The 1153433-nt window shown below is 38.7% G+C and overlaps 7 protein-coding genes, 4 long non-coding RNA genes and 1 pseudogene across 21 annotated transcripts; 5 read left to right on the forward strand and 7 right to left on the reverse strand.

Annotated features, from left to right (window-relative positions):
* Nucleotides 1-5317: 5317 nt before the first annotated feature.
* On the reverse strand, nt 5318-9003 carry MNX1 (motor neuron and pancreas homeobox 1). Its single transcript, XM_061467981.1, has 3 exons — nt 8304-9003; nt 6119-6279; nt 5318-6026 (listed from the first exon to the last, which is right to left on the reverse strand). The coding sequence occupies exons 1-3, from the start codon at nt 8917-8919 to the stop codon at nt 5697-5699; spliced, it is 1107 nt and encodes a 368-aa protein (XP_061323965.1). The 5' UTR covers nt 8920-9003; the 3' UTR covers nt 5318-5696.
* A 48901-nt stretch (nt 9004-57904) lies between these two features.
* On the forward strand, nt 57905-131707 carry UBE3C (ubiquitin protein ligase E3C). 2 transcript variants are annotated; one of them, XM_061467997.1, is made up of 23 exons: nt 57905-58137; nt 67924-67977; nt 70091-70165; nt 70853-70999; nt 71755-71870; nt 73415-73572; nt 75663-75816; nt 76597-76805; nt 77377-77531; nt 78841-79028; nt 86478-86564; nt 87259-87416; nt 88043-88275; nt 93178-93282; nt 94416-94503; nt 97879-97976; nt 101103-101235; nt 104330-104577; nt 117244-117456; nt 122962-123150; nt 123244-123310; nt 124274-124404; nt 129435-131707. In XM_061467997.1, exons 1-23 carry the CDS (start codon nt 58072-58074, stop codon nt 129603-129605), a joined length of 3243 nt encoding a protein of 1080 aa, XP_061323981.1. In that variant the 5' UTR covers nt 57905-58071; the 3' UTR covers nt 129606-131707. The 2 variants fall into 2 exon arrangements, with proteins under 2 accessions (XP_061323981.1, XP_061323982.1); XM_061467998.1 differs by lacking the exons at nt 57905-58137; nt 67924-67977; nt 70091-70165; nt 70853-70999; nt 71755-71870 and adding an exon at nt 71921-72033.
* LOC133276846 (uncharacterized) lies at nt 84751-107296 on the reverse strand. Its single transcript, XR_009746034.1, has 3 exons — nt 107139-107296; nt 84979-85097; nt 84751-84868 (listed from the first exon to the last, which is right to left on the reverse strand). It is a non-coding gene; the product is annotated as an uncharacterized LOC133276846 (long non-coding RNA).
* On the reverse strand, nt 119731-138701 carry LOC133276845 (uncharacterized). Its single transcript, XR_009746033.1, has 3 exons — nt 137783-138701; nt 134206-134285; nt 119731-119867 (listed from the first exon to the last, which is right to left on the reverse strand). It is a non-coding gene; the product is annotated as an uncharacterized LOC133276845 (long non-coding RNA).
* Nucleotides 138702-140331: 1630 nt separating this feature from the next.
* On the forward strand, nt 140332-198779 carry DNAJB6 (DnaJ heat shock protein family (Hsp40) member B6). 2 transcript variants are annotated; one of them, XM_061468007.1, is made up of 10 exons: nt 140332-140486; nt 149917-150025; nt 151472-151581; nt 154189-154248; nt 154611-154721; nt 164220-164351; nt 165157-165298; nt 167411-167481; nt 189206-189412; nt 197201-198779. In XM_061468007.1, the coding sequence occupies exons 2-10, from the start codon at nt 149961-149963 to the stop codon at nt 197281-197283; spliced, it is 981 nt and encodes a 326-aa protein (XP_061323991.1). In that variant the 5' UTR covers nt 140332-140486; nt 149917-149960; the 3' UTR covers nt 197284-198779. The 2 variants fall into 2 exon arrangements, with proteins under 2 accessions (XP_061323991.1, XP_061323990.1); XM_061468006.1 differs by lacking the exon at nt 197201-198779 and having other exon boundaries at nt 189206-189571.
* A 24395-nt stretch (nt 198780-223174) lies between these two features.
* On the forward strand, nt 223175-223825 carry LOC133276834 (glycosyltransferase 8 domain-containing protein 1-like; annotated as a pseudogene).
* A 12794-nt stretch (nt 223826-236619) lies between these two features.
* Nucleotides 236620-321926, forward strand: LOC133276844 (uncharacterized). Of its 2 annotated transcripts, XR_009746032.1 has the most exons (5): nt 236620-239774; nt 241615-242093; nt 242610-242791; nt 243344-243512; nt 321916-321926. It is a non-coding gene; the product is annotated as an uncharacterized LOC133276844 (long non-coding RNA). The 2 variants fall into 2 exon arrangements; XR_009746031.1 differs by lacking the exon at nt 321916-321926 and having other exon boundaries at nt 243344-243885.
* On the reverse strand, nt 297175-952967 carry PTPRN2 (protein tyrosine phosphatase receptor type N2). Of its 3 annotated transcripts, XM_061467999.1 has the most exons (23): nt 952674-952966; nt 887469-887519; nt 791173-791286; nt 730817-730934; nt 725711-725873; nt 712261-712735; nt 705359-705613; nt 703966-704006; nt 702732-703102; nt 681685-681771; nt 662053-662132; nt 539165-539229; nt 405922-406134; nt 385102-385296; nt 359809-359956; nt 352894-352967; nt 344605-344682; nt 331962-332081; nt 330667-330833; nt 325016-325069; nt 322864-322928; nt 305929-306002; nt 297175-300506 (listed from the first exon to the last, which is right to left on the reverse strand). In XM_061467999.1, exons 1-23 carry the CDS (start codon nt 952789-952791, stop codon nt 300435-300437), a joined length of 3198 nt encoding a protein of 1065 aa, XP_061323983.1. In that variant the 5' UTR covers nt 952792-952966; the 3' UTR covers nt 297175-300434. The 3 variants fall into 3 exon arrangements, with proteins under 3 accessions (XP_061323983.1, XP_061323984.1, XP_061323985.1); XM_061468000.1 differs by lacking the exon at nt 791173-791286 and having other exon boundaries at nt 952674-952967; XM_061468001.1 differs by lacking the exon at nt 405922-406134 and having other exon boundaries at nt 952674-952967.
* Nucleotides 461829-478155, reverse strand: LOC133276807 (uncharacterized). Its single transcript, XR_009746005.1, has 3 exons — nt 478055-478155; nt 471171-471239; nt 461829-462951 (listed from the first exon to the last, which is right to left on the reverse strand). It is a non-coding gene; the product is annotated as an uncharacterized LOC133276807 (long non-coding RNA).
* A 16395-nt stretch (nt 952968-969362) lies between the features above and the next one.
* On the reverse strand, nt 969363-1014935 carry NCAPG2 (non-SMC condensin II complex subunit G2). Of its 2 annotated transcripts, none has more exons than XM_061468010.1 (28): nt 1014834-1014935; nt 1013902-1013986; nt 1009951-1010142; nt 1008837-1008951; nt 1008210-1008367; nt 1007229-1007363; nt 1003776-1003870; nt 1002882-1002951; nt 1002134-1002220; nt 1000451-1000546; nt 996085-996210; nt 995022-995201; nt 993808-993960; nt 991056-991278; nt 989699-989823; nt 989056-989229; nt 987238-987308; nt 986822-986975; nt 986480-986653; nt 985297-985413; nt 985050-985193; nt 982420-982519; nt 981550-981734; nt 980768-980911; nt 979630-979733; nt 974004-974101; nt 973494-973596; nt 969363-969994 (listed from the first exon to the last, which is right to left on the reverse strand). In XM_061468010.1, the coding sequence occupies exons 2-28, from the start codon at nt 1013983-1013985 to the stop codon at nt 969943-969945; spliced, it is 3459 nt and encodes a 1152-aa protein (XP_061323994.1). In that variant the 5' UTR covers nt 1013986; nt 1014834-1014935; the 3' UTR covers nt 969363-969942. The 2 variants fall into 2 exon arrangements, with proteins under 2 accessions (XP_061323994.1, XP_061323993.1); XM_061468009.1 differs by having other exon boundaries at nt 1013902-1013996; nt 1014840-1014894.
* Nucleotides 1014936-1024998: 10063 nt separating this feature from the next.
* Nucleotides 1024999-1099348, reverse strand: ESYT2 (extended synaptotagmin 2). 4 transcript variants are annotated; one of them, XM_061468011.1, is made up of 24 exons: nt 1098651-1099348; nt 1070112-1070153; nt 1069269-1069403; nt 1068021-1068097; nt 1064774-1064846; nt 1063871-1063960; nt 1054076-1054131; nt 1051178-1051298; nt 1050391-1050567; nt 1049882-1049964; nt 1048523-1048571; nt 1047781-1047870; nt 1047146-1047241; nt 1044227-1044328; nt 1039995-1040057; nt 1037966-1038040; nt 1036036-1036122; nt 1035157-1035306; nt 1033817-1034205; nt 1031519-1031617; nt 1030792-1030923; nt 1029315-1029420; nt 1028327-1028376; nt 1024999-1028187 (listed from the first exon to the last, which is right to left on the reverse strand). In XM_061468011.1, exons 1-24 carry the CDS (start codon nt 1099002-1099004, stop codon nt 1028142-1028144), a joined length of 2742 nt encoding a protein of 913 aa, XP_061323995.1. In that variant the 5' UTR covers nt 1099005-1099348; the 3' UTR covers nt 1024999-1028141. The 4 variants fall into 4 exon arrangements, with proteins under 4 accessions (XP_061323995.1, XP_061323997.1, XP_061323996.1 ...); XM_061468013.1 differs by lacking the exon at nt 1044227-1044328 and having other exon boundaries at nt 1098651-1099347; XM_061468012.1 differs by lacking the exon at nt 1039995-1040057 and having other exon boundaries at nt 1098651-1099347.
* Nucleotides 1099349-1105653: 6305 nt separating this feature from the next.
* Nucleotides 1105654-1134371, forward strand: DYNC2I1 (dynein 2 intermediate chain 1). 2 transcript variants are annotated; one of them, XM_061468016.1, is made up of 24 exons: nt 1105654-1105845; nt 1107947-1108000; nt 1110102-1110531; nt 1110862-1110911; nt 1111523-1111843; nt 1113506-1113564; nt 1114704-1114761; nt 1116070-1116147; nt 1116625-1116817; nt 1118478-1118580; nt 1121368-1121497; nt 1122028-1122139; nt 1122489-1122583; nt 1122906-1123035; nt 1123880-1124052; nt 1124673-1124835; nt 1127054-1127167; nt 1128210-1128271; nt 1129320-1129371; nt 1131062-1131122; nt 1131332-1131428; nt 1131712-1131843; nt 1132788-1133008; nt 1134116-1134371. In XM_061468016.1, exons 1-24 carry the CDS (start codon nt 1105669-1105671, stop codon nt 1134285-1134287), a joined length of 3237 nt encoding a protein of 1078 aa, XP_061324000.1. In that variant the 5' UTR covers nt 1105654-1105668; the 3' UTR covers nt 1134288-1134371. The 2 variants fall into 2 exon arrangements, with proteins under 2 accessions (XP_061324000.1, XP_061323999.1); XM_061468015.1 differs by lacking the exons at nt 1105654-1105845; nt 1107947-1108000; nt 1110102-1110531; ... (3 more) ...; nt 1114704-1114761; nt 1116070-1116147 and having other exon boundaries at nt 1116679-1116817; nt 1118482-1118580.
* Nucleotides 1134372-1153433: the final 19062 nt, after the last annotated feature.

Genomic DNA, 1153433 nt, shown 5'->3' on the forward strand with positions numbered 1-1153433 from the left:
GATGCATGGCCCAAGCTGCCAGGAGTTGCTGCTCCCTGGGAGTGATCCAGCTTTAGACACCTATGTTGGCCTTCTTACCTTGGCATGACTCCGCTAAAACCTCCATCCTGCGCTTCCCATCACCTGAAGTCTGGGTTACACTGAACAGCACCTGAATATTGAGAACAGCACAGGCTGAATAGTGAATGTGGATAAAATTTACAAGTTTTATTATGGCAAACCATATACTTACACAGGTGTTACTCCAGCTCCTCCATAATCATCAATACTGCCTATGATCCTTTCATCAGAGGATTCCAAGACACACAAAAAGGCAAAAGAGGTGGGAAAAACAGCTGTTCCAGGAGGTGGAGGACAAAGAAAGGTGGGATAACTTGCACATACTCTGTAAGCAAATTACCTGCAGAACAGAGCTGAGTGCTGCAATGCTCTGAGCAGTAGAGAGGCAGCGGACCACTGCTTCACATCGACTGAATCTGCTTCTCCCAGCACCCTCAGCTCACCGTCACAAGAGCATGCAAAATACTCATATATAGCATAAAAATCCTCAGGCCACAGTCAATCCAGCCCTTTGGAAAAGTTGGGGGGCTGAGAGCATTGGAGGAATGAAGGTAGTCGAGAAGATCCCTGAAGGAGGGTGAGAGCTGTGGCAGGAGCTGGGAAGGCAGCAGAGACAGCAGGAACCACTGGCTGACGCTGCTGAAGTGTCATCTTAATTATCTCTGGCAAAAGAACAGTGATTAACATCAATGACTGTGGACAACCTTTATGTAATTACTCATTAACATTTCTAAAATTGCACCTAGCTGCTACAGCAATACATGCTTTATAGATTCATCATGTTGAAGTCCAAAAAGACTCATTAGATGGTCTAAGCAGACCTCTGAGCATTGCCAGACGCTATTACACTGCAGAAATTAGCACCAGAGGCAGCTCAGCAGCTTCTGCTTGGCTCTCACGTACTTTCCAGAAAGGGCATCCGGGGATACTGAGCGATGGACAGTCTGCCCCATTCCATGAGATGCTGTTCTAAATTGGGATCGCTCTCTTGCCCCATCCCCAGGTTAAAAACCCATGTTGGCTGCCTTTTGTTTGTATTCATGGATATGGTACCCACAGCCCAGCAGGGCTGGGTGGGGACAGGAATTCTCCATCCCTGTCTCCTTTGTGCAGGGAGGGAAGAGGGAGCTGAATTAGAGGCTTCTGCATTGTCCATCCGTGCTCCCTCTTCAGACCCAAGTCCCACCTGCCAAAAGCTACCATCGGCCAAGAACATTAACAGAAGTCCTGTGAATAATAATTTCAAATAATGGATTAATTAGAGGAAATTGTGATCTGCTTATGAATGTCCTGCAAGCAGTAAAATGGGGCTAAGCCTTCCAGCTACACAATTCACTGCAAGCCACTGGCCCTGCTGGTTGTACAGAAGGAAAAGGGTGTCATCCTTCTCATCTACTGGTTTTAGAGACCAGTGCCAGTTAGATTTAATTCAGCAAAACCTGTTTCTTTTCCTGAAGGAAGCTGAGAACCTGATGTTGATAGAAGCTTGTGATCAGAGAAAGACCACTAGATGACCACTGTGAGCTCTTACATGTTACAAGTGATCCCACATTTCCATGCAGGCACTTCCATTTCCACACAGGGAGAGCCCTAGGACTTCAGTTAAACTAAAGCGCTTCAGTCCTCAGCTTGGGGAAAACGAGACAGTAAACACCTCCTAAGTGCACTGCCCTTGCAGGGGACCCTTCAGAGGAGACGTTACACAACCCCTCACTCCTCAGAGCAAGAAAAACAAAGCAAAAATCCCAGAAAAGACAAAACCACCTCACGTAATCCAGGGCAACCCCAACCCACCACAGATACGACCCGATTACATGGGTATTAGTGGGAAATAGAAAACTGAGTAACGAGCAATAGGTGTTGAACTCTGGCCAGACCTGAACCAGCATTTTGGGGGCAGAAGGACTGTGATTTGGTCACATTAAAAGCCCAAGGGAGGATAAGGTCCCCTGGGAGCTTCATCCCTTCCACAATTTGTCCTGCACTGCTGTTCATGGGATTCAAACAGCCAACCAAGAAGCACCCTGCACATCTCAGGGGTGATGAATGGCTCGGGTATTTCTGCTTTCACAGCTGAAGCACAGGGTGGTTACCCCAGCACCCACAATGCACAAAGGGAAAGCTAGGAAAGAAAGGGGATCTGCAGAGATTCACCACCCTGGGACATCTCTGGTGCCTGAGGTGGAGGGCAAGGGGAAGGTGTGTCAGAGGAGGAGGGAGCATAGGCAAGGGTCTTGCCAAGAACTAGAGAAAAACCTGATGTTAATCCCTTAGTTTTGGATGAGCATAACAGTTTGGGCTTCAGAAATAATAGTCTTTCTGCTAGTGAAGTATTTCATTCCCAGCAGTTTCATGGAGAGTTTGAGGGGGATTATATATTTATGGTTTCCCATTTGAAAGACTTTTAGCAGGTTTACCTCAAACAGATGGATCCTATTTTGGTTCTTTTGTTTTAGCACTTAATGCTTATGAAATTGCCAGTTAATGACATCCATGCCTAAACCATGTTGCTTTTTAAAGTAAAATGTCTACCAAAGGTCCATGTTCATACTTACCACTTCTCAAGTACAGCAATGAAAGTTTTAAGAGGCTTGTTACCTACTGTGTCTGGGGGAGGGAACCGAGCGAAACATGAAATTACAAACAGGGTGTTAGATTAAAGCCTTGCTAGCCCTGCTTGAGCTGAGGCTTAAGGCAGAGTAACCCCAGCACCAGCAATGTGGACCACAAGGCTGGGTCCGGGGGCGCCACGAAGGTGGGTGCAGGGAAGCTGGGGTGTGGTGGGAAACGACAGGATGGGAGCATGAGGGCTCTGGGGCAGGGTGAGGAGTACCTGGGTGCAGGGGCACCCTAAGGTGATGCTCGGGCGGAGTGCGCGTCTACTCCTGTCCCCAGCCCGGCCTCGGGCTGACCCGGGGCCGCGGGAGGTAACGGGGCCCCTTTGATGCTGCACGACCGGGAAAACCCCGGGCCCCCACCGCGGACTGGCAGCTCCGTGCGCGGAGCCTCCGCTGGGCGCGGAGCAGGTCGCCCGCTTGCCCTGGCTCCCCTAATCACCTTTGATTTGAGCCTTTGATTGCGCTGCACGTGGGGACGAGCCTCCTCACTTCAAAAGAGCGTGCGAAATCCCGATTAAAAGGCTTTTCTCCCCCGTGGGGACGGACACCTTCTTTGAAGCCCTTCCAAGCGACAGCGCAGACGCACCCACCGCCGAAGGACCCGATCGATACTTTAAGTGACTTTAATTTCTTCTCCCCCCGCCTCCTGGCTCTCTGCCCCCCTCCTCTCCTCTCAGTTTTGGAAACACCTGGTAAGTTGTAAAATGATTTACGAAGTGAAAGTGTTAAATGAGGCCACCAGCTGTAAGACTGACAGAGCTTTATGAGTTTTATTAGGTGCCCTATTATGGAAAATAAACTTTAATCCGTCCATAAAAACCAGAATCTGAAAAACATATTTGCCCTTGTAGTCTGGAACACTGAAGGTATTCTTGTGAGACGCTGGGCTTTAAAGAGATTAATTTTATTGAGACAGACACAATACACCGGTAGGACTTTGATACAGGGTCCGTGAGCAGCTCCCCGGACCCTGCAAGGCTGGTTTTCATAGGGCTGAGACACGTTTGGACACACACCTCTTGGGTTTACAGCATATTTCTGGCCGTGTGGCTCACGTCTGGCAGTTTAATTAGCAGCTATTTAATTGAAAATTAATGGCTGAGGGAGGATACTTTGGGGGTAAGCTCAGGTAGCTCTTGATTTTTTTATATTAATACTAATACTGATAACTTTAAAGATAATGATGGGTTCCCCAAACCAATGAGTTTTAAATAATTTAAGGTGTAGGCAAGAGGTAAGTCCTGCTGGAAGTGATTGATTCGAGCACGTGGTTGAATTCAGGGCAGGGGAGCCTGCGCCGCCATTGCGCGGGGACTGCGCGGCCCTACGCGGCCGTTCACCCGCGAAGATGCAGCCGCAGCAGCTGCGTGGAAAATCGCAGGGCGACGAATACCTTTAGTTTTCAACCGCCTTAAATTGTCTGCAACCTGCGGCAGAAAGGAAATCGTTTACAAATTGAAATCAGAGCCTGAGGCGTGACTGTGTGCTTACAAGGGTGAAGCTGAGTCAAGTTTATCCCGACCAAGTTTTTTGACATACGGGATCCATTCAGATTCATGATTTACCCTGCTGAGCCGGGCCGGTAAGGCAATAACCGTGTTGTCTCTATAGATGCCACCTCCGGCTGCACCACCTGAAGCTCTCCAAGGTGGGGAATGCTTTTCCTCTGCGTAATCCCATGCCAGGATCTCCTGCACCCACAGCCCGTGTTTCACGGACTGGATTTTTATAGAAGCCGTTTAGAGGGGCCGTGCTGTTCTCTTGTGGGAGGTTAACGCGGGTTAAGGAAAACAAACCAAAAACCCCCATATATATCTATATATATGTATGTATTTAAGGCTTGCGGGAGTAGGAACGTTCCCATTTTCAGAGCTCCCCATCTTCAGGGACTATACAGAGAGCGGTGGCACCAGGGATATTGGGGCCGGATCCCTCTGAGCCCCTGCACGGGAGCGGGAGCTGAGCCGCACCGTAACTCATGAGCAGGGATGAATTGCCAGACATGGCCCTGAGCTGGTGGGGATGAGCCAGTGATTATATTTAAATTCGCTATAATTGATTTGAGGAAGAGCTGCGGTGACAAGGATTAATTGATCCGCAAATTTATTGGCAAGGTAAATCCCGCGGTTAGCGAAGAGTCTGTCCTTCGCTTCTGGAGCAGCCGTCGGGAAGCAGGGGGGGAAACATCCCCGGTACAGGGGAACACCCTCTCTCCTTTGCCAGCCGAGCCCCCTTAGAAACCAGCCCTGGAAGAGGGACCCCACTGATGCCTGGGCTCCCCCCTCCCAGCCCCAGAGATGCTTCCCGGCTGGGACACGTTGCTCCGGGATGAGGATGAGGGGAAAGCAGCAAACCAAACCAAAGGCAGAAGGGGGAATGCGTGTGGGAGTGAGTGTGAATCAGCCTCGGTTCCTCCCGTTTCAGAAAGACCCATGACAATACTAGATACGGTGTCGAATTAAGTTGGTGTTAGAAACCGGTTCCCCACCCGGAGCACAGGCATGCCCGAGCCCGGGAGAACCCAGAATCCCCACTCCCGCCGGCACAGAGTGCTCATACCTCTCAAGTACAAAACGCCGTTTATTTTCCACCCCGCCGCGCAGGCGGGAGGGCTTAGGGAATAATTTAGCATGCATAAGTAGAGGTCAGTTTTTGTCTTTTTTATAAATATGATATACAAAAATAAAGACAGTACTGAGATTTCCAGCAGTTTTAACGTTCATGACATAAACAGTTTTCCCGATATATAGTAAGAACAAAACATTTCCAATATTCAGCAAAAGGAACGCGCTTCCAGGGGGTAGGGATGGGGGGGGGGGGGGAGTCAAGGTTTGACTGATTTTCAGTCAATAACACTGTATTCACCGTAAATCCTCTTCCCCGCCCGGCATGCGGAGGATCCTCTTCTCCATCCCCCTCCATGTCTGGAGGGGTCGGACCAAGGAGGGCAGCGGGGCCGGTGCCGACCAAGTGCGGCAGGGCTCATCCCGGAGGGAGGGAGCGGGGCGTGCAGGGGGCTCACTGGGGCTGCGCCGGGGCTCCGGGCCTGCCCCGGGGCTGCGTGTCCTCCTCGTCCGCCTCGGAGCAGTCGGAGGAGTGGTATGGGCAGCATCGCCCGGCCGCCGGCTCCTCTTCCTCCTCCTCTTCTTCCTCGTCCTCGGGTTCGCTGTCGGGCAGCTCCCGCATTCTCCTCCCGCCGCTCTTCTCCGGGGCTGACAGCAGCAAATCCTCATCCCCCTTGTCCTCCCCACCGCCCCCCTTCTGCTTCTCGGCCTCCTGTGCCGCCTGCTCCTTCGCTTTCTTGCTGCGCTTCCACTTCATGCGACGGTTCTGGAACCAAATCTTCACCTTGGGGAGACGGGGACACACACACACCAGTTCACTCACCGCCCCCCGGCAGCAGCACCCACCGCCAGCACCCCCCGCCGGCGGGGACTCACCTGAGTCTCTGTGAGCATCAGCGACGTGGCCACCTCGAAGCGCTTGGGCCGGGAAAGGTACTTGTTGAGCTTGAACTGATGCTCCAGCTCCAGCAGCTGCTGGCTGGTGAAGGCCGTGCGGGGCCGGCGGCACTTCCCCAGCAGGTTGGACTGCGCCTGGGCTGGGAAAGGAGAGCGAGGGGTGAGGGCTGGGGGGCAGAGGTGCGCGCGGAGCCGCCCCACCGCGGCCGCGCAGCCCCCGGGATGAGGCAGGAAGGAGGGAGGCAGGAAAAGCAGGGTGGCGGAAATTGGAGCAAGGATGGGCGCACGGACAGAGGGAGAGATCTCCCCCAGCCTCCGGCGCAGTGTCAGCGCAGCCCACACAAGGGCCAAATAAATAAAAACAATTAAATCTTTTAAATCAATAAAAATATGTCTCTTGATTTCCCAAGAGCCTAACAAACGCGAGACAATAAAACGGAGGCAGGGATTGCGGCGAAGAGGTCCCGAGCTCTCCGGGGAGCAGCAATTTGCTCCATTTAATGTTTTAGTTAAACGCGCCGCACTCCCAGTCCGGCCATACCCGTTTAATTAACGGGATTGCAGCGGGCACCCTTCCCTCCCGCCAGCCGGGAGCACTGGCTGCCCGTGAGGGCGTCAATCAGTGCCGAGGGCTGGAAAACTGCCTTTGAACGGGAAAGAAAAAGGAATACACCGTAAAAGCGGCGTATTGTTCACGATAGAAAGTAATAATTCAAATCAAGGACTGTGTGTGTATATGTAATAGATAACACTTATGTAAAAGACACAGGGATATATATATATGGATATATGTATAAAAAAAACATATAAAAGACCGGGGGATGGGCAAGAAGGAAGCCACGGGGCCGGGGGAAGGCTGAGCACCTTCGCGGAGCCTGGGCACCGCCGGGGATGCATCGCGGCAGCGCTGCTGCCCATTTCTCGAAGCATTTCGGTACTTCGGGTTATTTGGTTTAGGAAGAAACTGTCCAGACCCGAGGCAGGGCCGCACTCGGAGCCCCTCTCTAAAGAGGCCTGACAGAGGAGGACAGTGTCCGCTCCCGGGCAGCCGCGCCGGGGAGGTTTTGTCACTGCGGTGCGATTTTCCGAGGCTCCATTCTCGCTTCGCTCCTGCTATTTATTCTCGCTCTGCTCCTTGTTTGAGAGGCAGGGCTCTGACAGCTCTCCTAATTATTTTTCTTTCTTCCTGAATGTTCCAGTCTAAACAACCCCAATTCGAGGGAAAACAATGGACTTTTTTTGTCTGAGAATGTATGCGCTGAGTACGAGAAGGGAAGGGGGGGGGGGGGGGACACCCAAACCCAACACACTAAAAAAAGAAACCGCAGTTCTTTTCCTGGCACGGTTTTGGTAAAACTACACCTCCGTTATTGTTAACTCGGCCATTCCCACTGAGAGCTCACACCTCCGAAAATGATCTTTGCCTAAAACAGATGCACGCAAGGTTCCCTCCACCGCCGCGAGGCCTAGTGCTCGGCGGAGCGCCTTGGCCGCTGATTGCCTGCTTCAACGCTGCGTTCCCAGCCCAAAACGGAAACCGTCTGACTCCATTTACTTGGAGTCCCATCATCATCCCCAGGGAACGCGGAACCCCGAATTTCTGGCTAACACCAGATGCTCCCTGTGCTCCCATCAGAGCCTCCCATAATTATTATAAGCCCGCTTCTTATAAAAGCGAAATAAAATTGAGAACGGCAACTACGCGATGGGACCTGCCACCCCGCCTTTGAGGGTAGACATTGAGACCAGGGTCTTGGAGGACTTCAGGGGGCTACTGCCCCTGCCTTGCCCGCCCCTCCCCTACGGCTTTTGCACCCTGTGGACGGCAGGAACAAGCGTTCGCAAGGGCAGGAACCGATTTCCCACCTTCCTGTTGATCCTGCCGGGAAAAGTCAGGCTGCACTGGGCGACCCCAAGCCCCGGTTCCCTTTGTGGATCGCTATTTCCTCCCTCTAATAACAATTAAATAAATAAATGAATAAATAAAACACAATACTAAATGTCGCCTCCGATTTAAATCTGCAGTTTACCCACGCGAGGGCAGGGATTTTTCCCTCCCCTTCTCTTTCCTAGAGGCAGCTCTCCGAAGGCCGCAGCGCTGGGACGGGACAGGGATGCCGGTCAGGGGGATAAGGTTGCAGGGCGGCGGGAGGCAGATACTCACAGCTGAAGTCAGGCATTTTGGGGAGGATCATGCCGGCTGTGGAGGCTCGCAGCCACTGGTCCAGCTGGAAGGTACCGGCGCTGAGCTTGATAGGGTCGGCGGCGGGATGGGCCGGGTGCGCTCCCTGCACTTGCGAGTAGGGGTAGGAGAGGGCCGGGTGCTGCCCGCCCAGCGCCGAGTACCCGTACACGGGGTGCCCGTAGAGGGCCGCCTGAGCCGGCATGCCCGGCCCGCCGGGAGCCGCGGGGTGCAGTCCCAAGGCCATGCCGGCTGCCGAGGCGTGGTGGTGCGGGTGTGCGCCGGTACCAGGCAGGAAGCCGGGTTTAGGGACCAGGGCGCAGTGTGCGGCCAGGAGGCGCGGCGGAGAGGGGCTGTCGGTGCGCAGGCAGTCTGCGGGGCCGCCGGCGGGATGCTCGGAAGAGGATGAAGAGGAGGAGGAGGAGGAGGAAGATGAGGAAGAAGAGGACGGGGGGCTGCCGCTCCCGCTGCTGCTACTGCCGCTGCCGCCCAGCGAGGTGACCAGGGCCAGCGGCGCGCTCTGCCCCGCCGCCGCCGCCGCCTTGGGGGGGTCGACAGCCAGCAGCGCGTCGATGCGGAAATTTTTGGATTTTTCCATGGGAGCGCGGGCGGGCAGGGCCGGGAACGGGGGAGGGCAGCGGCTGCGAGCGGGCTGCCCCGGGCCGGCCGCGTCTCCCGGCGGCGGCGGGCGGCAGTGCGGCCGCGCTCCTTGGAGCGCCCCTTCAAGGGCCGCAGGCGGCTGCTATTGGGCCGGCGCCGCTGCGGCCTCGCCCGCCATTGGCCCCACTGCCCACCTGTCACGGAGGAGCGGGGGGGGAGGCCCGCCCCCTTCCACACCCCCTCCCCCCCCCGCCCGGTTGCGGGTAGTGGGGGGAGGGAGGGGGGTAGCCCGGTGTAGGTATGGAGCGCCGGGTGCCCTCCCCGGGCACAGCCCTGCCAGCCCCGGGCCTACCTGTCCCTGCCGGCTCAGGGGTCTCTCGCCCCCTGCTCAGTGATCGCTTTCCACCGTTCCCGCACACGCAAATATTTGCCATAAACGCGCCGCCGACCGCTTTTTAACGAGTCGGAAAGAATAAACACCTGTGGGTCAGGGAGTCACGCCTGCCACCACCCCCCGGGTTTGTCAACAGCGTTATTAGACCTGCTTATCTAACACAAACAGGCCCCAACAGAAAAGGGAAAGAGCGGGGCGAGGGGTCACTCCCCCGTTTCCCGGGGGGGCCGCAGGGTGAGGCGGTGTGAGCGGGAGGTCAGGCCGCGTTACGGACCGCTGCCAGGGTAAACACCCTCTCTCTTCGAGCCTTTGCCAGCCCCGGGCAGAAGGCGCCCGGCTGCGGGAAATGCCCGTGTGGCTGTGAGCACACCCGGTACGGGCGGCTTCGTGACCCAGGGGCAGCGGTGCCACCGCGGCAAGGGAGCGCTGTTTTCCCCCGTCCGTGCCCCAGGGATGGGAGACTTGGAAGCAGCGAGAGGAGCGAGGAAATGGGCGAAAGAAGCGGAGAGAAGGAGGAAACAGATTCCGGTACAACCAACAAAATATCCGACAGCTTTGCTCCCGCTCCCCTTTCCCCTGCTGTTCGGGGGTAAAAGGCCTGGAGCACCTCTGCTGGGTGTGCGCTCGCACACAGACACACATCCATGCACACACATAGATATTCACACGTGAACGCAGACAGACACACACTCGCACGCCTTTTGCTCTGTGCCCTGATATTCCCCTTCTCTCCTGCACCGACTCTTTTCTCCCCTGACCTCTCTAACTGGAGCCTCCGGACGCACTCGCACAGCAGACACATAGATACAAGCAGGTCAGACGTGTAGACACAACAACAGCAAGTGCACAGACACGAGCAGGGCGGACATGTGGCCACAACCACGGCAGACACACAGATGCACGTGTATAGGCCAGACACAATCGCGCTCGGCAGACGGCCGTGGCAGGCAACATCCGCACACCAGTGACCCCACAACCGCACATGGGTATAGGCAGAGCAAATGCACCAAGACCCGCACAACAGCCGTTCCCTCACCGGGAGCCCCGACATGCATCCCCGTACAGCCCGCACTCGCAGGTACTCACAGCACCGTGTCCCCCGCTCCCCGGACTCTGCAGAAGGAGAGGGGTAAAACGAGCTGCGGGATCATTGTTACGAGCCTCTCCGGCTCTGCCAGGCCACCGGCGGGCTCCGAGGGCCCGGGTAGGCCCCCGGGAAAGGGCCCGGGGGTTGCTGCCTCCCGCCGGGGCTCCCAGCTGAACCCACGTTTCCCCCTGAGCGGCACTTTGGGCCCTACACTTGAGGCAGACCCACGGCAGCAAGTGTCCCGAACGAGGGCTTGTCTCCATCTCCGGACGCGATGCTGGTCCCGCACCCTCCTTCCCTGCACCCCGACGGGGCTGAGGGTCGCCTCCCTTCGGTGCACCCTGGGCAGGGGTGTCCAGCCCGCTGGAATCGGGAACGCGGCTGTCACCGGCCGGGCGACCTGGGCACCGCCGATGCCAACTCCCGATGCCCGGGCCGGCAGTGCCGGGGCTGCGCGGACCGTTCCGCACGTACTGAGATCACTTTGCGGCCCCTTCTCGGGGCAGTTTTGGGAAATGAGGGGGGAAATCACCAAGCGCAAGCAGAGAGCCGGTAGCGCACCCTGCGCTCAGGACACGTGTGGGGACTCGTGTCCGCGGCCGGCGGGAGAGGTGCCCGGTGCTGTGAACGCTTCTCAGCCGCTGGGGAGCTGGAGGGGGCGAGGGCCGCATTCGCATCGTCGCCCGCCCTGCTCCGCTGCACCGCCGCCTCCCGGAGTGGGCTCCGGCGGGTCGCCCCGTCCAGGCACCCCGCGGCTCCCAGCCCGGAGCCTTACTCGGGCACCCTTTGGATGGTGAACGAGGGGAGAAGCGACCCGCAGGCTTCAGCTGAGCAGCGAGCAGGGCCCGAGCGGCGCTGCCGCGGACGGGCTCCTCCATCCACCACAGCCCCAGCCCTTCGGGAGCACCCCAAAGGGCCAGGCCGGGCCGCGACCGCAGCGGCCGCGCGCCTTCACCCTTCTCATCGCCCGCAGGCTGCTCTGCCACCAGGGAGGGAACATTTAGAGAAGGATTTCGATTTTCAGACCTTTCTGACCTCTTTGGTTTTTAATCGAGTACCATTTTTTTCTACTTTTCTTTCTTTTTTAAAAATATTTTTTTCCTCCGTTTATTTATAAATTTTCTTTCATTTGTTTTATTTCCTTTTTTCTTCTTTCAATTTTTCTTTTATTCTTTTTTATTTTATTTTTCTAATCATTGTAATATATTTTTTCCTCCCTCCACTCCTCTCCGTTCCGTTCCTTGTGTTTGCCTTACGGTCCCCCCCCCCCCCCCCCCCCCCCCTCAGGTGCCGCAGGGCATCCGGGCCGGCTGAACTCCCCGCAGCTCCCGCACCTGTGTTGATCCAGTATATTGCCCGGGAGCCAACAATGCGCGGTTATCTCGGCGGAGATAGCGCAAGGAGCGCGCTGCTCCGACACCTCCGGGTGGTCCCCTTTCAGTAGACCCGCGCTGCCCAGGCCGTGGGCAAACAGATGCCGATCTGCCCTTTTGAACATCCAGGGCGGTGCGTGGGGCCGTGGGGTAACCCCGGGTGTCACCGGGAGGGAAGGGGGGTACCCGGTGGAAAGGACGAAGCGCCCAGAGCCCTGCGCTGGGGAGTCGTGGGGCTCGGCCCTGTGAATGACCCCCCACACACCCCTGTCTCCCCACGCCGTCCGGTCTCTCCAAAGCCGTTACAAGCCGCGGGCGCGGGTCCAGCGTTATTGCCAAAAACACATATTACACTGCGACATTCTGTAAATGAGATAATGATACATAAACCTCCCTGATAAATGTGACATCCTCGGGATGTCTCCTCTAAATTAGCCGACTTGCATTGACTGCTAATAATGGTGAGTTTATGAAAGCAATTTCAGTGCAAAAAGCACAGGGTCTTCTCGGTCTAATCAGCCTTCTTCTCTTAATGGATGAGGGGGTCAGCCGGAGAATTATTGACACTCTGCTGCCCTTAACCTGTTTCCCAATAAAGCTGATTAGTTTTTGTCAATTCATCAGCTAACCACTCTCGCCGGGACTGCATCAAAGCCGTATTTGCTCAGGGGAAATCAACAAGTCACAGATCAGATCCATTACGGAGCTGCTCCGGCTCCCTAGCTCGGGGGGCGGGGATGGTCCCAAGCACCGAGGTGCGTGTGGGGGAGAGCTCTTTTGGGGAGAAAACGAGCCCCTCGGGGCATTCGGGCTGGCAAAACCGGCCCTGGGTACTTGTAAAGCGCCTGGGCGTTGGCAAACCTGGGCTTTTTTTTTCTCCCGGGAAAGGAGAAAAGGATCCCGGGAGGGGTCCGGGCGTCACACAGGCGGCTCGGTGTCGATCCTGTCCTAGCTGTGTGCCCGGAGGCGACCGCCTCTGCAACGTCCCTCCCAGGCAAAGGGCATTAATGTCACTCCCGGTGAGAAGGGAGCTCCAAAAACCTATCCCTAAAGCAAACGCCCGTATATGGGGGAAGAAGCTGGCCCGGCATTAGGAGGCCGGGATGCTTTATTGTTTTTCTGTTGTTTGTTCATTGTTTGGTGTTTTTTTTTCCCTCAAGCCATCTTCCAAAGTTTTGCCTGGTTCCCGTTGGACTTTCTCTTCCCATAACATCGAGCAAAATAATTTAAATGCATTTCAACCACTGCTGCGATCCCCGCATCGGGCGCGGGTTGTTAACCGGAATAACGAAAGCTCGACGGTTTTTGCTTATCCACAAGAAAACAACAAAAAGCCCACCCAATGTGCGCTGCCCCTTTAAGCCCCGGCCGACAGCCTCTCAGTCCACCCCCCTTCAATTTAATTTCATTAAAACAGAGCATGAATATTTCTATTAAACCTAAAATGAAATATGAAGCCATTTAGACTCTGCCTGCACCAATCACCCAGATTTATGACTTTTATTCATCACATCAAGAGCTGGGAAAAATGAATTTTCTTCACCCAGGAAGGAAATAAAAACCCTGCCTTGGTCATTTCCAGAAAGCTGTTAATTTGCCCATGTGGTAATTACTTTCACAATTAACTAAAATACAAATCAACCTGACAAATTGGGTTAGTTTATATATTAATTAGCCAGTTTAAATTTATTCATTATGAAAAGACAATTTAAGAGGACCCCGGGTGTCTGTTTTATCGCAATAAATTATTGTTAGGAAATGGGGGCTAATAAAGTATCAACCATATTTGAGGGCACCGCGCCGATGGGGAGCTGCCGCTCCGGGGCTTCCGCGGGCGCGGGCCGGAGCGCGGCTTTCCGCGGGGGTCGAGGAGGAAATAGCGTCCCGAAGGAGGAGGAGGAGGAGAAAGAGGGGAAGGGCTAGGGCTGGGGCCGGGGCCGTGCCCCCCCTCCAGCTGCGCTGATTTAACACTCCGTCGATAAGATCATTCGATGCCTTTTAGCTTGTGATCTTTATAAATGTCCCGCTATTAAATTAGAAAATGATTCTCTCCTCGTTTAATTGTATTCTTTCGTTTCTTATTTCCAATTAATTAGTCCTATCGACGTTGCAATATTTTAAATGACTGGAGTCCGTTTACAGTTTAAAATATATGGGTCAGCGCATGCAATTTTAGACTAAGCAGAACTATATAATGTGGGTTTTAACTACTCTTCTCTCATACGTCTTAAACATCTGGCTAAATGCATCATTTGGAAACACCGCGGGTATTTTTACGCACCCGGGACCGGTCGCACCTCTGCCCCTCCGCGCTCCGCGGGAACGCGGTCGCAGTGCCTGCGCACAGCGCGCGTTTCTGAAAATCGCTTGAGCCGCGCTGGAGAGAAACGGAGCTTCGGGGACAGAGCCGGCGGGTTCGGGGACAAGGTGCGGAATGTTTCTCCCAGCACAGTCCCGGTGCCGATAAGCCATTTCGGGGTCCGCCCCACGAACCCTCCCCTGCTCACCACCTCCCCCCATCCCTTCCCCATACAGACGGCATTGCCGGAGAAGGGGGTGAGGGGCTGCGCAGGGGATCCCCTGCTGCCTGTCCAGGGCAGGAGCCTCTGCTGGGTACTAAAGTAAGGATAATGGGGTATTAAATGTATATTAAATACATATAATGGGGTATTAAATTAAACAGCCCCCTCCTGACTGGCGTGGTCTGTGGGGTTCCCCCAAAGCGCTGCTGGGGATGGAGGGGGACATGCGTATCCCTCCTGTACCAGAAGCAAATTGGGTCCCGGTGCTCCTTCACCTTCTCTGCTCCCCTCTACCCTATAGGAAAGACCCCCTGATAGCTGCTCAGGGTGGGACGCATGGGTCAGCTCACTTAACTCCTCCCCAGGGTCACCCTGATCCAGTGTAGCCCCCTTTCTTGGAGGACCCACAGACTATGCAGTCCCTCCTTCTCCATGAGCTGGGCTAGCTCTGTCTTAGTGCTGTGAGTCGTGGGGGGACCTCCCCAGCCGTGGAAGCAGGCACCTGAACAGGCAAAATCTGGGGGAGCAGCCTGGCAGAAGCACCAGGGGGACAGGCAAGGCTGGCTGGGGCTGTGACAGTGTGGGACTGTGAGACACATGCTCTGCCCCCTGCTCCCCCTTCTCCTGGTGGTCCCACTTAGTGCAGATGGACACAAACACCAAGGTCTCCTGGTTCTTTACCTCTCAGCTGGTGCCTTCTCTCTGGTTCAGCCCACCTCATCCTACTCTCCAGTGTGTGAGGGCTTGGGGGCCACTGCAGGGGCTATGTGTCTCGGATACTGTGTCTATAAACAGGGACCTGGGACATCTCTCACCGTGATGGACTTTCTGGGTAGCTCGTTGCTGGCTTGTGCTGAACACCTGGAATGGAGACGTTGCCTCCCACCCATGCCTGGGGTAATGCTGAACCTCTCCCTGATAGCTGTGGGCTTGGCCAGAAAAAAGCTGGGCACAGAGTCATCCCTGTAGCAGGCAGAGTTGTGCTTTTCTATCTAACAACTTACCTGGTGTCACCAGTCCTTCCAAACAGGAGGGCCCCAGGGATCTTGAGACCTCCTTGAGCTTCAGAGGTTCAGGTGGCCCCAGCCTCAGCCTCCAGCCCTGCCTCCATGGGACCCCCTCTCCAACCAGGCAAGGCTTCTTGCAATTGATTTTAGAGGAATTTCTTGGAGAAATAGCCAGTCCATGTGGATGGAGAGTGGGACACCTGCCACCTTTCCAGGAGCTGCGTGAAGACTCTCCTCACCTTCATGCTGCTCAGCTCTGGGATTGTTTGGGCCTCCAGTGTGCACGTCAGAGGAACAACATAAATGTCAGGAAGGATAAAAGATGAATCATAAGGGCAGATTAATAATGTGACAAATACTATTGTTTCCTGGCCTGGGCTCCAAAGGTCCACCCATTCATGGTGGGCTCAGAAAAAGCACCTAATGTGGTAAAACCTAAACGTGAACTGCTCCTGCTATTAATTGTATCAAGTGTCATTGTAGTAAAATTAATCACGGCAGGTTCCTCCTGCGATTTAGGAGATTGTAATATGTGATTCCATAAGACTCTCATTGTGATTTAGCATTGATTAATGTCCATTCATAAAATGATATAAAACTTACTTCTCTTCCATTGTAGAGCCCCAAACCGCATTCCAGCCAATATTTCAAAACCTTGTTAACGTAACTGCTAATTTCAGCGGGTGATGGTGATGGTTATGGTGTACATGGGCTCGTGCGGAGGGGTCTGCAGCGGGGGCAGGAAGAGGTGAGAGAAATTATTTCTATAGCAGAAGACTGCTGTCCAGTTTAAATTATTTCAGGTGTCACGGGGTTATTCTGCTGCGACTTCAGATTCACACCAGAGCACTGCATTGGGACTTTGAAATGCCCAGCCCTAAATGCTTAAAGAAGCAACTCGTTTTGGTGATAAACCACACAGGATTTGTACCTGTGGCTTTTTCATTCCTGTGCGGCATTTGGCCACCTTCCATTCCCAGTGAACTGGAGATATTCATAGGTACGGTTTGATTTCACTGTATTTTCTGAAGGCAGGAGGCTGTGCTTGGCACAGGACCTAGTACAAAATAGCTCATGCTCTATTTTTTCTTCATCCTGCTTTTAAAAGCACATACCAGGGATTGCGATATGCATGCATCATGTTGTGTGACCCAGGAACCATGCTCTGGCAAAAACCAGGGCAAATTGGTGAAGCGGGGAGGAGACCGTATGACAAGCAAAATGTCTAGAGAATAACAAAACATAAAGGCTGGAAGCTGACATCTGAGTAAAAACCAATGTATAATAGCAAGTTCAACATCTGGTGCTTTAGTATGTATAATTCAGCCAGAGATAATAGATAATAGTGAGTTTGCAGGATCACTTGATGGGAAATATATTGATAATACAATTTTTCTTTGCAAAATGTATGCAATAATTGCAGTTTTGGTTTAATAATAAATTTAACTTTGAAGAATCGTTTGATTCAAACCTCTGCTTTTTCTAATGGCGTTCAGAATTATTAATATCTGTCTAGCCAGCTAAAGAGGTTTTTAAGAGAGTAGGCTGGGTGTTCTGCAATTAGAGTAGCCATCTGCCCTTTATTAAAACTCCATTAACCTTTACATTAAAATGCATTTAAAATGCAGACACACTGAAAATATCAAACACAAATAAAATAGATCAATCTTAAATGCTTTCTTTGCTTTAGTGGCTTATTTGTGCAGAACGTGGCAACTTGTTGCGGCACCTATAATTTTCTGGGGACAGATAACACTTTGTAACATCAATTTTCCCATGTTCAGTATAGGAAATAATTACAGGAAGGTAATGGAATTAATAACATCTCTGATGAAAATTTCTAGAACATGATCTTGATTATGGAAGGTTAGAAAATCGTTTAAAGTTCATATTATTAACTTCAGAATAAAATGCTCAATTTTAAGAGCGGAACTAATTTGCTGTGCTCATGCAGCTCTGGTGATGACAGTGGAGATATTTACATGGTAGAATGGTTTATGCAAATAAAATAATTGAAAATTTCCTGAAAATAGTCAGATATATCATTAGTATAAAACTCAACACAGTTCCTGTAGATGCTGCTGCATTGTTCCCTTGAGCCTTGTACTGCGGTATCTCTCTAATGAGTGAGACCAATACTGTATTTTCCCTGCCTGAATTATTGCTACTACTGGCAGAGCTGCTGATTTTGTCTGTAAATAAATATGCCTCAAATACCCCTTCTAAGACCTGTTTTTACTTGCTTCTAATTTCACCACATTTGATCAATGGGGGCTGAAATGCCTGAGCTAAAATATCTGCTTGCCTTTCATTTTTTTTTAAGTCAGCAAAAATGGCTCAGCCATTTCCATGACCCAGGTTAAGAAATAATGTCATTGTTTCAGCGGGCTTCAAGTCTTTCCAGTGAGGGTGTTTGCATTACCCACTGAGCCGTGATTTATGGCCACAGCTGGTATGGATCAGGTCCCTCCTGGCACGGGGCACACCTCCTGTCATCGATCCCGCACACCCAGCCTTTGGCCAAATCATAAAACTTTCAAAAGCAGCTCCTCCGTGAGCTATGCTGCCTGCTCATCTGCATTTCCCAGTGACGCCTCTGCTCCGGAGATAACCCTGGTCAGGATCTGAGCAGGATTTCCCTCCTTGTCATTGCTTTTTCTGTCTCCCATAGGTTGCAGCAGGAGGGACTGGAGGAGCGAGGTGTCAGACCCAAGCGCAGCACGGGAAATGGGCTGAGGAAGGAGCCGGTGGCAAGCACGGAGCTGGGTGAGTGATGTTCACCGAGCCCTGTGGGTACCGCACCTGCAGCAAGGGCTCGCAGGGGGAATTCAGAGCTGGACATGATGGAAGCAGCTGGGGGGACCCCAGAGCCAGGGATGGAAGGCTGGGAGAAGAGAAAGGGTGGTGGGAGACGAGGAGGATGAGGCAAATGGTCCTGGTCTGTGATGCAGGGGAGGGGTAGCGCGGAAGCGAGAGGCAGCGTCTGGAGAGTGCCATGCAAAGAGGACGTCAGCATCGAGAGGGAGAGGTCAGGGTGGTCAATACCTGCATGATGAGCTGCTGCTGCACTCAGCAGTTGCGCACAGAGAGATTTCTGACAGTCCTGGGATTAAGTACACTCATTTTCATTGCAGAATTGCCTTTGTAAAAATTTTACAGGGCAAAGAATTTCAGTCCAAACAGCAAGAAAATGCTTTCACTTGAGTTGACAGTGTATTTGCAAAGCCATCGTTTCTCAGAAAGTTTTACAACATTTTGCAATTTATTTTTATCCAGAACAAACCCAAATGTCAAAATTGTAGAATCTCCCAGGAACCACAAATTCTGCTTGCTTTGAGGCTCCGGTCTCAGTGATCCCTGTGTATCACACAATACAATGTTAAGTTCAGATCCTAGTAAAGCCCTGCTGATAAGGAAACAGTTTGGGCAATTAAATAATATATTTCCACAGACCATCATGCTATTTTCTTAATGGCATTTTCAGTAGCAGAATCCACATCTCCCTAGATTGAAGGATCATCTCGGAAAAAAGAACTTAGGGGTCTTTTTAACAGGTTTGTAGTTTTCTTAGCTGGGTTTATATATGGTCCTTATATTGACAGCACTTTTTGATTAATATTGTGTATAACAATCTAACATTCCTTAATGCATCTGTTGAATTAATTATGCAGAAACATTTGGCCACCTGGACATACTATTGATGAAATTACATTTTATTGACAAAATGACAATTTAATACCAAGCCTTCCCAAAGCTCTCTGCTGAATAGGTTGCTTCAGCAATTAGAACAGAGGGTGTGGGCAACTCAGAATGTCCTTTTGTTTTCCCCCAGATTTCTCAGTTGGCTATGAGTATGTCAGGTTTGCTGCTGGCAGTTTATGCTGGTCCGCTTCGGGTGTTCTGTGAATGGCCAATATACAGGGGAGTGGTTTCCTCCATAGCTCCTGCCAGCTGAGAGCAATGAAGTTTGCTAAAATACACCTGTGGGTAATGGCCCAAATATCTCCTTTTGGCAGGGGTCCTGCTGTGGCTTTGGGCAGTTCAAATCATTTTGGTAAAGGAGTGGAACTGTGGTTGGGTGATACATATGGCTGTTTAGGAGAAAAAAAGAGTTACCTCCATTAGTACACCTTGCAAAGAGCCTGGATTTGCTGCCCTACCCATACCTTGGCTAGAAGAGTGTTCAAAACTTTCTTTTCTCATCACAGTGTGGACAGTATGATCTTGCTGTGTGGTCATAAATATGCTTTTGTTTGGCTTTTGCTGTGTTTTTTAACCTCAGACTTTAAAAATCAAGCAGACTTCAAGATGATAGATTTGGGGTGGGATTTTCAAAAGCTTACAAGTGACTTTGGAACAGGCGTCCTACGAAATTGCTGGGGTCTTAAATCATCCAGGCACTTTTGAGAAGAATCTTACCCTTTATCAGGACCTTAGTTTCTCTTTCTTAAAAATTGGAGTGTAGAGGCGGTCCTGATGATGGAGAATAATATTGACTTTCTGTAGCTGATAGCAGAGATGTGAGTGGGCTGGGAGTTTTCCAACCAGATGTTTCTTCCTTGGAAAACGCTGATTTATTGAAACTGAAACTTTTCATGGGAACATATCAGTACTGATTAAATTTTGTTGAGAGAGATTGCTAAGGCCTGAGCCAGAATTTCTGTCTGTAACAAAAAAAAATGAGACCCTTGAATGGGGAATGGCCAACAGGTCAGGGCAGCCATCTGGAGCCTGTCTGGGTCAGGTAGAGGAGCGGATGGGCTGCAGGTCTCCCACGTAACTGACATAGCCCTTGGGCTATTGCTTACTGTAATGATCATCTACTGTTTTTTTTACAAAACAAGCTTAAAATTTCTCCAGTTTATTCCTATATGGAACGGGAAGTTTATTTCTTGCCTAAGTTGTTGTGAGAATTAAACAATTGCTTGCAAAGATCTCCGAAAAAACAATCTACCAAATTATTGGTATCGCAGTTATTACTCATTTAGAGAGGAAGCTGCATTTCAGGGTATGATCAAGAGAAACCCTTTGAAGAGGATGTCTGGATGTCAAGTCCAAAGACTGAATCTTCTGGAAGCAAATTACTGGTAACTGCATTATGGTGAGTTATCATCAGTAAATGTTATTAGCGGGAGGATTTGTTCCCATGTCAGAACGATGTTAATACAATATTAGTGATGCAGGTCTTTGGTGTCAACATGAGAATATCAAATGCAAGTGGAGGAAAATTGTATCGGATTGTGGAGATGATGGCAAATCAATGACACAGAAAATCTATGGAGAGCAGTTCACACTGACACAAGAAAGCAGTGTCTGCATAAATCAGTGCACACCAATGGACACTGAAAGGAAATTTCCATGCAAGATTAAGTGGACATTGTTATCATGTCAGGACTATGTGAAATAAGTGCTGCAAAATGAGGATGATACTGTGATACCGACATTTAGAGCAACTAATGTCAACAGAAATTACTCTCATTAAAAAAACCCAGTAGGCTTCTCCATTACAGTCAGCAGCAGAAGCAGCTACTCAGCTCCATCAGGCCTGGGAGCTCCCACAGTGGATTAAGCCTTGCAGTGCTTGGGGCTGAGCAAACACACACCTGCACAATCTCTCCTGATCCAGAAAGATACTGAAGTTGGGGAACAGCAGATGTCTGTCAAAAGGACACAGCAGCGTAAAAGGAGATAAAAGGAGGACATAGCCAGCATGGGGCAGCAGCCTCTGCTTTGCTGTATTTATCCATATGCAAAAGAGAGAGGTAAAGAGTGAGGTGAGCGATGCTCTGGGAACTGTATGAGGACATGGAGCAGAAGAGGAGGGTGGCTGGAGAACTGCAGTGGGAGTTGGCAAGATGATACTGATGAGAAGAAAAAGCTCATGGTGAAGTCGCCAACACCTTTTCTAACCAGCCCCTTGTTTAAGAAGATAACTAACATGTCTGAGGCAGATGAGTTGGTATGTCCCATTGTCCTATCTCCTTGCAGTGTGAAGGTTATGGAATGTTCTTGCCTGTGCCCTGACCTGCCAATCTGTCCAACACTGCACATGCAGCACAGCTGAGTAGCACTGCTAGATGTCCATTTAGTCCAGCCTTAAGCCTAGAAGTGCATCACGATATGTATAACTGAATGGCAAAACCCACCTGACACGGTTTAGTGGTGGCCTTGGCAGTCCTGGGGTAGCAGTTGGACTTGATGGTCTCGAAGGTCTTTTCCAACCTAGTTGATTTTATGATTCTACAATTCTATCTCATGTAGAGTATCTATGTACGTAACTACCTATGAGGCAGCTTGCACACAGCACGGGTACTGTGGGCACCTCACCTGAGAACAGGGGAGGCATAAATCCTCTTCTGGATGCTGCTGTTCTCAAAACACCTCCCGAACATCGTAGGCTCGCAGCCCAGCCGAGGCACGGTCCCTTCTCCCAGCATGTAGCCTGTGTATCATCTTGTACTTGGGGAGTTCTCTGCTGTGGGTGCGAGGCGGTTCTGCATTTTCTACATTTATTGTGCATTTATTCAGTTAAGGCGCAGTGAGTTGGGTCTGAGAGAAGTCAGCGGGAATTTTGCCACTAGTCTGATGGTGAATAAGACCAGGCCTTGTGTCTGCAGAGCAGTGTAAGTGTCCTAATGTGTTGAAAGTGTTTATAAAATTACTCAAGTCAGACACATTTTTCAGTTCAGCCCATTAGCCTTTCACATGTGTTTGTGTGGAGCACAGCGCCCAGGCAGACTGGCGGCTTGTAAATGTTAAATCAGCATAAATATCACAGCCTCCATGAACACTGGTAGTGTGGCAACTTACAGCATGATTAACATAATGCAGGGAAAGAAAATACCGACATCTTATAAATCGGTATCTCCATAATGCTGCATGAAAAGTGACATCTGCAATACTAATGGACACCTAATTGATGTTATTACAATACTTACAGCTCACTGAGAAGCTGGCGAGAGAGCTTGTAAAAGAGATAAGATTAAAAGAGGTAGCGGTTGTAGTAATTTCAGCCACACTTCTGGAAGCAAACTCCAGCACAGCACTTGCTTTAGACACTGCTGACACTTATTGCTTTGTAGCTTCAGGGGTTGCTCCTGCGAGGATGCTGGGTGCTGGGCAGGAAAGAGGAGCAGTGGGAACTGAGCAGGAAAAGTCAGATTTTGGAATGCAGAGGGATTCTGTCACCCGGTTTCACACAGTGCAACATCAGTGGCTGCTGCTCAAAGCTGTCTTGACAAAATGGGGGGAGATGGAGAGGAACGCGATGACAGTGTGCACCTGCAGCAGTGACACAGGGAGGTGCTCAAGGGGAAAAAGGCAGAGCCCCTTCCCGGCATGGGCTGTGACTGCTGTGAGGTCCACATGTTGCTGTGGAGTGTTTTCTAGTTCTGTTTCATACCTGGCTTCCCAGGTCTTGCCACTAAAGTGGCAAATTTGCTTTAATTACAGTTATGACAAATAGTTACCAGCTTAGCCTCATGCTGATCAGGGTGAAGAATCACTGACTAACATTTTACGAGGCATCTCTGAGATGTTTTTGTTTAACAGGGCTCTGGGATTTGTAGTGACACTGATTTCTCTCTGGTATATATAGCCTTGTTTCCCCCCCCCTGCTATTCAAAGGGCAAAATTATCTCCTGGAAGCACAGCAGTTACATTGGCTCTATTCCAAAGAAAGTCCTGCTCCTCCAGCCTCTGGCAATCTGGGGCACTGGCTGAAATACTAACCTTGCTGGAAAGCTCTGGCCCCTTTTGACACGGCTTCCTGCTTCATGCTTTTCTCTCTGTACATACCAACCCATGTGGCACTGTCAAAAACGACTCTGCCAGGGTGTGGCATGTGAATACAAGTAATGCATAGTATTCCTGGAATTGTGTCATGTCATTAAAGGCAAATCCTCCAGCAAAGCTGCCATGAGTGCACCAGGAATGGTTAAGATTTCAGGACTGGTGCATAATTTGCAAGATACCAATATGCCTATGGACACCCTGGTCCCTCATTGCTTGCTTGTCTCCAGCTCCAGTGGTGTTGATTTTGCTTCCACCACATTTGAGCAATTGGTTTTAGTGGCTAGAACATAATTTGTGTGTTGAATAACCTAAACTCTTTAATTTAAGATTGCTTGCCCCCAGAGGGATTTAGATAACTTTCCTAAATGATGGCAAAGAGTGAGTGCGTTATCTTGAATTGCAGTCTAGTTCCAGAACAATCAACTCTAAGTTGTTTAAGAAGACTGTGTACATTAAAGTGGCTGTAAATCAGCATAATGAAAACAACAGCACATGCAGAAATTCATTACGCTGGGGTGTTATTTTTTTATTTGGTGCATTTATGCTTTATGAGCATTTTGCAGCATAAAATTCAGCTGATGGATTCAGAATTACAAACTGCTGCCACTTCTTTCACAGCAAACAGAATGTATTTCAATAAATAAATAAATGAAATAAACACCTAAATGCTTTATTATAATAAAGTTACTTGAGGCCAAGAGTTCAATAAGGAGAATTTATAAACATATCATTTGAGATCTTGGAAGGATTTCAACATAATTTGCTTGTGGTATGGTAAGTGAGGTGAAATCCATCTACAAGTCTCTCTGGAGTAATAAATATATGGAAGTGTCTATTTATATTTGCTATGAATTTACTGTAGAACAAAAATGCTCTAGACTATCCAAATCAAATATGCATGACTTTTGGGCAAGAAGGGAATTTTTTATGCACTTTATTCTTAAAGAAGATCAAATTTATTTCTCTGCAAAACACAAGCCCTCTTCTCTCTTAACTCACTTGACTTAAATGCTACCTACCACTCGGGTAAGGACTACGAGTACTGTTGAGGCTTTGAAGAATCAGGCTCCAGGGTCCCAGCTTACAGCAACATTTTTGAATATGCTTTCATCTAAGTTGACAGTGTAAATAAATTATAATGATTGAGACTTCATTTTATGTCCATTTGTAAATGAACATAGATTTTTCAATTTATCTAAGTAATTAACCTTTATCAGAACTGCTGGCTGTAATGCAATGACAATTTTATACACAAATAGACACTGCTGATTACCTGGAGGTATCTGGGGCTTGCTAACCAAGTCTACTCGTGAGCAAATTCTCTGTTGTGCGGGTGGATATGGATGAAGAGTCATCTACTACGAAATTCCCCATCCTGTTGTCAGCAGCTGCCTTGGTAGGACAGTGAGATACGGGGTTGCTGAAGGGAACAACTCTGCTAGAGCAGGACAGTTTTTCACTTAGTGGCAATGCTGATATTTTCACCTGTGCTGCAGTTCACCACTGGAATTAAATCAAGCTATTTGACTAACACAGGACTTTGAAACCCTGCGCAAGGAGCCGAAAAAAAGGATGGCCAATGAAAGGTTCTGGTGAAGTTTCATGCAGGGGAGGTATTAGATGTTATTGACGACCTGTCCGACCCCAGTAGAAATCCTGCCTCTTTTCTAAATAGCTGGGTTTAGGCTCTCTTTCTAGGGCTACGCTGTTCACCACAAACAAATTTCCTCACTTATTTGGGACTGAGAGCCCTTGTAGCCAATGTATCTCCAGTCTCTTGTATGTTATCTCTTCCTGTTGCACTCACAGAAAAAAAAGGGATCAAGAAAGGTAGGAATTACTAAACCCATTCCTTTTCTTAATCCCACAGTCAGAGCTATTGTAGCTTTTTGTAGCTGATCTCTAGGAAGTGGATTTTTTTGCAGACATCCACTATGGGAGCAAGGCAAGCCCCATTTTCCATTTGCAGTTTTGAAGTGACCTGAAGGCTTAGCCAGGAGCTAAGAGATCTTGCCTTTAAAACTTCATTAATTTTTTGCCTCTGCAGCCTTTCAGATTGTACAAAACCATCTGTTCTGACAAAAAAACCCAAACCAAACAAAACCCAACCAAACAAACAAAGGCAGTTTAAAAATGTTTGAGTATCTCCAGTCTTTATACCCCCAGAACCCTCCAGTACCAAAACAGAACCATAGGGGGAACACAACTACAGAGCATCAAATATATGTATTTTGGGAATTTTCACTTTCACCAAAGGAAACCAAAGTTCTTAAGAATCAACTTCCTACTCCAGGTATGCAGTAAAGTCAGAATTTAAGAAGGTGGTGGACAGAATAAAAATGTGGTCAATGGTTAGGTTGTATCACAGGGGTCAGTCTTCCTGCATGAGCAGCCTACAGAGCATGAAGGGATAGATTCAGAAGCAGTAGGGGCTTGACGTCTAATGCAGCAAAATCATTTATAGTAGATTAGGCCAGCAAAAGATCAATCAGAGATTACGTAGGTATTTCTGATCACACTCTGGGCCTGGATCAAGGGCATCCCAAGGTCTCTGACAACCCTATTTTCTAAGATCTGACAGCAGGCTGAACTGCTGAAAACCTGCTATGTAATATAATTGATGTTAAACAGTGCTATGAGTTATTCTGGCCAATCTAAGAGAGAAAAAATGTCCCTTCTGTCCTCCTGGCGTACAAACCATAAGACGGATAATAAAATACAGAATGTGACAGAATTGCTTTCCCCTCTGTTTTGGAAATGAATGACTTTAAAACATTGGCAATCTCTTCTTGCCTGGGTTTTGAACTCCCAAACCTATGTTTTAGCATGCTAGGTTCTTTCCATTATGAGAGGGAAGGCAAGCACTTGAATAGTTTGGGTTTTGGCAAGCGGGTCAAAAAATCATCAAACCCCGAAACTATTAAATTCTTGAGAAAGAAAGCAACAGAGTCAGCAAAAAGTTGCAGTGAAAAGGAGCCTCTCCTAACGAGGAGAAGCCGTGGCAGAAGGCGCATCACTGAACTTACTCTGGGACCACATGGATCAAGATGGTGACTGCCAACCCCTTAAAAAGGCAGAAGCTGAAGAAGGTCTGATGTCCCAGCAGACCTTGACTTGGAAAATAAAAAGAAGGAAATAGTTGGCAATGACTGAAAGTACGTATGAAATCTGAAGACCTCTGAAATCAAATCTCTGGAGAAGGATGTTTCCACACACTTCCCTACCGAGTCTAAAGATGAAGTGGAAAAGATCCAATTCAGTCTGATTAACAGTTGCTGCTGTGGATGAGGGAGGGCAACTAGGGTCCATCTCTCTGGACCCCTGACTTGAACAACCTAAGGAATACTTTTTTCCTTTTTTCCTTTTCTTTTCCTTTTTTTTTTTTTTAAATTCTTTTCTGGAAGAAGGGTTTTTATTCTTTGCATGTCTAGAAAATAATTCCCAAATACAGACATTTTTATAGCCACCTCCATATCTTGTACCCCCCAATAAGGAAATGACATGCAAACAAAAATCTGCTGGTTTTCTTAATGGAAAGCATAGATGTGGGTTAAATCAATGCTGTGGAAGTCTGAAAAAACAGAGTTAGAAACAGCATCCAGGGATGGCTTAGGTTTGTTTGATCCTGTCCCAGGCCCAAATCAGAGCCTCTCAACGACCCTATGCCTAGCCATGGTTACAAATCCCTCTTGAATCCGCTCTTGAAAAAGCTGTGGTTTCCTGGTGGACTTCAGGCAGTATGAGGTTATGCTGCTGCTGAAGGAGTGGTCCCTCCTCATCCTCAGCCAGGGGTTCCGGCTGTCAGCTATACCAATCACCTGATTGCAATCCATGTTGTTGATTTGTCTGCAGACTATTTTTGGGTTTAGAGTAAGTTTTTAATCTCATAGATGGATTAACCCAGCGCACTGTGGCTTGCATGTTTATTTATAATCTACCACTCTGTGCTTCTTTGCATCTTCCACTCATGTGGCTCCCATGCGGACTATCTGGAAGATGCCTGTAGATAACTTACCTGGGCCTGGCTGAGAGCTCCTGTTGTGAGATGCTAAATGACCAAGTCTTGGATATGAAGGATTCCTCATGCCCCTCCAAAGCTCCAGAGAAACCAGTGCTTGAAGATCTTATCTTTATATAAAGAGGACCTATCCAGGATGGTTACCAGTGGTGGTGTAGAAGAGCCTGGTGGTTGGGTCTGTATAGGACATCTCACAGGAGCTCAGGCAGACTTCTGAGTCTTACATGAAAACAGAGAAACTCCTTTCACAACTGCCCCCATGTAAGATACAAAACTAAAAGCCATCACAGAAGCCCTGAAGCCACTTGGACACACCAGTATATTGGAACCATCATGCAGATTTCCAGAAGCTGTTTTATTCAGGTTTGTCCTTGTCTCTTAATGTGCAGGGACAGGACAGTGTATGGTTTTGTGTCTGTGGAGCAAGTGTGTTTTCTGCCCTTGTTCTGAGTCACCACACAACAGTCAACTTTTGCCAGTGGGAGGCCTCCTCTTCTTTACGAAGAACAGCCTTTACTGTGAATCATCACATTTCCTGTGCTCAGAGTTTTCGCCCTGCCAATCAATCAGCCTTGTGGCACGTGTCAGAGAGAGTAAATACTCTGTGAAAAGTAACTTCATAATTTACCACTTCTGAATGATCTCGCAAAAGAACAGACAAAGAAATGTTAAATTTGTTCAGCAAGGAACTGCCTTCAAGTTTGTATTTCCCTTCTACAGAAATACCCTCTGTAAGCACGGTGGATGTTACCTGTGACTGGGTCTGTAACTAACAAATCTCATGACTGCTCCATGTCTCATTTTCTCTATCTGTGGATTGACAGTAGCTACTCTGACTAATGAAACATTCTTGTGTTTCGATGGGTTTGGATAGGATGGCATGAACTTCACACGCCTGATGGTCCTGATGCTACCTCAGGTAACACTGTAATTGCTTTAGCAGTTATTTATGAGCAGCAGTTACCTCTGATATAAGGCATCAGAGAGCCTAAGTGTGTTCTGGGGCAGGATGAGCAGGAAAGTGGTGTCTGAGGCTGTGTGCAGTGGTTTCCCACATCCGCAGGTCTGTGTCCCTGGGATGTGTGTTCTTGTTTCAAGAGCCTTCCCAAAACAAGATGGGGGATGAATGTGCCAGGGCTGGGCAATGTTTAATGCAGTGTCAGAAAGTCCCCACGTGGATGTGAATGGAAGGGAGCAGGCTGTACTCACAGGCTGTACTCTGTGAGTGGCAAGCCCTGAGTCTTTGCCACAGACTTTGTCAATATACCAAGTCTGGTAGCTTTCAGCACTTGCTTGTGTAAGAGACCTGTGCTCCCTTTCCCCTTGGTGTATGTGAGTCCTGAAATCAATTTTTTTGTTCCTCTCTCTGGCCAGAAATTCCAACCAGGAATGAAGAAACATTTTCTTCTGAACCAATGTGTTTCTGCCAAACATTTTGTTAATTGAGAAGGACTGGATTGAAATGTTTCTGTTCAGCTTTGGTGCATCCTGACACCAAACTCTCAGCACGCACAATGGGATGTAAATAGCCCCAAACCAGAAGGTTACAAACTGATGCAGTTCCAATTAGTATAATCAAGACTTCCATATGTTTCCCTTATATATCAGTTAAACTAGATACAGTTAAATCCAGTTAGCTAAGTATAGCTTAATTAGAGTCAGTAAGGGAAAGCAGTAACATAACCTGTGCAAGAGGCAAGGGTTGTGCTTTTGTCCTGTGCATGCTGCCTGGAGTAAAGCAGCCCTTTAGGCATTAGAAATTAATATAAAGTGAAGACATATGGATTCATTCTCCTCCCAACTATTGTCAAGCAACCTGGGAGCAATTTCACTGTAATCAGTTGTTATGGTCTAAAGGTCAAAAGCACAGGATTTTTTGCAAAACTTGCTCTGACAAAGAAATCTGCCTTTGTTTCTGGCTGCTTTGGGTTAGCTGGGTTGTCTCTGTGGTGCCTCCTCTGGTATCAGCAAATGGGTTTTGCACTGGATATTTTCTCCATAAATTTCAGCATATCCTTGCTGTTTTATGTGAGCTGAATGTTTGGTAGCTGGAATAGGGACAAGCACATGTCTTTGCTACGGAAGAATGGCAAACAATTGCAATGGGAACATAAAACGGATACCTTGTGATTAAGGAAGTACCTGTGCTGAATGCTGGGAAATATCATATATGACTCACTGCGTTTTAATAAAAATCAGTCAGTCAAAACTGGTGACATGTGCATGTGATCAGTGACTTCCACATCCGTGATGCAGTTGAGTTCATTACCTTTCTCTGGTTAAGAAAACAGGTGCAACAACTGGACTTGGGAGTGTATCTGTGGATCCTAAAAGTTACGGAAGAGGGATATTCCAAGCAGGTGGAAGGACAGTGTGTAATTGTGGCCACCAACTTCTGAAGAGAAGTTATCCAAATCCTCCTGCATGAAGGACTTGATTTAAAGCCCACAGAGATGGAGCAGGAATGTTTCTGTGGACTTCATTGGACTTGGCCCAGAGCTCAAAGCAGGCAGTATGTCCCCTTCCTTGGACTCCGTTTCTGAACTGCCCATACATGGGAACCTCATGGCACAGAACTGAAACAGGCCTGACCCTCTTGCTTACGCCCTGGAGACAGGCCTGGTGCTTATTATGGGCATTCCTACACAGTAGACTTCTGCTGGCTTAGGTGAGCAAGTCGGAGATGTAGAGGAGTATCCTTAATGAACATACCCTACTGTGGGTACCAGCCCTTGCTTCCCATTGTGTCACCTGGAGATCCATTTACCTGTTGTTATAGCTGTCTATGTACAAGGACATTGCTTCTGTGCTGCTTCTCCTGTCATGGTAAAGTGCTTATAGGGTCTCTGGAAAAGCTGCTTGACCTTCAATAGCCAATATTGAGGTGAAATATTTGCACTGGTCAAAACTCATTCTTGTTTGTTCAAAACTGAGCCCAGGGCTCCCTGTAGGGGAGAATTCAAGCTTGCTTGGTACCTCAGCCTTGGCTTGGCTGCTTGGCTAGGAAGAGTAAAAAATGCTACAGACTAATTGGCCGGCATATATCCCAAGCTTGATTCTTTTTGAATTCAATAAAGATGGCTAAAGCCCAAGCCCAGGTGAACTGACAGCCAGCAAGGTGAGTAGAAATACCTTTTAATGCTCTCAGACCTGTTTTTTGCTCCAGAATATAGATGTAGCTGTACTCCTGGGGACACGGTTCTGTGAAGTCTGGTTCAGTCCTGACACAAAATGAAACCAATGTGTTATTTTGCCCTTACCCAGTGTGATTTAGAGAAGTCAGGTGAACGTTGTTTCAACCTTGTTCTTGGGTTCTAAGTGGTCGTTTCATTTAGGACATTTGACTAAAAGCCCTTTTCATGGAACCAGCTCCTGCAGGAAAGATGCCAACAATTAATGAAAGATGATAAAATAATAAAAGAAGTAATACATTAACTATACTATCCTTGCACATTTGGGCAGTCCTTTTCATTATATCCTCTTTATGGACATCCTCCAGAAACAATTGAAGAGCTTCTTTATTGCTGTTCTGTGACTGTTTTGGTTTCCAGACATTAACAAGTTACTTACATGCAAAAGCCCACTTTCAGTCTTCAATTTCCTCCTGGTAGATTTGATGCAAATAACAAAAAGTTTTTATATGTTGCATTTATACAATATCTCTCTGTGTATAAATACTCATATCAAAAAAAGACTTTGGATCTTTGACTTTCTTCTTTTTCTTTCTCCTTCCTGAAATGTGCACAGATGCAAATATCTTATGGTTACTAGTGTATACTCTTCTGGCTGAGTAGCACAGTACTGTGTAGCCATAGTAGCCACATCATTTTGATCGAGATAATCTATACACCGAGACAGTATCTTCTGAGTAGTGAAGCCAGAGTGAGTCCACCAGTCCACAGGAGAGCGATTTCTAAGCCCCTTGGAAACTATAACCTCTATTGCTCCTGGGCTAAGTGTGGAAGTTCACAGTGAAAGTTCACACTGGAAGTTCAGGACAGATTACTCTCTCATGCAAATTTCAGGGCTGTGTAACTCCTTTGGTGCTAGCTCTTCTGGCACCAGCACAAACACCTGTCTGGAGGCACCATTCAAAGCTTAACTCTGCTTTTGTGCAAATCAGAAATAGCTCTCCAGGTGATTCTGACTGCTGGCAACAAAACAGGGCATCAGGTGGGAATGGCTATATTTGGAGCCTAGAGTTGACATGCAGGTTGGACTATTTTGAGACAAGAAATGTAGGAATGGGCAAGCCCAACGAGAAAGCTAAAGGGGAATTGCCTGTTTTGTTGCTGGGCCACAAAGATGATCAGAGGACTAGAGCACCTTGCCTATGAAGACAGGCTGAGAGAATTGGGGTTGTTCATCCTGGAGAAGAGAAGGCTCCAGGAAGACATCATAGCAGCCTTCTGAAACCTGAAGGGGCCTACAAGAAATCTGGAGAGGGACTTTTTACAAGGTTATGTAGCAACAGAACAAGGGGGAACGGCTTTAAACTGAAAGAGGGGAGATTTAGACATTAGGAATAAGCTCTTCCCTATGAGGGTGGTGAGGCACTGGCACAGGTTATCCCAAGAAGCTGTGTCTACCCCATCTCTGGCAGCATTCAAGGCCAGGTTGGATGGGGCTTGGAACAACCTGGTCTAGTGGAAGGTGTCTCTGCCCATGGCAGGGGGATGCAACTATATAAGGTTTAAGGTCTCTTCCAATCTAAAACATTCTATGCTTCTATGATTCATTCATTCCACTCTGCCAAACACCTCCAGACAACTCATTAAGAAAGGCAACAGCAGGACTAGGACTGAGAGGAGGTGACTCCTAGGCTGTCTGTGTACCGCAGCCCAGGATGCTTGCTTTAGAGTATTTTTATGTGTTGCACAGATAGCAAATGCTGTATCTTACTTTTAACTCTGAAATAATCCTATGGGTACAGAGCTTGATGAAAACAACCAAAGTTCTCAATGTTAATTTTATTTTGCTTTTACTTTTCCAGCTGCCTTTCTTCTGAGATAGTTGTTGTTCTAGCTCCACATATATATATATATACACCTATATTTAAATCTTCAACTATTAAATAGTAGTTTTCCAGCCTGGAATAAGAATGTCAATTAATTGTCAATTCTTTATACTGAGTAATTGATTAATTGGTGCAATGTTAATCTCTAAATCAGCAGCAGTAAGTTCTATCATTTTAAATCTTGACCTAAAAGTACTAAAACACTTCTAATTGCCACTGTTGCTGCTGTAAAATGACTGATTAAACTGCATTCATATCGTAATCTTTGTTGCTCCTAAAATGTCTAATTGACAGTCACATCAGTGACTCTGTGCCAAGAAAGGAAAGGAGTCTTTCCTTTTCTTTGTCCCAGAAATGCCTTGAATGGGAAAACCTGATGTTTTTTACTAGTAGTACTGGCCTATAATTTTAATTATTGTTGCAATGCTATTTAGTGTCTTTGTTGAGTCCCAGTGTGGGACTCCACAACAGATACCAGTTCAGCAACAGATACCAGTTGTCAGCATTACTGACAAGTTTTCATCAGGCATCAAAGCAAATGGGAGTTGTAAGAAGAGGAGACATTTAATTTTATTTTATACTTTTTGTAATTATTTTCTAGCAATTCAACATCACAAAGATCCTGGAAGTCAGCTTGACCCTTGTATGCATTCCTAGGGAAAGGGATATAGCCAAAATCCCACCATTATGTTAAACCATAAATCCTGGAGGCCACGGGCAACTATGATTAATGAAGAACAGCTTAGTGGTCCCAGGACTGGGATGTCTGTGTCCAGGTTTCCTTTGTCCTCATGTCTTCTTTAGGCTGAACACAGCTCAGCCTGACCCAGAGAACCCAATCCTCTTGTACTATCACCATGTACAAACAGATCTGCAAAGCAGTACTTTAACCATGTGAAAAGCAGAGTTTGTGACAAAGAAGCAAAGCAGACCATCAGGATCCAGCCCTGACTTCTTTGAAGTCAGGGGAATTGGGGATGTTTTCTGGCAGACAAAATACAGCTCGCCCTTCCTGTGTGAGTTATCCAAACTGCTGAGAAACTTGAGTGGCAGCTTTGTGTTGTCAAAACCTAAAAAAAAAAGAAAAAGAAGTAAAAATAATAAAAGATCTAAATCCTGCTGGATTAAGCTGAGGCCAAACTTCTAAACTTTCGGGAACTAAGTCAGTATAAAAAAATCAGCTAAAAAAGTCACAATGCTTTCCATCCCCAATCCTTGGATTCTGTTCTGGTTTATTCATTATCAGCCCAACCTCTGTAGCTGCAACTTTATTATCATTCTCATTCCACAAGTAGTTTGCAGATGAAAAAATGCTGAAACTGTACCAGATGTGATCTGAAACTAAGAACAAAATAAATCCAGACCACCATGACACTGCAACCATGATTTTAGATATTGTAAGCCTTTTCCTGCATTATTGCATCTGACAGTATTATATCGTAAGTGGCTCTATTGTCTTAAGAGTCTGCAAAGCTGAAAACCTGTGTTATAGCACAAAATTGGTTAAGAGAATCCAAAACATTTAGAGAACCAACAGAAGGATCAGAAACCAGCATGAGCAACATCATTCCTTGTGTCTCCTTATATTTCATGATCCCAAGGATAACACTGGGAGAAATCGAGTTCTGTAGGATGTTGGAGAGAGGTACTGACAAGGCAGAAGGAAATAAGGAGTGGAAGGCCATAGCTCTTAGCACAGGTTTCTCTCACTAAATACAGAGCAAATGTCTGTGGGTGCAGATCAGCCATATGTGTTTTGAAATGTATGTGCTGTCACCTTGAGGAGTGAGAGTACAGGTGATGGGGACAGACATGTCCCTGGAAGGACAGAAGGCTTCTCATCCCACGGACATCTGAGGGGCTGTAAGGACAGAACACCTCCTCCCCATGCTTGGATGTGGGTATGGGTATGGACTGGAAAACAAGTGCATTGGTGCAGTGTCAATCTGCTCCTGTGGGTCAGCCCCAAGTTAGGAGAGGGCTATGGATGAATACTGGTACCATACCACCGGTTTTCCATCAGTGAGAAATACATTTAACACTTAAAAAAAATAGTTTAGGCTTTGGGGTTGGTTTGTTTGGTTTTTTTTGAGGAAAGGGTTTTGTGGGATTTTTCATGTATCATTCTTCACTTTTGAGGGGAATTCCCTAGCTATAATATTAGCAAATGGTGGGCAGCCACTTGAATGAATGGAACAATGAGCATAAGAGGAAATTGGGCTGTGAAGCCAGCCAATTTAATCTTCTCCATGTAAAATCTTGTTGGTAAGGAGGAGGAAACTCCAGCTGATGTCCATCTTTCATCAGCCATTTCTGTCATTTGAAGTTTCCTCTATGAGGATTAGAAAGTATAGGAGTATGGAATATTAATCAGATTTGGTTATTAAAACTGACCTCTATAATGTCTTTGGGTTTTTTTCTGCTTTCAGAACACCCAATTGCTCCATCTTGTGCTTTAAAAGCAACATGAAAATTACTCTTAAGAACAGGTTGTGTCTTGCATTATAGATAGGCCTTTATAAAGAACACCGAAGTTTGTTTTGCTTCTTAAATAAAAGAATTCTTCTTCTACTTCATTGTTGCCTTAAAATTAGTAGAGATTTTGTATCTTGGTCATTTCTGGTTTTCCTAGATGATGGTGGGTAACTTTGAAGGTGTGTGTTATGATTTCTCTGATTACAGGTGTCAAGGGTGGGAGTACTCTATCTCCAAAACAGCTGATGTCTTATATCAAATGTCAGCAACTGAAATGAAACAACTGTTAAAACCAAACCCACCCAGAACTCCTGTGGAAGCCATCTGACTCCTCATCTCCACAGCTGTCAGTGGCTTGTCTCTTGTGATGTCCTGACTCATCAGCTCCAAGGCACCACAGATATCTGGCCCAGCCAGGAGCTGGCTGAAGAAAGAAGCCTAAAGCAAGAAACAAACGCATATCCTAACCAAATTTCTTGTGAAGCCCAGACCTCATACATGCAACAGATTTTAGGCCTTCCTTGAATGTCATGAAGAAGCAAAAAAGGATACAAGCCCAGTTAAGAAAAAAATAATTCAAGTAATCTTTGTCTTATAAAGGGGTAATTCCGAGATCGTACCCAGGCTGTTTCATCCCACTTCCTACTTTTTTTCCTCTGTGTGCATGGTAATACATGTTAATGTAATGACTACATGTCCTGGGTTCAGCAGTAGCAGTCATGTTTTTTCCTTTGTGTTAACTGGTGCAGTGCTGTGTTTTGACTTCTAGTTTTGAGAACAGCGTTGGTGAAGCCGATGTTTTCGGTTGTTGCTAAGTGATGTTTACCCTGACCAAGGACTTTGTGAGGCTCATGCTCTGCCAGGGAGGAGGGGAGGCTGTGAGGAAGCAGAGACGGGGCGCCTGACCCGGGCTAGCCGGGGAGGTATTCCATACCACAGCACGTCATGCCCGGGGTGGGGGGTAACTGGGAGTTGCCCGGAAGGACACGGGCTTCCGGGTGGAACTCGTTTTCTTGGCCGGTGGTATCGTATTCTCTTCCCTTGTTATTTTCCCTTATCATTGTTTTAGCTGATAGTAGCGGTGGTGATTTGTTGCTGGACTGTTCTTGTCTCAACCCGTGGGAGTTGCACTCTCTCGATCCTCCTCCCCGTTCCTCCGGGAGCGGGGAAGGGGAGAGCCCCGGTGCAGGGAGGGGGGGGAGACGAACACGGACCTTGATTGTTGTCAGCTCGGCACCACTCACTGGGAGTGAGTGAACAAGTTACCTGACTGGGTTTAAACCACGACAGTTCTTTTTTGGCGCCCAACGTGGGGCTCGAAGGGGTTGAGATAAGAACAGATCTGACTGGATTGATAGTCACTCGTCACAATGCTGATTTATTGGCTCTCAAGGTTTTTCCTCTTGATCTCACAGTTTCAGTATACCATATCTTACGTCCATCCGGTATTGGCTGTATTAGTGTTTTTCAAGTGTGGGGCTTGGGCTAAGGTTTTTATCCCATTGTACTTTATGGTAATGACTTGTAATACAATAGAATCATTGATCATGAAACTGATCTGGTTTATGTTCCCAGTGTGGTCACCACCTTTATACTTTGGGAGGTATATGATGGAGGTGCTTAGCAATTACACATCTTTTTTCTCCTTCTCAGGTGCTCAACCTGTGAAGGAGACATCCTTTTACCCTCCTAGTCGTCCCCCCAGACCATTTACATTTGAGAGTTTTGAATTTTTTAAATGGCCTTTTAATGCTCTTGAGACTTGTTTGCTGATGGTGATGGGAATCACCATGCTAACACGCATACAGAGTGTGTTTTGCCCACTACTGATTTCAAGAGTTAAGCAGATTCAGGTTTGGGTCTTGTCTGGGGTCAAACGACGATGTAGGAGGACCGAGAGATTTTCCCAGAGGCTGGACAGCCATGAGTGGCAGGGTGTGTGGGATAGTATGGGCAAGTATCTAGGTCAGTGGGCCCCTCCAGTATTTTGGAATTTCACTACCGAACAACTGCAAAATCCAGAAGAATTAGTAAAACACTTAAATGAGGTGTGTGGTCATTCTGGCCATACCAGAGATGGACAAATCACGGCAACGTGCTGGGGCTTGGCCTATGCTTACAGGGCCTTGTTCAACACTATTCAGCACCTTCAAAAGGAAAAGAATGTCGGCGGATTTGAGGGCAAAGTGACAGTCGCTACTCAAACTTTGGCTGCAATGAACTGCGCAGCTACCCCAGTGGCAAGTACAGCAGCTGCTCAAACTTCAACTGCAACAGACAGCGCGGTTACCCCAGCTCCAAGCACGGTAGCTACACCACCCCCAGCAACAAGTACAGTCGCTACTCAAACCACAGTGATAATCACTGCAGCCAAACCAGAGGACCAATTCGTACCAATATCAGTTGCCCCTGTACGCAAGAGAACAAGCAAAAAGGAGGCAAAAAGGGTGAAGCGAGATGAAGAACCAATGAATTCACCACCCGGTCCAGAATCTGATCAGGAGTCATCCTCACATGACGAAGAAGAAGAAGAAGTAACTTCTCGACCTCGGACCTCAACCGAGCTGCGGAATATGCGAAAAGATTTTACCCGTCAACCAGGGGAGCACATCATCACCTGGTTACTCCGATGCTGGGACAATGGGGCCGATGGTCACGAACTAGAAGGTACAGAAGCCAAGCAGCTGGGATCACTTGCTAGAGAAGGGGGAATTGACAAAGCAATTGCAAGAGAGAAAAAGTCCCTCAGCCTTTGGAGGAGGCTCTTGGCAGCTGTGAAAGAAAGGTTTCCGTACAAGGACGATGTTACGAGTCGTTCGGCCAAGTGGACTACTATAGACAAAGGCATCCAGTCTCTGAGGGAATCGGCCATCGTAGAGATGATCTATCACATCAAGCCGAATAACGGGGATACACCTATAGATCCAGATGAAGTTGAATGTACACGACCCATGTGGCGAAAACTTACACGGAATGCACCGTCATCATATGCCCATTCATTGGCAACAGTGACCTGGAATGACATAGTACCACTAACAGTGGATGAAATGGTTCATAAACTCCGAGAGTTCGAAGACAATCTCACTCCTTCCATCATCTCAGCTGTGAAAAAACTGTCCCAGGACCTCGACAAATTGAGGGACGATGTATCTGATTTATCCAGCTCCTCACGTGTACCAACACGCGTCTCAGCTATTAACAAAAGACGTCCTATTGTTCAAGAGAGGAGATACAGAAGGTATACGCCACGGGGTACCCTATGGTTTTACCTGCTGGATCACGGAGAAGACATGACAAAGTGGGATGGAAAACCTACTTCAGCTTTGGAGGAACGGGTGAGTGAACTGAAGAGGGGAGCAAGGGCCAAGACTGATCGTCCCATGAGAGCTACGGCTTCAGTCTCTGGTGAGCAGTTTCCCAGATGGAGTGGAAGAGCTGATTTTACTCCAGCTCCTGTGATAACGAAGAATAATCCCTTTCAACACGACTTAAGTGTCCAATGCTGTGACGACCATTAGAGGGGCCCTGCCTCCAGCCAGGTGGAGGTAGGGGACAATCGGATTTACTGGACTGTGTGGATCAGATGGCCTGGCACATCAGTCCCACAGAAGTATAAGGCTCTAGTAGATACCGGTGCACAGTGTACCCTGATGCCATCAAGCTGTCAAGGGGTGGAACCCATCTATATTTCTGGAGTAACAGGAGGATCCCAAGAGTTGACTGTGCTGGAGGCTGAAATCAGCCTGACTGGGAGGGAGTGGCAAAAGCACCCTATTGTGACTGGTCCAGAGGCTCCATGCATCCTCGGCATAGACTACCTCAAGAGAGGGTACTTCAAAGACCCAAAAGGGTACCGGTGGGCTTTTGGTATTGCTGCTTTGGAGACTGAGGAAATTGAGCAGCTGTCCACCTTGCCTGGTCTCTCAGAAGATCCCTCTGCTGTGGGGTTGCTGAAAGTTGAAGAACAACAAGTGCCAATTGCGACCACAACAGTGCACCGGCGGCAATATCGCACCAACCGAGACTCCCTGATTCCCATCCATCAGCTGATCCGTAGACTGGAGAGTCAGGGGGTGATCAGCAGGACCCGCTCACCCTTCAATAGCCCCATATGGCCAGTGCGAAAGTCTAATGGAGAATGGAGACTAACAGTAGACTATCGTGGCCTGAATGAAGTCACACCACCATTGAGTGCTGCCGTACCGGACATGCTAGAACTTCAGTATGAACTAGAGTCAAAAGCAGCCAAGTGGTATGCCACGATTGATATTGCCAATGCATTTTTCTCCATTCCTTTGGCAGCAGAGTGCAGGCCCCAGTTTGCTTTTACTTGGAGGGGTGTCCAGTTCACTTGGAACCGACTGCCCCAGGGGTGGAAACACAGCCCTACCATTTGCCATGGACTGATCCAGACTGCACTGGAACAGGGGCAAGCTCCAGAACACCTGCAATACATTGATGACATTATTGTGTGGGGCGATACAGCGGAAGAAGTCTTTGAGAAAGGGAGGAAAATAATCCAAATCCTGCTGAAAGCCGGTTTTGCCATAAAACGGAGTAAGGTCAAGGGACCTGCACAGGAGATTCAATTTTTGGGAATAAAATGGCAAGATGGACGTAGACAGATCCCCACAGATGTGATCAACAAGATAACAGCAATGTCTCCACCAACTAATAAGAAAGAAACGCAAGCTTTCTTGGGTGCAGTGGGGTTCTGGAGAATGCACATCCCAAATTACAGTTCGATTGTAAGCCCTCTCTATCATGTGACCCGGAAGAAGAATGATTTTAAATGGGGCCCTGAGCAGCAACAAGCCTTTGAGCAAATTAAACGCGAGATAGTTCATGCAGTAGCCCTTGGACCAGTCCGGACCGGACCAGATGTAAAAAATGTGCTGTACACTGCAGCTGGGGAGAACGGTCCTACCTGGAGCCTCTGGCAGAAAGCTCCAGGGGAGACTCGAGGTCGACCCCTCGGCTTTTGGAGTCGGGGATACAAAGGATCTGAGGCCAGCTATACCCCAACTGAGAAAGAGATACTGGCAGCCTATGAAGGGGTTCGAGCTGCTTCGGAAGTGATTGGCACTGAAGCACAGCTCCTCCTGGCACCCCGGCTGCCCGTGCTGGGCTGGATGTTCAAAGGCAGGGTCTCCTCTACACATCATGCAACTGATGCTACATGGAGTAAATGGGCTGCACTAATTACACAACGAACTCGAATAGGAAATCCCAGTCGTCCAGGCATTCTAGAAGTCATCATGGACTGGCCAGAGGGCAAAGATTTCGGAATGTCACCAGAGGAGGAGGTGGTGCGTGCTGAAGAGGCCCCACCATATAATAAACTGTCAGAAAGTGAAAAGCAGCATGCCTTGTTTACTGATGGCTCTTGCCGTATTGTGGGAAAGCATCGGAGATGGAAGGCAGCTGTATGGAGTCCTGGACGACAAGTTGCAGAAACTGCTGAAGGAGAGGGTGAATCGAGTCAATTTGCTGAGGTGAAAGCCATCCAGCTGGCCCTGGACATTGCTGAACGAGAAAAGTGGCCAGTACTTTATCTCTATACTGACTCATGGATGGTGGCAAATGCCCTGTGGGGGTGGTTGAAGCAATGGAAGCAGAGCAACTGGCAACGCAGAGGTAAACCCATCTGGGCTGCTGCACTGTGGAAAGATATTGCTGCCCGGGTGCAGAATCTGGTGGTGAAGGTACGTCATGTAGATGCCCATGTACCCAAGAGTCGGGCCACTGAGGAACACCAGAACAACCAACAAGTGGATAAAGCGGCTAAGATTGAAGTGGCTCAGATGGACTTAGATTGGCAACATAAAGGTGAATTATTTTTGGCCCGGTGGGCCCATGACACTTCAGGCCATCAGGGCAGAGATGCAACATATAGATGGGCCCGTGACCGAGGGGTGGACTTAACAATGGACACTATTGCCCAGGTTATTCATGAGTGTGAAACATGTGCTGCAATTAAACAAGCCAAGCGGTTAAAGCCTCTTTGGTATGGAGGACGATGGTTGAAGTATAAATATGGGGAGGCCTGGCAGATTGACTATATCACACTGCCACCAACCCGCCAAGGCAAGCGCCATGTGCTTACCATGGTGGAAGCAACCACCGGGTGGCTGGAAACATACGCTGTGCCCCATGCCACTGCCCGGAACACCATCCTGGGCCTTGAGAAACAGATTTTGTGGCGACACGGCACCCCAGAGAGAATTGAGTCAGACAATGGGACTCATTTCCGGAATAACCTTATAGATATTTGGGCCAAAGAGCATGGCATTGAGTGGGTATATCACATCCCCTACCATGCACCAGCCTCTGGGAAAATCGAACGGTACAATGGGCTGTTAAAAACTACACTGAGAGCGATGGGTGGGGGAACTTTCAAGCATTGGGATACACATTTACCAAAGGCCACCTGGTTGGTCAACACCAGAGGATCTGCCAACAGGGCTGGCCCAGCCCAGTCAGAACTTTTACATATTGTAGAGGGGGACAGAGTTCCCGTGGTGCATATGAAGAATTTGCTGGGGAAGACAGTCTGGGTTATTCCTGCTTCAGGTAAAGGCAAACCCACTCGTGGGATTGCTTTTGCTCAGGGACCTGGATATACTTGGTGGGTAATGCGGGAAGATGGGGAAGTCCGATGTATACCTCAAGGGGATTTGATATTAGGGGAAAACAGCCAGTGAACTCAATTGTATGCTGTTGCCTGCTGTGTAATGCTTTTATAGCCCATCAACTAGATGTCTCCAGGTCACCAGCGACTGGCCCTGACTTCCCTCCAGCCATCATCCCAACAGAGAATGAACTTGGAACATCATGGACCGAATGGACTCAGCAGCATTATAGGGATTGGTCCATGCACTAAGAAAATGATTTTTTTTCCTCTTGGTCTGTATGTATATGGATGTATATATGTGGGATCTGAGCACGACGTGAATGGTATGGAATAAGGGGTGGATAATGTCCTGGGTTCAGCAGTAGCAGTCATGTTTTTTCCTTTGTGTTAACTGGTGCAGTGCTGTGTTTTGACTTCTAGTTTTGAGAACAGCGTTGGTGAAGCCGATGTTTTCGGTTGTTGCTAAGTGATGTTTACCCTGACCAAGGACTTTGTGAGGCTCATGCTCTGCCAGGGAGGAGGGGAGGCTGTGAGGAAGCAGAGACGGGGCGCCTGACCCGGGCTAGCCGGGGAGGTATTCCATACCACAGCACGTCATGCCCGGGGTGGGGGGTAACTGGGAGTTGCCCGGAAGGACACGGGCTTCCGGGTGGAACTCGTTTTCTTGGCCGGTGGTATCGTATTCTCTTCCCTTGTTATTTTCCCTTATCATTGTTTTAGCTGATAGTAGCGGTGGTGATTTGTTGCTGGACTGTTCTTGTCTCAACCCGTAGGAGTTGCACTCTCTCGATCCTCCTCCCCGTTCCTCCGGGAGCGGGGAAGGGGAGAGCCCCGGTGCAGGGAGGGGGGGGGAGACGAACACGGACCTTGATTGTTGTCAGCTTGGCACCACTCACTGGGAGTGAGTGAACAAGTTACCTGACTGGGTTTAAACCAAGACACTACATCCACAGAATGGTTTGTACAATAGTCTGAGATCATATACTTGTAAAATAGCTTAACTGAGAGAAGCCACAACGGGACTGTCTAAAACTTACGGCACCAGCCTCCCAGTACCATGCAGTAAGTGATGGTTCATGGGAATCTGTGGGACTGCTGTGGGGCTGCTGGTGGATTTTCTTGGGTTTAGGTAGATGTGGTACATTTCTTATGGTGCTCTGGCCTTCAAACCTGTGGCTGAGCATCTTCACTATGGCCCCAGAGCTCCTGTATCAGCCTGACTTATTGGATCAGCAATGACGAGTTCCCATCATTGTGGGAGAAAGACATCAAACTGGGTCTTGCTGAAAGATCTCTTGCAAGACCTCGCATGGCTTAAAAATGATAACAAAATCCATAAATAGTTGAGTGCTTCTGATTGCTAGCTTACTATCATTCTTGGTTGATTTGTACTTCAAGCTTTTCTCTAGAGCCACGGGAGCTCTAACTTTGAAAGTCAGGATGGCCACAGAGCCACTTGCCCCAGGAGCTAGCGAAAGGGCAGGGAGGCAGAAAAAGGGCAAGTTTGGGGCTCAGACTGTAGTGATGGGGCTTTAGTGAGGGGCTTCATCAGCCAAGAGACTCTCACATTGCAGGAGAAGAGTTTGTATCTCAGTGAAATGCTGAATCACTCAACTGGCAAAGCTGAAGTTACTCTTCTGATAAAATATGTTATCTCTGCTGTTCTCTGTGACTTGTCCTAGAGAAATACAGTGCACAGCTTATTCTTCATCAAAAGTAATTAATGCAAAATCAATTGTATGACGCAAAAAAACTTTATGACAAACTGATTTTGAAAGTAATTTACAACAGATACATTTTGGGAAGAGTATTTTATGGCAAGCTCTGGAATGTAAAACTCTGGTGACTCTATTAAAGCCAACATTTACACATTAGTAAACCTTAAAATAGTCCATGTCCTAGATTTTAGAATAATCTACAAATGGGCCATTTTTCAACTTACAGACTTCAGAAACTATTTAGACAGTTCCAAAGGAGAATTTTATGTGCCAATAGAATTTTCTAAAGGAACTGCTTTAAAAATGGTTAGAACATAATGTAATGGTTTTATCTAACATTTTCACCTAATGGTTTGGTTTCCTATGACTAAGAGTTTGGGACAGAGACATCTTATTATTCATATATTAGAAAATAATTTCACTCCTATTTTAAATGCATATGTCTGTGCAAACCTCAATGCTTGGCTGCCTTTTGAGTATTTGTCATGAAATCCATAAAGCCTCCAAATTTTAAGTCCATTTGTGATCAGATTCATTTGTCACATTAGACAATGTTTCTTCTAAAATAATCATCAGCGGAACATTAAATGACAACATCCACACGATGATCTGCAGATTGCAGAAGCAAGGCACAAGAAGATATTACTGAATCAACTTTCAATCTTTGCCCAAATTTATAACATTTTTAAACTGCCAAAATTTAAAAATAGTATACTGCTATTGCCATGAACATAATTAAAAAGAAAAAGGACCAGTAAATCCAAGGAATAAGAGATGCTGCATTAGCAGGTTCATATGGCTGCAATGTACCTTCTACCTTTGTTTTGCTGCAGTCTAGTAGGCAGATTTCACAGCAGTAAATCTCTGTAATGTTCTATTTTTTTACCCTAACCCCACTTTTCATATGAAGGCCTCAGCAGGGGGTAAATATGACCAAACCCTCATATTACTACTACCAATAAACAGAAAACCAATGAAACCCCAAAAGAACAATGTTGATTTTCTTGCACTGTATAAGCTCTTCAACAAATGCATTTGTAAATTTTCAGAAAACTTACAAAAATACCTAGATTCCTGATATAAGGCAGGAATTCCTGCTAATAAGGCTAGATTCCTGCTATAAGGGCATATCTCAATGCAACCATCAATGGAGAAACATTTTGGTGTTTTCATATTAAACACCTCCAAATTGCCTCCAAAACTGTATTTGTTATCTTCTCTTAGAACTTAATTGCACCAGATGAATAATCTTGGGTGGTTTTGTTTTTTTTTTTTGGGACATACTATAAAGGAATGGTGCAAAATTTGAATAGCTAAATAAGCACATCTAGTTTTAATGCTCAAATATTACACATGAACATTCTAGTCATTCTAGCTCTTCTGGATGATGGAAAATTGCACCATTTGCCAACTATAGTCTGATACTTAGGGTAAGTCAATGTCCATGACTTCTATAAATTAGTTTAGTCTTAGTAGTGTCATCACTACAGAGGTAGTGCAATTTGTATTCCCTTAGGTTTCTTTTTTTCATCTAACTTCACTTAAATTGAATTACATTGCGAGTTGACTTTCAAATTGTGTCTGAACTGTTTATTCATTTGCCTGACAAAGCCGAGCTTATAATTCACGCCACTGGTAAAAACTGACCTGCTCGGCAACTACATTTTGTGTGTGGACTTGACTATGACTCAAAATTACATTTCAATGACAACTAACTTTGCTGTAAATACCATCCATATGTTTATTTTCTTTTAATACCGAAAGTACTTGTCATTGGTTGCCTGAAAACCAATAATCAGAGCTTTTTTAAAGGATCGTGGATTAACAATAAGAAGTAAAATGCTGACAAATAGAATCAATAAGGGATTCAATAACTTTGGCATATTTGAACATGAACAACCACATAACCTCACTGCAAAACCACTGACAGCATTTTCTGCATTAAACTTCTATGCTAAAGTGAACCTTTACAGCCCATTTACAGGAAAGGGACACAGACAGATCCACACCAAATTCTCCTGTTCTCTGCTACTGCTCTCCTACCTGATCTTGGACAACCCATGTAGTCTCTGCCTTATCTCTTAAGGGTAATAAGTACTTTCAGCTTTCCCTCACTCTTGTGTCTATTAAACTCAAAAGTAATGGCTACTTTTTACCTTTTTACTACTACTAAAAATTCCAGTTTCAGGAAGTTTCTAGGTGATCTACCATGATCAAATTAGCTCAAATTCTTTACATTTCCCCTCTTGTTTTTCCTTATCTGTCGCATTGTATGGTTTTACAGCTGTATTTATCATTTTCATAGTGCAGCATTTGATCACGTGCACTGTAGCAGGGCTGGTTGGTGACCATTTCCTGATCATCTTCTTCATTTGGCTACAGTGATCCATCCGTTCATCATATTTCATTATCAAATGCAAGGTTAAGCACATTATATAGACATTTTAGGCATGCGACTTTCAAGGTTAATGCAAGTACAGCAATAACTGCTCTTTGAATATAATTATACTTTCTCAGCTATATATTTTTTTTCTAAATATTAGGGTTATGCTATGGAAAATGTTACTTCCCATGAGGCCTTGTTGTTGGATTTCTTGAGTTTAATGCTCTTAAAACCAAAATACAATCTCCAAAAGATGTCACGTCTTGGGAAATTGTTACCAGAGATAATTTATTTAGTAAATTAATGATCAGCAGTGACATATTGATAGCATATTAAGTGCAGCATAAGACTGCTCTGCAAAACTGTCCTAGAAACAACAGTCTGAAACTAAGTGGACAGTTTTTCTTGAGTTCAAAAGTTAAATGTATCTGTAAAATTTGATTCCCTTTGCAGTCTTGCATACTAGAGAGACAGTGAACAGTGCAGGGCCAAAAAATATGTATCGAAGACCTATGCATATATTTTTTGCATCACACAGTGTTTTGTTTGCTCATGTGGCCCCTGAAGATGGGAGCTTTACCTAGGGAATATATCAGCTTGGTGCAGAGTCAGGAAGAAAGATCAAACTTCACCATTACAGTTTCTAAAAATAACTTCATTACAACTAACAACAAACTAATATTAAAGACCTTGTTGTTCTGCCTCTACAGGCAGGTAAATATATATCCGAAGTTCATCTGTAGCATACTCCCAATGATGTTAAACAAGCCACATCATTGTCATTTAAAAATAATTAAAGTGAAGGCAGGGGATTTAGTTAGCTGCAAAATAAATAACAATAAACTTCTGAAAATCCTTCAGTGTAGTCACCTGAAAATTATTAACATCAGTTGCAAGCAATAAGGAGGTCGGAGGAATAAGCCAGTCTCCTTTTGAAACTAATTAATGACCTTATATTCACTGAAAGTTAGCTTTAAAATATACTGCATCCAGGAAGCCTTCCAAAGATAGAAACAAATCCTATTTAAAAAGCTTCATATGAACAAGTGAAAATAACAAAAGGATTACAGTAATTGATGGTATTTAACCTGTATACCTTTTACTCTTTTCTCTTTTTTACTTTTCCTCTTATTTGCAGTACTTTGGATGGTGAGGAAAAAAAAATCAATGTGAAGTTGTCTGGCATTATCTAGGTGCTTTGCAACGTTACATTTTCCCTAAAATGACTGCAATCCCTGTTTAGTGAAGAAAAACTTCCATCAAGCAGAAACTGACTAAGCTAAAGGGTCACCAGAGATGTCCTCTAGCCACCTGTCCAGCCTTGGGCCTGTCCTGTACAATATTTCTATCAGTGGCTGTGACACATACATGAAGAATCTGCCAATAGTAAAGAGCTGAGAGGCACTATCAATACTGAAGTGAATCTGAATATCCATCAAAAAGAGTACCAAATAACTGAAAGTACTGGAATCCAAACCCAACCCAATTTCATCATGCAAAAAGTGTCCTGCCTTAGGGGAACCATCAGAGGAACTTCTGCTGTGTATTGAACTCAACTGAAAATGTCTGACAAAAAGGAAGATCAGGGTGCACCAGTGAATACCGGGACTATTAGGAGACAACTAAGTTATGCAGAGATGGGAAAAGTAAATGGAAAGAATGCATTCACAGAAGTACTTCAAAGAGTGAAAGTTTCACTATGACAGAGGAGACCTGCTCTGCAACACAGCACCCAGCTCTAGTCAAGATAAAGTGTGAGGAAGGGCTAATAGGAAGGTGAAGGGAGTAGGGAGTTGATCTTACAAGAAGATACAGTTGGTGCATTTCCTGGAGGTGGCCTGAATAAGCATAGCTTTGACCACCTGCTGAACTGATCTTGCTCATTAAACCAGCAGAAAATTGCTGGGTTATTTTTCTGCCAGTTTAATCAGCTAAATTGAAAGGTCACACAAGTGCCAGAACCGGTTGCACAGGAAACATACTCAAGGCCAGGAGAGAGAGGAAGAGGAGAAGAAAATCAGGGATCATCCCTTTCAGTGGCAAGAGGCCAACAGATTGACTCACCTTGTTTCTGGCAATCTCACCTAACCCAGCAGAGCAAGGCTTGCTCCACCTAGCAAAACAAGATTGGGCAGAAAGAAGATTTGGCTGTCAACACTCAACCAGATAAACCAGAGGCCAATGCTGCTGCAAGAACAAATGGATATAAACTGGCCATGAACAGAGTTGAGCTACATATTAGAAGTGTTTTAGGTTCTGCATCAGCCAAACTCTGCAACAGCTTATAATGGGATTAGTCAGGAAAATGGGAAAGACATAAACACCAAGGGACAACCAATAAACACTCAAGTAAAAAGCTTAAAACAAAGCGAAAGTGTTACTTTTTTACCCAAAAAGCATTTAGAGGCATGCAGCAACAGGATTCTCCTTTTGGGGCATGTTACAGAGCCCACCAAGAATAAGTGGACTCAAACAGGGATTGGCCAAATTCCTGAAGCGGAAAACCACCAGTTTCTACTTCAGCTGAGTGTTCTTAGGACAGAGTTCCAGAAATTTATGCAAAGTATTATATGTATGGAGCCTGTGGTAGCAGGGGACTGAAGTGCATGACACGGGATGCCTTTCAAGTCCTTCATCCAAGGTATACGGATCACTGCAGAGGCAAATCAATCAAATTCCATGTCCTGTACTCCACAGGAGACCAAACCAGCGTTCTTATCTGGCCAAAATATTTATTTGCTTAAGACTAGGGTACCAGCTAGCAAAAAGCAAGCAATGCTTATAGGCAAGTTTCCATTTCTTAGTTAAAAGTATTTTGTTTTGATTCTCCACCATCAATCACTGTTACTGATTTCAATTGCTATACGAATTAAGTGGTAAGGACAGAAAATGGAACTGATGAAAGTCAGTATATAACTCATATAAAACACAGTTTAGAAGTTATTTCCATTGACTCACATAATTTATTTTTTTAATTATAGGTTTGTGCTCTGGAGATGCATAATACAGAAAATTTAGCAAATGGTCATACCTGTGTTGGAGAGTTTCATAAAATATTTTATTGCCAATCCTAAATATTAAAAAATTGTGAATCAGACCCTACTAATCATCATACATCCTTAAAAAAAAATACTTTTTTTTTAAAGGATTCAAGATAATTCTGACTGCATTAAAGTCAATGACAAGCCTTCTGTGAAGTCAATGATGAAATCCATATGGGATTAATTTTAATTGTCTTTTGTTTTTTTATGAGCCTTCAGGACTCACCTACTTGCCATTTCCAGTCTCTGTAACCAGAAAATTAATTTTCCTCTTTAACTGGCTGCTGGATTTTTTCTATAGTCTAATAACTCCAGAAGCTAAGGCAATAGGAGAAGGACAAGTTATCATAAGGTTTGTGCTGTAACTATGTCAGCTGCAGAACAAGTATTTATTTTAAACAGATCCTGCAGGAAAAGGGTAGAGTGTCTCACAGGGAGATGTGATGAATTTGGCTTCAGGATAAGGGCTGGGAGTGTGGTCCAGACAACTCTGAGAAGGTGAAAGTACCAAGCTGGGAGGGAGAGTGGGATGCAGATCCCACCAAGCTGATCTTGCCACTGTACCTCAGGGTACAGATGGCTTGGGACAATGCTGTCTACTTTTGGGACTGCGCACACCCTTCCTCATTGCTGCTGCTTTTTATGCACTGTGTCCTCCTGCAGAGGCAGGAGCTGCTGTTCTCCACACGGCACAGGCAAGTGTGTCCTGATAGCAGAGCTGCCGTCCTGCCCTTGACAGCTATTGACTTCCTCCGTGCTTCGTGTCAACCCAGCTTGCTGGGCTGCATGTGGGATGGAGGGAAGCAGAAGTCTACCCTTGGAAAATACTGAATTATCAGGACACTTATGTTCAGATCAAGCTTGACACTTCAAACAATGCCATATTCTTTTATAGAATATGGATTTATCTTCTGCTGATGTTAGCTATCTTTTAAACTTCAGTAACTGTTCATTGCTGGTTAAACCTCCTGGGAGCTGCTTCACACAGTGATAGTGGATCAGTGAAGATCTTTCTTAAGGCTGGAAAATAAAGAATGGAAATAGCTGGAAATATCTGCTTGGAAGATAAGAACTCAGCATAAGGAGGGCTAAAAAAAAAAAAAAAAGAGAATGGCAGGAGGGGCCAAGAGGAACAGAAGTGTTTTAAACTAAAAATAAACCTCAGTTCTCCAACTTAAATATATAAAGCTGTCTATTAAAAAATAGTACCAGCTTACATCTCTACAGTGCCAAATAATTAATGACTTTTAATAACCCTAATAAATTTGGATTTCATCAAAACCTTGTTGCAAATCATTGACTGTTTCAAGCAAGGACTATAAGCTCTTAACAGAGACTAGCACCTGTATTATACTGACATCTTTCCCAGGTACATCAATTATAATTAAAGAGTAATAAGAATGCCAGGATGGACTTCTCAGGCACTTCCATGCAGGAGCCCCACCATTTAAAATTAAATCCATTAATTGTAAGTACTGTACATTTGTGATCTCTCAGATAGCATACAAACTAATTCATTGCTTTTTGCAGTCATGCCAGTCTTTGTTAATTAAGGTTTGTGATTTATTTAATTTGAACAGGGATGTACCAGAGTGCCCCAAACTGGACAGATAAAAGGTCACTAGTTCATACTGTTCAAGACAATTTGGAATCTGATAATGAAAAATGTGTCTAGGCGCCTGACAACAACTGATAAGAAAAATGGGCTCTAATTGTTTAAAGGAAAGCTCCATATTTTGTTCAACCCAGCCATCTGAAAGTTCATATGTTAAGAAGCTCTTCTCACTCTGAAGTGGCTTTGAAATACGTTTGAAGATAAAAGGCTTTTTAAAAATTATTGTTGGCATTGCTTAGGAGAGGAGGGAGCCACACTGCTGCCATCATTTGGAAAACTTTATTTCTTTTTTCTCTTTCCATATATAGCAGCCACCATCACAGTCTCTGAGTGAGATTCAAATATTAATGAATACATTCCTCCAAAAATAGAGGTAGGAGTATCTCTGCTTTACAAATGTGAAAGAGAGGCAAGGAGTATGGGATTGATATGACTAAGTCATCGTGGCTTATAAAAGACTTCCCTTTGTCATCAGAAAGATCTCAGCAATTGAGCAGTAACACTGCTGATGGACTGGTCAATTTAATGTTAATATTGATGAGTCACAACACTGACATCAAAGGGTATCCAGAAAACCAGGTCATATGTAAATCACCGTATTATAGCTATCAGTTAGGTGAACTGAATCACAGAATCAGAGAAGAGCTGAGGTTGGAAGGAACCTGTGGACTTAGACAAAACCCTCTGCACAAAATCAGGCAAAAGCTTTCTCCGCACTGTGTGCAGTGTACATTTGAATATCCCCAAGTATGGAGGTTTTACAAGGTTCCATCCAGTGTTTGGCCATCATCACCATGAAAATTTCCTTCCTAATATCTAGTTAAAAATAACCTAAAAATCCCTCATTGCAACTTGTGTCCACTGCTCTTGGTTGCACCTTGTGTCCATTGCCTCAAGTAGAGTGTGGTTCCACCTTCTCTCTACACTTGCATTAGAAAAACTGCAGTAAGGTCTTCCCTACAGATTCTCATCTCAAGGCTGAACAAACCCAATTCTTTCAATTCCTCATTATATCATACAGTCCATCTCCTCATTCATCCATCATCTTGTTGGTCCTTTGATGGATGTGCTCCAGTATTTCAGCGTCTTTCCTGCCCTGAGGAGCCAAAAATTGCATGCAACTCTGCAGATGCAGTCTCGTAAGTATTAAACAAAGCTAAGTCACTTAATCAAGCTGCTGGCTACTCTCTAGTTAACACAGCCTGCTACCTGGTTGGCTTACTTTGCTGCAAGGGTACACTGCTGACCCATGGTCAACTTGCCTAGGAGAACCCGAAGTTCTTCTCTGAAAAATGCAAAAAATGCCTTTTAGCTAGCTTACTTGATCATGATTACAAGGTTAGCGAAGTGGTAGGCATTTAAAATACATCTCAATCCAAATTTACTGGCAGAGATCAAAAGATAAATGCAATTTCTGTGTTTACCAAATTAAAATGGGAATTATTCAACAGTCTGTGGCACTTGTCTGAACATCCTTCTGTGACATTAATAATAATCCTGAACAATTCTATTGCTGATTTGTCATTTAGGTCTTAATGTCTATTTAGAAGTCTCTAAGCATCACTGCTGCTTCTTTATGGATGAAGGATAGATTTCTTCTTTACTGTGGGGTTTGTCTTCAGCCACATGGAGGGTGAACTCAACCTAGGCTGACTTCAGCACATGCATATGGCAAGTGCCTAATCCCATAATGAACTTTCAGACAATAAACACATCCAGTAAACACATCCAGTGAGCTGAATCCATTCATAAGAGAGGAGCTTAGAAGAGGAAGGACACGTGTATGTGTGTTGACAGGTCTAGATGAAGAGGTTAGACAACGTCTGATATTCAGACAGCCAAAATTAGGTGATTACACCAATTTTGGTTATAAAGAAATGTAAGACTAGGTAGTAGTAAAATTCAGGAACTTTATTCCAATGCAGTATAAACTGCTTTCCCCCTACTGAATTCTGAGTAACCATGTTGATTTTTATCAAGGGTAAAGCTAAATTAATGGATCTGAGCCATGCAAAATCTAAGATTATACAAGAACCTATACAGATTATTTAGGACTAAACTAATATACCTATGCAGAAAATTAATCTTAATAACTTGAATGATGCACAGATGTAAATCAGACCTATCTTCTAGGATTCCATGGTGTACCTGCAGTAAATTCTCCAGAGTAACTTTAAATATCAGTATACTATTATTTCCTCTAAGCGATCTGAATTGATTTTCGTTGTGTATAGGTCTTCTTTTTAACTCCTTGCTTTGTCTTAATTATTTTCCACAAGATCATTATTTGTGCCACTTAAATAATTTCTGTATTACCACTTCCACTTCCATATACTCATATGCCAACTCATATGCATATAAGTGTGAATGTTCATGTGTGTGTTTTTTCTTGATCACAGAAGTTCAGGTAACCTAAAACAAAAAAATAATCTGATCTGGGCTTCCTGAAATCACAGAGAAGGTTTTACTTCAATAAGGCTCTTGTTTACATGGGCACCAAGGGAAGGTGAAAATGCTCCAATTTAAATAGGAAATGAAGTGGAACATGTTTTAACATCAGCTGGATGTGTACTGGCTCATAGCACATACATTTCTGTATGCATAAAATCAGCATGCTGTAATTTGCTTGGAATGGCAATTTTTACAATGCTTATATATAGTGATATTGAAGGTGAGCCAGGGATAACAAGGTAAATATGAAGTTATATTTGTGCTCACTTGAGAGCAATTATTCTTTGCAATTGGGCTTTCAAAGAGATCTAAGGATCCTGAATGCTCCATTCCTATTAAAATAAATTGATATTTAAGTTTTTAGGCAGACTTGGAAAAGAACGTCTTAATCCTTATTATTTTTTAGCTGAACATCTTTGTAGCACTAATATTGGAATTAAATATGTTTATTATTTTTAACCCCAGAAAACAAACTAGGATTTATGGTTCACTAACACTTGCCAAGTAACATGATAATGTTTCACAATTATAGCTATAAAACTAAAATAAGCTCTTACCCCACACTCCTTCAAAGACTGGATGCCTAAAATAAATGACCTTGATCAATCAGAAGCTGTGAATGAAAGGTAGAAATCTCCGGAGGTAAAGTTTGCTATGTAGACCTTACAAAGGAGTTGAGACCATAGGGTAATAACTTTTTTATCTTAGAAATTATAAATATAAGGTTCCTTAGTCTCTTCAGTTCAACATTTCTGTAGAGGAATAAAGTGTTAATATTAAGAAAGGTACCACTTGTTTGCCTGTTTTACAGCCTTGAGAGCATGGACTGCACACAACTTATAGATATTCACAGATTTCTAATTGAACCATCTAAAATATGATTGAATCAAGCCTATAAAACATGGAACAATCACCCCAGACTGGAATCCAAATGCACCACTGTAGTTTGCTGGTCTGATTAGCTCTGTAGTACAGGATGGAGCCTGTCCATTTTTCAAAGCTGGGCCAAAGTCTTGAACAGTTGTTTGTAGATGAGGCTTTAGGTCTCAATAGTTCCTACAATTACTGCTGAATCTGGCCTTGGCTCAGGAATAAACTCGTTGTATCGAAAAGATTTACTACCCTAACTATATCTGTATCTCAATTTAATGAAAATGTTAAGGATAATTTGATGGTCTCTTGCCAGTGTAATTTTAAATAAAATGTCTTCATTCCTTGGCAGTGTCTGTTGGCACTCTGGTTTAACTAAAGGAAGTGCTTAAGTGAAGTGCTTTTTACATTACAGTCTTGACAGTATCTTCTCTGATAGAACAGATTAAATTTTCAGTGTTTTACCCAGAGTAAATAAATTTAACAAAAAAATAAATCACCTCCCACTGTAAGTCCATATGATAGCAAACCTTACTGAAGCATTACTAGAAATCACATACTGGCCTATCACAGCATTTGGACTAATCTCAAGCCTCATCTCCTGTAAATTAAAGTATTTCTAACTTATTTGCTGTTCATTTATTATGCACTTCTGTAAAAATGTTTCTGCATCTTGGGAAGTAATGTAGCACATAATAAGATGTTGCCAGTGCATCTTAGATTTTCATCTGAGTTCAGCAAGTCAGCATAAAAGTTTAGGACACTTTATTATAATTGCATAGGGAATGGAAAGTAATGGTAAGATGGTGACAATTTGGCCATCATTCCTTACAGAACTGAGCAATTGCCAAATATCCTCTTGATTGCTTACCCTGTCTAAATCAGGTATATAAGCACAGAATGGGGCCAGAAGGACAATACATCAGAAGTTAAATTGTTTGGGGATTAGTCTGAGAATAAAAAAGCCTGTAGATACAAAATGGTGCTCATTCAAAGGGTAAACCAGCATCTATAGTATTTATTTTCTTTTTAAAATTTAAATGCCATTGATTTAGTACATAGGAAGAGTGTGTACAAAAACTGTAAGATCTTGACAGAGGCAGATTGTGCTGCTACTTACATTATGGCACCAGTAGCTCCATAATTTTAAAAGTTCTTAGGTTACCTCAGTAATGTTATCCTTACCACCTAGCACAATATAAATGTGAGATCTTCATCACTGTTGGGAAGGAATTATTTTCTCTTATTATCACTGCCCAACAAATCTGCATTCCTGGTTTTCTTCTGCTCAATACCAAGGTGCCAACAAGCTACATTTAGATGGCTTTGCACCGAGTCACTCATAGTGAAAAAACAAAATTAAGACTTTGCTTAGTTATGTACCGCAATTCTTTTCCTGTCCTTCAGTACTAAGATGAAGGCCCAGGAGACAATCTATTGGTAAGTTTCTCTGTAATGGGGATTGACTCACATTTCACCCATGTTTCTGAGAAATGTGACTATGCTGCTGTTTTAATTTCGATAGTGTGCATTTACAAGAATATGAAGGTATATGCACACTCTTGAAAAACTCGATTGTGGATAGTGAAGGAAATGTTCCGTAGTGACATCTTTTTAAAAGACTGCATCTAATGAACAACTAGACTTCTGCACTCCAGCTGTAGCTAGAAGCAAAGTGTACATATGCCTGTGGCGGGAAAAAGGAACAATCAAAAGGCAGAGAACTATGGTGAGGAGAATGCGAGAATGCGAAAAATTTTGTGGAACGTGTAATAAGAAGATGAGAAAGATGGGAGACTATGTGTGGAGCTAACCCATTGCAGCAGGTAAGGCCGGTGGGTGTTTACATGCATATAAAATCAATATTCATAGATCCTTGAGTATATGTTTGTCGGGGCCATGAATGCACTGACAGGACTTAAATCACCTTGAATAGCTTCACCTGGGACCCCTGCTCGAGCACTGCTCATTGGTTCATCTGAACTCAGGCATACCTGTCTCTAGCCTTGCCTCCTGGATTAACCTGAGACCTACATCATGGCACTGTCTTCTGCTCATGGCTGGGCTCTCTGGACTCATTCCTTCACCCTGCCTGGGGCTGTTGGTGGACCCTCTAACTGCTGCTGAGCTCTGCCCACTATGTTTGGATCCTGTGGGATAACATCCTGACCCGGGAGGGTATGGCCTACACTGGGATCACACACAGCATCCATTCCTCTTCCTTCATGGATCAGCCCTGATCTTGCTGCTTCCTGAGACTATTAAACCAGCTCCCACTCTGACCTTTTGACTGACACTGAGTTTCCTGAATTTTGTATTTTTTTGCCACTGTGATGATAAATACACGTTTTGTGCTAAAAAATAAATATAAAAATAAAACACATTTACAGCTTCTTTTATGCTTACATAAATTCACTGTACCCAAGATACAAACACACAGTTTATTCTGTTACATAAGTTTTCATTTAATAATATTACATGTAGAGTGGGCTCTAGGGGCACATGTAAATCATGAAGACTTCTCAGGCAAAAGAGTCACCAGTTGGGCCCCTATCACTTACCAGCTACTTCTTCAGAAGGTAACAGCCAGATAACACAGAGTATCTATGTCCTTCTGACACTGGAGCTGGAACCAGTCAAACGTGTATCGGTCCAAAACCTGCTTCACAGAAACTCTGCTCTCTGCAGTTTCATGTTTCTTTGGCTTCTTATGTGAGGAGGGATTGTACCCGATTGGCTTCGATACTGATAGAAATTTGGCACAAACTCATGAGCTGACAGGTTGCTTCTGTTCTAGTGAAAATCAATTAATTAATTGCTAGGGAGACCTAGACTTGTGCTTTTCTGTATGAGACAAAGTTTATCAAGGCTTAGGTCTATTTGAAAAAAACACTGTTGTGCTTGGGAAAAACCTTGTCACTCCCATATAAAACAGTGTGATATTACATCAGCAATGCAATGCGTTGAAACTACAAACAAACATTTGATGTGCCATTTCACAATGCTTTAAACCTCAACTGCATTTGTAAACAGTATTTATAGGAGGCCAGGTTTGCTTACACAGGAACTATATTATCTTGGGAAACGCAAGGCTTGCCAAGCACTTGTTCCCTTATGAAAAGTCTGCAACTTTAAAATTTAGACTCTTCTGAGAGTCTAAAAATCTCAGGAAATATTTCATTCATCAGTCAGCTTGGTGATAGTTAAATGGCATTGTGCTCTCCGTATGAACAGCTGTGGAGCATATACATCCTCTCCTGACACCGATCCTTGCCATTTGTTTGTTGTGATACACCGATGTGAGAATTCACAAGTTAGGGCTCAATTAAATTTCCACTGAAGGAAGCTGGATATTTAGCACTTCTTAGCTGAAGACTGAGTAATTGCTTTCTGTTATTGCTGTTGTCCGTATCACCTATGTATCTGGATGGATGCAATCACAGCACTGAAAAATGGCCAACAGGCTATGAATATAAAATAGGTGTAGTTTCACCATTCAGGTCTGTTGCTTTGACGTTACAACCTTCTCCCCTCTGCATTTTTCATTGACTGTTGAGGCCCTGATCCCGGGCAAGAGCACACTTGTATCAGGAACCTTTTCATGAGGATTGTTACACCTGTGTAAGCCCAAGGGCCTGTACTTGGGTGTTGAGTGTTTGGTCTTCACACTGGTCATGAAGTCTGCAATAGGGCAACGTTGATCATACTCTTATCTGACCAGGGCAAATGTATATTTTTATATATATAATGTATATATGAATGAAACGTGCGTTATCGCAGCCCACTGCCACGAAGGCATGCAGCCCTGTGCCAGGGCCAAACGGGACCTTCAGCTCAGACCCTTTCCTCCCTGCCGCCGGGCTGTGGCAGCAGCTGTACAACGGTTCCAAATCCGCCTTCAAATGCTCCTGCACAGAATCAGCTAGGTTGGAAAAGACCTTTAAGATTGTCAGGTCCAACCATTACCCCAGGACTGCCAAGACCACCACTGAAGAATACCTCCACAAAGCTCGTATTTAAAATGGGAACAAGCTTCGGATGAAACCACCGTAGCTGGGACAAACCGGGTGCTGCTCAGGGATGTGCTGGAGCCGGCTCCAGCGGGCCGGGGAACACAAGCCAGTCGTTATACTCGGGTAGTGAAGAGGGCCCGCTGGGGCTGACAGGCCGCGACCCGCTGCCGCTCGCCTGAGGCCGCCGCAGACCGAAGCGCTTCCTCGCAGAGGCCGAGGAGCGGCGAGCACGGGAGGAGCGGCGCGCGCGGGAGGCGCGGCCCCGGCAGTTGCGGGCGGTGCTCGCGCCGCCGCGCCCGGCCCTCGGGAGCGCGCCCGGTAGGCTGCGGGTGGCGGCCATCTTATCTCCGTAGCCGGCTGCTCCCCCAGTGCAAGTGAATCAGCACCGCCAGCCCCCTCCTCCGCTCCCTCCCTCTTCTTCCTCCTCCTCCCTCCCACTAAACTCAGCCGTCGCCGTCGGTCAGAAAGGGGGTGACCGGGAAAGCGAAGGCCGCGGCGAGGGGGTAGGGAGGGGAAGCCGGGCCGCCGTGAGGCGAGCAGCTCCACGGGGGCGGGCGGTGGGGGCGGCGCGGGGCTCGCCTCGCCTCGCCGGCGGGCGGGCCGCGGGGTGCCAGCCGGGGGGGAGTTCTTGCCGCCCCGGGGCCGGCCGCTCCGCTGTCCCTGCCAGCGGGCCCGCGCCCCCTCGGCGGGGTCAGCTCGGGGGGCCGGACCCCACTCTAGATGGGATAAGCTGTAAACATGTTTAGCTTTGAAGGGGATTTCAAAACAAGGCCCAAGGTGTCTCTCGGAGGAGCGAGTAGGAAGGTAAGAATCGGTGCCTGTCTCCGTGTTTGTGTCTCTGTCGGTTTCCCTCGCCCCAAGCCTGCATTGCCTTCATGTATTTATCGTTATTTTTACCGTTGGGCCTTCAAAAATGGGAGCAGCTATGACTAAGGTTTAATAGAGGGGGGAAGAAATCTTCCCCTCCTGATGATATGTTTATCGCTGATCGCCCTGGCTCTTTGTTGTTATTTTTTTCAATTTTTATATATATATATTTAATCAGGCCACACACACCCTAGTCTTATAGTGTAGTAAGAATTGTGGGAAGCGAGGAAATGTCTCCTTCGCTTGTCCTCCTTGCGAGGAGTCTGGTTTGTTGTGGCTGGTGGCACCTCCTGAGCCCTTCGTTTCTAGGGCTCCCGGGGTGAAGGAGGGAAGGACTTGGACACCTCCAGTCATTTATCTCAAGAGGGGAAGTTCCTGCAAGGATCCGCCTCGCTGGAGGGATGGCGGGGACCAGCCTTACACAACTCGGGATCAAAGCAAATTGTTGGGGGAGGCTTCATCCACGTGAGTGAGGGTGGCCGGGTGCCAGGTTTAGCCTTTCTCTGTCAAGTTTACGTTCAGTCAATTAGTCGTGTGCAGTGAGCAGCAGTTAATTGTATGCTGTACCCAGACTACTGAATCTCCTTGTATTTATCGGTAGAAGAGAAGCGGAATGGTCTATTTAGATCTTGCTGATTGGACGGGGTAGTCAGATGTTTAATCTATGCACTGAAGGTCATAGAGCTGCTGAAGAACAAGGGTAAGGACAGTGTTTTTAGAAGTGGCCTAATTTATAAGGGTCACTTTATTTCACTATATAAAATACTGATTCCCCATGTTATTGGATGTGACTGCATGGGAGACTAATAAGTGTTTTCATTGGTATTTTAAAATCTTAATGGAGTAAAAATAACTCTGAAATTTTTGTTACTGTGCGCTGTAAGCAACTTGGGTTCTGTAAAACTTCTGCGGTTTGGCAGTACAGTTAGGAAAAGAGCTAAAATACTGCACCTTGTGATATTAAAATCACAGCAAAGTTTGCATTTTGGTGTGTTATCTTACGTAATTTATTAAAGATAATGTGTAATAGAACTGCATTTAAATTTGGCAGCTTTTCATCTGAATCATTTTCTGTTTAAGACATTTTTGTGCATTAGGCTACATACCAGGGGCATGACATGAGGCGAAAATACCATAAATATGCCCCAGCTGAAATTGGCAGGACAGGCGCTTGTCCTCAGCTGAGCACTTCATGTACTTCGCAGCTTTTGACACTGACTTGCAAATAGTGTTTCGTGCAAAACTTGCTTCCTTCTACAGAAGTAAACAGCTGTTGTCATCTTCTTTTACCCCTACTGATCTCTCAATGAATATTGATTAGAATTTTATCTATTTTAATTATATTGGGCAAATTTATTAGTGTTATACAGGTATAAATAGTCAAGGGCACATACTACAAGCTAAAGGAAGTGAAAACTGAAATTGATGTACGACCTTCACTGTGCCCAGTCCAGAGGTTGTGTTTCATGATCAGGTTGGTACTGACTAGCCCACAGATTTCATGATTTTACACTGGTACACTGAAGTGCTTGTGCTGCATCAGTGCACATCAGTTCGTTGCACCTTCGGTTATATGGACATTATAGAATGCCATCAGAATAGAAGCTTGTTTCCAAAAACTATGTACAGTAGTAATGAAAGAATTTATATAAACAGTACTAAGAATTACTTCTAAAAATGCAGTTTATGTGAACTTTATGTAAACATACTACAGCAGAGATTGGTGTGGCAAGTGTGTATATGGGTTCCATGAGTTTCTCGTTATTTCATGTCACAGGCTTCTTGTGATCACGTTTCTCATGCCTATAGGCTTCGGTTTTACAGAAGGCTGACTTTTAAAATGTTTCAGCTTTTTGTGCACACGGAAAAAATATTTCTCTGACAAACCCTCTTGTCCTCCCAAATGTGTGTAATTTTAGAAAGATGCAGCATATATTTCTAATTCTGCATCTCTGCGATGCTCAGTTAGCTGGATGCTTAGCGCTGCCCATTTTAATTTTTGGGGGGGGAATAAAGCACAACTGATAAATATTTGTAGAATCTGTATGCGGGCTGCTTAATGCTAAGAATTACTCTACCCAGTTTGGGGGAGTTGCTCAAATGCTGTTGCACCTGTGTAGCCACATTAGTGAAACTCTTCCAGTACAAAAGCAGGGACTCCAGTGCTAAAGATGCAGAGTCTTCTTGATGTGGATGCAACAACACCAAAGTAAATGATCAGCAAATCTGACTATTAAAAGCATGGATTTTGCTAATATAACTGCAGCTGCAGCCGGTAACTGGTGTTGGTCATGGGTCACACATGTTGATACCCTGTCTGACATGGCTGTTTATGTCTGTAGTGTTTTCATAGGCCTCAGGAGGGGCTGACCTCAGCAACTGCTATGGGTATAGGCACAATGAGAGAAATATAGTTGGGGACTTACGGCATTGTGGCAGTTAGAAAGGTACTGAATCTAGTGTGCTTTCTCAGCACTAACTTTTATGACATTTTTGAATAATAAAAGCAGAGAGCTTCTGGTTTGTTTTTACACTGTTTGCATCTTATGTTCACATGCGTTACAGTGGTCTGAACTGCACACGCTGTAAAGAGGCACTTCAATCCATGACACCTTTTTGCCAAAGCAGTAGTCTTTAAGTATCACTTATTTTTGTTAAAATCCCAGATTACAGAATTAAAGTTCTCAAAATGACCATCACAGTGACTGATTCTTTCAGAATATTATTGTTATATTTTAATATTGCATTGTACATAAATGTTAAAATAGAGACAGTATTGTCAGTGTTTGGAATGTTTCCTCCATATCAACTTTCCAAAATCTGCTGATTCATTTGGACTATTTGCATAGTTGTCTGTGTGTTTGAGGTGTAGATACTGTGTTTTGTTTATTTATTTATAATTTTTTAATTTTTGTGGTTGCTTGTCACCTTTAAAACATGAGTCCATGCTTTATAAGGCTATTCAAAAGATATTTTCAGATTTAGTTTTAATTACAACTGGCAAAACTTTTTTTTTTTTTTACTTCTGAAGTAAAATAGCCTTCAAAAATGAGTACTATTATTGGAGTTCAGTATCTGAACATCTTGAATGAGTCATGGATTTGTTGTGTAGGACAAGAACTGTTGCTAAAAGGCTGCAGCTGCAAAATTTCTGTTGTGTGTCAGGAAGGAGAACAGAGAGTTATTCTGGGGGGGCAGTTCACATGGGGCTAACCCAACCTAACTGCAGTGGACAGAAACAGATGGTCCTTCACCTGGGTGGTTCCCGCTCCATCCGTTGTATACCTTGTAGTGAGCATACTTCTTGAAGGTAGCATGTCACCATGCCTTTTGGTGGCAGCTGGCAGGTTTCACCAATTTTATCATGAAGTTGGATTCTCAGTGGGATAGTGCAGAATCTGTTTAACTATGTCAACTTTATTTAGTACAGTCTGGCCTAGTGTTCCTTCACTAATTTTATCAGAGTCAAGAAAAATATGAGGTATCAGTCCCTTAGTACATCCATTCAGGGGATCCCTGTGCCTGTGCTGAGATGTACAAGGGGCTCTGCAGGTCTGCATGGTTTGTTTAGGTTATGAAATGTATTAATGATGTTTTGTAAGCCTTTAACCAGGAAAAATGGTTAAAAGAATATTATTAAGTCAAATGTACAATATCACTTGAGATATCTAAACTGTGCTTTTATAAATCCCAGGAGTATTTAAAATAGAGTATTCTTAGAGAATTTGTGATATAGATGGGTTAGTACTGTCATGACAGTGAAAGTGAAACCAACTAAACTGAATTTCCCCTTAGTTTTTGGTTTGGTTTTTTTTTTGTGGAAAATGTGGGAAATTTCTGATGAAGAAATAGTGATGACTCCATCTCTATTTTAAAAAGTCTCTAATTTCTTTTAACATGGACATTTTTAATAAATATATTCAATTTACAAAGTTTGTTTGCATTTTATTTTAGTAGTTACTGATACACTTTCTTAAATTAATAGTATAACATTAAGCATTAAATTCCTTATATTCTCCCCCTGCCCTGCTCTCAACTCTAAAAGTGCCTTGTTTGGTCTGTGTTGTCTATATTCTATGCATTAAGTAACTTCTCAAGGAAAAAAAATTAATGATACAAAAGCAATAGTCTCTAAGATTGCTAGTGCATAAAGAGGTCTGCACAGGCTGGGATTGTTTATAGTGATAGATTGTCTCTCTCTTGCTGATTGAGGAAAGTTGTTACTAACTTCAGGAAGAAACTACTCTTTTATTCTATCTTACTTAAACCTATACCAGGTCACCACTGGAAAGGAAATGATGCTAGGGATATATAGCACAGGTTTTCTAGATTACAGTTACAAATTTACAATTTATTTTTGAATGGTGGGAAAGAATTGTACTGCTTTGCTCTGAAAGACCTTTGCCCTATAGGCAAATGGTGTAGATCCTTATGCGAGTACATACCTCATTCTGAGTCAGAACTGTGTTTTGTCCAGATACTGAAATGTCAAAGCTTAAGTCTTGAAGTATTCTTTGAATTTCATATCTGTGGTGTAGAGACCACCAAGTTGTAAAATAACGATGGTATGTCAGTAGGAAGCTAAGTTAATGTGTACTAAAGTCTTTTGGACTTTTTTCACTCTCAGTGACATTTAAAATTCTCATTTCAAAGGAAGCTATGAATGATGGAGTTATAGTTAGCTGGCAGCAATGATTACACTATTATTTTGTGATGTGTGGTTTCCTCAAACTCAGAACAAATTATTCTGCTTTTATAGATATGGCTTTTCCTTGCTTGATTTTGAGAAAGTGAAAAGTTAGTCAACTAGAATGAGGCATACAATATACATCTTAAAAATCATAGTAGAGACAAATGGAGTGAAACTACACCAACTTGTTTGCATTTCATCTGGACTCTAGAGCCTCCAGTCAAGTCCTGGTTCCACTGTGCATGGCTTTGTAGCTCCTGTGATTAAAGTGGTTTCAGATGCTCCCTGCATCCTAGAGTAAAATTTGAGCTAACATGCTGAGATGTTTTCTAGCAGGCACTGTGACGTTGATTTTAGTGAGGTCAAGGCTTTCCCTGGCCAAGTACCTCTTCCTGGGCATATTTTAAGTACTTTAAAATACTTTCTGGAAGAAGAATATAAACTCAATTATGATATAAATTATCAGTGATATGAAGACTGGCAAACTGTTTTAAAGCAGAGCTTTTCAAGCTGCTGCACATGTTTTACTCAGGCTGGCTGAGCTGTGTGTCCACTGGAGTTTAAATTGTTGAGGTCCAGTTCAAGACATTGTTCTTAAAATGCTGATTTCTTTTAATATTCAGAAAAGAAAAAGAAAAAAGTGGCATTTATCATGCCTAAAAGAATTCTGGGAACTAGGGAACACTGTTGAGAACCACTTTGGAGGGGTTGTCTCCTGTTGTCTACCTTTGTTCCTTAGAAGTAAATGCTACAAAATCTTCCTTTTATTTGTTGAACTTACATTAAAAGGCATTAATTATTTTAATTGCTTAGGTCACTTCATGTGCTTTGGTAGCTGTTTCTGATTTTTATGTGGTTCAAACTAAATTCAGATGAAAAGTCATGTTCCTCATTTTTAAGGAAAGAAGAAAGATGCAAGTTCTTGGGTTTTGTAGATGAAAACCATATAAGATTATATGCTTGTCCCCCAAAATTAAAAGATTAAGTGCTTATTTGTTTTTCTTTGAAAATTTCCTGAAAGTCATGCCTTGTACTTTGCATGTTGTATTGTAATGATAAATAGAAAGCATTCCCAACTACAGAAAAAAAAATACACCTTTGTGGCTTTTTGAAAGAGTCAACAAATATTAGAAGTATTTGAAAAAAGATAATTATTTATACATTTCTTTTCCTGAACCTGACTTTTAGGCCAGGAGGGCTGAAAATGTTTTCTCGCTCTTGATGCAAAAGGTTAAAATGTGAGAAGACTCATCATTTGTGTATATATATAATTTGTTATTCAATCTTTGCCTAGGATATATAAAGGCTAGGAGTTGTGTAGACATGCTTTTGTAACAGAAGAGTGTATTTCAGCAAAATGAGGGCAAGAAAGCAGTTTAATTTATCTTTTTCTTATGTATTTAATTAGAGTCTTTTGAGCTTTGACATTGTTACACTGTGAGATGCAGCTGTTCTCATCAACTGGTCTGTTACAGCAGTGATGTGACTTTGAGCTTTGCTGTGGTGAATCATATGGTACATAGCAGTTTTAGCCTGATGCACAAATTAACATTTCAAATATTACTTAATGTTTCTTTGATAGTAGTCACAAGCTTTCCTTTCTGTATACTGTCCTCCATCTGCTTCCTTGTTTTCACCTCTTTCTCCTTCTGTCTTATTCTTTGAGTCACCATCCATAATGTCTCATTGTGTTTTGTTGTCACATACCGTTTGCTGTCTTGCTTCTTTGTGTCATGACTCACATATTTGGAGAAGAAAACTTCTCAAATTGGGCTTTTCATGGTCCTGTGGCTTGCATGCTAGAACTTGAGGTTGGTTATCTTTGCCAGTATCTTCTGGTGGAGGAAGAAGCAAACAGGAAAAGGACTGCTAGTAATATACTAAACATAGCACAAAACACGCAGATAGCATATTCACTGTTTTGCATTTTGGAGGTCGAGCTCCTGAAGAAAGAAGACTATATTATAGAAGTGTCAGGAATTTATAGAATCATAGAATAGAATAGAATTTGACTCAGTAAATGGTTTTTCACTCCTTTGAGTTAGGATTGAAGGAATCAAGACAAGCTGGTGCTTCATTCCATTTAAAATACCTGCCTGGCTGCCTTGATAAGTAGACTTGATACCTGATGTCTGCCTGTTCCGCAGGTGAAGAGAGAAGACAGCATGACTGTTGCACAAGTGAGGCAAGGCTGATGCGAGTAGGAATGAGATAGGTGTGATCTTCAGGAGTTACTATCAGATTAACTCATACTGTGAGTAGCTCTGTCTGTAGGTAGGCAGGAAGGGGTGGTGGAATAGCAGCTGTAGCTGTCAGCAGTCATGTGACCATACAGATGTGAGTTGTCAAATGTACATCTATAATGCTGTTGATATTCACGACCAGCCAAAGAGCAACAGCTGCTGAGTTTAGCTTTTTGTCATTGTGCTGTTTATTAAGAGGCAAGGCTGGGAGGAGTTCAGAGATGATTGTGCAGTTAGCTGTCTTTCAAAAATAATTTTGTTAGGGTGCTTTGTAGGTGAAGGAAGATTATTTCATAGCTCTTTTTATCTCTTTCCCACAGCAGGTTTGTTTTCTGTTGCATATCTGCTGTTACTTTTTAATTTCTGAAGAGACTGTATATTTTCATTGGGTTAAATAACTCTGAAGGAGATATATTTTTCTTGCATTCAGTTTAAATATATTTGTTAGCCATAGTCTTTATTCCACTCCTTTGTGTTTCTGGCCTGTCTGTGTCTTGTGAACAAGAATAGTATTATTCGACTGATCATGTTTTTTTAAGTGTGGGATATACTTACCTAAATATTTTATTCTTTAAGACAGTTCCTCTGTCGTATCTAATTTATACTTTAAATAGTTGGTGTTTTTCTTTACAAATACTCAAAGCAAGTATGTGACATTGGCTAAAAAAAATCAAACGTTAAGTTTTTAAAAGTGGATTGGTTTAAAGAGTGCTTGCTTCAAAGAGGCCCAATTTCCAATCAATGCAAAGCTGGTGATACACTAACTGAGGATACGCTGCCCTCTCCCTTCCTCTCCATATACTTAAAATTACTTGTTTCTGATAAGCCTTCTGGCTGCTTGTTTTCCTTTATCTACTAATTCCTTGCATTTAATGTTTGCATTTTTTTGTACCATTCTCCATGCATATGTAGTAATTTGTCTTCCCTTTTATGCACGTTATTTTGCTTTTTCTTTCAATGTACTCTGAAGTGTAATGACAAATTCAGCAGCTTTGCTTCTAAGCAGAAAAGCTGTTTGCATGGTGCTAGCTGCACAATGAAACTCTCCAAGCACATTGAAGAGATGTCACTGATCACGTCTAAATAGGAGCCTCTTGTTAGCTTCTTTAATACATTGGGTATCAGTTGTTGAAAAAGAAGTGAAGTCCTGAAATTTCAAGCTGTCTGTTGGTTATTTCTTAATTTAGTACATTATTTTGACTTTTTGTGTGTAAGGTTGGAACCTCTTGTCCCATGTTACCAAGCAGACCTGGAGCCATTCCTGTTGCTGGGGTGGAGATACACAGTCTTATGTATGGATTTTGTAATGATTTGTTTATACTGTGGGAAAACCCCTCTCTTTAGAGGGCAATAGATGTAGTTAGTGGTGTCTTTGGCCATAAATACTGTCTTTAGAGGAAAAGATGGTTAACCTTCTTGTGGGATTTTTCTTTATGCTTGCTGCAGTAAATGACCTAAATTGCAAACCAAACTTTAAATTCCGTTCTTGCATCTATGCTTTTGTGGGTGTTTTTTTGTTTTTGGTTAGGTTTTTTTTTTAATTCTCCATTGGTGGTCTGTGTTAAATTATTTTCTATCCTAAAGAATCATTGCCTTGCTTTTTCTATCATACCCCCCCAAAAGCAGAAGAGTTCTGGCTCATGTTTTTGTATCGTCATACAGACTTTGAAAATATTCCAGCACAGTTGTTTTAGATGTGGTTAAATATTTTATAAACATGTGTTTGCTAGCTTCAAATCTATTTTTATGTGTTCAGATTAATTTTCAGCTTGAGTGTGATTGTTTTTTCTTCTCTAGAATAAAAAAGGCATATGGAGAAAAAGGAAGTTGTAATTTGTATCAGAGACAAAAAAGGAAAATAGTTTCCTTAAGCTATTGTCTATTTTAGACTTGATTTGGAAAGGTGCCAGGGTACTTTCAGCTCTTATTGTCTGGAGTAGGAGCTGAATACTGTGCATGAGAAAGGAATAATTTTCTATATTTCATTGGAAAACCATCCAGTAAGAGGTTCCTGCAAATAAAACTTTGTTTATATTTTGTAATCTATGTGTACTGATTTAAGATTGTGTTTTAAAAACTGATGCACAGATTTTCTGTTGCAATGGTGGTGTTCTTTAGAGGTCTCTTGAATATTTTAGTATTCTTTACTTTTTCTCTGTTGGATAGGTCACTGTCCTGAGAGTTTGTTTGTAGCCTTAGTTCGGGTGAAGAGCTCAAAATTTTAAAATAAACAGTTCCTACCATTTATGTTATACAAGTCTGTTTTGACATCTTTTCCAGATAAGTTTTGAGGAAAAAGGTAAGTAAATGCAAGAACGCATTAAGCTCTTATAGGTTAGACAAAAAACATGGGATTTTGGACCAGTATGTGGTACCTTTGAATGTACCACAACTTGCTGTATGCACCTGGGCCAATGACTTACATACACTCCAAGCAAGGAAAACACTCAGTAAACATTTGGTACTACCTGGTAGGATTTGGATTTTATTATATTTGAGCTCCCCCATTTGTGCATGGATGATGTTTGCCTACATTATTGGGATGCTGAGAACACAAACCTGGGAAAGGATCAGTACAGTTTGCTGCACTTTGTCTTTTTCCTTTTTACATAGCTTCCCTCTGTCACTGCTTTTGAGAGTGCTGTTAATGTACCTGTAAGTGCGGAAAGCAGTTAACACTTTTCTCCAGTGTTTTATGTACTGAGGACAATTCCCAAAGTAAAGTCTAGATTAAATATAATGAACGCGTTTGAATGAAAATGCAATAGTACCTTTGTTTGTGTCTTACAGGAAGAAAAGGCTTCTCTCCTGCATCGTACTCAGGAAGAAAGGAGAAAACGAGAGGTAAAGTAGACTGTAAGCATTTGCATGCACACTGGATTTTTCTTTGATGTAGTAACATTTGCAGTCCAAAGTACTTCCGCTGCAGTCGTACAAAATTGAGTAGTATGGAATTTAAGTGAATATGTTAATTTTGTAGTTTTTTTTTTCCCCCTCTGAAAAAAAATGTTGGTATTCAAAATTATTTAAAATGTGTAACCATGTAGGTTTCATGCTAATCGGAAAAACAGCTGTTTGGCCCTTAAAGGTGTGCTTGACCCATGCAGGTTCTGCAGTGGCTCCTCTGTTTCTGAGGACAGTTACTGCTTTTTGTTCTTTCCAGCCTGGCTGTATGAATATGGACCAAGTTTAAGAGTGAAGGATTTAACTAGTTAGTTCAGAACGATGTTATGAATGAGATCTATGATCATTGTGTACTTAACCAGCATACCAACAGACTTTTTTGCGCTTCAAAAACTTTTTGCCACGTATCACCATACATTGCCATTCAGTTGCTTAATTCTGTCTGCTGCAAAGCTGGTGCAGAGTCATATACTTGTATCTGTGTATGTACAGACACACAACAAGTCTGTATGGCATACATTAGTTTCTCACAAAATGAATGACTCTTGAGAATAAAAACAGCTATGGCTTTTCAAACAATGCCTGCAGCAGAATCTTAGCCGTGACCTCAGACTTAAAACCTTTGCAATTATGGGTCACTAACTGATAATTGTGTATTTTAAGATAAAACCTGTACCTAGGGAAAAGGAGAACATACCTACTTTTTAGTTAAGCGTTACATTATGATTATAAAGAGAGTGCCTCTCTGTAATTGAAGCTCTCTCCTCCTTGCCTCCATATTTTACACTTTTATTGCTAGATACTTTGAAGAGAAAAACATTCTTTGGCCTATCAAAATTTTTATGTTGGTCCATGCTTTAGTGGTAATTAGAATCTTTTAAGTATATGCTTATTCAGATAAATTGCTTTAGGAACCAGGATTTCCAAGAAAAATAAAATAGGCATTGGATAACAATTTCATCTGGTGTTTCGCTGGTCAGTTCAGGTTAAGTTCTTAAGTTGAATATGTCTTTCTGGGCCAATAAATTAGAAATCAAGGTTTTGCCCGCTGAAAGTTCATATGAAGTGTATTTTAACAAATGTATTTCCCAAATGTATTTTAACAAAACTTACAAAAATATTTTGATGTTTTATTTTACTTGGTGGCCCTCAGAATTACGAGCCTCTTATAGTTTGAGCATTGATTAGGTTAAAATTTCTCTTACCAAAAAGCAGGCTTCTCTGTTTTTGACTTTCTATCTTTGTAGTTTCTTTGTAGCTCTAGGTTCCCAAGCAACTATTTCATTTACTTCCCTCTTTCATCCCATAAGAAACTATATGGACTTTTATTAGAAATGTAATTACAGCAGCTGCTTCCCTTAGATATTAATTGTGATGGATATGCTGGAGTGTTGTCAGGGGACTTACTGAAATGCTCTTTCCATAGTACCTTAGAGAAGCTGGCTTTCAGCTCCTCAGAAAGGGATGATTTTAACTCCTCTTTCTAGCTGCTGAGGACAACATCATAAAAAGATTCACTTTATATTTCTGGTTTGAAGAAGAGACCAAGAAATTTTTTTTTTTTCCTTGGGTGTTGTTGGTTTGTTTCGTGTCCCCTCCCCCCCATATTTAAACTGCACCAGCTTCATAATACTGATATTTATATATATATATGTATATATATATGTATATTTATATATATGCTTACTATACAAGTAAGCAGGTCTTAAATATTAGCTGATGCATGCATGAAAGAAGAATGTTGACAGTTTGGTGAATTCTTCAACATTTTAGTATTAAGACTTTGTCTAATAAAACACAAACGTGTTTATTTTGTAGTATTACGTACTAAAAATTTTTTCAATATCTTAACGGTAAATTTACATTTATAACCAAAAGTTTTCTCCCTGATTTATGTGTGTTGGATGCAAACCTTAAAAGTCATTACCTTACTAATGATTAGTGCTTAATTTCATTAAAGAATCCTTTTGAATACAAATGTATTTGAAAAAAACTGTAAAAATTGAAATCAGCTCAACAATATTGATTTCAGTTTTCTTGCTTTGCTTCACAGGAAGAAAGGCGAAGGCTGAAAAATGCAATAATAATCCAGTCATTTGTAAGAGGGTACAGAGACAGAAAACATCAGGTAAGTACTTACTTACTTAGAAACATAGAACAATTTTGCTGAAAGTGGGACTTCCTAGTAATAAATAACTCCATTCAACAGTCTTCACCTTTTTGATTACTGTGTGTGCCAACAAACTGGAAGTTCTTTTTTCCCTCTTGACATTTTCATTTGAGCTTTAGTGTTTTAGCAGTTGGGCGTTGATTCCACAAAGCATGGATGTGACAGTGGACTTGAGTGGGGTTATGCAGTGTTTTTTTGAGCTGACAAAGCAAATGAAAACAGTTGGGTATTAGCAGCTTTTACACACCAGTGGAGCTTTTGCCCCCAAAATGTGGCTAAAGTGGTAGTTTTGAGTGAAAAATACATCTTTCTAAGCTGCTGTTGGGTAGATTGTTCTAATAAAGAGTTGTATCTGCTTAAATTTGCTCGTGTTTGTTGAGTAAGCTAGATGAAAATGTTTGATGTGATATTCTTTACTTGAAAGGCAACAGATTTGTTGCAGTGTATATTTTCTGAATTACAGAAAGCAATTCTGGCTTTATGATACTGTGTGTATGTTTTGATCACTTAACAAATGTGTGCTGTATCTGTTTTATTACTTCGCAACCTCTTTGGACAGGAACCTGAAATGAAGTTTTTAAAATTTGCATCTGTATTTTAAATCATAACCATTACTGATATATTGATGCATGCCTTATTTTTAAGTACTCTATCCAAAGAAGTGAATTTGATCGCTGTGCTAATTTGGCCCAATCTGGAGGAACCTTTTCCACAGCAAGCGGAGCTAATTTGACTCTCTTAGTTCGTCAGTTACTCTTTTTCTACAGACAGAATGAGGATTCTAAACGTTTGGTGAGTACTGTTACATACTTTGATCTGTAGTACTTTTATTTCATGCACTTTTAAAGTACTCTTTCAGTTAAAAGATTTTGAATGGATGCAAAAATGGGTTTGATCACTTCAGTAAATTCATTTAAGAATTCTGGGTTTTGCTGGCCTGAACTCTGCTGCTTTTCATTTAGAAAGAATAACTTAAAATTAGATTTTGTATGTGCTTGTGCACATTCACACAAAATCTGTGAAATGAAGCCTTGAAAAATCCTGTATTATTCACAGTAGTTTATTAAAAATAATATAATTCTATTAGAATTTAATTTGTAAGTAATAGTTTTCACTTAGCCCTCTGGTCGTTTTTACGGTGCTTGTGTTATGTTTGTTTCCTTACTGGTCAGTAATGCTGGCATATCAATTGCAAAGTAACTGCAAATTTCCCAAATTATGATTCATAGTGTATATTAATAATGGACATTGAAGAATTATGGCTATTTAAAACAAAACAAATGAACAGATGAATTTGTTCAGGAGTAAAGTTATTTTGGAAGTGTAATTCAGTTTTAACTTTGAAAGTTAAAAGCAGTTAAAGTACTCAAGCAGTTGAGAACTTTATGTTGTGTAACAATTGTTTTCTCAGCTGAACAAGGTTATCTTAGTTTGTGTTTTGTAAATCCTCCAAAGGCATCCAAAATAGGATTGAAATACTATGTGTTGAAATAAATGATATAACTTGTTGTTATAAACAATAAACTTATGTGCATATCTTCTTCCAGGTATGGATGTGTCAGAATTTAATTAAGCAAAGTTCTCAGTTTGTTAAGCAATTGGATGGTCCAGACAGACTTACTTGCTTATTCCAAATAAAAAGACTGTTGGGGCTGTGTTGCAGGTAATTTTTTCTCTATGTGCTACTGTCAGAAAAGTGTTTAGAAATTATGTCAGGCACTTGCTTTTTTCTTTCTGCAGCAGGTAATCAAATGTGAATTTGTTTTACAGAGAGGACTGTTTATGTTAAATTCATGTGTAGGTCATGGTATAGGATACTTTCCTAGGTAAGAGCAGTGGAATGTTCTTAAGCTCCATTGGCTTTCCAGGGATATGCTTTGGATATATTTTGTTTTAAAATTAGTGTTAATTAAGATGCCCTTCCTCACGCATCATTTTGAATTTAAAACATGTTAAGCAGTTACATTTTTGGTTTGGCAGTTTTTTGTTTGTAGTGGGAGGATCATGGGAAGGTAATCTATCAAGGTGACTTGAATATCTGGCAGCTAAAGCCTAGTTTTATAAAACAGTGTATTTGCTCATATCAGTCACACATCACCAGAGCTGTGGTGTCACTGGATTGAATTGTACATTTTTACTACGTTTGAAATTGTGGTTTTATAAATGTAGCTCTCTCCTTTTCTGACCGGGTGATGTGGGAAAACAAAAGGCGTGGAAGAGGTGTCCCTGCCTATACACATAAGGCAGTGGAAGAAGCAGCTTTTCTTAACTTTATGTTGCCAGCATGATGATGGGAATCTATAATTGTTTTCTGAGCTACTTTAATCTTAAGTAAAAGCCCAGAAAGTGAGCAGTGGGAGAGGTAGCCGAAGAAATGTTTCCCTGAGATAAGTTCATGATTCATGAGAAGCTGTAGCTTTTGATACTGTGGGGAAAAAAAAAGATGACTGTGTAATATCGTAGCAAAAGATGGTAGTTTGATTGCAGCTACATCTGTGAAATAAAGGTTTTGTCAGAGTATCTTTTTTTCTGTTTTGTGAAATGTTTAGCTATGATGTCAGAATTTCTGCTGACAGGTCCCATCTTTCCTAATGGCTGAGAAGAAAGCGTTTTGTTAGGGCAACTGTGCCTATAAAGATCTCATACTAACAAATACTTCTAATCCTAAACAGGCTCTTAATTTTCACCATTTTTGTGGTTACTGGTAGCTGTTTCATAAGCATTTTCTAAAAGGATGAGAGTGGTTGTGTTTGTAATATTTCAGTCTGTAATCAAAGACATACTGTTTTAGTTATGCCTATAGTGTTCCCTGGTGTTTGTTCCCAGCCCCTGTTGCTCTGGGGCTTTCATGGCTTCATTTTCAAAATGGGTGGTAATGCATATTGGAAAAACATGTTATTCTTTGCTTCTCTTCCAAGTTTTGCAGTAGACCTCCAAACTTTCAAGTCACTGACAGTAAGAATTTAGTAGGATGTAAAGATAAGAGTGCCATATTCGTAGAAATGCTAAAATCGGAATTACTATTACAAAAGGTGCCAACAAAAAGCTGTAGCTAAACTACTTGGAAACACTTGGAAACCTAATAGAATTAAGTTACTTTAAGGAGAATGTGAAAGGTTTTATTTGTATTTTTCTAAATCAATGTACATATGCCTGTGGTGAAATAAGACAAATATCTTGTTAAATAATTTTTTATTTCATTTATAGGCTATTGCAAAATTGCAATGATGACAGTCTGAATGTTGCACTTCCTATGAGAATGCTTGAGGTATTTTCATCTGAGAATACGTATTTGCCTGTTTTACAAGATGTCAGCTATGTGACATCATTAATTGAACAAATTTTGCACTACATGATTCAAAAAGGTGAGTAGTTGGGAAATAACTTAAAAATGAAACAAAATGTGTAGTATCTGAAGACCATGTTGTTTAATCATGTTTTTGACTTTACTACTGACACAACGAGTTCAGTCCTGCATATGCTAACAGACCTGTGTGTTAGATGGATGTTTTGCTAGTAATGAGAAGAATGCTTGAAGAATTGCTGTTTAATTTCTTAGGGAATTCTGTTTATAAATTGAATATTTTACTAAGTTACTTATACAGACCTCTACCACAGATTTTGGTACTAGGTGGATATTACCTAAGAAAAGTTTTATCGCAGTAGCTGTTCACACACACTCTCACCCAGAGCAGATCTAGGCTTTAGTAGTGTAACAGTTGGACATTATGTTGCAGTACTGTTATCTGTATCTACTAACATTCATTATTATGGTAAATTGGCATTACCTTTTCACCCTCCTAACACTAGAGACACCTTAGCAAAGAGATGGTGACCTAGCTTTTATTTCCCTTGTACCATCATCATCAAAACTGTTTGCTAGACTGCAATCAGTTACACCTGTGCAAACATACTGGGAGTTAATGAATTGTGTAGTTATCACCAAAATTATGTATTGTGTTGAAGAAACTCTATTACTCTGAGAACATGTGAAAAAAAATAATTAGGCTTTCTGATACCATAGCTTGAGTTTGCAAAACCTGGGGACAAAACATTATGAAATAAATGATCCAGCTTCATTGGTATAAAACACAAAAAGAACACCTTCCAATTTGTTAGATAATTGGTTGAATAATTCTATGTAAGTTTTAAAGTACATTTAGTAGATTAGGCTATCTTACCCTGTTACTAAGGATTAGGTTTTAGCTACTGCATGTTGAAGTCACTATGAGGAAAAAGAATTATTATAGTGCATTTCTTTTCCTTGCCTATGCCTAGTGAAAACTACTGAAGTATTTGTGTTTGTCTTATTGCTTACTATGTTATATCTTCCAGAATGCTTACATTTCTTCTCTGAGTATAATATTTAGTCCTCATAGCCAATATGTGAAAGTATCAGCATGTTAGGTCATTAATTTTAGTGAGAAAATACAGCTTTCTGATCACTTAGAATGTAAACAAAAAGAAATGATTGTATGAAATTACAGATGTTCTGTCTCCTAATAATTTATGATGGTTAATTTGTAAAGAATCTGTAGTCAGCTTTTATTAGTATATGGTTTTGCCTATGATTTGTCTTCCATGTGTATCTTGCAAGCATTGCTAAGTTGTTCCTTTGTGGTGACTTCCACTTGTTGCATTGTATGTGAAGTTAGGTAGTCCCTGACAAAGGGTCTTAGACTGGACCTCTTGGTGATGTGATGCTACTTACATATTTACAGTGATTCCTGTAGTTGTGAAACTTGTGTTTTAGGAGTTCATTGAGCAAGAGGAAGTTGATTTAAGAAGAATAAAATCATATGACTCCATTTGTACTTTAGTGAAACAAAAATAGATTGCCTTCTAACACATCTTTATGGCTTGGGTGGTAATGCGTTTTATTACTGTCTGAGAGATCCTTGATTTGGAAACAGTAATTGTGTTCCTCAGCTTGCTAAAGCAAGTTCTTTATAGAATTTGAGTGTTCTGCTAGCTGGGCTCTTACCTGTATGATGCAGTCATGTTTTGGAGAAGAGGGAAACTCCAGAATTTCTGAAAGGGTGGAAGGACTGGTGTGAAAAACATGACTAGAATCACTTGTAGGAGAACATCTTTTTCATAGTTCAGTTTAAAAATATCAAATAGTTCATAGTGCAGTTTAAAAATATCAAATACATACTTCAGTTTAAAAATATCAAATTACTTCATCAGCAGGAGCTCAGGCTTTGAAAACAAAATTGAGTCTGAATGGAGTTATCTTTCTATGATTTTATAAAGTGATGTTTCCAAAGAGATTGCTGGTATATCCTGTTACTTATGTGAGTGTGACCTAGGCTATTGTAAAAAGTCTTCCTAAGTAAAACTTCTTGCAGTGAATTATAAAATTCATTCAATTAATGTTGAGTATATAAGTTGCTTTATACAAAAAAGGAGAAAAATAATACTGCATCCAAAAAATTGTGTTTCTTGTTTGCAGGCTACTACAAGTCGCTTTATTTGTTAATTAACAATAAGCTTCCCTCGAGTATTGAGTATTCTGATGTTTCTCAAGTCCCTGTTGCAAAAATACTTCTGGAGAATGTTCTGAAGCCATTGCACTTTACATATAGCTCCTGTCCAGAAGGTGCAAGGTAAATAAAGATACTAGTAGGTACTTGTATACTCATTTCTAATTGCTCTTCTGGAGTGTCTAGCTGTTCTTTTGGTACAGTTTGTTGATTTGTTTGCAATAGTAATGACTTTTTGGCAATGCTGTACATCAGTGGAACAATGTAGCTTCAGGTGCGTTTAAGATAAAGGCAGTAAAATGCTGAAGACTACAATAAACAGCATAGGGAACAGCAGGTATTGCAATATGCAGGGACATAAGAGTGCAAAAACTTAGATGAGAGCAGAGGTGCAGCTATGGGCAGATGAATTTTAGAGTTAAAAAGAACTTTGTGACAGAGGAGCCGAGGTTTATGGAGAGAAGTAGTGAAGTCATAGTTTACAAGCAGAAATAAGCACGTATGTGGACAGATGGAACAAAAATCAAACTGATAGTATCACATGTAATAGTGTTTTGTGTTAAAATAGTATTTTTTTGGAAAAAAAAGGATAATTGTGGGTTTTTAGTACAGTTTTTATTTCAAGGTTATAAACAACAAACTTCAGAATAATTACTGTGAGTTCATGAAAAGTTTAAAGGTTAAAATTACATACAGGATCATCAGGAAAATGATATAGTAGAAGAAGTTAATTTTTGAGAAATCTGAGAAAGTTAGTTTATCAGCACAGGATTAATGGAGAACATCTTTATAGTCATCTTGATGGATGTGTTCAAACTTGCAAATTGATCTACTGTTCTGTGGATGTAATTGTGGGAAATTGTGTCTCTGTTTTCTATAAAGATAATTTTTCTTCCATTTCAGGCAGCAGATTTTTGCAGCCTTCACAGAGGAGTTTCTGGCAGCACCTTTTACAGATCAGATATTCCATTTCATCATTCCAGCGCTTGCTGACGTGCAGACCATTTTCCCTTATGAACTCTTTCTGAATGCACTATTATTAGCAGAAAGGAGAAGTGATGAAGCCCCATGGCTTTTTTACTTTGTATTAACAGTTGGAGAAACATACTTGGGTAAGAAAGTTGAATAGCAAATTCATTGTTTTTTCATATTTCATAAAATCACAGAATGGTTTGGGTTGGAAGGGACCTTAAAGGTCAGCCAGTTCCAGCTTCCAGCCTCCCTGCTATGGGCAGGGACACCTTCCACCAGACGAGGTTGCTCCAAGCCCTGTCCAACCTGGCCTTGAGCACTGCCAAGGGATGGGGCAGCCACAGCGTCTCTGGGCAACCTGTTCCAGTGTCTCATCACCCTTATAGTAAAGAATTTCTTCATAATACCTAATATAAATCTCCTCTCTTTCAGTTTAAAACCATTCCCTCCTTTCCTAGTACTGCATGCCCTTTAAATACATGTTACGTATTTCCACAGTGTGGTTTATGGCCCAACAGAAAGGACAGTTTGGGGATAAAAGTGTTGGAGAGATCTGTTTTAATAGCTAGTCTTACCCTTTTTGGTAAAAAATACACATAAATTCGGTAAGATTTGGCATAATGTGTTTTGGTCAGGTATTTCTGGTAAAATATGTTTTATAGTGCGGTGTGATCTGGCTAACAATCTTCTATTTCAATGTATGTGCTACAGGATCCCTTTCAGAAGAAGGACTTCTTGTGTATTTGAGGGTACTGCAGACTTACCTCTCTCAGCTGCCTGTGTCTGCTTCTGGTACAGATTGTCAAGATGCAAACAGTGATTCTGAAGATGAGGATGAAGAGATCAGTAAAATGACAGCTGCACCAGTAAGCAATACGTAATTTCTTTGAATGAATTTCTGTTACAGCAGTAGCAAATATAAGCAACGCATGATCACCATAAGGCCAGTATTTTTCTAACTACACGTAGAAGGGAAAATATTTACTTCTAAAAAGATAGATGGCCACTCACTGTAAGCAAATGGAACTAGTTGCTTACATTAAAAACAAAACCTTTACTGTAATAAATCTTAAAGTACTGATACTTTGTCTGCAGAAGTGCAGAGCTTTTATTTAACAAAAAAAGTTTAAACTTCTCTTTAAATTTGTATTTTACAGAAACTATTGTTCTCTGTGTTCTTTAAGTTTGTGATAATGCTAAGATGTCATGAAGCGTACATGTGTTTTCATTTTTTTTGTCGTGGAAATATTACAGGTTCAACTTGTCTTCACCCTATAGAATTAGCTCTATTTAAATATACCTAACTACCTTGAAAGGCTCTCAAATGGGGAACACCTGCTCTCTATAGTAATGTGTAGAGACTGTATTATAAACAGAATCTTTCACTGTAAGCTTCCACCAGTTAAGTGAATCTGTGATAACTTTAACCTCCTAACACCTGGATCAAGGCTTGAACAGTCGAAGGTGGAGAGTCTCAGAGATTATTTTGCCTTCCCACACTGAGCTATGAAATCTGGATTTTTGTGTCTTTCAGGTATTCTGAGATTTCTGGTATTTTCTTGGTGAAGTGTTGAAAGCAAAAGGCTGTCAGCTCTTCTGAGAGATACTGTTCCTATAATGCCTACTTACATTTCATTTTAAATGCTTACCTTTTACCTGTACATTTTTAGGTGCAGTGTGTTACTGTTACCACAAAATCTTTACAAAGATAGTGTGAATAAAATATATGCCAGATACGCACATACCATATGTGATGTAAATATTGGCAGATTCTACTTGTGGCTTACAGATATTGGTGATGTTTAAGAGGTGACTAGATACACTTCTCATGCTTTATTGTGTATTAGCCTGTATTAGCCACTCTGAAGTTTTTTGTTGTTTGTTAACAACAAATGGTTATGAATGCAAAAATACTGTTTGTAAAGGAACTTGCCGCAGACATCCATCCGTTCCTGGATTTCATGTCCCCTGATATCATGGGGGAAGAGATGACTTAAGGTGGCTCTTGGGTCTGATAATTTTAAGAATGGTACTGGGATATACATATGTGTTTCTGTTTTAATTATTGTACGAGAAAACTATTTTCTAGCAAAATTCTGAAGTATTTCAATTTTTTTTAAAAGGGTGGTACTTGCCCATTAACTTAAAGCAAATTTTGCTTTAATATGTTTGTAGGGTGATGGGAGAATATCAGTTCAGTACATAACTGAGGAGTGTCTAAAGAAATTGGATACAAAGCAGCAGACAAATACTCTACTGAATATGGTTTGGAGAGATTCAGCTAGTGAAGAGGTCTTTACCCTGATGGCATCAATCTGCCACACGCTAATGGTACAACACCGAATGATGGTGCCAAAAGTCAGGCAAGTATAAATAATGATGTTGAACTGTAGTACATCTAAAATTGGTTTTATTAGATAGATTTGTTTTAAATACCCTGTGATGTTAATTCTGTTTTTTCTTTTATCATCAGCTGAAATAAATTATTTCAAATGTAAATAATAATTCCAGGCAAACCAAAGAGCGGATTCTTTCTGTTTCTTATTTTATTTCTTGTTCCTAGTGCACTCTCTTCAGTAATCACTAAATTCAGAAATGTAAGCTCTTGGTTTGTTCAGTGAACTGCAAATAGGTTAGTTGAGGACTATGGAACAGGTAGTGATCAGTGTGATCAGAAAATCACACACAAACAGGGATTGCAAAGATTCTTGAAAGGAGTTTATCCATCCTTGTGCTCAGAGGCAGCATCAAGTGTCGTTGTAGCAGAAGTTTGTGTAGCTTGTGTTTAAAACTTTCAGTGATACGGATTCCACAGTCTCTCTAGCTAGCTGAGCACTGAAACCAGTGTGTTTTCTACCCTCTGTAATATATAGACAAAGTCTCTCTTGCTACAAATGAAAATGATTCCTAACTGTTGAAAATCACTGTTATTGTTTGGAAAGGGCTTTGACACCTGAGATGGAGATAAGACTTGTTAATTTGTACAGCATTCTTTTACAAAGACTGCAAAACACAAATGTTACTAACAATGGAAGAGGATTTTTGACCTTTTTATTATCAGACTAAGACCCATAAGTATTAACACTGTTCTGGTGCACGTAGTTTTGAGTGAGTATGTAGTTGCTGGTAATAAAGTAAGTATTTTGGGAATGCTGTAAACATAATTCAAGCTGCATTGTAAACAGTGATACAGAAAACTAATTAGGTGCTATCTTAGCCCAGTGGTGTTTATAGCTGCTAAAGGAAGTAGGATGTCAGTGAAACTGTGATTGTTCGATTAGGGTAATTAGTTCTTTGTAGACTAATTGCATTAGTGCAGGATGTGAGACCTGAAGATCATAGCAGCAGTTGAATTAGAATGCCTGCTTTATTGTGGCAAGTAGTACATTGCCTTGGATAGTAATTACTGAGTTTAAACGCATCACTGCTTTGACTTAAGGTTTGCTGGTGAACTGTGTAGAAAAGGGTGTTTAATAAATAAAGAAGTCACACAGAACTTTAATTGTATGAGCATGACATCTGTTTCCTCTAAGAAGCTATACTGGGTCTTTGCAATTACTTGTGGTAACAGGGTAGTTACACATTGGATAAATTCAGGAGTTATGAAAGCTCTACTTAACATCTTAGATCAGATAGTAATTTACTAATTTCGAATTTTGAATACTCTCAAAATAGTTATATGTATAAATTTTAGAAATAAGCAGTAGAAATACATTTGTGTCAGTAATACCAATGAAATTACTTTTGTGGTCAAAATGAAGTTAATTCAGGTATTTGGTAAGTTAAAGTAGATATTTAATTACTAGTTCTGGCTTCGAAGTCAGTTGTAAGTGCTGGATTTGCCAGGCATCATCATGTCAGGAGGTGTGAATCTTTTGTCTGTTCTCAGTACATTTGAGACTTGGCTGAAGTTACCAAGCAGCTATTCTAAACATCATTTTTGAGTGTTTTTCAAAGGACATTTGATGTTTGTTTTACAGGTACTAAATATTGTGCCATTTCAAAAGGCAAAAGATTTTTTTCATCTTTAATTTCAACTTTTTTAATTGCTTGATGATTTTTTTTATTGCCCAAACATTTTGTCAAATTTAGTGATAGTCTTTTGAAAGATGATTCACTTATTTTTGTAACTAACTTTTAAATATACTGTATTCTGAATAGAAAGTAATCTATTCAATTAAACCATGCAGAAATAGTTAAGCAGAAATAATGTATCTAATATATCTTAAGAGCTCAGAAATGCTGTTACTTTTTTTTTGGAAGCATACTGGGTCACATGGTTTAAAAGTTAGAAAAGCTTGTTAGCCTTTTGTAAGACTTTGCTTATTTCACAGAATCACAAAGTAGTTTGAGTTGGAAGGAACCTTTAAAGTTCACCTGGTTCCAGCCCCACTACCAAAGGCACCTTCCACTAGACCAGGTTGCTTAAAGCCCCATCCAGCCTGACCTTGAGCAGTTCTAGGGATGGGGCAGCCACAGCTTCCCCATCCCCACAGTGTTTAACCTGGAGTATCCCATGAATATTTAACAGCATTTAAAACTGTAATAGAAAAAAATTAAAACCATAAAAGCTGCAAATCTGCAAAGTGAGATGCTGAATAAAGAAAGTAGTAACTGAAAATAACTTTTCAGTAACTCCAAAGAAAATTAGGGTAAAGTTAACACAGGCTTCAGAAGGAAGGAAACAACAAATACCTCTGCATTAGTTTTAGTTCTGAGGCTTTTTTGCTTCTTGGGGAAAAAAAAAGATGAGAAACTCATAGTATAGACATGTCAGTCTGCTAAACTGAATGTTTTTTCTTCTTGTGGTTTCTCAGTACATCTTTGATTGGATGATGGTGATACTGTATGGTGTTAGGAATGTTGGTGATGCTTCATTAGCTCAGTTGTTTCTTTGATTTTGCAACAGAGACTTAAGAAAGAGCAGAACAGGATACCCAGCAGTACATTCTAGTTTTGAACATAGTTTCTTTCTGATTTCTCTGCAGAGGGTCATGGGTTCCAGAGGTGGGTTACTGTTTTGGAAAGATGCAGTCAAGCCCTATTAAAGAAACAAGCCAGAAGACTTGAAAAACTGTTCTAGCATTTAGTAAGCCAGATGAGAGGTGTAGAATAAAATCTGCATTGCAATGAAGTCACTGGGAATTGTGCTTGTTTTCAGAGGGGCAGGGCTTTCATCTTTTCACTGTAAAGTTGATACACATTATTGAGTACAGTTATTAAAAAAGGAGAAAAAATAAGTCTTGAAGCATAGTTGTCATAAGGAGATTTGAAAGACTTTAGTTCATCAAAACTGTACTTTAAGTAGTAAATTTAGTTCGGCAAAATATTTAGGTGCGTAACTTAAATACCACAGAGTTCAGGTCATCACTATGGCTTACTCTTAGTGGTGGGAACTGTGCTTGTACTACGACTTTAGTAGCTGTCAGCTGTCAGTGCCACAGAGTAGTTGCTAATCTGGGTTTAACCATTTCATAGTGACCAAGTATTACTGCTGTTGAATTAACATCTCTAATCTTAACCTGTGGTTGAGAATTATTTGGAAATTGATGTTCTGGTGTAATAGGAGCAGCCTGTCTTCATACGTGTGCTGAAGATACTCAGGCTTTACATGAGGCTGTTCAAGTCATTCTTTAGGGAATGTTCTTAAACTGCTGTGCTTATCTCAAAACCAGAATCATTGAATATGAAGTTGTTACGCTTTTTCTTTCTGCTCTCTGCCCAATACAAAGTGAGGCAAAAAGCATAAAGTAGCCCAGAGAGCGGTATAGTTCATTTAGTGATGGCTTTGCCTGCTGTCTCGTACCTGTGACACCTTGCAGTTCAGAAGTGTCAGAATGCACTGCCCTGGCAGCAGTGACCTTTCACAGACTGTATGAGCTCCTCTCATTCTAGTGTATTCTCTTCATTAACTTAAATGGTCTCAGTGGGAAACAGGGCCCAATTTATGACCTAGACTGAAAAATCTTGCCTTTAACTAATTAACTTGTAGTGGTGCCTCAGCTAAATTAAGCTTAATGGGTCATTTAATCTGTCCCATTGCGCAGGAGGAATTTGACACTTTTTTAAAACCAGAGGTGCCCAAAATACTGTTCTGGCAAGTAGACATAAATCATGTGGCCTTTGTGGACAATTAGATACCTACGGAGAGAATCAAGGTTATAAATAAATGATTGTTATGTGCTTACTTTGGGGAGCAGATAATTTAATTTGGTATGATTAAAATAGATGCGTAACAGAAATCACTGGAGTAAATTTAACTCTCTTGTAACCTGTGGCTGAGACAGTGTGCCTGTTTACACTTGAAAGGAGCTTATCCTTTTTGGTAGTAGAAAAATGGTTCCTCTGCCAAACTACAGTGTTAGATCTGAAGATTGAACGTTACAGAAAATCTATTAATGAATCCATTATATAAAACCTATTAATGAATCCATTATATAAAACCATTTATAATCTCAAAGGAGTTGGTGGTATGCTGTGAGATTTTCAGGAAAATTCAGGACCACTCATGAGAGGGGTAAAACCCCAGAACTTAAATTTTAGCAGCTTGTTTTGTTTTTAGAGTACTACAGATACAGAAAATGAAACTCTCAAGTTAGATTATAATAGTTTGCATAAAAAGAGATAATGTCTAATCTTTTTTATTTCTGGTATTCGAGTGTGTGTGTATTTTCTGTTTGTTTTCTTTAAAGGAAGAAGTGATCAAGATTATGTGGATATTCAAGCTTTACATTGACTAATCTCAACACTTTCTGAATTGATAATGCTTTGTCTTCAGGGTGTATAAGCTATCCCTGTAATACATAATCTGTGAGGTGTAGTGGGACAGTTCATATCAGTATCCTGATAATGTAGTTTATCTGCCAAAGAAAAGGACCAATTGAGGTAGATTTTGACCTATTTTAATTCTCAAAGGTTTTATTCTTTCTTTTTTTATTTTTTTTTTTTTTTAGGCTTTTTAATTTTATTTTTCCAGTGTGAAGCCAGAAATTTTGAAACTTTTTAGTACAGCCAATTTCTTGAACTTTTGCAGTGATGCAATTTTTCAAGGCCATCCTTGCACTGTGGTGGTGTTTGTTTTTTTTTTTTTTTTCGGGGGGGGTATGTGTTCTTTTCTGGTTGCAGTTGTCTTCTGCTTTGAAAGCCAATTTCTGTACTTGGAGTGGGAGGGTAGTTGGTTGTTTCTGTTGTCATTCCTTTTGCAAAGAATTGTATTTCGTGTACATCTAGTGATGTAAACTTTTTGAAACACATGGCCTAATTCTCCTTTCTGTGTTTAGTTGTAGTTTCATGTTTATTTTCTGGTAACAGTATGGAAAGACTTAGAATTGATGAATTCATCTGCTTCATATTTCATAGGTATTTCATATTGACAAAATAGGTTGTATGATAACATCCTCTACCAAATTTGCATTTTTGTATTTAACCAGATTTTTAAGGAAGGGAAATGTGAAGGTTGAATACATTCAGCATTTCTGGAATCGGGCCATGAAATACAGCAGTTGTTACAATTGACTGCCTGAATCACGGATATGGAATAAAAATGGCTAAAACTTAGACAAAGGTTATTATTATAAGCTCTTAAGGTTTGTCTTTTTTTTCCCTTCATTATTGCTGAACATTGCTAGAATGAAAAAATGAATTACATTATGATAGGTTCAGTGTCCATAATGTTTGTTCATTGCCACTAAAACTATTACATAATTTCCAGGGATGATTGTAAAATTAACAACTTTTTACTTGGAAGCCCTATGAGACCTAACGGCACTGTGCCAAATTACTTTTAATTTCAAATATGAGGCCGAAAAGTGAAGGTCACTGAGGAAATTTCTCATTTCAGAAACCAAGACATCAGAGATCATTCAGATAGTTAAACATTAAAATAGAAATTCTTACTCTAAATTAGCTAGATACAGTAAGCCCTTCCTACACGATAATGCGTCATTTCCACCCAAATGACAAAATAATATGACTTCAGAAGGAAGTAAAATTCCCATGAATCGAATTCAGGTTGGGTGTTATCACAAATTCCACATATTCAAGGGAGAACTTAATTTTACAGTAAAACTTACCTTAAAACTGGCATTAGTTGCAGTTGCTTCAAATTTGACTTGAACTTACTGATGTTCACCAATATACAACTGCTCTGGAGTATGTGAAGCTTCCAACTCTTTTTGAAAGTACCGATCTATGTATTTAAAATCTATGTATTGAAATGAGAGAGGTGATATTTCAACAAAGACCAAGAGATTGCTTGTATTTCATTTCACCTTCTTCTGTATGCCCCCACTCTATTTCCAAAACTCCCCATACCTGTGAAACTCTGTCCTTCCTGTGCAGTGAAGAGTTCTGCCCTTCGTCATTCTACTTCATCCTTGAAAAGTTGCTTGTTTGTGTGACTGGCTTTTGATGAATGCATGAGGTTTTAGAGCCTAAAGAAGAAATAGCTGTATGAGTGCTGGGGAGAGGCTGTGCTTCAGTGAAGGCAGTAGAAAGAGCCTGCAAGGCTTCATCCAGGAAGGGAGGGCCTAGAGGCATATGGCACTATGCAGTATTTGTGAGTGGGCCTGTAGATTTTCTTGTGTTTTCTGTGTGTAAATGTCTTTAAATGAATTGCTGCTTAAACCATTCTCAAATGTTTCTACCTGTTTACTCATATTTTACTTTTTTCCTTAATGTGTGCTTTCTTTCCTTTTGCCATCTGACACAATTTATCCATGTGGTCTGTAATTAATAGTGTTTTTCAGGCAGCAGTTAGTCTGCTCCCCACGTTCCATTTCCCAGCTTCCTCCTGCGTGTACGCATGGTCACCCGGAATTTTGGTACTATGAGGCTATTGATCTCTGAGAGATGTGGGACCTGAGTATCTGTTTTACCTTATTTATTCTAATAGTAGTTGTGAGACCTAGGAAAGTAGGGTAACTAACTGAATACAGCTCTTCAGAACTTGAAAAACGACATTTGAGTCAGTCAAATCCTGTTTGTTTTCCTAGAAGACATTAATTGTTTCAAATTATATTTGTCACATCTGTTCCTTTGTGCAGTGGGCAAAATAGGCTAGGGGAGAACTTGTAATTCCAGGATGCTCTTTATTTCTCATTTCTATAAAAAGCTTATCATCTGAAATAAGACAGTTAAAGTTAGTCCTGTGTATAACTGACTTGTGAGCATACACATTTATTTTTACAGCTAATAACTAATTTTCTGTGTACAGATGGATTAGTTTATGTGTAGTACTAGTAGTGTGGTAACTGTCCTGCATTGTAACTGACATGCATTGTTCCACTGATGATGTTGTATTTGTGTCTGCCAGGCAGAATATACCAGTAAAATTGCGACATAGTTTAAAATCAGAATTTGCTTCTAGCATAAATGAACTTTGAGGTATTTTATCTACTTTTCACAAAAATTGCTCTATTTGTTAATGTCCAAAGAATCAGAGAAATGACCTATTAACTAATTGGTGTGATTTTATAGATCAGAATTTGAAATAAATCCCAGATAAATAACTCTGAGTGAATATTATTGTTATTGATGAGTATTTAATTCTCTGGAATACTGCGAACATGGGCTTATATCATGTGGTTTGTTGCTGAGTTAATGAAAGCTCTGTATTTTAGGTATAAGGATTTATATGCTTGGTTTATTTTGGCTTTTGGGGCTTTCACCAGATTTGAGTAGGGTAAGAGCCTCCATCTTGAAAAAATAAGTTACTTATATTTGAGAAATGTTTGACAGATAAGTTCTTAGAGAAGCATTGTGTTTTGTGAATAGTCTTTTGGAAGACAATTTATTTGAATTTCCCTTTGCAGGCTTCTTTATAGTTTAGCCTTTAATGCCAGATTCCTGAGGCATCTCTGGTATTTGATATCTTCAATGACTACACGAATGATTACAGGGTATGTATTATACCATTCCTGAAACTGAGTCTTTGTTAAAGCAGAGTATATCTAGTGAGAAGAGAATGAGACAATTAGTGGTATTACAGTGCTTGTGGAAGGTGATTAAAACCAAAAATGTAATGGTGACTTAGCTCCTGTGATTGCATAAAACAGCAAAATCTTGGAATTTAGATATCTGCAAGTAATTATAGGTAAATAAATAGAATCTTCATTTAAAATAAGGCAGATGTTGTGCAGGTTTTGGAGTGCTTACTAGGATTAGTCTAACACTGAAGCTACCTGTACTTCATCCTAAATGTGTGAGATTTATCTCATATACTTTGACTAATGCAGAAGTTAATGTCTGGATTCCCAGGAATTTAGGCACTGGACCTGCAGATTTGCTTTGTGCTGACATGCAGATTAGTTACTCTTTTTGCTTTGTGTTTCCGTTCTAAACCAGAAAGTCTCTGCATTCAGTGATACTTACTGCCAAAGTTTATGTATCATCAAGACACTGGGATGCTATAGTGACAAGAACTTAAAAAGAGTGACCTTATTTTGCAAGAATGGGAGATAGTTATTTAACTGAGAGCACTGTCCTTATTTTGCTGTAGTAACTACTACTGAATATTTGTAAGATAATGCTGAATACTATAAAAAAGAGTATATAATTTACCATCTCTTTAATTTTGCATTTTTATATTTTAAGGTCTATGGTGCCACTTCTTCAAGTGATTTCAAGAGGGTCTCCAATGTCTTTAGAAGACTCTAGTCGAATTATCCCTCTCTTCTACCTTTTTAGTTCTTTGTTTAGTCATTCACTTATTTCTGTTCATGATAATGAATTCTTTGGTGATCCAATTGAAGGTGAGTTTCAAGCATACTAAATAATAGTGCTGTGCAAAATGTTTTTGTGTAATGCCACAAAGTTCTCTGGACAACAATTTGCTGACATCTGTGGGGAAGCTGTTCTGGGCTGACTTGCTGATGGTCCCCTGAGCACTCAGCTGTCAGCTGACTCTTTCATAGTGATTGCATTTAGAAAAAGAAATGATAGTCTGCACCTTGGGAACCCTAGCTTTATGTGGTCTGATATGGACATTCTTAATCATGATAATTTTTAATGAGGTAGTGAAGAGATTGAGCTACTTCTGGGCTGAACCTGTAGTCTAATGTGAAAAATTTAATATAGCAGGAATCACAAAAGTGAATAAGAGAATATTGTGATTACAGTAATTGTGACTGCAAACAATTACAAGATCTGATTGGCTTTATGAATATATACTCACTCTCTTTTTGGGTGGTGTTTTGTTGGTCTACCTTTAGATTTTATGCGTGAATAATTAAAGTTCCAATGAAATAAGTAGGGTTTTGATGTTTTGGTGTTTTGTGGGGTTTTTTTGGTGGTGGGGTTCTTGTTTGTTTTTTTTTTTTAATACCAAAATGATTAAGAAAAAGTTCTTTAAGGAAACTTAAGCTTGCGCTTTATGTAGTTGCAGGTCAAAGACAATCATCAATGATGCCTTTTACACTAGAAGAGCTTGTAATATTATCACGTTGCCTTCGAGATGCGTGTTTAGGAATCATAAAGTTGGCTTACCCAGAAACAAAACCAGAGGTTCGTGAGGAGTATATTGCAGCATTTAGAAGTGTTGGAGTAACAAAAAATACGGAAATGCAGCACTGTATACAGACGGAACAAAAAAGGTGGATTCAGTTATTCAAGGTAAATGGTGTAAATTTTCAGAACATATTTCAGTAAAATTTTCAGGCATCTGATGGCGATAGAAGATTAGGTTAATTTTTTTTCCCCCTTTAATTACACTTTTAAGACAGTTATTACAAGGAATATGGATTTGGGAAATTTCCTTTTTGGGTGTATATGCGAAACAGAGAGTAAATTCTGATAATTGAAACTTTTTTTTTTTTTTTCTTCTGGGAACTCTTAGTTTCTTTTCTTGCTTATCCTGTTTGAAAAAAAGTTACTGCATAGGATATAGGTTTTAACTTAGACTCCCATTCTGCAAGGTCCATAAGCATTTCGTGATAACTGTATGTAGGTGTGAAATTCTAACTGAATCATACGATTATTAGAGTACTTTTGTATTCAGCGGTTTGACTAAATGGGTACCATGCTGTAGTGGTTTTGTTGGTGTTTTGGGCTTGCTGGAATACTAATGGGATGGTGAATCTGGCTTAGCAAATGTAAACTTAATGTATGTTCTTTCTGGATATCTACCAGTGTATCTTCTGCCAGTTTTATCCATGGCCTCCTGCTGAAGACAAGTTAAGAGAAGCTGAAAATGTTGGCAGGAAAAGACCTAATATAACTGTTGCCGAAAAAAAAGGAGTTCTTGACTTGTCATGAAAATTCTGCAGCAAACACATCTAGTCAGCTAAAATTGCTCATTAAAGAAGTGGGAGCAGAAGAAATGCATTTTCCAAATTGAATGCGAGATTTACAGTCTGTTTAATACTGGCGACCTCTCGCACACTAATGTTCAGTTCGAGTCATCAGCTGTCCCTTCAGGTCTTTTATCACCGCTTTTGTCAAGCTATCTATTTAATTGAAAGAAGTTAATTGAATGAAAATGATCAACTAAGCTTGTATTAATATTGCTAATGGAACTTTCTTCTTGGCCATGTTTGGAGAAAGATGTCATGCTAGACTTTAGGAAAGGCCCATTAAGGCTTGCACTTAACCTGATGGGCTAATTAAGGAATGCTTATTCATTCTACAAGTCTAAGATAGCCTCTATCTAGCCTATTCTGCCTGATTTTACAACACATTTCACTTATGAGCATAAGCATTAATAGCAGGGAGAGTAACTGATAATGTTTTGATTGCACTGAATACAGTCCTAATGCACCACTGAATTCGTAATTTGCACGGATTGCTCTAATATATGTTTGCAGAATTTAATTTAATTACTTGTCTTTAAGTTGCCAAATAAACTTTTGATTTAAAGGTCACATGTGAAAACTCCAGTATGTCTATTTTTCTAAGAAGGACAGCACGCTAGGGGTGTTTATTATGTATGCAGTTTATATCATGCCATGTTCTATTTCTTCTCTTTGGTTTGTCATTTTTAATCATTTTATAAGCTGCTTATGTTTTAGATGAATTTGATTTATTTTGGTGTCATTCAGAAAGTTGCAAAATCCTGAGTTGATTTGTCCCCCTTTGTCAGCCAGAAATTAAACTTGTAGTGGAACTCTCTAAACTTGTTACTATTTCCTGGAGCCAGGGTTGTCTTCCATTAGGTGAGTTACAAATGTAAATCTTAAGGATATCTTGAAGGCTCTGGTTCTATTAAAAAAAGTAGTTAATAACAAAGCTTCCCTCGTTTACTCCTCATTTACTCCTTCAGAAGTGTATTGTTACAGACAGCTGCAGCTAGTTCATCTTACAAGAAGACTGCTGTACGCAGCACCTGAGTCTTTTCTGAGGGCAGCTTCAAAATAGCTTTATGTCAGTAGCAGGCAACAGTATCTTCTTCCAAATCATTAAAACAAAGCTGAAGTGGTTCATCACTTGTCAAATAGGAGAGAGAAAACTAAAGAAAAACCTAGGCAAGCTGCCTGCAGAGAAAAATGCCTGTTCTTTCCCTATCACCTGTGCCTTTAATTTCATGGTTTTCCTTTATTTTCTTTCCATTTCTCACACTTGCTTTGCATCTTTTCCATGCCACTTGTATCTAATGAAATGCATTCCTCTGTGTATGTGTGTGTGTGCGTGCGTGTGTGTGTATATATACACGCAAATAGAGGCTTTATTTCTGCAAGATAATGATAAATCTGAAAACAGTGAGGTGTCAGTATTTGGTAACAGATTGGAGGTCTTTGGTAAGATTTACATCTTTATTTAGTAGAATCGCTCTTTTTTTGTACAATATTGAATAGTGTAGTTACTGTTACAGATTCAGTGGAAGGATTTACGTTACAGGTAAATGAATATGGATGTTGTCAAATAAAATAATTTTTTCACTATCTTGAGTTACTCCTATGAAATTAAGTTGCTAATTCTGCTGAATGTTAGTTTTGACTGTGTCTTGCACTTGGCACTTTATTGGAAAGAAATCTCCATTTTAATATTATTTATTGAGTGGGTCTTTTGTTTCAATAAAATATATACCAAAAATTTTAGTTATGAATTCAGATTGCTGGTGTTCTCAGGATCCATGCATTATGTAGAAGGAACTCCAGTCTCACCTAATTTGATTCAGCTTCCTTAAAGGATTCTTCAGCTGCTTATAAAATATTTTATTAGCATGGTCCTCATGTGGATAACTTTGTTAGATTTTTTTTTTTTTTTTCCTCCTTTTTATATCTTGCTCTTGCATATAGTGGTAATGGGACCAGAGAGCTTCAGTGACCCGTCTGACCTGCACTGAATTTTATAAGGGCAAGGTGATGAAAATTCCTGTGTAATCAGACAGTTCCCTTATTAGCATTCTTTGTTCTGTCTTTATTCAAGAGGTTACTATACAAAGGGTATCTTGAAAGGTCTTTTGTGTAGTATCTAGATACAGAATCCTTTAGAAGGCCCATTAAGCTCTCTGTTACTCTTGACACCTGCCCATTAAGATTGTCTTTTAGCAAGATTACTTCAGAGAAGCTTGGCGTTTGTTTTTTTATATTCATTTTTCAAGGGCTGTAGTTCTAAGTTGCAAAACAGATGGCTGCTCATTGTAGCAGTGATAATGTCTTTTTAGCCTAGTAATTTAATATTCTATTGATTCCACTTAATTATGTTTTATGTAGTGTTGCTTGAGATGGAGTAGTTGTTAGCTCGATAGCTCTTTTTTTTGTTTCCCCCCCCCCCTTTTCTGGATTGGAGGAAACTGCCAAGAAAAATACTAAAGTTGCAAAGACACCCTTGTGACCATGCTGACCATTATCCTCAGCCTTCCAGTTTTGTTATGAAGATGTGCATAAACTAGTTGCCTATACAGTTTTCTCATTTTCTGACAGTATGGTTATGATAATGACAGAATTACCTTTCGGCATAGTGGTTTGTGCTGATGTGCTTGTGGTTGGGCGAAGTACGGGTGTACACATCATCACCCATGATGGTTCAGCTGATAAACAGCAATTTGTTAAACCAGTTTCTAGGGTGGTTTTCGGGTAGATGCATATACCTTCTGCTGGGAAAGAGCTTACTAACTTTAAACACTGAAGGGCTTTTATCTAACACATTTTGGTTGTAAATAACATAACAAATAAAGCCATATATATATGCATATTAAATGAAAGTTACTACTAGTGCTGCCCCCTCCCCATATTTTTAGGACTGTAGATGCTTTTTGTCCTTGTGGTGATCACTACAAGAATATTTGGCAGCCATCCTTTTCCTGGAAATGGTCATTTTGTGATCTGTTTTCAGGCATGTTTGGGCTAGGCTTTTCTCAGGAATGGTTTTATATGCTGCATGCTTTAGCAATCTTACGGTGGGGTTTACTGTGCATTATAAACATCTAGGCTAGTCACACTGGGATCTGTTTTAATAGAGACAAGAACTTTGAATGTGTAGATAATTTGGTAAATTGTTAGCTACTTCTGGATTATATGATTTTTTTTCTCTACCTTTGAAAACACTAAGAAGATACTAATTGAAAAGGAGCCTGTAGTGTCCTTTCAGAGGTAGTCCTTTACCCTTAAAAATATTAGCATTTGTTTATAATTACCTCAGTGTCTTTTTGATACAGCCTCTTCTGAGGCACCTTTACCTGAAAGTGGTTTAGTTTGTTAATGCAGGAACCAGAATAAGTCAGTCTTTCATGTACTTTAGATATATAACTTCTGCTTTTATGTTTTGCTGTCAGTTTAATGCTTCTGCCCTCTTCTGTGCTTTCTGAAGTTGATTTTGGCTTTTGTACATTTTGGCCATTGTGTACATCACCCTGTCTTTTGCTGGGTAATTTTATTGTCTATAGGCAGAAATACCCATTGTTTTTCAGTTGATCCCTTAGATTTGCCTAGTGTGGAGTGATACACATGACCTTTGTCTTGAGATGGCAGGCAAAAGTTCCATTCTTCTGTGGAGCATTTTCCTTGAAAAATGATGTACAGAAATGTAAGAATTTTCCTACTTGTAGAAAAAGAAAACCTACAAGTCAGATTGTTTGGAATCTCAGTTTTAAAATGAGAAGTAGTAAGGAATAGCTATATAGCTCTCTCTTCTAAAAGCATACATCTATTCATATGCTTAATTTCTGAAAAACTATATATAAAAAACCCAAACAAAATCTTGTGTAAAAGACCATTGTATGAACTGTGTGGTTAGGTGTTAATTTCTTTAAATAAGTAATTTGATGCTGGTAATGATTTGTTTAGGCTTCCCTGAACTGGCATTCAGCTTTTTAGTTGTGCAGTGTAGCCCTAAGGTTACTTATTCCTTGGTAGGTCTTAGGTTTGGAACTTTTAATAAGCTGGGTTTTTCTGATGACTTGTAAGTGAACCACAATTACTTACTGACATTCTAAGGTATTTAAGAGCAAGTTTTTATAACTTAAAAATAAGTAATGATTTCATACAATAGGAAATCTTTTTAGTTTTTCCTTGTGGATTATACAGTTTCATTCTCAGGGCTGAATGTATATTGAATGTATGTGCTTCTGACACCTAGGTCATCACAAACCTAGTGAAAATGTTGAAATCTAGAGATACAAGGAGAAATTTCTGCCCACCAAATCACTGGCTCTCGGAACAAGAAAACATTAAAGCAGATAAGGTAAGAGTAATGTTCTTTTTCCACATAGCCTTACAAGTGCGATTGTTCCAGTGGTAAAGTATTTGATTCTTGACAGTATCAGTGATGTTTTATAGATTTAGTGTGGTTTAAGATCTGGAGTAATGCTGCTTATCTCTAATGTAAAACGCTTGCATCTGTTAAGAAACTTTTCTCTTAAACTGCATTTCCAGTCCATGAAGTAGAATGCACTCTGCAGTGCAGCAGTGTAAGTCATCTGCATTTGTAACGGGAGAATTGAAAATCTGGTAGCATTTTGTTGCATTTTATTTCCTAGTTATTTCAAGTACTTCTCATAACAAAAATGCTAAATAATAGAATTGCTCGGGGGGGGGGGGTAGATGCCCTCAAAAATCTCTTCCAAACCAAAAGAAAATTCAGTAGCATTTTCTGTACTTACCTCACATACAAATTACTTTTTGTTCCCTAAGAGCTTTTGAAAAAAATTATGTTGCGCTTAAAACGTGTGTGTGTGTGTGTGTGTGTGTGTGTGTGTGTATGTGTGCAAAAGAAAACACTAATGGGAATGTGCAAGTACATCTGTTGAGTCATTGACAGCTTGGGTCTTAAGGAACTAGTTACACTTCAGCTAGGCTACTTTGTACTGTTGGATTTCTTAACTAAGTTTTGCATGGAATAATTAACATTAACTCTTGTGTTTATTTTTGGTGATCACTTATTTGCTTGCTTTTTGTTTAGGATTTTCATCTCTGCGTGACAGGTCTTCATGAGTCTTAGAAAATAGTGCCTAGGCAGCTTATTGGAAGTAGTAGTGGTCTTAAACTGTGATGCTAACTAGTACAAAGTAAACAAAATTTGACACCTGAAAAATCAAACTCTGCTCTCTAATATCTTAAATACCAGAATTTAATGTAACATTATATGGTATTTTTAAATGATAACTGGACTTTATATTACATTGTTGTTAATTCTGCAGCTCAGCTTTAAAGATCAAATATAAGAAAGAGTGATTAGAAATGAAGATGTGTAGGCATACAGACATGCTCCTGAATGAGGCAACTTTGTGTATTTATATAATTTATTATGAAATGTTTATAGTAAAGGGTAATATGTAATTAGATAATGCTTAATTATAAAATACTGTTATCTGGTAGGTTACACAGTTGTATGTGCCATCTGCCAGACATGTCTGGAGAGTCAGAAGAATGGGAAGAATAGGACCGTTGCAGTCTACTTTGGATGGTAAGATACGGTCTATGCAGTTTTTGCTTTGCTAAGTCAAAATAACGTCCTGCCTTTTATAAAGCTTGGTTAAGTATTTTGTATAAAAGTCTTAATGATAGCCAAAAGCAAGGCAGTCTTTCATAGTTTTGTTTCATATATTAAAAAAAAAAGTATATTTGTATACACATGTATATAATTGTCTTTTAGAATATTCAAGTATTGGGTATAAGTTTTCCCCAAGCTTCTGCTTGCGTCGATGAGGGGAAATAATAAGATGAACAAGTTGTATGATAGAAGCATACATTTTAACATGTATAAAAGGCATTTGCATAAGATGCAAAATTAATAAAGTTGCAGAAGATGTAAAGCATTGAGGTTTTGCTTATACTGTATACTACAAAGAGATTTATTATATATTAAACTATAACAAACAAGCTGTAGGTACCATGATAAGTATTAATTACTGTTTATGAATACTGCCTCTAATTAGATGTCAGAAACTTAACCCCTTGAATTACTCAAAGTATCAGGACTTTATGGAACTTCCAAAGAAAAAATTAGAGAATGGCACCAACTTAGCAATCAGGGTAAATTTCCATTAGTTCAGTCATGTCATTGTGCTTTCTCATGTAGCCAGTCTGTTTCTTTCAGCTTTTCATACCTTTGTAGCTTCACTAGTCTAGAATTTTACCTTGCTATGCTCAGGTAAAATAATCATTAAATCACTAATACTTGTGAGATTTAATAATGAATTAGAAATGGGCCCTTTAAGCAGCAAAATGATTCATCTGTGAGGGTCCCTACTCTCTTTAAAGATGATGTAATCTGTTTGAGTATCTTAGCCAGGTACACTAGATCATTTAGAGACCAGAGTCTTTGGATGCTGATATAGAGTTGTACAGAATTAAGGGCTTTGTCCAAGGTTGAAATCAGAGGACTTCTTGTAATGATTTAGAAAAAAAAAAATAAAAGGTATGGTGGTCTAAATTTACCTTGATCACCTTCTCAATCTAGTTGCCAGATAACAACTAATTGTTCCAGTGTAAGTACTTCTCAGACTTTTGAATCAAGGTTTTTTTCAGTTTGGTTCCTCTCTTTAGAGCTCGCCTATTCTAAGTGATTGCTAATACAAAATCTTAAAAACAGGTGTTTTATCCAAAATTGCCAGGCTTCAACAGGCCTGTATTCTATCTTACAGACTACATCAGTGATCCCTATAATTTCCGGATTCTCCCCTATGCTACTCGTCCTTCCCCTCATATGTACAGTATCTTGAGCTCTCTACCTTGTCTTCCTTCCCATAATAGCACCAGTTCCCTCCATTTCATGAGTTGTCTTGATTGGAGCAGTTGGTGGATAATGAATGCAAGTGCCGTCGTTGGTGCAGAGCAGCTACATGCCCTCATTTTGTTGGCTGGCTGTCAGACAAGCTGACACACTGAACAGAGCAGATAGCTGAGCTCTCCTTGCTGCTTCTGTAATCAGGTCACTAAAGGAATTCCTCTTCTCTGTCTAGCTGAAAATGTTAACAAAATTTAGGGTTTTTGAACCTCTTATTCTCTGTCAAAGTTAAAATTCAGCTGGTTAGCTCAAAAGGTGTGTTGGTGAGGAGGGATGACACTTTGTTCATGTAAGCCTCATTTTCATACGAAATCAGGCTAAAAAAGGTACAGTTGACATGAATGTGTGAAAACAAGCAGGTAACAATATGCACATGACTCATTTAATCCCTCTTGACTCCATATGGGTTAAAGCCAATTAGCATGAAAGTACTGCTGAATCACATATGGTCATGTTTATTTGTGCTTTTTCATTTACTTAAATGGCAGACTTGTGAGTTCTAAATGCCCTCTGTATTGATGACTCCATCCCATATTTCTCTTTAAAGAAAGAAGCTGTGATGGAGAAATGCAGATAAAATTGACTAATTGACTGGAATAATTGAACTGTCGAAGTCATGTAGTAGTTTACCTTTGCTGTACATGCACTTTTTACTTAAAATGCTTTTAACTGTTAGCTTAATAGGCTGCATACATCGGCTTTAATTAAAAATGTTTACTAAGCAAACTAAGGGTAATCACAGATAAGCATTCTATCAGAAATTCCAAAGGCTTGCAATGTTGAAACCTGACCTGAATGAATATACATCAAGTATACTAATGTTTTGGGTCACGTCATCTTAAATTGTTGCTTAAAATATCCCTACTTAAAGTGCTTTGATGAGTAAAAGAAGAAAAGAACATTGAAGTGTTGTCCAGTTGCAGCAGTGCAGCAAGATGCTAGGCACCACAGGTAGGAAGGAGCCAAAAGAAAAACTTAAAACTGTTATCATAAATTTCCAGGCTGGGTAATAATATGGAGCATTTACTTCAGTTTTGTAACATGGGCTATGACTAGTCTAGACTGGAGTCTTTTTCTTTTTTTATAAGGTGACTATTAAACATGAAACAACTAAGGAGTTCTGGGTTTTGTTTCCTCTGTAGACTGAATCTAGGTGGGTCTTTAACCACAGTGTCTAATCAGTGGACAATTCCTTTTTGTTTTTGCTGCAGTTAATTTACAGTGAGATATGTGCTCAGCAGCTGAGTTTCTTCCCATGAAGTTAGAGCAGGATTGGCACTCTACTGTGCATCCCCCAAAGATGAATTGTTTCCTAAAAACATCTTCTGTGGTTAGAAGAAGGTTCAAAGGAACTGCATGATAGCTTGGGAAGTGCATGTGATTGAGTCTCTCTGTTTCTGGCACTGCTTCAGTTCTTCTCTAATCTTTTTTTTTTTTCCCCTAAGCACATTACACAGTTTCTTGATGTTCTCACTATTTCTGCAGGGGCTAGGATCTAATGTGGTCCACTGTGACCTTGCTGTTAGAAGAGAAAACTCATTGAAATGTTATCTTTGCGTTGGTTTCATTAGGTTTGGTTTAATTCCTTAGGCTTTATGCCTAAAACGATTTGATTGAAAGTAGACGTATTTGAAAGCACAATACCTTTAAACTGTTTTGGGCATTGGGATGGGGATACTGTGTATTCCTGCGATGAAAATTCTAATTGCTTACAACTTCTTAATTGTTTTCTATCATGTATTTTTCTTAATTTAAAAATTAAACTGTCAGTAACAAGAAAATAACATTTCCTCTGAATAAAATAAAAAATACAGGAGTACCTGTTTTTATACACATTTTATTTTCCATGTGTTTTCACTACTTATGTTTCAATTTGCTTATACAAACTAATGTTTAAAGAAAGGTAAAGCTGTGTGTGACTGTTCAGTAAACAAACTATTTTAACATACATGTATTTTTATACAGAGTAAATTGAGCCACTTGATAAAAAAAAAAAATGTTTTAAACAAATGTGCTTTCTAAAATTTTTAAAATTATTGTTTCTATTTTAAGTGGGGTTGGAGCCGGCACCTCTTTCTGTATCTGAAGAACGACAACTTGCAATTCTGACAGAGCTGCCTTTTGTAGTTCCGTTTGAAGAAAGAGTAAAGGTACCTAATTTCTAATTTAATATGCAATTGGTTTTCTAGTTTTATGTTTTCAGTAAGTGTAAAAAAAAAAAAAAAAAAGAAGGCACTCAGCTAAGTAGAAACTCACCCTAGTTAAGTTTATACTTACTAGGTGCTTTTCCCTACAGAAGGACGTGATAGGCCATGCTGTTTTTCTTCAGTACTCATATGGCAGTTGAACATTTGAAGTTACTTATCTCTTCTTTTACTAGTCATATTACCCTTTATAGTAACTGCATTAAAATTAGAAACACATATTCCAAGATACATGAGAGCAGTCGTATGTTCATAATAAACTGCAGTCCTGATTCAGTGATTGATCTACATGATTGCACCCTCTTGTGGTAAGCAGAGCACTAACTAGTTGTGTATCTGTAATAAACATTCCAAGGTCAAGACTGGACACCTTTGTGCAGTGGGTTGATTTACTTAGGATGAGATGATGGATGTCCATTTTGGGAAAATAGTGCCTAGAGATTAAATTTCTACATTAATAGCTGACTAGCTGAACTTTAATAGAGTATGTGATTTAAAACTTGCAAGATTCTTGTTGGATTTGCTTTTCAATGTTGTCTAGATTTTAAAGATGTAATTGTTCTATTACCTATTTTGGTTTGCATCATACTTTTTTAAAGCTCTTAATCTGTTACGCACTTTTTTTTTTTCCTGAACTGCTTTTCTGAACTGTTCAACAGTATCAGTTACTTAAAAACTGCTTGCTGATTGTCTTGGAAACACTAAGTTGCAAGGCACCCTCAAGGAATAGTTAATTCCATAGGGAAAGTAAATCAGTATTTGCCAAAAAAGACAGTGACAGATTTGATAGAAAAGGAGTGCTTTTCCAGGCTTATGAAACAGTTGTTCCCACAAAACATCCTAATATTGCGTGGGCAACTTTGCAGCAGGATAATAGGCAAATAGCTGAAAGTGACCTCAAGCAGGGATCTCTGTGTCATGATTTAGCCACTGTTTACAACCTCTGGGCTTCCTAAAGCTGTGTTGAGATTTATATATGTTAAGTTTCTGGAATTCATAAAACCTTGTTCTCTTTACTGTGAGAGTGACAGAGCACTGGAACAAGTTGTCCAGGGGGGTTGTGGAGTCTCCTACGTTGGAGATATTCAAGGCCCCCCTGGACAAGTTCCTGTGTGATGTACTCTAGGTTATCCTGCTCTTGCAGGAGGGTTGGACTAAATGATCTTTTGAGGTCCTTTCCAACCCTTAGGATTTTGTGATTCTGTGAATCACAAACCTTGGACAGGAATACATCACTCCAGACCATGTTGTCCAAGGCTCTGTCCACCCTGGCCTTGGACACTGCCAGGGATAGAGCCACTTCTTTGGGCAACCCGTTCCAGTGCCTCACCACCCTTACAGTAAATAATTTCTTCCTTGTATCTATCCTGAACATCCCCTATTTAAGTTTGAACCCCTTACCCCTTGTCCTATCCCTACAGTCTCTGATGAAGAGTCCTTCTCAGGCATCCTTCCGATATCTGTCAGATACTGGAAGGCTGCTATGAGGTCTCCATGCAGCTTTCTCTTCTCCAGGCTGAACAGCCCCAACTTTCTCAGCCTGTCTTCATACGGGAGGTGCTCCAGCCCCATTATCATCCTCATGGCCCTTCTCTGGACTTGCTTCAAGAGCTCCATGTCCTTCTTATGTTGAGGACTTGAGGACACCAGAACTGCACACAGTACTCCCAAGTGAAGTCTCACGAGGGCAGAGTAGAGGGGCAGGATCACCTCCTTCGACCTGCTGGTCACACTCCTCTTGATGCAGCCCAGAATATGGTTGGTTTTCTGGGCTGCGAATGGACACTGCCGGCTCATGTTACGTTTCTCATCGACCACCACCCCAAGTCCTTCTTTGCAGGGCTGCTCTGAATCTCTTCTCTGTCCAACCTGTAGCTCTGCCTGGAATTGCCTGGACCTTGCACTTGCCTTGGTTGAAGCTCATAAGGTTGGCATTGTCCCACCTCTCGAGCATGTCAAGGTCCCTCTGGATGGCATTTCTTCCCTCCAACATATCAGTTGAACCACACAGCTTGGTGTCATTGGTAAACTTGCTGAGGGTGCGCTCAGTCACACTGTCCGTGTCGCTGACAAAGATGTTGAATGGGATCAGTCCCAACACTGAGCCCTGAGGGTCACCACTCAGTGTCCAATTGGACATTCAGCCATTGACTGCAACTCTTTGCGAGCAACTGTCCAGACAGTTCTTTATCCACCGGGTGCCTTTGTCTGCTGTTGTCAGATTTTCCTCTTCCATGGTACATTTGTTGGTTTTAAACATCACTGGACGCACTTTCTTAGTCTTCTTAGTTAAGAAAGCAGCTTATGACATTGTTAGGAGATTACATCCCTTAGAAAATGTACTTGATTATTTATTGAATATTGGAAAGCAGCAAGAGAGGACAGACTTTGCATTGAGGGTATACTGAACATTATTAGGCATTGAGCAGCCCCATCCCATGCTAAATATTGACATAGAAATGCAGTTAGCCAGAGTTATTCTTCAGGTGAACTGTAGCAGGTTCCTGTTGTGAGGACTTGCAAAGGGAAAATATGAAGTTCAGTTTATACTTCAGCTTGCATTTTTTTGAATTGGTTCTTTGTTTAATATGGCAGTGCTATCCACTGTTTTGCTTTGAATTATTTGCTGACTCCTCCTCAGAGAACTGATACCTAGCTTCTTGTAACTAAGCCCTACAAAAAATTACCAGTTTTGAGGATTGCCTCTGTGTGTGCAGAATATTCATGTGAGTTTTTCCCTTTGTTTTTGAATACTTTGCATTTCAGAATTCTGAAAGTTAGGTAGAGGAAATTGTAATCACTGACACAGTGTTTGTAGATAGGCCTTTTTATGTAGAAAGAACTGAAGATGGTATCTTAGCACAAAAAAGTTCTTTGCATGTCTGTCCTCTCCCCTTCCCTGTGACATGGCTCTGTATTATATTTCTGCAGCTCAGTGAGAGAGAAGACAAATCACTTGAAAGTGAGTGCCCAGAAGCAACTCAAAGGACAGTAATGTAGCAAATAACCATCTCTTACTGAATATTTAGATCTGCATGATGGCATCATTTTTCTTTTCATTTATTTTAACAGATTTTTCAAAGACTGATCTATGCTGATAAGCAAGAAGTTCAAGGAGATGGGCCATTTTTGGATGGAATTAATGTCACTATAAGGAGAAACTATATTTATGAAGATGCTTATGATAAACTTTCTCCTGAAAATGGTAGGTTTACAGTTAAGTTGTTGGCGTGTTTCTAACATTTAACCATTCTTACCACGTAGTTACTACTTGATTACTTGAGTAGGATATTAAAAGTGTATCAGCTCTAAGGTGTGAAAATTCTTAAAAACTTCCTCAATTTTTACAATAAAGTTACTCTCATCCACATTCTTTTTTGATTATTGCAGTCTCAGTCTCTTGTGCACACCCTTCCTTAGTTCAAACCTACATTTATGGGGCTTTTCTTCCCACTTACTTGCCAATAAAGCTGCACTTTCTGTATTTATCTGTATAGTTTATTAGATACTATCTGCTTTGGTAATCTGTGTCAACAAATATATCTAGACTGCACAGGATTTGCTAGGTACAGTGTGGCTGATAAGGTTAATGCAGCATGCTTTGATAGTATGGTGAAGTATTATTTTACCCCATTGATTCAAGTCATAACGTTAGTGTGATTTTGTGTGAGAGTGGCTACTCTAGAAACCAAAATTCCAGTATAGATAAAACCTGTCAAAATAAAGTCCTTATTCTGTATGGTATTTTTGCATATAAAAAGAATATTTGCTGTATACTTGAGGTTTGCCATATGAATTTCACCTGCTGTGCCACGTAAGTTCCCTCCTGGAGAACCACTTAGTTTAGAGAGGAGGAAGTATTGTTGATATTCTTGGTTTGTATAAAATTACTAGAGAACATACTTAATTTCCTTTACTCTGGAATTGGAAAATAGAAAAAGTTGAGTCTGTTTTGTGTTGCTCTTTCCTCCCTCCCTAAATACATGAAAATACAATAAAGAAACTGCAGTTGAATAATGCAATGTGATGTAACAGACAGGCCAACCTATTTGTTTAATAAGGTATCTTTAACTGAGAAGCACATTCTTTATGAAGACTACATTTCACCCTCTTGTAGCTTTATTAAATTAGTAAAGAGTTTTAGAATGCATGTTTCCTAAGCTTAACATACAGTCTGACAAGCTGGGTACTGGGATGTATTCCACCATTAGTGAGGTTGCCAGCAATATGAAATTGAGGGGAATAGTCAGTATACTGAAAGATCAGGTTGTCACTCAGGTGGCCCTCAACAGTGTGAATTAAGAGGCTTACAGAAACCTCATAAAGCTTAGGAAATACCAAATCCTGTAACTGTAGCAGTACTGACTGAGCACTGACTGACTAAAAAGTGTTTCTTTCAATAAAGGACTGTGGGGTTCATAGTGGACAACAGGTTGAACAAATAAAGAGTTCCCCTTGGTGAGATGAAAGCTAACTGCATACTGGGCCATATTAACAAGAATGTAACTCACCATTTCAGCACTTATAAACTGCGTATGACTTTGGGCTTCCCAGTATGATTTCAAGACTATAGAATGAATCGACTAAAATCAGTCTAGGAGATTGAACAGAGGATAGATGATGTTCTAGAACTGATGAGGAGAGAGCGAAGCAGACTAATATGGAAGAGGCCTCCAGTTTGTTTACTGGCCCTGAGAAGACAGCTGTTCAAAGTTAATGTTTCTGTAGTACCTTAACTGAGATAATTAACTTTATTAAGAAAACAAGATTAGAGTAGCAGAAATTTATTAGGCTGATTCTCGTGGGTTTATATTTTTACGTGGTTGTCATATGCTTAAAAATGTGCAAGCATTTATAATTTTTATTCCTGTGACTGTACTTTCGGAATATTCCACAATAGCCTCCAGTGGACTCCAGTAACAGTTCAGTTACATTCTAGTTACGGGTAACGAAACTGAGCTCACCTTTTCAGAGCTTACACTAACTTGGAGTCCACCTCTACCTGATCCCCTGTTTTGACATGTGAATTGGTTTTAGGACCAGTCTTCCCTCCTTGCTATAAATCTGGTTGTCAGTACGTAGAGGAAGAGGCAAATAATTTTCTTCATAGGACCCCAAAACGCACTGAACCAACATTTGCCATATATAAAAGTTTTAACATCAGTGCTCTGTATCTCAGGAGTCTCAAGACAAAGAGTGCCTGTATGCTTTAGAGTCTCTTTTGCCAGTGGTCTATTTTTTTGTTTTGAATGGTGATGAGTATTGAGTGAACCTGTTGCAGTGCCTATGGCTAAAAATGGCCATTTGCTATTTCCAGCAAGCAGAATTTTTGTGCAGGAGAGCATTTAACTTGATGAAATACTAATAGCTAACTTAAAAATAGAGAAGTGTGAAACTGGAAATTACTAGCAGATGTAGAGACATTTTCTAATGGGAGAAAGACACTTGGTGGTTCAGGAGAAATCCTGTTGCTACAATGTGCTGAAGATTCCCCTGTAAGCATCAGCTGGCCACCCATAATGTATGCATTTGTAGCACATGGAAGCAGTAGAAAGTTTTACTGCTACTGGTTTATTACTGATTGCTTTGGTGGGATGCAAGTGGGGTTAATGCAAGGGTTTGCATAAAAGTTATGTATTTGGTTAGATCTTGGGAAGCCTTCATGAATTGAGAAAAAAGGACCTTCTTCCTTGTTATGTATACTCAGTTCAACAATTAAATACCGCTTCTTTCTCAAGCAGCAGCATTCTATGAAACACGTGGAACACCTGCCTTCATAACATGTCAATCTTTACCCCACCTTGCTCACTGGAATTACACGACATAGCAATGGGTCCAAAGTATCAAAAATATTGTGTTTAATTTCAAATACTGTAATGGTGTAGTGTAACAATCAGCCCCTCTAAGGGAATGCAAAGTTTATTGACGGTCCCTTCAGACGGGAGAAAGTTGAGCCTTGAATTCACAATATTTTATATTTTAATATTTTATATATGTTTTCAAATTATTCTTTGTTCTCTTTAAAATATTCTGTGGGGTTTTTTTTCCTTCCCCTACCAAGTGTCTTTCCAGTCCGTCTTTTGTTGGCTCTTAAAGCAAGGTCCTTTGTACAAAGTGAGTTTCACCTACTGAATTTGCCAAAATTCAAGCCAGTAATAGGTTTTTGCTACTACTTACTAGTTCAATTTTTATATAAAGTTTGTGTAGATATGTTTGTATGTGTAGCTACGTGTGTTTTTATCCAAACAAAATTCAAGCAGGTAGTTGTATTTGAGTCTGTGTCTCTCCTTTCTTTGCAGAACCTGACTTAAAAAAGCGCATTCGTGTTCACTTACTTAATGCACATGGTCTTGATGAAGCTGGTATTGATGGTGGTGGCATTTTCAGAGAATTCCTGAATGAACTACTTAAATCAGGATTTAACCCCAACCAGGGATTTTTTAAGACCACCAATGAGGGACTTCTTTACCCCAACCCTGCTGCGCAGATGCTCGTTGGAGATTCTTACGCCCGACATTACTACTTTCTTGGAAGAATGCTTGGAAAGGTAAAACTAGTATTGCACAATATAAAGCTGTAGCAGTACTGGAATTATTCAGTTATGTTTTCTTTTTAGATAGGGGTGGATGGGAAAAAATGACGTGTTTTTCTAGTTGAGGAAAAATAACTTACATATGTTGGATCTGGACATTATTTGTACGTATCACCCAAATTTCTGGTTCATTTTAGTAAGCTACATACTTGAGTAATACAAGAGAATTAGAGATACTGTGACTGCCAGCTGAGCAAAGTGTGCATATCTCTGCTCCTCTGTTTAGCCTCTTGCTTAAAGCTGTTAATTAAAGCCAATAGAACTGCTCTGTTTATGGGGATTTTTAACTTGGAGCTTTCTGGAATTTGATTGCAGTTATGTTTTCATCATTTGGAATACAGGAAATGAATATTTTCAGAAACAGTTTCTAGTTGTATGAGGTGCACAGTTCTTGCTAGTATTTAAAATTTTCTGTGAGCATTTACCATACTTTAATGCCATATGCAAATTATCTTTCACTTACTCTTCTTGGCGTTTTTTGTGTGTTTTGCATCTTGATATTTTGGTGGTTTGAATATTCAAAGACTAGTATACGCTTGTTGAGCATGATGATAAATGAAGTGGCAGGGAGAAAAAAACCCCGACATTATAAACATCCATTACATTCAATTTTCTTTTATGGTCAGGTTTAGTACTGAGGCACTTTCCTTCTGAGTCCTTGAAATAATTTTTGTAAAGCTAATAATTGTGGGACAAAGTTTGGAATACAAATTCAGGAAAAAAATGTATTGATTGCTACTTAGCTATCTAAACCTGAAGTTATTTAAGATGTAGAAGTCCCATTTAACTACCTCAAGTGTTTTGGAGGCTAAAATCCTGCTGGCTTGCAATGAGATTTAACATACAGTTGGATGTACTTTTAGTGTAGCTGGAAGTGGTTTAAGAGGATGTTGTTGGCAACCTTGAGTTGCTGAAACAGAGTGCTCTTCTTTGAAGTTGCCAGTCAACTGATTGAGATTAAACTGCCACTTTGTAGGCAAATTCCCTGCTAATGCATCCTATTTCAATATACAAACTTGTTAAATAATGAAAATTTCAAATCAACCATTTCAGTAAGATAATGTAATCTCTGAAGGATGGTCCTGCTCTTAATGAGAGATGGATTCATTACTAATACAATGGTTTGTAATTATGACCTATGTTACGTATCCAAGGCTTCATTTTCTTTCTGCATCTTATAGATTTTTGGATCAGGGAAGCAAATACTGCTGTGGTATTGTGAGGAAGTTACTTCACTTAAAAATGTTTAATGTTTATCTAAGGAATAGGGTAGGGCTCAACTGTTGAAATACTATTTTTAAAAAAACTGTAATTCTGAGTCTTTAATTTCCTCTGTTGAAACAACACATTGCCTTCTGTAATTTGATTTCAAATACTAGCATAAAGACAGAAGTTGCAAAATAGGTTTTATCTCCCATAGAGTGCTACAAGTATAGTTTCGGTTTTGTCTTTTTAAAATCAGAAGATCTATTATTTAACATTTTGAAAACATAAATTGTTTTTGTATTTGCAGTATGTTTACATAAGGTAAGAATTGACAGTGTTACTTAATAATTACCCCTACCCAGGTGCACAGACACCTTTTTAGTAGTGTATTTAGAGACTTGATGAATTAAACAGAAAGATAAGGCACGACCATGATATTCATAACCTGCCGGTATTGTGATCTTAGTTAAGTTATTGAATACTCACTCATCCGTTTTCAAAAATGTGTCCATTTGATGCTTTGCACAGGGTTATTTGAGAGCGATAGTGGATTATTAAAAGCCCCTTTGTAAACAAAATAGATCTAATGCAAAGGAAGCGATCAGGCATCCACAGCAATTTCTTATTTGTGGAAACCAGTATGTAAAGAGTGCTGCCACCAAAAACTCTCACATAAGAAGTTTCAGTGTTATCAGAAAACAAATACATTAAAATATAATAATTTATAGAAACTCTTTGTCTCTTGGAAACCGTTTCATACTAATACCCAAATGCATTTAACTTTCAGTACCATAGATTTATACCTAATTCAGTTTTCCTTCCCATCAGGAATTTTCTGACAGCTTGACATCTTCTGTGTTAATAGATCAGTTCAGAAGCAGAAATATCTGAAAATTTAAAACTTGCCTTTAAAAATGGTGTATCTGAAAAATTATTTTAACCCTAGATAAATTATTGACAATGTGGGGTGTATTTTTTGTAGTTACTGAAGAAGTTGTAATCTATGTAAGTGTATAAACTGCATGGCTGTCCATGCAACTTTTACTTATCACTGAATGAGCTGAAGGTTTTGTAGAAATAATACCATGTGAGCATGTAATTGCTTATGTTGTCTGAAATAATTCATTAAAAAAAGGGGGGGGGGGAGGGGGGCAGAAATGAGTTTGCTTAAACAACAGCTACTCAAACACTTCCAAAGTTTACATTTCTCAACTTTCAGTGACTTAACTCTGTAATGTAAATATTATTTTAACAGCGGTGCCTTTTAAGCTTTTTCCTTTCTCTTCCTTAAATGTGAAAGCTCAGCTTACCGTGCACTCCTCTGGAAGCAGTCTCCAACTACTGCGGGGTTTGCAACTTGAACTTGCCAGTTTCACCCACTGGAAGCATAGCAGTGATTTCTGAGTTCCAGGCTTCGCCTGAGAGCTGAGGGTGCCCTGGGTTGTCTGGGATGTTCACACAGAGGTGTTCCAGCCCCAGATCATCTTTGTTATCCTCTCTGGAAAGTAAGGTCTAGTCATTCTGTGTGGTGCCATAGAAGTATGGGTGGGCTGTCGTAATTCTTTTGTTCTCTCAGTAGGTGGGATTGGGCTGTGGGGAGGCACATGATTTGGTTTAACATCCTTTCCACATGCAGTAGTTGTTCCGGCAGCGCTGAAAGTCTTTCAGTGTGCAGACTTCCTTGCTGCAGCCTTCCAGGGTAGTAGACGGCTCAGGAGAACACAAAAGTTGCTATTTTGACAGGCTGCCAAAACTTCAAGCAGCATAGGCAGAGAAGGGAAGTTTGGAAGCAACACCTGGGAATCTTAAAAGGATTTCCTCCATTCTGATTCTTGAATGGCCTGCTGAAAATCTGGAAGGGTTGAAATGCCTGTTAACCATTTCAGCAGAAACAGTGATCAGCAGAACAGTGACAGATACAGTATTAAAATCTGAATTTCACTGTTCAAATCTCAACTCAGTCTTGGATGCCGTTACTATCTTTCTCCATTTCCAGTTCACATTTGCATTTATTCAATGATGTTAATGTGGCAGATGCTGCGGAAAAGGATGTTCTTCACATTTTGAATTGCTTGACATCAAGTAGCTAATTCTTTTGACAATTTACTTAAATTTCATGAAGTATCAGCATTAGTTTAAGAATGTGGCAGGAAGTCTAAAGAAAGCTCAGAATGATAATTTTTACGGTTTCCTCTTCCTTTTTGACATAAACCTGCTAGTTTTTGCATATAATATGTTTTGCAATAATTGTCTTTGCACATTTGACAAACTGACTGTGACGCCCAGTGATTTTTCCCTAATACATCCAGGATCTTTGCTTATACTGAATGCTACCATCTCCATTTCTCTTCTCTTATTCGAGCATATTGAAGAGCATTAGTGAGTCATGCATAGATGTTGCTGAAGAACATACGCAGTATCTTTGAAATGTAATTTGAAGTCTCTTTTATAAGCAATAGAATCTGCACTCCTTGGAAGGCATTGGGAGTTTTCTGAAGAGATTTAGATTTTTTTTCCCAAGACTTAGCTTTTGTCTTAAATGGTTGGAAAGGCAGTATAAAGAGCAGAATGTGTTTTGAAATGAGTTCTTCCTTTGTGGACCCAGATAGAAGAAGCAGCAAGGTCCGAGTAAACCGTGTTTGAAATTTTATCATTGTTTTGATGATGGATAGAAGAGGTAATCTAGGTTTAATCTTTGATCATTAATTTGTGTGGCCTGGTGGATATTATATTGATGAAGGTTTAACTTGTTTACTTGCATATGACATTTTATAGCTTACTGTACTGATTTAAGATACAATGGACTGTTCTCTGTAGATATTTAAATGTTGTTAAACACATGACTGAAAAAAGTTGTATGTCTTTTGGTAAAATTAAGCATTTGAAGGGTAATAGTAGATCAAATACAAATTTTATTACCCTATAGTAAATGTGGGGCCATTAATTATTGCTAAGATTATTTTTCTATATCTTAAGTGTGTCCTCTGGTTACTGTTTGTAACTCTGAATAGAGCTGTGATCATTTGTTGTGCAATATATGATTCCTCTTTGGAAGGTGTAATCCTAAGATTAGCAGTGTCCACAGTATACATTTTGCAGAGAAACTACAATAGTACTCGATCATCCTTGGGCCTTATCTAAAACAGATTTAATCAATGGGAGTCTTTTTACAGCAAGATCTGGATCAGATCCTAAACTCTTGAATCATGAATAAGCTGCACATATAGAGTCAAAACCTTCAAGCAAATATTTCTGGTTATATATATTTGTGTGCCCTTTTTGTGCCAAAAGCTTGTAGGGAGAAAATAAAACAAGAAAATTTTGCAATGAGAAGAATTGGGTTTTGTATACTTGAATATTTCATAGCATGCTGCGTCAAGCATTGTGCTGCTATTTGTCCTTTGTTTCTCTGATTGTTGAAGGGTGGCTTTTTTTCTTCTTCTGATTTTTAGGCTACCCTTTCCTTTTGCTTACTGCCCAATTAATTAAGATCCACTTTGGTTTGGCTTAAATGAGTATACTCTTAATTGATTAGTACTGCAGCCACAACTCATACTGCTAGTGTCTGGAAAGATAGGTATGGAATTAGTGATACTGACACAAGGAGGAGGTAATTTGTATAAACTTTTTATTTTATTAATTTTAGTAACCCTGTACATGATTTTGTAGACTCAGCATTTTGCTTAAAAGCAAGTTATGTGATGATCATTTGTCTCAGAAAATCCTGAATCGTCTGAAAATGGAATCAGACCAGAAATTTAGCATGTAAAGTGGCATGCTCTTATATGTTTACAATGGAGAAACACAATTGTAAGAGCAAAATTGATACCTTATGGAAGTTTTTTCATGATTTATGAATGTAGATGTAAACTAATCTGAATCTATTTTCTGACATGGTTGTTCAGCTTGACAATTCCTTTGTGTACAGGTTCATTTAACATAACCAATTATGTTTTGATTGCAAATAGCTATGTTAGTAGCAACCTTGTAAACACATGTCTAGTACTAAAAGACTACTGAAATGTGGTATTTTAACTCTAAATCTTTAGGAAAGAAAAGTGTGTATTGATGGATTGTGATATTTATTGGGTCATAATGTATTTAAATTTTCTTTAATGCATATGTTAGTGATTGTTTACCCTGATGAAGTGCATAGAGGTCTCTGCAAGGAGTTCTGCATGGAAAGAATTACCTCATGTCAGTGGTCACTCCTCAATTAAAAGTTCCATTAGCAGATGATTCCTGCTTCTGGTTTGTGTACTGATTGCATTTTATTGCCTCTAAATCAGGTTCCTAGACAGGGAATAAATAAACAGTGTGTGTGGTAATGGTATCCTGATCCTTTTTCACAGTTGGGAACACCTACATCCATTTCAATCAATTAGGTTTGGAATATTTACTGAAATTCTTTATTCTACTTGAATGGTCTTTAAAAATGACGAATTTCACTGCTGTTAAAATACAGATTTATCTTAGAAGCAGCTCCATCTTTTATCTTCAGCTCTTACTAAATTACATTTAAATTTGAGACAAGAAAATCTATTACGCCTTTACTGGAACTTCAGCAGTGAATGGTAACTTTGTTATCCAGTGCATCCACAGGTAGCTCTTGTCCTTCTCTCTCCCATCCCTCAAAACCCCCCCAAATGATGTTGACAGCAATTTATATCTTACACATGGTGAAAGTTAGAATTGTTCCTATTAAAACAGAAAGTAAGTACCAAGCTGATGAAATGGTGGTTTTCTGCAAGGACTGACATTTCTGGAGCACTATATTCTGGTAGTAAAAAATTCTGTAATAAAATTACATATGTCCTAAATTCTTAGAGTAAAAGTGCGAGCATGACTTTACATTTTTAAATTAAAAATTAAGTCAAGGTCATTATACGTGATATATTTCAATGGAGTCTTTGGAAATGAATTCCTACATTGTTATGATAATGTGTTCATGAGTCAGTTGTGAGTTTGCTTTATGCTTATCATGCACCTGCAGTCCATTTCGGGTATTTACACTGACTGCAGCAAATTTGTCAGGCGGGCCTTTTGTATCTGAGTCTTGCTACCCCACGTCTCTGGAACTTCGATGGGCTTGTACTTACCGACCTTCCAATTCCCAGTAGGTGGGGAGTCGGAAGTAAAACCGGCTTACAAAAGGCTTTATTTTTTGGGAGGCGGGGAAATGAATAAATGTGAAGATACTAGCACTGCTACAAGGGATGTTAATAGGGCTCCCTCAGAAGCCTTAATCACAAGCATCTAGCTGTGGAATTTTGGACTCCTGCTTTTTTAAAAGACAGAAAAGGTATCCATTATTTGAACAAAAAGTTCTGGATAAATTTTTACAGTTGAATAGGGAAGATAATGTATCAGATTTTTCCATTACTATGGTGATAGAAATGCATCTAGATATCTCTGCTAATATATTGCTCTGAGAACTGAGAAACAGTAACTTAAAGCTACCAGGCAGTAGATGTACTCTGCATTGTGACACACACTTGATAGAATTACGTTTGTTTTACCATACTGGCATTAGTATCAGTTTGTTTTTCCTCACTTTAAAGAACACGAAATATATCTGTAAGAAATTACTTTATCTTATACTAAATGCTAGCTTTAAAAATGCTTCAAAAATACAAATACATGTTAATTTTAATGTAATATATTTTTTGCTTTATCTTTTTCATTGTGGTAGAAAAGGCTTTGCTGCCCCAAAAGCTTTGTGAGTGTGATGAGATATTTCTAGGGTATAAATAATAAGGTAGAAGGAAGTTCTAATGGTTTTGCTATTTTTCTATCATTTTTATTAATGGTTCTGTACAGCTTTGAAGATCTATTGCACTCTGTAAGTGCTAAGTATTATTTAATAGTATCTGTTTAAAATGACTGAAATTGAAAGGGTTATGGTCTTGGGGGCTGATTAGGGAAATAACTGAATTTAAGCCCAGTTGTTTACTGCCTCAGCCCAGGCAGTACTGTGTGTCTTTCTCGGGGTATGACTTTAGCATTGTTTATGTTTTAAAATACAGTTCTGGGTTGTAAAGGATTAATGGAAAGTAGGAGCAATGACTGATTAATTATTTTTCTTGAGAGATTTTAGTTAAAATAATAAATGAGAGAATTAATTGTAGACCTGAAAATGTAAGTGTAGGCACAAAAGCTGCCTAACGGTCAGGGAAGTTTAGTTGGTTCATCTGTGAATTTGTTTACACAGTTTGAACTTTATTCAACATGTTGTAATGCTCATGAAACCTCTCCTCTATATAGCTAATTTGTCTGCAGTGACTAGACTGGCTTTAATTTTGTCATTTTAAAATGTGGCAGAAAGTCTTCTCTTTCTGAAGAGCTGTTTCCTAAATGTGGGGATCATACCTGAACAATACCTTGTGTGACCATGTAGTGCTTATATAATTTTGTGATAGTTACCCTGTGTAGTCCCAGTGAGATATTTACTTGCATTATTTTGAAAACAAGAAAAAAAAACCTCCTTCTCCAGAGAACTGTAAGTTTTCTTCCTTTCTTACTATGTACTGTGTACAGTTGTCCTTCCAGCTGAGATCTTTTTTCCATAATATATTAAAGTTACTGATTGCCAGTCTATATTCTGAAAGTTGCCTGCCTTAAAGAACCGTTCCTTGTGCCCCACATCACAGGTGTTTAATGAATGCATTCAGTATATCTAAGTAGATGAGCATATTTTCTCTTTAGATGACCCAGCTGTGGTCTGCATCATGGAGTAGAGGCTTTTGTAGCTAGTCCATGTTGCCATCAATTATAATTGAACTGTACTGTAATCGCAAGTAGCTAATATTATTTAAAAGAGAAACAGTAGACTCCAGACTGTGTTTTGTGTGTGAAGTCAAAAAACTGTTAACCGCAGTAGGTCTTCTGTTATTTTGCTTGTTTTTAATATACTGGTGTGTTCTCCAGGCATTCAGACACAGAGTGAGAGGGAGGTGCATGAGGTTATTTTTACTGAATATTACTTCTTCCATAGTGAAGTAATTTCTCTTGGCCTTTTAACCAGGAAAAACTTCTTTTAACTGTTTACTAAAAAAAAAAAAACAAAACAAACAAAACCCCCAAATGCTAAAAAAAAAGAAAAGGCTAGCAAATATCTTGAGATAATTGGACAACACTGGGGTGAAGAGTAGCCAAAGTAATTTGTTTGAAAAGCTAGACTTGTTTGCCTTTTTTTGTTTGTTTCAGAAGCTTTTAACTTGCTTTAATGGTTATCTAGAGATGTCGTAATTTTGCCTAAAGAGCATCCTGTAGGCATTTGAAATGGTGCTGGGAAATTCAGGTTGGCCCTTTCAGCAGGCTTAATCTTTTAGCTACTGAGAATGCATCACCCTATGAGCATTATAGTTCTTGTGGCTTGTGTGAATGCCCTTGATGTAGACATCCCTGTCTCTGCTTCAGACTGGTCTCTTGCTCCAAGCTTGCATCTCCAGATTGTGTTTCCATGGAAGTGAAATCCTAATACTCCCAGCTTTTTGAGGAGGCAGAGGTATACTAGACTCTATTAAGGTGTTTGTTGTGTTGTGTGTCATCCTTTGCCCTCCCCTTCCCACCCGGTGTTAGAAATTAGAAATTGAATGTCATGTTTGACCACCAACTGCTTCTTTCATGACTTCCTATCTACATTTTTTGCTTTACATAAATAGCAGTTTATGGGACTGCAGGATAGTAGACAGTGAAGTCAAGGGGCTCGTTAGATAGGAAAGCTGGAAACATGAACTCTGAGAATTCATCACATAAAATGGTATTGGGCCCATTGGTGATGACCACAGGAGTTAAAAGGCTCACCAAAGCGTAAGAGTACTTGAAATTTGAGGTTAGTTTTAAAATATGTATTGGTTAAACTTGCTGACTTTAATCCCTTGAAGCAGTGTATGAACAGGAACTTCAGACTTGGTCAAACAGAAAGAAGTAGCCTCCCTCCCAAGAACAAGCCAGTTTCTTTCTTCACTGTTGTTACTCACTGGCTGCTGGAGGAAAACAGAGGACTGCTTCTGTGGGGAGAACATGACCTTGTATTATGTTAAAGTACATACATAAGTATATTCTGATGGTGCAGCTTCATATGGCAGCTAATTAATCTGACAGTTACTTCTGTAAGAGGTGGTCACTATTCTCTTGCCTGTCACCAGTGCTGGGCTCCTGCCTCCTTTATGCTGATGTTGCAGAAGGGTGGTTCAGAGAGGTCAGTGGACAGAAAACTAAGTTTAAAATCAGGTAGTTTAACAGCTCCCCAAGACAAATCATAAGAGGAAAGAAAGAAGGAGTGACTCCTCCTTTTGGTCGTTAGATCAACGGAGTAAGAATAGTACTCATTATGGTTCAATTCCTTGGGGAACTGGCTGCTCTGAGGTTTGTGAAACAAATGGCATTGCTGTTCTACCCAGTTACAGCTGTAGCTGTGAGCTGAATCAGATTCTGACTTGAAAGAAAGCTCAGCTTCAAACATGCTGTGTCCACCAACATTCACCACACCCTGCCCAAACCCAAGACTCAACACCCCAGACAAAGCATGACCCAAATCATCTGAAAATTCATAACCTTATTCAGCATGTTGTAATGTAACCAATGTGCGTAACCATTACTATATGACTACTCCACTTGCAAACAAACCCAGTTGAATCAGCAACCTAATTTGTTTCATTACTCTGTCAGGAATGGGTGGAATCACATCTTCTAGCAGCAACAGGTAATTTAATTAGTTTATGCTGACTGAGATACAGGGAAGTTGGATGGAAACTGAAAAATAAAGTTTTGGTTTGTTTACTCGTGTTCAGTTGTACACGGTATTTCTCTGCATCTCTGTGCAGGGCTGGAGCTGTAATGGTATCTTTTACTTCTTTGAAACAAACCCGAAGTTTACCATGATTTTATTTACCAGAGTTTTAGTGCATTTTTTAATCAAACTTTATTAGGATAGCTTGACTTGGAAACTAATTAAAGGATTACTGTTCATCTTGTTTCAAAAAATTACTTTCGTAATATTGCAATCACTTAGCTAAGTGAAGGAGTAATTAAAGTTATTCTCAAGTTGCACAATTTAGTTTATTTAAAAATGCTTTATATAGTTTTTAGATGAAGTTATAAATGTTCACTTTGGAACTACCTGAAGATGAATAGTGATGCATTGGAAATGCATTATTTTTTTATTGATTCTTAATGTAGTAAATTACTGAAGTTATTTGGCAGCAAACAGAAGTAGCCAGTGATGTTGTTCACATTTATTTTCCTGATAGCATCACAATTTGCATTAATTGCATTGCAGCTGCACTCACTTATATTAAAAAGCTTCTACTATAATTAATCCTTTTTATTTCAAATCATTTTGGCACAATTTCTAGCAATAAACACTCATAAAAGACAGACACTTGAAAAATAACATACAAGTTTCTTCAATATACCTATTGCTGTTTTTTCCTGACAAGGAATTATTGATAGGCTTCTAGGATCAAGTGTTGCAAGTGGCTGAGACTTAAGATCAGCTTGAAAAATGCTAAGTGGATTATTTTACATAAAAAATAGACAGGTTTTGAATTTGTGTAATTAACCTGTGTTTAGAAAATACCTTGATTTATGTCTACTTTTGTATTTCAGTTGCATACATTATGGAAATTTAATTTATAATCCATTTAGCTGATGTGATCATAGTTTTTAGTGCTATCATTTATTAGTCCTTGTATATTAAATGCTCTAAAGGCTTAAACCTGCCTTGTGTAAAAAATTACACCTCTACATTTACATTTTATGAGTCATAGATGGAATTCCATTTTAAATTCGGGTAGCTTTGATATATTTAAGGAATTACAATGGCTTTATTGTTACTAATGCAGGAACAGCAAACACTGACCTTATACATTGCAAATTAATGATTTATCCCTTTAGTTTGCTTTTAAAGTCAAGTATACAAATGAGGATTTTGACTTCTACACCTTGAATAAATCATACAGCTCTAAATATAATGCACCCTTTGGCTTTGAACTCGTTATTCTGAGTTCTTTCTGGAAGGTCTAACTCACCTCACAGAAATGTTCTTTCAAAAGTTTAAGGAATTGTGTATATTTTTCTTAACGTCTTTGTTGGAATATCATTGAATGATTATAGCTACATTTTTTCATCTTTTTTCCTTTTTTTGCCTCATTGTGCTTCCTTTTCTAAGTATGCAGCAGATTATGGGGGAATTAAGTAATGCCAAAGCGCTGCTCTTAAAGAGTAAAAAGAGAACAAACAATAATGCTGTGTTGATGTCTTTTCTGATCAGCCTGGCAGTGATATTAATGACAGTATAAAGATTTGGTTGTCGTTAGAGATGCTGATGTGGCAAACAGATTGGACAATGGGAAAGGCTATGCAAAGGCACCATGTTTCAGGAATGTTTTTTTAAAGGCAACAGTCTTTTGGTTTTCCTTTATTCATGTAGGTTCTCTCTAAATTATGGTATGCTTTCTCTCTTGAGCTCAGAAGTTTCCATCTCTCCTTTTGAGAGCTACCATAAATAAGTACTGATGGGAAAGAAACAACAAGAAGTTCTTATATGAAAAAATACACAAAGTTGCTCTGCATTGTATGGAAATGTGGTCAAATAGCAGATAACTGAGAGTAGAATTGCTGGAGTTTCGTGCATTTTTCAAAATTCTTGGGGAAACTCTCAGTTTACAGTAAAAATACATTTTTCGTGAGTCCTGCATATTTGAGTCAGGCTCATTTTTGGTTCAGTAATCCTTTGAAGGTCAAAACAGTGCCAGGTGTAGGAGGGATTGGACATATGGTACAGTCATAACTGGTAGGCTCTTGGCTTAGAAAATTAGGGTGGTTTGATGCCATTAAGCAGCAGAATTCACCAAAAATATGCAGTGATGGATCTGTACAACATGCAAGAGAAATAATGTATTTGGATTAGTTTAGAATGTACTGTTTTTTACGTAGTTAATTTTACTGGACAGACAATTTTACATGTATCATGAATGGGAAAATATTGTTTGTGACGATGCTAATGCAGGTAGAAATGCTAAATATTTTTGGAAGACATTCTGATGCATTTGCATTGTCCTTTAGTAAACTTGGCTTTTCTTGCCAGTCTGTGCAATTGATAACACTTCCTGTTTGCTCTCATACTTAGGACAAGAAGATTAATGACAGATAAGTGGTGACCTTTTTAAATCACCACATAATTAGTTTGTAAAATGTGGGACTTGGTATTTCACAAGAATATCCAAATTTCAAACTTCAGATGAATGTTTTTAAATTTTTGCAATACATGGGCTAGTGCCATACCAGAAGATCGTATTCAGCCACTGAATTAAGGAGTTACCAAAAGGTTGAGAAATAGACAACAGCGTTCAGAATTCTTACATCTACAAAAGTAAAATCTAATGTGCTTTGAATTGCTTTGTTTTTCAGGCTCTTTATGAAAATATGCTGGTGGAGCTGCCATTTGCTAGTTTTTTCCTCTCAAAATTGCTGGGGACAAGTGCTGATGTTGACATTCATCATTTAGCTTCATTAGATCCAGAAATGTATAAAAATTTGCTTTTTCTCAAGAGCTATGAAGGGGATGTGGAAGAACTTGGACTGAACTTCACTGTGGTAAATAATGACCTTGGGGAAGCACAGGTAAGAATGGCTTTAGCTCTGTTTTTTTTTTCCTGTTATGTATGACTGATGAGTCGTTACTACCCCCACTAAGTCATTCTTTAAAAGTGATAGGAAACAACTGCTAAAGGTGCTGTGTATTGTGTGGCATCATAGGGATTCTGGCTCAATATTTCAAGTATTGAAAGTAGATATAAGTAGCCAATAACTAATCGAGTACTTGAAAAAACTTTTGATGATGACTTTGAAGTCTGGTCTTTTAAATAGTTAACTATAGTGATTATTTTCTAACAATCATACATGAAAACTTCTTTTGCTTGAGGTAATTTCTTAAAATCTTTTATGTTGTTTGTCTGATTGCACTTCAAATAATTGGAAAAGGTAGGTGATATGTAAGCGATAGAAGTACTGCCCTGCTTTGGAATCAGTTAGAAATCATAATGGATTAAAATAATAATGACCCAGTGACTCATTATTGTGCACTTACAGTAATAGGTTTGTTGATTGCAGCTAATACAAATCCAGTTTAGTCTCTTAACTAAAAATGAAAAGTAGCTAGTAATTTCTGGGGAAGTTTTAGTTTCCATTCTTCATACACCTACACTGTATGTCCTGAAAAATTAACCACACAAGTTAGAACCTATGTCAACAAGTAGGGTAGAAGGATATAGAAAAGAGAAATCACTCAGAAATAATGTAGAGATGCAGGTTAGAGATGTTGCCAGCTCTACTTACTGCAACAAAAACACTGTAAAAAGGTGCATTCTTGCCAAGAAGCCTAATTTGTCTGTTAAAAGTCTTTGAGGGCTACAGCTGGTGTTATCAAGACTTCTGGATTTTAATTGTTTGGCATAAGTTTAAAAGGAAGATTAAATATAATTATCGGTAAGGAAAGGAAATGGAAATTAAATATTCTGATGCTGTTTTGCTGTGTTTATACTTGGAGAGAGAGCACAATACCCGTGAAATATTAACCATCTTTTAATCAGACTGCATATTAGTGTAGTTCAACAGAACTAATTGGTTGTCATTCATTGTCTTCTGTGTTTTGATGCAACAGGTTGCTTTTTATATTTCATTTCATTACCTTAATAAACTTCATATGGATAATACATTTTGTCTGGTATTTGACTCATGTAACCATTGTATACTAACTAATTGTGTCAAGGTAAGGCTAATTCACTTTGGGAAAAGAGCTTAATTTGCACTCCTTAAGTTGAATGTACATTATCTTTAGTTTTCAGCTAAACAACCACTTTAGTGTCTAATAAATTGTGCCAAATAAATGCATCATAAATCTATCATTGTAAATAGCTATCCTCATGACAGTGTCCATCCAGCAATTGTGGCACAAAAGCATTATCTGCTATGAAAGACACATTCAAAAGGAGCTCTATAGCCTCTGTCAATAGTAGAAGGTGGAAATTCTATTATCAGTGTATTGATTCCAGTCCTGTAATGTGCTTTTAGATCCCATTAAACTACTGTCAAAGTGCATTCACCAGAAGTTGAAAAAGGTACTTAATAATTTGCACATTAGACCTGCTAATTAGGGGAGCTCTGCCATCAACCTTATCTTCCAGCACCAAATAGCTTTAGCTTTTGATAAAGAACTATCTAATGCAGTGATAGCCTAGATTTCAACAGTTGGTTCTGCTGCAGAAAATGGTGGCCACTAAAACAGCCTCCAAACAATGTCAGCCTATAGTTACAGGTGCCTTCAAGTAGCTGTGTATATTGATTTTAGTTTTCCTTTTATCTCGTAGATTAGATGGTGATAAAATTATTCTAAAATGCTTATAAGTGTACAGTTACTGAGCTGGAGACAGTACCTCCTTTTTTCAGACCTTACCAGTGAGGAAGGTGTTTTGTGGCTGTCCAGGGGGAGAGAGGAAGATTCAAATATTGATTCTTCTTCCTTCAAAAGTGGCAGGTTCTGTACTACAGTGAGTTGCCTCAAGCATTGATTCTTGAGATTACATGGATCAGAACAGTTGAAATTATCAGAATACTCCATAAATAAAGTTTAAAAGCACAAATCCACAGGAAAGCACTATAACATCCATGACAGCAGTTTCTGTGAAATCCATACAGTAGGGAAAGTTGATGGTGAGACGCCTTCTTTGGCTTTTTAAACAGATGTGTATGCCATTGTTGTTAGTTAAAATGTGTTGACACACTGAAGGAGAGTTCTTTGCCTTTAAATTTCCCTGAGAGAAAATTTTGAAGCCTTGAAAATAATTCTGAAAGTTTCTGTCTTGGCAACATCTTTACTAGGATACAGTGGATTAGATGAATGATTTGTGAGATTTCTCAGATGAAAAATACTGAAGTTGAAGCTGATCCTTCTCAGGCTGATTTATAACACTTAAAGCAAATGCGTTCTTAGGTGTTCAGGTGCAATCTCCTACCTAGAACTCCTGCCTGAACATCTGGAAGACAGATGGGAGGGAAAGAAAGAAAAATCAACCCATTTTCAGAATGGGGAAAAACTGTAGGGGTGATGTGAAAAAAAAATGGTCGCAGTCCAGGAGAAAAGATAAAATATTTTCATCTCTTCTAAAAACAAACTTATAGGAATTCTTGACTATTTTAAGAGTGCTTTTTGAAATTGCACTGGGAAGTCTGTGATTCTGTGAAGAGATAGAATCTTCATAGATTATATCTTCACACAAAAAAAGGATGCCTAGATGACAGGTACCTTATTCTTTCCTAAAATATTTCCCACTTTACCCTCTAAATATTCCTTTTCTACATTAGTTTGGGAAGCACCTGCCACTGCCAGATCTGTGTGAACAGGAACTGGCGTTAAGTTTGTCTATCAATAGAGACTTGCCATTTTCTGCCTGTAATCACATTACAAATCGATTTTGTGTGACAGATGATTACCAGTAAGCCAGAAGATAGCGCCCCTGAATTCTGCTTGACAAATATGTTATCGACTGTCTTCCTGATTTTTGTTGTGTTTATTTCATTATTATGCTAATGTTCAAAACAGTAAATACAGTTACTCAAAATTATAGTCTGAACTCTTCATTTGAACTGCAGACATTCATAAAATAGTTACTTTTTTTTTTACAAACTGTGATTGTTTTCTTAAGAATGTAAATATAAGTTGATTTAATTTATTTATTTTTTTATTTATTATTTACCTGCAGAAACATAAAATAGGATTTGTAGCCAAGAAAACCCTAAGTGCATGCAAGTATGGTCCCAAGTGTATCTAACCTTCAGTCAGAGGCCTAATTCAGTACTTCTGTCCACAGTACTAAAAACTGCAAAGCACCTTTTCTTGCAGATTTTTAAAAATAGGACTTTTATATTCCAGGTTTGTATTTCCCCTTGCCTGAATAATCTGAGTACTTATCTAAATAATATGCATGATTTCACTGCTTTTAAAATATGTGATTTCGATAATGAACCAAGTATAAACAAACAAAAAATCATTTTAACTTGGATCTACAAAATAGAAAATAAGGTGATGACGTAAGTCTGCACGTCTTGGGCAGTTTCTAGTGTTGCCAGTTCTAACCTGTGTTGTTATCTTGCACCATCTAGTGGCGAAATGGGATGAATAAAAATCTAAGTTGATAAATCTTTAAACATGCAATAAATTATTGTCTTTTTTTTGAAAAGGAACTCTTACAGTCATTCCTGACGTTTAAAATTAAGTGGGAATTCTACAATAGTTCCTTTAAAATGCCATGGAAGCGGGTAAAAAATGAATGGCATCAACATTTACCACTACCGTGTGTTACTATTTTCTGCCTTCTCTTTTACATCCTTCTTAGCTTTTGTGGCATAATATATGTATTATTCCTGCTGCATTACTCCTTTTGTTTCAGACTGTGTTGATACTTTGACATAATGGTGATAAAATTAATCTCACACTGACAAAATCTGAAAGGGGCAGTTAGATTACTGGAAAACCCCAGAAGAGGGTTTAGGTGTAGTCAGTACTACCTGCATATATACATAGTGTAGTATTGAGGAATTTTTTTTTACTGTAGATGGAACAAAAGCAAGAAGCTTGCAGCTGAAGGATTAAAGTGGAAAGTAAGATATATTTTAACACCCATTGTAATTCAGGTTGTTCTAGCTTATCAAGGAAACTGATAAATACTCTTGACATACGGAGTCTTTACACCAGGATTGCCTGTCTCTAAAATATGGGCTCTAGCTCATCTATGGATTTATCAAGTTAGGAATCTCTAGACAGAATCCTCTGACCTGTGTTATCTGGGAGGTCAGATTCACAGATCTTAATGTTCTTCTTTGGTCTTAAAAAGCTATGAATCAAGTGAAAATGTGAATGCTCAAAAGCACTGTGATTTATTTTTATTTTATCTTGCCATTTTGCATAGTACTAGAACAGCTCACATAGTTAGTTAGCATGTTACAAGAGCAGCTATTCACATTTTATTCTCTGTGCTCTAAAGATGTGGTTGTTACCACAGACAGAAGTGCACTGTTGTTTAAAAAAAAAAATAAATAAAAATTGATGACTCCAGAGTGTAAAAACACAAATTGTTTTTGGAAGGGTTCTGAAGATGACAGTATCGCAGCTTTTCAGGTCTTTAATCCTCCTCTTAGTACTCTAATAATCCCTTCCATTTGGGCTGCTACTCAACAGAAGTTAAGTTGTAAAGAGTAGAATATCTAACGGTCTCTAGTGTTTTAACAGCAACCACCTTTGAGCCTGGTGTATATCTTAATGCAATTTACAGTGTATTTAGTTTGTTTTTTTTCTTTTCATTAAGAATTCTTCCATGCTGAGGTGTCTTGGTATACTTAAAGAATAAGTTAACCTGAGTAGAAAAACACAGTTCAGGTTTGATTTTTTTGTTTGCTCTTTTTACTTCTGCTGAAGGTGTTGAGCACATGCAACCTGGATTTTCAACAGCAAGAATTGCGAATGCTTATAATTCTGTAAATTAGGCTTGTATTAGAATTGGACATTGCTTTTACTGTAATGTGATCCTGCAGAATTCACGATCATCAGTCAAGCCTAGTCTGTCAAACATAGCTTTCTGAATCCAACCGGAAAGACAGCGCTCTCTGTGAGCTCTGTGCTTACACAGACTACTCTCTCTTCCAGGGCACTGGCTACCATCAGTGAAGCTAGGGGTAAGCTTGCCAAGGGGGAGATTTTCACCTCAGCTTCTGTTTGACTTGCAGTGGAAAATTTAGTATTACACGCTGTCTCCTCTGAAAGAGCTCTGACTTTGCCGAATCCATTTCCTGGTAATAAACCACAAGGCCATGTGATCACCTGCACTAGCAGCTGGAGGTTTAGATCTAGAAACTGGTTGCTGTGGAATGTGGTCTTAGGAGTAAACAGAAAACCCCGTACCTTTATAAGTTGTCATAATGTTGCATCTTATTTTTAGGTGAATATTCTTGAGTATATTCTAGTGAACTTCAGACACATAAATCACTTATTGGAATGTTTTGCAGTTCAACTTTATGGTTATAGCGCACAGAATTAAAGTTTTACTAAGATGATGAAAATTGTTATGTTTATAGGTGATTGAGCTGAAGCCAGGTGGAAAAGATATTCCTGTTACCAGCGCCAACCGAATCGCGTACATCCATCTGGTGGCAGACTACAGGCTAAACAAACAAATTCGACAGCATTGCCTTGCTTTCCGTCAGGGACTGGCCAATGTTGTGAATCTTGAATGGCTTCGAATGTTTGATCAACAGGAAATACAGGTACTCCGCTTAAAACGGCAGAAAACAATTGATTTAAACAGAGATAAATGCCAACTTTTTGTCTGTAATGTAATTAACTTCCTTCATTATTAGGTTCTGACTTCTGGTGCCCAGGTTCCTATTAGTTTGGATGACCTTAAATCTTTCACAAACTATTCAGGTAAGCATATTTTTTACTTAAATAAAAAAAAGTATTATAATAACTGGGGAGTAAATAAACTTGCTTTTTATCCTAGCTTTTTAAAAAAATTGCAGGGGCATTCTTGTTAACTTTGCCCAAACTCTCTAGACAGGCCTGAAGCTCAGAAGATTGAGTGAAATTATAATTACAACCTAGTTTTGTAAATGTTGAAAACTATAGGCATGCAGTGTATTTATTCAGACACTTAAACACAAGTCTGTAGCTATATAATTAGAGGATATGTAATTCCTTTTCTAAATAGATGTTAGTCAATGGTTGTGTCTGGTTCCTATGAAAATAAGTCTGCAAATGACTTTGGGATAGTTGTTTCTACAACTGCATTCAGATACTTATGATTTCTTACTCAGCCTGAAGAGAGAGCTCATATTTTTCCCTTGTGAGAAATGCAAGGTACCTTGCTTCATTTTTCCCCTGCATTTATCATGAATGTAATCAAAAAGTTGCTACTATATAATTAGTTCATATCCAGCCTTACCTCAAGGTAAACTGATTCATTAAACAACGTCCCGAGTTTTGCATATTTTGCAGGTCTTGGTAAAAGTAAAAGGCAGTAATCCAAGGTTACTAGGTAAATGCTAAACTAAATGAAATTAATTTAAAACAAACAAATAGGATTCAGTGAAGAAGACTGGAGTGAAGAAGCTGAGGGAGATAGTAGCCATAGGTAACCAATGAATGAGAAACTCAAAATGCAGTGATTAAAAAGATCTGTAGATACTGGTAGTCAGCAGTGTAAGCCTGCTGGTTATAGTATTTTCATAGAATCATAGAATAGTTAGGGTTGGAAAGGACCTTAAGATCATCTAGTTCCAACCCCCCTGCCATTTTCCCCAAGCTTTTCAAGATAGATACTAGTTTTCTGGAGGATTTATTTCTTACATATAATTATTCTACCTTTAAATAATTTAAATCTCATTATAGGTGGCTACACAGCAGACCATCCTGTAATTAAAATATTCTGGAGAGTTGTAGAAAGTTTCACTGATGAGGAGAAACGCAAACTACTCAAGTTTGTAACAAGCTGCTCTCGACCGCCTCTTCTAGGGTTTAAGGTATATGTCTTCCTGACTTCCTGGAAGGTTTCTGTAAATATGATTATGATACAAGCTTTTCATTTGAGAAGATTGTTCCCCTGTGACTACAGAAACAGCTTCACTGTTTGCATTTGTGTGTATAATGAGTATATTTTTAAAATAGTTAATGAAATGTTGTTCTGTTGATTTCTGTTTTAACCGCAAAATTTGGTAAGCCTACAAACACACTGGTTAGAGCAATTGCTCATTGTCATGGATGATCCTTGCTGCCATTTCATGTCACTGTGCAGAAGCAGATTGCTACCGGTTTCAAGGAGCAGGTTGAGTTAAAAACAATGTCTTTTAAATCAGGCAAAAGAGATTTAGGTTATAAAAGCAACTATTAAATTTGAACCTCTTAAATTAACCATTTGAAGCAGGAAATATGGTTCCTTCTAATTGCCATTTACCCTTTGTATCTAAATATTTAGCTGCTATCTTTAGATTACTATTTACAGTGAAGCTTAAGTATGAAGAGAACTTTTGTCTACTGGTTCTAAAACTAAAGAGAGGCCGAGGCAAGTTGAAGACCTTTTGCAACTAAATTCTGGGCGTATTCTGCCCATGAGTTTCAGCTGGGCTGGAAAAATGCTAAGAACCAGCTATGGATTTTATTTCCTCTAAAATGTGAGAACATTGAGTGCTTTTTTGTAAGAAAATAAAAGAATAAATTATTTCATAGCAACACTTGCACCTTCAGCACAGTGATCAGCAGCATGCTTACTATTGTATTATTTAGTAAAAATAATACAAAGTGACCTTATGTGGAACAAATATGGGCATTGCATCATCCAGTTCCTTACAAGAGTAAGATTTGCTGCTAATCAAGATTTGAGTACATGTACTTAGTAAATGATCATATTATAAGGTACTGTGGTACAATAATTCGAGGTGAATAGTAACTAATTTTCTGTATTTATTATGTAAAATAGGTAGATAGAATCATAGAATCATAGAATAGTTAGGGTTGGAAAGGACCTTAAGATCATCTAGTTCCAACCCCCCTGCCATGGGCAGGGACACCTCACACTAAACCATCTCACCAAAGGCTCTGTCCAGCCTTGCCTTCAACACCACCAGGGATGGAGCAGTCACAACTTCCTGGGCAACCCATTCCAGTGCCTCACCACCCTAACAGTATAAAGAACTTCTTCCTTATATCCAGTCTAAACTTCCCCTGTTTAAGTTTTAACCCGTTACCCCTTGTCCTGTCACTACAGTCCCTAATGAAGTGTCCCTTTCAGCATCCCTATAGGCCTCCTTCAGATACTGGAAGGCTGTTGTGAGGTCTCCACGCAGCCTTCTCTTCTCCAGGCTGAAAAGCCCCAAGTTTCTCAGCCTATCTTCATATGGGAGGTGCTCCAGTCCCCTGATCATCCTCGTGGCCCTCCTCTGGACTTGTTCCAACAGTTTCATGTCCTTTTTATGTTGAGGACACCAGAACTGCACACAATGCTCCAAGTGAGGTCTCATGAGAGCAGAGTAGAGGGGCAGGATCACCTCCTCGGACCTGCTGGTCACACTCCTTTTGATGCAGCCCAGGATATGGTTGGGTTTCTGGACTGTGAGCGCACACTGAAGCCAGCTCATGTTCATTTTCTCATTGACCAACACCCCCACGTCCGTCTTTGCAGGGCTGCTGTGAATCTCTTCTTTGCCCAACCTGTAAAAATGAATGCAGGTATTGTGCAAGTCCTGCATATGATCATTTAAACCTCCATTTGGTACAGTTGTTCTGTAACGCTATGTGCAGTCTCACTCTCCGCATAATCCCTTCAGCTGCTGTAGTAAGTGCTGTGTGGTGCTGTTAGCATGTGGATAGGCAGCATATCCTCCATCTTCAGTATCTATAATCTGTAGCTCATCTTGCATTCCTTTTATAGGCCCAGAGGAGAGGAATTGACACTTTCAGTCAGTAATTTGTCTGACTGTTCCACGTGTCTACTTCAGGGTGAAATGAATCATGCCTTAGACTCCACAAAACATACGAACTAGATCCCTTTTAACAGTAAAGAGTGTCCAGGGTGACTAGATTTGGATATAGTGACAACACAGATGGCTGTTCAATCACATGAATCCTATCTAGGATATTTATTTATTGATTTCCGTGATTGATTATTTAAAAGCCTGCAAGCATTTCTCTTAAACTCTCCAAATCCATGTGAATATTCCTGTGCAGTACTCTAGCAACAAACAGGATTTTATAGGACAGTGGGAAGAACAATTAGGAAACTGGGGGATGAGAACAAGATAGAATAGTGTGCATCAGTCATATAATGAAGGGAGAACTGGGAACTATTGTGTGGATACAAAGCAAACAGAAATCTCCATTTGTTGTCATCCTTTTTAATTACAAGGAGAGAGGAAGAAATGCAGATGTAGCTACCCAGCTTTGAGGTCCCCAGCATGACATTTGACGAGATGGAGGAAGTGAATCAAAAGTCTAAAAATACTGAGGCTGACAGTGACACATTAGAAAAAAGCCAAATGTGGAAAGCTGAAGTTTGTGTATATACTTGGGAGATAGGCCACAACCTGACTTTAACATACTTGGCTAGGAAGAACTGGAAGTAAAATAGTCATCAAATGATAGCAATAAAAGATTAATTCACTATACAAAGGACTTACGAGCTCAGCTGCATGCAAGAAAGAGTCTTGGCAACAGAAAGCAGTGATAAGGCATTACTGCTGCCTTTCTGGGCAGCGCTGAGTGGGAGTTATGTCAGTACTTGCACAGTGTTTGCAGTAGTGTCCTGTTAACATGGATTTACCAGCAAACAAGGGATTTTCTAGGAAATGCTTGTCAGAACAGGAAGTGGGTAACTGGTATTGTCATCAGCAGTAATGTCTCGGTAGCCTGCGACAGTGTGTTGTTTAGAGCTTTGAAGATGAAGAGTGCAAAGCTGCAGGAATACTGAATATTACCAGCCAAGTAACTGCCTGAATATATTTAAGTTGGTAGATATTAACACAAGCTATCTTCAAAATTTGTTTACAGTTTTAATAGGTGTACTGTATTTTTCTGAGAAGAACACAGTTTCTGGTTCTCCTCTGAAATCTTCTATATGCTTTATAATGTGGAACCATCTTGTTTTCTTAAAGTTGGTGCATCTTAATTTAAGAGAATGTCTTGACGTTGATAGCTTATAGATAGCATGTTCTAGCTTTGCATCTTTAAAAAATTTCAACTTTCACTGCCAGCTTCAGACTCAGAATAACATTTACTAAAGCTAATTAAAGTTTAATAAGTTTAATAAATGTGATTGTTACGGACAAAAGAAATCATTAAAGCATGGTTGAAAATTGTTAAGTTCCAATCAGGTCACATAATAAATTGATGATACTTTTCACTTCCAAACTATTGCAGTTTCCCGCTGTACAGTATTTAATTATGCAACAAATGGTGCCCTTGGCATGACATTTCAATTTAGAACTTAATTTTTCCATTTTTAAAGCTAAAGTAGGGGAATTCAATTAGCATTTTGAAAGGAACACTAAAAATACAGCATTGAACCATGAAATACTTATAAGAACCATGAAATACTTTTAAGGCCTCCATTTGAACAATAATTTAGCTTAGAGTCACATTGACCTTTTGCCTTTGGAGCTAGGATTTTTTTTCCAGTTTCTAAAATCAGAACGGTTTTATGTCAGGCAAGCATTTGATAAAATTAATACTTTCTTGCCAGCAAAAAAAACTGCTTTAGAGGTAACATAAAATGCGTTTTTCCTTATACTCTTTCTCAGAAGAAAAAGATCAGATATTATTATTAAAACAATTACATTTTGCATACAAGATGTCTTCAAAGTCTGTTCCTCAGATCAATAATTTTCACATTAGAAGAATAAGTGAGGTTTGACAAGTTTGTATCATTATAGACTCACTATGCCCATCAATATCATCCCAGTAACAGCTGAGTGACTTTCTAATCTCTCTGCAAAGAAACACTGAGTATAATTACTTTAAATAAAGTTAGGTTTGTATTTGGAGAATACAAAGTACCTATTGATTCAGAATTCTAGACCATGGTAGTATAAATACTTGCATAATCTTACACACAGAATCATAGAATGAATAGGGTTGGAAAAGACCTTAAGGTCATATAGTTCCACCCCCCCTGCCATGGGCGGGGATGCCTAACACTCGACCATGTCATACTGTTCATCTTGAAATTCATAAGCTTGCTGGAAGATTAGTTTAGACAGAACCCCTTAGAGCAAGGAATGTCGTTAGCATTGAATCAGATGATTGATTTTAACAAAGAAAATACCATTTTATATTGTGGGGAGTAGAAGGAAATGATAGCTTGATACTCATCCACTTGAAGAATGTATCTTATACATTTTTTTGTGTAGTCAGGATGAAAAGTACAATTCTCAGAAGAAGCTGTGTCATTATACAATGACAAATATTATACATCATTCAAACATGACAGAACATCCTTTCCTATTTACCTCCATTACTGCTAGCAGCCCGTTCTCTGTGTTCAGCATGTATTTCACTGTCAGAAAACTTCAGGGTAGCAGGAACCCATCATTTTCCTGCTCCTGAAGAATCAACAGTATCCATGGGCATTTGGGAGGCTTTGTAAGGTGAGCCTGAATTTGTGAATCTCAGTTGTTTCTCCCAAATACGACAAAAACAACAAAAAATTCCTTGAGTGTTGCTGTATTACTTTTCCATTTTGTGTTTCACTGGTTTTGTAGCATCATAAACTTGCAGAATAGTGTATGAACAACAACAATATTTTTTTTTCTGGGAACCAAATAAATTGCTTTGTCTTCTGCAAATTAATGGATCTTGGTGGGGACAAGGTGGAAGGAGGCACTGCACAATTCAAGAGTGCTTTTGGAGCCACCAGGAATGAGGGAAAATGCCATTTGAGTATGTCATTGTGACAGGTTTTAATGTAATGATTTATTTCCTAGAAGTCTGTGCCAGCTGTTAGGGGGTAGGCTTTAGTTTGTATGTGGGTTTTGATATGTTTTTTTTCTGTTGCATTTTTCAGGAGTTATACCCCGCATTTTGCATTCACAATGGAGGATCTGATTTAGACAGGCTACCTACTGCCAGTACCTGCATGAACTTGCTGAAGCTTCCTGAGTTTTATGATGAAAATCTGATGCGAAGCAAACTCCTTTATGCCATTGAATGTGCTGCTGGATTTGAATTAAGCTGAGTCGAACTGATGCTGATTTGGATGATCTGCAGAGGAACTAACCAGTGCCTACTCTTAAGCAGCACCCATACCCCAGCAGTTTTAAGGGAATTCTGTCTAGATTTCTGCAGCTCTTGTGTCTTATCAAATGCCCTCAAATAAGTTTCATTTTTAAACACAATTTCTTAGTTAGCTTTCATTAATTAATATTACATTGACACTGCTTTATGATTCAGAACAGTGAATGCTGTGTGCAGTGTGGCTGTTTTCTGTGTTACGCGACGAAAGAGCACATTTAAAGAACCGTGACATCTCGGTGAAATTAACCAAAGATGAAGCTTTGGCTTTGTGCTGTTCAAACAGATAATTTCACAAACTGGCAATAAAGTTGTGTACCATGCAGCACATTGGGATGAGACATCCTGTAATTAATCTTTTAGATGGAAGTGAAGCAGATGTTTGCAGATACCCCAGAACTGAGAGGATGGAAATGCTCATTACCAATAACCTAACATCTTACATTGTAGAATTGTTTACAAATCATAGTTGTTGCAGAACTCATGTTTTATACTACCTGTTGTGGTTTAAGTCCAGCTGGTAACTCAGCATCACGCAGCTGTTTGCTCACACCCCCTGCCTCCTTCCTCCTTTCCCCCCCGCTCTGGGTGAGATGGGGAGGAGAACTGAAAGAATTTAAACCCCACAGGTTGAACAGTCCAATAACTAAAGTATAATATGAAACTACTACTACTACTACTAATGATAAGGTGAATAACAAGAGGAGAGAATATAAAACTAAAAGGGTAAAGGAAAATAACAATAAACACAAGTGGTGCACAGTACAATTGCTCACCACCTGCTGACCAATATCCAGCCTGACCTGAGCAACGATCTGGGCCTTCAGGTGACTCCCTCCCCCTGTTTACATCCTGGGCATGACGTGGTATGGTATGGAATACCCCTTTGGCTGTTTGGGTCAGGTGTCCTGTCTCTGCTTCCTCCTGGTTCCTCACTGGCAGAGTGTGAGACTGAAAAGTCCTTGATCAGGGTAAGTGCTACTGAGCAACAACTGTAACAGTGGTGTGTTACCAGCATTGTTCTTAGACTGAAGTCAAAACACAGCACTGCACCAGCTACTAGGAAGGAGAAAAATAACTGTTACAGCTGAACCCAGGACACAACCTTCCCTCAAGATGGTAGGCACTGAGATAAAATGGTTGTAATACTCCATTTGTGCTTTCTGAAATACTTGGAGAAATCTGATTTGCGTTAAGTTCAACCTTGGCTGCATCATTACCACTTGAACACTGTTGTGAGTGGATGTGACTATCCATATTTTCTTTGTCCTGTTTCTGTCTTTTGTGCCTGTACAGGTTTTTTGTTTTCTTTTTAAATGTATGAGACTCCTGTTGCATACACAGTACGTACAGAAGCCATCACTTTGGAAAAGTACACATGTAACAACTATTAAAATTATTTGAACCAAAGTTATCAGGCTTTATCTTTTATATTTGAAGCCTGTGGTATTCACATTCCTTTTCCCTGTCATTTCTTTCCATCTTGAAATGCCGTATCTGTGCTGTGGACACTAGTCAAACTCATTATTTTTTTGGTGATGAAACAGCTTTTCTATCCATCTGCCTGCGGTTTTTCTGCTAAGAAAAGTAGGTGGGAATATGCTGCTTAATATAATTTCGTATCTGGGAAAAAAAAATGCTTTCACATGGAAGGAACTGATCCTCTGGTGGTAGTAGTAGGCACATTGTTGGGTGTTCGTATGCAAACCGCAGTCCATTTAAAGAAAGGAATTATAGTTCAGACTGTAAGATCCGTAAGTGCATCCCCGTGAACTTTAGTTTTTTAAATCATCAAAAATTACAATCAAATTTGTATTCATCTCTTATGCAAAAAAATATTTTGCTGTTACAGGAAACTGTTGGATTTCATATTTAATAATCAGTAACCAGCAATATCCTTTTAAATGTGGGAAAACTGAGTGATTTTAAGATGTTTACTAGTAACCATATAAAAATGTATAATTTCTTAATTTGGGTAATAAATGATGTGTTAAAATACTATTTGTAGTCTTGATGTACAGAAATAAAACAATTGGTTTTCTTTTTGGTTTTGCTTTAGGCTTTTTATTTATGTTAAATGTTACATACCCAGGTTATTCTTTATCCCAAAACTCTTTTCTTGTATATTTTTCTACAGAAACTATGGAACTTGTAAAGAAGTTGAAAAAGAGATTAGTAATAGTGGAACTGCCTCCTTGTAACTGTAAAACCTGAACACTTCCTTAGATAGCATTATTTATTTTAGAACCTAATGTGTTAAATATTTTGAAATTATTTTTCAATTCCATTATTTTGCTACATTGGGTAGTGGTGTATCTGTATTTTGTAAAATTGAAATGAAAATTTTCTATTAAATAGTTGTATTTTGAAGATTGTGTTGGAGTCATGCCAAGTGATCATGACTTGTATGCTTCCTGCTTCTGTGAAAGGAGACAGTGTGCACTATTCGTGTCTGGTACCACAATTGCAAGCTCAACAGAGAGGGTGGGCTGGGAGGAAGGGTGAGTTGCAGAGAGATGCAGTCATGTAATTGCAAGAACTTGCAATTACTACTGAAAAAAAAAAATCAGTAGAGAATTTGAGTTTGCTGGAAATACTCTTCCTGACTTTTTGTTTCTTCAGTATGTAGTACTCGGTGATACTGGTTTGCATATTCTGTACATTAAGTATGAAATCCTGACATGCTCAAGTCAGGGGGATTGTAGCCTAGATTTCCTTCTGCAGGTAGGTGGCTGAAAATGAAAGCTACAACAGCTTATACCACTGTGAGTACCCAGGCTGCAGTAAGAAGAGGGTAGGTCTCTCTGCTGGCAACAGCGGCTTTCAGTTGTGTCAGCTCTTTTCCTGTAGTCAGGATGAAACACGAGTCCCTGCTTTTCAGTGACCTATTGCTGGATATTTTAAGGAATGAGAGGTAAAAGTGTAAGAAATAATATAGCTGTAGTTACGGCCTGAGGAGCTAGGTAGTCTAAATGATCTCTTGCAGCAAGAATGATTTATATAGGAAAATGGATTTCCTCTTTTTTAAAAGAATGAACTCTCCCCCAGTTGTGATGCACCCAGAGTTCAGGTAGGCAGAAGCAGGAAGCACTTTGCATGCAAGTAACCTGAAATGCTATTGTAGATTTTGGTCATCAGAATTACAGGAGTAATAATAATGGGTTGTTTTTAGCACAAGATAACCCTTTCTGAAAGTCAGTCTCTGTATTTCAGTGTTTTGTCCTAGTTCAGTACTTTTGAAAAATGACAGCATTTTCTGGTTTTGTTTTCAAATAATTCTTGGTTTATAATTCTGCATCCTGTTCTAAAAACATTTTTGTCACCAGTTATCGTTATAATGGCAGAGGTCACAAATGCTTCATCTCTCTAAAGTGAAAAGGCATAAAAGCAGAATAAAACAAAATTAGGACTTGGTCTGTTTATCTTGGTGGGAATTTTTCTAGATGTGGGTTCAGTCCTACTAGCTGGGTTACAAAAACCAAACAGCACAAAACCCCAACAAAAAAACACAACAAATGAAAACAGAAATGTTTGGCCTTGTTCCTTATTCTCAGTTGTTTTCCATCATGGTGCTGAAAGCCAGACTTACAAACTTCACAAAACTCACTCATCTCTGGGCAGAATTCGTGTCTACAGCAGAGGAAAGGTTTGGCTCCAGTTTCATGCATAAACATTGAGCTGGCAGAAGCTGGATTTGAACAAGAAGGATGTATCTTCAGTTACTTTTGTGTGGGGTGCCACATAACTAAAAACCAATGAGCTCCCTGATGCTATCAGAAGCAGTGTGGACTGTCTTTTTGGCATCGCCTGAGAAATCTAGCACAAACATCCTAATCCAATCTACCAAGGGGTTTGGAATTCAAAAAGAACGCTTCAAGGAGTGAACTTGTGCTACATTTCAGTTTAACCCAAAACCTAGTTGTTAAATGCCAGTAAGACAGCACATAACTTTTCACCACTGAAAATAATACAGCACAGAAACAAGGTGAAAACGAGAGAGTTGTTTTTCTTGGAATGTTTTGTTGGACCTGTCTTTTTTTTGTATTTATAATTATATGCAAAAACTTTAAAACATTTGCTTATATACATGATTTTGTGTTAATAATGGTTTGTGATGTAAATGCTTGTTACTATTTTTTTTCATGATGCTTTGTCTGTTAGCAAAGGAGAGAAAAAATGAACATGGTCTGTAAAACTGATCAGGATGTCTATATTTTTATTGAATTCTGCTTTTGTGAATAAAATAATTTGAGTTTTCTTGAAACTCTGCAGAAACACTCTTTATTTCTTTGCAGTAAATGTGGTGTTCTCAGGCTAAAGACTGATAGTACTGAATAGGTTCTAAAAGGGAAGCTAGTACCAACTGTTCATTGGTCTTAAAGTTACTACTGCTGGAACAGGCTGCCCAGGGAAGTGGTTGAGTCACAGTCCCTGGAAGCATTCAAAAAACATGTACATGTGGCACTTAGGGACATGGTTTAGTGGTGGTCTTGGCACTGCTTGGTTAATGGTTGGACTCGATCTTACAACAGGTCTTTACCAACCTGAATGATTCTGTGGTTCTATGATTTTACTGCTCCAGGATGATTTTCAGCTTCAGGTTTTGAGATGTGAAGTTCCCATTCTGTCAAACTGCAACCAAAAGGTTTAGCTTTGTTTCAGTGTGTCCTTCAAACATATAACTAATATCACTGACATGCTTTGAGAAAACTATTTTTGCAAAGAACAAAACTTACTCCTTGTATAAAAATACAAGAAACTTTTAATTCAGAATGAAGAATGCTACTTTGTTAGCAAATACATGAAAAAAAAACCCATCTCTTTCAGCTTCTGAAATTTTAGCTCTATTTTAGCCCCTCTGAAGGTGTAATTTATTTTTTGTCTCCTTTGATGATTACGATCATCTGCATCTCTCTGCGCTTCTATTATTTTCATTGCTAAATACACAGTTCCACCATAGCATTTATGAAGTTAGTAATGTGCATGCTTACTCTGGAATACTTAAAAATAGCACCACATACCCTTCAGCTCACCTGCCACTAAAAATGTGGCAAGCTGAAAATTACAGAAAACTCCTCTTGTAGGACACTTCGTAATTCATACGATGAATAGAGCACGAATGCTCAGACATCTTGCCTGGTTTTCAGTATGTATCTGATAGTCTGGAAACCTCATAAAATTTCTGATGTGTGTAAAGAGATAACACAAGACAGGAAGTGATTATGAAGTTGTGCTAGTTGAATCCAGTTTAAAGAACACAGGAGTGTCTGGCGATCACCTACTCCAGCCCTTTTGCTCAAAGCAGGGTCATGTACAGCAGGTTGCTCAGGACTTTGCCCCATGGAGTTTTGAATGTCTCTGTGGATGGAAACTCCACAACTTCTCTGGACAACCTGCTCCACTTTTCAATTACCTTTACATTTTACCTAGAACATTGGTGCAAAAATCATAGGGCTAATGCTAAATGTTAAATCACCTACACATGTATTCAATTTTTCCACCACCAGCCATATCAAATACCTAGAAGTGGAATTTCTTGGACAAACTCCTATAATCTGGCTGTCTTCTACAAAAATTAGGTACCTCAGTGCTAGGTGCAATCAAGCAAAGCACCTTCAGACAGGCAAATAGGAGAAACATGGGAATTCTGACTGGCACCAACGGGACTGCTTGTACATAAGAGTATGGAGAGGTGTCCTGCAGGCTTGATTTCATGCCTCTGTCATGTCAAGGGATGAATTTTTCTTGTGTGACAGTTAAATCATTGCTACATTGCATTGCCAGAACAGTTGCTTTCCAGTCTGGGACTAAGTTCACCTGTCCACAGCTCTGTAGGAAACATACATTCCATTAATATATTGGTAAGAACAGCTTGCTTAAATGTCCTACTATATTTAAGATCATTGTTTTCTACATTCCCAGAGCAGATGTTAGCTCATTCTGTGTAACGTTTGACTGAAAAGTAGTTTTGCATAATTTCTATTTTACTCTCTGTTTATAGTTACACATAGCTCTTGATTGCTGAAGAAGGAAACAGGCATTCACCAGATGGTGTTATTTCAGATCATCTTGCTACTTCTGCTTACCCAAATGTTAGACCTATGAAAAGCATCTCTTTATCAGTTGCTGTGTGGTTTTGCTGTATGTTGTCAAACATAACTTTTCAAAGAAAGTGGTTCTTTCTAGCCCTTTTATCTTTAATTAGAGTAATTCTTGTCATTAATAATAATTCATCATCTTCACTATGAGGGTGGTGAGACACTGGAACAGGTTACCCAGAAAAGTTGAGGCTGCCTCATCCCTGGAAGTGTTCAAGGCCAGGCTGGACACAGGGGCTTTGGGCAACCTGGTCTAGTGGAAGGTGTCCCTGCCTATGGCAGGGGGGTTGGAACTAGGTGATGTTTAAGGTACCTTCCAACACAAACCATTCTGTGATTTTAGGATTACAGCTCTGCTTACTGCTTTTCTTTTTCCTCTCTGCTCTTTAAGGCAAATAGCAGCAGAGCTCAGAGTTCTGCAGAGATATTTTAGGTCTAATTAACTATTAGCTCTCTTTAGCTATTCATGAAAAGTAACATAGAACTAACTAATATTTGGCACTGGCATATGGGTAAGATAGCATATCCCTGGTCAAATGAATAGACAGAAATGCTGACTGAGCTGTCCTGGCAAGGAATAAGCATTTGCCATAAGCTGTGACATCTTCTGACTGCCCACCACAGTTCTTGGGTTGTTGCCTGCACACCTCAAATAATCAGTAGGATACATCTGATGCTTCAGGGGGAATTGGCAAAAACACCAGCTATGCAGAAATGTTTTAATCACTTTCAAAAACATCCCCTTGGCTCAAGCTTTTGGTTACAATGGGGAGTCCAGATAAACTTGCAGCCTTCTGGTTACCGACGGAGCACCTTACCAGTGAAAATCGAGGTTATACTCAGAAGAAAATCTATTGAGAATGCTAATGAAAATTGGTTATTTTGTGCTCCTAATGCATCTACTTAAAGTTTTAAACATTAGGTGTATTGCTCATATTTCAAGTCTAATTGTTTCTGATAAGCTATCAGCAAAAAGTTAATGCTTATATTTAATTAAGTGGCACTTTCCAGAATTACTTTGCCAGTAGTACTATAATTAAATGATGTGAGAACAGTCTTTGATACATATGCTCATATTCTTTGCTAATACCAAAAGTAGAATCTGTAAATAGAAATACTGGATGCATTAAGCAGTGGGCCAGAGCAGCAAGCCAGGAAGGCTGCAGCCATCACCACATCAGAGGGACCAATATTAATATCTCTCTAATGCAGCATTTTTAAGTATTTCTTGTGTTCTGATGGGCTTTTCATAATTGACCTCTGTAAGTCATAAAAAACTACTAAGAAAAAAAAAAAAGGATCTGGGAACTATGTGAATTGCTAATACCTCCTGGAATGCTGCCACATGATTTCCATCATTAGGTTATAGCTACCAGTTAGGCCTGAATTCATCTCACTTAACTTCAGCCATCTGTAAAGTGGCTGTCGAGGCACTTCCGATGAAAGAGAGGCAACCCAGAGACAGAGCTCCAGAGGGGGGATCTTTCTTTACTAAAATACATCTACAAAGCAGAAACTGTGCCCTGGAGGTGCCCCCTCCTTCTCTTTCTGTTCATAGTTGGAGGCCTTACACTAGATGCTTAACTTTTAGACAGCTGAAGTGAACCAGACCTTTCTGTCATGTTTCTGGGTGAGGACTGAAAATTCTTGAGCAATGAAGATGCTCTGATAACAGGGTTTATTCTGACTTGTGACTGGGCCCTTGGATGCCAGCCCAGGTCTGCCTGGATCTTTGATGCCAGCTTCAACAGATCCACTAGCTTTTGTTATTGGAATGTTGATCCCCTGCCAGCAACGTCACACTTAATGCTCCCTGACACAGTATTCCAGACTTCAGCTGCAAGCAGCTAGCCATAAAAACACAGAATGCTTTTACTTCATACTTTGCAAATACCTTTGAAGGCTTTCCGAATCTAAATCTTTTCTCTTTTATTAGTCCTATAAGTAGATCTAATTAAACATTTGATCTTCCTATGTTATCTCTTCCTATGAGTCTTGCCTAAAATCTTTCCCACAACATCACCTCTGGTGAGGAGGAAGGTGGCTCTGGCTCTTCACCTTACGCAGTTCTTTGTTTATCTGTGTTGATTTTTTTACACAGAGACTGCAAAGTCCTGTTGCCTGGAAAACACTGACATAAGCAGTTCTCACTTAAGGACTTCCAAACCTTTGTAAGACATCTAAATATGATTAATGCTAAAGTTTAAAAATTATTCTGATTGATATTCATTGAAATGAGCGTGACTGAACACAAATAACAAACCAAACTATGGGTCAGGAGAATTCTAATTAATTCTCGGGGAACTAGTTTGTCCTGTCCTCTGGGACTTGAACTATGTAACTTGAAGGAGAGAAAAGGGGGTAAAAGGATAGTTCAGCAGTACCTTGCTATGGTTATGAACATTTTTTATCAGAGTGTTGCAATTTAAAAGCAAAAGAATTGTAGACACAGTATCTCTTCTGAGCTTTGGGTGATCTGGGAGAAGCAGAGACTGCCTGGACATACACAGATTAGATGACATTAGCCTGGAAGGTCTTAGAGGCTGAGCTGACCTGCTGAAGATCTGAAGGGGTCAGAGGTGGGTGTGTAGCCTTGCTGGGCAAAGGCAGCAAGTGCACTGGGTAGAGCAGCATGAAAGTAGCATTTCCTTCGCTGCTTACCAGCAAGCAGCATTCTTCCCATCAGAAAACAAACAGAAGCAAGGAAAACAAGACCAGTTGACATTTTAGTCTACTACAAGTGGGGTCTCACAAGAGCAGAGTGGGGGAGAATCGCCTCCCTGGACCTGCTGCCCATGCTCCTCTTGTTGCAGCCCAGCATACTGTTAGCTTTCTGGACTGCAAGTAGACATTGCTGGGTCATGTTGAGCTTCACATACCGTATTTTCTCCAAGTGCAAAACTGATCTCTCAGCCTTTCCAAACCTTATTCCTATATATGAAGGGTGCCGTTTAGAGTCAGAACTGTGTTAGAAAATCTATGGGAAAATTAATGTAATGCTGTCACCTGTAGAACAACTGTGTTAAAGCAGCAGTTGTGATCATGCAGACAATGTTGTGATTTCAACCCTGTAATTCCACATGGAATTTCAACCCTGTAATTCCACATTCCACATGGAATTACACTCCTTTGCCACCGTTCTGCTTCTGTGGATAAATAAAAAATTTTATGGTTAGCATCCACCATATCATAAATTTAATATAAAATCTACTCGGTAAAGGAATTAAAGTAACTGCCTCATGTACCACTCCAAGCTTGTGTACTGCAGGTGAGGTTTTTCAAAGAGTGAGTGAAGACCTTTTATCCTTTGTTCTCACCTGTCATAACTCATGAAAGGGGAAAACTCTTTTATTGCCATATCAATAAATGTTTAAAGCATTAAATAAAATTTTTATAAGATCTCCTCCCAAATGACACAGTGCTAACCTGCAGTTTGCCTTTGCACCTGCCAGGCTAGGGGTCTCCTGACGTTTGCAATCACACCTTTTAGAAAGAGCCAGGCCAACCCACCAGTCATCTTTATTTATTCTTTCCCAAGTGAATCAACAACTTGGCCTTCACAGCTACTCGCTGACGAGAAACTAATAATGGTGCTCAGTGTCTCTTTGATCTAATTTTAAAGACTTGTTTCCATGACCGCTACTTAGCATCAAATCAAAACACCAAGCCTATACTTAGGGTTGTCCTACCTCTTGTCTTGCTCAGTTGTATTAGGTTTTCCTGTTATTCCAAGCTTGCTTTTTTCCATTTGAGCTGATCCCACCGACACATAAGCACCTCCAAAATGGTGAGTAGCCTTTCAATTTGTGGAGCACACATTTTAGGTGTGGAAACTATCTAGTTCTACCTTGGCTATCAGTAAATCAATGCCTTCTACAGCTTTTTAAATAAAGAACGAGAAACATATTTTTACAGCAAATTTAAATCATGGATAAAGTCCAAATTTTTAAAACAGACTAACTTGGCTGCTTATACTTTGCTCTCAGCCATGACAACTAAGAAAACCACATACTAAAGTATAACGCAAAGGAGGCTCAAATGTGTTCAAACAGCATCTGTACATGTGCCAGCTGGAAAACGCTGAATCTGGCCCAGAATAACCAGGCATGGGGGTTACTGGTTTTGAGAGCAAAATAAAGACACACATGGGGGAAGACCTTTTGGCTTTTAAGGAGCCAAACTCACCTATGCATAGACTGGTGTGGCCTGGAAGGGACCTTAAAGATCCCTGGAGCCTCCTCTTCTCCAGGCTGAACGAGCCCAGCTATCTCAGCCTCACAGGAGAGGTGCTCCATCCCCCGGAGCATCTCCGTGGCCTCCTTTGCACTCGCTGAAGCTGCCGCACGTCCCTGTTGCACTGCGGACCGCAGCTCTGCAGGCAGCGCTCCCTGCGACAGCCCTCCCGAACGCGTTCGCTGCAGGGACCGTCCGCTCCCCCCTCACCACCTCCACCTCCTCCTCCCGGCCCCTCCCGCCAGGCGCCAAGCCCCGCCCTCTGCCGAGCCGCCGGCCGCCGGCAGGGGGCGGTCTCTACTCGCGCGCGGCGGGAGGGGGAAGGCGATGGGAGAGCGGCACGCCGTTCGAGAAACTTCCGGAAGCAGCCTCTCGGAAGTGACGTTACGCGGTGACGGAGCTTCCTGTTTGCGGTCGCGAAGAGCTGCCGCAGTTGCCGTTGTCCGGCGCTGCTGGCGGGAGGGCGGCGGCAGCGCTTCGGTGGCACCGCGCGGGTGAGTGAAGGGCGTCGAGGCTTCTCCGAGCGCGCTTCGGCTCGCCCGGCCGTGAGAGGGGAAGGGGGAAGGGCAGCGGGGGGGGATAATGCTGCGTTCTGTGCCAGGCCTCGGGTCTTAGCAACAGTGTTGGTGGTAACGGGGCCTCCGGCGCGGCTTGGTGGGGGCCTGGCCCGGCGCCGCCGCCATGCTGTACCCTGGAGCACGGGCGGCGGAGGGTCCCCAGCGGGCACGGGCGTCTCTTCTGTCTCTGAGGTTTGTCCCCAGCCGTTCGGGAGCGGCATGGCGACGGGCCCTAGACGGCCTGGGAGAGGTTTGCGTATGGGGGGGCGGCGAGAAGCACCGGCGCTTGAGGGCGGGGAGGGAGGGAGCGAATCGCCCCCGTGCGCCGCTGCTGCCTGCGGCTCAGGCCGTAACGTGGAGCGGTGAGATGCAGTTCGGCCTTCCCGGGCCGTGCTATCCCAGGTCGGATTTGTCTCCGGGTGGCTGTAAGCAGAGAAGGTCCGTGGCGGGGGAAATAAAATCCGCGTTTCGATTTCTTTTCCTTCCAGTGGTTTCAGTTACAGAAAGGTGAGGGAGCGCCTTAGATCAGCGTTTGCTCTTGATCGTCTTGAATAGGCCTTTTAGCTAGAGTCCTTTCTTTTTTCTTTTTTTTTTTCTTTTTTTCTCGCGTGTATTGTTTTCACAGATTTGTAAACTAAACGGGCTTTTCTTTTTTCTCTGATAGAAGCAGTTTAATTAAATCCTATTCTGTGTTTATAGCTCAGAGCAGGGTCAGTAGTGAGGTTTGTTGTGGGTGAAGGCAGTACTGCTCGGGTGTTTTGAACTCACAGTTGTCAAGCTCCAAGCTGAGTTGAACATTAACGACAATGTTCTTCACCTGCCTGTGAAGAATTCGCAGGAGTTCTGAGAGGCTGGTGAGTTGGGAACTGAAGTTATTTATGACCGGTGTTCCTGACTGAAGCAGTATTTTAAGCTGTGCTGTGTTTTTACTGTCCGAGCTCTTTGTGGGCAGCTGAAAACCAGTGCTGCAGGCTTGAGCCATTCTCATGAAGGCATTAAGAAAGATTATTCAAAATACTGAGCAAATCTGTTTTGAGTTCTGATAAACTGCTCTTTTGGTTCTCATTTGTCACAGTAACATCATAGAAGCTAAATTTATAACAATGCTAATGTGCAAATGGTGAAGCTTGTGACATTGAATAGTCAGTCAGTGACCAAGCGCTGAGTTTTTAGGATATAAAGTGTCCAGAAGTGATAAGAACAAGGTGTTGAGACAGAGCGAACAGCTGGAATGAAACTGTGCTGTGTTCCTGCTTCTCTGAGGTTGCACTTATAGCTGCTTGCTCACCTTAATTTTTGTTTACTTTTTGGAGATCCTTGTACTTCTTAGGAGGGATTTTATGTTCAACTGGTGCTGAAGAGCCTGATAGTTAAAGTACCGTCTAGTTCACTGGATTATGTTGTCAGGGAAGTTTTGTTTGGACATTTGTGAGTAAATGTATTTACAGATCTTGTCCATGGTTACTTTTTTGTGGGTTTTTATTTTAAACAGCCAAAATGAGAACTAGAGCGCAATACTGAAACTGTTTTCCCCTTTTGGCTCTTGTGCTGCCTTTTCAGTGGAGAACAAGAGACTGTTTGAAACTGAAGTTAATGTAGAATTTAATTTTCTTAAATAATCCCGGATATTTGAGGATAATTTTAAATTACTCTTCTTACTGGCAGTATTATTTAAACTGCAGTGTTAATTTCTCTGTCCACAAACTGTAAAGTTCCCCCTCACTCTCCATAAGATTTGTCTTTTTTAGCACTTGTGCTTTCTGACTACAGCACATTCTTACCAAAACAGTTTTTCTCTCTGGTATTTTCTTTTGTCTTTCCTAGATTGATGCAGTTTACTGATTTATCTTGGCTGGACTTTGTGAGGAAGGATGCAAGGATTAATTTCTGTGTAACACAATTTTTAGTTGGAGAGATAATGTGTTTTGCTGTTTATTTTTTTAATAGACATATAAATTTCTCTACCTGCCGTATTCCTTCTTTCATCTGCTAGAAATTTTGGAATGTACATGGAGACAGGAAACAACTTATGGTAAATCACCACCTCAGTGACAGTGATACACAAATTCCTAATAGTGTTTGGACTGTACTGAGGAAAGAAGTACCCGTGGTTTTCTTTTGAACTATAAAACTTCTGGTCTCCTGCCTCTGTATATCTGCGCTTTGTGCAGTTAGGTCTATGAACTGAGGTTATGTGACATGAAGGTTATTACTGTGTTTTACTGTGAGTCCAGAGGCACTGGAGTTCTAGTCTGGAATTGACTGCAGTGTCACATTGGGTTGGTGGTAGAGTGCAGCCACCCGTGTTAGCATGTTCTGCTCTTGTGCTGCTGGCTGTAGAGGACAGTGTATCTTGGTCAGGCCAGTATACTGGAATTGGAGGCTTGAGCAGGCCATGTGTTTGTTACCATATAAATAGTGATATTTTGAATTTATTGCCTTAACTTTCAACTTAGTTGTATGAAGTTTAATGTTTTAGTTTTTTGCTCCCTAAGTAGGAAGTGCTCCATTTCTCTAATAGTACTTACGAAGAACCTTGTCAGCTGTGTCCTGAAAACATTTTCTGCCAACAGCTTTTCTTTTCTGTTGGCTTGTTTAAGGAAGGATTAGTGAGAAATTACTTAGCTTTGTCAAAAATTCTTATATCTTTTATATGAAAATGGTTTATTTCAAGATAGATTTATATTAAAACCGTAGTTAATTATATCACGAGGCTTAAGTTACATTTTTTTTGCTTTTGATGAAATACTTCATTTGAACAGGTGTTAGATTTTTAAGTTCAGACTTAATGAAAGCATTATCCTGCTTCTGTTCATTTAACTGTTAAGAATGAAATTCATATGCATGAATTATTTCTCTCTTACAGTTACGAGTTGTAGGTGTCATTTTTTCCTGTTTGTTCCAAATAAGTGCTGAAAACCCGTAGGTATTAGTAAGGACTCACCATTTAGTAAGGATTGTAAAGCTTATATTATAAGTCTAAAGCCACTCATAGCAGCATTGCAGCCACTTTTTGTTGAATTGTTGTTAATTCTGTTGATTAGAAGAAATTCTTTTCTGTTCTTAACATCTAATCTATGACAGCCTGTCATGGTTCTGAAAAAGTAGTTGGTGCTTGCTTTAGTGTAACATTTCTTCTTGCTGGTTGGCTTAAGTAAAATTGTCTTCAAAAAGTAGTTAGGGGATGTGCGTAGAAATTTTAAACTATTTTCCCTGAAGGATCATCTGTTTGCATGTTATAATTTGGCTGAAACTTTCTGAACCTGATCTTTGCCAGTTGAGGCTTTTGCTGTTGTTAATCACTTAATCAAACACTGTTCATACATTTTTTAAAATGAGTAAGGAATAGTCTTACTTTATGTAAAATAGCCTTTTATGGTTAGTTTTAGGAGAGTGCTAGTGTTCAGATATTTATATGCCACAGTTCCAAATTTGGACACCTGAGTTGTTGTGTTTTGGAAAAATGCCCCTTTGCTTTAAGGAAAGGTTGTGAATAAGTTCCCCTTGATTTAGGGCATGCTCATAGATCAGCTAGATAAGCAGCAGAGTATTGGCCAAGAGCGTGAGAGTAGCCTTGTCACTTACCCACTTCCTTTCCTGGTTTTTGTTAGCTTGCTTACATTTCTTTGACAGACAAAGAATTTAGATTTCTTCTCCTTCCGTTTTTGGTAGATTAATTGCTTTGTAATGGAGTCTTCCTTCTTGCCCTCAGAAGGCTTTCTGTGTGCCAGGCAGTAATATGGATGAAGTCCTGTAGCTAGAATCATAGTCATAGACTAGTTAGGGTTGGAGAGGACCTTAAGATCATCTAGTTCCAACCCCCCTGCCATGGGCAGGGACACCTCACACTAAACCATCTCGCCCAAGGCTTCGTCCAAGTTCTTGCCACAGTTGTCTCACTCCCCTTGGGAAGGAGAGGAATAGAGAGGGTTCTTTGAAACTTCTTGCCTTGAGGGGTGAGGGAGCCTTGGGCAGGTGGCTTTCTTTTTTTTTGTTGGGGTTTTTTTGGTGGTTGTTTTTATTAAATAGGACTTGAACTGCAAGGTAAGGCAGTCAACTTAGCTGCCTTTTCCCCTGCATAAACTGCATCATCTTGTATAATAATCACAGTATCCAAATCCACCCTGTTTTCTGACATAGTCTTTGCTTACAGCAAGCATCCTGTTTCTAAATTAAGCTTTTTTGAATGCTCATTTTATTACATTCATCTCACAGGAATTCTGTGGTATTATTAACATAATGAGTATTAACATTGCTATTTAAGTATATTTTATTAACTTTAATTATATGGTAAATTTACATTTTTCTGTGAAACAGTAAATTTAAGGAACCTGTGAAGTTAAACTGTGGCAGCTTTTCTAGGCTTTCTTGGGTAAGTAGAAGTTCAAAGTACTGAAGTTTTTAGTATACCGTAGTCTGTACCACATTGTACCTATATCAGGGGAAGAAAAAAATGTGGGTGCATTGTTTAAATATGTTTGTCAGATTAATTCATTGCAAACTTTACATGAGTTTTTTCATTGTATTGCACTTATCAGAGTTTTCTGGTATACGGTGTGATCATTTTTCTGTTAGCACTTGTATAGTGCTAGCACAGTGCTGCTCATGGTTTTGCTCAGTTACGGGTGGCACATCCCAGATGCTATTGATAGAACTGACAAAGATCTCTTCATTTTGTTTGGGAGCTGGCCATGGTTTTGGGATTTGTATAGCTTCCTGTGTGTTTGAGCTGTACTAGATAAAATGTCTTGTTGCCTGAGCAGTGCTGTGCTCTGAACAGTTGTGGTGCGAGATTTACCTTTTTCTTTTTGTAAGGGCATGGGATGACCCCAGAAGGTGGTGTTTCTGTAACCAGTGTCTGTATGTTAAAACCAGTGACTGCTACAAGCCACTGAGAACTCCTTGAGCCACTGTTACAGTTGTGTCTTGGAAGCCTTGATAAATATTTAGTGCTTTATGGTTGATCTTTATTTACCCTTCTTTTAAATGGGTAGCTTGGAGAGATAATTACAATTCATGGGTTGTGTGTGAAATGTATAGCTTGTGAGCAAATTAAGTGACTGGACTTCAGATCAAATTTGTTGCTTGAAGACTGAAAAGATTTGTGTATGTCTGAATTTGTTGGACTGTAAATAACAATGAACTTACTAAAGATGCCTTAAAGGTTACCTATATAAAAATTAAGAAGTACCAGAAAACTTTGAAAGTCTGTGTGTGTGTTGCTTGATGTTTGGGTGGCTCTGGATCCACAACAGTATTAATGGTATTGTAGTTTTGTTTCTGTTTGAAGGAGTGTAAAATTTCAGCAAGTCCAGCTGACCCACTGCTTTCTAATAAAATTCTTGGAATCATAGGTTTTTTAATCATAGGTTGCAGTTCCCAAAGATTGAGTGTGTGCATCATCTATTAACATGCCAGAGAAGTCTCTAAATAGCTCAGTTGCTGTTGAGTAGGTCAGAGACGAGCTCAGGCTGAACTGGGATTCAGAACAGGGTATTTATTCTTGCTGTCTTGCCAGCAGGATGCAGTCCTTTTGGTACGTTCATAGAAAGCGGGACAGGTACTAGGAATTGGATGGCTATGCAACTTGCACAGGATGTTGATGACTGGCTGCTTCTGTGAATGGCACAAATCAGGGATTTGAAACTCCTTCTCTCTCTACCCAGGTGACTGCTGCTAGTCACTGAGTTGGAGCTCTTCTGGCATCTTTCAGGACTCTCTGTGCTGCCCCATTGCTTCATGGCCAGAAATAGATAACTTTTTCTGACTGGGCTGACTGCAAAGGTCGTGTGCCCCTTGCTGTCTGAGTTCCCTCCTGACTGATTTAAGAATTTCTTGTTTGGATACGTTCTTCCCTTCCATATTTAGTTAGGGGTGCTGCTTTGTCATCCCTGCTGGCTATGCATCTGATTACTTTCTCTCTTCTTTGTCATCTGATCTTATAAAAGTTTATAGCTCTCTAAGTTATCTGTCTTCTGTAATTCTCCTCATGCCTTTTATGTAGCTGAGGACTTTGCTGTAAAGAGTTTGAGCCAATTTTCAAGATAACGAAACTGATCTAGCTTTGTGTTGTGCCTAAGAGGCAGGTCTCAAGCCTGGTCGTGTATACCTCATAGTTGCCTTGAGTAGGTATGAGCAGTCAGGGCTTCTGCTTGGTAGGCCAGAACAAAGCTGACTTCTCCTGTGAGGACTGAGAAATCTGTAAGGTATGGAGGCTTTTGGTTCACTTAAACAGTTGAATGTTTGATTTGTTCATGCTCCAGGGGTGAGAGAAGTTAGAGTAGCTGGTATCATTCTATAAAAATAGTACAGTTATGAACACAACTGGATTTTTGCAAGCAAACAAGGAGGCCATGAAAACAAATTCTTTTATCTGAAGTATTTCTGCTCGTTTTTCTTTCTTAGACTTTGAAGATTTTTCTGTGGTTGGAGGTGAGAAATTACCTAATGTGGGCTGGCTTCCTCTGGCTTTGCTAAAATAACCCCTTAATTTTGGAGACAAATTGCTTGACAGATTTAAGGTTGGAAGAAAATTTTTGTCATGCCATTTTGTTTAGGACAGTTGAGGATTTTTTTGCTTTTCATTTTGCAAGAAGGTATATGGTTTGCTTCTTTGAAACATTTAGGCATTTTCACTGTGTAGATTCCTGCTAGCCTTAGAACTACTGATTTTAGTGGAAAAAGAAACCCAACAGAAACCCCAGAAAATGCAGAAAGCTTTCTTCATTTAAATACTGTGAAGATATTTTTGTGCACAATAAAAAAGTTCCTCTGCCTAAAATTGTAACACTGCCATTTATGCTTTATGGTAACTGGCCGATAGAAATAATGATTGGTCAGAGATGAGCTCTTACTGTCACCTGAATGTTTAAGAGGAAAATATAAATGGTTTGTTTTCTTTAGAGAGCTGCTGGCATGTCTTAATTCCAGACTTTGTTAGTAGCAAGTAAAAACTTAACAGTAACACACAAAAGAATATTGAAACCCCAGATACTTCTTTGAAATAATTCCTCCGTCCTTGGAGGATTTGCTTTTTAGGGTCAGAGTAATCTGTTAAGAACTGGTCATGTTGCCTCATTTTTGATCCCAGCTTCAGATTTGTGTTATTTAGGATAGATACATCAGTGCATCTTTTGAGTCAGAACATGTAACGCTGCAGCACTAACAATCAGCTAAAGTGTTTAAAGAAGTATATGTTGAAATCAACATGACTGCCAGTGTGCACAAGGTTCTCTAGGAAAAGATGTGATTTATTTTTTTACATCTAAGTGGCTTTTTCTACCTGCTTATTATAACTAGGAGCTTGAGGGTTGAATTTTCCCTTCAAGATATCTGCCTAAATTGACTTGCTAATGCAAGAAAAAAAGGTGAGTATAGGAAAAACACTTAGTGGTATTGTATGTAGCTTCTGTGTGTTGTGGCTTCCTGCTGTTAGCTCACTGGTTTTAGGCTAGTACGTGTTGTTAGGAGGGGTTGTGGTGTCCAGCTTTAAGCATTACTTACACTAGATTTTCCCCCCTCCCCCTCCTGATTTCTCTCTGTAAACTTTGTTCTATATATGCTATTACTCATAAGGATTGGCTGCAGGATTTGATAATATATTTAACTCTTGCTAACCTTGCTCCTCACCTGTATGTCCATTGAGCTCTTCTAATCATTGCTTGGCAAACAACAAAACTAAGCAGGCTAGCTGCCAGCAAATATTCTGGTATATTGTTGCTAATCTCCTTGTTTACATATTGAACCTTGCCATTACTGTGCTAGAATTTGTGTTAGTTTTAATGCATGTCTCCCAACTTCCCTTGGTGTTGGTCACAAAGTTACTATACCCTTACAGTTTTTTTCAGTGAGGTTTCTTCAAAGGGCAGAATAATTAGAGGTCTGTTCACCTGCTACACTTTAATTTTGTGTTTGTGGGACAGTATTTTTAACTAGATTGCTAAACCCACCCAACTTCTAAATGCATGTAGCTCTTCCCTACATATACATCTTTAAGTAGTCTGGAGGGGGAAGGTAGCATGGCAGGGTATTTCTTAAACTGGTTTTGCCATTTGAGGAAATGTGTGTGTAACCACATCCCTAAATAAAGCTCATTAATCTTTAACTTAGAACAGCAATGAATTTTGAAGATGTACCAGTTCATTTTAAACGGAAGTCTCTCTGGATGTTGAAAGATATATGTAATACTAGTACAGTAAACTAATTTCAGAATATTTTACTGGGCTATATCATGATTGATTCTTTCAGTATTTGTATGAAATACAGTGAAAATGAGACTTTGCCTGGGCTGAAATGAAAAACACTGAATGACTTGAGGGAGGAGTGATTTAAATGAATTTCTATTCTTGATACACAGATTAAGAAAATGTGACTAATACATTGCTGTATTGTTATATTTGTTTATGTTTGTGAGACTTTGCTGGCAGTGAGTTAATTCATTGTAAAAGTTGGCGTTGCCTTGTTCAAAAAAAACTTGAAACAGCAGCATTGGTAGGATGGAAAGTTGGTTGGAAGCTTGGCCAGAGTGGAGACTTGTTGCAGTGGTGGGAAGAAGAAGCCTCTGCATGAAGACATGAAATGTTCTTGACATTTTTAGAAAGATTCTTCTGTCTTTGTGGTACTTAGTTGAAGTAATTGTTAGTATAACTGGTCTTTAACTCTTGAAATTGACAAGAAACAATCAGTATTTGAGTAGGGCAAATGCTTTTTCTTTTAGCTTGTAGGTTTCTTAGGACTCCTGTGAAAACTTCATTCTTTTAAACACAAGGTGCTTCTCTTCTGTTGGTTGGTTAACCTTGTAGTTTGAGCAGTCTTGCCTGGCTGTGTGCTTTATGTTGGTAATCATACAGAAAGTAAATGGAATTCAGTAGCTGTGCGAATTTTCAGTCAGTGTTTGAGTAGGAGAAATTTTAGATGTCTAAGACCTGCATGTACCTTGTGGTTTTGAAGGAAGCATCTCAGTGGAAGTAATGTTCTGAAGAGTAGATGTGAAAGATGTGGCCCTTTGTTTATGTGCTTAAGACATGACATGGGTGTCAGAGAGGACAAAGTATAAATGATACATGGTTTCTTCTGCATTGTTATTAATGTATATATCAAGATGGTGACGCACAGTGCTTAGTCTTCTTCAGGAGCTTGCTGTTTACTGCTGTGTCTGTGCACTGTGATTTAGGGGGATTGAGTAGCATAAAAATCGGAACAACAGTAATCGCGAATGTCTTTATTTTTTTGACTTTGGAACATTTGAATTTCTAACAGCCAGCAGCTCCCAGATCAGGTTTGCTACTGAAAGATACAACTCTCCTACCTGACTTCTGTGAAGTAGCGTTACTGGACAAGCTTAACTTACAAAATCTTGTTATTACAGGACTTGAAAGGCTCAGCTGTTGTTAAGAAGACGACTACTGAAACATGGTGGATTATTATGAAGTTCTGGGAGTGCAGAAGCATGCCTCAGCAGAAGATATTAAAAAAGCGTAAGTATAACTAGCATATATTTAATTGATGTTGTGTATTTTAAGGAACAAATATAATAACATTGTTTATAGATTCTCACTTTGAGGTTAATACTAGGATGTGAGTTTAGTCATCTGAGGTGATAGCTTTGCTAACAGAAATCTTCAGTGTTCTGAAGAAAAAGCACTTGCTTGTTTTTATGAAATTAGGAAAAGAAACTTGAGTACTGCTGAAGTGAGAATGTTGTCAGTCATTGGATTTTTATCACTGTTAAGTACATTTCTGTATAAGTGTGCTTCCAAACTTGATCTGGTACAGACAGTGTCAGTCCCTTGTTTGGCTGGATTGCATTAAGTAGGCCTCCCCTCCGTTTGCAGAGATGCTTTTACAAAGTTATTAACAAGCATTTGGCACGTTGCTCTTTGTTAACGTGAGGTCTGGTTTCTGTGTGCTTAGATTTGGATGGACTAAACATCAGTTAGTATTCCTCCCTCTCCACCCCCCATGTTAAATTAGGAGAGTACAAAGGAATTGCACACTGTTCTTCATTTAGATTTACTGTTTATGTGTTGTTTTAAGGTGGATGTTCCTAACATTTTCAGAAAATACCATTTACTTTTCAGAAAACAGCTGGGAGGAGCTCATATCTGTAGTTCTCATTTTTAGTATGCTAAAACTGTTTGACAGTGAGTTGCAGTTTCAAGTGACCTGAAAATACTGTGTTTCAGTTTTGCCTTCTCCAATATTCTAAACTTAATTAACCGAATTAGTGCATGGAAGCTTGATTTATATGGGTTTTTTTCTTTCTTCCATTTTTATTTTGCAAATTGCTGCACATGCTACTTTGCTAGCTCAAATGTTCAGGCTGTGTTATTGCATGACTCGATGTAAAACACTCCAACTTAAGTGCAAGGTTAGCTTTGCTGCTCCAAGTTGAGCACTCTGTCTAAAATATTTCATTTGAGAATAGAAAGCATGTGCAGATGTAGCACTGATGTGACTGATGTTAGGCTGCTGCCAGAGTTTGGTGTCAGGGTACTCCTGGAACATTATTGTCTTTCTCTGTGCCAGAAGAGTACTCTTGATGCTTCCCATGGTTGACTGTAGTATTAAATAAATATGGAGCTCTAAGGAGAAGCCCATAGCTGAAATGTTACACGATGTTTTTCTGAGACCCGCCAGATATTGATTGGAAACACACAGGAATATTCTCAAAACAGCTAAAGAACCCCAAACCCACTTTTTTATTTCTGGTTTGTTTGTTGTTTTTTTTTTAATAAAATCTGACTAGATGGCTCTTGGTGTACCTGTAGAAACTGTTGGTACTGGTTTAGATGCCAGATACAAAGCACTGGGGAATTTCTAAATGTTTTAATCCCTCACAACTTGTTTGAAACATTTTGTGTTTATCTGTATAGTATATTCATTCATTTCAGAATAAAATACTTTATTTTCCTTCCATTTAGATACCGTAAATTGGCGCTAAAATGGCACCCTGATAAAAATCCAGACAATAAAGAAGAGGCAGAACGGCAGTTTAAACAAGTAGCAGAGGCCTATGAAGTTTTGTCAGATGGTAAGTATTTTAAAAGGGCTCTTGCCTCTCTATAGCCTGGTTAACAGACCAAAAGTGCTGATGTATGATGCTTTAAAGGGATATTGTAACTTTGGTTTACCATCCAGCTCAAATACTTCCCTTTCAAAAGAAAGGAGAGATAAAGAAACTTGCAGGTAAGATAGAATAAGCAGAAATTTCTTCTAGAAATCGAGATCTTGTTTGCCAGGCCCTCTTCAGAAATTTCTGAATCTGAATACCAAGTCATTTTCATCTTGGGAGGTGAAGCCAGTGTTACCATCAGTAAGGGGTAATGATGTTGTTTATCCAATGAAAGTCAGGCTAGACAGGCTCTGAAGTATCTGCTGCTGGGTCTGCTGCCTCTATTTCTTATTACAGTAAACTAGTCTTGACAAAGCCCAAGCATACTGTAAACCTTGCTGAAAATTTGGATTGCTTTTGGGGGAATTCCATAAATTCAGTCCTCAGTGGTACTGAGGAGAGTATTAATTTTGCATTGTTCAGGAAAAGTTGTTTAGCTTCACCTATGTGGTATAGGAATTCAGCTTAACGGTTCACCCCTGTCTTTTTGCTTGGAGAAGGCATCATTAATTTGTGCTGATATTCTGGCAAAAGCAGCCTGAATCATAACAAAGTGACTTTGATTATTTTTCCCCTGTAATTGACTGCAGCTGTCTATGCTATTTCTGAAGTGTCCTTGATTTCACCTGAGACCAGTGAGCAAGGGAAAGCTATATTTAAAGTGCTAGCAGCATCTAGATTATCTTTCAGAATTTGGCCTTGTTTATCAAGCTGTACACCCACCTTTTTTTGGGTTGTTTTTGATATGTAATTGACATCGTAGAAAGAGAATTTAGTTTGTCAGTTCACTGTATCTTTGTAATCTAGAGTAATTTAACCTTCTTATGCAATTTTTTTATTTTAAGCAAGATAAAAATAGGATCCTGGTCTGGTTGCTTTACAGATCTTAAAGCTCTGTGGAAAGACTACACTGCTAGAATTTTAAAACATCTTCTAAAAATGCTGCCTGGTTTTGGATCTAGACCAAATCCTAAGTTACTGGTGTCTTGACAATCATTTGTGCAGCAGGGATATCTGAATCCTGAGCCCTGTAGTTGAGAGGCAATCAACTGTTCTGCAGACTTAATGAAATTTTCTGATGCTATTACAGGCTTGAATGGATACAAATTTCTGGCAGAAGAATAGTTTTGTAAGGGGTTACATAAGCAAAGAATACTGAAATTGGGCGATCATAGAACACGCTTCCCTTGTGGTTTCAAGAACGTTACAGTTTTCAAGATGAACTTCAGGCTTTGTGGGCCTTCAGATTGTCTGTGCTGTTTCCTGTTCCTTCTGTCAGTTTGTCTGCCTTACTGCTTTGGTCTCTTTACATTGGTGGGTAGGGTAACATCTTCTCTTTAAAATTACTTTCCAGAAAGGCAATATAGATAATGTACCAAGCTTTGCTGGGGGTGTGGGGGGGATCCTATTGCATGTTTCCATTATTTGAAGATGGTGCCCAGTATATGAAATTTTAATCCCTGTTAGGTGTATTTTACTTTTCAGCAACTGTTTGAGGTAACTGCATGTTATTTCAATGCTGCTATTCAAATTTCAAAAGCATCTTTCACTAAGGAGTTTCCAGTGGGAATAGGATGTTAACATTAGGAGTCTGAAATCAGATGCCCCTACTATTTTTTGGCTGCTTCTATGCCAGTGCAAGCGAAATAACTGACTGTCTGCCTCAGTAAACTCTTCAGGTTCCCTTCCAGAAACAACAGAGCAGTCTTATCTCTGTAATAACGTAGAATTATTTTTTTCCCTTTTCTCATGACTACTGGAAGGCTGGTTTGCAGTGAAATTAAGAGCAAGCTGTTCCATGCCTTCAGAAATCATAGAAAGCTAGCAGTTTGAGTCATATCCTTCCATCGCATTTTTTTAACATCATGTCATTCCCCTTTAATTATAATCACTTCTAGTTTATTAATTTGAGGTGTTTTGCGATCACTCGTACAAACACTGTCCTTCATTCTCATAGCTCTGTTACAATGGGCTTGATCTTGTGCAATAGGAAGAAAAAGAGGCAGTGATTGAGGCTTATAACAAGGGAAATTCCAGTTGGGTAGAAGGAAGACAATGCTAACAGTGAGAGTGCTTGAGCCTGGGACTGTTTTCCAGAGAGACTGTGGAATCTTTTCTTAGAGATAGAGGAGATCAGGGCTTTATCCAGGCAAGTTCTAACCAACTTTGAGATTTGACTGCAGTGTTCTTGTTTTAAAGGCAAGCTTCCTTGTGAAGTTTGTCCTTATACCTCCTTTTTTTTTTTATTATTCAACAGGATCAGAGCTTCTGCAATTAAATGGTAGTAAGTCCTAAGGTTTAGTATCTGTTCTTCTTGAGCCTAAATTGCTTTGGCAATTCTCAGTAAAAATGTTTGCCCAGGTACATGACAGAACTGTCTCAGACAAACTAGCTTTGAGAAATGTATAGCTGAGTATACCGGTTACATATTTCTGTTGTTTTTTTTTGTTGTGTTTTGTTGTTGGGTTTTTTTCTTTTCCAAATTCAATGTGCCTTTTTACTGACATATACAACTTCTCCTTGTAGCTAGAAAACGTGAGCTCTATGACAGATACGGAAAAGAAGGCTTAATAAATGGAGGTGGAGGTATGTTGACAATTGCCAGTTCTTTGCTTTCTTTGTTCTGGTGGAAAGCCATTTTCTGCAGCTTTCTTTCAAGACAGGAATCTGGAAATGCCTGTACTAAGGCCTAAAATGTAACCTTGTGAAAACAGAAGTGACAGTTGTTTTTGCAGTTTTTCTTGTTGTAGTAAAAGGTATTACTGATATCTGTAAACAGAGACAAGGCAATTAATGATGAGAAGTGTTGTCTGGACTTTATACCTGAAAGGGAAAGAGAAATTTTAAAGATGGGTTTATATCTCTAAATGATTCAAATACCATACAGACCTGAACTTTCTTGTTAGTAAGAATGTGTGAGGGTAAATGAAATTTAACATCTTTTGCAGGTGGAAATCATCATGATAATCCATTTGAATTTGGATTTACATTCCGTAACCCAGAAGATGTGTTCAGGGAGTTTTTTGGTGGAAGGGACCCCTTTTCATTTGACTTCTTTGGTAAGTAATCCACCTGGTTTAGTTATGTTTATCTGAAATGGGCTAAAACTTTACTCTTGCAGAACAAATATAGCTAATGCAGCTTTATTAGAAATAGCTCTGAGAACTGCAGGTAAACAGTGGGCATTTTGTGTTAGATTTAAAATGTTTATTTCCTACCTGTTTGTTCTTGTTTTATTTGATAGTACAGAACAGGTATGTTTTGTTGGAAGTCGTGGTTTAAAAAGCCATAAAATTGTGAGTGCTGTGTCTCTAGGTTGAAAGGAACCATTCAACATTCAATATGCTGAAATTCCCTTTAGAGAATTTGACTGGGTGAACTTAATTTGTTGAATTTGATCTGTTTTTATTTGTAAATATTTAATGTAGCTTTTAGAGGTTCTGAACTGGACAGGTTAACTGTAACTCTTACACCATAGCTCTCAGCTTGAACTTGGATGGTTGAAGGAAAGATTTTTCTTGTATCAAAACAAGAACAACTGCAAACGTAATGTAGGTGATACTCTCCCAAATTCATGGTATATGTTTGCTTGGGGGATAGAGCCCCTTAAGGTTCAGGTAGCTTAAGTAGTTCTTGAAGCCTTGATGCGTCCTTTAGTTAAAGGAGAAACAGTGTGATAAAATTGTCAAAGTGATCTTATTACCATAGTGCTGGTGGTCCTTTGGCTTGTGATGTCGCTTACTGTAGCATATTGAAAGCCTATTCAGGTGTTGCAGTTCTTATGAAATCACTGTGTATGTTCTACTGCATAAAATGCTGACCTAGAAAGTGGAACAGATCCTGTGTTCAGTATTTACTTAAAGTAGTCTCATATTGAAAACTGCAAGAAGTGTACGTGAAAAGCAAAGCTCTTCCTATTCAGTGCCTTGATACTGTTTAATCTCTATAACAATGTATGAAGATGTTTTAATATTTTCAAAGAATTTTTTATCTTTGCTGGCAGCATGAAGGGGCTAATTCAACTAAGATTCTAATTACCTTTCTGTAGTTTGCTGTTCAGGGTTCATCAGTTGTTGGGTGACTCTAGTGAAGAATTAGAAAAGGGGTTGAAGTGCTAGAGGATTAATTCAGTAGAATGTTAGTTGATGAATTACATGAGTAACTAGAGGAAGAATCTGGTAAAGGATAAGCAGTAGAACTTGAGCAGTTAGATCCAGCAGCAAATCAGAAGTAGTAAAGTGCAGATTGGAGGAAGCATCTAACAAAATACTGATGAATGGAAACAGGGGCTGAGGTGGGGTGTTGCAGCTTTTTGCTGCCTTCACTGAATGATGATTTCCATTTAGATGAGTGCTTTCAGCACTGGTTAGGCCACATCTGTAGTATTGTGTCCAGTTCTCGGCTCCCCAAGACAAGAGACAGAGCTACGGGATAGAGTCCAGTGAAGGGCTGCTAAGACAGTTAAGGGACTGGCGCTCACCACATGGAGATGCCACTACTGCCAGAGTTCCTGGGATATTGCAGCTACTTCACCCGCTCCTGTAGAGGAATAGTGATACATCTTACCCTGTGAAAGCAGTGGACATAACGACATTCCTCAATGGTGACATTGAGGCATGCTTCCAGAAACATTCTCCCCCTGTTTAACACCCAAATTTATTTACTCAAAAGCAGGTTACCTACTTAATGTAGTCCTAAAACCTGTGTTGAGCTTTAGATTCTCAGTAAAAGCTCTTGGAACTTTTTTTGACAGAAAGCTTCTAAGTGAGCGCTTTTTTTTTTTCTCTTTAAGGTGCTTCAGACATTCTTTGATATGGCAAAGTGTGACTCAAAACAGTTCTCCCACAGCTTTGTATAAAAAGTGTCCACAACAATCTCTCCATTTATGCAAATGTTTAAGATAGTCCAAAGTGAAAATACAGGGGCTTTCAGCTGAACATAGTGCATTTGCTAATGCCAAAAGCAAGCAGTAGAATTGCGTGTGTAACTGGTTGGTGAACCAGAGCCCTTGTAGCTTCTGCTGTGTTGAAACACCCACAGCTGGTGGGACAGCTTTTGTCCTGAAGAATAAGAGAATTCATCTAATAAAGAGTTTTCAACTTTTAATTTTCTGTGGAACTAGTGACCTTTTAAAGAGCTACTCAGGTTATAATTGGTTTTATAAGCAGCTGAATAAGGACTGAGGTCATGCTTTTTAGAATGTGCACTGGTGGAATCAAAGATGAAATTGAATATATGCTTTGAAATGTTTACACCTTTTATACAGTTTGAAGTAGTATGTACTGAGGCACATAGACTGCAGGTGGGACTCTCTCTATCCTGATTGCCATTGAATATGTAAAAAGAACACCATTCAGAAGCATAATCCCTATAAATTAAGCAGTGTGAAGAATTCTTAAAGTTGTGCCATGAATCAAGTCTGTTAAACTCCACTGAGCTGTGTTGCACTGCGATTGCAGTTACAGAAAGTTTTCTTTATGAACAGAGGCATCTTTACTCATCTGTAAAAAAGAGGAGAATGTATGAAGATTTCTGTGGTGATTTGTAACTGAGTCCCTTCAGACTTCTCAAATAAAAATTTATAATTCCGTTGAAGACAGCTCTTAACAATTCCACGTTGAGCAAAGTTAATGTTATGTGCTTTGTGTTGCACTGAAATTAACTCAGCCCATCACAGTCTTCACTGGTTTTCAGGCTAATTGTTTGGAAAAAGAAGGGTGTATGAAGGCTAGTACTTCTAAAAACTTGTTCTGATAAGGTAACAGATGGTTAACTCGGCTTTAGAGGTGTGCACTTGCTTTCTGTAACAGCTGGTTACAGCAGAATCTGCTTTTTCCTAGTGACCTCTTCCAGTGATAGTTTTTAGTTTCTTTGAGATAGGTGAATGGTAAGCCTTGTAACAGAAGAAAAGGTAATGCTTCCTATGCAGTACTACTCTTTATACTGTAAAGTACTACCTTGAAATATCAGTGCCTGGTTAGATGGTAAGCAGCACTCTCTACCTTACACAGCTGTCCTTTGATGTGAAAACTGACGCTTTAGTCTTCATAAAGGGATTGATTTCTCATTTCTGTAAGCTTGTTTTATATTTAAACTATCTGACTATATATGGTGCTTGCCTTTATTTGCTTAATTTGTATTGCAGGTAGTGTTTTGTTCATATTTTACTTGTAAACTTTTCAAGGATGTTCTGCTGCTGTATTTTAACAGTTCATAGGGATCCTCCACTGTTAAGGGAGGTATATTGATTAAATTAAAGACTGCTGCTTCAGGGACTGTGAGGAACAGAAGCTGATGTGTTTTCACATAGGAAAAAATGCTTGACACTGATTCTGGGCTGTTAAAGAATTGACTTGGTTTTGGTTTAGAGGCTTTTCAGATTCTCACTTCAAGAACAGGTTATATGTTGGAAGGGATTATCAGTAAGGAATTGCGTTGAAAGATGGAATGGTTATCATGAGAGCATAACATTAACCATTAGTGGTTCAACTCAAGTAGTTCAAGCAGCTCTTTAAGTAGTTGTATACATTGAGCTTCGTATACACATCTGATGACATTTGGGATGGTTTAGGGTATTTGGGATGGTTTAGGGTATTTGGGATGGTTTAGGGTATTTGGGATGGTTTAGGGTATTTGGGATGGTTTAGGGTATTTGGGATGGTTTAGGGTATTTGGGATGGTTTAGGGTATTTGGGATGGTTTAGGGTATTTGGGATGGTTTAGGGTATTTGGGATGGTTTAGGGTATTTGGGATGGTTTAGGGTATTTGGGATGGTTTAGGGTATTTGGGATGGTTTAGGGTATTTGGGATGGTTTAGGGTATTTGGGATGGTTTAGGGTATTTGGGATGGTTTAGGGTATTTGGGATGGTTTAGGGTATTTGGGATGGTTTAGGGTATTTGGGATGGTTTAGGGTATTTGGGATGGTTTAGGGTATTTGGGATGCCCGAGTAATTTTTGTATGGGCTCAGGACCTACAGCAGACCAGTATTTACCAGAAGCAGTATTAGAAGCTTGTTAGGCTGTTGCGGGACATTTCAAAGAGCTTTAGATGCCTGTATATCTAGTTCAGTGAATCCCACAAGGAACCATGCTTTAATCCATGGTAAAGTATGTTAATAATGTGATGTGGTAAATTGCTCTAGATGGACGGTCCCTCTGGACTTTGTCTGAGAGAGGACTTTGTGGAGTCTCTTTTCAACATAGATCATAATCTTGACAGTTTTGTTAGAGTTCCTAAACTCTTTAATATTCTCAGTGTACCTTCTGAGATGGTATTTTATAAAAATGTCCTGTTTTTTTTTCTTAGTTTGTGAAGTAGAACTCGCAATGTATTTAAATTTAAGACCAGCTGATGTGTATAAACCCATATACATTTTTTGGAGTTTTCCCTGGAGAATTCTGGTTACCTGGTTTATGTGGTACTTAAATCTATACTCCTGGAAACCACAGGTAAAATGAATCTTAACACCTTATAGCTAGCTAGATATAAATATTTGTCACAGAGAATGTCAACTAGCTAGCTATTTGTGTAGCTTGGTACTGCAGATTGACTATTGTAATATTGATTACTGTAATGCATCATGCTCTATTAGATGTAAAGAATAGTTAGTGACTTTAAGCATCCAGGCTAAAAAGTCTTCACCTAATGAGAAAGGGGAAAATCTGTGTGCAGTAATTGTTGCAAACTATTTTACATGATCTGTGTTTTGGGATGTTCAGGAATGGAATAGCTTCATCAGCCTTTTTGTCTCAAGGACAGAAAGTTGTCTCAGTAGGGCGCAAGCTTCCATCATGGTTTCAATCCATATGTAATCCCATGTCTGATAATTACAATGTTCAGGAGTTCTAATGCAAAATGCATTTGTTAGTCAAATGGGTTCTTAAAACAGAAAATGGAGCTGGCTTTCAATTAAAGCTGTATTGCACAACATTGACCTCTTTGTAATTAATCTTTTTGTCGACATAAATTTGCAGCTTTTGGTGCAATTCGTGAAGTGCTTAGAGATTTGCATGTTCATTCATTGCTTTGGTATGAATGTACGCAGTAGTATTTTGTAAGCATGGGTCTTGGATCATGATTACTCATGGAATGGTCACAATCTCACTACTATGAGTTTCTCAGAAATTACTTGGTAGGTTTGAAGAAGACTTTTGGAACACAGTAATTGTCTCACCCAGACAGCATTATCAAACAGTAATAGGTAATGGTGTGGCACATTGGGTAACTAAGCTAATACTTAGCTTTTGCTGCCAAAAGGGAGGAGCCACTGCTCCAAATCATCATGTCTGTCTTAAAACTTAGTCTTTGACCATTAAATACATTGAGAAGCTGTTTGATAGCACATTGGCCTAAGAGGAGGTTTGTCCTTGGCATCCTGAGCTAGTTCAGGTTATTAGTCCCCAAGAAAATAGTTTGGTTTTGTTTTCTTGGATGGCAAGGTGGCTGAATTGGTCAGAGGACAAATGCTGAACGCAGCACAAGGAGAGCAGGGCATACAATGTTAATGGAAAATTTCTGTTTCCAAGGTGTGCTTGAACATTTGGGCATTGATTTGGTAAATATGAAACTCTGGTTAGAGTTGGACTTACCATTATTACAAAGATGCTGGAGTACAGTATAGATAGCATTCAGAGGTCATGTTTAAGTCTCTTTTTTTTCTAGGAAATTACTAATCCCAGGATCTCTGCTGTGTATCATTAGAAAGACTTTCAAGTGCTTCTGCAGATGAACATTCTTAAATAAGTGGGGCAAACATCTATTTGACATCTAATTTGTGGAAGTAAGCAATGATAAAAGACCATGTTGTAAAACATTTTAGGCGGGTGAATCAGTAGTACTTGCAGCAGCATCTTGGTGTCTTTTCTGAGTAAGTGGCATCAACAGTATGCTTGTTTTGCAGTTAAGGAAGAAAATATTTCCATGCGAAAGTGCTTACAGGTTTCTGCAGCATGCCCAGTTCTGATGATGCAGGTTTTTGTACCTGTGTTTACTCCAGAGCTGTATCCTGAGATTCTGTGTCTACTGCAAGTCTGCATCTTCGAAACTTTTTTCCAAATAGGAGGCAAGATAAAAACACCTACTCCCAGAATTCTGCTTTATTCTATGTAGCATGTATCTGTAGCGCTTTGCATGAACACATTATTCAAACCCACATTTCAGACTCTACTGGCATGATGTTACTTATAGTATGCTTTTAATATAACAGTTATGGCAGGCAAGCAGGCTACGCTGTCTTTGCTTACTGAAACATGGGAGGCTGTAATAATGGCATTGAGTTTGACTGCCTCCTTAATGTAGGGGCTGAGCAGCCTTGCAACATTATTCTGCTCAGTGCGTGGCAGCTCCAGTGTCATCCTTCTGCATCTGCAGTGAGGGCATTCAGCTTGTGTGTTGTTTTTTGGTAGAGGCAGTATGTGTAGTTACTGTAGTTACTGAGCAGTGATCCTGGTTTTTATAGGGTAATGTTCCTTTGCATACTGTCCCTATAAAATTATCAGTATCTCTAGCTGCGGCAGCATGTGCATGTAAGAATGTTTGCTGACAGTGCACAATTTGTCTCAACACTCTACGATTTTCTGGGTAGTGTTGCATTGGAATGTGTTCAACACTTTTCACCAGGGGTAGCATCATTCAACAGCTGAAAGCACTTTCCTGTGCTGCTTTTGACCCTTGGACACTTCTTCCTGCTGTCTTCTTTGTAACCAGCAGTTGCTTTTATGGTCACACTGAACTTCAGCAAAGGATCAATTAGCTGAACTTGTGTTCATCTGGAGATGCTGTTTTCAGTTTATCTGTTCTTGATCTGGTTCCCCAGGCAGCTGCCAAGGTGCAAGTGTTATTGTAGAAGTGATAGATGTAGGGAATATGGCACTTTTAGTTTATTGGGAATAATGCCTTAGATTGGTTTAACTGAGTTGTGCATTGCTTCAAATGTAGATAATCTGGGGTTTACTTCCTTTCCGTGCCTATTGTATGGTGCTTTCCAGCCCACTTTCTTTCAAATACATCAGTCTTGCCAGTAGTGACTCAGATTAGGTCATGGATGTGACAGAAAGCTAACAACTTGGTGTTTTCTTTTGGATGGTGAATTAATGCGATATTAGTCTAGCATTTCAGTTTTCTGATGCTTTTGAGTTGTGTAGTATTTACATAGTTTTTTCCCTTTTTATAAAGGTCTCCACTTGTGGCACTTTTGGGTTGTATTTTGTTTTGTGGGGTTTTGTTTTTTTTTTTCAGTTTTCTGATGTGCTTCTAACAATAAGAAAATTAAGCACCAAAATTACTATCATAAGAGGATTTAGTAAAAAAAAAAAACAACCCACAATACCCTGATATTTTGTTATTCACTGTGTTGGATGGTTTTAGCCAAATGGTTCTGTGTGCAAGATTATAATGCATGGGAAGGTTCTGCAAAATCACAATAATAGATTTATCAAACTGAAATGTTTTGCTGCGTCGTACTGTTAGTTATCTTGATTTAAGGACTAAAAGCATAAACAGGGTCTGAGTATTTGTGAAGTTGCTGTATTAATGTGTATTTGGTGGTGGATAAAACAAGTGATAATGCAGAAGCTTTGTGGTGCCTTCTCTTTTCTGTTTCTGGCTTTCTCCCCCTCCCCCCCCCCCCATGCTGTACCTCGATGGCTGTCAGGATAGGTAAGGAACATTGCCTCAGGAAAGTCCTACCCATTTTCCTGTCTATGGACAATCCATCTTGCTGAGAATTCCGCAGAAGAGCGGTTAGAGTATCTTCTTTGCTGGAGAATTACTAGCAGGGCTGCTAATGGAAATCACCTGAGGCTAGAACATTTACTAATACCAAGTGCTCACCTCTTTTGTTAGTGTGTAGGGTTGCCAAAGGCTAATAAGGCACATCCAAGTCTCACTTAGTTTTTTTTTTTTTCTGTGGCTAGGAATAGGCAATAATCCATTTAGAAACTGGGTTGATAGCAGGGATCTCTAGGAGGCCCTTTGGTCCTCCCTTAAAAAGCTTTTGTGGTTTGCTGCTGTTGCGCTGAGGAGAGATTCACTTGTAGAATAAGCTGATGTACTGTTGGGGGCTTAAAACCTCAAAGCTTACATGGTGGGTTGTTTTGTTTTTATTTGAACTCCAGGTAACAAGAAAAATGGGCTATAAATAGAAAGCTTAACAGTGGGAGTAACATAATATAGATCGTTTCTACACGTGAGTGAATGACCTTCATAACTAATTTATGAGTCACTCCAGCAAGAATAAATTGGAGTACAAAACAATTAACTTCAGTGGCTTTACTTGCTAGCCGATACCATAGACTGACAAACCCACCTTGTTTTGTTTTCAGAGCATTAGTAGAAAACAGCTTTCAGATACTTCTAGTAGTAATTATTTTTTAGGGAGATATGATAAAGTAAAAAAGGATTGCTTATGTAGGTGCCTGGTGGCCTCTCCCCTTCCCCTTTTTTTTTTTTTTTTAGAAGAGACTATCATCTTTATGATGGGGATGAAACAGCAGCTGTTGTAAATGACATAACAGTTGTACTTGAATTTGAAATGTCATTTTATCTATGACTCCCTTTATTTATCCTCTCTTTCCCCTGCTTGGTGGGGACTGAATGCTGCTTTGAGACACTGTGTAAACCTTCCTACTTTCTTGCCTAAATGTGCATCAGAATACGTGTTTGATGTACCTATTGTGGCAGGTGTTAAAATAAACACTTTGAACACTAAGATTATAAGTAATCAATTCCTGACTGCTGTTTTTGTATCTCACTAAGTGATATAACCTATCTGGAAGTTACTTTTTAAAGATCTCATTGTGGTGATCCACAATAAATCTTGAATGGAATTAAGCTAGACAGTTCAGGTACCTGTGTGCAATATTTTAAGAGTCATTAAATTTAAATTCTAGGAGTTTAATCTGTAGTGCTACTCTTTATAGCCTGGAAAAACTTAGTCTGACAGCAGGGAGTGTAGAACTGCTGAATGATTTGCCTTATGGTGGCTTGTTGTGTAAGGTATCATGATTATGCATCTGAGCAGTGTTAAGTCTGTCAAATGCTAACTGTCTGGACATGGTTAGCCTCAAATACTGATTTAATTTTGAACATGCTTCCACCGTATTATGCAATATGAACATATTATGGAAACAATATTTTAATTATATGTAATAAATAATTCTACAAATAAATAATAAAATAGAAATATGTATATAATACATGCAATATTAATATGAATACATTATAAAAGAATAATAATACATATGTATAATGCTTTTGTAGCTCTTGCCACTTCTATTTTACTGAAAAATGTTCAATTGTTTATATCAGGTTTACTGTTTTTTTTAAAATACTAAACACCTAAAACACAGAAATAGACCACTCTTTATAATTGTTTTTGGGTCCAGAAGAGACAGAATTTAGTCCAGAAGGAATTACCTTGGATTCTTCAGTTGCATCAGACATTTTGAAGGCTGAATCTTAAATAATGCAAACTTATTTTTTATGAATTTCTAATGTTTAAATACAGAATCGCTCAGTAATAGTGACCTCTTAAATGCTGTCCTCTGTTTTGCAGAAGACCCTTTTGAGGACTTCTTTGGCGGCAGGAGGGGTCCAAGGGGAAGCAGAAGCAGAGGTGGTGGATCATTCTTCTCTGCCTTTGGTGGATTCCCTGCTTTTGGAAGTGGCTTTTCTTCATTTGACACAGGTAAATATCACAACAAGGAATGCAGTTTTGGTACACAAAGGATCTCAATATAATAATCTGAATACTTTTTTAAAAAACTTGCCTTCATTCAGGAAATTGAGGCTGCACTTTATCTGCTCTCTGTAAAGTCTATATGTGAACAAAGGTATTGTTAAAATATTTGGTCTACCTAAAAATTCACGAGAAGTGAACAGACCTCTAAAAGGTAGAACTTTGTTCTTAATTTTGGTGCTGTGGTTTCTATATAGCTTTAAAATTGTTTGTATTCTGTTTGGTTTTAGGTGTTGGGGATTTGGTGGCTATTACTTAAGGTCTTAAAAATATACTCTTAGAATGTATGGTAGTACTTAGTTCAGTCTGAGTGCAGGTGTCTATATCTGAGGTTGGTGAGAGCTGTTGATACTCTGTGTCCTTTCAATTAAGATTCTGGATATTAGTTGGGATGCTAATGATGGAATACTTGTTCTGTCTGCTAACTCAACAGAATCCCAACATTTAAAGCAAAAAAACAGATGAATTAAAGTTACCAGCTTTACCTTAGTGGATAGAATGAGACAGTGGTTGAGTTCAGCAAGCAGGCTTGAATGCCTTTTCTTCAGGAGAGAAGATGAGGAATGGTTTTTGCATGATGCTGTCGATTTGGAATTGGAACTATGGGTCCGTATGGGAGAAGTCGATGGGTCTGGAGCTATGTTTTTATTCTCACACTGGTGTTTAATGGCATCTAGTCACTGGTGCTGTGTTGATTTGTATCCCATGGTCATGCAGAAATGTGTTTTTAGTCACATACCTTCTTTCTTAATAGGTTTTACTTCGTTTGGCTCGCTGGGACATGGAGGCCTTACTTCGTTCTCCTCTACGTCATTTGGTGGTGGTGGGCTGGGTAACTTCAAATCAGTATCAACTTCAACTAAAATAGTTAATGGCAGAAAAATTACTACAAAGAGGTATGTGATAAAAATATTTGTATGAAATGATAGTAACTATAAATACATGCATATAAGCATGCTATATGTATATGCACGTAAATATACTGATACGTGTGTATTTTTACTTTTGCTGTTGTGGTCATCACATTACTTGGATTTCTCTGCTTAAATTTTTGAGAAGTTCTATTTGTTCTCTGACTTTTCTTAGCATTGCTGAGTTACTTAAAGCTGTAGCCTGTGAAAAACAGGAAAGACGGTGTTTTTTTTGTCTGAACTCTTCATAGTTGAAGAGGGTTTAGATGTGTAAAACATGCTTTCAGAGCTGCCCTTGTGAAAAATGAAGCTCGCGACTTCTTTGCTGTTAGAAAGGGACCAGGCAATGGAATTCTTCCTGACTTTCAGAACCTCCGGTATAGGGATTCATCTGTTATTATGGTCTTTGACTACTGTCTGCCAAGTCTGCTTGAGCTGCTGGAAGGGAAGTGCATGTGGTTTCTGTTGATTGTGAAGCATTTAACTGGGGATTTGGAGGACTTCTAGTTTTGTAGACATCATGAAACAGTTTTCCTAATACCTGCTCTAGTTTGCTTTCCTAGGCAGTGCTTGAGTGAAATTTTTGTGTAAAAAGTAATTTTATCTGTTAAGTGGAATAAACAGCTGAAACCTGCTTTGGAGAAATCTTTTCCTGTTTGTTGGAAAGTGAATTTTCAACTACTATACACAGCATATCTTCTCATGTTTCATGCTTGTGATGAGGAAATTGAAATATTAGTTAGCTATAGAGTAATTAATATACATGGAACATTATGATCCCTAAGTTATAGGAGTACTGAACAAGTAGTTAAATGTAATTTCAGTACTTAATAAAAAGTTGCAGAAAAGCAACCGAGAACCAGGTTTTTTTTGCTGGGTAACTTGTGTCCCATACTTCAAAGTGCAAGGTTGTTCTCTGTCCTGTTGTACTGGAGAAATCCTGTTGTCTTGACCACGTAAGTGCAGCCTTTGCCACTGTGTGCTAGTGTGGTCATGGTACTTTCCTGTGAGTGTATTCCAGAAAAAAATTGAAAACTGAGGGAATTGTCCCAGGGGCAGAGAGCAAAGAAAGTGTTAATGCAAAATAAGATAAGGCACCATGTCTGGTTTTAGTATTAAAAGGTAGGCTAAATCAGTATTATGCTACATTATATCTTATCATATCGGGGGGTGGGTGGGAAGCAAGAAATATGGCTAGTCACATCTAGGAAGATACATTTAATATCTCCAAGAGGTCCTGTTTCTTTGTAGAAGGTCTGACCACAGGGTAGCAAAGTCTAAAGAAGAGATGTATCCCAGTATCTGAATAGTATTTTGTTTCAGGTAAGAAGCCATTCCCTGGTTTTAGTTTGGGTGTATTCTCTTCAGTAAGTCTTATCACCAGAAAAATGTGTATTCATCCATGTGGTCTCCTCATTTGAATCATGAGGGGGAGAATTCCCACATAGTTAAAATTTAGGCGTAAGTTAAATAATCTAAAAATAGTTTAAACATTCCTTTTCTTCCCATGTCTAAAACAAACAAAGCCCAAATCCACAGAGCTCTAACAATCTCTCATGGTCAGGGATACTTGAATTTTGCAATATACATGCTGGTCATAAACTTGGTATACAGTAGTTCTGCAAATTAATTACTCTGATAAATTAAAAGCAGCTTAAAGACTATTTTGCATGTCTTGCATCATGCAAAACTATGATTGGATCTAGATTATTATGCATTTAACAAATGGGTAGGTACTAAATTCTACGCCAAGATTGTACAGTTGATCTGTCAAAAGACATTTAGTCTTAATTAGTAGTGTAGTGTCAGTAAAACTGTGACAGTGTATGAGGCAACAGCTGTTAACTGTGAACTCTACAAACTGGAGGATTCAAACTTCCAGAAAGCAATTTTCCTGCTGTAAATAAGAATTTCAGTAGGGGAATGCAGATGGCTAGTAGTTACAGCTTCTGCACTGTTAAATACCAAAGCTTGCCAACCACAGTTGCATTAAGCAGGCAGTGCTCCCTTATAGTTTGTTATATAAAAACCTAGATCTGGCATATATTTGCAAACTGCTTACAGGGCTTTAAAATGGCTGTGGTTTTTGTCCTACAGAATTGTTGAGAATGGACAAGAGAGAGTAGAAGTTGAAGAAGATGGCCAGTTAAGGTCGCTAACAATAAATGGTAAGGAGCAGCTGCTACGCTTGGATAACAAGTAATTCAACGCACGCATTTAACAGAATTTTAAGCTATAACAGCCACCATTTGAGGATTGACAGGAACATTTTTTTTGAAGATTTCAAATGAACTCGACTTTCTGTATATCCGTACTTAAGTAGTATAAATAGCTCACTGAAGCTCGTATTTGTCATAGACTTTTGAGTTAATTGTTGGGACCACATCAATTGGACCATTCTTTCTGTCCTTAAAATTGTTGTAAATTTCTGTATGCACTTTTCTTTTTATTATATATGATCAAGGTGAACCTAGTAGTGCTAGGACAAGATGTACACTAACACTAGCATGAATCTTGCTTTTTCCAATTTGAAATGTGAGCCAATTAGTAGTTTTAAGTCTGCTGTGAAGTTAACATTTCCAGGATAACCTTTTTAATAATTTCAACTTTTTCTCTTTTTTTAATGTTTAGTAGTGAACAATGTTAATACATTTCTGGTAATGCATTTCTGGTTTAAATAAATTAAGGATGTTTTCTAGTTGTGCATGAATGCAGACAACTTAGTAAGTTTTGACAAATGTTTCAATGTGTAATGTAAGCAAAAGGTAAACAGAAGTGAAGCCAGTGAGCCGAGTCTTTTGTCATTTGCTAAAAAAAAACCAACATGAATAAATGCTGATGTTTGTGGTGCATTCTTTCATGAATGGCGTTTGTAACCTTCTTGTGTCTGTGTGTGATTTGGGCAACTTGGAAAAACAGTGCTTTTTTTTCTTGGTCTTTTTTTTTTGTCTTTTCTCCTACCACCTCTTCTTCAGTCTTAAGGATGAGGGTCTTTTTTTCTTTGCAGATGTTTTCTTCAGTGTGACTGAAAACATGTTCTTTAATTTCTTTTCTAAACCTGTATTTGAAGCACTTATTTTTAAGAAGCATTCAGAGGCTGACTCTTAACTCCAATTTTTGCCCTAGTACATAATTTTTTTTTTTTAGCTAAGCCTAAAGTAACTCGTTAAAATTTTCTAACTTTTAAGTTCTAAGATTGCTTTGAAAAATAATCTGTAGTGAACGTAATATACAAGAAAATATTTAATAATTAAGATTTGTTTGCTTACTTTGAGGACAAACACGTGTGTTGTAGATTTGCACAAAATTATTAGTGCTGAAATCTTGCTCTTACTTTTAGTCATCAACCAAAAATTTCAAGATGGATTAATGCCTTTTGTTAATTTAATGGAGTGAAGCGAAGTGTTAATTTGTAACTAAGACCAGATTTTCAAAGTTTAGTGACAGATGACTTAACTTCTGTATGTCATAAAGAAAGCATGCAAATAACTATTGGCGTATGTTAACACCTGCCAGGCTGTCAGTAATTTTGTGCATACATCACGGCTGTGCAGCTTTTATCTGTGCACCAGCTTTGAACATCTGGCCTTCACCAAATTCTTTAGTGTGGCTTAGTATTAAAAAAAAAAACAACAAACAAACAAACACATGGTGTTTTCAAATGATCATTTAATGCCTTCTTGCTGAACACCATCTGCTTTGTACTAACAAATGTGTTGATTATTAAATACATTGAAGAGATTTGTTCTTGTTTATCATGCAGGAAACCCAATTCAGCTTAACCCAAACCAACCATCTAACAAACTGCTACAATAGAATTCCCATTAGCAGCAAAATAAGTACTTGTACACTTGTCCTTATACCATTGATACTAATTTTGTAGAACCAAACCAGATAACAGAAGAAGAAATAAACTTGTACTTTGGTTTTGGGACTACAGAAGCTATGTACCTCTTCAAGTTCTTTGCAGAGTTCTTGTTAACATCAGTGTTGTGTTTTTGGTGTAGAAGCACAAACCCAGTTTAGTACTAAACAGTGTTTTCTTGTTAATGCTGTTTTTTCTTCATGTATGTTCCTTCTTGATCCAGATAACTAAACAGAAAATTTATTTCAAAATCTGGCTTTGTTGTGATGTCTTGAGTTATTAAAAATGTTAATTTATATTTATAGGACACAGTGTGCTCCTTTAAGTTATGTTAACTGTAAAAAGTGCTTCAAAATTGGTTAACCAAGTCTAATAAAATTAGGACAATCTGGAGTTGAGTTTGAATTCCTTCTTGTGGATACCCATAGGTTTTATACTGAGCTGCCAAAGTTCACCTTCAATTTTAATCCCAGGTAATCTTCTTTAGCATTTAAATCGCCTACTACCTCAAGAACACGATTATGATAGCACAGCTACTAGTGGTAAATGTATACCCACATGCTTGCTGTAGATCCTACCCAGAAAAGTGCAGTCCTTCTCAGGGTCTTGCATACAAACAGTTTGCTCCAGGGTGAAACTGGCAAAACAAAAGCAGAAAAAAGAAATCAGTCAGCAGAAGGCAGAATTCATCAGTAAAAATTTCTGCAGTAGTAAGCAGATACACCTATACCAGCGTTTGAACAGGCTGGTGATTGAACTAGGTTTAATATGTGGTCTCGGTCAGAGTGGACTAAGAGTTCCACCTGCAAGTCATCTTATATAACTTGATATAAGCCTAATAGGGCTCTGCCTGTTTCAACATGTAGAACACAGGGTTTTGTTGTTTTTGAAATAGTACTGCATCCAACTTCATTTTCATGACACAGTAAATCCTCATTCTGTGTTTACTGTAGATCCACTTTAAATTCTTCCTGTTAAATATATAATCAGAATTTCTTATTTATGCTGCTGAAAGGAGTTTTTCTCTTGAAAACCCATTTACTAGGTTAATCTGAAAAAATTTAGGTTATTCCTTATATTTGCATGAATGTACAAGACCTACTTGCTAGAAATGATGGATCATCAAAGGCAGCAAATTTCCTTAAATTTTGGCCAAAATAGCACAAATTAATAACAGAAAAGGTTCTTAATTCTAGCAAACTCTAGGCATCAAGCAGGGAGATGAGGTAGCTTTCCAAACCAGATGCTCTTTGTTTCAAAGTACCATCTCTTCATAGAGGAGGGATTAATTCTGAATGTTTGGAGACATCATAGCATTTAAATCAAGCTTCTTCTAGTGGTTTGGAAAAAACTAAGATGGAGTGTTTGAACCTGCTAAGTCACTTACTCTCCCATGCTCTGCTTCAAAGCTCATTGGTTAGAACACAATGACTTTGCAATGCTTTTTCTTGATGCAGCCTTTTTGGTCTCTGGTGCATGGCAATGCAGTACACTGTAACACAAGTTTCTCTTTAAATTGCATGGCACCTACCCCTTTCACTTGGCTTGACTTGAGGTGTTTGGGATTTTTGCCTTAGAATGCTTCACGTTTTAAAATCGCTGCAGCTATCATAGTTTTGGTTCTTCCAACACCCTCTCTTGAGAATTCCAGGCATTGGCTGGTGGTACAAGCAACAACAGCAAAACTGCTCTGCAGACTAAGCATACATAGTGTTTGTAAGATGTATTCTGTATCAACCTGTGATTAATTGGTGGGCTGAATCTTAAAAGTGTTGGAAATGAGAATCTGTAAGCCTTAAATCACCATCATCTCTAAGCTGAGGGGGTTTATATCACTGTCAGTGTTTGTGTTCAGCTGTGCTGTTTGCTTGGCCTCTTCAGTGTATTGTCATTAGGTGTAAGTGGAGGCTTGCCTTCTGTGTTTAGCTGTACTTCTGTGTTTCAGAAGAATACATTTCTGGGATGATCCAGGGATAACGAAAGTGAGATTTTATTTTTGGAAATGTGAGTTCTCTTCCTGATTCTGCTTCTGTTCTGTTTGAGAAATGAGCTTGGTGGTAGTTTTTGTTCAATCTGTGGTTGTAAGAGGGTAGTGCTTATTTCTGAAGGTGGTTGCATTGCAAAATGAACACAATAGCTGTATGCTTATGGTCCAAGAAGTTCTGAAAAGTGTTTGGTGTTAGTGTGATGCTTTAAATTGGTATCAGAATATTTGTTAATTGTTTTGTGCAAGCATTTCATAGTACTTTTAGTAAACCTGTGGCTTGGTTTTTGTGATTTTTGGATGTCGTGGAATTTAGGCTTTAAGTCATGGTGTTCTCACAAGGTAGCTCTAATACAGATACTTGTTTGATCTGCCAGTCATCAGTGACCTGGACTTTGAAACTTTTACTTTTTTTTTGTCATAGGAGAAGGGAGCCTGTTTGCGCTGTCTGTTCATTTGGTTCTTTGTCTTGGGACTGAATTGTGACCACAGACTTGCTTTACATAGTACTAAGCATAGACAGTTTGGGTTTTCTCATAGTTATTGCTTGTCTTCAAGTGGTTGTCTTAAGCCTTTTTATCTTCCACGAAAAATGCTGAAATGTCCATTATGTTGCAATAGTGTTGGAATGAAGCATGTTTACTTTGTTAATGTTGCAGACTATGCCTTTTGAATTGATAATTTTACTGGGTTTGCTGCTCGATCTACTTTGGTTTGGGAAAAAAAAATCCCTTGACTGGAGTTGGTTGTTGAGCAAAGTGCACTGCTGAAAAGTTAGAGCAGAAGATGGTTGGTTTATACTCTGCTTCACAAATCAGTAAGCCTTGCTTTTGAGATGTTGCTGTTGGATTTTAAAGAAATAAGATAATTAAAATGCTGTGACCATCTGAGCTGTAACCCGGAACCTCTGCAAGCTGACTGCTGTTTCAAACTCATTGGAACTTATCTGAAAGCAGTTCTGGCAGACTTAGCACGGGGTTAGGTGTTATCTCTCTTAGAACAGCTGGTAAAAAGTTAATTGAAAACCTACATGAGTACCATGTCCCCTGTCATGCTTCCCGTGTCTAAAATACATACAGTAGTTTGGATGCGATAGTATCCAGATCTGAAAGCTGGGAAGTCCTGGTGTGAGGTAGATTGTGCTGCTGGCCTTAGTGGTAATTATCTCCCAAGTAAAGGAAGCTGAAGACTTCTGCCTGAGAAGATGTTGGCTTTACAATGTAATGGTGGGGATTAAGGTATATTTAATTTGGGAGAGCAGTAAAAACTTTTATTAAAAGGATGCTGCTAAATAGAATTGTCTCTTCTCTGGCATTTTAAATAATGCAGCATAGTGGGTTCATTTTAAAATCACTAAAAGTAGATCAGTTTTGAGCTTGAACTAAAATGGACAAGAAAATAGATTTTTAGAGGCTTACTCTTAAAACTTTGCTTTGCCCTGTAATTTAACCTTTATAGAGAATCACAAATGAGAGCTTTTTGCAGCTATTCCTTTCAATGCAGCCAACTTCATATGAACTTCATAAAAATAGGAAAGAAAAACCCAACAAAAAAACCCCAAACCAAAACCTTGTAGTACCTAGTTTACCAGTGGTCAGGATTAAGTTGAATCCTTTCATCTGAATGTTAATCCTGAATGTGAGAGATTCAGTATTAACGCCTAGTTTGTAAAGACTTTTCTGTGATGAAACAAATTGCATAGTACATTAAGAAGGCTTCAGTTCCTCTTTTTATTGACTGTTAAAAATCAAATATCGCATCTTCTGCTTTCTTATTTGCAATTTTGAGTGAGTTACTGGTATGGGAGTGGAATCCATCCTGGGTGAGCTCTAGAATTCACATTGTGGAACACACATTCCTTATGGCCAAAAGAGAGGCTTCTTTTGGCTGTATCTGTAACAGAGGTGCTTGAAGCTGGAATAGGATTCTTCTGTCTTAGTTACAGTCATAAGCTTGATTTTTTTTTTTTTCCCCCAGGAGTTTACCTGGGAAAAAGTAATTGGAGCTGCCTTTGATTTTGTCATCCTGTTGCAATATTTGTCTTACTCAGCAGCAGAGTACTTTGTCTTGCTTTTGTGAAAGGGCATATTCTGTAGCATCCATCTCTGTCATTCTTCTTCCAAAGGGAGCTAGACTATGGATGTTTTAAAATTACTTCGGAATTCTTGATGCAAGTATTTCTGGAGGAAAATGGAGAAAACTCACATGACCAAGGCTCAGCCTTTCCTCTGGTCTCCCTTGGTCTTAGCAAGAAATCTAAGCCTTTTGTCTTCAGAGGACTTTAGTCAAGCTTTACATGATAATCCTGCCTCTCATCAGAAGGCACTCGGGTACTTTGATTCATTTGGACATGCCCTGCTAAGTAGTCATTCAGACACCTCCCAGTGTATAGTTTCTTAATACTGGGTGCTTTACAGGAAATAGGGTCAGGTCCTTATCACCAAGTGTCCTGCACTTCAGTAGCAAAAGGGTGTTATTCACCTCTTCTGTACAAACTGGGAGGTTCTTGAGAGGAGAGCTAGAAATCTGTAGCTGTTTTGGATGCATCTACAAGCATGAGTAATGGTCATGAACTTCCTGCCTTCAGTCTCTGACCACATTCCTGAATGTGTGCAATAAGGTGGAAGACTTTTTTCCTGGGAAGATTGACCACCTGAGTTAGGACAACCGCTGCAATGCTCCTTTCAGTAAATACCTCTAGTGCTACTTCCATATTTTCTGGGAGTGGGTCTTTTATCCCCAAGAAGAAAGGCGAATCTTAACGTCCTTCATCCATCCATGCTGTTTCTCAGTGTAACTTGCAGGGCATGAAACTGGGAAGGGAGAAGCAGGAAACCAACACACCCCGTTTTGTGCTGTGGCCGTAAATTTCAAGAACAACTTTTCCTCATTTGGCCTTTGCGTTTCTCATCAGCAGAAGGTGATCACAAGTTACAGCAGTGAATGCAGAAGTGGTAGGCACTTGGCTGTGTCTCCTCTTCACGCTGCCTATTCCCTGCCCACCCAGCTCTGTGTCGCTGTGCAGGCGGTCCCCTGCTGGTGCAGGCAAGGGAAGTGCTGCTGCAGCCCGAGGATGTTGTGCCAAATTCCAGTTTGATTCTAGAAAAATGTGTACACCAGTAAGATAAAACTGTGGTTACTAAAGGTCACCCACCTTGTTTGGAAGAAAGGTATAAACATTTGTGTAAGGCTAGACAAATTCAAATGAGAGGATAAACATACGTTTTTAACACATGGTTGATTAACTGTTGGAAGAGCCTGCCAAGAGAAGTAGCTGCTCTGGCTTTCACTGTCTTAAAAGACTAGCTTTCTGGAAAACATGTTTTAGTGAGGAGTATTTGGGCTTTACAGAGCAGAAACTCAGGAGCCTGGGGCACAGATTGAGATGTGACATCAGGCACAGTGTTCCTTCAGGCCTTTCCTTGCAGTCTGCATCTTAGCTTCTTCCCTACATTTCACGGTGTGTTAACACTGATGCACATGACATTCACAAAAACATGGTAAGAGAATGGGGACTGCTTTCATGAGGAAGGAATTTGAGGAATGGTTGGGACTGTGTGGAGGGTCTACCTTGAATGTTGGGAGGTGTTGGGGAAGCAGCATAGCTGGGAAAAGAAGGAGACAACACGTACATCTAGGGCACAAGTATTATTGCCTGATGACTTGCCCTAAAGCATCCAGTTTGGGATGTGTAGGAGAGTGGACTTCATGTGGGAGACGTTCTGCATCTGTTAAGGTAAGTAGTTGCTTTATTGTAGTGGAAAAAATTGGGTGTTTAGTGATGAGGTGGGAGGAAGAACCAGGGCGAGGGCTGTGATGACTACACCAGGAAACTCGACTTCAAATTTGAGCCTTTGTACACCTGTCTGCTCACCAAAGTACCTGATTTCAGCTCCTGAGATAAACATTAGGAGGTCTTTTGTAAATGAATGTAATGTTCATTCTGCCAAATGAATCTCTGTTGAAACAACTAATTTTCTCAAGTGTGGGCAACACTAACAATGTAAAGTTTTTATTTTTAGTGCGTGTTACATCTTACGTGGATGTGTTTTGAATTCTGAGTAACTATCACGTGGCTGCCCCATCCCTGGCCGGGTTGGATGGGGCTTGGAGCAACCTGCTCTAGTGGAGGATGTCCCTGCCCATGGCAGAGGGTTGGAACTGAATGAGTTTTAAGGTCATTTCCAACAAAACAATTCTATGAATCTATGAATAAAGTTGGCTTTTTCTTAATTAGGTTGTCTTTGAAAGTGTGCTAAATGTCTCTGACTGCAATATGTCAGAAAAATACTTCTGTAGGAACAGCCAGAGAAGCATCTTGTGCAGGGCTTACGTGCATGAAAAAGGCTCTCTTTGGATGCTTATTTGGGTTTTGTGTATACCCAGAGCTGCATTTGTTTATCAAGTTTATTTCTAAGAGATGCTTGAGGAAAGGCAAATTCCTGGAATTATAACTCAGCAGCATTTGGGTCATGTAACCATCAACATAGTTTGGAACAAAACCAAAACGTAAACTCTTGTATGACAAAGTCCTGATATCTTTAAAGGCCTTCCTAATTTTCTGGGGAAGATGTCCCGTTTGGAAGGAGTAGGAACTCCAAAACTAAGTCTCGGGTTTTCTGTGGTCAAATTAACCATATTTAGAGATCTAAATAGCTCTTAAAATAGCTTTTATACAGTCTCCTTTTTGTAAAAATAAAAACTGTGAGGCTTTGCTGCACAGCAGAGTCAAGGAGTACAGCTTCACCAGTGCAGACTCGGCCAGCTGTAGTGACAAGGAAACTTGGTGATGGAAAAGCAAACAAGTGTACGTGCCGTAGTGCTCTGCCCTTTTCTGGCGTAAAAGAAGCCTCGGACAGAAATCCTGTAGCTGGCAAAGTATATAGCCAGTGTACACCCTGTATTTTGACTGCATTTGCAGTAATGCACTTCAGAACTGGTTTTAAATGTATCAGGGCTGTAACTTGTCAAAGCAGAAGAATTACATCCTTTATCCGTATTTTCCAAGGAGCTTCAAATTTTTTTAGTTGGACCCTATTTTTAAGTTAGAAACTACAATTCTGTTACCTGTACAACTGAAGTCCCCTGTTACATCACTGGAAGAGACATTCACAGGTGTTTTTAGGCAAAATGCAGTGGTTTCTCTAGAGAATCAGGTAGAAAATGACAAAGTAGATGATAATTTTTACCACGGTTAAGAGAAAATTATGCATACTTTACTAAGCATATTCGTATTTTTTAGGTGTTACATCAATGCCAGTTACAACTATATGGTATATAACTTGCCATATCTGTTGCAAGTAGGACTGTATGAATAACTCTTAGAGTATTTCTGAAACATTGCTATTGACTTTACTTTTGATTCATCTTAAAAATACTAGCCCAAAAGAACAGGAAGACAGTCCCATGTAGAAAGTGAAAAGAAATTTGTCCTGAATCCTACCCATAGCATCTTTGTAGCCGTTAATCTGTTTATTACCACGTAAAACTCTGTCTTGGAAAGTGTCATGGAACAGAAGGTGAATTTTAAATGCTTACTAGTGCAGTGAATACTCGAAGATGCTTCTTGTAATCACTCCTTAAAAGAAGCTGAACTTGGAGAAACAAAACATTCTTTCTGAGAAGAGACAGGTGTTTCAGCCTCCCCGCTCTTCTTGATGAACAAAATCAAGAATGTAAGATTGATTACTCTTATGTGGTTTCCACTCTTCCCTCTCCTCTAGCACTTGCTGTGAGATCACGTGTGTGCTTTGCTCCAAAATGTTTATGGAAGATGATGACTACATCCCTGGTAACCCTTTTCATAGAATAAATCACAAAGCCAAGTGTATGCCCGTGCTGTGTGCTCTGTTGCAGAGGAGGTGCTTGTTGCCCTGGACAGAATAGTTTCCAACAGTGGAAAGCCTTTCTTTAATGAGAGCTTGGGTGAGGGGGTGGGGGGGGTGAGATTTTGCCTTCTCCTCAAACAAACAAGCCAGCCCTTTGTTCATGCCGTGCTCCGGATTCCCACTGATGTGTTTTCTGGGTGTGGTGGAGAAGTTACCCAAATTATCAGTTTCTCTGGTGCTGAGTATGGACCTGTGAGTGGCACAAAGCCAACTGACTTGAAGTGCAGTTCTAATGTAGGCTAGGTGATGTATAGCTTACAGAGGTCAAAGCCTCCCCTGTGCCCTATTTTTGTGACAGTTCAGGCCCTCCAGATTTTCAGTTGAAGTTGTGATGGAGGTGGGCACCAGAGATCCTAGCTGAACTGTCATCAGTGTCCAGTGTATTAGTGTTATAACAGCATGGTTTTACTCACTGGTTTATCTTCTCAATAGAAATTCAGTGCTTTGAAGGCTTTTGCAACCAGATTGCACCTCCTGGAAGGTGAAATTACTGCCTTGTCTGCTGTAATTCTGTCTCCAGTTCACTGTTCATTCTTGAGTAAGCAATGTTTTCTTTAGAGAAACAGTTGATAATTCTTAGTACTAGTAAAAATGCCTGTAAAAGGAGATTGTTTCTGCTGAGACACCAGGCTGTGTCCAATACTGGCTGTTCAGGCAGGGTCACAATTTTAATTGGGATGTGATGAACACTCTCGAAAGTGCAAAGTCTGGGACTTTATATCCCAGTTATGCGTGATAACAAGTGCAGGTAAATCTCAGTCTTATCTGTTGAGCATCAGTTGTAGGTTCCCTTTGATATCTCTGTGCTGACTGCAGGATACTTTCAACCTTGGAAAGGGAGCAGTAGTGATCTTACAAGGTCAAGGAGCAGTGCTGTGCTGTAGATGAGGAGGAGGAGGAATGGCTTTGCTGGATCCTCCACTTTGAGTGCAGGTAGTAGTATCTTGCTAGTAATACAAAACTGGAGTTAAACAGTTAAAACCTCTGCAGTTCTGATAGTTTGTTTTTGAAGTGTTGCAAATATTGATAGCACAGTATGAGCTCACTGACAACCAACCACTTGTATATTTGGAAAAGCTTTCACTGCCATTACTGGACATGTGGGTATGTCTATATGCTAGGTGATTTTGAGCAAAACCTTGTTACAGAGGCTTCAGGTGTTGAGGAGTTGTCCTGTTGTGCAGTTTCAGTGGATGCATCCCTTCCACAGGCATATCCACCCCTCCACTGAGAGCCAGTGGGCATACAGGAGCTCTTTGCTCCCTTGAATGTGGTCCTCTTGAATTCCTCTGCTTTTGTGATAGCTCTTAAATATGTTCTGTACCCCAGTGCTTTTATGCTTTGGTCCCGGGTACTGTGGTTGGAAACAGTTGCTATTGTCATTGGTGCTTCAATCCATGGAGCTCAGAGGTGTATTAAAAAGGAGAAGGTGGGATGGTGCCGCAGCAGCAACGTAGGATGGGAACAGCCAGTGTTCCAGGCATGGGCAGCACTGGGCTGGTGTTTCCAGGTGGTGCGTGACTGCATTGGGTCCACCAAGCAGGTACTAATGTTGCTGTTCAAACTCTCCAGTTTCCAAAACTCACGAAACTCTCTTGGTAAAGCATTCCCTGTTGCTGATGGATCTCTGCAGGAGGAGCGTTTAAACTGACTGAGGATACTGTTCCCAGGCACAAAAGATAATTGTAAGTACTGTTATGTCGGATGGTAGTCGTGTTTCTGGTGTGGTGGTCGGTTTCTTAACTGAGAATTCATTTCTGTGCTCTCCATTTGTTGGTCATTTTGGTCAGAGCTTCAGTTTGAGCGATTTCTGTGTATGAATACATGTGCGTACATGTGTATATGTTAGACATTTGCATGTATAAACATTTAGATATTGATAGGTTTTGGATTTGAAGAATTGCTTATTATAGTCCTAAACTGCTGTGGGTTTTAAGGCACAGGCTGAGGAGCTTGACTGTGGGTGGGCAAGAAAGATTGTTTGGAAACTTTGCGAGTTCCCTGATGGATTGGAGATGCCAAGCAACAAAAGTGGTGCAGTTTGGGAGTTACAGCGCTGTAAGGATGGTGTACGGGTTCCTAATTAAATACAGTATTCAGTCAACTTGAAACCCAACTTTAAATTCAGATTTGTCATTAGCATGTCAGTGTTACGAAACTGAATGCTGACTAACAGCTTGGCGCTGTTGTTGTCGGGGGGATGTCAGGTATAGGATTGGGGTTTGTGGCAAAGGTTCATAAAACACTGAAACCTGCTGAGCTATCAGAAGAGACTGTGAGCATGTATTGTTTTCAGGGTCAGTGAAAAGATAATGGTCTCTGTCAATCAAAAGATGATGGGTTTTGGAGCTTTGTGTATCAGGGATGTGTTCCAGCACTGGGAGCTGGGATTTGCTTGCCCTCCCTAGTCCTAGTAATGCAGGGACAGATGAGGAATGAATCACACGTTGTGGGGTATAACTGGAGAGGACAGGTATCTCTTTTCTGGTGATTAATATGTGAAACTCTAAGTGTCATCTTTAAGGCTCAGGGTAGAAGGGAGAATATGTTTTCAAGTTATTAGCCTGAGAAGATGAGAGCTTACAAACTGAGCATGGACAATGCCATATAAAACATGGAGCTTGCACTTACTGCCTCGTCTGTGAGATTTCAACAGTGCTTATAGCCATTTGATGAAAATATAAACTTGGTGATTTTGTGCTTTTGCCAAATTACTATGGAAGCGTTGACAAAACAAGCAGGGAAGTCATTCATCACATTTTTCTGAAGTCACTCATGAGATTCTTTTCTTTTTAACTGCATGGCTTTTTACTTCATGTATTTTCCCTTATGGTGATGTGGGTTTACTGTAATTAAGGTTTTTAAGACTGGTTTAAAGCTGATAATCAATGGAAAAATGGGTATCCAAACTGCATAATCTGCAAATTACGGCTTGCTTAGAGCTCTTCCGGAGATGCTCATTTTAGTTAGGGCTGCTAAGGGAAATAAAGACAATGTCTTAATACTTTAACTCTTCGGTTTTTAAGAGTTATGAAGATGTTTGTTGCAGAATTAGAAGAGCACTTCTCCTCCACTTGCTGCGTGAAGAGTTTTCTAATAAGAAGCCAGTTTTGCTTGAGCTGGGGTGGTAACTCCTGGGAGAGTTGAGGGCAAGAAACAAAGTTTTGTCTTTTGGGCAGCGAAGGGACCATTTCTCTGGCCCTGGGATGTTCTGGAGCGTGAGTGTGAGATATGAAGGTCTGTGGAGCTCTGCTTGGACACCAGGAGTGAGAAACACCAGTGAAAGCACCTTGTTGTATGGGTCACACAGTGATGGACCTGGGTGGGCTGCACATAGTTGTGCTATGGATTTTTTGTTTGCTTTCCTGTAGGAGTGAGTATTAAGTTGCACTGTAAGGACTGGGGTGTTTTTTCTTCTCAGCAGGAGCCCCTGGTGCAAGTTTATAAGGGGATCTGGCAGGCTGCACTTTGGTGTTGTGGCGTGAAATGTGACTTGCAGGAAGCTGTGATAGAGATCTGACATGGCTCTGAAAAGTGTAGAAAGCATCATCCTTTTAGTAGTGTCAGTTGCTGTTTAAAAATCGGGTCCATTTGTTCAAACGCTGAGCTTGAAATCTTGCTAATTTGGATTTATATGTGTCAAGCTGTGAGGCTCATTCCTTGTTCTCTGCTTCCTTTCAAAATCCATGCAGAAATGAATAAAAGCCCCTGTGTGATAAAGTCTTTTAGAATCAATAAATTTCACTTTGAGCAGCAGCATGAAAATGGGGTCATCCCTCTGCTTGCTGGAAACATGGGATTTGTGTTACCTCCTGCCATTTGCATTGCTCACATTCCCTTTAAGATGAGAGCAGTTGGTGTAATCATAGAATCATGTCACAGAATGGTTTTGGTTGGAAGGGACAAAGCTCATCTGGTTTCAACCCGCTTCCACTAGGGTAGGTTGCTCAAAGCCCCATCCAGCCTGGAATCTGTATGGATGTCTGTACGGATGCCCTGGCATGCTTTGACAGAAGCAAAATAACTACAGAAACCTGGACGTGCTCAGCCTGCACTTCTGTCTGGCCTCAAATTTAGTGTAGGACCATTTGTTGGGCTTTGAAAGACCTTCCAATGAGTAAGTTTTGGCTGTAAGGAGGTAAATCCCGGCTCTGCCGGCAACTCCCCTCTCTATACGTCAGGCTGCAGACTGCGGTGCCACCCAGCATGGTCGAACAGGAGCGGCTTAACCAAAGATCCCCATTAGCTGCTCAGGGGAACAACATTTTGAGGTTTCCTTTCGAAGTACCCATTTGCAGCACCGCTGTAGTTAGTGTGTGGTGTACACTCATTTAACTTCCCTAATCTATTGCAGGTTAGGTTATCTTTGTGGTAAAACAACATCTTGAGTAACTTGACGTGCTGGGAATGCGGGATTCGTGTTGGTACATGCTGGGCTGAGTACAGGATATAATGGGGTGCTGGGGCATGTACTGGGGTGGTAGGGGAAATCCACACAGCTAAAAAATAAGGACAGTCCAAAGGCTGAGCTTTTCAAAGGAGCTGCTGTGGGGTGGGGAGGGTGAGCGGGCCTGGCGTGGGGCTTGCCCTGCCCTGCACCGCAGGGGCATGGGCTGGTAGGAACAGTGTGAGCTGGCACCCGAGCAGCTGGATATGAGGGCAAAAATAAAAGGAACAAGTCCACTGCCAGCTTTTAAGGCCAGAAGGGCAGAGGGTTGCTATGTGCACTGAGCAACAAGTATTGAGACCTGCCTTTCCCTGGATACTGCTGCAGCTGTGGCTCTCCCGGGACAGAAATAGCATGGCGAGAGTTGCTCCATCAGTCTCCTTTTCCCCAAATCCCATCCTTTTTTTCCCCACCTTCGCTTCCCAGGATGCTTTCCACCACCTCCCCTGCTGTCTCCTTCCTCTTGTGGCTCCTATGGCTGAGGAAATACTAGTGCTGGTTCAGGTCTGGGAAAACCTGGCTCAAATCCCTGTGTTCTAAACTTAACATGAGGTTTTGAGTTGGTGCAGGAAGACAATGCATGTCTGAGCGTGGTGATGTTGGTGATGGCAGAGCAATGCAGTTGCAGCCAGTGCGGGGTGTGAAATGGGGGCAAGGATGAGGTGGGATGCGGCAGCGGGTTTCCACACAGGGGTTGTATTGAGAGCTGAGGATGTCTGCGGTTCTGACCAGCTGAGCACTCTAGGCACCACTTTGGCTAAGCATCTTCTAGCCTTTTGCAGGAAGGGTGCCTTGGGCAGGCAGCAGCTTGTTGCACCAGAGGAAACCCTAAATCTCCTCGTGCTCTCAGTAGTACTGAGGAATTTGCAATTGCTCTGGAAGGAAAATGATTGCCAGTGATTGGTGAAAGCCACTGATTTGCGTGAGATGACTCAAAACGTCCTTTGTCCTGTGCTTTGACTGATAAACGTCAGTGTTGAAATAAACTCCCTTTGCGGTTTACAAAAGCTCTGCCCCCAGAAGCGATAGTGCAGATGGGGCAGCTGCTCCGGCATTCCCCGGATGGTTTCTGAGTGATTTCAGGCTCTTTTGGCTTTCGAGACTATTTGCATATTTTTTTCCTATCAGTACATTTTAAAATGGCTGCTTTTTCTCACAAGCATCACATCAAATAGCGGGAGAGAGCTGTCTGTGTCAAACTCAGACAGCGGCATTTTCCAGAGAGGACTTGATGCAGATTTCGGTTCCTGTCAAGTCTGACAAACCCGAGAGAGCACAGCCTGGAAGTGGGTTTCATAACTCCTGCTCTCAAGCGTAGCAGCATTAATGTTTCCTGGCATTTAGAAACAGGCTTAAGAACAATTAATCAGAAGAACTTGCTCAACGTAGCCTCCAGTGATGGTGAGGGAGTATTTTCTTGGTGGTTTGTGTTGCCTAAAATTACAGGAGAGGTGGTGGGGGGTGTGCACATTTGGTTTTGAAAACTACCCTGGGCTTCGTACCTTATAATGAGCATCCCTCGCTCCCAACGGAAATGAAACAAAACTGTGAAGATTTGGCATCTTTTTGAAAACAGCTTTCAACTTTGGTCTCCCAAAATAGACCACTGCGTCTGTGCCTTTGTAGAGTTACTTCATCTGAGGTCTTCTCTGTGCTCTACTATATTAGATATGGGGCATTTAAAAGAAGGAACAAAAGAACCAGTTAATCTCCAGGGGTTTTTCAGCCCAAAGTAATTCAGGCCTGTAGTGAGGCTATTCCCATTAAATAAGTTCAGGGATCCAGTGGGTTCCTCTCAGGTAGGAGATTCCCCCGCAAAAGGAGCCCAGCAAAAAGAAGTGTGACCAGCAGGTTGAGGGAGGTGATCCTGCCCCTTTGCTCTTGTGAGAACTTATCTGGAGTAGTGTGTGCAGTTCTGGTGCCCTCAACCCAAGAGGGGCATGGACCTGCTCAGGCTAGTCCAGAGGAGGCCACAAAGATGCTCTGAGGGCTGGAGCATCTCTCCTATGGAGACAGGCTGAGAGAGTTGGGCTTGAGAAGAGAGTTGGCCTGGAGAAGAGAAGGCTCTGGGGAGACCTTGTAACAGTCTTCCAGTATCTAAAGGAGGTCTACAAGAAGTCTAGAGAGGGACTTTTTACAAGGGCAGGTAGAGGTAGGACAAGGGGGAATGGATTTACACTGATGAGGGGAGATTTAGATTAGATACAAGGAAGAAATTCTTCCCTGTGAGGGTGCTGAGGCCCTGGCACAGGCTGCCTAGAGAAGCTGTGGCTGCCCCATCCCTGGCAGTGTTCAAGGCCAGGTTGGATGGGGCTTGGAGCAACCTGGTCCTAGTGGGTGGTGTCCCTGCACATGGCAGGGGATTGGAACTGGAGCAGCTTTAAGGTCCTTTCCAACCCAAACCAGTCTGTGAGTCTCTATTGGACTCGAGTTTCAGAAAAACCCTGGTATCTTCCGCTAAGGTAAAATTTAATACCGGAGCTGCTGTAGCAGCAAAAAGGTGTAGCAGTACAAAAATCTGTATTCCAAAGACAGTAGTGTTATTGCCTTCAGATGAATGTATTTAAATGGGGATTTTGTTGTTGTTGTTGTTGTCTTTGGGTAGCTCCATCAGTCACAGCTCAGCTCTCCCCAGCAGCAGTGAATGTAGTTAGAATCACACAATAGTTAGGGTTGGAAAGGACCTTAAGATCACCTAGTTCCAACCCCCCTGCCATGGGCGGGGACACCTCACACTAAACCATGCCACCCAAGGCTTTGTCCAACCTGGCCTTGAACACCATCAGTGATGGAGCATTCACAGCTTCCTTGGGCAACCCATTCCAGTGCCTCACCACCCTTACAGTAAAGAACTTCTTCCTTATGTCCAATCTAAACTTCCCTTGTTTAAGTTTTAACCCGTTAATCCCTTGTCTATCGCTACAGTCCCTGACTAATCAGTTGACTAATCAGAAACTCCAGTGCTCTCTTACAGGCATAGGGTAAATTCCAAGCCATTGTAATAGGAGGCAGGAGAAAAGTCAAGCAAAGCATTTTTTCTTTAGCTCTCTTGTTGTGTTGTCAGTTGGCATCAGTAGCAGCTCAACCTTCCAGTTGACTCTTCTCTAGAGGCATCAATACAGTGTCCTGCTCCAAGCTTCAGGCTTCTTGCCCCATAACTTTAAAGTCTTAAAGTATTAGATACTTTGCTGGCCATCATTCAAGAAAGATTTGAATGCAGTAAGTTTCCTGCAAGCCACCCTTGCACAACTGGCTGGCTGGAGGTGAGCTCGGAGCATCTTGTGTCCTTGGATAAAGCCAGATGTCCTTCAGCAGTCACATCTTCTGATGCCGGTTACAGGAAGGGCTATGTGGTGTTTATGGCCTTGGGGAAGTCTTCCTTTGGACTGAGCAAACTGGTGTGCCCACTCTTTGTTTCTTAATGCAGGGGAAAATCCTGGTTTCCATGTGTTTTTCTTTTGGTTAGCTGTGTCAGAAAATAGCCTGCGAGCGGTAGAGCTGCCATGCGGGAACCGCGAGGTTCTGCTTCCTCTTGCACGGGAAGTGACATGGTGAATGTAAATCAGTGGTTCGATATCCTCAGGATGTTTACCCTGGTTCGTTCAGTGTGTTCCTGTTAATTACTATCTTGCCATTAATTAGTGCTGATTCCTGGTAGGATTTCAGGTCAATTCCAGGATGTACATGAATGTTATTTAAATGCAACACAAGGTAATGATGCTAGCCCCTGTTTTTTGTGAAGTGCTCCGTGCCTTAGCTGTCCCACCTCACCTGCAATATCCTCTGCTTTTATTTCTGTGTTAACTCCATTTCCCAGGAGCACACATGGACCCCTTGATTTAGCTGGCGGCTCCCCCAGAGCACCCACCTAGTCCAAGAATTGTACTTGGGGTTTGCCTTAGATGTACAAAATCGATATATTACTGAGTAAGTACAAGTTGGCAGTGACTTTCCTGATAACTTTGACCCTCATGATAGGCAATATTGCCCTCTACTGGTTAATTACAGCTTAAAGGATCCATATTTTCCCCTTACATACAGCAGCACTTTGCTATGACAAATTATCTTTTGGCCCCTCTTGGTTGGAGCAGACGGCAGGATTTGGTCCTGATGGAACTTTGTAGGATGCTACAGCTCATGTTTGATTTCTTTTTCCCCAGAAGCTGCTTTTCATTTAGGAGGAGCTGATGCACCAGAACCCCAGACTTTAATTACTGTTTTTAATCGTCACCAGTAGATCCCTCATTTTCAGAATTAATCCGTAGAAATGTGACTTCCCCAAACCGGTTTTGCAAGTGAAATAGCTGCAAGGTTTGTAATTATTACTTGCATTAGTAGAATAAGAGCTTTTGGTTAGCCCTGTAATCTGGATGCTGGTTCCAGCAGCCCCCAGTAATTGCCCCCTTCCCTGCCCCAGCTGGGGCAGCTGCAGGATGAGCTGGATCCAGGCGCTGAGCTGGGTTAAAAATAAGCTCACAGAAAGGGTGTTATTTTTAACTCGGGTCAGTCCCGTCCCGTGCCTGGGTTCACGGTGCGGCTGCCCAGGCACTCACGTGGGAGTGCTGGCTTGGAGGCACAGGAGAAGGAGCTGTGAGGGGAACCGAGGGCTGTTTAAAGCTGGAGCACCCCTGGAAGCTGCTTCTGAAGTGGGTATTCCAGCTCTGAACTCAGCTATGGACCCCCCTGCACACAAGCTGTCTTCCTAAAAGCCATTTCCAGGACAAACATCACTGCTGACAAAGCTCCAGCAATGTTTAAGCACTTGGCGGTGGTGATGCCCTGTGTGGCTGACCTTTCCTAGAGTAAATTCTTTTCAAGTCTTCTATTTGCAATGGGTACAGCTAGTTTTATTCAGTCTGGCTCAATACTTAAAGGGGGCTTATAAGAAAGAGACAGACAGACAGCTACAGGGCCTGTAGCTATAGAGCACAGACTAATGTCTTTGAACTGAAGGAAACCAGATTCAGACTAGATACAAGGAAGAATCTTCTTATGATGAGGGTGATGAGACACTGGCACAGGTTGCCCAGAGAAGCTGTGGCTGCCCCATCCCTGGCAGTGTTCAAGGTCAGGTGGAATGGAGCTCTGAGCAACCTGGTCTAGTGGGAGGTGTCCCTGCTAGCTCTAGGGGTGGTTGGATTTGATGACTTACAAAGGCCCCTTCCAACCCAAACCATTCTGTGATTCAGCAGCGAAATGTGCTGCCTGTGTAGTGGTGGGGAGCAGCTCTGCATTTTCCCAGGCTTCACTGTAGGTGAAGCACAGATGGGGGCTGGCATGGGCAGCCCAGAAATAGGGAACACAAATTATTCTTCTGGAGGAAAACTGGGTAACTCTGCAGTCGATTCAAAGTAAGTGAAGTACTTGACTTCTGTTGCCACTGCACCGTGTTTAGTGGCACACCGGTGCAGCCCCTCCAGTTTGCAATGCTTTCACCCCGAAAGGCAGAGTAATACTGATGGCAGCTTAAGGGGAAATTTTCTTGCAGTGTAACAGGTCCGCTCAGCTTAGCAAAAATTCTAATTGCAAATCCTTGATGACAGAAAGGTAGGGAGCCTAGAAGGAAAAGGCTGAAGATAAACTTCCAAAGGGATGCTATTTCCCTGAGTCCAGTAGTTAGTGTGTCTGATCGAGGTGCCTCTGCGATGCACACACACGAGCACATGCGCAGAGGTTTGAAGATGTCCACAGCACGTTTCTCATTCCTGCATCTGCTTGCCAATATGAATTTTAAACACATCAAGCAGGACTTTGCGCATAAGAAAGCCATGCAGTTTGTGTTTCCATGGAAGGGGAGGGATCACCTATTTCTGGTGCACTGTAATTTGTTGGGAAGTGAACTCTCTTGACTGGTGTCTGTATGTGCAACTGGTGTACACTGGTTTCCCATGCTGATTTTTAATTTCTGGCTTGTTATAGGCTTTGTTTTCACAGACGTGGTGTTACCAGACTGATACATGCTGCAGTTCTGTCTGCATAGCATGTAAAATCCTGTGGCCTCTTATGGGGAAATGGTGGCAATTCTGTACGGGTTGTTTTCTGAGCTTTCCCTTGTTCACCACCTCTTGTAGCTGAAGAGCTGTGCTCCATGCAAGGAGAAGAAAGCTGTCCTGCCAGCCTCCTCCTTCTGCAAGGGGAACTGCACACCCAGAGTTTTACATTGGTACGATGCAGGCAGGCGGTGTCTAAACACGCACATCCTTGGTGTTGCCATCACTTGCATTCTTGTGTTGTTTGCTTGTGCCTTTGGAAGTGCAGGAGGCTCCAGTGTAAAAAAAGTGTGAGTGCTGGGGGAGGAATGGACATTTAATCACCCAGGAAGAAGGGTTCTCTGCATGATGTCCATGCGCATCAGGTGGTCAGACACACAGCGGAGCAATGTGAGGCATGTCTTGGAGTCCTCCCATGAGGCCTTGCGTGCTGCGTTGCACTGTGAAATGTCTTTTTTAAACATGCCTTGCCTCCTTTTCCTCCTGCCCTCCGAAGCATCTCCCCGCGTACGATTACAAGGTAAAGACAGTGCAGCCTGGTTTGTTTGAAAGTGGCGGTGGTTTGGTGCACACAACAAAGTGCGTGTTACTGCTCTTGTTCCTTACTGCATACGTGGTGCCTTTTCCATCTTCAAAGCATTTTCCAGCCGTGAATTAAGAGCACACGCATTAGCTGAGAGCACACACCCCTCCCTAAGCAGCTGATGCAGGGCACATCCCAGGAAAAACTTCCAGAATGTGACACACCACTTTTGATGCAAATAGAATGACGCTGTATTTCATCAGCTCTATTAAAAGTACTGAAGTAATTGAATTAATGAAACTTTACGAAGCCTTTAACAGACAAATGTGGTACACACCTTTCTTCTCACTTTGGTGTTTTGTTTTTTGTTTTTACCCCTTATTTTCCATGTTGAATGTCTTTGGTTGGCTTTTTTATGTGTTGTCTTACTGTTTGCTGTTCAATGTGTGGTTGTGCTGGGTTTTTTTTGTGTTATGGTAGTTGATTTCTCTACTTCACAGAGTCGGTACTGTTAGAGTCTCTGCAGCATGAGTATGACAGGAGTAACTCATCTTTCATGGTTTTGCAGACATTAGGTTTTTATTTCCATTGTGTTCATTTGCTGTTATGAGTGCTGGCCTTGTTCTCTGGACTGGGCTTACATCTTGCATCTTCAATGGAATTCCCATCTTCATGTGGTCCTTCACACTTCTCTGCTATCCTTCCAGCTGTGGATATCCAACATCTAGCCCCTCTGAACCCACATTGGCTTTGTTCTTTTCCCACTATCCCTGTAGCCAGCATGGGTTATTTCTCCCTCCTTTCCCTATAAATTTTCCTTGAGGAGAGCCACCCCTTCCTAGACAGACAGCCCAGGTGAGGTGGGATGAGATGACATGCTCTACACAGGACAAAAATACTATCCAAGGCCATGTGCTCAGCTCAATCACCCTGCCCCTGGGGAAAAAAGGAGACAGTGGCCCCCGAGTTGTCATATCTAGCTGACTTTTGGGTGGCTTCAGTGTGGTGAAAGGCCACTGATAGAGCTCCAGACACTCCTCCACTGGCATATAGACAGGACTGTCTGTGAGCTGACCACAGCCAAGGCAGTAGTTTTGTGACACCCAATTTCCAGCCCAGTTTTGATTTTTTTTTTCAGGCTAAATATAAGCATTTTGGGTGTTGCTCACTTTTCTTGCACTCTTTGCTTTTTCAGGTGAGGCAGATGAAGAAGCCTTTGCTGAGGAGTGCAGACGGAGAGGACAACAAGCCCTGCCTTTCCAGCCAACCAACCCTCGCCTGCTGAAGTCTCACAAGCCTGCCAGTTCCCCCAGATATGCCTATCATTATAATAGCGATGAGGTGGAAGAACAAGATAGAAGCCGAGTTACGAGCAGCTTGGAGACCCCTTTTTATTTATCAGGTGTGCACAAGCATGTTGATGAGAAATGCACAGATAAGGACCCATCAGCTAGTCAAAAGCCAAAGCCAAAAAGTCAAGCAAGGGGTTGTTGCTGTGTGTTGACCTAATGTTAGCTTCCCGGTAGATAATAAACAGCAGCCTGTGTGCCTTCATTCTGCATTTAGCGCTGCTCTTGAATTTAGTCTTGAATTTAGATTCACAAACACCCTGGGATATTCAGGGATCTGAGGCTGAAGTGCCTATGCTCTTTGTTCTTGAAAGTGAAGGCCTTTTAGAGACTTAACTGATCATAGTACTTTACACATTCATTTACTTAAATTGTGCTTGGCTTCTTTGTTGAAGGCAGAGTTCAACAACTTGATATTATTTCTGGAAGCTGCAGTTTTAGGCACCTAAATCCCAGTAGAGAAGGCTGAGACCGTTCAGGTGAATGTGGAAGCACTGCGAGTGTCCCAGTTATTTTTGGAAGTAATTAGTCCTTTGATATATTCCCTGTCTGTAATGTTTTAGCAATACAGTCCAGAGGCAATCTTGGACAACAGAGTCCTCATAACTACTTAATTTGAACCTGTGGTCAAAGATCATCCAGGACTGCCAGGGCAGGTTTTTCTGAAACGTGAAGATGCCCTTCTACTTGGATGCCCAAATCAAGGGCCGTTCTCAGTAGTGATGATGAATTAGGTGAAGTGCTGGGAAGTGCGAGCATTATGAGGCTCCTCAGGGTAAACACAGTGCATGGAAAAACATTCAGGGTACCCCAAAATGTGTACTGACACACTCCCAGTGCTGTACCAACTTCTGTTGTGTTTGAGCCTTTAAATGTAATGCTGTCTTCTGTATGGAAGACCTAAAGATATCATGTGGGATGACAGCTTATAAAAACAGAGGCATTTAGATCAGTGTCTTCCTGATCAGTTGGTGGAAGTTTTTGTCTCTTTATAGGTATCTCAGTTGAATCTTTTACTTAAAAAAAGAAAAAGTTTTAAGATTCCTCTGCAGAACCCTGAATGTAACCTCTGGGCTGATATCCTGAAATCTCCCATGCAAGGGTTGCAGGTTTTGTCTCCTGTATCTACAGCCAGCAAAACAAACCCTTGGCTCTGCACTTGGAGGCTTGAGGTTCTCTACAATCATAACAATACATCACTATGCTTCCAAAGAGCACCTGGGTTTGACGTGCACCTTGCAAATTTTGGAGCAATTTTCCAGATTGCTGAGGACTTTTTGCTGTGAATCTATTTATGCTCTGAGACGCACAAGTTTGCAATTAAAATGAATTTCTAGAAGTATTTGTGCAATCGCAAAACACTCTCTTCTGCCAGTAGATTGTGAATTGCTGTAAAAGATTCAGGATGAAAACTTGATTGCAATAAGAATAAGATTTTACTGTTCCTTTAAATATTTTGCCTACTGTTCCTCTGATGGACAGGGCTGCTGAAGGACTGGTCGAGTCAGTCATAAAACCCTACGTGAGTGTCTTAATCCCTCCCTGGGAGGTTTGTGCACGAGCTCTGGCCAGTAACGCCGTTCTCCTTCATGGGTGTTCACTTCTGCTGGCTGCCTTGCCCAGGAAGCAGGCTTCACCAGCGCAGCACTGTAATTATGTAGACCACTTACGTGCTCCCGCTTCGCTTCTCATTGATCACTGCAACAGCTGCTGTGCTCACACAGGCCAGCGCTGGGAAAGAATAGCATCTTTTTCTGCCTTGGTCCAAAGCCCACTCAGTTCAGTGGAAAATGGTTAAGTTCAATGGCCTCAAAACGGGCACTGTTCCACCTCAAATCTGTTTTGTTACCAGTGGTGTGTGGCCTTTGGCAGCAAGATAGTGAGGCAGTTTTAGACGTTGTCCCAGCTAGGGCACTTCAAGCAAGTCCTCAGATGTTAATGATTCAACTGCAGTGAAATGGTTTTCTTTTTGCAGCTCTAAGAGTGGGAATTTTTCAGTTTTAATTTGCAAGTCTGTAGCATATTTAAATGAAGGAAAAGGGGATAGGTTTCATCTTGAATATGTGGTGGAATGCCTCTAGAAGTGGCCAACTCTCTAGTGCTCAAGGAGAAAGGGTGGCCAACTTGTTTAGACTGGCAACCAATATCCAGAGGGTGAGATGAATCCTCTCCTTTGTCAGGATTTCCAGGCATTACGGCTGATATTTAATAGAAAAATTAGGGTTTAATTTGATTCTTCATCTAACACTGACTTTGTGTTTTAGTGGAAATTGCTCTGAGTTTCATACTGTTCCTGGTTTCGTAAGGGGCTTTTAGAATAAAGCTGTTTATGCTCTGAAGCCATTGCATATCTCAAAACAGCTCTCTAGCTCCAAACAAGTAATTTTTTTAACAAGAATTCAGATACTGCAAATAACCTGACAGTATGATGTATGACTGGTGGTACCCAAGCTGTTTCAAAGTGGTATTAATGCCAACAGAGACCTGGGGATTGCAGCCCGTTAATAGTAGAATAGTGGTAACTATCCCTAAAAAAAATACTTCTCTGGGTTTGAGAGGGTTGACCTTTATCTAGCAAGAATGGTTGAAATGTTTAATTGTTAAAATACTGAGAAATACATGATATGAAGATTGTTATTTGGAAGATAATATTGCAAGGTTTTCTTTTCCTTTTGAATGAAATAGCTTGCATTAACCTAAAACTTACACCATTAATAATTCATTTTTGCTGCATTTTTATTCACTGGCATCTCTGAAGCAGAAACCACTTTAAAAGAACAAGCTTAACTAATCTTGATCCTTTCCTGGCATGGATTCCTCTGCTGGAAAGTTGAGTCATTTGTACTTAGTTTATTTCATCTTTAATGCAGTCTCCATTCTTTTTACTGGCATTCGCTTTCCTGAATTACACTTTACTAACTAGTAAAATCTATGTGCTTGGTTATCCAAACTAATTACTTTATAATTCCCTCACATACTTGTATTCAGGCATGTAATGGAAAAGAAAGGAAAGCAAAGCCACTGTTTTCTGTGTAAATCTAATGTGTGAGGAATGCTGGAGGTGTGGATGGGAGGGAGTTCACTCTGCATTTGTTCCACGTCCTCTGGCTGTAGCTGTGTGCAATGGGACAGGATAACAGCTATACTCCTCTGTGGCAGAGGGTTGGAAGACTGGCTGGTTTTGGAGGCTGCCTGGTTATTCCTTGGCTTAGCCAGAGCTGCCTTCATGCATGGTTTTTGGCTGCTAGTACAAGAGCATCCCATTACCCATTTGCTTCCTGTAGAAGGTATCTGGGTTGCCTATGAAGGCAAGCTTTTGCTTGCCATGTGGGAGTAAAACCTTGGACTCTATTCAGTAATAGTATTACCTTAATAGCAAGTAAATAGGTTGCATCTGGTTTGGTATGTTTTGTAGCAATTCCAGGCAAAATTGGTATCGAAAATAGTAGGGTGAGCAAGCATGAAGGCAGGCCCCAGTAAACTGGCTAAAGTTTTTCAGTCCCCTAAGACATCGAAGTTGGAATTACATCACTGGGTTGGCCAGTGAAACTGGAGAACTCACTCCTTGGATTTAACAGTGGGGATAATTAAACAGTGGAGCAGCATACCTAGTCGGGGTGGGATGTTTTGTCACCTCAGGCCTGTATATAAAGGCAGGTTCTCTCTCTGATGCTCTGTGGCATGGGCCAGGAGCTATGTATGTGGGGAGAGAATTAGTAGGTCAGATTGTGGTCTGTGTTGGGCAGTGGCTTGGACTAAAAGGAGGGAATGTGAAAGTGTAAAGCTGTAATTGTAAATTGAGTCACACACATAAAATTATACTAGAGCTGTGATTTGGGGTGAATTTTTATAATGGCATATGAAAGTATGGCTCACCTAAAATAACAGATGGTGGCTGCAACCCGGAAGTAAGCTAGCTACCTTTGAAAGAACAACTGATTGTTTTAACTCGAGAGATCTTTCTAAGAGCAAAAAATTGGAAAACACTGCAGAACCCAACTTGTACATGAGCTATGGCTGCTTTCATGGTTTAAAGATGGGCAGAAGACTGACCACAATCTGAGCAAATAGTAGAGCTCAAAAGCCATTTTCTCATGGACTTGAGCAGAAAGCGTGAATCCCTCCCGCCTCAACCTCAGTGCTTCAGAGCCTGAAAGTGGAAAGAAACTCCTCTGAAGTCCTCACCTTTGCAGGAGATTTATAAAAATCAGGCCAAGGCCTATCTTACTGATGGATGTAGGTCAAGAAGCAGCAGTGCTGCCTGTTAATCACTGGTCATGACTGAACACCTTGTTTCCTTCTGCTGACTCCTGTGCTCTTCTGTGCCGGCAGAAGGAAGGTGGAGCAGGCCCATGGCTGCTCTCCGCATCCTGGTAGGGCAGGCAGATGTCAGGCAGAGCAGGAAGAAGTAGGATACCACAGATGGGCTGGGTAGGACGCTTGACCCTTTGGATCAATCACTTGATGTGCACACCTCCCTTTGTAGTTGCCGCCCAAGAATGTGACAAGTTTCATAGTCGGTGACTGAACAAACCCGTGACTTTGGGAGGTGCAGATGGCAGAGAAGTAGGAATGTCAATCTGGGACGCAGCAGAGAGGCTTCCCAGTTTGTTTTTGATCCTTGAGGAGGGGTTGAAGATGTTGCTACTAAGCATTATTGGAAGTTGGATTCATCCTTCAGCATCTTTATGAAAGCAGGAATAGCTCCTTTAGGCTCTTCCAGAAGTAGAAAAGAAGGGGATGAAATGGAAAGAGCAGGTCAGCCAGTGCTCTTTGTTGTAGACAAGAATTGTCCTGGTTGTAAATCAGGTGTAATTCCAAATGGTGTGGATCCTTGCTTCATCCATCTCTGCTCATGGCAGCTGACTAAAGCAAGAACATACCAAGTTAGGGTGGTGTATCTGCATTTGAGTGAATCTGTTTTCCTAATGTCAGAGCCTGGGGAAGCTCCCAGCAACCCATTCTTCCTCCACCCTGTAATGCATTTCTAGAGTAAAGATTGCTCACAATTGCTTTTAAGGGTGGGAATTTGAAGAGCTCTTATCCAAGGCCAGAACTGTTGTTTCTATGACCACTTTGTGATGCTGGCAACTCGCCAGGACACAGAATCACTGCAGATTAATCAAATAGCAGATTTTGTTCTCTCGTGACTTTGGGGCTAATCTTGTAACCAAGGCAGCTAAATGTGCTTTTAATGAGTGCTGGTTGAAGTGTTCAAGTGAAAGAAGTACCAAAGGGTTACATCTTTAGTGTGCAGTTTTATTTTTGTTAGGAGCTGCTTCACTTGCTTGGATCAGCTTTGTAGCTGTTATCACCCAGTGTTGCATCAATGGAGCTGAAAGCCTGGCAAAGTTTGACCTATCCTTTCTTCTTAGGTGGGGGTAGAAAAGGAAATGGTCGAGAATGAAATTATTTATCACAGCAGGCTCAGAACTGAAAAGACCTGGCAGTTTTCTCTTGAGGAATACTCTGTATTTGTGTGTTATCTCCTGCTTTGGCCAATCTGTTTCTGTGTGTCAGTGATAACACTTGAAAGATTTCCACTTTTCACCCTTATCATTCTGGTGGCTGGTAGGAGACTGTGTTGTCAAATGCCTGAATATCTTCATACCACATTATTTTAAGATTTGGGTTGTTTCATTTGTAAGACAATGAATTATGTGGCATTCATTTCGAGTCATAATTTACATTGACTCACAGTATTTTTAAGGAAAAGTTGCTAGAATTGCTTTCAGAGTCTCAAACATTTGAAGAAAATGGACTGTGGGGGGAAAAAATGAAGTATTGTGATATAAATAGCAGTATCAGATGTAATCGTGCCTGGATGTTGGAGCTTTTTAGAAATACTGACAGTGTTTTGAGAATGAAAAATGAGAAAATTATGAAGCTAATAACCTGTTAGGGTTTAATGATACTTCCCCAAATGTTAATGTTTCATAGTTATTACATGAACTAGTTCTGATCAGCTGATATGATGCTGTTTTTCCCTCCAGTAAAGGGAAAAATGCTTTGAATAACATCTCTCAATGACTGATTTGCAGGAATCGGCATGCCTCTTCCGCCTCCATTGGGCTTTGTGGGAAAGCAAAGAGATGCTTGAGCCCTTCTGGGATCTGTGCCTTACAGCAGTAAATTAAATGCCAAGGGATCCTATTTTTGACACTGTGTGAGTGACCGAGGGGCTCACATTGAAGTAAACTTCATGGATGGAGTTTTCAATTAGGAGATGTTCACACAGTGTCCCTGGGGCAGGATTGTAGCTCAGGAAGGTAGCAGGGTGCAGAGATAATAGTCATCGGCAATTCTGCAAAGCACTGCCAGTTTTTCTCTTCCTTAAACAATACAGCTGGTTTCCACTCTAACTTTGCTCAGGCTAATCACTCATGGCAGAATTTCTAAGTAAATATCTTGCTTCTTGACTCCGGTGATTGCAAAAGGTGAAGTCATGCTGTTGATCCAGCTTAGGAGCTAGAACGATAACCTAGGAACAGTTTCTCTATGCTACGAAGGGGAGTGAGTTTCCTCTAACACACAAGCTTTTTGTAATGTCTCAAGCGATTTTAGCCTGAAGACTGTCTCATGCTTCTCCCCAAGTCTTAAACCAAAGACCTGGGGTTCTGCTGTGGGCACAACATTTAACTGCACTTGGGAGGAGCTCTGATTAGGAGCAAACTTCAGCCACAGTGTGGCTTCATACTCCCCTGACCTCCCACCACTTCCTTTTCCCATCTTAATTTTACTATTGGTGCTAAACTGATGGAGAACCGGGTCTCTTTAGGCAATGGTGACATGGCTCCCTTGGGGTCATCTCTGCCTGCCTGCAGGCAGACTGGAGGGGGAAAAGAAGAGATTTCCAGACAGGCGGAGCTGGCCCCTGCCTGGGCCATTCTTGTGACTCCCAGCCTTGCCTCTCAGCTGGCTTGCAGGGGCTCCTCTGCTCCGTGCTGTCCTGTTCACTGGACCGTGCCATCTCCCAGTTCAGAGCACTGCTGAGCTGAAGGCTCCCTCCCCCTGTCTCAAGGCATCATAGAATGATTGCCTGAGGGAAGTGTTTGCTAGCTTTGAGGTTAGAGTGCACTTGGGCAGATGCGGTGTTGGCTCTGCACAGTTCACTGTCCATGCAAGTCTGCAAGTTGCATTTTACTGCAAGCTTGGAGGAAGTGCAGAGCAAGAGCTGCTTTTGCGCATCTTTATAGTTGGGGAGCGCTGGGATGATGACCATGTGGTGGGAGGCTTGTGCCTGCTGGACCTGTAGCAAATAATTGCTCAATGCTTCCATGCACCATTGGATCTGCAGTAGAATATAACCTATGGTGCATAGTTAAGCATGAGCAGGCTGATCACCTGTATATAAAATGCATATTGGTAAACACTGAGCATCTTATTTACTCGGGATTCTTGGCATTCCCTAGTCTTAAAATGAAAATGCAAATACCATGGTAACTGATGACTGTGAGCAGGGATCGCCGGTACTTAAATAGTTCCTGCTCTATAAGCATTATTTATTACTTCTGTTCTGAAAATTATTCTGGGTTTGCATGTGCTCTAATTTTGAAGCTTTTCCTGAATGGCTTTGAAGTCTTTTGAAAGTTCTCCAGATCTTTTCAAACTTCAAAGGTTGACAGTATTTTCTTTCTGTCCTATGGAAGGGATATAATAGAACTAGGGATATAATAGAACTGGGGATATAGTAGAAATCATCATTTAAAAAAACAAAACATGTTAGAAAGTCAGACCTTTTCTTAAAAATTCACTAAACCATTCAGAGAACATGTGCTTTTGCTAGAGGGAAAAGTCCATGAATGCTGTGAATAGTGTTTTACAAGCCATGTTTCCTTCAGGGTACAAAGAAGGCAGCAAGAGGAGGAAGCAGAAGCAGAGAGAGGACCAGAAGAAGAAGAAGTCAACCAAAGGGAGTTACTAAAATGGACTTCTCTGCTATGCCAATACCTTAATAATAATGACAACTTAATGTTACATTTGAGCACACCTCTTTTGTGTATATTTTTTGATTGTTCACACTGCTAGCAAGAAAGTGACTCATGTTTAAAACTGTACTAAAATTGCACTATGTTATTCTTGTTAGTATCACGGAGCGGCTTTCTTGCCAGTGGGGTTAGGGATTTTAAATGAGGCTTATCTTGGTTAGAAGTGTGATATGTTTGAAAATTGGAAGCGTTACAGAATTTCTTACCTCTTCCTTCCCTGGGACTAAAATGACTCTAGTCTAGTGTTTGTCTTGTTAGGATATAAAGGGTTGTGTAAATGCCTGTTTGTTTGGTTACTCTGCATCGACATCAGGCCTGTTGAAAGAAGAGTCCTATTCACTCATGTCATTGGGAATGGCATGGAGACATGAGCTCTTACAGGGTGATTTATGCTAGCTTAGTAAGTTACTTTTACAGTGATTATTCCCCCCCCCCCCCCCCAAGCTGGGCAGCAAAGGTTTGTCCCTATGAAAATGTTCATTTTAAATTGTACCATGAGGTTCTATTCTGATTTTAAGAAAGTTAGTGTAACGAAGGTCTCCTGTAACCACTCCTACTGATTTCCTTAAGCATAGTTGACTCCCAATGAATCATTTAGTGAAATCATTCCTTAGTTCAAAAGTTTATTTTCAGAACCTTAGAGACAAATGACCTAAGTGCTACTTTAAAACTCTTTGTTTCTGCTGAGTAGGTTTTAGATAGCAAACATTTTCAGCATCTGTGTAAGATTTTATCAAGTTGTTTCTGCAAGGAACTCATACCTTTATGTATGAAAGCATTTTGCATCACTTTTATTGTAGGACTAATTTCTTCTTAGCTTGAAAAGATGTTTTAACTTTAAATGAAATATGTATTTCCTGGCAAGATTACTTCCTTGCTTCCCATACTTGTCTCATGTGCATGACACGTTGCTTCTTTTAACCTTTTAGTTTGTGCAGAGCCCTTCTGCTGCCTTAAGCATTTACCTGCATGTTTCTTGTCAGTATGTTGCCTCCTTTTTTAACCTCCAGGTAGGAGTTAGCAGCTTATGGTTTTGTTTTGTTTCTTTTGTCTTCCCTTTGCCAATATGTTGATGTATCAGACTTATATTGAAAGTCCCCAGTTCCTGCAGAAACTCACTCATCCTAACATTTGAAAGATGTTGGAATGCACATAATAGCGTAAAGAAGAAGCTAAACAGAAAAATCAAGTCTGCATTCTAGCATGATATAACAAATTCTGGTGTCTCTGGTATCTGAATAGTTTAGCTCCAAATGCTTATGTTACTCAATGTAACCCTGTGCAAACATATAACCGTACATGAACTCTTAGGGTATTTAAATTATGGTTAATATGAAATATGACTGAGTACTGATTTTTCTGTCACTTAAGTACCACTTTTTTGTTTTGTGCAGTGTTACTAATATTTAAAAATAAAGAAAATTCTCCTTTATACTTTGTCCTCTTGCACTGTACTGTATGTAGACTACAGCTGGCGTCAGTTGTTCATGTTTAGTTTCAATCAGAGTCCATGCTGTAAGTAAAAGGCAGTGAGTTTGCATTCACAAAATGCCCACAGGCATACCAAGTTTTTCCTTTTGCTAAATCCATGGGGAAGTCAACAAGTCCTGGTGTCAGATGCCTGATACTGGAAAAGGAAGGTTCTTTCTGGCTGGAAAACTTTACTATAGGGAACGTATGCCTCAAACAGAGCTTGCACGTTTGCCTTATGAGGAATATTCATCCTAGATAATACACAGTACTTTGGCTAGCCTCTCATTTAGTATGCTTTCTGCACTGTGGGAGCAGTCCTTCATAGTACATATGCTAATTTTAAATTTAGTGCTCCTTAAATTATGGGAAAATGGGCCATGCTTTGAAAAAACAGGAGAGGTGTCAGAAAGGAGAGGTGACACCAGCACAGGGCTGGTCTCCCCAGGCTGTCCCTGTGTTGTGAGCAGCCTCGCGTCACAGGACAGAGTGGCTCCAGACCAGGAATGTGCCTTGAAGAGTTAGAACAGACTGGGATTATGTACATAAATATCTCCTTGACCCTGATCCCTGTGTTAGGCCTGAAGGAGGAGGATAGAGCATTAATTAGGTAGGAGACCTTGAAGGTAGGCTCTAAATTAGTGAGGAAGCCTGTCTTGCCAAAGGCATTCTTATCCTACCAGAAAGCTGCTCGTGTGCTTGCAGCTGGGCTGTTGTGGGGAAACTCCTGGGAGGGAACCATGGGCATAATTTTTCCTATAACTACCTAGAATCTGCTCAAGCTTGCCCAGAAATTTAGAAATGAGAGGCTATGGCCATTGAGCCTAATTCATTCCTCCTCAGCCTGATTACCTATGGATTTTAACTGAAGGGTAACTGCTTTAACTGAGCACTGTGAAGCAGAAGGCATGGTAGAAATAATTGTATTGCAAAAAGAGCATACAATTGAGAAATTAATTTATTTTACAAGTAAATAAACTTAATATTAATAAAATCCAAGAAAAGAAAATAAGTAACTGTAATAATGGGTTACAGTTCATTCCCCATGTCCGCACATTTAAATATTAACATACCAAGGAAATGTGGTTCATCTATAATAGCAACAAACCTTCCAGATTTAAGTTTGGGAAGTTATTTGTCTTAAGTCAAACTGTGAACTGTGTGTGTCTGATAATTGTCCATCAGGGAGGGAAAAGAAGTTCTAGAAGACCAAATGCAGTATAAAATGAATCATATTCATATACTTGTGTGTGTTTGAAGAGGTGGGTTTCTGAGGACCGTAACTTAAGGTAGGGCTTGTGAGCAGCACTGAACTTCTGTCATGAAGCTGATAGAAACCAGTGTCAGAAGAACAATACCTGACATTACAAAATCACAGCATATAAAAACTCAAGAAGAAATGTATAATTTTTTTTTTATACAATTATGTGTGAGCTGCCCACACACATTTCTGGAATGGTATTTTTGGATCTGAAAGCCTTTTTTTTTTTTTTTTTCCCCCTGGTCAGCCTGGGTGTAGGACTGTACTCACATGGCTATGCTGCTTGCAGGACAGCCTGGACGTGGTGCTGTGTCTGCCACATATGTATGAGTAGGCATGTATGTGAGGTCTTGTATCTCAGTGCATCCATCTGGCAAAGGTGAAGGCTGCAAGATGATATGGTTGCTTAAAGTATGTGTTTGGGCAGGAAAAATGCAGGTGGGTGTGAGACACCTCAACTGATAACAGATGATGCTGGCCCAAGAGTGGCTGTGAATAAATGTATTGTGAAAGCTGGGGAAAGATTCCTGACCATCCTACAACACTTCTGTGGAAGAGCTGAGGACAGAAACAGAGCTATAATTTAAATACAAACCTGATGTGACTTCTAAAATATATTCCAAAACGCTTCTTTTCAGAGCCGATACCTGGGCTCAGAGACCTAAACTGCATCCCATGAGAAAATAAAACTATTGGGATAGAGGACAGTTGAGTAACAGCATAATTAAAATGATACACTGAAAACAATAGTTTTATCTCAAGATAGGGGGACACAATCGCAAACAAACAAAATACCAACAGATAAAGGTTCCTTCTCCTCACTTGGAAGCTGCCACTATGAAAATGGCTTTGATTCAGTGGGGTTTCCACGCTTTTTTCTGGTCTTTGAGCCAAGACTTGGCAGGACTTCGATCTTAAATAAATGATCTCAGAGCGCGTAGGTGTCAAAATGTTAAAAATGTATTGTTCAAGTTTTTGCCCAGTCTTTGCTCTGTGCTGCTGCCCACCTTTGGGGGCAGCTTGCAGACCCGCAAAGCCTACTTCTGGAGGTAACACAAAGCTATTTTTCTCTGTCAGCTTGGCTGCCTTTACAGAAACTTGCTTTTCCCCTAGATTTCAGAACTATCTCATGAGCTTTTGTATGTATTTGTTGAAATAACACACTGATAAGACGCTTCTTTTGAAAAGGGGAGAGTCAGATACCCAGAAAATGCGCCCATTACCATGAGGGAAGTTCTAAACTGCCAGCCGCATCTGAAATGTGTGACCTGTACCCGCTTGTTCTTCAGGAATGTTCCTAGACGTGTACTACCAAACTTCTCTCACCTATCAAGTGGGGGAATTAGCTCGTTACTATATTGAATGTTGTTGTTTTATTCTGCCTGTACAGAAATGTATTTATTTCAGTTCTTTTCCCTTTGTTTTACATGCCATTTGCACAGGACTGTTTATTCTGGGATGCACAGGTTAGTCCTTGCATTTAGTATCTCATTCATCTTCCTTCATGTGCAGTCCTAATCCTTTATATTACAATTTAGCTCACGTTTTAGTGCTTTCTCACATTGCCTTGACTGGGGAGCACCTTATTCCCCTGCAGCTCACATATTGATGGGGATAGTGGTGGTGGTACAGTTGCCTATGATTAGGTATCTTTAATTCTCCTCCTCCCAGTGAGCAAGTTGGAATCTGGTCTAAGAGACATCGCCGTTTGCAAAACTTTACTCACTGTTGCCTGTAGCACTGACAACTCCAGGCAAGGCAATTTTTCTCTCCACCGATGAGAATTAAAATAGTTAAAGCCACACACAGATCTCAATTTTAATAAATGTCCATATTTGAAACAAGGATCCATTCAGCTGCTCTCTGTCAGCACAGCATGACTTCTCACAAGTTGTAGCTAAAAAGGGTTAGGAGAGGTGCTGGGAACTGTCAGCTTTGTTAAGTACCTTGTTGGTGGCCTCTTAACCACCAGCTGTTAACTACTGATAGTGAGAGAAGTGGCCACTTCCAAAGTAGCTGAGCTGACCTGAGATGACATTTCCGAGTGTGCGGTAGGCTACCTTGCTGCTCTCGTCACAACAAGCAGGGACTACTCATGTCATTTGGCACATCATGTCAAGTATCTAAGACTTTGCCTCTTCCAGGAGGCCTCATGTCGTCACTGCAAAACCAACCCCAAAAGCAAGAAGGAAGACCAAAATACATGCTCTCGTAATGAATCTGAATGCTTTGATTTCAGAAAAATGCCTCCATGTCTGACTTCTAAGATGCAAGCTAACAGTGCACACCAAAGCCAATAAACAAATACACCTTTTAAAGATACTAGGTTAAAACTGATGAAATATATGTTTCTGCCTGATTTTTGGGGTCCTAGCATGTGACAGCTTTGGATGGTTTAATATGTTAAGCTGAGCAATGCTCGTTATGTATTGCTATGTAAGATCAAGAGAGAGTTTGAAGCCTCTTTCATAGACTGCATGCTCAGAGCTGAGGAAGGGCAGGAGCTCTTCTCAGATGTTAAGATGCATCAAGCAAACGCTTCCCACGGCACCTAGAAGGGACACTCACCAAAGGTGCATAACTTGATCATGGCAGCAAATACAAGCCACAACCTGTCATAATGGTAGTGTTGTGACAGCGTTGGTTTTACTGCTTTGGGATTCAAGGCGAGGAGGTAACCAGCACTAGGGCCTTCTCAGTGCTGTGAGTCACGCTGTATACCCATAAAAGTGATTTGTCAGCTACCTGGCCCACTGTCCTGTCTTTGATAGTGACTAATAGTGGATGCCTAAGGGAGAGCACAGGAACAGGCTAAGCATGTAATTATACCTCACCAAAATGTTTTCCCAGCTGCAGTGCTCTGTCCCTCTGAGGCTCCTGGATCCAGAAATGGTCTTTCTGTTGCCCAGGGTGTTGGGTTTTTTTTCCACTCAATTGCCTCTTAACCTAGAAAACTCCTCAATAGGTCCTATGGCAAGGGATCCCTCATCTGACTCCACTGGGTAATGGGATAACTCCTGTGTTTTAAACCTCTCTTCTACGGCTTCCTTTGTTTTCCTCCCATTCTCCATTCTGGTGTTGGGAGAGACCCTGAACACTACAACCTCATTCACCTTTTTATAGCCACTCACAGTTTGGCACATTTTGTCTCATGCCAGCCTTTGGTTAACTCTTTTATGGCTCAAGATGTCCAGTATATTGAACCATTCCTTGCAGAAAAGCCTTTTCCTACCTTTGGGGGCCCTCTCAGCTAGGTCAGGAAAGCTTGTTAAACAGTGGCTGTTGCTCAGCTCTATAAATTGTGATGACCATCCAGATGATCATGATGAGCACTTTGTCACCTTCCTAATACCCCACTATCAGCCTGACAGAAAAAGGCCATGCAAAGCCTGGGATGCAGGAAGAGCAGACCAGCGCTTGAGACCTGACTCTGATGCCCTCAGTCTCACCAGGCTCTCACAGGCTCTGGAATGAGAACACATGAGCTCATGGCAGCGACGGTATCTCCAGAGCGCGGTCACACACACCTTCATCCTCATTCCCACCCCCTCAGCCGAAAGCGCGTCACAAGGCATTCCCTACCAGCTGACAGGACGTGCACCTTCTGACTCAGGCGGAGCTCCTGCCACCACTCGCTGTTCCTCAGGCTGCAAGCTTTAACTGCCTGTAACTGCTTGGCTGGCAGGTCAGCAGCGCTGGAGTAACTGCTTCAGTCACAAGTGCCTGGTGTGGCCACTGCCAGTTCGCCTGCTCCCATGTAAAACCAACACTGGCTGCATGGATCCTGTCAAACAGGGGAACGGGTCCAGTAACCTTTGGAAGACACATCTGGTCTTGGTGTAACACATTCCTGCAAAGTGCTGGAGATGTGGGCAGCGTGACTCCATGCACCCCTTATTTCCACAGCACTACCCTTGGCAGCTTTTCCGCTTCCAGCCTCTTGTCCAATATGCAGATGATACCTCCCGCTGTAGCAATCTGGGCTGTGATTTTCCCTGTTCCCCTCAGCATCTCTTGTGTGGGGACTGCTGAATGCAAGTGCTCACTTACTGGGATTTAGGGTCCCCGACATCATCTGGGAAATATTAAATGTCTGGGGAGCTAGTTGTGAGGACACATCAGGTTTTTCAGTGGTAGGGAGGATCCAGAAGGTGCAGGACATCAACCACTGGTTCTTAAAGTGCAAAGTCAAAACTGGCCCATTGATCCACTCCCTCCCCTTCCAAAAAGGTTGCGCCAGGATCTGTCAAAGTTCAGAGTGAATCTGGGTCTGCAGCTCCACTTTAAATGCAATTTTGCCCAACAGGTTTTCAATCTGAGTGCAGACACGGGCTCGAGTGACAGGTAACCTCTGCTCACTGTGCCCCTACTCTAGCAGATAGGCCTGCTATGGTTTGCAGGAAGGGTTGTTTTGGGTGCATCTGAACCCACGGCCTCTTCATTCTCAGCAGGATTCAGGTTTGGTGGTGTTGGGTTTTAATCAACAAAATGACTTCTCTTGAAACTACAGATTTTTCTATCATGAATATGTAGGAAAATATTATTCAGCTCATGTAATGCAAGTCTCCAGTTGCATTAGGAGATGGGATGTGATAGAACAGGACGGTAATGAGTCACCTCATATCATGTTTTATTGTGATGTGTCAGCTGAGAAAGCTAGAGACCTATAGGTGTTTCTACCAGCCCAATTATGAAACAACTGCTGCTTCATGCAGAGATTACTAAGTTTTTCCTAGGCTAGTTAGCAGGTAGGTTTGGGTCTGTGGTTTAGCAATGTTTTGTTTAAGTTGCAAGCAATGAGCTGCCTTCAGAACCTATTTTCCACCCAGAAAAGTCATCAGTCTCTTGTTAGCAAGGGTTAACCTTGCTCAAAACCTCCAGTCATCAAGACATTGTCTGTCTTGGCAGAGAGGAAAGTTTGTGAGATTGCCTTTATTTTAGGGCTATTTTCTGCTGGCATTGACTAGAAGAGGGTGATGATGCCATCGCGTGCTGCAGCTGTAGAACTGAGACTATGAAGGCACGATCTGGAAAGTCAGGAGGCTAGAAACTGGCCCTATGCTTCTCAGTTTCATCCAGAGAGTGACGTGCCTAGGCACAGGCAGGAAAGCTTGAAGGGTTTTCAGAGTAGGCTTTTCCATTTCCACCACTGCTGGCTGCATTGCTGGTGGTCAGTAAGAAATACACAGGACATTGTCCCTTCAGGACATTGCAGCATTCCTGGGTATGCGACTGTGTCTGTGGGATGTGGGTGATGGAACTGGTGGAGTTCCTCTCCACCACTGGTCTGGTGAGACCTGCTTTGCCTCCTGCTGGGCAGTCTGGTGGTATCTGGTGTACCTGATGATGGTATGTATGGTGGTGGTAGATGAGGGGTATTGAAGGTTTTTCTTTTCAAAGTTTAGGTGAGTTTTGAGAATAAGGATTTATATGTTCAGTTTTTCTTGTATTTATTCTGACTATGAGTGGACTGGGGGATGGGCCTGTAGTTCCTAGTCCTTCACGCAGGGGACAAATATGGGGCAGGTATGCATGTCTCCTCTCCCACAGCTCGATGGCTGCTCCTGACTGTGACTCTTTGGAAGTGCCTGTCCCTTGAGCCCTACATCTCTCTACAGCAGAAAAAGTCGATTCAGTGAAATGCTCTGGGGTTTTTGCTGTGTCAATAAACAGAGACCAGGATAGGGCCTTTCCCTTCATTTTTATACTATGGTTTGAACTCCCTTTCTTTAAGTGTCCGTCTCACACCATTAACCCCTTGCAGCCCTCGTTTAAGGAGGTTTCTGAGCAGGGTTGTAAATGCTTCAGAGGAGGCACTGGGGAGGGAAGCTGAATAATGGAAATGTTAACGGACCTTTCATTGCACACCAGATGCATCATTACTTAATTTCTTTGCTTTTGTCTCCTGTTTTTATAGGTCTGTTTTCCCCCTAATCAATAACATTCATCCTACTCAGTGAACGGGCTTGATATTGTTTTTATGGTGTGAAAATTACTGTCGCTTTGACTGCCTCCTATTACCAGGTGACGCTGCTTGGCAGAAAACAATGAATCTTCCTATTCTTTGGAAAATAAATGTGATTTATGGGAGCAGCAATCGATACTGGTCTGCGTCTTGCTGTCAGAGTGCTTGCTTTCTTGAAATAAGGCTTTTACCTTTGGAGTGTGAAGGCTGTTTGTCTAGTCCTGTGGAGCAATTTGTAACACCTATTTTTTAATCTCAGCTTTTATTAAGATTTTTTTTTTCTAGATGATGATGTTAAGGAAAACATCTGGTTTCTTTTTATGAGTTTGATGTCTATGTGGAAAGCGGTTTGTAGGTGTGAAGTTAGGCACTCTGGCAGGGAAGTTGTGGATGCTGGAGATGATGGGGGGAGGAGGAAGGGGAAAGCTAACCGTCGAGCACCTGCTACCACTTCACTCACTGGAGAGATGATGGTCAGAACTGAGGATTTATTATCAAAATCCCACAATATTGATAGCAAACAATGGTTCAATTTAACTGCAGGGAAGCAGAACCACATCACCTGATAGCTATGCAAGGCATTACCTAGAGATGTCTGGGGAGTCCTTTGGGTTTGTTCTTTCTCTTTTGTAGCCACTTCTTCACTGCCTACCAGTTGGCCTTGGCTATTGTGAGCCACCTCTGCTCCTACACAGCACGGATGTGGGCCCTATTCCTCTAAGGCCCATGCTGAAAATGTCTTGTGCGTCTGGAAGAACAAGTAAATAAAGAGCTTACTTATCTGGGAACACTTTCTGTGCCTCTCTTAGGTCAAAGGAACTAAAGGACTTCCTCATCAGTTTGGATTTTATGTTTTTTAAACTAAAAATAGACATGACTCCAAGTCCCCTCAGCTCTCCAGAAGCTACAATTCTGGTGTATTTGCACAGGCAAAGCATTTTGTCTCACTGAGTGCATATATCAGCACCACTGCGAGCAATTACAGTTGAAGCTAAACCCTAAGCTCTTCTTTGTAATTGCATCTCCCATGCCAAGGAAGAGCAGGCACACCCCCGGGGCAGCAAAGCAGTGGTCATCTCAGCTGGGCATGAGGGCCCCACACCTTCAAGCATGGATGCTCTGGGAGAGCTGCAATGCCCCAGACCACCAGATTTTGGAAAGCCACCCAAGTGATTCCAGTCTGGGGTGGAAATTTTCACCGCTTAGGAATCAAATGTAACCTCAGCAAATGATTCTGTCCCACAATGCACTTCATAAGGGGACAGTTCTATTACCAGTAACTTTGCAAAAGCAGTTCTGTGTCCAAAAAGGTACATCTGCATGTTTGCACATGTAACATGGAATACACAGCTATTTATCCTGCACAAAGGGCCAAAGACACACAGACCAAATTATTTGTTTGTATAGAACTGAGCTGCTCAGAACAAATAGTTAACCGAGAGATTTTTGTGAAGTAACTCAGGATGCAGGTACATCAGATGGGAAGAGGTTGATCATTAATTTTGAAAAGCCAATTTTATTTCGGCTAAGTTTTATTTTGTAGATGGTTTACTGTCCCTTCCTGCTAGCCTTCTTGCTCTGCTTTGGGGCTGACTCCTGGTCAAGATGAAGTGAACACCTGAAAGTTGTTTCTTTCTCCATAGAGGTAAATATGCATGAGCACCTACATGTATATATATGTACCTTAAGCACCCTTGTGGATATTTTCAACTGCTTTGCTTAGACCAAGGGGATGGATACTGTATTAGCAGCTAGGAAGCTGAAGCAAACTGGAATTGCTGTTTGTCAGTCTTACAACAGTGGAATCATCGGTTTTCTGAATATCTTTCCACAGAGCTTTTATTTTTCAGGCCTCTGAGTTTATGTTCAGGTAGTGCCAAACACTACAGTGAGCTAAGCCTATTTGTGTGTCCTCAGTGGAACTTCTTTGTTTTATGGTCAAGAGGAGAATATTATGAAAATCTGATCTGCTACATTATATGGGGCCATATAATTTCACGTAATGATGCCTGCATTGAAGTTGTGATCTCATAGCAGATGCAAGTGTGTCTCATAGAGAAACACCCAGGCACAACTGGAATTAATTATCTCTTTTAGGCATCATCCCTTACAGAAGGTACTTCAGTTTACTCAGTTCCTCAAACAACAGCCTCTTCCATGCAACTGCCTGTCTAGTTCCAGTGTCTTTACACAGGTAGGACTGTCTCTGGCCAGGACTAAACACAGGGTTTGTGCTGAGTTAGCGACAAAGAATGGGTTTCAGTGGGTAAAACAGCATAAATACAACTGCCAGGGTGGCTATAATTATACTTTGATAAATATAATTACACTGTTGTTAAAGGGACTTTAGTGTCATTTATTTCTTCGACTTGCAAGAGTTGGATAGAGAGCTGTCAAAGGGACTCCACGGTTTTGTTTCCTTATCTAAAATTAGAGCCCCAGGACGCAGCTGTATTTCTGTACTTTGAAGATTAATTTAAACTAAATACCATACTTTTTATATCAGGCTCTCTCCTTCTTTTCTGGGATTTTTGTCACATGGATGTCCTTATTGCAGGTGCAGCTTTTCCTGCTGTCCCACTTTGTAGAGGACATATTTCTGTGTGTTGATGTGACTACTGGTGCACGACTCAGCGCTGTGTGTTTTAGCACTGTATTTCTAGTGATCAGCAGCTTTACCGCGACAATGACACGTGAACTTGAGGAGGTGTTATACATTGATGATTATACCTACACAAGAAGTCTGAGGTAAAATTCTGGGCTTATTTAAGGTTTCACATATGTAGCATAAATAAGCGTGTAATGTGTATCATTAGACTGAATCTCACTCTTAAAGAATACTTGATTTTGATCAAGAAGCAGACTAGCCAAGGAACAGAAGTGCTATGTTGCTACCCCAGAATCTGTTCATAATTTGATGACATTATCTAAAAGCTCCTGAAAAGGTCCTCCTTTTTAAATTAAACATTGTGGAGTGTACAATATTTTTCCGAATAGAATTAACCATTCTTTAATTTATCCCTGGCAGTTTTTGTGCTATTTGCACTAACATATACTGATATTCAGTGAATTAAATCATGATGAATCCTTCTAAATGCAGTGGTGAAGAAATCCCATCAACCCACATTATTTTAAAGCAGCTTTTGCCAACTAATTTGTGTTGCTTCAAACATGGAGCACTTTACTAGGATGAGTTAACTCCAATACTTACATAGTAAACCCCCGAATCCTGCTATCATTTATGAGCCTAGCAGGAGCTTTGCTTCACAAAGGTTCCTGTCAGGTTCCTGACTTCATAAATAAAGCAGTGCTCTGCTTTCCCCCTAGGAAGAGGTTGTTGTGTTGCTTGCTCCTGACTCTCGTCAAATTGAAACTGTTACTAAAACAGCTTTTTGGCATCAGCCAAGGGCTTTCTACTTTGTAAGCTACCTCGTGCTCATTTGTGATACAGCTGAATTTCCTAGCATATTAGCCTAATTTATCAGCTTTGTGAAAAATCTGTTACGATTTCTTCTTTAATGTCCTTCTGGTTTTCTGCTGTTCCAGAGCATTTGTGGATGCAAAGCGTATTAATCTGGAAGCACAATTTTTGCTGGAGGATTTGGCCCTTAGAGATACAAAGTTCAGAGTTGGAAAACTGCTGAAGTGAGGGTGTGCTGGAGGCAGAAAGTGGTTTGATGTATGATGCATGGCCACATTACAAACATAACCGTGCTTAAGAAGGTGGCTTTCATGGTTAAGAGAGTAGACTGGGACTGAAGAGGATCTGTATTCAGTTCTTTATTCTCCTCATGCCTTCTTGAATCAATATTAAAATGGTTACCAGCTAGCCTATATCCCTGTTCCCAGCATATAACATGAGGTAATACAATCCCTTGCTCTTGCGCTCCCTTCAATCCATTTAGGCAACTAATTCTTCAGACTGAAATCATGCTGTTTCACAAGGCAATCGCACAGAGAAATAATATACAGCAATACAGATTAAGCAGTTTTGTAGCTTATAAAAATGAAATTCAACCCTACAGAGTACACTCCTTACTGCCAACACTGAAACAACACATTTCTTTCTCTCCCTGAAATCTAGACACACGAGAGATGGAGATAGGTGAGGTCTGCTAAGTACCTTGCTCCAGCCTTCTGCAGGTGGCTCTTGCTGCATCCCCTCTAATTCTACCTACTTGTATTTGTAGTGCAGTCATTTGTACAACCACAGACATATCTCTGGGAAAGCCCTCAGATAAGGGTGTTAATTTCACTTCTGTCTACAGCTATCTGCAAAACTGTAAACGTAATTTAAATAAAACGTAAAATAAAATGCAATTAATTTATCCCATGTTTGTCAAGGGAAAACAAAACTGAACAGCTTACATGGTATTTGGAAGAATAACACATTCCCGCCCTTTGGCATAATTCAGCCTATAACTCTTTATCCAGCTGCTCCTGTGCAATGACGTCCACCGCTCTGGGATGTGACACAGAGCAGAGCTATAGAAAGATACCTTCTTGATCTAGAGGAAAATTTCAGCACAGCCATCACAGGTAAAGTTATTAAACCCCGTCAGTTATTTAACTTCTGCATTTGAAACCTGCATGTTTTGGGGGCATGGGTTAGTGCAGAAGAAATGTAACTACTTCTCTTCTGTCTTTCCTTCGGCTCTGCCCCCAGCATGCTGGATGGGAGTCCCACTGGAGTGGAACTGACCCAGTAACTGTCCTCTGTGAGGGGTTTAAATACATTTTCCAGCTTGTTAGAGAAACCTAATGTAACCCTAACTATCCAAGCCAGCTAGTGGGGTAAAGAGATGCTGTAAGATGTCAAGAATCCAGAGCAAAAGGAGGAACATTTATAAAGGCGTCCAGAACAGCTACCTTTAATGGAATTAGCTTAGCTAAATAAATAAGAAACTATTGCTCTTGGAAAAAAAAATCTTAGTGATTTCCCCTGAGGTAAAATCAGTACAGCAAAAGAAAAAATAAAAAGTCTAAAAAAGAAATATAAATCCCTAACCATAAACCCAAAGGGACATATCAACTTTAAGGCAGAAATTGGAGAGACCACTCAAGCAGGAAGAGGATTAGGCTATCTCCTATCAAAGCACGCATGGACTGGATTTTTACAGCAACTTAAACAGAAAGTGATGGCATTTTGAGGTGGTGGTTTGGCTTTTTTTTTTTTTCCAGTTGTGGCAAAGATTGGAAATAAAAATACACACAATACAGTCCCTAAGGTAATGCCTTTCCAGCAGGACCAGTGTGTCTGTCCTCCCAGGTCCATCCACTTTAACAATTATAAAACTGCTTTGCACAGTGACCCCAAAGGCAGTGTTAAACATTTATACCTTTGGGTAAATCTATGAAGAACTATGTCGCATGGTGCTGAACATGAAAATGAACTGGCCTGGCTGTGAGATGGAAAGCACATAGGTGGTGACGAAGGGTCCTGGATGCTGCCTGACGCAGGAGAGCTGGAAGCAGCTATGCCACCACAAATCCTGCCTGCTAACCCCCTCTGACTTGGGCTCCTGATCCCAGACACATCAGCGCTCAACTATTTTGAATCTGCTCAGGCTTCCAAAAATGCCAGGCATGCCCTGAGCATACTCACATTAGCACAGCCTCTGCCGTGAGAACGTGGTACAAGCTTGTTTGCTCTGCATTAGGAGCACTATGCTTGCCTGCCTCCCTGCCTCCCTGCCACTGCAAGACTATGTGATGGTATTTACAAGTAGCAGAAATTGGGCAAATTATCACTGGAGTGTGAATATATGATTCCTTGTTAAAAGTCAAATTTTTTCCTCTAGGCTCAGCCCAGCTCCAGCCACGTCTTCATTCCTGCAGCTTCTCCTGTTGGCCGTTTGGTGCATCCCTTGCTTTTCTTACTATATGGTTTCTGCAGTATTTTATAGTAAACTATGCTGGCAGCATAACAGCATCTTCCCTTGCCCATCCTCAGACTGCTGATGCACTCTGTGTTCTGTGACTGGTCTTTCACTGTCACACTGTGATACCTGCGACCACCATCTGCTTTGTTAGTGTCTTAAAACATTTTTCCCCTAAAGAGAGAACAGATACGGTTTTAATTTGGAGTCTACTTCTGGGCTTTCAGCTTGCTCATCTGAAAGTCATTAATTCCAGGACAGGCACAATTCTCTCTTTTTCAGCTTCAGATTCTGGTGCTGTTGAGGTAATGTATTTCTGTCTGCCTAGCTTTTAGTTTTAAAGTCTTTAAAGTATAACTCTCTGCATTCTTGTTCTATTTTTTTTTTTAATTTCCTTGCCACTCTACTGCCAGCTGGTGAAAAACTGGTATCTCCTTCCTACAGGCATTGCACAAAGAGATAAAAAAGCAATTCCAGTGCCAAAGCTCAAAGTCTACCTGCCCATCCTTCAGCCACCACCCTATCTTGGCTAAATCTGACAGTGTCTTAAGCCTGGAGCCTCCTTAGGTTCTCCTTGGAGATTTCCTTAACCATCCCTACATGTTCTGCATTCAGAGACATAAAACCACGGAGTCCATGCAGCAGCCTGTGCTCCTGCTGGTAGTCACCAGTGAGGTGCTCTGTGCCCATTTTCACTTTCAGAGCCTACCCTGAAAAGGGCCAATGCCAAAAGATGATCTCAATTTATGCTCAGCAGAAGAAACCTTCTGCTAGAATGGAGTAGTTATAGGTTCTTGTCCCTCAACTATGTGAAGGCTTCACAGCATTATCTACTTCCCACAAGGCTCTTCTCTTAGGAGGAAAATAACTGAGCATCTTTAAGCCAACTATTCAAGGGCTTCATACGGTGTGAGAAAGCATCAGCACAAGAATATACCCAGCGCCAGACCTGGTGAGCAAGACTCCTACTGCCCATGAGCATTGTGAGCACCATGTAATGGGCCCCATAGGTCTGCAGCAGTAACCTTGCTTCCAAGGTGTCACATTTTGTAAAAAATGGTAGACTTCACCTTAACATCTACCATCAGTAGAGTCCTCTCCATAGGAGAGCTTTGTATGGAACTGGATATTCTTAGCCCTTTCCCCTACAAGATTTCGAGAGGTCAGTCATCTTGATGCTGTTTCTGAAGGTGTCTGACTTGAAACAGTCATAGGTATTAGAGGGCCCAGGTTTGGCTTTTAAATCTAATTCTAACTCACTCACCCAAGTTAAAACATAATTTATTCTGAAGCTAAGGTATCAATCCAGATGAATTTACGTCACCCCTTTCTAACCTCAAGACTTCTAAATACAGTTGCCCTAGTATATGAGTATTATGTTACCAGATAGTATTCAAGGATGCTGTTTATCTACGTATAGCTGATACAAAGCTAGCTGTAGTAAAGAATTAATTGCTCAGTATGTGGTTAAAATGGATTCCATCTTTACAAGTTTATAGATTTAGCTTCAGTCATTTTTTTTATGACTGGCACTAATGATAAGCTTTCAGAATAAACATATGTGTACTGTTCTATATTGTTAGTAAAGTGGCCGTAATTCCTACTCTGCCTAGTTTTCCTGTTTTAATAATTCTTCTAACCGGGATTTTGTAGATCAGTACTGGCTTCCTTGAATTATTTTAGATGAATAGCTCTGATGCCAGGGAAATATTTTACTGGTGCCTCCCTCACCCCCCCGAAAATCCATTCATATTTTAAAAACTTAAACCCCAGAAATTTGCCAGTTCCCAACTGTCATTTGCTCCTTATAGCCCAGTTTTGGAGCATTGCCAGAAGCTCTCATCAGTGTGCTCATGATGTATACATGACTCTTTCAGCATAACGTATGGCTGCGGACAAGAAATAGGCACATGAAAATAACGGCTGCTGATTTTGCTATCAGTATGCCCTTTGACCTTGACCCCTGGCTGGAAACTACTGTATTAGTAATCCAGGTCTCATGTTGTCTCTTCTCTGTACTTGTAATACATGTTCTGCATAGGCTTTATTACTAAGTGCGTGCTACAGATTTCACAAACTGAGAATAAAGTCACACCCCAAAATACCAATCTGTCTGCTAGGTTTCTCATGGCAGCTAGTTACTCTTTGCATGGTCCCTGCACCTTCTTACTGACCCAGCACAGGAGCAGCACTAATATTAGAAAGCCTTAAACTCTCTGTTAATGTGGAATAGTTTTATTTAAAACCGCTAGTCTAGATCCCAATTGAATTTATTTGCCAAAATATGAGCCCTTGGTGTAGCACAGATGTCATTTTTGTGTGTGTGTGTGTGAAAGTGTAGATTCTTGCTTAGAAAGATTTATCTGATATTAATGACAGAGTTGCATTTAGATGGCATGAATCAGTACGTGCCATAAACTGCTTGAACACTCATTAAACCTGATGAATTAAATAACCCTCCTGGGCTGGAGAGAGATGTTGCTGTTATAGTTTATGATATATCATATATCACATCTGTTCTACCCATATTATTTTATGTGTAAAAGGGATAACACCAGCAGGAGTAATTCCTGCTTATTTTGGAAGAAGCAGATGCTCAGCAAGCAAGGCAGTGCAAAAAGCCTGGAAATTGGGAAATCTGCTGGAAATCTCTCAGATAGGCTTAGGAAGTGCTGGGAGACTTTTCTAAATAGAGAAAAAGTCTGAAGAATATTATTATGGAGTAGTTATATTGTGGGTTGGGGTTTTTCTTTTCACAGTAAACCGACTTGTATTCTGCTTTGAATTCCTTTTGTTTTGAGTGCTCTCCCTTTGGAATTGTTGCCATGTGGGCTACTTATCCACCGCTTGGGTCTCTTAGGTTAGGGTCTGGTACTTGATGATACTGATACGCGTTTCTCCTGTTCGAGGGAGCACTGGACTGGGGCCCAGATCTGCATTTCAGTGGCTCTCTAAACGGTTTAAGGCTTGGGCAAAGGTAAATCCTCCTAAAATTGCAGGCCAAACATTGCTTGCTCTGTGTTATCTACATAAGCTCATTTTATTTATTATTAACTGGTAGCACAATTCCTCCAGTTCTCAGGTTTACACTTTTGGCCAGTCATGTATGTGTTGGCTGGCTGCTGAGAGCAGCTCCAATCAGCCTGAGCCAGTTCCCAATGGAGTCGATGGGTTCTGAGCCAGGCCAGCTGCCCTTGGCTGTGAACTGTAAAATAAATATTTCTCTTAAACACGGAGCATCTTGAGTATTCCAAGAATGTCTCAAAAGCCAATCTAGGTTATGCCAGCTCTTCTTCATATGCAATGGGGAAAAATCCTTTCAGAACTGAGGCATGGGAAGTATGTAATGCTGAGATGTGTCATTGTCTAAACTTTGGGCAGGGTGGGATGTTAGGGAAGGTTTCCAGGGAACCAGAAAAACTTTCACAAACTTACTGGCTGACGTTCATGGCAAATGTCATTCCAGATATGGCAGAGAATTAAGCAGATCTGTAGCAAAGTAAAACTACATCAAAAAATAAAGATCATAACACTTGCATTTTAATGTTAAATGCCAAATATTCAGGTGCTGTAGAAGTCAGTGAGACTGGGGAATAGACTTACTATCCCCGGTACTATTTAAATGAATAATTTTCTGTGATTCTGGTTAAAAACAAGTGGCTAGCTGTATTTAAGTATATGTATTGTTTCTCCCTTTAGGAGGAACTAATCTTTAAGTTACTTACAGTGTGCTTTATAACTAAACTGTGGATAAGAATTCTCTCACCTGTCCAGTAACAAGACATGCTGTGATGAGAAGATAAGGTCTATTTTAAATCTAGTACATAGCTACACAAAGAAAAAAGCTACCTTTCAAAGAAGTTCACCTAGGACTACTAAAATCCTCACCCAGGCTACATAAAATTATGAAAATAAACAAATACTCAATACCTTTGACAGCCAAAGCTCTGCTGACCTAGAACCAAATACTGAAATATGAAATTGGTATTGCTCTATGCAAGACATTGTCCTCTACTGATTCTCCTCTTACATGTCTGTTTGCTCCTTTCTTAGCTCTCTTTCTCTCTGGGGCATCATTGGACTGCCTTGATCCCCAGGTCCAGTACTTGTTCAGTGCTGACAACTCTCTGAATTACTGGATTCCTTGGGGTTCAAGCACTCATGGGCAGCTACCGCAATGGATCCTGCTAAGTACCTACTGCAGACAGTGGAGCTCTGGTCGATGCAATCCATTGACCCTCAAAAGTATTTGAGCTCATTGTAAAGTACTGGACTACCTTTGGCCATCTGACTTGTCCTCTAGGCTCCATTGGTGAGACTGACATTGACTGTCACCCTATGCACCAGCCACCCTGGCAGACACCTTGACTTCCATGTCCTAAGCAGGAGCCGAATCATATGTTTCCTTTCCAGACTAAGATCCTGGCACATCTTTGTGAGTACTCCAGTTGGTTTTGATTCCATTTTTAATCTTTCCTTCCAATGTTTCCTCCTTTCTACATCCTCTCCTAATCATAGCAGGTGATTGATAATACTGTTCTGTCTGTCGCTCAGGCTTCCAACCTGGCCAGCATATTAGCTGGGATTTAGCTGAGCTGTGATTACTGAAATATCAGTGGTTCTTGATTTCTGACTTCTCTAACAGCCAGTCCTTCCCAGCAATACACACAAGTAAATCCCTCCTCCAGACACCCAGTGTTTTACACCTAGATCCTTTCAGGTTCCGTTCCATTGCCCTTAAGAAATCCAGTTCTACCCTTCTCCTACCCACTGGCTATCAAGGTTGTTGTGGAGACCTCATAGCAGCCTTCCAGTATCTATCTGAAGGAGGCCTATAAGGTTGCTGGGGAAGGACTCTTCATTAGGGACTGTAGTGATAAGACAAGGGGTAACGGGTTAAAACTTAAACAGGGGAAGTTTAGATTGGATATAAGGAAGAAATTCTTTACTGTAAGGGTGGTGAGGCACTGGAATGGGTTGCCCAAGGAAGCTGTGAATGCTCTGTCACTGGTGGTGTTCAAGGCCAGGTTGGACAGAGCCTGACATGTGTCACCTTGGTGTGAGGCATCCCCGCCTGTGGCAGGGGGGTTGGAACTAGATGATCTTAAGGCCCTTTCCAACCCTAACTATTCTATGATTCTATGATTCTATTGTCCAGACTGAGTTGCCTCTCATCTTTCTTTTTCCACACTGACAGCTTTTTCTCAAATACATCAAACATAAGCTTCTTGCCTCGGCTTTCAAGCTAAGCTTGGCCAGTTCCCTACCTTCTGCATCAGCTTTTGTTGCCTGTCAAGGCAGTTACTCCTTGCTGGGTGCCATCATTCCCTCATTAACTTTTCCAACAAGAGCCTGTGTGTATTCTTCTATCAGGCCCTCAGGCTTGGGAGAGACATCTTGCAAGTAGCTGCAAAAGTACATCATGACCTGTCTTCAAAGCTCTTATTTAAATTCTCCTTTGCCATAAAGCTTAAGAAAAAAAAACACTTTTGACATTACACAGACTAAAAGAGTGCATTATACTATGTAATATATTTGTTCATGATTTCCCATATTTCCTGTATAGTTTTTCTTACACTTTGAGTATAAATTCTTTGGGGTAAGAATCACATGCAGGAGTTTGTCATTAGAATAGAAATAGATATATCAAAAGGATAAATAAAGAGGGTAGTAAATCTCTTTCATTCAAGAGAAGGACACGCCTAAATTTCCTGTTGGTCGGACGCTGTGAACTTCATTAGGAGCCATGAGTGTTGACATGGTTCTCCTCATTCACTGCCATTATTTCTAGGGTGATAAGGCTTTGGGAGATGCGAGAGCACCTCATTTCAATCGGCGCTATAGAACACCGGCGGCTTCTTCCATGATGCATTTTTTTGAGAAGCCACTGGAGGGACACCTCCACTACAAAACTGAAGCCAGCTGCAACCTGCTCCAGCGCTTCTAGCCTTGTCCGTCCTAGCTGCCTCTCCGATGGAAGACTCCAAACATGGGTGTTATTTGCTGGTTATGAATTATTCCTGGTTTCAAATCAAATGCCTAGCACGGCCTAAAGTTATTAGTTCTATAGACATAGGAGGAAAAGAAAGAAAGGCTAAAAATGCTCACGTCACTTTGGACCAATGTTAAAGCTTAAAACTTCACAGGGAGATACCAGAGGGCCTGCTTCTGCAAAGTCCAACTTGTTGAGCATCCTGTGCTAAAGTGAGGCTGGCTCATGCAAAGGCCTCAAGACCAGACTAGGAACAAATCTGCAGTCACTGGACGTTAGACAACCAAGTAATCTCTGATGGCCAAGCTGTTCCTCTTACTGCTGCAGTGATGGCCATGGCAAAGCTGAAATATCATACTGCAGTCACTGGGAGCTGCAGAATTTCCCTTTTCTATATCAAGTCTACTCCTGTTACTGAAAGCTGACTCTTGCAAACCACATTTTTTTTTTCCCTAAGCTAAATAAACTAATATTTATGGCTATCCACCACTTTTTGTGTAAAAATAATAGTCACCAAGAAAGTGCCAATCTGGAGAAGACATGCCAAATGTGTCTAAAACATATCTCTGCAAATACAATTCTATTTTTGTCTGAAACAGAAGGCAGGAAACATTTATGTTCCTGAGTATCTAAATTTATCTTGAAAAGAATATTTATTAAAGTCACCATAGAAACAGAAATTTAGAAGTATTAGACTTATTCCAGTTGTTGCAAATTACGATTTCCTCCACAGCATGATCTGTTATATAGCAAATAATGAACAGCTCAATATGTTATAATTTTATTCTAGAGATTTTTGCTCTTTGATGGAAAAAATCCCCAACTTTAGTGGCATGTAAAACTGCCCTTTCACATCCCCTTTTACTGAACAAAAAGAGAAAAGAACATGGAATATTTACCTGGAAGTAAAGATGCAAGGAAAAAGTTTGAACTTGCAGTCTATAATTTAGGGCAGTATCCAGGAGTGTTTGTCAGATCTAAAAACGCTTTTTTATTTGCTGATTAATAAGCAAGCTCCATGGCTAACTGTACACAGTTAATGAAGAGTCTGCTCTGCCAGGTGGTCCACTGGTCTCCCTAAATCCCGTCAACAGTTGTCACAGCTACTGCTTATAAAGCCATTTTAAAAATGAACCTATCATGATTTTGCAGGAAACCATGTTTGTGCTGTGACTTCTTTAACCACAGCATTCCCTGGTTGATGCTTGGTACTTGCTTGTTCCCTCTGGTTTACAAAGGGGAGTACACATGCCATGTTCCTGCTGGATTGCCTTGCATTGACCTCTGCTGTGTGGATGTGTTTAACATGGGAACTATTTTGGTTAGCAAACGTTTTATAAACAAGCATCCTACGAATGTCAAACTTTGAAGTAACTGTTTTCATGTGCTAAAAACCAACATTTACCATGAAAAGTATTTTGTAAAGTATTAAGCAGTCTATGCTCTTCTCCTTACTTGGTGCAGCATTTCATTCTAGCTATTTAGTACAGTAGCTACTCCAGATTAACAATAACAGTTTCATCGTTTACAATATGGTTGATATAAATGCTGTAAGTCCCATTGTCCTATTGTGGAAGCTTCATCTTTTCTTATTGGATGTATTTTCTGAAAGCAACAATGTAATCCTGTATGCACAGGTTATATTTATCACAGCTGGTTTAGGCAGAGACAGAATTAATTAGGAAGTGTCTCAAATGTCAGATCATTAAATGAAATTGTAAAAAAGTAAATTGTAGTCTTTGGGGAGAAGATATCTCACAAAATGACCCTTGAAACAAACTAAAATCACTATAAAACATTCATTTTTTTCAATTGCTTATAGGGACAATATATATGCTTCCGCATAAACACTAAAGATTTCCGATTTGATGTGAAGGTCAGCATAGAAGTTGTGATGAAGAATTTCTTTTAGTCTCTGAAGAATGACTAAACACTGAACAAATACTTAATTTGCATTTTACATTACTCTTGAATAGACTTCTCTTCTTCAAAAAGTCCCCCTAGAGTTTATTTCACTTCTTTTCTTGTCAAACATTTACAGGATTAAAATGAAAAAAAACAAGATATACATAGCAAACAGTTAACATTTAATAAATTCTTCCCTTTCACCTATATTAATACCAAAAGGTACTGTAGTAGTAAAATAAGTGAAAATGCAGCATATTTCTCTTTCCATCCTAAAGTAACAGCTTCCCTAGCCTGACATCAACATTCAGACTCAGTCATAGAAGTGCATTTTAATCAGAGAGACTCTTGCAATATAGTTTTAAAATCATGACTGTGACGTCTGTTATTTTATATTTGATTCTGGGGACTGGCAGGAGATTTCTGTATCAGAATGCTAACTCTTGCCTGCATTAGAAAAGGTAACAAATTAAGTCAGAAAACAGAGTGTGGGGGATAGGATATTATTTTTCTCCCCATCCTTTTCGTCCCTAAATGAATCTGTTTAGACTGAACCAGTTTTAGCTGCGGTGTCAAGGCAACACCTTATGAAAAGGGATGCTTTGAAGAAGCTCCCACCCATTTGCTGGGGTATTTTGTAAGCCCTTTTGGGTATATATGGACCCTTGTTGGTTAGTGACTTTGCAGTACTGACAAGATGCAGAATGTGCCAGCGTACACGTGCAAACACAGGAGGATAAACAAGCCCTTCTTGCTGCAAGAGCTAGTGTTAGTGAGCTGCAGTGAGGAGGAAAGCTGCATTAAAAACAAGTACACTCTTTCCTCCCACTGCTCCTAGTGCACAAAGAATGTATCAGATCCAGAGGCAAAGGACGTGAGTGGATAGTAGCAGATGCAGTTAGCATTGAGGGTTGAGGTTGTATTATATGAGTATTAACCATAGCTTCTAAAGAGCAGTGGTCCCAAGTGCACCAGAATTTATTTAAGAGGCTTGTTTCTTTTTAAGATCCCTCCAAATCTGCAGTTTTTCTGTGGGCACCCAGTTGCCTGGCCTCATTGTGTTAAGATCTGTGGTTCTTCCCACATCAATAACTAGTAAGAGGTGCTTGGGGTTGGCCACCCTTTCAGAGACCCAGCTCAGTGATTTCACTTCAGCTGTAGGGTTGTAGAGATGGTCTCTGCCCCCTCTTCTATGCAGAACAGGTTGGAGAACCTGTTTCTGAAATTAGTGAGTGTTTGGAAAGCCTCCAATATTTTTTCCATATAAAACATTTTTGACAGCACCGTCTGTGGTCCCTCCCACAGTCCCAGTAGACTATGGAAGAAGGGAGTTTTCAGGAGGCAAGTGAACATAGATTCCTGTGCTGCTGTCTCTGTCTCCTTTGCACAATGCACTAGAGGGAGGTCAAGACTCTATCTCATCTGCTTTCCAGTCCTAAATTCACTGGGAGGAAATTGTGGCTTGGAGTGCAAATGTGCCTCTGCACTTAGTACATCACTGCTTGAAACTGTACTGGAGAAGGGAAGAGACAAAAGCACCCAGTGTATTGTAGCTGGCTCTAAACTGGTGCTCAGGTTCCAGAACTTGTAGATAGGAAGTTGGATAGCTTTGAAATTCAGGTTTCAGTGCTGCCCTTGTGACTTATCTTTGTTAGTCTGTGTCAGCACATATTGGTAACCACAGGCATATGTGTGGTAGCTTCACCTACAGTATAAGATGAAACTCGCTATGTTCATAACTTTGTGTAACGGAGAAAGTGCTTCCACCTAGAACTTGGCAATTCTCCACTACACCATCAGACTTAGAGCGCTTAGTGGGACTGGCGGTATATGCCAGTAAAAATGTCTGTGTGCTTAAAGGAATCCAAAAGGGACTGACCATCAGCCTCTAATCTTCTACCAATCTTGTTGAATTACTTTCATTCAATCTTCTTTTCTGTTCTCACCTGATATCACACTTATCCCTTCATGAACGTTCCTCCTATTGAAAGTGCAAGCCTTAGTCATCTGTTAAGAGGGTACAGTGAATGTTACATGAGTGTATTCTTGGATTTTTTTTCTTTGTGAACTGTTAAAATTGTTTCTTGAGGACATGAATGCCTTTTCTGGCTGCCTCCACTCCTCCATCTTAATCTTTGATGCTAAGGACATTTGAGAAGTACAGGTCATGCTGCACTGGAGCACAGGATGTAGGAAGCTTACTGCATAAATCACAGACATTCTGTTCTATTCATAAAAAAGAAATAATTAGGGATTTTGTTTTCTCTTGAGTAACAGGCTAACACTGGGCATTTTTTTTTTAAAAAGAGGCGGTTTGGGGTTTTTGTTTGTTTGTGGTTTGTTTGTTTTCTTTTTTTTGAGACAGCAGTAATAAAAATAATTTTGTTTTTTGCTTTTTGTTTCATATTATACAAAGGTTAGCCTGAAAGTGATATCAATTATATTTGTATAAGAACAGTTTTCCTCACTGTTTTTAGTCCTGTGTGTTGCACTGATTAAGGGAAATTGATCTTTTTTTGCCATATAAAAATGGGAACACAAACATGAACTCCGTGATTGTATAAGATGTGCTCAAGGGCCATAACTCCAGCCTAGAGGAACACTTTGTGCCTTAGTCAGACCATGCAGGCAAGTCTATCAAATGTACAACGTGTCATATACAGATTTCTGTCTAGTGGACTTTTCTGTTCCAGACTCCACATTTATCATTGTCACCCTGACAGGAGCTCTGCCCTGTTATCCTGACTTGTATGTCATTTATCAGTGTTAAGTACAACAAAAGAGTATCTCTTTAAACCCCCTTTACCCTTTCACATGCTTCTACCCTTGAATAATGATATCTGTCTCTGCAGCCACAAATATTCCATTTCATCCTTACCTTTGTACTATGTTAGATGCTCAATAAGTGATTAAAATGGCATCCGTGCACTTTAAAATGAAAATTATTATGTTATTGTTGCAGTTATGTGTAAGAGAAAAGATAAAAGCATTGGGTGCTTTTGCCCCCTTTTTAGGCATGTCAAGCCAAAAGAATTTTGTAATAAAAAAGAATAATCCACAAAGTCAAAACACGACAATGACAACTCAGCCCAATCACACAGTCCCAAGCTCAAATCTGAATTTTCAGCCATGGGTATAAACCACTGTCTCCAAAATTCTGACATAAACGCAGGAAGTAAAATAGCATTAATGATCTCTGAACATACTTTCACATATGACTACTGCATTTATTTTACTCAAGAACAAAGGGGAAGGTGGGGGAAATGGGCCACAGGAACTTAGAAAGGTTACACAAAAAGTGAAAACAGTTGCTGGAAAAGACGTTTCCAAGCAGCATTTCAGAAAGCACTTGCTGATGACACTGGCAGGGGAGCAGGGCATCATCCCTTTAAAGTTCAAGAATATCATCTTGTGCAATTACAACACTCCTTTGAAACCCGGACATGCAGCTGTGTTTGTGACTCAATCACCAATAAAGTTGCTGTCCATGGGGCAGGCAATCAGTATAATTACATTGGGTTTCTAGATTACAGAAAAGAAACCATCCGAAAGCTTGCCATGAAAGCCAACACCTGCTCTTTCAATCCAGGAGTTATTGCTGCCAATTTGAAGAATGGAAATTGCAGAACATCACAAAGCAATTGGAGAAGTGGATAGCCCTGAATATAGTAGAGCAACTTTACAGTAGGACTCTGGCTGGCAGCATTACAACACCTCCATTGCTAATTGTATTTTACAAGCAACATCCCAGTATTGACCCCATGTTGAATGTTTGGCATCTCGGGTCTACTGCTGGAAAAAGGTACTCTCCTCAGTTTGTGAAAGCTGCCAAGTTGCTCCATTGGAATGGACATTTCAAGCCATGGGAAGACCAGCTTCATATGCTGAAGTCTGGGAGAAGTGGTATGCTCCTGACCCTACAGGCAAGTTCGGCCTAATCCGCAGACATTCAGAAGCCTATGAAGCAAAGTAGAGTTCATTTTGATAACTGATGGCATTTTCTCAGGAAACTCTTGTGGAGGTCCATACTGCTCCTTACGTGCAAATCAGTTGTCTGACCTGGGTCTAGGGGCGAAAGGCTAATTGAGCCATCTAGTAGCTGGTTCCCTCCGAAGTTTCCCTCAGGATAGCTGGCACTTGGCCGTGGGGCAGTTTTACCTGGTAAAGCGAATGATTTGAGGTCTTGGGGCAGTTTTTCCACAGCTGAAATGATGGAAGGGGTGAGATGGTCTTAGAATTCTCGGAGTTTATGAACCATTTCGTCCACTGTTAATGGTACTATGTCATTCCAGGTTACTGTTGCCAGTGAAAGGGCATATGATGACGGTGCATTCCATGTAAATTTCAGCCACATGGGTTGTGTACATTCGACTTCGTCTGGATCTATGGGTGTATCCCCGTTATTCGGCTTGATGTGATAGATCATCTCTACGATGGCTGATTCCCTCAGAGACTGGATGCCTTTCTCTATAGTATTCCACTTGGCCGAACAACTCATAACATCGTCCTTGTATGGAAACCTTTCTTTCACAGCTGCCAAGAGCTGCCTCCAAAGACTGAGGGACTGTTTCTCTCTTGCAATTGCTTTGTCAATTCCCCCTTCTCTAGCAAGTGATCCCAGCTGCTTGGTTTCTGTACTTTCTAGTGTGTGACCATCGGCCCTGTTGTCCCAACATAGGAGCAATCAGGTGATGATGTGCTCCCCTGATTGACTGGTAAAATCTTTTCACATTTTCTATAATTTGGTTGAGGTCCAAGGTCGAGAAGTCAACTCTTCTTCTTCTTCTTCTTCTTCTTCTTCATCATGTGATGATCAGATGCTGTCCTCGGTAGAAAGTGTATTGCCATTGTTTTTTCATCTTGTCCCTTTGTCTTTCTTGTCTTTTTTTTTTGCTTTTCCCCTTTCATACAGGAGCAACCAATACTGGTACGAATTGGTCCTCTGGTTTAGCTGCAGTATCTGTTGTTGGGGTTTGGGTAGCTGCTGTACTTGTCGCTGGGGATTGAGTAGCTGCTGTACTTGTTGCTGGGGCTGGTGTAGCTGCTGTACTTGGAGCTGGGGTAGCTGCGCTGCCGTCAGATCTAGGGACATTTTTTTTCCTTTTGAACGTGCTGGATAGTGTTGAACAGGGCTCTGTAAGCACAGGCCAAGCCCCAGCACGTTGCCATGATTTGTCCCTCTCTGGTATGACCAGAATGACAACACACCACATTTAAGTGTTTTACTAATTCGTCTGGATTTTGCACTTGTTCAGTGGTGAAATTCCAAAGCACTGGAGGGGCCCACTGGTCTAGATGCTTGCCCATACTATTCCACATACCCTGTCACTCATGACTGTCCAGCCTCCGGGAAAATCTCCTGGTCTTCCTATATTGTCATCTAACCCTAGACAAGGCCCAAACCCGACTCTGGTCAGCTCTTGATATCAGATGAAATAGTTGTGGGTAAAACACACTCTATATGCATGCCAACATGGTGATCCCCATCACAATCAGCAGGCAGGTCTCAAGGGTACCTAAAGGCCATTCAAAACCTTCAGAACTCTCAAATGATGCTGTAAACGGTCTGGTGCTGGGGCTGGAAATGTAAGGGAATGTCTCCTTCATGGGTTGACCACCTGAGGAAGAGAAAAAAGGTGTGTAATTGTTAAAAACTTCTATTATATACCTCCAAAAGTATAGAGGTGATGACCACACTGGGAACATAAGCCAGATCAGTTTCATGATCAATGATTCTATTGCATTACAAGTCATTACCATAAAGTACAATGAAACAAGAACCTTAGCCCAAGGCCCTCAGCCGGTAAACACTAACACAGCAAATACTGGCTGTAAGTAAGGTACGACAAGCTGAAACTGCGAGATCAAGGGCAACAACTTTGAGAGCCCATAAATCAGCATTGTGACGAGTGACTATTAATCTGAAACAATGAATGCTTATCATAAACATGATTAGACACACTCTGGTCAGATCTGTCATTATCTCAACCCTTTGTGCCCCACGTTGGGCACCAAAAAGAACTGTTGTGGTTTAAGCCCAGCGGTAAATCAGACCACTTAGTCTCTGTCTCCCTCCCCCTTCCCTCCCCAGCTCCCAGAGGGATGGGGAGGAGAATCGAAAGAATGTAACTCCCACAGGTTGAGATAAGAACAGTCCAGTTACTAAGGTATAACACAAACCACTGCTGCTACCACCACGATAAGGGAAATAACCAGGGAAGAGAATACAACTGCTCACCACCCATCGACTGATACCCAGCCCAACCGAGCAGTGATCTAACCCTTCTGGGTAACTGCCCCCAGTTCTACATCCTGGGCTTGATGTGCTGCGGTTATGGAATACCTCTTGGGTCAGTTTGGGTCAGGTGTCCTGTCTCTGCTTCCTCCCGGCTTCCCCTCCTCCCTGGCAGAGCATGAGACTCACAAAGTCCTTGGTCAGAGTAAACATGACTTAGCAACAACTAAAAATATCGGTGTTATCAGTGCTGTTCCCCGGATGAAAGTCAAAACCACAGCACTGCACCAGCTACTAAGAAGGAGAAAAATGACTGCTACTGCTGAACCCAGGACACCATGTTTGCCGCCATGTTTTATAACAACAGACCATCTTTATACAAAGTTGGTAACATGCTGGAAATCATAAGCTTCACAGAATTTATGTATAGCTATTTCCTTGCAAGACATTTTATAGGGATGTGTTAGCAACTCTCTATAGTAGGTAAGGTCCAGGCTCAGGTTATTAATTACAGCTTGGAGTTTCAATCTATATTCAATAAAATCCCCAAACCAATTGCCCGTTTAAAACTTTGCTTCTTATTCTCTCATGTATACGTACACACAAGTCATCACTTCTCACATCTCTCCTTTTATACCTCCCACTCTGTTTTCCAGACCTATTTCCCCATTCTCTTTCTGAAAGACAAAAAGCACCTTGTCCTTCATGTTTTGCCCAGACTTCTCATGCTCCTGCTCTCCTGAGCACTGCACTGGTCATACCTGGTCCCTGGCACTCCTCACCACTGTGCTGTATCGTTTCAAGCATCACTTAGAGGATGTTGAGACCTGCAGATGTAGGCACAGCAGTCAAGGAGTATCTGCAGGGGGAGAAAGTACTGCATGGCATAGCTACTGCAAAAGGACTGCATGCAAAAGGATGAAAGGATCCATCTTGCTACTCCAGATCTGGGTCCTGAGAAAGCTGACAAGACTGTTTGTGTAATATCTGCAAAGCCTCTCTGACAGAGACGAGTAAGTGGCTGAACCACTTAATGCTGAAGGGATCCTCCAGAAAGGATTATTGGATGAAAACCAGCTCACCAGCTACTGAAGCTGGTACAGCAGGAATACAAGTAGAAATGAAACGGGTCATTTGGAAAGCAGGGTGTCTCCAGAACTTGATTTCCAGTTCTGGCACGTGAAAAGTTCTTGGGGAGTCTAGGTGCTGGAGGTTGGTTGCCATCCCTCAGTAAATTTGCCTTTTGTATTTGTTTCCTTGTGACCATTTGCTTTCAGTGTGGTAATTAACAGCTTGGCTATATATCTTGCTAATTGCCTCCTTTCTTGTTTTGCAATTGAGTTTACTTGATCCCATGTGTACGCTGGTTTTAAATACACTTAGCTGAAAATTGGTAGATTTTTACTGAGTAGAAGAATAAGGTTCTGGACCACGTTTTCAGTAGAGGGAACAACACCCCTACTAGGTTTACAAACAGGTCCATATAATGGTATTTGCAGCACTTGTATGCTGGCATGCCAGGGTCTGGGGAGTTTGAGACTTCCCTGAAGGCAGGACACTGTCTGCTTCTTGTTTATGAGTTGCTATCACAAAGTAGAGATCTAGGAATAAGTCTCTCACGGAAGCTGCCACCTGGCAGAATCAATTTTTCAACTGGCAAGCATGTCCCAACTTCTGACTTCTCCAGGAGCATCTCTGGAAGGCAGCTAGGCAGTCTCAACACCCTTTCTCTGGCTGCTCTGCAAAGCTACCACCAAAAGATCCATTCCTGTGTGAGCATCAAAGGGTACACAAAGCTTCAGATGAAATCCTACTCTAACAAAGCCTTATTCAAAGACACTATGGCAGCAGTTTTCCCAAACTGGGTTGCACTGACCTAACATCCACTTCCCAGTAGAAGAAGGACCTACTCCTTTCCTTTTTGCCCATCTTTGCTCCCTGCTACACACTCTTGTCATTAACATGTGGCAGGTCTGGATCTCTCTGGATCTCCCTGCAAATGGATGCAGCTCATTAACTCAGAAAGAAAACCCAACATTTTTTTTTCCCTTGGTGTCCTGGGTTCAGCAGTAGCAGTCATGTTTCTCCTTCTTGGTAGCTGGTGCAGTGCAGTGTTTTGACTTTCGGCCTGGGAACAGAACTGATAGCGATGTTTTGGTTTGGCCAAGGACTTTGTGAGCCTCATGCTCTGCCAGGAGGAAGGGAAGCCAGGAGGAAGCAGAGACAGGACACCTGACCCAAACTGACCAAAGAGCTATTCCATACCACAGCACATCATGCCCAGGATGTAGAACTGGGAGTTAGCTGGAAGGGCTGGGAGACTGCAGGGTTGGAGGAGGTATCGGTCGGTGCTTGGTTGGGCTGAGGGGGGCGAGTTATCGGTCGGCTGGTGCTGAGGTGTTGTATTCTCTTCCCTTGTTATTTCCTTTATCATTATTATCATTGGTGGTAGCAGTAGTGATTTGTGTTATACCTTAGTTACTAAACTGTTCTTATCTCAACCTGTGGGAGTTGCATTCTTTTCGATTCTCCTCTCTGTCCCTCCGGGAGCAGGGGGAGGGCAAGAAAGGGGGGGGAAGTGAGTGAACGAATTGCCTGACTGGGTTTAAACTGCGACACTTGGTTACCAAACATTACAGTAGACTGAACTGACAGGCAGCAGAAGACCATGAAAAGGGTCTGAGGAAACTAGAGATGGTGCACAGGAAACAGTGGGAGCATGTGGCTGCATGTGGGGAAAGGGCACAAGAATCATGTCTCCATTTTGAAGTCAGTACTACACCATTAGATCAGCCCACCAGATCATAACACTTAGGCTGATACATCCTAGGGTCTCATGATATAACTGAAGACAGCCTTCTTCCAAGTGCTCCAGGCTGGTGGCTCACAGCTGCCTTACAATCAACTCATGACCTTTCAGTCATTTCCCAATGATGAGCTCCCACATTACAGGAGGTGTTTCAGGTTTTAGTTCCCGATGTATTAGTTAGTATTTTGCACCTTGAATGAATTTCACCCCATTTCCGTTATTTCAGCCCAAAGTGCCTTCAATTCCTTCTGTACAACATACCAGTTCTTTTCTGCTTGGGAAAACCTCCCAGCTTTGTGCCATCAACACACTTCATCAACATGCTCCTGACATTTGTGCCGATTTAGCATTTGTATTTAGGCTACATTTTCAACAAACCACATGCTAATTCATATACCCTGACAGAGGATGACTTAACCCCACATCATCACTTAGTACAGTAAGTACAGCATTTGATTCTACACACCCTCCTGGCAAGACTGTTATAACTCCCACAGAAATCAAAAGGGGTCTTTGCACTGATGTTAGTGAGCCAGGTCACCATGCTGAACAGTTGAAGTTTAAGATCAGTAAGCATAAGTTGTGAAGAAAATGGTTTGAATATGCCAGTGGGTTTTTAGGGTAAATTTTGTAGCTTTCTATTGATCATTACAATGGGAAAAAAACACCCTGTGTTTAAACAAAATTACAGTGAATTGCTCAAAGGCAAAACAAAATTCTCTGCTCAGCTGTTTGGCTCACATTCATCTCCCTTTACTCCTATAGAAGTGACATTTTAATTAACTGTGTCAGGTGGATGTGTAATGTCTCTGCTGAAAAGCCTGTATCTGCTCAGCTGTGTGTCATCGTTTCTATACCACTAACATCTACAAGAGGTCACGCCTTCATGGTAGGAAGATCCAAATTCTGAACAAATACTTTGTAATACATAATCTGTCTAAGCTTTTCTTCTCCTGGCACAAATGTATGGAAAGTAGTGATTTCCTTGGATTATTTAAATATACATTTTTTTTTCTATGTGCAAGCTAAAAATTTCTATAGTAGGATCAAAAATCAGTCAGTAATAAACAGTTTTGCATGGGAATGGCTGACTAAATGGTAGTGATTTTGTTCCTCAAGTGAGTGCTTTTAGCTATGAATACTTAAGTGTGCAAATGTAAACTGCTGCTTTTACAAATATATGTGCAGCTCTGAGGTTCACTTTCTGTGAATGTTAATGGACACAGAATTCAATCACATCAATATTCAAAGGAAGTGAACACAAAAGCAGCACAAGTGTGGTTGAAGTAAAAATGTAATCCTGAATCACGGCTTCTCCCCGCCCCACAAGTGTGAGCATCTTAAACTTTGAGAGTTTTACAGTATTGACCTGACTCTGCATTTTTCAGGTAAATATAATGCAATACAAGCCATGAGACTCCACAGAGTCTTAGGAGGAATGTGTTGATTGTGTCACAAAGTCTGATTTGGATCTGAAGTTTTCCTAGTCACCTGTCAGCTTAGGCCTAGATAGGATTGCTGTAGTGTGGGAAATACTTCTGCTGGCATGACAGGAGATGGTCAAAGAAAAGGATCACAAGCTTTCTGAAACTCCCTTGTCAAACCAGGAATGAGGGTGAGCAAGGAGGGATATAATGTGTGAAATTCTCTGAAAGGTGAGGGATGAAGGTGAGCAATTTATATATATATTTTTTTTCAAATAACAGTGTTGGGGTTTAAATTGCAACTGTGTGATTTTAACATCAGTGAGCGGGAGGGAGAAACAAAGGAGGAATGGAAATCTATGTATACACTTATATATGTACTTGAACATACATTCTTAATCTGTCACCTTAAGATGTGCCCACTTAGCTGCAGCTGCGAGTGGGAACCTCTGAAAGAGTCACAGAAGCAGGAGTGGGCATACAAATATAATTAAACTCCAGGAGGCTGAAGTGCTGCATTTGTTATTCAGGAACTTTCCTGATGCATTTTGATTTTGCCAATAAAGAAATCACACACCGATGCAACCTACAGGGAGAAAACGTTGGGGGTTATGTGCAAAACCAATTAAAATTAAAAAGAGACAATCCAGATCTTTGGAAAAGCTAATGTCATTTTTCCCAAGCGCATCATGAGCATATGATCAGTGGGAGCATACCACACAACAGTAATGTGAGTAAGTGGCATCTTCCCCAGAGATAATGGGAAACTGAGGCACATACGTGGCTGGGGCTCTGATTCTGCAGAGCACTTAAATAAATGCTTCAAACGCAGCCCATTCTCACTGATGGCAAACGTTGTTTTCCTAAACTTAGTCCTATTTATCTCAAATCCTTCCTCCTTAAAACAGGGATAATGTGATGACTACACTTAACAGTTATTCTGTGGCTAGAAATATGCACAGGTTTACTTTGCTAAGACAAAAGCTATGCATGTGGAGATGAGAACAAGAGACTGGCTTGCTATAGGAGTACTGCTGAGAATATCAGGCACAACTATCATCGGTGTGATGGCAGTAGGAAGTGAGGAGGAGCAAGAACTGAGGCTGGTAGGTGATGGACAAGATAGATAGATACATAGGAAGCCTCAGAGAAATGTACTGTTGAATTTGTGTTGCTATTTCAATGGAAACTAAATGTAGCACGCTTACCATGCAGAAAACACAGTAACAAAGCTGGGGCTTCCTAGATACCTTTATACTACACCAATGTAAGTGAGAGATACTGAGGAAAGGCTTGTTTTTAATCCTCATTCACCCTGCAAGATGGGCAAGACATGAAGGGGCAGAAATCAGCCCATTTCTTTTCAGTATATTCCTTTCTAGTCTTCTTCTCAAAAATAAGGCAAAGCTGCAGTGATTAGTGCAGGCTCTATGGTCAGAAACTTAATTCCTTCATGACACCTTAATTTCTACCACCAGCAACTTGCTTCAGTAGCTCAATGGAATATGGATTACATATATTTATTTAGCTAGTAGGAAGGGTTTAGGTAATGTAGTCGATATATTAAGTCTTGATGCCTATTCCAGCAGCTTAACAGCTGATGACAGACCCTCAAATAATCAAATCTAAATGCATTTTCAAGTAAATTAAATACTTCCTTTTATTATACTGTCTTACTGCACTATATCAACTGCCATTTTACAGATAATCCTCCAGAAAAGTAAGATCTGATTAAAAAAAAATTGCATTTCAGTTTACTTCATTTACCAGAATTCTAATTTTAGTATTCTGTGGCTGACTTCATAAATGTCTCATTACAATAATAACTGCAACTCTATGCACAGTTTCATCAAGACCTTCCAAAACTCTAGTATACAAGGTCACTTGCTGTCTGTGTGGTTCCAACAGCGAATAACTCTCCATTCCACTCAGTGTCAGAACCTCCTGCCTTTTCTGGAAATGCCACCAAATGACTTGGAGATGGTATAAACACATAATTGAAATCAATTTACTTAAAAGGATTGTGAACCTTGATATATGGGGAGATCTGCTTTGATAATTTATGGAAAATTGCTGGAGAGGCCAATACTGCATTGCTGCTTGTCCATTTTAATTCCATGAGAGGATCTGGTAAAAAATCAGAATTTGAATAGGTTCTGTCTCCCCTAACTTGTATCATATAGGAAGCAGGCACATAGTCTACACCAGCCACGTGGGGTCCCTCTGCATTCAGTGGAGAGACACCTTCATCCCTCTTACTGTGGGCTCTCAGACTTTATGTTGAGGGGCCACTGTCATTTTGGGTAGTCCCTCCTCAGGAAGACTTTTCCTTGGCTGTAGTTTGCCAAAAATGTTGCCTTAAACAAACAAATAATCAAACCTGTCAAAAAGATTCTCTTGTGCTCTTTCACAAAAAAACTGTGTTCTTCAAAATTTTTCTGCACCTTCACTTTGAACAGTATCCAAGCACTGAACTAAAACCTAACATCTTATTATTTTTCTTTTTCCATATTCCAATGCCCCTGCTTTATCTCCCATTTTTCTCTTTATTTTCCAAAAGAGGGAAAACAGAACAGAAAATACAGACAGTATTTAACTACAGAGCCTTTAACTACACTGTTAAAGGCTCTCTGAATGCACAGCCAGGGACACACTCAGGATTCTCAGGGCAAGTACAGATTCACCATAGGATATTCTCCGCAGAGTTGTACAGGATTAAGTGAGCAGGGTAACCTCTTCACTTGCTCCTCAGTCACTAACCCCCAGCAATCTGCTCTTCATACTCCTGGGCTTCTCTGAGTTGTAGGGATAAAAGCGAATTTACAGTATTGGCTCATTTCTGCCAGATCTGGGCCTTGGTAGCAGAGAGTCTGCTCCTTTTACCAACCTGGTGACTCAAAGCAGGCAGGATGCTGCAAGTCAGGCAGAGCAGCCTGGCTGAATATTCTGCAAATGTTTTTCTTTTCAAATTTGCTTACATATCAAAATATGAGTTTAGCTGATAAAAGCCAACAGCTCCATCAGAGTCCATTACACTCTATCACGCAAATACTCAGTAATTTCCAAATTAGTCCATGGACTACAACGCATTCAAGTGATCTTTATAATCTCTCTTGTAAAAAAAAATCCACCATTATAAGAATTACTTACATTTTGCCAGGCAGATAGCTTGCAATGTAAATGACTTGTGTTTGAATAGGTAGAATGCATACCAGAATGCATGCTCAAATGAGAGACCATATTGACTCTTCCCGAGCTGTTATGGTCTATTAGATAAATATTATCTTGGTTCAGGATTGTGGTAGTTTTCTATATGCACAGTTTCCTGATAAGCCATATGGACTCTCAGATAAAATTGTGTCTTCAGATTTCGAAAGTGATATGGCTGAATAGCTGTAATGAGTATAAGGAAGCTCCTGTTAACAAATTAATCAGAATGTGTCACTGAATGCCCCCTCCCCTTTCTGTGTTAGTATGTGCTATAATACATACCCGGCAAACAGCCATTGCTCTGTGGTATTTTGACAAAAAACACATGCCAAGGGCACGGCAACCAATCCCTGCACAACAGTTGTGCTTGTATTTGTGTCCCAATGCTACTGTGATTTTTCTTATTATTTTCCATCTTGTTCACACAAATGCACATAACCACACAACCACAGCTCACTGAAGTTAACAGAAAGAACTTCACGGATTTCAAAGGCATGGTTTTCTATCACACATTGCCTTTTCTCACTTAATATTAATCTACTAAACACATTTTTCAGTCATTAAGGTCAAAAACTAAGTGGCTTTATGTTTCATCTGCAGCGACTGTGAGCTCCAGAGATCCTTGTGCAATTTGTAAAGAATACACATAAACTGACCAAGGCTGGGACACAAACCATCAGCTGGAGCCAGGTCCCAGCTCTGCAGGTGACATACCATGCAGCTTCACCATCCTTAACAAGCATGAGGATTTGTCCAGTACATTTGTGCATTTCTCACTGCGTTAGTGTGAGAAACTGGGAGGTGAATTCCAGTTTGTTTAAAGTGACTTTAGACCTTAGAGTGGACTATTTTCTCCTAAACAACTTCTACTTGAAGAGGACAAAAAAAAGACATTATTTCTGTATAAACAATTTATTTTTTTTCCCAGCTTCCCCTCATGGTTAAAGGAGCTGATTTTGTTCTGAAGACCAACACAAAGGTGTACCTACACAGCATGGTTCAGCATTATGCAGATAACCAAGGTACCTGAGAGTACCTGAGAGAGGCTTATGACTCCTGGGTGCTTTCCTGTAACTGTGACTCAGAATGGGCATTGTACCAAAACATAAGTATCTTGCAAGAAGTTTTCTGAAAGGATCTAAATTTTTCTCACAGCAGCAGAAGTGTCACATTGCTGCTGGATAGGATGCTACCAGGGAGCTGGGGAGGGTGAGTCTCACTTTGGGAAAAGGATGGTCCATCCTTTGGATGGATAAAGGCAAGGCCACAAGTGCTATTGCATTATTTCTCACAAATGGGTTAAGCAATTTGATTTTAGACTATTGTGTTTTTTACCTCCAGATCTTAGAATCTGAGGCAACAGACAGCATGTTGAGAAAGTAATTTTAGCAGGTGAGGAATGTAACTTCATTTGGTCCTGTATTCCATGACTTTCTTATTTTCTTAATGCTATTTAAAAGTAGCTCTGCTGTGAATGGCTATATTTGTTCTCTGAAGCATGCTGCTGAAATGTAAACATCATACGACTTTGATTTCCTATGAATAGAGAACACATGCTGTTACTGAAAAGAACATACAAGATTGCCAAGCATTTAGAAATCAAATGTTAATTATGAGTCAGAATGGGAGGACACAATGAGCTTTTGCCCATTCATTGTGGCAAAGAGATAATTTCTAAGCCTCTACAAAAATTGTACTTTGCAGGTCTGTTTGGATTCCTGTATTTTGTCAGGAGAGTGGCATTTCCACTTCTTGCAGAGGATCAGCGTCTGCAGACACTACCTAGTGCTGTTGTCTACCTTTATGAGGAGGTCATCAGCATCTTGCCTGTGCTCGTGTTCACAACCATCCTCATGAATCAGGGTTAAGATGTTCAACTTTAAACAGCCCGACTGTGTTGCAGATGTGCTGTCAATGCTTTTATAGGTCAAATTACACAATGGTGGTTTTATTTTTTCATGGAAACATACCTCTTTCTGTGTGTATTAGTCTCTATGTCAAGTTTGGAATGTGATAATAACATAGTCAGGAACCTGAAGCATCAAGAGGTGTCAAAATAAAACCAACTGCAAGCAGCTGGTTTATCCTCCCCAAAATTTCATCAGCAGCAAGTGAAGATGAGGCCTGTTTTTATCAGTGGCTGGATGACTGGATCCTGACACATGCAACTTACCAAACCAAAGCTGTGCACTTAGTAGAAATTTTGGCTTCCTTTTGCTTTTCCAGGTGCTAATGTCTTAAGCAGCTTATTCAAAAATAAGGTAAGGGCACAGCCTCCCTCATTTCCAACATGTAAGTCAGCTGGGAGGAACTCTCAGTGCTGGGTAGTGTATAACTGGCAGGAAATAATGCACACTTTACTCTTGCTGACACAATGGAGGTTATTGCAAGAACTCATCTCGCTTCATTCAAATAACCGTTTTGGAAACAGGCTTTGTTTCTGTACCTTGTATTTCAGCACTGTCAGACTCTAAATCCAGCAGAGCTCCCTGTGTCCAGCTGTTCTGAAGACAGCCACCCCTTCCATTCTCCAGGAAGCGCTGTTTTCATGAGATTTCTAACACAGCCCATCCCCTGATCAAAAGGCTTGGGTAGGCTTGAATAAACATCTGACCTTCTTGAGGAAGAAAATGTAAACTTCCCTCCCCTCCCACTCCAGCAGTGGTTGAGGTTCTTTTCTACTATTTGTCTTTATTTATCAAGCAAAGACAATATGCTTGACCCTATATAAGAACAGAAGATTTTCAGATTTAAAGAAGCTTTCAGCTATAACAGAAACAACTGAAGAAGTTCAAAATTGTGAATAAAGTATGTAAGAAGTAAGTTTTTATTTTAAGTGTTTCACACTGCGAAGAATACACAGAATAAATAAAGCCCCTTGTGCTTCTAGGTACACAGCATATGATGAACCCCATCTCCGGCTCAGTCTGACAGCTGCTCCTATAACTATATTGCAGGTTTGGTGGAAGAAGTGAAGAACTGTGTGGCTCGACCAGCCAGGATTTGGAAGGTCTTTCCTGCTTTTATTTTACTAAAGCATTGCTATTTTCAGCCAATTGTAAAGTGTGCCATCAAAATCCAAAAGTCACTTAAATGGATGTGGGTTTTCTTTTTTATTAACTTGCCATTTTTAACTGAACATTTCCTGTCCTCCAAATCATTCTAGGTTCAGCCTCCAAGAAAGTAGCAAGGGAAAATCAGGCCATTTAAAAATAAAATAGATTACTTCTGCACAGCTTTCTTTAATCAAAACCATTATAACTGATGGCTCAGAGCCTTGATTACACCTCTTCAGAGGGCACCCCTTGATTTTGTGCGACATCCCTGATTATTTTATTTACTTATTTATTTATTTATTTATTAGCTTTTATTTTCTGCCTTGATTTCTAGGTCACAGAGTTGAGGCTCTTTCTTGTTTTAAGCGCATTGGCTTGTTTCTTAGTGGCAGGTTATTTTTCTTACAGGGGCTATGAAGTAAACATGCCCCTTTTTCAGAGGAAGACAAAAATTCCCGTGATCACATATTCCTGGAGTTCTTTCTCTTCCTCCCCAGCCCCTGTGGAGAGCAAGACTGGACGAAGAATCATTCCTCCTGACCTCTACCGAGCACCCGCAGAGCTAAGGGCCAAAAGGTCATTTTCTCAGGTTCCCTCTGGAGGGAGAATCCAAAGGTCATTCCCTCCTGCCCCAACTCACACCAAGTGCATCTGAGAGACATTTAAAACTCCTTTGAAGAGGAAGAGACGGAGTCTGTGTGCTTTACCTACTGCCCTCAACAGCTAAGAGATGTGAACCAGGGTTATGCCTGAAATGTTTCCCTTGACGCTCAGACTTACTCAGGCCTGGCCTTGGGTTCAAGGTTTGGCCCTTTGTGAACTTCAGTGGGGATGGGCAGACATTGCTCACACAGCTGTGAGGTGGGCCTCACTGTTTCTGCTTCCTTTTCTGTTCCTCAAAGCAGCCTTCTCCTTCCCACAGCCCCCAGGGTCCTTCTCCTCCCAGAACTGCATTTTACTAGTAATTTACCAGATGCCATTAGGGAGTGGGGTGGAACAGCTCTTAATCTCTTGATGTTCCTGGTTCTTGGGAATGGAGCTGCAGGGATCATTTTGTAAGTTCTCTTAGAAGACAAACCCAGATAGACTCACCCAGCCTCACCCAGAGCTCCTGCTGCTGATGCCCACTGCTTTGCCATTCACGAACCCTTGGACTGGTTTTGGAACCACAGTGCATTTCCCAAGAGTGAAGTAAATAGTCAAGGTTCTACACTTCCTTCTCATCCCTTTCAAGCAAAAAGTCTCTTTGTTTTCTTGCTCTCCAAATGACCAAGTAAAAGGGAGATTTCTCATTGTTAATTTCTTTGACCTGCCTGAGGGAGGAAGGAAGAGAAGAGCAACAGTTATTTCACAAGGTCCCCTGCAGAAGGGGGGCACCAAGGGTCACTTCCCCTCAATCTGTCCCCTCCAAAGGAGTGCAGTTAGGCTGTGTCAATGCCATGGTCTCTTTGTGGTGGATATGCAGCCAGAGGTCATCCCCTGCCGCAGCCCTGCTCTCGCTGCGGATGACCACACTCTCCTGCATGCCTGCTTTCTCTCACACATGGGGGGCAGGGGAGATTAGTTCTTTTTCCCTCTCTCTGCTTTGTACAGAGAGAACTCACAAGTCACTACCTGGACCCCTTTCGGACAGAGACAATAGAAAAAAGGCAGTTCCTAGGTTGTTTTTTTTCTGAGGATTTTTCAGGCTGCTGGGGCATAGCAGAATTAGCTGAGCAAAGCTTTACAATCCAAATAAAAGTGAAATGCTGAAGTAAAGGTTTTGAGCCATTTGGAGGTTTTCGTAACACTGCCCAGAGCAGCGGCAAATCCACTGCAAAATTTCTATTGACCCTTGGGTACACATCATCCCTAAATTTAGGGAAAATGCTAATCTCCTGTGAAGAACTGTAAGAAAGCAAGGCTTATAAGAAATATACCAGAAAATCTTGTTTCCGTGTCACCAGACAGAAAACAATAACTAAAAACACCTATCCTGCTTGTTGTTTTGAGGTTTGGGTTGTTGCAGGTAACTCCCTCAGGGCTTGATCTGAACCCTTCGAAGTAATGCAAGTGTTCTGGTTGAATTTCATGCTCTTTGGGTCAGGCCAAAACCAGGCTTCCATCTTTACATTAGTCTCTGGGAAGATCTTTAAGGAGTTAATGTAGAATTAAAAGTTTTTGTCAAGAGCTTCCTTTTCACAGGTGATCTGATTCTTTCAAGTCTGGAGGCTAACTTTTGTTCAGAGATAGGGGTCTGCAGCTCCCTCTGAAGTTGATGAGCTCGTCTTTGCCACCTCCAAAGCAGAACCAAGGGAAATAAGCACTGTGCAGCTGCTTACTTTAGGACAAGAATTTGGCCCCAGGATTAAAGAAGAAAACACACTTGTACATTGTCAAGGCATCCTACAATTTCAGCCTTAACTATTTTAAATGACGAGAACAGCAAGCTGCTCAAAAAAGATGTGCAGGCTTTTTATGTACTCGTAAGACTGACTGAATAGCGAAACTAATTTGGCAACACAAATCATCATATACCCAGAACTTCTTCATGAACTCCTTGGCAAGATTCAAAGCTCCTTTTGACACACTCCAAGACTGCTTACAGGAGAACATATTCTAGTTCAGACTTCTTTCTTTTCTCCTCCTCCCCACTTCCTCTACAAAGCCAGAATGACTTCTCTTATGGCAGATGTTGACTCCTGGTACTGCGATTGCAGTCTCCACACTTTAGCACACTAAAAATGAGTCCAGAATTTCCTATTCAGCTCTTGAGATAACGCATTGTTTCCATAGAAGACATGTGGAAGAACTTCAGGTTTATTCCCTAGGTAAAATATATCTCTGTGATGCTGTGAGGCTTGGGTGGTAAATGGCTGCAAAATGCCTTGAGATCCCCATGTAAGTACACAACACTGGTGTTCTACAGCACTTCAGTGCTCTCAAGTTCCAGACTGGAGCCATTCGTCAGTGCTCTGGATAACTCCCCCTTAAACAAACGATTTGCAAATAGAAGTGACATACTGTTCTACACACTGGGCTGCACATTGGTGGGATGCTGGTCATCTGCACAGCACCAAGCCTTCCTGTGCATGCCCAGTCATTCCAGGATATGAAGAGGGACAGGATCCGCTCTTCCGCTCAGACTTGCTTGTTTCACTCAAGTGTGAGCTCATAGTGCCACCCTTGATCTTGGATCTGTGGCTCTGCCTTGGAGCATTACACACTTCCTGTGATGATTTGTTTATTGCTACACAGTAATGCAGATGAACACAATGAATTTCAGTCACTGGAGTATCCTTTCCTCCCCTCCTTCCCCAAATGCGAAGTACAAATCCACTTAAAAAGCAGAGATCTTTCTACTTGTAAAAGAAACTTTTATCTGCATAAGAGAATAAGAAATTCATTAGCTTAAGTTGTGTGATTGTAGCAGCTCATTAGCAAGAGCTGTGCCTTTCAGAATGAGCGGCCTCCAGCCCTGCGTGGAAACTGTCAAAGTTAAGGATAAAAGTATGGGACAACTTAACCACCTTGGAATGCAATTTCTTATTTTTAACTATGCAGACCACAGGGTTCATGAAAGGATTTTAATGAACAGCCACAGGCCTGACATTCAAATCTTCATTTGTGTCTAATTGCAAGCAGAATATAAAATTGATAAATTGATCTTTCTTGGCAAGAAAAAAATACAAATTTTAATTTATGGTGATTATGCTTTTGGATTGATTTTCACCAATTCCCTGTTTTGTTTTGTTTTTTTTTCTTAAGGTAAAATAAACATTTTGATTTCAGGTTTAACTACTGCAAAATACTGCTGTTAAAATCTTAACATGGCTACTCTTAAAACCATCAAAAAATTGCCTCTTCTAAAAAGAAAACGCAGTAATTAGTCTTACTAATTTGTTGAAAGAAATAAATGATACAGTGGAGTTCTCAGCCATTTGTCAAGTCAAGAAAGTTATTATATGGTGCTTTTTCATCTGTGGAATCTCAGAAGGCATGGCCTTGATGAAGCAGGGCATTTGCAGCATTTTATAAAATGTATGAGGGGAGATTGGAACATATTTTTCAATCTTCCCCTGCCAGCCTCCATGGCTTTAGTCAATTTATGCATCATCTGTTAAAGTTCAATATGGGGCACTGGGTCCCAAAATGTACTTTGCAGCATCCATAGCAAATCTTCTTATCTCTGCTTTCATATCTGAGCAACATATGCATTACAGTGGAATTTGGGATCAGCTTTTAGGGTGAAGGGTGAAACGCTTACTTAGATAACCCACAGTATCTTGGCTTCAAGTGTAATGTTCAGGTGCGGATAAATGCGTTTCATTTTCCGCAAAGATAAATGATAAAAGATACAGTTTTATACTAGGATTTATGGACCTCTGTACCCACATACATATGGACATCAAGTATTTTTTTAAAATGTATGTTAAATACAAAAATTGCAAAAGCAAGTTTTCGGTTATGCATTTCTGAGGAAAATGATGCTATTTGACAGAGCATGATGGCTCCAGTAAGGCACCAAAGTGTGCCTTTAGTTATCAATGTGCTTTTCTGGCTTCTTACTTAATCCAAACAAAGCTCAGTACCTTTCCTCCCCCTCAAAGAAAGGAAACTACACATTTTTGTGTTTGTAGCGGCACTACAACTTCATGAGAGTTAACAAAACTTCACAAAGGAATTGCGCATGGGGAAGCTCCAATGCTTTCTGCACCTTTTTTCCAAGTACAGCTTCTACTATAGCAGATTTTTGTGGTTGTTTTCGCAACTATTCTGTTTCCACACTTGCTGCATTTTTGCTTTGTTCTCCCGTATGTCATTTGAGAACAATGCGCGTCATGCGAGGTAAGACGCTACTGGCATGGAAAGGCAAAATCACAAATGGCAATTACTGTTGCAGGGTGCAACTGAGGAAAAGATACCTGGTTTTTAAGTTCATGCTTTAAAATGTGATCTCTTATTTACAGTGTTACAACGAGTTGTTGCAGAGTATTTCTCCTTCACAAAAAGCCCAGCTGCACATAAAGTTTTTCGAATTATACAGCTATTTGCAGGTAACAATCTTTATTGGAAAAAGAGATTTTGTGCCAGGTTTTGTGCCAGGCAAATACAAGGCTTTTTTCCTCAGAAAAGTCCTCCTCAAGGTCCAAGTGTTTTAAAATAGGTACGCTTATCTGTCACAAAATAAAAAATCACTATTCCACTTCCTTATGACCAAGAACCACCAGGCCTTTTAGCGTCTACATACACTATTGAGGTTTGGCCTGACAGACTTTCAACAGCACCGAATGTCCCCAAACCAAGCCCAGCCGCCTCTCCCACGTAGTCCTCCCGCGCCCACCCTCCCTCACGGCGGCATCAGCCGTTAACGGCACCGCCCCGCGGGGGCCGGCGGCCGGCTGCGCGCCCGCTAGCGCCGCCATCGCCGCGGTCTCTATCGCAACGCCGGATTGGCTAAGCGGCGTCGGGAAGGTGTCCGCCGATTGGTTGTGTCCGGGTGCTGTTGCTATGACTCCGTTGCTAGGGCCTCGGCCGTCTCCAGGCCCTGCAGGAAACATGTAATGAATTATGGATGGTTGATTTTCTCAAAGAGGCCTGATCTGTAATGCAGATGAGCTGCAAGGCCCTCCTTTTCTTCTGGGTTCTTAAAAAAAAATATTAAAAAAAAAAAAAGTTAAAAAAAATTTGAGTTTTAAATCAGAATCTGGCATTTGTGTGGCTGTCCCCAGTCACAGCGGTAACTCCTGAATACTGATGTCAATTCTTATGCAAAGGCAGGGCCAGAGGTCACTGTCTGTTATTTGTTCAGGAAAAGCTTGTAGGATTTTCGCTGAACTCTGTGACCCATTGGGGTATTATGTCCTCCCCCTGGCCTTTGGTTCAAAGACAAAATAGGATACAAACACCAGAAGTGGTATTTTTTAACAGTTGGAGAGGAAATTGTCCCCATGGAGTATGATGGAGCAGGAGGAACCCAGCAGCCAAGCCAGCCAGCATGCTGGATTTTCTAGCCTCCTAAAAGGTGCCTTTGCCCAAATATGACCTAAAACTTTCTGTTGGTGCAGTTTGTGCAGCTCAGGCCTTCACTAATGGTTTCAATAGCCTTTGGCTGAGGAGAGCTTCCCTGTGAGTGCCATATCTATAACGTGCCTGCTTCACACAAGTGCGAAACTGGATGTTGTTACTCACAGATAACTCTCCAGCTGGAACTCCCCACATGAACAAAGCCTCTGATGTTTCATACCTGAATAAACAGGTTGCTACAATTCACTTAATTTCCCTAATCTTCATCTATTAAGAACTACAGTGGATGTTATACTATGGAAATTATGTTTTTCTATACCTAATGTACCTAATGAATACTGATGTCAGAAGAGACAACTCTCTTCTGATAGTTTATTTGTTTAGTTCTGGTTCATTTCTTTGTTTTTTATATTGGTGATAAATCATGTCAATCCTTTCTGTGTCGAGCCTCTGTGGACAAATGTCAATTGAAAAATTACTAATTTTAGAGAAAATAATGAGCCTGATCCTTATTTTGAGTCAGATTGTGTAATTTTGGGTGGACTCAGCCAAGTGTGGTCATTCTCAGCAGAGGTATCTTGGTACCTTGAAGGTTCATGACCAACGTGAGGGACAAGGCAGCCCTGCTAGTCCTCAAAGCCCTGTTTTTTCAGACATCTGCACACTAAGCGGTTTACTCACCAAGGAAATGACTGAGAAATTAGATGAAATTCTACAGATTTTGTATCATGGAATTTATGCTTTTTATGCCTTAAATCCTGACTGGTTCATGGTTCTTCCTCAGGGAGAAGTAAATCACTTAAGCAAGAGCTCTGAGATGAAGATGGCATATATCCACCCTCCTGTGATTCAGAGTAGAATGACACCTTATTTCTAGGATTATTAAACAAAATATTCTGTTGTGTAAAAACCAATGAGCACTAAAAAAAAGAAAAAAATAAAAAATTAAGAAAGTCTATGAAAAACTGCATACAGGAGGAGAAAACACTCTAAACTCTGGCCATTAGGCAGTCCCTAAAAAAAGGTTCAGCTGCAATGGCCCTTATGTTTTATTATTTTCTATTATCAAAATGTTTTCTGTTGAATAAAATGGTTAAGGCAAAACTGTACTGCCTATCCCACCCATTCCTGACAGAGCATTCATCAAACTCCATTAGAAAAAAAAATAAATCCAGGCTATAGATGTGTCATCAGAGACCCAATGATGCTGAGAAATGTCTGAGATGCGGTTTGCTGAAAACACTATATTAACATTTGTGTATATGGATGTGTTAATTTTATGGTTTTGGTTATGTGCAACATACATTAAAATGAAAAATATGTTAACAGTTTGTACTTGCAGGAAAAGTAGATCATGTTTTTGTGAACCAAATAATTGTGTTTTAAACTTTTCATTGTGATCTTTATTTTCGTATCTAATACTCTATGCCTAACCCATTGGAAGATGATTGTTCCTACACCTATATAAATACAGCATGCACCAGGGGATTTGGAATAGCTTAAATAGCAAAGAGGCAGCAAATGACTTAAGCACATATACAATTTAAACAAATAGATATTTCCAGTGCTATAAATGGCCTTAGTATCTCACCATGTTTTCTATTGAGGAAGCACAAGAAAAAATCAATCATCACCAGCCAAATTCTTTCTGCAGCTATGCTGTCAGGCTGTGGAAAAGTTTTAGTAGTGCTGGGTGTTGTAATGATGTCTGCAGCATAGCTTTTGCCATCGTGACTTTGTCCTAACTTCACTAAAAGAGTGCTTGAACCTGCAGGGCAGAGAGACCTCAACTCCACTGAGAATTGAGTCTCCCCCAGGACATTTTGTAGGCAGCTCCTCAGGAGGAACCTTGCTGAGTTTTCCTGATTAAGATTCAATAATTCCCTTTCCTGTGTTTGTGAGGGGCAAAAGCAGAGCTGGAGGCCTTTATGGTATGGACCTAACAACCTGACTCAAATCGATACAATACAGACTGAACAATAGGTCAAGTGTGAGAAGGTCCAGAGTCATCAACAGGGAGAAAAATGATGCAGGAAGCTTTCACAAAGAAGCTGCTCTTAAGGAAAGAGATGAATGAGGAAAGAGACTTTTTTAGTGCATGATGAGTGGGAGGTTGGTGTATGTCCAGAGTGGAGCAGGAGGCAATCTTCAGAAAGCAAGAGTGGCTATAAGAAAGGAAGGAGAGGAAGTAAATTTTACTTTTTTTTTCTTTATATCTGTAACATCTGATTGAAAAAAACCCAAATTATTTCCATAGAAAATATCAAAGTTCCCCCACCCTCCCCAAATTTTCAATATTACTGTTTCAGTAGGCATCTCTTTCTTTTAGAAACAAATGAGTTCTTTCAATTTTCTTATCAACAATGAAAACATTCTAAAGCTCCTTTTCTATTAAGGACTGTATGAACAAAAAAGCTTTGAATTTTTAACAATAATAGTTTTAAAATAGTGCTTTAGCACAAAAATATTCCTCACAAAGACCCTTCTATAATTTAAAACATTTTCTGCTGAAGTAATTTCAACTGGTTTGTGCTATCAGTAATCTTCATGGAGTTTACATTAATCCACAAACATTGTACAGTGTGATGAAGCTGATGAGAATCAACAAAGGATAAAGTAGAGTATCACAGCCCAGATAAAGAAACCCACTGTTTAATGCCAGCTGCTTAGGAAATGTCAAAAGTAAAGTGAGTTTCAGGTCAAGGGCACTGGGAACACTTTGTTGGCAAACCCTAAGACAGGCAGCTTTTGTTATTAGTATGAACAAGGATATGGTGAGTCCTTTTTAATCTATCCTTGGGCCTTCTTCTAGCTTCCCAGACACAAATCCGTCCCATTTGGGCTCACCTCTGTGGCATTGCTGGGTGTTTTTCAAAGCATACCCTCTTTGGTCTTTCTAATGTTCCCCATCAGGTTTCCTAAAGGCCAGGATTTCAGTGAAAATCCTTCTCCTAGGAGACACGTGGGCTCAGTGCCAGGCCTTGAAAGTTCAGGAAATAGTGGGCACTTGCTCTTTTTTAAACTTTCCATGACAGCAAGGATCTTTCTTCACCCCTTGTTTTTCTGCCATGTTATTTAACAGTACCTGTGTCAAGCCCATTTCCATCTTGCACACCTTTGCCTTTGAGCATTTTGGTGTGCTATTCTGGAGCATTTAGGTGGTGGGTCGTGAGTGTAACTTGTTTATCACCAGCTAGAGGAGTTGTACCTCTTGCTACAACACAAAATTGGCAAATGAAACTTCTGAAGAAACAGGACCAGAGTGTGGGGAGGTTAATAGCTTGATGAATCTTTCTATAAGTAGCCCTTTCATAAAGGATGGGGTACTATTCCAGGTGACTAGGAAACAGAGGATCTGCTTTGGGAGAACTAACACGGTATGTACTGATAAAGTTTGACAAAGTGTACCCAGCAAGGTGCTGCAAAACAAGACGAATGTTGACATTCACTCTGGAATGAACAGCAAAACAATTTGGCCCTGTAACTTCAGAGCCATAATACGGTCCTGCAGATGTGCACCAAGTCAGTTGTGAAATACAAGAAATTTTGGAATGATTTTGCAGGTTAACAACATGGTTTGATTCTTTCCTTACTGGTGTTTTTACCACCTCTTTGAATTTTCAGGCATCCCCTAAATTCGTGTTTAGTCCTTGAATGATATGTACCAGATAAAAAGTCCTAATATAAAACTGCCCAATATTCTTCCTAACATGCATGCTGTTAACATGCTGTGGGATACGGCTTGTACATTTTAATGAGACAACAGTAGGAAACAAACTTCTTCAATACAAAGTCTGGGGCCAATTCTGTTAAATATCTTTGTGATGATCTGGATGAGAGGATCAAGTGCAAATAAGTTTGTAGAAAAACTTAGAGTGATCAGTAATTTTGCAGAGAACACCAAGTTGGGTGGGAGTGTTGATCTGCTGAAGGATAGGAAGGCTCTGCAGATGGATCTGGACAGGCTGGATTGATGGGCAGAGGCCAGTTGTACGAGGTTCAACAAGGCAAAGTGCTGGGTCCTGCACCTGGGTCACAACAACCCCATGCAATGCTAGAGGCTTGGGGAAGAGTGGCTGGAAAGCTGGTTGGTGGAAAAGGACCTGGGGGTGTTGGTCGACAACCAGCTGAATATGAGCCAGCTTGTGTCCAGGTCACCAAGAAGACCAACGGCATCCTGGCCTGTATCAGCACCAACGTAGCCAGCAGGGCTAGGGCAGTGATCATCCCCCTGCACTTGGCACTGGTGAAGCCACACCTTGAATACTGTGTTCAGTTCTGGGCCCATCACTATGAGAGAGACACTGAGGTGCTGGAGTGTGTCCAAAGAAGGGCAATGAAGCTGGTGAAGGGTCTGGAGAACGAGTCTTAAGAGGAGCAGCTGAGGGAACTGGGGTTGTTTAGCCTGGCTGTTTAGCCGCCCTTTTCAGGAGGCTTAGGGGGGACCTTATAGCTCTCTACAACTACCTGAAAGGAGGTTTTAGTGAGGTGGGTGGCAGTCTTTTCTCTCAAGTAACAAGCAATAGGACGAGAGGAAATGGCCTCAAGTTGCACTATGGGAGGTTTAGATTTGATATTAGGAAAAATTTCTTCACTGAAAGGGCTGTCAAGCATTGGAACAGGCTGCCCAGGGAAATGGTTGCGTCACCATCCCTGGAGATATCTAAAAGACATGTAGATATGCTTAGAGACATGGTTTAGTGCTTTACTGGCAATGCCAGGTTGATGGTTCAACTCAATGATCTTAAAGGTGCTTTCCAATCTAAATGATTCGGTGATTCTATGAAATGCCTCAGACATGCTGGTGTTTGCTGTCTCCCACACAATCCTTTTCCACACAAAACTTGTTTCTGAGCCTGGAAAGGGCCTTTTTCTGAATGAGCCATGAACAGTTACTCCAAAACAACTGGTTATTGGCCTTCCCTTCCCACTCCTCATGCAGCAGCTGTTGGTAGGATCGCTGCAAGTGTAGCCACAGAAATTGCTTTAAAAGCAGCTTGGTAGCTGCTCCAGCTTTTCAAGTCAGCTGGCAGCTGACTTGTGAAGCTGAAGCCAGCCGGCAGTGAGATGTCTAATACATATCCAGAAATTACTGTGTATTTGCAGTAATTACCATACTGACACACCACACTGTTTTGTCCATATTCTGTGGTCAAATAGAGCTGGTCAAAATGTTGCCATTTATCCAAAACGGAAATAAAAAAATAAGAGGAATAATGGGACTTTGGATGTTGATCCCATATGCCAGAATTCTACTGGATTGCAAATATCTTCTATTACATATAGTCTGGGAAGAAAAGGTGCCATGATGGGTAGGATCTTTCTGGAGAAAGGACCATGATATCAGAATTATGGCTCTTTCATAAGGAGTAAGTACAGTAACAGTGCAGTAATGGTGATTTGGTAGCTGGTTATGTAAATAAAAGCAGCATAAATAGTGTGTAATAGTTAACATTACTTAGGTCATTTGCAAGAAAAATCTCCATTTCCCCTTCAGCAAACCCCGTGTAATGCAGTGGGCTGCAGTGTTGTGTTATTTGAGCTTTTCAAGAGACTTTTGAACTCACAACTATCAGGAAAGCTGGCGTGTTTGAATATGCCTAGGCTAGCTTTGAATTTATAGGAATTTTGTTGGCACTGGTATCAAAACTCATATTGTGATCAATGGAAACAGCATAGAGCCTTCATTTCCTAAAAGTAATTTCCTCTAAGGTAAGAAAGCACCATAAGATCACCCAGTTTGATCTCCTCTATAATACAGTTTTACATGATTCACATATATTTTTGGCATGATGACTAGTTAATTTATATCTTCAGGGGTAACAGTTGCATGCCACAGGCATAGAACAGAAAGAACAAGCTATAGTGCCAAGTATGTATGAGGCCCCAGCAATGATGGAGAGTTTATTAAATGGGACATGCCTAATTGATCATAATTAGTGAAAGTGATACCTTCACCCATCTTTTAACTCATTTTTTTCCAATTCGACCTTAGAAACTCTTTCCAATCTAAAATCTGCCAATCAATATTATTCCGTGCACGTGAGCCAGAAATACAAACATAGTACCTAGGAACATTTACCTCTATCTGTTCAGATCTATTTTGCTTGGAGCCTTTTTGTCAGTTATAGTCTGTAATTTTTGAAATAAAAAAAAGAAAAACAGCCCCCCTCAAAAAAAAAAAAAGACCACCAAAAAACAACAAAAACCAAGCCAAAGCCGACAAACCAAACCCACCCCAAACTCCAAAACAGGCAAATAAACAAAAAATCCCAAATAAACAAAAAATCTCCAAACTCTCAGTCATCTCCATCTGTCCAATTGTTCATGAGAGGGAGAGGGAATTCTTCCTACCCTGAAGTTATATTAAACCACATTTTTTAGGAAGGTATGTGGTATCACCTTGAAACCTCCATCCAGCAGTGAGACCCTCACCTTCACTGATAATTTTTTAGTGTTTAATTATCCTGTCTGAAAGAAAATTGCATCTTGTTTCAAGGTTGAATTTGTCTAACTTCAAGTTTCAGCTGTTCAATCTTGTTCAAGCTTTTGTCAACAAGATTGAAAGACCTTTTTATTTATCTTTTCCACCAGGTAATATATATATATGCCTATACAAACTGGTAGAGTCAGTCTATAACTTAGCTGAAGTTCTGCTTCAAACCAGCACATCTCAGCTCTTGCTTTTCCTACATCTCCTTGAGTTTCATTTCTTCTGTATGCTGCATAGTCAGAAACCAGCACTGTTTTCTGGCAAGTGATGAGGAAAGAGGAAAAAATTATCTGAGAAAGAAGAAGAGATGTTCAAAAGGAATTGCTTGATGATTGATCACTGTGTATTTGGAAGAGGCATTTCCTCTTGAAAAGTAAATCTCTGCTAAACATTCCCAGCCTGCCCTCAAACAGGCTGTCAGCTCTTTTCTACAGTACTGATACTAAATGTCTGAAGAACAGTGTCCTGTCCTGAACCACACCTGGCATAAAATAGCCAGCCTTCAGTGAGGTCAGTTCCTGCTGGTGAAGCTGTTGCTCTATCATTTGAGGATGTAGGAAGCACTTTACAAAGAGGCATATGGATGTTAAGAAACACTGGCTAAAAGCTGTGATAAGCTGTAGCATCTTGTACAGTGCTCTGTGTCCTCAGTTCTGTTACCTTCAGTAAAAAATATAAGGCCAACCAAACCTTGGCTTGGGAGTGGAGACACAGCAAAATCATAGGAAACTCCAACCACTTAACAACTCCGTATTAAACATACAGGAACAGCAAAAATTTCTCTAGCAATCTTCTGTCAAGTTTGTCACCCTACACATCCAGTTATTAATATATTTATTAATATATTACTTAACTTTCACATTATGAAAACATCGAGATAGATCTGCCAGTCTAGGACATCACTAGATTAGGACAAGCTTTTGGGACTGTAACACAAGCTATAAATAGCTGATCAGATAAAAGCATTCAGTGTAGAAGGAATGAGGGATCCAAAATAAGAAGGTGAGTACAGTTCTTCCCCAAGGAGGAGCCATGATCAGAATTCAGTATTTGCTGGTAGAGTAGTTTCTGTGTGTACCCTGTTTGGGGGCAATTTCTGCAGCAGCGATTTATTTCAAACATCTCTTTTTTTTTTCCTCTCAGGATGAAGCAAATGTTTTAAATTATAGTTATAGCATGGAAGAGAGAATTTAACTGAAGCACAAATATGAGTCATGAAAATGTTCATGCCTTATTTTCAGGGTAATAACTAAACACCTGCTAAATTACATTTTAAAGAATTACCCAGTACTTCACAGTGGGTTTTATCCTTTCACTTGTTACTTTCTCTCTTAAGCCCCATTCTAGATCCTTGATCTGCGTGGGAAGATTGCCTCATCCATACAGTACTCCCAAAACTCAGCAGACCTGCATCTACCAATGCTCTGCTCATGTAGGGCTGATTACAGGACAAGGATGGAGGTTTGTGCAATGGGGACAGCACTTCTTGGTGCTTTTAGGTGGAGTTCTGGCATAGTACTGGGTGCACCAACACAAAGAGAGAAGAGATCATTACACAGAAAAAAAAAACAAAAAGAAAACTTTTTTTGAAAGCTTGTGCATCAGAAATAAGAAATTAAAAGTGACTCATCCATGCCGAAGCTGTGTAATCTTTACTTTCCCACACGTTGCTGTTTTCTTCTGTTAGCAGCTTTAATGTAGTAAAAGCATCTCACTGAGGAGGAAAATGCTGTAGATGGGTATTATGTCCCCAGAGATGCAGAGTATATATTCGGTTACTGAAACTCTTGGGAGCACGGTGGAGGGCTCATGCTCAGTTGTCTGTTTTCGTTTTTATGTTTTCTTTAGTTGTTTTTCATCCTGGCGCTGAGTGGGCACATAGGACTCTTGAACAATCTGTAATTGCATAGTGTCACAGCTGATGAGGTTACAAAGGAGTAAATATGTAGTTGGTATTAGAGAGGATATTTTTGACAATACTCACTCTACATCTAATAGAGTGCATCTGTGTCCTCTGTGGGCACTTTGCCTTAGATAATATAAAAGGAGAGCAACAGGGAAGAGAGAAGCAAATTTATATCTGCATAGTCTTCAGCGGAATCAGTTTCTGCAAATATACACACTTGACATTTGAACTCTTTCATACCAGTACTGCTCCTATTGATGCCAGTGACATCTTTGCCTTTGAACAGGAATAGGATTGAATTTTCACTGTTGATTCTCTTATGATAAAAGGGGTGGAGGTATCCCAGCATGATCTGATTGCCATAGTCAAAGGGAAGAGTTTTATTAGACCATTGTGTCAGTAATTCTTGACCTGGGGTCATAACTGTGTCTTAGGGAGGCACAACAACTCTCCCTTTTTTTTGGCTCACAAGGAGAGAACAGCAATCTGATATATTTTTCTGTTGCAATATGGATCACAGTGCAGAGCAGAATAAACCAGTTTCATCAGCCTGCCTCTGCTGGGTTGTTACCTGCTGTGTTTCCGCTTCTGCTAGCCAGATTTTGGCATCTCGGTGATACAGAACAGACTGCTCTGGACAGTGCCACCCATCTAAAGTCATGAAATCATATTGTATTTATACCACTCAAAGCTGAGGGAAATATCCTTTTAAAGAGCCAAAAGCCGATTTTATTCTATAATGGCAATGTTGAAAGATTTGTTGAAGAGGCTGTTGCATACTGATGTTTGATTTTCTTTGTCTGAAGCAGTCATTAGACACATTTTTAGTGTATGTACCTATACATTCGTGTATATACCTATACATTTGTCTATCTTGTCCAAACTTATAGAGTGACGTTACTTGAAAGTCCATCTTTTCCAGCTCTAAGAGCAAGTGTGGGAACAACAAGACTGACTTCCATGCAACCATGTCAGTTCACCTCAACCGTTGCTTCACTTGGTCAACCTAAAGGTGTGACACAGGCTGTTGGGAACATCCTCCCACCTCTCAGCTTTAATGTTCAAAGTGTTGCAAGCATACTGATCTTCAGCAACGATATACTTTCCCCTGCATGTTATAGTGAAGTGGCAGGAGTCACCCGTGTACAGGGATATTATTCCCTGGCTTGTAGTGCAGCAGCAAAGTAAAAAACACTTCAAAAAAATACCTTTAGGAAAATAAGAGAAAATGGCAAAAAGGCAACAGTACACTTAGTTTGCCAAAACCTTGACAGAAGCAAAGATATACATTATTTTCTGGGGTCGCTGAATTCCTGAAGAAAATACAAATGATTTGCTTTCATTTTCCTTGCCTTGCTCTTTCTCTTCCTCAAATTCTGATGCCTTCAGCATCTGACAATAGCACCACCTATGCAATACAGCAGAAATGATCAGGAAATAAGGGGAGTGGTTAGGTGATCTACTTTTTGATCAATCTGCTAAGAGCTGTCTTCTGTATGAATGAGAGAAATCAGACACAGTATAGGAGAAATCCAACAGAGCTTGCTTGTTTTCCCCACCCCCCCTTTTCTCTAGCCACAGGAGTGGAAGCAATCCGCTCCCAGGGATGGGTGACATGGGAGCAGTCTCCATCCCCTGGGTTTGTTGTAGTGTACAGGGATTATCCCTTCCCCCCGCATGAAGGGTTATTCGTAACTTCTTTTTGTCTTCCCTTAAGTGTTTTCCCTGTCTTAAGGTTTTCTGTTTCTCATTTAAACAGTGTTGCTCTGGTTTTGGCAACAAGGTGTGCAAGACTCGAGGGACAGGCCTGCCTTCATGTAAAAGTCTGAAAGAAAACAGTTCTTTTTCCCTTGGCTTTAGTGTATTTTGTGGGATCTCTGCCTGACCCACACCATTCTCTCCCTGCCTCCACTCCTCTTTTGGTCTGCAAACTCGAACATTCCTTTTGCTAATCTTTTCCCCACTTGTCATGAAAAACCTCAAGATCCAGGTAACGAATGCCATCTCACCTCTTTCTCTTTACTCATATTTCTGTGAGGTGAATGAACCTGCTGACAACGGAAGGAAGAGATAAGAAATCCCCCACAGAAATATCACAGATACTTAAAATAATTTGGAGCAAAAATCCCTGCAGACTTACTGAAACTGCTCCCCCCACCCCCAACGCACAGAGGTTTATTTATCTGCTTTACTGCATTTTGCTTACGTCAAGAGCTGGATTGCTCCTGTACAGCCCCCTCACCAGGCAGATAATTACTACATATTCTTTTGTATTGCTGCCACCACCTCCACCATCAGGCACTTTCTCAAACAATCGCCTGCGCAGCCTCGGAGCAATCCATCTCTCTGCAGACAGTAGGATAACAGTTCTTTGATATTAGGGGTCTCCCAGGAGCAGGTGAGAGTCTTGCCTCTTTTCTTGAAAATCAAATGAAGTAAATACTGTGCATTTCTCCTTCCTTTTCCAGATCATTAGCAAAGATGTTAAATAAAACTGGGCTAGCTCTCTGACAGCTCCAGCCTTTTCTTGATGGTATCTCGTTGGCCGTCACTTCCACACAGACACACCGACGTGATGCGGTGTCATTTATCATTACCTTTTGTTTACAGCCACTCAGCCAGTTGTCACTCTATGTGACAATGCCTGTATTCAAGCCAATATTAATTTATTTTTCAAGAAAGGCTTTCTGAGAGTAAAGCTTATGCCTCACTAAGGATCCAGCTGTACTGCATTACTGGCAAGACCTTTTCCTTCACCATCACTCATTATATTTTTGATTAAACAAATCATAGCATAGCCTTACCTTTCTCTTCTTGTTATTCACAGCTCAAGGTTTCTTCCACATGCTTGTGCTTATCTTTTCAGCTGGTTATTCATGAAATTCTATTGTTATGCATTTAGGCAATAGCCATTTTTAGGCTTTCTTTGATTTCCTCCACCTCTCTCTAGCTCCTGAAGTTCAGCTTCTTTCTCAGTTCTCTGGACATAGAACTATTAGATTCTGTTGGATACAGGCAGCTGGAGAACTCAGCAATGCCAGGTCTAACTTGGATTTTTGCCCTAGGAGAGGATGTGCCCAATAAAAGTGACATCTGTATGTGTAAGGCAGGAGACAAAGATCTTTTTGTAGTTCATAGTAGTCACAGCAGTGGATCTTGGTTTTGAGCTTCTTCCTTTTCTACCCTTCTCTTTTACCTTGCTGCTCAGTGAAGGCAGAAGAGCCAGATGCAGGAACAGCATCCCAGGGAATGCTGTGCTACATCTGGTTATCACTTCCCACCCTGCACTTGTGTGGCAGCATGCAAGCCACAGCTTCTTTGCCACAGCCTGGACAGAGGCAGTACGTGCTCAGCTGCTGGGCTTGCTTAGCTGTCTTCTGAATGATGGCAAGGATGGATGGCGAAAACCTGCAGGGACTTGTTGGCCATGATGCATGTCAGAAGCACATTCACCAAAATAGTTTGCTATGCTGTGGACAAGTAAGGACTTCCCTTTCACTTTTTTCCCTACCACTAATACATTCACTGCCAAAATAAATATTTCATTTCCCAGCATTAATATAGCCCAAGTACCATTTGCTACATATGTATTCCCTCCCCTGCTGTCTCCTAGTGTACCCCAAAACCACCAAATATATAATTGGACAAAAAAGGACTGGGGGGATTAGGGACATACCTTAAACTTCTAATCTGTCTACAGCTTCAAAATTGCAACAGGAACCAGGTGCTGAGCCCAAAAGACAGAGCTGGATGAACTATTTTATGTAAAATTTCTGGTGAAAAAAAGAAGATTCCATGATAATAAGTATTTACTTCAAACCAAATTTTATCTCAGTGAGATGTATTTATATTTTTCTAATTCATAGGAAGTATGTTCCTTTTTAATACTGCCAGGGTGCTATATTCTATATTTTTTGAAAAGTACAATTCAGCTAGAAATGACAAGAAAATTTATCTCAAATAAGTTTTAAATTCTTAACATCAAAATGAAAATGAATTATTGTGATCATGAAGCATTTTTTTTTACCCAGTACAGTCATTTAGAAAATATTTTTTCTCTGTTTGCTGATTACTAACAAACCAGTTTGGAATGAAACACAGATATTTCAATGACATTTTTCCAGAGCTACTAGGGAGATAAAAATCCATTATCTGTAGAGAGAGCTCAGGGGTAGACAGTCTAAGTCACGAATGTCACATTGAAAGCATCTTATGATCTTTAGTTGGTAGATGCCATACACTTATACACACACATATATATATAGCTTATATATATGTATGTGTGTGTGTTTATATCTGTATATATGAATGTGTGAGTGTATATCTGTAAACAACAAGAACATTGTGCCATGGCAGTTTTGTCCTCAAGAACAGTAGCTCGATATAGCTTATGGAGAAGCATGCAGTCAGCATTATTACGGATATTATTTCCTTACAGCTTTGGACCCAGTCCAAGATATAAGCACATACTTATGTTGAGCATATCAGTAATTGCACTGAGCTTTGCTTGGGAATATTCCTTAAGTCCTTCCCAAAAGCCTCCCATGAATATATAGTGTGGGATTTTGTTACTAACCCTTTTAATAGTCCCCAGTATCTCTCATTTTCTTCTGTTTTGGAAACCACCACGATGTGACACGTGCAGCTGCAGCTTTAGGCTTGTGTGCTGTTTGTGCTAGGTATGTGGATCCCAGCTTTTTTTTAGTTCCCTCAAACAGGACCACTTCTAAGTGCAGGCAAAACAAGCAGGGTTTTAATGTGTTGTGTAACAGCCATGGTCCAGAGCAGATCTGCCACTGCTGCCAATGGTGTTTTAGGTGTTGAGGTCAGTAGTTACCATTTGTGGTGAGAAAGACACAGCTCCTGGAGAAGATGTGCCTGCTGCCATTCCTGGCAATTTCAGGATTGGTAAATTCAGTGTGTCCAGCAAGAGATGCAGCAAGCCCAGCACAACCTGGTGCTTTTCGTTGGGGCACAGGTGTCACCTTGTTCTGTAGGTGACTGGAAAGCAAGGGAAAACAAGCAGATCAGCCTATGGCTGCACAGAGCCACAGATCAGGTCCCCGGTGCCCAGCTCCCCACTGACGGACAGAAACGCGTTGTGGAGGCAGTGTAGCATAGCTTGTTTAATGCTGCATTATGTTAATGCATACCGGAGAGGCATTAACATGGGAACCTTAGATTTAAAATATAACGAACTGCGCAATTCAATGTTTCGTAGCATTGTGTACTCTGGAGTCAATTTTTTGATCAAGTTTCAGCCCAAAGCAAATTTTCTCAGCTATCTATCCACAAACACATATATATTTGTTTTTAATAAAATTTGTTAATATTTACCAGACACATAATGGCACTGTTATTGTTACCCAGGCAGCATGCTTTACCTATTAAATGTTACACAACCTTTCTAAAACCAAATTAAGCAAAACCATTAGCATTAATCCATTGAATGCAGGCGCTGTTTAAAAAAGGTAGATGTTTTCAAACACTAGAGTGAATGGAAAAATTTTGCTGCCTTGACTGTCAGATTGCATTTCTTTCCTATTAAACCTAAGTAGGTTAAATTAAGTGATTAATTAACTATGCGTCTGCACAATTAGGTGGGCACTTTTATTCTGTCTAACTTAATGTATTTATTGCTAGCTTGGAAAGAATGGAACTATAATAAGACAAAGGGAAGAACAGCTACCAGAATTAGACATTCTCAATAGCACTATTCCAGTATGGATTTTTCTATCATTTCCATTGTAGCATTGTTAATTCATTGCATTTAAAACTTAGGCATGAAAACTTGCTCCACAGTGAAATTTCTCAGAAGAAATTTTGCTAGGCTTTATTTTCTGTTGTTTTCAAACTAGAAAATCTGTAACAACCTGTAACAAAAATAAATGCCTTCGTTGCAGGCTTCCCGAGTTTCTTGTTGTCATGAGCTGACTTGGCCCAGTCTGTCATTGAGATGCCATTTCAAAAACCAGCTCCTGAACTTCTACCAGGGCTGTTGTCTTTACTCACATGAAGGCAAATAAAAGCAGGTGATTCTTTGCAGCCAAGGAACTGCTCAGGTGCCCAAGCTGGTCTGAGGCAGAAGCAGCAATCACAAGTTTGGTTTCCTCAATCCCCCTTCCAAAGAGCACAAGGGTATCCCTAAATGTGCTGCTGATGTTCAGTGGAAGAAGGACACCTATGACTTCTCCTGGGGTAAAATTCTTTCCTTCCACCCCTTGCACTGTGCCCCCATAACCACAGCCTTTTGTAGGCTTGTGCTGGATTTATCGTTGAATTCCCTCCATGCAGCCAAAACAGAAGTGTTTTTCAGTGCTGCTGTTCACCAAACCTCCTTTCCGAAATGGTTTTTATCTCGGTCCCTGCCAGAATCCCGTTCACTGGCTGGTACAACTGCTGTAAATGGACTAATGTGGGCCCAGCAAGTGCTGGGCCTGCTGCTTTGAGCTGCACCTTTGAAAATAATGAGCTGAATTGTCAGAGTCCTCAGTCAGCAAGGCAAGAGAATGAGAACCCTGCTGCTCTCCTGCTCAGTTTGCAACTCCAGCTGCTAGCAGTGGCAACTACTCAACTGAAATTTTCACCAGTGAGAAAGGTCTTTGGCAACATGGAAGTGTTGGGATTTCTTTTTTTCCTCCCCAACAACTTTTGTTTTTTAGCATCAGCTTCCTTGTGTCCTTATACAAAAGTTCTTTTCTTTTTCTTTTTTTTTAAGCTGACATTTTGATTCTGCTTTAATTAAACCACTTTGGAAGCAGTATGACTCTGTTTTGGAATGAGTTGCACTGGTACAAGTTTTGTGTGGAAGCATCTCTATTTCAGAATGACTACATCCCTTCTGACAGTCCTCCCACAGCTAGCCCACCTTGCCTTGCTTCAGGCCTCCATCTGTCTGGATTGTTGTTTTTACCTGTATGAACCCTACTGCTCTACAAGCATCCTGACCAGATGTCACAGGGCAGTTTTCATGCCGAGAGGCAAGTATGTTCCCTCCTTTAGCTTTTCTGCTTGCCTGACACCCCTCTTGCTCCTTTCCTCCTCTTCCACCCTTCCACTCAGTTACTGACCCACTGGGGATGCTATGCCCCAGGATTTTTTAGGGATATTTTTTCTCTCCCAGGAGAACGTCCAGTCCTCCCTGAATTAGTGTTCTTCTGTGACCTACCAGTGTCTGGGTCAGAGCATGTGGTTGGCAAATTCTTGTGGGGACTAGGGACATCACTCTATTGCATCCGAGGAACAGGGGTGGCATTACTGCAATACAAAGGTGCTCTCTTACTGCTCCCTCTACCTAAAGTAGATGCACCTGATTTTACGAAGTTTTAAGTAGGTATAAATAGCTCCTTTTTTCTGCTGTTTCCCTTCAAACCCACACCAGTCCTGCCATGCTCAGATGGTGCTCCTACAGCTTTATCCTTGTAACAGCTTGGTTTTTTTCAGTGTTTGATTTTGCAATAATTGGCCAAATGCCCCACCTTTTCCACATGTCCATGTGCTTTAACTTCCTCTGTCTTGCTCCTTTAACCGCTCTTGTCCTTTCACCCTCTCTCCCCTCTCCACAGAGCACAGTAGACATTAAAATACCAGTATTTCACATGGTGTGTTTACCAGGGTAGAAAACCCCTGATTTAAAAAGACCGAGAGTAAGCTCTCTCTTAGTTTTTTTAACTAGATTCGTAGTAGACAAAGTAAATTGCCAAAATTAAACTATGACAACATTACAAAAATCTGCGGAGATGATAAGGCAGAAATTCCCAGACATCATCTCTTGCAACTCCACTTTCAAGACCATGAGCTCATCCCCACCAGCACTTCCGGCTTAGGGTGCATGCCTCAGTCTGGAAAGCACCATTAGAAGGAATTCTTGGCTATTTTTAGTCAGATTCTTGGATTTTTTAACAATTCAGATTCAAATATAGTGTTATAAAGTCTAGTTATTTGGAAGTGAATTTTTATTATTGAAAAACATATAGGAGAGGATTTAAACAAAGAGAATTAATGCTCAATTTCAGTGCCTGGATTATAGAAAAATACACAGCTTCCTCATGGGGTTTCCTTCCTATTTCAGCAAGGCCTTTCTGAGGACTAGACTGGTACGTCAGCATCATTCTGTTTTCCAGGTCTTATAAAGCCTATTAAAGCAATTATTCATTTCTGTTTTGCAGCCCAGCATTTCAAGAAAACATCCACTTCCAGAAAAGTAATCCACAGAGGTTAAGAAATAAGTACAAATTAACTATTATAACTACAAATATTTTTACCCTGTGCTGTGGGTTAGTGGATTGAAAATTAATCCCACTTGGATGAATTAAATGAAATGCAAGAGAAAGACTATTGAGAAGTGATTAGCTGGTCCCTGTGTCCTGGAAGTCTTGTAGTGCACTACTAGGAAATACATAGCAACTACAAAGCCAAATGGCAGAATGCTGGATCAAAGGATACCTTCCTAAGTCACTGCACAGTTACTCTGAAAAAAATCAACACCACAATAAATATGAATATGTTCTTAAGCTGGCATTAAAATTATCACTGAATATGTTTAATAAACACCTTCTATCAATCAAATACATTTTCTTAGGGATGGGTCCAACCTGGATCAGAAGATGGCAGGCAGACTCAGGTAATTTGTGACCCCTCTCTAACAAGAGAGAGAGAAAAGGGGCACTTTGATTCCAGGAAAAGCAGCTCAGCAAATGTTTCTCCTTTGAGTAAGCAGAGGGAGGAGGGAAACTGATTCTTGCCTGCTCTGCCTTGCTGCAGGGCAGCTACAAGCTATTGCCTGTTCAGGGCAGACAGTGAAATTACAACCTAGCATAGCCCAGTGAGCTTGTTTACTGCCATAACAGCTATGTTTAGTGGTGGGTATTTTGAGAATCAGGATTTTGTGCTGTAATCCACGTCACACAGCACCTGACTGGCAGATGTCTGGATACACAGCAAGGCTTGGAGGAATCGGTAGCTTGGAAGTGCTGGAGATTTTTTGGACGTGACTATTTTGATCCTATTGTCTTTATTCCAAAAGTGAATTTCTAACTACACCCACAGCTCTCAGTCAGCAAAATCCAGAACTCACATAAAACCAGTCTAATTTTTAAAGTTGTCAAAATGGCAAGATCTTGAAAAATCTGCCAGCTCATTAATATGTAATAATCCCATGGCAACTTGCTGAAATCATTAGGAGATAAGATCTCATTTTGCTGATAACTAAATGGATTTTAGAACATTCAAGATGGGTTTTTTAAAAAGCTTGTTTTCATTTATGATTGCTTGTAACTGTTTATATCCATTAAATAACTAAAAAAGCATGTCCACAGTCTGTCCCTGGCTGAATTCCTTCAAACAGTTCACTCATTCACAGCAGTATTGGCTTAGCTTGTTGGTTCAGTGATCAGCATGATTTCTGAATCAATGTAACACAGGAGAGGGTTTACATTACTGCTGCCACAAAATGTAATCAACTGCCTAGCATATTTGTCTGAAGAATTATTAAAGAGTAGAATGCAAAGTGGCAAGAAATAGAAGTATAATTCTGGTAAAATCATCAAAGGATGTAATAACTGAGTTAGAAAATGCAGTGACAGATCTAATTAATGAACTAAATTACAATTCGGTCCAAAAATAATTGTCATTAGAAGTAAAATCACATTTCTGTCTGAAGCATCTCAGCATGTTTGCCATAGTGATTGGTAAAACTAGAAATAAACCCACTCTCATTATATTTTTAATGCAATTATTACACACAAAAATCAGTCATGAAATCGAATATGCCAGTTTAGTAACCCGTTTTCAGCTAAGAGCCTTTCCTCTGACATTGCAACATAGAGGGTCAGGCTGGGGCTGCTGGCTTACAACACTCTCCTTCTGTGCTCATGGACTCAACATTATTTTTGGACTGACTCTTTCCTACCAAAGAACTGAATTAAAACAGCAGACCATTTAATTTTAATATGGACCTAATTGCACATCTGAATCAGTTGGAAGATGTCTAACAAAAGGAAAATACTAATAGGACATGTGCCAACTGCAGTTTAAGTTGGGCTGCTTTTAATATAAGCTGAAGAGCTTTTGTATTAAGCTCTAACAATGGGTAATACAGCCGGCGAGCTGATTACTTAAGCAACTTCTGGATATATTCAGACAGCAAATTTGAATTCTAAGTATTTTGCATACTGTTTCCACCTATATAATTGTCTGCTGGCCCTTATCATTATTTATCATGCAAAACTGATTTTTTTTTTTTTGAAGCGTGAAGAATGAAGTAATTTAGTATGCAAACAGTTAAAACTCTCATGTGGGTTCTGATTTCGTATGTGTTGATAAATTCACTTACAATGACTGGCAGTATGAGGTTTTTTGGGGTCATATCGGTCACTCTTTCCATGACACTGATGAAAATGATAAACTAAATGCCAGAAGTGTCCCTGGCGCATCATAGGATGAAATGTGTAAAATGTCAGTGTCTAGCTGGTGTCTATTAATAACTAAATATGATTGTGTGTAATAAGCAGAGATTTTCATGTTGATTGAAGTATGATTTCTTTTGATCTTCCAGATGTTGCTGCTTAGAAATTCATATTGCTCTTTCGCTGCTAAATGCATAATGACCTTTTAAAACCTTTTAACTGTTAAAAACCCTTTTATTTTCAACACCTTCCATTTTTTTTTATGTTGATTTGGAGTTCCTCTCTCTTCCCATCTTCACCTTCCCTTTTTGTTTTCTCTGGTCTCCTCTTTCTCTCCCTTTTTTCTACTTTTCTTTTTCTCTAATACATTTCCCTAGCAAAGTTCTTGGCAACGCTCTGAATTCTGTGCTTGGAGGAACGGACACCATAAGACAGCTGGATCCGGTCACCACTTCTGTCATTGTTACTCCCTTAAAGTCCCGGGAAGTTACCCAGCATTGCTGGGAAATATCATCTGAGCAAACATTACATGTGAACATCCAGGTCACCTCACTTCTGAGGTAGAAAAGCAACAAAGGCAGGTGTCAGAAATAAAGAATCGTGTAGCTGATGTTGATAGCGGAGTGATCTGCTCTGAAGAAAGTAATCGCAGAGCATTGTAAGTTTCCTGCATGAATAATGCATTTGTGTCGCTCATTTTTGGGCTTAGTCACACCCTGCCTTCCACATTTGGCCCCTTTATAGTTGCACCTGTGCATGAATGGTGACTGCCTGAGAGCCTGCAAGAATAAAACGAGTCCTGGAGTAAAGGCAGCAGCAGCGTAAGCTTCTCTTCATTATTCAGCTTTTGTGCCAGTCCTTCATTAGTGGAAAGCGGTCTCTGGCCTGTGTGACTCAGCTGTGTTAATGCAGGGAACTGATTCTGCACCACAAAGGTGTTTTAAGCTCTTAACTCATTTGGTTAGTAGTCACTGTACAAAGATGGTAAAGGGTGTCTCTACTGGCACTTTTGGCGATATGGTGCTCCGAGACCTCTGAACAGGCTTCACAGTGCTTGTTTCTTCCTCATCACAGCACCGTCCCAGCATCATTCACACTGAAAAGGGACTTGGGAGACCACCTAGTCCAAACTCCCCCTTCAAGCAAGGCCAGCACTAGCTTGAGACCTATTTTGTCCAACCTGTTTAAAGTATTTTGCATGGGTGTAGAAGGAGAACTGCATCTGTCATATTAAGGGCTAAATCCTCTTTGTAGCCTCATTCTGAGCAAATGCAGTGTCTTCAAGCAGTACTCCTGTAAATTAGCATGAAAACAAATCTGCTTGGAACACCTTGACCAATTCACTGTAAAAAAGCTTGTCCAATCTGGCTGCTTCCAAACCATCCTTTGGGTCCACTGTCATCTAGCTTAGGAATTGGTACAGGGCTTTTCTGCCTAGATGCTGGCAAATGATGGGAAGTTGTCAAGCGAAAGGCTGAAGCACAGGGCCATCCTGAGGTGTTTTGCAGCCTCTGAAATGGGGACATGGCTCATAGATCTGATTTAGCTATTGCTTAATAGCAGGAAAATGTACCACTTCTGCACAGACAGTATGTAGATGGAAAAGGCATAAAGACAATAAAGCAAAGTAAAGCATCTAGCAAAATAAACCCCATCCCACAAAGGTTTTTTCCTTTACACTTAGGTCTGTTCAACATAAAACAAATTATTCTGGTTGTAATTACAGACTCTGTGGAAAACATGCCACACTCAAGAAGATCCTAAACCCTTGGAGGACCAGAACAAGTCTACCATGGCACAGATGAGGAGTTGCTCCAGTGGTCACTGTACCATATTATGCCAGGTTTTTTGTGTTTGCAGGTGAAAAATGCTGTCCATTGTATAGCATCTTTGCAACATCTTTGTTAAAATGGCTGCATCTTCCCTGTGTATCTGTTTGCCGCTAATACAGCAGTGACAGTCCTGGAGCCTTTCTGCTCTCTGCTACCTCTGGTTACAGCACAGTGTGCTGTGTCATTCATTATATACGCTGGTCCCATCTGGTCTGACAAGCCTTCTCCATCCTCAGAAGTGATTACGAATAATAATGATGACAAAACCCAGAGAATTTTTGCTTTATTTTGAAAATGATTGTTTTGTGTTGCATGAGGGTGCTTCCCGCCTATCTCCAGTGTCACCTGGCAACCATTTGCTAGCTTTCTGCCATCAGATCCATATCATCAAGAGCATCTAGAAGCTCATCTGGGATGGAAGCCACTCCTTTTCGCCATCCTTCTGGCCTTGTAGGGGCAGAGTTGAGGCTACTGTGCATGCGATGGATTTGTGACTATTACTCTGATAGAGGCTATTTCAACATATTATAGCAGTTTCACTTGTGTGCTGCCAAAATATTAAAAGAAAAGCTGATGCTGATACATATCAGCCCCCAACACTGCATAATTAAACATGCATTATTTGCAGCTGATGTTTGTCTGTTTAATAGAATGAAGGATAGTTAAGAGAAGACAGTGAGAAGATGTCTGAAGGAAGCCTATAAGGGTGCTAGGGAGGGACTCTTCATTAGGGACTGTAGTGATAGGACAAGGAGTAATGTGTTCCAACTTCAACAGGGGAAGTTTAGATTAGATACGAGGAAGACATTCTTTATTGTGAGGGTGGTGAGGCACTGGAATGGGTTGCTCAAGGAAGTTGTGAATGCTCCATCCCTGGTGGTGTTCAAGGCCGAGTTGGACAGAGCCTTGGGTGGCATGGTTTAGTGTGAGGTGTCCCTGCCCATGGCAGGGGAGGGTTGGAACTAGATGATCTTAAGGTCCTTTCCAACCCTAACTCTTCTGTGGTTCTATATCACTGTACAATATAACAGTTGACCAAAGCAAGAGAAACAGTGAAAGCAATATCTCTGAGTAGGACTGTTCACTCTGCGTGTTGTTTGCTCCTTTGTTTCTTGAATGGGTCACTTAATAATAAAAATTAGGTATTTGTATATGTTCATACATACACATGTATATGTATGTGGATTAAGCGAAAAAGTGACAGAGCGTAGTTGCAGCACATTAGGATTTTAATATATCTGTTTAAAAGATACACTCAGATTTTGAAAGAGTGAAAGCTTTTGCCACATAGGAATAGGATGGACATACCCCAACTTTCTCATCAAGCATCCTTTCCTTTTGTTTACACTGAAATGCCCCGTGGCTGTTCCTGTCAGATCACATTCTCCATTCTCCTCACCCCGAATGTAACATCTCTGAATTGGCTGGGATAAGTCCAGAGGACATTAAACACTGTTTTGGCCACTGGGTTTTGCTACAGGAATGAAAGTGGATGAATGGCCAGGCCATACCTTGGTAAAAGCATCTTCTTTTGATGGCACACCTTGTTGCTAAGCCTCTTTCCCAGCTGTGCTGCTTCAGATACAAAACACGTTTCTGTGGTGGTTATATCTCTTTGCTTTAAGGGTCTGTTCCTTTAATCAAAATCAGTAAGGACAGCAGAGGGAACATGGTTAAGGATGTATGTACTTGAAACAACCAAAGCTCTGAATATATCACCAACACGGGCCAGAATGGCCTGGGGAACATCTGTGCTTCAGCTTTGCTCAACAAAGACAAATATGTCTCACTCAGCGCTTTGCTCTTAGATAAGTTTCCATATCGGTAGAAATAATTCAATGTATCTTGGTAATTCTGTTGTAATTCTGTTAAGGCAGGCTCACCAGTTCCCCCACTTCAGATTCAATAGTAATTGGGTTGATATTACCTGCAGGTATCTTTGTAAGAAGATACTGTTAATGTCACTACTCCAGAAGCTTTATCAATACATTAATTGGTGTTAGAAAGTTGACAGCCTACCCTTAAGAGTGTTTGGCTTTGAGCAACCTGAAACTTAAATTATTATTTGAAATTATTTTTGTTTTGGAAGGTAATGCACTACAGGGAGACAGTAAGAAGCAGCATCTTTAGACAGTATACGGGTTTGATGAATGGATACCTAATGCAATCACTGTTTTTATTTGTTCCTGTAGTGAAGGCACACCCAGGGGCTTTGGTGAGGATTAGGGCCCCCGTGCTCAGTACCATGTTCAAATAGCTTGCAATCAAATGTGGATTCATATATAAGAAAATGAAACCAGCCATTCTTTTTCAGAAAAATTGAATTCCTTTCCCAACAGGTCGATAACACAAGATCTTACAGTGGTGGTGGAAAAGGATAGCTGCCACGGTGTGCAGTGGAGCTTCCTTAGGAAGGTCCCATATCTCCATAAGACTTCAGCCAGATGAACCTCTGCAGCAGCACAGAGCTTTTGGGAAAAATTGTCTGCCAGGATAGAAAGTTCCCCCTCTGTCCTCATTCCTCCAGGGTTGCCTTTACAGACAGGCACAGTTGGTGGTTCCCTGCACTAGCAGGGAATGGCAGACTGCCTTGCTCGGACAAGGTATGTGGCATAGTGCTGCTCCAGTTCCCAGTGTGGCCAGTCTCTATCTGCACAGCTGCTGGCAGACACTGTAGGAGACAACAATTACTACTCTGGGGTCAGCTCTCACCCCTCCCCTTCCTCAGCAACAACTAGAGAAGCAAGTCCAGTTCTCTTTCCCAGGCCTGTCCCTGCCCTCTTTCACCTGATCCAGCATCTCCCATTCCACTCACAAAACATTCGGGCAGATAGTCCGGTAGCCCAGAGAGAACCTAGAAAAGCAGTCTTGCCCCATACTGGTGTCTCCCAGCTTTCCCTAAACTCTTCTTTTAAATCTTCTCTTTGTAGAATTAATTTCACCTGTAGTAAGCATCAGCCTTGAGCTGGTGTTGTGCTTTTAACAAACACAAATCTCTGCTGAGAGCTGATCCTGAAATTCACCTTTCTGCCTGGATTTTGCAGAGCACTGAGGGCTGGTCTGCCTGGCATTGCACAGAAAGACCTAATGGGTTACCACAAAGGCGTAATGAGAACTACTGCCAGTGGCCTAAACCAACTGGTCTAATTTGCCTGCATGGCTGAAATTTTGGGTGCTTCAGAAGAAAGAAAAAGAGATGGATACAGCTACCTAAATCTCTTTGCCAGACAATGCAAAGGCATAAGAAACTATAAAGTCTTGCAGAGGTTGCTCCCGTCTTCCTTACTTGTGAGGTGTAAGGAATATAGACAGGAACCACTGGAAATGTTAGTTCTTTTCACGCCTTTGAAATTGTTTCATCACCCTTTTCTGAAGGCAAGAGCCTACCACTGAATGTGCCATTTCTTATGTTTTGAACTATTTGCAGTAGTTAGAGGACTGATTTAGGATTGGGAATATCTAACTCTCGCCTTTTCTCTAATGGTAGTAGAAATCTTCTCCCATTTCCCAGGTTTTCAGAGTGCTCTGATCAGCAAAGCCCCCTGTATCCTGGACAAAAGATGTTTCCAGCTCTTCTTTTCAAGCCAAGCCATGGTACAGCCAGACTGTCAAGAGCCACAGGGAAGAGACAGCAAGCAGGAGGGAACTGAGCAGCAGCCAGCAGCCAGGCACTCATCGAGCATGCAAGAGCAGTGATGGGTTTTGCCATGGCTTTCTTCTGTTTTTTACCCTGTGATGCTAAACTGTAACACTAAAGATGCCTCAGCATGCTGCAGCCTTAACAGCAATAGAGAAATGACTGCTCCACCTTGGTGGCATCAGAAGAAGTCTTGACTCATCTGGAAACTGAGGCAGGGTGTAGGTGCCTGTTTGCCTAGACTTGGGTTGCTTTAGGATTGACAGCTCCAACCACACCACCTGCACCAGCAACTGCAGCAAAAAGCCTGGGCAAGATTCAGGCTAAACCCGCATGCATTTAGTTGTCAATGTTCAAATATGCGACTGTTGAAAAGGAGCATTTTTGATGAACTGGACTAATGTCTGATTTTTTTAAGCCAGAGTGTAGTCTGTATTCATATTATGCACACCATTCTCCAATGTTCTAGCTCCTAAATTGTGTGAGGATAGATTCTCAGAAATTAATGACTTAGAGCTCTGTGTCTCAGTGAATTGTTTACTTCCTTACATCATTAATACTATCCTTGTAGGGAGAAGGAGTGTTGAAAATAATAAACACCCTTTCCTTCATTAATATTCTGGAGACTATGGGAGCAAAGGCAAGACACGACTGCTAGCTACCGTAAGGCCTTGAAATGCACAGCTTCCAGCTGGTGCTTCAGTCCTTGCTCAGGTCTCTTCTTGCCAGCATAATAAAAAAGTAGTATAATTACACAAACACAAGTTTGAATCTTTTCTGGCATATTGACTCTTCTGCTGTCTGTCTCTCTCTCTGTATATGTGTTGTATATACACCACTTAGAAAACATGCTGGACATGGGTATCACTAATGCCTCTGGCTGTGAAATCACACACACCCCCCCCCCCCCCCCCCCCGGCCCCCCCCCGCACTGGTGGTTGGTGGGGCTATTGGTTCAGTAGATGGCACTATTTCCTCTTGATTTAGGACCAAGCCCGAGTCCTAGCAAGATGCTTGGGGAGCAGCAAGGCCGAAGTGCTCTGTTTAAGTCTGTTATCAGGGCTAGTTGCTTCTGTGCAAGCTGTGAAACTGCGTTTTTGGCCTCGGGTGGAGGGGGGACTGATCCTGCCGTCCTAGTTAAAATTCGTTTGTGTAATTTCAGTCTGATTCTGTGATTCCTCTTTGCACGTTCAACTGGGTATTGTATTGGTTTTACTTTCCAGACTAAAAACTGCTGTCTGGTACTCGATATGTTGCATTAACTCTCTTAAACCAGTTATTTCTATCCATCACAGAGATGGCTGCATATCTATAGTGGAAAAGAAATGTGTCCCTCCCTGTACATTCCTCCCCTTATAATGTTGAATCTTAATTAACAGCCACTTATAAAGTACTTTGAGATCCCCAGAGGGGGAAAAAATGAATGTATGGAAGTGCAAAGTATTGTTAATTGTTATTTTAGCGCTTAAAAAGCATGAACACAGCCCTGAAAACTAGCCAGAAAAAGGCACTAATTCCAAATTCTGCATGAGAAAACTCAAGGCCACAAGGGAATTTGAAAGTTTCCTAATTAGGCAGAACTCACAAGGCAGACAAAAACTGGAAGACAAAGGTTAAACAAAAGAGGCAAGAATATATTTCATAGGAGTCCAACAGACAAGTAGAGAAATGCAGTGACAGACAGATACTTGGTCTAGACCACAGAGCAGGTGCAGATCCACTCAGGGAGATGCCCACACATTAGCACATGATGTACTGCACTGGTAAATGCACTGGGCAAAGCCATGCCTGAGGTGGCTCACGCAGCTTCCTCAGGGTGACACCAGGGATTTGTTTGGCCCCTTTTGTTTAGCTGATATCACAAGAGCAGAGAGGGGGAATTAGACTGACATTGATAACAGCCTGCCATACAGTCAGGGGAGAGAGTGATCATTTGTGTGCTGCTGGGTCTGCCCGATTTCGTCTTTGGATCGTGTGTTTTTTTTTTTTCCCCCGTGTGTTATTATTCCTGCTATTTTTAGAAAATCCTGGAGAGAAGGAGAAAGTGGTTAAAAACACTAACTTGGAATAAAAAATGAGCAACAGCCTTGGGGTTGGTTTCACAAGGATGGCTCAGGATACTAACAGCCATTTTATAAGTCCGAATGTAAATTTTCTAACTCTCTCCTCTGCCCTTACAGGAAACTAATACTCTAATTTCTGGAGTTTCCACTGGTAAAGTTTGCCAGGTGCCATGGCACTTGACTTGCACATAGACCTTCACTTGCAATTTGGTGACTCGACATCAAATCAGTTTCAATGATGAATTTTTTCCCTTTCCCAGAGGAGGGGCTCCTGCAGCCATACTGGAAGCCTGCTTTCCCTCTACCTCCCTGCATCTTCGCACAAAATGCAACCAAACAACTCCTCCCCGCTACACACCCTTTTACCACTTCTTCCAATAGTCCTTAGTTCAAATCTCTGCTCTGTCCTTTTAGGGACAGAATCTCACAGCCAGATCTCCCCTTTTTCTGGAGATTTTCTACCATTGGGGTACTGTGCAAGATAGAATGTAGCTGTCTCAGTCAATCCCATCAGTTGTTTCCTATTTCACAGTAGCCTTTTCATTTGCATTTGGATTTCAGTATTTACAGACTAAGGGACCTAGCCCTGCCTCACCACCCGTGCAGGTAAGGATCCAACCCCCGAAAGCTGCAGAATCAACTCTTTACAGCTTCTTGTTTCCTGACACTTAATGAATATTTATGTCTTTATTGCAGCATGGAATAGCTCAGGTCCCATGAGCACAGGAAGCAGGGGAACATTTGATTTTGTGAGCCTGAGATATTTGTGAGCAGCAGCTGAAATTCAGGTGCCATGGGGATTTCTGCAAAGGAAGGGGAGCTCTGGTATCTATGTAATTTAGGTATCTGAGGAGGTCTGTAGGACAGCTGTTTTGGAAGTTAGCACGTAGGGCAGCAGTTAAACACTTCTATCCAGCACTGCAGAGAATACAGTTCCAGAGACTCCAACAATATGCAATCCACTCACATATTTTGGTTATTCAAAGTGTTTTTACCTTTCCTGAAAATTAAGCACAAAGGGCTTAATTCTTGATGTTGTCTGATGTAACTCTCGGTAAGTATCACTGAAGTCGATCAGCAAAACAGCATTTCACATTTGCCTCTTTGAGAATGGGATTTATCCCTTACATAACCAGATAATCGTGTTGACATCAGACTAATTCATATGTCTGCAGAAGAAAGTATCTCTCTTGTTTTAATGTTGCTATAACATTTCTTCCTTGGACATCCACTGTGTATCTAAAGGCTCCACAATTTACACAGAAAATAGAGAGCTTCTCTTTCCTTGCTAGTCTGTGGCTGACTTTACCTGTGCTCAGAATGCAATAATCAGTGTTCATTTTCTTGCTGTAAGATATGCAAGTAAGTCTAGCACCCTTTACAGAATACCACAAATACTGTATGGAAGGGTTCAACATCTCCCTTTTGGACTTGATCTTTGCTTAATGCATGATGGTTTTTAATACTAAATGTTTTCAGGAAGATGTTAAGACTAGAGCCCATTTTCCTTTGTGAGCCTCCAGTGAGTGACAGCCTGGGTACTTCTTAGGATAAGGTTTTGAGAGACAGCTCAGCCTTACAGCTTACAGTCTAAAATATGTAATATCCTCACTACAGATCTTATGGTCTAACTGTTTCCCTTGCATTCACTCAGCTCTTTGGACCTTTTAGCATCCAGTCTGTATCATTAAAGAGAAAAAATATTCATGTGAGGAAAAAAAGGAAGACGTGGGGAAAAAAAGAAAGTTCAGATCATTGAGCTGATTTGCTTCACTGTATTCCTAGCTGAGCTAATGTGAGTGACATGATGGGGCAGTGCTGCCAACAGCAGGGGAATGCCCAGGGATGGGGGCTGCTCCCCAGAACAGTGAGCTGTGAGTTTGCCCCATCTGCCTGTGAAACATCACCCTTAGAGGTGAGTAAATATAATTTCTCTCTGTGGTCCACCCCACAAGCCAGAGGATGCAACAGAGGGTGCAACAAACTAGACTCAAATGCCTTAATTATAGAATGCTACTATTGCACGTACCATAAAGCAATCTAGGATGGGAGAGAGAGAGGAGCTAAGAACTGATGCTAACTGTGGCGGGGGAAAATGGACTGCTTTCCTTCTGTGTTTGAGCCTAATTATTGTACTCAGTCTGTCTTCACTGGTGTCTTGGAGCTTTAGGGCTCTGTGCAGAAAGAAGGATAAGTGCCAGTAGCAAAAGAACAGGGTACTCAGTACCAGAACAACAAAAACATCTTCGTGAAAGCAGTGACCTGCAGGACTCTAATTAGCTCTGGTAACAGCAGGACCCAGCTGTGATGCTGAACATAGATCTGAAGCTTGAAGAGACTCTGGCCAGCCACAGGCAGGCTCAGTAACTGTGCCAGAAGAGAAAGGAACAGAGGAAACTTCTTCCATGGTGACATGAAAGAGTGCTCAAAAGGTGTCTTGGGCTCTTGTGCCAGCTGGCTGAGTGGCTGCAGAGCCTAGGTACAGAGACTAATTTCTGGGAAGTGTAAAGACATCTATGTTTAATATTAAAGCTTGTGACTCATTTTCTCTACTTGCTACCCCAGCTGCACAACCAAACACAGAGGCTTCAGTCTTCTTTGCTATGACCTTCAATCATCTGTTGGAAAGTCATGTCATTAGAATGAAATCTGGAGAGTTAATCTCAGAAATTTCACTAACTGAGATGAAGAAACGTCTATGCTGCATTGGCCCATCTTTCCTTGAAGGTGAGGTGGGTCAACAAAAAGGCATATTTTTCCATCTTTCTGACCTTACAGTACAGTCTCTGTATTTTCTTGAATGCCAGAAGCCAATAACATTACCCTTGTAATGGGTATTCTGAGTCTCTTCATCAGATTCTTCTAGGCAATTCCAGATCTGTTTTTTACTGGACCTCTAGTTTTCAATTGCATATGGCAGGTTGCCTATTTCTTTGCTTTGGCGCATTTCTGTTGCTTGACAAAGAATCCCATCCTAATCCCTTGAGATTGCCCATGATTCTGCCATTAATCCCTAACAAAAAAGAAAAAAAAGAAAGGGTACAAAATGTACAGAGTCTTCCAGAACCAAGAGAAATGAGTTATCACAAAGAACACCAGGGCTAAATGCTGTTGTTTACCCACGCACTCCAAATGAGTTAATAGGTTACAAAATGGAGATGAGTTTAGGTTAAACAGACAGCTTTGTCACTTTGCAGATGACAGGCCTTTAGACTTACAAGATAAATAAAAGAATTCAAGCACGGCTTTACCACTCAACATACTTCTCTTTATGTTCTTACAAAAGCTTGGGCAAATGTGTATTAACGTAAAAAGCACTTTCCTTCCTGTGATTATTTATGTAATCAGTAGGAAAAAATTCATGATGAACTAGACTCTGCAGGTCAGCCTCTGATCACTTTAATTTGAATGCTGGATGAAGAAAAAATGTCACAGGCAGCCAATATCCTGAAAAAGAGAAGATCTGCAGGGCCACTGACAGGGGACTGGCAGTGAGTTGTCACGGTAGATTTTGCTGGTTATTTGCTGAGTTTCTCTCTGTGTATCATCTGGTCTTTTGCCCCTGAATTACTAGCTTAGGCTCCCCTGCATGCAAGACAGATGCCTAATTTGTGGATACCAACAGGAGTCATGTACAAAATAGATGCTGAACTGCTCAGACCTGGTAAAACTAAAAAACTTCTGGGCATGTCTGAAAAGACATTAGTTGCCTCAGGAACATGGGTGCTCGAGGCTGTGATGCTGTCAGATTTTTAGGTGCCAGCAGGTTTCATGAAGGAATGTTTTTTGAGGTACCACCTTTTTAGGTCTTAAGCCTTAAAAAGATTTTGTTGTGGTGTGGGCCCATAAGTTCTTGATATTTCTGTGGAATTCACAGGAAATAACCTCCACTCTGCAGATCCACAATTTTGCTGGCTTTTCAGTCAGGTTTACAGGGATACGCATTTGAGCTCCTTCTGCTCCTGAGTGTTGCATGGGGAGCTGAGATGACAGACTTAAGGGTGGCCATTCCTTTATGTGGCTGGGTGTTCAGGTGCAAGGCTGCACCAGTGTTTTCAATGACAGAAAGCACAAATGCATTACCCTTTGGTTAGCACAAAACTAAATGATTCCAAAGTGGCCGCAGCAGCCTATATACTCACTATTTGCCCAGTGATAATATAGAAACCCACCTTCATGCTTTTCTGCCATAGAATCATAGAGTCATGGAATATTTTGTGGTGGAAAAGACCTTTAAAGGCCATCTTTTTCAATCCCCCTGCAGTGAACAGGGACATTTCAACTAGATCTGGTTGCTCAAAGAGCTGTCCAGCCTTGAATGTTTCCAGCTATGGGGCATCTACCACCTCTCTGGTCAGCCTGTGCCAGTGCTTCTCTACTCTCATCGTAAAAAATTCTGTCATTGTATCTAATCTGACTCACCCCTCTTTTAGTTTAAAACCATTACATCTTGTCCTACCACAACAGGTCCTGCTAAAACGTCTGTCCTCATCTTTCTTAGAAACCCCCTTTAAGTACTGAAAGGCTGCAATAAGGTCTCCTCAAAGCCTTCTCTTCTCCAGCCTGAACAACCCTAACTCTCTCAGTTTTTACTTGTAGGATAAGCATTTCATCCCTCTGATCATTTTTGTGGCTCTGGTCTCAATTCATCTGCAAGAGGTCCACATCTTTCTTGTCCTGAGGACTCAAGAGCTGAATGCAGTACTCCAGGTGGGGTCTCATGAGAGTGGAGTAGAGGGGGAGAATTACCCCCTTCAATCTACCTGCCATGCTTCTTTTTATGCAGACCAGGATACAGTTCTATGATAAAGCTGGTTGTGGTGTTGGTGCTCTCTGTCCTGAAGCTTTCCCCATCTAGAGCAGGACTAATGTATGATAATGTTAGAGTTTCACAGGATCCTTGCAGTTCAGAAAAAACACTTTATTGACAGTTCTCAAAGGGGAACAGTCAATGGTGTGATGGCCAGCTGGTGGCCATCAATGAGCAGAGTATCTGTGATACTATGTCTGGTTTGGGACTCCAGCTGAAGAAGGATAGGAAAAACCTGCAGTAGATCTAATGGAGATCTGTGAAAATAACGTGAAGGTGGGAGCTCATGGCTCACAAGGAGTAGCTGAGGGTGTTGGACCTGCTCTGTGTAGAGAAAAGGCTAATGGATAAACTTGTAACTGAAAGGGATTGATAGGCAGCTACAAAGATGGAAGACCCTCTTCTTGGTGGTGCCAGGCACTATAAGAAGGAAAAAGACCACAGAATGCAATTTAGGATTTCACTTTGGGCAATCATAGAATCATAGAATCGTTAGGGTTGGAAAGGACCTTAAGATCATCTAGTTCCAACCCCCCTGCCATGGGCAGGGACACCTTATGCTAAATCATATCACTCAAGGCCTCGTCCAACCTGGCATTGAACACTGCCAGGGATGGAGCATTCACAACCTCCCTGGGCAACCCATTCCAGTGCCTCACCACCCTAACAGGAGAGAATTTCCTTCTTATATGCAATCTAAACTTCCCCAGTTTAAGTTTTAACCCGTTACCCCTTACATGTTTTAGCAGGGGGGCGCAGCAGTGAAGAGTTTATCAGAAGCGTCGTGCAACATCCACCTTTCGAGGTTTGTGAGTCTCAGCTACACAAAGCCATGGAACTGGTCCTGTGTGGGTGATAGCCCATCAGAGTGTAAAGATGGAGACTAGGTACCTCTAGATGCCCATTCCAACCAATGTTTCTGTGATTCTGTGATTTAGACAATTCTGGGCATTTCTGTAGATATTATCTGTAATACAAATGCAGTTCTAGGCTTCTGAAACAAGGCTGAGTCAGACCAAGACGCTAAAACAAAAAAAAAAAAACAAACCATGAAAGCAAAAGTTTTTCTCTAAAACACAATGCACCAGAATACTAGAAGAATTTCATCCATATGCTGGTATAAGACAAAGAGCTGTGTTTGCCATTACATTGAATGGATTGACTGTGAATCTCATCATTGTACAAAGTGCTGGGTTCAACTTCAGAAGGAACCTGCTGGAAGGAGAATCCACATGCTGAAGTGCTGAAAAGCTGCCTCTCTGCTGACAGCAGAACAAAGTCTTTCTTATAGAGACCAAGGAGCTATCGTGTGCGGGGAGCCCCATCCAGCTCTTGACAGTAGTACTCTGGTTTAAAATGTTAGGAAGAGAGAAGGAAATACCCTGAGGGAAGAAGTCAGCATTAATTTTACTGTTACTCTTTGGGGGTGAGCAATACTTAAGTGTCAGGCTTGCAGTCATTCACGTAGCAATAGCCGCCAATTTAGTCTGCAAAAAAAGTCTGCTGTCACACAGACACACACATATGCACACATCTACACCATCTTTCAAATGCATTCCAGTATTTACCACTAACCAGTTACCTGTGATTCCTATGTGGTTAACACATTCCTGATGAGTAGGCAAAAGTAGCGTTTCCAGTTTTTGCTGTATGGCAAGTCTTTGCATGAGCTGGCTGCAGCACAGAGAGCAAAGAGGGCACTGCCATTTCACCTAATCCCATGTGCCAAGCCAAAGCAGAAGATTGAAGCTATGGCAGGCATGCATCAGTGTGCATGGATTTGAATCCTAAAAAAGAAATAAACTTGTAGATCTCCATGGATCTATTTAAATACAATGTTTTATTCCTTTCCGTGTAGCTTTTTGTACAGTTCTCATCACCATAGCAACACAGGTCCAGCTCCTCAGTGATTACTTAGGTATCCTTCAGCACCCAGATCTACTGGCTGGGTGGTAGCGCAGTCACAAAAATATCATGAAGCTTCCACACACTGTGGTGTGTGTCCAAAGTGCCTGAATACAGATGCTACCCATAAGAACCTGCTAAGAGCTGCAGCTCAAGCCAGAATAAGACTTGAACACAGATCCTTAAAGTGAGAATTTCCCCACTTGACTTTCCAGTGCCTTGGAAACACCCTGGGAGGATGGTTAAATGATCTGTGGTTCACTCAGCAGATGCACTAGGGACAAGTATGGCCATATATATTAATTTCTATACCTGCCAGTCTTTCCATCCGGGCAGCCCCATGCAGCTTGGTGGTTAAAGCAACGATGTGTGACAGACAAGCTCAGATTTTACCTTGAATCATTTGAAGCAGAGAAGTACATCTCCTTCTCCCACATCCTACCATAAACCTACTCCCAGTTCTCCCTGTCTGAATGAACATACTGAAGCAAAAATATTTCCTCTGCAGAACACCTTCCCCCCAGGGGAAAGGTTTGAATTTTGTCTCAAATGAAGCAAAACCAGGGAACTGAGCTGGAGTTTCCTGCAGCACAAGATTAACAATCGTCTGTCATGGTTTGGTTCTGTTATCTTTTTGTAAAGGGAGATATATGTGCAGGGGGATTTTTAAAATACACGTATACCTGTTTATATATATTGTGTACCTCTTTGCATGCTTCTACTTAGATGAATAGTGTGTGTATATTTAGCAGCACTGTACACACACTGCATGAATAAAGGTTGTTGTGTACATTTTTAATTTCTGCTCTCTCTAAACACCTCAATCTATGTTGTATACAGTGATGTTTATGTTCAGGTAGTATGCAAGGCTATTCATGCATGTGCCCTGTTTGATGGGGGAAGGGGATCTCCTTGGCACAATACTTATTAGTATCATCAATCATCAGGGGTGTCATTTCCAAATTCCCTTTCCCTTACCTAATTTGCCAAACCTAATTCTTTATCACACTACAAAGCCCAGCATGAGAGATGGAAGTGATAATGAGAGGTGGCTTGTTCATCCATGCTCTACTGTACAGAGGCAACGTCAGCCTGGCATCTTCTAGAGGGATTTCCCAATTTCTTTATCTTTCCATGTAGGGTGTTCCGTATCTCCTCAGCCCACAGCAATTAGCAGCCCATTGCATTCCTATTGCACTGTAGCATTGTTTACTTCTGGTTCCTCAGTGTGCTCTTTACAATTGCTGGAATCCCTAAGTCAAGCATATTGCTTGCTCTCTCTGCTGGTGCTGTCTTAGCTTAGATACATTTACTAATGCAGCCAGTTCAGGACACGTCCAAAATGCACTTCACAAATCTCAACAACCTAAAACTATGCATTTTTTTTTCAAGTCCAGTATTAAATTAGCAAAAGACCTTTATCAAAAACTTGCCTTATTGAATTTGCCAGTCCTATTCTACTTGTGCAAATAATTGCATGTCTTTAAAACTCAGAGGGAGGAAAACAACAAACCATGAGTGGAATCTAAACTACCTGATTCAAAAGTCCCTTCCCTGTCATAGACAGGGAGGACCAGGATTTCATCATATATGTGCTGTCACTTCCATTCTATATGCAAGTTCTGTACTTGTCAATAAATTTAACTCACCAGAAGTCATTGATTTCCCTGGTTTTATTCACAGGATTGTCCTACACATGGAGTCCTAATGGAATTAATGGGTCTGCATCTTGCCCACATAGATTACAGCACTGGATCTGTGCTCAGTTATTCATGGATGTGACTTTGTTTCACCATCAGACCTTTAAAATACACATCTACCTCTCCCAGTTTTTATAAGGAATTTGCCATAGAAAGAAGCTGGAAACATATGAAAACAGTAATGAGGCAGGTCAGGAGCCCTAGCAGGAAATGACCTTCAGAATCTCGTGCACATTAAGGGAATAAAAAACACAAGCTCTGTTTCTCATAAGATGGGGAAGGTACGTCCAGTGCGTAAAGCTTTTAACACCAACACAAAGAATCAGTGAAGCCTGACTCTTCTGTTTGACGAGGAATGAGTAAGACTCAGAATACAAAGATGTCACCAATTAGCAACACCTCAGCTAGAAATGTGAATATTTTTAGAAAAATGAACGAATGGGAGACTTATTTTAAGCAAAGAAGAGATTTTAATCAAATGGAGAAACATATTATGAGGAATGCTTTACAAAAATCCTTTGGGAATTCGGTAGTTTAGTGCCAGGAGGAATGGTACTTAACACCTTTTCTTCCTTGTTTTGTTTTCACTTTGGACATCTATGATTTCCCCAGTGACAGCCAAGTCCCATGAGCTAAACCATTTGGGACTCCCTTTTCAGATACTGTCATGATGACATTAGTCTTTGTAGGATAGGAGGAAATAACATTATGTGGATCAAGGCACACCATACTGAAGTTTCACTAATCCCAGAATCTTCATACAAGTCCAGCAAAACAGACTTTGGGAAGTCGCTTTGGGAAGGACGTACTCAAAAGGTGAAAAGTCACATCAGTAACTTTGGCCGACAGCAGTCAGGATTTATCAGAAAATTGGAAGAGAATGTTTCTGACACAGAAGTTTGATAACAGGAGATGTACAGCGAAGGGTCTGCTTTGATAACTGGATTCACGGTGGTGCACCTCACCCACTCTGCCTGTCCCCTTGAGGTAAGCAGGCAGACACTACTCTACTTGAATGCCCCATGTACAGCAGCAAGAAGCCCAACCGTGAACTCAGCTGTTTGTTCAAAGGCCTTGAGACCCCAGATACTGCTTTTCCTTTACAGAGGAGGTACCTGTTTGCTTAGCTTCCTGACTGAAAGCCGTGTTCAGAGAGCCATAGCTATAAATAAATGCTTAAACAATGGTGTTTGAGATTGTAAAAGCTCTTCTGAGCAGGTGTTGACTACTACACTACTCAATGTTCCTTACTCTATTCTTGGTTGGCTTTTGAGCACCTCTAGAATTTATTTTCCAAGGAAGATACAAAAACCTTAAAGGCTAGAAAATTGCAGCATTCCTATATGAGAACTATCAAGCATAAAGGGGAATCTGTGCTTGATACAGCCTAGACCTTTATAGTAAATCGTGCTCTGATCTGATCATTTCACACCCAAAAGGATCATGCCAATGCCAATGTCCAGGGAAAGGTAGCCTCAGAGATTTGGGCCAACAAATTAGCTTGACTGATTTTCAGAGAACTGTTAAGTATCTAATGGAAATGGCTTTTACACAGGGACGCTACAAGGAATGAAGTAAGACTTTGACACTGAAATTGCAAGCTGCTGGTCAATGTTGTTTGTCTTCCCAGAGCCTGAACTATAACTCTTCCCCACAGTAAATGCTCCAATATTCAGATTGCCTGAGAAGTGTGAGTATTTTGTTAGCCTTTTGTATCAGGCCAGTAGAGAAAAAGACTCATAAAATAGAAGCATAGAATCATAGAATAGTTAGGGTTGGAAAGGACCTGAAGATCATCTAGTTCCAACCCCCCTGCCGTGGTCAGGGACACCTTACGCTAAATCATCTCACCTTCCATTCCAACACTCCAGTCATAGGAGCCATCCCACCATGTTTCTGTGATGCCTATTATATCATACCCCTGTAGATGTGCACATATCTCTAATTCCATATAAATAAATGGTAAGTAAGTGTAAAATTAAATGTGATTAGACACAGGGAGTAAGCCACAATTACTGCATATTCCCTGCAGACTGGGAGAAGTCCTTTTCCTGCTTTACACCCTAAATCTGTCATGTTGGCTGTGTCCACCTGTTTGCCTCACTGACACATGTTGTACAGCTACTCCCTAGAGGAGCTGAAGGACTTGCAGCTTGAGCTCACAAGTGTTGGCAGCTAAACTTGTCTCCATGTATGTGTCACATTACAGCACCCGTCACACAACAGCAAGGTAGCAATTTCTCTGATGAAAAGTCAGCTGGTTGCTATGACAAAACATGGGTTTTGTTTGAATGCTATTTTGAGGCTAATTTATATCTCTTGCACTAACACCTAAGGAGGTATCAATCGAGGATTTGTTTTAAGCTCCATATCTGAAAGGGCCTTCACTAATGGGTTGACCATTCCATTTTATCTAATGTTTCTATAGATCCTATCAATATGACATGAGTTAGCTGTCTTGAAGTCATCCTATTCACTAGATACATCAGAAATAGCCATACATACAATCTGCTATGAGAAAACATTTGAGAACATTTTAGTGGGTGATGTGGCCATTTTTTTTCGCACGTGCATCAGAGGCAAAGGAGCAAGCCCTATACAGATGACCAGCTCAAGGGCCTTTTAGCTTATTTAGACCATAACAATCAGCTGTGAAGATAGATAAAGCTCTTATCCTCGATGGGTAGGTTTCCATTCCACCAAAGCAGGAGGAAGTTGGCCAGGTGTCAGGTTTTTACGGTCTGTAGAATTCTTAAGAAGTCACCAGTGATTGCAGGGCTAAATCTTTCCTGCGTACTCTGAAATTGAAAAATATTATCCTTCATGGCAGAGAATTTTTTGACAGGTAAGTACTTTATGATTCATATTTGACTTTCATCAATCACAGTAAAAGTCTGGTAAGGCCAGTTAATACTGTGCCTGGTAAATTGTCTCAACAAGTCTGCAAGGATAAATGTTTCTGCTATTGTATTTAGGTAACTGCCACAGTCACACACAATTGGATGGCCCATACTAAGAAAAATATTGTTACTTTTGCAAATCCACCAAGTCATGCACTGAGGTGCCACTCAGGCGAGGACGGTTATGAAGGCAGTTATCACAATCCTCCTGCTGCTCAAAGAGCTGTGTAAAGATTTTAGCCGAGGAGCCAGCTGTATGCTGGGTTAAAACACCAGCAATTTTCACCTTGGGGTAAGGCTTAGTGGAACTCATTGCTTTTAATTTGCAGCTTTGAGGAGTGTAACCATCTATGTTTTATAGATTTTTCTTTCCTATGAGGGAACTCATCAACTTTGATCTCTGTAACTATTGATTCTCTGTATTAAGGGATTGGTAAAACAGATTAACCACAATAGCATGTTAATTAAGACCATGTTTCAGCTTTCCAAAATTTCTCTCTTTTTGCAAAAAGCTGATGAACTGACTGGCATTAGAGACCATCCAAGCCAAGCAGACAGAAAGTAGAAGTCACAAGGGAAATCATCCACATACCCAAGAGAAGGTTTGGAGACAATGCAATCTTGTTTTCACAATGTCCTGTGTGCAGTTGTATCCAAACATTTAGTGGTGCGAACAGGATATTTCTCACAGACAAAGTGCTGTCAGATCTTCAGCCAGGTTGAGACTGGATTTGCTAAGTTTGCAAATCCCAGGATGAGAAGTCAAGACTAGGAACGGGACCTTATCCTACAGAAAGTTGCTCTGCCAAACAAGACCAGCCTACCAGACTGGGAACCTCTTCAGGTTTTCTGAATTACTTTCAAGCTAAATCAACCCTCTGGCTCCTTCCATCCTTGGCCTTCATCTGTCAGTCTTTGGAACAGACTCTTGCAGTGGGTTTGTGCCTGGTACGGAGGGTGCTAATCTCAGCTGGGGACATTTTGGCTGCCCTTGGGTAAATAGCAGTTTTCAACTGAAAGGGAAATGCAAATGTCTTGTGTGTTGTATTCTCCCACCTTGGTGCTCCCAGACCTCTGCTCTGGAGGAAGGACCCTCTGCCCACCTTTTACTCCAGCTCTGCTCTGCTTTTCCCAAGACCTATTTTCCACTGCACTCTCACCGACTTCTTTTTTCTCAGAGGCTGCAAACCTCAGTGTCAGCTCAGCTTGCATTAGTGTCAGAGAAGTATCTTTTGGCAGTTTACAAAAGCGAAAACGTAAAGTTAAGCATTCTTTAATGTGAAATGTGATAGAGTGCCTATTCTGAGCTTCTCTGAGAGGCCTGAGGCTCCAGCTACCTGAAAAAGCCGATAAAAGCTAATGTCATCTGGTGACTCAGCTCCTCTCTACCACAGCTCTAGCTCTGATGTGAGTGGGAGACTCACAAGGTACGTGAAGTTTGTTTCTTTTTGCCTCAGTCTTCACTGGCAACCTCTCTCCTTATGCCTCTCAAGTGGATGGACTGCAAGGCAGGGACTGGGGGAGCAAAGTCCCTCCTACTGTAAGAGAAGATCAGGTTCGTGACCACCTGAGGAGCCTGAATATACCTGTCTACGGGGCCTGACAGGATTCATCCCTGAGTCCTGAGAGAAGTGGCTGATGTAGTTGCCAAGCCACTTTCCATACTATTTGGAAAGTCACAGCAGCCAGGTGAAATCCCTGGTGACTAGAAAAAGGGAAACATTGCACCCAATATTAACAGGGCAAAAAGGAGCACTCTGGGAACTACTGACCTGTCATCCTCACCTCTGTGCCTGGGAAGATCATAAAATAGATCCTCCTAGAAGTTATGCTAAGGTATATGGAGGACAGGGAGATGATTAGAGACAGCCAGCTTGAATTCACCAAGGGCAAGTCCTGCCTGATTAATCTAGTGGTCTTCTGTGATGACCTGACTACGTCAATAGACAAGGGAAGAGCTGTGGATGTTATCGACCTGGAATTCTGTAAGGCCTCTAACATAGTCTTCCACAACATGCTTCTTTCTAAATTGGAAAGATATAGGTTTAATGGGTGGACTGTTACGTGATTGGTGACAGCCAACATGGCTTCACTAAGGCCAAATCCTGCCTGACAAAAATGGTAACCTTCTATGATGTAACACTGGTGGATAAGGAAAGAGCAACTGACACCATCTACCTGGATCTGTGCAAAGCATTTGACACTGTCCCACACAGCATCCTCATCCCTAAACTTGGGGAGACATGGATTTGACTGATAGACCACTATGGATAAAGAATTAGCTGGATGCTTGCATTGGAAGAAAGAGTTGCAAGCATCAAGCAGTTGAAGGCTCGAAGTCAAATTGGAGACCAGCAGACTCTTGTCCCTTACAGAATCATGCAAGCTGGAATGTGGGCTGGATTTCCAGAAAGAAATATTGTCAGAGCAGCTCTTCAGAGTCATGTACATGCTTATAACCATTTAATCACATTTTAATTTGGGTGTTGAAAAATTAAGGAGCATGATCTGTACAGCTTTGGAATATTGTTTAAAAATACATCTCTCCCAGTAGATGGAAGCATGTAAAATACAGACACTTTTTAGAGGAAGCCTCAATTTTATTATTGCTATGATTTCCCACTTTCAACATTTTCAGGAAGGATGAGGGATATTTGGTTCAGAGGTTATTTTAGCTGGTTCTACTCAGTTTGAACTGAATTCCTCCCCCCTGCCCAAAAAGTTTTCTTTATAATGGCAGCTTTTACTTGTTTCCAAGTGCTGGGAAGAGGAGTCAAATAAACCCCTCTTTTGGTTCTTCTGAGAAATAAAAAAAGCATTTAAGCTGTCATTCAGGTCTGCCTTCATCAATTCTATTTAAGTGTGGTTTATATGATCGCGTCTGCCTTTGCAACAGCAAGGAATCTCAGTGGGATGGAGCAGCTTAATCGATCAGCAGTTCTGGTCACCCAGAAAGTGTGTTAATTGGCCTCAGCACTTGAAGTATGTGACACCGCCTGACCTAATCATTGGAACTGGAGAAGTCAATAACAAGAGGAGAAATGCAGATGGAGAAAAGAAAGACTCAATTCTATACAACATACTGCGAGCATCATTCCTGAAACTAGTAGCAGGATATGGAAAAGCAAAGTCAAGTGTTCACTGGATAAGGCCCAGGAGAGGTAAGAGCAAGAATAATTTTATGTTTTCAGTTTCACCTTTTAGTTTTCCATCATGTACCTCTGATATGTCTTAGCGATTTGTCTGAAAGTGCCTAACTGAATCTGTGAAAATTATTCATTCTTCCACTCTAATAACGTAATACTGCAGCTTACCTTTCCCCTGTGCTTCCCAGGGATGCACTGAGTCTGGTGAAGCCAGCGTGACCTGGTCAGGGACATGCCAATACTCCTTTGAGAGAGGAGCAGCCTTCACATTCAGCATCTCCATTCAGTGCTGCAGGTGAGACCTCAGCTCCCTCTGTGGCAATGGGAGAAGGTTTGCTTAGCCACAGGGTCCCGCATTTACCTCTAATCACTGATGACCTAGTAACTTCAGGCTGCTAATTTAGGCCTGTAATTTAGATACGTGAAGAAGTTGGTGCAAATGCCTCCCATGGTGCCTGCAGTATTAGCTATCAGCAGTGGCTGGGTGAGGGCTGAAGGAGAGTGGATTGTTTTCAAAGGCAGGGCAGTGTCCTTTTAGCCTTATTAAAAGCGCTCCTGTCTCTGTGTTGCAGATGAAGGACTTCAGTCCCTGGAGCTGGCAGGGGTGACTTTCCAAGCATTGACTGCAAAGGAATTAGCATTTGCAAGCACATAGCGTCGTGGTGAGCGCAGGGAAGGATTACCCTGCATACACAGCCAGGGTTTGAGCACGTGGGCTTTTGGCAGGCAGAGGCTGGTGAGACAAGAGCCCAATATCCTAAACCTGTGTGGGGGCAGAGGTCAGCCCTCTTGTGCAGTATGGCTGGGTAAGAATGGAACACTTAACTCCCCTTCTGTGGTGTCAGGATTGGATTTGGAATAATAAGGCTCTTCATCCTGCCAGCTCTGAAGCAGGAAGTGCTGTAGTGAATCCTAAACCTTCTCTTAAAGATTCAGAAAAAGAAGGAGATAAACAGAAAGTGCATCTGACAGTGTATTAAATGGAGGATGGTGTAAAGGGTATCCTCCACTGCCTGTTGTGCTCATGGTGAAGCACTAGCACACCAGCAGTACTGGGCTGCACAAATGCCCTCAGAGGGGTATGTCTGGAGGGGTAGGCACAGCACTGGCCTCATCTAGCTGGGCTGTGCCTGACTTGTGCCTGTTGGCAGGGCCAGCAACACTAGGACCTTCTTGGGGAGAATGCAATGAAATAAACTAATGCGGGCACAAGTGTAGTGTGGAGTGTAGTCCATCCAGCAGCCAGCTACGGACATGAGCAATTTGTTGGTGTGTTTAATGCTTAATGCTGGCCTGTCCTGTTGGACATGGCAGGTGACACACTATTCTCAGACGTGGGAGAGGAAACCAGGGAACGTATGTTAAACCCAGATATGGAACTATTAGGACTAAAGCCTCAGAGATAAGGATGCTTAAAATGACATCTATTACAACATTTTGAATGCCCACCAGGGTTCTGAATTACCTTCTAGGTTTTGCCTTTAAGGCTAATCATAGACTCACAGAATGGTTTGGTTGGAAGGATCCTTAAATATCACCTAGTTCCAACCCCCCTGCCTTGGGCAGGGACACCTTCCACTAGATCAGGTTGCTTGAAGCCCCATCTAACCTGACCTTGAACACTGCCAGGGATAGGGCATCCACACCTTCTCTGTGCAACTTGTTCCAGTGGTAGGCAAAGTATTTGTGCCTATCTCTGCAGCCATGAAACTCCTCAAAGGCTGCGGTGGTTTTATGATTAAACATTTCTGGACATGGTAGGTGGTAATTTTTTCCCTCAGAACCCAGCAGGTGGTAAATCCACAGAATCCAGCCTGAATTTTTATGCAGTGACAAGCAAAAATTGAGAGTTTCTTACTCAAACCAGAAGCCGTGGGAACTGGGGTAAAGTCTTAGTCTGGAGTAGCCACGCCTTAGGAAAGGGTCCTTTGAATTAGAGGGCCCTGAAGGGGATATTTTAAGTGATTTCATTCATTTTTTCATGAAATATTAGATTTTTTTTCAGTAGAAATGTGTCAGTTTTGCAGCTGACTTTCAAGCTAGTTGGAAAGTGAACTTTTTTTTTTCTTTTATTTCTCCCCAAATAGTCCAACTTAAAATTTTCCAATTATTTCTTAAATTAGCTCCAGGAATCCTTACAGCAACTCAGGTATCTTGACTTTGTATTTTGCACCCTGACTCACTCTGTGTAGCCATGCAAGCGAGAAAGAAGAATCAGCTGCAGATTGTGCCACTATTTACATCCAGACCCCAGTACTCAACGAAAGCCAACATCACCATCCCTATTTTATACATGGCACAATGAAACTATTTGTTTCTCCTTGAACTCCCATGAGGAAACCATGACTTCCTTTTTAGAACTTTGTCTTTAACCACCTCCCTTTTGTTAATTTAACCATATCAAAAATCACAGTTGAAAGATAAAACAGAGCTTGCTTGGGAGGCATGCAGGTTTGCAGTTACAACCAGCTAGAACCAATTAGAACCACCTCATGTTGGTGAAATACGTGGAAGAAACCGGCAGGAGAGGCACTGCTGCCAGCCTCGCACTGCTGCCAGCCTTGCACTGCTGCAGGGACACCAGTATGGACAAAATGAGCCCCAGCTCCTAGCAGTGGTAGTGAAGGAGTGGATGTCTCCAGACATTCTCTCTATAGCTCACCAGAAGCTATAGGTGCCCAACCATGAGTAAGTGAACATGTGCCTGGTAGGAGTGCTGTGACGCTATTTTATCCAGCACAAATGTCTGGAGGTACGCTTACCCATCTGTTGGCTAAACACTTAGCTGTGCTTTCATTTTTCCTTTCTCTGTTGCTATTGTTTATGTATATGTAGATCTGTAGGCAAGGTATGGTCCACAGTGGGAAAACCCCACTATGTAAGCAGAGAAGTTAACATAAATGTACAGTCAGAAGTCACAGGCACAGTCCTATTAGTTGCGACTGTCCAACAAAGTGGGTTTTCAGAAAGAAGAGAAGCTTAGAACAGTATTTTCAGGAAGGAAGTTAAGGTGGCACTACAAACTCATGTTGTTGCCCTTCAAGTGCCAGAAAGTGTTCAGAGACAGCAGAGGTATTGATGTTAAATCAAATACGGAAAGAAAGTAGAGCAAGCTGTAGTAACCTGGTGGACAGGAAGGAGAACAGACATAAGGAAGAGGAGGAATAAAGTCTCCAGACCAGCCAGATGAAAAGCGCAGATCTGTCTTGTCCATTCTTTTCCATAACTCACTTTTTCCCAGAGCCAACAAAAGTGATCTGTAACACATCCTTTATCTGCTGGCCTTTCAGTGGGAAAGACAGGGTTTTTAAATAACAATAATAAAGCTTTCTATTTATATTTTAATAAGGAAGCAATTCTTTTTATCAGATTACTGAGCCTGTCATGATTCACTTCTGATCCCTCCATTTGGCTAATGAATTTATGTGCCTCTCTCTAGGGGCAGAAGATCTTGTCATTCACAAACTGATGCCCTTATCAGCTTACCTCACGCTGAGGTGAGGCAGGGAAAGAAAGCCCTGCTCAGCTTCGTTGGTGCTGGTCTCTCCTTTCTCCTGTGTTTGGTGCTGTCAGAGGGCAGGTCGTTACTTAGCTGTGATGCTGCTCTGCTCAAGGGCTACTGCCTTGTCTCAGAGACTTTGAGGTCAGGACGGACAACAGTGTGCTATGAAACCCCGCCCTGCACCTTTGTCCTTTCTCAGATCAGGAGCTGCTTACTGGTACAGTGCAAAAATCTCCTTCATTGTTTCAACTTGGTGCAAACCAAGGGTCAAATTTTGGCCAAAATGTGGTGAAAAGAAGGCTGTATTTTGGTTGCAGTTGGGTCAGCAGATGATTCTGCTCCCCTGGTGTGGACAGGATGCTAACCCATATAGTCACAACATCACTAAGGTGGCTTTGAACTTTGTTAAGGACAGGATGCTTTCCATCCCTATCTACTTTTGAGCCATCTTACACCAGGGCAGCTTTTCAGCTTTGGTTCAGGACCCCAGAGACACTGCCCACCACCAGCACTCCCACTGTGATATCTGCAAACTTAAATTTCAAGATGGCAGAAGAGCAAATGTTTCACAGCACACGGGACAGTCCAGGAGCTGGAACACCTTCTGCTGTTGTTTTTATAGTCTGGGTAGAAAAGAAAAACAAAAGTAATGTTTGGGTCTTTTTTTTTCCCCCTATGCAACTTCAAAACATCTAGTATGCATAATCCTCACACAAACATAGTCTATATGTGGGCAATCCTCACTCAAAACTGTGTGCTGCTGTCTGCCTGGCATGTCAGAGAGTTTGTGGGAGCTGGGTCTACCGGCTGCCTGTTGGCAGTGCAACAATCCCACAAGAGATGGAGTTTCCCTAACCAAAGTCCCGGACACACCGGATAATGCCAGCTTTCAAGGGAGACCTAAAGCCCATAGCCAGCAGGGAGTCCTTCCACATCTTGTGATGATTTCCTGCAAGAGAGGCTATTTCAGTAATGGTGTCCTGCCTACCTAATGCTCAGCCTGTATTCTCCCCTGGGAACAGTATTTTCCCACTTTCACCCACAAAACAATTTTGGGCTAAATAATTTACCAATGCTTATCCCTCTCTGCTGATCTGAGAACAATCTGAAAGGATTAGCTGGGACTACCACTTCATTTTTAGCTGGTTGGATTAGGGGAAGCAAATCCTACCCTCTATGCCTACATTACAGACTGAAGGGTTGGGAAGCAGATGGGATGGGAAGAGGAAAGTGTGTAAGCGAATACTTAGTGGTTTTATAAGAAATCTGTTAGTGAAATACTGCTGTGCTGTTACCTGTTGTCTCCTGGAAGGTTTAACCTGGATTTAGGCATCAGGCATTCCTCGATCCTGGCTATGGGCAGTAGTTTATCAAGATGCTGGTGCTTCCTTTCCCTCTTGCCCAGCACTCCATATCTCGCTGTACATTAAAGGGAAAATCATACACCTAATTAAATAACTTTCCCCGACTTAAAAAAACTAATATTAAATGAGCTTTCAGATGCCAAAATTAAAAGCTATAATGGGATTTTCAGCCAGCATTAAATTGTTAATTGACATACATTAGAAATAGCGTAACGCATGCAGCATCAGCTAATCTATTCAGAACAAACCTTTAAAATGTGGTGGTCCCAGCGACTCAGACTGCTCAGACCAGCTAGACTTATATATGTAGCTGCAGGAGTCTGCAAAAATCTGCTTTGGGATGGGGAAAATAGCATCAGTTATGTATGGCTGGGCTGTTTGTGCCTGTCATTTACATAAGCCCTGCTTTTAGAGGACTGGAATTCACCAAGGAAAATTACGAAAGCTTTTACAAGCCAGCATTCTGCTAAAAAGAATCTTGGTGGACATTTACGCGGTTTTGTGCATGTTAGATGTGTTGGCAACTTACAGAAAAGCAAGCTTGGATGGATGCAGAAAAGGAAGAGGTGTGAATGTCTCCCAGGGTAAATACCTACAACACTGACAAAACACATGTTCTTTTTCTTACCAAGAAGAACACGATTACTAGAGACTGGAAATGCCCAAGCAGTGAGAGGACAACACTGGCAAATCACTACAAAGGTGTCCATCCATCCCCATCTTTAGTGAATGTGATCATATGGAGTTACTGCTGTAACCTCTCTGTAGAGCAAGGACACACATCTTCCCTGCAGAGAGCATGTTAACAGCAGTCTCAAGATTTCTGTTCTCATGCCTTACACCCTCATATCAGAGGGGCACCGGCCCACACACCATGTCCATCTCCATTTGGCATCTTGGCCTTGGCAGATAAGAGAGGTGGAAGTCAAGCAGGGCAGGAATTTGGCACAAATGAGATTCCAAGCAAGACATGGCATAGTCTGGTTCAGTAAACACAGCTATAACAAAATCTTTCAGAACAAAATACCTAAAAGCACAAGAGCCAGCAGTTCATCAAAAACATTTTCTTTACCATCTCATTATCTAATCCTGTTGCTATACTGTCTTTACTCCCTCAGCCACAGAGAGCAATAAAGAAGGTGATTTAATATCACTGACATCTAATGGTTTATTGAAAAAGCTCAGCATTTAGCGTTAAAACAGTAAGGAAGGCCAAATCCTAACTAACAGCTTAGGAACACAGTTTGGCTTGGTTGCCTGTCTTGTGGGTCTTTGCAATGGAAATGTATGAGATGGGCAGAACTGTAATTCATTTCAAACCAACCTGTTTACTTTAAATAGTAAACTATTTAAAAAAAAAACCCACCCAAACAAGAACAAAAAATATGGGCTTTACTTAGAACAAACAGTAGAACAGACAAAAAAGTCAATGCTAAAGACCTTCTGTTCTGTACGCATCATCTTGCTGAGTCAGATCGCTTACCCAGCTCCTTCAGCCATGCATGGCTAGACACGCCAGATGTTAAATTAATCTCCCTTTTCAAAGAGAGATGTGTATTCCTGCTCATGGAAAAACAATCTATAAATAATCAAAAGGTAATTCTGAAGAGAGTGGTGGTTTGTTTTTCCCCTTCAGCTACTCACAAGGCTTCCTTACAGTCCTGGCAATGCTTTTATCAGGATTGCAAAACTGTGGGTCCACTCGGCTTCTGCCCAACAGATTAGGTGCAGCATCAGTTACACAACAAGAACTGGTCTTGCTCATGCTCACTCTCTATCATAATATCCATATGCAGGAACAAACATTTCTAACTTGGACAACACAAATGAAATCTGCTGGAAAATGGAGCAGATTTCCTGCATGAAGGAAATGGATGCCACATTTAGAAACAAGTGCTACTAGAACACTGCTGTTCAATAGTTTTTTTTAAACATGAATTCAAAAGTCTAAATACCATGTTTTTGGCCACTTTTCCCTTTTTTCCTCTCTTGTGCTGGAAAGCAACAGTGCCTATGCTCCCACACAATGCTCTCACCAGCTGCGAGGTATGAGGAGCCATTAAGGACTACCCAGGAGAAAGACTACTCTCCAGTTGTGCCCTGCTGTGGGTCATCACAGCATCTCATGCCGGGCTCAGTGTATGAGTGATGCTGTCTGCTGCTGAAGTCATAGCACTACCTTGAATCCAATACTGACAGATGTTGAAACAGGCATGAGGGTTTATAAAAAGTGCTGCCATTTTGGGAGTAGTGGGTTATTTCTGGGAAATTACTGTCCTGTGAAATTCCCTCTCATACCTTGAAATCTGATAGAAGCCACAGAATCCAACTGGTAGACGCATGATGTGAGATTCAGTTCCCTGAATGTAGGCATCCAACATCATTTGAGACACCTGAAGAGATTTAAGGCACCAGCATGGGGCTGGCAAACAAAACACAAGACTTCAGACTCTCAGCCATTTGGCATGAGTGCTGGAGGCTAGGCAGGACACCCACAGCATCTGCAGCGACATCAAACACTTACAAACATGCATGGAATCCTGCCCAGAGGGTGGGATTCAGCTCATGGATTAGGACACAAATATATGCTTCCACGTGTGCTACATCCGTTAGTGTCCCCTACTGCAAATGACAACCTTGCTGGTAGAGCCTAGGCAGGGATTTGTCTGTCCAAGTGTGGGCATCTCCTTTTGGGGAGCTGATTAGCAATCAGTCTGCATGAAGGAGAATTTCAGTTAGGTCTTGAAAAGGCACTTTTCACAAAGATGACCCAGAGGATTCTGCACCTCTGGAGGTCCACAAAACTTGTCTGGAAATGACCCTGAGCAATGTCCATCAAGTGCTGTGCTGAGGTAGGGGGTGCACTAGCTGAGCTGCAGAGCTCTGTTTTAAAGTCCATTCAGTAGCTCTCCGCTGACTCCAAAAGGATACCAAAGCTATTTTAGTAGGTGTCTTACTCTATGAGCTGCATCTGCCTCTTGTGCCTAGATCCTGTGTAACCGATGGTGTAGAGTGCAGGGAGAAGCAATATGTTTTTTGCTGGAGGAAGTCATGTCTCAAAAGCCTACTAAGAGGCTTTGAAGGAATCAGTGGGCACGCTGATGTGGGTGGTTTACTTGCTATCTTGTATTTGGCCTTCCTAAAACCATTTGGCAAAGGCTGTCTCATGGAGGATTCGTGCAGAAACGGAGCTGCCACTGGATTAGAAGGAAGGTTTTTGTGGGTTAATGAGCAGTTAAAAGATAAGAGACAGGTTGTGAAGAAAGGGACAGCTGTTGCGGTGTTGGTGATTCCCCAGTACAAACAATGTGAAGAAGGTGGAGGGAATAGTGAGGTGGCAGACTGTGAATGACACATATTATCTAGGGTTATAAAAACAAAGGTAACACCAAATAAGTGTTATGGAGAGACCTTGTGATGACACAGGACTTCGAAGATGGCAGATGAAATCACTGGTGATAAACACAAAGTAACACACATAATGTAATACACATCCCTAACAATAAAGATGTAATGGTGAACTCTGGGAGAGCTATTGCCCTAAAGAAAAGGATTTGGTATTGCTGTGAATGAAGGTGGTCTGTGAGAGCCAGCTCAGTGCTCAGCAATTGTGGAAGGGGGCAACAGGGTGTTAGAAATTCCAAAGGAAAAACTATAAAAACATCATTAAGTGACAGTGGGCCACAGCCTGGGGCTGTGCATCTCACAGCAAACACAGGAGAAATGGAAATGAACAAGGTAAGGTGAGCGATAGCAAAGGCAATCAAAGGCACAGGACAATTTCTTCTGAAGAGGAGAAATGAGCCTTCAGTGTGGAACAGGAAAACCTGAGAAGGAATAGGATAAGGATGTCTACAAATTCACAGTCTATAAAATCTGAAATTACTTCTCTTTTTTTTCGCAAGTGATACAATGCAATTATGAAGGAATAGGTTTAAAACATCAAAAGGAAATGCTTCTCTACTAGCACATAGTCAAAAGTTGAAATTCCCCATTTCAGGGTATGGGGTGAATAGGGTAAAACACCTGATGGTAAAGTAGACATCCAAACCAGATCTGATAAATCATGCACTAAAAATGCTTATTTTCCTTCACTGACTACAAAGCTAGCTTATGATGAGCTGCTCCTCCGTAGAACTCCATGCAAAAGCTAAAGCTACTCAGAAATTTGTTAAGATGAATCTCACTTCTAACATCTACCAGAAATGCTGGAATAAAACAATCCTGTACTTCTGAGAGCTGTGGCCAAAGCTCCTACAGGGAAAAATCTGGTGCAGGGCAACATATCAGTCATATAGCCCCAAACTTAGCTTAAGGCTATATCTCCCAGTATGGTCATCTATGTGGAATCTTTTTTCTGTATTGCTGAATTCAGTTATTTCAAGCACACAGTTTGCAGGTCCTATAATTAAACCAAGAATAAACACAACCTACTGTTTACCCCTCCCTATGGGTGCACGGTTCCTTGTATTTGTTCAGGATGCAAAACAGAACTGTCAACCCCATCAGCAGCACTGAAGTTTTACAGCAAATTCTAAAAGTCAGTCTCACCTCCATGCCTGGCAAAATCTTCGAGCAGATTCTCCTGGAAGGCATGCTAAGGCACATGAAAACAACAAGGTGCTTGCTGACAGCCAGCATGGCTTCACTAAGGGGAAATCCTGCCTGACCAACTTGGCGGCCTTCTGTGATGGAGCTACGGAACTGATGGACAGGGGTAGAGCAGTTGATGTCATCTACCTGGACTTGTGCAAAGCGTTCGACACTGTCCCACACGACATCCTTGTCTCTAAATTGGAGAGACATCAATTTGATGGATGGACCACTGGGTGGATAAAGAACTGGCTGGATGGCTGCACACAAAGAGTTGTGGTCAATAGCTCAATGTCCGGCTGGAGACCAGTTCAACATCTTTGTCACTGACATAGACAGTGGGATTGAGTGCGCCCTCAGCAAGTTTGCCGATGACACCAAGCTGTGTGGTTCGGTTGATATGCTGGAGGGAAGGAATGCCATCCAGAGGGACCTTGACATGCTCGTGAGGTGGGCTGATGCCAACCTCATGAGGTTTAACCATGCCAAGTGCAAGGTCCTACACCTGGGTCGAAGCAATCCCAGGCACAGCTACAGGTTGGGCAGAGAAGAGATTCAGAGCAGCCCTGAGGAGAAGGACTTGCGGGTGTTGGTTGATGAGAAAATGAACTTGAGCAGGCTTCAGTGTGTGCTCGCAGCCCAGAAAGCCAACCGTATCCTGGGCTGCATCAAAATGAGCATAACCACCAGGTCGAAGGAGGTGATCCTGCCCCTCTACTCTGCTCTTGTGAGACCTCACCTGGAGTATTGTGTGCAGTTCTGGTGTCCTCAACATAAAAAGGACATGGAACTGTTGGAACAAGTCCAGAGGAGGGCCACGAGGATGATCAGGGAACTGGAGCACCTCCCGTATGAAGACAGGCTGAGAAAGTTGGGGCTGTTCAGCCTGGAGAAGAGAAGGCTGTGTGGAGACCTCATAGCAGCCTTCCAGTATCTGAAGGGGGCCTATAGAGATGCTGGGGAGGGACTCTTCATTAGGGACTGTTGTGATAGGACAAGGGGTAACGGGTTAAAACTTAAACAGGGGAAGTTTAGACTGGATATAAGGAGGAAGTTCTTTACTGTAAGGGTGGTGAGGCACTGGAATGAGTTGTCCAAGGAAGCTGTGAATGCTCCAACCCTGGCGATGTTTAAGGCCAGGTCAGACAGAGGCTTGGGTAACATGGTTTATTGTGAGGCGTCCCTGCCCATGGCAGGGGGGTTGGAACTAGGTGAGCTTAAGGTCCTTTCCAACCCTAACTATTCTATGATTCTATGAAAAATAAAACCTTCAGGAACTTTCAGCAACTTGAGAAGTTCCTGGTTTTTATACTGCATATGGGCTGCAGTAGTTCAGCTGGGAGCAGAAGTGTGTCTCTCCCTTTTGCACTCGCACCAAGCAGGGCAGCAGATGGGCAGAACTTTTCTCCTCCTGTTTTGCTGAGTGCTCTGTCCTGCTTCCCCAGTAGTGTGAACAGCTCAGGCTCAGAGGTTTGTTACCATAGCACGGGCTGTGCAGTAACAGTACTCAGGTGTGCTGGTGGGGATGCTCCAGGCTAATACTCAAAACCAGCTCTTTCTTGAGCCCTACCAGAAGCCAATACTCAGCCTGCTGGTCATGAGCTACAGCTGTAATTACAAAACCATGAGTCCTAGCAACAAAGTAATGTCCCTCAGCAGCAGCTGAGACACTATCCTGTAGTCAGAGAACCAGACAGGTCAAGGCTGCTTGTACCTGCATTAACACAAAGTGAAAGCAAACGCTGGCTGCCTGAATCAATGTACATGTAGCTGATGGTTTTTCTGTTTGCCTGGAAGATACATAATGCTCCAGTAGTTATACAGTTAAATGTTTTTCCCTTTTTGTTCTCCATCTGATGTTACCAGAGGCTTCAGAAAGCTAGCTTGGAGATGAAAAAACCTCCTAAATTACACCACCAGGAAAATAGCTATAATGGTGCATATATTTTGCTTCCAAGATGAAAGTCACCTTCTTACAGTGAGAAAGGCACACATATTAAAACACACAACTACATAAACAAGGTTAAAGAACATAAAATGTGATTCTTCTGATGGGAAGGGTGTGAGCTGGACCAGGACTGTTTCTACCTTTCTCTTTACGTTTTTCTAGTTCTTTCCAAGACAGTGATGAACTATTTTAAGTCTTCTTCAAAATGCAAGTGGAATTTCAACACACAATACAGGACCATGAAAACAGCCATACCAGGGCGGTCTAATCCTGAAGACTGCCTCTGATCACAGCTAACAATAGATATTTCATAGAAAGATACAAACCTTCGTATAATGGGCAGTGCTTATGGGAAAATTACTTCCTATTCCCCAGGGAACAGACTGGTTATTTTATGCTGTGGTTATGTGGGAACCTAGACTTTATTCCTCTTAACCTTATTTAATATAATAGTGAGTATTTTCTATTACCTGTTCAAATCCCTTTGTGAATCTTGCTACTATTTTAAAACTCTAAATCCCTGGGCAGCCCATACCACCCATTATGTTATGCCCTGATCCAGCAGCCTTGCCTCCCCAAAACCGTTTTCCTGCCTCTAATTTTCCTGAAAGACAGCATCATTTATTCCCTTTGTTAACTCCTGCACTCTGTGACACACAATATAGGCCAAATTTTTCCACTTTCTGGTTGTACAAGGAGGGTCGGTGTAATTTAAAATTTTTTGTTGCCTGCTTCACTCTCTGGTCTGAACACAGCGGTCTGCCTTGATCAAAACATTGGGAGCTGCAATATTACAGGGCCACACGACCAACCCAGAGGTGGCTGCAATCTCTTCTGCTCAGAGCAGATTAAACATACACCTCTAAGCCGCCAGCACGGATGCCCTTCTCTGCCAGCCCTGCGTGCCCACCTTGCATATTCAGAACCCAGCTCTCCAGCAACAGACGGAGGTACCACTCCCACCCCCTAAATAAAAGCAATGCACCAGCTGTTAATGCTGTATTCACAATTCCATACTCCACAGACGATATGACTTTATTCACAAGTATGATTTGTACAGAGGTAGAACAAAATACTTCGTATAATCTTCTTTTTTTTTAAACTATATACATATAAAGAATATAATAGAATGACAAGAAAGAAAAGGTTGTAAACAAAACAATATTATGCCATCAAATACAGTACAAACAGCATGCAAGAACAGCTTCAAATGAAATCTTGCTGGTGTAACTTTATTTCTAATGTGGTAAATGGAGAGTAGTAAAGAGTCATGCTCTAATTGGATTGAGTATGCCGCAGCTCTGCAATTTTGTTTTAATTATTTTTTTCTTTTGCAACAAACCAACAGGATAGCTTTCTTTTCACTGTGGTGGCGAATGCTTTTGTAATGCCCAATGTAATCTTAACAGAAAAATATAATAATCAAATATACAAAGTGTACTCTCATTTAAAAGGCAAAACCATAGAAACTGTACAGTTTTCAAAAGCAAATTATCTCAACTGCTTCTTAAGAGAATTTTCTAAAGAAAGAATAAAATATGCAGAATAAAAATTAGGAGAGCTATTGTTCTGTAACAAAGCTAATCAAATACTTGTTTTCCATTCCAATAAACAGTTTTTTTAATTAATAACTATTCTGGAAATTATGAAGTGGGCTGGGTTTTATTAATGTTCCACTTGACTAATAAAGCATGAACTCCTTACAGGTACTATAGCTGTCATTCCCCTGGGGATGGATGGAGATTGGTTCTGCATGCATGCTAGAGACAGGAACAAGGTTTAGACATTGGTGTAGATTTTAAAAATATTTTAAAGTGTTTTAAATGTTTAGTGGCATCTATAAAAATAATCTTGCCTGCTTTGCTACTAGACTGACATTTGGACCTGGGATTTTCTGCTGAAATTCATTGTTGGCCCTCGCGATTGCCAAGGACTTCCACTGGATGTTACCTGGGCTGCACTGGGTCCCACAGATGGTGGTCAAGAGCAGTGGTTAGAGCCTGCACCTGAAACACGTGAAGCCAACAGCAAACCCCACACTATTTTCTCTGTGGCTAAGGCTGAACCTCAAGGATCTGGGCTTTACATAACAGTGTTGTCTTGCCCCTCCATCCCTCTAAGTTCCGGTCCTTGTCATGGAAAGGGTGAAGGCTGGAGAGAGCAAACATGCTCTATGAACTATCAATGCTGATGACAACGACTTCGCTATCCCCCATATATGCACACACTGTGACTATGTAAATGTGGAGTCTGTTCAGGTCATGGCCTTGCTCAGGGCTAGCAGCCGTGCTCACTGCCATGCCTGTGGGGAAAACAGGGTTTTCTCCCTCTGCTGGGAGGCTTTGACCAGTGAGGAAGAAAACTGAGCACTGGAGTCAAATCACCCTTCTGCAGCTCCACAGCCCCCCCCCCCCCCTTAAATGGCATTTAAAGATTTAGCCACACAAACAGCACCTGTAGATTCAATTTGTCTTTATCAAGAACACGAGGATGGTCAATATTAAACAATTACTGCTTATGGCTATATGTCAAGCACCAGCCCAAGCTTCAATCACAATTAGTTTACTAAAGATCAAGTAGAATATTGAACAGAGGACGGTGGGTCTCATTTGTCCCTGGGCTCTCAGGTGATCCTGGCTTCCAGGAAGGAGCTCAACACAACCTGCTGGTGGACTCAGGGCAGGTCCCACGTCCAGTTCAAGTGGCTAGGGGTGGCCTGAACAACATCCTTCACCGAATCACAAGGATTAAGTTAACTGCAGTGAAAAGGGTACAGAAATATCTGCCCTGCATGAGAAATCCACCTCTGTGGCTTCATCCATGGCTTTGGCATCTTCCTGGGAAATGGACTGTCAACCTCCCCACCAGATCATCCCAGTGCAACTGAAACCTGCATTTCAATAACAGACCCTGCAGCAGATTATCACCCCCAGAAGCAGAGCATTTATCAAGAGGTGTGAACAATATGCTATGCACAGAGGAAATACTCTGTGTGATAGTTTACGGTTAACAGAATAAGCCTGGCACCTCTTTGTGGAAGAACTGTACAAAACATGGCTGAAATAGAAGGATTGTCAATGACATTCAGTGGGAGATACTCTAACCCTCTGAGTAAGACTGCATCTTTCTGTTGTGTAAACTGGTCTACAAGTATGAATAAAACAATAGATCCCTGCCCCATTAGCCTTGGGGGAGATTAATGCCCTCTAATCTATGCTAAATAAACTCCGAAGCATGAAGAGCAATATTCAAGTCTTACACGCAGCTGCTTGCGAATTAATAGGGATCACCCTGAAATTGCTATTACGAAATGCAAATATTTGCAAAAGAACAATTAAAAAATATTCCTGAAGTGCAAACAAAAGGCTCGTCAGCCATGCTTGTGGTATGTGCAGGGACAGTCAGAAGGCAAACTCTAATGAATCCCAGGGCAGAAATCTGTGCTAAAAACCCATTAGCCCATTGGCAGTAGGTAATGGCATGGCATCTTGCACTGGGAAATAATTTTACCCCATAATCGGAGAGCTTGGCTTAGGATGCCCTAATTTTGATTTTTTTGGACAGTTTGTTTGGATATAACAATCTGTATTGTGAGAAAGCTGCAGTACGTGGCTCATAGTAAATCTACTTCAAACACTTGCTGATACTGCTCAGACTGATCTCATCTGCCCTGATCTGCAATTTTGTGTTAGCTAAAGTAATAAAAGAATCCTGTTAAACCTAAATTATCAAATGAAAAAGGCAATTTTCTCATTTATACTCCATTAGTTTTTTTAGTTATTGCTAGGAAAGCTCTAAAATGCTTAGGCCATAAAATAAACATGTGGCTTAATGTACAGTATGTGTACTTAAGAGGATGATGGCATCTGCAGTAACTGCTCTGTACTGTTATTGTAATGGAATTCACAAATTAAGCAACAGCACATCCCAAGTAAGGCATAAAAAAATGCATGGCAAAAAGTAACAAGCCTCCTGCTTTGTTTTTTTTTTTTAATTTTTTAAATAACTCTTTAATTGCTAGAAAGAAAAAAATCACCAATATCCACACCTACAACACAAAATGTTTGGTTTTGATAGATGCCTGTTACATCGTGCCAGCAAAACTCTGTGATATTGTTATCTGTAACATTTCACTTATCAGAAGTTTATAAAAGCTCCCCCTTCCCAAATCAAATTCCATGATACATTTTCAGTGCTAAAGTCAAACGATTAGCCTAATACGGTTTCAAGCACACAACACTCTTAAGATTTTGGAGAAAAACCACCCTAGATTCTTAAATCACAGAGATTTAGGATAACATATGAAAAAGCATCCAAGTATTCACTTTTCAAAATGAAATTAAGAGCCTAAATCGCTTAAGTACCTTTGATAATTTTACTCTCAGGCTCTTTGCTTAAACGTATCAGAGTACTTTCTATCAATAATGTAAATTCCTTCAGAAGAGTACCAAAACTAAATCTGTGAATTCACATAAGCAAAATCAAACCATTTACAGGCATATTTTAGCATTACTCTGCAACAGTAGGCATTAGGATTTTGAGAACACAAGAATGTCTGAAATTCAACCTGTGTGCTTCTTTATCCCTTAATGGTTAATTAAAATAGGTATAATTGAGAACAAGGAGTGAGCAGGGCCTCTGCAGAAAGGTGCAATGAATGTCTGGATCAGACAAACTCAATGAGAATCATAAAACACAGATTGGAGATTTCTCCTTCAGCCAGGGTTTTAGACAAATATATTTTCCTGGCTAAAAAGGATGGCACAGCACATTTTTACAGAGGAATATTCAAAAATATAAAGAGGAGACCCATTTTCTTCCTCAGTAATCCCATAAAATCAACCATCTATTTTCTTAACAGCTCCAGACATTTACCTGACTGCTGACAGGGCCTTTTCCCATCACCTGAGGTGAGTCTACACTCTCTTTTTCTATGCTGTCAGTGGTAGGTACACAGCTAGAGTTGTGCTCATTATTACCTGGTTTCCCATTAGGGTGACCAACTTGCTCTCCACAGTTGCAACAACTGTGCAACCTATTTACTTACAGTTCAGATTTTCTTCCATTCATGGCACAAAGCTGAAAAGTAAACAACAGTTAAGAAACATCTGCTTGCCAAAATGCACCATGAGAAGGTGCAAGCTCTCTTTGCCAGAGCCTGGACCTCTGTTTATTCACACCCTCAGCACTGTTTCATGCTCTAGCTTGGCATTGTAGAGGAACAACCATGACTCTCTTCAGGCTCCCCTCCCTCCTCTTATTCAGTCTTTGAGAAGTTACAAAATAGAACACTGTTTTCTGAGACTATATTGACTGCACTAATTACCCACAATACTGTATATTTGCCATTAAGAACATGAATGTGTGCTTTCAAAGTGTGACATTGAGGGCTTTGAGGATATGAAAGAAATCAGATGGATTGTTCTGTCACTTAATCCGAGGCTTCAATGTACTTTTAAAAATTTGTTTAAAACCCCCAAAACCAGAATACACATTTTAACTGCTGAACTTTTACCAGCTAAAGGAGTTTGCAAGAACCCTATCACTATGTGGTTACAACAGAAGATACACAGTTAAGCTCGGGTCACGGTTTCCAAGAACATTCACAGGGACTGAGGATGAAGAAAATGAGGGACAGATCCTGCGGGAACCTTCGCGAGACTGAGCTGCTCACTGGGGAAGTGCCTTGAGTATTGCATTCACTTCCTCTGCAACCGCTGTCAAAGCAAATTCAAACTGCTCCTGCAGAGAGAACAAATGTATACTTTGAATAATAAAGCAAAACACTTTCCAAAAGCCTGGCGCACCATTCTGCAGCTGAGCATCCTCAACGCATTGTTAAAAATATGAATATGCAGGATGAACTGTACACTGCACTGGAAAGGAACAAAATGTTCTGGGATTATTTATGCCATATAACATGTTTGACAGCATCTTGAAGCTGGAGTCATTTTAACGGAGAAAAATGTTGGTAACAGAAACAGCTATTGGGACACAATTATGTATTGCAACTGCGTGGTCAGAAGGGCTTGGGAGTAGTTGATCACTAGCCATTTCCTTCTGACATAGAGATGGAAACTTGTTACCATAATTGAGATATGAAATAGGTGAGATGCTGCAAAGCAGAGCTTTTGGCTTCTCTCAGGACTGTTTCTAGTTGAAATCAGAATAAATATCTTCTCACCTTATATCTATTATACAGAACAATATCTGCTTTTCGGTTTACCTGTTACTGTTCTTTTTCAGCCTCCCATTTTAATGGCTCTTCTGCACCCTCAAATTTACTAAGGATGTTTAGACCACTCCTATTAGAAAAAATACTTGAGAAGGCTTTTCTCTGCTATTAATTTACTGTAAGCACAAACCCAAAATTACTAATAGGCTTCTGCACTGGGTTAGCAGAGCTGTGAAGGACACAGCCATGAATGGCCACCTCTTCTAAGTGCAACACTAACACGCTCCTGAACTGTGTAGTCCTACATAAGGACAAAGGAATTTTACTTCCTCAAGGTTAGCAGAAGTTACATTTTCTATGGAAGTAGTTTTCTTCCAAATTTAGCTTACTGAAGTATCTGACAGGATGATTTGGTGTTTGCAACTTTTCAGATGAAGGAAGAAACGTGGGCAGTTTACTCAGAATACAAGCAAATCAGGGACACCTGACAAGGACTATGGAGAAGTTTCTGGATTTTCTAGAAGTAATCCAGTGGTTTAAGCCAGCCAGGGTCAAGAGCAGCTGAAGAACTGACTTTGAGAATGGAGTTCTGAGATGCACGCTGCAAAGCATCCAGAGATCACTTCTGGGGTATTATTTTGGTCTCCAATTAGAAAACTGGAGGTCTGGTGGGTACCTCTAGCCCTCTCAGTTAGTGCTGCCAGGGGCTGGAGGTATCTGTGTGGGATGGCTGCAGGTATATACACAACAGTGGTGGATAGCTGCAGAACACAAGCAGCCCCCAAAGACAATTACTGGACTAATAGCATTCATTTTCCAGAGTGTTTCACTGTACTGTAGAAATCTGCAGGAACGATGAAAGAACAAACTACAGATGTGTAGCTCCTAATTTAGAAAGGCAGCTGACTTTTATTTCTTAAAATTCAGTGCCAGACTTCTCTGCCTTCTCTTACCCCACTGCAGTCATCTCCCATGTGGAGAGAAGCAATGATGGGCATGGTTCCTGAGCAGAAAAAGAACAAAGCTCAGAATAATTTCTCAGAGACACTGACATTCAAGAATTTTGCTGTCTGCTTGGTGCTGTCAAAGTGGCATCCTTGTACATTTGCTGGACTGCAGCCAACAGTTTTCCATCAGACATCAATTCACCCTTAAGAGTAGGACTCGTCCTCATTAGGCACAGAAAATGGTGTGTATGCCTGCCTATGCCTCTCCGCACTCCCCAAGGTCTCTGCAATTACAGAAAAGACTGGAAATGCTGGTGGCCACCCAGGAGCATTAGCTGTATTTTAACAGAGTGTGCTGAATATGTGAGAGGAGCTGGAGGCAGCAAAGGCAAAGAGGGCATTCATCTGGACATGCCACGCCATAACCAAATCGGGCGCTCGAACCAGCTCATAAAGCTTCACGAAATTTAAGCTGGTGCATGAGAAGTACTTGCTGCTGGGAGAAAGAGCTTTGTCAGGAAAAACTGGCAGTGGCTGGAGCCATTGATGCAGCCCTGCGAGATGGGAGACCTGTGGAGCAGCTTGGGCAGGGTGGGAGATGCTTGTGCTTGTGCTGGCCAGGAGGGGGGCAAAGCAGGTGCTCCTGGGATTCTGGAGCTCAGATGTGAGTGGGACAGCTGGTCCTTGTCATTGCCAGTCCTTGGAGCACGGGCAGCACAAGAACAGAAGAGGCTGATCTGAGTGTGGTGGAGTTGACATGGTGATACAGCCAAGTTTCAGAGTTGTGCAGATGCCTCTTCCAAGATGTGGGCGTCAGTTCGGAAGAAAGGAAGCTGCCCATGGTAATGAGGCTACCTAATCCGCTCTTCATCTGAGTATTCTAAGGTCAGGAAAAGCTTGTAAGATCAGGGACTGGAGTGCTTTAATGTTAGTCACACTGCTGAAAATAACATATGTTACTATAAGGTTATCCACTGGGCAAATCTGCCCTTTAACCTTGTTCCAAGATGTGTTCACCTTATTGCGAAGATCTGTTAGGCAGGAGACCATCTGACCTGCAAGTATCTCTACCCCTCACAGAAGGGTTATACCTCATGTGAGCAGAGGGCATCATTGCACTGCCTGAAGAAAAAGTGTCTGCCTCGTATGAGCACTGCAGACTGAACAACATGAACTCTAAAGCTCAGCATGGATATTGGAGACAAGTTCAGTGGAGACCAGCAGCTATCATCAGGTCTAACCTTAAATTACTGAGGCAAAACAACTTCTAAAGCATAATCTTTACAGCCAGAGCTCAAAACTGACTGTGAAACACTACAGTGTAGCCTTTCTGGAATGGTGCAGCTGAGCTCTTCACCCTCCTTCCTTTTGCATAATACACACAGGTGACACACGGATAGTGCAGCTTCCCTTGATGTAAATCACCAGCCTCCAAAGGAAAGCCTTTACACACCTTTTGCACCTTCTCATGCAGCAACCAGAGAGAGCAAATTAATTTCAGCAATTTTAAAAGAAGCTCAGTTTGCTGTTTTGTAGAGCTGTGCTATTACTCACATATGATATTTGCATAGACAAGATTTACTGGAGATGAATTTTAACATCTAGCTTTGCCTAGAAAACAGAGCCAGACAGGCATATTATGTGGCATCAGTTCTATATATGCATTGCCTGTAGGCATCACCTATAATGCAGAGATGACAAGGATATATTTAGTAAAAAATAATAGGTTGTTTCATTACATCTACAAACAAAAATTCCCAAGAAAACAAGCTGAGTAAATATAGCATATATGACACAATAAAGAACCTTAGCTAAATATTACAGATATGCCAGAGGAAAGATACAGGAGAGAGAAAAAAAGGAAATATACGTTCTTGCTATCACAGAGAATACACTTCTTCCTTCATTACTTTTTCCTCTCACATGTGGCATATCAATTCTATTTTATGATTCCCCTGCAAAAAAATATAACAAATCCACAAACCCCCTATTATGCTTCTCAGAGATGCAGAATGCCGTTATGATAATTTCATTACCATTTATTATATACAGTGCTTTTGAATCAAAGATCCCTTCCAGAAGACAAAATGTTGCAAACAAATCTTTCACATGCTCATTGAAAATGTGGAGCGCTGCCTGCTGGAAACACAATAACATTGGTGAAGGAAGTTGATGTTTATTTTGCCTGGGGATATTCTGTAATTGGCATTTCTAACCTGACTTTTAATCCATCGTTTTAAATTACTCCAAGAGTCTAATATTCCTCATTTGTATTCAGCTGGGAAAGCACAGGGGTTTGTTTAAATCCATCAGAAAAATTCTCTGGGGATCGTGCATTGCTAGCATGTAACCAGATATTTATAATTTGCAAGACATTAGCTTGAATAAGTGATTTGGGTGTTTTTGAAAAAATGACAATGATGGAAGAAGGAGCAAGAGGGGAGATAAGCAATATCCTTAGAAAATTTTTCATCCTGGATGAGAACACAGGATGCATTTCTTTTCTGGAGTTTTTTCAGGTAAATGCTTGGAGGGCAAAACCACATCTTGAGTGAAATTTTCACGGGACACCGGTAACTATTTCTGATATAAGTACGAGAAGTTGTACCTCATTCTTTGGTAATGGAACTTTGTTTTTTCTTTTGTTGAAGGCAACAAGCTGTAATTTCTCTGCCTTAAGAAGGAAACTGAAATTCGAGCTCTATATTTCTACAGATCAGCTATATATTTTGGATACATTTACACAGTAGTTTAGGACTTGCATCATCCCTCATAGTAAATATATGTGACATTGGATACTGTGTGCTATTTGAATTTTTCTTCCAGCCTGACTAATCAAAGTAGAAGAAAGATTTGTGCAATTTTATGTCTTACTTGCAGATAAAGATTAGTTAGCTTTGACTGGCTCATCTTTATTTTTCATGCACTTACTTAATTGGTAAATAATAATTAACATCCCGCCAACTGTCCTCCAGAACCACATTTCCTAATATTACAGGGAAGCTAAAATGATTAGGCAGGGATTTAAGAACAGTTATGAACCAATGATTCCTGCAACATACATTTATTTCACCGTTGTCCCTCAGCAATTTCAATTCCCTACATGCTGCAGACTTTCCTATCAGTTCCAGCCTGGCCATGGCAGAGTGCTGCCTGTCTCGTTACTCAGTTTGGGGCTGTAACTCTCATCTGATATTTTACAATGTCATATACAAATTATTTTGTCTCAATGGCATGAACAAGTTTCTTGATTGTCATATTTGCAGCTCTTAACTTGCAGCAAATACCCCAAAATATAATTCATAGAATCACAGCTCATTCCACGCATCACTGAAATTGTTAATAACAGAAAGGTTCATTTCTAATTTAAGGGGCTGCAATCACACCATCAGCTATCTTTAAAAATTTTACATTGCGGAAAAATGTCAAAACTATTATAACTGACAGGATTTATAGAGTAAGATGTTCACTTAACCAAAGGGTACAAATGAAGTTACCATGCTACATCCATAAAGGATATGGCTATAGGCATGATATAAGCTCTTCCATACAAAGATTCTAAAAATGAGTCAATTTCGTACAAAACTGTATTTCCTTCAATTTGAAACATTTTTTTTCCTCCAGAAAAAAAAAAAAAGCAGCAGTTACAGTCTCTTCAATAAGTTGAAGCTTTACTAAAAATATTACATGCACAGTTAAGCACAGATACTCTAAGAAAATAGTCCATATTTCAGGATGAAAGCAAGAACATTCTTTCAAATGCACATTTTCTTTAGTAGGCTATAGCTTGTCTTGACTGCCCTTCATATATGGTAATCAAGATAGATGTTGGAGATGCTACAAGAAAGAGCAGTAAACACCAAAGAAAGTAGCCTAGATAAATCTTCAGCATAAATAAACCTCGGTTGGTAGGGAGCCAAACAGAGTAATCAGCAAGCGACCTGCGTTAAATTAGGTCATACCCTCTCTCTTCTGTCATGAAAACAACTACTGTGAAAGACCTTTAATGTATTTAAAATCCCAGCGGATTTATTGACAGTACCTTTGTCTGGACCATGCCTGGTCTCTGGTCCCTCAAGTGCTCCAGGGTAGCAGCAATATCAATCTCTTTAGCACCTGCAACAAACCACAAATTGGGCTGAGTTCAGAGCGCAAGATAATCCATGCTGCGTCTGTCAATCTCTTGCTATTGGGTTCCCTTTGGGCTAACAGTCCAATTGAAAATTATTACATCCATCTCTCAGCAGACTTGGCAGGCAGCTGCAATTCTTGTGTTCATATAGAAAACTAAGAGGTTGGGGCAGCTTTTATTAACATTAATTCACGAAAAGCCAGAGAAAAACAAATTCTTAAAAATGCCTGTGTACCTAAAGCAGAATATAATTTACAGAACCAAAGGGTCCGTTGTGGCAATGCCACCAAGTGCCCCTTTGTCACTTCTGAGAGTATGCACTGAATTAAGGGCCTGAACCACACAAAGATTTATGATGTTAAAATAAGATTTAGGTGAACTTTTGTAACCTGCAGCTGAGATCCAGAAAACCTGTCTGTAACTTCCTAGTTCATGACCTGCCAGACCATCTTGCTGCGTGATCATCTTCAGCCTGCAAATCTATGGCATTTTCTTTAGGTAATACTGTGGCTGTCTGAACACCACTGCTGTGTAGTGACTGGTTACATCTAAAGCATTGCTGCTGCAATAGCTTACACATCTAGAGAATGTACTTGTTTAGATCTCAGGACTGGATTTGGAGGCTTGGCCCCAATATTTACCACTCTTCCTACAATTCCTGTAATTTAAGGGTTTAAATCTAACTGTAATTAGGTTCATGTCAATGTAAACATTATGCACCTCCTCATTTACCCAACTCACCTTTATAACACAGCACAATCTTTTAAAAAATTCAGAAAAGTGACTAACAGTGAATGATTTAATTTGGTTTCCTTTGATAAAAGATACAAGAAGATACTTAAAAGTAACATCAGCTCTACAAGAATAAAAGATTTGCAATACATTCTTCATATTGATGTAAGTATGTTCTTCAGCTGTATCAGAAATGGAATGAATTCATTTAGTAAATATAACAGTGACAAAAAAGGTATCTGACAGATACCTTTGACATGGGTTGGGGCATTCTATGGCTTTTGCTTCCCCACTTCCCCATACCACCCCCCTCCAAATCCTCAAAATAGGATTTTAGAGGTATAATCTTTGGAAAAAACAGAAAGTTTTAATTTAAAATATTCCCCCCCCCCCCCCCCCCCCAAATGTCTTTACAGTGGAGCAAAGCAATACATGCTCATATATGCTGTGAAGTCTGATAACAATGACCGTAATTATACCTTAAGTCTGCTGCAGGTTTTGCAGTGGCAGTTCATCTGGAAAGCATCAGTAAAGATGCACTCTTTGTAAACCCTAGCACTGGTGTAACAGGGTAGCACATTTCAGTGTTTAGTCTCACATGTGCAACTAGGTGGAATTTTCTTGTTCCACCACAGATGCCCATGGGAGCAGACTTGTGTGAGTACTGTGCACACTTTACAGCCTACTTGTGCCCTCATTAGATTACCAGGAATTAGAATGTCCCAGTAGCATCCTGGCTCAATATAAGAGGAATCCACTCTTTCAGACACTAAGATATGAGAAAAATTTAAGACACCAACATCCATGGATGAGGTTGACCACAGTCCTGAGCTGGCCTCCGAGGCGTGCTGCAAGGACGGACCTGGAGATCCTCTGAGTGGAGCTGACAGGCTTTAGTGCCACACAGACTTCCCAACACCTGCAAACACATACATCCCTGCTCCAGTGAGGGACATTCTTTAGTTGAAAATACTCTAGCCTCAGGACAAAAAGGGGAAAGACTCATGACAAGATCTAATAACTTTAATGGCTAGGTGGGCTTCTGAGCTTACCTTTGAAAGAGTTAAATCCTCCATTTCTGTGATGAAAATTGCAGGCATTTACTTGTGAACTGATGCTTGGTTTTTTATCATCATTAGCAGAATGACATGTCTAATAATATGAATAACACCTGATTACAAAATCCTGATTTAGCAAAACACCAAAGCATATGCTTGCACCGGAATGTAAGAATAGTCATAGTGGCACAGTATGCTTAATGGGAAGCTTGTTTTGAAGTCTTTTGCCAATAGAAGTCCCTTAAACATCATTTTTTACTGATTAGCGTCGCCCAGCCCATGAGTTGTGGTAAGCCCACATCACCCACAAGCACCTGTGATGTGTCCTCAGCCATAGGTAATTAAAAGGAAAAGGAAAGCAAAGTATGATTTTGCCCTAATAACTGTCTTATTGAGAGGCTAGAGGGTTAGAAGCAAGGTGAACAGATGCAGAGATTGGATTGCTAACCCTGTTTCCATTTCTAAAAACCCCTGATGTTATGGTGATGGGAACTACCTAAGTACCTAGAGATGCTGATCAACAAAACAGTGCTGCAAAGATGGTCAGCTGTTTTGGAATAAAAAAAAACCTTGGAACAAAAAAACTCACAGGAAAAAGGATGAAATAAATGGCATAGGATAAAGCCAGCATTACTTGTTTTCTCTCTACATAAACAAACCTTTCTTCCTCCTCAGCATCCATCACTTCATGTTCTGCATCTGTTCCCTTATTGTGCTTAAAACAAATGAGTTTAAATATTTATTGCTAGTCCACTCTTAAACCTCATTTTCTTATGAGGACTTTTTTTCTACTCAAACTTATGCTAGATTGCTGTTATATTATGTAAATCCAGCTAACTTCCACTGATGTGTGTGATAGTGTGCAGAAAGTTCTCTGGTGACAGAGACAGACAAGAGATTTTCAAGGCACAGAGGGAAGTCTGAACCCAACCTGCCTTCACAGGTGAGAGGAGCTCAGTGTTTAACTGCAGTGTGAGTTTTCAGCTCTCTTTTGAATTATTTTTGTTGAAATCTGACACAAATTAAACATCTTTCCTGCACTGAAGCTTTCTCTTTAATCTGCGAGTACAACAGTACGGCACAACATTCTACAGCACCAAGTAACACTTTATGGTTTTTTGTGCCATTTCAGGCAACAAAAACCGCAGCATATGGTAAATGACATTAGGGGAGAGGGATACCAGGTCTGAGATCACCTTAGTAACCTGAATGTGCACAAGTCTATGGGACCTGATGAAATCCATCCGCGGGTCCTGAAGGAGCTGGCAAATGAAGTTGCTAAGCCACCGTCCATCATATTTGAAAACTCATGGCAGTCAGGTGAAGTTCCCGACAACTGGAAAAAGGGAACTATAACCCCCATTTTCATGAAGGGGAAAATGGATGACCCGGGGAATTACAGACCAGTCACTCTCACTTCTGTGCCTGGCAGGATCATGGAGCAAATCAGCCTGGAAATCATGCTAAGGCACATGAAAAATGATGAGGTGGCCAGTGACAGCCAATACGGCTTCACCAAGGTGAAGGCCTGACCAATTGGGTGGCCTTCTATGATGGGGCTACAGAACTGATGGATAGAGGCAAAGCAGTTGATGTCATCTACCTGGACTTGAGCAAAGTGTTCAACGCTGTCCTGCACGACAGCCTTGTTTCTAAACTGGAGAGATATAAACTTGATAGATGAATCACTCAGTGGTTAAAGAACTGGCTGGATGGCCACATGCAGCTCAATGTCCAACTGGACACTGGTAAAAAGTGGTGACTCTCAGGGATTGGTGTTGAGATCAATCATGAGACCATCTTTATTGGTGACGTGCACAGTGGTAATGAATGCATCCTCAGCAACTTTGCTGACGACACCAAGCTGTGTGGTTCGGTTGATACGCTGGAGGGAAGGAATGCCATCCAGAGGGACCTTGACACTCTTGTAAGGTGGGCTGATGCCAGCCTCATGAAGTTTAACCATGCCAAGTGCAAGGTCCTACACCTGGGTCGGAGCAATCCCAGGCACAGCTACAGGTTGGGCAGAGAAGAGATTCAGAGCAGCCCTGCAGAGAAGGACCTGGGGGTGTTGGTTGATGAGAAAATGAACATGGGCCGGCTTCAGTGTGCGCTCGCAGCCCAAGAAAGCCAACTGTATCCTGGGCTGCATCAAAAGGAGCGTGACCAGCAGGTTGAAGGAGGTGATCCTGCCCCTCTACTCTGCTCTTGTGAGACCTCACCTGGAGTATTGTGTGCAGTTCTGGTGTCCTCAACATAAAAAGGACATGGAACTGTTGGAACAAGTCCAGAGGAGGGCCACGAGGATGATCAGGGGACTGGAGCACCTCCCGTATGAAGATAGGCTGAGGAAGTTGGGGCTGTTCAGCCTGGAGAAGAGAAGGATGCGTGGAGACCTCATAGCAGCCTTCCAGTATCTGAAGGGGGCCTATAGGGATGCTGGAGAGGGACTCTTCATTAGGGACTGTTGTGATAGGACAAGGGGTAACAGGTTAAAACTTAAACAGGGGAAGTTTAGATTGGATATAAGAAGGAAATTCTCTCCTGTTATTGTGGTGAGGCACTGGAATGGGTTGCCCAGGGAGGTTGTGAATGTTCCATCCCTGGTGGTGTTCAAGGCCAGGTTGGTCAGAGCCTTGGGTGAGATGGTTTAGTGTGAGGTGTCCCTGCCCATGGCAGGGGGGTTGGAACTAGATGATCTTCAGGTCCTTTCCAACCCTAACTATTCTATAATTCTATATTGCAACTAAGGATATTAGGGTCAAATCACACTCTTACTGAGATGGCTGAAAAATACCCATACACTGTTAAAGCATTTTATACACTGCTTATCTGGAAATCCCACATACAAGCTAAGTTTGATGCAGTGGTTTAAAATATGGAAGAACTTGATCCACTGATTCCAAGGATATTCCATTATTGGAAGTGCTTTGCTCAGGCTAGTAAACTATGAAGTCCAGCCAACAGATGGAGATGTTAATTTATTGTCATAAAACAAATAATCTAGAGAAGGAGTTAAAAATACTAGGCTAGAGAGCACAGAAAACTGGAAAAGAGAACAAAAAACATGTCAAAAGGCAGTATTTTTTTATCTTTTCTCCCCACCAATATGTATCTGTCTGCTTAACAGTGCTACTGTTGTTTCAGAAAATAAAGGGAGTGGTAAAAGAGGAAGCATTTAAAGAATACAAAACTACTTTTTCACCTTTTGACTGTATTTTACTCTGCAGGGAATAAATTTGGTTTGTGCTTGTGACAAGCTCCTTTTTCACAATGGATTTCATTGCTTGTTTTAAGTGAATGTACAAATGTAACTTAGTGTGACACTGAGCTAATGTTGTACCAGCAGTATTATGAAAAATGGTTGTGTAATGTACAGTGTTGGTTTTTGCTTTCAAACAGAACATGCATTTGCAGTAACTCACTATGAGCCAGATACTACTAGCCTTCCTCCTGCCCTTAACAGCTCAGCGAGCTAGTTGAGTAAATACTTCCAAAAGCACTTCCACACCCGTGCAAGGCAGACTTTAACTTCAGTAATTAACTACCATCTTCCTAAAGGCTTCAAGCATTCACAGTGAGTGCACAAGAACCCACATCAGGAATGTTAAATGGATAAACTAAAAGAAAACAAGAGAAGATGCAGGCTGAATGATATTTTGCCCCCAAGGAGAGAAGCAGCTTCTGAAGTTTAGGGTCATGTCTTCTGCAACCCTTTCTCTCCCCTCAGGCACCAATGCAAGATGCACACTGGCACTTAACAGCTGGTGCTCCTGATTAGCAGATCTCAAGGGGTTAAAGTGTTTGCCCTTAGATAGGTACATAGGCTGAGGATCCAGCATGTCATAGGTAAAAGCTGAATTGCCTTTTCCTCCTGCAATAAATAAAGGACTAGACAAATGCTGCTGCAATAGGCTCCTTGAGGTGACCAGCAGAGTGCAATATTTCAAATCATCACAAATTTTGTAATGTTAGTTTTATAACTTAATAGTGAAATCTTCCTTCTCTTCTCATTCCCTTAAACATGGCAGGGGACCTATTTTGCTAAGCATGGAACACATGAGAAACTCTCTGTGGAGGATAATCCTTTCCATACTGTATCAGCACTGATGTCACTGTGATGGTACAGGAATAGGACAAACAAAGTTTGTCAAGAGGGGTAATACCTTTTAATATATCAGCTGTGAAGGAAAAATGAAGGCATTAAAAGTGGTTTTCAGGTTTATCAAACTATGGAGCTTATGCACCTGAAAACGTGCTGGGTTTACTTTCTTTTTCAGTTATAAGAACAATCAGCATTTGTTACATAAATGTATGAAAATTTTGGCTTAATTAAGGTAAGCTTTGAGATTTTAGTTTTATGCAATAGGCTTGAACATACTTGCATTGAAAGCAAAATCAAAAGTCCTATTTTATACATTACTAATGAAACTGCAGCAGTAGATTCTTTGAGACTGATAGAATTTTATATTAAAGCACTGTATTAAAAGGAATATTTTAGATTCTAGAGGCTCTGAATTTTTTGTGTGTTTATAAAAATAAAATGATCCTTAAATACTTCATCAAAGCCATTATTTGTGGGGGGGTTCTTTTTAAATAACCCAAACTGAAGAGTTTTCTTTGTGAATGCTTCACAAATACACATCACTCATGAATATTAAATTAAAAAGGATTTTTCTAGCTGGGAACAACTTTCAGATCTACCGGTATATATTCTCAAAAAGATATGATTATAACTCTGCATAACTGCTATAATTTTGTTAATGTGAGTCCTAAGGATGGCTATGTTTAGATACATTTGAATTTTCTTCCAGGCTGAGACTCTGACTTCCTGCAACATGCTGGTTAAATCATTAAATTCACCCTATGTTTCACACCATCATTTATAAAATGAACCATTTTTTTCCCACATAGTAAGTTGTTCTGAAGGCAAATCCATTAATGGTTACAAGGTACTTGGACACTAGGGAGATGAGGACCTAGATAGATACTCTATTTTTTTTTTCCAATACCCTTTGCACCTTTCTCAGCCCTCTTTCTGTCCCCCTTGATCATAAAGTTATCACAAAGCTGAATATATGACGTAGGAGTCTTGATGAGCCATTGTAAATGGGGGATTATTAGTACTGTTACCATTTCTCCTTGAGATGATGATGGCAATAAACATTTGTCCCAACAGAAAAAAATGGAGCACTAAGGGGAATACAGAAATGACCTGTGAAGTGCCTTTCTCTTGCAACAGGAAGTATTCAAAACCATTCTAGTTAGATATTACCTGCTTAATGCATTTTTTTAATATTTAGTATATTGTATAGATTTTGAATTAGGCCTTGAAGGGCAAAGGGACTTGCTAGGTCAAAATGAAACCCATCTTGTTATAATCTCAATGGAAGAGTCCCTAATACAGTTCTTTCTGCTGATGTTGCTAGAAGCTGAAAAAGATCTAATTAATACTTGGAAGATACTGCTGATTGGCAGCCTTTTAGCCTCACAGTCATGTGCGACACAGTATTCACAGGCAATTGGGACTGCCATGGAAGAATCACTTGTAATACTATGAAATAACAAAAACCCACATGAGAAAGAAAATTAAGGCAAAAATCAAGTGTCAGCAAGGAAGGTGAGTTGTCTCATCACAGCGTGTCTGTGTTTAGGAAGAATACAAGTGTTTTTCATGTTTGGGTGATGACTGCATGACTCATGCCTAAAAATGATGCTTCATGGTCAAAGCAAACTCATGCACAACAGCTTTATGCTGCCTTTCTTCCCTCTCAGTGTGAGTACTCTGACAAACAGGCTTTCTTGGGTTTAAAGTGCAGTATTTTCTGCCCCTTTTCTGCATTCAGCTTTGCCCTAGCAAAAAGGTGGTGAACTGTGGAAACTGAAGGAAAGAAACATACTAAAGGACAGACAGTGACTAGATCCAGGCCTGCCAGGAGCCTAACACATGAAAGAGGCCCAATCTATATTGGTAGCTGTGGTAGCGTATAGAAAGAGAAGTGGCCATGATTTACCTCTGGGGCATTTGGAGGTAAATCAGTACTCATGGACTATTACACTGCCACGGCTATGCTGTTTCCAGTACCCAAGCTAGCTGGATGTAGCACAGATATGCTACAGATTTGCAATGCTCCTAAAGCCCTAGATGCCTCCAGCTTTCCACTGACAGCTTCTAAAGGATGGCTTCTGTAGCTGCTCCAGCAAGTGTCTGCCCCATTGAGTACTTAATGTTGCAGTGAAACATTTAATCACACCATATGAGGGGCAAACTCAATCTGATTAAAGAGGAAGGGGTCATAACTAGGGGGGGTGTAACACTACTTCTTCACTGACCATTAGTTTTAATGGCATACCAGTAATATTTACTAACCAGCTTAGTCTCAAAGGCCCAGCCTCATCTCATCTACTCCAGCCATCCTTGAAGTTCGAATAGCAGTTAGTCATCTCCTCTCTCAACAGCTAAAAGAGAGAGGGGAAGCTCTGATGGGCAATTCGTTTGCCTGAGAATTATCCTCCAGAGGTGTGTATCATTCTCCACTGATGACTGAGGAGACCTAGACAACTACGTTAGGTGAGATGCTTAATGTTACATGTTTTATACGGCTAAAGTTAGATGGAACAAACCTGGCTTGAAAAGATCTGAGTTTCTACTCTGTATTTAGGGCTCACAAATGCTAGAATCCGCCAAATATAATGGTGTTTGAGATCTGTGTTTTGTGTCTATTGCTTTCCCCTCTTCCCTCACCTCCCCAGTTTGGCAATTCTGAAGGCCATGACAAAAGAAAAAGCAAAATGGAACCATGAAAAGATAAATCAGTTGCAGTATAGTGTAGGGAAGGCCACAGAAGTAAAAAACACATTGTAAGGGTAACTGCTGTTTGTATAGTGCTCTGCTGTGAAGAAACAAGAGTATTTTCTTCCTTCAACTTGCATTGTCTGAGTGCCCACTAAATACAAACACTTGTAAATATTAAGAGTTAAAAAGGGATCTGAACAACAGCTAGAAACTACAAGAATAAAAACCATTTTCATTTGTAGTTATCCAGATGTCTGCTGCTGTAGCTGCTGGAGTTCTGCTATTGGCCAGGTGGATCATCTGATGCATTTCATGGAAAGAGGAAAAAAAGCATCAGCAAAAGACTAGTGAGGGACACGCTTTTAAAGGTAACAGAAAAGATAAATGTATTCAGGCTGGCATTTTCATTAAAAGCTTATTCTGTCCCTGAGATGAACGAAATCTGTGTGCGTCCACATATTTTGTGATCGAACCAACATATACCTGAATTAGTGAACTGCCTGTAATTTCAGACAAAATACATGTCTCTATACACCTAACAATGACCCAAATTAAAATTTTGCTGCCTTTATCAGAAACCAAAAGAACCACAATGAAAAGAACACAATGGGAAAAGCAAGCATATAAATGGAGAAGAAATAAAAGTAAGTAATGAAAATTATTGTGAAAGTCATACATACAGAGAGTATATATTATATAATGTTACTGTTTACACATTTTATATTAATACTTGAAAACTGCATGTTATAAATGTGATATGGCTTTGTCAGTACACAATCCAATGAAAGGTGATACTGAAGATTAAACACCTAGGAACAGCCTAACATTTTAAAAACTGCTTCAGGAAAACAGTGCTTCTAAGCTCACCCTGATTTTAACAGTTGCAGGGATAGAGATTCACTACTGACATGCCAGCCTTTAAGCTAATATCCTTTATCATTGCAGAAAAAACATGCAGAAACCACTCACTGTAACTGAATGCAAATGGATGCTAATTTGAGGACCAATCCCTCCTCACTTCCACTGTGCATGAGAATATGCAACATCACATTCTATACCATATAGGAATTGTTTCTCTTTTACATCCACATTCCCTCCACGTCCCCAGAAGTTAAAAATAAAAGGAATATGCCTATATTGCTACATGCATGAAATAGAAGTTAATGAGTTATATTCCATATGGGGCAAGATATCCCATAATCAACTATGGTCACTCCAGAAAATACCAGTGCACTCATCTAAATTCATCTTACATGTGCACATACGTACACATGCACACATACAAAGAGTATACGTAGCAAGAGTTACAGATGTGAATCTACTGCCTACTTATAGGCGTTCCTCAGTACCAGCCCCCATAGAGTTCTATATGATTTTCTTCTTTTAGTACCTCTTCCAGAAACTACTGGTGAATTACCTGAAAGGCATTTTATCTCCACGTGCTTAACGTGAACAAAGTTAAGAATGACACTTCTTAAACGTGCCCCAATTGGCCCCCAAAAATCTCAGAGTCCTCTTTGCAAAATTTGAATCTTCATTACAGGGAACACAGAAGTAGCTCACCCTCATGAATCTCTGAAGTTGTAAGAACTACATTTTACATTACTTTCATTTTACATTGCACAATGGTGGCAACGCTTTCATAAAACAGTACATGGAGTGACCTGAATAAAAGATGCCACTACTACAGATTCATTCTTTAATGAAGTTTATACTTAAAAGTGACTAGGCTGGTGCAGCTATAGAACTTGTGGAATAATTACACTTTAGTTAGGTAATATACATTGTACCCTTTACAGCCAGAAGACTACCATCTGGTCAATTAAACACTTCTCTTCAAATCCTTCTATGGACTGCCACATGAGATTAGCTACAGAAAAAAAGTAGTTCTTCACTCTGCATATAAACCTCCTTTTCCAAACATTTGCCCAGCTGCTTCTCAAACTGATAGCACAGTATTTCTATGACCAGCTTTTCCACTTTTCCATATTCTAACCTACCCATTGTGTGAAAAAATGCCGCCCAAATTCCTTATCTGCTTGTCTCCTCCTTAGTTTCAGTCAATGACCTCTTGTTTTCAAATTAGTCACTATCTCAAGCTGCTTACTGACATCAATACATTCCTTTCAGGATCTTCTACTGCTCTGTGGGGACCCCCTTTCGTGCTCCCTTTCCCAAGGAACAGCCCATGTCTGATCAGTCTTTCTTCACAATTCATTTGCCCCAAACCCTGGATAATTAGAATTGCTTTCTACCACACTTTCCTAGTCGCATTTTTTTTTCCAATAAAATCTCCAGAACAACAAATAACTCAAGAAATACGGCTCTTTTAGAGTAAACCCTGACTGTACAAAGAAGAAAAAACCAAAAAAGTTATGTCAATAACTTATTTGCTTTTTGTTTGAAATGTCTATATGCCATAAAGGAAACCTGCTAAAAATGCAGTCCATACAACATTAGAAAACATTAACCAACACCATCTTCCCCATGGTCACTATTTCATTTCACAACAGAAGCCTACAGAACATGCTACATTTTTATCATTTTATGAACTAATAATCGATGACTCTTTAGTGTCAATGAGTCAAAAGCTTTAAAGATTTATATGCCAAAATGTGTTTTACAAAGGAAATAAACACTGTTCTAAATAGTGAGAGTTTGCTGAGCATCCCAGGCTGGACCGTAAAACACTGTCTTATACATTTGCTATACATTTTTGCATGTAGCTGGGGGCCCAGCTCTCATTGTGATTAATTATCTGCTGGGAAAGGCTGCAAGAATGAGCACTATTTGCCTAATTGTGTTTCCAGGGTAACTCATTACATAAAAGTTACAATACATAAATGAAGCTCATTTGAAAAAATAGCCTTATAACGTATGATACGTTTACATGAACACTAACAACTTCCTTCAGAAACTGAAATAGCAATGTTTCAGTTTTATATGCTTAGCATTATTGCTGCTGAGAACTGAGACAGTCTTGTGGATAGCACAATAGTGCACAAAGCAGACCTTAATTTTTTTGGCTTTACCAACCTGCATTTTTTTTTCCTTTTTCCTAGAGATAATAATCTGTCTCACCCAAACCTTGAAGACCAGCAACATGATCAATTCAAACTGAGAACATGAGAACATGAAAACAATTAGTTTTTTTAAATCCTGATTTTTTTTTCTGCAGAATAACACCTATTTCTAATTCCACTTTTTGTCCTTTTACCGCACTCTCCTCATCGCCCCCCCCCCCAACCTAATCTCTCTTTTACACTGTATATTCTCCCAACCACTGTATGACACGTAGTATGTTTTATTTTCATGGGAGAAGCTGGATCCTGGGCTGAAAAATATTCCCTTATTCCCCAAGAGCATGTCAGAAATAGGCTGCTCTGGACTTGTATCAGCACCACTGAACAATAGAATTTTCTCAGACTTTGCATAAGGACTCAAAAATAAGCAGATTGAATCTATTTTAACATGAATATGGGCAAGCATTTTCTTTCATAAAATCCTTTCAGAGATGAGCTAACCCCACAACTTCATTATGATTGTTAAATCCACACAGCAGATAAGCAAAACCTCAGCAAGGGTTCAGATTAGCCAAAATCATTTGATCACGATGAGTCAGAGGGCGAATTAAGGAATCTTTTGTTTTGCCTTAAAATGTCATGGTATAAACTGCATCTGCTCAGGAGCTGACTCACAAGACCCTCAGACAATAGGGTAGCGGGGGCAAGGGAAGGACTTGGGGAGATAACCTCCGCAGCCAGCCCAGGCCAGAGTGTGTGCGCTCATCAATTATAATCCAAGCTTTTGAATGTGAGAGAATAAACCGCTGGTTTGTCTTTGGTAAATCAAATCTTTTTGCTGGGTTTTAGAATTCGGAAAGCAATACTTTAAAAGGACTTCAAAATTCATATTCGCCTTTCCTTTGACTCATCTTGCTCCAGCTAGTTCAAACACAAGAAAATAGATGGTCAGCAAACCCTACGCAGCTGCTGGCTGGATTAATATCTAAAAATCAAACCATTATCTACACTATCCAAGCCTCTCAGTTCAGAAAAATGAAAGTGGGAAGACTCGTAATCTCATTTTTTTTTAGTTTTTCATGCCAGAAACATTCAATAAAAATGTCTTGCAATATATGGAACTTTTAGTCACTACAATAAGACTGCAGGAAAGACAAGAAATAAGAAAATTCTCAACTTTCCTCCAGATCAGACAAAAAGAAAAAACCTCATCATCTCAGAGTTACCCTGAGTTTGGGGTGAGGAAGGAATATAAAGTAGAACTAAATCTAAATCAGCTTATCTTCCTTAGTTACAAAGAATCAAACTTTTAAATACATCCAGAACATTGAAATTCTCAGTAGAAATCAGCCTCAGAAAAACAGCCTCTGTCAAAAATTCAGCAAGCATTGTTATCTACAAAAACAATCCATTATAATTTTCTCTATTTATTTAAATCATGGAAGTGCACATGAAGTTGAAATAAATCACTTCTCACTCAAAACTGAACTTGTCTTAAGCTGTCTGTCAAGGAAATGAGAGGTGACTTGGTGACTGTATTAAAATTGTAACACCCATGTAAAAATGGTATCGTAGTTAGATAGCTGTCATAGTTAAAACACATCAAATAGTTCTTACGCATGTTATTGTAAGGCCAGGTTCAATACCACTTAGGTTTTGTTCTTTCTGTGCTAGGTATAGGGTAAGGGTCTTTTAACTACTCTGCAGATGAATCTAGCAATAAAAATATCATAGTAATAAACTGCATGATAAATAGCAGCACAAAGTTACTGGAACAACTAAGCAAAAGGATACACTTCCATTTAAAACTTTCTGCTGACACCACATAGGAATGATAGCACTGAATGGACACTGCTTTTCTTCCAGTGTTCCAGTATCTAATAAGATTATTTCATGTGGCTGTTTGGAGTGAACGCACAAATGCAATCATTACAGACAGTAATGATTGCAAGGACAGTAAAGACAGTGAAATTAATTAAAAATGTGACCCAACAGGAAATCCTTCCTGATGCTCAGCAGAGCCAGAGGGAGTCCCACAGGCCAGCTCTGTGTGGCTCTCAAAGGCAGAAAGGTGTTTGCTGAGAGAGAGCTCCTGCGAGCTCCATGGGAGCTCTTGTGTGTCCTCCCGCCAGCTCAACCCCCCAGGTACACCAAGGGGGCATTTCTACCCTCGGTACCCATTTTACTGCCCTGCAAGTGCATTGAAATAGCATGCTTTGCTTTTTAAAACACTCTACTGCTTTCTTAAAGGGGTTGAGACCATCACACTAATGTGCCGAGTGTCAAGCACAAAACCCTCCCCTACTTGATTTCTTTTCCCCTGCTTTACGTTTTAGGAAGAGGTCCCTTGTTGGTGGTTTTCAGCATCTAAAATAATAGGAGGGATGGCAACAGACACGACAGTTGAAGATATGAATTTATAACATGTTTAATAGACTAAGCATTAGCACTAATTCAACGAGCAGTAGAAGAAGAAATTGTAAATGACAAAGGCATTTACAGTTAACTGTCTAAGAGAATGCAGGGAAGTAAATCATTACATGAAAAAGGAGCTCCTTTTCTTGTCCTACCCTATTAAAAACCTCACTACAGAGCCAAGGCATTTATTGATTGCTTTCTACTTTCCCACTGCCGAAACTAAGTACTCCTCTATTTACTTTAATTTAAAAATGCATTATTGTCTACTTTCTAATAAACCAGAGAGTGGAACAAGAAACTCAAATTATTCTAAGTTTATTCTTAAAGGTCCGGGTTTTTGGGTGGCGTGGTGTTTTGTTTTTTTTTTGGGTTTTATTTTTTTTTTGAAAGACTGAAGGCCTTAATCCTTAAAAGCCTTTCTGAAAGAAATGTTACTAGATGCTGGCCTTGCAGCTGGGCCCAGATTGAAAGTGCACTTACATTTTTATGTTTAGCGCTGAAGGACTCTGAAGTTAGCCCTCGCACTCCACATAAAAGCTTTGGAAAGGGCATTCTTTGCCACTTGTGCAATTCATTCTCTAAGAAAAGGAAATGGAAAGAAAGATTTCATGTCCAGGGCTTCAGGCCTTTGATCATTTGATGAACATTGGATCCTCAACCTGGGCCTCCAGCTTCTCAGGCCAGACAAAGAAGGCCCCGGCCGCACAGGCTGGGCCTTGGTTCCCGCCCGAACAAAACCTTTGGCGGCCGCACAGTGTGACAGCCTGGGAAAGGCCCACCTCAGCAGGGCTGAGATGCCCGCTCTGCCCTTTGATCTTTCATTTAAACCCCAGCCAAAGCACCAGGTCAGGGGATTTCGCATCGCACACCCCCATGGGCAGAGGGGAGCAGGTCAAGAACAAAATGGGGGTGACCGATCTCCAAAAAGCCCTGTGACGCCTTTCTCTGGCCAGTTTCACATGACTTGTCTGGCATTGTGAAGAGCTAAGCCCACACTTAAAATGGAATTTGACATTACATGGTACAATGGAGTCAATAAATGGCATTCTTCAGTGCTTTTACAACAAAGTCAACCCTCCCTTAAGTGGCTGAAAGCCCCAAGCTAGAAAATACTCCTATTTACTTCTTTATGCAAGTAAGTTGCATATACTTTAAATCTAGTTTTCATGACGGCCGATGACTGAAATGAGCCAAACAAACACCTAACAAAGGTCTACATTAATTTTACGACGTACCATTGCTTCTATTTTTAAAGACTGGGTTGTCACGTGGCACGTAACAAGCATTGGAAATATCTCCCTATTCCTCCACAGAGTGAAACCTGTTTTCCAACCAGCATCAAAAACTTATCTCATCCCACTGACGAATTTATTTTCAGGATAGTGCTAAGGAGAAGGCAAACGCACGACTTCTTTTAAGATGAGCAGCTAGTTCCACATGATGCTCACAGGCAGAACATTCAGTCTACGTTTGACGAGACATGTTAACAGAATCTGGAGAGAAAGAAAACACTAAACTCTTCTTTCTAAAGGGACAGGGTGCCACTATGTCCCACAGGGCTGGGACATGCAGGATGCAAGAGCTGATGACCGCGAAGCATGGAGTGTGCTTTTAAAATACATGTAAAAATACGTCTGCGCTAGGAGATTTTAAACAACTGTAAATTGACTAGAACTCAAAGAATTAAATACTGTTTCGCTCTATAAATTAATATACATTTTTACAATCAATACTTTTTCTTTAAATGCACATATCTGCGTAATGCCAGATCAAGGTGTCTTAAGAACTCAGGTTAAGAAGTAAAAAAGGAAAAGTACTATTTTTTGTTTATCTTCAACCTCCTAAAATTTCTCTTCCTCTTAAAATGCAGTTCTATGAAACTGTGAAACAAACATGGTCAAAGGAATGGAGAAGGGGTACAAAACATGAATGAAGTTGACTATTATGTGTTTTAACCTACAGTCAGGTTAAAAGACACAATAGTCTTTGAACACTCCCACTTTTTAGCTTCCTTCTTTTGAAGACAGTATCAGTATTTAAAATTTGGTTTAGTTCTAACATACAAAGATTACTTCAGGATATCTCAAGTACTTCCCACCATGAACCATTTACCTATCAATAAAAAGTAAAGAAATGGCCCCAATCTCTAGAGAATTATAGACTTCATTTTCAAGAAACAACAGTATTCATTTATGTTGACACATGATTTTCCACTTCATAAAATTACATTTTAGAGATAAGGAAACTCAGAAACAGAAAAGTTTTAAAAATTGTTCAATACTGGATGGTGGCAGCACTAGGAACAGAGTATTAGATGATTTATTTTCAGTCCTCTATCCTGTTCACTGCAGTCCTCTTCCACCTAAGAGAAAAATCTGTGCAGCACATGAGGCCCTGTCTGGTACCGTCTCTTCTAGGCGAAAGAGAAGTACTGGTGTTTGATCATCATGGCTGGACAGGTGACAGAGGACTGGGCAACACTCATGAAGCAGCCCAGGACTTAACTCACTTACCCACTAAATAAGGATTCTACAGCCTAAGGTATCTTCTTCTAAAACCTGTAATAACTATTTTAAATGAAAAGTTTAAAAATTCAAGTACTTCTCAATAGCACAAAACCACCTGCTCATTCACAAAGCATTTGCATTTGGGTTTGTTTGAAATTGCTATGAAAATAAAACTTAAGAATGCTCAGGAAAGAGTACGATTTGCCTCTAATTTATTCTCAGATTTTCTGTGAATATTGCTCCCTGCGTTGTCATGGCAACACAAGCACATCTTTCAGTACCAAGGAAGTAACAAGCCTTTTGATTCTCACCTTTGGCCATTTTATTGAGAACCATGTCAATTAGAATGTAGGTTCCACTTCTTCCCGCACCATCACTGCCAACAGAAAGGGAAAAAGAAAAAAATAAAGCCTATCAATGTGCATCTAGACTTAACATGAAGGCACCTGCCCTCAGTGTTATACTGTTACACATGGGGGAAGAGGAGAGAACAAGGGGCTAAAGTAGGATACTGAGAGAGGAGAGAAAGCTTGCACTGAATTAACACAAGCTGTTTGTGGAAGATTAACTATTAGCCTGCACAGGTAACAGGACTCTGTTCTGACTTTTTTAAGCCAAGTTGTGCTTATGCAAGAAAAGCATTTTAAACACTGGAAAAGTCACTAACCCTAAAACAGGATATCGTTTCTGTTCAGAAAGCGTACATATAATGAGCTTATAGTCACCTGTATATGTGATCAAGAATCACAGAATAAGTTAGACCAGAACACTATCAGAACATCCCACAATGTTGCTGATTGCATTTTTAACACAGTAGTCAGAGAGAATGCATATAAAGACCTATTTGAGAACCAAAATATTTGATTACTGAGGGACTTTTGATTACCGAGGGTAATCTTTCTTCACTATACATCACAAGGGTTTGGTCTTTCTTTTTACTTTTCCCTTTAATTCTTACTTAGTTGCAAAACCCAGAAAAAATATTGTGCAATTCCTAAGAAACAGCTTTAACTTTTGTTTGTACCATCAGCCCTTCCTCAGAGATGTGAGACCAAGCCTTGGGAGGGGGGAAGCTTCCTCATCTGAATGCAGCTTGTGTCCCTTTCAGAGAGCAACGTGTAATTGCCAGCACGATGCTCTTTTAGAGCTGCTGTTAGCAAACATAATTAAGACTTTAAGTAAAAGCTTTTTTTCTTTCCCTCCCCAAAATTTTTATAAAGGTGCATGTGTGACCAATTAGACTGGTATGTAGTTTTATTAATTAAGCCATTATTTTTACTGATAGCTCAATTTGTGTACAAGAATTAATGAAAAGAAAAATAATAGAACAGTGTGAAGCGTGTTATCACATTCTGTTTACAGGCAGGCTCTGAAACTTAATTTTTGCTAAGTCTCTGTAGATACAGGTTTTTTCAGTTACCAGATCAATGCTTAGAGAAAAAGAGGCAACGATAATAATTTTTTTTTTTATGTCTATGAAGAGAACAAAGACACAATCTTATTAGTTAAGCTGAATAATGAGTAAAAAGGCAGCGATCAGGCCCAATAAAAACAAAAACTACTGAGCTGATAGTAGACATTTCCATCCATCACAGTAAGTAACGAGGAAGAAACTTGAAGGCTCTTCATTCTGCATCAAATGTTTCTCTTCTCAGGCTTCCTGAGTGCAATGCAGACAAGCCTCCTCCAGAGCATTCACCTCTGCAGAGGGCCTCCTTGCAACCAGTGGAACCCTGCTGAGCCACACATGAGAAACATATTCTTTCCCTCCTCACTCCCACCCAAAGTGGAGGGCCACATGTCAAACAACCTGCCTCTTAGCAGGGCTGGTTTTCTATCTTCCTTATCTACAAGAATATAATCAATAAATGAGTGCAACATTCTCCTTAGAATCTCCAATAGCAAAACCAATCATTAACATTATTATTATAAAGTGTTTCATTGGCCCGCCGAATAGCTTTTGCGTGCATCTATCAGAATGTCAGGCCTAAAGATAAACTGTGCTTAAAGGATTAGTCAATCTCTGAGTAGGTTTTTACTCCCTGACATTGCTCTCCTCTTACCATGATCACTAATAGCAAGCAAAGAAGAAATAAAACATAATTGAATGTTAATAAAATAGACTGAACTGGAAGGGAATGCAAGCAAACACTATATCATTTTGAAGGAGATTTATGAAATTGAAATGTTACTTGTGTTGGAAAGGGTGGCCATACATTAACAAGTCTTGGCACAACATCTATGAAGTCATAGGAAAGGATTATTTTATTACGAAAACAGATCCCAACTATTAATTAGTATTAAAATCCAGTTGAATTACATGTAATACCTTAATACCTTCAGCCTACCTCACTATCCATTTAGTGATTCGTCTAAAGCTTTAATTTGCTCATATTGTTTATGTCTATATTAAACTCTTACACATAAAAATCTCTCTAAAGCTATTTTAGAAATTGTACTTGCCTGCAATGAACAACTACTGGACAAGAGCGACCCCTGTAGCACTTGTTTACTTTTCTGAAATAAAACAGACACAAAAAATTAATTGAGCATATTACATACTGCTTCTTTTGCCAACTGTCAAAAATAAGCAAAAAGAAAAAATAAATATTGCAGGTTGATAATTTCCTTTTATAATAAGCAGTTGTTACATACATAATCCTGTATCAAGTTTGCTTCTGCTTTGCTGCTGTAGAAATCCCAGAAAACATATTATCGTTGTTGGATAGGCAAAATAAATGAGCTATTTTCTCAAATGTCTCATGTCTTAGCTCCAAAACTAAGATTATCTTGAGATGCTTTAATTTTCAAGCCAACTTTGAGTTCATGAGCTTGTTCAAAGAAATATCGAAGAGCATCAAACTGAATCCAAAACTAAAAAGGCTATTCCACCATACTTTGTACAGTATGTGCCGATTTGTTAAACCAGTTCTCCCCAGAAAGACAAATACCAACTCCTGAAAAGTTTTTCACAAAATTGTAAAATGTAACGCGCTGTGGTAAAAATAACTAAACCCATCAGAAGCTTTACTGCTTTGGTTCCAGTGCAGAAGTCTTATATTTTTAATATTTACACACTATTGTCTTTCACACCTTCCTGGTTATACACTCTCAGTGGCCAGAGAATCTATGTGAAATCAATCAATAAAAGTACAGCTACAGAACAGGTCTGCTGGTATGTAAATTCAATGAAGGAATTAACTGGTGCTGAAGCAAACCAAGATACTCAGTCTAGGAATGGAGCCCACAAAATTGGTTTAGATCTATTTAAATTGCCTTACAAAAAAATAAATCCCAAACTCTCTCTTCTCCTCTCGGATATATTTTGCATGTCAAGTATGTTACAAGCCCCCAAAACCATAAAATATGCACACATATGTTAACAAGACAAGCTGAATAAAGGCTAAAATGGGAAAGCATTGCTTCAGGAAATCAAAACCTTTCATTCAATTTGCTTGATGAGATGTTTGAGTTTACTGGAGCTAGAAGGTTTCCTATAAAACCTTTTCATAGGGTAGCTTCCAAGGGGTGCCCAGACCCGCCAAGAGTTCCTAGCTCAGCAGTGTTATATAGGATCCTGACTGCTAAACTGAAGTGAGCTGCTGGAATTTGGCAACTGTGGTACAATGATATTATGAATTTTAAAGCATAACTAACCTACTGAATCATTTAGTTCTTGGCTGTTCATCTATTCGCTAACATCTGTGCTGTGAAAATACGCATATATCTTTAAATATTGCTTACAGTATAGACTAAAGATGCCTAAACTTCTAAATCTGACAAGAAGTCAAGATACCTGGAACTCAACCCAAACAGGCCACGGAGATGTTGGTGTTGTCCCAAGAAGTTGTGTTTTCACATTCTGCTTTTTATTATTTAAGTTTCAAACCAAACTTGTTAACAATATTAAATTCATGCAATGATTCCATTTAAACATTACAATTCAGGATTTTTTTTTCACAATTCTTACTCTTTCGCTTACTGATGTAAATCATACTTGCAGAGACATTCTGCCTCTATTTATATTCCTTGGATGTAAGTAATTAATGCAGTAGAACAATGTTCTATGAAATAAGTGACAAGGCATTGAGAAGCACCTGAGTTTAGAAGTTAAATGGACCATTTATAATGTCCATAAATGCATGTACATGGAAGCACTACCAAGCAAAACTTCAGTGAATTAAGCTGCAGGATGGTTTTCACATGAATGAACCATTCAGTTCTTGGTGATCATATCTGAGGATCTACTCCTTCTATACAATATAAAACCTGATATTAATTTTTTGTATTGTACTGTAAATTATATTTGAAACATTTGCAACAGTGTCTGTCAAAATCAGTCTGCATTCTCCTATGTGCAGCTGGTCGTCGTTCCATCCCCTCCACCCCCCATCATGTGCATTATAGTAAAGAGTTGTTTCTGCATTTAAGGTATTAAATAAAAGCTAATAACTACAGAGGGGTATTTCCCACTTCTTTTTCTGCTTGTGTGGTTCCTTTGTTCCTTGTATGGCATCAGTAATAAGATATTTTCGTGTTGTGACTAGCCATCTACCAAAGTCCTAATATAATTTCAATGAGAAACTTGATCTCAACCTATCAGTAGATCAGACCTCTCAGTAAATCAGACAGCCAGAGACACATGTTAGGGAAAGACACCTTATGTTTGTCAGTTTTATTGAAGGCGTTTCAAACATTTTCATTATCACACATTTCAGAAAACACATTATAACAAAGGGTTTCAATCCAGCTGGTTCATAGATTTGTCTATATATATAGTTTATGAAAATATTTAGAAGTGCAGCAACGTCTCATTTCATTCTTAGTTCTGGCTAATGAGAGTGAGCTGAAATTCATCAGTAAGCAAAGTTCTTAAATGTTGAAGAAAATATATATATTATATATATACATATACAGGAAGAATTAACTCAGAAAGAATGATTAGTAATACAAACCAACCCTTGGCTCATTGAGTGAAAAAGAAATCATCATGCAAACCATCAGCAAGCAAAGGTCAGAGGTCGTTAGAGGCTCAGAAAAGGGGTTTCCCACATTGTCCCTGCAGCAGAGTCACAGTTTCCAATGATCACTTTTGTGACTATGCAACTGGGCTCATATTACTAGCTGCAACATCACAAAAATGACACTGGCAACCGCTAATTAGCTGGCAAAATAAGAATTTGTCCATTTTTAAAGTGAGCAGTGTTAGTAAATGCCATTGCACACAGCGAGAAGTGATAGCATAGTAGATATATATTTTAAGCAAAGCCCTCACATGTGATGCTAATTATCTTTTAGCTTAGCAGTCCCTCTTTAAAGTGTAAATGTGCTCCCTCTGGGCTCGAGAAATATTTAATGACACATATCAGTGCATGACTAACAAGCTAGTCCAGAGCAATAATGATTGGTCTATTGTTCAAAATGAAATTAGGACTCCAGAAGCATTTAAAACTGACCAGTGGTTTCTGTAGTAGCCTCACCTCTCAGGGACTGTCTTTGACACAGATTTTAAAAATATATAGAATAATCTCTTTTTGTGCAATTTGCACCTATGTTACGAAAGTATGGTAGATAATTCTGCAAAGTTTAAGGTATCTGCTAGTTGCAAAATCATCTAAAACACTGTCTGATACATAGTGAGAGAAATGTAACCTTTCAGTTTTCAAAGAGACTTGTAAAATTTACTTAAATAAAAATTTTAAGGTCCATATTTCCACAGACTCTGGGCAAGGTAATTTTGGGAATCCAATTTTTCTTGGCAATGAATTACAAAAAAATAGAGGGTTGGTTATGTATATGCTTAATTTCATATATGTATGTGAATATATAAATATACACACATATCCATATATATATACAAACACACTGAATGCACATAAAAACATAGATAAGATTAAGAGAAATGAGAGCAGCCCCTTCTTTGCGCTACCTTACTATGAGTGTGGTAACGCTATCAGGCATTTATTGTGGGGCCTTTGTGACTCAGCTGTTGTAATTCAATGGAGTTTGTACTTTGAATAGAAAGCTTCAGGTGCAAAACATGGGTTGTACAAATGAATTCCAAAGACATTATTTTAGCAATAGTGCATTAGGTTTCTTGTCATTAAAAAAAAAATAAAATCAGGAAAGTCAGATGACCAAGAAAACTGAGATTCATAAACCAGCTATTGTGCATGACAAAATTCCTTTTCGGGAGGAATTTTACTATGCATTCAGTATTATGACTTCATTGTACAAAATCTGCACGTAGCAAATGATTACAGTACCCTACCCTGGACTGTGAATACATATGAAATGAACACTCAGAATTCAATTAAATCTTAACAGGTTCATTCTCATACTGGCTTCAAATACAAAGAATGGCAGCTCCACTACTCTTCTCACCTAGTTATCATTTTTCTCTTTCAAAGTATTGCACAACACTTCTTCAACGTGGCTATTTAACTCTTACACGATATCACTCTAAGAAGTACTTTCTTGGAGACGTAAACTCTGACTTTCTGAAGATCTAATCCTGCAGTCATGCAGGGACCTCAATTCTTACTGAAGCAACTCAGAGTTGAGGTGGTCCGAACTTCAGATGTCCTGGCTGTACAGGCTCATTTATAGTCTAGTTAGAATTCCTAGCAGCTTTCCCACTAACTTCAGAAAAAGTAAAATCAGATGCTGTGTTGGCTCCGTGCTGCAGCCTCACACAGTTTAATGGAACCAGTTCAGATTTTCTTTTACAGAAATTCACAACAGGCAACTTCCTTGGTACCAAAGCAAACAGAAAACAACCTATAAAAATCACAGTAAAGTTTGAACCCAGAGAAGAAAACCTTGAAAATTCAATTACAGTTTCAACTCCATCCTATGGCTGTGCTTCATTCCTTCACAATTTCTTTTGAGTTGCTACTGTGTAGCATAGCTTTATACTCTTACCAAGCCATTGCTCCTAGTGATGCAGTACAGCTGTATTGTTACTTGACCTGCACCACGTGAGATGACTCCGCTTTGAAGAGCCTTGCAATATCTATGAGAATACTGATGGATGAAGGGTGGCATTTAGTCCTAAATTTTTCAGGGTAAGATTTTGCCAACAGAGAACTGTACAAACAGCTCCCTTTGGATATAAGCCAGCTTCTCCCCCTTAGGTGCAGATGTGTAAATCTGACTGGCATCAGCCAGAGCTCCCAGCACATATTGAAAGAAGTTTGGACCTTTTGAGCACTGAGGCCCTTCTAATCACTTTGGGGGGTTGTAGGTGATATTGTAGTACAGAGATGAAAACATGTGATCCCACAGGCTGCTTGTGGATTGAGAACCAGCTCCCCAAACCTCCCAGAGATTCATTAGTCATAAGCGCATTGCTGTGGATTAGCTGATACACGCTAACACCTACACATGAGGCACTGGGCACAGTTTGCAATCAAACGGAGATTATTTCAGACCAGTATTTATCATGCATGGCTTTCATTTTCAAATTAAAATTTAGATAGGCACAGCAAACATTAGAGAAGGTGGCAAGGACTTTCACAGGTTTTGCCTTTGTATATTTGTATTTTAAAGCCACGTTGACTTTCTTGAAAATTCCAGAGGGTATGCTTTGTCAACACTTTCATCTGCTTTCTCAAATTTCCACCTTCTTGCAGCCAAAGAAGGTCTACAGACCTTACTGTTTGATCTTTATGAGCAAATGCTCTCATGGCAATGCTGTTATTGCCATATGACTCCATTGTGAGTTTTTTTTTAATCCAAGCATGCTTATACTACATAATTTGCGAGATTCCTGCAATAAGGATCTTAGGGGAGCCACACAAAAAGCCTGGAAGTTGCAGAATGGATAAATACTTGGAAAACAAGGAAATATAGAAGCACTGAAGAGCTGAACAAAGGGAGAAAAGCTATCTACCTCTAAACAGGAAATGAGTATGTCCTAAAACCAGGCAACATCTATGTGTGAAACAACATTATACATCAACCTACTGAGGATTTTTGTGTTTAGCATTGTGGCATCACAGGCTGAGGACTCCCTTTTCAAACCAGAAATATTTAAAAGACAAGTAAAAGGACTAGGTTAGTTCCTCAGATATGTATGGTCTTCAAACAAACTGTAATACTTTGTGCTTTACCTGCGGAAATCCAGAAGTGATCTTGTGGAAGCAGGAACCCTCTGATCATTCCAGCTGAGGAAGTGGAACTGTGTCACTGTGCGCGTCTCGTTTGTCTGCAGGTTCTTCAGGTAGAAGCTCCTCACAAGGAAATCCTCACACCAGATGTGCTCAGAAACAAGGTTTACCTACACCCCACAGGAAGGAACAAACAGAGATCAGCAATTTCAGTTGCAAGCCACACATTCAGGATTGCAGGTATAAGATGTCTGAAATGAAGGAACTGCATGAGGTTTACGTTCGTTAGTAAATTGGCCAGTGCTGAGAAAATATTTTTGATTTAGCAGTCAATGTAGTTGTCAGGAAGGGGTCAGCTGCCATTGCTACTCTATTGAAAACATAAGAAAAATTCTTGACAGTCTTAATGAAAAAGGAAAAATCACTAAATTGAAACTTTTTATTTTTATGTGAATACAAAAGACACTGCCTGAAAATGTGTTAGATTCCAGCTGCTTTCTACTCAGAAATGTCCACAATGCACTGCCCAGGCCACTCTCAGAGGTCTTAAAAATCTGCGTTGAATTCATATGAGAAGTGAAAAGTCAGTTTCTTCTGCTACGTAGAAAAAAAAAGCATTAAAAAATGCAGGTTATTTGCAGAGCTCATCTTTTCTGAAAACGAGTTTGTGAACATTTTAGTATAAACAACAGTAATTCCTTCACATTTTCCTATTATTCGTATTTGGCATTGTGGCATTATTTTCCTCCTCTGCTCAGCTGGACAACTGGAAAAATCTGACAGCCATTGTCAATGTTACACTGCAACAAAATTGGTGATACGATATTTTGGGCTAGAAGCCTAAAGCAAAAAATAAAAATATGTATTTGCTGTTGTGACTGAAACAAGAGGTAAAAATAGATAGTGTTAATTACTAAAGCTATACAGAGGCTTTTCTACAAAGATATACACATGGCTTTCCTAAGGCAAAATTCACTAGTTCTAAAAATACCATTTTTCCTGTAAAAAATAAACACACACTTTCATATTTCAACTACTTGAAAAACCATTTGAAAGACCAAATTACTGTCCATGTTTTCATTGTAATACTTGGCCCATAATTTACTAGATTTTATTCAGCTATTAAAACTGCACTTGCATTTTCTACAAATCCAAAACTACTTGAAGGCACACAAAGTGTATTTAAGAGCCCTCAGCTCAACCTCCAGGTTAGATCGGCTTAAACACCATTTTGTCCCACATGAAATCAACCCATACACTTACTGTCACGTTTACAACCAGATATTCTGTTTAGGTACCTCATAGATGTGGTAGAGGTTTGACCCTTCGTCTGGCCAATAGTGGTAGCACTGTTTGACTCCGTTTTCCACGAGGGGTGTCAGCATGACAATAACGACACAGCCGTTCTCCCAGACCATCTGCAGACAAAGAAAGACACCGTGGCCACATTGTGACTGCCTAATTACTGCGTGACATGTATAATTACTGCACTCAGACACACAATCAAAATTTATTCCATTCACAGGAAATTTATTTCATTTTCATTAGACACTTTTACTCTGCAGCTGCTTTCAAATCCCTGAATAAACTGGCACCATATTTTGCAGGAGTCCATGAAATATTAAAGAATTTCCCGCGATTTCAGTTAGGGTCTTCCACAAAACCTCTCCTTGTTCCTGGTACTGTGTTCAGCTGTTTTTCTGTCGAACTTTAAGATCCACAAAGGGAACGGTGAATGACGCTTGCAGGACACACAGTTATTTGGGATTTGATATTTAATAGTAAACAGTACAGACCTACTAAAGTCACATGTGATGAAACCTGTTTGTGTCCTCAACCCTGTGTCGTTTTACAGTTTGCCATGCAGCAAAAGCTATTGCAGTACGGCATTGCTGAAACAATCATAAAAGTTGGATCTGATCAACAGTAATGAGGAAAAGGCAGGAAAAACCTAAATCAAATATGTTCTTCCAGAAACATTTCAGATGAAGAAATCATTCCTCCAAACACACATTTATAAAAGATTTGTTGCAAATGGCCATTACTTTTTCTTTCTTCTTCCTTCTTTTTTCTTTTCTGTTTTTTCTTTTTTTAAAAAAAAACTTCCTTTTTTTTTCTTCTTTCTCTTTCCCCTTTTCCTTTTTCTTTTTCTATTTTCCTTTTTGTCTTTTCTTTCGTTCTCTTTCTCCTCTTTCTCTTTCCTTATTCCTTTTGTTTTCTCCTCTCTTTTCTATCGTCTCTCTTTTCCCCTTTTATTTTCCTCTTTTTTTTTTTTCCTCCTTTTTTCTGGAGGTAGGAGGAAAGTCCAGCTCCTGCTGCAGGTGGTGCATTCAGTGCACAGGTACAGCAGGAACAGATGAAAACAGTGTTTCTTCGCTACCAGCATGATTGCTTAATAATTTAGAGCAGGCACAGAGTAGGATACAGGAATCCAGCACATCCTCACCTAATGGATTTGTGGATATCTCCCACAAACAGCAAACAAGCAAAGATGCTCTGGTCTGGCATATCTCTCTTCCAAATACAAATGGCTGAACAAAAAGGCTCCTATGAATTAATACCAAGCAGCATAATCACTAAAAACTGTTATTACTATGCTGTACATTGATGTTATATTTGCATACAACTTTCATTGTCTTTTTGCTAGCATATAAAATTACTGAATGAAGAGAAAACTGCTCTTTTTGTGAAGGGTTATGTTTATTTCACAGAAATATTTATAAGCAACTGTATTGACATGTAAATTTTGTAAACAAAAAAGGCCTTTGTCTAAACTGTGCAAAGATGAGATGATACATTCAATTCAAGGATTATTTTTTTTTAATTACATATCAAATAAAAAGGTTTCCCATTCATGGATAATGATGTTGTCTTCCCTTTTAAGAATAGCTTGCATGTCGAGAAACAAATTACATTTTCCTTCCTTTTTTTTTTTTTTTCATTTCGCAACATAATTAAAATAACTTTTAAACCCAGCTTAGAAATTCATTTAGAGAAATGCATCTAGGGTTTCAGAGAATGGGGTTATTTATCAATTTAAACAGAAGTGGGGAAAAACTTACAGCTGAATGTAAGGAATAAAAATAATCTTCCTTACCTTCTTTATTTTTTTCCCTTAAAAAGATTTTTAAATAATAAATTGTCTGTAATCCACTCACCCTCTTGTTAGAAACTCATAATGCCACAAAGCCAGCTAAAATACTTTAAATTGACAGCTAATTTATTTTACAGACAGATGTAGATTTATCATTTGTATCTTTTTTGTACTGCATTTGTTTTAGGCCGCAGCTGGGAACCTTTTTTGTATGTGAGGAAGATGATACAGATCTCATTCATTCTAACGTAGTTTCACCTTTTCTAGTCAGCAATCAGACTAAGATAAGTATTCAAAACATGCATCTTACTTTAAAACTAGCCCCTCTAAATCAGTACTTTCATCACATAATGATTTAATGTGCCTCTAGAAGGTATAGAAGCTCATTGAAGCCATTACGAAAATGAGGAGAAACACAGTTTTTATGAGTGTAATAAAAATACAATGATCTAGACCATAAACTAATCATCTACCACTCTGCTTGTGCCACCCAAGTGTAACATTATAAAAGCCCACTCATTTAGAGAGGAATCCTTACAGTTTGGCAACCCTGTTCATTGGTTCAAAGATACAGCATTTCATTACAGAGGGACTGACTGCATCTCTGAAGATTTCATTAAGCATAAATCCAAATGAAAGTTAATTTAAACAAACAATTTTAAAGTTACTCTGGGGTATAATATTTCTTTTAGGTCATTGTGTGAAAATGTAGAAGTCAAACCTACTAAATCAAGGATGCAATGCAATCTAGTGCCATCATCCCTGTTACAGCATCTCCTGTGCTTACCATTGAGATGGAATTTTCACTAAGACTCACAGTCTGTGACTGGAGGACTACAGTATTTTCTTTGTTTTCCTTGATAACTTAAATATTAGACCATCAGGCTGCTACCCAGATTTCTTTCCAAGTAACACAGAAGTGGCATGAATCAAAGGCGGTTCATGGAGTTTTATACTGTCACCTGTTCACTACCCCATCTTTAACTTGGTGATGGGTTTTTCAAAAGCCCTCCCAACACTTAACACTTTGCTATGTGCCCTGTCCAGACATGGCCATGCATTAGAAAGTGGCCCCGAGGAGTGTGTCTTTGTAACAAAGGAACAGGTAGCACAGACCTGCTCTGCACAATCCCAGTACAGCCTTCGGAGAAGAGCATCTGGATATCAGACATTTCAGCTGGGCTTGGAGAGTAAAGGCGGAGGCTTGGTTTCAAATTCACAGTAATTCACGTAATTCTGAACCTTGTATGCATGCACAACATAAAGTAAGTCAATGCATGTGATATAAGAATAAAGAGAACATCAGGTCCTTAGGGCAGAGGTTTTTCTTTTTATGTAGAGCCCAGCAAAATTATGCCTTATTTGCCTAAATGTCTATGAAAAGTAAATATATTTTATATATATATATGTAACATATACAAATATTTATAATATATAAAACTAAACTTATTTAGATTACTTAGCAGGGACAGTTTCCTGTTTGCAATTTACTGTAATACTTTCAAGAGAAGAAGAAATGTTCAATAGAGTCTTCTGAACGGAAGTGAGAAAGTCTGAGTTACATAAAGGAGCTCACTACAGAGCTCGCAATACATGCTTTGCTGAAAAAGTGTAGAATTTTGTGTGACATGTCTACCTGCAGCCTGTACCATTCTCAAAACATTTCTTAGACAAGAATAACACCACCCCACCCCATTTATTGCAAATTAAAGGCCGAATCCTGCAACCCAAAGCAGTGTGTTTGACATCCACAGGATTCCCTGTTGATGAAATCCACCATGTGTAGAGACCTCATGCTGTGGTTACCCAGCATGCCAGTCTCTTACAAAGGACTTCCACATTGGGATGAAATATATTTAGTACAAATTACTTGCAAAAGAGCACAGAACTGCTCCTTTTTCAAGTAAGGAGAAAAATAAAGTCACAAATAGGAGAATCAGCATTACAACACTGTCATAAATCTGATAAAACACCAGTTTTTCAAAGCTTATATTTTAAAATGTCCTTTTTTACTAGCTTGTAAAAAAATGGTTAATATGAATCACTTTGTTTTTTTTCAGACATTTTACCATTTTGAAGCTTCTTTTTATAACAAATGATCCCACCCAAACCCCCTTTTCAGTCATTTTCCCCCTTATTTTTGTGACAGGGAAATGACAATGTGCTCTGACCAAACACCCTTCTTTTGATGGGGACTGGTGAAGAACTTTCTACAAAGTGATGATAAAAGCAGAAAATAGGTAATGAGTTAAATCCAACCTAAAAATAACAGGCTAATCATGCCAGTTGCTTTCTAGGAGAGATCTCCAGAAAACTAAAGAATTCACCTTTTCAGTCTTTTAGGCAAATGCAACTATTTGGAAAAGCAGACGAACAAGCAAATGAACCCCAAATAATTTCTAATGATAATCAAAACTCAGTATGAATAAACACAACTTCTAAAACAACAAAAAGGGTACTAACCCTTGCTGGATCAGATAATTATCCATTACATGTCTTGAAAACAAATAACTCAAATGTGACTTCTTTCAAGTTCTCCACTGGAAATGGGAAACATTGTATTGAATGGACACAATCAGAAAACGGTATTTTCTGCAATACTTTAAAACCAAACTGCAATGTTTTAATGGGTAAAAATAAATAAAATTAAAAAAAAAAGAGTTATCTTTTAACCGGGAAAAAAAAAAAGAGGGGGAATTAGATTTTTTGTTCTCAACTAGAACTTCACAATGTGTGCCAGTCAAAAAGCAACCTTTTCTGCAAAGCATTTGGTTGAAAATGACTTATCATTTTGACATATAATGGGTCAAATCTGTCAAGGTCAGAATTGCCATTTACAATGTCATAGCTGTGCCAGACAGTTAAACAAAGCTATAGGTTGAAAAATTAGCAATCAACAATCTGTATTTAATTAAAAAAAAAAAATCTGACTCTAGCAGTTGAAAAGATGCCTTCAGAGAGCACCTTATACAAATACATGGCTGTTAAACTGGCTCCATATGTTATACCCCTACTGCTGCAGCAGTGATTGTTTGGAAGTCAGTGGGAATTGCTAACTCAAGATGACTGTATGCGTAGCAATAACTTCTGCTTTCTCAGAGGAATGTAAACTGCTCTTATTCTTCTCAGTAGACTCCTAACTCAAACCTCATTATTAAATAATTTAAATATGAATGCTATTTAGTACTGCAGTGCTGACAAAATTACATTAAGGAGGAAAAGTCCACCAAAAATGCCTGTAATTAGCTTTTCACATTGGTATTGGAAAGGTGGAACTTAAACAATAAAGGGATAGAAATTTTAAGCGGACCACTTCTAAGTACCTTCTCCAACCAGAAGCATAATTAGAAGTGAGCATGGTAAATGTGCACTCCTTTACTGAACGTCTATGGAATTCCTAATGCTATATTTATTTCACATGGCTTGACAAGTTACTAGAGCTCTAGGGGCTACTGTTCAGTGCCTCTCTCTCCCTTGCTGTTTTTCTTTTATTAAATTAAAATATGCATATTTTAAACATTGAATTGCTTTGTGTCGCTTTTCATCTGCTTTTCTTTCTGAAGGTGAGAACTGATCAGACATGCAGGAAGTCCCATTCCAGGCAAGGAAAATAAAACCTTGGAATCAAGACTGCCTGAAATCACTATGTTCTGCACAGAACAAAATGCAGAAGAATAATTTAGTCTGTAAATTAATTTCAGTACTCATAAAACATGCTGAACTGGGAGCACAGAAACCAGCAATTAGAGCAGGGAAGGGTTTGGTACAGTTGTTCCTACTCAGCCCATGGGCTTGGAACACCGATTTTGCAGGGAGACTTTTTCAGCCCACCAGGATTTGCCCTTGGAGATCACTGATGACTAATCCTTTTTATGCAGCAAACAATCGACTGACAGTATTCTGTATTTGTTTTGTTGAATTCCAAAACTGGAAGAGAGAAGCAAAGATTCATGTCTTCAAGACTGCAACTCAGGAACAGGGTTCTTAATATGCTGGCATGACCTGGGAGGAAAACAATGGTCAGTTTTTGAACTGACAGTGATAATATACTCCTGAATATGGGTAGAGAAAAAAATATTCTAAAATAGCATTAGATTAAGAGATGCAGGAGTGGAGGCAACAAAAAGAAAATGGCAACCCAACTCTCTGGCTCACATTAGGGCTCCGGTCTTACTCTTGGGACTCTTTCTGCACTTTACATTTAATAATCTTGCAGTAAAAGTGGAAAATACTCAGAGGAGCAGAGATGAGGTGTTCCCACTCATTGTAACCACAATAGGGCAAACCTCTACTCCAGTAAGCTTTGTTTTTGTTTGTCAGCAATAGATGCCCAGCTCTAACAGGAAGGTTGAAGAGCGTTTCCAATTTCAAGACTATTTCATGTATTGCAGAATAGTGGAGGAAAGATGAGGTCATGAAAAGCATGGGTTTGATTCAGAATATGTAGGATAAAGCTCATTCTCACTTACTAGAGGAGCATCCTAATCATAAAGGGGCAGCACCTGCCATCTGCCTTCCTGGTCAGTGCTGTTCATGAGTGGTGTCTGCTTTGTCATCTGTGCCAGACAGGAGCCCTTCAGGGACTAAGGCGTCTGGGGAACTATCTATCCTGAGATACAGATCTATTCAGGCAAAAGACAGAATTTTCTGGTCCAGACTATAAGCGTTAACTGTATTTGTTGTAGGTGCTTTGAACCTTATTGGACATCTGCAAAGTAAGGAAAATCCTATTTCTCAACTCCTTCTACAGAAGTAAGATAATGTTCATACACTTATTAATTATGTTGGTCACAGAGGGAGGACATCACAAAAACACAACAAATATTTACAAAAATATATCATATGTGACTTCATTTTCTAAGGCAATTAAAGCATATCCTCTTAATTCACTTGGCGTGAACTGCCTGATCCCTCCATTTCATTTAATATGGTACAATAAAAAAACGATGAAAATGCATTTCCCTCCAAAAAGGGAGAGTGGATAGAAGGGCAAGTGTGGGTAGATTTATGAAAGCAAGGCATTACATGGGGTATTTTCCAGAGAGAAAAATTATGGCCTCCTACAGAAATCTCCATTTGGAGATGATGAACCTTAGCAGACATGCAATTTATAAACTGGCATAATTAAGAACAATTTTTCAGTGCAAGGATAGCTGGCTTTAAATTTCCTAACTCCTAGGAACAGTTTCTTGCATATTATCATCCCTGCTTCTTAGAATACATTGCAAGTTAAGACATGTACTTGATGTCAAATACTTCATGGAATTATAACCCAGCGCATGTAGAAAATAATAAAATTTTATGCCTCCAGAATTATTCACAACATGGAACTCCTGCTGCGAAAACTTGTTATAGATCAGAAATGTTCTACATCCTCTTTCTTTTGAATTATGTTCAAAGAGATGTTGAATTTTAATAGCGTTATGTGAAAGAGCTGAGTGAAATCTCACTGAAGCTGCCGGACAAAATCATCACCTTTCATTCCAGATAAATGTAAGAAACAAGCAAACTCTTTTATGGAGCCTGATAACTGAAATTACAAAAGTTATCATCAAAAACAAGAGAAACGTGAAGCATATGGACCCATAAGTTTCTCTAGAAACTGATATGCTTAATGCAGAGAGAGAGGCATTAATCAAGGCAAGATGATTAATCCAGATAAGCTGCAAAAATGTGTAAAAGGAATAAAGAAACCCCCAGCACAGCTCAACAAACTACCATTGTGATCTGGTAGAAGAAAAGCTGAAAAAGAGGTTGGGGGTAAAACACTGGGTGAACGAGGTTTGAAAAAAAAGAATTTATTGCCTGTTATTTGATTCTCTCTTTGTCCAAGGAAATAAAACTCTGTACTTTCTTTGTAAATAAAATGGAACTATATCAAGGCAAAACCCTATCCTGAGGACAAATTCTCTTTCCAGCTGAGAAGAAAACAACCCACAGAGCTGGCAAATTGTTTAACTACTCAGGTAAAAATGGATTAATACCACGTGAGGGGAGGCATCCAGTTTTCAAGAAAGGGAATTGTAAGGTGGAATTCCCACTGAACCAAAATAGAATCAATGAAGGAGGTATCTCTCGGAAATAGTAATTGGTAAAAAGAGATGAAAACAAGACTAGATGAAATTAAAGGAAGACTTAAATCAGCTGGAAGCTTTTAAAAATTAATTAAAGTAGTAGCTGGAAAATTTCCAGAGCGGTCTAAGAGATGACATGCAGGCAGAGATGAAATCTCTGCTTGAGCCGCAAACACAGAGTATCCAGACAGATTAGGAAGCCCTGTGGCAAAACAGATCAATGAGATGACTGACAACACAACTCCTGCAGGCTAGAAAGTTTTCAAAGAAATAGGTAAGCCAGGGAAGTTGGAACAAACTTGGCACTTGCTGACTTAGAGAAGCTGTGCCAAGAATAGAAGGAGCTAGAGAAGTAAACTGGAGGGACACAGACAGCTGTGGAAGTCTGATGCCTAGATGCACCATTAGAAAAGCCAGAGTAAGTCTCTTGCCTTTTTTATCATCATAATTTTTCCAAAATATACCAAATTGAGCAAGATTTGAAAATGCCCAATATACAGGAGTTTGGACTATCTCCAGCTCAAAGACTGCATCTTTGAAAGAAAAACTTCCATCAAGCTGATCTCTCTCAGGTCAACATGAAAACCCAAACAAAGAAGCATGCACGGAAAATGCTGAGTCTAATGGCCAGCTCTAGTGGCTCAAATTAGATGGTACTCAAGAACAAAACCTGTTCTTCTTCCTCACCTGATCAAAAAAAAGACATAATCTTTCAAGAAGTGGTCACTTGTGAGATGATTGAAACTGGTCCCCTTCTAGTTCCATAGTGGTACTAGGCATGAATCTGCTCACCACTAATATGAATGCTAAACAAGAGGAGCCTGAACAAAGTATCATCCATGCTTTAAGAAAAAGTTTTGCCCATTTTGGGAAAGAGAAGACCCTGACCTAACTATGATCTTTGTACAGATCTGAGCAACTTGAAAATGGTAAATGTGAATTTGATTGCTAAGTGTCTACTAAGTGTCACTTGCACAAAAGTACTGGGCACTGGATTAACATAACAGGTTTTAGAGAGCCTTGCCAATAAGACTAGAAAAAAAGATTACTCAAAACTACATCATCTGTTTGGTCTTAAATAGAGATAATGGATGTGACCACATGATCCCATAGATGACAGAGATGAAGAGAAGCAGGCACTGCTGAGCAGTTTTAGAGCTCTAAGTTCCCTTTGGAAAAAGCTTCCTCCAAATATATCTGTAGCCTCCGCTGCCAACAGGCATTTGGTCCACTAGATTACTGAACAGTTGGTCTAAAGTAAAACTTACAAAGTACTGTGACTCTCTACAACTCCAAACCTAGTGGGCTACACTGCTTGCTAATGCAGACATAGTCACTGAGAGGTGGAAGAATCTGATGCAAGTCTAAGGGAAAATAGGTTTAGAATTTGTATCTCTGGAATTTGAACATGAAATCCAGACAGGACAAATCAGGTGCAGTCTGGATTTCATTATGCATATCTGGACTTCATTATGCACATTTATTGTGTAAACGGCAAGAAAGCTGTCTTACACCTTCAAGTAATAAGCATGCTTTTTAGACAAGTGTTTTCTAGAAATCAGCTTGAAATGTCTACAGGAGTGGAAACAATTATAACGGTTTCTTCCTGGGGTAGCCTGGGGCTTCAGGAACTCCAAGATAAAATGGAGTGGCTGGTACCCACTATGCAACTAGGATTTTGGGAATCTTAACAGCTAAGACTCCGAAAAAATAGAAAGCAATATATCTACTAAATATTGCCATAGAAGGTGATGCCAAGCTCCAAGAGTTTCTGTTAGACTTGCTAAAGCATGACATTGTGCATTTAGGCAAGGAACAGCCGAACAGTCCTAGGTCTCTCTGGAGTCTGTCACTTTTCTCACTATCAGTCAGAAAACTGCTTCACTGAGCACACAAAAGGGGAAAAAAGCAACAGCTGGTATTAAGTGGAGGAGAGAGAGGGAGGAGAACCACTGAGAAGATGTATCAGGAATGAATAACTGAATCTTTTAACAATCCCTGGTGGCAGCACCATGTTTTGTATAAAAGACACCAAAAAAAAAATGTATTCAAGTAAACATCAAAGGATTCTGCCCTGACAGGAGTTAATACTCTATTTTCCCCAGCAAGTGCAGGTTGCCCATGCTTTACCTTAAAATCGGTACAGTTCGGTGAAAAAAATGACAGAAATTTTGCTCCTGCATCTGGGCATAAACCATAACAATTTCAAGCCATGGCTTTCGACTTGTACAACGGACCTACTACATGTCAGTGGTTATGGATGCAGTCTTCTGTAAGGAGTTAATCTCTCTTGGCCTGTTTATTACACTTGGTGGATACTATAAGGCCATGTAAAAAGCTTGGGACAGTAACTAGCACACTGATGTGTGATCTGCAGGAAGTTTAAGAAAAGTGGGTGATAGACCAATCTGATACAGGTAGATTGAAGTGACAGACATCACAAAAATAAATGTAAGAAACAAACTTTTCTAGGGAACCTAACAGAAGAAACAATAAAAGAATATCACATAAAAAATGGACACATAGCCTCACTTGAACAGATGCTGAACCATGGCTGCCAAATAAATGGCTTCCAAGGAGATGTTTACACCATATCTGGTGGGGATATGGAATGAACTTTCACTGCTGGATAACTGGGAGGAGAAATCACTAAAAAGAGCAGAAGGAAAGTGAAGGAGAGTGAAGACTCCATACTCAAAAACAGCATGAAGACAGAAAGTCGAGAAAGAGACCTTTTGAGTACCAAAGGATATTCAGAAGGAATACGATTGGATCACAGAAATAACATTTCAGTTCTCCTCTCTGTATCTGTGCTAACAGTTTGCTTAACTGTTCAGACTGGAATGGGAGAAGAACAGAATATATCCTTCATACTCTGTTTGCATGATTAATTCTGATATCTGCATTAGCAAAAAAGCTTATACAAAGTGTGTTTTTTTAAATGACTCTAAAAATGAGAACATATATTTTTTAACATGTAGAGGTGCAGTCGCAGATAAAAATAAAATATAAATATACAAATATGCAAAAATATACACTTAAAAAAACTGGGCCTTAGGAATTGTAACATATCATTACAGAACAGCTAACACGGTATTGGATTTTGCATGTTTAACTTAAGAAACACATTTTCATGTATCATGCCTGTTATAAGGAATTCACCTGCCAAGCAAAAAAAAAAAAAAAAAAAAAATCAGTGTTCTCAGGTATGTCTAATTACCAAATAGTGAAGAAAAAACCCACAAGTTACTTGAAAATTTAAGTCAAACCAACAACTCAACTCACTTCAAGAAGAAACCATTTGCTCTGCACTTTTAAGAAGCAGTCCCAGAATACCTCAGACTCAGCATTTAAATATCCAGGAATCCACAATCAAAGAAACTTTTTGAAAACATCCTGATTCCTCATCAGAAATAGTAGGAAATTGTGACATGAAAAACATCTTCAATAAGGATCAGTTAACACTTTCTAATCATAGACCAAGCAATGCAGATGGAGAGAATTGATGATTTCAACTGATGCAAGCTCCTAGAACACAATAGCACTTTTGAAATTTGTACACAGACAGTCTTTATCTTCAGAACAAATGTTTCAGAATTCATAATGCAAAACAAAAGATAAAAACGTATGTTCGTGCTGATAACAAGCCTCAGTTGGCCTCCTCCCCAAGCAGCCTCGGTAAGATTTCAGGCACACTTATACACTTACAAAGGAATATCTAACGCAGCATATCTGTCACACAGTTGCACACACCTAGCCTGGTGGAGTGTGTATGTCTAAATCTTAGACCTGCACAAGCACATAAAAATACTGCATGCAAAGTAAGCTCATATTTGTGCATCACTAACTACTGCCTTTAGCCCCAATCCTGCAAACAGTTATGCACCTACTTCAATTTATGTGGCAGGATCTTAGCTCAGCCTTTAAATTGGCTACCTGTGGTAGGGAAAATACATGAGAATTTAAGCATTTTGGGGAACTGGGACATGTGAGAAGTAGGTTTCAATGGAAAAATTCATGGCATATAGTGTTAGGTCTTTTTAATCGGGAGAATGACAATGACTTCTGGCTACACTCTTAAGAAGGTCAGGCCCTCTGAAAATCATCCAGTCCTTGGCTGTAATTTAATTATGGAGACCTGGCACTAAAATATGAATATTTTGGCCTGAGGCTTTCAATACAAATTCCAGATCAAGCATTCTTTAGAGGGTGTGTCATATACATAAATGGCTTGAATATCACGGAATCATTGAATCATTTAGGTTGGAAAAGACCTTTAAGATCATCAAGTCCAACTGTTAACCCAGCACTTCAAAGTCCATGACTAAACTATGTCCTCAAGCTCAAGCACAACATCTACACATCTTTTAAATACCTCCAGGGACGGTGGCCATGGCTCAAGGGACAAATACTTTTTCTTGCTTTTCTTAGATCTCAAAACTCCTCACGGGGGAGATAATTTTGGTGTTTGTTTTGATTTACTTTTAAGTTCTCTGACAAAAAAAAATTTTGCAATCTGTGGCACTCAGTTTCCCTTCAGAAAAATAATGCAGTGAGCCAAACAGCTTTGATGTAGTGTGGGGTACTAAATCTACAGCATCACCAGTTTCTCATCCTGACCGCCCTAGATTTTAAACAGACATTTGAACAAAGGTTTTTCCACCAATTGTGACTCAAACACAACGCATTTATATACACCTTACATTTCTAGAAGCACAGGAAAACATTTGACTTGTAACTTAAATTCAGTTTTCGAAGAGCTGTTTAGCTTACCTGCCAGAAGTCAGCGACAGTAGCAGGAAGAGGGCCCTGGGTGGCAATATATGCAGGGTTTCGGGGGTCATGGTCCATCTGGAATAAGGAAAGAGAACACAGACTAAGTTTATTTAAAAGAAAATCCCTTGCTGTGCTAGAGACTGAAAGCACGCGAGTGCCGAAACATGGGACTTCCTGAAGGACTGTCATGTCCCTGCATCCTTTATTGGCAAGCAAACAAATTTAGTTCTATTTATAAGTTCAGAGGAGAACTTTTTCCACAAAAGACTGATGCTACTAGATGACTGTCAGCACACGTGATGAGCAATATCCTGTGTCCTCAATATGGAGCATAAGATCATTTATGGTGGTTGACAGAGGGATCTGAGATAAGTACTCATGGTTTCATAGCAACCTAAGAGCCATGTGAAACATTTTTCTACACTGAGTGTTAAGAATGCTCCACACATCTAAATATGTTCCCCACTTCCACCATGCCAGTCAAGGGCACATGTAACTGGAAACCCGCAAAAATGGAGAACACATTCAGTTTCTGTCTTTTTCTGGTTAGCTGATTTATCTAAATGAATGGATTTGACCTCAATAGAGGAAGTTCTGCTTAAAGACCTTAATTATTACATTTAATTCAAGGAGCAGAAAATTCACTGAGCAGAAAAAATAAAGAATCTAAGAAACAAAGCCATCAAGAGTAAATAGGATTAGTGTGTTACAATGAATGTTTTCGAACTGATGGGTGGTTTTCTTGGTTCTAAACCTTAGGACCCATTCTGATGAAAAAGAATATCTGCTGATAGGATTAAAACCCAAACAAACTCATTCTAACCCTGAACTGGGAAAGACAAAACTTTGAACATAAAGAGACCCAGTTCAACTCTCAGATGTGTGGGTGTGACTTGGTGACACTGAAGTTGGCGAGAGTTAATTTATACCCATGTAGCTGATGGAAGAATTTGTCTTAATACATGATTCTGTTCTATAAGTAAAGATCTGAATAAGAATGAATGTGAGTCACATTTGCATTAACAGGCATCTACTGAATTTATTCAAAGCCTATCAAAATTTTCAGTGATGGTACATGTCAGCATAAAAGAAGGCACCTCATAATTATGTGCAACATAAAAGGGGGAAGAACCATAAAAGAACAGATGTAAGTTATTCTAACAGAACAACAATATGATGAATGTTGCAAAAAGGAAGAGAACACTTCTATGCTTCTCATTTTCTGAAGTATAATTAAGCTGGACTTAATATTAAAATTCACCATGACAACACAACACAGGTAAAATGAAGTTACTGAATCCATTTATAATAAAAGCTTACTTGTGATTCACCACCCATAGTTATAAAAAACCTTGACCAGGATGTCTATAATACCATCATTTTATTCTGAGCTTCACTGAGATGCTTCTCTTATCAGCAAATAACTCTTCACAACAAGCAATTGCTCACAACAAATTTCAACCTTGCTTTCTTTGCCTTTTGACAAAAGTAATTCTGATAGCAAGACATTTACTACTGTGGGTATTTTGAGATGAGGGAAACACTAGCTTTCTTCAGAAGCAGTACTAGTGAAAAAACCTTAGGAACAATTTCAAAATGGGCAACTGGTTTTGGTTTTGTTTTTCTGTTTTTGTTTTTTTGTTGTTTTTTTTTGGTAAGAATTGAGACATTGCTTAATCACATTTGCTGTTGTTTTCACATGTGTTTAGTTCAAAGTCAAGTTTCAACTATATTTTTGCTCAATTACAGATGAAATTGTTTATGTTACTGTTTTGTTTTGAAACCCAGAGAGATCTATAGGATTTAATCATGTGCTTAAATGTTTTCCCATGCTGGAACTAAAAATCTTAACTTAGAAAAATTGAACCTCCATTCTGGAGGACTTGCTACTCCCACTGTAAGCTGTTGCAGGCTGCATCCACTTGAAAATGATGTCACTTGACTAACAGGCGAGAGCCTGACTTAGAAATGTAACCGACAGTGACGACACCAAACTTTATAAAAAATAATCACTTATTTTGAATTTCTTCTTCAACTAAATTCTTTTATATGTAGACATGCCAGAAAACAAAGGCAGAAGAAACTGATGATGATGCAAATAGCGCTGTCATGGGAGGGAATACTTCTCAACATTCAGCTGATAAATCAGGAATAGGCTAATCTTGGCATTTCAGCATTAATCAACCTCTGTCACAAAGGTGCTGCTGGAACGTGGCAAACATTACAATAAGCACAGAGTAGTGAAGTGTATCAGCAGTTTTACAATAATTCAAAAGACAATTACAATTATTACATTCCAAGCACATTGTGTTGCACAGAAAACAATTATGAGCAGAAACTCTTCTTGCTTGAAGCAAATAGAAGATGGCAGAAAGCCCTATCACACTATTAAATGATCTTTAGCTGAACAAAAATAAGAGCAAAGATTAAACTAATTAAATGAAATTCCTGGTTTCATCAATTTTCTATTATATGTACTCTTTTAAAGGCCAGTATTTCAAGAAAAGTGTGAAAAATCACTATGCTGGTCACATTCAATTGAATGTGAGTAGGTGACTGCAAGGAATGATTATTGAATGTTTTTGTTATGTTCTTTTTTATTCTCTCAAGGTCACCAAGAACACCAAGGGCATCTTAATCTATCAAAGTTAAGAAAAGTTTGAATAAAGAAATAAAGTCAGTAATGGGTTTTAAACTAACTAATCAAGGATCAAGTAAAAGGCTTTTTTCTATGTCACTAGTCATTATCTTCTTTAAGGATCCCTCAGATTTCTCACTTCACGAAAATAAAACTGAAAATTTATTCTCCAGAGAAGAACAGATAACAGCAGGCTCCATATTAGCAAGTATTAAAACAAAAATTGACTGTTTGCTAACATTTTACATCAGGACAACCTTCAAAAATACCCAAATAGTTATTGCTCAAAAAGAACAAGATTTTTCCCCTCTGTCTCCATCAAAGAACAAAGTTCACAAGGATTACATCAGAACTAGATCGAACAGCCATTTTTGGAAAGAAAAAGCTGCAATTATTACAACTATTCTACTATGGTGGAATTCTCATTTTCTGCTGCAGTACAACAAAGGCAAGTCTGGTGATAATGTTTCAATCTATTTTTCCATGATTGTATTACAGAAAAAAAGGGATCAAGGTTTAGTATAACTGACCATGCAACTGACTGTAGTGATTCAGTCACTACCAATATCAAAAACAAATGGAAACAAAAAGGAGGAGCATTCAGATTTTTTGTTATGAAGGAAAAACTTCAGAAAACTTTACTGGCACCAGTTGTGTTTTTCTACAGGGCTTTGTAATATAAGCTGACTTACAGTATCTTAAAGTAGGAAAATACATAAAGAACACAATATCACAATTAATTGCACCTTTGTTAAATTAATATCAGACAAAAATTACACCTTTGCTTTACTAGAGAATAAAAGCTACTCCTTTGATTTCTGCTTCAAGAGTTCTACAATCCAGTTGTTTTATCCCAGGATTTTGCAAGGATTCCCTGAAGAACTCTGAATTTTGTTGAGTTTCTAGATAGACATCATGCTGCTGCATGATCTCACTGTAATGCTGATGAAATATAGAAAAATCAATACATTCTGGGTGTAAATCCTCAAGTTCATTGTATTTGGACTAAAGAGTGGTACATGTAGATTCTTGTTAAGTAGTCTTCTAAACTGTAAACTGAAGTGTCAATAGGCATCAATGACCATTTTGAAATCTCATGTAAATGATACACCAATTCATTCCAGCCCTTTACCTTCCCTCCCAGTTTGTCAGATTCTTAGTTTCCACACAGAAAGATGTTGAGAGAGATGTGGTCTCAGTCACACCATATTTACCTTGACCTAAATCCTCTGAGTCCAGATGAAATATTCCTAAATCGCATGTGATCAGAATGTGATCCAGTGTAGACCAAATACAAGAGAAATAAAGTTTAACTGTAATTACCACCTTAAAAATACATATGGATTCAAGGTACTGTGTTGCTTCCAGATTTAATGTGTTTCTAATAAAAAACAAAACAAAACAACCCTTCATGCATGTATTTATCAAACAGAGTATAGACAGCCTCTAAAAGTAAAAATCTGTATTTGTTTTTGTAAAAGAAAGCATATTCAGCAAATGCAGATGAACTTTGTAATCAAATTCATCTCAGCATTAAAATTAAAAAGGTAGACTAGTCCTCATCTTCCTGTTTGAATTAAAATTTAAACCAATTTTTAAATCCTTCCTTTAAAACCCCTAATGGAATGAAAGAAGTAAATCTGGTTGTGAATGCCATTATGAATTTCAGAGTCTATTCTTGGTGATGAAATTTGTATGCTGTGTTTGAACAAACTGTCATGCTAATGACATTCCTCAGTCTGGTGTCTTCAATAATAAGTAAACTGAGTTTTTAAATGTAGTTGATGGGATTTTTTCTCTCTCAGACACCCTATGAGGAAAAACAGAATTCCCATTTACTTTCATGACCTCTGATTTAAAAGCAAAGATTGCACATTATTTACTACTGGATGATTTTCCTGAAATTTAATGAGGACTAAGTACAAATATGACAGAAGTAATTATCACAGTTTTATTCTGCACAGTCAGGGTCTTCTTGTGCTGTAATTGCAAGCCTTTCATTCAGCTGCCGATAGCAGAGTTATTATCATAGTACTTCACGCTATTTCAGAGAGGAGGGAAACAGATTTCTACCTCACTTCTACCCTGCAAATTTATCCTGAGGACTCATTTTGCCTGGCCTCGCACTACAGTGAAATTAAAGACCTACGGGAAGAACTTGGACTAAATCTTTGCTGATTATCCTCATCCGCTCCCAGCCGTGGTGAGGCCATCAATCTAACCCCAGTTTTCACAACATATTGGAGAGAAAGGAAGTCTTGAGGGGGGTAGCATTTTTTAAAAGGGAGAAACATGTGGGCAGGTGGCCAGCTCATTGTCTAGCATAGGGATTTTTTTACGGTGTACTGCTGCACTCATTTAGACTTAAGTTAAGGTTGAGTGAGCCCCAGCTGGAGACTGGACCACTGACCCAGAAGCTGGAGATACCCAGCGACATGTACACGACTGGAAGCCTCCCTTTCTGAAGATCAAATATAATTACTTTATTTTACACTCTTCCCCTCCCAAATAGCTCACACAAGCAGTGAGGAAAAAGTCTCTCCCAGTCAGATCAGACCATACTGATCCTGTGCTATTAATGCCCATCTTGCAGGTCACTACAATGCTCACTCCTAACCCAAGCACTGTGAGGCAAAAAGATGCACCAGGAACATCATTGTATCGACATGATAATTACTGAGGTTATTTAAGTTGAACGGCAGCTGTCTGAAGGAAAGAAGTGGTAGGATTTTTGCAAGAGCGATTAAAGACAGACTCCCTGGGACTCCATGTACACTGTACACGTAAAAGACGTTGATTAAATGTGTATCTGCTAATAAAAAAGATCCCAAATAAACAGCAGCTGTATGTCTAGCTCAGGCTGCAATAGCTGTACAGCCACAGCAAATACTGCAGGACCGAGTGCCCAGTATAACAGAAGTAGGCTTCTGAGGTGGAGAGAACACAGACTGATTGTCTCTGCCACTTGTATACTCTACCTCATTATACAAAAACTATACCAAATTAACAATTATGTTCATACTAACCTGAAAATACTTAATTTATTTTGAAATGAAACAGTTTGCAGGGAATCCCAAACTATGGGCTTTCAAAGTGGCCATTTCCTCCTACCACCTTCCCACTGCATCACCTTCACGAAACATACATTTTATCTAATGTTTTCAAGAAAGCAAAATGAATATTGACTTCATAAAATGGACTCACAAAACCATCTGGAGCTCTCTAGCCTTGGAATAACAGGTCATCTACAGAAATGTGGGCTGTGGCACACCTTCCCACAGAGTAAGGTCCCTATCCTATCATGAAGAAGAGGAACTCAAGAGTTTATCTTAGCAGGTTTTCATGGCTATGCAAGACACTGGGTGCTTGTCCCATTTCAGTGAAACATTTGTGCACGCAGTTATCTCTGGGCATAGAAATAATTCTGTAAGAGATACAAAGACAACCATCAGAAATTTTGCTTTATCCGTGTGACTCAGTTTATTGAATGAAACTCCTGAAGCTGGGAAAGCTACACAAATTAAATACTTCTTAACTTTGCAGAAGGAAATACCCTTATTAAATGCTGGATGGAAAGGCAAAATTACAACCCCCTGTAAAACCATGAGAGTTAAAGCTGTGGAAGCAGAGTTCCTCTGCCTGAATTAGCTCCAGACATCCTGACAAAGCAAATCTCTTCACAGTTATGTTAATGGGATATCTTGGTCCTGCCTCTCCACCCCCAACACTACTTACTCCAGTACTTTTCAGTTTAATTACGGGAACAGATAGATAAACTGTAATCCAGAATTATAATTGCAACAGCCATATACAGACAAGCAAGTATTTACCCCTTCTTCAACTAAATTTGTGCATTAGAAACAGTGAATCTCCACAGACTTTGGGGCAGGTTGCAGAAGCCTGTGTTGGCTATTTGGCAAAAAAACACGGTATATGTACTGCTGCCAACACCGAACCTGGCTTAGCACCATCTTCAAATGCCTCAATTCCACTTCTGCACCATATTGTAGTCATGCAAATTACAACCAAGCTCTTACAAGAATACAGTATCTCACTTCGTTTAACACCTCCCACTCCTGTGCTTGCCACAAAACCTCACAGCATCTACTGACCAAACATAACTCACCACAGACTGGCAGACACAGAGCACTGAAGTGCTGGTGCTGGACTTCCACGCATGACTTTATAAGCAGGATACATATCCCTGGAGAGCCGACTAGAGCTTGGTCTACTAAGAGACATACTTAAAAGTAGTCCAAAACTTGCTCTAATCTGTGCACATCTGCCCCTGTGCTCTAAAACGGCAGCTGGCAATCCCTGAAGCATGCTGGTGCTTTGGTTTCCCCTCTACCCTAAGCCAAAGACAAAAGCATCCCAAAGATGTTTTTTGGGTTCTGTGTATTTTTTAACTCCTTTGAATAAAACATTTTCATATGTTCAAGGAAATGAAGCTTTTGAACACTTCTGAAATTAACAGGCAAAGCTCAGAGAACAGTTTCTAGAGAGTTGTGTTTTGGGTTGGTTTTATGTTTTTGTGGTTTTATTTTTTATTTTTTAAAAAGAAGTATTGTCAACAACGTTGGAAGGAAATAAGCTGTAATTTCATGCTGTTGCAAATTGCCAGCTGCCTTGCCCACACAAGTGATTTAACTGGGGGAGTGATATTCCCCAGGAAAATGACCCAGTAATGGCATACACAGCCCACTGCAGAGAGATCTAAGTCCCCATTCCAAGTTCTTTCTCTTAGTTTCCCTGTAATAACTTTTTAGTGCCTAATTAATGTGAATAAGAACCACGAGCAAAAGTGATTCCAATACAAGCAGTCTTACAGAGGTCAAAGACACAGTGCCTTTTTCCCCCCTTCAAATGGATATCATGACACTTCCACTGAGATTCTGTAACAGGCCAATGCTATTGGCTCTATCATGCATGTTTTGTGCCTAAAAATAGAGATCTTTTCTCCCTGTCATCTTTCACAGACAAAAAGGATTCATCTTCAGCTTGCATAGGGTGAGAAAGGGCAGCTGGTTCATACTGAAGGATCCAGATGCAAAAATTGGATTGACATATTTTGAAGTTTGAATGAATACACAAGTGGTAAAGGATCTCATTCTCTCTTTCAAAACAGCAAGCTCGGAGAAGAACTGGGAGAGCTACAGAAACACCAAGTTATGCAGCTGAAGGGCAACACGGGAAAAAACGTCATTTCCTGATGCAGAAAAGGTTCAGAAGCCTGTGGAGCACAGCTCTCCATGCCTACAGAAACCACTCTTTCTATAACTGGAGCTAGCAAAAAAGAAGAAAGTTTTATGTCCTCAGAAAAGGAAAAGCTCCACTAAGGGTATATTGTTGAATTTTATAATCCATAAATTAATAATGCCAACTACAGAAAACCTGACCGTATTAGAAGGTAGGACTATGACTATCTAGTGACTGTTTTCTTTATACATAAACTTTGAGGGTACTGCATGCATATGTAGATTTATTTCTCTTCAGTTTGAAAGGACAGCCCAAGACATCAGAGTTGTGAGGTGCTCACAACCTGAGGCTGCACACCTGAGCAGTTAGGTGCCGCAAGTTAGCATATTTTAAAAAGAAAAGACAGCAACTGGCTGTTTGGATTATTTCTCGTAGGTTACCATACTTACAATTGGGCTAGCATTGATGTAGTCCGAATTGTCGTGGCTACTTTCACCTTTCAGACATATCCTGGAATGATCATCTGCAAAGGAAAAAATAAGAGAAGAAAGTTTTTATACAAGTATTATACCCATTTGAAGTTAAACAATTCAAAGTCAGATTAATGTGCACTTCAAGACAGGCAAACAGTAAATATTAGAAAGGATATTCTGGCTCCCAATCTTACATAGCCTTGATACAGCCTGACCTGACTCGGAAATGAAGCACTAAGGTGTTTTAGAGACTGAGTATCAGAAAGGATGTCTTCATGAGATGCAACATTATGTGCTACAACCTCTCATAGGAAAAAGGGGAATCTCCATTGCTCAAGAAGTTTAAGCTTTAAACTAGAGAGATAACTAGAAGAAACTAGTATTATAGAAAACACTTGCATTTTCAGGGTTATGGAAGTAGTAAGCTGATGGACTTTATCTGCCTGGGTTCTCTGTAAAATGAACAGCAGGAACATGAATGTACAGTTGAGAGCTGGACAGTAAGTTAATCTGTCCTGATCAAAGGCCAGTGCTGTGTGGTACTATGCTAGTAACGTGGGGAGACAATATGACTTGGAGATAATCATGGAAGAGAGAAAATGCTGATAACTGCACCTAAAAGTATGGCTGGAGCATGTAGTGGTATCTTACACTGCTGGAAACGTAGCTAGTTCAGACACCACCAGTAAACAGAAGCTCTGGACATAGGACACTTACTCATGTTTGCCCCCTGTCATGATTCTTTTAGTACTTTTAAACTTGTATTTTTACTGGTGCTAGCTCAACTATGTTTAGAGTTGGTACACCCCAGCTCCAGTCCTTTTTTTAACTTCAGGACATATGTAATGGATGATTTCTATTTGTCCGTATTTAGACAGTGACAATGCAGATGTCTGCATCTCTTCCAGTCATCTAGACTCACTCTCTGCTAAGAGAAAATAAATATTTCTGTGTCATGAATCATCTCATCCTGATTTAGCTGCCTCAAACAGACCAAATTGCACTTGAGAAGTGCCCGTTTCTTTCCACTGACTAAAGAAAGAAAGACCAGACCACGTGCAGATAATTTATGTGAGAGATGTCTAAGTCTTTAGATATGAATCTCAAACAACTTATACATGATACATAACCAACATGATTTATACTTCTCAGCAAACCCACCCTGCAGCATATATTGTGGTAAGTTGTGGAGCTGCCCTTTCTGTAACCCTCTGAAGCTGAACATGGATATTGATGTTTTGAAAGGATCTTTCCACCAATTATTCAAATCGATAAAATAAGAGTACAGGAATACACCCTGCCCCCCTTGGTATCTTGTCTTGTGGCCTGTGACACCATTCTCAACAGCAGAATTACAAGTTGGCTTTTTAAACTGTTAAGTACCAATCATTATTTTAATAATGAGGAACAATAAATGAGTTATCAAGTGTTATAAGTACCACACAGGAAAGTAGAGGCAGAAGGTTTGGGCTCTGCTTAGGTTTATTCACCAATAATGTCATGTCAGTTCAATATATAAGCAAGACAAAGTTGTGCTTGTACGAATGTTGATTATAGTCACTCAACCTCACCAACAATATGTAACCCACCAACATGAGCAACTTCCTCCTGGAATATGATTAGAGGTGAACAAGTCATGTCAAATGAATGAAGAGCCATTCTTTACTATTCACATATTTCCTCTGATTGGGTTTCAACACAACAGGAGGAAAAAGAAGATGAGAAAGGGGACACTTTTATACACATTATTCATTTCCACCTTACTTAGGCACCACTGCACAAAGAATCCAAAACACAGAAATGAACTTGTGTCATCTGAGATCCTGGAGCTAGCCAAGATTTTTTATAGGAAGATATATCATGAGCATTGTCACAAAGTGCTTGAAGAACTACAGCTCTGAAACCTTTTGGCTACACAGAAGACAGGCAGGTTACATGCACTGAATGTGGTCTCTCATACATCTTAAGCTAAGTAAGTGCTCAGGATAAGCCCCATTCATTGGACAGCAAAAGTGTTTGAAATAATCACCAATGAAAATGTATGAAATGCTCTTGAAGGGATGAGGGAGAGAGAGTAGACAATGATCCGTCAGGATTTAGCATACAGATGTCAGTGTGACTGTCCAATAAAAGTCAAGAGTCAGATCAGTAACTTCAGGATCTTTCTTTTTTTTTAAACAGTGTTTTGTCCAGAGCCACTGATTCAGCATGCTGTATCATTATCCAATGGAGGGTTAATCAGAGGGTGAGACATTTTAAGTCTTCGTCAGTGAAAAGGTGGTGAGACTTTGTGCTCAGGAAAAAATTAAAAGTGTGTAAAAAAGGTTGTACATGTGTTTTCTGCCTGTATCAAGTTTGCACCCATGTGTGCTTTAGTTGCATCAGCAAGCTTTCATATTGACAATGAACAGATTGTGCTTGTCTATGCCTGTTATCACCTCAAAGCTTCTAGGAACTAGCATAATAACTCCTCAGAAACAGTCAGAAAAAGAAGAAAGAATAAAAAAAGATATATGGACATCAGTTTGTTATGTTAACAATAAGCAACTGTGGAGAAAATGCTGAACGTACAAGATTTTTTTTGTAAACTGCATATTGATTATGTCAGAAGCAAAAAAAGTGAAGCAGGAAAATCAGGAAACAAAAGGAAGGGGATGATAGAAAAGGAAGATATATGACTGGTCTAAAAAGCAAGCAAGCAAGATGAATAAATAGGAAGGGAGTGGGACCATAATAAGGAAGTGAGAGAAAAGACAAATGCTGTTACTAGCTACTGCAATCTGGCCAAGTTACAACTAGTCATCATTTCAAATATCTACAACAGCTACTGCTAAATGCTGAACTACTTTGCATTTGCTATTGCTCCAGCCAAGTCACAGCTAAAAGAAAAGCAAAACATACAGGTGAATATTGATATAAAATATTATGAAGTATAAAGGATAGACGATAACAGACAAAATATAAAGCAAACACACATGACTTTGTAGTATATAAAGTATATAAATACTCAGTTTATAGACTGAGAAAGCTAAGTTTTGCCGTCCATGTACAGATCTCTTCACGTGGACTAGGTTAAAGTTAATGGAGCTTGATTAGTTGGCTAAATACAAACATGTCATACTGTTTGAAAAACTGGAAAGTAGATGAGACATTGCACAAGGATAAAAGGTATGACACAATACCTAAAGACTTGTACCCGATTGGATCAGCATCTGAAGCTCACACAGGATAGACGAAGGCATCCTAGAGCTATTAATGTCAACGTAAACCAACGTCCTGGTTTCAGGTGGGAGAGAGTTAATTTTCTTCCTAGTAGCTACTGAAATGCTCTGCTTTGGCTTTAGTCTGAGAACAGTGCTTATAGCAACCAATGTTTTTAGCTGTTGCTAAGTAGCGCTTATCCCGACCAAGGACTTTTCAGCCTCTTATGTTCTGCCAGTGAGGAGGGGCACAGGAAGCCGGGAGGAAGCAGGGACAGGACACCTGACCTGAACTAGCCAAACAGGTAAATCTAGACTGATACGTTTTTGATACCTTTTTTTCCTTTCTTTTTTCATACAAAGCACTGTCCAGAACTACACTGAAGTAGGAAATTCAAGAACTACTGAGGAGAAAAAATGGAGCAGGCTGAAGACTGTAAAGAATCATAACTTGTTAATTATCATTATTTTGCTCATAGGTTATTTGCAAAACGTAACTCTTCTTAGATTTGAACTGAAATCAAGTTCGTTGATTCCACAGCATTATTTTTACATGCATTACTGAAACGGACAGTGCACACACCAAGAGCAAGTACCCTCTGCTCAGGTGTTCCCATTCCTGCTGCACATTCCCTGGCTGTGCTCTAACTGCACACAAGCTTCAGACCTGGGCACACACTCTGCCCCCAGACGCTTTGCCTTCCTTTGCAGGAAAACCAAAGCACAGCAGTAAGCAGGCTGCTCTATTATATACCATGACCCATGGTCACTACTACAGAAGACAGCTTTTGACAGATGTTTACTGAAAAAAGTTGCTTGTCAAATGTTTAAAATACCTGCATATGTTTATGGTACACATAAATTAGAACATACAGTACTGACCCTGCTGAGATAGTTTCATTTTGCAGAGATACAAGTAGAGAAGACAAAACCTGGAAAGATTTTTTTTTTGGACATCAACATGCAGAGCTGCTTGTGTGTTCATACTGAAAAAAAAGGTATCCCATTGGCCTAAATTATGGCAATCTGCTTGTTGGTTGGATAAAACGATGCAGTTTTGTTAATCTAGAAGGTCCGAGTTACTTCAATTGTTAGAATTTTTTTAACTAGTAATTAATTCAGTGCAGTGTCAAGTATTTTAAAAGCTGCTTGCAAATACAGAAGATAGGAATAAGAGTAAACTGTGATAAAATTGTGAGATTAAAGATAATGTTAATCTAGAAATTACATCAGTTATGTAATCACTAAAAAATAATATCATGTTATTTTAAGACTGGTTAAGAAAGAAAAATGCAAAGTAAATACAACATGATATTAAAGTTTCTTTAAAGCCTTCCTAAGATGAAATCTTTCAAGTGAATTGGCAGCCTTGTTCTATCTTGTCATGGTGATTATCAATATGAAAGGGGCAACAAAATGCCACCAAGATGTTACTCTTTAGGTGTACTTTGAATGTAGCATAACAACTTTGTAGCATATCAAAAATATATCAGCTTTGCTTTTTAATTTATTATGAAGCAAATCTGTGACTTTTTGCTACAGTTTTATTGTCAAGAATGGTAAAAAGAAAAGTGGTCAAACTGGGCTCTTTCTCATCTCTATCTAATCTTAGAATCTACGATAACCATCACTTTATCAAAATTTAGTATCTTTTAAACTCTATGCCACACACTCTAGCCATTATCAAAGTAGTTCTAAAGATATAACATGACAGTTGTTTACCAGTATGCAGCAAATTCAGAAAGTGAGGGCAGGTAATTCTGTGCAATTCAGTCAAAAAGAAAAATTCACAGCGCACTAATAGCTATAATAGAAGCTTCTACAGTGTAACAAAGCCAAAACCCAGCATTTTACTCTTGTGAAATTACTAAGGGATTTTAAATGTGCTAAAATACTTCTAATTAAATTAGATAAATTGCAGCCACCCTGCCCATGTCCAAATACTTTCCCAGGTAGTACTGATTCAGTCTAGACTCAACAATGTGAAGAACAGGCATAACAATATGCCATGGAAGAAGCAAAGGCAGAGACTTGTCAACTGAAGACTGATCAACGTAGGCTGATTCATCCACATGGTACAATTTGATGAAAAGAGACTGCCTATCTTATCTCTGAGAATAGTTCAGGTCTCTAGTGTGGCATGACACCCAAGATAAAAATCTCTGCTCTTTAGCACTGCTGCAGATATGACACTTCTGGATTCAGAGCTAGAATGGTCTGAGGGTCCCTATCTTATTGCTTGTTGAATCATGCAGACATGTCTCCTGCATCAGCTGAATAACCACCATCAATTTCTGGCAACACCTGTAGCTTTCATGCTTTCTCTAAGGCAGCAATCAGAAACTTTTTTATGAGCAGAGATTTGGAATAGGTTAAGATGGTCGGACTGTAAGTCCACACTGAAAAGAACACTTTAAGCAGGAAGATTAACTTGGATCAATTCACATTATCATGGAGCCATTTTCACATCCTACCATGTCAGTTAAATGCCATTTTTTTTGGACGGAAAAGAGCACAGAAAGTCTTGCATTCCTTCAACTTTCATGACTTCTTTGGAACTTTTCCACAGAAAACATATGGAAGTCAGTAAACTGTTGCTGTTGCCCCAGAAGGCTTTTGATCAGCACTGTATTTATTCAGGAGAATGAATACATATAGCCAAACAACTCTAATCCTCTCTTAAACAGCAAAGTATTGCAAAAAGAGCCCAAAAGAGAGCCAAACCCTGCTGAACTGTAATGCAAGAACTGATGGGCTCAGTTAAATTACCATGTACTTCCAAAGAATTTTCAATCTAAATCCAGCTCTGACATTTACTTAATGTGTTACCTGTCATTTTCCCATTTCTAAAGGAGAAACGGTACTTACTCAATGCTCTCATAGGGGAAATAAATGTTTTCAGGGCACTTTAAAAATTAAAATAGCTTTCTATGTTTGCTAAGCTACCCAGCTGGATTGTGGGCACACTGATTAAGGGTATTTTTGTTGCTGTGGACTATGCATATAATCTCAGTTTCAGTTTTGTTTCATTGGTTGCTTAATATGTGTGAAAGCATTGCTTTATTTCAAGATGAGAAAGGTGTCTGCTTACAGGAAAGAGCAGATTCTAGGCATATAAACACGGGCTGCTCTTTTTGTTTGGTTGGTTTGTTTTTTCTGTTTCTCTTTTTATCCTAAGCCTAGCAGAGATTGAGAAACCAGTTTGCAAGCTCATCCAATGAAGCCTAAAGGGGCTCATTCAGTACAGCTGAGTATCTGATAAACAGATCATCTAGCCATGTTTATAGACTGCTGGTATTAGTGTTGGATGGACATGATACCTACTTGTTTAAACACAAACCAAACTTTCTGTTGAATGGCTACAGATGCCACCCTTGCACAGAAAGTATATTCCAGCACTGAAAAGCACTCTGGCTATTGAATCTTATGGGATGGCACAGCTGCAGCAGCAGTGCTATGTGACATAGTTGTGTTTTTTTGTAACATATATGCAATTTACAGGGAGATAAACAGTGCCTGATATGACAACAGGTTATGAAATCGGCCCATAGGTGTAGCTACAGTTTTCTAGTACACATATATTGTGTATTATGTTCACCTGTCATCTGTAGCTTTCAAACCACTGTGCAAAGGATACTAAGAAAAGTTTCAAGAACTTCAAATGCAATCATCTGAATTAAAGTGTACATACATGGTACTACAGCCTGTGAGCGATTCTTCTGGATATTTTCCTCCTGCTCTGCAACAGTGGTGGCATTTGGTTCAGCCTGATAAGCACACAGAGCTTCCCACTCTTTCTCCAGACGATTCTTGTTTTTCAGATGATCTTCCATGTACGACTGGAATTAAAAGAACACTGTATTAAGTATTGGCTTAGCTAAGCTCAAAGATGAACTAGAAGTATGTATCTCAGGATGGAAACCATGAGAATCTTGAGCTTTGGGGGCAAAACAGTCTTACATGGCTAACTCATTCCAGAAAGTTAACTTGAAGCTTATTTGTGCTACAAAAAATGAGAATGCTCACATGTACCAATGCTAACAGAGAACAAATGCATGAACCCCTCAGCTACTGAGCTTGAGGAGAAAGCTATTTCTTTTTTAGTCCTTAGAAAAAGTAAGCCTAAACGTCTCTTTCATCAGGCAACGAAAAAGAAATAAAAGCCCACTGATAAAAATTACTACAACAGCAGCTCACATCAAACCGAAGGATTTTAAAACAAAACCTCAAACACATATGCATGTCACAATGGATCCAGAATTAAAAAATTGCCAGGCTGAAGTTTCATGGCTCAAGTACCGGGTCATTAGGCACTCATCCTGCACACGGTCTGGGACAGAGACGGCCTTCAACTGAGAAAGTGGTGTTAATTAATATTAATATATGTTGCTAAAGACTGTACCTGGCATTCAGTAAAGCCAAAAGAAGCATCGCCAAAGAAAAATGAGTTGGCTGTGGCAAAAATGATGGCCCATCGGACTATATTGGTTCGGTTTTAAGTTTTTGCAGATCTCCCAAACCTAAGGATGCACTACAGCAGTGGACCAGGAATTGGGTTCCAAAGTTTTCCAAAAGTGAAATAAAAACCTGTTCCTTTACCCCTGAAAATCACCCAAGTAGAAGAGTGGAAGACAGCAGAAAGGAGGAATGGTGGGCAAAACCAGAAATCTTCCCCTTGCTTTAATGTCAAAATTAAGCAAGTGATCACCTGCTACTGTAAGCCTACTTACACAGCCAAATTACCTTATACAGCCTGTCATCTTTCCAGGGGATGGGAACCCCAATCCATCCCACCCCTACCAGTCTGATGCCAATGCCACCAAGAGATGCCCAGAGCCTAGAGGGGGATTGCAGGACAGTAAGAGAGTAGCTAAAGAGCAGCACAAAGGAATTGCAGCTACTCCAGCCAGTAAGTCAGCTTCATTGTGGGCCCAAATTAAATGCCTCTGTGCAAACACACAGATCATGGGGAATAAGCAAGAGGAGTTAGAGACATTATGTATGCATGCAGGGCTATGATCTTACCGGGATCACCTGAGACATGGTGGGATGGCTCCTATGACTGGAGTGCTGGAATGGAAGGGTACATACTCTTTAGAGTGGATAGGCAGGGGAGACAAGGAGGGGGTATTGCCCATTATGGCAATGACCAGCTGGAGTGCGTGGAGCTCTGCCTGAGGATGGATGATGAGCCGAATGAGAGCCTATTTACGGGTCAGGATTGAAGGGAGGGTAGGGACAGGTGACATTACAGCAGGGGTCTGCTACAGGCTGGCTGAGCAAGGTAGATGGAAATTAACACCCTTAAACTGATTAAAAAAGGGACAGTTTAGGGGCCAGGCTCAGAGTCTGGGTGGGGGGTCGGGAGCAGGGCTGTGAGTGGCTCTGTCCCAAACATCAGTCACAGCAGCTCCTGATGGAGGACTCACTAATACAGCCCAATCTGCAGAAAAAAAACTTGTGTAGAAAAAGCTCATGCAAAGGATTCACTGAAAAGTACAAAAAGCAGTTTAATTGCTTAGAAAACCTTTTCCACAGACAAGCTCTGTTATGCCGAATTCTTCCCAAGCTTGCTTTAAAGAAGAAAGGCTCTCATGCCCTCTCAGCAGGTTTAACAGAAGGTGCAAAAAGCTTGCAGCTTGTCTTCCGCCAAATGGGAGTTCTGCTAAAGCTGTCACTCCACCATGCTTCTCACCCGACCAGCGAAGCAGGATACTGCTCTCTCTTGCAGCTTGAATGCTACAAAAGAGCCCCTGACACACAGCTTTGTTTTGTGCAGGGTTTGTTGGGTGTGTGTGTCTTTACAAGAGATTTGTAAATCAATCTTGTTACTGAAAAGCAATTCAAGAAGTGACGCTTCCAGAAAGGATATCTTTAAGGACACAGAAATATATTGTGTTAAAAGAAAGGTTTCTAAAGGAGGTAAAACATAGTGCTGGCCCAGATACAATCAAAACACCTACTGTGCAATTGCTTCTTTTCTATAATGAAGGAAAAAGCATCACAGTGGACAGAGCTGTGACCTGATGGACAGGGAACAGTGAGAGTTACATAGCCCCACCGTGCATCAGGGGAGCTAACATGTTCCCAGCCTTAATCCACAAGTTAACAGGATGAAACCACCCTCTCGTAGTTTACTTGTCTTTCCCAAAAGGCTGTTGCTACTGGGGAAAGGAGGGAGGCTAAAGATCCCATTCTTTTCTCCTGCTAAATCTGTGCCTGGATATGTACCCTGAACATCCTAAAAAGAAAAAAAAGATAATCCCTCCTGTGCAGACTAGTTGGAATGTCAGAATTTTTATGAGGCAACAGGAAAAAAAGCGCAATATCTTACAATACCACCGAGCCAAGACTCCTGGCTTCAGAGCAGCTTTTTAGCATGCAGCAGGCAGAGATCAGGCAGTCAAGGACCAGCCTGTAGCATCTTCCCATTTTAAACCACAGTTTTAAAATCTGATTCATTTTGACATGCCCATCACAATGTCCCATAGACTTCAGAGACGTTTTATGCAGATACACTGCCAACACTGAATGTCTCTAAAATACATGAAGCGGTAGGCAAATGGCCATAAACATTTGATTCCTAAGGAATGGTTGTATGTAGTAAGAAGCTTCCTGTTGGCTCCATCTTGTCTATTTGATGATTTCAAGGACTGCATTTTAAAAAGAAATTTTATTTTCTTTTTAAATTGTTAAATGTGACACGGTTAAGGTAATTTGATTGCTTTTAGAGCACATGAATTTTTAAATAACTTCTCTAACGAGATATTCTTTAGTTTTACCTTACTTTTTCAGGGAATCCTGAGTGTAAAGAGAAATGAATGTTCAAATGAAAACACACTGAAATCTTTACTTCAATCAGACAACAACTTCTGGGTAGTTTCAGCACCTGCATCACATGGATCAGATTCATGGAGCACTTCCTGACAGATCTTGAAAAGGTGGTTAACTATTTGAACAGACCCATGGATGGCTCTGCACAATGTGAACATCTGCTTTACACTTGCTTAAAAAAGCTACAGAGAAAGAAGCTTGCTTTAAAACATTCAGGAATCAGACAATTCCCTCAGAGTTAAGTAATGTTTCATTTACAGCCCTTCAGAGCCCCTATACTCATCCCCATTTTGCTAAACAGAAGCTTAGTGATTTTGAAACACTCCCTTGGGAGCTGCTGGATGTACATTAAATTGAGTGGAACTTCTGATATTTTAGAGATTGTATGTCTACTCAGATCCACTCCTTAATTAGGATGTTTTCATAAGACATTCTGCAGCATTTGCCTGGTACAAAAGAAATTCATTACCAACATGTCAAACATGCACATGATTTTTCTTGTCCCAGAGCAGCAGGTAAAATAAATAGAAGTTGTCACCACTGTTATTGTAATGTTTCTCAAAACCTGCTGAAAAAAAGTAGGTCTGGTCTCACCAATATGTCCACATCAAGACAAGTCCCTTAACATGCTATTATTTAAACAAACACTGTCTGCTTGGAGGCATCTCTTGATTCTTGATCATTAAGATGATTCTCACATCATCTTAAATTTCATTAAGTCATATTTTTCCTTCTATAGGGCCTACCTGAAAGGACAATTGGTAACCCAGTTCATACCTTCCCTTGCATACACAGATAAGATACTCTTGCTAACAAACAAGTTATGAAGACAAGAAGGATGCATCAACATTACATGGAGAGGCAGGATGTGTTATAAAATCTATTATTATTGTGTGAGACATGCCTGTTGAAAGGGAAAAGATGGGCTTTCAGCCAGAGGATGAAAAGCTGTCCCAGCGACAATGAATCTCTGGCCAAGAGAACCAATGCCAGTGGCAAATAACAAGACAAATTCAGTGTGCCTGAACACAGGTACAAGGACAGAACACAGCAGCCTCGCTCAGCTTTGCTAAAACTTCCTGAGTACTCAGTGGATGTTATAATATGGTGTCAAACCACTTCAGTTTTCTTCACTTATTTTTTTTAATAAATATAACAATTAGACTCCTCTTATTATCTGGTCAATCACCAAATCATAGACTTTTGGAATTGTTTAGGTTGGAAAAGACCCTCAAGATCATCAAGTCCAACCATTAACCTAGCACTGCCAAGTCCACCACTCCTAAACACCACATTTACTCATCTCCTAGATACTTCCAGGGAGGATGACTTCACCACTGCCCTGGGCAGCCTGTTCCAGTGCTTGACAACCATCTCAATGAAGAAATTTTTCCTCATATACAGTCTAAATGTCGCCTGGCACAACTTGAGGCCATTTCCTCTTGTCCTCTCACTTGTTACTTGGGAGAAGAGACCGAGTACCTTTTTCACAGATAGTATCACTTGTATCTGCCAAGATACTTGTTTTAAAAACACCTGTTTTGTTAGCTGATGTTCAGCTTTTACAAAAAGTAATTATTTTTGATAACATACTTCCTATATGGTACTTCATTAAACACCCTTTTCACGACTGAGCATGTCTCTTCTACTGAAAAGATCACCAACTCTTAAATTGACAGATCTCAACAGGTCTAATCGACTCTCAAATGTCAGTTGAAGAAGTGGAGGGAACATTATCTTAATCCTTGTGAACAGAGACCTCTCAAATCCACACCTTTCATCTGTGACAGCCACTGCTTTCAAACTACTGCTGGTTAAGCCACGCAGAGGGCCAGACAGTGCTATGATGCTTCAGTGGATTCCTCAGAAGGAATTTGAAGAGGAGAGAATTTGCCTTAGCTATTATATAGCAAATTGTGCACTAAATAGCCATACTTGAAACGTTTTGTTATTCTCTCCAACTGACTTAAGTAAAAGTGCTTTTTTTGCCTTTGTTCCTCCTAACTTGTAGACTACATTGCTCTGGCACAGGACACACCAGCATTTTTGCTATTCTGCTTAAACTTCTTTATGTTCTTCTGTACATATTGCATTGACTATATGTAAAAGGAATACTTTTCTGGAAAAAGACAATTTGCTTTCAACACAGCATATGATTTTCTCCTTCATTTTCCTGGCTTAATACCTCATTAGTGGCTTCATGTTAAATATCTCTGTTCCCACTCATATTACTCGCAGTGCTGTACAATTCAGACAAAAGAAGCCTATCTGGTAACCCAGTTCCAGGCCCTCAAATAATGCTTTGCTTCTTTGACCTCACTAAGAAACTTTCTAACATTTAGGTGCCCTGTATCTAAAATAGAAGCCTAAAACAAAGTTTATTACTATATCTTTGGATACAAACTGTTCTGACTATACACTGTATTTCTGGAAATACTCAAATATTTTCAATAAGGAATAGTAATCCTCATCTGAGATGGCTTTTGCACAGGAATGTCTACAGTACTGCTTTTCTATTGCAAATTTAATTTGCTACCAATTATCACCAATCCATTTATTTTAACCTAAGTCTGCTTACACTGAATACTGCTCGTCTGTATAATTTCCACTTGTATATATTTAAGATCTTCGTGTGTATAATTCACGATCTTCACAAATCATGAAATAAAGGATCTATAAAAACTACAGAAATCTCTTCTTGTGACTCTTCAAATATAATTTAACTTTATTTGTTGTACAGGTTTTCAGGTCTAAAGTTTCCAACTTTTGAATTACTTTTCTGTCATCAATTCTGGGCAGAACTTTACACTGTGATACCATTTGTAAAAGTTATTATCACTGCCACCCACTTCCAGCTAATTATTTAAAAAGTTGAATATAACTAGATCTAACAGCAGTTCCTGTACTCTGCCCAACACTCCCATACATAGCTTTTGATCATTCCTTTTTTTGTATCATCCTTTAGCCACATTTCAATCCACATAACTGTCTTCTAAAGAAATGATATTAATTTTTCAATTAACTATTCATAAGACCATTTCAAGGCTTTATTAAAATCTAGATAAATGGCATCTGTTGTTTTTACTTTATCTACTGGTTTTGTAGTTTTGGTTAAATAAAAAGCAATCAAGTTTGTTGAGGCAAGATTTATCCTTTGTATAATTGCGCACATTCTTACTCATTGTGCAATATCCAATGGAAAGGATGGAGGAGATTAGCAAATGCACAAAGGAAAGACTCCAGCCTTCTCCATCCTCTTAAATGAGACCCTCACGCTTATCTCCCTTTTATGCCCTTGAAAAATCTCTTGCTAGATAATCAGCAATTTCTTTTTTAATAGGTGCTTCATTATTTTCCAGGGCTGGAGTCCAGACTCAGGGAACAGCAATAGAAAGGTTCATTTGTCTTCTTCTCCTTCCTTCTCCACACTCCTCCTTTATAAAATTATGATTACTTTAGTCTTCTATTTTGGTGCACCAAAACTTGTCCAGATCTGCTCTAATAAAGCTCCCCATGTCACTATTATGACCCTGACCATATTCAGACCATAATGTTTCTCCACATTTTCTAATAATTTCGCATATCTCTTAAAACCTTGTCATAGTAATATTGAAGTTACTTTAGGCTCTTCCTTGTTTATAGACAAGGTCAGTCTTCTGTCTGAGCTGCCATGGTGTTCTTGCAGAGACCAAAGGCTGGGAGCCAAGCACACTTGCTTCCATGAAGTATACTCTCAGTGGTGCCCCACATAGAAGAAAACACCAGAGCAGAGCCAAACAATGCCCATATCTTTTCTACCTTTCTTCCTTAACAAAGCAGATCTTAAATAAAAGAGGGATGTGCTATCACAACCGATTTGTCTGTGATCAACTAACATGTTAAGAAAATCAGTTTTTTCCAATAGTTATAGTTCTATTGAAGCACCATAGATGTTTCTGATGCTCTGATCCAACCAACCCTCAATAATGCACAGCCTACAGCTGTTATCAAGACCAGCTCCATCTCTGAAATGTCACTGTATATCTGTCATTAAAAGCATTAGCTTTTGTTCTAACATGGCAAATCAAGTTTTCAACATTAATGGTAGAGAAATGTGACTTTATTGGGCTAGTTACATTGAGTATATATATATATACATACATATAAAAATAAAAATCCCACTGTGGCAACTCATTGTCAGTATCTCACAGAGCTTGTATCTGGAAGAAATCTCAGTAAGTAACATCTGGCTATAAAGTCTCACATACTTTCAACCCTGGGGAGTGTTCTGCATTTGCTACTCTCAATGGTAACACTCCTGACTTTACTGTAGCCAAGATTTCATCATCTGATTAGTAAGTCATTTCAGGCTGAAGGCTCCTTTCTCTTTTCTAACGTGTCCTGTGCCATCCTGGATGTCCTGACATTATTGGTTAGAACTAAGTAACCACAGATGAAAAAATCTAGGAAAACAAAACCTGCAAATTTGTAGTTTGCCTTGATAAAATACACTGAGAAATTCTTTTTACTCCTCAGTTTTTGCAGCCATATTACTACCATAACGTGTTTTTTTTGTAATATTTCTCATATTTCTCAGTACCTGATTATACCACTGAAAATAATAGTTTTGAACCCTTTTCAATTAAGTATTTATTTAGTTAAGTAAATAAGAAAACTACTATGAAGCTTTGCTATTAATTTGGCATAAACCACTACTACTATCATACACAATATGGTAGGTGATGAAGGAAAACTAAAAACAAAACAGAGGAAGGGAATTCTCTGTCACAGCAACCTTTCAGTTTGGTTAAGAATCATATCCCTAGATTGTTTCAAATAGGTTGTATTATTTGGAAATAAGTTCCATGGTGATGTCAGCCAACAATAAAAAAATGTCATTCCATAGTTTCAATTTTATATTTTTAGATGTAAAGGGCAGATGTAAAGATTACTCTAAACAACTAAGCATGTACCTAGAGAGCAATTGTGCTTTAAGCATGCCGTCTAAAATAATTTTAAATGATTGCCCTTGGGTTTCTAGAGAAGTATCATCTTTGCATGAGCAGTGCCTGGCATTATGTACCAGACTAGGCTATCATGCAACTTTTGCAAGAATGACTGTAATTCACAAGTACATTAAATGGCAACCTACATTCTGTTTACCTAAATTAATATACCCTTGATGTAGCGTATATCACTGCCTCCCCCTCTCTTAATGCTCTGATAATAGAGTTTTGTAACTTGTAAAAGGATTACTTCAATCCAATCAGCAGGTGCTGGGATCAGTGTGTGTCAGACAAACACTTGCTAATCCCTTTTCTTGCAGCTCCCAGCTGCCAAAGGTGCTCAATGAAATCTCAATGAAATAGCTGCATACAACCTGGTGTGGACTAATGAAGCTTTTCAGCTCTGGAGGAAATCTTGTAACATACATGTTATGCTAAACATTGCTTGAATCAGACTGATACCGGCAGGTATGTTTTTAAAAGTAAACATAGTTGAGAAATAAAACATAAAAAAAAGAGAATGCTTAATTATGAAATATTTACTCTATCTTGCTCTCTAAATACAGCAGAAGACAAAGAAATTCCCTCCACAAAGAATCCCTTCTCAAGGACTATCAGCTGCTTAATGGTGTCTTCTAGGTCTTAAAATACAACCACCCTCATCTCCTCCTTCTTACCCCCTCTCTTGAAATCTAAATTGTGCCTCTGCAGTTTCACCCCTGCAATTACTTTGCTTGAAATACACCTCAACAAAAAGGAGAAGATGATTACCATAAAAGGAATATAATTAGCTCCCTTACAATCTCTCTATTTCTACAGCTCCTTCTGTCCAACTGTTTGAAAGTACTCACAATACTTCTGCAGGGGAGGCAAGCACCGTTGCTGTTCCACAGATGCAAAAATAAAAGGGCAGAAACATTGACGTGAATTTCACAAGGTCACAGAATATGCCCCTAAACCACCGATTTTGCATGGAAATTCAGAACTCAGTCTTCTTGACTGTTGTTTTTTTCCTTTCCCATGATCATGTTTATAAACAAGACCAAAGGTCACGTAACCTTCATGAATCTGATAACATTTTTGTAACCACAGCGTACCAAATGTTCTGATTTTAATGACATTAGAACAGGTTTTGTTTTGGGGGGGTTGTTTAGAAGCACAGGGTTTAAGTGGTTGATGAGTAGAGGAATTTAATTTATGCACATTAGATTCTGCTTATACAAAGACATGCCAAACTAAATAATAAAGATTTAAAAGACGAATTAGCCAAAATCAGTTTCCAGGCTTTCTGTAGGTCTTATGTTAGGCTTCACATACCATAAATAGCCTTTAAATAAGGGAAGAATGATACTTCAAAAAATGAAGGGCTAAACCTCTTAGCCAAATACTGCTATTTCACAGCATGGGATGTGTTATGACATTTCTTAAAAACAAAAATAAATCCAAACAAAAAAACCCCAAACCTCCCCATTAAAGAAAACTCTGCAGTATAGGAACTGATGCCAAGGATAGTGTCATTGGATTCATCAACTGAGACATTTTGGGAAATGTTTCTGGTAGCTTTGTTAAAAAGTAAAAGCTCAAGCTACTGAATAAAAAGTAGCAGAAAAACTGCATGAAATAGACAAATCAAGTTGTTTGACTCTGTGATAAACATTGACACCCAATTCCATTCTCAGAGGAAACTGACATTTTCTTTTTACACTTTAAACCGATTTTTGAGATGATCCTTTCTTCTCACATTATTTTTTTTACTAATGCTTTGAGCATCATACCACAATCCAAGACATTTCTGTAATTCATTTATATGCATGCTAATTATGTCCTATGTCTGAAATTAAAACTTTAGAAGTATATTACTACACAGTAATTACCTGGCTGAAAACAGAAAACCAAATTCCCTGCCTTCTTCCTCTCCAATCCCTGCTAACTCAATTAAGCATCTAAATTTGGGTTCCCAGTTGGGTACTGTATTTGCAAATTTAGATTTTAATGAAATAAAGTCTGTGTTTCTTTTCAGAGCATTTGTATAGTCATCTTCATTTACTATATATAAAGATTGCTAAGAGATAAATATAGAATTCTGAAAACGTCATGTTTAAAAATAATCTTCTCTTCAAGCATGGTCAAATTCTTCAGAGATAATAAGACTAGGAAAACCCAGGCAACCATGACCAAGTACATCAAAGTGATAGAGCACATGATGTGATTTATAGATAGTCTAGCAATTTATGCTTCTGCTAGACGGTGGCCATCTTGAGGGTAGAAAGAAAAATATTATTTCTAAAGACATAACATCCTTAGAGCAAAGGGATAGGCAGTAACACTCTTACTACTCTTCTTAAATATGTGAATAAAAGTGAGCAGGTGCTTCTCCAGGACTGAATTATAACTCATAAAGGAAAATCCCTCTGCTTTTCAGTGGTTGGGGTGGGGGGTGGGGGGGTGGGGAATATCTAAACTGGTAGTGAGAGTTTGTACACAAACACACAGAGGTTTACGTGAAAATTCAGAATATGCAATATGAAATCCTAGAAGTCTTGCAATCCACGCTATACCCACAGCCTAGCAGCAGATATATGCATAAGCGCAAGTAAACATATGGTCACCTGTGAGAAAAAGCAGTAAAAGAACAGACTGGATAATCAGTCTTTTCCTTAGAGAACTCCCTTAACAGTCAGAGACAAGAAACTTGAAACCACACCAACATCTTCGACGGTCAGATCTTCACATTCAAGACCACTTTGGAACCACATCCCTGACCTAGGAAGTTCTATGTTTCCACATTGCAAATTGCAGAGAACCAACCCTACTGCCAGTGAGGGCAGAAAGCAGAGAAGAAACTCCCTTTCCACAAAAGTACTTTCAGGACTTAATGGAGAAGACTGTGGGAGATGACATTACTGACTTCTGCCCTACCCCTTCCAAGTCACACTCACAGCCACATCAAACCAACATGCAACAGGAGACTCAGCGATGCTGGGCATGAGAAATGTGCAGCTGGCATCTACCCAGCTCCCAAGTCTAGAGGAAGGCTCCCATTTTTAGGCAACCTTTTATCTCCACTCCATAGGATTTTCAGCTGAGGTTGGCCTAGCTTAGTGGTTCTCAAATATTTTTCTCATGAAAGCATTCGAAAGGGATTGTGAAGTGGTGGTACAAAAGCTTTAGAAATGCATAAGCTGAAGACATCCGACCTGCTCCTGGGACTTTTGGGTTTCCATGGGAGCCAGTAGGGCATAACACTTTAAAGAAGTTTGATGAACACTGGTCTAATCCATAGATGAAAATATCTGAAGTGTCAGAGGGCAAAATAAGAACCAGGGAAAGACAGTGTGAAAGAGGACAGAAAAAGAAGCCACGAACAGACTGTAGAGGTCAACAAAGAAGCGAAATGATGAAAGATGACACTATTGTAAAGAAAGAAAGTCAGAAAAACAAAAAACAGAACATAGCAAATTAAGAAAATGCTATGGGAAGAAGCAAATTTTGGTCATAACTGATGACTGTCAACATTCCTTCATGTGTGGTTTCTTCTCCTTGCAACATTTTCCTTCACATGCTGAACCAAGGAGAAAACATTGAGAGAATGACAGTAGTAGTTTTGAGGAGACAGTGCAAGTACAGCTCACTGCTGTACAGAAGGAAAAAGCAAAATAAAGAACCTAAAATTAAATGTATGTGTCCATGTCTGAGATAGCTAAAGATCTAGCAGATCGAGAACATATTCTGTAAAGAAACTGTTTCTAGTCCAGAAGAGGCTCTAGAAAAATTAGTCAATGACATCGTTTTCCATCTTAAGGTAACTGCACACCCTCAGTTTGGTTTTTACAAGTTTTTCCAATGTGTATTTAATATCTTTCAGCCAGCTCTCCAAATATGGAATAGTTTGGTCTTAGATACTGAGGCCAAAACTAAGCGCACAGAATCAAATCTGATGAACCCAAGTGTAGAACTCCTTTATGCTTTTATGTATTAAAAAAGACTAATAAGGGACAAATAAGGGCAAAAATATTACCCTTCGATATGATACTTTTTCTATTTAAGCCAACATGATCAGTCATGAGAGGAGAGTACAGAGACATCAGCGAATGGAAGTCTAATACTGGCTGGCTCTGCTTCTGACCTTAAGGTTAGCCTTGGTCAAGATAGTTCCCTGTCTGTGCCTGAGCTTCCTGGACTAAAAAGACAGGATAATAATACTGACCTTTAAAAAGGGCTTTGAACCTACTGATCAAAAGTGCTATGTAAGAGTTGACTTATTATTATTTTGGTTACTGAAGTGAGTTGAAAGCCTCTCAGTGACTTGCATCAAAATTCCTTATATCAGGCCCCAGAATCCTACCTGAAGGACAAGGTTTCTCCCAATTCAGTTGTGAGGATACACATACGGTAAGTCAAAGCTTGGTGCATACACTCACATACCGCAGAGTTTTCTTGACTCATGCAGAACTTTAAATGACACAAAAGTAATTTCTGGACTTCCAGAACAAGTAAAGTTATTAGGCACCATCAGTATATTTTCTACATTAATAGTAGTTAGAAACTATTATAATGTTTTCAGTCAAACCAGTCTAGTGCAAACAAAGACACCAATAGGTCAAAGGAGGCAATGAGGAAAAAAGAAAGCACTTTTCACAGGCAGGTGAGAAGTAGCCCCACCTCCCTCCTGCTGTCAGCCAGCACTGCCCAGGGGAATTTATGTTGCTGCTTCTGTGTGGTTGCTGTGGTTAATCAAACCAACTTTTCTGAATGCCTTCCTACTAAAGCAGTAGATAAATACTGGTATCAGAAAAACTCCTGCATTTAGAAGAGCTTTGGTTTTGGATTTTGCATTAACTTCACCCTTGACAAATTCCACCTCTTAGCTACACCAGCCTACTGCACTAGCATGGCAACTGTCTCTGACTGTTGTGGTCTACATGGTTTGTTATGATTCTTACAGATAAAGAAGAACCCTTGATGTCTTTGACCTAACACATAATTATAATACATTCAAAACATGATTTTATAATGAAAGTGCTCCTTCAGGTATTGTTACTGCATGTTATTTAACAATTGCTATGCTTAAGCTATACCCTTTAAGCTATACCCCTTAAGCTATACCCCTTTGATTTTGCCTGATGAATGTAGACTGTAGTACAAAGTGTACAGCACTTTCTGCTACAGTACCACTCTATCTGCAAGACTGTTGCAAAAAACATTTGTAGGACTGAAGATATAAGGCTAGTTCAACCTGCAATTTTCTGAGTGAACCCAATGAAATTTCAACATGGTCCACACAGAAGTAAAGCCTGGAGTAACCTCATGGTAGATCACATACCTGGGGGTTGCTGCTTTATACAAAGTCCATTTACTCATGCAAATAGTGTCATAATCAAAGTATTTAAATGATCTCTATCTATCCTGGTGGTAAGATTTGTCACTGGTAAAGACATGTGACATGTCTTACATTAGCTTTATTTTCTGTAATGGGACACAGGCAAATTAATAGAGTTCTTTAACGTACATCTGAGTATGGCTGAGACCACTGCAAATTAAATGTCGTAAATTATCACTGTTTTGCTTTTCACCATTTATGTCACTACATATTTGCAATTTTCTCATCCTGAGGAGTGAAAACAGCTTTGTCAGCTTCATTTGTACACTGCTGTAAGAGACAAAAATTGCAATATTGCAAGGAAAAGTTTTAAAATTTAAAATGCCATGTAGTTTTTCATTAACATTTAAAAGACGTATATATTATACCTCTGCTCACAAATATTTATCTATACTTATATGAGAATACTGTTGCTGTACATGGTATTTGTACACAAGCATACGTGTGGATATAAAGCACCCACTTCTGAATACTCATCTCAAGACACATGAGACTACTAAAAATATATGAAAACTGAAAATATACTACCATTTAAAGGAGTAAGAATGCCTAGCTAAACATGAGGTAACATTTTTACCCAACATAATTATAGACTTTTTACATGTCATAAAAATATCACCAAGATCTAGCACCCGATTCTGACTGGGCTCCCACCTGCTAATCAGATGCATGCAGATACAGCCTTGGGTGCAATTTCAATTCTCAGATTTTTCTGCTGTAGCTTTTTTCTGTTATCTCAGTAGACATCTTCACTTTGGTAACATGGATATTGAACTACCATTCTGCTACACATTCTAGGAATATGCACACAGCAAGTAGCTCGGCATCAGCTCACATATGAACAGCCTTAGCTCCCATCAAATATTCATTCATTTAAAAAATATTTGCACCCTGCTGTCAAACTTAGACAAATTCATACTGAGCTTCAGAAAATAGCTGTTTTAATGGTAAATGATGTTCCAGAAACCTCTTTCAGGCTAAACACTCTCATCAAAATTATTTTAATAAGAAAGATTAACAATTTCAACATTAGCTGCTAATCCCCTTTCATTTGAAACTGTGCTGATAAAATTCTTTGCTTGTCATTCAAATAGTAAGTAATAATTATAGATTTGGGGCCTCCATCTCTTGCTTCATTAATAGCAAATTGCATGGAAGTCTGAAGCATAAAGTCAGCTTTGATACATCTCAAAATGCAATTTCCATAGCTTTCCTTAGCTATGTACAATTAATTACAGAGTTAATAAGGGGAATATGTTAATGAAAGGGAAATTATTCACTCAGACCACCTGGTCTTATCAAATTTCTTTAATATGTTTCCTTCTTTCTGTGAATTTGCATGACAGCAAGAACACAAATCATGGGATACACTGCTAGTCTGTTAGTATTCTTATTTGCAAGCAGCTAAGTCCACTTAAATCTAAAAAGAACGTAAGAACTAGTCAGTACTAAATGACTGTACTTGTTGTCAAGTTTAGTACCTTTTTAATTTTAAAACAAAAATGTTTAAACAACTTTGTAATTACCACACTCTCCTCAGTGCTAGGAGTATAAATATAATGTACCCAATAAGGAGACATTGTAATTTTTTGCTTCTTTTCTATAAAGAAATGCATTGCATATGCATATATTTAATGAAAGACGTACAGAAATGTGCTTCAATTCAGTACACTCTTAACAGCTACTACAGCTTAGTTGCCACATGCAGTAGGGTTATTGGTTGTTCATGGGAGTATTTTAGATAGTAAAAAAAGCCTGGTCAGAAGCAGGCAAACCTTCACATAAGTCATAAAAATAATGCAGATGGGATACATAGTCAGAGAAATAGTTTTTAAAGACACATAAAATCCAGAAACAACCATCTTCAACAGACATTAATGGACTTACTACTAAGCAGAAACATTTCAGGACCTGGACACCTGCCTTCATAGTCATTCCGAAAAGAAAAGGGCAGAGGATCATTCCCAGAACAGTAACAGGTCATGCCTGGAGGATGTAACGCTTTTGAGCGGTTTGTCACCCCTCCCTTCTATTCTTAGCTCAATGCAAGGGTACATCCAACAGCCAGGAATAAGAGGCAACTTGTAATTCTCCCCTGCTATGAACAGGGTTTTCTTGGCCAGCTAGATATTACTGCAGTTGGAAACAAAAGTATTATATAAAGAAGACAAATTAATAGTAAAATCATGTATTTCATAAAAACATACCGGGAGAGGGATGTTATATTTGAGAGTAAGTAGACTTTAACATTATCTGGTTTGGACCAAAAAGTAACACAGTCCTCCTTTATGGAACAGCAAATACTATGTCATCCACAAGCTAACTTCACAGATTATTTTAATGTTTATCTCCCTATTTAAAAACATTTCCACAGCTGCGTCGTGGGCGCATATGCAAAATTCAATCGTCACAGGAGCGTTCTGTCTGTCCTACACATTAAATTTTCCAAATACCACCCAAATTCTGATGCCCTACAAAACACTGCCAAATGAAGGCCTAATCCCAGAAACAGTTGCAGAAAGCAAAGTATAATTTTATTTTATCTTGCTCTGAAGATGAGCATAAACAGACTTTGTTGAACCAGTGGAGGGATTAAGCTATCTTCATGACCAATAGCATGACCAGGCCACTTCTAATACTGTCTGCTGGTGCAGCCCGCGTGAAGAGAAGGAGCTCTCAAAAATACTACTGGAGTTCTTCTAGGTATCTTAAACTGCAACTAGTATAACAGTGCAAAACCATGATGCCCGTATGATGCGCCTTCTTTGAAAGCATCATGAAGCCAGTCCCAGTTTCATCCTTAACTGTTACATGTTTTCAGAAGCTCTGAAGTTGTAGTCCCATTTACCACACCTCATTTGATTTTAGCAGGGCACCATGTCTTGCAATCTGTGTGAACCATTTCTTTATACCATAGTGAGTCAAAACTCACCTTCTTCTCACATTCAAACTCTGCCAACAGCTCAGAAATACTCTACAACACAGATTATCATGGTCCTCCTGCCTGCGAAGTCTTCCTTAACCACTTTTTTCTAGTATCCTCCTTCCAAATAGGCATTTCCACCTGTTAGATCCAAAATACGATTAACTACAATGAGTTATCACTGCACTTTATGCACGATGTGTGCACACACAGTAGGACAAATACAGCAAGGAGCATTTCACTACTGAGGATGCATTTGGAAACAAAGGACAAGACCAGCAGCCCCCTGAATAAGTGTTTATCTCTGGTTTCTGCCACTAATGAGACTCTCAGAAGACTCTCAGAAGTCAATGAGGACTCAGTAACATCCCTTGTCTTCAATCTGAAGTATGAGAACCCAGATCTTTTTTATTAAATGACCTCCTAACATCTCTTGCTACTTGCTACAGCTGGTACTTATCTCACAAGGACACTACCTGGATGTTATCTAGAAACAAAAAAAAAAACTAGGAGAAAAAAGTTCAGCTAGCCACTACGTTTTGTTTCAGCCATGGCCATGATCCTCTCTTTTTACTCTGTGCACAGAGCTGCATAAGCTAGTTTTGTGTCATATAGTTCTCCCAATGTAAAGCTTTTAAAATTAGTACTCTAGCATATTAATAGAAATGTTTTCTTCATCTTTCTACTAAAAGCCTCAGGGAGTGATATAACGTAGCTAAAAGTGTTCAACCAAAGCAATTTAAACAAAGCTGGAATAAACACCTCACAGTCAAATGACAGACCAAGAGGTAGTCACAGAAATGTCGTGAGTTATTTCTAATCATGAATACATTTGGGGAAAACAACCGACAGGGAGGAATTTAGGAAAAAAAAAAAAAAAGTTGAAATTAATTTCATACCATGTTGAAGAGGAATGTTTTTCTTGATTTAATACTGACTCTGCAATTGGCATTGTTTCCTAAGGCCCATTCAACAAGATTAATACAGAAAAAGGGAGGCAACTGAACATGAAACAAATAAAAATGGAAGAATCAAAGGGTAACCTTTTCATGAATATTTTTTCTGAGTTTTATTGATGAAATCTATATAGTACATACATCCATTTATTAGATTTATGGCTCTATTAGTAGAACTGTTTTCATATGCAATGAGATTTTTTGTACTTTTCTTTGCAGTTTTTCTTTGTTCCTGTATCTCACGTCCTGGCTTTAAACAGAGACAAATGTTTCAAAATAACTTAAATATTTAGGGAGGAAAAGCAATGAAACTAATATGAAGGGATAAACACCATTTCACCAGCAGAGCTTTCAGGAAGCAACCAGCTCCACTAGTCCCTGAAAGCACAACAACTCAGGGAGAGAAGGGTAAAGATTTCCCATCCACAGTATTTATGTCTTCTTGGGATATCAGCTATCTTGTCAACGAGTAATATGATCCACAACAACCCCTGATTCTCTCGTTGGACTGTTCATGATGAAATGGCCTTTAGGGCCAAAGCCTTCTTGGGACATACATTTCATGAGACTCCTACAATTATTTATACTGGCACAGCTGAAAGATAAGTTAGGATTTAGATCCACTTAGCACTTGTGTAAAGAGTTTGTTCTTTTCGCTAAACTTTGCCACTGACTTGTTTCTCTCCCCATGTGAGGAAGGATTTTTTTCTTCATTTTCTCAGTTGTAAGCTTTTTTTAAACAGAGTATTTATATCTTTGAAATTCATAAAGAACTAAAGACAAATTAATTGTGGTAGATGGGTGGAAAAAGAAAAAAATATAAACCCCACTAAATAATCAGACACACCATAAATGTGACAAAGACCTTGCCTTTCCATACCTGCACTCCTCACCTTTCTCCCTGCTAGCATTAATCACCTCTGCGGCACATGTCCCTGGGCAGTGCACTGTATTCATACCATGCATCACACTCCTTTGCTCAGGAAATGCTTTGTGTGTATATGGATTAAGCTTGAAGTGGAAAGTACGCCTGCATCTAGCACAGTGCTATCGGTCCTCACATGATGGAGTCTTTTTATTTAGAAAATAAATGTTGGATTTTGGTTGTTTGTTTTGTTTTTTTTTTTTTTTTAAGGGTTTAGATGCCTTTTGCTCCTGCTTTTATTGCAGCTTTAATAAAATCAAGGAATTGCAGAAAAATGTAGTGCAGGATTTAACAAATATTTTTTCTTGTTGGAATGTGTCTTCTGTCACTCAGTTATACACTTTTCCATACTTAATTAAAAGAAAATCTATATCAGCTACCCCAGAGAGTCCATTTCAAACAGATTTTATTTTTAAAAATGAGAGTGAGGGAAAATTGCTTATAAACCACCAAAAAGTTACTATGCAGTGACTGCAGGATACCAATGTTATCAAAAAACCCAGTTCAACCTTGGAAACTATTCCCTCCTTGTTACCCTTGTCAGTTACACAGCAATCATGCCATTAATTCAGCATCAGAACTGAAGTGGATGCAAAATTCAGTATCTTGTGTTTTCACTGGTTTCCCAGCAGGCCTCCATCCTATGTCCCCCAGTTCAGGTCGTGTCACCTTACAGGATACAACCTGTCCCAGAACTTTCTTTTGACACAAAGTTCCCACATGAGGCCATTCTCCACTTTTCTATGGGGAAAGTCCTTTTGTTTTGCAGGCATATTGCCAAACACAAGGGGACCATTTACACCTCCTAGACGTGAGGCCCTAGGTGTCACACTCTAGTTCATTGCTCCCACTTCCTTGTTCAACCCAGATACGAAACTTTCTTCTCCTTCTGACAAGTACAGTATGCACAAACTATCACAGACTATTATTTTTTCCAATACATACAGCAATTTCATACCCTCAGGGAGAAGACTCCTCAGACTTCCGGCTTAAACAAGTACTGAAGAGGAGCTTTTGTAAACTCACACTTTCTGAAATTGTAATTTATGTATAATGCTCCAAATTTTGCATGTCTCTCTTTACAAGGAAAGAAACTCGAAATGCAGAAAATCACTTCTGCTTCTGCAAATTCCCTCTGATATATGGTATTCAGATAACAGCCTCAAAATGTTATCACCAAAAGCATACGCTCCCTTCTTGCCTTCTTGCAGAACTGTTCTTCATTTAGAAACTCATAAAGGATTACAATTATTTTAACCAAACAAGCGTGGTAATATATGAAGCAGATGTGGGATCCAATCTACCTAACTTACGTGCTGAACCTGCACTTCAGCATGAACAAAAGATACTTCATCATCTAAACTGCAGATGTCAACAGGATGGTGCAGGCATAACAGCAGGGACCCAAGAGAAATCCGCTCTCTGCCTAATTCTCTGGTTCAAGACCATCTTAAAAATCTGAACGTACACAAGTCCATAGGTCCTGATGAAATCCACCCGTGGGTCCTGAAGGAGCTGGCAAATGAAGTTGCAAAGCCGCTGGCCATCATATTTGAGAAATCATGGCAGTCAGGTGAAGTTCCCCATGACTGGAAGAAAGGGAAATATAATCCCCATTTTCAAGAAGGGGAAAATGAATGACCCGAGGAATTACAGACCAGTCACTCTCACCTCTGTGCCTGGCAAAATCTTGGAGCAGATTCTCCTGGAAGGCATGCTAAGGCACATGAAAACAACAAGGTGCTTGGTGACAGCCAGCATGGCTTCACTAAGGGGAAATCCTGACTGACCAATTTGGTGGCCTTCTATGATGGGGCTACAGAACTGATGGACAGGGGTAGAGCAACTGATGTCATCTACCTGGACTTGTGTAAAGCATTCGACACTGTCCCACTCAACATCCTTGTCTTTAAACTGGAGAGACATCAATTTGAGGGATGGACCACTCGGTGGATAAAGAACTGGCTGGATGGCTGCACACACAGAGTTGTGGTCAATGGCTCAGTGTCTGGCTGGAGACCAGTAACGAGCGGTGTCCCTCAGGGATCGGTGTTGGGACCGGTCTTGTTGAACATCTTTGTTGCTGACATGGACAGTGGGATTGAGTGCGCCCTCAGCAACTTTGCTGATGACACCAAGCTGTGTGGTTTGGTTGATACCCTGGAGAGAAGGAATGCCATCCAGAGGGACCTTGACACTCTTGTAAGGTGGGCTGATGCCAGCCTCATGAAGTTTAACCATGCCAAGTGCAAGGTCCTACACCTGGGTCGGAGCAATCCCAGGCACAGCTACAGGTTGGGCAGAGAAGAGATTCAGAGCAGCCCTGCAGAGAAGGACTTGTGGGTGTTGGTCAATGAGAAAATGAACATGAGCCAGCTTCAGTGTGCGCTCGCAGCCCAGAAAGCCAACCGTATCCTGGGCTGCATCAAAAGGAGTGTGACCAGCAGGTCGAAGGAGGTGATCCTGCCCATCTACTCTGCTCTCGTGAGACCTCACCTGGAGTATTGTGTGCAGTTCTGGTGTCCTCAACATAAAAAGGACATGGAACTGTTGGAACAAGTCCAGAGGAGGGCCACGAGGATGATCAGAGAACTGGAGCACCTCCCATATGAAGACAGGCTGAGGAAGTTGGGTCTGTTCAGCCTGGAGAAGAGAAGGCTGCGTGGAGTCCTCTAAGCAGCCTTCCAGTATCTGAAGGGGGCCTATAGGGATGCTGGAGAGGGACTCTTCATTAGGGGCTGCAGTGACAAGACAAGGGGTAACGGGTTCAAACTTAAACAGGGGAAGTTTAGATTGCATATAAGAAGGAAATTCTTTCCTGTTAGGATGGTGAGGCACTGGAATGGGTTGCCCAGGGAGGTTGTGAATGCTCCATCCCTGGCAGTGCTCAAGACCAGGTTGGACGAGGCCTTGGGTGATATGATTTAGTGTAAGGTGTCCCTGCCCACAGCAGGGGGGTTGGAACTAGATGATCTTAAGGTCCTTTCCAACCCTAACTATTCTATGATTCTATCATAGCCACCCACTCCACTGACTAAAAGTGAATTTATGGACTCAACAGCACCGCTTCATTAGGTGCATAGAACGTATGTTTAAGTTAGGACCCCAAGTCAGGGAGACTAAATCTCACCAGGACACCTTCAACCTGCCCCTGGTTTTCTTGCTGGACTGCAAAGGGAAGCATTGTGCTTTATTAGGACTTCTGTTGCCACTTGAAATATAGATGTGCACATGTGAATAAAGCAGATGGCAATCTAATCCTAAATTCCTACTCTTTCCCTTAATGTGACCTTCTGAAAATCAATTGTTTTCTTGTCAAACCAACGGTGACCGAAATGAGGGCACCCCTTTGTTGTTGCTCATACTGAAACCAGCCAGTCAGTGCCACAAACATGACTGCATAAAACATGCTCTTCTAATTACACTTTCCAAAGTGTCTGAATCTTTTAGAAAGACAGAATCAAAAAGTGCCATATGCGCCATCCTCCTGCTATGAATGTGAGGAAAAAGAACGTGAAAAGGAGAAAAAAAAAAAGCTCTGAATGTTGTTATCGCTGTCCTTCTGGGCCTCCCAAGTCCTCCCTGCTTCCTCCTGCCAACAGTACACACCACCTTGTGCTGCTGTCAGCAGTGCACAGACATTGCCTTTGCAGTACAGGAACGTGGCAGAAATGCAGGATTTTTCTCTCCGGAAGACTGGTTTCAGTCTAAGTGAGGAGAATGCCCCACAGCCACATGGGTTTGGAAGATTCCTGGTTTCTCTAGACCCCAAGCACTATAAACAACAGGCTAACCACAAGTAATACCTTGGTGGCCAGTCGTCCAAGAAAACAGTACCTGTGGCCAACCACAAGCTCCAACAAATCCAAAGCTGACATGGCTTGGATATCACTTCAGGTATGACCTGCCAGCATTTTCCAGCAAATTAAACATCTTCACAGAAATGTTTCTGACCAACGCTACCTCTGAGCAAGATTACACGGAGCCATCAGCAGTTACAGACACATTTCTTCCAAGCTACTTTCATTAAAGATTCATTCTGTAAATAAATCAAAATAAACTATTTCCACTGCCACTTTATACAGTAATCCACTGGTTTATTTTCTCTGGGGACATCCTGGTACATATGCACAATAAAGACGGAGAAGCCCTCACTGAGCTAACTGCTACTTCGCTGCACACTGTGGAGCTGAAAAACGCATTTACAGACCTGTAAGTGCATTTACGTGCCAAGCAGATGGTATTTGCCACTCTTACTAGGCTTCTTGCTAGTATTTCTCCTCACTTTTTTAGGCACTGAGGTATTTTTAATAGAAAATATTTACAAAATTTAAAAGATGAGAGGGTTGTGGCAGAAGGAAATGGGAAGAACTGGAAAACTTCCTGTATCGAATGGTAAGAAAGTTCTGAAGTAGCCCCTCACTCTCCTCCACTTGTAGCTTCAGGGCAAGGGGAGGAAAAGCTCACCTTGTGGCAAGTTCCTTCTGCTGAAGTCCCACAATCCACATCATCTCCACAGGGAGAGAAATTCACACAAACAAGGTACTACAGATAGGGGCATTTATTTTTGAGCAAAACATAAATTAGGTCAGCTCTCCCGGTTCAGTGTGACACACAGTGAAGCAAAACACAAGCATTTCTGATCAAGTCCAATCATCTGCTTCAGTGCTGTAGCTGAATGATGTTGATCTTCCCATGTAAACCTAACCTAGCTTTGCCTTCAGCAAATCTTAAATTTACTGTTTAACTACTTCCCTTAAGTAAACATCCCACTGCTTGCCTGACCCTCCTATTAGGCTTGCCCTGATATCCAGGCTAAATGCATCCTTTTGATTCGAAGCCGTATTTTCTTCCTAATTGTATCATCTTTGTCCATTAAGCACAATTTTTCCCCATCCTGTACATCAAAGCACAGAGGCAGACTCTCCTGAATCACTGATTTTTGTTTGTTCACTTTAGACTAAATAAATTAACTATTTTTACTCTCTGTGTGGTTTGTACTCTCAAGACACTACAGCATTTCTTTTACCCTTCTTTTGAACCCTTACTGTCTAAGATATAACATATGCTGTTAGATAGCTAACATATGTATGAGTTCATTCAGGGTTAAACAGGATTGACTGAATTATGGACACTGAACAGCAGAACCGCCATCTTGACCAATCTTTTTTTAAAGTTTATTTATCACCATATGAAGACAATTCTTTCTTGCAACTTTGCAGAAATTCCCAGAGCCAGAATAAGTGGTTCCCATATGAAACATTTTCTCCTTTAAGCTTGATTGTATGATTTTTTTATTTTTCCCAATAATATAACTGAAAACAACTTTGCTCAATTTAAAGTAGTTTAAACTGTTTGCAAATGTTAAATCATAATTCTGCCTACACAGGAAATTTCACTCTTATTTCCATACAACTGTATTGCCTTATAAACTTCTGACAGGAATTCGTACTTATTTTGAGGTTGGGCAATTAGAGATGTTCTTTTTATCCTCAAGCATTTTAGTTAACTATGAAAGGAAATGAAACGAATTTTAATTCTGGTTAGGCAAAAATGTGACAGTAAAAACTATAAAAAATTATTTTCTGTCATGGGAGCAACTCTTCAGAACTGCACTTGTTTACCAGATTTTAACGTAATACTTAATTAACTCCTTTTGGGGGGAAGGAAGGAGTGAACAAGCATGGGCAGGGGAAGAAGTATTTACTGAGGATGACATAGTCTGATGAAGCAGTCGGTTTACAAACCTGCCCTGCTTTTGCTCGGTTTTATAGCTGACACAACCAAAGCTGAAGGAGGTCAGTAACCTGGCTAAGGTCAAAGTAACTCTTTGGTTTTTGCCTGCCTTCATTCCTTTCTCCATTATGTGAGGTGTCTTGTAAGAACTTGAAAAATATCTAATGTAGTACTTTCAAATATAAGTCCAGAAAAAGAGAGAAAGAAATTGGAAAATTGTGACCCAAGTGTGGCGTGGTGGACAGAAGTTTTCTTCAGAGACACCCCACTGGTGAGTCTTCTCAGCAGTGCCTAATCAACAGGGAAGTTTCCAAAAGCATGGCAACACTACCAGCTGGAACGGGTGCTTACTTTGGATCAGCCATACTAATAAAAACCAGAAATCAAATATAGAAAGCAAAGTAACACCTGACTCATCATCTTCACCATCACCTAACTTCTCAGCTGATTTTGATACACCCTACAAAGACAGCAAATATTTAAAGGAGGAGAAAAATAAGGCGTGAAAATGGGAGATTACTCTATGGCTCTTCCGGCAGGATGCTAACAGAGACTGAAACAAGCAGCAGCCAGTTCCAACCACTGGACTCTGACTCCTACATACACACAGATTTTTACATGTCCATCTTCTACACTAATACTGGTTGCGAGTTGTGTTTGGAAGTAACACAAATTTTCCAATGCAGACTTCATCAGTAGAATATATTTGGATCATTTCAAACATAGAATAGATCTAGCTTGGAAGAAATTCTGCCAAGGACAACAAAATTCAGACAAGGCTCAAAATCCAGAAGCCTTTTCTAAGGGTAATGGAAAACAAATTGCTCCATACCACTGATATTCTGTTGCTTTCTCAGCTCAGATAACTGCACACTGAAGATACATGAGAAAAAGCAGCAGTTTTTCTTTAGTTTTCCAAGCTGAGGTAAACATAAATTAATAGGACAGACAACAGAGAGCTTATCTTTTTTTAAGGCAAGCACACAAACAATTCGTGTGTGCAAGATAAAAGAATGTTCCCCAGAGAGGAAAAAAAACCCCAGATATAATGAAAAAGAAATGGAAATAAAAAGCCCTTTAGTTTTAATTATAAAAAGCGAAGATTACTGACAAAGTGCAGGAATACTTTTTACCTGTGAAAAGACAGCTTTCCTCTCTTTAAAAGTTATCTCTTTCCAAAGGCTCAGCAGGTGCTTCAAATTCTAATGAAATTTCTCATAGCCGTGAAGACAAAAAAAGCCTTACCAAGATCATGTGACCTGTGGAAATGTCCATGTTGGACTGGACCGGCTCCTCGCACCAGGATGACGTGCTGCTCCGGGCTGAGGGGCTGGGAATGGGGCCATCACTAAACTGTGAAGAAACGCTGTTTATTCGAGAAGAATGCAGGGGCTCTGGGCGATCAGATGCTTTCACTGCCATGCGCTGACGACATAGCTCCTAGAGAGAGAAAGAGGAAGAAACAACCTACGGTTAAGAGTAATTACAGGATGCAGCCTACTAAAGACATATGACTTACAATATGTTTCCAGGGCTGGAAGTGATTTCCCCCTCACTGCAGTGATTTTTGGGAGGTTGTCTGTTCTGTTAGGCACATCTACAAAGAAATACTCAATGAAACTACTATATGGTAACTACCCTAACCTTTCAAAAGTGTAATTATGACTGCACGCACATCTACTTCTAGATAACCAAAAATACTACTTTGGAGCTTGACTTCTCTAACAGACAGCCTTTTTTCCCCCCTAATATCACCCTGCATTCTGCAAAGCCACTTTTGAACTGCTCAACCTCCTGAAGTTAATAGGGTTGCACGGGAGTAATTGAGAGCGCTGCTTGGCTCTGGATATGCAAACTCAGCAAGCTCAAGGCAACTGAATTGATGTGCCCCCCAGTATAAATCCTAGTTGATAGATACCTCATTTCTCTTCATTAAAATAGCAAACTCGCAACACTTCCTCCCTGATGTGGGGCAGAGAGGATGAAGAATGACATTAATGAAGAATAAAAGCAGAAATCTGTCACTGTATTGTTTCAGCAGCTTTGGTGAAGAAAGAAAATTCAAGCTATCACACACACTAATGCAAGCCATGTTAAAACACCGAAATCGATCGGACTGGGAATACATATTTTCTGTTGCTCCCATGCATAGAATTTAAGTAAAAATTCAGAGTTCTGGTTAGGTAACAGAAAATCCTGCTGGCAAAACCAGCTCCTTACAGTATAAAATTCTGACTCTCATGGGATAAACAGATCCACAGTTACACCATCATTGTTATAATGCTTTAGAATCAGTTATATGCAGTGAAATCCCAGACAGCATAATAAAATTATCATTTTTTAAACATATGTCTATTGTCCATGAGAGATACTTGGCCGCCTGTGGTGCACAGCATGACCGGCTAGTCCGTAGTATGTGGACATATTGCACACACGGTGTGGTTACACATTTGTCTCAGATTACTCAGTCTGCACAGATGAGTACTAAGAGCACCATTTCTTGCCTCAGGCTAACAAAATAATACAGTCTGAAGAATTCATACAGTTGAAATGCCATGGCTTCTGTTTTCTTATTCATTGATAATATAGTTGCAGCCAAAGCACCATCAGTAGGACGATCTGAAAATGTCCATATATCAAGTGCAATAAAATCTTTTCAGACAGGACTTAGAAATAACTTTAAGACTATGTGTGGTTTTTTTTTTTTAACCTTTAGGACACTAAAGAGGGATCCTAATCCATGCAGTAGCAAGTGTTCAAACAAACCCACTGAAACCATTATATGTCAATGATTAAAGACCCCTCCAAACATTTTCATCTACCAAAGCTTCTGTTTGACTTGCCATTAGAGATGCTCATGTGGAATTTTACTATTATTTGGTGTGTAATACATTTTTATATATATATATATGTATGTATGTGGGTATATATATATACATATATATCTACAAACTAAGATACACCAAAACAAAATTTGTATCATAATAACCAGGATATATTTTGTTGCTTATTACAAAAATACAGTCAACAGAAGTTTGGGAGGCACAGATTTCTCCTGGTATGTTTTGACAGTTGTCAGAATAACTGTACAAGCTGTCCCAAGTGAAATTGCTACCTGACTCCAACACTGTATTCAGTATATTTATTAATTTCATCCATGCCATGTAAGAATTTTTCAAATTTTTACAAAAAAAGTAGGTTGTTTTTTTTTTCCACACTCGACTTGAATGTTTTCTGTCACTTGGTAACTTCTTCACTTCCTACAGACCTTAACAGGAAAAAAAAATAGGGGAAAAAAACCTCCAACCCTTCAAAAATACTTTGAAATTCAGACACATATATTAGCGCTAGATAGGTCAGTTAAACTATCAGTATTAAAACCAAGACCTTTTAATAAAGGAAAAATGTTATTGTATTTCTTTTATTTTAAAATATAGGGACAAAGAAAAAAAAATCTCACCTTCTCCTTTCCTCTGAGGGATTACACACATCCCAAGGAAAGATAACAATAGCCCCAAATGTCAATTACTAACCTTGGAACAAGCTTGTGGTAGTGTAATTTCAAATCCTTGCTTTTTGGGGGAAAGTGTAACAGTGCAGAAACTTTTTAGACAGAAAAATAAATCTACAGAAAACCAAAAAGCTGTTCAGATACTTAGATATCAGCCATTCTCAGAGGAAACCGTTTATTTGACTAGGCAAAAGTATAATAAGGAAAGGTATAAAAATATACCACATAACTGCTGAAAGGATTTATCTTCTGGCTAGCATGCCATGTGGCTCAGATACTAATTTATTATATTCTAATAGACATCCTGCTACTTGACTCACCCCAACTCCATGCTAACAATAGCATTTGTATTCAGCAGGATCTTTGTTTTTAAGTTGATCTGCTCCTGCTGCTCATATCCTGCCTCAAGTCATAATCCTCTGCTTTTACAGGTGGTTGCTGTGGAAAGGATTATAGACCTCAGCTAACAAAAAAGAAATTGGGATCAAAAGAACTCTAAGAAATTAATATACCATTTTTACATAAATGATAGTTACAAAAGAAGCAAAATTATAGCCAACTGGTTCTAGAGTAGATTAGCCTCCAATTAAAAAGAATGTTTTGGACAAAGTATTTAATATGTTACTAAGAAACATTGTTTTAAAACTAAATTTAACATTGTTAATGGTCCTTATGAAAGAAGAAACACAACAAATAGAAGTTTTTTAAAAAAGTAACCTGATCTCAAATATTAACATATTTCTTTCCTGACATATATAGAACCAAAACAATTATTCCCAGAACTGCTTTAACTGTCAAATACCTTAAACAAAGCAACAACGTCACTGCACACAGCCATAAAAAATGTTTAGTGTAAACAGGAAGGTCAAATCATAGTTGTAGCAAAACCACCACTGAATTTCTTGATCGGTGTTTTAAATCTCCAAGACAATGGGGTTTCCCCTGCCTGTAAACAGAGGGTATTTGTTTGACTTTATTTCCAGACTGGTCTAACAGCCCTTGACAGCTCTTCCTTCCCCCACCGCCAGCCAGCCCAGCACGGGATGAGGAACCTGCCCCATCTCCGTGTGCACATCAGCGATCTCAGGACACCTACAGCTTCTCCTTTTTCGAAGCTACCTCCTTGTTAGCTCCACCATTTCAACTTCTGGTTGGTTTTTTAGCCTAGCAGTGCAGGGATAACACAGTTAACACCACCATGTATAAAAGCTTTCATGTGTGGGGTGTTTCAGGGAGCCAAAAAGGCTACTCCAGGACATATGGACTGAGGAGGTCCAGCTCAGAGCTAGGAAATGTCTAAAGATGGGATTTGGGTTTGCTTCATTCTTTAAATAGTCAGCAATACCCCTTTCCCATGGAAGGTATGGGGAATAGCAGCACCTCAGTGTGTAGGGTGTTCCACACCAGGTGCTCTCAGGAAAACATCATGCCTGGGCACCTAAAGAGGTGTCATCACTCCACAAGCACACAAAGCCCTAGATGATTAAAACCCTCACTAATGTGGTATCTGCTACCTATACACTTCTCTGCACACTCAGAAAAATAGGGATGTTCTTCCCCACTCTCCAAAATGTTTACCCTCATCAGCATTTAGCAAATCAGCCATCTACCAAACCACAAGTAGAATTTAAACTTGACTAAAATGTCAAAGCTATAGACTGTGAGAATGATACGAGCTGTATTTCTGTATAGTCTCAGCATGCACACCATTAAAAGTATTTTCTAAGAATGAGTTCAATTTACTGCTGCACTTCTATATTTAGCTGAGTGGCTGAGGCTATTTCTGCCGTACTGCGACTCAGTAATGTCTAGCCGTTGTTTGTGTATAGTTTGAGTGCCATTCTTCATTTAAAGACATCATTTACACCTAAAAAAGCAATCATAATGCATATAGTGAAATATGAAGAAATGATCCTCCTGACCCTTCAGGCTATGATCTAATGGATGGGTTGGACGTAAACGTTTATTTAAAAGGTAATTTGAAGTTTATGACATTATTTCCCATCACATGGGAATTGCTATCACACTGAGGCACTTACTCTGTTTTTTATTTCCCAACATTTATTATCAAACTTGTGTGGTGGTCACATGCAGTATATAATGGAAAAGTAATATCGCTGTGTGACAAAAAACTGCCATAACCAAGATAAATATTCTGTAAATAATGTCCAGTTAAATGAGTTCAAAGTACAGAGCAATGATCATCTGTAGACAGCTTTTTATTTGAAACATAACTGATAACCTTAAACAAACCATAAACAGTGTTCTCAGAAAACCTCTGGACGTGTTCCAGTGAGGTTTTAAAGCATTCCTAATACTTGGTTGTCCTCACAGAGACAGGTAGAAGCATAGGGCAACAATTATTTCCTCAGGTACAACAAATGGATTTTCAAATCCATCCAGTCCACTTCTGAATGAACCATACTGTGGTATAAATGTAATTTATCCACATTTAAAGAAGGGCATTAAGAGACATGGACAACAAGCAATATGGATGGAGAGCCAGTCTTGCCACTATGTTTTGTTAGGTGGGTCTCTCAGTTTGAAGAGATGAGTAAGAAAACCAAGGAAGCATCAAGTCTGTTCAGAAATGAGGCCCACAGATAACCTGTCCAGGTCTGGTCCAGAGATGCAACGTGCCTGCCACCACAAAACTGTTACACCACCTCTTAGGGATGTCCCCAGCCACTGACAGCAGCAGCATTTACTGCTGTCATTCTGTGATCTGCATCACAGAAGGGCAAGACAGAAAATGATAATTTGCAGAATCTTTACTCTTCCACCAAGGTCAACTAATATAGTAGGTATCTGGAAAAATCTCTTAAGACCACATAGTTTACTAAAATATTTGGGTTTTGAGAGAAATCTATGTATACACCCTGGTAAGGACTAGGAGCATAGGCAAACACATAACTAAAATCAGATGGAACTAGGTCTGAATGGCCAATAATGAATCTTTTCCGGTATTTGCAAAACTTGTACACAAAAACCTCAGGGTAGCATGTTACAGGCAGGAGACCTGACCTGAGGATCCTGGTTAAGAGATGGCCAACTTGCACCTTGGATTTCCACTCACTACTCTTAAAGATGAGCCACTCCACCACAAGCTGCTTCCAATGAGGACGTTGCTGTTTATTAAAATATACCTACTGAATACAAATACACTATGCAACATCTTCAGGTAGTCCAAGTCCAGCCACTGATCACAGCACATGAATTGTTCTCATCTAGCTGGTACAAGGTGCACTGTAAATGAAGTTGTTCAATCCAAAATAGCTTTAATCTAAAATACTGCTCTTCTTCCCCAGCCACGCTGACCTCAGACCTGCTTAATAGGAGCCTCAGGATCTGAGTGGAATTACAACTTTCTAGATTATTTAGAGAAATATATATAATTTTTTGTATATATTAATGAAAATAATCTATTTTTTTGTAACCGATCACCAAATTTACATAATTCCAAAAACACAGTTCAGGAAATAGGCCTAACATTTCCATGTTTTAAAAATCTTTTGCTTAACAAATTCAAATGGAAATATCCTGAGCTAGGCCAGAAACAAGTGTGACACCATTATTTTCAGAATTAACAAAATGTAAGAGAGAATAAGCCCTCCCATGGTACAATTATAAATAAAATGCAGAGACATTAGACAAAGAAATTACTGTTTATTAAAGTGATAACTGAGTGTACATCAACCCCTTTCAACCTGACCTGCCTAATGTTCTATCAGAAACAAATCTGCTTAAGCAGGCATGATCGCAATAGCAATGTGTTTGTTTTCCACGTGAAACAAAATTGCTTTGTAGAAATTTTAAATTAAAAAATGCTGGCTATTAATTCTAAATGACTCAATGCTATAGTTTATAACAAAATATATAATGAAACCTAAGAATATATGTAAACTTTTATATGCTGGGTATGGAAGAACAAGATCTTTAAAAATGTTTTTCTTCTCAGCTTTAGTATGCTGAATTAAATAGTAGCCTCGATTGCCTTTAAATTAAGGATGCATTATTGACAGGATGAGCTGAGGTCTGCATGTACAGCAGGGATTCAACTGTTCTGCTGTGGATGCAGTCATAACACGGTGAGATTCAAAAAATGAAAAATAAGGTAAGGTCATTTTTTTAAACAAATCAATCTAGGACTACAAACATCATTATTCTCTAACTAAATTTACTCAGTGTTACTACAGGGTGAAGCTAAAGTCATTTGGCTGCCTTTGTTTTGCTTTTCCATACTTAATATGCTTGCAGGTGTTATAAATTTAACTTTAACTTATTTACTGTGTTTGTAGCTTTGGGGATAATTACAGCTTTATTACCATTTATTTTTGAGTTATTGAAACATACTTTCAAGCTTCAGCTTCATTTTAGCATACTTTTTGTCCAGGAGTAAAAGAGCTGTTTGTACATGTGGAGTATTTGTACACATATTTTCTATGCTTGCCAGAAAAGGCAACTATGGAGATCAGTGCGTCTTCAGGAAAGAAACAAAGGCTGATACTGGAAAAATGTTTGAGAGTAATATACTGAGAGACAACACATCAAAACTATCATTACATAACCATACTCTGTATAGTTCTTATTTATCTAGACTTGGATGTAACAGATCTTGATAGGAAAAAAAAAAGAAGGAAGAAAGTAAAATGTTATTTATTTGGTTGCTAATACAGCCTTAGTCTGTCTAGTTCAGTTTACTACCTGTCCTCTCGTGCTGCACCACACTCTGAATATCTGGATATAACTCTTGAGTCTTGGTGTAAGGATTTTGCTTTGTTAGGGTTTTAAATGTCAAACAGGGCAGGGCTGCTGCTTCTCTCTGAGAGCACTGCAGTCAAACACAGGCTTGAGACTCATTTTCCTAACAAAACCCCAATTTTAATTATGGTCTGTGAAATAAAAATTTTAATTATTTTAGCATTGTGAGTGTTTCCTGGTGGTGAGTCATGCAATTATCATTTCCCTTTCTTCATGTACACAAAGAGAGTAGAGGCCACGAAGGAGGGGAAAGGCACAGAAAACATTGCTATCTTTATATGGAAAATTACTTTTCCTTTATTTGTATTTATTTGCTTTAGTCCTTCTTTTTAAATTCAAACATTTGCACAGTTTTATCCTACCGTATCAAACAAAAAGCCATCATGGTCTTGTGCATGTCTCCAGAAGTCCAGCAGATGTGGAAATTTCTGGCTTGTACGGAACCAAAGATGCTGTCTGTGCAATACAGCTTAAGGAAATATTTGTATTTTAATTCTTTCAGTAACATCTCCTCAGCAAGCCAGACATCTAAGTAGTCCAGAAGCTCCTGAAGGAGGGAAAGAGTCTTTTATGTGGCTCCTGTCACCACATAAGATGAAAGTCACAAGAAAGATGTGACTGCATAGGTCCAATGACACTTCCCTGAAAAAACAGTAGTGTGTTTTCTCTGCTATCCATGCCAGGAAAGCACAGGCCTCTTTGGGGATAATACTCCTTTCCAAAGAGTCAGTGAAATCTGAAGACCATGTTTAGGTTACTCTACCGGGAATTTTTTTTTTCTATGCAAAAATACAGTAGACCACTCCAACTGGGATTGTGAGAGTGCAACAGTTTGTATCTTTCATTTCTAGAAGCTGGAAGAGTTTTATGAAACAGATGCCTGACTTCACCTGACTGCAGTACACTGGACTTCACAACAGAAGTTATATGAAGGAAGTTCATGTTTTTTACAAACCGATTTGAACTGGTATTTTCCCTGCATAATGACATCATGGTCATAATGACATCCTGGTGGTTTCCCTCAGAATTTAAAGACACTACCTGGATGCCTCCAAGGAAACCAAGGACTATTTATAGTAGGAAACATCTGCAAACCTTAGGCCTAAAGTCACCTGAAATCTGCTGGTGTAAAAGCACCCAGGTTTTTCTCAGGGTGTCCCTGGCAAGTGTCTGAGCATTCATGGTCTTGCAGTTCAGACAACTGTAATTCTGGAAGCAGCAGGATATGACACTGACCTCTATCCCTCTCCCCCCCCCAGAGAAAAAAGGAATATTTTTTTGTGTGGTTTCAACCAATGCTGGCCTCTAAATTGCATTTCCCACATTTCAGCTGTGGTTGCATGTAGTGCTTTACAAGTACCTACTAAGTATAAAGCTGGGAAAGGAAAGATTTCTTAAGGAGAAACCAGACAAAGAAAAATAATGTGTAAAACAAACTTGATCTTTTCTGTATTTTCTTTATCTTAACTAACTCAAATACATGCTCATGAGGGCACAGCTGCTTCTTAATATGAATTTGCACAGTAAATTCACTTCTAGCACAGCGAGAGCCATACAGCACAGTATGGGTAACAAATAAACCATAGTAACGATCGAATTAACCTGAAAGGCCACACAGAACCATGTGCAAATTCATCATGTATTTTGACTTTGTCTAACCCACCCAAAGCCCAACCAGCTTCCAGCAGATGCCAGCGCTCTAAAAGATAACTGCCACAAATGTTTCCTTTTTCATTCCCAGCGTTTATAGTTGCCTGGGGCCCAGAGCAGGCAAAAAACACAGTCCCAAGCCAGCTGTAGTTTCTCAGCTACATTACATTATACATTATGATACATTAAGGCTGTGTAGTCCACTCTTTTATTGCTGTGAAAGACTAAAAATGGGAGATTGTTTCTGCTAGAAATAAGAATTCCCAGCTGCCAGTAGGTCTTAGCATGCACTTCCAGCCTGGAAAGAAACAAACATATAGCCACTAGTTTATGTCTAAAAATGTTTTACTCCATTTCAAAGACTATTATTGCTTCTCCTTAAGCCTGTGTAACTGCATTCATGGTAACAGACGTACCAAAACCAGTCAGAGAAATACAAAAAGTAATCCTAAAAACTCCTAAAAACCTCAAATGCTTTGTATTTTTTTCTTTCATAACAGGTAGTTATCCACACAGAAGGTGATGCTGGGGTAGGGAAATATTTATCAAGGATGGCCGTTAGTGACAAGTCTGTCTTCGTAACATCATCTGTCATGACTGTTGAAATTGCCAGTCATTACCCTCTCCTGATTTGAAAACTAAAGTCATTGCTTCCCACCCATTCCCCACAGAAAATAAAAATGAGATCACCCTTTAACTCTGCTAGGAAGAGCAAATGCAAATTTTGTGAACAAGGAAACAACATTAAAAAAAAGGATGTTATAAAGCACAAAGTTGCTTTATAGGTCAGAGCACTTTATTATGAGCCAAACCTCTACTAAGACAGAAAAACTCTGCTGAGCTACAGGAAAAAATAGCATGTATGAGTTCCATCCTGCCTCTGAGAACAGACATTGTTTCTATCATACAGCACAAAAACTTTCAAAGTTTAAAAATGTTGGTGAATATTTCTACACATTCACTTTATTAATGTTACAAGAGATATGGGAAAAAACTAAGAGGCCTTTTATACTCAATCAGTACTGATGGTCAGAGAATTCGTATTTTGAAGAAAACAGCGACAGCAAAAAAATGCACATTACAAAGATGCACTGACCCTGCGTACAATCATGCTCTAAAGTCGATCACAGTTGTACGCTGGCACTGCCCACCCCGAGGAGAGATGCAGACCTCGCCACCACTCCTGACCGCCCCATGGCGCTGCTCCCCACAAGTACCCTGCAGCAAGGAGTTAATGTGCGTTTTGTTTATAAAGAAAACAACTTCCTTGGCCATTACTGAAGCTCCTGGGTCTCCCTTTGCCAACTAATGCAAGCACAGGAGTTGTTACTCAACCTTGGACCTCTCCGCCAAGCACCAGGTTGCCTGGAAGAAGCACTATGGGAACAGCACAGGAGAACACACACAAGGTAGGTACATTCCTAAAACTCTCACATCCTAGTTCTGGATTATTTTAAGACCTGGGGCATGAAATTATAGACATCTTCTAAAATATTATCAGCTATTTTATTACCTAGAATATTTTTTCCTCATGTGCCTGCTAACAACTTGTGCATCAACAACATTCTTCAGAAATAGCATTCCACATTGCAGTTTTATTATGCAGATAGCTTGTCCTTTGTTAGTCTTTAATGTATTTAATATAACTGAACATCTTTGCCTCTGTGCTAGGCAGAAGACAAAACAAGAGTTTCATTCTTCCTCCAGTTCCTTATTTGATAGATATTTATTTTCTACACTGCCACTTGTTACTGTTTTAGAAGAAATAATTTGCCTTTTCAGTCTCTCTTCATATGAGCTCTCCATGCCCTTAATCATTCTTGTCACCTTTTCCTCAGTCTCTTCATTTCTGCAGTGCTCCTTCAGCAATGGAGTGACCAGCACTCACAGAAGCCTCAAACATTGATTTATACTTAATTAACTTCTAAAGCCCTCAAACAAGCAAACACAATTATTAGTCAACAATGCCTGGAGAGCCATTGGGTTGACCAAGACCTTCAAAAAGGAGCTGAAATTTGGAACAGCTTGCTAGGCAAGCCTTCTGTATTTTTTAACTTCACACCCAAGAGGTTTCCAGTGAGGTTAATTAGGAATTGCAGTTCTTTATTTCACTCTTGTGGGTGACAGCATACGGAATTTACATGCTCATGTCCCCAATTTACTGTACTATTATTTCCCCATAGTATAGAAGGGGATGGTGTATGACATGATTTCACTATATAACATGAATTTACATTTGTAGATTATTCTTGCTCTCAAAACTACACTCAGCTCCACCACATTTCTCCTCTTATATTACATGGATAGCCAGCCACTGGTATCCTTTGCTGCAACAAAACCTCTTCCAGCAAATCACACCATTTCACTCCACAGGAGGCATTTTTCTTTTCCAGGAAGCCAGAATGAACTCCAGGAGAGAAGCTGGAAAAAGGTAAAATCCAAGTTTCTTTTCCCTGCCTGTCAGAAAAGTCACAGTATACTGAATCTTTCCCTGTCATCTTTCACTCGTTCTTCTATTAATAGTGGGAAAGATCGGTATTTCTCTGACATGTGAATACTCTTCCTGATACATTTTTGAAGATTAGGGAGATGTTCAGACCAGCAGCACTAGTAAATGGGTAGGGCTGGTTCTACTGCAGACCTCTGCAAACCATGTATCCCTGCTGTTGTGAGACAGCACAACCAAGGAAAAAGCCTTCCCACATGAACAAAATGCATACATCTCCCAGTTAGGTAACATCTGATGAAGGGAAAGGAAATGAACATGGAACATGGTTCTGCAAAGCAGCAGCAGTCCTATGCAGAAGGAAAAAGAAGGAATCATCAAGAAGTTTGCACCTATGCTAGGAAAACTAAAAAATAAAAACTGACAAAAAAAATATATAGGATTGTAGCAGTCTGAAATACTAAAAGTTCAACAAACTATTTCCCTGATCAAAATCTGTGCCTGTTCAGAATGCAGTCATCCCAAGAAAACATCAATAAACTATCATTTGTCTTCGGCAAAAAGTCTAGAAAACTGGTCAGCAAAGCTTAGAGAAAGCCTCATGCATTTTCTCCTTTGGATAAGCCACCTACACTAAACTTTATTTTCTCCAATCCAAAAGCTATTCTCTCCCACCCCCTCCAAATTAATTTTGGTTCTTCGAAGGATTTAACTTCTAGGAGCCCCTTTTACAGTCATGGCTTGATTGTTTGGTAAGAATGCAAGTGACAAAAACTGGATCTGCACACTGAAAGCTGGGAACTTGAACTAGAATACAGAGAGCTGCAGGAATGCCCCAGCTGACTTACACTGCAGTGACATACATTGGTGTTATAAGAGCTTAGAACCCGTATTAGCAAAAATCACAGTACAAAGAAGTCACGTGCATTGTCTCAGTCCTTCACCATACTTTGCTGGTGTGCATTTAATCACTCAAATTTTCTTTTACAGGTCTTTAAACTGTTAGAAGGCATTTAGATCCCTGTTGTGCATGTGAACATATGAAAAGAAAAAAAATTTGGGATAGGCGGTCCTCATCCCTGGAACTGTAGCCTTGTCCCTCTTGAAAGGAATGAAATGAGGGCTCTCATCCAGTCAACACAAATCACATCCTCAACATACAATTCTGTACTCTGCACACAGACCATCCATGGGTCCCCCTGCCCTCACATGTTACGCACACAAGGATGCTTGAAATGCACGTCTCTCCTGTGCCTTTGGGAATATTGGAGCAGTTGAGCAGCCTGACCCCAGGAGAGCTCCAGTATGCTCTGCCTAAACTTCTTCTCTTATAGTTCATACCACAATAAAATGCACAAAAATATCACAGTCCATTTAGAATATTCCACTTCGTGACATCCTTGTAAGAGCTGCACAACTGGGCTACAGGCAGGTTTGAAACCAACTTTTTTTCATCTGTCCCACAAAACAGACAAGTCTATACAGATTTACCAGGGTAAAACCTTAGGTGGCTGCAGTAAGCCTCAACTCTTTCCCTAAGGCTGAATACAAACACAAAGTGCAGGAAGGGCAAAGATCCCTGAAGCTGAGATCTCACGGGCTTTGGGCTGGATGTGGACCTGCTCTGCCAGTGTGCTGCCAAGCACAGCATGTCTTCCAGCCTGTGAGGAGAAAGGGAAAGGAAGCGACACTGCATCCACATTCCTCTTCCCTTTCACTGCCTGCCGTGTGAGACCGGTGTGCAGGATGAGCAGATGTACCCAGTAGAAAGCAGTAGGAAGAATGCTTTTTATGTACCTTACAGACTTCAGAGAATAAACTGCAACCTGTTTCTGCTCGCAGGCAACATGGTCCCACAAGAACTGACAAACATCACCTACAACAGCTCTTTATGCACACAAAATTAACTCCTACTTTCTTCCAGGGAACATGACCCTGGTACAAGATTTGTTCTGCAAATAAAAAAGACTTCCCAGTTAAAAACTTTAAAAAATGTAGTTTGTTCTTCTACTACAGCACTCTGAAGGAATATGAAGGACTCAGCAAGCCAGACCACAGTGCTAGCTGCTGAGTGTTCAGAGAATATACAATAGAAGAATCTGAAACATGATAACAGAGCTGCTCTAAAAGGAAAAGGAAAATCCTAAAACGCAATAAAGGGCAGAAGTGTGTAGGAAAGACAGGCCTGATTATTCTCTACATTACATAAGAAAAAAAATGCCACTGAAGACAGTACAGTTATTCCAGAAAGAAATCGGGACACTTGAGATGATGTACAGCCTGGGACTGCAAATCAAATACTCTCCAGCCCATTAGGCAAGGCTGCAGTTATCTTTGGCTTCTTTATAACATACAGGCACTGGGATATAATCAATTTACCAGAGGGAGACAATCCATTGTACTTATTGAGAACCAGCCCACATTCAGCTGGCAAACAGCCTATGACACAGTAGAGATGGGTGGAAGGGGCTCTGAAGCAGAAGCGGGATGTTCAGGAGCGGAATGCTTGGGAGTGGGAGCCCCCACCTCAAAAGTCCAAGGTGGGGAGTAAGAGCAGATTAAGCAACAGTAATCCTCACCCTCTAAAACTGGGTGGCCACAGCCAAATTATTAAGCACACTGACCAGCTAATGAATATATGCCTTTTTCTTGGCCTGTGTTAACTGTGCTGAGCAACTGTTCAGGGGAAAGTTGGCCTGAAATGATGCCAGGGCCATTCAAACAATTTACTGGTTTAGTTTACCAGGTGAGACGCAGCCTGCAACCTGCAAGTCCAGAGCACCTCCAGCACACTTTCTTAGAAATGACTGTTTGGGTAAGGACTCTGAATTTCCCAGTAATTAAAAATGAGTCACTAAATTTCCCCTCCTACTATTTTTTTCTTACACCCTAAACACACAGAAATTATACTGCAAGATGCTTGGAGCATGTTTGTCCTTGTTCCACAAAACACTAAGCTCAAATCCTGTACTCTTTAGACAGGGAAAACTAAATGAAGTCAGTTAAGAGGAGAGGGCCAACATCACCTTCTCTCTGCCACTTTGCACTAATCCTACACAGATAAACAGCCAAATACTTGGAAATGATGGTTCATATTTCTGACACCTAAACCCACACAGCACCTTCTCATCCAAGCATTCCAGGAGTTGCATGCATATTCATTTTCCTTCCATACCTTCAAATAAACTTCTCTCTCCACCTATCCACCCTAATATAAAGAGTGTTTTACTCAAAAGCATTGCTGCACTGCCACTGCTGCAGCAGCCCAGGACCTGGGTTGTGAAGGTAAAACCTTCTCTGGTCAGGGCCAGATCCTATCTCCAACACTGATTAATTTACAAAAGTTATTTTCTTGAACTTAAAACAGGACCTGCTTAGAGGAGAGCCATTCATAACGAGCCCAATAAACCTCTCTCACACAGCCAGTACAGTTACCCAAGGCTGCCTCACTGCTGGGGCCATGGGTACTGCAGCAACGGGCAGAACAGGGGAGGAGGCAGCGGGAGAACACTGCTCCTCACAGACAGAGGTGACAAGCTCAAATACAGATTTCCTAAAGTGCCCCATTGAAATCTGTGCCATTGAGCTTCAGCTCTTCAGGTGGCCATTCCTCGTTAAGCAGTATTTTGAAGTTGACTTTAAATGTTAGGGGTATCATAGCAAATATACCCCTATCCATCTGTTTATCTACTTACGCCACAACCATCAAACAGGCATGTTTGATAGATTTCTGCAGACTTACAAATTCACACACTATTTTGAAATCCTATTTTGAACATTACTACCATTTAATTCAATTTTATGACTACCACAGGAAGCAAGGTTAGGGAATTACATAGTCCAATGCACCACAGGAATTCTGGATTGTTCTGAACACTAATCAGATTTAAAAAAAGCAAACCAACAAACAAAAAACCCAACCCAACAAACAAACAAAAACCTAAATAAACCAAACCAAACCAACATTATGAAAAGTTAAATTTGTATTTGTAAACATTCTGGTTTGCCTCATTCTGCTTTGGCCATCCACTGACTTCACAGAAGTGTTTTAAACATACGGTAAATTCTTGTCACCTTAAAATGCTCCCCACTTCTTTTTCCTTTCCCATCATTCCTATGTATACTATAGCACAGTATATTTTGTACATTGTCAAAACTGTCTCACCTTGAAGTACAGTGATTTATGTAACAACATTACACACAATGTATTTGCAGGTTCCTGAGAATTTATTTTAAGACGAAATTCTAATTAAAGATAGAGAAAATTGTTCATATAATACACAATAACCAGACTTAAATGGATGAGAACACCTCTTCTTATACACAGACCTCCCCGTGTATGCTTTATTAGAAACAATTACAGTTTGTCCTATTGCTTCACATAGTCACCCAAGATTGTATTTCTTTTTTTCTCTTTTAATAAGGATGCAGGAAAAGAAAAGATTAAAACTCCGTTGTCTTTTGTTTTCCCAGAAGAAAACACAAGTAGAGCCCTTCCTAGCATTCAGCCTTAAGGCAAAATTTTCATCTATCAAAAATGCTTACTAATTGTATTCCTTATGAAATGTTTACTAAATACTCATGTACTGAATACACCTTGTCCTCAGTGATATCTTTTTTGCTGAAGTGTAGGAGGGTCCTTGAAAATGAAGTTTTACATACATAAGAGGTAATACTTCATGGTACTGATTATCTCCAGTTTACCAGCTTTTTTGGTCCAAATTTTGATGTCAATTGGAAAATTACTGAAAACTTGACAACAAGAACAGCAAAATTTTCCTTTTTTCCATTTTTCCATTTCACTTCACAAAAAACAATTTCCTAAGGAGTTGATATACAGTATTACTATAACATTAAGGTCTAATACTATAATAACAAGTTTGCTTGTGAAAGTTACTCTACAGTGTAAAAGCCATATTAGAGGTAGTGAATTATCTGTGTTTAAACACACAAAGCAGGCATGATGATTAAGTAGAGAGTATGTTTCCAGTGGATTCTTTCAGTTGCAGCCTTTTAAAATATTTGCAGCAAAATATTTATTGTAATTGTGGTAAATACTGTGCTCTTAACATCTCTAATAAAAAATAACAGCAGGATCAAGTCTATAAAAGCACAGAGAAGTTCTTGGTGGCTTTGAATCCAGAAGGATCATGTAATTAATAAGACTGTATCTGACAAAGGAATATATAATTTATATATAATGTAATACATGTGATAATGTAGAATTTAACATATAATTTACAATTATATGCCTGCCAAACCAGGTTATTTGAACAAATTTTTAAAACAGCTGATGATGCAATCCAGCTGCACTGACAGCACATGGCTCATGTAACCTGAAATACTTCAGGCAGTTTAAGAACAAACTTCATTGTAGACTGGTTGTGGCTTACTGACTTTTTAAAGGAACCTCTTTTGGTGAAGATGAAGGAAAATTAAAAAGAACATTATTGGTATAAAATATTAAACCATAGGTTTTCTGAAGCCAGTTTCAGTGCATTTTAACTTTTGCTTTTAAATTTCATTATGGGCAACATTATGCTGAGCACTATCAGTGATGCAGAAGACCATGCTCATAGGAAAGTTCTGCAGCTCAAAGTACAAAATATGTTGATGATTTAATATCTTGCACAACCTAGCGTTCCCCACATGGGGGTCAAATGCCAGGGTTCAGTTGGACTCACAAATACATCACCCTGAATCAAACAGAGCACCCCTAAATAGTAGCAGTCACTAACACACACTCATTACATTAATAAATTGCTCACTAATGGGAGCAGTGACAAGTAAGATGTGCACCTAGTGGCCCTGTTTGCAGACCGCCCCCTGATGTCTGCATACCCGCTTCTCTCTGGGTTATGTTCTAAGGGTTTCAAAGTGCGTGAAGAAAATCTGCTCAGTGTTGTGAAATAAATCAGAGAGTGGCTGCTGAAAATTCCTAGAACGCTTCTGCCCTAATCTGCTGGACCAGAGAGGGGGCTTGCAGAATGCTAAACCTGCTTTTCAAAGAAGATCAAAGCAATATGAGCAACAATTAAAAACATGGGTGCAGGTGCACGCATGCACAGGGGCAATGCGGAGGCAGCAAGAACCTCTTTTTAGTCATCCCTGAGTGGCTAACACTGACTTATCTAATCATTACACGTGTGATTTGAAAGGGTGGGAGACGTGCTTGTAAGGTACACAAAAATTGTCTGCCTTGATGTATAAAATGTGTTTTATGAACGTACAATGTTTTATAAGATACACTGTTTCCATGAATTTTGAAAAGCTCCTTAGCTGCTAATTAAACCATCCCATAATTTTGTTGTTTAGTGATTCAAAGATCAGTGAAGTTGCAATTGTGCATCTGCTCTTCTTAGTGGTACTGAGTCTTTCCACAGAGTTTAGTCTCCCAGAGCTCACTTTAACATGCTGAAGGCCAGCTGCTTGCCTTACCGAGCACCTGAAGAGCCAGATACCTCTTCAAGCAGTATTGGGACATTTGACAGCTCATCAAGGCCACTGCAGAGATTTTATTTGCCTGCTTGCAAGTTTTAAATGGTATTTGCTGTCCTGCCTAAGTTTGGTCACTTCTACATGCACTTACACAAGAAATACTCATGTTAGTAGGTAGGCATGCTCACACAAGGACTGCTCATGCTAGCAGGGGAGTGCCCAAGGGAGGGTGACATTGCATGACAGTCGCTACACCTCTGGTGCAGGGGGAAACTTAGTAGCCAACCTGCTATTTCCCTGACTATACTGTGCATCTGTTTTCCCCTTCTCAAGCTGGTATTTCACTGCACAGATGAGAAGGGGGGAAGGGGAAGATGGGGAGGAAAAGAGGGAAAAAAGAAAAAAGAAAAGCAGCTGTGGGAAAAAAACTCTTCAAAGTTCACAGCGTGACTAAGGAAGGAGTGAAACCCTGAATGAACTCTCTTGGCTGAACTGGGTTAGGATGAAAAATGCTTCTGCTAAATGTTGAAAATTTAGGTCAGTCTTGTTTATGTGAAGATACAAACCACTGACATTTTGAGAAGCATGTGAATCAACGTAATATTTCAGCGTTCCCTCTGAATCACACTGGGCCACCAGGCCCTTTCATACCCACCAATTTCTCCCCCTTCAAATAAGAAAAAAAATAAATCTGAATTGTCACTTAAGCTGTAAGCAGCAACGTATTTGAGTATTGCGCTTTAAAGTCTAGTGGCAGCAGCTGCTGAAATGTTTCATATTTTTAAAATACACTGAGTTAACCGAGTACATACTTGGGAAACATTTAGCAGAAGGGAACAAAGTAGGTACAATTTTGAAAGCTATCTGCTTTTTTCTTCTCCCATATTAATATGGGTTACATTATTCCCCCATGAGTACCAGAGAAGATGTGGAAAAAGATAATTGATGCTTTTCTGAGACCTAATTGATGTTATCCAAAACATGCATCATACCAGATATCCATTACATTTAACACAGCTCAACATAAGGCGATTTTGACGATGCGAATAGGGCTCAATCCTACTTCTCTTCAAATCCACATGAATAGTTTATTATACACAGAATGAGCCTCAGTGATTCATTTTGATAAAATGCTACTTAGCAGCATCAAAACTGCCTGAGTATTTTGTCTGCCTATACTGGGGCCTCCTACTGCTGCCATTGAAACAAATGGCAAAATTCCCATTTATTTCCACGGGAGGAGAGCCAAGCCCTTAGAAACCTTTGTAGTTAAGGAAAAACATTTTTCCTCCCACTCATGACTACAGTTACCCTGAAAAACCAATGGAAATGGTTAAAAAGTCAGGTGGTCAGGACTGGGCCCAAAGGTCAGGAACAAAGAATATTAATACAGTCATGCTATTGAAATACTGAGCAGCATCCTCAAAGCATTGTTGTTGTTTTAAACAGAAAATGCCACTCTCAGATCTAACCAAGAAGATTTTAAAATATATATAAATCTGGGAAGAAGATATGAAGCACACATTTCATTTAGTGTCTGGATTATGGATTCTTATTAAACAAACCAGAGCTCATTATAAAATCAATATCAACCACTATACTCCCAGGAGAAATGGCAAAAAAGGTCACTCCAAGAAATTCAAACAATTTTCCTGCTGGAAGGGCACGATTTTAATTACAGATACTATTAATTAGAGCTGTCAGTAGGAAGATTGTCCTGTTAATTATCACAAATTCAGTTTCAAGTGTGATTTTGGAACCTGGAGGGCTTTTTTTTTTTTTTTTTAAATTATGAATTCTTGTACTCACATTTAACAGAAGAAAAATACCTATCCCTTCTGCGGTTTAAATAAGCCAACAGCAAGTTCCATATTGAAATCAAACAAAAATATTTATGGCCACAGCCTCTTTGGCCAACAAAACTGATCTGACAAACTGCTGGTTTGTTCACACTTCATCCTGCAGGACACTCCTTTTTTTTTTTTTTTTCCAATGGAAATGCTCTCTCTCTCTTGCTCTGTAAGTCAGTAAATTTAAAGACGTGAAGTAATTTAAAGATTTAGGTTTGTTTTTTTTTTAAAGTAAACATTCCATTTAAACTGAAAACCAAAGCTATTCACAAAGATACTACATGTGACAGAAACATTCATGTTTATCATTATGTACTAAAATCTCCCTTGACTCAGCTTGTGGAGATGTACTTAATACATCACCTCTTTAACGTGCAAGAGGTACAGACAGACCCAAACTTCACAAGGAAATATGAGTTTATTCCTGTATGACTCCCAGCTGCCAATTTGAAGCTACCTCAGCTCCAGAATACAGCAAGGCCACAATGTCTGATGCTAAGCAGAACAAGAAGGTAAAATAAAGCTTGACAGTAGAGTGCCATTAGCAGGACCCTACAAGTGCACAGCACACACGGATACTAGAGCAACAACATTTACACATTCTTGAATTCTTTTTCCTGGTCACACTCCAAGTATTTTGGGATACCAGACCAGGGTTCTGTGGTTTAAGACCGTAACACATGCATTACCACACCAGTAATACACCAAGAAATAAGTGCCATGATCTAAAACAAACTTTGGGAAGATGCAGAGTGTCTCTCCACCCAACACTTTTGAAAGTGAAAGAGAAAGCCTGAGGTTTCTGATTTATTTCAGGAAATCTGAGAGCAGTGCTCCCATATTACTGGGTACACACATCTGCTACCATTGTTCTCCCAGAACCAGTCCTGGTTTACCTCCCCATCTATCAGCATTAGATTTCATTTATCTGAATAATGGCAGAAGGTGGCAACAGATCGGGTCAAAGGCTCTTTTCATATCAGACCCTGAAGAACTCGATTACTCAAAAAGAGAGACATCTTCAGATAACGGTGCAATCCATTCCTCATAAATGTTAAAGATTTTTTGTTATTACTAGTGGCAGGGGTAGCAGATTACGGATATTAATGTTATTTTTTTCAGAGAATTTCAATGGCGAGGGCTTTTTTTTTTTTTTAATGCTTCTAATTAGGCACGAATTTACAGCAACTCCCAAAATAGCCAAGATTAATATCCAGCAGTAAAAAGCTGCTACAGTGAATCCGCGGGAATACGACTGGCGCGGGGCGGGGGAAGCAACATAGGGAACAAACACACTCCCTCGGTTCCCAGTGGAAAAGGGTCCCCTCGGGCTCTGCCGGGAGTCCTGGGGGCGCAGGGCCGGAGGAGGGGGAGGAAGAGAAGGAGGAAGAGAAGACCTCGGTCCTTACCTGATAAGCAGCGGTAGCGTCGGAGCCGGCGTCACCCCCAAGGGCCGAGAGCTTCTCCTTCAGGCGGCGGTGGGCGCGGTGCCGGAGGCAGTAAGCGACCCCCGAGGCCGCCAGGACCCCGGCGATGCAAGCGAGGGAGAGGAGGGTGAGGAGAAGGAATTTGGCGGACTCTGCCTCTTCCCTGTGCTGCGGGAGCGGCGGGACGTTGTTTTTCTGCAGGGGAGGAGAGAGAGGCAGCGCCTGAGTTGCGCGGTCGCGGAGAAGCGCGGAGCCCCCTTCGGGGGGAAGCACCGGGCAGCGCTAACTTTGAGCCAGGGATGGAAGCAAACGGAGGGGCAGGGACAGCAGTGCGGACATGCCCCCCTCCATCCCATCCCCTCTCCGCCCCGCGGCGTGCATTTAACTACCGAAAGGCGGAGGCGGGCGCGCTGGCTGCGCGCAAGCACAGCGGCGCGCCCCGCAGCTCCGTATCCAGGGCCAGGAGCTGCCAGGGAAAATCCCTTTTATTTTTTTCTTTTGAGTGAAAAATAAAACACGGAACGAGGAGAGAAAAAAGAAAGTAGGTGGCGGTCTTTCCTTTTGTCTGGTGTAGAAGGAAAAGGATTTAAAAAAAAAGCCCGATAGTTCCAAACTCCTCCAGATTGCTATTTTTTTTTTTTTCGGCAATAGGAGAGAATCTTTCTTGTGCATTTCACTCGTCTCCATGTGCTAAAAAGTTGTACAATAATTTCCCCTCATTAGCTTCATTATAAGCTATATTAGCAACAATTAAAAACGCAACATGAAAATGAAAAGACCAGGCGCGCAAATTGCAGCAAGACTCATTTGGCCTGCATTCCCCCTTTCACAATTACCAGGGAAATGAATTGAAAAGCACGCCCCTGCCTCAGTCCTGGTTGCTACAAGATGAGAACAATTAGCAAACTCCTTTCCACCACCTAATTTCGCGTGGTAACAAAATGGATTTTTCCCCATGAATGCCTAGCCGGCCTATTCATTATCTCTCCTCTATTAGTAATTTTCTGCTCCGTATTCAGCTAGCCAGCTCTTAATTTCCTCCTGTCTTGCAGTGTACACAGTGGCTCTTATGTCAGGCCCGGTCCATTTTTATCTTGTAATCATAAAGGCCACCAAAGCAATTATCGCTGGTCTTGACTGTAAAAGCTTGTCATTAATTAGCCTCCTTGCCTTCAGTGCTGCGGATTAGCCGGGGCTGAGGCTGAGTTAATGGAAATGCAGGTTCAGGAAGGCTCTCGGATTTTCTTGCCTGGATGCGCCCGGCAGAGGAGGAGGATTGCCGGGTTTGTAAACCCCGGGCGGCGGGGGGGCGGGTGCGGAACTCGCCGAGGCCGGGCATGGGCCGCCCGCCTCCGCGCCCGCGCAGCCACCACTGGACCCGCCGCCTCTCTCCTTCCTCCCTCCCCTAAACCGCGGCCGGCCCCTCCTCCAAATCCCAACAGCCACCAGGAGAACGGGGCTGCCCCCACCCCAGCTCCTCCGCCCAGCCCCGGGGGGCTTCGGGGCCGCCTCCCCGCATCCTCCCCATTACTCTTCACGGCCCCAGCCAAGTACCTGCCCCAGTCGCACCGGGCAGCGGTCCCAGCCCGCACCGGGCGGGGGGAAAGGGACTGGGGAGGTGGCAGCACCGACGGCCGCCGCCGCCCGCTCGCAGCTCCCGCCGCCTCGACCCTGGGGGCCCGGGGGGTAAAGGGCTGCTGCGCTCTGCCATTAGCATCTTCGTGAAAGGCCGCTGGCCCCGTGGGGCCAGAGGTCGCAATCTGCATCTAAAAAGGCAGCTCCATCCAAAGTGCCGGCGCCCCCTCCCCAAGCGCTGCGCCCCGGGACGTTAATCCGCTTCGCCGCGGTGTTTGGCCTCCCATCACAGAGGCAGGGACAAGTCCCCGTTCCCCCTCCCCGGCACCCCCGGACCCCCCGCGGGCCGGCCCTGCTCTCCGGGCGGCCCGAGCCGTCCCCCACTGCCTCCTTCTCCCGCCTTTGCCCGGGGGCGCCCAGGCGCACCGCTGCCCGCAAGGAAGAGTCTGGCGGGAGCAGTTTCGGGCGCTGCTCCTGAATCTCTCGATTCTCTGTTTTCGCAACCACGGTTTTAAACGATTTTCCTTTTCCCGTTGCCGTGTGAAAGAGCCGCACAAGCACCCGGGGAACGGGCTATGCGAGGGAAACAATGAAAATGATGGGAGCGAAGTGCTGTCAAATGCCCCGAGTAAACACGGGGGAGAGAAAAGAGAGCGCTGGCCTTTCTCCCCTCTTTAGTTACAGAGGTTTTTGATGTTGCTTCCAACTTTGCCCCACAGTTTTCCCCACACAGCCGGGGTACCGGCCGCGGAGCTGGCTGCCCTTAACAAAAGATGCTTTTGCCGAGATGCCCCGCCCGTCCCCAGCGCTGCACCCGGTAACGTGAAACGCGGGAAAGAGTTAGGAACCTTCCGTGGGGTATTTGGCATTGCTTACACCTCGGTAAGCGTCTTCCGTGGGGAGCGAGTGTAGCTGTGTCCCCAGTGATGGGCTCCAGGCCGTCGAGGGCTCGCAAAATCCCCGCACGTGTGGGATGACCAGCATCAACGCCTGCCCGACCCTCCGTGCCCTGGGAGGTGATGGCGACCCCGCAGAGGGAGAGAAGGGGTGAAGGGCCACCGCCGCAGCCTGTGCGGCCGCCCGCGCTACCCGCCCCGTCGGAGCGGCTGATAGGGAAGGGTGAGGGGCTCTGCCGCGGGGCCGCCGGCCTTTATCCCCGCTCCTTCCACTCCCCGCACTCCCCGCTTCTCGGGGAAGCACCTCCGGAGCCGCAGCCGTCGGGGCCCGGAGAGAAACGCTCTCCCCTCCCTGCCTTCGGGCGGAATTAGTACTTAGGGGCACGCCGGCTAGCCCCCTCGCGCACACACCCCAGCCCCCACCACCCTCCCGGCTCCCGGCAAATACGCTGGCACTGGTGACTGCGGGTAAGCCTCTGACTAAAGCCGACGGCGAAGCCCCGCCACCCGGCTCCGGGCTCTCACCGGCGGCGATCCCGGGCTCCGGGCTGGAGATCCTCGGCGCCGCGGAGGGCAGCGGGGCACACCCCCCCTCCAGACGCGCCCCATCAGGAAACAGCCCCCACTGCCCCCAACTCAGCTGGAGAAACCCACTGCCCTTTTATCCTGCCGGATATCTGACCAAACACCGAATTAGGAAACGTGTAAAAATTAATGCGACGAGTTAGTCACCAGCCCCCTGCTTCTTGCCCCCTTCCCTTCCCCAGCCAGGAGCACAGGTTTCCCCACCTCAACTAAACCCCTGATTCTTCTCTGCAGTAAGGCCCCAGCCTGAAACGGATCCCAGGGTTAATTAGAGGCGTCCTGTCAGACTTGACTTCAAATTGAAAGAAAAATGTTTAAATATTTATGAATTTGACATTTACAGTCGGATGTCTTTTAAAGCAGAGCACCTCTCCTTGTGCTGGCTGGGGCTGCCATGGTGCCTTTTCCTGGGGTGGAAGGGGAACAATAGCTATTGCATAACAAGAAAAACAAATCACCTTCCCCCTCCTCAACCCCAAGGCTTAACAAATAAATAGACCACATAAACTACACATAATTAAATATTAAACTCAGCTACATGTAACTATGCATTTTTAAAACTTTATGTAGTAGAATATATTGACACTTCTCTGAATGATTGTCTCATTGGAAAATTGTGTAGTATCAGAGTCCCAGTGAAGGAAAACAACGAATTCCTAAATTATGGCTTAGGAAGTGACTCTAACAGAGGATTTGGAGATGTTCAGCCAGTCTTTACTTGCTTTGAAATACCCTGGTCTGAGCTTAAATGCTAGGAGGCAAAGATTTACCCTGTCTCAGAACAGCATTACACCTACTACTTACACTCAACAGTGTTTGTCTTGAAGTACGCCACTTCTATGGAGGTTTGTGGTTGGGGGTTGTTCCGGTTTTTGTTTTGGTTTTTTGTTTGTGGGGTTTTTTAAGAAGGAAGAAAAAATGCTTCAGGTCTGATCTCGTGCAGGCTTTCCCAGTCCCTCGACAGAACACATTCTATATACACCCAAAAGTGAGTCAGTAACTAGAGCAGCCATAACACTGGAGTCACAAATCACTGTTCTAATCAAAGACAGCGTCCCGCTCCACGGTGTCATCCCATGATGCAGCATAACAGCCGACATTTCAAACAAATCCCAGGCAAATGTCAGTAAATATTTAATGTACGCTTTCATGTAAATAAGTTCTCACACCTATGTGGCAAGTGTGGGAGAAAGTCTTTGTAAGAGCAGAGAGGAGCTCCCCATGCAGTGATGCGAAAGCTCACCTTCCAGATGCCTCAGCAGAATTACACTTCATTATTTCCTTTAGGACATGGGGCCTGATTCTGGTCCTTGCTGAAGCAAAACTCTAACTGAAGTTGAGGTTTTGTTTTGCTTCATAAATTTAAAAAGGTATTTCTGATTTACAACCCACTTTGACTGTTACTTCACCTGACCTCGCTTCTAGCTTACAAAGGAAAAATCACTGCAATTCATTTTTAAACAACTTGACATTTTAATTTTTGGCAATTTTTTGTACTTTTGTGATTTTTAAATTTATATTACACAGTCTTGTTTCTGAGCGATAATAAAAAAATGCAAATTTCTTAGTAAACACTGGCAAAAAGAGGAACTTCTGAATATGATTTGTTTCAAAATATTAGAATGGTAAAAAACTCAAGAGGTGCTATTTTTAATTTGAAATTCACTATAGAATCTAATAAATGAGAGAAGTGAGGCGGAAATAATCATGTATTAATTCTGTGCCTTACAAAATCTTTTCAGAAGCTATTATCAGAGCAAGAGGCATTGTGGTTTGGATTCAGGGTGGGAGAAATCCTTTGTGCAACTGAAAGCTATTGTTCCTCTGTGCAGATGAAATTGTACTTGCAAATCTGCCATTCAAGGAAGGGAAAAAAGTACCTAGGCAGAAGAAAAGAATTCTACAAGAAAATAATTATTCTTAAAAATAAACTTCACTAAAATAAGTTTTAGTTCATTGGGTTTTTTGATTTTATTTTTTTTTTTTTAGAGGATCCTTTGCTGTGTCACAGCCACTGACATTAAAACAAGCCAGAAAGGATATATGCATTATTTCCTTAATACAGAAAGCATGGAGAAAGGGATGTGTGTGGGTGTGTATGGATATATATATGATATGTATTTTTATATATACACACACATCAGTGTGTGTCTGCTTCCTTAAATAAATCTAAACTTAAGATCACTTCTAGTAATTTTCCTCTATAAGGTTACCTCAGAGATAGGTTGAGATACATTAGGTTGGTTAAGTTTTGATAGGTTACTAGGAAACCAAACACTTTACATCAGGAGGAGCCTGGCTACCCTAACCTGCCCCCAGGAAACATACAGATATGACTTTTTCCCCTTAGCAAAATAAGAAAGCAAACAGAAGGGAAAGCAGCGTCTCCCTTGGTTTTGGTTCCTGCTTCTCCTTCCCTGCTTTGCGCTCCAGGTCAGGTTAGGCTGGGGCAGCAGGGCCTGGGGATGTTCACCTTCTGTGCATAGAATGTTCCTTGCGTTCGGCACAGCACTCCTGAACTGTGCAGTCTGGGCTACTTGTTAGTGGTTTAAGGTACCATCTTTAGAGTTAGTAAGAGATTTCTGGGGCTGCTATCCCCTGCCTCCCTCTTCAGCCCTCTCTGAAAACTCACTTGATGCCAGGATCACTTTCAGCAGACATCAGTTCATAACCTGAAATGAGGTCAATTTAACGCTTTTACTCAGGAGGATGAAACTGGATGGGAAGATACTTTTTGCTTCTTTTAGGGGTCGGAAAGATTAGACAAATTGATAAACACAAAAGGCAGATGGATTTCTGGGAGCTGCAGCTTATTTAAATCACTGAGAAAGGTCACTGCAAGAGCCACAGATCTATTCATCTGTAGGGGTACAATGATCTTTCCACAACCTTCAACACCACAAAGCACTCTGGAGCGTCTCTATACCTTTTAGTAGGATTAATACTGTGAACAATGACTGAATACAATCAAGAATTCAGCGAGTTCAAAGATCCCTTGATCAATGGTAGATATTTTTTTCTGGCTTCCTAAAGGCAAACAGAACTGAAGTTTGTGGTTAGAGTTACAAGAAATTGTAGCTATTATCCTGAATCCCACTACAAGGTGATGCTGAAAGTCCAAGATGTCCAAGAATCTCAGAGAAGTTTATGGTGCAGAAAGAATAAGGTTGGAAAGAGGAAATTTAAAGAGCTTCAAGATTATCCTTAGGATCTGGGTATTCTTTTAAGTCAGTTTTTAGTTAAAGACTACAGAACAAAAGCCTACAGCATCACTGAGATGCTGTAGGGATAACACACAACTCAGGAAACTGGACAGCTGCATCCACATGCCTGTGGAGGAGGTAGGTGAGTTGGAGATGGAGGAGCATAGCCTGTCCTGCCCAAAGCCGAACAGGAAGCCTCTGGGGTGGCAGCAAGAAGAGGAGGGCATGGAGGCACCACCACAGTGAAGAAACTTCTATTCCCATCTCTAAGGACTCAGAAGCAACCAGAGGAAAGCAGAATGGGAGCACCAGGAAGTGGGTTTCCTCCTCTGCCGAGACTTTATGAGCCAGAGTGAAACAGATAAATAGAGGGACTCAGCTTGTCCAAGTCACAAAGTGTCGGAGCCTGAGCCAAGAGGACGGTCAGCGATAGCCAAGCTCAATCGAGTATCTTCAGCAAGCAAGAGAAATACAAGCCGTAGTGCCAGCGCTGATCTAATGCTGATGCTGAAGGCACATAATTTAGCGATTAGATAAAGCGCCCTTAGAGTCGAGTGCCAACAAGCCGGCCTCCTCTCTGTACCGCGCTTGCGGAGCTGCAGACCCTGCTAGAGGGCTCTGTCCGGGTCCGCTGCTCCGAAGCCTCCCCGGCCCGGGGATGGGGCTCCGGCGGCAGCCATCGTGCCCCCGCCTTGGGAGGGGGGGGGGGGGGGGGTTGGGGGGCCTGTCCCCGGGGCCCGGATCTGGCAGCAGGACGAGGAGAGAGAGAAGGGCCCCTCCCGTCCGCTCGTCTCCTGTCAGACGGACCCGAGTCCGGCTCGGCACCGCTCAGGGAAACCCGGCGCACCGCTTGGCCGGGGGCTCCCGGTGCTTTCGGAGGCGCGGCCGCCGGGCGGGGAGGGGGCGAAGCGCCTCTCCGTATCTCTCTCCCTTGCGCACCTCTCGCCGCCCGCGCTGCTTCGCGGAGACCCGGACCAGTCTGGACCGATGGGGAAGGCTGGGGGGGGAATGCGGCAGCAGCGGGTGCTCCCCTTCCCGCCTCCCCCATCCAGCTCCTCTTTCCATCGCCGCGCACACAGCCCCAGCCTGGCCGCCCCGAAGGACGGTGCTCCCCCTCCCCGTCCTCCGCCGCATTTACCTGCTGCCATGGCGCCGCAGTCGGCGAGCGGGACGGGCTCCTCCCCGGGAGGGCTCAGCGCACCTCGGTGGGCTCTAGCAATCCTCCTCCGGTGCCAAAACTTCCCCCTCTCCCCCCCATCCCCTCCTCAGTGGAGACAAAGACGGCGGCAGGCACAAGCGCTCCTCGCAGCCCGCGGCCGTCTCCCTGCGGGGTGGGGGGAGCCGGTGGCCCCCGCGGGGCGCGGGCGAGGGCGGTGGATGCCGGCGCGCCCCGGCGCTGCCCTCCTTATATCGGGCCGCTCGCAGCCCCTGCCGGCTGCCGCACATGGCCCATCCACCGGTTGCTATAGCGATGCCTCCCCTCCACATGTTGCTGGCAGCAATTGGCTAAGGAGGTCTGGGCTGCTGAGAAGCCCTTCGCCGGAGTGAGGCGATGAATGGACACAGGCTGTGTCACTCATTTGGAAAAGCTGTTTGGGGTTTCTGTTGTGGATGCGTGTGAGGTTTTTTTGGGTTGCATTTTTTTTTCATTGTTGTTGTTGATTTTGACTATCCCCTCCCTTTTTTTCTTTTTCTTTTCCTTCTAATTTCCTTCCCCCCCCCCCTTCTTTTTGTTGCCACTCTTGCAAGATGGAAGCAGAGGATACAATGACGGAAAGCCAAAAATAAAATCAAACAAGGACAGCAAGGGAAACCTAAAGATCATTTGCATGACATTACAGCAAAGAAGCCCACAACGTTTTTTCCTGAAAAGCTTTTCCTCCGTGAAGAAACCAAAACCGAACAACCCATATACGGGCAAGCAAAGGACGACCAAACTTTTTCCCTCCCGTCCTTGTTCTCCCAATAACACACGAAACTGGGAAGAAGCCGTGTGCTGCAGCCAGCCACGGGACAGTCCCGGAGCTCGGCTAGAATAAATCACGGCAGGTACAGCTGAGAGCGGGGCCGGTGCAGGCGAGCGGGGCCGCGCTGTGCCTGGCGCTGCACAGCCCCAAGTCCCGGTTAAAGCCGCTTTTCCGCGCAGGTGCCTGGGGCAGCACAGAGCCCTATAACGAAACGGACCCCGGAGTCTTCGCCGCCTCCCCCAAATTACAGCATGCCGTAGGCAAATACGCTGCGGGAGCACTCCGGAGGCATCTGCCCGCGGCGTGCCCCAGCGGTGGAGAGGGACGAGAACCGGGAGGGGGTGTGGTGGTTGCCGAGTGCGGGTGACAGGTCCTTGGGAGGCACCCCCCAACCCACAGCGCCCGATGAAGCTCCCTCCCGCTTCCCTCTTCCCATTGTTTTCGGTTGCCACTACGGCTGGGGATGGCGGCCAGGGCCGAGCCGGTCCTCTTCGGTACAGGGGTGAGGCAACCCCCTTCTTTCCCTTTCCCTTCCTGCCCCACGTGTTCGGGCGGCGGCAGCCCCCGCGCGGCCCCCCGGGCAAAACTCTCGAGAGATCTGTAAACTGGGGAGGGGGAGCTGCCCCTCGCACCCCCCGCGACGGTATCTCCCCGCCCATTTCCCAGCCGCGGGGCTGCCCCGCCTGGACGATACGGAGGCGACGGCATGTGGGGTTGGGATGGGATGGCCAGGCCGGACCCTCCCCCACAGCCCCGCCGCCCCGGCAGCCGTCGGGGGCATTGCCCGCTGCAGCCCGCCCGGCTCCAGAGGGAGCAGGCGGCTCGCCCCATCGCCCTCCGCGGCTGTCCCGGTGACCCGGCAGCAGCAGGGCCGTGTAGATGTTCCTTTTATTCCCTTCTTCTTCTTCACCTTCTTCCCCTCGCCCCCGACCGTAGTCATCCTCCCGGCGCCTCGGTAAGCCTGTCCGGGAAGTCAAGGAAGGGGAAGGACAGCCTGTGTCTTCAGAGCATCCCCTCCCTCCCCCGGAGCGGCACCTCACTTAAACCTATAGGACAGCACCAAAAATGTCATCACCACCCACCGCACCGGGCCGTCCTGCCGCGCTTAGAAAGCGCAGAGTAGTTGTGCCACAGGGTCACAAACACACACCCGCACCTCCTCTTCACCTTCCAGGGTGAGGAAGATGCTGTCTACACCAACCCCGTTTCTGAGAATAAAACTGGGAGAAGAGGTAGTCTGCACGCTCCTACCTGGCTTCCCCCTGCTCGTGGGAAATCCTTCACGTTCCCATAGATTAACGCAAACCTGGCATCTCTAAACATTTAATCAGCTACACATTTAGTGCACAGTATCAACTTATTACTTTGTCAGCCTGATAGCACCATTCTTCAACTAATATTACCGTGCCCCGCTACGAGCCCCAGCCTACGTAATTTGCTAGCTAACCTGTATTACTTGAAAGATAAATGAACCCACCATGAGATTTCATTAAAGGGACACGTGTGTTTGCATATTGATCCTTCTAATGAACTGAAACTGATAAATACTTCCATTAGCTTTGTAGCTGGTGTTTCTTATTTACAAATATATTAATTATGACTTCCTGGGCAAATATCGCATCTTTTCAGAACTGTCAGGTGCTGAACAGGCTGAACATGAAATTGACTGGCTAAATAGCAAGAGATAGCAAACTACTATTTAAAATAAGCAATTTTTAAACAGCTAAGTGTTGAGAAATTTGTACTGAAATTTAAAATAATATTCATTTTTTTAATGCAAATTTAATTACTTTTGTCACATGCTAAATAAAACCTTTGAAGGGATGGCAAATATCTGTGAGGGTTATGACACAGGGAAGAAGTTTTTAAACAGAGATTATTTAATGTGCTATTCATTAAAAATGTAGGACATGATGCCAGATCAAATAAATAATTATCAATAGTTTACTAATTCCAAGTTTAGAAACTGTTCTTAAAGTTTTCATAGTATTGTTACTCACAGCCCATATTCGTGAATGAACTTATTTGTACTTGATAAAACCTCATTTTCAATTGAATAACTTAAATTTACTGATCTAACTACATTTTCTTATATGATTTAATGCATTTGTACATGGGAAAACAAAACCCTCCTGACATCAGCAGCATTTTATTATAGAAGTTCTAGGAAGTTTCATGTCTTTTTCTTGGAAAACATTTGAAATAAAAAATAAAAATTACTTTGAGACAGTTTCTCTGAGTTTAGCACACCTAAAATACCAGCATTTTGAAGATTTTTGTTAACATTCACCCAGGTTCAAGAGCTGTATCTAAGCTAAACCTAAACTCAAAATATTCTGAATCTTGCAATTTTGGTGAGAATGCTTCTGAAACATACTTCCAGTTTGCACAGAACAAAACTCTTCTCTGGGAACCAGCAATGTTCATAAGGACTTTTTAAAAATCTGTTCATAACTGGGAGCTGAAAACTACACTGGCCTTTTTGCCTTCAATTCTGACTACAGATCTGTCTGCAATTTTGTGTTTAGTAACTTCGTTCTGCAAATGCATGTGCAATGTATAGCACGAAACTGGTTTTCAATTCTTTTAAAGGATGTATGATAAAGCTACAACACCATTTAATCTCACTTGTTGTTTTGTTTAAAAGTTTTATCTAATATCCTTTAGAGTCTTGCTCCTTAAATACAAATCCAAGTAAGTTGCAGAGGATTTTCCACAGATTTTCTGTCCACTAGGATCTTAAGATCAAAATTGAATTTCCTTCACTCCTATGACCAGAAAGCCTTTTCTAAATATTAACTTCCTATATACATTTTTTCAATTTACCTTAACTTTAAGAATACACATATTAAGAAAGAGACAAGAGCCCTCACGTCTTGAAAACACCACCTGTCTTATAAATAAACCCAACCCCTATGACCATAACTTGAAAATGGACTGATCAGTATTTTAACCACTAGATTGCAGTGAGTTTTACGTCTTATATTCTCATGCTCATCTGTGAAGATCAACACCAGACTCTTTCTACTTCCAAGTAAATTCTAGAGCTCTTAGCTTTATTAAGAAAATGATTTCATTCTGGCTAAGATTTGAATCTAATTAATCTGTCTTACAGTTTAAAAATGATAACTGAATTCAAGCTGCATACTATTCTTCAGAGACAGCTTAAAATATTAATTAAGTAAAGAGTGCATTTTCCATTTATTTTAATTACATTAATACAGCTTCAATAAATAAAATAGTTCTATGCTTCATCAAATCAAACAAACTGGAATGCAAATTTTTCTGTTGATCAGTTCTCAGTTCACATTGGCCTTTTTGACTGTTTATTTTTAAGTAATAAAGAGATACAGAAATATTTAGGGGTTCCCATTAGTGAAATAGGGTCCAGGTGCCTGAAAAGGTCAGCTCAGCCTTCTAGGAGGCTGATACAGCCCCCTAAAAGTGGCATTCTGATAGCATATTGCTTATAAGGGTAATCAGTGATATAAACCTGGATGCCTTTATAGACATTTTTAAATAAATGAAAATTTTCCTTTGTTACATTTTTCTCAGGTAAATTTAGAAAACCTATTAGATCTCTCTGATCTTACTTGCCTGTGGTGCTTACTGATCCGCAGACAAAATATTACAGGACAACTGGATGAACTGTGTTTTTAACATTCAATTTAATTAAACTGATGTGTTCTAGATTTGCAGGTGAACCTCTTTCTGGAGATTAACCATGGACCAAGACAGAAGCAGTCTTGTTATGTCAAAAAAAAAAAAAAAAAAGGTGTCATTCTGCCTAATTCAGTAATAATTCTATTGTTCAAACATCTGAGCAGCAGCAGCAGCTGAAGAAAAACTAAATATTGAAGGAAAAGTTTTAAAATACCTCGGGAGTCACAGCAAGTGTTTTGAAACATGTGCTATGTATATTACAGAATGTTTTGAGTCTCTTTGTAATTTGGGGCCAAATCCTGCCTACCTCAATCTGAGAAATTTATTATAAATCAACAGCACTAATCAGAATAGCAACCAGAACACAACAGTAAATGTTTTCAGGTCAGGCTCTATGTAAATCAAAATCTCACAATAAAATACTTGCAATATTGAAAACATAATTGCTTTGTGATTAGGTTTATATTCACAGAATATCGATAAAAATATTAATTTAACATGAAGCTAGATACCATTATTATGAAGCTTGATCAAGAAGCTTCTATAAAAATGCCAACTCAACACCTGTTTAATGGTAAAACATTTTGAGAAATGCAGGATTTTACACTGTGATCTTGTTATAACAAAATGTGATTATCATTGAAGTGCTGAACTTATTTTACGCATCAGTACTATACGTGCACAGAATTCAGAGAGCTCTTAGGTATCAGTTTTCTCTACTGTAACATCAGCAGATTCGTTTTGTTAAAGTGCTATTTTAATACTGTTGTGAAAAGGGTATTTATTTTTTCTTTCCTGAGATGAAAACAAACTCATACAGTTTACATGTGAAAAAGTATTTTCAGAATAGTAGCCAGTGCTGCAAATCTGTATAAGATCTGAAATTAAGACATGTTTTTTTCTGCCCTTGACACAAATATTGCTCTTTCTATCTTATCTTCTAATGCTGGTAGCCTCAGGACAAACACAGATTACATTAGAAAATTGTCCTTCATTATATTGATCGAAATTCACTTCCAACCTACCTGAATCTGATGTTAGATCATTTTTATTAGTTTTAAATTGTTTTCATTATAAACTTAAAATAACAAATGCTTTTATAAATAAAGTTTTAAATCAGATGGTTTACAAAGTTCTATTGTGCTTTGTACAGTCCCACTGAGTTTCTTTTTGCACCAACCTCTCATTTCTGACTGCAGAGAAAGACCACCTTTGTGGAAAATTCAGCAATGCCTCTCATGAAAACATATTCAGGTGGCATTTAAGTTGGTATACAAAGTTTCAATAAATGTCAGAATTACAGAGTACTGTCTGACTAACTAAAGTTCATGTACTGATAACACTCCACTTCCTTTAGGATTTCTAGTTGATGCTACCATAGCTATAGGGTGTCCAATAAGGGTCTTGTTTTTATGTTGTGAAACATTAAACCTTTTCACAGAAAGGGTGGAATCTGGACAGCATTAGCAATATCATCAGTAATACTGGTCCTGTAGCTCGGCTTTAATGGATAATTTGGCAAAGATGGCAGACACCCAGTAAAATCCTTCTTATACTTTCACTGTATGTAATAAGGACACCACCCACAATTCCACCACAATTCCTTATTTTAGAAAAGGATTTGCCAGGGATTTCCTCTTCTTTTTTAAGTCCTACTTAAGAAATGATAAAATGCCCCTGGACCGGAAGCAGGCCCTTGGTCAGTGAAGCAAGTAGGCACTATATGCATGGAATTTTTAATATAACTTAGACTCCTGAAAATATGAACACTTACCAAAAAGATAAAGATGATCCTGACACCAAAAAGGGAAAGAAGACTCTGACACTTTTAGGAAGGAGAATAGAGACTAAATAACTTTCAGAGAGTCTCTTTTCTTTTCTGAGTCATACAGCATTCAAGAACATGGGAAAATTTGCCTTTTCTGGCTATAGAAACAGGAAGGTGACTACTTCAGTTTATGCAGCCACAAGCTGTAAAACCTGGATAACTACTCACGTGTGATAGCATGCTAAAATGAGTGCATCACACAGTCATTTTAAAAATATGTGCTTTCGATTTATGCCTTCAAATTACATATGAAATCAGAAAGATTGTACTTACCCTGTTTTACATGTAATGAAGCACGCACACACACACTTGTTAGATTTTTTCAATCAATTTCAAAACAAAGTTCTATAGATTTATAATTCCATTCAAACCAGTAAGACTTCAGAGTTGCTGCTTTACTGACAAAGTCATGTCAATCTGCACTAACCGTAGGTATGGTCTTTATGCTTTTACCTGTAGTCAGACACTTGGTGTTTGAAGTGATTATCACTGAAGTCACATTTTTTTAAGTGGAAGAGCAGAAATGGTGCTGATTTATAGGAACAGAAGCTTTCACCCTTAAACACTGGCCTTACAAGTGGCACCGAGAGCTATGTCCACATGCCTGTCACTGGATTCCCATAAATTTGGCAGGGTCGTACCAGAGCTTGGTAAGACACACACTGACAAGTCCCTCATGTAAAGCTAATTGCAGAGGGAAAGTCAGAGTTTCTGAAAAGATCTTCTGTTTATCACTGCTTTGTGATTTCCTCAGGCTTTTGAAAACATAGACCTTCTTGCCTCTTCCTTCCTTTTACTCACTCTGTGTATGTTAACTTTGTTCAAGCTGTCTCAAAGAAAATCTCAAAGATTTTTCTTAATTCAATGTCAAGTTTTAAATTGACAGTAATGCTAATGATACAGCCCTTTCAAATGCAGAGCTCAGGAACATATAGGAGTTCACTGTCCCAAACTATGTATAGAATTTAGTTTTCCACAATGAATTAGATACTCTCCAGCATAGCTGCTTTTAAGTTTTATGAGTTATGTTTCTTTCTGAATTCAAGGAAATTAAGGAGAAACAGTACTTATGGAAAAAATTCCTCTAGAAGTCCTTTCAGCCTCCCTCTGATCCTGTCTCTGGAGCTCTTGAAGGTCCCATGGAGATCTCAGGATGAACTTTCAGCATACTAAGGGAAGAGTTGCAGGTTTGGTGCTGGAATCAATTGCAACTCTCTCTCTCAGACTCCAGGAGAAGAATGCCACCATCAAAGCTTACACCTTTCATAGAATCATAGAATCGTTAGGGTTGGAAAGGACCTAAAGATCATCTAGTTCCAACCCCCTGCCGTGGGCAGGGACACCTTACGCTAAATCATATCACCCAAGGCCTCGTCCAACCTGGCCTTGAACACTACCAGGGATGGAGCATTCACAACTTCCCTGGGCAACCCATTCCAGTGCCTCACCACCCTAACAGGAAAGAATTTCCTCCTTATATCCAACCTAAACTTCCCCTGTTTAAGTTTTAACCCGTTACCGCTTGTCCTGTTACTACAGTCTCTAATGAAGAGTCCCTCTCCAGCATCCCTATAGGCCCCCTTCAAGATCCTGGAAGGCTGCTATGATTTTCCTACTACTTAGCTTTTCTTGTAGGACAAAATCACACAAGGGCCTGACTTTACAGAAAAAAGGAAACTATGCCTTAAAGTATTGCATTGTTTAAAACATGAATGTACTGAAAGTTTCAAGAGTTATGATAATTAACAGAAACATTCTGCTGTTCAGCTCTTCAAGAAAATGAAGCAGATGCTGTTGATAAAAAACATGCTAAGGCATTAAGGTCCTTATGTCATTAACACACTACTTTAAATATTTTTTTTTTTCTTTAGCTAAATTAAGCCTTGGGCTTGATTATACTGTTTTCTGTTTCACTAAACCAAACATTTAATCTGGCATTACTGGGGACTGCTTTGTGGTAACCCTTTTATCTATGTTCCCTAATACATGCTTGTGCCTTTCACCCTGCGTCCAAAACCCCAAGTCAAGTTCAAGGACTTAAGTGAGGTGCAGCTGATCCCTTAAGTCTCCTGCTGGTCTGAAACTGCTCATAGCAAGTAAAATTTATTTTCTTTTATGTTCATTATATTCATTACTCTACTGTTGATCACAATTGAAAATCAACTGGAACAAATATAATCTCTTTAGAAAAGTTACCATAGAAACAATACCAGAGAATTCCCTTTAAAAATGTCAAGATTTCCCTCACATTTAAATACAGACTCCTCGGCATTACTCATGTACCATTTAAAACTGCAACAAATCCAGTGAGTCATTAGTTTAAAAATGTATCTGTAAACATACACTCTTTCAAAGTCAGAGATGGGTTTTGTCTCAGTAAATATGTATCAAGACATGACCCAGCTTTTGATTTTATCCTGTTCTGTTCTACATCCCCAGAGAAAACTTGAACACTGTCGTATCTTGCTCAAACACCCGATTGAGGAAGGAGAGAATAAAAATCAGGAGTGACAAAACACACAGAATGTGAGATATACCAGAAAAAGCCAGTCAGAGAGGAAGAATATCTTTGAATACATACTTACATGGTAGTAGAGAAGATGAATGGAAAGAAAAATGTCTGAAATGAGACACAGTGCAGGTATTCTCTACACAGTGAGAATTTTAATGTTGTATCTTAAAGTAAGAAAATTTTAAGTTGAGAATTTTCCTAATTTCAATTAATTAAGGCTATAGTACTGTGCTATATCAGTTAGTTTCCATTTCTTTGTGTGTATAACATTAATCTCACATACTATGTCCTTCTTCCGTGGGATAGCTGGCAAACTCTGACAGATTTTGGCAGAGCAGAAGAATGTCCATCTGCATAAGACACTTTCATCATATGGAAGCAGAAGAAAATAAGCTGGAGTCAAAACGGAAGGTGCTTGGCAACGAATAATAAAGTAAATCTACAGAAAATTCGAAACTGGTCACAAAAAAGGCGATAAATAGTTTATTCATAAACTCTTGCATATTTAGAGGAGATAATAATACAAAGGCATTGTGCCTTCCCTTTGCATTACTGGCTCTGCTGTAGATAAATAGCATGGCTGAATGGAACTAGATCAATGATAATAAAGACAGTTTTCTCATTTTCTTTGTAGTAGAGCCAACCTGAAAAATGAGGAAAACCAACAAAATTGAACTAATTTTTGTACTGCAGGCTCTTACAGAAATGTTTTGTTTCTTTCATTTTCTTAATGCAAGGGGTCTTAGAAATTCAGTTCTGAAATTTCAGTGGTAGAAATCATTCCATTCCTGCTTAGTCTTATTTCCTCCTTTTTTTATCCTTCTTCCTCCATTTTTCCCTCCCATTTGTCACTTACTCAGAGAGAGAAGTAAAGATAAAATAAGTCCAGTTTAAAAAAAATCCAAACATAATTTTTTCTTTGCTATAATCATGTTTTTGCTGAGTACGTAAAATTGTCAAAAATGCTGCAAACGTTTCCCATATTAATGAGACATTTTAAAGATAAGAATTTATTATCTTTTTGTCACTCATTACTTTTTATCATTATCATACTCTCATAGTTAAAATAGTCTTTTCTGTTTCCACTTCAACTGAATGACTTGGAAATAGATAAATAAACCCTAGGAATGAAACTGAGATTACATGAAGGTGAGGAAAGGTGCAGTATCAGAACAGATATATGTAGAAGGCACCATCAGAAAAAAGTATTCAGGAAGTGACACCACCTATTAAATTAGATTTTGATTATAAATTTCCTGCCAATTTGAAAGATAAACACTTGTAGTATTTTTCCTCCTAAAAGCAAAAAGGGCAGTGCATAGCACAGCTGTAACTGAGTTATCTTTGATATCTTGCTTCTGGTTTATTTTTTTATTATTTCTAAGAAGAAAGAGCAGGTTTTGGAAATATTTAAGTATAATTTTTCATCAGCAATGATCTCATGAAGCGTCATATTCCCACATTCATCCCAAATTGTGCTGCAGCTACACCAATAATAGGCATCTATTAAGAGGCAGAAGCATATCATTGCCAGCAAGGACTGCAGGGAAAGGTTTAGCTATGAAACACAGACATATCATGTTCTCAGCCAGAAACTGACTTAAAATTTTTGGTAATCATGTTTATGTTCAGTGCCACAGAAGGAGTTTCACATAGAAACATACCTGTTTGATTCAAAACCAAGATGCTCAATGTTGTCTGGATTAGAAACACATTTCTTGTGCCATGACATTACAGGGTGCCCATGAAGTAGGACTTTGCATTTGGATACAAAAGGTAGGCGATCACTGTGCTGAAGCTGTCCTGGCAGAGAGCTCCCTGCTGACCACACATCTGAGTGTGGGTTATTTTCATGTGAAGTGTGAAATTTGCTAAAGGGAGGTGCTAGCTTCTTCAGTAGACTTCTTCATCTTGTTTCTTCAGCGGGATGTATTTACTTTCTCTGTTGTGAGAATTTCTCCATGTTCATCTCATCATTCATCTGTTTTTAGATAGGAACAGATATGAAATGGGACCAACACAAAAGCCTGAAGTTCAGCACTGAAGCCCCTTTTGCACTGTCCTGTAGCTTTGCCACGTATGAGTAACACAGCTCGCCTTAAAATCATGACAAAAAACTCTATGCTGCTTCTCTGGTCTTCTCTCCAAAAGACAAGTCACTGGAGCTGTAACAGTTTACACTGGGGAAGGTCTGTCCTCATCTATTTTTATTCACACGTATGAATCACACTTCTATGCACCACAGCTAAAAATAAAACAGTAGTCCACCTCAAAGCTTTAAATTACTCAGGGCTTAATTAAGAATATGATAGATAGATACAAAATTTAAGATGCAGACAGTAGGTAAATTAATGTAGCCACAAGATCATGTGTCTGCTGTATACCTCAATCTGGTAGCTTCATGTAGAACAAATTTCCCACTCATTTTTCCCCCTAGACATAACAGAGTAGTGTAATAACTATGATTACCATTATATGAAAATTAAACAATTTTGAAATTGCAGGGTTTGGAAACATGACTATCATATGTATGACAAAGAAAAATGATATCTTTCTACATCAGCTTATCTCATCTATGGATGAGGGTTGCATCTTGGCCCGCTCCAGTTGCTTTGTGACGCTCTGCAGTTTTCAAGCAACTACAGCGCTGGGGCAGACAGGTCCCTGAGCACTCTTCCTGCATCAGAGAGGCAGAAGAGTGGCTGTAAATTGATTCATCCCAGCCTCTATAGAAAGGCCACTCCTTCTGGATAGAAATACAACAAGAGTGCCTTAAAACAAGAACATCAAGCTTCTTTTTAGAGAGCCCTGCTCACTTTTAATTAGGGTGATGTTGGGTGAGTGGTCCCTCAAAAGGTGAAATGTCTCAGAAAGATGACAAAAGCTCTCTAGTCTTATCCATGTAGGACAATCTATGAATGCTCCACACTCTTCACAAGTTTGAGCATTCATACGCATGGAAAAGAGAGATGGAACAAGACTGAAAATTACTTCTCATCCCAGCCATTTGATTTGGCACTTTCTTTAGTAGGACTCTATTAAAATTGGACTATTTTACAAGAAATTTCTCCCTTGTACTTGGTTGCCTGCAATAACTGCACAGTTGGGCTAAAATTCAGCATATTATCCAGTTTCCTTGGTAGCAGTTTGGTTCTGCCAAAGTGTTTACTCCATAGCCAGGCTCCTTCAGCCAATCGAGTAGAGGAGAGATGCTTAGGAACAAGCCCTGTCTCTTTGCCCTAATATCAGACCAGTTTCTAATTTCTCTTTGCAGTCCCCATTCTGTCTGACCACTGACATGTATGCAACAACCTCTCCATACCACCTTGGAGTTTAAAAGGCAATTCATCTGCCTGAAGGACAATGAGCAGAAAACCAAACAAACGCATCAAGATATTTCATTTCTTAAGCTGCTTCCTTTCTGTTGGTTTCCCACAGAGCCCTGACTTTTGCTCACTGCTGCTGTGTAAAACAGAGGTTAAGGAGAAGATCATGGGTCTGAGACTAAGAAGGCTCTGTTGTTTTAGTCCCTATTTCAACACTGAATGAGGAGATCCAAAAATTTGGCTTTAGTCCTGACTGCATGAGTGTCATTGATGGCATGTGGTAAGGAGGGGAAGAGAATTTCTTAATAGGGTATTAACAAAATACAGTTTTGATTGCATTTTGTTAACACATTTAACAAAATGGATGTTAAACAAAATAAACTCTACATTTGGCTAGCTCATTGTAATCAAGAGCTAGAGAACAAGAAAGCTATAAATTGCTTCCCAGTGGCTGAGAAAGGGAATAAATCCAAAGTAATTTTTATGGGAGAAGAAATCAGGCGACTGTAGTCATTGTTACAGTGTGTGGTTTAGGGCTACAATTACAAATCACAATTTCTGAGGGTGAACTCCCTGAATGGAGAAACTGGGCTGAGTGACTGTGTCCCTCAGCTGCATGCTAAGGAAACGTGTCCCAGTTGATTGTGCCAGTACATCAGCTGTTGTCTCTACCCTGCATCATCAGGTTACTGCTAGTTGTAGGTCTGAGGTGTGATGCTGCACCTCCCCTCTTGCATGCTCAGAGCTGGGGAGCACTCCTTCCTTCCTGCTCTCTTATGGTGTTAGGGCTAGGGAGGGGTCTGTGCTTCTAAAAGATGGTCTCAGCCCATGCTAGAATTGACTAAGGTTCATGGATTGCAAAACTGTGTAAGAGCGGAGTGGGGAGAGCTTGGGCCCAGCTGGTAGCCAGCCTGTGCCATCTGCAAGCTCTCACACACAGAAGTGGCCATGCTTGAGCACCAGAGCCCATCGCCACCTTCTTGCAGAAACATTGCATGACCATCACGGGGCAAGCAGGCCAGTAGGCTTACTTGCAGAGAGTGGATGTGGATAACACAAATAATTGCAGGTGGAGTTATGAAAGTTGGTATTTTCTTGTAAATGCATAGATGCAGAGTGGGTGCTGTGCTCTCACTTGCTGTAGACAACTTTTCACACAACACAGTGTCTCCCTGGACAAAGCCCACATCCCCCAGTGCTGGCTGGGGCTGGGCGGCTGGCTGCCCTCACCAGGTTAGATCTGCACGCCGCCACTGGAGAAACCAAACCTAAGTGTTACAAGACCTTCACAATCACACAGAGATGTCTGTAACAACAGGCAATAACTGAAGGAGAGAGAAGTGAGGGCAGCTGGATTGCAGTTTTGGATTCAGGCACTTCTCACTGCAGCTCCTAAACCCAGCACTGAATTTAGCCCCCAGTTTCAGGGGCAGCTGCTGCATGATGCGTTTTTCCTCAGTGTGTCAGCTCTCAGGCTTCTAAGAGCAGGGTCATTCATCATCTACAGAACTGCTGGATTATTTATCACTGAAGAAAATCAAGCACTCTTACTTATACATTAATTTAAAATATTAATATGAATCTATTTGTCAGCAAAACTCTAAATGGTTATGAAATATGTGCAGTGCAGCAGATTTTACTTGCAGGAACACCAAACCATACCTCAAAATCTCTTTTGTTGGAATTCAGCTATAAACTCTGTGACTAAGATGTACATTGACTTTAACACCTCTCCAGTGGCTTGCTGCTTTTCTTTATTAAAAAGGATCACAGCAGAGTATTGTTTCTTGTTATAGATCACTTTTTGCCCCTCACAGTAGAAAATGTGTGCTCACACTAATTTCTATATACCAGATTATTATGATGATTTTTTGTGATGATCAGGTCTGAACAACTTGTCCTGGCAGAATGATTTATGCATCTAATTTCAGTAAGAATAGGCCTCAATTTGACTTTAAAAGGAAGACAGGTTTTATTTATTTTTCTAACAACTGAAGCAAAAGAGGCTTACAGAGACCTCTGGAAAAATAAAAGATGCAAACATTTTATTTATTTCCTTACTTTTGCCTAATAAGATTGTCAGCACAACAACAAAAGGTTTAGTTTAAAACCTAGTGGATTTTTAACACAGTTAGTATCACAGGCTTCTAACGGTAGGTATAGGCTAGAGCTGCTAGCTGGGAGGATTTTGGCAGATGGGAGGGGAATTGCACATTTTATGGGCTGATTAGGTCATTAGGAGGAGAAATCAAAATGTCTGTCTGAGGGCAGGTCAAGACACCTTCATGGAAAGCCCTGTTCATCCTGTCATGGCCACACAAAGAAAAGCACACCAGTATAAAACCGTCTCATAAAGCTGGACCAAAACACCCACAATTCGAGTTGGTATTAGCACACCTACTCCGGGTGAGGGGGACTACCAGAACCTTCCTTAACTACAAGGCTTATCAGACTTCTCTGAATCCTCCAAGGTGCCCATCCCAAATTAAACAAGCGTTTTCAAAGCGTAATACTTTCCAAATTTTTTTTTTTTTTTGGCATACAATGGGGTGGACAGAGATGAGTGATGAGTGGGAATAGGACATGGTGGTCTCCATCTTCAGACTCATGTCAGATCTCATTAGAGGAACATACAAAGCCCTCCAGAGCTAACAATGACAGCAAAGGATTTTACTCTACAGATTTCCATACATTTTTGCACCTTGGCAAGGTGAAGGGATAAGTGGGCATAGACTTTCTAGATTTTTTCCCATGTCTGCCCCTGGCACTTGGTATAATCTTCTTCATTTGTGTGTTCCTGAGTTTTCTTATTTGTAAAGTGGACATAGCAGAACTTCGGTGTCTCACAAGGCTGTTGTGGAATTTATTAAAATTTATGAGAGGCATTCAAGACTTTAACCAAAAGTTGCTGTATAAATTGCAAAGCTTGTGGCATCTGTTTCCCTACACGGCTGAATACAAACCAGGAGAAAAAAAACGCACCAAAACATCTATACTGGTTTCCTCGTCCTACCACAGACGTTTTCTACCTTTTCTTTTATTGTCCAAGCTGAAAAGTTACAGGTAGGTATTCACAGGTGGCACATCCATTTTGAATAAGATGTGACTCCTCTTTGAGAACACCAAAAGAGACCTGCCTCCAGATTGTGTTGATCTCTAGTTAACAGAAGGAGCATGAATTCACTGACTATGGGTTCACATCTCCAAGCTCATTGCAAGGCTTTGATACAGTACTGCTAACAAGAATTTGAAAATGAAGCCAGGCACTGAAAAAATACAATTACATTAAACAAGACATCCAAGTATTTTATCCTGGCTTAAAAATAAGCCAGAGGGGTACAATGCAAATAATTCAAATATCACAGCTGACAGACAGATGTTCAGACAGATTCCTGTAACAAGTGCCATAAAGCAGGAATAAACAAAGGTGGTTTTGTGAAAAATGCCAAAACCAGAACAATAAGGGACAAAACCCAATCTGTTTGGTTTGGGTTTTGTTTTGTCTTGTTTGGTTGGGTTTTTTTGGTTTTTTGTTTGTTTTGGAGGGGTGAGTAATTCTAACTGGTCTTCAGAATGGCTCAAAGTTCACTCATGTCACTGTAGGGCCAAGACTGCAATTTCATAATATGCCATGGATATGCAGAGCAATCAACCTAATGAGCTCCACCCATAAGACATGAAAAATCTAGAGTTTAATGAGGTAGCTGCTAAAGAATAGTTAGTTTCATTAAACAACAACAACAAGAGCAACCTCTTATTTCAGTGTAGTCTTAGGGAGAAAAAGGAAAAAACAGAGAAATTAATTGGCTGGTAAACCCCCAATATATGAATATCTGGATAATGAATTTGTTACCTGCAGGCTGGTCAGAGAGATGAACTGCTTGCTCTAGCAAGGAAAGCCTGGTATCTAATGAGACTTAACATTCCAGCTAACAATCATGAAAAAAACCCCAGCCCCAAAACAGAGGAGACCTTGCATACAATCACTAGTAAATTTAAGTAGGGACCAGAACTCCTGGGCTATATTGCTAGCTCTTGACTTCTCTTGGCATGCAATTTAACCTCCCTGTGAAAGATTCTTCATAAGCACCAGAGGGATTCAGAAAAGCAAGTCTCATTAATTTTCATTAGACTTGTGCAATGCCACCCCTTGGGTCCTTCGAAAATATCCCTTCCTGTGTTTCTTACTTGACTTCCCTGTTAAATAGGGATAATAATTACAACTGATCAACCTGTTTAAATAATAGTTATAATATCACTATCTTCATAGATTATATTCAGCACTGAAATAAATGCATCATAATAAATAATGCAGAACTTTAACATCTGTTCTGGTTAGTAAATAATTCACAAGTCAATAATTAATTTTCTAGCTGTTCATTTATAATTCATAAATATTTGCCAAATATTCAGAATCTGAAAAAAAAATAGCTGAACTATTAAGCGAACTTTTCCTTTTAATTTTTACATACTCACTATTTGTGCCTTTTAGTTTGGCATTTAATTAACACAGTATTATCTTCTTTATCCTGGCTGAATGAATGAAAAAATTCACTCATTGTTGGAAAGTCACTGTCAACACTGAATAATGAATATTGATTTAGTATGAATTTTCAGTGCCCAGAGAATTTCACAGTGTTTTGAGGACTCACCAGCATTTTCATGAACAACATGATTTGTAGAGTCAATCTCAAAGTGTTTATTCACATTACATATACTATTTTACTTCATCAGTCCACTTGCCTACTTTCCAGTTGTTCCATTAGCCAGTTCTCCAGTTTACTCCTACTGCTTGCCTACTTCAACTAAGTAATACCCGCATGATGATTTGGAGTTTGATGATCAAAATTTGGGAGGGAATACTTTTTTTAGACTATTCCATTATTTACAGAAATATATACCTTCAAAGTATTCATTCAATAATTACCCAAGAACTTAAATGCCTTTTATATTTCTGAAAATGTGACAAAGACATCTGACATATCAGACTGTGGCTGCCTTAACAAAAAAGAGAACAAAACCCAAACAAACAGAAAACCCCAAAGCTCAATCACTGCTTTTTATTCTGAAAAACATTTATTTTGCAAATATTGCAAATAATCATTACCACCAGTGTACATTTGTAATGGAGCTTAGCAGCAAAAGACCTGAAAGACTGAGGTTATCCAACTTGAGGCACCTTCCTTGGCTGGTTAAATTGGGTAACTAGTTTCTGTAGGCTTTTGGGCAACAGAAAGTAACAAGTCTGCTCTACGAGGCAATTCTGGCCATGGGCTGAAATGTTTTGAGGAGGCACATCTCACTCTTTCTCTGGTGACTGCACACAGGGCCAGAGCAGCTTTGCCCTTTAATCACTTCATGGAGAAACTGAGCTTTTAAAAGCTTTTAAACTGCTGTTTTAAAAAGCAGATCAAATCAATATTCAGTCACTACTTTCCCTTTGAAAGGGATCTCTGCATTCAACAAATGTCCCTGATCAAGCCTCTAAAGTAGTCTGGAATCAAACTGGATAGCTTTAATCTGTTCTCCAGAAGACTCAAACTATGAAACTAATTTACATCTGGATTTAAATGCTTGTTCAGAATAACATTCTGCGGGCAGACACATCCAAGCTAATGCCTGTGTGGGTGCATGGATAGGAGTACCGGTGGTTAAAAATGGGACTAGAAGACAGGTTCAAGGCACAGCCTTCTGTTTACAACACTGATAGTTGCACTTCTTTCACTAATTAGACCTCGATCAGATTAATCATGCATGCAGTCCTACTGAAGGCAATGGAAGTACTGCTGAATAATAAAACTAAAAGGCGAGTTTAAGTGCTGCAGGTGTTTAGATCATCAATAACTTGAACCAGAACCTTTCATATATCAGCTCAAGTAGGGAGAAGCTATCTTGTACCCAGGATTTTCATACCTAGTACTTTGCCAGAACCATTAGGATTGTTATACAGTGAATATCCCTGAAACAGCAAAGTATCATTACAATGGATTTTTTTGTTAAGAGTTCATAGCATCCATAAGCCTATTCACACAGCAATGTGCAGCCATAAAGCTTTGAAGAGTGGGGTTTAGAGCGTGGAAAAGTAGCACAAAGGTAATTCAATAAGATGTTGGTCACACAAACAGTATCAAAAGACTTTTACATAGATCATGACATTTACTTTTAAAGCTAAGAAGATTTTTCTTGTTCATATTATTTTCATTAGGAAGCTACTCTTGTTACGGATTTTTTTTCCCCACTCAGGCACAGATGAATGAGACAAAAGCCAGATATTTAAAACACTAATATAATGGCCTGATACCCTGTAAATAAAGCTTTGTCGATTATCCATTTGCTTTAAGTGTCTCTTTTGTTAGGACACCATTTTTTAGGTCATCTCGTCAGTTTAATCTAAAATAGCTGTAACAGCTACTAGCCCTTGAACACAAGCATCACCTACAGATGTAGGAAGCAGATGGCAGGTGTGTTCATTGTACTCTGCCATGAGGATCTTTGCACCTTTTAAAAGGGATTTGGTGCACAGGGCCTACATTGTAATTAATGTTAAAATAAATTTGCTTCGAAACATCCAAAACACTCAGGGAGATCTCACTAGAGAGCCTGCCAAAGTCACGCTGCCACTTTCCTTATGCTTTGTACTAGTAATTTATATACTTGTTTAGCAATGGACACATACAGATCAGGGGGCTGGAGCATCCCTCCTATGAAGAAAGGCTAAGAGAGTTGGGTTTGTTTAGCCTGGAGAAACGAAGGCTTTGGGAAGACTTTACTGTGGTCATTCAATACTTAAAAGGGGCATTTAAGAAATAAAAAAGACATTTTACCAGGGACTGTAGTAATAAGACAAGGGGTAATGGCTCTAAACTGAAAGACGGTAGATTTAGATTAGATATAAGGAAGAAATTCTTTAAAATAAGGGTGGTGAGATACTGGAACAAGTTGTTCAGAGAAGTTCTGGATGCCCCATCCCTGGCAGTGTTCAAGGCCAGGTGGACGGGCCTTTGAGCAACCTGGTCTAGCAGAAGGTATCCCTGCCCATGACAGGGGGGGTTGGAACTGGATAATCTTTAAAGATGCCTTCCAATCCAAACTTTTCCATGGATCTATGATTTTATCATGTTACAGCCTTCTAGTCCAACAAATATTTAATTATTGCATGGACAATGCAACAACATCAATAGGACAACTTGAAAGAATACATCTGAGAATGTGCTGGTGAATTATGACCTCTACCAGGAGACCAGACATGTAAGTATAATTCTCAAAGCATAGAAATTGAATCTAGTTGTCTCATGTCCTTGGTGATCTACAGGACAAAAGATAAGGCATGGGCCATTGTCAATGTCTCCAATTAGTACTATTTTCTTTTTCTTGAAAACTGGCTGTTGGATAAAAGCTAGTAGTAGAAGAAGGTCCAGGGTTTTAATTCTCATCTAGATCTCCTGATTTGCTGTTTTTCCTGATATATATGTGGCTTAATCCTCTTTGCACCCACCCCCCCCCCACACACTTAGACAGTTCCCTGCTCAGCATGTTAGTTTTATGGAGGACCTATTATATATGCAAACCTTCCTACTCACTGAATAGATAACCTTCATGATGAATTTCTCTGAGACAGTGGATGCCCAAACAATACACCCAGAAGCACAGGTACTAAACCTGTCAGAATGGGAGGCATACATATGTCATTCTACAGGGTTACCCTTAACTGACTTCCCTGAGTCAGAGCAACATTTGAACCTCAGCCTTGTGCCTACTGTGCTATTATAATAACTAAAAGACTATTTCTCCTTGTCCTTTGGAAACTCACTACCAACACATATAGGCTTGGTTAATAAACTACTTGGTGTAACAGTGAGTTTTTTAACTAATAATGACTAGAAGAAAGTTTCTTTCAGAAATAGCACTTATGAATCATGCCTCCATTATTCTAACCACATTGGTGAGTTACGGCTATAACAGGATACACCTCATTAAATCCATGTTGTACCTAAAGGAATAACGTAATTCACAAATAGGTAACCTATTCCAAGGCCCAAAGCATCAGGACTTTTGAAAAGAATAAATAAGATAAATTCTGATATAATCAAGATAAATACTGGAAGTATGCAAAATTAAGATGTCTATTCCGGGCAAAAGCATTGGCAGGCTGATGTTGGGAGTGAGGGAATTAATGACAGTTTGCTCAACCTCTTCCTCTCATTTCCTAAATAATGCATGAGTTGAAATGAGAGCAAGTCAACATCTCATTATCTGATGGACCCTCCTCTCACAAGTCTCATCAGCATGCGGATTCCCAAAGTGCTGATTCCCAAAGATGCAGCAGGCTTGTCCAAGCCATTGTGGGTATCAAGAAGAATTTTCTACAACATGCTATTGGAAACAATTTCACACACAATGTTAAGTTCATCCTAAGCATATTTGGTGGCAAGAGTTTCTAATAAATTATAAAGCTAGAGAAGCCTAAGGAAAAGAAGGCTTTGTAAGTCCTTTGCTGCAAAGACACTAGCATTTTCATTTCTCTAAAGTTATGACATTTTGCCTTTGGATGATTTTCATGGCAAATACGATAGACCAGTGTCAAAAGGGGAGGAGAAAAAGAGAGACTGTACAATACTTCCTATTATATGCATCACATGGTGTCTTTTGGTTCAGTAGACATAAACAGCTTTAAAGTTCAAGGCTAATTCAAATTGGATTTTAGAAACATGAAATCCTAAAACATTTGCACCAAACTAAGGGATTACACTCTTATCTTATCCTTAGAAAAGCTTTTGGAAAAAATATGGTAGCTCAGATTTAAAATTGGGTCCTCAAAACCCTCTTGTCTGTAGCTGTGTCATCTGCTTGGTTGCCTATTGTCAAAAGGTAAAATGCCTTATAGAGAAAGGATTTGCATAAATTGCTATCACCTGCTGGCCATCCCAGGTTAATGAAAGTGGGGGAAAAAAATAAATGCACAAAGCCTTTGAGCCTAATCTTTCTTGACTGTTTCTGTACCAAAACAGATGAGCAAAATATTACTGTGGCTGTCTTCCTAACTTGCAGATCATTTACAATCTGGGCCCACTCTTGCCCTTTGCTATCACTGAAATGTTTATCTCCACCTACTGAAATCAGTCATCAGAGGGTGGAGGAACCTTTTCATTGTACAGATGCTTTTGGCCTTCTGCTCTCCACATGTACCAGAAAAGATGTAGTACAGGAAACTGTGGGAACAAGCTGTATGTACTAAAAGAAAATCACCCCTTAGTGGTGTGAGCAGAACATACACAGAGATTGGACAGTCAGGTTAGAAATAACATGAACAAAAAGTTTATTAGACAAATACTGATACTCTAAGGTAATTGTACATCTGGTAAAGAGGAGATGAAAGTGCAGTCCCTGGCTGTCTGCTACTTAAGGGTTAGTTACAAACATGGCAGAGCCAAAGTCTTTGCATCAGTGTTAGACCACATACCAAGGACAATGGTCACCAGATGTGGCCTGGGAGATGAAGCTAGGCTAAAGAGGCTGTGGAATCTCTACCCTTGGTGGTTTTCAAGACTTAGGGGGACCATACCATCACTGACTGAGAGTGTGCTGGTGATAGCTGCAGTTTGAGCTAGAGGTTGGCCTAGTCCTGCTTATGTTCCTTCCAATTACCATTTCTGTGATCCTATATAATGTTAAGTATGAAAGTTAACGTGGTGAGTGCAACTATTTTCACCAAAGAAAATAAAAAGTTTAGCAATCGTGAAAGCAGCAATTTTGTTTAGAGGAATAAAGAATGGTTCTGACAATTTACTACAGCATAAGGTCTGTTACCAGTCATGTCAAATGAATTGTTTTTTATAGTCTCTGTTCTTTCCTGTTTAGATAATTCACAGGAAACTGCCATTAATATTCATGGGGATTTTGTATTTACATCAGAGGAACAGATCACGAAATAACAGACAGTGCTCACCTTCAGGTGAGTCTTATTTCAAAAGCAGTCTCCACACGGCACTCTGTTGTCTAACACAGTTTCCCAAGTATTTAGACTTTCCAGTTTGCTCTCTTTAGTGCAGGAGAGGGGAATTTGGCTTATTGTTGAGAACTTTTTAACAGCTGTGAGACTGACAAAAGCATTGCCTAGAAATCTTAGAGAAAGTATCACTGCACATATGCCAGTCTGTTCTGTGTTGTGTGCTATAAGAAATATATTACAACATATATTAAAGCACATGGAACTATGAATTATTATAATAGTGGAATTCTGGATTATGCACTGGTTAGTTGATCTATCAATGAAAAACATGATTCATATACATCTGTGTTATTACACCTGGGCAGATCAGCTATGCTGTGCTGATACCGCTGCTCGGTTTATCTCAAATGCACCCAGCTCACTCCACATGCAATGCAGTGCATATATTTCTGTCAGGGAAATCTCTGATTGATCTGTAGGAGACTTATACCTGACTATACAAATGAGCCTAAGAAGCAGTTTTGTTATACATGCAGTGAAAGGAATGCCCACAAAAGGTTAATCCGTTCTCAGAAGTTGCTAAGTAACAGTACCAGAGCTCAGGATCACTAATTACTCGACAGCTCATCTCCAAAGACTTTGACCTGTGTTTTATTGGCTGAACATCACTATTGATAGTTTATTTGGGCAGTATGGGTTCAGGGGGGAAGAAAAAGCACTGAGCTGATTTAAAACAGCAGAGATTCTGACTTGCCTCACAATTTTGAAGTTTGAGTTAGCATCTCAGTAAAATCTCCCAAGTCATGAGAAAACTCATTGACTTTTGGACTGGTAGATACTAATATGCCAAAAGTTACTCACTCCAGCTACAATACCATTTTCTCTTCAGAATGCTCAAAATTCATTAGAAGGCAGGTGAAGTAAATTTGATTTTGCCAAGCTATCATGTGAGTGCAGTATGACACAGAGACTTGAAGTGCACTTACGTTTTGCATATCCTAGGTACATCCTTTCTGTTTGCTGGAGGTTATTTTCTATCTACCAGGGATTCCCCCCCCCCCGCACTTTTCTTTTAAGAAAGAATCCCCTCCCAGCACACAGGTAAATAAACTTTTACCAGCAATGGGATTAAGGTCAAAAACATAACCAGTGTTCTTCTGTAAATACCCAAGATTAAAATAAATGTATTTTTATTAATGCTGTTAGAAATCACTCCAGCATTTGAATGCTGTGACATTTGAACAATAATAATCTTTCTGCGTCTCTCCAAGATGTGCATTTTTGTCAGCAAATACTGTAATACATGGCTTTAAGATTCAAAATAAATTTCTAGCAAAACTTTACATAAATTAAGAACAAGACCAAAGCCAAAGGACCTGCATTTGGTTCAGAGATGCCATTCTAATATCAGGGAGTAATGATGTACAAAAAATAATACTAGCTAAAGTTTATCTGGTATAAACATAATAGCTATTTCAAAAGTATTTAAAAACAATATAAAAATACCAATTAATGTAAAACATAATGAACATACAATTTTTCTCTTGTAGAGGAAAATATATTTTACAAGAGTTTGACTGAGAGTGCATTTGTAACGGAAATAAAAATCAATGGAATTTGTTGCATAACTTAGACATAGCTTTATCCTCTTCGTTTAAATTAATACATGGCTTAGCAATTTATATGCCAAGTATCAGCTGTCAGGGATTAGAAACAGCTGAGATATACTCAGCATTGAGGTTTACAATATGAAAATGCTGACAGACTCAAATAAAATAGTACTGCTGGTACATCAAGTGGGAAACTTGATCCATGAACTATTACCGGTTGGGTGTAAATGCCTGAATCCACAGCTTCAGTCTATAGGGTTCAATTTTGCCCAGGGGATGTTGCCTAGCCTCTATCTCTTCATTGACAATACTCTTTCAAAGTAATATCATACCTTAAGTGAGCTTCAAATCAGCTTCTTCTAGAAAAAGTATGCTGCAGTGGATCACCAGCACAAGGCTTGCATGACAGCTGAGCCTGCTTAACACCTTAAAGAAGGGATTAACAGATGTATTTTCTCAAGTACTGTGTGTGAGCCTCCTTCCTTCTCCTTTATTTGTGTCTCAGGATTCGCAGTACTGTGGTCCCTGCCCTGCTGTGATACCCCTAGTGCCCAGCACAGCCGGTTAAGACAGCCAGCTCTCAATTCAAACACATCCCAATGGAAAAGGACATTCTCCATAAATAGTTTTTTTGCTGTGGCCTTTCCCCAAGAAAGTAATGCCTAGACTATGCAGAACCTCATGGCTAGACCTCAGGCTAATCCCTCTGGATGAGGGTGTTGTGGCTTTCACCCTGTAAAGCTTGTTGTCAAAGTCATTTCACAGTGTAGCATGTTGCTCTCACTGAGGAGCTATTCTCAGTGATTCCTAGCCATCCTGGACAGTTGTAAAGGAATAAAACAGCTGCAGTTACTGCATTTGATCCCCCAAGAGATCATTACATTTTGCTGTTTCCTCAGGCCATAGCTATGTAGGGCTTGTGGTGCCTTGGGACTATAAAGATGCATTGTTCTTTCATGGCACATCTCTGCTTCCCACAATACTACCCTAAAGTACTAAAAAGTTACAAAATAAAAACAAAATATAAAGAAGTAGGCTCTGAATGCTGTATTAAGCATGAAATTCCCTGAGGTGTGAGGTAATTACAGCACCTAGCTGTCATGGTAACAGGCACAAGTGCAATTAATAAAATTTAAGGAAGTGTGTTATATGTGGAAGACGTTAGGTAGAAACCTCCATGAGCCTGTTTGTTTAAAGCCACTCTTGCCTTCCCTTTTATCCTATCTGAAAACTCACCTGATGTATCTCAGCCAGGCATCAGATTTTTTTCAGAGATTTCAAACCTTTGTTTGCACCTTTGACTGGCAAAGCCACTGCCAGCCGTTCATACACAGAATGATCCTAAATTTCTTTGCCCTAAGGAATAATAGCAAACGCTTATAATTTGGAAAAAGGAGCCTTCAGTTTTCTATAATGTGTGCTCTTGAATACCAGGAACTAATCTAATATTGCATAAACCTCCTTTCAGCACTCAGCTTTACAGCCATCACATCAGCATGGTTCTCTAGCCAATGTCATGCTGCCCTGAAACTGAGAAAATCAATAAAGGTTAAAATCACACACATGAAGGCATTGTGTTGATCTACACTGCCTTTAATTTTAACTGTTTGGGGAGGCTAAAAAGCAACCCGATTATTTCCTATTTGCAATTCTAGTGCAGGGCTAATACACAAAGCAATTCCTAGTACATAAGGAAATGTAAACCTGACAGTTTACTGCTAAGTGACCCAGCGTATACAGCTGTAATTAGAAAGTTATTAAACCAGAGTCCCTTTAGCCATGGCTTCAGCTGAACAGCTCTGCTACTAATACTTTCTATTAAATTGCATCCATTTATAGCTTGAGCACTATCACTTTTAAATAGTATTACTCCTAACAATCAACCAGCATATGCTTTTTTGAGCGTTAATCCTTGCCTGTCATTGACTACTTATAAACACAATATAAATTCTAAAATAGTACTATCCTTGCACCTTGGGATTAGAAGGCACACCCTCTCTTTCAGGTGTGCACATGTGCGGGGCCAGACCTGTTCTCTCCCAGTCAGTGCACGAGAGGCCGGAGGGACCACATAGCATGGCTGGAGGTGGTAGCTCACCTGAGGTGGTGAGCACCCTGCCAGCTTGGTGGTAACAGTAATGCCTTCCACAGATGCTTCCACATCTCCTTTCAAGAGTCTGTGGCTGAGAGAGAGCAAAGTTTAGCAGAAACCAGCCAGGTAACCCTTGCATCAAGGTGCAGCTGACTTTTTTTTTTCTGGGAGAAATTTTACTCCATACACGTCCTTTCTGTGAACAGCTCATAGGATCACAGGGAACCCGATTCAAAGTGAAAGTTAAACATAGGGGTTTGTGCCACATAACCAGGTATCGAGGCTACTCTCTCTAGTCATTGACAAAGGCTGAATCCTGTCCCTAGGGAAGATGTTTTCCCTCCCCTGACCCCTCCAGGCATTTCTGAAATTCACACCTCTACACAGGTCCATGCAAAAGTTCATAGATCCACACAAAAAAATTTTCTAAGTAGGTTCAACTCAAATGCAAATGAAGGCCTGTGGCAAGAGGAAAAAATCCCACTTTTTTTTAAGTTGACCTTTTCTATTTTCATCCATACTGACTGATCTGTATTAGCATGAGAAACACTACAATTTTTGTTGTGACTTCTTTTAAAATCAGGTATTTTCCTAACTCCCTGCTTTCTCTGTGGGAAGATACATTTACTAGAAATTAAATCTAGAAGCATCCAGGCTTCTGAGGATGTACTGCGTGGAATAGTTTAATTAGGTAATGGTACATCAGTATTTTTAGGAGAACTTTCATTTATTACGTGGAAGTGATCATAAAAGTTGAATAAGCTCTGGAAATAACTTGTTCTCTTTGGAGACTATTCAAACCCTCATCTTTATTTTTAGATTTAAAATCTATCTTAATTTTAAACTGTATAGATACAGTGAACTTAGAACATATATAATTAGAAATGATAAGTCTAGATTACTGTAGATCAGGATCTGTAAAATTTTCCTTAAGACTGACAGTTGCTTTGAGTGTGGTTTACCACTGGCGATAAAAAGTTTCTTTATAATTAAATTGCTTGCTTTTCAAATTCTTTCAGGTACAATCATCCATCAACTGGCTCTGCAAGATCTAACCTCAATTCTATAGATACCAAGACAAACAGAAATGGAGGAATTCTCCTTTAATAGCTTCCTGTCTTTTCTCTCAGCCTTCCTTCCTGCATAGGGTGTGATATTGAACTCTAAGCCCACTCAGCTACTCATGACCATATGCATAAGTCCAATGCACTGACAGTCCTGCTCTTTCCATACATCTGCAGAATTTGTTTTGCTCCACTAGATACTGTAGAAACTGGTTCTGATCATGTAATTTTCTATGCTGTTTTATCTGAAAGCATGATCATTCAGACCTAGGCATTTTTAAAATGAAAGTATTCAGCACCTACACTCAGTATGAAACACTGAGGTACACAGAGAGAGTTTGTGTTTTTTAAAGCATTTATAAGAAAGGACCACAAGTTCCAGCAGGAAAGGCTCCCTGGCATTACTCAGCACAAGATCTTAGAAGTAACAAATCAAAGAAGTTATACAGTGCTAAAACACTAACAATTGCACCAGAACCATAGGTTTTGAAGCACTGAGAAATATATGTGCTTTTCTCATCAGAAATATTTAAGTGCATATTGAAAATACTAATGTGGAAAGTTTAGTATAGAAAAACCTCAGTGTATGAATGTTTTTACTGGAATAGGCTGTCTTTAATGGCAGAGAGGAGCAAACTTTAAACAGAGGTGAGCAATCGTTGTTGCCCTGACCCTTGACATAAAACTACTGCATAAACCACAATATGACACGATTTTAAGTGAGGTGCATGAAATTTTTGCACTGTTTGCTCACCATTACATGCTCTAGATGAGGCATGTATCAGAGCAAGAATTTTTTTTTGTAGGAGAAAACTATATTTTTTCAATTTCTATTTGTTGAATAGTGATTGCACTGGCACTGAAGATGCTAAATATCTTGCTGGATTAGATATTTTATGGCTCCTCATTATAGCAGTTGACTATATATATATATATATATACACACATATATAAATGTTTTATAAGAAAAGGACACAAAGGTTCCTATCTGAAGAGAACTCCTGAGCCTGCATATTGCCCCATTATAATTCATATAACCAGATCTGACCTAGTATGGCAGCTTGCTGATATATTGCCATAACAACTACGTATACACCTTGTAATACAGTTCAGGCTATTACCAATAAAAGTCAGTTATGTGGCCTCTGACATTTATACAAGCCATAAATATCTAGAAATAAGAAAGCTAGATCCAGCTTTCCTACTTCTTGTCTTTGTAATGATGCAGTTTTTTTTAAGTTGTTAACAACCCTGTGTCCAAGAGCTGTTCAGCTCTACGCTGTCTTTGTGCACATTTCCATTTGCTTAAAATAAATGCAAAACTTTCACTGAAGCTCTTTAACAACAATTTTTCCTTTTGTGAATTTGACACCTCAGTTATATTCTCTCTATGTTGTAAAATGGAAATTCTTAGATGACCTGACATAAAACAGCCCAGTTTTGATGTTTGTACTGGGACTTGCTTCCCTCCCAGGAATCACATACAGTATATAGACAAAGCTGGTGCAGCAGACCAAAATTCTTTTGTACTTCTTTTTTTCATACTGCAGCTAAAGCATTGCAAAATAAGAAAAATAAATGTACAAGAAAAATACCTTTTCTTAAATTTTACAAAGTAGAAATGTGGTTTTTTGTGTTTTTTTGTTTTTGTTTTGTTTTGTTTTTTTTTTTTAAACCCCATATATTCTCTCTACTGGGCATATTTCGACATATTCTGTTTTACATCAACTTCAGCCCCTCCTACTGTCTTCCAAAGTCTGCACAGGCATCCATGAAAATTTTAAATACTTCAGCCTTGGCACAGAAGCTCCTAATAGATGCACTTGGATGGTTTAATACATTTACTAAAACATTTTAAGTCACTTGGTTCAGATAAAATCTCTGTAAACAGAGACAAGCCTCATGTGCGTACTTAAACTGTTCAACCTCAGCAGACGGATCTCAGCACCAAAACTCACACAAACGTGCCCAACTATCCTGATTTCAAGAGCTGGTGGGCACATGCAGCTCATCCTAACTTGAGGCATGGTGTAACAAGCATTTGGAGAATTATACCTATTTTAACACTTAAGTACAAGCCTTGCTGCCTAACTGGATTGCAATAGTTACGAATGTGGACTTGTAGGTGTGAACCCCATTGAACAGGCCTGGTAAAGCCACAGCTCTAAAGACAAAACTGAACTCCAGATCAATAGGAATTTATTTAAGCACAAAGGATGTGTGTAAGGATAGTAAGCAAAAACCTATTGCCCAGCTGCAGCTGACAAATCTGTCCAGGTGATGAGTCACTCTCTACCGAGTCAGGTAGAGTGGATGTCACTCAAACACAATTTTAAGCTAGCAGACAAACACAAAACAAGTATTTGTGTGAAGATCACCTAGGAATTTGGTCCTGCTTTCAAACCTGATGAGGCCTCTACTGCTAGATCATTGCAGGTAGCCCTGTTCATGTGTACTTCATTTTTACATCTGGTCCTGTCTTCTGTGCCATCATCTTCATGTATGTTCCTGCACTGCCTGCATTTGTTTCCAGGCCTCATGCTATCCTGCTGGTACCTGAAATCCTAGTCTCATACCAAACACCTGCCATGCCCCTTTTCATGAGACTTCTCTAGTTCTTGGCTTTTTTTTTTGTCAAGATTTGTCTTGACTTCCTTCACTCTGATTCAGATGAGTTTAAGCAACAGGCAGGACCACTCATGTCCTAGTCATGACAAGCTGAATAAGACTATGGCTTGCTGCATCTGCTTCCACCAAGTTTGAGAGCTCTGACCACTGTAAATGTGTAATAACAAAACTTGCCAAGACTGGGAGGCTCTACACTCTGCTTGGTGTCATTATTTTTTCTTGAATATAACATGATGAATTTTGGGAATGGCACATCTGCTCTCCTCCACAATTTCAAGGGGAATGTTGGAGGCAAGTTGAAAGGAGAAAACATATCAAAGACTACTAAACACTAAGATACCATCTGTGGTTCAGGAAGTCTCTGGACTGCAAATCACTGAAAGCCAGGAAAATACATCAGCAAGGCGTCACGACGCACTGGCCCTGCTACATCCTGCTGTTGCCTGCTGTTGGACTCAGACCTACACAGTCCAAGAGAGATGGTTTTATGTTCTCAGTTAGCCAGAGGAAAATCCTCATCAACAGTTATAATCAACTGCATATACTGGGGGGAAATCTGGAAAACTGAAGGTGGGACTCCTACCATTTGCTTAGTAGAGCCACTGCTTCAAGTACATCTGCAAATGCCTGAATGCCAAAGAACTGACTGATGGCATCAAAGGACATCTTCCAGAACAGCAATATCCCTGTATAAGTGTCTCCCCATAAAGTTTAAAGTAGCGCCTTTCCAAATGACCTGCCTCCTAGTCAGACAGAAGAGGATGGCAATCTTCTTCATGGCAAAGGGAGGAATCCCAAGCATTCTGTGAGAGGGTAAGACAACAGGGGACCTGCAGAGCCACTGGAGTTACTGAAGAGGGGAGAAAAGGGGACACGCAGAGTGAAATACCATCACCCTCCCCCCCACCACCACCCCAGCCAACAGCATACATGTCTTTTTTATGGGTTAGAGACAACGCAGAGCAAGCAGAGCCCCAGACATGGAGGGAAAGCTGAAAGTTTTAAGGCCTTCATAAGCAGAGAAAGCCTGAAAGAATAGTCTGAGCTGGGCCATGAGCTTGGATGACAGATGCCCCAACAGAGATGAACTTCCTGATAGATGGCATATCTCCGCAGTGTCAGATGTCACTTCTTGAATCCCCCTTAGTGGGGGATGCATGCAGAATTAAATAACATGCTGTGGAGACTTCCTAAAAGGCTAAAGAAGGTCACCCTGTTTCTGACCAGCCTATGGACTGTGCACCGACAGAGTGGTGCAGCCTGTTCTAGCTTGTAGCGAAGAACAAGAAGATTGGACAGGATTCAAGCTAGGGTAGCACAAACCCTGAGCCCTAATCCTGTTGTTCTGAAAGCAGATGTGTTTCTTTTATGCCCTGAATGTGCTCACTCCTCAATTCAGGCCCCAAATACTGAGCAAGGAAGCATACCAAGGCACCCAGACACATGGGCAGGAGGTGCTGGCTGCAGGTGAAGAGACACCATGGCATGGGCGACTGACATGTACTCCAGCCTGGGGCTGCATGGGGATAACCTGAGCATCTGGCAAGTCTATCTGCAGCAATGTTCTATGCCATTTGTCCAAGATATTATCTTTTCTCCCTCTACATGACTCCATGCAGTGACCTAATGTACCCCTAGGAAGGAGTCCAGCTCCAATGCAATTAGCGTGAACATTAGAAAATGTCTCCCTGTCACACAACTCCATATAGCCAGGGCACAGCTTGAACATGTTTATTCTGTGAAAAGCTTATGAAGAATTTGCATTAGAAAACAGAGACAAATGGAAATTTTGGCTTTCGCTGCTGTTTTTAAAGCAAATGTCACCCAAAGAGCTATTTACCTATTATCTAGATTCTGTCATTGATAACGCTAGCTTTGCAATATGAATGATAAAAATTTATTTTAAAGCAATATTAGGAAATGCATTTTGCACCATGTAATTATATTAATAAAGAAATTTGTTTGATGTTAAATATTTATTCCTCTCTCACTGTAATCATACTTTTGATGCTGCATACATTTACAATGAAAAATGCATTTTCAAATCTCTTCAGACTGGTTTTATGATTATTTGTTAATCACAATCTATTAATACCTTAAGGTTTTCAGTGGAGGGCTTGGTCATTTTGTTTTTCCTTAGAGTTTTTTTTTTGCTTGTTTAGTTTTGGTGTTTGTTGTTTGTTTTGTTTTTCTTTTTTGAATGGTCTGTTTTGCTTTGGTTGGCACAGTGAAAAGAAAAAGTAATTTAGGTTTAGCATGTAGAATTTAACTAAGCTTTATTTATTTTATTGTCAGAAGTAATAATAGGGAGTAATTTAAGTACTTTGAAGATGTGCATTTAGTGGTCTTTGAAGCATAATCCCATTAAGTTTAATAATGAATTACATCTGAGAAAGACTATGTCCCTTAATGCTAATGTCTTTTGCAAGGTGGATAAATCGCTCAATTTAACAGCAAAGAATGTGCTGAGGAGCTGTAGTTGCAGTGGTTTATTTGATGTTGGGAGGTTCTAATTTTGATGGAGAAGACTCAGAGACTCATGGTCAATGAAAATGTTTGAGTGATGCCATACACAGGGATGAACAACTCCCTCAAATAATCACCATCCACTTCCCGCGACTGCAAACCTCACTGATTAATAGTTCCACCATTGCCAAAGACTTCAGTTTTCCCAGCAGGTTGTGGTCATGGTGTGCATGGAAAGCCTGGAGCAACCAAGATGGGCAGAAGGGCTAAACAATGAAGAAAATGTAGATGGCCTAGTTCTAATTTGGCTCAATAAACTGTGCTTCTAAGTGTTCCATGTGGTCTTTTACAGAAACCAGCATTCAGGATACCAACTTCAAACTTCACTCAGCAGTGCTGCAGTGCTCCAGAAGGGAGAAATTCTGCTTCATTGCCTGGGATGGCAACATTTTTTTTTGTGGAGTTTATAGCTATGTAGTAAAAGGTAAACAGTTGTAAAGTGTGGCTTAGCTCTTTTAAGAGTAAGAGGGATTGAACAACAGCCTGCAAAGTAAAGCACTAAGTTATGCCCACAGTAGCCAGACCATACTGAGGAAGAAGCAGTCATCTCCCTTCAGCCTCCTCTCAGGACCAGACTTATAGCAGAGACCCCACGTGACACATCTCTGTTCCCGCTCATCTAGGATAAACATCACTGGCAGGACACAGGCAGAACCTCCTCCTGTACTCTGCTTTAACATGTGTGCCAGCCAGCTAAGTCTTCATTCTGCTTAATTTATAAGAGCTAAAGAGATCACATTACACTCTGGTACAACTGCAAAATCAGTGCTGCTCTGCCCAACAAATAAATGGTATATCTTGCTTCTTATTAAAACTGGTTCAAGGGGCAACAAACCTCACAGTACATGCAACCTTCAAAGCACCTATTAAAAATACATTTTTATGTTGTAATTGCTTACTAAGATAGATGCATTGATTTCTTTCCCTCATATCTGAGAAGCAATTGCACAGATATATTCAGAAGAATGCACATAATATACTTGGAAAACTAAGCATGAAGAATCAGTTTAGATTTCACTGAGTATGAATTTGGAGAGAAAAATTATCCCTCCACCTCCTCACTACTAATGCATTAGGGTTTATTTTTGAATGAAGGCAATATGAGCTTAAATTAAATGTCAAATATAATTTAACATTAAAGCATGAAGTGGCTGAGTGTGTGCATGTCAAAACTAGCAGCTCTTCTGAGTGGTTAATTGCTATCTACAAAATAATAACCTATAAAAAGATCTCTCATTTTCAGTACTGAGGCTTAAATTTACTGTAGTGGAATAATTCTAACAAAATAGAGCTTAGAAGCCTTTTTAGTCATCCATGCCACATGAAGACACACAATGCCAAATAAAAACATCTGCAATCTGGCTGCCTACTTCTCTGGGAGATGTCTAGACTCCTTTTAGAATCAGCAATGAAGAATAGACATTTCTAGGCTGCAGTTCATCCTGTCCTAAACTAGATATCTAAAATAGGCCAGAATAATCATCTGCAAAATGCCCATTTCTCTCAACTGACCGTAAAGGAAACCAGGAGTGATTAATTCAGAAGAAGAAAGGTACAAGGCAATGTATAGTTTTGATAATTTTCTGCCAACAGGATCAACAGACCAATGCTGCAATTATCTATTTTTTTCTTTTCACTGACACCTGATAGATAACTACTATTAATGTTAGAAAGAGGCTATTTCTTGCAACATACTGCCCACTTTAGGAAGTGGTGAAATCTTTGCCAAAAGAAACTCCAAGTCTGAAAGTTTAGCTCTGGGACTGAACTCTGGAAAGACAGTACAACAATCAAAACAGCTAAACTAAGCTAAACTGTACCAACAGATCTCATCTTTGACTCATTTGTACACCTGCTTAATTCTAGTAATACAAATAATCCCACAGAGCAGATCTAGATGACTTTTTAAATGAGTAGTTGGCTACCAGTAGGCAAAGGTCTGTACGCTGTAGTACAATGGACTGGCTGGAAACATCCACTAGAACAGCTGACTTCTACTTGAAGAAAGGGGCAGTTTCAATAGGAGAAAACAAAACAGAGAGGAGAACACATGCTTTTTGTATTGGTATACTTCCTTCTGTAGGTTAAGTTATGACTTAATTTTCTTTTTTCTTTTTTTTTTTTTTTTGTGGTATTCCTAAAGATGTAACAGCATGAATAATACAGAAAACCTAACTCAAATGCCTTAGGCACAGCTAGACAAAATCCTGATATGTGTGACATTAACAGCAAAGATATCACTGACTTAAACTGATTCACAGCTTCAATCCAACAACTAAAAATCTGAGGTGGTTTCCAGAATATGAAATAACAATATGCCATTCTAATACCTCTATACCACTATTTCTGCCAGAAGTAGGAGGAAGAGATTTGAGACATGAGAAAAGAAGAAATCAGTTTTGTAATGAATATAGAAACAATAAACTAAAATTTTAATAATATTTCTTGTTTGTCTTCCAAGTTACATTTCAGAAGTATTCGGTTTCTGTGAGGTGACCAGAATGTGTCATGTTCTTTGGGGAATACCCACTGATAAAGAAGTTTTGATATAAAAGTTCACAGGGGTCATGTAAATCACATGATGGAAAGTGTAAAGTTAAATTAATAATTTGCACATTAAATATACCTTAAATAAGAATTACATAGTAAGAATTACTATATAATTAGAAAAGCATTGAGTTAGATTTCTAAATGCTAGGTATAATATGGGGTGATGTGGATGAAAGAAATGGAGGGTAAGCAGCCTGGAATCACAAGAGTAAGCAGTTCCTGCCCAAACCTTTCTACCAAAACAGATGCATCTAAGCCCTACAGAGCTGCCCTGTTACTTTAAGATGAGAAACTCTGAACTGTAAGCAAGGTTTAAGTCTCATTGAAAGTTACTGTTTTGTTTGCTCTCTTATGTCCAACATCAGCACTGACAGTGGGCAAGGAGCCTGTAAAAGATGAGGCCAGAGGTAGCTTGCGGCTCTTGTAACGCCATCATTCTGCATGGCCATTGCCAAATGTGCAAATCTGCAGGAGACTTTTGCACAGTGGCATGAACCTTGGGCATGGTGCTGACATCCTACACTGCCTGCCAGCTTGGCCACCGCTTGCCCTCCCTGTGGATTGCTGGGTGCCAGCCCTGAGCTGTTTTGCATGGCTTCCAGCTCTTCTTGCCTGCCACATCTGAGATGAGGTGCTGCCATGTTGGCGGCAGCATCTCAGCACCATCAGAGCAGCCCTGAACTACCTCATTTGAAGCAGTGGGAGGACAGGTCTTTATTTGCCAAAGCAACAATCACTGGAAATGTTACAGGGGCCACGGGAAGGTTTCAAACCCCTGTGAACTCTGATGATCACCTAGCACAGTGTGCATTGGACACATTATCCCTGCTGCCAGCCCTCCCCTACACATACCATGGACAAGCACAGAGGGGCTTAGGGTTATTTCATACTCTCAACTGAGGCATAAGGTACAAGATGTTGGTGTATTCCTGATTTCCAGTTTGGATACTGGTAGAAGGTTGTTGATGTGGCTTCTCCTCCGCATATAGCTGTGTGAAGCCTTTCACAACCTCAGTGTCTTTCATTCACTCTGACTTCTGCCTACTCTCTGGCTCACAAAGGGATGCAAGGACTTAAGATGATCTTAAGGTCCTTTCCAACCCTAACTATGCTATGATTCTATGACTATCTGCCCTGATAATAGGCATGGGTCCACACCACAGAAAGTAGAAGGAGAAGCAGAAGGCCATGATAATCATATCTTCCCCATTTCACAGGTATCCCACATGTTCTCTTGCCAGCTCAAGACAGAAAAAGCCAAAGAATGACTGCTGCTTTGCTGCACTGGGTAGAAAAAACACCCATTCAGACTACTGGAAAAGATAGTGTAACATCCAGATCATGATGTAGAACAATGAACTTGCATTGAAAGAGGGGCAAGAATATCCTTGTGCAGTGACTCAAATGATTACATTGTGAGAACACAGAATGCTTCAGAAGAAGAGGCCTGTGTGGAAACAGTGGCACATGCAGTAAAACTCTGGCATGGCCTGATGTTACTTAATCTGGCATAAGGTCTGCTGACATCAGTTCAGCCAGGAATATTACTTATTTACTTGCAAGAAATTCTGAACTGGTATAGTATGGTGTAGAGCAATCACTAATTTGTATCACCTGGCTGCTCCTTTTTCAGCAAAGCATCAAGAGCCCTCTTGCTACTGTCCAGCTAAAGCCTTTGGTTCTTAGGCTACTCTAAGACTTAGAGGTCTCAACACTTGCTACCTTAAGTCTGGTACCCTGCTCCCAACAGTGTCATGATGCTTCGTTAACATAATCCATTCACCAGAAATTCTGCTTTCCAAATATTTAAAGTTATAAGGAATGTTTTAAAAGAAGAAGTAAACACTCCATCCACCAAGAGAGGATGTGAGAGGATTATTACAAGAGACCTTATAATAATGGTCATCACATTAAAAATTTACCTGCAGTACTTGTGGTATGGTCCCCCTCCTATTCTTCCGCAAGTTAAAGTCCATCACAAGTATCTAGGAACTTCTTCTGAAACCTCACGATTTGCTGATTTAACCAAAAAGATGGGTTGTAACAGATGAACGTCAGCAAATTTTGCTGAGGTGGTTTAGATGTTACTGCTCTCAGTTATTTTTTCCCGTCCTTCTGCCAAAGTTTCTGCCCCTGGACAGAAGGGCTAATTAAAATGCGGGCCCATATCTCACACAGCCCCTTCAAACTGCTGAGATATCAGTCTGCAAAGTGACACCCTTGAAGTACAGATGTCCAGTCTTTTTTTGTTGACTCTGATACAAGGCAGAGTTGAAAGAAGTATCCCCATCAAAAGCCTTAAAAACAAAAGATGAGAAAACAAAAATGCATCAAAACTATCATCTCAGTTTTCTCTCCTGCTTGTTCTCTCAATGAATTCAAGTCAAAGCCTTGTTTCTCTACAACTGTCCTGTCTCTGTTAGCTGCTAATTTTAGCCAGAGTTTTCCATTACAGGGCAAGATGAAAAGGAAGTTATGAAAGGATGTGAGCCATAGCTTTCCTAAACCTTTCATATGTTTTAAGTTTCTCAGTCAGCTCCCAAATACCTTTTTGTGGTTCTATCACAAATCTAGCACACAGAATGGAAATACAAAGTACCAAACAGATGCAGTTGTTTGTAAGAAAAAGCCAAAACCTTCTATCCTCCCTCAATGGTCTCTGACATTCAGAATCTTGCCTGAACATTCATCAAATATTCCCTTTGTCTGTTGTCATCCCTCTTAAATACATAAAGAACTCATTCATGAATGTATAAACTTTGGTCTGTCTCTAAAGTAAATGGAGTTTTCTTTTAAAATGCTTTAAATCAAAATCGCTCAGTGCACAGTGCTTTGTGCTGTTATCCTCCTTTCTTCAGAGAGTGTGTCTGCTTTTGATCCTTTATTCCAGACTTCTCCCCAGCACTGATTTCTCTGTCAGTCTGGGAGCTGTGGCCTGTGTTAATGTTTAGATGGTGTATTTTGATGTTGTTTCCTGTCTCCCTTAAAATTGGTGCTGGTAAAGGTTAAAGACACAGAAGGATGAAGTAATTGAGGCTTTTGTTCTTCTTCTCCACCCACCCACCCCCCCCCCCCCCCAACTACCATGTGAAGAAATAAGTAACTGTTGGGCCAGAAATTCCATATGAGTTACATCAAGCTCATACCTGCACAGATAACAGACTTCTGTTCATCCTACTACACAATAAGGGCCCAAACTCACCAAGAACTAAAGACTATAGTCCAGGAGAAATTTTGCCTTCAGGAAGCAGAAATCAATCTCTCAATCTCATACTTGGACCCCACCATCCCATCCCTCATATTGTGTGCTGAGGGAATGATCTGGCTTTGATAAGCCATTTCTGTCATGCTGTGCAAGGAGACCGCTGCTTTGGATTCAGGAGTAGTGTTATCTCTTCCCAAACAGTATTCAGTATGCTTTGGACACTGCTTCACGTAATACCTTTCTCTAATGGTTAAATTGTCTTTATTTATCTAGTGAGAAGAATAGCAACAAGGGGGCAGAGACTGAGTCAACATTAAGACAGAAAGTAGCTGAAAGAGCAAAGAAATCATTCTCTGATGTACTCATGTATGTACGTTGGTTGTTTTTTTCTTAAGAAACTTTTGCATCACACATCACTTTCAGAGATAGAGAAGTCTGTTAAAAAGCAATGGAGAACTCTGAGATAGAGTAATTGGAAATGTGTCCTTCTGCAGCTTCTATTCACTGCTGGTTTTCAGCAATAAAAAGAGAATTGCAACCATGAATCACAAACACTACCGTGCTGTCTTAATATTGCCTTTCAAGAACTGAAGAGACAAATACCACTTAGTCAAGGAGAAACCCTCATATATCTGATACACCTCCAAATGCTCTGTGATTGATCTTTTTTCTTAAAAACAAACAAACCAAAACAAACACTGGTTGAACAAAAAAAATCCCACATCCAACAATCTAGACTTCTAAAGCTCTGATGGAATGAGGCCATTGGTGAGCAACAGAAGAATTTTACATAGAAGAAACCCCCAAACACTTCACTAAAGCTATCAAAAGAGCTATTCTTTTAGGTAGTTTTGGAGTAAATAAAACAACACTTACTCCTTTAAGTGATTTGTTTGCATTAAATGATTCATTTGCATTTATTTGTCTGATCCCAGAGAGGTTATTGTGCTGCAGCACACTCAAACATTCAATCGGGCTATTCTTTAAAGCCAAGTGCTGTGGCTTCTAAAGTGGGAGCGTGGATACAGGATTTCAGCAGAGTTGGAAGCCACTACATAAGTTGAAAGAGTTTGCTATTCTTTATTGTATCACTCTTGCTTGTTGAAACAACATCAACCTTTCAGCAGTGGGAAGCAGGCAGCCTGGGGAAGCAGGAGGGATTCCTGACATGCCGCGTGGCCCTTCGGGAATTACTGTGAGATGTGTTTGCAAAAGCACTGGTGGCTGCCACTGTTCTAGCTGTGAGCACTTTTTTGAACAGCTTCCATAAGCCTCTTCAGGATTATGGTCCCATAGTGCTTAACTGGAAGGCAGCAAGTGGTTCAAGTGCAGATCCTTCCCCAGAGTCACTCATGCCCTTCGTGCTTCAAGGTGGGACTTGAGTTTTTGGTTAGACTGGCTTTCACTCTCATTTCTGCCCACATGCTCCTGCTACTTCTCTTGCCCCAGCACTGGCCCTCATCTGGATCAGGTTGCTGAGGTGGTAAAAGACTATAAAGAATATGAAGTGAACAAATTTTTACCCATTTAGCGCCTTGAACCGGTTCACTATGATTGATCGGAGGCTTAATACAAGAAAGAAAATAGAAGCAGATGGCTGGGGTAGGACAGGAGAAAGTTTTTACTTTTACTTTATATTGTTAAACCACACCTTCAGTTTGTTTATATATCTACGTATCTGTAAATCCTTCCCCATGTGCAATGCTTTAGGAGCTGTGGTTGAAAGAGACACTTACGTAAGCGCTAATGCAATCTGAATAAATGCTGGCATTTAGGCAGGGGCGGCTGGGGGGGTGGGGAAGGAGGGCTGTGCGAGACAGCCATTGCATAATGTAGTGGGAGATTTATCCACCAAAGCTTTACATTTTGAGTGGGACAAACTGGATGTCCAAGAAACCAGCAGTTAAACAAACACCAAATTTGTAAACCCATTCAGAATTTGTAAAATGCATTGTTGTTTTATTACTGTTATTTATCTTGATCGTGTTTGTTCTGCTCAAAAGAAATAAAACAGAGGCGCTCTTTGCTTTAATTGCTGGGCCTATTCTTTAGCAAACAATAAAAAGTGATTAGAGATGTTTTTTGGCATGCACAGTCCAAAACCACCTAGTGAGAGTTCAAAGAACAAAGCAAATGCTTATTGGAAGAAATTACTCAGCTAACTAAACTTGTGTATCTTTGAGTCAGACATTTTTTCAGCATCTTTACCCCATTTATCAATGCACAATTACTGTCACTATTGTGTTGTGTCATTAGGCGTAAGGTTACAAGTGCCAGTCAGAATAAAAAAATTGCAGTAATGTTGGCATAATTTTTCATTATCATCTTCATTAACCACAGCTAGTGGGAGTAAGAGTTTATCCTTGCTGTTGTCATCGTCATGACAACGCTTCCAAAGCTTGTCTGCCGAGAGTTCACCAGATACAAAAAACTGAATGTCCTCATTATTCCGCTTCTCACACTCTCACCCATGCCAAGGGTGATCCGAGATGCACAGGGCCCTTGATTTATCCCCTGTGATTTCTCTTGACAGCCTGGTATGGTGTCTCAGCTTAAGGCAATCGGTCTGATTTCACAGTTTAATTACTGCTAATCTGAAGGAGCGTGGCCAATGCTAATGAGCCAGCAGCAATCAAAGCAATAATGGCTAAACTCACCCTGTTTCATTCTTCTCTTTTTATTAAAACACCCCTGCCCTGAAATAAGCAAGTAATTTCTCTTTGCGCAACTACATTGAGAGAACAGATGAGCCTCGTGTACAATTTGGTGTTATTTCAGAAGCAGACCGCAAGATTCCTTTATGTTTTGTACTTAAATCCATTTAATGCTAGTTTCCAAACAGCTCTGATTCAAGAAAAGAATCAATAATTGGAAAAGACTCATTAGCAGATCACTGGCTCAACTGCAGAACATCCACGGTGGCACATCCAGGCCAAATTTTGGATGGAGGCCTCCTTGTTTTCTGCCGCTGAGAGTCACCAAACTACTCAGCAAATGAAAATATCTATGATGGCATTGTGAAAGAGAATCAAGAACATTCAGAAAAGGCTTTATTGTAAAAGGCATTAATTATAAAACTGGAACAATCTATGCTGCAAAGTTACCAGTGACATCAGTTAACACCACGCAACAGCAGTGACTTGCACATACTCCCTTTTTCATGAGCTTCCTTCCTACTGTTGAAATAGATGAAGAAAAGCAGAGAAAGTATCTGTGATTTCTTTCAATCACACCAGCCCAAACACCAGGAGTATCTCCAGGAAAATAAAAATAATTGGGCCCTGTATGTGCCTTTCCATGCATCCACCAGCTGCATTACAAGTTCCTTCAGATAAATTTTCATTGGCCTTTTATTTCCTCAGAGCAGAACCTTTATTTAAAATATTTACCAGACTTTACTGTGATGACTTGGTTAACATACAAAACCTTTTACACTTTAATGATTCTCTAAACAGATAGCAATTAGAAGCAAGAGCCCCAATATCACGATAAAACCAGGAGATTTCAGCAACCTTCATAACTGATATTTGTTTACATAACTGCTATATGTTTTCTCTGGTGATCCATAAGCAGACACTGACCCATTTTAAATTAAGCAGAAAAACTGTGTTTCAGTACTACTGTGTGATATTTATGATCTATAAATAGGTTAGGCAATATTTTGCTTGTTAAATGACAAGGGAGGAAGAATGATAGAGAAATCAGCCATAAATAAGAGGTTTTAGAGCAAATTTTGAAGAATGTGGACTGTTTGTCTTGTGCTTGTCTCAAGTTTATCTGTCATTACTTTGAATTTGGGGTTGCTCAGTTAACCGGAAGGAAAATAGCTTCAGAATTTTGTGGGCACCTAGGAATACCTGACCAGTGTGGAAAATCATGTTATCTTTGCAGATAAAGATGTTTAATGAAACAGTAAACATTAGAATGTACCACTTGCTTTTTACAGCAGTGTCACTTAAATGTTTAATATAGCAAGACAGTGACACTTTTTAGGATTAAGACTATTATAAATAATTTTATCTCATCCATTCATTAAAAAGCTGTTCTATCAATGATTGTTTCACATTTACAGCATCATATTTAAAATTAGAAAAGTCCAGACTGCAATTCTAGAGACCAGTTATTTTGCAGTGGTTTTAAACCTATTTTACCTTTTTGAGGTAAAATAGGTTTGTCTGTCTTGTACTGTCTCAGTACAAGAAAAATAATGTTATGGGTACTCACAAAATATGGCTATTTCCATAAGATATATGAGAGAAAGAGAGAATCACAAGAGGGGAACATAATTCTAATAATACTTTGTACTTCATCATAGCACTGTCAGAAGATATCAATGGAGACTCCAAGTCATTTTAAAGAACCACTTCATTTACAGGGAAGGAGTTCACTCCTAATTAAGTTGGAATGCCTCTGGGGCTTTCACCAGCCTTTGCAATTCTGATTTCCTGGGAGAACTCCTGGTAAATCTAAGAGATCCAGAGATTTTGGTGCGATTAAGACCCTATTGACACAGACATTAAAACAGTGCTAGTCAAACTATGCCATAAACCTTACACAAAAAAAGAAATGTGTCTGCAACAGCTCAAGTAAACTGAATTAGAAGTCTGCCTACAATGACAGTAATATGGTGCAACTATGAGGCACCAGTGATTGCAAGGAAAAGAATAATAAAAATCTAGGTTTAAAATCTAGTGTGTCTCCATTGGTACATCTTTTTATATTCATCTGCCTTAGCTGGCTGAGGATTTGAGAAATCTGGGTGTAAAGTGAAAAAAAAAATACGCAGAGTGAGGAACAGCAAAATTCAAACTGTGTATGAAAGAGTTAAAATCCCCTCATTTTCTAACTTAGAATGTACACATATGGCAAGAATAGAGTCTGGTGCCACCAAACTGATGTGCTATAGCTACCTAGAAGATCTGAAGCCCTATAAATAAATTCTAGGACTTGGTTCAGTGGAAAACTCCACAGACTCTAGCAGTACAGCAGGTGGGAGACAAGGAAGGAAGGTGGCACAGTACCTATTTACGTAATAATAGTTTATACAACTATGAGAATTAAATGACCTGAATTCCACTTAATCCCTATATTATCTCATTCTGACCTAAACTGATCATTTCTAACATAGCAGTGGGTTGTCCATATAGATGCATCCCAACATAGAAGGCAAGAAATATCCACTCTCAACAGTTGTTTAGACTTGGTTCTCCCCTTTTATTGAATATCCATCAGAAGGTCTACGTTGATAAGAAGTTGTCAGTCAAGACTAAATAGCAAACACAGGGACCGGCAAAATTGAGGTCTTGTAAATTTGGGTCAAAGAGAGCAACTTGCACTGAAAAGCTGCAGTAGAGCAGGAAACTAATTTTATGTCATTCTGAATAATGGAAAGTATCACAGCCATTGAATTATCCTTCTCTTCCCATAAATGAGAATTGCTAGCACAAGTGTAAAGCCTTTTTGTCACTAAAGCAATACAGGCATCAAGTAAGAGATGTCATGAACAAATATAAGGTATTCTAGTGAAGTGTGGTGTGATGGACCCTGTGACAGAAGCAGCAAAATGATGAGCAAAGAAAGTATAATGTACGAACACGAGTCACATGGAAGCAATGCAAATCAAAGAACAGACTGTCAAGAATTCCAAATTTATTTTCTTCAGAATGTAATGCTGTGAATTTGAAGGTCATCAGTTTTGGTTAGCTGTGGATCTGGCATTGTGGTATTCCCCCTCAGAAAAGGGATTTCCTAGATAATAATCTACCAAGTGGCCAGACCCAGTGCTGCTGAGACTGTACTACTTACACAGTCACAGTTTGAACAACCTCAATTTTGAAGTAATAATAAAGGAACTGCCTTCTATTATTCTAAAATAATGTTGCTGCTGAGTTTTTGGCAAGGCAGGAGTGAGACAGCAGTAGCAGGTCACTTCTGTGGAAAGAAGGGATCCAAGGAATGATGGGGAAGAATCGGAAGAGAGGACATTTGAAGTAAACGCAAACAGAGAAAACCAAAATTAATAAAATTGGAGAGATCTTCAAAAAGAAACAAACATCAGAGGCAAAGGAAAATAAAAGAAAGCAAACTCGGTTTGTTTAGTATCCAAGACTAATTCCCCTTCCTGTTAGAAGAGACCTTCATTGATCAAAGTATTACAGTGCTCTGAATTACACTTGGGTGACCAGTGATATCCTGATTAGATTTGTATTTAAAGAGAATTCTCATACATTTCAATTATCAGAATCATTGGAGCCAAGTGCTCTTTCAAGTTAGACCTAAATTATCCATTCTGTAACAGAAAGTGAAAAGGCATGCAATATTGATACCAAACACTATTCTGTAGAGCCATATATACTTTAGTAGTCACAGGCATAAAAGGAAGTATTCTGTATTCATACGGTTCCACTGGTAAGCTGAAAACTTACTATAGTAAATAAAAGCAATCATATTCTTTTGTTTTAATTGATTTAATATTCATAGGATAATCTTTCAGCCTGTTTTCAAAATTGTTCTACATAATTACTTCTGTGTGCTCAAAAAGAATAAAAAAGAAAATATAGTACAAAAGGTACCAATTTTCAGTACCCCCTTGATGGCATGCCATTTGAGGGTGTAAAGCCAGATGTACCCCAAACCAGGAGTCTCTTTAAATGATGATGTGCAGTGAATTGATTTGCATATTCAAATATTCCTATTAGGGAAAAGGAATCTAAATATCTGGTGAAACAGCCCTGGAAGATAAGCATATTAACTGCTACTGAAAACAGTTTAACTGGTAATACCACCCAAATGCAGCAAAGAGGCCTGAAAGGTATCTCTGCAAAAGGTCTGGGCATCAGTGGGAATTCTTAAATGCACAAGAACATATATAGGGGTAAAACATTCATCATTCACTTAAACCTTATTAAACCATGAATTCTGTAAATAACTGCTTCTCAGACTTACCACCTACATTTTGAATCTAGGATTTAAAATTTGCAAAGACACCCCCCCCCCCCCTTTTTTTTTTTTTTTGTAATATGGTTCCATTTTTAGGGTAATATCACCTCTACTAAAAAATGATGATTTTCTAATCTCCTTGCTTTTCCGACAGTACTGTATGAGGTTTAATGCCTCAACTTTTATTTGTTGCTATTCAGTAGGCCTCAGGGGTCATGCTGTTACCATGTCTTATGCTGTCTGTAAAATTATGGAGTGCGTGCAGGATAATGGGGAGAATCCTCACAGGAGATTTTCAGTGAATAATGTTCCAGATTCAGAGAACCACTTCCCTACTCCTACCTTCCAGAATTTTACTGCTCAAAGAGATGATTCCGAATCACAATACAGCAAAACAAATTTCATCAGTGCTTGCTCCCATCATGGACCTTTGACCGCTTTGGGACCATCCCCCCCTAATCTGCTGCTGCCAGCAGTCTCTTTGCCCTTGCTGTGTTTTCTCACAGGTTCCTTCCACAATATCTGCACAACACTCTACTTTTACTCCCTGACACCCTCCTTATTATAGCAATTTTCTGCAAATATGACACTGTCTATCTCATCTGCAAGAAATCACAAAAAGCAAAGATGTTTTAAAATGTCATGGTCATCTGGATAAATCCTTCTCATGTATCTCCCCCTCAGGGTTGTCTGTGAGTCCCAGTTTCTGCATCATACTAAATGCATTTACTTGGACTAGCATTTACTTGGACTAGAGATCAGCTTTTTTCCTGTCACAAAGGACTTAACTATCTCAAAAACCCTAGAAATAACAATACAGTTTAATAATAATGATTAAAGAACAAAAGCTGCTTGTAACTTTTCCTATCCTAATGAAATTACAAGTGAAATAAATCTACTAATGAGCTTTAAACTGACACCACCAACATACCTGAATTATGGTTTTCCCTTGTTCAATATTTAAATAATTTTAGAAAAACATTAGGTGTACGCTTGCTGCTTCCACTGAGTAATTTCTCTAGAAGTTAGGGTGACCCTATTCATATTCTTGGTTCTCTTGCACAGAAAGAATTGTAGTGTGAATTTACCAGTCAGGTTCAGGTCTTATTTCAAGTAGGTAAAATATTTAGGCTTGAAAATTTGGATGCAATTCATATGAAAAAGCTTTGGTCTGAAAAACATACAAAAAAATTAAAAGGGGCATAAAAATGGTAAATTGTTCATTTGTCCCATTTTCTGTCTGTGGAAATTATTTTATTTCTTCAAAGGGCTAGCTCATTTTAGCCCATATGCCTAAGTGACACCATTTTTAGCTATGTTTAGGCATGATAACCACACTGGATTGTGGGATCCTGTCAAAGCTGGTGTGCCTGTTACCCAGTTCTACTTTCTACCCCACCAGGTCTACCTTACTCAGGAAATTCCGGAGTCAGGACCTTACTTTGCTTTTCATCAGTGAGAAGGAGAAACATCAAAGGACCTTCCATTGCTAGACAGAAACAGGGCCATCTTCACCATCTGAGCATCTGAACAGATTTGCAAAATACACGTGAACTGTTTGAAACTCTTCGGTGTTCATCCAGTTTATTTGGGTTTCCACAGGACAGCAAAAGACCACATACCTGAGACTCACATCAGTGAGGTTCAAAGATCAAGCCCTCAGCCTGAAGCAGGATGTGCTCCTGAACTAAACGGTTGTAAACCTTTTTTATGTGGGCAATATCTGCTCACGTCTGTGTGATTTCCACCCACTCCCAAGCCCACCCCTCCCCCAGATACTAGCTTTTAAAAACGAATGAGTTGTTGCTTTTGGAGAAACAGAACCAAACACAAGAGCCTGATAGCAACAACACTTCTTTAGGAGTCCATCTGGCCCAATATTCTCTCTCCAGGGGCACCCCATACATCTCTAAAAGAGAGTATATGATGAGTGCAGGTCTACTTCTGTCAGGGTCCAGAGAGTGTTCATAGTTGTCAATGCCTGCTACTGGCCTCTCCTGGGACCTGCACTGCAGAAAGCCCCTCAGACCTAGGTGAGAGCTTGTCATGCAGGACTATACGCATAACATATCATAGCTGGTTCTGTTCTGTTCCTTTCCATTCCATTCCATTCTCTCTTGTTCTGTTCCATTCCCTACGCTCACAATGAGTTGTATAATGAGGAGACCATCATTTACCTGAAATGCCAGGGGGGTTTCAGCACCAAAACCACTTTCAAAGACGCAAATCAGAAAGGTTACAGTTGGAAAGAGCATTTTATTTATTTATAAATAAAGTTATTTTACCTTATTCTTTTTTTTATTTTTATTTTAGTTTGCTTAGTTTTAGTTCAGTTTAGATTATATTTTCTTTTTCTAAGTCCTTCAGAGCTGATGCCCAGAAGCCTTAACCCGATGCACACGCATAGCCCGCAGCAGGCTGAAACATCCTTCCGGTTTAGCTGGAAAAAACCTCCCTTGCAGCCTGACAAAGGAAAGCCAGGGCAGGAGCGGTGCCCTGGTGATGTGAGAGCAGCGCCGGAAAGAACCCACCCAGAATGGGCCAGGGATGACCTGACTCGGAGTGGTGCTCAATGCCACGGAGGACAGCAGCAAGTCCTGGAGCCATGCTGGGGCCAGCCTGAGAGTCCCGGGGCCATGCTGTGGCCATCCTGGGAGTGCTGAAGGCTGCCTCACCCCCGGGATGAGGGGCATGAAGGCCAGCTGTGTGGAGCACGAGCCGCTGCCTTTGGGCTTCAATAACCCAAAGGAGCCCCATGAAGGGGCTGTGCTCTGCTGTGAAGGAAGGCAAAAAACCCCGGGGACACTTGCTAGCCCACATGGGGCAAAGCCTTCCTCCACCAGCTGCAGGACACAAGGGGCCACCTTTGTGGTGCATGAGCACCAGCCAATAACCCAGAGCACCAGGACCAGAGGAGCCCTGACAAGTGGTCATGCCCAGTGCTTAGAGGAAGGCAAAAAAACCCTGGGGGCCTGTGCCAATCTGCCCCGGGGGAAAATTCCTTCCTGACCCCAGTGCTGGCGATCAGATACTCCCTGAGCATGTGAGCAAAACCTGCTGCCTGACACTGGCACTGCCTTTTTGACCTCCATCTGGAGCCATCTCAGGGGCTTCCAACAACAGCAAAATACTGCTGGCCTGATCTACCCTGGGAGCAAGAACCCTTCCTGTGCCTGGCAATGGAGCTCCAAAGCACTGGTGGAGGGCATTGGACTTATACTGCCCCAGAGCACTGTGATGCTGCATTGATGGGTGGTGGCACTATGACACAGGGGTTACAGAGCCCCTGCAGCCCTGCCCACCACAGCCCTGCTGCTGCTGCCCCTGTGCCCAGCATCTCTTGGAGAAAGGCCTTTAGGGTGCTGGCCCTGAGGCAGTGCCTATGCCCAGGAAGCCCAGGATGGTGGCCACACACTGGGCACTGCTGCTGGGTGTCCCTGTAAACTAATCTGTATGTTCAGACTGTATCAATAAAGGCACATACAGTCATTTGACTGGCAATCCCAGAGGTGAAAGAAAGGGGTTTTGGTTCCCTTTGCAGGAACTTTGCAGAAACGTACAGAGCATACAGGACTTCTTTATCAATACAGAGCATACGGGATTTCATTATCAGTACACCAAGTGGCATTTGCTACTACGCTGTAAGTTCTTCTTGGAAAGAAGAAGAATTTCAGAAATCTCTTCTGCATTTGTTACACATGGAGTTTACATATTTGCTCATGTTTATTGACATTCATGTGTCTAGTTTGGGGGTTTACCTCTTGCATTGCTACTTTAATGAAACACTTCACTGACTGTTGCTAATTCCATGTTCTTGAGAGCTCAATACAGTGTTTTGATCCCAATTTGTTTCTCAGGGGTCCACTCTCAGGAAAGAAAGCATGTAAAATATCCAGAGAAGTGAAGAAAGCTGAAAAATGATCCTTTTACTAATCTGTCCTTGTTTAGCCCAAAGGTGTAACATTATATTTCCCTAAATGTAATCTTCTATTTTGTGCAAAGACTTTGTGTTTTCCTGAACTGAAAGTTGTATCCAGACCACTGTATTTAATAACCTATGATGCATCTTTCTGTCTTGAATTAGTCTAATAATTTCTTAAACCTCTTTAAACACAGTATGGAAAACATAATGTAGTAACAAATTCCTCAAATTATTTTGCATTATGAAGAAAAAGTGCTTTTCTCCTGCCTAGGAATTTCAGGGTGCCCCTACTTCTTGTTCTGAGGTAAGAGGAGATAATCATCTCCTCTCTGCATCCTCTGGATTGTTTATAATTTTGTACACCTTTTTACATCTTTATTGTGCACAGTATTATGCACACCATGAGACTCCTTTTTCCCCAGGGTGAAGAGATTTGGTGCATTCAGTCTCTGCTTGTACAGAAACTGTTCAGTTCCCCTGCTCAGGCTGTCATCTCTGCAGTTCTTCCAGTTCCACCGTCCCACTTGAGACAGGGTAACAAGAGCTGTAGAATCATAGAATGTACATAGAGTATGAAACACAGGAACATCACAAGTTAGAGCTGGGAAGGTATTTTCTTCTCTGTTCTGTTCCTTTTCTGGTAACTCTTTTTTGTTTGATGAAGTTGCATTTTTACAAGCTTCTGGGCTGTGTGCCAGCATGATGAGAGATGACTCGATGTTTTGGCTGTTATTTTTCTAAACCCCAACTTCTCTGCAGTCCACTGTCCTGCAGAATGGCTTCCCGGGAAAGAAATGAATTGGCCATAACTGAAGAGTCACTGCTACCTGTGTACAAGCCACCCCTGCTATAGATTTCATCTCAAAGCAAGTGCTGCTGTTCTGGAATGGTCCCTCTGGGAGAAGGCAGGTCCACACCATGGCTGAGTGGCTGCATCAGACGCTGCAGCATTCTAATGTAATTAAAAAACAGCTGTGAAGGAATAGTCAATTGTTTTTTGGCAGTCACGGCCAATTTTGCATCAATGCAAATGATGAATCAAATCCTGTAAGTTTACAGTATCTGCTGAGACCGTAATGGCAGAAGCCATGCTAATGATTTTAAATCTCATTTTAGACCATTTTTGGCTGATGGAGTAGTCCCTTGCTCCCCAGAAGCCTCCGGTTTGAAGGAATTCCCATATACTGCACAATAATACCTATTGGGAAGGGGAGAGCCAATGGGTTGGGTAAGGACGTCAGTTAGCTACCTTTCAGCTACAGGCTAAATATAATACATCCTTTCTTCTTTCCAGAGCAGGAACTCAACCTCACCAAATAAACATAAAACTGGCAAGAGAAAATAACATCAAGTGCCCAGTTACTACTAGGCTGCTCCTCTTTGACTCTCAAACCCAGTCCACCCACTATGCATTAATGCATCAGAAATATTCACCCAGGAGGACAGCGTTATTCCTTTAACTGGTATGTTACTCATACCAGTTCTTTCAACATCCATCTAGCTCTGATAAGGCTATTATATATCAGCCTGCAAACTATCATCTACTCCTAAGATGCATTCAACTTTACTATCTGAATGATGATGATAATCTCTAGGGTCACATTCTCTTACTAAGCCTCCCTCCCCTCAAGATCTTTCAAAATTATTGCATGCGTCATCTAGGATTGGAAATGCTTCCTAGAAGGATAACTGCTAAAAACATATTTTTGCATTTGTAGCAGTGCCTGTTAACATGAGCAAATGGAATCCAGTTGGCAATATGTTCACATAAGTGCAAACTTTGAGATAACGATGTTAGAAAAAACATTTGAAAATGGCCCTTTGCCCTTCTTGTTCTGGCCTGAAAATAGCTGTGTGTCAGTCTTTAGAAGGCAGTATTTTCAGCCAGATAGTCAATAATTTTAATAGAATTAGCATGGGACATTAATGCCATCCAAAAATGGATCATGTTTAATCTGGTAATCTGATCCCATATGGCACTTTAAAGAGTGGGAGGAATTAGTGTTTGCTGCTTAAAGAAATTACCCAGAAAATGACTGCTGAAGACAGACCAAATAGTACCTCATTAGCATTCAGCGTGAAAAAGACAAACAGCACAGGAACAAGAGAAGTTAAAGGTGAGCCAGCAAAGAAAGCCAAAATTTGTTCCTGCATGGCTGGGAAAGGGATAACAATCAGATGATAAAGGCAACCTCACAAAACACTGGATATAAATAAAGAGGAATTGGAATATATTGAACAGAAGGGTAGAAGACGGTTTAAGATCCAAACCTAACATTAAGACAAGCTCCATCCTTAAACACCCATTCACCTTCTCCACGGTTCTAAAAAGGTGTTAAGAATGCATTGGAAGTTTGGTCCCTTATTTATCTCTAATTATGCTGATAAGGGAAGTGAAGGTCTCAGGCACAAGAGCTGTAATGACTGTCTTGGTTCTGACACTTGACTGTGCTTCAGGTCACAGTTTCAGGACACATTTCTAGGAGGCAAAAGAGGACAGTGTGGTTCTTTCTGCCTGCTTTCGTCCCTCAGTCATGCTGATGTGTTTGTGTGGTGAACTGGGCTCAGAAACTCAAGTCACAACTGATCCTGTTAAAGAATTAAAAAAAAAAGGACTGAGCATATTTTTAATTCAGCTGAGGTCAATCAGTTCATTGCAGCTCTGCAAAAAGTGGCAATGGCACAACGGAGGAGCCACCCCTGGAGTGAACAGTTGGAGATAAATGGAATAAACAGATGGAGTTGAAGAGGAGAAGAGCGGGAACAGCTCACGCTGCCTTTGATGCCAAGAGCAACGTCCGCAGAAACGCAGCCTCAGAGCTCCCAGTTTCTGCTGTCTCTGGAAGTGTGTTAATATCCGCACAAACACAGTAAATATGGCCTTTGTGCTAAAAAAAATTAAATGGCCAGAAAGAATAAAAATAGCTGAGGGATGAGATGTGACGAACATCCAAAGCACTTCAGATTCTGGGCAGGCAGCTCAATAATTTCATGATGCCTATGTTCTACTCTCAGGATGTTCAGCTACCCTGACCTGCCCCATGCTGGAAAACCTTTTTTGTTGCATATGACCTTTCACTTGGCCCACTCCCAAAAATCCTACAAGGTATGAGGAGCCCTTTTCTTTCACTGAAATTATGGAAGCTGAAGGGCATCGAAACAACAGCCAGTGAAGTTGCAGCTAAACCAAAGCTGGTTTTGTGGGCTGCAAATATATTTAGTGATTCTGTAACTTGACATAGACATGTAGCACAGGTTAAAAACCAAAGAAAAGCTATTTTCCCCCTTCCTACCTCCCTGGAAAGGAAAGCATTTAGCAGAACAAAGCGTCTGTTGTAAAATGAAATAAGATGTGACTGTTCCCATATGGGGATTACACAAAATACACCCCTAAAGAATTATTCTGTTGCTTACTTCTGGGGTAAGAATACAGGATTTATCTGTAAAAGCAGCTCAGACCAGGGCAGTGCAGTGGCTAATGAAACTCATGCCAATATGTGTCCAAATCCTTTCTTTTGTGTCACCAGTTTGATCACACCAATTTGTGACAGAGCTACAAAATGAAAAATCACAGCCCAGTGCACAGAGATAATATAGACAATAACTAAGCTTTTGCTGCATGCTTATGCACACATGCAACACCAAGCATTCAGCTCAGGCAGAGCTTGGCTGGCTCACCAAAGACAACAGCTCTGAGATAAAAGAGTCCAAATCAGGGGTAGAAAACAAAAAGAAAAAAACAACACAAACCCCCAAAACCCCCTCTCAGGTGCAGTCTACAACAGAGCACAACACTTTTTGACCATTATCATGTGGTCCTGAACAGGCACAGACCCTGGGTCCTGCACAAATAGCCAATGGCAGGATAGTGCTATGGTATTATGCCCTTAATGGAGATACATTTTCCTCTTAATTCGTTGTTTTCTGCCAGCCATGTCCCTTCATTCCTATTAAACGACCTAAGGATGTCCAAAAGCTCTGGAAAGTGTACTTTACGAAACAAAATTAATTACATTTATAAAATTACTCTATGCAAAGTAAAACTTTTTGGGATTTTTTTAGGTAGCAACTGAGTTAGAGGGAGGACAATATCCATTTTTCCTCTTAAAAAAAAAAAAAAAGAAAAAAGAAAGAAAAAGAACTCTTGTGAGATTCCCTAAAATTAAACTTAAGTGTCCATAGGAACCAGTCTGGTTTCCACAACCAGTGGCAGCAGCTACCAGCTCTCCACATATGTTAGTACAGATTAGCACCCTAGCTAGCATTTTTGAACCTCTTTGATGAGTAAAAACCCCAAATATTTATGAGAACAGTACAGAATTTACCAGTGGTCCACAGAATGTCAAAAGGGTACATACAATAAAGTGCATGTGCATGTTTCTCCTTAACTAACCTTCCATACAATTTTCTATCCTGTGGCATGCAAAACTGCAACACGATCAAGGGAAACTGTACTTACAGTTTCAGACTGGAAAGTTTGCAATTTGCGAGGGTAGGTAGTGCCAGGCTAGAGGGCTTTCCCAATTAATAACAACCCTGTTGTTATCACCAGTGAGCCCTTCCAGGCTGTGTGTGATTCCCCTTGTTCTATTTCCCCTTTCCCTCCTCTAAAGGCATTGTTTAACTCTTTGCAAAAAAATATCGAATAGGTGAACTGAGGTGACATAAAAGCAATTTCCCTGCACTCACCTTCTTTATGCTTTGGTCAGCTAGGATTTCCTTATTTCACCAAAGAGAAAGGCAAAGAACGTGCTCCTAAACGCAGCATTTTATTTACCCAGCAGCCTAGTAGGTTGTGCCCCTATTAGCACATCTAGCTCACTAACAGCATGGTGGTTGCTTCCCATCAGCTTTTACAAAAAAGTATTTATTGACAGGTCAGAAAGCAAAAATGTCAGATTGTATGTACTGGAACAACTGTAACTGTAACCATTTACTAAATCCTTTTACTAAATCTATCCCAGAAGTGTCCTTAAGTTTCTGCAGTGTGATTAAGATGACAGTAAATGATGATTTTTATTTCAGGATTTGGCTAAAATAAGGAAGTTACCTTACCCTTTTTTGAGCTCTATATTATTTTCTTTATGATCTTTGCACTGCTTCCCTTGTTTGTGTTTCCAGATTCAGGAGTAACCAGACCTTCCTTATTGGCACAAGAAGTCCCTCCTTATGCAGCAGGTACAACAAAATAAGGGCTCTTGTTTCAGCCCAGTTATCTAATATCTGATGCTTTAGGCTAGATGCCTATGACAAAATTAGAAGAGGAATAATTACTCTGAACTCAACACTACTATTTAGGTGCAAACCAGGAGGGGAATCAAGTCAGAGATAACTGGAAACTGAATCTGGCAAGACAATGAGGACCCTGAGCTCAGCCCTTCAAAGGGGTTAGGCACTGCCTCAAATTTAGCACAAGTTCCAATGACTTGCAGTGTGTAAATAGAAATATCATAACTTTTAATCCCCAGAAGGAATCACGTTTAAATATCAAGAGGTTATACTATATTATTTAGAAAGACCAAGTTCCCCTCTTATCTCTGCAAGTCAACTGCTTTTATGCAAGTTCAGACTACTACTTAGTATGAAAAGCTCAGGCTGGAGATGAGGCAGGAGATGTGTAAGATGTGTCACGAAAAAAAGCTGGAATTAATGGATGGGTCTCATCAATCTTAACTTGTATTTGTGATGAAGACAGTGCAAAGTGAATATACACCTGAAATAAGAAAGGGAATGTCAAAAACATGACAGTTATAAATCCAAGGTCAACAGTAGCCTTCAAAGAGTTTTCTTAAGCAGTTGTGATGGATTCCCAATTTGCTGAAAGTTTTACGTAAGACAACTTGACACTTTATTGCCACAAGTTTCACAGCATAAAAATTTCAAGGCTTTCAGCTAACAGCAGATACATCTGAAGGAGATTATAGAACCTTGACCTCATTTTTGGTACCTAAGTTAGCTAAGCCGTGAAGGGCTTCCCAAGTCAGAAGTCCTAAATTTTGCCAAGCAATGGTACTCGTTTCCTTATTTTGACTACTTACAAACAATGGCTTAGTCTAAGCCAAAGTCCACAAAAGTATTGACAAATATTGCCATAGACTTTTAGATAAAACCCATGACGTCCTTTTCATCTTGAAGGCTGTGCAAACATTGCACACATTCATACACTGTTGAAGTTCAGTAGCTTTCAAACTGATATAGAGCAACTATTCACCAATTTTGAACAAACTTACAGAACTCTCTGGAAGAAATGTCTACTTTAAAACAGCATTCCCAGGCTTATCTTGGGAAGGTACAATATAAGCTCTTTCACTTTTTAAAGGCATACATTTTGCCTTAAATCTCCGTATAGTCCCCCTGAGAATGTAACTTTATGTGACCTATTTTTGAAATTATTTTAAAGTTAATCCCTGAACAAGCTATACCTTTTCTCCCACGGTGCTCTCAGTGAATCCCAAAGTCTCTAAAGTGCAGGTAAGATCTCCAGCCTTCAGGGAATGACACAGCAGTTCAGGACAAGCTTCCCAGGAAAGACAGCACCTTAAGTCTGCTGGCATGCAACAACATTGTTTGCTTCAATTCCTGTGGTCTCCCCAGTTTCCTCTTCCTATCCCAGATCTTTCATCATTACATCTACAGTAACACTGCAGCTCATTAGTTGCAGTACAGGGCAACCTCACCCCGTATTTTCCTCTGTCCACTGGCTTTCTATTCAGATGAATTCAGATCAATTCAGATCTATCTATTCAGATAAAGTAAGTGGTTTATAATTTCTTTGCCTGTCTAACTATGTCTATTCATTTGTAGCTCTTCTACAGTAGATCGTTCATACCAAATCAGAGAGCTAATGTTAGATAACAGAGCAGATAGACAGCAGATGTACTTATATAGGGGATTCCTTCCCATCTATCTCCTCATGCCTTGATCAAAATGAGAAATTTCTTCAGCATATATGGGGAATTAAACCGGGAAAATAAAAATATAAACAAATAGTAATTCTGCAGAATCACCAAACCAGAGAATTTACACTTGTACTGTGGCTCACACTGGCATCAACTGTAAAACAGCACATCCAAGAACTGCAAAATATGTCATGGTCTCATTTCTAGCATAGATGCTAGATTTTAGATCTAGTCTGAAGGTAATTTTCATGAGCAACCCACCTCCCACTTCAACTGAAGGAGTGCAACTTTTGGTGCAGTCTGTTTTCCTGAATACCTCCCAGGGGACCTAATCCTTCACTGCCTTGCCTAGATATCGATACTTCTGCACAAAAGGCATAATGCGCTATATAGCTCTTGTTGTAGCACTCACTCCCACTTGCCTCTCCTGCTGAGCAGGTGAAAATGAGCAAAGAAGCTGCAAGGCTGCAGAGTATAAGTCCTTGCAGCTGCACTTTCATTACCAAACCTTTCCTATTGGAAACATGGAATCTAAACTCTTAGCAGAGAAGATATTATTATTAAAGACATCGAAATTATTATTTTTTTTTGGTGACAAAAATAAATGCAAAGGACCCTTATATATTTTGAATATTATTTTACATTTGGTGAAATTCTGGAAATAATAGCTACACCTTTGAAAGCAAACAGTATTATTGGCTTTAATAAAGTCTGTCAGATGTTTGTTTTCCTCAAAACATAGAGTTTTTGGGGAATGTATGTGTGTGGAGAAGTATCCCTTTGCCGTTTGACATCGCTCTTGAGTGAGTTTGATCCTCATCCCAACCACTGTGTCTCCCACAACTTCTTTCTTGAATCTCATAAATAAGCTCTGTAGTGATCTTGGCAACAGGCTTGCTAGGTAATGGCAGTCTCAGGCAGCAGGGGGGGCTCACACATAGGGTTACTTTGTTGGCTTTGCATATTTTCGTGGGCATTTTCACTCTTACGATAATGGCAGAACAAAGAATTTCCATTGCATACTAAACTTTGGAACCCAAATTTTCTGATAATTTTCTTTGGAATTTCTGCACATGAATGCTTTTGATGATAATTTATATCTATTTCTTGCATCAAGACATTCATCAGTAAATCTTGAAGTACTTTAGAAAGGAGATCAATGTCATTATCATCATTTTGAAATTAGCTTACCAAGAGATTATTATTTCTGGTACAACGTGATTGCTATATAAAAGCAGCATGAGTGCAATGGCATTTGCCTTTGTGCCATAAGCTTAACACTGCTATCTAAAGATTTCTTTCGCCAAATCAGTCTTTTCTGCTATCTTGAAAAAACTCTTACAAAACAACAAAGGAAGGGATAAAAGAAATATGAGTCTTTTTGACTAAATTAAGGAATCCAAGTGAACATTGCTATATAATTCACTTAATTCTAAACATATGATTCCAGAAAGACTGACATACAGAAAAATCCAGACACAAATGCTCTAGAAAAAAGCTTTCCTGCTCACAGGCTTACTGGGCTATATGCCCTGTCCTCCAAAGAAAGGGCTTCCCTTATATTTTGTGCAAACACTGACCTGATCTTGAATAACACTGTGCTTGCTCTCTCTTAACAAAGAGCTAACAAAGGCCTTCAGAGAATTTCATGCTAAAATGGCATACTGAGAATTGTTTACTGTTATCCATTTTGCTGCAATGCATCCCTTGACAGGGCTTAAATGTTGCCCTTGCAATGCAATGCAGAACTCAGGCAAGCCATGATAATTCCTTGCAAGGGAGGGAAGATGGAAGGAAAACACTATGAATAAGTAACAGTGGCCAAAGTATTTCTGAGGAGTATGTTCTTTCATGAACACCTTTAGTACAGCACAGGTCTAAATTAGATTATTGCATATTTCGGAAGTAAGTGCATAAGAAAAAACGTCAGTCTGAGAAATAGAACCTGGTAATGGTTAGCCGGAAAAAATATTTGCTCTGTCAAAAGAAAAAAACAGACAAATGTGTGTCTTGAAACAAAATTAGAGATTTGTGTTTTAAATAGAATTGAAAGATGTGGGGTTTAATACCTTGACTCTTTCTATCATTCAGGCACCAGCTTCAAGACAAAAAGCACATAAAGGAAGAGAAAGTTCTGTAACCTTTTCAATATTCTTCATTAGACTCCATCATCCACAGCTCCTAGAGTGAACTACATCATCAAATCAATTGCACCAAAGCCTCCTCTGATTTATGAAAGGCCTCACCATGGAGTTTTCACATACTAGTTATTTAAGTACTGAAAAGTCTTACCTATAGATCCTCAAGCAATTACACACTGAGAAAGCTCATGCAGAGCAGATTTTCAGCAAAGGGAGGCCACTGCAGGAACAAAGAACTTTTAAGGCTGAAATCAGGCACGTATTACAGGTTTGTGTTTTCATAGGGCTGCATTAGGAACTGAGCCCTGAGACTAGCAAAAAATGAGAGCAAGGGGACTTTCCCAGTCATAAATCTGAGGCTAGATAAAGGCATTTCCAGGACCATCACTATGATGAAAGCTGGGTAGAGGTTTTCCCTTTTCAACTGCCCAATTAAGTAATCTTTTTGGTGACCTCTGATGGCACATGTATACCATAGGTGTTACAAATAGTATCACCTCTCTACACTTGTTCAGTTTGGGAATTTTATTTTTTTAATGATCTCATCACCTTTATCTTCTCACTTCCCATCAGCACAGTAAAAGAGAACAGCCAAGTTGCTGCTTGCAGGAGTAACATCTGCTGCACTCCTGCTTCTGTGATTTGGGCACCAGATTTGCATAGGAAGTTCCCAGTCTCCACAGCCATGGACCAACCATGTCATGATGGTCTGGGTAAAAAGAATGCTCAGACTTTTTCTCTGAAACCTGTCCTTCAAACACACCATAAATGGGACTTTGAAATGCATTTTGCAGGAGGAATATTATCTTGGTGTCTTGATTATTTCCAGCTATGTAAGTAATTCTCACTCTGCCACATAGTAAAAACAGCAAAAGCAGCATCAACACCCTCCTCTTTCACTCACTGGAAAATATTTTCCTCCTTCCCCCCCCCCCCCCGCCTTGTCCAAAGTCTCTCTAAAAAATAAACTGGATAAGTGAATCAGCCTTTGCCCCTTTACAAAATGGAACAAGACTACATTCATATGCTTTATCCTCTTTTAAAGTGATTCATATACACTTTATAAACATTTATACATATTTATACTTTTTTAGGAGGCAGAGCAAACAGAACTTTGCAGAACCTTTGCACTAAACTTAAGCAGACTTAACACCTCTGCTCAACTTTAATCAATTCAGTTAGTAGGCTGCATATTCACTGATATAGTTGGAAAATAGCTGCATATCATATCTCCCAAAGAGATATAGCTCCCCACAATAGAAACAGCTAAATTGATCTACTCTGCTTCAGAGTTAGCTGCTGGATATTGACAAGTCGCTACACATAATGAAGTTATATAGAAGTATAATTTAAAACACATTAAACCTCTACCAAATATGCAACTACAATTTCAATACAGAAGACTGAGCCATTGCAACTCTGTGGTGCACCTCATATAAGCATAGTCACAAGGTATTATGAAGGCACTGATTTAATTCTTACCTGTAATGCTTATATGCAGTATTATATTAATTAGGTTACAAATGCATTGATATCCCAGGAGCTACAGCTACTTTTGCTGGGTTTCTTGTATTTCAGATATTTTTTTTTCCAAGTAGTTAAAGATCACAGAGTGCATTTTGGTGGGTTTTAAAATACCTCTTTGTTAAAGTCACTCAGCTTCTGCATCCTAACCATTATCAAATAACATCCTAACCTGGACCCTGTTAGTTTGGAATGCATACAGTGATGCACAACGGGGGATTAGGATGAGCATGAGGTGCTGAACATAAAGTTAAAAGGTCAAAAACTACCTGGATGAGGACTTAATATGACAACCTTGAGCCATGGCCTGCCCAAGAACAAGAACTAGCATGCAGCTAATTTGAGTGTAGTTAGCAGAATACCTTATATTTTAAAACACTTGTTGAACCTAACAATTTTAGTTAGTTAATTTAGTCAAAAGTTAGAGTAAGGCAGAATGAACACAAACCTTTCCTGTAAATTGAAAGAAGCAGGTATTCTGAAATTGTCAAACACATGAATTTGTGGTCCTAATGCAACTTGTGCTTATTCACATCACTGTCTTCTGCTGAATCACCTAGCAGGTGGTCTGAATGCTTATAATCATATCATCCTTTGGAAGCTGAAAACTGATGTAGGATATTCAAAGGACCAAAGCCCTAACTCTATTTAGGATCTTTTCCATTAACCCTAATTCTAATTGCTTGATGGGATATTTCTCTGGTTACTGTATCTTTACTATTTTTAAAATATAAGGGCAGCAGAGCAGAGGTTTGGGTTCATCTAATAGAATAAAAATATGGCATCAGGTCAAAAAGAGTTTGCTCTCAAAAGTGACTGATGTTTCTGATTTGTCATTGATCGAAGTGCAATTTATCTTCCTTGGGGAAATAAGAATGACAGTATTTTCCAACTCAAACCCTTTTCTTCCAAGCAACTTTTAAAACTGAAATTATGATCAGATTTGGCAATGGGTGTACTGAGTCTCCTACAACTGCTACTCTTACAGTGCTAATGACTTACTCTTGTACCAGATCACACAGAACGACTGTGCCACGAGACTCCCTGTATCCCAAGGGATGCTGTAGCTCCTCAGCAGCACATATATTACCTGATGTCAGACAGCACTGTCTCCAGCAGCAGCAGCAGCAGCATCCATCAGCTGCCATGAGCTAGGAAAGAAAGCAGCTGTTTCCAAATCTTTTTGTTATACACTCAAGTGAACCTCCCTTCGTCTCCCCTGGGATGTATTATAAATATTATGAATTTGTATTATTAATACTGTATGAGCATTAGAATATTTATTGTAAGTGTGGGGCCTTAACATTTGTACAACTCAAGTGTGTCTAGGGAGTCTCTCACTAAGCACTGAAATGCAACTGCTTCTAGATAAGTGTAAATATCACAGGACAAGATTGCACAACAGTTGGAGACAGAAAGTAAAAAAATGTCATATTAGCCTACAGGGCTGATGCTGGAAAGTGTGCAGATGCATGACAGGCAGCCAAGTGTGAATTTTGACAGGGCATTAGGCAGCAAGTCTAGTAAAAGTGTAATAAGATTGTTAACAAACAAGAGATCAATAGCTTTTTAATTTCTTCACCTGAAGTAGTGCAAAAAGCTCCCTGCAACATGAGGTTTTCTGGGGAAGGATGTCAACTACTCACTAATCAAAGCTACTTTCTGCAGCAGCGGTGTGCCTCACAAATCGCCCCTTAAGAAACTGTTTCTGATTTACTTGTGAGTCAAATTGCACTCGCAGTCCAATGTGGGATTGCTGTAATAGGAGAAAGCAACAAGGGGGGACACCTACTGATACATTACTTTTCTATTTTATTAGCAGGAACCATGTTAAAGCCAATTAAATTTCATAGAACAGAGAACAGTTGCGCTCTTCTGGAGATTCCCGTGAAGGTTTAAAGCTAAAACTGAGAGTCTCCCACAGAAACTGTTAATTATAATTGCTCTTAATAAAGAGGGAGTACAAATGAAACCAGAATTTGAAACTATTGCTGCTGATTTAGCAGGTCTTTTAATACAGCTTTGTCTGTAAAAACTGATCTCAAAACTCACTGTAATATTTCAGCAATACCAAAACTTGTTGATCACAAGCAAGGTTATTTTTTTTTGATTTTCAGTGCACAGAAATACATGACATATTTATTTAGCTACAGAATTTCTGTCAAAACTTGGTATTTCATATCTCTAGCTAACTCATGCATTAAGGGGCTAGGAATGGCCTTTGAAACATGTTTTTCTCACTTTGATGTACAGGCTGTTCTGCTGAACCTTTCACAATTATTTCTGAAACAGGTACGCTTTTGATTGTTCAGTTTTAAGTGTTCAAGAAACTGATCTGAAAGTTTAACATAAATTGCTATAAAGCTCACCCTTTTAGAAATAACAACCTTTTTTATTTTTAATTACCCCACCTTGTTCTAAGACTTTTTTTTCCCAAAACAATAAAATAATTCATTTTCAATGTTTTAAAAGGCATTCTTAAGAATATGTGATCAGGTGTTACTCTAGGAATGAGCGGCCATCCCTGTAAAGCTGCAAGGGTTTCACTACTGATTCAAACTATGCACAGAAGAAGGAAAAGCCAGACTACTCTGTGATATAATCACTAAGTTTTCTGCAGTTACAGCAGCTCCAAAATTCTGCTTTCTGACCCCAGTGAGCCCCAGCTTTTCAGCTTCTGGGAGCTGTCACCCACCTTCTTACACATACGGCGTTATCACTTCAAACAAACTTTCCTTTAGTTTCTAGAGTCAGGCCAAAAAACCCTCCATTCTAAAAATTCTCCAGGAATTTGCATCCATCACCATCACAGACTCCCGCTCTCCCCATGTTTATGTCTCAGTTTGTTCTGATCATTCTGGATTATCCAGCATCTTTCTGCCATATGACACAAGTTCTATGATCCTACGCTGGAGCCTCTAAAGACAGACCTAAAAACCACAGCAGTGTCCTCTTTGGTTTTTTGGCCACCTAGACCTATCCCACTCTACTTTGCCTTGGCTCCCCATCTCTTCTCTCTGCAGAGACTTTTTGCTTCCTTCATATACATTTATAATTTAAATTTTAAATATATAGTTATCTTAAAAATTCTGATTATTTCATATTACTGTGGAAAAGAGGCTCATACTATTAAAAGTGCTCAGGACAGCATTCAGATCAAACTCCCGCTTCAAGCCTAACAACGTGAATGGTGTTGGGCGGAGGTGTAGTTCCCCCTTTCTGTTCTGTTTTAATGCTCACACTGTAGTAGTCTGAGTCTACTGTGTAGTAGCATGAGCTCCCCAGCTGCCACCTTCTGGGAGAATATATATAACAACTCACTTTAAAAATGGGTTCTGTTTATTCATGCGTTTGACACTTTAAAGCTGTGATATATAATTTAATGCAAAAATATAAAATCAATAATGATTTAGTTCCAATTATAAAGCACCTTTGCTTAAGTTGAGCAAAGATCAATTTTCATAACATGCTTATAATCATTTAAACACCAACTGATGCCTGATAAAAAACTCAGAGAAACATTTTGCTCGTTTCTGACTCTGGGAAATCAATGATTTCTGAGAGACAGGGATTCTGCACTCAGTAAAATAGAGCCTTTCCTCTAGAGCCCCCTTCCTCCTCCAACACTGCTGTATTATAGTCATTGTACAAGAAGCACTGGATTAGGACTTCACAAAGAACTATTATACTCCAGCATGTCACACAAAGTTAGTGATTTTCAGTTCCAGAAGCTTTCACAGAGCTATGGTCCTGAAGTTAAGTAATGTCAGAAATGCAGGATTAGGTGGATCATACAAACCTTGCCAATTAGGATAGCCAGTGCTATGGAAGTGACAATATATGCTGGCCTTTTCAAGCACTGCCAAAACTTAATAACTGTAGGCCTTGCACTGCTGAGGATAAATCAATAAAATGGAGAAACCTGGGCTGCTTTCTGGACAAATGGGACCTGTCTTCACTGGGTTCACTGTCTGCTCTTGAAAAAGAAATAATCCTATTACTAAATAGGTATACATTCCATCACACTTGAAAAATCCTCATGTAATGTTCAGAGTCAGCTCCAGTGTGGACCACCTGGTTCAAAGACAAGGCATAAACCTCTAACTTGCTGTATCTGCTGTTCTTAAACTACAGAAGGCCTCTTGCCCTTCCTCAAGTGTCTCCTCTACCTTTGCAGTGTAGTCCCTATTTACAGTCCCTGACCCCTGCATGCTTCACCCAAAGGCTTCCTGAGGTTTGGTGTCCTTCTTTTTGACAGGGGAAAAGGAAGTAACCTTCCTTTGGGAGATTAGAACTGAGAGGAAGCCCTCTGGCTTGCAATTCAGCTCTTTTTAGTAAAGTGTACCATACAACACAGACAGCCTGCAAACAAATAAACAGGCTAATTGTACCTTTTCCAGAGGGAGACAAAGTTCAGATCCTTTCTTTAGCACTGTTTCGTGATGAGCTAATATAATAAACGATTAGTTGCCCAAGATGATGCTATTCAGTTTTGGATAAACTCGGATAAATGACAGCTAACGGAAGTCAGCATCTGAATCAGACATTATGATATACAATTAATCAGACATTCTAATAGAGTCTTTAATTTCAGACCAAACTGACAAACCAGGTCAAGGAAAGGCAAGCCTTTGCATAAACAAAGTCTTAGCTGGAAACCAGCTTTCCCCTATGGAGAAGTGTAAACTGCATGAAACGGAGCAGCCTATGTTCCTCTTCTCCCACTGTTTCCTGAAGCTTTACGTGCAACTCCCCATACTTTAATTAAAAAATTGGCAAGGCTCCCAATACCCTCAAATCCATGATATTCATCTTTCTCTAGTAAACTGTCTCTTGATTTACTCTGGGGACTGAAACACGATCATGAGTAGTAATCATTTCTCCATTGCATTTTTTTATTTTGATCTTATTTAAGATTAGAAACTGGAACACCTTTTTAAACTGAGAATTTCAGTAGAGAAATGTCATTCCTGCAGTGATATCTAGTGATGTAGACGTTTCTTTACATAGACCCATATTTATAGAGCAAAACCGAATTATCTCAGTAATACATAACTGTTCTAAAGAAGCAGCTCAGCAAATTATTTTGTTAGTGCTGACAATTTACAAGTTCTTCATATTAACACATAAAATCATGTAGGATTGTGTGAAAGCTTTTTTTAGGATCTATTCTGTTTACCAGCATAAACCCCCTCACTTTTATATATTTCCTGTCATCTAAAAGATATCAAAGTCCCTCACAAACTTAAATTAATATGCAAACTAGAGAGACAAAAACTAATTCCTTACTGAAAGTCAGTGTTGGTTTAACAACAGGCAACACTAAATATGAAATCATCTGGTTCATTCAAAGTTACTTCTGCAAAAGGTAATAAACCACTAATGATAAGAAAAAAAGATGAGTTTGTTAGGGCACAAGGCAAGCATTTAAGATAGTCTGTTGAAAAATAGGAAACAAATTGAGACATCAATACCAGCAAAAATAAAATAACCCAGTTATTGATGCCTTACCAGAATTTGCACCAGATGGAAAATAGATGAACCATCAACCTTTGTGAGATCTACATGGAGGCTGTATTCTTCCCCTGAGACTGGGATACCCCACCACATTCCTATAGGGAGTAGCACTTGGAGGGAGATTAGCAGCCTTTTAGACCTTTCCAAAGTGAAGACAGCTGTGGTCAGAGAGGGTGAACTGAAGCAAAGCCTGGACTGGCAGAGGGATAGGTCTGTATTTTTCTCTTTCAAAGACCAAAATGGGATTGACCTTTCCTGAGGTTAGGAACAAAGGGCACCCTAGGATATAGGTATATATCTGAAACCTTGCTCCTCACAGTCTGCAGGCTCCCATGCCCAGAGGTTCAAGTTTATATCTTGCTTATTCAATCCTTTTGGAATTATTTCTGACCTATATAATTATTTTCTTTAGATTTAAACAGGTCTGCAGTGTTTATTGTGACTACATTTAGATTGAGGATTTTTAGGTAGAAGCATCAAATTCACAGAGGGTATTTTTCTATGTAAAGCTAGATAATTTGTGGTAACACTTGCATATTTTAAATTTTACCCTAGTGGGAGGATGCTGCTTTAAGGCTTTATTGATTAATAAGATTTGAGGATACAGTATATTAATAAAAGTTATCTTTTTTTTTTCTGTTTTCATAAAAATAACTTCAAAAGATGGTACACAGCTATTCAAAGTTGCTCATGTTTACTTTGGGATTGAAATGAAATAGTTATTTAGAAGTATGTTTTGTTAGCTTTTTGAAGTATGGTTTTTATTAGTTTTGTTATTTTCAACTATGTTCAACAATAATAAAATCAGAGGGTTTTCAATGTTTCAAATTTTTGAAAAGCAAGAAAAAGCAAACTAAGAAAACTGTGTTTTAAATGTATTAAATTAATTCCAATCACATTTTTGATTAATGCCATAATCATTCTTAGAATGTCTACATTTCACTTAAAGTGCACAACAGAGAATTTCAACATTTAAATGCAGAGCCAATATTGTCTTTTCATTTCACTTCCTGAACATCACTATGACATTTTTCACCTCTAAGTAACAAAAAATTAACCCAGGAGCAATCTGCTTATAAATAAGCATGAATCTCTGGAAGCACTGAATAGTGAGCTGCTACTACAGGCAGTGGGTATGTTTTCATTCACAACACTAGGGGCTTGACCCAGACCCTTGATGAGTATCTTAATTCCCTATGTACACAAAACAAAACAGAAGAAGAGTTAGTGACTGGAATCAAGCTGCGTCAGAGGTTGTCTTAGGAAACAGTATTTTCCAGTTTCTTGTTCTTTTTGGTTGTTTAAGCCACATGTTTCTTTTCTCATTTCTTTTATTTCCCTCTTGAATTGTATTTCAGACTCAGAAATATTTTGCTTGGTCTATTAATAAAATGAGTTGTCTCTTACTCTTCTACAGCTAAAAAATCCACATTTGACCTTCACACTGCATTTCAGTATAGCATCGCTTCATTTTTCACACATAATCTGATTTCATTATACAGGTCAGAATTACTCATAATGAAAAGTCGAACTAATAACAAGAGGCACCGTTGATGCCTTTTGCCCCCTCATTAAAAGGCTAGACTTTCGTTTATTATAAATGGAACCAGAACCCAACACACATGCATAGGAATCATCATAGATTTAAGGTTTACGCTCTTTTTTTTTTCTCTTTTCTCATTGTAGTCTTATTTTCTGAATAGAAAGCAATCAAGTCGGTTTATTTAATTTTATTTACATTGGAAAGACTATCATTAATCTGTTTTGGTAAGAAGTTCCACTCACAATACAACAGCAGCAGCACATTTTTAAATGCACAGCTCTGCATGAAAACAGAACACAAATCCCCAGCTCTCCACCCACAGTGCAGTGGAATCTGTGGGTGACAAAGTGCAGTCAGAAAAGCACTTTTGCAGCCTGTAACAAAACAAATGTTATGATGGTAAAGAGCTAAAAAGGAAGCAATTTTTAGAAAGGGTTTAAACCATCATTTACCCTAGTGGGAGTATGTGACTGACTTGCTACTTTAAGGGTTTATTGATTAGTAAGATTTGAGGATAAAATATAGTAAAACAAGCTGGGATTTATTGTTTGGATTTTCAAAAATAAAAATAACTTCAAAAGATGGTACGCAGCTATTCAAAGTTACTCATATTTACTTTGGGATTGAAAAGAACCTTTTAAGCATCAGGAATACATTCCAGATGGAATGAATGGTATATTTTGATTTTTAGACCTGTGATTGTACTCCTCACACATCTTTTGGCAACAATAAAAGTTCTTATTAGTTTACAGTTGCAATGACTTCCTTATCTGTGGTTGGACAGGGCAAAGCTGAAGAGCTAGTGTTCCTAAATGCTACTGTGGGAAATGGGATGCTTAGTGTTTTGAAAATACAAAACAATGCTCCAGATCTGCAACTGACTCCAAGCCTTGAGCCAGCGTACATTGCAAAGTCAATCACATGAGGAGAGGTTATGTATTATTTAATATGTATGGGTTTTATTACCTTAAGAAAAAAATAATTGTAAATGTGTCTAAATTGTAAATTATTTTCACATGAAACCCCTGACCTTTATTGGATCCAGTCAGTGTGCATCTGTGCCTGAGAGAATGTTTGATTAGCAAACCTAGGACTTCAGTCTCTAACAAATAGGTCTAGAAGAAAACAGATGAATAGGTGTGGAAGAAAATAGTGTAATTTAATTCTGTAATAGTTGAAGAAACAGTGTTTTCACAAATGTGTTTAGGAAAAGCTAATTCTATTGTGACTGCCATTGCCCAGGCTAGGCTAGAGAGTTACAATGATGGAAAACTGAAGCAAGAGAAAGCTAAGACCAAAAGAGTTTTTATTTCTTCCAGCTATTTTCTGTTTTACTTATTATTTCTTTCATGTCACATACTAGAAAGGATCCCCACAACACTTTCATTAAAAGAGAAATAAAAAACCCCAACAACAACAATAATTCAAAGCTTAGACAAAAAATAAAGGACATCAGATTTCAAGAATGAAAGAATTTTTTCCCTCCTGCCTTCTTCAAATGTTCTGGTTAAGAGTTCAAAGCCCTTTCTTTCCTTATAGGCTAGACTGGAATAAAATGCCATGCCCAAGTTTGAAGTAGTACAATTTTTAAAGTGCATGTAGAATTCAAATTGGTAACAGTAAGAAAAATTGGTTACCTAAGAAAAAGATTTATTTTTTTTTCCCCTGGCATTTACACGTTTGCATTTTAATAAAAATGTGGATTGGAAAACAACCGCAATAACTAAGCTGGATTTTTCAAACTTTAAATTTAAAGACACTGACCTAGACCTATTCTTTCCACCAAGGATGCAGCACATGCAGCTAACCTGTGGTCACAAGAAGAGTGTTGAATTCATTACGCAGGACAGCATTCCTGCTTGTGATCAGCCCATTTATTGCTTCAAGTGTTGCATGAGAAACAGAGGCAACCAGAATATCTTAAAAGTTTGAAGACTCCCCCCTGTATTGATATGAAAATTGAAGAAAAAACAAAAAACTTTCAAGGAATAGCTACCGACTTGCAGAATTTTCTTTGTATTAAGCTGAGATGGCGAAACCGTCATGACAGCTGTCTCTCTTACCGCATCACTTGCAAACCCTGATCTTTCTATATAGAAGCTGGTATTTTCTCTGTGAAGTTTAAAGCAGTGTCTTTATGGCACCTAATTAGGGGTCTACACTAATTTTTAAACAATAATATTTACAAATGCCACAAGAAAAGGACTTCTAAATGTAGGAATCTCTGAAGCAGCAAATCTGTAGTAGCAAGGTTGCTTATTGATCTATTGACTGTACAAGGGCTATTATTTGTAAAAGCCTCCTATGAACAGCATTCAGATTTCAGCTACCGGTCAGTATTGAGTCCTTAGGGAAACATAATGAGCAGCAGAGTTAAATAGGGGTTTCTAAAAGCCTGGGATTTGGGTTATGCCCTAATTATGAAGTTTGTATTTGTTTCTGTATCTGACTGTGAAAACAAAGCCCCATGCAGGCTATACTATTACGATCCCCACCAGCAGTAGAATGAGCAATCCACACATTTACTGTGATTTTGCAAGCATTGCATCACTTCACAAAGATCCCTGTCATTTCTTAAAAGATACAAGTGCATCCTACAGTAACATTCACTGCTCTAATTCAGATTTTTTTCTCCTTTGGAATGGACTAGAGCCTTATGTATTGCTATATACAGACATGTTTTAGGTGACAAGATACATTCAAGTCTGGTTACTGATTGCACTCTCACTCCCATTGTCATTTCCATAAACAGCTGACCTGCAACACGTGTATGCTTACAAAGGCACAGACTGATGTTTTAAAAATACAAAATCTAAACTGTATCATCACTTTTCCCCTTATGTAATTGTTACCTATCAAATCAGGTAAAAGCTTTTGTTTTGATGGTATTCAGTGGTGTCCAGAAAGATGGTTTTAAGACTGCCTTGGAAAAAAACAAACACAGCCTCCCAAACAATCTTTCATAGCCTCATCCCTATTATCCCTATTCCCCACCAACTTGGGGATCAGTGATTCAAAATAATTTATAGAGTCAAAAAGAATCTTTTTTGCTGTAAATGCTTGTGAGCAGCCCAGTATGTAGGACTGCTCTTGTTAAATATTTTCATAACCTCTCTAACTTGTGGGGTTTGTTTTACTCCTTTGGATATTTTGGCTGTGGTGCTACTAGGTGTCTGTTAATACATTAAGTAAATTACTGCTGTGCATTAAAGCGATGAAATTTGACTATTTTAATGCTAAAATAACTAGCAGTTTCTGTTTATTCCATAGCCGATTAGAAATCTGCCTTTTGCACTGAAGCAGTATTTACAGGGTATTCATATAGCAGACACACAGTGTAATCTTCTTTCTCTGCAGCTGACAGCACACAGAGATGTTCAATGTAAAACTCAATGATGTACAAAGAATTTGACTGCTATGAGATAACTGGTCCTTTTCTTAACCCTCTCCTGATGGATTGTGGGAGGCAGACAAAATAAGGATCTGCTACCAGGCTGATAAGTCATTTCTGTTCTCAAAAATAGGAAAGCAGGGCCATATTAAAGGTGAAACCATTTATAAAGATAGCCCTGTGGAGAAGGAGATGGACAAAAGGTTGTATGTGATGTTTGAGTACCTATTAAAAGAAGCAGGAACAAAAAAACTGAGCAGATCAAAATATGTTTGCATATGCCTTTTAATTCTGAGACAAACTTTTGAAGAATGCCAGACAATATATTCCAGCATAAGTAACAGAAATTAGGCTAAGCACTTAAATCACCCACTTGGTTTTCAGAGGGTATTTGAAACTCAAACACAAAATGCAATTGCCTACCTTTAGGCATCAAATAATGAAACTGCTAACAAAATTACTGTCTCTCAGCAGCCATGAGTTTGAGGAAGCTCAAAGACTTAGACCAAATTATCATACACAGGTAAGACTTCTTCTGCTCCCTCCCTCCCTCCCTCCCTTCCTCCCCCATGTTTCTATATGATGTCATACTTGTTGCAAACTTCTAAGCATGATGCAATCAACAGAAAACATTGTCTTAGGGACAGCCATGGCTGACATCTAGTGAATCTGATGGGAAGGTTCACCTGTACTTCTGTGGCTACCACCCCGATCTTAATCCTTTGTTTTTGTAAAGGTTGGTACAAAGCTATAAGTTCTTGCCTTTAGATAAATTTGTAACACCGGCATGTGCTCATCTCTCTAGGATTTAGGAGCATTAACGAGATGCTGTCTTCCCAGAAGGCTTTTTGTGTATGTATTTACACACATGCATGCACACTTGAAAGCACATGTGTATAGGAAAGCCCTAGTACATATGACAAGGTATTACCTTGGTTAAAACCATTTAATTCACTGGAAGAGTGCTTGCAATGCTTATTTCAACATAAGAAACCAATGATATAACAGGAACTTGATGGCGGGTGCACTGTTTGGAGAACTGCCTCTAGGAATTACTGAAAATTTTTCCTGAACCTCATTTCTGTAGTCTTACAGAGGGATAGAGATCTTGAAAGTGCTGTAACAAACAATCACAGCCCTGTTTCTAAATAAAATATTGGATTTCTTCAGCTAAAAAGGTAATCCATCATATTTTTGATTTTGTTATCTTGACTTCCTGGTTCCTTTACTTCTCTGACTAGTTGGTAGCATGTAGAAAGAGTCCTCTAAAAACTTATTTTCTGATGTAAATCTTATTAAAACCCACAGATATATCTCTCTGGCTTGGATTTTTGTAGAAGCCCTTTCTGACAAAAGCTACATATTTTAAATCTAACAAACAGTTTTTTTTCAGGTACTCTGATTAAAAAGGACAAACTTCCTCAACACATTTTCTTCTCCACAGGAGAAAGTGTTTGTTTCGCTTTCAGACTTCACTTGAAGCATCAGACATCAAACCTTTGCCCTAGAAATTACAGGCTGCACAGACAGTTTCTGAAGGATGTGCAGGATTTTTATTTGCATGTTTTCAGTTTCTAGTACTTTGCCTTTGCTACAACTGAAATAACTATTGTGGAGAGAAGGAACAAGCCTGAATAAAGAGAGCTGGAGCGACTGAGATCTGAGAAGACTGTTATTAGATATTTAAAGCCATTCACCTTATTGATTAAAATAAATCTGGCGAGAGCCATCCCACATTTAGTTTTGAAATGCTTTAGATAGTCTTTTTCAATTCTAATTTCTGAACTCTTAATGTCATCTATACCTGTAAGTTAACTTGCACGCAAGTGAAAGAGACCCAGCCCTTTCTGTGAAATGGATTACAAGGTAAAAAAACTCACAAAACCTCTTTCTTTTGCCTTTCATAAAGAAGGACAGTCCCCATGGACTGACTGCCCTGTTGGAGGGACAAAAAGGCACTACTGGGTGATACTTGGTGCCCAGAAACCAGGGCAGCTTCTCAGAAGTGTCAGGTTTGGGAGTCAGTTGTGCTTTCTGTTGCCTACCCTGACTGAAACGCTACACACTCAGAAGAAATGTTTTAAATAAAAAGATTACAGTGATAAGCACTGAAAAACTAGGAAATACCAGACTCCATCTAGCTCATGAATAAGTATTTTGCTACTGCTATTAATTACATGATCACAAACCACATTTTCACAAAGTCCTCAACTGGTTATCCCTGAATAATGAGCAACTGCTGACTACTTTTAATTCACTATGTTTTTTTTGCCCTAAGCCTTGGGAATGAAGTGAGAGAAGGTAACCTGCACTGTTGTGCTGATTTTGGCTGGGGTAGAGTTAATTTTTTTCACAGTAGCTAGTAAGGGGCTATGGTCTGGATTTGTGCTGAAAAGAGTGTTGGTAACACAGGGGTGTTTTCATTACTGCTGAGCAGTGCTAACAGAGTCAAGATCTTTTCTGCCTAAGAAAGACAAGGGCAAAGTCCTGGGACTGGGCAAAATAACCAAAGAGCCCATCACAAGCTAGGATCTGTGTGTCTGGGGAGCAGCCTTTCTGAAGGGGACATGGAGGTCCTGGGGGACAAAGCTGGGTCCTGGGTGACCAATGCTGCTTACTTGCTGCAGCAAGAAAGGTGAATCAGATCCTGGACTGCATCTGCAGGGGCATTACTAACAGAGATAGAGATGTGATCATCCCACTCTAGTCAGTGCTTGGCAGTCTGCACTTGGAACTGTTCTATGATTTTATGATACTATGTCCAGTTCTGCTTCTCACAATTTAAGAAAGACACAGGCAGACTGGAGATGGTCCAAAGGAGGGCCACAAAGATGACCAAAGGGCTAGAGGACCTGTCCAATGGAGGAAAGACTGAAGGAGATAGGTCATTTCTCCCTCAAGAAGGGAAGGCTCAGGGTGCATCTCATCACGCTGTATTCCAGTACTTAAAGGGTGGCTACAAAGAGGACAGAGGCTCTCTTTTCATAAGAGGCCACATGGAGAAGACAAGTTGCAATGGATACAAGTTGCAGCAGGAAGGGTTTCATAAGAAAGAATTTTTTTATAGTAAGAGCAATCATTCACTGGAAGAACTCCCCAGGGGTATTGCAGAGTCCCCATTGCCAAAGTTTTTCTATATGCGATTGCACAGGGTGCCAGATAATCTCGTCTAGGCTACCCGTGAAAGGTTGGAACAGATGATCTTTTGAGGCCCTTTCCACCCTGGGCTGTTCCATGATTCTATGATCACCCAAATATATTCACTAATTTTTGATGAAATTTAGAAAAATTCTTTGTAGGGAAGAAGTTCAGGTTGAAGAAGTTAGGGACTATTTACAGAAAAATGCAAAGATGATCTTATTCTGGGAGTTTTAGGCAACCATGATGGTAGATGGTGCTGTCATTTCTTCCTATGCATGAAATGTCATGAATCTTTTGTTTTTATTTATTCCTTACAATTAAATCCAAGTGGTACAATACAGGCAAAGACCTATACAGAAGCAGTTAGATGAAATTAATTTGGGGAAAAAACAATAATTAATGGATCTATTTTAATCTGGAATGCTAAATCTTTTCAAATAGAAACATTTTGCTCTCCAATGTTCAATGAACACAGAAAAGAATTTTCATGGGGAGAGATAATTGTTTAAAAATAATTCAGAAGTAAAAGATAAAATTGAAATAGCTTCAAACTAGTAAATACAGATTGCCTGATTTTGAAGGCTTAGAGCTGTCTTTATGACTACAAAACAATTATCTGCATATAATTGAAATTATTATTGCTGTACTAAGCATAAGCTACTGATTGTGCCAATGCCTTACTGGCCTGGTTAGTTAAGGTAAAATGCTACTCCTATTGAAGTGGTTAGAAAAGTACAGACTTTGTTCAGCCTCACTGAATTTCTAAAGAAAATTTAGGATTAGGCTTGATTTGCAGTGAAGAAGCCATTAGTAAGAAAGAAGATAGAGCCCTAAATTGCTTTAACTCTTTTCACTGCTCGATTCACTGCTATATTGCACACAAAACAGTGGAGCTGAGCTGAAAAGTGTTTCTTGCTTTGTGAAAAAATAAGGGATTTCAAAAATTGAATTGATTCATTGGATCAAACAACAATCTGAATTTTGTCCTATAGCAAATTTTAATAAGTTATTTGAATAATTGTAGACATTTTATTTAAATGATTAACAATGATTCATTGCCATTTTGGTGACTTTTAAGTTCTAAAATAGACTTCTTTTAAAAATTTCAAAACTTTTTTAAAAAGGTACTGCAGCTGTGAAAACATGCCCAAGTATGCAGCTCAACATTTTACAGCTGATCTAAAATAACCCCAAAACTTGAATTCAGATAATTCTTTGAAACTGAATATCTTCCATTAGAAATCTTTTAAAGACATCTTTTAAGACAATTTAGTAGGAAATTTTTTTACTAGCCCTGTAAAATGTACCACATGTGATGCTTACACCAAAGTATTAATTCAAGGTTTCTACTGAGCTTGGAAAGTAAATTTCTGACTTTGATAACTGCATTTACTTTAATTATCTTTCATTTTAAGTAAAATATCCAGGACTGCCTGGCTGGGACCTCAGCTTGCTTCCCAACACGCCAGGCTGCCATGCACGTTTTCTTCAGTATCTCTGCATCCACGTCATGCCCCCTGGCAACAGGAAGTTACCTGAAGAAGCCGCACCTGAGTGTGCATCACCCCTACAAGAATCTTAATTACCAGTAGAACTCTGTGCAATAAGGGTATAGCTCCTGACAGACATATTTCATTGCTAAACTGGGTGACTGGAGAAGTGAGGGAAATTTGGTTGAAGGGGTGAAGATGTAACTCTTGCCAGGGTTCTCTGCTGTCCTCCTGCTGAGATTACCTGTCTATAACAGAAGTGGCAGACAGAAGTGTGACTGCACCTCAGCTGCTTCAGAGCAGCTTGGATTCCAAAGCTTTAATGCCCAAGAACTGTGGTTCATATTAACACTCTGGCTTTTTGCTGGAGAGATGTGGGTGCACATCTCCTCCTGCCAGTTCCACTATGTGGGTTGTACCCTGTGACAGAGGAGGTCATGGGGACCTGGTGGTTTCCTAAGAGCGTGCCTTTCCCATGCTCAGTTCTCAGCTTCACAGTGCTCATTTCTCAGGACTCATAGTAAAATTAAGCCAAACTGACCTTAAAGAATAATTTATGCTGGCTATATCATTGAAGAAGTAGTATATTCATTCTCTGTGTGGCACTGTTATAGTCCAAATGAAGTACATAGAAATATATCCAATTTGGGAAAATTATTGAAATCCAGAGAAATTGTTCTCCCAGCATGAGTTAACATTAGCAGATTTTGGCTAGTCTGAGTTTTCACTGATAAGGGTTAGCAGATTTAGGATGTATTATAACTCAGTATTTTAAACATTGCACTATTTATTGCTACTCTCTTTCTTCTTCCTCTTAATTGCAAAGCTAGAGTTAATGTAATGAACAAGATCATTAGCATACCAAAGACAATGATAGGGAAACTTTTGCTGCAGCCTTAAGCTAATCTCCTGCCTGCACTGACCATCCAGATAATGCCATCTCCCTCTCTCTCACACACACACAAACACTTCACAACTTGTTCATGTTCAGCATAGGAATTAGGGCAGATCGTTATAATTTGTGGTTGCATATTGAAGCTAGTGAAGTAATTAGGAGTGCTCTACAAGTCTGATTTACTTAAAACCATAGGAATACCCAAGAGCCAAGAAATCATCTTGATTAACTCAGATATGATCCAACACAGCCCTCCAGCAACCTTGGATTCATCAGTGCCTTTAGCACGAAGACTTGCAAAAACAGTGTGGACTGCCATATACAGATAATTTTGTACTGTTTGCAAATAACCCTGTGTAAGACCTGGACTGTGCAGCCCAGCCAACAAAAGCCTCCCATAAAAACAACAGAAATAATTTTGCAGTGTAACATTGCAGCTTTGGATGCAGTCTGAGCTTAATTAATAACCAACCCTTACACTTTTGTGGGCCACTTCTCAGCACTATCATACGTTTCCTTTGGCATGCTTGCCTGCTTTTGGAGAAATAACCATAAGATTGACAAGTGCATGAAATAAAATTACTCCCCTTCAACCAGAAAGAAGGCGTCCTCTCAAGGTCAGGTTCAGACAAATGGCATGAGCTGTTTGCTAAATCTCCAGCAATTTACCTGGGCTCTGGATAAACAGAATCCTTTGGTATCCTCTGCAGCTCTAATGCCAGTTCCTCCTACTTTTCCTCCTCCATCTCCTATATCCAATTCATTGTAAAGTTTCAAGGGGGAAAAGCAGCTGCAAAGGTTATTCTAAGACTCAAATCTAAAGGCATTTTTAAATACTGCTGAACTCACTGCAGCTGCCATACACTAGAGAAAGAACTGCAGAAGTGTCACAATAATACACTAATTCCATTGCTAGAAGAAAGGGAGAAGACTTCAATCAATCTTGAAATTAACTTTACATTTAAAACTGTAACAGCCTCTGCACTGTATAGTGTCAATTCTTTTATCATGATTACCTGTTATGTGTTGAAGCATTTAGTCTCACCTCCTATTGTGCTGTGATTGAGTTCATGGCAGCTAATATACTGGTCATAAAAACAATGAAAGCTTGAATGCTGCCAAAGTATTTGTTTCACCAAAGCTAAATAATAAAATGCACATTATGATTTTTTTTTGTCGACAAGTTTAATTTAGTTCTGTTTAACTGATTGCTTATGCCTTACCCATTTTTTAGCTACGTAAAGGAGGTCTGTAGGACAAACAAGAAGTACAATTGCTATCTAAGGCTCATATTTCTGTAAATAAAGGAATGGATGAGAATTTTTTTACATATTTATTTCACAAATCCTCCTCTTTTCTTCCAGTATCCCTTTTGCCCATTTTAAGTTTCTGAATACAACTGATGGCTTCAAACCTGTCAACCTGGATTCCTAAACCATTTTTGGTGAAGTACAAACCCTTTGAAGTTTCAAAGATTTGGACTGCTCATAGCATGTATGCACTTGCTCCTTTTAGATGTGTTTTGGTGGTCCAAAGTTTGAAAACATCTGGACTTGCCGGAGCTTAGTGGTGAGCGTGTCAGTATGTGTAGCAGGGGTAAAGAGACTGCAGTAAAAATGGAGGCAAAGCTCAGACTCATCTGCCATACTAATTAGCACCGGGGAGAGTGTATGCTTTCCACTAGCAGAGGATGTCAAAGCCTACAAGGGCCACTGGGGTGCATGGGGACAGAGAGGCTGAGAGTATGAGTGCTTCTGAGATCAGCTGCAGGAGCGTCCCTGTCTCTTTCTTCACCTTCATGCATGCAGAGATGTAAAAGCATATTACACAGGGAGAAGAAATTTTATAGCTGAAGGGGCCAAGGACTCAAGATCAACATCTTCCAGCACACCCAACCATGCTACTAGTTTTCTGTTAATTGGTTTGTCCACAACAGTATACATGGGATTCTAGGAAATAAAAATCTCTTCGGTTTGTGTGTTCTACTTTCTTAAAACATTCATTTTTAAGATGTGGAAAGCTCTAAATTTTGTGTTACAATCTTTACATGAAATCTCTTTATTTGAAGTCTTGTGAGAAAATTGTTACATATTTTGCTTCTTTTTCCACCGAGACCCTAATAACTAAAGAAATTCCATGTTCAAATTCCAGGTCAATAAAATATATTTTATTCCTTCTTTGAAGTTAGGTATAAATTTTAACTTCCCCTGTTTAGTACAAAGACGTTTTTCACTAGGAAATAAAAATGACATTTTAGCCTTCTGGTCTCAGTGTGAATATTTGAATGCAACCCACAAATAGATGAAGAAATTCACCAAGTTGAGTACGTGTGGAGAAAAAAAAATGATGATGGTCTGTTTTGGCTGTGATTAAGAGCAGAAAACAAGGGGGCAACACAGAGTGATGGAAGGCACACAGTTATTCATGGCAGATTTTGCAGATAATTTTCTCTGCTGCATAACCTTTAAGTGATGGTCTGCTTTTTAAGCTGCTCCTTAGATTTGAGGACACTGCATATATACCCGCAATACTACTTTATTAGCGACACATAATGAGGTATACAACACTTCAAAGACAATACATAAGTCAGCAGAACAGGAAGCCAAAATGCATGGCTTAGTTTGGCTTGCTGTTCACCTTTGTTCAAGCAATTATAATGGCTTGAGGCTGAGATTGGAAAAATACGAGAGATGGTATCATTTCTCTTTTTTTCAAAGAAAACCTCTGTAAGAAAGAAAGCAAGCTAGTGTTATTTATAAATCAAATTTATGTTTGTTTCTTATTTATCCTTTATGTGAGTACACATTTTTGTCTTACAAAAAGGCAAAGCCAGCAAAGTCAACCACTGCTAGAGGTAATAAAAGTCCTTTGGCTCTTATGCCCACTTTGGCCATGACAAAGCACTGACCATCCAGGTTGTCTGCCACCATGGCTACCCAGAAGGGAAAAAAATAGAATGTGACTCATGCTGGGGTGAACACTGGAGTACACCATTGCCACTGTGACTTTATCTTTTCCTCACATCTCAGCAGCAAGGGCTTTATCCCCTCTCTCCATTCCTCTGCTATGCCTTGCTTGCTCCCTGGACTCTGGAATAGCAAAATTTAATTTTTTACTGAAATGATTTAAATTATTGACCAAATGATGGTTCTGTTTTCTTCATATTAACCTCTGAAGTACAGGATAGAAAGAACTAGATAATCTAATTTTCACAGAGTTAGACCATCAGCCCCCTAAATTGCTATATGAAAGAAAAAAGTGCGAAATAGTAGGGAGATAAGTGTAAGAAGACAGAATAACTACATGAAGTTTTTTTCTCCTTCAAAAATATATAATGAAAAAATACTTTTCGTGCATGCTCATTTTGGAAATAGGATATTGAATTAATCCAAGACCGTCAGCAGTCATATTGTCCAAAACTGAAAAACACAAGAGCCATTCTAATTAATTGTATGCTAATATCTCTAAGCTATTAGAAAGAATGTCAACCATTAACTGTCTTTTAGATCATGCCATATTTCTGATGAAGACAGAATATGCTCAGTAAAAAAGAAAATTAGAGTTTTGAGATTTCATTTATTTTTGTGACATTGCTGTTGTCTGTCTATCCGCATTCATAAATGTCGTTGGCCAAATTCAAACATGATGTGAGGGGATTATTTTAATTCATTCACAATTTAGCAACACAGAACTACAGAATCATAGAATAGTTAGGGTGGGAAAGGACCTTAAGATCATCTAGCTCCAACCCCCCATGCCACGGGCAGGGACACCTCACACTAAACCATGCCACCCAAGGCTCTGTCCAACTCAGCCTTGAACACCACCAGGGATGGAGCATTCACAACTTCCTTGGGCAACCCATTCCAGTGCCTCACCACCCTTACAGTAAAGAACTTCTTCCTTATATCCAATCTAAACTTCCCCTGTTTAAGTTTTAACCCATTCCCCCTTGTCCTATCACTACAGTCCCTAATGAAGAGTCCATCCCCAGCAACCTTATAGGCCCCCTTCAGATAGTGGAAAGCTGCTATTAGGTCTCCACGCAGCCTTCTTTTTTTCCAGGCTGAACAGCCCCAACTTTCTCACCTTAAATTGCCTCACTGAAGAAAAGTATACACCATTCTTTAAAATGTGAAATGAAAAAAAAACAACCCACCTAGCCTATGGCAACATTTTTCATTGGTTTTGTCTGCATTTTCTATGTTACTTACTATACTCATGATTAGTGAGAAAAGAATCCTCTGTTTTCCTATGTTTTTTCATTCAGAAAGCATGGCATAATCTGAACTGTGTTTGGTTAATAAGTACATATTGATGAGTGAGAATGGTTCTAAGACTTGGTACTTTTTCAGGCAAAAAGCTGAGGATAAGCTAGAAATGTTCATTGCACTACTGGGACCAGTTACAGAACTAGAGAGGTGTTTACCCACTGGGAAGATATTGAAGACCAGCTGTGATCATATTCTTCCACAGAAGGGCTGAAAAAGGGCAATGGGTCGCTGTAGGTAATGGGGGATGCTGATATGTTTCTTGTGTGACAATACCAATGCCTGCATCACTAGCTCCCTTTGTGACTACAAGACAGATCTTTCAACACTCTGGATACAAAATCCTACAACTGTGAGGACAGAACTTCCCTCTTAAGCCTTTCAACCATTTAGTCTACAAATCTATCCTCAGAGGTCAGACGTGCACCATGTAGCTATGTGTCAGTGCAAGGTTGCTGGGATTTCCTCTTTACAGCAGCCATCATATTGCAGCCATGTGTCGATATCAGAAACACTTAAATGAAAGCATCCTGAAAGTAAAAATCATACCAGCTACAAAAAATTACGGTACAGAAATAGAAGCCCAACTTAATGTGCCAAGTTGACCATGCTTCTACAAGCAACGCACTTTATGATCCAGACTGAGAGGCAGCAGGCTGTCTGAGAGCTGTCTGTTTGCCACCATATTCATGTTATTCTAATACTTATCCAGTGCTCAGTAGCTTGACAGTTTTGTTACAGAGGTATAGCACTTTTAGTCTCCAAATCAATTTAAATAGCAACCACAGCAAGACTGTCTAGCAGTGACATAGGGAATGGTTTATAGAAGCAAGATTTGAGGCTAAAAAAAGTAACTTTCCTGCCTATATTGAAATGGAAAAATCCTTTTCGTATTGATATGGAAAACTCCTATTGAATACCTAAAAGCAGCTAGGGAGTGAACAATAACTACAGATTGCAAATGCCAGGATCAATGGCAAATGAATAATATGGTACAAAAGGACAGTTACACTCTCCTTTTGAAATACCTGAGCTTGGCCTGATTTCCACTGAACTGGCTACTGTGCTGTGAAGTCAGACTAGGGGATTGAGACTGTCCTTTTAGGCCTTCCCACCTCCTCTGTTTCAGTTCCACAGCCTAAGCTGAAACTCAAAGTATGGCCTTCTGGCTCATAAGGTGCTTCAGTGCAAGCAAGGAGATAGCCAGATGCCTACCTGACACTAACAATCCCTTCCTAGCAATGAACAGGCAAAATAATACCCTTCTTCCCAAAGGGTGGAAGTATATCATACAGATTTTGGACTTTAAAGATGTTTTGTGATTAAATATGGGATGTTTGATGCCAATAGAATAACTAATTTTGCATGGAGGTTTCTGGGACTATGAGATCAAGGTTACTGCCAAATATGTGTATGAATTTAAGCTTTTAAATAGTGATCTGATCTTTAGCTTCTGGATAGCTGTAATTCTCATTCACTCACTATTGCAGGCTAACTATTTCCATTTACTTAGGTATTTTATCTTAACGTAGGTGAATTTGAAAATGCTTGCCTAAGCAGTCAGCAAAATTGAGACACAAATTTATGTCCACAGAAAGAGTATTCGTTGTGAGTTAATAATGATAAGAGGAAGGGCTAAGGCCTGCTTTCTTTCTATAACTGCATTATTGTTTGTGCTGCAGCAACCCAGATGTTAGTGACATTTCCAGTAAGCTGATACAAAACTGAAACTAATTATGGAGACAGAAAACACTGACTGGGATAAAGGACAGTTAAGAAAGAAAGCACCAAGGTAAACTTCTCACAAAATCTGTATTTTGCATCATCAAGACCTTTCTTGACAAGCTCCATCTCTGCTCTTTATATACATAGAAAATTAGCATATCATTTGATAATGACCTATCAAAAACCTATGCTTTGATTACAAGCAGCTGCTTTTGATTACAATCAATGAATCACTAATTTGTGCTCAACCACAGAACAGTTGGACTCCATCTATTATTCATTCTTGAAGTGGAAATCCTATTTAGAACTGGATTCCAAATTTCACTAAAGCTTCTACCCTCTCGGCTATTAATAATTTTGTTTTGAAGTTAGGTCTCTAAGGTTTCATGATGGCTTCTTTTGTTATGCTTAAACTCTGAAATAATAAGCTCAGCTGTTGCCCAGATCTATGCATCTTTCTTGCTGGCTATGTGTGGAATAGGCTAATTTAAGTCTTTTAACAACCACATGATACTTTTTGATTTTCAAAATCCCTAACCTTTATATCCAGTATAAACAGAACTATATTCACAAGGAACTGATGTAGTATGGTCTGTGGTTGTGTGACATGAAATTTGTGGGTCTCTGATTTTTTTTACAACATATATATGTATGACACAATAAACAGATACACAAATATCAGATGCCTTCTCATTTCAAGGTATTTAGCTTGAAATAATGGGATATAATGCACCCTTGTATAATTATTCATGAATAAAGACACACATTCTTTAGGTAAATCCAAACATTTGACCTCTAAGATCTCATGTTCAACAGTTTTGATTGCATTATCGTTAGTTCAGGATAAGGAACCATATGTTTTTTCTTGGATTATCAATGAGACTGTCCATAAGAGTGTGTGAATGAATTCTGCTATCCGTAAGAGTGTGTGACTTGTACCTTCTCTTGCGTAAGCTGCTTCCAGAGTTCTGCATGACTTTATCAATCAACTTACAAGTGACCCCTCATTTGATAAATGGATGATGACTAGATTCAAAATGAAACTAATGATCAATGTGTGCTGGTTTTCTATCAACAAAAAGGGTCTGATAGATGGATGCCTATAAATTAAAAAGGGCTACTCTAAACAACTCTTAAACACGTTCAGTGTATGTGGAAACATTTTCAAAACGCAGCTCACCTCAGAGCCTAAATACTGTTCTTATGCTAAATGTGAAACAGACAGGTCAGGCTTGGGGCTCAGTCTTGTAGAACATCACCAGCACCTTGCTTTCCAGTCATGGGTTCTCTCACTCCTCAAATGCCTCATGAAATGGGGCAGAAATTGTGACCCTGAAAGGCAGCTGGAAACCAGTACCAAATACCCTGGTGTGCTTTCCCAAACTGTAAACCTGAGGCATCTTGCTGATAGTGGGGTAGTCCAGACAGAAAATCAGTTTTGACAAGAGAATGTGCTTAGTAAACAATATTGCCTCTTAAATTTACTCTCAAATTGCATTCTAATTTTGCGAATGAGATTTACCGCCCACAAGGAAAAGCTGATAGTGGGATACCTTGTCAGTTCAAAACAGCAGGCACAATTAGTTGCAAGTGTAAAGTGATACCCATAAAACCAAAGATGCAATTTAAAAATCACACCTCAAGTTTGACAGACACAGGCTCCTGGGGACCCCAGTGCAGTCCACATCTCTAATGAATGCTTCCTGCTCTTCCTATCTCTGACCATTGGCTTTAATATAAATCTTACCTTGTGATTTTTTTAAATAGTCAACAGAATGCTGAAATCTGTAACTCTTATTCAAGTTAATAAGTACTCAATCATTGCAACAGGATCTTGATACACATTGAGACTGCTACTGAGAATAAATTACTTCACATAGAGCATAAGGACTCAGGCCCATTTTTATTTACACATTGTATGTGAGATTCACAGAAAGACCGTGAAAATTCAGCCAGAGGTCTCATTGCAAGAGTTGCTGGGAGCTAAGTGCTTTTGAATATCTGGCACGTAGTACCAAATATCTGACAATCAATCAATCCATGAGACAAATTTTGCCCTCAGATCTATGTTGCTCCCACTGAAGTCAGCAAGTCACACATACTTCACCAGGGAATTTGACCATAATAGAGCTGCTAAGGCAGACTGACATTTTAGAGGTCATTTTTAAGTAAGATAGTTCATTAGAAAAATAGCCATGTAACTAAACATTTAACCACCAACACATAGATTTGAAATGTCAGGGAGGAATAAGAGTTACGCTTGCAAGTCTTTTTATTTCCCAGGGAAAGCTACATAACTCACTAGGCCCTTTACAAACAAACAAACAAAAAGAGGAAAAGAAACGGCTTCATGCTTTTGAAACACCTCTGGGAAAACACAATGGCTGAGTAGAGCCGCATAGCAATTCAGCTATAATGGCCAGTAGCTTCAAACAACACAAAGCCTACATAAATGTCAGATTTCCATTACTGGCAGCCTGAAATCTTTGCAATAGAGTTGTTTCTATCAAGATGCGACGTCACCATATGCTCTAATTACTATTTAAATACAGACTATCATATCAGAAATCTTTTAATTTATAAACACATCCACAAACCAGGACACAGGTAGATACACAGTGAAACTATTATTGATGGTTAACAGCAAAATAAATGAAGGGAAGAAAACTCATGAAAGCGATAAACACAGGTTTGGTGCTCACAGCTCTATTCACTGTATCTTATGGGACTGCAGGATCTGATCTTTTATAACACATCACCTAGAAGGAAAAATTGAACTTCTGTGGTCTATTGCACAGATCTAGATTGAGGGAATCAACCTAATGAAATCTGCATCATATTTGGGAAGTCATGGCAGTCTGGTTAAGTTTCCACTGACTGAAAAAGGGGAAATATAATCCCCATTTTTAAAGAGGGCAAAAAGGAAGACCCAGAGAACTAGAGGCCAGCCTGTCTCACCTTGGTACCTGGCGTGATCATGCAGCAGATCCTCCTGGAAACTATGCTAAAGCACATAGAAAGTAAGGAGGTGATTGGTAACAACCGAAACAGCTTCACCAAAGATAAACTGTGCCTGGCAAATTTGGTGGCCTTCTAGGATGGGGTTACTGTGTTGGGAAGAGTGACTGATGTCATCTACCTGGACTTGTGCAAATTTGATGCTGTCTTGCACAATATACCTGTCCCTAAACTGGAGAGACATAGCTTTGACAGATGGACCACTCAATGGATAAGGAACTGGCTAGCTGACTGCACTCAAAATGTTGTAGTCAACAGCTTGATGTCCAAGTGGAGATCAGTGACAAGTGGTGTTCCTCAGGGACTGGAACTGGGACCAGTGCTGTTCAGCATCTTTGTTGGTGGCCTGGACAGTGGGATTGAGTGCACACTCAGCAAGTTTGCTGACAATACCAAGTTGTGTACTGCAGGTGCCACCCTGGAGGGAAGGGATGCCATCCAGACATCGTTTGAGAGGTGGGCCAGTGTGAACCTCATGAGGTTCCACAAGACCAAATGGAAGATCATGCACCTGGGTCGGGGCAACCCCAAGCACAGCTACAGGCTGGGCAGAGAATGGATTGAGAGCAGCCATGCGGAGAATGACTTGGGGATGCTGGTGGATGAAAAGTTCAACATGACCTGTCAATGTGGATTTGCAGCCCAGAAAGCCAACCATATCCTGGGCTGCATCAAAAGAATTGTGACCAGCAGGTGAAGAGAAGTGATTGTCTCCCTCTACTCTGCTCTCGTGAGAACCCACCTGGAGTCCAGCATCCAGCTCTGGGGCCCCCAAGATAAGAAGGATGTGGACCTGTTCAAGTGAGTCCAGAGCAGGCACTCATTTCAATGATCAGAAAGCTGGAGCACCTTTCCTATGAAGACAGGCTGAGAGAGTTAGGCTTGCTCAGCCTGGAGAAGAGGAGGCTCTGGGGAGACCTTATAGCAGTCTTCCAGTACCTAAAGGTGGCCTACAAGAGAGGTGGAGAGGGCCCTTTTATAAGGGCAGGTAGCAATAGGAGAAAGGTTAATAGCTTTAAACTGAAAGAAGGTAGAATTAGATTAGATCTAAAGAAGAAATTCTTTACTATGAGGGTGGTAAGACATTGGAACAGGTTGCTCAGAGAAGCTGTGGCTGCCAATCCCTGGAAGTGTTCAAGGCCAGGTTGGATGGGACTTTGAGCAACCGGATCTAGTAGAAGGTGTCCCTGTCCATGGCAGGGGAGTTGGAACTAGATGATCTTGAAGGTCCCTCCCAACCCAAACCATTCTGTGATTCTATAATTCTATGGCACAATGCACAATACATAGTTACTGAAAATAATGCATCTCATTATCAGGATTTTGGGTTATGGCAGACCCTACAATAAATTTCTGGAAGCCTGGTGCTGGCTAGATGTGTCTGTCTCTTCACATTTTCTTTTTGTTCATTTACAATTCAATTTGTTATGTGAAGGGCAGAGACATAGAAATATCTACACACAAGCTCCATGTGCTCTTTCATTCAATGTTAATTTTCTTTTCCTCCTAGTTTTCACAAGCATAAGCAAAGAACTTAAAGACAGTGAAGAAAAAACAAAGTCATGTAATAAAAATTCAGAAATTGCCAAGTTTTGAGTGCTGCTTTAGAACATGAGTGGGGTGATATTTTAATGCAATTATTGATGAAAGAAATCCTTCAAGTAGGATGAATATGATATGCAGCACTGAAAGACAGATATTTTCCAGCGGTAGGAATTATCTGTTGAGAGATTTAAAAAACACTGGTGAAACACCTATGTGACTTACTTTTCACATCAGTGGTAACTGCATCTTCCCTAAAGTTCACTGTAAATTGCTGGTGTTCTTGTGTTTTCATAATCAAGTTAATAAAAGTTAAGATATAGAAGACAGAGCCTTTTAAAAATATCTTTCCATTAACTATCAGTTTTTATCATCTTAGTATGATCTTTTGTGATATATCTGCCCATTTTGCCATGGGAATAAGGAATCATGAACTGGGAGAGGCTACTGAGAGAAAAACATAATTTCCAACACCTACAGGTACCTCCATAAGATATTCCCTGGTCCATTGTTTGCTCAGGAACTTCATCTCTTTATTTCCCTTTCATCTTTACCTCCAGACGGAGCTTTTTTGTAAAACTGCTGTAAATCTAAGCATAAACCAAGCTGAATTTATCATCAGCTATTTCATAAGCATGAAAAAGAAGATAGGATAAATGCTATGTACAACAATTTGCATGAAAGCGCAAAACAAAATTGCAGCTACCTTCAGAAAACAGAATTATTCCTAGAAAAGTGCTTCCCTGCACCATAATCCACATAAATCTTTCTTTCATTCCCACTTCAGTGTTGGCTAGATTTCCTGGTCTTATATTTCTGGAGGCTTCCAGAAAGAAAGCAGTGCCATAGCACAAATAAGATTTAATTCTGATTTTAAAATAAGAAAACTATTGTTCCCTGATATCCAGCTGGATTAGATTGATTGTGAGTGAAAAGGACATAAATTGAAGGTGAATTTTAAAACATTAAGCTTGCAAAGATCTGAAAATCTAGGCAGCAGGTAAGATCCAAATGGACAGACATAAAGTCTTCAGGGGTACTGTTCCCAGGGGTGGCATTTCTACAGACTTACATGTCTGGGAGCACTTAATACATGATTAAAAGTTCTTGCTAGTGCCCATCAACACTCACTGCCTAGTGCCTGAGGTACAAAGTGGATTGGGCAAAAAACTGGTTCTGCCCTTCATTCTCCCAAATTCAGTCCCACAAAGAAAGACAGTCACCTTTCCGTCTCAACTTTGAGGAAGCATCATGTATCAGAGACTTCCTTTCAAATCCAGCTATGGTAAAGGTTTCAATAAAAGAATGTCAGCATTTCCTGTTGCCTTTTCTTTAAAAAATAAGATGCACAAACTAGGAACCTTGAATAAGCTGATAGAGCTTTTAAATCAGCTTGCATTCTGATGCTTGAACTGGTCTCAGAACTATCTTCCTTTTATTATCATTTTCTTTTGCTGAGGCAAATGAAAAGCAGAAGGCATTATTTCAGAGAGAAAACCAAACAACTTAGGTCTGTGTATTCCACCTACTATGCCAAAACAAGCTATCAAATTACTGCATAAAGGGACCTAAAGACAAGACCTATACATTTATTTTTGCTCATGTTTTTCACTGTTCTGTTGTTTTTTTTATTGCAAAGTTTAATCAAAATTAATAGCAAGTCGGGCTGGCTTCAGATTGTTTGGAAACACTACAGAACAATTGTATTGTATCTCCACCTACTGTTAGCAGTCAGTTATCTTGAGAAGGGTACATCTATGGCATTTTAAAGCACTGACACATGATGCTCTGGGAGAAAAGCTTGGCAGGGCACGAGCAAGAAAACAGCAGACTGAAATGATGGGGAAAGCTTAGGTTTTGCTATTTTATTATTACAATAAAAGGGCTGCAACTGGGAGCTTTGAGATGCTTCTGCCTACTGTTTCTTTTCTTGTGTGAAAGTCAGGTGCATTCATGCAAAAGGAGCAAACAGCCTTGCTTTCCTCTTATTTCTATACATTACTTTGGAGATTTTCTCCTCCTTTGTTTCTATGGGAAAATTTCTTGTGAAGTAGGGGCTGAGAGAAGCACCAGCATCCTTTGAAGTGCATAGTTTAAACACACTTCAGAAAAGGTTTCTCAGGAGCAACCTTGCATTTTACATTAATGAAAAGCTTTCCTCTGAGATTATGCAGATTTCCTGCAGATGCTACCTAACAACATGTGGACCATATCTTGCAATCCCTAAATATCCCTTGTTTTTTTTTTCCCTGGGTTAGAGTAACCCAAGGGAGTTTGGTAATGTTACTGCAATAGCTAGCTACCAGACACTGTGCTGCTGAGGGCTTTTCCCAATTCTGACATAGGCATTTTGGGGTAAGAAAGTGAGTCCATTCTGTTGAAACTCTTCCTCTTTGTACAGCCCAACTAAATATTCATTGGGCCAGAGAGCAGTGAGCATCATCACACTGTAGCTTAATAGTTGTGGCAGTCCCCAGGGAGATTCCCATCTCTGCTCTGATGAATGTTGAAGTATTTTGCTATGAAGTATTTACTGGAACAAAGATGCAACAACATTCAGCTAGCGCAGAGCCTGGAGGGGCCAAGCACGTGGTTCGAGTGCTGCAATGGGGAGGAGGGACTTGAGTTTGCATCCTGTGTCTGGGATGCAGGTTAACTCAACTTGTATGCCCTAAGGGAGGAGTTTTTTAGAGTGCTGTGGAGTTACTTTCTGCGCCCAGATGGAGCAAAGTGTTCCTAGGAAGCCTTTAACAATTACTGGACTGAGGCTAGAAAATCTAGAAAATCAAGCACTGTCGATGTCAGGAACAGCCAGGATTAAGGTTGCCTCCTCAAATCAGTCTTCCCCTGTACATGTATTTTGAATCTGTGTTTTTCTAGAAGACGCCTCTTCACTCAGGGCACAGAGTGGCCAGTGGTTTTTGTATCTATATTCACACTTGGCCACTGGCCTTATTTACCTCATATTACACAAAGCCTTCTGTGATGACAGATGTCAGCTGTAAGGACAGATTAATAATTTTCAATATATTCATTTCCTTCTTTGGTACTCATTATTCCAGTAAATAAACACTACAAAAGTTTAATGAATTTCATATCCTGCTTAAGACAGACATAAGTGGGTATTGTTGCTTCTGTGAAAAGCAGGCTCGAGGCACAGAAGGATCTCTGTCAAAAAATACTCATTAATTTTGGGTATTCAGTTTAAGATGTCTCTGTATTTTGTCATTTGTATATTTATGCATACTCTCCAGTTCATACATGTGTTGCTTAAGCGCTCACCAAACCTATAGGTCAAGCCTAACACATAATGTCTTATGGATGCAGAAAACAAGAAGAAATGGAAATCTGACAAAACTGGTGTAAGAAAATTACCTAACTACATATAAAGACTTTCTGGTAAAAACAAAAGAAATTTTGTTGGTTTAACCAAGAGACTATCTTGTCTCATCCACTTTCCGACTTACTTAACAAATGAGGTAGGGACCTCTTAATCTTTTGCTTTACCTCAAAGTCATAGTTCATACTCAGACCTGACTTTCTGCATACAAGTGAAGAAGGGTTCTGTAAATAAATATTCTACCTTAATATACACAGAAAAGTGGGACAAATTAAGGGTGCACAAATGATATAAATGTTAAATTTTGAGGGTGTAACTTTTCACTTTTTTGGAAAGAAAATATTTCTTTTTTTTCAGAATAAGAAAATGACATTACAAGATTTTGATTAAAAAAAAATACCCTTCCCTCTGTAATATGAATATGCATCTTCATGTTGACAGCAATATAGTTCATCACATAACTTAGTACCCATCATCCAAACCTCTACCATTTGGGTAACTAGAACAATATATGAGTAGTGAAAGAAATACTACCATTGGTTCTGCATCCTGGTGTTGATGCAGGGGGACTCCCAGACGGCAAACAGTAACTTCAGACCACATGGTGAAGGAAGGTATTCTATGCACAGCTTTTGTGACTACTGTCTTTCAAATCTGAACCCACCTTTTCCCTGGCCCCCTGTTTTTCGCCTACCCAGTACCAGTATAGAAGTTTCTCTCCATAGTTGTCTTGGTCGTAGGCTCTCCACCCACTTCTACTGCAGACCCAGGTCTGTATCATCCCCGGTTGGCACTGGAGACAGTACCGGTAACACAAAGTCATCCTTGACACTCTCCCAAAGTCTCCTTGACTGCTGTGTCCTGTAGCATTGCTGATGCAGCAAATGTCAGGGAGGCTAAAGTCCCCTCTGATAACCAAGTCTGTGTTACAGACACTTATTTGTTTAGAAAAGATCAACTTCCCTTATAATGCAGTTTGTAACAAACTCTCTGGGTCACGGTGCACAACCCTCAACAAGCTTTTGGCCATCCTATATGTCCCCATCTGTCCATCCATGGGGATGGATTCCCTGTGTGAATTCAGATGCTAAAATGAAGCAAGTTTCTTCAGGGCATGTGCAAACCATACATATATACAGATTTATAACTTCTTTGGAAAAGATTTCCTGGATTTCCATAAAAAAAGAGCAAATGATAAATCCGTATGATCTGAATCCCACTACACATTGGCACTTAGCAAAAGTAACAGGGATCGATCACTGGGACAGCTGAAAGAAAAAAAAGCCATAACTTTTTGGCACTGGTTTAAGGTTAATTTTCTACAGTTCAGTTTCAGAAATGTCTGAGTTGCTTGTGTTGTATGTTTGCTAAGAAAATTCAGCCAAAGGCGGAGAGTAGATGTTACAAATATTCAAATGATTAAAGTTTGCAGCTGAAAATTCTTCTAACAGGAAGTGCCAAGAAACTTTAATCATTGGTAATGATGTCCAACCTGCCTCCAAGTTGAAGCTATAAACAAAATACCTAAGAAAGAAATTTCAGTATGTTTATATGGGATAACTTTTCACCATACCTTGAGTGTTACCATTGATGAACACAGTCTGCATCTTCATCAGAAGTGACTTTTATCTTCCAAAGAGAAAACACACAGCATACAAATGTATCCTCTGTTCTGTTTCCAAAAGCAGAAAAACTTAAACAACTTAAAAAAAGGAGCAAATACTCATCATAAATGCACAGGCTTCATTTTTGAGCTCATGTGCAGCATTGTTTCATATTCAAGTGAATTCATTTAGGAAGTACAATTGTCATAATTTTCTCTTAAACTCTCAGGACTAGCAGAGACAGCTTAAAGGAATATTATGTCTAAGGTTATGTTTAAAGGAACAGCATGTCTAAACATCAACCTGTACTTATGTCAGTCTCTAAATAAAAAAGGAAACTTCATGAGATTTGTGGGGCCTTGATATCAGCCTGGTCTTTGGTATAACTGTGATAATGGATTTATGATTTTTGGTTCAAAATGGGTGCAAACCTAGTTTTCTATATATTGGTTATGCTTTCTGGGTTATTTCTTTTAAATTAAGGCTGTGATTAACTTTGATGTGTCTATCAACACTAGATCATAGGCTTACTTATCCAATACTGCTGGGAAGCTGAAATATTTTAATGACAGTCTACGAATGAGAAAAACATTAAAGGAAAAAAATACTAAGGTCTCAATGAAAACATTACATAAAAGCCTTCATCTGAGATGCCTGTGTACACCTAAAATATCCATTCAAAGACAGAGATGAACCTTAACCATCAGTATTGCTAAGTAGTCTGTCGCTACTGTCATTTGCATTATGAAAACGATGTGAACTGAATGACTAATAGTCCAAAATTCTGGATCATTGCTACAAGATTACTAGAATACCGGAGAATTACTCAATTATGAAGATACAACCCAATTATTACATCAGTTAATTTTTCAGATCTCATCCAAGCAACGATCTATAAATCATTTTTTGTGAGAAATTCAAACAAATAGCATGGATCTATCAAAGCCTCTTGGAACACGCATTCCCAATTGGCTGTAGCAAAATGCAAACTATATTCACAAAGAGTTATTTTAATTGCACCAGAAGTCTGTTTTATCTGCAAAAAAACCCAAAAGCTATTAGTTAATGCCAGTAGGCAAAAGTGCTCTGTGTCTTGAAAGTGATACAAAGATAATGATATTATTACCTAACTTGTGGCTTGTTTGTTTTTTGGTTTGTTCTTGTGGGATTTTTTTTGTTTTTTTTTCTTCTTTTTTTTTTTTTTTTTTACAAATTTCTAGTATATCTTGTAATTTTAGGCAGCCTCCTGGTATGTCCCAGTATGTGAAGCAGGACTTCCTCCTCCTGCAGCCTTTTGCTCCAAAGGCAATTCAGAGTTATATTCTGGAGCCAGGGGAAATACAAGATCTTAAGAAAATCAGCCCTGCTCACAGGAAAAACCCTCTGACTTAAAGATTCCCTCCCCCAACATTGTAATTGTAATTTCAAATGTATATGGGATATCTTCTTTCACGTTTTTGACTGATTGTGCTGATGTTAGCACAAGATACAGAAGAATGTTGTGTTATTGCAAACAACTTTAATTTTGATGCTTATAATTCATTTTTAATAAGGACAACTACATGTTTCCCCTTAGAAACGTATTTAAAAGAGCCTGCAATAACTGTATTCTACAAAGCATGGCTATTTATAGGCAAAAAACAAAAATCCAAGTATGCTGTTTTCAAAGAAATTGCTTAAGCAGGTGCATACTAAAAAGCTGAGTTTGTTTCTGCACAAAAGGCTGTAGATTTTCACTGGTATTTCAGAAACATGGTGTGCTTGAAGGTGGGCTTAAAAGCAGCAAGTATACAATATTTCCATATCAAACAAATTTTGATATGAAAGATTGCTCCTGCAAAATGTAAAAAAGCAACAACTTTCCCTATAAATAGTGATCCTGTCTTCAGAAACAAGTTTTCAAAATTACTTTCTTGAAAATGGATATAGGAGACAAAGGATCTTAAATGAGATGCCCAAATAGAACAGCTTAGTGCGGCATTTCAGTCCTGCCATTTTGAAAGCTGCCATGTATTTTCCAAAACTGAACCACTTTGCTCTCCAGTCCAGAGTACATAATGGGAACTGTGTGTCTCAGGTTAACTACTTCCACGGAGGCTTTAGGATGCAGTGATTTATGCCATGCAATTATTTTCTTCCATTCTGACTGATACTAGCAACAAAACCTACCTATTTATGCTTGAATAATCAGGCATGGATCAGAGGGTTTAGGGTTGGATGTTACTGCAGATAGGAACCAGGTGTTATTGCACATCTTCCTTAGGTCCTCCCCCCACTGCTCCTCATGCTAGTTAGAATCTTATCCTATGATGGGTGTTAAAAATGGAGGAAAACCAGTGAGGAAAACCAGACTTTTTTTTTTGGAAAAAACATGGGACTCAGGCTGGGTGACTTCCTCAGCAGTCCATCCCTTGAAACGAAAGAATGTTGCAGCAAAGAGAGGAAGAAGTATGTTGCAAGGTAAGCAAGTGGCCTAGTTTCTCCCTTGTCATGATCAAAGAAATGAGAAGGGACATCCCCCATTGTAAAAATGATGTAATATACTCCAGGATTGCCTACCCTTTGGTTCCTGTCATTTAAAGGCTGGAGTTGGTCTGCTACATGCCATGCTTTTATGAAATTCATTGATGGGAGGTCAATGTTCAAGTCCAAGTTGGACGAAGCCTTGAGTGAGATAGTTTAGTGTGAGGTTTCCCTGCCCATGGGAGGGGGGTTGGAACTAGATAATCTTAAGGTCCTTTCCAACCCTAACTATTCTATGATTCTATGATAATACATAGTACATGAGGCCAGCAAAAATGCCTCAAGTTCCTTGGATGCTTCAAGGGAGAGAAGTGGATGAGACATCCCTTGTGGCCTTCAGAGTTAGGCTGGTATCAAGAATAGCAGAATAACAGAAATTTAATAGTGAATGATGACTCTTGTGGTTAAACTCCACTTTTAAGAAAGACGTACTTGACATACCTGGCCTGTCACCTGCTGTGCACTTTTATGCTGTGTTTTCAGAAGTAAGAGGATTTTTCTTAGGTTGATCAGAGACAGCTCTACTTTTTGAAATGTCTTATACTGTAGCTGTACATTACACTGCACTAATGGACTTCTCTGATGCAGCAGTCCTAATCCATTTGTGCTGTTATGGATGGCTATACTTCAGTAAACTGGAGATAGTTTTGTACCCAATTTAAACATGGTTTTGAATGATCATTAGTGATGGGCAAACTGAAATTCTGGAGGCACAGTTTGGTTTGAAAAGAACCCACACATTTGCTTATCCAAGCCTCCTGGGTTGCACAACATACAACTACAAATGATCTTAGCAAGGAAAAAGCCTCTCATAACACTTTCAGTATTTCACATATCCAGTGAAAACTAAACCCACATGCAGGAAGTGCAAGAGACTGGAGACACATTGCTGAAATGGCTATTTGAATATTATTAAACTTTTGTTAAGGTTTTGGCTTACATCAATCTGCAAGATGAAGGAATATCTGGAATTGGCACTGGTTCATTTATTCATATTTCTATTAAAATGAGGCTGCAGGCTACCAGAGAGCGTGTTGACAGTATTTCCATGCTGCCTGTATGTACTTTCTAGTTTTAAGGATGTGCTACACAGCTCTGAAAGCACTTTTTCTGATAGACCAATGAAACTTCTAAAACTCATAGCATTCTCTGAAGGCAGTAACTCATTTTCTCAGCACTAAATAATTTCAGCATAGTATTACTATTATTGCTTAGTCTGTACGTCCTGATACTGCCCACATATACAGTGATTTACTGAAGAAGTACTAGGCAACCTATCTAAGGGCACAATATTTGGTCAGTGGTAAAGACAGGAATTTGCTCATAATGCTTGTAGGCACACATAAACCAAGCAATGGAGTGAGCGAGTGGGAAAGTAGAGGCTGACAGGGTTTGTAGCGGCTCTGAGCAGTGACAGTGCAATGCAGAATCCTATGTTGCCAGAACATTCCAGCCACGCCGTGGGGCAGCACTTCTGTGTTAAATCTGAGCTGCAAACAACTTTGATTCTCACATAACAATAGCAGGAAATATGTGGATGCAGACAGAGATGCTTCACAGGTTCCAGGCCTTTGGGCAGTCCTTCATGCCCATCATCACCCAGCTGACACCAGTACCATGCACAATAACTTCCTCTTTTATATTTATTCTTTCTGAAGTACACTGTTGCCCTGATTTTAAAACCACTGGGGATAACCCTTCTCACAGGAAAGGATATATCTTTTTTCTACATTAACCAAACTGGCAATTGATTTATTTTATTAACTGCGGGGCTTTTTTAGTTTTAGGTTTTGGGTTTTTTTTTGGAAGGGGAGATGGTTCTGGTGTTTTCATTTGTTTGTTTCTGGTTTTTTTGTGTTTTTTTTTTTTTTTTGAGATAGTCTTTGATGCCTAGGACCATATCTACCAACAATGCTGTGAAGTTGCAAGAGAGTTTGATCTTATAATATTTGATTCAAAACACGAGATGCTATAAACAGACTGACTTCTAAACATCTTAATTTAAAAATGAAGGCATAAGTTTTCTCAGAGTACCAGAAGAGAAGGAGGGACAGCCTATCGGTACTTTCTCCATACAGTAAAGGCATGTATTTGTCATGGCCATACCCTTTGGAAAGATAAATGATGATTTGGACACTTTCGGAAAAAAGAAACAGAATTTTTAAAAAAAAAAGTTCTGAATAGCTTTTGGTAAAAATGTTGAAAGTTTCTTCAAGAGAATTCATTTTGCCTTGTTGCCAATGAAAGCCTTATACAAGAGCAAGCCATAATTATTAATTATAGCTTTTTCCCCCCCTCTGCCTTCTCTCCAAATCTCTCACAACTCTTCTTTCCTCAGAAATGGCAGCCAAGTAATTTTTGCCAAAGAGAAACAACAGGAAAAGCTATGCTACTTCTTCTTTTTTTTTTTTTTTTTCCGACTTAGCTACAGCATTTGGTCTTACCTCATTACCTCCTGTGTAACTTTTTATGAATGGCTGAAGGCAGGAGAGTGCAATTACTAAAAAAATGCAGCTATTAGAAGGAAACATTTATGAATTGATTAGACTATTGACTTTGACAGAGGCTAGAAAGCAGGCAGAAGTCACATAAATACACATTCACCTTTTCGGAGGCTGGAAAATATTTCAAACAATTCATATTGGTTATCCAATATAAAAGATCAGTGCAATATGCAGATTAGGCCTAAAATAAAGGTATCTTTTAAAGAGATGAAAGATAAATGCACCTGGTTAGTAAAACATTTATGTTACTATCAATTGTAACTAAATGCAATGGCAAACTCCGGGTACTCCAATTAATTCCTAACTTTGTCAGAGCAGTGACAACCAGTGTCTGTGCTCCTGGAATTTTCTGTTTTCTGGACTAACAGACTTTGTTGCTGCCCTATGTATTACTCAATACAAAGCAGGATAGAATGAAATAGATTTAAAAGATGTCTGAAAAAATAAAACCCCAACAGAAAAATAAAGGTTAAACAAAGAACCTGATTTTTTTTCCTATAATTAATAAAAAAGTAAAAAATAAAAAATGCAGCTTTCATAGAACTGGAGGTGTCCCTACTTGTTATTACAGGAACACCTTCAATGTTGCACATTTCTGCATGCTGACTTGCTGTCTGCAGAGTGCTTGTAGAACAGCATATGGTACACTCTAGACATTTTTTCTTACCAGAGAACCATAGTACAGCTTTGGCAAGCAAGCATTTTGAGGATCAACAGAAAACTTGGGAGTTTATTTTTTATGGCGGTCCAATTAGAGTTACCCTGCAACTCTGAGTCTTTCTATGACCTGACCTGACATAGCTGTCAAGAAATTGGAAATGCATAATCACTTAAATCGATACCAGATTGTCTTAAAACCACACATACAATATGCTATAGACTGCTATTATTCTCTTCAAGAAGGTCTATGAGTCAGTTGCATGTTTCATTTACATAGAGGCCTTTCTCAATTAATTTCCATTTAGGCATCTTGTCTGGTGTTATTAAATGTAATTGCGTTTACACTACAAATATTTGATATACCAAGCATACAGGTATGTTCACAAAAAAGAAATGAGTACAGAGATACACAGCTATTGTCCATGCATGTGGAATATGGAAAGTAAAAAACAATTTCTGCATCTAGTTGTGTAAGTCTTTAAAATCACCTACACAAACTTTACCTAATGTGTATAGACATTAGCATATTGCTGTTGCAGTTGATATCTGATTTATGATATATGGGATGCTACTTTTTCATAGATGCACAGACCCAGAGAACTCCATACAAGAAATTACACTAATAGAATTGAAGACCAGCTGGCAATACATGTTGGGCAAAAAGGAAGATGTGACAACTTCAGCTAAGCCAACAGACAGAATCACTTGATTTGGTCTCTGCACATCTTTAAAATCATGCTCTGTGAACATTGTTATGACAGGGAAAAACAAGATTTTTTTCCCTGTAAAATTAAATGTCACTCTTGATAGCATAATATCTGAAACATCATCCTTCCAAGTCCGCAGCAATACTTTACACAGAAAATTAAACTCTCTCTCTGTTTATTGAGTGGATAATGCAGTCTTCGAATGTGTGAGAACCCCTGCTAGGTGAGAAATTAAAAAAGAAGCACTATAAAGTCTAATGGTATGTATGAAATACAAAAAAGAGAGAAAAAGGTAACTTAATTGGTAATCAGAAGAAATCATAAAACTAATCATGCAATTAATGTCTTAAAAAGCCAGCATATGAGGTGTGTATAATTACCAGAAAACAATGCAGTGATGGTTTCAAGGATTAATGAATTAATGATGGGGGGAGGAGGACTTGATCTGCAATTTTATATGTTAGCTTTAAATCCATGCTAAACTATTACTTTGCTTTGTTTACAGGAAATGCCCTCACCTTATACATAGAATTTATCTTTTAAAATTAGTGGGTCTTTAATATTAAGTTTAAAACCCTTTTCCTTGAGAGATGCAGATGTATTTCCTTTTCCTTCATACAGCTTCCCATCCTCCCCTCTTGTTCATGAAAACAGAAGACTCTTTGCAAGGGAAAGAGTTTGGACAGCACATACATCAAAATGACACAAAGCTTAGAGAGATTCACCAATTGGAGGTGCCGGAATGAACATGTTAACATATATAAATATTTTTATTTTCTCTTTAAAATGTAAAGTGCTACACCACATATTATTAATTATCTTTTGTTTTGTACACACATTAAAAAATAAATTTGTGTTCTGGTACTGATTCCTAATTTACTGATGATCTTATATATCGAGATGTTAATTTGTTGATAAAAGGAGGTGATAGAAAATTACAAATGATTTAAGACTGCTGTACATCAAAACATAAGCATTCCTTTGATTTAGTTGCCAACTACAAAGATTTCAAACCATCCTATGGTAAACATTTGTCTTTGTTCCTTTGTTTTTTTTTTTTTTTATATGATTCAAATGTGTGCACCTGCTGCTAGATGCAATAGCACTGCATGATGGATGGAAGGATGGATGAAAGGACTGTATTTTTTTTAATGACAGCAGAGTCCCATAATTCAACAACCTTCAAGGAAGGGCCGAGAGGATGGACTAGTGGTGAGAGAACTGGCTTAGGACTGGGGAAACCTGTGCTACCAAACACATCCTCAGGGCTAATACAGCCCCTCCGTGACTCAATTCTCCATTTGTAGTTGAAGGATACACATTACTTCCCTACTTTCATGGACATTCAGAAAAGCAAATGCCTTCAAGACTGTCAGCTGGATGCTATGGGAAGAGCAGACAGGTGAGTAGCACAGGTAGAAGCTTTAAAAATTGTAAGGCTAGCGGATCAGAGATTCTTAAACTAAAAACAGAGTGAGTCCTTGTAAAATGTGCCACTGTTAGAAATATAAGCCCTTTCTGTGAGAAGTTAGGCAGAGGCTGGGTTCCCACAAGGTCTATGAGCTACAGTGCTCTGGGACTTGAGCTGCTCATGGATAGTTCAGCTGTCAGCACAGTTCCTCCCTGAACCCCCAGATAATATTCTCAGCTGGGGATAGGAACAAAACAAGGAAAAAGAACAAGACAGAACAAAGAAAAGTAGGTACAGAAATGAGAATGAGAAGTGAAGTCAATTCTCAAGTCTGTTGCTGACTTTCCACATGGGCTTATAGTCTCTCACAGTTCATTTCTATGCTCCAGCTCCCAGCTGTAAGAGTGATTATAATACTTGCCTGTGGCTCAGAGGGGTTCCCAGCATCCCTTCATTAATGGCTGGGAGCACTCACGCCCTGGCAGTGATGGCGGCTATAAGATGGGCAGAATTAGTATCACACATGAAAATGGTGTTTGTAGATAGCTGTGTGTTAAGAACTGGAGAGAGCCTGGGTAACAATAGCCACTTCATATCAAATAGCCACTTCCATCTGATAAATTCTGAAGTTCCTAAATCCAGCCTGATTTAGCCACTGGTTGTTGCAGCCTCATTCTCACCTATCGACATATCGACAGAACAGCACTAGAGTGAATAGGACCATCACATCCAATCCACATCACATCTATTGAGCAACCTGGTCTAGTGGAAGGTGTCCCTGCCCATGTCAGGAGGGCTGGGACTGGATGATTTTTAAGGTCCCTTACAACCTAAATAATTCTGTGACTCTATGATCCACGGGTCAAGGCCCCAAGGCTGCCACTTGCCCCAGAGAGAATCCAAGTTCTTTTCAGAAATGGAAGAACTCTGATTTTTTTGCAGTGCATTTTCTTCCTTCTTTGAGTTTGGGAAGCTAGAGTCCTACAGTAATTTGGATAATTCTAGATCACTCATTTTCTATTTTGCTGATGCTGTCATCCCACAGCGACTGCCCTGTCATTCCAGTGAAGTCAATGGCACAAGGCTGCTGGGAGGGCTGGACTGGATCATATTTTGATTTGGCTTAGTAATGACTTCACTGAACTTCACCAATGAGATCAAGCACATGCCTTGTCTGACCTTGCATAAAGTTGGACTTCTGCCGTCCTTTGAAATTACAGTTTGAGTCATGTAAATAAGATTTATTGTTGCTCTTTTTGCTGGACACGAACAGAGATGATACTTAGAGACAAGAAAGACATAATTTAAATCATTTAAATCTCCAGCAGTTTTCTACTTTGTATTCTGCAAGTGTTGTCTTTTCCTACATTTGCACAGATGATATAAACATCTATCTACAATAATGAAATCTGATCAGCAATGGAAATTATTATTTTCTTAATTATCAAAGAAAACTTGAGATGTGGATTTCTCAGTCTTTAGAAATGAAGGAGCAACCATGCTGAGTTAGACTCATCATTGGCCGCTTGATGATTTTCTCTTAGACTCCATATTGTAACATAGCAGGGTTTAAGCTGGAGGCGGACAGATCTTGAGCTCTTCTGTGGACACCACCTTATCTGAAACGTCCTCTAGCATCCATGATATGAGTGCCTCTATTCATGCCTCTAAGCAGAGGGGGATGTGTAATACTGCACCTCACACTGTAGAGGCAACTCATTTAAATTGCCTTAATATATGGAAGCTTGGAAATCTCTACTGTAGTCAGAACTACCTTAGCTGCTTCCAAGCTAAAGATTTAAAGCATCTTTAAATGTAATGCATCGGCTAGGAAAAGGGCCAGGAAGATCTGAATTTTTTAATGATGATATGGGTGGAGAATTGGTTACTATGCTTTATCAAGGGGACCTTGAATTCCATATTTAACTCCCAAGCATAATAGTGTGTTCCCTACAGATGAGAAAGTAGTGTAAAGAAAGGCTGAACCAACAAAGAAATTGCTCCTGCAGTTTGCAGTGGTTGTGTGTCTCCTTATCCACACCCTGCAACATGACACAAAGATATCCAAGAAATTTGATAGAACTACACTTTAGTCTGACCATTCACAAATTCAACAAAAATTAACTCCCTCATCTTGATGAGTTTGCCTTATCAAACATGCAATACCAAGAAAATTCTCCTTCTAAAACTAAAAGGGATTTTTTCAGCACAAGTCTTTTCTAGGCATCAGAGGCATTTGCAAGACTCAGGAATAGTCAAATTGATTAATTTTTCTTCTAAGAAAATTTATTAAATTCTCAAAATTTCAAATTTGATATTTTACTATCAGAGAGGTGATCATTTCAGCTTGATGTAATTTTTAAAACAAAATTCAAATTAATTTAACTGAATTGATTCTTAAAGGGTAAACATGGAAATAAATGCTTTGATTAATACAACTAGGTAATACATGAAATGGAAAAATAGATTGCTGAAATTTCTACCCTAAACCCGCAGTTCACCGTATAAGCAATTTATGCCATAAAGTTCCAAAACTAAACCCTCATCTTCAAAAATGCTTGACATACCAGGTGTTACCTCATTCAAATTGTAGCTTTGAGTATTCACAAACTTTGGAAATCAATTCACAGGGATATAAGATAAATACTGGGCCCCAAATCTAACGAATTCAAAATTTAAAAGTACTTTTGAAACTAATTGTAATAACCTTGATAAGCAATGAAAATAAAGCTTTTAGCACAGTGCAAAAGAATGTCTGAGTCTCCTAACTACAAATGCTTAACCATCACCACAAGACTGTTCTTACCCCTAAGACATGGTCTGTTTTAGTGAGGTATTTTTTTTCATCCGAGTTGCTCCTTAAATCTATCTTTCCTGATTGTTTGTATTTTTTAAAGCAATTCAGCATGATTAAATCTTAAATGACACTCAGACAGTGACTTAATAATTAATATGCCGAGTAAAGCAGGTAAACTAAATCACCTCCTAAATTAAGAAACCAGATCCTTTCTATTAGAGCATAAACATAATTTAAAACATTGGTCTTAATAACTTATGCTCTATTAAGGAAAGAGCAGGTGGCTTAGCATTGCTAATGCTGAATTGATATTACAGAAAAATATGAGAATCTTAGGTTGGTGTATAATGTACTTCAGTTGCTTTCTAGCTGTACCATCAGCATTTAAATCATGAAATTACATTCCTATTCATAAGACACACTCCTCTGAATTTTAAGATGTGTATTATAATTATTTTTAGAAATTAAGGGATAATGTTTATTCCCAGTGGATACTCTTTTTATAATTATTATTATTTTATTATTAAGATAGCGTGTTTTTAAACATTAACTACCGAACTGCAGGAAGCAGGGCAAATATCGACTCCCTGAGTTAGTAATCAAACATGCTCTTTCCATTAGCAGGTTGGGTGAAAACAGAGGCTGAGCTATAGTCAATATATGCTGAAGTGCCCCACCATTAGAAGTTCAGGAAGCTTCATTGCTGAGACTACAGCAGCTTTGTTTAACTTTGTTTTGCAATGGTCATCTAAAGTCTGTATTGTGTTCTTTTGTGCTCACAGACCTGCACCATAAAAACACTTGTTCATAGTTTGCCAGCTGCTCAGCATCTCTTCCAGGTAGAAACACTGAGAAGTTTGTCTCTTACCTCCTCTACAGACCAGAAATCAATTTTAGTTTCTGCAGAGTAACTGGTGAGCTGGTAGCTTTCCCTCTGTTACATTCACGGAATAGTACAGTAGTGTAGTATTTAAACACTTACTCTAGGGCAAGGCTGAAAGCAGATGCCTAAAAGATGGTACATAAAATCTACTGTCATGTCTTCATAAATTATGAAAGTAAATTTATCACAATGGGCATTTACTTATAGAAGTTTCTTGATTATCTGTTGAATATTTTGAACTTTTGAGTATTCATTTTTCCCTCTAGTCAAACAAACCCTCTGTTAAAATACTGTCAGTGTTTATATCTAGCTCTCATTTTTCACTTTGGGAGTATGTAAATGGCAGATTTAGTTTCACAACAACAGATTTAAACTATCAGGGAGAATAAATGTGACATGAGGAAAGACCTTTGTACTGTGACCTGCAAAATAAGATTATTTATTTACATAAGCCTAGTTTATTATGCCTTACTCTAAGACATGTAAGAAATAAACTGCAAACCGGAGTGCAAACTCACTCATCTTTCACTTCAACAGGAATAATAGTCCAGACAAATCCCAAAGTTTACACCTTTGGAGAATTTAAAGAGAAAATAAAAGTAAAAAATGCTACAACTGGGGATGTTTACAGTAGGAATACTTTATCTGATAAGGTAATGGTATGGTCCAGGGCTGCATTCTGACTCATTGTCAGCCATGTATGTACTTTTAATACTTTAAAATAAGATTTTTATGAAATATCCTTGCTGATACTGAGGGTTGGCAGAAATAGGAATTTAACACTAGGATAGAGACAGAGTTAGTTGTCATAGAATAACAGAATCATAGAATAATTTAGGTTGAAAGGAACCTTAAAGACTATCTAGTTCCAATCCCACTCCTGCCATGGGCAGGGACACATTCCACCAGATCAGGTTGCTCAAAGCCCCACCCAACCTGGCCTTGTGATAATTTAACTTCAGTCAAATCCTTTCTTAGGGTTCATATGGTTTTTGAAAGGGAGACCAGAGAGAGCTCACCAGTGGATGTGAGATGTAGATGTCAGGGGCAGATGGGGCTCACACCTCCTAGACAAGCATTTGTGTCAGAGTGCATGATAGGGACTTTAGATAAGCCACTCACTATTTAGCTGTCATTTGTATCTAGAATGTTTTGGGGTTTGGAGGGATTTGGATATGTAGGCTCTATTCTTAAAATTATCCACTTAGCTGTTCAGCTTGGTAAAGCAGGTTCCTATAAAGAATGGCATGAAACCTGCTGTTACCCAATGCCAATGGATGCAGAGGTGCTCAGGTGAGATCTTTTGCTGACTGTGAAATGTGGTAATAAAAGAGAATAAAACATGCAGTAAAAGACTCTTCTGGGAGATAAAAAAACTTAATGCAGTCAGTGTTACATAATATACTCACATCAAATTGAAAAATAATATGACCGGTGCCGAAAGAGTCATGCCGGTGAAGTTGTCACTTAAATAAAAAGGCAGTGCTACTCCAGCACGTGGCTCAGGGTTGTGTGTGCTCTCCTGAGCATGACAGGGAAGTCCCATGCAAGATGTCATTAGTAACTCCAATTCCGCCTCCTAGGATTTGAAAACTATTTATTAGGAAAGAATAAAAAAAGGTATCTGAGCATGGGAAATGAGGGACAGGAGTATTTGGTCCCAATTTTTGTTTCATTCTTATCAGTTTAATTTAAGAAATAACTCCCCATATCTTCATGCTGCTACTTGAAAGCTGCTTTTGATGAGACTTCAAAACCACTTCCTTGTACTTTCAAGCAGAGCTCACATCCAATACAGTCACTTAAAAAGCTAATGAGGCAGGGATGTAGCAACAGCTCCTTTCACTGGACTGATCAACGACTTTACAAATGAACGAGGTACTTCTTTAAGAGAAACCCAAGCATGCTAAAATGGTCCTTAAGTCAATCTCCAGCTACATTTTCCTCTAAAAAAAAAAAAAAAAAGAGATGAATGATTTAAAATTGCTGTGGAGTGGACTCAGAGAAAGAGTCAGTCACAAGAATAACGCTGTTTTAGTGAGGAACAGCAGCTGCCATGGTGTAGCGCCACTCTGTAGTCTGGGGTTGCTGTTTAATAAATGGCAGCACAAATCCTGCTGCAGTCCTTTAGAAAAACTTACTTTATATGACAAAACATCTTGTATACGTGCAGTGATAACCACACATTATAGAATGATGCATAAATTGATTGTAAGGCAAAATCCATCTGTTGTAACTACAGTTTATATTGAATACTATATGATAAAATATGTTGAAAGTCACATAAATCATTGTGTCATTCTAACCCAACCTCTACGATCTCCATTCAGAAATCACAGCAGCTGTCTTTTTAAGTGTCCTTCCCAACAGTAACAAAATCTGACCCTATTAATGAGATGAAAGCTTAAAATGACTATTTACTAGTCAATGGTAATTACTGTTGTTACAATTACGAAAATTCAGCCCTTGCACACATAAAGCACTTCAAATTTTACTAAACTATAAATGGATTGTTCTTTAACTAACTTACACGTGTTAATATGAATTGGGTTTATGTGATGCATAGATTTCATGAAATAGGAATTACAGTAGAAACATAAAGTTTATATACAACTTGTGCTATATTTTTATCCTGAGTTCGCTGTAGAAATAAAGGATTTTGTACATTTAGCTCTAAGAATTTATTTTGTCCTCATCACCATTAGTAGCTCAGTAAGTCCCATTCAAAAATACAAACAGAACAAAGCTCTGCCTTCTACTCCCTGTGCCTGTAAGAATGCTAAGTACAATTTGTTGTAGCTTTGAGAAAGTTCTGAATCTGAAGCAAGTTATATGAAACATAATGCGTGCTTTTAAGAGTAGCAAAGGCTAAGTGGTGGATATTTAAAACTCAGAGTATGGTTGTATTCACAGAGTCCACACTGGAAAAATCCCAGAATGATCTCTGCAGAGACCGTGGCAATGCAATGGACAGCAACGCCACTGCCTTCCAAAGGCCAGATCTGCTGAGTAGCATGGTGGTGAGCAAAGCTGTGTTTTTCCTTTTGGAAAATTTGCCCAGTGTTGGGTTTGGCATGGAATTAGTCCAGGAAAGTGAACCCAAGGGAGTGGGGGGACTACAGAAAAGCTCCTTGTTTTCCTTTTCCCTTGTATGTAGGGACAGTTGGCTGTAGCAGACTTTCTACTATCTGTGCTTTATCTTGCATCATAATGCATTTGTGAAAGACTAAATCAAAGCAAATTTTCCATTGATTTCACTGCATTTTGAGTTAGAACTGTTGCAGGCACACAGTCCTGAGCTGGTAGTAGGCACAGGGGAATAAGCTCTGTTAGTGTGTCCAGAACAGTTCCAGTAAATTCTAAAAGTTTCACTAAAGCCAAACAAGACTGCAGCACACTCGTCCAAAGCCCCGGCTGATTCACAGAGGGAAAATAGCTGCAGGAAACTTTAAAATTGTTTGCCAAGCTAGTTTACACCAGCCAGTCCACAAGGTATAGAGAAAGCCACAAAAATGATGGCATTCCTCACCCTGCACAGGAGTATGAGTCTACCCACCACCCTGGCCTGGTAGGAATTGAAAGGATGTTCTATGTGATCATTGGTGATCATCACCTTAAAGACATCTGTTGCAGATACATTTATTACATGCAGAGCCTTTGATGTATGGCATGGACTTTGAGCAGGGAAAGAAAGACAAAGAGTACTCATTATTTATCATCTGCCAGATAGCAGCAATGCCAGGATCAGCACGGTTGTCCTAGGGACATGCCAAGATCACCCGCAGTCAGCAAAAGACTAAGAGTATAGAAAACAGGTCCTTGGAAGAGGCATGAGGCCAGTCTGCACAAGCAAGGTAGTATACTTTGGATAAAAGTGGACTTTTTCTTACATGTAGGATAGCAGTTCCACTCTTTTCCTTCAGCCTCCAAAAAAATGGTCCTTATTTTCTAACACTGGACGTGGGATTGCCATTACACAAAGGAAATCTGCCACATCCACTGTTGACAATAATCCTGCTTTGAGCAGGAGATGGAATAAGGTGACTTCAGGGTCCCTTCAGCCAACATTTTCATGGTTGATTCTCCAGATGCTCCCAGGAGCCAACAAGTTTTGAAATATGACAGCAGCATGACTGTACTTCTCAGAAACAACCTTGCAGGTCAATAGGGATGGGTATTACAGTCATGGTTTTTTGGGCTGCAGGAAGAATAAGCCATAGCTGACAATTCACTCCTGTCCCTCTTTTAGGCTACGGGCCTACAGAACCAAATACTGCACATTTGAGGGATATCTGGTACTTCTGGGCAGTATAAACATCTCTATTTCTGGCTAAGCTAGGGAAAGCACCCTTCCAAATTTCATAAAGCTATCATACAGAAGGGAGGGAGGATTTGCTAGGTATTAGATGAAAAGATTATGCTCAAAGCTAACTGATCTTTGCAAATAAGAGCACTTCCCCCCCCCCCCCAAAACAAACAAACAAACAAACAAACATGTTTTTAGTACAAAGTTATAAAGTAAAAAAATAACCTGAGGAAAAATGTGATGAGACAAAATCAGAACACTCAAGTGCTGCTGAATACTTGAGCTAAGTGTAATGGCAGTAACCTCCCATTTACACCATGTTGCAGAATCTGAAATAGTGGGTCGTGAATGTGGCCCTATGACACAACTGCATCTGAAAAGCCCTTCGTCTTGCCCAGCCCTAGTATGACATGGCAGATATGAACAGTGGGTTCTTCATGCAATTTCCAGGTAAAATTTAAAATATAAAAATATTCCAGATTTCCACTGATTTTTATTTTTGTTTTTTGACACTTCATAATTTTCTCTTGGTAGTGTGCTTAAGTTATAGCAATTGCCTGGAAGACATAAGATATGATGGGGAAGGTGGAGGAAAAGAAAGCACTTACTGCTAACTATATACTGGAGAGATAAGCAGCAGTCATGAGCTGACCTGATAAGAATTTCTGTATGAGAAGGGGTTTTCAGAAGAAATCAGATGCTAAATACTTCTACATAATTGTAAAAAAAGTAACCTGTGAAGTCATGGGCTATTAACTAATCACTATACTTCAACTAATGGCAGCATACAGTTGCTAGGTAACCCCTGATAAGATGTGTGCATTGACTGCCTGAGAATTACTACAGAAAAGTGATTCCCTCCACCACCGCCACCACCACCACCACCACCAAAACCACCTCCGAGTGAAACTGATTACACAGGAGTTTCTGTTTTGACTGATTTTATAGGAGATAAATGGTACTACATTGTGTTTAGACAGATGAAAACTGCGCACCAGTTGATAAAATCTAAAATAATGCAATCACTGAAGTGCATTTGTTGCTTTTTCAATGGGTCCATTTACCCTTGACATCACAGTGTTGCATGCTGGAATCCTGAGTTCTCCAACTGATTTATTTTTATGTACTGCATTATATTTTGTAAGTTGTGAATAGCCAGATGACTGGAAGCTGTCTCTGAAAATCAATGAGGAGCAGACACCTACTGGTACATATAAGCAGCATTGCCCTTTTGCAATTTTTTAATATTTTTTACTCTCTATTTCACACTATCACAGTTATGGGTTTGACAGAAACCTGACATTCAATTTTATTTGAGCATTTTTTTTCTTTATTTTGGTTCATCAATTTAACATTAAATAAAAATGAATGCTAAGCCAATTTTTGAGGATACATTATACTGGCTCACTTGTTCTGAATAAAATAATATCAAAAACAAGACTAAAAGCCAAACAGATGAAAAAGACATCTGCAATATTAACTACTGCATGGAAACTGCTAGCAGAAGAAATAGGTTTGATTATTTTTACCCAGCTGTTTAGTGTTCAGTATAGTATATATACTCTGCAAACTATTTTGTAAAAATATAAGGAGTACTAGTACTATATCTCAAACAAGAGTCTTAATATTATTCCTTGCCCTGGAAAATGAGGCAATCTCATGCAAATTATTTAAAAAGAATCAACAAATCCAAAGCTATTTCACATTTCTAAACTGAAGATTTTTTACAGTGTGTGAGTTGTCTCCCTCTTCTGGCTGATCCAACCAGCCCAAGGGGCCTACAACTATTCAAACACATGAGGCTCCAGGTTTGGTATGGGCACAGCCCAGCCGGCCTCTCTCATGTGCATGAGTTTATACAGAGACTGCAGCATCTGCTTACAGGTACAAATTTGCTACTGGATGTTTTCTTCATGGTAAGTACTCTGTCCTCTACCATGAGACTACCTATTATCCCCTTGGAAGGGGTGAGCAAGCAATGAAAGAAAGAACAAAGTAAGAGGTGAAACCATTATTATATTTTTCTTCTTGAGGTTAGGAGCCATACTAGGGGTTTCTACACTACCAGATGAGAAACACAGTTGTTTGCATACACTCCAAGTGGCATGACTATTTTTGTATCCCAATCACACATCTCCTCCGCTGGCATCAGCCAGGGCTCTTGCCACGGCATGCGTTGCTCACAGCTTGATGCAACAAACTGCCCGATAACTATATTGAGAAACAGCTTCTTTTGTTTTTCTAATTTGGAAAACACAGGTGCACTGCAAGCTGAGCTGACTGGGAAGTCATACATCTTCAACACAAAGTAAAAAGGAAAAGAAAAGAAGAAAACATCCTTTAGTTACAGCAGACACCTTCTTCTTTCTTTGCAGTGTCCTGTCAGCATGGCTGACCTCATGACATTTTTCAACACCATGTGAAAAAATAGGAAGCTTTTGTTGGTTTTTCTTTTCAGAAGTTAATATTAGGGAATTTGTGGCTTGTAAAGAGAGTGTTTCAGGCTTCTAGAAGAGACTCTTTGGTGGAATCAGATATGAAATTATTGTAGGCTACAGATTATTCCCTGCATAGGCCATTGGATCTCAAGGGGATGCCCTGGAAGGTAAGTTAAACACTAGGGCATCAATATCCAGCCTGGTCCAGGATAACATAGTCCAGCCTGATATGAGATCCCCTCACACTCATTATCTTTCCATGGAAATCCTTACAATAACAGGATCCCTTTCAGCCCCATTTCAGGAAATCACCTCAACCTAGTCTTGGGGACACCAAGCCTAGGAGGCCTAGTAATAGCTTCTTATAGCCTTTTAAGTGTGGAAGGGCTGGGAGACCTGCTGGACTTTCATTAGCCAAAAACTCAAGCTCATAGTGCACACACTCCATGAACACAGCCTCAGTGCTTGGTCAAGGATGGCCAAAAATGATTGAAGATCACAGATGGGAATCCCTAGGTCAGGCTTATCAAACCAACATCAAATTCAATAAATATTATTTGTGCAACTCACACCTTCAGTCAACACTACAGACTTTGGTATCCCAAACTCACATAGTTATTTATATGACAGAATCATCTTGACACCTCAGATCTAGTGGAGATCCAACCTATTCAATCTTAGCTTTTAAACTGAAACCCATTTAACTATGTGGTCCTAGCCTTTGGCTTTCCCTGCAATCAGTAGTGGGAAATAAAAAGCAATTCCAATCATAGCTGGACTCTTCTGATTATAGAGCTCAGCTGACTACACCCCTATCACAGATGATTCAGTTAAGTGTCTGTACAACTAAGTTAGGGGTGAATAATGTTAGCTACTTATAGACTTTTCTAATCAGTGGGCTAACATCTCACTGGAGCAGGTAAGGGTGCAGGGAAGACCTGGAAACTGTGAGACAGCCTTTCAAAGCTCTGGAAAAAGCCAGAGCCAGTCTTGTGAACTGGGAGCATGGCAAATGCATGCCTGCAATTACTGGCTCCTCCAGTGCCCCATGAAACAGAGCTGATGGATAATTTTTGTAAATGAACAGGATCGCACCACAGAAATAACTTCCATTATCATTCATCTTCTCAGGAAAATGACCCAGCAAACCTCTGAGTATTTGCTAATCTGTCAGGTACCTAGCATGAGGAAATCCAGCCTGGTACTTGGTACATCACAGTAATTAGTTAAAAAGGAGGAGACCTTGCTGTGGAAAGTTTACAGTGTGAATGGGCTGGGGAGAAGTACTGAATTCATACCCTGCGTGTAAGTAATTTTACTGTGAATTCTGTGATTCCACCTCTTCTGAACCAGGAAGGCCATAGCTGACAATTCTTCTCCTGACTCATGGTCTGATGGCAGGTTTCTAAGACTGTATTTTACATTAAGGGCAGGTGCCAGTACTATATATTGTCGTGTCACTGTATATAATAAAGATGGCTGCTTTCTTCTGTTTCTTGGAGGTTATTTGCATTCCTAATCAGACACCAAATTTGGCTGAGCAAATCTGGGAGTCCCGAGGATGAAGCAGAAATTTAATTGCTTAAAATGTATCAAGTTGCCATATTTTGTTTATTTCCTGAGATTCAAGTACGAAAATTGCCAGTCTGCAACTCCAAATTGCATGACAACTGTTGAACTTATAGTCTCACAAGGATAACCACCTCAGAGCACAACACACGTCGCTCCACTACCATAAATTAATTTAAGCTGCCAGTAATTGAAAAGGGCAGAATGAACTCCACACCTCCTTTATTCTCTAACTGATATAATGAGGATGTCATTTTGTTTTCTCTAGGGTGGGATCTTTGGCCACCTCAGTTGTTATAGCTTTTTTTCTAGAAACTGTGGGGAGAAATCTGGTTTCACTTCACAAAATCTCTCTGTGCCCTTACCAGTTTGTTCGCCCTTGTCAAATCAGGATTTCACACACTGTTTTCTGCACGTTCCCTAATCTTAGCAAAAGTTTCATTTCCCCAGCCCACTGCCATCGGCTATTAGTCTGGCACAAAACTCAAGCTCAAAATGAAAAAGATAAACCAGAGAAAAGACAGCAGACACTGTTACTATTGCTCTGCTTTCTCTTGTCACTCTATCAAAATAGGCTTAATAACACCATAGTGTTATTGGTGAGCCAGAGAGACAAACAGATGTATCTCATCACGCCTTATAAATATTACCTGTAACTGAAATATTCTATATCCACCCATTAGTGGTTCCAAAGTTCATCATGGCAATACCGAGAAACATTTCATTGTCTACTGGATACAAAACAGCAATAACAACATGGTATTAGCAGCTGTGGATGTTACTGACCAACAAGGTGACAGACGACACCTATCTGCTCCCAGCTTTGGCTCTTGAAACTGAAAGAAAAAAGTCCTAAAATGACAATTCAAAATTTTACACATTGATAATATTTTTTCTCTCTCTCTGTACATATATACACTATCTGTCTATCTATACATGAGGGCATCTTCCTAAGATCTTAGTTATCTGATGGACTTTTAGCATTTTTGCCTGTTTGGTATCAGCAAAGTAATGAAATTGAGCTTGTTTAGAAAAGAGACAAAATTATTTTGCACAGAAAGACAAATGTTTTAAAATGTAATGAAATACTGTCAATGTGTTTAAAAATTTGTACTGGCAGGTTCTGGCTTCTATGGGTGAAAAACTCTCTTCTGTGGTTTAGAAAAGAATGATTTTCCTCTTAGCGTTCAAATTTGCATGCCAATATACTTTGCATATAATTTACATACCATACTGTATCACAACCACTTTGTCTCTTATTGTAAAATCCAAGATCAGCTTCCAGCATTTCATAGCTAGGATTATTAAAACATTTTGTTAAGTCAAGTCTGAAGATGAGCTTTCAGCCTGATGTTCCTGGAATTGCATACTAATATGCAGGAAATGTGATCATCTGATTCAGGCACTGGATTGGGCACTGGGTCTAGTCCCAAATTTCTTACATGCCTATTTTCAAAGTGGACAATCTCATTTAGTATTTTTATAACTCAGATCCTTATTTTTAAGATAAGATAAATGATAATTTTTATTCCCTCTATTTTCTAATCTTGCCTTTTTGAGTGATTATCTGTAATCACTCAAAGGCACAGTTTTTTCTGTCACTCTGTGTGTGGGCAGGTACCCAGTGAGATCCCAGTTCTGTATAGAAAGCATTACTGTGATGCCCCCGTTGATCAAAACTACTCAACCTTTTTGCAACTAAATGATTTATGCAAAAAAATAACAATCTGCTACAGGATGATTTTTTTTTTTTTCATAGATCCAGTTTTAGGGACACTTTGCATTGGGATTTTTTTTTTTTTTCATATGAAAGACATGATTTTTGGCTAAAGTTCGGGTAACAAAGTTTTACCACCACCTTCAGTTTAGTGTCACAGCACTCCTATGGGAAACCAGATCTTCACCCATTTGACTCAAAACAAGGATCTCAGTATGAACCAGGAGCTATGTTGAACATGCACCTGTCCCAGTTCTCCTAAAGTATCTGGAATAACAAAATATCTACAGAAAATGAAACAATTCCATGAGGCCATTATCCAGTGTAGCCGATGAGGTTTAGCCCACATAGAACAGCAGTGCAGAAAATCAGGGTCTCCCTCCTTCTGCACAAGGACCTACACCTATACTCTGCCCTCACCATTGCATTTCTAGCATGAAAAACTAGGAAAAGACTTTATTTCATACAAATGGCAAACCAGCAAAGCTCCACAGTGTCAAAAAGCTCTGCAGTGCACAGAACCGTACCCTGATGAGCACTGCTAGGTGTATATATGGTACTTTTGTGGGAAAAGTCAGAGCGCACATCCTGAAGCTTCCTGTGATACTTCTGTAACGTGAAGTAGCAGCCCCCTGCAAGGGACCCAGCTGAGGGCCATGAAGCACCTGAAGTCTCTTTACCTGTGGCAAAACCTCAAGGACATCACTTAAGGCAATGCACCTCAAACAGCTAAGATAGGTTGCAAAAGTTAGGTGTGTGAACAGTCACACTGTACTGGATAAATTGCTTGCAAGTAGCACTGTATTACTTATCTCCAGATACTACCTTAAGCTGTATCATGGCTTAATGCTTCTCTGATCAATAGATCGTCATTGTAATCTCTCTACTTAAGACAAACTCAAAATCAGCATTTCAGTAGAAGCTAAAGATTTGATCTCTTTTCCTAAATATTCATCGATTGTAGCCACAGTTACTTGTATATGAAGAATTCCCAATTTTCTCCATGATGAAGCAGTTGCTATTTACTCAAAAATTAACAGCACAACGTATAAGAATGTGAAGTGAATAAAGAAGAGCTTGGATAAAGTTGTGCTGCCTAACCTCAGTGCAGACTGCTACTGTTATGCTGCAGAACATGAACTTTGCAGAGTTATTTTAGTGTCTTGGGAAAAAGCAAAGAGGAAAAAAGGTAGCTCTGGTCCTAAGCACCACTCTGGTCAAATGGGTAACAGTTAAGAGGGGCCATTAACGCTCTCAGGCGTACATCTTGATAGTGCACAGGTAGCACTGGAAGAATGAGCAACTATTTTAGGAACAAATAATGGGATTTTCCTGAAAATATCTAACTCCCTTACGTTATCTGGCACCTGTGTGACAGACACCTGTATGCTGCTGAACACCCATCTGCTATATACTATATATGTAACGTACATTTCATTTTCTTCAATTTTTTTTTTTTTAGCTTGGCAAACTAGTTGATTAGGAAGATAAATTCTCTGAAAAACATTTTGGGCAAAGATGCCAGCACAGATTGTACAGTAAAATATATCAGGTCTGCCAATACATGCACACCATGCTCGGCAGGCTGCTTATATTTGCCTCTCGATTTATTGCACAAATTACTGGAATTCTGAAATAGAACAAGCCATGTCTTCATATTTCTATTTGGTACAGATTTGATAATGAAGGGACGGAACCTCCTCAACAAGCAATATTTGTATTCTAGCTATTCTTTTTTCTGGTCAGTAAGAATATCCTCTCAGAGCAGTGTCTGCTTATCTTTTCTTTCTACTCCCTCATGCTATAGGCAATATGGCTGAATGCTGCTGATATAACTTTTGTCCAGTTTTAAGTCTAAAAAAGTTACCTTTTGTATGACAATTTCACCAGGAATTAAATAAACCCACTGATGGTATTTTGAGTTTTGAAAGGACTGAGTCACATATCGCATGTGTGCGCACAGCCATCAGTGGCTGGATGAAACTGTCTAGGGTCCAGTAGTATTCACAACTCTGCTAGGTAGATCTCAAAAAAACACAATACCCTTCCATGGGAGGATGTATTCATATATATACATTCAGTTAGTTGAAAGACTAGTCCCTTAATGATATATTTACTTTTAAAAAAGGTCATAAGCCCCCCCAGGAAGTCCTAGGCAGGACAAGAGATTATGTACACCTACTGAGTTCAGTAATAATAATATTGCTAAATAATGTCAAGACAGACACTTTACTATTTATTTTTTTTTTTTTTAGGATGGGCCAGGTTTTTGTACTAGTGTTGACAAAAAGTATCAAGAAATATTTTCAACTGAATATTTCAACAGACAAGTATATTAATTGAACATATTAACTTATACAGAAAACATAATACTCTCACTTCTGGATGAGCTATGATACACTTTATATGGTATGCTTTTTATGCTTTATATGTTCTCCAGTAACAGCCTGACTCTTCAATTCAGTGCACAGTACACAAAACAGAAGTTAGCTCTTCTGGTTGTGCATATGCACGCACAGATACATAGATACACACATAAAACCCTAAAGGAATATACTGCACTTATCTTCTTCCCATTTTTAGATCATACATATTTCATTAAGCTTCATGCAGAGTGTCTTCTGATTTATGGTAATTGTCAACAAAAGCAAAAAAATGCCGACAATTTTAACCCTGCAGTACTGAGGATTTAAGTGGGATAAAATTAAAATGTTTAGGGGGAAAAAAACCCAGAACACCCTCAGCCCCTGGGAGCCTGACCCTTGAGACGTTGTCAATTTTTTATTTTATTTTATTGTGTTTGTTGTCTGCAGAAGCAGATGCCAGCAGCAACATCTGATGTACCGGACACCTCCAGTGTTATCCCAGCATGCTCATGGCCTGAAGGATTTGGAGTGAGACTAATTTCCATATCAAACCCAATTTAGATGAAACATCTTGGTTTAAAAAAAAAGAAAAAAAAAGAAAAAAAGCCAGCGCATCAATAGCCCCTTGATTAGATTTTCATCTCCTGAGCAGACAAATATGAATATTTATTACCATGAATGCAGATTTCCCTCTTTCCATTGCTCTGATCTTGAATATTACCCACTGCTAATTTTTATGAAAATTTGAGCAACATAATGTTTTCACATAAACTGACAGTTCTTGAGATAATCCCGTTATTGTTTGGTGGGAAATGACAGTTTCTGCTTATTCATGTGTTAACGAGGGATTAAATATTGTTTTTCATCACCATAATCTAAGATGGACTGGAAATTAAAATTCGAACATTGTGCATTAGCAGAGCTTTGAGGACCAGAATTTGTTTGCATTCACTTAGTAAAGATCTGTAAATTAACAGTTTAACAATCAAGAGAAATCAGTACCATAAAACCAGCACTGATGTTTGTAAAATGAAGTCATTACTTGCTAAAGGTAAAGAGTCAGAGAGAGAAATAGTTCGCAAAATGACATCCCTTTGCAAGAGCAAAGTGCACAGCAAACTGTTGTCAGCTGCAGTGGTCCCCGGGCACTAAATGGACTAGGTAATTTTTCTGTGGCAGAGAAGCATGTCCCTTTTTCTTGTCACAGGTTCTGATACTCAAACACTTGACGTGCTTAGATCGCATTGAAAAATAGCTCCATGATGGATCTATCTGTAGCACTAAAAGCAGTTATACTGACCAAGGAGCTGTTTTCATGCATGCCAAAGTGCTGTGCTTGTGCCCTATCCAGGTCTTGGCATGCAGCACATAGATGCATATAGTTCTTCACTGAAATGGGTGTTTTGCTGGAGCTGCAGTATATAGCTATAAAGGATCAGTTATTTCCTTCATGCTTGTGCCTAGTGCCCAGCAATGCAAATCAGTGACACTTACGTGTACCAAAGTGAAAATAAAGACCTATCAGTGACGTTCTGCAGTTCAGGAGCCATTACATTGTTTTTTCTACAGAAGCTTTCAGTTACCAATTCAGTTAAGTAGGTTTTCAATTCTGTTAAAAAAGCCCCAACATTTCCCTTTAATATTAGCCAAAGTGCAAATAAAAGAAACTAGTTAGTGAAAACAAAACTTAGTCAAAGCAACTCAAACATCTGCCTAACCAAATACTGAAACTATCTTATCAGGATAAATCTTGCTGATTCCTAGAAAAAAGGAACAAGATTGAGCTTCCACAAAACTAATTTAATAGGAATCCTCATGCTTTCATTTAGAGCCTTATTAAAAATATACTAAAATGTGATTTTATATGTATAGCACATAAAGCTTTGCATCCTGAAGGGTGCTGAAGTGATGGGCATTCAGCAGCGATACAGCGATGTTGCCTCTGAGGGTGGAAACTTAACAATGTACAAGTGTAAAACTGTTCTGGGCCGGGTGAATAAGAATGTGTTACCAAATCCTCAGCCTTCCCAGAAAGAGAACAGATCTTGGGTTTTACAGCCTAGAACTAAGGAACCTACAATAAATGGCACAGCAATTCTCGCAACTACATGGAAGAAAAAAAGTCACTGCCTGCAACTGAAGTTTGAGTTCTGAGGAAAATACACACCTTTAACACCTGTGCTGCAAAGCAGACTGTACTGAAACTGCCTGCTGTCAATAGTCCCTGGCCTTGATCTTAGACTTGGAAGCAAAATGCTCTAGAAGAGTACTAGCTGGCACAGGACATAATGTAAGTGACCATGCCAACACCAAAAAAGGACAGAGGAATGTGAGACCATGACATGCTCTATGCCTGTTCTTGTTTAGTTTACTAATGCAGATGTAAGTATAAGGCTCCTGATGCCAGGGATTTGTACAGAAATGTTGGATGTCTGATGGCTTGCATCTTAGCCCAAGACACTTACTCTCCTGTGCTTATATAATGAGGAAGCATGCGTTGTCCTGAAAATGAGAGGGCTGATAGACTGGGATCTGCCACCTCTTCCTCTCTTCAAATAGTTAAATCTGTGTTTGAGATTGCTTGAAATCCACATTTTCCTGCCAGGATCAAGCTCTTGACTGGAGGTGGAAGAATCTCCCTTCTCACAATTTCTGACCAGCTCTATCACCCAAACTTCAGACAGTTAAACAGAATCTAATCTTAATCTATAGTTTTCTCAGCCAAACCATTGCACCATTGAAGATTTTGTTTTCCTTTCAGTCATAATGAACTGGCGGCTGGTAGAAAGAGGATGTTGAATTTCATGAATCAGTACAATCACATTCTCCTATATAAAGGTCCTGCATACCTTCTTTATGAATATATCAAATGCAGACTGCCAAAACATAGGGTACATTAATTTTTAAGCAGAATTACCCCGCAGTTTGCTTAATGTAGTTGGTGCCAGTATCTAAATCTTTCCTCTACAGATCTATAACGGATTGTAAAAGAAACTGTGCTTTAAAAACAACAGCATGACACGGCCTAAAACCAAGGCAAATCCTTACAACAAACATATGTTACTTTTTAAACAGAACAATGTTAAAAAAGACAAAAAAGAAGCAACACTGGTAGGACGCATAAGTTCCTGAAGCCACAAGGCAAACCGTATCTTGTTTCATTTTACATGATACTGAATAAAAATTGAATTGCTATGGTTGCCATGGCAACTGCCACATCACTTGGCACTTCTGCTCCTTTAAATCACACAGTGCTACTGTAAAGGAATTCATGAACCAACATGACACTTGAATACTTGTGCTTTTTATACTGTTTCAGGAGGAAAACATAAATCAATATAGATGGATAGTTGTCTCAGAAAATCAGGTTTGTTGTATTTTTCTTAACATTATAATCTCCTCATTTCCTTGTCGTGTTCTTTAGAAATTTATAAAGAAGGTGGAGGGCGTTGTCACAATCAGAGCACATGAAAAGAAATTACTGATGACACCTGATTTCCAAACTGAAGCTGTGACCTGTCATTCAGATGTCAAAATGACTCTGCTATGCAATATTCAAATCAAATACAAGGGATAAACATTGGAACTTTGCCCCTCCACAACCAGAGATGGTGTGATATGTGACAGTAGACAGTCTCAGCAGCATTCAGGCATCTCTTTAAACTTATCAGTGTCTTAAAAGGAAAGACTGACTATATACTTCAAGCTAAGCATATTCTAAATATTTGCAGAGTTGGGGCCATGATTTTTATTGTTTTAGTATGTTCTGCATATAATACGCAGTCACAGAATGTATATGACAAAATAATGTAGTAAAATGATATACATATTCATACTGTTTATTTTTTGTTTTTATTTTGCTGTTTATTAACACTCTGGATGCAATTTATTTGAAAAGCAGCCCTCTAGTGGGCTATGTACCATAATGAATAGTTAATAAATAGCATTAACATTATATCTAAGTATTAGCTAAAATGCATTTTGCAAAAACATACAAGATCTTAAATAAATGAGCCATACAGCTTCATCATTCTCTTTGGAGAAATTTAATGTTCTGTTTAGCTGTATTCCTTAAAGCTCTTGAAGCATTACTTCAAAACACTACTCTATGGCTAACTTCTGATTAGCATCAGTTTACTATATTTGTATACATGTATACAAAGCTGTAATAGTGAGATATTATTCACTGTCAGTAAAACTCCATAAAAGTAGTATATTACTGGTAGCATTTTATGTAAAATATAATATATGATTTTTTTAGGGTTACACAGCATTAGAATTTATAATTTGAGGGAGGGAGGGTAAGGGGATAAGGTAAATTTTCCTCATTGTACCTTCACCAAGCATATTTCTAGGACTGCATTCCTTAAATTTTCATTTAATGTTATTTTTCTTATTCGTATATATAGCCTTAAAGTTACATGCCTTAAAGCAAACAGACCATCTGTGACCTGATGTATACCTTGCCCATAGCAACATAAGTTGCTCCAAAACACTGTCGTCCTGGAAATCTCTGCTCAACTGCTAATCAACACATCCACAGCGATCAGCAAAAGCCAACAGCAAGAGCTGTCTGACGGATCTCCAGTCCCAGATTTCACGCAACGGGAAGAAATGCATGTGCTGATCTCCAAGCCATAGGTTTTGTAGGAAAAGATGCTGAAAGTAGGCTCCCAGAAAAAGCCTTCCCTGGTGTCCTCTGGTCTAAGACTGTTTACATTGTAAGACAGAGGTATATTCCTTCATATTCACCTGTGCTCCAGTTCAGCCTAATTAGTTCTAGTAAGAGGAGGGTGGGTTTCAATGGAAGTTGAAAAACTTAGCTCTGACTTGGGTTAAAACTTGAGTATTTATGTGTGCACAGCTGCTGATCCTACACTGTGTCAGTGTCAGAGTTGCAGCTGCTGATCCTACACTGTGTCAGTGTCAGAGTTGCCTTACTTGGGTGAGAATACAGCATCCCCTCTTATCCCAGAGTCCCTCTGAGCTTCAGATAAGGAGCATTTGCTGATTGCCAAGATGTCTTTTTAAGAAAAGCAGCTGGAGTAGATCCCAGGCTCATTTGGTCTTCACAAGCCAAAAGCCAACCCTTAGCATTCTATCTAGTAGTTGGAAAAGATCAGAGAAAAATGATGCCTTATTCTTCAACAACTGCAAATGATTTGTCAGGTTCTGCACACATATTTTTTCATGGATTTCCATACAATTCTGGGCAAAATCTGGATATACAGACATTAATGACAAAATCTGGCAACATTAAGGAAGATACTAAGTTAGAAATCTGACTCCTTCCTCAAAAAGGCTTGCCCATCACTGGAAAGTCTGCCTTATCATGTCCTCTAGCTTCAGTAGAATTTTTAAATGCAGTTTTCTTTATGCAACATCAACATAATTCCACACCTATCAAAATATCTCTAAATGAGAATATCCTGAAACATGTCAAAATATCACTACTCTATTTTAGAACATCTAGAGGTATGACAGTGTTCATTGCACATATATTTTGGGTTGTTTCCATTTGGTTTAGAAAAAGTATTCTCATTCTTATGTCTAACATATGAGAACCATGAATCAAATGCTGCAAATGGTTCCAGTTCTAGTGATCAGTGTATTATGTACAACCCTATTAGGAAATCGAGAGTTAATTTAAAACAACATGCTCCGGAGTGGGTGTTGTTTTACCAGCTCAAGACATAAACAGTGCCATTCCCTTGGTTTGTTTCAGGCCTCGATTCAGGTAATCTGTTACTCAAATCACAGACTCTTAGCCTCCAAAACCTGATTTGAATCATTACTCTTTCTTGAGCCATTGGAGAGCCTGACCTGTTGTTATCTGAAATTGTGGCTGAACACTAATTTCAGTCAAAAGCTGGAGAATCAATTATCTTTTCCATGCCATAGTAACTGGATTTGAACCATTATTTGAAATTCTCTTAAAGTGAACCAAAGAGTCCAGTCACAGCCAATCTTAGCGTGGAACTGAAAAATACTCTGCTTTTATGGCAATACAAAAGTACTTACGTGAAGATAAAGAAGTGGTTAAGTTCCTAAAGGATGTGGAAAGAATTCGGGGTTACTCACTGACTTCAGTGCAAGGCTGAGGTTCATGATGTCTGCTGAGCTTCCTTGGGCTGCAGCTGGGCACAAGTCCAGCTGGACCAACATTTGCATGATACTTGGGCTCCTGACACTGCTGAATACTGTACTCAGCAGCAGTCAGGTGGAACTGCACTGCTACTAAGCAGGATTTCTCTCCATGTGAGACCAAATGCTGATCCAAAGATCTTGCAGGGGTGCTCAGCTGTGCAGAGCAACAAATTCAACTCTTTTTTCTGCAAAATGCAATGGTCCACATCAAGTTGGAAAAAATAGGAGAATGGAGTTGTGGGTCCTGCTTTAAAGCTTTTCAGTATTTTTACCACTACTATGCCTCTCATTATGCAAATATACACATAGATAAACAACACTTACATTCATACCCTCACATACACTCAACTAGAGGAGGTTCTTGAACTTCTGTAGATGATCTTAGGACTTCAGAGATCTATTTCATGTGTGGAGGATCAAAAGAAAATACCTTAAGGACAATAGCAGCTTCATTGTACCTGAATAAGCAAGAAGGTGTGAAAAGCTCATGATGAATTTGCGTGGCACAAACACCATGCATCCAATGACTCAAACAAATCTTGTAAGTCTACTGTATAGGACTTCTAGAGCTGTTATAGGCATTGGAAAACTCCAAATACAAAATAAACATTTTAGGAAATATAATCCAGAGGTAGTGAGGTCTACAGCAGTGCACACATCCTCGGGACTTCAGTGTTGGTACTGTTTTCCACTACAGCAGAGTTATTCCTGGTTTCCTGAAATAACAGCCTTCTTACAAAGAAAATAGGTGTCAAAATAATCAGCACTGTGAGTGATACACAGCACATCATTCTCCAGTCCAACTCTCTGGATTCCTGCTGTTTAATATTCTGCTGGCAAATGTCAAATGTTGAGATGTATGCACTGTGGAAGTAGCAATAAGGGTCTGTTCCACAATGACCTGACAGAAAGCTCTGCTTACCTACTGTCCAGACCTACTGTCCAGTTTTGCACTGCATCATCCACATCTTCCCATGAAACATATAGAACTTTCAAGTCAACATCCTGACACATGAGCAGCTTCTGATGTTTCATCTTAGGAACTCATTTTTAATCCTGCTAAAGCAGAGCCTACCCTACGTTGACGCAATGCAGCTAGCCTCAGCTCCATCAAAAAAAACCAAAACCTCACTGAAGCTGTGGAAATCTTTTACATAACTTAAGTATGATAAACTGTATTGTAGCTGCGGTAGACTCCAGACCTATGTTGTTAATGACAACATAGCACTTATTTATGCAGTGACATAAAAGCAATTTATCAGCCCTCCCCAGACTTGACTGAATGGCTCAGTAAGCTTGGTGTGAATTTTATAATCTGTTGTTGCTTTTGAAATGCTTTTCTTGAGACAGAGAGAGAAAGCAAGAGATGGGAGAGCTCAGAGAAGTAATTTTCTTCTTCACAGAGATACGGTTTCCTTACACCACATCCAAGGCCTGAGTAGTCATTGATGATTACACATTTCTTACTAAAGCAGAAATCCGTTTTTCGTAGATCAACACCTAAACCTGATTCCACTGTCCAGAGCAGCACACGAATTATTGCTGAGCTTAGAACAGTTCCTGCATTTGTTTATACAGCAGCTTCACTTGCCACCAGTATCTCAGCTATATTTCTCTTGAGCTATTTCAGATATGAAACTTGCCATGCAAAATCAATCAGTTTCATTTTACAGACCTGCAAGTGAAGATTACATATCCATTAACTTTGTCATGAATCTCACCTACTGTCCAAGCCATTTCTCATTCTGAAACTGAAGAGTTTTTTCTAAGTACTTTTGATTTGAACATAGAATCATAGAATCATAGAATAGTTAGGGTTGGAAAGGACCCTAAGATCATCTAGTTCCAACCCCCCTGCTGTGGGCAGGGACACCTTATGCTAAATCATATCACCCAAGGCTCTGTCCAACCTGGCCTTGAACACTGCCAGGGATGGAGCATTCACAACCTCCCTGGGCAACCTATTCCAGTGCCTCACCACCTTTAGAGGAAAGAATTTCCTTCTTATATCCAACCTAAACTTCCCCTGTTTAAGTTTTAACTCGTTACATCTTGACTTTGATTTAGTTACCATTACATATAATTCCATTTCTACTGTGAAAAGAAGAAATAGACAACCTTATTTGACAAAAAGCTCCTTCAGTATGTCAAAATATGTACTTTCTATTATTTTAACACTGTTAAACACCACAGTGAGTCAAAAACAAAGTGCAAATATGGATTAACATAGGTTTAACCTGAAATAGTCTGAGTCTGATACCCTATCAACAAAGAAAAAGATTGGCTAAATCACTCCATTTTTCATGTAGGTGAGACTGCAGAAAGGTATTCGTTATGTACACAATCATATCTGATAAGACTTAGAAAGGGGAATGTACACAGCTGGGAGAATTCACATCCAACAAAATATATAAGAGCTGAATAAACGCAGGACCATCACCTTAATATTCCAAATCACTTGGTTCTCTTGCGGCTGATCACCATATCTCAGATGTAACATGGAACATATTTAGACCAGACTGTCTGCTTCCCTTTAGTTAATTCATTTTCACTTTTTGACTTCTAAGAATACATATTGGGCAGATTGTAAGGTATGAACTTCTGTCAAAGTATTAATCCATGTAGTATCACCAGGGTTATTTTTACAGCTATGATAGACTAAATCACAGTATCACAGTATGTTAGAGATTGGAAGGGACCTCGAAAGATCATCTAGTCCAATCCCCCTGCCAGAGCAGGAACACCTAGATAATGTTACACAGGAATGCGTCCAGGCGGGTTTTGAATGTCTCCAGGGAAGGAGACTCCACAACCTCCCTGGGCAGCCTGTTCCAGTGTTCCGTCACCCTCACTGAGAAGAAGTTTCTTCTCAAGTTTAAGTGGAACCTCTTGTGTTCCAGTTTGTACCCATTACCCCTTGTCCTATCATTGTTTGCCACTGAGTAGAGCCTGGCTCCGTCCTCGTGACACTCCCCCTTTATATATTTATAGACACTGATAAGGTCACCCCTCAGTCTCCTCCAAACTATAGAGACCCAGCTCCCTCAGTCTTTCCTCATAAGGGAGATGTTCCACTCCCTTAATCATCTTTGTTGCCCTGCGCTGGACTCTCTCCAGCAGCTCCCTGTCCTTCTTGAACTGAGGGGCCCAGAACTGGACACAATACTCCAGATGCGGTCTCACCAGGGCAGAGTAGAGGGGAAGGAGGACCTCTCTCGACCTACTAACCACCGCCCTTCTAATACACCCCAGGATGCCATTGGCCTTCTTAGCCACAAGGGCACAGTGTTGGCTCATGGTCATCCTGTTGTCCACTAGGACCCCCAGGTCCCTCTCCCCTACACTGCTTTCTAACAGGTCGTTCCCCAACCTATACTGGAACCTGGGGTTGTTCCTGCCCAGATGCAGGACTCTACACTTTCCCTTGTTATATTTCATCAAGTTACTCCCTGCCCAACTCTCCAGCCTATCCAGGTCTCGCTGGATATATGGATGTGAGTTCTCCAATGTCTTTTGCTAAACTAAGCACACGAAAGAGACTGGGGAGAGTTCTAGCCTAAGAATTTGTCTATTTTTTACAGTTCTATCAGCTGTTCTTGAAAAAAAAAAAAAGCTAGGAAGTCCTCAAGGCTCTATCTCCAGTACATCTTTATACTACCATGGTTACAACAACCTCATTAATACAATGTGGATTAATGATGCATTGAACAGGTGACAACTTCTTGCATTTCAAGCAGCCACCAAAAGTGCTTTCTTTCCCCATTGCCCTCATACAAGAAAACAATTCATTTAAGAGTAAGCATCTGAAGTGAAGTGGGCATTCCTTTTCCAGGTGACACAGAAGTCAACTAAAATCCATTCAGTGACTGGAATAGGACAAAATATATGGAGTTATTTCATTAGCATAAGGAGTGCTGTTGTGTAAATTTTTACTTGATGGGGCTTCCACAGTCTGTGACGCAGTCCTGGTTCTCCTGTTATTCAGAAGAAGACAGGGCTTGTGGATAAGCCAAATGCAAGTTTTACTCTGCCTTGAAGGCAGGACACAGACTGAGGCATACAGCCATGCTACAGGTTATACTTCCTAGCTCTTAAGGTTATGCACCCTTGGAACCTCAACTGGAGTAAACTGCTCCAGTTAAGGAGATATGCTGGTTTCCCTTTCCTGATTATTTCACCTACATTTGTTTGCAAGTTTTAATTCTTATAGCTTTGACCCTAAGCATCAGTGTTGGTACCTCTTCAGGAGCAATTCTTTTAATAATGTGAATAAAGTTACACAAAGAACCTCAGAAATCCTGGCTAAGTTCTCAGGCAGGAACGGATAAAAATGATAAATACAAAAATCTAAAATCAGTAAAAAAAGAAAAAACCCTCAAATTCCTTCAGTATATTACAAGTTATTAATTCATTGTTCTTAATACTGAGAATAATGTAATCATAATAAAAAGGCATTTGCCTAGCTCTGTGAGCATTCACCACTAGCAAAATTACTTAAATGAAAAGGAAAAAAAAAACCAAACATAACTGTGTACACAAAATTAGCACGAGAATTAGCAATCACAGTGGTTCATACAAGTTCCTTAGCAGATCACATAGTTTTTATTAATAAATGATGAACTGCTTAGTGGATTTTTTTCTTAGTGATATCACCATAATAACAGACACGTTTTATTTATGTTTCAAGTTACATCCAAAATAAGCAAGTCATTCGCTGTCAGATTCTGTCTAACGTCTGAAAACACTTTACCCCAAATTTAAGCTTTCGTTGATCTAGATGAGATAGCACTCCCTAAAAACCAAAGGGAATAACTTCAAAAATTCAGTTGCTGTGCTTATCTTTGGGGATTTTGCTCCTGTGATACAGCAAAGCCAAAACCTGCTTTTCTTAAAGTCGGCTGCACTTTTCTCATAAGGATGGGTTTTTTTTTTCCTCTATGGAACACAGTGCTATTTGTGCAGCAGATTGTATTTTGACAGACGCAACTGTATCATAAAAAGGCCCTTAGCACTATCAGACTGGCTGCTCACAAACGTTTAGAAGCTCCAGGACTTCTTAAAAAAAAACAACAATTAAAATGTTTTTGAGAGTGTAAAATGCCTCCAAGCCACTTACCTCCCCCACACCAGTTTGCAGAATTTTCAGTCCAGTTATCTTTTCAAGCTTGTCTTTGTTTACGGCTGTAAGGAAAATTAAGACAGAGTTACAGGAAATCTGGAATATGCCTGATTTTGCAGCATTTAGAATATAACCAACCCTCTTTCCTCCATCAATAAATTCATAACTGTTCCTAGGTATACCATCTATGGAATACCTTTTCCTGATAGCAACTCTGCTAGTGAGTTTTCTGAATGCATAGGTAGGCCATTGATTATTCATTATTATGCAAAAAATAGAAAAAGAGAAACTAATTCTAGTTCTCTCGTAAACACAGTACAACACACATTTAACACATATACACAATATGTTTGGACAATTCTCTTCAGTGAAAACTTCCCACTGTCCTCCTTGTAGTGAAGGTGCAGGGCAGCACCTTAACATAGCAACAGCACTGTCACTGTAGTGCAATTCACAACAAACTCTCACATAGCAGGTAAGATAGTTTATTTCACAAATAGGGGTTCAATGCACAATGTTTTATTTTTTAGAAATTTAGGGTTTTTCCCTTTTATCAACTTGGATGTCAGCAAAACCATTCAACACAAAGAATAAAGTAATCCAGCATAAACCAGCTAAATGCAAAATAGAGGTGCTAACACTAAGACTACATGTGTATTTGCAATCCAAACATGCCCAGGGCATGAACATGAGCACTGTCTTACTATCGCCTGTACTTTTAAATCATGACTATGGTCTCCAAATGATTTTGGCCCACTAATATTTGCACCAAAAAAATTACCAACCACAGTTCTGGGAACAGCACAAGGATGAGATTATTCTCATCTTGGGGCATAGGTATGGTCATCTTGTTTTACATAGGAAGATTTTAACCTTCTAAAGATAAACTGTGCCAGTTGGACTCATGGCCAAAACCCAGGTACCTGGCTGGATTTATTTATGAATAGAAATGAAGCCCTGCAGCCTTGTTAAGCTCTTCTACCTTTAGCTGTCTAGTCATCAACTATGTAATTCAAGTGAGTCATCTAAATTCTCTCTGCAGTCAGTGGAAAGGGATGGACATTTAATACAATGAGTCATCTCGCATTATCTTAAACACATCTGCAGGCACCTATCTATTTCCTTTGATTACGGAAACAATTTGGATAGACCAGGCTTCTCAACTGAAGTTGCTTGCAGAAAACATTCCTACCAGAAATGACAAGAAGTGTGCTACAGCATATTGTACACTGGAAATTTACATTAAAATACTGAAAGGATTCTTTTTTTAATTTGCAAAAAAGACTTTTGAATTGTTGCAGTTCTAAGCATATTCAAAACAGTAGAGATTATAGCAGACAATCCTCAGAAGCAGTATTACTGTGAATTGATACTTTAGTTTGTCCAAAGTGCCATACAAATGACTCACATTTATTTCAGAGGCAAGTTGTGTCATTAGGGCTCAATCTCACCTCAAATATCCAAACCGTGAAAAGATTGAGGTAGGAGTGTTTATGTGCAAAGATTCAAGAAGTAAAACCTCAAGAAATTCTAATACCAAGAAACTTTCCTGTCTGCCTTCAGCAAGGGATGAATATTGTCCATGATTTAAATGGAGTGGAACGTTCTGTCCACCTTTTAGACTCACATAGCTTTTTTTTTTTCTTTTTCATATGCTAGCAATTAAGCAGATAGCAACATGGATTCCCAAGTTAAGAAAGCTTAAACACATTTTGCTGAATGATAGCCTAAAAACTACATGCACTACTCACATACCTAATACTTCTGCAATGCTTTATACATTCACAAATATATTTATTCCACCTGGAGTAACAAGGATCACAAGAGAAAAAAAGAGAGTTGCCTGGACCATGCAATTTGAGACTACATTTTCACTGTGTTGTATAGATGTTGTGCAGTACGGATTTCCAAAAGCAAGTAAATCTTTGCAAACAAGCTTACTATTTGGCCTTGAGTACTCTGTACTCTGGACTGTGTACTCTGAACTTTGTACTGGACTTTATACTCTGGATTATTTTGCTTCACTGATGGCTGATGGCCTGCAACGTCATGTAACAAGATTCACTCTTTCGGACGTACCATTTCGTTGCAAAGGTGTGCCATGCTACCGCACTGATACCTCACACCCAGCATACATATTAAAGGTAGATTTCTACCAAATGTAAAAATCTAGAAAAAAGATTGATAAATCTTTCCTGTTATAAAAAACAGACAGCTCCACAGCTCCTCCAAAGAAACTGAATGGTCCAATAAATTATTCTCTTGTAGCTTAGAATAAAGAAAACTGCGCAGCAGAGTGCAAATTAAACAGGTATAAGTAAAGAACAAAGCTTAAATCCTAGGGCATAATTTCCTACCACATGAACAATTAATAGAAAATACTGGGTCTGCTGAATCAGTAAATTTTATAATTACAATTACATATTTGACCTCCTTTTCATAGGTTTCCTGCAGACTTTATTTATTGATGCTTTAATTTTAAAAACAGAAAAAGTTTACTTAACACCCCCCTTTCCCCCTTGATATCGCCTAAAACACAAAGGACATCTCTGACAGCCATGCTAACGCAAACCCTGCCAAAATTAGGAGGCATGAAGGCACACCGTGCTATTGATTAAATCATAACCTCAAAACGGTCAAGCTCTGGCACTGTCAAATTACAGAGCGAGACACAGCAGAGTCTCCGGCATGTTCACTCCAGGCATGTACAGGAGCATATTTTAGCTAACCTTGAACTCCACAAGCAGTTCAGGAAGGTGAAGAAATTCTGTCAAAAATGGTGCTGAAGCTGAAGCAGCAAGAAAATATCAAGCAGCTGCTTCAAGCTGCAGAACAGTGAATATAATTACTTAACTTTTACTATGCATAACTATAATTGAGAATTTAAGACAATAAAACATAGCTGTTAACCTATAGACAGATGAAGAAGTGGTGGGAAAATAAATTCAGATATTAAGAACAAATTACTAATCCTTTGAAAACTAGCACAAATTTTTTTTTTTAAAGTAAATTAGTGTACTATCTGCTAGCTTTTATTCCAATACAAATATACAGCAGGAGATATTTCTATTACAAATTTTATGAACTGGAAATGGTAATTCTGGGTAACATGGTATATTGCACATTCCAAAGTTGATTTTTTAGTTTAAAGTCCTGAAGTCAAAATGGAGAACGGACAAACTCATCAGTAAAGAGGCATAATAAAAAAAAATATTAAATAAAAAAGAAAAAAAAACCCAAAACAACACAATCCTAGTTAGCAACATATAAATCCCTTTTTTAATCTTCCACTGAAACAAAAAGGGCTTCCAAACACACAAAAAAGGAGGCCTTTAAATTAAATTCACTAGATGAAGGATATGCAAATTACCTGAAGAAGCGGAGTCCTATAATGTTCTCAAAATTCTGCAATAGCCCATTTAATTAGTATTTTAATTTATCAGAAGAATTCTTTGCACTTGACAATTTATGCAGTATTCCATATAATTAAGCACGTAGCTACAGTGGAATAATTTTGCCTACTCTCTGTATACCAGTTATTTTAACCTGAAAGAATTTGTGGAAGTCTCTTCTGTGATCTAAATTACAATGGGGACAATTTAATGGCTTTGCTCTATTAGAGAGCATGATGAGGGTGTCACTGAATGTTTAAAGGTAGGGATTGTCACTGTTCATAGCCTCCACTAACCTGAGGGATGTCTGATGTGTTTTCTGAGAGCTAACATTTACTTCCTTTAGCAAAGGTATCTATCAGTGGCATAGTCAGGAATAGAAGTGCCTAGTTTTGTAGTTGGCAGTTTGGTGTCCACTGGTTATTATGAGAAGCAGGTTATACAGGGCTTCAAGCAGACCTCCAGTGTCATTATAGCACTTCTGGAAGAAGGAAGCCCTGAGAAACGAGTGATCCACAGAGGTCTGCTGTAAAGCAGGTTGCAACTCTGACTTACTTGTGGGAGCACAGACTGGCACAAGCAAGATGAGGGAAGGGTATATGCAGGAGGCTTCCTAAATCTGTTTCTTGTGCTACTGCAGGATTTACCTGCTCCAGAGAAGAAACCATCCTTAAATATGAAAAGTATTTGTGGAAAGATGGCATCATTCACAAGGAAACCTTATCTTCCTGCTGTGCATCTGACTTTGAGAGTGTGCTGTATTTAATTAAATGTAGGGGGGGAAAAAAATACTTAGAGACATACAATTCTCCTGATGTCTATTACATGCCCATTTTAGAATAAGACAATTCATGCCCTAGACTCGCTAACTATATTGACTGGACCTCAAGTCAATAAAGTGATGGAGAGTAATTAATTTGGATTTCCTGTAGGCTGTCAGATGAATTCTACAATAACTGTCTTCCCATCAGCTTGTTGTAAAGCTCCTTCCATATAGCCACATTCATAAGAATTTCCCCTTTTTGAGGAAAGGAAAGGGAAAAGGAGGAAGGGAAATACAGAGAGATGATAAGTGCTTATTACAGCTTTGAAATATTTAACAAGTTTTCTAAATCTAAGACAAGCAGATGTTGCATTTATTTACATCAAGTTAGGCTTTGCTTTCTCTTCCCCTACAAAGAGCCCCCTCATAATGTGGAAAAAATATGGTGGACCAGAAAGACTGCCTTAATGTTTGGCAAAACCATGCATTGTGCCATATAACAGATATACTAAAACCTTTTTCTGTTACAATTCAATGCAAATGAATTCCCATAGTATTTGGGCTCTCTCCCTGTTGATAAGAACACAATCCCACAGTGAAACTATCTTTGTACAGTCAATGCATCTTCTAAAACTGCTGAGGCATTCACACAACTCAATGAGACTGGGACAGAGGGAAACCACACTGTCGATTCAGTGCTAAGTCCTTCCCCTTCAGAACAACCTGATGTTACATGGGTTTATCCCACCTCATCCACTTTCCTTTTATGGAAGTAATTCAGAAGTACTTTAATGAACTTTGAATTAGATATTTAGGTACAACCATTCCTTTTTGGAGCACAAGATAAACGCTCCCTGACTTTGGTGTATGTCTACAGGATGGTGCGAGGAGAACCTTTGCCCAGCCCTGGGCACTTCTTCCCAGTGGCAACAGCCTGTGAATTTGGAACAACTCTCCCTGGGCAGAAGTATTCAAGTAAGTCAGTCAAAAACAAAGCTTGCATTCAAAATGCTGCAGCTTGAAACAAAAATGAATATCTCGAGTCACCAGATACAAAAGAGAAGGGTCCCTTTACCAAATTTTACAATTCACTAGTGAGGGAGAAGTACACAGGCTGTGGGCAAAAGATATTTTGTATTCCTGTCTTTACTGGGGATGGCACATGATAGTTGCTTTGTGTATAATTTCTAGCTAACTGGCAGCCAGGCCTGGAATGAAAATGGTTGCGAAAAAGTCAAAGCTTCATAGCTGTACTAGCAACAGCCTGCTAAATATTATGTCATATTCAATTTTCAAGTAATTTTTCAAATAGTTTTAATTAGATATTGTTTCAATCTCATGTGCATTAATTCAATTTCTGATATCAACATTTCAGCTTTCAATCTGCTCAGACGCAGTACCTTGCTGCCTGGAGTAATTTAAAACATTGTTTGCATCTCCATCAATTTTGAGAGCACACATCCTTCACAACCTGCTCTAGCCAATAAAACCAGCAGACAGAAATTCAGGCCATGTTCACCACTCCCAGTGCACCTTTGCATTCTCACAGATTTTGGTACAACACAGCCAAATCTCCATGCACACAATCAAGGAATTTTCTGTCTCTGTTTGCTTTTGATTCTGTTCAAAAAATACACACAAAATCCATTTGTCAGCCAAATAGCAGGACTACATGTTGCCGTAAGAAAAAAACTTGCCCCCATACTTGAGTAGCTGGCAAGAGCTGTATGTTTTTTTTAATGGAATCACAGAATACCAAGTTGGAAGGGGACCTCAAGGATCATCTGGCACAACCTTTCTTAGCAAAAGCACAGTCTAGACAAGATGGCCCAGCACCCTGTTCAGCTGAATGTTAAAAGTGTCTTGTGTTGGGGAATCCACCACTTCCCTGGAGAGATTATTCCAGTGGCTGATTGTTCTAATTTGACAAATTTTACTCTTGTGTCCAGTCTGAACCACCCCAGGAGTATCTTGTGCCCATTTCCCCTCACCTTTTCCACACAACTCCCTGTAAAAAGGGAGAATCCATCTTCTTTGTAGCCACCCTTTAAATACTAGAACATGGTGATAAGGTCTCCCCTGAGCCTTCTTTTCTTAAGGCTGAACAGACCAAATTCTCTCACCTTTTCCTCCTGCAACAGGCTTCCCAGTCCTTTGATCAACTTTGTGGTCCTTCTTGAAACCTTCTCCAGGATGACCACATCTTTTTTTGTATAGCAGGGACCAAAATTGAAAGTAGTATTCCAGGTGTGGCCTGACAAGTACTGAGTGGGATAATGACTTCTTTATTTCAGCTCGTGACACCCTTGATGTAACCCAGCATCCTGCTGGCATCCTCCTGCCTTTGCTGCAGCAGGACCCTATTCACTCAGATTGAGATTGTTGTCTCCCAGCACCTGCAGGTCCCTTTCCAAAGAGCTGACCCCAGCCAGGTAGATTTCAGCCTGTGCTACGCTTTTGGATTATGTTTACCCAAGAACTTACACTTGTCCTTGTTGAACTTCATAACATTCTTGTTAGCCCACTCCTCCAGCCTATTCATGTCTTCCCGCAACAGGGCTCTCCCAAAGTGCCCACTTGCCCCTCAGTTTGGTATCATCAGCAAACTGTGTCAGGGTACACTTGCTCCCATCCTCCAGATGGAGGAATATATTAAAAACATGAATATATTAAACACATGAATATATTAAACAGTGTTGGGCCCACTATTGATACCTGGGGACCCCACTAGTGACAAGTTGCCAGTTTTAAGATGAACGATTTACCACCACCTTCTTGGTGCTGCCTGTCAGCCAGTTCCTTACCCATCACACAGATCACTTGTCTAGACCACTAACCAATATATTACAAAGTATCCATAACCCATTCATTCTAAACTCATTCCCTAAGGCAACATCACTTTCGCTAAACCACCTACGTCTCAGGTACCTAATGTTCCATGGTCAGATAATGTTTAAGGCTAGAGTAGCAAAGACCTGATACCTCAGGACCTCATGCAGCTGTCTGCACATAGATAAGGTATGTATTTTAAACACATACTTTCTGCCTGACCGCTTGCATTGCTTTCTTTTCAATTATCTAATAGGCGCCCAATTGTATGTTTTCCCTTAGCTGTCCTTTTGAAAGAGCTATTCTAAACTTGATATTTACATTGCAGTAAAGGAGTTTGGGATATATGTAAATAACACTTTTGTATTTCTCTGGAGCTTTTTTAATGCTGGGATCATGTCTAGTAACTAAGCTGTCTCAAGTAAGAAATCACTCAAGGTTCCCTCACTAGTCAAAAAAAGTAAGCAGGTATTGCCAGAGATTGATTTAAGCCATCCTGAGACAGGTACCATTTATTCATTATATAGAAATATAAGGCTGGAAAGGGCTGCTGAGTCAACAAATCAAACAAATCCTCTTTTTAAACACAGGTTTACCTTTGTAAGAAACACATATATACAAGCTCCAAAATACTTCAACAGTAAAACAGTCCTATAGATAATGCTATGGCTATAGGAAGGAATTTTCAAGGTGTGATGTCAATGTGAAGTATGAACAAAAATGGTTTAGATTAATTACAGCTAGAGAAATGAAAAACCTTTGTCTATTCTAACTACTTTCTTGCAGAGCTTCAGAAACCCATTATCAAAAATATTCTCCAAAATAATATAACAAAGTTGGTGTCCATCAATAGAAGAGTTTTGAGTACTAAGAACAAAAATAACCATGGCTATCATCAGCTATCTATGTTTTACAAATACAGAATATATATCAATGAATTTTTTAAAGTGGCAATTTTTAATACTCTTGACCGTTCTAACAGTGATAATTCAGTGCTGCAGATTATTTGGGGTGTAATGCATATACGTGTAAGGATTTGCTTGCATACATAAACCATCCATTATTTATAGCTAAAAGTGTACCAATTCAGCCTGTGTTAGGAGAAAATGAAGAAGTGTCATTCCACCTTTCACATCAGAATTCATTCACATAACATTAAGTTTGTGACAAGTTTCAGCTGTGTACAGAAAATTCAGATTAAAAAAAACACAGACTTCATAAAATCCCAGTTAGCTAAACATTAAAGTTCGCCGTCATATGTTCAGTCTCAACATTTACAAATTAGAAGGCAAGATTCATGGTTCCATGTAATGGGCAGTTAAGAAGGATCACCTGGACCTCTCTCAGCCCTTCCAGCGAGGAGAAGTGTTTGCCTCTTTGCCTTTACAACACTGTGGAAAGTAACGCTCCATAAAACAAGCTTAAGGCCACAGCTTCTTTTCTTTCTTTTTAAATAAACAGGTTTTTGGAATAGCATTGTAAAAGAACAGTTTTTCTTCCTTCGTTTATTTATAGTCAAAACTTCAACCGATTGCTTTATTTTTTTTGTGATGAAAATACTACCACAAAATCAAACAGATAATCGCAGTTACTCAGTTTTTCAAGGTTAGCTACATATTCTAGTTTTGTATTCTGCTTTTCTGCTTATATTTACATATTCCCTCCTTATATATACTTCTTTTTGATCCCTCAGGATATCCACTGCATCTCCCTTTTGTGGTTTATTATTTTTAAAGAACCATGTCCTCTTCAAAAACATAAATTTTAAGATCCATTTTTTGTCCTTTTAGTGCTTTAGAGAAAGTAGAAAAAGTGTAAGCTTCTATGCCATCTCCATCTAATAGGAATAAAAATATTTGCCTATATAGTGCCCAGGAATAGAAGCACCCAAATAAATTTTCTCCCCTGTTCTTGCTTTTATAAGCTTTTATACTAACTAGGGTGGTTTATAAGCATAAAGAACCATCGAACTGATCCAGAAGCTGCTACTTACGGTTGTAGCTTTGTAGAAATTCAGGAAAAGCAGTTATCTGGAATTTAAGTGACCTTGTGTGGTTTCTTTAGAATAGACGATATGTTAGTGAGGGAAGGGAAAGGTTTAAACTTTCTCTCCAGAAGCCCACCAGCTGCTTTTTCTATAGGTTCTATTATTATTTTTTAACACAAAACAGTCCAAAGGGCTCAGGAAAAGAAAACCAAGAACAGTCATTGCACTTTTACAGAAGTGATTCACTCCTCCCGAGAGTGTCCCTGGCAAGTACACTCTTTCACATTATAGTATATAATTAAAAATACACATATTAGCCTGTAATTGTTAGTCTTCATCTTTGTTATCTGTACTTTTTTGCATTCTCCTGATTGCACCATTTTGGATCTTCTCACATAAACAGCCTGAAATACATGAACTATTCTTACTCATATTTAAAACCTGTGCAATCTTTGGATGGACACTGTAGTGTGTTTACACTGATATATGAAAAAATTAAGGGGCGCTACCACTAATTCTCAGCATGCCAAACTGTTGTTATTTTTAATAAATACACATACGAGAGCTGTATTTTTTTTCCCAGTCATTTCTTCAGTTAATAAAACACCACCCTGTAGGTTCATTTCTTTAATGATCCGAAACACAACTTCAAGCCGTGTTATTTGTTATTCATCTACAACTACACTTACTGTCAGTCTTGTGGCATAACTGTAACAAGACTGAGTTGGGAAAACATTAGCAATATTTCAAATGACTGGCTCACTAAATCATGAATAACACAGCTAATGCACAAGGTCATTCACTAACAAAATCTATTTGCTGTGCCTCAGAATAAAATTATTTATTACCAAGGATACCGCTAGTAACAGGAGTCACAACAAGGATTTCAGGTGAGAGTGAATGGAGATGATGTTAACTTGCCCATCATTTCTCACAATAACTTTTCATAATTCTTCCTTTATGAAAACTTTGAAGGCTACTTTGATACCTTTAAAATAATTTCTTCAAAATCAGCAAAAAGCGGAAGGATGAGTGAAGCCTGTTTATAGTTCAGAAATACAGGCCCAATATTTTTTAAAGAACAGAAACTTTAATCATATAATATGAAAGCATTATGTTTATCCTTGGGTGGGTGAAGTGCAAAGTAAAGAAGATAAATGCTTATCTAGAGAGATAACTGGGTCCTAAATGCATTTACAGAATGTGCCTGTGCATGTATACGTGCAGGTATGCACATTTGATGGAAATAAGGAGAAGGATTTAACAGGAAAGGTCTAAGTGTGCGAAGAGCTACTTTACAGATCCTGGGGATACTCAAAATGTTATGATTATTACTACACCATATACAAATTTTTCTCATGGCTAGGATCATTGTGGGAAAAGCACTGTGCAAACACACAACTAAAAGGTGATTCCTATGCAAAAGAGCTTGTATCTACCAAATGACTGGAGAGAATAAGTGTCTACAGGGGGAAGTACAGGTAACAGGGAATTGATATTAGGCAACGTGACAGGAGAATACCAAAGCAGACTCCATCCACGCAGCATTCATCCTCTTTTTTTTCTTTTTTTTTTTTTGGCACAGGAAGTGATGTGATCAGCTAAGCTTTATAAATCCATTAAAAACTCAAGCTCTTTCACAATTTCACTGCTTAGAAGAGCAGAAGAGACTTATTGGAAGGGTTTAAAATAAGGAGAAATGGCAGGAAAGGGCATTCTGATCACCTCTGCCTGAAGTGCTGGAAGCAAAGACAAAGCTTTCCTTTTCTATAACTGGTGTGATGGAGAGGTCTCTCTTTTGCAGTCGGCTTAACCCCGTTCTTCCTGGTGAGAATTTCTTCTGGCACCATCTCTCCTCTAACAATGCTATGAAAACATTTTTTAGGACATCCCTAAAAAGTACAAAGAAGGATATCTGGAGTGTCCCACTCCTTATGGTGCCAGTTCAATTGGAGTGGGTTATAAATCTGATTATAAACCTCTTATGGAGCAAAATGTTGTTCTCTACCTCAGATATCCATGCAATTTGTGGGAGAATCCTATATTCAGATATAAAAGTATGTCCGTCATGCTGGGGTTTTTTTTTGAGAAATCATAAGCAGCTGCAGGAATATTAGAACTAAAGAAGATGGATGAATTGAGAGTGTGAGGCTCTGGGAGTAATATTGTGTATCAGGAGCTAGCCCTGCTGGTAAAGAGTTTACTGCTCATCAAAATGCCAGCTACGCACACTTGTGAGTAGCCCCTTATCCTTTCTTTTTTTTTTTCCCCAGAAAAAATGTGCATCATTAGCAAAAAACCTGCTATTTAAACCATTCAAGCTTACCTGGTAAATTTTGACTGACATGGTTTAGAGAGTGATCACAGAAGCAGTTCTATCAGCAGATACAAGACAGCGGTAACCTCTGTCAAGGGTATGATAACCTCTTTCATTGGCACTGATGCATTCAAAAGAGGACATTGGTCCACAGCCTTTATAAGACTGTCAAACTTGTATGGATTATGCAATTTAACACATAGAAATCATTACTGCATACAATTTACAATAAATGTAAATGAAATGCCTATCCACTTTATGCATATATGGGCATAGGTCACTATTAGAGTGCCAGCAATTTCAAGCAATTTCTGAATGCTATTTTCTGCAAAAATTAGCACAATGGCTTCCTTATGGGGTGAAAATCTATAGGAGAGTTAAAAGCTTGGTGAAATGTTTTCTGACTTCTCGCTGAGTTCTCCATTTGGCACGGAGGCTTTCTCCTACCAAGACAAGCTGTAAACCACACCTGAAGCTGTGCATGAAGCCATCTTTGCAGTGCTCTCCCCTCCCTAACAGCACAACCGCAGCACAGGCTTGTTTCCAGACCTTCCCCTTCATGGAAATATATGGAATCAGTCATAAAAGAAATATTTGCTACTGGGAAAGAAAGGTGGCTATTACAAGGGCAGTACAGATAATAACTTCCTCAGGAAAGAATTTTGTGAGAAAGTGGTTTACATATTTCCTGACCCCCTTGCTTTTCTAGACTGCAGGATCTGTGACTGATTTCTAAAGGAGAGGATGTTCTTGTAAAAGCATTTTAAAATTCATTTTTATACATATATATCTCAAGCACCAGAGACCTTTATTTTATAAATACCTGCAATAATCTACACATATACACATAACATGCATGTCTCAATATAAGACACATACATACAGTGTATTCCACTCACTACTCTTCAAAAATGAATATAGAACAGTAGTATAAACATAAATTAAGTATGAGGTATACATCTTCACCAATCAAGATTAATGTATATTATTATCCCTTGACCTCTTCTTAATATTCTATTTTACCATGTTTCTAAAATATTTATACCATACAGGGTGTTAAATTATAGCAATTAAGACCATAGTATGGTTTTATTAATATTTCATCAGGAATGTTTCATAACTTGAATTTCCCTGGTGCCCTTCTGTTGCTTTGCTGTACACTGTGGGAATGGAGGGCATTCCTGTCTCCTTCTTCATCTTTGCAGATCTTTACCAGCATTTTGCTCTATACAGCCGGATGCAGTGTTTTCCAGCTACTGACTTTTTACCTGGTGGCTGACTCATGTAATCATTTCAGGTTCTTTATGTCCCATTCTGGGACTACAGCGCAACAAGGACAGCAGACAACCAGAGAAAGACCAGAGAAGGAGCACTGAAGGGACCGGAGCATGCATTTGAGAAGAGATCGAGACTGATGGGCTTATTCAGCCTCAGGAAGCTGAAATGGTGATTTAACTGCTGCTGACTGCTACATGGGCAGGATTATGAAAAAGATGCAGCTAGACTTTTGCAGAGACTCATACCAAAAGGACTTGAGGCAAATTGCCACAAAGGAAATTCTGATTGGACAGAAGGAGAAAAAATATATATTCTCAGTGAGTGAGTGAGGGTTGAGTGTTGGGGTAGGCTGCGCTGAGAGGCTGTAGAATCTTTAGTCATTGAGATTTATGTAACTCAGGTGGAGCAGGGCCTCAAGAAGCCAAATTTCAGATTTGGACCCAATGACCTCCAGAGGTCCCTTACAGCTTAAATTTTTCTACTATTATATATATAAATATATAACATCTCTAAAGACAGTGATTCTTCACAAGCAACTGTATCATTTCATCCCAATTGTTATGAAACAATGACAAACTCTTCCTTGAATTAGGTACTGCGTGTCTTTGTGACGAAAGGCTGCTGTCCTCAAGAGTACCATCATGTCTCAGACCTATGTTTATCAAAGCATTTTTCTTTCTCGTTCATTTTGTTTTGCAGCAAAGAACAGAAAGACATGCTCAGCTGATGAATCATGGCCCAAAAGCACTGGAGTAGAGTGAAGAGAAACAGAAATTTGGGAAAATTCAAACCAAACTAACATTTGGGCTTTATGGCTAATTTTTGTGGCACACAAATCTGTATGGTCATCACAACAAAGCTGAACTAGGTTATGACAGCAAAACAGGAGAGATTGAAAAGACTAAAAAATGGAACATTATGGGAATAATGAAAAAATAAAAGGAAAGGTTTTTTTTAGAGAAAAGACTGTTATAAGAACAGGCAAGAAACACATAGAAGTAAAGGAATAATATGCAATGCTGTTCAAGTATGAAGAAAGGTCTCTTCCTTAAGCAGCATAATACCATTGCATAAATGGAAGGTATTTAAAGGACATAACTGCTGCCAAAGTTTTACTCCTGCCAAAGCACAAGGCTGATAAATATAAAGATAGAAGAAGAAGAGAGATGGACCCACAGACAGAAAGAGGCATGAGGGTAAAGGAAAAACTACCCAAATGTTCAGATGAGGTTTTTCTACTGCCTATATTCTACAGTCTGTATTCCAAAGGTGGTTTCATAATGCAGTTTTAGATGTCTGAAAATTAGGCATTTAGTTAAAGCTTCATGCCTACTTTCCCAATGGCTCATAGACAGACAGAGGCACTTCCAGAGAGCACCTCATCCTCCCTCAGAGATACATCATTCACATGTAAAAAACTGTTGCCATCCATTTTATATGCAGCCATGATATGCCAAAAGCAGCTGGCGGTTTGCAGCAAAGATTCAAGGAAGTGATCTGTGTGATACAGAAATAGGTAGGTGACCTCACAAGGAAGTGGGATACCAAATTAATGGGTGGAAAATAAAGATGGAAAGAACAGGGAGTTTAAAATTCTACAGTAGTGTTTTCATGTAATTCTGAGACTGTAGATTCAAACTCAAAACTAATTTGTGGTTTTCTCCTAAAAAAAAAAAAATCAATATTTTTTATCCATCCATATATTTCATAAAATTATAGAATGGCTAGGGCATTTGTATTATCTTATACAATCTAGGATATAATATAGCAGTAAATAATACCAAGACAGAGTGATAAAATGGGCTTAATCTCCCAAGAGAGTAAAAGAGTTAAAATAACATTTTAGTTCATTAACTTTAAAATATCAAGGACAGTTTTTACTAGGTACAGACTATAGTTTTTTTTGCCTAAATCATTAAATTGCTTTTTTTGTGCTGCAATTATGTAGTAAATATGTATTTAATATATAATAAATACTTGAATATATTGTTTCATTCAGTACTCCGCAGCCTATTTCCAAAATAATGGAATGTTCTCATTCTTATATCTTCAGTTGATAAAAAAAGTAGAAATGTATGTACATTTAGAATAATTTTTTATTGATTTCAGATAATATCTACAAAAACCTTCCTCTCCCCCAAAAAGTTTGATGAGCAAACAAGTTGACAAATTATCAGGAGGAACAAGTGTATCGAGGGTTATCCTGGAAGGATTTGGTGGTTGTGGGAATTCTTAGAAATGGAGGCACCAGCAAAAGAACACAGTGCTCTATATTACCTTGTCACATAGCAGGAAGAGTTGAGGTTCCTTCAGGTAACATTGTGCACATATAAAAAAATGAGCAATTTCAAGCGATTAGTTTCACCAAAGACTGAATATGAACATCCTGCTGTCTTGCAAGTGTAGCTATGGAGGAGAAAGGAGGTTTGTTTTTCACGCACAGAATGGGTGAGGAGATGAATGCAAGATAATTAATGGATTGCTGCATCTCTTGTTTTTGACAGCCAACTTCATTAGATGTTCTGTAATTCTGTATCTGGTCAATTCTTTGCATCAAGTTAGGAAAGCAATTCCTACAAAAACTCATCTATAATGGATAAAAGCACCCAGGTCTTGTAAAAAAGAGCTATATGGAGGATGTAATTATATGTAAAGTGTATGTGTGTTCTGTGTATGATGTATGAGGCTGGAGAAGGATTTGCATAGATTTGAATATTCATTAGATATTCAATATCTTGTGAAACAAAATGCAATAAAGGAAGAAATAGAAACAGAGATAACAGGGAGAAGATGCATCTCTTTAATATTTCTAATTTCACACTGTGTAATGATCTACCCATCTATTTTCTTATTTAAAAATATCAACAAGATGTTTGATATTATAAATAAAATTAAATAATAGATATTAATAATTCATGATAACCGTGAATTCAATTACAATCTTTAAATTAAATACAAAGATATTAATACTTTAATAACAATTAATATAAAATTAACTTTTAAATATAGCACCGTATTACTGTGTGGCAATTATATTAGTAGTTAGAAAAAGGACATAAGCCCATCTAAATCAAACTGCAGCACTGTTGGCAATTCATTAAAAAGAATCAAAATATACCACTTATTTGGTAAATAAAACATATAAATACAGCCCCACTATCATATAGATCATAGTACTGCATCTACCTCATTCTTTTAAACTATCATATTATTACTTGTGCAGTATTACTATGTACTTAAAATACACCATGCCTCCAGGCAGATGGGGAAGGGTGTAGCTGTTTATGTCAATGACCAGCTGGAACTCTGCCTTTGGATGGGTGATGGGCCAACCGAGAGTTTGTGGTTTAGGGTCAAAGGGAAAACTGGGGCTCTGCTACATTATCATGGGGGTCTGCTACAGGCCACCCAATCAGGAGGACTCTGTGGATGAAGCACTCTATAGATAGATAGGAGCAGCCTCACACCCGCAGGCCCTTGTCCTCATGGGTGACTTCAACCATCCTGTTATCTGTTGGAGAGATGGTATGGCCCAGCACAAGCACTCCAGGAGGTACCTCGATTGTGTGGAAGACAACTTCCTTTTGCATGTGATACAGGAGCCAAAAAGGATAGGTGCCATGCTTGACCTTGTGCTCATCCACAGGGAGGGGCTGGTTGGAAATGTAATGCTCCAAAGCAGCCTTGGCTGCGGTGATCACAAGATGGTGGAGTAGTAAGATTTCATGGGATAAAGCCCTAGAGGGGAGGGGGGCCCAAGACTGCTGGCTGATATTCAAGGATCAGATGCTCCAAGCTCAGGAGCATTGCATCCCGACAAGAAAGAAATGGGGCAAGAAGGCCAGGAGGCCTCCATGGATGGATAAGGAGCTGCTGAGAAGAGGTAGAAGGGAAAAGGAAGCTTATATAAGGTGGAAGCGACAACAGGCAGCTTCAGAAGAATACAGGGGCATTGTCTGAGAAGCTAGGGATCAAGTCAGGAAAGCTACGGCCCAGTTAGAACTGAGTCTGGTCACGGATGTCAAGGACAACAGGTAAGTCTTCTATAGTAGGTATGTCACTAACAAACAGACTAGGGATAATGTGGGCCCTCTCTGGAAGAAAAGGGGAGAATTGGCTACCCTTGATTAGGAGAAGGCTGAGGTTCTCAATGACTTCTTTGCCTCGGTCTTCACTGGTAAAGGCTCTGACCAAACCACCCAAGTCTCAGAAGGCAGATGCAGGGACTGTGAGAATGAAGACCTTGGGCCCACTCCAGGAGAGGGTCAGGTTCAAGATCATCTTAGAAACCTGAACGTGCACAAGTCTGTGGGACCTGATGAAATCCATCCACAGATCCTGAAGGAGCTGGCAAATGAAGTTGCTAAGCCACTGGCCATCATATTTTGAAAAATCAGTCAGGTGAAGTTCCTAACGACTGGAAAAAGAAATATAACCCCCATTTTCAAGAAGGGGAGAATGGATGACCCAAGGAATTACAGACCAGTCACTCTCACCTCTGTGCCTGGCAAAATCTTGGAGCAGATACTTCTGGAAGGCATGCTAAGGCATACAAAAACCAAAGAGGTGGTTGGTGACAACCAGCATGGCTTCACCGAGGGCAAATCCTGCCTGACCAATCTGGTGGCCTTCTATGATGGGGCGACAGAACTGATGCATAGGGGCAGAGCAGTTGATGTTATCTACCTGGGCTTGTGCAAAGCATTTGACACTGTCCTGCATGACATCCTTGTCTCTAAATTGGAGAGACACAAATTTAATGGATGGACCACTCGGTTGGCTGGATGCCCCCAACTCTATGCAGAGACTTGTGGTGAATGTCTCAAGGGGTAATGAGTGGTGACCCTCAGGGGTCAGGCTGTGACTGACCCTCTTCAAATCTTTCTCGGTGACATGGACAGTGGGGTTGAGTGCGCCCTCAGCAAGTTTGCTGGTGACACCAAGCTGTGTGCTTTGGTTGATACGCTGGAGGGAAGGAATGCCATCCAGAGGGACCTTGACACATTTGAGAGCTGGGCCAATGCCAACCTCATGAAGTATAACCAAGCCAAGTGCAAGGTCCTACACCTGGGTCGGAGCAATCCCAGGCACAGCTACAGGTTGGGCAGAGAAGAGATTCAGAGCAGCACTGCAGAGAAGGAGGTGTTAGTTGATAAGAAACTGAACATGAGATATCAGTGTGCGCTTACAGCCCAGAAACCAACCATACCCTGGGCTGTATCGAAAGAAGCATGACCAGCAGGTTGAAGGAGGTGATCCTGCCCTCTACTCTGCTCTTATGAAACCTCACTTGCAGTACTGTGAACAGTTCTGGTGCCCTCAACATAAGTGCCTGGAACTGTTGGAGCAAGTCCAGAGGAGTGTCACAAGGATGATCAGGGGGCTGGAGCACCTCCCGTATGAAGACAGGCTAAGAAAATTGGAGCTGTTCATCTGGAGAAGAGAAGGCTATGTGGAGACATCATAGCAGCCTTCCAATACGTGAAAGGGGCCTACAAGGATGCCAGAGAGGGAGGCTTCACCAGGGACTGTAGTGATAGAACGGTAATAGGTTAAAACTTAAACAGGGGAAGTTTAGATTGGATATAAGGAAGAAGTTCTTTACTGTGAGGGTGGTGAGGCACTGAAATGGGTTGCCCAGAGAAGTGGTAAATGCTGCCTCCTTGGCAGTGTTCAAGGCCAGGTTGGACAGAACCTTGGGCAAAATGGTCTAGGGTGAGGCGCCCCTGCCCATGGCAGGGGGGTTGGAACCAGACGATCTGAAGGTCCTTTCCAACCCTAACTATTCTATGATCCTACATTAAAATTATTATTTCAACAGCAGTAACGTTAAAGGAAAACAGCATTTTTATAAAGCCTAATACATCTGAAGAGAAAATCACTCCAAGTATCTAAATATGTTTTCTATGCACAGTTTGAACTCCTGTTGTTCAAAGTGAAGTGTTGCCTTTGGTGTAGTACATGAAGTACTTGGGACAGAAGAGAACAGCATCAAAGGAGGACCAACCATCTGATGCCACAAATGCATGTATTGATTTCATATTTTGAAAGGCTTTCTTTACCTTGAATATTTAGCAGATCCAACGAAAGTCTGAGATGACCCCAATGAGTTTAAATCCTGCTTTAACTAAAACATGTTTTTTGAGAAGTACATATTCATTAGACTATGGAAGAAAGCCTACTTTGAAATATCTTTTATAAAGTAGGCAGAGGTTGCCTCTTAAATATCATTTAAGTTAAAATACTTAAATAACCTAATTTTCTACTTGTTAATATTATGCAACATGTTTTCAGTCTTAGACAAGCCACAGAGCAATTGAATTGACTATTGGATTCAACTTTGGCACTAGGTCTTTTCCACACTTGGATATTTAAATTTTATTCACCCTTCATTTTAATTATTAATTAATATTGATTTTCAAAGGGATCCTGTTCAGTATTTTACTTCTAGTAAAATCAAGAGTTTTTTACCATATTAGAGATGCTAGTTTTAAATTTAAGTGCTAGTTAATAACATATGTGAAGATGTCAAAAAGGAAAACCAAAAATATTCTTCGCATGGTATGGGGTATTTAGATTTTGTTTTCCACATGACATATGGACAAGCGGCCATTAGACAGTACTTTCCACATAAATGTATATTTCATTTCAAATGCTATATCTATTTAGGAGAAAACTAAGCAGGAAACAACAAACCTAGACCCATGAAGCCTGGTGAAATGGGGTGGCATTAGACATATCCAGAGACATAAACAGCTTTAAAATATTTTCCAATAACAATTTCTCATTTTTTAATGATGAACACTCTTCATAACTGGTCCGAAGAAGAAGAGCTGATCAACTGGGACAGTTACTAAACTACCATCCTGTAGTGGCTTCTACATGAGCCCAGTATTAATCATATCACTGAGCCCTCCTGTTCCGGATTAATTTTTACAAATTAAGTCCAACTAACAATTTTGATTAAACATAATGAAAAATGATCCCTCAAAAACTCAAACAAAAATGCATTGTTTGACATGAGCAACATTTTATATTTTTACTTTTGTTATAATTTTTTCTGAATTTACCTAGAAGTAATTACAGAAAAGGCCAGAACTGTGCTTAAAGCACAATTGAAACGAGAAACTTTCTTTAAATAGAAATAATGCCATGAGATGTAGATAAATAAATAAATAAAAGTTTTTTAGGGTTTTACCCAGACCAGAGTTTGGTTTGGTTATTAAAAAAAAACAAAACCAAACCAAAAAAAACCAAACCAAAACAGAATATTCTCCAAAAAAGTTCTCCATACAACTCTTTCCAAATATCCAGAGCACATTTAGGATTATTAACAATGGAAATATAATTTGATTTGGTGATTTCACTGAAACTATTTGAAATAGTCTTTATCTGGAATTGAAACACTACAAAACATTGCCTTCCTTCGCATGAACTGAAGACGCACCAGTATGAGAGGGAAAATTGCATGTGTGTTCAACAATTTATTTTTGTTTTTGAGAATCAGAGGAAGTGGTTTTATAAAAAGTGAGAATAAAAGAAGTAGAGAACTATGTTGTTTTTTTTTCCATTATTAGCTTTTGCTTCAAATGTATTTTAAAATACCTTTCTCTAATTAATACAACTCTTGCCACTGTTCATATAATTAGTGTCTGATCTACAGACAGGGAAACTCCTTGGCCAAGTCTAGAGCACATACTTGGGGGAACCTAATAAAAGTTGCAGCTGGTACTCATTTCATAGAAACTACAACTGTAGAGCAGAAAATGTGCTTGTGTCTGAGCTGACAACATGAAATGCTGCATCTTGGCATGCTATGCCCTCCCTGAGACTGGCAGTGACAGGGGATGGCTGGACACATGCCCCAATCTATTGATCTGCCATGGCAATGATAGCCCTTGGAAGAATAAATGAGTAGGAGCCACACATTACATTTCACATCTTGCAGCTAAAGCTATCAGAGCATGACTGCGTGAGTCCCATAGCTGAAGTCATTCCCATGCATCCCTGCATCTAAATACAGCCCAATTAATCTCACTTTATTAAGAATTCAGATCCAAAAAAAGAGGATATTTTCCCTACTGAGGTTTCATTTTTTCTTGCTTTGCAGTTCTGTTTGAGCACTTGCTAACCAGGTGCAGTGTTGGTTACCTGGCTGATGAGAGCAAAGGTGTCTGAATAATTTGTGGTTATAATAATAGTATGCAAATGCAAATATGAATTTATAAAAAATTCCTTTATGTGTTTGTAAGTTCTCTCCAAACAGCTCGGTGTTTTGGCTTTGTTAGACCTAATTTGAAGAATATTTTCCTGTGCATAATTCTGAATTCAGAATTTGATTCAAGGCTGAATCTTGGTGTGAGGTCACAACTGTTTCATGCCTCACCGATTTCACTGTTGTGCTCCATATGAGCACTGTCAAATGGGAACCTTATCTTGCTGATTTTATAGGGTCACATTTTCATTGGCATTCAGTTCAATTCACTCAAAACATAACTGTTGTGCACCAATTTCAGTTAGACATAAAAGTCACACTGAGATGTTTCTGTTTTGTGATTGGAAAAAGATTGCACATGGTAGAACCATCCCCTTTATACAGTAATGTTTGCAGCAGTGAAAGTCTCTGTCTTCCATATGAGGTGGGAAAGTTGTGAAACAGTGACATAAAAGTGATTTTCTGGGAGTCACCCAGCAGCCTACTGCCAGAAATGGAAATTCCTTACTGTCCTGAAGCCAAACTTAGTGACACATGATTCAGCAGTGAAAAATATAGTATTTCTAAAAATACTGATAGTTCAACATGTTCACCCCAGCCTGGACTTTGTAATCAGATGTTACCATGGAGGAGGAGGGGTTCAGGATAAAAAGAAGTAATTAAAAGTGAAATAAAATTCTAGAGCTAAAGAAATCAGCTGGACTAAATAACCCCATAAGGTTAAGGCTAACTGCCTTTTTCTGGAGAAAGGTAAAGGAAATTCTGGGAGAAAGAGAAGCCACCTTAGAGAAAACAGCAGCAATCAGTGCACAACAATAAAATCATAGAGTAACTGAAGGGTTCTTTATTATAAATACATCTAACAATTCATGGTACTTTTTAAAATGGCCCTTTTAAAAATGAGCTGATAAAGCAACATTATTTCTCAGACTGATAACCAGCTTACTAGATTTCAAAGGGGTCAGAGGCTTGTTTATTCAGCTGAATCAGTCTTTCAGCTCTCTGATCTTCTCAGTCTATCATTATTATTAGTCTTCCTTGAGTTCTGCTTTTCAAATACCTTGTCTCAGCTGACTTTGGGTTTCCTATTCAGCAATTTAACCCTACCAACAGTTTATAAAACAAGATAAAAATCCATAAATTAGGCGTTCATGGGTGCTTGTGCCCTATATCTTTGTCAAGGATGATCACAATCAAATGCTTGTTTCTCAAGACAGCCTGTCAGCCCGCACAATTACAGGTTCTCAGCTTGCCCTGCCTAGCACAGGGCAGAAGTAAGACTCTTGCAGCAAGGGAAATAGCTCATACTCATTCTTCAATTGTCCCTTTTCTGTCTATTTTCTCAGTTCTATTTTATTTACAGATTGTTATTAATACTCTCTTGATAAAGCAAAATATCCAATATTTATACTCCTTTATGGGTATGGCTATTTCAGAGACAGTGTAAAAAACTGTCTGTGGTGAAAACATAGCTAAGCCAGGGGGAACCTAGGGAGCTTGGTAGCTCTGTCGTGTCACCACAGGAGTGTGAAGGCCAATGTGAGGCACTGGTCCAAGGTGCCACAGCTAAACTTCTAGCAGCACCCCCAGTAGTATAAACTCTTTGAAACCTTGACATCCTCTGGATGTTTTATTTCTAGATCTGAAGGAAAATCCTGCCATCATTACGTAGAGCAGAGATATTGTCATGGACTTCACTGAGATCAAAACTTAACCGTGGTTTGGTTTTTTTTTGTATTTGAGGAAGACATGCTAAGGACTGAGAACATGACTCACAACCTCTGACTCCTGGCGCTTGGACAGTAGGAACAGTGTAATTCAGAAACATCTTTGCTATAAGTAGTGACAGTTCCTGTATGAATGCTGTGGACTATTCATCATCTGAAACAGAACCTATTACAACAAACTCCAAATTGTGCTCTGTTGAACAAGGAAAGATGATAATGCTATTAACAAAAGCCTATATGCCACTGGTCACTATGATGGACTTGAGGGATGGAAGAGAAAATTTTTAGATTTCTGAGAGGAAATTGATACATATTTAAATTATTCCTTCTAAAGTGAGCTTTAGTATGTTGCTGAAAGGAAAAAATAGGATGATGCTGCACAGGTTTTATTTCTTTTTCTTTCAAACTCCTTTAGGAACCATGAAATACTAGGAAATTCTGCCATGGTCTGAGGGTCTTCCTCTGCCTCAGAGCCTCCTCTGGGATGGCGCTGTCTTGGAGCACTATCTGGAGTCCCCACATCACCTCACATTTTGCTCTTATCCCTGACATGTCTCCCTCATCATTCTCACCCTATTATGCTCCCTAAGGAATTCTGACAGGACAGGCTTGAATTCTCCAGTCAGAGTCATTATGCCAAGAATCTCCATATACATCTGCATATTTAAGACCCCTTTACTTCCCTCTCTGCATGCTGCAAAGAATACAACGTTGCAGTAAGTCTCTCACCTTAATTTCCTACTTCTTTTTAAAGGAAGCAGATTTGTTATCTCAAATATGAGCAAGAATCTAGGCAGTCAGGCAATGTGCTGACACAGGGGTACACCTCGGTCATGAATTCCAACATTGTCTCCTGGCTGTCAAATTTTCTGCTTTTCTAGCAAATATGGCCAGTTGCACAGTGTTATTCCACTCATAACAAGCCTCCAGGCAGAGTACAAACCATTAATTAGTTCCCTCTGATTTCAACAATTCAGGCAGTTTTTCACCCTTGTACTAATCTACTCATTGACACTGCAAGGTCCTAACATGAATTCATGGACCATGTCAAAAGTTTGTTTAGGTCAAAGTAGATAACAACCACTGTTCTTCACTTACTTCATTGTCATTTCATTGTAGAGGGCAAAAAGGTTGGTCAGGTGTGGTTAGCCCTTGATTAATTCATGCTAGCTAGTCCCAGCCAACATCTTGTCCTTCATGTGCCCAGTAATAACTTCCTGAACGCATTACATAATATTCTAAGGGATCAAAGTGAAGCTGATTAGCCTCTTGTTTCCTGAAGGATTTCTTCTGCTTTTTCTAAAGAGGGGTACAACACTGACATTTCTCCAGCCTTAACCCCCAATCTTCACAGCTTTCAAAGAAGATAGAGTGGACTCTCTGCAATACCAGCTACCTTTCTGAGCATCCTTGTATGCATCCATCTTGACCCACGGACTTTAATGTGTCCTCTTAAGAGATCAGTTGTCTTCTACTATCATAGATGGTAGTTTCTCTCCTTGAAAACTATCTCTGCATATATAGGCTTGGGAGACCTTTTTGCTGCAGGTCACAAAGACAGTACTGAGCAATTTTGCCTATCTGCATTTTCTGTCACTAAATCACCTGCTCCATTCAGAGCATTCAGAGGTGGGCTGATGTTTTTCTCTTTGTGTTTTTTTTTTTTCTTTTACTTCAAATGCCTTGTTAGAAGCTCTTCTGGCTGCCCTTGATGTCCCTTGCCAGTTTGAACTCTAGTGAAGATTTCATTTCCTAGCACCGTCCTGGGTTCTATATATTTTTTATACTCTTCCTTTGTAGCCTGTCCTTCCTGTATATAGACTTTTTGTGCTAAAACCCAGTCCTGACTTACCAAGCCAGTTTCCTGGTACATCTCATTTTCCTGAGCTCCAGGAAAGTGTTCTTGTGCTTTCTGTCCCTAGAGACATGCCAGCTCTCCTGAGCTGATTACTTTTTTCTTCAGAGTTGCCCCTCACAGGATCTTGTCTACCAGTCTTCCTGGAAAGCCAAAGTCTCATCTCCTGAAGTCCAGGACCTAGTACGTCTTCCTCATTCCTCTCAAAATCTTGGACTCCCTTATTTCATGGTCACTCATTCGCATATGTTTAGTACTATTAAATGTGTTGATAGAAGTACAGAAACATGATTTAACTCATTCTATTTGGGTTTCCATTTTTCCTTTTAGATATCAAATAAATGTGTTTGGACTGTATTCAGAGAATCCTGTGCCTAGGAAGAATCATGAAACTGTAGCCATGGGTTCCCTATGTAACTTACCCACATTGTTCAAGGGTACTGTCCTGGGAGAGTCTCTTTTTGCCTTAAAAACACCCTCCTTATGAATATATCCATTAATTCTGACTGCAGCCCCTTGTTGGTTCAATGTTCTGGCTCATAAATTGCAATAGTCCATACCTTGGCACCACATGGTGTCATCGACAGTTTCTGCAAGGTATTTACTTCTAAATCATACCAGCTGTACAGCTGTAAATTAAATGTGAGGCAAGAGAGAATCAAATCAATTAAACACAGTGCTATCATGACTGGTGGTGTCTAAAGTTTAGAAAATCTGCTTCATCCTGGTGAGACTGAATCCATTCAGAACTGCACCCAGAATAAAGTTTCAGTGCTTCACAGTATTTTCCCATCTTGCTTTTCTGAAGAGCTTTATACATTTTTTTTTTGTAGTTCATCATATTTTGGGCATCATGGACTATATTCTTCCTAACTTTAAGATAATTCTTGGGAGGATTTTAAGATTTTTTCAAGTGCAGTATACTCTAAATTAATCCAGACAAATGCTCCCCCCTCCCCCCCCCCCCCCCCCAAAAAAAAAAAATAAAAGCAAAGGCAATGATGTCTGAGGCCTCAAAGCTCTTGTGGTCTTACAGCATTATCTCATCTCATCTCATGGCATTTCAAAGCCTTCAAACAAGTATTCATCCCATCTAAAAAATCTTTTGGTCTTCAGGAACCAAAGCTGCAGGGTTTTTGATCTCAACTCTTTAAGTCTTTCCTTAATCTTAAAGGCCTTATATTTGGTAACTCCTTCTCTGTTGATAGACCTTATTACTAGAACATGCAGGGTCAGAACCTGAGATTACTTTTTCCAATTTCAAATAACTGATTATTTATTTATAACAAATACTAATTTTTTCTTCTGAGGACATCAAGTGACTGCAAAAGTATTAGTCCTTTGGTCTTTCCTTACTTGAAGTTTGCCAAGAGGTCATTAAAGCATTTCAAAGAAATTGATGTACCGTTAAAAATATCAGCATGTGACCCTTGATGTTCTAGTGGTTCCCATACCCCTTCCATTAGACAGTCAGGACTAAACACTTTGAGAACTGCTGTATAAGGAGCTGCTCAAAAAGGACAGGTAAATGACCTGTAAGACAAGACCTTTTTTTTTTTTTTTTTTATTAAAGGTTGGGAATCATCTTGGGAATTATGCATATCTCCAGAATGCAAAGCATTTCTGGTTCTAGAGGAAACTATATGGAGTACTCTTTACTGAACAAACAGGAACTTATTCCAAGCTGATCTCCTGTTTTGCCTTTACTTTGTAAACACCAGTCCACTTCAGACCTTGCCTCCACCTCTCAGTCTTCTTGATTGCTGGATGTGTGCCTGTGTGGATGAGACAGAAGGGGACGAAGAAAAGGTCCTATCTCAAGCAGCAAATGAAAGTAACATGAGGTAGGTTTGGGAAAGGAGAGAAGCTTTGCTATTGATATGAAGGATATAAATATCTAAGAAGAGGAATTATCTCAGGAAGTCCAAAGAGAATTCTACATAGTATTGGGGTGGTATCCAGATTAAAAAAAAAACCAAAACATTAAGATAAGCTAAAGAAAAAAAAAAAAATTCCTGAAGGTGAGGTCTGTTAGACTGTGGAACAGTCACCTGCTGGAAGCAGTGAGAGCAAAATAGTTTCAGTTATATCATTCAAATGCTTCATGTGGAATTATATTTACACTGTCAACAGCAAGCATTTCCATTTAAAAAAATTGGTGCTATACATACATGTCAAGCAGTCTACGTTTAGAAAAGAGAAAAGATAATATTCACTTTATCACCCACCCTATGTTTCTTGTTATTATTTTGCTTACCAGTGGGAACAGTTTTATTTTTTTTTTCTTGTACAGATGGCAAAAAGAAGAATTGGAAAATGTATAGTGTTTCTAATGTAATAGAGGACTGGAGGTTTTTTTCTTCCTTCAGAGAGTAAAGATCAGAATAAAATTATCTTCAGCAATTTGAATGCTTTATTTTTCCTGAATTGAGGAACACCTGAAGTACTTAGGTGTAATTTGGTGTAGAATATGTTACATTACATTGCAGGGAATATATTTCTCAAGGAACTGTTCTCCTCTTATGGCAGATATGTAACTGCTACTAACAACAACAGCTATTACACATTTGCCGTAGGAAGCTGACTGCTCTGTCTTGCCCTGTTATGGCCATTTTGCTACACTAGTATTTCAAGCTCTTCATATCCTTTACTAACCACAAGGATATCCCATATACATAAGTTCTATTCAACAAAAATATACACATATAGAAACACAGATATTTATCGTTGTTGCATAGTGTCCTGGGTTCAGCAGTAGCAGTCATTTTTCTCTTCCTTGGTAGCTGGTGCAGTGCTGTGTTTTGACTTTCGGCTTGGGAACAGAGCTGATAACAATGATGTTTTGGTTTGGCCAAGGACTTTGTGAGCCTCATGCTCTGCTGGGGAGGAGGGGAAGCCAGGAGGAAGCAGAGACAGGACACCTGACCCAAGCTAGCCAAAGAGGTATTCCATACCACAGCACGTCATGCCCAGGATGTAACTGAGAATTACCCAGAAGGGCTGGGACTGCAGGGTTGGAGGAGGTATCGGTCAGAGCTTGGTCGGGCTGGGGGGGTGAGTTATCGGTCAGCTGGTGGTGAGGTGTTGTATTCTCTTCCCTTGTTATTTCCTTTATCATTATTATTATTGGTGGTAGCAGTAGTGATTTGTGTCATACCTTAGTTACTAAACTGTTCTTATCTCAACCCGTGGGAGTTGCATTCTTTTCAGTTCTCCTCTCCGTCCCTCCGGGAGTAGGGGGAGGGAAAGAAGAGGGGGAGTGAGTGAACGAGCCCTCTGCATGGTTTTAAACAACAAAACATAGTAATGCCTACACTTTAGTAGCATAATTCCTAAGGGAAAAAAACATCTATATGCATATATGAAAGGATACTTCATATAAAATTAGGCTAAAAAATCAGCACATGTTGTAAATCAGGTATCTGAACAGGGAATGTAACATTAGCCAGTGTGCAAACTGTGGGCAGCTGAGAGGCTTTTGGTGAACCATAAGTGTGACATAGCCAAGCATCTTGGCATGGCTAAGCTTGCTCTGCAAGCCTGGCTCTCCATGGCTGCTCAAGGGTCTCAGCAGAACTTTGCTGGTAGCTCGTAGCTGAGATGACTTCTCAAGGCAAATGTGACAGCAAGCAGAGATATGTGAGGTTTCTTTTCACAGGTTACATTTGGTAGAAAACCCATTTAACCTGGCACTTTGCCTGGGCTAATTAGCCCTGTAGAGAAGATGGGTCAATCAGTTCAAAACACCATCATGTAACCAACCAAATTCTTGTACCTCAGCCGGCTCACTTAATGCTATCTTAGGTACCTGTTCAGGGTCCTGCAGCTGTGGGATATTACTTAGCAAGGTATCCCAAGTGATCAGCACACAAAGCAGGGAACAAATGAAGCAAGCTAATGGGAATGCATAGAAAAAAGTAAAAAAAAAAATTACTTCTATTGTGTTTACTCTCTCAAAAATATCATTCTTTTTGAATAGATAATGAGGATGAACCTCTTGACAGGAAAAAATATTTTAAAATCTTAGGGTTATATGAAGGCAAAGTAGTGCAAGAAGCTCTTTGAATACATTTAATGGGCATGTAAGTTATTTATCATCCCAGAAAATCACTACAGCTATTTTTAAAATATCCATGGGTCATACATTTTCAGGTACATGATGCTGGCCTTAGAAACTGCTGGTTTTACTTCACTTATGATGCTGCATTTTTCAAATTTACACTGAAAGCTGGTCAACAAATGGAGAAGAATATTGTAGAAATTACATAAAAATCTCAAATCTTTTTTAGCTAATTTAGTTTCTAGCAATGTGGTTCAATTGTTATAAGAGAATAGACTGGACGTAAATGATTTTGAAGTCACAGTGAGGTAAACAATGAACATGCATAACAGAAAGGCTCTCACTGGCTCTGAAGAATTCCACTTCAAACTTAAGAAATACAGTTAAAAAGTAAATAGTGTCTCTAGTTCTAAAAATACAGAGGAAATAGTATTTCTAAGACATAACCTTTGCCATCTAAAATGTAAGCAACCTGTGCAATACTGCTGAGAGAAATATGAGGTATTTGGAGATAGCTGCGAATGGTGAAGTTGACCTATTCTGATCTCATGTTTAATTAGCCAGGAATGCTTTGCCTTCCTTCTGCATTTGCCATAATCACTATTTATTCCTTTAAAAAGTATTGGAGCTTGTAAGATTGTATGATTTAAATTAACGTTAACTACTGTGTCACAGGAAACTATCAACTCAAAACAATAACCTTTTTGTCAGAACAAAGTGGCATGACAAAATTTGCCTTATTTTTTACTGCTTAGTTTGGTATCTGTTCATTATTTTAGAAATCCCACTAGCCTGCTAACTTTTTCAGCTACGTGGATAAAACATATCTTGCACAGACAATCGAACACTTCCTAAATACTTTTGTAATTTTACTGCTACTTCTTCAACTCAAAATGCAATATTACTTGGAAGAGTATTTAATCTGTATCTGTTGCAGCATATAATTCTTTGCTCTGAAAAATATCCTTATAAGTATAAACGCTATGGATTTTTAAATGCTTCCCCAAAGACCAAGCTTTACACCTTAAATAAGGTTGCATGCTTTCACTTATTAGTATTAGCATGCATGCACACTTATTAGTATTATGCTTTCTGAACTCAGAAGAAGATGCAAAGTAAACTTTTAATCATTAGTGCTTACAGCTCTGTCTTTTTGCTCTCCGTGGATCACCTTTTATCCAAGCTTTTGCACAAGTTTGACACTATGCTGGCAGTGAGCAGAGCATACATAGAGTGGCAGAAAGATAGTAGTGATCAAGGCAACCACACTTATGTGCAGATTGCAAGTTTCATTGTAAGGAGCAGGACATAAGGAGATCACATGTGAAGACTGGCCCTAACAAATAAGTACCTGGCTGACATTTTAAACTCAGATGTTTTCTACTGTTTCATTTCTTTCTTAGGGAAAATGCCATCACCATCAGTTTCCATTGCATTCAGATCCAATTCAGACCACTACAATCCTATTGTGCTAAAATATGCAGAGACAAAATCCCCACAAAACTAACAAACAAAAAACAAATACCTAACATCCCTGCCCTAACTGGAAAAGGTGCATCATGGATTCATGATAAAACACTGTTCAAAAGTTAGATGTAGAAGCCTACACTTTATCATCTGTGTAAAGACGTCTAGATATAGAAGAAAAAGTTCTGATATATCCTGGATACCTCTTTGAAAATAAGGCAAAGAGAGGTATCTACCTCTTTGTACTGACTGTAAGGGAATATAACGTGACTAACTAATACTTCTATGTCTAAATTTTGATGTTCAAATTACAGCAGATAAATGCATTCCATACTGTGAAAGAAAAATGTGGCTTAGAAGAATGGAGCAGAGAACAATCAAATATATGCATCATTATTTTTGATTATTATAAAAAAGAACTGTAAACATCATCTATACTCATCTGTCCCCAACCTGCCCACTGGTAAGTGATTTATGTCGCCATATATTATGAGACAAGATTTGTAAAAGAAGGCACAGTTTTTATCCAATGGATTATATAGTTTATTTGCTTTTCCCAGCTATAATAGTGGGTTCAAAAGAAGTATTTACATCATTTGAGTCCTTCCTGCTCTCATATCAGCAAGATCAGAACTATAAGAATATTACTATGATGGCAAAGATAGACTTTAAAAAGTAATTTGAAGAAGAAAATAGTGTCTATCAGGTCAGTTCTAATCTCAATTTATCTGAGGAAAAGAGTTATTATTTACATAAAAAATAGAAATTGTAAAAACAGAGTCATTACATAACGTATTTATTCAAATAATAGGTCAGGATAAATACTGTACAACCCTGTGACAATGATTTACATTATAACATGCAGAGAGTAAATTAGAGATTGTGGTGCTATCAAACACAAACTCTTAAGAGGAATCATTGTGTTGGCTGGTCCTCATAAGTATTAAATCAGTGCAGAGTTCAAACCAAGGCACATCTTAACACAAAAATATATTGTAAGTCCATTACAGGAATGGCTCAAGTGAAGGTTCACCTGCTGGGAGTTGCATATCTAGTCATCCTGGCAATCTCGGCTGGCATCAGAATTAACCAGACAAATCATAACATCCACTCCAAATAGTCATGCACCACTTCCCTATCTCCACAATCAACTGAGCAATCCTTTCTGTATTTCTTCCTGTGGGACACATAAAAAAATGCACTTCTGCATGCCCTTGTAACAACAGCATTTGTTAGAACTGCAAAGTCCAATAAGCTTCAGTCCAGATGAAAAAGCCAATAAAAATACTGATTAAAGTGAAAGAAATGGCTTTACCAGTAAAGCACACTGGAGAACCAGCACTTCAGTTCTTGTGTGCTGATTGCCACATGCCTGATAGGATCATGCTTCATCATCAGCTTCTTTATTGTAAAGCCATAGAGAAAGGATAAGAGAAAACAGCTGGGACTTTGGTGAGAAATCTAATATGTAAGAAAAACAAGAGCACAAAACCCAAAAATAGTGACATTCATAACAAACTCTCTGAACCTGTTTTTAAACGGAAGATATCAGCTTGTGGGCTTTTTTGGCTCCCAGGGAAGCTGAAGAAAAGATAGAGGGTAAATTCCTCTGAGAACAGGAAGATTTTTGTGCAAAATGGAGAGGACAACAAAAAGGTTCTTCAGCATTTCATGGACAGGGAGCAAAGTCAGCAACCTAGAAGAGCAGTGATCGGAGATGGTGTGGGGATCACTTCAAGGGACCACAAGTGATAGTGGTGGTTTTCTCCTGCCATGGGACACCCCCATCACCAAGGCCTGGCTGCCATCTACCTCTTTTTCAGTGGCTTGCACTAAGTGTTGCTGAGAAGCAGCACTTTTTATGCTCTCAATGGGGTATACATTTGCATGATCCATCCCCTGACCCACATCCTAGGGATGACATGCCCCACAGAACACAAAAGCAGATAAATGTGGAAAAAGTTATTATATGAGATTTGGGGAAGAGGTTTTCCCCCCTTGTGTCAAGTTAAAAGAGGTTCTAGGTGAGAAGAAGCCAGCTGCAGCTGCCAGGATAAAAAGGCAGCTATTTGAACCTAATTTGATATTTTAATTCCCACAGCCTAAAAAGCCTTCAGTTAACGAAAGGCCAAGTGATACTCAGCAGAAGAAAATTAAAAAAACCACCTAGCTGTACAGAGAGAAGGATGCTTTTTAGTCCCTCTAAAGTGAAATGCTGTGAACCATACAATTCCAATTTCAAACTCCCACTTAAGTATTCATGTGGACATCCTTTGCACCGCAGTGGGAGTAGAGGCACTCCCAAAGTCACAGTAATATAGCTCTTCCTCATGGCAATATACTTCAAAGGAATAGGTTTACACATCTACTTACAGGTGCTTAGGATCAATTTGAAAATGTGTGAGGCATTGAGGCTCAGCTGACCTCACAGATTAAACATGATATGTAATTTCTACAGTAACTTGTAAAACCTTCCCCAGGATGCTCTCTTCCCCATAAATCTTTGGTTTAGTTAAACAAGCAATGAACGGAAAATTCTGGCTGTTTGCAAGTGGCTCTATAAAAAAACATTTGATCATTAGAGGACTCAGGCACTCTGCAAAGCATGTCACAAAAAAAAAGAAATAACAAACATTGGAACAACATCCAGAACTGCAAAAGAAGAATAAAATAAACAAATGTGGAAACCTTACCTGGGGAAACTTCTTTTTAATTTTATGCAATCATATCAATAAAAAAATATATTTGTGATCTAACAGACTGAGGTTGTGAAAGATGGAGAGAATAGGAAAGACCAGTTCAGAATCAGCAATATTGGAGTAATGTTCTACAATTTATGACATCATTTCACACAGATGAGTACAATGTAAAATGTTAATTTAGTCTTTTGAAGTTAAAAATACTCCAAATATTTCTATTAATTAAAGCAGAGTTAGTCTTCAGTATGAAAAGTATTGCACTGTAGCTTTAATAGTCCTCTTGGATCACAGTTTTGGGCAGATGAAGGAGAAACAGGTAACTGAGAACAGTCAGGAGGAATTCAACAAAGTTAAAACATGCCTGAGCAGCCTCACTGCCTTCTATGGTAAAATAAATAAATTTGTGGATGCACAAAAAATGTGTTTCACCCTTTTAAGTATAGTATCACCAGTACAGAGAACACACAGAGAAATAATAGGTATCTTCTAATTGTTGGTCGTAATATACCTTCAAATTTCAGCATCTGTGTGACACTGTATCAAGAAGCCCATATGCACGGCACACCAGTGTAGCACAAAACACATAAAAAACTTGAATGTAAGTCAGCCGTATGATGCTATTGCACAAAAGTACATTTCACTCTGAAACACAAAATCCTGTTTCTATTTTTCCTTTCATAAGCACTAGTATTGAGGAACTCTGATAATATATACAATTAAACAGCATAAAGCAAGGTTCCAGTGCTCCTAATAATGCCTTTGACAAGGTTAGAGTCAACATACTTCACCATGTAACTATTAATGACCCCAAACTGCACTGGCTCCAATGTTCCTTTCCACCAGAACTGAAAGAGCTCTCCAGGATGTTTTTTTCCTTCACAAAAAGTCCTCCTCTGTGGGAAGCCACACTTATGTCTCTTCTGACCCCACCATAGGAAAGGCAGAGAGTGTATAACTAGCTGGTGCTACTACCAATTGCACATTTTGTTCTTCACCGTCACCATAATAATACTAGAATGCCAACAAAAATCAGCAACAAAAATAAGCTTACAGATAAAGAGCAGCTCTGAAGAGCTATGGACATGTTCAGCTCTACCCTCTGCTGAAGGTAGGAACTCCACTTCCCTGGGCTGTGCAAAACTTCGGTTGTTACCTCGTCACTCTCCAAAATGCAACTTTGGATTGCATGAGACATATTTTTAAATTATTTCTAGCCTTCAAGGACTATCACTTCATCCTAAACAAGATATGAGTCATATATACAAGCCATTCGTGTTAGCCATCCCTAGGCTTGGCTATTCTGATTTACTAGGTCTGAAATTGAATGTGAAGATGCTATATTACCCTTTGAGAATTAGAAAAGCATTCAACCACAGATTGGCTTATATAATATTATTTTAAACAGAGAGTAATTATGGTAGTAATAGGATGGAATCACCAAGAAATGCTGATTATGTTTTGCTGTGAGGGGGAAGCAAAGCTTCCATGTATGCCATTTAAGCCACAAGGTAAACCGAGTTTGCCTTTGCCTTCTACAGAACACTGCAGTGCAGAAATGCAAATGTTAATTTTACATAAATGTTAATTTATGCAGCATAGATTATATTAATTCTTTTTTTAGAGATACATGAGATGACAACACAAATTAAGAAAAATATTTTTTTTCTGTATTTGTCAAAATTCCTCACAATTACTAGAGCACATTGATGACCTTGTAAAGACTAAATATGAAGATTTGCTATGGTGAAGTAACAGAAGCTACAATATTATGAAAATCAAGTAAATAGAAGGTAAATAAAAAAAAAAGGCTCAGACCATCACCATGAGAATACACACTTTCTGGTGGTAAGGAAAATAAAATTTAAGAGAACAAATAACTCTGACTTCCTGTCACTATTAATGAAATTTCATTTACCTTTTCCATTTAGCAGCTATCAGTCTTCATATATCAAATTCAATTTTGCACAGTTATACATTATTTTTCAGTTGTATCAATAAATTAACCTCATGGATTGTAAAGCCAGATGGGACCACTATGATCATCTAATCTGACCTCATAAACCAAAGAACATTTTTCTTGATTAAGTTCAAGCTAGTGTGTGTGCACACACGTACATGTATATACACATATTTTTTTTTAATTAAATATCTACAATTATAACAACTCAAATTCTGATTTAAACCCACATCTGTGAAATCAACTGGATTATGGATTAGACACTTCTGGTTGACACGTCCAAAACATAAAAATGAATTTTCCTTTTTTTTTTGGTTATTTGACTGCCAAATTGGAAAGATGGTGTCACCTGCCTTTTAGCATACAATAAATGTATTTCAGTGTGGGAAAAGATCAACATTTTAAAACTAAAATTCATCATTATCTTTTACCTACAGAACCTGAATAATTGTTAAAAACAACTAATTACCTGCACACCAGAAAGCACATTTAATTAGCTGCTCATAAATAGAGTATATTTCGAAAGCCCTCCAGGGGAGATAGGTGCAGAAATTCCATTAACCAAAGTTGTTCGTGAATTTGAGCACTTCTTCAAAAACATACTCTGGAGACCACTTCTATGCATATTAGTTTTTCTCTTCAAAGTACTTTCCCTTCTTCCATGTGTGCATGAATGAAAAGATCTGTCCACCTACAGGGGTACAGGTTTTTATGAATGGAGGAACGGTAGGGATTTTGCCTTTTGTAACTGAAGTATACATGGATGCTTAGCTTTTTTTTTTTTTTTTAATAGATTCAGGGAAAAGTTATAGAAATTATATCATCAGAACAGGATATGAAGTGGAAAATCTACATGAAAAGACCAGCTTCATTCAGGGAGGGACTCAGTCTCAGTCACTAGGTTTCTGGGCTTGTCAGGCAGCTGTGTTTCCAAGCATAAGTCATTCAAAACTCCTCCCCTGTTTTGTTACAATATTAAGACAATAGCATAATAGTGGAAAAACACACAACCCATCTCTATCGATATTATGACCACTGAGAGACACACACAGAGACACATATACAAACATACCGTCTCTCACACATATTTACTAGATCCAATTTTCTCTTTTCTCCAGCCTAAAATGAGCGTCATCCAACTTACTGAGGCAAACAAATGTATGCTCTCTTTCTCTTTTAAAAGGAAGAAGTTATCTGGATTCCCTCTTGATAAAGTAACGTCCATCCTTGTCTACCTTACTCCTTTACTGCAGAAATTTTCAGTTTCAAAATTAATGGTCCTTCACAGAGGATGCTTATCTGAAAGCATTTATCTGATAAAGCTGGTGACATTTTTCCAAAGAGCCATCCTCCATCAGCAAATACCGTTTCACTGAAAGTTTTAAGCGAACATGCTGATTTTTATAGTATTTGACAGAAAAATGTAAATGCTTCAAAAAAAATGGAAAATTGGGCTTTCTTACTTGATTTTGTCCTAATGGTACAATCTTGTTCTATTTCTATTTGCATTTGTTTTAATACTTAATTTCTAAATTCAATATTATATTCTAATGTGCTGAGATTGTCAGGCTGAAGTTTTTTGACATTGCTGAAATGATTTTTTAGTAACAGTGGTCTAGATGTTTAGAAATACATTTCTGTCAAAATTTCTTCTTGGAATTTCTTCCTTAAGTTACAATTTTTAAATTTTATATAGATTGAAAGGAAGTTAAATACTGGTGTTTCTCTGAAGAAGATTTATAAAAAATCAATGTCTAATAACTATATAAGTAGGCAAGTTCATGTAGATGATTTTTTATTTATATAGTGTGTTTGTTTAGTTCTCTTTTTTTGTCTCTCAGTACAGGTAGTTCAATGTCTTCTGGAATGCATACAACACAAAAAAATTCCACATACAGTGCTCAGATATGCATTGCCTGCAGTCTACATACATTACTGGTTTTATTGCTTAAAGGAGAAATTCTTAATGAAACTATTTGTATTTGGTTGTAGTAAATTATTTAAAGCTATAACACATATATTTTCAGTTATGTGTACATCTCTGTATATGTATTGACTCCCATCCCAAGCACTACTGTTAAAAGAGGTTTTCACTATACATTTACTTGCTAGAGTAAATGTTTCCCTCCCAGTTCATACCTCACATAATGGGTTGTGAATTGTGATGACTTAAGAAAACTTAAGGCAGAGCTCTTGTTGAAAACCTCCTAGTTTGACTCTCTAAGTGATGTTTTAGAAGCTGAAGCCAAATTTCTTTCAGTATTATTGATCTGCTATAGCCAAAGCAGATGCATTTACTGAATCAGAAAGGTAGTTTGTCTATTGTGATTTATGCATTAATATGTAATTTTATGGCAGTCTTAGGCACTGATTATATTGCAGTAACAGTGTCAAACAGCCTAATTATAACAATTGATTCCCTGGTCAGAAGAGGTGAAAAGTTGTCAAGTAGGCAAGATGATGAATGGATGAAATTTCACCATTTGCCTGGAACTAAATCCCTCAGCAGACTCTTGTTTCATCTTAGGTAACAAACAGTGATAATGTTTGGAGAAAGCTACACGTTTCACATATACTTTTGCCAAGGTTCAGACACCCACTGACCATGCTGTGGCTCAGTCTCCTGGCTTAGTTGGTACAACATAAACACAGCTCTCTCACTTCCTTTTCTTTGCCTTTGAAAAACACGCACATATGAAGCCAAACCCTCCCATCATTCAGAGAGGCTATTTTTCTTCTGTCTTTATTCAGACAAAATTTATCTGGCTTATCCTTAGAAATGAAATGACAAAGAAATAAAAAAAGTAACAGTCAGCCTCAACATGTCTCTAACCATTAATTAAAAGAGTTTATCTTTCTGACACTTCTCAGATAAAGTTGGTGACCATTCACACTCTCCAAACTGAACAGAAATTTAATTTTAAAAGCTTTGTTGTTTCTTTTGCGCAAAAGACAAAATATTGCAGAGCACAGAAGAAATGTTTGTTGATATTTTTAAAAAATATATAGTAAGGATCAACAATTTCTTTTTTATAGTGCTTTGAAGTTACGAAAATCATTGTTAGCCCTGTGGAATTTCTTATGATAGCATTAGTTATGGTGAGTTTCAGGTAAAGAAGATGCTCCTTATGAGTACTTCCATAATATTTCCACCCCAATTCAACATTAAGTGACTTAGTCACTAAAGTCACTTAGAATTTTTAGCATCAGCTGAAGTATGGTACATTTCACATCTGCACAAAGACACAGCTTCCAAAAGAATTTGAAGAAAAGAAAGGCGTTGCATTGTTGTAAGAAAGACTATGGTGAAACAGCAAGGCTTTTCTTGCCTCAGGCTACAATAGTTACTGGTTTAACTCAATGGTCAGAGCACTCCCTGGGGAAACAAGAAGACTCCTCTACTGCTGGCAGTAACTTTCCTTTTGCTAGCAGCACGTGAACAAAATTATTTTTAAAATAACACCACATGCATTAAATATTCCAAGATGACTTACAAAAACAATGTTCCATATGTGCAAATGAGATTTTGGCAAGCACAAAATTATATGCAGAAATTACATTTGGGCATGGAAAAGTCTTTTCACTAACCCAGATAGATATTTAATTTCTATGGGATAAATTGCATGCTACCTATTCACTAACGTAATTTTCCCACTGATGATTGACATTTAGATATCAAAGAGGAGAAAAGATAGCATAACATGAGATTGCACATCTCCGAGGAGTAAAAGGTATTCATTAGACTAGGTATTGCAGCAAATGGCATGCTAAAGTCTTGACAAAAATCATGTCAAAAGTCATGTCAATCTTTTTTTTTACTACCTCAAAAGCACATCTGTCTGTGGATGACAATCACTCATACTGGCACCTGAAATATAACAAATAATACCCACACTCGAAAAGATGAAAGCCAGAATCAATGTGCGACACACTGCATTTCTGACCGGTATTCAACAACGTAAAAATGCAAATAAACAGGGCTTGAGCATTCCCTCAGGGACAGTGTGCCTCTGAGGGACAGTATGGAAAGAAGGAAACCATGGCAAAATAACTCAGGCCCTTACAGGGAGGCATGATACACAAGCACGAGCAAAGCCCTGGAGTAGGGGGCAATTGCCACACATTCCTCCACAGTGTTTCTTTCAGCCAGTTCAGAAATATATCCTTAGTATGCCCTGGCTCCAGAGAGAATCCATGTGAGTCCCTGTAGCTGAAAAGAAGATGGTGTCTTTGATTAAACCTTATCAATTTTTGTGTAACGGCTAAATCAGAGGTGGAAATAAGGAGTAATTTTTTAGAACTTTAACAAGAACTTAAAAAAAAACAGAATTCTCCCGCTGGGACAAAGCCAGGACCTATGTTAAGAAAATAAAAAGAGCTGCATTGTGGAGTAACTGGAGAAAAATTACTTCCTGACACCAGACCAAACTATTCAGATGAAATGCACTACATACAGGAACATGTATCCTGCAGTTAGTGTCTAGTAATGCTTTCCTCAAAATGAGTAGTGCTAAGAATATAACAATAGAAAATAATAAAGGAAAGGAGGAAGATTTGCATTATCTATGTTCATTAACCCAAACTATAATGCTTCCCTTTAAATATCAAATATTATTCTATGATTAGAAATACAATGTGAAAGACTAAAAGAAATATAGGGTGGATTTTTTTTTAAGATTTTTTTTTTCTTAAGAGACAATGGGAAAAGCAACTCGACTACTTTAATCCTGTAATCTCTCTGGTAGCAATCAGCTTGGGGTACATTTCAGTTTGTTCACTTGTCATCTACATTAAGGGTCCTTCAATGAGCTTTTCTTTTAAAGTAAATACAGAATGACACATTTATAATTAGATCACCCTGACCATTCGTTTTTAGGCTTGAAGGATATGAGATGTGGACGTCATGCAGCCCCTCTCCTGATCAGTGTGCTAAGGAGCTTATACTTTCACTGTTGATTAGTGAATTGTAAAACAACCAACAAAATATACTATGGATTTGGCTGGTTCAGATATTGTGGTCTCAGTTATTCCCTTCATGCAGGGTCAGAAATATAAGAAATGTTTTGAAACACACCAAAAATTAAAAAGAATTCAAACCTAATCCTGAATTTCAAGCAGAAATTATTCATTTTACTTTTTATCCATTATACTTAAGGACAATATAAGACTCTGTGAAGACAGCAGCAAGTAAAACTCTTGTCTCTGTTGCGCTAAGAGCAGTAAGTATATATTAAGATCATAAGGAACACAGTATAGTATTATATGTTAGTGTTTATAATTCCCCTTGACATTCAAACATTTCTTAACATTCATGGCCATTCAAACTCTTCATAACATTATTTCTTACTACATGATAAAATGAGACTTTTGTTTGTTTGTTCTCTCTAGTTCACATTTGGTTTTAATCATAGAATCATAGAATAATTAGGGTTGGAAAGGACCTTAAGATCATCTAGTTACAAACCCCCCCCCCCCCCCCCCCCCCAGTGGGCAGGGGCACCTTACGCTAAATCATATCACCCAAGGCCTTGTCCAACCTCGTCTTGAACGCTGCCAGGGATGGAGCATTCACAACCTCCCTGGGCAACCTATTCCAGTGACTCACCACACTAACAGGAAAGAATTTCCTTCTTATATCCAATCTAAACTTCCCCTGTTCTAGTTTCAACCCATTAGCCCTTGTCCTATCCCTATAGCCCCTAATGAAGAGTCCCTCCCCAGCATCTCTATAGGCCCCCTTCAGATACTGGAAGGCTGCTATGAGGTCTCCAAGCAGCCTTCTCTTCTCCAGGCTGAACAGCCCCAACTTCCTCAGCCTGTCTTCATACAGGAGGTGCTCCAGTTCCCTGATCATCCTCGTGGCCCTTCTCTGGACTTGTTCCAACAGTTCCATGTCCTTTTTATGTTGAGGACACCAGAACTGCACACAATACTCAAGTAAGCTCTCACGAGAGCAGAGTAGAGGGCCCTGCTGGTCACGCTCCTTTTGATGCAGCCCAGGATATGGTTGGCTTTCTGGGCTGCAAGCGCACACTGCTGGCCCATGTTCATTTTCTCATTTACCACCACCCCCAAGTCCTTCTTCGCAGGGCTGCTCTGAATCTCTTCTCTGCCCAACCTGTAGCTGTGCCTGGGATTGCTCCAACCTAGGTGTAGGACCCTGCACTTGTCATGGTTAAACTTCATGAGGCTGGCATCAGCCCACCTCACAAGCATATCAAGGTCCCTCTGGATGGCATTCCTTCCCTCCAGCCTATCAACCCAACCACACAGCTTGGTGTCATCGGCAAACTTGCTGAGGGCGCACTCAATCCCACTGTCCATGTCAGCGACAAAGATGTTGAACAAGACTGGTCCCAACACCGATCCCTGAGGGACACCACTCGTTACTGGTCTCCAGCCAGACACTGAGCCATTGACCACAACTCTTTGTGTGCAGCCATCCAGCCAGTTCTTTATCCACCAAGTGGTCCATCCATCAAATTGATGTCTCTCCAATTTAGAGACAAGGATGTCGTGTGGGACAGTGTCGAATGCTTTGCACAAGTCCAGGTAGATGACATCAATTGATCTACCCCTGTCCATCAGTTCCGTAGCCCCATCATAGAAGGCCACCAAATTGGTCAGGCAGGATTTCCCCTTAGCAAAGCCATGCTGGCTGTCACCAAGCACCTTGTTGATTTTCATCTGCCTTAGCATGCCATCCAGGAGAATCTGCTCCAAGATTTTGCCAGGCACAGAGGTGAGAGTGACTGGTCTGTAATTCCTCAGGTCATCCATTTTCCCCTTCTTGAAACTGGGGATTATATTCCCCTTTTTCCAGTCATCGGGAACTTCACCTGACTGCCATGATTTCTCAAATATGATGGACAGTGGCTTAGCAACTTCATTTACCAGCTTCTTCAGGACCCATGGATGGATCTCATCAGGACCCACGGACTTGTGCACATTCAGATTTTTAAGATGGTCTCTAACCAGTTCCTCTCCTACAGTGGGCCCAAGGTCTTCATTCTCACAGTCCCTGCATCTGCCTTCCAAGACTTGGGTGGTTTGGTCAGAGCCTTTGCCAGTGAAGACAGAGGCAAAGAAGTCATTGAGAACCTCAGCCTTCTCCAAATCCTGTGTAGCCAGTTATCCTGAGAGCTTCTTGAGGGGGCCTACATTCTCCCTAGTCTGTTTTTTATTTGCTATGTACTTGTAGAATCCCTTCCTGAATGGCTTGGTATCTATGAGCAAATTTCTCAATAGATGCATCATACAATTTTCTTTGATAATCTAGGAATAGCCTAATGATGCTGAATTTTCATGAGCTTTTCAAAATAAGAACTGTGTTCCAACAGGAGGATTGATGCTTGCCTGCTTTATTTCTTAATACATAGAACAAAAAAAAACTTTGATTTTTAATGACACAGAACAAAAATCAGAGACAACTGCCCCATGTGTGTTCCTTGGTTGTATTCACTGATCAGGAAAAAATACAAGAATGAATCTGTACTTCATCTGTTCGCCTATAACTTTACTAAGTCAACTTTGGGGATTTAGTGAATCAGCAATGTTCTTTAGCCTTCTGATTTTTACTTGGACTATTCAGCACTAACACAGACCTTCTGGGATCCCCAACTCTTCCACTCCTACCAAGACTATAATGAAAAACCATCCAACATTTGCTACTGTACCAATCTCCCTCACTATACAAGGAAAACAGCTGATAATTTCCCACCCTTTTCTTCACAAAGTAAAGCTTTCTACCCAACCTGCTATAGTCAACAAAATCTGCCTTGCCTGTTTTTATATTGTTCCACAGTCATCATTTTTTTACAGCAATTGGTTCACTTTACCAAATTCTCACCCAGTATCATCTAGCATTTTAACATTTATGCTCCATTTATAATCAAACTTACTATTTACCATATCTCATCCATCAAATCTCTTTTCAAATAACAATACTCTTACAAATCCTAAGAATCCTAACCCTTCAATTCTTGTATCTATGGCTACTCCAATAGCGCTAAATAAAACATGGCCAGTGACTGAGCTCTAGTCTTGAGGCCCCTTCTACTCTACACAGTACTTGACCACAGGTCTCCTCTGGGCACTTGCATTACTCTGTGACCATAAGGCATAATTATTTAATGTGTGCAGGGAGTGGTTCAAAATGTCTGAAATAAGGGCTGTGCTGTAGCTCACCAGAGAAATATTTCCATCCCATGAAAACCATGTATGTTGATGTCCCTAAAGTACATTATGAGGACATATAAAAGGTATTTGATGCCATAAGGCCTTCAGGAAAAGTGCTGGAGGGTTATAAAGAAAGCAAAATCTGGTGCAGTCTTGTCACCTACAAGTAGCAGACCTGGGAGTGGGACGTTCCTTGAGCTGTAGTCAGAGATTGGCAAAAAATCCTGTTTGCAATGGGCTAGAACTATGCTCTGGATCATGTTAGTGACCTCAATAGTCAGTAATCCACTGGTCAAGACTGCTTTCTGACAATGTCTTATTTAGCAGTTTAAAAACCATGTACCTGGCAGTATAGGCAAACATACTTGTTCCCTGTGCGGTAAAGGCAGTTATAAAATTGGATAATCTATAGGACAAATAAACTTATATCCAAATATGTAATTCTTCAGGTAACTAAACATCAAAGATGAAATTGAAAAGTTTACTTCCAGCATGGGAGTCAACTCAAATTAAGACAGCCAAAAATAAGTGCTTATCTGTGACCTACACATTGATGCAGTCAACAAGGCTAAGGGAGTCAAAAGAGCTATTGCATTTATACAAGGTAGACGCCCACACTAAGTTCAGCTAATACGAGTGACTGTAGCAGGAATGCAAACGACAGTCTGGCACGTAGGCATGTCTAGGGTCAACGCCACCTCCAGTATAAACTATAGTTTAGACTGCTTACTCACTGGTATCTAGTGCTATCTGAGATACCTTTGCATAATTTGTTTGGCCTCATGAAGTCACGGCAGAAAGATTCACACCTGTATGTCTTCTGTCGTACCTCACAATTAATGTGCAAGTATCAAGTGCAATTTCAAAAGGGATCAGACACCAATGGGTCGGCAGAGGAATTAAGGTTGAGCTGTCTCAACCCTGTCAGTGAGGGAGACACCTTCAGAAGGCAGTTTAGTCCTTCTTGCGATAATGGGGATACAATGAGCATCTAAATGAGATGTTTGATATTTGATAGGAGTAGAATGGCATAAGTCCCAAAATAAGGAGCCTACATAACCTACATAAACTACTTACATTACCTCTATTCCACACATCTTTCTATGAGGGGTGGAGGACCATCCAAAAGATATGGTGGCTACATCATTAAAGAGCTGAAAATATCTGAACTAAAGGATGCAGTCTGAAATCCAGTCTAATGCCACTGAAGTTACTCTGATGACTATTTCAACAGTGTAAGAGCTTTACCTGAAATTTCTTAGTTGCACCAATTCTCTCTCACACAAACTAGGCATTAGAAATTATTACACCATTATAATATATATTATATGGCATACAATGTGTGGGATTCTGAAAATGCTGCTGTTGAATCACTGTTCACAAGTCATATCCACAACAATTCTTAATCGAGCATTATGCTGTTAAATTAACTCCCCCAAAAAAGTAAATTTTACCACAATGAGATATCTTATTTCTAATTAGCAAGAAGAAACAGTAAATTGTTCACCTGTCTTGTGTAGTCTTGATTTCCTTGGTCACTACAAGAACAAAGCTCTTCAGAAGAAAAATATTTTTTAGTCATGGACCTAAATGTGGATTTGGAAGCTTAATTTTAGATATTTAGCTTTACAGTAAAAAGACTAGTAATCGTAGTTGGAAGATTACTAAATTAAAAAGTACAAAGCATGACTACCTATAGTCCAGAGAAAGCCAGATCAGGAAGGTTGTAAGGAATACGACATAACATTATTGCATGAAAGGAAAAGAATACAATCAGGCAAACAGGGAAGACAAGATAAAGAATTATAAATTTGCAATGGAAGAAAGGATGACTGCAGAGATACTTACAGAGAGGAGTGAAATGGTCAAATCACAAGCTACAGTAATAAGCCTAACAGCTACACTTGCTATCTATTAGAGTTGGCTAGGACTGGGAGCAGATGCAAAGAGAAAATGTTGGAGAGTCAGCAAATCTTGTGTAGAGCCTATAGATGAAAAGGAACAGAAGAAAAGAAATGACAGTGACATCCAAGTTGGTGGGGAAGATGCTTTCATCAGCAATATGCATTAGCTACATGTATCTACTCTCTAGAAGTTACAGGCCAACATTCAAGAAAAGTTCAATACATTTTAAATTCTGATGTTCAATTTTTAACTCAACTCTGAGATACAGTTTACATAAATTAGATATGAAGACTGAATCACAAGTTTTCCAGCAAATATTGAGGGGCCATGGCTTGTAAAAGTGTATAAAATATTTCAAGTGAAATCTGAGGCCATAGAAACTGTCAGCAGGACACTGTCTGTTTATACCAGGCAAGGCTCGAGATAATAGATCTGGCAGATCATTCCAAACCAGAACAGTGATTGACATTAAAATACAAGATTCAGAAAACCGATAACAAAAGAGTACAATGACAATGTTTGGCATGTAAAAAAAACCAGTTTTTCCCTTTCAGTGTCTTACTAGTAAAGACAATAACAAATTTCAAAAAACACTGATTTTCTGAATTAATGGAAGTGCAGATGAGAAAACACTGAGCTTGATTTTACCTTCATAACATTGAATATGAGATCAGAACATCTCACACAGGTATAGATTCATTGATTTCAATTAATTTAACCTCCTGAGTAACTATAAATCAGAGAATAGAATCAGGACTCAATGAGTATTGCAAAGAAAGAGCAAAGCTCTCAGGATTAGCTGTTGGGGAAAAAAAGGCTTTAAATTTAGGGAATATTTTATACCTGTCTGTGGAAAGCACTAAGCAGTCAGTGTAAGGTTTGCATGGATTTTTATAAGCCCATGTACTAGAAACAACACCTTAATTGAGCTAATTTAACAACGTTCTTTCTGATCAATGTATGGATTTAGTTATAATTTGATTCCTGGCCTAGTGATCATCTTTATATAGTTCTGTAAGTGTACTGATAATTTGGATTGCACACGAATATGTAATGAAATATTTTATTAACTAATAAAACAATGATCAGTCAGTTCATGAGAAATGGTGCAGATTTTTAAGACAAATGGCTAGTTTTTTCTAGTGGGGATTCTTGCACAAACATTATGCAGTCTGCTGTTTCTGCAGCAGCCCCATCTTATTTAATAATGAGAGAAGAGTGTCATTGTATAGGACAAGAGCTTGCTTTTTATCACTACCTGTGGAAGAAAATATGATTGCAGGCGATTTCTGTCAAAGCCAAAAGGAGAGCTGAAATTGTTTTGCTTTTTTCTTTTTTTTTTTTTTTTTTTTGTACTGGGCTCTATGTACACAAGAAAAAAATATTTTCAAATACGTATTCTTTCTTTAGTGGGCCTTTCTTCAATAAAGTGTTGCTTTGAAGTACTGAATCCATATTCCTGTCCACTCAAAATTCATTAAATTCCCATTAATCTTGTTTAAAAACTTAATTAAAACCTAGTCTTGCACACAGCAGAGCAAGATACTTTTTATTAGTAATCCCACAGAAATCTTGTTCTTAGGGTGAATAAAGTTACTCAGCTGATGTTTACAGGATGAAAACTAGTGCATACCCAGTGGATGTATTCTGACCTCCCTTAAATGACTGTAACTCAAGTCTCCTGTTGTCCTTGGAATTAATCCAATCTAAACTAGATGATATTGCTGTCCAAGTATTCCTGATTTACCTCTGCATGGTGGACAACAGATTGGTGTCCTGAGACCACCATAGTCTCTGCAGATTTGACAGTAGTTTTGTCCTTTCTGTTGGGAACACTGAGCAAAATTTCTAAACAACCATTTTCCTGTGACACACCTACAAGCAGAAACACTTCCCTTTTTTTTTTTTTAATAGGCTTCATTTTGTATTTAGCAAACAGCCGAATTTTACCATACAGAAGTCTAACCTGACTTTTGCTATTCCCCAGTCTCTCAGGATCATTATTTTCTTGCATTGTTTTCCAAAATCTCAGTTCAGCTTGAGCTGGAGGCAAACAGGTTTTTGACTTCAGAATTTCATTTGGGCTCATCTTTCAAACACTTATTATTTTCCTTGCTGGCATATGTTTGCCCATCATCAGTTAGAATCTGCATGATTTTACATTTATAAAGAAAAGTTAAGCAATTCAACCAAACCCATAAACTTTTTTTCTAGGGACCAAAGTGGCAGCTTTCTCATTACATATCAATTTACAGCTCAAAATCAGGAATAGATCAATGCAAGCCATCTGCACCTTACAAGTTTTAACATATCTCCCTTTCGTCACTCTTAGTAAAGCAGAGGAAGTTATGCAGAGCATGTGGTCTGCTTTCACAAATAATTTCTATGGAAAACAGCAGTCAGACAGTAATACAGGCCCAAGGTGACCTCATTACTGAAATTTGTTCTAGTTGTCATTAGACATATCACACTGTGTCACTCAAATCAGGAAAGGAATAAGAGATACTGACACGCAGCACCAGTGATTAGAGATGAAAAATACTGTTATGCCATAAGAATCCCTTGGTGGAAAAAAAATATGTATAGTGTTTAAGATTCATTCTCCCCATCCTGCCCCCGCCCCCCGATCTGTCACTACTGCTTTTATGGCTTTATTCTTTTTTTCACTTGTTAATTCTCCTTCACAAGGGACAACACCTTTTCCTGAAAAATATTTCAGAGGCCAATGCTTACTGGCCAGCTAACTTGCATAAAATATTGCTGAATTTTTGATAGTGAATCCCTCATGTTGTGTGAAGTTATTTACTGCAGTTGCAGGAAGCCAACGCGGACTATTGCTTTTTTTGTCTTTATCAGTGCAGACTTGTCACAGCCTCACTGTAGATATGGCTTCATTCTTCACAATTGTAAGTTATGATTAGATCAGGTCAAGTTTTGGCCTGATCTTTAAGTCCATAAACTTCAAAGAATGATACCAGTTATTCAGAAGATGGCATGTTCCTCTCTAGAAGCAAAGCATGGCTGGCAAAGACCCTAGCAAGAGGAATTAAAGTGTCCAGCCAATTGTCAGTTCCTATTCCCAATTTTTTCCACCTTGGTAACCAAAGATCTGGTCAATCCAGCCTTTGGAACTTCCTTCCCAAAGGATGCACTTCCACCCAAATCTACATTTAATTATTTACTATTATGTTGCCCGTATATGTCCTAATAATTTCCATTTATATCTTAATTTCTTTCCAATGCACTTTGCACTTTGCTAACTTTCTGGTGAAGCAGAACTGTGTGAATCTGAGTTACCTATCTCCTTATAATGATTAAAGTATTTGCTTCTTCTCTCTTGAAAGTATTTTGGTTCTTCTTTTTGTCATTCATACATCTGGCCCAGTTGCATGTTTTCTTGAACAAATGTATTTATGGTTAACCCCTTCTCTTCAAAGTCTAAGGCAACATTTTTTATCACTGCCTTCAGAAGGACCACTGCTTGATTTTCAGTTAAATCTGAATACAATCTCTCTTAATCTTTTAATATTTTGGAAATTTCCCCTTTCACTAGAATTCCTTTCAGTACCAGCAGTACTGCAGGATGTGACAATACGTATATTCCATTCAACTACAATGTTCAGAGGTTATTTTTTTCTCAAGACGTATAATTTTTATATATTGTCAGATTGGTACCTACTAGTTCTATCTGGAATATTGGCAGTCCTATTATACTATTAACTTTACCAATAAAAAAAATAGGACAATCTAAAAATGGTAAGTCCAGCCAGTGACAGCTCATCATACATTATAAACCAGCCTCAGAACATCTGTGGGTAAATTGTCTCTTGTGAACTGTTCTACAGCTGTTAGGGTTCATGTTGTTCCCTTATAAGCTAGAAATAGGAATTTTTATTACCTCTGGCCATAATTTAAATTACATGAGCCCAACTCCATGCTGTAGATTAGTGTACTGCCATGCAGGTCGGCTTTTATTTTGGCATACTACAATGCAGCTCACAGATGAACTCTATCATCAGTAGATGTGTGATGGGAAAAGAAAGGATAAACACACACAGTATTAAAAATGCTAGAACAAAACCTTAGGTCTATAAAGAATTATTACTGTACTTGCACCTGTTCTCATAGGTTATATTCTTGGCAGCTTTACATCACTAGAGTGAATGGTTCAAGCACTTTGCTCATACTCATCAAACACTCTAAAGGTCAGTGCTCTCATGCTTTCACTAAACATCACCAAAACCAGCTACATTGCAGTTCTAGGGGCTCTTGCTTTATTTATTTAATAGAATTTGTTCTAAAAGATTTTTTTCCAGGCAAAAAATTAAACCAGACATTTCAAACAATGTTTAAAAGTTGCAATTTGAGTAATCTTTGCAAATAAAAAATCTATTCCACTTCAATATTTTAAAATTAAATTTACTTTCAAAAATTTAAAATGTAGCACAACAGAACTAGGAATTGCTTTTCTCTTCATAAAATATGTCAAACACTACTCCTCCTCCCTACATGTATTTCTTTAACTAGAAAAAGGGGTAATTTAAGAAATAGGGAGAGGTCACAAGAGAAATTAAAAAAAAAAGACACCCTAACATGAAGAGTTTGCTAAGACAAAAAGTAAAACCATTTCATAAATACCAAAAATAAGCTGAAGCTGTCCTTGCATAGATTTAACAAGAAATCTGTCCTTTCCCACTGAATTGCGAGCAGAAAAATTCGACACATGCATATATAACAGAAGAAATACATTATGTTATAATCTGATTTTTTCCTTAACAAATTATATTCGTTACGTTCTTCTGTGAAGTCTTGCACTTTGATATACCTTCTACCAAGATGAAATTTATAAACTGCCAGGACACAAAAGGACATGAATGTTACCCTAAGCCAGTTCCAGCAACTTGCTTTAGAAAGTCATAAACATTATGGGTAATTAACAACTTAATGGAATGCTGAGAATGAAGGTCTTGCTTCTCCGCGCACTTCTGGGTTTGCCTTTAATTGGTAAGAAATTTCCAGGGCTATAAGCAGAACACCACATCTAAGCAACATTCAAAATTTACTTCTGGCTTTTCACCTCAAATAAAAATAATCATTATCATTAGCTTCCCAATTATTCATAACCCATTGTGGCTCAAATAGAGTTCCTTAAACCCAAGACTAGGATTAAGGATTTTCCTCTTTGAATTTATTCAGTTTGCCATCGTAGGAAACCATCTCTAAGTTAATAATTATTCCTTCATTTTGATTGCAGGACAGAATGTATCAGATAATCATACCAAGGAGCTGTGGTGGCTAAAATACGGACCTGGATTCAGAAGTTCTCAGGAATCTCATTGCCTTCACTGCCTCACAACCACATAACCTTGAGCTAACAGCTCAGTATCTCTACCTATAATGTTGAATAATACCCATTCTCATCCTTAGTCTCTTGACACCACAAGCTCAAGAAAAGGGGTGGTGGCATCAAGCCTGGATTTGCATAGTGCCACGGACAGCCCAGCATACTACTAATTCATTTTCTTAACTTTTCTTACTCATCTTTATTATGAATATCAAATTATTAAAAACACTTAGTCTGTGAGAAATATTTCCCACAGATTTTTAACGGCATATAAAACATCTTACAAAACCCTTCAAGATGTGTGGCCTACAGAACAGCTGTTATTACTTTTGGGACTCCATAAATAGAAATATAGTTCCAAACAACCAAATGAATTCTTCCAAAGTCTGAAAATAAAAACAGAAAGACCATTTTCCATGGATTTTATTTTGTGGTGTCCTCACACACACAAATAACATAACTAGATATTCCAGATGTGAGCTTTGCCAGTACTTGTTTATTAAGTTCAAGGCCTTGCTCCAGCAATTAAAACCTTTGGGAGTGTATGCAAATCAGAACATTTGCATTTGGCCTTGAGCAATATACCTTCTGCACGACAGTGTGCTCCCCACAGTTTTGAACATACTGACAGACTAAACTAACCAACCCTCCAGAGAACCAATGACTAGAACCTGCAATAATCCAACGGGAAGAATTACAGGCTTTATAAATAGTAGCACAGTAAACCAGCACCAATCTTATGGATGATCCAGGCTCTGAGGTGACCATTACTGTAAAGGTTTTACCACAGATGCCAGCCAGACAAAGGTAGAATAATAAACACAGGGAAAAACTCATTATTTTGGAGCTGATGAATATGATTTCTGTGGTTGACCTTTCAGGGCCAGATTCTGATCTCAAGGGAATAGGAATCTGTTGTCAACTGCCTGGGCTTATACAGATCTAATGATAAACATGCCTGCATGACCTGTCTGGCCAACTCTACTGTATTTCATAATCTTTTGAAATTAAAATACAATTAAATGTCTTTAGAAATTATTAAATTCTAAATAAATTATCTTGTTTCACCCTGTACAGAATCACCACAATGGTTTTAATTTAAAACAAATATAAAATAAGCAAAACCTTGAATCTGAAGTTATTCTGACTTTTCACTTACATGTTCTTTTTTGCAATCTGTGGATCTCAGATTGATAAACTCTACTCCTCAATAAGATTTATTTTATTCCTGAAAAATCAACCAGAATATCATATACCTCTTTTCACAGCATTTTCAATACAGAACTTGAGTGGACACAAGTGTTGGGCGCTGTGCCAGTTCCTATGCTCATATCTGTGTTACCTATTCCCTGGGGACAGAATTAATTTCTATGTAAACCATTCATTTTCCTCATGAATTATAAACAATTTATAGTATGTATAAATTTATTCCACTAAAGTGAAATAAAACCATTTCTAATTAGACCAGAACCAAGCCCTAAAAGACTCTGAAAGCTATGGCAATTTTTTTAACTGAAAATTTAAATAAATTTTTGCTAATTTCTTTTATATGCTAAAAATTCAGGTGGGTGGATTACACACTAAGAAACAGGTGTCAAAAGCACAGCAGAAATCAAGACCAATGCGGTTTCAATCCTTGAGCATAAAACATGAGAAACTCTGTTTTAAAAAAACAAACCAATAAGGTTATTAAGAGTTACGAGAAAATGTAAAAGAAATCCTCTTTGCATGTGAACTACAGCTGCAATAGTCAGACTCAGAAATCTGGGTAAATTTGAAGGAAAATATACAATATGCAAACAAGCCATAGCTTCTTTTGCGATCTGACATGCACTAATAGCTAACAAACGAGAGGCTCTTTCAAATAAGCTGGTCCTGCACAGCTGAATTATGATGGGCAAATGGGATAGGAATGAATTATAGAGCAATGCTCCCTGTCACAATATGCCTTTGCAAAAGCTACTTCCCTTCAGAACTTATCAGCACCCGCCAAAGCCACAGGGATTACCCTTCTCCTGTAGCAGCATATAACAGGAGGGGAAATTTTGGCTCCTGACCAAGAAACTGAAAAATGTACTAACAAGTGAAGTAAGAAAGCTAAGCCAAAATTCTTTAGGAAAATGATAGATTTATCCATGCCCAAGCCTGACTCCTCAGTGACTTTCCACTTTTGCACTGCAGCATTAGAACTGTACACAGAACCCTGCAAAATGGCAGATGGATCTAGGTCCAAGAGGATATGTTTGATTTGCTTAAGAAAAAGCAATGATTTGCTTAAGAAAAAGAAATTCAGAGAGAAATTTGACCCAGCAGTATACTCAGTCCCACTGGTAAAAAACTGTCAAAGTATATGTCATCTGACCTTAGAAAGCCAATAACCAAAGCGTGGAAGGAAACTCTGTGCTATGGGGACAGCAGGCTGGCAGCATGCTGCTGCATATTTCGCCTCGAACTACAGTCTTGAGTTGAACTTCAAAATGCACTGAGGTAGCCTAGAACATTTGCCCAGTGAGTCTCTCTGATTTTGTGGTCAAAAAATAGAGACTCTGAGTTCCTTTGGCAAGAATAATAGAGGGAACCTCCACCTGATTTTTCAATTCCATCTACTCTCCTCTGCATTCCTGCCTTCTGAAGGTCCTCAACAACCTAAAACCAGTTCAGCCCATTCAGTGCTCTTCCTGTTCTCCAAACATGGTTGTCACTTGCAGTGTCTAGACAGGGCACTCTTCTTACCATCTCTCCTTTTATCAGTTCTTTCAACCTGCTAACCAATAAACAAACCCAGCCACAGAAAAATATACTGAAATGTGTGATGGCAAAAAGAAATACTCCAACAAAAATGGTAGAGAAGGGGGAGAACATGGGCAGTGGAAGGACAAACAGGTACACAAAGACAGAAAGAGAGCCTGGACATTCAGGAATTGATAGGTCTTCCGGTCTTTCCTATATAATCCAGTGTGCCCTCTATATGACTATGTGAAGGCAGAGATTTAGTACTTTATGGGGTTTTTTTGAGAAAAGAAGGTGCACTTTGTTTTCACTGTACTGATTGATTCTCATAAAAGTTAAGTAGCCATCTATGAATAACATTTATTTAAGAGCTCAGGTGCTAGTTGTCTCTCCTATAAAGATGAAGATATAAATTGTGATAATCTAAGCTCAAGGTCAGTATTGTTCAACAGAGCAGAAATTCTGTTTTACTACTTCTTTTCAAAGTACTGGAAATAGTTACTAAGGTCCCCATTCAAATTCAAGTATTCAAAAGGTAGGAAATGCCAGATTAAAATTGCTTATGCAACTCAATTTGGATCTCTTGAACATATCTGCTATGAAACCATCTTCAATTATGTGATCACAGACTATGTTTCCATGGCATAGCTGCAGCTCTTTTTGTGTGCAGTGTGGATAGTATTCTGAGAAATGGTATTCTGGGAATGAATCAGGTTTATGTAGTGAATGAGGCTTTCATTTCTCTCTGCCTCATTTGTTTCAGGAACTGGAAGGTATATAATGAACTAGCAAGGGACTACAGAACGAGAAAATAAGATTTAATGGTTAAGGCAGCTGCCACTGAAGAACTGAATTCCATTTCTGGATTTGCTACAGAGTTCCTATGTGGTGATGGACAAATCACTTCACATTTCCCAGAAATGACCATTAATTTGATGTTCCTCATTTTCTGGCCTCTATACAAGGCAATTGAGCTGAGCTATTGAAGACTTACAGCTGCAACTGATGTAGATTAAACCTGTATTTATGTATACATAAAAATTGATTACAACTCTAGTGACTATAGAAAAAATATTATTTAGAAATTAGCTGATACATTGTCAATTATTTTTTCTTCCCTTGCCTGTGCTTCTGGTCTTCCCCTGTGAACTAGGCATAGGAAACCCATGAATGGCCAGGCTATTATGCGGGTAATTTCATTACAGTGTGTGAAGCATCCAGGTACGATGGCCATGAGAAGAATGAACCAACTAATAATTTTGTATTCAGTGCAGATTTTGAGTGATGTGGTATAAGGAAAGCCCTGGGAACATATACTGTATAAAGAGGATGGAAAGAGACACAAGCTACCTGCTGATGAAGCAGAGTCATGGAAAAAACAGTATCCATTTTTAAAAGAATGACTGAGTGCTGGCACTCAAAGGGGTAAAACTAAGTTTTGCAGAGTCAGCCTTAGCCCTGGCATTATATGCTTTCTGTGTGGGCTTGATTTTATCCTTTTCATGTAGATTTGGAGTTGTGCTGTCTGCTTCTAAGAAGCACTCAAACGTATGTCACAGATTTTATGTGTAGAAGACTTCAGGCACCTACCATCTCTCTTATTTCTAACCCAGACCACAGACAAAAGGGAGTTTGAATCTAAACCCATTTTCCATACAGGTGTAGAAGAGGTTGAATCTGATAAAGGATCCCCTTGGATTTGGGAATAAACATCCAGACGGATGTGGTTTGGAATGGGCATCCAGATACATGTAGCTCCTCTCCCAAGAAAGTCTGAATCCAAACTTGTCCTCAGAAACAGGCCTACCTCACCTAGGTCTACAAAACCTAATTGTTGCTACAGGGAGAAAATACCTACTTGGTATCTTGACAGGACCCCATTTTCTCAGTCATTTATTCAGGAAGAGCATGGTTGAGCAGCTGATGCCTGAGGCCCCCAATGGACATCCGATTCTCAGTTCATGAGCTCAGAGGATGTTAAACTTTTACCTGGTCCATAAGATGGGCTGGGAAAGCTGAGGTCTGCCTTCGAGCTTGGCTTTTACCTCACTACTTATCTGAGCTGGGCAACTCCCCCAGCATCTGCCAAATCCAGGAAAGAATACGTGGCAGGGTGAACTTGAGACATGACCTGGCTGACTACTGTACCTGCACTGAGGCTGCTCACCTGTACTCACACGAAGAACAGTGGGGGAGCATTGCTCTTTCCAATTGATACAAACAAGTTCAGCTGGAGGAAGAAAGCAACTGGGGATACTTTGGCAGTTCAATAAAGCTTGGAGTTATGATAAGGAAATCACAGTGTAGGGAAGTCCCATCTTGTCACTAACTTCCCTATTATACAAAAGCAGTGAAAGAAATGAGTATTGTGACAGGGTCATGACTTTGCTTATAACACCTGCATATTAAGTTGTGGGAAAGAATACTGCTGAACGCCCTGGTTTACTTTCACCCTAGTTTGTAGCCTTCTATTTTCTGATACCTGCTATAGCTAACACTTGCTTTGCTGAAACATATTACAGGCCACACAGAAGATCTTATATCGGCAAATAATAGAATCAAATTAAAATGCAAGTTTCTCATAATGAACCAAGACAGCCCATTTCAGCATTAAGTTCAGGTGTTACACTGGGAGAGAAGATAGGCTTTACGGTATGTTTTAAATTTGACTGCCTGTGAGAAAACAAATATATAACTTCAAAATTTCAGGACTACATGCCTGCTTTCTAAAGCTTAAAGCAGTTTCATTCATGAGGTTTGTAATTGTCAAAGTATTTTTACTAGATTTGCATGCAAATTATGAAATACAAAACCAATTTAGTACAGCAAAGAAAATTATTTCAATCACTAAGGGAAATAAAAGTAACTTTTACTTGGAGTATGAGAAGAAAAGTAAACAAGAGGTAAAAAGTACCATCTCTTGATAAATTCCAGTGTTTGGCCTAGAGAAGATTAGCCAAGTGGAAAAAATATTTAAGAATTTATTAATAAAAGCTACCGATGCTAAATCTACATGCTGAATAAATTAAGCATTCCTAGTCTTTCACATCTTTATTTGAAGCTTTCCTGATTGAACAGAATAAAAATTTTAATTTGGACCGTAGGACCCGATAAGGGTGCAAACTGCTCATTCCAAACTCCAGATGGAATAAATTGTCACAGACTAATTTGAGTTGTTTCAGTTGTAGCAGTTTATATTATGTGAAGATTCTAGCCCCATATTAGTTGCCTCTGTATAGTAGTTTATGACTGTACTTATTTTGGAACACATCAAAACAGAAGATACATGTTAAATAAGCAATGACTAACCATAGACATGATACTCATAGATTATCAGGAAAACATTACAAAAAGCAATTCCATATTGAGAAAAAAGAGTTTAATGAATCTGTATTCTGCTACTTATGCCCAAGCCAATGAATCCTTTTGATGTTCATGTCTCAATTAAACCAGTATTTTAATACTGCGGTTGTATGATAACAAACTAAGGTGAACAGTTTAACAGCCAACTAAAATCCTTCAACTAAATATGTATCTCATCCAGTTTCCTATTAATATTAGGAAGAAAATACAATTCTCACTTTAAAAGTAGCTGGTCTTTCTCTGCTTTCTCATGTACATTCACATGCACAACTTCGAGCAAATAAAAACAGGGTAAGAGAAAAAAATGACTAGGCACCGTCTGTCTTAGAGACCTAGTGAGATATTTTGGAAACAGCTATTTTGAAATGTTCAATAGGTTAATTCCTAAGGCAACACCACAGTTAATAGTATTTTGATTATAATCAAATATTTAAAAGAGCCTCCTCACTCAATTCCATCTGAGTATCAGGAAATCAGAGGTACATGGGCTATTTTTGTTAATTTGGCCGGTCACCTTGCAAGCAATAAATGATCCATGGAGAAGAGGTATAATTCCTTCCAAGATTAAGCCTAGCTATGTAACTGACAAAGTCAGATCCAGATAAATAGATTTCTTTGTGCTTTTTTTTGTATAAGCACCAGGAAACTTTTTTCATCCAAAACCTTTGTCTGGGTTAGAACAAAACTATTTTACGCTCCTGTATAGAGTTTAGTTATAAAACTCTAATACCTACATTTTTTTTTTCTCTCACTAGACCAAAATAACTCACTTATTTAAATCCTTGTTTTGTTTTCTGTTACCTGTTTCTGACTAGAGTCTCCATCGCACATTATGATTACATTTTGGTAACTGTTGTAGGTATGTAGCAAAAATAGATATTTCTTTGCACAATACCATCAGGATTTCCTGATAGACTGGATAGAGTAGAAGAGGAATGCTGAAGCTGCTCCTGATGATGATTTAAGGAAACACCTTGTAAAACACATGGGAAGACAAGAAGATTTTAAGAAAATGAGAGGGAGAAAAGATAAAAAAAAAAGAGGGTAATCTGAGAAAATTGTACAATTACTTATAGCAGCAAATTCACAGCAAGAGCAGCTTTAATGCAGCTGACCAGTTTTGTAGGGGTCCATCACAGATATAGTACATTAAAATGGCATGAAAAAACATTGTCTTCTACTTCTACTTCTACATTGTCATTGTTGACCAAGAGTAGCATTTAATGCAGACAACACCCTCACCTCCGTACTGAATTTTAAAAGAAGAGAGCATTTCCATAGAACTCAAGAGAGACACTGTTGTATCATATTTATCCATTGGACAGCACAGCAGAGCCTTGACACCTGTGCACTACTGCAACAGAAATAAATAACAGTGGCAGAGTCAGAGATCCCCAGTCTTTGCCTTTGCCATTTCTTTCATCACCACTTTCAACAGGAGCTACTTATTTTTGTGCAGCAAGAAGGGGAAATTGTGTTTCTCCCACAGGTGAGCAGGCTGAAGGTCCTCACATTTACCTCTGACTTCAGTTTTACCACCATCAGGACAGAGAGTCAGAGAGCATTTAGGAAACTTCCATTCTAATCAACAAGGAATGAGGTAGTATTTGCAATTAACAAATATAAAATTCCAACATATGGACATCAGTCTTAAGAAAGACATACTGTGAACCATCCCTTTAGGCAACTTCTTGACTTGTAAAACCATGCAGAGGTACTAACAGAGAGAGCAAATCATCACCCTATCTCAATAAAGCAATTAATATCTGTTTTTACTACAGCAATGTCTCAAGATATGTTTCCTAGAACAGTGCTACAATCTGATAAACGTCTGGAGTGCTATATAGAAAGTTCTGATGTGCAAGTGCCCAATCTCCTTAACACAAACCATCACATAATTTTAGATGCATAGAATAGAAAACTGCACTGAGGAGATTTGAATTTATTTGATAAAATGAGACATGGGTATTTATCAGCCCACAAGTATGCCTTGGCTTCCAATGGAAGGAAACCCAAAAAAACGGCGTAGAAAAGAGCTATCACATATTCAGGCTACAACTCAAATATGAAAAACTGGGGGACAGGAGCAACCTGCGCTTCTTTGAAGTCTACACACAGCCTGTGCATAACTCTGCTTCCCAGCATCACAGCGGTAATGTCTCTCCATTTCTTGTTTCGGTTTTGTTGTTGGACACAAAAGCTCTTGAACTGAAGGACTGTCATAATCCCATACACCTGCATCTCTTGGCCCCATCATGGCTGCATCCCTGCTCCGATGGAGATAAAAAGTAGTGCTGTATATTGAGGTGCAGGCCTAGGCAGCATTAGGAGAATCTCACTACGCATGTAGTCCTACAACACAAACAACAGCAATCATTTCATGTATGAATTAAGCTTGCATGACAATCAGAAAGTTCAGCTTTTCATATCTTCTAATGCTGAAGTTGATACTCAGTGCAAAATGACCGCAGATTTTCTTTTTTTTTGCATGAAGTTTACATCGGAACATTAAGCAGCAATTCTGAATGTGAAGGTTGCTGTGAATGTATTGAAATATTTTTAAAAGCTCTATATTACAAACTGGAGTTGCAGGAAGAACTTTTTATGCACTGTTTTCTGATGGCTTTTCTATACTTTCATCATTAATATTTAACCAAACTGTTTGAAAATAGCATTATACTTTACTGAGAGGCATTAGGCCAAGTTATTTACCTGCAATTAAAGTGTTAAAATATTAGGAAAAAATATTAAATCATAATATAGAACTTTATTATAACTGCAGATTGATTTAATTTGCAATTTATCTTAAATGAACAATAACTTCTAGAGCTATGAAATTAACACCAATGTGAGCTGTTTACTTCCCTCTGAAAAGAAACTGAAAATAGATCTCTTCAGATAAGCAGGAGCTGAAGTGGGACTTGAGTGGTATAAGTTAAAGAAAAAACATAAAATGTTGCAAAAAATAACAGATAACTGTCCCTGAAGTAAATGCCTCAGGAGGATGCTAATGAGGAGTACATCAATGGAAGTGCCATCTCTCATGCAAGGTATGAAAGCTCCTGATCGTTGTGTAGTTGTGAGTGACCCTGGGTGGTTTTTGCTAATACTGGAGACCTTGGCCCCTGAATTTCTGCTGAACCAATTTGCTTTAATTGCAGTCTGCACACCTAATTTGTCCTCTAAACTGCTGAACTATTTTGGAGTGCTAACTGTATGTTCCTAAATACATGTTGCCCTCCACCATAGGAATCTTTGGAATTCTCTGCCTACATTTCTGTTTGATTAAGTACATTTCTTATGTTTTGCAGATAAAGAGATCTTATGAAACAAAAGCTATTAAAAATGAAAGCTTTTAATTTCAGTAAAAAATCTGTGAGACTACCAACTGGATACAAACACAGTAGTCACATATGACAATATGTGTGCAAGGATTTTTAATTCTGAAATTTGTTTAACATTCTCCTTTTGTGTTGGCTGTTTCTTAAAAAGTAAACGGTACCATCTGTGTAGACCATCTGAACTGAACTGACCCTGAACAGGAACATGAACAGAATGAACCTACAGATAATCCACAGCACTTTGTCAAGCCTGCTGATAGCTAATTTACTTCCAGATAATATGGACAGGCAATTATTACCAGAAAACTTTAATGAACAGAAATTGAGAAGAAGTATCTTAATTTTGCAAGCAAGGAGTTTGCTCTGTGGTGAAGTTTTTAGCAATCTGAAATGATAAAGAAACAAGTCACAGGGGCTGGTTCTGAAACCAGCATCTGTTTCCCCACTCCTGTCAAAATCATTTACCATTATTTAGTGTGAAGTTTGGCTTGCACATTAGCAGAGCCTATGGTACAGGGTATCAGTATATGCCTATGAGAATTGTATACGCTGCACAGACATCTCTTGTGTGCCTGAGTGTCCAGTACCACATATGTTGCCATTTCCACATACGCTACCAAGAGTAGCAATAACAATCAAAGAGTGGCAGATGAAGAATAATTACATTTAAGGGATGGGGCAAGAAACTGAAGAAAATCATAACACGTCAAGTTGTCCTTGAAGAGATCTTGGCTTTCCTATTTTTGCTTTCATGCTCGCTTGGTCCTCAAAAGCTCCATCCCCACCTCACCTGTTCCAGCATCCTGCGTTTGGGCCCTCTCCCCACCAGGGCTGGTGGAATGATGGGAAGTCACTGGTATAATTTGACATCCTAATTTGCTCCAAGTGCTTAGCTGCTACTGCAAGACCAGCCCATATACTTCTGGAGCTTGTCTCCCCCGCAGGGAAGGCAGGATAACTCGATTTGCTCCTGTCAAGGACAAGGGTGCCAAGCCAAGAGACGTGCTTCAGCTGAGCCCTTGGCACTGAAATCAAGCCTGCGGCTCTGTCATGCCCTTTTTGTTGCTTGGATTCATGAGGACTGCTTCTTCTTCCTGCACAACTAAACTGTACCACCATGGGATGCTTGAACTGTATTTTTAAACAGGCTCCCTGGTGTTCTGTGTCACATTCTTTCTTCTTCTCCTTCCACAGCAATTTCATATATATTACGTTCTAACTCAGAGGACAAACTCCAAAAATGAGGATCCTTCACACAATTTTCCAATGTTTATGGCCAATTTGCTGCATTCTGCTGTGAATTTCATGACGTGGAATTCAGAAAGTATTACTATTGCATTTGATCCGTCCTCCTCTTTCCCTTGTACCCACCAATGCCTGTGTACTCACCGTATGTAAAACAAAGGGGAGGTGCCTTCAAATTCCAAAACCTTACTACCTATGTATTTTTACAGAAATTAAATTATTCCTTATTTCATGAAAATGCTGACTTCAAGAAAAAAAAAAAAATTTTAGGAGGATAACTGATACTGCTACAAGTGAAACACCAATTAATGTCTTTAGTCATGTTCAGGGTCTCCATCTAATGCAGAATTTAGACTTATTTATGTTTTATTCCCAATTTTACTTGTCAGTCTTTTTGGTAATGCAAAATAAACGGCATGCCAGATTAGCATCTTGTCTTACTACGTATTTTTTTTTAGAGTGAGATGCTCTATAAGAGCATTAATGATAATCATTAAAGGTTAAAAAAAAAAAAAGTTTACAATTCAAAGGCATCTCTTTGCCTTTTAGTTTCTTATTCTTTACCAAACACATACACACCTTTATATATATTTATATAAAAAAATGGGAGGCAGTGAAATAAAGATTTTCTTTGATTTAATTTCAAGAAAAATGTCAAAAGCAGAGACACATCCACTATCTCCACTATCCTTTCCTAGACATCAAAGTTATTTTCAACAGAAGGATCTCTGCTCAGCCAAAAATATAGTCTGTTTCCATACTGCAGATGAAGTCTGCAAAAGCTCAGAGAGAAAAGGAGGAAAAAAAAAATTCAGTTTTCATGGCCATGTACCAATTTCTACAGGATGAAAGATGAAAGCATTTTTGGTTGAATCAGCCAGTATCTTTTAATTAGGAGAAGCATTTCCAAAAGTGTCTAGCTGTCTCTAAGAACACAAGTCTCGGTCCCTGACTTCAATTTTGCAACAAAAAATTACACCATGACTTAGTGACATCTTTCACAAAAATGGGTCAATTTTTCTTTCATAAAAAATGCAAGAAAACTTGACTTTCAAGTCATTTGGCCTTTTATTATAATATATTACATCCCATGCACTGTCGAGATGACATTTACTATTTCCTATGCAGGATCCCACAGTCTGTATGAGTTGTCCAAAGTTCAAAGAGGGCAATCATTAAAATTTGACATTTATGTCAATGTGTGCACAGGGAGTTTACCTTTTCATTAGCCGCATCCATTTTTTTTTTTTTTTTTTTTTTGAAAAAGCTAAATATGAAGTAATGAAAGACTTGGAGTGAATTTCTGTGATACCAGTTGAGACTAATGGGTAATTCTATATGATCACAACTGAGATTACTGGGTAAAGGAATCGATTAAAAGTATTTTTTTCTGCTGTTATTTGCTGAGTTGTCAGGAGGTGTTGAGTCACGCTGTGAGAAGTTTGAGTGCTGAATCTTCTGCTGTCATATACAGAAATGTCATGTTATGTTACACAGCATGCAGAACCAGGTTAAATAAAAAATTCTTTGCGCATAACACAAAGTAGTTTGGTAAACAAAACCTACCAACTTCACAAATCTGGTTCTCCTTCCAATTGTATGTTATTTTTCCTGCCTGATGATCTCTCATTTTCTCAGTGCACAAGTTCTAACAGATGTCTTTCTCCAGAGGAACAAACTGATTGGAATACTGTAAGGATATGGGTGTTGTCAGCCAAGATTTAATAGGTCTTCCTTTTGGTTCAGAAGTGTTTTTTTAAACTCCTCTTCAAACCAAATTGCACATTACACCATTTCCTTGTTTGGCCAGGGTAAAACAGTCCAGCAAACTTCTGCCTCTTGACTCATAACAAAATACTTTTAATAATTGCATTGTGATCTATTGAGGAGACAGAAAGACTGATGCTGATGTGATATCCAGAATTTCTTGCAGACTCAAGGGAGTTATGCCTGGCCATGGCACGAAGTCATCACAAAGAGGAATGTATGAATTTTTCTGTGAGTTTTAACTTTAACCAGCTTAGCTGAATTGTAAACAGCGGAGACAAAACCCGAGGTAGGTCTTTGCTGGCATACAGCTGGCTTCCTGAGTACTTGGGAGAGAACAGGAGCCATTCCGAGGAATAAAGTGGCTCATATGGCTATGAAGGTTCACAGTAGTTCCCCAGAGGCTATGTGGAGCCATCATCTCCTGGAAAAAAAAGCATCCTCAGCACCTCCCCTCCAAAGCCTATCTCAAAATGAGACTGGGGACAGGTGAGGGCAAGGTCACCCACACTTCCACTTAGAAACTCTTCCTGCAGGAGTTCAAAGGGAATGGAGGGTGAGAAGATCACCCAGCAATATCAAGCCAAACCTTTTGCATTAGTTCTTATTTGGTCTACCTATAATCTTGTTCTTCTTCATTCCCTTGATTAACAGATAGCCTAGGCTCTCCAAGCCCTCAGGAGGAATTTTCTGAAGTTTTTTCTATGCTCAGTGGAGGCAGTGAGCGTTATACTCATTGGTTATTTTCTCAGTACCGCAAGTACAACCTACTGTCTCATGTGGCAAGACCACACCACACAAAAGGTGAACAAACACTTATGAGGAGTAGGACAGTCAGTGATCCCAGTGCACATATTCAGGAGCCTGCATTCAATAGCTCCTATTCAGGCTCATTTAAGAAGTTGAATTTGCATTATACAAGTAAACCTGTGATCAGCAATCAAGTAAGTGAAGTTATATGCCAGTTATCAATGTCTGCGTCCTCAATTACTGTGACTTTACACCGGGGGTCAAAACCTGACTCTGCACAAACAGTTCCAGGATAATCATTTCAATACCATTTCTTGAAAAGGAAAAGACAGCATAAAGTCAATAAGAGTGGAAGGAACTGGCTGGACCAGGCCAGTAGATATTAGCATGCAAAACCTATAAAATGACAGGTGTTTTATGTTAGAGCTTTATGCACATTGTTATTATCTTTATTTAAGAAAATCAATTAGGTAAATTTTATCTGAGCTTTCAACTTTTATTACGCTTGAAATAATAAATAAATAATAAAACTACAGAAAAGCTTTAAACCAGCAAACTAGAAGATACAAATAAGACTCTTCAATATATTAATTTTCATCTTCACAGAAAACATAAGAAGGACAACTCTACTCAGTCAAGTTAAAGTGGAAATTCCTACCTTCTAAAATCTTCCAAAAAAGCAGAATTTCCCCAATTAGATCTGTACAAGTGTCTTTTACATCTGCACTCTGAATTTCCATATTTGCTAATCATTTGGATGCTTAATTTCTCTACTTTCTTATTAATCTGATTCACCTCAGGAGTCAGCGGCCCTTGATAAGTCTATTTCACTCCATAATGCAATTGCATGAAAATATAATTTGGGCCAGTGGATCGTGCCCTTATACATTTTTCCATCAATCTCTTTAGAAATATACAATCCAATTTTAGTTATCGTATTTACCTTAAGAGCTCTGTTGCATCTATGGTTGAAATACCTATTCTGAAAGTTCTTTTACATTAGTATGTATATACATATAATTATGTGAGTAAATGCTCTAAAAGCTGCCCAAGACAGGGAAGGAGTTTCAACAGGTTTGTGGCAGCAGGTAAAGATTTTACTTTGTTCAGCTTCCCTCTGCTTCTTTTACTAACCAGCCTGCAGCTTCTAATGCTGTGCTGACAGCTAGCTTTCAGCTTTCTATACATCTCTAAAGACAATTACTGAATTTACCCAATGAACTAGACTAGGAGTATCCTAATAGGTGTGTGAAAGGCTAACAAGCTGGAAGCCTTTAAGGTGGCATCAATGTCTCACATCTCCTGAAGCCAGTGAGTTGATAAAATTGTTACTAGTTCAAGAAGGCACGCACCCATGGTTTCTCCTTTCAGGCATTCTCTTCGACTAAGGCTAGGTAGTTAATGTCTTGTATCTCAGATGTGGTAAGTGGGCTGAAATGTCAGAATTCACTCCTCGGGAGCTTCACAAACAAGGGGATTTGTGTTGCAAGGAGGACTGAGCTATTAGCAGCCGGAGAAATTCCCAACTCACATATTTATTTATTCCCCTCTCTTCCCTCCCCCCACCTTTTTCTGTTTTTATAAAGGGAATGCTATCTCCAGCCTCTTTCTACCCGTAATCTGAGCAAGGTATTAATGAAAAAATAAGACTTTTTTAAAAAGATTATTCTTTTTTGGAAACACTGAGCATACTCTGACATGTATGGTCTGACAATGTTCAGTTGTGAGGAAAGGCATCCCACGCCCAGTTCCGCCTGGGAAACTGCTCAAGTCTGTGAAAACATTCCAAGATTCAACTCCTCAGAGCTTACAGCTTCCTAGCACTGGAGTGGTTTCAGCCATTCTTGCTTTCCACCAGGCTGAACCACCCTTTCTGAATTACCTCAGTGATGATAATGGGATTATTTCAGCTATAGGTACCACTTGGTGTGAGCCAAAATAGCACAGCCCAACCCAGAGCTCCTGTTAATAATCATAACAACAGCAATATTAACTCACCAATTTTTATGTTCAGTAAAACTGCCTGTGTACTCATTATCACAAAAGAAACAATGCAGCAATGAATATCACCACCACCAGAAGCCATTAAGAGTTTAGAAGCACACAGCAATACAATATGATAATCTAGGACAGCAAGTAGAGATTATGTAGTTGACTCTGAAAGTATCATTTGCACAGAGTCTGAAATTGGATGTAAACAAAGATACGAGCCGTGGTATCTTGTATAGAAAACAACTAGCACTGTATAAAGGTCTGAAGACTGATGCAGAGCAAAGACTGCCACCTACAGAATTACTAGGAATACTTACTTCAACAAATTAGGTCCTCTTTCCACTTGCAGACCATCTAAAATGATGTTTAGTTATCACTGTCTGGTGAAATCAAATCCAAACTGCAGTGCTCTCAGAGTCAATAAATTAACTGGAAAGGAAAGTAATGTAAGAGCAAAGCTGCTAAACAAAAGAGATGTTTGAAAAATTCACTGATACTAAAACTATAATAAATAATCTTACCAGCTCAGAACAAGTTGGCTTTGGATGTACAGTCTTCCCACATGTTTGAGATTGTAATATGGCACATTTAATACCTGCACAGAATCCATGATACACAGCACCAAGAGAAAACCTCAGAAGTACTGCTGCTGCAATTTTATTTCCATAAGGGCACTCCAGTCTACAAGTCCTCAATGAAAAGAAGCACAGAAGTTAAAATCTATCCATTTCTTCCTATTCTGCCTGCTTTAGTTGAAGTTCAGAAATGTACTACTCGATAATGCTGACTTGATGGCAGCTTCCTTACTAACTAAAGGCTAGTTAGCAGTTCAGAAACAGATGGTAGGTTAAATAGTCTCAGCTGGCAGGATTTTATGCTTTGGCCTTTTCCATGTCTTTTTAGGCTAATACAAGACCATACTGCAACAGGAAGATTTTAAATTGTGGACAAAAAGTACAACAGGCATTCCTTATCCGCATGCAATATTTCCCTATGCAGCCCATAAACTGCTGTCAACCATTTAACGATGACTATAGAGAGCAGTAATAATATGCGGGACTGTGAGCTCCAAATTCTGTCAAGAAATACGCTTGTTCTGAGGCTCTACACTAACAAATAAGAGAAGGGTGCTGTGGCAGGGGAGAGACAGAAAAGATTTTTCCTTTTGTATTTAATATTTGCAGAAACTTTGAAAACCCTTGTTTTTTGTGTGTCATATGGTTTGCACATCCGGAAAAAGTCAGACTATCTGGGGCTGAACCTGATCAGTCTGCTCAGTTACTGTGTGTCTGCCAAGGTCTGAGCCAATAACATATTGCAAGAGCCAGTACAGTAATTATACAATCTGATCTCTGCATGCTACCAAAATAAACTCAGCTAATGATGGCAGTGCTACCACCATTTAGCAGGTTGAAGAAGTGTGCCATATTTAATGCCTCCTCATGAGATCACTTTCCTAATCTGAAAGAGATTTAAGACACTTAGAAACGTGCAGCTACTCCTTCCTGTTTTTTTCAAACCGCTCCTGGTCATATTGGGCCTTTCTGCTCTATCCCTCAAATAAACAGAAAAGCTGCTTTCACAGCTCATCTCCAGATATGAAATTACTTTCATGGTGGCTGAGCACTCTCTGCTATCCAAATTTCTCACAAAAACCATTGCTTTCATTTTCTTGTGCTATTGAGCTGAACAAAGATAAAAGGAGTCAAATAAAGATTATTGATTTAATGTTATAATTTCTCATTCTTTCTCCTCCATAGGAGCATTTTGTGTATTTTATACCGACATATGCAGCAGCAATGCCACAAACAAGCCAGCTTTGTGACTCTTTGCAGACTTGAGTTATCGGCAGCCACCTGTGCCATACACTGTACTGAGGAAGTAGTGATTTGGAAAATTATCCAATCCATACTATCAAATCAAGGGAAAGATCTACTGTTTGCAATTACTCTCTCAGAGCTTGCTGCTGCTCCTCCTTGCATTTGATAAAATTCAGCTAGTGGAACTACAGCACTGGTCCTTTCCAGTGAGAGTTTATTGGGCTTTAAAAGCACATTCACAATGCCACAAGACACAATAGAATTATTACTGGGGGGTGATCAGAATGAATTTTTTTCCTCTCATGTAGAAGCTAGGTGGTATAACTGAGAAGTTACAGCCGCATTCCCATTCCCACCACGCATCCAAACCCAAACAAAAGGAAAGTTTGAAATTCAATGTAGCAAAAGGTAACATGCTTCATAATGGCAACGATAACAAAAAAAAAGTTTTCTCACATCTTGTGTAGATAGATTATGAAGTGACTTCTCAAGAACCAGAACGTGAGCCATCATGAGGCCTTACAGATGCCTTTCCAAAAGTACTAATAATGCAGATTTATTACACGTTTTTATGAAAGGCAGAAAAATGAGACCAAATCCCCAGCTAGAGATTTTAGTTTTATCTTTTCTAAATCAAAAACCTTGAAAAAAACCCTGGCATAACTGATAGGTCAGCTTCTAAAATCTATGCAATGCAAAATGCTGTATTTATTTGAAAGAAGCCTCGATAACTGGAGACATTGTTCCTGATAAAAACCCTGGAATTATCACATAGTAAAAACTTCAAGAGAGAAAACCCAAGAAGTGGAAGCCACCAGCTGTACTTTATGAACGCAGAACACCTATCAACATTTTGGAAGCAACTGGATGCATTAAAGTTTTCAGAGAAACACAGTTTACATTAACATAACTAAGTATACAACTTACGCTTTAGCATGTATTTTATGACAGATTGGAAATAGAAACAGGCTAACACAGTTCCGTGGTTAGGACAGACACCTCAGGCTGTGGTGAAACATGACCTTTATAGATATCTAGCCCCCACCACCCCCAAAAAAAGAAAGAAACATTTAAGAAACACATATAACATCATGACCTTTTAACACACATAGCATAAAACATATACGGGAAAATCATACCCCTCTTCCCTTCTGCCACAAAAGCCATGGACACAGCAGGATCTGCCCAAAGAGCCAGTGGTGGGACCAGGTTTTACTGAAACCCAAAATGATGGTAATGGTGGGACTGATTACTCCTAACTTTGCCACCTACATGTCTGTTATTCAGGTGCTCTCTATAGTTGCTGGAGGTAGGCAGCTCCAGAAGTGGTGTTAAAATAAATGTATAAGGCAGAATAAATGAATTGTAAAACAGAATTTATGAATTGCTCCTTGGAGGTGCTTCTGTTGGTTTGACTATAGAGGGACTACTAATTTCTAACTACAGTTCACTCAGATGAACTTTATCTCAAGTGATAAAAGTATTATTAAATCCTCTGTTGACAAGGCTCTGTTTCTATTTCTCCAGTGCACAGAAGAAAACACATTTCAGTGGAACTGGTGTAGGGAGCAGGATTTCCTGATCAAACAGAAGTCAAGGTTCAGAATTATTGTTCTGCACTTTTGCTTGTTAATGAAAGATAATCTTGTAAAACTGGAGTTACTTCCCTGACAGTCACAGGAGAGTTTATGGTCCTACCAGAGACAATCCCAGTCCAGATACAGTCTTACAGCCTGTATTAGCAGAAGAGCGCCAGAAGTGTTCTTGAATTTCAAAGGAGAAATTTTTGAGAAATGATACCTCAAGGGCAAATAAGAATTTGAAAAGCAGAAATGAAATAAAATCCCCAGGAAGGAATGGTGCTACTCAGAGAAATATTCTGAGGGTATCAAAATCCACAATGAAGAAAGCAGAAAGACGAAAACAAATTCTTAATCGCAGGATAGAAGAGGCCACTTAAGTTAGATGCAAATTAATTAAAATTTGGAACTAAAGTGTTTGGGAGAACCCCAATGGAAATATAAGCCACAGCCAATGCTCTGAAAGAGGAATATATGACAGCCTGAAACTCTTTTGAACTGAAAAGCAAATAGATACTTTGAGGACATCAGAATGAGAAGAATGAGAAAAATTTGCTCAAGAACATCAATGGTTAATGAAGCAGTTAAGGAAGAGAAAGGTCCATCTGAGAAGCAAAATGATCCTTTGCTCAGTGAAACAGGAGACCCTTGCTCCTTTCCACTAATTAAGATGAAATACTATCAAAATAGAGGTGCCAGGCATTTTGGAAGAAATAGCAAGCTTCTGAAAAAGCTCACCTACAAGTTATCTGAAATGCTTAAAAAATACACTCTCTCTGCTGCTTCTGATGCATGCACACTACAGCTATATTTAAATCAATCCAGAGTTATGGAATCACTCCAGGGAATTACTGACCATGGATGTAAATGGCAGTTCAATTCAGAAAAACAAAACACTTGGAAGATGATGATGATAAAGGGGCTAATCAGAGCTATTTCTGTGAAGAAACACCATGTCTTGTCTCTTAAGACTGTATCTCTATTAGTTGCTTTCTAGAAAAGCCATCTTCATTGCTCCACACTCTAAATTTCCGGTCTCCTCACGTATTTTGTAATACACTTGCAACAGTTGTGCCACTGTAATTGCTTGAGAACTATTTTTTAAATTAGATCACAAGTAAAATAAATTTCCTTAAAAATTATATTATATATTTTAAAAAAACACATTGTACAACCTAGCTCCCTGCTTACTACGCTTACTATGGAGGAGGCAGTGATAGCAGCATAACAGAAAAAAACAAGCAAGATCTTTACGTGTGGCTTAGTGCTGAAGAAAACGTCTTAGAACTAAAATCTTAGAAACCTTCTGATATGTTGATAAAATAGTGAATGAAGAACAACCTTTCGACATACTTTATTCAGATTGCCAAAACGATTTTTCAAGGTCCCTCATAAGAGATGAGTACAGGTAAAGAGTCATACAATAAAGAGGAAAACACTGCTCCAGACTATCAAATGGCCAGAAGAGAAAAAACACAGAATATGATAAAATGGTGTGTTTTTATCACGGTGAAAGGTTAACGACAGGGTATCTCGTGGTTACTTTCTAGGTCACTGGCTATTTAATAGATTCATTAATAATCTAGAAAGGGATGGTGTGTAGGGAGGCAGCAAAACAGGCACGTAGTAATTTTTCAGGTTATTTGGGACAGAGAAGACAGTGAGTTCAGAGTTTTGCCAGAGTACAGGTTTGCCTTTTTTTGATAATTTTGAGTTATCACTAACTAATATAGTCTTAAAACCACAGGGCTGTTCAATGAAGAATACAATGATTTTATCATCACTTAATTCTTTACAAACTAGAAATTATTTTGATTTCAGCAGATAAACGCACAAGTTACACATATCATCTTTGATTTTCTGTTCTCCTTTTTTCTTTCAGAAAATCTCACAGAAAAAAAATGTAGACTTTAACAGCTATGCTAAAGCAATGTAGACTAATTAAGCTGTCAAGTTTAAATATTGAGAAACTCCAGAAATCAAGCTTAATCCAATAATGTAGGTTCATCAATGCTGAGCTTACATACACTTTCTATTTTCCCTTTGCCCTTTAAGTACCAATACTCCTCATATGGCCTATCCTCCTCTCCAGGGAAGGGAAAGAAAAGAACATTTTTTAAATGATGTTTAGTTCTCTCAAAAATTAAACACAAATAACACTAAGCCTATTTTAAAATAAATCAAAATCAATAATGAAAATGAACCTGTTCTTACCAGATTTCTAAGACACGTTTAAACTTTTATACATAATGTCACTTAGAAGTTCATTTTTGAGGAAATATTCACAAACGGTTACTCTTACAATATGAGGTTTGAGAGATTCACCCGTCATTCCATCCTGTGCAAATGCAAAGGTATTATAATATTCCTAATTTCTTTGCTCCTCACAGCCCTAAGAAGAGAAATATTGTCAAGTTCTTGAAATCAGCAGAGCAGCCGTACCCTGTATACAAGTGTGGAATCGTAAGACTGCTTCTTAAGGTCAGTGCAGCTTATGGTAATGAATATGGAAAGGTTACTATTGTTGTCTTTTGTTGATTTCTCCTCAAAAAATGCAAAGAACAAAAAGGTCACTAAGCAATGCTTCTAAGCTACTTTGGAATTTACTAATCTATCACTGAAGAAAATAAGAAAGGGTTAATAAAATATACTCTAGACACAGAAAAGCAGATTAAAAGTGGCATTTCACTGTGAAACCTTCTTTAGACAGAGAAAAAATAACCCCCAAATCAGAAAGGAAAGCTACTCTCAGACTTTGATCACTAAATAAATATTTACAAACCGAATAAAGCTTTTTAAAGTACAACGCTGGAGCACCATAACACGTCACTGAGGAATACATGTGTGACAGTGGAGCTGACATCCAGTACTGTAATGAATGTTAGAAGAAACAATCTCATGAAAAATTCTTGGCCAGACTGGTGGAAGAATAGAGTTTTGTAGACTAAGCCTACACAGGAAGAGATTGAAAAAGTAAGCAAGGAGACACAGCAATGGTGAGAAGACACTAGCATGTACTGAATTATCAACTGAGAGATATCCAAGGAGGATACAAACTTGCATTGTCAAGCTTAGACAGTGAATTGTGAACTGTTCAAATCAGAGAAACTTTGAGAAGAGAGAAGCCCTGTCAATGGCAATCTGGATTGGCAGGTTGGTAAAGGGACAAAGGAACTAGCGTTCTGCAAAGCATGTCCAAAGACACTGCTCATTCTTGGGTCCAGGCTGGGGAAAACTTAGATGCAGTCTAAGTTTAAAACTATGTCTCTTCTTGACATACTTTTGTCCTAAACAAATTATAAATGGCTTTCAAGTAACTATTTTGCTACTGCCGTGTCTCAAAGTGGAGGATTTGCAAATAAGTCAGATCTATCGTGGAAACTACTGGTGCTATGTAGGAGCTGTAGGGTCAGGAGATGACCCAAGAGAAGTACAAACTTAAGATTTCAATCTAAATGCAGAGCTCGGTATAGAGAACCAGAAATGCACTGAGTTGCTCTTCAGGGGCTACCTGAAATAGCATGAATAAAAGGTAAAATTATATATGTCAACAGAATATGCATGTCATAGATTCTGAATTATTGCATATACTTGCATTTCTGTGGTTTTCTCATGCTGTGAGAAACATGTTGTGGCCCCTGAGATTTGCAGTAACTTGTCTACAGTATTTGTCTAGTGTGATGACAGAGCGGAAGAAGCAGCATAATCTTACATTTTGGCATTACTCTCAATCTATCTCGCCTTTTGTGGAGGCTACCATATTATTAAAAATGGCAAATGTTCAGGACAATATAGATAAGCCAAAAATTCATGAATTTTAATGGGATCATTTTATACTCTAAATTAAAATAGGCTTCTCATTTGAGTGGAGGATCAGCTTTGAAGATAACTGCACAAAGAGCAACATCGTGGAATTGAGCTGGCTGTTAGAGTAAGTTTTGAATGAAGGAGAATGTGTAAGTATTTTCATGAAACAGCCCTCTCACTGTTAGGGGATAGGTTAATCTATTTTTGAAACTTTGAAGTCATAAAGCAGTGGAAACGTTGGACTTATGGGATCATATGTTCATATTTTTAAAAATAGAGATTACAGAATTAAGGGACATAATTACCCACGTTGCATGGAAAATAACCACCACTAATGTACCCATTTTCTATTACAGAGAATGGTATCTTTAACCAAAGGGAATTTAAATAGAATTTTAAATGGTAGGACCATTTTTCATGCTGAGCTTGCTCCTTTGTGTATGTATATATAGGCAAAGGTTAGAGTCTGAATTTGGTTCTTAAGCAAATTTTGTGTTGAAGCCACACATGATGTTATGTCCAGATGGAGTGCAGTGAGAAGAAAAGAATTTCAAGTTTCATCCGCATTTTCATTTCAGTATATATGTCAAATGCTTTGCCTTGTTTAGATAAAGGTCAAGAAAACATGAAGATTTTCTTTGCATCTTATGAGTTTTTGTAAAACAAGGAAAATGTATGTGGAATGGCTTGGAAATGAGTTCCTTTTGAAATTCTCTACAACAGTCAGTTCAAGTCCTGAAAATAGAGCTTCACTGTTAGAATGTGTATCCTACACAGATATATCCTTAACTACTCCTTTGTATTGCAAAGCAGAATTGTCACAAAATGGAGAACATGACACAGTCTGACACAAACCGTTACAGAGCAATGGACAAGGTACTGAGAATAGCAGTGCTGCATGAGGAGAAAAGTGAAATAGGATAATTATTTGCCTTTTTTTTTTCTGTATCTGGATGGTCCAAAAGTCCATGTGTATTTAGCAGTGGATATGCACTATTTACTTTAGAAGTACGAAGTCAAGCCCATGCTTAAGAATGAGATTTTGGGGAAAGTTAGCCCTTTGTATCATACAATAATATCCTAAAATACTGGAATCAGATGAGCATTATTTATTTATTCATTATTTCATAAGCCATTATTTTTGGACAGATGTTTGCAAAAAACTGGATAAGTAAGTAGAAGACCAGTCATGTTACAACACAGCTGGAGGTCAGATGCATTCTTATGACACGTTCTCTTCAGTTTAACTTCTTCATCTTGCTCAAATTATTACAGGACATTTCACTTTTTCCTGAAAAAATTATAAGGTTGATATCTGTGGTATTTACCTACTCTGAGGGTGTTGTAATGATTACCTAGCTCACCCTTGCACAGAAAGGCAGCATAAAACCCTTGCGTTAGTTGGGCAAAATCAGTAAAGCACTCTGTAGCTGATGACAATAATGACTCGACAGTGATTAACTACACAGAAGTAGTTATCAAGGTAGCAAGGGATGAAAAAACTACTCGAGTACTTCTGGAACAAAGCAGTCATGATGTCTTTTCATTCAATATGGATAAAATAAGATAATTATTTTGTGCCTTCTGTGGGGAAAAAAAAAAATCCAAACAATCAAAAACCAAGCAAAGCACAGTGTATAAATATAAAAAAAAGACCTAATACCCTTTTACAGATTATATTTTTGTCTGGCTTGAAAGTTAGATACAGAAAGTTTACACTAATTATATTTCTAGAAATAATTATCACCACTAACCAAAGCAAATGACAAATCAAACAGATGACTCGGTTTCAGTGATGGCTATCAACCTACAAACATAAGCAAAAATAGATCAAATTCTTCATATACCTTAAGATGATAGGCAATATCTACACAGACTGTTCAGGCAGACTCCAAAAAGACTTTTTTTTCCTTTTCCCAGATATTATAGGATTCTATCAAAAACCTGAAGTGCTGGAAGAGTGAAATCAGTTTTGTCAAAACATACATGCACAAGCATAAGAATACATGACAAATTTGGCATAAATTCGTCCACAGAAATGTATCTTCCTTTTTTGTATAACAGACATGACAGAGAAAAAAGTAAAAAAGAAATATAAAATATGGATTTTTCTTCTAATCAGCCTGAAAACTGAAAATGCTAGGAATGCTCTGTAAAAGCAACTTTAATAAAATATTTTGTGCCAAATGAAAACTTAATTATGCTTTCAATCTGATCTACCTTATTTATCTTCTATAAAAATATAAGGCTGGAACTTCAACGTGTTTTCAGTGCATTTTGATGCAAGCATCCTTACATTTTAAAGCTGGTGCAACTGAGCTCTGTTCAGTTAACATTAGCATAAATATGTACAGCGTTACAGACACATCACATATTTTAGAGTCACATCTTAGAGGAAAGATTTTGATATTGAAACATAATATATACTTTCACAACTGTAAAAAGCACTAATGCTCACATATATCCTTTTCTAGTTCAGGGGACAAAACTCTGCTTTCCATTTCTGCTCCCTGGTCTCTTTTAAAGTGCAAATAGTACATTTCCTATAACCACACTTTTCAAGCAGAAAATGGCCAATGGATTGTTTTTTAAAAAAGGATCCTTTTCAGAGCAAACCGTAACTAAGAGAAAAAGGACAATTTAGAACTTTGTCCTTCCCCCTGAAGATTTTCAATTGACTACTTGCACTGGGATAGGAGCCCTAAAAGAAATGTAGAAATAAACTTTTAACAGTCTACTAAGTAAGTAGCCCTATCTGCACTCCTTACTTTGATACAAAGCTGAACATAAATAACCTGGTAATTTAGGGTAAAAAAAAAATCAGGTTTGTCAAGCATCGTTCAGAACCAGACTGGAGGACTGCATTCAAGGAATAATAACAGAAATGAAAGAATAAAATTGCAACTGCCTTTCCTCCCCTTAAAAAAAAATAAAAAAAATCAAAAAATGGAAAATCAATTTCTAGATAAACCAAGGGCCTCAGATACTCTTCACACAGGAGAACAGAAAGCACTGTCATTATTATTTGAAATATATGTGAAGATAAATACCTTAATTGGTGAAAGAGAAGTACCTGACAGGGATTTGAAGATTTTTGTTTTTGTGAATGTAAGCCAACTCTTGTAAAGAAGGTCAGCAGAACTTCAAAAGGATAAAAAAAAAAATCAGCCTAGCCTTTACTTTATGCATTTTTCCATCTCATTGAGAGAAGAATCACACTCCTGCATGAAAATGCCTGTTTTGTTCCAGTAATACATAGCAGGGTCTTCTACCTGAAGCCCTTGCACAAATAAACAGCTTTGAATTGCATCCACTGCTACGTTAGCACACCACTCTGTTAGGCTGAAGCAGCTGTCGCCAACACTTTAAATCAAATTCATAAAATGCAGGGATTGATATTTTCAAAAGAAAACAACAGCTAATACAGATGAAAATAAAAGAAGTGTTTATATTAATCTCCAATTTATTTCATTTTAAAGATGAAAGCTTGGAACGGGGAAAGGGTCAAGCCTAGAAACAAAGCATTCTGAGGACAAAGTGATTTGATACCATACCAAATGAACAAATTTTGGCAAGGGAGAATAGGAGGGAAATGACAAGGAGGGATTGAAAGCTCATTCCTGGAAAGGTTTAAAAATGAATTCTCTGCACTCCGTTTGAAGATCTGACAAAAGTATGTCTGCAGCTTGGTTAAGGAAACGCCTGATATCTCAGTACAGAGACAGGTTTCAACGCTTTTCCCCAGGAAGCTGGTGTTGCAGTCCATGGAATAGATGCAGCTCCTTCAGAGCCTGAAGAACTGTAGGTTTAGGCTGGTACTGATGGGCAAGATTCGCAGATTTCAAGACCTAACTACTAGGAATGTATGCAGATCTGTCGAGTTTCCAATGTGCCCTAAGCTCTGACAATAATAATAAAATGGAGGGGATCATGATAACAGGGACATAGCCCACAGTACATTATTTATCTTATTTCCCCATTAATGACAAGATATTTTATGTCAAAGTGAGGAAATAAAACTTTGAATATCTTGGTAGGCAAAATAATTCAGATAGTTCCCTTAATTAATAACATTTTCCTTTTAGTTTCTCCTATACATTTTCACCTATTTCAAAACCTTTCCTTAATTCTTTTTGGTGGCCTTCATGAATCATACTCCCTGGAATGGTGAAAGTGGATACAAGTAGCTAAATCACTTCTGAATTATTGCCAAATGATTTTGTGTTTCCTAGATCAGCTTCTTTTCTTTGCCTGTTTCTCAACTTTCATTCTTTACTGTTTTTTTTACTCCTCAGGTATTTCTCTGTTGTGTCTCTCTACTTCTGGACCCTCTGTCTTTCCCCATGAAAGCCCAGAAGCAGGTAAGGAGCAGCTCTGATTAGCTCCTGCCTGCAGATCGCTCACAGGGCAGGAGGACAAGAGAGGGAGCAGCATTCCCACTTGTCCTTAAGGCAAAAAGCAGCAAGCCACAAGGACCAGCAATGGCCTGAGGCAGCAGCCAGCATCCCTCTTGCATCTCACACTCTACCCTACGCTCTGCACTGTGCAGCCCCCACACCCAGGAGGCAGGAGATGTACCACCTTGGCAATGCCCACGCAGCACTTTCCCATTTACTATACCTTAAATCCAAGGATTTTTTTTTTGTTAACGCTTAATTTGCAAAGGCGAAAATTATACCTGGTGAAGGTTGATACGAACAATCTGCACAAGCCTGAGGTGCCATTTGGTCTGTAGGATTTGAAAATAAACCCGCAATCCTCTGTATGAGTCTGACAGTTCCTGTATTAATTGGCTATCTTATGGCATCCATGCATGCAGTGCTGGTAATTAAGGCAGAGTCAACATTCACACCCCCCAGATTTAAAGAAAGATTGCTTGGTTAATTAGGATACAATTTGTTCTTGTATGCTTCTAGAAGTTGCTCCAATAATAAGTTTGTGTACCACTATTATGAAACTAAAATCTGCCAGCAAAGCAGCTATAATTAATGTTTCTGATTTAAAGGCGTAACTCCTGAATTTTGAGAACTACCTTTTCTAATGGTATGAGAGACAGTATTTCTCAGGTTTAAAAGATTGAGTCCAAATGGGTTTGTTCATCAAGAAGAGGAATACTGGGTTCCCCCTATTTTTCCACAACAAAATATCATATTAAATTTCTTTTTATTTTTTTATTTCTTTTTTTGTTTTAGAATCTCAGCTATTTTGAATAAACCTATTATTAAAGACAACAAAGTGCTGGATTCTCTCAGCTCAGCAATGCAAGAATTTGCAGCTTAAAGACTTCACCATAAAGCCTTTACATACTGTATCTAACACACTGCATCTGTTACAAAAGATATGCATCTAAGCACTGCAGATTGTCATTTTTGGGGCAATGCATAGCGGGGAACAACAATAATGAAGGGAGAAAAAACCCCAGAACAGTAGAAGCGACAATAACAGAGTTTAGGATGTAATCACTTAGCTGCTGTCTCTGACCACAGTGGTAGAATACTACTTTCCAGCTGAGTTTAGGCTCTGAAGGTCATTAGAGATGTGTACCAATAAACATACACTCTGCTATCAGATTAGCAGACAAAACAGTTTCCATGGCAACCATTGGACAAGAGAGCTCGCCTGCATTCAGCATTAATTTAAAATATCTTTTTTTCCTCCCTCAGTCTCCTTGGAGTCAGTCCTGTGAAACACAAGTGCTTGCAAGCTCTCTAATCTGCGGCTGCCTTTGAAAACCCATCCAACGTGTGTTGAAGCTGAGCCAATTAACGTTACGAGAATTGGGTGAATTGCAGAGAATCTGGCAAGGCTGTGTTTACCAATTAGGGTTTTTTTTATGATGCAAATGTTGCACACCATGCAGCAGGAATAAAAGCCAGCTATGCTGAATATGAAACTGTTAATTGCATTTTTCAGAGGCACGGCTACAAGGTGAAACTAATCATACAAATGATAACTGGGTTTTACCACCTACAGTGCTTTGGTATTGCACTTTCACTAATCTGTATTAAAATAGCTCATAAATTTTTACAGCAAAAGAAAATGCAGACCTTAGTACACTCTTTTGAATTTGGGGGGAAATAAGTAATCAGGGAAATAAGACAAAGGTAACAAGAAAATCAATAAAATTATTGTTAATAAATACCAAACATTGACATTTTTTAATATAAGAAAATATATGTTTGCTATAAAACAAAGAGAAGTATTAACTTAAATGAAAATCCTTCCGGAAGAAGAGACTGACTGATAAAAGATGTCAATGAGTAGGAAGTTTTCTGAGTGAATCACTCCAAGGGAAAATAGGGGATAAGAATAGAAAATGTTGGATCAAAAGTCTTAAAGAAAATTGGATAATGTATATTTATGGAGTGGTTTTCTAGATACTTTACAAACAGCAGGAGAGTCCAATACATAAGACCCCAGACTGCTGACAGAATTTGGGAATACTTCAGCCTGAAAAGAGGCTTATGAAGGAGACCTTGCAACTAAGTGGTCCAAGTGTGCAGTACCTTTTTTTTTTAAAAAAAAGTATTAAAATATTTTTATTTTCAAGTATTATAATCCAGCAAATGGATATTGTATCTAGAGCTCTCCATAAGTTAAGACTTACTTCTCCAAGGATAAAACTCACTTCAGTTAGGTGAGCTCTTAATGAGAAATAACTAGAAAAAGCAGTTAAACAAAAACCTTCAATAACATTTATGCTAGTATGGAAGTACCTAGTAACAGTGAAATTTTATTTTCATTCCATTTTTTCCTGAAAGATTTCTCAGTATGTAAAAGACAAAAGAAATGAATTTTCTACCTTTTCCTCCTGTAAACGAGATATTGAAATGTAATCATTAGACAAAACTATGAGAGATATGCATCTGGTGAATATTTAGACAGAAAGAACACCTAAAAGTATTGCCACTAACTCTAGCACTAAACCACATCACTGCCACTAACACTACTACTATCTCATTCTCCTGGAAGTACAAATTACCGTGAGTATACTTAGCTAATTGTTTCCTGTGACAAATTAAATTAACCAGTGATGACAAATAAAATAAGGTCCTGTGGACATCTGAGTAAGTAGGTTTAGTTGTGTTTAGGTGTGATAAAGACCACAGTATTTTGGGGACCCAGAGTCCCAAAGTGCTCTAGAAAATTTAATCGATTCTTCGTTGAATGTTTATGAGAAAAAAGTACAATCTTTCCCATTCTGTAGATAATTTCTCTGCCTCTCCTTCATTGTGTAAGACATAGAATTAGAAACAGATCTGAAATCATCTGTCATCAATTAGTTTTTCATAAAAATATCTCTATGCCTGTACCTTTGTATTTTAGAAGACAAAGCACGCAGCAGGACAAACATTTGGAGAACACAAATATTTGCTAAACTAATGTATTTTGTGGTCAGCAGTCACATGTTCATGACACTTAGAAAAAGAAGAAAAGCATCAGGCAGAGAGGGTTTTCAAATGTTGCATTTGGAGAAGAGGATCAAAGTAAATGCTGCAAAGAATAATCACAACTAGAGTTATACAGTAGACAAATTCAATTGAAAGTGGCATGGCTTAAAGTAACAAGATAATAGGGCTGAATAATGCAAATGACCATATCCCATGTGGGTTTGCACTACAAGAGACCCTAAAACCACAGAAAATTAGGAAGAGGCATTGAAGAACAGATTCTTGAAGAGATTTTCCTAAAAGAATAGAGAAAATGAGGACAGCTGGGAACCTTGAATGCACAGCAGGATGAGGGGCAAGGGAATGATTTGCTCTATAATAAGAACTGAGGGAAACAGTGACAATTGTAGAAAGTGCATGAAGAAAACTAGCCAGGAATGAATGGCCATGTGTTCCTGAACTGTGCTGGCAATCAATCATCTATTTTCCAGCAAAAGACAAAATACAAATTTGAATCGCAACTGCTGCCAGAGTGTGCTTAGCCCAGATCAGTACGGCATTAAGACAGCAAGAGAAACTCTGTCAGACTTGATAAAATGGTTATTAGAAGGAATGGGTTTTTATGCGCTTTGGAAGACAGATGGGTCATGTCAGAAATGAACTGCATCTAAATGACATGCTTCTCTCTCCTTTTGTGTATTTATTTACTTGAGCTTTTCATATTCTTGGGTTGATTCTTAGGGCAGTAAAGACATCCAGTACCAATGGCATATACACTTCTGATAGCTGAAGATTTCAATTCTCTTCAGAGTTTTCTTCCAATCATGATTTTTTTTGCAGGTCTGTTCATTTCCATTGTTCATAATGTTAAAAGATAAAGATTTGCAAAATTTGCTTTGCAAGAACTTAGCAGCTAGTCAAAAGTGGACAGAAATCACTTTGATTTCAATTGTTGAAATGTACAAATTTGAAGACCTTGGATCCTGAGCTTAAAGAGAAAGAGAAAAATTAAAGTAATCAAGATAATGATCAAAGGATAACAAAACACAATTGTTACAGAAGATTATAAAGCACTGAAAAATCTGACTGATTATCCTGCAAACAAGCTATCAGATTGCTGGAAATTGTTAGACATGTGGAGGCTTTTAGGAAAAAAGTTTTTCAGTGAATGACTAATTAGGATCTGCCTTGTATCCCTGAAGTTATAGACGATCAACATATCCTGTGTTTCTTGAGAAAGAAACATCACTTTGAATTTATTTCATGACAAGCAGCCCATTATCACGGTATAGGGAAACACCTCTTCTGAATAAAACCACTTGGCAACAGAAGGCAACTATGAGGGTTGGAACATGCAGCAAATATTATAAATCACTGGTTTATAGTTATAATAGGTGAGATGCAGGATGTTTCCTAAGGCTTAGCTGACCAGCAGGGAAGAACTGACATGCTCAGGGTAATAAACTCAAGGAAACAATCTAGGCCAGATGATCACTGAGATTAAAACTGGAATATTTCAAACAGACCCTTTTGTCAGACATGTCTTTTATTGATTTTTGCTTTTGGTTTTGTTTTTTTTGTTTATGGGTTGTTTTTTTTGGGAGGGGTTTCTTTTTTAATATGAAAATGGTGTTTTGTGCATCACACAGGACCCAAAGAAATCCAGCCATTTAAAATTATAACTTAGAAATAGTCACCACCACATTTCGATTATACTCGTGCAAAACAAACACACAGAAGGATGGCTGATCTCTTCCTTGAAGACTGTTTGATATTAAAAAGACAAGAAACAAGGAAAAGGGTGAGAATGAAACCATAAAAATCATTAATATTATAACTAGGCAAGGTTTTGTGACACTTGATACCCCTGAACCCACCTGGTTTTCTATCTGACTGGGGATACACCAGGCCTAAGAGTTAACTGGGCTTTTACAGATATAAGACAGGATTCAAAACCAGATAAAAATTCACCTTAGTGATGCTATTTAGAAAGAGATATCTCATACTCCCAAAGATGTCCGAGAAAAGTACATCTACAATAATACCTAGGACATATATAAATCAAATGACACTATTATTTTCTATTGGTGGAGCTCTGAAGCTTCTTAATCTTGCTCCAGATTTTGCAATCCCATCATAATAAAGTAGGTTTACACACAACTGGTAGTATACATGCATTCTGAGTATACTGAAAATCTGTATCGTTGATTTTTTATTGTTTTCTACTTAGTGTTGCTACTTTTAAGATGTGATATCACCGATGACAATCTTTACTATGTTAACAGGGAACTTCTCCAAGTTGTTATTACTGTACAGAAATGTTTTCTCCCTCCCAGGCACCATGGAGACTGCAGCACTAAAAATAATCTCTGTCTACAGACAGATGAATGAAGATATGAAAGTGGCATTCTGTAAACCGCAGCCAATGAAATAACTGAAATTTGGATGGAAATGTTTTGCCGACAAGCATTTGAAATGCAAGTATCACAGAGCTGGAGCCACATCAGCATGAGTCAGTAGTATCCTACCTGTCCTTCTGCTAACAGAGATTGCTTCAACAGACCTCTACACACAGTTAACATAACTACTCTTGACCAGATGCTATGGTAGCTCTAGGGGTTGTAGTCTCTTAAGGTTACAAAACATAGCACAACATAATCATGCTAAACCTGATAAGTAAAATATCTAGACACTGCTGGCCCAAGAAAAATCCCATTGCCATGCTGCCTCTGCTTCTCCCAAATTCTGATTTACACGGAGTAAAATTTGTATTTTCTGAATTGTAAGATTACAGCCAATGTGTGTCAGAGTAATTAATTTGATAAGTTATGAAACTCCTTCTAAAAACTACTGAACACCAAATTGTAAAGAGGAGCTGAAGACTGTATATCTCAAGAAATATTTTTTGAATCAGGCTGCATTTGTATTTTTAACCTGAACCATGTTCTTGTGTATATGTGTGTACTACTTGTACCTCTAAAAGTTCTTATAATCCTAGTGTGAAAAGAAACAGTTCTTTCTCTGAGTCATTGAGACATCCACAGAAAGTAAAGTCAAAGTCTAGGATAAGTCCAAATAGCATTAATTCACAATAAAAGGCAGTAGATTTCCAGAATAATCTATACTGATGTAAGCTAATACAGGAAATAAAGCCCTGGTTTACTCCCTCAAGACTTCAACAAGCAGAATTTATAACATTCACCCACTGGATAAAAAAGCTTTATTTCTCTCAGAACTGAGAGAGAAAGAACATTTTCACATATGGATGAACAGTAAATGAAAAGAGGGGTGCAAGAATGTCCCTTAGTCTGTGTTCTTAGACCTATATTACTATTATGCCAGTCATTACTCCAAATGCTACAGTTATCAAGTCAAAAGTAAGCTGATATACGCATGCTACTCGAAGACTATGCCATTTGTCCCGAGACTGAAATGTAGAAACACTAGAGTGTGACATTAATTTTCCATCCTATTCATACAAAACCATATACAAAGTAATATAATGCCAACCTGAAGTTATGGGATGACTGAAGGGAGAGGGGTGGACAGCTCAGACATCCCTGAGAACATGAAGATTTAGGAGTAAACAAAGCCTGAGAGGACACACCAAGCCCAACCTGAGGGTCACTGCAGGGGTCTGCCAGCGCATGTGACAAGCTTGGTGATTCGGATGTGTGGATTCACCGTGAGTATATGAATTCACTGGGCTGAAACAATCAGGTGAAATAACAAAGGCAAAATAAACCAGTCTTTGCAACACGGAACATAGATAAACTGAATAATTAAGTTGTAAATGTGTTTGTTCACATGTTAATACTGAAGGTTTACATTTGCATTGAAAAGCTGTGACTCAATTTGAGAAGGTGCTTTTAGATATTTTGATCTAATTTACAATAGATTCCATTAAAATGCATTGCTTAAATATAATTGTAGCTATCAAATCTGCACATATCTTATATAACTTCATGTAACAACTTCTGGACTTAGAAGAATGAAACGTATGAGACATAAACTGGGGATTCTTAGTGTAGATTCAGAACTATTCTTTTTAGCAATATGTAATGTTAATTATACAAACAAGCAGTATTTTGTTTTTCATTCTAGTCTCCACTAAAGCTACCAATAAAAGAATAGTAATATCACTGGAATGAAAGAATGGAAATGCATAATGTTTAAATAGCATACTAAAAATAGATGTAGAAACTAAAATGAAAGCTAAAAGGACACCCCAAAAAAAATAAATCCCTTTCACAATTTTCTTTCCTTTTTCTCCTTCTTTTACAGATAATGCCTTCTCAAATAACAGCAAAGTGGACAGTCATGATTGCTAGAGTGGTTGCTCGAGAGCTGCAAATGTATTTTCTAGCAGTGGTCCTGAGATTTTGAAAGTAGAAACAAAAGAGATGTATGGTACATTTTGTGCATTGATTGACCTTTGTATACAACAAAAAAATACCTTCACAAATGACAAGAAGAAAGTTTAAGGCAACATTTCTACCTTTGGACTCACAGACCTCAATTTTCTTTTCAACACTATAATAAAGACTAACCTACAGTTCCACTATCCTAGTGTAAGTGCAAATTGTCTGAAGGTTGATGTTTCTTAGGGCTTCCCAGAATTTGGGAAGAAACACATACTGACAAAAGTGCTATCACTTCCCACATATTCCACTATATCCTGGCCCAAGTAGAAGTGAGGATCACAGCCCTCCCCAGGGAAATTAGAGCAGAAGAAAACTGCATGTTCCCAGAACACTGGAGCTCCACATCATCTGTGGCCAAGGATGAAAGATGAAACTTGTCCTCTTTGTGACATAATCAGAACAGGACACTTTATGAATAGCCAGGACAGGTTATTTAAATCTGGATCACAGAAAACACACTGTTCTAATTCACAAGTTTTTACCTGGAATCTGAAGTTATATACAAAACCCAGGTCTTACTATCTTAATAGTTGAATCATTATTTGAGAGATACTCTGAGATTTAATAGCTACATGTTAATCCATCCCAGGAAGACTTAAAAAGGAGGAAACAAATCTACGTCACTTTTTACAAAGCTGCTACCTGGGAAGCATTTCATGCCCCCATGATACTTCTATCATATTTTGTCAGAGGGGCCATTTTTAGGCTTGTTCTGTCTCCCATACATTTCAGTCCTGGCTGAAATAAACATAACCACATATCACTTAGGAAGCCCTCATTGACCCCTGAATTTCAAATATTTCTTTTGCAGAATCTTGTAAGACATGTAAACAGGCATTACATTTTATTTCCCTGTTTCCATTTCATAATTCAAATTTTCTCACTTATATTTCCAGGGGTGCTATTGAGTAAAGGAATGGGTCTGTAACCATATCTTTAATGGTAGCTCAAAATTAAATTGCTGCTGTGGATATGGATATTTCTCTAATACATTATAAGGGAAAAAAACCCACAACCAACCACAAAACAAAACCCAATAAAAGCCCCAAAATAAAAGCCAAGGACGAAAATAATTCAGCAGACTAAATTCATTCATTTCTAGGAGGATGCAGTATGTTGTGAAATAAAAAAAAACAAAAAACAAAAACAAACTAAAAAAAAATAAAAAATCATATAACGGAGTAAAGACCAGAAAGAAATGCAAATAAGAGAGCAGCATATATTACCAAAGTTAAACTTTCTGGATTAGTGAAACAGAAAACCTCTTATGGATCCAGAATAAAAATTTCCTTTCAGTTTATTTTCTGTTGTATTGGTTACTTTTCCATTTCAGTGACTTCTGTAAAGGAGGCAATTGGTTGCTATTGACCATTTGTATGGGGCTTCATTGGCAGTAGCATTTTGAGGAAAAAGTGCCTTTCCAAAAGATCCTATAGTGCTTTAAAGCATGTAACAGTTTCAGTATGCCAAATGCATGTCGTGCTGTGAGCCATCACAGCAGTACACAGATATTGATTTAGATAGAAACCAGAGGGCTGGGGAAGATGGAAAGGGCACAGTGTGCTTTCTGATGTGTATGCATTATTTAGCTTTCATAGTTTCATCTGAAGTTAGTGCCTATTTAGATAAAATTATAGAATCGGTATCACTGCATTCATTGCAGGTACATCAAATTACCTCTGAACCAAAGAGATATAGACAATATGACCTATTTGTTCTTGTAGCTACCGAGAAAATGGCTTTTAGTGATGATCTATTCTTTTTCAACTTCAAAAATATATTTGGAAAAAATACCACGTTGGGGGAAAAAAAAAAGAAAAATAGAGTCCTACCTGCTTGGTTCCCAAACAGCTACACTAGAGAAATTTATCATGCAAATTCCCCTGATTCTAACACCTAGGAATGTCAGATAATTGATTTGAGACAAGTAATTGGGAATTTCTCTAATATTAAAACACAACAAAATTCATAGAGTAAGGGAGGCAAAGGCAAAAGAAGAATGCAAGGAAGATGAATTCAACTAACAAAGGTAGGAAAGAACGGAAAGATCACAAGAGATCATAACATTTACATTAGTAGCTTAAATTCCCAAATTTTTATTTTTATTTCCACACTTTCCTAAAATGTCTTTAACAAAGAGGAGACTTAAATCACCACAAATCTTAAAGATAATGTGGGGTTTTTTTGGCCAGATCTTGTACTTAAAAAGGAAATCACAATAATCTATGCAATATTTTATGAGTGACTTTACATGTGCTGAAATGAACATGAGGTTTTCTGTTTAGACTACTGTATTTTGCACCTCTTACCAAAGTTGTGCGCGATTACAGGGCCATGTGGAAATGACTGACAAATGCTAAAGTTTCAGAAGATAGCTATTATCATTGTATTCATCCGTTCACTCTGATTCTGATCTACCAGCTATTTGTATGTTCTTAATTAACAGTATTAGTATCAAAAGGATTACTGTGTGAATAAGAACTTGCAGACCAAATTGAAACACTTCACAATTTCCAATACCAAGCTGGTAAATAAATGTATTCACATGGAAACACATACACAAAAGCAGATGATTCTTACAAACTAGCCTATTAAAAATTAAAACTTCCAGCAACAATGATCCATTTTCAAATAAGCATATGCTTCTTGTCCTACCTTCTTTCTACCAAAATATCAGAACAAAGTAGACTAAAAATTTGGTGACAGTTCACCTAACAGCTGAGTTCTTCTTTTAATGAAAAATAATCCAACTACTCCTGTCACAAGCATAATCACCAATCATATAGCATACATTCATATGAAAATTTGAAGATTCTGTATATAGTTAGTAGAATGTTAAAAAAAAAAAACAGCCAAACTCTATATTAATTCCACAAATAAATTATGTAAGGACAGAGATGTTTTTAAATGACAATTACTTATTTGTAGACATGATAACAATAGGAATAATTATTATTTTGTACTGGATACTATATCCCAATGACACATGGAATAAGGATAATAATAAAAAAGTTTCCAGTTATAATTAACACCAGTCATTGCAGTTTACAATGCCAATGATACCTTAGAAATATGATACTTCTGGGCACATTTGAATTTGTATCTTTAAAATTAGGATTCTATCTTTATTAGAGATGGTTTTATTTATAAATTAACATAGAAGTGCACAAATAGACAGAAAACATAATTTTTTCTCTGGAATTGCATGCAAAAAGTGTTGCTACAGTGGCTTCTTTTCTATTATTGATTTTTAAATTTAGGAATCCCTTTTTAAATTTAGGAAGACCTTAATTAAATTAATAAACCAATATCAAGCAAAACTTCAAAATGGCATTTAAAATGTGCAAGAAGCTATATTTTCTTTTTAAATATTATTTAAGTCACATTTTGTCTAAAAAGATACCAAACAAACCCTCCCTCTGCCACACATACAAATAACCCCAGACAAGATCTTTGCAAAAATTTACTGGAACAGTATTTCTGACAGCAAGCCAAAATCCTGAACATAGTGCTCTAAACAACAATTAGGGAAATGGGCTGGAAGAACATCCCTTCCCATCTTTAGACCTTGGAGAAACAGCTAAAAGGGACAGTTCACCAGCAACACAGTTTGGGGCCTAGGTCCAGCCAGGCTTTTCTGTGCACTTTTCCTGCTGAAAACATCACAAGAACAGCTGCTTTCACAGGAATTTTCATGGAGTCTCAGGGGATCTTCTTGTTATGTTACTGCAATCTTTTGAGTGACAGTCAGCTAACAAAACCAACATGAACAAAATCCAAAGAGAGGAAAGAGTGAGGATAGGGGTCATAAAGAGACAGGGAAGTAGAAAGAAAGATAAGGAAAAATGGATTACGCAAAAGGAAGGATTAGAAAATATCAGCAAAAATAGGGAGGTGGGGAACCAGAAGATTAGACAAAAATAGAAATGAGGTGAAAAAGATTTACAGGAAATAAGTTTTTAAGATTAAGAGAAAGGGAAAAGGAAAACAGAGCATCCATCACAAACATAGAATATATTAAAACAAACAAAATAAAAATGGAAAGAAAAAGAACTTTAACTTAGAAGAATTTAAATTAATAAGGCCTGCACAAAACTTGCAGCAAAATGCAAGATATGAATACAAACTAGATAGTGTGTAACTAGAAAGACAGAATAATCAAATTGTGAATAAATGACATTCAAACAACAAGCGCAGCATAGAATAGGGGTGTTATTTTATTTTCCATTAGTAATAGAAACATGTATTGAGTTTGTAGTACCCATTTATATCTCTGCTAAAGCATTGCAGGAGCAGGTAGGACTAAGAGCTTGCCTGACGCAAGTCTGGTGAACAATGATTGATTTTTGTATATTTATACTTTACATTTTCAGTATGTGTTTCTTCCATTCTTTGAGGTAATGTTGACATAAAATTAAAATTCATGGTCTAAATGCATGTGCAAATAGACAGACAAGATTCAAAAGTGCTTGCTCTTTTCACAACACAAGTGCCCCTCAAGTTTACAAATATTAATATTTTATAAATTATTGCCATGGTAAGACAACAGTGAGCCTGTTTCAGCAATGGGACTACTACTGACCCTTAAACTGCATTTAAAATTTTATTCTGCTCCTTTTCAGGCACTAGGAACTCTCCCATTTACATGTTTTGAGGCCATAATGCTGTAATGCTGGATATTCAGATAGGAGAGGAAAGAAATGTGTCATGGTTTGAAAAGAGGACTTAAAAAGGAATTATAGGTAGCAGCAATCATTGTGGGCTTTAAGCCTGAGCTTAAGGCCAGAGATGTCAAAAGGAAAGCTTTCATTAGCTTCAGTGCCCTCTGACTCAAGTTCTTTTACTTTCTAGAGGGCAGGAAGGATTATGTTTTGGAAAGCTGAGAGATTGAAATCATGCTACACAGGCATTAAAAATGCCTCTTCTCTGCCTCAAGCGTGGCATGGTCTCAATCAAATGAATGGTGGCAGGAATAAGACTGGAAACTGACACTCCCAGTCAGGAGACCCCAATTGCATTCATATCAGTTACCAGAGTTGGAAAATATTTTTATGTTTTTCCTCAAGTTACCTCAGTATTTTCCCCTTTTCTTTCTATTGCTAGTGAAGTAAGCACAGAAAAAAAAAAAATTAAATTGCCTAATATTGTGATATTTTTATAAGACAATCATTCCATTTAGACTCACACAACTAAGTAACGGTAACTACTGGTGGTATTTCAACTAATTGGCAAAATGACATTTTCTCAATATTACATTCTACCTTTCCTTATCAATGCATATTTTAAAGAAAGAACTGAAAAGATATTGTAAGGGAAGAAATATGCAATTTTAATAGGTAAAATATCTTAAGTCTGAACTGACAAAAATAGCTTAATAAGACACAAAATGCTATGCTTTCTCTAGTCTATCTCTCTTCTTCTTCTCCCCAGCTCCAAATCCCTCAAATACATATGAAAAAATTAAATGTCAGCATGAACAAAAAAAGTGAGACTCCAAGAATGCAGCTGTGTAATTTTCACACATATTTTTTTCCCCATGCAGTTGTCTAGAATTAGCTTCCTAAAGGAAAAAAGGGCACATTATAACTTCTAAATCTCTCTTTTCCATCTTAAAATATTAAAATATTGTTAACACATAAACTGAGAGGGTTATGTCTATTTTTACTTTAGAGAATGCAGATAAAAGGCAGGCAAGGCATTTTTTTTTTTTTTTCTGGACTGCTTCACACGCACATACACCCCTTTCCAGTGTTGTTTTAATCTCAACTGGAGGTGACTACTCATTTGTAAAAGAAAAGAGGTTAAGAGGCACTAAATGAAGATGACAGATAGCTTCATAAAATAATGTAAATTGCTCTGAAAAAAAAATGGGTAGAAAACAAAAATGACGCTGTTTACAGTAACAATATTTAAAATGTATTAATTAAACCCAGAGCAGAACTACAAAAGAGAGAGGTGCTTTGAAGATGGAAAGCTCCGAATGCCACAGGAAGCTTTGAAGTTTCTCAGTTTCCTTTGTTTCTCACTCATAATACATGAGGACACTCTGCAGTAGCTAAGCTTTAACTTTCAAGGGACCTTTTTCTGTTTGTTCCACCATTAATGAGAAAAAAATATAAATTAAAAAATCATACCCTGCTCTTGCTATTCCTCTTTAGAATTCATGGCAGAGAGATTCACTGCTGTCATGAGTTTCTGGTTCCTATTTGGGAAGGCTGATTTAATCTATTAAAGGTTACTCTGCATCAGTTGTGCCAAATATATGCCAGACTTCAGCACAAATTAATGAAAGCAGTCACCTAGTACAGCTTCCATTTACTATGGAGGCAAAAGACAGCAAAGCTAGAGCCAGGGCTGGTTTCAAATCTGCTCTTAAAACTGGAACTAAAAATTTTAGTCTCATATTCTGTTGCTTGATTTTCTCTCCAAGTATGCTCTGGCCATCATTTTAGCAGAAAGTTATATCCATAGTAGAAAACATTTTTTAGTGGTACCTTCTTCATGTCTGAGGACAGAGAAAATGAGGAGTTTGAGGACATTTTACTTCCTGATGATGTCCCTGGAAGCCTTTGTTGAGTTCAGCATTTGAATATACTGAATCCAAAGGTGAACTCACGCACATGTATTGGTTTCTTGACCTTCCAATTCACCCAAGGGAAAAAGTAACTATTTCATATACACAGTTCCTGCAGCAACAGAAGTGATCCCCCTCCCCTTTCTTCATCCCACTTCATAGATATAGGTAGAGCAGCTCCAATATATATATATTATGTGCATTATCTCCTGAGATAACATGATCACATTGTCATGCAAACATGCAGATCACCACTTCTAGTTGCCATGGTTTCAAATTGAACTGCTGGCATCCTTTTATCATAGACCAGCATAACTTACTGTAAAAAAAAAGGCAGCAAGGAAGCAACTACAGGAGTAGCCTGCATGCAACTACAGGAGTAGCCTGCATTACACTAGATGAGTTTAGATAGCTTTAAACCACCTACTATTTAGAGGACTAAATCCCAGGTATGTTTTTTCTAATTCCACTAGCACTTCTGATGCTGCATCTGGGTCCTGTTAATTAAAACATTTTTACATAAACAGGCTCACATTGCTTCTAATTTAGAACTAAATGAAAGGAGGGAACGTTGAGTTCCCAGCCACAACACAATACCACTGGGAATGTGCAGCCTTCCAGTTTTAGCACTCAGAAAATACTGCATTAATGCAGTCAGCGTAGCTTTATGTTAAAAGGAAGAAGCAAAAAAAAAAAGTTTTACAAGTTTATTCACTGATTGCTTTTACAAAGACTTAGGAATGAAATAATACCACAGAAGAGCTGAAGTCCAAGCAGGGGTGGCACGAAATTCTGTGTTGCCATGCTGAGGTGCTCGTGTAACCCTCGCATATGAGCTAGAAACAGCACACTCCCATTAACTGCTCTAACTTTGCTAGCAGTGACAGCATTGTATTAATGGATGGAGGGATGTGAATGCATCTATTGGAAATCATATGAAGCCTTCAAATTTTCTTGTATAAAATTAGCCAGCAGATGCTAATAGTTTTGAATGTCTATTAGCAAAAAGCAGGTTCAAAAGAAGAAAGTAACTGCTGTTTCATATGTCACCAACCTGTATTTCACTGTTGGATAACTCATTAATTTTAGGCACTTGCAGTGCGTATATGAAGATGCAAATATTCCACAGACCGCTGTAGATAGTAGAAAGAAAGAGTCTCCTACACAGGGTGATTTAGAGCTGCATCTTAACTTAGATGCTCCAAACTGTCCCCTGGGGAATTTTCTTTCAGTCTGAGATCTGTATAACAAGGTTGTCCTGCTAATTGAGACCCATGAACTAGGCGGCCTGAATTCCGAGGTCTTGAACACCTTCCCAAGACCCCAGTAAGCCACATCTGGACAAGAACCAACATACAAAATGAAGTCACAGAGGAACTGAACCTGAAGGCTAGTTTAGACAGGAAAATTCTGCTTGCAGAAAGCCTGAAGAAAAAAATCTGAGATACCTGGCTTGCCCCTTCTCAGAATGAGGGAGCCTGGGCATGGCCTACGGCATCAGCACTGAGGAGCTGTTGCTTATTATATGGATGTGACTATGAAGGGATGATGCCTTATTCCTGCTGTTTCTTCCAGAGTAATGTTTTCTTCAGGTGTGTGCCTCAGACGCCTAAAGCAGTTATTTTGTTTGTATTTTACCCAAGATAAGGAAAAGTAAAATCAGTTGCCTGAAAGTTAATAAACCCCAAATGTTCTACATTTAAAAACATAACCTGAACTAAGATTTAAAGTATTTACTAAACAAGAATGCTCACTGTTATCTTGCCTCCAGAAAATTAATATTTATCATACTTAATTAAACTCTTTCTTACATCCATGCATACTCCACTTCAAGCCTGAATACTAAATATTATTAATAATTATGGCTAGTACAGTGATTTATGCAAACACAAATCATACATCCCTAGAGTCTGAAGAGGTAGTCAGTTTTCATTATGGGAAGTCCCAAGACATGAGCTCTGGCACTCCTGATTTTATAGAAGATTTTCTGTATGTTTCTGACTTCTTTCAGTAAGTTAAAATAGCATGTAACTTACTTCACATTACCTTGAAGCCTCTGTGGCTTTTCTTGAGCAGCTTTAAGGTAACCTTTCCACTTCCGATGGCAACTCTGTTCTGCACCCTTATGTCAGTGCCAAAGAACAGGATAATTCTGTAAATTGTAAGTTTTAGTACAAAGTCCAAATCTCAAGGGCAGATGTGATCTCTTTGTCCACTACCCAGACAACAGAGCATAGTCCAGAAGAAGGGAGTATTCCACCAAAGATTTCAGGATGAGCCTTCCATTTCCAGTACAAAACGACCTTCAGTGGTCTTTCCTTATTTTTTAAATTAGGAAAGATCTTAGAAAAAATGCTTTTCACTCATACTGTCTCATTTGTATTAGCTATTTGAATCAAACAAGAATTCTGACACTTTTACGACAGACTAGATCAAGTGTTATCCTTAACAAAACTATAATCTATAGCTCAAAAATCATAAATCTATTATAAATCTAAACATTATTTTTAAATAAAGCTGAAGCAATTACTATTCACAGTTTGGGAGTCACAGAACCCTAACTACACCCTTGGGCTTTTAATTACTCCCTTTGTACTAGTATCCAATTGCTTTCAGCTGACATCTCTCATCTCTCTGAATACCTTGGTTGATGGTCCAATTAAACTAAATATTTCATATGGTCCAAAAGGAGTTTTGATTTATGGAGACTGTGGCCAGTGCACTCAGGAAGCCTCATCATCCTTTTGAAGAACAGTAAATGAAATTTGCACACCTAGGAAATATACATAAATCGTACGTCCAAATACTAATTGGACATAATATTCTACTTGTTCTTCAACATATGATAAGGAAAAAAGGTAGCATATGATTTGTCTTAAGTAGGAAAAGCAGCATAATTTTAATGTCTATTTTTGTATTAAGTCTCCTAAGACAAATGTTCTTCCCCATCTGTCAAGACAAAATGAAAGGTTCCAAAACTCCTTCCTCTCCATTTCTCACTGGTGTTTATCCTCCTGTGTGTTCTCTGCATACACTCTTTCTCTGGCACATGTGCTTGTCAGATGATTTGGAAATATATAACTGCCTTGTGGCTACTTTGATGCAGCTTTGACATTCACATCTCTGTAACATCTTAGTCTTTGAAACCAATGGAGGAAAAAAAAATGTCCTAAAGCAGACTTTATTACCACTGTTACTTCATTGATTTCAGATAAATTCAAATAGAAATAAATCTAGACCAATAGTATTCAAGATAGCATTATTCTGTTAGGAGCACTTAAGAACTTAATAATTAGTCTAAATTGTTATTATGATATCAAGCTGCAAATGCAAGCATCCCTTAAATACAGAGCCCCAAATGGAATAATACAGAGGTTAAGAAGCTAAAAACAAAAAAGGCAGAACACAGTAATTCTGCCACCTGATGAGACAACTGATGGCACAAATAATTTGCTTAAAAATCCTGTCTCCAACAATGGCTAATCCTGAATACTATGCAGAAAGAGAGACAGGTAGAAATGCTTTCCAGAACATGCTTCAAATAAGTCATGTCATTTCTGAAACAGAGGTGCTGATTTGTGCTTTAGCAATTAATGTATTAATGTTTTCTTCTTACACTAATTTGTGAATTTTTTTTTTTTAAATCCATACAGATTTTAATATCACAACAAACTGTCAAGGACTTTCTCAGCTTGATCTTGGATTTTTTTTCAAAGCCACTTCTTTCTGCTTGTTGTCAGCTTGTTTTCCAATAGTCAGCAATGAGGACATTGAATATGCAATGTTAGAAGGACTGCTTGTTATACAAAATATAACAAAATTAATGGCCCCTAATTCCTGTTCTGAAGAAGAGAAATATTCAAATCCTACACAACCTCATGCCAGTCATGATTTTACAGATCTCTATAATATCTTCCATCAGTCCTATCACTTTAAAAAGAATCCTATTCTATTTAATTTTTCCCTGTACACCAGATGTTCCTTATCTTTGATCTTCCTTGTCACACTTCATTGTATCTTGCCCATAATAATAACATACCTTTTGGAAAGGAGGGTAGCAGAGCTTCATGCATTTAGGGATGCAGGCACAACATGGTTTTGTAACCATGATATAATGATCTTTTCTAGGTTTTTTTCTGTCCTTCCATCCCTAACATCTGATTTGCTTTCATTGCTATTGAGTACTGAACTGGGATTTTCATAGAACTATATATTATAACCTCAAATGTCATTCCTGAGTATTTACAGTTAGCTCAGTGTCCATCGCTTTATATGTAACATTAGGACTGAGGGTTTTTTCACCCCTAAATATGACATGATGTTTATAAGAAATTCATTTTGTCTGCTAATTTATTGCCCAGTCACTTACAGGTCCTTCTTCAATGTTATACAGTCAGCCCTTGTCTTGAATATCTCGAATATCTCAAAATCCTCAGCAAGTTATTCTGTCCTTTTCACAGATCATTTATGAATCTGTTGAAGAGCACAAACCTCCATGGAATTCAGCTGGTGACATCTCTTCATTGTGAAAATGGAACATTTATTCTTACCTTCTGCTGCCTCTTTGTTTACTGACTATTTATCCATGTGAAAACCTCTCTATTGTCCCAGAGCACCAGAGCACCTTAGCTGTTTCGTTGAGAGATATTGTTGAAAGTCTTTTGGAATTACATGGGAACCATATCAATGGTATCTCCTTCCTATGCACACTTGTTACTGAATTCAAGGGCTTGAAGCTGGGAAGCAGGCCTTTCCTTTCTAAAAGTTATGTTATTCCTAACATGCCATGCACACCCATGATTCAACCAATTTAGTACTTAGACTAATTTATAGTAATTTATCCAACATAGACATTAGGTTTAGGGGGATTTGTCATTTCTGTCAATCTTTTCTGTGGCCTTTTCTAAAATCCAGGATTGTATTTAATATCTTCCAGTCTGTTAGGATGAGAGTCTCCCATCACACCTACTGCTTCAGCTGTTTCACTCTGGAATGCTGTTTGAATTATTTTGAGCAAGTATTGTCATCTGGCCATGATGACTTATTACTCTTCATTTTGCCTATTTGTTCCATAGAGTCAATTTCACACATCATAGAACCACAGGATAGTTAGGGATGGAAAGGACCTTAAGATCATCTAGTTCCGATCCCCCTGCCATGGGCAGGGACACAACACACCAAACCATGTCACTCAAGGCTCTGTCCAACCTGGCCTTGAACGCTGCCAGGGATGGAGAATTCACAACTTTCATTTGATGAGTTTCCCATAAAGAACGATTCTTTCATAGGAACCTTGTGAAATACTTGAATAGTGAGCACAACTTTGTAAAATTAACTTACATTTTTCACTTATTGGTTTCCTCTTCTCAAAGTTGCTTTTCAACACCTTTGATCCTATGCACTCTGTGAAAGGCTTTATGCCTACTGTCTTTTAATGATCTCCATAGAACTTGAACATACATAACACTATTCACAGCACCCTTACTATATTTTTAACTATATTTCTTCCCACTTAATGCATTTTCTGGTTTTGAAATAGCAGATTGTGGATTTTTGTGCATTTGCTAGCACTTTGATAATAAGTAAAACATACTTTCTCTTACGTAGGTCATTAAGAGAAACTTTTTCAATCAAGTCTTTTACCAGTGCTCAGGACCAACCTGCTACTTCTCACAGGTTCTGTGACTGCTTGGATCCATCAAACAGTCATTAAAGGGGTCAAAAATACCAGATATGGCAATTCATCCAGACAGGACACAGCCTTTCTAATGTCACTCAGCATGTCACTGTATTCACTGTAAATCTATCATATTTTCCCAACTGTCTGCACATTTTATTACTTGTTTATAAATTTTGTTTGGTTTTATTCTGGGTGGTTGTTTTGTTTTCTGTCTGGAACGGGAATTTTAATCATAACTCATCAACATGGCTTTACATGATGTGATAACCCGATTTGATTGTCTTTAACATATAAAACTTGAAACTAAAACTCAAAAAAAAAAAAAATCACCAAGGAACTCACACTGTCTTTCGCACATTTTGCTTCCCAATACAGCTTTCCTTCCAAATTTTCAACATATTTCTTATGTTAGGTACTCTGATTTGTAATTCCATCTACCCCCGCTGCTCTTGCAAACAGCCCAGACTTGGTGATCCAAAGCCTTCCTGCTAAGGCCAGATTTTCATTTGGGCAAATAAAAATTGCAAGGAGTCTGAAGGCAAACCAACTATAGAGCTCTTTTAGGCATACAGAAAAGAAATGATGATGTATTTTTTGAGCAGCCTGCAATTCAAAGCATTCTACATGTACTCTATTACCTAGCATGGAGGTGTAGCTATTGGGAATCATTACTTTCAGTAAAATGACACTGCAGAATCTACAGAGAAACATTAATGGATAACATAATAATTGATTTACGGAATAATAAGAACATCAAACATCATTAAAAGATTATGTTACATATCAGTGCCATTTATCTAGACACAAGCCACCAATGGAAACATTTAAAATACTGTTTACAGTTCAGAAAACTATAGCATGGTACACAGAGACTTTAATAATATTGCAGGCAGGCAACAGATATGCAGAAGCTGAAGCAGGGCTGTTGAATACACAGAAGCCTGAGCAATTCTGTGCTATTACCATCCCATGGAAATCTCAGTAAGATCCAATTGGTAAAATATATTTTCCATACATTATACATGCACACATGATGTGCAATTTTCCCTACCTTCATCTTCCTCATATTTCAAAGGAAAAAATGCACACATGTTCTGCCTTCACTTGTGCTGAAGGAGATCCAGAAACTTTATCACAAAATACTAAATTGTGCAGTAAACTCTCCCCACCCTGCGGCACGCAGAAGAAGCTTTTTTGCTTCTTTTCTGCCTCCTAAGAAGGCTGATACACAGGGTACAGGAGCACCATTCAGACTACTGTGAGTAAAGAAATGTAACTATTTCCTACCACTGCTCACAGACAGTGAGGAATAAGAAGTAAAAGCCAATTAGTGGTGGATATTAAGCAGCTGTGCAACCAGAGTTGTGTTTCTCATCAACCTATGTGTTACGCAGTTTCTGCTTCAGAACTCTTGTCCTCTGAGGATCTCACTGTTATTTGCAAAACTCCCTGTGTTAGGCCTGCTGTTGTTTTTCCCACTTAAAGGCAGATCTAAGGGACTTCACTAGGGTCACATAAATAGCACTGTTTAAATTAAAGTTGTGTGTCAAGCTGATTGAGTTTAATATGTGGAAGACTGTGAGGAGACCACCGTACACTTACTGTTCACTCAGTTTGCCTGGCTTCAGCCAAAAGAAGCAAACACGTGAGCTACTGTAAACAAAACAATAGGGTCTAGAGCGAAATTCACATCTGCTTAAGTAGATAACTTTTAACATACTCCATCTTAACCAATTAAACTGATTAACTTCCTATTTTATGTTTTAAACAGATTTTTTCCTTCCTAATGCATATGTGCATAAAGAGTAAATTAAGGCAACCACAAAAAAATTTAAATTTTATGATGAGCATCAGCACAAGATATTAGTGTTATTGTGAGGAAGCAGTAAGTGTGGTTCCCTGAAGCACAAAAGCACAAAAGCACAGTTGTATCGACTCTCTTCTTTCTTTTCTCTGAGTTGTATATAAGGAAAAGCTCTTCCTAACACCCCTGTACTTATAACTGGGTCATTACTACAAAGGCCGCATATCCTTTCATCTGAACTGAAATAAAGTCTGATCCAGCATTCATATATAAGTTACTTGCAATATAAATACATTTTAAAAAAGGGATAAAATATATCATTACCAGTGAAATTCAGTGGTAAATGACCAGAAAATAAATGGGTGAGTATTTTGATTAATATTTATACATACGCACATATAGTAGCTGTTTATACTGGTATATACTGTTTTTTCTTGAGAGTGAACCACTTGCACCTGAACAAGTTAGAGATTTGCTTATAAAAATATATATTAAAGAAAACTATATTCAAAATACTTGAACAATTCCTCAGGGCAGAGTGAGCTAAAGTCTAAATGTCACTGCTCTTTTGGAGACAAGATCAACCTATAACCTTATCAGAACACAAATTATGTCAGTGAACAACATCCAAAACCTGCAGAGGCATTTCAGAGATTTTTGGCCTTCTAATTTATGGATTTCAGTTGCTATTTTCTAACTTTCAGGCCGGTCAGAGAAAGACAATTTTCTTTAGTGTGTATTTGCTTTATTGGCTATAAAAGTCCTGAAAATCTATCACTTTTATCTTTGTGCATTTTCATGACGCCTAATACTGATTAGAAAGTGTCTCAGCTGGTAATAAGTTCCCTTCATATTTTTTTTTTTCAAATGCTGTTTTTATGCAGTTCATACAGGAATGCAATTAGCATATCATTGTGACTGATTAAATATGCCTCACGTAAATTTACATGTCAAAATACATACTGTACTTAAACAAACAGACAAGGACGCCAGTCTTCTGTAAACAGCTTTGCATGCATAAGCTAACTCAGAAACACAAAAGCTTATATTTAAATTCTCAATGACTACCTGAATAGAGTGAAAGGGAGACAGAAAGGTAATGTTACTCATGCATGAAGTGAGAGAATGAATATAGACATTTGTTTCTCTTTGTCTCTGCAGAAAACTATTGACAAGAGATCCCCCATCTGCATATGAGGCTGTCACGTCAGATTAGCTCATCAGGTAATGGAAATTTGGCCTCTGATCCAGAAAAGGTCCCTATGCACTAAGAATCGAGACTGTTTCAAAGAGATTGTATTATCTTAGACAGCAGGATTAAATTAATATGGGAATGACTTCTACTGGAGGAAATTTTTTGTTAAACATGTGCTAATGTTTATTATGCAGAGCATCCATTTCTCATAAGTGATCTTTCTTGACATTTATTCATTACTTTTTGACCTTCCTTGCAGCCAAAACCCAAACAAGTGAAGTGCGTCCCCTACGAAGGGTGGGTGATATGGTTGGAATCAAAACCTCTGAAGAAGTATTCAGGTTGGCACACATTATGAAACAGTACAAGAAATCAAACTGTTGTCATATAGATCAAATTAATCCCCCCAAAGTGGAAAAATTATGAAGGTCAGTCATAAAGGACTGGATTTACATAGTGGATGTTGAAGCTGCCGTTGTTAACAAGCAAAGGGAAAACCTCAGTTTCAATTATTTCTCCAAGAAAGAATTAATTTACATTAAATATATAAAGAAGGAAGGACTTGGAGTTGAGTATTAAAGTCCTGAGAAGCACCCACATATCTGGAGACACTGCAGTCTTCCCTTTGCTCTCATGTGCTCTAGATCAGTGAACATTCAATTATTCTACGCTTTTGAAAGAAAGATTGAGAATCTCCTTCCAGTACTTTACTAGCATTGTGATTAAGGAGACGGGTTCAAACTCCGTAAGGCAAAAGAAAACAGTGGATTCATGTCTTCATCCTGACCAAATGCTTTTCTGAGACGAGGCTGAGATTTCAGCCACAGGATTAATCAGGAAGACTGATTATACAGATTTATATTGTGATTTGTAGTACTGGCCAGAGAGAATAAACACGTCAGTAAAGTCACAAGTAGGTGTTGAGCAAAAGACAAAACCCCTTGTATATGACCAAATACATTTAACAGTTGCAAACAATTCCAGGTAAAGTCAAGTCTTTTCAATGACTTCAATGCTTAATAAAAGTACAAAAAATTTTTACTGGACAATCATACAAAACAATCACCTGTAGGAAACATTTTACTTCTTTCTTACTTCCTAAAGATGAAGCATATCCCCTTATGAAAATTTAACACTAGTAACACCAAGAAACTGCAGATGTTTTAATTATTAATAGAAAATTATACAGAAGTTCTTGTTCTAACAAAAATAATTATTTTCCTTCCCCAAGTTTTGTTTAAGACTAACTTGCAATCTGAAGGGCATCTTGCACAGTTTCTTCAGAAAAGTCAAGCAAAATCTACACTTAATAAACGTGCCAGCTCTTTTCAGTGCCACTCTAAAGTGTGCTAGGCCATCATACTCAGTGTGAGCTATGGATGGAATGCAGCTCTCACATTAAGACATCTAAACCCAAGTGCCTACGCAGATACGCCTATATACCAGTTGGTTGCCTAAGCTCCCAATGTAGTTAATAAAGGCCAAAGATAATATAGTTAAGAGAGCTATTCAGATCTCCCTGGATCAGCCACCTACTCTTGCCCAGCTGAATAGCTCTCTCAGCTCTACTGACTGCAGATTGATGAGAAACCTAGAGCAAGACTTAGATGCCTAAGTCTCCCAGGCTCTTGTAAGTGCGGTTGGTTGTCTAACCTACAACCCCGAGAGATGTGGACTACCCATAAGTGAGGTCCTATGCAAGTATCTTAGACAGCTACAGCTCCTCCAGTGGCTCCAGATGTCTCCACAGGTAATGAATCCCACCATCACCATAATGAGTGCTTACACACATAAGTCAAATGTAGGCACTTCCTTCATCTAATGACGTCCTAACAGTGCTCCATAGACTGTTCATGTACATTTTAAACTAGAGAAGATGTTATCACATGGAAAATTCTGAGAATATAAAGTAACTTGTGCCATGCAAGTTGTTTGAGAGAAACTTGATATTTGATATTCTCTTAGTATCCTGGGCTGCATCAAAAGGAGTGTTACCAGCAGGTCGATGGAGGTGATCCTGCCTCTCTACTCTGCTCTCGTGAGACCTCACTTGGAATATTGTGCGCAGTTCTGGTGTCCTCAACATAAAAAGGACATGGAACTGTTGGAACAAGTCCAGAGGAGGGCCACGAGGATGATCAGGGGACTGGAGCACCTCCTGTATGAAGACAGGCTGAGGAAGTTGGGGCTGTTCAGCCTGGAGAAAAGAAGGCTGTGTGGAGACCTCATAGCAGCTTTCCACTATCTGAAGTGAGGCTATAGGGATGCTGGAGAGGGACTCTTCACTAGGGCGTGTAGTGATAGGACAAAGGGTAATGGGTTAAAACTTAAACATATAGATATGGATATAAGGAAGAAGTTCTTTACTGTAAGGGTGGTGAGGCACTGGAATAGGTTGCCCAGGAAAGCTGTGAATGCTCCATCCCTGGCGGTGTTCAAGGCCAGGTTGGACAGAGCCTTGGGTGGCATGGTTTAGTGTGAGGTGTCCCTGCCCATGGCAGGGGGATTGGAACTAGATGATCTTATGGTCCTTTCCAACCCTAACTATTCTATGATTCTATGATTGTATCATTAGGTGTTGTAAAAATATATCAGTAATTATACCTCATGAAAAAATATTTTGCTTTGGTTTATTGAGAGAAACTATCCACTCTTACACAGACTAAAGAACACACATATATGCTGTGAAAAAGAAGAATATATATACAATTTTGTAGAGGACTTTTTTTTTTTTTTCAAAGCAGTGTGAAATCGCATATCCTGTGCCTTAAAAATATATAATTTCAGTTTATCTGCAATCAAGATTTAACTTACTGTATGTAAAAGAGAACATCCAAAAAAAAGGAATGTCATTAGAGAAAACCATCTTTCACATGTTAATAAAGCTGCATAGTTTGTTTCTCTTAACAATGAGTTCTATATAAGTCATACTGTGTACTTTTCAGAGAATGTATACATTTTTCAGCTGGTGACTTTCAGACTGTTTTTGTCAGTAAAGGGAAAAGATTCAGTTTCAGTGATTCAAATAACAGTGAAAATAATATTCTCCCTATTAAAGCTGAGAAAAATCACAAGAAAATACTGAAAAATTCAAAATCACATTGAGTAAAAGTGACAAAACTCACATCTGTGATTTAGAATCATATGGCTTTTTTGTCCTTATTTTTTAAAAGCAATGACATTTAAAGCTACTAACTAAGATATTTCCAAAATGGTATTTTTTTGATATTTTTATTCATAACACCAGTAAAATTGAAATAATTCTTAGAATAACGATAAATATTGTTTAATAACATAGTAGATTATTTGATTAGGAAGTGGCACAAACAAAAAGAAGAGACTGTTTGCATGCAGAAGTCTAACAGAATACATTTATCAGCCAACAGAATGACATATGATAAAGTACTCTCTTTCACATTAAAAATCACTTTCTTTCACTCCCCAAATTTAATAATTTTTATTTCTTTTTTCTCTTTTTTTAAACATGAACTCTTTTTTTTGTTTGTTTTTAAACTGCATGAAACTAAACTGTTTGGTTTCAAAAAAGGCAAGGCAAGGCAAGGCTAAAACATGCTGGCAATCCTTAATCCTTTAGCAGAAATGAACATATGAGAGATATACACTTCCCAAGAAAAAAAATTATTAATTTAATTACAAAAGAATAATTATGATTGTTTCAAGTGGCTCCACTGCTACACATCTGACTGTATCTTGCAATAGCAAGACTAGAAATCTGTTAATAGATGTGCTGGAAGATGCCCCATTTCCTAAGCAAATTGTTTCCCTTGTTTTGTGCCAAAATACATTTGAACATTTATCTAATATTGCAAAGTAAAATGGACTGGGCTGTGTGCAGGAAATGTTGAAGTGACTGCATCTCCAATGTTTTTTTAGCCATCATGTGCCTACATGAGACATCTAGAAGGTATCCCTTACATAGGTTAGCCTACACAAACTCATTCTGCAGGTGCTTGATGAAGAAGAGTTTTCTTTGGCAGAATGCCTTGTGCCCAAATTTTCTTCAATATCCAAGAAAGAGGATAAGCAAACCGAAGTTTCTCTTAAAAATATAGACACACATAATGGGAGGGCTATGGAGTGATGATGAGCAGAGACTCAAACTACAGGTAGCTAATCCCTGAATGGATGCCCTTGACTTATAAATATTGTCAGGAAAGACAAAATAAGGGCTGTTTCTCTTTGAAAACCACAAGAGCCTTTACCAGCAATCAGGAGCAGGAGAATTTAGGAATGTATGTTTTGGATTTCAAGTTTCACTGTTCTTGTCAGCAAGTTAGAGAGAGATTTCTTTATATATGTGCAGTTTGTGTAGGAAACAACATTATTTGTCTATATTAGACAATTTTATAAAATCAGTGGCTTCTGGAAGAACACTCCAAGAAGCTCCAGGCCACAATAATGCATAGAGCATCTGAAGAGGTGGAGAGGAAGACAGGGTGGGAGAGAAAAGCAAAAAGAAATGACAGTTTGTATTAAACCAAGCTAGCCTTTAAAAGAAATTAATTTCAATATCAATTGCAACCTACCAGAAAGCATCTTTCAAAAAGCCCTGCTGTTATCATGCATTGATGTGCAAACAGGCAACTTCCACCACGTACTGTGACTTCTTGCCAAAAAATGGCAGCATCGTTGGTGTAGGGTCAAAGCCAATGACGGCTACAGAAGCACTGAAGCTACAACAATAATTTCTGTAAGGAAAGATGGCTCAGTTTTTGTTTGGGTTTTTCTTAGAATTGGAAAGGAAGAATGTTATTATCAATTATTTTTAAGTGAATGGAGTTTGTTTTTAGCAGAAGCTAGACGTGCCCTGAAGTACAATAAACCATTACAAAGTGACTTGCATCTCCTGTTGAACATCCAGGGTGCTCGGAATTAAAAAGTCATTAAAACTAAGGAATACTGTAATGATGCAACATAAAAGCAAGTATCTGCAGGTGAACATTATGGCCTACCTAACCACCAATAGTCAGCTCCAGGTATGCATTTATTATTTCTATCCTCAGACTGTTGTTTTTTTTTAATTTTTAAAGGACCAGACGAATCCCACATTTCCTTAATAAAAGGCATGGGTTTTCATAAGTAAACACTATGCTTAAAATTCAAAACATATGTCACAGTTGTGGTGCTCTGAAGGTCAGCATCTTCCAGGGAATTTGCAATTATGAACTTCATTAACAATTCAATAACATCCTAGTTGAAAGGAAAGAGTCACAGCTCAACTATGTAGGGCTGGAAGTCTAAGAATCAAGCAGGCTGAGATCAAGCCCTTTCATATGTTAAGATCTTTGACATCATAAATAGGGCTACACAGCTATTGAACATTTTCACTGGCTCACAGTCATCCTCTACCTTGTTATGCATATAGAGTTACAGGTGAAGCAGGTATAACTTTAAAAAGCCATGGCCAACAAAAAGTTACCCTTCTCCCTTTCCCCCCCACTTCTGTTGACTGAACACAGCAGCACGTGCCCTTTGAGGAGACCCAAGCACCTAAGAAATCAGCACGGGGGGGGGGGGGGGGGGGGGGCAGAAGTGACACAGGGTCATGCAAAACCAATACTTTTCTGAAGAAGTATTTAGCAGCCACTCAAGGTATTGCTCAGTGCTCAAACTGCTACCAAAGCATGCTATTTAGTGACCTATATCCCATCCTTGCACACGGAAAGACAGAAATTCCTTGCTCCCAAAAATGCTGCCTATCATTCAGAAGCAGACTTCTAAGCCCATATTAATCCTGAAATATGCTTTAAAGGTGCTTGAGAGAGATCTAAGGGATTTGCTTTCACTGGGAGATCCTGGTTGGCCCTAAATTTAAGCAAGGTTCCCATTGCATTTAATGGAGAATAACAGATTCTCAAGGGAATGATACATACTCGACCTATCCTAGACACCAATCATAAGTGTGATAGACATGTATGAGATAGATGAGATACAGGAGATACAGATAAGACAGACACCTCTCATGGGATGAAATGAATTACCCTCTGGAAGCACTTACTACATTCGACTGATTGCAATGGGAGCTGAGGTTGACTAGCTTACACTTAAAAGTACCTAAAAGACAGACACATGAGTTAGAGGAGATGAAATCCACTCTTAGGTTTAAGATTTGATTACAAAGAATTGAGTTAGCTGACACAATACTGACCATGACTGATTGGGTCTGTGCACAGAAGGACAACTCCAACATTAAGCTGCAAGGCAGCTACTGTAATTAGTTAACATGATGCTAAACACAATGGCTTTTCTTCTAAGGCATTCAGTCAACTCATTTTTAACACGAACAGAATCTTTTACTGGACAAGGAATTCAGCTTCAGAAACACGGGACAGTTAAAAATGATGCACCTGAGGGATTTATAGGGGGAAAAAAATGCATTTCCATTCTGGACAATTTAAAATACAACATTAATTAATATGAAATATTAATTCCCATTTTAAAATGGGAAATTACATATGTTCTGATGAACACATGAATTAGTGTTGAAATAAAAAGTAGAATTTTGCATTGCTAAACTGAATGCTTTTTTTAAAAAGCAGGCTGTGTGAATTAAAAAATTGGCATTTTGCCAATGTAAACTGACAATATTTGAAAGGATAATATAATGTGAAATTAGCCTGTATACTGTCATAAATTGAGTGAAGCTATCTTGATTTAAAATTGTAAAATTTTTGTTGCCATAAGGACAGACAAGGGAGTTTTCACACATACTGAAACTTTTACATTCCAGTACAGCTTATACATATGAAGATATTTATGTAAAATAACAGCCATAGAATTATAAAGAGAAACAAGTGACAGCATTAATGCATGAATGGCATTTTATGTTTTGCTAAAGATGACTAATGAACTGAATTCCTATGGAAATATAGTGTGCCTGACATTCTCATACCTACCCAATGAGTTCCTAATGATTACTGCTATTACAATGAATACAAAATTAATGAATAATAAATTAAATCCTTACACTAAATTGATATTAGGAGCCTCTTTATGTCATTATTTTTTTTTGCAACAGTCAAGTCACAATTCATAATAACCTTCTGAGAATAACAAGTTATGGATTTAATTACAGATAAAAAGAAATATCTTCTATTAAAATGTGGGAAATTATGCCCTTAAAAATTAAAAATGAGCAGATGTGGGAATGAGCAGCAAAGAATGTTCATAAAGGAAAATAATAATATAATAAGAAAGGAAATTAGAATTTAATGTTTTTACTTGCAATGTTTTCCAAAGAAATATTCCAGGATTAGGATAAAAGATGAACTAGCCAAACATACTTATGAAAAGTTTGATTGGTTTTTGATATGTTAAGTGTAAAGAAACTCTTTCAATTCTATACACAAAAGTCCTGTCACAGGAATCAAGCTAACAATCAAAATAAATGTCATATCTAAATTTGGTAATCCTCACTCAGGATTCATCAGAAATCTAAAATATTAAAGTGAATTTTTGTTCACATAATCTTCACAGAAATCTTCCTAGAGAAAAGACAACTGTCAGCCACATAAATATATGGCACTTTGAAAGTTTAAATATCCTTAGAAGTAAAACATGGAAGATATTTTAGGCAGGCTTGATCTATGTCTATGTATTCGCACATTTAGTGTTAGAGGCTCTGTATGCCAATATTTTAGGCAATTTGAAAATTTCAGAATTCAAAATAACTATTTCACCATAAATCATATACATCTTGATTTATCATGATAAATACCAGCTTTAAAAAGTGGTGCTGAGTCATTACCATAGACTTCCAGAGGAGTTAGGGATGACCCACCTGGATGCATTCAAGGTCAGGCTGGATGGGGCTTTGAGCAGCCTGGTCTAGTGGAAGGTGTTCATTCCAGGGGAGTTAGCAGGGGAGTTGGCACTAGGTGATCTTTAAGGTCCCTCCCAATCCAAACCATTCTGTGATTCTATGATTCTATGAATAGCTTAGTCTCAAGGGCACACTGGTGGAGACCTATGACTACCCGCTCCCTTAGTGCAAGGGTAGAACCTGCCTGCTCATTTTGGAACACATTCAAGAACTCTTTGTGAATAGATGTATTAAAAATGCATAATGCACAAAGTTGCTAGAAATATAAAAATTGAAAATTATACCATTTCAATAGGACTTTTTTACACTTCCATCAGATACAACTGTTTCTGAATAAAATTGTGAAGAATGGAAACCTAATAGAATTCCATGTTATTTTCTTATGACTGAAGTTCAGATACAAAAAAAGAAAAAAAAAAGAGAATTTGAGAGCTATACAGAGAAAGCACAGTACACTTAAAATCTGTTTCTATATAAATGGCCATACCTGGTTCCTTTAGCCATGTACTGTATCTCTAGCAGTGTTCAAAAAGAAAAAGACTATGGAAATCAGATATAACTGGGGTGTTGTTTTTTTTTTTTTGGGGGGGGGTGGGTTGTTGTACTAACTTTAGCATGTGTAAACATCAACACAGACTACTTCTGTCATGTAATTGTCTAGATGATGGTAAGACTTAACCAGCAATAGCTTTCACATCTCTGCAGAGATCTACCCCAAACTCGGGTTTCTCTCTTGTGGAACCAGACTCTAACAGTGGTTTAATGAACATGTGTGAATTGCATGTGTTTATACAGAAGAGGAACTAGGAGACAAAGGATGCTCATCAGCAGCAACAGTACATTCTGTGAAAAGTTAATAGATATTACTAGATACACACCAAGAACAAAAATGAACTTATTCCTAGGGGTATCAGAGTTTGAACTTGAAAGTGTATACATGTGATAGTGAAAACATTCTGTGGACTGTATACTGTATTACTAAACTTTCTGTCTTGATAGCTTCCATTTAAACTTCATTCTTAGTGAAGAAATCTGAGATATAAACATCTTTTGGAATGAGAAGTCCTAGATACTTATTCCCGTCTGTCTAAAGCAAAGATTTATTTAACTGCATGGCAATATTCCACTAAGTTTGTTTAAAACTCTTCAGGCCAAGTTATAATTCATTTTGATACATCTGCCTCTACACATAAAGATATGCCAATTCTAACATTTGTGATTGCTTGCAGTATAACAGATACCAGTGTATAACAGATATCAGTGTAACAGTATAACAGAAGACACCAAATTAGAGTTCTTAAATCCTGTGACACTCTTTACCTACAAACAACACACCAAGAAACCAATATAATGTGAAAGATGGATATGCTTATTCACACTGGCAAAGCGCACCAGAGAAACTGAAACAGTATGCAGAAAAAAAGTAATAAGTATGCAAACTCTGCCTCATTATGAGTTTAATAAGAACAGAAGAAGATCAACTTCCTCATCCATACTGTCAGTACTGGAAACAGTGACTTGTATCTCTGATATTCTAGGCTTCCCACATCTCCCAGCTTTCAGCTCTTTTTGTCCACTCTGCTGATTTCAGATGTTTAGTTATTCTATAGGAGCAATCCTGTCAGTAAGAAAAAGAGCTATGGACAGATAGAGAGAAAAAGGGACCAGAATGGAAAAGCAAAATCACAGGAGGACTGAGAAAACCATTGCAAATATTCAAATTCATCCATGGTAAAATCAGATTACCTGAAAGGAGCAGATTCTTCATAATTAACAAAATATTAACTTACCATCAAATAATAACTTATTTTCCTAAGGCTTAAAGAAAGCAAAGTACAGGGAGCTGCCAAGATAGATAGTTTACTTGCTTAAAATGTCAGCTACCTTTGAAAACATTATGTTGTAACACAAAATAACAGGTTCTGCAGCAGGTGGATTTCTCAATTTGAAATGCATTAAAAAATTAATGTTAAAATATTTTTAATTTAACATAAAATAATGTAATAACCTGGTTGACTTCTCAGTTTTTAAGTGGAAATAATTCCTGTTTGAACATGCAAATCCATTTTACAGCCAAGGGTAGTAACTACACCCTGTGTGGTTGATTTCAGCTGCACATTTTCCATTAATGTTAATGTGAGTTTCACAGCTATATCGCTGCACATGGGCAGAGAATATACCCTCAAGTTGTTAAATGGCAATGAAAGAAGGGAATGAATATGTGGTGATTCCCCTGAAGAGGAAAAATGCCAGGGAAAGAAATGTCAGAAAGAATAATATAATACATATAATACACAAAATGCATTCAGAGAAAGAAGGATAGCTGGGGGCAGGGAGCAATTTCTGATCTCTTTCCAAAATCAGTTGTGTTCTGTGCTCCCTGCAACAAGACTTAACAGCCTCTTATAAAAGCTCGATCATGAAATCCAGAAGAAAAAAGCATCTTCTCAATTAAAAACTATGTCTCAGATAGACCTACTGCTCTTCAGATCTAGATTTAAAGCTTTATCAAAGCTCTACCTTTATCCTTTCCTTTCCTATTTATCTACATGCTTTGGATTAAACAGGGGCAGTTGAGGTTATATGTGAGGAAGAAGTTCTTTACTGTGAGGGTGGTGAAGCACTGGATCAGGCTGCCCAAACAAGTGGTAAATGCTCCATCCCTGGCAGTGTTCAAGGCCCGGCTGGAGAGAGCTTTGGGCAACATGGTCTAGGGTGAAGCGTCCCTGTCCATGGCAGGTGGGTTGAAACTAGATGATCTTAAGGTCCTTTCCAACCCTAACCATTTAATGATTCCATGATTACATGTAAAGTCATAAAGAATTAGAAGAATATTTTCATTACCGCTGTGCCCCTGTGGCTCCTTGTTGGTGACAGTTCAACAGTTTGTCTGGCAGAGCTGATCAAGTTTGAAAACTATTCAGCAAAAATGGTCCTTCTTCTTACTGTGATTACTATGAGGTTCCAGTCGAGTTCCAATGATAACCATCAAAACACTGCAGTTTTATCTTACTATGCTGAGGTCTAGGATTAGAACATCAAATCCTGACCTGTGTTTCCACAGTACATACCATTTCTCCAATTTGCTTACTCCTAAGCATCCATTTACCCGATTTTGTAAACGATGATAAATTAAATTACTCTGTATTATTAGTTCACTTATGCTCAGCAAAAAACTACAGTGAAAACTGGTTTCCACAACTTCTAATTACAAAACATTAGCTACCTGAGTCTTCTCCAGCTGAGCAGATTAGCATAGATCTTCTCTGCTGACAGCTTTGACCTTCACTCCAGCAAACACTTGTCAAAATGCCAAAAGTAATTACCTGGCTGTTTAGGAAAGAGCAATGGGGTGTAGCTACCCACCTTTTCTTGTTACTGATCTAAAATGTCTATAAAACTTAGGAAAGAGACACCCTCTGGATTTTGGCATACACATTTTTTCTCATCTGTCTTTTTTTTTCACAGACTATCAAATATTAGCTATACGATCTCCTGCCAGCCAATCCCATCACAATTCTGGGGGACAGGCTAAATAACCCCCTAGATGGATCTTTCAACCAAAATGATTTTATGATTGCTGTCATCCTGATTTTGTTGCAGTAATGCAACTAGGGAAAAAAATACAAAAAAAAAAAACAAAACAAACCAGCAGACAAATGATCATAATTATACTGTAGAAGACCATACTGTCTTTCCTCTGAATTATCTTAAAAAATCATTATGCTATAGATTTTTTCTTTTTCGTTTCACAAAATGCCCTTTTTTTCTCTATATTTCAGATTTACACTAAAGAAAACAGAGGCACAGTGAAGTTACAGGTACTTCTTGAAAATATATGGCTAGATTAAATCTAGCATGTACTTTTACTTTAGCTAAAGCCATACAATTCTCTTAATTCATAATGTTCAAATTTATAGAAAATATTTTCCAAAGAGAATGAAGGGATTTAACATGTTTTCCAGAAGACTACCTAATACTAGAAAGATTAAGTATTTGCAGATTATTACAATGGTCACTAATCTCTAAATCCTGCATACAGTTTTTGTCAGACAATGGAAAACATCATCTCGAAATAAGAACAAGGTCAAAAACCTATTAATATGATGCTATCTTATCTTACATGTCAAAATGGATATCTGGAGTTCAAGAAATTTCAAGGGGAAAAAAAAAACCTTCTTTGACCATAGATAGTCCAGAAACAAACAATTCATGAAAATCTAATCGCTTGCCTGCAGTAACAACATTCTCTAACATTGTGCAGGCTATCAGGTAGCAGTGGCAGCTCCTGAAGTAGCCTTCAATCCAGAAGAGAAAGATCTCTCAAAATGAAGGCAATGTTAAAATACAGAACTGAATACTGCTGACAAGTGTGCCCTTGTGAGTACTGCTAACAAACTTCTCTCATCTTCAAAAAATCTCTCAAAGCTCTCAAATAATTCCTTGTCCCACTGTCAAGAGCTCATTATTTCCCCTCTCAGACATATCCCTCCACAAGCCATTAGCAACAGAAGGTCATGCAAAGTGATTATTTTCAAGATGGATGATACATGAATCCTCTAGACCTCCTAACTAAGCCTTTTCCAGCCAGAAACCTTCCACCTGCCCTTTCATCCCAAGTCACGTTTGCACCTCCTTCCCAAGATGTCATCCCATACACTGTGTTCTACCAAGAGAATAGATTGATGTCGGGTTCAGGTCAGCTGCCCCTGTACACTGTTACCAAAACTCTATGCTTCTGGAGAAGTGCCTTTTCATGTTATTACTTTTCTCCAGCAAAAACAGATGACAGCCTGATTCTAAGATGATTCTGTGTGTAATTGATTTTGTGGGTTGTTTTGTGTTGGGTTTTTTTTTTTTTCCTTGTGCTTTAAATAACTATTTTTCATAGAGCTCTTAAGTAGCACTCCTTTCTCTCATAATTTTTTTTTTTATTTGGCTGATATGAAAGCTATCACTTAAAATCATAAGACTGCTGATCATGCAATTTCATATATTAAAAATAGAATATTTAGTTGCATCAGATAAAGAACATTCTCCTGTTGGTAGCATGCAAAATTTAATATTATCCCCTTTTCCATATGGTGCCTAGTGTTTATTTACAAGCATAGATTAAAATTGCTAGTTTTATCTTGCTGTTCCACATTTTTAAAAGTTAAAATCAATCTGTCTAATGGGTGAGAAAAATGTTCTTTCTGGGTAAAGGTTAGTTACATTGCTATTTGACCTATTTTTCTTAAGTTTCTTTAATTTCTTTAGTAATGCTTGCTTAAAAGTTATATATCTACCAAAATATGTTACATTTGCCTACCTATTCTTTACATAAAAGCTGCCTCTTATGAGCCTGCCTTAAGAGATTTCTTCTAACTGAAGCATTCCTAAATAATTTGTTTTAATCTGCTTAGGATATGCTGTAAACAGAGTGTACTGAAGTGTACTGCACAAAATATATACAACTTTATTACAGGACTATAACATATAAGATCTCTAGAATTTTAAGCATTATTGTTGTATATGCCATATTGCATGCATATTTTCATTTTCCTAGAAAATGTGCTCCTTATCATAAAAATGCTAAATAGAAGCAATTTTGCTAAATAGTACGATGAAATACAACATTAAGCAGGTTGTCTTGGATTTGGGGATTTCTGCTTGCTTTGCTTTAAATTGGAATGAAATTCAGTATAAGAACTTTTTGATACCATATTCATAGTGGTACCCTACAGTACTGCTACTATACAAAAAAATATCTTTCTGTTTCACACATTTGCAGTGCCATGGACATCAGTGGAGACATTTGCTGATTTACATCAGTTGAAGACAGTCCTTTCCAAACGTACAGGTCACTTTGAAACATCTATGTAAGCAAATACATAGGAAGAAGTTCTTTACTGTGAGGGTGGTGAGGTCCTGGCGCAGGTTGCCCAGAGAAACTGTGGCTGCCCCATCCCTAGTAGTGTTGAAGGCCAGGTTGGATGGAGCTTGGAGCAATCTGGTCTAGTGGGAGGCGTCTCTGTCCATGACAGGGTGGGTGGAACTGGATGATCTTTAAGGTCCCTTCCACTCCTAACCATTCTGTGATCCTCTGATTTCTTGGACTTGAGAAAAAAACCCTTTGCACTTTAACTACATGGCAGTTTCATCTTGCATTACCAGCTGTAGGTGTGAGCAAGCTGATGGCAGGAATTCATTTGGTTTTTTTTAATAATAATATTACACATGCTAATATTTATTAAACTCGAAATCTCTGTAAATTTTCTCAACCTTAAATTAATTTTGAATTCTTAAAGAGCTTTGAATATGTTACCGGACAGTGTGAATGAAGGAGGCTTAAGTAGAATAAATTTTGATTTGCACCAGAATACTTTAAGAGATCTAGAAACAGAAAAAAATAGTTTTGAATATGTTAAGGAGCAGAGGCTACAGGAAGACCCTGAAAGCTTTCCACTGTATTAAAGTCTACAATCCTGACATCAATCAATCTCCCTGGATTTATCTGCAGTATCTATATATGGCAGTCCTATCATCAACTATATCTACACAGTTCTGTGGATATTAGTGATGGCTTTCTCTCAACTACCCTTCACCACTGTTGGTAAGTGACAATACAACAATCTAAGAGTTCATACAATCTATTTCTTTTTCTTTTAATGTAGAGGTAATGTAGATAATTAGTTGAAAATAAATGTCTAACATTTAGACAGCTGCAACCAGGTTAGACAAATTCTACCCTCACTATTATTATGCATTTATATTACCAGAGGAGTCTTTAAAAAAGTAAATTTTAAAATCACTATTAACCTTTAAGCCAGGACTTATTTTCATCTGTTGTCATAGGTCTGCCTATAGATTTCAGGAAAAGCAACTAACAGAAACACATGAGTAGCTGCAAATCAACCTAAGCTTCAATTCTGGTCTTTCCACTGAAACTCAGCTGGAACTGTCTGGTTCAGGTATCAGCTACTGTATGCTAAAATATTAATATATATGCTACACCAATGGTGTGTCCCTCTTTTAGTTTAATACCAGTCTGATGGTTTTCTATGAATGGGTGTTTATAAAAAGCATCAGAATGTAATGGCATGAACCACCACTGTTTTAATTAATTGACAACTTAATCTAATTGGGTACTTGAAGCTATCTAAGTCTTATTTTTCTCCCCAATTCTATAAAACTGCTAACTAGCTTTAGAGTTTCCAATAGATAAGAAGGTCGATTTAGGGGTTTATGCTGCAATGTATTACATCACTTTATAAGGTGAGCAGAAGGAAGTCCTGAAGTTTTCCTTTTCAACAGAAAGTGGTTTTAAAGCAAAAATATTTCTTTCTAAAATCCACCCTTACTAATTACAACAATGCATATCATAATTAGGCGGAAGTAATTGGAGAAAAGTCAGAACCAAAGATAACTTGCTATTCTTCAGGACTGAGGCATATTTGCCAGCTGGTGGCACCCATCAGAATTACTAAAACTCACCCCATTTTCAAGGTGGGAAGGAAATGCTATCTCAAAGCTTCATTAATCTTTGTATCAGACATTTTGTAGTGCAGGAGACAGTTCAGATTCTGAATAATCCTTAAAACTATAATGATATCCTTTATTTACCAGTGGAAGCATTTGAGGAAAATGCTTCAGACAGATTGGATGGTACAACAGGTGAAAGGGAATTAATCCACCACAGGGGGGCCAAGAGGTGGAAAAGGACAATTATAGCTAAGTAGACTCGAGCCGAGGAAATCAGGATTCACACCAAAAGACTTAAGAGAGCTAGCAACAGAAAAACTGTCAAACTTTCACTTTTCACATTATAGACCAAAGAACTGTAATCTTCCTTAAATCAGGGCAAGGGTGAGTGGAATCAGATGGACATCACAGCCTCCTGGCTATGTTGTTCAAGGTTTCTGACACAGATGCTGTCAGTTCACTTCAAAGATGAACTTCAAATTATTCATGGACACACACTTTGTTACCGTCTCAGACAGCACGACATCGAATTGCATGATCTACAAAAATCTAGATAGAGGGAAGGAATTCAGACATAGACTTTCATCTTGTGCTATTCACTTCATCACAGCTGAATTATGAACCTGACAATGACAGGCCAATGAATAAGTTTCAAAGCAACCATTATTGCTCATGGTTGTGGGGTAGAAAAAGGAAACCAAGACAGTATGTCAGCATGGACATGTTTGTGACTGAATCAACAGAGCTCATCTTTCTGAGACTTCTCACAAGACATGCAAAACTTATGCCAAAAAATCAACATGGCTATAGCTATTTAGAACGAACCAGAACTTCTTAAAGAAGACAACTTTTTATCCAGAAATTGAAGTTTCCTGCTTTTAATGATACAGATTAGTATGTCTGATAGTCACCACAAAAAAGATGGCTGTTGTCATCACCAAACAACACAACAAACAATGCCAGGTTTCATTATATCAGCAACAGAAGCAGTAAAAAGAATAATAAATTCCTAGATTACACTTACTTAAATGAAATAAATTAGGCAAAGAACTTGTAACAGTTAATCAGTAATGGTCTAAAAAGCATCAAAGGCCAGACAAGTGTTTAATCACAAGCCGAAATAATCAGAGAGAGAAAATCACAGTATTCTGAACTCACTGCACAAAATTACATTTCCTGGGTTTTCTTCAAATTCCTCCGAGACCATGACGTTTTAAAGACATAAGTCAACAATATCTATTTGAAATATGCTTTCAACTAAATACATGGATAACTAAACAAAACTTTGCATAATCTTACTTTTGCTATTGATGATTTATTCCTCTCTGTGCCGTTGTTCCTTCTCCTAATCTCCCTTTGCTATGTTTATACATTCTTTACATATACACATTACATGTAACTGTATTATATGAAGATCTGAAGTTATATTATATGAAAATAAAGCCAATAACAGTTCTTTCTCTTTTGTCCCTTGAGAATCTCCTGTAAAACCTTTCTTGATAATAATGGATAATAACATAGAATTATCATGTTTCTGTCAACAGTGCTGGTATGGTCAATACTCACTGTCTAGAGAGCAGAGTGAGCCTCTGCAGTGTTTCTAGAAATGAACAGTCAATTTAAGCTGCTTACCAGATCCTCATCAATTGTCTCTCTAATGTTGAGTAAATTATCTTCCCTCTGTGTCTTGTTTTGTCAAATTTCAGACCATGAAATTAAGAGATGTGCAAGCTTAACAAAATATTCCATAAATGTACTATTATATGCAGCAAACTGGAAAGATAACCCACTTTGACCAATAAAAAGAGAACTGTATTTCATGACTAGAACGAACGAGAGAACAGATATAAGTCATTTGCATTCAAGCATTATAGTTTTAACTAATCATTTGTACTTGCATAGTTAGTATTTTAAAATATATTTATAATGGATCTTTTTAGCACTTACTCTATAAGGAAACCAAAATTGTTCCTGTCAGACTCTCAGACACTCAGCCCTTTGTAGAGGGCCCAGATTGGATGCATGATGAAACTGTGATTTTGCCAAATGTGCTTAAAAAATGGAAGAAATAAACAATTTCTGCAGTGACTGTGTAAGGCAGATTCCTCACCAGTATTTCCAAATTGACAAAGAACCTGGAATAATTTTTTTAATGCAAGTGGGTTGTTTCACTGTCTGACATGGCTTTTCATTTTAAATTTGTTGGTCATCAGAAGATTCTGTATTTCAATCCTGCTAACTAGCCAAGGTCATTAAGGATTTGTAAGGTGTGATGGAAACTAAGAGACTCTGGAATTAGACTACTGTTTTAGATACTTGAACCTACATATTTAGAAGAGTAAGTTTTGATGCCTATAACTACAGCTCTGACCTACCAAGCAAAAGAAATATACTGGAGGCAAAATAAGGTATAAATACCTTCTTCACCAACTGAATTCATGGTCACTAATATGAGCATCCATTTAATCATCCTAATTAAAACTACGATATCTTGGTCTACTTCAAACCATTAAGACACCATCAACTTAAACCAATAGACAGGGTAAGTTAACTCTAAGGGTTTTGAAGTACCCTTTTCATCTCAGAAAGAACTGTCTAATTCTAAAGATCATGTTTTGACTGTTTAGAGCTGCCAATTTGAGCAAAAATATACAGTCTCAATGTCAAAAAAGTTAGATTGCAATATTTTTTGCCTTGGATATTTTGCCACAGCTGGGACATAACCAAAATTTGCAGGTGTCAAATTTCAAAATCTGTAATTTTACACCCAAAATGTTGCATTTTAATAAATTACCAAAAAAAAGTAAGCAAGACTCTAACTAGTTAAAGAATGCAGCTACACGTGATCAAATGCTGAGTGTCTATGCACATAATTTCTCTTCTACATCTCTTTTTGTACAATAGATACATACAATCGTTACAGCCATTTGATGCTAAAATTATATGCTTGGAAAATTCAGAAGATTCTTCTTTTCGAATTACTGCTACTATATATGTCTCTCCATAAATGGTGGGATTCTGGAGTACCTATAAAACAAACTCACTCCTCATTACTATACTGACTATATTGCAATTTTATATTGAGTTCTCTTACTGATAATTGTTTTCTGCTAGATTTTGCATAACCTTTAAACTGAAGAAAAAAAAAAAAATCCACATTCATTTATCTAAATGACGTCACGTGCCAAGTATAACTATTTCTAGAGCAGGTCATCTATGTCTAGAGAAAGTTTATTTCTTCAAAATGCTGAGATGAAATTACACTGCGTTTTTGAGCCTGTCTTATTAAACAGAAATAGGCCACAGGACAGCTACTTGATGCAAGATTCTATTTTATGAGTGTCAAAGTAACCAACTCTAGCAAAATGCTGCCTGTCCTGCTCTGTAGCCAAAGAGCAAATAAAGGTATTGTTAATGTGCAAAAGCAAGCTATTCACAATTTTAAATTACTCTGTTGTCAGCTTTCCCCTATAATTATGTAGTCCTAGAAAATGAAAAAAAAAAAAATCAAAACTTTTACACAGAATTGGAACTGTGGGTTATGGGGAATAAATTTTTATCAACAAGAACATGGCTGAAGGATTTTAGAGTGCTCTATCTCTACTCAAGCCAGCTCTCATGGACACCAAGAAGAACAGATCTCAAACACCAAGAAAATATAGAAACGATTTTTATTACCATACTTCCATATCTCTCTTTCTTAATAGATATTCTAAGTTAGTCATCTGTTTGCCCAGTTGCTAAAGAGTCCCATGCCTTCTCCAACCTCTACATTTGTCAAGCTCCACAGGAAAGGATAGAAAACTTTTAATATAGTTCCCTATATTAAAGCTAAATAATGCAAGAAAAACAGACAGTTTATCCATTTTGCTTACAAAACATATAGACTACATTAATAATAAGATTAAACTGCTGCAGAAAAAAACTGTTCCTGTGGATACTGGTGAGACATGCATGTATTTAACATCTGCAAAAATAGACTCCCTTTTGCAAATTGGATAATTTACATTCCCATAATTATTATGGCATCTTATTATCTCAGTTTATAAATCGTTTTTGTTTCTCAGGATGTGATGGATAGTGAAATTCTTCTGCCAGTTTGGTCTATTCATTTTCTGTAAACAAGTTCTGCTTTCAGAGTTCTTGGATGGATGTTAAGGCACCTAATAGCAGTACAGCATAGAGTTATGCGCTTATCTGTGCCTATCCTGGAGGTATGTACTTATTTATTCTGCTTTGGTTTTCTTTGGTAAGTCAAGCTTTTGGAATACTTTTGGTCAAGACACTGTTTACTTTCAAAATTTCTGATTACAATTAAAGCCTTAAAAAAAGTCTTATCTAAGTACATATTGCTGTTGACCTTTTAGCTGAATTTATGTTTGGCTTTAGAGATCAGCAAGTAAGAATTTTGCTCAAAATAAATGAACTGATTAGCTAGTACATTGACAAGCTTCTTCAGCCTTAATTATGGGTTAGAAAAGAAAAATTACATACTTTTTGAATTTAAAATGTTTGACAGCTAGATAGAATTGTGAGGGGTTGTTTTTGTAAACGGCAAACATAAAGTTTAGTTAGAACAATATTATGGCCATGGCTCTGAGAGGAGCTGATGTAAGACTCCTATAAACGTCTTTCTGCAGTCATCAAAGCCTGAATATTTTATGTGCTAAACAACTGTCCCACACAACATCCCTGTCTCTAAATTGGAGAGACATCAATTTGATGAATGGACCACTCAGTGGATAAAGAACTGGCTGGATGGCTTCACATAAAGAGTTGTGATCAATGGCTCAATGTTCAGTTGGAGACCAGTAACGAGTGGTGTCCCTCAGGGATCGGTGTTGGGACCAGTCCTGTTTAACATCTTCATCGCTGACATGGACAGTGGGATTGAGTGCGCCCTCAGCAAGTTTGCCGATGACACCAAGCTGTGTGGTTTGGTTGATACGCTGGAGGGAAGGAATGACATCCAGAGGGACCTTGACACGCTTGTGAGGTGGGCTGATGCCAACCTCATGAAGTTTAACCATGACAAGTGCAAGGTCCTACACCTGGGTTGGAGCAATCTCAGGCACAGCTACAGGTTGGGCAGAGAAGAGATTCAGAGCAGCCCTGCGGAGAAGGACTTGGGGGTGGTGGTCGATGAGAAAATGAACATGGGCCAGCAGTGTGCGCTTGCAGCCCAGAAAGCCAACCGTATCCTGGGCTGCATCAAAAGGAGCATGACCAGCAGGTCGAAGGAGGTGATCCTGCCCCTCTACTCTGCTCTCATGAGACCTCACTTGAGTATTGTGTGCATTCTGGTGTCCTCAACATAAAAAGGACATGGAACTGTTGGAACAAGTCCAGAGAAGGGCCACGAGGATGATCAGGGGACTGGAGCACCTCCTGTACAAAGACAGGCTGAGAAAGTTGGGGCTGTTCAGCCTGGAGAAGAGAAGGCTGTGTGGAGACCTCATAGCAGCCTTCCAGTATCTGAAGGGGGCCTATAGGGATGCTGGAGAGGGACTCTTCCTTAGGGACTGTAGTGATAGGACAAGGGGTAACGGGTTAAAACTTAAACAGGGGAAGTTTAGATAGGACATAAGGAGGAAATTCTTTCCTGTTAGGGTGGTGAGGCACTGGAATGGGTTGCCCAGGGAGGTTGTGAATGCTCCATCCCTGTCAATGCTGAAGACCAGGTTGGACGAGGCCTTGGGTGATATGATTTAGCGTAAGGTGTCCCTACCCACAGCAGAGGGGTTGGAACTAGATGATCTTAAGGTTCTTTCCAACCCTAATTATTCTATGATTCTATGAAATGCCTGGGATATGAATATATAGAGTAGCTAAAATTATAATATAAAGGATTAATTTAAATTGGCGAATCTGTAGAACTTACTCTGGAGTGACAAAGGTTTTGTCTCCAGAATATCCTTACATCAGCAATATTTAGATTAAGGAAGTTGAAAGCAACTACTTTGATAACAGTGGTAAGAAAAAACTAATGTTATGTCTTGAGTTTTGCTGAAATTAGTCTCAACATTTCTACATTTAAGAGTAGCTTGCTAGGAACAGGCCAAGACAATTTGCATTCAGGAACCTCCTGAATTTGACGAGTTTCCTATGGACCTGCTAAATTTCAGTGCATGTCTGTTCCATGAACTTGTTAATATGCAAATTTTTGAACACATATAAGCTCCATTAACTACAGCAGGCAAAACTACAGACTGCATTCTGATTCATTTTGAACCTGCCTTCTACCAGTTTCATCTGTTCTTGCACTGCAAAACTGCACGATCCTGTCCACATTCACTGTGCCACACTGGACTTGATAGACCTTTCTCATACCGTGTGCATCTTTTTCCAAAATACAGTTTTCTGCCTCATTTCACCATTTGTTCTATGTAAAACATGTCATGCTGACAGTCTTCTGCCTTTCTCTGTATCTTTCCATTTCAACCAGAGCTTCCAAACCCTCTGAAGTATGCGAATCAGCACTGTACACCATATTTAAATACATGCAAGAAAAAAATGTTCAGTTTTCTATTTCATGCTTAAAAACACTTTCCTTGATCAACTGATGATGAAGACTGAACTGTTATTTTCATTAAATTACCTGTTACTGTACTATGTTCTTACTCCAGAGCATTAATGGTCTATTTAAACCTATAACTTCATATGAAAAGCTATTTTTTTTTTCTCCATGTGCATTTTACACTAGTTTACAATGAATTTCAGCTGTGATTTTGAGTTCAGTCACTCAGTCTGGTAAGGCTTTTATATAATTCTAAGATCAACTTTCACCTTTAAGACTGCCAATAGTTTAATATTATTAGAAGGATTTCTCATCATACTGCTTATTGTCTTTCCCAACTCATTTATAAGTATGTTGAATGGCACAGCACCAGCAGGGGTCCTTCAACCTTTCTGCTATCTCTAGCCTGAGAAAACAAATAATTTATTCCTAATCTCTGTTTCTTGCCTCTTAACCAGTAGCTGATCCACCATGTTCATGTTCCATATTCCACATTCTAAGAAACAATTAGTTTCCTTAGAAACTTCTAGGGATAAACCTTGTTAAAAGTCTTCGGTAATCCAGGCAAGCTTTACCAGTTGCATCGTACTTGTTGATCCCTTCAGAGAGATTCAACAGGTTTACAAGGCAGATCATTGCTATAAAAAAGACACACTGATTTTTTGCCAGTATATCATACACATTCAGGTTCCCATAATTAAATAATTATTGCTATTATTTCCTAGTTTTGACAATACACATCTATGGCTTTTTGGCATATTAAACCCTTTTAAGAAAAAATGTATCACATTTGCTACTCTCTAATCACCAGTTAACACTACCTTTCTTCTACAGGTCTTGCACAGGAAAGTTCTGGCATGGGAACTAATGAAGTTCTTTCTATACTAAATTGATCCACTGTGAAGCAAAAGGAGAACTTAATGGACAATCCTGGGCCCCCAGTGTGGATTTAAATTAACTTTTTTTGTTTCTCTTTTCAAGCAATTTTACAATTTGTTTGTTCATAATTTTTAAAACATTAAAAAACATTTAAAATTGAGTAATTTGAAGGCAAATCAGTTAGCAGTTTAGTTACTTTGCATGAATTATTTCTTGCAGTGAAAACTTCATAATGAAGCTAGTAGACAAATTGACAAGAAGCCAGCCAGAGTCAGAACAGTGGTAGTTATCTCCAGAAACACATTTACTCCCAAGATTAAATTGCATTGAAATTACCTAAACAGCACACAAAGATATATTTCTACCATCTTTTGATCCAGAAATCCAGGCTAAGATGTAGTAACATTTTTGTTCCCTGAAAAAAAGTATTGGAAAAAGCACAGGTATTATATCCTCATTTACAAATAACCAATCTGGTGTTCATGACAACACAGAGTTTTTCACCATGTTGGGCCTTGATTGCAAGTCTTTAATTAATCCATTTCCTTGACAAACAAAGAAGTCTCAGGCAGTTTTAATTGACTCAGAGATGTTACACTTCAATTTCCCATATGTGCCACTCACCTCTTGACCGTCCCCCTTCTTAAATGTCAGTCTTCTGGGAGAATGAGATGTCTGTAGTGGTACTGCTCATGAAAACGCACACGTGGGAGGTTACAGTTTGGGAACGGAGGACAAGGACTTACCTGCTGCTTTGGCAACATCTGCGGTTGAAATGTTTTCGAGGTTTGAGTGCACTCTGAAGGTCACAGCTGGTCCCAGCACACTGGAAGAGATTATTAAAAAATGTAAGATTCATAATCAAGAGACATGGCAGAATATTCCTTATTAAGGAATAGGTTTTTAAAGAGAACCCATTAGGATACCATTTAGCCTTCATCCTTTTGCTTATTAGCTACATTTGCATACATTTTTATACCTCTTGTAGTTTCTTATGTTTATCTTGTGCCTGTCTGAAAGTATTTCAACAATATGAACACAACTTCAAAACAGAACACTCCTGTAAATAATATTCTTGCTATGAAGGTAGCAAAACGGAGGCACCTGAATTATTATTCACTCAAGTACAGCCTAGATCATCACTGGAATTCAGCATCCAAAGAAGATTACATGTCATTTCAAATTTAATATGCCTAACATCAATAAAAGCTTAGTCCTGTTGTCACAACTGTAAGTCAGAGGGACTGTAAAGAAACTTAGAATATTTATCTTGACCATGTTCTGCAAGAATATGTGTGGGGAAAAGATTCTGGGCTTTTCTGATCCTATGGCTGGTTTTGAACAAAAAGATACCACAAAGTATTTATCTTTTAACAACAGGGGTAGTCACCTCTTCGAATAATTTATGAGGGAAAACTATGACTCTGTCGCAATCTTTTTGGGTGTAGCTTGATAGTTCTTTATGGCATTAAAATCTGTAAGGCATTTATAAATTTACTGATTAGCCAGATGAAGAATGGTAGAGCAAACTACTCAGGGTTTCACAAAAATTTTCATGGTGCATTTTTTAAAGAAAAATAATTCCATATACGTAATGTTGCATTAATTTTCTACCCATCCTAATAATATCCAACTTAGATGCACATCTGATGAAAGGAATGAAGAAATATCAGTTCTGATATACTTAAAACTACACTAAAGTACATATATATGATAAACATAAGAAAAATACACACATACATAAATATAGTAAATGTATTTTTGAAGAAAATTTCCAGGAGACTATCGAAACTGTAATATACAGAGGAGAAGAGCACAAGGGCTCAACAAAGACACAAATTGGTACTATTATAAAAATTTAATTACATATTATGCATTATGTGAGTTCCTAAGTTTTTATTATTCACATAATCAGTAAAATGAATTAAATCCATACTATGAATAATAACACTGCTTAAAAGGTGAAGAACATTGGCTGGAACCATACTTGCAATGTGTTTTGACCTCCTGTAGCTGTGTCTTATGAGAGAATGAAGTCTGGAAAACTTCTGCATAAAAGAAAGAGCTTGAAAAATATTTCTGTTATAGGGCTTGAAATGAAGTATTAAATTATTCCTTTACTAACATGTTAATATTTTGCATTCATACAATGGAGAGCAGTTAATGAAGTGTGCTTAATAGTATCGCATATATCCTAGACAGAAATACCTTTAAACTTTTTCCATTTCAGGAAGAAAAAAACCTATTATTAACTATAAGACTTTGCTTTGAGGTCAGAAAGGGAATCAGAGTAAGACTAAGAAGCATCCTTTAACCTTTTACCAGCAAAACATGTACTGTGCACATTTTATTCTGGAGTTACTAGGAACTGTCATTAATCAATCATTTTCTCTCTAAATACTCGTGGGGTGGGGAGAGAAAGAGAAAACAGAGAGATTTTATTGCTAAAGGACACTCCAGATGCCAAGTCATTAATGTACAGAAAATGTATTTTAATAATATCAGGCAATTATAAAGCATTTATCAGCATAATTTAAATAATATTTTAGGTTATAATAGTCAACAATTGCAAAGTATATTTTATTTGAGATAACTGCTTTACAAGAATTTAGGCCATTCCCCGATTCTGTCACTTAACACTGAGATAATCAGCCGTAAAAGGCATCTGGGAGTTCCACTATACTATTCCCCGCCTGCTCAGACATTTACAGTATAATTAGCAGTCTGCTTTAAATAAAAGCAAACACCAGCCTAGTATATCGCTGTCCCATGACAAAGATAGGGTGAAAAAAAGAAAAACTTTAGATATTTTGCCCCAAAATCTACACTGCACGGTCCTTTATAGCTGAGAACATGGAACCAACACAAACTTTCAAGCACAGGGTAGTTACACTCCAGCCAGCAAAGACGTAAAAAGTTTCCTTCCCTTCCTCCTTTGCCTGAGTTTTTTGCTTCTGCCTCTGGCCCAGAGCTCACTATCCCTTCAGCTGACCTCCTGCCTTGCTCACTACAGCTATGCACTTCACAGCATCATTAAAATCATAAAGATTAAAACTAGATCATTTCAGTGATCCAGCTCAGGTAGTGAGAGGCAGGGATTTCAGAGTGAAGCCTAGCAGAGATCATTACACTATTCTCTGTTGACTCCACCTGGATAATCCAGGAACACAACAGGATCCAAGTTGTGCCCATGTTCACATTGCCACAAGAACTGTTGATGAGGAAATTTAGGGAAATGAAGAGAAAAAAACTGGGTGGCAAAAAAATTCCTTATGCAAGAGGGATGATATTGGTTTAACACTGTTCTTGCGAAGGAAAGAGGAAATCACAGAATCATTTAAAATACTCGCTCCTATGCTGCTATGTGGGAAACTGTTTTTCACTGCTGTAGCAACTAAATGCTTGAAGGTAAGGAATCACCCAAGCACCACATAAGCACAGCTTCAGTAGGAATATTCAAAAAATACAGAAAATAAAACAGATCTTGTCACAACTTTTTGCATATTGGTATTATGCTGTTTATTTGAAAGTAAACCAAAAGACCTTGAGATTACTTGGTCAAAATTGCATTTCTGCTCAATGTTTTGGGAACTGACTGCTTCAGGAGCTCATAAAATGAGATTTTCTCATGGGGGGCTTCTGGCAAAAGCACTCGATAAATAAACATTTCAATAACAATAGATGCCCTTTGGGGAATTCCTCACTGTTCATTACGTGTTGGATGAGAACATTTAAACAAAACCAGTGATTATTTGACTGCAAAGTGTTTTTAAAAAGCTTTTAACAAGAGGGCAACCAGCCTGAGAAAAAGTTCTAAGATATATAAAATGCATCCTTGATACTTCCTAACCAGGAACTTTAAATTAGATAGATGAGACTGCTTTTCTTCTGCGGCTGTCAAAGCCTCTGAAGCCCAGCTAATATTAATGTCAATTGTCTTTACATAACTCTAAATATGGAAGCTCCCTAAAGTGCACACAACTGTTTATGACCTGATGACTTGCAGACAAACCATTCCCACACATCAGGAAGGGTGCCAGCAGTGAGCAGAGGAATCCCTCCTGGCAGGCAGGTTACATCATACCAGCCTCTGCTAGCTTTGTAGGTGAAAGCAATAAGAAATATAAACCCCAGTGTCCAGGCTGAAAAGCAGCCTACATCCAAGACCTGCATATGCTGCAACTGAGATTAAAAATGTTAGGTAGTCACACTTTTAATCTAGAAAGACAATATTTTTTCTCTGATTTTTTGTCTATTCCCCCCCCCCCCCAAGCTGTATGCTACTACAGTTACACCTATGTAAACTGGTAGTTGACTCTTCTGACATAAGTGAACTTACACTCACTTAAATAAGAGAAGATTGTGAGTTTTAGAAGGCATCTGGACCATACTATCATAATCACACCATTTTTTTCTAATACTGTGTTATGAAGTTTTCTTGAATAAAAGTAAGCAGTTCTGACTTCAAGGGTAATAAACAGTAACTTCTCCCCATGCAAAATGTAAGGTCTGCTGCAATGACCTGCTAAATTTATTACTTGAAATTTACTGACTAATTACCCCCTCTGTTGGCTGTCACAACTTCTGGTTTTTTGGTTTTTTTTTAATTTCAATAATGTTGCCTTCAGCCATAATAGTTTAGGGGTTTTTAACAAAGACATTCAAAGCATATTGCAAATTGTCACCCTTATGTGCTGTTGTCTTACATTCTGTTTACTAGAGATGAAATAATTACAGTGTTTATTCCAAAATGACTTGAAGGTTGATTGCTGATTTAATAATATGCCCTCCCCTTGGGTTTATACTTCCCATCTGAAGGTGGGAGAGTATACAACACACACAGAAACAAACAATATTCTTTGTGCAAAATAGAAGTATTTTTTCATTAATTGTTTTACTAACACCATTCTTCTGATATTTTGCCTGTCAATGAGTGATCTGAATAAACAGAGCCTAAGCATGATCAATATGGCAAGGTCCATATCACTTTCAAGCCGTAGGTTATAATTATATTTATGAATGACAGGATTCAAATCTCCATAAATTACGTACCCAGCTTTGCATGCCTGTTCTTCCCCCCCACATGTGTATACTTTCATGTTATGCTATCACACAGAAGGTTTACTGTGAAATACAGGCACGGTCTATCATACCCCCTAGTGGAAAAGGATTTGAGAAGCAAGTGCCAACATGGCTATGTGTATTCTTGAAGACAGAGCTGATGCCAGATGGAAATGAATGAAGGTTCCACTGCTGTATTTTAAAATACCACTGTATTTAAAAGAAAAACACTAGCAGAGCACAGTATCTCAAGATTGGAGGAGGATGAGGAGATGAGGATTGAATATTTCCAACATTAAACATTCTCTTAATGACCCTATTTCATAAAACAGAGCTTGCCTTAATAAAGCTTAGTTTTGAAATTAGAGTCACTACTTGTCTATATGTTCATTTCAAAATCCTTTAATCTCTGGAGGTTAAGAAAAGCAATTAGTAACGCTCCAGAGGATTGTGCAAAGTAAATTTTATAGCAGCTAAGGTAATTGTCTCAGGAAATGTTTGGTGGGCTTGAACTAATGACTTGCAATGTGTACACATTTCTGTGCTTACTGTGTTTAGCAATTTGAAGCTTATGTCCATTGTTTATATTGCACTGAAGCCTCCTTTTCACCTTCTCAATTTTGGAAAAATTAAAATGCTCATACTGCTGTAAATGTGATATATACAGGCATATAAACATACTTAGGTCAAAGCAAATTTATGGGGAAAAACACATAATTAAAAGAGGCACTTTTGTAATACAGTATGTTTATACAACAAATGATTTACAGAGCAAAGCAAAGGCAGAAAATTGCAGCTGGTCATTGTCAAGCAATAAATAAATGGATTAAGAAATGTACACTGGCTATTTTGTTCTTCTGCTACTCAGACCAGCTGTAAATTCATTGACCATTTCATTCAGGTTTTCATCAACATTCTTGACCACAAATATTGACGAAAATTTATTTTGTGAAGCTTTGCATCATACTCTATTTATATTACATAAGCAGGTCTCTGACTAAACTTCAGATTCAGGAAATCTGTGAAGGATGTGTTGTGCTGACCTACTACAAAGTAAGTTCTCTGAACTGTTGAGTAGAAAATATTGATCATTACCCAGACTTAATACTAAAAATTCACACATCTTTCACTCTTTAATATCTTTGCTGTTCAAAGATTTGCTTCATTTTGCACCTGAAGTGAACAAACATTGATGTACAGCTGTATGCATTCTCACATTTCTATTGACATGTACGTACTTACAGACTGTGATCAATTAAAAAAATCATTTCTTTTAGCAAATTGAGTTTCTTGAGCCTTTCTCTGGAAACTCTTAACATGCTCCTTAAACTGCAGAATGACACACAGTGTTCCACAACATGCTGCAATGCAGCCAAAATATATTCTCTATTCATATTTATACCCTTTATATACACTAAGCATGTATATAACTGTTTGCTTGCAACCCTGTCTCCAGAAATGTGGTCCTGTACTAAATTCATAGCCAGCATGGAGAGAGAAAGTTAAGGATTTTTTCTACTAACATTACATCTTATGTCTGACAATAACCAAGCACTAAAGATGAGAAAGCAAAATCTCTGCTAAGGGAAAGACATCAAACACAGTGCTCACCAGTTAGTGGTTGATTTTCTATCACCACTTGCACTTCATTAGTGTGGTTTACACGATACAGCTGGGTGAGGTGTAATGGATAGATCACAAAGATTAGATAGATTGACAGCTTCAGAGCAATCATATCTTGCAAATGTAATTACATGGAGACAAGACTTAGGTCTGGATTTGACAGCTGCAGCTCAGACTTACCTCTGAAAGCTACATCTACAGCCTTCATAAATCAGGTAATTATTTGGACACCTTGTAGTGCCCTCCTCTCTCCCTGAAATAATGCTCCATGAAGTCACTCCATGACTCACTCAGCACTGATCATTTCAGGGAGAGAGGACAGGACAGTACCAGGTGTCCAAATAATGGAATGTATCCTGACTGACACACTACTGTCATTAGATTAATTTCAAGAGTAAAGTCACAGAAAAGGGATTACTGGTCCAGAAAAGGATGTTTTCCAAAAACAGCAGTTCATGTTTGGTGGGTCTTTGATACCAACCAATACTAAATGATGGACTTTAAATTATTTTACATTAATGATTAATTTAACTTTAATAATTTAATCTATATGCATCAAAAATGTGCTACGTACACTGTTACTATTTACAGTAAAAGGCAGTGACAGAGTATTTTAAAGATTTTACAACTCACTTCATCTCAGGTGAAGATTATTTTGCTAAACCTACAATTTAAATGATTTAAAAATAGCGCTCAATTTAGAGATTGATGCTATGCTCAGTTTGTCCTATTTTTATTCTTCACAAAAAGCAACTTCTTATGATTACTCAATATCTATGAATAATTTGCAGAGTTTTAAAATTATTTTTCTATTAATCTGTCACAAGCCATGAAACTTGACATTTTCAACACGCTGAGTACATGAAAGTTGCCAGCATTGCCCGCAATGCAAATAAGGTTCTTAATTACAGTATTTAAAAGAACAAATCATACAAGTGCATAATTTTTTACAGCAAAAGAGTGTGTGGACTCTGGGAGAGTGGGAAACGAGTTTCAAAATGCTGCTTAAATGTACGGTGATTTTTCTTTCAATCCCCCAAGATTTAAGCTAAAGGATAAAATAGTAATATCATTTAAAAAAAAACACAAACCAACAAAAAAAAAAGCAAGAAAAGTTAATTATATTCTATTTTTCTATTTACACTTTCATTCTTCTTCTTTATACCTTAGTCTGCCTGGTACACAAGCAACAGACAGTTTTCATTTTTAGACAGTAAGCATTCAATGCATTTTACTGACTACAGGTCTACTTACCCTCTGCACACCTGTGCTAAGGGAGTCTGTAGCAATCACATATAAAATCTGTCCACTTGGATGATAGTCACCTTACGCTCAATTTGCACAAGTGACTTTTAATAATTAATGAAGATCATGACTCATGTATTAGGACTTTTGCAGAGTTCAGCATGCTTATAGCTTTGACAGGAGCCAGACAACACAAATCTCTTTCATGAGGATTTGGCAGCACAACCTAAGATGAAAACACCCAAACTTTCCTACAGCCAAATCAAAGAGCTACAGAACTATGAGTGCTACAACCAGAGCCTTTCTGATTACCCTTTTAAGAACCTGTTTGCTGCTTCTTTGGCTCTGAGGAGAAACTACATTTGTTCTTGAGCTTCCCCTTTTGGCTGTGAGCTAGGGACATTTGTTTTGCAAAGGAGGCATAAGTGGAATTTATTCAGTTCTTTTGGCTGCACCTACAGATGTATATTTGCTCCAACTGCCTTTATGGCTCCTAGGGAATACAAAGCCTTCACAGCCAGGTCATGGTGCAACTCATAGGCCTGGATTTGAGATATTTTCTGGCTAGGGTGTAAAAAACTGCAGAAGAATAATTTTTTTTCAGCTGGGTGAGCAGGTCTGTAATATTCATGTAATCCATCCATCCAGGTGACAAAAGACAGGAAAAAAAAAAAGTGTGTGTGTGTACGTAGGATGATCAGGTAGCCAAGGGCTGGAGGATCAAGAAAGGCACAGATGTAAGATTAATTTGGTATATTTCTTATAAGGTACTATTCTTTTAAACAAAATTTTGCATGACAAACTTTTTCCATTTCTAATATTATTTATTCTATTGGTGGACCAAGCTTTAGTGCAAAAGTGAGAATCACAGTTCTCTGTTTCTATTCTCATATCTGTCACCAAGTTCTGTACCATTATAGGGAAAATCAAGCGAATTGTATTGAGTTTCAATTTACCCATCTGTAAAATGGCTATGGTTACCCGTCAATAATATGTGAAATGTTATATAAATTAAATGCACTGGCACATATGAAGTGACTTGCTTGAGACAAAGGAATATATCCTGCCTATCCTACAATGTAATGAACTTTATTACAAAAGGAATATGATGGCATTCTCAGTCACACAGAGAGATGAGTAGTAGAGAAATATGAAGTTAAAAAAAAAGATAGATAAACTTCAGAAGCTCACTTCTCTGTTAAAACCTTCTCTTGAGTAGGGATCCATGAGTACAGGAACATGTACCTGCAACACTGGATTTCATTCTGCATTAGATTGCAAAGGTGTAAATCCTCTGATTTAGAACCATAGAATCATAGAATAGTTAGGGTTGGAAAGGACCTTAAGATCATCTAGTTCCAACCCCCCTGCTGTGGGCAGGGACACCTTACGCTAAATCGTATCACCCAAGGCCTCGTCCAACCTGGTCTTGAACACTGCCAAGGATGGAGCATTCACAACCTCCCTGGGCAACCTGTTCCAGTGCCTCACCACCCTAACAGGAAAGAATTTCCTTCTTATATCCAATCTAAACTTCCCCTGTTTAAGTTTTAACCCGTTACCCCTTGTCCTATCACTACAGTCCCTAATGAAGAGTCCATCCCCAGCATCCTTACAGGCCCCCTTCAGATACTGGAAGGCTGCTATGAGGTCTCCACGCAGCCTTCTCTTCTCCAGGCTGAACAGCCCCAACTTCCTCAGCCTGTCTTCATACAGGAGGTGCTCCAGTCCCCTGATCATCCTCGTGGCCCTTCTCTGGACTTGTTCCAACAGTTCCATGTCCTTTTTATGTTGAGGACACCAGAACTGCACACAATACTCCAAGTGAGGTCTCACAAGAGCAGAGTAGAGGGGCAGGATCACCTCCTTCCACCTGCTGGTCACGCTCCTTTTGATGCAGCCCAGGATACGGTTGGCTTTCTGGGCTGCAAGTGCACACTGCCGGCCCATGTTCATTTTCTCATCAACCAACACCCCCAAGCTCTTCTCCGCAGGGCTGCTCTGAATCTCTTCTCTGCCCAACCTGTAGCTGTGCCTGGGATTGTTTAATGAGATGAAATGTTGTAATGTAAAGCCAAACTTTGTACATTTTTAAGAGCCTCCCTAGATTTTTAAGGTCTTTCTGTTTTGTCACCTAGAATTCATAAAATGTTGAAGGCCAAAATCCTTCTTGTTATTTTAATGTATTTTTATATTTTTCTAGCAGGAACCTTACAATGGAGAAGGCAAAATGATCTTGGTTATATGCACATTTATTAAAGAAAAGCACACAAAATATACTGTACCTCAGGGGAAAAAGCCACAAGACTAATGTAAGGCTAAGGTTGAGAAATCAATCATGTTTAAGTAAAGGAATGCATAGCTGAAAATTCCACCTTATTTTTGCTTCCTTATCCTCGTTCCCTTAAAAATTGATGTATCTTTATTTTATAAATTACTTGTCAAATAAGACAATATGTACCAGAAAACACAATGTAATTTCTTATAAAAGCCTGCATACAATGAGTTACAGCAGTACATTTCAGACAATTTGTTTTCCAGACTCATTAAATCTGTGGAAGAAGTCAAGTTTGAATAAAAGTGGTTCCATTATTTCTAAGTTATGCTTTTATAACATTTTAAACAAAATTATGCCAAATAGCCTTAGTCTATTGGTTTGCTATTTAAAATCATAGAACAGATGACAAATACTGCTCGAGTTTTCTGAAAGGTATATCTTTTTATTGAGGGCAACCATACAGCACAGTTCAAATTTAAATAAAAATGTTGCTTAATTTCTGGATAATAAATGGGATGGAAATAAAAATTCAATCTATTGTTAGTTTATACTACAGCATCTTAAGGAGAGAAGGATGGACTATATTTTTTTTTTAAGCACAGTATTAGAACATTCCTCTTGGTAAATCTAAATGGCACAGACAACAGAATCCAGGATCTACCAATCTAGAGAAAACATTGAAAGAATATCAATCTACAGGTGTTTAACATACAGCACAAGAAAAGATTAATTACACCGAATCAAGGAGAAAGGAATCACAGACAATCTGCACAGTGGAGGGAAGTTTGCAAATACAAACCTAACAAGATATTGTACTACCTGTCCAACTACTGCTCAGTGCTTAAATAATCCTCTCTCACATTATTCTACCTCTCAAGCTACCAATAATTTCCTGAGTTGTTCACATTTAGAGCATACATATACCACATGTCATAATCCATCAGCATGACGAAGTGAAAATACCAAATACTGTTCCAGTGTTTAGGTTCTGGATGACTGAATCTGATTAACTGGCTGATTGAGTTTTTCAGGTGTTAGAAAAATAACACGACAAACAATGAACAAAACCTATATAGAATTATTAGGATACTACAGCCAGTGCACATGTTCATAATAGGTGAGGCAAGGAGCTGCACTCATAAGTCTGCCTGCCCAACACTTCCAATTTGAATGCATTTAAAGCTTCTCCAAACTTGGTTTCATTTTCAGACATCTTCCTCAATTCAAGTTCTTTTCACTGGGATGGTTGCTGGCTTTTCAAATTGTATTTCTTCCAGCCCAACTGCCTCAGCCCTTCCTAAGAACAAGGACAGTCATAGGTATTACTTGGTTCTTTGAAAAGGAGGTGGAAGGTATCTGTAATCCTTCACTTACTTCAAAAGACACATTTGAAGCAGGGTAAAAATGCTTCCTTATGATAGCTTTCCTTATGATAAGTAGCTTTCCTTATGATAAGTATTCAAAATTTGTGCTTGTTTTAGATTGCTGTTTACATTAAAATATGTAAAAAAAACATAGTTGGTGTTAAGGACATACAAGAGCATAATAGAAAAAAAAACTATCTTGTCTATCTTGATGTCTAGAGATGAAGTCTTTCAAAGTGTTTTTTTCAAGAGGGTCCCTGACATCCAAGGATGTATAGAGGTCAAGTATTAGAGAAGACCAGTATTTTCAGGGCGTCAGATACATTTTTATCAGACTTCAGAAACTATGTTGGAAACAAGGTATGGAACTATAAAGATGTAAAGGTCCTACTGTTACTTTGAATTCTGCTAGTAGCATCCAGTTCTGCCTCAGATTCATAGAAACATAGAATCATAGGATCATAGAATAGTTAGGGTTGGAAAGGACCTTAAGATCATCAAGTTCCAATCCCCCCTGCCATGGGCAGGGACACCTCACAACCATGTCACCCAAGGCTCTGTCCAACTTGGTGTTGGACACCACCAGGGATGGAGCATTCACAACTTCCTTGGGCAAACCATTCCTGCATCTCACCACCCTTACAGTAAAGAACTTCCTCTTTATATCCAATCTAAACTTCCCCTGTTCAAGTTTCAACCCATTACCCCTTGTCCTATCCCTATAGCCCCTAATGAAGAGTCCCTTCCCAGCATCCCTATAGGCCCCCTTCAGATACTGGAAGGCTGCTATGAGGTCTCCACGCAGCCTTCTCTTCTCCAGGCTGAACAGCCCCAACTTCCTCAGCCTGTCTTCATACAGGAGGTGCTCCAGTCCCCTGATCATCCTCGTGGCCCTCCTCTGGACCTGTTCCAACAGTTCCATGTCCTTTTTATGTTGAGGACACCAGAACTGCACACAATACTCAAGTGAGGTCTCACAAGAGCAGAGTAGAAAGGATGAATCACCTCCTTCGACCTGCTGGTCACGCTCCTTTTTATGCAGTCCAGGATACAGTTGGCTTTCTGGGCTGTGAGCGCACACTGAAGCAGGCTCATGTTCATTTTCTCATTAACCACCACCCCCAAGTCCTTCTCTGCAGGGCTGCTCTGAATCTCTTCTCTGCCCAACCTGTAGCTGTGCCTGGGATCGTTCCACCCAGGTGTAGAACCCTCAACTTGTCATGGTTAAACTTCATGAGGTTGGCATCAGCCCACCTCACAAGCATGTTGAGGTCCCTCTGGATGGCATTCCTTCCCTCCAGTGTATCAGCCAAACCACACAGCTTGGTGTCATCGGCAAACTTGCTGAGGGCACACTCAATCCCACTGTCCATGTCATCAACAAAGATGTTGAACAAGACCGGTGTTGTGGTTTAAAACTAGTCAGGCAGCTTGTTCACTCATTCCCCTCGCCCCTTCTTGCCCTCCCCCTACTCCTGGAGGGACAGAAAGGAGAATCGAAATGAATGCAACTCCCACGGGTTGAGATAAGAACAGTTTAGTAACTAAGGTATAACACAAATCACTACTGCTACCCCCAATAATAACAATGATAAAGGAAATAACAAGGAAAGAGAATACAACATCTCACCACCTGCCGACTGATAACTCGCCCCCCCAAGCCTGACCAAGTACCGACCGATACCTCATCCAACCCTGCAGTCTACCAGCCCTTCTGGCTAACTCCCAGTTACATCCTGGGCATGACGTGCTGTGGTATGGAATACCTCTTTGGTCAGTTTGGGTCAGGTGTCCTGTCTCTTCTTCCTCCGGGCTTGCCCTCCTCCCTGGCAGAGCATGAGACTCAGAAAGTCCTTTGCCAGACTAAAACATTTGAGTGGTAACTAAAAACATTGGTGCTATCAGCACCATTCCCAGGCCGAAAGTCAAAAACACAGCACTGCACCAGCTACTACAAAGGAGAAAAATGACTGCTACTGCTGAACCCAGGACAGCAAGTTCCAACACTGGTCCCTGAGGGACACCACTCGTTACTGGTCTCCAACTGGACATTTGTCATGGTTTAAACCCAGTCAGGCAACTTGTTCACTCACTCCCAGTGAGTGGTGCTGGGCTGAGAGCAATCGAGGCCCCCCCCCCCCCCCCCCCCCACCGGGGCTCTCCCCTTCCCCGCTCCCGGAGGAACGGGGAGGAGGATCAAAAGAGTGCAACTCCTACGGGTTGAGACAAGAACAGTCCAGCAACCAATGTACAACACAAATCACCACCGCTACCACCAACTACAACAATGATAAGAGAAAATAACAAGGGAAGAGAATACAATACCACTGGCCAAGAAACGAGTCCCACCCCGAAGCCCGTGTCCTTCCGGGTAACTCCCAGTTACCCCCCCACCCTGAGCATGACGTGAATGGTATGGAATAAGGGGTGGATAATGTCCTGGGTTCAGCAGTAGCAGTCATGTTTCTCCTCTGTGGTAGCTGGTGCAGTGCTGTGTTTTGACTTCCAGCCTGGGAACAATGTTGGTGAAACCGATGTTTTTGGTTGTTGCTAAGTGATTTTTACCCTGACCAAGGACTTTGTGAGGCTCATGCTCTGCCAGGGAGGAGGGGAAGCTGTGAGGAAGCAGAGATGGGGCGCCTGACCCAGGCTAGCCAAGGAGGTATTCCATACCGCAGCACATCATGCCCAGGTGGGGGGTAACTGGGAGTTACCCGGAAGGACACAGGCTTCCGGGTGGGACTCGTTTCTTGGCCGGTGGTATCGTATTCTCTTCCCTTGTTTTTTTCTCTTATTGTTGTAGTTGATAGTAGCGGTGGTGATTTGTGTACATTGGTTGCTGGACTGTTCTTGTCTCAACCCGTAGGAGTTGCACCCTTTTGATCCTCCTCCCCGTTCCTCCGGGAGCGGGGAAGGGGAGAGCCCTGGTGGGGGGGGGGGGGGGGCCTCCACTGTTGTCAGCCCGGCACCACTCACTGGGAGTGAGTGAGCAAGTTGCCTGACTGAGTTTAAACGACATTGAGCTGTTGACCACAACTTTTTGCATGCTGCCATCCAGGCATTTCTTTATCCACGAAGTGGTCTATCTAGCAAATTGTTTTCTTTCCAATTTAAAGATAAGGATGTCATGCGGAACAGTGTCAAATGCTTTGCACAAATCTAGACAGATAACATCAACTGCTCTACCCCTGTCCATCAGTTCCGCAGCCCCATCATAGAAGGCCACCAAATTGGTCAGTCAGGATTTCCCCTTCGTGAAGCCATGCTGGCTGCCACCACCCACCTTGTTGTTTTTCATGTGCCTTAACATGCTTTCCAGGACAACCTGCTCCAAAATTTTGTCAGGCACAGAGGTGAGACTGACTGGTCTGTAGTTCCCTGGGTCATCCATTTTCACTTTCTTGACAATGGCAGTGTTCAGATTCAGACTCAGTTCGCTTAAAGCCAAGTAATTTCAGGCAATGTTTTTTTACAGACCAAATAACTGTCTAAACTGAGAGCTGACTTGGACTGCTGAACACTCAGAATGGTAACTGAAGACAATGGGATCTTTATCTCAGTATGTGAAGATCTTTACAGAAGACACTGAATAAGTTATAATCTCAGACATCAGGCTGGACACCTCATATTAGCAAATGCTTTAAATTAATCTCTTCATGCATAACTCCAGCTCTGTATGGTCCTCATAATACCCAATATCTCATGTGAGTTAAGTACTATCAATTCATGTTTGTCAAGCATTTTGTTAGTGTAGTGAAGAACACCGTAGGAAACAAACAAAAAAAAACAACAAACCAAAACAAGATTTTTGTTATGCTTCAACAACAGCAGTAGTTAAACATCAATTTATGCAATTAATATATAGGGCCCTGCTACACATTTTCCATTGAAAAATTAGATATGTAAATAGGTGCACTTGTTGGTCAAGTCATCACATCTCCTGAAGGGATAGTTGAGTTCTGAGTTCAGGTATTTTAGAAGGCAAAAATGACGAAGATGCCCATTAAGATGAATTGTTGGAAGAAGCCAAAGCAGTAGAACAAAATGTGGGGAAAAGAGAGACCTAGAGTGAGAGTTCTTCAGTGGCAGTAGGGAAAGTCATACAAGGTTAAAGGGAGAAATAAGAAGGAAAAGAATAAAATCAGTGTTACTGCACTGTCAGAGAATGTGATATTCAGCTAAAAATCTCACTCTTAACTGGAGGCTGAGAATGATAGGCTATGCAGTTTGAAATACTATGAAATCAGAATAATCTGTTTTCTTTCCAGACAAAGCTATTCAGCTAAGATTAGTACTGAAAAGTCCCCTTAGCAATGTTCTCAATACATTCCTCAAGTATGAGAACATTATAAAGATTCAGAAATCATTTATATTCTCATCAAAACCCAAGTAAGTCATCTGTGTTCTAATCAATGGTTTTGACTATGGATTCTGAGTGTCTTTTCCACTACCCTTACAGCTGAGCTTACAGATCGTAGTATTTTTATTATATATGTATGTTTCTTGATAAACTCTTATGTTTGTAAGTTTACTATTTTATGCACGAAGAACAGCAATTACATGAACAAGGACAACGCTGCAGATTGTGAAGTGGTAAAATTATTTTTTTTTTAATAAATACAAACCCTCCTAACATCACTACCCATCTGACTTCAATCCATGATACCAGTCCAACAATCAATCACATGGGGCATTGGACACCCATAATTAGATTATAAAATCATAACTATAGTCATTTTACGTCTGCTTGCATAATTACATCAGCATGCTAATATCCTTTTAATGGTCTCTAATGATGTAATAAGAAATAATGGAATTTATTTGACAGCTACATAACCATTAACAAAACATATTAAGCATAACTATTACTTCTACAAAGATCCAGGCTGTATCCAATAGTGACAGCTAACATGTTGGATATTTTCTTCGGTGTTGAAATATTTCTAATTATGAATTCCCTAGATCTATTTCCACTCATCTGCTTCACAGGGTGAGCAAAGTTTATGTCAGTGCAAACTTGACAACAAACTAACTGCAGAAGTTGACTGAATGCACTGGGAGCCAAGCTTGAGGCTATACTGTGAATTGCAACCTATCCCTTAAAGTTGGCAGAATTGTGAAAGTGAGAAGATGATTGCTACCATGCTCAAACTAATAAAGAAGTAATATGGGAATCAGTAGGAATCCATGGCAAAAGTAATTGTTCACTTACCAAACTCCAAAGCAAGGAAAAAAAGAAAAATATAAGGAAGAAAGAAAGATCTTTCCAGACAAAACTAACCAAAGGTAATAATGCATTTGTCCCTTTAAACTCTTTTTTTTTTTTTCTCAAAGAAAAAACAAGAACTCTTAATTGCGAATTTAAAGAACTTCAGAACTCATGAACAGCCCTTCCTCCTCAGTTCTTTTCATACTGTTCTTATTCATGACATGGCCTTGTCTATACTTTCAAATTAACCCTGTGATTCTCATTAACATAGAAACATAGAATCATAGAATAGTTAGGGTTGGATAGGACCTTAAGATCATACATTTCCAATCCCCCCTGCCATGGGCAGGTACACCTCACACTAAACCATGTCACCCAAGGCTCTGTCCAACTTGGTGTTGGACACCACCAGGGATGGAGCATTCACAACTTCCTTGGCAACCCATAGCCGTTCCTCACCATCCTTACAGTAAAAAACTTCCTCCATATATCCAATCTAAACTTCCCCTGTTCAAGTTTTAACCCATTACCCCTTGTCCTATCACTACACTAATGAAGAGTCCCTCCCCAGCATCCCTATAGGCCCCCTTCAGATACTGGAAGGCTGCTATGAGGTCTCCATGCAGCCTTCTCTTCTCCAGGCTGAACAGCCCCAACTTCCTCAGCCTGTCTTCATACAGGAGGTGCTCCAGTCCCCTGATCATCCTCGTGGCCCTCCTCTGGACTTGTTCCAACAGTTCCATGTTCTTTTTATGTTGAGGACACCAGAACTGCACACAATACTCCAGGTGAGGTCTCACGAGAGCAGAGCAGAGGAGCAGAATCACCTCCTTCGACCTGTTGGTCACATTCCTTTTGCTGCAGCCCAGGATACAGTTGGCTTTCTGGACTGTGAGCGCACACTGAAGCCGGCTCCTGTTAAATTTCTCATTGACCACCACCCCCAAGTCCTTCTTCACAGGGCTGCTCTGAATCTCTTCTCTGCCCAACCTGTAGCTTTGCCTGGGTTTGCTCCGACCCAGGTGTAGGACCTTGCACTTGTCATGGTTAAACTTCATGAGGTTGGCATCAGCCCACTTTACAAGCATGTCAAGGTCCCTCTGGATGGCATTCCCTCCCTCAACTGAAGCGTATCAACGGAACCACAGAGCTTGGTGTCATCGGCAAACTTGCTGAGGGTGCACTCAATCCCACTGTCCATGTCAGCGACAAAGATGTCTGTACTCTGAAATCTTTGCAGTAGTCTAGAAAAAATCAGACCTATGCTATTACTTCCTTATAATTCAGAATTCTTGGAGGGAAATTTAAGAATTGAGAATTTTACACCAGGCTAATAATTAGTTCATAGTTCAAACTAGACTAGTATGTTAGATTTCCACCCCTTCTATAAATCCTTGGTCTCAGACTTACTAATAGCTTTTTCTATATAATGTCCCATCAAAACCAAAAAACAACAACAACAACAAAAGCAAAACAAAACAAAACCCCAAAAAAGTCTCCTTAAGAAAAAGATACTTTTACTTGCCAGTAAAATAAAATAGTCTAAGTCACCTATGATTCCTTAAATTGTATTTCCTGAGAGGCCTCATTCTCACACTTTGAAATGTCAATGGTGCATTAGGAATAGCCATGACATCAAGTTTTTCCTGAAACCTGTCTCCAAGAGGCTACTCAGAAGCTAAACAGGGTCTTCAGATTCATAAAGTTTCCACTGGTAATTGTGTTGTGATGACAAAAGAATACATCCAAAAAGTGTTAATTCTTTACTTGGCGAGGCTTTTTTCTAAAGCTTCTACTGCTGCTACATCTACTGGCCAGCTCCACATTTCTCTAGCATTTCATAGATTTAACTTGAGTCACAGCATCTCATTTTCTTGAATACAGAAAGTTTATGGATGAATTCTTTAGTCACTTGAGATTTGGGATAACCTTCCCAAATAACAGATTTATAGAACTTTTAAAAATACAAAATACTTTTTAAAAATATTGTGGTGATAGACAGAATGCTCAGTCCTCTTTAGAGTTACTATAATTCATAACACACTTTTAAAGTAATGACCATGCAAGTACTTTCAGTACAGTCATATAACTGCATATTTATAGATGCAAAATAAGCAGCTTTTCCAATGACATACGTTTAAAAAAAGAGAAAAGTTTGTTCCTAGCTAGCTGTATCACTGGAGGGATATTTTTCATTAGGGAAGGAATCTACAGCCTGCCAATTGCAATGTTGTGATTTATCAAATGATAAAAAATAACCAAAAGGCTTTATGCTAACAATTAGAAAGGTAGGTTAAAGTGCTCTTGTACTGTAAATGAATGAACTTAATGAAGCAGAACCAGTTGATTCCAGCAGAAAAATTGTTCCATGGGATTACCCCTTTAAATGTGCAGCACACTTTATCTGCTAATATTCCATCAAGAACGCAAATTCTCTTTACAAGCAAGACATACAATATTATTGGGTTTTGCTATTTCAAAACTCAGTTTTCATAAAAAATACATTTCATAAAATACAAGCAAAAAACCATTCAACAATACAAAAAACTGTTTTAGAAATAAAACCCCAAGAATATTTTCCTTCTATACTACTAAGGCTAATATGTCTGGTATTTGACAGGTTTCTAAGAATACTTTCTCACCAGTAGCCCATTTCTCCCTTCATTTACAGTAGTAGGAGGAGTAATCTTTTTTTTTCAAGATAGTAATAAACACTTTCACCAAAGATGAAGCATCTTCAGGCTGTGACTTAAAACATGGTGTTAAAAAGGAACCGAAGGTTAAACAAAAGCTGATGGCAGCACAAGCAAGGCTGAGAAAGATGCTGCTCTTCAGCAACCTGACTCATGGGCCAAAACAAGCAGCCCCAAACCTTCTGAAACATAGGCAGGAACTGGATGCTACCCAGACATCAGTTATTTTCTGTGCGCCAAGATGAGACTTCTTTCAAGCAAGCTGTCAAACCCTCCCACAGCTGACCCTTCTCTTCCACTGCTTTTCTAACTAATTTTATCTTCTGTTTTAAAAGGGAAGAATTAAGTTTCATGAAGTAAATGTTCCTACCCAAAATTATTTCAGAAAATCCCTAACCTAAATTTTTTTACTGTGCATGGCATGGCAAATCATAATCTCCTAGTTCAGGAAATCAACATGCAATCACCAGTATGGATCAAGGAAAACAGTAGTTCAACATAGCTGAACACCCTGTGATTTGTTAAATGAGTAGCTGATCAAGTGGCACAACCTAGTGTGCTATATGCCAGACTCAGAGCCAGGAAACCAAGTTCTTATCCATCCCTGATGTAATTATTCCCATCAGCAACGCTGGCTACAATGACCCTTCACAGGACTTTCCTTACCTAGAAACTGTTAAATAAAGTTGGTAATATTTTTACAGCACTTGGATTGGATTATTTTTCCCTACGGAAGCTTAGGAAGTGTAGGGGATGTTATAAAGACCATCATGATATTCTTTATTGTCTATTGCACACTCTTATTAACTCTGACATTAAAGAATAGATATTTGCTTATGAGACAAACTATTCAAAACCAGTGAAAAATTCAATAAAATAAAAAGGGGTAAATTCCATGTACATACTTGACATCATCGAAGGCGCTCATCTGCAGCTTCAGGATATCTGCCACTTCCTTTATTAACTCCAAGCCCTTTTCCACACTTAGGAGGCTGTTGAAAGGGAGCAAGAAAATAGAGCATTACAAAAATGGAACTCATCAATACTTGAGAGGCTAAAAGTCCCAAAAGAGTTATCACCTTGGCCTGTTAGAGTCTGAAAGCCACCACTAACTGTATTCCTGTCACATAGTGATCATGATAACAAGGGAATTGGGATCAGGTGCTTCTTCAGGCATGATGAATCACCTGAATTTTCCAGCAATAAGACAAACAATAAGGTGTAAATGGAATTGTTAGGAAGTGTAATGGGCCCATGATGCAGCAACCAGTTCATCTCAGTCCTCAATAAAAAATGTAATAAAGTAAAAGGACAGAAAGAGAGAAAAGGATTGACGAGACAAGGAGGGAAACAAACAATGAAAGTCAAATTGCAGGCTCAGTATCAAATGGACAAGGGAAAAGCATATTTTTAAATTCATTAGTTTTTAAAATGAATCTTCACCCAGTGAAGGGATACAAAATTATTATGGATTTGAAAGTAAACAATAGAGTAAGGCACACAGTCCAGAGGACACTGATTAGATAGATAGGATTTAGTTTGGTGGGTGGATGCACTGCTGCAGAACTCCCTTTAAATCTTTTTAACCTTTGTCAATGCCACATTTACATTTTTTAATTTAGAAAACAGGTTGCAATCAAGCCTAACATAAGAGGACTGCTATCATCTTAAAAAGCACTTATCTAGATGTAAAATTTATATTTGCAAAAATTTCAGGTTATTAGAATTGCTACAACTCTAAAGATGCATTAAGAACATTCTGTTCCTAATATACAGATCATAGCTTGCTTAGTCGTTTTTTGGTAACTGTGGAATCAAACCCAAAAGTATTAAAAAAGTAAAGAGGTAAGGAAATGATAGACCAATGTCCAGTGAGAACAACAATTGTGATTACAGAATTATTCTCAACATTATAAAGCCCCAAAGACCATGAAATTAAACTTTATGATCTTGATACTTATCTAACTTATGCCATGACAATTCAGAAACATCTTTGATGAGACTAACCTAGGGGAGAAAAGGTTCTGCATTTTTTCCTTCAAGGATTTATAACAAGTAGGAAAAGGAGGTGTCAAAAAAGTATGTACTATTAGACATGATCTTTTCAGCTGGACTAATGGGAAAAAAATGATATTTTTTTTCAAAACTGTGTACCTAGGCTGTTATTTCTGCTTCATAGTGAAAGCTTTTTAATCAAATCTTATATCACAGTAATCATTGCCACAATTTTATTTATTGTCTGCAATGAGCACAGTTTATTTATTTATTTATTGTATTGGGTTCTGCATACACTGCCCTAAAGGCACCTCTATTTAAATAATGGCATGTCTCATGTGGATCTCAGTTAGAATGGAATTGCTCAGCCTCCCTTCATGGTACTAACCCAAAATGTTCAAGAGACCCCCTGTCACACAAGCAGAGGTAGCCCCTCAAGGCACCAGATAAATTTGGAGTTTTTCCAGATGTCTAAGACAGAAATGTTCTTGTGTGAAAGTAACAAAAGAATCTGATTGTTTCTGAAATGAAAAAAAATGTACTACAGATTATTCATAAAACCCCTATATTTCAAGGACTGTTAGTGAGTAGAAATGTGATTATTCCCATCGCTATGAAAGCAGATTGTCACAGTGACTCAGGGGCTTATGTGTTAATTAAATCTTTTCTCCCAAAGATGTTGGCTTAAATTTTATGGAAATGATTGGTGTCAGCAAGTGGGCTTTTACTGAAATAGCAAGTCTACACAGCAGTGCAAGCAAAGTCTGCTGCATACATTGGTGTCATTTTTTTACCAAGGGAGTCTCATTTGTAAAAGCTCAACCTCCTCCTTACCCCTCCTTCCCTGAAAAACCATTCCTCAGCTTCAATAACAAGGTATGCTGCTACAAGCCAATGCAGCGACAGCCATAGGGGATGTAATCACAGCATTCAAATTCTACAATAGAGAAAGAATGCTGGAGAGAAAATAGAAGAGAAAATGGTTTTGGAAGGCCATTCTTTTGCAAGTCTGAGTATCCAGGAGTTGTCCTAGTAACTCTCATGCAATACCAAACTAAGACACACAGGTTCACAAATTCACATGCAGATTCTTAGGATAAGAAATTGTCATTCATAACAGCTCAGGAAAGCTGCAGAACCAGTACTCTTTGGTACCAATACTACTATTGATCTCACTACCACATTCGAGGATTCACAGTAAAAATTATTAATTTATAACACAATATTTTCCAATACATTTTTTCAAATTTCTTAACACTGATACATACTAGTACTGTTTATTACAGTTCTGTCACAGTTGTGTTGTAGGAGAGTTGAATATTCAAAACCTTCCTCTAAAAATGCCAAAACATCATTCTATGCACTATTTCTGCTTTGCTTTAATTTAGTGTTGCATTTTGCTCAGCTTTGCACAGCTTGCACAGTGATTAGCTTTGTTTACATAGAGAGAATACACTGTTCGCAAGGCAGTGTTAAGCACACTAGCCTGCTTTGCAACAGCATCATACATCGACATCACCCATCTGATTTCAGGTTTCTACAAGGACTGTCACCAGAAGACAACTTGCAAACATCATCTGTCCTCCTGCCCTTGGTCCTCCCACACATCCCTGGCGCAAGTACACAGTACTCATGGAAGAGCCGTTATTTGTGATCTTTCACATACTATGCTTGGTTTTCAGCTTGAATTAATTTAAAAGGAAGTGTTACATACACCAAGAAAGAAAGACAAAAAACAGTGGTTCAGATGAGGAGGAAATAGTGAGATAATCCAGACAGAAACTGCAATAGTCGAAAGAAGACTCTTTAGAAAACCCTGATGCTGAAACTATTTTATCAAGACCGAAGACATGGAGGAAAGCTAAGGGTGGAGGTAGGGTTCACACTACTTTTTCTGAGCTGTCAAGATGGTCGTTTCAATTCCCTATAAAGGGGAACAACAGAGGGAAACCTCTTTTTGGTGATGGTCCTTGCTGGCACTTGGAGCTGTATGGCACAAAGTGATTCTCTGGGCTACGGCCACTCAATTTCAAGACATGCCACAACACGAGGTCCAACTCTTGCATTTTCTCTCAGAAGCCTATGTTAACACATATCAGTACACCAGTAATGGTGAACTCTTAGAAATCACAATTTATATAGGCCTCAGAAATACAAAGCATGTGCCAGAAAAAACAAAAGCAGCAGCAAAGACTTACTCATGGAAGCTGTCTATGCTTTTCACGTTTTCTTATGGTTGGCTCTCACTTTTTACATCAAAGAAAATTAAGGTCTCCTGCAATATCTCTAACAGCTCTTCTTGGTTTTACCACTATATTTTTTGATTGCCTTGAAGGTTTCTGATCACCTTTAATTTAGATTTTTGCCTTAGGAAGAATTGACTGTTGGATGGCATAGCATCTTTTGCAGGTGACAGAACTGTTGCCGAGATCTTGAGATCCTGGTTACTTTGGGTTTCCTACCTTTCTCTCATTTCACTTCCTGTAGATTTGTCTTCTGCATTTTCTTCCAAGTTAACTGTGATATATGACAATAGGAGCTAAACCAAAATGTGATATATCTCATAGTTTAAAATAATTCTTTTGAGGTCCTTTTTAGGTTTCCATCTCCAGTTCTCTAAAGTTTGGAAGATGAAAAGACAGTCAGAAAGTACAGAAAATTAATTTATAACGAACTTCCTTCCATTGCTTTAACTTCTAATGCCATTTCAATCTGTGAATGATAACCTAAATCTTATTTTTCAGTTGACAGATTAAGACCCTATTGAACCAGTAGCAGAACTCTGTCTCATTCAATCTCTATCTTATTATTTGTAGAGAATACTTTGTTTGACAGGTTAATGACAATGAAGACATAAATGGGGAATGAAACATAAATTTTTCCGTTAGTGTTTATGTAGATATATGTAGTTTTAAAGTCTGACAGAGTCATCTGCAAAATATTTCACTGCTGCTTTTATTTAATCTCACTTTTCAGGGCACAGATCTTGCACTGGAGAATATGGCTTGTATCTCTGCTAAGAATAGCCTGTGTTATATGGTATAATTATATCATCCCTTCAGATTAAATGACTCAGTGCAAGATTCTGATGTCATAATTTAACATCATGACATAACCATGAAATGTTCCCTATACATTTTAACCAAGTGAAAAATAAATAATCCAATCCATATCTACTTGTCTGAGGTAACATAATCATGAATTAATCAGGTATCTATAATTTCATCAGGAATTTTGTCTAACAAAAAAAAAACAAACAGATCTAGGCTACAAAGATATTTTATTTAGAGATTAATCTGAAAGTACAGGAATAAGTATCTCTAATGTTAGCTACCGAGCACTTCTGAGAAATAGTGTAATCCATTTAAATGCTCAGGAGTGGACTTGGGAGATCAACTTTAAGTGACTGTTTTTTAAAATGTTTCCAAAAAGTGTACTGGACATCAAACACAGGAAAATTAGATTGCTTGGTGAAAATAATATTCTGTATCTTCTGATGTCTAAATCTCTCCCAGTGAGGGAGCTGAAAACAGAAATATTAAGGAACAATCCACATACAAAGGTAATTTAAATAACAGAACATCAGATTATAATTTTCCTCTGTTATTTCCTATTAAAGATATCATTTTTCATTTGTTCAACTTCTAAGAAAAATGCAGTTATGAGGAGCCATCTCTAAAATCTGGTCCCACAATTTTGGCACAACTGAGAATAATCCTATTAAGTGATTTTCTTCTCAGTCACTGCTACAAAATGTATAGCATTTGCTAACCTTTCTTTGAATGCCTATACAGTCCCACTGTCTTCAGTGGTTTTATACATAAGTGAGAGAACATCTGTTGCTGAACAAATTACAAATGAGGAACAGAGTATGTCTTCACCTGGAAGAGATCTATCAAGTTACCCTGGTCATGACATCTTCCTGACCCTCAATTTCACTATCCATAAAATGAGGGCAATGATACCAACTTTCTTTGTCAGATGCCTAGTATTGTTATATAAAAGACTGGTATTATTTGACCTTCATCCCTTCTGGACCTAAGAATAAAAAGACCAGCACTACTGGCTTTCTCTAAACACAATATATATTTCTCCCTATCGAATATGGAGAAAGGGTAGTAGAGAAAACCATGCAACCCAAAAAATTAACTTTCAGTTATCATAAAAAATTCCCTCATTTCCCTACCAAAAATTTTATTCCAAACCTTTTCAGCACAGGCAGTCTGACTGTTTTTAGAGCACATCTTGCTGATTTTAGAGCATATTTAGAACATCCTGATTTAGGTAAAGTTAACTTCTCCCTCAATGGGGAGTTAGTAGCCTTCCAGATGCCTGGAAGGCATCTTTGCAGATGCCAGGAAAATGGAGTAGGAGATGAGTCTTACAGACCAGATGTGCCTTATGAATGGCCAGTTAGACCACTCCAAAAAAAAGAGTAGTTCTGAATTACTGGATGTTGATCTCAATAACAGTACAGCTTCATGCTGCAATTATAGGAGCAACACTAAAAATGGATGCCATGTTTCCAGGAATTTCCCGAGATAAACTACAAATCTGATGAATGAGAACAACTACTTTGAATAATCAAATGTCTATTTTTGACCTGGACCTAATGATTTATACATTCAAAGCTCAAAGCTTCCCCTTCCAGTTAAAGAACAAGAAGGAAACATGTAAATGAATGAACAGGAGGAGCTCTGCAGAGAGTGACACTGGCAGCATGGCCAGCTCTGCATGTTGAGCTAAATGGAGCTCAAATTCTAATAAAAGCCAGTGGACAATGTCAAAGGCAACAAGAGGAAAAACAGAAGTAAACAATGATGAAAACTATATGTTCTGTATTCCCCTACATGCCTGTCAAAACAATCCCATAAATCGACCCATTCTGATAGTGAAAAATCTGATCCAATTATACAGATGGCTTGACTGCTAACGTTTGCCAAGCCTGCTTCCAGCCCAAGGAGAGCAACATGTAGCTCAATGTTATGCTGAGGTTGTCAGTCTCACAAGCAGTTGCTCTCATTTGCTTTTCCTCCTCCCTATTTCCAAGCGTCTTCAGAACCCCACTTACTGAACTCCGAAATGCTCCCTTCGTGCTATCATTCAAATTATGTATTGTCTTTACCAGACTGTACCTAGTGCCCTTCCAACACTCTGTTTAGCAATTGTAATGCAGTACTATAATGGACATCCCATCAGCCCTGTCAGATTAGTTCAATTGAATCATTTTCTGCAAAAAAATGAAGAATAATCTACAGTACAGAAATACGCCTGACATTGGGAATTGCACTTCTTAAACCTAAACGTCAGTCAATCCCCGGTGAAATCTTAAGTAAGGTAGGGTTCAATCCACCTCAAATTTGCTTAAATCAGGACAGAGACAACGAAGGCCAGTTTGCTGTTTCTAAGAGCACTAAGTATTGCACTAAAATTGCCAGGCATTTTTCTACAGCTTGAAAGTTGCCTGAGTACTTAACTACAGACCTCCCAGCAGTATCAAAAAGTGCATTTTTTGTGGAGGTAAATGCCACTCTTACATCCAGCTTCTCTTTTGCTATCCAAACTCAGGCACAATGGCATCTACGCTCCACCTATATTTTTCCTGAAAGCTCAAAAGTTTGGCTATACCTCTGTTCAGCTTGAATCGTACTGAATCCATGTCTCATCCAGAGGAAGGCAGGAGGCAGAACCTGAACCCAGGGCTTAGGAATTTTGGGAAGGAGATATTTTTTACTTACACTAATTTTTATTTTAAAACCACTTTCAATATTTACTAGGGTAAAATGCACACATGCTGGAGAAGTAAGTTTGAACCAGCAGTCTTCCTTCCTCCAGAGTGCTGCAAGAGTCATGTTCCTATGTTGCTTTTATGCCTGAAGACGAAACACTAGGCTTTTGAAAGGATAAGGGACAGTGCTACCACTCAGGGCTGGTACACAGAGCACTCTCCTAAGATGTGGAAGTTAAAACTGCTCAGACCAACTTCAGTTAGATCTTTTCCATCTCCTGCTTCATTTTCTAACCCCTGCAGTAATAAGCAGAAGGCAGGCAGAACATACTACGTATGGTGCCTTTCATCAGAGGAGCACTAGACACACTGGATCCCAGAATATCCTACTTGTATCTCAGTGAAACAGGGAGATACCTTGCAGCCAGGGCTGTCTTCTGGAGTCTCCAAAAGTCCCTTCTAATTGGTGGAAGAAACGAGGTGCCTAATAATCTCCATATTTGGGTATGTCTGCACTTGTCTCTTGGGGACCACAGTGATATCAAATGAAGTGGATGACATCCCCATCCCTAAGGACAATGAGCAGCATCCAGCAGCTCTAAGTTTGGCACCAGAATGAGGCCATCTGGTTTTCACCCTAAATTCTGAAATAACTGCATTTCAACTTTAACCTTAGAAATGCGCCTTAAAGGAAAAAGGTATTAACCAGGTGGATTACAAGACAGACACCCAACATTTTTGAAAACAGAAGCTGAATGGACTAAATCCATTGAAGAATTTCATTTTGGTAATCCCTTTAATTAAAAAATGATGGGCACACGCGGATTAGGCCCTGCAGGTGAGAGTGGAAGGTTAGAACTGTAAAATTCTTTCTCAGTTGGGTCTTTACCCCACAGATTCACATGTTATTAAAAATAATCTACCAGAAATTCTAGTCTGACAATCACCTTGATGGGTTCACTGAGGATCAGTGTTTTATAGTGATGCTATTTCACTCTAGAACCTAATCTGAGGTTTAAACTGACAAACAATTTTGCTGGACCTTCCTACCTCTGTATTTATTCTGAGTGTTTATGAGGTTTTTTAAATTGCTCGCATAGCACACACATACAGGAGCTTCTTTCACACTGAAGATTTTCTTTTCCTCTAGTGTTTTTAAATATTGAATTTTAAGAAAGATGCATTCTGTAGCTTCAGATAATTATTTAAGAAAGTTCCACCTGGACATTTTTGAATAATGTTTCTTTTCGTTGACATCAAATTGGCTTCCCCTCATTGGAAGGGCAACAGTCTATAGCGGTATCACTTTCTTAGCATGCAGCAGTCTCCTTAGTACTGCCGAACGGTGTCATTTCATCCTTACATGAATCTTATAAAACACATGAATCTCATGTTTCCAGATTGGGTTGATAATCTCAGCCATGCAATCCGTTTCTACGTGCACCCACTGCAGTGCAGCCTAGGCAAAGAACAGAGATCAGAAATTTCCCTTATAACCTGAAGCAAGAGTATTCCTTCTGAAAATAAAGAAATAAGACTATGGTATAATTCTATAACCAATTAGTTAATGCGATTATGTATATGCTCATTACTTGCAAAAATCTTTCACTTTTTAAAAAACTGCCTGCTCAACTTTTGACTTCAGTGATATGCATTAGACTGGTTTACTTTTTTGGGAACACGGCAGGGAAATGGTCCACTGACTTCAGGATTTGCATGCTTTCTTTTACATTTTTAAGCCTGAAAATATGAACTACTAATATGTGCCAAGGGTAGGATTCATGTATCTAAACACAGCAAATCTTTTCTTCAAAATTTTCCATAGCCTCATAGCCCAGACTATGAGGAATATCAAGAACACCTTTTTTTTTTTTTTATTTTAGAAAGAAATATTTTTGTTAATATCTATTATTCTGTCACACTTGTTCCAGCTGAATTTCATCTACCATTGTGCTCCTTAATCCCTCAATGTATTTAAATCCATCTGGAATTTTTCTAAATCCTCCATAGTTCTTCCTAACAGAGACAATTTGCCCATAGGGTACCACTAATCTCTCTACACACTGAGAAGCAGTGGTTCATGACGAATCTTTCTCCCCTATCTCATAACCAGTTCTTAATCCACAGTGACACCCTGGCCCTTGCTCTGTGACTCATTCTCCTTAAAGTCAGTATGAAGAGCATCCCATTTATCTCCTGTTGACTTAAAGGGTAGGTGCAACTTGCAGTTTTGTTGCAATAGCAGGTTTTCTCCCAGGAGAGTCTGATGTATCTCATCAGAAGATGATTTGCTCCTGAGGGTCGTTCAGGTGTGATGCAGCCATGAAGGAGAAGAGAGGGTCCCTGGCATGGCATCCTGGAGGCCAAAGCTCAGTGCCCTTCAGATATAAATAGCCAAGACTTAAAATGTGAATAGTAGCTTATCATTGATGTGATTTCAGAGTTGGTGATCACAGCATTTCTTCGACACAGAAAAGGTGAAAACAAGTCTAGGAAAGTTTTTATTTCAAGGACAGTTTATTTTTTTTTTTTTTCTTTTTTGGCTTCTCTTTTATTATCTAGGATTTGGGGTTTTTTTTCTGTGTTTTTTTTTCTTTTTTTTTTCTGATAAGATTAGTAAATATTTTAACAAGCAACGTAATGGGAAACTCAGCTATTGAAGTATGAAATAGAAGGATGTGAACCTGTCTGTGTGCAAATTTCAGCAGTAAGTGAACAATGGGAAAGCTGCTCATGCCATCACAATAAACAGAACCTTTATTATCCTCAAGAGAGTTTCACTCCCTTCTTCCCCATGACCCCTGTGTCCCAGGAACTGGCTTCATTGCACTTTCCAGCACATCAAAGCCACTATTCTTTGACTTGGAAGATCACTCACCAAACCTCTCAAATCTGGCCGCTAGCTACCAACATCTGAGCCATGCACCCTGCAATCCAGAGGAAAGTTGTTGCATTGGGAAGGGAATATATGGTGTATGGTGTCATCTACACATGTCCTGTGGAAGGATTGAGTGCTTCTGCCACCTCAGGTAGCACATGGCATGTCAGAGAAGACATGGCAACACAGTGACATGACTCTCCCATTCTCATCAGGTTGGGAACCACTGGTATAAAGCTACTGAATCCATCCTTCCTCACCTCCTACTTATCTTTTCCTGATGCAAAAGAAGTCTCACTCATCACAAGAAAGATGCATATTATATATACAATGGAGGAGAAACTGTGAATTACAGTGGTTTGCTCCAGGTCACAGAGGAGGCAAGTGACACAGCAAGGATTACTGGAAATGCTTTAACATCAAAGTAATTTATAGCGTTGCCATCAAATTCTTTCTGAACCTACCAAGCCTAAAAAGAACATTTAGACACCAAAATTGTATTTATTCCTCTTGTCTGGAAGTGCCCCTGAGAGTAACTCATCCGATAATCTATAATGAAAGTCCTGAGCACTGATGCTTCAAGTCCATGACATTACAACAGCCTGCCTTGTCTGTCTGAATTTGATTATTTTGTCCATGTTTCAGTACAGTTTCATACTTCTTGAAGCACATATACATAAGTAAAGGCTTAGAGGAGGCATGTATTTCAGCATTTTTTTTGGTTTAATTTGGTTTGAATATGGTTTGTGCCTTAAATTTAGGTAAGTAATGATTAATTTTGTAAATTCAGGATTAATAAAGCAACAAAATAACTTCTGAGCACAGAACTACTCACTGGATTGGTTGAGAGCTGTTATTGTAATTATTTTAAGGACACTGAAATTTTATTGCATTGGGCTGCAGATTCATTTTTCTATGCTTGTTTCCTCAAAAGCTTTATTAGCCATAAAAACTTTTTAAGTTTACTTCTGTTTTGACAGCTCAGCAAATTCCCACTTTCCACAATTTTTTCCCTCTTTTCCCACCACCAGTAAGTGTGAATTTAAACCTCTTAATACAGACAGATACAAATCCCGACCAATTTGTAACACAAATGACACTTGCCTAAAAACCCATGGCAGTGGTCAGGCTATGAAGGTCAGAGGAGATAACAGCATCATGGAAGCATGTCAGTGACAGAGAAGTCGAGAATGATCAACTCTCTAGAGTTATAATGGGAGTGTGACACTGTGCCAGCCTGTACTTGCCTTACTTCAAAAATGCACTGCTGCCATCTGTGTTAATAGCAATAAATTCCTACAGATGCTTTGTTGCTAGCAGAAGCACAGAAATAATGACAATAATATCTGCCATAATTGTGATGTTCTCTTTCCTCAGGCTGGAACGGACCCCAACAAAGTACTCCCCAATGCATTTTAAGCTGAAAGTTAGAAAAAGCACTGGAGTCCATTTCTCATGAACCCCGAATTTCTGATGCAAAACAGCCTTAAAAATGCAAAATTGTTCTTTCTTGTCAAACTACTCCCACTTACTAGTAATTAACTAATGAGATTGAGGATAACTGATGATACAGATTTTAATGCACTTCCAACTTTTCATTTTTTCCCTTCCTTCATATCTTTCCTCTTCCCTGAAGGCAGTTTCCAATTGGAAACTGGATACCTGGACCAATTTATAGAATCCTAGAGTGGTTTGGGTTGGAAAAGACCTTAAAGTTTATCTAGTTCCAAACTCCTGCCATGGGCAGGGACACCTTGCACTAGACCAGGTTGTTCAAAGCCCCATCCAAGCTGAGTTTAAACATTCCAGGTACGGGGCAGCCACAGCTCCTCTGGGCAACCTGTTCCAATGTCTCACCACCCTCATAGTAAAGAATTTCTTCCCAATGTTCCAATTTATTCTCTGTGTTCTGAATTAGCCCTCACTGATTTTCTACTTACACAATTTCATTTCTGTGAAATAAATATATTTTAGAGTAAGATTAAAATTACTTTATTCCGATTTTTAGTGGTCAGCATTTACATTGTGTACATGTTATCTGTCTTAAGAATTTAGGAAAAAAATAATTCAGGCATAAAAATTAAATGATGGCATTTTTTACATTGTGTACATGTTATCTGTCTTAAGAATTTAGGAAAAAAATAATTCAGGCATAAAAATTAAATGATGGCATTTTTTACATTGTGTACATGTTATCTGTCTTAAGAATTTAGGAAAAAAATAATTCAGGCATAAAAATTAAATGATGGCATTTTTATATCTGAGCTTCCCAGGATTGGGTAGAATGGCACTTATGAAAAATACTGGTAGATAATAGGCTGCATTATGACTCATTTTCCTTCATTCCCAGGAATCCTGATCTTTGGCTTTCTCCCTCTCATTCATTTCAAAAGCTTAAAATTCATCGCTCTTTTATAATGAACTACATAATAATTACCAAAAAACCCACTGTGAAATACTAAAAATATTGACCATATGTTATTGTGAGATATTGCAGCATCTCAGGGTTTTAATGACTACCACTGTTTATAAAAACAAAGCACAGCTCCCAGCCCCATCCCTAGCTCAGGAATATGTAACACTCATCCTCAGTGATTAAAGGTCTATAGCCTGCAGCCAGTAAAGTGACCTGGACCTGCTCACAGAGATGTTATGGAGTATCTGCGCCATCTGCTCTCCCAAAAGAGCTGATGCGTGAGAACTGCACAAGGAACGATAACGTGGCACAGAAGGCATGGAAAGAGAGAAATTGGAGTGTCTGGGAATGTGTGTTCTGGGAAACTAGGCTGACAGACATATCTGTCCAGCTAAGCAGGGAGATACAAATGTGAGCTGGTCCTTGTGGCACTACTGGGGACTCCAGGCCCAGTCCTGCAATTACCTGTTGCCTTTCATGAGTTCAAGGGACCAGAGTGATTCCTTGCCACTACTGCTGCTAGTGTGACAGATCACCTGGTCAACACCAATTGAAAATTTTGCTCTGGATATTCCTCTAGAGGTTAAAATGCAAAGCTGGTCCCATTAGAAAGCGGAGGAAAACATCAGGGGAAGCAAAGCCCTAAGAGGAGGCAAATATAGACCCACAGAAGGACTCTTCTCTTGTGTAATGTGATCTACATCAGCAGGTGAGAATCATTTTCTGGGATATTTCAGCAGATTTTGCAAGCACAAAAGCTAAGGGCAACAGAAGTAGAACAGGCTATCATCTTATCTCTGCACATACAACAGATAAGAAATTCAATATATTCAAAGCTGAACTGTTGTATTGAACAAAACACACCAGTATTCATGCTCTCTATGCAAAGCTACGGTAACTACCATTTCTCTGTTATTTTCTTGTGCATGAATAAAAAGCATGAAGTACCATTTTCCTATGGGAATATGTAATATCAGAATTAAGGCAGTGAAGCAGTAATATGGGGGGATTTGATCTCTGTCACTTTCTAAGTATCACAAGGAAAGCAGAAGACTAAAGAGGGAATAGTGATTTTATGTCTAGGAAACTCTGGAAGGATGAATAATTGCACGTAAAGAGTTAGCCAATGAAGATTCTAGATCTATGGCTCTCCCCCTGTTACAGTGCTGAGACACAATGACAGAATTGTCTCTACTGGATAAATTCATAGGCAAGTATTTGCCATCTGTATTATTTAGGTAGGGGGTCAAGCTATGTTATCAGAGGTAAAACTTTTGTCTTTAAGATCAACAATGGACATTTATGGAACTTACAAGGGTAGAGACTGTTAGGGAAAGTGACAAAGGGATAAAAATTTACATTTAACTTCTTTTTTAATATGAGCAATGCTGTCTCTGTCTCTTGCTGATTTTAACAGACTTTAGTAGCAAAAGCCTGTTTTATCAATGTTTATAATTTCTTTTAGTTTTTAAGGCTAGTTGTAGAAATTCAGTAAACAATATGCACAAATCTTTTTCCCTTGATACACTGCACTTGGAGGTAGAATAACAATTTCAAAGAGGACATTGAGATATGCAGAGAAGGTCAAATCAGTGTTTCTTTTAGAATATATGTATTAAAAGACAAGAACATTTTGTTATTATTTCCTAAAAAAGACCTGAAAAGCTTCATGGAATACAAAAGCTCACCTTCTAAGAAACATTGAGACCTTCCTGTAACAAAGAACAATAAAACCTATTAGCCCTGTTCACTGCTGTACATATTATGAATAATTTTCTCCTCTTTACTTTAAATTTAATTTTAAAATGCAATTAAAATGCACTAAATATTTTAACCTGGTAAGGAAATCAAGTAATGAAGATCATAAAAATACAATTCTTTAATGACTTGCCTAAGAAAACTGAAAACTTGGGGAACAAACTAAGAGTTCTGTACAACCCAGCTTCAGGGGCCTAACCTGAACATGATCCTTCAGAAAGCAATCATTAACTGCAAAGCAGTACCATTTATCACCTCTGTAAAGGTGGAGAAACAATATCAAGCATTTGGAATTAACCTATCCCTTCAGCATGTTAAATGGGTCAGACTAATCATATTCCATGGCAGTTTTATATTATGAACACAAGATCCATTTTCAGCTTTTTCACAGCATTTGAACAGAATACCAGCTACCTCAAATTAAATGCACAGAAATACACGTATGATGCAATTAAGTTAACACATTGTGAACAGATTTACGGCCTACATTTTTTTTTTATACAGGCAGTCTGGAATCAAGAGGTAACATATGACAAAACACAAAATATCCAGGAACTGACTAATACAATGCCAGAAGTTGGCTCACAAGATAACAGTGCTGCCATGAGCTGCCTGTGGTCTTGCATTTACATTAAAAACTTCAAGCACATGCATTCTGTTAAATAACAAAAGAGCACGGGTTCCTCTGCATTGAGTGTCCAAGCATGGCTTCAGAAAAGCATGACTTGCCTTCAAAACTCAAAAGACTGATAAGCAATTAAGAGATGAACTTTCTACTCTCAAATTAGGATTTTTCTTAATGTATTAAACTATTCAATCTCATATTTAAGAAATTGCACCAGTCTGACTATTTAAACTGCTGAGCATTCAGCAGCTTGCATTTAGTTTTACTGGAGGTGGTAAGAACTACATGTTCTGGAAAGCCAGGCTTTGGGTTTCCTCATGAGAGGCTCAGGATGCAAACATTGTTCAAATGGTTTGATTGAGCAATCTTGGCCCTCAGCTTAGAGCATAACCTGCCAGACAAATGGGAGTGTTGACATTTTTGCCATACCTGAAGAACTAGAATTTCAGAAAATAGGAAGAGGTTTTTTGTCCAAAGGCAAAGACTCCTCTGATTTGAGATCTCACACTGACTTAATCCTGCTTCATAATGGAGAGGTATTTTATAACTACAGCCAAAGTAGCATACAGAGGAAAATAACATCCTCTAGCTAACTTTGTTTTATAAGATTACTTTGGAATTTCTGTGCTAAAATTAGTAGAAACAGTTCAAAGCTCTTTCTTGAGAAAGAAAAAGTTCTTTCTTGAGAAAGAAACAAACCTCTTCCACACAAATCCTACAGTGGTAGAATACCAATTTTTTGCAGAAAGAAAGAGCAAAAAAGTAAATTGCTCAATTTGACTGGTTTGTTGGCATAATAATGCACTGAAGCAGCACAGTGGAGGATTTGTTGGACAATTTTCTCCACTGAAACTGTCAATTCACTCTGAAGCTTAGTGCTGATGGATATTATGGATTGGTATGGATTTCACTGCTCCAACCATCTGAAAGGTCACTCAACAAACACATCAGGAGTAACCTATTGTTCTTGCCACTGACAATCAGACTGCTGTTTTGACAAGTCTTTATCACAAACCTTTTCTTCAAGAATCACATGGAAATCTTTGCTTTGTGGCAGAATTAAAAGCTGGCACCTTAGGCGTTCACTGAAGCAGTAGCTCCTTGGATCACACTTGCAAAGCTGTAGAAGCCCGAGAATCTCATAGTGCATGGATCACACCTGACATCTATCAACTATAGCACTGAGTAGAACCATAGAATCATATAACTATTTAGACCTTTAAGATCAACAAGTCCAACCATTATCATAGCACTGACAACAAACCACTAAACCATCCCCTTAATCACTACATCCACATGGCTTCTGAATACTTCCAGGGATGGTGTCCCCATCAACTAGGGCAGCTTACCCAATGCTAACTCACTAAAACCTCCTTTCAGGTAGTTGTAGAGAGCAATAAGGTGTCCCTTCAGCTTCCTTTTCTCCAGGCTGAACAACGCCAGTTCCCTCAGCCACTCCCCCATAAGACTTTTGCTCTGGACCCTTCACCAGCTTCATTGCTCTTTAGACACACTCCAGCACCTCAGTGTATCCCTTGTAATGAGGTGCCCCAAACTGAGCACAGTATTTGAGGTTTGGCCTCACCAGTGTCAAGTACAGTGGGGCAATCTCTTTCCTAGTCTTGCTGGCCAGCCTATATCTGATATGAGCCAGAATGCTTTTGGCCTTCTTGACCACCTGGGAACAAGCTGGCTCAGATTCATAGCTGGATGAGCAACACGCCCAGGTCCTTTTCCATCAGGCAGCTTTCCAGACACTCTTCCCCAAGCTTGTAGCATTGCATGGGGTTGTTATGACCCAAATGCAGGACATGGCACTTGGCCTTCCTGATCCTCATACAATTGGCCTTAGCCCATCAATCCAGCCTGTCCAGATCACTCTGTAGAGCCTTCTTACCCTCAAGTAGAATAACAATCCCACTCAAGTTGGTGTTGCCTGCAAACTTACTGAGGGATGCACTCGATCCCCTCATCCAGATCATTGATAAAGATATTAAATATAACTGGACCCAGTACGGAGCTCTGGGGAACACCAATTGTGACCAACTGCCAACTGTGTGCATTGGTGTAGGTGCCCTTCAGTTGGGCTACTGATCCCATCACCTTTTTGGGAGCAGAAGCCCTAATTCCTATCTGACCATTCTCAGGTGCTGTCATGGTTTCTAACACGTCAATAACACTGGTGTCTTCGCTGCTGCATGGATCTCCATCCCCTATCTCCACTGAGGTGACAGACTGAAGGACTACCATCACTCAAGCACTTGCATGCCACCCCCAGGCTTATCTCTAGTGAGCCTAGTTTTATCCCTTTCTCCTTTCAAAACTAGTTTAAAGCTCTTTTCAATGAGCCCTGCTAACTCCTGTCCAAAGATACATTTCTCCCTTTGCGACAGCTCTGTTGCCAGCAGGCCTGCAGTCATGTAAACTGACCCATGACCAAAAACCTCCAAGTTCTGCCAGTATAATCTTTTTAGTTTAATCGTTACAGTTCCATTTTGAGATCAGGTGAAAAGAACTCAAGCTGTTATCCCCAGTGTACAAATATGTTGGACTACTTTCTTTTCTCACCAAAAGACAGCTGTTTCAGCTGTAAAAATGAAGCTTTTTTGCTCAAAAAAAAAAACAACAACCTGTGGCAAATAAAAATTGATGCATTGAAACTATGACCTATTGCTTTATGGAGAAAGAAGAAAACCATACAAAAATGTAGTATTGGCTGTAGCAGACCATACAAAGATGTAGTACTGGAAAATAAATAAGTACCTCTCATTAAATTTTGGCATTTCATTTTGTGCTCTCAAGTTAAGAGTGGATTAAAAACACCCACATAAATCACAATTTTAGTTTTATAATTTTAAATGCGCTAACTGCTGCAAGAAAGATACTTCAAATGTTAATTTGTCTAACAGGCTGTTATAAAGATTTCATGTCTACCTGTAGCTCCAGCTTACTCTTTATTAAACATAGAGAACTTTTAAAAAGCATAAAGATCTAAACAGAAAATCACAGAATTAGGTTGGAAAAGATCTTTGAGATCATGAAGTTCAATCCTAAAAATATCAAAGATCAATTATGAAATCAATTTCCTGAGTACTTACATTCACCTCTCAAGCAGGAGTGATTTTTAGATTGACATGGATTAAAGAGCTGACTAGGAATAGCTCCGACCCTTTACTCCACTGCATGAATATAACATGCATGTACAGTCTATTTATAAATGTACAGTACATCTATATGTATCTAAATATATAACATGCATGTACAGTTACCTATAACTTAAAGTTATTAATACTATTTCCTGTAGACGGCCAGTTAGATTTCTGGTACTTAATGATACAGGAAGCTTACTAAAGAAACATTCCTTAAAAGGACATTAAACTTTCCCTTCTGTGCACTGATCATTAACAAACATCACTTTCTCTCTCCTCACTCCCCCAAGAAAAAAAATGCAATTACAGCGACATTCATGAAAACAAGTCCTTACTGAAACTCTCAGTTAAACAGCTACAACTGCTCTCTAAGGTCACTTTATGTACTAAAGAAATGGTTGTGGGAAATAATAATATGTATAGACACATGAACTGTTGTAGAAAGTATTTCACTGGTCCTGCAGAGTGGACAAGTCCAATTTTAGCATTTGGAACTTCCTGAACAGGTCTTGTTATTCTTACAAAACTTAAGAATATGTAATTTTGTTTTGTGAAATATGGGGGTTATATTTTACTCTTACATTTCTGATAAACCTATTCAAAACAAACAAGTTTAACAACAGCAACAACAAAAATTAAATCAGTATATTATGCAGTTGAAATGCTGAGGAGGGTGAAATCATTGAAGAGATGTAAGTCACTGGCTAAGAACCCTGAGCCAAAATCAGTTTGCTGCAGATCAGATGCAACATAATCCTGGTACAAAAGGAATTTTTTCTTTAGTTCAACTCAAACACCTAATTCTCTTTAATAATTAACTCATTCTAGATTAGGAATTTGAAAAGAAAAAAAAAGCATGAAAGCTTATTATCTTCTTCTCTACGGTGTCTTTGGAGAAGATGACATCTAGTTGCACTCAAGGTGCTAAGAATGTAGCAAAGAGTGATCAGTTAAATTTTCTGAATACCAACAGTACATGCCTTGTGGAATGAGCTGGTTGCCAGTGGAAACTAAAATTGGTTTGATTAGCTTATATTTCTGAATTTATGATCTAAACTACTGCAAAATTTTTCTCATTGTTTATGAGCATTTTTAACATTTCAATGTTTATCTAAAAGCATTTGCCCCAAAGGTATTTATAATCTAGTATACAAGAAAAGTACTTTTTGTCTTTCTGGTATTGACAGTGGTAAAGAAGATGAAAAATTTGTGTATAGAGAGTCCTCTAGAACCAAGAGCCTTCAGACAAATGACCTTTTTCAGCAAGTTTCACTGAATGATAATAGACATAATTAGGGGAAACCCCATCAGCAGGGAACTAGCTAGGAAGAAAACCTCCTAAGATGACACAGTGAAGAATCTACATGTTGTGAAGACTGAAAAGTCAGGTCTCCCATTACACTGAGTTTTGAAAGCTCTAAGGTTTTTAGGGAATTTATGAGCCAAATAAGTCTGTGTAGTCAAGGGAGGTGGTGTGGTTAAGATACTGTTGGATATAAAAGTTGGAGTTAAAAGGCCTGGGGAAAGAAGTACTAAGCTGGGGAAAAAACAGCTTCTACTGATTCACATAGTATTCATAGGCAAGAACCAAGAGGTGGGGTTAAACTAGGCTATCCCATGAATTTCAGTTAGTCTGATTTCAAAAACACAGAATGAGACTAAGTGCCCCTTCTGCAAAAAGCAAATAGAAATGCAACCTACCTGAAGGGCTATGGTACAACCTAGATAAAGGAACAGTTAGAATACTCTCTAATTGGTTTTCTCCTCGAGCAGGTTCTTGAGAATAGTGAGTCAATGAAAACCAGTCAATGAAAATGAATGTTACAGGAAAACAACTGAAAAATGTAAATGCAAAAGCATTCTAAAACTGACTAATTAAATTCAAAGCACTTGGTCATTAAATAATTATTAACAGTGGTTGTTGACATACAGATAAGTTAACAGAAGTTTGGGGACCTCAAATCATTTGGGACTCCGTAAAGCAAGTACTCCAAAACTCCCAAAACATCTTTTCTAAACTGAAGAGCTGGGTTTCTTTAGAAAGTGAAAAATACACTTTAGACGTGAAAAATACACACACAAACGAAAAACTTTCATTTTAGTGAAAACACTAAAATGGTGAAAATAAAACTCAGGATGGAACATGATAACAATGCCAGGATCTATTAATATAACTCTCATTCCCACTATGACCTCACAAGTTGAGCGCTTTCCTTCAGCATCTCCCATTCTAGTGCCTAAGTAACTTTTATTTTCAGCAGGGTAACCTCTGAGTCCTTATGAAATATGTTCTTTCCACTGTCTCTGAGGAAGGGGTGTTTGTCCCCTACTTTTTGAGAAGTCTTAGTCTCTGTCTGTCTCTGATGGTTTCAGGCTGCCAAGCCTCAGTTTTCACTCTCTGTCCTTCCATGCACTGTATAAAATCTCCCCCCCCACAAACGCCATCCTTTCTTAATGATCCCATCTTTCTCAAGTGTAGCCTTTTGGAGAAGGTGAACAAGGAGCTCCCTCTGATATGCAGTCACATGCATTTCAAAGTAACACAGTAAGGTAAAAACACGAATCCTCCACAATCCTATTGCCTTCAATCCCATTAATAACTCTGAGAGAGACCAAATAATCAATCCACGCTAATGAAGTTTCTGTCTCTGTTTCTCTGTAGTTTCTGGGCAGAAATTTTCAAGCCCATCCTAGAAATTGCTAATTTCTCACAGAAGACGAGTTGGGGTTGCTAAAAAAAAAAAAAGATAACATTGTTCGGGGGGGGGGGGGGGGGGGGGGGGGGGAGGAAGGATGTAAAAATGCCCACCGCATTGGTCTAAACTCCTATGTGCTCCTGTAATAAGCTGTATCCCTAGGGGAAAAAAAGCTGTCTTTTGAAAGTATAGTATTAAATGTCAGATTAATTACAGACATAACCTGAAATCATTAGGGCTTTCTTTCTAAACTAGCTGCATATGTGATGCTTGGATTCCTACATGTGGCATTTTCAGATCAAAACCAGAGAGAAAATATTGTGCTTTATTATTGTGTGCCATTTTTTGAAAGAATGACTCAGGCATTGATATTTAGGCTACTTTCAAGTCAAATATTTAAAGCCCACATCCTAACCATAAGCACACTTACTGACATATTGGAAGGTCACTGGAACATGAGAAGATAGAGGTCTGAGCAAAAGACCTGCACAATAAATATCTTCTGCATTGGAGGAAAGGCAACTATAAGAAGATTGAACTGTTTTCTTGTATTTTCATCAAAGTACTGAACAGATTCCAAACAGTTTCAGATGTATTAAAAATCAGGCCCATGGCATTTTCCTCTTGTGCATTCATATTTCATTAGGTGCAATGACTTTATCTTTTCTCCAGTTAAAAATGCCATTCATATTGGCTGCTATACTTACTCTTTCATAGTCACAATATAGCCATATTCTTTCTCCTCAGAAGACTTTACTTCAAGTTGTAAGCCTTGTCCCATATTATTCTGAGGCTTTCCATGGGAGTTTCCATCCTGCATTAAAGAGTCCTTAATCCAGTAGCGGGTTTCATTTGGGTCTTTAAAGTCAGATTCACTGTTCTTTGCAGCTGTCAGTTCCCTTGTGAAAGTCTCGCTTTTAACATCTTCCACACCAGCATTTACTTCTTCTGAGGAAGAAGAGCCAGTGTCTTCAGATTTCTTGGTTTCTGTCTTAGGAGATTTTTCAGGTGTAAGATCTTCAGGTATATTTTCAGGTAATGCATTCTCATTCAAGAAGTTAACTAGTCTTGAAGTATTCTGTAAATATTATTTAAAAATAGTATTATTATCTTTAAAACTAAACACAGGAATGGTATACTGAACTCAGTCTGGATGCAATCTTTCAAACTCTTATTGATATGGTGTAGTCCATTCAATATACATGTCGCGTGGCCATTTTTTAAGTTTCTCAAAAATGGCTGAATATTGGACATAAAACTACAGGATATGGTTCAAAGCTTATGAGGAATATTGCAGAAGTAATCTGTATTAAAATCCCAAATTTGGTGTTACCACCTATGGTATGAGATGTAATGCCTGGAGCTTTAGAAATACCTCTGATATTCAACAATTTGGAAGTAAAGTGTGAAAGCGAAGAATGACAGATCCCCTGAAAGGAGAGGAAATCTTGAATCTTCCCACAAACCTATGCCCTCAGAAGGAGTATGTTTACTTATTTGCTTCTGAAAACCAGACAGATTATCTGAGCAAGGGTGCTTACATTCCCCAAAACCAAGAATCAAGGGGCAGATGAAAGAAGGATGTTTTCATGAACACCTCAATACTCAAAATCTACTAACCTAAGGAAAAGCCTGAATTTGGCTGAACTTTGGGATCTGTTATGAATTCTGTCTATCAATGAAAGAAAGGCAAAACAGGACTTGACTTTGCTTTTTTGTACTGGAAAAAAAAAACAACTGGGTGAGATTTAAATAAATGCTCATTACGTGCATCAACAACAATATGCCTTCAATACCCAATGCTGAGGTATTGAATTGTATGCACAGAAGACACAAAACAGGCATTGTATTTCAGAAGTATGCTTTTAAACTTCATATTCATATTTTAAACTGCATATTAACCTGACATTCTGAGATGGAATACTTGTTTTGGTACTCTACCTCTTTATCAGTTCTTGCAGTGGCTTCATGCACTCCAATGTCTGTAGGACACGAAAAGCACAAATACATAGTTATGAAAGGAAAGCACTATATATGAAGCAAACCCCGCCTATAGGCTACTTTTAGTGGTGGCCATTTCATGCATTGTAAACATTAAGACATCAAAGCTGAAAGGGCAGACTAAAGAGCACTGCATAATTCAGTATTGTTTTTCTAACCCTACTTTGATAGCAAATTAATACAAGATCAATAGACTGAGTACTTCAAGAGCAAATGTAATAGTGTTATTTTGCTAATTAAGTGTTCAATCTTCATATCAGTTTATCAATATCTAAGAAAAAGAAACATTAAGGTAGCTCTAGCTATCTGAGTTGACATTTATAGTAAAGAAAAAGGAAACATACATTTCTCATACTGATTTTGCTGGAAGACAACTTATTTTAATAGATATGATCTACCAGTATCATGTTGCAGCTTAACTACTGTTAGCTGATGATACGAAGTCACATCATTAACTTCAGTTAAATAATGCTGGCTTTGATTTAGGAACTGAGTCTTATTCATCTTTTGCAATAAGATTCAGGACAAACCCTCAAGTCTGATCATTTTAATCTAAAAAAAGAACTGGCAATTAAAATAAACAGAATATTCCTAAGTAGTAAAGATTTCAGTATATCACCAAGAAAAAAGAGAGCAAGTAAAATTCACTGTTTATGATTTATAGCATATGTAGTATTTGGTGTCCTAGATATCATAAGATTCCGAAAATACAGAATGGGTGTGTGGCAACTTATGCCCCACTGTGGTATCAACTTATTAATGGCAATTACTGTAGCTACTGAATCTGCATCATCAGGAAAATGTGCGTCCAGACAGAAGCAAATAACCATAATAACTCTTCTAGTTCCCTAAGCAGGAAAAGGAATGAGCAGTTTTCTACCTACACCTAAGATTTTGTACTGCAAGTAATTGTGGCACACTAAAGAATGACTATCTGTAAAACATATTTTTTCCCCACATATTTCAAAACAGATTCTTGGAATGTAATAGTTTTTCATTTTAATTTTTCTTAAAAATTTCATTTTAAAGAAAGGGAAATTAAGACCACACAGCATAAAGCAATTTTTTTTTCAATATAAGCGGGTGTGTAGGTTTATTTTGTTTGTGAAGCTTGACACCCAAAGGTTCACAAACAGATGCATTTTCATAAATAATGTATCTGCAATAAAAAGAAAGCAAAGCTAAAATTCTGCAGCCTTTTGAGGGGAAAATAGAGAAACTTCCCTTCCAGTCTCCTCTAAAGCTTATTTTAGAAAGTCTAGCCCAAATATGAAAAACTAAAGGAAAATTAGGGTAGCTATCTTTTGCTGTACTTAATTCTTAGAATCAATACCTGGTATATTAACACTGTTTTCCATTAATCCAGTCTGAATCTCTGCCCTTCCTTGAGCATCTCCTGTCCTCGTTTGTGCTTCTGTTTTGTTTTCTTTAGTTTTTCCAGCACCCTCTTCAGTTTCTTCCTGAATGTCAACAGTTTGAATTGCATTGGCAATAGTATCAGCAATCTCATCCAGTTCTGTTGAGCTGAGATTCTCCACATTTACTTGGTGTTTCTCTAGGTCCTTCAAGACAACTTTAATAAGTGTCTCTGGATCACAAAAAAAACATAAACACAAGATTTAGCTGCATACATGAAACATACGTGCTTGCGTCAGTAAATATCTTTCATTTTTCCTAAAAGATATCTTTTCCTTCGAGAAGAGCGTCTGTTTTCCAAAGGAGTGTATACACATTCATGATGCCATCTTTACAGAAAATGCAGTGTTATAAATGGGTGCTAGAGTTTATGATAAGGTGACTTCATGACAGGCACTGGCAGATGTATGCCACTTCAACCCAGCAAGTTGTCCTAAAGAGAGGGGAATAAAGCTGTCATTTTTTCTTCACAAGAGCTTGTTTCCTAGTCTAAACTGACTCAAAATACTGAGACAAGTGTTAAGGTAGCTTAATGTTTTTTAGCTACAACAAGAGTGCAAATACTACTGTTTATTAGACATCAGGTTTCTTTGGTGATTTGCTTTTTGCAAGGTAAATAGCTACATAGAGTTTTGAGGGAAAAAAGACTCAGATATTTAATCTTTCAAGAAAATACCCCTCTTCAATTAGAAGGGGATATGGATAAATGTCCATTACATACACGGGTATGCAATGGACAAACCTTCTAAACTGTATTGATTTCTCTTGAAAAATATGTATTTTGTCAAAAGTGAACTCTACTGTTTTGGTTTGTTAGCTATGAGCGTTTTACCAGTCACACTGAAGAAAGAAATATTAAGATGATGCTCCAGGACAGAAAAAGCAAACAGACTTACATTTAATAGGAAAAAAAACCCAAACAAACCAAAAAACAAAAAAACACCAAACCACACCAAAACCAAAACAACAAAACAACCTTGATGTGAGAAAAGTTTTGAAGACAAGGAAACTCAAGGACAATGGATATTAAAGGTGAGTTAAGTGTACATAACAGCTCTTCAGGAAAGTTACTTTTCTGAACTGCATATATTGAATATATCCTTCAGTACCATTTTGCATAATTCTGCAAAACTCAGCCTAAGGTCCCTTGGAGTATGAGACACTAAGTATAGGGCTTACTCCAATATACCCAAACCATTTTCAATCATGCCTCTGCTCTGCTTGTTCATGCTGACAGGAATTTAGTATACATATGAATATGCATGCAAGAAAGAAAACTCACATAGGTAATATTGTGTAAGGAGAGAAAGATAAGGACTGCTTTTAAAACTCTGCTGAATGTATTAGTTTATATATAAGCAGTTTGAAGGCAACATCCAAGGTATTTTCTTATAGTAACATTCTCTTTGTTAATCCTTGTGGTTTGACATGTTCTTCATCATAGAATCATAGAATCGTTAGGGTTGGAAAGGACCTTAAGATCATCTAGTAACAGGTTGTCAACTTTCAGGCTTACATAAAAGTGAATTAAAAAGTAGGTGTGCAAAGGAGAAAACATTACCAGAAAAAGGGCTAAAGAGGAAGTTTGTTTTTCACAGGAAAGGAGGAAGAACTAGACTAGGAAAGGAGAAGTAGCTAGAGACTTCTGTTCTCTTAACTAGGAAGAAGCAGCAGAACATCTGTGATTTTGCAGGGAGACAAAAACACGGGATTATTTGTCACTGAGGGAAAAGAGGCTAAGACCTTGGACGTGTCTGGCAATTTTTGGACCCCAGAGTGTTAGCTGCAGAGATTAGAGCCTGCAGCTGACCATCAGCTTCTCAATGCCATCTCAAAGCAGAGATTAATTTCCCCCAACTCAACCCATAAGTCACCAAATAAACTAATGCTATTTTCCCTAAACTAATTAGCCAGTATAAACCAAGATAATTTAAGCAGTTTAAATAGTAGGTTTACTTGTGTCAAAGAGGGTTTTGGCACATGGGAAGGTGGTTCTTTGATGCACTTTCCTTTCCAGGCTAAAAGGCATATCTTTCCAACAATCTACCATATTGATATTACAAAATTCTACTGATTTCGTTATAAAATTGAGCTGAAGTCATATGCTGTGAACTTTCAAAATACTTAAAAAAACATAATTGTAAACACAATTTAAGTGCAGCTGTCAATAAAATATAGGTTAAATGTATAATGCTGCTTTAAACTGTGGCAGCCAACAAAGAGTATGGTATCATACTGAAATAACAGAGTGCTTTGTACAGGAAAGCAAGTATTCAATGATTAGCATAACAGATTTAATTTTACAATTTATGCCAAAATCTCTGGGCCAAGATATTTGGAGACAGCAAAATTAGGACTAAAGTTTGAAGGAAACTGAGTAATGCTTCACAGAAAACTGTGAACACTTCCCACATTTTGTTGTACTATATCCATCCCCTGTTATGAATCTAATAATATAGTAAAAACATAATGACCAAATGTTTTTGTTTGTGAACATAATCTATAAGAGCAAATTGATCCAAACAGCAACAAAAGTTTTCACTAGACTTCATCACACTGAGTTCAATAAATGTTTTTGAGAAGTACAACAGCTACCTGGAAGATGGCCATTTAGAGAAGATGCTACTCAGAGCAGCAATGTAGTAAATTAAGCCGTTGGAAATGCCAGCATTGCCAGATTACTGCAGACGCCTTGCATCTGTTTGCCTATCTTATCTGTTCTTATGTTTTATAGGACTATTAGACAATAACCTGACAGAAAATCCTAAATTATTGGACCAGAGCTAATAAAATCAGCAAAGACATTCTGTCAGCTCAAAATCAAAATTAAAACTTTTCAACTAAGGCATCAATATTTGAAGATACATCTTAAAAGATAACTATATTTCAGGACATATATAATTCAAAGAGCTATTAATGTAGCACTGCTAGATTTTGTTTATTTTGGTTATTTCATAGCCAGCTGCCAAGACCAACCACTGAGCTACTCAACAATATGCAGTCAATATAGTCTTGTTGTTTCCATTCTGTTTCATTTTTTCCTAACAAGCATTTCTCTCTACCTATTATCTTAGCCACAACTTATCTTTCTAGTCCCCTTACACAGGTTCACAGTCAATAACAAAGCAGTCTCAATCTCAAACAAAATGGAAAGGGGGAGCGGGGACATGAGAAAATGAATAGCCACAGGCCACCCATTCTATAACAAACCTATAGAGGAGCCTTCTGCTCCTCTGATGCAGCTATTCCTGCCCTTGTTAATGTCATCCGCGCAAAGTTCATCAAACAATCACCTAAATACTTATGTCAGTGTTAGTAAAACATAGGCATTACTGGCTAAGACTGAAGTGGCTCAGAAAAGTGGTTTAAACCTAAACAAGGGAAGTTCAGGTTAGATATAAGGAAGAAGTTCTTTACTGTGAGGGTGGTGAGGCACTGGAACAGGTTGCCCAAAGGAGTGGTGAATGCTCCAGCCCTGGCAGTGTTCAAGGCCAGGTTGGACAGAGCCTCAGGAAACATAGTCTAGGGTGAGGCATCCCTGTCCATGGCAGGAAGGTTGGAACTAGATGATCTTAAGGACCCTTCCAACCCTAACCATTCTATGAGGAACATCATTCTTTCAGTACACTAGGAGGAATTGTTAGCAAAATGTTTGTAACAGCCTTGTGAAATGGAAGTCTACATAAAGAGTCTTGATAACTTCCTGAGGTTACTGATATAATGTTAATACATGTCCACGTTAAATATGGGTGTTTCCACTTCTTGTTATGGCATTTGTCCATGTTTCTATACCATTTGCATTTTATTGGATAAGGCTGATATCAGTGTAAATATCAGTGCAATATTTACAAACACCTTTGGGTAATTAAGGAAATTACAATGAATTTATTAAAATCAGAAAATAGTGTTGGAGAAAGACCAAACAGCAGTTGTATACTGTAATGTATACATGTAATGGCACATGGCTTCAGCAGCACATGTACTTGCATTTTATACCTCCCCACTGACCCCTTCTAAATAGAATCGGCAATGCTCAGCCATGTTTCAAAGGGCTTGTACTGCAAATCAGATTTCTCCCTTAGCTCCAGCTTCCAAACTGAAGAAGGCAAGTTGCTTTTCACAGTTGGCTTGGAACCACGATGACAGTAAAGGCAAGTATATCTTAGACGATGTATTTTTCAATACCAACTTCATCAGTAGAATTCCCTAGTAGCAGCGTAGCTAGGGAAAACAGCTTTTTATTGTATAGGATATAAATGGAGTTCCATACTCCATTGACATAACTGCCAAAGCCAGCTTGCCTGACAGCCATATTGTATGGCAGCAGTAGCTTTGTTAGCAGTTCCACAGGGTGGTATGTCTTCTTATACCATATCACCCTATTGACCATGTATTAGCTGTACTCCACAGCTGAGCACCATACCGATTGATGACCACAGCTTTGCAAGACAGTGCATGCAGAAAAATATCTTTTCCCTATAAACATGGAAGTTTGGTATTCTGGGGGGAAAAGAAAACAACAAACAACCTGAATTGCTATTGACCATATATTAGCTGTACTCCATAGCTGAGCACCATAGAGACTGATGACCACAGCTTTGCAAGACAGTGGATGTAGAAAAATATCCTTCCACTATAAACACAGAAGTTTGGTATTTTTTTGAAAAAAAGAAAACAACAAACAGCCTGAATTACTAATTTTGTGACCTTTCCAACGTAACGGAGAAATGTATTCTGCAATATTTAATATACCAACAATGAGTAGACTGGAACTAATCACTTAAAACTGAGCCAAATTCTAAATGCAGCTGGTGCAGAAGACAGATTAACGATTCCAGTGTTGCACAGTGACTACAAAGGCAGTACCCACACACATCATGCTACTCTTAGAGGTAATGGTTTCTAAATCTGATAGAAAAATAGCTTCACATTTCCTTCTCTTGTATTTCTCCCTTAGGGTGCCTTGTTAGCTAATTAACCTGCCACTGGTTTGCAGCAATTCTCAGTGCTAATCTCCTTATTACCTTCTGGATTGTTCTCCCAGTCACGCTCCTGTGTCTGCAGAGAACTGAGCTTGTGTGACTGCACCCCATGCTTTCCAGATTTTCAACATTTCTGTGGTTTAGAGAGTGCATGACAGAAACAACCCACAAGCACATAAAAATCCTGAAGCACCAGAGAGACTGAAGAGAGATTAAAAGCAGAAAGGGATGGCACACTCAGCCTGGCAAATCCAAATCATCATTTCAATGGATAGCATTTGGAACAACAAATATGCTGAGGTCTGTCATCACTACTTCCTTATGAGACTACTAAGTAGCTTAAAACCAGAAAGGAAACCATATTATTTGCTACTCAATTCGTAATTTTATGTCTATGCAACGTTTAAAAGCTAATGCAATGGAAGAAGTTCCTACAGGGTACATTATGTATGTTGAAGTCAAAGCAGCACAACCCAATGAATTCTGAAACATGTTATTCCCTCAAAGTGTTAAGCATTTTTTTTGCCGGTTAGCTCCTACCAGGAAAGGTGAAGTGGAACAGCTGGAGGATAATGAAACCAGCATGTGCCTAGTTTGTTTTGAGTCTAGCAACAAAACTGTCTAACCTGTGCAAGAGACTCACAGTGCCACCTGGATCTGATTTTACATTATAGCTTGTTCCTTGAAACCTATTATCTCTGGGCATCATACCAAGAATGCTTTTGCTTCTGCGCATCTTTTAGATTGCAAGCATTATCTTTCCTCTGCTGAAACTTTGACATTTCTGTGTGTTCTGAGATTTTTTTAAAAGAAGAAGAAAAAAAAAAAAAAAAAAAAAAAACCACAAACAACAACAAAAAAACAACAAAACAGCAAAATAAACAAAAACCTTAAACTTTATGGATGGTATTAACTACAGGCATTCAAAGAAACCCTTTTACATATCACCAAAATCCATTGAGATAGTGATGACTGCACTGTAACAGATGTAACTGCTTGGCAATGGCTGAGGATCCATTCTTTCATTTTCAGGCATTCTGAACTACTGGAATAACGTCAATAGTTAGATTAGTTTAAAGAAACAAAGTGGAAAAGAGTTATTTTCTAAACTCAGTGTGATCCCCATCCATAATGTGAAGACCCATCTTGTCTTAGAAAGCAGCGCTCAGACTGTATAACAGCATCCCATGAGATGTAACACTTCATCTTAAGTATTTGTCAAACTATCACATACAAAAGACATCAGGATGTGGTCAGTGTTAAACAGCATTAACAAAAAAAAAAAAACGATAAAAATCCAGCAGATGCATTGTTTGCTATAGAACATCTAGCCAAAATTAGATGCAACCCCACCTTCTTTTATTATTCTGTATCAACATATCTGCATAACTCACAAACTCCTCCCACCTGTGTTCTGCACCAGAATTTATCTCAATGTTAATTTCTAAAAAAAAATCCCAGGCGTTTCTACATTACCTATATACAGTGTGGGATGCCTGCATAAAAACAGATTTGATAGCAAAGATATACACATAATCATGTGTTGTTGGTAGAATGCTTGAAAATATAACAAGTTACATAAATGCTATGTCTTACTAAGTGCCATATATTTCTGTATGCATATGGAAGGTAGGTTGAAGAATGTGGGTAGATGTTTGCAGGGAAAGAGTAGTTAGACTGGTGAACATTATTACTGTATTATGGTAGATATAAATATCCCAATAGTAGGAGATACATCAGAATGTCTAATTTTACTTTTTTTTTTCTTCCCTCAAAAATTCTTAGTAAATATAAGGGAAACTTTAGATAAGTTAAAAAAAGAAAATGTCAACTTTACCATCCACTACACTCAAAGGGTCCTTTGGATTGTCCATGGAAGCATATTTATGATTCAGCTTCTCAGGGGTTGGCCCCAGCACTCCAGATGCAGGTCTTGGTTGGATCAGTTTCTTCATTTTAAGATCCTCTGCTTTTCCTTTGGCAAAAGTTTCATCAAAAGGACTGACTTGTGAAGAGTAGAATTTATCAGCATAAATCTGAGAGCCTTTAGTCCTGCTGTGAGAGTTTTTATCATTGCTTTGTGCTGACAGGTTCTGAGTGATGTATGTGTGCAGCGCAGCCATCAGAGTTTTTTGGTCAAGCTCCATTTCTGACTCTGGCAAGAACTTGTTTGGCTGATGTGAGTTGGAGGCCCTCCCATGGAGACTGTCAGCATGCTGTTGATGGGTTGTTGATGCATGGGACAAAGGAGTTGTTCTTTCTTTGGGTTTTTGCATCATGTAGTACCTGATAGGATCATTATAGATGTAGCTCTAGAGAGAGGATAAGGTGAAAAAAAGGACTGAGTCATTATGGCTTTGTAATGATTATTGTTATGCAGGAATAAGGGACATAACCCTTAGTGTTTTACCAACCAGGAAAACAATAACTAGAATCCATAATGTGTATATAGATCACAAAATGCAAACTGCAAAATTTGCTTTAAAGAGACATCATTTTGTAAAAATTTTGTAAAACTGCTTATTAAATTATTAAAAAGCAAGAGAAAGAGATTCGAAAGAGAATGATACAATTCAAACTTGATGTTAACTATATCTGCACTATTTCTATTCAGTTGGACAAAATTAAAATTTAGTAATGCCACTTTCCCTTTGCTTTTTACTAGACTTTTTTTTCAGGGTACTTACCGAAACCTAATTCAAATCAATAATGTAATTTTTATTTATTTATCAACAATAGTTTTGCTCTCCATATGAACACATTTATGTATTCTGATAAGAAGCGGTTGATTTTCTAACATGTATCTCTAACTCTTGCTTTCCAAGAGGGTTATTCTCCCCCGATAAGTGACTGAAGAGGTCCATTCCATGATTTGTAGATTTATGGCTTATGCAACTTTATTTAAATAAACAAAACAAAACAAACAAAAAACCCAAACCAACCAACCAACCAAAAAAACTCAGTTGTGATTCACCAACAGAAAACTTCTGCAGGTGGTCTTTAACATAGAAAAATGTTTTGCTAATGCCAAGAAACTGGGCTAGAGTAAGACAGTGTCAAAGAATACAGAGCCAGAGATCAAGCATCTTTGTGTATGAAATATTTTAATATCCCCTGGGAATTGTATCAAACAACAGCAATGTAGCTCCAGTTCAGTGATCCAGCTGCAGGGTATGCACTGGTCTGATCAACACCTAGAGGGAAGCCAGTTGTCAAAATATAAGTTGAAAGCTGTTTACATACTTAATAGCAAATCCTAGATGTAAAAAACCTACTAGCCTTATGTATTTCTCTCTCAATTTCAACGGCTCTTTTTATGGGGTAATTAAGTCTCTAATGATACTCACACCCTAGAAGAAACAGCAGAGCATGGCATGAAGCAGTCTTAGACACATCAAGAAGTTTACAGAGCATTCACATAAACTGCCATCTGCCTTTCTTACCCTTGGTACTCTCTAACCTGCTACCTTTTGGAGGACATTCTGGGCACAAGAACGGTGGAAAGGGACTTTTTGTAAGAGCAAGTAGTGATAGGACAAGGGGGAATAGCTTTAAGCTGGAAGAGGGTAGGTACAGATTAACTATTAGGAAAAAATCCTTTACTCTGAGGGTGGTGCAACACTAGAACAGGTTGCCCAGAGAAGCTGTGGCTGCCCCATCTCTGTAAGTGTTCAAGGCCGGGTTGGATGGGGCTTTGAGCAAGCTGGTCTGGTGGGAGGTGTCCCTGCTCATGGCAGGGGGTTTGGAACTAGGTGATCTCCACCTATCTTTATTTTGAGAAGCTCAACATGACCTGCTAGCGTGTGCTTGCAGCTCAGAAAGCCAACCATATGCATGTCAAACAGATTGAGGAAGGTGATTCTCCTCCTCTACTCCCCTTTCATAAGACCCTACCTATAGTAGTGTGTTCAGCTCTGGGGCTCTCAGCACAAGAGGGATGTGGACCTGCTTGGGGAATTCCAAAGGAGGGCCACAGAGATGATCCAAGGGCTGGAGCACCTCTCCTATGAAGACATGCTGAGAGAGTTGGGGTTGTTCAGCCTGGAGAAGAGAAGGCTCTGGGGATACATTGTAACAGTCCTCCAGTACCTGAAGATGGCCTACAAGAAGCTGGAGAGGGCCTTCTTTACAAAGGCATGTAGTGATAGAAGGGCTAATGGCTTTAAACTGACAGAGTTTAAATTTAAATGAGGTATTAGGAAGAAACGCTTTACTATGAGGGTGGTGAGACACTGGAAGAGGTTGCCCAGAGAAGCTGCGGATGCCCAATCCCTGGAAGTGTTCAAGGCCAGCCTGGACGGGGCTTTGAGTAAGCTGGTCTAGTAGAACATGTCCAGGGGCACTGGAACTAGGTGATCTTTAAGGTCCCTTCCAACCCAAACCATCCTATAATTCTATGACTAGGAAAGGAAGAACAGGGTGCTGGGAAAGGGAGAAACATGACAGAGAAGATGACATTCCCCATTCAGCCTTGGAAAGACATTAAGTCACCTCAATCCATCTTGTGTAACTGTACTCTAATTTGGATCTCTGTCCTCTATGTGGCTGCCTCTTTTGCCTCTAAAGCTTTACTAACAAATCAAGTCTTAGGGTGAGCAAAACTGCTTGAGACTGACACAGCTTCTGAAAGATTAGGGTCAGGAGGTGCGGCTGGCTTTTGATTAGCTATTTAACAAGTCCAAATATCCTTTAACATTAATAAATCTGTGATTTCCTGCTCTTGCAGACAACAAGCACATCAAGAAATAAAACAAGAAAAAACTCCAAATGATTGTGCGCAAATTGGATATAAGTAAGTGCCAGTCCTGGGCTCAGAGCTGCACCTCTAACAGGGAGGGGCAGCCTCAGCATCTTGACAGGTCACACTTCGGGTAAGTAAAGGATGAAATATTAGAAGTTCTAATTAAAGTACAGCACTGACAGCTCAGCTGTCTTCACAGTGCACTCCCATACCAGTCCATCTGACATAGCTTAGTCCAACTTAATTAAAGGGGTGTCACAGCTATATGGCAATCCTCAGCTTGGAGGTGAAAAATCCCTATCCTTACTGGCCATATCTCAAACAGAACAGCACCAAAAGTATCTGTGCCAACTGAAATATATAAAGTGAAATCCAAGTTAAATTGTAGCACGGATAAATGCAACCCTAGACTATTGATTTGTCTAAGTGGCATGGGAAAAAACATCTATTTTTTTACAGAAAAAGATAGGAGAAAAATATATGTAGTTTAGAATCCAATGACAATTTACATCTTAAGTTATTAGTAACAATTGCAGAGCACTGTGATAATCTTATTTGAAGTGTTTTTGCAATCTAACCTCCTGAATACAGAAATTTCTAGTTTGACGCACTTCAAAGTTAAATGGCATAATCCATGGTCAGTGAAAAGAAGACTCTGTAAAATCCCATGTTGGTTCTTTTAGACAAGCTGCTAACATTATAGAGAAGCAGAGAGAAACAGGGAGCAGGAAAATTTTAACAAGAAAATGATTTTCAGCCTTGATTAAAGTGGGTTTATATAAAATTCTGACAGTAATAGAAAAAAAAAGACAAACAATAAATGAAATGTGCAGAACTAAGAAAGAATAATCCAGTTACCACACAGATGGTTTATACTGAATAGGGTTAGAAGTCCCTATTACCATCAGGAACAAATTATTTTAATAGGTCAGATACTGTTCAATTATCTCATGTCACTTACAGAATATCTTTAAGAAGTCCTCTGAATTGCTAAAAAAACTCAGTTAAAAGAAAAAAAGCTTATTCTCCATCTGCGCAGGATTTTCCTCTCCATCACCACCTTTCAAATAACCTATCTCAATAATTCATACATTATCAAAAAACCCCATTCACTAACCTTTCTGAAGATAGAATTGTTAGGGCAACGTCTTGTATGTTTTAGGTATGTAAGTGACTGACATTTTCTGCATGAAAGTTCACAGAAGGGCATATTAAATTATATCATGCAGAAGCACTGTGCAATAGTCTATTTTCTAAAAAAAAAAACCCCAAACAAACATAACCAAAACCAAAAAAAACCCAAGGATTAGATACATGCAACCCAAGGTACAGATAAATGCTGTTCAATATATTCACTAAGGAGTAGATTGATTTGAATACTTCGACCAAGTGCAGAAAGAATGAAATTAAGTTATAAAAAAATACCTCCTTTCTTGAGGATACATTATCTAAATCTTGAAGGCATATAGAGATAACAAAAAATACCTTAGGAATGCATAAAGAAGGAATCTTCCTCAATTTAATTTGCCTTTTTTCCGTTTGATGCATTTTCAGATATTAATTTGTCTGCTACCACCTGCGCTTGGTTGGACCACGGTTCCACCACAGTACTTAATTTACTGTGCCTATTTGAGATAGTGGCAACATGCTCTCTGAAATTAGAAAATAAAACCACAACAAACACTGGAACCAGGCCCTCCCTAACCAGTGGTAGGATGAAAGAAAAGTTTCCAAATGTTACCAAAAATGAAATGATCTCATACTTTAACTCACCGTGTGGAGTGAAAGAAGTCTAGCTTCTACCAGAAGCATTCTAGATACTTTGCGACCCACACATGCTTGCCTCATGCAAACTCACTATGTAGAAAATACATATACTCACATATGAACCCCTAACTAAACAGGAGCACAGGTGGCACTGCCTGACTGCTAGATCAAAGTGTAGGCTGTAAATTTGTCACCTCAATTTACCTTTACTTTGAGAGAAATCCAGCCAACATTGAAACTCGAGGGCCTAAAGTGTGTCATGGAGTAAATTACAGCGCAAAAATCCCTGGGATGGAGCTGAGGAGCAGTAAATCTGTGTCCTTAGAGCATCACGGCTGAAGTAGCCATTCCCATGCTAACAAAGCCTTCATTATTTCAGCTGCTGTTCCGATACAGCGCTGCACTGCCAGGAGGATATCTTAGCAGGCTTCCAGCTATGTTCAAGGTAGCTGAAAGGGGGGGAATGTGACTTTTCAAGCCTCTGTGTAACATAATGTTTCACACTCTGCATCAAATTCAGTGTTAGATTCATCCGAAAACAATAGGTAAAGCCAATGAAAGAATTAAATTTTCTTAGCAACAATGGAGCAAAAGCCTTTTCTACAAGCTGATAATGACATTTTCACTTACTACAGAAAATGGTATTATACCATGCAAGAAATCACTGCATAAGAAAAAACCCAAGAACTTGGAAGACTAATTCAGAATCCAGAAAATGGTAAAAAGACCAAACCACTCTCCCCTACAGTGACAGGATAGCATGATTCATGGGCTTAAGGCAACAGGCACTGTTACAGTCGTCTCATCTGACCTACCATTTCACTAATAATTTTCTGTAACTATCTCCTATTTTCTTTCTGAGAATTACAACAGCTTTGAAACCATTTAAGAACTACATCAGAGTAGTAAAGATGGCAAAGATTGTTAATTAACACCCTGTAGTTTGCAGTGTCAAAAGCTTGATCAAGCAAAAGAGGTCCTCAAAGTGTCCTTTGATCAAAACTAGTGATCAATTTGCTTCTTAATTCTGGTTGTGAAACTGCAGCACAACAGGATTGTCTAGAGTCTGACTGTATACCATCCAATAAGCTACTTCTGTAATTTCAGCTGACAGAGATTTGATTGTGAGCAGCATATTCTGTCACTCTTAAACAAAATAACTCTCCAAAACAAAAGAAAAAAGAGAGAGGATAAATACATCGTCTTCTTTCATGTATTTAAGAAATTCACTTTTAAGTCTCAATGTTCCCAGTTATTCTTGATCTTTTTTAGAATGATCTTAGCTGCATGCCTGCCCTTCAACCTTCTCCAACAGATTCTTTACATGAATAATTTTTATTAGTAGTTGCCATTTGTCATACTGCCAAGGAACTCACTGGCTTTAGTCTTCAGAACTAACTGCTTGTTGTTACCTTTGTTTCTGACAAATCGCTATGCTATGAGTTTAAACAGTTTCTTTTGGTGTAAAAGGAGTACTGGATCATCTTTCCTCAGATGATTTCCTCACCATTAGCTCATGATAAACAAAAAATATTAGTTTCACATATAAGGTTACACGATAACCTAACCTATCCCCACATGTAAAGGATGAAACATATATATAGAAAAAAATTACAGGTAGATAAACATCAATAACCTGACCAGTGCCAACGGGCTCCCATGGGTCCCATGGTGCCTACTAGCAGTACCTGCTTCACCTGGCTATTGGTTACATATGAGGATATAGACTTGAGGCAGCTTTATCTCTGTCAAGCTACTGTGTTCAGAAGCTCCTTAACATTACCAACAGGAACCAAAAAGTGACAGTCAACCTCCAACGGAAGGTAGAAACTGTGCAGCCTGGTGATCAGTGCCGGTAGATATACTAGGCTATTTCAGCTTCCCTTGTCTGAGAACAGTTTGCTCATATGTCAATAAGTCTGTTACTTAAGGTTTCAGTGAATGATGTTTAAACACATTTTCTGTAGGCATATGCTGGTATATTGAGCTAACTCATTATCTAAAGATGATTTACACAGAAACATGAAGATCTTCATCTGCCAAAGTCGAGCACATTAGCATCAATTCAATATATTTATAACTCGAACATATGAATTTAGAGAGTAATTTCACCCAAAGAAATGCGAGTGAATAGAGATCTGCAGGATCCATGTCTACAACATTGTTTTACAACCTCACTGAAAACAACCAACCATTTGCTGGACAAGTGCTTGAGGTAAGGTGAGGATTTTTCCCCTCATAAAAAATATTTACTGTTGCACTGTCCTGAAATGTTTACACCAGCACACTCACACAGAGATTAGATAAGTTTCAGTTTTTGTGAACTCTATCACTTGATGAGTTTGATCTAAAAATACATATGGAATAGACTTTAAAGTTTGTACCAGCTCCAACACCTTTTTTTACTGAGCCCAGTGTAGTGAATACAGTGAGCAAATATCTGGAAGACAAACAGCAAGTTTGAAGGAGAAATAACAGAAACAAAACCTCCCAACTCATGGTATTTGTCAAAAAGGAGTCGATTTTGAAGGGAATGGGAGGGATCTGAAAGAGAAGCAAATCTTATTGTCCAGTCAGTATTTAAGATTTTAAAACTATCAATCTATGTTTCATCTGGGTATTACTAGAAATTAATTAACTCCAGACTTGACACACATCATTTATAATGTCATCTCTACAGTGCTTTTATCTTCAGATCATTGTAAAAATAATTACTCTTTACAAGACTGCTGTGTGATAAGGGAAATTATGATTTCTGTGTTAGACATTGAAATTCTGTCAGTACATCATAGATAAACCGATAGGTTGTAGCTAAACGCCAGTGTCAGATCTAAGGCTTGAAAAGCACAATACCGGCACTAGAATCTTCACCTGGCCTACTATTAACTCAAAAATATAAGCACAGGTCATATTTGATCACCAGACTGTATATTTATGCCACAAACAACTTGACTGTAATTTTACTAGGCTTTGTAGCCATCATTCAGTTAGATCTTCGAATGCATGGTACCAGTCCTCCCAATAAAAATTGCTATCTACACCAGATTCATGCAGGATGGCCAACAGGATAGAATTTACAATGTCTTATTTATATATTTAAATTAGAATAGATGTATAACAACTAGGAAATTCCTTATTTTTCTCCACTGATCTTAAATTGAGTTTAGGCTGACCTGCACCAATACATACATCCGTATTTGGCCAAATGAACTCTATTCTAGTACTTATGAGATTTTGTTTGTTTGTTGGGTTTTATGGTTGCTTTGGTTTGGTTTTATTTCTTAAGAGATGTTTAATATTTCTTTCTTACTGAAAAGAGCCATAGATGGGAGAATGATCCAAAAGATTAAGTATTTTTCCAGGATTTCAGGCTTAACTTTAAGACTACACTCTACCAAAAAATTATTCCACACCCTCAGAAAAGCTATCTAATCTGTCTGTGATGTAGGGGTATTAGTTATTCTCTACTATGTAATGCACCAGGTAAATAAATATATCAATTCTTGTGAGATGTTCAGATATTACTCTAATGATTGTTGCATAGATATGCCTATAGACAGGCAATTCTGTAGCTTCAGGGAGACAGTCCTTGATCAATTAGTCCTGATATTTTAATGAATGTGTTTATGCAAAGGGTGTATTAAATTTTTCTTACACATAATCCCACAGATATGAAATATTAAATTTCGTATTTACATAGAGCTTAAATGTATACATTGCAGACAGGTTTTTGGTTTTTCAGCAGTCAGCTATCAAATTAATTTATGATGATCTTCATTCCATACATTCATTTTAATCAGTGTTAGATAAATAAGGGTCCTGCTTTTATGAATTAAAGCTTCAGATTAATATAAGCAATGACTATGTAATTTCTTACTTGTTAATCACAGTAACTATTATTTGCAGGTAAGAGTACATCTTTGAGCACTTGTGCACTCAGATTTTCTAAAATAAATAATAATCCTTTCTAATAATTATCATACATCCTAGTTCTTTCAGGAGTTCAATTACAACACACCAATCAACTAATTTTTAACCCAGCAAAAACATGAGTACTCTTCCCTGAATCTGAAAGGGGACAACAGGTGGAAGGTTCCCTCTTGTACAAAGGACTAAAAAGTTTTACCAAATGCCTTGTCTAATGTTTGTACCCTTCTATATCCCAGCAAACTGACTGCCGCAACAGTTTTTACTTTCTCCCCTTTCAGCAGCACTTCCTGTTGATCTAACAACCAGCCATACGTCTCTGTCACGAACCAGTCACTTTATCTGTTTCTTTTTTCCCTTAATGGTTCTCCAAAGACTTTTGTTAGCAATTTCTTTCATATAAATATCATTTTTTTTTTCCTAAACTCTTTGCTTTAAAATTTATAAGAATACCTAAGACTTGGGGATTTCCACAATCACAACCTTTATACGTAAAGTCTACCTTGAAATGAATGTAAGTAATTAAAACCCAAAGAAACAAAAAATGGATTAAACTCCCTGAGAACTCTCAGATAATTTTCTCTCTTTCTCTTTACTACATACTAGGGCCTGAATGGCACACCAGCCCAGGGAAGACCTCAGTAGCAGGTAGGACCCAGGTCTGAAGACCTCAGAAGCCAAATCAAGGGGAGGAAATAACAGCAGTCACACAAATTTTCTAGCTATAAAACCTAAACCATAAAACAGAGACCCCTGCAGCAAGAAATGCAGCAGTAACACAAGCGTAGCAGGCAATTTCCTTATTCCTATAGCCTCTTCAGAAGCTTTTCCAGAGGAGTCAATGAAGCACCCAGCCCCAGAATGAGAGAGGAAGTGAGTGTCCAGCCATGTGGTGTGGTAGATGTGATTCCTGTGTGCTATAGCCATGATTTCTGAAATGAGCCCTGAAATGAACACTGAAATGCAGGGCTGTTAATAAAACAGTGTACTTTTGCCAGCCTGATGCATTTAAAAATTCACAAATCAGGCTACCAGAAGGCAAGAGAATAATATGTAAAACTGATAGCTAATTCAGGAAAACAAAACCAATCAATTCCAGCTGAGTAATTTTTTTTTTATTTTCTTCTGCTTTGAGTACATTTGGAACACATTTCAAAACTTTCTCTGTGGTGACTAAAAAAATATTTTCTTGCACCTATTCAACTGCAGCCGTTTGGATTTTTTTAGAAACTGTAAGATCATTCCTCACTCTCTTGGCTAAGGGCTGGCGAAAAGTAGACAACACGAACATTTGTTTCCACACTGACCACTTTTGCTGCCTCTTTTTTGCTCTGTTGTAACAGCCACTGTGGGCACAGCTATTTTTTTCCTTTTTCCACCTCCTTTATTTCAAGATTTCCTTGAGGTTTCCCACATGCCCCTGCTATGCTAATGCTCACACAGAGCTCACCAGCAGGGCTGCCATCAGCAACAAAGCAAGAAAACTCTCCTTCTACAGATTACTGGCTTTAGTAATCTCAGCTATGTACTGTCCCTTCAAACCCAGCAAAACTCTGCTTCTCAGTTTCTGTAGGAATGTCAACAGCATAGTGTTTTTTACAGGGGTTTGATTTTGTTGGGCTTGATTTTTGTTCGGTTCTCTCTTTTTTCTTTTTTTAATTGTTGGTTTTTTTTTTACCTATATATTGTTCTAACTGGAGGGGAGAAGAGCTGGGGAACTCACATGAGATTTGAAACCTCTGCATTTCTTGCCTCACTAGATAAGACAAACCAAGCTATCTCATTATGCATATGTGCCTGGCTATATGTTATTTTCCATACTAAGTTCAGGTTCGGCAGAAAGGAATCACAAAGACTGATAATGCAGCATTTTGTGAATGGTAAAACCCTCCTTCGTTGGGGGTGGGGGAGGGATGAAACAAACCCCAAAACCCACTAGCTAATGCCTAAGTAACAAATGCCACCAAGTGCCCATTTTCTGAACAACTCTTTTCAGCTGAAGTGAAATGGTTCTTTGTAACTGTAATCCTCAAGAAACAGACCCACCAAATCTTCTGATTCACTGCTATTTATCCACTGGCAGAGTCATTATCAAGTGGCTAAATTACAGTCTGCAGTAGATGCTGCATAAATACTGACAAAAAATTCTAAGTTAGTGATGAACTTCAAGTGCTTGAAAATTCACTCAAACTCCTGCAATAAATGGTAGACATGACAGGAATTTTGGTCCATCACATAAATTCATTAGTGTTATTTCTCTCATTGTTCTATCAGTCCTTAAGTGGACAGTTGTTAGAAGAAAGGAAACAGGAAAAGAGTTACCTAGTTTAGGTTTTGCCATGTCTTATTTTACAATTTCATCCATAACTGTGTGTGCTGTCTGCTTGGTAATCTTGAAGCTCTGTAGTTTTATTCTGATAATACATGCGGAAGATAGTAGGAAAACTAAAGATCAAAAGTTTGTAAAGCAGTTTAATTAAAAATATGTTAAGATACTAAATAACACTTCTGGATATAACAAGTATTTTTAAAGCCTCTTAGTCTTTCTTCCTTTTTTTTTTTTAATTCTTGGGCAGAGTCCTTTGATGACAGTTTTGGAACAGATCAGAATCCACTCAGGAAGTCTGCCTAAAAGCACAAAATTTCTGCAAGATTCAGCTATACTTCATAGGAGGTAAGGTATCAAAGCAACCAGAGTGGTGTTATATCTCCTACCTCCTGACGGCAAGAATGACGTGACAGAGGTAAATATATACTTGAAAGAAAATTACTTTTAAGAAGGGCAAAGGCCCCAAAGGTGCACTTATAAGTTTAAGTAGTGTAAAGAGGCTCTGTCTTACCCTTCTTTTTAATCAGGAAGTGCAAGAAAGTTTAAAATATAAGACCTTGCTACAATTATTTAATAAAGGTTCATAATTTATCATATATAAAATGCAAAAATAAAATACCAAAACTTTGTTGAAGCATGCAATTAAAGTGCATGATAGCCATTCCCAATTTCAGGTGGTATGACCATATCAAATGCAGCTCTTGTGTTTCTTTCCTTCCTACTTCTCATATCGTGAAATTTTACAGCTTTTTGCTGCTTCCTGCATTAGCAAAGTCCTGGTTTCTCTTTCATTTAAATGTTTTATTAAATTTATGAATCAAGGTATAAATATGGTGTCTTTTTCTTTCTTTTTAAAGAATATCAGTTGCATTTGATTTGCAGAGGATAGGGAAACATCTGCAGGATCATTTAAAATTTATGACTAATTACTAAAGAGAATTTTCTTTTAAATTTTAAATTATAGGTAGCACATCTGACTCAAAGGCTGTTGTTTCAAAATGCTTCTTAGTAAATAGAAGTGTAAAGTCTGCTCTTATACGTGCTTCATTCCCAGATTTTCTCCTCTTTATCCCACTCCCCCAGGCTTCAGAGTACCCATCTCCATGGCAACACTCGATAAGGTTGGTGGGTGGTGTTATCACAGCAGGCTTCCCCACAGAAGGTCTCAGCCATATGGATTATTTATGAACTTGCATGACAGCACCAGACCCACTGAAATACTTCTTGAGCAAGTTTTGTTGTCTCTGAAAGCCAGTGATTCAAAGCAGGGCATCCTTACTGCAGTCAGCACCCATTAGTGGAGAGTGGAGAAGAACCATGAAGGTGGTCACTCATCCATCCCCAAAGCCTCCTTGCCACTGCCTGCAAGTTTCTCTTACCCCGGATAAACACCTAATGACAAATACCATAAATCATGAGTATTATATATGCCAGTCAGGGAAACTGGAAACTTGTGGCTTCTGACAAGATTAACATTTCAGTTATACGATGACTAAATAGTTGATACAACTGATAGTGCTGTTGGGAGTTGCTGTTGCAGACACGCTGCAGTATATGTGTCTCTGAATTACTTCCTGGAAAAAAAAACAGCAGTCTGGCTTTGACACTATTATATTCTTTGCCTGATTTTTTCCTGAAATTTCTTTTTTTTATTTTTTTTTCAGCTAAGGTTGTTGCATTTACACTGTATTAACACAAATAGCACATACCAATTTCTTTAAAGGATTGCTATAATAACAGCCTATTTCTTTAAAATACTAGAGTGCTCTGGACAAACAAATTTTCTGAGCAAAAACTATACGGCTATAAGGGCCTGTCATATGCAACCCCTTCATCTAATAATTTTTATAAATTTGTCAAGCTCTATCTTAGAGCAAGACAGATTTTTCTCTAGGAAAGAAAAAAAGTGATTCAGTTCTCACATAGACACTTGTTTGGGTTTTTAACATAGCAAACACTGAAGATTTAATGGCTGTGATTTATCTTCCTAGCTATCCATATATTTAAAATGCATACATATGAATTCCAATTGGTCACAATACGCTTCCTTTACAATCAATAAGAAATAGGAAATGCTGAGGCACAATTGATCAGATCCATTATCAAAATCTTCTCAAGTGTTATATTACTTGTACTCTAAGCACCAAAAACACCAGCAAAAATTCACACGGTATTTCAGCCAGCTTCTTGAAGAGGAACAGTTCAGATATGATAAGAAAGGCTTCAGATCAGCCAGTGAAGATGTAAGCACCTCTATTCCACTTTTTCTCCTTCATCACATACAATCGATCTCTAATTAAGGTAAAATGCTCCAGATTAGAAGAGCTCTATCATTTACAACACTGAAGCTGACTCAACTCATTTGGAGAGAACTTGGTTAGACCAGGTATGATAATCAATTGGAGGAGGCAGCAAGAAACAATATCCGGTCTTGATATAGAAAGGAAAATTGAAAAATAAGGAGAATTCAGAGAAACAGGAAGTCAGAATCACAGAACATAGCAACCACATTAACAATACTACCTTGACAGAAGCTTTGTCATTTGTCTTCCTTGGATGCAAATTTGTAGCTGCAGACTGGGAGAGAATACCAAGATATTTAAGATATTGCTGAAGAGAATTGGCCAAGTTCACATCATTTTCCAGATTGTAATTTCTTTCATTATCTGCATTCTGTCCCAAAGTCCTACACAGCAAAAGCAAGAAAAAGAAAGTTACCAGCCTGCACAACGTACAAAGTGCCCAACCAAAAAGGCACGGCAAAACACTGAAGTTAGTTCCATACATAAGAAAAAAGTCGCTCAAAATCTTAACAACCACAGAAGTATAGAATAGTCAGTGTTTCAGCAAAAGCAGTCAAAAATCTTGCACTATTAACAATTTACTGCAGGAATCAGTTAATAATCTAACAATAAATCAAATAAAATGCCTACAACAAGGCAAAGCCATATTCAGAAGAAAACACTTGTAAAAAGAAAATATGCATGATCAAATTGCACCCGCAAAGAAAAATTAGATGATTCTAACATTTTTAAAAATTGCTGGATGATGATGAGATTCAACATCAATTTGGCCCTGCACCAATTTACAGAATACAGTGAGCCTACTGGATGTGCAGAAATAACTAAGATAGCTCCAGCAAAAAGCTTTAAAAAGGAATAATGAGGTGGAACAAGTGTGTCTTCTGATCTTTTCACATGTCTGGGATTCACAGAATAGCAGGGTTTCCTGAGTGGTTTAAACATATCTTGGTGACGTTTGCAAAGAAAGGCTAAAAATGTGATTAAACAACAGCAGTGTAGAGGTATTTATGTAGGATTCATCGCACTGTGTGCAATGAATCTGAATTATTACTGGCTCTCCTCATCTATCGCAACAACATGTCAATGATGATGATAATTTAACTGTCAACACTAGTAACTATTTCATTCCTTGTGCACTAAGGCAGAGAGAGGGTTCCCAATCTGCTTTTTTGCCTGTGAACAACATATCATTTTGACTGGAATCACCTTTTTAGTGTCACCATTTCCTATCAATATGCCCATACACCTCTTCAATGAGGAACAATTTCTGGTGGAAGAGATTTCCGGCTCTGGGAGACAAGACAGCATTTGACTTTCAACATCTCCATGCCACTGTAAGTAAAATTTTATTCTACCAGCCTATGTCATGGTGCTTCTGTAGGGCCACAGCTTTAGAGAGTACCATTATGTCATTTTCCAAATCTTAGATTTAATTACATTAATTTATGCACAAAGAAACAGACTTCCTTCCATGCTCACAGTTGTATCAAATGCTTGTCCAGACTAATTTAATACCAATAAATGTAATTAATAAACTAATTTACTGTAGTGGGATTGCCATGACCAAGGTACAGGACCTTGCACTTGGCCTTGCTGATCTTCATGAGGTTTACACAGGCCCACCTCTCCAGCCTGTCAGGTCCCCCTGGATGGCATCCCTTCCATCCAGTGTGTTGACTGCAGCGCACAGCTTGATGTATCCCACTGTCCATGTTGCTGACAAAGATGTTAAACAGCTCTGGTCCCAATACTGATCCCTGTGGAATGTCAAGCTATTTATTTCAGAGCTCTAAAGTCTGCCTCATGATGGAGGGTTGACATGCAGGTAACATTATCCAACTCCTTTTCAATTTAAAGCCAAACTAAAACTGTTACGCAGTTTTAAAAAGAGCTGGGCAGTATGCTTTCTGCTTCAATAGAGATGAACTAATCCAAAAAGGCTCTCATCATACAAGGCATCCCAGTTTCAAATGCTCATCTTTAATTCATCAATTAATTTCATCAACTATCGTCAAATTTCTTAACTAATTTTGAAAAGAAAGGAAAAATGGAAATACCAGACCACATTCTGCCCCAAAGATTTCCAATGGGAACTGAATGCACGGATAAAAGACAGTATTTATGTTAGCTTTTCAGGCCATTATTTACAGTATATGATCACTCATACTGGTGGTAGAAGCAAAATCAGGGGTCTAAGATTTGTCATGCCTCTTATGATGACAGTAATCGCACTGAAATTGTGTTTAAATTTCACATTAGATGGAATATTTTATGCTACAAAATTATAAACTATTAAAATGTAAAAGCCTAACAAAGCATTAAATTTCCTTTGATGACAACCTTAATAAAATTCTATAAATACATCTGAAAGATTTGAAAAAGATTTTGTAGTTCATCAATATATAACTGTTGTTCACCCTTTTAACACAGAAAGTAAAATATGTTAAATGAGCTATTATTGCAAGTGAATTAAAATATTGCTTTTAAATTTCACAAAGTGATATTGGAAAATGAATGAAAGATAAATACATAAAAGCTAAGTAGAAGAAATGACTGTCAGCTGAATTCTTGTGCACTTATTTGGAAGTATTTTCAGTTTTAATTTATTCTGAAAAAGGACTTTGCATATACAATGAACTTTAGGGTATAAAGACAGTAGCTTATATAATTATTTATCCACAGAAATAAATCTGTATTTCTTACAAGAAACAGTTCTTTAGAAGCTTTTTTGTGGAAATGTCTGAATCACTGCATCTCAGAGATTTCTAGAATGTTTTCAATTAATAGATACCACAATTTTAGGGAAAAAAAAATTCTCCCTTTTAAATGCTCTAAGAATCTTATTACTGACTTAATTATGGGTTTATTACAGAAATAATGCTATAACCCATTTCATACATTGAAGTTTTCTATAAACATTTGTGGTTTTGCCTAATTGACCCAGTGAACACAAACAACATTTATTCCCTGTGTACAGAGAAGACTTTTTTCCTTTATCTTGGATACTCTTTCAAGACTGGGGTCCTTTTTGAAATTTAATAAGGGCGCAGAAACTACCATGTACACTCCAGTGAGCCACCAAAGAAAGAACTTTAATCTTGAAATCAAGGTCCCAGTTTCACATTTAAGATGAAATCCATGTCTTCTGTTTCATCAGATTTCATATGCACTAATTTAGCTTAAGTCAATTTACCTTTCAAGTGTCTGAGTCTATTTTCTTGCTCTCACTAGCTCTGTAGGGATTAATGGCTCATTAGTGTGACTTCATATTGTCTTATTACACACGTGACCCTTAATAAAAGGCCTTCCTGCCACAATGTTTCTTTGATAATTAGATACCTACACTAAGTTGCTTTTTTAAATTATTTCATTATTTTCTGATAAGATTTTTAGCAAGCTCATTGAGCACACTAAGAATAGCTTGATCAGAATCTACAGGATGCCAGAGAAAAACTTCCTACTGTTCTCTGACCTACAGAATATATTACAAATGGACAACCAGAAAAATCAATTAATGCTTTAAACTGCTGGCACATAAGATAATGCTTTCAGAAGCATGGCTTGGTAAATTCAGAAAATCTATCCACAAGAGAAACTGCTATAAGTGGAACATATTTGAAATTCTGATGTCCCTGAAGTGTCAATACACAAAATGGTTTGGGGATTTTTTAATGTATAGTTCTAGATAAAAATGCAAAGCAGCTCAAACCTGATCACAACAGGAACTCCTAAAATTCATCATCTGTTCTCAGTCTAAAACCTAAATTATTTCTTATATCTTCTTATGCATTATATTTTTATGTAACTATGAATCTGGAACAGTGCAGAATACAGCCTTGATCTCATGGAAATCTGGCCTATTTTATCTTACTCTCATGAATAAAATTTTAGATACATTCATTAGAAAGAAAAATTGAAAAAATCAACCACAAAAGATATTCAAAATAATTTCTGATACCATGTACAGACAGTAATCCATACAGATGCATTTTGTGTATCTAAGCAGTGAAAACATGTTTATGGATTCAACCACATGTTGTTATCACCTTTATGATAATCTATGGACCAGCATCTTCTTTAGAAGTTAAGTTTCTACCTTACTGCACTCCTGAAACATACTGCACTGTGATTTTAAGGGATGCTTTTGAACCAGCAAATATGTGAAATACAGGGTCAAATTCTGTGAATTAAATCAAAATAAACTAAGGCAAGCAGCTGAAGCCACTGGGCACTATTAATTACACAGCTTTTTTGTCTCCATGAAAAGACAATCTAGAAGAGAAATGGTTCTGCAGTATATACGCAGACCATATACTGTGGTATAATATGAAGATCTAAAGTCAAATATTCGATATCTTGCCCATCAAGGCTAGAAAATCAATCTTTGTCCCACTGTGAAGAAAGTTTTCTAACAAAAAGCATTTTCTTTCACTTTCATTAATTTTGAGTTTTCATTTCTTAAAATAATGTAGGAGAAAGCAGAATTTACCAGTTTTAACATTCCTAAAATTGTATGCCTTTTAAAATTACCTTCCGGGGTTTGTGTGGTTGGGTTCCACTTAAAAGCCTGTAGGATAGAATAAACCATGTAAAACAGTATAATCATGCATGTAGGTATGTCATCTTCTATATATAAAGATGACATAATTGCAGGTCCTACCTCCATATCACTCTACAGAATTACAGATGGTATGTCTCTTGCCACCAATAACCGCTAAGTCACCCTACCATATCTTTCAAGCCTACAAGGAAAACGACTTCTATAATACCAAGAATATACAGAAATGTCCATACATTTTTTCTGTCATGGGAACTTGCATGAATTTCTCCTTTCAGGACAAATGTTGCAACTAAAGCTGAGAATATATGGACTTCAAATCAATTACAGCTATGTTTTGGAAGAATATGAGTTTGAATATGTAATCAGTTGCTCAGAATGTCATTCAACATTTTTTGTTGTCTTGTTTCAGAATAAAATCTCTTGTGGATAAGCTACCGTAGAAGTCTGCCTTTTTTAGCCAGTCATACGAAGAGGTGGCTGACCTGACAACTAGACACTGCATAAACTCGATAAAAGACCTGATGTTTTGAATTCTGGCACCTAAATTAACACTGGAAGGCACATTTCTTAATGAGGGATTTCAATCATTCTGTCTACTGTTTTCCTACTGGTGTTTTCAATGCTGTTGTATGACTGGTTTCCCTTTATGATATAGATAGTGGGTTTGGTAATGTGTTTAATTCGGCTTCAGTGCCAATCTATTTCTTGTCATCTTCAAAACCCTTCCAAAAGTCACTCGGGCAAAAAATACTATAGAAGACTTACCTTCCTGTGTCAGATCCTTCAGATGCAAATATATCAGGGTGTCTGTTGTGGATTTTGTGAATGGTTGAGAGTTCCTGACCAATAACATGCTGAGTATAATCATCTTGCCAGGTAAAACCTGATAAATAATAAAACAAACAAACAAAAATAAGCAAACCCACTATTTAATAACTTGAAATGTTGGCAAAAAATGGGTGTTATTTGAACAATATATTAAAAATGAAAAGAAAAATGAAGCTTTGTGCAATTGGAACCCAAGAGTGAACTTCAGATTCTTCTCTTCTGTACAAAATCTTGTTAATCAAACTTTCCTTACAAGGGAACGAAGACTGTAGATTATGTTAGGAGATTTTGAAACTTTACTTTTAGCAGAATTTTAGGTAGTTACAAACAAGCTTTAATAGATTAAAAAAAAAAAAAAAAGGTTACTTTTGACAGCTGTGGAAGAGTCAACTCATTAGCTGGTATCTGTTGAAACGTTACTTCACTACTTCCCCATTCATGGCACATTGTCCTTTCCCTGTTTTCTCCATGAAACTATACTTTTAGAACATTAAAGAGCTAGTACTGCAGTGGAAATAAGTATTTTCAGGTTTAGTGTAATACATGTGGAGGTCAATTTACATTATCTTTATACTTTAATGTCGTGACAAAGAACTTTACAACAAGGGGGAAGTGCAACTATGAAGGCAAATTCCAGTGATTACTCATTAATTACATGCACTGCCAATCTCATGGTAATTATACTTGAAATAATGATATAACTCCAAACATAGTTGTTACACTAATGATTTATCTCACAGAACTTGCCCATGCAATAATTATCTGTAATTATCTAATAACTAAATATCATGTAATTGAGGAGAATTTCTGGTTTTATGATATGCACAATAAAACATCACAAAACCCTCAAATGAATATTGACAAAAGTTTCAGACATGGTTAACCTGCTAATATTTTCCTGTAAGAAACCATCTAAAGAAAAACCCTCTCTAGCACCACATGGAAGGTAACATATTTACTGTAATTGTGGTGAGGCACACAATTAAAGAAGTCCAGTCTAGGAAGTATTCAAACTGTTCTGTTGTCTGGGATTGAGACAAGTTTTAGGAAATAAAGCCCGCATTGGGGCAAGATTTAGGTGGACTGCATCCCAAATGTCCTTTTTATTATTCAATCGTTAATAAAAATAATAATAATAAACAATATAGGACTCGTGTCAGCATGCAAGAAGGCTTTAACAAAAAAGCTCTCTGATACCTCCCCAACACTCTGCTTTTGCTCCTTCTTTCTTCTTTTTTTCTATAAAAGGTTACTTAAGTTTACTGAGGAAACACTTTACCTGAAGTCAGGTTAGATGCTAATGGCTACAGTAAATGACTCCAGCCTCTTGGGAGGGGGAAGAATCTCTATCTCTGTCTAATCTGGTTTTAGTTCTGATTCATCCTTTTCAAATGCAAATCTCACCTTTTCAAATGTGCCGTGTAAGTAGATGGATTCAAATAATTTCACAAATCTCAATCTAAGGCTGCTCAGAGCATGTTCTTATGTGAATACACAAAAATGAGTCACCATGCAGCTACTATTATTTTGGTGTAGTGTTATTACAGTGATTTTTACATGAAAGTTTTCATATATATATATATATGTATCTTTGAGTATACTTCTCTGGTGCCTAGCATTACATTTCTGTTTGTTTTATAAATTCATGCAGAAGAAAAAACTAAGATAACATTCCAGTTTATACGAATGTGCTACAAAAAAAGTTCAGCTAAAACACATATATATTTGTTATTAGCAGAGTCATAAAACTATTAATTTTATCAACTATGTGTCCAAAATCACTAGTTTCACTTTGTAATTCTAAGCCAATACTAGCTCTACAAAAGGCTAATTAATGCAAAATAAATAACATAGACTTTGAAGAAAAATACACAGAACAACTCTGCGTGGTATTAAAGGAGAGTAAATAGGTGAAAGAGAAACAGAATACTTTTTATAGATCTTAAGAAACTAGAGTTAAGGGAATATGCCTTCTCAACTGTATCTCCTAGCACTTCTACCTCACATAAGAGTTAGAACAAGACATGGATGAAAAATGCAAATTTTAACTAATTCAAAAACCCCCTTGTCAATAAGTTAATATTGCTGTTTCTTATGCAACTATCTCAGGAACTGCAATGTGTCTAAAGCTAACATTATGCCAATCATTTTCCGGCATTGTTTCAGTTTCAAAAAATCTCTCCCACACACTGAGCTCAATAAAGCAGCACATTCAAGAACCATAATGCCACGCTGACAGCTGCAATCAAAATTAAAGTTGAGAAGGAGCATATGACGCCTTATGGCGACTTCCCGTTCCCTTTGTCCCTGCCATCACACCTAGCGCCAGCTCCGGCCTCACCACCCAATTATTACAATTTGTCTCCACTGGCTGAGCAGAATAACAGCAGTGCTCTTGTACACACATTACTTCCATGTCACTAACAGGGAACGGTACAGGGGGATGCCCACTTACTGATTAACAATCCCCCCTACTGCAGGTCTGCCTAGGACCTGCATTTCCCAACCGTGAATTCCCACAGATGCACAATGCCAAGGAAAGACAGAATGAGTCCTGTAGACACTGGAGTGACACAAATACTATGACAACAGCAGCAGCAGATAGAAAATTGCTCTCAGTTGAAAAACATTGATAGTTGTGATACGCCTTGAAAACTAGCCTTTGGTATAAAATTTCTTCACAAAAAGTAGCACTTTTCACTTGTGTCAGAGCCCAAGGTTTAATTTAATTTTATTTTTTTTTATTTTAATTGAAGTTCCATAACCTAAATGTATTTGAAAAGGGAATGCTGGTGTAGAGACAGCGAAGGCAAGACATTAATCACAGCCATAATCATAGCATGGTTAGGATTGGAAGGAACCTTACAGACCATCTAGTTCCATCCCCCCAACTTGCACATCAAAATCAAAGGAGATGCTCCAAATATGATGTGGTCTTTCCCTGTTATCATCAAGTATTTATAGAATCATAGAATCCATTTTCCTGGATCTTTAATTTTCACAGCACAATTTATTATTAAGGGTTCCACACCACAATTCATAATTAAAAACTAATCAGTCCAGGTTGGATGGGGCTTTAAGCAACCTCATCTTGCGGAAGGTGTCCCTGCCCATAGCAGGGGGGTTTGGAAGCAGATGATCTGTAAGGTATCTTCCAAACCAAACCATTCTGCAATTGATTATTATTACCCACAACTGCAAAAATAATAATGAAACTATTATTGTTTACATTCCCATTATGTTCAACACTTAGTTACAACACTTAGCTGTTGTCAACAGAGAGAATAAATCTAAGAATTCTTTTATTAATCCAAATCAAGTAAAAAACAAGCAGTGTAAATAGTGAAGAAAACCATTTTCACAGATTCACACTGGTGAGGATATTAGCTTCAGTCTCCAAAATTGAAGTCAATCTTGTTTTCACATTTATCACACAATTTCACTTTTAGCCTGCTTAACTGGCTTTGTTGCTATACCAATTACTGAAAAATAAGAAAAATTCAAATACATATTTCCTTCTCTCGGCTATTCAATTTTTCTGATTCTTTGGCATTCTTTCCTGTGGTTTTGACTCTGGCTTTCATCTTAGAGAAACTTGATGACTCTCCAAATATACCTGACCACATCTTTAATGCACGTAAATTTCATGAGCAACTGTTGAAAACAATAATCTGCTACTTCTCTGTCTCAACTTAGTCTAGTTCAGAATTATTCATACAAATAATCTTTACCCCCTCTTAAGGCCCAAGCAAGAAAAACAACAGTGTTTTAACTTTGCAAAGGAATTCTTGTGTGAATCAGTAGAACCCAATTTAAGTCCCTCAAAGAAACAACAGTTCTCACTGCCCGAAGCTATCACCATGCAAATCTTCTTGCTCATACTCCCAACCCATTTTCCCAGCTCACATGGCTGAGGCAACATAGGGCTTTGCAGGCAAGTCCAGTAAAAGCTGCATCTGACTGGATAACACCAAGAGACTTTTCCAGCTCTTGCACTAATTGAAGTCCAAAATGACTAGTTCTACTTCAATATATTAGCCACAAAATCATTTTTACATATCAAGCTCATTCAAAGGACATTATTTTATATTGGAAGAAACCTATATACTAAAACTTGATCCTTTTTTTGTCAGTAAAATCCCTAAATAAAGATCAAAAAACCTCAGAAGTATTCAGTCTTGAAACCAAAATATGTTACTATTTTTGAGTTGTGACATTATCTTTCCCACAGTTTTTGGTAGAGTTATCCATTTTGTCCCTACACAAGGTTTTTCTCTGAGCTTCATTCAACTACTACTTCATTGCAGCCAGGAAACTCTTCATTGTAGAGCTCAGAGACTTTCATCCCCCATGCCATGTGTTGCAAATTGTTAATGACTACTTTAGCTGTCAGAACATCTGCAGAATGGGGAATGATTGGCTTTCTTCCCTATTTTCACAGCAGACAGGTCAATGTATGCCTTTCTGCAGGATGCTTTTCTGCATTCTCTAGAGGAGCTACACTTGCTCTCATCCCAGACCACCGTGTTCAGAGCTCAAGGACATGCCCAATAATGTTCATGTATTTCAGTACTGGCTAAGTCAAAATTGCTGCTTTAATGCTGAGTTTGCTATGTGCATAACAAAATTATTTCAATTGATATATTTTCTACCTAAGAATGCAGACAAAAGGTAAAATCCTGATGTTTCGTCTTAGAAGAAAAAAATAAACAAAACAACCTTGACCTTCTGAAAGCAATTTTGTAATACAATTTGCAATGGCAAAAATTGTAATGCAGAAGTTAAACCCACCTCTACAACCTCTTAATGTCCCTGTATCTTTGCCTTGGAATATCCCTTTGTTCTGAAAATTAAGACTAAAGGCAGTTTCTACAAAATCAAAAGAAAATCTACCAAGGTAGTTTTGCACTATATTTCCATGAAAACTTACTCTAATTAAATTTGTTTGCTCTGGTCAAACATTGAGTTATCTTCTAGATGAAAAGAAATTCTAATACAGACTGTATTTGAAGAAATGACTGGCAGTTGTAAGCAGTCATCACCACTCTTGCTCATTTCAGCAAGAACTGTAGTCATCCTCTCCTGGAAGTTGTCAGGAGTCTTTGTTGTTTCCTTCCCTTTTCCACAGCATTCCCCAGCAGCAGTGCTGAGTACCAGATTTGCACTGGTTTGTTGCCCTCTTTTGGAGCTTCTAGTGGGGTCTTTATAATATGCAAGCATTTCAGTTGCTGCATTCAGCAGCTATTCACTCATGCTCACAGGCAAAGCGCTTCCATTTGAATGAACAGATGAAAGGGCTGCCTAAGGATTATGGTTTCAAATTTTCATATATTGTTTTATTATACATAAAAGTGATAATCTCCATAGAATTAAATTACCAGAATGATCTGCTTACAACCCTGATTTTAATTTACTCTAAGTAACTATCCCAGAAGGTGGAGGGAAGGCTTTTCTCTTCAGCATTTTTAGGAATTTGTATTATTTGAAAAAGCCAAATGAGTGCTTCATTTGCCAAGGAGATTATAGAATGCTCCCACAGGACTCAGTATGCAATGTTTCTTTACCTTTATTTCAGCTTTTGTAGATAGCTACAAATAATTGGTTTGTACAAGAGAAATTTTCTCAGTGTTACATAAGATTTTTCTGCCACTGGAGCTGAGAATAATGGAAGAATAATACTGTAATGCAAAATATATCATCTAACTTCCGACTAGAATAGGCTATTTTCAGAAGACTAGAGCAGGAAAAGACTTCCCAAATTCTTGAGCTAAATCCCATGCCATTCACCATGGTATACAATCTTTTTCACAAATTGATAACCCTCAACCTGAAAGCAGATGGTTCCTTTCACAGAAATGCTCTTCAGGAAGGAAGATACGCAAAAGAGGGCTTCTCACATGGCTTCAACTTCATATTAATGTTCAACCTTAATTTAACTCATGTTCAATTACATCTTTAACTTGCGTGGCTTTCTGCAGTGTCAAGGCTGTGACATATTTATAATAAAAAGAATAGTCAAATTAATATATGGCAAGTAAAGGTGCACTTTCTTTTCCTCCATTTCCTTCTGAGCCTGGACTATGCACAGACATTTCCTTGGTGCTGTCAGTTCAAGGAGTTTTCATGAAATTAGGTAAATATTCACATGCATTCAAAATGGTGATACTAAAATAAAGATGAGACACCTTTGCTTCTTTCATCGAGCTTTGAACCCACATGTGTTAGCTGACAATCACATCAAAGTGCATGTGACTATTACAGATGTAACCCAAAAACCCTGACATTGCTTCTACACTGCAAAACAGGTCTCCTTACTACATTATTCCTCTGCAATCTCCTTTTAGAATTGGTGATCTTTCCATGTGTCAAAATACCTTTCATTTTTCTGTTCCCCTCTCCTTCCTTTTCTGTCTTTTTCCTTTCCAAGATGTCTTACACCATTTGAAAATTCATTCATTTATCTCAAATGCAGGACCTCTTTAGTACTCAGACACTGGTTGTAATGCTAGACTCTATAATGCTCAAAACGAAGGTATTGTCCAAATAGTAGCTAACAATGCATACAAAAGCAGGTATTCCCTTCTCACGTTACTTTATCCATTTCATTTCATTTCATGCTAACAGTAGGACAACAGCCTTATTGGCATGAAAAATATAGTTCCTGGGAAAGGACTTTTGAAGTGCCTTCAGTCCAGGAATTAAAATATCACCGGTAACAAGGTACATTTGGTCAGAAATGTCCTGGCACTTAAATAAGCATAGAAAATTAAGTGGACATACAGGTTACATATATTCTAGCAAATCCATCTCAGATCTACAGTTCTTCATGTATTTTTAAATGCCTATGAGCATTACCGTTCTTTCGGCTCCATATAGTGGTTCTCACCCCCATTTTATGTAACTGCTGAACTCCCATTGATGTTTGTGAAAAAACAGATTTGAGGAGTACTTTCAATTGCACATGCAAAGTCAATATACAGAGGTGCCAAAGAAGACAGTACAGCAGAGGCTGCAGATGCATTTGCATCTCCACATTTGGTTCTGAACCTAAGTGTTTAAGACTGCTGTACAGACCACTGTATCAGCAGTGTGGAGGTAACATTAGAGTGAGTCAGAACAAAGGCTTCTGCAGGATATTCACAGTATATTGCACAGAAAAAACAGACATATTTGAAACCCTTTCTCTAGCAAGGGCCTTCTGTCTCCTACTCGCCATACTCTGTCCTGCATCAAAACCAAGGCAATTTAGAACAGGAAAAAGCTGTTTTGTTTTGTTTTGCTTTTCTTAATTTTAAAAGGTAAGTGAAAAGTCTCTACCTAGTTTGTGTGGAACCATATCCTCCATTTTCCACTTTTAAACCACTTCTCTTGGACTGTAAATTCCTCCAGGAAGAGGCCATATATTATGTAAATTTGTACAGTCTCCTTATACAGCAATAACAACAACAATAATTATTATTGTTGCTATTACTATTAATAAAAGAACAGCAGTTGCAGAAGATAAGGTTCCCTTAGGAACCTTGCAAAGATCTTGGTGGCTGAAAGCTGTGAGTTTTCCAGGGAAATGTGAGCCAAGTCAGTTTGCCTGGAGCAAGGATGAACAATCTGCAGGTCACAGTTCTACCCAAAAAAATTGATTAGTGATACTCAGGTTTCATTTTGAATTCACCCCGTGTACAGAAAACACACACTGTGAATTTGTGAAAGGCAAAGTAGCATTTTCAGCTGAAGGAATATTTGAATTATCTTTTTTCTTATTCTCTTGTGCACATAAACTTTTGGGGTTTTGACCTTCCAACAACTGCAACAGAGGATGTAATGAACTTTACTGTATATTGCATGACAGACAATTTTTTTTCATGTAAGCATTTTTAGTCTTTGCATCTCAGTGCTGACAAGCTGATTACAATTAGCAAATTACTGAAGGCTCTGATTGATGGATCAGATGGACAGGCTGTGGCCAGCAGAATGAGGTTCAACAAGTCCGTGCTGCATCCTCCATTTGGGCCACAACAACCCCATGCAATGCTACAGGCTTGGGGAAGAGCGGCTGGAAAGCCACCTAATGGAAAAGGACCCAGGGGTGTTGGTCATCCAGCTGGCTGAATATGACCCAGCTTGTCCCCAGGTGGTCAAGAAGGCCAACAGCATCCTGGCCTGTATCAGCAATAGTGTGGCCAGCAGTGACAGGGCAGTGATAACCCCTCTGTACTTGGCACTGATGAGGCAACACCTTGAATACTGTGCTCAGTTCTGGGCCCCTCATTGCAAAGACAACACTGAGGTGCTGGAGCGGGCTCAAAAAAGCGCAATAAAGCTGGTGAAGGGTCTGGAGAATGAGTCTTATGAGGAACAGCTGAGAGACCTGGGGTTGTTTAGCCTGGAGAAGAGAGGGCTCAGGAAGACCCTTATTGCTCTCTACAGCTACCTGAAAGGAAGATGTAGTGAGGTGGGGGTCAGCCTCTTCTCCCAAGTAACAAGCAATAGGACAAGAGGAAGTGGCCTTAAGCTGTGCCAGGGGAGGTTTAGATCGGATATTAGGAAAAATTTCTTAACAGAGAGGGTGATCAGGCATTGGAACAGGCTGCCCAGGGAAGTGGTGTAATCACCATTTTGGGAACTGGTCAAAAAACCACACAGATGAGGCCCTCAGTGATACAGTTTAGTGGTGGTCTTGGCAGTCCTGGGGTAATGGGTGGACTTGATGAACTTAAAGGTCTTTTCCAACCTAGCTGAGTCTATGATTCTATACCGCACTACTTGTCAACTGCGGTACAGTGTTTGCCCATGTATTTAGGTGGTATCTATTTGTAAAAAATAGATAATTTGACTTATTTAAATAAAAATTGAAAAGGATTTAGTGAAAGAAGCTCTGACTGACATTTCCTACCTGATGTTCATTTTCCCTCCCTTTTTTCATGGAGTTATTACCTCAGTGAGCTTTAATAACATTTTTGGACAGTACATGTAATGCTGACTCATGGATTCACATTAGTATTTTGTCAGCTGCATGCACTCTGATTTCTAGTTCTTCCTAGCTTCTTTATTGCCTTCTGGGGTTGATCTCTACAAATACTTAAAATACGCTATGCTATAAGCTGCTATTCAGCTTTACCTCAACATAACACAACACTACTAAAAAGTGGATTTCTGACTGATTTTTTGAGCAAGATTGTCAATGAATTAAAACACATTTACACTGGAAGAACTGAAACAATAAGGTATGAATTTAAAGGCCCTAAAATTTAAGTTGCAGTGAACACACTTCCAGCTGATGTCTATTCATAACACATCATTCAGAAAGCTTCATCATTTTTTGCTCATAAACATCACGAGTTGCTAGGTTTAAATGTCATGTACTAAAAATTCTGACATTAACAAAATGCCTCAAAACATACAATGATGACATAACGCTGAAATAAAACATACAGAGGGAGTATAAAATTGCTATTATTCCTAGGAGCAATTTTACCTTTGTGTGTTCTATGCTCAGCCAAAATCTGAATATTTTGAAGTAGCTCCACTAACTTTATGCCACACAGGCCTAACATTAACTGTGCAGACCTGTTATACATGCTATGCTCAATATGAACTATGGAGAACTTTGTCTGGTCAAAGACCATGGTTTGAGGTGTAGCCTGGACATGCAGGCTGAGCCACGGAGGAGTGAGCACCAGGACGGGGGGACTAAAAGCACATTTGCTTTCTTCAGAATCTGCTCTTCAACTTGTAAAACTACACAAACTGTGACTCACTTCTCTGTCTGCAACACTGATATAACAAAAACATAGGTGTAAAAGTTGTACTGCATTTGAATGTTATGGAACTGTGCTGATATAAACGAGGAACAATGACAAAAACAGGGTCCACCCGGAGCTACCGCAATGTATCATTAACTAAGTGGCAGGTAAGTGCTTTTTTCTTAACTTCAGTGTATTTCTACTATTTAATGACTAGCAGCCAATATCAAGGAATTTAATATATTTTGAAAAATACTATTCATTCCAGAAATCTGTCCATCAGCAGTTTTGGATGGCATAGAAAGCAGCAAACCTTTAGAGCAAACACTGAAGTGTACCAGCAATGATGTTAGAGCATTTCGAAAACATCAGTGGTGTAGCTCGTATTTCTCTCTTTCCCTTGGTATTCTTACAGAAGATAAGCGTTCTGATCAGTGGCTGCCAGCTTTAAGAAATAATGATATATTTCTAGATAATCGATTGCTACCTATTACCATACTTTTGATGTGGGGGAACATTCATGTGCCTTATTTTCCACTTCCTCAGGGTATCCTGGTTAAATGCCACGTGCATTTTTCTCCCATGCTAAGAAAACAAAACCTGCATATTAATTCTTTTTAAGAGAGGAATAAATGTAATAAGAAAGGAACATTGATTATTCTATTCATCTATAAACTACTCCAATAGACATATAAATAATACTGAAAATTGTAATGTAGCCTTAATTATCAGCAGTGTTACTCCTCTGTTTATAACAGTCATGACAGATGAAACCTGCAGCAATCAATCTGATTGCTCTGGTAGCAGTTTAAGCTAATTCACAACAAAGGATACAAAGTTGAAAAGCCCAACTATCACATGCATTTTACAGGTATATTGATTTTTAATGTAAGACCTCTGTTTCATTGACCAGATTTCTGCTTCTTAGTAAGGAAATTATGAGCAAATATCCCTGTAAACACATCTGGGAACTAAGGCGTCCAAGAGTTCCATACACTCCTCTTTAGCTGTACCTAATATCAGAATGAAAACACAAAGAATTGCCTTCTTCTCACTCCAAAATGCTGATGGTTCATTTCCCCAAATCAGCACCTCAGCAAGGCAATTTACTTAAAAATTGTTTGTTATCATGGCCCCAAAAGGTACAGATCTTAGAAAGGAAAGAGGAACAAGTGAATAAACCACTGAACATTTCCTGTTTCAGCCATTTACATGCTGTAAAGCTGGCCTTCATCTGGTATTCCCTATTCACAATACCTCACACATTGTTAGCACTTTGATAGAAAAGAAATAGTCTAGAGAAATCATTTTATTTTATACTTTAGGACTATTTGTTGAAAGAAGTAAACTAGAACCTAGGATTAACTTGTTTTATTTACTACAACAAATAAAACAGAAACATGCGGCATTGCAAATTCAACAATTTATTGTTATTTGCTATTCTTACTTACCATTTGCTTGTGTCTCTATGCAATATAAACTATATTTATAGATATATATTTTACTGCACTTACATTATATGACATATGAAAGAAAATATTTCCTTCTATAATGTACTTCTTAACTAAATGCCAAAAGTTCAAACATATAAAGTGAAGAAGCCTGTCCTGAGATCCAAATGAGACTGTAACTTTTGTACTTTAGCAGTCAGTCAAGTTTGATTCATTTCGCTATATGCAGTGCCAAGGTTTGCCCTTGAACATTTTACATTTTTAAAAGGTAAATGTATTCCATGCTTCTCAGAAGGGTCATTCTTGATCATCCTGTTTGCGTGAAAGTACATTTGAATTACTCAAGATTTCCAACGTTACAGCAAAGATACTCCTACACCACATTGATATGTCATCAAAAACAATTAAGTCTCTCTTCCCTCACCCATCCTGTATATAGAAAAATAATCTGTCTTGTTGACTGTGATGTTTATATACTTTGTGAGTGCGTGATTCTTTGTATTCATCTGTGATCCCACATTACAGCCAGCACTAAATAAGGCTGTATCAACTTACCAGACTGCCCTAGAACCAGCACTGCAAAGTGTACTGCAGTCATCAGGCGTACCTGCTGCTGAAGTGCCTCAAATGCCAGCCAGGATTCCCCCAGTGGCACAGAAGCAAGGTCAATTATTTTCTGTGGCTGTCCTAGAGACCAAGCAATTTATTTTGCTGGGTTATTCTGTGTGAATAAACACACTACAATAAACCTTTTTCTCCATCAGTACTGGTGAAGTTTAGCTAGACGGTTGGCTGGTTGGATGAATGGGTATAAGAAAAGGCTCCTGAACAGGAATTCACAAAACTATTGTACTGACAAAGCTAAAATAGACCCTTTCCCACTCTCCCCACACTACCTGACCCTATATTGCTATGATGAATAGGAAACAGTACATAATGTTTATTACCCTTGTTATCATTAACATTTAATGCCATGTTACACAAATCTTGTAGTCCAAATGAGGATCCTAATAGTTTTAAATCCTATTTACTTTCAGTGTAAGTTCTTCAAGTGTCCAAAAGTCAGGTCCATGAAAGAATAGCTTCTAGACAGGTATTATGATTTGGTTTTCCTTGGTATTATAGCAAATACCCTCATGTATACAGCTTAGATATATCTTCTATTATTCTTTGCATTATTTTTGTTAGCCTGGGAGAGTTTCCCTGACACAGTTTTGACAGTTACACAATTAATTTGTCTTCATTTCATTGTGTCCTCAATAATACTATGTAGGCAAACAGATGTCAAGACTTTCCAAGTGGAATGAAGCAGAAGTGAACTCACATCCCTAATAAATTGTTTACTGAATATTTATTTTTACTTGGATGACAAACTGCTAGCGAACCACTGGTGGTAAACCCCATGCTTACATGCTACAGCACAACATTTATTGAAGCAGCTATTCTTGCCAAATCTATATTGCATTTATAAATCTTCAAAATAAGCCCTGGTAAATGTCACTTCTTCTTAAATGCTCGGCGGAATCAATGACAAGCGATGCTGCCTTTGCCCTTGAAGAATTCATGTTTCGATCTAAGTCCAAATTCGAAAAGCCTGTTCAGAAACACACAGAGTGTAAACACATGTGCAATGAATGTACCAGAAGCGATGGGAAAGGAAAAGTTACTTTAAATGAAAAAGTTAAATACAAACAGGAAAGCTTGTTGATTGATTTTTTTGGACTTCCATTGTAAGCTGTGTGAAATACACTTTTTCAAAGCCCATTAACTTACTTCCATTCTGTATTGGAACATTTTACAGTGGTCTTCCATATGCTACCCAACAGCAATCAGTTTATTTTTGTGATGTTTTAGGCATCACATCAGGCATCTTTTGAAATAAACATCATTATATAACAAATAATAAAAAAATACAGAGTATCAATACCTAATTCTAACAAAATTTATAAATTCTTCTGGCATGACACTAGGCAATACTGCACACTGTATATTTATTTGTGTTTCCTAAGTATGTATCCTCCATTTTCTGAATGATTTTTTTTAATTATATCTTCAAATTCAAAGAGAAATGAAATACAAAACCTGAGCAGTACAGTAATAAAAATGTATGTATCTCCTCTAACTTCCTGAATGCTGCTACTGAATTGTGGAACAGTCTGCTCGGTGTCAGTGGGATGCCCATCTACAATGAGCAGAGCAGCTCTGCTAAGCAACACAGGCCAGATTTGCTGTCATGCCTGACATGGTGAAACCCAAATGCTTTTCCAAGGGAAGCATTGCTACATCCTCATTTTCCAGCTAGTTTTGTAACAGCCATGGTTTAAAAGAGCATGGGGAAGTCTATTCAGGGTTCTGAATTATACAGCAAATAGTCTGCTTCAAGAGGATGTCAACTGACTCAGTATAATGACATGTTTCTACAGCAGAGCTGCAGCTATATCATATTTTGCCCATGGAGGATTTCTCAGAGTTAGGGGAATTTCTCTGAGGACCAGTGCTGTCAGCACAGTGCAAGAAAAGAGAGCAGACAAAGAGAATCCAGGGAGAACCAGCAACAGAGAGTGTCTCTCCTCAGAAGTTACAAACCCCACAACAGCTTAAATCCTTCCCTGGCACGGAGTGTCAGGGACACAGCAGCCCTAACACACTCCTTTTATAAGGATCTTTTATTCAGGGGAGAAACTGGACATATGGTTCTCCTGACTCGACCCACACCTACCTTCAGTGCACCTCCCTCACCAGAATCAGCATTCCTTTTCTTTTTAGCAAAACCTATACTTGATTCACTCCCAAATGAAGTTGAACATGTTAATCAAACAGAATAAAATTGGCAGGGCTTGTCACAGAAATGACATTTTAATGGTAGATGAAATCTTGGGGCAATATTCACTGATAAAATACAAAGTGAAATGGAAAAAAACATTGATTCAAATCAAGACCTTCTGCTTATTGCTAGAAGTCATCACAGGAAATTAAAAAAAAAATAAAAATATTAGTCTCCATCTATTGACAGCTGCCAGGCTGCTAATTGTCTCAGAATGGATAACTGGCTTTGAAATGGGAACAGTTCAAAAGCAAACAAAAAACCACAGCCTAGATGGTGATGAGCAAAAAAATTACTTTCAAAGCACATCAAGAAAAAATGGAGAACAAAAAGTGATTAGATACTGCGTTACTTTTTATTTCATAGAATCATAGAATAGTTAGGGTTGGAAAAGATCTTAGGATCATCTAGTTCCAACCCCCCTGCCATGGACAGGGATATTAATCAAAAGGAAAAACAAACAAACACACAAAAAGTAGTTCTAATACTTTCCCAACCTTTATAGTAATATTTGATAGACACACAAACAGGATGAATAACCTAATACAGCAATTTTACTCTATTTACTATCACCCCTAGGGACAGAATGTTATAGTATATATAAAGAGTTTTATAGTGCTCCATGAGACTTTAGAATATGTGATTACTACACTACTGCATTGTTTTATTCTCAATAAAAGATAAAACCACTGCTCTTACAATTCAGATTTGGGTTTGATGTCTGCATGCAGTGATTTGTAAAGCTTATAAAACTGCTTAATCACATACCACCTCCTTTTCTCTAATTCCTGTATGCTTCGATAAATAGTTAATGCAACAATATTAGGATAATTTTAATCTTTGCAAGAGAGGTGGATTACATGGAAACTATTAAGTACTGGCAAAAGCATCACACACTGCAATTTCCAAATGTGCAATAAAAAGAGTCTTCCATTTCATCCATCAACCCTGAAGATATCTCAACTGACAAAAGATTGCAGCTCCTCTGTTTGAAAATTACTGAAATACAGATGTCAAGATGCTGGAAAGTTGCTTTTTCACCAACTCTCCCTGGCTATGTGACAACGAAGTGAGAACCTGTTGGAAGGAAGAAATGATTCCCTGTCAGTATCTTCTCAGTCTTTGTGGCTCTGATTCCATACAACTGTAAGTGACAGCCATGATTTGGAATAATAGGGGAAAAATTTTTAATGTTTCCTAAAGGCAGTGAATTAAGGGGTTAGAATAAGGCTTGCGGGAAGAAACACCGCCTGTTTGTGGTATGGGCCGCAATGAAAACTAAATAAAATACAATTTCCTATTACATAAGAATGTGTTTAGTCATCTCATAGCCTTCACTCTCCTCCCTGCACCTCTCTACAAAATGTTTGGGGATGTACAACAGAGATGAGATACAACAGGTTCCTAATCTGCAAAACAATTGAAATTTTTTTTCCTCACAGGCAATCTCACATTCGTCTGCTGCCTGATTTAGCGTTTCCATCTGGACAGTTGGCAGTCACCCGCTACAGTTCAGACTACCTCAAAACATCACACAGAGGCTTTGGACAAACTCTGATTTAGATACTCATTAAGAGAAGAAAAGGTTCTTACTAAAATCACTTCCATTTTCAGGTATATCAATCAAACGAACAGTAGTTTTGTTTTCATTATTCCAAAACCAGAAAGGTAGAAAAACACTTGTGTCATGATTTAAGCTGAGAGTCAGGCTGACAGTCAAAAAAACACAGCTCTGCACCACGTACTAAGAAGGAGAAAAATGACTGCTACTGCTGAACCCAGGACAACTTGAAAGATGAAATTATCATAATGTTAAGATTTTGTATATCTGCAAAAGCCCTGAATATCTACATATAGACTCATAGAATAGTTAGGGTTGGAAAGAACCTTAGGATCATCTAGTTCCAACCCCCCTGCCATGGGCAGGGAAACCTCACACTAAACCATCTCACCCAAGGCTCTGTCCAGGCTGGCCTTGAACACCACCAGGGATGGAGCATTCACAGCTTCTTTGGGCAACCCGCTCCAGTGCCTCACCACCCTAACAGTAAAGAATTTCTTCCTTATATCTAGCCTGAAATAAACCTTACATGTTTAGTCCATTCATTTCTCCTCTATCACTTCTCCAGTTAGAAACAGATCCAAAAAAGAAGGTTCGTTATAGTTTGTTTTTGTGTTTTTTAATAAAAATCCATGTAATCAAGAGAAACGTGTAGTTCTAGAACCATCATTATTTCATTAGGGACAGTCTCTGAATATCACAGATGTCTATATTACACAAAATACGTAACTGCAGTGGCCTTCTCCTCTTCCTCTTTCTGTCACCATACTGTTAATTCCAACTGTGAAGCCACTGACCCTTGAAATTATTTTCACATGCCTGGAAAACAGATGTGGCTTTTCCTTGCTTTTATCTTTCTAGAATTGTTCTTTCAAAATTCTGTGTGCCCCCTGGAAAATATTAATTCACACAGGATTCTGTTAACAAATATCAAAACTTAGCCTTAGTTTTAGCCTTAGAGAATCAAACCTCTAATGAGGGAACTCAGAGTTCAGCTTGCATTATTTCTCACTAGTATCATAAAACCAGGTTCAGCATATGTAACGCTGCTGCAGCTTAAGCCCAGCAAGATATACCCTGAACTTTCAAATCCCTGACTCTTATTTGTACAAGCCAGGCTATGAAAACAGACATTTCTAATGAATTCACTGAGAAATCCTTAGTAGAAGTAGCAATGGCAGAGCTGTAATATTTAAAGCACCTGCAAAATTGTGCTTTCATCAGGAAAGGAACAAAAGCTTTGTTAGTTTTGAAGCTTACATTTATATTCAGCATAAAATTTCAAAGTATCATTGCCTGCCACTATTAAGAGACAGAGGTCAAATATGGCAAGTAAAAAAAAAAATTACATTCACAAGCTATACAAAAGAGAAAATGGGCTCAAATTGTATGAAGTGCAGTGACATTATTTAAATGTCTTTGTTAATCAGGGTCCTGACATAAGAGACGGTGCTGAGAAGAATTTGCTCCTCAGACTCTTCTCAGCATGGGTCAAATCTGCTTAATATTCCAAACGCTGAGTCTAGCTGAACCGCATTGCCCCTTTATGATCTCTCATCTGTTTTTTTTTTTTCTCCTTTGAATTCAAGATGCACTGGTATTTTCAGTTTTCATCACTGCTAAAGGGCAGGGAAGTTGCAGTATAAACAGTGAAGTTCCTTTCAAGCCTTGTTTATAATGATTTATACATTATACAGATGTTAGACCTGCAGAAATTCCTGCAGAAAGTCAGAACAAAAAAAGGAAAAAAGAAGCTTGGGAACGTTTACTTTCGACCTTATTTATTCTTTCCAGTTGCTCAATGAGAGACAAAAAATAGGAGTATCTGCTGATTCACACATGAAAAAAATAAGGGCAGTCAAATTTCCACCCCATATAGCCACAATGGTGTGAAGCCAATGAAAAGTAAAGAATGATGAGGTCCACAGAGCATTTTAACATACAGATGGTGCTGCTTATTTATCTGCACCAACATGCCATTTGAAGTGTGCCCATGAGTACCATGAATATTTCAGATGGTCAGCTTTCACTCTTTCATGGATGAATAAAAGGTAAATAAATACCAAAGTCATACATTTTGTAAATCTTGCCCAGTACATTGGTCTCCCCATTCTCCAGTGATGTTTGTGGAGAACAAAAAGTGTTCCAGGATCCTTACTACAAAAGGCTGCTCTGGTCCTCTGGTTGGCACCACACTGTAAAGGATGTGCTCTGCACTCACATGACCAAGAACTTGTTTTCCTCTGTGGTTCCTTCTTCCCCTAGCATGCCTGTAGCTCCCCCAGCCATCTATAAGCTTAGCCTCTGACAGCTGCTTTACCATTACCCAGACTTGCTACCTGAGCAGTTTTGTTTCCCTGCCAAAATAATCAATCCATAGAAGACCTTCTCCCAATTCAAACAGGATATACAGCACAATGAGATGATATGAAAGAGCAACTACCCAGTTTATTTTGATTTACTGGAAACATGATGGGATTGCCCAAAGGCCTTTATCAGAGTCCAGCTGTGCTCAGAGCTGTTCCACCCTATCCGCAACAGTGCAAAGCAGTAAGATAGATGAGGTTGCTCCAGACAAGATGAGATCCAGCCCACCTGAGAACAACCATTTTCACAGTGGAGACTTAGGAAGCACATACTACTATAAAGACCAACTGCACAATTGTTGAAGATTTTGACAGCCTGATGTAAGTGAAATATTTGAGAAACTGCAATGACACAAATTGGACCATCTGATATGATTCCCTTGAGGCACTCAGAATCAAAACCAATCCAATCCTAAATACTCACTCCACAGAATGTCCTATCCTGTACTTAAAGTTAATGGCTATTTTTTTCAAATGCTGATAGAGTGGGAAATGCCCCATGTAATTCAGAAGGCACAAAGCTACTGAATTCAGCTTTGAGAACAGGTCTTCACCAAACCAGTGTCTATCATAAGGGTTTCATCCATAATGTTGAGATAGGGTGGCATACTGATTGGGTAGCTAGGGTTATACTACAGAATATTTTCCATGTTTTCAATGGGTGTAACATGCATTTCATTATTTCTTGTCCATGCCTCTGATAACTCTATGTTCACCCTGCTATAGACACCCAACCCAGTGAGAGCTTAAAGGGCTATAATTAGTCTTGCAAGTTAGGAGACACCAAGTGTTGGAAAGGCTGAAAACGCTTTGACACGTTCTTCCATGATCAGCACAAGCAGCAACAACCAGGTGCTATAGCTGAGACACTTCTATGAATGGAGGTGCACTAGATAGTGTATATACACTAGTACAAATGAACTGTATTTCATTGAACATGGGATACTTGCACTTCATTTATTAAAAGAGCCCTAGAAGACTGAAGTGAAATAAAGAATAGGTTACAAGGAGAAATATGACATAACAGGAGGAAGGATTTTGGAAAAGAAAGGAGGGAAAAGAAGGTTTAAAAATATTTCTTCATCTCCTTCTTTACAATAATCTTCACAGAGTTTTTCTCTTTTTCAGGCCCAGCTTCAGAAGGGGAGTATTTAAAGATTAAAAGAGAACTCTTCCTTCAGAGAACCAGTTTCACCAAATGTAGCGTTGACAAGCACTGTACAGCTACGGTGTGTATTTGGGAAGACATAATAAATACGAACTGAAAAGGTCACATCTCACACAGGCACCTTTGACGACTCATGCAGACTCTCAAAATATAGCTCAGAAGTAGATACAATAACAGATTCCTTCCCTCCAGCATTCACAGTAACTAGGGCTTCAAAACCACTTAAATTTCCTATTAAAAATCTCAATTCAGGCATATACCTTTGCTTGGATTTAACACATTCCCAGAGAGGCAGTTGGGCTCCTGTATTCCCTGTGACAGCCCAAGTTTGACACAGAATTATTTCTTTTTCATAAAGATAAATGAAAACTGCAGTCTTCAAAGAAGACAAAATAGACAGCAATCCACTTATGATGACATCTCACTCAATCATGCTCACACTCTATTGCCAATAAATATTTAAGAAATTAATAAGACTTCAAAATGTAGAAAAACAGTAAATAACTGCAATGCTTTTAAGTAAAAAACACGTGTGATTTTATTACTCTTCTTTCTCATAGCTAGCTATTAGGAGTGAATGGGTTAATTTATTTCCTGAGACAGAAGACCTTAGATAAGCTTGGTGGTTATGTAGGCATGTCTGGGTTGCTAGAAATTTAAAATATCAGCTTGCAAATGGAGCCATTTCAGATCCCAGGTGATCCAAAGAATAGGTTCTCCTCAGGCACTAAACGATGCAGGGATTATGTGGAAAAATAATAGCATGCGATCATATAATCAGACACTGCTTCGTAACACACAAGCACAAAGATGCTGAATTAAGGCAGTGCAGGAAATGCCAGAATTACATTTGTCTGCCTTCTGAGTGTTTGATTTGCAGTCCTCAGAAGGGTTTAATTATTATTTTTATTAACCATAACTATTGTGTATAACACACACACAGAATATGATACAGTACTGGTAATAATGAGACCTCTTGTGTGCCGCTCCTGCTCATTAATTGTCCTGGTATTTTTCTACTTGGACATGGATATTCCAGTGGTTAATGATATTATAACTTCTGTATATCAGCTCACTCATGCATATGACCACTTGATTGCCTCACATACACTGTTTAACCTAATTATCATAAACTCTGATGTCTCAAGAGTTTTCTGTGACTCCAAGATCTGTGCTATTGAAAACAGGCATAACTCCCTAAGCAATTTCTGAGCTTGGTCACAGTACAACAAGCCTGTACCACTTCCTCAAGACAGATGCATCACTGATAAACACTGATGAACCAGTTTCAACTATATTCTGTACCTCATGCGATCATTTGCATTTAAGCAAAGGCTAAAACACATATAGAGTAAAAAGGGCAGGAGCTCTGGAGGAAGAGGAATAGCTTTTATGGTTTTTCTTAATATTTTATATTAGCATGAGAAACACCACAAAGTACTTAGTAAAGAGAAAAAAATGCAGGCTTGAGTTTATCCAACAATGAAAGTAATCAGAACCTGTCACACAGTATAGAAAATATGTTCAAACACATACTTGACTTTAATTTATTGGTGCTAAAGCTCCTGCTGAATTAGACTGGAGTTCAGGGTGCTAAGCACCCTTGTAAATCAGAAGCTTCGTGGGCATGCAATTGTGGTCCCAGGCTGCTTGTTTAACAGGAAATCACTTTTACCATTGCAGCGAGTAGAGAAGGGAAGCCCATGACCAGAATGCTATTTTTATCTACCAAATCTGTAACTCAGTCTAAACTATTTCTCCAGGAAATAAATATGTAAAGGTGGCATCAATTATTACAGTTTCAATTAACATACTGAATGGCAGGAGATGCCATGTGTAGCAGAAATTACTAATTGGAAAAGGGAATAAAGTACATTTTTCAGATAAAGCTGAAGTAATTTTATTATTTTAAAAAATTAGGCAGGATATTTATTCTATTTTCAACAAAGAAGATGATAGTACTCACACATGACAAAAATCTTCTTACTTCCTCTTTTAGACAAAGCTGGAGACAGAAAGCTAGTTTTCATATTCAGCCCCTCAATTATTAGTTTTGCTACCTTCCCAGCCCTTGCCAAGAGCCTCAGCTTTTCCTTTTCTTAAAGATCAAAGTAAAAATCCTGAAAATGGGATCCTGAACTGAGAAACAACACAGAGATTAAATACATGTGTGTGCCTGTGCGTTTAGACCACCAGAAATTAATAGCTTGCGTATCATGATGCTAACACATCTTCACAATCGCCAATGATACATGATTGTTTAATTTTCACATTAAGCGTGATGTCAAAGAATCTGATTTGCAACGGTTTGGGTTAGTTCAACAAAATGAATTTGCAGAAATTACACAGGAGCTGATCCTGTTTCCACTGAATTCAGCAAAACTGCGCAATAAGCTGTAACTCCATTTAATTCACCTCCTAAAATCATCAGCAAGTGGTCAAGAATAGCAGGGCAATACTGGAAAATGAGAAATTGAAGTGGTACTGCTGCTAATAACACAGTACCTTACATTTATGTAGTGCCTGCCACTCTCAAAGATGCTGAAGTCATATACACAGGGTGAGGTCCAAGCTGTCAAACAGTATCCCTGGCACTGACTTTGGTCCAGGACAGCAGACCATTTTGATCCAAAACCCGCATGACATTTTCCACTCAGAGAAAAAGGGAATCTCTCTGATATCTTGAGATACCAAAGAGCAGCCCACATGTGTTTAACTTCACACAACTCAGACTTCTCTCATGCCTGAGGCTTTTCCCTGCCTATATTTCTCTAATTTAGGTTTTCTTTCCTTCCTGTCAACTGCAAACATATATATGAAGATTTCATTTTTGGGAAGCACCTTCAACTCGATTCACTTCAGTTGAATCTTCAAACACTCAGACTCTGACTATCAGGCCATAAATATAAGAGAAGTAAGTATCTGTATTCTGCAACCTCTCCCCTTCTCTCCTTGTGACAGTGCTGCTCACAGCTTCCCCAGGGACTGATTTATCCACAAGACTGGCATTTTAAATTCAACAATAGGCAATTCATTTTGACTATCCTCAAAGATAACAAATACTCAGTTTTAAATTACTGAATCATTCATTTAACTTAGGATGCCTAAAATTATCATTTTTATGGAAAGTAATAAATTGTAATTGCAAGCAATAAAAATAGAAGTAAAAAGAAAAACCCGGATGTGCCACAAAGAAAATACCTCATTCTTTAAATGACTGTGTTTAATTAATGATGATTTCTTATTGCAACACATTACTTACAAAATTAACACTTTTTATATCTATCTGCTAACAGCAATTTTAAAAGTTATTTCAGCTGTGAATAATTCCTGACTTTTTTTAATAATAGTTCCCCTGAGTTCAGCCTTCCTAGAAGCAGTGGGAAGCGATGACAGGCTCTGGCTGCTCAAGCCCCTGCACAGAGTGTTTTCAAGTAGGTACATTACCAGCTGGACTTATGCAAAGGTTCACATTCAGACCTGCTGACTGTGACATGATATAGGGGCTCCCGAATACTACACATTAAGAAAATGTTTCTATTAAATCGGTAGTCTAGGTTACACTAATGCAACCTTCAGCTCAGCACCTTGCAGATATTGCAGTTACCATTACTTTTCTTTTACCCTGGATGAAGCTGTAGCACTGGACATATGCTGGAGCACAGACACCTTTCCTGGAAAATATAAGCCTTCCCAAACATTCCCAAGTGGTTAAATCCAAAAACCATCTTCTGCTTAAGAGAACAGCAAAGCTCCAGTAGCATGAAGTAAGCTGTTTACTATGGTGGTTATCATACTGCTTATACAAAAAATCTAAAGCATCACATTTATCAGTGCTAGTAGCTGCTAGTCTGGTATTATGAATGAATACTGCGAGATTCAAAATTTAAGTCTAGGTCTTCTCAAAATTTACTGATGATAATATTCTGTCAACAGAGAATAATCCTTTCCGCTGTTCTCCATTTATGTGCCCAGTTTGGCAATAGTGATACTGTGCTGAGGACTGCCTCAATCAAGCTTGAAAATATTAGTGTCTCAACTTTCATTTTTCAGAAACCATTAACCCATGATTAAGGTTGCTTATTTTGCTGTTTGTTTATTTGTTTCTACTTTCCTATTTGAATTCATTTGGATCCAGTTTCCAGCCTACTTCAGCCAAATCTTGTCTTTCTCTGTTAGATTATAGAGGTAACCAATATTTTCGGCACATTAAGGCCCTTCTGCACTATAAACAAATTGCCTGCCTTTCTTTGAAAAAAGCAGAACAGATGGAGCTTTAAGTTTCTCTCTATAAGGCATTCTCTCAAAATTATTTTTCTGGCCCATTAATTTGCCTTCTTCAATTCGCCAACATAGTTTAAACAAATGCAGACACAAAATCAAGCAAGATATTCCAGTCGCTGCCTGACTAATGCATTATATAGAGATAAATCACATCTCTCTACTTAAGTCACTATTCTGATCTGTATATCCATGATCCACATTAGCCTGCTTTGTCTCAACTCTTAGAGAAAGTTCTGATGAGCTCCTTGTCTAGTATGAACCTAACACCTTTCTCAAGTACAAGCTCTCAACAGAACAGATATCCTCACTGCAACCCCTAGCCTGTATTCTCCTTATACATTCTTTTTGAATGGCCCATATTGGCAATCATCCTAAATTCTCTGGTAGAACTTAATTATTTTTCACAATTCCACTAATAAGTTAAATGGAAGTTTAGTGTATGTGTATCTCCAACTTAACGACAATGTTGTGGATGAAAATTGAACCAGTATCTATTTCCCAAGGAATTTCACAAAAAATGGTCTTACTTCAGTCTCATCATTATTTGGGAGTGGAAAGTGTGCTTCTATCCAAGTCAGGAGCGATATTCACATATTAAAAAGTATGCAAGGCATAGTGAATGGCAGGCTTCATTGTGTAGAAATGTAAAGGCCATATATGAAAATATAAAGCACGTATCAGAACCAGTGTTCCTTAAAAATCAATTTCTTAGACCTTGTGCTTTGCACAATTCAATGTGTATTAGAAGAACACTGTGCATTAAAGGTAAGACTGTACAAAACAAAGAACACATGTTTATACACATCTGAACCACAAACACAAGAATTAACAAAAGTTTTTCAAATAACTGCAATACAATATGGAAATTACATTACATAGAAGTACATTAATGCTTCCATAATTGCAATATTTTATTCAACATGGTCTCTGTCAAGGATATGAATCCTTTCAGTCTGTCTCCAGAGTCCCCAGGCCCAAAATAACGTAAAATTAACTTTCAATGCAGACTTTTTTCCCTTTGGTGAGGGGAAGAAGGCAGAAAGAAAAATGCTTTGTCAGTGTGAAGGAGAAAGTCTGAAAGCAAATACAAGGTTGTAATAAAAAATTGAAAGAAAATATTTTTGTTACTTTCCTAATTACTAGAACCCTAGAATTCAGGAAAGTGCTGAAACATGAAGCTCATTCATTCCTTCTGAGGCAGCAAATGCAACTTACATGAATGCTAAAATATTTCTTGGATATAAAAATTCTAAGGGGCATTATTTTTCTTGACTCCTCAATTCCTCATTTTACTCTTCCCCCACCAAGTGAGATGACCAAGGCTGCACATCACATGGTGAAATTTGTAATATAATCAGTAAGAGGCCACAAAGCTGAATATTTGATGCTAGTTTATTACTCTCATTGTGCTTCCCCAGGTTCAGTTTCCCTCCCCCAACCGCTCTCATCCCTCTTTAGGCAAGCCCCCTCCAGAGGCACAAACAATTCTAGCTCAAAAGCCACATTACCTCTCATTTTATGAAATTTCTGCAAGGAATAACCTTTAACCCATACTTTGCCTCCTCCCCTTCCCTGCCAAAAGCTTTATTCATTCAATTCTTTTTCAACCTCAATTACTTCCCATTTAACAAATGGTGGTACAGCAGTGAAGCACTACAGTAAGAACAAAGGTTGGTGCTCCATTGCAATCTCTTCAGGGTAGAATTAAAGGCAAATTCTCTATCAGAGAAAGCCACCTCTCCTCGATTTTTCTGTCACCGCATTATTATTATACAGCTTGTCTCTGAAAGGAAGGTTCTCAGGGTGTCATGAACTCTCAGAGAATTTCTAGTCTACAATGCCTTTCAGTAAAAAAGGGAATGCTCCAGAGAGAAAATAACCTTTGTGCAAAGAAAGGTTTGTTCTGCAATATTGTCCGAGCATTGGCTTTACAGCGAAGAAATGAGCCTTTGCATTTGCATTACCAGAGCGTAGAAACTGGTCCAAAAGAATATCACTCTGCACAGACCAAGCTACACTGCTCTCTTCCCTCCAACTGAAAGACAGAGAGACTTGAGCAGGATTAGGCAGTATATACAATCCCTCCTCTATTGATACATGTGCATAGCAAAACACACAGAACTGAATTCAGAAAACATGAATCTGTTCATTTCAAATGGTATTCTTTAATTAAAATAAAAATAAGCTACATCACGACATCTCTTTTCTGATCTAATTTGAAGGATAAGGGAAGAATATATTCCTAATTGCTTTTTCCCTCATTTCTCAATCATTTTCTCTTATTTTTCTCTGATTTTAAATACTTTAAATGCAGGCATAAATTCCTGCCTTTTGCTGGCCTGTCTAAAGCAGCAGTTTATGTCAGCAACAGGACAGCAGCATCCTTACGGAAACAAATTACTGATACTCCAGAAAAATCCTAAACTGTCTTGTGCAGAAAAAATAAAGATTGCTCGTAGCAAATATCATACACATATAAATACACACAAAAACACACATGTTCTGGCACAGGAATGAATGGAGGACAGGTAAAAGTGACAAATACTCTTTAAAAAAGGAGGAAATAAAGAGATAGACTCCAAGCTGTGTGAATTGTTATATGCCCATTGAAATAAATGGAACACTAATAATTAATTTCAGCTAAGGATCTGCCCCTGAGAAATGAAAAGTGACTCTCAACCTGCTTGCATCCTGCTTTCATGAATTATTTTAATTACACAAAATGTTAGGCATCTATTATTTCAATTTCATGCATTTTTATGTATTGCATGGGTCAGATTAAAGAATTCTTTCCTTTTTTTTTAAGTGGAAATTTTTCTTTATTCAAAGGAGACTAGAGAAACAGAGTGTTGAAATAGAAGAGCAAGGTGAAATGGTTAATGGAATAAACTGCTTGTAAATACATGGGAAAAAAAAATAAAGAGCAGGAAAAGAAAAGTAAATTTTTTAGTACTCAGATTCAGATTCAAGCTCAACAAGAAGCCTGATCAAGATGTATCCTTCCTGGAGAGGTACAGCTTACTGAAGACAGTGGCATTTCATATGCTTTCCTTGATACTGTTTACAAATTATGTCCTTCTGGGAGTTGCCGAAAAAAAAGAAGATATATATATACTTTAAAGGCATGCACGTGGCTGATCAACTAAAGCTAATGATCACCATTCCCACATATCTGAATGATTGTTGTTTCCCCTTAAAAGAAAAATAAACCCAAGAAAAATGGTATCATACTTGATGTTCTCCAAACATTTTAATAATACATAAAGTCTGAGTTAGAAAGGAAAACAACTCAAAACCAAATTAATAAAATCTGTAATACTAAAAAATTTCAATTTAGCCTCCAGTTACTCTATGTCAGCGTTTACTGCATATCATACAGGCTGCTTCACGTACCTGCATGCCTAGGATAGTCTTAGTGCTGTGAATCCTTTAGATGTATCCCAAATACTGAGATAACACTATTTAATTCTCTGGAATAATAAACAATTAAAAAACCCTCACTACCCCTACCATTCAGTTACACTGTAAAAATAGCACAGCTAAGCAGGTGGTGAGTAGTGATCACTGTGCTTGCTGTCACCGACTCATTGCAAATTGCACACAGCAAATCTATGTCAAGATATTTAGTTATTTTCGTTACTCATCTTTTCTCTTCCTACTCATCAACTTTACTCAAATATGTTTTTCAGCTGTAACACACTGAGTTTTACACTGTAGACTCCTATAGGCAGGGATCGTCACTCTAAACTTGGTTACTGCCTGTAGGAACAATTCTTAGACTGCAAACTAAATTTTCAGCCTAAGAATCTGGTAATCACTCAATGGCATCTTTGGAGACAGACTTGACTCAAATAAGGTAAACATGAACACTAAAGGGTTAGGTCTTTTGGTTCCTGAAGACTTTCTGATAGTGCTAAATACTGAAAATACATAAGGAAAACAGGATTTGGTATGTTAGTGAAAGAAGCAAGCTGCAGGTTATAAAATTTTAAGTTACCCATTTGTTAAACTACCATCTATTTGCAAAATTAATCCAAGTTTGAATAAGAAAGATGAAGATAGGTGCAAATTAAGCACCCTGCAGTTAACTACAGCATTTCACAGTTCATTTCCAGAATATTTTGGGTCTTCTGCACTTTGGCTCTTTTGGTTAGTACACCTGGCCAGCTCATCATGACAGTACTTCTTCAGTATGATGCAGGAGAAATCATAGGAGGCTTTTAAAAAGGAAAAAAAAAAAAAAGGTTTTCAAAACCATTGTCAAAATGAAGGTCCAGAAATCAATTTGTAATTATCTGCCAACACAAATCTAAAGGCTTTTTTGTGATAAGGGTGGTAATACATAGGGCTGTAATGTGAATTATTTCAAAGAATAAAAGACTGATTGTCTTCATGACCTATATAGCTTTTAGTGAGCTTTAAAACAAAATTACATTTTATACTTCTCATGAATGGCTTTTTCTCCCCTTTCATCCTTTAAAAATGCAGGGGTTTTGTCCCATCTAGTAGGCTTTCAGCTTTAAATAGGACTCGGTTTCTTCCAATGTTGATATATTTCGTTCCACTGAAAGTGAAGGCTCTGGCTTTGCAAAAGAGCTGAAGTTTCCCTTTACAAAGGCGATCCTTTCCAACATGTTTAAAAGTAAACTACAAACCACATGATCACGTTATTTTTACACAGAATCTCAGCACTAGAATTCATTTCTTTTTTTCCCCTGGAAAACGTTTAGCATAAAAATTTCACAATGTATAAAAATACCAGGAAATAGCTTATTTTAGGTTAAAATAAAGTCAAATGAATGCAAGGGGGGAAAAATACAGGGTTTGCAACAAATCGAAAACAACAACAACCAAAAAAAAAAAAAAACCAACAAAAGAAAAAGCCTCCAAAAAAAAGCCAAAGTGCAACATTCTGAGAGTGTAATGGACATATTCAGATCACTGTACTTAACAACTTCGGTCTTATGGCCTGATGCCCACAGTTATTCTGGGTGTAGGTGACTACAGGCCTAGCTTTTGGCCCTGCAGTGGTACTGAACATACACTGTAGTCTTGTGATTCAAACCTGCAAAAGCTTCTGTGTGGGATATCAGTTGCAGCTTTCTTATGTGAAGTTACCTCCACGTTGCTTTTACTTACTTATGATTATTGCTATCTGAAAATTGCTTTCCAGAAAAATGTGGTAATTTCAGTAAAGTATTATTAAAAATATTAAACATAAGACACTTAATATTGTAGAGAGTATATCTCTACAGAAACATTTAATTTTTTGAAAGAATATTTAGTTTTGTTCTATAGTACTTACATGTGTTAATCTGAAAGCCTTTTGGATGTTAGTAAGCAAGAGGTCCCTGGGATAAATATGTACACCCCATTCTTGTTAATAATAAGCCAGATTCTTACTTGAACTACCTGCTGTTGTACATGTCAGGATTCCTTTTCACTAGCAGCTAGATCATACTTTGGACATGTGATTAATTTCTTTACCAATCTAAAATTCTGAAAAAAAATCCAAAATTAACTTAATTATTCTAGATTTTTAGGACAACTGTCCCAAAGAAAACAAAAAAAAATCCAATTGCCTGTTTGTTTTTTCTGAGAGATTTTTTTGTAGTATCATATTCTCTCCTCTCATAACAAAATACACAATCTGTGCATTGACCCTGTACATTCATGTACCACCCAGCCTTTTAAGGCCATATTCAAAAGTCCTGCATGAGGTCTTTGAAGTAATAAAAAACCACAGTGCCAACATATCCTTGCCAACTCTTCTGCAATTGGCAGGCTCTACTCATTTAATAACTTTACATTTCACTAGAGAGTAAACCTGTCCCCATAAGCCATATGCCTTTTTCCAACGTTTCACTTGAACCTAATTTCTGAAGGGACAGTAAAGTACACAACGTCACAACAACTTGCTGCTGGATTTGCTAATGCTGCAAGCAAGGTTATCCAGTCTGTTCTCCAACTACAAACAGCTTCCACTGAGTCAAAAAAGTTGGAAAAAAAACAAGGTGGAGATGAAAACTTTTTTGCTCCTTTTTATTTCCCAGCTTAGATAGCAAACTAATGCTGGGTTAATAAGATAATAAAAGCACAGACTGGATGGTTCATCTTACTACCAAAAATTCTAACCAATCCTCTTCTGTGCTATGACTACTCTGGAAATGTCATCTCCTGAACACAAACAGGGCAGCTCTGAGGCTACTCTAAGCTACATCACAGACACAGAAAGATGCAAATATGCAGCTGGCACAATTACCTTTATCCTTCTCCCTGCTTGATTTGAACGCAGTACCTGGCCTTTGAACCAGCCAAACATGGCAGATGAGGCAAGTCCATAAAAATTCCAACAAACTTTGGTAAGTAGTAGAACTCACTGCACTCTTATCTTTTAAGGAAAAAAATGCAAATGTAACATCATGGAAAAAAAAAGACAAAGAAAACTTTTAATGAGTACAAGAATTACACTGCTCCACAGAGGATAAAAGATTTCCCTTTGGATTCTATTCTAATCAAGTTTCAGGGTAATTGTTAAAGTGTTTGAAATATCTTATCTCTCTCTCCCCCATCTTTATATTCTTGACTTCTTCAACATACAGATTGCCTTTAATTTCATTGGTTGGAATGTTGGTTCTGTAGAAGGCTCCCATATAACTCCCAGTTAAGTGAGCTCTTCCCAAGAAATAACCTTCTGCCCTCTCCTTTCCCCAACACCGTCAGCCCAAAATTCCCATCACAGTTCCCATGCTAAAGGAAATGTCACTATTTTCACCCTGTATTGCAGGTTCCTTCCCTTTGATGCGCAAGAGTGCTGTCCTCAGACCCTGCTTGTTTCTCTGCTTGTGATGTGACTGCTCAAAAGAGCCATCCTCCTCCGAGTCGGTGTTAGAACTTCAAGATCTTGTTTTGTTTCTCACTTTCTCTGATTCTCAATGACTATCGTGTGCTAAGTAGCTCAGTTTTCCTCTTGATAAACAGCGCTAACCCTTCAGAGCAAATCTTGCAATCCTTATGTAACTGTCAAATATGCACTAGACTGTGTATAAGGACCTATCACTATGAAATCTAGACTAGACTCTTGTTCACTTTACTGAAGTTGTCATCCCCCTGTGTCTTTGACTAGCCCTTCTTTTGCATTATTTTCCTGATTGCCTTGAATCACAAAGATGAGGTGAACTGAACCTTGAGTGTCCCAGCGGAGACCAGTAAAAGTTCTTCAACTTATCAATGATTTCCTCCAAGCAGTCACCTCAATGGACTGAAGAAGCAATAAGGGTAGCGTAACATTTGAAAACATTTGTTCTTTCCTCTGACTGTATCTGCCTCAGTAGGAAATGAACCCAACAATACAGAACAGAAAAGCATGGTAGGCCTGAAAACGTATCTTACAGTTTGGGGTCAAAGCCTTTTTGGCTTTCTTTTCCTTCACTGAGGGAATGGACAGTGTGAGGTAGCTCAGCAGGCTTGTCACTAACTTTTCACCTCCTACTCTCCAGTTTGTAGTAAGATCAAAGCAGAGGAACACAAAGGAGGATTCTATCACACAGATCATGGAGAAAGACCTGTTTTTCATCCCCTTTGTATACAACAACCCCTCTGATTACTGGCATTATGTTCAGTTCTGCTTCCCTTTTTTTAAGTCTCTGCAGTATTGACTGGCATAATGACTACAAAGAAGTTCATTCAAAAAGGAAACAGACAACAGAAGAAAATTACTGATAATCAGAAGAGCAGCTGCAATAATTGTTTGACTGGAACTCAAGTATGTAGCGATACTTAAAAGTCCATTGATTCTAGAGTGATTTCAAAAAGGTAAACTATCCAACAACACCTAGCCAGCCTCAGGTACAGCAGCATCTTCTGTACGTTGACAGTAAAAAACAATCCGCCTTAGCTGCATAAGTGGTAAACTCACAGCAATTCAACCCACTGTAATCCTAATTATTTCCACTGAACAGTTCAAAAGCAGGATTGCTCTCCAACTCTCATTTCCAGGTAAGCTTTGCCTTCCTATGTTTTAATTATTCTTGACTCAAACCAAGTAGCTCCCTTTGTAACTCGGTCACTCACAGTAATTCAGCTTGGCCCTCCACTGCACTGAAGTCACCAACAACACAGCAACAGCTGAGAGGAGTTACGAGATCAGTGGTCATGATGTACTGAAATTATTCACAGCATCCTTAGAAAGGGGCATATAGCAAACAGCTTTGCTTAAGTGTCCTGACTTACTGTTTTTTTTTGTCATCTCTCACCTTCTGCATGTGTTTCCATGTACATATCTTTGCCAGCTTCACCTGATCATTATTAAAAGCTTTCTATTCTTCCCCCAACAACCCTAATAATATGTTTTGACAGCTTGAACTCTGCGACAATTATCCTTTGGGGAATCAAAAGAACATCCTATTATTAGTTGGGAACATAACCTGGCAGAAAGTATAAACCCAGGATTGTCATCAGGCTGCTTTTTATGAAACATCTGATTGAGAGCTCAAACAGGAGGAACACTGTTGTTCACTGAACAGGTATTAGTGAGCAGGTAGTGTGTCTGACAGCATCACTGAGTATCTGTGGCCTTTTGGAACACCACTGTTATGACTTTTATATGGTTGCCTTAGATTTAGTCAATGGGGGAGGAACAATCTCTCTTTATGTCTTTGTACCACATTTAACACAAGAGGGTCCCATCTTCACGCAAAAATTAACACTATTTACAGTAACAGCTAAACCACTGATGAAAAAGGAGCTACTGTTTCATTTATCATCTAGTAAGCTTATTTTATCTTATTTTTTGAAAATTTATGACCATTATCATAGCTATCTCAGTAGGAAAATGGATAAGAGTAGTAAAAGTCACTGTAAACTAATGGAGGATTTCAATCTTATTTAGCCTTGCTGTTCTCTTGACTTTAAAAAAAAAAAAAAAAATTCAAAATCACATATTTTCCACTGATGCATGCTGGGGTTTAAGCCCAGCATGCACACTTTACATAATGAATGACAGTTGATTTTTTCATTTTTCCATTTTAAGTATCTTAGATTCTGAAACAAAACTTGGAATCAGTATTGTTTCAATGGATATTATGAAATCTTTTTATTGGTGAAAAATATCACCATAAGATGCTAAATTTCAGATAGATATCTGAGTATTGTCACAGAAAGACAATCTTCCTACTAATCAAAGGCAGAGAGCAATCACAGTGGTTCACAGCACTAGTTTAACCATTGTCAAACAGTGCCATTTAAAAGCAACTCTGACTACTCAAATAACTGCAGAAACACGACCCACACCCAGATCACTGAAAATCTAATTGCACTGCATCAAATTTACCAGAAAATCACAAGGATAGTCACCAGATGATCACTGGCCGTATTAGAGTGCGAGCATTCTTTCTGATGACATCCCCAAGCCATACAGGATGTTATCTATTTTGCTCTATTTCCAGACAAAATAGTTTAAGTAATATTAATGCAATTTAGGGTTTAATGCTTCCTTGCCCAAACACTTTTGCTCTCCACTCCAACAATCTCTTTCCATCTCATTTGAAGCAGTGATTTTCTATCAGAGAGGTATAAAATACCTGGGCTAATTTGTCACCGATACTGGAAAACATTTCAATTTTAGGTCTGTAAAATGCCTAATGAGACAATTCCATATACTGAAAAGTAAAGCTCATAGCTTTATTGTACTGCTGTTAGCTTTGAGTAGGCAACAGTGACTACTCAAAAGGAGGCATGATTCAAATCTCACATTAGCTTAGGACTTTTCAGAGACAGAGGCTCTGTTTAGAAAACATTTGGGAATATATTTCATAGCAACCTGCTTTCCTATCCATTTGCCTGGGAAGAAAAGCGATAAAAGAAGCCCTGGGAGCTCCAGCCTGCCAGCAGACATCCAGGCAATCCTGGCAATTCTTCAATCCGCAGGAGCTGAAACTCTGAGAACTTCAAGTAGATGGTGCTTCTTCAGCTCTGGGAATTCTAAAATAATGAGTTATATACTGTTTATTTTTAAATGATCAAAATTTTCCTCCACCCATAAATCCATGCCCCAAAGATAACATCTTTCAAGTGTTAGAACTTTTCACAGATGAGAAATTCTGACACTTGATTAGTTCTACTCTAAACCTGTTGCCCTGCAATTTACTCTGGCTCATACTGCTGTTATGACACTCCTTAATTAATTTATTCCAGATAAAAGAGTGGCATATTTTGCCACATTACACAAAATTTAAGAAAACAGTCACATATTTTAATTGCAACTGTCCTTCCAATACATGACAATGAAAATGCACAGGGTACTTAAATACAACAGTTACACAATCCATTTTAGGGAAAATACTTTCAAAGACAATTTTAAACTATGAACAATGTGAAGCTTCAGTCCTTGTCAGACTATTACTCTCTTCATTCCCATGTGCTTAAGTCCTCAGAAATTTGGCTCAGTTAAACCAAGTCAGTAGAAAACAGAACCACAAACAGTAATTTCTCTGACATGATAATTTCTCTTCCGGGTTTTTACTTCATCCCTATTTCACATGACTTTAGTTCCTTTTGGAAGAATGTTTTCTATGTTTGGGCTTCTAAGATTATTCTCTTTTTCTTTTTTATAAAGAATTTCACTACCCTAATTGGAATTTCAAGTGAAAGTCAAAATCCCACCTTTCTTTTTATATGCAAGTTTTCTCTATTGGAAATAAAGCTGGAAAATTGAGGTCTGAAATGGAAAATAAGCCAGAAAATGATCCATCACACTAGTACTGAAAGCAATTTGGCTTGGAACAGTTCACTTTGGAAAAGACCTTAAGCTCCCCTAGTTCCAACTCCCCTGCCATGCGCAGGGACGCCTCACAGCAACCATGATGCCAAAGGCTCTGTCCAACCTGCCCTTGAACACTGTCAGGGATGGAGCATTCACTTCTTCTCTAGGCAACCTGTTCCAGTGTCTCACCACCCTAATGATCTTGCAGAAAAGCCTGTGAAATGTTTCAAAGCACTCGTTTAGATATATCTGCTTTATTGCATTGCCCATAGGAGAAGAGAGCTCCTGATACAGATTTCTGTAATTCAGTGTAAGGCACTGCGGCTCCTCCCTGCAAAAAGACAGCCTGCTTATGAAGGGAGCTGGTGTTTGTTCTGACTGGAGTCTTGTTCAGTCCCAGTTATCTGAATCAGCCGTAACTCTTTAGCTGAGGAAATTAATATCTAGCTCTGAACTAAGACTGTAAAATAGTAAAATTTTATACATGCTCATGCAGTTAGAGACATTATCATGCATGCATTTAGATACACATGGATGTAGAATTAAAATTTGAACGTGACATCCATGTTGGCAGTGCCTGATCACATGCACAGCTGTTGAATGTACGTGATGTTTTGTAGCTAATGTAATATTCATTTGTTACTTCTTGTGAAGAATCGGTTTTCCCCCAGTACCTTTCTTTTCTTTCTCCTGAAAATGTATTTAGAAATAGCTGTGAAGAAATAATGTATATTGTACAATCATTTGTCTGAGAGTACCTCAACAAAATTCGCTTGTTTCCCTTAAGGCAGATTAGATGAACTACCATTTAATGGTATTGATGATGGATGCAGTAAACAGCTTCAGGCCTGGGAATATAATCTATGACTCCTAGAAACTGTTAGTGTAGCAAGAAGCTCATTTGCAGCATTTAGATAGCACTAACTATCTGTCTATGCCATGTAAATGGGAGGAAAGAGGTTGTGTTTTGGGATGCAGAACATTCTGTGAAAAGTACAAGGGGTATGCCTCTAATCAGAGCATCTCCCTGGTGAGCACTTCAGAGCCAGTATGGGCAGTGCAAAGGCTTGGATCAATTATCCAGTAATAACACTATAGTCCTTGGAGATATGGACAGAAGACTACTTATCAGTGGCAAAACTTTTTCATCACTCTTCTTCCTTTCAGTTTAATTACTCACAAATCTACTAGGTAAAATTCCTCCTTGTGCACAGGGTGATATAAGGCTCATTTACCCTTCATTTCCCATTTATAACTGGGAAATAGCTCAGAGTGGCAAAAAAGAGTTGTTTTAGAGGGCATCTAAACCTTGAACTACTTACTCACCAGAGATGGAGGAGGAGGAATATGTTATTCAGCCAAAATCAAAAGCATTAGTTCACTAATCTGGAAAACATTGAATTCACCTGTTCATCACTCAGTCTTGGGCCTCTTCATTCACTGGCTTCTCTACTGAAACCAGCTACTGAGGCAGAGATTTTGATAAGCAGGTTTTTGTCAAGTCAACAGTCTATATGGAGCTGGAACACAAATCTTAAAGCCTACAGTCCTGCTAGTGAATAATAGGCAAATAAAGCTCTGGCATGTAAACTCACTATCACACCAAACAAAAAAATCCTCAGGGAGAGTACCAGACAACCAATGCATGTGGTGAATTTGAAGATACTGGCCTTCTGAGTGTTCCCTGCACACAGACTAAATTCTACCATAAGTGCTTAGATTCTCATGGTATATTATCAATAAACTAAAATACTTCCTTTGTGAAAAGAGAAGAAAAGCAGCAAACTTTATAAGTCTTTCACGTTGTAAGCTAGTTTATAGAAGGAAGTCCACACATGTAGGACTTGTTCGGAAATCTATTTAAGCAATAATACACAATCCACTCCTAATGACGAATATGATGAAATCATTAACACTAAACAAAACTTAAATAAATATAATGAATAGGGTAAGCCCAAAGCTGATATCTGAAAAATCTGATAGAAGTTTAAGGTACTGATTTAGCATTCTTAATGCCAGAAAAACCCAATAAAACAACAATCCCCAAACAAAAAAGATCCTAAAATTGACCATATGCAGTTCATCTACACAGCAAATGGACTAACATGAAGAGATACTTAAGTTGGCACTGGTAAAGCTTTAATGTGTACAAAACAAAGCACTGTAGAGCTTAGTAGGGCTAATTAACTCAGGAAGAGCACTATGCCGACAGTTATACTGAATCCTATCCAAGCTATCTTGTTCAGTGCAAACCAGGATGCAAAGACATAAAAGCATACTCTACTTTTCTAACAAAGACAAAAACAGCATGGAAATTTTAACTCATTATTTTAACATTACAATTTCTACCTATATTCAGTCATTCAAAGTGACTGAGCATGCTGAAAGCTGAACCCGGTGACCTCTTAATAAAAATATTTGCGCATTCATCTCTGTGGCAGTAAGGAGAATGAAAATGAAGGATGATATGTAGAAGGAGAATAGAGGGTTGATTTAGAGTGTTCTGAGACCTGGTTTTGCCTAAATGGTATTTACAGTTTATAGCAAGAATGAGTGGGTACTAGACTTTCTCTTTTCTGCACTAATCTCACCTTTTCCAAAACCCAGATAAAGAGCAGAACTGAAAAGAAGTAGTTTAAAACTCTGAACTGGGTCTTTCTTCAATAGGAAGAATGAAAAATTGAAAGTAAATTAGAATACTCTTAATGGCAGCTATTTATTGCTATTTATGCTCTCAGGTAATTTCTTCCTATGCTGTTTCTCTTGCCATATCATGGTCATCTCCAACAGGTTCTAAATGGAGGCCATCATACAGGTTAGTCTTCCATGAAGTCCCCTAGGTTTAAGCAAGCACCCTAGCCTGCTCTGAGCAGGATGACAAGGAATAAGTGCAACATCAGAATTCATCCCATGTCTTGCATCCCAAGTGTCTATCACAATCACAGTGAGATTTCATACAGCACCCTGCTGCTTCTCACCTGGCCCTTCCTAGTTACTGCTCCAGGCAGAGCATTCTGTTCAGGTGAGCCTGCCACAACCTGAGATTTAATTAAGAAGGGGAGCAGGTGCTTTCCAGCTCTCATTTTCAGTTTAACCTTTTTCTTTTCCCTTGTTAAAACCAGAGTAAGACACATTCTTACCCTCATGAATCTCTCTATTCAATCAGTACTAGTCTTGGTTCTCAAAGAACATGAGCTTTGCTAGAACTGCAATGTGATTTTGTTGTAAAAGCAACAATGACACCAATGAGGCCTTGGGAAGAAGCTATGTTCATTAACTCCATTAACAAATTACAACTCCTTTGTAGAGCTACTTGATTACCTCTTTGCAATAACGCGGTTAGCGCCCTCGGTCCCATCTCAACTAACAGCTGAGATGCCTGTACAATGAAAGCACCTTTCCTTACATAAGACAAGTTTTGTTCTCTTTTTTAATATTTCATTTCTGTAACAGAGTGTGGAAGGACTTTTAAAAGCAAAATCCAGGTTGGAAGGTTCTTGTATTACCATAACAATTAACAGTATTAATTTTATTATTCTGTATTTTCAGAAAAATCGCAGTTACATTAAAAAATTTTATATATATGCATTTTTCCTCCTATTTATCCATACAGGAGCTTTTATAGACTTCAGCACAGATAGATTTCTTTCAAAGCAGCATAATGCTCTTTACCACTCCCCTCTTGCAACGACAGGTCATTTTGAACACTCGCCCATCCCTGCCTGTATCTGATGCTCTTGACATTAGACACACTTAACAGAATTTCTAAAGGGACTATTTGAAAGAAAGGGTAACCTGACAGAAAAAAAAGTGTTACTGAAAGTCTTTCAAAGTACTTTTCATGTGACAAAACTGTTGCGTAGCCACACCAAATCTATGCACACTTTTATACCTTCCAGTAAAAATGAAAATAGAAGAACAAAGAGTGAAATCACTGGGGGGGGGGGCAGGGAAGGGGGTAGTTTACAGAAGCCTGGAAGATAATATAACATTTACCTAAGAAATTACATTCTCTGTTAGTAAACAAGTTATTGCACATCATGAAAAATAGTTTACAGTGAAAATATTTTGAAATAATAAATATATTTGGTTTCATTTCATATATACTTTACTGTAAAGAAAATCAAAGGAGTAAAGCAATTTCTATGGATAATGTGGAAAGGAAAAATACGCTGTTGGACTTTCAAAATAGTAATAAATCAAAAAGTGTTAAGCATAAAATAATTTTTATTACTGTTACCAACAACTTTTAGTATGAAAGCACTGGAAAATTATAGTTTGGTTTTCTTTTTTTTTCATCTGAGATTAATACATTACCCTATGTGGGCTTGTCTGATAGTATAAAGCAAAACCAAACAGCTGATAAGGACAATGATTAAATAAGTATAATGGATTTTATGCGGGTGTGAGAAGAATTTAGGAAAGAAAATTGTCCAAATTAAGTTTATGTCAGTCACTGAAATTTATATGCTGTTTTTTGCAAAAGATATCTGTCATCTTTAAAATCCAGAGGAGATCAGGCATTATACTCGACAGTGGCATCTGTACCTGAAATGGCCAAACTGGAATATTGGTTTAATATTAAACACTCAGAAAAAAAAGGAAGAAAAGCTTAAAAGGAACAGCAACAAAATGACTGCTTTGTACAGCATCTTCAGTGTATCACTGGTGGTGTGCCATTCAAGAACTGACTGAACCCAGCTTCCATAATTAACCCTTACATTTTTATTGTCCTGACCTATTCAGAATTACATCAAAACTCCAACCCACTACAACAATTATATTGCCTTTTCCACAGTGGAAAAATACATAAATAAACAACCAATGTTGTTAAATTGCTTCCTATCAGTGCAGGCAATTTTTAATATTCCATAGCATTTTGGGATTTCTCCTTTTCCCCTCTTTAAGAAATCACGACACTTATAGTTTTGACATATTGCTCAATACTTAACGAGAATCTCACCAGAAAATAAATCCATAGTTGTTTTCATGACAGCAAATTACATGCCAAAGTGTGACATTTAAATGTTGAATTTTAATGGCTTGTCAGCAGAAGTGAAATGCATTTAAAAAAATTAATATGTGAGAGAACAATGTGTCTGTCTATAAAATAATTCTGTTCATAGTAGACATAAATGGTAAATATAGTGTCAAATGTATTCTATTTCTCAAAGCACATCTTCATTTAGTAAGAAAGGAGCTATATGAATAGGGGTTAAATTCTCCTCTCCTGCTGGCACAGTGACTCTCTGCTGCAATCATACAAGTCAGGAAATTCCTACCAATATCCATTTCTAGGAGGTTTCTATATGCAGGACAGTTTTCGCAAAGGCAATAAAATGCAAGCCAGGCAGCCTGGGGAAAGGAAGGAGTACCCACCATGTCTTAAGAGCACCCAGTTGTGACTGCCACACGTTTGCTGCCTATCTTTTTCCTTGGACTGTAGGTAGTGACAACACCGATTTTCAGAGAGTAAATTCAAGAAATTATTGGCCAAAAATATTCTTATCACATTTAGTGACATTCAAACATTTCCTCCCTGCTGTTTATCTTAAAACACTTGCATCAATAAATTTTTCACTTGCTACCAAGAAACACTTGTGTTATGTATAATATTAATATTTAACTTAAAAATAGCAGTAAGGAGAATTCCCTTTTCCTCCTGCAATTACAATGATATAAATAATGATTCTATTTCAGTATTCTTGCTTACATATAATGTCCCTTAGGATCTTTGGATTATTTAATAATAGTCCATAAAGGAGGTGTGACAGGTGGCATGGACATATTCACAGGGTAATATATACCCTCAGATCAAGGAAAACTTGAGAACATTATGAAGAATCAGGGTCTTGACAACATGTGGAAATCTGTGAAAACAGAACATTAACTGCTGAAAAATGCAAATTTGTATACTTTGGACAAAATAATCTATGTCTATACTTTGCTGGGAACCAAGTGAATTCTCTTTTTGAGGGTGAGGACTAAATTGAAAGCTTCTCTGTGTGCAATTACAAACAATGCTGTTTGTATTTTTCACCTTTATTCACTCTCCTCTTTCATCTAAAATGTTCATTCACTTTTAGCTGCCTCCCTGCATCTTGTGGGTGGTGTCAAATATCTGCTTATTGCCCACCAAGCATATCACTCAGATGACTGAGTGGTCTTTCCCTCTTTAGGGGAATTTAACTGGGAGTCTCTCCCTGATTCAGCTACTAATTTCCTCACAGTTCATAAATACTGAATGTATTTGAGACCTTGTCTTTCTGTCAAACTGGCTATTAAATTAAAAGAAATATTGAAGGACTGAGCCGAACTAATGGAATAGGCAGGCAGTTTCCATCCTTAACAATGCCACATTAAAAACAAAGAAACCACCACCACTCCCCAAAAAGAAAAAAAAAAAACAAAAACAACCAAAAAAACAAAACAAAACCCACAAAACACAACAAAATCATATCAGGTAAATAAATAATTGAGAGGGACTCGCTGATACCTGACTTTATTCAGACCCTAATAGGAGACTAATATTAGGTAATAGTTTGAGTAAATACAAAGATATCTAAGTTCTATAGTTCCTGTCTATCAGCCAGGTGCAATAGACTTCCTCTGTAATGCAGGAGAAAGCTACCCTGCAGCACTGTTCCACTGCTAGTTAACACAGGAAGTAGATGATGTCCAAATTAGAGAACTGACAGAATGCCCAGTGACTCTTCCACAGATCTTGTTCTTGCACTGCCAGAAATAAGATGCAGAATTAGACAAACCAATAAGGAATAGGAATTTTCCCACATTCCTGGTCAAAGTACACAGATTTATGTGGACCAGTGCATTTCTCTGATTCATTTGCAGTTTGCATTACCATTCCATGTACAGAAACTTTTTGTCCTAACACACAGAGTCACTCCTTCTCCCCAAACAAGACTCATGTGACTTCTACCAGACTGTCAACATTAGAGGCTAAAACCTCACCGACAAACCAATCAGGGCACAGGAAATAGCAAAGCATGATTCCTTAAACACCTTGGCAATATGCCTCCATCTAGGGGCACATCAGTTCAGCCTTTATGCCTGTTCAACCCCTGGCCTTAATACTTTAAAAGAAAGGCTGACACACCAGAAACTTGCCCGTTTTTTTCCCAAGTATATCAGCTATTACAAAAATACATTACCTCTTCCTCCAAAGCATACATCTTTCAAACTGATACCAACTTAACTTCTTTCATACTGCCCAAATTATATAATAAGTCATTTCAAAACACCTGCAGTAAATCTAAGCTCATTAGTTCAAAGATGAAAAAGTTGCATTCTTACTATAATCACTCTAAAACATTTGTTCTTCTGACAGATGCTATCTTGACATGCAATTGTATGATGATAACTTTTAGTTTGGTAGTTTCAAGATATATTTTTAAAGGAGACCAACATTAAGCTATCTCATTCTTTAACTCTTACCATTTCTATTTCAGGGCAAGACACTAAAGTTTCCCACTCGGAAGACAATATAACTCTATCTTATTCAGGACTACAGGCTTCACTTCCACTGCTGGCCTCAAAAAGCCATCTAGGAAAGATGGCACTAAGATCATATCCATTGTGTGGCAATGAAACGAAATGCCTTTATTCAGTCAAGCTTCTTTAGAACAGGTGAAATGAGATTTAAGCTAGATAGGGTTTGCAGTTAAAAATATTTTAGTCTGTCAATCAAGCCTCAGCCAATTAGCTATCAACATATAGATTTTATTTCTAAAAAATATGTGCAAACATGTTACAAAATTAGGCAAACCCAAGTTCTTTAATTCTGCCACTGAGAAGGAGACTTTTAAAATCATTCTGAATAGCTATATACTGAATTTTTAGAAAGACTCAGACTCAAGACCATGTTCCGTAACTCATAATGTACACAAGTCACTGGTAAAGCCTGTTATTTAAGGAGTACAACTACTGGGCAGAACTGCTGAAAGCAACATTGTCTAATTAAGCAGCAGCAACATGACAGAAATGTCTTCACTACTGCTTCATCCTCAAACATTTCAGGAACCTTCTGTTGAATGGTAGCATAAATACAGGCAGTTCAGCGGTGAGGATGAAGGGTTGTCAATACAGCAACGTTAGCATGCACTTTTGATTTTCTCCAACTAAACATTATTAAACACCTAGCCTAATAAACCTAAACAATTTTTCTGTTATAAGTGGTAATACCAAGATACCAGATGAAGGGAATCCGTAACAGAATGGTAATGAGGCTGCAGTATTGAATTTTCACCATTAAAATCCCTAGATAAGTTCTCAGGTTTCCCCTGGATTTTCAATGGAAGGAAAAATCAGCCAGAAACCCCAAGTATAACCTACTGATTTCCTTTCACCAATCATTTTGAAAGTACAGAAGCAATTGAAATGGGAAAAATGCCTTTGTATCTATCACACTTGAAGTATCCAATATTCTTGCCTAAAGCTGTATGTTCAAGTCTTGACAGAATGAATTGTTCATGCAAAGACACGTCACCCTTTCCTCATCTCCCCAGGGCTCCTGCCATAGCAAAATTATTGTGTATATACTGACCCATATTGTCTCACAGTTTCTGTAAACTGCACTGATGCTCTTTAAGGCTCCATCTGTTGTCTCAACTTGTAGGTCCTCCAGAAGCTGTCTGGACTGATCTAAACTGTAGTAACCAAAACAAAGCCCACAAGCAGAGCTTCTAAGCACTAATATAATACTGTAGAGTTTGACTAAAAGAATTACAAATCTATGTGTTGTGATTTATTTTATTTTGCACTCACAGACAAAATAAGAAGAATCTGCTTAATCTGCATCTTCACAAGAAAAGTCTGCTTCTCTTTTCACAATTGTGTTTACCACATAAATGGAAGTAATGTAAAGATATAGATACTGAACCAGTAATTAGGTTTTTATCCTTCAAGATAAGAAGGACTAAAAAAACCTGCTGTTCTTAGGAGCTAGGCAACATCAATCTATATCAGTATCCTCGCATCATGCATTACCTGCCTGAACTCAGAGATCACATATTAGATGGCAGGCAACTTTTATATTTTTTTCCTTTTATTCTCTATTGTTTTTTAAACAGCCTTTCCTTTTTTTTTCTTTTTTTTATATTTAACACAGAAAAATCTAGTTTGTTTCATGTGGTGGAAGAAAATACGCTTACCATAACAATTAATATAATTATCCTGTTACACTACGTTTTGATATTTACATTCCTTTCCAGAATTAATTCAAGTAACCTTGTTACTGTATCAACAGTCCCTACATCAAAGTAGAAGCAAGAGAACTTATTTATTTATTTTAAAATCACATCTCTGTTCCCAGTTGGTGAAACTGAAGAACAGAATAGCAGTTTTCCATGACATTTTGGAAGGTGTTTTGACCTGTGTGTTATTGCCAATCCTGTGAGTGTCACCACGCAAGTGACAAAAATAGCAGCAATACCTTTTTATTGATACTGTATACACTTTATCCCCCAATGTTAAATTTATAGTTTTCCCTAGAGAACTGATATCATATTCACATCCCCATCATTACAGCTGTATGAGGACTGCTCTTTAGAGGCAATATCAGTCACACCATATGTGGTCCTGAAAAGCAGACAGCACAAACAGCTCATCTTACCCTCTGACCTGGAGAATTATGAACACAGGCTCCACCTCCTTTTTTTTTTAAATTGTGCAATAGCACAAAAGAGGTTATAAATATTCAGAATTATCACTTCTATCTACTCTATGCTTTCCCCTCCCCTCCTCCTTCTCCCCTCCCCTCCCAATTCCTCTGCTACCAATTCTTTTAACAGTACAGAGGTATTTTACTTCTGACCTGAAGCTGTATCTCCTCTGGCTTTTGATCCACCAGCAGTGGCCATTTCCCAACAAGCACTAGGTCACTTGTAAATGCTTTTTTAAAGTAAATTCTGCTTTATAATGCCCAAGGCAAACAGCTATCAAAGCAGCTTCTCCCCCCTCACATGCCCCATTATGCTAAAACCAGCTTGGTGAGAACGGATGGCTTAGACATCACATAATCCCAGCAAGAAAAGAACAAAATGATGAACTCAAAGAATACTAAAGGGTTCAGATCCCTGTGTCACTACTGATTTCCTGTAAAATCTCAGCTAATCACTAAGGTTCATGACCAAAACCATAATTTAAGCATCTTATACAGGTAGGACACTTGCCACTGAAATCAATGGAAATACAAACATTTCCATATATCTGTGAACCTGACCCTTTAGTCCTTCCATGTCCCATCTGTAAAATGAGGATAACATTAATTTTTTATCTACCAGAGATAGAGAACACAAATACTGAAAATTAAAATAGGTTCAGATTCCACTGTTATAGGAAAACAACACCACCACCCCCACCACCCCCCCCCCCAAATATTTTAAATAAGAGAAAGCATTAAAACTAGAGGAGGTGGAAAACATAGATGGACTCAGTAATGGGTTAGTCTTAAGTTGTAAGCCTTCTCAGATACAATGAAAGAATTCTAGCTTCAGTAGTGCCTTTACCTTATTGCTTCTTTTCTGTAATATACTGCCCGAGATCCCCCTGTAGAGCAGGAAGTATATGATACAGCAGATGCTGAATCTTTCAAGTTATGATGTTTTTATAGACTGTAACAGTAAGCCAAACCACCCTGTTTCATGTTTATGCTGCCTCATTTAGATGAACCCGCTTCTTCAACAGGAACACAGAAGCAAAATAGTAAAATTCACTGTTTTGCATAATTTGCCTGGCAACTTTTTTTAGGAGCTTCTGGGATATTTTTGAGGTCTCTGAGAATAAGGAAGAGAGACCTGTAATCCTCCTCAGCCAGATACCCAGGCATCTTCCATCAAGATGTGTATGCTCCGCTGTGGACAGTACCAAGTGAATTGATGCCACCTTCTCTATCATTTCTCTTAGCAGAGTTGAGTCAGAGTATGCCAACAGCGAGCCCTGTTCTTTGGTGAGCTCAGCTACTTCAAAAATTCATAGGGCAAACACTTCATGAAATAGAAGAGCACCTGCTACAATTTACACTTACTAGAGATAGCCAGCTCTCAAGAGGTTAGGTGGTAACCCAAAATTGTCTTAAAAAGACATCTTGCCCAAGATAACACCCCATAGCAATGATCACAAACAGAATATAGGTAAGGAAGACACACCTGGCCCAGATCCTGGTAAAATGTTTTGGGGCAGCATCTAAAGTACATTGGCATGCCTTTCCTGGCAGGATCACAACACTGCTTTTCTGCTACAAATTTTTTCTCCAACAGAATTTTCCCCAAGCACCAGCTTTGACACTGCTTCTACGTAGAAAAAAAAAATACAGAAAAAGAATTTTTTTTTTCTTTGGGGGGGGGGGGTAAAAAAATCCTTTTTTATCCTGTAGTAATGAAAATTCATTCTAGAACATCAAAAATTGGAACTCGATCCCAGAGATAGCAATGGGAGATGGGCCAACAGCAGTGTTTCAATGCAGCCAGAATCTGATACTAATTAACATCAATGTAAGAAATTAAAGGGTAAATGGACCTATTAGATTATCTACTAAGTATACTTTCCGTAAAGAAACAGATTGTCTAACAGTCAGATGATGTATCATATGGCATAGTCACTCTGAATCCCAAAGCTGTCCATCTTTAGAGTCTGGAGTGTTTCTTAGAGAAAAATAAGCCAAGACACAGATTTCAAGGCAGATGGAACACAGCTTCCAGGAACTCAGTTTGCAAAAGATTAAGGGGCAAATAATTGGGTTCTTTCCACAGCTGGATCACAGTTAATCTTGGGGTGCCAAAACAGGATTTGAAACGGATCCATGGCAGATTTGGTGTTGGCTCCTAAACTTTCCTGTACTTTTCCACAACGTCATCATTTTAGCGAAATCAGTTAATCTGTTTCCCTACCCAAACCAGAAGGTGCGGATGTTTTCCTTTTCATTACAAGCACAGACACATGATGTATGAAAAATTTATGATAAGAATCAGTGGCAATAGAAAACAGAAGATACCGTGGGAAATGTCTATACGATATCCCAAAAAGTGAGGATGGAACAGTGGCCCAATGGCCTGTTATTGTGAAAACCTCAGACAAGCCTCCTATGAAACACATCATTATCTTACATATCATCACTTACAGACTTCAAGAAAGCAGTTCTACTTTTTTAGAAAGCAACCTTTACTCCAAATACGCCAAAAACATTAGAATAGAAACACTATCTCTAGGTTTTATTTACGCCCTACTGCAGTAATAAGAATTAAGGAGAAAGTGTCTGCTGGTTGAGCGGGCAGGGAAGTAGTGCGCTCCCCCTCGGCTCTGGCACAAATGTAATGTTTGTCCTTGGAAATTCAGAACTTTTTCCAACTGTGGCTCTACTTCAGAATAACTCAGGCTCCTTTGAGAGATGCCAGGGGTTGATCACAGTAAGCTTTGGAAGCCCTGGCCAAAAAAGAAACTGTTAACTATTACAGAAGTTATTTTAATGAAAAACAGGAGAGCCATACCAGAAATGTGTTTTATCATTTTCCTGAGAGAACTCGAGAGTCATTATGAATAATAAGGATTTTTTTTTTCTTGAGGAAAGACAGTATTCCAAAAAAATGTATCTAATATTCACAGACTGAATTTCAGAAAGAGACTGAATCTCACTGATCTAACAAAGGACTTTTAAGGGAACACCATCTCTGCTGACTAGCTGCAATTATTGCTCATCTTTTCTCCTACTTCATCATAGTCCAGGGCTTTTTTCCTTCAACGTTAGTATTTTAGATGCTTCTACTTATTACAAATATATTTGCCTTAGTAATATATAAGAATTATACAGTCCCTAAGCCACTGAGTGTCAGAAGTCATACAAAGGAAAAGCTTATTCTACACTTGCTCAGCATCTTACACTCCTTCCCTATATCCCTAAATATCTTCTACTAATCACTGTCAGAGGAGGATATTCAGCTAGATGAATCATTCGAGAGAACTAATACTGTACTGCACTTCATCATTTGCCAGCCCAGAGCAATGGGGTTTTACACCTATCCAGACATGCTAGCTGGTTAAAACAGATGATCGTTTCTGGATTTTCCCTTTCAGGCTGGAGAAACATGGCTTAAAGGGCAAGGCAGGAACAAATGTAAAAATTCAAAATGGTGTTTTGCTGCCAAAGGGCAATAATAATAAAAGCTTTGCCAATACATGCAAACTAGCTGGATTCTAATCTACACCCCATGTGAAATAGGGAAGTAAAATGGAAATGAGCCATTCAAGCAGCAAAAAGACTCTCTCTGAATAGTCCTATTGTAGCTCAGGTGCACAATGTTCAATATTAGAAACATGGAATGTAGTGGTGGACAACTGAAGTAAATAACTGAAGTCCCAATGACCCTTTATCCTTAGCTTGTAAAGAAAGCAAATAGATACAGAGGTTAATGAAAATGACTACTGAGGTTGAGAATGTAATTTTCAAAATTCTAAAGCTATGAGTTACAAAATAATTACTGGCACAAAGAGCCATGTAACCTTAACTGCTGTTGTGTAAGACCAGTTCTTGATGGAGTCAATACATACAGTTCACTCACTGTACGTGGTCCAGCTGCAGTAAACCCACTGATACAAATTAGCTTCCTTCCAACACTACAGCCCAAAACATACATGCACTGTGCAATGATTGATTTTTTATAGCTTAACTAAATCAGCAAAAGAAAGCTGAGCAATTCTGCAGTGTGGAGATAAACAATCTACTTTGATATAAAGTTCCTTAAATCCCTTATTTTTAGAAACTATAGTATGCACTTCACAAATCTTAAAGAATGTAAACATCACTTGTGCAACAACAGACTGTGCTTAATACATGAATGAAACCTAGAAATCCTGAAACTAAATCCATTAATCTGCTTTCTAGCAAAGCAGGTAAGTAGACTTATTGTTGATTATTCTCTATATATCTGTAATACAGTCCCAAATTGACAATTCTTCTTTCACAAGTAGACAAACACCTGATGAATCCTCCAAAAATTGGAAGAGCACATGGACAATGCAAGATTCATTATTCAGAGTATTGAGCAAAACAGTAAGAACCATCAGGAAGAAAATTCTAAGTTCACATTACCATTTATAACAGGGATAATAGCCTCAAGATATTTTCTCCCATCTCAGGACTGGTCACACTACTCTCAGGGCTCCTGTATTGTGTTTGAATTCTGCTTTGTGGGATTCAATATCCTGCAGTGCAAAAATCAATATGCTCCTCCTGCTGCTCACTCTTTACTGCACAGCTAAACTTGCATCATCTAATTCAGGGTGATGTTGGATGTTTTAGAAAATCTTATGAAAGGTTATAAATGCTCCTAGTCTTATAAAAGCTTTCACCTGGCTTCTGACATCATCTCTGATTTTCATAGCTACAACTACCTGTAAAAGCAACTCACCAACTTACCTAAGTCCATCGTCAGAGGACATACAGTTCGCTAATCAGATCTTTACATAGATAAATTTGCAACATTTATGTACATGAAGATCTTAAAAGAGAAATCAGGTTAAAAACAATCTTAAAAAAATACATAAAATAAAATCTCAGTGAAAATAAAGAAAAGCTATTACACTGTCTATGCCATTAGTCATTGGTAACATAATAACAAAAAGCCATACTGATTCAATAATATGCTGCTTCCCAGAATGGATATTGTTCCACTTCTGCAAGATGTTTCATTTTAAAGAAAAAACTGGCTCAGTCATCCAGGTGGCATACCCAGCAACTCCTAGTTCTTGTCTTTTGGCAAGCTCTAGATGGTTGTACCATTGTAAACCTCAGTCTGGAAAAGCTAGTTCACCCAAGCTTTTCAATGTGTTAACAAAAATCCTCCAGAGAATAAGTACATTTTGAGGGTTTTTTAGTCATGCTTTGATTTCAGTCATAGACTAAGGTTTTATGTAATTTTTTTTTGTTGTCCTTTTTTTCTTTTAATCCTTATGAAAAATAAATAAAAAATAAAAGGAGAAATATCTCAAAATACTCCTGTATGACAAAACATAGGAAATCAATGCCATTTCCTTTACAGCATCATCCACCCTCTGCTGCAACTTGCTCAGTAAAATAGCAGGGAGGCGAAAGCCTCTAAAACAGTAGGTTTTATTAAAATTGATGCTTTCAGTACCCTTAGCAAAGAACATCTAACACCAAAACAGAGATGGGTGCTATAATTTGATATTAATGAAATAGTAATAATTTATTATAAATAAAAGGACATTATAAAAAATAAGGACATTCCAGACCTACTTTCTTTGTAAGAGGGAAAATACTGCAGTTTATTACAATAGATCTGTTACCACAGGATTGTAAAATTTATAAAGATACAATAGTTTTGGGTTGGATTTTTTTTTTTTTCCAACAACACACAAATATTCTGAAAGATCCAAGTAAATCTACTGCATAGTTCTAAAGTATTGTTTTAAGGAAAATGGAAAATGATACTATTGTGACATGAAGCCATCAAAAAATAAAAGACTTCAAACTAGGGACACAAGATAAACATGTTTACAAGAAAAGTGAAGTATAAAATAACAAAGATGTTAAGATCACAAGAACCTTCTCAAATCTAAAAGCTGAACTTCCTTCAAATGAAGATAAGTTCCTATCACCAGTTATCAGGCACGGGCCTATACCATGGCCTGTCAGACTACAATTCAAGATAAATCCAGGATTTATTCTAGCATGAGTTGCACAAAAGAGTTTATGACAAAATAACACAGGCAGGATTAGAAATTGCCTGAGTACCTGCTACTCAACACAGGTCAGAATGAGAGCACTCATTAGATTATGATGCTACACAGATAACAGATTAGTACCGAGAGGATTTTAGAAAAAAAATTAAAATGTTGCAAGAGTACAGGTCAAGGCAACTGCAGCAAACTTGATTTCTTTTCTCAGTGACCCTGGCACCAGCAATTTGAAATTGATTCTCAGGTCTGTTCAGCCTGTATAAGACTATTAAAGCTGTACCAGAAGCTACTTGTCCAGTACAACTGAATTCCTCTAAACATCTCTCTGCATAGCCTGGAAGGTGGCTGAACTTAGGTACTGTATTAAGTGAGACACAAAGGACAAAATTTATGTGATTAAATCAAACAACAGCAGTTATCACCTGTGGACCCCCTAGTCAATGGAGAGCTAAGTAGTATGGTCAGTGAAATTAGGATATGATTCACTTCATCTTGTGGCTGACTGAAATTACAAAGATGAATCACAGTGTAAAGGGCCTGTTTTTCTACTGTTTATAAAGAGAGCCCCAGTAGACGGAGGTCATAGAATCACAGCTGTGTGAGAGGGACGTTATCAGTTCAGCAATAGGAGAGTCAACCCAGACTGGCAAAGTGCTTGAAGCACCATCCCAGCACTCACTGTCATTAAGAATGTGATTGGAGGGCACGAGGCGGGGGTGGGGAAAGTGAGCAGGCGGAGGATTAACAGTTTTGCACGTTTCCAAACCCTTACATATTTTGGGGGTCAAGATGGCCCCCCATAGAGCAAATTTAAGCCTACTATCAACAAAGTTGCTAAAAGCAATTGAAAGAACATCTTTACCCACAGAATACGTTCTGGCATTACCAGGATGGAGATTACTTGCCTACACACTGAGCATAAAGAAAAAGATCTGCTTCCTTAAGGGTAGATAGTAGACTTGTGCTAGAGCTTTTTGTGAGGATTAGCTGGTGGTCTAAGAATAAGAGATTAACGTTACCTCTCCCAAAAGTTCAAAGGAGAAAAAATAGTCACAAGCGACTTGGGAAGAAGTAAAGGGCAGAGCCCCAGACAGAAAAAAGTGAAGAACAAAACAACCAACAGAGAGAAGGGCAAGGTCATATGCAAGAAAAAACAAGGATATTTTCATGTGTTGTTAGGTCACCATTCCCTAGGGAGAAAAAAATAGAGTTGTTTATAAACAATGAGCCACTAGTTTTAGAACCAATGTTTGTATGTTCACATACTTGCTTTACTAACAATAGTTGGCTGAGCCTTCAAATACATTTTTTAGCATAATGAAGTAAGGGAATCTGTGGGTACCTGAAGTAGATGAATGCAGTAGTAAAGCTGAAACAACAAAATTATTCATAAAGATTACAGCAGAACAGGTAAGTGACCAATTTTATCTAAAATCTTACTGAAACATGAAGTGGTATTTCTTAAATACTAAGTGCTAAAGTTGAGCACTTAATTACACTGTCAAATCTAGGAGGACCAGAAGTAGATTAAACTTCGAATACTTATACATAGCGATCAGACACTGCAGTGCAAAGGAAAAATTAGATGATCATAACTAATCTAAGTTTTAATTAAAATTTAAAAGCAGACAGGTTTTGCACTGCCCACAAGGGAGTAAAAGCTGAGTTCCGCTGAGATGGGTTCAAGCGTATCTTCCTCATTTCTGAATTTAATTTGGTATCCAGTCTTTCTAATGCTATTCTCAGCTTAAAGACCATTCTCCCATTTTAAACAACTCGCACAGAAGGCCACATTTTTATTTACTGACTGGTGGAATCACCTCACATGCTGATAAGATGTTCACAGGTAGCAAGAAGTTTTCAGTTTCAAAGAACATTTTAAATTTAAATTCAGTGTATTGCTCTCTGAGCATTCAGTGCCCTCTGCTCAAGCCTGCAGGCAGTGTCCAAACAAAGTTTGCTTTGATGGGAGGGAAAGGGAATAATATTTTATCATTGCCTCTCCCACATGTATGCAAAATGTATGCTAATGACCAGTCTTGCAGAGAGTTTCCAATGAAGATTGGTGATAATGTCAGAGCTGTAACTCAAAACATAAGATATTGCATTTTCCTTCTTATGTAGGGCTGATTGACTTATTCATTATGTTTTCATTAGGTGGTGAGTTTAACACTTCTTCTATTCATAAACTGTTTCCAATTCATTTCTGACTTCTGTAGATGTGTTCATTATTCATAAATATTTTATGAAGTGTTTAGGTGAATGATTTTAAACTTAACGAATTTTTTAATCTCTGTTTATTTTTCCACTGGAAGTGACTGGCCCAAGTCACATAGAACTGACCTTAGCAAATACTTTCAGTGCATGGTGATCCTGATTAAAGTTAGTATATGTGGAATTTCTTTCTGAAATAAGGATAAATATAATAACCCCATCAGGTTAGAAATTTACAGATTATGACCAACAAATATTGTACGAAGAGTCTATGTATTATTCTTTAAAGAAATCCAAACTTTACAAATTTCGACTTTTTAGAAGAACTCCAGGAGATATTAGGAAACTGAGGGGGAAGAAGCCCAAGGGGTCACTTAGCTAAAGCATATTGCACCAACCCTCCTCCTTCTTACCTCCTGGGTAAGAAGAGGTTGTTAGCACCCAATGAAGATGCTGTATGGAAAAAGTGCTTGTAGGAACAGCAAACAACCTGGAGAAGACAGAGAGGCCGGGAGTCTAAAGGCGGGGGTGCTGTGTAGCACCTACCCTAGAGAAAAATGAAGCAAAGATTCAGGAAGGCTCTGTATGCTGAGTGAGAAACTCAGGTCTCTGCACAGGAACAAAGTGCTATTTTTGTTTGACATATGCTAAGTCAAACAGAGGAATAATATTCAAAGCCTTCCTAAAAGACTGGAGACACTTTAATTAAATATTCAGCGCAGGTCTGTGCAAGGCTTAGTTAGGAACTACACAACAATGGGAATAACAGACTAAAAAGGGGGGGGGGGGGGGGGCAAGGAAGTCCATTTTTGCAATTTATGACTGTGAGACGGTGCAAAAGAGGAACTGAGCAATGGACAAATGTTACAGAGATAGTCTGATTTTACTGTCATGAACTGCACTATCTATCCATGAGCATAAACACATGTACAGGCAAAACAAAACAGAAATTTGTGAAATGCAGTGAGTGTTAGCTAAGAATCAGCATGAGATAAAAATGAAGTGAAATTAAAAAAAAAAAAAAATATTTATTATCAGCCAGGCTTTGCAGGAAACTGCTACATTTGTCAGAAACAGTCTGCTAAAGCTGCAAGATAAAGAATGAAAACATCTTAAGTGTATATATATATATATATTCTATATAGCAAAGGGAAAAAAAGATCTTTTGCAGGAATTCATACTGATCACTAAAACAAAGCAAAGCTTCAATCATACTATTGTGTACTGAGGGACGTGGTCTACTTATTGAGGTTTTGTATGAATAAGATTAAAATCATGATTTTGAACAAGTAAGCTTAAATGTTTCAGAATTCAGAGTACCTATTATAAAGCTAAAAATATGTCAAGCACTAGGTGTCATTAAGAGTTGATATCTTAAAAGAATGTGAGGCCATGTACAGATAAAAGCTGCAGATAAGGAAATGAAATGAATACAGAAATAGAAAATGGAAACAAATTCCCTAGTAATAAACAAAAAAGAAAATAATAAGAAGTCTTATATTGAATATGTAAATGTGCTATAATTATAGATTAATGGTACAAAATGCCAGAATTAGTTGGTACATGATATATCGTCATTCACAGTTTCCAAAAGTAGCACTAGAGAATACAGTAGCTAAAGAAGTAATCACATGATTGAATTGGTATTTGCTGACATTCCAAGTGTGGGAACACTTGACAATGAACCACAATTTGATTGCTATATTTTCAAATGTGTTTTAAAAACATATGTACCCATATCACTTCAAGCCCAGTGTATTCCCAGTCCAGTGGTCCTATGAAAAGTGTTAATTTTTTCTAGACGATCTATGAGGATAAGAATGAAGTTCAGAGCCACAATCGACATCACTAACAGGACAGCATGTTAATGAATAACTCAAACACAAAGACAGCTGCTGAGCTGTTTCTCAGTCTAATGCTGAGAACGAGGCCATTCAGAGGAAGCCTGGCGAGCTTCTTCAGTGAAGTCCAACAGGAACAAATAAAATACATCTTTAGCTCCTTCCACAGACGGGGGAAACACAGAGTCTCCAAATTTCAGAGATCAGAAAGAGAACAAAACTGTGGAAGAGCCAGCACAGGCAGCTTCATGGAAAAGTCTAAGCATTAATGCAGAGGTTAAAATCCATGAGGCGCCTCAGAGAACTTCAAAACAAAGGAGGGAACGCAGGAATTGATTGACAGCTCTTCTTATTTGCATTATATTATCACTAATTTCTTCCTCTGGAAGAAGAGCTGTAAAGTTATCTGGGCCACAAAGAATTTGATACATCTTGATCCCAGTTGGCAATTGTCGCTGCTAGTTGACAGAAACATGGCACAAAGGAGACATGAAGACCTTTTCTCCTTTCTATCAAACATATTACTGAATGTGTTATTTTATCAAAAACACAAGTAAAAGCTCTGATTGCTCATACTTTTTAAACAAAAGGATGCTATTGGGATGACATACACATCTTTCAAAAAAAGCAATATTCAATAATTCAAATGAAACTAAATACATACTAAACTAGTCTTCTTCCATACTTTCTAATCTTTCCCACAATACATAGGATCTGGTTTGTTCCTATAAATTTTTTGTAATGCAAATGCATTCTTCATAAATACCAATTTTCTGCAAAGAACATTTTTCACAAATGTCCTATATGACAAAGATCAAGTCAATGACATATCAGATTATGCCTGATAAGCTGAGTAGACATACAAGGAACCAAATAGAAAAACATCTGTAATTTTTTGTTCTATGCTGTGCAACATACAGGTGTTCAAAAAAGGATTTCAAACTGTATTCTCTTTCTGCTGCTTTATAAATAAGTCTTCTTTGCTTTTTCTGAAACTTAGTTTTCTGAAGTTCTACCTAGTTCTTTGAAGACTAAAAAACATCACTGATGTTTTAGCACTTAACAAAGGCAGGAATTTTTTGCAGCCTTTTCAGTGTGTTATTGCCCATTGAGCCAAAGAGTTAAGGCAGCGTGACAGTGATACCAGGAGAAGGTAAATCTGTCCAGTCCCAACTGAGTTCCTCCAGTGTAGCATGTCATGAGGTTTATGCTTCAATTCCTGGCTTCAGCAGCCATCTAGGAGAAGAATTTGCTCTGTACACAGATGTCTGGAGCAAGCTGATGCCAGAGAAATTTGACGTACTGCTCTTTTCAAGTTGTTTTGTTTTTTTTCTTCTCTGAAGGCCAAAAGAAGAGTTTGCCTTCCTCTACATCAACATTTGAATTTAAAGAAAAAACTGCTTTCTCCTGCCTCTCCTGGTTTCAGCTTTCTATATATCTCCGTAATGATGTGATAATCGCCTTGCAAATATGTGCAAGAACTGCATCTTCCTTTTAAGTTTATTTCAAAACCAAGCTTAAAAAGTTTACTTTCAAGTCTGTTACCCTCGTTGCAGTAACAAATGACACTTTTTTTCTTGAAAAATAGTCCTGACTGAAATGTTTAGCAACTGTTTTGGAATTCACAAGCTGCACGTGACAAGTGACATTCGTTTCAATTTTCAAGTTAACCGCAAATCATTGTAGTTTTCCAAACAATTGCTGTAACAGTATAAATTTCTTTCTAGTAAAGTTCTATTAATCACTTTACACTTAGCTGGTTAGAATTACTTTAGCACAAATATTTTTCCCCTACCTGGCAAGAGCTTCCTGGGTTGCAAAGAACACAAAAAAGAGGAAAAAAAAAAAAAAAGTGATTTTTTTTTTTCAAATGGTCTGTAAATCTGGTGCCTATTTCCACAGCCCATGACCCTCTCCAGAATATCTTGTCAACTTGAGCTAAGTGAATTTAAGTATATCGTACTCCTTTTTTCTTTCTTAATAACAGTGTTGATAACTGGATATCTTAAGAAGGACTCTCTTCATAGTAGTGTGGAAGAAATTGTTTTCTTTGAAAGCAGAGTTTTGAACAAGAAGGTGATGCAGCAAAAATTAAACAGCAACAAGAATACTCAGGAATCATTTAGTAATGACTCCAACTTACATAAGACATTTATCTGATTTGGCTTTTGAATAATATTATTCAAAGTGACTACAGCTGTAAGTTAATTAAAATTTAAGTAAAGCAAAAAACAAAACCTAAGCTAACGATTATTAGCCTAATATGCATGGTTTCTAATTCACAGTGTCTTGTCAAACTCTGTGGAAAAATGTCCATGGGGCACACAGCAAACACAAAAACATGACTTCTAGTTCAGGAGAAGTGTTTGCAAAGGTATAAATGCTGCAAAAACGCTTCTATATGCTTGAACCGTTCTTACACATTTTTTCCTAAACAGGCAGAGTGGCCACTCACAAAGGCAGAATCTTAAGTCAAGATAGGCATTTGTTGTAACCCTGTGCAATACCCTTGTTCTGATGCCTTTAAGCATGTCGGCCAGACTGAATCTCTGAGCAACTTGTAACACTCAATGCTACAGCAGCTGCAATTTTACAGAGATAGGAGATGGTACCATTGTACAGGTAGTATGAATCACTGGTTAAAAACTATTCTATGAAGCCAATGCAAACCCCTCTTTGAGTAAGCAAGTTGAGAAATACTACTGTTCTCTCTTATCATTGCTTATACTGATATTTCAAGTACTATTTATGCATTCATGCCTGAGTTACAACGTACCATGATTAGTCTTCCTATCTCATTTTTCTTGCTTCTAGTCTTATAGACCAACCACTGTTTTGACAATCTTGCAAATAATTTTAGTGATGAGATCATTTTGCCTTCACAATAATATTGTTGGGACAAGAAGATAATAAAACATTTTACAGTCTATTTAATTCCTTTAAGTAAAAAAAGAGTTTTGTGCATTTTAGCTTAAATGGGGAAATGCATAGATGATTCATCATTCTGGGTATATTCCAAGAAGTATCTTCTCCCAAGCTGGACAAGATACAGAAGACCAGCCACAGGATAACTATTTCTATTTCCTTCAGTCACTACACATTCACCTATCTATGGTGATAGTGCCTTCATTTCCCTTCTCCAATGATTTACTCCTATCTAAATAGCAACCTTTTGATTGCACTCTTTATCAGACAATGAGAAATGTTTCAACTCCTCATAAATTATAAACACTAGAAATTTCAGATAGTGATTCATGATGTTCCAGCAGCTGTGAGATCCTCCCATATACTCACATTTATAAAAACCCAATCTTCAGAAAATCATCTTCATGAATGGTATTTTGAAAGATTTGACTGACTCAAAGGACAGTGTGAGTGAAAATACCATGAACAAGGGTATTTGAATTCTAACAGATAATTTCTTTGTAGGAAACTGTCTAATATTTCAAAGCATTCATTTCTATGATCAATCTATTAGTAGGTAGTGTAGACAAAGATAGACTCAATGTGCAATGAAGACATAAAAACTATATCATTATGAAACCTGAATTCAATTTCAGTGAAAGTCCTTTATTAAACAGATTATAATCCAGTGTGTCACTCATCTAAGCCTGTATTGTATGCTTCTGTAGTGCAGTAAACATTATGAGCTGGCAGAATCACAAATTACATTTGCTATTCACAACATGCTCTTCTTTGTTCACCTGACCATACAATCTTTCACTTGGACCATGACTCAAATATAGGCATCACTTAGAAGTGATCAACAAATACGTGAGAGGACATAAATTTGAGGCTTTTTATGATTTTTTTTTTTAATGTTATGGAAATAGATGTCAACAGGCTACTGCCAGGGAAAAAAAAAAAAGGAATGAGATAAAAACAGGAAAATAAGAAGATATTAGTAATACTGCAAGAAGACACCAAGAACAAAACAAAACAAAAATTACTAAATAAGAACCTGGAGAACCACTCAAGGTAATAACCTCCGAAATATCTGGCCCTTAACTGTATATGCATCTAATAAAAATAGAAAGTGTTTGATATAAATGTTACTAAAAGTTTTGCTTATTGTAGGACCTTCTATATAGTCTTCTAATAGAAAATATCGGCAAGTGGAACCTCTCCTTTTGGAGAGGACAAGAAGAATAGGGTATTACAGAGTTAAAGAAAATAAGACCTCTGAAAATGTGAAGCCCTTTCTTGAGGTTACCTGAAATATTTGTTTGATCTTGACAATGTCTTGTTTATCTATACTGCAGAAATAGTTATAATCTTTTGCACACAATTTGCAGGAGAACTGCATTAAGTGTGCAAGTGACCATCACAGTCAGAAAACATGACCTAAGGGTTGGATGTATTACATCTGATAGCACTTGCAAAGAGCAGTCTGAGCAAGTGATATCAGTAATCCATTAATCTGATAGCCCATATTGATTCTACTACTTCCAAATTTCTGTCCTCACTAAACACTTCAGAATTTGCCGAGGATATTGAGAGTTCCAACAAAAACAAAGCAAAACAAAACGTTATTTTATCACATCAATCATTTGAACATGAGTATTCTAGCATTCCATTATCTTTTACAGGCATATTTAGGATTCCCTTCACTGGGATACCCACAGGCCACAAAAAAAAAAGCTTGCAAAAGCTTTATAGCAGTTCAAAGCATATACACGTTTTGTATGCACCTCTAAATGTCAGGAGTAAGGAAAGATAAAAGCAAAAGTGTTTAATTCTTTACCACTGTTTCAGTCTGTGTGTTCTTTGTCATTCTCTTTCTATGAAAAAGTATGAGACAAGTTCAAATTTCAATGACCATTTCTTTGAAAGGCTCATTCAGCAGTTTACAGCAACAGATACATCCAGGGAGGTTAGTCACTGATAACAGAGAACCTGGGAAGGGTTGGTTTATTGATCAGAATCACTTAGCAGGGGGAGATCACATCAATTCAGTTGAACCAAAATCTTATGGTAGTGAGAGAGATGGAGACAGCCAAGTGTATCCAGATGGCCTAGGGTATTCCATCTGCCTCTAGATGTGCACCTTCAGAAGGACACTGGTCTCCTGCAGATCTCTTACCTCTGACATCTCCACAGAGGAAGTTCCACATAGAACTCACCACCAGTACTTAAGCAACGTGAATGCTGCTGCCCAAACAAGCATGATCGATTCAGATACCAATTTAGGTGTCCTAGTGCAATAGATTTGCCTCCCCTCCCCCCCTTCACTACATTCAAACAGAGTAGATACTAGCTTTTCAACTCATACAATGTCACCCTGATGAAATAGTGTTTTCATAAATTTTCTTGCATAACTTAGCCTTTAGAAAATGACAAGTGAGAGAGCCAGAAGTACTGTTCACATATAATTGTTAATCACCCAGGTGTTATTATAATCAAGTTTTGCTGAGTTTGCTTCATTTGGATGGGGTGCTGGACAAGAACTAAATCCATGGAAATTTTTTGAATATTATAAATCAGTGGTTTCCAAACCAGAAGTCCAGCCTCTAAGGATAGTCATGAACTTCCAAGAACCCAATTTTCTTCTCATAATTAAATGAATGTCCTACTAACACAACATTATTAGTTTGTAATTGAGATTACAACTGGAAAATATTTGGGAACAAACACCCACACAGATGATGCAAGTGAAAAATTAACCATTACAACAATCTTCTTGGAACAATTCAGATTACAAAGATTTCTTGGTCCGGTGGCTGTTTACAACAGAGGGTTATTTCTGTATTAGCACCTAAAAAGTTTGTTCATCTTATTGGTTTTCACTTTATCCAAATTTTGATTTGTTAGTTCAAGTTATGCCATTTAGAAGCTAGAACATCCTTTCTGGCTTTGGAAAGAGCACAGAAATTAACTTCAGAAATCTGAATGAAAGTTAAAAGGAATAGAGTAGATGCAACTTGTAATGAAATCAGAGCAGTTCTACTTATCTGAATTCATTAGAAAGTTAAGAACTGCTTCTAGCTATTTGGAAGTTGTATGTTTTCTGCCCATGCATCCTGAAACATGCTGTGGTGCATAAGTATATATGGTAAATTATTTTTCTTTCTTGCTGGTTTATTTATATGACACCAACATCCACAGATGTTAAAATTTTATTGTATCCCACGTCAGTCACAGACACACACTACGTAGGGAGGAAGCACCTCTTCTAAAACTGCTTCACCAAATCCTTGTTGCAGATTCAGTGAGTTAGAAGGCTTTTTACTTTTATAAAGTCTGCACTACCAGGCCTGAAACACATCACGTTGGAAAACTTCTGAAGACTTCTTCAGACATCACCTTACAGGGAACACAAAAGAATTGTAACCCCCAGTGCAACTAACCCTCCACCAGAGTTTTTACTATACCTCTGTGTGAGAGCTTCCCCAGGATGATCCTTAGGCGCTGAAGAACAGGGGGTGAAATGTCATATTTATAGGTATCTACTACTGGCACTCGCTGACATCTCCCAAATATTCCATCTGCAGGAGAGAGGGAAAAAAAAACAAAAAAAGGAAAAATATACATTTTGTTTTCTGAGAGGAAGAACTGTGTGATGAGATGCACATTTCCAGTGTATCCTAATTATATACTGAAGGAAGCTTTCAAAAGACACTTAAAAAAGCTATCAAAGGACTACTGAAGCCATGAGACAGGGTATTTTCTATTAGTGAAATAAATAAATACTAGGAAGAGTATTAGTTGGTAGATTCTTTTGTACAAGTTATGCATACAGTTTATTTTACAAAGTAATTCAGACTTTTGCCTTCCAAACTTTATGATGTGAAACTTCTTCACTGACAATTCAGTGAGAAAAATCTTAATGTTCAGCACGTACTATGTTGTGGATTCAAAGTGAAGCATCTAGAAATCTAAATATTAATTTGCAGAAACTATGAGGATTTCCTGAAACATTTTTCAATGCACGAGATGTGTGTTAGACATTGGCAAATGAGAACTGAATCCGTAAAGGCTAGTAAAGGCTCATTTCAAGAAGTACCCCCTAATGAATGCAATAAAATAAAGCTGCTCACAGAACAATGAGATATTAATGTGGCCTAATTTATTTAGCTCCATTCCATTTGTCTAAAATGACAGACTCTTCTCATCAATGTCTTTTCAAATCACACCTTCTAATTAATTTAGCTTCTTATTAGTCTTTATTTAGAGAATTGTTCATTTTGAGACAAGCTTCCTGTGTATGTGTGGGAGGAACAGGGAGTTCAAACATTCAAATTACCTTTCTCTCTTTCATACAAAAGACTAATTCAGAGCCTAGGTGCTTCACATACAATCTGACCATCTGCAGTTCTAGGCCTCTGAGAAAGAAAGTGGTTTCATTTATTGTTCAAAACAGTTCTCTTCTATATAGTGATCCAAAGGAAGCAATTGAAATGCAACAAGTTTAATTAGCAAAATATTCTACTGCAGTACTAGTTTTAACACAGTAATTACTTCTGCTCTGATATTACATCTATGCTCAAAAAGGATAGCTACATCAGATTAGCAGAAAATAACGGTAAGTATTAATTTGCAAACGTCCATTACTTTCTCCGCTGCTTCACAGAGCTAAAAGACTACAAATGAGAACTACTGGCCCAGCTGTTCACTAAATACAAATAATGGCATAAAAGAAAATAAACCAATCCAGGATGCAGAAAAAGGCATTATTAGCCTTCACCGTTAAACACAAATACCTCATTGAAATTAGCCAACTTTTTCTTTCCGTGCCTTTCCAATCCTCCTGTCACTTACAACTGCCAAATTAAGTTAATCCAAATTAAAATCTTACCTCTCAGTCTAATTTTGTTGTTGGAAACTAGGTTTCATTTAGAAACCGCATACACAGATCTGGTTTGGTTTTTTGCCATATAATGTGTACAGCAGCCTAAGAACAGATTAAAATATTCATCTCTATTTAAAAACTTGTTGCAGTTGGAAATAAGCAAAGTACAGAAATATCAGTCACTTGTAAACCAATGGATAACAGGAATAAATAAGGCCCTGATTCAGAAAGGAACAGAACAACATGTCTGTTTAAGAACAAGGCTGTTCAAAATGAAACACAACTTGAAATAGGCAGCTCTATTATGGAATACCAGCATTACTGACTACAAATAATTAGGATGAAAAATTATGCTTACATAAACAACAAATATTCCATAATATTTTAAAAATAATGTACCTCACAAAAAACTTGTAAGCTTAGAGTCCAGAAAAGCATACACATTCAGCACAAATCAAAGTTTGTTGTATTATCATTTAAAGATTTCTCCACAGATGCAAAAGCTAATTCACTCACAAACTCTAAAAGAGACCTACCCTTGTTTTCTAAACCAAGAGTTTTCAGAAACCTTTAGCCTACTGCCTTTGAATAGAACAAAACCTATTTAAATTCTAAAATTAACAATTAGCACATGAGTCTGAGCTGCATTATACAATCTATCCAAAAACACTGGGACTGCTTGGGGAGAAACTGCAAGTTACTTTGGCTTTTGTACTTGAAATATGGGCATAATAAGCTTTGAAGAGGCTGCAATCACCAATAGTGCTCTGCTCGGCTCAATGCAGTACTAGGAGAGTGGAGAAGCAGTAGTATGCCCCAAGGAGCGGTTGGCAAATACCATCTCTAAAATACAGAAGGTCTTTATAGTGGGGATTACAGTTGGAGTTGTGCAAATAGTAGATTTCATAGTTCACTGCAGTAGATTTTCTTTAGAAAAAATATGAATTTTCCTAGGTTTTTCTATTTCTTGACGGGGGGAAGTGGTGGCGGCAGAAGGGTTGGTTTGGGTTGGTTTGTTTGCTTTTTATTTTTTATTTCATTCCAAGGCTTCCGTAGCAAGACTTAACAGTAAATCGAGTTTAGCATTCAATTTTAAGAGTACCTTTTAATTAAATCTTCTTAAAATTACATAGACTGGGGAGGGGTGGGAAGCAAAGGAGAAATATTTTACAATTAAAAAAAAAAGAAAGAAAAAGAAAAACAATTGTAAAAGTTCCCTCTCTTTTTCTTTTTGGCAGATGTGGCCCAAATTCAGAAATGGTTCTGGTCCAGCACCAACCTCATTTCCACTTAAATTACAGCTAATACTTAAAAACTGCCCACCTTAGGCTGCTAGGAACTGTCCAAACCCTGTGATCTTTACAGTAAGCAAATACATGGTGCATCTTTCCAGACCAGCTGCACTCACTCTTGCGTAGGGCAATATTAGGCTGTTGCAGTGAATTTGTGCCAGAGCACCCTGTCCTGCACATGTAACCTCTAATAGCCTCCAATAAGCAAATTGCCCAAAGTTGGCGTGAAGGACAAAGAAAAATGGAAAAGCTCCCAGATTTCACAGTAAATGTCATACAGCAGACGAAGTTCAAAGCATGAGTGATGCTTTAATAACCACCATCCACCGTATGCCTGTAGCCGTTAAGAGTGTGTTCATACCGAACTTTGATTAAAATTGTATTCCGAGAAGGAATGTAATATTCAAAAGGCATCTGCTCTTTACACATGCCCAGAATGAGGGAAGGTTGAGACGACAGATCAGTGTACACATATGGTTGCTATTAAAGTGTTACCGTTTCTAATCATTAGCAAAAAGTAGTATCTGAATTTCCATAATATCATCTTATAAGTTATACTTAGACCTGGAAACATCTGCATTAACAGCATGGTAATATTGACATTTAGATAGCTTCTACATTCATTTCCAAAGAGAAGACTAAAATAAAAGAATAATATACCCAAGGAGACAGAGAGATGCTTTTTCATGTATTTGGCTATTCTGCTAATAGGTTTAATATCTGAGAAAAAGTGTAAGCATAAAGTTTTACAAGCTGCTACTTAAAATCTTTAATTTTGACAAATACATATTACAAAGTTCAATACTAAGATTAAAAGACACAAATTTAATGTAACCCAGGTGCCCAATAACATCTCAAATAGTGGCAGATGAACCTCTTTTATTACAGACAACACCCTGGAGCATGATACATGTATTTACACTGAATATTTATCAACATCTAGTGAAAAAAATCACAACTGATAGATTAAACCATGGACAAGTCAAAACACAAGTTCTGAAAGAGTGATTTTTGAGAGAGGTTTAGAAGCAAATATAACAGATGGAAAATTCCCATCTTTATTATTATTGCCCATTTGCCATGAATTAGAAGATATTTATGTCCTCTATTACCTGAGGAAGGAAGCACCACATTACATTCATGACTGACTCAAGGTTCTGTATTATGTCAAAGGAGGGCACAAAAGCTATAGTTTTAAACAGTTTTGAAGAGTGGATTGCACCAGCATGTTCACTTGGTAAGGCAGACAGGCATCATGTGCTTAACAGGCACTAAAAATCTTTGGAAACTTGCACTGAGTGACCAACTTCACCTTGAAGCAAAACTATTTGTGGGCAGCTGATTCAAACAAGTCTTCTTAAGTAGTGTTTCCTACAAAAAAAAAGAAACACTAACAAACCAAGAACAAACAAACAAAAAAACACCAGTGTATAATAAGCTGTCCTTGGCCAGAGAAACATATCCCATCTTGGAACCACTAAGTATGGCTAATCTGGCAATTGATACTAAGATGTATACAAGACTTGGCACAGTTTTGACCAATACAAGCAAAGAAAGAACAAGTTCTTGTTGAGCATATTTGGTACTGAAGAAAGCTATGAGGACTGATGGAGACACTGGAGTTTGTCTGCAGGCTGATGAAAGTTTGACAAATGTAAAATAGAAGAATTTAAATTCTGCAGTAATTAATTATTTAGATCTACATGCAGAGAAATTTTTGCATGGCGCTGACAAGTGACCTTTGCGAAGGAGCCTTCAAGTAGATGCTCTAAAGCACCAAATTCTGCCCTTCAAACTTCCTGTAGCAGCCAGAAAGGAAAAGACTCTCCAATGACAGTATTCACATACATGGGTTGAACAATGCTTCAGCTTCCTTACCCTAATTACCCAACAATTGTTAAAAAATAATAGAGCTTTGCATAAAACACAAGTTTTGCCCCAAATTGCAGGTATCATGCAAAAGTCCAGAGACCCAGCTGTGTGTCAAACGGCATCTGCTGCTAGATCATTTGTGCTCTTGCAGTTATCAGAGAACTTCCACTATTGTTTCTGCAGAGTTTTCAGTGGGCACCATTCTTCAGGAACTTAACCTTTTTTAAGTATTCTTCTCATTAAATCTGGACATTATTCCACACTCTTCACCCCAGGTATTGGCCTAAGTTGCTACAAGGTCCAAGAGTAGTCCAAGACTCATGAAAAGGCCAGTGCTTGATGTCTTATAACCCACAGTTAGATACTGAGTTGCCTACTGAAAAAATTAAATCATTTTTTAATGGGAAGCATAATATTTGCATCCTAAAAGTCTCATGATACAGTACTTCAGGTCATGGATGTTAAGGAGATTGTTAAAGTATTTTACTCTCCTCTCCTCTCCCTGCTATTTCTAGTATACTGTTTGTTTCCAAAATTCTTATTAAAAACAAGAAAAGTTACCATTTCTTTTAGACGACATGAAATTGCACACTTGGAAAGTTATTTCAGAAGGTATCATCCACAGAACCACATTCAACATTTACAAGTAAGCTCTTTGGCAAACAGTATATTTTTAATATTCCATTTATATGGATTTGTCCATAATTTATACCTCTACTTTTAAATTCTCTTTACAAGTGAGGTAGAGAGCATAAAGATAGAGCAACAGTGGTTTCTACAGTGTCATTTCTCATGCAATGTTTTGAAAATACTGCTCTAATGCTTTCAAACAGCAAATCCTTACAAGTCTCACTGCAGCAGTTCGTCAGAAAAGCTGCTGCTTGCAATCACGGTTAAATGCATCACAAACCTGCAGCGCTCCACAGAGAATGCAGCCTTCCTAGGAGGCAATCTCCCCATGTTAAACTTTTAAAAGCTTTTTACCATTTTCTTTTTCTTATCTCTGGGCAGCCTCAGTAGTCCTTGGTTAGTTCCCTTGCAGAGCAGTAACAGTGGCATCTAGTGGAGAGTTCCATGCTCAGGGATCAGTCCTGGAGCGTACACTGTTCACCACCTAAATTTATTGCTTCCACATCCGTTTGACTTCATCTGGAATACATAGCTACACAGTTACAGCCACCTCAGTCCAACCCACCCTTCCCTGTCCTAATGGCTGATAGGCATATGGAAGTTTTTAATGCAGTTACTTGAAATTAAGAAACACAATAAAAATTAAAATAAGCTAGGATATTTGTTTCTAGAATGAATGCATTATTAGACAAGTAAGCAAAGTGCATACAGATTGTTTTAAAAAGAGTATGTGGAGGTATTCTGCTTTTGCTAGTGTGCAAGCCACAAAACATCATGCAATGATAAGTAAACCACACAATCATAGAATGGTTAGGGTTGGAAAGGACCTTAAGATCATCTAATCCTGAACTGTAAGCAAAACACAAGGCATAGTTTTTATAGATTTATGTAAGATGTTCTAAACATGAATTATTTTTTCTACTCAACAAGAAAATACCATGCAGTGGATTCTCTTACTAACATATCAGTAAATAAATAGGCTTCCTCAGCTATTAAATAAACTGCTGTCTGGAAGGCAAAGTTAACTGTAAATTCTACTGAAAGCCAGACCACCTAGCAGTTCTATGAAAGGACTCTAGCAAGATTTATATGCCTTTCTTCACCTCTTTGGACACAGTTATTTAAGGAAAAAAGTGGATGGCTGGTCTACTTTTAAACAGAATTCCCTCAAAACCTGAAACCTCAGAACATTTTGGCTCATTGAAAGAGCCGGATAGCACACTGGTGATTATGCAAGTGCTCATATTAGAAGATAAAGGTTCACATTAGCAGCAGCATTAGTTAGCTGCTGTGCAAACACGGTGATAGGGCTGGGATTTGCAAATCTCCAAAATCATCCCAAGGCACTCTGCAAGCAAACAGCTCCTCTGGGGTCTACAGTCCCCTTGTCTCAAGGGGTAATTCTGACAGCAAGTTCTGGAGGACTCTCTTCAACTTTCATCAAAAAAAGAAAAAAAAAAAAAGAAAAGATAACCTTCAACAAAGGGAATGATTTTCAGGAGCTATTTCCATGCTAACCTGCTAATTTGAGTGGTGGATTGTACAATCCCAAAATATTATGAATAAATTCACTCAAGAGGTTTTTTAAAGTTACAGCAGAAATACATAAATTGTACAGAAAGTAACTAAAAAAATCCTGTTCTCTCTCCAGCACCATGAAAAAGCTAGCTACAGTTTAACAAAGCAAGGGCAGAGCAGGCTCTCCATGAAAAGAAGTGCTGCCGGCTTCCAAAAAGCCCCTAAGTTATTCAGCTAATAGAATGAGAAGTCCAGATTTCAATGCCTACTTTCTGCAATTCAGAACAGAGAAATGAATGTCAGTCTTAATAGGCCATACATGGGCCTCCCAACCACAGAAATAATGGCCATGCCTTGGAGGAAAGGGCAGAAGGGAGTTTAGGAAAAGGAAAAAGTAGAGATCAAATGAAAGCAAACAAATTTTTGCTGCTAGAGCTAATGTTCAAGTTGAATAACACTTGCATAACTTGGTACTTCTTAGAGAACCAAATTGATTTTTCCACACCCAGGTAACTATGTGGAATGAAAGCTACATTTCTGGCTCAGTGATGAGGAAAAGAAAAGATAACAAAGCAGTGACAAGAAAAGATAAAGCAGATGAATCAACATCTTCCACATCCAGATGACCGCTACAGAAACCAACTGCCATTCATTTTGATCACAGAGACCAATCCAGACTTAAGAAAACCTCTGAGGGAAAAAAAAAACCAAACAAGAAAACCACAACGCCGCCCCCCCCCCCCCCAATACAACACCAAAAAGCTCTAATTGTAATATATTAATATGAATTTTATAAGGAAAACTACATATTCAATATTAGCTACGATGTCTCCAAGAAAAAAGAGCTTGCACTCCAAGTCATCTGAGCACCAACTCCTTTTTTTACTCAATACTAAAGAGAAAAGGGTAGAAAGAATTAAAGATATAAATCCTCCTCCGGGAAGAAAAATACTTTATATTCAAGTATAAGTCAAGTATTAGTAGGCTTACAATAAAGTTATCTCTTTTTCTTCAGTATATTGAGGCACTGGACTACAAGATGAACATGTAAGTTTATATTTCACATTGCTATCTCATTAGTCAGAAATCTGGGCCATGTACCACTCATCTAGAAAAAGATTTATATTGTCCGTCCCCTGTCCCCCCCCAAAAAAAAAGACAGAATACAGCACCAAGTTCTGACCACATCACTACTGAAAGATACAAATAAACAAGAGAAGTTAAGAGAGAAAGGAAATAAAGGAAGTAGCCATGTAGATCCTTAAGCATTGAATGATCTGATTCTTCATGGGAATGACTGAAAGTTTAGGCAACCTGGTTGATTAATTATTTATGACATTATTGGGAGAAATGGAGTGAAAAGACAAAAATGAACACTGAATCAGAACAAGTTTCAAGCAGGGAGAAACTATTCTGAAGCTGTTCAACTCCCTCCTGGAAGAGTAATGGAGCTCCTATTGCTCGCACTGTTTAAGCTGGAGCAAGGAGGAATGATGAAACATGAACAATTCTTTTTTTTTTTACTTAATATGCATTCATGAACAGAGGTTACTGGAGGGACTAAGAATTTATTTATGGAAGCAATGAGATGCAAATATACTAATGCTTATTTATGCACACTAATTTTCCAAGTATCACTGAGATGTACTTCAGTCACTTCAAGGATCCCCATTACATTTTCGGTTGGTGCCAAGAACCACTTTCGTGCTGGCAATGCCTTCACTGTATGATCAGACTGGAGAAGTTCCTGCATCTGTATTCCCAAGGCAAAAATAACTGCAAGGGAACATGTTCAGAAAAATGGATTTCTGCATTAATTTTCATTTTTTATTAAAAACAAAATAGTGAAAGTTTTAACTTGTACTGTCTAGGTGTTAAGAGCCTGTATTTTAAGAGTTAGTTATTAAAGGCTTGCAGGAGACAGTGTTCTTGTGAAAACAAGACTAATGATCATTCCATTCATATTCATCAGATGCAGTATCTAATACTCAGAGCAAGCTTGGTTTATTTCTGACCTTTGCCAGACTTGAAGCTTTCTAGATCTTTGCAGGACAATATTTATTGAGGCAGCAGATTACCTTTCTAATCCGAGCTACTGAATTTATTCCTAAATGGAACTGACTTCAGGCGTGCACGAAATTATAGTAATAAAGTTCCAACTTGTTCCCTCACTGCAAATTATTAAAAAAATTATGGAAAATTATGTTATGCCAACCTTAACACATCAGCAGAAATTTTAAATGCATTCCTTTATGAAAGGGAGGGAAAACCTTTATAAACTAGGATAAATCCATAGAATGCTGCACCCTGTGGACTTATTAAAACTGTTTGGACCTATTTCAGAAATCTCAGCACCTTGCCTGAGTATGAAGTATCAGTGTGCCTGTGGAATCCATGGCACACCAAGCTGCCTCTGGCAGCTTACGCATGGGCACTGTAACAGCAGAGAACCTCACCTCAAACTCTGACAGAGGAATGCTAATAGTTTCTGCTGAACAGTCTGGAGACCGTGAAAAATCTGACAGTTTTCAAGCAAATTGTGTTTCAAAATAGCTAAATGTGATGTTACATACCTAGGACTACCTATCAGAAGCTGCTTCCAGAAAAGTTACTTCTATCACAGTGAATTAGAGGCCTGGGCACAGCTGTTTCCTACCGTGTAACAGAGACTGAGCACAGCCTGTTAGCTTTGTTAACGGCAACAGGTGAAGGGCATGAGAGATTACAGTCCTCCTTGCTTGATTCTGACCCCAGCTTTCAGTCTGAGACAATACCAGGGAAAAAGCACTAACAAGGTTTGTGGACATAGGAACACGACCGCTATAAATTGGAATAAGGAGGTGACATCATTCAGTATTGAGACAAGGAGGCACAAAAGTACAAAATGTAATCAGTTCTAAGTAATGTTAACTTTGATGGCTTTGTAATGGAAAATAACTGCGGTGCTTGGAGGTAGTTGACATAGTTTCAGGCCCTCAGGGCCTCAGTACAAAAGGTGTGAGAAAAGCAGAATAGAAGGACAGGACCTGGGATGGGGAGTATCCCGGAGTAGCAGATGTCCAGGATGAGAGCAGTTTAACTGATAAGTAGAAGGACAGGATGACTGCTATGTCTGTAATGTTAATTAAGCTTGTTGGGAAAAGTAAACGACCTTTAAAGACCACCACATTTTTGTATGCATGCCGGAAACCTTTTGGAAAATGATGTAATATACTCAGTAACCATATAAAGATGACCTGTATAGCAATTCCGGGACACACGTTAGGAGGAGCTCTCCCCCGTGTCTCCCGGCGCCGCAATAAAGAATACCTGCTTGTCAACTTGAAACTCTGTTGGCGAGTTTGTTCCTGGAGTTTTCTCCGAATCAGTATGCAGCACCGATGAGGTCAGCATGGGAATACAGAGTTTTGGTGTCTGAATTTTAAAATGAATGCTAAATTTCGGAAAGGACATTGAAAGAAGCAAAAGAGATTATTTGCAGGCTGGAAAATGCCCTACAGTGAAATGCCTTTTCCAGCACAGAAGTTTTCAGAATAGAGGACGATCTTTTTTTTGTTATAAGTAAGCCCACAGACAGATGAAATGATATGAGAACAGAAATCTGGAACAGTTCTGGGGGCTGTTTCAGAAGTATTTAATTCTCTTCAGTTTTGGGTGCTACAGTTCATAACTTTTAAGTCTTGCAATGTCTGAAATTATTATAAGAATGGGTCTGAAAAGCAAGATTTTTCTGCTTTTGCAATGGGTGCAGAGAAACACCCCCCCCCCCAATGCATGTGAAATGCGCAACCCCAAATTGCTTCCTTTTCTATTTACAGAATACATACAGCTCAGATAAAATATTTAATATTTGAACATACTTATAAATTATAATGTGTTTTTTAAAATACTGTATAAAATTAAAAGCCATTATTCAACTGGAGGGCTGGGGCTGAATTTAAGTGCTCACAGACTTAGATCCTCCAGCAATTTGAATGGCTAAACACAGAAGTTAGATACTCGGCCTATATATTTCTTAAAATAAGACAGAATAAATAAGAACAATTTTGAAGAAAGTATTCATGCTAGAAAAGGAAGAAATAACAGTTCAAAGATGCAAAAGAAAATAACTTACAAGATCAAACTACAGGATCAGCAAAATAACCCACTGAAATAAAATTTTATTAATGAGTGCCATACCATACCTTTCTAAATTTCTCCCTCATACTATATTGCTTATGAAGTGCCAGACTCTTACTTGGGATAATAAAACTACAAAGAAAACAGTATATCTGTTTGTTGTCTCTTCTTATACTCCAGATTAATGCTCTTCCAGGCAGAAACCATGACTTTTTAGTATGTTTTGATAGAGCTAACAAAAAGAACTGCAATCCCAACGGAAGGAAAATGCCTCTAACCAAAATCAATTTTTCTGAAGTTTCTGCTGGGTTACTGAAAACAGCCACACACATTTAAATAATATCACTGAATTTATGTCACTTATGAGATGGATAATTATTCAGCCAGATCTCTCCATAAAGACTACTTTTCTGAAGCATATCACCTCAGAGTTTTACTCTTCTTCCAGTGCTTTGCCATTCTCCCTTTATTCAACCAGCCCAGCCTACGCTTCTGTTCAGGCCAATAGAAAAGCTTGCAAAGAGGCAGCAGCTCCAGCATGGTGGCACAGACATCACAGAAAACCTCTTCAAAGGCAAAAGCAGAAACAGCACTTAATAAAAGCAAAAAGGACACCCAACATTTTAAAAATGTGAGAGGAAAAAGAAATGTGAATGTTGAGGAAGGAAAAAGCCACCAGCTTCTATTCCTAGCCATATTTCAGCTCTAATTTTCCAGTCAGTAAATCGCTTCTGTAATGAAATGAAGTTTGGATATAGCAAAACTAGAAAGATTTCCAAGCCACATACAGATATAAACACATATAACATCCAGACATTTTTGTTTAATCTACAAAGGCATGAACCAAAATAATTAATTTTTATCTTTCAATCCAACTTCTGCATACCTAGCAGCTGCAATAATTTTACAGTGTATTTCATTTATTTCTTCAGTGTCGGTAAGAACAGGAACCAGATCCAACTGTTAAAAATACTTGCTGCTACTTTCAGTGTTTATGAATGGACAATGTAGGAACAGGACATCTCATTTCTCTTACATGTGGAGCATCACCCTTGATAATAAAAACATTCACCCTGAAGCCAAGAATGGACAGTCCAGAAAACAACCTGCAAATTTTAATAAATTCAAGATTTTAAAGGCAGCACCCTAAATCTTTTGCACAAACTTCATTTGATGCAAAGTTCATATTCTGCCTAAACCACTGACTGCTGTCATATTTGGTGCAACTTGTTATGGGTGGAAAGATAAGCAGCAGGGCAGCAAAAAGAGGAGGTTTATCTATGGCAGCTAATCTCCTCAATCAACAGCACTCAGCTCTGCTTAACAGCCGTTGCCAAGTAACAGGGACCAGCTTTTCTTATCGGCTTCATAATGTTTCATTGACTATTCAGACTAGAATAGAAAGCTGTGACACTCAGGGTTATAAGCAGCGCAAAATGAAAATGGCATATTATGTGGTATGAAGAAGAGAAATCTTTTAGCCCTCACCTTATCTGGACAGTGACTGTTACTCAAAAAAAAAAAAAACACCCCCCCCCCATCTATCATTTTCTGCTCAGCTTATTTAAACACCACAAAACAAACAGAAAAATATATCTACATACACAAGATTATCTTTTTTAACATTGTTGGCAGGTCCTCAGCAATTCCCTGATATTACTGATTCCTCTTATACAGAAAGACAAAGGTTGTGTAGATCCCTATTACATTACCGAAAAGCAAGCATTTGCTACTTATTCTAAAGCTATTGCAGCAGCTTCAGTGCTTTGAGGGATGTCTTCTCACAGTAGGTGGGATATTCCTCAAACCTTGATAACCATGACCAGAATAAGACAATCTATTCAAAACTGACATTACATTTCTTTAACAGTATTACTACTTCTCTCCTGTCTTTATCTCTGCAAAGATTCTGATTATCAGTTCAAATATTGATACTCTTTGTGTACTGGAATAGGAACAACACCTCTTTGTTGCACCTCTTCCCATTATGATTTTGTAGTATAATCACCTTTTCAAGAATATCTGGTTACTAAAATTTAAATCTGGAGCCATCCATAATCATGATGAATTGTAACTGTAATCGCATTTGCATGATATAATCAGCATATGCAGAATTATATCAGTACCCACCACAGGAAAAATTGGTAAATAAGTACAAGAATATGTTTAGACACATTCACTGTATCAGAAAACTGAATGATATACTGCCCAGATTAGCAAATAAATTTGTTTACCTTTGTCCACCCCAAAGAATGACTAACCATCCCCCAGTCACCTTATCCAGAGAGATCTGACTCCTCCTCAAAGTTTTGTCTTTAATATCTTTACACATGCCCAGAAAAGGGAAAGAATACCCTGAACCAAATTTACACTCACAGACTTCTCCCTTTCACAAAAAGTTCAGGTATGGATTTAAAGCAAATATTTACAGGCATTTGAGGTTGCAAGCACTTCTGAAGGACATTCTGATACCCAGTCTCTTTCCGCAGTTACTGTTAAGGCTTGCCTATATTTACATTCGCTGCAATTTTCCCAGATGCTACTGGGAATATTTTCATGCTTAAAAATAACGCCTTGCTTTAACAATTGTCTCTACTGTAGCCTCAGTGCTCCACAGTGGCCTCACTTTTCCACAATTTTAGAAAAACCTAAAAAAAAAAAAATAAATAAAAAATATCACTGCAAAATGCTTCAAGTATCATATCATGCCCTTCAGGAAATGTTAAAGCTTAGCTGTCATATGGAACTCACAGGATGAAGATCATCTGCTGAAGCAGGAACACACCTTTCTTTGTCCCCAAAGATTTCTGTGCAAATGTGATTACAGGGTACTGATTGTGCTTAGGTTGAAGTATCTTATGTGATCATGATACAGTGTGATATGGCTACAGGCTGTCTTACATTTGGAATGGGATTAATGAATTCATTTCACAAAAGCATAATTGTCAGCCTTCTTCCAGTGAAAAACAACACCTGAAATTACATTCCCAAAACTCACCACACTCTCACTAGTAAACTTGCAGTTTTACCTAGACGGTATATATTTAGATTACCTAGAGCAGGGTTATCAATTTCTCCCCCTACTCATCTCCACCCACTTTTCACCATTAATAAGAATAGAAAAAATTCAAATAAGGGAACGTAATATTTCTAATAACAAAGGCAATGTTTCCTGTCATACTAAATTGCCTGAGTTTTAGGGAAAAGTGTTTTTAAATTGGATTCAGCTCACCAAACCTTGCATATGAGATTGGACAGGTATACTGCCACAGATTTCGTCCAGAGAGAGGGACTCATGCTGAAGATGATTTGGCAAAACTAAACCCCAAATCATTAAATTGAACAGATACATTCCTTGATATGAATAAAGCCATAAGGCTTTGATAAATAGATTAGCCATAATAAAAGAATAAACTAAAAAGATCTGTGTATTCGACCTTAGCTGAGGTGCTGCTATCAGTTTTCACCCAGCCCGGCTTTTCAGCTAATGAACACTAAGAGGAGGTGTTACAGCTATTTCAACTTGCTTCAATACAATAATAAGGTAAAAGAAGGTTCAAATACAGAGGTGTTGAGTTTTCTTCTATCACTCAAATAAGTTTATAAATCTATTACTAACTTGAATCTATTGATTTATCATTAATTGAATCTATTTGCAATTATTACTATTTGAATAATTTATGAAGCATTATTTTAAATAGTGTGACAACACCAAAGATTTTTATTTCCAAATATTTTCCTTTCACTGCACTTTCAGTAAGATATATAAACTGCAGAAAGCAATCCTGGGAACATCAGTAATTCTGGTTCTTAAGACTTTTGCTTTTTGCTCTGAGCCAGAGAGAGAGTGTTAAGATCTTAGCCATGGAGAGGTGACAAGGATCATTAAGAGAAAATGATGGAATCGACTGAAAGGAGAACATATTTCACCCTTTCATCTCAGGAGCAAATGCAGCCTGCCAGAAATGAGAGGCCTCTTCAGCCATAACCACAGGCCATATTGCAGAACAGGAGCACTGCAGGTGACTGCAAGACTCAAGTTTCAAGTCCCATCAAGAAGAGTATGCTCCAACTGCTGGTGCTAAGCACTGTTATGTTAGGATGTAGCCATCACCTGAAATTGTTTCTTAAAATATTAGTACAAGAAAAAAGCTAATTCTCTGGCAGTTCATAAAGAGTATCATACCACAAAAATCCATTTAAATTTCTCTTTGAATAATGTATAATTAATTGTGCCTTAACTCCTGTGCCATATCAGTAGTGACATTACTTTTGAACATTCACATCATGATCCCTAAGGGCCAGATTTTAAAAGCTGAGCACACACACTAAAGGAGCAAAGGAATAAATATATCAGATTAGCACACATGTGGAGAACCACAATTTTATGTATGCATAGACTCAGTCCTACAGGCTGTGTCATAGGCAAGCAAATACTAATTGCAAGTGCAGATACATGAAGCATTTTCGCATTATGATGTATAATCTATGGAAGATATCTAGGCCAAAATCAGGGCAGAAGTTACTGCTACTGTTCTGACTGTCCCGCAGGGATTCTATTCCAAAACTGTAATTTTAAAATCAGTGTCATGTTGTTCAGTTCCTTTGTGCTTTTGGTATCTGGAGTGGAAAAAAGGAGGAAGGAATTGGCCAAATAGAAACCAACACTGCTAAAGAGACATTGGAATAAAAATTTTGCAAAGTGGCATGAAAAAATATTACATTGTGTTAAGTATAAAATCTTATACTCAAAATCAACAGGCCTGTTAGTAATTACAGGGAAATACAGTTTTCATACATATCCATCATTAGGCATCATTCTTGTAGAACCATTAGAAGTGTCTCCTTTTACTTACAGGCAAAGCCTTATGCTAAGCTGCTTCCATACATTTAAGGAATTGATTTCAACAGCAGTCAGGGTTTCTTTTGGGTTTCTTTTTTTTTCCCCTGTAAGGCTTCAGAATAATTTCTACAAAACCAACATGGATCATCTTTAATTACTGCATTGCAACCATGGCTATTTAAAAACCCAGTCTCAGCAAAGTAGATGACAAACATTAATGAGCAGTAATGCACACATGGTATTGTAAATGAAAGGATAATGAAAGCAATTTATTTGAAAATTAAAATATGATTAAGAATGGCAGTCTGTACTAGGACCCAGATGCCAACAGAAAGCAACCAATGTGCAAGCAGACTGTCATTAATTTGGAAACCGTACGAAATTGCTTTCCTTTCTTTGACAGTTTTTAATATAAAGTATCTTAACTAATAGATGGCATGTATACACTAGAAGCTACAAGATCTATGGAGATTTTTAGAAGGAGTGAAGAACACTATAGGGAAAGTCTCCAAGAGAAAAAGAGAGGGGAGTACATTTAGATGCTATTTCAAATTTTAGGTAGGATTAATTACAATCTGCAAAAGTGCCTCTCTACATGGACTCTGGAGAGACTGTGTTCTTAACTTACACTCACCAGAGTGCCTAAACTGAGGTCAGGTGAAGATAGAGCATAACTCCAACAGCAGGTGCTCACATCAGCACCTAATTAGGAATAGTGCACTTGGGGAAAGCCCAAAAAGCAGGTGCGCTCGAGTTAGCTGAACGCTCACAGAGGAAGTCGAGAAGCAATTTAACTACAATAGCATTCTCTTTTACATGTCTTAGTAAGCCTTTCTGAGACTATACAGATATGTTTAGGATCTAAACTGGTACCTTCTCTGCAGTGTGGAATGTTAGTTCAAGTCTCCATCACTTCAAGGACCTCTGATCTCCACTCAGATCAGAGCGCAGCATACATTGAAAACCTGAATTAGTATCATATATTACAATCAAAATGCTTTGCTCTTTTTTTAAAGTGTCTGCTTATCCCAAGATGTCATTAACACAACAGGAATCCATACTCAGCAGATTACTATTAAGTTGTCTTGTATACTCATATTTAAGCATTCAAAGTTGAAAATTTCAACCTAAATAACTTCATCAGAGGTGCTTAAGCACAAATGAATTGGCCATGCATCTCCAAGACCTAGAAATATGTCAGGATGTAAAAAAAGGTTACTGGGAAACGTTCCTCTTTTAAAAAATTCTTTAAAAAGAACTGGTTAAAACACAGGAGAGAGCTATGCTGAATTAAGGCAAAGGATCACTCACTGTCTTGATGGCACTACACCCACTTATTTTGTTCCAGCTGCAGCAGGTCAGGGTCAGGTATCAATGATTCATCAATCTGATTTCAGAAATTAAACGTAGTCATTTGGATAGCTGGTGTCAGGAGATAAAGTTCCTGTTAAGGCATCTTTTGCTTCAGAAATCCACTTCATAAACCTATTAAATTGGACCCAACACAGCAGAGGCAGCCAGTCAAAAGAGGTGATTATCTGGCTGTATTCATCATTGGTGCAGCCTCACCTTGAGCACTACATGCAGTTCTGGGTCCCACAGTTCAAGAAGGATATGAAGGGTCATTGAATGCATCCAGAGGAAGACAGCAAAGCTGGTGAAAGGGCTGAAAGGCATGTCCTGTAAGGAGCAGCTAAGGACTTAGGGCTTGTCTAGTCTGGAGAAAAGGAGGCTAAGGGGCAGCCTCATTGCTCTTTAAAGATTCTTGAGGAGGAGACATGGAGAGGGAGGTGACAAAACATTTCTCCCTTGAATGCAGTTATAGGATGTGTGGGAATGGTTCAAAGCTGTGCCATGAGAGGTTTTGGCTTGACATTAGGAAGCATTTCATTATTGAGCAGGTGGTCAGACACTGGCTAGAGAGACTGTCAATGCCATAAACCTGTCAGTGTTTAAGAGGCATATGGACAATGCCCCTAACAACATACCTTAACTTTTAGTCAGCCCTTAAGTGATCAGGCAGTTGGACTAGATGATCATTGCAGGTCCCTTCCAACTAAGAGATTCTGAAGCAATTCTAAGCTTCAGAGCAAAATGAATACTATGCTACTGTGAAAAGGATTTTGTTGTATACTATATGTTTACAAGATATGTAGACTATGGAAAATCAAGGCAATCAATCAATAGCTCCTTTCACCATACTTTCTTGAATAATTTTATATTTCATATATATATATAAATCATTAATTATTTGTATTAAAAGAAATCCTAGAAAAACAAATTTCCTCAATATGGCTCCCAAGATCTGGTATTTTCCATTGTACCCTTAGGTCTGAGGAGACCTTCTTACTGAATACTTGGCTGCACAGCAAACAAATCCTAGCAAGGATGTACACTACTGAACACTGAGACATCTTCCATCCATTTTTGCCTAAGATGTTACATAATTTAGGGATATATTACAACTGTGGAAGTAAATATCTAATTATCTAAAACAAAACTGGCAACTTTTTAGGAATAACACCTGTACCCCAGCTGAGCTGAGCTGAGCTGGTACTATCTCACCACGAACAGCACACTAAAGACAAAGAAAACAGGGTTTATTTTATCTGCAGAGTTCCACATCTTAACAAAAGGACACTCCCTGGGCAGAATACATTTCCCTTCCCCCTCCCACGCCTTTTTTCCCCATACTGTTGTATTGCTTTATCTATTACTACATTTTACAAAGATTTTTAGAATGTTCAGCTTCTAATTATTTCTTTTCTGTCAGTCAAGTCAATCATTCGACACATCTTCAAAACTGCTTCGATCTCTGTTTGAACAATGCCACTTTTGGGTAGGTGACAAGGGCTAATCATCAATGAAAAAATATAAATAGAACCAACGGCTGCTTAAAAATATATTTTAATCCTTAAGAAATCCACTGGGATATTAACAAAAGGTGGTTTTGTCTGCAAAAAGGCATTAACATAGCCATTTATAAAACTAATAGGAAAGCGAGTAGTGCTCCAGTAATAATGAAAGTACACTGCAGAATAACATTATGGAAATAGGATACCAAATTGAAGAATTGACCTTGGGGCCCTGGCTTATCCTGGATGAAGATGACTTGTGAAATGAAAATTTGGCTGTAATTTGCTCTTGCTTTCCCTAAAAGGTTGAAGGCATTTCTATTCCAAACGAATAAGATGACTGTTAATTTCCTAGCATTAAGCAGGATGTTCTTAAATATAGTCATTTAAAGTGTATTCAAATACATGTTGAAGTCTTATTTTTATTCTTAGAAAACTAGAACTGGCTTTCTATGATTTTTCATAGTCAAATTGATCATAGTCAGTTTCTAACAGTTGATTTTTAAATCACTTCAGAGAAATACATGCTACAGCCAAGTCAGTTGGATGCACTACACTTATGTATCAAGTGTTTATTCTTGATCTAAAAGGATCCATTGGCCTGAGCATTTGATACTATAAATGAATGTGAAATACAGAACATGAGGATATTCCTTCAAATAATGGTACCGCTTTCAAATAATGGTAAAAGATTATAATCTGTTCCAGAAAAAAATTACAACTAAAAATAGGAGCTTCATGTTTAGCTTAACATGAAGCTTATTTAATAATGGCCATCAGTGCATCCATTTCAGAGAATGGGCAAATGTCAAAATGTGGTGATTAAAGTCAGAATTTAAATAAATCAAAAGAAAGCAGAAGTCACAAATGGATAATACTACAAGCAAAGTCAAAAATCTGCATACAATACTGTTCCTGAAGGTAGCAGGCATATGTTAAATAGCACCAAGAACCAGAGGAAAAGAACATGTCCCATAAGATTGACAAGTCTTCCAGCATCTTTTATACCAGTAGTTTTAATTATTGATATCATAGCAGCGTCTAGCATCCTCAATAACTGTTCAGAGTATATTTATGAAATGCATACAACAAAAAATGCATCCATATATATATTTACATATAACTACATTTTACACGTGCATATATATAAAATTTTAATATTATATACACATATAAAATAAAACAAAAAGTTAAAAACCTCTCCCTCAAGTAGATTACATTCGTAAATGAGTATTTAAGCCACTCAAATATGGATACACAAAGGAAGAGCTTGGCATTACCAGGCAGAATAACAAGCAATACTAAACACAGTCCAGTTCCCTGAACATACTTTGTATGCTTCTCGGAGAAGAATTTCAAGAAGGAATCTGAAGGACAGCTTTAAGTTGGCTTATGAACACTTACAAACAGCTTCTGTCAAACATGGGAGATATAAAGGAGAAGGGCAAAGGTGCTTATTTGAAAATGAATACAAAGAAGATAAATCCTGAGGTAACTGGTAAAACAGAAAAAGGAATTAAACCTTGTATTATTTATAACAAATAAACCTAATATAATCTAAGCCTAAAAACAGGGATCCTAAATTTGCTGTGTATTTTACCAAAATTAAAATTTATACTTCTTCAATTAGCAACCTCTTACAAAATCTTACTGTTCAGTAGATTATTTTCTTTTGTTAGGTAAAGTGGAATCAAGCACAAACAGTGAAAACCTTTCAGAAATTTATTATTTCTAAAACAATATTATTCAGTAGCAGCTAATCAAGTGTTTTCAGAAAAAAAAAATTTCTTGTTTAATTCTACAGTAGACTAATATTTGGTCTATTGCTTAACCTCAGAGATAACCACATAATACAATTTGTATTTCCTGTGTTCAACAAGCCACTCTCCCAGCCTACAAGAGTGCCCAAAGGCTCAGTATGCCCTACCATGGTAAACTGAACCATGATAGGGAACCCTCCTGAGCACCGGCATTTGGCCTGCATTGTTAACGTGCTAAAAGGTCTTTGGCATAGTTTTGTCACAACTATTCCACGCTCACCATAAGAATAGTTCATGAGCTACAACATTTCAAGATGCACTTACAGGAGACAACACATATCTGACTGGCCGTTGACTGGACATGAAATGCTCTATGCGGCTCAGATGCAGGGCCGGACAACAGGTCCTGGTCATTTCTGTAGCCCATATAGCCACCTGTTTTCAACAACACAGTAGCAGATATTGATTCTTTCCAGATTTTTTTCTTTGAAACACCTATGCATCTCAAGTATCTGACACCATTAACAGAAGTGCAGTTTTGTGCAACAGGCAGTGTAGCAACTGAGTTTAAAGCCAAGTATAGAATAAGAACAAAAAGAGCTTCCACTAATATGCGTTGCACATCACACAGTTCCCTCTGATAAAAATACAGCTAACTTTGCCATCTCCCTTTTTCCTTCAAAGTTCCTATCTGGAAAGCAGCTCCACAGCCCAAATTCTTGGAAGGATCCTTAAAGTGTGATTCAGGACTACCTGTTAATCATCAGTACCTGTCCATCCACATGCTAATACTGGCCTTTAGCTTAAATAGCCATTTTTTTTCTCAATAACATACATACAGATATCAGCTGCGCGATCAGGTATCATCTCCCAGGTTTAATCTGCAAGGGTAAATAGGATATTCTCCTCTAGTTTCCTCACTGATGAGAGACTTCATTCTCTAATCTTATAAGCAGCCTTTTACCATACCCTCCAGTTTCAACTAAACCTTCTTCAATACATTTGAAAGAAAACATCCATATGAGTACCCCAAGCAATGTCTTGTTAAGGCTGTGTACACTGCTACTTCTTTATATCTTCCTCCATGTCCTAGATAGATGCATGCTAAAATTGTCCATCAACTTTCACGGCAACATTGTGGTAAGGAGGTACAATTATCCCACGGTCAAAAATGACATTCAGACCCTTCTCCTCCTCTGCCATTTCCAACTGAGAATATTCCGATAGTTGAAGTTTTAGTTCTCGACTATATGACCTTTTGCTTTGTATGAATGATTCGTATGACACTTATCATTCTGCTTCTCAGAGCTGTATGTTCTTTTCAGTGTAATAGTACTATAGGTTTTTTTTTAATAAAAAAAATAGCTGAAGTTCTCTGTCAGCACTATCTTAGTATTTGTCCTGAAGTCACTAATAAAAATATAAAGTGAGCTCTTTTACAAATCAAATCTCCAGAAATTCTTTTACAAACCTCAGTCCAAGTACTTCTCTCATCAATACTACCCATTGTTATATTCTATTAAGACACTGTGTTCACTTTACAGTTACTTTCCTAGTCTCTGTACTCCAAAATTTAAATAAAAGTATCTTATACCAACCAAGCACATTACTTCCATCCAGATGACGCCATTTCTCCATTTCCTGTCTAGAAAGTTAGTTCTTCTTCTTAAATAAAACAGGACAACCAAAGCAAACCTTTTCAGGGCACTGTTATGATGTACCTTGGTTAAATTTATACTGATTTCTTCCTTTTTAACTCTGCTCAGGCTTGAATTTGCCTGCCTCACACTCTCTGCCTTCTTAAACATAAGCAATACTATCTTTCTCCACTCTGCTGTTGTGCATAATGTAATTATCAGAATAAATATATTTAAGTTTCTTGGTTCATATTTAGGAAAGCATAAAGAGAAGAATCAGAAAATGTCCAATGTAATGACTTGTCTGTCAACAGATTTCATAAGCTAAAAGTCTAACATGTAGATGCCCTAAAAGCATCCTGTGCTTCTAACACAGGCTCTCTTTCCTACTTACTCAGCAATCACCATTTAATCTTTTCCAAAATACAGCACCTAAGGTGATGGCAAGACAGACAGGAGCTCTGCACACTCACAAGCAGGCATCTCCTTTCCAGTATTTGCACACCTACTAGTTCTTCTACAAACCACAGTATCAAAGGTTATTACAGTATTACATTATAGCATGATTTCTATGCCTTACCTATATGGTTGCACTTAGCAATATTTAATACTTTCTTTAGAAAAGAGGTGTGGCTATTACAAAACAAGGGAACATCTGTAGAGAGATAAATACAAATGTTTCTCCCATCAGTTTATATAGTTTGCTACCAAATAATGGTATTATGTCAGAGTTCTAAAAAAAATTATTCAGATTTGATTCATGCAAGTACAGGACATGCAAATTCTTAAATAGGATTAAAATATATGAAGTCTATATATCACGTTTCATGGTAAAGACCAGTTATGTGGTCAGGAACAAACTTCTGCACTGAAATTTGCCTGGGGATTGACAATTGTGTTGTTCATTGAACCTCAAAGTGCTCCTTTTTTGTTCTAGCAGAAAAAAAAATTGTTAATGATAAGAGTACACATTCATTCTTTGCTGGCTTGCTAATTTAAAGACATCAAACAAAGAAAAAAATCCCCTAGGTTGTTAAAAAACTGAGAGAGAATATTTTCCTCTCTACTTCAATTTAACAGCTTTTTTTTTTTTTTACTACACTTAAGCTGGAAGTCTAACTAAAACAAAACAAACAAACAAAAAAACCCATGAAAAACAGAACTCACAAAAATAAATGACACAAAAAGCTGTCAACTCTTCAGTGTTCAGAAAAGTGAATTAACATATTTATTGAATTACATTGGCAATGAAGACAGCAATATATTGAAATTCATTGATTTTTTTCTTGACTTAAAAGCAACACAGATGCTTATTACAAAACAGCGGTTCCTCTTCACATTTTTATCAACCCTTTTTTAACAGCCACTGACACTGACAGTTTCAAGCTTAATTGTACATTCAGCATGTACTGTTAATGACATTAGATAAATGGATCGCATCAGAATGCAGTATCGTCAAAAGAGACCACGTGCCAATCTTACAGATTTAAAATCAAACAAGCTACTCTGTAGACCCTGACTCTTCAAGTTGTTTATCAACTGAGTACTAGAGAATATTTTGAATGTCATTATACATCAAAAGATGAAAGATGTGCCTACCACAGCTCATGTTCCATTTATACAATGAAATTTAATTATATGTTATAACTATGCTGTCTTAGAACTATGGCAATTAAAGGGGCACAGCACATTGGTGCTTTATTCATTTTAAGCCCTTATTTTCAGAGGGCTTAACTCAGCCATGCAAATTTGCTCCCTTATGAAAGGGAGGAGTCTTACAAACAGCGATGCTGCAACTATGCTAAAATATAGTTGAAACTTATTTGCAGCATCATCTGAGATAAGAATAAGCCTAAAAAAAAAAAAAAATCTTTTCCATTGCAATGCAGAAGGCCTCAATATAAGATGCTGTTTAAAACACCAGTTTATGTTCAGAGGAAAGTTTTGTTTCTACCCATCTCTAATCAGACCTCTAAGCAAAACACACCTAACTTTATGTAAGTCCATTATTAGCACAAGTAGTCATCTTCCCAAATAATAAAGAACCCTTTTGGAAGCATGAAATCTATGTCCTTAAGCAGCAGGGTGTTTGGATGAAATTTTCACCTGTATAGGCAGTTGCAAATTACAATCCTCTACATCTACATGGGCATCCAAGCAAGGCTCGGGGGCTGAGTGGAGGCAGTTTAATTGGCTGGCTGTGCTCCACAGGAGCAGTGAAGACTAGCTTGGAGAGGTGCCGAATTAACACATACCTCAGATTTCCTAGTCCTCACTCATTCTCTGCTTTATAAAACCAGCCCTGCCCCCACAAGTCATCCAGACTCCCTAGATGATCCTGACCATCTTCATACATGCGAGGTAGCATAGAATATCCAGATCTATCTTCCAAGATACATACAAATACACAGTGAAATATACACGCCGTTTCCTTCGCAAGCAAATTCACTGTTCACAGTCTCATGCATTCCTGGATTTCCAGTGGAAAAAAAGAAACAAATCCATAATATCAATTCCCCTCAAACTGTTCAAGACTCATGTTAACTTCACTAGCCAAATCTAACATTTTACCTGTTCTTAATGCAAGGCTACTTAAAACGTGTGGCTGAAGTTTTCAGGGAATCTAATCTCACTAGATTTATTGCTTCCACTTAAGTTTCACGGTGAATGGTGTGTGGTATTTCTTGGGGTAAGATGCTGGGGAAATACTTCTTTCCTCAAACATATGAGATATATTTGCACAAAGCACTAATAAGAGTGACTTTCTCCTCAATCTACTGAACAAGGCATATGATTTTCAGTAAGCAGTCATCTAGTGTAGCAAAATCCTGTGACAACTGACAAAAAAGGGCAATTTAAGGACGAAGCATTGCCTTGCTCCTCCAGATCTAAGACTTACTTTAAGCTTTTCTGTGTGTGCGATCAAATCAGCATCAACCCAATTATGCCTAAGGTCTATCTTCTTGTTAGATAGCAGGGTCAGTCACAAATGAGCAGCCCCTTGCAATTTTCCATCGAATCAGCTCTGTAATTTGAGAGCTAATGCAGACATCTCATGAAAACAAATCATCAGACAGTGTTGGTTCTCCCCCTTCTTTCCAAAACGAAGCATTCAGAGGGATTTGGTTTTCTCCTTTAAAGGCCAATTCTCATCTCTGTGAAAGCCAATGCAATCTATGGCAAACAAAAGTCAGTAGTCATTTTTAGACCTTCAGGAATATTTCAAAACTTAATGCACCTTTCTACCAAAAGCATTCTCACTTTGTTTGGTAAAAGACATTATTAAGTGCAAAATATACCTGCAAAGTGAGGGTATTTTGTAAGAAATGAGACATTTGCAAGAAACTGCAGAATGCAAACCTATAGTCATAAACTTACTTGCCAAGAGCTCAGCACCCTTATACTAAACACATTCGGGGGGGGGGGGGAGAAAGAAAACAGCAACTAATTCATGCTAAGAGCTTTTCATAATTCATAAATAACAAAAATCATCAGAAAAAGCTGGTTATTTCCAGCAGGAAGAGAAACAGGCTGTGCATAATGAAATACAGAGAAAACCAAACTTGAGCTGTTTCATTCACCCAACCTCTGCTTTCTTTCTGACAAACTAAGCCACTGAATCTGTACATCTGAACTGCCAGCAAAAACAGTAGGATGATAAGGAAGATTCCTAAATTATTCAAAGTGGTTTCTGGGCTTCAAAAGACTCGTTTGCTTTGTTCCTTTATATATCTATAGCGATTTAAGTTTGCCTCCAGCTCTGACACAGGCAGCATCGTGCCTCTGATGTTGAAAGATGAGTAATTCTGTAAGTTTGGGCAGATGCTTCTCCAGCTGGAGCCCATGAAGAAAACGATGGCCACTTTTGCATGTCTTGGGATGCAGGGACTGTAACTCTAAAGAAGTCTTTCCCTACCCCTTGCATTTCAATTTCCAGTTTCTTCCATGCTATAGCAATTCTGCATATGCCAGACAGACCTTATCAATCTCTCAGAAGATCAGATAGAATCACAGAATTCTTTAGGTTGGAAAAGACCTTTAAGATCAAGTCCAACCATTAACCTAGCACTGCCAAGTCCATCACTAAACCAGGTCCCTACCAAGTGCAACATCTACATCTTTTAAATAACTTCAGGTATTCAAAATCCAAGTATCCATGACTCCATGAATAGGGCAGCTCATTCTAATGCTTGACAACCCTTTTAACAAAGAATTTTTTCTAATATTTAGTCTAAACCTCCCCTGGAACAACTTGAGGATTTTTCATCTTGTCCTATTCCTTGTTATTCAGGAAAAGAAACTGACCCCCACCTCTTTACAACCTCCTTTCAGGTAGCTGTAGAGTGACAAGGTCCCCCCTCAGCCTCCTTTTCTCCAGGTTAAACTTGAATAATGCCCTGACTTCCCAGACTCTGCTCTTCAGGGCTGCCTCCCAAAGGACTCTGTCAACCAGTCTCCTAAGCAGGACAATGTCTGCCCTGCAGAAGTCCAAGGTGGCAGTTCTGCTGACCCCTTTCCTTGCTTCTCTAAGAATTGAAAACTTATCAGTGCTATGAACATATGCTTTTACTGCTTAATAGCATACAGGCAGTGCTCCTAAAGAGGGCCTGAGGCTTCTAAAGAGTCAAAAAAAAAAAAAAGATACCAGTGTCAGCATCCTGCCCTAATTCACAGGTCTACTAGTGGAGCCCACAAGTCTTATGCTCCTTTTTTGTGCTTCTCTAATGCCAGCAGCCCCATTCTGAACAACAGACAATAGGCTGTCAAAGACAGTGAGCTTAGGGAGGTGTAGAGATTTCTAGCACATTGCCTCTTGGATACAGATATCTTTTTATTCTCCTAGCTAGAGAAAAGACTGGAGGAAATACCCTTCTGAGTTCTGCCAGCTGCTGGCAAAAAGCTCCTGAGCATACAGTCTTTCATACAGACTCCCACTGAAGTCAATGGGATCACTCATATGAATGCACAGTTCCTAAATCAGGTGCTGCAGAGAAACTGAAAAGCCATCTGCTAATTAACTGTATAATATAATCTGTTTTCATCAGATATGTGAATATTCTCTATATGCTTCTCTCTGCTCCTCAGATTTAGATCTCAAAATGCAGAAAAAGACTGGGACCTGAAAACTGATGGCAGAGATGAAGACTGGAGCCTCATAATAAGAAAGGAAAATATTAAAGCAAGTGCTCATAAAAACTTTTTTCTCCAGCTAACTACTCACAATGCAGAGCCACCAATGTGGTCTAGTTTAATAAGGAGTTGGCAATTCAACCCTAAATTCATTACGTACACAACATTGCTGCCACTGGGCCAGTGAAAGTGGAACAGCAGTGCTGTGGAGAACTCAGATTCCATTACCCTTGAAAAGGAAAGGTCCTGGAAAACTGGCTGCGACTCAAGGCCAGATCAAAAGCATAGTCAAGTAAAGGATATGGTGCATTGCACAGAAACACACACTCACCTCAGCTACAATCTATTCCTGAACAATTCCCGTATCTGCAAACAAACAGAAAGGGGCAACAGAAAAATTGAAAACACCATCACCCCCCTAAAGGAAGCATTTTATTTTTGCCCTTTAAATCTGTTTTTCCTTTAAACCTGTTTTTCAACAGTGGTACAGCTCCCTTTCTGCTTCCACTAGTACATCAGTAAGACTTACAAGACTTACAAGAAATGACGGCTGATTTCCAGATAAAAGGGATTTTCTTATGTCTAGCCTTCTGGATATTTCTTGTGTAGTTTTTTGGCATCCAGAAATACTGGCTGGTTATTTCAGGTCCAGAAATCTCAAGAACTAATTTTTTGCTTTAGCAAGAATACTGCCATGCTCTACACACTCACGGGATCCTTGTATGCTCTCCTGTGATATATTCAGAAGCAAAGTATTCATGTGTAAGCTTTATAAGCAGGCTTAACCTTTCCAACACATCCACCACAGTAATGTTCACATATGATATTTTATATATGCATAAATCAGATATGATATTGTGCAATGAATAATGTATGTTTGTATAGACATATACAGAAGAGCATAACTACAGATACTATGTACCTTTACTATAATGCACACTAACACTCAAGGTTTTAGAAATATTAGTTCAGCATCAGCAACTACTACCTATATGTAAAATTGACAAGCTTTTAAATCAGCTTCTTTGTAGGCCTGTCAAGCTGGACGCTGCAGACACCCACCATTCAAAAGAGATACTGAGAAATATAGGTGACAGACATCAGATTTTTATGTGGTATATTTTAAAACATAGATTTGAGGTGCTTTTGAAGATTTTAAAGATTTTGAAGACTTTAAAACCCATCATTCTAAGATATATACTAACCAAATATTTATCATTAGATTTCTAATAACTTTAGGCACATAAAAATAGCAAATTCTTTAGCAAAATTTTGCAATACACATTTTCTGAGCTTGTGGTGTAACACATAGGTTAGCAACGTTCATTTGGGATGAGCTTTCTGTCTGCATCCACGTATTACTCCGTAGCAGCCAAAAGAGGACAAATCACCCAAGTGAAGATGTAGCTGTGTCACAATTTCTATCATGACTTTATTCATGGGAAAGAAGGACAGGGAGGAAAAAAAACCCAGCAGGAGCTGATGCAGCCTTTATGGCCAGGGGTTGTGCCTGTGCCTGCATTAAAAGTCATGTCTCTATTTCAAGCACCCTGGATTAAAACAGGTACCATCTGACTTGCCATTTATTTATTTACACCAGGTTTCAATCTACAAGGTGCAATGGGAACAGAGTACTGGAGGGTTATTTAACATAGAAGCTTACAAGTCTGCCAGCAAAATTTTCAGTAACTAAGCCAGTAAGAAGAATGATTAAAATTACCACAATCATAGTTCCTTTTCTTGAGTATTTCCTTTCTATGTCAGACATCTGACTTTTCTTCTTACACCCTAAATCTTCTAATGGGATTAAGTTGATAAACTCCTACATTTGTGCAAAGGCCCTTTAAACCCAACATCATACAGGTTATCTCTTGCAGTTGCTGAATCAAGACTTTCAATGAGGTGCTAATTCCAAACTGGTGATCAGCAAACCTTAACTAATTGCTGACAGTAAGGAATATTGCTCCATACTGCAAAAAAAATGGCCAGATCCTGCCACAAAATCCATTAACTGTGCACCTCTTGTGGCAATAGCTGTACCTCAGGAAAATACATAATTTGACCACATTCCTCTAATATTGCAAGCCACCAAGTAATACTAATCAAAACAACCTGTGTATTTTATTACACAAATGTACAAGTTCTCAACACACAAATATTCAGAATGAGAAATAATTCATTTTGACCAAATGTCAAATGCGCAGGACCAAGGTCTTCTGATATAGTGTTTGAAGTGGGGAGAAATATTCTCATGAAAATTTAAAGTTCTCACCCAACTAAATATGGAGTAAATTATTCTTCTCTTGCATGTTCTTTGTGTGTCTTTTAAGAACATGTTGAGAATGAATCTCTAGATACAAGAAATATTCATATATGGGATCAAGAATCTACTCATGTTATAGGACAAGGAAATCCAAAATAACAGCAATCACATGCAATATAAAAATACATTTCCAGTTCTCTATAGAAAATTTGCAAAGGTATGAAATTTACAGCCTGTAACAATAACTGAAAAGTAACATTAATACAGAAAAAATCCTAACCCTGCCATTGTCAGGGTCACGATACAACTGTAATTCCAGCAGGTTATGATGAAGATATAATACAAAGCAAAGCACTAATATTTTTTGCTTTTCCTCAGATCTTTTTTTTCTTCCCAGTGGCCTCTGCCACTACAGTTGCAATATCAGTTATTTTCCAATCTTGTGAAAGTGGAAAAGGGGAAGGGGAAATAAAACATATCTTATTTGCTCATATTTGGATTTTCAATATTTTTTCCCTTGATAGCTTTTCCTTTGAGCAGTAGCAGTGTCAATTCCCCAAGGGCAGAATTGAGGTCTCAGAAATATGTACACAGCATACAAATCTTCCTTAATGCTCTTTCTAATAGTTAGTTAAACTCTGAGAAATGTTATCTATGGAAATACATATATGCATTTCATAAGCCCAAAACCAGGTATTGATGCCATCTGCATTGAGCCATAACAACCATTTATTAGCTTTATAGAAAATGCTCATAGTTTATATACATAACTAAGTTTGAATAACTCCTGCCAAGATGAATACAACATCTATCAACACAGAGAGTTCTCTGTGCAGTCCCCAGAAACCATCTTCCAAGTCTGCATGGCAGCGGGCACAAGCTGCAACTTTGTGAAGCGTTTCAGAAATTATTGGGCAGACCTGACTACAAACTTCCAGCTTTCTACAGAGCTGAAGAAAACCCTCTTTGAACAACTATAGATCAGCCTGCCTCAAACCTGAATTTATTCCTGGTGTCACTGAAGGGCAGCTCTGCTTCCATAAGCTGTGAAGCTCTGGATCATTTTGCCCATTAGTATGAAAGGTTGAGCTGAATTTGTGATGTGGGGTGTAAGAATGAAGCCGTCACCACAGTGGTCACAAAACACCCAGTAATGGGAAGAACTTCTAAGTGCTCCTGATTATAGATTAATCTCCTGATGTACAAACAGTAGCCTGTTGGGGTCATAACATTAAACACAGCAGACTTTTTCTTGGTACTTGTAATATGCCAATATTGCACCATCGAGAATGAAGCTGATTTTCTGGGCAGACTGCTATTAAATCCAGTCTGAAGGTTTGCAGTAGCAAAAACATCCTGCTGAAAAATTCCACCTGCATATATCGTTCTCAACTTTAAAAATAACCTGCAACTTTTCTGGGAAGATAGCTTCCACCACCTAAAATGCAAACATTAAGCAAAACAGCAGCATTTATGCTGATAAAATTCCATCTTACCTCTGAATAATATCTTAAAATTAAATTTTTTGTTCTGTGAAACTGTTTCAACAACCATCCCAAGGCCTGTATGTCTCCCTTTTTCATATCTACTTCTAAGAAGCATCAAACCCTGCTTCTCCTAGATCTTGTCCAATCTGAAGTCACAGCCTGCAGACGAACAACATGAGCCTTTTATCAACCAAAAAATATTCTGGCATTTTAAGAGAGGTTTTACATAAGTTGAAACACTTTATTGAAATTATTTAATGGGTATAATTCATCACTAACAATGAGCATTAGAATTCCTATATTCTTGTCCTTTACAAGTCATTAGCTAGAGACAGCAAAACATACACATGTCAGTGCCTTTACCTTCGCTCACCTGTGGAAGCAGTCTTTATGAACTATATTTCTAAAAGCATTTTCTTATCCTAAGAGTGGAATTCATTTTCAAGGCGCTCATTTAGAGCCAGACCTGACAAATTTAATGAAGCAGTTCTCTATATACTGCAGTCTCAGAGGGATCTCTGAATACCACCCCCCCGGAGAAAAAGTTCACAGCGTGAATTAGAGTTACATGTCTGAAACACAACACACAGTGCCACTAACAGAAGTGAAAGTTCAAAATAGCCATTAATCCTAAGCCTGCATATTTGAAAATAGCATATCTGTATAGCATATATAGAAACTTCTTCTCGGTGAGGGTGACGGAACACTGGAACAGGCTGCCCAGGGAGGTTGTGGAGTCTCCTTCCCTGGAGACATTCAAAACCCGCCTGGACGCATTCCTGTGTAACATTATCTAGGTGTTCCTGCTCCGGCAGGGGGATTGGACTAGATGATCTTTCGAGGTCCCTTCCAATCTCTAGCATACTGTGATACTGTGATATATTCTCAGAGAATGAATACTTTTTGAATGCCTTCCTGGTTCTTCGGCCTTTATATATAACCTTGACTGACAAAACACTTTCCAGTTTTATTAATGTGTGATACACAAACCAGATATAGACATAGACATAATAGGTGTGGAGCACTGTAATTCATCTTGTTAAAACACAAAGCTGAGCATAAGGTATTATAAATACTAAGAGGATTTTTTTGTTTGTTTGTTTTTCTTAAACTGGCCACTTTCAGCCAAAAACATAGCCACTGCTATGGCACAAACTGAGATGTTGCAGAAACTGATTACAGCTATCGATACAGAGTGATCAGTACAGCATCCTCCCAGCTGTGCTTTCCAGTTCAAAGAGGCACTTGAAGTTTTAATAGAAATATGGTTGAAGCATAAGACAACACATGCTTAAAAACTATGAAATATTAGATTTTTTTATTGACGATCAAAACTTCTAAATGGAAAGAAAGATTACGGTTATATTTTTTAAATGAAAACAGCCACACTGAGGGTGTTCTTGGAGCCTGCCTTGTACCCCAAAACAACAGGATCAGCTGAAGAACAAACCCCATGTCGCTTTCACAACATGCTGGCCTGAGCACCACACTAAAAAACAAAACACATGACCTAAACTGATGTGCTAACTAAAGTAGGCATTCATTATGTATTTTCTGGAGATATTATCTTCCTTCACCTCAGTTTTATATACAGTGTTATCACTGGCCAAATCACATGGCTTAAATGAAATCAGGGTTGGAATGGTTTATTGATTTATTAATGGTATGTAATTGACTGGCAATCAGCAAGCTATACATTCAGGATTGATATCAGCAAAGGAACAAATAAACCACAATACCAGACATTTACAAAATTACAGCAACTGCTTACAATTTTCTAAACACCCTTCTACCACTAGTCCCCAGAATTTCTAAATCCCCATGGCTATGTTCACACTTTTGCCTGCACACACACAACCTACTCACAGACAGTGTACGAGGATCTCCCACTTCTGGGGTTGCAAGTTCCCATTTACAAACATCTCCTTTTGGAGATGTGGGGCTCCAGCTCTAGTGTGTACCACCTGTCCTGCTTTCCTCTGAATTAATAAGCTGAATTATTTTCAGGCAGTGAACAAGATCTCTAAGAATCAAGTCAGGATACCGACAGCCTCTGACAGGGAGGATGCACCATCCCAGATGCAGGCTGTGGTGTGGATGTAGCAGTCTCCAGCACTGGCAAATCCCATTCTGATGCTGCTTTGTTACCATTTCTCTTTCCTTGCTGTATCAAGTTATTGTGCTGCTTTTTCACTCCTTTACAAGCTTCCTTTCTTAATTGTTTTGAAGCTCCCCAAAAGCACTGCAGAACTCTCTGGTTACCATTTAAACCAGCTGATAGTCCTGTTAAACACAAACTAAAAAGCACAAAGTTTGCTTTAGCACTAGGTTTTGGGTAAACATCCTCTGAGACAATTTTGGGTGTTTCATTCACACACTGTTTACTCTTACATTCCTCTCTGTGCTTATCCAGGCCATGTTACTAAGAGGAAGAGCCATGCTGACTCCCCCAGAAGTGTTACAAATAGGCGATTATACATAATCAAAAAATTTTTGTTGGACATAAGACAGGAAATGTGATAAATGAGCCAAACTTTAATTGAGTTTAACCAGATTGCAGCAATGTTTATGGCTAGACATATAACCGTTAGCCCTCAAAACCAAATAAATAAGAATATCACAATGAAAAAGCTTTTATGGCTGGGCACTAGGTTCATAACACCACCGTTAAGTTATAATACAGTCTGAATTAAGCATGAATTCAACACACAGTGAAATTTTATTCAACAACAAAAAATGAGAAAGAATGTTTGCAGTAACACTGTCATCAGCATAACCGGCACAACACAGATGTAGAAGACAACACAAAAGGAAAAACAATATTTTCAGGATCCAGGAGTTATGAGAACTTCAAAAAATTGAGACTGTGTACATGCATAACAAAAATAAATCAGTCATTTCGCTACAGACAACTTTATAAGATTATGCCCTTCGGTCTTGCAGTGTTAGTATACGTTATAAATACATGCAACCTTTGGAGAAAATATTGCTTATTCTTCAGGATAAAGAATATTGAATCTGCTATTTTGCCTGAAAACATCTCAGATAAATATCAACAGCAAGATAAGAAAGATGAAAATGATGATGCACATCAGTGCAAACGGATAAACGAACTCTTGATGCTTCAAAGATAGCTCAAAAAGCAATCAACAGTGCAAAGGGCCTCAACATAATTATAAAGCTCAGTCATGAGGCGGCTGCGTGGCTCAGTGTCAACCACAGCACATCTCTACCTGGAAAGGCCATCATTGCCAGCAGCAGCCCCAGTACGGGCACCAGACAGTCTAATACAACCTGAGACCCAGATGGCTGAATCCTCCCCTTCTGGAGCTCCCTTCTGATGTGACAGAGTAGCTGGTCCAGCACATGCTGTGGAATACACTGTAAGGCACATCCCTGTCATCACTGTGTAATCCTGTATCACCCTCAGCAGCACTTCAAGGTCCATTTGAAGCCCCTTACAGGGGAACTGTCACACAAGCAGCTGATCGAGCAGTTCAGTTCCCTGTGCACTGTCATATGTAAACACGTTTGAAAAAAAACACAAAAAAAAAACCCACAAAAAAAAAGAAATAAAACAAAGCCAAATAAATGCAATAATTCTACACTTTGGGGAGAGATTAGATATATGGTAGATGATCATTCTTAACTCCAAGAGTTGTTTTCGTGGAAACCCACTCTCAAGTAATATACCCGTAAGCCTCAGGGACTGAAAAAGAATCTGTTTGTACATGGTCAGCGTCAACAGTTTCAGCCCTATCCTCCCTAATCTCTAATTTCCCAGTCGGTGAAATATCACTTTTCCCCACTGAATAAACTCAATCTTGTTTAAAGATGTAAATAGCATAGTAGTGATTGACAATGAAACAAGAGTAAATTAATAATTATGTATTAAGCATGGGGTGTGGGTATGATGTGCAGTATAAGACAGGCTGATGAAAATACATATGGAATACATACTATTCACTGAGCACAAAGAGATACCCTCCAATGCTTACGTTCAAACAGCCGTTTAAGTGTGGACTTGCATAAGTGCAGGTCTAGTCACATGAATAAGGGCTTTTGGGGGTCTGGTCCACTCATTCTCAACCTCTTTCAGGTATGAAGCCAAAGGGCAGAAAACTACAATTCTCTCTCCCACTCATGCCCAAAATTAGTCACTTCTGAATGTCAGATAATAAATATCACTTGTGACATCATCCTAAAGGGTAAGAAGCAATTTATATTTATATGAATAGACATGGAGGACAAATATGACCTATGGGAATATGTTAAATGTCTTCATGTGAAAACAAGAAATCCAATGTTAAACAGAAAAATTGTCCCTCTGAAAGGCATTTTCTTGCATCTCAACTGGTATCAAACATAAGCATCTGCTAACTTCTGTGTTGGATAACCAGATTTGCATACCTGACCGCCTTTCAAAAGGGCAAATGCCTTTATTTCACCAATATGCAAATAACTGAAATAAATAAAAAAAGGTATTTTTAAAATTTAAGATTATAGAGCTACTAAACTCATTTGGAAGCCAGCAATATAAAAATTCAATTTCTAAACTTTCTGTGGCTTTGAAACAAAAATAACGTTGTTGTTACCTATATAATTTAAATAGACTTTGTAGCTTTATTTATGTGTCCTGGGTTCAGCAGTAGCAGTCATTTTTCTCCCTCTTAGTAGGTGGCGCAGTGCTGTGATTTTAACTTTCATCCTGGGAGCAACTCTGATAACACTGATGTTCTTAGTTGTTGCTAAGTAATGTTTAGTCTGACCAAGGACTTTCTGAGTCTCGTGCTCTGCCAGGGAGAAGGGGAAGCCAAGAGGAAGCAAAGACAGAACACCTGACCCAAACCAGCCAAAGGGGTATTCCATAACCACAGCATATCATGCCCAGTATATAAACTGGGGGCAATTACCCAGAAGGGCTAGATCGTTGCTTGGGTCAGGCTGGGTATCGGTTGGCAGGTGATGAGCAGTTGTATTCTCTTCCCTTGTTATTTCCCTTATCATTATTATTATAGGTGGTAGCAGCAGTGGTTTGTGTCATACCTTAGTTACTGGACTGCTCTTATCTCAACCCGTGGGAGTTACATTCTTTTGATTCTCCTCCCCATCCCTCCAGGAGTGGGGGGAGGCTGGGAGGGGAAGAGTGAGTGAGCGGCTGCGTGGTTCTGGGTTGCCAGCTGGGCTTAAACCATGACATTATGTTGGCAGAGAAATTGATGCAGACCATGGTGTATGCCTAGTAAGTAAACATCTCTGAGGAAAAAAGCAGGCCACCACTGCATAGAGTGGATTTGGAAACTGTTTAACTGTTTCTTCTCAATATTCATTACAGCAAAGTACCCAAAGCATCCATTTGACTTTCCATTGTTTACTGCAATTTCCTCTCTTGAAAATTTTAGATCTTGACAACTAGAACAGCCCTCAAACCAAACTCACTCACAAGAGAGCAGTGTTCACATTCGATGTGACTGTGAAATCTGTGTAAAAGTACTGGAATGTTTCTATGCTTTGGTCTTGACACTAAACAGTCACATCAGTCCAGCATACAAAATACACTTTGATAGAGAATAGCTTTTTAGTTTCATAAAGAAAACTTTCTGTTCACTCCAAACTATATCAGCAGGAAGAAGGCACAGAGGAAGGATGATCAACTTTCTTGACACTGTGTATGGGTATGAAATAGAAGAATTTTGGAAATTCTAAATTTTGGACTTGAAACAGTAGAATATTCAGTTGCATTTATTCTTTTACAGTTTGTTGTTGCTGTTGTTAATGAATTTGACCTTAACTATCAGAATTAAGCTCTGGTAATTAGGAGACCTTTCTGACAACCAAAGTAATTCTCCAAAATTTAAACTGCTCTTAATAAAAGACATGGTAGCCAGGAGAAAAGCGTCAGTACTGTAAACTCAATGGACATCAATCCAAACTTTACTGAAACTCTTCATTTCCTGTATATTCTTCATCTCACTCAGGATGGGTTTACTACATTGTCAGTGAACGAATCACTTCATTTTCCAATAGGCAGTGTTGGGCAACTTAGTTTCCAGTGATTAAATCATCTCCTAAACTAGAAAATAAAGTACATAGGATTTTGTAATTGCCTTTTTTCCCCTCAGTGAGTGGTGAGGGTGAGAAAAAGGAATGGGAAGGCAAGCAGAAGAAAAAAAATAGAGTAAGAAATGGTATGCATAGATACTGTAAGACTAATATGCACAAAAGAGAGACTTCCAAGCAGAAGCAGCATTTCTCATCACATCAGCCTACCTACCTTGAGAGAAAAGAGGACAAGAATCAGGAAAAAACTGGAAGAAGTTTCTTCAGTGATCTGAAAAGTTTTCTAAGAAATTTAAAGTGGTAAATATCCGAGTACAAGTTTTATATTTTCGCCTTGACTTTTTGTTCCTGCCCTTGACTTCTTGCCCCCGGCTTTTGACTTTTCTTTACTGATAATAAACTGGTGTGGTACTACTGATACTCTCCCAAATAATCCTGTATTTTCTGCAATCCCAGAATATAAAGGCTCACCAGAATTAATCCTCCTGCTCCTGTCTGAATATTCTTTAAATTGCTATTTGCAAAGTGTATTCAGGCTGGGGGCTTCTTAGCTGTTAATGGATTCATGAAACATGTAAGATAACATCTGCATTTCTTCAGCTGCTCAGAGTAAACACAGTGAAGACAACCCTATGCAGTCTTGTTTGCTGAGTATTTCCACAGAGGGAATGTGAGCAGGACTGCGCAGGATATTCTCCCAAAACTTTAAATCTGTATTAGGATGAAAATCAGGAAGCAATAACTCACTCCACTATAGACACTTAATAAATGTTCAGGAAAAATCCGAGCTTTCTGAAACCAAACACAGCCATACAGCTATGGACTTCCACTGTCAAGAATTCACCAAGAATTTAGCATACACCTAAATAGTGCTGCTGAATATTTAACAGATTGCCATCCCTTTTCTTTCATCCTCCTCTATCCCAAATAAAGTACTACATTCCACATAATTTTATTCGTTTCACATAATGCCATTAAAAAAAAACACCACCCTTTGAGGACACAAGTGTAAAATATAACGTGTCTCTTTCTTGCACAAATTTAATTTGCCATTTCACTACTTGAATTCAAGTGGGGATATAGCTTCCAGCAGATTTGGAGACATCAGCAGTGAAACAACACAGTTTTTGAATCATAAATAGAATTTCCTGACTGTTGGCATTAAAAGGACTTTGGCATAAAAATGCCATATTTTATATTTAAAAAGCAGTAATTAATTCCATACAAAGCCAAGAGCTCACTAGTGATACAGTTATCTTTCTCTGTTTTACTCAAAATCCTTATGGTAAGAAAATAAGCTGGTTTCATTCAGTAGCTGCAAACATTTTCATATAACTACATAGTGTTAGTCAAACTGATAAAAACTGACTCAAGTATGGCCAGTAATTTACGACATCTGTTATTCACTGAAAAGAAGAAAAAAAAAAACCCCAAAAAACTGATTACACTTGCCGACAATGCTTCATCTCAAAATGTGTCTAAACTCTACAGGTAAAAGTACTAGAATCACCATTTTCCAAAGAGAGGGACAAACAAAAACAAACCAAACCAAACCCAAAGATTAATTACTGCTGCGAATGCACATAAAATGCCTTGCATTTTTTATGTACTCCTGTACAGAGCAGAAAGATTGGCATGGCAGCATAGTTATCCTTGAGATCAGTATGCGTGTAAGATACTCTAAGCAAAATACCAACTTTACAAAGCAGCTGCAGCAAAATATTAGTGAATTCATTGCCAATATGAAGTAAAACCTGACTTGTATTAAAACTGCCTATAGCTTAGCTTTTTGTCTAAGCTTCATGTAGGTTCATTAGGAAAAGATTAATAATGCTTTCCTCATACCTTGTCAGTTCAATTAATTCTCTGGTTGAAAAATGGAGAACACCAGACTTAACTTCTTAAATTTTTAAGATACTAAGTAATGCAACAAGTCACAAATTTGAGCTGAATTATGAGACACTCCTTCTTCCCACCACGAGACCACCCTTCTGACTACATACTTTATAAAATTGTCTATTTTTATATCTAATACATATATTATTTATAAAAGTATTCCTATAGATCCAATCAAAATAAGAACATACAATGCTAAAAATGTTCCTGAAAGAACCTATGCTAGTCTTCTTCTATTTCTTTGGCTGAGGTTTCAAACTAGATACCAAAATTACTGAAAATCTAAAAGATTGTCTTAAATTATAATTTAGAATGTCATTATTAAAAATTTGCAACATAAACTAACATGAAGACCAGGCTTTCTCCATATAATTACTCTTTGGCGTTTAGTACTTATCTATAAAAATTTTCTGTGTAAAAAGGACACATACATTGGAAAAAAATCATAAACTTAGTTCCAAAAAACAAAGGGTACCCACTGGGCAAGACTCAAAAGATGTGGCTGGTAGGGTTTTTTCTGGCTTTCTGAAGTTTTGTTACTATGCCCAGAACAGAATTTTAAAGTGCTTAGCAAGATGCAAGTTCTGGGAAATGGATCTACTTCAGCTAGCTGAGATACTCCAGACTGGTGCTGCCACAAGTTTGACAAGCTTCCTTTGAGTCTGCTCCAAAAGCAAAAAGCACAAGCAAAATGAGAAAACACAAAGGAGAAAACAGGGAAGACCAAATTGCAGTAGTTTAGTTCGGTTTCAAAGTTGATCACTATAGTTCTTAATCTAAGTTCCATGATTCCTTTTCCTTTCCCAGTTATTAAATTCATATGTGATTTTCTAAGTAGAGCTTTCCTACAGGGCAAACCTTCTATAGCTACATCCAGTTTAGTCTTAGCTTAGTGAAAGTATCCATAATGCACATACACACTCAGCTCATATCCACTCCAATTGTCCAATACATAAAGGCTTCCTTGAACTTTCCTGAGGCTATTGGCACCAGCTTCCAGTAACTCATTTAACTACTGGAAATCTTGTTTCATCTTCTTCACTACAGGTCAATAGTTTTCCCTGCCAATTCAGTTAACCTACACCTTAAAATGGTCTAGATACAGTCTCTGGCTACTGTGTTTCTCTGAGCTGAATTTTAGCTTGACACCAATAATTATGATCTTTTGCAGAAAATTATGTTAACACATTTGTTCAATAGGAGGCCGCTCTAGGTCTAGAGACACAAGGAGCACATGGCAACAGCAGACCTTCATTCTCTGTCTGAGAACAGGACAGCATAATCTGCTCAGGATAACCCATGGTGATTTGACAAGGTGGACCTGTAGAAGACTAACATCCTGTACAGCCTGGAAGTTTTGGAGCATGACCACAAATGTCCAATGTCTGCAGTGAACTAAGAACTTCTGTGTGAGCAAAGTGACCTACAAGTATTTGTATGAAGAGCCTGTCCCTGCCTCTCAGTGACAGAATTATGGATGAGCACAACCAGGTTATCTACAATTTGATATTACCTTTGTTTTACTAGACAGTTCTTTGGATGGTGCTCTGCTGTGTAAATTTTCTCCTAGTTCACTGATACACACCCACATCATTCCCAGCTAGTGTTCTCACTGAGCTTTCACAGGAGCCCAGCATCACACCCTTTCGTCACCTGGTAGGATATTAAACTCATCTGCAGTGTAAAATTTCTGTGCAGGTGCTGGGAGATATAGTGGGAATACCATTATGTGCAGATTCACTACATCTTGTACATTGCAACCTAATCCGTTTACCTACCATGTGAGCACTAGCCTGCATCCCCCCAGCAAGAATAAACTTGAACTTCTAAAAACCTTCTAATTCAATATATAACACACTGGGGCACTCAGTCCATATTAATATTGCAATTGAATTGTGGCAATACTGTGGATAAATTAGGTTGCTTCTATTTAAAAAGCAAATGTGGGTTTGGTTTTTTTTCCTAGGATGGGTGTCAGTACAACCATCATCTTTAGCTACATATTCTGCTTGGAAACAGAAATATTTGGGGGCTTGGTTTGTTTCTGTTAAAAAAGTTGAGGCATCAACACTACCAGAAACAACCAAAATGCTATGACAAAAATGTCTGAAGCCTTTGAAACAGATCAAAAGTACAGTGATTTGTTTGATCTAATTTGCTTTAAAAGTGAATATTGAAATATTTAACATGCTTAGTTCCCACATACAGAAAATTACTGTGCCATTCCCTTCTGTCTCCCAACCCTGAAATCTCTAATATCTTCTCCAGCTTTTTTCCTTTGAAAAGGTTCATTCTAGATCTAAATATGGTAATCAACAGGAAGAAACAAAATTACAGTAGTGGTGCAATATTACATTTTACAGTAAGCTGAATTCACTTAACCTCATAATCAAAATGTACAGTATGTCTCACTATTTAATCTTTGTAGAAAATTAATATTCTGGCAAGGTGTACTCAGTGTGTGACTGAATTCACAAATAATATTATCAACAATAAAATAAATAAATCATGTTTCATACTAAGACACCATAGCTTTTTTTCAGATGAAGATTATCCTTGAAAACAGGCATAAAACATAATCAAATAGACCAAGAAAAGAAAGAAAATCTCAGAAGGGTTTAAGTATTTGAGATAAAAGACACATAAAACAACTTTCAATGTAGAGAAAAAAATCCCAACCACATTTGAATGAGAATAGAGAAAAATACTAAAATATTTCTGTGCTTCAGACTTCATATTTCTTCCTTTCAGTGATCCCCAGTGAAAGCAGTAAGAATTTATACAAATATGCACTGAAAGAGCAACATCAAAATAGGCAATAAATGTAACAGGAGAAACCCAAAGATTACAACTATTCTCACTATAACTGATAAGGCATCTCATACCTCCCTATTATATCTAGACATAAAGGAGTATAACATTTTATACTGGCATTTTAGAAACTTTCTTCAACATTAAAGAAGAGTTACAGTGGAGAACATGGAATCAACGTTTCTTACCAATAGTTTCACAGTAGGTAAGCACTTTCATAAGCCCCCAAAGAGATTGTATCATTCAGTATAAGTAGTACTGCATACTGGTATACTACAGCCTTTAAAAACCATCTCACAGCACAAGTCTGCCTTCAGCATTTGTATCAGTCATGGAATATGCAGTTACTGTGAGTTTCAATTTTACTGTCCAAAACTTTGGTTTATAAAATTCTTCTCAGATGAGCTTACAAAAAAATTCATTCGGGGAAAAAAAAAAAATACTCCATTTGACAAACTACTGCATTCCTAGTCAAGAAACTTGGAATTCCTAAGGTGAGCTACAAAGTCAGAATGAGATTTACTTTGTAATCACTTCTATTTTGTGCTTTACTTTCCCATCGCTCATCAGTTCTTCATTGCAAACATTGTGTAATTCTACTTACAGCGCCTAATATAACAAAAGGTCAGCCCACATACCTCAGACACTGCTATGTTAAGGTACTGTCACATTCTAATGACCATAGCTGCCCTCCTCACATAAAACCCAAGTTCATTCTCTATACAAGTCAAACTTTTCTAGGGACAGCACTACTCTGCACACCCACGAAAAGAGATGTTTATTACAGGAGTCAAAAAAGACCTCCAGTTCTCCTAGTGCTGGGACTAGCTGCGCTGTCCCTTCCACATTGGTGAGAGAAAGTGACTGGACCCGTCGAGTGCAATCAGCACTTCAGTGGAAGTCACAAGTTTGATAATATTATCCATGAAGTGGGTTCAGAGCTTGACAAAGGTACAGAAGAGTATTACTTTCCTCCATACCTTCCTGAAATAATTTTGCTGGCACTATTCTCAATTATCTGAGTGGCAACTGTTGGACAGCTTGGTAGAAAGCTAAGCACCTGCAACCTGGACAATGCCCAGTGTTCAGGCTGGTGCCATGCCTGTGCTGTTCACTTCATGGGAAGCTTTCCCATATGCCAGGGCATAGTAGCATTCCAATACCAAATGTCTCACTTTGTCCAACTAAAGCTTTAGAAATTCACAAGATAAATATCTGGGGATTACTTGGGTCATCACATCTTTCAGGGTACTTCATTTCACATGCTTTGGGACTTGTTTCAAATATTTTAGACACATGCATTGGCAACAGAGGGAAAAAAAATACAAAAATCAAAGTTGAAACTGAATCAGCCTCAACAATGCTGAAAAAGAAGTACAAATTAATCCCATAATCAATATGCACTTAAGCAGACATATTTTCTACAAGTCTGTGCCAGAAAGTTATGAAGAACAGGAGGACTCCACAGGACTAAAAACTGAAAACAATGATGAAAGACAGGCTGCACTGAGACTAGGTCATCAGCAACACTTTTCAACTTGGCGCAAGGAAAATTAATGGAGGTTTCTTAATTGGCTGAACCACATCTGTTTAACATTTTGACAGAATTAACAAAGAGAAGTCTGTTGCTGCCACTGAGACATGTTAATAGAGATCTGATAGCTTGCATGAATATAAGCCAGTCATTTTTTACAAATGTTTCTGTGAGAAGTAACATTTTCGTTAAGTGTAAAACTCCAAGACCTTGAATGACACAGCTCTTTTCTGAGTGAAATATAAGCAAATGGCTCCACTGATTTTTGTAGGATGCTTCTTGTGAACAAGGATGACAGAATAGCACCCTACAGATATACACACAATACCCTTGAAAATGATAAACAGGAAAAAAAAAAATGGAAAAAGTTCTTTCTGGACCCCCATATACCCTGCATGTTTACCCAGTGCAATGCAACACCATGTCAGAGCTAGCCAAACTAGCACATTTATATAGCACCATGCAGGGATATTAGCTGAGGTCTCAGAGAGAATATAACCTCGTTAGAGCAACATTGTGTATGGGCTAATTAGGCCTGCCTCTCAAGCAAGTCTAATTATTCCCAGTACAGCACCATACTGATATCACTTTGCTGCTTCTGGGTTCTGGAGCTAGATTATTCAGCAGTAGCTCAGGGATCTCTGCCTCATGCTGTATTCAAAATTGTAAACAAAATCATGAGAAATTGATGTATTATTCTGAGATAGCGGCATGATGCACTGCAATGTCTTGCTTCATCTATCAGGGACATCAATATGAAGGATTACACATCTAAGCACTAAGAGCTTCATTTAAATGTGAAACTCCACCACCCGACCAACAGTTGTACTACAGAGAAGGTTGACCTAAGGGGAACAACCATGCCAGGACTGGAGTCCAGGGTGCCTACAACCATCACACTAGGAACATGCCACACTCAGTATGCCCTAAGAAACAAGAGAAGTTAGTAATGGCTAGAGAGAAGGTCCAGACTTGTGTCGTTTTAACTAAAGGCCTGTTTTGAGCAATAGCTAGTGCAAAACAAAAGGTTTCTTATCCTGTTGGCAAGGCAGGTCTCAAAACAAAGTGTAAATCAGGGTTTCTGTACCATGATGGTGTATTGAGCACAGCTAACTGAGAAACCTCAGGATACCTTACTACAGTTTTCAAAGCTTAGGAGATTTTGTCTTTGTTTTTTCAGATTCAAAAGCTGATAGCAAATCTGTGTCAAGAGGTGGCCTTAGAGAGCCCAAGCTACAAATGACAAGTGAGCTGGGACCATAGCCAGCTGCCCCAGAAACACACCATGTCTCAAGTCTGGGTACAGTTGCACAAGACTCGTGGGCATGAGGTAGATTCAACCAGCAATAGAGTGACCTGCATATGATAGGGAAGAGGGAGCTCTTTGACATTCACTACAAAAGGAAATCTAGTGCTTTTATGTAAAATATACATAGAGGAGCCAACAAAATTTTGTGTGTGAGGCAGCCAGGAAACTTCCTATTTATTCTGTGGAGAAGTTTTCTTTGTATTTTCTTTCAGCTATCTTCTTATGATAAAAAAAATCTTTGAAATAAAATAGCATGGTGAGGTCTCTCACATCACCACAGAACTGAATGCATCTTGTTTCGACACATCCCTAGCGAGCAAACATGCAAGAATAAAGACTTAATAGATTTGGGTTGGGCCAGGGTTTGCTGACACACACTTCTGTGACAAAATTGAATTGCCACAAGCCTTCCACTAAGGATAGTGGTTTTTGTCCCATTCTTGTTGTAATGCCAGGTAATGATAAATCTAGTTTTCAAAAGAAACTGTTAGGAAATGTGAAATTACAGAAATATGAGTAACATTTTAAGCCAGTATCATACTGTATCGACTTCCTTTTCTAAGTGACATATGCTACCAGTATTAAAATTTGAAAGTACAAATAATAGCTTTTAATGAAAACGGAAGGAAACAAAAAAAGAAGAAACAGCTGCAATGACAGCTTGCTGCGTAGAATTCCAGTAGAATTAAACAATCAGTTTTGATGAGGGAAGCACAGGGACAAGGTAGAAAGACATCACTAATTTAAAGTCAATTTACCTTTGCGGTTACTAGTTTGTAAATGAACACCTATGACAGCAAAAGCAAAGAGCTCTTTTTGGGTTTTACTTAATACTGGCCTTGTACAAAAGATGTCTTGTCCAAAATTTGAAATCCTAGGCAACATGGTAACAAAATAAGTATGAAAATATTTGGTCCCAACTCCTTCCTACTGCTCAGCCTGTTCATTGTAAATTCTGGGGGGTTTTTTTGGTTTTAACTGTGAATGGAAGAACATTCAGAGCACCGCCCACATGTCTCACTGCACATTTTAGACCCACTACCAATGCCCCAAATACAGCATTTTAACTCCAGCAGAACAGTGGAAAATGCCATAAAGTCCACTAAGTATTAAACTATTGCAAATTTGCACACAAAGGCATGAAAGTTGTAAAGAGCATAAAGTATTATGAAATACTAATTTAGGGAACAGAAAGAGCAGAAATCTTACTCAAAACTAATTAACGTATAAAGAACATTTTAAAATCCCATTTTATATAAAAGATAAACACCAATAGCCACTGAACAGTTCATCTTTAACATGCATATCCATTTTCCACTCCATTTTCAGAAATACTGATATCTCCCCAGTACAAGCTGACAAAATGAAAGGTTTTAGTAACACGAAGCTTATCCCATCCAACCTCTGCACTTGTATACTGTTCAACATGCTAGGGCCTGATTGTTTCTGATCAAAAGATATCTTGCTAAAGCTGGTAATGTGCCAAGTACTCAGTGATGCAGTGACAAATAGCCTTCTCTATTCCTGACAGAATACTCCCTCTGCTGTACAATACACACTGTTACATAAAGCTCAATGCACATATATATGCATTTGAACTATGAAGAAGTCAAGGGTACAGATTGATTTTATAAATCCGAGAAAAAAAAAAAAAGAATCACTCTTCCAGAATGACCTCACTGAAAATAGAAATATCATTTGTATCCACCAAAGAGAATGTTACTTGTGACTCAGTTCAAACAGGATGAATATAGTAAGGTATAAACATATATAGTGCTTAGGCTTCAAAGATTATAATGTTTCTAAATTACTTAGTTTTGAAGTGAATGTTAGAAAATAAAGTGTCAAATGCCCAGTTAAGACATAGATATTTGATTTTGACTTATCTAAATTTAAGGAATATAGAATGAAGGAATGAATTCAGCCATATATTTGTTATGTTTGTATTTTACTGGTTCTGTTATATACCCCGAATTTGCCTTGATTTAAGATTGCTCTGTCTCTGTAGTTTCATCATATCTCTATAGTAAATAGTGAGCTGGTTAACAAGACTGGAAAGCTTAGCACTTATTTTGGGACGGGTTAAAAAAAAAATCTTCCAAGATAAATTTTCCATTTAGAAATGATGTAATGTAAATTACATAGAAAGACTTGGAAACCCAAAAGCATTCAGGAGACCAGGCCTGGAACAAACTGAAACAGCCGTGCCAAGTACACCAGAATGAAGACCTGTCCATGCCACATAAAACCAGACTAACCTGCAGCACATGAACTAGAGTGACATCCACATGCCATCCACATGCCATCCATGTCGCAGTCTCTGTGCCAAAGAACATGTGATGGCCTCTCCAAGGTTAATCACAAATCTGTTTTAATATTTAGTGTGCACAACCTCTCCTCCAGATAGCTGAACACCTCTCCTAGGAGAGCACCAAAGTACATGCATAGTCACAGAATAAAACATTATAATCCATAGACAGAGGTATAATTTTCAGCTTTTAAAAAAGTTAAAATTAGTTTCAAGTATGGAGATTAGGGGTTTTGCATTCAAATAGTTCATTAGTCTGCTTCAATTTATATTAGTAGTGCCTCACACATACATTTTCTGCTCCCGGCTCTTCTACTCAAGAACTTCAACTCATAGAAATGTGTTTTTAAAAAAAAAGCCAGTAATTGAGTAACAAAATCATCTGTACCTCATGTTTTCATTACTTACATTTTGGGTTTATGTCACAAAGGTGTTGAGAAATTTAAGTTCTGAGGTCTAATTTAAGGTCTATTGTCATTATGCATTAAATTTCATAAAAAAAAAATAAATAAAATCTTAGCTAGCTGCCATGAAGATAATTTACAGAGATTTGCCATTTCAGAGCAGAAAAATGAAAAGGCTGTAACAACAATAATACTGGCTTATCTGGGAGTACAAAGCTGAAGAGAATTTCTTTCTAGAAATTCCATTAAAATTATTCTTTTTAAGGTAAAAGCCAAAGATTAGTTACTTCTAAGCATATTAAGTAGTAACCCATGGCATGGTTTTTTTTGGTGTGTATTTTCTTGTTTGGTTGTTTTGGGGTGGGTTTTTTTTGTGTGTTTGGCTGGGGTGGGGGGTAAATTAATGCTTAATATAACTCCTTTTTTTTTTTTAGAAATATGTCAAGGATGTATGATTATATTCATAAGAAATTCCCTTTGCATTTTTCTCACAGGAAGCACAATAAACATCATCATTTGCTCACTAACAAATAAGAATTACAGCCTGCTGCAGTATACGCTAAATTACATATATGGGGTAAAAAAAAAATAATAAATCCATATTGTTCATGTCACACCTCTGAGTACGTGAGTCATATGGATATACATCAGAAATAACAACAAATCCATTGAAAACAAGGATCAGGGAGTGATTCACTGCAGCCCCAGCTGTAATAATATACAGCCATGGTTAAGCACAACTTGGCGAAATCCGTCCTCTGCAGTATATCAGTGCAGCCACAGGATGGCAGAAAGAACATCTGACAATTTCACTGGCTTTGCAAGTTCCCAAGATGCTGGTGAAAGTCTATAACCAGCTGAACCCTCTGCTGTCCATGTTCTGATGCATTTGCAGAACAAGCGCCAATTACATGCAGGGTCTCACGGGCAGAAACTTACACAACACAGAAAAGCCTTAAACACTGCAAAAATTATGAATAGCCATGAGAAACAGTTGCAGTTTATACCTTGTTGGAAAAGGAATCTCAGCTAGATATTTTAAAACTTATAATCAGTCAGTTTGCAAAAGGTGGGACATCCACTCATGCTGGTCCTACAGCAAAATTACATCGTGATGTGTCTGCATGCATGCAATCCTACCAGTGGAAAGCTCTGTCAAACAAATCTTTAGGCCTACTGTTCAAGGAACATGTTGTCTGTACACAGCACAAAGCTGGATGCTATGGAGAACGAACAAGCAGCACATCCAAGAGCCCTTCTTGCCTTCAGGCATAAAGTAATCTTAGGAGTTATCTTATTTTTCCTTTTCTTTACTAGTTGTTTACTACCACTAACAGGTATTCAAGAGATACAGAGTAACTTAGAGACAGTCACTTGATACATAACTGAACTAAGGCAAAATATGCTGTCTGTAAGAAGAGCTTGATTATGTGGGACATCTGTCACCTTGGGCCCCATAGTCTTGTGCCTGTATGTTATTCCTGCAGTCACAGGATTGACTCGGAATGAGCAGAAACGGCTGCTTACCAGTTTTCCCAGCTCTTACAGCACACTTCCGCTTAATCACAGCACTGCAATGGGGAGACTCCAGGATGCTGCAGCTTGTGCCTCCATTCCTCTCCTGTTCCTGCCACAGCAACCTGATGTTCCACAGGGTGGAAATCTGGGAAGGAAGTCTGTGGGAAATTTCTGAACTTCTAAAGTTCAGAAAGAGAAAACAATATTGTTCCTTTAAGCAAAGATTACTGGATCATACTTAAATCTTCTGGGTGTAGCAAACCGAGCAGGAAAAGTCTTCATCGCAGATCCTATGGGAGATTTTAGACACATTTTTTCACCTAGGAAAGTAATATTACAAAATTTCATCTCAGTGCTTTTGATCCTCACTGAAATTATAGTCTTCATTCTTATTAGGCCAGGTAATTTTAGCATGTCTGTTGAAATACGTTGAGACACACTTCTGCATCAAACAACAGCTTGAATTGAGTTTAATTTCTACCTTTTTCCTTGTTCTCTACCTATGAAACTGCAGACTTTTTGCATTAAAAATTGTTGTATCTCTTTCATACTGAAAATAAAAAAAAAACAAAGATGAAGAAGTAACTGATATTGCAGATAGGGTCTCTTTGCTTTGGCTGAGAAAAAACTCCTACTCACTGAAAGGAAGAACTTCATGATAAGAACAAAGAATAGCTTTTTTCCTAGGTTTTGGAAAAGGATAAGGATTCAACAAGCTCAGTCAGTTGAACAATTCTTGAAATTTAGCTAATCCAAAGTAATGAAAGTGCTGTTTCTACTACTGACCCTGAGAAAAAGGTTAACCATACCCACAAGTCCAGTCCTTTCTGAAGCATTTGTAATGTAACATATTTCCAGTCATTTAGCGACCTACTTGCTAGTTACTTTCAGCTGGCAGCAAGACTCTTATTTCCAGCAGAAAACCCATTTTCGGATTTGTCCAAATGAAATTAAAGGAAATCAATAGCCTCTAGGAGCAGCTTTTATTTTTCCAGAGTGCCACTTGTTTCCTCTGGTTTCTGCCTTAGAAAGCACCACACGCTGCTCTCCGCTTTAATAAGGCACTGGCATAACCAATTTGAAGCAGCCCAACAGCAGTCTTAGAATTAATTACAATGTCAACTACCCCTTCCCCTGACATCTGAAGAAGACACCTTGTGGCAGATTCTTCTTTATCATTGTCTTTAAGAGTGATCCATGATTGCAATTTTCTTCCATCTGCTAGCTGGACTGCCAGTGTAACAGCAAGCCTGGGGACGTTTTGATTTTGCTTATGGTAACAGATAAAGCACACAGCAACATTTGACGGTGTGCTAGCAAAGTATCTGATTTTGACCTGTTCTGCGTTTGTGTCTACCATTGTCTTCATTTTACACAGTGCCTTTGACAAGGTACTGATTTTTTCAGCATTGCAAACCCTAGTTGTCTTACCCAGCTAGGCTTGAAAGTTGCTATGTCTGGATAAATAAGCGCATCCTGGATTTGCATTGTCCCTTTGGGATCTGCAGCTATACAGTAACGCACAGACTTTTGATAGTAGAGTCATTTCTAGAACACAAACCACACAGAATAGTCATTTCCCTGTTTGTTTTGTTGTTGCTCTGTTGTTTTGTTTTGGGGGGGGGGGGGGGTGTGTTCAGGTTTTTCAATAAATGACAGTGCAATTTACTTGACCTTTTCAAACAGGTCTATTTTGCTTCACTAGTTTAGGGAAGCACACAAATGGCACTGCCAACTGTTTCCTTCTTCTTTCCCTCAGTGAACCTTAGCAATTGCACAGATGACTAAAAGCAGCTGTGGAATCTATACACAAACTCTAGAAACAGTATCTTTTCTAACTGTTTTTTAGTTAGGTTTTATTCATAATTCAGTGATTGGTTTAAATTTGCATTTGAGCAGTCCCACATGCTTCCTAATGCTTCCACAGTCAAAATGCCCTGCTTTTCTGTTACCTGCTTTTGATTGCTACGAACGGGTTTAATTTAATGATTGGGAATACACACCATAATATTAAAAATGTTTTCATGTGCAGCCCAATGTAAATTTGAGCTAAAAATAAACATTAAAGGCTTTACATAATAAGCAAAGCATCATAAGAGTACATCATACACTGGAGTAGCTCTCTTAAAATTATAACTGTATCGTGAGCATGGATGAATCGAGAACAATTGCAACACCTCTTCACCGAGTGTATTACATACTGTCTTTTTTCCTCATACATGAATCAAAAATAATTAGTGTCTTTACATCTTGACAGGTGGGGAAAATATCACTTTGAAGTGAATTTCCCAAATATTACTTGGAGTTTCATTTCAAAAGAGATAGGTGGTAGATATTTCAGCAAAGATCTGCTTAACTCACTCTGTAAAGAGCCTGGGAAAATATACTACTACTACAAAGAAGCACAAGACCAATCAATTCTGAAGTCTGCAAAAAAGCACAAACCTTCCTGTTCACATCAGCTTTCAGAAGTCCATTGAAAACTTCTCAAAACATTTTCCCTAATGTTAAAATTGTTTTGAAAGCTCATGCTATACAGAAGATCCCTTGTCACCTTTACCACTAAGTGGCAGAAGACAGAAATCTACTGCATTCTTACCTTTAGGGCCTCATTATGGGTCTCTCCTGACCCTCTAAGCTCCGAAAGATCCTAATTTTATAACCTACTAATAAACATGAGATAACCTTTGCATTTGCTCATTCAAGTTTTCACACAAGAAAATATTGCAGAAGACAAAAATAACCTAAAACCAGAAACAAGTCTAAAACAATAGAATAAAATAGAAGAACCTTAGTGAAATATAAATCTGCATTTGAATCTTTTACTCTTAAGAGGTTTTGAAGACAATTTCACAGAGCAAGTAGCCCCAAACCATATTCTTTAATATCAGATCCTGCTTACCTCACTCTTATCTACATGTGAGAACTTTACAAGAAAGATATCGCAAGCAATCTCATAAAATCTACAAGAAAGTGATTTTTCAGTATCAAATTCGAGTCAGCTGCAAAGCTCTTCATATCAGTTGCCTTCCCAATGACCAGCTGTGGGTGTCAGAGTAATCATCCTTGAAAGATTATTAGGATCACACCTGTTTTAAGGCAAAGGAATGACTATAGATTATATCCGACTATCTACACATTATTATGAATACCACAGCATTAATCCACACTCTGTTCACAATTTAAAAGCCATTTTCATAACTAGAGTGACTAGTAAGAATTAATGGTAATGGAAATTTTGATTTCAGAACACAAGATGGCAGCCTCCAAAAGGGAATAGGAAGCTGTCCCAAATCACTTCCAACAGTTATGGACCTTTTCATAGTGACAATAGGTCTTGGACTGAGTGTCTGAACTTTATCACTGTTTTCATTTAGATTAATCACAGAAACCATGAATAAAAGCCAAAACCATGAAACTAAGATGTATTTCATTAAGAAAAAAGCATATTAAAAGTAGCTTATGGAAATATTTTGCATATTTCCATCTAAGACTTCTCAACAGGCTTTACTTCCAAAGGCAAAAAAGCAGAATAGTATTCCACAACCAAAATTTACAAGTACAACTCACTAAAACATGTATGTAAGATCACTGAAGAACTGTTCACATCTTTACCATGCAAATATGAATTAAATAAATGCTTCTTCCCATAAATGGCTAAATTTTATATACATACACTTATACTGTGATTTACAGGGCAGCAGCTAAAAGCCAGATTTCAGTTGCAAAACCAGATTATACTGATTTCCAGTGAACTTCATCGATGTTGCTGATCACACTATACACCATGCGAAGTAAAAGCCTGGCACAGTTTACTTTCTTCCTTAAATAATATGCAAAATATTTGCATTCAAACAGAAACATAACTCCATTGATAGGTTTTATCTTTTCTAACTTCTACCTACCAAAGTCAGACAAGCTCTTCCAGACTCTCAGGTAGCAGATACAAAGATTAAACTACACATCTCATAAGGAAGCGTGGGAAAAAGAGGACCTAAAAAGCTGTTTCTTGACATTCCTTCAACCTCCATCCAGCTTATTTACATACAGTAATGATTCAATCATAGGTTGTATATACTATCATACAACAAAATTCGAGTAATTATTTAACTCAGTTCTATTTGCATTCACATCAGAATAAGAATAATTTCTTAAGTCATTATTAAGCCATATCTTTAAAATGTATGACTAAGTCAAAATAAAATTATAAAAGCTCCTCAGCTGTTTCTCATCTTAAGCGAAACATATTCCAAACCCAACAAACTAATACACCACAAAATTTATTACCTTAATGGCTAGTTAATAAAAAAATAGACGCTTTCCTTATCAAAGATAAGTCACACTTTCCATTCCTTCGTAATCAAAACTTTTACTCCCCTTTCATTCCAGACACAAAGTTGTTTTCTCCAACATTAACCACCAAGTCCTTGTCCAGACACATTGCCATTCACTGCCTGGAGGAGAAGCCTAGAGTTGTTTAGGCTAAATACCTAAGCCACTAAGTTGCTAAAGTTAGCCAAAATTAATCCCATATTCAAAGCTAGAGCATCCATCTGGACATTGTGGTGACAATAGTGAATAAAAATGTCAGTGACTAGAAAATTAGATTTACAGTACTTGAGACATTAGTTTGGAATGGACAAGGAAGACACTGCAACAACAGGCATCCTACAAGAATCATTTCATCTGGAAAGTTTCTATACCATCAAACTACTTCCCCCACAAGCCATATGATACCTCAAATGATTTGCAATATAAAAGACCAAAGTGACAAAATACTTCTATGTCTCAAAGTTTAAAGACAATTTAAAGCTTGAGGCTGGCATACAAGCTGAGTGTGTAGGCAGGCAAAATCCTTTGCAAGATCAAGGCCTGAAGGATGCTGCAATGAGAATTGTAACTAATATAACAGATGGCAGAGCGCAGCATACCCTTGTATTCTGGCACATTTCAGTTACTGCCTATCATTTGGTTGCACCTGTGTCTTTCTCTACTCAAAGATTAAAGTCCTGGGAAGCTGAACATATTTTGCTTCCATTTTTTGTCTCTTCCACACAGTTCCTCTGGCTCTCGATTCTCCAAGGTCTCCACCCAGGCAAGCTGGCATCTCAGGAAAAATAAGGATGTAAGTTCAGACCTTCAGAGATCAGACAGCCCATCACCCACCTCCAGGCAGGAACAAGAAATCCCTAAACCATTCCTACAGGCAATATATTACTAGGAATCTACCTCTGTACTCATTTTCTCTAGGGTTTGAACATTTTTCTTCATGTTTTCCCTTAATATCCTGTGATGCATATTAAACTACATTGTCAGCACAGGAAAACCTTTTTAATTCCCTCTCAGGCTTTTGTTTTTCAGAACACCTATTTTTTCCATCAGTCTGTCTTCACATCATCCCTGCTTTGCTCAAACAGACCAATTGCAGCAACAAAATTAGGAATTTCTCCGGAGTAAGCCCCACAAAAATGCTGACTGGACTAGATGGATTCTCCACCATACATTTGATAAAACATTCCCTCTTAAACATACCAAGGGGATGCTTGACATTTGTGCAATATGATGATGGAACTGACTCAAGCACAGCTTGCAATGCACTTTTTATCCTAGAGCAAGCCTTGCCCCTTCCACATGTGGTACACTACAGATAACTGCTGTACTTTACACTTTCCTGGATTGCACTTCATTTATTCTAGGCTATTTCTCCTTTTTTTTTCTTAAGTTGTTATGGATTTCAAGCATGTCCTTGAACATGTTGACAGGTCCTCCTGGCTTGTATGTCACTAGCAGATTTCATAAGCCCGCTTTCAGCTGTATCATGCAAACCATTATAAAAACATTGAAAAGCACTAGATAAGCATCTCCAAACAAGCAGACATGGCTAGTCAGTAGCTGCTTCCATGGAGATATTCGCTAGAGTCACAGGGTGAGAGGACTCAGTACAGGCAAAATCAGGCAATTCTGCTACCCACAGGCTCTTCACCAATATAGGTCCCATCCTGGTTTTGCACCATCAGTGATACATGCATCAAATTAGGAGCCCTCATATGGACAGTATCTATACAACTTGTTTGCCTCAAAAAGTGTCAAAAACCTCCTTAAAGTCATGATTTAATCATATTTACTGTGTATGCTTAGCCCTGTGGCTTGTTATGCTGTCAAAGGATGAAGTTAGGCCATATGAAATGCTTTTGGGATTTTTTTTTTGTTGGCAAATCCATATTGTTTCTTTGCTACCTTTTTTTTTTAAAAAAAAAAAAAATCAGATAGAGTTTATAAAAAGGCAAGTGAAGTTCACATACTTCAGCCTTTTCCCAGAAACTTAAGCTGAGAATCTATCTTCTCCCTATCTCTCATCCCTCTTTTTTGAGTTACCTCTACACCACCCTTTATTTTATCCCGGAACACCAGGTCTTCTCTATAACTTCTCCAAGATTGCTGCTCTATGACTGGATTGAATAAATTTCATTGCAAAGCACATGGAAATAGGTTGAGGCAATCTCAAATCATCTAACTTAAATGATTTCTGACTTTTGCTTCTTTCCTGTTCCATCAGACTTGTCACTCCTCTGCTGCTTGTGTCAACTATGCACAGCTAATTTTTATTTTTTTTTGCAGACACAGTGTTGAAAGAGACAGAACAAAACAGAATACGCTTTTTTCTTTCCCGTAATCTTTTGTTGTCATCTTTCCATTGGGTAACAAAACAACTTTGTCATTATTCCATGCAGCAACAGATGGAGTAAGAAGAGGAAGTAAATATTCTCATCTAATCTAATTTTTCTCAGATCATTCACAATTTCATTGCATTGGAAGGTTTTAGGTTTTTAGTTTAGTTTGGCTTTTATTCCTAATTAGAAGGAGAGCTCTTACACAACTTGGGGAAAACACAAATAAAGCTCTGGAGGGTCTACCAGAATCTCAGGTCCCTGCTACTGTAGTGCCTGCAAAGGCTGTTCACAGAAGGTAAACACTGAAGTGAAATCAGGCTGTTCCTGTAGTAACCTGCAGAAATAAAAAGCAGGCATAACCAGAAGCTGAAGACAGCATTGTAGAAATTAGTGCAGCACTGATTTCAGGAACCAAACAATCCTGAGAAGGAGAAATGCTGCCAGAAAATGTATCAGTAACAACAAAAAAGCACCAGAAACTGAGGAATATAGCAGTGACTATCAATAACAACTTGGTTTTGAGAGCACCTCTCCATATAAATGGATATATAGGACTACTCTAGTTTAGGGAAGGCTGTCAGCATTACTCCCTATGTAAGCATCATTAAAAGGAATACCCAAACAAACTAGACTTCATCTTTTTTGCCCTCATTTCCTATGAAATGGACTTATAGTAATTCACATATTTCATAATTTGGTAAGCATTTCCGTATTGGAAAATGGTTCTTCCATTACTTCAGCTTCACTGTTTTGTTTTGTTTTTTTCTCTAAGAAAATCCTTTGATTTCATTCTCAGAAACACATTTTAGACAAAACTAGAGTTTGGACAGGGTTTCTATATGAAATTTCATACGTCACTCTTTGTCATGAAAACTTCCAAAAGTGGAAGGAGGAAGGTATATTTACAGAAGTGTTTTATTTCACAAGTCAAATGTTTTTGCAGCAAATCTCTTTTTCACCCTCACTGAACACACTGGTTTCCACAGTGGAGCACATTCACATTTTTTAATGGGAATGAGCACTAATGCTGTCCAAGCCCCAGGACTGGACTAGAGGTCTTCCAAGGGAAAGCACCTCCTGAGATCTGTGCAAGCCTGGATGTCAGGTTCCCAAATCAAGTGTTTTGCTTGGTAAGACTGCTCCAAATGCACTACATCGTGCAAATATAAGCACAGCCAGAATCTGAGAGACATTTTGCCTTCCCTCAAAAAATCTGTAATCACTTCTACACAGTCTCTATGTCTCTTCTTTACAAGAAAACATTCTGTCATACCAAATGTTCCCACACTATTGATATTTACATGTTCTGCAAATTTTGTTCCCTCAGGAATGGTAAAGTTGCTAGCTAATTAGGTCTCTTCTTACCACATGCTTTCCTCCTTTGTTTAATCATATTTTATGTCTCCCTCTTGCGGGAGAAGGTCTGAGGTTATACTAGAGACTGCAAGATAATATTTAAACCTACCACCCCTTTCCACAATGTATGATTTGAGAAATGCACAATACATACATGCATGACTTCAGAGAGCAATAAACCACACATTACAGTAATCTTTTGTTTGTTCAAATTTCAAAGGAGCTGACTGGCCACACGACCACCAAGTTGTAATATACACAGCACTGGTTCAGAACAGGGCCCCAGGTTTACAGTCAAGGAACAAGTAGGATACACAGACTTATGAACAAACAATAGTCACTCCAGTCTACACAGACATATCCTCAGGGGTAGCGGCATGGACGAGATGACTTTCCATTCACATTTCTTACCATTCCTTGGCTAGCCTTCCAAGGCTTTCTTGTAGAATAACAAATGTACCTATTTTCCTGAATAAAGTCCCAAAGAACCAAATTTTAGCATTCTTGTTAAACACAGCCCTACATTAGAAACTTAAGCCTTAATTCTTTGCAAAGAAACAGAGAGCAAGAGGTTAAAGTGAGAATAATGAGGTATCATAGCAATGGTAAAAGATTTCCTTCCACCAGTGGGAACTGTGGGTGACAGCAGGGATGTACACACTCCTGACCTACTTTTGACAGAAAATAAGGATGAAATTCTGTCACATATTTTGGTGCACAGAGAAGAGGTGCTGGAACAAACACAGAATGAGAAGCAATAAGCCATCAGCCTGGTCACTTTATTCAGCCAGGATTCTGAAAGACAATGATTGGGGTGTCATAGCCAAGCATGGCAGGAACAAGGGTAAGAGACACAGATAATTTTACTTTGTAGAAATCAGTAGGATTTATGCATCAATTTGATGTAATCCAGCATTTCCACAGAGTAATTCTCATAGACTAAAATGGACTGATTGTTTGCTATTTTATGACAGATCAACCTGCCTTAATAAGGGAGTTTTAAATATTTGGTATTATAAAGTTTCTGTGCTAGTATTCAAAAAAAAGATTATTTTGCAAATAGATTGAGGTCAAACCCACAAGAACCATAAAATGTTGCACATGGTAAAGTCTGAATATTGCAGCATCTCCTACAAGATATATATGCCCTGTAAAGTGAATTACAAGTATTTTCAGAAATTATATATCTGCTCTAAAACGTCAGATCTTGCTGACACTATGAGAAACACGAGTTATGGGAGCAGCATGTGATAGCTGAAAATTCTCCAATGAGTACATTTTGATTAATGTTGCTGCTGCGTTCACTAATGAATGACAGGCAAGGTCACAGTAATTTCAGTAGTCCTTTATGCTGCAATCTTCATGGCTGTATAAAGCAAGCCTCATATTTTACAGGAGCACTTCCCCAAGATGAACTAAAAATACTTTGGAAATAGTAATAGTATATATAAAAATCTGAAACTCGCCTCATATTTGGATATATAAAGTTATAAAAAAATATACCTCATTTTCTTATGAAAGATCAAAATATCTTTAAAATATTAAAGTTATTACAGTAATTTTTCTCTCTATAGAACACTGTCTTGCAAAATTTTAAGAGCGAAAAGGCAATCTACAACTTTAACCCAATGAAGCAAAAGGGTCTGAGGATACAGACTATCTGACAAAACTGAAGTATTATGCAAATGTGTCTACTGAGACAAGCTTAATTAAAGTGTGTCTGCAAAAACACTCTACTACTTTTTAGTTGAGAACTAAGTTATAAAACACTGGAAACCCATATGTTACGTATACCTACCTGCCACTCAGACACGTCCTATTTACATAAGACTTATCCTTTGATATTAGATGAGCAGTGAGAAGTCAGTAGTTTTTTCTGCATTTCACAAGTTTTGAAAACCAGCATAAGAGAATAACAGTTTCTTACTGTAGCCTTACCATGACAAGCCCATAACAGCATGGTTAAATACTTGACCTCCTTACATATTCCTCACTGTCATGCTAAAATTTATCTCAACTCGTTAACAGTTGAGTGACTTCTATCACACAGTGCAGCACACTGACACTGAACCACCCCAGCTTGCTTGCAACAAGTGTTATCACCAAGGAAAAGAGTTCTTACTCCAAACTCCCCTCTCCCTTCAGTCATCATGAAACACACAAGGAATAGTCTGTTCAGCCAACAGTTTTATTCAAGACTCTGCTAAGCAGCTTAAGAATGCTTACATTAGCTTATATATTCAATGCCACCTGATTTTGCTGGAGTTTACATCAGCTGCAACTCCTGCTTTTAATCTCAACCACTCCTATTTGCATAGCTAAACAGAAAACAGACTGCTGCAGGGGAAGGAAGAAGGAAATAATGCACTTTATGCATTTAATACCTGGCCATCTGGTACCTCAGAAACGTGTTCTTCAGTACAGCAAGAAAATAAAATGAGAGAGCCAAAAGAGGTTTTGCTGCAGCCAAAATGTGTTTATTCCATACAAACAAGGTAACTGACAGACAAGGCAGAGGATACACACACAATTCCAAATGCTAATACACAGGCATTATATGAAGAGAAATAACATAGGTAAGCAGTGTCAGTGAAAGTAGAATAAAGTCTCTGTCCCTGACATACTTGAGTGATTTTTTTTTCCTATTTTCTCTTCTGTACATCACTAAGAGTGAAAAAAAAACCAACAAAAAACCAACAAAATACTGAAGGTGTTTCCCTTCAGCTAGAGAAGAAAAATGAAGAAAGGCTTCAGCATCCTCAGCTACATTTGCCAGATGTCTTCGAAGAAACATATAGATAGTAGGTGGAATTTCTCATTAGCATGCTACACAACCTTATTACCAAGAAGAGGCAGCCATTCTACTTTGAAGAAAAGCCTTTAGACAGGTACAGATAAATGGGTTTATCTGTAGGGAAAGGTGGTGATTGGATCACAGGGAGAAATGAAACTGGAGAAGACCTTTTACAGCTTCCAGAAAACTCCTGAATTTATCTTAATCCCTCTCTTTTTGCTACCAGAAGGATACATGAGAAAAAAACAAACAAAAAAAAAACCACTTGTCTGTGTCTGCCATGAAGCCACAAGGTCTTCTGGCAGAAACCTGTCCAAAAGAGCAAATTACTTAAGGATGAGCTTTCCACCACCTCTACATCATAAACACCGATTCCTCTAAATGTTAAGAAAAAGCCTGTGTGCACACAACTGATTTGGCCACTGCTGATAGCAAATATACATGTGGAATATGCACATGTGGAAGGCCATGCAACTTCTGGAAAAACAACTCTTTCCTGAAGATCATGTTGAGACATATTTTATTATTTCAGACACTGACCATACACCCAAAAGCTTAGATTTTGAACAACAACTAGGAGTCTTCTTTACAAGAGTATTGGTTTTATCTGATATTCAATCCACCACTTTTTAGGGGCTTGATATGATACCCACAAGAGCTATAACTATCAAATTTCCCCATATTAATGATTCTTTAAATACAAATGGGTTTAAATTCTTTTTTTCAGTTACCATCTGCATTAGTCAACGACTGCAATTCTGCAATTCTTGCCTCAGAACCCAGTAACTGATGATATCAAAATATCAAAAATAGATTGTTGCTACTACACCTGGATGGGACAGAAACAAGGAAGAACAGGATGATTTTGGAGATAAAGGTAAAAATTTTCTGTATAATTTAACCTGGGCAAGTTACTGGTTTTAATTAAAAACCACTATTTTTGATATGTGAGTTTGCCCAGATTAGGAAGTTGTTTGAAAACTATTATTTTTACTAGAAATACCAAAATATTTTGATGCTGTAAAAACCCAAAGTCCTAGCATTTCAAGATCACAATCTCAGTTTTTACCACAAAATGATGCTTATACCTCACTCAATTGTATAGAAAATGTACTGAAAACGCAAACTGAAATACTCAAGGAAGGCAAAGTGTCAGCATACAACCTTTTCTTCCAAAAAAAAAAATAAATTTAAAAGCCATTAGCTTAGTGTTTAACTCTTTAAATTCATTGTAAACAATAAAACATGGCTAGACACCACAAAAGTATAGTCTTCAGTGTCACAAAGGAGGTACTACTTCTGAGTGCAAAACTAAATCAACATTCTCATTGCAGTTTGTTTGCACTTTGTATAGACATATACATTTCTGTAGGCATATACTTGTATGTTTATGTACACTATTGAACAGCATTTTATAGGTCTCTGTTATCAACTACACCAAAATTAAAAAAAAAAAAGTAGAAGAAAACTACCAAATGCTCACCAGAAGCAGAATGTAGCAGGACACTCTGGCCTATTATTTTATATAAAAGTATGTGAAAGCAATAGAGGAATACACTTAGCAGCTTGTTCTGGCAGAAAAGAAGCGCTTTCCAGGACACATCAAAGTAGCTATGGGTGCAAAAGATGGTAAAATGACATAGGTCATGAACCCTTCATAAGAGAAAAAGGATGAAGTGAAGACTAGGTTCTGGAAAGACCAATTTCACTGTCCCTAGAGATATGGTAGGTAGATAAAGTCAAGTTAGTTAAGTAGGAATATGAAACAGCAGAAGCACAGTGGGACAGAATTCAGAAAGATCAAAGTATAGTATATAACATAAAGGAACAGGTAAAAAGGACATGCTGTAAAGACAAAAATAGTATGAAAACAGTCAGATGGTTCAATCTTCTCTATGGTTGGTTAATCACCTGTGGTCCCTCAGGTGGCAGTTCAGAGCATGGTTCATATATAGTAGCTGAGTAAAGCAACAAGGGGTAATGGTTTTAAACTACAAGATGGCAGATTTAGACTAGATATAAGGAAGAGATTTTTTTCACAATGACAATTGAGAAACAATGGAACAGGTTTCCCAGAGAGGTGGCAGATGCCCCATCCCTCAAAACATTCAAGGCCAGGCTAGACAGGGCTCTGAGCAACCTGATTTAGCTGAAGATGTCACTGTTCATTGCAGGGACTTTAAGGGTACTTTCCAACCCAAAATATTTTATGATTCTATGACAAAAGAGATCCACATAGACTGGAAAAATGGTATAAGAAAGGATCATAATTCAGTAAGAAGAAATGTGAGGTACTATACCTATACCTAGGTAGAAATAATCAGCTGTACAAGATACAGAATCGTTGTCTTGGATAACACTTTCTGATAAGAAATTTTGGAATTGTAATGGATTACTTACAACATTATGAATCAAAATTATCACACCCTTACAAACCATGAGTTTAGTAAAACAATATATACAGTTTCTAAGGTGTTATAGAGTCTAAATGCAAGCTTACATTCCAGTTCAACAGCTGGAGTGGGAATCTGGCCGAGCTTTCTGCTCCACTTATCCTAGCACCTAGCTCCTGAAGCACCTCAGTCACATGTTGTTTGAACGCGAGACCACTCTCAGACTTATGGTACATAGGAGAGAATCTTTCAGGGAATAATGGAGGGCTTAGAAGGGCAGCTCTTTTCATGTAGGAATTCTTTTCAGCAAAGGGAACATTCTTTCTAACTAGTTTGAAGCTAGCTACATCACGCCACTTTGACAATAAGTGACGACAGCTTGAATTTCCCTTGGAATTACAATGTGGAGAAATACATTAAGAGTAAGGTAAGGAATTTAAATGACTTTGTATACTTCAGAATATATTTACAGATAAGCATCTACAAACTTGGATGACATTAATAAGTTTTGCATCAAAAATCAGACCTTGTCTTTAGTGGAAAGATAATAGGGATTATAGTTCTGAAGTCATGCAAACAGCCTTGAATTCTCTTACCACAAAACGGTCATCAAGAAAAAAAAAATAGTCTGTATTTGGAGAATCAAAGAAGTTGCATAAGGAAACGCTGGTGCCCTGTATTTTCTTCAGGAAGCTTAGAAGAAAAGTTTCCTATAAGCCCCATGTCATCACATTTATGCACGCAATGGAACAAACAAACACAGCAAATGTGAAAGTCAAAGTTGCCAGGATTAAAAGTTCGTTCCAATTACAAGGCAAAATTGAAAACTTCAAGTGAAGCCCCAAACTGCAGGATACTATTGAGTTTCCACAACAGGGGTACAAATTGTAGAATACTTTGTACAAGCTCCATTCATTTCAATTTTAGCAAATTGAGGATTTCACTCTAGGTTTACTGCTGTGCAACATTCACGATTCGGCAGGTACTGCCAAAATACTGGCTTTGTATAATACATGTTCTTAAGAAGCTGTTTCATCATGGTGTGTCTTTTGTGGTGGGAGGGGTGGAAAAGAAACAGTAAATGTCAGCAGATACTTGGACTGTGTTTGCACTATGACAGCTCCCAGAATAATAGAGAATTTGGTATCTTGCAATGAAGAAAACTTTATGCACAACACATTCCTAGAAAAGTGTGTGTGTGCATACAGAATAAAACAAGCCACATCTTATTGCATGTCACCAACATACAGAATGGCTAAGGAACTCAACAGAAAGAATTTCATTCTGCTTTGAGATTGCTTAAATGGGGATCCTGACGATTATTTCAGAGCTATCAAATAACAGCTTTTAGTCATGACATGCCATCTGAACCTAGTCACTGGAACTCAGATAGGTTCACTTACAGGATTAAGACTATATTGGTGTAAGAAGGAATCTATGCCTCTCTAATGCCAGATGAATTCTTTTTATATACATAAAACTAATCAAAAGTGAGAGTTCTATAAATTCACTTCATAGCAAGTTTCTTTCGCCCATTCATTTTCTAGTTTGGGGGGGAGAGAGGGGAGAGGGAGTTTCGTAGTGGTTTTTTTTGGTTGGCTGGTTGGGGTTTTTGATTATTTTGTTTTGCTTGGGTTTGTTTCGTTGCGTTGTATGGGGTTTGGGGATTTTTTATTTGGAGTTTTTTTAGTTCTACATATTCTGTACAAGTAAATATCAGGAACCAACAAATTCTCAAAATTCAATTTATATAGTTGATTCAGACTCTTACCAGCTCTTTTGGTGTCTTACATAAGGTCTTCCCCCCCTACACCCTTAAAAGAGATATTGTTACAAGTCTAATATATTACAATTTTTAATTGGAAATCCTTACATGGAAATTAAACAACAAGTTTTTAACAACCTTTAAAAAAAATAAATTAAAAATATTTTCATTCCACAACACAAAAATACCAGGTTCATGTTAGGCAGAGAATCAAATAATCATATAAAATTACCAGTCAGGGATGTATCATAACCAAAACAAGGTCAGACAATCTCTTTTCACAAGTAGATGTAGAAGGAGCTACTAAGTCACCTGGACATGGCAATTTCAGATACTCAAACCAAATAAAATTACTTTCCCACCCTCACAGCACTGATGCCATCCTCAGCTGCATAATACAAACAGAACATGAGCATACTTCTCCCAGGAATCTTTTTAGAGGAGAAGAAATGCTTCCGATTTATTAGATATATTTAAAAACTTGAACAAAACCCAAGAGATCGATGATTTAAATAATCTTCCATATGACAAAAAAGTCAAAGTGGATCCCTCTTGTTTATCGTACTTATATTTCTATGACTTCCATAAAACGTCCCTTACCTGAATTATATTCTCTACAGTAAATCTTTATTATTTCTGTGAATTCGTTAATGATTACAATTTTATATATATACCTGTGAAGTCAGTTTGATTTTGACTCATGATAGACCAAGGGGAGTAGCAAAAGTGATAAAACTAGTCCTCCTCAAACCAGCAGTTTACTCAACCAATATTCCTGCCAGCTGACTGCCTATAAAATTACAACACACAGGATTCTTTAGAAGATTAAGGCTTTTGAAGGGAATATTTTAGTCTGTTATTAAACCTAAGGATATAAGGTGACAAAAGCATTACATATGCGCTAAATTTCCTACTACAAAAAATACCTAATGTAAGCATGTATTGAGACTTCTAAAAGCACCTTTTGATTATTTGATGACTATACATATAAAGGAAATTTCTATACCTTATACAACTTCTGGCCTTTGGTGACTTTTAATCACACACACACAGAGCAATATGAAGCAAAGGCAAATGATAGATGAACCATGAGGCCATATTGATTCCCTCTGCTCCAATGCAACTCAGGAGTGAAGTACAGCATCATTATCAGAGATCCGTCCATTAATTTTTCCTTGGTTTACAAGTCCTTAATTATAACATATTAGCAGTGCATGCCTGGGTGAGCACTGCTCTAATTTGAAACTAAAACAATGCTTGCATCCCACCATGAGCAATATTAATTAAAATCTCTTTTGTGTTTTCCCTGAAGTCTCCTCCTGACATTTCCAGTTAAAGTTAAATAAGAATTTATGTCAACATGTAAAAGCAAGCTACCAACCAATACATCATGTAACTGAAGTACTGGGTGCTGATTGTCAATTTAAGTGGTTTCCCTTTGGAAACCATGCATCTTCACACAATTTCATATTATGTTATTTACTAATAACAATAATCATAGCAGGGAGTATTTGCACATTGGGCAAGCTGATAATATCACAAAAGATACATGCATGCTTTCTAGGATATTAAGTGTAATACCAGTGAGCAACTCACTTGTGCTTTTGATGTTACAGCTAAGGAAAAAAAGCGAAAAAATAAAATTCAAAGTTTTCAGAAGAATTAAACACATAAATGAAACGATATACAAGATAAAGTCATAGAGCAGAACTGTATATATTTTTGTTTGTAACAAACAAAATCCCTGTGCAAAAATTCAGTATCTGAAAAAAGTTTCATATCTCCTGTTTAGGTCTTTGAAGCCAATTTATTTGCTTGTTGATATTGGGTTGGTTTTCAGACCACTGGCAGAAGAGCACTACTTACATACACAGTATTGTGGAAAAAAAAAAAAAAAAAAAAAATCAAACTGAAACTGAAGTCACACCTTAAAATATAAAGTAGCCCTTTTTCATTAAAATTGATAGACCTAGAACTTAATGTCATCTGACACTGCATTAATTGCTGCTGATATGACAAATGGGAATATTTTATAAAGCAACATTACTGGATATAGTACTTTCTAGCCTTTGAAAAAGGAGGGGCAATTGTAGTTGAGGGAAGGAAAGTATAAGAAATACAAAGCAGCTTTGGTTAATGCTGTGGTAAACACCTATGGAGAGTTACGACAGCAAGTTCTGCACATAAATGTTGCAGTACTTCAGGTCAAATACCTCCACTTCAAAAATATTGTTATATAGGCCAGCCAGAAATAGCAAACAGCTTTCCACAAAGTACTTCAGTATTTGCACAACAAATTTTCAACAAACCCACTTACAAGTAGCTGTAATTCCCACAGTACTGATGCCAGTGTATTCAGTGATGATAAAGCCCAATGATTCATAAACAAATATGCTACTAGGTGTCTTAATTGCTGCCCTTTAACTAAAGTTAAGAGAAGCCTTTTGAATTAGCTCTGTAAATTCACCAGTATCCAAACCACTCTGCTGCACAATCCCAAAACAATGCACTCCTCTGCTCATTGAATAAAACTCCTTACTCCATCATCAAATGCCCTCTGGCTGACTTACTATAGCTCAGTAAAGGTCCCCTGAGAAAAAATAAAAATTCATCACAAAAGCATTGTGTTTGGTCACTAAAAGGAAAACGGGAACTGGATGTTCTTAAGGTCATAGAATCGTAGAATAGTTAGGGTTGGAAAGGACCTTAAAATCATCTAGTTCCAACCCACCTGCCGTGGGCAGGGACACCTCACACTAAACTGTGTCACCCAAGGATCTGTCCAACCCAGCCTTGAACACCACCAGGGATGGAGCATTCACAGCTTCCTGGGGCAACCCATTCCAATGCCTCACCACCCTCACAGTAAAGAGCTTCCTCCATATATCCAATCTAAACTTCCCCTGTTTAAGTTTTAACCCATTACCCTTGTCCTATCACTACAGTCCCTAATGAAGAGTCCCTCCCCATCACCCTTTGTAGGCCCCCTTCAGACACTGGAAGGCTGCTATGAGGTCTCCACACAGCCTTCTCTTCTCCAGGCTGAACAGCCCCTACTTTCTCAGCCTGTCTTCATACGGGAGGTGCTCCAGTCCCCTGATCATCCTCATGGCCCTTCTCTGGACTTGTTCCAACAGTTCCATGTCCTTTTTATCCATGTCCTTTCCAACCCTAACTATTCTATGATTCTATATTAAATATATTTCACTAAAAGAAAAATCATTTCCTTTTCTTTCTTTACACAGTTCATTTTTTAAAGAGTGTCATCAAATACATTGTGTATTTGTGCATGAAGCAGGACAGTAGCAGAAAAAAAATGTAGTTGTATTTATGCTAAAACATAAAATGCATTGCAAAAGACATTGATAACTTCAGGATAAATGAAAGTTCAGGAATGGCTTAGACCACCACATGGTCTAAGCCATTTCTCCTTAGGGGGACTATTTTAATTGTTAAATTGTTCTTAACCTGCATTCGGTACAAAAATCAGTATTACACATGAGACTGTCACTCTGATAGTCTCACTGCTGACCTAAAATCATGCACTCTAGTCCAAAACTGGGATACAAAAATCAAATATTTCAAAAGGCTGCAGAATGCTTAAGATCCTAAAATACAGAGGGGACTTGCAGCTCAAATCAGTCATATTCCATGGGTATGCTCAGAAAGTCATAAAATTTCTGTATCTTGGCAGGGGGCGAATCACAGCATACCCTGATAGCAATAACTAGATAATTAAAACCAAAACATACATCTTTATGTAGGCACAGCACAAGTATTGCCCTGATTGACCTGAAGACTCTACAACTGCTTGTGGGCCTGCTTCTGTGTGCTAGCATAAATCCTCAGTACTAAGTCACCATGAGTGATACTGCAACTGAAAGTCCAGCCAATGCCCAGAAAATACCAGTATAGTTCCATATTTTTCTGCTTTAAAAACTATGACCCCCACTCCCATTATTTTTGGTAACAAACTATAACTGCCTCTGAACAAGCTAGGAGCCCAGTGCACTCAGTGTGTTGAGAGCACCAACTGGATCCAGATGCTCAAAGTAAGGGTATACTCAGTATCTCTCTAAAAAGCAGTTCTCGGCTAGTAGGAACTGTGAGGGAGTTACATCTATGCATATATAAATACACACACATATATAGCCTACACACTAGCACTTCTGCTCAGAAAACAAGAAACTTAAGTTCTTCAGTCTGAAGATGCTCACTCCCTTACCTGCCACATCACAGGACAGTCCCTAGTTATTAGGCTTTAGGAGAAGCTAGGACAACTCTCCTTTTTGCTGAAGCCATGCCAATGAATAGAAAAGCTGCATAGAGCCAGAAAGAGAGCAAAAGGAAAAGCACAACTCTGCACCCTAATAGGATATTCAACTGGAGAGAGTGCAATTATTTCCAGCCTCTGCTCCCAAGACTGTTAATGCATTGTACATTAAGTAGCTATTCAGTGAAAATTTGACATAATCTTGGGAACAGGACTCAATCACAGCATAACCATGAGGATACAATCCTGTTCCCTCTTGTCCTCTTTTTCTAGCTTTGCAAATCTTGTCATCTTTTCTATATAATGGCTTTAGCAAAAGGGAAAATCTCTTAGCTCTGCACAGTCTGTAGCTTAGTAATTATTGTGCTGACCCTAGGAGTTAATAACATCTTAGACCATACTTGTGGGTGTTCCTGCTGACACGAAATGTTAGCATGTCTAATCAACAATGGTTTGAGAAGGGAAGGGTGCAAGGAAACAGCTACTAGTGCCAGCAAAGGGCTACCCTCTCTGGCTCCTTGTGGTATCAGGTTCCTTAGCCAAGGCTACACCATGTTTTGTTGTTCACCTGCCCAACATAACTAGTACTTGCTTTACCTAATACAAGCAAGTTTCTCTCACAGGGGGGAACTTTTTGACTTCCCTTCTAGACAATGAAAGGAAGGGGACAACAGTTATCCTGTGGAGTACTGACTACATTAGGCACCTTGCACCTCTGCCCTGGGGAGAGTAGGCCAGAAGCCACCAATCACTGTTAAGGGACTGGCTGGGCATCAGTCAGCGGGTGGTGAGCAACTGTACTGTGCATCACTTGTGTTTATTGGGTCCTATTTCTCACTCTCTTTTCCCTTTTATTATTATTACTTTAGTTTATTTCAATTATTAAACTGTCTTATCTCAGACTGTGGGTTTCACCTTTTTCTGATTCTCCTCTCCATCCCGCCAGGACAGAGGGGGAATGGACAAACAGCTACACGGTGCTTAGTTGCCTGCTGGGGTTAAACCATGACAGCCTGTCGGTTCTTTTGTTTTGCCTGCCAGTACTAGAAATCAGCCATTAGCTAAGACAGCATGGATGGGATTCACGTGGTGACAAGTAGGTCTCATGCACAGAGCAGACCAAATCATCCAATCCACCTTTTCAGAGCTCTAATCAAGGGAAAAATTTATCTCTTACAGAAAAGATCTAAAGCATGCTAGATCAGTTGTCACCTAAAAATGACTACTTCGCTCTCAACTATATGGAAGCCTTTGGACATCCAGCTCATAGACTGACATCCAAACTGCAGATACCCAAGGTTATGCCTGATGAACCACTCCCCCCAAGTCTCTGAAATGCAGTTTTCTCCAACTTCATCCTTTGGCCTCCCATATGCTGACATGAATATACTGACCACAGTCCCACTCCGGACCAAAGGAGAATACAAGCCAATCCCCAAAATACACTGGGTTATTTCATAGTGCTTTGGGTAAGTTTCAAATTCAAGAAATATTGGATCAAACCTTATAAACTTAAGCTTTCTCCTTCCTCACTCCCTACTCAACTGTCATTAATTTAAATAGTAAATTGAAGTGACTCATCAGAATAGTCCAAGTACTTATCAAAAATTTGCAGCACAACCATAAACTTAAATCCATATATAGTATCCAAAGAGAAAAAAAGAGCACAGTTCACTCATTAGATATAATGAAAAATTTCAAAAGCCAAAGGGAAACGAAGCACACAGACACCTACTTTGCTGGGTGTTAGAGAAGATGTTTTTCAAGTTCAAACGGCAGATTGCACCTTGCTGATACCATCAAATGTTCTGGAATAACGTTCTCTTCAGGGCCAATTTCTTTTCAAAAAGAAGCAGAATTGGATGGACTAGGCTAGGAATGGGTATCATAGATAACATATGTGGTAAAAAGTCCAAGAAAGCTGAAATAAACCCATAAATTATGCCAAGACAAAATTAAACCAGAAAAGATTAATTAAGAAACCTGACTAGAATGCCTCCAGAACTGAGGCAATGGACTGTTGATCATGAAATAAATGTTCTCTACAAAGGAAGCAGTGAACTAAGAACTAATTTAGGCAGAGAATTTGGTCCTGCGTCACTTTCTTGCTCAAATCCCTCTCCATTCAGGGCATTTTAATGAAAATCCTCCCCCACCCCTGTATTATGAAGTGCAGCTCTGCTAGTAATGTCAAGGCTATGATTCATACAATAGTTCCTGCCCTAGGAACTGGGTAATTTAGATATGAGGTGGTCAAATCTGATTAAGGCCATATTAAAAAAGTTAGTGATGGCTTAAACTCCATCATGACAAGCTGCTTCCCCACAGTAGCACGCAGTTCAGAAACAGGCCAGAAAAAGTGCAGAGCATGATTTGTCTGGTTTACAAATTATACTCCAAAATCTCTTTTAGTGCATTTACAAAAACCTTTATTCCTGAATTACAGTCTGTGTGCTCTTATGCACTGATACAGCAAGTGATCTAAGCTGCTTCATTGCATCACAGCCTTCAGCTCCATTCCTCTGTTTGTATCAGCTACTCAATACTGCAGAAAAACTCACTTAACTACAATTTTTTTTTTTTCAGATAATCTGGTTTATTTGAAGGCAAGCAACAACCAGTCTCTTTACCTACTTTCAGCATATGCCCACCAGTTCATATTAAGGCTGCCTTTTTGCTTTGAAGAGGTCCTAGTGCATGTATTTGCTGAACATTAAAATACTACCACACTGCAATCATGCTATCTCACAATATTCTTTGAGAAATTGAACAAATTGAGTCTCAGGTGCCTTAACGTTTTCTCAAAACTAAAATCATTTCAGCTACTCTATTCCATCTCCACTCCAATTTTTGACAGTCATTTTAAACACTGGCATGACAGTTTTATGCAACATTTTCATACTAAACTTGCCATTAGATCTGATGAAAGTTAAATTAAAGCCAACCCCAAGTCCCCAGATTACTCTTTGGTCTCACATCATGACTTATACTGACCTTTTTTTCTGGTATACCAGAGTAAAAGCCTATATCAAGTTGTTTTCCTCCTATACCCATTACCAAGGAACCGCTTGGGAGACCCTCCTCCCGTTTTGTACAGCATGCATTTCCTCCTTTCTAGAACCACATCTTCACATTTGGGTGTATCAAAACTATTTGTGCTTGAAAATACAAAAGCAGCCATGCCCTCATCAAAAACTATTCTGCCCACTCCTTGTGTCATTATCAATTATTTATTTTTAAGAAAGGAATTACCTAATTTTTCCTTAATAATTTGTAAAACTGAATAAAGCTGAACTCTACTTTAAAATCCAATTCATTACTAGTTTGACTCAGTTTGACTAGTTTATTCTCAGTCTGGCTGAGAATACGGCCAAATCAGCCAAGCCATACTCCCACTTTCTTTGCTAGCTCTACTTCAAAATCTTTTTGGCTTTATAACATTACTTAAAAAAATAGATGTACATATCTGTCAGTTAAGTGACCTTATACCATGGCTAGATCTTTCTCCAATAGTTATATCAGATTCATGCCCTTAAATCTTTTAAGGATTTATTGTCCCATTAATAACAGTGACATTACAAATGGGGATTTTTTTTTTTTCCTTCACAAGAGACCTTGGACGAAGATAAGTACATTCTGCATAACTGGGAAAATATATTTAACCTCATAAATATATTTAAATAATGCAATTCATATTTTCATTTAAGATCATTTAATATAATTTAAATATGTTAAAGGAGCAGAAATTAAGAAAACTAACAAAAACTGTATAGATCCACATTCTGGTTTCAACAATTGTATACTCACATCAATGTATTTGGTACCCTGGATATTAGGTTATTATTGTTTTGTATATACCTCTCACATCCCTGCAGCCCCTGTCTGTCTCCTTTTGTTGTCTATGTCCATTGGAAGTAGGCAAGCAAGCTCATTTCTCTTCTGCTTGGCATTGCATCTACTACACAACCGAAGCTCCTTGCTACTGAAGCGATATAAATAGTGAAAACATGCGAGTGTGCAAGATCTGCAACATATGTTGACTATTCATTTACATAAACATACCATACCTGCAAATTAGGATGTTTACAATTACTATTGAATTTAAAAAAAAAACAACCAAAACAAAACCCAAATAAAAAAAATAGTCCTCCAATCCAGCTTTGTGTTCATTACAATCTGTTGCAATTACAAATCTAGTTAGCTTCATAATTCTCTTTCCAAGAACTTAAACTAATGCTTAACCTGAACTCAGGTCTCAGTGCCATTGCAGATGTTCAGCATGCTGCTTGGTTAAAGGATCTGCAATTACATTCTGTAGATTTGTTCTTAACTGTCAGTTCTATTATCAGTAAAGCAGAACTAAGCTCTGACTCAGTGTCATCCCTGCCCTCTAGACTTATGCATGAACCTGAGCTGTATACTTGGGAAGGAAGAAAAAGCTACAGTATGAGAGCTTAATTCATTGAAAATAGGATAGTTTAAGAATGTCTTCTTTTTTATATATACATGCATTAGATATATATATGTGTGTATATATATACTGGGGGGAGGTGTTTGTTTCTAAAGCTTGCTAAATGTAATTATGATATTGTACAACTGCACTTCTTTCTGTCGGCAGAAGCTCCACTACCCCACTGCTCCACCCCCCCCCCAAAAAAAAAAAACAAAACCCAACCAAACAAAAAGAGAAAATAATAATAATAAAAAATTTAAAAAATACAAAAAAAGAGAAAAGGTTGCCTTTTACTCCAGAAGGGCTGTACCTTGGCATTGCTGCCACCTGCATTACTGCCAGATTTTTGCTTAATTTACTAAATTGTTACAGCTTTAATTCTAGAAAAGCACAAGTAATTCTAAAGAAGCCTCATGACTACCAGCTTGGAAATACTTGTCAAAATTTAACATTTATTTTTTGTCTGTGGCATTTTATACCACTACAAAATGATTCAGAGTCTACTGAAGGCAACAAGAGTTTGAGACATTGCACAGCTGGGCACCTCCCCCACTGGCACACCTGGACTTTGAGTTTTTCATCACATCATTGTGTTGGAAAGACCTCTATCAATAAGAGATCCGATCTATGGCAAAGTGATCTGATGAGCCCCACCTAACATTTAAGGGACAGAAACAATCACCCCTAAAGTTATGGGTAGCAGTGAGATCAGCAAAAGCCTGGACATTCCTAGTTATATTTTCATTCCTAGTATGTGGCACTCTACAGAGTAGCTTGAACCCTTTCCAATATGATGCCCCAAAAGCTTTCTTAGGAATTCAAATGAAGCCATAAAACCCAGTTTAAAAATATATATTTACCTACACTACTGAAGTTTCACTTGAAAACTGGCCAAATTTTCCGGCCCATTTTCTTGCCCAAACTCTGGACAAGCTGCACCACTTCCAGTTCTGAACTAGAATTTGCACTTCACAAGCCTAAGACCTGTGAGATAGAAGTATTTGGCTAAGTAGCTACATACCTCTAACACAGCACACCTTACAGTGAGTCAACCACACCAAAATGGTTATGTAATTTAATTATACTTTCCAATAATCTCTTTAAAATCAGGATGCACTCCTAAAGATTGGAAGCCCCATATTGCTTTAAAGCAGTGCCAGAAGTCCACCACTCATTACATAGACAGCACACTTTGATTTGAATTCTTCCAGGACTTATGAAGTGAAGAATTTCAAATAAAATTTCTGGTATCTTGCATACCTAGCTCCAAATCTTAAAATAGCCCCAAAAGCAAAACATACAAAAAACAAACCCAAAAACAAAACCCTAAAAATCTATTTTGAGCAAACATTCAATATCCACATTGTCTTAAAATAAAGTTTAACCCAATAGCCTTGTTTATAGATAAAAAAAGCTTAACTCTTGCCTAACAGAGTTTATTTTTATGCATGTTCTGTTTCAATTTATAAAATCAGTTTTAGAAAAGTGCACCTTTTATTGGAAATAGTGAGATTTTTTTTTTTTCAGAATACAGCCATTTACTCCCTAATGCTATTACTAAAAGTCTTACTTTGTGAAGATTTCAATCTAGTTAATGCACATAATTTTTACAGGTAGGGATGAAGTCTTCAACATGTTCCCAACTAAAACTATGTTTCAGGCTGCCGACTCAAACCTTTTAAATAAATGATGTTAAAGACTTGATTTATTGATCAAGACTCTTGTAACTATACCCTCTGAAAATAAAAATTGACTTAATTTGCTTTTGACCCTCTATTCAGTCATACTATTTAGTTTCTAAACTACCACATTTCAAAAACCACACTTCCCCAGCAACACATGAACCACAATGCAGATGACAAGCTCATTAAACTCTATTTCATAACAGGTTGCAGAAATGTAGAAGTAGATGCTATAGCACAGGAGACCCCCACAGTGAGGGCCAGACAAATCAAATGCCCACAGTGTGTGAAAAAATAATTCTAGCTCTGGAACTGAGCTAATAAGGAAGTTGCTTTGCATCACACTCAGGCAAAATTGCTGCCAGCAAACACAGTAGTTTCCTCTCCCCGAAACAAGTCTGCTATGGATGTCTGTCTCCCTCCCTCACATAATTCTGCAGGCATGTTAGCCACCAGCAAGATTCATGGAAACCCAAGCAGATCTGAAGCAAGGGCTCCAAAACCAGAGAAACCCCCAGATCTGTCACAAGAAAAGCAGTGGGTGCTTGTGGCTGTGGAGGAAGAGAGAAGAAATCACTCCAATGATGACCTAGTTGGCTTAACCATGGCAAACTGCACCCTAAAATTCACCTCTGAGGAGACCTATTTAAGTACAGCACTGTGACACTACGGAGCTGCACAGGTTCCAGTTTCAAGACCTGTATGGTCAACTTCATTCTACTATAACACAAATTAAAAGGTTTCATGTGCTGCAGACATAACTTTGTGTATTTGCATTGCAAAGGCAAATAGTAAATTTGAAGGAAAGCCTGAAATTAGTGGATGTAACAAAGTATTCCCAGAATTCTGGCAAAGTGCTTAATCTGAGTATAGGCTGAAATTTCTTTTACAAAAGACTTTCCTCCTCACACACACTCACTGTGCCTTATTTCCTCAGGTTAATTTTTGTGCCACTTATAAAATAAAATGGACAGGGAATTAATCATTTACATGTTCCTGTAGAAATCATTACTCTAAATTTCCTGTTAAGAAAAAAAGAATTGACATCTATATTTGCCATAAAAGTAACTGTATCCTAAGCACAATTCATTATTTTAAATTAAGATGAATGGAATCAGATGGATTAATCCAAGATATTTATTTCAGTTATTTACCAGACTTCATAAAGGTATGTTATTCATGCTAACAGTGCAATCCTCCTCCTCACTTCTGCTCTACAGTTTTCTTCACATGCAATACAAAAATCCCATGCCACATAACGTCCAACACCATACACTATTTTTCATCAAAAATTTACTACAGGACATACTTTTGAAGTTGTTTTTGCTTCACGCTATGAGCCTCTCTATGAGCCTTGGAGAATGGTTTAGCAATCATTAGTACTATACATGAGAAAGAAAACAGTGTCATATCACTGCAGAAAAGGGCTAATTTTTTACAAATACTGCTGCAGATTTGGTGCAAATCAGACCAGCCATTATATTAAACAGATTCAAGTTTCAGAAAGAAAGCTACATCACTAGTTGAATACAAGGAAATCCAAATAAAAATAAAGCATTTAATGTACATGCATCTATGTTCAACTTTCAGAGTCTGTGCCACATCCAACAGATCCTGTTATGTCTTGAGGCATACAGATCCACTTTGTTTCATTATGTGACACCACGCGAAAGACATTTGCATAGAAGTCTTTCAAGCTATATCCGTGGTGTTAAACAATAAAACTCCACAACATACACACAAAAGGCATGTTTCCACAGGTACTTTATAACTTTTTTATTGTGAATCAGTAACAGCTACAAATCACACTAATATTTACATCTCCCATTTTAGACAATTGTGCAGCTGTGACAATTGTCTTTCCGCAGGTGTTTTCAGCAGCAGTCTAAGGAATTTGAAGATTTGCACAGCTCTGCTTTCATTTATTAATAAGCCCCTTCCTATCCTTTCCAGTAAACAGAAACCACACAATTTGGTGATTAACTGATTTATAATCCTCAGAAGTACAGACATTTACAAAGCAAGTCAGAAACATGGAAGATGGAATCACCACCTGTGAGGAATTTACATTCAGTTCAAAAGTGTTCTGATAAAAGACCAAGCATTGCAAATTAAAGCACTTACTATATAGATGGCAATATGACTGCTGCCGCTTTTCAAAGCATCTCACAGAAACACAACACTGGGCCTAAAAATTCTACATGAAGGTCAAGCACCCAAAAAGGAATAAAACTTCTATAGGTTACACTTGTTAAATCAGTCTTTTGTACCTATACATTATGACACAGTATTTTCTCCCTATAGAACTCTTTTCCCATGCTTAGTATAGTTGGCTCATCACTAGTCAGCTCAATCTGTAGCTGTAGAGGGTATGAACTGATTTCTTGCTCAATAAGAACTTCTGGAAATTCAGAAGTATTATTTCCTTGTGGTTTTCCACTATAGCATCTAAGATTAAGAGCAAGATACAGCCATAAATGATCATGCATAAACAGTGGTTACAATTTCCATAACCTTAGCAGCAAACAATCTCCCACAGTTCTACATGCAATTTGAGTTGGGTCTCTAAGGTTTATGACACATTATTTCTGCTGATTTATGTGTCATAACTTGGTATAAAATTGTGCTGACACACACCTGAACAATTTATAAACAGGCGCTCCATAAAACTGTCCCATTACACACTTGTGCTAATATTAATTACTCATTTGTGTATTATATTTGTGCTCTCCTAGCAACCAACTGCTAGTCAGAGAATTGCGTTTTGATCTCTAGCACTGCACACTGCTAGCAAAAAGCACCAACTTGAATCCTCACCTCAAAACCTGAATACCCAGTTACTGCATCAAGATGGTCGAAGCTTCCCCACTGAGCAGCACGGCCCCCTGGCTTTCCCAAATCCAATGGTATGCAGACAAAAGGAAAAAAGTGGTACAAAAAGGCAAGCCCCAAATAACCTGTAACCCTCCCAAATCCACTGAACCTTTTGCACTTGTGACTGACCGATGGGGAGGTAATTAACAGACTCGTCACACTATTATATACCAGTCACAGCTCGCTGTCGTTTTTTCCACCTCTTTTGGCAAGGAGGCTCCATACCTGTAAGCCAGTGACTTCTGCAGTATTTGTGGTTCCTGAGGAAAGGTGCTATACAATCATGATGCCTGGGCTGTTCTCTAGCCAGCTTACCCAGAACGGTAACAGCAAGTTCATCATGCTCAGGACTTTCAGCCTAAAGTTTCCTTTACAGTCTCATAGCCTTTCCCTGGCATAAGTACTAGCTGTTTTCCATTCCACCTGCTCATCTATATAAGCAGGGTCAGCACAATGTTACAGCAAAGTAATTTACACCTAATCATGCTGATTCAAATAAATAACATAACAGTAATAAGATGAAACTACAAACTTCCTAAAGTGTACAAGCATTACTGAGGGGCTTCCTGAGCTGTACTGCATGTATAACTGCCAACTACATAATATAATAAAAGGATTTAAGAGTGACCATTTGTCCAGCTATCATCAAAGCTTAACACTTAAGGCTAGCTACACTGTCATTATGCTGCAGCAATCCTAGTTTTAAGGACTCTGCTCCACTGCGTTCTAACAAGTTGCTTCCTATTAAAATAAATAAAAATAAATGGAGACGTTGTTAGTCTCCTCTCAAATAAGTGAGCCAAGATGCTGTATTAGTTATGGGGAGAGGGGGCTGGTTTGTTGTGTTTTTAAAATTCAAGTTTCAAAATCCCCTTTCCTTGTGAAATTTCAGGATTTACTCCAATGGCCCAGACTACGGATTCTGCTTTTCAATTGGCTCTCCTGTCAGCACCTTTCAATGACATTCACAGGGTATATTTGGATCCATAGCTGTGGCTTCTGTACGATCCACTCTTGCAGTTGCTCCCGAGGGCTGCCTGCCTCAGCAGGGTACAAGAGGGAGAGCTTGATTGGGAGTCAGGAGACAGAGCTGCATTAATGAAGTAAAATAAAAGGTCAGAACTCAAGGAGGGTCTAATGAAAGAGAACAGGAGGAGAAAACAATTCATCCTGGGGAGAACAGACTGTTTGCCCTTTTAAATTTCATAGAAATTTAAGAATTTTCTCTCAAAATCAAGCGTTTCAGATTCCCCTCCAGTACAACAGTACTACTACACAACAAATGTCACCCTCTTATAATGAAAAATAAGAAATAGCAGCCCACTAATTACATAGTGCAAACCATTGCGTTTTGCTGAAACATTTCATTTCTCCTCTACAACTACCCAGAAAAATATTACCAACTATAAACCAGTGAATAACTGAAAAATACAATCTTTTAATTATGGATAAAATGGATTTATTAACACTTTCAGGTTTTCTCTACTTTTATTTGCAACTATTTCTCATATAAAATTGCAAACAAAGCATAACATTTTGATCGTATAAGGCTGTATTCTGCCTATTTATTCCTGACCAAGGATAAGCAGCTGCTTAAAATACAGTTTGCTTCTATTCATAAAACATTTAAAATAGAAGTGTTGACAGATCCTTAACAACAACAGTCCCCCTAAAAAGGTCTAATATAAACTCAACTGGTTAATAAGAATGTCATCTAATAAGCAGGTCAGAGAACTGCAAAGTAAACAGGGTAGCTCTGCTGCTGCAACTACTCCCCAGACAATACTTTCATTACATACAAGATAAACACATGTAAGCATAGTGGTTTATAAAACAAATCATTTCAGCTGTATATTCCCAGATAGTGAGTACTGCTATAATTTCTCCTTTGAAAATAGATTGCTTTGTTAAAGCTTTACTCTTGAACGCAAACACTGCATATCCCTGGGCTGTCTGAAAATGGAATCTTCCTTATTCTGCATCTGTGATTATTACAGCAAAATAAACCTGCATGCATATGGCAGAAGGGAAGCAGGATCAGAACTGTCCCCCAAAAGGGTCATAATGACTAACTACCAGTACTTAGAGTTATGGTCCAAATTATGCTCCCAAAGCATATTCAGCAAATAGGTTTAGTTTTTGGAGGTTTCCAGTTTCAAGGGTTTGGTTTTAAAAAAAAAAAAAAAAGAAGAAAAATAAATATTATAAATACAAAAAAAAAAAGGTAGAGGCTCATGAGAACAGCCAGATTGCATGCTTTTGCTTTTTCTCATAAAGACACCAGGGAGGATGGGGAAGAAGCATCTGGAAGCTGAAGAGAGAAGCCAAGAGTCTCAAACAAGGCTTAGGATTTAGAAGGGGCATCCAGGCCATATCAGCACAAACATGGCAGACCTGAGTTATATCTGTTGAGGCCATGCCCAAGACCATAATATCTTATTAGTCAGGTAACAGTTTCTTCTCAGTGTGTAAGTTTTCAAAACCCATAGAAACTGTATCACAAGTACTGACAACACAAATATAATTTTAACTTTTCTTTGATACAGTAGAACATATCAATACTAATTGCCTTCCAGACTTTTTTGCACATCACAGTTGACCATGTGTATGTTGCTTACTGGTACACATAAACATCCTTGTAAGGCAGTTGGCAATTATTTTTACTTAGAGAAACATAGAATAGTTAGGGTTGTAAAGGACCTTAAGATCACCTAGTTCCAATCCCCCCGCTATGGGCAGGGTCACCTCACACTAAACCATGTCGCCCAAGGCTCTGTCCAACCTGGCCTTGAACACTGCCAGGGATGGAACATTCACAGCTTCCTTGGGCAACCCATTCCAGTGCCTCACCACCATTGCAGTAAAGAACTTCTTCCTTATATCCAATCTAAACTTCCTCTGTTTAAGTTTTAATCTGTTACCCCTTGTCTTATCACTACAGTCCCTAATGAAGGGTCCCTCTCCAGCATCCTGTGGCATGCATTTCAAAAGTTACTTCTAAGATATTAGAAAACTTATAAACTTCTTCCTGACATAACAGCGGCCTAGGAGAACTGTAATACTATCAAACAACTGATAAAGTATCAGTCACTGCTGCCATTTGCAGCTGATGCTTGATCATTCTAAACAGCAAAGATTTGCAGAGTTGAAAGTGTTCACTTAAATATTGCAAAACTTTGCTACCTTGAATTACTTTACTAAGTCTTGGTATTTTTAGTTTCTCTTCTCTTTGGCATCTGCCAGCTCTGACAAATTCTCTGTATCTTCTACAGCTATGAATTTCTCTACTACTTCTACTGCTGATTACCAAAATCAGTCCCAAATGTATACCCACACCCCATTGTTATTACTCCTTGTTATTGTCCACCAATTTCACTGACACTCTTCATTCTCTGACAACTGATTTTAAGGGGGAAAGGTACATCGCTGAATATATGGCAAATTAGCTAGTATTTCTTCTTCTCTCAGACTCACCTCAGGCAGGAAAAGCAAGAAAATTTCTTTGTATTTCTTTTCTATTATGCATAATGCCACTAACATGTGATAATTCAATTATTTCACAGGAAAAAAAGAGAACATACATCAAGTATTTGAAATCCAATACTAACATGCACTTTCTAAGCCACATTTTTGTTACTCAAGCTCACCTCAGAGAAAGCAAGTATTTTTAAGAAACTAAAATATGTCAGAATAGCATACTCACCTCTGTAATTTTCTTGCTTGCCAGTTTTACAAGCTCTGCTACTGAAATAATGATGGACACACAAAGAAGGCTATTAGGAAATTCTAGAGTAGAACTTGGCATCTGCCTTTATGCATTCATTCAGAATTTCATATAATACTGATGGAGCTGCCTTTATGGCATCCATCCACAACTCTACATACCACATTGGCAGCATCTCCTGATGGATCACATTACTAAAGTAACGGTATTTTTTGCAGAATCACAGATTATGTTGCTTCAGTTATGCTTCTCTTTGCAGTAGTTATAATCACGACCCTGACACTGCAGGGCTGTCAATGATGCCTCTCAAGCTATCAGCTCTACACTGCTAGCACCCTTCATCATAACTTAGCAGCCTAGCAAATGCATGGAGCAGAACAAGTAGTAATGGGCTTTAGAGATTAGCTAATTCATCCAGTTACTGTTAAACTGCTACTGGTTAGGGCAAGACAAAGATATCAGACTAAACTTGGTTAAACAGACATAGCAATGAATAGAGATAGCTAGACATCTCAACCCGCTACGCCTGCCTACTAGATTTACTCAGCACTGAAGACAAATAGACTCTTGACCTCTCAGAAATATTAGGCGAGGGTTATTCAAACACAAAAAAGCACATCAGCCCATCACAGAATTTATGCTTTTCCAGTTTAACTGAACAGGGAAAACAAACAAGCAAGAAGACCCAAAAAACTGAACTCTCACAAACACCTACGGAAGAGGGATGTCCATACAAGAGCTGTGCCTTACAGTCTTTTCTGACACATTCTTCCATAAGCTCTCACTTTAAAGATTTATTATTTTTCCATATTTCACATTCTGTGACACTAACACCTCAAAAGGATATGGAAGATTCAGGAAAAGAAACTTTCTTCTCATTAGATGTTCCCATCTTGCATATGACCTTGCAGACCTCTGGCACTGAAGCTAACTCGCTCTATTTTTAGCCCTTTCCTCACACAAGCACTCGATGCAAATGAGCAGACAGTGACCCATGGAATAAAATTAGGGACTGACTCTATAAATTAATTTTCCCCAAGTGTTGTACTTTTCCCCCATGAAGAAAAACACAGGTTTCCTGTTTTAAAAGTAAATATCCTTTTAAAAAGATTAAATATTTGCTATAGTTTTAAACTGTACTAAATGATGGATTAACTCAAATATAAAATAAAAGTCAAAGCATCTCTACAATAATATTAAAATGTTATTTGAGTACATATAAGAATGCTCATTAAGGACTATTTTTTACTTTTTGGGGTTAGTAACAGATCTAGGGATGGAAGTATAAGGGAATGTCAATGGAAACAATGCCCAAGTTTTCTCTGTAGTGATCTGGTAAGCCAAACAATTTCTGTGCTTGTGACCCAACTGGCCACTACAGGAAGTCTAAGAACCTGGCCCAACAGAACTGGCTTTTTTATCCCAGCCTTGATGAAGCAAAAACCAAGGTTGTTTGCACTGGCTCCACACCTCTCCACCATTATGCTTTCCCCATAGGTGCCCTTTTCACAAAAGCACCCAGAATCATGTGTTCTCACCCAGCTCTGAGGCTCCTTTCCATTGCCTGGGCCATCCCTCAGTCATGGAGGCAAAAATAAATTCTACTTTTGGTGACACTCGAGGAACAAAGGATGAAGGTGTGAATGGGAAGAAGGGATGTGGGGAACTAAGGGCTCCCCAGCCTTTTACTACCTTTGGGGTTCCTTCACTTCATCCTCCATCCCTCACATGCATCCAGGCATCCTTCACAGCCCTGAAAGCACCTCTCTTACCCCATTCAGCATCATTTCAGTATCTCCCTTCAATTTGCAGAAAAAAAAAAACTCAGCTTCCTTTCCCTTAAGGAGCAAATGCTGCTCACACAGGGCATCCCACGCTATGACAAGGAGAAAAGGTGTCAGGTCACAGACAGACTTTGCTCCAATTTGGCAGGAACAGCATGGATGAATATGTTAACACTGAGCTGAGGAGCTCTGCAGAACAGAGCTTATGGAGGCCCAGCTGAAAGAGCAGCAAACTACTACTCTTGCTGATCCTGCATTCTTGGGTTGAGTCTGAAGTTGATTCAGATATTGTTAACAGCAAAATGACAAAATTCTGAGTTGCTAAAGCCCCATTCAGATTCTCTTCTACCTTCCGTAAAAATGGCCAAAAATCAATACTCTTCATAGTTTCTTCTAGTGCAACTGTGCAAAAGGTTTCGCAGATGCTGCTCACGTGGGAAGAGCTAGCCGTTTGGCACACAACCCTCACAGATCTCAGCAGAGCACGGATCCAACCATGCAGACAGCACAGCTCACTGGCACAGGTAGTAAACAAGTAGAAATATATCAAACTGTTGCCACTTGATTTGCAGCATGTTCCACATTGATATTGTGGATAATATAGGTAGTAATCAAGTTGAAGCAGAATTATTACCCAAAGCAATAAAATCTTTCATATTCTCATTTTATTCAAGCCAAAGGACAACCCTGCTGCAGTGACATATGGCTTTGCTCCTCTGCAAGTATGTTAGACTGCCTAAAAAATACCCTTGTCTAGCAAGGGATAAAGCTTTTTAAAAATCAGTGACCTGCATTAGTCTTTTCCACCAAGAAAACCTCATATATCATCATAATCATCTTTCTATACAAGAGATGAGTTCTCACATTGTTTGCATCTTTTTTTTCCCTTTAATGGAGTGGTTTTAGACTATGTCATTGATTATATAGCCATAACGTGCTATTTTTTTCGAGCAAGAGAGTCAACTGGGGGCTCACAAACTACAAAGAAGTTCCTGTAGAGTTGAAACAGAGAACAATCGAGGGACTATGGACTGAGGATAGGACTAATTTTTTTAGCATTTGGAAAACAAGAGGCAGTTCATAGTCAATTAGTTATGTACAATTTTCAATCTCATGAGATTTGGTATTATCACTGGATTTTTTTTTTTTTTAATCCAAAAGCCTTTCTCTGTAGTGACATCCAAGTGATCATCCCAAACTTCATGTAATAAGATTAAAACACCTCCTGGATGCGCAGCTCCTCCCATGTTACTGCAAGATTACCAGCTGCCACAAGGAAGGCAGAGATTAGCCCAGGTCACAGTTTTGGGAGGTAGAACTAACATTTTCAGCTCTGTGAGGCAGGCAGGGATCCAAAACTATGGTCCTCAATGTCATGCAGGAGACCTATACAAACGGCTCCTTGTAAGCCTTCCTTCTGAGCATGGAACAGGTTTGTATTTTCATGTGGTTAGAAAGTGTTTCCCTGCTTGAAGATGCAGGTTCACATAATAAGAGCTGCAGCTCCATAAAATCATAATACCTGATGTACAAGCACGAGCTCATAAAAAAAAATATTTAAAAAAAGGAAAAAAGAAAACAATGGCTTCTCCTCTTTTTCCATCTAATGCCATATTTATGAAGACAGCTGATTTCAGACCAAGAGATTTCTGTTTATTTATTGTTTTTAACAAAATGGTTTATGCCTGTGCCAACAACTTCTTAATAGTAAACAGGATGCAAACTGCATGACACACAAAAGCAGATTTTGTTTAGCAAATGCTTAATGTCATTGTCATGGTATCTAAAAAGGCAGCTTGTAATGGCACCGGAAATTTGCACTTGTTGTAGCTTAATTAACAAATGTCCATTTCCCGTTTATATCTAATGTAGAGACATTCAGATTAAAAAAGTGAAATATTTACTTATGTACATGAATGAAATGTCTGATGAAAACCCTTAACCTTAGAATTCTGAACTATCTTGGTCTATGACAAAGGAATGTCATTATGCTCCCTATAACCAGCAAGAAACCATAAGCTGACCTGCATTTGTGGGTTACCTGTTTAAACAAAGTAGGAAGGAACCATTACCTCAACTTCACAAACTATCGCAGCCCTAAGAAAGAATTAAGCATAGTTTAAGCCCAGAGCCAGCAACTAAGCACCAAACAGCCACATGTTTACTCCCTGCACAGCAAGATGGTTGGGAGAAAGGTTGGGGAAGAAGGGGCGAGAGAATTGGAAAGGTAGAAGACAGAAAACTTGTGAGTTAGGGTAAGAACAGTTTAATAATTGAATACCAATAAAAATAATAAATTCTAATGAAAAAGAAAACAGGGAGAAACAAAACCCAAGCAAGAGAAGTGATGCAAATGAAAACAATTGCTCTTCACCAACCAACACCCAGTCAGCCCCTGGGCAGCAGCCACCCACCAACCTTCGCTCAGCCTGCTCACTGGTGGGGTGAGGAGTAGAAAAGGCCTTGATGCTGTGTAAGCACTGTTCAGCAGTAATGAAAACATCCCTGTGTTATCAACAGCTTCCAACACAAATACAAACCACAGCCCTATCTCAGCTATGATGCAAAAATCTAACTACCCCAGCAAAAACAAGAACACTATGGTATCTCCAGAACTTAGAGATTAGTCAGTGTCAGCTGACCAAGAGATGCCTGCGGATAAAAAAGCACAGTTGATTTTTTCTACAGATTTTTCAGGTGGATAATCTTTTTGAAGCTGCAGCTGTCTTCCATTCTAAAATATGCTTTTAACCTCTGTTCTGGTCATAACTTATTTTTAGTTACCATGCCACAAAATACATTGAAACCTGTAAATATTTTTTGGCCTCATTTGTGAAGGGTAATATTTCATAAAATAATTTTAGCCAATGATCCAGTTCCTCAGGGACAATAAACAACATTTTGGTGGGCTATCATAAATCTTTTCAGATAATTTTAAATAAAGCCAATCAAGAAGATGCGACTTCAAACTGGCAATGCATTTAAAATTAGAGATGTGAAATGGGCACTAACTGGCTGACTACATTTTCAAGGAATGTTGATTTATAATTTGTAATGCAATGTTAAAAACTTTTATCAGCCCTTTGGCACTCGGCATTCCACTCTCCAGTGGAGTGGTAATGAAACAGGGATTCTGTTCTGCCCAAACTGCTTTCTTCAATTATAACTGACTCAAGCATTTGTATTGGTGAGCTCTGACTAGAGGAGCACGAAGACCACTCCTTGGGCTTCCAAGCAAAGGCACTGATCTTATTTAAAACAGCAACTGATCTACTAAAAGAAAAGGAAACCTTAGTGTTAGACCAAATTTCAAACCTTTACAAACCATTGAGTGGAACTTTGGCATCTAAAGTTGATAAAAATTGAAGTGAATAAAAAAGAATTCGAAACATAGAATAAGACTGTTTTTTCTTAAGTGTGTATCAGCATTATATCATCTTACATTTTATTGAACATACTGATCCTTTTTTTTCCAGCCATTACTCACAGAAATTTTTGAACTCAGTAAAAAATAAGAGCTAAAGAGAAGAGAAACAGAAAAATATTAGCTCACTTAGAAATCAAGTATTTTTAGAATACAATTATTCTCTAAACACATGTAAGCAAAATTATAGGTACAAATTCAAGAGAAAAACTTTTCTAATAGCTACTATCAGGGAAAGAACAGCTTGTTCCATTACGTTACGTGGCATAAGCCATCAGCAGAATTACATTAAAATTAAGGCAGGCTGTCAGTAAAGTAGGTACTCTTAATTATTGTAGAAGTCTAGTACATCTTCATATCTCAAACTTAGAAATTAAGCATTGAAGGGTAATAAAACGACATCCTAACAAAAGGGATGGAATCAGAAGACTAGCAGGGGACTACTACAATTTGGAAAAGTTTGGAAGAGTTGAAGTCACGATAAACACAAGATTCAGTCAAATTCATTACTTGAAGCTACAAAATTAATTACAGTTCAAAAACAGTACACCACCACTCACCCCAGAAAGCACTGCACTTCCAAAGCAAAAATATTTGGTTTAATTGCTGAAATCCAGGAGCCATTTAAACTGCACCCACTATGAGTGTGTATTGCAGGTTGTCATCTTTAGTGTCCAATAAATTACAAAGCTACCATCCAAAAGTCCAAGCATCTAATTGTCAATAAACCCCTAATACCTTTTTCATCTGAAATTTCTGAGGAATAGAGATAGAGCAGCATGATGTAGTCAATAGAGAGGACTACAAGACAAAGAAAAAAAAAAAAAAGAACCTGAATGTCTCACCAACTGTTCTCTCTACCCTCAATTTTCTATTTCCGCCACCAGCACAGTTTCTGGTTGGATAATACACTTATTTCTCATCTATTAGAATCAATTACAGCTCAATAACAGATAGGGAAAGCTAACAAAACACATTTTTGCCATTGAAAAAATTGCCTAGCCGGCAGCTGTTCACAATCATACCTGTCATATTACTTCCAGGAAAAAACTATGATGGCATAGTCAAATCTCTGAAAGAGAGAGATAATGCAATTGAAAAGCTAAATAAAAGCTTAAAAGGGCTAAAAGAGAATAAATTTAATATTTATTTTCAACCTTATCATATTGCAAATTTAACATTAACACAAATGTTTGCGGCATTAAAAACTTTTTTTTTTTAACAGATATCTTTCCTTGAAGAGTTTAGAGTCCAAACACTAAATGTTTTATACCCTTACTCTCCCTTGACATCCACGGCTGTTACTAACCCTCTTAAGCCATGCTGATCCTACTTCAGGGCATGCTGACACAGCAGTAAAGACAACCAAATATTTCTTATGCAGAGCAGCAGCCAAAGCTATTAAAAGACTAAATTACACTAAATAGTTTGGGACCATAAAATATATTTGCTCCGTCTACCTCTAGAGCAACTTTTGTTGCTGTTGCCATGGAGGCTGTAGGGCATAAAAGAAAACTGTTTAATTTCAAGCTTTCAAACGGCTTATAACAGAGAATGACTTTTCATTAACAGGTCTTCACCTGTTAATCAACAGTGCTATGATTAGTTCACTTTCATTTTGTTCTTATTTATTAAACGAGGATAGAAGAAAAAAAAAAAGCCTCTTACTGTTCTTAATTACAGAGCATTTATTCTAAGCATTATGATAAAGTATGTATTTTCTAGGTCTCCCTCGATGAATGTTCTACTTTGGACCCAATCCAGTCCAAATTAAGCACTTCCAGTAACAGGCACACAACTTGAGATAAAATTTCAACATTCTTTACTTTAAAATTAAAAAAAGAAAATATATCTGTTTAGTTCATCTGTTCAGAGCAAGCAGTCACTAAGAGTTATTTTCATATATATGTCTTCCATGAATTTGCATCTCAGATTATTATAAGGTAATGGCCTCCCCAGCTTCTTCCATAATGTCATGGATATTATTACAGAATATATTTTCACATACAAGTTACCTTCAGACGAAAGAAGGTCACTATGTCTTACAGAAACTGTAATCAAGAGTTTTGTTCTGCTGAGGTAGATATGGTTTCAGGTGATTCAAGTAATGAGGTTTTGTTACTCAGTTTTCTCATATTTGAGAAGCTACTTAGCCAGGACCTCAACATTCCCTCCTCCTGCAAACCAGAAATAACTTGTTCTCTATTATGTTTACTGTCTAAAGGCAGATTTAGAGTAAAAAACACTATTAGAGCTTGTCAAATACTATGAAGGCAGCAATAAAAAGACGTTCATTAAATGATTACTGTAACGCAACAGTACTCAACTGATGTGTGGTCTGTCCAGCAAAAAGGATTTTTGACAGAACTTTTGACAGAAAATAAAACAAAAATTGAAACACGACAAGTATGGCATGTAAGCACAGAGAAACTTGTAACTGTAAAGAAAACAATGCAAACAACAAAAAAAAAAAACCCATCCAGAATGTTGTTAGGCAGGATATGTTTAAGAAATCCACAGCTTTGCCTCCCACACACAAGAAAATGCAAAGTGAATAGTCAAAAGCCATTCATTAATGGTCTTGTAAAACTGAATATTTTGGAAATACATAGCCCATTTCACAATCCCATATTTTAAGCATATGTACTATTAGACAGTATTACTGCAGTTTTCAGAAAGAAACATAGAAGCAGCATGACTATAAAAAAAGCATACAATTTTCTCAGGCAGGAAATGTGTTCAAAGTTTTGCAGTCTATCCTCTTTTAAACACTGTCAATGCTTCTGTTAATTACCAAAGTACTCTGACAATTAATGATAATAATTAAATTGATTGTCTCAGTGGAGCAGTGATTAACTGGGTCAATATTCAGGGAGACTAAGGCAAATATCACAGTTTCACATCTAACAGGGATTAACTGAAGTCGAAAATAAGCAAGCAGATCCAAATTTATGCGCTTCATTTGTGGAATTACACATTTTAAGTAATCAACAAGCAAAATGAAGATATCTTTTTAACACCAGAAAAAATATCTTATCTAATAACCCAAAATTGGAATTGTCCAATAATAGCTGTAGAGCCATCACTGACAACTCACAAATTTCATGTGTCCTTGGCTTTGTCAATTTTTATTACTAGTTTTTGTTCATAGATACGTTTATGCAGTGGAGATGGGGGGAGAACTGGGATTTTTTGTTTCATTGGGGGGGGGGGTTAGTAGAGGTGAAAAATTTAAAGAAAAAAAAAAGAAAAACCACACAACCGCCTATTCTTCTTCCCCCCCCCCAAAGCCACAGCCCGAACATCCTAATCATAAATTAAACTCTAACAATTCTGAATGCCCCTTGACACATGAAGGGGAGAAAGTATGATGGATTTTCAGCAGAAGCACACTGCTGCCCTGTCACTCCAAACCAGGATTCATTTGCTTTCCACCTCATTGACAGAACATTATGCCTTGGTGCTCTCTTCTCTACAGACCACTCTGTCCTTTTCAGGCTCTTGTGTTCATGATTCATCAGGCACAATTTTTACTCAGACTCCCTAATGCCTTTTTTTCAAACAAGCTGTACTTTTCCATGGTCTCCCAAATGTTACAATTACTTTTTTTTTTTTGTCTCCAGTGTAATAAAACCATGAAATAAGGATATCTCCAAATATGCCCAACAAACATGCCAACAGGTGCTACATAGCTTACACAAGCCTGTTAACAAAGGCGTTTACCACACACTAATAAAGTACACAATACAGACAATATTTCAAATACCCAAGTATATTTTCCATAAGATTTAACATGGTAGTGTAACATACATCTTTAAAGCTACCTTAAATTATATGTATTCTGCCTCGTTCAAGGTCCAAAAAGCTGCAGACAAATACAAATTGTATTTATCAAAGAAAAAAAAAAAAGAACATCTTGTAAAAGTCAAGACTTCATATCAAATATTCAGTGGAAAAATACTATTAAAACTTCAGTTCTACTTAATATTAGATATTATATTAGATTTTAAGGCTCACTGACCTTATCACAAACACATAATTTGGGTAAAAGAGACATCCTAGGTAATTAAATATACTCTCCAATACCTAGGCCCCCAAACACACCCAACCTACAGACACCAAAATTCCCCAAACATACACTGCATAAACAATTTCATGTGCAGTCCCTGCTCTGGTTCTGTGAAACCCAGTGCTGATATTCAGAGCAAGAAAATACATTACCCACAAGTCACAACATTAAGATAGAAATTACAGTTCCCATATGACAGCACGGCAGCATTCTTGCCTGACCTATAAGAAAACAGAGGTCTGTCCACATGAAACAAAATGCAACACTCAGCAGCTCCAAGACTTATTTACTAGCACATGACACAACGACATAAAGGATTACATGTGGCTGGTGGTAGATTTACAGTTGTACATACTTACCTCTCACTTGGTGCTGAACATCAGGCTGTCAGTGAAGTCTGAGTGATGGTTTTGTGCCCTGCAGGAGCTACAAGTTCAAATTCTCCACAAAAAAATAACCACAATAAAGCTTTTTTAGCGACAGCTGGGATGGTGGATAACCATAGTTGCATTCTCATGCTAGGCATCTTTTTCTAATGAGAGAATTCTAACTTCACCTTTGATCACTACTTCAGTTTTAACGCCAGTTGGGCTAGACACTTTTACCCCACTATCACACAAGTAGCTATTTTAACACCACATTGAGGTAAACACAAGACACAAATAGATAGTTTGGAAGATAGATAGCCCTTCAGAGACAAAAACAAGTACCACATGATTTATACAAGGTAAAGCTGATGAAGTCATCACTGCACTGGCATTTTTAACTCATGGTAAAAATTAAAATGTTGGTTTTTCACAACGCTTTTACCTCACATAGCTCAGAACTGTTCAGTATGCATGTTGACAGTGCTTCTGTTAGCTAACACTGTGTATATCCAATAGCAAATCAGACTCCTCTAGTTTAGAAATTGAGCTGGTACAATTTATCTGCAAAGCAGCAGCATGGTGAGGTGAAGCAGAGCTGAGAAGCCCTCAAATTCCTCCACTCACTATCTTCTGCTGCCTTTCAGCGTGTTATCACCATTTATAACAAGTTGTGTTGCAATGTCTCTTATGCTCATTAATCCTGAGGAGCTCTGACACTGTCATCAATACCATAGAATAGCTTTAGAGCTTCATAAGATAAGGAGAAGCAAGAGCTAACATGACAGAGTACATAGGCTAATGGGAAACCAGTCTTCCTGCCAAAAGAGCTCTATATCATTTACTTGCTCCTATTACATGACTCACATAACCTAATATAGAACAAATGTGGGGAAAAAGTGAAAATTTGAATCTTTGGGCTAATTTCCACAGAATTATTTCAAAAGGTGTGTATGAAGTTTTTAAATGTAAAATATTCCTAATAACCAAGGCACCATCCTCATAGCCATAGATTTTCAGGAATATTTAGGTGCTAACTCACCATTGATTTCAGTTGAATGAAGTATGTAAGTAATTCTGAAGATGTGGGGTTTTGGAATACCATTATACAATAGCAGATTTCAAAGTTGCACCAGATTCTGACATTCTTCTGACTTAGTTATTCAAAGTATGTTTTAAAAAAATAAGTCTGACAAAGAAAAAAAAAAAGTCCCATGATCTCCTTGAACTGATATGGAAGCATCAGCAAAAGTAAATCCTTGTATAGGCGTAACTGGCCAGGTTTTTACTCCAAACATACATGTATTCCCATTTACCTCATAATTCAGGTTCAAAGCGACAACATCAGGTTTACCTCATATGGTGGTATTAGGACTTCAGTTATCTGTGAAGAATTCCCACATCCTCGGAAAGCACAGAAATTCTCTGTACATACAAGAAAGCAACAGCAGGCAGAGGTACCACTTAGCATTACTCCTCAGAAGTCTGAACTTAGTTATAACAAGCACTGATGCTCACTGAAAAGCTTCAGAAAGCTTAGGAACAGATTTATAGTGTCATTTGACAAAAACTTCAACAGCTGTTGTGAGAGCAGTGCCTTCCAGATGTAGATGTAGCCACAGACATCTGTTAGCTAAACAATGCTGAGGTGCATCTCTCTCTGTAATTCCACCCTACCAGGCAATGACCTGGAAAACCTCAAAGCATAACACATTAAGTTCAAGAAACCATTTCAGGGATCCTGACTCCTCTCCCTTATCATTTGTAGCACATGTTTACCATTTACGGCTCATCACCACCACATGCAATCACTTACATTCCAAATGTTCAAGGAGCTCTATAGCTGAGCAAGAAAGTACCTTAATATTCTGAACTACCTGGAAACATCCAAACTTGGAAAGGCTTATGACTTTGTATTGCAATGCTTGAACACCTTTGACACACCATGCTAACCTAAGACCCTCCTAACAAGTGCAGCTTGCATACATAAACCAATATTGATTCAGCTGTGCAGAGCTGTTTATACAGCCTTTCAGAAGCACAGCATTTTCAAACACTACTACAGACATTAGACCATGTCTTCCTAAGACAAGTTTAGTGGTTGTCAGTGAGGCTTGACTCAATGATGCACCCTGCATCAGCGACTGTATTTAATTAACTTTTTTGGTTGGCCTCACAGAGTGGTTTTCTACAATCTGATCTTGTCTGCATGAGCCCTGTTATGATTTCACATGGGAAGGAGGCATACAGGCACATCATCTTTCATAAATAAAACTGCTCTGCCTTATAAAGACTGCTGATAAGGAGAAAAGATATCAAGGTATCCATGCATGGATAAAACACAACACAAAGCTTTCTGAAGCAAAATATCTGGAAATTAAACCTAAGGGAAAGAATGCCACCCTTCTAAATAAGCAGTTCAAACAGTTTAATAAAGGGAGGAATGAGGATAATAGGGGATGGTTATTCTGAAATGAATGCTTTTATCTATGCCACATAGTGTCTTTCCCAGTGGCACCAGCAGAATTCAACTGCATGATTTCAAGTGAAAGTATAAGAATTAGTCTTTGCTTTGCTGCTTGGAGAAGCCAGTTTGTTTCAAGTTTCCAACAGCAAGCTGATGTTTTACATGAACTGCTTTACTTATCACTTAAAATGCAAAACAGAACATGATGTATTCCCACTTATCTGACTGCGATAGATTTAATATATAAATACAGGAATGTTCAAGGATAAGTGAAGGATCTTTGTCTCAGATATACTCTAAAAATTTCTTCTCAATGATTTTTTGCTTTGCCTTTCTTACAAACACATTTGAGGTTTAACAGTCAAGAAAAAAAAAAAGAGACACATGGGCAAACTCAATCCCTGAAATTTCTAACCCAGACAGCAAAATGTACATGAACTTGCGTATACTATATCCCTCTTGACCTGCAGCTGTGTCACTACACATTTCAAATCTGAATCCTCACATTATTCTTTTCCCTACCATGTATGTTGTTTAATTAAGATATTTGTCACCTTAGCACCTGTAGCAGTTTATCAGCACTTAACTGGGAAGCAAGTATTTCCAAGCTTACAGCATGCCACATTCTTTTCTATTAGGATCTAAAGCTCATAAGCATATCCAGATTCCATACCATGTTTTTTAGCTGCAAGCTTTCAAGCATTTTAGATGGGTGAAAATATCAGCTCCTCCAACTGTAAAATAGAGGTAATTTTGTACCAGAATTTAAATAGAAGACATCCAAGCAACTTTACTCTGCAAAGTTCTAGTTTTGCAAAGGAAGAGTACAGGAAAAGTCCCTCAGTCTTTTTGCCTGGCTTATCCTTATGCCATTAAGATAAACATGAAACAGTATGTTCCTTTTTAACCACTTGATGAGTCAGTGCAGCTCAGGAAACTGATAAAAGGTTTATGGAAATAAATTAATATTGCATGAATGCTGCTGGAGCTATTAAACAAACATAAGCGAAAACCCATCACTGAAGCCAAGAGAGACCCATTTACAAGGGAAAATGGCAAAAAAGTCAACAGTCATTATTAAGGCAGGTTCTTTGGCCAGTGAAAATGGCATATGACCAAAACAGATATAAGCAGCGCAACTGATAGTTATGCTGTTTATATTAGATATTACAACTGGATTACACTGCTCTCAACAATAAAATTTTTAGCATCCTTTTATTCATGCAAAGGAATGCTTATCAAAATCTTTCAGTCACTTAATTCTTCAAAATAAATGAGAAGGAAAGAGTAGTATTTTTATGTTATGAAACAGCTCAGTTGCTGATGTTCTGGTTATCCTTTTACAAGTCTCATGCATGAGAAGTTCTTGAAGTCTGCAGTTGATGACAGGATGAAAGACAGCAAATACTGTGACTTACATCTTTAATAGACAAACCCAGTTTCATTTTTGAAAATGCAGTCAGTTCAGTTACCTTTGCTCGAGACCAAGAGAAAGATCAAAATTATCAGCCTTCCTGCAGGAGTCAGACTCAGATCTGCAGATCACAGATGCTTCAAAGGTGCTACACAAAAGCAGCTCCTGTATCTTACCCACTTTCACACAGTACTTCAGAAATACACATTTGTGTGACAACAAAGGACGCAAACCTTTCCATGACCTTGCAATAGTGATCTTCACAGACTTAAGTTCCTCAGCTTTCCATCCAGCAAAACTTTTGCATTTTAATACAACAGGATTTCTGAAAAACTTCAAAGATACAGTTGAACCAAAAGCAGTTTGGACAGGAAAAATGAGAAGGACTGCTCAGAAGCAAGCAGCCCTCTTCTGGTATGCATACAAACTAAAACCTGATAGTATTTTCGTACTTCAAAGAATGATCTTCAAAAAATCTGATAATTTTCCTCAAGAATGGTTTATTTTATTTATATCAAGGCCAGCATTTAAAATGCACTCTAGAAAACATTTGCCCAGCTAGGTCACAGAAAAATAAAATACTTTGCAGTGACCTTAAACACACTAACAGAATGCCTGAACATATTTTTTTAATCAAGATCAGTTATTAGAAAATATCATTGATCAACAGGCTTATTCACTAATGACCTTTAAGTTACAGTTATGTCAAAATAAGACTAGACCTACAGAAGAGGTCCATTCTGAATTCAAAGATGCATTTCACATGCTAGTGAAAGTCATATTGAGATTTTAGAAACCACATCTTCAATTAAGAAAACACAGCAAGAAGCTATGAAGTAACCTATGAAGTCTGCTGAAGACTTTTACTATCAGTTAAAGTACAGACATTTCTTACTATCACCCACTGCATAAATTCCCCATTATACATTGTCTGCCAGACACAATGGTTGGCCTATCATAAAACCCAGTTATGTTATACTTGTATTTCGGAAAACTAGAGTCAGGCTCTGAGTATCATTGGCAGTCAGCAAAATGCACCACTGTAGAAAACTGCCAGTACCCTTCTTTGCTGTCTGCATGGAAATTGTCAATGCGGAATTTTTGCATGTTATTGAAACAACTTCAAATGTTACTTACACAAGAATTACCTTTGGAGATGTTAATAAATGCACCGTTTATAACCTTTTACCTATTTAAATTTCTCCCAGCCCCTTAAATATATTTCTGTCTTTCATTTCCCTCTCCTGCATGCATTTGTCTGACATTCAACAACTATGGAAATTTCATCTCATTTCAACTTAAATGTTTGTTAAGATATTAATAATGTTCATCTATTGACAGACCCATATTATCGGCCTCTCTGCTTGATGGAAAACAAAACTACTTATGCCATCATTCACAAAAAAATGTAATACCAATTTAAAAAAAAAAATCTTAATTATAGGTCTACATATTTTGCAACATTGCTTCATATTTCATGCAACTGCTTCAAAAGTTCTCCCTCTAAACATGGTCCATCCTTCATCAGGACTTAAATTATTTCATATAACATGTGACATATATGTGACATAACATATAACAAGTTCTTTCCTACTATTCCATTAGACTCATTCATACATTTCTGTTGGCTTTTTATGACTTACTGAAAAGAAACTGTAAAGGAGAGCAGAAGAAAGCTGCTTCTACACAGTTCAAGTAAGAACACAGAAAAACGAAGCATAATCAAGAACAATGATAGTCTTCCTTTGAGACCTTCTTTCTTATTATAATAAATAGCAACCTTTTGAAGAAAAGGAGACTGATAATTACTCAACATCATCCTCTAAAAACAGGAGCAACCTGAAGATAGATAATAAAACATTTATTTTCACCCTGCATTAATATGTTACCGTATTTCAGTGTGTTTAATTAAATTACAATGTTTCTCATAAAAGAATATAGTGTTGTTCAAGGTTGAAAGAATATTTTTCAATCTATTAGATTTCACCTGATTGCTGAGCATGATAATCACACCGGGCATTTTCTCTCCTATCTTTCATATATAGATTTGGCTTATCGAATCGACTACACACAACTGCACAGCAGAGGACAGCGTAGTCAGCAAACAAAACATTGAAGACTTACCATTTACACAGATTTCAAATGATTTGCAAAGGTCATCCTCAAACAGGCAGCCTGAAAACACAGCAGAAAGGTGAAGATTAATACAGGTTTCAAACTGTGGGTAGTTAGCGCAGACTGAAGACCTCTCAGGCTACTAAATGATCAGCAATAGTCAGACATTTGGTTGGCTTCAGAAGTCTAAATTGGGCAGTACAGGAAGTCAAGAACATGGAAACAGATCTGGTTAGACAGCACATCTTTCTAGCTGGTTATGTCTAGAAATAACCTTTGATATTTTTCTTCCCCCTCATTCCTCTACTGAAGCTTCAGTTTTCTCTGTGCATGTCTCATTTAGTAATTTGAGGAACCTCATGTTCTCTAAATTTTGAATATATTATTGTAACACAGCACAGCAATGCTGCAATATGCTACAAAAACATATACCAAGAAATCAAGAGTTTCCTAAGAATATTTCTACTGTGATGGGTCATTCCTAGGAATCTGATACAAATTGCTCAAATTAGGCTTGGATTTAGTAACTGCAACCACAGATCCTCAGGAGCACCAGCTCTTTGGAGAAAGACTTGAAAAATTGAGTCATTTATATGAACACTGTGATACCTTCACAGACAGCTGATAAATCAGTAGAGGTCTGTGTAAAATATCCTAGGTTTTTTTTCCATTTGAAGCAGGAAATTTGTTCTAAAATATGCCACTTTATGGGCCCCTGCTACATCAGCCCCATACCTCAACCTAGGGCCTATATCCAGATAGGCAATCTGAGTTCATCTGCTTATACACATCTTCACAGTGAAGTATTCTGTTCCGCTCTTGCTATTATCACCTAACAGGTAATGAGATACTAGTTATTATCCCCTTTATCTTCACTTAAAATGAATTCCTGATGACATTTGTGAGCACAGCAGAGAAGTGGGAAAGACGTGCCTCTACTCTGGTCAATCTACAGTGGGGAATTAGACAAGAACAACAGAAGCAGCGTGAAATACTATGCTACTGTTAAGGGCACGCGCTCTGTTAACCAGTCGTTTCTTTTACTTTTTTTTCTGACTAAGATACAGACCTAGGACTAGATAAAATCCAAGAAATGAGGCTATATTTTGAACACAAAAACTGGCCTAGAGAACACATTTTCACAATTAAGCTTGTTATCTTCTTGGGGAAGTACCTTATGCTTATAAATGGACACAGGGACTTACAGAAATTAGGAGACCTTAAACAGTTTCACAATAAAAAAGAGCTAGGAACTTCACATCTAAACACAACAGCAAATCCTCTCTTCCCAGCCATGCCAATGTCCACAGAAGCACAGAGTACAAGCACCTCTGGTAAGAGTTAAATGGGTTAAGTAGGCTGTTCTTGTAGAAACAATGAAAAAAGTCCCCAAACCAACCAAAAAATATGCAATAACAAAAAAAAATAAAGAACAAAAAACAAAAAAAAGAACAAAAAAACAATAAAAAAAAACTGAAAAGCCCAAGACTCTCCACCTATGAATTACCAGAGCCCTAACACTGCTAAAAGAAAAATTTAGGGGGACAGAGTGACTTATGCATGCCTGTATAGCCTTTCAGCAGGTATTAGCACATCATTACACCTGAACTAATAGACTGTGTCTCTCAGCAGGATTTATTAACACAGCACTAGGTCTGAGCTACGCAAACACATCTACATGAATTTGAGATGTACTGGAGCACCAGCAGAATCCCTTAAATCTTCCCAACACCTGCCTGCAAAGAATCAATATACACAACATTAAGCAGATAATAAAAACCTACAGTATGTACACCAGTAAAAGTGCTCTCTCATCCTTTTACCTATGCACCAATAAGCTGTGGATACGCATTTGGTAGCTTTTGAAAGGAAAAGAGGAAATTTCAGACCAGGAAAGCTTCTACCAGCAGAGCATGGTAGAACAGCATGTGTTTATACCACCCACAAACTGGTTCGTGACGCATTTTTGAGAGGCGTATAATTTTGCTCCAGACAAGACTATCTGTTAACAGCCATTTGACCTGAAACAGTGTCTGAAAACTCACTGAAGATATCCAATTGCATCCTTGGTACTGACCCAGCAAAGCAGAAGGATGCCTTAACTGTATGTTGACCCAAAGAACATCAGACAAGAATGACAGGCAGGGACAAACACATCTGCACAGAGTATACAGTACAAGAGCTCTAATTAAAAGCATAGTCATGATCACTTGAAAAAAAGGAATGCTCACAGGAAAAAAAGACTTCAAATGCCAACAGAAACTAGACAAATGAAAGGCATACTGCAAAACTCCTGTTTTCAGAAATCTGATGTTATCTCTTCTAACATAAAAGTTAATGGATAGAAAAAAATCCCAAATGTCTGGGTAAAGGGCTCTGCCTCGTTTTCCTGAGAGATCACAAGACTTAAAACCAGAAGCCTGAAATGCCCATAAACCATGAAGGTCTGCAGAAAGTTTCCTGTTGATGGAGGGAAGACAGGTAGTTTTGCAGTAAATTTCCTATTCTACAGTGGCTGTGCTGTAGATCCAAAAGGTGGCGGATGAGAAGTTTCAACCAGGAACATTTCTAGTGGAGCGGCACATTAAAAAAGCATTTCACTCAGGCATTGCTGATTCTGAAACACCTGGGGAGCTGGAACCATAAGCACCTGCTAGAGGTAGGCCATTCTATAATATATTGATATTTTCAGAAGCAGAAAAATCCAGATATACAAGATGAACAAATTTAGCATGTTTGGGTACAAAGAAATAAACCACAAGGCTACCCTCATACAGCACTCCAATTTAAATGCATTGTGATTTTGCTCAATATATTTTATCACCTAATATATTTTCCATGAAAAAGCACAAAAGAAAAATTACTATCATGCTTTAGTTTCTCTTTTCATAATAGTTCATTATTTGATGCTTTCTGCAGCAAGGCATCTGACACAATTAACCTTGGAAACTTATGTCTTGGAGAGGAAATTAATAAAGCCAACGCACAGCAAACTATATCCATCTATGATTACTCCAAAATAGACAAGGAGCTCCAAAACTTCTTGAAAAATGTTTTGCTCCAAGTTATTTATTGCTAGCATTAATTGTTATTCATATTTCATCCAACCACTCAATATGCTAATTTAGCTACTAATTTGTCTTTTGTTGTTATTTTCTGTGACATTAAGAAGCATCATATTTCATTTTAAATATCATCTACCTGCTAATAATAATGGTGGTAATAAGTCACCACTGAAGAATGAAGTGGTATTGTCTCCAAAAAGCACTTCATTCTGTTCACACCTCATGCAATCAAAATTACTTTTATTTTCCACCAATCTCCCTACCAGGGATCATCTCCCAGAACACACACTCTTGATGCAATCCTTCCAAACCCCATAAAAAACAACCAAAATAACCAAACCCCCTATCTTTCTTCATACAGCAGCCCTGAACTAACAAGATCTTCAGGTAACTATTGAACCAGCCAACAGAGGCTAAAACTGAACAGGTGTACATTGATTGCTTTGCTTAATCTAGAATTTAAACACAGGTTTATTACTTAACTTGCATTAAAGGTTCACCTCTTCGACTAACACTTGTATGGTCCCTAAATCTCAGTAGCGACAAAGGCTGGAGCAATGACTTGTGCACAGAAGCAACAGCAGCCACAAGAAGCTGAGTTGATCACCCACTCGCCTGTAACCAAGGCACAAGTCCATGCTGTGCATCCTGTAATGCAGTAGGATTACAGTTCCCTGACACATATTGGAGCAATTTAAAACCCAGTTAGCACAGCAGTAGGGATTATCCCATATACTTGAACAGCTACATGTTTTTTCACATTGGAAATGTTAGGGTTTGCAAAGGTGTGGTATATGTCCATTAACTTCCACTGATATAGAATCAAAGAATAGTTAGGGTTGGAAAGGACCTCAAGATCATCTAGTTCCAACCCCCCTGCCATAGGCAGGGACACCTCACACTAAACCATCTCACCCAAGGCTTCGTCCAAATCATAAATCATGGACTTTTAAACTATCTTCTTGATAATTTACCAAAGTGAATTCCAGAAGAGTTTACATGAGTAAAGCTCACTACAAGTCAGAAAAGCCCAGACTGACTGTGCAATATAAACCAATAAAGTGAATTTTCACACACAGAGGTAAGTAGGTCTGTCAGAGAGAAGACAAAAAGAATAAATAAATATCCAATTTACCCTTGCTTCCAAACATGGACTGTAGTAGCCTGTGTTTCGACTAAGTTGTGTCAGGTACAAGATCCATTTTCTTGAACCCACTTACATATACACACACATTTATATATAGATAAATATAAACAATATATAATTTATGAGAATATACCATTTGTATTTAGAAGAGGTGCCTCTCAAGATTACAACAGTCAAAACATCAGATGAAATCACCTGAATTTCATCTAGAAAAAACTGTTGCAATTCACTTATCAGGAAAACAATTTTTAAAAATCCACCAATCAAACAGATTCTATTATATTTATTTATCTGTCCTTTCCCCCAGTTATCCAACTATTTCACACTAAACAATTCTCTTCACTCCCAAAATATGTAAGCATTTTTATTAAAATTAATAAAAAAAGGCCATAGACCCTCTTCATAAAAAAAACACCCTATAACCATCCAAACAAGAAAACAAACAACAGGCAAGAACAGCCAAATTTCCTCTACAGTTATCAGTCAGAAACTGAGAAAATACAAACCTCCTTCTGTTGTTGAGAGTTCTCAACTTCTTTTTACACTTTTAATTCCACTGCAACATGAGCACCTAATGCCTCTTCACATTTTCAGACCAAAACGAACTCACTACATCACTAAGTTTTAGCCCATATACATTCCTTCATCAAAACATGCCAATGATCATTAGCATTTTGAGTAGTTTAGAATCTATTCCACATTCACCTGCTTCTTTCAGATTCAGTTGTATTCTAGTAAGAAGACGCTGGAAAGGTAAGAGCTGATAAATACTGCTAATGAGAGAAACAAAAATGGAAACACCTGGGTATGCCAACACCAGCCATGTCTGATGGCCCTCACTGGGTGTTCAACACCAGCTGTGGGTGACTAAATAGACAGCACATGTTTACTTACTTATAGTAGATTAAGAACTATGGTCCAGGAATGAAGATTTAAAAGTGTTCAGCTCACTGAAAAAAAATCAAGATAGTGCACAACAATAATAAGGAAGAATCAAACATGGTTTTCTTTCAGAAAACTTAATAGAGGAGTCATCTGATTGAGAGACGTATTCCTCTCACTAATCAGAGGTGAGAGAAAATTTTGCTGAGTCTGCTAAAGCTGTGGTCTATCCAATGCATCCTCACTTGTCTGCCATACATGTATGCCTAGCAAATGTAGAATTACACAAAATTTCAATTATAGCTGGGAAAAATGCACTTTAAACTGACCCCAGGTCTTAAGCAGAGTTCCTCTTTGTTTCCCAAGCCCTGTGGTTACACACTGCCAACATATGTATATACATGTAATGTAAGCATTACTCAGAGCCTATTAATTACATGTGAAAAATCAGCTACTGATTCTTTGCTTTAGTTTTATTTTGACATTCACCTTGATAATAAATTTGGAAATTCTCTGCCCTTATTTTTTAAATTTTCATTTTTATCCCCTTTTTAATTTGCTATATTTTTGTTCCAAACTCCTCCATTCTCTTTCCAAGAAGTACTTTTTTTCCTAATTCCTGCCCTTCTACTCTCCAAGACAGCATTATTCTACCAGGAGAAAACAGCTGCCCCTTTTTGTCACCATCCAGCACATGCATGCAGTGCTCATGCATTACCCTTCCCACCCATGCCCTCTCTTTTCACTCATGCAAGTAAACAGCATGTCTGTCACCTGTTTATGGATTGCTGGCAAGTTCTAGATCTCCAGCCTCACCCTTTTCCACAGATGCCCTCCACTTCCCTTCGTCTAGCGCACTGAATCATTCATCTACCTCTCCTATGGTATGTTGAGTATGAGAGAGGTAAAAGAGGGACAGAATTTGTTTCATTTTGATCCCTCTGTTCAGAGTTTTTCAGGAGTGGAGTGGATTAGATTCAGATATGTTCTCTCTTTCTCCTCAGGTTTTCACAATATTGGGAATATTCTTCATCGAGAAAGACATTTTATCAAAACATCAGAACCTGTGATGGTTTATCAACAACTGCTTGGAACAGTAGTTCAACTATGAGAGAAAAGTAAATCAATGTGGTCAAAAGTAATGTTAAAGTAGCACATAATACTAAAGGGGCTCTTTCTCCCAAGAGAGAAAGTGAGAAAAATGTATGACAGCATAATAAGTACTGAGCTTTGATCTTCTTCCTTTACCCCAGCTTTTATGCTTTTTGAATGTAATAAGTGCCTGATGGTTTTGTAATACTGCAAACTCTTGAGAGCAGATTATTTCTTTTAACTGTGTGCATGTACAAAGCCTAGTTCAAGGAAGCACTAATCCCTGGTGAGGAATCCAGGCCTTGCTATAATCCAAATTAACAGTCATAAAGGTGACAAAAGAAATCCCTGCAGTGGTTAACTGGAGGAATGTGCAATCTCTTACATGAGAAGTTTCCAAAAAGTTAAGATTTCCCATGTTACCATCTGGTGCTAACACTTCCTCATCTCAGAATTACTCCTTCTTTCCATCATTTTTCATACATATTGATTTTGTGTATTGAAATATGATCTTAACCAGAATAATTCACTGTGGAATAGAGTTTTCATTCAAAAAGTGAAAGCATCAGTATTAATCTTATAGCCAAGATTTGCCCCTGAAGCTTCAGTGACGGTACATATTAGTGCTTCAATTACCTTCTTTACACCACCCTCTCTTCAACATGTACAGACTGACGCATTAATAGGTAAAATAGCACAAAAATGCTGTGATGTATGATGCTATTTCTCACTATGTAAAAGCTGTACTTTGTCCTTGCTACATTCAGGAGAAAAAAAAAATGATTACATCTTTTCTTTTGCATGTAATTAGTTTTGAGCCTGTCCACCACTAAAGAGAATTGCTTTGTGGTGAAAATACTGTTAACTTCTCTGATTACTAATGCCATGATTGCAGTGATGTAGAGCTTTTCTTCTGGGGAACACGGAGGAAAGGTCACTACTAAGAATAATTGAAGATATGAACAGTAATAATAGTTCATGAGGCAAAGAGACAAGGAAAGGCCATCACTGGGAAAGCTCCAGAACAGCATTTCCATTTGGCTAGAGCTCAGAAAAAACATGGCCCATACAGGGAACATGTGTTTTGCTGTGCCTTTTTGTACTTTTTTCATAGTAAATATTAAAAAAATTTGCATTGTCTCCCCTGAAAAATTACTATTCTCCCAATACTATGTTTTAGAGCTCCCTTTCTTTAGCAGGGCCCACCACCAGCTAGCTCACACAGCAAATTGGGAGCACAGATATATTCTGGCAAACAAGTAGCTCCACTTTGTTACATTGAACAGTAACACCTCTCCATTTAAATAAAAATAAAAAGATCAGATAAACCCATTATTGGAGAACAAATAGAAGATCACTTAAAAACTAACATTACAATTATTACTTCTTAAGATCAAGACCAAAATCTTTTACTCACACCCATGAACTGTGGCAGGAAGGGTCAAATGTGATTTTGCTCAAGACAGAAGATCTTTGCCATGTCAGTAGCCCATACTGGGACAAAAGAAGCATCTCTACAACAGAAAATATATGATCTGTTCCTTCAAAATTAGAAAATGTTAATCAAAGTGCTCACAAGCTGTATACAAACTTTCGTAAAGATCCAGACCAGGCCTTCAATAACTGCAATTCAATACCTTCTTCTAGTCACTGGTTGCTAAAATTAATTTCCTTACTGGTCAATACACTGAAATTACCCAACAACCACTGAAATCAGAACTGTGACTAAGAAAAACTTTTTTGTTCTTGGCAGAGAATTTGAGGGCTAACACTATGGCGGGAGGTTGGAACTAGGTTATCCTAAGGTCCTTTCCAACCCTAACTATTCTATGATTCTATGACTCTAAGTGAGTAATCCCACTTTGCTGTTTACATCAACAAGTAGCCTGATTTTTTTACCTGCTATTGCCTGTATGATATCCTTCCCCACAAAATCTGTGGGCAGAAAAACCTTCTAGTATTATTCATAGCCATAAGACATCAAAAAGGTAATACTGAAGCTTACATACAGCAGATTATGATGTTGCCAGCAAAGCCTTCCTTGGTATTATTGCACATCGGCCAGTAAGTACTGCAGTTCAGCACCTTCTGTTTATTCTGTGAAAAAACTACTGTCATCATTATATCTGTGAACTTCATTTTACCCATCAGTAACTGTCAGTTTGTTCTTGTATACTTGTTTTACAAAACTGCAGAATGGAGTGAATTCTAAGTCCTAATTATAACACTATTCCAGCCTTTTTCCACAGTCAAGGTTAAGAAAAGCTGAGTCAAAGAAGTAATGAACCATTAGCTAGAGAAAATAGGAGCTATGTGGGGCCGTTATGTGCTTTGGAAGATGGTTCTTTCAAATAAAATATTCCAAAACACTTACATGGTAAAGAAGCTCATGTCCCATCATCGGATGCTAATCAATCTCCAAGAGCCACATTCAGTGACAGGTTTTTTCAAAAACAGTTCTTCAAAGTTGTGCCTCATGTTTTGAGAAAACTCCCGTTATTTACACAATCAAGGGAAGGAGAAGAGATGTGTTTATCATTTTCCTCTCACAAGCACTAAAATTTTCTTTTCATTACTTGTTAGAGATTCTTAATGAGTATCTCCTCGGTACTTAAAAAAACATAACCGGAATTCATAGCAATTCTCATCCAGCTATATTGTCTCTATAAGTAAGTAATTACCCCATATTTAGGGGTAATGCACCTCTCCCAACACTGTCTTGAGCAGACGTCAGAGGAAGAAACAATATTTTGTGAAGGACCTCTTTGTAATAATTGGCTTTTCTATTCGCTTTTATGTAGAAAACAGTACACCATCTTTTAACTGATAATGCTGCAGCATGGCCAGTACCTGTTACATATGATTCCTTCTTTTTCCCTTCCTCACTCGTCTCAGAAAATCACTCTCCTTTTTGTTCCATCTCTATTTCATTGTTAATTTGAGCTGTGTAAACTATCAGGTGGACTTGGCAAAAACAACTTGGGAAGGAAGAAAAGAATCACATCATTCAGTGGAGTCTGAAGTGCAAGGGGATAGTCCACCGTCCTTTACTGCAGGAAAGTAATTTTATTCAGACAGCAGCACACATGGGTTTGGAAACTCCAAATATGGAGACAGGTTCCAATGTGTCCTCCACATCTATTTCTGTGTATCTGTATTGAGGCTTGCTAGATACTGAAAAGACTTTAGATTGCTACTATAGCTATTATTGGGAGTGTGCTTGGAAATTCATCTTCATACCTTTATTATGCAATTTTGAATCACATTATGTTTGTTTAGAGTGCAAAAAACACCTGAGTTCATCTCATGAAAGAGACACTAGGTTATACATTTGGTAATTTCTTTAATAAAGAGTTTAAACAGTCCAGAGCAATCCACATTAATTATTCATGTGTTGGAGAAAAACAATGAAAGGCAATGCAGAAAGTCATAATCTCCTAAAGTTCTTGAGGGGAAAAGAATAATATTAGGTAAAATTCAATGGACAGTGGCACCAAGATTTATCTGTATAATTTACCCTAGTAATTTGAATTGCAAATGCAGCTGCAGCATTCTCTAGTGTGGGACAGAGTTATGAGAAATAGTTCATACAAAGATACTGGTAGCACATCAAATTAACGGTACATAGTTAAAACTTCTCCCTAGCCAAAGAAAAATGACAGAATCTTAGAAATGTTTATGTACTTGAATTTTTTTAAAAGCCACCAAGAACACAGATATTCCAATCAATACAAATTATCTCCACATATGATCAATGCGCAGCACCTTGTGGCTTTGTTCATGTCCTGTTGAACTTGTAGTTTATGTAACCACACACATGGATGTTGCAACAAGGGGCAGACATAGGACAATACCTTGTTCTGTTGATAAAGAATTAAACATACCCTGTATTGATTCAAAACTCATTCCAGACAGTAGTTTTAATTCACTATAGAGAAAGATGATCCGCTTCTACTTAATTCTGTGAAATAACACTGATTTCAAAGAAAATCTGGAACTGAGAGTGAATGGTCCTGATTTTGACCAGTAATTGTGCTCTAATTACTCCTGACGCACCCTGATGTATCTGAGGCTGGTGTCAGAGCCAGCTGTCCCAGAATACATTATGCTGTTGTTCCTGTGAAGTAGCTCTGCCTACCCCATGATACCAGTGAGATGTTTTTTTGTCCCCTAACTAGCTGTTGAGAGGCAGCCACCACAGTGACACATAGCAGAGAATGAGTTCAGAAAAAGAGTAATGATTAAAGCAATTTGAGGAAGAAGCCAAGAAAATTAGATATCATTCTGAAGCATTACAAATATGATGCATGCCAAGTAGCACCAGAATTAATATTCTAGTTCCTGCCTAAAAAGTACATATAAGACAATTTTTCTCTCTCTAGAGAAAAAAGATCATTAGAAGACTAAACCTCCCAGATTCTACAGGTTTAACTAGCTGTTACACGACAAGGAAAAAACATCCTTGAGAAAATTCATCTATTTAGGGCAAAAAGAAATCTGAAGCCTGATGCCTTCAGCTTTTCACCACTAAGAGTAGCCAAATGTCATTACTATATTATAACACTATAGTCACCATCTCTGATCTAATGTCTATTGATTTTGATGGAACTGAAGTATCTGAGCAGCTTTGTGAATTAGGGCACAAATCCCCACCCTTTATGTTCATTATTATCTTCACAGTTTTTCCTCTATAAATAGTAACTTCCAAAGTGTCTGTGCAAAACTTGTGCAGTAGGAGGAAAAAATTTAGAACTTCAATTGAACAGATAAGAAAGAGATCTTAAGAAATAGTTGATGTTGCATGTACCCTGAATATCATAAAGAGGAGATGCCAAGCTGTTCATAAGCCAGACCTACTAGCAAGGTTGCTAGACTATAATTCAGCAGGCTGGAATTCCAGTCTTTGTCCTTGATATTTGCTGCTGGCCTGCAGAAATAATTTCACCACAATCTTCCATCTGTATTTTGTGTGTCTTTTCTAGTTAAATGCTAATATTTATGATTATTATTATGTGTTTGTAAGTGTCTGACAAAACAGAGATCCAGTCAAGTGTGGAGTGCCGATGATCACTGTAATACAAATAATAACCTTTGTATGCCTCTATTTAACTTCTCCACATCTCACAGAAATGTTCTGAACCTTAAAGAAAAGGAAGTAGCTGCATGAAGGTACTGGGAAGCATTCAGTACACTGCAAACAAGCATTTCCTGAAGAGTATGTTTTTTAATGTTGCTTAAGTCAGTGCCCCCTAACTCTTCTCAAAATGTGCAGGGATTTCAACAAAGAATGTGAAATAGCTCCTAGCCTGCCACTGAACTCTACAGTACCCAAGCTTTTGAGTTTGTGTTCCCTGAGAAGCAAGGCAGGGTGGTGGCAGGGAACTGAAAAGAATGGCAGGGGGCAAGAATTCCAGTTAAGGCCTTGAAGAGGCCAACTCTCAGACAGGCAAGGAGACCTCCAAGCCTCAGGTGACAAGTGCAAATTTCTGTGTGGCTTCAGCAGCGCTATCTACCATTCTTTCTTGACCTTGTATTCAGATACTTCTAATGCAGGGATAGGTTGTTCTTCAAGTCTCCGCTGAGATTGCTTCTTTCTACTGTGAGCTTGACAAAGTCCCTTTTGGATGAGCAGGAACTGCAACCAGTGTGATTACACTGCAGTTACAATTCATGAAACCTGTCCTATGCACACTGTGTGTAGCACCACTGGAGTTGTACAGTGTCATGATCCACCTGATGATAGCAACCCACTTCTGAGAGCTAGTGACTGTTAGTGTGGCATAATTTTCATGTTCCCATCTAAACTTAAGCCAAAGACTGAAGTCAAGGATATCTGTATCTCCTTAGCATCACTCAAAGACTATAAATCATGCTTGCTGAAAATAAATTTCATTCAGAAGGCAACACACCCCACAAAATTATGCAGGTACTTCACTGAATTTCTACACATCTCATCATAACAGCATGTCTTATAAAAGCCAAAAATTTTTACTGCTTGCATTTATGAAGCAATCTTTATTCCCATATTACAGCCTACTCTCTGCTCATTCCTTATCCCATTGTGGATGTTCTTTTCACCTGAGAGTTACCAGGTAGAAGGCACATAATGGAAAAGAGAAGGGAATGGGGATTTTCACATAACTATTCACCAATGGGAAACTACCTCCTAGCTTCCTCCACTGCCCCACAAAGATGCTCTTAACACCAGAGATGCCTGTGCCTGCTGAAACCAGACTCTCACTAGTAACTAGACAATTAGCACAGAACCAATGCAATGAAAGAAGAATTGGAACATATTAACTTTGTAAATGGATTAGTAAGATTTATTTCAGATACTTCAGAGGCTTTTTTTTTTTCTTTCTTCTAATGTAGTGAATGAAGCTGGATGAGGAAACTTAGAAACTTGGAAACAGTGAGAGGCAGTAATTTAGAGGAAAACACTGGAGAGAGAACCATGGTTTTACAGAGGAAATAGTAAACACTTCACTATGCGGTAAGTGAAAAAAGGAATATACAAGAAAAAGGAAGAAAATAAGAGACTAAGAAAGGATGTGAAGGAGAATAACCTTCACAGAAATGTCTATAAAGCAAGATGAGTTAAAAGTGGTAAAAAGTACAAAGTACAGAGATAAGCCAGTGGCAGAGATAACAGACCTGAGCTTTCCTGGTAGAATGTCATACTGACTTTACAGGAGTGCTGCCTTGGGGTTTCACAGAGTTTAGCAGGAGGGGGCTCTGTCATTTCTTGCAGGCATCCTGAGAACAGAAGTTATTTTACAATAATCCCATTGATAGTTTTCAAGCCTATTCCAAAGTTTCATTAATTCAATATGGGATTTTATATTTTTCCTCCAAGAATGCTTGGTGATAATATTTCATGAAGTTCCAGACACGAGTCTCAGTCTACACTGACAGTAAGTTGACTGGCATTTGCATAATTCTGTGAGACACGATATTCAATGAGGTTTAGAATCAGTCTGGCACATCATATGGGAGCCTTCTTAGGAATTCTTACATTATTTTAATGAACCAGTATTATTCAATATTTTTTTTTCCTTCAGGATTTGAACTTCAGCCAAGACACTAAACTGTAATCTTTAAAAGTATAGTTGGAGACTTTCTATTTGATTAATATCTTACAAGTCTAATCTTGTGCTGTTTCTGAATGTAATACTTTGCAGAGAGCAAAGAACAATGTGTATGCAATGTTTTCCACATCAATATAGTGTTTACAAAAAATCCTAATTATTAGACTCTTAAAAAAACACCCTACAAAAACCACAATAAATAATTCACCCACAGAAAATAAAGCTTTGTGACCTTTATCCTCTGTTTTATAAACTATACATTATGCAACAGAGGAACAAGAATGTTAAAATTATGCCCAAACAAGTAAATTAATTTTTTTTTGCTACAGTGCAACCTCACTTGAAATGCTCTTTCAAACCATCATGAGACTGCAAGAACAGTGCCTGAGAGCTATGGAATGGTTTTATTAAATGTATGTCAAAAAATGAAAACCATGTAAGAGTGATGTCTTATTACATACTATTCTGTACAAGGGAACAATACATAGCTACTTCTTCATCTACCTTTGCTGAGAATAAAGCTTAACTATCAAATTCACATCACGTACCAGCATTTTTGAGAAGGTGGCTTCAGTTTCCTGAAGGCAGTTGAAGAGTATCAGATCAAAGACCAGAACAACAATCACTGTATCCATAGTTCTCTTCCTTTTGTATATTTTCCTGAAACCTTTTCACTGAGGAACACATGGGGAAAAAATATTCACAGAATATGAGCTGTATTGCTACTCTGCTGCTGAAAAACATGCACCGGGAGACTCTTGGCTGGAACTTGGTTCAGGATAGCCTCAGGATTTTTTTTTTACAACTAAGAGGTTCTGTCTATCAATTCAACTTCCCTTTAGCTATTAATGTAATGTCAGAACAATTAAAACAAAAAATATTTTGCACCACTTCCTGCGAAATCACCACAATTTTAACAGTTTTACGAGGCTAAAAACATGAAGTTAATGGGTAGGACCAAAGAAAAAAGCAGTCCTCAAAGTAGCCCAAGTCTGGTGAAGCATTACATGAGGCTAACCCAGTTTTCTATATTCCCTAATTAAGGAGAGTATGAGGACAGAGAGCGACCATGATGGAATGGGATAGGGCTGCTCGTGGCTGATACCATTTGAATGTACTTCCATCTTTCCTATATCTGATGATACAGTACACAATTTCAGTAATTCTAAGTTAGAATACACACATAAAATGTAACTACTACACATTTACTCTTGCTTGTAGTTGTAATGTTTTTTTTACAAAGAGATATGAAACTGTCTACACACTTTCAAACCAACATCTGGGTAGTAGAGCCTTTTATCACTCAAGAACTCCCAAGCCTTTACCTGCACTGTCAATAAAAACTTCTCTAGGGATCTTATAATCATAGAATGGTTACGGTTAGAAGGGACCTTAAAGATTATCCAGTTCCAACACCCTGCCGTGGGCAGGGACACCTTCCACTAGACTAAGCTGCTCAAAGCCCCATCCAACCTGTGATTCGTCATTGTTCTTTCTTTGACAACACTATCACACACTCTCATCTATTCTCTTCTGAGATCTTCACCACACCTCCATAGTCTGCCTAATCTCACAGACCATACCTAATCTCAGTTTACCAATAAGGACATTATGGGCAGGAGAGTGAGTTCAGGCCATGAAGTGATGGGACAAGGGGTAATGGGTACAAACTTGTACAGGGGAGATTTAGATTTAATATAAGGAAGAAATTCTCTATTTCAAGAGTGGTGAGATACTGGAACAGGCTTCCCACAGAAGCTGTGGGTGCCGCATCCCTGGCAGCGTTCACAGCCAGGCTGGACAGGGCCTTGAGCAACCTGGACTAGTGGGAGGTGTCCCTGCCCACAGCAGGGGTGTTGAAACAAGGTGATCTTAAGGTCCTTTACAATTCTAACCATTCTGATCCTCTGATTACCTCCCTCAACCCCTGCCTTTCCAGTTAAAAAAAAATAAATATATTGAAAAGAAAAACTTACTGGTTTATTACTGCATAGAAGCTTTATAAATATAATTTTACTAAAATATCCTAAGAGATTTAAGGTGACTCACAAATGCCTAAAAATATGGAAGCTATTTTCCTCTTGTGTTTCTTCCTTTATGATGAAGGGAATTTAAAAGTACTTTGCTTTTATTTCTTGTTATCTTCTGCTTAGTTCCTACCTTCCCTTTTTGTAATGATAAGGTATATTAAGTTTTTAATATATCTTGAGAATCTCCTGAATGTGTACCACCTGTATCAGCAGGAGTCATGGCAGCTAAAAAGCACTAACCACACAGCTGCAACTACAGATCAAAGATGACTGCTAAACCTACTAACTGCTACATGTTTGTTCACCCACTTTCAGTCAGTGCCATTCACTTTGAAAAACAGAATTAATGTTCCTCTTTGAAAACTACAGGTATATATACATGTACAAATATATTAAACATGTATGTATTATATGTGTATTATATATATAGGAATTGTTGTTGTTGTTGTTATTACTATATTAAAATACAGATGAAATTTATTACCAAAATATCAGCATCTGGTGCCATCTGGGATGCCATGGACAAGGATACCCACACTGCACTGAGATATGGTAGTGGAGATTTGGTCCTTTTTGGAATCTCAGGGATGTTAGGCAGAATACCCACAATACCCAAAACAATATAAGGTGAGCTTCTTTAGGCAACTGAATCCAGACTTTTTTCTAAAATAATTTAGTTAAGCCATGCCATAAAAGTTCTGTTTCTATCAGTTGGTCTTGCAGGTTTCTATATGGTGATGTTAGAGGTAAATGTAAACTATAAGCACTACAACTACTAGAGATGAGACCCCCCTACTGACTTCTTTGAAATGTCAAAAAATAAGTCTAGTTCTTTAAATCTAGTAATTTTGTTGAGACTCAGTCAGCTGAATACCTTTGAAAACTACAGATTAAGAGGATACAAGGACTCCAGAGGAAGGAAGAACTAAAGGGGAAGCACTGTACATCGTATTTAATTTCTTTACAATGTTTCAAGGTTTGTTCAATGTCTACTTGATACTAGTTCAGTTGGCATTGTAACCTTGACTGGCATGGTCCTACGTGCCTCTTTTTCCAGTGTTGCAGGTGGCCTTACTCCCGCAGTATAGACCTCAAGAAACCAAGGGAATATCTTGGTCCTGGTGCAGGCACTGACAAGCCTGCACTGATTTTTCAAATAACAAGTCTGGATTTTCAATGTGCACAACAGGCAGAGGAATTGAAGCGGACTGGAAAAGTGCTGCTGCTGCTTCATTAAAGACAAGAAATTGTTCCTCAACTAAACCAGGAACAGAAAGGGAAATTAACCTTTCTTTCTACTTGAGAAGGGAGAAATATGCTTTCCCTTACTGATGTTTTACTGTAGTCACACAGAATGCTTTCTGTTACTGATATGATAAGCAACTCTGTAAATTAGAAATAACTCTACTAAAAAGCACACAATTTTGCCTGGAAGTATTTCCGTAGAGATAAAGGCCTAGCACAAGAGAAAATAGGCCCACCTTGGCTTTTAAAGGAGAAGGTAGAAAATAGCTAAATAACTTTACGTTACATTTTTGGGATCCATTCATAAAAATACTTGATATTATCTAAATATTGTTGAACATTCTTGGAAGAAGATGTGTAAACAGAAAGATTTTCCATGGAGACCTAAGGCTTGAGATGCAGTCACCATGCCAGGTCACTGGCACATAGTGAAAGACAAGTTTGTATGATGAAAGCAAATCTAATGGGTTTATTTTAAAATACAAAATGAATATTCAGCAAGACAGCTGCAGCCCAAAAATCATCCCCTGAACACAGCCAGGAATGTTTTCAAATAATAATTTCATACATGAAAAATCCAGAACATTCCTCACAGGTCTGCCTTTAGTCTATCTATTTGGGATTGTATTTTTTTGTTGTGTGTTATTGACAACATCGGCTTCACCAACACTGTTCTCAAACTAGAAGTCAAAACACAGCACTGCACCAGTTAACACAAAGGAAAAAACATGACTGCTACTGCTGAACCCAGGACAGTTATATACACCTGAACAGTATTTAAAAGGCATTTTAGAAAACTAAAAAACCCACAGCACTTCTGCAAGCACTAAGGTTTTTTATTCTATTTTCCAACTTAAAAATGTTCATCTGTTGAAGTAAACCAGTGATTTAGAAACTTTAGCTTGGGTTTTCTTTTTTTTTCTCCTTTCAACTCAATGGGAAGGTAGAATCTTATTCTGTACTTCTGCAGTCAATATTACAGCTGAAATTGTTTTAATGGGGTTTATCCCACCTTACGCTGGCTGCTTAAAGAACAGTAGGCTAAAGGAAATTAACACTTCAATTTTCTTTGCATTACTATTTAATCACTGTAAAATCATGGGGTAATAAACCACTCCATAGAGAAGACTGTCATCAAACACACACATATATACAAACGAGAGATAAAATAATTAAACTACAAAATTCAAGCAGGATAGCACCCACCACCCTCAAACTAGGATGGATGGCTTCATAATTGTTTACGATAAGGCACTGATATTCAGTATTTCTCCCATCTCTAAGGTTTCACATAGCAGTGAAATTTTGCCACCTTAAAATTAACGGCAAACTTGTTGCAACTGGTTCTGAGAATGTGATTTTGCAGATCCATACTACTGATCGGAATATAAAATTTCAATGTGAACACACTGAATAGGTATGAGAGAAAGTAGGCATAAAACTAGATATTCTAATTACCTAAAACTATCTTATCAGAAGGTTAATTTTTAGTTTGGAAAGTGTGAGATTCATTCTCTATTTCTGTGCCCCACTGCATCTGAATCCCTGAATGTTCTCTACAGAAAAAGCATGAAGGAGAAAAAATGTAAGGCTATTTCAAGTCTATTTCAAGTACTGTAGGAGTTTGACAGTATTTCATTTTTCAACATATGCTAAAACACCGTGGGATGACTTTATAGCTTCTGCAGCTTCATGCAGATAAATATGGCTACATAGGATCTGGATGTTTCATGCAGTCGGAAAGATGTAAGGAACAGCACCAGCAGGTTCCTATCTGCAGTGAGGTCCTTATAAAGAACAGCAATGCATGAGCCCTCCGTAACTAGTTACAGCAGCTGGAATCCAAGCACAAAAGAGGCCTCATCCAAACTCATTTGCTCAGTTCACAAAGAAAGGCTACACAGGATCTGAATTTTACTTTACTGTAGTAGGCTAGTTCAGCTGGGGCCAATACCTCAAACATTGGTGGATTATTAATTTATAATGACTAACTGAAGAAGTTACATTTTTAATGGAAATTATTCAAAGCCAGGAGAAATAATGAGAAAGGAAAAAAGAATAAATTCCTGCTATGTGACCCAGTTCAAGCTTAACTCTGTATATGCTATTCCTGCACAGTGAACTTTTTGCTCCCATTTTGTCTCCTGTTCTACTCTGTAGAAGGCAGAACTGTTGACCATTTCCAGCCAAAACATTTTCAATTTCTATGCTCCAAGGGCTATTTTATAACTCTTCAGCTCAGCAGAAGGAAACACAGGCAACAGAAGATGGAATGGTTTTCTTTCCCTTTTACGACAGCTGCTATTTGGTCAAGTGAGGTGGCACCAATAGCACAATAAAATCACCAGTGCAAAACTTTATGTGTCCCACAACAGCATGCAAATTTTAAGAACATCAGGCTGGCCATTTCCATCAGGAAAACTCTGGCCTGGATTCTGTCTCTGGAAGTGGCCATCAGCAGATGTTCAGGGAGAGGGCGTCAGAAAACCTTTCCAGTGAGAGGCAACACTGTTTAAAAACCTCAAGTTGGAGGCTGTATTTGGACTGTGATGTTTGAGAAGTATCAGTTCCCCTTCAGAGCTCATTTATTCTTTTGGCTTCAATGAGACTCTTTGATGCCCTAGTGACAGGCAGGTAAATAAATATTATCTACTTTTAACAGTCAGAAGAAAATGTGTTATATAATGTGTGCCAGATGTTGTGAAAAGTTAGCAATTAACAGTCCTAGCAGTGGTCTATATGCCACCTGTGTATCCCTTTTTTCCTTAAAGATCTTAGTCTAGACAGATGGCATAAAATACTTCAGCAGAACAGGAAAAGTGTCTAGCCTGACAACTGGGTAAGTTATTATTATTATTATTTTTACTTTTTTTATTCTATTTTATTTTCTTTTATGACTGATTTTTTTTTCTTCTATTTTAATGCATTAGGCCTTCTGGTTCCTAATATCTGACACACTACTAGTGAAAAACACTTCCCTGTTTTTCTCTTACTTTCCCAGTACATTACCTTTCCCACAGATAATAGTTAAACAATCATTTTTTCTTAAGCATAAGAACACATATTACTTTACAGGCCAAAAAACATTGCCATCTTCATTTCAGCCCAATTAGATCATTAGTAAAGTGAAGGTACTATTATTTTCCTATTCCTTAGTCATAAAGTAAGTTCTAAGGTACAAATGATTCAAATACTAGAATTTATGCTAGGCCAGAAATCAGGTTTCAGTGCATTTAATCTTTCTACCCTTGAACAGCAATTCTCACTTTCAACAAATTCAGAGAGAGACTTCTGCATTCTAAATGCCAAAAAGATTTAGGTAGGGTAGAGTATTTTGTGCTCATATGAGGAGAGTTATGCAAACATGCACAGATTATATCCAACTAACAGCATTTTTCACATTCATTAAATTTCCTTCTTTATGTGCCAAACTATATTTTCAACTTGAGCTTTTAAAAAGAAAAGGTACTTCATATACCCAAGCAGTAATGTGTATCCAAAGGAAAGCACAAAATCTCTAGTTCATGTATTAGTTTTACTGCTCTTTGAGGTACTGTAAGACTTCTTACTTTTCCTTTGAGTGGGAAAACAGGTGAACATATACAGCTAATTAAAACATTTGAAAGGACTTGCTACAGTTTTCCCAAGCACATGAATCTTCTGGGAAGGACAAAACTTGCAAAGTTTAAGCTCTGGAGATGCAACTTTCAGAAGTGTATTAGCATGTGATAAAAGGGGGCAAGAACAGAAAATTTTTATATTTGCTACACAACCTGTGCCACCTGCTCTCATGTAAAAGTGCTCAGTTTTCTTCTGCACCACTTCACAAGTTTTATGTGAGTAGAATCTTTTCAATACATCTGAGGATTAATTAATACTGCCAGTTTACATCTAAAGCACAACACATAATATTTAGAATTGTGCACTAGAGGTCAATCACTTTTTGGAAAGAAAATTTATCCTAAAAAACAGCAGTGCTCCTAACTGTAATAGTACTGAAGAAAAATGCCAACGGGTATGATAGTTGCCAGCAATTGCTTGTATTTGGCCTTGCGCATGATAGTTAATGACAACCATAAGTGTAAATTTCATTGCAAGAATAATTGCAACTTACAAATGGATTTAGAGAAAACATAGATAAGTATCAGAACGTATATATCCAGCTAAGCAACAAAATAATGACTGGTGTCTTCATTACACATATATTTGCTCAATAGAATTCAGAATTGCAAATGAAACCAAAACTCATTATATTTTATTAGACAGGCAATCAAGTCTCCCACTTTGGAAAGAAATAAAAGATGTTTGCAATTGGTGCTCTCCACAACACTCACAACAGCCTCAGCAGGAGCTTCTCATCAGTCGCAGAAAAATAACAGTAGATAAGTTCTAAATTGACTAACACGTTGATGCCTTCCCCATTATACACAGGAAATTTTCATTCTGCAAAGGGTGACTTTAAGAGAATGACATAATGGTTCATTCATTTTGTATCAGTGGCCATTTTGTCACCTCATTAGAATTACATTTTTGAACACAATAAAAGGAATAAAAATTTATTTTCAGCACATGCAGCCTACTTGAACTCCACCTATTTTCAGTCACTTGTGATGTTAATCAGCAGCACAGATCCCCACTATGATAACAAGATCAAGTTCCTGACTCTCGACAAACAAGAAATGGAACAGAAAGCAGTGTTAGTAAACCAAAGGTGACAACCATAATACAGAAAACAAAACAGACCATGAGAGAACCACCTTGCTTTATAGAAAGAGCTGAACACAGACTTTTGATGTTCAACTTCCCCGTAGTAACTGTGTACAAGTGATCAGAAGCCAAAGTAGAAGAGACTGCTCTAAAGTGAAAATTAGCAAATCAAAAAAAGGAGTCTGCAGGAGTGCTCACTTAAAGCAAGTGTATTATTCAATACTTTGGAAGAAAGCATGAGCATTCAGACATTCAGAAACAAGAACCAAGCTATCAGTGTGTAAGCAGCCTAACCTTATAATCTTTCACACGCAAAGGCTGATTTCTAAAATAAAAATTAAAAAATATTTTCATTACCTTGTACAGTTTGATCCTAAATATTCCTCTCAGATAATATACTACTTGAATGAAGCAAAGCCACATGCTAAGAACAGCAGAGACAAAACATTCTTGAGCACAACTCAGAAAGCCTCTTATAGGCCTCTGTGTTTAAACTGAATCTGCACTATACATTCTCCAGTGATCTTGACTTAAAGGATACTTTTGAAACAAAAAGCTTCCTAGTGTTGACTTTTTTTGTAAACAAAATGTTTAAAGCTCACCTCAATTTAATTAATCTGCATAGTTTACTAGTCTACAAAAAGTTAGATACCATAGATTCAATTACTTTTCCATGCCAGGAGCAAAAATTAATATATACATTAATAAAGAGATGTTCTCTGCTCTGCTAAAGAAATAAATGTGCAGTGAATCCAGGGCAATTTAAAATATTTACACCCTAAATAAACTTTCAGCAGTCACCCTAGTAAGTTCTTAAATTGCCAGGTGGCAATGCATTTCCTCTAGAAAAGAAGGGTGTAGAGTGCGTATTTTCCACACACCTTTTAACAACACCATCTAAATTTGTTGAGAATGTCTTTACAGGTTCTTTGGTGCTAGATTGTATACTGGAACGCCAGTAAATTACCCCAGTCAGTGCACTTTGTTAGTATGTAGGTGTAATGCTTTTAAATCCCAAACTGGTCAATAATATCTGCACTTGATTATAGCACTCTTTAACCATAAATAGAATGGTCAACACATCACCTCAAAGAGGTAACAGGACATGCAAGAGTTTGAAAGGCCTTCCAAGTCCTCAGCTGCTCATAATCTTAAATAAAGACTTTCTCACTGAACAGAGATTGAGAGATCGATCTGTGGGGAAATGGTCTCCGAGTACATAATTAAGAAACTATCACAGTGTATGTGTGCAAAGGGAGCAATTTAAACAGGTGTTTTCCACCTTAAAATGCCAAATGCTACAGCCAAAGACTTTACCACATACAACCACCTTGCTACAACCTTGGGATCCTGAGCTACATTAGAGGAGTGTTGCCAGTAGGTTGAAGGGGTGATCTTTCCCCATTACTCAGCGCTGATGAAGCCACACCTGGAGTACTGGGTTCAGTACTGGGCTCCTCAGGAAGAGAGGAGTCTCACAAATGGTCATGAAGATGATTAAGGCACTGGAGAAATCTCTCCTAGGAGGAGAGCTGGGACTTTTCAGCTTGGAGAAGAAGGCTCAGAGTAGATCACATTAATATGTACAAATATCTGAAGGGATGGCACAAAGAAGGCAGAGTCAGTTTTTCAGAGGTGCCCAGTGACAGGACCAGAGGCAATAGGCACAGACTGAAACACAGGAGGTTCCCTCTGAGCATCAGGAAACATGTTTTTACTGTAAAGATGACAGCACTGGCACAGGTTGCCCTAAGAGGTCGTGGCATCTCCCTCTCTTAGAGGTCCTCAAAAGCCATTTGGACATGATCCTGGGTCCTAGGTGTCCCTGAGTGAGCAGGTAGGTTGGACATGATGACCTCCAGAGATTCTTGTCAGCCTCAACCAGACCACAATTTTGTGAACAAAGCTAACTCACCAGTTAGTGTGAACTCAAAGAAAATCACTTACTTCTGAGCACCCACACAGAGTGGGTGTTTAACAAATGTGGCACAACAAATTCCTTTTAAATTCACACTTTTCATAATTCAGGTTATCATGTTTATGTGTGCACATGCAGAAGAAAGCAATATTTTCATATTTTGGGGATGTGTTTTCTGTACTTTTTTTAAAAAAAAAAAAGAAAAGGAAAAACCCTCATTATCTACAAATATAGCACTTGTAAATCCAGTGCATCAGCAGCTGTCCACTCTGTAGAAGAGGCCTTTACCACTTAACCTGTAGGACTATACCGTTTGCCAAAAGCAGTAGAAAATTGAGAGACTGGCACTGCACCAAGCTGACCTTGTGCTGGGAATTCATTTCCAGGAGTCCATTCTTTCCCCTCATGCTCCTGTAACAGATTTCAGGCTTCCCTTCTGCAAGGACTGCTACTTCTGCAACGGTGCCATGCAGTTACACTTGGGTGGTTCATTACGTTACTTCATTTTAGAGATAAAAATGCAAAAAAGCACTTTCAGATCAAAGCATAACAAAATATTTCCTTTTATCTGAAAGTTTAATTAGATTTTTAACTACACCAGAATATTTATTCCACAAATTGGGGTAGCAGAGCAGTTTAGTACTTTCATTTTAAAAATACCAGTTAGCATGTGATCTTACTTATTTTATTAAAATATTTCCTATTTCAAGTTATAAGCTACATACAGGAATTTACAGAAAAACAACATGAAAGGAACATGCTAGAAAACGCAAAAGATCATCAGCAAAGACATTAACCTAGTTTGTCATAAAATGTTGCAACATTAATTAAACAAAATCACAGTAAATACTCCTTATTTTCTATCCTTTTTATTTAAAATGGGTATACATGTAAATTATATACCTTCATTGTTTTAAAATGTAAATCTAATTTTCAAGTTGAAAACATTCCTTTAGCTTTTCTCTTTATAAGTGAATAAAAATTTCCTAGTTTAGTTTCAATGACAAGAAGGCCAAAGCACATAACTAAAATCATTATCACTATTTCAATTTTAAGACTACTCTAGGAGAAGGGACATCATACTTAGGGGATTCCAAATTGTCAACAGTGCCTTATTTTTCACAGCTAGGTCTTTGCCAAGCCATTTAAAAGCAAGCTTGCTATTTTGCACATCACTGACGCCTACCCATCCTTCACATTTCACTCCAGTACTGCCCTTTTGTATTATACATCAAAGCACAGACCTCCTAAATAGCATGATGGGGAAAAAAAAAGAGACGCTGCTATGTTACTTACATTCCATCACACTGTTACTCCTTGCTTTTACTTGTCATTCTCTTTGAATCCCCTATTGATGTGACACACTGGAACGTGGATATACTACAGATGCAGCATGATTCATCAGGAGTATATGGCTCCACTTTCAACAGAAAAATGCTTTTAGAAGATATCCAAGTTAATTGAGTCGATGTTTAACACTAGGAGGTTGCTTTAACACTGTTTTTTTAACTTTCTTATGCTAGAGTGGTGTTGATATTTTCCCCGCATCCCTGATTTTGAAGTCAAGTAGCATGTTGTGAAAGGCTCTTAGGTGTAGGCACTGGGCTAAAGTTAAAAAAACCTCTGCTAAAATCTTAGTGCTGCATACTAGATTGTCCTTTTCATTCTACCTTCTTGTAGTCAAAACCAGTATTTGAATTAGTTTTATCGATTTTATGAGTTAATTTTAACAATTTGTTGATCTGACAAATAACTGAAAACCGCCTTGTAGATGTGAGAAACAACAGCAAACCAACCAGGATAAAGCCGTAGAAAGAGATAAAAGGAGAGAGAACAAAATAAAAATAATCCAATAGGTTTAGACAGTAAGAATACATAATGAAGGATTTTAAAAACACACTATTGGCAGAAAATCCTCATAGCTGGTAGACATTTCATCGTGACTAGATCTGACAACCATCTTGAATTTCTGACACCTGACGAGTTAATCGAGTCATTTGCAACCCATTACCAGCTCCAGCTACTCTCATTTTCAAACAGAAAATACCTGTCCTCAAACAAATCTTTCTATGACTCTAGAATATAGTAGTTTGTGGATGATGAATAGCCTTTAGGAGATTTTACTGTGGCTCTGTTTCTGAAAGAAGAGGACGTAATTATCTGCAGACGTAGAGAGAATGAAAGAAACTCTAGAAAATGACAATTCCATGAGCACATAATACTAGCATATCATTTTTCCAATTTTTGCAATACTGCATTGCTATGATTTCAAGTCTTTTGAGATGTTACATCATTTCTACTTTTGCATTTATTAGAATGAAATTTATAAATTCCTAACATATTATGGCATGTCTCTATCTCCATTTCTGTTTGGAAACTCTTACTAAAAATTACTTCACACAAAAGCACATAGTGTTTTAAAAAATGTATTTGAATGACATTCTAAAACGTAGAGACTAAAAGATGTATGAGCAATGGGAAAAGTAGCTGGACATGAAAAAAATACAGCAACATAAAGAGAATTCAAGATTAGAAGAACAAGCATTGTATGAAACACAAAGACAGAATAAATTACAACCTTGGCCTCGAATCTGACTAAAATATTAAATTTACTTTTAAAATTGTCATATAGTTTCTATCAGAATTACACATTATTCCAGATCTAGAAACCTGAGTAATCAAGTTAAGGGTGGCAATATTAGCACATAAACCTCAAAAATTCCAGGGTTTAGATAGAAGAAACTGCTTTCTGTCCATGCTGATTCATATCAGTGAGGAGTCTAGAGCAGTTTGCTTTAAAAGCAGCTCAGTAACCAAATGTGATATTCACAAAACTGCCAGATGAATGATAACTGCTTAATGCAGGAGACCAGTGGTTTAACTCATCTCTGGGTTTCCATTAAATTCAACTACATTTAGCATATCCACAGGACATATTTAAAAGGAAACAGAAACATATCACCTTATATGTGATATAGCTGAACAAAAGACAGAGATGTCTTAAAGCTGTGGATTATGAGAGATACTAAATAGCACTGTGTCATAATACCTTTAAAAAGTGTTAATACAAGACACAGAAAATACATACAGACAATGAAGAACACATTTTTCCCCTGGGCCACATGTAAATACTTAAGGCTAGGGAAAAGACGCAGTAATTTCTTGGTGATTGTTAGAAGAACAGAGGGGGAATATTTCTCACCAGTAAATCACTGCTCTGTCTGCCAATAAGTAATTGGTTATTCTCCACTGCTACATCTCAGATGCTCTCACTTGTCAGCAAGATGTATCTCAACTTTGCAAAAAAGTCTCTAGATATAAAATTTTTACTGCTTTGTAACTAATGCATTTTTTTCCTTAAGCGCTACTGCAGAGTTACTATTGAAGCTCAGTGTAAAAAAAAAAAAATTATTGCCCAAATTCTACCACAACAGACTTTATGCAGAATGAAAATCAAAGCAGTCACTCAGGCCCTGTGATGATGAAAGATAACAGTGCAGAGGCAGAAAGAGGAATCCTTTGGGTTGGGACAGGTAAGGAGGACGGACAGACAGCATCTGGTACCCTGCCACAGCGATGCTCTCTGGAGTGATCAAATTTCATCCAGAGCTCAAAATGAGAGGTAAAAAAATCCCAAATGACCGCTCTTCAGAAGCAACTGGTATACATCATCACAGTTAAAACCTTTCTTTTCAGAGCTGCCAGGCTTGCTCCAAGCTATGGAGCAGCAAAACTAGCTGCTTAGGCAAGAAGAACTAAAAAAAGATAAATTAAGCCTAACATACAGTGAAAAGAGAAGTAAAAAATTCTGGAAAATCAAACAAAAAAAGAAAAAACTGACATTTTAAGTCTAAAACTTTCCTAGATTTTCTCACATTTTTAATACAAGCATAAAGTTGTAATCAGGTTTCAATTAATATTATTGACAATGTATTATTCATATTAATTACTATAATCATGGTCATAATGAAACAAAGAAAATTAATAACTTTCATGGTGATATTATTTCTTTACACTTAAAAATCTAGGTTATTTATGATCAAAAGTTTGCCAGATCTATATTCCAAATCACGTCCATCCAAAAGTTATATGAGCTTTTTTACCTCAACCATTCGGTCTGTGTCAGGCATTTCCAAGCTACAGCAATAACAGCACACTTAGAGTTTTCTAATTTTTCTAATTATCAGCATAATTTGCAGATTTAGAAGCACACAAGTTCAGGCAACAGCATCTTCTCATTTCATTTATTTGTAATTGAATTTTTCAAAGTATATCCCACCTATCGCTTTTGATTTAAGATTAGTTAGTATATTTGTGTAATCTCAGGAACAATTGCTCTTCTGTTATTACTCTAATATAGAAATCAAGCAAAACTAATTAAGCAAAACATTAAACAAAATTAAACTATAGAGTAACATTCTCAAGTTGTATAAATAATTTTAAAAAGGAAAATACATGGTGGGGTATATATTGCTATATGACAAATAAACCACAGGTTTCATGATACTAGGGAAACAGATTGAAATTTTCCACTCCTCCTGAGGCCTATAAAATTGTACTTGGGTATACTGCCCTCCAGACTCAGGTAGTTCTTTGATATCCTCTGCCCTACAGCACTATTTATTTTAGAGCTGAATTACTTTAACATTAAGAACAAAATACCAGCGAAGCTTGAATGCAAGAGTTTTCTAGGGAACCACATCTGTTTCCGATTGATTTAGAAAATCCATATTTGTTATCCTTAATTTTATTCCCCCTTGAAAAGGTATCATTACAAAATATTTCTCAATTTTAGCAAGGTCTAAATGTTAGAACCACAATTACTGTGAAAAATCACTTTTATTAACCTTCTTCCTATGAATTTTATTTGACATTAGCACAAACTAAAATTAGATTAACAAAATTTGGGATGGAAATGGTGTTTGCCAATATAGAGGTTAGATGAATAGGAGGTCATGTCTCCTAACTAGCTACTGTGACTAGGGAACAAGACTTATGATACAAGGTTTCATGAAAATATCATTTCTGTCCTCAGCTATGGTCAAATAAGTAAATCCAGAAGAAAAACAGTGAAAGCATTCTCCTTGTTCCACAGCTGAGAGAGGGGTTAAGACAGAAGGCTTAAATATTCATAAGTATCATGGATAAAGTAAATAGGATGACCTAAGCTCCCCATACTTTCAACATCTATAAGCACACTTTTAAAAAAATACTCTTAAAAAAATAGAAATTAGTGCCCAGGAATGTGAAATAAGCTTTAATTTAGGACTCCCTGTGCTGAAAATTCCTGAAGGCTGGCAAAGCATACTACAGAAGTGTGACTATATGCTTGATTTATTCTTTTCACAGAACCACAGAATAGTTTGGGTTAGGAAGGACCTTCAAAGCTCATCTACTCCAACACCCCTGCAATGAGCAGGGACATCTTCAACTAGATCACGCTGCCCAGAACCGCATCCAGCCTGGCCTTGAATGTCTCCATGGATGAAGCATCCGCCGCCTCTCTGGGAAACCTGTGCCAGTGCTTCACCACCCTCAATGTAAAAAATTCCTTCCTCACTTCCAGCCTGAATCTCCTCTCTTTCCGTTTAAAACCATCACCCCTCATCCTATTGCAACAGGTCCTGCTAAAATGTCTTCCCCATCTTTCTTATTAGGTTCCTTTTAAGTACTGTAAGGCCACAATAAGGTCTCCCCAGAGTCTTCTCTTCTCCAGGCTGAACAACCCCAACCCTCTCCAACTTTCTTCACAGGAGAGGTGTTCCATACCTCTGATCGCTTTTGTACTCTTTTAGGTAACTGCTATAGGCAAAGAGGGGCTATATGGATCCTGTGTGGCCTAGAACAGTTCTTATCAGGTTCACTGGCAGGTAGCAATGTTCCACAGTTAAAAATAGGACCAAGGTTACACAGAAATAAATAGAAGCCAAAATTAGATATGGAAGTTCCACATGATATTCAGTTCCAGTTATTATTTCTCTGTAGGATATAGTTATGGATGTTGAGCTGAATACAAGTATTGCAGTGAAGGGATATATATTTTAATTTGAAGAAAGAATTAATAGGGTGACTAAGGTAGTTTGGAAATAATCCTAAATTCTTTGTCTATAATGCAAACATTGCAGAAGTTTCCTGTGAGAAGTTTGACTGAAGGCATACTCTTCATAAAGAATGTAGCTATGACAGGTATCCAGCAGACACAAAAGCCAATAGCTATTCAGGTCACACTAACTTAACTAGCAACATTTGATCAGGTCCCTAGATTTGACAGTTTATATTGACTATAATGGAAGCTTAAATAACTAATACATGTATAGACACCTACATGGAGACATCTAAACATAGGTGTCTTAATCTGTAGCTGAATCGTGCCACACATAATCCAAATGTGCCATGACTATTCTTATTGAAGTAATGCATATTATAATGCTTTTATGATTTTATTATCTTCCAGCCAGACTGATAGCTGACCCCATTTAGCATTCCAGTTAATAGCTGTTTGATGATTTGCCAAAACCAAATTCATGTGTACAGATTGTTCTTTGCTGAATCAATAGATTCAGGACTTATTTTCGAGATCATGTCTGCCCCATTTGCAGATGTTCTGTTCTTTTTAATAAGGACAGGCAAAAATACAAGTCTTGTTAGAAAAATCACTTCTCTCCTGGTATTCCAGTCTGCACTTGTCTGAAAACTTGCTGCTACTATTCATTTTTTTAGTCAGAACCAATAAATCTCACACTTCATCCAATTTTTATTTTAAGATAGGATTTTCAAAGAGACCAAAAGGATTAGAGTTTTCAGCTCTTATTAGCAGTCGCTGGGAACTGGGCTTTTAACTCTTTGAAGCTTCTTATCTTACTCTGTAAGCTTTCAGATTCTGCAGCTCTGGCTCAATACAGACAGCAGGTAATCACTGACACAAAGCATGCTTTAAAGGACTGTTTTTAACTCCAGGACCTACTTACCTGACCATAACCAAAGCTGATGCCTGTATCATTACAAGCTTGCTAGCCAGTATTATTATTCCTTAACAAATAACTTCAAATGTCAGCCTGTTCTTTCAGGTTGTTTCTAAAAATAAATGAAATGGGCCAGCAACAATTCTCTGACCCTGGAATTGATTAGCACAGCAAGGCTCACATCCATTTGGCAGACTTCTCTCACTCTACTCCTATCTCGTCACCCTTCAAAACAGAACAGCTGCATCCTACCTGTTTCTCCGCAGCAGTCACTGGCCAATGATATTTCCCTAGGCCTTGCCTGCCACTTATTTAACACTCCAAACTCCACGATGGATGTGAGCATGCTAGGAATTCAGCAGTATGGATGATCATATATCTGCTCAGGTCCAAATTCTGACCATTATTAGTTATTAACAAAGACATAACCTCATGCACCAATGGTATGATGCAGTTTGGGTGGCAGGTTTTTTTGTCTGGAACTGTAAGGAGTAGACTTCTTGATGGGTACATTTCACTGAAGATTTTTTTTATTTTCCCAAAGCAATGATATTCTTCCCTTGGGATGGAGCTTTCTCTGTCCCTTCTTAGCCTGAAGATGTAATGACATTCTCTGAAAATGGAGAATTACTCAAAAATCACTCAGTCATCTCTTCAGTGTGGCGAGCTCTCTCTGCCAAGAGTTGGCAGTGCGAGCTTCAGAAGACAGCCTTAACAAGCCCCTTAACAAAAATATTTTGAGAGGTGTCTATTTAAATCACCTTCACAGGACATCTACTTGTCAAAGTAAAAAGGCAAAGACCTACAGTCTCAACTATCCGGAAGTTTAGCTACAACTTTGAGACAGGTGCCCAAATCCAGACGAGAGAGAGAGTTTAGAATGTTGCTTCCTCTCCACTCCCAATTACTGCTGTGTATTTCCAGTCTTGGTGCCTCGCAGGCTCTGAAGAGCCCCATTTCTCTCAGGTGGTTAACTCTTCCTGTTCCTAGTTCAGAAAATTCTGTTTCTTAAGCCAAAATTGCTTAGCTAAATAATTCATACGCATTGCTGGCAGAGTGGTCCTAACAGTAGCAAAGTTTTTTCTTTGGATCTGGTCCTCAACATTTTTGCTGCCTCTTCCTGCCTAATCCAGATATCATTTCCACTTTTTGTATTCTATTCTCACTCTCAGTCCCTTCATATTTCTCTGGGTTTGGTTCTCTCATTTTGAAAACATCATCTGTTCCTTAAACAACATGCTTCTTTCCCTCATGTGCTCCATTTTACCTCTTTTCTTCTGTAATTTTTTGGGGGGAAAGGTGTTCCTTGTCTTAGATCTATTATCTGTCTCTTTTGCCATGCATTAAAAAAGTCACCTGTTACCTCATTACATTCTGATTTTATCCTTCACCCAATCCTCTTCTAGATACCCAAATCATGTATTTTCTGTGTGAGTTCTTCCTTATGCAAACCACCACTTTACTGTAATACTCCCAGGCAGCAAAAAAAGAGCTGGAAGTGAAGCCTCCCTGCTCTGTCCCTTGGGAGCTGCTGCTAAACTGAGACCCTGGGCCATAACCTGAACTGCACTGCAGCTGTGCTGCCAACATATGAATGCTTGGGCATGCACCCTATTGATCCAGACCCTGACCCAGACCTTCAGACTTAACATCCCAGCCTGATCTCAGGCTTTCTCATCACTATAGGCTTGATCAGTGGCCTGGACTTTCAGCCAAACTTGGCTAAGTTCACCAGATCTGCCCTGCATACCTCACTCAGGTACAGTGGGACTGGCTCCTTGTCAATGAGGTTACCGCCCCTGACAGCCTCGTTGCCATCCTGAGATTCTGGATTGCTATCCTTTAGAGAGCAGTCTGGTTTTGCTGTTCCCTGGCAGATTCTTTCTGAGCCATTTCTCATTCAGACTTTTACTTCTGCTGAAATAGCACTTTGCTTTTATCATCTAAGAGACAAATGCATTCAAAAAGCTCTTGCTTCTTAACTACTTTATTTAGATAGTGTGTATCAATCTTACCCTTTATGACAGAAGCAGGTCTGGGTTTTGCAATCATGCAATCAAATATTTTTTTCCTCTTTTCTTTCTTAGCAACCTTTCAGGAAATATGAAGATTGTAATCACTTTCATTTATTAATAGGCATCTCCTGAGTCTAGCAATTTCCTTCCCAGCATTTCCTAGTGCTTTCCTTATTTCACATGCCTTTTCTAAAGAGGTTTTCTTCTTCAAAGCTATAGTTTCTATTCTTACATTGAAAACATGTCTTTTCAGTTTTCCTTCAATACTTTTACTGCTTCCTCCTGGTTTAGTTCTACTGACAACATGGAGACAAAGAATTGAACACAGACATAACCTGAGAAAATCCTAGTCTTCAGTTGTCATCTTGATTTACTACTACTTAAAACGTACTTCCTATCTACCTACACTCATAATTCAAATGTGAAGACACAAGATCTGGACTTTGTATGAACTGTTCAGCCTTTTAATACTTTTAGAAATACTGTTTTGTCTCTTACTTTCTACATTTTTCTGTATTTTCACCATTTCAGTTATATTTCAACATCTCCTTATTCCTTTTAACATCCTTTCAAAAGACTGAAGGGTCAACAACTTGTTTAGTTGCAAAAGCCATGCAATTGTCACACTCCTCTCTTGTTGATATATGTTTTTTCACCAAAGACTTTACGAATAAAAATGGAAACATTAAATCAAAGCATCTAATTATTTACTCCACCTGAAAGCTTTGATGGTTCTTTAAAGCCCATCCTGACCATTAATGTACAGTAACATGTTATTCTCCTCCATAAGTTAATTATGAAGAATGCAGAATACTTAGGAAAAATTAAATTAAGTTAGAAAATACATGTAATTTTATTCTTTAATACAAGTTCTTTCTTTCACAATACAAAGGTTGCATAAAAAAATACTCCACTAATTAGTACCTTAGAGTATGTCTTTATTGAGAATATTTACTGTCAATGATTCAACCTTTTTATGAAAGAATTTATACTATTATAATCTTCATTTGTGTAAAACCCTTTGCTCTGAGTCATTCAGCTGATGGCTACTTTCCAAAATACTGGAATTACTCATCCCAAATCTACTGCAGTGACAGAAATATAAGTTTTGAATAATGGATTTAAGAAGTCTATATCACATTTTGGCTCATAAAACGTATTACCACAAAATAGACATTTAATATATATGCATAGTGCAGCAAACTTCCAGAACTCAACAACAGAGTGACACATGACATGAGAAATTTAAGGTTTTCTTTAATTTTGGAAGTCAGTTGCAATCCAGTTTAGAAAAGGTTGGTCTTATCATTACAGAAATATAACCTTTAACACCAGAATAATTATTACATTCAAAGGGGGTGTTAATTGAAAGCCTTCATCCATTTTTCAGAGCAATGATAAATTAGAGGTTTTCTTGATAAGCAAAAGTAACAAAGTTTGTGATATCATCTTTCCATCTTCTACAGTTCTTCATTGTCCTTTTTATATTTCAGCTTTCTACGAGGTTCTGCATATTCAATACATGCCAAAGGAAGGCAAGGGAAGGCAACCCTTAACATCCCCACCCAAAGACATCTCCTCATCTTCCTCAACTCCAAGCAGAAATCATATATTGTTTTCCAAATTCAATAAGGGTAGAAGAACTGGAAGAAATTCTGATAGACCGACACCAAAATTTTGAGGTTCTCATTAGCAGGAGTGGGCCTGAGGAGTGGAACAGGGTTACTGTTAATACCCTTACTGCTTTTTGTGTTCTTCAGAATTCAGTAGGGCAGAACTAGGCAACAATCTTAAATTCCCCTAAATTTGTCATTAATTCACAACAAAGTACAGAGCAAAGTTCATCATGAGAATTAGTGGCTTTATCACTATGATGAATTTGCCTCTCAAGCTTTTTAATATAAGAGAATTTTACTGACTCTGGGTTGGGGGGTAGGGGAGAGAATATAAGACAGAACAACAAGTAATTTTTTTTCCAGGGGCAGAGAAAAATAACAAAAACTATTGGTAAAATGCTCATATTTTCAATACGTCTTAAATAGATAGCCATGGATCTCACCTGCAAACCATATGGTGACAATCATGAAGAGACAGCTCATGCTGCCATCTTCACATCATTTCATTAGCATAATGGGAGATGTACATTTGTGGCAACACGACTAGCGAAATATATTCTAGATCAGAATTTCACTGCTATTCTGACCAGTACAATTAGTACTGTTCTCTTTTTTTTTCATTACGCTTTTTGTATTTGAGCAGTAAAATAACTAGAAAAATTATCATATAGTGAGATTCCCCATTCTATAAAGATCTAGATACTCTAGTTTAAGTGGGTAAATTCAACCTTCTTCCATTCTCCTTCCTATCCCACCACAGGAAGGGCAAGCAACTGCATGGTACTTAATTGCCAGCTGAGGTTAAACCATGACATTGAGGATTCGTTAAAGATTTAATTAAAATATTTTTCTCAATCTACATATGCCAAATACAATAGGAACCCCCCTGCAATATCACAGGCTTTAGTCATGCATTATTATAAAATCAGGTAAAAGTTCACAAGAATATTGTAAAAAAGACAGGGATTCAGCAATTTCGTATTTAAAAAAGTAATTTCTATGATTTCAAGTCATGAATAGTCTCTCACTGTATAACAAAGAACCTGTCTACACTGCAGAAATAAGACAAATATAAACTCATTACTTTTCTCTGGCCTTTGGAGGACTTATATATTTGAGGAGTTTTTTAATATAGGCTTACAAGCACTGTCATAAATTATTCAGAGTTTGATTTTATATTGGATTTGTTCCACAATGCAGTGATCAATCTGTGATACTTTCAAAAATGAGGCTGGCTGGCTGGTGAAATACAAAAGTTAATAAATTCTGGTTTAATTATCTATACTCTGTCATTGTTGGTCAGACAATGGGTCAAACGTCTGGTTTATTAGTGCAGACTATAATCACTGTTTTGCTGCATATTCGAGACCCAGTTTCTCAGTTCATTTTTATTTTTTATTTAATGAGCTAGAGAAGACCTTTTATGTGTATTGATGATTCTGTAACTCCATTTGCTTACAGGTTTTGCACAGGATTTTATCATTAGCTGGTAATTACCACTAACTTGTTTTCTGCCATATTGCTCCTCTGCTCTCTCTGCAGTCATAGAAAAGCACTTCTTTTGACACCTTTTTCACTTGCGCAACTGTTTTAATATTAAATATCTTGCTAATTTTTAGTGGATTAAGAATAGTCTATTTTGCTCAGGAGATGGTTTGCCCACAGGGCAGTATGGTCAAAAAAAAAAAATAAAAATGACTATGCCCTCCAGCTAAGAATAAATGGCATCTCATGTACCTGAAGGAAATGTGTCAGTACTGTTAAAAAAGAACAAGGAAAACTTTTCAGTAAGTACACATAGGCAAAAAAAAACCTTACCAGTTTTAATGAGATGTGATAATACATAACAACATTTCTCTTCTTAAATACCTGTAGATTTCTCTATTTGTTTTCCAATATAGTTACAATCTTATTATTTTTTTACTAGATTCTTTTCAATCCTACTATTCCCCCTCTACACTCATACTCCTTTTTTCACTGTTGCTGTACTAAGTTTGCCCTCCCTTGTCATTTTCTGATCACTCTTTCCAAAACTTGCATTACTTGAAACTGATTATGGCATTCTGGAAATAGGCATTCAACGGTTGAAAAAAGGAGGACAGGACAAGATAGGATAGGATACAATAGGATAAATTCAGTTGGAAGGGACCAACAAAGATCATCTTGTCCCACTGTCAATAGCTGCAACCATACCACGCAACTTAACAGAAAGTTGCCAGTTGAGCTCCAGATATCTTTAAATTTGGAGATCACTCTAAATCACAGTTAATATTTACATTGAAAACTGCAGGTAAAAACTTTTTTCTATTAGTGTAAATCAAACTTTTAAAGGAAATACCATCTATTGACATGAGAACAATATTTCTTTCACCTCAGGAATAAATGCAGCCCATCTGAATGAGTAAGCTGCATATTTGCACATGGGTATCACATGGAAGTGACTGAATTTAGTAGAGAGTATAGACTTCTTTACCCTTTCAAGTAAATCTGTATCTGACAGCATTGCTGAAATCCTGAACAGAAAACCAAACGTAATCTAGTAGAAACAACAGAATGACAGCATCTGGAAAACAAGCAAAAATGTTCTTAAAAATAAAGGAGCATGATAAAAGTTCCTTCGGGAGTTTGTGGTTTTGGTATTACTCAGTTCATACCAGCATAATCCTCACACACATTTATTTTGAAAAGATCTCAGAATTTACCATGTAGCATTTGTTGGGTTTTAACCTCTATAAACTAAAGGAATTTTGTAGAGCTTTGTTTACAGAAGTGGATGGCAATTAATTTAAATAGAATACTAAAATACTCCATAGGTTTCTGTGGCATCTGGGTGAAACCAAATGAAACTTCAAACCAGTCCAGTTCTACTGGAAGGACAGGGCTCATTTCAGTTAAATTGGTAGTATATGATCTCCTTGTGATAGAGAAGTGCTTCAGAGAAATATTCAACAGAAAAACTAGCAACAAAAATTTGCTAGCAACAAAATTAGTTTTCAGGAGCTATCTTCTATCCAGCATTCACACATAAGTATTTTGCACAAATAATTAAAATGACCTGTGCAACTTAGGGCATATAAAAGTGACAAATCTTATCTTTAGCCTCAAAGTCTCTAAGCATTCCAGACTGATAGAAAATGTATAGATTCCCAAGATTTGCACTTGAGTCAGTAACTTGATTATTTTTGCAGTTGGTTGTTGTTTGTTTTTTTTTAAGTTGAAAATTGCTCACAAAACCCCCCAGCCACTTTTGTTTTACTCTAGATGCAACCTTTACCTGCCTTTCCTCAATCCTTATTTACCTTGAACTATAACAAAAATGTTGACCAAGATTGGGATATGTCTGTGATATATTTGTCTTTCAGGTATATTTTGAGTTTATTTTTACACAGCTTAAAAGTGCTTGCCTATTTTTAAAGTATAAACACATAGGTACAGGCCTGATCCTATTCTGTCTTATTCCAAAAGAAGTCAGAATCTCTCTGAAAAAAAGAACCTCTCAGACAAAAGCTGTAGAACTTCCATCTGATGCTCTAGCTTTTTGCTCAAATCCTGGTGTGTAAGATAAGTAGCCTTTTCATTAACTTTCCTATTTTCCAGGAAGCTTCTTTATACTCCTGAGCCAACAGGACTCTTGTCCTCTGCCTTGGATATCATCCAAAGCATTAACAATGATTGCTGAAGTTGGCTTAATACCTCAGTAAATAAAACAGTTATACTTACTACTTCATATTGGCTGTCAGCCATCTTCTATGTTCCCAGACAACACTGAACCAATGTATCAGCAATAATATTTAGCTGCTACTTTGGAAGAGCTAAAACTGTGAATCTCTCTGCAGATATAAACAGTTAAGCAGGGTTTTCTTACTCGGATGATAGTCTTAGCACTGTTTTTACTCTGGTGTTTCACTGTGAGCTATCTATTTCCTGAGCAAAACAGACTATATTTATTCCAATGAATTATTCTGACTGTCTTCTGTTCTCTCTTACCATCCCATGTAAATGAACTCACATACACTATTTTTTTCTATTAGCAGGAAAGGGTAAGAAAGACAAACTGGTTTAGATTGCAAAGAAAGACCATTTGTTTGTGATTTGTTTGTATTGATGAAAAGAACCCTTAATCTTGAGTGTCTCTTTTATGTTAACTATGTGATTTATCAAGACTGGTCTATCAGGTCATTTATTTTTACTGTAAACACTTTTTACATGTATACACTTTAGGTGCAACACAGCACATACATTCTAACTGAGATATGCCTAATGGCTCTTTGTAGTTTAGTTTTTCTTTTTCATTTTAAATTGAGTGGGGCTTTTCCCAGTTGCTCTATGGTGTTTTAAAATCAATTCATTAAAATGCACATTTTCTCGAGCAACTGCTTTATATACGACTGGATTTGTTCGAAGGATTTTTTTCAGCTGAACAGTAATGTACTTCTACAGGAAGGAAGCTAGGAATGCTTTCCAGTTTGGAATCACAGACACATCATGTGTGTCAATGTTGATCTTTTCAACTGATTTCTAATAAAGCCTGAAAAAGAAAAAACATGTTAAGATATGAAATGGAAAAACATACATCTGTGGAAAAATAGACCTTTTCTATCTGCCCAACCAGATCTGCATCTTCATTACTACTGCATCACTGAGAACAGACTTTAAATCCTAAATTGTCTGGAGTAAGATGCTCAGCATTCTCTGTACAAAGATGAATGTAATTTCCCAGTAATTTTAGAAAGGGAGGAAACTGTAAGAATATTATGATCTAGCTGGATGAGGAGAAATAGAGGCAGCTGAAGCAGAGCCAGTAGTCTTGATATTTTTAATATAATCACTGAAGACATATTTTTCATTAAAATCCCCACTAAGGGTAGGCATTTAACTCTCTTAGGTTCCTAAAAGAACCAGTGCAATCTTACTACTCTCGTAATCCATTTTACAGGTAATAAAGAAAGACTGACAAATCCCCTATTACAGAGATTATAAACAGTCAGTCTGCTACATATTTACTATGGAACAGCAACAAAGACACTTGCTGAGATCATTCAACATCTGCCAACTAGTTAAAACTAAATCACAGGAGACATTGGAGGATTTTAGCCTTTCAAGTAAGAATCTAAACACTATGCAAATCAGTCTGTCTCACATTGCTTTTGTATTAGTTCTCACACCTCAACAGACTGTATTTTGCATTTTTTTCTATTCTTAAAAAAAAACACCACACACATCCCAAAACACTGACATAAGTCTATACCGAAATCCATCTAATAAATTCCTTTCTTGAACAAAAGAGAAGGGATAGTCCAAACTGCTAAATCTGGCTTTCTACATCTTATCACTATCCCTCACTCCAAGAAGATAGGAAATATTTGAGTTAAGAGGATGTTTTCTGTAGGAAGAGGAAGGCAAAGCAAACCACATTGCACATGGATACTAGCAATTTTATCTGAATCAGAATAATTGACAAGCGCATACTGTCTGAACAAAGATATGCAGCAGAAGGAAAACATAGCCTGTAGTTGACATTTATAACAACACTTTCAGATGGTCAGAAACACTATGTTCAGTCCTCAGCTAGTAAGGTGTTTCTGGCTACATCTGTCATCTCTTACAAATCACTGATTCAGACTGCCACATATTAAATTCTTTCAGAACATGTTCATGAATCAGTCAACCTGATATAACTCCTCCAGCCAGGCACTGTGCATCTATTTGCCTTCTTCATTTTTATCTCTTTCTGCACTGTTTACACTTGGAAAACTGACATCTGTTTTCCAGGGATGGTAAATCACTATTAGCATTGCAACTCAGCATGAGGGTAGATCTGGAAGAGTAGCAAAATCTTGCTAAAAAGGACATACTTACTGGGAAAAAAAAAAACATGTACTACTTTCAAACAATGACATTCCTGCTCTGTAATATAAAGCAAATCTGCTTAAACATTAAGTTTGGACAACACACTCAAATCGGTATATCCATGCCACCAGCTCATCAAAGAAAGAACTGAGCGTATCTGCAGAAGAAGGAATTTGTTCTGTAAGGTCACCTCAAACAATCCATTATTGAGTTTCTGCCTTTACCACATAAAGCTTTGGAAAACTGAAAAAAAACAACTTAGACACCTGTAAAATAACTTGACACAGAGTTTTCAGCTAAGTGTATAAAAATCTCATTCAGCTTTTTTCTTGCTGTCCTAGAGTTCAGCCAGTGGAGCACAACGTCTCTTTTTAACTTGTTTCTTCATCCTGTTCTGCAGGTAGGTTCTACCTCATTACATAAACTCAACAATAGTCTGTGAAAAATTGTATTTGGCAGCTTATTCCAATCTATGCTTCTAGGACTGCATAAAGCAGGGATGCTCAAACTTTTTGGAAAGGTAATCCTGCTTTGGGTGTCTGTCTTGGGCATGATATCTCCTCTTCCTGACAGCTACACAGGTTTAACCTAATACACAGCATGGTCCAGGAGTGCAAGATTTTGCAATTGTTAGCAGGGGCTAGAATCCTCCAGAGCTGAAGGGTGAGAAGAGGATCTAATTACTGGCCATAGCTGTTTCCATTTTGCAGGGAACTGTTAACCGTCAGCAATTAAATATAGTTACTGCTACTGTGACAAATGGAAATATCTGCCTCTAGTAATGACAGCTGCTTGTAATTCTCCCTCCTGGACAAAAAGAACTGTTACTGTCTTATCTGAGTACTGCTCTTAGGCTGTACTGCTAGAAACTCATCTTTGTGCTGCAGAAATATTGTCTATGAAAAGCATGGATTTCTTACTTGCTCTAAAAGTCAAAAAAAAAAACCACCAAACAACAAACAAAGCACACACACACACAAATAGCCCTTGCCCTTAAATACTAGATCTAGTCAATTGTTTCACAGAAGATTAACTCACCAAAACCAGAACTTCAATGCAATCCAGCTTCGTAAATCCAACTCTAGCTCAGTAATTTGAGCCAAATTTTGCTAACAATCCCGATGAAGAAAGCACAATGTGGTTGGTGTTTTCTGCTATGCTGCACGTTAGCATTTAGATCTATCAAAGACAATGTGAGGAATTTGAGCAAAAATGTCCCTGCAGCCTCATTGAGACAAAAGACCTGCACCCCAGTTTCTGTGGACAACCCAAACCAGCAACTGTTCCTATGGCCTTATTAACACCTGATTACTTTTGTACATAATGGGACAGCTTCAAAAGGAGCAACTTACCTTTGAGTGTCATTAGAGCTCAGAATAAAATGGACTAGTTGAGTAGCCTGGCGAGAGAGGCAAAAGGCACCATCTCTACCATTTTGGAAATTATGCCTAAAGCCCCCGGTAATCCAGCTCTTCATTTCCACCCTTCAATTGTTCTTACCATGGAAATGTTCGCATTTGCTCTTAAAAACTACTCTATCAAAGCATCTTTAAAAAAATCAAACAACTGAATTTCAGGTCAACATAAATTTGTCACAATTCAGCCACCACAAACTTAGATTGTTCTAGCCATGGTGCCTTTTATTATGCTTCACTTAAAGCAGTTCTCTATATACAGGATTCCAGGCTAATAATGTCCTGCCTTTAAATCTTAGGTTTGCATCTCCAGTAATCTTGTGCTCTACATAAAGTGATATAACCTTGAATTATGTTATGTTACTCATATTCTTGACTACCAGACCCAGAAACCTCTCTAGAAATGACTGGAATCCCTGTCAATAACATGACCTTTCCATCATGGGTAAATATATAACAGGGTAGTTCTATTCTGAATATAGGTAAGCACATCTTGAAAAATCTTGGATTTAATTCATATGTCTTGACTGGAACCACTAGATAGGGAAAGTTTTCAAATGTCCCTAATTATACAGATAGATTGACCCATTCTCGTTTTCTCTTTTTTACCACACTAGTCTGCCCTACATCATGTTTCTAGACTTCATTTGCTGTGACAATACACTAGATCAGACAAAATTTTTTCTGCCCCATGATTCTGAAGGGAAATCTCCCAACTTGTGAATCACCTACTCCTAGCAAGACAATTCCCTCACTATTGCAGTAATTCTCAACTCCATAATCAATACACAGTTGCCAGTGAAGCTGGCTTGCTAAAGTCTGTACTGCACAAAGTACTCTGAGATGTGTGACACAGGTGTCCTTCAGGCTTCTAAAACATAAAACCTTCTAAAAGGCATGCATTCATCTCTAAATATTGACATTGCTTATGTTGCTGGTAAAACCTCATTAAAGAAATATTTTAAAAGAAAAGAATTAGTCTTACTAGCTGAAATAAAAACTCCTTCCCAGAAACAAGAGAGTTGTTTGACCCAGCATAACAGAGGTAGGTCAATATTTATATGACAAACTGGACCATCACCAATAGCTATACTGTATGTCACCAGAAATTTAATAGCATTCTCTATGGCTCTTGTCATGCACTTATAGATATCAACTAGCAGCCTTCTTCAGTGATCATTGAATATATTCTCTTTGCTGTCTAAATATTCTATCTAAACACTTTCTGGCTTGCTTTCAACGTTCTTGTCATTTAGCAAGCAAAACAGCTGTGACACTTCTTGCCAGTATCTCAGACAAGCTGAAGAAGCCATACATTAAGGTGTTCAGTCTATAAGGACACACCTTTCTTCAGGAAAAGTACTAGAACAGCCCACTATTTTGAAGTACCACTTAACTATCACAGTTGTTTCTTCATAATTTTGAAAGGGCAGAAATATTTTAGTAGCTTCATTACTTCAACAGCTAGAAAAAAAATTGTAACATTTCAATAGGTAGGAAAAAATAGTGCAAGAGCACAGAAGAAAACAAACCTCTGCAGCATCAAAAATAGTTGTTCTTGTCTTGCTTTTTCACAAATGCCTGTTCTTGTCTTGCTTTTTCACAAATACCTGCTGGATATTTTGCCATGAAAAAATCATTCACGTTTTCACTGTGAAAGCCAGTAATTTACCTGCTTATTGACATTTTCAGTTCCACAAATTCCTGCACTGTAAAATGGAAGCAAAATATGGTGAAATTATTTTATATTGCTAGTTTTATTATGCAAACCACAATTGCTCCTGCTGTCAAGAAAAGTTTAGTGCTACTGCAAAGCATTTAATCTACTCTTGCAAAACATGACATGAGCTGCATATGAATTAGACCACGCCTCCTAATGACTCATATCCCATTTGTCTTGATAGAGCAGATACTTTCAAGAAAAATGTCTTTAAAAACACACTCTTCTTTTTCAGGTACAGTTCTGTTGTTACACATAAGATTCTAATTCAAGCAAACTAAGGGCAAGTAGGATTCTCTCATGTTCTTATGGTCACAGCTATTTTTTTTTATTTTTTTTTTTACTATTGCTGTATTGTCTAACAGTTCTTTTCCCTGTAATTTGCATGAGACTTAAACACAACAGGAGGGTGAGCCATGAGAAGCCTTTCCTGAGAAAAAGAGCATTCTAATGTCTAATCATAAGAAATAGTGAAGGGGTAATGGACAAACTAGTGTCTGAAGAGACTTTCTGTTCATTTGTGAAAGATGACCATATTTCAGCCTCTGCTTGTTCCCTAAAAATATCCGCAGCAGTTGCAGAATGCTTAAAAGGCAGCAGCTCAAATACGATTCTCTGTGTGTTGCATGCGGAACACCTGCTGGCTTCCTTTTCTTTTGATGTAGATTTTGGCAATAAATAAGAAGACTAAAAAGTCTATATGAGCCAGTGATACATTGCCACAGGGGCGTGATCCTGTACTGACCCGAAGTCACAGGACTCATTCTATTTCTCCAGTGAGAAACACACCAAAAAAAGCTGCAGAAGGCAGCACAGAAAACTGCACTGCAGCAAAATACCAGGCCAAAAAGAAAAATGATCCTTTTTCCGTCAAAAGAATGAAAATTCATTCAGTGCTTTGGGGTCAAAAGCTATTATTGCTATACTTTGAATTCATATTTGTCAGATTTTTCCATGTGAAACTTCATTCCCAGTTACTATAAAATTAGCCAGTTCTATTCGGATAACTGCAAACTGCAAACACAGAAGAGGGCACTAAACAGACAAGTGCACGAGAGTGGCTCTAACACTTTCTAATACTGGAAGAGAATCACAACAGAAAATTCTTCAGAAGAATTCACTTGTCAGTAATGCAGTATTTAAGAAAGCAACCAACTTGATTTCAGTATTAGTAACATATACATATGTACATACACACACATAAATGGAAAATAGTTACATGTTGAGGATTTCACTGTCTATCCCAAAATGACTTAGACTGAGCACTACAAGTGTCATGACTGCTACAATGTGATGCTCATTTTTTCTGGTTTTCAATATAAACCAGCTAGATGCTCAGTTCTATCTCCATAAAATCATTTTACCCTGAAATAGGTACTACCATTCACATTGCACAAACAGTACAGGAACAGTGAAGAAGGAAAAATCTATACAGAATACGTTTCATAGTAAGGTAATGCACTCTGACATAAAAGATCCACAGAAGCATGACTGATTTCAAGGTGACAAAAGACCAAGGTGAGTGCATTCTGCATTAAAAATATCAGAGAATGTCATGAAGTATTACCAGGTGGTCACTGCCATCAGTCCACAATTCCTGTTCAAGTAAAAGCATTGCATCATATGCCCCATTGGAATCAGTTCAATGGTTTATCATCCCACTAATTAAAAAATACTCATCTTTTAGCATGACTTTATTCAGCTTCAGGTTTAATTTACCAACAACTTATTATGGCTTTTTTCTTGACAAATTTAACAACTTCCTTCCTTTACCAGAACTCCAAAGTCATCATCAAGGAAACACTCCAAATTTACCTCACTCCAAACCTTCATGTTTCACTCTACTTCTTGCACAAGTATAGCAAGAACTTCTATCGCACTAGATCTTATAAATAGATTCGGGTCATAGTAGTATGTAGAATTAAAAAAAAAATATAAAATACCAGGAATATTAACAGCAAGTAGTCTGCTGCAGATGAGAGAAACTATAGAATATAAACAGAAAAAAAAATATTTTCATTTTAATTTACTTAAGCCACCAACACACCCACAAACTGACTCAGATAACAGTTTTCCTCAGGCCTCTCATTCATTTTGCATAAAATGCTACATTTAGAAAAGATACATTATCTCCAATCATTTAGAAAAGAGAAGTTATTTCCAAATGTCAATAAAATTATTACCATCTTCAAATGTGAACTCCATCCTATTTTATGGAGAATTTCATAGCATTATGTGATTTTGGACTGCTGTCATGTCCAACTCTTTTCCAGTGCATGTAAGTGACATGACTAGCATGGAACTTTTGGAAATAGTTTTCTTTCTATGTCTTTGTGTATTTCTCCCAGTCTTGCTTGTTCAGTTCCAGTGGTATTCATTTTGGAGGAGGGTTGCTTATTTTTCTTTTACAAATTATGGGTATATGTACTGTGTGTCTGTACTAACAGACTGAATGTAAAAGAGTTCATCCTACATAATGAGTGTATGTAACAACAGCTTTTAGACAGTTCTCAGTTTTGCCTCAGTTTTTTTGTATAAGTCTCAAACTACTCAAAGACCCCCTCCATTGGGCAGACAACATTTGTCTTTGGGAAAGAGGGTTTTTATCAGCAGTCCTCATCCTACACCTCTGGTGGAATCCTTAGATATCTTGGACTAATAAGAAGATCAGGAATCTGGCTAGTGAGTTTCTTGTAAACAAGGATATAGGCTTTGAGCTTGATATGTAGGAGACTAGGGTTCAGAGCAGAAAAATAGCTCGAGTGTACTTACCTCTGACTGTGTTGCTGAATACATACAGTGCTATGTTCTGTATTACCTACTCTCCATTAAGAAACAGTAACTTTAAACTACAGTGTATAACCCCACTGAAATCCAGATGAGAGGCAACGGAAGTGTGTAAAATCCAGGTCTGGTCACCACGTACCAGCATGAGTCATAGTACTTTAGCCAGCTAGACATGGTAAACAGGAATGCTTAGAAACAGTACTGTGTAAAAACATCAGGGAGCTCAAAATCATTCTTGAACTTCAAATATTTAATTCTTTGCTATTTTTCACCTACAACAAGAAACAGGCATCTGTTGCTGAAACTCCAGGGAGCGTATCTTTCAAATAAATTCTAAAAGTGCACCTAAGAGCACTGGAAAATGGCACATGGGAAACAGATAGGGGCACTGGTAGAATTCATTGTTTTCTTGAACTGAATATTTTCCTTTTTCAATGCCGTATTCTGGAGGTTAACCAACCATATGTAAACTATGAGGTCTATGCATTTTATCAAGAAAGGACGGGATTTTCTCCTGCCTTTGGAAAACCTGAATCATTACAAATTCTTCATTTGACAAAAAAAAGGGCTATGTAAAATGAAGTGTTCCCTCCAGAACCATGTAGTTTCTCTGCTCTTCTGTACTTTGCTTTCACAAAAGGTACCACTACAAGCGTATCTTATGTGACAAGATCTTATTTAGACAACAAAATCAATACATCAGGTGATGCAAGGATTGCTCTAATGTCTGACAGTATTATTTCACATTTCTCTTGTGTAATGAATAGGGACACAAAGTTTAACAATTATTGATATAGTATAATCACCTATCTACGTATTTTAGGAAAAAGCTTAGGATCTTGAAGTCTAAAAAGAAGCACTCTTCCCCATTAACTGTTAGATATGGGCACAGATTAAAGAGAAAATCATCTTGCAGAAACTTGCTTTCCATAAATAAATAGCTTTGTATACAGAAATCAAGAACCGCAGAAATCTTGATTGTAGCAAAATATGTTAATGTATACTACTAAAAAATAAAGTGTAAGGTCAAAGAAACCATATCTCTAATGCTCTTACATCACCATGTTCATTCAAGAATTTTTAAAATTAGTATAAATATCTCATTTAAATTGCACCAACACCAGAGCTGTCACCACAGTTGTCTACTTGGTATGCAAACACTATCCACATTTACTGCTCAAAAAAAAGAGAGAAACGTCATGTTTTACTTAATGTCATGTAGCAGGAAACAGAAATCAAATCCTGTTCTATGACCACTTGACATTCAAAGCCCTTCAGAATCCACTTCCCAATATTTTTCTCCTCTCTTGTCACTCCCTCCTCTTTCAACACACAAATCACTCAAGTCCTCTAACTTCTTGTATTCTTGTTCACTGTTTCCTTTCATGCTGCTAATACATTTGAAGTTCCCTTTCTGAACCAAGGTACAGCTTCTCTTTTATTTACTAATGCTTATCTTAAAACACATTCCTTCGTGACTGTCATGTGCTATCACAGATGTCCCTGTGTGTAACCAGTTCTCAGTCTGGAGACAGCTTTTCAGCCTCTCTAACCTAGTGCAATTGGGTTGCCAGCACCCAGTAACTACATATTGCTCTTACTCCAGTGAGTTAAAAACTTTTTCTTCTTACTACAGAAAAGCATTCACTGTCAAAATAAGTTAATATAAACAGCATATTGTTAACCATCTTTATATTACTATTCATTTATGCAACTTCTAAATCTTTGCATTTATTATATTGTCTACCTAATTCATCAAACCCTTCAGGCTGGAAATACATCTTTTCAGAGGTCTTTAAAGTTCCCTATGCACTGCATGGCAACATACAATAAATAAGTACTATACAGTTCATTAAATAAATTTGAAAAAAAAAAAAGCAGCATTTCTATATATAAAGTAATCAATAAAAGATTTAAAGACAAAGTTTGTTTTCTAATAAACACAGATGAAAGAAAAATCACAAAAAAGTATCTTTGCACTTTTCATAGTATCAAAGCAAGTTAGTACTATGAGAAAATAAAGACTGACAAATATGCTCCCTTTCTGGCAGTGCTGAAGGCCATGTTGGATGGGGCTTTGAGCAACCTGGTTTAGTGGAAGGTTTCCCTGCCCATGGCAGGGGGGCTGGAACTAGACGAGCTATAAGGTCCCTTCCAACCCAAACCATTCTATGATTCTATGATATACCTCATTGCTGTAGAGCTAAAATGTACTTCAAGAGAAGGAAGACCGTGCTACAGAGTTCCTATTACTATGGTTCTCTTAAATTTTAAAAACTGCAAGGGAATATATTTGCCTTTTATGTGATATATTTTTTAGGTGCAACAAAGGCAATGCTAAAGATAATAAACTTCAGCATTAAAAAGTACTCTTAAAAGGCTGGAACCTATCCCATTGAAAGATGAGATGTAGATCTTAATTTTAAAAAGTTCATGGAACTATATTAGAAAGTTTAGATGACAGGAGTTTATACTCCTCTACACTTCTCCGTTTATAATACAGCCTCTGTTCACAGGATGCTGCTTTTGCAGTTGATGGAAATCTAGTCAGTTTAGCCAAATGTTCCCGGAGAACCATTCATCTCATCCTGAAGCAGACATGTAAAATAGGTGAGATCAATTATGTCCTATAAGTACCTTTCTCTCTTCAATGACTATAAATGGGCCACAGAGTGACTGAGTCAGCTACATGCATTTGAAGTGAGATGAGTCCCAAACCCCACAAAATACTATTCTGCAGAGGTTTTCTCAGTGAAATAATGTTGAAATGTTTTTTACCAAAAGATATTTAAACAAAAGTAAATAGCAACAGAATTTTATCTAATACAGTCTAATTTCTAAGAAAGTACTAAATTGCTAAGGCTGAAAAAGAATTTGTTTGCATGCTATTATTTATCATAATGTTTGTCAATAGGCATAACTTCCAGTCTGCCCAGGATTAGGAAAATATTGGAAAATTGAGCAGAACCCGTTTTTGCTGTGATTCCCTCTAGAGGACTGATATCTACACATTTTGTGGTATTTTGATAAAGCTGCTGCTTTTGAAAGTACATAAAACCACACCAATTTTATTGAAACCCACATACTCTTTGAAGACAGTTGGAAAACAGGCTTTTTTCCTGCTATGGTAAAAACAGACCAGGCAGCTGATACTTCAAGAAGTAAAAGCATAGAAATTTCACTTCCATGACAATTCCACTCACATTCTCCTCTTACCTAAGCAGAATTAAAAGATTGTGGTATTTTGCTTCTTTAAAACAAAACCCACTAACTTCTCTGAACATTCTGATCCTCATATAAACTAAAGCTGTTTGAAGACTATCAACAGGTCTTTCCACTTAAAATGCAGTTTTCAGAAAAATCAAGGTTCTACGGGACACTTCTAATGAAAAGCTTCACTGGAGAAACTTAAAAGAAATATTTCAGGTAACTGAATCAAAATATTTAATTTGGGGTCAATTTAAGACTACAACTGAGCCATACATGATCAGTGGGACTTTCATTTCAGGTGTTTCAAATCTCCCTTCTTAACTGCATCAATGCCTCATGGTTAAGTTGAACAAAGAATCCTGACCCAAGGACAAGACTGGGCCTCTATTGCAGAGCAGTAGCTTAGCAATTTCCCCCTTGGCATTATGGGCATACTAGGATCTGAAGATACAGTTTCTAGCACCAGGAGTGGGAAAACCTTCTCTCTGCCCTTAGGCTGACAAACCTGGCATTTTGGCCTGACAAAGTTCAGTGTTACCTTTAAAAATATTATTTAATGTTTCAGAATTTTGCCTGTTCAAAAAATAAACTTTTTTAAAATATCCTATTCCATTAAAACATCCTCATTCTTCAATTTTGTCTTGATACGGAGCAAAAAACAAATGCTGAAACATGAGAAGCTCCCATAAGAAAAAAACTGCAAATGTTGAACAGATAAAATTAAAACCTCTTCAAGGAACACCCTCTGCTGCAACTAAGGTGTAAAAGAGGAAAAAAGAAAACTATGGAGGCAGAACCATCCCAAAATACCATTTATTTCTTTGTTCTGTTGGCTTCTGTAAAACATAACTTCAGTATCTGTACTGCACTTAAGAGTTTTAATCCAGTGATCACACAAAGCTAACAGCTCAAGAAGGCAAAAATAGCAGATATATGGTATCTAATAGCATACCACAGTTGGGAGCAATCTGAGATTTCTTGCTCTTCAAGCAAAAGCTCGCAATAATTGTTCAAATCACCTACATACAACAGCCAAAATGAGAAAAACAGCCACTTTCTGTCACTGTAGTAATTTTTGGTGAACAGCTAAATGTACTTTTTCTCTTGCATCATCCTTATTTTAAAGAAAGTGATAAGTACGTATCTAAATGCTTATTTTAGAAGAACAAACATGTTCTGATAGAAGATTCAAGGAACTGTTTTGTTTTCAACTGCATATCCCGATAAATAGGACTATTAAAAGGAACAAAGATGTTTCATTTTCATTAAAATGTCTCACCTTCTTCCTTTAAAAAGGCCTTCAAAAGTTATACTTCTTTAAACTGTGTGACTTAGAGGTTACAAAATATTAATGGCTCTTCCTGGAGCTGTACTGCCTTTCTCATCAATATTATCATCTTTTGTTTGCTTGTCTAGCACCTGACTATTTTAAGACTTCGTTCATTTGTGAAGGTAAACAAAGGCAAGGGAAAAATGGGTTCAGCTGAGGTTACAATATCCATCTATCTGGTATAAGAAAATGATATATCAGTAAAAATATACATCTACTGTACCTCTTCCTACTTTATTCAATCCCATATTTTCTAAGTGCACTATGGAGCTATTTTGTCTTTAAATTCTTACAATTAATTCTTACAATTTAATCTTCCCTCTCACACAGATGTCACGCAATGGTGCAGTTTTATTATTTCACACCCATTTGAGGAAAAAAAAAAATCTATTTTCTTCTGTTCTTTATGTGCAAAATACAGTACCCCAGATTAGTAGCTCACAAATTCTCATAAACTGAATAGGAATGGATATCACCAGCACTCAAGTCAAACCTCCACATTACACAAGTGTTGCAGAAAACATAAATCCTATGAAGGACACACATCCTTCTAGAACAGTGCTACCATACAGGACTGCTACGCAGTCTTAAATTGCTGCCTTTTGCAGCAGGGAGCAGGTGAAGTTATAGTATTGATTAGGTGGGAAGAATCCAGCTCAACAACCCGTATTACTTGAAACGTGCTTTCTGTCTTGATGTAATGTCTTTCCATTCACACTTTCTCTTCTGTACTGAAATCTGAAGCACAATGCAAAGGCACAAGTCTTTTCTGCTACCAGAGCTAGTTATAGACTTTCCATAGCTATGGAAACCCAGCAGGAGTACTTTAATATAGACTAGAGACTTCTGGCCAGAACACAGTTCCAAAAAAAAAAAAAAGCCCAACATTTAACCTAGTGTACTTTATTCCCATGCTTGGCAGGAAAAACTCAGCACTGTATTAGCAGGTTTCTAGCAAAAAATCCACTCCATTTTGTTTCTTATAAAATCTTAGTTACTTGGGACCTAATGAGCAAATACTAACAGAAGTTTTGATTCACAAATACTGTGACTATACTTTGTGTATATCTGCTCCTACAATATTTGTTCACTTCAGAATTGTTCTATCATTAGTCAGAATACCCCCAGGACTGCAAGTCTCTTGTCTCCATCAGTCCATTGAGAAACACAGGCATTATGTGGGGGACCCTCTTTGAGCTTACTCGCTTTTGCTCTAGTCAAAAGTTTCTTAGGAGCAAACCATAAACATACATACACATACCATAGAGATTAGACCAAAAGCTGTCTCTTGCAGTGAACAGTAGCAGTTGCCAATGAAAAGAGGGCAAGAAAGGGGCAATACACCATGACATACACCTTTGCATGACCTTCCTATTTGCCAGCTACCCTCCACTGTTGGACAATCCTCCAATCCATGAGGCCTCACACCAGTCTAGAGAGTGGATCCACCCATAGAGATGCATCCCTCAGCAGATGCACAGATAAAGGGAATCATCGCTCCATTACTAATTTAAAGCCTTATATAATGGAATAGCAAAACATTACTGCAGGTAAGACTCTTAAAACCAAAATTCACTGAAACCATCCTTTTGATCTTTGTACAACTTGACTATTACTTGATAATTAATTCCACAAGTACCATATAGGACTGAAAAAAATCTTACGGTGAAATCTGGAAAAGATTCAATCATTAAGGATGATAAAGCTTTTTAATTTAATCCGAAAAATATTACTTCACTGTTGCTACAGTAACATCTTCTTAGTAAGCCCTTTAAAGTTAAACACTGTCTTGAGAGAGTTTTAGGTCAAGTTAAAAAACAGAGACAAGCTCTTCAGAGGAGTAAATTTTATATTCAGCATGAGCAAGAATGAAAGAGAAAAGGTGAACTCAAGTTTTTAGCTATTTCCATAACAGCTTCTCACTTGCTGTGGTCTGTCCCACTTTCTTTCCTCTTAGCCACCCAGTAGTCTCTCTTCTGAGGAGAGAATTCTCAGTTGCCTCTAAAGGAAAATTCCTAATAATTTTTTATCCTATAGCAACTTACCATCTTAATTTAAAAAGAAAATAAATAAATCTTAGATTTGCAAAAAGATATATTTGCAGATATAAGTTTGCACCTCCTGAGATGAGACCAAGAATAAAAAGCTATTTCCAATTTGTCACATATGGAGAGGATAGATAATATATGAACTGAGAAATTGCAGAGTGAATAAAAAAATCATTCATGAGGCACCTGGGGATTATAACAGGAATTTATATTTATTTACTCTATGATACCTATGATACAATGATTTGCACATAGTATCTGGTGTTCTCTAGATCAGAGAGAAGACCGTCTAGACATCAGGGTCATTCTTCTGGGGGAGAGTTTGCAATATGCATAATGGGGAACATCTATGGAAAAGGAAGAACAACCTCTTCAGTTTTCATGCAGTTGTAAAGCTTCGTTTAGTGGATTATGCGTTTAAACTTAAACAGGGGAAGTTCAGGACAGATATAAGGAAGAAGTTCTTTACTGTGGGGGTGGTAAGGCACCGGAATGGGTTGCCCAAAGAAGTGGCAAATGCTCCATCCCTGGCAGTGTTTAAGGTCAGGCTGGACAGAGTCTTGGGCAACATGGTCTAGTGTGAGGTGTCCTTGCCCATGGTAGGGGGTTGGAACTAGATGATCTTAAGGTCCCTTCCAACCCTAACTATTCTATAATTCTATAATTATTGGCACCAATCCAGTTTCAGAGAAATATTCACTTCATTTGCACCTTCTCAGATGCAGGTTTTTACAGTCCTTCCCAGATGTCACCAGATACATATTCACTGGAGGACAATGAAAACTAAAGCTTCTAACTCATGCAAAACTTGTATGCTGTATCAATTTTAACAAAGTAAATGAAACACAAAGTATTGTTATTGCAGAAGGTGCTTCAAATAGCTGATTCAAAATAATTTGATAAATTCCTATCTAGTTTCATTTTAAAAACCCTGTTCTAATTATCTTATTTGGAAATGCGAGAGATTCTTTAAGTAACCGTAAACATGTACACAGGTGACAGCACTATGCAGTTTGTTATTACATATTTTTCTAGTGTATCAAATGTTGATGACGCTAAAGTGCTCAATTACCAAAGAAATGAGTGACATAAAACCCCTGATTCTACAAAGACTCAAGGTACAATCAAAACGGCTGTGACCTATATTTTTTCCCCTGCTGAAAGCAAAAAGAGTTAACAGTTTACTAACTGACAACAGTACTTACCTATAGTTAGGCACATGATTAGGTATTTGCATTGGTAATTGGAACCAAAATTAAACAGACTTAATCATAGCTTTCAGGTAATAAACTATTATAGAAACAGTTCTCCTGTGACTTATGACGTGAAAAAAAGATCACCATAGTTCTTGACATATATTATTCACAAATGAAATGTGACTAAAAATAGGTTATGAATAAATGTAATGTAAAATACTGCAGAATACTTTTTAACTAGTGTTAAGAAACTAGAGAAATTAATTAGATTAATGAAGTTAATCTATTTCCAACAGAGCTGCCAGTTCACTGATTTTTTTACTTACAGACTAGCAAAAAGAAAACTGTATACTGACTCCAACATAATAGTAAACTAACTTCCAGCTTGCCACATTTAAAGGTCATTTATTCCTGACACACTCTAATCCCCTTTTTTCTGTTTTTGTGTTTGTCATCATATCTGACCTCTATCAGCATTTATTGATTTCATTTATACACACTTGTATAATTAATTTCTGAAACTTTACAAGAAAGTCGTGTATTTTATCTAACATTTATCCAGGAAGTGCCATATCTGCATTCTATAAATTGTTTGGTTTTTTGGTTTCTTTTACAAACTGGTATTTAGTTGACATCTTCACAACTTGGAAGGACTTTCCAAAGGTAACACGGCAATGGTGAAGCTGGTCAGAGGTCCATTAGCATAGCTGACAAAAGCTGAAGAGTCTGGAAGGTGGAAAAAAATGCCAGGTATGAACGATTCTTCACTCAGCAGAAACCACAGTAGAAAGGTATATTCCTAACCTCAAGTCAGTAACCATTTTGGAGGAAGAAAGCTGACCAAAAATAATATGTGTCTGGGAAATTTCAATAAACATTCTGATAATTAGGTTAATCTTACAGTCTGGTGAAGAAAAAAACAGTATTACAGGTGTAAGAATGTTACGTGAACCTTTCTGCATCTATTTCTTTGTATAATAGTTGTTTTACTGAACTCAACATACAGTAGAATACTCGCTTTCTTTTCATTTGTACATAAAAGTTGTCCAGCACCAAGGAGTAACAACTTTGGTGTGGCTGGCAAACTACAGAACACTAGGCCCTCTGTTTTCCAGCGAGCGACAACCCCAAATAAAGTAACACACCCAACACTCACACCTTGTTCTACAGGATGAGCGTTACAAAATGATAAACCACCAAACTCCGCCCTTTGGCAAAAAGAATTCTCTCAACTGAGAAGAGGTAAGCAGAGTATCTTTGTCAAATAGCAGGAAAACATGGACGCTCCCAAGCAAGGTTGTCTTCCAGACTGCAACAGAGATAATGGAAAATTGACTAGAAAAAAAAAAAAAGATCAAGTATTTATTCTCCAATACTGTCTTAAATAGAGCTAGCCACACTGTATGAAACCAAGTCTAAGCAAGCCCTATTCAAATATTTGATGCCTTAAATCCCCTCAAATCCAGGAGCCCTGGACTAGTATCAGTGACATCAGAAGCAACTGAACCTGCAACTGTTCTTATTTACACCAGACGCAAATGCAGCTCAGAAAAACTGGTGAAGCTATTAATGAAAGGTTGTATTTTATATACTTTTGTTGATAGCAGAGTCTCCTTGTGCAGTGCTGAACTTTCACCTAAAAGCAAGTCGGTGTTATTCTGATAATGGATGGCCAAAAACAAAGGTAATGAATGACAGGAAGCTCACCCTGTTAAAAAGGTGTTAGGTTTCCAAACATATGTACACCCAAATTCAGATTTTGTCAGCTTACCGTGGAGGCTTAGGTGAGGCTCATCCCCCCTTCACATGCACTACTATTTAATTTAGTCTCTCTTGTATGAACTGCAAGTTAAGAGAAAGAAGCACAGCCATACCCCTTGTAACAACCTGTTTAGCCACCCCACCACTTGGGTAGCTGATCATTTCAGAGCTCTTCCCTATCTGCTAAACTATGAAAATAGTTCCATAATCTGAAGATGACAAAGTATTGTTCTAAAACTCTCTCAAGTAATTCTTCAATTAAGAAAGTTTGACAACTGGGTGTGATCAGCCCCTTCATTCAAGCTGAATCAGATCCTTCATAAGAGCTGTGTGTTCTGCTTTCCAAAAGCCATTTGACAGCTGTTTATTCTCAAGCCTGTGTGGTGTGTCCATTTCCTCCCTGCTTCTCAGTTATTTACTTTCAGATTGTAAACTCATTAGAGCAGGTGTTACTCAGAGAAACAAAAGAAAATGGAGAGAAAAGAAAAAAAATAAGCCCTTAACTGTAGATCTATGTCTTCTTGAGGGGCATAAATCCAAATACATATAGTACTATAACAACGTTCCCAATCTGCTTTTAAAATGCTATTTAATTACAGCATTATAAATTTTATACTGTCTAAAAGTGTGAGCAATTGCAGCTTTTAAGATGGAAATTCACCACAGAGAATCACTTAACTTTGTTTTTTCCTTCAAAAATTTCTGGTTTCATTATTGCTATGTTTATTTTGAATAGGCAGATTTTATAGCTGCCCTTTGGCACTGGAAATCATCCCCTGCTTGTAATGTATGTTGGTGAACTGCAATTATAACCTGATATAGTTAACCAAAATAAACCTCCAGATAGGTAGTACTAACAACAATATTTTAACAACTTTGAAATTTCACTTCATAATTGAGGAAAAGCAAAATTGCCAAATCTGACCCCAGATTTCAAGGGTAAAAAAAAATCCAAAACCTTCAGACATTTCTTAAATGCAGATCAAGCAGAAAGCAAAAATTTAAAATTAATACCCTATACCAAAGAATTTCTGGTTTTTTTTTGGGGGGGGGGAATGGGGGTGGGGGTATCTCTGTCAGCCGTGTCACTAACTCCAAGGTCTGTTCACCTAACTAAATACTGATGATATTTACCTTGATATCTTGTATTCATTAATATCCAGGCATTTCTAGAAATTCATGACAGGTGTATAATTCCCACATATCTCTTTTCCTCTCCATTTTTAGTTCTTTCAGGATGTAAGTAAGAAGTGGGATAGTCACTGGTGACTACAGCCTTCTCCAACAAATGGAAGGAGTTGTTATAATCCACAGGGTGATACCATGAAAGTAAGAAACTGTTTAGCTGAGAAGCTGGGATGAAGTGAGACAGGTCGCAGAAGTTTGATACAATATTTTGCTAGTGTAAGTAAGGCATTGCACTGACTACATACTGAGAATGCTGAGATGTACTACAATCTAGAAAAGGAAGGGAGATTTTATGAGTAATTGCTCAATGAAGATATTTCATAGCTAACATCATATCAGATATTAAATAAACCCAGAACATAAACAGCAAGTATATACAGTATTCCATATTATAACAAATCATTTTGCCAAGAGAAATACAGCATAATGTATACATTCTTTAAAAAACAGAAGACTTCACATTCTTTGGTTGTGACATATCTGAATTAATCAAAGGTTATAATCTTTGATGCCATATTTTTAATTCAACACTGAAGAGTAAATAGAATTTAATCTCTAACTTACAAAGCAATTCTGTAAGAGAGGCCAGGTTAATAACAGACTATCTTTTTTAAGGACACAAGTCAAAGTTTCACACCATTGAGAGCTCAGGGGCAATTGTGGTATGAACTAATCCTATGCCCAAACCCATCTCCCTGTTCCATTTCACGGATACCAGCAAATAACAGCATTGGTTTCACTGCTTGTGAGCAAGGCTGTGATTGAGATTCCTTTCTTTTTATTTGTTGTTGTTTCAGCCAAATCAATACCCTTTACAGAGACAAGATCAAGCAGTCACTGGCAAGGATACCATAAATGTTTGTTATTGCCAAACATTCTGTACTGCAAAGCTGCAGCCGGATAATAGTTGAAAAAACACAGGCAATTCCTTAACACACAAACTCTTCCTCAGGCCTGAAGATGAGGCATGGCCTTCTGTTGTCTGAAACAACCGCTCGGAGTCCAAGTGAATTGAATTAACCAGCTAAAAAAAGTTCTAGAGAAAAGGTAGCCTTCCTGGTGCAGAGCAGAATATTAACAAGAGACGTTATAATATCTTTAGTCCTTTTAGGACACCAACAGATAGACAGGTAATTATCTCCTGCAGAATAATAAGAGCAGAAGATTTCTGTGTGCCTGAAATAAAAACTATCTATCAGTTTTTCATCATCCAAGATCGACTTTCATTAAGACATTTTGTAGAATTTCTTGAACTTCAGACTTGAAAGATCAAATATTAATGGGTGGGGAGGTGAATGTAAAAATGGGGATTTTTGTATCCAGGTATTTCCTGGCTTTTGTTGAACTTTGTGAGTTTATTACAGTATGTACTGCATGTTTGGTCTCAGTTCCATTATTTTCTATGAGAACATCTGGAAGTATATTACATTTTGAGAGACACATGTATCTCTGTGCATTACTTTGTACTTGTTGGCTATGATTTCAAGCTTATGTAACTGTCATTGCATACTGTTAAACTGCAACTGAAAGAAAAGACCTTACACCCACTACAACCAGCTGTACTTCCCACAAAACTTCTAGTTACTGGCTTTTACAACTTAAAATAGCTTGTTTTATCAATGTATTAGTTTGAAGCAAAATAGGTATGCAACCTTAAGCGCTAATTCTCTGTTCAGAGAGACTGTGCATCAACAAACCATGTTCAGTATTTAAGTATGTTTCACTGAAAGAAACTATAGGAGAAAACACAGTAAGGCGCAGTAATTTACTAAGCTACTTTACTTCTCATGAAATTCCTTCCCAAAAGGAATAAATTCTATAAAGTTAAACCCCTCTAATCTTTTCAGAAAAAAAGTTTCTGAATTTTTTATGAGCACAAGTGTCCTGAATGGCACAGTGTTACTGGGAATGCTATAATGTATTGACACTATGAAATGGTTGAGATCAAAATAGAGCCCTTCCACTCCCCTCACAAGTAAGGCCCTAAAACACACGCAAGAAAACTCAGTAATCCTATGTACACATCAACATCCATGCCCTTCATGCTTTCTCTTGACTGTCCAAAACCAGTAAGCCTCCATGGTTCCTTTCTTTCGCTGTCCAGTATCAGACACCCCTGCCATTTGTCTTAGCTTACCTGAAGCTTTTTAATTTCACTTGTTTATTCCATTACGCTCGCTTCTCCTCTTTCTCATTCAGAGGTCACCTTCATTTGTTTGCAATTATCAGAGGGTGATTTTCTGAGAGACATTTTTTGCCAGCACTACTAATACCCTTCACCCACCTCACTTGTTTCATTCCCAGTTCCTCATGTGACAAAACTGCCTGACTACTCACAGGACCTTCCTAAACAGTTTTCTTGCAAGACCTATATATCTCAAAGTCATGCTTGCGGTTTTTGAAGTAATGTAATAGGTGACCCTCAACCGACCTAACTTTAGTTTAAGCTACTACATTAGTCTCACCTCAGTGGGGAGAAACAGGTCTTCATCACTCTTCAGATGTGCTAAACTCTCCCGAGATTTAACCTGAGCATTTGATTTTTGAATAGCTAATTTGCAGTACCTACCCCTTAGATATTTACAGTCAGATACTCACCCTAGTCTGAGAAATGTATTAAGACAATACTAAGTGGACAGCAATAGCTGCATTCAGGGAGACATTTATCTGACCTATGTTAGATATGTACAGTTGGGTAAAATTAATTGAAATTTATAAACTAGACATAGGTTAAAAGCAGCCTAGAGTAATTAGCTCAAATAATTACATTTAGTTAGGTGAATCTGACCCCTTATATTAAGAGAAATAAATCCTTTCTATTCCCAGAGAAGGTTCTCATTACCTACACACATCTCCTGACTCCATTTTTGCCACAGCTTTGGACTAAACACATGAATTAATATTTCTATTTTGTGAATCCCTTTCTCTTCTTGCCACCTTGCCTCATTTTCTCATGTCACACACACAGGCCCACTGAACATCTCAGGTTTGCTGCTGCATTTGACTGTCTCTTCCATGAGAAAAAGTAACTCCATCCAATTTTAAGTTTACATCTTCACAGATTGTACACAGGTAAGTCATTGATCTCCGATCTCCAGTTCCAATAATTTTACTTCTTCTAAACATTTAATTCCTCATTCCCCTTTTAAGCATCCACATTCCCAACATGCCTCTATTCTTCTGCATCTGTTTCCCTGCAAACATCCTCTTTATCTGCATCTTCACCTTATTCTTCATTTGCAAACATAAAACTGTTTGACCAGCAACAACATGACTTACTGCCTTCCTAGATTTACTAATAACGACCATATGGAGCCTAACCAAATACACATACAGCTCAGCATAGTGTCTTTAACAGAGACTAGTAGTGGACTTTGCCTTTTGGATGCTCCCTCAGTTGCCAATTTTATCACCAAAACCAAATCAATATTTCCTCCAGTCTTTACTGAATGTGCTGCTAAATCTGCCTGTAAACACCAACACAGATTTTAGCAAGACATATACTGGCTTTGTAAGAATAATTTCAGAGAATTTATCTAAATTTTTGGCTACAGTGTAAGTGTAAATGACCTGAAAATACGTATCATTTTCAGGAATCTGGAATATATACTGCCCTTTGGCTTCCACAGGTGGTCTTATGGATTCGGAGACATGACCAATGGTAATCACTTATATATGAGCTTGTGTTCATATGCTCTCTCCAGCCAATGGAAATCTGAACGATGCAGGAGACTTCAACCCCCTGCTTATCAGTAAACTCCACTCCCCTCAAGGCCTGCAGTTGCTCTTTTCACACCACACTGATGTTTATAAGCACTGCCCATTTATCATTCCTGTGTCAACACTAACTACCCTTTGCTATTTTAGCAGACCTGCCCAAATTTTCCAGAATCTAGCAACTAGGAAAAAACCAACTTCCTCTCAGTAGGCTGATAGATGGCATGTTACAATGATGTTGCGGTACGATGAACTTTTGGGGATTGGTATTCCTTATTGGTAGAAAAAAAAAAAAAAAGAAAAAAATGAAGGAAGACAAGTAGAAATATCATTTTTCATCTCACCAAATGCAGAGAAATGTTGGCATAAACTCAGGTAGGAAGCAGAAATGAGCTTATATTACCAAAAACTTGTCTGCTTTCTCTCAATCAGTAAACCAAACTAAAAGAAAACTTTCTCCCTAGAGCAAACTCCTGTGAACAGCCTTTACAGCACCCTGCAATGACTTCCTTTTACTCATAGAGAAATAATTCCCTTCCTGTCCATTTGAAACTTTCAACAAAAACAAGTTAGGTCGTAAAAAGATACTGTAGAAGAGTCATAGCATGATGGCAAAAACATTAATACATATTCTTACATTTAATTCAGTGGAACTAACAGAGACATGCCTTGGTATCAAGCTACTTTCAAGTTGCTTTCTAACATAACTGATTACTCAAGAAATATTTCTAGAATAGACAAAAATACTTTTGATGAAGTGAAGCAGGCAGCTTCCTACACTGTATCCCTCATGTTCCAAACACACAGCACTGTCTTAATTAAATTATTTTGATGGTATTTTTATTTGCTAGCATTATATCATAAATCACACTCCATCATCAATAATTACATCAAATCAACACGATACCAAAATATCCAAGCGCTTATGAGAAGTTCCAAATTAATGTAACTGGAAAGTTGGGCAATTTTATCTACTGAACAGATGGTAACACTTTAATTCCCCTACTTTCTCAGTCAGTCTGCTACAAGCCTCAACCAGCATTATAATCCAAATGCTGCTGAAGTCAATGGGAAGGCTGACACTGCCTTGCGTGAACTTCAGCTGAGCTCAGAAATGCTGCAAGAATTAAAATTCAGTCCTCATAGATCTCCCAGATAGCTGACAATGATGGCTGAGAACAGTTATGTCGATTTTGTTATGGTAACATCCATCCAACAAGAACTAAAACAAGATATACTTTTCCTCTCTTTCCCATGAAACACCCACAGGCAAAAGCTCTTTGTCAGTACTTCCTTTGGGTTGTATTTGAAGCACGGACTGAAAAGGCAAAAAACAAGTATTTTTTCATCTGTCCTACACTTTATTTCATTCTCTTGTAAGTTAAGAATCCACACTAGAGAACTGCTTTCCACCAGTGGTAAGTGAAGACCCTGCCCTTGTAATTTCTGACTTCTGATCAAGCACTTCAAACTCCTAACCCATATCTAATAAAATATTTTTCAGCTGTTAAATATGCTTACCATACTTTGTGAAAGTCCTACAATTAACATGCAACATTTTTAAAAGTCTTTTCAGTAAAGATTCTACCAATTACATTCAAATCCTTGTGAAATGTAAGACAGTGTCGGAAGCCACAGCTACAAGTTTAGAAGAGTATGTCATGTTTATAAGCTGAAATGTGACCAACTTGTATTTTTGTTATTTAAAAACTAAATTCACATGCATTTGTCTTGGAAAGATTTTGCATATGGTAACTTGAATGCAACTTTGAAAGAACTTTTACATGGCATATGAAACAACTGTTTCCAGAAATTTCCACAGCATATTAATGCACTCATTTAAGAAGAAAACGCAGCCTGAAAAATAGAATTGCACACAGCACAAAAGATCAAATTATATTGCAAAATTATACTGGCATTCACTGAAGGTTACAAGCATCATTTTACACATTAGAGGTCAAAATGAAGGCACTGCAGCAAGCACACACTGTTTTCTGACACATCTGAGGGTAACTTCTGTAAAGTATTAGTAGCCTAGGAGTAATGAAACAATGTTGTTAGAAATGTTCACAGTTTACTCTGTTCCCAAGTTCTCTATCCAGCCTTTCTGATATGAAAATAAAATACCACTGCAATTTTCTGAATAGATTTGTCTACTTAAAAAGCTGTACACCTGCATGGAAGTACTTTAATTGTTAGAACCCCAAGTTTTGCTTAGTGCTTATTGGAGGACATTTTAACTGCTTCCACAAACTAATCATTTGCTGATAAGAAAATGTCTCATTAAAAAAAAAAAAAAAAAGGTCCATGCAACTATCGCTACAGAGCAAAATAACCTGTGGAATTTAGCAATATGATCAGGATACGCTGCTCACAGATGATTACTTTGGAATCTTTATGTAAACTTTAAAAGATGTTCCATAATCTTAAAAGGACTGTGTATTATAAACAAATAATTATTTAGCTTACAACATTCCCAGCTCCAGTGTTCAATCACAGAATAATGAACACACACTACTATGTAGTCAGCTGATTTTTTTCTGTGGAAGAGATAAGAATCTCTCTCCTAGGCTAAGCCTAGGCAAGAGATAGAGAGGGGAAGGACTATGCTTTTCCTCATTTGCTACTATTTCCTCTATAATGCTACTATAAATGTCAAGAAATGCAAGAATATTGTTGATAATATCATCTTATAAAAACACCTTCCCACAGGAAGAGTCTTCAAAGCCTCATGAATTATATGGGCAGAAACACAGCCAAATCTTTTATCTAAACTTCCAATTTCTTAAACAAGTTTGTAAGTATGTTATAACATAAATAGTTCACCATTTGGAGATGATTACTATATAGGAAAGCATAGACAGAAGTTGATCAAAAAAAGTGGAAAGGAATGAAACTGGATGTAAAAACATCCGTGAAATTGGAAAGGTCACAAACTACTTCTGCACCAGCTTTCAGGAAGTCTTTCCAAAACACTTAATAGAAACAAATTAATAAAAAACCTGTTTCTATAATTACATGGCTTTTAAGGCAGTTTCCAGCACATATTATAGAGGTTTCATAATGCATCTGTGTTCAATTTTCAATTAAAGAAGATGGCACTGTGCATAAGAATCCAAATTAGTATCATCCACCTATAACCACAAATAACCCCAAACCTTAGATACCCAGTAAAATTACAGTTGCAACTCTGTGCACTGTTATGGCTACAGATTGTAGTCTCAAATTGAACAGAATCTACTGTAATAAATAGTTTGAACTCAAGATTAATGAGATCTGAAACACTGGTCAATAAAAGAAATAAAAGAACTAAGGGAAGAGACAGCTAAATCTGTTTCACTTCCTGCAACGCAAACATTTTTCGCATATTGTCAAACACAATAAATCCTTTCCCATCTTTCACAGAGGTCCATGAGACGTAAGTTAATTCCCTATCCCAGGAAGAAGTAGAAAGGCTCAACTTCTTTAGCTGCTATTGAAATATCTCTGAATTATACCTCCCAGACCACTGGATTCCTTACGTAAAATCAAGCCTGCTCTTTTCCCATTCCCTTCCACACAGGGAAAGCCTTAACTGTCAGGCAGGCACCCCTGCCGATGCAGAAGCCCAGGGAAGCTACTGGGAAGTGACAAACACACAAACACTGTTTTGTAGCTACAACACGCTGAAAAATATTTCTGACCCAGCTTACGCTAGAGACAGAGAATCAAAATCTACTTTGAAAGCACGATGTACAGCCTATTGCATTATTAAAGGTAAAAATTACAGCTACTACTTTCAATATTTTTATGTATGCTTTCTCCACAGCAGATCTATAGCAACCAGGAGAGAGGAGAGAGGGATACATCCAGTCCACACCATTTCTCCTTAAAGCCTTTCATCACTACCCTCACTATAGCAAACATTTAATAGCTCATTTGTATTGCCACTTGATTGAAGCCTTATTAAAATCATGGTCAGCTGAGTTTAATTCCTCCTTAATAAACAAAATATACATGAGGAAGACTGCACTGGTACTTCTGTGGGAGACTTCCTTTGTTTCTTTATTTTATATTTCATCTTAGAAAAAGATTTCTTAGGGACAGCTGGTTTAGCTTTCACTCCCTGATGTCCATAACCACTTTAGGTAGGAATTAAAATGGGAAAAAATACAAAATACTCCAAGTTATGATCTGGGCTTAAAGCGCATTTTGGAAAGATACTGAGTGAAATGAAACTGACTGTATTAGTAGATATCAGTGGAGATAATTCTGGTGAGCAAACAGCCATGTGTGTCTCAGTGCAAGGAAAGGAACGCCAGAGAGACAGGCAGAGGAGAACAGCACTGATCTTAAACACAGAGTTTGTTTCAGGATCCCTTCATGTTGCCGTGGGCCATTTTAGCAGGTGAGGATGTTCAGTGCAGATGGCACCTCCTAAAGGAGGAAGGGGTTGGTCCGAGAATATCTCAACAGAAAGAGGCTGCTTAATGGTCTTTATGGACAGCACCAGGTTATCTGTAGACACTTCTAAAACAGGCTCAACCGGAAGCCAGTGCTGACTTCTGCCTCCAGCAGAACCAGTTACGGGTGGACACCAGCGAAGGCTGGGCTGCTCCTGGGGGGTTGTGGCCTGCGGATTTCCTCTGTTTTGAACTATTAAGGGAGCTTTCGTGGGCTGAATCCACTAAACCGGGAGGAGGGTCAAATACGTGCGGCTGGATGCGTTTTTTGGTGGTTCGGCAGCGGTGTACCTCGACTTTAAGATCCTCGTGATTGTCTCGGTGGAAGTTTTCAGCATGTGAGGACACTGGGTGCGACCAGTTCCTCAGAGGTGTCCCAGAGATCCCGCCGGGACACCCCGCTGGGGCAGCTGTTTACGGGACCAGCCTCGGGCTGACCTGGGATCGGCGGGGATAGGAGTGACCCACAAGGTGTGAGGGGCCGGGAGCCGGTAGCGAGGGGCCGGAGGACAGGGACCCTCAAGCGGGAGCCGCGCCATAAGGAGACGGAGGACGAGGCCCCTCAGTGGGATCTGTCAGGGACCGGAGAAGGGGGTCCCTTACAGACAGTCGGTCTTGAAGGATCGCAGGACGGGCCCCTCGCCCGCAGCTGTGCGGGCGCGGCCACCGGCGGCCTGTCGAGCCGCTTCTGAGGAAGCTCTCGGGCAGCAGCGGAGAGAGGGAGGGGTCGGCGCGGCCCCGCTCCCCGTCAGCCCCACGCCTCCCGCCCCTCGCCCCACTCACCGATCCGCGCCTCGGCGGCGGCTCCGGCGGAGGGCACTTGGGTGCGCGGGGCGGCGGCGAGGACCTGCAGCAGCGGCGGCAGCAGCAGCGGGAGGACGGAGCCGAGCGCCCCCATCATGCCTGGCCCATCGCAGGCGGCTATCCCGCTCCCCTGCCCGCCGCCGCCAGCCCTCACTCCATGCCGCCCGCCCGCCCTTTGCCTCCCGCAGCCGCTCCCTGGCTCCGGCAAGCAGCAGGCGCAGCAGATTCAACACCCAGGACAGCGACCAGCGCCGCCCGCCCGCCCCCTAGCCGGCCCCGCCCCGCCCCGGCCCGGCCCGGCCCGGCCCGCCCGGCAGGCGCGGAGGGGGGGGGCAACGAGATCACCCTCGGCGGCGCCGCCTCCCCGCACCGCGGTACCCGCCCGCCCGGCCGCAGCGGAGGGCTGTGCCCTCCCTACCGGGATCGCGGGGTAGCGACCCCCTCCCTCCGGCAGAGCGAGGGCAGGGGAGGACCGCGGCGCCGAAAGCTGCCGTCGGCCCCGAAGGAAGCTCCGCCTCAGGCGGCCCTGAGCCTCCGGGCAGTGCCGTGCGCCGCCGGGCGAGGGGCGGCCGGGGGTCGCTCCCGGCGGAAAAGCTGTGCGCTTGAAGCCCGCGTAAAGATGGCTGAGAGTGCGGGGGGAGTTATTAAATGTGCCTGTTCCGCACACCTGTATGCAAAACCAACCCCGGTCAAAGTTTTACCCTGGAAAATCCAGCGCTAGCTGGATGGATTCTCCCTACGGCCTCCTCAGAGAGGCTTGTTTGCCACCGGTATTCCCACAGAAAATTACTCGCCATCATGAAGGGTTTTATGAGCCCTCAGGTAAACACCTCCCACAGCTGAGGTGTGTGCGCTTGCCTGGGAGATGTCTGCATGGGTGACATTTGTCCGCTACCTCCTGTCCCAGATTCACTCTGCGTCAGTGCGAGTGCTCGGCCTGGGCTGCCAGGAACGAGCAGAAGTCTGGCACGAACCCATTGACTCCTTCCTTGTTCACAGGCTCTCATCTTTTCACAAGCTTCATGTAATAATATTTAGCCTTTAAGGCAGCAGTCACAATCACCGAGGTGAAACAGTGCAGCTGCCATGCCTCCTGTCAGGGGTTGCTTTTTTGACTGGGACAGCCAGCAATGTGCCACGGCGAGTGCTGGCTGCTCTGAGCTCCCCTCATCACCCCAACATCTGCTTTGTTCCTTCGTGAAGTTTCAGTTTCTCCCAGTCTTCTTCATACTTGAAGTAAACAGTTCTAACTACGCTCCCTGATGGGCTTCATCCCTGGCTTTAACCAGATACAGTCACGACAGACTCACACTCGGGGTTTTTAAAAGGGTGTCGTGGTTTGACTGAAACCAGGACAAAGGAGTAAAAATTGTAATGCAGGAAGTGGCTTTGCCATAGACCAGGAAACTAAAAAATGAAAGCCCATGGGACAAACTAGACGTAGAATCATAGAATCAGAGATTGGTTTGTGTTGGAAGAGAACACAAAGATCACGTCGTTCCACCCCCCTGCCACGGGCAGGGACACTTTCTACTAGAGCAGGTTGCTCCAAGCCCTGTCCAAACCTGGCCTTGAGCACCCCCAGGGATGGTGCAGCCACAACTTCTCTGGGCATCACAGCTGTTCTCGTTTACCTCAAAAGTGGCAGAGAATACAACACCAACACATCCACAACGGGAAGGACACAGAGAGATGAGCCACCACACTGGGACCAGCTGGTACCTTTCATGGAGTGATGAGCCAGACTTGGGGGCCCAGGCTGGAGCTTTGCCCTGGGCCCCAGGCAGAGGACCTGGGTGTGAGCTTGTGGGGAGGCACATGGGGCGCTTATGGCTCACTTATGCCCTGACAGAGAGTTGCAGACTTCTCTTACTGTCTGAGTTTTGCTCTGTGGGAAAAGTGAACCTTTGCGCTAGGGAAAAGGAGACATGGCTTCTAGAACTGGTGCAAACTCACTTTTCTTTGCAGTTAAGGCTGGTGACTTATATGGAAAAAAGGGCAATATTTGATTCAGAAAACAGCAATTTCAAACAAATATATTGCTACTGGATAGTGTTCACTGGCCCAGGGTTTGCAAAAGCATTGGATGGTCTTTGCAAGCATTTCTGCCCTTGAGGTCCGTTAAATCGTTACATACATCTTGCAGGGCAGTGGTTTCACTAACCCAAAATGTCCCATTACCTCAGGAAAATCAATTTTGACGGCTCTGAAAGAAATCTGAGCACTGAAAGGGGAGAAACGAAAAAGGAGGGAAAAGCATCCTATGGAAAGGACAAGATGAGAAATTAAAGTGCTGAAACATAAATTAGTATATTCTCATGGGTTATGCAAACCATCTGGCTTTAAAAGCTAGTAGTAGGAACAAGGAAAAAGGTCATCTGAATTAGCAGAGAACTGCAGAACAACTGAAGGTAAGAAAGGAGCAAATGGCAGGCACAGCAAGAGAACAGGTTGTTCATCAAAATAGCAGTGATATTACTGGAAGTCATTGCAGCTCTGCAATGAATGATTTGCATAGCTCTTGTGAATTTAGGATCAAATACTATGCAGATTTTAAAGGGAAATTAGAATTTTCATAGCCATTCTGTGCAGAGGATTAGAAAAATAATGACATTTGTTCAAATGTTTGTGAAGCAATGTGAAAAATCAAGAGAGAAAGGGCTTCATCAAAGGCAGGAAGAAATCCTTGAGTACACAAGGTTAGTAAAGACAGGAGTAAGGTGTTAAGGAAAGAGTAGAGAGTCAATTGGTAGGTGAATTGGGTATTTGCAAATAACTCAAGTAGGAATTCTCAGGACTGGAAAGTGAAAAGCATTTTCTATCTGGTTGTATTTTACGGTTTTATAGTAGGCTGTAGCTAGCAAAGATAGACAGATCTGTCTTAAAGCCCCAGGAACAGACAGATTGAAATCTGTGGTATTAGGTATAATGAATTTTGTTAATGACATGTAAAAACTGTGAGACTGAAGTCTGTGTGTAAATTAGATGAATAACAGTAAGACAGTGTAAATAACATGTTATGACACATGCAGGTTACTTTGCTGGTTCACAGTCATTTTCTCAAGACATTTCTCAGTGCCAAGGTTTTAAATACTTGCATAATAAATTAAGCATTCACATTTTGGTCTACCAGCCTTGTGAGGCTGTCTTGATTAGGAGTTTTATTATCATGTTTTCAATAAGTTTCTGAACCATAGGAAAAGAAATCCTAAAGGGTATAAGTAATTTGTGAAAATTACTAGAAAGACTGCAAAAATTACTCTATTCTTGAAGTCCCGGATGTTGCAGGGCTCAAACAAAACTGTAGGACTTGGCGGTTTTGAAAATAGAATAGAAGAATAGAAGAGGGTATCAGTAATTATTTCTGTGAGGGAATATTGAAATCATTTTGGTAGGGGATTCTAAACTTGTAAAGATAATGAAGGGTGGCTGAGAGGATAGAGTATCAGCTCGCCATTGCTAATGTGTGTGAAGGTGAATGTGAGGGTATATGAATGACACTGGAAATGATAGATCTGAAAATTTCAGCACAGAGAATAACATGTTGAAGTTTAGCATGTCCTTAATTGCTGGAGCTGAGGCTTTTTATGATGCCCTTATAGGTGTGAAAAACACACCAGGCAAAGTGAAAGAAGAGCTGGATAAGCTATATGATTTTATACCTATGAAAGATTTATATCCTTATCCATGGTAACCACAGTTGAACAGTTTGTCAAGGACACACTTTCTGTTCAAAAATGATGTGTTGCCTGACTAAGGTTTTTCATGAGAAACATATATGTTTTCATCAAAAATCCACCAGTAAGGCCAGAAGTTCCAGAAAGGGCTAGAAATGACCCCAGAATGGCTAATTGCGTGGTAGCCAGGACAGCTGCATGGCCTGATATTTTAAAGACTCAAATTTCTGCTCTAGTTGATTCAAAGACATGATCTAACTGTTGGACAATAAGGTCAGCCTTTCTCAATTTCACTGGGCCATTCAAGATTATATTAAAAGCAAACATCCCTGCTAGGAACGACATTAGTTGGCAGAAGTAGTTTAGCATGGAAAGAGCAAGAGGATGAGTAAAGGATTTATTTTGTTGAATACTGTTTAGAATGACATAGTGGGAATAATGAATTAATAAGCTGGGAATTGAGCTAATGATAGAATTTTTAGAGATATAAGAAGAAAAGGTGCCAAAATTATATGAATTGGAAATTGGGTAAAACACAGGATTCAGTTAAAGTAGAACATCACCAGAGAATAATTTAGACAAAAAAAATAAACAAGGGAAAATACTCTTAAATGCTTATAAGTAATTAAGTGATAGAAGTTAAATGATATAAACAGGATTAAAATAACACGTGATAGTTGAAGGCTAAGTTTAAGGACTATAAAACACAAAGGTAGCAAGAGTTTTACTCTGTACCTAGTTACCACAGTTATGTTTATAAGCCTCTGCAGGTCTGTTTTTAAATTTCAAATAGGAACTACATACACAAGCATGGGCACACCTGCATGACTGTAGAAATTGTATATGTATATTTGTACAGGATAGAACTGCACTTTTTGTCTAAGGATCACAGAGCTATTTGTCAGTTTATCCAAGTATAAAGAAGAGCCTGAACAAAAGGTCAGTTCCAGCTATGCTAAATACAGCCTACCTGCACAGGAAAACACACCCTTTCAAAAAAAAAAGGCACTAAAATTACCTTCTTCATTTTCTTTTTTCCTCTCATCCCCCGTCCCCCATCCCCAAATACAAGGCTTCTGAGCACATTAATTGCAGATCATTTGTCCTGTTAATGGGTCCAAAATCCATAGGGAACAATATCTATCAGGCAGTTCAAGATCCAGTAACATGGATATCTTGACAGGGCTTTAAGCTGTATTGGAGGTGGAGGGGTGGGGGAGCAGGGGTGAAAGAGGAGAAAAAGAAAGGTTTGTGCTATATCCATGCCCAGACAAGACAGATTTAGATTATTTTATTAGTTACATTTTCTGGCTCTAGAGGACATAGGTAAAATATTCAAAGCCTTTAAATGTGTATACAGACACAAAGGGAGTCTTTCTGAGGCTCAAGGCTGCACATATAACCTCCACCATGCTTTTCTGAGGGCAGAAATAGCCAGTTGAGAAGCAGTAATTCTCCTGCACCTTGCTTGTGATTTGAAGACTTCTTTCAGAAGACTGTGAAACGTAAGGCTAGAAAAAACATCTCTAGAGCCACAACTTGGAGTAGCATGGTTACAAGAGGAGCAATACCACTTGCCACTTCGAATGTTATTGTTGTGAGCCATCAACTCTGCTTGAAGAGGCTGACAAGCACATGGACTCTCTTCAGGATGATCTGATCATCAGGAGGCCTCTGTCATTAGGATGACAGAGACACTTTTCAAACGGCGACTGCAGAACTGTTCACACTTTCATATCCTGGAATATTTTGATTATATTTATTCAGTATTGTTGATGGAAAGTTTAAAGTGACAAGATTTCTTTTAAAATTAGGGTCTGGGGGGCAGTTTATTGCAACTGTATTGTAAAGTCTGTAATAGCTTCTGAGATTAAAAACTATCCAGAAAAATAACAAATTTTGCACTATGCACTTACAAGTAGTTTCTTTTGCATATGTATGTTGAAAAAGTACATTCATGGTTATATAGCTCTGTATATTTGACTCTTTCACAAACAGAAGACATATCACGTATTCCACATTTGCTTTTTTTTTTAAATATAGAATTAAAATAGTTTATATTCTAAAGCAGTTAGGAATGAAAGACTTTATCCTGCAGTAGTAATAAGAGACACTTTTAAAAAGCTACCCAGTGCCTGAGACACTGAGTGTTTAGATGTTGAGAAGTATACCGAAGCCTAGATTACTGAGAGCTAAAGTCATAACTTTCATCGTAGCAGTACAAATTCTCACTTAAATTTAGATTTGGTGCTTGTAGTCTACATTCAGAGACTAAGTTTATTAAAGAAAGTTCCTGAAGGGAGAAATCTTCAAGTGCTGTGAAAAGGTGTAGACCCAGGTCATACCAGCAGTAGTTGTGTTCTTTCTTTCTCAATTTTTTAACATTTCAGAGCGTAACTAAATATGCTTGAAAGGATTTTGGCATTCAGTAGAGAAATTACTGATCTTCAGTATTAGTTATTTCATATCTAAAAAAGCAAGCAGAGCTTTTAAGATTTTTAAAAGAATTCATACTGAATACAGCTTAGCATGAAAATAAGTATTTGCAGGGTCTAAAAGATGTCAGATTGCTTCATGGAAGAGTGTGGTAGGATACATTTTATGGGTATCACAGCAATTCAGTTTTCTGTAGGAATAATGTTTTGATATACTGTTGATTTGAGCTATTTTAAAGCTTTTCTTCTTCTTTCCAAAGTTGTATCAGAAGATGTCTTTAGAGCATGCTAAAAGTTTTACTTTAGATATTACTGCATCACTGAGGAACAGGAGTTCAACATTGAGCCAGAAGGAAAAATCCTTGAGAATCGAGCAAATGTGTGACTGATAGAGTTTAAAAAAGAAAAAAGGAAAAGAAAAAAGTAGGTTGATTTTAGTTATGACTGGTAAGCTGTGAGCTGGTCTTTTATTCCCTATGCTGTAACTGAATTATAATGCGGTTTATGTGTTGCTGGAAAGAACAGTTGGAGAGGAGCCTAAAATGGAGTGTTCAGAGGCTAAGAGATGAAATGCAGCTAGAGAAAATTACCTGTGAGAATAGCGGGAGATGTGACTTACATTAACTGAAAATTATACATGTGACTTGCATTAACTGAAGACCTAAACATCTGCGTATATGAGTGCTTAGGGCAGCCTGCTTTGAGCTGACTTCTAAGACTGCAGGAATCCTTGGTACCAGACCAGCCCCTTCAGCGTGCATAGTGGTTTCAGCTGGTGAGGAAAACTTCCATAATCTTTTCCGCTGGATTGGTAGGGGTGCTGTAAGTGTAGGCATTTGCAGGTCTGGATTGAACCCAAATTCATTTGAAATTCATTTAAAATTCTAGCTGACTTGTTCAAATACCGCTTATGGTGACACCTACATTTAACAGCATGCTGAAACTTGCTGAAGCTGTTTGATATAAAACTGGCTGAAGAGAAGGAAAAGGTAGTATGAAGCAACCTGTGAGTAGCAATGTATGGATATTCAGAACCTGAGCACAAAAGACCTCTGCTGTCTCAAGGTGGGGATACTGATGTAACTGATGAATCTGAACTCTGAGGCCATTTCTGACATGTTTATATCTAGTGTCAGTCTATGAAAGACAATTTGGGCCTCACTGGGGGAGGGACTGGCCTCTTTGAGAACAAGCACAAGTCACTGCTGTGCACTAGAGCTGTCTGTCCCCTTTTAACTGAGAAAGAAAGGCTTGGTCTCCTGCTAATGCCCTCCATCATCTCAAATCAGCATAGAGGCTGAACTGTGATTTCCCTATCTTAAAGTCACTGGAGACAGATTTTAAAATCAAAAGCATCTGAATTCCTACTGATTTTTGTGAGTGTTTAGAGTTCTCAGCACAGCTGGAAAACTTACTGTCTAAGCATACTAAGATGGTGTATCCAGACTAAATGATATTAGTGAATGTTTTTTTTGCAAATGGGTTCTCGTTCTTCAAAAACCTAAGGTTTTTGAAACCTTTAGGTGTGCAGTGAATTATTAGGTTTGGTTGCCATTGATCATGAAATGCCAATAGGGAACCACATTTTAAAATTAATTAGGTGCTTTTAATGAGAGAGAGTTCAGAAACAGTTTAAAAATTCTATTTTTAGCCATCTTCACTAATCTGTTAGATTTGATACTTGGTAAATGGATTTTACAACCAGTAACTAATCCCCTGAGATATCTGCTCCTCTTGTGTTAAATTAAAGGATGAATGAGATTACTGAACTTTGCCATTCTGAAAGAATAGGCCTGTAGTTGATTAAAACTGCTGGGGTGCTCTGGTTATGTGTCCCTTGCTTTCTAACTTGGGAACCTGAAGTCTGGTTCAAGTGCTAAGCACCCACAACTGCAGCTGGAGATGGATGCTTTGAGGTGACGTGACATCTCATACCTAGGTTCCAAAATTCATGGAATTTTTTTAACTTGGTCTCACTGTATATTTGTAAAATGGTGATAAGTAAACCTACAGGGGGGTGGGAAGATACATGAATCACTGTGAAATGCTGGGACTGCAGCGAATAGTGCTGTAGTAACGCCATTGAGAAAGCTGCCTGTTTTGTCCTCAGCACTGGGTGTGAATAGCATGCAGGAGATGAAGTGTAGAGCTGTGTGTTGAAGAAGTGGAGAAAAAGCACTGAATATTTGCTGTGTAGTCAACAGCAAGGGGTTTGAATCACCCACAGAGCAGATACAGGCTGAGCGCTGAGTAGGGAACAGTTTGTGTAGAATAAGTAACTTATCTTAATGTAATTAATGTAATTAAAAATACCATGACATTCAACACCTAATCAAAGGTGATGGTTAAGCTGTGCACATCTTCACTTTAATACCTCCTGACTTTTGAGTGTCTGACTTTGCAGCTCTAGTAATGTTCTTAAACTGTGCTTTCTTATGTCATGTATGAGGAAGGATCTGATTTCCCAAAGTGCAAAGTGCAGATGCTTGCATTTTCCATCCTGTTGCTGTGGTGATGAGAGAGATTATAGCACAGCAAACAAGTCAAGAAGCCACTTGTGCTCCCCTCCATTTTTTTCTCCAGCCTGTCTATTGCTTTGGCTGCGTTATGCTGAAGACATAATGCTTTTGGGTTAAGCTCAACCTCTCTGTTTTCTATCTGGGAAACACTGCTGTCCTGCTTACTGTCCTTATGTACAGAAGGAAACCCAGTGGTCAATTAGAAGCTAGAATATTTGCTATAGCTGTTGTATGACTGTGAACTTAGAGTACCACTGAGAAATATACTGGGAGGAAATCGAGAACTGAACAATAGGTTTGAAAGCAACTCAGAATGCAGCAAGAACAATTGAGCTGAGATCATTTTCACTTCAGTTTCATAGCCTAATGCTTATTGATGTGAGCAATCTTGTATAGCAAAAAATAATAAAAATAAACACATAGTGTCTAGGGTACAAAAGTTAGAAAATCTTCCTCAAGGCATTCTGCTAACCTCAGAGTACAAGACTGCTTGGACCATTGACTATTATGTATTTCTGTTAAAGGAAGGTTACTGAGATTATGCTGTGACCAGAAAACAAACAAACAAAAAATAGAGAAAGTTCATGGTAATGACAGCTAGGGAAAGGAACATTGTTTGAACTACACTGAAATTACATTATGTAGCTTTGTAAGTACAAGATTATGTTAAGAATAGTCATAAGTTTTGGTGCAACTATTAAAAGTTGAATAATGGAAGAGACAGGATGCTCTTTTTCTGTTCTGCATCGCTGCTTTAAAAAGCCTTCCCTTTGCTGTGTTGTAGTTCAGTATTCCAACAGAGCATCAAAGACCAAACAGAAACACCTACTTGACTTCTCTAGAGAATCTTCTTCCTCAGCTGAATGTTCGCCATGAACTTTTCTTCTCTGTATAATAGAGCTTCTACTGTATATGACTGAGTTGAGTTATACAGAATCATTTGCTTACACAAAAGTGTTAATAAATATGCATGTGCTGTTCTTGGTAAAGCCAAGGAGTGACGACCAGCTTTGAAAAAGAAGGCCAGTGTTGCAAAGCTATTACTATTTAAAACTGCCTGTATAAAATAAAAAAGGGAATGGGGTGATATTTAGCATTCTATCATTAAATCTCCTATATTACCAATGAAAAAAGGAGTATCACAGTGAAAAGTGAAAAAGGTACAAATTTCTACTAGTAACTGACATTTTATTTCATTAGCAGTTGAATAAAATTAGAAGTAAAAGAGCTGTCCTAAACTGAAGCTGCAACAGGAAGGTTGAGAGCTAAAGGGACAAAAATGATCTTCACATTTGTGAAAAAAGACTTCTCTTCCTCCTCACCATAATTTCAAAATAATTAAAATTGTTCTATATGTGAATTTTTTCACAAAGCCAACATATTTCCAGAGCCAAAGGCATCACACCTGCTCAGATGTGCTAATTGGACAGGAGGGTCTTTCATCAGAGCAAGCACAGAGTGCTTTCTAATATTAGAGCTCGTTGAAACAAGCCTGCTTTTAAGCATTCAATCAATAGATCATGATACACAGATACATTAAAAAATACAGGCTAGAGTCCCTGCTCTCCATGTGTTGCTCAGGCAGTTTAAGGCTTTATAATCTTAACTGGGAAGATGAGGCTTCCCAGGAGGCTGGCTGACCTGTGATGGGTGGCTCAGGAGCCACGTACTGCTATCAATTCCAGTGTAGATCAAATCATGGAATCAGGAGGCTGCGGTCTGATCCCTGATAAGCTTTCTTTTTCTCTTGCATTGAACAGTTCTAATCATTACAGGTGGACTAGTTTTATGTATCTTCTTTATCAGTCTTAACATAACCTTAGTTATTTTAAATTCTGACATCTGAAAAAGTAAAATAAAATGAAATTTTGATAAACACTGAAAGTTAGTAACCCCACCTTTAGTATCTTTCATTTAAAATCAGATTCTTGGGTCACAGATGCATAGTATACCATGCAGTGTAATTCTCAGACATTTTGCCTACTGTTGATTGAATTTGAATATGGGCTTTTGTGGCCATCAAACTGCACATTCCCTGAGCAGCTCTGGTGTGGGCAAACTCCTCTGATGAGCCTGGGGACTGCCTAAGGCACCTGAAAGAAACAGCGTTCACTGTGAAATGAGTATTTGCACATAGTGAATATCATTTCACATCAATTCACATGATTTCACATCAATTTCACATGAGTATATTCACATAGTGGGTGGAGAGCCCCGTGAAAACAGCCATCCTGCCGATTAAGAGCAGTTGGTCATGAGAGGGAATCTGGGGACAGAGGATGAGAGAAAGGTAACTCTCTTCTTGTCATGAAGGACGGTCACTTTTAATATAAGACCACTTTTAAAAAAAGGATAAGCCTTAGAACTTCTCTTTGTGTGGAACTGAGAAAAGAGTGAGAGTAAAATCTTTTTCTTTATACTATTAATAGAGTCTAAGCTTAGAGAACAGTGTAAGAAAGGGTGCAGCTTTTGCCATTAGGATCAGTGAAATGAGCTTCCTCAGTAAAAGTAGCTTTTCCTTCAGTGCAGCGGTGGGAGAACTTGAGTCATGCTGACATTAAATAGCCCAGAGCAGGAATGAGATTCACCTCTTTTGGTTTTTTTTTTGTTTGTTTTTTTTTGTTTGTTTGTTTGTTTTTGTTGTTGTTGTTGTTTTGTTTTGTTGTTGTTATTTTGTTTTGTTTTTTTTTCCCCAGAACTCTCTTAGATTGGTCTAATTGGATTCGTAGCCTCTTAGAGATGCTGTATTTTTTATTCAGATGCTATTCTGAGAAAATGAAGTTGCTAATACCTGCCTTTTTTAATAGTCACGGCGAGATTTCCGAAAGGTCAGTGCACGAAGTGTACATTTCCTGCTGTCAAGCTGGGACTTGGGTACCATTTTAGGCAATTAGTAAGGATGGTTACAGTAAGGAAAAAAAAAAGACAAATCAATATATTCATGTGAAAGCTGAGCTAGCACAAACAGTTTATGTAAGTGTTTAATAATTGCCCCAAATGTCACTACACACTGCAAAAGATCCAAAGGCAGCTGGGCTGGCTCTAGCTTGTATGTCCTTTGATGCAGGCATACAGCCGCACAGGATTCATATACCTTTCCTGTGAGAGCTGCTAAAATGCACCTACTTAGAATGTAAGGCTTTACAGCAAAGCATCTGTTACTGCAGCGTATAAAAAATTTAGTAAGCCAAGACAAGGATTATTACAGGAATAGTAATTGAATGGAAAAGGGAAATAGAATCATAAAATAATTAGGGTTGGAAAGGACCTTAAAATCATCTAGTTCCAACCCACCTGCCATGGGCAGGCACACCTTAGGCTAAACCATATCACCCAAGGCCTCGTCCAACCTGGCCTTGAACACTGCCAGGGATAGAGCATTCACTCCCTGGGCAACCCATTCCAGTGCCTCACCACCCTAAAGGAAAGAATTTCCTTCTTATATCCAATGTAAACTTCCCCTGTTTAAGTTTTAACCCATTACCCCTTGTCCTATCACTACAGTCCCTGATGAAGAGTCCCTCCCCAGCATCCCTATAGCCCCCCTTCAGATACTGGAAGGCTGCTATGAGGTCTCCACGCAGCCTTCTCTTCTCCAGGCTGAACAGCCCCAACTTTCTCAGCCTGTCTTCATACAGGAGGTGCTCCAGTTCCCTGATCATCCTCGTGGCCCTCCTCTGGACTTGTTCCAACAGTTCCATGTCCTTTTTATGTTGAGGGCACCAGAACTGCACACAATGCTCCAGGTGAGGTCTCACGAGAGCAGAGTAGAAGGGCAGGATCACCTCATTTGACCTGCTTAAAAGAAATTACTAACAATGTTTTGGAACAGCACCTTATTTAATATTTTGATTAATGACAGTACAAAAAATAAGCATAAAATAATGAAATTTGAACATATATTTGAAACTGGGACAAAGTTGACAGCAATATCAAACATAGAGCTAGACTTTTAATAGGAAGAATTTAATAGTGGTAAGTCTGAAGTAATATAAGCACCATGAAATAAGCGTAAAATCATGTTTGAGAACTAAGTTATTTCCTGAAAACAAGGTGGTCCTCTGGTTAAAAAACTGAAAAAATGACAGAAGAGAAAAAGGTTGGTAACAGCTTCTACTTCCTAGAGTCATAAGCAGCTAGAAAGTGATGGTAACAGGATATGTTGAAAAAAATGGTTTTGATACTGCTTCAAAAAATGCTAACAGATAAAACAGGAAGTGAATTTCCACTGCTGCAGCTTCCTCAGTACTAACACATCTGATTTCTGCAGCTTTTCTAGAACCATGATGTGAAACTCAACAGAGACGAATGACACACTCTTACTAGAGAAGACTAAGGACAAGTCTGTGCTGAACAACCTAACCCAGTGAAAAAAACTCAGTAATTAAAGCTAAAATTAAAGCTTTTTTGACGCCTAGGGCTGTGCCTAGAGTCATGCTCAGGCAAGCAACACTGCAGCTGCACAGAGCAAGGACTAAGAAGTCTTATCCGAAGTAGATTAGGCAAGATTTGTGCCTATTTGCAATGGCTTAGTGAAACTGAAGAACTGCTGTCTGCCTGAGAAAGTCCTGTGGCTGTTCCTGAAGGCTGCCCTTGACCAGCTAATCGTCAAGACACATAGACCAAGCTGTGCTCTTCTGTCTGGCATGGGCAGCTGCCACTGCATGTACAGCACCCAGCACAGGCACAGCAGGACATTCTGCAATGAGCTTGGCTCACAAGCCCCAGAAACAGATCAGCAAGTAATACTGCAACATAGCTGGTGTGCCTCATGATTTCACACTGCAGTCATTATCACAAGTATTCTTCACTAAGCATTTATCAAGTGAGGTGAGCGATTTCATCAAAATTAGTCTCTCTCATTTCCTTCTGTAAGTCAGAAGACCTCAAAGCCCTCAACAGCAGCAGCACATGCTGTTAAAATGCAAAGTGTGTTGTAGCTATTAGGGCAGTAAACAGCAGGTGTGTCCTGGGTTCAGCAGTCTGAATTTTTTTTTGTTGTTGTTAGGATTTTTTCTTTTCCTTGGCAAGTCTGAAAGTTTGTGTGCTTGGACCCATACTTTAAAACATTTGTTTGCTAAGGATGGAGCTTGAGAGCTTCCCCAGGTTATTCTTTAGCTCATCATTTGAAGCTGTGCTAGATGGAAGACTGCTGGACTTTGTTTCCAGCCAGATGACAGCAAATGACCATTGTCATCAAAAAAGGGACCAAGTCTCTACAAATAAAGTTCAAACATAATTACTGCAAATAGTTCAAAGCTAGTGCTTTCTTTAGTAATATTTACACTGAATATATTTGCTTGAAAGGGAGCCTGATAGGCATGCCACTTACAGGTACAGCTATGACTAGAAAGTTTGTTCTTCAGGCGGTTGTACGTTCACAGGGAGCTGCCAGTGCAAATTGCTCAAAGTAGTATCTTAGAATGGGATTATCTTGTTTATATTTTGAGCATTTTTATTAATCAAAGTCAAGTTCAACTTCTTAGAAGAGGTGTAAAGATCTCAAAGGGTCTGTCTAAATAAGCAATTCTCAGATATGAGGTCAGGGTAGTGCATCTGGCTGGACACCAAGATTATTCCATAACAAAACCCAAAGACCAACCCCCTCTCCCCCAGCAGCACTTCAGCAGCACTTCTGATTAATAAGATTAAACCGATCTATTTTACATGTTTCCAAAAGACAGATTAGCTAAGAAACATACTACTTATTTACATCTCTGACACAAGAGAAAAATGAAAGGATTCAGCATTTTGGCAGAACATAGTTTGCAAGGAAAACAGCAGGTAAAACCTAGAACTCTGACACTTCTGTGAAATTTGCCACAAGAAACCCAAGGCCAAAGCAGTGAGAGGGGTCCTAGGAGCACCATTATTTGTGTTGAAGAAAGCCAACATTTTTTCGTCTGTCAGAGTAATTATAGTAGAAATGAACTAGAAACTGAGCTGAAATCTCTACACCAGCTGTACAATTAATGCAATATGATTTCCACACTTTGGAGGACCACTTGAGCAGCAGGCAGTAAGAGGACAAAGGTTTGTCTTTAAATTTGCTTACCCTTCCTAGCAATATCACTTCCGAGTTCTTCCAGAACTCTGCCCATTTCTGATGTTGGCATTACCATTCTTTCTTTCAGGCTCTGGGATACTACATCTGTAATAAGTCTTCCATGAAAAGTGAAAACTGAAAAAGCAGTATGATACAGTAAGGAAAAACAAGGCGGTAAGTTTGGATTCTCTTCTAATTTAATAATATGAGCAAATACTGAAAGACTGAGTAGCAAAAAAAAAAAAAAGCAAAACAAAACTGTGATTTACATATTCATTGAGTAATTTGTATAATCAGAAGATTTAAAAGGTCATTACTGGAACACCTGCCTGTTAACAGATGTAGAAGAATGAAGGCCAGAGAATACAGGTTTTATGAAGACACTGACAGATAAACACTTGGCAGACCCACAGATACCTGCTGTGGCAGCAGTATTCTCTTTGGTCAGGCTGGTGTTGTGGGTAAGGTAAATCTTGAATTCATAAATACAGCATTATGAGCTGTGCTAGCTTTGGCTGGGGTAGGGTTGATTTTCTTCAAAGTAGCTAGTGAGGCTATGTTCTGTATTTGTGTTGAAAACTGTTGATAACTCAGGGATGTTTTTATTACTGCTGAGCAGTGCTTGCACAGAGTCAAGGCCTTCTCTGCTCCTCACCCCACACCACCAGTGAGCAGGTTAGGGCTGCACAAGCAGCTGGGAGGGGACACAGCTGGGACAGCTGACCCCGTATGACCCAAGCGATATCCCACACCATATGACATAAACCTAGAGGGAAAGTTAGTGGGGAGCTGCTGCTGGGTAACTGTCTAGGCATCAGTCAGCGGTGAGCAACTGTTTTCATTTGCAGCACTTAGTCTTGTTTGGGTTTTATTTTCTTCCCTTTGTTCCCCCCTTCCCTACATTAAAAAAAAAAAAAAAAAGTAATTGAAAAGCAATAAAACTTTTTTTTTTTTAATCTCAACCCACAAGTTTTTTTCCTCACTCTACCTTTCCAATTCTTCCCTCAACCCACCAGGGGTGGGGGGCATGAGCAACTGGGTGTGGAGTGCTTAGCTTCCAGCAGGGATTAAACCATACCATGAGCTTAAACATCTAATTTGCAGGTATCTCAGTTAAAGCAGAATAACATTCTGCCATCAGCATTCTATTACTAGTTTTAGGAGAGCATCTGGTAGCATTGAGAAAATTAAATAAGTGCCTTGCATGTCTGCATTATCTGCATCATTAGGATTAATTTATAAAAACAGCTAAATACAAAGCAATTTAACTCCTGCATTAATCAAGTAAACATTTGATAGCTATGGCATTTCCCTTCCATTATACTTGTCACTGAATCACACGAATATTCCAGTTGGAAGGAAGCTCAGGAGAATATCTGACCAAATCACCAGCTCAAGCAGGACTAACTTTAAAATTATACCACAATGGTAAGGGCCTTAGTTAGCCAAGATATGTATGTCTGCAAGGATAGGTGCTCCACTGCTTTTCTGAGCAACCTGTTCTTCCATTGCCAGTTTCAATTTAGTCCCGTGATTATTTTTTTCTCATATCCAGCAAGAATTTCTCTTGATGCAAGTTGTTCCAGTTGCCTCATATTCTCTTCATGTGTACCTCTGAGAAGTCTTTTCTTAGTCCTCATCCAGGCAGGTAAAGACAGCAGTAAGATCACTCCTCTGCACTTGGCTAGGCTGGTGTACGGCGTTAATCCACTGAGGAAAGAAGAGTATGCGTCTTTGTTGAACATTATGAGATTTGTTGATCCTTAAGTCCAGCTTGTCAGGATCTCATGGAATGGGACAACCTTACCCTCACTGAGTTAACCATTACTCCCAAGTTGGTGTCCTCTGTCAACAGGCCAAGGTTGTATTTCATCCCTTCCCCCAAACTTCTAATAAAACTGTTAAATAATATTGGCAACAGTATCTGCACTGAGGAATGGCACTAGCAACCATGTTGTTGCATTATTATTCATCAAGGTCCAGCCAGTTTCCCACCCACCTCTCTCCCACTTGGCTGTAAGGATACTAAAACCTGTGTGAAAGTCATTGCTAAGGACAGGAAAACTGACATTCTCTGCTCTCTCTTCTTCCACACAAGGGAGGGCCGTTGTGTTGGTTTGGCAGAGTTGGCCCCTGGTGAAGTCATGACGGCTGTTCTCAACCACCATTTTGTCCTTCACGTCACAAAATGAAATCATTTCCATAACCTCTGGGAATATATTCTGTAGTCTTTCCAGGGACTGAGGTCACCTGCTGCCTCAAACTCAAAATATACATAATTTTGTAAGGTGCAATTATTACTTGTTTTATAAAAACAAAGATACTGGTTTTACATGCCCCCCTCCCCTGCCCCCCATAAGGCATTTTTATACAAAATAAAGTCTTTACAACTGTTCGAAAAATCTTTACTATTACATGATTTCTATAGACAATTTTACACGTTTCCTGGTCTGAATGTACAGAATACCAGAAAACAAACTTAACTACTAATAAGTTTACAAGATAATTTATTTTTTTTTAAAACAATGCATCTTTCATCTCCTGATTTTCATGACTAAGGTTTCCACATGGTCAAGGATTCAGAAATTCATCCAAAACTTTCAGAGATGATTCACACAGGATTCTGAAATGACATAAATACATAACAGGGTTAGATATGCTAAATGCTAAATCAGTCCGCTACTATCCGATTTCTCAGAGTACAGCTACAGCACAATTTCTTCGACCAGTTCTTCCATATTAGTTTAAATATTACATATGCCTTTACAAATTACTTTTGAAACAGGTGGGGATATTTCTTTGAACTTTTTCATTTTTCTGCTGATCATCTCTTGCTACAGCACAACCTACAGCAAGCCAGTTAAATTACTGTGTCAATTCAAACACACTTTCTAATATTTCATTGTCTATTTAAAGAACCCACACATTTTCTTCACAGCGCTTGTACTCTTTTTTTTAAACACAGTCAAATCCTTTACCAATAATTCATACTAAGGCTGCTTTTTATTTCTTTATTTTCTTCCTTTCTCCCTCATTCTTCAGCCTTCATAATTTTTCTCTCCACCTGTGACAATTTTTTTACCAAGCTTGAACTATCTATCTTATTTTTACGAGCAAGTGTCTCTGTCAGCTGTGTATACACCCATATTAGTCCCTCTCCAACTTTCCTTTGTCTCCCATTAATCCCCAAACATCCGCAAAGGCCAGCTCTGAAATTGCCATATGGCAGGCGCTTACCTTCTTGCATTCCCTGACACTGTCACCCAGCCTTTGCAGTTGTGTTCTCATGCAACTTCTAACACTGCTCTAAAATATCCTCAAAAGACAAAACCAGGCACTTTGGTCTTCTGTCAAATCATTATTTCACTGTTAACCACTATAAACTTTATTCTTCGCATTACTTTTGTAAAAGATTTCCCTGTATTTCTCAACCAATTTTTTACCCTCTATATTTTATTATTATAGTCCTGGACTGATGTCCCAAATGAGCAAGGCTAGTCAGTCACTAATTATGACGAGTTAGGGCATTTGTCACAATGAAATACAAGAGGCACGTCTGCACTTCCATGGCGGTACATTGGATGACAGGGCTCCCTGAATTCAGACCGCTGTGGCTGCGTCACATACTTCTCTCTCTAGTGCTACATCCTTTAACCATGGAAGTCAGCTGTCAGAATAATTATTTATAGATGCAATAAGAGTGCAATACAGAGTTTGGGAAGCAAGCTAAATGATAACAGTAAATAAATATAATTTGCTAAATTTCAGTTCTAACACCCATACATCAATATGCTAATTAAAGAAAAACCAAAATATTAAGTAAAAGGTATTACTCTATAGCACGTTTGGTTTTATAGGGCAGTGAACATTTTTCTCTAGCCTCCAGATCACTGCACTGACAGCTTTATCTGCATTCTTTTTGTTGGGCATAAATATTTGCATTTTATAAACTAAACTAATTTGTGTGCCTTTACTCTTGAGGAAATTCTTTCAATATAAAATATGTTGTCCAGAATTTTTAAGTGCACTGAACAGCATTTTAAAAATAATAGACACACAGGGACATCTTAAACTGCTAACTCAGCTGAAGAGGGAAGACTAAATTACAGTGAAAAGTTTTGCTTCTGATTTAGCATAACAATTCTGTGTTTAATGGCTGCACTTTAATTACTACACCAGACAGCATTTTTACTTTTTTTGTCTCTATGCTAATATGTAATACATTACTTATAAGTCTAAATTTAAGATGCTGGCACAGAATGCCAAGCTCTCTTGGGAAATTAAAGAATGTCGCTATTTCCTGGTATACCTGAGTATTAAAAAAAATAATCCCTCAAACAGTTATAAGATAGTGCATCCAGAAGCAAAAAGTAATAATACTACTGAGTTAAAAAAAAAAACAGTAATATTTTTTAGCACACATCATTGCAGCATTGTGTGTTATAAGATTGTGCTCAAAGCAATGACCAGACATCAAGTCTGCAGTATTCTATAACTAAAAAGCTGGTGTTTGGTAAGTAGAGTGGTATGATAAAATACTTTACAAACAACAGGGCACATTTCAGGATGTACCTCATTCCATTTTATTTATACATTAGTACACTAGTACAAATGGCACATCAGAGGAGGCCTGCCCTGGTACAATGTTATATCTACCCAAGAAAGAGCAAACACACTTTAAATCAGGCAAGCAAAACCTAATCACTGAAGAGCTTCCTCCTAACCTTTTGTTAGCATGAATTCTTTTACCCTTCTGGCGAGTAAAAAATCCCCAACGTACCCATACAACTATGAATACTCCCAGATTCTGAAAAGCTGCGTGAAAGCTTCTGAATTTTGTTATCATATTCCAATTCTGATTCTTGATAAAAATACTTCCTATCATTATGTTCACATTCCTAATGCTTTAATTTTATCTGCAACGATCTCTTGGTTTTGTATTACACAAAACTAGCTATTCATATATCACAAAATTAAAACCCTGTGTAGCATCATATGTTCTTCATCTGCCCCAAATTCCAGCTTGATTTGTCCCTGTTCACTGGGCAGAAATGATCATACAGATTCATAAAGCAATTATCTGTGTTCTTACTGAAATTTATAGCCAGTAGTGCACTCAGGAGGCAGCAGTTACTCATTTTAATGTGCCTATTTATTTAATCATGTTAAAATTTGCTTTAATTTCTCAGCCTTTACTACTGCCTTAAAAGAACTGCAAACTGAATCATGATACTCTGCTGCTCACCTTTCCTTTCCATAACATTATTATTTTAAAATATTCTAGTGGAACTCTTGCCAGCCCAACATTAAATGATTTCATAAGGGAAAAAAAAGTGGGGTTTGTTTAGTTTTGTTTCTAAGCCAGGTCCCCAAAAAAAGAAATTTGTTCACAGCCAAGTAACTAATTAACACAATGTATCCAGGCAGCAGAGTCACTTTGGCTTAGAAGTCCAATTATGTAATAACTTTATTTTTTTTAGCAAGATAATTTGTAGTTCTTTATTAATTTTATATTACAGGAGCACAATGTCAACTGCAGAAGCCACTCAAAGTCTTGACAGCAATATTCCTGTTTTCTATTTACTTAGACCATACAGGAAATGGAAGTGAAGGGTAAGGATCATCAGTTCAAAGAATCTCCAAAAAGAGCAGAATAAGATCACCCATGGAAAGGTCTCGAGGTCATTGTTACATTCAGTTAAATTTTTACCATCTGCATAGGTATGGATTCACATACCTAATACCAAAATGTATTGGCATTACTACAGAAAAATCTTCTAGTAATAAGAAACAATAAATAGATTACTTGGTTTGTTACACCTGCTGCCAACAGAATTGAATTTCAAGAACCAAATCCTGCAATGCACAGGATCAAGTCATAACATATACCAAATGAATGCAACAAAGCAAACTGAACATGTAAAGACTGCAATTACAGCAGATGTATGGGCAAGATATTTAATACTGTGCTGCGATGAATGCCTCACATTTTTTTTATCTGCTATTTTAAACCTTCCTATGTATCATTCATAATGCTCTCTATTACGCAAGTACAAACCAAAGAAAATTACTGCAGAGGAGGCATAGGAGAGGTTAGTGTTAATTTCCCACAGTACATTTACCTTTCAGGGCAGCTATATTCTTCTGTGGCAGCATCCTTGTGTGTTACCAGTTTCCTTTGAATGGCAGGTGCAACATCCTTTAGAAGTGACGTTTTGTGCTTACCTATTTGAAATAAGATTATGCTGAATTTGAACAAAAATAGCGATTTGCGTAAAAAAACCTTCTGCATATTTTCAGAGTATTTTTTAATATAAAAGAATGTTTAACAAAAGATTAGATTTTAAATTAAGATTTTCAGTGTCCTGGATCAATTGCTGTGTACTTCAACAAATCACAGAGATGAACGTTATGAGTTAGCAGACAGATGTATTTCTAAACTCACTGCATAAAGATTGAAAGTCCACAGCTTAATGATATAATTCACAATTATATATAACCTTAAATCCTGTAGAAAAATGGTAACTTAACAGGATAAAGGGAAGTCTCTCTTAAATTGTATAAGAACTTACATTATGTAGCACATAGAAAAAAAAGAAAGAAAAACTATGGACAAAAATGGTTTGACTGACCTTTAATTATGATCACAATGCAGACAGTAGCTGTTAGACTAAAAATCCCTTCGATTTCTTCAGAGAGAATGCATTCCATTAATTCATTTAAAAATGACCTAATTAAAAAATAAAGCAAAAATATACTAAAAATCATTTCTTTCAAAACAGAACTGGACAGACCAAGTCTGTGATTATGCTACCCTGCCACCATAGCTTCAAAGATGTCCAATAACTACTGCTTTTGCCTGCAGGGTAACTGAAGATTACATGCTGCTTCTGGAACTGAAAATATCTGAGTTAGCAGAATGGCAAATTGCTTGGGAAGAAAAGAAAAATTATATGGAATTCAAAAATTAAAATAGATGATTTAGGGGAACAGCTATGGGGGACATTACCGTGGGAATCTGTTACAGACCGTCTGACCAAGAGGACTCTGTGGATGAAGCGCTCTATAGACAGATAGGAACAGCCACATGCTCACAGGCCTGTCCTCATGGGGGATTTAAACCACCCTGATATCTATTGGAGGGATGGTACAGCCCGGCACAAGCAATCCAGGAGGTTCCTCAGTTGTGTGGAAGACAAATTCCTCCTGCAAGTAACAGAGGAGCCAACAAGGAGAGGTGCCATGCTTGACCTCGTGCTCACCAACAGGGAAGGGCTGGTTGGAAATGTGATGCTCCAGGACAGCCTTGGATGCAGCGATCGTGAGATGGTCGAGTTCGAGATCCCCAGGACAGTGAGAAGAGCGTGCAGCAAGCTCACTGCCCTGGACTTCAAGACAGCAGAATTTGCCTCTTCAGGAACCTGCTTAGTAAGGTTCCAAGGGATACAGCTCTAGAGGGCAGGGGGGCCCAAGACCTTTGGTTGATATTCAAGGATCACCTGCTACAAGCTCAGGAGTGTTGCATCCCAACTAGAAGGAAGTGCAGCAGAAGGGCCAGGAGACCTCCTAGGATGGATAAGGAGCCGCTGAGGAAACTTTGAAGGAAAAAGTAGGCTTATAAAAGGTGGAAGCAAGGACAGGTGGCCTGGGAAGAACACACAAATGTCCGGGAAGCTAGGGACCAGGTTAGGAAAGCTAAGGCCCAGTCAGAATTAAACTTGGCTAGGGATGTTAAGGATAACAGGAAGGGATTCTACAGGTACACTGTGAATAAAAGACAGACTAGGGACAACATGGGCCCTCTCCAGAAGCTATCAGGAGAACTGGCTACACTGGATTTGCAGAAGGCTGAGGTTCTTAAATTACTTCTTTGCCTTGATCTTCACTGGCAAAGGCTCTGACCACACCACCCAAGTCTTGGAAGGCAGATGCAGGGACTGTGGGAATGAAGACCTTGTGCCCACTGTAGGAGAGGATCTGCTTCGAGACCATCTTAAGAACCTGAATGTGCACAAGTCCATGGGACCTGATGAAATCCATCTGCGGGTCCTGAAGGAGCTGGTGAAAGAAGTTGCTAAGCCACTGGCCAACATATTTGAAAAAACCATGGCCGTCAGGTGAAGTTCCCTAAGACTAGAAAAAGGGAAATATAACCCCCATTTTCAAGAAGGGGAAAATGGATGACCCAGGGAATTACAGACCAGTCAGTCTCACCTCTGTGCCTGGTGAAATCTTGGAGCAGATTCTCCTGGAAGGCATGCTAAGGCACATGAAAATCAACACGGTGCTTGGTGACAGCCAGCATGGCTTCACTAAGGGGAAATCCTGCCTGACCAATTTGGTGGCCTTCTAAGATGGGGCTACAGAACTGATGGACAGGGGTAGAGCAGTTGATGCCATCTACGTGGACTTGTGCAAAGCATTCGACACTGTCCCAACACAACATCCTTGTCTCTAAATTGGAGAGACATCAATTTGATGAATGGACCACTCGGTGGATAAAGAACTGGCTGGATGGCCACACACAAAGAGTTGTGGTCAATGGCTCAATGTCCGGCTGGAGACCAGTAACGAGCGGTGTCCCTCAGGGATGGGTGTTGGGACCGGTCTTGTTCAACATCTTTGTCGCTGACATGGACAGTGGGATTGAGTGCGCCCTCAGCAAGTTTGCCGATGACACCAAGCTGTGTGGTTCGGTTGATACCCTGGAGGGAAGGAATGCCATCCAGAGGGACCTTGACACGCTTGTGAGGTGGGCTGATGCCAACCTCATGAAGTTTAACCATGCCAAGTGCGAGGTCCTACACCTGGGTCGGGGCAATCCCAGGCACAGCTACAGGTTGGGCGGAGAAGAGATTCAGAGCAGCCCTGTGGAGAAGGACTTGGGGGTGCTGGTCGATGAGAAAACGAACATGAGCCGGCTTCATTGTGCACTCGCAGCCCAGGAAGCCAACCGTATCCTGGGCTGCATCAAAAGGAGTGTGACCAGCAGGTCGAAGGAGGTGATCCTGCCCCTCTACTCTGCTCTCGTGAGACCTCACCTGGAGTATTTTGTGCATTCTGGTGTCCTTAACATAAAAAGGACATGGAACTGTTGGAACAAGTCCAGACGAGGGCCACCAGGATGATCAGGGGACTGGAGCACCTCCTGTATGAAGACAGGCTGAGAAAGTAGGGGCTCTTCAGCCTGGAAAAGAGAAGGCTGTGTGTGGACCTCATAGCAGCCATCCAGTATCTGAAGGGGGCCTTTAAGGATGCTGGGGAGGGACTCTTCATTAGGAACTGTAGAGACAGGACAAGGGGTAACAGGTTCAAACATAAACAGGGGAAGTTTAGATTGGATATAAGGAAGAAGTTCTTTACTGTAACGATAGTGAGGCACTGGAATGGGTTGCCCAAGGAAGCTGTGAATGCTCCAACACTGGTGATGTTCAAGGCCAGGCTGGACAGAGCCTTGGGTGACATGGTTTAGTGTCAGGTGTCCCTGCCCATGGCAGAGGGGTTGGAACTAGATGATCTTAAGGTCCTTTCCAACCCTAATTATTCTCTGATTCTATGACTTTCCAATTACAATACAGTGAAGAACATTTGTAACAAAAAACAGCCCCAAAACACTTCCAAACTACATTTTACGTACTGAAAATATGGACGGACTAATAGAACCAAAACAACTGTTCATTGTAAAGTCTGAGATAAATACAGACTCAATATGTATCTTAAGAGACTGACTTTTAGCAAACTTTGGCAGTGGTTTGGGACATATATCAAGTTAAGAAAAATGAATTAAGGGAGTCAAGGAAGAGGTCTAGCAACTCAGCTAAACACTGCAATGTGGATTAAGGCAATACTGCAGAATGAAACCACTAATTGCTTGTTATTGGTAATGTGTGTTTATGGTAAAGCAAAAAAAAAATTAACTCAGAAGCAGTTCTCAAAAATTCTAAAGTAATTCTTAGAACGGATAAAAATAAAAGAACATGAAGGATAAAGCAGATGGACAAGATCTGTAATTCCTCAGAGCATGAAAGTAAATGCTCTGTGAAGAACTAAAGAGGAAACTGAGAGCAGTAGATTCTACAATAGCTTTCCCCAAAACATTTCAAAATACCTTTGGTAATATTATCATCATCTGACACCAAAACTGAATATCATAAATACCCACTTCTGACTTTAATTGTTCTTCAGGCTTTTATTGTGCTAAGATACCAAAATGAAATATGCAGTTAAGAAGGGATCCAACCTCCACTAGTGATTGAGTAAATAAACTTTTTAGGAGCTCAAGTATTGCTTCAAGGAGCTGAGAAAGATGAAACCTCTTCAGGTTCTGAAATAAGTGTTATCAAGTTGCTTATGAATTGCATTAAATTCATGACATCACTGTGGACTAATCTGATAAAGTATTGATTCCATTTCATAGAATCATAAAATAGTTAGGGTTGGAAAGGACCTTAAGATCATCTAGTTCCAACCCTCCTGCCATGGGCAGGGACAACTCCCACTAAACCGTGTCACCCAAGGCTCATATTGCATTTAAATAGCTAACTAACAGTATTCCACTCAGAGTATTGACTTTATTGGTGTCACTGTTTAGGTCAGTAAGCACACTCTGGTTTTCCATGAAGGAACATATGAAATTTATTAACATGTAATAAGATTCACTGCAGCTGCCTTTTCCCACTTCCATCTCAACAAGGGTTACATGAGCCTGCCCACAAAAATAAAACAGAACTGTAAACTGTTTACAAATACATATAAGTAAAAGAGATAGATAAGCAATTGGTTCTTATACAGACAGCTCCCTACTAAAGGAAGGGATACTCACACAACTGGTCAAATATTGCCAAGTCACTCAGCATTATCACTGGTATGAAGATTGAAATTCAGTGCTAGAGATTGACTCATTAGTAACTGAAAACATAACAGACACTGCAAAACCTGGTGCAAGATGACTGTGCGTTCACTGAACAGGAGCTCACATCTGATTCTGTAATGTCAAAGGCTTTTGCATTGGTGTGGAATGGTGATGTCTGAGATGGTGAATGATTTACTACTGTACTCTCATTATGGCCTATCAATACAGATTAATAAAAGAAATCAGCCTTAAAAGTAGTCTCAGTCTTGAGGCACCAGTGGAACCAGATGTAAATTATCTCCTGACTTAGATCAGCTTTGCACCAAGAAAATAAATACTAGAAGATAGATACATGTTTATCAAAGTACTTATGGAAACAATGTGGTCCAAACTAGCAGTTTCCTTCATGAAGAAGAATGGACAAGATTCATTTTGACCCCTACAAGAAAAAGTTTCAGAGACATTCACTGAATTTCTGCATCTCTATTTGAAAAGTTTGTCAAATAATGGTGTTTCACTTAAAGAGAGCACAGCTGCTGCCTCATGGAAGAACAAGATTTGGATTAGGAAACCTATTGGTGGCCTCTCTGGAGTCTGTTTTTCAAGTTCAACTAGAGAAGGACTGAGGATAAAAAAACCCAGCCAAACACAAAACTTCATGACAGCAGACAGGGATATTCAATGCCTGTCAGATGAGGGAATTAAGCATTGCAGTTAGTTGTGGTAAGTCACAGAGAATGACGGGTCTTCTAAGGAATACACATTAGCCACTTGATGATTTGAAGTAAGCTGTGGTGTGTTTAGTCACATAAATAAAAATTGAATATGAACAAACTAAAGAAAATTAAATTCACTTGTCATAGTTTTAGGAGATAGTCAGGGTACCCACTAAATACAGCAATTAAATGATTTTAAGTATAAAAAAAAATAATGACATCCCTACTTTTGGGGGCTTTTATAACTCAAGATACTTTAAAACTATTTTGAATTTTGTGATTTTAATACAGCTATAATACATTTGTCATCTCACTGCAGACATTCAATTAAAGGATTAATGCTATTTCTGGTGAATATTTAATCTCACCTAAGTATCTCTACATTGAAGGGACTAATGTTTATAAGTATCTTATGAAAGAAGCAAGCCAAGATGTATGATTAAAAAATCCATTTAGATGAACAGTCTTGTAAATAAGAAGCATGCTTAGAAGCAGTTAAAAAAGCGGAACCAAGTCAATAACTACAAGCAATATGTCCAGAGAAAGGGATTATGAAGTAGTGCAGGTAAATTTAGTAAGCATCTAGTTCCACAAAAAATATTCTAATTTAGAAATTAAAACTGCATTGGTAACATCTAAAATATCCTACATTAGCAACAAACTTGGACAAATTAATGTGGAAACATTTACCTGACAACATTAACTGACTTCATAATTATGGTCAATAAACTGCTTGAAAGAGGAGGAAGGTCTGAAATAGTCTTTGGTATAGTTATGTCTTTTCCACTGGAACCCTAAAAAAGAAAAAAAAAACACAACTGTTGTAAATCAAGAAATATATGTATGCAGAAAACATCAAAACAAATCTGTATTTTAATAATTACAACACGTATTCTTAAACAATCAGAAGAAACATTTATGTGTGTTCTTCAGATAGCCTTAATCCAATTCTGTTGTGTCCAAATAAACAATACACATTCAGAGAGGCTAAATCTAAACCAAATAACCAGTATTTCTATCAAGGCAAATATTCTACAGAGCTGTTCTGAATAGAAGTTTCATTTAACTACATTGTTGGTCACTACTTATAAAGGCACAGCCTAAGAAACACAGACTAGTATCCTCTTTGTCTCCAAGTTGAGGTGTGCATACATAATTTCAAAAAATACTTTAGGTGACAGTGATTTCCTCATTTCCTGTGCCAGCTCTTTTTGTATCAAGTTCTGAATAATGTGGCAAGTATTTAATAAGAATTGAATTTTGATTTACTAGTGCAATAACCTGGGGGCAGGAAAAAACCCAGCTAAGATGACTTCCTGTGGGGAACATTCCTAATGTACGAGTATGAAATCTGCAGTATCATTCAAGACCATACAATTAAACTATGCAGCATCTGTGAAGAGCATGCTATCATCCCACAGCCCCTTAGCTGATACATTAATATTTACATGCAAATCCCTGCTATTGTTTCAGTTTCTTCTGAAACACAGAATTTTAGAAGCAGCTCTGTTATACTTGGTACTTTCTGGCAACCATTTATTGCTTCATTTCTGCCTTATCTAGCAACCACAGTAAGAGTACAGCCCCTGCTAAAGAACCTTTGCTCTTCCTTGCTAGTTCACAAAGCTTCCAATCTTACTATCCGTATTTGCTCCTAAAATGCATTAGGAACATGCACTGGGAATGCTACCCTTCTTCAAGGACAGTAATGGTTCCTTGGACTTTTTAGCACATGCAGTAACCTTTGCCTGTATATTCTGTTGTTCCAATGTAATATTTAAAAAAGCAGTAAGTGGGAAAACAACAACAAAAAAAGTTAGCGCTTTACCTCCTGTAGCACATGATTTATCTCTGCTACTATCGCAGCCAGGAGAGTAGAGAGTACACCTTGATGAACCACTGGGCAAAATGAATGCCAGCACTGGACTGCATGTATGAATTCTCCAAGAGGCACTTGAATAGAGTGAATCAACTACAGCCAAAGAAAAACAGACCTGATTTTTTCAGACTGCTTGAGAATAATTGAAATATTTTAGCAAGCTTCTCTGTGAAGAAGAGCAGATCACACCTTGAAAGCTACTGAAGTATCCCAGTCACCTGGGATAAGAGAGGGAATCAGCATGTTTGCGAAGTCTACTCATAAATTTAAGAGAAACAAACAAAATAATGCTAACTTTTCAGTGAAGAGAGGAGGTTTTGAAGAACTTCAGGACATCATGCATATATTGAAGCTGATATCATTCAGGCTTAAAGAAATAAAATAACAACAATTTCTCCTCCCTCCCAAAATCATAACGCATAATAAATTTCTTTGCTCTGGATTCAGAAAGTTCATTTAATTGCAGGTAAGATTAATAACCTATGAGTACTAATATAGTTCTGGATCATTTGTAACAATGCATTGTTCTCCAATTTACTAGTTTTTGGCATGATGAGACCAACGATGGATTAAAAAACCCCCACTGGTAATGAGGAAATTTAAATTTAACTGAAAATGTAATCAGATGTCAACTCCAATAAAAACCTCAAAGTGTCTAAGTATAACCCATTAGTATAAAAAGTATGGATTCATCTCCACATTAGGTAGCAATTACAAGTATAATAGGATACCTGAATCCCTTCTTCCTGCTGTTTCTTGAGTCTACATGCCACAAGTTCTAAAACTTTCTGGAAGATGGTCTGTACAGCACTGAAAAGATTTGCCATTTCATCTGTGTCAGTATTCTGAGTTACAGAAGCTTCAATAATTTCTTTTAAAGCATAGAATACCACTGGAGCACAAAAGCCACCTCTCTCTAGAGAAAGAGATAAACACCACAATATAAAAATTGTAATGAGATATTGAGATATTCTTCAGGTACAAGCTTAGACTGAAAAACTCAGTTATATACCATAAATAGCTACAGTTTACAAGTGTAGATGATATATATAGTTTCTGAGCATCCTTATCTGAAATTTTCATACAGTTCAATCAATATTTTCAGTATAAATCCAGTGTTCCTTCCAATCCTTGACATATGGGGATTAAAATTGCTGGTTTCTTAAGTAATTTAGCTCTAATTCTGTCTGTACCACAGACAACTTTCCAAATGTGAGCCAAATTTCAATACTGCTACAGTATTGTCTCCTAAGGCATACCAATATATATATCTCAATATACATGTATCACTATAGGGATATATTAAGACTCCACTTTATATAAGCCTCCCTGAATTATATAGTAATAACTGGAATATGAGAGCAAGGAAGAAACATAAGTTATCAACAGTGACATGTTTCTGGGTTGGTTCTTTGCTCTTTTTCAGTTTTCTGAAAAACTGCTGTCACTTTTGATTGTATTATTGGTACTAGCAAGTGTAAGCTGCAAACACCATCTTCTGAGAAACAGACTTCAAAATGCTAAAAGCAACAGTTATGCTAATACAAGGAAAGTCAGCTAAGCATATAAGGAGACATCTATGTTATTACAAAATACTGTACCTGTTTGTATAACTGGAAGAGCCATATCTAAAAGGTGTGCCTGAAATGCAACATTTCCAAGGCCAACCATTATGACATCTTTGCATACTGTCAGGTAGGCCTAGAAAAGAGATGCAAAAGTGTAGGAGAAACAAAATTTACGTAAAGTAACTATTTAGTAAAACCTAAAAGTAAGGAAACCACAAAATCTTAGCCCAGTTTCCCTGAAAGCTGGTGCATCTACTTGGAGTTACTCAGTTTTCAGCCTCTGAAAAGCAGGAGTTTCAAACAGTTCTCCAGATGCTTCCATTGCCCTTTCCTCCAGTAAATGCAGTTTCTCAAAAGGCAGTAAATCCTCTGCCTTTTTCAATCACACTTAGATCAGAGGCATTGATACTTAACATTTACCAAGGCAGAATACAACATCTCTACCTATCTTGAGCAGCAAAATTAAAAACAGCATATAAAAAGAGCTTTTCCCTACAGAAATACACGTTGCATACTAAACAGATTATAATATTAATGTATAGACAGAGTAGAGTAGAGAATTTTTAACCAGTCTAGTATACATGAGCTAGGTTGTTCAAGGACACTGTCTGTGATTTAAGTTAGTCCAAAGCTTTCTGTTGACCAAAATCTGAAAGGTCATATAGCTCAATGCTAAAATCCACCTTGGGTTAATTGATATGACAGGGGAATGGAACAGAAAACAATTCAAAACTAGCTAAACGCACATCCCTTCCCCCATTACATAATCAAGTGTTTTCTGTGAAGGATAAATGGAGATAAGGGGTAAGGGATACTGTCAGTGATGACACTGGGGTTTGTATCAGAGGGTCTATCAGCCCCACTCACCACATCAGTGGCCTAAAGAGTCAATTCCCCCAGTCAGTTCCTGCCCATAACAACTAGTGCAAAACAGTAACAGACCAACCAGAGAAGGAAGGGTGAAATGGGAAAAAACAGGATGTCATGGGAAAAGTGATAGAGAAACATAAGTGCAAAGAGACACCCCAGTCCCCTCTCACATACTAGAGTATTAAAGAAGAAACTATAATTATTGTATATTATATGGATATTTGGAGACAAACTAGGTCTGATTTTAATGCCCGTATTGTTACCAAATATACACTCCAAAGCTATTAAAAAGCACAATCAATACCTCATTCCAATAAGAAACAGTATACAAGGTGAGAAGCAAATAGGAGCTCCTTAACAAGCATGTGGCTTATTACAGGAGATGCAAGAGGCCTGGATTCTCTTCTTGACTTCCAGACAAGCCACATCAGCCTTTACACCTCAGTTTTTTTCTCTGGAAATAACGATGCAAATGGACTTTAAGAGTTACTAGTAAAGATCATTTTCCTTCATTATGGGCTAGTCAAATAATATGTCAGATGGGTTTACAGGTAACATGTGCCTAGCTTATTGCTTTATTGATAAAGTTTCATTTTGTATTCAAACCTAGGAAATTTCTCATAAACAGTCTGGTAATGCTGGTAAAGATTCCCTATTTTGTATCTTGTCTTTCTATAACATTTGAGTTCTGTACCTCCAAACTTTAGAAAAAGAGCCATAGAAGAGTTATGATATGCATAATAAATTTTTCTTGTAACACAATAACACATAAACCACAAGAAACTTGTACCAGGAACAATTACAGCACTTGTTTGAGTTTACTATGTTTTACACTTTTCAAAAAGCTGCAGCAGTGGGACTTAGTACAAGACTGACCTCATTATTAAGTTCCCAGGTAACTCATACCCTACCTCTCTGCTGACTTCCAAAGATGTTTTATGAGACTCAGCACTAGTATAAAGTATACTGAGTTCCTCAGGGTATAATTTTATCTAATTTTTCTAGAAATGCAGGAAGGAAAGAAAGGAAGGTAAGAAGCAAGCCAGCAAACATTGTTAGATCTAAATCCTCTCTCATAATTACACCACCTTCCTGGTCCTCTAAGTTAGCTTCTATTGTGCTGTTCAACACAATCTACACAGCTGAAGTGAATCTGTCATTTCCAGGACCTTCTGCACTAAGAAGAATAGGCTATTAAGAGGTAGCACACCACTCAGTTATCCCCTTGTTTTCAGCAACTAATATTCTTTTCGGAGGAGATTCAGTTGCAATCTTAACTCTATGTTAATGCACTTTTCCATAAAAGAGCATAAACATGACCTTTATTTAATATGGGGGATGAGAGACTGAGGACAAGAACTGTTAGAAACCTAAAATTTAGGACACCCAAGTTACATCGCCTGCTGTGCTAGAAGTTTCTTTAGTGGGCATTTTCACAAGTGTGAAACATGAAACATGTTCCATCCTCACTTCAACAGATACGATGAGAATATATATCATGCACTGGTAGGTGAAAAAAGTCTAAATAAGAACAGAATATTGTATTGTTGATGCCAACTACCTGATTTAATTGCTAGGGTAAGCACGTATTTATAAAATATAATGGTTATAACTAAACACACAGACAAATTGTGATTTTAAGCAATCAGAGGAATAGCAAAAGCACAGATCAAAACTCTCTGTTTTACTAGCTTACTTACTTGCTGGGCTCCAAAACCACCAGTATACAATTGCAATATTTACAGCTTTTCAGATTGACAACAGTTTGATTTATGCAATAAGAGACCTCTAACCTGGATAATTAGTTCAGGAACATTACTGCGTTTTGAAATGTCATCCTCTTGATCGCTTGCTACTATAAAAGGTAGAACTTGACTTTCTATCCAAGTACCTGTCTCCTTCAGAAGTGATAAGTAATCTTTTCCATTTTCAGAAAACTGGAAAAAAAAAGGAAGAATATTAATTGTCTTTCAATACTTTTGCAATTTCCTTACATTGTCAGCTGCAATTCCAGTTTATACTGAAAAGGTATAACTATACCTTGTTCTGAAGATGAATATTCAACCTGCAATAGAGGCTGAAGGCTCTTAGGGCAGTTGTTTGACTGCAGCTACCAGAACCTGCATCGGTTGCTTTCAGAATTGAGCCAAGAACCTCCTGAAATATCAAGGTTTACATTTATATTTTCCTGAAAATCCTTTCAATTGTTTCTTTTCTCAACAGCTTTAAAGGAAAGATTAAACAAACAAAACCACAAAAAAAAAAAACCCTTCAAACCCAAAACCCCAACAGTCATACTTTCAATTACTATCATTTTGCAGTGCCAGAACTGATCTTCAGACTAATCCTTATAGGCATATTCCAGAAGACAGGTCCCTTAAGAATGCTCAACACTGGATTACAAAAATTTTGAGACACCTAAAAATGACAAGCTGCTTAAAACCTGCCATCTATAAAAAATTCTGAACTTAATATACTTCTAGTTTGGAATATTTGTTTGAAGTACAAATCAGAAGGAAAGCTTTTTCAGAGAGGAAAATGGAGATTGTGATTCTTATTTATTTATTCTTGCAGGCCTTTAATTTAATTCTAGGCACTATATAATGTTTTTTTGACCAGCAGGTCGAAGGAGGTGATCCTGCCCCTCTGCTCTGCTCTTGTGAGACCTCACTTGACGTATTGTGTGCAGTTCTGGTGTCCTCAACATAAAAAGGACATGGAACTGTTGGAACAAGTCCAGACAAGGGCCACCAGGATGATCAGGGGACTGGAGCACCTCCCGTTTGAAGACGGGCTGAGAAAGTAGGGGCTCTTCAGCCTGGAAAAGAGAAGGCTGTGTGGAAACCTCACAGTAGCCTTCCAGTATCTGAAGGGGGCCTGTAAGGATGCTGGGGAGGGATTCTTCATTAGGGACTGTAGTGATAGGACAAGGGGTAACAGGTTCAAACGTAAACAGGGGAAGTTTAGATTGGATATAAGGAGGAAGTTCTTTACTGTGAGGGTGGTGAGGCACTGGAATGGGTTGCCCAAGGAAGTTGTGAATGCTCCATCCCTGGCAGTGTTCAAGGCCAGGCTGGACAGAGCCTTGGGTGACATGGTTTAGTGTGAGGTGTCCCTACTCATGGCAAGGGGCTAGGAACTTGATGTTCTTAAGGTCCTTTCCAACCCTAACTATTCTATGATTCTATGTTAAGCACTCATAAGATGGGAAGAAAAATACTACCTTTGCAGCACTGAGAATTTTCAAAAGCTTCTTCAGTTTCTTTTCAGGAACAGAAAGTAGGCAATCACGATTAACAGGATGAGTCAATAAATATTCAATGTAATCAATTGCTAATTCTGGCTTCGATTCATGTGTTATATGAATACGTACTCGTCGTTCAGATGTTTTAGCACTCTAAATGACAGGAAAGCACAAAATCAGTACAATACTGTTACTATCTTACTTCACAACTAGTTCCAAAGCAGAATAATACAGCATGAAAGAGGCCTCTTCTATCGAAAAGCACAATGCCTTTATGTAATCTAGAAATTCCTTAATTCTTTGATGCATGCAAGTGCGCACCTTTCTTCGGGTGAGCGTGTCCGACAGCCAATCACAGACTAATTCCATAATATGCCCCACTTGACCCCAGCGACACATGCAGTCTATCAGGGTAGAATACTTGCTTTCATCAGCTCCATTGTCAATATTTCTGAGCCTGGAGATCACACCACAACTTGAAAACAAACAAACAGAGATGCATTAGCTTTACATCCAGAAGCTCAGCAACAATTCAAACAAAACCAACCAGCATAATACCAAAAAAGCTCTGCCAATGGCTCAGACATATTTGCACCTCACGAATTTTACTAACTTACTGTATTTGTTTAGCAGACAAATTTATCCAATTGGACATTTAATACATGGAGTTGTGAAAAATTAACAAGTACAGTCAATCAGATTTCTTGTCATTAATATTTTGGATTTAAACATAGTACCTGAATGCTGGAATAGCAGCAGGGGGCATAAAGGATGCCAGAATAACCAGTGGAGTCGTGCAACGCTCATCCTAGGATTAAAAATTAAAATACACTGTATGATGTACATGTACGGGTACATACACACCAAACTGAAAAGAGTACCAAAAAAGCGTGATTAAATTATCTCAAATTAAGGATTTCCTTTTTTTCTCTAGAAATGAAATTGAAAGCAGCTCATAACAACATACTATGAGCAGTCTGAAACTTCTGGTTCATTTCCTCAGAGGTCAATTATCAATTACCTTATCATTCAGCTTTCTGACAAACTGTCAGAGCAACTACCATGAATAATTATGCCTCCCATTACATTAACAACCATTGCAAGAGGAATAACAGCTCTAGCTTACATTTTTTCTAATAGTGGCTAGTACTTAATTGCACAATCACAACACCATCTAACTCCTCTCGAGTAACTACTGCCTTAAATAAATATTCATTCACATCAGAAATTCATACAAAAGACTCAAAAGAAAATGGGCTTATGTAACAATGTAATTATGTAAAATGCACTATAAATCATTACAACTCATCGTAATACAAGGTCTAGGCCATGACATAGTCTCATTCAGGTTATATAGAAACCAATCCATGTGAAAGACTAGGGCATTTGAAGATCTAAAACCTTTTAACAATGGCTTTTAAAAGAACACTTAAAAATGTATTTGTAGCTTTTCAGGAAATAGACATGCTGCTTCAACTTGTAGTCTTTTAGAAATTAAGCCTCTGATGACAGGTCTTTTCAGAACCAAGCTGCTTACTCACTTTAAGACTATCAGACTCAAAAAGGTTTCTTCCTAAAGCTGGATGTCATGCCTGCCCACCAGCACCTTTCAGGAGGGATATTACATACTCTGCCAGAAAAAATTTAGAATGTCCTTGACAAATTCCAGATGCTTTCAAGGTAGAGAAAGCATTTTCTACAGGTGTGCTGCATCTTATTATGTACCAATGAATTGCTTTACACTTCTTGATTATCTAAAGAAAACTTTAAGTATAACAGTCAGCATATATATATATATATATATATATATATATAAAATTATATTTCAGCATAAAAGCCAGGAACAAAAAAAAAAAAAGACGGCCAGTAGATTACCCTTCCAAATGCTCTACAGGGTGCAGCAGACACTATTAACCGCAATCAAAAGACAGCATCTTGAAGAATAACACTAGAGCAATTAAACAAATTAAAGAAACTGAGAAGATGAAAATGAGTGATTTTAATTAGTTGCTTATATCAAACCCAAACAATAAGTAAGTGCACTAAAAATTGTTAGAGAGTAGAATCAAATTAGCAGAAACCAGTCACACAAAAGTGAAAAGGGGGCCTCAGCTGTTTTAGCTGTCTGTTCCAGGGCTGGATCATAGTAAGAAGTGGTGGTGGAAGAGCTGGGGGGGTACAGTGGGTAGAAAAACACGTAAACTCACATGTACACTGAGTATTTGCCCTGCAATGGCACATTTTCAATTACTGATTTCCAAAAGTCCAGAAAGGATTCAAAAGAATGGAATCCTATAAAATCATTACAAGGTGAGAAATTTATTGCATAATTATGTCTGTGTTGACTATTTAGATAACTGTTCACTGGTCAGATATTGCACCTGGAGAATAGCTTCTACCCACTTGTGGAATTCCAAGAAACTTGCTACTGTATATGGTTTATAGCAACAATGAAAAAGAACAATTAACGCCATGAGAACAGATTAAAGACGTAACACATGAAAGCACCTGAAGAAAATACTAAGCACTCACAGGAAAATCTAGGCTTTTTTTACCTTAAACACTTTAAAATATTCAGGAAGTACAGCAGCAAATTTTCTGATAGCATAATCTTTGGCATCTTCATTCTGATCTAGTGCTTTGTGGATACTTCTCCAAAGAATTACAGTAACCTCCAATAAACTTGCCATGCTGGCCACATCATTGATTGACAACACATTATTCAACACCTGAAACACAAACACTTAGATGGTATTACCTGCTATATTCTCAAATATAAATTTAGGTTAAAATAAGGTTTCGAAAACCAATGAAAATCTTTCTATTGATTTCCCAAAGGCATTATGTTTGTTGTAGAACATGAACTCTATTTACTCTCCTTCTCTGTATATAATTTGAGTCATTTTGTGACACTAAATTTTTAATAAATACAAAACCAATTTATAACTAGTAGTGGAATTAGGGAAATATTAATTTAAAATATTCTTCATATCCCTTCTATGTTATTCTAGCTACTTCACCAAATTTCTTCTATTGCAGGGCATGAAAACACCATAACAAAAGTTCTCCCCTTCTAAATTCCACATAGGTCCAAGTGCTTCCCTTTAGATTTCTGTCATATCATTAACTGCTAATGTCTCCAATTTAGCACCACAGTAAAAAAGTTACCAGAACTTATCATAAAGTAGACTTTCTTACACTTGTATTCTCCTTTTCACTTTCATCTTCACCACCGTCATCATCATCACTATCATGAAGATCCTCTTTCACTGCTTTCTGGATGCAGGCATTCAAGCAGCGCCGAATAGTAAGCATCAATTTAGCTAATTTGAATATAATAAGAAAATTAGACATTTACCATTTGTTAAGAATGTTGCTAGTAAATGCCTAAGTGTAATGCTGCAAAGTCGGTAGGGAAAAGCAGACAACAGAACCAGAAATAACTATGAAAAAAAAAAAAAAAATCCAAGTAAAAGGAAGTGGAAAAAATGTGAAAATTTTCTAAATCCCCAAATCTGAAGAAAAGGCAACATTGTCATCAGGTTCTATAATTTTATTGTTAAAAAGGTCTGCTAAACAAACAAACAAAAAAAAAAACCAACAAACCAACAACAAACCACCAACAACAAACAACCACCACTTTATCAAATCAGGATCAGAGGAAGCTCCCACAACTCCTATATTCATCTGGCACAGATATTAATTTAATGACCTACGTTGAATCATGCATCCTCTCCAATGTCAATTTCAATTCATTATAAAAGATGAAGTAGCCTAATCATTGCACTCCCTAATGAGGAGCTCATCTCTAGATGCCAGTGAAAGGGTTATGTCTGGTGAAAGTATGACTAGCTGAACATGTGCTAGTGTATTTATTTCAGAGCAACTTTACCAAGGTAGTCAGAAAAGGTGCAACGGCCTGGCCATTTCACCCAAGTTACTTTGTTTTTATAGTATTAGAATTTTTCCAGTATTACTTCGTTCAATAGCACTTTTAAAAAAGTAACTATACTATGTGCAGTATATACCCTCTTCATTGAAAGTTTCTCAAGCTTTTAACAAGAAAGAAGGCTTTTAAATTCTCTCTGAGCAACCTGGAAATACTACTGATCCACAGATCCCAGATAACCAGATTATCAGACATAAATATTTTTCACCTTCTATAGAATCTTCCACATAAAGATCTCAGATCACCTGAGGTACCAAGGTATTTTACTTAATTCTGCATGATAAATAAATATCGGCTCAGTTTTAAGGTACATGTGAGAAGAAAGGGGAAAAGGCAGACCTGATAACACCACCTAGAGAGTATAACACAGCACCTAAGAACAGAAACTAAAAGCCATGGGGTCTTAATTGTTGAAGAAGCTTATGACTGGTGTCAGCAGCGTCCACTGCTGGTGTCAAGAATTTCAAAACCTAAAAACTAATATTATACTAAAACCAAAAGACCTAGCAACATACCACTGTTAAGAGAAAAAAATGAAAAATCAATTACATGGTGTGATATTGGTATTCCCAAAGACTAATAAGGTTTTGAGGTTTTGTACTTTACCTATATTGGTAGGGGCAGTATATTCATAAGCATATTGATAGAACTTTCTAGCTGCTGCTGAATTCATCTGGATGAGAGTAACACAGCGCTCACACCACACACTCTCAGGTTGGTTGATGGGAAAGAAAGAGTTGAATAAAAGATTCGCTATGCGTCGTGACACAGGCCGTGAATCGACTTCAAGGCGAGTCAGAAGATGCTCCATAGGACAGATTTTCCAGAACTTTTTAAAACAAAAAAAGATATTTAAATGAATTAAAAGGATAGAAGAAAAAACAATCACCTTTATTAAGTGTTGTCCATATCAAAAGTCTCAACAAATAAAAACAACGTTTATCAGAAAGCATGAGCATTTTTAATTTTTACCAATATCTCAGCATTTACTTGAGGTCACATATTTCCATAACAATGCTACATTCCTGCTCTGACACACCTCTAAATTTGCTATTATCTCAGACCAGTAAAATTCTGGTTCAAGCAATTCCACCTCAAGATACTTGCAATGCTAATGCAATTCCAAAGGTATAGGCAAGAAACATTTACTCTATAAGGATATCACTACAAAACATAATTATTTGTCATTATGCGCTATTTTTCATATCATCATTGGACAATGTAGGACCAACTACTAGAAGTATGGTATGCACCTTAAAAACCCGCAGAGAACAAAACCCTTTCCAAATCCATCCCAAACCAGAGGTGCATCCCATTAGCAGAGCACTAGCTTATTTGTAACATAGCAATTGAAGGCCAGAACCAGAAACAATTCTCCAAGTAAAGGTTCAGCTGCACACTGTTTATCTCAGATCTGCAAACATTACTAGGATCCTGCTGGCAACTTTTTGTGCTGACAATCTGAATGACAATACCTTGTACTTGCAGTGTTTGTCTCTTTTTCACATTTTCTGTTGACCTGCCTAAGCAATGCATTAACGTATGTTTTATGGAAGTGCCAAAATTGCTGTTACATTATTGTAATCCTTATCCTGAACCTGTGTGCAAGAAACCAAAAGCTCTAAATTCTGAAATCATCTCCCATTTATCTTGTCTTCTGTGGCATTCTGGGGAATTTGGAAGGTACTGAGATGGTCTAATCTCAATATATGCCTTTGAAGTCCTGTCATCAAAGCTGGAACGCACGTTTGACAAGTAGTTAATTCTCTTGAAAAGGATAGATGTGTTTCTTGAGCACTGAAGCCTTAGAAATTCAACAAACCAAGTATTTAATTCATTTCTGAACAGAGACCTCTGAATTCATATATAGCATATGTGTCTAGCATAAGGTAAGCATGTCCTAATAATTAAGCTTAGCAAAGGCAAAACCACACTAAAATAAAATATAAAATTGACATTAGGAAACCATTAACAGCAGATAGTAGAGAAAGAGTTCAAAGATGCTACAATGCCTAAGACTGAACAGTCTCATCCTAAATCTGAGTCCACAGCAGAGCACAAAGTTAGATCAAAATCACTGTGAAAAAATATCAAAATCTCAAAGGCCACGGCCACAGAAAGCAAACAGAAGTGATAAAAAATAGGTAAATACAACTAAAAAGGAAATATGGTAAAGGCATCAAGCATTTAAAAGGTAATAGAGGCCTGACTTGAGCTAGCCAGCTGGAAGGGAGGACGGCTGTACCTACTGCTCTACCCTGGCATGGCCACGAGAGGGCAGGGAAGGCAGAAACATGCCGGGAAAAAATGCCTGCACTGCTAAATAAAAGTGTCAGGGAATAAGCCTAGGCTTTGGGTCCCAGACCACTTACTGGTTAAGCGTTAGTGTTTTTGAGTTGGAGACTGGCCCCGCTTCACCAGTTCTAGGCAGTCAGGAGGCCAGTATGCACAGAGGACACCAGGGCACACACTACAGTGTGCAGACCCAACCAGCCAGGCTAGCTGGTCTCAAGGCCAGTGAATGATTACCATTTATGCTTTATTCATTTTAGACACAGCTAATGAATCTGCATCTTACAGGGGAGAAAAAGCCTGAGGTTAGAGCTGGTAGCAGAGAAAGCTTAAAGTTGTTTGGGGTTAAGAACAGAAAATTTGCTGGGTCAGAGCCATGTCTCTTAAAAAAAAAAACAAAAACAAAAACAGACAGATCAGGGTGTACATCTATAGCACTGGCAATTTTAATCTGAGAGTGCCTGTTGATACCAGCAGCCACTAAACCCAAGTAGACAGGCACAGAGAAGCCACTGGACCTATTAATCATTCCAAACTAGTCAAAAATGTGGGGGAAAGGGAAAAGAGAAGAATTCATTTTGCTCAACTAAAAGGTAAACTTCCCAGCATGTCTATAAAATCCCTGCTGTAGTAATATGCAGACACAATACCATCTCCTATGGTTAACTTTTCTGTGAAGAACAACTATGGAAAGGCGAAAGCTCAGCAGCACTAGTCACAATTTATTTATATTGAAAGATTTTTCACAGCCACCATGATTTCAGTAGAATTCAGAATGTCAGTGGAAAGAAGTACTTCTTTACTACTACCGTCATTTGGATCAAAACCTTTAAAATGACAGAAGTGACTAATGGCAACAGAATCCACAGGTCTTAGAAATAAATATACTTAAATATATGAAGAAGGGAAAATCTGAATTTAAGAGTATTACTACATTAAGTGTGTATTCTTTTTTTCCTCTTGGCAGTACTGCAGAAATCTCAAAAGGTACTGTTGTAGGAGTTTTTTTAATAAATGCCTTGATTTTGTCTCCTCCTTGCTACATATCAAGTGTCACTTATCCTACCTTGGCAGCCTTGACAGTCTTAACTTTCAGCAGCATATCAACAAAAGCCACTCGCACTTTCTCTGAATTGTCATGAAGGCTGTGTCTGACTGTTGGCAGGAGCTGTTCCAGTAATGGATGACTTAGTTTGTTGTCCAAAATTATCGGCAGACACTGCAAGGAAAAAAAAAAACCAAACCCAAAATTACGCCAAATAAATAAATAAATGAGTAGATATGAAAAAAAGATGTAATTAAAAATTGTTGAACGGGACCATGATACTTGTAAGGTTAAATTAAATAGGGACAGACACTGTGAATGCATAATTTTCTTGTAATATTCTTCAGTAAAAATTGCTATGGTGATTTCACATTTCCAGTGAACTGTGCTTAGGGAACTCATGGAGCAGCTTTAGAGCCACACTGAGGCCGCAGCCTTGCCTTCTATTCTGAGGGCATGGTGTCAGGTACTTTTTTTGGCAGCAATACCAACTCCTTTAACTCTGCCAATTTCTGACTAAAAGTATGTCTTATTTTTTGGTAAAGTTCTTTTCAAATCAGCATCTTCTGCTTATCCCATATAGACCCCACACACAGCTGTAGTGGAGCAACTGATGATTAACATGAAGATAGCTCCAATTTAAGCCTGAATTGCCACATACACAGAACTTTTAAGTGAAATAATGCTTAGGGAGTTTGTTTTTCTGTCCAAACTAATCTTTATTTACCAGATGACAGACAGATCTAGATAAACTAATCCTAACATACTGAACAATGCACGGGAATTCACAAAGAAACAGTATGTAATTTTATTCATCCAAACCTCAGAAACACAAAGTTAGGGTACAATAGCATAACATATTCATGTATGTCTTGGGATGGGTTAAAACCAGTGACATAGAAACATCCTGGAACCCGCCTGCATATATTTCCAAGTCTAAACATAATTTCTTATAGCTAAAATAACTAAAATATCTGGTCTAAACAATTTATCTAAGACTGAAAATGCAAACTGGTTGACTAAAAACCAAATAGTCACTAATTTAAAAGGACTTGTTCATTCCAAATGTGTGGCTTTCATAAAACATGTGCAAAACTTGCCTTGTATTAGGAACTATACTAAGTAATTTTGCAGAGTAATTTCCTCGACTTAAAGTGGCCTGTATCAGAAATCTGTGCATCAAGTAAAATATAGAAGTGATAACTGTGATTTTAAATTTAGAAGAAAAGATTTACTTTAAAAACAGAGCATCGAACATCCGCAGATGTTGTATCATATGCCAGCTCTCCAATTAGTTTATTCAAGAGATCAGCAAGAATTGTTGGAGGAATCATCTCCCAGTATTTGGATGTTATCTGACTAACTCCGAGTATCCCTGTAGAGCGGACGACTGGATGAGGATCTTCTAAGAGATTCTAAAACAAAAAGAAGAAGAAGAATGTGAGAACAATATTGTGACTCTACTGTTGTTTGACAGTAACCTAACAAATAGCATTCCATTACCTTTTAATGATTATGCATATTCTTTCATACTATGAAAGAAATGTAATATTAATATTCCCTGAAGGCATTTTATTATGAAGCAAACTAGGAAATTTAAATCAGAAGCAAAATTAAGACAAATATTGGCAATTCTTTTCTTTTATTGGACTTTTGAAATACTTTTTTTTTTAATAGCTCACATTTAATCTTGAACCTGTGACCTAATTAAGAATATTTAGACATATATGAGTTTAAACTGGTCACTGTTCCTATGCAACAATATAAAAACCCTGAAAATTCCTGAAGGAATTATCTGATGTTTACCTTTTTAAAGGCCATACTCAGGATTTCCCAAACATTTTCTTAAGGAAAATACTATGCCAACTCTCACCCATCTAGACTGGTCTTTTAGGTTCTTATCTCCATTATACTTCATTTCAGAAGCATTCAGCAATACATTAGTAAATTTCCATTGAATGTATACATATTAATTGTAAAGCCCTCTTCAATCCTATGTTAAGGATAAAGATCCATTACCCATGCATCTAATCTTTCAAAAGCATCTTTCATTCACAGATTAATAAATAACAATCTTAAATATTAGCTTTTCAGCACTGAAAATGGTGCATATTATCTGTTGTGAACATACTACAGAAATTCAAAAATATTATTTTTGTACTTTCTGCATCATAGGCCTGTATTCCCCTATGCATACTACTCAGAAATTCTATAAATACTAATTGCATCAAAAGCTTATTTTTGAGTTAGCTTTGGTGAAAGTCTCATTTTTAACATTTTAGTTTCATTAGAACTTACAAAAAGTTCTTCGAACTGTTTCTGAATTTCAGTGTTCATCTCTTCAGTGTTAAAACTGGGATCATGAACAGGAAAAGCATCAACAAATAAAAATGCTGCATTTGATCGAACTTCTGAGTTTCTGGCCTGTTACAATGAAGGAAAAAAATTTTATCAATAAGCACAGACTGTTAACATCAAAAAGCATATCCTGTCAAATACTGGGCTCCAAACACTTTTATCAAGTTGGTGGTTTTAATTAAACGTATGGAAGAGAGGAATTTTAAAATGTATGGAAGAACTTAAGAGTAACATACGATTTACTTCTTTTTTTTTTTACCTTACATTTTTCCCATTCAGTAAAACCTGAGTTATTGATACAATCAGATTTCAAAGCATATCAATTTCAATGACCATGAAGAGTCACACTCTGAGCCCTTCTCTCTCTGTAATGCTGAGTAAATTAAAAGCAGTTGGGATTTCTCTTGGTGAACTTAAAGATCCTCTTCAGAATACAAGAATCTTGAATTCAAGCAGACTGAATTAATTAAAATGCTGCCTAGAGACAGGTGATTTAATTGAAAAGCTGAAGCCTATTTCTTCAAGAAAACACTATTTAGAAACCAAGTACCAGCAAGCCTGGAGAGTAACTTACACAACATAAACATACTCAGTTCTGCTCTATGCACATAAGTAATAGGACCATATTCTGAGCTCCAGGAAGCACATCAAAAAACTAAGACAAGCCTCATAACCCTCAGACATTTTACCATTTGTAATAGTTCTCAATGTGTTTTCACTGGTTATAGAGATCCAAATGTAAAGAAAAATGAAAAAAAGTGCGTATTTAGACAGTCAGTGAAAAATAATTGGCCTTGTGAGCTCTTAGAGGACAGAAAAAGAGAGCAGGCAATGAAATGAAGAAAAGATGAAATTCAAGGCATCTCAGGGAGAAACCTGTAATCTAACCATCAGGCTATACTGTATGTATCAAAGACAGCAAGCAGTACAATGATAAGAGCCTTTGCTGTCGTCTCTTGACAGGAAAAGGGAAAGAACTTTGGGTTCAAGTTAAAACAAGTGTGTGCATGTATATGAGACGATATATATACACAAACACTGTAATAAAACAAGAAAAGTAAGCTTAATTTTAACAGCAGAACAAAAGACAGTTCAGGGAACCTCCCGACTACTCTAATCCAATTTTCTTTTTCGCTTCTCATAAGAGACATTCAGATCAAAGACAGGGAAAAGAAAAACAAGGATAACCATATAAGACTTAGAACTAAATAAACTAATGGCAAATAAAAACCAAACTACACAAAATAAATGAGCAACAATTACTTCATTTACAATTGATTTTGTATTTTCCTTCTCGATTTATCCTCATATGATGGGTCACATCTCTGGGCAGAAAAAAAAATAAATCCAGATTCTTTGAGCCAATAAAATCAATAGCAATTCCAAATTTAATACTAAGTAGGCAAATAAAGCCCATATATATATATTCTTTAGTTAGGGACTTGTGTTTTACTTATTACTGATAATACATTCTAAAAATGAAAAGATTATAATTCTTAATTCAGTTCTACAATGCTGTTGAAAATCCTTTAACTCTGAGGTTGTCTATGTTGAAGAGATAATGCATAACAAGCTAATATGTCAATTCAGGGTGAAACAGTTCTTCTGCACTAACTTTTCATGTGAAAATTAATTCAAGTATGGTTTTGTGCAATAACCTAGACCTTGTCTACAACAGCCATTCCAGAAAGTTAATTTTCATAAACTTTTTAAATGTATTACGCTGAATTCCATTAAGCTTATTTTAATTCTGAACTGAGTATCCACAGTTTAAATTCCTGCCTTTAATTAATTGGAATTTATCCCAAATATATTTGCACATTCAAGCCCATAGTTAAGTAAATGTCTTCACAGAGATAAGAATTCCAGGACTTTAAATTCATATCCTCTTTTATTCCACACTGACATTTTCATGCAAGCGGAGCCTGCCGCTGTTTAAATTACTAACGTTTCTTTACCTTTACGGTTGTACTATTACGAGGAACTTTCAGAACCTTTTTAAACAACTTTTTCTTTTCATTCAGTTCATTTGCAGAGCTTTCTTTTAAGTTTCTCCGGTCTTAGTTCCTGAAATTCACTTTCAATTATTTAAAACACTGGTTTTCAACAGTAAAAGTTAGTTTAAAAGAAACAAGCAAATTAAAGGAACCACTTCCTTCAACATCCTGAATTCCCAGAGGAGTGGTTCTTGACTTTTTGAGCTTGGTAAGAAATGGCTTAATCACTACTTATCTCACAATAAATATCCATATTTTTATATATATACAGCTTTTTATACTAATAACCAATCACTGCACAACTATCTCTGCTGTGTTTTCATGAGACTTACTTTTCATAATAAAGACATGAAAAAAGAAGAAGTTACATAAGGGCTTATATTATAAAAAAATTAATGCCTTATAAAATGTGTAGATGAAAGCCACAAAGGAAGCTTCGTGATCTAAGTATTTGCAAAACAAGCAATTTAGGAAAAGAAAGAGAACTATGCATTACAAATATGCATTCTCAGTTTAAAGATTTCAGGGTTGAAATCAAGTAGTTTCAACACAAACACTTCAGGTTCTAAGAATACATACAAAGTATTCCAGAAGTGTTTTTTCTTTGGCAGGAAGGAGGAGGAAAGAAGTCCCTTTGTGAGCTGCCTTTCTGTTTTGTAACCAGTGTTCTAGAACAAGATTTGTTCTTCACTATATTAAATTAGGGATCTATACACTGACTAAAATAGGAGCATCAAACTGGTTATCTAAAATTCAACTGACATTTCAAACTTTGGAGCAGAATCCATAACAATGAGGACAATTATAAGCTTCCCTTCCTAGTGCTGCATCTTAAACTGTTGTTTTTTCTGAATCACAGCAGCAGTTATAAAATATATAAAATGCCTAATACTTCACCGGTACTGTACAAAAAAATTAACTATACAAAAGTCACACAGCAAGACAGTGGCCTATCCAAAAATAAATTGCTGAATTTTTATGTTTAGTCACACATCTCTTTTCACCAATCACAAATATAGTAGTGAATCATTTTGAATTCAGAATCTTAACTTGCATTGAATCATTACATGATTCATGTAATTGCTGCATTTGATTTTTACAATCCTCCATTTACCATTCTGAAATCTATGTTCACAGCAGACTATTTTGCTGTATTAAAACAAATTTTCCATGATATGCTTGTTAATGTCTAAGCTTAAAGTGCTTAACTACATACGTAAAAGCTGTCAAGAAAAATAAACAAAGAACAAAAACAAACCCAAACCCAAATAACAACAACAAAAAGGGAGAAAAAAAGCAATGGGATCCAACCCTTAATGTAAGGCCAGGCATGATACTGGTCTAGTGATGAGCTGTTGTCCACCTTCCCACTTCCACCGTAGGATTCTACTGAAACCAAAGAGTTCTAAACTCCTTCCTGTAACTCATAAAATCCATTTCTAACAACTTTTGAAGTTGTTTTTTAATACTTTCAACTCTGAGAACTTAAAATACTTCTCTTATGGTTAGGGAAGATGCTATAGGATCAATCGGTAAATTTTTGCCAGCAATTAATTTGGCTGTAACAAATGGAATGTGTATGCTCATACTGAAGGAATTTCATAACCTCAGATGAAATACAGGGTGTTCATGAAGAAGGAAGCTTGGTTCATCTTAATCATACAGTGTAACTGAGTATGTAAATAGTAGTAGGTACCCTTTTGTCTGTACAAGCAATCCACAAGAAGACATACACACAATTTAAAGGTCCTAGAAGTCAGAAATTTCATTCTGAATGCTTAATTAAAAACACATCCATAGCATGAACATCTGTGCATACAATTAAACTAGAATAAAAGGTTTTCTAAAATAATGTTCTAATAAATTAATTGAGCTGTATTTTAAGGCTGGTGATTAATCGTAATGTGAGACTAAATCATCCTCTGAACATTTCTGGCTTTGATCAATAAAGCACTGATCACTTGATAAAGGTCTTGGAAAAAAAGAATACAGATTGCATAAAATTCATTGAGAAGATGAGAATACCAAACTCTGTGTTAGTCCCACTGTCTACTACAATCCTGTAAAGCACTCTGTGTACCTGTAAAGAAAACTGGATTAAAGTAGTAAATTACATTAACAAATTATTGTGCAAACTATGCCTCATTACAATTTGAAAAGTTAATCTACTACAGCTGAGATGCTATACATACTGATATTTCTTTTCCATACTCATTTTAAGAGTAATTACTAAAACCAGAACATGTGGAAGGCACACAAAATCTAGTAGATGGAGAAAGACAGCCATATTTTCTGAAAAGGATAATTACCTTCAGTGCTCTCCAAAGGATAGGTTGATACAATCTGTAGAGCATTTCTTCAACTCCTTGACGAACTTTACTTTGTTTATGAAAATAACTCAGCACCTGAGAAAAACAAACCAACCAATCCCCCCCAAAAAAACAATTTTAACAGTACTTTCTACATTCAAGAAGAGGGCAGTTGTCTGTCAGCCTTTACATAAGTTTTCCATACCACGGAAAATTATAAAACTAGACATATTAATTAACCCTATATTAAAAAGTCTCCAAAATCATAAAAAAGAAACAGATCCAATAAATATCACATTTTATAACTTTGTAAATTCAATAAATCTATATAAAGATCTACAATCAGAAATCCAATCATGGCTAGAGAGTCAGTTTCTCAAGAACCACTCTTTTTGTTACAGTAAAAAAACTGGTTTTAAAGTAGCTGGCAGAAATACTTTGAAACCACGTAGTTATCAAATAAAGATAACTAAGCTGTTTCTCTGTTAAGAACAAAGGAATATTATATTTGGTAACTGTAGTTATCCAAATACAAATCTGTAAATGCAATACATGCTTTTCATCAATACATACAAAATGTATTAGCACACCTTGTGACTCAGAACTGTGTTAACTAAAGCCCCTTTAATTTTGAAATCTGAATTACGCAGACAATAAACAAATAAACAAAAATAAAAAAAAAGAAAATGACCAGAGCAGAATATGAGAAAGGACATCATGTAACTTGATAGGAAGTAATTCCCCCACCCAAAACACTGGTCAGTTTGAAAAGAAGCTGACCCTCTAGTAGTCAATACTTCAAGTATTCACAGCTACAACTAGACAGGGAAGCCTGTGAATGACTTTTTTCCTTGTGATGGAATATGGAAAAGTCAATTTGCCATGTAAAGAAAAGCTTTGAGTAGAGTCACCAAAACCTATTTCTGGCACTCTGAAAAATCCCCTCATATTTTTACTTATGAGCACCAAAGACAAATCTGGTGCAAAATTATAAGCAGGCTCCTCCTAAAATTTGTTCTAATATTATTTCTCAGAAAATGCTATTTTTTAAGCAAGTATCTGTGATAGGCTGGCCCTAGTCACCACTTAAGCAACACACAGCTACTCATGCAACTCCCTGCTCGATGGGGTATGGAGAGGATTGGAAGAGAAAAGCAAGAGAACTCATAGGTTGAGATAAAGACTGTTTAATAAGTGAAGGCAGGAGGACAATACCACCCCATGCTGCCCTTGCCCAAAAGAAGTGATGAAAATGTAATTAATCACTCACCACCTCCCACAGCTACACCAGTGCCCAACCTGTCTCAAAACAATGGCTACCTCCACAAAATACACTTCCCCTTTGTTTTTATTGCTGAGCACGATGTTATCTAGCATGTAATATCCCTTTGGTCAGTTTGGTCAGCTGTTTGGCTCATCCCCAGCCTACTCTCCAAGGGAACAGTAGCGAAGAGAAAGCTTGACACCATGCACGCACTGCTCAGCAACAGCTAAAACACTGGTGTTACCAACAGTGTTTTGGTCAACAAATCCAAACCACAGCACCGTATAGCCTTTTATGAAGGAAAGTAATTCCATTCCAGCCAGACCTAGTACAGTATGTCCATATGAAACGGAAATTTTTTATAGTCACTGATATGGTTCTGATGCTACTAGTTCATGTCATGCTTTACAGTAACTTACCTCTCTGACTTTAGAATGAACAGGAGAACTTTTGGGAAGATGAATTCCATGATGCATAAAATCCTGAATGCAATTATGTTCAAGTATCTACAGTAAAAATACACATGCTACTGTTAACACAATAAAACAGTAAGTACTGTAGGCTGTGCAACAAGTTTTATTTTCCTCTAAAACAAACAACTGAAAATAGTCTCATAGTCTATAACAGATTATTTCTTATTTGGCCCCTGATTGGCTCAAATATTTCCGCATTATGGGCCTCTGTCTCTGTAAACTGATTTTCAAAATTCCAGAATATACAATTAATCCAATTCTCAGAACCAAGTCTGGTATTCAAAAGCACCTCCACATAATAAATAAGAATTATTTGGTATCTGAAATTTAGCTGTAGCATTGTTATGATGCTGTAACTATGCTTTAGATCATCTCTACGGAAATCCACACAAACCAGGTAAATTTTAGCTATCAAATATATAGACTTGCACATAACTGAATAAAAGCTTCAATGACTCAGATAACTAGCGTGTTAATGAAAAACACAGCACTGCACCAGCTACTAAGAAGGAGAAAAACAAACTTTACAGCTGAGCCCAGGACAACGTGACATGCTGTTATTCCCCAGCAATGCTGAAGGGGCCCTTTCCTAAGGGAAATAATTTCTTAAGGCCTCCTCAGGAACTGCTTTGAGGTTGAAGTCATGTATCTTCTCCACCTTGCTATCTAAATGAAATTTCAAGCCTCATATTACCTCTACAAATTCTCCTGACACCTTCTTCCAAGCCCTGAAGTAAACTTCTGAAATGTATTCCATCAAGAATCTGTATGAACATATGGGAAACACATTCAAGCAAGCATCCTAACCATATCTATGTACAATTCATAATAGTAACAACATGAAGTTTTTGATAAGTAACAATATTATTCTTAATTCTGTGCATTATCATTATTTTTTACAAGATGAAATCACCGTGAAAGTCTACACTGATTAATACGGACAAAGTTAACAGTTAAGTAATAAACCCGAGCCTTATTAAAAAAACAAACAAAATATCTCTTATGGTGGAAAAGTCAAAACATTAGCATAGATTTTACCATGTATCTCACAATTTATGCCTTCAATTCTTTATAAAAACGTACAAGCATGCATTATTGTAACTGAAAGCATAAAACCCCCTCTGATTTTAATACAAGGAATTTATTCCACAGTATTTTACTGAATAATTACAGGAAAAGAACCCAAACCCTACATGTTTTCATCCATCAGTCAAGTCCTCAGGCCATGATCCTACAAGGCACTTCTTACTAGAATGTCTCTATACAAAATCTTAACAAAATAGCTTGCTTACAGAAGGTGAAATGGACCTGCAATTCTCACAGAAACACTGCAAATAATGCAGCACAGTTTATATAAAGTCTTTTGCTAAATAAGCATTTTACTGCACCTGTAATTGTACACAGAGGCATGTGCAGAGCAACTATTAAATGAAGTTGCTAAAATAATGCAGTAGTTATGCTCAGCAGATTTGAAGGTCTCTGGATTCTTATATATTTTATCAATATACTAGCTATTTTAAAGCATGAGACAAATAAGACTTCAGCCAAGCTTTTAACAATCACTAAGAACTCTAACTGTGATGCATACCTTGGAAAGAATTGCAATTGGTTTTTAACAGTTCCATGTATCATTTTAATGAAGTTTACATTCCAGCTGAACAAAAAGCTCAAGAACCTTCTTCCCTGTTGGGATAGGAAAAAAGGAAAAACAAGAGAAGTCAAACCATAGACGAATACCCAATTTAAAAGCCACCTCAAAAATCAGTAAATACAGAGCTTAAAGATCAAAAGAAGTGACACCTTTAATTTTAAAAGGCATACGTGAAATTGTTGCGGGGATAAAAATTATTTTTAAACAGAATGCAAGCATTACTGTTATTTAGACTGTAGAGAAAACACAAACCAAATGAACATGTGGATTACACATCTGCCTGCAATTTTTTCAATGTCCATTCTGTTTTGGTGTGACTTCAAATAGTATTCCTTAATGATAAGGGACTCTGCAATATAGAACCCTCATCAAAGCCACATCATCAGAGCTCTGTCAAATGCAGTACCATTGCAGGATGAAACTGTAATGACAGTGTGCCAACTCTGCCAGCACTGGATACAGAAACATACTTGAACAAAGCCACAGAGAACAGCTGGGCCACTGAGGAAAATAAATGTTCTGATTTGCAAGGATAATTCCTTTCTTACTGCTTCATGAAAGGTAATATTTGAACCTCCTGGAGATGCTTTAATTCATGAAAAGAGAAAAAAAAAACACCATTTTTTTTTTTTTCTGAATTAGTTTTCTTCCATTTTAGCGAGTCAGAAATGGTGATAATAAAACTGATAAGCAACAGAATTTTTGAAAGAAAAGGTACTGGAAAGATGTGGATGGAGGAAATAAGCTGTTGCTCTTCTGGAATCAGGAAGATCTGCCCATGGAATTAGAGCCTTACACAGTAAATGTATAGACAGCCTTTCTGGCTGATCTCACACATGAAGTAAAGGGCATCCAGCTTCTGAGACTTTGAAAAGATTGATCATACGTTAGTGTGAGCCAGTTATAAGGGTCCTATATACCTGTCAGCTTCCTAGGCAAAAAGAAATCAGGAAAATTAACAAGGAAGTGCAATAATAAAGAGCACACTGGCAGAAGCTCAAAAGGTGTACTGAACAATTAGCAGAGGTTCAAAGGCACTTCCATCAAGAGGTGGACCAACAGTTAATGTTCAGACCTATGACAAAATAGAGAAAAAACAAAGCTGAGAATGCCAGACACACTTTGAGCTGGAATACCATGGGGTAGAGGGAAGAAAGCATATAGGGAGAAACTATCCTTTGGTGGAACTGATAGCTTCAAAGCCTTCAGGTCAGGAAGTAATTCAGATCATAAGGAACTGAAGGCTAAATACGTCAAAATCCTTGTCTGCAGGTCTGACAGAATCCTTTCTGTTGTCAATGAGAGCTTCTTCTACCAAGAAAGAAAAAAGAATGAGAAAAAGTCACTTGTCTCCAACTTTGGTGGTATAATACATATATGGGAGTCCCAGTGGTACAGTATTTCATCAACATCCCTGACAAACCCAAAGGTCAAGGAGTCGTGACTGACAGCTCCTGCCTCAACAACACAAGGATGAGGACAAACTCTAACTCGCCTCATCTTCTACAATCCCAGCAGCAAGACAGATGAAGAAAACTTACAAATAGCTTTCAATCAATTCTTTTATGCCTTAGATTTCAACAGATTGACCCTGATCCTGAAATGATACTAACCGCCCCCAATTTCGTGTGCTGCTTGTGATCAATGGATCTGAAACGATTACTGTTATCAACATGATCAGGGTCACGAAAGATAAATTGGTGATAGGTGAATAAGACTGCGAACTTGTCATCTTAGGGGTTAATACATTAACAAGAGCATTGGGCATCTGGTACTGCTTTGCTTGTGGGCATGGTACATGTGACTGTTGTCTGAACACACAGAAGGTTAGCAAGGAGGAAGACAGTATAACAGGTCTGCCTCTAAAACACAATAATACATGCTTTGCAGGGCCCTCCAGCTGTTTGACTGGAAGTCTTACCTGAACAAAAATGTTTTCATAAATCACAGATACAAATTCAGAGGATCACTCCCCTAATGCAGCCTGAAAATAAGCCTCTGAGAAATATTACTGTGTGTTGAACAGCACAGTCTATGAAAGCAGAAAAATTGAACTCATCATCTTGCAATGAGGTGTAAATGTGCAATTCTATATCAGTTTAACCTGATCTAGAACCAGAATACCACTTTCCTGACCTTCCCCTTCCCTTCATCCTTGCATATGATGAACCAGTCCAGAGAGTTCATTTGGCTGAAAAATAAACTTTCTAGGGAAAAAAAAAAACCTGATCAGCTACCTCATCCAGTCAACCCATGACACATGCTTGAGCATTCATACTGTGGAAAGGGCTATAAGAATGCCAGCCACAGGATCATTTCACCCTGGAGTTATATCCACTTAAGCTGCTATGGAGTTACGCTCTATGTGTACTCTAAAACAAATTAGGTATATTTTTCTCAGGAACTGTAAACAAGCCTGCAGGCACTAAAGGAACTATTAGCCCGCATATATGGGAGTTGCCTTTGTGTATCCCAATCTTAGTCAAAAAAACTCATCTTAAAATATGTGTAAGTAAAAAAACCCGAAAGAAACAAAACCTAAAATTCCCAAAAACATACACAAAGAGCAAACACACACCAAGCAAACAAAAAAAATCCACACAAACTTAGCGTCAGGTATCCAAAACCTGGTCTATCAAACATTTTACCTAATGCATTTGCTGTCACCAGTTTTACAATGCTATATCCCCATACTGCCACAATCATGCAACGATCTCAGAGCTCATTTTATGACAGAAGTTCATTTATTCCATGAAGGGAATATATATATTTTAAGCAGGCAAGGAGGAGTTAGAACTTCAGAGCAATATCTTGTCAAAAGGTTGTCTCGTCATCTTACCAGAAAAAAAGCTTTGAAACTACTACCTTGGTGCACAGGCACAATCTAGAGACTACAATACAGCAGTTCTTCACCGAGAGAAGCATAGGTAGCCAAATAAAACAGTTCTCATTTTGCTGTAAAGTTCGGTTCTTCTTATACTACTTTTAATAACAGACTTACGGCAATGCAATCTTCCAAACTGAATCATTTAGAAGGGAAATTATTTTGCTACAGTTATCCATCTCCAATAACAGAAAAACTGCTTAAGAGAATTATACTAGGGAATGGTTTTAAGTATTAAGGGACATGCACTGGAAGCAAAGCACTTGGTTCTTATTACCTCAGGATACATGAACTTCGGTGATGACACAGGCATATACTTTTATGCTTTAGTTTGGAATAGGAATAGAGTTTTCCAAATGAAACGGAATATCAACCACTTACAGCTCTGAGTCAGAGCTGATCGGTCTTGTATTGCTACCCACCCCACTGTAAAAAAAGGCTTAATGCAAAACCATTAAAAGTAACCAAAGCCCACTCACTTAAAATCACAATAAAAGTTTGCTTACCTCTTCTTTCTTAATGTATTTTACACTCATAAAACACTGAAGCAGTAAGTCCTTGACTTCATTAATCTCCTCTGAATCATAATCAAAACTAAGTAATATCTGATGCAGATTCCATACACGAACTATATCTGCACCCTGGCGGGAGAAAAGAAAACCCACAATATAGTGAAGTAGATATAGCTTCAATGTGAAAAAGCATTTAGTGGATTTGAAATAATGAATTTGAAAAGCATTGCTACTGACAGAAAATTTTTAAATTATAAAATTATGATCACCACTAAACTTTACCCACATCATTGAGAAAAATTACAAAAAGATGTACTTTTTTAATATGCAGAAATATTAACTTTTGATAACTAAATACATGCTCAAGCACAGAAAGAAAGCAGCTATTTCATGCAAAAGAGATGAAAGCTCTTGAAACTTCATACAATGAAAGCAGCTAACAGGGAAAAATAAATAAGTAAAGAAGATATTTATTGGGTTAGTGCAAAAGATGTATCCCACAATACTGCAAGTAACTCACACATTTAAAAGAAGAATTTCAGTCCATCAATAGAGAAATAAGAAATTATTTGTAGACAGATACGGAGTAACAGAAAATGAAGCTTCGCACAGAAGAAGTCTCTATGAATAAATGAATGTAATATATAAAACCCGATTAAAGAGTTAACTCCTACTGAAACCTTGGTCACTGGATTTTAAAAAACAAAACAACAAACAAACAAACCGTAAAAAAACCATCCCAGTTCACTTGCAAAATCAATGCCAGAAATTTTTAAAGTTTGTTCTACAAAAGACAACTTACACAAGAAATGCAAAAAAAGACACTTCACAACCAATACGTACCCTAAATTTCATTAACTGAGAAGCACTAGGACATGGAAAATAAGGTAACTTGAAATAAAAGGTATTTTTGCAGTGATAGTATTTCTTGGAATATAGAGTAATTATCTAGAAGTCAATACAGCTTCACCATACCGTAGCAGCTGTATTCAGGCTTTTTCTTAGCAGAATGATAAATAGGGTCTTCCCTATGTCCTCCTTTCCTTCCAGGCCTTTCTCCCACCACATTTCACATACATGTTGAATAGCACCCTGTAGTTTTTTTTCAGGTTCAGGTAACACAAGAAGAATACCTACAACAATGAAATAAGTGTTTACTATGATGAACCAAGTTATTCCTGTAAAACACTAGTCTGTTATATACCTCACAGCGTCAACCAGTTCTTGCCACATTCACATATCTTAACAGCTTATTCTAGCAGCTTTGCTAACTCAAAAGTTTTGGCCAAGTTTTTGGATGAGTAACAATGGAAACTGAAGTTTTGCCTTAAAAATAACATTAGACACAGGATTAGGAAAGCTATCTGTCACTGGGTTAACAGTTTGGAGAAAGAAAAAAAATTAAGTTCCAACTTCTAGATTGAGTAACTGATTTTGAATTAAATGCTCCCTTAATTTTGTTTCATAAGTAAAAGCTTTCATCAGTACCAACTTTTCCCCTGTAAATTGTGTTCCATATGTCTGCCAAGTCAAACAAAAAGCCTAGTACACTCATTTGCTCAAATAGTATAATGCCGTATTCTATAATAGATAGGTACGCACCCTTTAATATAAAAACACACTCTGCAAGAGCTTTGTAGTTTGCAGTTTCATCCACTGCACGTATGGAAGCAGAAACTACAGCTGTCACTCCTTGGATTACAGCTACAGTTTGTTTCTGAAAGAAAGAAATGTTGAGGAAACAATTCTGCAGTTTATTTTAAACTCCTAAGGTAACTACAAGAAATAAACCTTAGCAACAGAGCAAAGCTGAATTATTATTATGCTTCAATTTTGAAGAAAGTATACCAGCGCACAAAACCTATCAATAAGAAGAGGCAAAATCAAAGATTTTTAAAGCACATCAGTTTCAGAAATGTTGAAAAGTGCTTTCAACTCCAGCTAGTAGATAACCCGATGACTGTATCCACTCCTGCATTAAAAACTTTATCTGCAACAAAACCACTCAAACACACATCCATTTCAGAGCTAAAAAAAACCCCTAATTAGCACAGTCTTTGCAACTCAGGTTGCAATTCAGGTAAGTTATTCTACAGGCCTCTGTACATACAATTAATTTTCTACAAGCCTCTAGGTCTCCTGAATTATTTCCCCACTGCTTTTTTTCCTTCTAAATTATATAACCTTTTCCCCCAGCATTCTCCAGACTATGGGCATTACAGTGCAGAAGGGAATATATGAGGGTCTGTGTCAGAAATTCTGTCTAAGCTAAATTTGTGGGAGGGGTCTTCAAATCTAATTTCACAATCTTCGTTCAATAAAAAGACAAAATAAAAAAGGCTGTGAATTTCTTATAGTATATGCCAGACACTTAAGGAACAGCTGAAATACCAACATTTATTTCTGGAAATAAGATACAAAAAGGCCACTCAACCCTAGTGAAAAAAAAAAAAAAAAAAATAATCAATCTATATCCCATCTTTCCTAATTCAAATTAACAGCAGCAGAACTAATATTTTATGGTACAGATCAATCATAAGTTCAGCTAAACCCAGGCATGACAGTTAACATCTTTACAGAATGAGGCAGAGTGGTGATGTTTGGAACTCACCTCATTTAATAACCCTTGCATGTTCTCAGATGCTACAGAAATATTACATTTTATTTCCCAGAAAACATGTAATACTTATCTATTTTTAGTTTACAAGATTTTTACCGTTTCTGGAACTATCTCAACTTCCATGTTATCATTATTTTCATCATCTTCGATCCTCTGCCATGTTTCCACAGGGCTCTCCATCAAACACTCTGTCAATAGCTTCATCAGTCTCTCCCATAGTACTTCTTTTTGCTTTCTCGGCAATTCTTCAAGTAGTTCATTCAAGTCAAAATGATCAAATGTTTTTTTCTATGAGTGATCAGAAGATATCACACAATTTCACATCAGTGAAGTGATTTATATTTCATCTTCATGCTGACTGACAGCAACTGAACATGAGCCAGCACTGGCCCCAGGTGTCCAAGAAAGCCACGGCATCCTGGCTTGTATCAGAAATAGTGCGGCCAGCAGGACTAGGTAAGTAATTCCCCTGCACTTGGCACTGGTAGGCCACACCTCAAATACTGCATTCAGTTCTGGGCCCTCACTGCAAGAGAGATACTGAAGTGCTGAGGTGTGTCCAAAGGGCAATGAAGCTGGTGAAGTGTCTAGAGCACGAGTCTGATGAGGAACAGCTGAGGGGCTTGGGGTTGTTTAGCCTGGAGAAAAGGAGGCAAAGGGGGGAACTTACTGCTCTCTACAATTAACTGGAAGGATGGAGCCAGGTGGCTGCTCTCTTCTCCCAAGTAACAAGCAATAGGACAAGAGGTAACAGCCTCAAGCTGCACCAGGGGAGGTTTAGACTGGATATTAGAAACAATTTCTTCACAGAGAGGGTGATCAGGCATTGAAACAGGCTGCCCAAGGAAGTGGTGGAATCACTGTCTTTGGAAGTGTTCAAAAAACATGCAGATGAGGCCCTCAGTGACATGGTTTAATGGTGGTCTTGGCAGTCCTGGGGTGAAGGTTGGACTTGATGGTCTTAAAGGTCCTTTCCAACCTACTTGATTTTATGATCACATTTCCTAAAATTAACACTTTCTTACATCAAGGATTAATTTCCATTCCTCTGCAATTAGAGATAAATACCTTCTAGAATTTTTATTACTTTAAAAAATAGCATTAAAAAAAATTCTGTTGCTCAGCTCTTTATCACGTAACAAGAGTGCTTCTTTTAAGACTGTAGTCCTTAGCAACACTAAAAGCAACCCTTGATAGCAACACTACTGAACATAAATCATGTCTTCATAACATGAACTCCTGTTTCTCATGTGTTCTGAATATTTCGTTCCCAAGGGAGACAATTCCATACCCTTAACTAAGAAGCTCAAACTGCACAGAACTTAAGTACTTTGCTATAAGTACTTAGCTATCTTAAATATAGCTTGATGATGGCTGCTGGAAGAAAACACTTATGCAAGGACTAGAAATGCTAGTAGAGCCATAAGAACAGCACTAGGGATTTTGAGGTACAACAGTGCTCTGTACACTGCACTATTTTGAAGTCCCCCCATCAAACCATTTACCCCAGACTTCCCTCTTACGCTTTACTGAATGGGAAGCAACTATTAGTCTCTGTAAGAGACTTGACTAAGAAACTGATCTGAACTATTTCCTCAGAAGAAGCTTGCTAGAAGAATTTACCTCAGACACAAAAAGCTTGTTAGCATCAAAGAAGGGCAGGCAACCTGCTAGGAAAGGGAATAGGCAGAGGAAAGAACAAACACAGCCAAAAGGAAGTACAGGTAATTTCCGAGATGTAATTTGCAATACTGAAGTGAAGGTTTACCAGATCAAAATCATTTTGGAGGAAAGAGGAAGAATGTCCATGTTCTTGAAATAGAAATAGCTTTAGTTTGCAGATACATTAAAAAAAACAGAAATCAAAAAGAAAAAAACTAAAGTTCAAGGAAAAAAGAAAACCAGAAAATAATGAAAGAAGCAGCACTAAGCATTAGAAGGATCTCAAAAGGGTATGAGAAGATCCTGTTACATATTTAGAACAGAATTTCTACCCTATACAGCTGGAAATAAATACAATAAACCAGAGTCCACAGAGGGAGTGCTGCAGCCCTCTACTTCAAACAAACCCAAAAGACAGCATATTAAGATTCTACTGTTTTGAACAAAAGGAATGAATTCATAACATGACTAGAGCTTTCTGATCTTTCTTTGGGACAATAGGAGACAGAATTATTTCAAAGCCTATGAGGAAAATTGAATGATAGTCATAAACATGATTCCTATTTTCCTGTCTAAGAAATAATGTATTTTCTTGAATTGGAACAGGTTTAACGGAAAAAGTTAAGAACACCTGATAAAGACTTCAGTGAACAACGCCACAATGCAGTAATATTTTTAAAAGATTACAAAGAAAAATAAGTTAAAAGACCAAGGCAAACTTTGGAAAATTGGCAAACCCCAGGAGTTTTACAAGATGTGAATGAAACAAAATATTGAGAGGAGGGAAAGAGGAAAATTGAAGGGGAAGGGTAGGGTGTAGAATGAGAGACACTGAAAGAAGCAGTGATGTTAAGAGCAGAACTGTAAAAACAAATTAAAAGGCAAATTATGAGGCTAGAGCTAAAAATAGTTAGAAGAAACAGCATAAATACAATATGAAACCTAAGGAAAGCAGTGAGTCTCTAATCACACTTTCCTCTTCTTTCTACATTTATATATCAAAATATCATTTATTACAATCAAAAAGTAATCTGAAGGTTTAGGTTCCCTTATGCTATCAAGACATGAAGACAGTTTTAATCAATATACTCATTATAGCTGGCAACTCGGAGTTTCCAGCAATATTGGCAATAGCTGAAAACTGCTGCAAGACAACTCCTGTGAGTTGGTGATGAAAAAAATCGATTTGTAATCCAAGTAGACCAAGATATGTTAAAATAGATTAGTGGATGAAAATGGCAGAACCAACACGACCAAATTAATCTCAAAGGAAACAAAGTATTATATGTTATCTTAAACAGAACAGTTTATTATTAAAGTGTTTAGATTTGGGGGAAAAAAAAAAACAAGAAGCAGACTTCAAGCAAAAGCAATCTCATACTACAGTTGCCACCTATAGCTACATGTGGGAGTGCAAATGAAATAAATAGAAAATTTCTTGGAAAAAGAGATTCAATGACATTTGGGAGACAAACATTTCTAAGCTTATTACAGCAAATACGATCCCTATCACAGAAATCATATATTTAACATATTTGCTACATCAGTAAATTAGTTCATTCCTTTGTGGACATCAAGGTCAACTGATCCACTTACTTTATCCTGTAGTATGAGGATAACACTGATTGGAAACCTTAAGAAACTCATCTGACAATAGCATATATTACGGCTAGAAAAAGATGTACATAAGAAACTGTGCTTATCTTAATACCAGAGAGACTGAAGTGTGGTAGAAAATGCACATTATTATTTCATATTACTATGCAATATCATTTACACAATATGAGAAGGAACTTTTAATTAGGACATTTCAGTGGCTTTGTTTTGTTGTTCCTCCAGCTTCCCTCTACACTCATTTAGAGAGCAACCTGTTCCATGTCTACAACATTCAGAGACAAAAAAGCACAATTAAACACACACTAAATAAGAGGGCAGCCTAAACTATCAAATGAATCAACAAATATTAGTGAAACATGCCTCTACTATGTTTGAATATTACCTCATACTTATTACGCAGCAGTAAATTCTTTCATAGGTTGAAATTAAAAAAAAACAAAACCCACGAACACTTCATCAACATCAACTTAATACATTTTTTTAGTATTACCACAGTATTAATCATTATAAAAAAAGAAAAAAGTAAACTGCATGTGCAACAACCAGATCTTTAAAAAATAATTGGTTTATAAACAGCAGAATTTCATACTCTACAACTTTTTCAGCTATGTCCCTCAAGTGCCACTTGTACTTATTTTCTACAGCAATTATTCTAGCACATCTGCAGGTATCAGAAAAATAATCTCTAACCCTACGTCACAAAATTTCTGCGCTAATAACAGACTTAAGATATTATTAAGTCACACACATATATCATGGCTTACTTACAGGATGCTGAGTATAACGCAAGAAGTCTTCAATTGAATCCTTAGATACAATTTCTAAAAATGCTTCACGCTTCATTGTGGTCATGCTTTTCCTTGCTTCATAAACAAAACAAAACGTTAAGAGAAAAAGCTGTTTCTCAAAATAAGATCGTGTTTGGCCTCAGTGAAGCATGTATGAACTTACATTCTTCATCTACATGGTCATAAATAGAAGAGGTTTATCCCCTCCAAAATACTTTATAGTTATCTGAATGATCATTTAGATTCATAATACTAGGCTGCAGTACTTGCATGCTTTCTCTGTAGTTTTGTTGGGTTATTTTTACTAAACAAGTCTTAAAACAGAAGTGCTTTATGGCTACTTTGATTTTTAAGAAGTGTATGATCCAGCACACCCCCTATTTTAGTAGCCATCATTCCCTACGACAGCATTTACTTTTATGAAAAGTAAATCCCTGGCAGCGTTCAAGGGCAGGTTGGACGGGGCTTTGTACAACCTACTCCAGTGGAAGATGTCCCTGACCATGGCAGGGCGGCTGGAACTAAATTAGCTTTAAGGTCCTTTACAACCCAAACCATTCTGCGACTCTACTTCTGGGTAGCAGGATATTCTCTCCTTTTCTTTCTTGTCAGGTAAAAACTATGGGAAAATTGCAAAGACACTTCCTGACACAGAGAGCTTAATTTGCGCACCTAAGAATGCCTTTCATCTGAGGTGATTCCTGACGTGCTTTTCCCACCCCTACCAGCTGGACACTGCGTTATGCAGCCCTTACAGCGTATGAAGCCCTGACAGAGGGGCGGGTGCCCGCCCGGGGCACGATCCGGGTTAGCCAGGGGCTGTCCGCTCGCCGGGCCGTCCCCATGTCCACAGCCCAGCCCCACAGGCCGCCCCACGCGCGCCCGCGGAGCAAGTGGTAAGAGAGACGCGACGCTTACCTAGCGCTCCCTCAGACCGAAGTCCTCATGGACCAATGGGTTACGGCTACCAGCACCGCGGAGCTGCCTGCGCAGGAGGGAAACAAAACCGGCCGGGCATGCAGACAGAAAGCCAGCTCCTCTCAGCAACACTGCCCAACGCAAGACCCTTCCGTGCCAATGCCCCGCCGCCGGAAGCGGCCCCACCGCGGTACCGCTGGCGATAGGCGCCGCGCTCACACTGAGGTGAGACCGTAGTCGCGCTCCGCGGCTCGCTCGCGCGCGCGCTGCCGGCACTTTCGAATTATCCCGCGGCGGCCGTTGAGCGCGGGGAGGGCGGGCGCGCGCGCGCGAGCAGCGGAGCTCACGTCTCGCGAGAGCTCGGCTTCTGCCCCCTGCCGGCGCCCGGCGCCATCGGGGCTGTGGCTGAAGCGGGGGGGGGCTTGTGGCCGCGTGCTGTGCCCGGTGCGGGCGGCAGCCGGGGATTTAGCAGTGCAGCCCCGGTGCGGGATCGCGTTCAAAACACGCCTTATAGCGTTTGCGCGGAGGGGAGAGCGGTTTTCAGTCAGGTGCCGCTGGGGTGACTTTCGGCTCCCCGCCGCTGTTCTCATCCCCCGACCACCTTTGGTGGAGCAGGGGGCTGAAGGACGGGCTGTTGCCCCGGGATGGCGGGAGGAGCGGAGGAGCTGCGATGGGGGAGATGCGCCAGTGAGAGAGAGGCCAGGCCCAATAACGGGCACACACGGGCTGCTGCTCTAAGGAGCTTGGGTGCAGGCTGACCTTCTTTACATTTGGGTACGCCGAATGCTTCCCCATCGCTTTCGCTTTTAATAAAAGGTTGTCAAACACACGTTTTTTTCCTGGAGGAGCATCCCATTAGTTAACCTGAGGCAGGTGACTAGGAGTAAATTTACATATGAGCTTGGTGTTACCTTTCTGTAGCTACCTCTCAAGTTTCAATGCCTTTAAATGGGGCTATGACATGTTCAGTTAAATTAATGTATAGGCTTAAGAAACAGTATGCCTTCTTCCTTACAGTGAGGGTGGTGAGGCACTGGAACAGGTTGCCCAAGGAATTGATAAATGCTCCATTTCAGCCTCAGGTTGGATGGGGCTTTGAGCAACCTCGTCTAGTGGAAGGTGTCCCTGCTCGTGGCAGGGGGTTGGAACTAGGTGAAGTTTAAGGTCCCTTCCAGCCCAAACAGTTCTGTGATTCCATGGATCTTGGGTAACATGGGTGTACTATTCTTACAAAAACATTTCTGCTAGCTCACAAAGCCTGCATCATCCATTTGATTACACTGGTGACTTCTCCAGCAATGTGGTTGTTGCTAGTGTTGAGAGTTACAAATTTAATCTTAGTCACAGTGAACAGTGCTATGTATTACACACTCTCACCCAAAGCAATGAAGAATAGGCTGCTCAACAGGACTTTGGGAAACTATCTCGGCCAAGTGATATTTACACTTTGATAAATAAGGATTTTTTAATAGATCAGGAAATGCTGCTTTGTTTCTTCTCAAACTTAATTTACAGTGTTTGGAAATAGTTGGACTCAGTTCTTTGAATTAAGCATAATCAGTTTTCAAATTCTGTAATATTCCCCATTCCATTTGTTTGAGCTCTTCTGCAAACCAAAACCAGTCAGTGTGGTTTGTTAAGGGCTTAATTTATATCTTTCAGTTTTGCATTTGCAGGAGCATACATTTTCTCAGTGTTGATGGCTGTTTAGAAGAGGTAGGTGCTTGACTGAAATCAGTTACTTTCGGGCTATGAAAGCAGTGCAGCATATGCTGCTTTACTATGCAAACAAACAAAACCAACAGTAATTTCCATGCAAGTTCTCACATCTGATTGGAGTTTTCTAGATTGTAATTTTAAAAAACATGGTGTAATTCAGATGTTATTTATTAGTATATGTAGAAATTCCCCCCTTTTTTTAACAGTATTTATGTCTTCTGATAATATTTCAGTTTTTAACATAGTATCTTCTTTAATCATCCTACCTCTCACAATATTGGTTTATATTCAAAATTAAGACTTGCCATAGTTTCTGCCATATATATGTTTGACTTAGGGACTTTTACGGGTTTATTTCTTAAAGTTCTTGAGTAAAATATTTACCTGTTTTTTATACAGTTTGAGGACTATAGGATGAAAAATAGTTTATTAAATGCTTATCCCATATAAATAATGCTATTCTGTATTGCTTTAAAACCATACATAATAGATGACTAATGTTGCTGAAAACAAAGATAAAACTCTTTCAATTCCTGAATCAACTGAGTTCATGTGAAACTTACGAAATAACTGGAGTTTAAAACAAATGTGTGCTACATGGAGGGTACTGTGGGCACGGTAGGAGAATGGGCTACGTTACTTCCATGTTGTAATTGAGATGGTTGTGTACCCAAGGGTGCAGGAGTCAGCAGCCAAAACCTCATCATCTTAAGCAACAGAACTGTGCACAGGCAGTTCAGTACCACACCTTGACTCCACCTGAAGCCAAACACAGGCATACCTCTTAGGATCATATTTCCATCTAGACAAAGGCTACTCTCCTTTAAAGTGTGAAAAAGGCAATCCAGGAAATAACCAACATCCACCTACCAGCAAACACAGAAAAGGGACCCAGGAGAGATGGATCATCCTGGACAATCTCTTTAAATAGCGTCTGTCCTCCAACCCTAATCCTCACACTGACAGCCAGGAGGCACTGACTTCCAGAAGCAGACTACCAAAACAAGGGAGCATTTTGCTGCTTTACAGTGAAAAAAGATGGATAATTAGGGTTGTTTCAGATTCTGTGCCCCTGCCTTAATTTCTTAACTTAGGTATTCAGCTACGGTTAAGAAGCTTGTGAAAAAGTTTTTGTAGGAGAAGCCATTGTACCTGTGGAAGAGTAAAAGCAAATTAAAAAGTACAAACCCTGGCATTTATATATTGTGCTCATGTCTTCCCTTTCTGCATCTATTAAAAATCTTTGCCATTTTAGATCCAAACTGACGGATTTATTTATCACGTCTCATGTGGACTGAATATTTCATTAATATGTTGATTAGACTTTTAATTAGATGCTACATTAGTCACCTGGTTACTGTTTATTTAGTCGGGCACATGCCCATTTAGCAAATGAACTAAAACATATTTTAGCTTATAATTTGTGTTGCATAGCAACCACAGAGTGGTTTCTTCATAGTACTGAAACTAGAAATCGACACTGATAACAACAGACTGAATAAAACCAAATAATTTGTTTTAAAGGACCACACAGAGAAACCAGAGAGGCAGAACAGTGCTTTACAGGGTTTTTTTAAGAATTGTGCATGAATCGCAAGCTAGTAATGAAGCTACAACTCTATTTTCAGTTTCTCTAACGTTCTCCCTTTTGAGAGTACCAAATTACATACCTCTTTTTGACATATCTGTTCATCTGTTCAAAATAATCTATACCCTGTGATAATAATCTCATATTTATTATCATTTTCCTGTCAAGTCAAGTTAAGGGAAAAATGAAAAATGGGCCTTCCACACATGGTTGCTGAGCAACAGCAAATAAAGATTTGCTTTTGTGCTACCGCTTTATAAACTAGTCTTTATTCTTCTTGGTGGCCTGTGTAAGAGATCTCAATTACAAATAGCTCTCACAAGAATATTGTCATTTGGACTATAGCAACGATTCAGTTTTAACCTCTTTGATTCAACAGTATAAATACTTGTGAAAAATAAACAAGTAATTCCCTGAACATCAGATGCTTACTTGACACTTTTTTTTTCATATTTACAATGTTATTTTCTATATACCAGTTTCTGATGAGACTATTTTACGCGTTATCTAGTAACCTGTTAGAAGTGTTACTCCTGTTTCTTTTCATTTGAATGCGTAATAAAATTTGTTATAGTTAATATGGTATCCACAAAATCTGCTCATGCTCTGAGGCAGGCTGTTAATAATTTACATGCATTCATTTCCCTTGATTTTTTCTTTATCTTCACATACTTTGATAAATAATCCGAGCAGCCTGGGAGCGAGATGAAGTTTCACACTATTCCACTTCTCCAGCTCTCCTCTATGCCTGAAGGTAATACTGCCAATCACGCCATCCTTTATTCAGAGGCAACTGTCAGTTTTCAAGGGTGGTGTGATTAGGCCGTGAAACTGCTTATTTCCGTTAAATAATTAATATTATCACAGAACAATTTTAGAGTTTAAGAGATTAAGTAGGAAAAAACCTGATTCACTACAGAAGAAAATAAATGATCCTTGTTAACTTGAGCAAAAATAAGGAAATAAAACATGCAGGAAAAATGCAAAAGCTTTTCCTAAGAGCTGCTCCTGTGAGCTGCCGTGGGTGCTGCTGAAATGCTGAGCTGCCGCACCGTGGAAGTTCGCTGGTACTGCTGGGTGTCTGGCAGGCTGTGCACCCCAAGGTGAGTTCAAGGCATGAAAACAGTGCAATTTTATTTTGTTTATTATTATGCTTTATTACAAAATGGTTCTTTCTAACATCATGAAGATGCTCCTTGAGCTGGAGCACCTGCAGCACTTCTCCAGGCTGAGAAAACTGGGGTTGTTCAGCCTGGAGAAGAGATTGCTTCAGGGGGACTTTAGAGCAACTTCCAGTACCTAAAGGGGCCAACAAGAAAGCTAGAGAAGGACTTTTTACAAAGGCATGTAGTGATAGGACAATGGAGAATGGCTTTAAACTGACAGAGGGGAGTTTTAGGTTAGATATTAGCTAGAAATCTCTTTACTGTGAGGTGGTGGTTGCTCAGAGAAGCTGTGGCTGCCCCATCCCTGACATTGTTCAAGGCCAGGCTTTGAGCAACCTGGTCTAGTGGAAGGTGTCCCTTCCCATGGCAGAGTGGTTGAAACTGTTATCTTTAAGGTCCCTTCCAACCCAAACCATTCTATGATTCTATGATTATTAGTTGCTTTATTCTTGTGCTCTTACTGTTGCCCTACTTTCCTTATGGACAGTGTTACAAATCACAGCAATTTTACTCTGCTTACTATTAGTACCATGAAAATGGAAATATTACTGGAATGCTATAAAATGATCACAAAAAGAAATCAAAATAACAATATTTGCATACTTGAATCCATCAAACTGTAAATAAAAGGAGTATTATTTTTTTGTGGTAACTACAGCAAACATTTTCTAGTATAGTTATTGACATCTTTCAGAATTTCATGTATCAATAAGTTTATAATACTAGTTTGTCAGTTAATTTGTTTCAGATGTAAAACACTCCAGTTACATCTGCCCTGCCTAGATTAACACTATTAAATTCACACCTCTTGTAAATATTCTATCTCCTTTCAGCTTTCATTCTATTTTAGGCTTTATAGATAAAGAGAATAATTGTTTCTGATGTATGAAAATACTGTTATTATTTTACAAGTGCTTTTAGAGGTTTCATTGTGAAAGACATGCATCATCTAGATATGACACCATCTCTATTCCATCTGTCTAGTACAACACAAAAATGCTGTATAAATATTGGAATGGACATTATCTGCTCTTCCATATTAGCTCTTTTATATATATATATGTGTGTGTGTCTGTGTGTGTGTGTTTATAATACACGTATGTACATGCACGCACAAACACACAGCAAACTGCCTTACATTGCCATATACCAGCGTTTACTTGTCTCTTATGTGGTGTTGTTAAGACTGAGACATGGGTGTTAGGAACTTAACCAGAGTACATCATGCTTTTCTTACAGGTTGCATGTCCAGCCTCCTTCCTGCAAAACAAATAGGTAAGAGATTGAGTGCAGGACTTGCTCAGTGCGTTATCAGACTAGGGGATGTATTTGGAGTCAGGCATTTGAAAGGGCTCATATGCTCACGGGTTTAGACATACCTGCCAAGTACTCCTGTTCTGTGCATCAAACAGTTTTAGTATCACAAGACCTTGTGAAATTTGATTTGACAATTATTTTCTCACCGTGTCCTTAAAAAAAGGAAAACTGTTTTCTAAGCTATTTTTTTCTAGGAGAATTTGATCCTTTCCCCTCCTGCCTATTGTACTGCTACATGATGGATTTCATTGTTAGATATCCTGGGTATCTAGCCTCATGCTAGAGCTAATAGTAGAAATAAATACTTAAAGCATGAAGATGTCTCACATGTGCTGGTCAAGGCCACCTTCTGTGTCTTAAATGTAATTTCACTTTTCATGCCTCTGATTAACTTCATCTTTTTTTCACTTAATCATATTAAAGTTGTGTCAGCAACTCAAGGGAGTTTATAATTAAATCAAGTCTAATTTGGTATCTGAGGCACATAACACCTGTGGCAAATTGCTGACAGAAGTGTGCTAAATTTATGGTGAATTTAAAGCCTTATTCTTCCAGAAGTTTTATGTTTCTCATGTTTCATGTTTCCTCATACTTCCCAGTGCCTCATGACTAAATGTTCTGACAAAAAACATTTTGGCAAATTGAAACCAGATCTTATTGGCCCGTGTTACGAAACTCATTTCTTTTAGTACAGCCTGTGCTTCAGAGCAGAGGGGGAGAGCAGAGTGCAGTGGGAACCACGCTTGGTTTTCATTGCTTTGCAGCCAGGGTGATTGCAGGCTCCATCCCAGAGATGCTGGAATCCAGATCACTTCCTTGTACAAGAAACGAAGTGTACAGGCACCAGGAAAGGCTTTTCAGAATAGGGTCTGCACTACCATCTAGTGGAATATAACGGTGTTGTCAGGAAACAAGAATTGTGCAGCAATGAGTATAAATCCAAAACATTTAAAGTCTTTCTGTGAAAAGATAAGCAAAACTAAAATGATCTATAAAAAAATGTTAAAAATAAAGATTTATTTTTTTTTTACATTTCCAATCATCTGAACTTGAAAAAGTATGTTAAATAAAGAAATGACCTAGACAACAGCCACCTAAAACTCAAAGATTTGCACCTCTTTTCAGAAAGCTCATCTTAGTACATCAACTTATTTTACATAGAAATTAATTAATGGCTTACCAAATAAAACACAAAGAACCAGCATTGCTACAAATACCATTCTACAAGTCATAAATAGCCATTTCCATTAATTCATTTTCATCACCTTTCATTTCATTTTCATCACCTGTACGAATGACAGGTTGAGAGACAATCCAAGTTCTTCGTTTGGATGCTGTTGTCACACTTCATCAAATTTATCCGGCTGGGCTGTAAGATGAAATTGGGAATAGAGCACCTGTTCAGAAGTTATCATTTTTATTTTAGTTCGGAAAACATTTCATCACTCATGCAAAACCAGGTAAAGGTTCCTATAAATTCTAGGTTGAAAACATTGCAACAGAAGAACTTCAGTAAAGTTTCTAGATAGCAGCGAAAAACCCCACAAAATACATCAGGGATTACAACTTATCTTGAAGTATTTCTCCTGTGTTGAAGTCTGCATGGAACTGCTTTGCGGAATATTCTTCATTAAATTATTAATCTTTGTAAAATGCTTGATAAGCTCTCATTGTCAGTCTCTGAGAGTTTGTAGAATAACATTAATGTGCAAATCCAACTTGAAGGATAAAAAAGCTTACTTGAAATTCCAGGCTGGAAACAAGCACCATTAAATGCATGCATTTCTTGTTTTAGGGCTGTCATCCCTGTTATCCATTAAAATGAATCAGCTTCATTCAGTACCTACAGACAATTATCACTTTGCTAGCATTATCTACATTTCAACTCCAGTTCTATGCATAGATCAATATATTTTTAATTACAGTTTTTACATCCTGACTTAGCAAAGCTTGCAACTTTGAGCTGTGTGCTTCCTTTTTTTGCCCAGCAGAATTGCTGCAATGCCCACTTCTGAGAGCGTGGCATAAGGCAGCAAAATGCCCAGAAAGACCAACTGCAGAGGCCCAAGAGTGCACTAGAGCTCCATTACATGTACTGATCTTACTTTAATATTCAAAACAATGAAATTGAGTGTCATAGAATAACGCAGGCTGGAAGGGAACTCAGCAGGTCATCTGGTTCAACCTTTGCTTAGATCGTAAATAAATAAAAACCAGATTCTTACTACACACCAGATGAATGAAATCACAGGACAGCCAGGGTCCTGGGACATTCCAGCTCACTTCCGTAAGTAATTTCCTGCACTGAGGTGCCACACACCCAGCTCCAAAGGTGGTTGAATTAAACAGTCCTGGCTGGAATAGACCTGTTATTCCCAGACCACACCATCCCTACCACAGCCTGGACGTGAAAGGCTGGAATCTTGCCTAGCTTTGTCTGTCCTTGAACCTGTTTCTGTATGGACCTTAAAGGGAAAAATGATCACTATTACCCCTTAATTCCTTTGCAATAAAGTTTATGGCTACTGAGGACTCAAAAGAACAGAGGGTGGCAGGTTGACCTCACCTTCAGTGGCATCTGAGGAAATAGATAGGTAGTAGTCTGCTCAAATTGGATTCCACTGTAGGTGACTGGCAAGCAATATTCCCTGCAGACAGTGAGAACAGACAGCATCACCTCTACCCTATGAATACAGATTAGAGAGCTTTCCTCCCAGGGCTGCATCTAATCTGTTGGCTAAATTCACTGCATACACTGAAAGACTACGAGTGGATTTTTTTTACTTTAGACGCTTTGCATTTCTCAAATAATGTATTTCAGAAGGTGGCTGAGAATATTGTTGAGAGCATGACAGTCAGCCTTAGAAATCAGTAGGAGAGCACACAATGAGAGACACTTTGTGAAGATACACAAAACCACTGTTAGTTCTTAAATAGCCTGACTGCTTCAGCAACCAGTGACAGTTACAAACAGATCACAACTAGATCGGGGACTGATGCTTTGGTTCTTATCAAATCCCAAAGGTACCATCCAACATTTGGAGTCTGACTGGGGGAGAATGTAAATAATTAAACAGATTAAACCAGCAACCTCATAGGAAAACAATTTTGTATTCCGTTCTTAGCTGGGAAAATACCTAAAATAACCATCTTGGTAACCGTGTTGGCAAACACTGCTCTTAGGTGAAACCTGGATTAACTAAAATGATGGCCCAAACCAGTTTAAACTGAAATACTAAGAAAAATAATAAGGCCTAATAAGGCCAAGAAATTAATACCAAATCTGTCCTGATAAGTGTCTTGCACAATTATTTCTCCTTTCTAGCAACATCCTGTGAATACACAGGTAGCATTCTTTTGCAGGCATTGACCCAGTTAGCACCTGTCTTGGGGGACTGAGAGGAAGGTTTGATTGTGATCCAAGTCTGGAAAATGCAGACTGGCAGCGCCAGGAAGCACACCATCCAGAAACACTGCACCATGGCAGAGTTGAAATTTTCTCCCAGATTAAACCACAACACTGCTAAAAAAGGGAAGATATCTCCCCTAGGAAAACAAAACAACCAAAACACAACAAAACCAAAAATGAAAGTAATTCTGTAATTAGTATCCATAAGGTTATCCAGTGGGATCCATTCTAAATGTGATAGTGACTGGGGGATGAAATTCTGCAGCCTTTATTTTATTGCTGATGCAAACTGACTGACTATCAGGAATTCAGACAAATTGCTCAAGGGAAGAGCTATCACAATTAATTAGGATATTACAATTAATTATAAATTAATTGTTAACACAAACAGCTAGGCTGTTTTTCCTAAGTAGCTAGAGGATCCAATACCTCTTCTTACTTATGCATTTTCTATCAATAATTGCATTTTCTATTAATAGCTGCCTTACCAAGCAGGTGGAAGGACAGGGAAGAATGACACACATGGAAATCTGCTGGTTCTAATTCTAAGGCAATTACGTGCAGTTCTAGGTCCTTTTGAAAATGTAAATAATGACATTTGATTACTAATAGATTAGTAACTGGTAGGATTGTGACAATTTGTTCACAAGTGATCACTTTAAGAGGAAAAAGTTTAGACACTTAAGTTGAATCAAGGGCCTCCTCATTCTTATGTGTCAACCTGTTCCAGACCAGCAAACATGGAATTCCCCAGTAAAGTACCCTGTGCTTCTCACTCCACTTTCTCCCACGTAAAACCCCCAAATCTGCCCATACACCTTCCAGCAAAGCTACTTCAATTACAGCAGCCAGCATATGCAACTAAAAATTCCCCTCATCCTATTACCAATTATTAGGACAGAGATATGCAAAAGAGTGGAAAATGGAGTATATGTATGTAGAGGGAAGCAACACACTGACTTCCATATGAACCATTTATTGAATAAATACATGCATCATAATGTAGAATTACATGAGCAAAAAAGGCAACCTGTACAAAATTGATTACCCTTTGATCTCATTTAAACTCTCACCATTTGCTGCAGGGCTTATAAAGGATTCAAGACAGAAAATTAAAACTGTTTTAATCCAAATCCAGGTGATATGCATGCTGATTTGAGTTCAGGTTATACCACTGCGATTATTAAGAAAGCTGGTTTTCTTGTCAGTGAAGCGGAGTAATTCTAAAAACAGTTTCAATAGTAGAGAACATGTGTTGGTACATACAAGTAACAAAGCTTATTTATTTTTAGCCATTTCTTAAACATCTTCATATGTTCATATTTTAAGGCACAGGATAAACAAGAACTACATGAAAAGCTATCAGTCGATATTGACTACATTGACTTGATAATGAGGTGCAGTTTTTGCCCAGAGGAAAATTGATGTTCAACTTTCCTAATTCCATATAAATGGTACAATCAGAATTTGGTAACTATAATACAGAGGTTTGTTTCCACTACTAAAATGATCAGTCTCATCTAGGCAGTCATATTCTAGTCCAAATTCACTCAAGGGAAACGTTTCTAGAGTTTGGCATCCAGGACTAACTACTGGCAATGGGAATTTACTGTTGCTAAATTACAGTGACAATACAATCTCTTCATTTTAGATTCCCTAAATGGGAACTGAGCTCTCTTAAGAGTCTATCCCTGATTTTAGGTTGTGAGCCATTTTGGAAATCTGTCATATATACTTTATTCAGTTTCTTGCTATCATCTCACATTTACCCAAACACAAGATTATTTCCCCCCTTGAGACTTTAGAAGACAGAATGTGCACTTCTTTTTTTGTTCAAGTGAAGTTTTCAAACACGTGTCCTCAGACTTCACTGAAGACTTGAAACACCAAATCAGTTTAACAGCCCATTTTTCAGCCATGGATTAAACTCTGGGGAGTTACTGGGCAGGATGTACAGCAGAAGTCCTTCCACCTCAAGCTGAACCAAGGTAAAAGATAATTATGCTGAACTGCTGATCTTCGAATTCCTTTATTTAGATCAGCTTTCACTCTCTTCATTATCATTGAATCAACAATAATTGTCTTTCCATTCTTAACATTTTAATGGAGAACTAGCAAAAAACCATATTTTGTAATATATTACACTTTATATGAATAGATGAGTGTGTGTATATATAGATAGATACTCATACATTCCAATATAGAGTGAAGCCTTCAAATGGAAATGTTTTTTTTTACAAAGAACCTTTCTCTATTGCCCAGTCCATCAGATATAGTAACAGCAGCAAGATTAACATTGTATGTTTGACTTGTATAAAATCTGGTGACCTGAAGGCCATCACTGTATAGAGGTGTAAGTGTGTGTTTCACACACATCCATGACAAATGTTTGCATTAAACTGAATTTAGACAAACTGAACTGAGTCAATTCTTAAACTTGAAAAAGACAAAAAAGCTACATCTACAGTAGGCACTTTGGTACGTCTAGTAATGTAGGCATGTTCTACATCTAGAATTAAGGTTCTGTTAGTAATCTTACAATAAAGCTAATTTCAGGAGTTTATTATTCTGCTTTAAAGTTCTTTCTTGGCTGAGAGATCATTCTACAATCTTAGCTAAATAATATACTTTGTCTAATTGCATACTTATCCAAGAATGAGGGAGTGGCTCTGAAAGAGCTGAACTGTTCTCTTGGATTCTTAATGCACATTTTCGTAACAGTCTGAGAAAACTTACCAGAAAAAGAAACAACAGTTCTAAATAAAAAAAAAAAAATAAATTTGCCCCTAATTCGTGAAATTCGAGTTATGAGCTCAGCCATTTAGGCTGATACTCTCCCTCAGTTCTCATCTGTCTACTTTTATCAGCTTGTGCTAATTGTATCACTGCTGTAGCCTTGAAGCAGACTTTGGCAGTGCTTCAGTTACAATGCCATGGTTTCTCAGGAAACCTCTGTGGACCACGGAAGTGCATTATTCTCCATGCGCCAAACACACTAAATGGCAATGAAGCAACTGTAAAGACAGCCAGTTTCAACTCAGCTTCACACTTTCTTACCTATTGGTGTTCCATTTAAGTATTACAGAAGGTATAGCGTAACACACTATTTAGCACAGTATTGTATAATAAAAACAACATGTCTTGTACATATGCCTGTTATATGAACTTACATTGCAAGCTGATTTGTATACCTTACAGATCAGTGAAACACGGCAGTAAGAATCGTTCCAAGTAGTTAAGAGATTTTGTTTATAATACAGAAAAGTCTATGTCCTCATACCTTCAAAAGTTCACATGTCTAGCACTGTAGAGTACAGGAATAAATAACAAAATCCAAGTGAGCCTGTACTGTTTGTACGCCATTAAATGAAAACTGTAATTTAGAAACTGTAATTAATGGACCTCATTCTCTATTTATACAATATTTATAGAATTCTCATTTTATTTATAGTATTCTATAGTATGATTTTTCAATAATACATTTATATATAAATATTAAAATGTAAATGTTTTGTACATTTTAAGCTAGCCACACTGGGCCAGAAACACACGTAAAGTAAAAATGTTTTTCTGTGGTTTGTTTCTGAGGAATATCACAAAATGATTAAGACCATTGTGCTGCAAAGACAAAAGAGATTCATCTGAAGAAATTAACATGCATTTAGAAGAAAATATCTATATACTTTACTTAATTTTCTTCTGAATTCAAACCAGCATGAAAGAATTATAAAAAAATAGTATATATTTACACAGTACAGTATTTCTTGGTGAGATATAAAACAAGGCAGGAAAACAGCAGAACATAATCTTTCCACTTTCTAATAGGTACAGATGTCAAAGATCAGTTTAAACACAAAAGGTTACTTTACTATTGCACATGACAGTAACACAAAATTGTTTAGCAAATTAAAATACAAAGTTTAACCAAGAGAAAGGCTATGTCTACATAAAATGATCAAGTGTTATAAAATTATTGGGGATGTGTCTAAGAACTAAATCAGTAAAGCTATAAAAATATTATTGGTACATCTGTGAGAACAACGCTTTAAAAATATATAAAGGTTGGCAAAATTATGTGAGGGAAATTCCCAGTATCCATGGGTCTAACTTGCACCATGTGGCCTTGTACCATCTTCTGTTAAATCATACCTGAAAAAAATAAAAAAATTTTGTTTGTTGGTTTTTAGTGTTTTTTTTTTTACATTTAGCATGTATTATAAAAACTATTATTAAGCCACTAGTTATTAGTATGTACTATTGTTATTAACAAAGGAAACATTATACTTACCACTGGGTCCAGCCTTTAGCAAGTTCCTCAGATGCCAGAGGTATTAATAACTGTGGAAAGTTAAATTAGCAATCAATTATATGTGCCTTTCATCCCAAGTCTTTTAAAGATGAAATCTGGCAATCCTGTGAACTACAGTGTACGTTATGCCATTAATACACAATGTGTTTTTTATCCTAGCTATCTGCCTAACTTGCAATAAAGTTTCAAGATGCTAGTTTTGACCTCCAAATCTATAGCTTTTAACGATACAGTCCCAAAGCACCCCACAGGCTTAGATTCTGAACATGGCATATCTTGGCAATGGCAATCAGCTGATGTGTTTATGCTCATAGCTTTCCTAGTAGAACAGGAAACTTAAGAACACCATGATTCAGCATGAATCGACCATGATTCTGATCTCTGTCATGCTCTTTACAGAGCACAAATATGCCAATTTGCAAGGGCGTAGGAATTTACTGTTCCTTTTTACATGCTCCAAATGACATGTAGGAAACAGAGTGATTTAATGAGTGCCTACAGAACTGTGAAATTGTAAGCACAAAAGCCAGTTTTGGCATTGGGAACATCTCCAACAGCAGTTCTCTCTCATGGATTTCACAGCCTGGAATTTTAATTACTAAACATACATTTATTTTGTGTGTTTCTCTAAGTTGCTTGTCTTTCCGGTTTTGTCGGAACATTTTCCGAGATATCACCTGTTCTCCACTGGTTATTTTCTTTCTCTGACTGTATGATTAGTAAGTCTGACATGCAAGTTTCTTTTATTACTGTGAACCTCAGAACTTAACATTCTCTAGCAGAGATTACTGTCTTATTTTTTTACGTCTCTCTCTGCGGTTTGTTCCGTTACTGAAGCTTGATATCTAAGCCATCTGTAGTTTTTTAAAAGCTACATACCTGAATTAGGTGCTTCAGTAAACACTAACAAGCTGATATCACAAGAGGATTCTAATCTTACATAGTAACATGCTTGTTGTCAACTTACTTTGCCAAGCAGCCCTTTATCTTTGGACAAGAAACCACCACTGTTCTTCACTGCTACATCTAGCGTTCTTCTCTGTACTTCAGGCAAGGAAACACTGAAATCAAATCTGACAGGCACGGGTGATGCTTTAGAGAGAACTTTGTACCTGAAGTGCAAGTTCAGTTCCTACAGCTAAGCAACACTTGAAAACATAACCAAACCACCTCCTCCCCAAACAAAAAATGAAATCTGAGATAAATGAAGAAAAAAAGTCTCACAGTTTTGCCTAAATATTTCGTTTGATACTAAAATCAATATGAACATCAAATGTTTGAGACTTCTGTTACCTTTAGTCTCTAGAAGCTACTTGTAAAACAAAAAATACACAAATAAAACAAGAAAAAAGTTAACCACTCACTCTCCAGAGAAAAGAATGAGGAATCCAACCATCATAACAGCACAGGATCACTATTCTCCCAAAGAGAAAGACTGCTCAGTCTTACTGACCCTCGGTAACCAGGACTTCCTGACACACTGAGAAAACCTACTGACTTTCAAGGAGGCATGTATTTTGTTTGCTAGATCTGAAATTTCCAGAAAGTGAGAGCAAGATTATACCACAACCTCCATCTATTTGTCACTACAGTTCTTTAACAGCTTTATTGCTTTGCAATACATTTTACTTGGAAAGGCACAGTAAAACAAATCTATTTCTTTGAATTAATAGGAGAGAGCTGCACTACCAGGAAAACCTACCAGAGCCTCTAACTAATGATTTACAGATTTCTTTTGGACAGAATGGACTGAAGTGTTGTTTTCTCCAAATTAACTTTCTGTCTGTAGAGAAAGGTTGTCATTATTGAAAAGCGATGGGTGAGGGAATAAGGGGCATACGGTGAGGGAAGATATCAAACAACTGAGTGCAGTGACAAGGATTTTTATGCAACGTAATGCTTCACAAGCTTGCACAACTTTCAACCTACGGGCCAGCATATAAACTACAAGGAAATTTCTTGACTCTCCTGATTGCTGAGAAGTGCCACCAAGTAGGCTGAGCAATTTGATCATGCAAGGACGGTAGCTGGTCAGTCACACTGAGGAGGCAGCATCTATGATCCAGGCAATCAGCCAGTCAGAATTGACATGCTTCCTGGCAGGAAGGGATGCCAACAGCATTGGCCAGCTAAAAGGCACTCAAGTTCTGACTGACTCCCAGAAGAGTGTACACTGCTTCTTAGCTACCAGCACAAAGGGGATGTAACTGACATAGGATAAGGCAGAAGAGAGAACTGGCTGGTTACAGAGCAAGAAAGGCTGTAGTGATAATAGGGAACAGAAGGATAGGAAGAGCTGTTATATCAGAAGAGGAAGATATGGTCAAGTCTGCTGGTGACAGCTAGGAGTTTCAAACAGCTCATCCATTCAGATAAGCTGAGAAACCTTTATTTGACAGCTTTCTAATTATATATAAAACTACTACACATGGTTTAGAACATACATTTGATCAAACACTGGGTTTAATGTCTTCTTTGATACATGGGTTTTTCTTCTTCCTGATCGTCTCTTATCAGGCAATAAATACATTCGTACATATGGGTCAGATCCTTCCTCTGAAAACGCTATTAGATTTCTGTGACCAGTGAAAAACAAGAAAAAACATTTAGAAAATAAGACATTACTGAATATAAGTGTCTACAGTACTATTGCTTAATTTAGTACATGGATCAGTTGTGGGATATCCTGCACAACGTAAGATGTCCAGGATAAAGTTCACAGATAACAGCAGTGGGAAAAAAGTGCCAAGCACTAACTTGTACAAGATCAGATAACTGGTGAGCAGACAGCAGAGGTGGGAATACAATGTTTCCTAATTCCAATTCAAAGTTTAGATATGGCTTTCCGAAAATCATGCATTTTTGTCATGCCCTGAAAAATTCAGTCTCTTAGAAGTAGCTTTCAGACACTGCTGATAAAAACCTACATGCCATTTTCATTTAAAATTTGACAGAAGCACAATAGAGAAATACAAAATCACAGCAAAAGCTTCAACAAAGGTTTCATTGATTCTGACCAGGGCTCTGTATGTTTCTGTACTTACACACAATTACAATCAGTATGTTATTTTAAAAATAACAAGAATCATCCAGACAACCAATTTAAGTCAAGATATAGCGAAGTTTACAAAGAAATACGCAAAAATATGAAAACTGGTACTGTATGCTCACCTGCAGGAATGCACTACCACAATCAGTTTGTTTCTTTGTGAACTATGACGAATTGTTAGCTGAATCTGTCCTAATGGAGACTGCCCCAGAGTTGTTCCACTGCAGGAAAAGTAGAACATTATGGTTAGTTTTTAAAATGCATATTTAAAGTAAGACCTAACAAAAATAAATGTGCAGTAATTTTTCCAGAAATCATTTAACTTTTCACTAGACCAGTGTGAAAGAATCACACATTAGGATGTGAATTTTTTCTTCATCAGTCTCTTGTACTTCAGTTCCTTGTCTAGCAGCTATACTCTCCAAAATAAGCTAAGTATTCTTGTCAGGTGAGGGGGCAGCTGATCTTCAATACTTTGAAAACTGTTATCAACAAAGAACTTGCCTACCCTAAAATAAACATTAAAGCAATATCTAGGAAATTGGAAAGAATAATGGTGCAAACTGCAATGAAAACTTGCCTATGGGTGGCTGGGAAACAATTAGAAGACCAGCTCATTCTTTTCTAACTTCTCTGACATAGAAACATAGATATTTGGGGATTAAAATAGTGATACTTAAACCCATTTACTCTCTCAAAAAGCTCAAATCACAGTACAAACATAGCAATTTTACTTTCCTATAGCTCATGCTACATTGAAAATAGGATTAGAATCAATTTACACATTCAAATAAAGGTCACAAATAAAAAGCAAGGGCCATATTTAAGAAATTCCATTTTAAAGACCAGCCACTATTTGCAGAGTTCCCTCATCTCTATGAAATGCTTATTTTAGTTTGTGTAAACTGACTAGGAGTATTTTCTGTTTCATGCAGGACAGTCCATGACACGCTTGAAATTTCTCAACCACATGAAGGATACCTTAACTTCAAGGGAGAGGCGTGCCTTTTGTGAATAGCTACTATAAAGTGATTGCTCCTTTAAAATTCCCAAGTAATTCATGTTAAAAACTAGAGTAAAGCATTTCAGTTCAGTACCTTTTTAGTTAAAAAAATAAAAAAAAAAGCAAGCACCATAGGGCCTGCAATAAAGGACCTCCTTGGCCATAGCTTTAGCACTCTTATCAGAGGAGAAAGTATGAAATTTATGCATTAAGGAGCAGTATCTCAACATTTAGCATAATTAACAAACTAACTCTGTTTTGCCCCAGAACAGAGACTGACAAACTGAAGACTAGACAGAATATGACCATAAAGATAAATTAGGGACTGGAACACATAAGCAGATGGTGAAGGAAACGGGTTTGTACAAACTGAAGAGACAGCCAACTGCAGATTCAATTGCAGTCTTTCACTACTTCAGATGCAGAGAAGGCTGAGTCAGATTCCTCATGGCTGTGTACAGTAAATAACAAGAGGCCACAGTCAAGTTGCAGCAAGATAAATTCCAACTGGAAACAAGGTAAAATCTTTTCACAGTGGCATTGTTAAGCACTGCAGTTGCTGAGAAATGTTATAGAATCTGTATCCTTGGAGATATACAAAACTTGTTTGGACAAGGTCCAAGTGACCTGATCTAACTTGGAAGTGGGACTTGTTTTGAGCAGGGAGCTGACTGACCTCCAGAGGTTCCTTCCAACCTGTATTGCTGTATTGGTTTTATGAACTCTGGTAGAGAAAAAGAGGAATCGGTTCAATCCCTTACAAATAAAAATGAAAATCTTTCTACTTGGATTCACAGAGAAGTTACATGTATTAATGGTTTCCGTCCCCCTGTTCTGAGCAGAATGGCTGCTCAGCTGTCTCTACTGGTAACTATAGCTGCCTGTTGAGGGAAGTTAAAAAAGAAAAATAAAATAGACAATTTAGGGAAGCATAGCTGCAGCAATCCTCATTAATTGAGTGGTAACTGACTATTCATTTAATATTCTTTATAGTCAACTCTTCGTCTAAGTAATTTAAAAAGACCACCTACATTCAACTTAATTGGCTTAATATTAATGCTAATAGTATTCAATGGTGAAACAGACAACTATTGCCATGAAAATGATTAATGTTTTCTTGAAAACTATCCTTCCCTTTTGCATCCCACTCTTTTTAGCACTACATGGTATATCTTCTAAAACAGGGTGGACTTTATCTTGCAGATCAGTGCAATGGTAATGTAACATCTAAGTGCAGAATCTCACTGAGGTGTTAGGGGGAAGCAGAATGTTACTAGGACTGATTTTCAAATACCAGGCTCAAACTGCAACAGTAAAAAATATTACTGAAATGCAGACTAAGCACTCTGGCTGCACTGACAATGTTCTTTATAAATCAACTTAGATGTATCACAAAACCAAGTAATTAATGCCTTACTTTTCAAGCTGTCGTAGCCTTTGCCGTAGCTCCTGCGTGGCAATAGGCAGAGATATGTCTGAGGCTATGCTAGGAGTGGGTTCTTTGACTGAGAGGTGGCTGGGAGAATAAGAGAAGTTAGAGGCATGAAGACTGGAAGAACTTCGGCTGAGATCTGTTGGCCACTGAGGGCTGGCATTGGGAGGCTGACTTTTGTCAGCTGTATCAGTCTTTTTATCACTGTCAGTCACTGGGGAAGCTGGAACAGGTTTGTTTGAATCAGATGGTGGTGAGACAGGAACCTGAGGCTTAAAAGACGATTTTCTTGAATCTTTGGAAAGAGATGGCCTTTTCACTTGGGCTGAGTGTTGATGATCTGGAGATCTTGCTTGTTTTTCAAGAGAAAGGACCTAGATACAGTAAAAATACACACACTGTTACTCTTTTCCAGTATAAAAAACAGGAACAGATTTATTTCTACAAGAGTACTGGCTGATGACAAGTTGATAAGTTTGGACACTAAAGCAGGACCAAAAATATTCATACTTATACTCATTCACTTTACAACAGGCAACCTTTTGCACAGCAAAACACAAATTCATTTTCTTTGTAGCAGCTGCAGTAACTATAAAACAATGTGAAATTCTCCATTCATTTAGAATTATTCTCCTCATTATTGCCTTCCCATATGCTACACACTTCTGGTGCAAGTGCTGTTTACTTTGCAGCTCTGGCAACGTAGAAAACTATTCTATTTTTTTTTCTTATTATCTTTTGAAATTTAAACCTACCTGACAAGTTCTTCACACTAATTTTCCTTATTTTCACTTATTAATTACAGGTAAGCAAGAAAGTGCTTTAGAAAATAACAAATAACAGAAGTTAATAGAAGTTTGACAGTGTTCGTCTTCAAAACTCCAATGTGCTTGAAAGACGGTCTGATTTTTTCTAGTACTACAAAAATTCTTCCTTTCCCTATAAACATTATTTTTTTAAGCCAACACAATGTCAGTTCCATATCTGTAAGAGAAAGGTGATTTCATTGATCTATAGCCTGATGAACATAAGAGACTTAAAGGAATTCAGATTCCAAATGTGATTTCCAAACCTAAACCCACAGGGAACTTCAATCTTAATGTAGCTAGTTACCATTTTGTTTGGAGCTTTTCCTGTTTTTGAAACAGGATGTATTTCAATTATAGGTTATCTTTGCGTACTTGATAGCACTGCCACAAGTAAGGACACTTGGCATTGTGACACCCAAGGGAATGCAGTGTCTTCTTCATAAAGCTAGAAGACTAGAAGCCACACTAGTCTTAAATGTGGTCTCAGATATTTACAATGGGAAAGTTTTAGAGTACCCTGAGTGCAATCTTCATGTTTATAGTGCTGTTTGGACCGGAGTTGCTCAGGTGGAACCGCTGATGCATAGTTAAATCTTCACTCTCTAGCAACTGGCTTAGAGGCAGTTTGAAGTTCCCCAAAGAACACTGGTGCTGTTCATCCCTCACCTGAAGGAACACAGAAGCTAAGTTACTTTGTATCCTCTCCTTTGTAAGAATTCAGAAAAAGAAAAGGAAATTACAGTTTTATTTAAAAACAAAAAATCCAAACAATATCAAATGCAGTTTGTTCTGAAGCCAAATTTCCCTGATCATAAGATTACTTTACTTTGAAGAAGTAAATATACTCAATGCCTAGTTTCTTCATTCCTTTCCTACATCAAAAGCAAGACAGAAAACTAACCATTATATCTTCCTGCCCCTGGATCAAAATAACGACATTGTTTCCAAACAGTCTGTGCAAAAATAAATCCCCTTAGTTGTTATAGGAAGAGTAATTAGGAGAGTCCTTATTTCCACTTCAGTCTGAAATATATAAGTTACATATCAGCAGTGTACAGGATACACTATTTGGACAAAGCAGAGTTCCTTGGGATGAGAGGAAACAAATTAGCCACACATAACAGCAATTTCTACTAGCAGTTAAGACTACTAGTTAGACACAGGTATCAAAATCTACTTTTTTTGTTCTTTTTTCTGGTGAGAGATTGCTTATGGTCTCTTAGTTTTAGGAGTAAATGCAAATAAATATTTCATAACTTGGTCTTGAAAAACACTTCCATTTCAAGGGTGTTCACAATATATTCAGTCTCATCTGATAACAGCCTGCAATGTCTGAACATTACTACTACAATGTCTTAGAAAAGAAAGGTATCTTAAGAGAGTGAGACAACATACCTCAACTTCGAGATCTTGTCTTTTGGGATTGTGTACAAAGAAAGTAAAGTTTTCCTCCCATACTGGTTCATTGGTCTTGTATCGAATCTAAAGTTAAAGAACAGGAAGCTTACGAATTATAAAATGTTTTTGTCCAATAAAGCGGTGTCAAGAGTTGAGTACATTTCTCATTTCAGCTTTGCAAAACTCCTATCTGAAACCTGACATATTTCAACAAAGGCCAAGTGGGATCCACTCAAGACATATATAATATCACATATAAAGTTATACACAGGACATTAAGAGAATATCCTTTGAATTAAAGTTGGTGCATGTAAAGTAAAAGTCCCGCTGAAGAACCTTTACTACACACTAGCTTATGAACAAATACAAGGTCTTCAGAATGGCACATTCTCTCTCATCTCATGCTTCTATATAAGAGCTGAACTAACTCAGTGAAACTCCTAGAGAAGAGTATGTCTCCTTCTAATCTCCATGTAATCATGTGGAAAATTTCACTGTCAAACCTCACTACTTTCAGCAATTAATGCGAGAGAAGACAAAGAGGGCTGGAGAGGAAGTGAAAAAAAGCACTCACTAAGAAAAGCTCTATCTGGGAACTTGGAAAACTTGTATTTCTATCTCCATTCTCTAATAAGTATCAGAATTAAGACTGTGTATAAGATCTGGTTTATGCTTTGTGACAATTCTTGACAGGGCATGAAGAAGCCAAATTAGATGTCCTTTTGGCTCACTGATACTTTTACTTTAAAAAAATCCCAAACAAACCCCACCCATATTGCATATACCTACCTATCCAGCTATCCCTTCTCTGTTGCTATTTTAAAAAGCTGTTTGAATGCACAGAGGTTAGTTATGGAGTTATGTTGAATGCCTTAGGTCAGAATCAGAGGGATCACCATGTCCTCATGACAGGCATTTGTTTACAGAACCCTGATTAAGAACAAGAGATGTTATAACAACTTCTTCAGACAACTCAAGGCTGTCTCAGGTCTGCAGAACCAGGTTCTCACCAAGAGCTTTAACTACTCTCACATTTTCTAGGAAAGCAGCAGTGGCACACAAGCGACTGAAGATTTTGTGCTAGGAAAATACACACTATTGTGTTACAGTTGTTCTCAATCATTAGATGTGTTGACTGTGGTGTTCTTCTGAATCTACTACTAAAACATGAAGAATATTGGTTTGCAGATATGACTGTTGACAGCAGGCTCAGCTACAAAGACCTTAACATTACAGAGCTTAAGATCCTAAGGGGCATGAGGAAAACAAATAGTGGAATAAAAGCCATGGACTTCAGAAAAGCAGATTCCAGCTTGCTCTGTTGAACTGTTAAAAGGGATTCCATGACTATCTACCTTGGAGAGCAAAGGAACTCAGGAGTGCTAGAGGACTGCCTTTTGAAAGCACAGAAGTGGTCCATACCTCAAAGCAGAAAAAGCAGTAGACAGTAACAGAGTAACCTGGCTAAAGGTACAAGCTCCTGAGACCTAACAGCACTTTGCTTACTTTAAGCAGAAGGTTCATGCATATGATCTTCAGTGGCCCTTTTAGACCTGGGCATTTCTCCAATTCTCTGATTCTGTAAATTTTCAGATCTTGGTCAGTACTTTATGAACCTATTGCTTGCCCACACTGTTACTTACGTAATCACTACTGTAGGAATCCCAGTTGCAGATTACAACCTACTGTGGAAGGACATCTAAAAATAGTTAAAGATCCTCTCTCTACTCACAGATAGTTTAAATTGAGTAAGCACCCGTTCAATCCTTTGTTTCTTGTTGGCAATTCAGTTCTACTAATAACTTTTAGTAATTAGTAAAATTACTAAATTGAGCTTATATCAAGCTCAATGGCTTGATAGCCAATGCCAAGACACAAAGCCACCAAATTTTGTAGATAAAGCCAAGTATAAGGAGTAGGAACTTACCTTACTTTCCTGTGCCTTGTGTCCAACTGACAGCAAAACAAGTGGATTGGGATTACTGTTCATTTTCTTTCCTGACTGATAGAGAAAAAGCAGAAACTTTGCCTTCAGAATAAAGCAAAAACTCTCTCCTCTGAAATTAAAGTATTTGCATCTTCAAATTGCAAACTATGCATTTTACCATATGTTTATCAACTATTCTCAGTATTTTATTCAACAGGCTTGAAGGGCAAACTAGCTAGTAATTGGTGAACACATTAATATGAAGGCATCCCAACTGCCCTAAATATACTGAAGCAAAATGGTACGAATAGGCAGGAGTTTTAGACTCCTTTCCATTTGCTTTGAATTAAATTGGTAAGGTATAAATTCTTACCCTTTAATGAGCATTACAACACCTAAAGCTAATGAAGCATAGTTAAAATTGCAAAATGAATACTGCATGCAAATGGGAGGTATGGAGAAAGCACAATCTCAGGAAGCTTTAGTTACATTGCACTAACATAATTAAACTGGATGTAATATCAGAACATTGATATTCTCTTCAGTTTGAGAAGAAGATGCACTATAATGTACCTGATGTATATTTTTCTACAGTTTATCAAATACCCTTTATTAGAGAATCAACCACCTGCCATATCTGAGCCTCTCGCCAGCTGTATAGCATTACATCAAACTGTGAAAATAAACATCAGCTTAGAAACAAATTATGTACACAAAGGAACATTCCGGACTATATGTTTCTTTCACAAATTTTAAATTAACCTAACAAAAATATAACTCAGAAAAGTTAGACATGAAAGTTAATCATCTCAAGCAGGTGTTAATGAAGTATTAAAGGCCTTGAAAATACAGTATACATGGTTAATAATATACTTTGAATTCTGCTATGTAGAAAATTGTACAGGTCAGGTATGTAAACAGAGTTAGTTAAAATATACTTAATGCATGTAAGGCCACAATTACAACCACGTGATTCAAATATTTTATATTTTTAAATTAAGAATGTGTGTAATTTAGGTATTTTTGGATCTGAACTTACATTTTGGACCATCATACTTTCACTAATATTACTTGACTTTAAAGTGACACACTTCCTATAACCATACTTTCCCTTAGGAAAAAAGCTATTAAGAAAGCACTCCTTTCTTGGATGAATGCCGCATTTATTTTTTTTCATGATTTATGATTGACTGTGTACAGCTCTCATCAAAAACAACAGAATACAAAGGCTTAAGGAACAGGAAGTCAGATTACACTCTAACTGATTGTGTTTAAAAATTATAGGTGACATGTTTCATTTTTCTTTTGTCCATAAAGGTGCCTGAAACTCCCTTTGCTTCATTAAATGATGAAACTACAGAAGTTGACCAAAAGACCCTGTTGATACGTAATTATAAATAATTTCAATTCATGCAAAATAGGTAGCAATATGTGCACACACATATAAAGCATCTCTAACGCCAGCTATTGACAGATTTGCTGTTGACAGACTATTGGAGACTGCCTCTTGTCCAAATTTCTCCAGCTGAGAACTTGGCTTACGCATTCCAAGTTTGCCTCTCAACTCTACATTTTTCTCACGAAAAAGCTGGGCTAAATTTAATTAGTATTTACATAAAAGATGTAAAGCCTTCCAGAAAAACGATTATTGCAAAACATGTCAGAGATGTATTTTATTGTTTAGTCATTCGGAGTTGACCAACTCGGTATGTAAAAGATGTCTTAGCTTTCATGTCAGATTTATTCTTTAGTTACTACTTCAAATTAGCTCTCAGGGCTACTTTTTTACCCCAGTCTTCCAAAGCAGCCCATACTCCATTCAACTGATTTAAAATTCAAATTGCCACAGATCACAATATTTTACTATTTTCTTGACCACTTTCTAAACCAAATTTGAGTAAACTGGAATTGCACTAAATATGTATCTAGCAACAGAAATTCCATCCACTGTTTGAAGAGAAGTGTTGTAGGCATTTGTGCTTTTCCAGTTACTTTTGTGACCTTAAATGGACAACTATATTAGTTTTACCTTTAGGGCTTTCTGAACAGCGGACTTCTTCAGGCCATCAGGGTTAAATTCTAATGGATTATGCTTTTAAGTCAGGAGAGAATGAACACAGGAAGGGTTAATAAGTCATGCAAGGAAGCAATTTCACTCGGTTAATTATGACATGACAACATTGGACAAAGCGGGGGGGGGGGGGGTAATCAACCTAAAAACTCCCCAAAATTTTGCAAACAGAACAATGAAGGAACCACAACACCAGGCTGCAGAGGAAAAAGGAAAAAAAATGTCTGTTGAAACTTTTTTTTCCCCTCTTGTCCTCTGAATGTTTGTATTCTGCTTTAAAAACCAAATATACTCACTTTCAGTCCACTTACATTTCCCTGACCAGTTTTTTTTACAAGGTAGTCTGTTGGACATAAGGCATACAATAAAACCTGCCTTCTGAATGAACCTTTTAAAATTTTTTAGTATATTTTCACAACATAGAAGCTTCTCTGATGATAAATCAGGAATTATGTGAAGGAGTCCTTTTATAGGAGAAATTACAACACTAGAAATATTGATAGGACTTAGATCATTATAAAAGTCAAAATCATCTCTTCAGCAGATGAACGATCCAAGCATTGCATGCTAACTAGAATGAAGGTCTACTAATTTACTCAGTTGAATGAAGACATGCAAATACACTAACAACAGGAATTTGAACTGATTTAGCAGGACAAAACCTCTGCCTACTTTCCATTAATTAAGCAGATTTTAAAATTTCATTTTAAGAATACTGCTCTTCAAGTGACACATGTAAAGTACAAAAATATTACAAGAAATTTGCATTCAACTCATAAGAAATAATTTCAGGAAATACAAATTTGAAATAAAACAGACTTCAAGTTAGTAAACTTATGACTGGCTTTGTCTTTAATCACAAGCTTTTGTTTCAAGGGAGAATTCTGCTTTAAAAGCTGTAGTGTGCAGAAATAAAAAAGATTGTATAATGGCCTTTTTAAATATGCTGATTTATGAACAGGAACTGATATTATTAATGCTCTGCCAAAATAAATGCCTTCCTGAAATTCAATTTCAAAACTGACTAAAGTTTGAAGAGAGGTTTAACCTTTATGAGAATTTTTTTTTTTTTTTTTTTACATTTTCTTTTGGAATGTCATATCCTGAAGTTAGCCAATATACATTATGAGATTCCTGGCATTCAGCTTTAGAACACATAAAGTGATGAAACTGGAAAACCCCCAAATAAGGTTTAGCTGGTTTTGTGACTTTTTTAACTCATTATTTTTGTTAAAATAATCTTCTACAGCCATTTATCTGATATGTTAGGGACTTACTATTGTACTTAAAGACCTTCAAAGACGAAGACTGCACAATATCCCTAAAGCCGTATCAATCTTAATGCTTAACTATCCTTTTCATTAGAACTTTTTTTAATGCCCAACAGGTATATTCCTTGCTGGAGTTTAAGCACTGTTTCTTGGTTTCTGACCAATACGAAAAAGTCACTTCATTTGCAGCAACCTTGTATCATTTCCATTCCTACCTCTGCTTCTTAAGGCAAAACTCTCTTCCTCTGCTAGTCACATTTACTGACTTTCTCATCACTGCTGTCCTCCAGAACTTAAACTGCTGCAGCCAAAAACAGGCCCTTAGTAATGGCTAAGTAGAACAGAAGGATTAGTCCATACATCTTAGAGGCTACATTCCTCTCATATATGTCAGTGCTGTGTTTGGCTTTAATAACAATATGATAGAGCACAACTACAGATCTATTTCTGTAGAGCTGTCCATCAGACAACTATTTATTTGGGTGCGTTGACTGCCCTCTATGGAAAAGTACCTCATTTGTTCAGATTGTATCTGCTATTCATCAAGATAATTTTGAATCCTAAACTGCCCCTCAACTTACTGGCCATCTTTCCTTCACATTGACACCTGCATATCCCATACACATCTTTTTTTTTGCCTCTATAATGTTATTTCAAAAAATTTTAAAAGTCAAAATCAAACCTATGTTGTCAACTATAAAGGCAGGCAACCAATGATTCCTGGATATTGAACATGCCTCAATTCCTCTGGAATCATAGCAAGGACAGGCCAAGAGGGACATCAGCTGGGCAAATACTGTTTAAGCCAGACTTTAGGTTTCAAGGGAAGGAGCTGCAGGCCCATGAGGATGGTGGCTGAAAGGCTGGGCGGGAGAAAGCTAGGAGAACAAAAGGGAGTATTAAATATCAAAAGCCAAGAAAAGGTCTTGCCTTGGGCAACAAAATTGTCTTGCTATGGTTCTGAGTGTCTGTGCAGTTCTGGGGAAAGGGAATGGGTATACTCATTACTTCTGTTCACTCACTGTCTTCTTGTGGTTAAAATGGGACTTTAGAAGAAGTTTCTAAAACTGTGAGTGCATCCCTAGTTGATAACCAGAAGGCTGTCATTGATCTGTGAGAGCTAATTTAAAATCTGGATAATTTTTATGTTGCACCGACACCAAATTGAAAGGAAGATTGTCATGAACTAATGATCACCTATCATAAAACTAGTGCTACTCACTTCTGGAAATTCTATGAACACTATTACATACTCCGTAACTTCAGATAATTCAGATTTAGAAGGGTAAATGTCTAAATTAGATGTCATTAATCTAGATTTCCAGCAGTCAATAAAACTGTCTAGAAAGGAACAGAGAGCACTCAGGGCATTGGATTTTCCTCTCCCTATATAAAGCAAGTCCCCTTTTTAACACTTCCCCACCCCAAGTAACTCATGTTACATGTTAATTAAATATATTAACTTGCTGGTGTGGATGTTTGCATAATGCCTTGTGTTTAAAGATGCCCTGAAAAGAAGATGCAGTTTTAGGGCTGCTAAAGCTGTTATTATCTCTAATCTACTACAGTTCTCACCTCTATTCTGGCCTCCAGCCATAAATCTCATCCTCTTGCTTGCTGCAAGACTAGCACCCACACAAATGCAGAAAAAGGCAGCCAGCTGTGCTGTTGAAGAAAATCCAGAGCTGGCTATCTTAAAATGGTTGCTGTTTTACTGACTCACAAATTGCTTCAGGGATTCAGAAACTTTTGACCAACGTCTAAAGAGAAGCTGTTACGTGTAGAACGTATATTCTAGTGCAAAGACCCTAAGATCAATCAGGGCTATCTTTATCAAGCATTTTGATTTTTTTTTAATTACTATTTATAGGCTGTATCTAGTATTTTTATAACTAAAAGAAACAGCAACTACTTATCAGTTTTAATACCAAGATAACTGAACCATAGCTTATGAACTGAGTTTCTTATTCACTACATTTTAACAAGATTTGGTAATGCATATAACTTTTTTGATATTTGAGATGAACTTCTGCACAAAAACTAACTGAAAGGCCTACAGAAAAGGGTTTTGCAAGGATTTGGGTGGGGCAGGGGGAGGTGTTTATGATCAATCAAGGTTTATGATATGAACCAGAAGTAGCCAGCCAGCAATGAATGTGTCTGCACAGTCTACAAGAGCATACCCACATCTCTCTGGTGAAAGAATTCTTATTCTGAACAGATTCTTATTCAGATACCAAGGTTGTGGTTATAGATTAAGTGTAAAATATTCAGAGGCTCATTAGGTAGTAATAATCTTGTAACATTACATTCAAGCAAAAAATATCAATTGGTATTAAAATTAATTCCTAGCCTGGAGCTTCCTGACCAGACACTAATTTGAAAAAAAGAAAAGGAGCTTGGGAATTTGCAAAACAAGGAACATCATGGAGTGAAATAGAATTTACAAGGGAATTTATAGTTTGGGGAGCACAAAAAACTACACCCATTTTTTAAAGCAATACTTGAACCAGTGTGGAGAGGTTGCAAGTTCTTATAAACATTGAGTGCATCACCTTTTAAAGAAACTATAGGGATGTTGGTTGTAATATTTATTTGCAGTAAAAGCCAACAATTCACCAACACACAGTGTGCTTGTACAGTATGCATTTTACTTCTCAATGAATCAGGTTTTTCAACAAACTTATCTTGGGTTTTTATCATAAAAAGTTAATTACTTACCCAATGATATAATGATCAATGAAATTTAAGTAGCCTTTAAAATGCAATAAAAATAGCACAAAAACAATGCACACTTGTTGAAACCATGCAGCAAAACAAATTGCATGCTCTCATTCCACTAGAGTGAGTGGCTTTAGTAGCACTAATCCACACTCTGGCAGATAAAAGGTACAATACAAATAATACCAGAGAACTCACAAATAGTGCTCTATAGAGTGAGGTAGTGTTTTCACAAAAGACTAGTCCCGATGCTCTCCTCTCTTTTAAGTATCCACACCCAAAGTTTCCCTCGTAGATACTCTTAGGAAGATGGAAATGGAAGGAGAAAGCAGAGTGATGGGATTGTGGCAGAATGAATGCATAAGCAGCTTTACTACACAAAAAAGTTAAGGAAAACAGTCAAAAGATTCCAGAGAAAACAGCAGATAACAAAAAGTATTTGTCATTACAAATAGTTTCATCTGTAAGGCAGCACGGTGAAGTTTTTATATTTTTCATTATTATTCAAATATATTAACTCACTTTCCAAGCTTACTCTTGGTAGTGCAGATTTATATGGTAGAACCAACTAGGTAAACTTAGAGACCAGCCTTCTATGCTGTTTCTATTTCCCTTGAAACATAAATCAGTTTCAGGTAAATCATCCCACTGTCTCCAAAACCCACCAACTATGATGCATCTATGCAAAAGAAATGTCTGTGCTGGGGATTATCTGCTATAACTCAGAGAAAACAAGCTCTAAAACATACCAGTAAGCATTCACTTAGCTAATCCATTCTGGAAGGTAATAAAAAGCTCTTATTTATCTATAAAAGATTTCAGCTGTAACATTAAAAGTTGCAGACAAGTCTTCAAAGCTATTAATTCTCTTCATTATCTTTGAACTTTTTGTTCCCCATAAATACAAGCAATCCAAAAGAACAATTAATTTTGCTATTACACTACACAACCCCTATCAAGAAATATGAACACAACATGAGAAGTCAGCAGACTTTCACGTTTAGTCATGTAAATATCATTATTAGAATCAAATGGACATTAAAAAGCTGCATTCGTTATAGTTCACTGCAGTATGTCTACCAGCTCCATGATATTACCTAAGCATTTTCTCTCTAGAATCTATAGGTATCTTTTCAGGTCTCCTACATTAAAAAGTCTTCCCATGATATGACACCCCCCCCCCCACCTAACTATGAAGCCTTTTCATATCTGGTTTTGGACAACTTGAATTTAATGGAGTATTGTGTTATTTTATTGTTGTCAATTTGTAAACAGAATTTTCAAGGGTTCAATGTTAATTTTTATCATATTCTTTACAGCACATTTCTGGAAAGAAAATTAATTTAAAAACTGAGTCATTTGCAGCAACTGCTTTTCTGGGATGGTAGAGCATGGGAAAAAAAACAAGGAATTAAACAGGCCCAAACTATGACCATCCTTATTCTCAGCCTACCCAGGTGATCTTGTATTGTAGACAGAACATACACAGCACTAAGAAATTAGGGATTCTGATCCTAATTTTCCTAAGCAGTCAGCTTTGTGCAAGCATCTTCCCCTTCCTGTGCCCTAGAATTTAGAGGCCTACTGATGAGAAGCACTGATTAAGACCTTGAAATTATTGTCCCCAAAAATAGGTAGAACTCCAGGCTTGTAGTATAACCTTTCTGAAGGAGACAGTGTTACAGAATGTTTATTTCAAATAAGAAGGGAAAACCCTAGAATTATGACAAAGCCTTTGAGTACTTGCTGAAGAAACTAATCTAATATAGACAAACAAATACATGGAAAAACTCTGAAATTGTGGATGAGAGAACTTAAAACTATTCCTTTTAAGTAAGTGTTAAGTTTAGTGTATTTTAACAAATATATTAAACTTGTAACAGTTTGAGTAAAATTCAGTAGTCAGAAAGAAAATACAGAAATGGATTCAATTTAATCTAGTGCACAAAACAGATAGCAGATGGACTTTTCTGTGTACTACAGTGTTCTGAAACTGATGTTAAGCACAGCGTGCTCCTATTCTATTTCTGCATATACTGCTGTACTAGAGTAATTCTACTCTTTTTCTGATAAGTTACAGAGTTCCCCTGAACTAAAAAGAAGTTAAAAAGGCAATGCAGGACTCTATTCCAAATGAGCTGCATCTTTTTAGCTTCTATAATAGCCTATAAATACTACTTCCAAACACTATACGCCCTGGAATAAACATGAAATCACTAGTTAGTGATATCAATTGTTTAGGCTACTAAGGTTTCATCTGTTACCATTTTGTTTTTATGCAGCATTTTAACTTAAGATGAATGGATAAATTTGAAAAACACATAAAAAAAAACAATCCTTGAAAAGCTGTGAGGCTTGAAAACTTTAACCTCTGATTAGTATTTTAGTCATCGCTTCCAGAATTTCTCATCTAATAGCAATGCTGAAAAAAACAGCAAAACTCACTGTTATGCTTGACATATCTATTCACGGTAGGGTTTCCTTTATTACTATCAGTTACAACCAGGAACAGTCTTCTACTAACCTGAAGTAAACTACACAACAGTGTGTGTTTGTCACAGACAAGCTATTGTCACAGTCCTATAGTATAATCCATATAATGACAAAACCATTAATCTTTTTGGTTTTGTTTTGTACAAGCAAATAAACAATATCCCAAATGATAACCTGACAAATCTCAACTGTAGAGTATTAATTTCATAATGAGAACTTCAGTACCTTCATATCTACCACAGATAAACTAAGCCAAAGTTTACCTAAACTCAAAGAAGTGGGCCTTTTTCCAGTCAGTTCCTTAAAAATTCTGCTAATCCATACTATTTATGGAAAACATTGTGTAATAAAAACATGCAGCCTTTCAAGTCCAGGAAAGGAGCATTCTTCTTTAAAGAAAAAGCCCACACTGATTGAAGAGTCATGTTTTATTAAATATATATCTATGATACTATACTACTAGAAATGTGGACCTTACATTACACGTTCTGAAAGGAGAGAAAGTAGAGAAAACATGGCATAATGTGTGTTAGTAAAGCAGTGTGCCATACTACCAAGCAAGACATGCTGGAAGTACACAAGAGATACCCACGACAAGAAGGTAACCATCAGAATACAACTTACAGGCAGGTTTCTTGCCGAGTCCAAATAAAGAATAAGCAATGCAGAAGAAAGACCATCATTGGCATGGTCTTTATCAGCTCTAATGCTTGTTAGCACCTAAACAAAAAACATACTGTAAGCCTTTCTGAGAATCAAATAATACTGCTATCTGTGTCCCATTCCTGAAAATTTTTTTCAAAACATTTTCCAAAACACAAACATTTGTAAGTGCACACTATGAAGTATAAGTAATAAGTTTTCAAGACTTATATAGCTATCTCAAACACATTCTTTTCAGAAATTTCCACCCCATTTCCTAGTTATTTTTTTTCCTGACTGGACAGATTATAGTATCATATCCAGCTTTATCTCCCAGTCTAGTGAAATGATAGCTGATATTGTCAAACCATAAACACTAAGAGAAGAGGAAAAAACTGTTTTAAAATCCTGTGCCACAAGAGTACATTGACAGTTATGACTGGTATGAGATTTCTGAAAACAAACAGCTTGGAATAAAGTTACAGGTTTATACAAATGCACAACAACTAGAGAAATATATTACTCACATACTTAAACACACACACAAAAGAACCTGCAACAAAGAAACACCCCACATAAATTAGGATTAGAATATAAATAATGTGCTCCTTTAATACCTTGTCTAGGTTTTCAGCAGTTGGCATCAATGTGAGCCATTCCAGTTTTAAATGCAATTTTCCTTTGGACACTTCATCCAAAGTAAACCACTAAAAGTTAAGCAAAGTAATGTGAAATAATCTGACACTGAATAAATACATGAGTGCAGTTGGCTCTTCAGAACATTTCAAAATGCTAAGGTCTACTAGAAATCTCGTAGAGTTTAGGTCTACATAACCTGAAAAGATCTGATTCATTTTCTGAAATACACTATTTCACACTAAATATTACAATAGAGAATTTAAAAATCAGCCAGCAACACCTCTATATTATAAAGTAGAAAGGATTTTTAAAATATCAAGAAGATTCTTTAAGTTCTATAAAGATGTTCTAGACATAGAAACCCTGCATAAGATTATTATATAATCTCTCCTACATATATGACGAAAATTGGTCTGCTAAGTCTAGTAATAGTTAAACCAGGCAATTAACTATTCTTCTGCAAGGAAAGTTCTTACCAAATACATAAGTAAGTGCTTTTTGCGGTCACATACTAATAATCTTAAAACCTCAAAACAGAAGAACAACATTATTCTTTAGATTTGACCAGTTCAGATATTCCTTAAACCACTATGCTGATCATCAGGGAATCTAGTTCTATAGCATTAAGCTTATTCATGCATATCCCCAAGAAGAAAATAATAATACAAGAATAAATACATAATGTTTTTTTTTTAAAACCAATACTTACTGAACACTTACCTCATCTAGAAGACGCTCCTTTTCAACTTCAATTAAATCTATCATCAAACTAAAAAAAAAAAAAAAAAGGAAAAAACCCAGTATTTTAGCAAAGCTAAAAATCCAGAACAGAACTCAAACCCCACCCTGTGCTTGCTGAGTATCCAGGCTTCCACTGAGATCAAAAGAGCAGAATACTATTATTTTAGCCCCTAAGAAAGAAGCAGGGAATGAAATGGTTGAATGAAGATGAGTGCAGGATAACAGAAAATATGCCTATACTAGAGCCCATCCTGTAGCTATGAGGGCAGCTGACATAATACGGTTCACATACATATGACCAAACTCTCAAAACAGTGAACACATCCAAACTACCCACTGGGAATAGCCCCTGGACGTACACTATGATCAAATTCATGCTTTGGCATTGTCTGGCAGAGGGCTAATTCACACAAGCTAAAAATGTACCAGGGAATCTGCTAAAAATTAAACAGCACAGACAACTGCATGCCAGTGCATGAACATCTGTTATTAGTACTGATGTACACACTAGGCCGCTTCCCCCCGCCCCAACACTTCAGTGTAAGATTAGGGATGTGTAAAGAAAAGAAGCCTTTGTACTACCTACTTCTTTATTTTAATGAGAAGAGAAGTAGGTACTGTTGCTCCTGTTAAGAGAGAAGGAGCTGGAAAGATAAGGGAGTTCTACTCTGTATGGAAAGCAACAATGGGAAGCTCCAAAACTCTGCAAGAAATAAAGGTGACAAATTACTGGAGAAAGAAGCTGACTAAAACCCTGAAATGTTTATGGGTAAACACTAAAGGCAGGCCTATGGAGTCTAAGGGTGAGTAATGTTTCCAAAAGCATTACAGCAAAATCATTTCTTTAATCAAGTAGTTAAGATCAGCTCTTAAAGAAAAATAAACCTTTAGATAGGCATTTGAAAAACTATGAAGATGAAGAAGATACACAGTTATAAAGCTGTATTATCTTTGCCTGAAAAAAAATAATTAAAACTTAGTGCTAGCTTACAATCATCAAAGCAGGTAGGCTCTAATTCCTAAAAAAAACTTTTTTTATTCCTGGGTACCCATAATACTTACCTTCTTTATTTAAAAAATAGGTAAACATAAAGACGTGTAGATACACACAAAAGCACATTTTTATATTCATATATTTAAATATATTAAGAGAATTACTTACTATCATAATTTTGGAAAGATAATGTATCTAGAAATAGAGTACTATAGCAGAACTACAACTGCAATTAAAAAAAAAAACAACAAAAAGCAAAGCAAAGAAACAAACAAAAAAAGACCTACGTCAAAATACTTAAACTCTTTTTCAATACCTACAAACATATTCTCCAGAACATTTACCTTCCTAGGAAGTCATCTTTATCTGGATCTTCATCAAAGAGCTCAATCTCTAGCTCCTGTCCTGGATGTTCATATACTAAGGCCTGCAAGTACAGTAAGATGGCATTATCAATGGTAAAACTAACTAGCTTTTTTAATGGCATAGTAACAGTAAAACATTGACTTGCAGTGCCTTTGTGTATTAAAACATCAATAAGCAAATGCTTTAAAAAAGATACAATTTAATGAGTAGAACAAGTAAAAAGCTATTTAGATGCTATTTACTAATGTTGGCTTTAAGAAACTAGACTGCTTTTCAGAATTATTGATGCTTAGTCTAGGAAAAAATATATATACATATATTTTTATATATAAAAGCATCAATGGAGAACTTTTGTTTTGCTACAGAACTTTGGGCTTTTAGAGGGAGACATCAAGAAGCTCCTCGAGTCCCCAAAATATCTTCTTTAACAAAAGAAACCTCAGAAGACAACTTTACTGAACATGCAAGGTATTTTTATTGATTATACCTCATAAACTTCATTCCATTTTGGATTGAGATTTTCTTTGATGACCTTGCTTTGGAAAATCTGGTTACCCACACGGATGATCCCATAAGGATCTGACTTCCCTTTGACAATCCCTTTTAGGTAAGTATCTTTCCCCTCCAGGTCCTGAGCTTCAATAAAGTGTATCCTTAAAACACCCTGAAAAAGATGAGTTTATGCAGTAATCTGAAAGCTTCAATGTCATCACAATTTATGCAATCTATGTTTTATAATTTCCACTGTGATTTCGCTAGCATGAAACTTAATTTGGAGACACTGTAAATGAGGGAATATCAATGATGATTCACATATACAGCAGGCCTAGTGCTCAAGAGGCTCCTGAAAAGAGAAACTGTCATCAATAATCAGAAACATTCCAGTTATCTCAAGAAATGCCATGTTACTGGAAGTGAGTAGCAGTAAATAGCAACAACTTTCAAGTGAAGAGCACTAACAGTAATTTACAGTGATAATACAAAACATATGCTACTTAATTTTTGGTCTACACAGTCAAACTATACTTTAGCAAGTAATATGTTTAAGATTCTACTAAAACAAGGAAAAAATCTTGGTGTTATTATGAAACATTAACTCCACAGAAATTACTAATAAATGAAATCAATTATTTTAACTGACTGGATTTACTATAGCTGGCACTACTGCAGTAACTGTATTTAGAAATTCACATGGATGTGAATATCTTTTAACAGCTACTACTACAGGAAAAAAAAAAAAGTAGAAGCCAGATTATTAGCAGAAACTTGCTTACCTTTGGCATAGGAAACCGCAATTGAGCGATCTGCACTTCACTGACAAGGGGGACTGTAATTCTATTTGGAAGGACCAGGTAGTTGGATATTATATCCAATATTATTGTATCTGATAAGCCACTGTTGGAGAAAATAATCCTTAGTTACTTCATGAGAATTAAACACATTTTGTCACACTCATATGCTTTTTTTGCTGCTTAAAAACCTAAAAGGAGAAAATATTTGCCTTGGGGGGGGGGGGGGGGGGGAATAGAAGATACATCTGGTTTTCAACCATTTTTTTAAATAAAGGATTCTTGCCAAAATGACCACCAGGTGGAAGCAGCTGACACTGAATAGCAGAAACCACAGAGATTAATATAAACTCATTTCCTTGCCACTGCCAAATTGCCCCCTCACTCCCGCCTTTTAAAACCATCCAGGGTAAATGGCTATTGCATAAGTTTTCTTGCCTGAATTGCATATAACCAAGCAGATGTTAACTGTTAATCTGCTTTTGTATTTCAATAATGATTTAACTGTCCCTGAAAGTTTGGCTAAGCATTCCTATACTGTTATGAAACAAGTTGTCCTCTTCAGCTGGGAGGACTTGTCATTTAAAACAGAAACAGAAAGAAGTCATGCTCATGCTCAAGTAAAATATAGCCTGGGAAAGCAAAACAGATTTTGTTCTGGTAAAAGGGGAGTGGCAGCACAATCACATTGGTAATGAATCATTAAAAAAAAAACAACAAAAAACCAAACCACAACACAAACAGCCCATACCATTCCATAAATACAGAAAATAAAAATATTTCCTTAACTATGAGTTCATCCAGTTTGGGTCTGAACTGACAACAAATCACTGCGTTGTCAGACCAACACCACTGGTTACACACATTGCCTACACTAGCAAAAAGGCAGAACAGGTGTAAAACACTCCATATATTTTATTATACTATCAAAAGCTCAATTTTGTGGCAGAAAAGTAACTGGCAGTTACAAACTCTTTTGCATTTCTCTCTATCTAGCTTTACTTTTTAGTTACAGAATCAGCAGCTATGTATTTTTCCTGTTTTTATTCATACTGCAGAGACACCACAGCTCTCACTGCATAGAGAATTTTTACTATATCTCAAGCAACCATAATATAATTCATCTTCCCATCACACACATCCTCTCCTGACATCACTTCAGTATTCTCATAGCCTGGCTCCTCCTCACATCAAGACTTTAGTTCCACTCCTCTATAAGGTACACTGAGGATGGAATATTAATTACTTTTGTGTCCTTCTCCTGTGGAGTCATATATGAAGAGCAATGGAAGTTGCTGACAGGGAAGCTGTTAGCAGCAAATGCAGAAATTCATTTAGCAGAAGACATGTGCAGACAGTAGCAGACAGTATGAACAAGTAGTTTAGTGTGCAGCCCACAGCCGTTGGACAAGAAATGTACCTGTGGTGGCAGCAATCTCTTGTTCATCATTGTTTATAACAACTACAGTATGTCAAGCTGTTGTACCAAAACTTACAATCTATCTATGCAGATAAGAAAACCAAATACATCACCGAAGATATCTCTTGGCAAGGCAAAGCATGACTCACCACAGTTACAGTTACTATAGAAACCATACCACATCTAGATGGCACCATTTTATGCATATGTGGCCAAGCTTGGTTGCTCTGGAAACCATAAACTTAAGATAATTAGAAAGAGTTTGTTTAGATTTGAGGTTTTGTGTTTGCAGTCAGGCAAATATGCAGCATGATACTAATCTCAGGAGCCTAGTAAGCTTAAGTATTAAACATAAATTTATTAGTGTTATGTCAAAAGAGCAAATTACTACTCTGGAGCTGTATTTTGGAAGCCATTTTCTCACTCATCAAGCAAACCTCTTTTCTCAGAGGCATTCTTAAGCCTCAAAACATAAGCAATACTTGCAGCCATTAACCTACTTAATGCAAGTTCTAATTTCAAACTGTTCAACTGGGATTCCAGCTTCACCTGTCTAAGCAAAGCAAAAATCATTTCACTCACGCAATTAATGCCTAAATTCAAACTTCTTTTTTTTCCCCAATAAAAAATAATTCTGGAGTCAGCCAACTCTTGAGAGTATGGGATCCAATAAAACAACTAGTCACAAAATCCAAGTGTGTGTCAGATCCACCATTATCCCCTTAGCCATTGTCTCAATATTAAAAACCCCCTGTGTAACTATAACTAGATAATTATGAATATATTTATGGATTTAACCTTATCAGGATTGCAGTGATTCAAAGTAGCTTGGTTTTCACCTCTACTTTTGCTTTTTCTTAGGGGTTTTATCAATACACTACTCTGAAAAACTTTGAATAAGCCAAGCACCTTTCCTAGCTATATTTGGACAGTATTTTTGCTACTCCCTTTGATCTTTACATAATAAACAGAAAGCTTTAAAAGTAAGTACTTGAAGAGATTATAAAGTTTATTTCATTTGATTACTGTCTTAAGGTATTTATAACTACATTTACAGAAGCAACTAGAAATTTATTGACATACAAAACCATGAGCCAAGTTGATATGAACCCACTGCTATGAAAAACAAGGCTCTGTCTTTCCACTGCACTAGGAGATGGCAGATAGGAAATTCACAGCATACTGGAAATCTGGAAAGGGTTAGAACACGACAAAAAAAATAAAAAAAAAAAGTTTAAAAATCATCTTTAAAAAAATGTTTTTAACAAGACCTACTAGAAACACTTTTGATGTACTTTTGCTAAAATCACTACCTTCCGCATATGGAGCAATTTCATATAATTCCAAATGAAAAGATAACTGCTCAGAGTCATTTAACATAAAATTATTTAGCTGACAGTCTTCAGATTTTCTGGGGTTTATCAGGATGGAGGAATATCAAACACTACTTTACATATACTCACTTCAGCCCCGGAACATCCAGAAGATTGGTCAATCCGGTCCAGTTAATTTCTAATAGCTGTGAATTACAGAGAAAAGAGAAGGGGGGATGGAGGGAGTGAGGGAGAGACAAGAAAAAGAAAAGAAATAAACCTGATCACTATAGATTCTGACCAGTGGAGGGTTAATAACCAGTTTCCAGGTTTTTCTTAAGCAAAACTTTTTCCATTCTAAATAATTTTTAGCCACATTTTTTTTAACAGTTATAAAAACAGCTAACCATCCTCTTATCCACCCTTCCACGCAAACATAAATACACACACGCACACCCCAATACACATGTACATAGTATCTACTACACACAACCAATATCAAATACTGTAACGTAGTCCTATTGTCTGAAGAAATATATTCGTATTCACCATAGACCTGTAATAGATGAACAGTCGCCAATATAAATTTGCAACGTATAACAAGCTGATGAAGAATCCCATTTGGGACCAGAAAAATAAGAAATCTAGAAGATATGACCAATGAAAAGAATTGGTCATAGGAGTGGGAGATGGAAGGAGGATGTGACAACAGCCTGCAAACACAGAGTCAGCTGTTTTCAATGATAGAGACAAATTCATTCTACCACTGATGCAATGAAGACGAAAGGTATCAACAGGAGTAAGTATCAAAGTGAGAAAAATCTTCAGAAAAAGCTTATAGACATAACTCATTGCTAGATCATATATATTTCCTTTGCTGAAAGTGTTTACAGAATATTAGACCAATGCTATAAAGGTACTTATCTGTTTCAGAGCTGCTGACATTTAACAACCTATTTCTAATATTGCTTTCAATCCTGTAAGCGTTTAATTTAGACAACAAAACTAACAGAATCAAATTTTCTTATCTCCCTTCTCACTGAAAGCCTCCCATTAACTGCATAGAATGGAGTAGAAGCAACAAACAAATCCAAACCCACCTAACTACCCCCAGGCTTCCAAATCCAACTAGCCCAATCTAAAAATCACTGCATAAAAAAAAGTGTAAAAGATTTAGAGATTCCTCAGCTAAGAAACTAACTGTGGTGGTTCACTTACATGCTGAAACAAAACAACAAATCTCTACAAGAACGTATGCTGCATCTTTCCACAAAAAGGCAAGAATCTTCACCCTACATTCATTTTCTATAAAAAACCAGCATGTACCATGCTTTTATAAAGGTTCTATTAATAGTTTAATTAGTGATTTCCTTTGTGAATACTTTGACTAAAGATAACACACATAATACAATTACTTAAGGAGCACTTAATATACTTTTGGAATAGTAGTAAAATATTTTAACAATGTTATATATGAAGCACCTAGCCTACCTGTAATAAACAGTAAAGCAGAAAAAAATCATTGTCCTTTTAATGGAAAAGGTAGTAGGATGTAATAACTAAATGTTCCAAAACAAAAGGTAAGACATATCGTGGGATGTACTGCAAGAATCTACATGAGCCAGCAGCAAGCCACAAAGAAGGTTAACGCTATCCTGGGCTACATTAGCAAAACCATTGCCAGCAGGTTGAGGGAGGCAATCCTTACCCTCTGCTCAGCACTGATGAGGCCACACCTGGAGTGCTTTGCGCAGTGCTGGGTTCCTCAGCACACAGACATATTGGAGAGTCCCACAAAGGGTCATGAATATGGTTAAGGGATTGGAGCATCTCTCCTATGAGGAAAAGCTGAGAGCACTGAGACTATTTAGTCCAAAGAAGAGAAGGTTTGGGTGGGATCTTAATTTCTATAAATACCTTAAGGGACGGTGCAAAGACGACAAAGCCAGGCTTTTCACAGTGGTGCCCAGTGTCAGGACCAGAGGCAGTGGACACAAACTGAAATGCGGGAGGGTCTCTCTGAACATCAGGAAACACTTTTTTTTTTTTTTACTGTGAGGGTGACCACGCACTGGCACAGGTTGCCAAGAGAGGTTGTAGAGACTTCACCTTCGGAGATACTCAAAAGCCACCTGGACATGGTCCTGGGCAACCTGCTCTAGGTAGCCCCACTTGAGCAAGGAGGTTGAACTAGATGACCTCTAGAGGTCCCTGTCAACCTCAACTATTCTATGAGTCTGTGAACATATTACAACAGAAAACAATTTGATTCCATCCAGGGATTAAGATCAGTGTCTTCCTGACTATGCTATTCAGTGAACAAACCTACAGACTTCAACAGAATACTTAAAATTTAGCACCTTCCCTGCTGATAGCCATTCAGAAAAATGGCTTCAGTTTTGTACTATATCTTTCCTTAATCCTGCAAACCCACAAATGTTTAAGTAATATAGCATACAAGTAGCTTGGTAGTAGCTGATAAGACTGACCACAACTTGTGTTTTCAGGCTGGTTCTCATGTTCTTAACACAAGTTTAGACATTACATTATGTGACACCTTAAAAATCCATGCAAGCTACCAAGGCTGTGGAAGAAGTAATTTTATAAGACAAAGAGCCCAACTGATTACGTAATTTTTATTCCCTTTTTGATTATTCATAGGCAAATGGGAAAGCAAATACACAGCATAAATATCCCCCCAAAGTGGTCCCTATCCTAAGGTGTTCATACCTGCATCCCATTTAACTGTTTTATATACTGATATTTTCGGAATAAACAGAAAATGAGAAAATGCATTTCCTTTTGATTTTTTTATGCTTTGTTTAGCATATTGCATACAACAGTTAACACAGCAAAGTCCTGCACTGTCTCCTAAACAGACTTAACCGAATTAAATTGAGTAACGTAATGTTGAAATTCAGCATTGAGAAACATCTCCTACCCTAGACTGAAACATGTGTCATGGTGGTTTCTGTATTAACTGCCACAATTCAGAACAAAATAAAGAACAATGTATGAGATACCACTGAGAACCAAAAGATTTTCAATTTATGTGACCAAAAAGCATTTTTAAAGGTTGCAACACAGTACACACAACACAGAGTGCTTATAGTACAATCTCACTATTACTATGATTATTACACTCCTCAAAACCTACTGGTTCATCTGGTCATCAATCCTTAGACCATGAAGCATGTAAAAATAGTTACACAAAGAAACTGAAAAGAACAGTGCTAGTAAAAGTGGCCATTCAGACAAGAAATGCAGTTAGTACATAGAATATCAGAAGCTTCTATTCATCCACTTATTGTACAGGAATAAATAGAAAGACAGAGGTCAATTTCAGACATGCTAAAGACAAATCCTCTTCCATTCAAAGTTGGAGCTAAGAATTTAAACACGTTACTAAGGCTAAGCACTTTACAGGATTATGAGAAAAGCTTTGCAAATAGATCTTAAGCCATGAAATCTATCGGAAGGAATACGATCTTCAAAACACTGGCATAAATTAAGCTTTCCCTATCTGGCCTTTGAAAGTAAATTCTCCTTGTAGACAAGATTTGCTACATTTGCCCACCATAGTGATTCCTTTCCAATTCTACCAGAAGAGTCCAGCAGTAGTGAAGCACAGTGCAGTAACACACACTCTAATCTTAGTCTACAAATATTAGTGAAAAATGTCTTACCCCAGCCCTCACTCCTCCTGCCCCCCTCCCAGTTTTTGTGTTCTTCCCCTGCCCCCATCACTCCCAATTTCCCCTCAATAATGTTGTTTCAAATCCGCACTTTTGGCTTCCAAACATAATCAGATTTCAGCATAAGACACACGTTTGGTAACTTAAGAGAAGTTTTCCAATAGGCAACACAAGTTCAGGCAAAAAAGGCTTATACCTGCAGTAGTATGGAAATAGCAGTGACAGCAGACAAACTGGCAGTAGAAAGAAAAGAAAGTAAAATCTACAGTATTGCTCGATACACAAGAGGAAGTCCTTCCAGCCATAGTCCAGGCAAATAACAAGGATTTTAATTCTACATAATTAATTTGCCATGCCAAGACTTTCTGGAGAAGAAAATTATCCTCTAACTTGAAGTTCTGACAGTTAATGTAAAGCAACGTCACCACCCTAACAAACTAAGCCCTATGGAGAAAAAGGGAGTAAGTGGAAGACTGCCCTGCCAGCTGATGAATCATTTTATGAAGCACTGAATATAAAATTTTCACACTTAAAAAATAGTTTCAACCTTTAAATCTCAGAACAGGCTAATGATATTATTTCCTTCCCTGCCAGTGCTCTGAGCAGTGCATTATTCCCTTAGTTTAGCTAAATTCAGGGAATGCCAGCTGGTTCTCTGCAGCAGAACTAACAGGGCACTGGAGAAACTACATTCAGGATTTGTCACTAAGTGAAATTCTGCCAGGAGGCAGAAGTGGTGTGGTGCATTTCCACAGCTCATTGCAATTGAGAGAGGTGATGTGCCTTGCAGAGACTTACCAGCTAGCTCACTGGCCTAGAGCAGGATTTCAGACACCAGTTACACTTTCCGATGAAGTAGTTGCTCAAAGCTCTTTGCTCTTTCAATTATTCCTCTGCTCAGAACAAATTGTTTCACTGCTCAGAGCAGTGAAACCCAAGAAATTTGTCTTATCAAGGCTCTGTACTGAGAACTAATGCAACACATCCTTCGAAAGAGTTAAAAAAAAACAAAACAACAGCCATATATATATATATATATTCATATATATATTCCTGCAACCTATAAGAAAAGGTGGGCTAAAAACTGATGAGCATTTTTGCATAGTTGGTGTTCTCAATACCCTGGATGCCTCTACAAAGGAAAAAGAATGTACTGGAACGTAGAACATACAGGGCTATAACTGAAGTTCACAGCAGCACAAAAGGCAGTCTCTAAGCACTGCCAACCTTGTGGCTTGATTTGGCTGCCATAAGCATTACTAATTCTCACAAGAGAAGCCACCAAGTATTCTAAAACGCTGATGAGCAATTTCCTGCTAATGACGTTATGGAAGTATAAAACTTCTGCAGGACAAATGTTAAACTCTGCTACCGGGCATGATGTGCCAATTCCATAGGATAAGTTGTGTTTCTTCTCAGAAATTAATTATTGCAAGGGTAAGGGGACTAACACGCCCTGTTTTGTTACTTGTGAATAGTCATGCAGAAACACTACAATTTTTCTGTTAGTAGAACACAGCCTATTACCACTACAATGCTGAAGTAATATTTTAATAAGTAACACTATCCAGTGTATTTCTGCTGTAAATATATAACAAACTCAACCTCTCAAACAAGGCTTGACTATACAATACCACAGAAAGTAGAAATCACACTTGTTTTCATCATTGCTATCAGAAACACAGCATATCTCTGCACAGGAACTGTGTTTTACAATACTAAGTTTGTCAGTTGTAACTGTCTAAGATTAGAGATAACTGCTATGGAGATAAGGCATATAGTTATTAAGAGTCATAGCGGCAAGTTTTTGAGTTAAGGTGACGAGAAGGATCACAATTGGTCTTAAAAAAGTACAGCGCATCTTGCTATTCTCCATAGCATCAATTACTCAAAGCTTCAGTTCAAGCCAGTTCTCTCTACTTTCTACTAGTCCTGCACTTCGGTTCACGCCCTGACACTGACACTCTCCTGACTCCTTAGTGAGCCAGCTCAAGATGCTAAAATACATCTGAAGAGCAGGAAACTAGTCACTTTTTGCTGTGTTTAACATTCCTGCCAGCTTATGCCACTTAACCAGCTTCCTTCAGGAGTAGAAGTTTCAACATGGGTATAAGAAAGACCATAACAATGAATGGGAGATCAAAGGGAGAAGAATATGGTACTGTGGAAGCACCAACTTTGATGGCCCTTAAAACATCCCATAAAAGCTACCACAATTAAAAATTAAAATAGCGTAAGTTATAGCAATTCCTAAGTAACCATGGAAATCACTCACTTTATGAGCAACAAGACCGTTAACAAGTATTGTTGTAACAGTACCTATGCTTCAGAATTTATCCAGGTGTTCTACAAACCCCTTTAAGAGAGGTTAAAACACTTTGAAGCAAAGATACTGACAGTCTCATACACTCTGAAGGCATTTCCTATCAACTAAAAGCAAACCAAAATAATATTCTCCTGCATTCTACATAACCACCTTGGTTTTTGCCAGTCATTTCACTAGGACTCATTCTTGGTGAAGCATTCTTTTTGAGTCTAGTTTTCATAAGTAATGATAATTTTTAAAGTCACATCCAGCACTAAGTTTTCCAAAGGCAGCCAATATTAAATGAAACTAAATCAACATTAAATAAACCAAAGCTGCAGGACAGAACCAATCTGTAAAGTGATTGGAGGGAGAGCAGTTCTCAAGTCAGCAAGTAGAAGGCAAAACTGTAAATGTAAAAATGAGAGCTTGGGAAGATTTGACTGTTTTTCCTGGAAGACATCCTGTTTTCAAGCCTTTGTTGCTTTATTTATAGAACAAAAGTATCGGTATTTTCATGTCTTTGTTTTTTAAGAAAAGGGTTGGGTTAAGACACACCTTCAATGGTAGGTAGCTTTTAAAAAACTACAAATTTGCAGTCCAGCTATAAGCCATATAGTCTCCTAGAAATGAACCAAAAAACTAAATAATTAGCTTTATGATATTCTGTTCTAGAAATAAAAGATAATTAAACTTAAAGAAACAGAATATATGGTAAATATACATAACATAATGAGAAGTAATATAAAGCACCTTACAAATCCTGACTATTTACACAGCACTAAATCCCCTCTGGCATTGAAGCTCAGAATTTTAAAAAGCTACTTCAAAACATCAGAATGCACACATTTTTCTCTCTTGAAATCTTCTATATTTGGACATATTTTATAAGACAATAAAACTTTTAGTACCTTCTTAAAAATAACAAAAAAACTCACCAAAACAAACAGTACTTTGAAAGTTTCATATAGTGCAAGAACTCTTCCAGCATCAAAAATTTCATGCATTACTCAGAAATATGAGGCTGGTAAACTCATTAACCAAGTATGTTCAGAACTATTAATTTAGGTTGTGTTGCCTTATATAGTCATTAAGGCCAGCAAACAGATGATAGAGAGCAAGAGGAATTGTTGCCAGTTACTTTAGACTGGAAAATATGAGAACAAAATCTAATGCTAGCTGCCAACTAATTCCTCTTCTTCTCTAACAAAAATATTGGAGAAAAGCTTTCCTTGGCTGCAGCCACTTGCTCTCTAGTAAGAGGACAGAATTGGGTTATTGCTATAACAAGCCTTACTTTACATTTTTCTACAGAAGTTAGACAAATAAACATCAAGAAGACACAGCGCAGTGGGGAGAGAAATCTGCCTGGAAAAAAAACCCTAAACATCCATGTATAACTGTCAAAATTACGGAACGATATGATTCAAAGGTACATGTTTTTGAACAATACGCCCTTAAGTTTTCTCAGACCTTAGCCGCTAACTTAGTTTTCAAGTGAAAGGGGAATGAAAACCACTTTTAATGTTTTCCTAATGGAATATTTTTGGGGAGGGGTTGGATTTTTAATTTTCATACTCCAGTCCAGTCTAAGTCCCACAAAGTCCCACAGTGACTTTGTCCCACTAAGTCACCAGACTCACTAATAAAGTATCATGACAGTAGGAATAAAGACAAAATTACTCCTGACAAAGAATTTCCTAAAGTTCAGGAGGCCAGTGACCACAAATGAGAGGTGTATCATTTGGTATATTTTCAGTTTACTATATCAGGTGCAAGTTGTCCGAGTCAAGCACTCAGCCAGTACATGGCACTTAGAGTGGATCAGGAACAGAAAGGACTGGGCACAGGTACCAGAGCGAAAAGCTAACTGGAGGTATCTGGGAATACCAAAAATTGAAGGTTCAGAAAAATGCTACCAGAGCATGATGCTGGGAAACAGAAGAGTCAGGAACTGCTCACGAACCAGCTCACCTGCTGCTGATTTCTACCTCCCTATCCCCCTGTCAGCTCTCTTGCCTCTCCTCTAAAAAGCAACAAAGCAGTAGCTGCAGGAGGCACCCCAGGAAAGCAGCCCAGGCACACTATACCAGGTCACAGCTCTGGTACTGAATGTGTCAGAAAGGCTTCTGCAGAAGGACTGTACACTGGTTTCTTTCTCAGTGAATACAGAGCAGAGCTGAGAGAGAACATCAACATGACAAAAGGTCATTCCTGTAAGAAAAAAAAAACCTAAAGCCTGTGTCCACACAGCTAAACTCTTCTCCCTGTTCCTCAAAAATAGTTTGCATTTAACTTGTTTATTGGATGGTCCCTGTATGAGCTGGGCACTGGAAATTGTTTGGGAGAGCACTAAATGAATAAAAAAAATAACATGAGACAGCACACTAACAATTACACAGCGCAAACTACCATAAAGTGGAGTTCAATCCTTGTCATGGCCCTGCTTTGACTGCTAGTATAAACAGATGTCCTACGCTCATACTGCTCAGCCAGAGGGTAAAAAGAGACAAAACTTAATCAGACATCTCCTAATGTTTAGACTTGCCTCAAAGAAATGTGTAGAAATCCATGTTTGGTTCATCCCACTATAGTTCTCCAGCCTTTTCCAAATATGAGCAATGATGTTCTATCAGTTTTGCTTGAATTATTTAACTTTTACCAAAAATCTCACTAAATTATCTACAAAATATTTCCAAATTCTTGCATGTTTCAAGTCTAGGTTCTCTCTACCCAAGCACATGTGGTTTCCCCAAACAGATGAAACAAGCCACATAAATTACACAAGTGACACCGTAAGTTTTTCCTAGGCTGCATATAAACACCGATACAAACCTATCTTTCCAACAAATTAGTAAAAATCTGTCAGAGATAGATGACAGAGACTCACAGTGTCTCTAGACAGCCTACTGCAGTGCTTCACTACCATTCAGGCCTTTCCTTATCCCCCTTGTCCAGCTTGAACATTCCTTGCTGTGATTATTTCGTATCCTATCTGCCACTGAAATGAAGAACTGATTTTGTGTTTCTTTTCTGTAAGTGCCTTTCACATTTTGACAAACATGTTGTTCTTTGTCTTCTCTAAACTAAACAATTTCCATTCTTTTGGTCTGTCCTTGAGGGTCAAGTTTATTCTCATCTCCCTACTTTGGATACTCTCCAACTCGCTAGTACTTTTGCTGAAGTGCTGTGTCTAAAACAGAGAGCATTTCTGGGTTATCCACTTATTTACACACACCAGACTAGCTATATTGTTGTCATACCAAGCAGACCTTGTTGGCTTACCTTTGTTTCACTGTTATTCATGCCCAAATGAACACTTTGGCCTAGCACATATTCCAGTTGAATTACGTGACACCCTCTCTTTCTCTGACTTCTGCTACTGTCATGATTGTTTCGAAATCCAATTCCATCTCACACTGTACTTCATCTGTTCTCATACTTGGATCACTGGTAAATGTAATGGAAATTGCCCACCTGCTACCCAGGTTAAAATCCTCAGTCATCATAGAGGGTAATCTCAAAACACCTATTCTGATTTTAATTTATGGTAACACCAGCATGTTTTTTAAAACAACCTTGCGCAGATGTTGTGGAATTTTAATTTAAACCACACTCACCTGCAGACTGTCATGAGAAAAAGCAGCAAAAGCTTTTTTTACAAACAACCTAGATGACGTCTATTCACCTTTATTTGTCCAGAAGACATGCGAGAAAAAATTAACAGCTTTAACAGAATAGACTTCAGAATTCCAAGGTAATTATTACTCATCTTGGTTTCTTCCAGCATTTATTACATTTGTCCACTTTTTTCGGGGAAAGTTCAACCAAATGGTAGCAATTTCCCAAATTCTTTCCTTTTGCTGTTTAATTCTTGCTGCATCGTTTTCTGACTACTATGATAAGCACTCTAAAAAGAGTAGCAAAAGAGTTAAAAGCACTTACAGGTTTCCTAAGGAAAAAAAGGGATAGTGCTCCAATTAGGGGCATGTCTCCAATTAGTGGTTCCAGGATAACCCTCATAGTGCCATGAATCTGCAAAAGAGGAGGAAGAAAAGGTAATGGGATAAACTTTAGTTAAAACTTTAAATGAAATTTACTCACTGGTAATGTTCACACTTCTGATTCACTAACTTCTTGATTATAGAAGAGTTTTATGCATATAGCTTACATATCATCCAAACCCAATGCCTATTCACACAGGCATTGAATAGTTGGGCTTACAAATTCTTTACGTTAACCTACATGAGGGTGTGTCATGTTAGTGACAATTTTGCCGAAAATATGAAGTAGATTATTTACACAGCTCAATATAAATATTTGTGGCACAAACCAATACAACAGCAACCACAACTACTAGAACAAACATTAGTAAATGCTAATAGGTATGTCAAGACAGACAAAGCATAATATTTTTCCTTGTTAGAGAGATCCGCTATCAAAAAGTAAAGGAAATTTGAGAAACAATATCAGAAGGCAATGCTAATTATAGTAATTGCATGTAAACTAATGATTTAATCTAATACTGAAATACTAAGTAAACCAAAACTTCAAGCTCTATGGTCCCTTCACAAACCTATGCAACACATGAACATTGGCTTAATGTGAAATTGTCTCCACCTTTTCTAGTAGAAAAGGTTAATGTTTATAATGATTCTATATCTGAAATTTACCCTTTCAGCTAAGTCATGCTACTGAAATTATTATGCAATATCAATATTATGCAACTGTGAAACAATAGTAACAAAACTACACAATTATTGGTTTTCTTATAAACTATTTAAATCAGAAAACAACAATGCAGTGATGACTCTGTATCAAAATCAAAAGAAAAAAAAATAATTTTACCTGTATACTTTTCACACCAGCTCTACAGAAGTATCTCTTGATCTCCAAGTCAATTTCACAGTTTCCAACAAAACTAAAACCAAAAAGAAAGTATATATTTCATTTTGATGGCCTAAAATGCAACACACAGTTGCTTTGCACTGTCATAACAGTATATTTTCTATCTCAATCCATACATAAGAAATGCATGTTAAAACATTACAACATATAACAGTCAAGATTGTTAAAAAAATTACATCCCCTTCAAAACATCACCACTCTCAAAGTCACTCAAATACATACATAGGTATGCTATCCTCTCCAGAAGCATGCATAAGTAGCCTTACTTTTGGGAAATAACAGACACAGGAATCATACTCCACTTCAGGAAAGCTCTATAGATATCATTGATAGTACATTTACCCAAATCCACTCTCATCTAATATAATCACGAGAATCACTAGACAGAGATGATTATTTTGCTAAAGATCAAAGTTGTCTGCAATATACAGACTTGCAAAACCAGTCATATTTAGAAATTCAATAAGCTAGGCATGCTGAGCTGGATGTTCAGCTAAGCAAGATTTAAGCCAAAAACAGCTGAGCCCTTTCTGAACGGAGAGAGGAGGCAAGAAGTAAATTGGAAAATAATTTACTGAAAACAAGGGAAGTTCATCCCTGAACAGTTTTTGCATCCCCTTTTTGGGAATCCAAGGTCAAGGGCTTGAAATTTTGCAGATGTCGCCCTGTATCTTGGAGATGGATTTGTAGAAGAAAATAGCCCCATCTACTTTGCCCATGCTGCAAGACTAAAAGATTATGTGCACACAACTCAGGCTCAGATATGAGCAGCTGTTTTTCCTGAAGCTCGATGGAGGTCAAGCATGTGACAGCAGAGTTGAGCAGATCTTCTTCAAGAACTGCTGCTGCTGTGAGCCATGTTGGGTCTGAAAACAAACTAATTCTGAGACTCAAAAAGAAATTTAGGAAGAAAACTTGAGGTCCCCTTGCACGACCCCTGCCCCCTCCCCTGGCAACTGATGGCCACAAGGTTCTATCAAAACAAAATGAAGGTGAGGGTTACTGCATCCAGGATATCCTTTACTGAAATCTTCTGTAGTCTCCTGGCCTCTGTGCGTGATGGTGCTCTCTACAGGATTTCAAGTAAATGCAAATCTTATTAATGCCTTAAACAGAAATAAACAATACTGTCAGGATATTCTTGTAAACATCCAACACCGGAATTTATTTTGGACTATTCAAAAGATAAGACTGTGCAGAATCTGTCTGGGGAAATGGAACACAACAACATGATAGGGTTCAATGTGAAAGGAAGGTGACCGTTGCTTTCCCTGGAAAGAATGTAGTGTGACTGTAGAGTTTAAAAATAGACATATAATTTTTAATACACAATTTAAAAGGATGTAATTTCTATTTTTAACTATGTAACTATAAATAGAGATAGTAAATATATATACACACACAGAGACACACACATATAGAATTGCATAACAACATGACACAGAGAAGCAAGGTCAATCAAACCCTGCAACTGAAACCTCAATCTTGGCACTTCATAGCATCAGAACTATTTGCGTTATGAAGACTGGAAATCAGGAATATGCTAGTTTGAAAGTCCGCAATAACATGATGACAAATGGAAGTAAAAATAGTAACAAGCTGCATTTGAGAGTTGTAAGTCAACAACTTTTGACCTTATAATCAAGTTAAGCATGGCTTTATCCCCCAAGATATTTGTCTGGGTCCATTAACAAGTGATGCCATACAGAATTTCACTGTAACATAACATGTAACTTGCAGTCACCTTTAGTAAGCAAATTCTATACATTTTGAGCATAATATCCCAGAAATATTTGTGACCCCTGTAATGTACAGATCACTGAGATAGATTACAGTTTAATCAGGACAGTCTTGAAAAACTGTAACTGCAGCTGTACTGAATCAGATGAGAAGCACAGTATATTACTGTATGTGGTCATTGTAGGCCACAGAAGGTACCTAGAAGAAAAATGAACAAAGAATATGACAAACATATTTCCCAGCTTACAATGATCTGTGATTCTGAACTTATTATTTTTTAGGTGATCTTTAGAAGGTCTTTTGACAGCATTTTTATATCTGTCTTCTCCAAGTATAATGGTAGCAAGTTTCTCAATTGAAATATACCACATGAACAAAAGATATTTCCATGTATTTAGATCTTCAGCCTAAAACTTTCTTTTAATGCCTCTATGCTTGTAATGAGAAGATGAAGACACTCAATTGTAGACAATTAACAAATATGCCCTCAATATCTCAATGTTTTTTTGCTTTCTTTACTACAGTTCACATTTAATTTGACAGATTTTATCTTGTTTTCTGTTGATCCATAACCTTTCATTTTCCCCAAGGATTTACTATCTTCATGTGCTTCAGTAAACTGTCTACTTATTAACAATATATCGTCATTTGCTCAAGCTGTTAATTTTTTCCCTTGTCCATCTCTGTCACAAGAAACAAGACTGTTCAATTGTAACATCAGTTTGACAATTTTTTTACATAAAGCTCATAGAAATTAAGAGAAAGATAAAGTGTTCCCATTGAAAACATGGTCCTGAAACTGAATCTTTAAATACATTTTCCAAGGACTGCTTTGTGAATTAGCTAGTCAAGCTCCTTATAAGAGTAAAGCTCTTAAAAGCATAGTACTTGTTTCAAAAGGTTCTGAAAAGCACTACGAAACAATGATTATAATACACTCAATATCCTTGCAAAACAATAAAAACTAAACCAAACCCACACTCCTTTTGCAAGAAAACTTAAAAGCAAAAGCAAAGAAATCAAGGAAGATGCACAAGATACTAAAGAAGTGTTCTGGAGAGATATTCATTTAATGTTTATAAAAATATATAAGTAACTGAGAAAAGTAAAAAGCCTCAAACATCTTAATTGTAGACTAAATTTCATAGCAAAGTTTTAATACATTAATTAAAAAAAAAATCAAAGATAGTGCTTTAGCTTTGGAATATAGGTTTTTATTAAACAACATTACTTTGATGATGCAGTCACACTGAGCTGATAATACTATTTCCCTCAGATAAATGCTATTTACAGCATGTAGTTCCTTCCTCTATTCATACACAATTAGAACTAACTAAATTTGCATAATGAAGCAGTTCTCCTTTCAGGCCAATATAAATGCTCACTCAAACAAAGCACATATTAAAGCATGGGCACCATTGTGACATGATTATATAATAAAGTTTACCTGATTTGAAGATCCAAAATTATCTGTCTTTTGTCCACATTTTCAGTGTACACTTTTACACCATTTATTCGCAGAGGCTGAAAAAATGAAGCAAGTAAAAGTTGGATCCTTCTACTGAACTGTACCATATTAATCTCTTAACTTCAAAATAAACGTGAATATATGTATATTCATGCTTGAAAAGTTTACTATAAGCATCATTAAAAGGTGTGAATTAAAGCTATCAATTTAGCTCAAAATGTTATTTCAAGGGTAAAAATTACCTTGCTAGGATCCACTCAGTCACAGCCTTAATGGAAATTACCCTGGGTTTACACCACTAGATTTCAAGATTTATGAAAATTTAATATCAAGCTTTCTCTCTCCCCCCAATAAACATGTCATTTCTCTGTACCTGTACACGTCTAACACTCCCAGACAAAGCATTCTTTTCTGTGCAACTAAAAGAAGCTAAATTTAATTAAAAAAAAAACAAAAAAGAGCATTGCCTTAAGCGGAATTTAGTCAGATTGAATGGAAAAGAATCCACAGTCCCCAACAAAAGTATCAACCACTCTGTGTCCTCTCTCTAAACCACTGTGTTCATGCTTCTCCTATCCCCTGCCGCCCCCATTCAGAAACAGCACATAACAAACATTCCGAAGACTCCAAGCTTCATCAAATACTAGGTGGGAAAGGATGAGCAATGACCTTATTTAGCACCACATCTGGAAATCTCAGGGGCATGTAAGAGCTACATGTTATAACTCCTTCTTCCATGGGACTGAACAGAAGGTAAACACCTATCTGCTCCTTGATACTACGCTATGGTTCCTTGGAAAGCTGAGCCAGCAGCCTTGAGGTTGGATTCCATACACAGCATGATTAACATGTTTATCTGTAATTGCCCTTGGGTCATCTGGCAAGAAAAGGATAATGGTCCCTGCTCACTGATCGTTAGCACATAACAGGAACAGTATTAATCATGTGGCTATGAGCTTTTCAGTTGACTAACAGTTACTATACCTTGAGTCTTCTCCCATTCTCAGGCAAATTCTGAAGCAGACACCCCAGGAAAAAGAAAAAAATACAAAAACAAAACCAAAAAAAGCTTCTGCTAAAAAAGGCTCATGGTTTTATTTTATTTTAATGTTACAAGAGAAACCAAAATCAGTGTTACCAAGAAATACTTCTGCGTGGATGTAAGCAGGCTACATGATAACAGTATGTAAGACAGAGCCTCTTAGAAAAACTTCATCAGCAACTCACCTGATGACCAATGTCAATCTTTGTAAAACTGAAGGTACTGAGGTGGTTGTTTGCTCCTCTTACTGCTGGTTCTATGGTTTCCCGGAAGAGCTTCTCAATAAATTGGCAAATAAAAGGCCACATCTGTTTTACAGTCTAAGACGAAAACCAATAAATATCTACATGGAATGCAAATTCAAACATAACTAAAAACCTGTTCTTTAAGGCATATGTAAGAGATTTTGTACAAAGTTTGAAACATAGAAGTTTTCTTTACAGTTCACTAGAGACATAAGAACTGGTTCCTTTTTACATAGTGGAAAGCTTTCTGGAATTTGCACGAGTCTAAAGCACTGGAGGAGGAGAAAAACAATTTAAAGAATTTTCTTCTCTTACCCTATGAATGCATATGCATTCAGCACTGATGCTGATTGTTGGGGAGAAGGGTGAAGAGAAGTTTATTTGCTACACAAAGTTGTATCTTAGGTTATCACACATGCAAATCAAAACTGCAAAACTAATTTGTTTTTAGATTGTAGGTCAGGAACCTACAGTAACTGGAAAGTATCCCAGACAAGTAATATATAAATGACTGTGTTTACAGCTGCTATGACTTCCACACAATTACAGCTCTCATTATTCTAATGCCACTTACAGTCATTCTCCAAAACTCACTATTTCAAGACCAGGAAAATAGATTTAATCTTTCTCATGACTAACTGGATCAACGACCAGAAGCTTCAAGTGTATGAAGTTAAAACTACCCTGTTCTCTGATTCTTGCCACCTTTTTTTTTTTCTTTTGTATCTCAGATTTCCCTCCTACCCCTTCCCATTTGGAAGGGATGCTAATGACTCCTCTTACCTTGTTGAGCCATTCTGCCCTCTCTGTGTCTGGAAAATGGACCTAAAAAAAAAAAATCCAAAACAAACAAACAAAAATTAATACAAATACAAAACACTTTACTTACTCATGTCTAGTAATTAATAATAAAGGAAAGCTTAGGGGATCTCCCTATGAGCAATGTATACAGTGATCAACAGATTAAGCAGTTAATGTTCTTGACAAGAATATTAGAATTCAAGCAGATAAAAATATGAACTAATTTCTGCACTACATAGTTACGGATCCAAGCATATATTTAATAGTGGTATCTGGATTAAAGTATTGCTTTAAACCATAAATGAACTAAAAAATTATAAATAATACACAACATAGCTGACTCAGCTAATGCCAATCTAATTTACCTCTTGTTTGAGGGTTTTAACATGATACACCTGCCAGAGTCCTGACTGTAGTTTTACTTCCTTTCATTTATGCCAGATCTTCTGCAATATCAATGAATCATTGCTAGAAACATTTAATCAGTGAAGCTGAAGCTCAGGAATATGCATTTAGTTTTTGCCTAAAGCCCTTTGAAAGACATTTTTAGTGATTTCTTAACTGCAGAAATCACTAAGAAGCGGCAGTATGATGGTACATACGTGTGATGAAAAGTAGCCATCACAACAGGAAAACACCAGTTAAACACCGGAAGAACAGATGCAGTTTTCCAGACAGAGAAGGAAAGCACAATTAATGGCTTTACATCCTACAAACGCGCACACGAGCTAAAACCTGAAGCAGTTCAGTAGAAGCAGAATTAACAAGCATTTCTTTAGAAACAAACAGCTTCTACAATGAGATGCAGATCACACTTCTAAAACACAAAGAGCCTTTGAACACACTAAAAAACTGTGACCTACATACACTGACTTCCATGAAGCAATGTCTCAACTGAATTGCAAAGTCTTAATCTCTTCATAGCATAACAGATTGCACCACTGGTTTTAGCAGCAGTGCCTACTGGTTATTTTCATTATGCATATATCCCAAATGTGAACAGCCAGTGAAATACATCCTTTTTTAACTGTGTTTTCAGCAAGTTGGATTTGAAGGCAAGTCACATTACTGAAAAGAGGGCAGATTTAAGTTAGAGCTAAGCTAGAAATTCTTCACTGTGAGTATGGTGAGACACTGGAACAGCCCGCCCAGAGAAGCTGTGAATGCCCTATCTCTAGCAGGGTTTAAGGGCTGGACAGAGCTTTGAGCAGCCTGGTCTAGTGGAAGGTGTCCCTACCCATGGCAGGGGGGTTGGAACTAGATGAGCTTTAAAGTTCCTTATAACCCAAACCACAACTGATATTCAATACATCTGACTGGGATAAAACAAGTAGCACCTCTCTCTTGCACCCACCAAGCACCCTTCACATTCAGTCCTGAATTATTCAGAATCTCTTGAGATAGGCTGGGAAACAAGCAAAAGGCCATACTAATATGTAGCCATATACACTGATTCATTAATTTTTAATCTTATCTATTGTACCATCTTTCTTAAGGCCTTGCTTATCAGGACACAGTTCATAATTTTTCCACAGATTTAATAATTACTTCTCCTTCAGTGTGACACATCAGTCATGCTCCTACCATTATTTGAGTTAGTATTAAGCTAACTCCTTAATTACATAGAATCATAGAATAGTTAGGGTTGGAAAGGACCTTAAGATCATCTAATTCCAGCCCCCCTGAGCCTAGTTTACTTCTACAGTTGCACATGTTAACAGCAACAAATAATACAATTAATTATGTCTTCCATTCACGTTTCTCACCCTTTTCCATCCTAGCTTTTTTACTTGTTCCAGTTCTAGCATAATTCAGTTGTATTCAGTGCCTATACTGATCCCCAAAACAGAGAGCAGAGAATACAATCTTCCACCTTCAAGACTAGACAACCTTGAATCAAAAGTTGAACTTTATTTAATCTTCAGATATTCCACAACAAGATAGGATGAAAACAAGTCATAAACATTAATCAGTCTACTAATTCCAACGATTTTTAGCCTGCTATATGAGACTGCAGTATTAATGGTAATGTAATTCACTTTAAGAGCTTTTGATATCAAAAACAATACTATGCAAAGACAACTGGGGAAAGCCTGAGGGGCGAAGTTGGTACCTTAGATCAGTCAGGACTGACACATTGAGGCAACTGCACAAACATTTTCTGGCCGGAAACAGAAACAAGAATCAAACTAGCTGATGTGCAAAATCTGTTAACTCATGTATAAAATCTCTTAGACAAGCATGACACAGAGAGACAGAAGTCAAGTTTTCAGCAAAGACAGTCAAAGACTGAAAGCATTTTCCACTTGGTTTCTGTTATTAAAATGCTCATGTAGGTTTGACAAATACTGTCTCATTCCAACCACCTGGATTAGGCAGTATTCAAAGGAAAGTATAACTAGAGAACTGTGTAAGAAATGCCCTAACAATCACATTCATCACAAAAAAAAAAAACAAAACATAATACTACATGTTCCAGAAATTTAATACTAAACGTTATATTGAAAAATACTTGGAAGTGCTCAAAAGTTTCTGCACATAAAAAAAAAATACATAATTTAGCTTTCTCACACAACTGCTTGTGCTCAGCTCTAAAGAATTTTCATGCTTACTTCCTATTTCTGACATGCTCATATCTTGTTCTCTCAAAACCTCAATTCAGAACTTATTATTTTTCTAATGATCAATAAAATACTAGAAAGAGCCCAAGGAATGCACTTCCTTGTTCTGTCCTGAAAGATAATAAAACAAAATAAGGACAAAAGAAAAACACTAACAAGCTCCTATTTCTGTAATAACAGCACAAACTTTCCTTACCCACAAATATTTTATTATTCAAACTCTCTAAGTTCTTCATATTGGCTAAATTAACTCAGTTTTCTGCCCAGATGATCATGTGTCTTTCTAAGGAAACAATGTTAGACAAAGAATAATAACCATTAAACTCAAACACTACAGACTAAATATTGGTGGGAAATTTTGAAAAGTCAAACAGTAATCAGCAAATGGTATCAAATGAGTTTCGAAGCAAGAATAATAATACTGCTGCCTTTAGTGTAATTCTTCGCTCACATAAGGGTAGTTTCACCTATCTACGTAACTATCACTAAAAGTAAGCATTGACAGGAAAATCAGAAATAATGTTAAGTTACAACACCCTTCTGAAAGTAATGCTGAATTGCTCCCACCACAAGTTACCGGTATTAATAACCTACTTTACAATATAAACTGTACAGTAGTTATTATTCACTGATACCCTCACTGTAAAACACTTGTTTCTAAAATTATCATTTGTAGCATTTCTGCATCCTTAAAGCTACTTACCAGCCAACCCTTATTAAACTTTCACTTAATGATTAATGCATAGTCCCAAGTACTGTTTACATGAACTGAAACAATAAAAATGGCACCAACAGCCAAAATACAAAACTACTGCTATTGACCAGAGTATTCCATAAAGCGAAAACTTTATTGCTACAAACCAATCACTTCCTCAGAAATTGTATATTTCAGCAGAGAAGAGGAAGCAGTAAAAGCAATTTAGGTTAAAAAAACAAAAAACAAAAAACAAAAACCAACCAAAGAGAACCCCAAACAAAACAAACCCCCCATACCACTGTATATTGGCTATTTTGCCCCGTTTATTTGCTCCCTTCCTCCACCGCAAGGATTAAAGATAAGAATTAAATTTTATACTCCATTAAAAACAATGTACTATAATAGCTATATTTAATAGGTACTTATCTGAGTCAGCACTGCACAGCTTATGTCTAGTTCTTCCCATTTGTGCTGTTTAATTATTTGTTGCTCCAGATGTAAATCTTACATAAGGTCACACAATATAACAAAGCTTCCTGATATAGTCACCATGTAACTATTCCTGAGCAGTTTTCCAGTCATTTTACAAATCTCCCTTCTGCCTACTTTGGAAAGTTAAAATCCTCCTCTCTACCAAAAGCCCAGCTTAAACATAGAAATATAAAAGTGTATCACAATTTGTCTTCATAGTCTTTCCATGCATCATCAGTGGAGAGAGAGAGCACACCACAGGAGGAAAGTCAGGACAGAAACCTAATTTAGGTGCTCTAAATCACTTTCTGAATACATAGCATAAGCAGCTATTTAACTACTAAGCCTAAGGCTAGGTGGTGTGGCAAAAAGAAACACACTAAAATTAAATTATCCTTTGAATTACAACTGCCAGATTAATTTGTCTAAACTCACTGCACTTGTAACTCAAAAAGTCTGGCAAAAATTAGTAAAAGAATTAAGAAGAATCCCAACACGAATAGAATAAAGAGTGTCACACAGCAATATTCAAGCTCAATTTAACAGCTATCCACTCCACTATTTTCCAGTCAGTAAAGCAGGCTGGCCTAAGGACATTTTAGGTAAAACAGAGCTGAGCAGTGCTAATGGCTTAACCCCATGTACCCCAGCCAGCCTCTAGCTCTTTGGAGAAAAAATGAGCAGCAGTAGGTGAAGTATTTGTTCCATTCCAAAGAGGAACCAATGCAGTCCTCTGCTACTCAACATGATCTGAAGAGGCTTATCCACAAACATAGACTGGGGGACAACCGCTCCTTTCTAAGAGGAGGTAAAGAAGTTGGGGCTTGAAGGGAAAGCAGAAAACCCAGGCTTCTCCTGTTACGCCAAATATCTACATCCAAGGTTATCCTAGCAATTTTCCTAATCTCTACCAGCCCCAGAAATTACTGTAGCTCCCATATCTTCTGAATTACAGGGTAAAACATGCTAAATATTTACTGTTGCAGAACTGCAGGATTCAGTATTCCCAAAAGAGAAGGTTAAATTGTTAACAATGAGGGTTCCTCAAAAAATGCTGCAATCAACCACATGCCCTTGCTACTAAATTAACAACTATTTCCACTATGTTTTGGTAATCTCGCTCTGTTTAGTGTCCGCAGTCTTAAACATATTTAAATTACTAGCCTTTGCACAGCAAAATTCATATTCAGTGTTATCAGCATGAGGATAAGTGAGGACTCTTGAAACGCTCAGAATCATTGGGGGGTGTTGCATACTTCAAAAAAGTAGTACAGGTTTTGATAGCAAATGCCTCTTTACAGCAGGGAAAAAAAAAAAAATCAGATGTCAGAAAATTAAGGTAAAGGGGAAAAAAATTAAAAAAAAAAAAAAAAAACACACTGTAAGAAAAACACAGAGGGAAAGGAGATGGGGAAGGGCCCTGTAGTCATTACCAGGCTCTCTCTCTGATAACTGTAAAACTTGAAGGGAAAATGGAAACGTTGGAAAAAGTGGAAACATACCTAAATGGAGGAAACAGCTGTAACACCAAGCAAGGTTAAGGATTGTATTTATTTATAAACTGGAATGTAAGCCATTTAAGTGTTTGGACAACACATTGGAAAACAAAATAAACCTTAAAAAAAAATAAAATACATGCCCTTTGAGTCAGATTTCAACCCATGAGAGGAGACTGGCATTAGAAACACATACTTGGTATCCCACCAAATGTTTCTAAAACATTCTACCAGCACAAACATTGTCATCCCACGTGAACTGTCACTATCAGTTCAGCAAGTCCTAAAAGCTGCCACAAGTTACAGCTCAGCACAAGTTTTCCAGTGTGATCTTTACTGTATTCTCTACTCCCTCACAAGCTATCTGCCTCAGTGTGAGCATCAAGGCGAAAAATAATTCTTTCAACAACAACACAGCAATTTAACACCAAACAAGTTGGCACTTGCAGAAAGTCTGAAACAAATGGCTTTTCAACACCTCTGGGTTTCAATACTAACATGAGAAAGCTACTATAATAAAATTAACATACCTCAAGTAATAAAACTGAGATTCTTTATATGGCATAGAAAGTTTTATTTTATTGCAAACTTCTGTGACCTCTATCTCCTTCCCCTCCTTAAAGGTCTAAAGGAAAGCCTAATATACTGACCAGTCCAAACCTGGAATAAACAGTAGCTCACATACACAGGACACTTCAGCATTCTATGCCCTGAAGGACCTATTTCCTAATATATATTTGTAGGGACTATATCTGGGAGACAAAATGATAGCAGCACATAGGCTGTTTTTTGTGAAGTTGGGCTAAACTAGCATAAAACAGATCTTCGTGAAATGCTGCAAATGGTAGCAACACTGTAAGAAGAGTCACCACTACCCACATATACATCATTGAAATTAACTTAAAGCTCAAACTACACAGAGGGATCCAAAATCCACCCATTTCTGCTGCACCAGAATTAAAACAGAAAATAAATTCAAAATATATAATGCTTTTTAAAATTTTACCAATGATGATAAATGTGGCCACGTTTCTCATTTAAATAATACAAAGATACTACTTTGCTTAAGTTTTTTTTTTATTAGATGTAAAATGCATATGTAAGACTAGCTGAGAAAGTTGTCCCTCTGTTTGCATTCTCATTACAGAATTCACTGGAACAGCAATTAACAATCCTCCAGTTTTTGCCAGCAGCCTAGCAAAAATCTGATCAGTTTAAAGTTTTGGCAGATGTGGATTCAGAAGCCCTCCCCCTGCAGGCCTCCAATACTACCAGAATATTCTCATCTGGACATTACCCCTACCTTCTGTGGCAAACTACGTCTTCGGCAATGCAAAAGAATGCTGTGTTTGCAAAAGAAAAGCCCTGCCTAAAAGAGTCTCCAGAGCTTCAATACGACTGAAACAGCAGCCCAGAAGCAAGTCATGCAATTCAGAACTGAAGGATGATGAGAAGTCATGAAGCACAAAAGTTTCATTTTCTTCACGCACATCTTCAACATCTCTTAAATAGACCTCACTCATAATAGCAGTGAGGCTTGTCAAGAACTGCATTACTTTCCAGCAGTTTGACTCAAAAAAACTAGATAAAATTTGTCTAAGTGCTGCTATTTTTGCAGAGATAGACAAGCATGCCACAATACAAAGTTACCCAGAAACCTCCTACTTCACAGCAGCTTGCCATAAACAAAATCCTCCGGGATAGGCGTTATAAGCAGCTGCTCTGGAAGAATGACAGAACGGTAGTCTGCTAGTAAGTATGCGAACTGGGAAATCCTACTTCTAGCCTGACATTCAGCCTTTGCAACCCCAACTCGAGGAATGCTGCTCTGCCTATAAATTAAAAACTGAGCATCATTAACTTGGCTGAATCACTTGAAGAACAACACATAAAACAAAAGTCCCTTGCTTTACCACTAACAGTTACACAATTTCCTTCCAGACATCTGGAAATACACTGGCATGAGTTTGTCTTACCTTGATGCAGAGCCTACCCTAAACATAGCAGAGCACACTAGAGGGATCCACAAAGCTCACCTGTTACCTCTTTTGAAACAAAATTACTTTAAGACTTCAGTCCTCTACTGCAGATTCATCTTCCAGTGCCGCCTAATTTTAGTATTACCTTCAAGTACTAATACACAAGTACGATATATCATGACTCAGTCTTCAATATAGAGATGAAGTTAACTCTGTAACCAACCTGCTTTATTTTCCCTGCAGTTTAAGAGTATCTCGTAATTTTTCCTGAATTGCGTTTGCACTTCTACTTTCCAGCTGGAAAAGTATTCTAAGTTTTCAGTGATCAGTTTGGACTGGGACAGCACAGTAAAAGGAAAAAAAAAAATAAATTGAAGGTATGTGGGGCATTCAGCTGCTGGAACCTTTTAAAGGTTTCCACTTCCTGAAGAATCCACGTGCAGAACATCTGACATGAGATTGATATCCTGACACAGAAAGAGTCATATTTTTCACACCTACCTAGAATTTCTCTAGAATTTAACAAAGGCTCCTGGGTCATGCCTAAAACAAGATCTCTGCTTTCAGGGTGGGAGGTTTCCAACAAGTATCTTCAGCAATGCGGCACAGTTTGTCAAATTTGACAGAAAGTGTTCCTAAAACTCAAAACAAGTTATTGCAAACAAGAAAAAGCCTTTGCAACTTAATTTTGCTAAATTAAAAGATTAATCTTGCCTTAATCTTTCTCTACAAGAAAAAAATTAATCATGATAACTACATAGTTTTAAGAAATTAAGTCATGCTTCTCAGTTTGCTGGATAGGCTTCTTATTTTAAAAATCTCTTTATTATTATATTAAGAAACCCTCTATGTTTCATATAAAGACATTTAAATTTAAAAGCATTAATGAAATAACTGGATACACTAGGAATGCAAGGACCAAAACCATATTTATATTCAGCATGCAGGTCCACCAAGACCTAACAAGTCACCTGTATACACGTTTTCCCAGCGCCTTGATTGGTGTCTGCTGCCTGGCAGACATGCCAAAAGGCAGTCCTTGAGTTACACCACTGAAGTTCGTATCCATCACTAAAAACCCATCAAGAATAAAGAACCAAAGTGATGTTGAACACTTCTTAAAGTGAGGCAACATAAGAACCTGCTTGATCTCTTACTACCCACATTTACAATAGTGCTTTTATCTATACTATCTCCTTTTTTTTTCAGAGCCAGAATTCATTATCAAGTATTACGACAGCAGGGTGCCCTTTTCCAATCTCACCTTCAGTGGGCATCCACAGCAATAACAACTATATTTCAAATGCCAATAAAAGGCCACAACAAGCAGAGTTAAGGGAAAACAAAAAAAAAGAAAAAACAACCCCTCCCCCCCAAAAAAAACAAACAAAAAAAAATCAAAAAAACAAACAAAAAAACCAACCCAAAACCCACAACAAACTGAACAGCATAACACTTTACACAAGTAAAATATCAAGAACTGGATTTGCACCTATTAGAATCTTGCTGTCACACCAGGTTATAGATACGTAGCACAACCAAGGTTTACAAAATAAAACATTTCATGACAGCCCACATAAGCACATCTCCAAACTCCCACAAGCATTGCAACCATTACTGAAAGCAGAGACCCAGATTTCAAATGCTTAAGCTGCTGAAAAGTGTAGGATGAACGGTAGCTCTAAGAACTCACGGAATTTTACCCCTTGAAAAATCTTGCACAGTACTACCTTTTTGACATGTTATTGACTTTACCCTTTTATTCTCAAAAATAATTTCACTCTTTCTCCTCCTCTTCTAAATAAAGTCTTAATACCTTAAAATTTGAGATTTTGGGTATTAAAAGTTTTATGAAAGGCGTTAGCACCTTATTTTCATTTTGTTACATTTTAAAAACATGACCTCTTTTGTACTTTTTAAGCCTGCATAACAAATTCCTTTTCACTTCCCTTGAGAATCCAGATGTGTTCCCACTCCGCTGCACACAAGAGCATCTTGCTGCCTTGGTGGTCAACAGTAAAAATGTTTTCCTCTCTGGACTGCTAAATACTAACTTTCAAAACAGCTTATACAACCAGTGCCACAGCACAATTTACTATCTTTTGAATTGCCTTCAGCTATGAAAAGAAGTGCTGGGCTCTGCACCAAGTTGTCAGACATCCTCATTGTTGCCATCTAGACTAAAACATTGAAGGTTTCTCGTCTTTTACTCCACTGACCCACTACCCCCTTTACTAACCCCTGCAGTCAGCAGCTCTGATTCACTAAGACCAAGTTCCCTCCATCAGAGAGACCTTATTCCTGTTAGCGCTTGCAAGGGCACATAGCTCATCTCTCTAAGGGACCATGCAGGGCTTCTATGAGGACTAAACCAGACATCAACCTTGAGGAAAAAATAAGTGTTCAACAAGTACTGACCACCTTCTGCAGACTGCCTGTCTTCTTTCTCAGGCAGATTAAATGTCCTTCCCTAACTAGCTTACCAGCAACTAATTACTGAAGAGCAAAACGATCTCCTATGACTCAATGTGCACATTTTAGCATAAAATGTCTCCATGTACTGAACCCCAGATTTTATAGGTTAACCTTTATCTTTTTTTTACTAAGTTTAACCTATAGTTCACAATATATTTGAAATAAATCTATATGAACTCCAACAAGACACATATCTTCCATTTTTTCTTAGTTTGCGGGTAAGCAACGTGCAAATTTGCATTTGAAAATACAAAAGAGTACCAAAAAAAAAACCCTTGGTTGTTTTTTTTTTTGTGGCTCTTTTTGGTGTGGCATTCAACCTAAAAATACAGTATTAGAGCACACAAATTCAAACTGGGTTAACCTGCATCCTAAAATGACAAAGTCACAAAGTCATCTGAACAGTATGTTCATGAGTTAGATCTTATATGCTTATTGTTCTTACACTAAAAGAAAATATACACAAACATTTAAAACATAATCAGAAATCAGTCAAGGTAGTAAAGCATTTTAAAATCCCCCTGTCTCATTTCTAGCTGAAATACTATATAGAAATTCAGCAAATATAAAGGGTATAGACAACCTGTCTGTTTTACTGAACCTGTAAATAGTCATTGATAAACTCTCTCTGAAACGATAAATCTCTCCTAAGAAAGTAACAGAAAGCAGAACATTCTAAAATGTGAAAGAAAACAAGAAAAAAAATCTTAATGTTTAATTTGTGTCTCTGTTAACAAGGTGAGAACAAATGGTGGGAACGAAAGCCCTAGTTAATCTGATAGCTCCAGGTATCAGATGACAGACAGCTTACATGTGTAATTCTTTCTGGTTCTTCCATTCAAGCATTCACATTCTTACACCAGGCTCTTTTAAAAAGCTCCATATTTCTAATAATCAGGTGCATAGTAAAATTTGAAAGACTTACAGTATTTTTTCTCTGTCCTCTCTAAACCAATTTTGTCCCCCTCAATGGACTGTATTTCAGCACAGAATATACTAGTGTTATTTGTTAGAAAAAGACACACAAAATATATCACATTTAATAGGAAACAGAGAAACTTCTGCACTATACAAGATCAAAGGTCCAGCTAACACAGCAACCAGAAGTGATGTCCAAGGAAAAAGAAAAACCAAAGTATTACTATAGAGTTATGCTTCCCTAAATATCCTTTCCGCTTCTGCAAAAGCTGGCTCTAACCCTTAGCAACTGTTGTTATCATCCTTCCCCCTTCTACCTCGAAAATGCTCAGCACCTTCCAAAAAAAATAAAAATAAAAAAATTCAATTTCACAAATTCCCTTGCATCAGATAAACTTACTCAAGGCAAAACTGATATTTCAGATTTTTAGGGCAGCCCTTATATTCATGCAGAATCATGCAAGACCAAGAAATATATGACTGGAAAGCACTTAGACCACCGAATTCCAATCTCCTGCAATTGCAGGCATCATTATCCTATTGCCGTTTATAAACTCCACCTTAAAAGCATTCCTCAGTACAGATCAGGAAGGGCAATTCTAGTGTGTTTTTGTGGGCTGGGTTGCTAAGGAAAGACTGAAGCACTCCCTGCTATAAACCAAGTTTCTAAACTTAGGTATGCTACATCATGTTTGAGTTACAAGGTGGAACCAAAACCAGACTCCCTCCCAACTAAATTAACTATTACCCTTAAATACCAGTCTTACTATTTTGACTCTACACATGATCAACAAAAGATACTTTAGAGGAAAAAAGTCATCATCAAATGACAGAAGATAACATTCAACATAAATACCCCCCCCACCAAATTCCTTCCCAGTAATATTACTTTGTTTTGAAGCAAAAAATGTATTTTCATTATATATTGGAAAGGTTGTACAAGCATGTCGTCAATCTGCACCACAGCTTCTAGTTCCTGTGTTCATACAAATTGTGGATCTGTTTCCATAACCTACCTTCAGCAGGAGTGTATCTGTCCCATGACAAAGCTTAGCACCTCTTACCCAACAAGCTATTTTAGAAAAAGCAGAGTAAGTGTACTTAAAACAAACCTGCAAAAGGAAAGGACACTATTGAAACAGCATCCTCTGATGAAAACATAAATTCTTATGCTACTGGCTTGACACATATGGCATCTGTGCCAGCAAGTGGCAAATCTCCTGCAAGACTAATGCTTTAAGTAAGCCACAGAAAAGTCTTGTGTGAAGGTCAGAAGAACCAGGTTTTTATCCATAAATGCAAAGTTTGGCTTTTTTTTTTTTTTAATTTATTCTGGAATTAGAAAAGCGAGTAAAATCCTGGCCCAAGTCAGGTCTGCTGTCAAACTACTGTGAATTCCGTAGGCTCAGAGGAAGAATCCATCAGCACGTGGACACAACATAGACAATTTTGCCCTGGAATTTGGATATAGTGCCTAAGACACATAGAATATTTAAAACAGATTGACATCCCAGCATTAAGACTTAATATCAGCTGTAATGAACTCAATTTTCATTAAAAATAGTAAAAAGGAAATAGAATTTCACACTGACAGAGGCTGCTGCTCTAGTCTGCACAAAGAACAAATAAGAAGACAACGTGTGGTTGTAGTGTCTTTCTAGGACTACAAAGATTTTCATAAGAAAGTGAATTCAATACCAGAATACACCATTGACAGCAGTACAAGATTTATGATCATCCACAGAGAGATGAATACTACCTGGCAGGCACTTCTGCAACATAATAAAGTCCATACTTAGCAAAAGGAAGATGAAGCCCCTCAAGTGGAATTGAGGCAACTGATCAAAGGGCATGCAGTACCTTTTCACCAACCCACGACTACATGTTGCAATATTTCAGTTAAAATACACTTAGATATCTGACAGTCCTGTTGATTCTTTGACTTGTGTACACAGCAACATTTGTTTAGTCACTTGTCCTTCCATGCAAGTCTTTACAAATCAACAAAACCAAGAGAAAAAAAATACTGCTACAACTAGGAAACCTGGAGTTTAAAACTAACATTTGACTTTTTTAATTAGTGATCAGGTTTCACAAAGATGACATCTTTTAAGAGATTGGTAGTAAATACAGAAGTAAAAATTACTAAACAGAAAGAAAAAGCCCCGTAGTCATCTTGCAATGGTCCCCTTCACACTACCAAAACTCTTGTAGGCCCTGGTTCCAGGAAAAATTCCATGAGATTTCAGCTTGCTGCAGACACAGTCTCCATGAAAGTTTTCCATCTTAAAAAAAAATATATATATATATATATACTGGAAACTACAGAATCTGCCTTCTTCTATCATTTGGTAAGTTTAAAGCTTGGCCATATGTCTTACATGATACTCCATTTTAATTTCTCTGCTTTTAATGTAAATTCACTTATTTTATTTGCATATGTTTAGAGAGGAGTTCCTATATTTTTTGAAAGAACAGACTCTAGATTTTATGTAAGCAGTTACAAAACCAGCACTTTAGTGGAACCATAAACTAAGGAAAAGCTACTATTTTGAGTACATACTAAAATTTTTCAATAACACCATTCATTTACTTCCAGGTAGCATGCCCAATCAAGTGTACATAGTTGCTGACCTGAATGACAAAAACTTGTTTCTATTTACACAGCCATTGCTTATGGTCAGCAAGTGCTTGCATGAAGATGTTTACCACAAGTGAAACTAGCCCTGCTATAAAGGCAGTTACTGGCCTTCAAACAAATGATGGGTAGCAAGAAGCTGAGTGATTAAGATTCAGTATTTTCTTGGATGCAGAGGAGGAATGCTCCAGCATCAGACTGCTGGAATTGCTGGGTGTTTGACATACAGGATGGAGAGCTAGCAAGAATGAAAGAAGAACAGTTAAATACATTTTTCCTTACATAAATGCAGCACAGAATTGTCACCTCTTCTCTTACATTACTGATTATCATCAGTGTTGAAGATACCCCCACATGCTTGGGTTATCCTGAATATGCTTTACCCCAAACCCAACCATTACAAACAGCAATGTTCTTCCACTTCCCAATTTAGCAGTAAATATAGCCATCATAAATTAATACTTTAATTGCTGACAGCAGTAGTAAGTCATTTTATAAGCATACTGCTCAGAACTGAATCATAAAGTTAAGCACACAATAGAGACTTTAAGGGCTGAGTTGCTTGTAACTGATACTTAAACTCACCATTTCTACATTTTTAATCCCAACCTACTGTCCCACTTTGGATATTTGCAGTGTATTGCTGGAACAGAGCTAATCAAATCATACCCACCAGATCCTGGTTGCAGTTTACAAGAACAGGAAGACTTTTTATATCTTGGCAACCCTTTCTACCTATATATGGCTTCACAGCAATTTCAAAGGTTTCCAATTTTAAAGATTCAAACACTAGTGAGGAGTAGGCAATTGCTGAATTATTCTTCTCTGATCTTCAAAATTTTTAAGAAGAATCAAGTGACCCTAGACCTGCTTTATCATTAATAGAGAGAAATAAGGGCCTCTGGAGAGATACATCTGACATCTTGAAACATTTCTCCTATGGTCAGAGAGAGTCCTCTGGAGATGTATGTACTGACCATAAAGAAAATTTCCAATGAATTCAGACTTATGACTGAATTTAGGTTCATAAAATTCTAGCTCTAAGTGGAAACCAAACACATTGTGCTCAAAACCAAACTGAATATTAATTTGACAAGTGAAAAGAAACTTCTGTCAACTATAAGACAACTGCCTGAACTGCAAATAATGCACCATCTAGTCAATCAGTTCCCTAAAACGTTTTCAGGTTTCAAGAAATCTTGCCTATGGCAATGCCACAATAACTATACCACTTTATTTTATTGCTCCTAAGCAGAACCTTCCTTAGCCTGCACTTCTCTTGAAGGAGAGGTTAATATCTGTGCACATGCAGGGAGTAATATAGGCAGCCAAGTAGCTGTTAGCTCCTGAATACTCAGCGGATTTCACAACAAATGCTTTTGCACAGTGCTAATAATTTTTCTAGAAGTTCTACAACATAATATTTACTAGATATATTAATTAAAAATTTAACAGCTGTGGACCACATTATTCCTTGCTAAGTTTAAGCATTTAAAAAGTAGCAGTGAAGTTATGACCTCATTAGTCTAGGTTCTTATTATACAGAGAAAAGGGAGCTCCTGCAAAAAATTCAGTTCATCCCTTCCTACTGACTAAAGACAGGCAGTAGAAAGAGACTTACGTCTCTGAAATGAGGTGCTCAAGTTCAGTGAAATCAATCTACATTTCAGTTTACTGCAGCAAACTTCACTGTGTGTGCTAATTGGCAACAGATTTTTTTATGGCTTGTACTGTTGGCTGTATTGGTTTAGGGCCGAATCCCAGCCCAGTACATCTGCCAGATATTTTCAGCAGTCTAAAATCTGTACGCAGCTCTTAATCACATGTAATAACTTTCTTGCAAAAGACACAGCTCGAGTTTAGAAGAATGCAGGGATGACAGTTAAAATGAAATCAAACCCGAGTAAAATGCCACAGTTATTTTCAGAGATGTGCATAAATAGAAGTTAATTTGCAACTATATCATTTCAGCTGAAAAGTATTTTCAAGAATTTGATAAAGACTTTTCCATGTAAAACTAGCCTCTGAGGAAAAGAAAAAAGTCTTTTCTTTTTCAACATCAAAGTGATGATGAAATCCAACCCACCATTCCTGTTGCTATATGTGATTTGCTGCATCAGATACAGTCCCGACTGCTCAAGCTATTTGGAAAATTGTCAAGGATATCAGTCAGCAAGCTTAACAGTCATCTATAACACATTTTTTTACCTGATCAAATCGGAGGCTTTTAACTAAGCAGTTGAAGATCTATTTGCCTATGGAAATGTCTGTAATCAAAATCAAATCGTAAACCATCTTCGAAAAACAGTCATTGAGAGACCTATTTCAATGTCTCAATGATCTTTTTCCCCCTTATAAGCTCATATAGTTGCTTTCTATTAAAATAATGACCTCTCAAATCCCATGCCATTGACTGATCTGAGCTGCTCCAAATCAGAGGCTTTGTCCATTTCACTTAGTGGGAGATCACAAGTAACAACTTTACTTATACATTGTGTTCTTTGCTGGAGTATGACAGACAGGAACGTTATTTCCATGTGCCTGGCAATGCAAACAATCACAGCAGCAGAAAGCAGAGCTGGAGTTCATCACTTTTGAGTGTGGGATGAAGAAACTAGAACAAATGAAAACCTGCAAGATGACAGGGGTTGACAAAGAGTAAAACCATTCCCCCAGGCACCACAAGTCTCAAGCAAGAAAGCAAACGACCTGAGTTTTTACAGGTTATATCTAAATCAGAAGCTTATGTGTTACATGGGAATCAAGAATTATAACTTTACAGTAGAGGAAATTCCAAAGCGGTTTGTCGGAGCTTAAACCCCATTAGTTCATCAGGATTCCTCAAATTAATCTCCTCTCTCTGGCAAGTAGATACATTTCTATTGCTTCTCAATAAAATGACACTTAAATGATATTCTAGTTTTCCAGCTTGCCCCTGGAGGCCACAGATGTGAAACAATGTTATCACAGTCAAGGACAAACATTTTAAAGCAGCTGTAAATAAATGCTACAACCACTTCCATCCCTTCAGCAGTGTTTCACTTCAAGCACAAACGCCTCCACTTCTTACCCTAAAAAATGTTTTATAAAATATCTGAAAATATTCTATTTCCCAAATACCAAACTCAACTAAGTGAAGATGAAAGTTTGGATTTCTTCAGCCAAAACCACCACAGACTGTCACCCCGTATTCCATGCAGTTTTTCCAGTATCCACTTTGCAGGTAAATATCTTAATAAAAAACTTGCCCATTAGGCTTTAATGGTTCTTTCTACACTTATTCCCAAACAAGAACTGCCAACTACAATTGCCTAACGCTCCTGTGTAATACGCAGAACACTGTGCAGACCCCTCTCTCCAAATCTAACAGAGGTTTATGCACTAGTGAAAAGAAAAACAACCCAAAACTTAATTTCAGGTATACACACTTGTACTTCCACTCACAGCTTTGTCAGAAGTATTGGTATGGTGTTACTAGTACACCAGGCTTCCTTCCTAGCTGTGCCAGAAAAACAAATCAGTATAAAGGAAGTGGGTACACCAAGAACAGCATATGTGTGCTAGAAGCTAGAAGCAAATAACCTAACCTTGAATTACTGTTTTAAAAGAACACTTTTATAGTTCCTCATCTCTTATGTAGTAAAATTAAAGTTTGTATTCTTGTATGAGAAATTGATTAATAAAAAAAAAGAAAAAAGTAATTTCCAAACCAAATCTATTTTCAGGCTGTTACTATGGTTCTGTGTGTAATGAATTACTGCAACTTAAATGGAAAAAAGCCCCAGATTTCATTGGGTTTTGTCTGGTGTTTTTTTTCTGTATGTGTTGTTTTGTTTTGTTTTTTTTCTTCTTTTTCTGTTTGTTTGTTGGGTTTTTTTTATTGTTTGGGCTTAGTTTGGGTTTGTTTCTTCGGTTGGCGGGATTTTGTAAATCAAAGTAACAAAGTGAACAGATCAGTAACATTTTTGTTACTCACTGTAGAGAACTAAGGAAAGACAGGACACAATGGGAAAGAAACATCAAAACACAAAGGAACTGAGAAAAGTAGTTGTTGGAAAATGTTTTGTTACCATACATCTATGTTAAGACCTGAAAACAACAAAAGCACATATTACATGCAACGTTTTAAAAAGCTTTATACATAGCCAACATTAGTAGAAAATTATAAAGACTTACATGAACAAGACAGAAATAAGAATACTGTTTTTATCAAAGGAACATAGACAGTTTAGGTACATTCACATCAACACAGTACTCGTACCTAACACACCCTAAAAATAAAACAAACAAAAAAAAACAACCCCACTTCCAAAAGCCCAAATATTTTCCATTAAATATAAATCAAAATAAAGACAATCATGAACAAATAGAGAAGAAGAAATTACTACAATTCAAGCTACTATATCTATCACATATTCTTATACCACATGCAAGTCAAATGACTGAACACTGGTTTTTTTGTACTCCCCTGTAAAACACTCTCTTATCATTTCCTGGCTGCTATTTGACATTTAACTGGCAGAGGGTGGGTGGGTGGAAAAGCATTCATTTTCTAGTTCAAGTATTTTAGGAAAAAGTCATTGGGTGAGGAACACAGCACTTTAAAATATAAATTTAGCCTGCATCATAAACTGGATTACTAGACTAAGACAACTTCCTATGCACACAGACGAGAGAATTTAGCATTCTAGTTCAATAATTAACAAGATGAATCAATAGACTGGGGAGGAGGGAAAAGACTAGCCTCAAAACAAACTACAATTTTTCAAAGTTCTGGACCAGCAAGCTCACTGTATTAGGAAACATTAACAAATTAAGAACAGACATTTCGTCATTTGAGGCATCACAGAATCTTTACATTAAAAGTGTGCATGAAACATGCAGACAGATAAAGCTTGCTGACTACCGACAAGTCCTGAGAGTTTGTTCAATAAACCTGCGTAAAAACTTACAGCTCAGAGCATGTCTTGTAATACTCTTTCCTGCAGGAGAATGCCACAAAAGTTCTTGCCAAGTTTTTGGATATAAGGTTGCAAGTATATTCACTAGTTTTTCAAATCTGATTAAATTAACAGTCTACAGAATATGCTATGTGAAGAAAGGCATTTGAGAAAGCACAGGCATATTTTTTTATATCAAGCTATGCAGATCTGAAAAAAAAGGCATTAAGAACCACATATTACAAAGTAATCATGCTTAAATATAACGCAACCTATGAGCTTCCTGATCTGTTAAGTTCCATTTGAGTTCCACCCCCACACTGTTTTCATCCCCATTTTTGTACTAAGCTATTTTAAAAATTGAACAGTCACAAACTTGTGAGAGCAGAAGTGTGGATCATAATGCTGCACAATTAATTCAAATTGGAACAATTCAGTTTTATAGCTACCTTCATTCTTCAACATATCTTGTGGTTACTTTTAAAAATGAAACAGGAAGACACTGCATTTTTAGAGATTCACCCACTTTCTCCCCACCTTCCTTTTCAGGTAGACAGCGATGGACTACACGACAGTGTATCGTCAATACATTTTATTTAGTGCTCGCCGTTATATCTTTCAAAAATTTTCCCAAAGGAAACTATTTGGATAATTCATGTGAGCCAGTATCTAACTGAAGGAATGCAAACAAAGGTTGCGAAAACAACAGTGCTAGAGTCTGCAACAGACTCTCTCAAAGTATTCAATAAAACAGACACAAAAATGTATGCAATTTACATCACAAATATAAATCTCTTAAGTGAAAGCGCTTCCAATTGAGCTAACATAAACTTGACCCATGCTGCTATATGATAAGGACAGCCAAATGACAATGTAATGCTTGACTGTCATATGACAGTTATTTTCAGCCAAGTAAAACTAGCTTCGTATTCCTAATAACAACTTCATAGTACTTAATTCTAGACTGCTTCAGCTGAAAACTGTTAGCCCTGTTTCAGATTTTCAACTCCTAAGGAGAATTTTGTAGTTACATCAGGGTGTAGCAGACAAAACTTTGTGCAATGACTCATTGCATGGGTACACTTGTCTTCTAAAGGTTATTTATATAACAGGAGTTCCATTTGAAAAACTATGTTTTAGAGATTTGCTGCACATAATTTTAGTAGTATTTAGCTGACAAGCACCGGAATGACTTAAAAAGCCTTACTACCTCCCACAAAATACCTCTCTAGAGATAGCCATCTCTATTTTTTTCCCCTAGTTACACTTAACCAGTGTTTACTTAACTGTTATTTTATGCAGAAAAGGTTTCTTACCATTTGTAAACCACAACTGGAGACTGAAAGCCAAATTAAATGACAGCTTAAAACACAACAAAAAAAAGGATAGACTAATTCAGGTTGGAAAGGACCTCTGGAGCTCATATGATCCAACCATGCTCCGAGATACAGAGCTTGGATCTAAATACCAAAAGTCTATATGTCTGATGATTAGTATGTTAACAGGTCTGTTGAAATGTTGCAAATTAGGTGTTTATAACTTGATGTTATAAACTGTTCAAGTTCTAACTTTGCTTCCCCACAAAGAAACCTCAGCAGTTTTATTAGCCACTTCATTCTAAGAAGGTCCTCTTCATGCAAGCTATTGTTCCATTTCACTTTAAACCTGACCATAGGCTTCCATTACCTCCTTATTGTAGGCACTAGCACTTGTGTGGCTGCACAGTAAACTACTCCAGGAACTGTTCCAGCCAAACACTAAAGCTGGCAAAAAGCTTACAATTGGGTAGCCAAGTAAATTCTAAAGCTGGTATAAGAAGGCAGTGAGAAAACGCAACTGGATGCAGAATATTTTTTTCAGGAATGCAAATTTACTGTGTTTTGAAACTGCAGAATCAGTCTCTAACCACAAACCCTGATTCTCTCTGCAATAAGCATATTTGAATGCTGAGAAAAGCCTACATCTTTAGTACGCAGAAGCCTTAAAATTCTCACTTCTCTTTTAACAGTAAGGAAGCACAGTATCTTCTGTAAGCACATAGAGGTAACAAAACCAAAGTAACTAAAAAAATAAAAAAAATAAAAAAGGCTGCACTACTTAAACCACAAAGAAAAAGAGAACTTGACCACTCTTAAGACTGGTACATGAAGCTTGATAGATGCTATTGGAAATAAAACCTAGAAGTAGGTTGGGGATATGGTTCAAGAAAGTTGAGGTGTACCTATCTTCCTCCCTCTCCAAGGCCATTGTATCAATGGGACCCAAGATGTGACACAGCTCCTCACTTGCTCTGACATGAAAACAGACTATACAGAACTATGTTAAGGAACAAGGGATCAAACCAAAGTATCCTGAGAAGCTGAGGTTAAGTGGAATGGATTTAGCACAGACACAGTATTGTTTAGCACATGCTCCCAAAATTAGGAAAGGATTCAGATTCTCAGAACCTTATATTTGTAGTGAAACTTCCTTATAAACCAAGTTTAACTTGGACTAAATCTAGTGCAACTAGTTACTCCATTAGCTCATGAGGCAAGTTTGTATAACCTCATTTCCCAGACCTGACAACAATCTGTTATTGCCAGCTAGGAAAATCATGAAACTCACATTAAAAACATAATAAAAAGGAACAAAATTTGTGATATCAAAAGACAGAGAAGGTTGCAAGTGCCAGAAAGAAAACAAATTTAAGTTGGCTCTTTGTTTTCAAAAAGCACAGACATCTTTAATTACACTCTCTTCTTTTCTTACTTGTCCCAACAGAACTTTAGTCTCATTCAGTGAGAAGTTGAGGCTTTCTCAAGAAAGGTGTTAAGACTACCTAAGAAATGCAAGTGTTGTCCAGATGCTCTTTTTTGCTGCAAAATGAGAAAAGCATTTAGCGCATGGCAGATGGGACTGAAAAAGAGTCCTGGGTCAGTTCATGTCATCTTTGACAACTACAGACTCTGTCAAACACATCAGGCTGGCAACTGGCTTCCATGTTTCACACATGATCACTTTCAGCAAACTCATGATTTGACTCTTCCCTCTCATTCCTCATCCAACCAATTTATTTCTAAACTTCACAGAACTCTCCTCATTCAAATAAAACAAAACTTACCCAAAAATACCAAAGTACCATATGATCCAAAAGTTAAGTGATAAAATGCCAAACCCCACTAAATAGTTTTCATAATTTACTTACTTCAAATGGCTGTTTAAAATGAGACCACTCTCCTCTCTTATCAAAATACTGTTTCTCCACTGTTCCTATTCACAGTAAATTTTACGTTGAATACTCCATCTCTGTACCTCCTTTATTTTAAGTGTTCACAAACACTAGCCAAAGATAAGAACTTAATTTTTTTAAAAACATCTCTCATAAACCCACACCCCAGATTCAGTACAGGCATATGGTCAGCACAAAATTGTGCAAAGCTCAAAAAAAGTTATACTAAAGGCAACTTCAGCAATTAAAGAACTTTCCAGTGCTATAATTAATGATGATCTGATAAATGAGAAACTGCAGCATAAATCAAATTAAGTCAAACATTTTTATCCTACAAAAACCAAAATGCTGCCTCTTCTTTCATTTTACAAAAGGAGAACAGAACAAAAGAGAATTGTTTCGAATACTTAAAATTTCCAGAACAGGCTTTCATCACAATAAACTACAATGAAAGTGTTTTGACAATAATCCTGATTCATCTTCCTATTTCCCAGCAGGCTCACGTGCAAAAAATAAAAATAAAAAATAAAAATCTTAGAATCCACATCCAGCTACACTCTGTGATGTGCCAACAATCTCAAAAAATAGTAGTAATTTAAAGTAGGAAGAATCTTGTAGAAGAGGAAGAAAAGGTTGACTGCTATTCTAGACTTCTTCTTCAAAAAAAAAAACAACAAAAACAACCAACCCAGCCTTTACTGACAAGATCTTCATGACTCCCATGTTTTCAAATATGACAAAAGCAGGGCCAGTTCTTATATGTAAAATTATTTGGGCACGGAAGCAACACTAGAACGCCAAAATGAAAATCAAAAATAAAATAAAAAAAAAAAAGCAAAGCCAAAATAAAAAAAAAACACCACCACAACACTAAAAGACTTGTACACAACTTTGTTAGTTACTTAAACAGCACATTTCAAGAATGTATTTGCATAGTTCTAATAACTGTTATGTAATATCCATTTGTAATATGAAAAAAGAATGCATTATACATATATATTTAGAAGGCCTGTAGCACCTAAAAGCCAACTCAAGAAGCATATTAATACTTTCAGGCTAATATTTTTCTTTAGTAGTTTGATATTGCGTTCATAAACATCCATTCATCAAATGGCTTTCTACCATAAATATTGTGGAAAAGGATCTTTACATATGAATCACACAGTAATGCTTACCACATTGTTACATGAGAAAATGTGTTATGTGACAGACATCACCTCAGCACAGCTTTAACACACAAAATGTAAAAACTTTGAGAAACAGGAAGATATGATCAATTGAGCAACATAGCTGCCTTTTCTTCTGCTGGTTCTCCATTTGTAACCCCATAATTCACATGTCTAACTATGGGATACTCTTAGAAAGTCACTCAGGCATCAACAGCAGAGATAAAGATGTCATCATCCCACTCTACTCATCACTTGTCAGGCCACACCTGGAATACTGTGCTCAGTTTTGGTCCCCACTATACAAGAGAGATGTGGACAAGCTGGAGAGAGTCCAGACAAGGGCCACAGAGACGATCAAAGGACTGAGAAGCTTGCCATGTGAGAAATGGCTGAGAGAACCCGGTTTGCTTGGCCTTTAGAAAAGACTTAAGGAAGACCTTAGTACCATTATCTGATATTTTAATAGCGGCTATGAAAAACATGGAGACTCCCTTTTTACAAAAAGTCACATGGAAAAGGGGAGGGGTAATGGGTACAAGTTACTCCTGGGGAAATTCTGGTTGGACACAAGAGGAAAATTTTTCACAAAGAAAATGATCAGCCATTGGAATAATCTCCCCAGGGAACTGGTGGATTCCCTAGTGAATCTTTTAAGATTCATCTGGACAGAGTGCCCGGATATCCAGTGGTATTCTATGATAGAAGTAGTAATACTGAACAAAATTTAAACTTCTTCCTTAAAAAAATAAGCCTAATCACATAAAAAACTCACACACACAACCCACAATATAAATATGTATGTATACATACACTATGAGGCACCTAGAACAGAAGGCGGTTTTAAAAAAACAAAAGGCAGACGAAGGCCATAGACTTCAGCTGTCAAGTATTCAAAAGTTCTTACCCTTTTCTAACTCACACCCCTTTATACTTTCCAGATGCAGGCTGGCAGCCTAAAGTATATGGCCATCTGCACTACTAACCAAATAAAATTATTATATCCAGCTTAGCTTTTAGTAACCATACATGGAAGTGATTTTTCTTATAAATGACTCCTTGGCAAATTCAATCTAAAATGCTCAACTAACTTTTGAAGAAAGGATCAGAAGACTGTGTCACAATGCCTCACAGACTTCCTTCTCATATTTTAATACAAGACTCCACATACAATTCCTACAGCCACAGTAGTAACAGCATTAACCAAAGGCATAATTAGAGGTTCAGAGGAAGATCTGACTGTTCTATGGCAATTAAAACCACATAATGTATTAGAGAAGCCCACATGTTTATCATGTTTACTGGGTATATATTAAACACCAACAGCAAGGATTCTTTGGAAATTCCTGTCCTGGATCAATCTAAGATCCAGTTAGCAAGCTTGATTCTACATGATTAACCTTCTCTGCCAATGTCATTCAGTAGAGGACATGATCCTGCAGTTAGAGCCACCTAACCTTTTTTCTTCCACAAACACTGTGTCAGCCTTCCCAGTAAAAAATAAAGACTTTGTTGCTCTAACCATATAAGTGGAGTATTTGACAAGAAGCTCATGGAAGGGCTTGGGGAAGAAAAAAAAAAAAAAACAAAAAAAAAAACCCAAACAAGTATGCATGCATATTTTATTCTAACACATGAGACTAAAGACAAATAATTTCAGTTATAAACCAATTTCCATTTTCAGACACATATTCTGATGTCTGCTTTTACTCAGAATAGATCCTCTACCCCTAAAAACTAGCAGTTTGTTCAATATTCAACACAACATTCAACTAAGAAACATGCAACTACCATTGAAGTCATGTTTTACTCAACATCACCTTTGCAAACACACTCAACATAACATAGGTGGATAATTATTTTATTGATTATTGTAGCTATACATCAGCATCTATTAAAAAGGGTACATGCTGACATTCTCTACCCCCTATAAGTGTAGCAGTGGTATAGCAGTTCAATGGTAATTCACAATACTCAGTCTGCAAGAATTTCATGCAGATTCCCAAGATCTACCAATCTAAAAATTTTACAATAGGACTGTAAATCAGTTTAATTAAAAAGGTCACTAGACACCTAATTACATTTTTGCAGGTTTTTCCTTTTACCTCAAGTAGATGAGAAAACTAAACAACAAAACCAAAACCCTGAAAGTCACTCCAAACTGCAGCAGAAACTCAAGTCTATAAGACCCAAAATACTACAGCAGACTCATATTTAATGTACTAATACAGCATTACTTTTACCACAAAGATGTACAGTATTTCAGTTTCTGTATAATCCACAGTTGGGGATACAAAGAAAATTGTCTAAATGCTTTTTCAGAATCAATTATTTAAAATTTCTAAGATCCATTCCTATTTTGGTCTCCTGATGGTTGCTGACAGACTGCACACAGATACAGCTTCTGGCAGCAGGCCAAATTTATAATATCTGGTGGAGAAAAAAAAAAAAAAAAAAAAATCAGCATGACTTTTAATCTCTAATTTGAAGAGGAGTCTAAGTTTCACTTATCCAAAAAGATGTCAAACAAGAGACGCTGTCATGCTGCAAATGTCAGATAAAGCCATCGAGACCCCCTGCAATGGCAAAATTAGATTAAGTTTTTAATTGCTCTGAGAAAGAAAAAAGTTCTTTTTAAATTCATTATACCACTTAGATTACAAAATTCCTTTACTGTTTTAAAAATAAAATGCAACGTGATACCTGTCCTTTAAAAATTGGGAGTCCTGGTTTTCTACCTTCTATCCTCTAAGTAGCAATACTTAAACTGCCACTTTCCTTATATTTGCTTTTTAATTACATTCATTTCAGTACAAAATACATCTAGTGTATAAAAATGTTGCTAAGAAAGGGGAAATGTCACATTTATTTAAAGACCATTTTGATCTCCAGTCCTTTCTGATTGTAAATTCTGCTGCTTAGTTTTAAATGACTTGGAAGAGCACCCACTTCTGCTCCCTCCTACTCCATATAAATCAGTGACATCTTCCAAACACATGACAAAGCTATAACTACATGTTAGCAAGTGTGTGAGGACAGATCTTATTAAGAAAGTAAATGCAGTATTTTTTAGCACATATATATTTCTTTCAAATAATTCAGTGTTGACATTTAAAATAACATAACCTGTATTTATGTTGAATTAATGCATTTTACATCCACAGTACAGAATATTCCTATTATATCAACACCTACTTATAGAATAATTCAGTCTAATTTACAAAACTAATAACATTATGAACTCTAGTGTGATAGCACAACAGTATCACTTTCAAATCATAACTGTGCATATCACCAGAAAAAAAAAAACTTCACCTGCAATAACCACTTTCTTAAAAAAAAATAACACAGTGCAGTATTACTGAATACTTAACATGTACTGCTAAAGCAGCAATCAATCCCAGGGGGGGGAGTAGTGGTGCATTAAATCACATCTTGCATACACAGCTAAGGTTCTTTTCCATTCAAGAGCCCAGAAAGATACCATGTCAGACAAATGTTTGGGATGTTAGGTAATTTCTGTTGAAAAGTGGTTTATTACATCCCAGTTTCAGCTCCAGGAGAGTAAAACATTTCCTATGTTTAAAACACAGCACGGTCCTACTCAAGTAATTAAAATTTCCCTGATGAGAATCCAAGGGAACATACTCCAGTTTGGAGTTCACACCAAGACGGATAAACTTGACACCTATTAAAGTGATGTTAGGCTCCATATATCATCCAGCAGCTCCTATCTGAAACATGACCAAAATCCACGAATATCCAAGACAACACACATAAAGCAGAAGGAAGGAGAATAACAGTTTCCCAAGACACATTACAGAGGGAGCAAAAAGACTCATACAAAGCTAAATGACTATGACAGCAGACACTGAAGATCACTTTTTATTTAAGCAGGCCTTCGATTCTTAGGAGACTTCTGTCTTCCAGATTACATTTCACCTGGAAGCTACAGTTACTTGGAAGCATGGTACTTCCAGAATATTGCATATACATCAGCAGAAAGAAAAGAAGCAAGACCTGTAAAATTTAAGAACATGACTAGAGAGGGAAACAAATAAAGCCACAAAAAAGCCAACAGTGACTTGCAGTACATCTCCCAGCTGCTGTATCAGAAGGCCATACCTCTGGGGAAGCCCTGCATATTAACCAGCTGCTTTCTCATAATGTCATAGGATATGCAGGTGTTTGAGCCAGCACTCATTCCTCTATGATTTTCTTGCCTCTAACTTCAGTCAAGAGGCCTCTTTCAAAACCTTTCATTATTTGAACAACTCCACACAGGAATTAATTGCCATTCTATCAAACGTAACAAATTGTGACCTAAAATAAAATTTACGTACAGCACTAATCTTGAATATTTACCAGCAGATAGTTACTATACAACCGTCCACAACAAATCTAGCTTCAATTAATTAATTTTAAATGCCTCATATAAGAATACTTCCATTATATTGCTGCATGATTACAGGTTTAAAAAAACAACAACAAAAAATCCACAAAAAAAAAAAAAAACAAAACCAAACCAACAGAGAGCTAATGTAAGAGCTATTACCCAGATTATTTAAGACTCACATCTCAGCTTCAAGCAGTAAAACGACTTCATCTCTCTTAGATACTGTCCTCATTTTTACCATGATCTTCAACAAGAACTTGGATAAAAGATATAAAGAAACAAAGGTAAAAGAGACTCTCATCTCACACCAACACACCATATTCTCTCTAGACATCTGGAACTCCTGTTACTTCCTCAGCAGAGGTAGGACGGGTCACATCAGGTACAGCAATTTGATCACATGAAAATAGTTACTTTTATACTTATTGGAACAGTGATTAATGCAGTCTATGCAAAGAGTACATAGCAGAGATTTGGATGGCTATTATTAAGGAGCAACGAGTATTCAAAAAAGAAATCAGCCAGAAGGTTTAGCAGAAACCCTCAAGACTTCAGATATAGAGACCAACAGAGCATCAAGCTCTGCACAGATCACCAGGGCAGCACAGGACATTTGTACGAGCACTAGTACTGATGGGTGGTTGGCTGTCAGCTGTAACTTTTGAACCTCCAAAGTATTCAACTTTGACTAAAAATAATCATAGTTACTAAGGCTTATTAGAAAGCCTGAAACTTTCAAAGAATGATCCCACTTTCGAAGAAAGTCTTTTAAAATCGACCACAGCACAAAATAAGACAACCACAGCCCCTTTTCCTCAGTCCTCACACCACAACCCCGAAACCTGCCAGAAACACCACCTCGTTTTCATGTCACTCCCTATTAAGTAACGCTTTACTGAAAGCCCTACAACCATTAAGGTACTGATTTTGTCCGCTCCGATCTCAACTTTTTAAGAGGTCCTGCCCGAGTCGCTACATCTGAGTGCCTTACAGACTGCGCCACGTCCAAGACGCGTGCATTCACTGGCATCGGAGGGCAAAAAAGCCCAAACTCTGAGGTAAAGTTTGCTGCTGCGAGGGAACCCCTGGCCACAGCAAATTCAGCGCCGCGGGGCTGTCACCACACGGCGGCCGCGCTGCCTCAGCTGCTAGCGGACCACAGGGCCGGGGCGGGCGGCAGGGACAGGCCACCCCGATGAAAGGAGGTGCCCACGTCCGGTAACGCCGCTCCCGCTGCTGGACGCCAAGTCCCCAAAGAGGCTGGCAAACCGGTACGAGTAGCCTAAGGGCGCGGGAGATGCCGTCTCCTCGCCCCTTCCATCCCACCAGGCTGGCTCTGGGGCTCCGGCCTGTAGAGAGTCTCTTCCCCTCAGTCCGGGCAGGAGAGGGCCGCCCCGGGGTAGAAACTCATGCAGATTCTGGGGAGGTGACAGGCCCCAGCCCGCCCGGCCGTAGCGCTGCCCGCTGGGCGTGGGTGCTCCCTCGGAAGCGCCGGAGGGTGTTGGCCACTCACCCAAGCAGGCAGATCCGCGGAGGAGACGCTGAGCCGCACCGCCTCCTCCTCGTCCTCCAGAAAGGCGAGAGCCCGGCCCAGGCGGGAGGTCTTGCCGCCGCGGTGCCTACGGATCCAGAAGAGCCCGCACAGGGCTATGAGCACCCAGCTGAAGCTCAGTCCCAGATAGCCCAGCACGTACACGGGGAAGATCAGTACGAAGCTCCTCGCAAACTGCGACACTAAACCCGTCACATCCACGCTCAGCAGCGGCGGCGGCTCCGGCACCGAGTCCCCAGCCGCCGCCTTGTCCGCAGCGGCGGGATCCGTGGCGGACCCCTCGCCGGGGGACTGTTTCGCCGCGGCCCCGTTCATGCTATCGCAGCGACGGTTCCTACTCCTCTGCTGCTCCTCCCGCTGCCGCGGCTGCTGCTCCTCCTCCTCCTCGGGCGCTGGCTGCGAGCGGGCAGGGGGGGCAGGGCGGCGGCGGCGCCTCGCATCCTGCGTCCGTCCCCGCTCACCGACACCAACCGCCGCGCGCTTCCGGGTTCGGGGCTGCCCGGGCCAAGCCGCCGCTGCCCTCGCCGCAGGGAGGGTGCTGCAGCGAGATGAGGTGGGGGGCTGTGCCACCGCGGGGAGGTGCCCCGTTCTCAGCCACCGCCATTGGCGACCCCTGCACCACACGACCGCCCTCACCGCTTTGCCGCCACCCCCAGGCCGGCCCGCGCCGCTGTGGTTCTCCCATCTTCCCCTGGCAGGCCTGTCCTGTGAAGCGCGGGTTTGCCCCGCACGGCGGGATCCGGGCCAACAGGAGACCGTCGCCGCCTCTCGTCAAGCTCGCTTCGACATTGCTGGGACCACCTTCGCCTTGAGGCTAGCTTCACCTGGAGGCATCCAGCCTAGCCGCCAGCAGCAGCTACTGACCATCCCAGGAACGAGGGAGCAACGCCCCACAGGACGAGGGAGTGCGACTCTGGGGGTCACGGCAACGAAACAGGCTGTTGAGGCTAGCACGAAGCAGAACCGGCTCGCTGGGGAGCGGGAACATGCTAGGGTGTGCATCCCCAGGGGCAAACCGTACCGACTGCCCCTTTTCTTTGGTCCTGTAAGTGGTTGAAAGGCTACCCGTTACACCCTTCAGTAACAAGCTTCGAGTTTTCCTTTGTTTCCGGTTAAGGGATATTGTTAAAGGTCCAACTGGTCAACGTCCCAGAGCAACGAGAAGTTTACAACAGGTGTTTCCTGAAGCTTTGCTCATACATCCTCAGGTAAAGTTGGCTCCTCCGTCACCTTGTTAATGCACAAGGAGTACCCAGGGTGGCATCCACCGTCTTACACAAACCCTGGTCTGTGGAACTATAAAAGCTGATGTTCTATTCCCCTTTCACACAGAAACACCTGATTCCTACATCGTTCCTCCTACCACTCCTTTACCTTTAATGTAACCATCAGTTTGCTAAGGGGCATCTGTTGCTTGTCCTTAGCTGTGTACTCATCAGTTTGCTGGTACACACTTGCTGATTAAACTCAGCATTTACCAGGTTGGTTTTTTTTTTTTTCATTTTTGGCTGTAACTAGCTAACTTTTCACTTGGTGAGAAGAAGGGTCCTTTCTCCTCTCTTCACCTGCCAATTTTCACAAAATTCTAGACTTTATGAGACAAGTACTTGCAGGCAGGGAAAACGAGAGAATGAATTTAGCCAATAGGCTGAAAAGTTCTGAAAGCATATACAAATGGACGAATGGGAAAGCTGCATGAGCTTCACTTGTTTACAGAGTGAATGCAACCCCATCTCAATTATCCAGAGAAATGGAAAGTCAGAAAAGCAACGGCACAAAATTTGTTTGCTCGGTGCTGTGCAGCATAATTGGAAAAAGAATCTGTATCTCAACAACTGAGTGTGCTGTTCTGATTTATCATCTTTCTAAATTCCCTCCCTGCCTGCAATCAGACATGATGGACCATTCTAAGCAAAACCAATTTCTGGCCACAGACTGATGTTGCTCCTTCCTTACCACTGACTTTGTGTTCTCCACCTTGTAGAATTAGGTTAGTCAGGATGAAAATCCCAAATGACCACAAGATACAAAAAGAGTAACAAAATCAGTGTTTTACAAGTACATGGTAATCCAAGCCTCGACAGGGCAATTTCCTTACTTTGGGTCTTTACTTCTAGTGAACCAGAAACACCTACCAGCTGTAACAGAGAGGGCCTAACAGGCAGCAAAAGACCCCATAAAAGCTTGTTACCTGAAATTTGGGGTATCAATATGACTACATGGCCCCTTTAGATGCACATGATATCAAACTACAGTAAACATGGATGACCTTTTGCATTTATTGTATTCCTCTTCCAATTACTTAGTTTACTTATACAGACTTTGATGTGAACTCCTTATTCCCACCTTTCAGTAACACCTGAACATCTGAAACTTGAGTTTCAGTTATACAAATGGCCATATTGCATGTTGGCTCCCTCCATTACAACCACTACTATAAATATTTTCTAATTTTTCAAGCCCTTTGCTCTCAGTTTTAGACTCCATTGTTTCCCATTACTCCCCTATCTGGCTTCACAAGTATCTAAAGTAGAATACAACTGTACCACAAACCAAAATAGAAAATCAAAACAAGAAAAAAAAAAAGTGATTAATGTGACATTTGCCAACTAACACTTTACCATATGCTGCATCTCATTCTGCTCTCCTATACGTCTCAGTGTGTATTCTGCAAATGAGATGGATATAGAATTGGTAGAGTAGCCTGTACAATCAGTATTAATACACTGGAGAAGCACATCAGAATAAAAATCTAGGATGACAAGCACATAATTGTAGGCCTGGCAGCCCAGCACTGATCCTGGGCAGAGTAATTCAGTAGCTGATAGGGAAGTCTGAATAATCACAACTACAGGTGGATGGTACTGTGCCAATCAAGCAGGAAAACAGAAGAAAGTTCTTGTAGCATTAATTTGATAGCATTTATCTGTAACATCAATAAAAAGTTCTGATAAAGAGGTAACCACTGACCTCTTAGAGGTTCTGCAGGTAACTGACTTGGCCCCACACTGGATTTTGATGAAGGAACTGTGTGGTATGTAATTAGCACACCCATTGTTGTAACAGGGACAGAAGAGTCTTGTTAAAATCAAGACATAAACTCTGCTGCTAGAGAATACATAAGGTCAGTTACTCTATTAAAAAGTTTTTCATAAAATGTTCTAGCTAAACACAAGTTATCTGTTTAATCTTTTTGGTGCTGATAAATTGTTTAATAATTTGCTTGAGAATCTTGGAATTGTTAATTCACATATTTCTCAATCCTATTGTTTAATACTTGTGATAGCAGTCTTCAGTGTGTCAAGAACTCTTGAAGATACTCACAGCACAGAGATTACTCTGGCTTTTCCTTAAGTGTCCTATAGTGAATTGTATCAGCTACAGAGCTGATTATGTTTATCTCATTTAGATAATATTTATTCTTTTCATATCCTGCTTTGTAGGCCTGTAGTTTTCTTAGAGTATTAATTAACACCTTTTGCTTGCAGCAGTCCTTTATACTCATTCTTAGCTGTATGTGTTTGTTCCTCCTTTTTACTGAATTCCCTTTTTTGCCTTTTTCAAACTCAATAGCTTCTACTGGAGTCAAAGCAGTATTGTCTTTTATCTTTACTTTGCATCACATCAGACGCTTTTTCCAGTAATACTGGCACTTTTCTTCAGAGTAACTTCCAAAAATATCTTTTTAATACACCTGGGGTTTTGAGGATGAGAAAATTTGACAAAATTGTTTATATGGTGAAAAAGAAAACCTAAGTTTTCCCATGTTCCTTGGATTTCAGATAAGAAAACATGTTTTGGAAGCAATTTTAATTGTGGCTTATTGACCATTTTCAGTAGCAGTTAATCTTCCTCAAGAACAATGTTTCATATTATACATTATTTCACCCAACAGCATTATTTCAGTCTGATGCTTCTATTTTTAACCATTGCACAGAAATCTTTACTGAATAGAATTACGAGAATGTTTACTCAGGAGTTGGGTGTTTTTTTTCCTAAAAAATTGGGAATTATTAATGTAAACATATTTTACATGAAGTTTCATCCTAGTAAATTCTCATATTTTATTTTAACCAGCTGTCTCAACTTGCTCCAGATTATCTAGAATATAATACAAATATTTTCTGTCTACTTCAAATTATCCAATATATAGCACAAAGAAAAATCAGAACACTACCATACCTGTTCAGCGTACAGAGCTTCTGTTGTTTGAAACAAAACCATAGAGGTCTGATCCCCAGTATCACCCAATCTGGCTTCAGTTTTACTGAATGCATAAACTGTATTCTAATAATAAGATCCTCAAGTATTTATTGTTTCTGAAGAAAAATATACTTTCCACTAAAATGTGTTTCTTAGTAAATTTTCACAATAGGCACAAAGTTTACTTCAGAGATCTGCATTTTTGCTGTTTCCATTTATGAACCTGGGGAACTGACTAACATAAGTATTTCAAACATTTTGCAAGAGGTCATTTATGCACCTCCATCCATAGTAATAATTGAGTTTTCTTCTTGTCTTAATACAGCCTCAGCAGAAATGAGTTGAAACCCAGAAAAAAAATATAGCTACAAAGCCTTTATTCTAACAAGTCTCTTCCTCAATATTAATAAAAATATTTCAATTTTTTATATATATATATATATAATAGAGTCATAATTTTTAAGCATAGTGGAGGGTTGCCATATGGTCCCTACAAGGGTTGATACTTACAGTAATTTTGTGTGTAATGCTGTGGTGTGTGATTCCATACAGAGGTGAAGAAAAATGCAATATTGCTTTACAGGATTCGAGAAACATCCAAAGACAAAAAATATTTTATTACTACAGAATGTAAAAAGCAAAATTATTTTGTATCCCTGCTTTTCAGATAACCATGCTAATCAAGAAAATATGTGTACCAAGCCAGACAAGAGAAAAGCACATAGAAGCTAGAGTTGTCTTAAAATTCTCAGGGCTACCAAAAACTTTGTTTACAACGTATTTCTTTCCAAGAGAAGCTAGGGCATCCTTTTATGCTGTCTAGCAGTACAATAGATACATGCCATTTTATTGCCTACACTGGCAATAGGGAGAAACTGTAGTTTACTTTTAATACATGGTGGAAACACTTGCACAAATATTCCAGTATTCCAAATGTGTTATTCCAGCTTGTGTTCTAACGCAGTTCAGTTCCACCCCTGCTTTAAGGTTTGAAAAGTTCTTTCTAAACCCTCTAGTGGTGCCTTCCCGCATTTGTAATTCTTCTCTTGCCGTAAAGCTGCCTGACCAGTGTACGCTGATAGGAGTAAGAAAAAGCTACCAGCAGCAAAACCTAATTGGGGTGGGGGGGGATGTAAAAAATACATATGTATATACTACAGAATAGATGGTAGGACCAGAACTTGGTAAAAAGCTTTTTCTTCAGTCCAGTCCTTGGTATCACTGTCACATTTGGTAGTTTTAGTTACATGTATTTGCTACATTGTTGTTAAAAACCAAAATTAAATTAGAGTACTTGAAGGGATTTTTCCTGCAGCCTGTAGGACAGCATTTCTGTATCCTTTCCTAAGCAGATGCCTACTTCCTTGAGTTTCTAAGTTTTGCTAAAGACAGCTAAGTAATTCGTAAGAATATTTATAAATAGTTTAATATCCATAGATGCTTATATTTAGTGTATGTAATTTAGAATCACAGAATGATTTGGGTTGGAAGGGACCTTAAAGATCATATTTTTCCAACCCTCCAGTAGACCAAGTTGATCAAAGCCTTGCCTATCCTGGCACTAAACACTGCCAAGGATGAGGCAGTCACTTCTCTGGGCCTTTAAAAGTCACACATACAGTTAATGGTGGTTGGTTGGGTTGGGTTTTTTTAATATGAAGGGCTGTTTGTTCCCCCTCCACCCTCACACCCTCACCCCTCAACTGCTTGCTCAGTTTGCCTTAGCTTTCCTGGTACATGGTAAAGAAAAGTATTTCATAGTTCAGGCAGTGAAGAAACTTTTACAGCATTTTTAATTTATTCTGGAAACATGAGTAAAAGGCAATTGTATCAAAGGTTTGTATGTATTTGTCAACTATTTAAGGCCAAGGGGTTAAAATTTATGTTTTAAGTCAGCGTGGCACACTTCTATTGCTCGACAGCTGGAATGTTTCTCAAATACAAAAATACCTCCTTTGCTTTCCCCCTCAGTAGCCAGTGTTCTACATTAGTAACTCATATTAACAGTAATACTTTTTTTTTTTTTTTTCTCCTGGTTGATATTTTTGGTTTTTGTGGGTTTGGGGTTTTTTTTTTTTACTCTTAAAAAGAAGAAATAGGCAACAAAGTTAGAAATGCCTGAAGAAACTTTCACCCGCTCTTTTAAATTGCACGTTAATGGGCTGTAAATACCTGCTGTGAAAACAGCACACACCTTTCCTGCATGCAGTCATTGTTTCCGTAGTTTGTTTCACGTGTGCCTGGTAAGCTGCCACTTGCTCTCTGCTGCAGAAAACGGCTCCGCTATTTGTTGCTGTGTATTAACACCACCTTTGTTTCTACAGGTACTCTTCATACCTGCCTCTATCTGAAATCCTGGTGAGCTGCAGATTAAGATATCACCCTTAACATTCCCCCTTCCCCCCAGTAATCGTGCATGCCTCTTCTAGAAATGAGCCAACTACGAGTAGGAATGGTTTAATGGTATACCTAACCCACAAAAGGCCAGTAGCGAACAGGAGGACAAGGGTGCTCTAAAGCCTGCCTGGGTGCATTCCCCGTCCCCACCTCTCAAAACAGTGCTCGCCTGGCCCGAGCTCTCCCCAAACCCCCTCCACCTCAGAAAACCCAGCAAGGCACCGCCTCGGGGAGGAGAACCTTCCTGCAGGCACCCCAGTCTGCCGCTTCTCGCTCAGAAAAGGCTGGGGATGGCCACACGCTAGCCTACCGCAGAGGAGCAAACTACGCCATGAGCTACGCTCCCCACACCCTGCCAGGTACCCTCTTCCTTCCCACAATGCCGTGCGGTGGCCCCGGCGCTCATCCATCGCTCGGGCGCTCGGCTGCTTCACCCTCGCCGCTTGTTGCTAGGCAGGGCCGGACGCGGCTACCCCGGTTTCCTGCCCGCTCCGAGGCGGACGGTGGCGGCGGGAAGCGGCGCCCGCCCGTCCCCTCGCCAATGGAGGGTGACAAGGTGAGGAGCCACCCGGCCCGACTTCTGCAAATGGGACTTGCGTCTCGCCCCTTCCGCTCCCTCTTCCCGTTCTAGGAGGGCTCTGAGGAGGCGCTGGGGGCGGTGGCAGCACGGCACGGCTTGTTCTTCTAGGCCTGCTTCCGGCCCGTTACGCCTTAAGTGCATTGGTGCTAGAGAAAGCCATCCGCGAGCCCCGCCACGCGTGTCGCTTGGTGTTACATAAGTCTGGGCATCTGTGGGGTAAAGGCATGAAGCTGCTGGTCCTGAGAAGCAACCTCCATGGCTACTCCTTGGGCACCTCGAGTCTTGTTTTGTCAGCTCGCCGATGAAATTCTCTCCCAAGTAGTGGTAGTAAGGGAGTCCTTACTCCTCTAGCAGAAGGATGAGTCCGTCTCAGCCACAGGTTTTTCTGCAGGAGATAGGCTGTTTTATGAAAATATCCAAAGCTCTTTATGTTTCAGATTGTAGATAAAATATATTTAATAATTGATATGCCTGTAACAGCTAGTTGATGGGGTTTAGTTCTTTAGGAAACCACATAGCTTTTGCATGGTGGTGTTAAATTATCAAAAGTTTGGAGAGCTCCAAAATGAAGCAAAATCACATGGACGTGCTGGCATCAATGATTGTGGTACATATTCACTTGGAAAAGCATTAGTATCAAATCACTTTTATTGTGGCTGTGGGAATCTGGATTTTACGAGTGACTAGTTTGTGGTCATGCTGAATAGGAAACGGTGTAGGAAATAGAGTGTCTGGGAAGTAGTAGTATTAAAAACTTTAATTCAGATATTTCAGTAGTTGTGGTACATCAATAACCTCGTTAGTGAATTGTGATGAAAAGTTAATCTTTTAGATCAAAGTTTTCAGGTGCATTGGTATAAGGCTGCTGAAGACTCAGAGGCAGTTACGCTAACAGCCACACTATGTGATAAAACCTCATTTTACTGTTTGTTTTCTATTAAGTCTATCACTTGTGCTGCTTATGTATTTGAGGACTCTTAAATAGGCAGTTAGTATTGAAAATAAGAAAGGTAAAGATTATATGTAAAAAATACTTTAGCCTTAAAACACAGAAATTTCTCTGTTTTTCTTTTTCAGTTAACAGCTCTTAACTTAATTCTGAACATAATGTTCTGAAAACCTCCAGTCTTTCTAGGTTGTGAATGAAGGAAGTCCCTGTTGAACTCTCTTGAAGAGTTTTATCTGAAGTAGCAAGGTCTCCTGTTATACTTCATAAGATAACATACTTACTGTTTAGTTTAAGGTACAGATTCTTAAAGATTTTTATAGTACTTTTTGAATTCAGTAAACATGTCATAAGCAGATTAGCTCCTCATGCTCTCAGGTGGATGATTTAAGTTAAACCCAGAGTGGTTTAAAAAAACAGCCTTAATCTGGAAGTAGGCTAAATTGCTGTTCAGAAAACTGAGAGGGGATCTAACTACTGTGTTTAAATATCTAAAGAGGATCTGTGGAGAAGATGGAGCCAATTTCTTCTCCAAGATGGACAGTGAGAGAACAGAATATAGTAGCCCCAGCAAGGGAAATCATGACTCGGTATAAGGAAAACATTTTTAGTTGAGTGTGGTTAAACCCAAGAACCAGGTTGCCTGGAAAACCTCCAACCTCAGAGATAATTAAAACCTCACCGAAGAAAGTCCCTCACCAGGATTTTGAAGTTAGATCAAATATATCAGGAGATGGAACCTAATGACATCAATATATTGATTATTTTCCAGAAGTGGCCTGACTGTGTAATCCATTTGGTTAAGCATTGGAAGATCAGTTTTAAGTCTTTCTTGAAGGGCTGCGCTGTTATCTACCATAGGCACTGACCTCATTATTGGTTATTCTGTGTGTGCAGAGTTGGATAACCCAGTAGAGGTCAGAGCTTCAGGCCTCTTCCAGATCTAGTCAGATCAGATATGCTGTAGCTATATACATTAGGGCTAAATCAAATTAATGCTTAAGTTACAGGATTCACTGGTACTTGCCATATGTACCTTAATCCTTGCCTTTGAAAACCTACTAATTGTTAAATGATTTACTTCAGTCTGCAGATTGATTACTCAGGCTTTTGCTGTCTTTTCTGTTCCAGAGAAGAACCAAAGAAGATACCTGGAAATCAGAAGAACTTAGGAAACATCTTAGGGTAATTTTATTTGGTTTCTACTAGTTTTGGTGTTAAGCTACCCTAAAGCTCCAGAATTTATCGACAGTCTAGACACAGAGAGTTGGCTGATTGTTCTACTAGCCACTTTGCCTTGTGGGATCCGTAATATCTCCTTAAGGCTTTTTGGTACACCAGATACTTTAAATCTGCATCACTGAATACAAACAATACAGATCTTTAAAGTGCAGCTGCTAATTGCCTTGCCGCAACTGACAGTTCTGGAATATTTCTATGCCAGAGGTTGGCCCATTCAGCTGTTTCTAGCTACACAAGTCATATAAGATTACAGATTTCTTAATAAGGTAAATGGAAAAAATGCCATTGTTACAGTAATCGCACAGCACATAATGGAGTCTGATTTACTGGCCATCCCAAATCCAAGTTAAATTTCTGCTTTATATGCTTACTCGCTTTCATACGTGTATATTAGGTATTGTATTTGTTATCATCACCTATCATGTTTCTCATGAACTGGTTAACTATTTTAACTGGTCAAATAAGCATTCAGGCTCCAGTCAGTTACATCATTGATACTCTATCTTAGTTTTGTGCTATATATTTTTAAAAGCTGTTTTCCAATATGCATCTTATTTTCTATGTCTTGCACAGATCTTGTGCAGATCCTAGCTTCCTATCCATTACATTTCAAAGATCCCCATTATTTCAGTGTCAGTGCTACAGTATTGAGTATTTTGTATTTTTTAGACATTCAGTAACGTTTCCACTACTTCCATGTGAGGTAAAGCAAACGAATTTGAGTTGAAATGCTTTAGTTCCAAAAGAAGTGGTGTGGTTGGACTTTAATTTCTGTGAAACAGATGGATAAAGTTTAATTCACTTTGTGAATCAACTATAATGAGTGGAAGTTCTGTTTGTTCTGCATTGAGTAAATAGCAGAAATCGTGGGTGTAGTGAAATCACTGGGAGTTGTGCTACTTGCTTCAGGAAGGTTGAAATACAATCTTATGACTTCAGAAAAATTTAAGAAGAGTTACATCCTCAAGGGATCTTGGTCAGAAACTTTTTTCAGTTTTTAAGCAGTTTTTATATGCTGCTTTCTGTTCAAGTGAAAGCTAATCTATTTTAAAGGCAGCTGCAGGATGCCCAGTTACTTATCATTGTTGTTTGTATCTGTAGCATATTTTATAAGATGGCACAGTTCCTGTCCATGTGAGGTAACAGCTTTAAGGTGCTTAGTTAATTTTTCAACCTAGCTCTAAAAGGAATGCACAGTTCTGCCATAAATTTTCTTTTTTTTTACCAAATTATTTTCAAATGCAGTGAAAATGCAGCTTATTATTTGTTTCATTTATTAGTTCTTTTTACAGTAAGTACAGACATAATGTTACCAGTTTTACAAAGTAAGCTGTCGTGGTTTAAACCCAGTCAGGTAACTTGTTCACTCACTTCCCCCCCTTCTTTCCCTCCCCCTACTCCCGGAGGGACGGAGAGGAGAATCCAAAAGAATGCAACTCCCATGGGTTGAGATAAGAACAGTTTAGTAACTAAGGTATAACACAGATCACTACTGCTACCACCAATGATAATAATGATAAAGGAAATAACAAGGGAAGAGAATACATCATCTCACCACCAGCCGACCGATAACTCGGCCCCCAAGCCCGACCAAGCACCGACCCATACCTCCTCCAACCCTGCAGTCTCCCAGCCCTTCCGGCTAACTCCCAGTTACCTCCTGGGCATGACGTGCTGTGGTATGGAATACCTCTTTGGTCAGTTTGGGTCAGGTGTCCTGTCTCTGCTTCCTCCTGGCTTCCCCTCCCCCCTGGCAGAGCATGAGGCTCACAAAGTCCTTGGCCAAACCAAAACATCACTATCAGCTCTGTTCCTGAGCTGAAAGTCAAAACACTGCACTACACCAGCTACCAAGAAGGAGAAAAATGACTGCTACTGCTGAACCCAGGACATAAGCTTAGAAATATATCAGCATTTTAATACTGTTTGGGAAATGAAATTCACAGTTAGCAATATAGTATTTTTTTTCCATATGAATATGCTATATAAAAATAGATGGCTGAAGTGTAAATAATGCATTTTAATTTTGTTTGGTTTATTTCAGGCATTACAATCAGATAGTCAAAATGAAGACCAAAAGCACAGAGAAAATAAACTGCAAAAAGAGAAACCTGTTTATGACATAGACACTCATAAACATGAACGCAAAGACAGAGGGAAGAGCAAGGAAAGAACAAGAGAGAGAGAGAGATTAAAATCTCGTGAAAGAGACAGGGATAAAATGAGAGAGAGAGAGAAGTGGAAAGAGTGCCAGGGGGAAGGAGACCAAGTGAGATACAAAGATAAACTTCAAGAGTCAAGTCTGGAGAAAAGATACAGTTTTCCAAAAGATAAAGATAGGGAAAGCAATAGGGAACAAGAAAAAAAGCATAAAAGACATGAGGTAAAGCAAATAGATACACAAAATAATCTGAAGTCATTTGAAGGAAGAGATAAAGAACATCACAGAAGAAGAGAAAGCAGGCATCGTTTGGGTAAGTTGCTTTGGGTTTCTTTTCTACTTTGAAGTATTCAATACTTAGATAGAAATACTCTGAAGCCATACCCCATCTGTACAGAGAGGATAAAGACAGGCAGGTGTGAGTACCTATTGAAATGTATCTCTTTGGGGAATCTTGTGGTAACGTAGAAGTAACCAACATTGGAGAGAGAATTTCAATAGGACATTAAGGCTTTATTAGAAAGCTTTTAGGTATAAGGAAAAGTATGTCACTGAAATACTATTTTCTCCAAACTAGAGTGAATTGTATACAGAGTTTGAGTATAATACAACTTTCTACTTAATTTATACATGTATTTTCTAGAGAAAGAGAAAACAAGTGAAGAGCAAGAAAGAAGACATACAGAAAAGAAGGTAAAGGAAAGGAATGGAATGAAGTGTTTCAGAATGGAAGAAGATAAAATTGTAAAATTGAAGAAACTGAATCAGACTCTAGTTCCTAAGAAATCAGATGCATAGATAGTAAAGCCCTCACAAGAAGTGTACAAAACACACAACAAAATATATCTGAGCCGTTCTATTTTAAGGACGTACTGAATTTTTTTTCTTTTTTTTTTTTAATGTGCATAGCGAACAGTGCTTTATTTTCGTACAGCTTTTTCATAATTTCCTATCTGCAATTTATGCTTTTATTGCAAGGATATTGGCAAGTGTACATCCTATTTTATGTTAGACCACCAAGTAGACAAAGAAATAATTAATAATTTTTTGTGTGCAGAATACATCATTTGAAGAATTTCTGTGGCAAAGTACATGATGTCTCACAATAAATATCAGAATCTCAAGTGATAAAATAATTTGAAACTTGCCATAGTAGATTTAAAAAAAATAGTGGCTGGAAGATACCTGTGGCAGAAAGTGTAGATACTTACAAATCTGTCATTCTAGTGGTCAAAAATGAATAGATTTGTGAAGATAAAACAGTCTTGGAGATCTAACTCTTTGATGTTATTTTCTCTTTCCAGCATATTGATGCCAGAAAGAATGTTGACAAATTTTTAGCCTACAAATTTGAAGAAGGTGAACGTGTATACAAGTTACAGAAAGATCAAGAGTTGGATAAGGAGCGAGAAAGAAGACACAGAGAAAAAAAAGAACATTCTGTTAGGGCAGGAAAAGAGAGGCTTTCAAAAGAGAGAAGTCATAAACATTATGGAATAGAAGAGAAAGAAAAACATAAATCAAAGAGATCTAAAGACAGATCTTCCCATGGAGACAGAGAAAGGCAACCAGCAGAAGCTAGTGAGAGAGTAAAAAGTAGAGAAAATGAAAGAAAGAATCTTGGGGTTAGTATTGTTAAGACTTTAAAACATTATAGCTTACTTTAATTGTTGATATATTATCATTGACAAGTTGAATAATATAGTCAACATTTTCTGAAATTTGAAGGTAGAGTGGTAAATTAAAATACTACATCTGCCTTTAAGTATCCTAATCGTTAGCCGATTCCTTCTATGAAATTTTAACTAGAAACTTCCTATATATTAGAAACATCTTTTATTCATAAAATTCTTTATTACTATGACTTTGGAATTTTTACTAACACTTTGAGGTGAAGAGATTAGGCTGGAGGTCCATTAAATATATTGGATGCCTTTATAGGAAATCAGTATGATTTTAATAGAAGCTGTTTGATGCTATCTAGAAATGGAGCATGTTTATCTAACTCACAGGTAGGCACATGAGTATAGATACCTTCTATTTATGGGTTTTGCCTCTACTTCAGAAGCTATAGAGTATCTTTAATGTTTCTAGCACAGAGCATGGTGCTATATCTTGCTGACTTAATCAGCCTTTGACATTTTTTGACTGTTTTTTATAATACAAGTACTCATTGTGCAAGAATGAGAGAAGTATACAGTAATCTGTAATCAGGTAAGTTTTATGGAACATAGAAACATTCATACAATTTAGGATAGTTTCTCTGCTGCCTAAAGAGTGAAGATGTACAAGCTTCTTGAAGAAAAGTTCAAAAATATATTTTCTAGTAAAAATACTGGGCATCTTCAGTGTATGTGCCCACCAGAAGTGATTCCTATAACTGACATTCTGCAGCAGAATTCAGAAGTCTATCGAGCTTGCTCAAGGCTTGACTTCCTTGGAAATCTGCTCAAGTAGCTGTCTGTTATAGAATATGACTGATACTGATGCTTCTGTCTCAGAGTTATGTTTCTCTTTTCCTGATGCTCGTGGACAGAAAAAACCATCTTTAACAACCTGTTGAATACGTTTCCAAACTTGGGAAAACCCCCATAATACAGAATGTAAGAGTGAGGTCCCTATACTGGGGCTTAAAAGTGCCTGTGACTGTTCTTCATCCCTGATGTGAATTGTTGCAGTCTATACTGTTAAAATCTCATTCTTTGAGACAGGCTGGCCACAGCCTACTGAGGTCAGCCCCTGGTCCCTATTAGTTTTTCTAGTCACGTGTAGGGGTTATTTGGGAAAGTGCTCTGGGCTCACATTTGAGCAGTATACACTGAGCCCAAAGCATTTTTTAACCATTGTTACTAATACACTAATGTGAAAGTATCCTACAAAAGTTGGAATTTACTCTGGTACAGCCTTATAAAGTTTTGTTAAGCATAGAAGACTCAAGGTCCCTTCTTGTTTCTTTCCTGAAATACACTGCAGAAGAGGATGCAGCCAAACTTGAATCCCAGGTATTTCAAGTTTTCAGAAGCAGCTCATATTCTTTATATAGCATCTCTTTTTATGGGTGTTTATTTTCTTTGCTTACCATATCTCTAAGGAGGTGATCATTCTGACTTTAGTTCAAACACAGAATGGCTTACAGGCAATGACTGATTAAAAAAAATACTATGTCATTGAAATAATTCATTATTAACCTTTCTTACTGTTTAATATCACTACTGCTAATAGAAGTTCATAGACTTATTTTCTCCCATCATTTCTGACATGTGACTATTGTGACTTTTTTTTTATAGAATAGTGAATACAAAAAAGAGGAGAGGATTCAAGAAGAAAAGAGCCATCAGCATGTAAGGTAAATTCAGAGATTAAAAATAAAAATGTACTGTGTGGTATCCACCAAGATTCAGTCGCTACCAAAACAATAAGCATGAATTCTTGATCTCAAATATCTAGGGTAAATAGAATTTTTTTTCATAGGCCTTTTGCCCAGCACAGTGGTAATTAGAAAGAAAAAAATCTGTGGTTTGTAAAAGTGTATGTATTTATATGATGATTTTGTTTGGGGGTTTCTTTTCCCCCCCCTAGTCCAGGATAACAAGAGATATTTTCTAATACTTGCAAACTGCATATGTGTTAATCTGGATATTTAATGTGGGAGACAGAAATGCTGTATTATATCACCCAGAGATTCACTGTGCAGTCATGTGGACACGTAGAAGGCTCATGATAAACTATGTAGTACTCTCTTTTTTATTAGAATTTGTATTATCTCTACACAAAGTTACTACTTTGTAACTACAGAATAGTGATTACTAAACTGGATGTTATCTTAAACATTAATATGTAACAAGTTTACTGTTGTATGTGAAAGGGGTAGGCCAAGGTCATCCTTGGTAGGATCAGTAAAATGTCAGGATTATATTTCTAAGTACATTCTATTCTTAAAGTCCAATACTCTACTTATAAAATAATCAAATAGACTGTTAAGGAGCAGAGCTGGTTGTTGATTTTTCTCCTGCTCCCTCATTGCATTGTCCTCATAAATAAAACCCCTGAATGAAAGACAGTGTTTGAATGTCAGTCAGTGATTTGTGGCTTCAGATCACATGACACCAATCTGATCTTCATCTCCAGTTTTCTGCAGATATCAATATAGCTAATATATGTATGGGTTTAATAGTTTTTTTTCCTCCTTTTCTTCTGTTTTGATGCGATTACAGGCATTAAATTTGGACAAGGTTTTGTGAAATTCTGAGCTGATTAATCACTTGGCTGTTTCAATATAATTTTGTATCATAAATAGGGATCTATAAAAGTATTTGTAGAATTCTTTCAGTTTATTGGAAGTTTCCAACTTTTTTTCTTTTCAGGAAAAGAGACTTACTTTTTATAAAGCAAACAATCCCCCCCCCCCCCCCCAACCAAAACCAACACAAAACTGGTGCTTTCTTCAGAGTTAACTAATAAAATTGATTTTCTCTTTTTCAACAGGTCTGTGGAAGATAAAGGAAAACTCATTGAAAATGAGGAAGGTGACACAGGACAAGAGGTGAAATAGTTTGATTTTGGAACTTTGCATGTTGTGTTTTTCCTAGGATTAATAGCAATAACAATATGAATTTCAATATAAAGGTATTCAAAGATCAGGTTTATATATATTGGTCTTTAGGTATCTCCTAACCTCTCTTTCTGGATGCAGCATTAGAAAATTGATTAATTCTGTATAAATTGCAGGTAGCCATCTATTCAACTGCATATCTATGTATCTATCTATGTAGCTATTTCTATGTATAGTATCTTCTATGCACGAAAAAATAGTTTTCAGTAAATGGGAAGAGTTTAGACATATAATACATCTACACATATCTGAAGTATATAATTTCTTTCTATAAACAGCTAACAGGCAAATAATATCTAGTGCAAGCCAAGTAAAATGTGGTTAGCAACGTAATTCATACATATCTCTTAAAATAGTTGCTGTAAGAAAGGGAAGAGTATTTTTATATATATGCTTTTCACATATATATATTTTAATATATATATGTTTAAAAGGACAGGTGCAGACATAACCAAGTTTTCAGCAAGTCTGAAGTGTAAGCTGAATGGACTTGGGTTTATTTGGTCCAGTCTGTGCAGAAACAGCCTGACTTTACTATAAAAGGTTTTAAAATATTTTGTCATATTTTTAAATGTTTGTATCCATCCTCCAGAATCCAAATTCTGTTTTGGAATGTTGTAGGATTATGGTTCCAATTTAGGAAAATGTAGTAGTACCTAATGAAGACATCCCTTTCCATAGTCTCATGTTATGGGCAGCCATGTATCTGTTGTATCTTTCAGTCATATATTTTTCAGAACTATACTATTAAAACCTGGTTGGTTTCATGCCAGAAGTACTTATCTATCTTTTCTTCTAATTTTCAATCAATTTACATTATTTTGGCTTTAGCTTAAGTACTTTTGTAGGGTTTTCTTCCCCTAATGAGCTTATAGAAAGCACATTTGTCTCCTCACTGACTTAATTTTGCTGACCTATGCAAGCCATGCTGTACAATATTGAAATTATAGGCAGCACAGCAATTCTTAAGTCTTTCCCAGCAAAAATATTGTTGGAAAAACAACTGGTCTTCCCAGGCTAAGGTTGAGTTCTATCTTGTCTTCCTATTGTAATTTTAAGTCAGTATTTATAACTTCTTAATACACTTTTATTTATATTTCTAAACAGAATTTGTTATATGTTTGCTTGAAAATGTAGAAATATTTTGGAAGAACAACTATTTACCTATCTTTATGCTACGATTTGGCAGATAAACCTTTATTTTTTTCTAAGATTATTTGTTTAATTTTTCTTATTTAGGCAATTAAAGATACACACATCTATAATTCAGATGCGGGATTTGATAATTTTTCAGCAAATTATGAAGATGATTTTGAAGTAAGTAAAAGCATACAATTGTCTTCTTGAAGTAATCCTAAAATATCAAACTTTATTCACAGAAAGAAAAATTACAGAATGATACATGTTTTTTACTTACGCATTTTTTGGTGACAGTAAATAATAGGTAACTAAAATGTTACGTAGAAACTGCTATATATTTATTTAGATTTCATCAGAAACAACTTCTTTTGAGTTGAAGTCTTCACAAAAGAAAAAGAAAAAGGGATCTATTTCAGGTACTGAAGAACAACACTATGGGAATGTCTTCTGTTTTTAAAATTACTGCTCAATCAAGACATGCCATTTTCTTCCTGTGAGTTATTTTAAAATGCCTTTCAGTTGGAGGATTTATTGCCATTTGTATGAGAATTTTACTTTTATTTTGACAGCATTTTACAATTTCTAAAATAGATTGTGAAAAATACATCTATAATCCATGTTTATTAGTTATTGAAAGTCCTGTTACTTTTAAAGGATTATGAAGAGGATTTTGATGATGATGAAGGCAAAAGTGAAGAAAGAGGTGAAGAAGAAAATCTAAGAGAGATTCGGTTTTCTAGAACATCAGAAATTGAAGAAATTCAAAGAGCAATTAATGCAGAAAACGATAGAATTTGTACTTCACTGGCAAAGGAAATTGAAAATGAAAAAAAGGAATCAGTCGTGGGTATGTGATTAGACACCAGTCTATTTTTATTAAATGTATGAGTAACACATATAATATAAGAGTAAACAGGACACTTTTTCTAGAAGTCTGCCTGAAGGCAGAAATCTGGTCCTCTAGATGAGTCACTTAGGTTTATGGGTAAGTACTGTAACTTTCACATTGCTAAAGAATGATTCAGAGGCATTACTAATCATTTAAAATGTGAAGTATAAAAATTTACAGACTGACATTTAGTAGGTCTTAATTTAGGTAACGGGAGGATATGAGAGTCTGGGTTTTGAAAACTGGAGGAGTGCTAGAACAGTTTGGGGCTTCCTGTGATATTAATTTGCCTTTCTCTCTTAAGCAAAGTTGAAGCCGCTTCTCTGGGTGGGAGGGTGAGAAAAATACAGATATTACTTAAATATATATTTCTATATCAGTTTTAAAATGCAGGGTGTTTTTCATGAAATGCAACTATGGAATTGTTGTCTTGTATTCAGTTGGTCTGATTCCTGTGAGTTCCAGATCTACTTATTTAACAAATACAGTTGTGGTTCTGCTTTTCGCTCTCCACTCATGTGAATGGCAGTAGAGAATTATTATTCAAAAGAATCTAAAACAACTTCTTACTCTAGCTTGTATGAAGTTTGTACAGTCACAGAAGGATAGCATGGAGTTTCTTTAAGTCTTTACAGTATCCACAGATTTTTGGTTAAGTGTTCGTTGCAAGTCAGAACTAGTATACTATCATATGAATTTCTTTTGCAGAAGATTTATGCAATTATTACTGTTTTTCTAATAAACAGAGTGGAATCAATAAAATAATTCCGTTAACGGTATAGATCTAATAAACAGGATGGAATTCTAATATAGAGTTAGATTTTTAAATTCTGAATTGTAACAGTGCTTCATCGTAAATTACACAGCACTCTCTTTTTGATAAGTTTTGATCCTCTATGGTTAAAAAGGCTGTTGATCATGCTGGTAATGATTTTTAGAAGTTTAAAAGCATTTTACAAGTATTATTTAAAAAGGCAGTCTTCCCCTGAGGCAGTGAAACACCATTGGTCCTGACTGGAAGTTGGATATTAAAGTAAATTAGCTTCCAGGTGATAGCCAGGAAAGGGAGAAAAATCAATGTGACATCAGATACTGTAGTTGTTACATTAACCATGGCTTTTAAAGCACCAGTTTTCAATGTTTTGCTTATTCATGCAAGGGTATCAGTTAAGCTTGTGTTGATGACGTTCTCCGCTAGCTGTAATGATGAATTCTGATTTAGAGATGTAGCATGCATATGGTGTAGTCTGTATGAATTCGTTATGATTTTTAGAATTGGTCATAGAGCATTCTACTGCACACAGGGGAAGAAGAGGACTCCTAATGGCAGGAGAAAGAAAGAGGCACTTTCTGCAGCATACTCTTCTAAAATAAAAATTACAGTGGTCAGTAATTTTTCATTGATTGGTAAAGGACCATAATAAAGGAAAAATGCTGTCCCATTGCTGAAGAAGCCTATTGTACTAATAACTGCTAGAGCAAGTTGTGTAATGTGCAAACTAATAACTTTTAGTAGCTGTGTCATAATAAATCTGTTGCTTTTTAAATTTACTGCTTTATATTTCAGTGCACTGTGAAGTGTGAATTATAACACTAACAATGCTTTAAAATATCACAGAAAGGCAGTACCCTTCTGTCAGAAACTCTTTCTGTGGATTATTCATGGATTTTCAAATGGCAAACCAACGACAAAGTAGCCGAAGTATGGCTAATAAGCAGAAGTAAGTGTATTTTAAATTATCCACACAAAATTTCAACTCGCTATGAGAGATGTAATTTTTTTCATTGTATTTGAAATATGTGAAGGTTATAAAATTGAGGATTTTAGAGACAAATACTATTTTTTAAGCTAACAGTAATTAGCTCTTGAGTAAATACAATTTATGGACTTTGCTACATGTCATTTAATAGCAGAAATTTACCTATATAGCTGTTTTTCTGAACCATTTTAGTATAGAATGAGCTGCCAGGATTGTCATTTCTTTGTATGATTCTTCAGTCAATTAAATACTGACTTAGAGTACCAAAGAACAAGCCTTTTAGCTGCTCTCAGGGCTCTGCAGAACTGTAATTTCTTGAAATAATCAAGTCTCTATATGGCACATATTGTTCCCAAAATAGCATGTTCCTTTTCAGGGATAATACCACTTAGTGTAAAAACATGTTATTACTGATCTAAAGTTGATATAGATTTGAGACATCTACAGCAGCTCTGTCTTTTTAAAGAAAAAAAATTGATGCCTCTTTCTTGCAGAACTTGCCAGGAGCTCCAGATTTATCTGAAGCACTGTATGTAACTCCAGTTTTTTATTACATCAACTGGACACATAAACCAAGAATATTAAATTTTATTGACAGTGCCAGATTCCAGTGTGTTACGGCTGCACATCAGTGGCTAATGTTCACATAAGGAGATTTTATTGTCTGGGCTGTCTAATTCACCTTCCCTAAATTTATATGCCCAATATGCTCATTGTCTAGGCTTCCTCTCTAGACAGTGGAGACAGATTAGGAAATTCAGGAAGGCAAATTACCTTCTGATGCTTGTCAGCCTCTGCTGGTTATGTACTATGACTGGTATGACTATGTATACATGATATGGCTTTGTGTACATGCTAACAAATTATATAACCTGTGAAGAGAACTAACATTTCTTTGGAAAGAGAAAGGGTTTATGGGTTTTAATGCTGAGATAATACATTGCTACCAGAAAGTAGACTGAAAGCATTCTATAAATGAGCTGTGGCACTTTGGAGTTGCAAGTATTAATATGAGTCCTGTTAGTTTATTTTAAGGATTTTTCTGCATGTATCATTAACATTTGTAACTAGGAAACAAGTTTCATACTTTTGAATTGCATCTCAGCAATCTGTGCCCCCAGTTTTTGTGAAAAGGTGATGCATTAGGAAGTGGAAGTAGAAGTAAAAATAAAACATGGATGAGAAATGCAATAGATGTCACCAAATAACAGAAATGACATGTGAAAATTGTTCTTATACATAAAGAAAAATCCAGCCTAAAATATTGGAGGAGAAATTCCAGCTCATATTGCTCCAGTCCTTTCCTTTTTCAAAAACTACTTTACTGAGAAGAAACTGCAGCTAGATTATGTATCTTCAAGATTGTTTAGATACTGAATTGCTACAGACCCATAATTGTATCTGCTTTGTATTTGTATTAAGTATATTTAAAAAAAAAAGTGCAAGAGCGAAAGGAAGACTACAAAAATTTTCTTGTTGTCAAGGAATCTGTAGTATAGCAAGAGCATGGAATTAACTTGTAAACGGACATCTGTATGCAATTCAAGCAGTTAACTCTTAAAATAACAGTTTTATGACATTAAAGTAGATAGTTATGTGAATTGCGACAAAGATTGACTCTTTTCATTATCCACACAACCATACAAGTGGAGTGGTGGGAATCTCTTTGTAGTGGGTGATAATAGGAAATATCACATAAATGTTTTAATATCACATATATTAAGATAGAATATATGCAGGTAGACTTGTTTTCCAATTAAGAATCAAAATACAGTTTTATTTGTGACCAGAGAAGGAAAAATTAAGAATCGAGGTAGGCAGAATGTAAAGGGGTTGAAGGAAGCTGGATAAGGCAGTTGAGTTAGTTTTTATCATTCAATCAAGGAAATTTAGGAAGATGGAAAAATTTGTCATTTCATAGGACAAAGAGATTTCAGATATCTTAAATACTACTAATGTTATCAACCCCCCAAAATATAATAAAAAATACACAGTCTACCTCAATGTTGAGTACTCGTTTTCATACGTTTTAGATCAAGTCCAATAGTTCAGGAACAGATGGGTTTTGTAGGCCTACTTTTTGGGGAAGAGGTCAGTATTTCTGCCCACAGGTTATGAATCAGTAATAGAGTTATTTAATATATATATTCTAAACACATTTTAGGGTTGCTGCTGCTATTGTTATTTGTTTCCCTTCTGATGTGAAGAGGTACAAATTCACGCAGTCTGTTACCAGTGGAGGTCGTCCAAAATACATTTGCATAAGTCTAGCAAAACCAGGACATTATAGACAGTCTTTGTAAAGCATGTAGACCTGTAGGGTGTGTAAGCTAATAAAATGAGTATAGGAGAATTACCCACCATCCTAACAATAGGAAGAAGGAGACATTCATCTGTTACCTCTCAGAGAAAACAGCTTTTGAATACTTAGGCAAGATGACTGTGCTATGCTTTGGCAGTTTGTGTTTAATAATAAACCACTTAAGTTTGCTATTTGCGATCAGTATTGCATTTTCAAACATTATAATTATCTCAATGTAACATTAAATAAGAATTCATAACAATGTTAAATGTACTTCTGTTGGTATATTTTTATCTGTCAATAAATTTTGGTACAGCTTCAGTTTGTATAGAGAGGTGAATTGTTAGATCTCTGGTGTTGTACAAAATCAGGTGGTTTTTCTTTTGGAATACCAAATACTTGATCTTAATCATTTTTGTGTTTCTCTTTTGTAATTCATTCTAAAGAAAACGGAGTTCAGAACTTCTCCCACTAATCGATCTGGACTTCTCAGTGAGTTATTCTTTACTGGATTTGCCTCCTGTAAATGAGTACGACATGTATATCAGGAATTTTGGTAAAATGAACACCAAGCAGGTGGGTAACAAATATGTAGTAATATTTAAATCCTGAAAGTGCTGATTCTTGTTCTGGAAAATAATTTTCCTTATGAAAGAAAGTTACTAATAGGACAGCAAAGTCATAAATCGATGAATTTTTTTTTTTTTTTTTTCATCGCTAAGCCTTAATTATCATAAAGCAATTACATAAAAACTTTTGGCCATTTTCTTTTTGAGTTAGAAGGTGACTCTCTTGTGTTTCTTCCCCATTTTCTAAAGGACTTTTTGTATGTCTGTGGCTCATTACCCCAAGTATGCTGGGTTTAGTGTTTATGCATCATTGAAGACATTCTGAATTTTTTGAGTAGGTCTAGCACTGTTGTGGGAAATGTGGTAAAATTGTCACTATTCTGTGCATGCAAATGTGTCAGTATGTTTAGGATTGAATTTAGAAACAGAAGAGGTTGAGCACATCCATTTTAAAAGTACTTTACGTTCTATTCAGTTATGTGCTGTCATTCTTATCTGTGTCAACCATATATTGATCACTTTATATCTCTGCTTAAGGCATATGTTCAGTGTAATGAGGACAATCTTGAGAGAGACATCCAGACTGAGGAAGTTGAGACATTGGAGAAATGGACACAACATCCAGGAGAAAGTGCCCTTGTATCTGGAGGTGAAGTACATTTTAATCTTACAAATTTATGAATGTATGCATGTAAACTTTCTCTTTTGTACCCATTAATTGTCAAAATTTATGTGCATTGATAGGAAACTGCTGTAGGCATTTTTAATCCCCTTGTGGAGGGGGTGGAGGGTGAGTGGCAGAAACAGTTTCTTCCTTCTGATTGGTTTTTGTGTTGGCACGAGATATGATTCCCCAGCAGATCTTGTTCTTCAGTATTGTTATTTCTGCTGAAGAGAAGTTGATTCATTACGCTCTCCTCTTGCTTGAAAATGACATTGTTCTTATGTTTTCCTTAAGTGATTTCCTTTTGAAGCTTTTGGGTTTTGTTTTTTCTTAGGTCCCATAAGCAGCCAGGTTATGTCAGTGAATGGGACTCTGACACCAAAAATTAATTCACAAAGATTAGCAAATTTCCTCCGGTCTGCTTGCCAGGTACACTTATGTATTTAATATCCCTTATGAGTTGTGTGCATAAGTATATGGTGTGATAGATCACTTACAGTACTCATTCTGACTAATTTAAATAAATTACATAAATAATACTCCTTATCAGGGAGATTTATCTCTCTGCAAAGAAATTGAACCAGAGCCGTACAACTTTTATTCTGTAAGCTGTATTTGTGAAGGTATGAAATCATCAAGAGAATTGATAAAGGTTTATTAAATTAATCCACATAATTTAGAAAGCTACAAATAGCAAAGCTGAAAGATAAGACGACCCTTTTATTTCTATAAATGTAATTATGTTTGAAAGGTGATTGCTGTTTTGCTAGAGGAAGATCAAGTTGCAACACAACCCAGGTGGAAACTAAGATCTCGACAAACCAGTCTGTCTATTAGTGATAGCTGTTTCCAGTTAAATACTAACCAGCCATTCCTCCATGGTAAGGGAACTTTATTCTACACCTTCTAGTTTACAGTGTGAACTCTTCTTACTTATGCAAAGTACCATGGTGTTTGTCATGACTGAAGTGCAAACAGCACAGGATACATAAATGATGTGAAGTCCACTTTTAATTGCGCTAATCTTGCTGTAGCTCTGTGCAGATTCGTGTCACGTAGGGAACATCAGAGCACCCCAGCTGCTGTGAAACCAGAAATACAGCCAGCAGTTAGCATGATACAGGGGTGCCCTGAAGGTAATTCTTGCCCCTGTTGTTGAAGAGCCACCCAAGGGGTATAATTCGTTTAGTCTCTTTATGCTGACAGCAAGGCCAAAGCTGCAAATAAAGCCAGGTTATTGGAGAGGGAGAATATGGCCTGATCTTTTTGAACTGCAGTTATTTCTTCCCCCTATAAACAGTAGAATTTTATATAAAACTTAAAATGAAAAATGGAGCATCTGTAATTATGTTAGGAGGACCTATTATAACACAAACACATGTATTTTAACATGAGCACATAAGATGAACCAGAAAAAGCCTGGCCTGTGCTGTTTCCTGTTTCAAGACATAGCTTTATTTTGAGTATATATACTGACGTCAGATCAGACTTTCTGACTCTCTTCCTTTTTTTCTTTCTACTTACTTCTAATTTTTTGGATTCCCTCTCTCGTCCCTCCTTTTTCTTGTATAGTGTCTAAAGCAACCCACTGTTAATAGAAATAGTCTTCATAATTACATCTTTTCTTCTTTAGTTGTTGCTATAGCAGCTAAATGTTTGTTTTTTATCTGCAGTGAGTTTATTTATTGCTTTTCTTCCCTGACTTTTTTTTTTTTGATTGTTTAGACCGAAATATATCCTGTCTGTATGTGTCTCAAGTTCGGAGGCAGACACTACTTTCTGTTCATGGTTTACCTAAAAAGCCAGGTGTTGGTTTACTGAAAAGAAAGAGCATTATGTGTGTTTGGAACATCTGGCAGCCCTCCAGTCCTCAGAAAGTTTTAATATGTGACTCAGAGGTATGTTTTAATAACATTGTATGTTTGCCCATAGAATAAAAGACTTTATTATGTATTTATGTTTGTATCAGGTATGTAGTTTGGTTTTTTGTTTTCTTGTTTTGCTGATGGATGTACCAATTTTTGAGAAACATTTGAGCTTAGTGAGGACAACACTATTCTGAATCCTTTTTGTGCTCCAGTGCAAGAATGTAGTGATGGTCATGGTATTTTTTTGTTTGATTGGTTGGTTGGTTTTGGTGTGGGGTATTTTTTTTGTTTGTGTTTGTTTGGTTTTTGTTTTTTTCTTAATTGTGACTCGATTTCATGGTTAAAGAGTGAACAGAAGTAAAACACTGGTTTAGATTTTGTCAGAACTTCTCTCTACCCATCACTATCATAAAGCTGAATCACAGTTTTCAGCTTCGTGGCAGTAGATACAGATTACACAACAATTGCCTTTGAAAGGAACGCCTACTGAAAGTCTTGTATCCTCTTCTAAATAAGTTGTCCTTCTGCTGTAAATGCATGTAACCTGTCTTTTCTGGATTTGCATGCCTAGGAAGAACAAACATTTTGGGCTTATCAAGTCATTGGCCTTTATCATACTATCAACCGTGAGTGTGTTTTCTGCTTAACAGGTGATATGTTGCTGCTTTAGTCCCAGTAAAACAACGTTAGTTTTTGCTGGAACAGTAGATGGTTCACTGTTGGTGTGGGATCTCCATGAAGACTCAAGAATGCATCCTCATATCATGATCAGTGAAACTGACTGGACATTTAGAGTTCCAACGTTTTCTACTGGTTAGTATCTATGCATTCTGATCAGTCATTTTGTGGGCAGTGAAACAATTCCACTGCTAACTGCTAAGAACACTCTTTCTTAGTAACCTAGTTTAGCCAGTTCAGAAATTATATTTAGTGTAGTAAAAATTGCCAATCAGTAATTACTTTAAAGAAATGTAATCTAGCTCAATATGCATCATGCAGTAAGAACAGATGTGGACCAGATATAGAACCTGAGGACCATTGTAATATTAAAATGAACTAATCAGCTACTACCTCGTCTAAAATCATTAGCTTAGTCAATTTTCATGATATTGCCCTTAATATAACCTACATTTCTTTGTATACATAAAACCACACAATTAAGATGTATTTAAAAAAAATCAAATGTAAGGTTTTTTTAATGTCACTTAAAGGTTGCAGTTTGCAGTTGTGCAAATTGTCACCTAATCCTTGATGCTTCTGTAAGGTTGCATGCAAGGCAAGTATCCAAGTGTACACTGCAAGTGTAAACTTGCAGTCAATAAGTTTGCAGGTGACACCCGGTTGGGTGGTATTGTTGGAGGGTAGGAAGGCTCTGCAGTGGGATCTGGACAGGGTTGCTCTCAACAGCTACCTAAAAGGAGGTTGTAGCAAGGTGGGTGTTGGTCTTTTCTCCAAAGTAATAAATGATTAGGGCAAAAGGAAGTGGCCTCAAGGTGCACCAGGGGAGGTTTAGATTGGATATTAGGAAAAATACCAATTATTTAAAGTATGAGTAGCATGTTGGAGCAAAACCTGGACATGCAGTTTTCTGCCATCCATCTTGTCACATGAACATAATCTCTAGCATTGGGGCCAGTTGGCAGCTATAGTGCGCTCTTTCCACATTCTTAATGGCAGAGAAGCACAGCAACAAAAAGTAATGTGGAATTAATTTGTTGCATTGTTTAGATATGACCCAAGTTAGTGTTGTGTACATATTGGGAAGCCAGAAGAAAGTTTACTTTTCAAAAGCTCTTGTGGGTGACCTCCTTTCATACTTTGACATTTTCTTGTCATTGCATTTCTCTTTTTCTACACTCTGATCATTGGATTTGTGATCAAAAATAGCAAAGACTTTTGTAAATTTTCTTATAATTCATGGGCAATGAATTCAAAAGCTACAGAAGTTTATTTAGGGCATATAACTGACGTACTGGAAGATGCAACCTGAAGTACTTCACTGTGAATTTTAGTTGGTGTATGAGATTCTTATAGTTTTATGAATCTGATGGAAATGAATGGATCTCTATGCCTATTACCAATGTTTGTCATTGCAATTAAATAGAGGAGCAAGTCATTAAGCTTACTGATGTTTTCATTGTGCATAGTTGTATGTTGAGAGATTGAGAATGAGGTGTGCAGACCAGCATTTGTCTCAGTCTTAATTATAAATTGGTCCTGTTTTTCTTGGTGCTTTATTGTAGCCTAGAGTGACAAATAAAGCATAGCCATATTTTTGAAAAGAATTTCATTACTGCAAAATAAGTCCTTTATGTATTTTTCCTTTGCTTGTGTGCAGGTGCTACCATTTAACTTGCACTGAGATATGATTATGTTTCTTTAAAAATCTACCACACACGTGCAGAAAATCCTGTTTTGTTCTCAAGTGTATCTAATTGCAGTAGCCCTGTAAAAGTAACCACTAGTTAGCTGTTTAGACTTTTAAATTTTTTAGCAGATGAAGGATGCTTGGTCTTGTGTTGCACAATGGGCAAGTAGTCAAATGTGTGTATACAGTTTCATGCAGTTGCATATAAAATCAAGCAGGTTTTAATGCTGTATACTTAGGAAGCTTTATGCTTTTAGTCTTAAATGGGATTAAGTTCAGTGCAAGTCTGGAGATCAAGAGTATCTGACAAAGGATGCACATTGAAATTGCTCCACATAATACATTTAAAAACGTTATTAAAGAGTAAATACATTCTTTCCTGTGGTAAGTTGTTTGATTCAGGGTAGTTACTTTCTCTTAAGAGTGAATTTTTTCTTCAATTTTATCTTTTCTGTAGTAAGAAGTGATTTATTTCTACCTCTGTTTATGGAGCTTGAAATTGGCATAATTCTTTTCATGTTTGAGGCTTTGTAAATGTAATTCTGAAGTTTATTATTTGCTGTTCTTTTATTGTAATCATTCTCTCATAAGCTGAAAAGTGATCAGGGTTTTGGTTTTGTTGGAAATAATACTGTGTTTAACTTTCATTATCCTTAATTACAGATGGCATTCTAAACTCGGTAAACCACACCTCTCCTATAATAGCAGTGGAACCTGTCTCAACCTCATTCTGCACTGATCAGAATTATGGACTCTCAAGCCTCTCTTACAAGGATGGTATGTAAGCTGGTTTTCAAAGCATCAATACATCCGAGTCTTTCTGCAGGTATCTAGTGAAACAAATATAGCCAAAATCCAGTTTATAATTCTATTTTGACTCTTCAGTTGTCTGTGGTACCAGTTGAATACAACATTCATGTTTATTTTCTGCTCTCATTTTTATGTAATGTTCATTCAGTGCAGCTTCACATCAGATGTGGGTACATGGTTGTTAGGATATCTGTTTTCAAGATAGTATTTTATTCTTTATTGATAAAACAAGTTATCAATCAAAAAACTGCCTTTAGAGAAGTCTTGGGGCTTTTGTAATGTCTGAAAAAACCCTATCTGTATCAGTGAAGTAACTTCTTATATCTGAAAGGACTAAAAAAGCCTTTTGCCCAATTTTTTTATGACCAACCTTTGAAAAGAAATTCTTATGCCCCTCAAATTCTCAGGCAATGTGCTAGAGGAGACATTATTACTTCCGTTGCTGATTTTTCACTTTGAAGTCTGTAGCATTCCAAAGAAATGTGCTGCATATTGCAGGTTTTGCAAGATTTCATCTATTGTGCTCTTAGGTTCTGTTCCAAAGTCCATGCAGAAACCTGACATTTTTAAAAATGCAGAGATCACCTGCCTTTCTGGTAGAACAAACTGAACATACTAGGATAGATAGGTACATGGAATATAATATTTCAGTTGGAAGGGACCTATAATGTTCATCTAGTACAGCTGCCTGACCATTTGAGGGCTGACCAAAACTTAAAGTGTGTTGTTAAGAGTTATAATCCAAATGTCTGTTAAACACTGATAAGCTTCGGGCATTGACCACCTCTCTAGGAAGCCTGTTCCAGTGTTTGACCATCCTCTCAGTAAAGAAAGTTTAATTATTTAATTTCTTCTTTGGTAAAATTACTACACTCTTCCTTTTTATACACCTGAGAGGATCATAGGCATTTCAGAGAATGTATTAACCTAAGAAATGTTTCAGAACCTTTGATATCGTTCACGATGAAGGTCAGTGTATGAATATATATTGTTACTGTTCTTTCCATAGAAATGTCAGAGCCTCCATTTCAGATAGCTTCAATGGATGAAAATGGAATCCTCAATATATGGGTAAGTAATATATGTATGAAAAGAGAGAATATCTTCTATTGGAATAATAAAATATTTCTAGTACAGCAACCCAAATCCAGGATTTGTGATGAGAATTTCCTCCCTGAAAAGTACAGCAATACAAGCTCAAAATTTTTGACCTGACTTCCTAAAGCCATGATATTGTCCTTAAGCAAAACTATTAACAGGTACATGAATTCATGACAACAGGCAATCAGTAGTTCTACTTCATAGGAATAGGTTTCCATATTTCTGTTAATTGCATAAGAGGACGTTGGTCCTCTTTCACACACCCGCTTTGTTATTTGAATCATAGTGGTGTCAGAGGCTGTACTGAATGTGTGTGAGAAATGACATTCATAATTTATATAAAATAAATATTCCAGAGTCAAAACATGAAAATCTGTGGATAAGATTACCCTGCCTATAATATAATGGTCAGGTAAGCCCTAGGTCTGTTGCTCTTAATTACTGTCCTGACAACTCTTCTTTCTATCAGAAGTTTGCAGTCATCTTCCGGTGCAGCTCTGGCCCAGCTGCTGCATCTGTTGTTTGCATCTGAATTGATCTTGCTGGAGGAACTGAATGGTTTAGTGAATAATAAGGGGATAGAAGTATTTCCCTTCTGTATCACTAGTTAAATCCCTTAAAGCTCTAAGTAACTTCAGTAGCAACAGATTCAGGCCAAATGATCCACCCTTTATGTCCCATAAAAAGCATAGGAAGTGTGTTACAGTTTCTTATTTGAGGGTTCAGGGTTTTTTTTCATGACCAGCCAAACCACATAAGATGCCAAGTAGTGATTAAGTGTAGAATGTAATCTCCCATATTCTGTTTTCCAGCAGCGAACTTCCAGCAGGCTTTTGAAGCCATTTGTGGCATTGTAGACATTGACAGGGAATAAAGAATCTACCTGTAATCATTGCAGTGTTAGACCTGCCTATCTAAGTGCTCCTTCAGATTTATGTCATACTTTATTATAAAAGTTTAAAACTTTGAAATCTGGGAAATATTTATTGCTTATTAATGTGAAATATTGACTTTTCAGGTAGTTGTTGAGTTACAAAAAGTGGATTTAGCTGGTTCACAAACTGATTTAGGTGAGTACATTGGAAGTAGAATAAAGCGTTTGAGTTTATTAGGAAGAGTCAGTGATGGGAAAAAATAGTTTAAATGAAGGCCAGTCTTATGAGGAAAAGATTCATTCTGAATTGGACATATGTCATATTTGGGGTTATTGGTCAAGTTATCATGAGAATTATTTTCTCTGCGATCTGAATCTCATCTGCTAATTCTATATTGGTAAGTGCCCCTAGACAACCACATAAAGTGTCAAAGCAGGTTTCTGTGTCTTGAACACTTGTTTGTTTTTTTTTTTCTTCAAAGAATACGAGATTTTATGTCCTTGGTCCTCCTGTTCTTTCTTTAGTTCTAATCAAATCTGTTATGCTGCTTTGTTACTGCCTATATGTCCACTTTGATAATTGTCCTGAGATTTCTCTTTCGGGTAACATACTTAATGTGAGAAAATGTGTCCATGAAAAAGGTAGAGTGAAGTCTATTCAGTTTTTCTTACGTGAGTGAAGAAAATCACTTTTTTTTTTTTTTCTATTCTTTGAACAAAGTCAGACTTACATAGAATCATAGAATAATTAGGGTTGGAAAGGACCCTGCCACGGGCAGGGACACCTTACACTAAACCATGCCACCCGAGGCTCTGTCCAACCTGGCCTTGAACACCGCCAGGGATGGAGCATTCACAACCTCCCTGGGCAACGCATTCCAGTGCCTCACCACCATAACAGGAAAGAATTTCCTTCTTATATCCAATCTAAACTTCCCCTGTTTAAGTTTTAACCCGTTACCCCTTGTCCTGTCACTACAGCCCCTAATGAAGAGTCCCTCCCCAGCATCCCTATAGGCCCCCTTCAGATACTGGAAGGCTGCTATGAGGTCTCCACGCAGCCTTCTCTTCTCCAGGCTGAACAGCCTCAAGTTTCTCAGCCTCTCTTCATATGGGAGGTGCTCCAGTCCCCTGATCATCCTTGTGGCTCCCCTGATCATCCTTGTGGCATACTTACCTAACTGGAGAAGGCTGTGACTAAAATCCTGATACATTTTTAAAGTACATATATAAAAAAATGAGGTAAGCTAACAAGCTAGATATTTTTATCAGTTTTCTATTTTACAAGCTTGTTCAATGTTTGGCTATATTAAACTGCAAATGCTGGGTATTATGTCTGTGGAAAGGTACATTTTAAAGCTATGGTCATGTGCTGACACAGTTTTACTACCACCAGCTATTTTTATTTTATCTATTTCTTTTTTTTTCCCCCTTCAAAAAGTTCTTTTGCTTGAAGGATTTGAATTATTACTGTTACTCTCTAATAACAAGTAACATAGACCAACTTTATGAAAGCATTATTACAGTTTCTTATTACTAGAATTCATTGTCGGAGATCCAAGTGACATAAATGTGCATTTTCATCATTGAATTGGGTTTTATAGAATGCTATCAGAGGGTGTTATATATATACTATGAAACTAAACCAAATCATGTTTCCCTTTTTCTGCCCTCTTTCATTAATTTCTGTCAGATTACAACTCTTCAGATTTGAATTCTGAAGTATGTAGTTATTAGTGATGTAATATTCTTACATATCGAAAGCTCTGTCTACATTAAACGATTATAAAATATAATTTTATTTATTAGTTTAGGTTTTGATTTGATGATAGCGTTTAATGCAAGGTGCTCCAATCAGTTTAAATAATTATGTTATATAATTTTAGGTTTAGTTCCTGGAGGAAAAGTGAAGTTAGTACATAGCTCGACTATGGACTTGAATAACAGGTAAGAAAACAGGGGCACTTAGATTTCATGTTTATCTTGTACAATTAATGTAGGATATATTTAACAATATTTTAATTAATTGTTTGAGGTTTTTTAGTATACGCTGCTTAGAGCTAGTCATAGACATTTTAGATAGAGTTTCTCCATGTACTTACATAGCTTTAGGAGACAACTTCCTGTATTTATGCAATCTTTTTTACTTTTCCTAGCCTTTTCCCAAAGGATGTGCGCCAGAGAATGCCTCAGACACTGACCATTAAATTTCTGTCTTCTAATCCTAATAATTTCATTGTTGGAACAAACATTGTGAGTAATCTGCTGAAATTCATCTCATTGTCTTTTGGGTTTGTTTTGGGTTTGTTTTTTTTTATTTCCTTTGGAACCTACGCCATTTCCTTGGAATTTTATAAGTAGACTGTATATAAAATTTATATTTTGGGACTGTTATTAAAATCTGCTAGCTATTAACATTTGTTAGCTGTTAAGGATCTTTTAAGGTAGCTGCTCTGTGAATTATTTAACAACTTCTTGTCATACTGATAGTGCAAATTTTGTTTTGTTTAATTTTCTTTCTTCATGTTGTTCTCAGGGACTGGTAGGCCACGGTACAAGACATGATTTAAAAGTTTTTCCAAAGCTATTCAAACCCAGGGAAAGCGGACCGAGATCAATAAGCATCAATGCAATTGATTTCTTCCCTTTTGGAAAACCACTATTCTTGGTATGAAAATATTTTATTATAATGCAAGTTTCATTTTTTAATTACTTACTGAGGGAGGATTTCTAATTTGGTTATTTAACTAGATGTGATAGTTGAGTTACCTCATTAATTCCAATCTGTGACAACCAATATTGTGTCCTGGTGTTTGAACTTTGCTTGTGTAAAAGGTGGACCATCTGTTTCATGGAAGCAAATGTCAGTCTTACTTCAGTGTTATAACTTGCCCTTTGCTTTTACCAAAATTCAGCATTACAGGCAGGTTTTCTGCGGTTAATGAAGCCTCAGCTGTTTCTCACTCATTGTATGTCTCTTATTGACATCAATTCGGAGACAAAAATACCTGTATTGCTGGAAAATAAAGGTCTCTTGGACAGCTCTGGGCATTCCCTGATTTCCTTTTCTCCCACATCAGGCATACACTTGGTGGAAGTGTACCCCGTGGTCAGGTGTGTTCGAATATGCCTCCAGCAGTTCATATTGGCACACTGGCTGTTTTTATTTATCTCCCTTGTGAAAGTTGATTCAGTGGCAGCTGGATCTAGCTTTGGTAGGATTTTCTATCTGCTTATCTTTGCATATATTTGTACTCGATCATCTAAAAAGCTTTCTTTCTAAATTTGCCATGATTTGCATGATTTCATTGTGATTGCCCAAGGTATCCAATGAATGTGCTTGGTTACACTGCAAGTATTGTGTGTCACCTCTGTGCAGTCAGAACTTTCCTTTACCAGTGGGGATGTAAAGGTGGCTTAGGGTAATAAGTTATTTTCTTTGTCCATAGAATAGTTTCATTTGTACCTGAATTAGAGCAAACTTATAAATGTTACAATAGGCAAGACAAAGGTTATAAGAAAATACCTGGAAGCAGTGATGTCTGCCTGTCTTTTGATTTAGGTTTAATTCTCAAGAATTAAATTGCAGTTTTCTTTTTGACTACAATATAGGTTGGCTGTTCAGATGGAAGTATCCGATTACACCAAATGACATCAGAGTATCCCCTCATGCAGTGGAATGACAGTACAAATGGCCAGCCAATAATTGCCCTGCAATGGGCTTTAACAAGACCTGCTGTGTTTTTTGTCCTGGATGCATCATCTAATATTTACATTTGGGATCTTCTAGAAAATGATTTGTTGCCTGTGGCAAAGCAGAATATTCCAGAGAAGTAAGTATATTATATTACTCTCTTTTTAACAAAATACTAATGTCATCTACATTTTTATTAGAGTCTGAATGAGTATTTTTGCTTGAGATTAAATGTCCATTAGAGTTTGCCTTTCCAACTATGTATTTTTTTTAAACTATTGGAAGTGTGGAAAAAGACTGTAGTGAGCAAAGTTTTAGTTTATCCTTATTTACTTATTATGTAGCGATAAAGGAGAAATAATAACATGATACCTGATTTCTATTTATACTAATATCAGTTGGAACAGATGTCTGTACATGGAGCAGTTGCTGTTTATATGGAGTGAAAAATTCTGTTCCCACTAAAATCACAAGAATGTTTAAATTCAAAGGCAGCTTTGCTGGGTCAGGATCAACCCCTAAAATAGGCAAGATGTTGAACAACATTTTAAAATGTGTGTATTGGGTATAGTTACCAATATAAAGAAATACATTGTGTTCATTGTCACAAAGTAAGCGCTATTCTTGGCTAGCATGTATTTGCCAAGAGTAACATCAGGGTAGTCTCTGCTGTTCCTGTAGTCAGTGTAGAGACTTGGGTCTTCTATAGACTGAGGCAGAAAAGCAGTTTAATTTAAGCTTTCTGGATTACAGTCATGAGGATTCTGTTTTCTCTCTGCTGGGAACTGTACTGGGAGACTCTGTCTTCCCTAGGCTTAAGTTAGTCTTAGTGAATATCCCTCTGACTAAAAGTTTTACTTGTAGCCTTGTAAACTATACCAAGGTGCTGCTAGTTTTGGGAGAAAATCATGTAATTTAAAAAGTTGTTGCACTGTACTGCAAAATACCATAAAACATAGTTCATTTTTACAAACTTTGGATAATTTTTGAGTCATGATTAGAAATTGATGCTGGAATCTGTGAATAGGGAACGAATTGCCTGTTATATTTACATTAAATGATTGCAACTGGTGGAAAGCTAAAGAACGTGCTGGGTATTGAAATAGTGAGGAATATTACGCTGTGGTAAGCAGAAGAAAGGAATCGTAGTTATTAGTAAGTAACCTGCTAAAACCACATTTGAAAGTGCCAATTTCTGTTAATCTCACCTTAATTAAAAACCACTCTTCCATTCTTTTTATTTCAGTGTTGTAACTATGGCTCTGCTGGGAGAACCAGAAAAAACAAATGGATTGTTAGGCATTGTGCTGGCCCAAGAGTCTGGAGAGATAGATATTCAGTGTGTAAAGAAGAAGTGGGCATTACCTCAGCCTGAGGAATTGGAAAAACTACATCTGATTTTACTGCAGTCTTTCTAGAAACAGGACACCTGTATCTGGGTGTGCAAATCAATGCAACATATTTAGATTATTTTTAACCTCAATTAAAAGATTTGTAATGTATTTGTATATAACTTGTTTATATTTTAAAGAGTACCATTACAATATTTCAGCTAAACCAGTATATTTTCTCAAACAATAACTATATTTAGCATTATTGTAATGAAACAGATGAACTGTATTTCATTACTGAAAGTACTCTAGATGTATATATTTAAAAAAAAAATACAGAAAATAGATTCCTATAAATTACACTGCTGGTTTTCATTATTCTGCTCTGAAGTAAATGATAGAAATCCTTTATGGTAAGCATAAAGTAGTGCTATGTATAAGCAACAAGAATATGTGGAGATCTCTACCTCTGGCCTTTTACACACTAACACTTGATAATACTTTGTTATATCTACCTAAAATCCTTACGCAGGTGTATCAAAATACAGATTTACATCACACAGTATTTTAGTTCTAATTTTGAACCTGAAACTTTGCAAAAGGAATACCTGACTAACTCCACTTTTCCTGATACGTGCACTACCTGTTTGATCCAGCTATTGTAAGCAACATACTGGTGAGATTTACTGAAATTCTAAATCCTTTGGGATTTCTGGTGTAATACCGTCCTGTTTAATCCTGAAAATTACTTCCAAAACTCTTGTAGTGAGGAAGAAGATAGTTGTCTATAATATGATACTTTTGTACACTAATGGTAAAGTTTGGACCAAGACCAAGTGCTGAAAATGCCTTAAACTTTTGTGGCCTAACAGCTTCTGATTTAGGGATCATGAGAAAAATCATGATTAAACGAGCACAGATTTGGGGGTGGGGGCTGGGGACGGGGGAAGGGCAATTGTGCTCAGAATTCAGTGAACATATATTTAAGGTATGTACCATCTCCTTCTATACCAGACTGAAATAATTTGTATATTCTAATTAATTCGTTGCAAATGTTTTTGTATGTAGATTGTTACTTAAGTTGAGCAAACTCAAAGTGGCCACATGGTGGTGCCAAGTCACAGCAGTAAAAAACGAGTGCCTTGCATAAACAGGCACCGCCTCGGGAGTGAAGCTGTTGTACACCTCAGAAGCAGCGTCTGCAACCCAGAGAGCCCGATGAACTGTCAGAGACACAGATCCTAGTTCCCTGGTCTGCCGTAGACTTTTGTTTTTCCTGGGTGTAAACACAAATGTCTCTCTTCACTGTTGGGTTTATATGGTCATATTGCACACTACAAGTTAAATTAGAATGGCTTTAGTAATCCAGATGGAGAAGAAATGGCAGGTACTTTTCACAGTAAGGTAGCAGAGCATCACTTCTGATACCTATAGTAAAAAAGCAAACCCAAGTCCCACACTCTCTCTCAAAGAGAGACACTCCACCACTGCCTCCCTGTAATTTAAGAACAAAATTAAGCTTTTAAATTATAGTAATTTTCTGAAAGAAATTTCTTATTATAATTTCATCACTTTCAAGACTTGCCATCTTGAATTTTCTGACTGCACCCACTTCTGTATATAGAAACTCTAAACAAAGGGTTGGGGTTTTTCCGCCTTGTGCTCTGCATTATGCGTTTTTTCCGATGCGTGAGCTGTTAAAAATAGTGTCCACCTTCACCTGGAAGTAGCTTTTGTTGCCTTAAAGTACCTATTGCTACGATTGAGCTGCTGTTGATAGGTGTGCTTCAATTCAAAATCCAAGTATTTTAGGCCCTGTAATGAGACCCTGTATATGGAAGAAAAGAAGTTCACTTGTGAATTCCAAAGTATTTTCATATCCATATCATTTTGACTGGTAGCTCTCATATGCATGCATATGTACACACATTCTATTGAGTGATCTCTGTACAGGACATAAACACTACCAGCATGAAACATTTAAAACAGCCACAGTAAGTATGTTTTTCCCACCTGTGGGCAGTTTTGGAATGCACATTCTTAACAGTATGAACTGTAGTTAAAATTAGCTGACCCATATAATCGAGACTTACCATTCGAGTTATATGAAAGTTAAATCACTAACCACCCACATTAATAACTTTTATAACATATAACCTCTTGCTTTTAAGCCAATGAAGCCTGGCAGCTACGCTGAAAAATTTTAAATATGCAAAATGCCAGAAAGTTTTGGATCTACTTCTGCTTTTATTTTTCACTTTATGAATGCTTTGAAAGCCTTTTCTGTTTAGAACATTAATATTAATGTTGTTTTCATTGGATTTTGTTGTCTCACAGATGGGAAACTGAAGTTTTCAGTACCTGAATAATAAGTTAACTGAGGAACAGAATTTTTCTTACAACTGTTTAGAAATGGTTTTATTAACCTGTCAGGCTATCTTTGCAGTAGAGCTTGGGAGAACCCTTCTTTTGTACTAGAACATTTCTTTTTAATTGTACTGAAAGTGACCATCCTACCCAATGCAATTTTGCCCTAATTAATTATAGCTGTCATTTAGTTAGGACATGTTGAAGGATACTGAAGCGCTGTAGCTTCCATAGCAATGAGAGAATATTCTACTAGCTGGAATATTTTTAGCAGAACGCATTTGAGGCATAAAAATAGCTATTAATTTCAAAGGCAGGTGGTGTTTTTTTTTTTTCCCAAGGAGTTGGAAAATTCATCTAGGTCTGTTCTAGGTGTAGAAATTGGCTGGACTAAAGCAAATAGTAAAGTGTCATTGAGTTACACAGATTGTGGGAACAGGCTTATGTAAAATTCACTTAGGAGGTCACCAGAATTAGGCCACCAGTGGCATGCTTGGTGGCGTGCAAACCAGGGAATGCTATGAAGACACTGGGACAAGAAAATGGCTCATGAACCATATTTTCATTGCTAGTATAATTTCCGATCAGGCTTATCAGGACTCTGTTTAGAGACAAATATTTGTTTGTCCATGTGTTTCTGAGCCTTGTCTGTGAGAAGGAAGTTAGCAATTCCATTTGCAGCTCCCTTTGAAAAAAATCAGTAAGCTTCTCTTTTTCTAGCAGTTCCTGAAGGCTTCAGAAAGTCTATCAATAGAAAATCTCTTACTCTAATTTCTGATGTAGGCCTCTTGTATTATTCAAACTGCTACAGAAAGACTTACATCTTGGTGTTACAACATACGATGTGGTGATTTGTGTGCCACTCTCTGAAAAATGAGTAGCATGTGGAATTAATTATCCTTTTCCTTTTTTAATTCTACATAAAAATATTCCCCTGGAGCTATTTATGTATGGATTATATTTCAGACTGTTTTTTTACTCAAAGTCTCCTGGCATGGTGACGAGTTCTTCTGCTCACCTCTCCTGTGACAATCATTGGCATGAACAGTGAAGAGATACGGGCTGCCCAGTCCTGGAAGCTCAGCATTATTCAGTCTGTACTGAAACTGAATGAATAAGATATCTGCTTGCTGCCATGGAGAGAAACTGAAGACATCCTTACTGTGTCACCATGTCCTCTTTATGAAAGGAAAGAAAAATACATTATCAGTGTCTGATACTTCAGCAGTTGTAGTGAAGTTCACAGGATTTCCTATTCTTTTAAGCTGTCAAAACCGAAGCAAAGTTCACTTGACACAGGAATGGTTGTGTCCCACACTACCTTAGAGGTGGAAATAGAGTGCCAACAAACCAAGTCAAGCAAAAGACAGTCATATCAGTTCTCAAAATTGCACTTCTGATTGTTTTGCAAAAGCTTATCATGAAAGGGGAAATGTTTACATATACTCTTGGTGGTTAAAATAGTAATTTCTTATTTAGATCAGCCATGCCCAGTGCTAGCTATTTTTAAAGAAGCCAGCAAATGCAATTATGAAAATAGCTGTTGAATGTGGCTGGGTCAATGGAGATGCTTCCTTCCTTCTTGCAGTACTTTCCATAGCTTTTCCATACAAGCACTGTGATTCATTCAGCCTTTCCTTTCTGTGGGAACGTTGAATACAGGTTTATTTCTGCTGCCTTGTCCTCTGTGGCCATACTGGTTCAGACCCCGCAGGAGCTGCATTGTGTAAACATTTTCCATTTGTAATCAGAAACACATTTTCTTCACAATGGTTTATCTATCTCAGTGGCTTAGTGCAATGTGGTCCTAAGTTTAACTGGTCTTAGGCTGGCATGAGGGCATCAGACCAGATTTATGGAGTACCAGAGTTCACCTGTTTGGTAGTGTTGATGGGCTTGATTTTGAGCACAAGGAAAAGTGTGCTTCTTTCTTCATACTGGTTATTGATGTAGTATCGCATACAGACTTGAATAAAGACACTAACACCTCTACATAGATTAGAAAAAAAATCTGTATTTTTCATGGATGGAGCTTGAATTGTTTGATGCTGTGCCATTAAGCTGATGGAATTTCAGCTCCAAATAATTTATATCCTATTATACATTAAAGCAGCCTAAGTGCATTGTTTTCCAGTTTTACACTAATAGAACCCAACTGAAAACAGCAATGATACCCTAGTAAAAGCAGGAAGAAAGTAATACTGTAATAGCCTATACTACACATTGACATTTATAACATGATTATTCTTCATGTTATACTCTTACTTCTATTGGATTCATTAAATTTTGTAATATATTTGTTGCCCTTTTCTCCCAGATGTCAAGTGGGTTTTGCCTTTAGGAGTCTGAAATACAGCAGCTTCAGTGGAAACTAATCCATGCACAGGTCAGACAATCTGTTGCTGCTGAATAGGTTTAATATAGTTAGAATTAGTCTTTTTAGTCAAGCTTTGAGGTGACTACAGTGTTATTTAAGAGGTCTTTCCTCTTAGCCAAGAGGTCTGCTTCACTAGCCGATAATTTCACTGTTTTATGTTATCTGTCTTGTGACCAGGCAAAACCATTCAACTTGTCTGGACCACAGTTGTTGCACATCAGGGATTTCATAACTTGCTTCTCAGTCAAACTGCAATGTTTTTTCTCTCTGTAGAAAAACAAAGACATAATACAGCAGCTGGTTAGACACGTGTTTTAAAAGACACATTTTTAATCCACTTGGTTCTTCTTGGAGACAGAAAAATGGAGATCTGGGTAAAATAGGGTTATTTAAAGACATGGAGAAACTCTTCTAGAGTGTTGTGCTTTAAACTCAGCCAGCAACTAAGCACTACAGAGCTGCTCAGGCCCCCTTCTCAGTGGGATGGGGAGGCGAATCAGAAATAGGTAAAACTGTGGGTTGAGATAAGAACAGTTTAATAATTGAAATAAAGTAAAATATAATACTACTACTAACTGTAATTTATTTGTAGGTAACAAAAAGTGAGAAAGAAATAAAACTCTAGGGAATAATACAAAAACAAAACCAACACACCAACCACCTTCAGTGATGAAGAGTACAATTGCTCACCGCATTGTGATCGATGCCTACCCACTCCCTGAGCAACTAGTTCAGTTGTCAGATGTCTTGTTTTCTCCTCCTTCATGTCTTCTTTTGCCCCTCCTCAGTACCAGAAGCATAAGAAACTTAAAAGTCCTTGATCAGGGTAAGTGCTACTGAGCAACTAAAATATCAGTGTGCTATCAAGCATTATTCTCAGACTAGAGCTGAAACACGGCACTGCACCAGCTACTAGGAAGAAAAAATTGTCCAGCTGAAACCAGGCACACGGGCTTAGAGAATGGATAGTTCATGATCTGATATTTACTATCATTTTTAAAGAGTAAAACAGTGAACCCTTACAATGAATTACAGAAAGATGTGAAGCACCGTGACTGCGCTCAGTAGTGCAGATTTCAAATGCTGCATCTTAAGGGGGAAGAATTGAGATTTAAAAAAATTATTAAACTTCCTCATCTAATTTTTAACAACCATTTGGGAATCAAGCTGATGCTGTTGAAATAAGTGACCAAGAAAAGAGTCTTTGTCTCATAGAGCTTATGTGATGCAGGTGGAAAAGATTTTTTTTCTGATTGCTGCATTTACTTGCAATGGTAACATGATACTCTTAATGCCCATGAAGTTGAGCCAAAGAACAGGCTGATGAATACCAGAAAAGAAGGATAAACAAAAAAATGGATCTGAAACTGCCCTTCTAACCTTCATTTAGGAAATTAATGATTACTGGGGTTATTTTAGATAGCCAAGTATTTTTCATGTTAGAAGACAGCGTCAAAGGGCCTAATTTAAAGATTAATTAATCCAAAATGGTGAAATACACATCGAGTATAATGAAATTCCTTCACTGGCATTGTCAGAGTTGGAACGCAGGATTTAGGTTACATAAAGACAGTACATTGCTGTGGACTCCCCAGGTTTCCTTAGGCTTTTAGTTTACTTGTGCAGTACTTAGCATTTTGGCAGTACAGCAAGGTCAATTCATTAAGCAAATACATTACTTATTGTCAAGGCCACATGGGGTCCGTGCTGTGCAGATACGACTGAAAACTACTTATTCACAATCCTCAAAGACATTAAGAGTATTTTACTTTTGTTTAAACTTCAATTTGCATTGTCTTCATATTTGATAAGGATTTCACAATCTACTACATTTTATATCCTTGCATCCATGTCTTTAAAAACTTCACTTATTTGGTGTCTTTACTGATCCTTGAAGTTTAAGGTCTTTCTAAAAAATCTGCCCATACATGCAAATAGCCATATTCAGACAACAGGTCAATCACATCCCATCCACATTGGCCAACAGCAGATGCTGAAGAAAGAAATAGAGGAAGCATGCAATGACACTTTTCTTCCAAGTATGGTATGTCTTCCAAGCTTCTGGCAATCTGTGGCATAGGAATTTTCTGACTCAGATGGTAGCAGATCGCAGTGTTTAAGAGAAAGAAAGCGAGGCTTTTTTTTCCCATTAATTCACCAAATAGCTTTAAAAAACTATTTTTATTTTGGCCTCTAAAAATTTTGTGGCAATATATTCCACTGTGTAAATAAATACTTCTGTTTTAAGCCTTCTGGCTGATTAGTTCACTAACTATGCCCTAGATCTTGTATTACCTGAAAAGGGAAACTTTACCTGGGAAATAAATATGGAAATTATTGTTTCCCATACTATCTCTCTCTATTAATGACTCCTCACAGAGATAAAATTAATCTCTGTTGAGGTGAGTTGCATTTACAGCACGATTTAGACTCAAATATTGTCTCACTTTCAACTACAAAGGTGTTTTCTGTAGTAGTCTTACTTGGGAATACCAGTAAATTTCGTCAAACCCCACTCAAAGGACACTTGTTTAGATAAGGAAAGTAGATGTATGTTGAAATTAGCCTCAAGCAGAGCGTGGGAGCTTCAGCCCTTGCACAATGCAGAAGTAGCCTATTTGAATCCAGTAAAGGTCAGTAATGGAATACATCATTGCTCCTAAAGTGAACACTTTTTAAAATAAGGCATCCATATTTTGGCATATCATAAAGCTAGTGATGTGATATGTCAACCAGTTTGACCTCCCTAGAGAACTGAAAAAGGTAGATTACCATTAGGCTTGAAGATTTCCAAAACAGAGGGAAAGGAATGCATGTTGCAGCTGGGCAGGACAAGGAGCTGCTGAAGCAAGTGGAGGGGTTACCATTCTTAGACAAAGAACCTGGCAAAGAACAAATGTCCTGTGATCCAGTGGAAGCTTTGGGTTGGTGAACTCTAAGTTACAGGATCCAAATGTACACACACCTCAGGGACAGATAAACTCCAGGTTCTGGTGGTTGTGACTCCTAATGGTCATTTGGCATAGCTCTACATGTATCCAACAAGCCTCATCTATTAAAGGATGGACTATCTTTGTCTTAGGTGCTGACTGCTTGACTGACCATTAGAAAGATTTGGCATTTTGACAGCAATAAGTGTGTGTGTCCTTTTAGTGTTTCAGATTTCAGTGTCTCCAAAGACACATTCCATTTCAAAGTGCAAAAAATAAAACCAAATAGATATCTAAGACTGAGCTAGTTATAGGGGGCTAGGTAGCGTTTGCGTGGGGAATAAGTCCTCCACATAATATAGTGGGAAAGTTGTGATTATTTAGAAAAGAACATACGATCCTTGACTTCATAGAAGAAAAGAATTGTCCGAGTTTGGACAGAGCCTTGGGTGACATGGTTTAGTGTGAGGTGTCCCTGCCCATGGGTTGGAACTAGATGATCTTAAGGTCCTTTCCAACCCTAACTATTCTTGATTCTATGATAATTCTCCTTTTCTTAATTGTGCCTCAGTAGGCATCATTTTAATATAAACAATATTTGTTTGATCCATAACATTATAATTTTTAATCTTTTCAGGCGGAAATCAGCATGAGTCAAAGTGGAACACATTAGCTCCTGACAGCTATTAAATTAAACTGTCTCTTAATTAGTTTGCAGGGAATTGTAGGAAAAAAACACAATTTGTTGATCAGTATTTATCAATACTGCTCTTTGAAGTCACAAGGTCACAGAGAAAAGTGACATCATTTAAATCATAAGAAAGAGCCAAAGATGAAGTATAGTTACCTTGCTTTTAAAACACCTTTTCAAATACATTTCTAGATTATTGACACAAGATAGGAATATGTGAAATATCAGTCAATGGAAGTTTAAAATATCAATGCAAATTAAATAATATAAATGTGTATATATATTTCTCTGTATATAAAACTTATACACCTGATATCTAGATTTAGGCAATTCAGAGATCGAATTCAGATTACAAAGCTGCTTAGATTTAGATTTAAAAGATGCTTTATAAACATAGGTACTGCCTGCTGTGTGGCCATTACTTCCTGCACTTATGCAAGGCACTTCAATCCTGGGCAGGGGACAGGCACTACTGGTATCTCTGCCAGGCAAGAGGTGTCACTTATGCATGACAGCAAAACAAGGCAGATTTAGGATTCAATGTTTTCTTAGGTTCCTGAAATTTTCCAAGATAACGGATTTTAGGGTGATGCATTCCAAAAAGGAGAAAAATGTTCCTCCATGACATTTCCTGGAGCTTTTTGTGCTCAGTAAGATTGACATGATTCAAATGAAAGAGAGACTTAGGCAATATTAGTCACTGTAAACCTCAAAAATGTCTTCAACTACATCAGTGTGGATCTGAAATCTACTTTCCCCATCCCATCACCAGACTGACAGACTAGAGGTTTCATTATGATAATATAATTTATCTCCAGAGCTCAAATAGCAGAGACAAGACACTAGTACCAAAATAAAAATTTCATCATGGAAAGCTGCTCAAACCAAAGCTTCTGAAACATGGTTTTAGTAGTTTCTTTGCAATGCATTTCTTAGAGACAAATATGTGTTATTGCACTGTGGAGCAATCAGTACTTCCTCTGTCAGTACTTCAACTGTCCACTGCTCGGCTTTTCAGGTAGATTGTGCTGAAGTCAATACCGTCCCCAAGGCCAGGCTCTATAGGTATGTATAGCAAATTGTAGGGCCTCTAAAAAGCTGACAGCTGACATAATGAAAATCTGCAGCGTCAGGCTTATGCAGATCTGGCTGTTGATACTAAAGTCATTTACAGTATTTCTATAACTTGCATGATTCAGCAGCTGAAGGAGACTTAGAACATTTTCTCTCAGGGGATCTCAATGTTTGATCTCAAAGAACGGCCAGGAAAATTTCTTGTAAAGTGACATGATTCAAATGAAATGAAAGAGCAAGGCAGAATTAGTTGGTACATATATTTCATAAATGTCTTCTTTTGTGTGAATATAGATTTGAAATATTTATTTTCCTCACCCTCATCACTAGTCTGACAGACTGCATTAAAAAGCATAGATTTTGTGGGGCATGACAGAGGAGGAAAGTGGTGCTACCATGTCCAGAAGCAGAATAAAAAATAAGCACAGATTTGGGGTCTTTGCATTAGAATCACACTGGGAAACACTTGAAACAGTGACCTGTGGCCTGCAACTTGGGAATATTGAGACTGAATACCTCTTTGACAATCTGGCAAAACTCCTCTGAAAGCACAGCCTTAAATGCTGTTACTTTTTGAGGGGAATCTCAGGACACCAGGTTGACTGCTGGGGCCATTGTTGTTGTCTGTGATTGATATAATTGCAATGGCTGCTGAGAACACAGATGAAGACCCCAAAGGTATAACAGGGATGCACACACAGTTTGCATCCTAAGGCATGTGTTCTGCCTCTTCACTCTCTCTCATCCCATAGTAAAGCTGAAGACCAAAACTTCTATATGGCATGGCTGGAGGTAGCCCATGTTGCTGTAGAAGGGGATCAGGATTGTAGGGACTTTCTCTTCCTTACCCTCCTCCTCATGGGATAGAAAAACCCTGGGGACCTGTCACTGAGGTGGAAAGGGCATGAAGCTGGGGAGCTCACCCACATGCTGGTGAGGAGGAAGGAGCAGGAAGGCAAGCCAGTGCTATATGGGGAAGATAAGCTTATGCTGCACATTTCTTCCTCTCACACCAGATGTTTCTGCATCTCATATTCTCTCAACAGCCCAAACTAGAACCCACAAATGGTTAACAGAGGAAACTATCCAAATTTCTGATATGTTATGTTCCTTTGGAGAACCAGTGCTGCCCAACTAGATCCCACAGAGGAGAAATCAAAATATAATTAAAAAAACAAATCTTGCTGCTGAATGATTTATAGTATAAGGCTGAGAGATCAGACAACAAGTCCCATTTACTTGAAACACTGTCAAATGCTTCAACATCATATGATGCATGATCACACTATCTTCCAGCATTTGCATTGATTAAAGGAGAAAAAATACCCCAGCCTATATACAAAGTGCCTAGTAATTGGCTTCAGAGTGGCAAATGTTAAAGTTCAGATCTAGTGACAGAATTCAGAAGGAAGAGGTGGACTCCAAACCTCAGTTGTAGTAGCTGGGATATTTAGAGATAACGGATTAGAAAAAAATAAATGCACCAAACAGCTGGAAATACCCAAAGTTAGTCTTAAGTGGGATTGTTTTTACATTTTATTAGGGTCTCTTTGTTGCCACTTTGTAATGAGGAATATGACTGCTCATCCAGCCCAGATGAACCACTGCTGTTTTGCCCTTAACTAGTGTGTGTTAATGGTGATTCTAAAGGAGAAGCCTTTACAAAATCACAAAAAACATTATCACACTGTGTAACAATCCCCAAAGGATCTACATGCCCCATGCAATATCTAAGGAGTCCTTAGGGCCAACAAGTTTTGAGGAGTCTCTTTATGGACATACAGCAGCTGCAAGCCTTGAGCAGCTACCATGTGCCTTAACAATCCCTGAGTTTTATCTCTGATTTTAAGGCAGGTGCAGCACTTCACTTGGGATATACAGTAAAGGCTCACTGCTCCTTGAAAACAAGCTTTCCAGTACTTTCCCTCAACCTCATCCTTTCCATTTAGGTACACTCAAACTATCAAAGCAGTTTTTGGGTACAGAAGTCCATGTTTGGTAAGTTACTTTCGGTTATTCTATCTACTGAAATTCATCCTGAATCTAATATTTAGATTTTTTTTAATATTAATTAGTATTTATAATCTAATATACTATACCAGCAATGTGAGGCATGATACGAGTAGTGCTTAAGCCTTACATTTCTTCTCAGTTTGTATTTCAGAGCCTTATATTCTGCTATAGATGTTAGTTGTTTGGGTTTTTTTAATAATACATGAGGAGTAACAGGATGCATATTAAAAAATTTCAAGATACCTGTAACTCCTTTAAAGACAATAAGTGTCTGCTGTCTCTCAAAATAAAGGTCCTTATAAGAGCTGAGCTTTCACTGATACCCAACCAGAGGTTGTTCACTTTCTATCAGAAAAGCGTTTATGTCTTTGATTTAAAGTGCTCCATATTTTGGTTAACAAATGTCTTCACTCATTATTTTGTCAGTCTATCACATCTATTGCATTCAGGGCACAGCAATATCAAACAAACCAGGTTAGTGGGCAAAATCCATCAGAAAGTTTGATGCTTAACTTAAAGAAGACTATGGCTCATAAAGCTCTCTAAAAGCATTCTCAGCTGCTGAAATCACTTCAAAGTAATTTTCTATTCCAAATTAGAGTGCATCTTTGCAGCATAATCAAGTAATTTAATTTACAGCCATAGTTATTATTTATGGTTTCTCATTCATATATTATAAGTAGTTTGCTGCAAACTACATTTGTAATGTTGATAGCTGCATTAACATACATAATTTAAATCAATACATTTTAAAAACTTGAACATCCATAATGGCCTAATTAACAATCACTGTGATGCTTTAAAATGTTGTCAGAAGCACAGCGATTGTCCCACAGGCTGTTTGCATTGTAGCGCATATATCAGTTTGCAATAGTAGCAATAACATCACTTAACTTTTTGTTAAAAAATGCTTCTAGCATAGAATAAAAACATAACAGAAGGATGGTAAGAGAGGGAAAATGCTTTATTCTTAAAGGATAGGCAATTGTATCCAAATTCAGAAAGTTGCCCAGAGAGGGTTTTGGAGTTTAGTGAAATGTGTTTTGATGTACACATAGACTGAACAGGCTGCAGTGCTGGGTGCATAAAAACCTCACAGATTACTAGCACTTGCTTTCCATTTATCCTATAAAGTTTTGAGCATCATCTGAATGGAAGTCATATGTTTTTAACTTCTAAGTGCAGTGACTGCCCAGCAGCCTTGCAAGCAGCTGCTGGAATCTTACTCACTGTATTTAATGCTTAAACACCACGGAAACAGCTGCCTTAAAAGACTTTATATAGAACAGTGCAGTCATCCCTGCTGATTGAATCCAGTTTTACATAATAACCATCCAGTTTTGAGCCTGTAAAAATAATTAAGCACAGGCGTTACAGCAATACTGCTATGCTGCTACAAACAGAAATTTATGCATTGCATCTGTGGAAAATAAGTATAAAATACCTACAAAGAGGTAGAAAATAAGCATAAAATTCTACCTGTCTCTCTTCCTCTAGTTCTTCATGAGTGCAAGGGACAAGAGAAGGTGTGAGGCACTGACAGATCAGGACCTGTGATTGTTGGGGGCCTTGAAAGAATACAAGCTCTGAGAGGGGCTGGGTGCTGGGCCTGCCAGGATTAAGCTCTTCTGTCTGATTCCTCAGCATATCATTATGGGCTGGTATCTACTATTCTCTCAACTGGACAAGAGCTTTCTTTGTTTGCACTAATAATTTTGCCTCCTTTTTTGGCTTCCTCACACCTTCCACTCCCTCAGCCACCTCCTTGCACCAGCATGTTGTGTACCAAAATCCTGCCTGTCAGAGTGGCCCCAAACCCAGCAGTTATCTGGGTTATCCAAGCATCCTCACAGCCAGTCTGTCTGAATGAGGCCAACAACCCTCCAAGATACCATCTGTCCTCTTCTTCCATACAGATACAGTGACAATAATCTATCCTCTCACTATTTTGGATTTTGGTTATTTCAATTCCCACAACTTTGACCTTAATAAGCAGAAATAGGTAAATAAATTAATTTGTGCAAAAAGAGGTAAAGTGTTCCTGAGAATTTGGATGATGCAACATTTGTGAGGTAAATACTTTCTGACAACATAAAAAGGAAGAAATAAAGTAATCCCTTTCTGAACTTGCCATTCTGATTTGCAAATGGTACATACCTAGTTTCTGGGTTTTTCACGCTGATGAAAAGCTGGTGCTTTCAGCCTGCTGCTGAATTCCATAGGAGGCAGTCAGTATTTTCCAGTGCCCAACTGTAAATTGGCATGTGAGACTCACTGTGAATCACTAGCAAACCAAGAGTTTTCTAAGTATTAGGGTGTTCATGCCAAATAATTCTTTGATATTTTCAGTTTTCTGTAACTTTCTCATTCCTAACCACAGTTTCTCACAATCTTCTTAGCACTGATAAAATGTAACTAATAATATACGCTGGCCAGGGAGACACGGCAATTACTATGAGACACGCTCTGATACATTTCCAGTAAGAAGAGGGTGGCAGCTGCTCACATCTGCCTGAAATTAGGTGGTGAAATACATTTTTATTCTTAAAGAGAATTAGCTCCTAAAAACAAAGTAACATCTGGCAGAGATGATAGCATTTGCAAAACCTTGAGATCTCCAGCATTTTATTAGAGCTCAGTCTAGAAACACTGGCTACAAAGATTTATGCCAAGTGCTGAAGAAAAGCTTAATAGAAAAGTATCATTAACGATAGCTCTGTAACAGTCTGTCTGATACATTCAGTTGGCAGTGGTGAGAAAATTAATGAAGATAAGGATTGTACCATTCATCAAAGTGGCACTTGTTTATCTTGAAATAAGCAGTGATAATGGAAGGATGAATGACAGAGTGCAATCCTCATGTAACAGGCTGATGAGGAAAGCAGGCAAGTTGGAGCAGAAACAGAGCTTTTTTTTTCTTTTTTCTGTGCAAAGCGCACATGATATTTCATTTCTTGGAGTTTCAGCTTTGACACTGATTTACTTATTGCAATGAATTAGGAACCAGAGACAGAGCCAGTCCTACTAAAAGTTAGGAGAAAAAAGACTTGGAATCCATGTCCCATCTTTATCCCACTTGGGGTTTGATACCACGTAGGCTTTGCTGACTTTTTAGGGCCCTAAGCGCCTTTTTGCTCTGCCCTGAGGTTACTGGTATGTAACTTTTCAGGCATCCACACAATCTCACAAGCACCCAGCTCTGGAGTGAGCGCCACGCTCCACCTCAGTTCTGGTATGATTTAGCTGTGCCTTATGCCTGAAACTTTAGCTAAAGGCTAACAACAGTGGTAGCCTTCTGCATTCGAGCCATTGCACAAAGCCTGAACATGACTGTTGTTTGAAGTTCACAATATGCTGTTCATTTTCTCCTAGGTAATGTCCAGCAGCACTGAAATGGAAATAGGAAGCTACAGGTACCTCATACAAAAGACTGGCTGTTGCCAGCTCAGTCCTGCAGCGTAAGAAGATACCTATGTTATGGATATCATCTAGATATTGTCAGGATTAAGGGCTAGTTCTATAACAGAGTGCAGATAAAAAAAAAGTCCTGCCTAACACCTGTGAATTTACCTGTGTTTGCATAATTTCCACCTATTGAAATGCTAATAGAAGATCAAAAGCATTGGGATAGCTGTGAAAATGTAATCAAGAGCCACAAAGCAATGGCTTATCAGTACTGCAGATCTTACTGACTTTTTTCTACTCAATTGGCATGAAAGTATCCACTGGTATTACATCACCCACCTGGGCACCCTTGGATGATGGACCATGCTAGCGTTGCTTGCATGGCTGTACTGCTGGAAAGGATGCGGGTGTTTGCAGGCTGAGGAGGGGGTGGAAATACCTTTTGTATTAATTAGTCCCCAGTTCCCTTGCTATTCTTTCTTCTGTATCCTTGCAGGATTTTCGGGGACAGCCACAGGCATGTTCATTTAATTTTCCTTGAGGAGGTTTATTTGGGCAAAGAGAGCAGCCAAAGGGAGGTAAACACTTCAGTTTTCTCTCCATGGGAGAGAGGAAAAGCCATAATCAAAGAGCAATGAATAGTCTTTATGAGGACATGGATATGAGGCCCTCAGTGACATGGTCCTGGGGTAACAGTTGGACTAATGATCTTCAAGGTCTTTTCCAACCTAGCTGATTCTATGATTCTGTGATAGCAGCAGTCAAAGAAAACTGACATGAGTTGAGGAAGATAAATATTTTAGTAAAAGCCATAAGGAACAAGTGAGGGGCTAGGGGAACATGAAACTTCACAGGAAAGACTGAGTCATGACAGGCACAAAATAAATTAAAATCAGAACCAGCACATGGTGTGTGCTGGGTCCAATTAATTTCTTGCGATATCAGCAAAAAGAAAGCCTAATTAACAATCCTTCCTAAAAGTAGCTTGTGCCTCTATGTCCCAGCTATTAGGTTTCCTGGAAACATTAATTGAAATATGCAGTGCAGAGAAAGCTGGAGATGTGGAAAAGTGCGTAACATGGTGTGTGAGTCCTTATGGGTTGAGGGCAGTTTCTCAGTCTCAGCTATTGCGAAGGTGTAAGAGTCTGAGCCTGTGCACAGCAAGTGCCTGGAAAGGAGACAAGCAGGGGCAAAGGGAGGTAGCTCAAAGGAAGCTGCAGAGCAGGGCTTCCCTGTACACACGTGGCAGGGTCAGGAGGGAATGTTCAGCAAAGGAATGGACATCACCTATTCAGTGCAAGAGGTCTGGCTTATCCAGGTACTCGTGACCTGTTTTTAACTTCACGATTGCTGAAGAATGCTTTTATCCCTTATCTGCACTCACAGCAAACCTGTCCTTAGCTTCTGGAGCCAGCAATGGTTCAATCATCGGGGAAGCTATCACAGGGAAAGAGTGCATGCAGGAAACCTCCCCTGAGATGGGTGCTTTCCTCCTCCCAGCCCCTGTGGGTTGAGCACTGAGGGAGAAACAGCAGGCACAGGTGGAGAGGGGCTATTTTGTGGTCTGATGTGACAGTGCCTGTATTTCATACGTGTGGCTTGCTTCATTTGCATTCCAAGCCAGGCAGTCTTGTGCTTCACTTTTTCTGATGACAGCTACTATTTGATTGCACTTACCTGCCTGATAAATTGCGATTGAGAACCTTTTATCTCCAGAAATTATGTCACTGTCATGAATAACTGCAATAATGGAGAGCAATTCATTGTGCTGAAACTGACACATCAAACTGGCTGAAGCAATTAAACGTGTTGTTATGATGAAAATACCTCAAAATATTTTCAATACTGTGCCAGCTGATCTTGAGGAGGGAGGAAGCTGGTTGACAGTACGCATTAATGTGTTTTTCAAATGGAGGTGTTTCGGAAGGGTGGAGAGGCCTCCTGCTGGCTGAGGAGCCGTGCTCTAGTAGCAGGCGGGTGCCAGCTCCTGCGGTGCCTCCTGCAGTGACTTGGTTGGATTAGTGTCACCCACTTCTGTTTTATAGAGAGCTCCCTCCCGGCTTCCCTGGCACCTTTCAGCTACTGACAGTGCTCTGTCCCAGAGCGGACGCTGACCCTAAGGCGAGCGCTCGCCCCCAGGACCGTGTTTTACCCGCTCGGGGAGGGGCCGTCCCTTCTGGCCACCTGTGAGTCCCTGCGCTCCGCGGAGCCACCGCCTCCTAGGCAAGGCCTGGCGGGGGCTCGGGCCTCCCTCGGTGGCTTTCGCAGCTCATAACTGAGGCTGCCGGACGCGGGGTCTCCTCTCCCTCCGGGGCTGGAGGCTCCTCTCTGGAGCTGCTCACCTCGGCAACCGTCTTTCATTTCATGACCTTGGGACTGAAACAGTCTAGATAAATTGGAGAGAGACAGAGAAAGCATTTTATTTGAGCACAGGTAAGCACAAGAGGTGGGTATGTGAAAGCAGGTAGGAACTTCTAAAGCATTTCAGGGAATCCAGTGCCACTTTAAAAATGCCACCAGTTGCTTAGAAGATCACCAGAGGTGTGCAGAGCCATCAAGGTGCCAACACCGATATCTAATGGTATTTTCTACTGGACCTGTGCAAATCACTCCTTCTGGTTTCTCTTCAGGTGGCACTTTCAAATCTCTTAGTTAAACTTACTTTTGCACCTGGAATGTTGCTGGCTGCTCATCTATCATGGTGAAAGCTGCCTGGCATCTGAAAGAAGGAGTTTATAACTGTAGGTTTTCCAAGAGAAGGGATTGCAGCAATCGTGGTGTCCACTTGGCACCAGCAAAGCACCAGCGCCTGAAGCCACTTTGGCCCGAAGCTTGGTGGGTTGACACTGCACATCCCTCACCCTCCTGCAAACCAAGCAGTGATAAAACATGAAAGAAATAGCGTTTGATTTATGGCATTACTTAGAAGAGCTGAATTTTGAGATCTTTCCTTTACCCACATCATCCTTGCACCAGCCTCTTGTATTTATGTATCAAGAACTGAAGTGTACACTGAGGTGTACAGGACTTTCCTCTGAGCATCTTAACCAGAGGGGAGACATTGTATGCCAAGGTGAATCCAAACCCAGAAATTAATGCCTGTTATGACATTATTAGGTGGGCTGAGTCTGAAGATATTACTATAAGGGGAAAAAATGCATGCAAAAAAGGTAATAATTTAATGGTATTATTCTAAAATATATGTGACTGGTATTTTGATAAAAAAATTCATTTTATAATACATGCCCTTTTTGATGCACTGCTCCTCCAAAAAACTAAATAGAGCAAATGAAGTACCATTTGTCTGTCATCTAGGACAGAATGGGAAAGAATCGGGACTGAGGAGAATTTTAGCTGTTTGCAAAATGCTATTTCAAATATTTTTGAAATAGAAATGCTTTAGCTATTTTTAATTTGTCTTTTATTTTTAATAATGAGCCAGTTTCTTTATGAGCATTTCTAAAAATAATCGTGTTCATGCAAATGCTGCCAGGTATAAGCTGAAAAACTGCCTTACTGAGTCCATGTGAGGTGTGAGTCCCAGATGAGGGCTCTGCACTGCTGCCAGGCTACCATATATTGAGCCTGACTGATGGTGACTCCTCCAGCACTTTTTCCAGCAGCAAAGGTGTTATTTACAGCTATGTGCAGATCTCCAGATAGGTCTGGAGGGTTAAAGGCAGTAGCAGTTTTGCTGCACTATTCAAGATAGTCCCTTTTTAGCTTATGATTCTTGCAAAGTGTCTGGTGTTTCTGTTGGATTTGGAAGGTGAAGGACTCATTTTGGGTGAGCAGTTGGGAGAGCAGCCAAAAGCCCCTGGCCCCCAAATGATGGCAGTGTGTTAAAGCTGCAGCTCACCTTGGTGCATACAGGAGAAGGCTATTCTGCTGTTCTTTCATCTTGGCCTCTCACATCTCCTTGCTGACTACCAAAAGCCTGCTCATCTTCTGTCTCAGATGGCTAACATCAGAGTCTCTTCTCCAAAGGCCAGGTTGCATTTGTGAAGCTCTAATAAGTATGGACAACCTTTTATTAACAAATTGCATTTATTTCATTTTTCAATACCTTTGTGGAAACCAAAATGCCAAGATGGCACAAAGAAAAATGAGGATGTTGCCCTAAATTGTCAAAATACTACTCAGCAGGTCTGGACAGGCTGGAAAATGGAACTGATAACAGTCACTAAGGGAACATCAAAATGGAGAGAAAATAAAGATAAGGACTAATATATGGTTGCAGCACTGAGTTTAATGTACCTTTTATTTCACAAAGCTCTCAGCAAGTAGGGATCACCTCAAATTCAGACCAATTTTGGCACAAGATTTCTGAGAGATAGCCAAAAAAAGGAAAGTAGTTTCTTGGGTTTTTGTTTGTT

Source organism: Pezoporus flaviventris, unplaced genomic scaffold, assembly GCF_033815535.1.
Source record: "Pezoporus flaviventris isolate CSIRO_AGI_PZ_B2104156 unplaced genomic scaffold, CSIRO_AGI_Pfla_v1 ptg000047l, whole genome shotgun sequence".
NCBI classification, from domain to species: domain Eukaryota; kingdom Metazoa; phylum Chordata; class Aves; order Psittaciformes; family Psittacidae; genus Pezoporus; species Pezoporus flaviventris.

What these genes read in the sequence shown, in the direction of transcription:
- MNX1 (XM_061467981.1), bottom strand. Translation starts at nt 8,919, where the DNA reads ATGGAAAAATCCAAAAATTTCCGCATCGACGCGCTGCTGGCTGTCGAC. An exon ending in CAAAATGCCTGACTTCAGCT is followed by an intron (nt 6,280 to 8,303) that starts GTGAGTATCTGC and finishes CTCCTTTCCCAG; the next exon opens with CCCAGGCGCAGTCCAACCTG. An exon ending in TGATGCTCACAGAGACTCAG is followed by an intron (nt 6,027 to 6,118) that starts GTGAGTCCCCGC and finishes CGTCTCCCCAAG; the next exon opens with GTGAAGATTTGGTTCCAGAA.
- UBE3C (XM_061467997.1), top strand. Translation starts at nt 58,072, where the DNA reads ATGTTTAGCTTTGAAGGGGATTTCAAAACAAGGCCCAAGGTGTCTCTC. An exon ending in ACAGAGACAGAAAACATCAG is followed by an intron (nt 70,166 to 70,852) that starts GTAAGTACTTAC and finishes CTTATTTTTAAG; the next exon opens with TACTCTATCCAAAGAAGTGA. An exon ending in CGTTTGAAGAAAGAGTAAAG is followed by an intron (nt 97,977 to 101,102) that starts GTACCTAATTTC and finishes TTATTTTAACAG; the next exon opens with ATTTTTCAAAGACTGATCTA.
- DNAJB6 (XM_061468006.1), top strand. Translation starts at nt 149,961, where the DNA reads ATGGTGGATTATTATGAAGTTCTGGGAGTGCAGAAGCATGCCTCAGCA. An exon ending in CTTAATAAATGGAGGTGGAG is followed by an intron (nt 154,249 to 154,610) that starts GTATGTTGACAA and finishes CATCTTTTGCAG; the next exon opens with GTGGAAATCATCATGATAAT. An exon ending in AGAAAAATTACTACAAAGAG is followed by an intron (nt 165,299 to 167,410) that starts GTATGTGATAAA and finishes TTTGTCCTACAG; the next exon opens with AATTGTTGAGAATGGACAAG.
- PTPRN2 (XM_061467999.1), bottom strand. Translation starts at nt 952,791, where the DNA reads ATGATGGGGGCGCTCGGCTCCGTCCTCCCGCTGCTGCTGCCGCCGCTG. An exon ending in CTGCAAGAACTGATAAAGAG is followed by an intron (nt 703,103 to 703,965) that starts GTAGAGTACCAA and finishes TAATATTTACAG; the next exon opens with AATACTTCAAGACTAGTTAA. An exon ending in ACCTCTACCACATCTATGAG is followed by an intron (nt 330,834 to 331,961) that starts GTACCTAAACAG and finishes TGTGGGGTGTAG; the next exon opens with GTAAACCTTGTTTCTGAGCA.
- NCAPG2 (XM_061468010.1), bottom strand. Translation starts at nt 1,013,985, where the DNA reads ATGACCACAATGAAGCGTGAAGCATTTTTAGAAATTGTATCTAAGGAT. An exon ending in TACTGCCCCTACCAATATAG is followed by an intron (nt 989,824 to 991,055) that starts GTAAAGTACAAA and finishes TATTCAAATTAG; the next exon opens with CTAAATTGATGCTTACTATT. An exon ending in AATATTTTAAAGTGTTTAAG is followed by an intron (nt 987,309 to 989,055) that starts GTAAAAAAAGCC and finishes TTTTAATCCTAG; the next exon opens with GATGAGCGTTGCACGACTCC.
- ESYT2 (XM_061468011.1), bottom strand. Translation starts at nt 1,099,004, where the DNA reads ATGAACGGGGCCGCGGCGAAACAGTCCCCCGGCGAGGGGTCCGCCACG. An exon ending in AAAGATGACTTCCTAGGAAG is followed by an intron (nt 1,048,572 to 1,049,881) that starts GTAAATGTTCTG and finishes TTTTTTTTTTAG; the next exon opens with TTTGATGATAGATTTAATTG. An exon ending in CTGTTCAGAAAGCCCTAAAG is followed by an intron (nt 1,038,041 to 1,039,994) that starts GTAAAACTAATA and finishes TTTCTCTATCAG; the next exon opens with TCAGGAAAGAAAATGAACAG.
- DYNC2I1 (XM_061468016.1), top strand. Translation starts at nt 1,105,669, where the DNA reads ATGCCGTGCGGTGGCCCCGGCGCTCATCCATCGCTCGGGCGCTCGGCT. An exon ending in AACTTAGGAAACATCTTAGG is followed by an intron (nt 1,108,001 to 1,110,101) that starts GTAATTTTATTT and finishes GGTTTATTTCAG; the next exon opens with GCATTACAATCAGATAGTCA. An exon ending in AAGCAGAATATTCCAGAGAA is followed by an intron (nt 1,133,009 to 1,134,115) that starts GTAAGTATATTA and finishes TTTTTATTTCAG; the next exon opens with TGTTGTAACTATGGCTCTGC.